Source organism: Microcebus murinus, chromosome 2, assembly GCF_040939455.1.
Source record: "Microcebus murinus isolate Inina chromosome 2, M.murinus_Inina_mat1.0, whole genome shotgun sequence".
In the NCBI taxonomy this organism is placed as follows: Eukaryota; Metazoa; Chordata; class Mammalia; order Primates; family Cheirogaleidae; genus Microcebus; species Microcebus murinus.
This window is the reverse complement of record NC_134105.1, coordinates 78,085,196-79,238,628: the sequence shown is the minus strand read 5'-3', so window position 1 is coordinate 79,238,628 and position 1,153,433 is coordinate 78,085,196. Positions and strand designations below refer to the sequence as shown.

The 1,153,433-nt window shown below is 34.4% G+C and overlaps 2 protein-coding genes, 2 long non-coding RNA genes and 1 pseudogene across 4 annotated transcripts; 3 read left to right on the top strand and 2 right to left on the bottom strand.

Moving 5' to 3' along the window:
- The first annotated feature begins 151,862 nt into the window (after positions 1–151,862).
- On the top strand, positions 151,863–156,004 carry LOC105885687 (uncharacterized). The gene is made up of 3 exons (XR_001160754.3): positions 151,863–152,459; positions 155,278–155,388; positions 155,518–156,004. It is a non-coding gene; the product is annotated as an uncharacterized LOC105885687 (long non-coding RNA).
- A 365-nt stretch (positions 156,005–156,369) lies between these two features.
- LOC105885774 (uncharacterized) lies at positions 156,370–204,539 on the top strand. The gene is given in 3 exon segments (XM_075999877.1): positions 156,370–156,833; positions 156,836–156,944; positions 156,947–204,539. Coding segments are annotated over 3 exon segments (615 nt in total). The 5' UTR covers positions 156,370–156,506; the 3' UTR covers positions 157,126–204,539.
- Positions 204,540–251,646: 47,107 nt separating this feature from the next.
- On the bottom strand, positions 251,647–283,064 carry LOC105885770 (uncharacterized). The gene is made up of 3 exons (XR_001160804.3): positions 282,987–283,064; positions 281,858–282,077; positions 251,647–251,930 (listed from the first exon to the last, which is right to left on the bottom strand). It is a non-coding gene; the product is annotated as an uncharacterized LOC105885770 (long non-coding RNA).
- DPYD (dihydropyrimidine dehydrogenase) lies at positions 282,390–1,079,235 on the top strand. The gene is made up of 23 exons (XM_012791012.3): positions 282,390–282,564; positions 325,875–325,985; positions 393,975–394,057; positions 480,844–480,931; positions 497,571–497,732; positions 524,552–524,748; positions 531,549–531,630; positions 539,897–539,984; positions 620,780–620,887; positions 622,945–623,114; positions 639,111–639,321; positions 664,064–664,248; positions 696,195–696,410; positions 746,066–746,230; positions 807,565–807,633; positions 816,399–816,482; positions 865,826–865,946; positions 866,810–866,929; positions 927,648–927,790; positions 968,918–969,097; positions 1,056,352–1,056,495; positions 1,073,333–1,073,473; positions 1,077,784–1,079,235. Exons 1-23 carry the CDS (start codon positions 282,526–282,528, stop codon positions 1,077,952–1,077,954), a joined length of 3,078 nt encoding a protein of 1,025 aa, XP_012646466.1. The 5' UTR covers positions 282,390–282,525; the 3' UTR covers positions 1,077,955–1,079,235.
- Positions 458,832–459,644, bottom strand: LOC105885768 (heterogeneous nuclear ribonucleoprotein A/B pseudogene; annotated as a pseudogene).
- Positions 1,079,236–1,153,433: the final 74,198 nt, after the last annotated feature.

Below are 1,153,433 nucleotides of genomic sequence, written 5' to 3'. Positions count from 1 at the left end.
ATTGTCACTGCTTGTGCCAAATCCTGTAGATCATGAGCAGGGCCCTTGCATTCTGGAGAAGTCAGCCTATGTCAGCCAGGAAGATGGATTAGGAATCTTGGCTATTCGACTCTTAGTTGGATTTTATGTGCCTCTTTATAGGTGAGGAAAATGTAATGGGGCTTTCAAGAGGCCAGGAAAAGTCAGAAAGGCCATGAAATCTCAACAATTTAGTGAAGTCATCTGAGTGTTCATAGAAGGAGAAATGAGAAAAGATGCAGACGATTAAGTCCCTGTAGAAGAGGGAGAGAAACGTAAAAGGGAAAGCAAGTCTGAACAGGAAGCTAGGTGAATGACATAGGCTGAGTAGTATTTGCTAAACAGTGAGTTTATTTTATAAGGAAAACTTATGCAAAGTGTTATCATGAGTAAAATTGGCAGAGGATTATGAAACCACTATTGGTCACTCCAGGATTGTGCTAGTGATGCAAGAGAATAATACAAAAATAGTTTGAGATATGAACCCTCCCACTAAATACATTTACATTCTATTCTCCTCTTTTCAACATGTACAGTCCTATTCCCCTTTTCAATTCAAAGTAGCATCAAAATACAGAATACCAAGAAAACACTTTAAAATGTTTTGTACTTCTCTTCCTCCACACTGTATACTATCATTTAGATCCCTCATTAATACATGTATGGATATGTATGCCTCTTTCAATGCATTTATCTTAACTGTAAGCTTTATAAGAGCAGAGATTAGATAAGTGCTTCTAACCCCCTTCTAAGTGCCTACCACAGTGGCATGTGTATACAGTGAGATCTTAATATTAATTGATATTCAGTTCTGGCTGGGATGACTGCTAAATAGCAGTTTTATGATTGAACAATGGAGAGACATGCTTTGTGCATTGCTATTTGGATCTCTACAGCAGTAATAATAACTTGAGTACTCATGTTATCCCTGAACATTCTTTTTTGTTTTTATTTCAGGGAATTAAGAGGGTACAAACATTTGGTTACATTTTATGTCTTTGCCTCCCCAAAGCAAGTGTTAGAGGCATGCCCTTCCCCTCTACATTGCTCATTGTGTCCATTAGCTGTGAGTTTACCCCCCCAACCCCTTAATCCCTGGAGAATATTACTATCATGTGAGCCCCATAGTGTTAATCAGCCTGAACATTCTTTTATATGCAAAGGAGAAAATGAATCCAGACAAATTAATCCTGACCCTGAGATCTCTTTTTATCCATACTTAGTTGACCTTTGTATAAAGTATCTCTGTTCCATTGTACTGTCTTTGACTCTTCTACCTCATTAAATATGTCTCTAGGAGAGAATAGACATACAAACATTTAATTTAATTTCAATTAAAATATTTACTTTGAAAAATAAGTATATATTTTATAGCAGTATTTATTATTGGTATCTTCAACTCAATTAAGTAGGAATTTAATATCTACTATGTGTCAGTATTTTCTTATTATGATGGAGAAAGAGAAGACATGACAAAATTTGGTTCTTAAAATTTCAGTGGGGTGAAAACTAGGTATATATAGACATACAAAATAAAGTTGAATATCAATGTCAAGTACAAAGTAAAAAAAGCACCAAAATGACTCTTTTACCAGGAAGAGTGTAGATTTCATTGTGAGCCAATGAAAGCAAGAAGAATTCATGGATGTGGTGGCATTTGAGCAGAATAAACATTGAGTAAGTGGAGAAAAGAGATTAGAGAATTGTGAATGCAGGGTAGGGACAGGGTAGAGAAGTAAAAACAAAGGAAATGAAATGCATAGAGCCTACTCAGAAGGCCACAAAGTCTCATCCAGCTGCAGTGACATGGGAGGATTAGGAGGGAGCAGTGACAGGTTGATAGTTGGGGGAGCCAGAATAAAAGTCAAGAGTTGACTTATTTTCAGTTTTATTCAAAAAAGTTAAATAATTCCAACCAACCTCCCAGCATAAATAATCCAGCCTTGCACAGTGAAACTATTGTTGGAGGTGCCTCTATTATAAAAGCTTCAGAGCAGACACAGCAATTATTCTATTAAGGTTTAGAGTCAGGCAGACCCTGCTCTATTTCTTACTACTTACAAGTTATGTGATATCAGGCAAATTACTTAAACTTGCTGGACCTCATTTTCTTTATCTATAAAATGGGGATTGTATTACCTATTTCAAAAGCATGCTGTAAAGATCAAATTAAATTATATGATGCATATAAAGTTCACAGCCCAATGTCTAAAACACATTCAATAAATGCTGGCTGCTATTGTGCCTATGATTATTATTCCCTCTTGGTGATCCTGGAAAAGCTACCTAACTTCCTGGAGCTTCATATACCCACTTCCTTGGGCTATTATCAAAATCAAGTGATATAACATTGAGCATCATTAGGTGCTTAATAAATTATAGCCATTTCCATTATTGTATTACAATTTCTTTACCATTATTGTTTCTCTACTATCTCAATTGATATATAAGGACATGACTTGAATTCAATAAATGTTTTTTGGAAAAATAATTTTATATTATTGAGTGACTTCTATACAAAAGTCACTGTGCTGGAGGCTATTGAATTACACTGATAAATTACAGCAGTTGTTGGCAAACTATGGCTGGTGGGCCAAATGTGGCCTGATGCTCTTTTTTGTAAATACAAGTTTATTAGAATACCATATGTATCGTCTATGACTGGTTTTCATCTGCAACAGCAGAGTTGAATAGCTGTGATAGCCTATATAGTTTGTAAAACCTAAAGAATTTATTATATAGCCCTTTACAGAAAATGTTTGCTGACCCCTGAGTTAGAGTATTCTTATCCTTGAAAAATACTTGATGTAGCAAACTGTACTAAGAAGAGACAAAAATATCTAAATCAGAATATACATTTCATTAATGTAGTATATACAGATCTCATACAATGAGGTAACTAATTCAGTGTTAGTATTGAGAACTGACTTTTATTAAAACTAAGATTTATTAAAAAATTTTATTTGGTTATTTATTCACTTAATAGGAATGCACTAATAGCCTCCCAAATACCAGGCACTGCTTTCAGTACCCTGAATTTGGCCACAAATAGGATAAACCAAGACCTGACTTTCATGGAGCTTACATTCTAGTGTGTCAGGCAATATACAATTAAACAAATAACTACATAATATAATGCCAGGTTTATTAAAGAAAAAGAAGCAAGATAAAGGGATAAAGAACAGTGGATATAGTAGGTACTCCTAGGATCATTAGGTAAAAGTCCTTTGAAGAAGTGATATTTTAGCAGCTACCGAGGGAGGGCCGAGGGTAATAACATGGGGGAAAACTCTTCCAGGCAGAATGACAGAAGATGCAAATAGGGTCCCTGAGGACTGTCCCTGATATGGTAGAGAAAACCTACTCACTGGTACTGTTCGGCCGCAGAAATGTACAGCCCATGTGGGGAAGAGACGACCGCCTAAAAAAGACTCAGTGTCCAGAGACTTGATGCAAAAGCATGAGGTTTTATTTCCAGCGCAGCGCAGGGGCAAGCGAGCTAGGGAAGCTGCCGCGCCGGCCTTTTTTTTCCTTAGGATTTTTATAGGCAGAAACCACACGCAGGTGGCTAGGGATCACAGGGTGGGGGGAGATTCCATGGGCTTTGACCTTGCACAAACATGTACCAGATGGGCTAATATCGGGAACTTCTAATCTTGGTCAATAAACTCCAAGGACTAACGGCAAGCGGTTTTCGGGGAGTTACAGAGTGTCGCCGGTGCCAGCAGGGGAGGGAATAGGGTTGAGCAAGCCGAGGGATGCCAGCGGGGGAAGGGGGTAGGGTTGAGCAAGCGGAGTTTACAGAAGCAGAACGGCGGGTTAGATTTTTCTCCACAGTACTTACCATGACCTATCATTGCTTAAAGAGCATTAAGTGTTAGGACATATATTGTCTCATTTAATTCTCCCAACAATTTTATGATGTAAGTAATATCATGATCCTCATTTTATAAATATAGAATTTAGGTCTAGAGAGTTTAAGTAACTAACCCAAGGTCAGAAAACCTTTAAATAGGAGCACTTGAACCCAGGCCTATCTGACTCCAAAGTTCATGCTCTACATCACTACATTATATTGCCTTGAAGGAGATGTAGAAATTTAATAGATGCAGGCATGATTTCCAGATGCAGAAAGAGAAAGTACAAAGGCATGTATTTCTAACATGGTGTGTGTTTGGCTAACAGCAAATTTTCTAATTTGGCTTTAATGTGGACTTTATATGGGGCATTAAACAAGATAAAGCTCAGTAAATAGTTTGGGGACACACTGTAGAGGGCCACGAATCCTAGGCAAAAGAGTGTTTTCTCAGTTCACTTGGTAAAGGGAAGTCATTCAAGAATCTGAGATAGTGAAATAAGTGGAGCAGTTCTTTGAGAAGATCAGTCTGGCAACACTGAGTGTGAAGGATTTGTTCAAGGAAGGCTGGAAGCAGTGGAACTAACTCAGTATTTATTGCATTGGACCAAAGAGCTACAATGAGGAATTAAACTGCAGTGATTGCTTTAGAAAGGGATAGAAGAGGAGTTATATAAGTTGTACTTCAGAGGCGGAATCTATGTAATGTGACAACTGACTGATATGAAGAAGAGGAAGAATTCAAAGATGGCTGTAAGATTTTAAGTCTGAAAGTATGATGTGGCTGTGAACAGAAACAAGGAAGAGGAACTGGTTTGGAAATAAGAGGAGGAACTTAAGTTAGAGTATGTGACAATGACTCTCTGGAAGAGGGAGAGGCTGATCAATGACCTATGAGAGGAGACTAGAGGTATAGAGCAGGAAGTTGTCTGTGAAGAAGTGAGAGATGGCACTAGATAAGGTGGTAAGATCACTGAAGCAGGAGTGTGAAATAAAAACATAAGGAGGCAAAAGAAACTGCATTCCGGGCTATAAGATACTATAATGGCTAACACTAATGAAGTGTTTACTATGTTCTAGGCATGAGTCTAAGTGCTTTACATATATCCACCCATAGGCAATGAATTGGCTTAGAAGGTAAGAAAAATAGAGTACCAAGAAGGGAGAACTATTTCTAGAAATACCTCCTTGTCTGGCTGCCATCTGGATGGGTGATGGAGGGTGACAAGGGGGAGGGTATGGCTGCCCGTCCAGAGCTCTGAGACCCCAACACATTCCAGCCCTACCCTATGCTCAAACTAGAGCAGTTCTACTTCCGTGTTCCATGCAAGATCTCATTAGGGAAAACCAACAGGGCTGTATTGCTAAATGCTCTGAAGTCCATCAGCTTAGTATTCGAGGAAGGAATGACCTCATGGGCAAACTTTCCAGCCATGAGAAACAAAGAATGATTGAGGCTGTGGGAACATCCACAAATAGGCAAGAAGGGGAAAGAGTTACAGGGTGTTTTAAAAAAGAAAGGGTATAAATGGCTCCTGGGAGAGTGGGAGAGTAAATGGGCCAGGATAATGTCTTAGGATTGTCTTCCTGAGGTTAGTGTTCATGAATTTGAAATGAGAGCAGTCCGCATGTCATTTACCAAGAACCTACTCTGCGTGATATTCTGGGACAGCAAACATGAAAAGGTATTGTTCCTGACTTTAAGGAAGGGAAGGAATGGCTCTTACTTTATATATACTGTCTCAATCTTCATTACAATATTATAAAGTGAGATATATATATATATATATACACACACATACACATAATATATATATACACACATATATAAATGTGTGTATGTATTGTGAATGTGTGTGTGTGAGAGAGAGAGAGACAGAGACAGAGAGAGAATGGTGTAAAATAGATATGTGAATACCATCATGTGCCAAGTAACGACATTTTGATGGACCATATATATGATGGTGGTCCTATAAGATTATAATACCATATTTTTACTGTACATTTTCTATGTTTCTGTGTTTAGATAAACAAATACTTACCATTGTGTTGTAACTGCCTATAGTATTCAGTGCAGTAACATGCTGTACAGGATTTTGGTGGACCACATATATGATGGTAATCCTATAAGATTATAATACCATATTTTTACTGTACATTTTCCATGTTTCTGTGTTTAGATAAACAAATATTTACCATTGTGTTGTAACTGCCTATAGTATTCAGTGCAGTAACATGCTGTACAGGTTTGTAGCCTAGGAACAACAGGCTACACCATATAGCCTAAGTGTGTAGTAGGCTACACCATCCAGGTTTATGTAAGAATATTCCATGTGATGTTTGCCCAATGACAACATCATCATTTCTCAGAAAGTATCCTCATTGTTAAATGACTGATGACTGTGTTATAATACAGTGGGTGGCTTGGAGACAACCATTCTACTCAAATGAAGGACAGATCTGAATTTCAAATGCTGATCTATTTGATTCCAAAGCTGACCCTGATGATGTATCAATGGTTTCATCATCACCACCTTGTGGGCCTTAAAATTAAGTCATGATCTCAAGGTGTGGGGTTTAGTAGCTTAACTACAGCTGATAGGCTATATTGCATAGGTTTTCAAATATTGTGATCACAGCACACTTTTAATTACAATCTCAAATATCTGGTGCTATATTTAAGAATCTTATAGAGATATTTCTTTTGGAATGCAGAAAATTATAAAATATATATTATCATGTTTATCTCATTTGGCTGCTCTTCATTACTGGATCACCATTGTAATAGAAGAATTTACATTTCTTACTGTGTTTCTTTACATACTTAAAACTGAAATATTTGCTTATGTTCCAGTAAACATTTGATTTTTCTTTGGGACCAACTTGATGTTGCACGAAGTCTTATCACCTACTATTAACTTGTAGAAAGTTGCACAGTAGGATCCATCTAATCTATATGGCAAGACCTGCTCAGCTCAATGTTTCATCTGACAGCATAGCCTTAATGATATACAGTACATCCACAGTTTCATTAAGGATGTCTACCAGACATTAAAAGAATAGCCCTCAATAGGTGAATCATGATGCAATTTCATTCCTCTTCAAACCTGCTGTAGGGAAACAGTTATGGCCCTGCTCTTGGATTAAACATCAAGCCAACCCCACAGCACTCCTGATCCCTTTTAGTCATAATCTCATTCCAGGCCAGTCACTTTAATGCAATACCCTAATTTGAAACTTACATCCAAGTTAAATCTTATTCCTTCCCCCAGCTAGGGCTTGTCTCAGGCGTGGTGGGGTGGGAAATATGGTGTTTTCTTCTCTTATCCATTGCCTCTCTATCTCTGATAGTAAGGTTTTCAGACCCCTATGAGTCCATCCCAGGGGAAGAAGGACTAGGAGGAAAGTACACAGTCTTATTTGACATAAAGCTGTCAACACTCTCTGCATGCGACTCTTTTTTCCTAAGCAGACTCTTATAGGTTCTTTAGAGAAAATCCAGAGCTACTTGGATACAGGCAATGCTGCTCCTCTGACTGATTACACACTAATCATTATGCTACTCTCTCCTGCCCTCATGAGTTGCTGCATTTCACAATTCACCTGTAGTGTTTTGTTTTGTTTGTTTAGCTTTCCTTGTTCAGGTCGTCTTGCTTTGGGTTGAAAGACATTAGGAGTCTCTTTTAAAACCATATTGTGCATGTTGGTTATCTCCTTAACTGTGAAGAAGCCTTTTGATTTAATCAAGTCTGATTTATATATTTTGTTGTTGCTGTAATTGCCACTGGGGTCCTAATCATAAATTCTTTGCCTAGGTTGATATTTAGAAGAGTTTTCCCAATATTTTGTGCATATATAGCAGTAACATTCTTCTAAAATTCTAGTTTCATGCCTAACATTTAAGTCTTTTATCCATCTTGAATTAATTTTTGTATATGGTGAGAGATAGGAGTCCTGTTTCATTCTTGTGGCTCTCCAATTTTCCCAACACCATTTATTAAATAGGGCTTCTTTTCCCCAATGTATAATGTGCTGTTGTCTACTTTGTCAAAGACCAGTTGGCTATAGGTAGACAGTTTTATATCTGTGTTTTCCATTTTGTTCCATTAGCCTATGTCTCTGTTTTTGTACAAATACCATGCTGTTTTAGTTGCTATAGCCATGTAGTATAGTTTGAAGTCTGGTAATGTGATGTCTCCAGCTTTGTGGTCAACATCACTAATCATCAGGGAAATGCAAGTTAAAATCACAATGAGATATCACCTTACTCCTGTCAGAATGGCTTTTATTAAGAAGTCCAAAAACAAAAGATTCTGGCACAGATGCAGAGGGAAAGGAACACTTATACATTGCTGGTGGGACTAAAAATTAGTACACCGATGGAAAACAGTATGGAGATTTCACAAAGAACTAAAAGTAGACCTACCATTAGATCCAACAGTCCCACTACTGGATATCTACCAAAATGAAAAGAAGTCATTTTATCAAAAAGACACTTGCACTACAATGTTTACTGCAACACAATTCACAATTGCAATGATCTGGACTCAACAAAATGTGGCATATGCATACCATAGAGTACTACTGAGCCATAAGAAAGGATGAATTCATGCCTTTTGCAGCAATTTGGAAGGAATTGGAGACCATTATATTCAGTGAGGTATCAGAGGAAAAACAACCATCATATGTACTCTCTAATAAATTGGAACAAACTAACTGATGGGCACACAAGTGCACAGAGGGAAGTATAAGTCTTTCAAAATCAACCAGGGGGTCAGGAAGGAAGGGGCAAAAGCTCGCCTAAAGGATACAATGAACACTATTCAGATGATGGACACATTTATAGCCCTGACTCAATCCACGTAACAAAAACATTTGTGCCTCCTTAATATTTTGAAATATAACAGAACCATATTGTGTCAGCCTTCTCCCAAGGACAACTTGGTCTATGAGAAACTCATGAACACTATACTCATTGTTGCCAATTTTTTCCTTCCCATTCTGCCTTGACATCAGGGTTTGTCCCCTCTGTTCCACTGAAATAGCCCTACTGAATTACCAAAGACCTCCAAATTGCTAAGTTCCTAGGTCAGTTATGAGCCCTTGTCTTACTCCACCCATCTGCACCATCAGTCCCCCTAAAGGGAAGAAAATGAAAGGAACTTTCTACCAATGGCTTCTCAGGCCCCTCTTCCTGGGCTTTCCTCTTACCTCATTGGCCACTCCTACTCACTGTCATCCTCGGCTCTGTTTTTGTTTTAGTTTTTGTTGTTGTTGTTTTATCTCCTTGGTCTTAAATGATGAAAGGTCCCAGGCTCTTTCCTTAACCCTCTTTTCTGTCAACACTCACCTCCTATCTGATCAAAATAAATCTCAGGGCTATGAACCTATACTGATTAACTCCCAACATTATACCTCTTACCTGGCTCCCTCTCCTGCACAATAGATTCATATATTCAACCACCTACTTTACATGTCAACTAGGATATCTAACAAGGATCTCAAACGAAACATGTTCAAAACAGAATTGCTGATTTTTTCCAAGACCCACTCTTTCTCCAATCATACCAATTTTAGTAAATGTAACATTATTCTTCCAATTAGCTCAGGCTAAAAATCCTGTAATTATCCCTGACCCAGCCTTTCCCTATACCCTACCCTTAAAAATAGGTAACTTCTCCTTAACTTCAGTAAGTGCTCCTGAGCATTAGAAGTTCTGCACCAAAAAGCTAATCAGGAATCTATTTCACATTACTTCAAGTGGAAAGACAAACAATGGGCTATGTCAAAATGGAAACCCCCAACTAAATTTCTAAAATGTATCTGAAACATAGGAAAAGTTATTAGGTTGTGAAATGCTTTAAAATATTTCATGATAAGTAATATTCATCAGAAAAAAATGCAGACAAATTTACAGCAAAAATTAGACAATTTTCTGTAATACATTTGCTTAACAAGCAAGGTGGATACTTGCAGCTTGGCAAAACTTGAAAAGGAAAAAAAAAGGGAAAGATTAAAGCTGTCTTTGTCACTCCCTGTGAAAGGTGATGGTACTGACAATTTGGGTGATGAATGGACAATTTCAGGCAAGTTATCAGATTCAGAGTAACTTGTAGAGATTCTCCATCATTTGGGTTTTTTTAGAGACACTTAAAAGGCAAAACTTGAAAAAATATTTGATGTACTTAGATAAAAAATGCAAAATGAAGTTTTACTTACATTTTTAATGTTTTTTTTAAACAGTGCTATAAGGACTGGGTCACTTTAAAATGTAAAACTTCTCATCTTATCATCCTTATGTTAAAGGATAATGCTTATCACTACCATGTTTCCCTGAAAATAAGACAGAGTCTTCTATTTATTTTTCCTCAAGATGACACCCTAGGGCTTATTTTCAGGGGATGTGTTATTTTTTTTAAGTACGGTACAACAATCTACATTTATTCAAATATAGTTAAGTCATCTTCCGGAACATCATCATAACTCTCCAAACTCTGAATTCCATCCTGAATTTCTTGTGACTCTATTTCCTTAAGAATTATTGGCCCAAATCTCTCATGTCGAGCAATAGAGCTCTCACGGGGCAGATGAGAAGGGCTGCTCATCATCTTTACCGCTCCGAGACGAAATGCATGGGTTATGCAGATATGCTGCATAGCCATGCTCATCACTAGGTCTTATTTTCAGGGTAGGGCTTATATTGCGCAAATGCTCGGGGGAATACATCTAAACCTTCCAAGGGAAAGGCTAAGATATACAATGTAACCCAAAGGTCAAAAAAAGGGAAACAAACAAACTTTTATCAGGTGGTGGGCAAATGGGAGCGGGGAGGAGGGGAAGAATTTACACTTACAAAATAGATGCAATAGGCACCACCTGAGAGTAGGACATGCTTGATGTTTTGGTAAGGCGGATGGGGGGGGCGTGGGAGGAATGGCAGGGGCAATATATGTAACCCTAACAATATTTGTACCCCCATAATATGAAAAAATTAAAAATTAAAAAAAAAATCCTGCTAGGGCTTATTTTATGGGTAGGTCTTATTTTCTAGGAAACACGGTACTTCTAAATATGACTCTATTAGGCCTCTCAGCATCAGTAACATCTAAGATGCACATCCTCTTTTCGGCAATTTGTTGTTATAATATCTAAACATAATTCTGATGCTTTAGCAACATTTTTGAATTTCAAGTTGAGATTTCCCCTGAATATTATATTTTTAAAATTTTTTATTGAGTTTGGGGGTATAAATATTATTTTTTCCTATATAAGCATAGTCTTAAAAGTTTATCAGGATCTTTGTGTGTGTGCTATGGAATGTGGGTATTAAAAAAGAGGCGTTCTGGCCAGGCGCGGTGGCTCACGCCTGTAATCCTAGCTCTTGGGAGGCCGAGGCGGGCGGATTGCTCAAGGTCAGGAGTTCAAAACCAGCCTGAGCAAGAGCGAGACCCCGTCTCTACTATAAATAGAAAGAAATTAATTGGCCAACTGATATATATATAAAAAAAAAAATTAGCCGGGCATGGTGGCGCATGCCTGTAGTCCCAGCTACTTGGGAGGCTGAGGCAGAAGGATCGCTCCAGCCCAGGAGTTTGAGGTTGCTGTGAGCTAGGCTGACACCACGGCACTCACTCTAGCCTGGGCAACAAAGTGAGACTCTGTCTCAAAAAAAAAAAAAAAGAGGCGTTCTAATGGAAAATACTTATTGAGGTGCTTTTGAATAGGATATGCCTGTATAGTCAAAATCTAACCACTTCTTTCACATAACAACACTACTGGCCTTTTCCATGTGCCCATCCCTTGCATCTGGACTATCCAAGTAGCCTTCTTGCTATTCTTCTTACTTTCCCTCTTTAGCATATGTTCAACAGAAGCCCGAGTGATCCTTTTAAAACATAAGTCAGTCCTCTGCTCAAAATCGTCTGTAACGATTCCCATTTACTCAGAGTGACAGCCCAAGTCCTTAAAAGACCCACTGAGTTCTCTGCCACCATTTTGCCCCTCACCACTCTACTGAACCCACACTGGCCTCTTTGCTAGTCCTTGAATGGTCCAAGCACAAGGCTGCCTTAGAATCATAGCACTTGCTTGGAGCACTTTTCCCTGTGATATCTAAAGGCCTCCCCACTTTGCTTCCATTAAAAGGCTTTCCCTGACATTCCATATTAACAATAATAGTATTCTCTTCCCTACACTCCCTTTCCTTTACTGATTATTGTTTTTAACAGCACTTATCATCACCTGATATATATATATTATAAAGGTCATATATATATATATGTATATATGTATATGTATACATATGTATATATGTATATATATATACATATATATATGTATATATATACCTTTATAATGTCTCACTCCCACTAGAATACTTTAAGACTGAAAGGGGCTCATTTATAACTATCCTGAAATTCAAAGTTCACTCTCTATTGCTTTCTGTGAGAATGGAAGCTCCAGGAGGGCAAACACCTTGTCTCTTTTACTCGCAGCTATGACAAGGTTTCCAAAGCATCTGACACATAGGAAATAGTAAAGAACATTTATTAAATGAATGAATAAATCAATGAATAAGTATGCTGGTTTGATGTCTACTCTATTTAAAATAGAATGATTAAGAATGATCTGTGAAGTTTTCCCCAGGGAGCATGCTTCCGTCTCCAGATGTCCATGCTTTCTATGGAAGAAACTCAATATGAAGATTTTTTCCCAGGAAACACAAAACTGGAGTTTTTACTGAAAATAAGGCTGTCAATCTTGTTCTAATCTAGAGAAATTTAACTGAGACATTCTAATTTAGAATCCCATTTAAAATGCTAATCCAATATATGACCATCGTTTAAGTAGGTAAATTGTTATGGTTTAATATAAAGAAATTCTTACAAATTCAGAGTTTTGTGTTGCATGATTTAATAATATGTAATTTTCAGGAGATGATGCTATCTTTCAAAATTTTTCTCCTCTGGTTTAAGCTCCAGTATATTACATGCCACTAGAGTCAAATCCTTACTCCTCATCTCAGTTTCAGAACTGAATATCATTTTCAGTGATCCTGTAGTCCCCATCAAACAGCTGCACAAAGCTATTTATTCTTCTTTATAGTGCACAAAATCCTAACCTGTTCAATCTCTATAAGCGATGATGAATGAAATTTACTAGATGGATACTAAATGACTGTAGCTCAAATAAGACCACCTTGTTTATCTAGCATGTTTCATTTGGGCACAAAAATTTAAGACTAAGGTTGAAATAACTATGCACAATTATAGCAGATCTAAAAAGAATTATTACATATTTCACCTGGCCTAGGTTTAAATTGAATATTTAATTCCTTTAGTAGTAGAAGTTCATTAACCTTACTGGACTCTGTGCAGGAATAAACACAAATCACTGCCATTTTCTCCCTCTGATGCCTGCAGTATTTAAAACATAATAGGACATTTTTATAGCCAAAGACATTGAGAAAGACAGAGCAACACATGTAAACAAGAAAAATGATCCTAAATATATTATGATGTTATTCTATGAAATGTTTTAGTCTTAATAAAAGAAACATTTTAAGTGGTACTGCTAGGCAACTATGCTTTTATTTCACTGTGAAACAAATCTGAAGTCTTATTATTGTGTATATGTGCATGTAAGCCTCTTCCAGTCTTTGAGATGTCATTTCCAGAAAGAGTTTAAAGTACCAAACAGATGGAGTACAACAAGGTGCATTCATTTAAAAATGCACGCAGATACATGTGAGCATCTGCCCAATTTTGTGGAAATCTTTCTGAAGCACCATAAATCTTTTCTCTTTGTATTTTAATAGAATATATGTGAATTTTAAAAATTCTACTGAGTAAAAATGGCTTATTTAAAAAGTTTATAGAATTTTATGAGAGTCCAAATAGTGTATAAAATAACTGAAAAGATTACATTCATTTATTAAGTTTGAGGAAAAGACTTGGAGATACCTGATTTCAATAAAAATTGATCATTAATATGAGTAACTACAATGTGGAATTCTAATTTATATAAACACAAACCATAACAATTTGTCTTCTGCAGTTTTCTTACCACATAACTGCATAATTTTTCTTTTATTAAGGCTTAATCTTAGTTGTTTTTATTAATCTTTTTGCTGTTTTTTTCTTTGTTTGTTTGTTTTGTTTTGTTTTTGCATTACCACATCCAATCCACAACAAATATCTTTATCTGGGGATACTAAGTTGCAAGAAACATACAGCCATGAAAATTAACTTGAGAAGATCAGTAAAGAAAAAAAAAATCTCTAATATATAATAGTTAATATTTATTCCTCTTCAACTTTAAATTGCCCATGATTTTGTACAGCTATAATATGGTCCCAGTGTTATCACCCTTGAGGTAAGTATCTAACGAATGACAAAACTTTCTATCTCACAGTTCCACTTCTCATGAAAGAGAATTTGATTTGTTTCTGGTTGTAAGATCAGCCTCTTTATTGCCTAACCAGGTAATTGACAGTAATCATATAATACATAGATTTCCCTTTTACAGAAGCTCTGTGAAGATTTTCTAGGACATATTCCTTGAAATGGACAAGACAAGTGAAACTAATATCTCCAGAAAAATGATCATATTATATCCTATAAAATATTTCTATACAATGCCTGTTTCAGTTTTGTAAGTAGATTCTTAATCTGAGTCACTGTCAAATTTTTGAGATCTGCCACAAAAAATAATTGCACAGACACCCCCTACAACTTGTAAAGTATATATTAACATTAATGGGCTATCTTAAGAACATGTTAGAATACCAATAGAAAATATGAATTTCAAAAAGACAAAATAAAATTCTTATATAAATTGAAGTTTATTCTTTTCCTTATACCTCCATAATGAGACCGCTTTACCATATTCAATATTTTAAATATTTACTTACTAACAAACCCATATATCATACTTAATGTGTATCAAGCACCATCATAAAAGCTTTTCAGATATTAACTCATTTAATCCTCAGAACTACCCTTTAAGAAAGGCACTGTTATTACTGCTAGTCTACATATGAGGAAACTGATGCCTAGATGGCTAATATGCCCAACATCACAAAACTAGGAAGTGAGATCACAGACATTTTAGTCCAGGTACTGTTGTAACTACTACCCTAGGCTTCCTCTTGAGAATAATTTTACTTGAATATGTTTGGCTTTTGCCAAACATCTCTCCACAATTTTTCTTTCTTTACACTTTATTTCACACTGTCTTCTACTTGCTGTTGCTCCTCATCCCATTAGAATTAAACATCTCCCAGAGCATTGACAATGCAATTGGTGTGTATTCCAGAAGTCAGATTACTACAGGGAAAAAGAAATTGTGGAAAACCTTCAAGTATATGATTGCAACTATAAGAATGGAGACATTGCTTGGTTGGTTGTTATTGGCTTGTGTATTAGGAAGAAACCCAGTGAGCAACATCTTGGGCAGCATCTATTCCACCTTTCCTGACTATGCTGCCTCAAGGGCAACTTCATGTGAGTTGCTCAAGATATTTCTTCTTTTTCCCAAGCAAATATGAGCTTGATACTTCATGTACTATGGGATATCAAACTAATCCGAATTTTGCTTTCTCTACTTTATTTTCATAGTAGAAATATGTCAGAGTAGCTTCCAAAATGGTTAGATGATGCAACAAAGGCCTCCTCAGTTACCAGAAGAGTTCTAGGAGTGTTTTTTTTTTTTTTTGAATATTTATTCATTGTTTTATCTTTATGCCATGCCTGTTGCTTTTTGTTCCTGACATTATTTCTCTCTCCTTGAGAGGTATAAGACTAAATTGTTTTGAGAAAATAACATTTGTTGTTATAAGTTTTTCCATGGTCCTCTGCAGAGGTCCAAGTTTTATTTCGAAAGGGAGTAGGCAATGATTTCAAAAATTGAGTAATAAGTGCTTAACCTGTTGGACTCATTTCCAAGAATTTGTACTGGGGAGAAATTGATGCTGCCCCATTTGACCTCCCTGCAGTAGAGAACACTGGATGTAATTCTTTTCCTGTTCAACAACTTTCACTTATTCCTATGTTGTCTGAAGCCTGTCTTTATTTTCTTGGTACATCTTTTCTATCTAATCCTGAAAACAGCTCTCCTAATTTGTAACTGAAATAACCATAGGTCATTTTAAGAGGACCTTGAGGAGGCAAGACCCACTTCCTGGTGGTTCTGTAAACAATTTCTATGTCTTCTTACTCAAATCCTCTGGCTCTAAATTTTCCCTTGAGTAACCTCTATGCTGCTCTTCTTACTTTATGAAGAGAAAGGAACACCTCAAAGTTGTGAAATTCTTTGAAATATCAACTGAAGCAAGGAGTCATTATCAGATTTCTCAAAGTTTATGGACTTTCTGAGTTTTCATTTAACCCATGTGAATGATGTTGAGCCTCTCAGGTAAAGAGTGGACTTCTGCTAATCTAAGTGAAGAGAAAAGTCACAAAAGGTACTGCTCCTGCCCAACGGAGAAGAGCCTCCTGCTTGCATTTCAGAAACATACAGCACACTTTGGGGGAAAAAGAACAAGCCTGAAGGGTTAAGAAACTGATAGCTTTAAGAAGTTGCCTATAGGTTTCAAGACCTCTCCACAGTTTTCCCTTTAGGAATTCAACCAGCAGTGGAAATATTCTGTGAATAGGCACTGGTCTCAGATCTTTGACTCTGCAAAGAGATTCTACAAAGAGTGGTCCCCAGATGCCAAACATAGCTTCAGGAAAGGGTGTCTTTGATATGTACATAACATGGGATGGCAAGAGGTATAATATCAAGTTCACACTCCATTCCATACAGATACAGTGCTACAATAAACCATAAATAAAAAATGAATTTTGGGAAGCCCACAGGAAAGGAAGTCTGTCAGGACTGCTCTGGTAGGTAGTCAAACTCCAAGAAAGAGAAGAAGGTGGCTACAATGGAATGGAAACAATGGAAATATGTTCTACTTCCTAAGGCAAAGTTGTTGAGTTTTAAAAGAAAAAGATCCATGAATTTAAAAGGATGTAAAACCAATCCCCAGACATCTGAGTTGGCTAAATTTTTAGTGCTTCTTCCTAAGATGCCAAAAATACAGTCCCTGGGGACTGCAAGGAGAAACACCAGTAAGCATTTCTCCCAATAAATACATCTCAACAGTAAGGCTTCCCACATATGCAGTTACACTAACAGACTCTCCTTCACTTATTCAATAAACATCTGGAGAGTTTCTAATATACGTGATACTCTGTGATAAATGAGGACACAAAGATAAAGAGATAGGAACACAAGCCCTGACCGCAAGAATCTTACCATTCAATATGGGGAACAACATACAAAACAATAAGTAAAGGCAACTGTTCCAAGGAGCACTGAAGACTGAGGAAATAAACCAAAGGGATCAACTTGAGTTCTACAGATATTTGAATACTTGCATTGAGACTTTAAATACTTGCATTGAGACTTGCATTGAGATTAGGAATGTGATTAGTTGTTGAGAAATGAGATTGTATTTTAGCAAAAGGGACTAACACGCACCAAAGTACAGAAGGAGGAGGTTGCCTGGCCGGCCTCAGAACATATGAGCAAAACTAGAATTCAAGGCCACAAGAGAAGAAGTAGAAGACCAAACCCGTGACAATGTGAAGGAAATGAGGGCTTGTCAACTTTTTATTTCAACTGGTGAATACATGCTGCTTTAAATTCATTAAAAGTTTAAATGTAACTCTAGTAAAAAAAAAATTGATAGATAGATAGATAGACAGATGAAATAATTAAAGGCCTATTTTGTGGTTCAGATGTTCTCAAGCGAAAAAAAAATTATCCCAACCCACAAGTTTTTCAAGAAAATAAGCAGTGACAATGCATAAGAATTCAATGGCATTGTTGTTATGTAAGTGAAAAAAGAGGAAATCTGAAGTGCTTTCTCAAGCGCATGCCCTTTTCCTCACTTAAAAATTATTTTATCCTGAATATTTTCAAACCTATACAAAAGAAGAAAATGTAATGATTCTCCATATAACCATGACTATTTTGCTCCATTTGATTCAGCTACTTTTTAATCCTTGCTGAAGTTTTCAAAATCCCAGACCTTTCACTTCACTCAGATATTTCAGTGTATATCTTTTTTAAAAAATGATATTTTCCTAGACAATTATGATGCCATTTTCATACCTAAAACATTAATGATAACTCACTGTCATCATCCAATGTACACTTTATAATCAAATTTCCCTGGGTGTCTCGTAAAAATGCCCTTTTTACTGTTGGTTTATTAGAATCAGAATTCACATGATATCGACCCATCACATTTGGTTGTTTTAAAATAAAGAAGTCCCTTGTTCCTCATACCTGTTTTCCCCACATTACAGCTTCACAACAGAAACCAGTTTATTTATCCTGGAGAATGGCTAAATTTTGGATTTATCTACACGTTTTGTAATGTTATTTAAGTTTGTATTTTTAAATTTTCCATTTTTATTTTATATTTTTCCTGTAAATGGAAGCTAGCTCTGGAGGCTTGGTTAAATACATGGTCAACTTATTTTGTGGCAAGAACACTCCGTTAGTCATGCTGTTTCTCAGGAGACACACAGTGCCTGGTCCTCCTTCACTGGCTGATCAGTAGTTCAGGTGGCGACAGGTGAGCCCTCAATGTAAAGTGTCCATTTTACTAATTGTCTATTTCATCAGAGATCATTGTCTCAAGCAATTATTTCATTGAGGTTGCAAAATAATTATTTCCTAATTCCTTCCATATTTAATAGCTGGCATTCTTCTACAGATAAAAAGAAAAAAAATAATTCATCCACTGGAGCTCTTTGCTTGCCTTAAAATATACTTTAGTATAGTAAAAGTAGGATAATGTTCAATTATTTCCTTTTAAATGCTGAATATCAAAATAAAAAGTTAGTACTAACCACTTTTTTTAAAAGAACCACTTAATATTGTCCAGTGAGAAAAACAAAATATTTTAAGGAAACTATCAAGAAAACCTCAAGCTTGACTCTATTCCCTTTCTACATTTGACACTTCTAAAAATAAACTGTTGAACTGTAAAACTTACTTATGACCACATTTAGTGGAGTTCCATGTGAAAATAAATCCTGAATAAAAGCCTAAACTATTTTATAGATATAATTTTGCCAATAACCATAAATATACTTCTAATGACCAATTTCATTATTCTCTCCAAGTCTAGAATTTTTATAATGATCTGATTCTATGGAAGAAACCAGTGTATGGTCTTACCTCCTGCTAACAGAAGCTCAGAAGATAAGGAAGCCAAAAAATAAGTGGTCTCTTTGTATTCCTCAATTTTGAAGATTGTGAGAAATGTAAATTTTGACAATAGATGTATGAGAATTCATAGCACATGCCCCATACTCTAAGAGTTCGCATTGTTAATTTTTCACTCTAATCTAGAGAGCATAAAGATTTGGGAGGTTTCATAAAATGATTTGGGAACCATGCTCAATTGCATTTCCTCCAAATAGTATCATTAATAATTGGCATTCCTGAGCTCCATTTCCACCTCCCCACAAAGAAAGTCTATAAAAAATAAAAAATCCAATTTGAAAAGCAAGATCATAAATTTCTTCTCCAAAAGCTAAGCAATTTCATCTAGGTACAAAATAGCTACAACTATTTTTTTTAATCCTGAATATTAATGTGTTGTGAAAAAACCATGAACTCCACAAGCAGATGGATCATCAACAAGGGGATTAAACAGCCCTCAAAAGGCTCTCCAAAGAGCCATTAAAAATTGTCAAGGAATCAGAAAATTCCATAGTAAATGACCCAAATGACTTTGAGAGATGAAAAATAAGGAAGCTGAAATAGCAAAATAATAATAGTCCTCGCTACTTACATAATAGCTTTCTTGAGAGAATTCTGAAACACTTTCCAAACATTAATCCAATAATTTTTGTCATTAGTCTACACAGCACAAGGGAGCCCTTTATATCATTTCTCACTGAGTACTTGGGGAAACTAAGGCTTAGAAAGACAAAGATGGTGTGACTTTAATAGATTTGCTCCTGATGTAGGAAAAAGTCAGTGCTAGGAGAAAATTCTCAGAGAAAAAAATGTAATCTCACTTTCCATTCTAATATTACTAGATGGCATTGATTCAGAATTAATTTGATATGTTAATTAAGAAAGCTGATATAAAAATGTTGTCAATAGTTATCTAAAACTGGAGGAATTCATTAACTCAGAAACAAGCATACCTAAAATGAAGACCTGGAGAGAATGTATGCTCCATATTCGGAAAATATTTGGAATAACAATTTTTTAAATGGAAAGATAAAGAATCACATGCAAACATTTTTTGTTAAAGAATTATATTATGTTCTAAAACAGTCCTTACGAAAGCAGCTCAATAAAATAATACAATTATAAACAAAAAATAACTGACTAATAATGAAGGACAAACCAGGTAACTAAGACCAAATTTCAGGAACAATCACAGCCTTCTGATAATGAATTCACAGCTTCTTTGATACAAACTCACAGTTTAATATAAACAGCAAAGCATCAGAGACTCACAAACTGCTGCTAATGGAAGTAAACCAGGTAAGGAACTCTGCAGGGGAGAACAATATAAACCAGCAGTAACAGGGGAAATTTCAGTTTTGTAGTAGAAATTGTAGCAATACCAAAGAGCATTATACAATGGACAGAACAACTGCACAGTAAGGGGAAAAAGAGCACGCCTCCCACAGTTTGTAAAGAAAGGCAACTGGGTGCTTTAAAATCTTATTTCTAAAAAATAAATTTCTTTATTCCTAAGAGAAAATATTGTTTTATATGCAATCTTAATAAATACCATGAACTACATGCTGAAAAAGTTGACTTTCTGACTTTTGGTGTGAAGTAGTGTGTGTGTGTGTGTGTGTGTGTGTGTGTGTGTGTGTGTGTGTGTGTGTGTGAGCGTGTAAACAGTACTACCCCTCATTCCTAAGGGATATGTTCCAAGGGGCCCCGGTGGATGACTGCAACTGCAGAAAGTACTGAACTCTGTGTACACCATGGTTTTCTCTTATGCATACATACCTATGATAGAGTCTAATTTATTAACTAAATGTAGTAAGAGATTACCAATAACTAGTAATAAAACAGAACAATCATAACAATATGCTGTAATAAAAATTATGTGAATGCTCATCATCTCTTTCTCTCAAAATATTTTATTGTACTGCACCGACCTATTTTCTGAATATGGTTGGCTATGGGGTAACTGAAAACTGTAGAAAGTGAAACCACATATAAGGGAGGACTGCTGTGTACTGAAGGGCAGGTGGGGCTGGGGAGAAGAGAAAGAAAGCTGATGGAGCTCATTATTCCAGAGTTAGATTCTGCTAGTGCTTAAGACACCAAGACAGCTGAGACGCCTCTTCCTTCCCCAGGAAGAAAGAGAAAAAATAAATTTCTGAGAAAATAAGGAATGAAGTAATCATCATAAGTAAATTCTGAAAATTATTAGGCCTCATTGTAGTGATTTATAGTTTGATATTGTTTTTATTTATAACTTGACATTGACAATTCATAACCTTTGTAAAGCTTGGAGTCTCTGAAGCTCTGGATCTCGTTTCTGAAGCCTACCCAGAAACCAACATTTTCTCTTAGGAAAGAAAAGCATCCCGGAGCACAGGAGATCTTCCTCTGCCTATGACATCCCAAAGTCAGAAACCCTGTGCAGCATGGATTACACTTCTTAGAGGAAATCCAGCTTGATGAGAGGAAATCCAGGAGGCTTGAGGTTCTTTGTCCATTGAGTTTGGGATTTTTTTTATTTAATTTTTTCTTAGCAGATGGAAGTTTTATTTGCAAAAATTGGTCCTGAGAGCTATAAGACTCTTCTTTCTAATTATGTAGAACCCGTGATATCTTCTTTTTGAAAGGAAGCACAGGTTCTGAAGTCAGACTGCATGGTTCAACTGCATACTAATGTACATTCTATTGGATTGATGATAAAATTAAATGAGATTCAAAAACATTATATATATATATATATATTCTATCTTTAAAATGGTGTCTAGGTCATAAGAAGCACTCAGTAGCATTAAGTAATTTTAGGACACTTCACACCACTATGCCTGGTTTGATTAGAGTCTAGGCAACACCATTCTGTCTGATTCCAACACCATTAATTGGAAAATGAGATTTATTTTGGTTGGAAATAGAGCTCCAATAAAAATTCAACCATGATATTAGAAAATGGCTTCAACTTTTGGGACTAGAGAAACAAACTCAGGCCTTTGTACTAGACACTCAGCACTTTGCCCAGATCTAGCATCCTTTTTACAAGTTCTGTGCATCCCTCTCCCAACACCTGCCTCCAAGAACCGCAAGTCCCCAGAGTTCAGCCCTACTGCTTCCAGGCTCTTTTCTTCCCAGTGGACTTGACAATGAACCAACCAGTGTGAGGATACAAAAACTCTGTTTCTTTCCTAGTAGGGAACAAACTCTCAAATTCTGAGGTGTGGCTCACACTCCAAGATTGGGCTGAATCAACTGCATCTGTGCTGGGCTGGACTCTTCCCCTTGTCTGTCCTACTCCCCCATTCACTTCCTGGAGTCTCTAGAGCGCACCCCCTTAATGAAATCACCTGCACCCCGATCCTTGGCTTAGGATCTACATCCAGAAAAACCTAATCTAGGACAGCCTTAATTTGAAATTATCTTGAGGGAAAAAATGACAAGAGGGAGCAAGTGAGAGAAGAGAATATGTATTCCAACTTAGGAAACCAAAAATTACAAAGGTTTAGTATTAATGAATTAATAAGTATTAATTCAATTCTGTTTTACCTTCCTATTTCACACAGTCACTTTCCATTGTCTTTTCAAACTTACTCCACCAGTGCACAGGCAGTGAGGGGCCAAGGCTAAGTGTACTAATATATAAGGAGTCAATTTAATGGCAGAAAAAAGTGATATTTTTCTAATCCCATTCCCCCTTCCATAATCCTCTATGGAGCTGATCCAACTGACCGAGGTGATGCAGGATTAAGGTAGAAAGTGCACAGAGACTGAAAGTAAATATAAAGTTCTGTCCTACACTCTACAAAAAAGACACCTGCACTCGAATGTTTATAGCAGCACAATTCATAATTGCAAGGCTGTGGAAACAGCCCAAGTGCCCATCAATCCAAGAATGGATTAATAAAATGTGGTATATGTATACCATGGAGTACTATTCAGCTCTAAGAAACAATGGTGATATAGCACATCTTATATTTTCCTGGTTGGAGCTGGAACCCATACTACTAAGTGAAGTATCCCAAGACTGGAAAAACAAGCACCAGATATATTCTCCAGCAAACTGGTATTAACTGAGTAGCACCTAAGTGGACACATAGGTGCTACAGTAATAGGGTATTGGGCAGGTGGGAGGGGGGAGGGGGACGGGTATATACATACATAATGAGTGAGATGTGCACCATCTGGGGGATGGTCATGATGGAGACTCAGACTTTTGGGGGGAGGGGGAGAAATGGGCATTTATTGAAACCTTAAAATCTGTACCCCCATAATATGCCGAAATAAAAAAAAAAAAGAAAAAAAAGTTCTGTCCTAAAGAGAAGGCTGAAAGAAAGCTCAGAGAAGCACGTCTAAGTAAGATGTTTAATGATGGAATCCGAGACAAGAACTAGAAGCCAAAGACCAAAGCCAAGGTGAGTCACACAACGATTGTGGAAGGAAGTAATGATATCAATAATTTGGTGGGTATGAATATCTGAGGTTGATTTAAAGGACCATCCCTGCTGAGCAACACAGAGCCAGGTTCTTATTATGCTCATGCTCACTTAGCCAAACACTCTAGCAAACTCTATTGTGCTTATGAGGTAGAATGTAGGCAGTTATTCCTCAACTGTTGTCTTTAACTTCACATGAAAGGAAAGAGATTTATAGGGAGACTGGACTGATCACATGTTAACTTCAACAGGTGGCTCTGGGTATCAGTGAGCTATACACAGACTGAGAAGAGAGCATGCCATCATATGCCATCACCCTCTCTCTCTAGGGGTAGGAATATATTTATCTTTAAAATCACTTCCTAGTGCCATAGAGGTGATAATCATTTGTCCACAGTTCATCAAGCCCAGGGTGTCTGTGCTACTGAGAAGTCAAGGAAGGAGCAAGGCTGTAGGTACAGGTTCTGGGTGGGGGGAGGTTAAGTTGGTTGTTATTAGCCAGTTTTTAAGTAGCTTGATGGGTTGAACTAGCCATGTTGACCTTATGGATATGATAAACCAACACGGTACCTTTCAAACTTTTGACAATAGCCTATAATAATAAATATATTTGAATCATGACCTAGTAACACACATACACACGTGCGCCCATGAAAACTATAACCAAAACATATGTTTCACAAAACTACTATTGTGCCTTATTTTGTATATACATGCTGATCTTTTATATTTTATTCCATTTCATTAAAAAATGCTGGTCAAAATCCACTAATTTGATTTTATGAGCCACTCATAATTTGAAAAACATTGCTCTATTACCCAGATAATAAATTCCATCTGGGCATCCTTGGTCTTGGGGAGGGACTGGTAGTTAACAGATGGATGCACAAGTAAAGGGTATTGGGCAATATTTTCCCAATCTAATATACACACTATAAATCAAAGTCTGAGACAAGATAGTGTCTGAGCTTAAGGATAACACTTACAACAGTTTTGGGGACCCTAGAATGCACCTTTTGTGGATAGGGTGTATCTTAAAAAAAAACAAAAAAAACCTCCTTTATTGTATTAGCTTCACTCTAGCCTTTCTTGAGTTCCTTATGCCAAAAGTATAATTTTAATTCCTCATATTCCTCACTAGGTCTGAATTTCCTTAGGTCTTCCTTAATGTATTCAAGTATCATAGGGATAGTAAAAGGTGGAAAATGTACTTGGTGGCTACTATTCGAATAGATAGGAATGAGATAAAGATAAAAGAACAAATTGTCAGCTCAGATATGAGAAGTAAAATTTAAGAAATAAAAACATTTGTTCAATAGCAATCCTTTTCTCTACCAGAGATTCTTGTTAGAATTTTATTTTAGTGTATTTTGAAAGCTATCTCCTGTGATTTAAAAAAATAGTTTATAGTTAGGATAGAGACACTGACCAAAAAAAGCAAGTAATAATGTGGTTCTCACTGTCTAGGAACCAATTTGAAAATTTCATATCTAACTTATATCTTATTTTGATGACATCCAAATCAATTAATGCACTTTTATCATTAATGACAGGACATAACATGTTTTTAAAGTTGTCTTTTGGATCTTTATTTTCCATAAAATGACATATTACAGCAAGCCACCCTTATGGCCTTTTGCATCAATTATTTAAAATCAAAGAGCCATTAATTTATATATCTGTGCATCTGTAATAGTATTGTTTTAAAAGGTGGAGAGTGAGAGAAAATCTGCCAATAAAATCATTGGACCTTTCAAGGCTGATATGATTTACATGGAATCATTGCAATTCTATTTAAAGTGCTGTGATCTTAGTGGTTAGGTATGAGAGGGTTGAATTATTCATGTTTTCCTGGTCAATATATGTACACACAAACACGAACACACAGCCACATACATGCACACACACACCACACACACCACACACACACACACACTAAGCAGTTCCTCATTTTTAGGCTGCTTGCACGGATTTCTGAATCTGATTCCTTTTGGAGTGATTCAGAGTCCGTCAGTAACAAGCCGCGTTCCTTGCACATGGATACCAACAGAGGCTTAAAAATAGGAGCCATGTGCACAAAGCTTCTTGTGCCAACCAACAGATTCTATCTGCATCTGCTACATATGGATTGACAGGAGAAGGGCCAAGTATACGTTGGTGTGAAGCAGCTTGCTGCTTCTGTTTTGAGAAAAGCTCATCATTGTACAAGTCCTGAACAAATTAGCCTTCCAATCACAATGCAAGGATATTGAAATAGGGTGAAAAACCTAGATGGTACCAGGCAGTTCTTGCCAAATTAGTAGAGGATTAAAGAGGAAAAGAAAATCACTTGAATACTGATAATTAGTAAGATAGAAAAGATGTGAGGGCATGTTCAGATATGTGATTGAACCTTAAATTAAAAAAAAAAGAAAGCTGTTGCCACCAGTTAGAAAATAGCTGGAGTCAAATGGGTACAAAATAACTCTGGGCTTTGAGTTGTTCTCTGGTTAGAAACAAAAGAATTTCAGTCAAGGCCTTAGAGTCAAGGTTGTAAGAGAAAGTTAGGTAAACTTCTGAGTCTAAAAGTCATTTATTGAAATTTCTTGGTCTAGCAATAGAGAATCTGAGGGAAAATTGAGATTGAATGCATGGGGAGACTAGTTATTATGAAAGAAGAGTAGGAAAGGGCTCTGTAACATATAAAACCTCTAGTTATTCTACTATCTGAACATTCTAATCCTTTGATAACTTTATTTCCTTATGCTAAAAGAATAAGGTGGTCATTTTCCAAGTGTGAAACACAATTAAACAAATTTATAAGTCAAAATGCTGTGTGGACGAGGCTCATGTTTTCATATCTTTCTTTGTCTCCTGAACAAATGGAAAAATTTGGTCTTTGTGCAAATAAAGAGGGGGCAATGGTGGAGAGGGTCTGTAGCTCTTTCTATTTATTTATTTTACTACTGTTGTGATATATAACCTTTTACTTCACATCTCTTAAGCCTTCATGTCTCTTAAGCTCTCAGAGGAGACCATAGATCGTTAAGAACATGGGCACTGGACTGGCTACTTGCACAGCTATCCCATTCTCTCAGCCATAAACTCACAATCCGATCACAAACAGCCACATGAAAATTATTAAGCACCTATGATATGCCAGGCATTGCGCTAAGCACTGGGCACACAAAGCTGCCTGCCCTTTCAATGCTGGTAGATCCGGAGGGACAGTAAAACTAGGAAAAAGAGTAATTGTCACAGTGTATGGAGCTAAAAAAAGAGAAGTACAGGATGCTTTGGGAGCATGTGGCAGGGAAAACAAGCTTAGACTGCAGTGCTGAGAAAAGGCTTCTTCCAGGAAGGTAACTGGATTTACAAGCCCACATTGTCTTATCCTGGAAAGAATAGGGGAATACGTGCAACAATATCTTCTCCTGAAACAGAACAAGGAGGGCAGCTCCCAGCATGGAATTCACAGGCATGTTTGTAGTATCAACGGGACTTGAAAATCCCTAGTTTTTTTGGTTTTGGGTAGAGTTCACAGGGAGTCTCGTGTTGTTTTTTTTTAAACAACCCCAAAGGGGGATCCATGAGGAAACTATAAAGGGATCAGGGTATATGGGGACTATGAGTCTTCTGCAAGTTCTTCTATGGATACCAGATCTATGGAGTTCTCTGCCTTTTCTGACCCAGAGAATATCTAATGGTTTATACCTAAAACATGACTTGCATTAATGTACAGCATACTGTTAACCCTTTTTCTCAAAATGGAGAATTGTGTAAAATATCAATAGTCATGATTAATAGCTAAGATATACTGACTATTTACTATATGTCAGGCACTTAGTATTGTACATACATTATCTATATCAGCCCTAAGAACACTATGCATGCATCCTATTATTATCCCTATTTTACAGACAAGGCACAGGAAGGTCACACAGCCTTCTCAAGGTCAGACATTGTCAGAGTTATGCTTCGGCCCTAGATCTGTAGGACTCTAGAGCCTGAGTTTTTAAACTTCTCATGTAATAGTATCATATTGTTATTATTATTATCATTATTACTAAGTGAGTTTCCATTTTATCTCCTCATAATTCATTTTGGAAAGCTTATAAAGTTTTTATAGTAAAAAACACTAATTAAAAATACACTGGCATTTCCCAATATCCTTTGTATATTACCTCTTGGAAAAGAAGCTAATATTGCAGAGTAAAGAAGAAAAAAAAATAAAACTCTCTCGACTGAGCTAGAAGGGATACATACTGTGGCCTTAGTTATTAATTAAATGTTTTAAAACATTATTTATCAGTGTGCTTTTTCACTGTCAGAATGCCTTAGGGCTTCGCACAGCGGGTCCTCCACAGCTTTCAGGGAAGAGCTGCCAAGAGTCCTTGCCCAGTATTCACGGCTATATTTGTTCATTCTATTACAATATATACTTTGCTTCTCCTAGTGATTTCACTTTAATCTATGTAGCAAATCATGCAAAACTATAGAGACAATTCAGTGCAGAAGATAACAACGAAATTGAGATTATGTAAATTGGACATTTTCTCTTGTTCCTCAAGAAAACAAAATATTTATATGCCTGTTCATTAAAAATTGGCCAAAGAAAAGTTGTAAGAATGCCATTTCCTAACCTCTGCACTTTCTTAGTGATTCAAGGTGATAATTACACATATCTGGTAAAAGAAATATGATAGTATAAATAAATATTAGTATGGGGCCAAAAGCTTTCAACTCTTCTACAGAATCTGTAGACTATTTTTAAAATACTATTTGACTTTCAAAATATCATTACTTTTATTCAACTTATTCCTTTGTATAGTTAGTGTAGTAGTAACAGAAGGAATATTGGGTTGGTCAGCTTGTACAGCTGTAAACTATTGTATTATTAACGGAGTATAACACGGTGCGTATCAAGACCTGTCACCTATCTGGCCATGTCAGCAAAGAGAATGAAATCTGGCTTCTGCTCTTCTGTCAATCCAACTAACAAGGAATTGAAGAACCTGAATTAAACAATTTGCAACCTGTCAAAACTTAGCAAGATCAAGCATTTAGACCAAACTGTAAGTTTTTGTGGGAATTTATTATTATAACATTCTTAATAACTGAAAATTGAAAAAAAGGGTGAAAGAAGCCCCTTTCTTGATACGGGATTCTGGATTAACAGCATTCTGTTAATGAGGACGTACACTTAAGGTACAGCACAGAAGAATAAATTTACTGTGAGCATGTGACTATAAGCATTGGCTACTGTAAGAGCTAAGGAATGATCGACCACACAAAAATCCCATGTGAATGATGCAATTGATCAAACACTAAAGAATTTTAAATACAAAGATGCCCTATATGGTAGATGTTGGAGGAAGTCAAGACTTTTCCATTTGAGAATGTTTCATATAGGAAGCTCTGCCTATGCTACCAAAGAAAGCTGGGCTTCAGAGAAGGGGCAGAGAAACTGATGCTACTCAGAAAAGACAGGAATCACCTGGGTCTCTTCTCTTGAATAGCAAGGCTAGCATCTACCTTCACTTCATGCCCTAACTGCCTCTTTCCTGAAGCTCAAATTCACAAAGTGGGAATGGGATTACCAGAACCTCTGAGCATGAAACCTTTCTGAACATGAAAGTGAGGTGAAGTATACAAGAGATTTTAAATGTCCCAATAGTGATAGAATGGAAATATTTTTCTCCATATGTAATGACTACCATGGTTAATTAAATATTTTCCAGCTTGCTTTCCCTTAGCTTATATGATTTTTATATCTCTAAAGCTAAAATAGGTATCATTAAGTACTCGCCATGTCATTAAGAAGACCGACAATTATAATTTTATGAAAGGTTTCCTCATGTACTTATATTAAGAGAAGGCCTGCTTTTTTCCTCTGAGCTTAGCCGATCTAAATATAACTTCCCTTCTTTCCTCATCAACAATATTTTCTTATTAGAAGAAAATTCTATTTCCAATAGACCCCTCTGGTGGAAAATCTGGGTTCACAATGTGAAAGTCCACACTTAACAAAAATAGTAAGTATATTTTTCTTAAAGGAAGTTTCCCACACAACTTGGTCTCTATCAACAGGACACAGAAAATAATGTAGTGTTAATTAAGTTTTAAAATGCTCTTTCCATTTTAAGACTAATTAGCATATAGCACTTTCATCAGGTTTATTGAAAATTTATAGCAGGGAATTAGCTTCACTGAACATTGCTTCATGGCATAGAAAACCCCTTCCCCCATAATTCCCCAAATGCAATACATGGATTTAATTAGTTGTTATCTAATAGAAGATACTCAGAATGCTTTAATTTCTGCTACTTCTTTCTATCTTCATGTTAAAGATATCTGGTATTTTATTTCTATTTTGTTTAAAAATGATTCCACCACCAAATTAGTCATCATGCCATAAGGGTTTACCAGGACAGTTTCAGCCGCTGTATTGAGAATTGACAGTAATGCTTCTGGAGAGAGGCAGTCAGGATTGCAATATTCCTATTGCGAAATTCCAGGTCAGAGATAACGATGGCATGAGCCAGGATGGAAACAATGCAGGTGGTCAAATGTGCTTGGATTCAAAATGTATTTACGAAGCAGACCTAACAGCTTTCACTAATTGGATACACAGTGTGTGAGAAATAAAGAAATCAAGCATGGCCCCAAGGTATTTTGGCCTGAGCAACTGGATGGATGGAAAGACTGAAGAGGAGAGTGATGGGAGCTGGGAGGTTAGGGGGTCAGGTGTGTAGTGTCTGGGAATATGTTAATTTTATTATGCCTCTGTTCAGTATCTAAATAGATATGTTGGAAATTTAATTTTGGGAGTTGCCAATGTGTAGGTGGAATTTAAAGGCAGAAGTCTAGATGACATTAAGGGTGAGGCAATAATCAGCTTCAGTGGATTAAGAGACTGGCAAACAATAACTTGAGACAGTAGTTATTATTAAGGAGTTGTGCTACAAAGGAGGTATTATATGGAGGGAATGTGAAGGTCAAGAGAATTTTTTTTTAATTATTGGGAGATATAAGAGCACATTTGATGCTAAGAGGCATAATTCAGTAGATAGGGGAAACCGATGTTGCAGGAGTGAGAGAAAAAAATCGAGCCAACAAAAGAAAATGGGACGGCGCGCATGGGAGCAGGGTTAGTTCATCCTCAGTAAGAGGAGAGAAGCAAGAGTCCACATGTACACATGCTGGTATGTGAGCAAACGTAGCCAAGAGAGTGTGTCCCTATCTCTTCTCATTAATTCCATTGTATAATTGAAAATCATCAATTAAGATGTAGACAAAAGAAGAGGTTTGAGAATGATTAAGAAAGAATGAAATTGTCCCTCAGAGCATGGGAAAGTGAATAATTAAGGAAGTGTTACAGAATTTGATAGAAACCATTTAGGGCCCATTTGAGGTTAGTTTACATGAATTCAATATGAGACCAATCAGCATGGAAAGGTGTCCTTGTCCACTTGCGATCAGCTCCACATATGCAGAAGCTGAGCAGGGAAGGAGATGGATTTAGCCACGATGGATGTATTGCCAAGAGTGCACGATAAAGCAAGAAGACCATAAAAGATAGGGAGTATGGACATAATATTGTCTACTGATCTGTTACGAAACTTAGAATGTGTGAAAAGTAAATCGAGAACATGACAGGGTTGAGAGGCAGTACAACTATGGCAAGATCAATGGATATGTTCTGGCCGAGTTAAAGGATTGGATTATTGAAGTTGAGATACCAGAGGGAAAATATAAGATTTTAGTCATCAAAAGAGATAATTAAAATTGAGATTATGGAGAATTTACAACTGTTATAATGACAAGACTAGGGAATAAATGAGAATTTCTGAGGTGATGTAGTAGACAAATCCATTGAAGAAAAGGTTACTAAGGAAAAGAGAAGCCAATGTATTAAAATAATATATTCAAATCATCAAATACTAAGAGCACAGTAGTGTTGGAGAGGCAGCAAGAGAGACAGTGATATAGAAACTAAAATCTTCAGGGAATAATAGGCAATAGCTATTGAGTGCTTACAATGAGCCTGATATCAATCCATACAAATAATGACACTTTGAAACCTTAGATAACCTTATGAAGGTAGTATTGTTATTATCACCATTTCCAAACAAAGAAATTGGGGTGCAAACAACTTCAGTAAATTCACTGAAAGTCAAACAGCTAGCAGGTTGAACTTGTATTTGACCCCAAGCTGTGTGTATCCCTAATTATATTCTTAAACCACTCTGCTATGCTTCATGCAGCAAATGAGGAATGACTCATGTGTTGTGTTAGACTGCAGAAGGGGTAGTAGCAGGTGGAATATCTGATGACATGAGACATACAGCTGGGAAGATTGGTTTGTGTCAGTGAGGAGCAAGGAGCCCCTGCAGCTTGGGAGAAACAATGAAACAGTGTCTGACTCCTGCTTGGAAAATTCAAAAGTGAAGTGATGAGGAGCTATCTGCTCTGAAAGAAAGAGTAAAGAAGAGGTGACTAAATGCCTCCAAAAGTTCTAGAATTTTTCAGTTCAATGATGCCGAAATGTTTCTCATTATCAAATCATGTCCACATTCTCTAAGAGCTGATGTGAGGCTGACGTAGCGTGCCCCATGGGATCACCCAAAGGGACTCCAGAAGTGGTTAGTGAAGAGACGGTGAGAGCCCCACTCATCAGGGAGATTGAAGGTGAGTGGGGGTACAGGTGGGGTCTCTGATTAATCCACAAAACTACTCCAGAAAGGAAAGCATGAGCTCTAAATACCAGCTAGGCATAGTCAGATTGAAAGTGCTAGGCAAGTTAGAACCTACCTGCCCCAGTTCCCCTTAGCTTTCACTTGTCCCTCCAACTCCCTTCCCAGGGCACAGAAATCATACAATACAATAGGAGATGGAAAGAAGCCAACCCCAAATCCCCGATTAGAACATAGCTTTCCCACCTGCAGCAGGATTGAGCTTTGAATGAAAACTAAAAGGTCAATTATTCCATGGGAATGCACATTCTAACTTCTGAAGCAACTTTAAGTGATTCTAAAATAAAAGAAAATTGAGCAGAAAAGACACGGAGTGGCTCAAATTTTCAATGAAGTTCACGGGAAGAAAATCTCTTACGGAAATAAATACTAAAGGAATAAGAAGAGAGAAAAAAGAGAGGTGCTACATGATTACACATTGCAAGTCCTGCCTCTTCTCCATAGTAGTTACACTAGTCTCTGTTTCCATTCCTGCCTCCTTACCATCCATCCTCACCCCATTACCAGAGTGAAGCTTAAAACAGAACATTCACATAAGAGTTAAGTTCAGCACCGGTATTTCACTGCACTGAGACTATCTAAGTTGAAACTTCTCTGCAGCCTGCAAGGCCATACATTATCTAACCCCTACCTACTTGTGGACCTCATCTTCCACCTTTCTATAGAACTTGCTTAGTTCTTTCTCCCTGTAAGCTTTGCACTTGCTGTTTCCATCTGCCTGGAATGTTCTCTCTTAAGATCTCTATGGAGCTGGTCCTCCATGTCATTTGGCCTCTGTTCAAATGACAACTTCTAAAGTGGCTTCTGTGACCTCCCAACTAAAAGAAGCTGTCACAGTTATTTCCTTTCAGATCTCCCTATCCATTTTCTTCACAACACAACCACTATTTGAAATTATCTTATTCACTTGTCTTTTTGCTTGTCTGTGTTCCCCCTCTACAACTAGAATGCAAAAATCTATAGAATCAGGGACATTTTTATCTTGTTTACTATTATGCCCCCAGTACTAGAGCTTTGACTGGCACACAGTAGGTTTTCAACAAATTCTATGCAAAAAGTCATAGATTTTTATTTCAAATATTTATATTGTATATTATAACTTGATATTTGTAAAGAAAAGTTCTTTATTGGAGCAGAAAACTTTCCAATGGAGTTATTTAGAACACATAGGAACTAATCCTTCGGTAGAAATGTGTATTGAGGAAATTGGCTAGAAATCATACTTCTGAGGCAATGTCCTGACATGACAAGTTATATTAGTGTATCAGTCAGAGTTCAATCAGAGAAGCAAAATGTCTATGAACTATGGGATGAAAGATTCACTATAGGAATTAGATCCTCCATAATGAATGTCTCAGAAGGAGAACTGGGAAGTCAGAGAAGCTGCAAGTCAGCCAGTCTGAGAAACCAAACATGTTGAGACACCTAAGTGGAAATAATGGATGCTGATAGAGAAGTCTCTGGGAAAAGTCCAGGTGTCTGCCTGCAACTATCTAGTGATGAGCACAAGGCCCTTACTGGTGAGCAGTGTCAGCAGCTGACAAGAGAGCCTGAAGGGGAGCAGAGGATAATCTAAAGGACAGCTGGAACCCACCAGACTGTCCTTACTGTCTGCCACCACGACGTCATATCTCATCACAAGGTTTCATCACAACCTTCAGAGAGCAATGGACACTGGTTTCCTTACACCACCCAAAGCTCATGCAAGTACCACTTTTAGCCCACTCTAACCCAGAGTGGTAAGGGAAGGGGACCCTGGCAAGCAAGCATAAGTCCAGCTTTGCCAGGTGAACAACAGGGAGAGACCACATACCTAATTAGGACCCATTTTACTTGTAAGAAATAGAAACTCAATAAAGTAACAACAGATAGATAGATTTATTGTAAAGGATGTTTAGGCATCACTTATAACACGAATGTAGGGAAGGCTGAAGGTGGGAGTTGGGAAGCTCTCTAACCACCTCTAATCTCTGTTTCTCCTTGTACATCTTCAGTATGTCTGCAAAACACCTTCTCTACTTCTTTCATGCGGTGGTAAACTTGGCCTGAGTTTGCCTAATACGGGCAATCCACATGAAAAACAAACGAATGCTCTCTTTCTCTATCTTCCTCTTTTTCTCCTGGTTTTAAATTCTCAGGGAAGAATCTTTGATTTGCCCAGGTTAGGTAGATACCAATCATGAATCCAACCAACTCTAGCCATTGAGAGGAGTCATTATATGACATTGATGTCAGGGACACATGGCTAAGAGTTAATAATCAGAAAACAAGCAAAAAAAAAAAAACAAACGTGGTAAGTATCCAAAAAGGTTATAAAAATACATATTAATACATAAATGTTGGTGTGAATATAGTATTGCATCCATGGGATAGCAGTTATGTATCTAATGAAATAACATGGCTATCAGCCTTTTTGTAGGTTTTCAGGAAAAAGAATCACAAGTTTACGTTTTGTGCCTCCTCCAACCCCTATAAACAGATAGCAATAATTAATATAACTGGACTCTAAAATAAGATAAATATACCTAACATCCCAAAATGAAATAGAAGAGTAAGCAGAGCTGAACCTGCCAGCCAGATGAGCTTTTGATTCAGAAAAAGATATGCAATTCGAAGTTTCTGAGGGGCAACAAATACCAAAGTGTCTTAGGTTATGAAGGAGACCAGGGTAACTGATTGAAACCAGTGGTGGGTATGGAGCTCCTTATTTTAGAAAAGAAATATGAAAAAAAAAAGTCTGTTTCCAGGTTAGATATCCTATGAATATGTTACCTAAGGAGGTGGGAAGACAGCCAGAATCTAAAGAAATACACCAGCTGGCCTAAGGACTGATCACCATGGTGCAAGTGACACAAGGCCTCTTTCTCAACAGATGGCCCTCTGGGAGGCAGGTCAAAGCAACAGGGATGGGGGAGAGAGATTTAGATAAAAAGAACAGTGAGAAAGAGCATTTCCTCTTTAAATGAGCCAAAACCCCAAAAGTACTAGGACAAAATATACAGTTCTTAGAAAGACAGCTAATACAGTTAACTGATAATCTATTGCAGATAATATAAAAATAATAGAACAGAGGTATAACATCTTTAAAATTAGTCACAATAAAATAATTTAAGAAATAAATGCAAGAATAATATTCAAGGAACAAGAAATCCTAAAATCAGAGAAGCAAATGATGAAACAAAAATTGATAAAATTTTATGATAAATGTATTAGTTTTCTGAGTAACAGATTACCAAAACTATAGTGGTTAGACACAATATATATTTATTATCTCAAAGTCGCTGTGGTCAGGAGGCCAAGTACAGTTTATCTGTGTCCTCCACGAAAGGTCTCCCAGATTGTAACCAAAGCACTGGCCGGGGCTGTGGTCCCATCTGAGGCTTGGGGACCTCTTCAAAGTTCACGTGGATGTTGGCAAAATTCCCTTCCTTGTGGCTGTAAAAAACCATGGCAACTCGTTTTTTCAAGACCCACAGGAGACCTCTGGGTCCTATTTAAAATGGCTTGATTGCTTAGAACAAGCCCACTCAGGATATCTCCCTTTAGAGTACACTAAAGTCAATGAATTAAGGAATTTGATTACATCTGAAGATTCTCTTCAGCTTTGCCATATAAGGAACCATAATCGTGGGGATAATGTTCCATCACCTTTGCCATACTGAATTCATGCGAAGCAAGTTATAGGTCCCCCTACACCCAAGGGGAACTGCTGATATACAGTCATCAGTCACTGAGGCAACCTTAGAAATCTGACTAACACAATGTACAAACAATTAGACAAATAGAAATTTTGAATATAAAAATGTAGCCATTATAGGAGAAAAAAAATCTAAAAGATAGACTAGCCTATACACAGGTGAAGACAGATGAGAAGTGATTAAGTAGATGATAATACAGAAGTCTTCACCCAGAATACAGCATAGAGTCATAAAGGGATTTAAACAAAAACAAACTGAAGGAGTGGTTAAAAGACATTGTGGACAATAGAAGAAGTCCAACATGAAATTTCAGATTATTTTTTGAAAAGGGATGGAAGCCAGGTGCAGTGGCTTAGGCCTATAATTTTAATTCCCTGGCAGGTATTAAAGGAGGATCGCTTGAGGCCAGGGAGGTAGAGATCATCCTGGGCAACACAGTGAGAACCCATTTCTACAAAAAAAAAAAATTTTTTTTTTTAAGTAGTCAGACATGGTTACACACACCTATAGTCCTAGCTGTCAGGAGGCTGAGGCAGGAAGATCACTTAACCCTAAGAGTACAAGGCTGCAGTGAGCTATGATTGATTGCACCACTGCAATCCAGGCTGGGTGACAGAGGGAGACCCTATCTCTAAAAAGTAATAAATAAATAAATAAATAAATAAATGCAAAAAGCTATCATCAGCAGCAATATATAATAAAGTAATATTAAACTGTTGAAGAACAACTGTCAACTTCAAATTTTAAATCCAGTTAATGAACCGTTCTCCAGACAAAGACAAGAGTTTAAGCTCCAGACTCAGATTGAAAGGCTGTTAGAGTGACATTTCTCAAATTTTTTACATCATGGCATACTTAGGAAATCATAATTGTGGCATATGGGGATAAACAAACAAGGCTATGCTCAGATGAAAGCAGCTGGTCACCTCAGAACCACTGGAACACCTTTAGGACTGATGAGATCAAGATTTAACTATGCAGTGTGCTGCGGCTTAAAGAAAACTGTGTCCTGAAGAAAAGATGAGAGAAGTAAAAACAACAATGAAGAGATAAATTAATAAAAATATCCTTCGAACTGTAATTAACTATTGATTTTGAAATGAAATAGTTTTATTAAGTCTTTTTAACAATAAAGCCATTGCTCTAGATAACAACAATATGGATGTAGGTATGTGTGCATCTAGAATTGGATGAGACGCTCAAAGGGAAGTTAAAGTTTGCTAAGATCTTTCTGGTGTATTTGGAAATAAGAGAGAAATGCTGAATAAATTTAAAATTTGAGATATTTATATTATATTGTAAAATTTTATATTATAAATTTTATATTATAAAATTTTATATTATAAAATTTGAGATATTTATATTTAATTATCAATGTAAAAACAATTAAGGGAAACCTTCCCTCAAATAGAAATTAAACACAAATCCTGCAAACCAGCACAAGAAATAAAAAGGAATTTTTAAAATCATCAATCTAAAAGAAGAAAATGAATATCAAGAAAAAAATTACAAAATGAAATGGTAGAAATAAGTATAAATATGTTAATATTTTTAATAAGTATGAGTATATTTTTAAATGAGAAAGTCTAAAATATTGCAAGACACCAAAACTGTGCTAAAAACCACTTAGAAGGTTCAGGTGAGTGGGAAAAATTAAATGTTAATTATTACTAGCAATATTAATATCAGACTTAATAGATTTTAAAGTAAAAAACCATCATGGCAATAAAGAAGAAAATAATATACAAGAAAAAGTAATCCAACTAGAAGGTGTAATTATCATGTCATAAAAATATAACCTAGAAATGTCTACCTCAATAACTGATAGAATTACAAGAAGAAAATGACAAGATCACTCATAATGATAGACTTTGGTGTATTAATACCAGAATTTGATAACTCAAACAGATATAAAAATGAAAGCATCACAATAACAACACATATCTACATCATATATTACCTGATATGAAGAACAGAGATAAGCCTAAGATCAAGATCACTTTTGCAGTATTCTTGCCTAAAATGTATAACCTAAACTTAATCATAGAAACATCAGACAAATCTGAAATAAAAGTCAGTTTACAAATAACTGGTCAGGACTCTTTTAAAGGAACAAGCTATAGACTGGGAGAAAATATTGACAGACCATATATTCAACAAGCAAAATATATGTGGAATATATTTCAAAGAAAAACTTTTGAAACTCAACAATTAGAAAAGAAACAACCCTCCCAAAATGACTGGAATATATCCTTCCCCAAGGAATGTGTATGATAGCAAACAAGCACATGAAAAGAAGTCTGAAATCATTAGTCATTGAGAAAATAAAAGTTAAGACCAAAATGAGACACAGACAGGACCAGATTAGAATAGCTAAAAAGTAACAGTGATAAATAAAAGATAATATTGAGTGCTCACAAGGATGCAGAGTAACTGGAATTTTCACACACTGCAAAATGTTAACAGTCACTCTGGAAAACACTTTGACAGATTCTTATAAAGTAAAACAAACACCTATCTTTGGTATTTGCCTTGAAGAAATGAAAACATATGTTCACACAAAAACCTGTTCAAGAATATTTATAGCAATATATTCATAATCACCAAAACAACCATACAATGGAATGTATGTAGTACATCCATACAATGGGATACTATTCAACAATAAAAACAACAAATTATCAGTACATGAAACAACATGGTTAAATTATTTTATTTATTTCCATTTTGTATGTATATATTCATGGGGTACATGCGCAGTTTTGCTACATTGATATAGTACATCATGATGAGGTCAGGGTTTTGAGTGCACACAACACTGAAGCAATGCACAGTGTACCCACCAAGCAAAACATGGTTAAATCTTAAACATACTCTGCTGAGTGAAAGAAACCAGACTCAAAGATTACATATTGTATAATTCCATTTCTATGACTCTCTGGAAAAGACAAAAACTATAGGAATGGAGAACTGATCAGTGGTTGCCAGTGTTTAGGAGTGGGTAAAGAGTCTATGCATTTGTCAAAGCTCACGCAACAGTTCAGGGGCAAAAAGAAGAAAATAATTTTACTTCATACAAATTTAAAAATTAAAACATACACTTACCAAAAAAAATGCAGATGAACCAAAGACATACATCTGAAAATCAAAGCTAAACTTTTACAAAACAAAAGCATAGGAGAAAATCTTTATGACATTGTGGTTTTGATGATCCTAAAAGTCTAAAACATAAAAGAAAATAATTATAAATTTAATTATATTAAAATTAAAAATTTGTGCAAAAAATAAGTTAAAAGGCAAGCTACACATTGGGAGAAGGTATTTTCAATCAAATGAAAGGCTTATATCCAAAATATACAAAAACAACTATAAATCAATAAGGAGATGTCAAAAAATCCAACAGAAAAAAATGAACAAAGAAAACAAGTAGGCGTTCACTGAAAAATGAAAGCAAAATGGTCACAAACATGAAAATATGTGCTATCCCACCAATCATATGTTAAATAAAATGTAAGGAAAGATACATTTTTACACCTTTAAAACTGACATCTGAAAATAAAAATTGTAGATCTACTAAATATGCAAGCCAAACTTTCAGACTTTCAGTGTAACTCAAGATTTCTCACATATATATAAAGTCATACAATGAAATATTATAGTAGTTAATTAAACTGGTGTTATGCATACCTATATCGATAAATTTAAAGAGCATAATACTGAGTGAAATAAGCAAGCACATAAAGATTTTATCACACATAAGAATTCTCTTGGAGAGGAAGGAAAAAGAGAATTATTTGTGGATGAATACCTATGCAGATATACCATAAAACCATGAATGAAAGTCCTACACTTAAATTTCAGAATAGTTGTTACTCTGGAATATTATCAAAGTAAGGAGGAGGGACAGGGAAAGATGCACAAAGGATTCTAAATGTTTCTGTTGTTGTCGTCTTCTAATCGTAAGTAAATTTGGCAAAATGTTAAGATGTGTCAATGTTGAATGGAAGGCAAGGATTATATTATATTTTACAATAGAAATTTTTCAAAGAAAGATATCATACACACAAATGGATTTCATGTCTTGTCTCTAATGCTTGTTATTCTCCACAATTGCGGTAAATATTATCTTTGCACCAGAGATACAAAATATAATTCTTGCATGCCAAGCAGTTTATAAGACCAATACGAAGGAAAAAAGAAAATATTTAATTCCAATCCTATTTATAGTTTTAACTTAATAGATTTTGAAAATTTTGTGTATGTTCAACAATGTTTACAATTTGCAAATAGAGCACGTACCACATATGTGGGGGATTGTATAAGTTTTACAAATCTCTGGCTGGTCAAATATTTGGAGATTGCTGCAGTAGTTAGAGATTTTGCAGCTTCAGAGTACTTACGTATCACCTAAGGGTCCATTTAAAATGCAGTTCCCTGGACCCCACACTGGATGTTTCCATTTAGTCGGTTTGAGGTTAGGCCCTGAGCCCGCATTTTTAACAAGCACCTCAGATGATTCTGAGGCCAGTTTCAAGGGACTATATTTAGAAATCAAATGCTCTACAGCAACAGTCTCATAAACAAGTATCACAAGGAGGTGGCAGCTTAATTTCTTTAAATTTCTGCAGTAGAACAAGCTTTGTGCTTTCTATATGACTTCAATGACATAATGCCACATTAGGCCACCTATTTTCTATTTCTATTGACAGCAAAAGAAAAGGATACGGCTTTTAAGATAATTTCCAGACAAAGGTTTTTTTTTCTCTTTTTTTAACTGCAGAAAAAGATTTTTTTGACTGGGAACTTTGTACTCTGTGTATATTCTTTTCAAATATGCTCCCAAGCCCCATGTTTGGAAGGCACAATTGAAATTATCCTTACCTCTTCTGCACTTGGAAACCATAGTGAAATGCATGTCACTTGCTCCTCACTAAAGTTTCATGAGATACACACATCCTCATGCCATTTTACAGGTGTGAAAACAGTAACAGGTAACAAGAGACAGAGCAAGAACAGAGCTTCAGTTGACCCAATCTCAAGAACCTTACATGGCCACATGCTCCCCAGCCATTTTCCACAGACATGTGTCAGTGTTAGCACTGCTACTCTGTGAGCATTATCCCCACCGAAGTCCGTGTGGTGTGGAAATTCTACAGAAATTTTTAAATTTCCTGCAGAAGGAAGTCGTATATGCAAGGTTTAATTTTGCCACTACACTTTTAGACCTCTTGGCCATGCCTCAGTACAGAGCCTTCCAAATACTAAGGCAAAATTATTTTGGGGGGTGGGAATTGAGAGTCAAGATTTGGGGAACATAATCTTTCTCTGCATCATCAAATCAGCCTGTCTTGAGTCAGCTGGTTTGCTGACTGTGATATTCTTAGAGTTCAGTCTGCCCTATACTTTTGAGTTTTCATTGCAGGGTCTCTAGAGAGGACTAAATCTATGCTCGTGAGCTTCTAATTATCACCATATGGGAATTCTGGGAACAGGAGATATGTTTATCACCAGGCATTATGGAGTTCTTAATCAGCAAGGTTTTAAAGCATTTGTAAATGTCTTGATAGAGCACTTTGGTAAAAGCTGAAGATATCATGATAAACAATACTTGATTTTAAAGAGTTTCTTTCAAAGTGTTGATCATATTAAGCCATAATCTAAAATCCCTAAATTCTTTAGTTGACACTACCTACAGTTACTCCTACCTAGTGAAGCAATTTGGACAGGGAACACCAAACAAATGCAAATAATATTATGCTAAATTGCTTTGTTATTTTTAAAAATACAGTATTGGCAAACCTCACTGACTGGTAGTTCTCCCTGTCATAAGGCTTTGCCTCTGTAGCCTCTTAAGATCTGGACTAAAAGTCAATGCTTTTTCCTATTCCCATATATAAAATTAATCATTTTATGATCCATGTTAAATGAATATTGTGTTTTGAATAAGATATAAGTCAGTGAGGTTTGCCATGATTATACATTTTTGAAAATATATTTCTTGGCACAAAAGAAGTTGGAGATCCCATCCAATAAATCAAGTTCTAAAGAATCACACTAAATAAAAGAATTGGAGGGTAGACAAATGGAGTGCCCAGCTATTTGTCATCATATGCTCTTAAAGCTATGGAATAAAGCTATAGAAGTATGGGTATCATTGTCTTTAAACAAGTGGAGAGCTGTCTGCACAGAGATAGAATATGACTGCATAATTTCTTGGTCTTTGAAGGGAAAGAATCTTATCTTCACCATGAAGAATACGTGTATTTTTTTTTTCAAATGTAATATATATGATAAGACATACAGTATTCTTTTTTTAAAGCTTAAGTCCCTCTGGGTCCCTTTTACTGAATTTCATGATATTATCACAGGCTGTTTTGGATTTGATCATTGGGAGAGAAGTTTCTACTGGCAAAGAAATATAGAATTTTAGAGCTAGGTCATTATGCTTTGTTTAAGCTTAGTTTTAAATCTGAGCTCTTTCTAGAGAAAAATGAATTTATTTGTTCTAAAATATGCATCTTATATGCCAGAAAAGAAAGCAAAGATAGCAGAAAAAGGCAAAATGTGTTGTACCTGAGAGAAATCACATCCTTATACTTAATTTGATAAGTATATGGATTCTACTACTCATATTTTTAATAGATAACTTATTTTGAAATAACATTGATTGTTCATTAAGAATAGGACAGGAGATAAAATAAAGACCAGAGCATAAAGATGTGATATATTTTAGAAAGATGACCTCAGTGATCCAGGGAGTTAGCTATTAGGCATGATGAAAAGTATCCAATTTTGGAGGTAGAAGTCAAATTGCCTCCCTGTCCCATTCATGTATTTCTATGCATTATTGGGTATGTTTATCTCCCCTATTGATTTGCATGCTTCTTGGAACATAGAGGTCACATCATACTCATCTGTATACCTGCAGTAACACTTAGAAGAGTGATTTGTTCAAAAATTTGTGAAGCATATTGTTTGTTACATAAAAACAAATATTTTAAATTTATTAAAGGTAAAAGAGAGACTCAATTATGATATTTAAAGAACTATATAAAATGGACTCAGCAGATCAATTATTATTGGTATCATTTATAGTATGGTAATCTATTGGTAGATTTATTATATTAAAAAAAAGAAATTCAAGCATAATATCCAGTGAAATTATTCCTGAAGATACTTGCACTCATAATTTTGGTTTACTTTGGTGAGGCAGACATGATTTTTACTTGCTGGTTTTATAATCATGTAAATCAATAGCAATAAAAAATTACATTTGGAAGTTATAGTTTGTCTGCTTTGGGCTAGTAAAGATCTGAATATCCTGGGTGTCTTATTCAAAATGGTGTTATTAAATGCTATATAGTCAATGTTAATTTTGCCTGTGAAAATACAAATTTTTAAAAAATAAAACATTACATTTTCAAATTATAAGTTGGAAATTTAAATCTTCTGCTATAAACTCGAAAGGATACCTTCTTATATGCTGATGACCACATCAGATTATATTATGAGATGAATGGATGTTTAATACTATTGGAGTTGGAAACTTTACCTATTTCTCAATGTTATGGATATAGACCATGTGGAATAGTGAAGAGGTTCAACAACCTTTTAGATATTTATGATGGAGAAAGTAGCTACTATTTCTTATAATCTCATCATGTGCTAAACACCGTGTTAAATGTTTTGTATAAGCATCCATTATCTAACTGGATATTTATGCATAGTCTCCAGAGATAATAATTATCATCCACCATTTAATTGTTATGAAACTGAGATTTGAAGACGTACCATGAAGAGCCCAAGGCCAAATGGTAGATCAGGGATTGGATGCCAAGGGTTGTGCTGTTAAGCTTGCTGGGCAAAAGCATGGTTGATGGTTGTTTTCTTCAGAAATAACTAGAAAAATCAGCAAAATATTAGTAATGGAATAGGCAGAAGAATGAGAATTTTAGATGATACAATGCATGGAAATGCTAAGAACAGTTTTTGTTATAAACGCAGAAACCATAGCAAGTATAATAAAAGCACAATATACCTTTGTATCCACTGAAATTGCTAGCACAGTTCCTGTTTTAACATGGAGTATTAAGTACAGAAGTCATCAAGTAAAGAATGTATTTTTTAATGTGAAGTTAAAATCAAAGTAAACCTATTATTACTAATAATATCTGTCAGTCAGATTGGATTTTTTTTTTAATTTTTAGGTTGAGGCTGATACATGAAGATAAATAGCATTTAAAATTTGTTCAGTGGTGTGGGTTCCTTACAGTGAAGCAAAGAAAACAAAAGTAACATTTCCTAATTTGTATTCATTGAAAACATTCTTTTGTATTTGCTCCTCCAGATATCTAATGAATACTTACATGTTCTTACTGCTTTTATTTTATTTGATGTACTTTGCAGGGACCAACAATTGAAAAGAATATCCAGAATGAAGAAGAAATAAAGGAGGCGTTAGTGTCTACAGTTTCCTGTATTTTTAAACGCTAATGAATGTACACCCTGTAGTTGTAATGTTTTCTGTCATTTAAAAGAAAAAGATAATAAAAAGTACTTTTCTGTGCTTTTAACCATTTGTGACAATATAGTTTGATATTTCTCAATTATCTAACCAACTTCAACATTTAATGTGAAAATTTAAAGTATAAGTTTTCTCATATCATTTGTGGCCCTATTTCTTTGCTGAAAAATAAAATATTGTTAAAATTAACAGACTTTTGTCCTACTTAATAGAATTTTTCAAATCCATGACTTTATAATTATTTAAAAGCAAAGGTTTTTGAGAGTATATATTTCCTTGCTAACTGGGAAATACAGCATGAACTACAATAATCAGTGGACATTTATAGGGAGAAGGATTCCATCTTGATCAGTGACATTGATCAGTTATAAATGACCTATGGTTTCCATTAGAAAGAGTATTACGAATGAATGTCCCTTACAGGCTTGAGAGGGATGAATCTCAGTAGCAAAAACTACCAATTTATACACATTTCTCAAGAGATTAATGGGGAAGTAGGGTGGGGACTCAGAAACTGTCTCCATACACAGTACCTCAAAAAGGTCTATCTTATGGCAGTTTCAATCAATTATGCTAATACCAAGGGGAAATGTGTAATATTTATAAAAACATTAGAATTAGTGAGAATATCATCTAGGTAAGAAACCAAGAAAAATATCACTTTATTTGAAAACTATACCAATGTTGTTTTTCAAATTGAAGTTCATTCTATAATCTCCTCTATGGGAATATCAACCAGGCTCATGGAATACTACCACTACTACTATTTTTACTACCCTTAATAAAATTATATTATAGCAATCATCTGTTAAGTTTCTATATAACTTCCATATTGAGCAAGCAGAACTCATAGGGTATAATTACAAATAAAGTAATTTTCTCCTACTATTCCCATCTCAAACTCATTCTATGGAACTAGCTCTTTTCCTTCCTCTCTGTAAAACCCACAGAAATTCCCACAGTATTTCTGATCACTCTAAGATGACAAAAGCATTTTTTAAAATTAAGTATTAGTATGTTTTAGTGTTCAATTAACTTTTCACTTAGGTATTAGAAAAATCTCAGCCATTCAAGAGCTGAGTTAAATAGTTTGTAGGAAATTATGTGCAAAGATTATTAACTTTCTAATATCTCTAATTTATAAAAATACTTCCTTTGTTTTCTGTTTCCAATTTAACTTTTCAAAATATCCCTCTATTCAGTTTATTTTACCATAGGCACAGTACTTTATCACCTGTATTGAATTTCATCTACCTGTGACTTATGATGCTATGCCAACACCAAGAGAGCAAAAGTAATTTATCAAACCTAAAACTCAGCCTATGTCACACTGGAGACATCGTTATACATGTGTCACTTTTATCAAAGGTTTGCATTTCATTAGCCTTTTACCATTAAAGTATTGACTCATTTAAAATGCAGTTTTGAGATTTGCTCAACCATGCGAGCGCTCAAAATTTCCACCTGAGAGCACTTTTCAAACCCAAGTGCAGTAAGGTAGAGCTCACATGTAGAAAATGGTGTCGCTGAGCGGAGCAAGCAGAGATTGAACTTCGGGGCTACTGAAGTGACTTGAATAGTTAGGAGCGGATAGTAGAGAGGTAGGAGCTGTGCAAAGAGGACCCTGAGAAGCCTCACTGAGGGTTTCCCATGAGTCACAGACTGAGGATTTGGTGGGTCCTTACCTGAGATTTAAAACAAGAAAACACAACTCCTAACAGAGTGGCTACTCTATAACTAAGATCTAGATGGAGATATGGAAATTATGCAGGGCTGAAAAAAATATATAGTTTAGACCCATCCAGAGTGCAGAAATCTCACTGAGCACTTCAGGCATTCAGTTGAGACATAATAAAACTAGAACTTGGGATCAAAACTATCATGCTATGCCCTAGAATGAGAGTCATGCACTAACACTAAGGAAAAAGAAAATAGGCCCATTCTAAGAAAGCATAAAACTAAGCCTAACAAGATCAAGAGTATTTTAACTGCCTGCCAGAACAAAATGAAACACCACTTAAAGGAAAATAATACAATTCAGCCCCACTCCCTTGTATCAATCACAATAACCAGCATACATTTCAAACTTACTAGACTTGTGAATAAGCAAGAAAATGCTCCCAGTATCAAGGGAGAAAACACAATCAATAAAAACAGACCCAAAAGATGCACAAATGTTGAAATTATTACACAAGGTCCTTAAAACTGCTATTATAATGTCCCAGGTCTTAAAAGTAAAGACAGGCATATGAGTAAACAACTCAGTAACATAAGCAGAGAAATAGACACTATGGAAATAGAAACTGAAATTGAAAGTACGATATCTGAAACAAACAAAAATCATTGTACAGCTGATTGGACATTGAAGAAATAACCACTGATTTTTAAGACAGCTTAAAAGAAATTACCCAATCTGAAAATCATGGTAGGGAAAGATGAAAAACAAAATAAAAGTTCATTAACCTGTGGGAGAATACTAATCAATATCAATATGTGTAATCGGAGTTCAAAAAGAAGAAGGGAAGAAACAAAAGAGAAAATGGGGCACAAAATATTTGAAAAATTAATTATCAAAATTTTCTCAAATATGATGAAAAATACCAACCGTTTAATCTAAGAAACTCAGTGAACGCAAAGCTGGAGAAATTCAAAGAAAATCACATCTAGATGTATCATTGTCAACTGATGAAAACCAAAGATGAAGAGAAAATTATAAAAGCAGCCAGAGAAGAAAGACATTGCATGCAAGAATAATAAGTCTAATGGGTTATTTCTCATCAGAAATAATGGAGCCCAACAGATAATAAATTGATATTTTTAATTGTTGCAAGCAAACCAGATTTCTATATCCAGTGAAAATATTTTTCAGATATACAGGAGGAATAGAGACATTTGCAGATAAACAAAAGCTGAGAGAATTTGTCTCTGGAGATCAGTGCTATAAGAAATGCCAAATAACTTTCTTTAGCACCAAAGGGAAAAGAAACAATATGGAAATATATATCCAGAAGAAGAAATGAATAATACAAAAAATGATAAATATGAACATAAATATTAAAGCACTGTTTTATTTCTGCTTTTAATTTTTATAAAAGACAAGTTAGTGTTCAAAGCAAAAACAATAACATTTTATTGTGGAGTTTATAATGTATGTAAAAATACAATATATGATGACTGTTACACAATGGATGAGAATAAATGGAATGTATTATAATAAGGTATTTATATTTTATAATAACTGGTATAATATTCATTCTAACCACACTGTAGTAAGTTAAGAATGCATATTGTAAATCTTAGCACAACCATTGGCTAAAAAATTTAAAAAGGAAATAAAATAGATTCCAAAAAATATTCAATGAATACAAAAAATGCAGGAAAAATATAAGTGACAAAAAGCAAACAAATCACAAGATGGTAGACTTAAACCCAACCATATCAAAAAATCAATTAATTAATCATATACAATCAATAAAATCAATCAATCATATCAATTAAATGTAAATAAACTAAACACTTTAACTAAAATCTAAGCTTTTTCAGACTGGATAGAAAAGCAAGTGCATGTTTTCTACAAGAGCTATTCTTTAAAGCAACATTTTACACATATCATGATATGAGTAGGACTCTGTAATGCATTTATATCACAAGAAAGGAGTAATAATCTTATCACATGGGGAATTTAAAATCTAGTCAGGTATTGGATAAGGGAAAGATACCATTTAGAAATACATAAAGCAGTTAAACTAATCAGATTTTTCTGAATGCAAGAAACTGAGTAGATTATGCTGATTAAACAACACTAATTCTCTTCTTTCCCTGATTGTGAATGAGGATGATCCATTCATAGTAAAATTTATTGATCTTCTTATTTTTGGGCTTTGTGTTCTTAGATTATTTCTCTTTAGCAAAAAACTAATTCCTTTTAACTTTATTATTAACTTTCTCCTTTAAAATTTCTGTTTATAAGTTGCCAGATAGTTTTTAGGCATAATCTCTTGTGTTGTCATTAGAATTCTATGACAATATATAATTTAAAGGATGTTTTCAAGTCCTTTCTTATTTGTACTTAAATTGTATTAACTCAGGATTGAGCATTAACAATTGCCTTTTTAAAAATATACTTTATTATTTAGAAGTGTTAGGTTTATAGAAAAATTGATGAGGCAGTACAGAGACTTCCCATATCCCCTGCATCCAGTTTCTCCTATTATTAAGTTCTTACAAGAGTTTTGTTACAGTTAAAGAACCAATATTAATATATTATTATTAAAGCCTGGACTTTATCATATTCCTTAGTTCTCTCCTAATGTTCTCTTTGTGTTCTAGGATCCCATCCAGGACACCATATTATTAATACATTTAGTTGTCATATCTCCTAAGGCTCCTCTGGTCTGTGACAATTTCCCACTTATGTCTCATTTTTAATGACCTTGACAATTTTGAGGAATATTGGTCAGGTATTTGGTAAAATGTCCCTCATTTGAAATTTATCTGATATTTTTCTCACAATTAGATTTATGTTATGAGTTCGGGGGAGAAAGACCACATAGGTGAAGTCCTGTTTTCATCATATGACATCAAGGACACATGCTATCTGTCAATCAACAAGCTGTATCCCTGTGGATGTGGACATTGATCACCTGGCTGAGGAAGTGTACATCAGGTTCTCCAATGTTAAGTTACTCTTTTTACCCTTTCCATAGTGTATTCTTTGGAAAGCAGTCACCACGCATACCCCACATTTAAGGAGTGGGGAGCTATACTTCCCCTTTCTGTCAGTCTAGATTCTCCAGAGAAACAGAACCAATAGGATATATGTGTGAATTTTTATCTATGCATAAACAAATACAGTCACACAATTTTATACACAAAATACATAATTCCTTAAAATAAATATATATCAAAACATATACATTTTTATAATATATACAGTAGACCCTTGAACATCACGAGGTTGAACCACACTGGTCCATTTACGTGCAGATTTTTTCAACTAACCCAGATTGAAAACACAGTACTCACGGGATGTCAAACCCGAGTATACCGAGGGCCACATTTTTCATACACACGAGTTCTACAGGGCTGACTGTGGAACTTGAGATTTTGTATACAAGGGGCGTCCTGGAACAAATCCCTCAGGTATACAGAAAGACAACTGGAGAGGGAGAGAAAACAAGAGAGAAGGAGGAGACTGAGAGAGAAAGAGAGAGATTGATTTTAAGGAGTTGGCTCACAAAGTTGTGATGGCTCACAAGTCCATACCCCATAAAGAAGTCTAGAAGGCTGAAAACTCACACAGGATTTCTACATTACAGTCTAAAGGCAGAATTCTCTCATTTTCAGGTAACCTCAGTTTTTGCTTTTAAGACCTTCAACTGACTGAATGAGGCCCACCCACATTATTGAGGCTAATCTCATTTACTTAAAGTCAAGCTATTGTAAATGTTAATCACATCTATAAAATATCTTCACAGGCACATCTAGACTATTATGTGAGCAAACTACTGGGCATCATAGCCTAGCCAACTTGACGCATCAAATTTAGCCATCATGACCTCCTTGAATGTGTCATATTTATATAAATTATTTAGAATTCTTCTGTATGACAGCTCTGTCTCTTCTCCCCTTCTTATGTATTGATTTAATTATTTATTTTTATCACTATGCACTGAAGAATATTTATTTTATGCTTTGAGGTGTAATCGAATCCTGCTTAGTTTATTTTCTTGTTCAAATTGTTCCAGTTTTGACCATTGAAAACTCTCAATTTCTTCCTGTGTCCCTTTGGCATATGTCTATCATTTATTTTATTTTATTTTTTGAATACTTCCTTACTTTTTAGCATAAGATGCTCCAGGCTTATCTTGTATATATCCTGTCCCAGATCCATAATCAGTCACTTCTCCAAAGAGCTCTGATTCATTTTATTGGAGAATGGCATTAGAAACTAAGATCAGGAAGCTAGATGTACTCATTCCTGGTGGGATGTCATTGCTCTTAGGCCTCCTTAGCTGAGAAAGCAAGAAAGTATGTGTCTGTATACTAACCCATGTACATACACATATCTATAATATTTCTTTATGTAACCATCTGTGTTAAAGATCTGTGTTAAGCTAAACATGAGTTCAGACTGATGTCTCCAACTCTAATTTATTATCAGAAGAATCATTGTAGCTTCCTCCCATTGCTCATCTGTTACTCCCACTCCAACAGCTTATTTTTCTGGCCTGTGAGAGACACCTGGCTCTCACCATCTATTATCAGTTAACATAATTGATCAATTCCAATATATACGTATAGAAGTATCAGAATTGCCAACCCCTTTTCTCATGGGAAAACAATTATATCAACTAGAACAGTTGTCCCCAACCTTTTTGGCAACAGGGACCGGTTTCATAGAGGAGTCAGGCAATGATATGAGCAATGGGGAGGAGCTGTAACAGCTGTAAATTGTAAATACAGATGAAACTTGGCTTCCTTGCCTGCTGCTCACCTCCTGCTATGTTCCTGCCCCCAGTTCCTAAGTTTCATGGAAGACAATTTTTCCACTTAAGGGGGCTGGGAAGGAGACTGAGGAGCTCTGACGCCCAGAGGTTGGGGATCACAGAACTAGAATATAGTAATCACGTGCAGTTCCTTTTGACTTTCTTTAGTCATACATACTCTACACACCTCCAAAGTTACTTAGCCAGCATCTTTTCTCCTCATCTCATTCCCTGAGATTGTTACATACATTTATAACAAAGTTAGATTCTTTTTTCACCACCACATACATTTGGGGTTTCCCCAACATCTTAAATAATTTTTTTTAGTTTTCTTACTTTAAGGTTTACTGTCTGTGCTGTAAAATTCTATGGGTTTTGAAATACATGATGCCATGTAGGCACCATTGAAATATCATGCAGAAGAGTTTCACCACCCTAAAAATCCCCCTGTGCTTTATCTATTCAGTCCTCTCTCCTTTTCCCCAAACTCTCAGCAATGAATGAGTTTTACAGTCTGTATAGTTTTGCATTTTCCAGAATGTTATATAATTGAAATTATACACTTTGTAAACTTTTTAAGCTGGCTGTTTTATCTAGCAATATGTATTTATGTCTTTTCACAGCTTGATAGTTTATTTCCTTTTATGGATAATCAATGTTCCTTGGTATGGATACACCACGGTTAATTTATCCATTCACCTACTGAAGGATATCTTGGTTGCATCCAGTTTGGGGGCAATTATGAAAAAGCTGCTATAAATATTTGCATGCAGGTTTTTGTGTGGACGTAAATTTTCAAATCAGCTGGGTAAACACCTAGGAGTACAATTGCCAGATCATATAGTAAAATTATCTGTGGCTTTGTAAGAAGCCACCAGATTCCCATCCAAAGTGGACATACTATTTTGTATTCCCACCAGCAACGGATGAGAGTTCCTGTTGCTCTACATCTTCATCAGCATTGTCAGGTCTTCTATTTTTGCTTGTTTGTTTGTGTGTATGTGTGATTATTTTTACATGTAGCCATTTAACAGGTGAGTACAGGTTTTAATTTGCAATTCCCTAATGATAAATGATGCTGAACATCTTTTCATATGAATTCTTGCTATTTGTGTATCTTCTTTGATAAAGTATCTGTTTAGATCTTTGCCCACTTTGTAATTGGGTTGTTTGTTTTCTTATTATTGAATTTTAAAAGTCATTTGTAGAAATTGCTGTTTTAATTTTAACAATATTTTGGCAACTATTAGAGAAACTCAGTAATCACAGCCATTCATTCTCTAATTATAAGTTTGTTTGTTTGCCTTACTGTTGTATATGATGTACCTACCACCAAGAACATTTCAGTAACACTTTTATACATAAAAATAATCATTTGATTGCCAATCAACCAATCATTAAATACCAAACTCCATGACCTCTTAATAGTTTTTTATTTCTTCTCTAGAAAAATACTGTTCAGCCCATAAACTTTTGGCTGACCCAGTACTGCATACTTCTAGCCAATTGCCTTGAAAGAAAAGAAAGTAGAATTATGGTTTGTGTCTGGCAGCAACAATCACAGGAGACTTTTTTTATTACAGAAAAAAAATTCAAGAAAAAGAAATGTTCACAAATGGAGTAAAAGGTTATTCACCAAGTAGCTCTTCAGCCACACATAATCCATATTTTGATGATTTCATATTTTACAAGCCCCCAAATAATACCTTAAAGTGCTCCACTTTTTATCCACATCCTCATAAATCACTCTTGCTTTAAGCTGCTAAAAGTAAAGGAGAAAAATTCTACAGTTCTTTTTCTAAAACTTTGCTTATTTTTCTGGTCTGTGAGAGACTGGGGAAACTTTTCTGGACATCCTTTATAAGACCTAAGAGACAGTATAGCAAAGAGGTTAGGAGTCCAGGTGTTGAGCCAGACTGCTGGGGCTCTCACCAGCTGTGTGGCACTGAAGTAGTAGTACCCTGGAGAAATTTCCTTAACCTTCTTCTATCCCAGTTTCCTCATCTCTAAAATGTAGATGATAATGATATCTACTTCATGAAGCTGATAGGGGAATTAAATTAATTAACACTTTGTCATAAGAAGAGAGTAACACTCAATATCTGAAATTAAAAAAGCTGAATGTATACTGTTATCCTGAAGTCTGTAAGGGCTATGCTGGTCAGGCATAGGTTCATTGAACAAACAAACTGCTGAGAAATGCTTGATTTGAGGATATCTTAGTTACAGAGGCAGGAGTTATCGCCATTTGTCTTGGAAGTGTGGTTTGTGTTGTAAGCGTGGCTTAATGTCAGTGTCAGCTTTAGGTGTGTAGTCACTGGACTGAGTCCACCACTGATTGGCCACCTTTGAGAGCATGAGGCTCTCACTGGTTGGCTGGTTTTCAGAGATGTGTTGAATGAAACAAACCGCCATCTATTGATTAAATACGTGTAAAACCAGTTCTGATACTTACTTATTATCATGGTTAAACTGTTTCTTTCCTACAAGCTTGAGGAATTATTTGTTTTTTTAATTTAGATGCTGTACACGTTGTAAGCACTCCGTGAACATTAGCTGCCATTATGTAGGAATTTAAACTTGATTTTGGTGAATGGTCAATGGTTGGGGATAACACATCTTTAGCATATGTTTGTTTCCAGGTCACAAATTTCTAATTACCTAAGGTAGAGCATGAAGAATTTAAGAATCTGACTTCTGGCCTCTTCCATCGTTTTGGTAAGAACAGTAGCCCTGTACATTTATATGGCTACTATTTTCATGCAGGAAGGCATGGCTGTGCAAATGAATGGGCAGGAAGCAAGGTGAAAAATTGGCATAAGTTAGTAGCTTCATGGATTAGAACATGTGACATACTGTGTTTATTTGATATCTTCTACATGTACTTTATGTGAAAGCAGAGATGTGATTTCCTTTGGAGAGTCTCCAGGCACACTATGCTCACTCTAAACATCTCTAAAGGAAAGTACTCTGTGAAGCCAGAACCTAAGCTAGAGCTACAGATCAGATATCACGGCCAAAGGTATTGTCTTTATATAGTCCCTGCAATTGTATATGTAAACTTCATTCTATACATCAGGTACAAATTGAGTCTTTCTTTTTCTTCTTTGTTTATAATTTTGCAAGAATACTTAATATCAATACAACTCTGTGGAATACAAAAGAAAGAACAGGGAAGAGGGGCATTTACTAAATAGCATCATAGCCCAATTTCCTTATGCAAATAGAACATTATTTTTCTTCTTGTTCTTATATTGTACTCAAATATTAAAATGCACTCTATGAATCTCTTTCAATAGCTTTTCACCAGTCATCTAATAATCACTAAAATGCACATTGTTATTTCCATGTTAAAGATAGTAAGAAAGTTAAGGTCATATGTCTAATGTTGATCTTCTAATAAATTACATAAATATGAGGAGAGTCCACTTTTTTTCTCTTAATATAAGGAAACCAACACATTTTGGGGTTTTTTTTTTACCCCTTTGGAAAAATATTCACAAGGAATTTCCTTGAAAAACTAATCAGGGCTTCCATATTGTTTTGCACAATAAGCTATGTATAAAATTACAACTTGATATCACGAGTTGTTAGCCAGCCAAAAATAATTCAATGAGAGGGAGGGAGAGAGATTGAGACAGAGAAGAGAGAGAGAAATGGCTTGACTCTGCAATATAAGACAATTCTAAATCATTTTTCCCATTAACATATGTGTATGTAGTGAGTGATAATGAATGTCTAAGGTGATGAAACATAACTATGATGCAGTGAGGTGTTGTCAAGATTTTTTTTTTTAATTTCCAATTAGTGTTTGGAGAGCTTTCACTACAATGTCATCAGCTACAGGCCTATGTGAAGGCATTTTCACTGCTGACGAAACCAGAAAAATATCATGTCTTTCCAAGACTTATAAAAAGTGAGAAATGTAATGTTGCACAGATACTTTTTCAGGATGGTAAATGACATTTTAAAAAACTTCACTTTTGTTCCATTGACTTTGCATTAACCCTCATAGGTCATTACTGTTGCTTATCAACAAGATGATACTTAATGAAAGAAAAAATATTTTTCTGTCCTAAATTTAAAACTTTAGTTTTGTTATTAATTTAGATTTTGCTGATTTTATAGATTAATGTTAGCTTGCCCCTAACGAGGACAGACAATATGAGGAGTTGGTGTCTAATAGGTTAAGAAGAATTGTTTTGATTTCAGGAGAAGCTAGATCTTATGGCTGTGTTTCTATGGTTCAAAAGCTTGCCTAGACAGATGTTGGACATTCCCCAGGTGTAGATACTGATTAGATTTCTAGAAAGAAAACAAAAGCAAAATATCTTTTATAAACCAAGGGAACAATGATACAACTATGTCTATATCACTTTTTCCCCTTAATGTATAATATATAATCAAATATAATAAAAATGATTTTGAAGAAAGGCCAATAGTTTGGCAAATAATTTTATTTTAATATTATTTCAAAAGTTATCTTTTAATTGGCAGCCTGCAGTAAGACACTAGGGTTTTTTAAATTTTTAATTATTTATTTATTTTGAGACAGTGTCTCACTCTGTCTCAGCTAGAGTGCCGTGGCGTCAGCCTAGTTCACAGCAACCTCACACTCCTGGGCTCAAGCAATTCTTCTGCCTCAGCCTCCCGAGTAGCTGGGACTACAGGCATGTGCCACCATGCCTGGTATATATTTTTAGTTGTCTGGCTAATTTATTTCTATTTTTAATAGATATGGGGTCTCACTCTGGCTCCGGCTGGTCCCAAACTCCTGAGCTCTAACGATCCTCCTGCCTCGGCCTCCCAGAGTGCTAGGATTACAGGCATGAGCCACTGTGCCTGGCCTGGGCTTTATTTCTTAATCTAAATGTCTGAATTCTACCTTCTAACCTTATTCCAATCTCTATTCCCTTTGCTACATTACTTAGCTAAATGCTGAATACTTAAACAGTTTGTCATACTTCAGGAATAAGATATGATTTTATATTCAATTGGAAAAAGTTAGTGAAAAATACGGACCTTATTAGAATTTTATATGATATTAAAGGGCATATTCAAACCTTTTGACCAGCAAGTATATATTAATGTTTAAATGTACTTAGCACCAAAATTCATGTGATACACAATCACTTATTTCTCCATGCATATACAATAGAGAGCAAGAACACACATATAGAGATACAGTTCAGCAATAAAGTAAGGCAATACATCCTTAATCACCAAAAAGAGAGATAAATAACTCTTAAATGCACTATCATTTCTTTAAGGAGTCTATAAAGGAACCAAAGTATAACAGGAAGGAAAGTGAAGGAGCTCAAATCATGGATTTGCCTCTGACTAGTCAACCTTTCTGGAACTCAATTTCTTCACGTTGTACCATGCAGAGGCACATGTACAACAAAGGGAGAGATCCCTTTCAACTTTAAAAAGGTAGATCCATTGGAACAGGAAGATCTGGATAAGCTTTGTAAAGGAATTAGGATTTCAGCTGGTTCGTGAAAGTTAGGAAAGATTTGATCAGGGAGAAAGAATAGCAGGAAACAGAGACACTAAGAGCAAAATCTGGAAATCACAGTAGAAGATGCCATGGTCAGCAGACAGTGATAAGCTTGGCTAGAATGAAAATGAGGTGGATTGATAGAGAAAGGCTAAAATATGGAAGAAAGGCCATGCTGTGAATTTGAACTTTTTCTGTAGGATGTACACAAACATTGGAGATTTTTGAGCAGGGCAGTGATAAAATCTCTATTTTAGAACTATTAATCATATATAATGGGTTGGTTAGAGGGAGAAAAAGACCAGGAGATAAATGAAAGGATGATTTCCTTTGTCTGAATATAAAAACCCAGACTAGGATGAGAGAAAGGGGAGCGGACATCAGAAAATATTTAAAGAAAGCATGGACACGGTCTGGTGACTGATTAGGAGGTGCTGAAAGAGAAGGAAGAATCAGGAATGCCTCCACGTTTTTTATTTTAGGTACATGAAAGAAGGGTGATGGCACTAAGGAAATGGGGAAAATTAGTATGAGGAGTCAGGGAATGGTGATCAAAAGACCAGGAATCTTCATTTAGCTAAAAGTCTCTGTCCCTATGTAATGTATCATTTTAAGAAGTGGGTTGGAAAAGATTAAGCTATATTAGTAAGGGGTTAATTATGGAAATTCTGAGGAGTCTTGGCAGAGGTGCAAGGACAATCAAGGAATTGTAATATCTTTAGCAAATTTCTGCTTACATGTTTGAAAGAGGTCCTTACGTCTTTCCTTGAACCATGGGAAGAGATATTTTTTCAGTACCAAATTGCTTTTGGCAACAATTACACTGATAAATTTCATTAATTTATTCATTCTTTCATAAGCATTTTGACTGCAAAAAAATCTCAAGTTAAAACTTGGCTCATAGCTAACTACTTACTCCATATAGCATATATTTTGTTAAGCTAAAATAAATCTACATAATTAAGTTTACTAGCAACTTGTGCCATTATATTTTGTCAAAACCAAGAGGTGACATGCAATTAAACTTACTTGGCTTTGTAACTTTTCCTGTTAAGATGAGTCTTTTAAACATGGCACTGGCAACTCTTCTCAGAAGCAGGATTTTGATCTTGTGGGAGCAAATACATACTTGAGAAAATGATATTTGTTAGCACAGAATCTTATTACTTTGTCTTAATGAGAGTCAGTATTTGCTGAATAGAATTTACTCAATATATGAACATGAATGCAAGTATGCTCTCTACTTATGACAGCTAAATGGTCCCCCTACCCAAGAAGGTGTTTTATCTAGAGATCTTATCAGCATAAATAAACTAAATGTTTATACCTATAATACAGTTATTATTTCAAATTTTCACATGGATGACACAAAATGTAAAAGGGATAGCAATATTTCTATAGGAAAGTGAGTATTCTGTCAAGACTAGGTCTTGTGACCTCCTTGTATGTATTTTGATTTTGAAAAACACAAAATATATAATGAGTGCTTAACATTTAATTTACGAATTAAAAAGTTCTAAGATTTGCTGTTTTGGCACTAAAGTCTTTTTATATCCAGGGCCAAGTATTGAGTAGATAATAGGTAAGTAGGTACCAAATAAATATTTTTGAATAAATGAATAAATGAACATAATTTTCTCCCAAGGTTAATCTTCCTATCCTAACTGTTGTGTAATGAGTACCTTAGCCTAAGAGACTGATTCTAATAGTGAAAATATTTGTGGCAGGATAGTAAGACTCTTGGTAGTTGTTATTTTCACTTTTATGAAGGTTGATGTTTGAATATAGAATCTAGAATCAACCTAGATTGATTCAAATCTAGGGGTTTATTTCCGGGGTTCAACAGATAAAAATACAAATGTACCTGGAGGTTGACCAGGGAGGGGTGATGCTGCCCTGGCCTGAGAGTGGACACGACGGAGAAGCCCAGTTCCCAGTCCCGGGCCACCCTGCCCTCTCCACTGACCTTCACCTTGGTCCCCTGTCAACCTCCTCCCCCAACCTGCACCCTCATCTCCCCACCTGCACCCTCATCCCTGACCTGTACCCTCATCAAAACATCAAAACATCCCTGCAAAGGCCACCATTTCCCAAACTTTTCCATATTGCCCATCTATGACGAAACATTGATAAAATAGCTAAAACTAAAATGTGGGACAAATCTTACCTAGTTCTGCTTCCTATTGCCTATCTGCTAACTGGTTTCAACCTACTGAGAATGAAACTCCAACAATATTACTAGTGCATTTGGGGTCCCAGAACAAGCTCCAACATGCAAAACTAATGAGAACATGGTACAATGCTTGAGTGGGTAGAAAGAGTAGGAGTAAATGTGTTTTATTCACAGGAGGGCCTGAAACCTCCAAGGAGAAATGGAGAATATATCCACTGAAACTTACTTGCAGGCTGCTGAGTTGTTGAGGAATGATGGCCACTCACTAGCCTTCCAGGCCATAATATAAATGAGGAAAGAAATTATTCTGAAGAGAGAGTCAAAGTATCTAGGATTAGTGTTAGGTGACAGAGGAGATAGAGAATTTTAAAGGTAGCATACTAGAGTTCATTCATATTTGCCCTCTGGCACAAATCTTTAGGGTCTATTACCAAGTTCCCAACTCAGGGGAAGGAAGGACTGTAATGAGCTGAAAAAGCCACACCTCCAGATGTACAGCAAAATAATGGCTGCCAGAAATTAACTGCTTCCACCCAGGAGATGTGTAGGACAATCTGTTGGAATGAAAAAAGGTGTATTAAAAATTCTATTTATACTTTTTATATAAAATTTGAAAGACATTATTTTAATAATATTTATTATTATTATTATGGACACTATCACCCATACTCAGGCCATATGTCACCAGTCTCATATCAAATACAACATGCCAAGTAGCCAAACATTTGTTAACTTTCAGCATATTGTGATTTACTGTATTTTAAAGTGATTTATAGGTTATATTGCCTTCTATAATGGATGTTCACAATTATTTGATATAAGGGGGGAGTGTACATGAAAATCTTTTCTACTATGTCTATATATACTATAGTTATCTTGAGACAATGTATTTAAAAGAGTTGTCCCAATTAAAAGCTGTTTTATATGCTTAGCTGAATTGTTTTATCCATATCCATCTATCTTCATCAATCTATCTACAACTATTCACCTATTCAACCATCTATCTGTGAAGGTATATTCTGAAAAATGGACATACCCAAAATGTTTGAATACCAATGGTAAAGAAAACAAACATAACAAGCTTTTTCCATCTTGTAACCTCATCTTGTCCTTTCAAACAAATTGGTGGAACACATTTTCTCTACTTCAGAATGGTGGCAGTGTCCACTGGCAGAAGATAATATATTAATACAGAGGAAGCAATATCTTCCTCCAAGAAACGTAACAGCAATTAAAGGGCCTAGAAACCATGTGCTGAGTGTGGGTTGAGAAATGTAAGACATTTCACAGATAAGACAGTGAGGATGCATGTGCTACCTAAATTTATAATTATTTCATCCATCCATTCCTTAATCAACTCACCCCAAAAGTACACATTTTCTTAGGCCCTGGAATGTGAAAATGAAGATGATACATCCCTACCTTCAAGATGTTTAAGTTCAATGAAGTCCATTCATCTTAATAAAATTATTTTATAATATCAGAATACGTACATCACTTTAAAACCAAAATTAAAAGGTGAAAATAAAGAAGTGAGCATTCAGTTTGCCTTTTCCCTTTAAAGAAATATTGTATGCATACAAAATGTGCTATTTTTTAAAGTATAAACAGAAACCTGAAACCTTCTCTCTTATCATTCAGAAAACAAAAATTGAAATTAAATAAAAGTAAATCATATAAATACTATACAAATATTTAAGTTGAAGTAAAACATTTAAATTTATATAAAATAATGAAATTATATAAATACATTTTTAAGCATAAATACAAAAACACCAAAAATCAGTTCATAAAAGCAATTGCTACCTATGTTTAATATAAATACATAGTTAAATTCCAATACACATTTAATATACTCTTGATCTTCAAACCAATATTTTAAAATGTATTTGCTGATAAGTCATGCTTTTCCCAGCAAATTTATCTAAAGTAAATGAAACAACCATGCTTGACATTTAATGGAAAAGAGAAATCAAAATATCTTTATACGTTTTTAATATTATTACAGTGTATTAAAATACACTTTATAATGGAATCTTTCAAAGATACTGATCTGACTTAAATATTTTAAACTCACTTCTTTGTCATACATTGAAAAAATTAGGGGATGGTTTAAACATTCATGAGCAATAGCAAAAGCTAATGTAGGTAAAAGAAAGAAAAGAGGGAGGAAGGGAAGGAGGAAGAAAAGGGAGAAAGAGAGGAAGAGAAGAGGGAGAGAAAGAGAGACAGAGATGAAAAACAAAAGAAGGAAGGAGAGAAACACTAATGCATTAGGGAAGAATACCTGAATTTTTAATGTTTATTGAGCACATTCTAAGAGGCAAGCTCTACATTAGACCTTCACATAACAGTGGTTCTATATTTATGTCAAAGGTAGTCAAACTTTTTCTGTAAAGGGCCAGATGGTAAATCCTTTAGGTTGAGAAGTCACATGGTGGCCCACCTATTCGATCTGCCACCGTAGTACAAAAGCAGTCATAAACAATTTGTAAACAAATGAACGTGGCTGTGTTACAATAAAACTTTATTAGTAGACACTGAAATTTCAATTTATCATACCACAAAATATTCTTCTTTTGATTTTTATTCAACCATTTAATAATGTAAAAGTCCATCTTCGCTGGCTGATCACACACAAACAGGCATCAGGCCAGATTTGGCCTCCAGACCACATGCACCACCTCTTCCCAACGTTGTATTTGCCACTGAGATCAAGGTATTTCTAAATTGTCCTGTGAGAGGGAATGAGGCTAGCTTTCTAGAAATTTGTTTGCATAAGGTATTGAGAAATCTCATCAGAGGGAATCTTTTCCAAGGGGGAAAAAAAAAAAAGTAAAAATAATTGGACAGACGAGCTTGGTCTAAGGGCGGAGGGGGAATTTCAATTTCAACATGATATTTTTTCACATAGTGTTGCTTCATAGGGCAACCTCCGTGAACTTGCATCTAAATTCTCATGAAGGGCTTAAGTCTAAATGTTTTAAAGAGCTTTGCTTTTCTCAAAGAATTCTGTAAGGCATCAAAATAGAAGCAGCACTGTTCCACTGTCTAAGAGGATTATACAAAAATGTGAAAGCAACATTCTCCTCCATTTGCCGCCACACGCCTGTAAGCTTTGGCACTTTTAGGACCTAGAGGAGCTGTGACATGGAAGTGGCCCAGCAAAGGCAGCAGGGCACAGTGGGTAGGGTGCAGAACGAGGGAGGAGGTGGCAGAATAAGAGATGACAAACTAAAGGAAAGATCTTTCCTATTGCCAGAGATGACAGAGATGACTGTGCTGTCATCCAAATACATGTGGAGACCCCTAAAGAGGAGGAAGAGGAGGCCTTCCCTGGAAGGTGAGGACAGGAGGCCCTGGGGTACTGATGGGCAACTCACTACCATGGTTGCCAGATAGGGCACTAAAAGAGATGAGTAAGATGCCTCAAAACATGGCTATTACTATCAAAATAATCCCATTTTTAACCCAAGCTTACCTAAGGAAACTTGGGGTTTCATATTTAATACAATCTTTACAATAATCATGTGAGTGTATCATGTGAATAATCAGTGAATTAATCATGTGATTAATCATGTGAATAATTCACATGATTAATTAATCATGTGAATTAATCATGTGAATAATCAGTGTTTCATCTTTTATTCCTCTTTTTGGCTCTAACCTAATTCTCATAGAAAGTAGGCCTCGTGGCAATGGCAGCAGGCATGAAGGGAATGCCTTCTGCTATTGTCTGTTTTGTTCGCACCTTGCCCTGGTATTATTTTTGCAGAGACTTTCTTGTGTGGAAACTGAGTGTATCTGCTCCAAAAATATGTTTGTGATGTTGGGGTTTTGTTTCAGTTTTTGTTCTGCTCGTTTTGTTTACCTAGTTTAGTTGAGAAAGTGATAAACTAAAAATCTTAAATAAATGATTGAAGTCCTAGTTAATATAGGAAAAACCATTTTCAAGATTGATCTTAATCTTCCTATAGATATTACTAAAATATGGGTTGATAACTGAGCATTTACAGCTCAGTACTTACCCTCATCAATAAAAAAATATTTCTAAACACATTAATAATTTCATTTTATAATTCCTTTTTGGAATTGATTTCCATTGGATCATCATCTCACATGACCTAGCAAGATAGAATGTAACACTGCCATCTTTGAAGCTGCCAAGGGGTGGCCCTTATGAACACAGCAAGAAGAAAATTTTCAGAAAATCAGTTTTAAAAATTATTAAAGACATCAAAATAATTCAGAAGTGTGTCTTTGTTTTCCAATGCTGTAAGTGAATACAGTTGACCCTTGAACAACATAGGTTTGAACTGCATGGAATTCACTTATATGTGGATTTTTTCATTAATATATTGGAAAATTTATTGAATATCTGTGACAATTTGAAAAAAAAATCACAGATGAACCACATAACCTAGAAATATCAAAAGAAAACATTAAGTTAGGTATGTCATGAATGCATAAAATATACATAGATACTAATCTATGTCATCATTTACTACCATAAAATATATACAAATAAGTGGTATTATAAAAAGTTAAAATTTATCAAAACATAGGCACACAAATACAGATGGTACATGGCACTATTCGCAGTTGAGATGTAAACAAATGTACAGATGCAGTATTAAATCATAACTGCATAAAATTTAACTGTAGTACATACTGTACTACTGTAATAATTTCATAGCCACCTCCTGTTGCTATTATGGTGAGATCAAGTGTTTTGAATGTTCCCTTAGAACACCATGTAATGCTGATCATCTCATCTCTCCTGTAAATTGTGAATCACAGTAAAAAGTATCTGTCCTGATTCTTGTGTATTTTTCATCGTGTTTGGTACAATGCAATATATTTTGAATAACACCATGGGACCCACACCAAGTGCCACTAGTGATGCTGGAAGGGCTCCCAAGAAGCAGAGAAAAGTCATGACATCACAAGAAAAAGTTGAATTGCTTGATATGTGCTATAGATTGAGGTCTGCAGCTGCAGTCACTCACCACTTCAGACACAGGCAGAACTTTCTAATAGTGGTGTAGTGAGAAGTTCCTATCATGCCTGAGTCATTGATCAAACCCTCATTGCTCTACATTTTATAGCAATCTTCACTGTTGTTGCTATTGTTACAGTAATGACATCTTTGCCCATCACACTTGATTCTTAGGTTTTTATGCAACTTTCTAAAAATGTCAAAATAGGAAAGAAGGATGGAAAAAATGTGAAAGGAAGGAAAGAAGAAAGGAAGGAAGGAAGGAAGGAAGGAAGGAAGGAAGGAAGGAAGGAAGGAAGGAAGGAAGGAAGGAAGGGAGGGAGGGAGGGAGGGAGGGAGGGAGGGAGGGAGGGAGGGAGGGAGGGAGGGAGGGAGGGAGGGAGGGAGGGAGGAGGTGGGTTTTACAACAAATCCATTTTGCCAATAAAGGAGTCAATTTATGTTCATAGATTCTAGTCTGGCGGCCATTAAGATCGATCAGTATTTTCTTTCCAGCAAGCACCAATGTGATACCCTCAAACTCTCCGAAATTGTGGTTAACACACACAATCACGGGATTACAAACCTCTTCATCCATAACAAATTTTCAATCAAAAAACACACCTAACTTATTAAGTCTCATCTCCAGCTGACTTTGTATTCCATTTTCTTCCTGCATTCAGCTGGAAGCATTCACAAATAGCAAAATATAATACATCCCATGTTATGTGTTGCCAGGCAATCAGGGCAGAAATAATTAACACGAGAAAGTGGACTGCCAGTATCCTGCTGAATGGCTCTGGAAAGAGTTCAAATATGACAAACATTCTTAGCTGTCCCTTCTGGGACACGTGCTCTGAAATAACAGTTTGAAAGGACAACTGCCAACTCCAGTTTCAAACCGTTTGACAGCACTACAGAATTTCATTCTAAAATCTGACTCAGTTTTTATTTAAAGGAGAATTCATCTATGCACACTATGTCTTTCTGTGCCCATTTCTAAAAGAGTCCTTCCTGATCTCCTGCCGCCTCTGTTCAAGTCCAACTGCCTAATGAAGCTAATCCTGAGCACTAGATCTTTCTATAAATGCAGAATTCACACTGAATTCAAAGGGAGACCTGGGTCTGTGAAAAGCCCTGTGTCATGCAAGCCAAAGGGATCACAGATCTTTTTAATGCCCTATCTCACTTTCTATCTAACTCTGTTTAAATAAAAATCAAGTTGGGAAATCAATCAATTCAGTAAACACTTTCCCACAGAGAAATCTGCAACCAGAAATACCTGACATGGGAAGCAGTGTGGAAGGTATCTAAATACTTTCTAAGAATTATAGTTGAATTTGTTGCAAGTCAGGTCAATGAACATGTGTTGAGTACATGTAAGGTAAAAGACCCCCATGGTAAGTGCTGGAAACCATCATAAGGACACAGTCCTAACTGTCAGACAATTTTAATCTGGTGAGAAAGATAAGAATGTAAACAGTTATTTCAGTTCAATTCAGTAAATGCTAAAATAGAACTCTATACAGGGTACAGCAGACACAGAGGCCAGGAACTCCTGAGCTTATTTAGTTTTATATATGTTATTAATGGAAGGGACCATGGTGACTGTTTGCTGCCACTCATTCCTAACACAGAACTCCACTAACAAATTATTGCAAACTTTCTGTTTAAATGCTTCAGGTTTGATAACCTGGGTTCAAGTTCTGTTTCCATCCATTCATTTATTCAATATTTATTGAGATCTTATTATGTGGGCTAGTCAAAGCTCCTGACCTCATGGATAGAAGTTATCATTTGGTGTGCAAGACAGATATTTGGTAAATAAATGTGTTGGCAGTTTGCAAGAGGAGGTACCTCTTGCAAAGAGGAGGTACCTTTATGTTGCACTATCCTTGCCATGCATTTGAGCACGCCTCCTTACTTCTCTTGGCTTCAATTTCTTATCCATAAAACAAAAGAGTTTAAGTACATCTCTAAGGATCCTTCCAACTCTAAAGATACTATGATTTCTAGAGAGAGAGCTAGCTGCTTTGTGAGAAATTCTTCTCTTTTTTGAAATCACTCAACTCTTCTCAAACTTGGTGTAGCAGAAAGAGTATGCATCTTTGGAGCCCAACATATCTGGTATAAAACCTTAACACAAATACTTACTAACTGTGACTCTGGGATAATTTGTAATTTCCCTGAGCCTTATTTTCCCTTGTGAAGTGGGAATAATAACAAACTGAGGTTTACCAAGATGACAAAGAAGATAATATAGGTAAAACAAGTAGCATAGTGTAGTGGCTGGCATATTGGTACAAATACTGCTAACTATCCTCCCTTGAATTTTTTTCCACTGGCTCAAAGTCAATCATTCAATCAGGAGTGTCTCTCTTTCTCTCTCTCTCTCTCTCTCTCTCTCTCTCTCTCTCTCTCTCTCTCTCTCTCATATTGAGATTTGACATTTAATGAATTTATCAAACACTGGCATTTACTGAATGCCCATTTATTTGCCAGGCATTACCTTAGGTGATGGGGATACACTAGAGAACAAGACACTCAGTTTCTGCCCTCATAAAAGAACTTTTTCTAAGTGTCAATCCCCTTTCTAAGGTGAAGCTCTCGTGGTGCTGATCTGCTTCTCTGGGGTACTTCCAGAGCACTGAGACTCTGAGTTATGTCTTCAGTGATCCTTATCCATTTTCAGAAGGTGCCCACCAGTGATTTGTCTGTCCTCCTGTAGCAGGTCTTCCCTAGAAGGGTCAATGTACCTGGAAAAATACCAAAGCAACTCCTGCTTTATGCAATCAAAGGCAAACCTTAGTGAGTTCTTCCAACCTGAGAACTTGATATTGAACCTAATTGGAAAAAGTTTCCACTCTGAAAACTTTCATCACTTGAGTGTATATGTTTTTAATTATTGGTAACTAAAAAAGTCTTGCCTCCCTGAGAAATTGGAAAAAAAAATCCATCTAAGCACTTCTAATTTTCAGGTCCTTACGGAGGCTCACATATCCCCTTATTGTCCACCTTTGAAGTTTCTTTGTCCAAAGTTTCATTCCCTTAATTAGTTCCCAAATAGACAAAATTATTGGAGTCACCTTTATCTTCCCCAGATCAGCTATTTTCAATTATGGCATTTCTAATTTCCAGAAAGATTCAGAGTGAAAATATTCGTCCTGATGGGTTCTCTAAACCTATTTCCAATTACTGAATGGATTTTTTTGACCTGATATTTAAAAATTAGGCATCTCTCTTTCTGAAATAGCTAAGGTTATGGGTATACTTCCCTGTTTTAGAATCTCACAGCTCTTCCTGGCCATCTGGAAGAATTAATCATTTCCTTCTAATGATTTGCTTTGTTTTTGTTTTAAGAATACCTATCTTGGAAACATTGGCTATCATTTGAGTCATTTTCTTCAGGCAATACTATTGCCATTTCTGTGGACTAATAGACAGTTTCTTCCCTGTGCCCCTGTGGACCAGATAATCAGTGAGTTGCACTGGTCAATGAGCTCCGATGAAGTGTGATCAGTAAATTCTCTTATCACTATGGTAACTGGTATACTCCTTAGATGCTACCCTATCTTGGTACCATGGGGAGAGAGCTTGATGACATATCACTGTGATCTCCTCTCCATTAACCTTGTTGTTTGATTCAGTCTTTGGGGATATTGTTGTTCAATTAATTACAAATCCATAAAAATCTTCACATGTATAGTTTTGCATCTTATCTGCAATGATATTATAAGAAATACATTTTAAATCAATGTAGGTGATGTCCAAATTTATTATTTTAATGACCCTTTACAAAAAGAAAGGAAGGATTTAGCCGAATTGTTCTTTAAAACCTCAAGCTTGGTCTTAGTGTTCTTGTTTTTCCTAAGGGTTCACAAAACATTGCTTTAATTTATATCAGAGTTTTCAGTTTCTGGTTTAATCTTGACATAAGACAGGCTCTCCTTATTTGATTTAAAGCTTTTCTTTGTCTATTTTCTCTGAAATAATCAATATAGTTAGCCCATTTTCCAATTTTGTATAGAAGCTGGTTTTCCATGTCAGTTTCTATGTCAGTAGATATCTTTGTGTGATATAGCCCAATTAAATTTCTACTAAAACAATCCTAGGTATTAGAATTCTTCCTTCTAAGCTTTTAGAATTGCAATAATTTGCAAAAGAATGTAGTAGGTTAGTTGTAGCTTATTTGCTGGTTTATATGGAGGAGGGCACTAATTGGCTTTTAATTAAATAATCCAATAAGTTATATGCCTCCAAACCATTGTTTCTCAAATGATTAGCAACCTCCAAAAACAATATCTGTTTCTGAGACAGTGACCTTATCCAGACTCTTTCTTAAGGGCATATCTCTGCTGGATGATAAACACCCCACAGGTCTTGGGAGTTCACATTTTGCATGCGCGATAATGTAGGAAGTGATATACCTAGCCAAGACTAATGGCTTATCTACTATAAACCATAGATGGGCATTGGCAGGTTTTCAGCTTTCCACTCAACATTTTTGCAATTTAAGGCAGACTCTCAGCATCACTTGGATGCACTTTTTGCAGTTTACTTTATCATTATGCAGTGCCACGTGATTTTATGTCACAGACAAAGTGAATAATGGAACTTTTGCATTATTATTAGCTACAAACATAACTCAAATGTCCTGGGACTTCACCCATCTATAGGTAGATTCACTGGAGACTACATTAACAATGCCAAATGGGTTGGTTCATAATCCCAAATCCCAAATTTAGTGACCATCACAGTTACTTCTGTGGAGTCTGGTGATAGTTCACGAATGCTAATGATATCAGTCCTCCTGATGTCTCTCCACTATGTCCACTCTTGCCCCAAGAAATCATCAATGACAGAGTCTCTGGTGTTCTCAATGGGGAACTGTTTTTATGCAACATTTTTACCAAGAGATTCCCAATGCTTAAAAAAAATACCTGCAAAATTTTAGTGGTACTAAACAACACTGATTTACTTTCATTCGTCATTCAAATGGTGCCAATAGATGCCTCATATTTCACTGACAGCTAAGAGGTCAGCTCCAGACCCTAGGTCCAAACAGAGGAGAAAAACAACCTGACCTGTACATCTCTCTAGTCTCTGATCTACCCCCCTAAAAAACAAAAAACAAACAAAAAAAAAAAACTTCTGCATAAAACAATTCTTTAAACATTCGTATTGCTCTAATGCATAACAAGGTTCCTGAGCGGGTAGTAGCAGCCTAAAGCATCATTAGACACTGTCTCATTTTATGTTCTGTCAGAATATCATGCTTAAATAAATAGAGATAAAAGGAAACAATGGAGAAGATGGCAGAAAGGAAATCAGTCTACCTGTTCTTCCTTTTTTTCTTCCCAGCCAGGAGAAAAAAAGCAGTTTCCTTCCAAAAATAGTTAAGGGATAGTGATGCTTGTGTCTGTCCAAAGATAAGGGTCACAGCTAGAACTGTTACTCAGACATCTCTGATGACAGAATCACTGTTTAGTGCAGGTCTGTTTCCTTACTCCTAATGAGTCCTAGCTTTAGAATTACAGGAATTCATCCAGCAGAAGAGGACTGCACTCATATGTTATTTGCCCATAAGTGAATCACCTTCAATAGAGTCTAAATTCCATAATTTTGTATGATGGCTGCTTGAGTGCTTTGTGAGTGGGTCCTGAAAATCAGGATCCAATTTGGAAACATTGGTAAGGGCCCTGCAAACGAGTATTGTGTTACTAAGCACACATTTGTATACTTTAAAGCAATCTCAGTTACAAAGCATGACATATGTAGAATAAAGTGATAACTGGCAAAATGACAAACACCAAGCCTTAACTCATTCAGGATTACATTAGCTATCTGAAATAGTAAATTTTCTAGATTATGGTTATAGAGATTTCTATGAAATATATCTTAGGGAAGCAGGGTAATTTTCTCACCATCAAAGCATCTGCTGGCACTGATGCCCTTGTTTTCTAAACAGAGAATCAACAATCATATACCCTAGAATACTTTAAGACATGTTTTCTTCAAGGTAGATTCCTTTGTTCTCTGATCACTATTTAAAGCCAGGATAGCTAAGGCAAATGGCAACCAAATAGGTACCATAAATGAGTGAAAACAATGAGGAGAGGAAGACACTACAGTACACCTGAGATGGAATCCCATCCACACTTACCCTGTCAGAATACATTAAAAGAAAAAAAATACTGTAGAAGCCCAAATGAATGCATGCACAGACCACACCTTAGGCCTGCTACTAGCCTACTGGGTGCCTTCTGCATTGTAGTCAGAGGCCCTGTGCCAAGCTCTGCTGTATCTGTTTGCAACTTCTAATTTAAATTCATTCATATATCCTTCTTCCAAACCAGAGACAGTCCATAAATAATAGGTTACACATATTCAATCACACCTATGAGGACGAATTCACATTTTATTCCTATTTTTGTAAGATTGTTTTAGGAAATGGTAAAAATAGTAATTAAATAGAACTATATACAACTAATATTTAACTCAGGGCCATTTACTATTTTTAATCTCAAATATGAACTCCTTCATTTTGTGTCTATGCCAATATTTTAGTCATTGATAAATTCAGATGCCTAGATTTACCTTGTCCAGAAAATGCAAGTAAAACTACAGATACAGTAGTTTGCTGGTGTTGATTTCAGCTACTAAATAAAAACTTCAGCAGTCCTTTAAGATAGTAGTAGCAAGTCAATTGTTGCCTTCCAAATATTTTTAAAAGCTGAAAAAGGTGAGGACTATGTTAATGTACTTTCTAATTTGCACATTTCACAGATTTTTAACTAGTTATTGTAGCTATTGCATGTTTAAATAAATACAGAGAAGGGATGTACTCCAGGAATAGTTATTTGGTTTCACAAATAATGTAAGATTCAGATACTGTTTTTCTATTTCAAAGTTAAGCCTCTTAGAAAATAGTTAAGAATAATGAAATGGTTCAGATGGCAGGATGAATTTTCAAGAAATAAGTGAATCCACCATAAATATTCATAATCATGTTAGCTTCACTTTTTAAACAATTTCCAAGATGTTAGTTTGCTACAGTGTAACTGCTGGTCAAATCAGAGGCACAAAGGTTAGGGTACGCTTCCTTCATTAATGATTTGGCTCAATGCACACAGCAGTATAATGTATTTTATGAGTGAGGGAAATGATATTGGTTTGAGAGGTCTCATGTAGCAGTCATATCCTGTCCAAATATAATTTTGAAAACAATCAGAGCCATTATGGCTCATACAGAAAGAAAGATAAAGACAGATAGCTGTATATGGGTTTTTAATAAGTAATTCACCCTGGGTCTTGAAACATAAGATTGCCAAGTAATGTTATTAATGTATAAGCATGTTAGTAAAATCATGTATTCTTTCCATTGGTTGGCTTTAGATATGTTTCCAATGCAAATATTGTGTAAATGTATTGAATCCAAGTTATGCAAATCAAGAATGTAATTCATCTTTCAAGAATTTTACTTGATTATTTCTTATGCCAAGGAGCATTTTTCTGGCAACAGTCTACTGCCTATTTATATCTAACATATTCCACTGGTGAATTTATGCATCCTTTGCTGAATATTGGATATTTATTGTTTAATATATTGATCACCTCTCAGTCTTGAGGTTAGCTTCTTGTGAAACTTCTTATTTGAGTCTTCTATAATGAAAGAAGATTATTTGGTATTGTTGAATAGCTTTTTTTGCAGGGGGAAGTGTGTGTGCTCACAAATGAGAACCTCAAGCAAAGACTTAAAAATAAAGCATCTTATATACAGAATGCTTGACCATCAATCATATTGTTAGAGCAGATTTCAAAGACACTCCTTCTTCCATCTGGCCACTCTTCTCTCCTCATGCTCACTAAGACACAGTGGGTCTCTGCAATATAGCATGTCCTCATCTTAACACCAAAGTTCCAATTTGGAACCTTAATGTGTCTATTCTCATATTTAGCACTTTCTTGTCATCTACTCTGAGAGTTACCTTCAAACACAGAATGACTACATAGATTAATTTTCTACAGTATTTCTGTACATCTTCCTCATGAAATTTTTGAAGACTATTCCATGTCATACTCATCTTTGACATTTTGCCTCTACTCTGCCTCTACTTACTAATCTCTTGTATGTAGTTTGTAATGATAATAAACTGACATTTATTGAGCACTCACCATGTGCTAGGTGCTGGTCCAAGGATTTTATATTATTATTCCACTGAATACTTACAACCAACTTTTGAGGTAGGTACTATAATTATTCCCATTTTGCAGATAAAGATACTGAGACACTGAAGTCACAGTCCTGCAGTTAGTAAATGGTAGAGCCAAGATTTGAAAGTTTGACTCTAGGACCTTCGGTTTTAGCCAGTAAATCTGACTGTACTCATCACATTCTACATTTTTAAATGTATAATAATAATAATAATAGCTAAAACTGAACATTTTCTATGTCTGAGTCTAAGACATGTTTCTAATAAGTTATAGAAGAGGTAGTTACATAGCAGTTAAGAGCTGTGCTCTGGTGTTGGATAATCTTGAGTCAAATGCCAGTTTCACTTTCATTTAAATTGTGACCTTGGTTACTGCTAGTACTACTCCATTTTGAAGATGAGAAAAATGAGAAAGCAAAGAGTTAAGTAACCATTGTCTAAGGCTTGCATCACTTTACATCACCCAACTATGATTATTCGACCAAGAGCTGAAACTCTCTTCAGATGACAGACTCTCAATTCTGAAAGAAGCATATGCCACCTTTAGGCAGCAGAAGCTATTGGAAGGTTTCTGCTTTATTGAACAGAAATCTCTAACCTATTGCTTCTCCCCATTAATTCTGGTTCTATTTAATTAGGTAATGACCATGTCATATGTGTTGGGAATGAAAATCCTAGAACCTTCATTCTAGCCTCATTTGTATATTTCACACTATTGTCAATAACACAGAAAAAAGATAACATAATTTATTTTCTACTTTATGATCCTTTATGTATTTTATACTTGCCCTCGTTGGTGTTTATCTTTTTCAGGATAAACTTCTTTCCTTCCTCAACCAAATTTATTTGGGAGTCTGTCTCCGCAGATGCAGTCTATAATTATTTTCTATTTACTAAGCTTGAATGATTTATTGTATTTCTCTGGCCCTGTAGAAAAATACAATACTCTACCCTGAGTATGCCTTTCCTCTGCCTACTGATCACTATGTTTAGCCACAAGTATTCTCTGATATTCTTATTTGATCTGTTCCTAATTGGAGTCTAGGCTAAAAAATAAGTTTTACATTAGGAAAAAATTATAAATTCTCTAATATTACTTGTGTAGTGTCATGGAACATCAACCCTAGTGGCAGTTACTTATGAGTTTTACAATTTAATCATTTAGTTTAACTATTTAGTTAGATATAGATAAAGATATGCATATAAAGATAAGACATATGCATATAAATATCATTTAAAGACACAACTTGCAAGATGTAAAACTGGCCTTCTATTCAGTATTTTTCATATACATCTATCAATCTCAAGAATCTCTTGGTAGTTGTAATAACCTCTGGTCACTTCAATTGACAGAAATTGTCTCCTAATACTTGAAACCACACCTTTTCCCCTCTTTTTTTCCTGGTTTCGTCCATTCTGTTTCTTTACCAACAATCACAGCATCACTTCCACCCTCTTCTTCAGCTGGTTTCTCTAATTAATCTGTGAGTTCCATTCCCCATAGATTTCTCCATGATTAATTTTCAACTTACTCTATGCACTTGCCATCAGTCAGCCATGCTATCTGAAATCCATCATATCAATTCATTCTTTTGGATTTTGAAAGCTTCTTATTTTCAAGAGTACTCTACTAAAATGAAAGTTTGTCAGGGAGAAGAAACTTCTTTAAAAATCATACCAACCCTGAATGAGGCCATAAGATAAGGTATGATAATGGCTTACAAAAAGGAAAAGCCAAACATAGCCTGATCCACACCTCTGCCTATCCTTCTCTTATCATCTCCAAACAAATAAACAAATGTAAATGATAATATACTTCCATCTGTGTAGGCATTTAATCCTGCTAAAATTACAACAAAATGTATTCAACAAAAGATCTTTATCTCTGGAGACCTTACAAAGGACCAGGGTTATTAAAGTTCTAGGAGTAGTCAATGGAGTCCAAAGATTAATTAATTAAGCCTTAATATTTTGTCAAAAATGTGAGATTTACTTGGGGCTGGGAGTCACAAGCAGACAGGCAGGAGCACCATTTAAAGAAATTAGTGAAATTTAGTTTTCCACTTAGGAAAGGAATGAGCACATAATGTGTATATTTCACATGTGTATATTTAAGACTAAATTTAAAATTTCCAGTCATTCATTGTGAAATGGTGATACAGAGACACTATCGACATTCTATGAATAAAATCTAAAGAAAGCCCCAAAGATGAAGTTGCAAATGAAATAGAACCCCTTGCATATATAGTCTTTATTTTTTTATTTTTTATTTTTATTTTTTTGAGACAGAGTCTCACTTTGTTGCCCTGGCTAGAGTGAGTGCCATGGCGTCAGCCTAGCTCACAGCAACCTCAAGCTCCTGGGCTCAAGCAATCCTACTGCCTCAGCCTCCCGAGTAGCTGGAACTACAGGCATGTGCCACCATGCCCGGCTAATTTTTTCTATATATATTAGTTGGCCAATTAATTTATTTCTATTTATAGTAGAGACGGGATCTCGCTCCTGCTCAGGCTGGTTTTAAACTCCTGACTTCGAGCAATCCGCCCGCGTCAGCCTCCCAGAGAGCTAGGATTACAGGCATGAGCCACCGCGCCTGGCCCATATGTAGTCTTTATGTACTATTTGCTATCATCTTTTTGTTTTGTTTTGTTTTGTTTTAAATTTTTTTATTTCAGCTTATTATGGGGGTACAAATGTTTAGGTTATATATATTACCTTTGCCCCACCCAAGTCAGAGCTTAAAGCATGTCCATCCCCGAGACAGTGTGCACCACATCCATTAGGTGTATATATACCCATCTCCTCCTACTTCCTCCCATCTGCCCGACACCTGATGAATGTTATTGTTACATGTGCACGTAAGTGTTGATCAGTTAATACCAATTTGATAGTAAGAACATATGGTGCTTGTTTTGCTATTCTTGTGATACTTCACTTAGTAGAATGGCCTCCAGCTCTATCCAGGATAATAAAAGAGGTGCTAGATCACCATTCTTTTTGTGGCTGAGTAGAACTCCATGCTATACATATACCACATTTTGTTAATACACTGTTTTATTGCAAAGAAACAACCCACTTGGGTTGTTTCCACATGTTTGCAATTGTGAATTGTGCTGCTATAAACATTATAGTACATATGTCTTTTTTATAGAATGTCTTTTGTTCCTTTGGGTACATGCCCAGTAATAGGATTGCTGGATCAAATGGTAGTTCCACTTGCAGCTCTTTGAGGTATCTCCATATTACTTTCCACAGAGGTTGTACTAGTTTGCAGTCCCACCAGCAATGTATGAGTGTTCCCATCTCTCCGCATCCACACCAACATTTATAGTTTTGGGACTTTTTGATAAAGGCCATTCTCACTGGAGATATCTCATTGTGGTATTGATTATCATCTCTTGGATGATTAGAGATGTTGAGCATTTTCTCATATGTTTGTTGGTCATTAGTCTATCTTCTTTTAAAATGTTTCTGTTCATGTTCTTTGCCCACTTTTTGATAGGATTGTTTGATTTTTGGAAAACCATACTATGCTCATGGGTTGGAAGAATGAACATTGTTAAAATGTCTATACTACCCAAAGTGATCTACAGAATCAATGCAATCCCTATTAAAATACCAACATCATTTTTTGCAGATCTAGAAAAAATAATTCTATGCTTCATATGGAACCAGAGAAGAATTCATATAGCAAAAGCAATCGTAAGCAAAAAGAACAAATGAGGCATCAATTTATCAGACATCAAGCTATATTACAAGGCTTTAGTAACTAACACAGCATAGTAATGACACAAGAACAGAGACATAGACCAGTGAAACAGACTTGAGAACCGAGATATAAAACCATCCTCATATAGCCATCTAATCTTTGACAAAGCAGACAAAAACATACACTGGGGAAAAGAATCCTTATTTAATAAATTGTTCTGGGAAAATTTGATAGACACATGTAGAAGACTGAAACAGGATCTGCACCTTCACCTCTCACAAAAATCAACTCATGGTGGATAACAGACTTAAACCTAAGGCATAAAACTATAAGAATTCCAGAAGAAAATGTTGGAAAAACTCTTATAGACATTGGCTTAGGCAAAGAATTTACAAAGAAGACCCCAAAGGCAATCACAGCAACAACAAAAATAAATAAATGGGACCTGAACAAATTAAAAAACTTCTGCACAGCCAAGGAAACTATCATGAGAGCAAACAGACAGCCTACAGAATGGGAAAACATATTTACATGTTACACATCCAATAAAGGGCTGATAACCAGAATCTATATAGAACTCAGGAAAATAGGAAGTAAAAATTGACTTATATGTTTTAACAATGACCTTGATAGTACATTATGTGGTCCAAGAGAAGAAAAAAAATCTCCTCCCCCCAACATATTATTGGTACTAGTAAAAACTCCCTTGTAAATAAAATTTCAAATTTGATCACAGCCTGTAGAGAATTTCCAGCTTCAAAAGCTTGGTAGGGAGGGATAAAGAGGAAAATGGAAGAAAAGTTATTAAATTTTAAAAAAATTTTAGTATAATAATAATTGAATATAATCGATACAGAAAATTATCATGCTACAGCTTCACCCACATTTTTGTTTATCCACTCAGTCAACAGTGATTTATTTATTGTCTACTTTGTGCCAAGCACTATATACACATATCTATATTATAAGACATAAACACTGTGAAAATGATACAATCTTTTTCTTTATTTAAAGTGCAGTTCAAAGGCCTCTGCCTCTGGAAAGCCTCACTAACTACCCCAAGCAGAGATAATTCAGGTTTCTTCCAGAGCACATGGATCTCTGTTGATATCCTTACTAGAGTACTTCCCACGATGTGCTGTGATTTACCATGCCTTTATGCCCTTAATAGACCTTTAATAAATGGCTACTCACTTTTCAGCTGTTAGGCCTTCCATCATATGATACATTAGAACAAGAACAACAACAAAAAGCTACTTATTTTACCAAATAATTGGAAGTCTATGGAGAAATTTCTAAGAAAATGTTGACATAAAATATCAAAGCAACACTTTGTGCTGATTTTTTTTTACATAATTAACCTCTTAGGGAAAACTCAATCATTTTTGTCTTACAGATTCCCTAAATCATGGCTTAAAATTTTTAGACCTCTTTTGCCAGAGACATGGATTCCAAAGGAGATGGGTTCTCACAGGAATGGAGAACACAGACATATGGAGTTTAAGTGGCACACAGACGGAAAGAGATGATGAATAGTGTTGAAAAGAAGAGAAACACAAACACCTAATTTATCTCTCTCCTGGAGATATTTCGTTCATTATGCATATGCAAATCATAGACATATATGACATTGAAAAAAAACTGGCAAAGCTGCAAGAATGTCCATCCTAAGCTCATCCTACTTCCACGTGTTCAAGTTGTCTATAAAATGTGAGGTCAAGCGTCTGCAAATGCCCAGTGTGAAGCTGATCCTTAGAGCCTGGCCAACCATGGCTGAATCTGCAGCCAGGAATTTGCAGTGTTCTATAGATTTTACTGCCTTAAATTTTTCATGAAATCTGACCTCTCATCACAAAATGTTGCAATTTTTTTCATGTTTCATTTTCTAAGATCTGTCCTTATATTACAAGTACATTTATGTTACAGTAAGAACAGACTTACAAAGTAAAAAGTTATCTTGATTTCTTAACTCACATTATATTTTCTAACAGAAAATAGTTTCTTTCAAGAAATTTTCATAAGAATTTTGGAAAATTTAAGAGGATTGCTTAAAAGATCATTTAAAAGATGCATGCAATCACTGATATTAATATAACAGTAATGCTATAAGCACAAGCATAGACAAAATGTGTACTCTAAACTAAAATATCTAAAATTTGACCCTCTAAAATATCAGTGGGGCTTTATTCCTTCTATACGTGGAGTGAAACTCTTGCTCAGTTTAGCATGGAATCTATAGCCTTGGGAAAGAATGAGCCTGAATCTGGCTATGAAACTACATAGAAAAATTCCTCATTCAGGTAATACTTCTTTACTGTATCATTTCTTGCTTATTTTCTCCTAGACCAATTAATTCCTCTGCCATATCACTGAAAAAACTCTGTCTTTGTCCCTGTCTCTCTGTCTCTGTCTCTCACATACACACATTCACTCTCACATATACACTCACACATACACAAAAGTTTATTGAGAGCTTGACATCTTGTCCTATGAGCAAATGAAGTGCTGTTTTATTGTATGGTTTATATCACAGGAAAGCAAACAGCAGTTATTATTTCTACCTTTAGACACATTGTACTCACAGGAACTCTTGTATAGTACAAAGGAGTGGTGTCCTACTTAGAATATTGAATGGGCTCCAACTACTAAATATAAAACCTTGGGATTTGAAGCTTCCATCAATATAACCAAATCTAAACTTCTCATTGAAAGAGGGGAAAGCTAAAGATCATAGAACATGACTAAGGTGACAGTATTTCACTATAGATCATAGTACGATTCGGATTCTGCCAGATTCCTTTAGCACAGGATTAGTGGCATACCCTTGAATCATCTCTCATGGGTAGGTCAGCCCAGGAGGGACTGGCTTTTGGGATTCTCAGCATTATGAGAGTTATTCTTTGAATTGGGTTAATACAGCTTTCAAATTATGGTTTGTGGAGCAGGAAACACCAAAATCATTAATGGCATCAACACCAATGTACACTAAGTTCTGCTCAACTAAAGTTAGGTTTATATTTGTGGAAAACTGCAGGAAGAATGATCAGCTTGGTTACTAAGATCAGCATATCTCAAAGAGATTGAGTAGGAAGCAGACCACTGGGAGTCCATAGTTATAAACACTGCCTAGCCATTTAAATTATAAGAATTGACATTGCACTTTTTCTTTATATTTCAAAAAATTTCTTGTCATAATTATAGTGTTAGTGGAGTATGTGACCTTTTCTACCTTTTCAATTTGGATAAGGGGAAGGATTAAAAATATTCCAAGCATAGTAGCATAGTATAATTTTGCAAAGAAAATAAAATGAACACATCATTTTATATAATAAAAATCATTATATATAATAAAAATAATACAGAGCCTGGGAATAGCTGGACAGGTGTCATCAGGTTCTCAGGTTCAGGGAAAAACAAACAAACAAAAAAGAACATTGCCTTAAAGCAGGCAGATGGTTCAGAACCCTGGACAGTTGCCCAGTTGCTGCTGCCACTGCTGAACCCTTCCTCCCTGCCCCTCAAAAATGTGGTTCTCCTGGCTACACAAATACTTAGCAGTTTGCAGTCCATTAGGATTATTGTAGATGGTGCCTCAGTGTTCCCAAGAGAGACAAGACCAACTGTCAAATGTATGTTAACTTTAAAGACATTCTGAGAGCAAGATTTTTAATCATCTGGACATTTATATAATACCTTATTTCTAATTTCATATTATTTGTATGATTGCTCAAAGAAAAAATAATGAGATTGGCTACATTTCTGGAACAGTGTAACAGTAGCACCAATAAAAAACATTTTTAGTTGAGACACTTTGCTCTTCACAAATAAAGGGAACTCCTAATTGAAATAATCAAATAGTTTCTTATATTTATATTCACTCTACAAGATCTTTGCAAAGAACCCTTTCAGAACAAATAGCATTGAACATTTAATTGCAAGGTGAAAAATATTCAAATCCATTTGTTTAAACTGCATAATACAGACCATATTTAGAAAAACCTACACCACTTTTTCAGGAGTGCATGAGAAAGCACTTCAGTTTGCCAGCTGGTTTTGGTGCTGGTGCAGATTACACTCATGACAGAGCTTGAACTTCATAAGAAATAAGAGATTTTAGCAATCTTTTGCAAAATTCAGCAACCAAAGACAGGCTAGCAGCTACGCTTTTTTTTATATTTTAGAAAGCATGTCTATATATTTAACAGATACAGGATATAAACGACCCTCTCAATATATAACTTCAATCACAATAGAATTGTTATTTCAATCAGTATGTTCCTTATATCTGCATGTCTGACTGTGCCAGGAAAAAATAAAGTCACTGCATATAAGCTTGTAAACAGAAAAATTATTGCCTTAAAATTACATGCTGTGTGAATATTGTTGTAACAAAGGCTACTTTTGGTTGACTCAACTAAATATATTAATACTATTTTAGTCTAGTAATATTGATGTGCATTTTTTCCTGCTAATACATTTTTAAACAAAGTGATTTTCTTCATTTTTGAATTAAAAAATCAATATAATTTCTTTGCATGTCATTAATTAATTTTTTGGAGGTTTGGTAGCCTATTTACTGCAATTTTTAAAAATGGCTGGGGAGGCTGAGAGTTCTGTGCAGTCTTTGGTGTACAGCATTAAATGAGGGATCCTAGTTTTAATCCTTTCCCCCAGTCTAGTTCTAGCATCTTCAGGGTTACCCAATCTATCCTACATTGGAACAAGTCGGGACTGGGGTAAGTCTAGACAATTCACTCCAAGCTGGCAATGTCTCCAAGAGCACTCTCCATTTCTCTATCAGTCTGAGAATTCCTAGAGATGTTTAAAAGGATAGGGCAGTTTTCAGGACCAGCTTTGGTTATAATTCACTTTATAATTTGCCTCCTCTACAAGAAAACCTTGAACCTATTGATGATTGCTCTCTATCCAAAGGAGACCTTCTTGTCTAGAAACATAGGGAAATTTTCTAATACTACTGGAGGTTTGGTCTCAGCCTAAAGTACTTGAGAGTTAAATCAGAGATAACTTGATTAGAGTAAATGTGAGCCTTTTCATTTGATCATGCCACATGATACAGAGATAAACTATGGGAACTTGGTGTCACCTTTGCATTTGTATGACTTGCACATGGGAACTGATAAATTATTCTAAAACCTATAATGTTTTTAAGCCAGATATGAGTGATAGTTTAGGGCTAGAGAAAAAAAATTCATGTTTCCTGAAAAGAATACATCTTCTTCCTTCTTTGTTTTATCAGAATAATGATAGTGGTAGCTTATGTCTGATTTTCTGTGCCTTGTATAAATATTTCTATTAATAATATTTTTATTTGATGATGATGGCCAACCTATATACTAGTGGGACAGCTTTGAAATCACTTTGAAGATAAGAAAACTGAGCTCAAGTGCGGTTCAATGTATTGGCCATCAACTTGGTAAAATATCAGAGTTGGAACTTAGACACAATGTAGGAGAGATTTTGCATTGTGTACATTTACTCACATATGATCTGTTATGTATTTAGAAACTAATAGGACTGTGGTCAAATATAGTGTCTAAGTTTGATTATATGCACATTTTTAAAAGAGAGAAATACTGAGTAAATGCTCGCTAGTGTGACAAATTTTAATAATTTGGCGCTGGGACCTCCCAGACCTGCTAGCATGTGAATTACATAGCAGTAAACACAAGATTTATTTTCAAGCAGTTGGCATATGGTGTTAGCAAGAACAAATATGTAGGTTTGATTTCTCATTTGGCCAGTTGATATAATTCAGGGTAAAAAAGTTTTTCAGAACTTCATGACAATGCCAGTCAGCTAGCTGTGATCACAGATATGTGATCACAAAGGAATTTAAGCAACAGAATACTGTTGACTTGTAGAGAAGTGGACATAAGTCAGCCATTCTACAGGTCAACTTCTAATTATCAACTTCCTAGTTACAGCTCTTTTCAAAATTCTCTTTTATTTTCTCTAGAAGTTTACTGGCCTGCAGGTGTTGGAAGAGTATCATTATGTGAATTTGAACACTTAGAGATTTATATTTCTTGTTTTCCAAGTTCCATGATTGATACTGACACCACCAAATTTACAATAGATCTTTTTCTCAATGAACAAATATCGAAATTCCAAAGATGAATCACGATTTGTATCTTGTTTCCAGTCACATTGTCTGTCTCTTGAAAACTCATGCTTAAGTCTTAACAATATCATAGATAAAAATCTCTCTAATTAGGCAAAATTAATGCCAGAAAATAGGGAAAGAAGAAACTGGCACTAATTTTTGACCTAAAGTTAATCTTAGCTTCTCAGATAAGTTGTGGTAATTCAGTTATTTCTTCATATTCTCCAATTATCTCATTCATATTCTTGCTCTGAACCGTGCTTAATCATATAGATCTTGCAAACTCTCCTGCACTGGGCCTGAAAGAATGGCAGAGATAATAAAGAGTGAGGCCACACAGTCACATTCCTTGTGTCAATCAGAGAGTTCAGGATATGATTCTGGACATAGGGATTATTGCAGGCCTTCTCTTTAACTTTACAGGTTTATGACCCATTTCTGGTTCTTCTGTAGGAAACCTCTTCTTAAATCTAGTAATTCTTATATTCTCACTAGTGTGATTCTTCCTGCTGCTGAATATCAAGGAATCTCAAATCTTTTCATCGCCTACCTCGCATGAACATACAGGCTTCCTGCTATCTAGAATTAGAAACCAATTTCTAAGATTTTGAGCATCCTCTGAATCTGTCACTGTGCCTTGTAGAAATCTGTGCTCAGCTAACCGTATCTTCAGGAAAACTTGCCTTTGTAACTGATATCCTTGACACCACAATCAAATGTCTGAATTCTTTATGCTTTGGGGATAAATGAGCTATCCAGAGAAAACTCCAGATGCTGTCTTTACAAGTATTACCCTAGGCTAATCAACTAACAGTATCAAGTAAAACCGATAAAAGAGAGAATCAAAGTTTTTCTTTAATGCCTACCATATTGTTCAGTAATTTCAGAGCATTCTGTACAGCCCTTTAATATTTAAACTTAGCTGATACTAATATATGACTTTATCTTTTGGCCCCATTTTTGAAATATAGAATTCATATATTTTTTTCTGAGTAAAGAAAGCTTACCTTCCCCCAAATAAAAATAGAAATGTCGCTTTTGGGTAGTAAATAAATTTGCTTATTCATGAGAGCCATATCTACTTTTAAGGCATCACAGTAACATTCTCCAGTTTCTGTTTTAGAATAATGTTTGTTTTTTTCTCCTTTGACACCTCAGTACCATGGCTTTATGACACAACAGGGTACACTTTGTTGGTGTGTTAATACCACAGTTTGAATGCAGTAAGCTATGAATTCAAAGAAGAGAAACTACAAAGGACCAAAAAGTGTATTACTGGTAGAATAAAGCACATCCTGAAGTGGTAATTCAAGTTTTATTTTGTCACTTTATTAATGATACTCATTACGTTATAGGGCATTATATTACATAAAAGGAATCATATGCCCCCAACTGTATATGGATAATGCTGTAATTCCATCAAGGCAATCCAGCAATGCAGCAAACTACCTGAGCAAAGCTTGAATAGCTTGTTTATTAGCACCAGAACTCAGAATGGAATAATAGCTCTGATTTTATATACATTGGGGATACATTATATACCACAATATGTATTTATATTAGTCAGGTATAGTAAATGAACACAATTAAAGTGAAATTGTGCAAAGAAATAATCAATCATCACCTTTTAGAGAGAATTACCACACATCCCTTTGCAACCTCAAATCTTTTCCCATTTCTGTCCATCAAAGAATCAGGAATGCCTTTTCCTTTCTAGAAAAAGGAAACAAATGTATTCTGCCCACATGTGAGCAGAAGAGAATTCTTCCCCCAAGTTAGCAATCTAATGGCTGCTGGAGCTTACAATTTTCTATGCTGCATGGAGCGAACACCCAGGAGGGCGCTGTGCCTCTGCGTGCGCACTATGATGCCAATGTAGAGGGGTTTTGCATGGGGTGTCTTCATTCTCTTCTGGGGACCATGGAGACTTTAACACTTTTCCCATCAAAATCTGAGACAGCCTTACTGGATTGAAATATAAATCAGAGGATACATTAGCAAGGATAAGAGAAATAACAGCAAATCGTTCTTTCAGAGTGGGCATAGCCTACGTTAATGCACAGAAAATCACAGACAGAAAAGCTAGCATTTATTGAATATATACTATGCTCCACACTTGCTACGTACTTTATATGCATTTAATCTTCCAACCCTATGAGTAGGCACTATTTTTAATGCCATTTGCCAACAGGAAATTATAGCTTGCAGTGGTCAAGCAGCTAGACTAAGATCCCTACGCTTGTAAGCATCAGAATTTAGGATTCTAAGTCAGGCTGGCCTTAAAGCCACTGCACACAGTCATATAAACAATCCAGGGAATAGTGTTTCTTCTACTTTTCTAGAAGGAGGAGTACACCAGGAGAAGCTGCTGAACACTTTCATGTCCCTGCTTGGTAAGCTTCTCCTTTATACTAAAATAGACCCAAAAAATCATATAATTAGAATATTACAACACAATAACTCCAAAATATTATCCTTTGTATATGTAATCAATATAGCAATTATTGATATATATTACATTTTTATTCTATGTGTTTGAAATTCAGTGTCTTACATCATACATATATATATATACAATATACATTGTCTTTCTCTCTCGCTCTCTCTTTCTACATACACACACACACACACACACACACTATATTGCATGTGTTATGCATTATGTTATATTTTACCATGTTCCAAGTTCCCAGAATTCTTGGTTCTTTGAAGAAGCCATCCCTCAGCCCCACAAAACTAAAAACAATCTCTTATGACATTTTTCTGGAGAATGTTGAAGAGAAAGGATGAGTACTATGATTTAGAAAATGCAGAAGATTTGGGGTAAAGAAGCAAAATCCAAGTGATTGAGCCCAAGATCTGTGCTGAGAGTTCTGAATTTTTCAGAGAGACTAACTAAGAGGAGAAACACACTGCTTCAAACAAATACATAATGAGTTCAGAGATGGGCTTGAAAACAGATACATCTTAATTTAAAGCAACTTTAACAAACTCTAATGATATGGCTTTAGGAATATTACTTAATATTTACAAATCTTAGTTTCTTCATATCTACTTCACAATATTTTCATTAGTATCAAATAATATGAGCTATATAAAGTAACTTGTATACTTCTGCATGCCTAAAGCATGAAAATCATTTAATTGTATAAATGGAAAAATCATTATCATAGGTGTACCTTTAATTGTCATTTTTTTTATTCTACAAATATCAGATTTATTTTTGCTGTATTACAATGTGGTGATTCTAATGAGGATTGCAAGAGGAAGACACAATCATGTAGACAATAAACAAGGTTTAATCTTAATGCTAAGTTTGGTTTTGGTGCGTATTTCCTGTGGAACAGAGAGTTAACTCTGATGTTCTCTTGGTCTTGACCAAGAGGCAGCTAGTAGTAAAGTAACAGGAGTATGAGCAGTTGGTTTTCTGTTGGCCATCACATGATGGAAGATGTCAAGCTCAGAAGAAAAGAAGGAAAGAACTCACAGAAAAAGAAAGAGTCCGGCAAACCAGAAGAGTAAGCTATATTTTTTGAAACAAGTTTATCTATATTGGTGCTATTCAATAGAAATGCAATGTGAATCATAAATGTGAGTCACATGTATAATTTTAAATTTCCTAGTAGCCACATTAAAAAATGAAAAAGGGGGACTTAATTTCAATGATATATTTTATTTAGCACAATACATCCAAAATATTATTCTTTCTACATATAATCATTATAGCAATTATTAATGAGATATTACCTTTTTTTATACTATATCTTTGAAATTCAGTGCGTCTCACACTTATATCGCATCTTAATTCAGACTAGCTACATTTGTAGTGCTCAGTGGCCACATGTAACTAGTGGGCTTTGTACTGGGCAGTGCAGAAATAGGCAATATATTACCTATTCACCTCTTTTAGCCAGTAGCCACTAGTAAAATCTAGTTGAGGATGGAACCCTCATCTCAGCTTGGGTTATAAGATAAGAGCACCCTTGATACTTGTTCCCATGCCCTGGTTTTTTTGAAGATTATTGCCAAGGAAGTAGTGTCCTCTGAGGCCAGTGGGATGATGCCAATGTTTAATCAGAGAGAAACTCCAAATGGAAGGTGAGTCTCATAGTAAAAAAGATAGATCCGCACAAAAAAGATGGACCACTCAACTCGCCCCCACCCCCATCAGGGGATTCTTCTAGAACTCTCCTGTGAGAAAAGAAGAGAAAGTCTAAGTTTTCTTTTGGTTAACTAAGGTATGTTTCTACAGAGTGTCATTTTATTCTGTAATAAAAATAATAACTAATATTTACATTGGGCTACTTACATGCTAGGCACTGTATATGCGCACTGTGTATGTGTGTGTGCGTGTGTGTATATGTATATGTATTATTTTCATGAATATTTTGCAGGATGAGGGAACCAAGATACAGAGAGCTCCAGTAACTTGTTCAAGGCCCCATAACTAATGAGAGGTAGATGTGAAAACTGAACCCAGGCATTCTGGCTCCTAACCATGATTCCATTGCCACAAAACTCCTTAGTCACATTCCTAACTGCTCAACTAATGCCAGTGACAACAACGATAGCAACAATGTGTGTGATTCTAGAATGAAAACCAGATGTCCTGATCCTCTTCAGCCTGAGGACCTAACTCCTAGTACATATATTAACTTAAATAAAACCTCAGATCTGGCCGGGCGCAGTGGCTCACGCCTGTAATCCTAGCTCTCTGGGAGGCCGAGGCGGGCGGATTGCTCGAGGTCAGGAGTTCAAAACCAGCCTGAGCAAGAGCGAGACCCCGTCTCTACTATAAATAGAAAGAAATTAATTGGCCAACTAATATATATACAAAAAATTAGCCAGGCATGGTGGCGAATGCCTGTAGTCCCAGCTCCTTGGGAGGCTGAGGCAGGAGGATTGCTTGAGCCAGGAGTTTGAGGTTGCTGTGAGCTAGGCTGACGCCACGGCACTCACTCTAGCCTGGGCAACAAAGTGAGACTCTGTCTCAAAAAAAAAAAACAACCCAGATCTTTCACTGCATCAGCACTTGTATAAACAACTCTTTAAGGTTTTTTTAAAAAGCTTCTCAAATTTCTCTGCATATATTCCAGAAGAACACAGCTGTTACAATCAGGAGACACTTGGCAGCTAATGGACAATTCCACAAAGAAACTGGCTAAGGTGAAACGTCTTTTGTGTTTGTTTACATGTTAGTCTTTTTTATTGTCTTCCTTATTCCTTTTCTATACTCATTTTGCATGATTTTAAACCTTTGGTAGGACAATTCCAAAGGCATAGAGCTTGAGAAATATCCTTAGTCAAAATTTTCGGGGTCCAGCAAATTGGACTGGAGAATAAAAGAATTGTAAATGAGACAGTCCCCTAATCAGCTTGGTCAATGAGACCCTGGGGAGTTCATGTACACATCAGCCTATGACTCCTCCTCTTTTCTCTGTCCTGCCCTAAATATTCACCAATGCAAAGGTTGGGAAAGAGGGAAGAAGTTTTCAAAGAAAATGGCCCCTTTTCATCCATCTACCAAAATTTCAGGATTCCTAGTGCCTATTCTGTGCTACTTTTCCTCTCCCAAGCTGTTCATGGGGCTTTAGTAAGTGGAAAATGAGCAAACTTTAGAATTTGACAAACCTGAGTTGAATCAATTTTCTATTTACTTACTAATATTGTGACTTTAGGCACTTCACTAAAACATGAGGAGGCTCAGTAGGTATCTGCTAAATGTGCATAATCACACCTACTTATCAGAGTTACTGCAAAAGTCAAGTGTATATAAAAATGCCCGGAACAGTACCTGCCACATATTAGCTACCCTTTAAATGATAAGCATGACTGATATTTTTAGGAAAGTGAAGTGAAGCAGCCCTCTCCCTAAAGATTCTTTTTGCTCAGGACTGATGGTTCTAATATGTAGCATCCAAGGAATGTACAGTCACCAATAAATCTGAATAGGCATGGCCTTCAGGCAGCTCTTTTAGAGCATACCTGCTGAATAGTGATACTGCCTTTATAGATATGGTCCTGTGGTCTTCCACATTCAAGTGGAAAACAAAGCAGGTAAGGAAATACAAAATGCTTGTAACAGAGTCGATGAAGAGAGTCAGCTGCTACTTCCTGTATACTTCCACCTCTTTCCAAGTAGATATGAAGTTTCTTTTGGTGAGAACCTAAACTAAGTACTCTAAAGATACAGAACACATTCTGTCCCGCAGCCCCTCTCCAGCCCCACAGGGTGTGATAATTGCCTGACACAGCCTCACCACCAAATGAGTATCTCTCCTCTCCAGGTCTCTGTGCCCATGAATCATGTCCAGCCCTAACCCAGAGCTGCTGAGTTCACAGTCAACAGCCTGTGTACACAGGCCCACTGGCCACATTTCTCTGATGAATGACAGTAGAAACGGTAAAGCAGGGAGTTAGTGGTCATCACCCATGCTTGAGCAAAAGCCAGATCAGTGTCCTGCCCTCTGCTGCTTCAGTGAGTCACAGAAAGAGAGTGGCCATTTAGAGAAGGAGGCCTTCCCCCACCACGTCAAGGAGGGTTGAAGGTGTTGGGTCTCTTGCCTCCTGCTCTAAGCAGCCTCACAGAGGCCAAGTTGCTGGTCCATAGGAAGAAGAATCAAACTCTTGGTCGTTTTCAGAATTAATCTGTTCAACTTTCAAGTATGCATGTTATTGGATGGACACATCTGTATATGCAATTCAAGATGTCCACAGCAGAGCACAGAGACCTGCTGATGAAATACTGAGAAATGAAGGGACATAATACTGAATTCATGTAAAAATTCAAGAGTGAGGTATTAGGAAAGTTCTCTCCATTTTTCCACCTCCACTTTGCCTTGCACTCTAAGTCAATTGTAAAACCCCTCAAGGTAAACCGGAGTAAAGAGATTAAATTTAAAAGCAAACAACCAACAACAACAACAAAAAATAAACCTTTGTTCATTCAGCAAACACTGATCAAAGGTCATCTATAAACCAAGGATATAAATAAGACATAGGCATTATAGTTATTTTCTTTAAGTTTACTGTCTTTTGGAAGAGGTGGAAGCCTATAAGTTCCCAGTAAGATACTCTTTGTGCTATAATGAAGGCAACTTCAGGTAGCACTAGGTTAAGTTGTGTAGGGTCAGTGAACTTTGGCAAATTCCACAGTGTAAAGGGTAGAAAACAGAAGAAAAGTCAACAACAACAAAAATGGAAGTACTTAACAAAGAAACTCCTCAAGAGTCCTACTCCAATCTCAGTAGATGACTTTTCCTTATATTTCATTGAGAAAATCCAAACAATCAAAGGTAACTTCCATCAACTTCTCATCCCTACACAATCAAAATCATTGTTAGCTTCACAGGCCCTTAACCATCTTCCTCCCACCTCAGACGGTGAGGTGTGCCTCCCATGGTCATGACTATAGTTCGGACTTCTGCACCCGCTGCTCCCGTTTTCTCAGAAACACATTTAAACCAATCGTCCCTTCTTTCTTCTCTATTCCTGTCTCTTTCCCAGAATTTTCCCACAGCTTACAAAAATGACTTTCATCTAATAAAAGGTCTCCCTTGGTATTGTATACTCCTTTCTTCACTGATTTTCAATCAGAATACTCAAAAGTTTAGTCTACCCTGCCTACTCTTTTAACTCCTCACTAGAGGCTACCTTCCATCTTCACCACTTTACTGAAAATGCTCTTACCAACCTCACTGATGACTGCCTAATGGCCAAATGTAATGGACATCTAACAATCACTATCTTATTAATCTCCACCGCATTTGTCAATGTTCAGCATCTTCTTGGAGTTCTCTAGTCTCTTAGTGTCTGTGACTTTGAAACCACTGTGGTTCTCCTTATTCCTCTCTGATGACTCCTTCTCAGTTTTCCTCCCTGGGCTCTTTTCTTCCATCTGTCATTTAAATGTCCATATTTTCCAGGGTTTTGGCTGTACTTCTAGCTGCCCAGCCTCCCAATGATCCTGCCTGTTTTCTAAATTCCAGATTTCCAGTTGCATCTGTGAGCTATACAACACCTTTCAACAACTTCTTTTATTTTAGGACTAAATTAGCCTGAGCCAGTTTCTGTTGCTAGGAACTGAGGATGGAGGAGATCTGGCTGAACTGTAATTCTAGTGAAAAAGAACAGGGGATGCAGTTGTGTATGAGGAAAATATGAGTAAACTGGAGCCGCCACACAAATAAACAAACCAACAATAAAGCAATTAAATAAGCAACTCACTAGACTCACAGTATTCAGATCAATTAATGTGATATTCCCACGTTACTCTACAATGGAATATTGTGTCCAATTTGGGGCATCACACTTAAAACAAACAAACAAATGTGACTTTTAAAAATGTTTATTGGATTCTACAAGAATCATACTAGGCAGTGGGAATACAAAGATGAGTAAGATTTCTGACCTTCTGGCATTTACTCTAGTGGGAAAGATAAACTTAAGTATTATAAGTATAAAAGAAGAGCTGACAAGCACAAAGGAGGTGTAGCCAAAGCTGCCTTGAGAAGTAGGAATAGTACCATGTGAGTGGAATAATGCATGATAAATAAGTGTTCGCCAGAAGAAAAATGAAGAAATGGTCATTCTAGGCAGAGGGAATAACATTCAGTAGAGACTGAGAAGGCAGATGGTCTAGAATTAGGGTAGAGGAGAAAAGCATACCTCAGTGGAGAATAAGGGTGGTATTGAATCAAGAAGGGCCAGTCTCTAAGTCAAGCACTAAGCCTACACAATCTAGATATCAAAAGTCCTAGAAACCATATCTTATGTGGGTCAAATAGGGAAATGGACTTGTTTTATCCTGAAAAAAAATGTGTAGAGAACATAAAATGTTGGCACACAATTGAAGAGTTGTCTTTTGAAAGTATAGGTATACAAATTTTTTTTTCTACATGTTTGTAAAATTCAAGAAGAAACTTCTAATAATTAGATCAGCTCCTCATTAGAGCAGATTGCTTTGTAAGGGAGGTAAGTTCTCTGTCATTTGCAGTATTATTCAAGCTGCTCTAGAAATTTACAAATTTAATTAACTGAATAGGATTTAGATTATATGAATGCTAAGATTTATCCTATTTATTAAGTTTCTTCCATATTTTTGCATTAGTTTTGTTGCTGACATATTTGTGTTCTTAGGCAGCAAGCCTTTCAGTGGAAATTCATGGTCGAGTCAATAACACTGAAACCTACTACTCCTCTCTCCATTAAGGAATACATTTTTTTAGGCCTCAGAAAAGAATATAGACTTCCATGAGAGTTTTTAGATCGAATACTAATCCAGGGATTTTTACCTTCATTGCATTTTAATAATCAACTCCTTCCTTTCTTATCATCTTCCATAATTACCTAGGTTTTGAAGGAATAAAAATCCATATTTTGCTATCTGACCATAATTGGTTTTTCTACCTCAAAGTAACTTTCTTTACCACCTTCAATTTTTTTCCAGTTTATTTTAACTTGCTTCCTTTCTTACCCAACATATTCCACATTTTCCAAATGAGAATTTTTGTTCATCCCTATCTTCAAATATTTGGTAAAACTGTCCTGCAACCAAACCCATCTAATAAATTCCCAAACTTAATTTAATCCTAAATTTTACTTTTACTCCTGTATTCTGTCAGAGAAAGAGCTCCTTTCCCAACTATAGCACTTAATGCTACAACACTTTCTGTAGTTGTTGATCTTAGCTAAGTCTTCATCATGGCAATTATTTAATTTGCCTTGGGCAGCTCATATTTCCCTCAGTGGATATTTCAAACCTTCTATCTCAAGACTGTATTCAAAATCTTACCAGATTATCTTGCCTTCTTCTTTACAGGCAATGTGGGAGCATCCAGGATCCCTCATTTTCTTATTCCAACTTTCAAAATTACTTGTATTTATATTCATCCTTACCTTGTTGCATTTTGAGCAAGGCTATTACTTTAAATTATGCTCTTAATCCCCACCCATGTCACTATAGATCTTATATCATTAATTAATATCTCCCTACTATGTCTTCTCTTTCTTCTGAACTGAAAAATGTTCGAGTGATTTTTGTTTTTCTTTTTATATAGACCACTTAATAAGTGATAGGCTATGAAAAGAATAGATTTGAAGATATGGGGAGACAGTTAAGGGGCCTTTGTACTGGTTCAGGAAAGATATCATAAAGACATGAACTAGAAAATGATAGCAGTGATAGGGAGGTTTAAAAAGTTAAATAAATAATTAGGGGACAAACTCAGCATAGTGATTAATATTATTATACATTACAAAAAGCATATCCTGTTACTGTCACCCAAAGTAATTGGCACTATAGGAACCACTGAGGCTAACTGTCCCAGGTGCCACCACCCTCTGTGAGCTGAATGCTTCGCTGTCTTTACGTCCTGAATCACTATATTCAGATTTAAAGTCTTCCACTGGCACATCTGATTGGCCACGACAAGGTCATAGTTCTATTTTGGAGCTGCTTGGCCAACATTGTCCCAGCAAAGCAAGCGTCTGGCATTTTGCATTTCTGATTGGAGGAAAACTACCTTACCATTGAAAGAGGGATTAGATCCTGGAGGGAGAATACCAATGTGACTTATACTCATGCCATGGGCTTTTGAACATAAAGGCAAATTTTTCTGTATCAATTCCTATTAAGTAGATTTTTTTTCAATCTTTTACCCCCAAGTTTAACCTTTTTATCTTTCTTCACTTTGAATATGTCCCAACATTTTAGTTATCCCCCCAAACTTTAAACCATTCACAGATTAGATAAAAAAAAAAAAAATACCTATCCTAACACAAGCCTCTGGCAAAACTGCATAGGGAAAGGACTAGAACAAAGCTCTGTGGAACACCAAGATAAAGATCCTCAAGTAACTTCCATGGAGAGAACTATTCAATGGGCCATAAAGATGCTTAACTGTGCTATTATTTAGCGTTCCATTTTTCACCTTAGTTCTAATCAAGTATCTAGAACTCTTCTGATACCATGTCGATCTACAATCCAAGTGCACCATGTTGACAGTATTCCTTGATTTACCAAGATGACATAACTAGAAAAAAAGGGGTAGGGATAATTTTAGCTTGGTGTTTTGTTTTTTTTTTTTTTAATTAGCAAACCAAGTGTAGAAAATAAGAATGGAAAGATGGGGAAACAGAAAATAAAAACGGTCTCATAGTAGCTAGTAAGTAACATCAGGCCCTGAAAGAAATTGGATAATTCACCAGTAGATAAGCAATAAGAAACTGTATAAGCTAATGATTTACCATGTTACCTACTGGTACAAACCAATGAAAACCATGAAAGAGGATGTGTCAACCGTGAAATGTGGCTAGAAGCCCTGGGGCAAAATATTCACCAGAAATGATTTGCCCCAAACTTACTACTTTGAAAACCAACAGGTGTCAAGTAATTCATAACTTCAGAGAGGAACCCAGAACTGCTGGCAAAAGGCCCTATACCTTTAGACTCACAATTTGTCCCAACCGGGGTCCCCTGCAGCTTCAGAACTGGCACGCCAGGCAACGGCTCTATAGCAAATGGCTTTTTCGAACTGCATTTTTTTCAGCAGTTAAATCTGAGCTGTAACATTTGGCAGGTTTCCTTGCTAACATTTGGCAATAATTGTTTATCAAATGCTAACAAGGAATGCTGCCAAATGTAACAGCTCTGACTGAACCATCTAAAATATAATACTGAGGCAAAAGTCTACAGACATGTGCTCAATCCTTTCTGACTAATCCTAGAAATAGGATCCTGTGCCCTTGGTCATCAGACCATGCTGCACCACAGCAGGGAGGCAAAAGGGACCAGATTCTCTTTCCTCTGCACAGTGTATTATTTCCCTAGATTTCTAAGGGAGACTGTGAGAGAAAGATGCCTGATAAACACAAAGATGGAAATTTGCAACAGACTAGAGACCACATGCATTATAACTTCATCAATTTGGATGCAAATCTATGAAAGATCAGGCAGCAAAACCAAGGCTGAATTATCTTTGATGGGCAAATCATTTTTCAATCACATGGGCCCCTCTGACTATGCCTTGTTATCCCCTGGAAGGCCTCATTCCTATGCCTGTTTGGTCCCCTTTCTTCTGTCTATTTGAGCAGTCTAGGTCTAACCTCCCATTTTTGCTAATCCAAATCCTTAAAGGTCTAGCTCAAAATCCACATACTGTAGGAAGCCTCCTCTACTGTCCGTTTACACACGATGCTTTTCCTGATTTTTTTTTTTGTTTCTTTTGTTTCAAACCCTATTGCCTGAAGTCTTCTTTGGCACTTGTTACTACTGTCTTTGTTACTAGCATTGTTCTCCTGGCAGTTCAGTACCTTAAGTCTCACCTTCCCCAATCAGCCTACTAGCCCCTCGAGGGCAGGATCTGACTGCCTTACTTTCACAAAATTTCTAACATGGAGCTGTGTACAACGCTGTACTTATGACTTTGTGGGCAGTCTTAGAAACACATTATAGAACAACTGTGTTCCAAGTGGTTTAGAAGCACTCATTTACATACTGATATCTGATATGCTAACTCTAAGGTATGCTTGGTTATTCAGTAAAATAGATCTTTTTAGATACTTTCCCAGGTAATTCAGCTTATGTTAGCTAAATTTGGGTAGCTAGACATATTTGAAAGGAGTCAAACTGCTTTTATTCAGAAGAATTCTATGATTCAGATGTTTAAACATTCAGTAATCTTTCACTGAGTTTGAACCATGTGCTGTGCTGCTAGGCCCTTGGAATACAAAAATAAGAAAGATAATGCCCCATTTTCACTGCTCTCAAAAAACAACATGCTTGACAATGTCAAAATACTATTTAAATAACAAAAAATTACCCAATATTAGTTGAGAGATCAAAATAAATAACTCATCTTTATTTTTCATGTTTATAGAGGAAACTTTTCATAGAAGATCTCTCCTAAAAATTTTCAAGAATATTTCCCATTTTATACAAATACACACATCAGACTTACACACAAGTCATACGTAGTATTACAAACCAAAGGATTTATAACTAGTCCAATGAGGGTAGAATCATTAGAACAAGAAAAACCAAAGTTCTTGTCTCTACTATAAATCTATGGTAAAATATTTCCAAATGAAAGATATTGATATTTCAAGAAAAGTATCTAGACTCTAAGCACTCTCTGCTTTGCCACTTAACAGCTAAGAGTCATTAAATAATTTCATTAGGTTCTCAGATATTCAGAGCCCTCAATATGTAAAAATGAGGATAATAATGCCTTCTTTGATTTATGTCAAAGGCCTCTGCCAGATACTCTCTTGGATTCTACATAGAAGAGCAATGAATCTCTTATTTAGTAAACTAAATAAGACAACAGAAGTTATAAGCAGTTAAGAGTCAACTAAGGACATATGATAATAATTTTTAAAGTTTAGGTTTTTCACTTAAAATGCATAGTTCTGTTCCAGTCCTAAAGTCTGCCCAGGCATAAAAGCAAATTCCCCTCATCTACATAAAAGGAGACACAGGTACAGTTTTCCTCAAAATATTGCAAAAGATTATTGGACACAATTCATACAGGGCTACCAGCCACGTGGATGCCTGCCCTACGCCTTTCTCAACCTTAACTCTCTATGAGAAAGACTCAATATATAAATAGTAACCAGGCAGAAAAGTGAACCTTCACATAAAGATTTTCAGCCTAATAAAGCAACAAATTGGGGCAAGTCTCTTTGGATCAGTGCCAATATAGACTGATTCACAAACTTGTCAGGGCTTCAGCCTTCCCACAGCTGTGTAAGTTAAATTTTTTTAGTGCTTTTCTATGCTATGCCTTCCTCCTGAACCTAACCAAGTCCAGCTAACACTCAGGCTATGGGAAACCATATTGCCCTTCCTGGTGGAGAAAGGTGGAGTTTGTGTTAGCCCGAGGACACTGGGATTTGCCTTTTTGCTACAAAAAGAGGCCATCACAGCCTACACAGTACCTCTGCTCAGAGAGCACCTCCTCATTATTTTTTCAACAGATGTCTTAGTGAAGCATATTTTACTATTTATGTTAGCCTCCTGTAAAACATCTGAGAAAATTCAGAATAACAGTGAAAAATGATTGTGTTCACAAAATCAAGTAAATCCAATAATATTTCTGACAGAATTGATTACAATAATGTCAAATACCCCTCTCCACTCTCTTTGAAAGTTATTTCAAACATGAAGATAATGAAATATGTTGCCTGTCACTTGTAAATTGTGTGCTGAAAGTCTAAAGAGATAATTTAAAGATTTCCAGGTAGAACAACACACTTGCTTTATTTCATTTGTCAAGGAAATATATTAGTTGGGAACTTTCTACTGTGAAAGTTGGAAACCCCAAGGGAGAAGCAGACATTTAAATTACAATATGAAATTTCTTCACAGGTCACATTCCTGAATTGTAGAGGCTTCTTTGGAATATGTGGGGGGGGGGGGTAGGTAGAGAGGTGAGCAGATATTTAGATAATATTCCCATAAAATTTAGATATTTTTTGTTATGGTGGTACAGAATAGTAGCTAATGCATGAATGTTTAGTATTTAAACACCTGGGATCAGATTCCAACTCCACCGCTCACTGGCTGTGTGACCTGAGAGAGTCACCTAACCTCTCTTCAATTTTTTCCTCTGTAAAAGACAATAATAATTACCTCATTGGTGTGTAAAGTGGATAAAGTGAGGTATATATGAATCACATTATGGTACGTGGCACATAGCATTGATCAACAATGATAGCTATTATTATTGAATGTACTGCTAGCCATAATTATTATCAGATATAGTCCTCTAAACATATTCCTTTTCCTCTCTTTTCTGCTTATCCCCATTTTATTATTTTCATCTTATAGTTTCATAACACTTCTCACAGTCTATACCCCTCCCTTCATTGGCTCCTCACTAAACTGTGTGACGAGAAGCTTACAATATTATTTCTGTATTGGCCAATTTCTTTATTCTCTGTCTTCCCCACTGTAGGTATCCACGTGGGTGTGTCTTTGTTATCCCAGGCTCCTCCAACCCCAGCATTTATCTATCACATGCAACTGCTAACACATAGTCATCAAATAAATGAGTGCATCATCATGAGTTTTACACAGATAAGGAAACCAAGGCTCTGATTAATTCAGTACATTGCTTAAAATCCAGTCATTTCAGCTCCTAAACGGAGGAGCTAAGATTTGAACACTGCTCTTCACTATCGGAGCTCACGCTCATTTCCCTGTACCTTGCAGCCTTGTTGAGCCTAGAGCTGCATGTGGCCAAGCTTTAGAAACCTAACACACATTTTCCCAACAATTTTCAGAGCACACTTTCTCTCTGCATTATTCTTAATGGAATATCAAAAGGGGAAACTTGTAAATCTCAGTCAGTGGCGTCCTTTTGAGCACCAACCACTGACATTCAAGCAGTTAGGCAATTATTGCTGCTGGAAATCCAAAGGCCCAACCTGCATGTTCCCCTTGCTTCCACCTCCAGTGAATTTACCACCAGGGACAATAAAAAAGAAAGTAGCGAAATGGTAAAGTGAGTGTCTGATGGCTAAATGTCACAATAACAGATTTCTACAGCTTAATTTTTGTTTGGGGGTGAAAGGGAATGTTCCTTGGGAAACAGTAGGGAACAGTTGGTAGTAAAGCCAATTTATGCTTGTCTATTTTGCTGTCATCAACAAAAGACATTGCCTCGATCTGGCTGAGACAGTATTTTATTACTTAGGTCTTTTATATACATCAAATTAGATCTTCATTTTAACACCTTTATCTCTGGATAATCATAATATATATTTTGTAGTGATTAGATACTTTAGTATTTCTTTTAGTGTTTCTTACTGCCTAATACACAGCAATTATCTTGTTTTATATTCCCAAAATACTCAGGGAGGTTAAGTATTATTTCCCCCATTTTCTGGTTGAGGTCACTGAAACAGACATACAGCGAAGAGACTTCTGCAAGATCCCACAGACCGTGACTGCATCGAGACTCGAGCTCATCTCCCAACTTGCAGTCCTGTGCTGCTTCTTTAGCAAATATACAAATATATTTAGTGGCTCCGTTGACATTTTGACCTAATTCCAAACCATTTCAAATATGTCAAGTGTTTGGTGTTTGTCAAAGAGGAAGGTAACTGGACACAATGCTGATTTTGCACTAGCTCTTTTTTTCTCCAGTAAGTTCCACAGTTAATATCAGCAGACAGGCCACTCAATATCTTCAATATCTTTCCCATGTTTATCTGGGAATTTCAATTTTTCTCACTTTAAATAAAATTCTATAGATTTTTTTAAAATATAAAACCAAAACACAGTACTGAGAATTCTTGGGGGTTGCTAATCCAAAATCTGATTAGCATCCCCCAAAGGATACTTATTCTTATTTCATAGCCCAGCCTTAACTGTATTTACCTTGTTCAGAGCTAGAACATGAACACCATTCAGGTTGCTGACATGAGGGTCTGCTATGAAATCACAATGAACCCATGGGGGCATTGATTAGTATGACTTGCTATTTATTTGGCAACCACAGCATTTTGAACACATCATCTAAAAATCATTCCAAAGAAAACAGTTTTCTGGCCCTTTGATACTTAAATTATGAGGGGAGGGGGCTTCATAGAAAAATGCTTACTTTGAGTCTCTACAATTCACAGTCAAAGAGACAACATGATATTCTTGTGAATTGTAAAACATCAAAATGCAACAGCTGTAAAATATAGCAAGTAGCTCAGCTCACGTTTATGACAAAGCAGGGGCAAAGCAGGGGTTTGTTTGTTCCTTTCAAAATAGGGCAGCACGTGTTAACAGAACCTTTCCCTTTGTTTACCAATACTTTGCGAAGAACTATAGGGGGAAACAAAGTTAAGGTGCCCTGCCCCCAGCATAGGTACTTTGGTATTAATATTTCAAGGTCCATTTTTGTTAGTAAGTCCTGCCTTTCCTGTAGCCAGGAAGTTGCCTTAAGGGAACCAATATAATCCAGAGGGAAGATCCTGGGTTTTAGTGTTGGACAGCTCTAGATTTGAAACCTGGTTTCCACTCTACAAGCTGAGAAATCTTTAGCAATTTATTTAACCTCTCTGTGCTCAGGTTCCCCATCTTTAAAAATTGTTTCAAAGGTATGACTAGGAGAGTGCTATGCCTGACCTATGCAAACCATGGGTGCCCAATGAAAGTGAATTTCCCAACTTTCCTATATCATGGTATATTTTTGTATCCCTAAATACTTTGTATCCTGTATTTGTGGTTGCTGACCCTGATATAAAGCGAAAGAACAAGAAGGCTAGTAGGCACCCACAAGAGCTAAGCAGCAATTTTAACCCAAAGAGGAGGCCCTAATTAGATTAATTTGCATATATGAATGTAGGCCATTCTGTTGAGATGGTCAATTAATTCAAAAGAAGATCTTCCTTTGCAGAAAGACAGAACCCTACCAGAAAACAAATCCCCTTTCATGTTGTTCTTAGCCAAGAGCAGATGTCTGGCAATATGAAAACATAGTGGTTATTTTCACAAATGAGATCTTTCTTTCTGCAGGCAGCATTGCAAAGCTAACTCTGGCTCCTATCTCAGGCTGAAGATTACTATCTGTGCAGTGTTTATAGCAGTATTCCAGCAGCTGCCTTAAAAGGTACCATGACCTCTTTACGTGCATGAAGGATGTTCTTCAACGTGCAGTTGTAGAGGTTCAGAACTCATTGCTCTTAAACAACCAGCAGGTTCCCAAACTGTACTCCTTTAGGAAGATCAATTAGCCTCTGGTTATTTACATATTGGTGATTTCTTTTCTCTCCCTGTCCCTACCTTTTTGTTTTTAACCCTACAGCCTTATTCTACTAGTGTGAAAAAACATACACTGAATTTGTCAAGCCATTTTTCCTTCTGATGTTTTACATCAGTATTTATTTGAAAAAGGCTCCAAAAGGCATAGCTTTAGCTATGCCCACTTGTTACTTCTGGTAGCAAAAGGTTGTTTTATCCAGCATTAATTATATAGTAATTTCAAGTACTTTATGAGTATGCATTATTCAGTATTGCCTTTTTTATAGTTTTGCAGTCCAAATTACCTATTACCTGGGCTGAGAAACCCAGTTCAAAAGCTCCAGCTCTGATTCACAACTTAGGGTGCAGCTCAAGCAAGTTCATCAGCCTCCTCTTTATTTTTTTTTTTTTTTTTTTTTTTTTTGCGACAGAGTCTCACTTTGTTGTCCAGGCTAGAGTGAGTGCCGTGGCGTCAGCCTAGCTCACAGCAACCTCAAACTCCTGGGCTTGAGTGATCCTTCTGCCTCAGCCTCCCGAGTAGCTGGGACTACAGGCATGCGCCACCATGCCTGGCTAATTTTTTACATATATATCAGTTGGCCAATTAATTTCTTTCTATTTATAGTAGAGACGGGGTCTCGCTCTTGCTCAGGCTGGTTTTGAACTCCTGACCTTGAGCAATCCGCCCGCCTCGGCCTCCCAAGAGCTAGGATTACAGGCGTGAGCCACAGCGCCCGGCCATCAGCCTCCTCTTTAGATATTGATCATCACTCCTGGGAGACACAATGCAGCTTCCAGTTTTTTCCTTTCCCTATTGGGCTCGGTCTTTGCCACTGGTTCATTTAAAGAAGCAAAATATTACAGATATGGAAGAAACTAGGGAGCTCACATTATATGGACTTAATAGAATAATGCAGATAATTTAGATCAGAAAGCTAAGTAAACCTGAGGTATAACCCAGCTTTTAGACTCTGCCCATATTGTATTTCAGTTCCAATCCCCTCAAGTTACAAATCTTGACTTACAAGAATCTTTACCATTATATTCCCCATCCTAACCCCCACTCTCCAATCTTCCACTGCCTACTTTTTCTACTTCTAGGCATGAAGCTGTGAAAATTGTAATTTTTTACATACTATATGGGTTTTATCTTCAAAACTTTGAAAACTGAAAACAGTCTAATGAGTTGAACTAAAGGTAAGAGTTGATATGCCTAAGAAGGTACCACCACTACCTAAAAATATCTTTCCTAAATTGCAAAAAAATGTTCACTTCATTTTTTCATACTGTGAGAGAGCCTAGCATTCATTCATTGAGCAAATAATACTGAAAGCTTATCATATGCCAGGCCCTATGTAAGGTGCTCTTATGCCTTCACAGATGAAATTAACCTGGAATAATAAGCATCCTTTTTAAAGATGCAAATACTGGGTCCCTGGCAGGGATAAACTAGTTTCCAGCCATTTAAACATTGGTGTGAATTAATTGGATCAGTACATTTTCTGCCATCTCCAGCTCAGATCAGTGGTACTGGTGTGAATTTTGATTATGAAAAAGGAAGATGAATTAGGAACTTAGGAAACTTAGAAAGGAAAGCTTGCATTGAGACTGAGAGAAATATTAGAATACAGATTCAACAGCTGTCTGAGCATACAGAGAAAGAAGTAAGGTCCAGAAAAGGAGAATATCAAAAACAAAAATGGCTATCTTTAAAAAATAAATTTCATTTGGTATATTTAATATATACAATATGATGTTACAGGATACGTATGCCCAGTAAAAAGGTTACTATAGTGGAGCAAATAAACACATCCATCATCTCACATAGTTGTCCATTTTTTAATATTTTTTAGGCAAGAACAGATACAACCTACTCATTTAATATGAATCCCAAACATCATATAATTTTTTTACCTATAGTCTTCATGTTGCACACTAGATCTCTAGACTTGTTCATTCTATATATTGGACTTTGTGTATAAACTCTGATCCAAAATAGCTATTTTAATATTTTTTCCAACTCAGTTTAAGAAAGAAAGAGACAAAAAAATCCCTCTCTCTTCTTTTACTAATACCATGTACATCCCTCTGCTCTTAGGACTCAGATGATAGCCTTGTACTTTGAGGGGCATAAAATCGAGTTCCCCTAGAGCAAGCCTAGATACCCGATCATGGTTTAATTCATTCATCATACACTTGCTGTGAACTACTGCTTTGGTCGGAATGTGTCTCCCAAAGTTCATGTGTTGGAAAACTAATCCCCAGTGTGACAGAGTCGGGAGGTGGGGCCTCATAACAGGTGATTAGGTCATGAGGGTTCTGCCCACATAAATGGATTAAAGTCATTATCAATGGAGTAGGTTGGTTATTGAGAGAGCAGGCTTGTTATAAAAGCAAGTCTTTCCCCCTCTTGTTCTCTCACTCTCACCCTCTCTTGCCGTTCCACCGCCTGCCACGCGATGATGCAGTACAAACGCCCTTGCCTGGTACAGCATCTTGACCATGGCCTTCACAGCCTCCAGAACCGTAAGAAACAAATCTCTGTTCTTTACAAATTACCCAGTTTTACTTCTGTTATAGCAGCACAAAATAGACTAGAACAACCGCTTAAACTATTCTATGAGAAAATACCCTCCCAGTTCCAAATAAACATGCATGCATACATGTTAGAATCCAATATATTTGCTAAGCAGGGATTTTCTGAAGAATAATTAATATTTGCATGTTCACCTCTTCACTCCCTGGGCCTGTGAGTGTATCTAGGCAAGATCACCATGAAAGGCATAAAAAAAATTAATTTATTTGTTACTTAGGGGCCTTTATACAGATCATTAACCCTAAATTCATATGTACGAGTCAATAACACCTGTCAGTAGAGCATAATACATTCAAATTTCTAAATATTACTGTTTTGTGAATATTTATTTAAGTAACAGGATTTTTAAATTGCAAGTTTCACTTTAGACACCATGATACCATAAAGGATACATACTAAATGTATCCTTCCTGCCAGGCCATACCTAGAATCTTTGAAAAAGTGGTTGAAAAATGCTCACAGGACTTTTGAAAACTCTTACCCCTTCCAAACAGTCAAGGTTTGGAAGGCCAAGAGAGGATTTGTGAAGGAGGCCATACTTTGGTGACAGCCTTCAGTGTGCTCTCAGCAGATGGGGAGAAGATGCCTTCCTTTCAGCTCAAGCTTATAAAGAGGGGCTAAAATGTGTGCCCTGACATGTACCACCTAGAGTTTGGGTGGCACAGTTAACTAGCGTCTGACACACACCTGAAGAATCTAAAGGAAAGTGGCTCTGCTTTCAATCTGAGGTGGCAGGCAGGACAGAGATCAGCATGGGCTACCCCACTGTGGCTAGATTCTACTGTCTGTGGGGACCAGGATTCATGAATGTGGCCCAGGCAAGCAAGAGCCAACCTTCAGCCTGTGAACATTTAGCTAAGGAGGATTGTTTCGCAGGGCAAGGCAACCCCAACTAGGGTAGATTCACGGAGAGCTGATAAGGAAACAGCCAGGCAGAGGAAAATGCATCATCTGAGTTCAAAATTACCCACTTCTTGGGACGTAGGGTCAGTGGCCACCAGTGAGGATCTCTAAAGAATGCAGCAAAAAGTCAATGGGAGGAAGAATCAGATTTAAGCCTCCACTGCCACCTAATAGCAGAGTCAGTCAAGTAAGACTGTTTCAGCCTCTTCCCCACCTTCCCTTCTAGAACTTCAACAACCAACCAAGGAGGAAGAGGTCAGAAGGAGAAGAGAAGTCAAATTGCCACACTGCATACAGCCCTCAGTGGGTACAAGGAGTTTCTCTAATAGTGAATGAAACTGGCAGTTTTAACTATTATATGGGGCTCTAGGAATTTCTAATTATTCAATGGAGACTGTGTTTGTGAGCTAAAAGGGCGGCAGGGCTTTTTATTACCTAAGAGTGAGCAGAACTTTGGACCACATGAGTTTTTTATCCAGGGTCACTTCTCCCCACTGAATAAATTTTATTAGAATAGTGGGAGACAAAATAAAGTTGCTTTTGATTACATCCCATGAGTCTTGCTCATTGAACATACCAGTTATACTTACTTATTAAGATAGAGAGAATTGCTTAAGGGAATACATGATGATTCTTCTCAACAAATTATAAACAGACTCTAATTCATAAATTTGCTAATGGCTCTTTCCTGCTAGACATTAACAGAGAAAAAAAATCTCTGTTTGGTCATTAGCTTTAATTTAGATATAGCCTTAGAGTTACAAGGAACATCTTGAGGACAAGCAAATGGCTCTAGACTTTATTAAAACCACACTCCAATGAAACACTCTTGAAGCAGTGCCCTTTAGAAATGATTGCTGGAAACATACAAAATGCATTTCTTCAAAATTTGCCCCACTCTGCCTGCCCATTGTTTTCCCAGTTCATTTGCATGATCTGCTCCTTTTTCCCCCTTACCAGTATTATAAGTCTTCATGATACAGGGTCAAATGAGGTGGCCCTAAGAGTTTACTTTTTATTCTCTGATGTTCATATTTACCACATTGCCCCACAAGGACCTATTATGCACCTATTTCTTAGACATAAAGTGTAGGTCACGTACTAGGCAGTGATCCTAGGAAGACTAGACATTGCTTCCCAGGACTACCAATATAGAAATGGAGCTAGACAGTTAAACAAGAAAATCACAAATAAAGACCAAAAAAATACGGTGTGGGAGCAGAGAAGTAGAGATGATTAACTCTGCTTGAAGAGGTCAGGGAAGCCATCTCAGAAGAAGTGACACTTTGATTTGAGTCTTGACAAGTGAATAAAGGCTCATGAGGCAAAGAGCAGGCAGAACAGCATTTTAGGCATTGCATGAATGGAGGATAGTGAGAAAGAGCATGGATAGTCTGAGAATTGGGTGGAATTTAGAAAGTGATGAGGAGATGAGTCTTGGCAATAGCAAGTATCAGAAGAGATGACCCATATGGTGTTTCTTATTGGGTAGATTCTCTGTCCTGTAAATGAAAGGGAATTAATAAAAAATGTTTAAGCTGCTTGATCCCTGACTAGAATAAGGCAGAAAATGAATGAAGGAAATTATAACTACTTTCCATACATGGACAACACCCAGCTCTTTCTCTTGTTCTTCCTAAGCTAACAGAAATGCACATGATATCAAAGTATCTGGGCATTTTAGGGAAACTGCACAATGTCATGCACCTCAAATCTAACTGAGAGAACATTCTTCCAGCTTCTAACTAAAATACAAAAGAAGAAAATAGGTGCATCATACCTTTACTTAGAAGAACAAATTATTAAAAGGAAAACACTGTGCTAGTTTTTACAGTTCTCATGATACTGAGACAAAGTATAGAATCAGAAACAAAATTGCTGACAACTTTCTATATGTGATGACAATCTGCTAAAAAGTTTTGAGTTATGTTGTTTCTTTTTTTTTCTTTTTTATTTTAGCGTATTATGGGGGTAGAAATGTTAAAGTAACATATATTGCCCATGCCCCCCTCCCCACTCGAGTAAGAGCTTCAAGCATGTCCATCCCCCAAACGTTGCACATCTTACTCGTTGTGGTTGTATATGTTGTTTCTTTTTATTGTGTTTCCTTCCATTTTTATCTCTGGCCATACCTCTTGCATTTTGGTACTCTGAATTGTACTTTGCTGTTTTGTTTATGTCAATTCTTTTTTTTTTTTTTTTTTTTTTTTTTTTGAGACAGAGTCTCACTTTGTTGTCCAGGCTAGAGTGAGTGCCGTGGCATCAACCTAGCTCACAGCAACCTCAATCTCCTGGGCTTGAGTGATCCTTCTGCCTCAGCCTCCCGAGTAGCTGGGACTACAGGCATGCGCCACCATGCCCGGCTAATTTTTTTATATATATATCAGTTGGCCAATTAATTTCTTTCTATTTATAGTAGAGACGGGGTCTCGCTCTTGCTCAGGCTGGTTTTGAACTCCTGACCTTGAGCAATCCGCCCGCCTCAGCCTCCCAAGAGCTAGGATTACAGGCGTGAGCCACAGCGCCCGGCCTATGTCAATTCTTATCAATAATGTTAACATTATATTCTACCATGAATTACAAATTTACTACTTATTGCCACAGTTTCCTCTAGAAGGCCAAAGGGTATGTTTTTAAAGATTAAAGATAATATTTATAATTCCTTTGTGAAACTCTTGAAAAGCTGGCAACAAAAACCTTACAGATGTTTGTTTTGTAAAACTGTGATTGAGTTTAAGAATGTTAAGATTTAAACTAATAATAAGATAAACTGTATTTTATTACATAATTAGTACCATGAAATATTGGGTATTTTTTAGTTCTGCTATATAAGATATTTAAAGGCTATTTTATACTGTAATCCTTGAAAGACTTTTTAATAATAATGTATTATCATTTATAATTATTTTGACCAAATAATTTATGTAAATCAGAAGTAAATAGTCCATTTTATTATATTTATAGCTTTTCATAGTCCATTTTGTGTTGGTAAACATAAAACTGGGCAATTAATAAAGAAGAGAAATTTATTTCTTACAGTCTTGTGGGCCAGGAAATCCAAGAGCATGGCACCAACATCTAGTAAGGACCTTCACACTGCATCATTCCACCAGGGAAGGAGGAAGGGCAAGAGAGGATGAGAATGAGAGAACAAGAGGTCACTGAACTCATATTTTTAAAAATTGCCCTCTCTAGATAACTAAACCTACACCCAAGATAACAACATTAATTCATTCATGAGAACACAATCCTCATGAGCTAATCACTTCTTATTAGGCACCCCCATCCCAACACCATTGTAGTGAGGATTAGGTTTCCAACACATACCATAGACCATAGCACTTCTGACTGTAGTTTATTCCTTGAGTGTAGAATACTCTTTCTACTTGTAGACACACTTTGCTTGTTGTAACTCCTTTTATAATCATGATTTGCTGAATCTCTCTCCCTCAAAAGACTATAGCTATCATGAGGCCAGAGGTCATATCCATCTCATCCGTTCTTTTATTTCTACACCTAAATCAATGCCTAAGGCAAGATAGGGGTTCAATAAATATTTGGTGAAGGACATTTGAATCCGGAATATGCCATTATCCATTTTAAAAGCATAAGCAAGTTAACCTGAAGATCAGTTTCCTTATATGTAAAATAGGAATAATAATATAAAGCTCATATGATGCTTTGGGGGATTTAATTGTATACCTACATAAAGAGCCTAGTCTAGGACTGCAAAAATTCTGACCTAATCTATCTGTTCTTCTGCAGCCACAAAGTAGAGAAATAGTTTGAAAGGGCAGAGATGTAAGGAAATGAAGAAGGGGGTTAAACATTTCTGGTGAATGTAGCTTGACATTAGTCTTTGCTCCACGGTGAGCAGGTATTTGCAAATCTATCCCCAAAGGCCAAGGAAGCTGAGAGGATAAAAAAAGAGGCTGGCAATTCTAGTTTCTCAGAAAGAAACATTTAATAGTAACTTACTAACAGAAGCTATGTCTCTGGCAGCTGCCTGATAGTGGATCCCCATGGATCCCCACACCCACCCTGCAGAAAGCATCCTTTATATAGCAAGCTTTTATGGTGAAGACAGTGCAGCTGGTCACATCTCAGACTTCCCTGTAGCCACTGAAGTTAGCTAAGCATCTTTATGATGGGTTATCCATGCTACAGGCATTATTTAAAAACCTTATTGCAGAACACCTTGGTATGCTGGAGTCAAAGATTGGTTCACTTCAAGATGGTGTCAGTCTTGACATGCAATAGGCTACACAGTCTTACACATGATCGTGGGAATTCAAAAGGAATTGAGGACAGGTGTGCCATCATTGCTAGGTCCTTTACCCACAACACAATTCTCTCTTGCTCTTTGCATCATCAATATTCCCCTTTCTTATCAGTTATTCATATCACTATACAAACCTAATAACATTTTTCCATTGACTTTCCATCAATTTTCCATCTCCTTATAGCTACGATTCCATATATTTCCTCCCCTTTCAACACAGCTTCTAGAAGGCATTATATTTATTTAAATGTCTCCTTTGCCAGATCTAATGATCAATTTCAGCAACTTATTAGCAGCATTTGAAACAACGAGTCTCTCCCCTTCTTCTCTTTTAAAAAATGTGATTCAAATATCGAAATGATTTTTAAAGTGTGTATATACATACATACACATACCACTATGGATATGTATCATTACTTCTTCCCTTTATTATAGATAAGGTGACATATTATCTATATTTTCACTTCATATTATATAATACAACATATAGATCTTTACATATTAGTTCTGTAAAAAGCTTACTCATTCTTTTCTAGAACTGCATAATATTTACCATATGAATACACTGTAGTTTACATAACCAGCCTCCTATAGATGAACATCAGGTTACTTCCAATCTTTTGCAACTAAATAACATGTTTCATTGAATTATGCATACATAATTTCATATTGGTGCCATTGTATATGTAGTAGGAGTTCCTGGAAATGAAATTACTAGTCATAAGGTAAATGCATTTCTCAAATATCATATATAAAAAGCAATAGTTTTATTTTTCATTGTTATTATAAGTTGCTCCATCCTTATTGGAAAACTTTCTTTACTAGGCTTCCAGAAGACAATTCTCTTGATACTTCTACTCAGGGTAATGATTCTCTCTATCCTTCTCCGATTTCTTTCTATGTTCCAACATCTAAATGCTGGCATGCCCCATAGCCCTGCCTTTGGAATTCTTTTCCTCCCTAACCTAACCATTCCATAGCTGAGCATTCAGGCTCAGGGATTTGAAGACTATCTATACATTGACAACTTGCAGATTTAATTATCTAGACAGGACCTCTCTCTTGAATTCCATATTCATGTGTTCAATGTCCACTGAATACCTCAGAGCAATATCTACTACATAGATCAAATAGGAAATGTCCAAAATCAAATTCTGCTTTTCTTTCCACATCCAAACTTTCCACATATCATGAAGTGACAAGGCCAGTCTTTCAATTGCTTAACCACTTCGGTACGGCGCTCACTGGCCGCGAAACCTTGCCCACAGCCAGCACTCACAGTCCACACAACAGTTTGTGCTGTGCATTGACGATGAATCCGTTTTGCTCTTGTGTGATGAGGAAAGCTTGAAAGCACAGAAAGCTTGTTTTACTTTACAGGCAGCTTTACTTGTAATCTAAATCAGAACAGGTAACAGGTATGTTTTTATTATGTTATTTTTAAATGTTCACAATTTTATTTTGATAAATGAAAAATTAGAAAAGTCAAGTTTTATTATTAACGCTAAAGTTAACGCTTGGCTGTGCATGTTCATATCACAGCTGTTGGCTACAGTCCACGCTTGGCTGTGCACGTTCATCTGTGGCTATCAACTATAGTCGACACTCATACCGAAGTGGTTAAGCCAAAACTATTGGACTCATCTTCAATTCCCCTCTCTCTCAAATACTCTATCTTTCAGCAAATCCTTTTGGCCCTATTTATTAAAATAAATCAAGAATGCAAACACTTTGCTTCTTTGTATGACCATACTTTAAGCTACCACCATTTCTGGTCTTCATTTCACAGTAGCCTCTTTAATGGTCTCCCTACTTCCACCACTGCCAACCTAGAATATATTCTCTGCATAGCAGCTAAAATTAACCTTTTAAAACTTAAATCAAGTTTGGTCTGCTCTCTGCTCAAATCCCCGAAATGATTCCCATCTCACTCAGAGAAAAAGCCAAATTCTTTCAATGGCATACAAGGCTGTAAATGATGGACATTTATCTCCCCCTGTCTTCATTTATCTCTGAGCACATCTCCTACTATATTCCTAATTTACTTTGTTTCTGTCTCACTGGCCTTTTCCCTGCTCCACAAATGCAACCTCAGGACCTTTTTAACTTGCTATTTTCCTGCTATCAGTATTCTCCTTCACCCCGACTCCACCCACCCAGATGGCTTGGCTCCGCTATGTTCTGCACTTCTCTGCTCAAATATCACCTTATCTGAGGCTCCTAAGACACCATTCTTTAGAAGCAGTTACCCCTGACTCCCAGGAATCTCTACCTTCTTTATACTACTTCATTTTCACTTTTCCCATATAGATAGATAAATAAATAGGAAGGTAGGTAGGTAGATAGATAATATAGATAAGATAGACAATAGACCTTATTGTATATTTCCCCTATGGAAGCAATATGATACGATAGCAGATTTTGTTTTCTCCGGTGCAGTATCCTTAGAATCCTGCCACAGAATATGTGTCCAATAAATATTTATGGAATGAATATAATATTTGTAGAAGTCAATTCCTAAAACCTTGAAAATTAATAAATAGTGACCCCATTTTACAGATGAGGACACTAAAGCTTAGCAAAGTCACATAGTTTGCCAAAATCACTGTTAGTAAGTGACAGAGGCTGAGATTAAAGTTAGGCCTTGTGAATCCCAAACTAGAAGAAAGAAAAAGTAATAGCTACAAAAAAGTGCATTTTAATATTTTCTATAGTGGGGAAAAACGTAAACAATGTAATTGTCCTAGAATAAGGAAGTGTTTAAATAAATAAATGATATATTAACTTGATTATTATGACCCAATTAAAATGAACATTATGGAGACTATTTTGCTACATGTGAAATTCTTCTGATATATTATTAAAATTTGCATCTAGATTATGCTTACAAGTGATTAAGAAATTAGAATATTTACATGGTTTAATCTAGAGGATTACAAAAGAATTTCTCCTTTTTATCTGAGTACTGTGATTATGTTGTTTATATAACTTCTAGACATATATTAAGAAAATAGAGAAATCTTTCTTTTAAATCTTGTGTAAATATACTTATATTAGGACAACATATTCTGCTAATATGAGTCTCTATGATATCTTTTAATTTTTGAAGAAAAGAATGTTGAAATCATAACATAAATATAACCACACAATTTCATTGCATATATTGTTACAGAAAATATGCAGTAGATAGTAGTTTTGGATTGTTTGACAATTAGCAACCTTAAAATAATAGTAGGTCATGCACTATATAAATTGGTAGTGAATAACTACAATATTATGTAATAACTTCATTTGATATCAAAAACAGACTTTTTTGCCTTCAAGTTATCATTTAAACTATCATTAATTTGGGATCAGTTTCTTCATCCTTTAATAGGATCCTCTATGAAATGTAATACATCCAAGAACATAAAATAAAGCTGCTATTGCTATTTAACTTAATACTCTAAAGTTTTTTTAAAACTAGCAAAAAACATTTAGTTAATGTAGAAATTAATGATGATATCTCATGTGAATCCACAATTTTATGTGTATACTGTTCATATTGTTGTTAAAATATAGCAGAGTCCAGATGGTGATAATAAAACTGATTTTATCTGACATAAATATATATTTGTCAGACAAATGCGGTATCTTGCATTGTACTTTATGAAATAGAATGATAAACTACAAGGACTTTTAATCCAATCCTTGGATTTTTTTTTAGTTACTAATTTCTGGTAGAAAATAAAATAATTCAAATATTTAAACAAGTTTGAAATCAGTATGTTTATGCATTCCAACAGGAATCCAACAAAATTGAGTACAGTGCTACTTTCCCAGAACTTAAGTTTTTAAAACACATATACACATGCAACAAACATAAAATTCCTATACAAAAGTTGATTATGGTCAAATATGTCAATGTGTTTATCTTATTATGTGTCTCAAATAGTAGAATAGAATATTGGTGATGAAATGTAGAAAGGACTTACGTAAAAACTATGGTAATGAGTAGATCTACCATTTGATCCAGCAATCCCACTACTGGGCATCTACCCAAAAGAACAAAGGACAATATACCAAAAAGACACCTGCACTCTAATGTTTATAGCAGCACAATTCACAATCACAAAGCTGTGGAAACAACCCAAGTGCCCATCAATACATGAGTGGATTAATAAAATGTGGTATATGTATACCAGCTGTAAGAAATAATGGTGATATGTATTTTAAAAATATATCTTGTATTTTCCTGGATAGAGCTGGAACCCATACTACTAAGTAAAGTATCCCAAAAATGGAAAAACAAGCACCACATATACTCACCAGCAAATTGGTATTAACTGATCAGCACCTAAGTGGACACATAGGAATTACATTTATTGGGCATTGGGCAGGTGGGAGGGGGGAGGAGGGGGCAGGTATATACATACATAAAGAGTGAGATGTGCACTGTCTGGGGGATGGTCACACTTGAAGCTCAGACTTGTGGGGGGAAGGGGGCAAGGGCATTATTTGAAACCTTAAAATTTGTACCCCCATAATATGCTAAAATAAAAAAAAAACTATGGTAATGATTACCTATCATTGCTCCTTGAATCATCCAACATAAATGTGATCCTAGAAAAAGCGATGCTTTCCCACATCTCAAAAGCCATCCCCTCTACCTGGACTCAAGTACTCTCTCTTCTCACCTGCGGTGGGATCTTGAGAGTACATTCATACCCTTTTTCTCTTATAACTTTAATCTCTCCTCCTCCACAGGCTTATTCTTCCCTTGTCTCCAAATATGCAAGGGTCTTCACTTAAAAAGCAAAAATCATTTCTCTTGACTTTTCTAACCCTTCTATACTATTAACATATTCCCTCCCAGAAATTTCCACAGGAATCACTTGCATTTTATTCTGGATGATGAAAGCTAGTGAGATTGAGCAGCATGGCATTAATTCATTAAGGTACTTAACAGTCAAGGTTTTGATATTGTCATATTCATTGAATAAGTGTAGTAGCTTACCAGACCTCTTCTTTACTTACTTCTTACTTCTTTACTTACTTAGAACTCAACCATTCTCACAGCTTCTCACTAAGCTTCCATAAAACAAACAAACAAACAAACAAATAAAAAACTAAATAGCCTTTCCTTATTCCTCAACTCTTCAACAGAGCATGCTTCTCTTTCTTCTATATAATATTAAAGCTCCTGGCTGTCTTCTGGCCTTTTGAAGCTCTTATTTAAGGTTACTTGCACTGTTCCTCTTTCTATAGCGTCATCTACCTGAAGATGACTACTACAAGTCATTCCTTTCCCCTTAGCACTGGCTTTTCTGAAGAATTCATCCAGTCTCATATCTTCTCATCATTTACTCATTCTATAAACATTTAGAGAGTATTTTCTGTATGCATCCCATTGTCCTGGGCACTGAGTTCACAAGTATGAACAATGTTCTTCTCTTTGGGGAGCTTAGAACTGAGTTGGGGAAAAGACCAAAAAAATAATAATAACAACAACAAAAAAAGAAAACAGCTATTGAAGTATAGCTAAGACAATAGGCTCAACAGAGCAGAGGAAGCCTCCTAGATAAAGGGACATCTGAGTCATAACTGAATAAGAGATGATCAGATGTTTAAACATACATATACACATATTTATTTTATGATATGTGATTATATAATATATAATATGGGTTGTATGTGTGTGTGTGTATGTGAGGGCATTCCAGAAAGCAGAAGCAACATGCAAAAAAAGATTTGAAGGGAAGTGAAGGCACAACAGGAAAATCCCTAAATCTCTAAGCAAAGTAGATTTCTTACAGAAATCTAGCATTTTCAATGCTCCCTAAGATTATAATCGACTGCATTTTTTCAACATTAAATTCAACATGCCTAAAATGTAAACCAACTCTCCCCTTCTACACCACCATTTCTTTGACACTACAGAGGGGCTCTGTGACCAACTAGATTTGAAAAGCCTACATACTCAATCATTCTTAGTAAAAAGATATTTTAGCCATGCCAATTATATTGTTAACATTTAAGTCCTGGGTAGGTATCAGAGCTTTTTAAAAAAGTACAAATCCTAGGTTTCCTCCAATCAGTGAATGTAATCAGTCTGGGCAGAGCTTGGGAATCTGGTATTTTTTTAAAGATCACCAGGTAATTCTAATGTGCAGCCACTTGTCTATGTTCTCATCACTACAAACCTCCATATAATCTGTTCCTAATCTGTTTTAACAGAGAAATGTCAAATTAATCTTTCAAAAACACTATTTTAATCACACTTCTCGAACTGAGAATTTTGAATGCTTTCTTCCAATCTATCAGATCTAATACAAATTAGAACTCTCTCTTTCCCTGTCACTTGATCGCTGCAATTCAAAATTCTACAAAATTCTGTCTTCTAACTAATCTGCTCCCTTCATTCATTCTTCAATCATGTAATTAGCAATTATTCAATACCTAAGTGTTAGGCTCAGAGAACTGATATCCTTAACTGCTCATAGTCTTCATTCCAGCAAAAATAGACAGCCACTTGACTATATAAGCACATACAATTAAGTGTGATCAGTTAAGATAGAAGTACGAGGCTCTAAAGAAATCTCTAAAGAAATAAGAGAAGCTTGCTAAGTTTAGCTGTCAATGATGGTCTCCTAGAGCAAGTAACTTTAAATTGAAACATAATCAAAAATTTCTCAGATAAAATGGAGAAAGAAAGGGAAGAATTCCAAAAGGTAGGCCAGCATATGGTGGTTAAGTGAGAGAAGTCCTGTTACTTTTGAAATGTGGAAATAGTTTCATTTTGTAAGAAGGGTAATTTGTAAGAACTGTTAGGTCTGAGGGAGGTCAGAGCACACAGGCCCTTGTAACTCATGCTAAGAAGTCTGGACTTTATCCTGAAGGAAATGAAAAATCATTGAGGACTTTTATGTGGGGAGCCATTGGAAGATTTGTGTTTTTGAAAAAGCAGTCTGGCAGTAATGTAAGGAACAGATGAAGAGGGAGCAAAACTCGAGTCAGGGAGGACTTCTGAGAGACTGTTGCAGTAATAAGGAAAAGGATGGTAGCCGGATGGTTTGGATTGAGGAAAAGTAGGTGGATTTGAGAAGTATTTCAGATTTAGAGTGCACAGTACTTGAGGACACAGTGGATATAAGGAATAAGTTGATACCAGGGATTACATTCATTATTTCTGGTTTGGAAAAGTTGGCGGATAGAAGCATGATTTACTACGGCAGAGAATACTGCAAGAGAAACAGTATTCTTTGTGCTTTTGGGTAAGTAGGTATGATTAATTCACTTTTAGATATGTTAGGTTTGAGGTTTCTGAAAAGCCAGTTGGCTCTGGAATGGATATCAAGAAAGAGAAGAGCCAGCCTGAAAAACAGCAAGACCCTGTCTCTACTAAAAATAGAAAGAAATTACTTGGACAGCTAAAAATATATAGAAAAAAAAAATTAGTCAGGCATGGTGGCTCATGCCTGTAGTCCCAGCTACTTGGGAGGCTGAGGCAGAAGGATCACTCGAGCCCAGGAGTTTGAGGTTGCTGTGAGCTAGGCTGACGCCACGGCATTCTAGCCCGGGCAACAAAGTGAGACTCTTTCTCAAAAAAAAAAAAAAAAAAGAAAGAGAAGAGGAGCAGGGCAACAATCAGGTGTGGCCACAGATGCCCAAGAAAGAGGATGTCTCAAAAAGGGAGGAAATGTATTATTGGATACTGCTGGAAGGAGCTTATTAGATCTGCAGATCCACCTAAGTTACTGGCCACCTAAGGGGGAAGGAAGATTAGAGTGTGGTGAGGAGTGATTATGAAGGGAGAAAATGGACTGTCAGTGTTGAAAACTTTCCAAATTTAATCAGGGGAAAGAAAGATATTGGCATGATTGGATGAAGAGCTGGGCTTTAAGAGGGTTTGTTTTTCTTGCATCAGTAAGTTTGTTAGGAATTTTGTTTTGTTTTAAATTTGAGAAGTGAGCATATGTTTAAATTCTGAAGGAAAGAGTCAGCATAGCGACGGAAGGTAAAGATCCTGAAGACAAAGTCCAACACATGGCTCCAAGTTTATTGAGAAGCTGAGAGGATGAGTTCTAGAACAGAAACAGAGCCAACACCTTTAAACAGAAGAAATCCTTTCTCTACCTTAGTAGGATGGAAACAATTGACTTAAATAATAGCTTATTCCAGTGTAATTTGTAATTTTAACTGTTCTAGAAAACAATAAAGACAAAAAGTTTTCAAAAAAAAAAATGAAACAATGAAAGTATTCATATTAAAACATGAAAAAAATTCAAAAATATCTAGAGACACATTTCACTTGTGAATACCAGTGCAAATATCATGAAATGATGTTAAAAAACAGAATCAAAGAGTGCTTTAAAATTATAGTACATCATAACATGGAAAATTATCAGATCTACTCATCTAATTCACCTAATTGTTAGGTACAAAAAGAAAATGATATAGAGTCATTCCATAGATCCAAAATGACATATGACAACATTAAACATTATTCTAGATTTTTTTAAATGACCACCAAAATAAGAATAAATAGCTATTACCTTAATATTTTATATGTGTGTGTGTGTGTGTGTGTGAGAGAGAGAGAGAGAGAGAGAGAAATATTAGCCCCCCGATGGGCATCTCACCTAATGGAGGCATTTCTGCTGAAGTACAAACAAGAAAAGGATAGTCACACCACACACACCATTGCTATTTAATTTTGTATCAACAAGAGAAAAAAATCAGACATGTAACACTTAAAAGGGGGTAGTAAAACTCTATTTTTATACAATTAATTTTATTATTGGAAAAACACAAAAGAATAAAGTGGAGAAAAATACTATGAAAAAAAGAGAATTGAGAACGAATTAAGATACCAAGGAAAATAATTTATAAAAATTAGTAACATTCTTCTTTAGAGACAAGTAGTGAGAAGATAAATGGAAAAGAAGATACATTTACAATAAACACAGAAAGATAAAATATCTTGGACTAAACTTAACAAAAATTTTCTGGCTGGGTGCAGTGGTTCACACCTGTAATCTTAGCACTCTGGGAGGCCAAAGAGGGAGGATGGCTCAAGGTCAGGAGCTTGAAACCAGCCTGAGCAAGAGCAAGATCCCGTCTCTACTGAAAAAATAGAAAGAAATTAATTGGCCAACTAAAAATATTAGAAAAAATTAGCTGGGCATGGTGGCGCATGCCTGTAGTCCCAGCTACTTGGGAGGCTGAGGCAGAAGGAATGCTTGAGCCCAGGAGTCTGAGGTTGCTGTGAGCTAGGCTGACGCCACGGCACTCTAGCCTGGGCAACAAAGCAAGACTCTGACTCAAATAAATAAAATAAACTTAACAAAAATTTTCTAAACCTGTATAAGTAAAACTTTAAAATACTCCTAAAGTACACTGAAGCACTATTGAAGAAACAGAAAGGCATATCGTGTTGTTAAATCACAACATTACAAAAATAAAAACTCTATGTTAACTTATAAGTTAAACACATTTAAATAAAAATAACAACAGATTTGTTTTAGAAATACACAAGTTAATTCTAAATTTATATTAGAAAAATAAATAAGAATATATAAACATGAAAACCTTTTTAAAAACAGCAATGAGGTAGGACTAATTTTACCTGGTATTAAGTATACTCAAAAGCAGTGCTGTTTAATAGAAATATAATGAAACCTACATATATATAATTTTAAAACATTTAGCGTCAACAATTTAAAAGTTTTAAAAAGCAAATAAAATTAATTTTAAAATATATTTTATTGAAGCCAATATAACCAAAATATTATCATTTCAGCATGTAATCCATGTAAACTTTATTAATAGCATATTTAAAATTCATTATTTACAAAATGGCTTTAAAATCCAGTGTGTATTTTTAAATTAAAGCACACTTCATTTCACACTAGCCACACTTCAAGTGCTCAATAACCTATTGTATTGGATAGTCCAATTGTAACAACTAAATAGTAAAGTATTGGCATATGAATAAACAGATAGATGAATAAAACAAAATAAACAATATATTCAAATAGAAATGTCAATTTATTATAAGGTAACATCTCAAATCAGTGAGACAAAGATAAAATTTTTAATATACACTAGTATTTGTATTTGATGGATAAACACCAAAGATGAATTTTGATTCTTATCAGTAAACTCTGAGTGGATCAAAGATATAAATGTAAAAGTAAAACCATAAATGTACTAGAAGAAAACATGGACACATTTCTTTATAACCTTGGAAAAGTAAGTTTTTCCTATTTGTAACTCAAAATCCAGAAACCAACGAAAAACAAAGACTAATAAGTTATATTACACTTAAAATAAAAGTCTACAAGACAAAAAGCATCAAAATTAAATGCAACAAAAAAGGACAAAGCAGAACAAAACATCAACTAATGTCAGAAACACAGGACTAAATCCCTAAATAAATAAAATTTAAGATAAGGAAAAGAAAAATACCAGTAATATAATTAGAAATTAGGCAAAATATGTGAATATTTCTCAGTAATAAGAACACCATCAATTCTTAAATGTATGAAAATGTTTCACCCATCACATTGGCAAAAATGCAAGAGTGTGATTATATACTCTGCTGTGCTATCTAAGCTATGGGAAAATACGTACTCTCATAAACTGCTGATGGGGCTACAAAGTAGTACTTATCCTAAGGAGGGCAAGTTGGGAACGTCCATCAAAATTACTAATGCTTTCTTCTTTAACCCACTCCAAGAACTGACTCAGACACACTCTCAGATGAACAAAATGACAAGTGTACCAGGATATCATTGAGGCATTGCTTGTAATAGCAAAATGTTGGATAGAGACCAAAAGTCCTTCCACATAGAGAACTATTAAACATAAACTATGGTACATAGTGCTATACAGCTACAGTTGAACCTTGAACAACATGGATTTGAATTGCAAAGATCCACTTATACATGGACTTTTTCAATAAAAGTCACACTGTGTCTGCCTCTTCTGCCTATCCTTCTACCTCCTCCCCCTCTCCCACCTCTGAGACAGCAACACCAACCCCTGCTCTTTCTTCGCCTCAGCCTACTCAACAGGAAGATAATGAGGATGAAGATCTTTACAATGATCTACTTCTACTTAATGAATAGTAAATACATTTTGTCTTCTTTATGATTTTCTTTTCTGTGGCTTACTTTATTGTAGGAATACAGAATACAATGCATATAACATAAAAATATGTGATAAGTGACTGTTTATATTATCGGTAAGGCTTCCAGTCAAGAATAGAGTATTAGTCGTCAGTTTTGAGGGAGTCAAAGTTATTCATGGATTTTTGGCTGTATAGCCAAAAATTTTGGCTGTATAGCCACATTGTTCAAGTGTCAACTGTACCAAAAAAAGCAAATAAACAAAAAAGAGAATAACGGTCTCTGTATACTGACATGGAAAGAACTCTAAATCATTTTAAATGAAAAAGTCAATGTGCGGAACACATATGTATGTATACGTATATGTATAAGTGTATGTAAATGTATACATAATACATATGTATGTTGTATAGCTATCCCCCAAGAGAATCTTCTCTCCAAAAATAATACAAGTACACATATCAAAATGCTATTTTTTGAATAAGAAAAGCAGAGATAACATTTGTTTTTATTCACATATATTCGCACAAAGAAAGACTGGAAGGTTACCCACCTAGAGTGGATAGGAGAAAATGAGGTGAATGAGGAGAAAAGGGTTGTGATTTTTCTTTCAAAAATGTTAAATATGTGCATGAGTTACCAATTCACAAAGAAATAACATAATGCCAAATATATATGTGCTTGTGTGCATTTGTGCATGTATGTGTGTGTGTGCCTCTTTTTGAGGTAACTGGAAATGGAGATCATTTGTGGTAATCAGAAAACCAGTTCTAAGTCTGGCTCTTCTATAATTAGCTATGTTACATTGCCTCTAATTTTTATTCTTCATTCCATTCAAATGAATGAGTGTAATATCTTTCAGTACAGTTGTTACAATGACATTTTAACATTTTAGATAAATTATAACTCAAGATAAAATTAGGTATTTTAGAGCAAATTGGAATTAGAAAAAAAAAATGAGAATGAAGACTTGAATCACGTGGAGGATATCCGAAAAAGCTGGTGTGATCAATGGGAGAGAATTGAAAATGAAAAAGAGTAGATTCTCTAAAGTGTTGAGAGTTCAGCTGAGATTGGTGATTGTGGTTCTGCCCAGTTGTGTGATTCTTCCCCATGTTTGATATGGGATCATTCATTGCTGAGCTTGCTAGTCAGAGAAAAAGGAACTACAATAGAAGGGAATCTAGGATTTGATTAGAGACTAAGTGAAACTTGGGACCCAGGAATATCAGATGAATGGTGGCTGTGCATAGTGAAGAGCAGAAGAAGAAGTAGTGGATACGGAGAAAACAGAGGGCCAATGATGTCATTGAGTGAATGAGCTGAAAGATAAAGATTAGGGTAAAGAATAGGGTGTAGAAATTATTCCCCAATGACATGTTATTCATAATGAGTTTTCCATTCTCCAAATTTCTCTACTTTTAATATTCTGTACTCCAAAGTCAGGCTTGGCTTTGCTATCTCAGACTTCCTTGCTGCTCAAGACTTCCTTGCTTCAAATCCTGGCTTTACCACTTCCCACTCATGTGCTATTGGACAAGCCCCTTAAATTCATGTGCTTCAGTTGCCTCATCTATAAAAGAAAGAAAATAGTGATGCCACTTGCTCAGGCTTATCATTTTTATTTTGAATTGAGGACACTTTCAAAAAATTAAAATATGAAACTACTTTCTTATTATTTGTTGTAAGACAAATTCTGATTTCAGAGACGTTGTAATGTGAAAAAATATGCATGTTAGGTTTGATTCTTCTTGAATTAGTTTAGTCCTTCACCATAAAATCTAGGCCTTCTAAATTAATATTTTTAAGCCAGCTTAAAGATTTAATATAACAAAATTACATCCCATTAACGCTCATTACTAACCCACATTTCTCCCAGTAGTCACTCTAAAACAGGGAAATAAACTAGCCCAGACTGTATTCACTCTGAAAAAAGGAACAAAATATTTTTATGGCTTCTTTAAAAAACAGTGTTTATCAATAAATGTTTCTAGAGAACAGTTATAATTTGTTCATCTTCTTTGTATTTATATAATTATTGCAGCTTATTGTGCCTGTTTATTTATGACCCTTTATGAACACTGCAGAAAAATTAGGAATAATGATATTAATATCCTCAAATCAAAAGGCAGTGTATAATAGGAGAAAGAATAGAGATTCGGATTCAAGTGTTACTTGTATTCTTATCCTACCTCTGTTTTTTTTTCTGTCTGCATAAATTTTGATAAATTACTAAGCTTCCCAAACCTCAGTTCTCTAATTTGCAAAATGGGTGCAATAGTACCATTTAATAGAATTGTTATGAATATTAAATAAGATATTGTCTAAATATCCAGACATATTGGGCTTGAATGTTTGTAGCTAGCCACTTACATTGCTTTCTTCCCTGACATCCCTAACAGTATAAGGTTAAATAACAAGGGAATGCTAAGAAAGCCAGATATAATATAAAACAGCTCTATAGTTACTTAGATTGCTCTCTCTCTCTCTTACACACACACACACACACACACGTTATTTAGTCACTTCCTCGTTCTTCAATATTCCATTAAAAACAGTATTTTTCTGTTTAGTTTATGATTGATTATCTGAGAAAGAACCGGTAATGCTCTTTGTGAATAATGCTACATATTGAATTGAGAACAAAATAGCTGAAAACAGTTTGAGGCAGTTCTAGTTGGCACACAAATCAAGTATAGATCATCGTTTCACAGAGACCAAAACACAGACACTCACTAGAGAACCAATTTTGCCCTCAACCTCTTTCTGAGAGAAATTAGATTATATATGTATATGTATATGCACATATATATACATATATTTGATATTGTCAACCTATCTCATTGATTTGTAGCAAAAGAAAAAAACCTCTAAAATATCAATATTGCATTTTTTTGGAGTCATAAATGGATTGTCTCTATGGTATGTAGCCATATGAGTTACCTGCAATAAAACAGAAATTACAATCCTTTGCACCTTAACAAAATATTATTTTGTATAAATAAAATGGAAAAGAATGGCAAGAATTTTCCAAATAACCACTAATATAGATTGCAAAGAAAGAGGGAAGGGACACAAATGCCTCTCCTCCCAAATAACCACTAATATAGAATGCAAAGAAAGAGGGAAGGGACATAAATGCCTCTCCTCCCTGTGTAGACATTGCTTTACAATGTAGCGTTGCTGTTCCTTTCCTCAAGTGGTACAATTTCCTTACCTGCTTATGTATGGGTCTGTTTTATAACTTACTCTGATCAATAGAATGTGATGGGTGTTATGGGAGTTCCAAGCCTATGCTCAAAGGCCTTGACACTTCCATTGCCATGTCCTTGGGAACCAAAGAACACCATGTAAAGAAGCCTGAGCTAGCCTTCTTGACAGTTGGTGGGGCTTGGGGTTTCTGCCCACAGCCAGACATGTGAGTGAGGCCATCATAAATCATCTAGTCCGTGAAGCGTCCACATTACTGTATTCATGTAAGTGACCTCAAGTGAGACCCACAGAAACATCACCCAGTTGATCCCAGCTGAAGTAAAATTAAGAGATATTCTAGAATTCAAGACAATTAGGAGAAAATAGTGGCATATTTTAATAATTCTCTACAAAATTCTTCAGACAATTAGAAGATTAATAACAAAAGCTTGTTATACATGATCAGAAATTGCAATTGTTGGGCCCAAAGAAAGCTCAGGTTACACAAGATAAGTTAGTTCTTTTTTTCTGATTCATTCATGCTCAACATCTTCTACCTCTGTTGGAGTATTTTTTCAATTTCATTTTTAAGAGTAATGATTGGATCAAGGCAGCTAGGAAAGAGCCTTGGCATTAGCTGTATAATACTATCCTCCAATCCTCTACAGATCATTTCTCCTTCATCTTCTCACACATTTGGACATATTCTAGTTTCTAACAATTTTTTATTATTGCCATAACTGCATTTTTTTCAGATTCTACATCTTCTGAAGATGCTTCTTCAGAAACTAAGGATTAACCAGGTGCAAAGAAGTCCAAACCTGTTGAATAAATATCTGCCTTCATTAAATGTCAGTCTATATCTTCACTTTCATTTGTAAAAGCAATGAGATCTGGACTAAAGAAAACATTTTTTTATTCCTTCTATCCGAAATAAATGTTTTGCCAGAAGGAAGGAGAAAGCTGCAGCTGGTGTGGGAAAATCCATGGTACTTGTCTGTTAAATTGGTTGTCCTCTAATGAACTTTAAACTCTTGGGATTTGGGGTATGTTATGTTTGAATACACTTATTTCATAGACAGTTACAGCTAAGTGATGTTGAATCATTCTTGGTGAACCAAATTGAAACAAAACAACCATACATTTTATTTACATCATTTTCTTCTACATATATCAGTTGGTGACTTAGTGACCAGGCAGACAGTTGGAAAAATTGGTCTTCATACATATTGTTTTAAAAGCGGTTTCTTATGCAAATTTATCATTATGTTACATAATCACCAGCACAGCCTCACATCAGTGGCCACAACTTCCTCAAACCACTTTCACATGGCGTGATTTATTACCCAGCAACAGATAACTGGTATATCCACAAAAAAATAAGTCAGAATATTTTAGTGGAAAGAATATTGAAAAGGAAGATGGTAATCTGAGTTCAAGTCCTAGCTAAACCAATCAATTAAGCATGTGAAATCAGACGAACCTCTTAACCTCTCTAGGCTATAATTTCTTCTTGTGCAAACAGAGAAAGTTTAATTGGACAATCTTTTAAGTAGCCTCAGCTACAAAGTTTATGCTTCTAAGTTATGCAGCTGACAGTAAATGTAGATTCAAATTAATTGACGCTTTGGTTTTAGAATACTGCTCATAACTGTCTATAGATTCTCACTTGCTAAAGAAAGATGACACCTCTTATCCTTCTCAGAACAATGATTCTGCAAAACATCTAAGGGTAGATACTTTCCTTTTACAAGCTGAATAAAAACAATACGATCTGGTGCATAGTACTGGCTTGTTTGCAGAACTCTAACACTAAAGATTGAACTTAGAGATTCTTTTAAACTCTTCCCTGTTTGAGAGAGAAAATATTTCTAAAAATCCTGAGCCATGACAATAAATCTTAACTAGAAGAATCTGCAGAAATAGGCTGAAAGGGCCACACTAAGTTTTCTTAGTCCCCATTTCCTAAAGTTTTCATATCATTTTAAGTAGCAAGAACTAAAAATGATATATTGTGTGTTATCCAATATTAAATTTTACCATAGACTCATTGAATCTATTTAGTTTGTAGCTGTCAAAATGTTAACCAAGGATTTTGAATGAAAATATTCCCTGAATAAGCAAAGTGTTTGTAATTAGCCTCAGGAAAGGCTTGTGACATCAGTGAAAGTGCCCTTTATCTGGGGTCTGATATCCAGAGTGTTTGCAATCTGCTTCTTAGCTGTGTGACCCTGGACAACCCATTAACCTCTCTGAGCTGCCACTCACTACTCTATAAAAAAGGGATGATGATACCTAACCTATTTGACCATTATATTGTGAGGATCAAATTGGAAGATTCAATTGAAAGGCTCCTACAAATGCTCAGCTGCTAATATGCAGAGAAAAAGAAAAATGAGAGTCCTGGACAATTCTTAAACCAGCAAAATGCCTGAAAGTTGGCTGTCTGTCTATAATGCTGTAAGGTTTGAGACTGAAGTAATTAACACCAAAACTAGACTTTGTGTTTTCTTTTTATGATCATTTACTTTTGTTAGTTGATAACTTTTCCAATTTTCATTTTTCAGCCCTTTTACTTTTTGTGCCATGTGGTCTCCTCATTCATGTGTTCAGTAACCCAACCAACGAGCATTCACTGAGTACCTAGAGAAGTTAGGGGACATAGATGATGAAGACCTGGTCCTTGCCCTGGAGAAGCTCACAGTCTAGTGGAGGAGTCATAAAGCAGCACGTGCTCTCAAAGCAAGAAGAAACTGGATGTGGAGAGATTGGAACACTCTTACACTGCTGGTAGGACTGCAAATTAGTGCAACCCCTGTGGAAAGTAATTTGGAGATACCCCAAAGAGCTAAAAATAGAAAAATCATTTGATCCAGCAATCCCAGCCAGAAACCTGATAAGAACTCTTGACTTCTTCTTCCTCCCCTTTACATCCACTTCTCCAATTCTCTCTCCCAGATCTCCCTCAAATCAGCCCACCCCTCTCTGTGGCTGCAACTCCACCTTACTCCATCCTTTCTCCCGTCCTCCAGAGCCTCCTGACAACTGTGCTTTCCCCCCACCGATCTCACAGCCCAGGCAGTCTTTGTAAGATCAAGACCAGGATCACCCCTGCCTGCTCCACTCCTGCCCTGCGACTGCACCTCAGCTGCCTGACGTACCAAACACCCACTCCTTTCCCATCCAGACTCCACACAATGTTTCTTTCCCTCTTCAGGGAGTGCCCTTCCCACTCCCTCTATGGAATCCTCATGTCTCTGCAGAGACATGTTAAATGTTACTTCCTCAGAAAAGTCTCCCTGAGGTCCTAGACTACAGCCAACTACCCTGGTATATGCTCCCTTAGTACCCTACTCTTCTATGTTGACATACCTATGGTACTTCAAAATTACATGACTAGTTGTGTAATTGTGGTTTGATGAGAATAAAGGTTAGTTTTTACAATCTAAACATCAACCACCAGGGAGTGGATGGGTAAATTTCGGTTCATTCCATATCATGAAAATATACGGTCATTAAAAATGATGGCATAGAACATTGAATAACATGGAAAATGGTTATGATATAGTGTTCAGTAAAAAGAAGAATCAAAATTGTATAGACATTACGATCTCAACTATAAGAAAATATAAAGACTAAAAAAATATTAAAAGAAAAAAAGAAGAAGAAACAGCAATAATGAAACCATAGCCAAAGTGCCAATAAAGCAGAAAGGAGGAACAACTATCTTCTTTTGAGGGGCAGAGAAAAAACACACTGAATGGCCTCTCAAAGCCAGTGGTGGCATTTGAGCTGTCTTGAAACATTAGAATTTTTCCAGGCTGGGGCATCTGAGGTAAATCATAAGATGGATCACAGCATATGCAAAGAGCTTCAATTAATAATGGTAAAAATAATAATATTAAGAGCTAACATCTATCATGCATTTGCTATTGGTAAGGAAGCAGTTTAGACTCTATATTTTGAAGGAGAAGAAAGATATTCTTCATACTATTTAGAGTATTTCACATACCAAACATGTAACTCCCAATTTTTTAATTTACATAATCTTTAGACATATTAATGCCTTTAATTGGCACCTCAGTGGCATGATGCCCTCCAATGAAAATTTATAGGAAAGCAATGGACTTAAAAGTTTTTAAAATGCATCCTTTGGTTCAGCTTTGAAGAGAAAATAATTAATGTTTAACAAATAGAAGTTGTAATAATTTAACAATACATTTTAGGACTCTAATCTTTCTGTTTATAAGGTGTTCAATCTTTTAAAAAATTACAAATAAAATGCCAGCTATTGGAACCGTTAACAATTTAACTTGCTCTTTCTCTGACATCAGTGAAAGGGTATTATTTATCACACTAAGTATATATTATAATCTTCTGTTGATAGTAAAAGATCAAAGATTACCTTGCATCAAACAGAATTATGATGCCATAACATTTTATCTTGTTACAGCTGATATCAATCACTAGGTGACAGTGAGCCGCAGAGCAGATTTTTCAGTCAGTATCCCTGACATGCTCAAACATCTGAAATATAGCAACTAACTTCTATGTGCATTGGTTGTGAAAGTGAAAAATGCAGTATAAACAAATAGTGGCTAGTTGCTAATATCATATATGTTGCTAAATACCACTTGGGTTCTGAGCACCTAGCTGGTATTCTCACCTAGAGCCTCATTAAAGGAAAGAAAAGTGAGCATCAATAAAAGGAAAAGTGGGACATTGTTTAAGTGGAGAGTGGTAACATCCTCAATCACAAGATTAGGGCAAAGACCCCTCCTAACGTAACTCTCCAGAGAAACATATATTCCCACCCTTTCATCAGAGAGCTAAACAAGGCCCTGACTGAGGTCACAAATCTCCCAAGTAAATCCTCTTCCTCATGAAGGGTCACAGCCTCTTTCCTGCATCTATTTAGAGTTATATCATGGCTTGTTCAGTGGCTAATCTGGGCCCATGTTTCCCCTCTTTGTGGTTATGTAACTGCATAGAAGTTTTCCTCCCTTCTCATTATATTGGTGCCTTTGCTTTTTAGATAAAGACAAATCAGAGTCCTCGAGGATTTGCAATGTTCAGTGTGCATCCAACTTTCTCAAACATTTAAGCTATAGAGAGGAAAATATTTTGGTTGGAAAATCATTAGTTCATCTTCATATGCAAATTTTACAGCATGCTGATTCATGTCAACAACTCGGCACTATATTCATTCCTTTGTCATACCTGCTTCTTTCTTAGTATTTTTTAAATGGAATAACAATAAAAAGAGCTTTATTATAAATCCCAAACTTTAACCTCTCCAAAGAATGACTGTATTATAAAGTATCTAACATTTAGAAATTGTTATATTATTTGCATTAACAACAACAATTGCCTAGACTGTGAATTATTAAACCATTTGCCTGGAAATTTTATTTTCTTTATTCTTTCTGTGTCAAAATGGTCATATATTACATTATAGAGAACACAGCAAAACCTTCCCAAACATGCAAAATTATTGGATGGGGACATTCATTTTTATGCAAACTATATGCATATTCATATAAAACAGTTTGAAAAATGTATCAGATATAATTAGCATGTTTATGAATCTATTTGCTCTGCTATTAAGTAACAAATTTGTAGTAACCATGGCAACCGCAACATCACAGGCACAAGTTCTATTTTTGTAATAACATGAGTACTTTTCTTAAAGCAACATTCATGCTCAAGCCCTACATTTTCAAAATATTAAAAGAAGAGTTTTTAAAACACAAATTTCATTTTTCATTATCTAAGGGTACATTGTATATTTTCAGTTTATTTTAAATTAAAAGCTGTTTCTTTTTTGATGTGTGTTGTATCTGTGTCTGTGTGTATGTTTGCCAACAATAATATTTAAGTGTAAAGGGGAAAAACATGGAATATTAGGAATATGTTAACATGTGTGGTTGTAAGATTGCTAACTTTTTAAAATTCCATTTCACTTGAAACAATACAAACATATTTGTTTTCCAAATTTCCAAAATAAAAATGAAAGCCAAATGTGTTTTCCCATTTAATTTTTTATTTAAATTTCTTCTTTAATCTTAATAATTATTATGTTTTATCTAAACTCAAATAACATTTTTCTCTATGGTTAATTTAGGGAAGCTATGTTTTGCGTAATACTTTGTTATAAGAAATTAATTGAACTATTACTTGTTTCATTATCTAAGTGCCACCACTTCCAGACATGTCATCCAGGAAATTATCCAAAACCTGCACAAACCTGACTTTTCCCCCCTGTAAAATAAAGATAATGATAGCACTATTACTATGGGATTGTTGAGAAGGTAAAATCTGAAAATGCCAGTTTGATGAAAACTTTCGTATTCTTTTAAAAGTACAATTCTACATTCAGGTGCGTTTTGTTACAAATATCAAATTTAACCCAGAAATAAAAAGGTACAAATAATACAAACTCTATCTGATTTCTATGTTTTCTCAAAAAGTAGCAGAGATAAAATGGGTGTCTGGGAATTAGGATGATGTGTTTAAGAGAAAGGATTGTGTAAAAACAACTCTTCTTGGTTAAAAAAAAAAAAAAAAAAAAAAAAAAGGTATGGCCTGGGTTTGAACCCTGAATCAATCTCTTACTGAGCTTCATTTTCTTCAACTACATATGACAATAATGATTCCTATTTCTTTAGATTTTCATATAAGCAAATACAAAGCCGTCATCATACCCTAGGACATATAACACTTGTCAATAAATGTAGTTTACTTAATCCTCATTCTTCATTTTAAAATTCTATAGACTTGGGGAAGTAAAGAGAGGGCTAAAGAGGAACTAAGATGTTCAGACAAATTTGGCCTTTTAGCTGTGTTCTCTGAGCCGAGAAAAAACTACAAGGAAATTTCTTTGGACAGACCTTAGGACAGTGGTTGAGCCTGGACTCCATTGGCTTTGAGAAAAATGGCTACAATCTGAGCTAAAAAAGGGTAAAAACTGTATTGCAGGTGGAAAGACTTTGCTCACCCTGAGGTAGAGGAAGGGGCTCAGAATCAAACTAGAAGGTAAACAGTGAAAGCAAACCCAGTGATACCAAACACTGGGGCTGGCAAGGAAAAGGAGAACCCAGGAAAGATGGAGCAAGTCTGGGAATCTGCAATTGCCCTCACCTACCTCTAGGTTCAAGACTCTCCTAAGCACTCAATTAGAAAATTTCAGTCCCATTCCAGGCACTCCTGTTCCCCCATACTCTGCTCTATTTTCATCATACCACTTATTGCATTGGAACGTGTACATAATTTTCTTGCTAATCATATTTAGTGTCTACTTCTATTTGCTACTCCAGAGACTTGTGCCTCTGTCTTCACTGCTGTGTCCTCAGCACCTGCCAGACCCTGGGGAAATATTTGTTGAAAGAATAAAGATTTAACATGCTGCTTGGCCCCTAGGAAGCATACAATGAAGAGTATTTGTTGTTAATAGTGTATTTTTTCACTTTTTTTCTCAGATTGTCTGAAACTAAGGTCTTTCTGAAGCTGCTGATAATGGAAATAATGAAGATCTGCCTTATTGCTTTAGGAAAAAGAACCTAATTTTATTTAGATGAATCACTTAAAAAGAGACTTAAACAAATACTTTCCCAGTCTTCCAAAAGACTATAATCTATGGCAGATTGGCTACAAATTAGTCCATTAGATTATTTGGTCAACCAATTTAGTTGCTAAATCAAACAAATACTCAATTATCCAAATCAGATGATAATTTGCTAAGATGAGTCTCATTTTGCCTATTTCTGTGGATTCTGTACACATCTTTATCTCTTTAAGATCTACTTTTTATTCATAAAAAGAAATAGTTTGAAAAGTCTATCCATTCAGCAGTATAATAAACCCAAGTTGCTTACTCTAGAGTAGGTATACATTTTAACTGATTTGTTATCATTTAGAAATTGAGGAATAACATTGATGATGGTGGTGTGATTAAATCTAATTTATCTCAGCCAATGTAGTAGACATAAATTCTCTCTAGTCAAAGTCAACATTTGTCAAGCTGACCTATCTTGTCTGATTTTGTGTGTACTTTTCAGAGGCATAGGAATAGAAGTCATTTGCTGAGCAATAATGTAGTTAGTGATGTACTAAACAGGACTTATGATCTTCCTAATGATAGGAGATACGAGCTGTAAAAACAACAGGGAACGAGCAATGTCTATATCTCCTGAAGAACTGGAAAAGCAATGCCCTAGTAAGGTGTGCTCACAGAAGTAACTCCTAGTAAGTTAGTTACTGCTAACAGATGGCAAGGTAAGTCAAATGAAAGGACCACAAACCCATCGGTTGTATTTTAGAAGACTCCTTATAGAAAATTGGATAGCCATATGGATAAGACTGAAATAGGATCCGTTCCTTTCACCTCTCACAAAAATCAACTCACAGTGGTAACAGACTTAAACCTACAGCATGAAACTATGAGAATTCGAGAAGAAAATGTTGGAAAAGTTCTTACAGACATTGGCCTAGGCAAAGAATTTATGAAGAAGACCCCAAAGGCAATCGCAGCAACAACAAAAATAAATAAATGGGACCTGATCAAATTAAAAAGCTTCTGCACAGCCAAGGAAACTATCATGAGAGCAAACAGACAACTTACAGAATAGGAGAAAATATCCCCATGTTACATATCCGATAAAGGGCTAATAACTAAAATCTATATAGAATTCAGGAAAATCAGCAATGAAAAATCAAGCAACCCTATCAAAAAGTGGGCAAAGGACATAACAAAAATTTTTCAAAAGAAGATAGACTAATGGCAAAGAAACAAATGAAAAAATGCTCAACATCTCTAACCATCAGAGAAATGCAAATCAAAACCACAATGAGATATCACTTAACTCCAGTGAGAACGGCCTTTATCAAAAAGTCCCAAAACAATAAATATTAGTGTGGATGGGGAGAGATGGGAACACTCATACACTGCTGGTGGGACTGCAAATTAGTACAACCTCTGTGGAAAGTAATATGGAGATACCTCAAAGAGCTACAAGTAGAACTACCATTTGATCTAGCAATCCCATTACTGGGCATCTACCCAAAGGAACAAAAGACATTCTATAAAGAAGACATATGTACTATAATGTTTATAGCAGCACAATTCACAATTGCAAAGATGTGGAAACAACCCAAGTGCCTATCAATACATAAGTGGATTAATAAAATGTGGTATATGTATACCATAGAGTTCTCCTCAGCCACAAAAATCAATGGTGATCTAGCACCTCTTTTATTATCCTGGTTAGAGCTGGAGCCCATTCTACTGAGTGAATTGTCACAAGAATGGAAAAACAAGCATCACATGTACTCACCATCAAATTAGTATTAATTGATCAATACTTAAGCGCACATATAGTAATAACATTCATTGGGTGTCAGGCAGTTGGGGGGAGGGGACGGGTATGTACACATCTAATGGGTGTGGTGTGCACTGTCTTGGGGATGAACACTCTTGAAGTTCTGACTCAGGTGGGGCAAAGGTAATATATGTAACCTAAACATTTGTACCCCTGTAATATGCTGAAATAAAAAAAAAAAGAAAACTCCTTATAGGAAATTCTTTAAAAATTTTCTATTCCAGTTCCATATATCAAAGCGAATGGGGAAAATTGGATGCTCATAGAACTAGTGTTATTTCAGTTGTCTCAACAGAGTTGTGTGTTGGCTGGAAAGCATATAAAATGACGGTTGAAAAGGATTTTGTTTAAATTATATAATCACTGCTCTAATTGGAATATTTCAAATACATGTTTAGTCATTCCTTCTAGAGAAAATATGTTGTCAATGTTAAATTTTAAAATAATAGCATACTTTGTAAACATTTAGAAGGTTCCAAAATAATATTAACCAATGAAAATCCAATCTCAAAAAGCCTTATAGACAAATAGAAAAATAGGCTTTAATTCCTTCTCATGCTGTGGTGAAGACTGTTCTATAAAATTTCTACCCAGGTATAAGAATTGCAGGTAGGCCCAGTTACACTCTATTTCCTAGCCTCCCATCTCTCTTGCCTTTTGATGTCACTCCTGATTTTTCTCTCCAATAAAATGTGAGCAGAAGGTATTGTCTATTGTTATATGTAAGTTATGTTACTTGGAAGCTTAGCCCGTAAATCTCTCCCAAACACCCATCAGGTTCTTCCCTCCTTCCCATGGGTAAGAATGATGTTGGTCTAAAAACCTCACATGTGTTTAAGATGGCATAGTTGTTGTTAACCTGGGTTTTCAAATGATATTCATTCATTGAACAAATATATAATATGTTGCTAGCTACTATATCATTCCAATATTTTATAAAACTCAATTTATTAAATCAAAATGATTCAAATATTTCAACAAATTAAATTATGCCATTCAAGTATGTGATTTCATAACATATTTAATGATATAAGAAATGAGTGTGATATCCTTTAAATTGAAAAATGCAAGATCTAAAATGGTCTGTATCATTCCATAAAAAAGACATCTGCACTTCACAATTGCAAAGATGTGGAAACACTCAAGTGCCCATCAATACATGAGTGAATTAATAAAATGTGGTATATGTATGGCATAGAGTTCTACTCAAGCCACAAAAAGAAAGGTGATCTAGCACCTCTTGTATCATCCTGGATAGAGCTGGAGCCCATTCTACTGAGTGAAGTATCTATCACAAGAATGGAAAAACAAGCACCACAGGTGCTCACTATCAACTTGGTAATAACTCATCAACACTTATGTGCACATATAGTAGTAATATTCATTGAGTGTTGGGCAGGTGGGAGGAGGGAGGAGGGGATGGGTATATTACACCTAATGGGTACGGTGCGTACCATCTGGGGGTGGACACACTTGAAGCTCTGACTCAGGTGGGGCAAAGGCAATATATGTAACCTAAATATATGTATTGCCATAATATGCTGAAATAAAAATAAGTGAATAAAAAAATAAATAAATAAAACTGTCTGTATAATATAATCCTAATTTTTTTAATGTTATAAGGGTAGGATAAGCTTCCCGTCCCCCATTCCAACTCCCTCTGGCTGCAAAGGTTCAAAAACTTAAAATGATCTATCCTATATCCCCCTGTAGCTGGGTCTCCAGATGTGATCTGGATTCCCCTGTGGTTTGGAAGGGAGTCAGGCAGGGTGAGAAGGAGAGAGACAGGGTGCAAGGTACCTACCTTGGTTATTCATGTGGGCCAGGTTAGCAGCAATGAGGTGCTAGAGCCAGCACTCAGGAGAAAAGGCTTCTGACACAGTATTTCTCTTGGTTCTGTGGTTTAGGGTAATTTATGAAATCTGAGGCTGATTTTTTAACCCTCTAAAAATTCTGTGATTGATCTATATTCTCTAGTAAAGTATTTTGTGCTTATATTAGCTAAAATGTGGTGTCTGTGTACATTGTTATATCTGAATTCTTTGATTAAAGATTTCTTAACATAACTTATGAGACTAATCCATAAATCAATGGCAATTATTATTATTTTGATTTTATGGAAGAGGCTTATTCTCCCTAAGTATTAAGTTTAATGTTCTAGTTGTTTCTGAAATTATTCTTTAACCATATTCCCTTCTTATGTCACTATTTTGATGATATAGAATCATTAAAATTGTAACCATTACATTGTAATATGTAATCATTAAAATTGAAAGTGCTGTTCTATAAAATATTTATAATCACAAAATTAACTACACTCCAAAAACATGGACTAAATGCATATAAGGTCCTTAACAAAAAACAATTATGCAAATTGTAAACTCTGAAGATTGGGGCTAGCATTGGCCCCAGTGGAGGCAAATCAGTTGAACGTAATAACTTTAAAGACATTGTTTTGTAAAAAGAAAATAATCCAGAAGGCTTTCAAACTATATATTTAGATGTTCTGTGATTATAGAGGCTTTGTAAGAAAACGTATTATTATTAAATGGATATTTGTTTTGCCTAGATGTATGGTGTCAATCTGAATTGAAAATGTACTGGCTCTCCCAAAATAATTACAGGCAGACTTCTTAATTAACATGTACATAATATTAATAATATATTCCCCATTGGTATTTTAAAATGAGATATATATGACCACATAGTCCTGTTGGAAATTGACAGGCCCTCAATAAAATAAAATGATAATGATTATAACAATAATAATAATTGCAATCAACTCCTTTTGAATAAAAGAAGTAAAACTTATGTAAAACCCTATTTCCATATTTTCTACCATGGGCTTAAAAGGACTGATATATTGGCGGGAAATGCTGTAATTCATGGCATTATATAAAATATTGTATAACCAGAATTGCATTTACTCCATGTACATTTATAAAAACAATTTTTCCATTTGTTTAATCATTGGATATGTGTTGATTGTCCACTTTGAACCAATCATTTTTCCCTGTACAAGATGATATAGTCTCCTGAGTCTAAAGAGTGAGACAAACAATGAACATACATTCATAACAAACATACATAACTACAAGTTCAGAAAATGAAGACAGGACATTGTGTTAAAAGGTATTTCTTAGATCATGATCTACTTAGATTGGGCGGTCAGAAAAGGTTTTCAGGGGAGACATTATCCTAGCAGAGACCTGAAGGATTCCCCCACAAGGGGAATTGACACTGTGAAGATCCTAAGAATAAGTTGGCTTGGGGTGTTTTAGAAAGTGAAATACTATGTTATTAAATCATAACAACTTATATATGGCTATATGTACATACATAATTATATGTAAATATAATATGAAATATATATTAAATTATAATAAAGTTGACCTGTGGTATAAAAATTTTCTGAACTCCAAAATGCTAACCCCAAACTTGCATGAATAATATCATTTGCCTCCTTTGTCTACATGCCTATAGGATATAGGGAAGGATGGATGAAGGAAGAAACAAGGAGGAGAGAGAAACTAATTCTGATCATGTTGTCAGAAATATCATATATCAGAATAAATGCTAGATTTTTCCATTTAAGGAGAAATATGTAATTGTGAAATAAAATGAATAAAAATTCTCAGGAATGAAAATAAATCTATGATCTGACATCTGTCAAAATCTTTATTGGTAGATAATTTAATGGTGAATTACTTAATTTAATTGTGAATTATCTAATTGCTTCATTTTAACTTTCTCTTCTAGAATGATATAACATCTGAGACCAGCAAATAAAGGCTAATATCACCTAGATTATGTTGCCTTTCTCACTTGCTTTCCATCTACTTCCACTGTGCTCTTGCTAGAAAATAATGTCATAATGCTTGTGATGTATTTGTTAGTCATTAATTACCAAAATATTTTAAACATCTCGTTGCACAAATATTTTGCAATATATCACTATCTATCTTCAACCCCATGTTTTACTCTCTTTTCTCCATACTCCATGCCTTTGTCTTGATCAGAACTACTTAGGAAAAGAAAAAGATCACAGATTACTTGGAATGTGTGAAGTACACCAACTCTCTGTGCTTCTCACTACTGCTTTTTGTTCACCCTCTCAAGCATTATCTGTCTACCTTTTTACACACATATCCCTGAATGTGTATACAAATGTGTCCATGTGTGCAATAATTCATTTAAAAATTATAAATCACTTAATTATATTCTAAATTCATTTAGAATATAATGCAGTATCTAGTATATTTTTTATTATGGTGAAAATGTAAATCCATTGCTGAATGTAATTGAATTGTGACAACTTTTTTTTTATTTTCTAGAGTAGAAATGCCTTTCTCTAATATTCTTGTAATTAAATAATCTAATGTTTATTATACAAAAGATAAATAAATTCACAGCCTCCCACCTAGTTATAACCAGAGCAAATAATTTAATGTACTTGTATTTCTAGACAATTTTCTAGGCAAATATATACATTTTTAATAAAAATAGTGTTGTAGTATTCCAACTGTTCTGTTGCTTTCTTTGAGAATTTGAACATATATTACATATATAATTTAGGGAGAGAGATGATTTGTGACAAGTTTCGCTCTCTATATCAAGTATTATATCTTCTTTGTCTGCTTGTCAAGATAATTTCCAATAACGACCACTGATGCACTCCAAAATAACAAACAAACACAAAAGAACAAATGTGTCACAAGAGGCATTCTAGGTCCCTGTAGTATAATGCAGCCACATAAATCTTAATTTCTCTACACTATGTCCAAAGGACCATATAGATCCACAAAGAGAATATGTAAAACCACTCATATCCCAGGCCTACAGAATAACAAGATAGAAGGAACACTACAAATTTAAAATTCTGTGTAAGTGTGGAAATAAATACCAAATCAAGCAGAGGAAGTTCCTGAGTCCACTTCGTGCAGAGATTTTACACATGAAGAGAGAAGGGAGCAGTGTTAAAATAATTTGCTCTCACCCCCTGAAAAAGAATGTCCAACCTGTAATTAAGGAAATACAAAACCAACTCTGAGATCTGGCCAATCATAGCACCACTGACTAGTATACCAGAGCATCACTGGGAAATCAACAGGAAAGGGATAAAGTGCATAAAACTGGAAGTTGCTCATTTGGGAAAGCACCACTTCAAGAAGGAAAAGGCCAACTTGCAGAGGGTAATTTGGAGGCTTGGGAGTGAAGGGAAACGAGGAAGTAAGAGATGGAAGTTCAGGGTCCTGCACAAACAAGAGAGTCACAAAATTAAAAGACACAATCCTCCTCAACCTTCCACATCCAAGAGAAAAATAAATGTAATCAATTAAAGAAAATTAATGTCACCAAATCAAAATAAATACCATTTAATTAAAAAGCCTAATAAGCCACCCAAACACATCTCCTTTGTCTACACAAACTTACATCTAGTCTAAGAAAATTAAACATGTTTAAAATTTTTTGCAAAGAGAATGTCAAACAACATTCATACAAGACTACCTTATATGAAAAAAAATTCAAATCAAAACTGTTCAGCATACATTCTCCTTAATAAAACTACAATAAAGCAGAAGGAAAATGAATTAAATATCCTCAAATAAGACTTATAGATTATTTTCAAAAACTTAAACCATACATTTATAAACTCCAAAACAGATACAGACAAAAAAATTATAAAGATATGAAATGAGAATTGATAAACTGAGAAAGAAATGGTATTTTAGGTATTTTTAAAAAAGACAAAAATCATCTCGTAAATAAAAACTAACTTACGACATGCTCAAGGGAGAATGAATTCAACAAAAAAAATCATTAATAGCAACAACAAAAAAAGATAATGAACAATTTTATGTAAATTATTTCCTAATTTCCTATCATAATGTCATTATTTTTTGGTTGCATAATACCCTTTGTAAGGATTTCCTACCATTTTATATAACCAATAACACTTATTTGGCATTTAGGAATTTTTTTCAATTGCTGAAAATCTTCAAATTTTGAACTTGAATTAAAGTTTTTTAATGAACCAAAATAAGACTGAAAAGTAAATCCTGGCAACAAAGTAATGAGACTGACTTTTAAAACAATTCCAGAGGAGATAATCTAAAAAAAAATATTTTAGCAATGTCAACATGAACAGAATAAATATGATCATCTTGAAAGGTGAAATGATATTTGCTGTGTGAATTTCATAGTTTGTTTTTAAAAGGAAACTTTCAAGTAAGTAAAAGGACCAAAAAGGTAAGGAAAAAAGAAAAGGAAAAACATTACCTTATAGTCACACTTAAGCAAAAAATGGTAGGGTTATTGAAATAATATCTCTCAAAAGATATCACTTCCTGTTAGATTTTTTTCTTTTCTTTCTTTTTTCTTTTTTTTTGTTTGTTTTGTTGTTGTTGTTGTTTTGGTTTTTTGTTTGGTTGTTTATACATGCAGCAGTCCAATGTGGTTACTTGGTTGATTGATCAACCCAATATTTACTGAAAATCTGCCATGGAAAGCAATGATAAAAAAAACATATAACCAGGTGCAGTGGCTCATGCCTGTAATCCCAGTGCTTTGAGAGGCTGAGGCAGGAGGATACCTTGAGGCCAAGAGTTTGAGGCCACAGTGAGCTATGATTGTGCTGCTGCACTCCAGCCTGGGCAACAGAGCAAGACCTCATCTTAAACAAATAAATCATATCTGGAGCAAGAATTATTAAAAAAAATATATATATATATAAAATGACTCCTTTACACAGGCCACATTTTTTTTAGGGAACAAGTATGCATCTTACAGCTATAATATAGATAAAATAGACATGCACCTAACACATATTATATATTAATAGGTAATACAAGCATGTACATAACAACTATAAAATAAGTAAAGTGTGATAAATGCCATATATGAACAAAGATAGTTCAGTGCAACATAATAGGAGAGAGTGCTTGGTTCAAACTTTTCAGAAGATGCCCAAGAACGGCGACAGAAATAGTTTCACAGATGAGGCGATGCATGAGACATGACTGAAGTGAGAAAAAGGCTTTCCCACAGTATTATGGGGAAAGTTTTACAGTCAGGGGAAAAAGGAAAAAAAAGCATGAAATAAAGCTTAGAAACCTTTGGGATTCTTGGGTGAATGCAGGACACAGTGTCTGACAGCAAATATCCATTACCTCATTCAAAAAATATTTATTGAGCACCCACCATAGTGAGCCTTGACTTATGTGCTCGAGATTTTTTCCTTTTATTTATTCATTTAGTGAGTTTTTTAATGCTTTTGACATTGAGCCTTGGAAAATACAGAGTGTTGAAGGCTTTGAAGCATGTGGAATGGGAACGTAATAATCATGCAAACGGTTCCCAGCGCAGGAGGACCTGGTCTCGGTCCAATACTAGACCTTGACTTTGTCCTCTTGATACGCCCAACTAGTGTATTGCTCACACCTGTGGCAACATGATTTCTGCCCTAAAAGCTCTTTTATTCCTGATCAAAATTCCTAACTTTTCTCTTACTTTACACAATTATCCTAAAGAGCAGCCCCAATTATTCTACAGAGCAATCATGTGGCTGACAGCCTATAACAAAGAAGGAGGAATCAACCCGAAGCTATGTCACACTAAGTATGTAAATGATGTTGAATAAAGGAGTCAACTGTTCTGAATAGCCAGATATGAATATAGCATGGATTAATCATAGAGAAAGATACATGACTCAGTTATACTTTTTTCTCCTTCTGAACCTTTGGATATAAAATCAGTTCCGCCCAAAAGTTTCTCCAAACTTCTGAAACATTCTCCATACGCTTGGCAAAGATATTCACTTTGTCTGATGATTCCTTGTCCCTTTCACTCACAAGGATGAAGACAATGTACTACATCAATAATCATGACTTTATTAGAAGTAAATGTGATTTTCTAAGTCTTCTGGAAAGTATTGTACATTCAGTTGTCATGTTTACATGATTTCAATTTGAAACCAACCTTTGAATGAATCTCCTTTGGTTGAATTGCTTTCAGTTTAGGCCTCATTTGATTTAGGTAGAAAAAGAAAAACTATGCACTGAAAGACAGAGCCAAATTTCCTGCACACAAAAGCAGAGATGTTGCCCCATTCCTCCTGAGGATTAAGTGGCAAGGTGCAACAAACACTGGATCCCAATCAGAGACACTTGGGTTCTAGTCTAATTCTGTCACATTGATTCATTCATTAATTCAATAACTATTTATTGAGCTTGCTGCATACCAAGTACTGTCGTAGGTGTCTGGGGAAAAAAGATGACACTGACATTGAAGAAAGAATCTAACTTATTTGGAGTCAACCTTCTCAACAACTTTCTATGTTGGACTATCTCCAACACAGATACAAATTCAAATTGATTTTAGAAACTTAATAGAGAATGTGTTAAACAGGATGAGAATATGGTAAGGGTGGTGAAAAGTCATAGTGTACTAGACAATTTATGCCCCAACTAATGGTATTCAAATTCCATTCTTCAAAATAACCTACTAGTGAGAAAACCACACATGTGGGCCCTATTTGGAGGGCTTCCAGTTTCCCAACCTTGAACTATATGATTTATAGGACATTCTCTGATCCTCACATCCCTTTCATTCTTTAAAATGAAGAAATGAAGGAATGCACAAATGAAACTAGTGCTTTAGAGCCTGACTTCTGTTTAGCTTTTCATACATCCCTAGTTAAATACAAAGTTTGGCAGGAGTACCTTCTTCTAAGTGTTGGTTTTACAGGAATGAGACGCTGACTATGGGAATCGGAAGAGTATGGAAGGGGACAGGAAAAGGCACCGAAGACACACGTGGTCCACTTTGCAGTTCTGCTTCAGGTTGAACCGACCTAGGTACCCTTCCATTTCCACACTTAGCCTAAACCCAGAAGTTCCTTTCTAGTCAAAATCCTTGTCTTAGATCTATGATTTAGATTTGGTGGTGTACAAGATACATTTTACAGCCTGTAAAGTGTTAAACATAGTGTCTGACACATGGTAAGTGTTCAGTAAATGAGAACTATGAAGAAGCCACACAGCATTGTATCTACAAGCCTCAACTCATAAATCAGAACTTGATTTGAAGCCAGGCTCTACTTTTAGTAGATGGGTGACTTTGAACAAGGCTTTCAGCTTCCGTGATTCTCAGTCCCCTCAAAGGGACTTCATGTGGCGTCCTGTAAGATGCCATGGGATAAGATGTGTCCCACATGCAGCACAGGAACTGGCACTTAGCAAGAATAAAGAAACACTGGCCATTTTGTCAGCATTCATGAAGGCACTGCTTATTTTTCAAATATTCTCATATATCTTTTTGGAAATTGATATATAAAATATCTTAGGAGTGCCATATTAAATATATTATAAAAATTATTCTAAAGTCTTATATATCACTTGTGTAAATTATTACATGTTGGATGGGTCTAGGAAGAGTTAAATCAATGTTTTATCTTGCAAAAGCCTAGTGAAAACCAACTAGCACAAGGATCAATAGTGAACCTAAATTTTTTTTTTTTTTTCAGACGGAAAATCTTACGTCTATAGTTCAGGCACATTTTACACATCAGTGAAAGTTCCAATCAATATTTCTGAAACTTGTTGGCTGGCACAGATTTTCTTTATAGTTGGAAAATTGTATCCAGTTAAATTGTGAAATGTGTAAACAAGGCAACAGAAGTTGTGCTGGTATAAATGCAAATAATATTTTAATACTTAGTGACTAGCCAAAGTATCTATTAATAATTTTTGGTCTTACCTAAATTTAGGAAAATGAGTCCGGTTATTGTAAGTCCTATTTTAGTATATTCATCACTCATATTCTGTTCATTCCCTTGAAATCAAGAAAAGATATTCTGTTATTATTATATGTGAAGACTTATTTTAATCAACAAGCAACCAGCATTCCACCAAAGAAAATTCTATAAATACCTATTTAAAACATAAAGTTATTTATTTGCAAAAAAAAAGTGTACTTTTGCCATTTACTTCTGTTTTTTTAAAGCATGGTGAGGATGAGGTCTTTTAGCCCCTTAAGTGGAAGCTTTTTTCTGATGACACTAAGGAGCTGCCCTCCTTTTCTTCCACCCATATCCGTACCACTCATTTCTGTGCCTCAAAGTAATTTCTTACAGCAGTAGTGCCACTTTTAACATGCTAGATGCCTGAATCTTAAAACTAAACAGTAACAGTGAAAATAATCCCTCAACTTTTAAAAAAGAAAAATCTCAGAGGTGCCATAATGCTAAGGGAAGACTTCATCTCACCCTGGGTTTTATTTAACTATTATTCTGAGTTGCCTCTTTTCAAAGCAGGAAGCATTTCTCCTTTGGCAATGTTCTAAGCAAATGACTTTATTTCAATTATATAAACCATAAATAAACAGAAATAAAAGAGATTAATGAGCACCAGTACAATTGAGTGACAGTCATTAATGACAATTTTGTTTTATTGAAAAACCTCTCTCTGGCTTTTGTTCCATTAAGACTATATCCTAATTATCTCAGTTTCATTTTGCCATTAATAACCTTATTTTCTTAGAAATTGTACTGATGGATGGGTTTTAGACCGTACTTTCACAAGTAAGGCAGAGTACAATCAAGAAAGGGGTTCCCATGTATAGTTCGTGGGAATACATTTGAAATGAGCATATTTCCTAAATGGTCTTGCAAATCAGACTTCAGCCAAATGTAGTACTCCATTATAAGGGACAGGGGAAAAAATTGAATGTTGGAGTTCAAATTCATATAATAATTAGAAGGGACATTTATTTCAAAATGTGCAGGACTTGACAGTAAGAAAATGACAGAAATTCAGCTCCACAGTGAATTATAAATGTCAAATTACTGGTATGCATGTAAAAAAGTATGTAGCTATTAGAAACCAGACTCTGCATTCATGCACAGTGCTTCTACCTTTATCAGCTTCTTATATTCCTCTAAGGTGTTCTGTCATTCACTGTCAAATTTCCAGTGTAAGATTATAAGACTTATGTCAGATCAGTGTCCAAAGCTTTCCAGGTTCTGGACACACCAATGCAGTCCCATATTTTACACAATATTAAGTATATTAAATGGGAAAAGGTTCTCAGTTATTAGAAGTCAGTTGCAGAGTGTACTCTAGCATGTGATATCATCTACTCTGAGGAATGCAAAGTGCAGGGGAGGGGGGAGTAGTGTGATTCTATATTGTGTGTGGACTCATGATGCTGTCAGAATGTCAGCAGGATGAACAATGAAAAGGATGTTAACTAAATTTTGATGTGCAAGAACATGTGTTTAATTTGCAAGATGCTTTGTTTAATTAAAAGGTAAATACCATTTACAATTCCTCTTGCAGACAAATTTAGAGCAGCAACAACACCTACAGAGTGTTCAAATTGCCAGCAGAATTTCTTGGATGCAGTCGATCAATTAAAAGGGTACACATTTGGGGAGAAATAATTATTTTTTCCATTTGTTTTCAAATAGAAATGGCTTTATTTTCTATAAACATATTATTCCTAGAGTTTAATGCCTAGCTAAGTATGGATTTAAAGATACAAAAACTATATTATTATATACCTAGTACGGAGAGAATACATTTGAAGGCTAATCTTGTTACTCACTCTTCATCTCAAATAAGATTTTTTTCCACCTCTCTGTCTGTCTGTCTGTCTTTCTATGGAAGGTAGGCACCCAAAGCAGTGTGACCTTTTCACAAAGACCTTTTCTCCCCTCTAGAAAGATAATCTCAATCACATTACTTGGGAGCTCCAATATAATTGTTCCATAAGCTCACTCCAATTTTAAAATAGATCAAAAAAATCTCTGATATCATGCTTTCCTTTAGTTAAGACTTGCTATTTTTTCTTTTTTTTTTTTTTTTAGTGATCAAAGGAGACCCAGATTCCTTTACTTATAACTTCTAATCTCAGTAATACAGGTAGTAAAGATAACAATTCAACCATCTTTCTGCAATTCAACACATCACGTAGTTGTAGTTTGGTTTCAGTTATGCTTGGAGGCAGGAAATAGATCAGTGACTCTCCTGAGAATTCAACTTAATCATTTCCTTGGTTGATACCACCACACGACATCTGACAACATGAAAGAGAAATTCTGCAAGATTTCCTCAACAGTTCACAACGCAGAGAATTGGATTTGGGTAGCCACCATTATGGAACAGTCATCCAAGAATCTCATGTTACACGTTACATGAGTAACATATTTTACATAAAAGACTGAAATGTGAAATAGCCAAACTATATTATATCACTATTATAAACTATATCTGTTATACTATTCCTTTATTAGAACTCAGAACAAAATACAAATTAAACTGGCAAGAAAGAGTACAAAACAAACCTCAATGCATCACCCCCTTGTAATATCAGACAAAACCCTCCTCTCTCCTGCCCCCAAATTAACTAAAAGTTCCATTCTGTATATATGCCAAGAGGGAGCTTCATTTCATTACCAAGTCAACTACAATAAAACCCTGAAAAATAAGTGCCCCTCACTAGAGGTAAATATGGATATAAGACAATGGGTCATTGGTCCTCACTGTTCGAACTCTGACAGTCTAAAATTCTTGTGGGGGAAGTGGCAAGGGAAGGACCTTAGGAAGTTACTATGTCCTAATTATTTGGTAATTTTTCATTTCAATGTCTGGTATATGTTTTGTTTGTATTGAACAGTTTCTAGTTTCTGAAAAATACTGTTTTTGATTAATTTCATAATAATGAAACTCAGGCTTTTACAGGATTAAATTTTTTATACCTTTCCCTCCCCAATTATTCCATTGAGGGGGAGGGAGACTACTGTATATCATATTCTAAAAGGGGAAAGTTGAGGTAATCACAAAAGCCAATTATAATAGAGCCTACAGCTTCTGCCTTAAACTCTCAAGCTAGTGCTCTCTTAGCCCTTTGGGTTCATCTTCTAGGACAATCTAATATACATTTGAAAATGTGTCATTTTTAAAAACATCTTGTTGAATAATTTCCCCTTTGATCTCTTTATTATTTCTTTATCCCAGCTCCTGCACAAGTCTACATTTTCTCATAGGCTTTTAATCCCCAATTCACAGAAAGACTCTGCATAAGAGTCCTCCTTGATCCATGAATGGATCGACTGAGAGGGCTCTATTTACCTGGTTAAAGTTTACTATGTCCATTTACTAATTTCCCATCAGCTATTTCATTGTTTGACACTAAGGGTTCCCCAAATTTCTTTAACAGGAAATGTTTAACAGCATGCTGTGGTCTGTCCTGAGTAGTATAACATATTAGAGTTATTTTTTAAGAAAAATACCTTTGTAAAATGTCTTTATAGCCACTATTAAGACTAGCATTCGATTCTGTCCTGCTTCACCACTAGAATCCAAGTCTCAGCAAATGAAGGTCTTTTCTCAGGACTGTCATATTTTTCCCTCTGTTGAATTCCTAATGCCTCGGATAGTTGCCAAGTTCATGGCAATAACTAGTTGTTGAATGAGCGACTGAACCTCTGACAATGAAATAAGAAAGGACACGCTGCTGTGAGAATGCTCTAGCCTTAGAACTTGAATACAGAAAATCTGGGTTCCAGTTCTCATTCTCTGCTGACTAGATGGGTGACCTTGAGAATTCTGTATTACCTCTCAGGACGGCAATTTACTCATCAGCAAAATAAAAGGGACTAGGTAATGTCAAAAAGTGCATCAGGTCTAAAAAATCTGTGAAAGCATTTATGATATAAATTCACACAGACAAGCAAGCTTCATTACATAATAGTTCCAAACTGATATTGATACTAAGGGTTTTAATGAGAGGTGGGAGGGAAAAAAAATCTCAACTTGACAATAACAATCATATTCAACTAAATTAAACCTTTGGAAAAATCACAGATCCCCCAACATGACAGGAGGCCATGTGGCCAAATAATTTGCACACAAATGACTGAGAAAGCTGAGACATACGGGCTGCAGTCCAATCAGTGACTTAAGGCAGTTCATCTGGTTTTCTTGATATGTTGAGCCCTACTGAAAATGGAGGAACCCTAAGACCATTTTTATGAAGCACATCGCCACGCTAACTTTACAACACAGGGTAAATCAGGCATATTTTCACAATATACTTCAGGGTATCACAAGTATTTGTTAAAATGTGGAAGCCAGTCAAAAATCTTTGGCCAATTAATATTGTATATATTTTTTTCTGTTAAAATGTTCACTCCAGAGGTTTGTTTCAACATTTTTACTGTAACCATTCACAGCTGCAAAGAAGAAATATATGAACAGAGATGAAAAGCACCAAAATCATGTTAGTGTTAAACTCATTTGTGAACAAAAGCTAGCAGAACTGTAATATGGAATGACTTTCCTGGAGTAGGGTAGGATAGGTCTTGCGGGGTGGAGAAGACTAAAATTGTACTGAGACAGGCCTTTCAGATATCGTTTTAACTGCTTTTTAAGCAAAGAAGATGTAGTTATTTTAGTCTTTTGCCATTTTTATGTCGTTTAATTTACCACTGAGAATACTCCTATTTCTACATTTGCATCGTTTTGTTATCAAAAGGCATTCACAATTAAGGTGAAAGGAGGCTTCTTTACTGAGAAATATGGGCTCTGAGCTGTTAATGATCTATTGTTAGCATTTTGAGAAAAACTAAGGATCCTTCTGTGTTTTGGCACTGTGGCTAAGTGGAATGGATAGAGAAGCTGGAATCAGAAAACTTTGTTTTAAGGCCTGTATATGCACTTTACTATGGTAGCTAAGTTGATTTATTCTATCAGTTTTCTCATCTGTGAAATGGGAATAAGGGATTCATAACTAGCATTTTACAAAGTAAATATTCAAATACCTTCTTTGCAGAAAAAAAAGAATCTTTTCCTTTTTTTCTATGAAAGACTAACATTCAGAACTAAAAATATTAGTTTAGTTTGTTATCAGTCTGAATTCACTACAATAACCCTGATTTTTCAAGATATCTCTTCTACTGCTTATTTTCAGATCCTTGCTCTTCTGCTCACCAACTGTTGTAACCCTGGTCAAGTAAATAAACCTTTCTAAGCCTTATTTTCTTTCTTTGGAAAATGAGAAACTATAGTAGTACCTAATCCATAAGACTGCAAAGAGAATTAAATGAGAAAATGAAGGCAAGGGCTGCAGTACAATACCTGGCAATGAGTAAACACTAACACGTGTTAGTTTTTAATATTATAATTTTTAATTGTATAATTTTGTCCTCAGGAGGAGCTGTAACTCTTTATGACCTGCTCAGATCCCCTGGATTGATCAACATAAAGGAGAGATACCAGATCCCTCTTCAGATCAGCCTCATTCCCTTCTTTATTAGCAAGTCAAAGATTCTGTCATCCACCTGAAAATACCAAATAAGAAATCAGATGCCATTTTAAAAGATTGTCTGTTAGCTCTGGCCTATTGTAAACTAATTTCAGGGACAGTCAAAACCCTTTCATTTCTCTCCCCAGAAGAGTGTATGAAGAAACTAGAAGCAATCAGTACCGATCCCTTACTGGACTTATCTATACTTATTGTTTCCCTAAACTTATGAAAAAATCTTTTAAAACTATCCTTCTCCAAACACAGTAAACATCCAGAGGCAACAGACTTTACTGAAAATCACAATGATAAGACACTACACCCATCTATAACTCAAGGTTGTCTGAATAGAAAGAAACATTGTGATTTCTAACAACCTTTCCCTAAGAACAGAAAAACCTGTCATTCAAAGCATATAGCCCATTTCAAGGTTAAACTAATTTCAAAACGACATACAAAACTGAGTCATGAATTGTCTATATAAACAAAACAATCCCTTCCTGAGTCCCTAGTGAGGGGTGGGCATACAGGAAGCCTCTGGAAATGGATAAATCCCTCTCTCCTTCTCAGTATAAGAAGGAAAACTTTTCTGCCGATGCCAGACTTAAGGCTGGGTGTAGGACGCTTGCACAGGTAGAGGAGGAAGGGTTAAACTGAGGGGAATCTTTCTTCCTCTTCTCTCACCTCCCTAATTCACGGAATGATTATTGCTGTTGCCTACAACCCAAAATCTCAGTAAACATTTCCTCCAACAACTAATGAAACGCTTTCAGAACCACGCACATCGAAAGTCATCTTCCAGACTGGTAAGTGTAGGTCTGGTTGAGTAAGGCGTGTGAGTGTGTGTGTGTGTGTGTGTGTGTCTGTGTGTCTGTGTGTGCATGATATTGATGCTTGCAAAACATGTTTTCAAAAGCAGCCATTTCTTTCTTTCTTGGGGGAGGGGAGGGTGGTGGCCTTCGGCTCCTTCATATCTCAGCGCAGAGGACCAGGGGAGGGTCATAGAAGGGCGTGGGAAAGGCTGAACTCACACTTACCTTTGAGCAGGAGATGAAGTGAGAGTGGGTTTTGGCGCTTTGTTTGTTTTTGTTTTGTTTTCTGCTTCCTTTCACGGGCGCCCAGCGCCGGGGGCGCAGGGAGGGTGGAGGTGGGTCGGGGCTGGGCCGCACCCGCGGGGCGTAGGGACCAGGGTGCGGGTCGCCGCGCCTGCCGCATCTGGCCAGCAGGGGGCTCCTTCGCTCTTCTCCAGGCTCGGCGGGCTCGGCACGCGCCGCCAGGGACTCTGGCAGGGCAGGGGGTGTGGAGCGGGGAGGACGGGGGAGGAAGACGAGGGCTTGAGGGAGACCAACAGGGGCGAGCCACCCAACGGGGCTCCCCAAGAGCCAGCGGAGCCTGCCGGAGCTGCTTTAGTCATGACAAATGCTGGAGGAGTCGGGCCTTGGGCGCTTTCACGGACGGGGTCCGAGCCTCCGCCTTACCCCGGCTCCGGCGTCCCGCGGCGCCGCCTCGCTCCCGCCTCCAGCCCAGGTGCCTTTGGCCCCGGCAGGCGGCCTTCCTCGGGAGGGCGTCGGAGGCGGCCCAAGGTCGCTGGCCGGAACCCTGGAGGACCGGAGAGAGAGAGCGCGGCCGGGGATGCCGGGAGAGCCGCGGCGCCCCCGCGCCCCCTGCACCCCCGCGCCCCGCGCCGACTGCGCTTTGCGCTTCTGGGGCTGCCGGCGCAGGCCCACTCCGCCAGGAGCGGCTGCGGTTTGTCTGTTGACGCCCTGTGTAACCACACCTTTGCTTTTGCTTCTTTTCCTCGATCTGAGATCCAGGGTGGAGGCTGAGTTTTCGCTCCCTCACTTTCCCTCGCTCTCCCCGAGGAGGCCCGGGTCCCAGCCAGCAGCTGCCCGGCCGCGGCTGCCAAAACTAGAGTCCAGGTAGCTAAAGCGGCGCCCTTGCCCTGCTCCGGGGTTTCAGAGGGGAGTGAGCCGAGCCCGGGCCCAGGCTGGCTGGCCTTCCCTCGCGAAGGCGCGGTGGGCCTGGCCACGTGTGCTCTTCTCTTTGCCACAGAAGAGTTTAGCCCCGGGGGCTCGCTCGCCCGCGAGAATTGTCTTCGGGACCCTTCTCAAGACGGCGCGGGCGCTGGGCCTGCCTTCAGTTTGCCTCGGTTTAAGATGAGGACGGCATTGTATCTTTCTGAAAGGGTCTCTCAGACCTCAGTTATTTTCATCTGCAGTGATGGCCTTAAATGTGTATGAAGTTACTTCCCTGCCCGAGACACCCTTTTCCCAAATCCCCTCACACACGCACACACACACCCACTCCATCCCAGCCACCACCACTCCCGCCTCATTTGCATTTGAAAACCTCTGGAAACACAAGCGCTTTCAGGATGCTAGCTCTCTCTCTCTCTCTCTCTCTCTCTCTCTCTCTCTCTCTCTCTCTCTGTCTCTCTCTCTCTCTTTCTCACACACACACACACACACACACACACAGACACACACAGACACCAGGCAAGTGGAAACTGAGTTGAGTAACAGGATGCATATGAATAGGATTGGATGGTCTTTGGCTTCTGAGGGTAGGAATGCTTAATAACTCAGGATTCTGATAATAACAGCATTACATCCTTTCTAGAACTCTGTTCTAATCCTTTAGAAACAACTAGAACAATAGTACTGATAGTAAAAGGAGTAGGATTATGTGTTTCAAGGCACTTTCCAGCAATCTGTTACATCTTGTGTTGGGGAGAACTTAAAAAACGTTCACCTGATTCAGATACACAGGTTAAATAACACCATCTCTCTTTCCTGGACGCTAATTGAAAGCAACTCTGTCAATGGGTATTTGACAGCCATTGGAGTCAAGATAGTTGACAATTTCTGGCTTAGTAGCAATACACTTCTGTATATACAATCATGTATAATCATATCATATATGTGAGATAAGATTTTGAAGGAGAAATGAATTTTCTTTTCTTTCAAAATGCCCACTCCAAGACAACTAGAAATGTCAGCTGCAGGCAACCAGTCACTATTCTGGCTATAACATACTTGTTCAACTAGTAGTCCAATGGCCTAGTCCAAAGCCCTTCCTTGCTTGGAGCAAGAGTGTTAATAAACTGTAGAGGCAAAGATCATAATTTATAGATGTAGTGTTCTCTTGAAATTTAACAAGCTTTAAAAATGTAATAAAACAGGGATAGACATTAAGAAGTTTTTCATTTTTTGTTGTATTTTGTTTGTCTGTTTCAGTATTGTTTAAAATAGCTTACAGGATCCCCAATTCCTATTCTATATGTCCATTCTGGCAGATCTAGCAAACACATCAATGGTTAGGGTAAAAACAATCCTCCAAGAAAGCCCTGAGTCTTACCACTAACCTTTATTTAAGTCTTTTGTGAGTATTTCAGAATAACTTTAAGATAGCAAAATGAAGTTCATGTTTTTAGCTACTTCCATACAATGTTGAAATAATACTTCTAACATTTAACTAGGTAAAATTCTTATCAATTGCTAATTTGGTGTTAGCATTGATGATATTTTGCATAATCTATTGCTCAATGAGATGCGTATTTAAATAAAAGGGAAATACCATTGCAAGTTTCTTTACAATTCAATATGAATAGCCACACCATTGACTTCCAAAATATAAAAGAATCTTCCCATAAACCTTCTTAAATCATTCCCATAAACCTCCTTCACTTTCTAATACTGTGGAAAAAATTGATGTAATTTAATTTCTACCCTGTCAATTATGAATTTATTTCTTCTTGGTAAGGTGCCTTATTTGGAAACATTGATTGGGAAAGGATAATGGTGTAGCAGGAGCATGGTAGTTGAAATAATGTCTCATTTTATAATCAAGAAAAGCAGTGTAATTCTCCCCATCATATCAGGAAGATATCAGGAGTATGGAGAATGTAAAATGCTTTTGCTTTGAATGCACTGCATTGAGTATACTAACAAGAGCACACTGACATCAAGTAGGACTACATTTTTATTATTGAGAATTCGTAATTCCAAATCTGTTGCATTTATTTTTAAATTCTGCTGGATTTTGTGGAAAAAGGATAAGGGAAGATAAGGAAAAGTATATTAAGTACGTCAAGGTGTTTCATGTGTTACAACAAAATGGATGGTTCAGCTCCATCCAACTAAGTTCTCAGAAGGAAAACCGAAGGCATCTTTTTATAAGCTTAGTTTTTTCTGAATTTACTACCTATATGTAAACAAATAGTTTAAATCATAATGAAAACAAGCTTAAAATTAAAACGGTTGACTCTACTTAAATATTGGAAGAAACTGAGTAACATGACTACCATAAATTTCCTGAGGACTTGGCCAAATTCTGCCTGCACTTTCAGCCTAACCTGCAGGGGGCAATAGCTTGACACGAATGATAACAAAGGCTGCTGAGCTATTAGACTTGGATTTCTGACTATGACCCTGGAATGTTGTGTAGGTTGGAAAGAGTGCTTAATTAATGTATATTGAAACAAAAGATCAGGTAAATTGTTTGATTTGTCTTCAAGCTATTTTGTAGACTAATTCAATTCGTAACTGTTAGGTTTTTTTTTCCTTAAAGAGATTATCAAAGTTTTAGGAGACACATTCAGTTATCTGAAGAATTATCATATGCACTAATGTTTACTATAGAATTTATGTAATGTATGCTCTCAAAAAAAGGCAGCAGAGTCAAAATGAACACAGTTTTCAATGTTCAAATGGATGAGAAAATCAGAGGAGATGTGGAATATTTAGATATAGTTAATAAAAGATGGTCACATATCTAGATAATAAACCCTTTTAATATTCCTTTTTTAAAAAAAAATCTTGTAATTACAAATGGATGAAGACAGTTATCTCGTTGCTTGCAATATGTTTTCTTTCCACATATAAAACATTAATTTTAAAAACTGGCTTATATGTAAATATGATCAACAATTAGTAAGTTATCTCTCTTTTATTGCCATTTTTATTACAGATGGAATAGAATTTATTGGCTATTGACAATCTACACTCTCTTTTCCTCCCCCTTGGCATCTCCACTCCCTCCCCCATCTCTATTTCTCCCCCTGAACTGATCAGGAAAGACTGGAAACAGACCAAAAGGGGCTTGGGCTGGAAAGAGTAACTGTAGAATTAAAAAATAAAACTCTTCCCATCCCCTCACTGAAATCATATTTAATGTTCATTATGTCAATTTTAAATGATACAAAATGCCTTCCCCAGAAGGCATCCTGATTTCAAGAAGTCAAAAGGGTACCTGGCATTAAACAACCTTGAGTCAATCCTGGTGGGATTAACTGGGCTGAGTTTCTATATCCTGCACATGCTATGGATCTACTTTGATCACAGTAAGGAAAAAAATGATAATAGATTTTTTTTTTTTTTTTTTTTTAGAATTGCTGCACAGGAGTGTTCTGTTTCTTTCATATGGCAGAGTTTGATCTTGATAAAAACCTTTTAAAACATCCTTTTCCCCCACTATGGTAAAGATATGGTATCTATTTTTGCTTTTCTTTAAGAAAAGAAGATGGGGATTGCTTACACGGGGAAAGAAAATTTTATTCTCCAAAACCCCCCTCCCATTCTACTAAACCGTTTTAGTCGACATATGTTTGTTATCAGAGAGAGGTGCTGTGAACACACAGCCATTTTCTTAGCAGCTTTTTGACTGTATGTTACCATAGTCCCACAAGGCATTGGTCCTTTCCCATTGGGAAGTCATGAATAAGAGACTATGAAGCTTGCACGTCAGATCTTCCTCAATTAATCCACCATTAGCATGTTTGGGATCCACTACTGGATGGTTAACAGCAGCTTTTGTAACTGTACGCCGACCATATCCAATTATGCTCTGCTAAAAATGAACTCTTTGCAGACCAACCCTCTCGGGCTGTCAGTGTTTTCCGTTTTCCTATTTTAACGTTTGTGTATAGTGGCAGGCGACAGATGGTGTAGATCAGATCGATTTGATTGCATTAGATGATTTTTTTTTCCCTTCCCCACTCCTTTCTGGAAGCTCGCATCAGCTGAAGGCTATCGCCTGGGACTCCTCGGAAGCACGAGCAAGCCGCCACCACGCGAAGGCACTGGGGCACAGCCAGCGCGAGGCGCCGAGGTCCCTTCCCAGGGCTTGTTAACACTGTAACCCGGCACTACGGAGAGAAGCAGCTCCCACTGCCCAGAGCCTACCTCACCACACATCAGATGACTCCCGGGCTTCTACACACAGTTGGAGTTCCGCTTGAAACCTGGATTTAGAGGGTAAGCACTTCAATCGAGATGGATTTGTGACAGTTACTTTGCCATACAGCAAGACAAACCTCAGCGAACGTAAAGGATGTAGGATGTGTGGGAGAGGGAGACTATGTTTACACTGATAAATGTGTTTCTTTTTGTCTGAGAATGAGAGTATTATTCAGTAAAGATGTGTATAGTGTTTTTCCATTGATTGTAAGAGTCGACTACCACCCTCCTCCCGATTTTTTCCCTCTCCTTGGTGTTTCCCCCTTTCTACTTGAGAGGGAAGGAGAGAGGGAGAGGGAGGGAGTCAAGGGGGAGAGAGCGAGAGAGGGAAAGAGAGGGAGAGAGAGGGAGAGGGGGGAGAGAGGGGGGAGAGGGAGAGAGAGAAAAGCATTTCTGCTTTAGCTTAATTGGCTTATTTCCTCAAACCGATTGCTTTGTCGCGCTTCTTTATGTATATTTGGCTGCAAATTACCAAGCATTTAACTGAGATGGGTGTAGGAGTGTGGGGGGATAGGGTAGGAAAGTAGTGGGAACCGCCAGTCAGTCCCGGTGGGCTTGAGAGATCAAAAGGTGCTGAATGCCCCCTGCCCGCAAAACACACCTCTAGTTATTAGGGCGCAAGAGAAATGTAGATTCTAATAAATATGGCTTGCAGGAGTCGATGAACAAAGGTACTTAATGCAGACCTAAGCCTCCGCTGATATTGTTCCGCTAGCGGTATCTAAATATTCAAAAGCAAAGTGTGAGTTGATCAACAAACGCCCTGATGGTATTGGGTTTTTTCCCTTTTCTGTTTTTGTGTGGAGGGTGGAGAAGGGGGGAGGGTGGATGGGTGGGGGAAATCCGACAGCTTAAGGAGGCTTGAATTGAATATGCACCCAGCGGCAGTGGTCTCGTAGGAAATGGTGTTCTCGTAAGTCAGGCTGCCCCGCTGAAGCACGAGAGAGCTTTGGTTAGAGCTCAGAGCGTCAGTTCTGCTGCGAGTGCTGCCGGCAGTCAGCCCGGGCTGAGCTGTCCACTCCTCCAGGTGCTGAAGCTGGTGGAACATTTGGGTAGGTAGGGAAAGGGCTGGCGCTGCTACTCGGGTAGAAAGCAAGCGTATCAACTGCGCTGTTCTAGTTTCTTAAAGCGTGTGAGTCCGTGGGTCTCTCTGTGTGTGTATGTGTGTGTGTGTGTGTATTTTATTTTAATTGTGAGGAAGCAAAACTAAAGGAGACTACTCTGAAAGCATTGACAAGCTGTGTGGGTATTTATGCTGTGATTCTGATGCCCTGTGTATTGCTGTGCATGTATGTGTGTGTGTGTGTGTGTGTGTGTGTGTGTGTGTGCCTTGACTATCCTTTTGAATTAGAAACAGTCCATTTAGTAAATCAAAACCTACCTATATAATGTCTTTTTTGTTTTGTTTTTGTTTCCCTTTAATGTTAGTTGAGATTTAAATGGAAGAGTTTAGAAGCGAATGTACACTTTGCTCATAGACTATTGCATTACTTTCCCTAAGGGCTTTTGTTTCTAGGAGTTCAAGCTGAAGAGAACCTGTCAGCTTTCTGGATTTTTTTTTCTTGGTTGTAGTACCAGAGAAAAGCTTCACTTTATAGCTATGTTAGGTAATGGCAGAAAATAGTACTTATTAAATTGTTAATTGGCATCTGGTTTTTTTTGTAAATGGTGTACTTAAGAGTTGTTTGAAAATAATGTAAAATGTCTTGTAGTTTGGCAATGTTGTTTTTTATTTCGAGTTATTTTAGGCATCAAACATCCTGTACTAAACATCTGTTCAAAAAACCTAGAATTCATGTTGATTTTTCTATCTGTAACTAACATGTCAGGAAAATGATGAGATGGTGTGTCTGGAGAAGTGTTATGTTAAAAAAAATAAGAGCAAGCACAACCTAAGTGCTTTAAATTGCATCAGGTCAGTTAGAGATGAGTTGTGGTAGTGGGAGAGATTCTGTTATATAATTACTCCTTGATGAAGAGCAATTTTCACTTACATAATTTGAGAAATCATAATGTCTATTGCCATCTTTCCATATTCCGTCCTATTCCACTCTTCCACTCACATGGGTACACTTTCATGTATTAGAGAGTAAAGGAGAAAGCAAATTGAGAACTTTCTAATGGAGCTACAACATGTCTTGTGTCGTGACGTTGCACTTGTCCATTTTATTTAGTGAACAATAAACCCCTATTATCAGAATATCCACTGCAGGGTCTTAAGACAAAGCTTTTCCAGTAAGAGCCATATTGATCATCAAAGAATCACAGAGATTCTCTCTCTAAATGCCAAAATTACAGTCACTTTGCAAATGAGTTTTTATTGTTTTTCTCTTCTTAAAATAATGTTATGAAGACAGAGCTTCAAAGGTTTTTCTATAGAGGTGTTCACAACAGCTGCACAGCAATGCATTTATAGTGAATATTAAAAAGGTGTGCTATGAAATTAAACATTGTGGTGCTACAAAACCGATTCCAAAATCGTAGAAACTACCAGCTTGTCAACTCAGTGAGTTCTGACAGTATGTAAAATAGGTTTAATTATTTTGTGCCTTGAAGCTTTTGGTTTCTTTAAAAATCATTATATTATATAGCTCTAAGGCCTTCAAAGGACAGATGCCTATTTTTATAGATCCATAATTACTTGATTTCAAGTAGTAAATTGAATGAGTGTTTATTTTCTGTGATCTTGGGCTTGAGAAGATACATTTCCAAAACACACTACTGAAAATTTCATCCATGCATGACCTTATCTTTATTTGAGCCTCACTTCTTCCTCAGCCGTCTAGGCAAATACATTTGTAATATTTGTGTGCCTAACTATGCATGTCTCTTACAGGGTTCTCTTGCTGCCATGACACTCAATCAAAGCACCTAGAGTGGGCTGGCCGAGACCAGACTGGGCATGAAGCAGAGCGAGTACAGAGGAAGGCACTGGGAAAAGCACCAGGTAAACTGAAGGTTACTTGTCACTCCCACCCTGTGCCCAAAGAGCCTTGCCACACCGTCCCTCCTCACTGGGAAGAGAGCACTCTTCTCCTTCTGTGTTAACTGTTTGGTTTTGTGATTTGTCTTTCAGAATTGGAGATAGAGCAGCCATTTGGATTTGGGCAGGAAGCAGCCAAGCACAGCTTTGGATCCTTCTTTAAGAGGGAAATCGAGTTATGGATTTATGGTCCCGGTCAAGCTCAGCCCAGCCCCAGCCAGGGGCGGGCTCAGCAGCAAGAGTTCTGGTGGCGGCGGCGGCGGCAGTAGCAGCGGCAGCGGCAGCAGCGGCAGCGGCAGCTTGGTCCTCTGACTCTCTTCGGTGACGGGTATTCTTGGGTGGATAATACGGATTACGTTGTTATTGCTTAAGAATACGCGTAGTCGAGGAGAGTACCAGCGGCAGGCGGGCAGCGGCCGCCCCTCCCAGCCCACCAGCAGGCCACTAAACGCCCGTGATCGCCAAGGTAGCACTTTCTTGATCTTTTCTTTTTCTCGGATGTTTTCGCACGGGGTCCACCAGAAAGGCTGTGCGCTGCACCTCTGGTGACCCGGACTGTGAAATGGGTGCGTGCAGGGGGGCGGGGGGCGAGGTGTAGGGGGTGGGCGGGGAAAGGAAGGGGGTCGGTTCAGCCGAGGCAGCGGGGCCATTCAGCGTCCCCCGCCCGCTCGTGCCCCGTCCCTGGTGGGGTGCGGCTGAGTGGAGAGGCGCGGACTGGGCGATTCTCGAAAGTTGGGAATGGTTGCAAGGCCTCGAGCAGTTTGGGAGCGTCGCGAGTGAGCAGCGGGAGCTCAGGAGAGGGGCGCTGGGGGCTGCCTCCGCAGGAAGGGCGTGTCCGTGGGCGAAGGTGCCCCCGCGAGCTTGCGGAAGCTCGTGACTTCGCGAATCCCGGGCCCGGGGCGGTGCCGGAGCCCCACCCCCCGGCCGCGGGCCGCTCGGCAGCCAGACGCGGCGGCCGGGCCGGGGAGGGGGCGGGGGCCGGGGGCTGGGTCCCCGCGGAACTTCCAGATTGGAAGTGTGGCGAGTCTCTCGGGAACCCACATTTTCTTTTCGGATTCTCCGCGAAGGGGTGGAGAAACAGGATGGAAACCGGATTGGTTGCAATGTGGCACAGAACTGGAACCTTCCTGAGAGAGGTTGGGGCAGGCAGTGACTGTTCAGACGTCCAGTTTCTTTGGGACACCTCTTCAGCGCTGTCGCCCCTGCCTTTGGGACGAGTCGCAAACACCAACAAACTCAAGGCACGTTCCCCCTCTCAGGTCTGCTGCGAAGGGACGGGAGGAAGACACAGCCTTGCCCTCCTTCAACTTCCAGTTCTTGTTTGTTTTCGAAATGTTTTGTTTCAAATATTAATGGACGATATGACAATACGGATATGTCCCCTCCTCGTGAAGAGCAAGCGAGCAACCGCCCACCAGCCCCGGTCAAGCGTGCCTTGCACTCCCGGGGACAAACGGACGTGGCAGGAGTTGAGATGCCCGAGATGCAGCTGGGAAGGACGGTCCATAGTGGAAGGCGAGGGCCAAGCTCGAGCTCTCGGCGCTCGCCAGCGTAGGACCAAGTAGCTTCCAAACTTGCCTTTGCCTCTTGCGAGGCGTCGGGGCCCACGGTGGTGATGCTTCAAAGGCGGGAGGACAAAGTGCTGGGGACAAGAATATACCAGGCGCCCAGAAGGTTCTAACAGGCGCGCCAAGACACTAAGACCGTGTTTCCTTCCTGCGTGGTGGTGGCCGTTGGTTGTGCATGGGCTGCGAAGATTGGATTTCTGAGAGGTCAAAGCTGCAGGAGAAAAACAAAAACCAAATAAACTTAGAAGCCTGCCAAGCTCCCTCTCTTTCTCTCTCAGCGCTCTCTGACTGGCCCAAGCTGAGCTGCACCCCAGACACTTTCTCCCTCTGGAGGATGGGCCTTTCTTTCCCAGGCACGAAGAGCATGTGTCCCACTGGGTTCTTGCCTTCAAGAGCAGTCTGAACCCTGCGGAGGCCGAGGGCAAGGTGCCTTGAAAGAGGCAGGCACATTCACGCTCTCACGTCTAGGGTTTCGCCTTTCTTACAGTACAGTATTCATAGTGAGGGGTACTTCACACCCCTCCTCTCCCTATCTCCGTTCCCACCCCACGGCGTCTGAGCCCACAGTTACTCTCAGGGTATCTACACTCATAGGTTTTGCGCCCAGGGCACGCTGTCTGCAGGGGAAGCGGGTGGGGCCCTTATCAGAAGCTCTCGGAGCGAGTCTCTTTTAAGAATGAGAAGCAGGAAAGAAAATAGAGATGCAATCTTTACACTCTGCATTCTGTCCCTAGTAAGAGAATATGTAACTCCTGTTCTTTCCTTCATTGTTCCAGGAATTACCCTCTTTCTCCAGGGAATCCACCAGTTGGTGATTAAGGGATTTTTAATTGTGCTTGTTATGTACTTAACAAAATACAGTGTGTCTTCTGGTGGCATTGTTTCATTGGGAAATTAGAAAAGTAGAGAGAAGCTACGTAATCTAGTTCCTAGGTGATCTCTGGAAAGTTAGCCTCATGCTGGATGACTAAATAGGAAGTGTATAAGATTTGAAAGAAAGGAAGAGAGCTGAAGGCCTGGTGATAGTGTTTGTGAGAAATGGAAGATGTTACACTCCAGCATTTGTTGAGGGAATGAGGAAGAACTTATGAAAACTACGTGATTTCATTCAGTTTTGTGGCACTGGCACTTCAGCTTATGATTGCAGTTGCTTGATAAATGAATACTAGTAATTTTTGGCATAGAATAATTGCAAATGCTAGTGATGAAATCTAAAGGAAACCTCAACCCATAGTCAACAAAAAGTATTTTGATTTTTATGGTTCATGTAGTTTAAATACTTATCTCATTTTTTTTTTCCTTTGCAGAATTATTTTCTTATAAAAGTTTCCATTAGGTGTCAGTCTGACTGAGCTGGTTCTTATTTAAGTTTGGGGGGGAAAGTGTTTCATCATCAGACCTTTTAAGATAAGAAAGAGGAAAAAATTCAAAACTGTATTAAATTGAAATTATTGCAGTTAATTGTTCTTGTTACAAGGCAGCTTTTTCCCCTCAGAAAATAGAATTTTAAATTACATCAATACTAGTCAATTATTGCTTTTGCCCTGTCAGTGTCCATAGCCAAGATTAAAGAAGTACAAAATGCTTGTTTGTGCTTTACATGCTAGAACCAAGTAATATTGAATAGTCATAATTGCTGGTTGGTTTCTCAGTTGATGTCCAAATACTAGAACAGTACGCATCTTTTTTAAAAATTTGTTTGTTTTACAAAGGTGATTGAATTTTTTTTTTCTGAAAAAAAGAACATGGATGCAGCTTAGACTATTCATTTGACAATAAAACTTAGGGCATAGTGGAAAAGGAGAGAGAAAACTTATGAAAATTGCTTTCCTCCTCCCCACTAGTTTTAATTTAATCAAGCCTTTCTAAATACTCAAATTTTTATGAAGATAAGTTATGGCTTATAAATGGAAGATTTTGGGTTTCCCATGGAAATTTATATAATGTCTATGAACTTTCAATTTTCTACTGTGATATTCATTAATAGGTGTAAGAAACATCATCTTGTTTGATGGTTTGCTACTGAGTCCCAGGTAAGGACCTTGATAGAAAGAATTTACTTGTTTTATTCTTTGTTTGTGAATCATGATCTGATGTTTTGCTTGAATAGAATTTGCAGGTAATGGTGGTATTCATGGTTAAAGATCCACAGAGGATCAAGACAACCACTATGTGTATATAAAAAAGAAGTATTGGACTGATGAATCTAAGTATACTTTTTAATAAATAATCATTTCCTGGAATCAGGATCTTTCCCTGAGACCACTGGTAGCCCTAGTATGATGTGGTTCTTGGTTACAGCAACACCAATCTAGAACCAGATTAGAGCTCCCAATGAAAGTCCAGGCAAAGGAGAGAAATGATAAAGTAGCAGTTTCATGGATGGAAATTTCTATAAACTGTATTGTCATTTTTCCTATTATATTCCATATTAGTAATGGTAAATTTTAAAATATATAAATAGAAAACAAAAGTGGAGATGATGGGTATATTGGGACATATTTTGGGTTTTATGTGGGACAAAGGGTAAGTACTAGGATGTAGACAAGACAGTATAAGGCCATCATGATTATTCACCATCCTGTCGGTACTGTACAGGTGCTGCAATTATTATATCACAGAAGTGACAGAATGATGTTCTTACAATGTTAGAGAGTAGTGATCTACGTATTAGACTTAAAATTTAAAAGTAAATTTCTTTTGGAAATGTTTTCAGTAATAAGGGAGTATATATAAATGAAATCAGAATAGTGACCACCTAAATCTTTGAGTTTTGAATTCTGCTATATTCTAGCTAGTAATAATGCAAGCTTAGTAAGACAATTTCATTCAAAATGAAAAGTATTGTAATATCTATACTAGTGTAAAGGTACTTTTCGTTGGCTTTGTTTTTGGAAATAGCTTTTGAGACTCAGTAATAATTCACAGTATCTGAAAATATACACATATACCAGCTAGAACCAAAAGTATTTTAAAAACAAACAAAAAACCCCTATGAATTCTAAAACATTCAGTTTAAATAATTTTTAAATAAGGCTTATTACATTATTAGTTTAAAATCACTACTGAATTTCAGTTAAGTTTCAAACTAAAAATTTAATGTAATCAATTTACTAATACTGTGTTTTTAGTTCAAATACAATTTATATCATAATACACTTTTTAAAATTTTGACAAATTATATTGCAATGGTGATATAATTGCATAATTTGAAAGTAGCATCTATTCATAAACTTGAATAAAATGTGTCCTGTTTGGAAACACTGTTCCTAAAATGATTACTTTTGTAAAAATGATATAATTTAATTCAAAAATTATTATTTCTTATAATTTTGTTTTTTAAGTTTGTTTCCCATACATGAGAAAATTAATTGTTTGAAGTATATCTTTATCTGTGTGAGCAAGTGTGTTCAATTTCAAGAACTGGTTCAAACAAATCCCGAGATAAAAACTAAAAGTTACTTATTTAAAATAGTTTTTATATATCTGCCAAATATTCCATTAGGTTTTGAACTACAAGAAGTACGAGTAAATGAATATCATGCCTAATATTCTATCAGAAACTGACATGAGGAAAAGATCTCTTCCTTTGTAATAGAAATATATTATAAGATTTATAGATATCCTGGATTGTTACACATGACTACAGAGAAATTAAAGTTATAGAATCATTACTTTACGGGTCCAGTTTCATGCACAGTTTTTTTCTTGACTATTATTTAAACAAGCAGGCTTTGATGGTGTTTACAAAGACAAAACAAATTGGAGAATCGAGTCAGTATACAGAAAGACCTCAAATTTCACTTTGTCCCCAATTATATGGTACTTAAAGGGAGAGAGTATATCTTATGGTGGGAAAAGCTTTGGAATAAGACTAGAAAAATCTGATTTTGAGTACAGCTTGTGTTGTGAACTATGGCAATGGACCAGTCAGAAAGCTTGCCTAGTCCTCAGTTGCCTCCTCCACAAGGAGGGCTAGATTTAAATTCTTTCAAGGCCTTTCTACCTGTTTAGGATTCCATTTCAAAGAAAGCCTCTTTTTTTTGTTCTGAATTCTACTCTTCATTTTAGGTGCAGATAGTATTGTGCAAATGGACACTACAACTAAGAAAGAAGCTTTAAAAAAGTATTCACCAGCATATTTTGTCTTGTTATTGAACAAGAAATTGGTCTTCTAGAATTTTTACTTAAATTCTTAAAACATGAAACACATGGGAACATTTTTATCACTTTTTCATACTTCAATTTTTGTTTCAAGTTTTAGTAGGAAAGAAAAGCCCCAAAAGAATGATTTACAGATTATTCTAAATCTGTAAATAATTTACAGATTATTCTAATGTGTTATTATGGACCTGCATATATATTTGTATAACAAATTTAAAGATTCATCCCCAAAAGCATTTCAGCCTAATGAAACAAATTCACAAACAACTGTATTTAAAGTCAATATATGTGATTGCAGTGGATAAAGAATAAACACTTGGCCTTTTAAAATGTTTATTCTGTGTGTAAATGTTTATGCTATTAAATTTAATTACAACTTTTGGAAGAATTGGGTTTTTTTTCTATTTTGTTAAAAATGACCAATATTTGTCTAGGATATTTAGCTCTACTATAATCCTATAGCCTTTTAAAATACCTCGTCCCGTGGCTGGCATGATTGGCGCTCAAAAATATTTATTAATTTAGTGAAAGCAATGATATCCTTTCAGGATATATGTTAATATAAAATTTTATATTTTTAATAATTAATGTCCTTTTAAAAGTAATTATTATATAAAATGACTGTTGCACTGCTATGTTGTTTAATGTTAACGATTTTTAATTCTCAAATTTGTTTACTAATGGGGCAGTTCTTTGCTAAGAAAGAAAATTTATTCTGTTTCTTAGATAGGACTCTCAAATAATTGAAAAACCTATGAAAACATTTCTTTCAAGGTGGTATTCTGTTTGAAACTCCAAATAACTGTTTAATCTGCTATTGAAATAGAATAATTTTACTCTATATGAATGTCACCTAAGGTATTTTATTTAATATTAAGTATATAAATATTTGTAAGAATTAATAAATTTATTAACAAGTAATCAATAGAATTACACTTTATGCAATGTAATAATTACTATGATACATGTATTTTCAAAGCTAAGGAACTGTGCAATTTTTTAAAAACTTTTTTTATTATTTCCTAGGAAAGCAGACTAAATTGTAATTTTCACTTGAAAGGTGTGAGTGTCCTGAATGTTCCAAGTATAGTAAATATAAGTTGACCTCAATCACAAAAGAATATACCCATTCGCTAAAAATTAAACTATTAATAGTTCATCAGCTACTGCTTTATCCAGATAATTTACATAATGCCTATTCACAGTTTAATGATGGGTATGAAACATTATGTTCAGTTAAAAGTTTGAGAATAGGTTCACAAAAAGTTTTATAAAGCTTTCAAATGCAATTGGTTTCAAATAAATATCTGGGGTAGGAGTGTGAGGTTTGGAGCCACTTATTTACATTCTTATTAAAATATCTAATGTTTCTTTAGGTTGTTGGATGTGGTTGTCCAAAAGATAGCTTTAAGATTATTTTAATATTATATATTAGAACAGAGTCAAAATAAGAGTATTATTTACCACAAACGAAGAGGGTTTTGTTAGCTGTGGATGTTATATTTATTAAAAATAGAGGCTAACGACGTTAAACTTTTGAGTCAGTTTTACATTTACATCTGGTGATTTGTGCAGATAACAATTGAATTTGACAAGAGACAGGGGAAATGGTAGCAAGTAACAGTGTTAAGGATGTGGACTGTAGAGAGGAATGTGCAGCTTTTGGTGATGTATTAAAGAAATAATAATGAAATTCCCGGTGGCTGTTTTATTGATAAATCTAATAGCTGGTACCCATAAAGCTTTAAGAAATATCAATTTTAGGATGCATTAGAAGAGATCTTGTTCTTTTAGATAGTGCCCTTTTTCCAGTTGTGATGATCAGTTGTAAATATTGATTTTATACAGTTTACCTATATCAAGACATTCTTTCATAGTGTGAATTACAACTGTATTCAAAAACTCTTGCTTTTATTTAGGTAGAAAGTCATCCTCTGGTATAGAACTATAAATCAATTAAAATATAAATAATCTCTGAGTAAAGTGGGCCTAGCTTATATGTACAAAATTGAGAAAGGCAGGAAATCTGGATGTTTCTCAAGTCAAAAGAAAGAACATCAATCTGAAAAGACAGACTTCTGAAAATTAAGCCTAAGGAAGAAATGGCTTAAAAGAGCTAGCCTTTTTTATCCATTTTTCTATTGGAAAACATATATATTATATTTGAATTTATGCTTTGGAAATAAATTAATGTAGGAGAATTTGGTTAAGACGGTGTTTCCGGATATAAAATACCAATACTAAGAGTTGCATTTTTCCTCCTCACTGTAATTGATTTATGTTTTAGAGAGAAGGGCTATTTAATTAACCGTGGTAAAAATATAAAAGATTGACATGTTTGTCCTTCTCTGGCTTGGCCTTTATTTCTGAAGACATAACATTTCCACTTGATCATTTGTTTTCTTTTGATGTAATTATTTTCCAGTCCATTATCCACACAGAATACAAAATTTCACGAGTCTTGGATAAACTCATAGCAAATTCATATGATATTTAACTATTATGATAAATTTCTCTCTCAGATCTAGTTATTTGGTATATACTACAACTCCCATGTCTTATGTATGAAGTCCTCACAACATAGAGAATCTAAGTAACTTCTCCATGGACACCCAGATAATATTTGGAACCCATTTTCCAAGTCCTCATTGGATGTTTTATTTCTAACATACCACACTAAAACTTCTATGTTGAAGTTTTTTTTTGCAACTTTACTCTTCCTAGTGTCTGACAATAATTCTTACAATTTTCATACTATTCAGCAACTATTTTTACTCAATCCATCTAATTTAATAAACTTTTTAGAAAGTTTGTTTGTATATAAACTTTACATACAATGTAAATATGCCAATAGATTCCCAAGGCCTGTAGTATGCTTGCACATACGAATTTTCAAAATCTTGCAAAATTTTATAGGCTAAATTAATATTAATATAGAAACAAAAATAAATCATACTTAAAGAAATAACTTGATCTTTTACCCTAGTTACAAATATTTCAGGAAAACAAGGAAAATGTTAATCAGAATTACATCAGCTCAATTTAATAAGCTTCTAAATGCAAATGTTGACTAATAGATTGGATTGACAAACATTTTTCATGCAGTGTATTCAATGGAAAATTTAAAATAATATTACTAAATAATACTAACCCAGTGATGTCCTCATATCAAGGAACAGAAATAAAATCACATTTTAACATACAATTTAAAATTGTATTTATTCTCCTTATTTCAGTTTTTAAATATGCAAAGCTATCTTATTGAATAAAAAGTAACTCTTGGATTAGAGCAAAGTAAAATTCTCCATTTTGCAAAACTCTTGTCCACTTCTGTTGTGCTATTCATGAAAATTGCATAGTGGTCTGTAACTGACACATTGAGGTTACTTGTAATGCTAACCAGTTAAGGGTCTCAGAAAGTTAATTTCTCACTGTGGGGTCACCCAGCTTAACAATCAAAGAAGCATGCTCCCTTTACATTTGTTGCTTAAGGAGGAAAGATGCATTCTGAGAAATACATATGCTGTTAGGGGATTTTGTTGTTGTGCAAACATCATTGAGTGTATTTATACAAACCTAGATAGTACAGCCTACTGCACACCTAGGTAGTATAGCCTGTATTGCTCCTAGGCTATAAGCCTGTACAGCATGACTGTGCTGAATACTGTCAGCAACTGGAACACAGTGGTAAGTATCTGTGTTATCAAAACATATCTAAACATAGAAAAGGTGTAGTAAAAATATGGTATTATAATCCTATGGGGCCACTGTCCTATATGCAGTTTGTCAACCGAAATGACGTTATGCATGACTGTACTTGAAAGACTACTGATCCCAAATCAGACTTCTATCACATCAGTGAGAGTTCACTAGAAAAAAAAAATGGTGTAACTACCTTTGTTTTAAAAATCTCCAAGATAGAAAATGGATATCCCTTTGACCCCCTTTGTCTCCATCAAAAGGTTTTCCTTTTGTATTAATCATAAACGATAGCTATAAATAATTATGCCCATTGTTTTCTTCAAATTTTTAAAATAAAATGTAGACAGAACTCTAAGACAGGTCAGTAGATTAACAGACAGATATTTTTTTTTCTAAATTTGTTTCTGTGCTCAGTTGAAGGTGGCAAAATTGGCTGAGAAGCCACACCTAAAATAATCAACGTTTTGTCCAAAGAAAGATGTTTTATGAATTCACATAATTTCCTCAAGAACAGAATGCCTTAAAATTTGTGAAGGATAGATTTTAATCCTCATACCAGCTAATTAAGCTTCTTCTGTACAACATACAGTTTTAAGTTAACAGTAATTAATATAGCCAGCTTGGAACCTCAGGAAGCTAAAGCCAGCAAGTGCTTTTTGGTTCACTCCAGAGGATGCGGTTTGATTGCTGGCGCCAGTAAACAGGTTGGGAATTGTCAACATTGTAATTAGCAGCAAGTTTCTGGATTCTCAGCCTGCCAGACTAGTGGGCTGATGCTTGGAGCTGTTGCCCCAGGGGGAAGAGGGAAAAACAAAGGAAGGGAATTTGAGCAACCTTCCTATGCTCTGCCAGCATATGCCACTGGACCAATGTTTTTCTTGGCAAAGGTCTATTTTAAGAAATCTAGCAGTGGTTTCCACAAAATATGAAACTCACCATAGCAACCAAAATGGCAAGCGTCTCTGGGAACCTTTCCTTGATTGGATATCAGGTCAAACTGTGTTCAGAGCTCTGTCGCCTTATGTGCAGTATGCTCTGTACTATGCACAATGTGGTTATTAACAGTATGATTAAAAGGGTTAAAATCTGTTTTGGCAGCAATCCTGAAATACTCTGCCTCCACCGAAAAGCCTTCAAAGAATAAGGTTATGCAAACCTTATTAACCCTTCATGTAGTACAAATAGAAGGGAAATGTCAACCTTAATACCACTGAGCATCCAATCTTCAGTACTTAAATGATAATTTCAATGTAGTTTTCTTAATCAAAGCCATGTGATCATTGTGGAGAAAGGTTATCATAAATTTAAAATCCAAAAAGTATTTGTAATGTTCCTAAGACTGCAACTGTATTAATAAAGTTTATAGGTAATTTATAACCCAACGGAACAAAACTTAGACTAGCTTTTGAAACCTATTTAATAAAAAGTTCATATATGTACATATATATACACATATGTAAAATTTCACTAATATTATAGCAGAGTATGAACTGAAATAAATAACATATATCCTCTGATTAGCCACAGGATAAGTACTAACCCACCTATTTTGTGGCTAAGGCACAATAACAGACTCTTTTACTTTTTTTTAAAAGCAGCTTTGTAGTAAATTAATTTTGTCTTCCATTCCAAAAAAGGTCAAGGTTGCTGAGCATTGCTAAAATACACATATTAATTTCTCCCAAATAAATGCTTGGGATCATATGAGGGATATTCTCACTGTAACTCTCTATCTTTGGCAAAATTTGAGAAGGAGGCTTCAAAGAAATAAACAGGATGCAGAGAGACAAACAAAATAGCTTTCTTTACTGTTTAAAAAAAAGTCCTCAAATGGATCAACGTGCTATATTAAGCAATTGCCATGTGGTAATTTCTGCAGGTGGATTATCAAAAGTGCACAAAAAATGGCTGTGTAGATCTGGCACCCAGGTGTCTGGTGTAGCATTTAGTGAACTCTTTTGTGGGGAGAAGGATTACTCATATTTGTTGGAGAGAGTACAGTTCTCTAATCCTCCTCCACAACAGAATCGGTGTTGGAGTGAACGAGCAACATGATTCTTATCCACTCTCCTCTAGACTCTGAGGAATTCTGCACAATTATTTATTATTTTCAGTGGAATTAGATGCCTACAGGTGGCCCCATAATGTGCCTCCAGGCATACAACCTGCTGTAAATTTTTAAGTTACATTAACTCAGCAGTATGTTGTCTTATAGCGACAGTTCATTCAGTTTATGAGGAAAGGGAAGGAAGTAGAAAGGCAGTCTTCCTTGTTAAGCATCATTCCAGTTCTTTCCCCCGTGTTCTTTCTTTGAAGTCAGTAAAAGGTATTTGGCAGAAGCAGCACTACTGGTGTGTTAGTGTGTGCTGTCTCCTCAGAGAGTCAAACAGGAGGTCTCAACCACCAGGCCTCTGTATTGTGTCTCGGGGAATGATATATTTATTGTCAATGGTACACACAGACGCAGAGCAATAGGATTCTTTCTTTTTTCTTTCATTTTTTTTTCCTATTTCCTTTTATTTATTTTTTTCTTTTCTTTAAGAGCCTTTAAGTGACTTCTGGTATTAAAGTGTTTTGTCATTAGTGCTTTTTCATGTAGTGTTAGAAAAAATTAGTTCAGCTTTTATCTAGACATTTGAGTTTATGATGTTTTTACAGTTTTTCCCCTGTCACGAGTCCTATTTACTATAATTGTTTTTCCTGGGTGTTTGGGTTACCAATCAGTGAAAGAAAGAGGGAAACCCTTCCTAACTTTTTGGTCATTGGGTTTTATGCTCACCCTTTCTTTGTAATGATGCAGTTGTCACTGAATGGATGCAGTTAATTCCCCTGTATATTTTGGGGTACAATTCTCAGAGCTTATTAAAAAAACAGAGATAATATCTGAGTTAATACATTTTTGGAGTAGAAATTAGATTAACACTTTTAGGGGTGATACACAGGACTATTTAAGCCTCAGAAGTCCTAGTACTAGGTTGTAAAGCTCCTTCTCACAGCCATAAAAGGAACAAAATCCATCTCCCACCATTCTAGTCTCATTAAACCTGTAGTTTATGTTACAAGTAATGATGATGCACATGTTTTCAAAATATATTTTATGTGTACGAAGTGCTATCTACAGTTATTAAAAAATACCCAATAAAACCTTTTTTAAAATGTAGAAAAATAGTTTTATTGAAATTTCTATAGCATAGTCATGAGCAAAATTAGTAGCCTAAGGTCAATTTGACACCTGTCAGGTTATCTGCCTTAATGCAAGTACTTAGACTATCCCACCCCTCATTTTATATAGCAACTGACAAGGGTGCTGAGATAAAGCAGTTTGTATATTCAAAAGAGTTAGGATGTATTTCACAACAGATCACCAAATATCTATTATGCATGTACTATTCATGAAGAATGTGTTCAGATCTATCAACATTTCTTAAGTACCTACTATGTACCTGGTATTCTGCTAACTGCTGGGGTTACCAAGGAACGATTAGAAGAACAATTAACAGACTTTGCCCTTGAAGCATTCGTGGTCTGTCTACAGTACCTCTTACAATCCAGGCTGTTGTAACTCTGTGGGGGAGTCAAAAGAATGTAAAACAACAGCCTCCTTCAAGGAACTTACTAGGTTGTAGTTAATATTAAATATTCAGTTGTGTGAAAGCTATTGTTTTTACAAGTTATTACTGTTGTCTCTGTTTACCAGAAGACACGTGTCACGGATATAAATAATAACAATGTCCTTTCTAGAAATGGATTTACCTTTCCTTTTTATAGAAAGTCTTTCAGAACTAAATAGACCAAAGAAGCGCCTGATAGGAAAAAGATAAAGAACACATTTTTTTTCACCTCAAAGCAGTAAATTACTCTATAACCAACTCTAAGTTATATAATACCATTTACAATTACTCAATTATATTTTCCTGGGAAAAATTGTTAGTGTACCTATGGTACCAGAAAATATATTTTAGTACCTGCAAAATGATATTGCATGTATGTAATTCCCAAATTCATTAATATTAGGTCCCAGAGTCAATAAATGTCTTTTGAGAATGTGATAATAGGCTTTATGAAAGAAAGTACTAAAAGCACTGTTATCCTTCAGATCATTGGTTCTCAAAATGGGGTCTCCTGATCAGTAGCCGGGGCATCTTCTGGGACCTCATTAGAAATGCACATTCGCAGACCACCTAACAGGCCCACTGAATCAAAAACCCGAGACGGGGCCTCCTAATCTGTGTTTTAGCAAGCCAAACTGATTCCTGCTACAATTTGAGAACCATTGCTTTCTATTGATTTTTTAAAACAAATCGCAAAGTCAACTTCTATGCACCGCTGACCTAAATGATATAGGCTGTATTGTAGATTTAAAGTTATGCTATTATTAATTATAACAGGTATTTTAAATTAAAAATCATGACTTTATCTGACTGGCAAATTCTACATTTGGGAAATACTTTAAGCCCCCAAATATTCCACTTCAAGTTCTATTTATATGAAACTTACATAGTATTTTTATTAACATTATATAATGCTCATATTGCTAATAATTTTATAATCAGGATATTTACTAAATTGAATATTTCCTAGATTTAAACTCTTATTTTGATTTAATTTATTATTATTTTGGTAATTCCAATAGTTGCCCAAATTTTACTCTGGTTTTTAGATATGTCCCAGGTTAGAAGCTAGGAGAATCTGCTTCATTTTATAAAAGGCAGATAGCATTGAATAAGACCTTTAGATTTTGTGCATATGTGTGTGTTTGTGTGATTGTCTCACAGGTCATCATTAAAATTTTCCCATTCATTTATGACACAAAGAATGTAACAATTCTCATGTAAGGGAATTACCGTGACAAAATTCTTTGAACATTTACAAAATGTTGCAGTAGTATGGTAGTATAAAATACATTTCCTAAATATGTTTATTGGAACTGTATTTGATAAAAATTTACTTAGAATGTAGATGATTATATAATAGTAATAATAAATGTTATCAGTTAAGCAGTTAGATTATATGGGTTCTCATTATGCCAATTGGAAATTGTTTCCTATAATATGTTCTTACTTCTTCAAACAACAGCATTTTATTTAAGCTTTCATGGCAATGCTAAAAATTCAAAGTCTAGACCTTAAAATGCAACTCCAAAATGTAGTGAATTGTTTCTTGTTAGTGCTTTAAATTAAAATTGAAAAGAACGACTGTTAAGTTTATATCACTCTGGATTATAAGACCTCCTAGACTAGTCCTCTGATGCATAAGTGTTGGCTTTTGTGTTTAACACACACAAAAAAAATATCAAGCCACCTTGGATTTAACATTGATGTAACAGGTTAACAATGTCACTGGGATTTTTCTAAGTCTAAAGTCTCGTTTTCATTAATGAGACACTGTGCTTGCTTATGTTACGCTTACACTTAGGTATAAACTTACTTACACACATTACAGGATGCCAGAATTCACAACAAAGAATTAATGGGAATTTTTTTCATAAAAATACAGCTTTTACTAACATGTAAACATAGAAGATAATGCCCTGAGTAGCAAAAGATTACCTAAAGAAGAATTGTGTGTCACATTAAGTAACTAATTTTGTGGTATTTTACTTTATACCTCTAACTCATTTATGTGTTCTGTAATATTCTATTTTCTCAAACATTATGTTTTACAATTGTTCATTACGTGACACAGTAATAAATCTTCCCCTCTCTAAAAATACATTCTGACTATAAGCAAAGGAATGTAAAAACAATTCAGAATATCATCTTATTTTTTTCTCACGGGAGAGGTGAGCAACACTGTCCAGACTTAAATACTAAAGTTAAGAGAGAGTCACAGTGGTGGAACAATTTATGCACACCCAGTTTAGATAGAATGATTGACAAGAGATATGCAAGAAGTCCCAGTTATTCTTATGGAGAAAAAAAGGTCCATTATTTTGACAGTTAACATTTTAAGATTAAGCACTTCAGATTAACCAGAAAGGAAAATGAAATCGTTTTAGAAGGCCTGTAGTTTGATGGATTTAGTCATTAAATTAAATAGACACTAATTTAAAGGTTACTACTTCAATCCTGAAACAAAAAGAGTTTTGACTGTAAAAAGGATGCAGATTAAGTACCAAGTAGCTTATATTTAGGCAGAGAAGATATTTAAAATTCAGAAATGTCAAAAACAGCTTATTCTTCTCTTCCAGTTTTGTTAAATGTTTTAGTCTATCTCAAATTTATCTTATTTGTATGGTAGATTCGTAGGTATTCAATAATTATTTTGCTGTTGATGTTTCATATATATTTTTCGTGTTAACTTTAAATATTACAATATTATAATTTTATGTTACTTTAAATATTTTATAAAGGAAAAGTCGATTTGAAAAAAGTTCTTAATATTACAAAGGTTATTGTGATCTCTGTCAAATGAGTTTATAAATTCATTTTTTAGCAACATTTCCTATTGGCTAATGGTGGGCCTATATCACTGATAATTCCCTAATCAGAGTAATTTATAAATTACTATGTTGATAGATGGAAAAATTTTAAGATTTGAGCTTATTAATTATCAACAATTAAATGATTTAATAAGATGGTTTAACATCTCTCTTCTGGAAAGCTCAGGGTATTTTTATAGAATTGATTTAGTCATATCTCTTAACTATTTTATTTTCAGACTGCTACCTTATGCTGTTTAGGTTTTTCAATATGCCTATAAAAGCAAATTTATGATAAAACTGAATTTTAGATACTTGTTCACCTAAAAGTGTCTTTAATTTAAGACACTTTTAGAGTTTTAAAGTTTGTACCAAATGAAATTTTACATTTTTAAAAAATTAAATTAAATAATCTATTTTTTATGTTACCATTCAAAAATACATGATAGATTTCATTAGGAACTATTACTAGGAATTTTATTTATAATAGGAAGCTGTTCCAATTATAATTACATGGTAAATCTAAACACTCAAAAGCAATTAGTAAGGCTAAACTTTAAAATAATTTTAATTTTTAGATACTGGTTTCTGGCATAGGAGTTCACAGTCCTCCTGAATTCTGAATTCTTTTTTATCTCCTAAAACTCTCAGCCAATATTTTTTAACACACATTTTCTTTTAAAAAAGAAAACTTGAAATGTTTGACCATAAAGGAAAAGATAATTGAAGAAAGAGTTACTAACGAAATAAAAGTGAAAGCACATTTTGGTTGGGTATTAAGTCCAGGTATTAAAATTAGCATACTAACATAGGAAATTTTAAGTATAATCTCTTTATTAAATCAAGGTATTTCTATTACCTTTCTTTTCTATTTTTTTTTTTTATCTATATTAACTTTAAAGCCACACTGGCTCACTAGTAAGTATCAGGCAAGATCATAATTTTAGCACTTACCTCAAATTACATGAAAATCGATTCCAAAAATGGCATACTGCAACAAGGTCTATTTTCACGTATCAAAATGGATTGCTGTACATTATAAATGATACTCCCTGATGTTTTTGCAATGATTCATGAAACTATGGGGCTGACATTTTAGTGCAAAGAATTCCATAAATGCTAATAAAGCAGGAAAACGAATCACAAAGCACTTCTAGATGATGATAAAGTAAGGCATTAAAATAATCCTAATCCTTTTCTACTACTAATGCTATAATATTTGTAATGCTTAAAAATTCAAAAATACAATAAAAATATTTAATAGCAAAATAAATGGGAATTAAATGTTGCAGATCAACATTGGGCTATGATAAAAGTGGGCTATGATAATAGACCATCACAGGATAATTAAGCTTTGTTTTTACATATCTTAGTAAAACACAAACACAAAATATTCAATCTTTAGGATGATTCAGTATCAGCCTGATGTAGAAAAAAAATTATAAAATATAAAGACTTATCATTTATGTCCTTTTTATATTATATTTTTCTTAAAAGAAACCTTAGATCAAATTTGAAATTCTGTACTGATTTGTTAACTTTTATCCTAGAGGTTATCTCAGTTTCCTAATCTTTAAAATGGAATTCCACATATCTCAGAAGGATGTCATATACCTTAGTTACATTTATTTAGATACACTTAAAAATGTAAAATAGTATTTTAAATAATTCTCACTTGTTAATTATATTGGTTTATTTGAAAAAGTAGGCCTATTATGGCAAAAATGTCACTACTTATTTTCAATGAAGAGATAAAAATTCAGTTTGAATTAGTTCTAAAATGATTTCCCAAAGTGATATTTGATATATGGTGCTTACCATTTTCATTTTTTTCTCTTTAATTTGCATGTGGTTTATCAGGGGAAAGAGAACACTTGCTGTAAACATTTATTATTTTGTTTACTAAAATTTGTTCTAAAATAATTAGTTTTGTTTGGATTTCTCACCATGTTTTTTGCTAGGAGAGATGTGAATTTGTGAATTATATGAATTTGTGTTTTTTTACATTTATTATAGTATAAAATTACACTAATTAAAGTATTAAAGTTCATATATATTCAGAAAAGGCATTTCGTTTATTTTATTTTTATTTTGCTATATACATAATAATTTGCTTTCTGTGTCCAGACCCAAATGGCTACAGAAATTATTTGAAAATGAAAACATTAATCCTTAATATTTATTTCTTAACTAGTGTATTTCTTCAGAACTATTTATGCATTATTAAATGTTATACATACATATCTATATGTTTGATTTGCATTGATTTATGATGATCATTGTATTTCCAATGTGTCTTGACCATAATTATTATATTTTTCTCCAAGGCATCTAATTTTAAACAAAGAAGTAATCTGTCAGTATGAATTTCTTGGTGTAGCAAATTTGAAATTTTATCTACAAATAGATGTAGATGGAAGTATACTTATGTGGTATTTATCATGGTCTCAATTTCTGTGAATTCAGTGCTCACTTTTCCCCTTCATTTCTTTTCACAAATGGCCACTTTATCATGTGTTTTAACTGAAGGAAGATGAAAAACTCCAAAAGTGCCCACCATCAGCATAAAGTGAAGCATTTTGAGCTCTGCTGTGAAAAATGAAAGTATAATATTCACTGCAAAGAAGACTTAGAGTTCTATTATCATGTCATTTATACTTAGCACTTTAGTTTTTGGAATAGTTTTAACCTATTAAACAAAGGAAATTTGGTACGGATGTCTCTTTGAAATTTTGCAAAATTGACATACCGAGGTTTGAAGACTACTGAATACCTTCAGCCATCTTCCAGATAATACATGGATGGAGGATAATTTGTGATATAACAAACTAAAAGTGTCAAGATATGCGATCATAAAAAAAAAAAAGAAGCTAATTTGGTGAGGTGATTTAAATCACCCCCACTATGGGAATGGGTTAGCATGCTGCAGTCCATTCTCTATTTTTGCAAAATAGTGCAGTTCTCCTTCAGGTCCTGACTTTGGGATTTCCTGTGAAGTCAAAATGAGGGCTGTGGTGTCCTAAAAAGTCAGGAACAAAATAGGCTGTGATTATGAAAGTAGTATCTTTGGGCTCACTTCCAAATCCTCTGATATTCCTGGGCATTAATTTGACCTATTATAGAAGCTCACAGGGTGGAATATCTCCCCGCAGTCTGCAGTCCTGATGGATTCTGGGTCCCACCCAGTGTAGGAAGGCTGTATCTTGAACTGAAGTCTTCGACACAATAATAGAATTGTTTTGAGAGTTTAGTGCTGGGAGAGACTGAGGTGGTCATTTGGTACAATCCCCTTTATTTTTAAGATAAGAAATTGAGCTTTAGGGATATAGCAGTTTCCACTACTAATGTAACAATATTTTCTCTAGTAAAAGTCCTTCTGATAGTAATGATACTGGAGTCATGGATCACATCTTTTTCAGCACACATGGTTTGAATTATCAATCATTTGTCATTGTCATTATTATTGTTATGAAATTGATTATTATTACAAAAATATTTCTTCCTCACATAACAGTTTATCCCTAATTTTCCCATCCTGTACTCAATCACTAGATAATCTCCTGAAACTTATTTAATTTATAAGCTATTTTAATGCCTTTATTTGAAGTAAAAATATTGCTCAAACGACATGGCAAACAAACAAATATTGGATTCTTTTCCCCATTATGAAACAGAGAGCCCAGAAAGACAACTCTATGTCTGGTTATTAACGCTAATATTTACATTAACAATAAAAACAACTGATCTTCACATTCATTCAGTGCATCTACTTGTTGGTGTTCACCTGAGGACACAATCCCCTCCTTTTCTGTGTAAATCTGATTAAGGGGCTGCTCCTGCCATTATTTTGCACATAAAACTTCCATTCCATTTTGACAACAATCCTATTTACACAAGGACTTCGGGTTGAACACTGAAAGCACCTAACCATTACTGAATATTAAATCATGTCTCTCCACATAAAATTGCAAATATGGTCTGAGAGCCAATTTCCAGATTACCTTGGTTGAGTAGGACTAATTACTTCTAAACTGGGTGCAGCCAACATCTGCCAAAACAGTGCTGCATTCTTCCAATGTCAGTTGAGCTCTGCCCACCCAGTGACTGTCTCATACTGTAGTGCTGTAACATTACTCATGCTCCGAATAATGATTAACTATAAAAATAATGCTACCTGCAAATAGTTCTAATAGTGACAGCTACAGTTTATTGGATGCCTATCATGTGGCAGGCATTGTATATAGTATCTCTTATTTCATCTACTCTTGAAAACAATCTTATGTCTGGTATTATTATTAATATTTTGTAAATAAGAAAACTGAGTTCCACAGGGATTGTCACATGCCCCAAATTACACAGTTAATAAATGCAGGAGCCTGAGCCTATTTTACATTAAAGCTCTTGTTTGGGTTAGTCCCACTACACTGCCATTTCTATGTCTTAAAGCAACCAGCAAAGTTGGGTCTGAAAAGAACAGCAGTTTGGGAACTAGTAGAATTGGTTCTTTTTCTGCTTCTACCACTAGCTGAAATGTGACTATAGGTTATATACTTTTGAGTCTCATATCCCTCATCTGCAGAATCATGTGATAGAACTAGCTTTAACCTTCTGTGATTTTAAATAATCTCACTATTTTAAATAGTTTATTTTTTTAGAAAGAAAAAGTTTTTTTGTAAATCATTCACAGTAACAATATCAATGAGCAGTATTTTTCTGGTATTTCCCATGTTCTCATCAGTTTCATGGCTTCAGACACAGAACAAACTCTTCATTGATATAAAAGGAAGTCCATATTCTGACCAGATCAGTGCAACACAGAGAAATGTATGACATTCTCTTATCATGGGTCAGACTCTTATAAAGTTTGAATTTAGAAACATGCATATATTATGTTGCATGTACAGAAAAATTAAATGGATGATGTGAAGCAAAGTGGGAATCTAGTACAACCATAAAGGATATTTACAGTATGTGTGATGAAGCATAAAAATACATTTTGCTCCCTCAAAAAGCAAAATGTTGGATATATTCATATGAAACACCTTAGGCTATATCAAGGACATTATACTTAAATACTTAAATATATTTATATACTATTCATGTAAATGTATTGACTTAATCATAGCAGCTCTAGGGATTGCTGATAAGCTGTGAAAATTCTCTATAAAAGATAAGTGAATGACCCTTTAAAATAAAATAAAAATTAATTATAGCACACCAGCAATTTTAAGCCCATATACATACCATTTTGAAAGTCTGTGCTTTTGAAATGTTAGCAGTTCCTTATATAGTTCTCATAGTGATGCATCCACATCACATATACAGTCTCCTAAACATATTGTATTTTTCTTAGAACATCAAACACCATTATGTCCCATGTCAATTTTGTAATATTTTGAAAGAACAGAATATGGTATAGTAAGCTGACATATTTTTCTTCATTGAAATATTCTTTTGTGTGTAAACTCTTTACAGATTTTTCTCACCATTTTATCCTTTTCTAAAGTTGACAAAAATGTAAATGATGGCAAAGTGGAAAGAATTATCACTTCTTCCCACAGTTATTATTCTGTGTTCTCATACTGCTATTGCATAAATATTGATGTAATTACACAATTTTTTTTGTATCAGAAATAATAATAAATAATTGTTCCTACTTGGAATATTTGATTTTAAACACACACAATTATGCATCACTTAAGACCATCGTGAGCTAGTAAGAATTGTGGCAAAAAGAAAAAGTATGGTTAAATTTTATTCCACTTATTTATTTATTCAGCATGTATTTATTGAGCTAGACTATGTGCCAGGCACTATGCAAGGGACTGGATCTATGTTGTTAAAAAAGGGCAAACAAGGTTTATACCTAGATGAAGCTTATAGTTTGATGAGAGAGAAGAAAAAAACAAATAAACTAATAAAGAGAAAAAAGTAATTACAAATTGTGAAAACTTTCATAGAGGAAATTAACACCTTGAGGAGACAAAGATAAACTGGGAAGGCCAATTTAGATAAGGTGAAATGGGGATCTTTCTGATATCATGAAGGATAAGAATGAAACTAATGGTTGATGAAGTGTTCTAATCTAAGGCAATACAAAGTGTGGAGACATTGAAACATATCAGAGTATTTTAGGATTACATTCTCTTCTTCATCCTTCAGTTTCATTAGTGTGTTTCTCAGGAAAATTTCAACTATGAACAAAGCTTTGCCAGAGATATCAGGCATTTTTGAAAAGTTGTAACAATTTGGAAAAATAAAGAAATTACTCTGAAGAAACAGCATTAAGTGTAGGGAAGTATTTAATACTTAAAATCCTATTCTTACTGGATATTATGTTTTTAAGAAGCTGCAGTCTCTTAGAGAAATGATCTCTTTTTGTATTTCCTGTGTTTGTAATAATCTATGAGAAAGATTAAGGTGTTTTATAGAATATAAAATTTATCCTGATAAATTTCCATCTTTAGTTAATTGCTTCTTATTTATTTCTTCTTATTCACAATGAATGCATTCGATTTCCAAGGTATACATCATATTTTAGGAAGACAGAAAAAATCAGACATTGTTTGTCAAAAACATCTAAAAATATTTTCACGTGAACTCTTCATTTTAGGAAAAAAACATGGACTATCTTAAAGATTGATTTACTAGAGTATCATATTATCTTATATTATCAGTGCTAGTTAGAGAATGCTTTATTTTGCTTTCAAATATTTACATTACAAAAATAAATAAGATTTTATAAAACTATTATAGATGTGTTTTTATGAAAAGGAATTTTAGTCAATTTGGCATAGAAATTATGTTAATAATGTCATAACATATCTATATAACTTCATAACAAATAAAAAGTAAGGAAAAACTAATTTTGTATATATAATGTAAGGATTTGTCTTTTTATGGCTATTGTGAAATTTTCTTTAGTCCAAATGTTCTTAATTGACTGATATGAAGTGACAAGAATTAAATAGGAAATTGAATTAGTTTAATAACTTTGCATTTCACTTTCAAATGATAATGCTATCAGACTTAAACTAAAACTAGTGTGTTTTATGAAACTTTCACCTAGTACTTGGAGTGGACACCACTAAGTCTTCAGATTAATTTTTATAATTTTAATTGTCATTTAAGTACAACTCTAAAACACAGATATCAATTAAATATAGTTCTCAATCAATTTTGGAATAAATGTTGGGCTTCATAGGGAGTGAAACATCTCTTCTGAGATAAAAGTAACAGAATCCAAATCCACTTTGAAGAGGCAAATTCTAGAGCAAGAATTTTGTAAAATTTGGAGATATAAAGAATTTCTTAGGAAGGCATTAAATAAGACATGCAATAATCTATCCTGAAGGCTAAAGCTTGAAAGTCAGAGCTAAATTCTAGTCACTTTCTAGAGGTTATAAAATAAAGTTTTGCCCAAATAATGAATAGACACCAGTTAAGAACCATGAACATCTTTTCCGTTTTTATATACTATTTTTTATCTTTTTTTAATTTAAGTATGTTATGAGGGTACAAACATTTTGGTTACATTTTATATCTTTGCTTCACCCCAGCGAGGATTAGAGGCATGCCCTTCGATTTTTATATACTATTAACAAGGGGAAAATAATTAATTCGGAAACATTTGACACAGGTATTACACTAATGAGGTAAGCTGAAAATTATGTTCCAGTTTCAGCTAGGGTTTGCTTATTAAAGTTTTGAGCCAGCGAGTATTTCTACTTATGCAACAAATGATGTCATTGAATCTGCTTCAGTAAATCTTATGTGAAAGATAAAGTAGATTTTTATGTGTAGAAAATACAATATTGTTTTATTTTCAGAGTGATTCAGAAAAACAATATGAAGATGTCATTAATATGGAACCGACTTGGCAGAGTGTGGATCTTTCTGTGGTTTCATATTTCCTTATGAATACTTGAAGTTACCCATCATGTTATGTTGTAATTATTGATCCACATGCCTTCTTCCTTACTAAGAACTCCATGAGTACAGGTCCTCTCTAAATTATTGTTATCTCTTCTGAATCTCTGGTAGATACTCAGTAACTGTGGAATGAAAGGATAAAGGAATGAATGAGAAGAGATAATGTGGAAATGTAACCAAGAGAAAGTTAAAATTGGCTGCACATAAAACAGTAGCTGGGTAGAGAGAGGAAAAGCAACCTTTTCCACTCATCCTATTTATCAAAACATGGAGAAGCGGAGATTGTTGAATGATAACTTAAGAAACTATAAATTTTTGGTGATCTAAAATTCATTAAAGTTTTGGCATGCTTTGGTAGGTAGGCAGAAAAAGGGGATAATAAGCCATGATCTTCTTTAGGCATGTTTATAGTCACATAAGGATGTACATCAAGATTGTCTTACAGCTTTACATTCTTGCCTCAGATCACATCTATATTTATTGTATCATTATGGTCTGATTCAATTTCTATTAATTGATCCTTATAGCCATGTTGGTCTGTCTCATTGTTCTGCAGAAATTTAAGCACATATGCTTTTTTATTTCAACAGTTTTCCTTCAAGGAACAAAGATGGTCTGTATGTAAGGATGCTGTTTCCGCTAAAATGTCATCTTAGCCAATATAGAAGGGTAAAAATAGAAACAATTTTGGATAACTAACACTGTAAGAGTAGCCATCTGCTTCCCAGAAAGATATAAATGTGTTTTCTTATTTCTTTCTTCCAACTAATCCAAAAGATTTCATTCCTAAAATCTGAGATTGTATTCCACCCCCCCAAAAAAAAATTCTGATATTTTATGACCAAATAATGAGCTTGCAAATACCTTGGATGAACTTTAAACAACCCATCAAATGTTGTTGATGGATACTACATAGAATGATCCAGCAGCCATCTGGAGACCCGTTGGACGATCAAGCTACCATTTTCCAGATTGAGAAAGCAATCAAAATGAGGAAAATGGGAAGAGTACCACACCAGATGGTATTCCAGCTGAACTATGCAAGTGTGGGTACACAGCAAATAGTGAATACTTTCACCACTTGTTCAAAACCATATGGACACAGATACATGCAGATATTTGAAGGACACCTATTTCTTAAGACACAAAAGAGGGGATAAGTTAAGGTACTAAGAGCTACTATGTTAACTGACAAGAAGTTGCTGATTTAGACATTGCTAATTCTTTGTTATCTAAAATAATTTACTTTAGAATATTAATAACCACGACCATGCCCTATAACTTTAAAAGGTATAATTCATGAAATAATAGAATAAAAATAGTTTAGAGAATATGTTGAAATACATTGAGTTAATTTCAACCGAATTTATTTTTTTTAAGGTCAAAGTTAATAAAAATGTAAATACTCTAAGTTGTAGTGTCAATCCCAAAACTTTATATTATTTGAGATTATAGTTGCTTTTTAAATTTTCAATGGAATAAAGCGACATAAAACAAAAAAATTAAAGTTCTAATATTTAGAATTATTTGTGTTATAATATTAGATTACCTATAATGATTTCTATCATTGAGAAACATTCTAATCTAATGAAGCCTAGGGACAAGCTTTTCTTTTGGAGGAGAGGGTTTCTGTAAATTATAGTAAATTATTTATTTGCTATTTATCATCAAAAGTTTTGGGGAGCCTCAGGCAGGGCAAGGGACTCTATAAAGATTTATTCTTGCATGTTTTTAACCTCTGAAACATATATCAGTACAAACCTCACTTGTTGTGCACTCCACATAAATATTAGAAAGCTCAGCTAAGACAACAGAACCCTGATAATTCAGATGTATGAAATAAATGTATGCATAAAGAGAAAATGTATGCATAAAGATTTAATACAATTAATAGTTTTTGCTAGTGGGATGTTATTACACCAATGAATTGAACAATCGACTTAAGAGTTATAACCATGAAAGAATGTACTTTTTCATTTATTGAACCTGCCATAACAAGTTGAAAAACTGAAAAAGAAAAGGCCATTTTTGTGTCATATCTAAATATTTTGCATAGAGATGTCAGAGGTCTGGTATATTCCACTTCTGGACCTGTGACTGTGTGCATATTGGCATTTGTCACTCAAGAATGCAGTTAGGGCAGAGGTCTAAGACCCCATTCTTGCCTCATAGCCTTATAGCCAATTTGTTCTCAGTATGTGAAGTTACATAATGGGTGTGGTTAGAGATATTTCTTTTTCTTTCTCTCCTTTTTTAAGCTTTTTAAAAGCTGTTTTGATTTTTCCTTATGTATGTTAGTTATTTTTTCCTACTAAGAATTTTATTATGGAGCTGTTTGGAATGCTTACTATAATATAAATGATGCATGGAGATAACACCAGTGATAAATGGACCAGTGAAACTGTTTAAACCCATACTGACTTTTGCAGAATATTTTGGCATACAATACTATACTTATCTCATCTACATTGGTATAGAATAAAAGCCACAGTAAACAGGAGGCTTCTAGAAATAATTTTCAGAAATAGTATCTTAGAAACTTGTATAAATGGTAGTTCAAATGATCTGCAACAACTGAAGTTCCATATTAAAGTTTTCAGGGAAAAAAGTCAGAAATGTGTTCTCCCACAAACATATTGCCAATATTTTTTAAAATAAATGCCTCAAATCAATTGTAAGTAAAAATTTCAAACCTCTACAATCGTAAAATCTACTGGCTAATTTATTTTAAAACTAAGACTACCTCAATATTAATGGCGTTATTATTATAACATTGAAAATGTATGGAGCATTTTCTATGTGTCAGGCACAGTGCTTAGCTTAAATGGATTATTTAATTCTCACAACCACCCTTTGAGGTAGGCATTATTATTTTTTTTCATTTGATAGATAGGAAATAGGCCCAGGAGAAAGCATTAGCATTGTCAAAGTATGGCTTTAAAAAAAGCAATCTGTCTAAAGAACCCTTTTTGAACTTTATCACCATACTATACTGCTTCCCTTAGAATAATCTACCTAAAACATGCCAGTACTAATTATTTTTAGAAATGAAGAAAACACAACATCTAAAAGGAGCCATATCTTTTTTGGTAAATAACATTAAGATTTAGTTGCCGCTTGATAAATTTTATACAGTTGATTTTTTTCCTAAGGGTTTAGTAAAAATTAATGTGCCAAGAGCTCTTAATATATGTAAGTTATATTGTTAATTAGAGAAAATTAACTTCAGTGTTATTTTTACTTATACACTGATCAGTACATTCCTAATGTATTTTACTCTTCACATGAAGTCTTTCTTTGTAGGAGAAATATTGATAATGCCTAGGTCTATATGAATAACTTATATTATAGATCTGGAGAACCTATTCAAGCATTGGACTCAGTTAAAGTCATGAAAATTCATTAAAATATTGACAGTCATGAAGATGTAAAAATTAAGACTTGGCTGCTTCAAGTTTAAATCGTGAACAACTTATTCAAATATTAACTTTTGCACCTGGAGAGCTGAATCCCAGCTATGAATGAGAAAAACAGATATGGATTGGATTTAATATAATTAATAGTTTTTGCTAGTGGGATGTTATTACACCAATGAATTGAACAATCGACTTAAGAGTTATAACCATGAAGGAATATACTTTTTCATTTATTGAATCTGCCATAACAAGTTGAAAAACTGAAAAAGAAAAGGTCACTTTTGTGTCATATCTAAATATTTTGCATGGAGATGTCAGAGGTCTGGTATATTCCACTTCTGGACGTGTGACTGTGTGCATATTGGCATTTGTCACTCAAGAATGCAACTAGGGCAGAGGTCTAAGTCCCCATTCTTGCCTCATAGCCAATTTGTTCTCAGTGTGTGAAGTTACATAATGGGTGTGCTTTTAGACATTTCTTTTTCTTTCTCTCTTTTTTGAAGCTTCTTTATTCATGGAAAAATATTCTCCAAGATCACATACCTAGAGATTCTTACATGCTGTATGTTTATTGTAAGTAATAGTCCAATTTCCCTAAACTATGAAAACTTAAAAGACTGCTTCCCTGAGCAGCTTATTTTCTTCCACCACTGTACTGCAAAGTTCATAGAATTAGGCTATTGGTGACATAAATAATATACTCTAAATTATTTGTGACATATATTTCCTTTAATGTCTAACAAATAAAATGTCTTTAGGATGCCTGACTGCTCTGTAAGGTGGTATATAAATGCTAAATATTTACTTGTAAAGAATATGAATGCACACACACAGCCAACATCTGCTGGTTTCATGTAGATATACTTTGAAAAACTCTTAAATATATATTACAATTTTGAAAGATTACTTAAATTGTCATAATTACACATTTGCCCAGAGTAATTCAAGTTCAATAACTATTTTAGTTTCTAGTTTAAAAAAAAAAATTCCCCCCTTCGGCTATAATGTAGATTTAAAGTAAATGACCAATTACTTCTAATAATGGGACTTATTATTTCAAAATGAAAAGAAAATAGTATTTGTGCATTTAAAAAATAACCCATAGATTTTATATATATGTATGTATATGTATTCTTTTTTTATTTTATTATGGTAAGAGCACATCATGAGATCTACCCTCTTAACAAATTTTTAGGTATATAATAATGTAGTATTAACTTTAGGCACAATATTATACAACAGATCTCCTCAACTTATTCATCTCACATAACTGAAACTTTATACCAGTTGATTGGCAACTCCTCATTTCCCCCTTTCCCCAGGCCCTAGCAACCACCATTTTACTCTCTACTTCTATGAGTTAGACTATGATAGATACCTCATATAAATGGAATCATGCAGTATTTGTCCTTCTTTGACTGGCTTATTTCATTTACTATAATGTCTTCAAGGTTGGTCCGTGTTCTCACACATTTCAAATTTTACTTTTTTTAAAGGCTGAATAATATTCAATTAAAAAATTGAACACATTTTTTAATCCATTAATCTGTTGATGGACACTTGAGTTGTTTCCATATCTTGGCTTTATAAATAATGCTGCAATGAACATGAGAGTACTAATATTTCTTCAAGATCCTGATTTCAGTTCTTTTAGAGAAATACCTAGAAGTGGGTTGCTGGATCATATAGTAGTTCTATTTTTGAATTTTTGAGGAACCTCCATATTGTTTTCCAAGGTAGCTGCACCATTTTGCATTCCCACCAATAGTGTACTGGGATTCCGTTTTCTTCCACACCCCTGCCAAAACTTGTTATTGTTGTTTTTAATAATGGCTACCCCAACAGGTGTGAGTGGTTTTGATGTGCATTTCCTTGATTATTAATGATTTGACCATCTTTTCTCATACTTGTTGGTCATGATTGAGAAACGTCTATTCAAGACCTTAGCCCATTTTAAAATTGAGCCAGTAGGTGTTTTTTGCTATTGAATTGTAGGATATTCTTATATATTTTTGAGATTAACCTCTTATCAAATATTTGTTTTACTAATATTTTATCTCGTCCTATAGGTTGACTTTTCACTTTATTGATTGTTACCTAAAGAATCCACACACACACACACACACACACACAATTTTTAACTAATAAATTCCATAAAGTTGGAGGTTACAAAATCAGCATATGAAAATCAATTGCATTTCTATACACCAGCCATGAACTATCTGAAAGGAATCTAGGAAAACAATCCTATTTACAGTTGCATCAAAATGAATAAAATACTTAGGAATAAACTTAACTAAGGAGATGAAAGATTTACCCTATAATAAAATAAAATAGCTGTTTTATTATTTTGGAGTAATTAACTTCAAATGTAAAATGTGTACTCTGTAATATTAACAGTTAGCAGCCTATTTGTAACAATCTAATTACTTTTTCTATTAATATAATTCAAATTATTTTTCCATAATCTGAGTTTGGCATATCTAGAACATTTATGAATGTATAAATTTAAATTATATAATATTATATTGGAAAAGAAATGCATATTTCTTGTGAAATTGTACCAAATTAGAAATAATTATGAATGTGTTGGTTTGTGACTGACACTGAGATTTGTATTTTTATGCATTATATAATTGAGAAGTCCTGGCAAAAATGTAAAATTTAATGGGAGTGGGGCATTGAGTCTAGAAAATCTCACTAAGAAAATTATAGCCATGTATATATTTCAAGAACAGTTTATGACTTAAGTGCCTTGAAAAAGATTTTGATCTAAATGCTGTGATATCATTTATTAGTTTTGGGCTAAAAGTTAACTTTTCACATGTAAGTTTAACTCTTCATCCTACAAATATGTGAGGCTTCTGGTTTATTCAGAAAAACTTTAAGAACCTGATTTCGCAGTCTTAGGACCAAGAATGGAGTGTAAAGAGCTTTGTTCACCTTCTTGGTCCATGCTTCTGTCCTTAAGTCCAGGATTGTTTAATAAGTCCTGCCATAAGTCATTTATGTGTCAAAATAGTCACAGAAGCAAAGTTGTATCTCACATGTGCTCACTTGCTATTAGCTCTTATAGGTGTGTTATTTGATGCATCCAGCAAGTACTCATTGAGACTCAATCCCTGTTCCAGGGACTTTGAATCCAGCTACACACAAAGTTCATGCCCTCATGAGCACTTTAATGTGGACAATAATTAATAAGCATATAGTAATAACTCCTTTGAAAAAAATAAAGCACAGTGGCATAGACAGTTCAGATTGGGGGTGCTATATGCCATTTGATCAGAATGCTGGCTGAAATGAGAGAAAAAAACCATTTTATTTTCTTGGTAACAAGTATTCCAGAAGGAAAATAGCAAGTGCAAAGGCCCTGAGATGGGAACATGCGTAGTGTGTTCAAGGATTTGATTCATCAGGTACTTTATTTTTCAATCCTGTCTTGGTACCTGCTATCTCCCTTGCCTAAATTCCCTTTCCCACTTCGTCATCTTCTATTATTCATCCTTAAGACTCAGCATCATCTCCAGCACATGTTCATCAAACTCTCAAACTGGTCCAAATGCCCTTCCCTCTCTCTTTCCACAATACTTGTATAACATCTAGCTAATTTCAAATGTTGGCATTTTCCATTCTTATTTCTATATTCCCCACTTGACTGTTAGCTCTTTAAAATCAGGAACTTTTGATTTATTCACCTACATCTTGAAAAAAAAAATAAATAAAAGCAGGAACCTTCTCTAATTAATTTTCGTTATTCCAGGGCCTAGTACTGTGCTTAGGACATTACAGCACTCAATGAAAAAAGATAACAATACTTGTTTATAAAATAATTTTATACAACCTATTTTCCTTTCCTCAGGTCATAATTAGAAAATCTTGACTAGAGACATATCCCGAGGCAAAGACAAATGAGTAGGCTCATATTTTGGAGATGTTGTCCTTTTGACATATTCCCAATCTTGAAAATAAGCAGTTTTCTTTGTCTAAGTTGTTTTACTTCAGATAATGGCCTCCAGTTCTATCAATGTTGCTACAAAAGACGTGATTTCATTCTTCTTCTTCTTTTTTTTTTTTTCTACAGCAGAATAGTATTTCTTTGTGTATACATACCACCTTTTCTTTATCCAGTCCTCCATTGATGGACAGTCTGGTTCATTCTGTATGTTTGTTATTGTGAATAGTGTTGTGGCAAACATACAAGTGCTGCAGGTATATTTTTAATATATTGATTTCTTTTCCTTTGGGTAGATACCCAGGAGTGGGATTGCTGGATGGTATGTTAGTTCTATGAGAAATCTCCATACAATTTTCCATAGAGTTTGCACTAATTTACATTCCCCACAATAATGTTTAAGAGTTCTCTTTTCTCCACATACTCATCAACATTTGTTATTTTTTGCCTTTTTAATAATATCCATTCTGATTAGTGTAAGATGATCATCTCATTGTGGTTTTAATTGTGATTTCTCTTTTTATATTTCAGAATATTACAGGAGCACAAATGTTTTGGTTACATATGTTGCTTTTGTACTGATTGAGTCAAAGTTATAAGTGTGCCCAGCACCCAGATAGTGTGCATTGGACCTGTTAGATATGATTTCACCCATCCCCTCTTCTTCCCTCCCACCTGCATGATTTCCATTGAGTTTTATTTCCATCTGTGTGCATGAGTGCTGTTCAGCTAGTTCCAGTTTAATAGTGAGCACACACGGCATTTGTTTTTCCATTCTTGTGGTAACTCACTTAGGAGGGTGGTTTCCAGTTCCAACCATATTGTTGCAAAAGGTATTAATTCACTTTTTATGGCTGAGTAGTATTCTATAGTGTACATATACCACATTTTATTAATTCACTCATCAATTGATGAGCATGTGAGTTGATTTCACATCTTTTAGATTGTGAATTGTGCTGCAATAAGCACTCCAGTGCAAGTCTCTTTTTGATAAAATGACTTTTTTTTTACCTTTTGGTAAATACCTACTAGTGGGATTGCTGGATCAAATGTTAGGTCTGCTTTTAGTTCACTGATGAATCTCCTTACTATTTTCCAAAGAGGTTGCAAATACCACATAGTCTCACTAATAAGTGGGAGCTAAATAATGTGTACATATGAAAGCAGTCTTAGAGTGTGAAATGATGAATAGTGGAGACTTGGACGGGTGGAGAGGTGGGAGCGGGTGGATGAAGGGAGGTTGCTTCGTGGGTGCAGTGTGTGTTGCTTCAGTGATATATCCATTGAAGGCCCTGACTTCGCCGCAATGCAATGGTATATCAATGTAGCAAAATTGCACTTGTACTCCATAAACATGTATATATAAAAATTTTTTAAAAAGAAAAACACAAAACAAACCAAAAAAGGAAACTTCCACACACTGATAAAGGGCATCTATAAAGAAACTATCCTCATACTTAATGATGAAAAACTGACCGGTTTCTCATTCAGAATGGAAATAAGGCAAGGGTGTTCACTGCCACTACTTCTATTTCAGATAAATAAAAAAAAAAGCTATACAATATTTGAAAGAAAAAAATGTAAAATCATCTCTATTTGCAGATGGCATGACTGTTTATGGAGAAAATCTCAAAGGATCTACTAAAAAGCTACTAAAACTAATAAGGGGTCATGGCATATAAGGTCAATATAAAAATTAATTGTATTTTTATTTATTAGCAACAAGCAACTTGAAATAGACATTTTTAAAAATCACATGTTACAGTTGCACAAAAAGACATAAAACACAGGCAATATCTGTATGCTGAGAAGTATACAGCTTTGATAAGAGAAATAAAAAAGGGATGAATATATAGATATATATTCAAAAACTAAATAAATAAAATAAGAAATTTTCTGGGAATCTTATTTGTAAAAATTCTGAAAAGATCTTGGACAAAATTAAGTAAACTTTTGTAAATTAAACTGTATATTAAAAACCTAACTCGCTAGAAACGGTTTTGTATCAGAAGACAGCAAATGACACTATATAGCAAAATCTAAATATTTAAAGGAAAATCCAAAGAATGGAGCTATTACAGATTGTATTCTTGCTCTATCTTGTTTTCACAATTAGAGCAATTATCAAACAGAGGATTATTTTTTCTGGATCTGGTATCCATATTATTTAATATTATAATAAGGAAGCATATAAGAGCATTAAGATAATTTGAATGATAAATTAGTGACATACAGTTTCCATTTATCTTTTTGACTGCATAGATATAACTAAAATCACATATATGATTGAATTCTATAATTTATACATCTCTCAAGAAGCTATTTTGTTTGTAATTTTTAAAATGTGCAATATTATTGTATTATCCTAAGTGTTTTATTTCCTGTGGATATGAAACACATCTCACTGGATCATTTTGACAAAGGACTGCCTGGTAAATTTCAGAATCAAACCCAGTTATATGGTCATTGAACAAATGGCTACTCTATTTCTTGGATTTGATACCAGTTTATTCTCCAGTATAATTGTTCTTTTCTCATTTGCCAATGTACTGTCAGCTCTCGATTAATTGCACATTGGTCCTCTGTATATGCTGAGGACTGCCGCTTCTCAGCTTGTTCTTTTCTCCAGGCCCAGGCCCACCTCACAGTATCATCCCATTCTTTCAGAGGTGCATTTTTCTCTATCTGGTTCTCTTAACTTTATCAGAAATTAGGCAAATGTTTATTCTCCTAGGTGTTTTGATATGCACTAAGGTTACCCATAGGTTACCCACAGATGAAAAACAAAATGGTCTGAGCCCTCAATAAATTAAAGTTCAAGTGATGGAGACTCAGGTGTGGAGATAATCTCAATACAATGGAAAATATCATGAGGAGTCTGCACAGAGTGCTGCAGTAGCCTTAAGAAAAGAGGCTTAGCTCTCCTTGACAGGGTTTCCTGGAGAAAGTACCACCTAAGCTGATGAAAAATGTGAGAGGAAAATTACATTTAGGCATAGAAGATCATTTGGGGGCAAAGAAAGGACATTTTCAAAGATACAGCAGAGTGAAAAGAATGTAGATAGATGATCATATATGTGATCAAATATAGAGGTCTTTAAATCAAGGAAGAGCAGTGTCTCTGGAAGAAAACTCATTTTTTTTTTTGTAAATTTTGTAACATTGCTTTGTTTTAATCTCTGTTAATCCCATAAATATGCCCCCAATGAATGTTTTTGCTTGACTAAGTGAAGATTAAATTTGCTTTTTAGCATACTCAATACTGTCCATTGTTAGATATGAGAATTAGTATCAAGGGTATATTCAAAGGATGGTAGGCTCTTGAAAGTGTCAATTTTTAAAATCTTAAATTTCCAAGTTTACAAACATAGAAATGCTGGTACAGCATTGGCATATCAGATGAAAAATCTTTTCACCAGAAGTTAATCAGTTTTGCTTTTTCCTCTCCTCTTCGAAGATTGTTTTCTTTCCACAAAGAAACAGTTGCTTTTTTAATTAAATCATTCTAAGAGAGTTGCTTTGTATGCAGAGATGGTTAGAGAATAACAAATAACATTGAGTATAATACTCAATGGCTTACTGTACTCACTTGCTAGCTAAATGACTCCCCAAATTACCACAGTTAAAAAGAAAATAATTCAAAGTTGGAGTTGCCAAAAAAAAATGATCATAGTGTTTAAATATCATAAACTTTTGCAGTAGCTCATGAATAGAAAAATCTCAAATGGTAAATCCATAAGTGGAAATATTTAATATAAATGACCACTATCATATTTCTGGAGTCTTCCAAGATAGTGTTTCTCCTGTTACTACTTACCAGAGTTATTAAATCTCTCAGTGGTGCTTAAGGACCACTGAACCAGAAATAAAAGTCCTGAATCAGTTGCCCTTCTTTTTGAGATACCCTTGTTCATACTTCCATTAGACTAAATATCCTGAAATTGACTTAATTGCAATACCTAAAGGCAAATTTGCAGTATGTGAAAGTGCTTCAGAAAAAAATGAAGTGCTCTAATATTAGCAGGGCTACTGAAAGATGAGTGACACATCAAAGACATTTGAGCTGGTTTTTCCATGATAATTTAAGGACTCAAAAGTCCTACTAAATCAAATCAGTTCTTTAATATATAGCCTGGTCTAAGAAATAGTGAAGCACTAGGAATAGAAATTTAGTGTTATATTTATTAGCCACCATAAACAATTAAACTGTGATATAGTTAATTCTTTTTTCTCAAGAGAACACTTTCTTCAAGGCCCTGTAGAACTGTAAGGATTTAAAATAATTGAAAATACTGTAAACACTAGAGCCTTTTAATAATACCATGATCATCATCACCAGATAGAAAAGACCAGGAAACAAAAAATTGTAAAATGTTTAACCATTTGTTTTGCTTCTTTATATTATAGCGTCTAATTATAAGGTGATAATACTAATTTAAATAATACCAATATAGAACAAATAAAAAGAAAATCAGGCCCCACCCAACTTCATCCTTCTGTCCTTCTTACAGGTAACAAATATTAAAATTTATATTTAATCATAACTTTATTCACTAAAAGAATACTGTGTTTCTAGATTTTATTTAACACACACTATGGAGTACCTGGGTTCCATGCTATTTCACTACCACCTGCAGGACTGATCTGCTTTTGACCAATAGGCTAGAATTCAAATCTTTTGTTCCTCCATAGTCATACTAGTATGAATCCAAACAAATAGAGGTGGGAATTTTCTATTTAAACCATTTCCTGGCAATCACAACAGCCTCACTGGCTACCTAGAAATGTATAGTTCCAACCTCTACTCCAGAAGAGGTGATTTTTCTCTTGTATTGCATCACATGATACATTATTCAAAATAGTAGTTTCCTAAAAACTCTTCAAGTTTCTAGGCCAGTCTTCTGGGGTTACAGGTGCCCAACAGGGCACAGGCAGGTACAGTAAATGTGTGAGGTGGGTCTGCTGGGAGCTGTGCTGAACTGGAAAATGCATGTCTTATGTAGAGGGAACAGCTGCTTTCAGTTCTAGCCAATTGTTACCACATGAGAATGTGGGCCCAGTACTATCAGCGCTTCCAAATTTTTAAGAGAAGCTGAAAACCCAGGGATTCATGTAAACACACACACACACACACACACACACACACACACATCCTGATGTTTAAATACTGGCTAAATTTTTAAAAAATATTATGCTGGCCAAACAATACATTTGTGGGCCAAATTTAGTCTACTGGCAGGCAATTTGCAATTTCTGCTACCCATATATAATCACAACTTTGTTCATTTTATCTACTGACTAATTCATAATTTACATGTTCGAGCATTGGTCCAAATATGACCTAGGGTGGTCTCAATAGTCTAGATCAACATATTTCCATTCATGGCAGCTATTGCCAAAGCTGCTTAGTTTTCATGATATAAAGTAATTAGCCCTACCTACCTCGTTGGGGAGACATACTTTACTCTTCTTTTAAATCCCAACCCCATTTAAATATTCAGATAAAAGCTTGATTGTGTAAATAACCCTTTAAAAAACAGATGATGGGATGCAATGCTAAGTGAAGCACGCGGTTCGTAAGATGCTTGCTCTCCAATATGAGGAGGAAGAAACATTTCTGAAGGATTGAACTGGTCATTACCTTAACCCAGTGTTTCTCAAACAGCTTCCTTACAACCTAAAGAGTTTGAAATGTCCACATCATGAGCACAACTGAAAGTTGTCATTTGAAATGTGGATTTTTTTTTAGTTAACACATTATAATTGTACATATTTATAAGATACAAAGTGATATTTTGATACATGTATGCAATTTATAATGACAAATCAGAGTATGTAACCTGTACCTGCACCTCATCTCAAACATTTATCATTTCTTTGTGTTGTGAACATTGAAAATTCTCTTTCCTAGCTCTTTTGAAAACATGCTTGAAGCTCTTACTCGAGAGGGGAGGGGGACATGGGCAATATAAGTAACCTTAACACTTGTACCCCCATAATATGCTAAAATAAATAAAAAGAAAAGAAAAGAAAATATGCAATGAATCATAGTTAATCATGGGTTTTATTTAAAAGCAAAAGGTTTGAAAATACTTGTTCATCAGATTATAGCATTAAAAATTTGATTGTAAAGAAGGGAGTCTTATCTTCAGTGCAATGAATTTCTCAGTGCCCCTAGAAGTATTTCAGGGGGTCCGTGAACCAAGTGATATACGTTAAATTCTGTATAGATCTAAAAATGGTATTTTTCTATTATTTTCATCATATTCTCCAAGGAATTTGTTCACCAATATATGGTATTTGGAATCAATGACTAGATGTGTTGATGATTGATTATATATGGACTCTGAAGTCAGATCTATTAAGTTATTTTTCTAGGACTAATTGCAAACTTCTAAAAAATTTTTATTGACATATAATAGATGCACTTTTTTGTGTGTTTTCTTATTGATTGCAAGCTTTTTAAGCTTCATTTTGCTTTTCTTAAATGTAGGGATAAAATGGCATCTACCTTATTGTGTTGTAGTGAGTACCAAATAAGATAAGCAACATAAATTTATCCTTCAATGCCTTACATATGTTGAGCACTCCATAAACACTAATTATTATTATACTATTATTGATTAGCAAACTGAAGCTCATATAAGAAACAAATAAGAAATTAATATACTGTTATTTTTATAAGGAAAGTGAAACAGAAACACAGGGAGCAGAGTAGCTATTTCTTCTTGAATGAGTCAGGAAAGACTTCCAGAAGACATGCCATTTGAGCTGGTTCTTGAAAATGATTAGTTTTACCAAGTGAAAGTGGAAGAAGACCTTACTAAGAAGTGGGCAGGAACAGTGTGGATGAGGCACATAGACGAAGAGCGTCCACAGGGATTGGAGAGCTCAGTGAGTGGTGAGAAAGTTGGTGCAACTGGATCAATAGGTGCCTGGAGTGGAAAGGCAGGAAACAAGGTGGGAGAGGTAAATTCGAGTTAAAAATATCAAGGTGAGTTGTGATTTGTAGGCAACATGAAATCAATGAAGGTTTTAAACAGAAGAATAATATGATCAGATTTTTACAGGAAGATAATTCCTACAGAGTTCTCCAGAATAAATTGGAATGAAAAGATAACAAATGTATGTGTTTTTTTTAAAAAAAAAAGTATGCCTGGAATTGTGCTAATCACTTTATGGCCTGATATGAATTTGAAATGTACACATTATTTCTTCATTTCATAGGTGAGAAAACTCAAGCTTAGAGCAGTTAGCTGTCTAAGATCACAGGACCAAGTGGATGGTTCAGCTGCACTTTTAATCATTTTTGAAAGATTCCAAAGCCCTTCTATTTCCACTACTGAAGATGATAGGAACACAGGATATAAAATTATGCCATTCGTCCAGATGAGAGGTGATATAAGAATGAGATAAAAAGTGGTGATGCAGATTAATATTCAGAAGTCGTTTTTGAGGAACATCAAATTTTGGTAACAAGTTTAATATAAAAGAGAAAATAGAAGACACAAATCAAGGGTAAATAACAGGTATGAAGTTGGGGAAATGTTAACATAAGTGGCAATGTTGAAGACTGAGAATTCAGTAGATGAATACAGAGTTTTAGAGGAGAGAAGAAGCACTGGTACAGGAAGAATTTAATGTATATCACATTAAATTTTAAGTGTCTAGAAGACATCCAAACAGAGAGGTCCAGTCAGGGGTTGGAAGTACAGCTGTAGATATAAGTGATAGGGATGGTCAGTATAGTCTGTCGTTGAAGTCTTGAGGATCAGTGATACTACTCAGGCAGAATAGAAGTATAGAGAATAGACACACTGATGTCATTCGGTCGGAATGACATTTTTACCTGCTTTCTTCACATTAAAGATGGAGGTCCTCAGGACAGTGCCTTTGTTGTATGGACTTTTGAATCCCTCAGAGTTTTTTACACTATAGTGCATATAGTAAATACTTTATAAATGTTCTTTGGGTGAATACATGAGAAGAGCCCCTAAAATAGTATCTAAGAAATGGGAAAAGGGAAGAAGCCCAGAAAGGAAGTTAAGGATTGTTTAACAGATGGGATGAGAAGAAAACAAGAAGAATGGAAGCCAAAGGAGAAGAGTATTTCAAGATAGAGGATGGCTCCGTAGATTGAAGTGCTTCAGACAGATCAGTTAGAACAGGGGCTTAAAATCAGCCATTGGGTTTGACAATAGGAGAATGCTGGAAAACGTGGTTCATATTCTATTCACTAGATTGGAGATTTGGGAATACATCTTTTGATGAGCTGAAAGTCAGTCTGTAAAAGGCTAGTTTCCAAACCCAAAACTTAGCAACATAGCTGGTAGTATAGATCTAGTCTAAGCGACTAAACAGGCAATTAATCGTGCTGAGTTTCATTGCAGGTTTCCTAATTGAAAGTGCTGCCTTCAGATAGTGCAGTCTTGCTACGTATTAAAGGTGAAAAATAAAGCATAAGTATTTCCATTGCAATTCTTTAACAATTAAAAATTCCAAATGCAGACATATCTGAGAATGCGTTGATTTGCAGCTTAAAGGTTTCAAGTTATTCAGTTAATATCTTCCCACACTGAAAATATAAATTAAAAACCCAATTCTCTGAAAAAAGCAGTTGTCTTTGATATTTATGTTTTTAAGTTTCATTGTTTCAAATGTCTGTATCTTTTCTTGATAAGCAAATAGCCATTTAAAAACTCAGTACAATAAAAATCAGCATGTTGTTCCTGGAAAATTAAAAACTCATAAATATGCCATACCTTTCTGTAACTCAAATATCTTCACTGTTTTTTCTAATCAGATGGACTTTTTGGATAATAAATTTCCAGGTATATTCAATTATAAATATAATAATGTCATTATAATATTTCATTTAATATTATGAGAGAAAAGCACTAAAATTTAGGAAAAAATTACATTTGAATAATTTTGTTTTATTGTTAAAAATAGTGGTAGAAAAGGAGCTGTAGTTTCTCCACAAAAATCAGGATCAATGTCCTCTAGACATCAGATGCATAACAGTGCTTTACAATTTTGTTTAGATACTGTCTTATAGAGTCCAGAAATAACCAAGATTTTTCTTTTAACACACGAGAGAATTTGACACTTCTCAATTACCGAACAATCATTGATCAACAACTAGCATGGCCTCTTAAAGCCTGCAATAGCTAATGGGAAGTATGGCTATAGGCTACAGAGTTAAGGATTTAAAAATGTCAAGCAACACTAATAATTCATGCATCCTGGGACCATAAAGACAGCAGGATGTCAATAATAATGGCATGCTCTTTGGAAAACAGGTAAAATCAACATGCTAGTGTTTTAAGAGAATATCTTAGAACTTTGGTAAAATAAATCATTTTCTCTAGCATATAAGGTTGCTGATTTGTGTTTCAGGTATTGTTACTACTTATTGTGCCTCCTAGACATGTATCCCAAATACAGGGCTACATACACTGTCAGTTGACAAAGGGCCTGACATGGCATAGTAACAAAATGTGTAGGCAATAAAAACAAATGCACAAAATGAATATCAATATTTTCACAAATGAAGTGTACTAGAGGATACAAGAGATTTCACATGCAGGAAACATTTAAGAAAACGTATGATAGAATAATGATTTAGAGAACCTACTCCTCTGTTAAAATAAAATTTGCTTAGATTTATTTATTTTTAGTTTTTATTTGTTATTTGTTATTTATTATTTCAGGATAGCCTGTTTTAGAAATCACTCTTCGAAGAAAGACTTCAATCCAATGTTTAAAAAGCTACCGGGCTCTTCAGAAACTGCCTTTATTTCCCCCCTCATGGTCTTCACATTTGAAAGAAGCTTTAAGAAAACAGCTGCATTTGAAGAGAAAGGGAGTACCAGACACAGAGAAAAGGGAAATTGTGTTTTATTGAGTGATTTTTTTTATTACCACTCTGGGAACCAAAAATGTGACTACGGCTATCAAATACGTCTCCCTCAAAAAAATCTTTAGATCAATCTTTAATGAGAAAGAAAGAAAAAAAAAAGATGTTCACCCAGGTCTTGTTTTATGCACACAATTCTGTGTCTTTTCCTAACTCATCAACATGCTTGTGGTTCTTAAATTTAGTATTTGAATTAAATGCCCAAGAGCCTTGAATGACATTCACCCATTCATTAAAAGATATATAGATCGATTATATGGCATTGATAAAATCCTGGATAAGATTTGTGGCCATTTAACTAACAACATTTCCTCTAAAGTAACAAAATCACAACAAAACATAAAAAAAGAGCGCCTCATTACAAAGGAACCCGCCATACATTATTTAAATCTTTCCCTCTGAGATGGCAAGAGCTAGAATGCATACTGAGTATCTGCTACTACATGAAATGATTCTTTTTCGTGGAACTCAGAGTACTGATTTCTGACTGGTCATTGCTAGAAAAACAAATACCATCTGCAAATAATAATTAGAAGGTAATATTATTTAAACTTCTGGAAAGGACATAAAATATGTATATAGAAGCTCTGAAGCTAGTAAAAATATAATAGATTACTTCAAAGCATTTCACAATTATGTTGCTCAACCACTAATAAAATGAAACAATGTTAAATCCATATTCTTAAGTCCTATTAAAAAATCTCTCAGTTGCATCACAAATGGTTCAGCTCACTTGAAGTTACAGCCTGGCTTAGGAAAATTGCATTTTACTGCTCTTCTATTGATTTTTAGCAAATTTAAAACTGTCACTATCTGCTGATTCTGCTTATCTTTGAATTTAAAATGTCCATAGTATTTACATAGCATTGAAAAATTACTGTTTCAGTGTATTGTATTTTTAATGCAGCTCTCTTTTTGTGGTTGCTATAGCTAGTTTGCTACCAAGAGGACACTTTGATGTCGTCTTCCTTTGTTGCACACAATGAAATCTCATATTTTTCTTTAATCGGTAATGGCATTTTGCCGATTAATGATTGAGGAATAAAACCATCTCTCATTTCCTGTCTCTCTTTGTCCTTTTTTAAAGAAAATGATCAGTATCTCAATTGTTTTGCATTTGTAGTTTTCAATAAAACTTATACTTAATATTACTGGGTAGTTCAATAGTTTAAAATTTTTTCAAACAAATGTAACATGCCCAAGCAGAGATATCAAATTCAGTTTCTTACTTAGCTTACTAATGAAAATTCTTTTCAAAGATAAATACATTATTTAGTTTCTGTTACCCATAAAACCACATGTATAAAATACACTTAAAATTCAAATCATAAGTGTTTGTTGAATGTCAGTCCCTTCAATTATGCTTTACTTGCCTATGGTTTCCCAAATGATTTATTCAGACAATGGTCTTGAGGAGTGTTTAAATATTTTGGTAAACAATTAATGCTCATTAATCAATGTAAAATCCAGGTTTTTTTCCTAACTCCAATAGAATGTGATTTTTTTCCTAAAATAGACATTATCAAACAAAAGCTATAGATTCAATTGCTAAGCATCCATTAAAGATGTAATAGCCACATGTGATGAAAGTCACATTACTCTAGAAAAAAATAAAATTTGCATTCCTCATGCAAATCCATCATGATTGCAGCTTTCAGTAGTGTAACTGTAGGGGCCTATAAGTAATTTTATTGTAACCATGAAAACATATAGGGTTATTACCTAGGCACATATAAGAATTTCCATTTCCCTGAAACTTGAATTTAACTAACCCCATAGCATCTGCCTACTAACCGAATTTGTTTTACTTTGGAATTTTTAAAATTAGGTTAAACAAAATAAATTTAATTTTTTTTGTTTGTTTTGTATTATTTGTATTGTTTTAACATGAACCTTCCAGGCTTCACTGCAAACTTGAGCAGGTACTTCAGTTAAGGATGAAGGAGTGAAAGAGAAGGAAAGTGGGGTTTATTAAATGCCTTTCATTTATTCATTAGACCTTCTTTTCAACTTGTTCCTATTATATTATGCACAAAATACTATACTACTGTGTCTGGTGCTGAGCAAACTTCATACACATTAATTCAATGCAATTCATTTATAAACATTTTTTCACAACTACATTTATTCAATTAAAAAGTGCTGAAATAAAGATATTAGATGTGATGTTTACCATGAACAAAATAATCTCACAGAACCATTTTCCTACCACAGACCTCTGTTGTTTGGATGGAATTGAACAGTTATGCCTAATTCCAAGTTATCTTTGTCCTAAGACCATTCCTCCATTTCTGTAGTTACCAGCTTGGTGGCAACGTATTAATAACAAAACATAATAATTGTTATATGAAGGCAAAGATTCTTTAACAACGCTAAGATTTGGCTTTGAAATAAGCTAAATGGAGCTTAACAAACTCCTATTAGTTTCTAAACATTACATATTTAAGTTCTCCAAAGTCAATATTGTTTGTAAAAAGGCAATTAAAGTAACATCAAAAAAATCATCACAAAAATTGTGTTTACAGTATATTTGCTGAGTTATAAAGGTCTTATTCTGTATTATTTTATAATTATTTCTTAATTACTATTTTCATATCTTCTTTAAGATTTTTAAAAATTCTCAACTTTCTCTTATCATTTTATACTTGACAAAAATGAACTTTTGGAAATTTTACCCTACATTAAGCCAAGTGCCTCAATTATTGATAATATATTAATCATGTTATCAAATGTATCCCAATTTGTCACCCAGGAGGAAGTAACAGAATGTTCTAATTTATGGGGACAATCTGATAGCATTTTTTAATGCATGTCAGACAGGGACACATCAGCTAATGAAAGACACTCCTTTGTCCACTACCAGGGGCTGAGTCTATTTTTTATAATAATAGAGTTTTTGTAATTGTAAATATAATTTAATCTAATTTTGTGTAATTTTGAAATGTGTAAAAGTGTAAAGAAATGTAAAAGAACAGATTGGACACTATATTTCCTTGAAGGTTGCTATGCATTTTAAATATAGTTAGATATAGAATATATAAATAGGAACAAATATGGATATGCAAATACATACAGGTACCATCCCTCGTAAATTCATGTTATTCTTTTTAAAGAATAACATTATTAATTTTTCAATTGTCAATTGTTATTTTTTCAGTTGTCAGTTGTTATTTGTTTAAAAGCATTTCCCATATTATGAATACTCTTAAAATTTTTAATTATTGGTAATATCTTTTCCTCATATGGGTGTATTATAATTTATTTACTCAGTTCCATTTTGTCAGATGTTTCAGTTATTCCCATGTTTCAATATTGCAAATACCACGGCCATAAACACCTTTCAATACACTTTTAGTCAGTATTCCTGTTTTTCCTTATAATAGAGCTCCAGAAATAAAATTTGTTGCTTCAAATGACACAAATATTTTAAGGCCCTCAAAGCATTTTGCCAAGATGATTTTTAGAGGGTTTATCAATTAATTCCCACTATTCATGTTTTAAAGTCTTGATCCCGCTGTATCTATATCAAATGTATGTTCCAGTTTCAATAAAGTGTTGCTAAATTGATAGCTTGGAGGTGGCATCCCTATTGTTTAAATATATAACACCTCTTCAGCTAAGGAGGAAGTCAGAACTGCATTAAAGAGATGGACTCACAGCAGATGGTGGGGTCCTGCAGGTGACCTGGACTGGCTATAATTTCTCACTAATAAATGTATAACTGGACTTCCAGGGGGATCTTGGGGGCAGGCAACCCTGGGAATTTTACACTGCACATGCTTTGGAATTGAGCTACAAAACAAATGAACTCTCTTGAGATAGAAAGAAAAGAACTTCCTAAACCTGTAGACTAGGATAGAAACCCTTTCTGTTCATGCCTTTAAAATGTGGACTTCAAATTAAAATATATTCATGAATTAATAGATGAAGAAGATTCCTCAGTAGGCAATTAGAAACATAAATAATCTTTTCATACTGTAGAAATAATTTTTAGATGTAATAGTGATAATTATCTTTGCAAAATGATATTTAATCAAAATGGTACTTTTCTGATAACTGCTGAATGATTTGTAGGGAATTTCATGTGATAGTTTTTTTAAAAAAAGGCTCATCTCTACTTCATTTTATGTATAGAAACCAGTAAAAATATATAACAATAATACTAATAATCAAATCAGAAAATTATTTTGACTTTTCTACTTTCTAATGAGCAATAGTTCACTTATTAGTTCCTATGTTGGTGTAGTGGCATCATTAAATTAAATAGGTAAATGGAGCTACATTCCTGAAATTCAATTTTGTGATTTAAACCAGTATCAACTTAATGAAAGATCATTTAGACTAATTCCATATGAAGCCAAAATAAATTAATTCAGATTGGTTATCAAATTATAGAGAAAACTCTGCACCTACCAAATTCATAGGAAAAGTTGTGTTATAATTAGCTGATAGTTGACATCAAGAATCTAGAAAAATTTAACAACATCTATTTGACAGAAAACATGTTCAATTAGTACTTGGTAAGAGACTGTTACAAGAAGAATCACAATTCACAAACAATGTAATTTATTTCCACTCAAAATTATAAAATGGCTTAGTAGGAAACATTATTTCAAGTTTTCTGTAAACAAGTTTAACTATCATACATTTACTCATGAGTAAAAGTTTTTGTGTGTGCCATCTGCAAATGTTTTCTCTAGAAAAACCTTCAAAGGTCACAATAAACAGAAAGGTTTCCCCCCCCAAATATTCTAGTGCTCAGGATCTATTTAATTATCAAGTTGGAAAAATAATTTCCAGGTAATAAGTGAAATAGTACCAATTTGCCTTATTTATTTTCCTAAATGCTATATAATAATAATAGTGCATATTTCCCATGTGTTTAATAATTTCTGGACATTTTTACTATGTTTATATCAATTCAATGTTTGTAATAAAACTCATAAACAGTGAATATATTGGTAAATGTAATACATTTCCCATACAATTATGGAGGTTTATTAGAAATATTATGTTATAGACAGTAAATAGTTTCATGTCTTCTGCATTTCAAAATGATGAAAATATGCATCCATTGAGTCATATAAGGATAAGAAAAATTGCTATTTTTTATCCATTTGAAGCACAAAACAAAAGTAGAATCAAAAGACATATAATTGAAACCAGCAGTTTCTCCAAAACTTCCTAGGACTTTTAAAAGAATGATAAACTTCAAATGTACTTCAGTAAGTTCCTCAGAAAAGATTTGATGTTGAACAGTCTTCTCTAACTCATTTCAAGTACAAGAGCTGCCATTAAGAAGTCTGAGACAAATAGTTATAGACTGGGTATTTCTCTGTAATTGTGATCCAATTTCACACTGGTTTTAAGGTCACAAAAGCTCAAAGGGTATTCCTGATACATGCTTTCAATCTCCAACAGATGATACCAGCCCTCATGAGTACATGTTGCAATGAGACTATCTTCAAAATTGAAGTGATTATTATGGACGTATGAGCAGGATGATGTGTCAGAAAATAAACAAAGGATTATTAATAAAGCAAAATGAACACAGGAATCAATTGCTTAAGTGTCACAGGTTATTGACATCACAATAATGGCATTACAACTTCTTTTAGACTTAACATTTGTTTTTAAAAGCTTTTGAAAGAAATACAATTGGCCTAATTTATCATGGAGAGACCAACTCATGATCCTTTTCCTCTGGAAAACAAGACAGACTTTTTTTTTTTTTTTAATTTTCCACTGTTGGACACTATTTCCAAAGTTTGAGGGCGACAGAACAAGTGGAATAGCTTTCATTTTATAGTTGTGTCAACACTACCTAATCATAGTTGTAGAGCTGGTTATTCTTTAACTTCTCTTACACTCTTGGGGCCCTCTGCCCTCCAAGACATAAAAAGAGAAAATAAAGTTGCATCGTAGTAGAAGAGATTAAAGCTACATATAACAATTTCTAGACAGGAACAATTGTTAAATGTTAAAATTATTAAATTTCTAAGAGAAACTGATAAATCAACCCCTCTCTCTTTTCTTCTTGCCTCTCGAATCCCTTTAAAGACATTTCTTTCTAAAGTTAAACTGGTTGACATGCTGCATTCTGTTTTAGAGATTGGTATTATTAATATTATGCCCAAGTTAGATGAGAAACATTAAACATTATATTTCAAACTAAAACAGAAAACAGATTTAAGATGAAACATATCAAAGTTATATAGGTATGCCACCTTACTCTTTTCTCCCAAACCATGAATAATTACCTTACTTAAGTAAAATTGCTCAAGCATTCAGTTTGCTACTTTGAACCCAAAATTTTTGATTGACAATTTCAGGAAAAAGAAAAACCCAAGTTAGTATGAACAGGTTCATATTTACTAATTGCCTTTTCTTGAGACCTAAATGCTTGCTTTGTATCACTGGAGACATTTAAAACAATCTATTTCAATAGAAAGCTGAGATGCAAAATACAGAAATATGCCCTGCTAAAATTTAAACTCAAGGAAACATTAAAAAGATAATATAGACAAATATAGACAGAATTAAACTTGTATTCCCTAATTCTATTAAGATAAAAAGATAAACATAAAATAAGATAAAGCACATGTAGTATTTTTGTGTGTTCGCAAATATATCACAATTTATCCATTTTCCTGTCAATGAACATTTGAGTTGTTGGCATCATTTTGCTATTACATACAGTACTGCTAAAATATTATCATACATGTCTCCTGGTGCATGTCTTCTTGTACCTAATCACATTCACATGCTCACATGTACACATATACTTTGAAGTAGAATTTCTGGGTTGTATTATAGATATGTGAAAATTCAACTTTACAAGATAATACTAAATTATTTTCTTAAATGGTTGTGTCAATTTACACATCCACCAGCAACATACAGTAGAATGACTGACCCACAATTTCCTCTAAAACTTGTTTATTGCTTGTTATTATAAACTTCATTTTTGGGGGGGGGAGTTAATTATTTTCTGTTTATTACTAATAGGCATTCTTTCAAATCAAACACAGAGCTTCCTAACTGGTGTGCTGATATCCCCCAGTGTTTGCAAATGGACTGTGGATGTGCCAGCAATAGCAATTCCTTTCCTGCAGCCCTCGGTTCTTCTGGGTTAGGCCTGGAGCCTACGCTTTTCCGAGCTTCTGCTGAAAGAAGCCTTCTTTTCACCCCAGTGTGCTATACAAATACCATTTTCAATGAGTGCCATGGTGTGGAAAAATTTAAGAAAATCTGCTGTACAATATACATGGCAGATGGTGGTGTTGGTGGTGGTAGTGTTAGGAATTATCCAAATTACCAATAATAAATACATAAATGTGGTGCTCATAAAACCCTGGGAGGAAAGGGAGCTAACTTCTCTTTTTCATCTATCAGTTTTAAAAATCTGTTTGTGTTTGATGCAATTATCTTCCAAAGATTCCAAGGAAATGTGATCAATAAAGGAAACTATTAAATGCTCTAAATGTCTTACATTTGCAGCATGGTGATTAGTAAAAATCTCCCTCACACTGACAAATATGAGAAAAGGATGTTTATTTTGATAGCCTGGCTTTCTATTTTCAAAGGTCAACCCCTTAGACATTTAGGCCACTGCTAATAAAGACTATTTTCCTCCGTGTTTTATTTTTGCAACTATAGGTGTAATAGGTATAGGTGAAAATTTGAACAAAATAAGGGAATTTCTTTTTCTTTCTTTTCTGTAGGACTGTTGTGTATATAAGAGGTTGTATTTCTTTTTATTATAATTTTTTTTTATTTCAGCATATTATGGGGGTGCAAATGTTAAGGTTATGTATATTGCCCATTTCCCCCCTCTCCCCTCGAGTCAGAGCTTCAAGTGTGACCATCCCCCAAACATTTTAATTCACATTTAGTCACCAGTATATTTCTTCTGTTTTTTGGAAATACACTCACAAAAATCACCATGGTATTCTTGGTTCTTGAAAATGCTTCCATTTTCCAAAGCATAAACACTTTAAAAACTGTTTCACTGTTAAAAAAAAAAAAAAGACCCAAAACTCAGGCTTATTTTTTTCAGTTTTTGTATGTGTAGAGTTCTATTTTTAAATGGAACTTATTTCAATATGGTCTTTTAGTGTCCTTGGATCCAATTTAGCAAACTTTGTCTTTAAAAGAATCTCCTTGTGAAAATGTAGCATAGCAATTTGATTGTATGTATGTACCCTAATCTGTTCTTTAAGATGGGGGAAGTTCTATATAGAAATGAAATACCAAGAAACCTAAGCCCTGACTTCCACACAGGATTTTTTTTTAAAGTTGTAGTAGAAAACATTGTCTGTGTCAGGCTCATCGTTTTAACTCACCACATTTCATAGAAACATTAGGTGTTCTAAAAAGTTGACAATGTTTAAAAACATTTCCCTGTTTCCATACATACATATCGACAAGTCATCTTAGTGCCTTATATGATGCAGATAAATTACATAGTCATTTTAATTTGTAGGTATTAAGTGCCAGGCACTCTAAAATATAATACTCTGCTTTATATCTCATTTAATTTCACAGCCTGTTAAGATAGGAAATATTATCCCAATTTCACAGCTGAGAAGCTGAAATCTCAGGTAGGCTAGGTAATTTGTCTATGGTTTAATAGGTAGGAAGTGGACTCCACACTCAGCTCATCTGATTTCTGAAGCCCATAATTCATCCCAATTGACCATATCTGCCTCCACAATTTGAAATATGTATAGGATTATCAAAATGAGCTGAAAAAATCTTAGTTCAAAAGATAAGATAAAAGGTAATAAATGTATTTTTACTTAAAAATGATTGGACATTTAGGACAGAGCCTGAGAGCTGGGTCTAGAATGAGCACCTTAGTCAAGGACCAAAATGGATACCACAAAACAAGAAGTAGTGCCTGATAATCTGAACTCCCTATTCTATCTTCAGAGGACATGGGGACGCTTTTGGAGTTTTCAATCAGACCAAAATACCTGGACACTTAGTTATAACAAGGTTAATGATGGCTCTTTGGGGATGATCATTTTCTGTTGGCATTAAGAACCAAGTGGCTCTCAACCACTGGAGAGTTCTAGAGACAAGTATGGTGAGTCTTGACATATCAGGTGAATGAAGGCAGAGGTTATGTGTGTTTTGTCATTACCACTTCCCCAACACCTACATAACTGACACATAATAGGTATTCAATAAATAGTTGTTAAATAAATAAACAAACTTGGCAATAAGAGAATAATTTTTATTACAATCCTTGAAAGTTGGTTATAACTCTCTAGAGGTAATGATACTTGGACCCAGTCCTTTATCTCCAAGTCCCTCCTATCTGGACTCGGGTAATTCTCAAGTCTCTCTTCTGCGGTTCTATAAGCTGTGACTTCTGTTAGAATCATAGCACTCCAAACTTCATGGAAAGGAATTTAGGGTCACATAGTCCAGCCTCCCATGCTGAGAGTAGCCTTCTAGCCTCCAGGTATTAATGACCATTCTCATAGATCTTTCTCAAACCTCCCTGAACATAAGAATAAATGTGAGCAATTATTTTAGAAAATAAATATTCTCAAGTACTCTTTTGGAAATTCTGACTCGCAAAATCTTTATTTTTAAAAACACACCTCAGGTAGGTTTTATGCATAGGCATGTATGAGAAATGCTTTTTTAAAGCACCCATCTCATTTTTCAGACAGCTCCATAAGAAATTTCTATGAATTAATTCTCCTGCCTAACTTTGGTACAAGTGGACTACAGTAACCATCTTCATATATTTAATATTTTAATCATATAACATTTATTCATTATTTAAAGAATACCATTTATGAGGCACTTGGGGACAGAAATGAAAAGATGGGACTTGTCATGCACTCCTGGTACTATGTCTATGTAAAGTTAACATTGGAATACAGATTCGTGATAGAGTGAAGGGCAAGGCACTGAAGAATTCTGAGCATGAGTGTCATATAATCATATTTGAGTGCTGGAAAGATCACTCTGAAAGTGATGTCAGGAATATTGGGGTGGTGACACTTGACTTATATCAAATAACTGGTAAGAAGGTCATTTCTGTAGTCCAACCAAGAGAAAATAACATGCACCCAGACAAAGGCAATCGAGATAGAGAGGAGAATTGCACAAGATTGTTTTCATCCAGTTTCAACAAATGAGGATATTAGACTACAACAATCAGATTGAAAGACATATTTATAAAAAATAAGTAGATGTCAGCAAGTATCAAATATTGATGTCATCTCGTTCACTCCCTCAAAAATATTGATCAAGCCCACGCTTGGTGGTGAGTTGGAGATACAAATATTTACACAATGAATAAGACACAAAACCTGCTCTCAGGGGTCCCCTTTTAGCAAGAGAATGCAGAAACAATGACTATAATATAGTATCTAAAACAAGGGCGATGATATTGATGATATTGCTATTAAAAACTATCATCTAGTTAGAGAGAGGGATGCATTTAATGGTTTAGAGAATATTTATGTAGGAACATAATGAATAAATAATCCTTTCAAAAATAATAGTCATTTCTTGCATAGTCTTATCTTAAATTATGGAATATTTTCATACATTTATATATAGTCCATTCTATTTGAAAAGGAGTTATGTGTGGCAGGGATATATTATTGGTCACAATAGACAGGGAGAGGCACACCTCTATAATAGTAAAATTAAATCCATAAAAAGCACAGAAGACTTTACAGAATATTATTTACAAAAATCACCATGTTGTGAATCAAACTTCGATTTAAATTGGTTTTTTCATATTACCCTATTGAGGCTTCCTACTTAATGAAATATCTGGCAGGGAAGATTTGGGGAACATTTCTCCAAAATGCCAGAACTGCTTTTCATTTTACTAAAAACTTTAGCAAGAATCTTTGAAAGTGGCAGCATGTTTGCAAGACATCATTGTCAAATGTCTCCTAAAGGAACAATGTGAATAAATTAAAAAAGATCCATGAATCAGATTGTCAATGCCAGGCTTATGTTACTTTTTCCATGAACATATTCTTAATTTTGCAGTCACTTTTACATTTTAGCATTCAATTCCACTTTTCAAATTATTTTTTTACAAATGTTAATCATGTGTCATAGTGTATCGTACATCCTACCTCTAGAATATATGTATATAAGGAATTAAAAAATTTTACAAAGTTAATAAATCATAATTACCTGACAACAATCAGAATGCATTCCAAATTGAAACAGAAATAACATACGTTGTCTCCCAGAATGGGTTACATGGTCTTAGTGATTCTACATACCTCTATAAAAGATCTGACCATGTTGTATTGCTATTTGTTTTTTCACATTCACATCATCACCTTTCTTGCTAGAGTATGTGTCTTTAGAGGGTATGTACTATGCCTTATTCACCTTTGTATCTAGAGAAATCCCTGGCACAAAGTAAGCTTCCAATAATTGTGTGATGGATGACTGACAGCATAAATGAATTGATGAATTCTTCTCTGTCTTACTATTTTGTGTTGGGCCTATAAGCTTTTATTTATTTTAGTTATTCAGTTTTTGGACTGGCATAAAATTTGATTTAAAATTCATCTTTAAAGTTATGTATTAGCTAAAATCCATAAATATAAAAATAAATGCTATATTAGATCTTTTTCATTCTAAATAAATGAGCAAATATATTAATAAGTTCTTGAAATTAATGAATTTTTAATAGATAATATGTTTGAGCACTTGCACACTTCCAGACATTTTCAAACAGAAAAAATAACCAACTATAAGCTTGAAAACCTGTTAAGAAAAAAAAATAGTGACCTAAAGGAAAAATGTGTGAAGATAAGAAAAAAACAAATCAATCACAAAGGCTTCCAGAAATAATATAATTATATAGTAATCCTTTTCTAGTATTTGTCCATTTGTTCAACTGCATTGTCTTCCAGTGTTCTCTGAAGGGCAATTAAGTAAATACTTAGAATTCTCAAAATAATAATAAAAAAATGTATTCTGCCCCTTAGAGAAAATAAACAATTTTACAAGGGAAAGAATACTAAAACAAAGAATAGTCACACCAGATCTAAGGGGAAAATGAAAATAAAAGAAGCAAATAACATAATTAACTAAGATATCAGAATGTAAATCAGTGACAAACATAATTGTACTTTAATCTATAAATAAGACAATGGCCCAAGATAATTTGTACTCTTTCCTCATGATCTCTGTTATCATTTACACTGAAAATAGTGCCATATGAAATGTTGTCATTTGTATGTGAAGATGGTGCTATGACTCATCAGTAACAAATCTACCAAATTGCTTTGTTTTAGGAGTAGGAAAAGGTTGGCAATAAATTCATTCACTCTCTTTCAACTGGTTCTCTTGTGAGCAATGGTGTACATTGGCAAGTTGAAGTTACAGCTGCAGCCAGTCAGTGAGCCTAAAACAAAACAAAACAGAGATCCATGAGTGAAAAATCAATCATATTGTAATTAGTGCATGGGGGAGACTGAATACTCAGATCTGAGCCATTAGCACCAAATTTTGACCAACAGAGCTAAATTATCCATATAATATCAAATAATGCATCTATATTTAATCTAGTTTTTTAAATAAGGATTGTAATACTGTAATGAATTTCAGAAATTGTCTCCAATTCTTAATGTACTACCTTCAGCATGTGCACTATAAATAGAATGTGAGACATCACTCAATATTATAACTATGAGAAAATAAGTAAAAATGCTTGGTAAATCTCAGCCTTTTTGGTGGAAAAACAAACCATATGATATTTTGAATGGTCAGCTCACATAGGTAAACCCAATGGCTGCCAGGTGGGTTTCATGTGCCCATAAATAATTAAGTTGGGTAGGAATTATTAAATTTTTTGACTGAATGCATCTGGTGAAATGTTGCGAGAAGATATGTGTAAATAATGAAAGCATGATCCAGCACAGAGTTGGCCAAACATGAAGAGGACTATCATTGACTTAGCAGTTACCTTGTGTCAGGACTATACTAGCTCCCTATATAATCCATTGGACTTTATCCTCACAATGGAACTATGTAGTAGTTATTATCTTCATTGTCTACATAACAAACTAAATCTTGGGGTAAAAAATCTTGTCCGGGGCTCAAAGAGTAAAAGTGTCAAAATTTGGCTATAAAGATTTATGCTGAAGTCCACAATCGTTCTTATTTAAAATAAAGACAATAAAAATATTATCAAAAACTTTGGCTAGAATTCGTATAATTTGTATTATTTATATTAATCAATAAGTATAACTACTTGACCTAAAAATTCAGGTGGAAGAACATACAGTTTTAAATGACCATAATTTTTGACTAAGAGTTTTTATTCACTCAGGACATATTGACAAAATGCCCTATTATCTCAGTTATTTTAGCTTTATCTTAAAGACTTTGCTAAACTGCCAGAAATCATGAGTAGTTACAGCTTTGCAATGATTCTAATGTTTTAAGAAATGGTTATAACTCAGAAAGTAAACATCTGCTAGGCTAAAAACAAAGGCATTTATTTCATTAATCTATCCAAGACTTTTAAAATGCTATTCTAAACATGACTTATCAAGACTTCTACAAATCTAGATAGTCCAATATCTACTGGGTTAAACTACAGAAAATGTGTCAAGGCCCAAAACTTCTAATTTATAATTCTTTTTTTTTTTTTTTTTTTTTTTTTTTTGGAGACAGAGTCTCACTTGTTGCCCAGGCTAGAGTGAGTGCCGTGGCGTCAGCCTAGCTCACAGCAACCTCAAACTCCTGGGCTCAAGCGATCCTCCTGCCTCAGCCTCCCGAGTAGCTGGGACTACAGGCATGTGCCACCATGCCCAGCTAATTTTTTCTATATATATTAGTTGGCCAATTAATTTCTTTCTATTTATAGTAGAGACGAGGTCTCGCTCTTGCTCAGGCTGGTTTCGAACTCCTGACCTTGAGCAATCCACCCGTCTCAGCCTCCCAGAGAGCTAGGATTACAGGCGTGAGCCACCGCGCCCGGCTATAATTCTTTATGAGGTTTCTCTGTTTGAAGAAACTTGGGAGCATTATTTTGTTTAAAGATTTGGTGACAACTTAAAAAAAATAAAGCTATATACATACATACATATTTTCAATCATTGATATGCATGTATATAAATGAATCACAATGAAATAATTTCAAAAGATTATTGGAAGGTTTGCTGAAATTTTCTTCCTCTCTACTCCCATGACCTTCTAAAAATTGTTACATTATTTACCATGTCTTATTGTAAATGCTTTTCTTCCCAACCAGAGTATAAGTTTTATATGAGCAAAGACTGTATCTTTTCCTCTATGTCTTCAGAGTGTAATACAGCTCTAGCATTCACTGATTACTTTATTGAATAAATAAGTGAATGCTGTAAAGTAAAATATCAAATTACATAATGGTATCACAGGTTATAATTCATGTTTGTTTACATAAATGGACCTGATTTTTTTCCTGCATACTCTTGAGTGCTTGAAAATACATCTTTAGTTCACCTAGGCTCAAATTTTATAGAAGAAAGTTGTATTTAATCATGTATAGATGAAATAGAATTATTACTCAAAAGCAACAGGAACCACCTATAGTGCCCATGACAGAAGCTGAGAGGAGTTGATTTTCCTTGAATTCTAAGCAATTGTTGCATGCTGGTCCCTGGACAATAATATAAAGCTGGTAAAGTTTGTATTTGATATGACCTTCAACCTCCATGTTTTGAACTTCTTTGACCTTTTGCCTCTGTTCCCAGGCATCCAGAGCCTTTGGCATGTGCTCTGACTGTAAAAACTCTGATGCTGTGGAAAAAGCTTAAGCTTTGCTTCTAGTCAAACTAGGTAACTGGCTAGGGTGTGAGTTAATTTTTCTGCAGTTAGTCCTCTCAGTGTAAGTTTAGAGTAATAGTAATGGTCCCTGAGAGGAATCGTGTAGGCCTACATGAAAGCATGCAAGTGAGAATGCTCAATCAACTATACAACATTAAACACATATTTGATGTTACTCAAAAGAGCCTTAAAATTAGGGAACTTCTTAGGCCCTCTCTGCCCTGAAGTATTTCTGACCTAAATAACTTTGTTAGCTTCTGTATCCAAACTCCCATCTCAATTATTGGGACACAAAACAATCTGATTACTGCCTGAACTTATTCACTTTAAGATAAAATTCCTGATAGACATAAAACCACCTTAATTCCTTGATATTTTTAAAGAGGGAATTGTAAGCCAGATGTGGTGGCACCCACCTGTAGTCCCAGCTACTCCTCAGGCTGAGGCGGGAGGATCACATGAGGCTAGCAGTTCAAGGCTAGCCTAGGCAACAAGACAAATCTAAGACACTAAAAAGTTTTGTATCAATTATATAAAAAAGTGAGACTTAACTACTAGATAACTTATGTTTCTATAATGATTGTTAAAATTATATTTATAAAAGAAATCAAGTATAACCATTGTAGCAATTATAGAAAGACACACTCTTAAGAGGTAAAATTAAAATTAGGAAAAGTGAGACCATCTATAATGGGTCGTTATGACTATGAATAATGATGATTATTGGTTCTGCTTAATAAAATTGTCATCTCACACAAAATAAATATTAAGCTAAATTACATTACATTATCATTCTCTCATGCTACAAAATTAAATGCAAATCTTTTAAAAATACACAAGAAAACAGACTTAATATTAACTTTTTCTATTTATTTCTAAATAGTTAATCAATAATGGGATCCATGTGAAGGATTTAAAAATATTATATGCTGCAAAATGCATATAATTTACTATAGCAAATGACTATTTATTATTTACTTGTTTTACAAAACAATGTAGCTTTGTATTACACTTGGTCAGGGCAGGATCAGCCTTTCTCAAACTTTTTCCCTATTATTCAGCTTTTGCGCCTTCATTCCAAAGCTCTTACTTCCTGCCAGTCTCCATTGTCCCCTCTACTGACTAAGTCACATAGAGGAATCTGGTTTACCTGTCTATGACTGTCATTTCTAAATCTGATTGCTCTCAGACAGTATTTCTCTCAAGGGTGCTTTTTGGGTTCTCAGAACCAAAATCATACTTTATGGGATTTCACATGTTGTGAAAATTCAGATTTGTGGATCTTTCCCCAGACCTATTAAATCAGACATTTTATGGTGGGACCTGTGAATCTGCATTTTAATGTTATCTAGAGATTTTTTTTTAAGTATTTCTGGTTTTAGAATCACTGTAATTGAATAACAATTAGTAAAGACAACCTATTAGTACTAAGATATACCACTGTTAAATTTAACATTTACTTGGATTATATTTAATCTATTATTGAAAACATTTATTGAAGGTATACTATTTTCCAGGCTGTTTACTAGATTCTAGGGCTACCTAGAGGAGACATCCTTTTCTCTCATCCATCTTATAGTCTAGCCATAGGAGTTCTCTCTTGGGAATCTCTATCTCAATATTACAGCATTACCTCTTTAAAACATTACAGAATCCTATGTCCCCTGCTCTCACAAGTGTAAACTAAAAAAAGATTTTTAATCAAACAAAAATTATGAAGTCATTGAAATAAAATTATAGTGGAAAATATGTAGGCTAGACATAGATGAAGAGAAAATGAGTGAATAGGAATATTCAAGCATGCAAAATGCAGCAGAGAGAAAGAAAGAAAAGAAAAATATTAAAGGGAATTTAAAAGGCATGGAGGAAAAAAATATCAAGAAGTGTTTGACATACATCTAATAAGGATTCCAATAAGAAATAATAGTGTTGGTAGGGAAGAGAAAATCTTTGAAATGATAGCTGAAAAATTTATTGAGCTGAAGAAAGCAATGGATTGAAAAGAATTAGATAAACAAAATAAAACAAATTATACCCAGCCAGTCATTTTGTACTAAATTGCAGAACATCAAGGACAAAGAGAACAATTTTTAATCAAACAGAGATAAAAGCTCATTTACAGAGGAACAATCAGGCTGATAGCAACCTCATCAGCATTAAGAAAGACCAGAAGAGAGTGAAGTGAGTAACTTCAAAGTGCCAACAAGATAACTCTCAAAGTAAAGTTAAACATTTAAGGAAGAGAGTGGAATAAAGAAGTTTAAAGATACACAATGACTCTGAATTTCCTACTTTCACCTGAAAAAAATAATAGGGACATATTTCATCAAGAAATAAATAAACCAGAAAGGAGTGTGATTCAGGGAAAACATTGAGCAAATAAATCAGTAAAATACATTGTTTAAGTTTTGGTTATAAATGACATTTGTACTACAAACACTATTTTTTATTGTTTAAATAAAAACTACAACTAAATTATAGATAATGCAAATATTTCTTGATAAGGCATTTATAAAAATAGATTGTCAACAGGCAATTTTATTTTATAGCTTAAATTAATTTGGGGAGATATCGAGAGGTACTTGAATTAACGTTAAATGTGTAATCAAAATCAAGTTATTTTCCTTCTATATCATCAGTTTAATAGAACATTCAATCTTATTGATATGAAAACATGTTATATTTCCCCTAGAGGGAGTGTTTTGCTTTGTTTTATTTTAAACAGCAGTCAATTCTGTTATCTTGTTTTGAACATGTCAAACTTGTCAAACATGTAATTATTAAATGATCAGCTCTTCACGAAGAATGTAGACTCCTATAAGAAAAACTATATAGTTATCACAGAGATCTTGGTTTTTCAAGATATACATATTAGCAATTATTGCCATAGTATTAACCAAGAGAAGTGGCCATATATGGCAGAAAAAGAGTAACCTGCTTATTATATAGTTTAGGAGAATTCCTGTGGAGATGTATTGGTCTGCTGCAGATCAATAGCTCTCGTTTATATTGAAGCTATACTTAAAAACATCATATATTCTTTTAGTGATTACACTGCTTAATAGTGGTGAGTTTTATCCTGAATTAAAAACAAAAGCAAAAGCAACTTTTGAGCAACACAATGCCTGATAAAGCCAAAGAGGTAACTTTGTATTTTCTTCTTCTACAAGGGAAGTTTGGCCTAGTTTGCAAGAATATTTTCAGATAACAACAAGGAAATAAGTATGAGCTTTCATATTTAATGAAAAATGGAAAGGGTGAATCCATAATACTTTCAGTTTAGTGTTTAATCAGAAATATTATTGGCATTACTGACATCAACATACTGTCAAAGTCCACTAAAAGTGATCAAACACCTGGTCAGTTCATGCGATCAGGAAAAAATAGTTGTTCAATTTTTAACGATAAAACAAAATCAACCAAACCATTTTGGCATGTGTAATGTTTTTTGAATCTTTTTGTGTGGGGGATGTGAAAATAAACTGCTGATTTATTGAAGTTTTCTTTTCTTCTGCTAAATGTTACAGAAATACAATTTTTAGCCTTTTTTAAGAAAAGATGTTTTTCTCAAAACATTTCTGTGTAGTTAAGAAAATGATCACCTTATTTCTTTCTCCATGATTAGTCTGTGCATTCTTCCCTCAGAGGCCGGAAGCCTGTGTGACTGACAGCAGCATTCCAGGGACTCTGCCATGATTTCCCTTCCTGAGGGCAGCCTGTACTTAAGACCCCAGGAGATAGGAGTGTCCCTTTTACCCCCATACTGCAATGTTTGAGAATCTTATTTTCTGTCCAATTAAAAAAATAAAAATAAATCAGGTGCTAACATAATTTAAAAAAATGTACCATGAAAAAGCACAAATATTTTATATGTGAAACTTTCTAAAACAAAAGCAAAAGAATTTGCTTTCAATAGGTCTCCATTAAACTGAAGAAACGTGGGCAATACAGAATTGGGGCTATAGTCAATCCTTCTTGCAGGAATACAAACACATTAGGTACTATAATACGTCTAAGATAATCTCTGATAAAGGAGAGCATTTTCTGGCAGAAAGAAAGAAAATTGTGGGAAATTCTAACATTTTATAGTTTTATGTAGAGGTAAAAAATGGAATGGAAAAAAATTATTGAGAAATGATGGGGAAAGTTTAGAAAACATCAAATAGTTAAGAAAAAGAGAACAGGTAAAAGGAGCCCGTGGTGATGAAAAAGGCACCGCTTGGTTCCCTGTTTTTTGTTTTGTTTTTTTTTATTTTGGCATATTATGGGGGTACAGATTTTAAGGTTTCAATAAATGCCCATTTCCCCACCTCCTCCCAAAAGTCTGAGTCTCCATCATGACCATCCCCCAGATGGTGCACATCTCACTCATTATGTATGTATATACCCGCCCCCCTCCCCCCTCCCACCTCCCCAATACCCTATTACTGTAGCACCTATGTGTCCACTTAGGTGCTACTCAGTTAATACCAGTTTGCTGGAGAATATATCTGGTGCTTGTTTTTCCATTCTTGGGATACTTCAATTGTCTCAAATGATGAAACCTAGGCACTCCCAACTTTAAAAAATTAATGATTGACACAAATCTTAAAAACGTCTTCTTTAGATTTGAAAACAATGCTGTTTACAATGTTACTACCTCTTTGTTGAATCTTGCATTCCTGTCATGTATGTTCTACTAGGAACATAAGATCATGATATGCCATATTCGTATTTTAGGGAGAACATTTCTGATGCTATAGCCAACTAGTTGATTATATATCAAGATTTGCTTGCAGGAAGTTGATAGTGCGACTTACCAGATTACGGAAAGCCTGAAGAGTATTCTAAATGCATTAATAAGAGGGATTCTATGTGAATTAAAAATTGTTTTTACTTCCTATGGAGTTCCTACAACATCCTAGGCACTTCCCATTTGCTGTAACCTTTATTCTGACTTTGAGAGAACAAGAAAAAATGAGGTAAAATTTTAAGCACCATGGATTTGGATTTAAATTAAATATAAGGAAGATTTTTTAATAATATGAATTGATTATATCTATTTAAAAAGACAGATACTCATTTATTTTAGGTGATATAAGGATGATACAGGATTTTGAACATATGGACCTATTTGGGTCATTCTTAACCATGAAATTCTGCATCTGACAGGTTCATAGCTGCTTTTACTAAATAACACATTTTTTTTAATAATGACTATACTCAAACTCAGCTAAACACATCACAGCTTATAGCCCAATTTCCTAGTTGCACAGTCAGTATAGTGTTTTTTCAAATTGAAACCATATACCGGACTCATTACTTATTAAGAAGGCCTTTTTTTGGTAGTAATTTTAGAGTAAATAGTTTACTTATATAAAGCTCTGATTTCTGATTTGTATTTTTGAATTTTCGTATTAAAGGTAAAAATTCTCAATTGAAGACAAAGACTAAGCTGGATGAGAGTGAACAGTTGTGTAGGTTGCTTACTACATAAGCCTAGAGGAGTATTCACATTGCAGACTTGGCAGATTTAGGTATTTATGACAACAATTTTCTGGCAGATGGCAGTGGAACGCCTTGTTATAATAAAACTAGTTTATTATGACAAATTGCCTACAGATGGACATAAAGTATCTTTAGGAAGGGTGCCCACTTTGGACTGAATTGTGTTCCCCCAAATCATATATTGAAGCCCTAATCTCCAAGGTGATGGCATTTGGAGATGGGGCCTTTGGGAGATAATTAGGGTGAAGTCCTCAAGATGGGATTAGTGCTCTTAAAAGAAGAGACACAAGAAACCTCTCTCTCTCTCTCTCTCCTCTCTCTTTCTCTCTCTCTCTCTCTCTCTCTCTCTCTCACTCTCTCTCACACACACACACACACACACACACACACACACACACACACACAGAGGTCATGTGGGTGCACAGTAACATGGCAGCCAACTTATGAGCCAGGAGAAGAGGCCTCAGGGTGCAACTTACCTTGTTGGCACCTTAATCTTGGACTTCTGCCTTCTAGAACTGTGAGAAAATAAAATTCACTCAGTCTATGACATTTTGTTATGGCAGCCTGAACAGATTAAGACAAATTTTGGCACCAAGAAGTGGGGTTCTTCTATAACAAATATCAAAACATAGCAGCTTAGGAACTGCGTAATGAGTGGAAGCTGGAAGAATTTTGAGGTGCTTGCTAGAAATATGGACATTAAAGTTGATTCTGGCGAGACACCAGATGGAATTGAGGAACATGTTACTGGACACTGGAAGAAAGGTGATCCTTGTTATATATATATATATATATATATATATATATATATATATATGTATATATATATAAATTGGCAAAGAACTTGGCTGAACTATGTTCTAGTGTTTTGTGGAAGGTAGAAATTGTAAGTGAAATTGGATATATGGCTCAAGAGATTTCTAAGCAATGTGTTGAAGAAACAGCTTAGTTCCTCTGACTGCTTATGGTAAAATGCAAAAAGAGGAAGATAAATTGAAGAAGGAATTGTTAAGCAAAAAGGAACCAGAATCTGAAGATTTGGGAAATTCTCAGTTTATCCATATCACAAAAAATGAAAAATCTTGGTTCTAAAGATAACATTAAGGGCATGACTGAGCAACCATTTGATAAAGAATTTATGGGCCGGGCGCGGTGGCTCACGCCTGTAACCCTAGCTCTCTGGGAGGCTGAGGCGGGTGGATTGCTCGAGGTCGGGAGTTCGAAACCAGCCTGAGCAAGAGCGAGACCCCGTCTCTACTATAAATAGAAAGAAACTAATTGGCCAACTAATATATATAAAAAAATTAGCCGGGCATGGTGGCTCATGCCTGTAGTCCCAGCTACTTGGGAGGCTGAGACAGAAGGATCGCTTGAGCCCAGGAGTTTGAAGTTGCTGTGAGCTAGGCTGACGCCATGGCACTCACTCTAGCCTAGGCAACAAAGCGAGACTCTGTCTCAAAAAAAAAAAAAAAAAAGTAATAAAAAAAAAAAGAATTTATGGGATCATATGAGTAGAAATTTTGCCAATTCGAACTGAAGTGGACAAAGATGGAATGAAATGAATGAAGACTGCTAGATATCTTGCATTCAACACGATGCTGTAGTAGAGCTATTTGCCTATGAAACATGTGCTATCTTTCATATGATCATGTCGTGGGGAAAAATGACCCCAAAGGCAATTTAGAAATTGTCAGAGCCACAGGCTGGAGAGTCTTTATCCAGATCTTTGGGCATTGGAACCAGTCAGTGGACTCAAGCCTGGCAGAGCTGTGGGGAAGGACTCCTGCCTGGAGCCTAGAGCTGTTTAGGTGGCTACCCCACAGAGCCAAAAGGGTAAGACCACCCTAAAAAGCTTTGTGGGTGATGGCCTGGGTGTTAAGCTCTGAACTGAATTGTGTCCTCCCAACTTCATATGTTGAAGCTGTAATCTCCAATGTTACGGTATTTGGAGATGAGGCCTTTGAGATATAAATAGATTTATATGAGCTCCTGAGAGTGGGGCCCTCATAATGGGGATTAGTGCCCTTATAAGAAGAAACATCAGACAGCTTGCTCTCTCTGTGTGTCTCTCTCTTTCTGTGTGTCATGTGGTGACACAGCACGAAGGCAGTCATCTGCTAGCTGGAAAGAGGACTCTTACCAGAACTCAACTATTCTAGCATCCTGATCTCAGACTCCCAGCCTCCAGAACTGTGAGAAGATAAATTTCTGTTGTTTAAGTTACAACAGAACTATGATATTTGTTATGGTAGCCTGAGCTGATGAATATGGCTCCTTTTCTAATTGCCCAAAGATCCCAAATAAATTAGTGGCCAGAGCCCTGCAGGTCTGATTGTTCAGTGCTCAGCACATAGAAAACACTGGGAAAATGCTCATATACTCAAGGAAGAAAATTTGCATAGCAAGTGATTTAACAACAATAACTAAACTTTACTGAATTCTTATGTATAGTATTATATGTAATATTTAGGTAATTCATTGCAACTAATAATTATGTAACTAAATGTATCCCCAAATGGAAATAAGAGTCCTAGTTAAGCATAATCTAACTGTTTTAATAATAAAGTAAATTAATACTTTAAAGATATTCTATACCTACTTTTATTATATATAAATGAAAACCATGTTTAAATGTAAATTTCATCTTTAATTCTAGTTTTCCATAATAATAAAATTTTGAAGTCACCAAGTACAGTTTACTGTTAACTGGGTATCTGATAATTCATTGGATTACTATAAGAAAATTAAGGGTTTTTTTTCTGGCAAACTCCTTACAATTCGCTTGATAGACTGAGAGAAAGATGACTGTATAAATAATCAAGTTGAAAAAATAAGTTACATTTGCTCTCATAGAGCAATGGTCAAAGAGAGGTAAAAGGCTGAGAGTGAGTGGGGTGGGCAGTGAGGATCAAATCTCCTTGGGATCAGCTTCAAACTAAAGGTAACAACTGGAGTCTTAAAAATAGGTTTTTCCAGTGAGACAAAATGAGAGAAGTCAGATCAAGCAGAGGCAGTGGTAGGAACAATCACTAAACCTTACTCATTCCCCAAATTTCTTAAACTAGGAACACCTTGATTGCCTTCTCAGAACATACTGTGCCTCCCTCTATCTTAGCATTAACCACTTTATGTTGAAATATATTTTTACGTTTGCTCCCTCCATAAACTATTACATTCTACAGGTCAGAAACAATGCCCTCAACACCTGACTCAGAGCCTAGTACCATCAGTGTTTGTTCAATTAGACTGAGCTCTGGAATTGCTTCCTTCACCATATCATCCATAATCCCTTTTTCTCCATTCCTTTAATACACTGGCTTGTGTCTTATGAGCACTCACCACATCATGTTCAATTATTTGTTAGTGCGTTTGTCTTCCTAATTAGACTGTGAGATTCTTGAGGGTAGAGATTAGGTCCTATTCATTTTTGCATTGTCAGTGCCTTGCCTGGCACATAATAAAGTTCATTTAGGGTTCCCTTTTCCCCTAACTTAATGAACAATAAATAATATTACTGGAAATTAGACTGCTTAAGGTATGAGTGAAAGGAGGGCTTATGGAATAAGATATAATGTTGGGAAAATATGGGAAATTCATTGTTTGGGTTAATTGATTAAAAAGGAAGAGACTGGAGTGACTTCTGTGTTTGGTGTGATGGTGAATTCACCAAGGTAAGGTATACTAGAATGATAAGTGATGAAGATAATGAGTTGAGACATTTATAGAATATCCAGAAATCTAGTAGTGTTGGAGAAATACATCTGGAGCTCTAGAAATTGGGAACAAAGAGATTTATATATCATGAGAGGTAATACAAAGTAAGAATAAAAATAATAACAGCTAACCATTAAAGCACATGGAAGCACTTTCTAAGTGCTGGGTACTAAGTGCTCTACCTATGCTAGCATCCTTCATACTCACATAAACCTTGGGAGATAGTCTTCATTATATCCATTTTTATTAACTAGAAACTAAGGCATAGATCTGTTAAATAGTTTACCTCAGATTGTGCAGGTCCCTAATCAAGCAGGATTCAAACCCAGACAGTCTACTTTTAAATCCATACTCAGTATAAACATAAACCTAGTATAGGGCCTTAGACTGTCAGTCTTTCCTTTGCACCTATGAGCCCTGTGACTCAGTTATGTTACCTACTCCTTCTCTGCCTCAGTTTTTGCTCATTTTCAAAGTGAGTATAATAATATAATACCTTTCTCAAAACAGTGCTTTGTATATAGTCACACTTAATCAACATTAAGCCAATATTTTCATTAGCCTGTCAATGAATGTTAAAACCATGGAGGAAAATGAGATTGCTGGGTAAACATGGGGAGTAAGAAACAAGAGAATCCTTGATCCTTCAAGGGGTAGTTGAACAGACAGAAATCTATGGAGGCTGTGAGTCTCCTAGATCTGGGGCCTGGCCGGAAGCTGGGAAGCCTGATCCAGTGCAGGAGCCTGTGCTCCACATGTCCACAGAAAGCACTGCTTGGTGCTAAGGTGATAAAATGGGAGGAAACGTGCCAAATCAGAAGCCTGGTAGGCTGTTCAAGTGTAGAGTCCATTTAATGGGATTGAGCAAACAGAAATGAAAAGATTTAGCTTAGATGGTAGGACGCAAAGCTTGGGGAACTTTCTTAAGCACGTAGGGACTTCATAGGATGCCTATGACCTTGAGAGATGTCCAGAAGACAGCTCTTGAAGGAAGTAGTCTTACATGAGCTGAGTTTAAAGAAAATAGCCAGAAGGGTAGGAGGGAACAATAATGAAGCAGTATGGTAGAAGCCAAGAGAGGAAAAAAATATTGTGAAGAATAGAGGGAGATTTAGGTAAGACCTCATTCTCTCCAGCATCTCCAACCTAGTTAATCCCTGGATAGTTTATCCTCATTTTTATAGTTTGGGGAAATTAGGCAACAATAATAACAGCTTGTGAGAGTCAGAGCTGGGATTTGAACGCAGGCAGTCTAGATCCAGGGTCCATGCTTGTAACCCTCTATTATACATTCTTTATTCCCGTCTGTGTCACTTTCTGGTGGCTCACTTCATTACATCCCTTGTATATTTTTGAGAAGATTTAACTTGTTTATATCATTTTCCTTCTACTTCCTCCACATTCAACAAGCCTGGGTGGAGGTAAGGGAATGGTACATTTTTAGTTTTTAAGGAATTTCCCTCTCAAATATTTCTCTATATTCTGAGTCCTCTCCATTCTCTTCTTTCACCTCTATATTAACCTGAAGTGTTGACAGTTTCAGAGCAGAGGTAGGAGAGTGGGGGAAAGGAGGTGGAAAAGGAAGAACTTATCAAGAAATAAAAATTGGTTAATATTTCAAAACTAATTAATGGGTTGCTGAGTCAGCAATTGTGGTACCCAAAACAATCAATTGTTTTCTAAAACAACAAAGGAGTTAGACAATATTGATTGGCTATTTTGCGAGACTTAAAATGTAAAACAAGTACTTCAACATATGTGTTATGTCTGTGTTTAAAGAGACAGCAAGACAAAATAATAGAAATACCAAAAACTTAACAAGTCTACCTCATTTAGACCTTTCCCTCAGTAAGTACTGTGTGGTACTCTTTAAACACTAGTTAGAGGATTCAAAACCCATATGACCTTGAAGGTCTTACTAGGACCCTGGTGACTCCAAAGGTAATCAATACTGTTAATAAGCACATAAGATGTATTAAGCATTAGTAAACTCTAAAATTTAAAATAGCCTATTTGGAATCATTTTGGTACTAGTTAAAATTGCAATTATAAACAACCAAAGCATAATTGGACATTAATATTGGTTAAATGAATAGATAAGTGCATGAATAGATAATTACATACAGTTTTTAAAAGTCTATTTTTCTATGACAATGAGTTCTTTTCATGTATATTTCCTATTAACTGTAGATCTATTAAGTATCAAATTCCGTTGCATGGAGACAGTGAAAGGATTCATTTGGGGTAGATTCGATTGTTGGGGTAAATATAGTACGTGAGAATTAATCTTAAACGAAATTCAAAATTCAAGTTTCCCCAGCCTACACTTAGTCTCTAGCTCAAAAGTTCTTAACTTTGGGTGTACTTCAAATTGTCTGGGGAACATTTAAAAATACCATTTACTGAATCCCACCCAGGGCAATTAAATCAGAATGTCTGTAGGTGGAGCATTAGTATTTCTCAAAATCTTCCCAGTGATTCCAGTGCTCATCCAGGGCTGAGAACCACCATTCTAGTCTTTTTATTAGCTTTGATCTTAAGAGAATTCTATTTCTAGTCTGAGATGTCAGAATTTCAGGGATAAAGAGATGGTGGGTAAAACATACTTCATTCATTTGTTCATTTAGCATGAAAACATGTATATTAAGATCATACAATAAAGTGTATGAAGATCTAGGGAATACCAACAAATAACACAAACTCTAGTTCTAAATCAACTGAGAGTTTAGTGTGAGGGAGAAAAGACAGGTGAAATGTATCTTTAAAAATGTAGAAATGAAAAAGTAAGGCTAGACAAATGTACTTGGCCAAATGGTGGGGGTTATTGGAATTTAAAAAATAAGTAAGTTAGAATTCCTATAAAAAGTCACTGGAGGTTTCTGGATATGACCAGTATTATGTTTTATAAGAAAGAAGCGGATGCTTAGAAAATGTGTGCATTCCAGAACAAAAAGGGAGGATGAAGTTTTTAAAAAATTGTCAGTTAAGAGAGGTCACAGATGCCAAGAGAACTGATTTTTAAGAGGAGGGTGATCAAGAAAGTAAAAAATCCGAATGAGATTCAGAATGAATTGTGAGTAAAGGCCATGTGTTTGATAACTAAAGAGCCTTACTATCTGTAACAGAAAAGTTTCCATACAAGGAGCCAAACTGAAAGTGGATGAGAAGTGAATGTGTAGTGAATATCAGGCAGTGAATATTGACTATTCTTTGAAGAAACATAACTTTAAAAGAAAAAAATGACTAAAAAGTGATAGATCATTAGGGCTATAAAATGGTTTTTTAAATGGCAGAAATAAAATGAATTGCTTCTTTGCAGAGGAGCTTGTGGAAGGGAAGGACTATAAGATTTTTTAAAAGATAGAACTTAGTTTAGCCAACTGACTAGAAATCATTAGAGAATCATGATCTTCTTACCACACTTTTTCTCAAAGAGTACTTAGGAGAAATCAACTAGCTTGATTAATATCGTACTTTGATTGGACAGGCAATTCATAGTAAAATAAGACTATTAGAATGATGTTATAGGTAGTTTATTCTGGTATTTAATTTGAATGTTGTTAAGAAGCAATAAAAAAAGCAAAACTAGTTTGTTCATACATTTCAAATATAAACATTTACAAACACAAACAAAGCAGAATGCAAAAAGCAAAAATGTAAATTTATAGTGTACTGTATGTGAATAGCAAACATCATTCCAATGTAAATTATTCACTGATTCAATTAATAAAGTATTATTAAAATAACAAGCAAAACACTAGATAAAATGAAAAAAATTAATTAAGACAATTGAAAGTAAAATAATACTTTTGGTTTTATAAATTTTGACCTAAAGAAGCAAAGGTTCATTCAATCCATATTGCTGTAATTTTTCTAACTGCTCAAAAGCTCTTTTCATATCTCTGCTGGTCCAGGAAATTGCTGCAGAGAAAGCTATAAAGTATCTTTGCATATTTTCCTCTGATTCCTTCATCTTTACACAATCCTACTTCTTGTTTTGATTATTTTAAGATATTTATTATTAACTTTTTTCTTTTCAGGAGCTGCAGTCTTTTTAATTAAATTAGATCTATAGTGCATATTTCTATTTTGTTTAAATATTTCCAGTTTGTATTTCTCATCTTTTATTTTGTTTTATGTGCTTGGAGATGTCTATACAGTTACCTCTTTCACTTTCAATACTATCTTACTTACCAACCACCAGAGTAGGATTATTCTTGTAATACAAGCCTGCTGCACCACAATATATTTGCTTATTATGCCAAACGGTGACTATTTTTTTTTTTTTTTTGACACAGAGTGTCACTCTATCACCCGGGCTAGAGTGCTGCCGTGGTGTTAGCCTAGCTCATAGCAACCTCCAACTCCTAGGCTTAAGCGATCCTCCTGCCTCAGCCTCTTGGGTAGCTGGGACTACAGGCATGCGCCACCATGTCCGGCTAATTTTTTCTCTATATATTTTTAGTTGTCCGATTAATTTCTTTCTATTTTTAGTAGAGACAGGGTCTTGCTCTTGCTCAGGCTGGTCTCGAACTCCTGACATCGAGCGATCCTCCCTCCTTGGCCTCCCAGAGTACTAGGATTACAGGCATGAGCCACCACACCCGGCCCAGACAGTGACTTTTGTAGAACTGTAGACCCTTTGTTGGTTTGTCTTTTTTGTATAAATTGAACAATTAAAACATTGATTTTTAATCTTATACTGTAAAAAATTCAGAATAAAAAGTAAAACAATATTATTAATATAAAGACTAAACTACCAATACTTTGGTATTTCAAATTGATATAACATAGTTGAATGCTGAAATACCAAAAACTTGCATTAAAATAACTAAATTACATTATTAATATGGTAGTATTTATTTCTTAAAATAATGGCATTCTTACTGGGTAGATATTTTTAGTGAGGCACTATATGTACAATGGTCCAAATTTATATAATGCTGTGTAATATTCTGTAATTTAATTAATATGACTCTATTGTAAAGTAATAAAATTATTAAGGTTATAAAGTTGCTCATTAGGAGAAGCAATTCTCTCGTCATTTAGTTTGTTCTTCACATTAGACTGAGATGCCAGATGGCCACAGGAAAGCATACTAATATTTTTAAATTTTGTTTTACTACTTTGAATTGTTTCTGATATTTTTTTAAAATATCATATAACATAATGTGTTTTAGTTAGAGAAAAATATTTGTTAAATTACTTTGTATTGGTAAGGTTTGAATTTAACATGTATGCTAATAAATATATATGTAAAAAGAATTCTATTTTAAGAAGCCCAGTTATAATAATGTAATATTTTACTATTGTGGGCAAAAACTACAAAAAATTAAGTTTACATTTGTAATTTGATTTTCAGAGTTTTAAATTTTATTTATTATATGCCTCTAATTTATTTTCTGACATTTCTCTATCTATAAAAACACACACATATTCACACACACGTGTACATCGATGTTCTGATTCTACTCTTTTGCTTGGAAGTGTTGTTTTGCCCAGAATAATCTAGTTCATCCTTTCCACCTTTCTAAATCTCATCCATTCTTCAAAATACTACATAAATCCTGCCTGTACTATAAATCTTCTCTGACCACCATAGCATGAAATCCTTTATCCTTCCTTTGGATATCTTTAGTCTTTAATAGTTGTGTCATTAGTTTATTAAATATGTACTTCTTGATTGTTCTTGGAATATTATACTGCTTAAATATTTATATTTATCTTTTACATACAAGCAAGTAAATTGTAAACTCATTGAGAACAAAATGCTTCCTGAGCCAATTTTTATTAATTTGCTCTCTAATTGCCTTTATTTAAAAACTAGCAAATGAAATAGAAACAAGCAATAAAGTCCACACTGCCATATCTTACATTTTATATGAGAAAGTTATAATATTTAAAATAAATATATTTATTATAAAAATATTGAGCATAGATTTAATTATTCCATGTTGGCATGTGTGTATGGATGTATACATGTTTGTATATATAGAGAGACTTTATTACTTAATCCTGATTGCCCTGCTATAGCTTTTCAAAATTCATTGTACTGCATCTTTTCACCACTGACAATAATTTGAAAAGGTGAGTGACTGCCGTTATAGTCCCTGTTTGTTTAGGAGGAAACTGGTACTCAGCGAATTATGATTTGACAACAGAAATTTGATCATTATCACTTAATTGGTTAGGAGGGTACCCAAATTGGAGTCTAGGTGTCTTCTAATCTCAAAATATCTGAGGTGAAAGACAAGCTTCCCACTCACCCCTAATATGTTGCCAACCATTATGTTTAGTAATATAGTACCATTGAATTACTAGAAAATGAAAAACAAAAAGCTAAACAAAACTCAAGTCCAAATTTGTTATGATTATATTCAACAGCCATCAAATTACTTTAGCAAATAGCTATAAGAGTTCCTAAATTGTTATCCTCAATGTGTTTATCATTTTGGATGGATAAGAAATAGCACATGGAATAGCTCCAATCCTTGGACCACACTTAGAGTATTGCCTGTCAACCATGACATATCCTTTCTAAGAGAATCATCCTCATCCAGAACATCTGCCATCTAAGTTGCCATTTTTACTCACAAAGGACCTAACCCTAACTCAACCCAAACACTAATGCTTTACATTTATAGCTGATTGGACTGGACTGGGGCCAAAGGATGGACTGGCCAGACAATCTATGAACTGTGTGGCTAGGCTGGAAAAGATGAACTAGACTCATCAGTTTTTAGTCTCTGGCTTTAGATCTAATATGTGAAGAATGCATTTTCTATGGCATTCCAAGGTTTTGCATATGGTTAAAATATGAGCTAGCACAGACTCTGAGTAATCTGTGAAAGCTGGATTGCATTGCGGCAGGGCGAAGAAAGGAATATGTGCAATAGAGCTGAGTCATATTAATGGTGGATTGCTAAGGATTAAAGAACTGCTGATGTTGAAGTACACAAAGCTGCTATAACTCTACAATTACTTCAATTCCAAAAACTCTTAGCCCCAGGCAGGAAACAGTATTTTCTTTGAATGTCCTAAGATATAGATCCCATACTTCTTGCAATGTATGTATATATCCTAGCTGGCACAAATGGGTCTCTGAATTATTCAAGAAGCTTAGTTTAACCAGAAAATAGTTCCAGGCTTTTCCTATTATTTTTAAAAGTTTATTTCAGAACCAATAGACACAATATTTGAAAGACAAGTTATTGACATCCACATCTCTGCAGTGAGATTGTAAACCAAACTGAGTTGGTCTAGTGGGAACTACCTGTTTGTTACTAAAAAGCTATCCTATATACCTATTTTAATATTTCTTTGTTTCCAAATTACAAAAAAGATTGATTACAACATTTTCCATAGTTAATTACAATCTGATTTTGCTCAAGGAGGAAATCTCTTAAAATCCATACCAAATTATCTCCATAATGGATGAGCTTCCACAATTCACCTGCCCCCTGTATGTTCTCTGATTTGCAGAGCTCTTTGGAACCAAACCCCACTCTTTAATGGACCAGACATGTGCTTTTAGTTGTACTAACCCAGACACATATCGTGTGCTAATGGCTTCTGGAATCACCCCAGAAATCAAAGGTGTAGGTATGAGATTGAGTCACAGTGATTTTCAAACATGTTTTATTGCCTTGATTCTTTCTTTTTAGTGAAATTATTCAAATTGATATTAACTCCTTAGCTATATGTTAAAATAGCTTGCTTCATAGTAAAAAGTATCTTTTAGTACAAAAGTGGAATCACAGCTTTCTTTTTTATTCTCCAGTAAATTCTAAATTTTAAATTTCTGCTAAATTAAATGATTTGTGTCAGATGTTAACAATATGGGGTCTTAGATTAAAACAAGCTCCATGTAATTTTATTGAATCAGTAGGTAAACAGAAATAAGAGAAAATGTGTTTGAATCATGAAAGAGAAGGGATATTGGCTGGGTTCGTGAAATATTTTATGTTGTAGTATCAGCTGATTGATAGCTGATTCTCAGAAGGGTTCCAATATTATGCCTTTTAAAAACTGGAGATTAGTGCAACCATGGTGAACAACACAGTGACACTCTGGCAAAGAAAAAGGGTCAGGGCTGGCAAAATGTGGCAGGTGTCAAAATAAAAGGTTAGGCTCTGTGCCTGGGGACCCATCTGTCAGATGAATGTATGATAAGGCAATTAATGTGTTTATTTATGTTGCTTATGACAAACCATGCATTCCATAAAAATGATCAATTTAAACATTCTCAATGGTTCCCTAGAAATAAAATTAATATAAAAATACAATGCTTAAGATAAAAAGCAAGGTCTAGTAATGAAATGAGCTGTTTACATAACCAAATAAAGTTAACTTTGGAGAATTATAGTCTGCATTGAAGGATAAAACTATTAAATATAACATCTTGACAATATAAGGGTTGTACTAACGACCTACAAAATTGATGTTTATGTTGTGAAATAATTTGGGTGGTACTCCTCATAAGTTCAGCATGCTTTATATTCATTAAGCTAAATTTCATAATTTAATAATAAAATGAAGCTCAGAAAAAGTACGAAAAAAATAGAAACGTATATACCCAAGCTATGTGTCTTGCATTTTCTTTAAATGTTTTGTTCACAACCTTGTCATTATTAGAGTTTTCATTTTCACTTTATGACTAATCCTCACTCCTCTTTAATTTATTTATTATTTATTTAGCTTTCTCACTACTTCTGCTTTACCATCTGTTTAATCTAGAATATGTTTAGATTTAATATTCATCGGTGTTACATTTTCTTACAGATAAAATAAATTATCATAAGCTTCTAAAATGTCATGTTATTTTACAGGTCAATAAAAATCAAACCCATAATTATAAGAGAAATGGGATTTACTACAATCCAAAGTTTTATGCAAAAACTGATCCTCCTCATATTTTCCTCTGAATAAAGATAAAAAGCTCTCAATTACCATATTTTAATAAACGAAGCTCACACCTTATAGTAACACCAAAATTTGAAGAGAAATAACGTGTATATCTACAGTGTAATATGCTACACAGAAGGAAAATTCAAGTTCTATAATTGTAGGGGAAAAAAGCCAATATGACTATGTTATTGCCAAGTTGCACTTTCTGTCTGCTGAGTGATGAAATTTAACAAGTAAAGCCACTGGAATAGTAAATAGAATCATTTGGCTTTGGAAAGAACAGAGGTATTATGTTCAATAGATTTATTTTATTTATGTTGAGGCAGCATTTATACCATCATCACCACTTTCCATCTATTAGAAGGATATTTATTGGTTAAACTTTAATTTTTTTTTCTCCCCAGGATTCTCGTTTAGCCCCTAACATTATGATAATCTTAAACTGTCTTCTATTTCCCACACAAAACTTGGCTTTCTCTAGTACAACAGGAATGTCTGGGTAGGAGTTGAGGAAGGAAAAATAAATAAAAAGACAAAAACACAAACTTTGTTATATGTTCCATTCAGTGGTCTGATACAAGATGTACAAATTATGTTTAATGTTTAATTATAATTAACCACTATTTAAAATCAAATTAATTTCTGGGTTCATTTCCTGATTCAGAGTTCCATATTGTTCCTATTACTGGTTTTATTTCATTTGAGTCTGTCTTCTAAATTAGCTCTGTTTCCTATCTATTTATTTTCATTTGCCTGAATGTACTTGAAAACGTCAGGCAAAAAAAAAAAAAAATTCTTACTCACTCTTTTGTACAAATCTTCAAAACTCTAGGAAATACTACATAATAAAAATAATAATTTCAACAGAAAATGAAGATGCCACTCAATTTTGCCATGGATCCATAATTATGACACATCAAACAAAAGGTAAGTTTGTTTTTAACTTTTTGACAGTGAGAATTATCCATTATAAATTAGCTATTTCTCAAAATATATTCTGTCTTTATATGGGAAGAAAATATACAATGGGATTAATTTTATAAAAAGAAGAATCCAATTAATTTATACTTTTATTTTTCTACAGAAGTATATGAGAAAAATTTTGCTGATGTCCACCTACTTCAATTCAGATATATGAAGAAATTATGAAAATTCTAATGAGTTTTAAAACTTTCCATTTGCTCTGGCATAGTGCAAACATGTATTGATCTATCACTACAGGTATGCGTTCATATATTTCCCCTGAACTAATCAGATAGAAATTCATAGTAAATTGCAAAATGGTTTTATTTTTTTTTAATCTTAAAACATATCAGATTTGGCAAAAAATAGGTTTTCCCATTTGTCATTCTTCCAATCCATAATAATGTTAAATGGTATTAATGAGTACCTTAATTATTTTAACAAAGGATGAAAAGTATTAGTGTAAAATCTGTTATGTGAAGAAAGTACCCAAGTACAACTCCATTTCATGTTGTGAAAAAATGCTATCACCTTCAAAAGTTGAATTGTTTCTAAATTATTAAGATGTGCTCCCATCAATCATCAAATTATGATTTTCATCAGCATCAAACAATGCTGGGTCTCATCCATTCTCAAGACATCATCCCTAACTCAAGCTTTCCATATTTATTTTTTATATGGCACATGGTTTTGTTTTACTTTAATCGATCAATCACTCACAGAACATGAGGTAAGTTCTATATTATCCCCATTTACAGATGAGGAAACTCTGGTATAGAAAGGGCAAATTTTAAAATGTGAACCCACCCTATTTTAGTAGCAGGACTTCCTATCCTTCTACTTACTTGCTCAAACCACAATATTGAAGAACCAATGAATAAAAGTGTGAAAGTTATACTAAAAGGTAAGAATAAATATATAAATATGTGATGAAAATGAAAAAAAAAAAGCAGCAGCAGTCTGAAACAGCAGAAGAATTTGTTGGGGGCTAAGTGTAAGGATTTTAACATGAAATGTGACAACAAAATATGAATAAGAACCAATAATAAGAAAAATTGTGAAAGCTTAAGATAAGGATAGAAAGAGAAGGAAAAGGTAATGAAAGAAATATGAAAGCTTTTCTTGGCCTCTAACATAAAACAATTTGCATAATTCTGAGAGAATATTTCTTGTATTAATTTCCAAAATAGAATAAAGACACATCCATGTTTCTGGAATTAAAAACGTTACTGACATTCATCATTTTTTTATTTCTCAGGTAGATAATTTATTATATTGGGAAGACATTATTGTATGATGGTTTAGACAGAGGATGGGCTTTGTAGACAACTAGGAGCTCAAATCCTGGCTCTCCTATTTCCTATTATGTCTGTGATCTTGGCAGTAATGTGAGAGAGCCACATCCTACTGGCTCATGATAGCTGATTATGTGCCTTTCTTCCCAACATTGTGTTCAGAGACATCACTTTGGTAGTTTAGAATCAGCCAAGATGAAATTGTTACACCTCCCAAATTGGCAAACACTAAATTAGACAAATTATTGTTTTATTCCCCATGTGCCAGCTTACCAGAGCACCACTGGACCTTAGACAAGTTCCCTAAAGTTTATGCTCTTTTTTTTTTTTTTTCTGAAAAGGAAAAATAGATATGACAGGTCCATCTAGAATTCTGCATACCTTCCAGTGGATGATAATTTCACATGATTTCTGGTACATAGATAATGGTAGCACTGTAGTATTTTAACTCAGCCTATTATATAGAACATCAAACAATTTTGCATTTCTAACACACTAGAAAGCATTTCAATTAGTTCATCAAAATTCCAGGAGTGAAGGACTAGTAAAAAATATTTTACTGACTTCACAGATGAAATGGTTTCTCCTAAATATTATTAGGTTTTTATAAAGAAGATAAACACTTACTTGTATAATAAATTTCTTCTGTATTATTAGTTTAGAAAAACTTCTGTGTTTCCTATAGCAACTCATATATGTAGAAGCCCAAGGGCATCTCTTGGGGTTTTAACCTGCCCCTCCAAATTAGATTAAATTCATAGCTTCAGCTCTTCAAAACTTCTTGATAAGTTAACATGAGAACTGATGCTGTCTATACACCCCACTGTTCAGAAAGTTCTAATAGAAAATTCTGAGCCAGAGGCCACTTTGTCTGTCATGATGACAGACAGTAGGTATAACTTGAAACTTTAAAGGTAAGCACTGTAGGAAATAAGGAATTTAAGGAAAGATTAAACAGTCTAGAGATAACCCTGCTTGGTTGCCTGCTTAAAAACTCTCTCATCTAGGTTCTTTAATATGGATTATTTTTAAGATTCTTGTTTCATTTCTTGCCTTGGAGTATAATTCTTTGTAATATTTAAAAATGTTATACATACGCATTTTCTTCTGTAGTTTACAAAGTACAAAAGTCACTTTATTGTTAAAAATGTTTTTGGAAAGCATTTAAGTAATTTTGTAGTAAGGAAAGGAAACTACCAAAATTAAATCGAATGACAAGTTCTTTATTACTTCAAAGAGTTAGTTTGTGGTAGATGTTTACAAAGATAACAGAAAAAATTTCTTTTATTCCTGTATGCATATACCTTTGCAATATGATGTTACTATTCCTCTCATCAAGAGCTAAAGTTTATTTCTCTTCCTCTTCAATTTGGGCTTTCCCAAGTGACTTGCTTTGGCCAACATGACATTAGCAAATCTGATGAGAGCAGAGGTTTGACAATCACACGCACATTAGGATTTCCTGTTTTTGCTGCTCTGAAAATGCCACGTAAAGAAGCTTGAGCTAGCCACTGGGAAGAGAGACCACATCGAGTGGAGATGAACCCTACCAGCTGAGGTCCCCTGGACTAACCACCAGACACGTGAGCAAGGCCATTCTAGACCATTCAGCCTTACATGACCTTTCCACTAGCCGAAGAACCAATTTATCACCTACAGACTCATGAGCAAAAATAAAATAATCATTGTTTTAAGCCAAAGGGAGGCAATCTATAGTCCATGGACCAAGTCCAGATCACTACATGTTTTTGTTTAAGGTTTTTTCGCAGTACAGTGCCAGAGTTGAATAGTTGCAACAGACACCATATGGCTTACAAAGCCTAAAATATTTACTGTCTCCCCCTTTACAGAAGAAGTTTGCTGACCTGTTTTAAGCCACTAAGATTTGAAGTGGTTTGTTAGGCAGCAATAGATAAATGACACAGACTCATTTTCCCAAAAGGAATGTGTTTCATTTCTTATTAAACTAATAAATTCCTATGCTAATTTTAAAAAAAAGTGATTTTTTTTTTCAGAGCCAATAATCTCTTCTATGGCAAAATCATTACTATTCAGTTTGTATTTTTCCATGGGTCATAAACTCCAGGGGTACTTTGATAAACAGTTTGTTTTTCTCTTGGGTCACAAACTCTAGGAGTTCTTTGATAAAAAGTACGGTTATGGAGACCGCTAGGTTATTACACAATATGTGTTCTTCCCTTTTTTCATAGTAACACAGTTTGAAATAGCCACCCAGTTAGGGATTGATTTCTGAGCCCCTGTGTCAGTTACGTGTAATCACAAGATTAGCTTTTCACTTTTAGAATATGAACGGAAATGATGCATGCATTTCTTGTGCTGTCTCCATGCTCTTCTTCCCCTTCCCAGTAACAGGAACATGTAGCAACCTGACTTAGCATTCAGGGAAGTACAATGTCCTAGAGAAAGGAGGAGCACACAATGAAAAAAGTCTTGGTCACTTAAAAACTGTGTGGAGCAGAGTCTGTCTCCTCCCTCCACGCCCACCCACCCTAATACACTCATCTTGGACTGCTGATAGTGAAATGAACTTCAATCTTCCTTAAGCCACTGAATTATCATTGGGTGTCATTTTTATAGCAGGCTAGTCTTGTCCTAATTAATGCAGTAGTTTTATGCAATATACTTTGGCACCAAAAAGATTTAGTTGGCAATACACTGGATATTGGGGCACAAACTCCAGGGGTACTTTGATAAACTTTGCCCCAATTTTCTGAGTTGGCCAGAGGCTAGTCACTTACAGTAACTGTGATTTTCTCTCTCTAGATAAAAATATACAACTCCAGATAGGTGAAGCAGGAATTTTGAACACTGACCTTTCTAATTCCTACTTCTCCCAAGTAAGAGGGCTGCAATAACTGGTGATTGCCCTAGGCATGTGTCATTTAGTCCGAAGAAATGCTTATATACCAACATTATGCCTTAGGTAATATAATGGGGAAATAATCAAGGTGAAGTTTTGGCATTTGGACAGCTAGGGATAGTTTTCCCTTGAAAGGACAAATATACTCCATTTTGAGGCAATTAGAAGAAAGTTGGGGGAGAGGGTTTTAGTTACATCCTGAATATACATTCAACGATTTCAGCCAATAAGTCTCAAACTTTAGTGTGTATGAAGGGAATTTGTTAAGCGTGCAAATTTGAGTACTGTTTGTATGCCCCCCGAGATTATATGTCAGTAGATCTAGGGTGGATCCTTATAATCTCAAAGTTAAATACTACTCTATGTTATTCTAAGATAGTGACCCTTCTTTAAGAAACCACAGCCACAACAGAAATTAAATTTAGATATTAAGACTCGGTTCCAGGAAATGCTGAAATCTAGATGGGGCAAATAAATCTTGGAGCAAAGAACTTAAATCAAAGTTTCCAAACAAGATGCTTCTAGTTTTTAAAATATTCTTTTAAGAACAATGTTACTGAAAAATAAATGAACAACTCCTAAACATATTTGTGCAAATGAAATCAGCCTATTTTGCCTGTGAACTTCCTCCTCAGCCTTCAGTGTCCAGTTTAAAAGTAACTTCCTTTGGAAATTATATTAGGTGTTCCTGTTATGTGCTCTCATCATACTCCATAATTTCTGGTTCAGAGAAAGTAACATGCTGAGTTTAGTTACCTAATTGTCTGTCTTCCCTATCGAATTATTAATAAATGCTCTATAAGAAAAGAAATTGTGTCTTTCTTGCTCAACAATGTATCCCCAGAGCATATTAGGGTGCCAGGAAAACACCAGGTACTTAGCAAACATTTGTTCAAGGAATGAATCTCTGAAATGGAAAACACCTGGTTGAATTTGCCAATATAGGAAATGGGCATGAACGGTAATGAGACCAAGCAGAAACTGCCTAAAGGATGTGTTTATATCAAGCAGATAATTACTTCAGCAATATAGACCCAGAAAAGAATTCAGAAGATACTGTTAGGCCATGTCCCCTTATAGGCATTTTACTTTGGAAGAAGGAACAGAAGTGGTAGATTTTAGAACAGGGCCAAGGTTTGGAGATCAAGACCCTTATTCAGACCAATCTCCCTGCAGGGACCATGCATAGTTTTGGGGAAGGGACTTTGAACCACTTTTATTTTCTCTTCTGTAATAAAATTACTGTGCTTATTTCTCTATTTTATTAAATATTCTTTTGGATAACATTGAGGATGGGGTGCTTGTGAGTAGCAGAGTTGGTATTTAGATTTCTCAGCTATCACAGAAATAATTCTCCCAGGTATTAAAGACCAAACTCAAGCAAGTAAAAGTGCAACTGACTTAAACATAATCTATCTCACTGTGATTATGTTTCTGATAGTTATGAAAATTGAGGTAAATATGTTAATTGCCTGCTTTAAAATCTGGATTTGGAGGTTCTATGTATTCCAACAGTAAAAGAGAAAAAAACAAGAACAATAACACATTAGAGGAGAAAATAGAAAGATCTTCTGAAAAATATTCAAATGCAGGTTGCAAAGAATGAGAGCTGGTCCTAACAAGCAGCTAACCAGCTGCATGAACTGGGAAAAGTCACTCTACCTCTCTCTACCTGGATCTTATTAGTAAAATTAGGGGGCAGGATGAAATAATTTATAAGGTTGCTATTAGCTTTAAAATTTTTATGAGTTCAGAGCCTTTAAAAACATGGTGTCTTCAGCAGAAAACGCCACTGTGATTTTTTTTTCAATATTCCTTTTACCTATAATGGAAACAAGTTAAAAATAATAGGCTTAATGTTCACAAATCCATTAAATATTTACTGGTCACTCTCTTGATGATCATTTTGATTTAATACATGGTATATATAAATCATCAATATTTTCAAATTCAAAAATGCACAGGAAGGAATTTTATAGCTTCTGTGATGGCTTTGAACTAAAGTGTGATTTACCTCCTTGTTTGTGTAAGTGTTTTTATGCTTATCATTTGTCAGTAAGCCTAAGAATCTAAGTACAATATTATATATGCATGCTAAGTGCTTAGTTTATCATTATAATTTTCCTCTTGAATTGCAAATTGTGTAATGCAGATAACTTAACTTTTCTAGAGTTCCCCTGTTTATTTTAAAAATGTTGCTGTCCAGGTAACAACAACAACAAAAAAAGAACTTCTCCAAGCCATGTGGTATGCTAATACTGAAAATGAGTGTTATTTCCCTTGAGGGAAAGGTAATTAAAGATACAGGGGATATATGCATAGAATAATGACATTTGCTAAACATAAATAATGAGATAATACTGTTTTATAATTCTGTAATTTTTTCTTATTTTACTTAATTCTATGTCCTTGCTAGTATTTTTGCTTTTTTTCATTAAAAAGTCATCATTTATTTTTCTTCTTAACTACACATTGCCATCTTCACTTTTTGTAATACTCCCAAATATTCATAGAATGGTTCTCTGTACTAGATGTCATACAGTAAATATTTGTTGGTTGATTAACCTTTTTCATGCTGCTTCCAATGCCTCCTTCCCATCTTTGATATGACACATACTGTCAGTTACTTATTTTAATCACCCTTGCACCCCCACTTCTGTGAATGGACATGTGATGCAATTGTGGTCACTGAAACATGAGACAACACGTCCTCAGAAGATTTTTCCATATTCTTCAGACAAACAGAAGAGATGCCTTTTCATCTAACCTTTGAACAATCTTGTATGAAGCTACTTGAAGTTGCTGTAGTCGTCTTGCAAGACTGAGGAGTGTAACAGACATGCTGAGGATAGCCTAAAAGAAAGATTGTAGAAACCTTTAGGTTTTTAGTGAAATTCATGAGCTTCTGAATTAATCCACTCTATACAACCCCACCTCTACAAAAGAATTCTTGATATGTGGCATAATAAAATTTCCTTATTGTTTAAGTCACTTTTAGTTGGGTGTTCTGGTTTTTTTTGAAGCTGAAACTGGTACACTCATCAGTCTTTTATATCTAATCTCCATACACATAAATATTATCTTCTTCAAGTGCTTACCTAGTCCAAAGTCTTAGATAAGGGTAAAATAACACAACAATGCTGTTTCTTTTGAGATAGAAGCTGCTCACACATGTCAGCTCTACCCCAATCATATAATAATAATTACAACAGCTTACAATTATTGAATGCTCACAATGAATGAAAAGCACATTGTACTATGACCTTTATATATATTATTTTATCTCCTCTTCAAACCTCTAAATTGGGGGAGTCAAATTATCTTTATTGTTAAAATGCAGAAAATGTCCAGAGGGATAATAAGTCTTCCAAGTTTGCCAAAGATAGCTAATAAGTGAATACCCTCATGTTCTACTTTGAACCAACTGGTAATTATTATGTATCTCTTATTGCACGTATATATTTAAGATATAGTCTATATATGGACCTTTGGCTTCATGTAGCATTAAAATGAACAGAGTAGCACTTCATGTTCCTTAATTTTATCACTTACATTCTTGCTCCATGCACTACGATACTAAGAGTTTATAGGTATGCAGGTGGGGATAAATAGCACTTATAGTATACGTACATAGCATATGGTAATTCAGGCAAGAATATTTAAATGACATCCAGTAATTCTGGTATTCCTCTTTACTGAGAAATTTTTACTGCATTTTCACTGGTAGTTCCAAAATTATAGCTACACTTCTAAACAAAATTAAATAAAACATGCCAAATTTCCCTGGGCATTACTATATAGCCCTTCTATGTTGAAAAATCAGTGAAGTGAACTTGGAAAGCAGATCATTAAGTTGAATCCATGTTTATAATTTAAAAAATTATTAGTTTTTTGATTAAGAATCTAGGTGATCAGAATAATAAAGTATGATCTTTAGACTAAATTCAAAATCTGTAATAAGTAAAACTTGGCAGTAATGAAGTTGTTAAAATTCATTTTTTTCCTAAATAATTTTTTAGTGACTAATGACTAGTGATTAGTGACCTTGTTCTACCTACTATTCATGTTATTTAAAATTAACTTTAAATTTTACATATTTTTATATATTTGATACATAAAATAACATATGTAACTTACCTAAAAGTGATGAAGCATGAAAATAAAATAGTCATGAACCCTCCACCCAGTTTGGGAGAATATTACTAATATCACTGAGGCTGTGTCTATACTTTCTTCCAAATTCCAACTCCCTGCCAACTCCAAAGGATAACCAAAATCCTGGATGTTGAGTTTACTGTTCCATTGTTTTTTAAAATAGTTTCTATTATAAAAGTATCTATCTCTAGGTTTTGAGCTTTATATATACTATTATGGTCTACGTGGTCTGCAACATGCTTTTTTCACTGAAGCCTATGTTTCTTAGATTCTTCATGTTGTTGCACATACCTGTAATGTTTTCACTTTCATGGAATGACTATACAACAATTTTTTTCCAGGCATCTGTCAAAGGATGTTTTGCTTCTTTCTAGGTTTTTAAAAATTGATATTAGAAATATGTTAATTATGTGCTTAAATTATTTATATTTCCCAATTTCTTTCTTCTTATTGTATCAACATTTGAAAGAAGTGAATAGATGACTCTAGGATTAGGAATTTTTTCACTTTCTCACAGTTGTTTCAGCAATTTCTACTGTATACATTTTGAAAGCATTTTATTAACCACATACACATTAAGAATTATTAACTCTTTCTGTTAATTAATTTTATAGTTATATATTACACACCTTATAATGTATGTTTTTTATTCATTAAAGTCTGTTTTAACTCTATCTAATAGAACTATTATAGTTTTTTAAAAAATTAATATTTGTCTGCAATATATGTTTTCATACTTCTTTCAACTTTTCCATGTCCTTAGGTTTTGGTTATAATCATTTAGAACAGCCAATCTAAAAATGTCTTTTTTCTTGCTGATATTTAGACCATGTCTTACCATAACCTTTAGACCATAAGCTTCCCCAGAAAACAGACCTTGAGGCAAAAGTTTATGTGCTACAGTTTTCTTAGGGATACAAGCCTAGAGAAGCAAAAATGAAGGAAAAACTGAAGCTATGGAACATGTTCCTCAGCTTTTCACAGCTTTTGGTTGATTGTTAATTGTTACAGGAAGTCTCCAGAGAGGTTATATGAAACTATGGCAATTGGGAATAGTTCATTACAGGAAGGAAAGCAGAACAATTTATTTGCTGTTCCTTTTGTTTTCTCTTTTATTTGTTAGAATCTGTCCATGTAGCATTGACTCCCTGGTTTTCTGGGCTGTGTTAGCTGGCCCCTGCAGGTATATGCTGGGGAAACCAAAACCTCAATGTGTTCACTACAGCCAATGGGTAGTTGCAGTGTATTTATGTCAGTAGGTGTAGTCTATGGGAGATCCTAAATTTGTAGTGATGAAGGTGTCAGCACCACGAACAGCATCCAGGACTTCAAAACTGTGGAAGGTGTGAATCTTTGCCAAGGCTTCTCTTCTTACACCCCAGCACCCAAAAGGCAAGTGACTGAGGTCTGGAGATGTAGGTGGTTTCAAGCAGAACTCAGGGAGTGCATAAGTTGAGCCCAGTACAATCCATCCTATACCACTTGGATCTGCTTATACTCAATCTCGCACGAATACAATTGTCCTCACTTTTTCCCGAGAGCTGAGGTTTAAGTCCAATCTTTTTTAGGAGATAACCAGTTGTAGCAAACTAAAAAACTTTTTGTGTGTTAGCAAATCATAGTTACAAATCTCACTGCTGCAGCTGGTCTAGGGCTATAATTAAAGGATTTAAGGAATAAAAAGTGCAGAGAAAGAAAGAGAAAAATTCAGAGACAAGAGAGGATGGCATTATGCTAGGTTTAGAATATTTAAAACTTGTAAGGATTCAGAAATTATATCATCTCTAGTTTTTTTCTTATTTTCATCCCCCCTCCCACTAACCAGATGTCAAACATTTTCCTCTTATTATGGAATTGATCTTTTTAACATTTATCCCTTTATGAATACTTTTAGACTGAAAAATTTATTTTTTAACCTCTCCTAAATTCAGTTGAGGATGGATTTGTTGTATAATCTCTAAAATTGATTCTACTTATGGGTGGTACATCATGCAGCAAAATGCCAATTAGATGATGAAGTTTCTCACAGTTCTACTTGAAACTCTGAGGCGGGGTGTGTGTGAAGTTAAGCTACTGTAAAAAATGTAAAAAAAAAAAAAGAAAGAAAGAAAAAAAAGAAAAAGAAAAACAACCAGAGAGCTGATTATTTGAAACTCTATACAGAGGATATACTTAATACAAAAATTACTCTGAAATGTTAACCAAAATAAGCTTTCTAGGTACAACTTAATGGGATGGAACTCAATATTAGAAAAGAATGGTGAATATGTTTTAAAACAGGCTTAGTGGAAGGTATTTTGGAATGGCATTGTATGTCAAGAAGATACACGCATATGTGTAAGCCCTTTAACTTTGGGAAGAAATAGAGGGAATAAAGAAACAAGGGAAGGAGACAAAAAAAAGTGAAACCATTGGAGCATTTTGTGATTAGTTTGGATGATATTCTTCTGGTAAACATTACAAGACTACCACAAAATCAAGGTGTAGTGTTAAAGAGGAACATCAACAAATCAGAATATCTGAAAACATGATAATTATTTTGATAATAAATGTATGTCCAGAAGGATTCCAGAAAAGCAGTAAGAATTAGTATTTCTAGGCTTAATTTTCACCAATGTGGGAAAAATTATTGATAATACAAAAGTGATAGAACAATTAGAAAATCATGTTCAATCATGTTTAATCAATATGGTTCTTCTCTGTTTGTAGTTTTCTGCCTGTCAGTGATGGCTTAGTGTTTCCTTCCAAGTGTAGGAGGGACCCTGAGGGCAATTCCTGGGCCAGAGTTCTGGAAAATAGACCTGGTCATAAAAGTAGAGTGAAATTTACTCACAGACTGTAGAATATGGGGTAGAGAAAGATTAGAAAGTCTGGATCCAAAGACAAACTTGGAATCAAGCAAAACAATTTATAACACATCCACCTGAGGGCTCAGATGCTGAAACTTGAACCAAGGAAACGGACAGGAACCTGGGCCCAAGCTGGAGAGGCTTTTGCAGGCATTCCTACAGTCATTGCCCTGGAGGAATTTACCTTAATTCTACAGGTAGCAGCCAGTTCACATGCTAACCAACTCTTAAATTTGATTTTTTTTAAAGGATTTCCTTCTTTTCTTATTGCAAAAAAAGTAATTTCAATGATTTTTCTTATCCATACTTATTGATATTGGAAAGATGAGAAAAGAGCCTCATCTTCTCTTCCAAACTCTAGGTCATATTTCCATTTGGGCCTCTTGCAAGCAATTTAGAAGTAAACTCTACAAAGTTAGGGTCATTTTCTTACAGCGCAAACCTCTCCCTCTTCTATTTAAAATCTACAACTTTTAATATCACCATCTACCAAGTATTTCAAGGTAGAATTATTCTTAACTAGTCCTTTCATGTTCCTCACATTTAATGAATCACCAATTATACTTCAGGAACTTCTCTTGGGTCTTTAACTGCTTCTTTGTTCCTGCCACACTCTGACTGATCTCACGTTCTAATCACATCTTATCTTTAATATTAGAATTTGCTTCCTGCCAGACATGGTGGCTCACACCTGTAATCCTAACACTCTGGGAGGATTGTTCAAAGTCAGGAGTTCGAAACCAGCCTGAGCAAGAGTGAGACCCCTGTCTCTAAATAGAAACAAATTAATTGGCCAACTAAAAATACATAGAAAAAATGAGCCGGACATGGTGGTGCATGCCTGTAGTCCCAGCTACTCGGGAGCCTGAGGCAGAAGGATTGTATGAGCCCAGTATTGGAGGCTGTGAGCTAGGCTGACACCACGGCACTCTAACCTGGGCAAAAGTGAGACTCTGTCTCAAAAAAAAATAAATAAATAAAATTTGCTTCCATACTTAGTCTTTCTTCCCTTCAACCCATTATCTATATCAGTGTTTTCTTTCTATGATACTGATATTATTGGGGCAAATGTACATAAAAAAATTTAATGATTTTTTTTGTTTTCTTTTTATAACTGAGAAAAAAATAATTTAAATACTAGGAATAGAATTCATATAAAAAATAAACACCTGAGAATATAAATGAATCTTAATGAAAAGAAGATTGAGGATGGAGCACCCTGACAGTTAATAAGTGTATTTTAAAATCATTGGAATTGCTGGCAATACATATATGCAGCTTTAGAATGTACTGTCCAAGCATTGTCTAAAGTACTTTTACCAGTTCATATTCTTACTAGCGTTATATGAGGTTTTGGTTGTACAACATTCTCATCAATGCTAGAATAGTCTGTATTCATTTTATCCATTCTGGTGGGTGAGTAGGTATTTCAATCTAGTTTTTATTTACATTAACTTGAAAATCACTGAAATTGAGCAGCTTTTGTCATACTCATTGATCATTTGGATATCACCTTTTGTTAATTGTCTATTTGGGTCTTTTGGCAATTTTTCTACTGGATTGTATGCTTTTTTATTGATTTAAAGGTATTCTTAATATAATCTAGATAAAATCCATAAAAGCCTTTTGTTATTATGTATATTTTTTTCCACTGCATTTTGGTTTTAACTTTATTATTGTGTTTTTTGATCACGGAACATTTTTAATTGTAGTTTAGTAAAACTTACATACTTAACTCTGATACTATCCATTTTATCATTTTTTCTTTTATGTAAAATTAGTGCAATCTGTATCCTGCTTAATAAACCTTTACCTCTTCCAACAAAAAATTGTTATATTTTATTCTTAATATTTATTGTTTTAATTTTAATATCTCGACTTAAAATTCTTCTGAATTTACTTTTCTGTATGGCATGAAATAGTTGTAAAAATTATAATTTTTTCTATATGGATATTTAATGGAACCAGTAACATTTATTTCCCATGGTCTTGCAGTGCCATCTTTGTCACGTGGCCACATTAAGCATGGATTTCTTTTTGAATTTTCATTTGTTCCTCTGGTCTGTGTCTATTATTTTTGCCAATACAATTCTGTCACAATTACTGCAGCTTGACAATGACATAATAACTAGTAATGAAAGTCCTTCCACTTTATTCTTTTGCAAAACTGCCTTGGCTGTTCTTGGACCTTTGCATTTCTATACAAATATTAGAATCGGCTGATCAATTTTGACCAAAAAAATTGCTTCTGGGATTTTGATTGGGAATACATTGAGTCTATACCTCATTTTGTGGAATATGGCCATCTTACTCACTGTTATGTTTTACAGTTCTTGAGCATGCTATATCCATTTATTTAGGTCTTCTAAAATTTCTCTCAACAAAGTTTCATAGTTTTCATATACAGGGTTTGCACATATTTCATTAAATTATTTCTGGATAGCTTGCATTTTATGCTATTGTAAAAGTTACCTTTAAATTTTTTCTTTTATATTTTCTGTTGCTGGTATATAGATATGCAATTGATTTTGAAATATAAGACCTTGCTAGATTCATTTATGAATTTCAATAACTTGTCTAGATAATTTTTTGGATTTGCTACATATGTAATCATATAGTTTATAAAGAATGATCGTTTTTTCTTCCTGTAATACATTACACCTTTCATTTCTTTTTTCATGCCTTTTTGCACTAGCTGGGACCTCCAGAAACTTTTGTCCCATTCCCACACTCCGAAAATGCTTTCAGTAATTCTCCATTAATTATAACGGTTGTAGACACATTATCTGAAGTTCCTATATAGGAACGGAAGAGCCCATCTGTTCCTACCTTACTAAAAGTTTTTTTTTTTTTAATGAATGATGTTTAATTTTTTTAACCTATCAATGTAATTTTATGTTCTTTCCTTTTTTACTGTTAAGGTCAAATATAGTGATTTATTTTTGTCTTTAATTACTTTTGTGCTATTCTTTTTAAATTTTTTATAGATTTAGGGGGTATAAGTACAGTTTTGTTACATGAATATATGACACAGTGGTGAAGTCTGTGCTCTTTGTGTAATCATCACCCAAATAGTGTACATTGTATGATTAGGTAATTTTTCGTCCCTCACCCCCTTCATGCCCTTCCACCTTTCCAAGTCTTCAATGTCTGTTATTCCACTCTATGTTCATGTGCACACATTATGTAGCTCCCACTTATAAGTGAGAACATGCAGTATTTGACTTTCTGAGTTATTTCACTTAAGATAATGGCCTCTAATTCCATCCATGTTGCTACAAAAGCCATGATTTCCTTCATATTTATGGCTTAGTAGTATTCCATGGCACGTACATGTCACATTTTCTTTACTCAGTCATTCATTGGTAAACATGTTAATTCCATATTTATGCTATTGTGAATAGTGCTGCAATACACATACGTGTGCAGGTATCTTTTTGATAGAACTATTTGTTTACCTTGGTAGATACCCAATAGTAGGACTGTTGGATCAAATGGTATTATTTTTAGTTCTTTGAGAAATCTTTTGTTGTTTTCCATTGAAGTTATGTAATTTACATTCCCACCAACACTGTATAAACATTCCCTTTTCTCTGCATTCTTACCAAAATGTATTGTTTTTTGACTTTTTAGTAATACCCATCCTAACTGGTGTAAGATGGTATTTCATTGTGGTTTTAATTTGCACTTCTCTGATAATTAGTGATATTGAGTATTTTTTCATGTTTGTTGACCATTTGTGTGTTTTCTTTTGAAGAAAGACTGTTTACGTCCTTTGCCTACTTTTTAATGGGATTATTTGTCTCTTTCTTGTTGAGTTTGAGTTCCTTCTAGTTTCTGGATATTAGCTCTTTGTTGTATGCATAGTTTGCAAATATTTTCTTCCCATCTGTAGATTGTCTATTCACTCTGTTGATTATACCTTTTGCTGTGCAGAAGCTTTTTAGTTTAATTAAATCCTATTTGTCTGTTTTTGTTTTTGTTGCATTTGCTTTTAAGGTCTTAATCAAATGTCCAAAAATTTTTTTCCTAGCTTTTCTTCTAGAATTTTTATCATTTTAGGTCTTACATTTAAGTATTTAACTTACGTCAAATTAATGTTTGTGTATGTTGAGAGATATGAGTCTGGATTTATTCTTCTGCATATGGCTATCCAATTTTCCCAGCAGCATTTATTGAATAGGGTGTCTTTTCTTCAGTGTATGGTTTATTTTGATTGCTAAAACACCATTACAATTGATGGAATGAAACTGACTCATTTTAATATATTGCTCTATTTGTTTGCTTGTATTTTGTTCTGGACTTTTTTTTATCTTTGTTCATGAAAGAAGTTGATGTGTAATTTTAAATTTTTGTAATGCTATTGCTAGATTTTGATAGCAAGGTTATGTTAGCTTCATAAAGAGATTGAGAAGTGTTTTCTCTGCTTTTTAATTCTCTGGAAAGGTGTGTGTGTGATGTTATTTCTTCCTAAGTGTTTGGAAGAATTCACTGGAGAAGTCAACTTAAGAGGATGTTTCTTTGTGTAAAATTTTGAAGCAATTTAAAAAATATATTTAGAATTATTCAATTTCCTATTCTTCTGACAACATTGGCAAGTATTGTTTCTCAAGCATTTTTTTATTTCATCTAAATTGTCAAACTGTAAAGTCATTCAAAATATCTTTTATTATATTTTTAATGTTAAAAGGACATATAGTGATGTTCTTTTGTGTTCCTGATACTGGTAAATGGGTTTTCCCTCTTATTTTATTTGATCAGCCTTGTGTGTGGTTAGCAATGTTATTCTTCAAAAACAAGATATAATTGTGCACTTAGTTAAATTTCTCTGTAGTGTGTTTGCTTTCTACTGCATTTCATTGATTTCTCCACTTATACCTTTATTATTTCATTTAATCTATTTTTTGTGTTTAATGTGCTGTTCTTTTTTTAAGTTCTTGAGATGAAAACTTAGGTGTTGATTATCAGTACTTTTTCTTTTCTAATATTGGAACTTAAGGCTACAAGCATGGCTCTAAGAAATGCTACTTTGATAGCATTGCAAAAGTTATGGTATACCATATCATGAACGTTTTTCTGATGTTTTCTTACTTCCATTGTGATTTCTTCTTTTACTCGTGTAAAAGTATGTTCCTTAATTGCCAAAAGTTGGAGATTTTCTAGTTATCTATACTATTATTTTATAGTTTAATTCAATAGTGGCCATGAGCCTATTCTGTCTTATTCAATTATTTGAAATTTGTGCTGTGTGTACCATCTGAGGGATGGACATGCTTGAAGCTCTGACTCAGATGGGGCAAAGGCAATATGTGTAACCCAAACATTTGTACCCCCATAGTATGCTGAAATAAAAAAAATTAAAACAATTCACTTTGGCTGAATTAACACAGAAAAACAAAAAGAAATCTGTTAAGATTAGTTTTGGGCACATAGCCAATATGCATTTAAATGTAATGTATATTTTCACATAATTGAATTCACTGCTCAGTTTATGCCAATAAGTCATTCGTTGTGTTGTTCATACATTCTGAATTCTTACAATTTTTTTGTTTCTTTTATTGTGCATGAATAGTGATGAGTTAAACTCTCTCATAAGCTTTTGAATGTTTTTATTTCTCTTCTTACTTCTGCCAATTTTTGCTTATCTACCTATCTTCTATCTATAGTCATATGTATATGTTACTAGGTTTATACAAATTTATAATTTTATATGCTGCTATTGGTTTGATCTGTTATCAGTATTTCTCTAGAAATTTATCTAGTCTTAAAATCTAGTTTGTTTTATACTAATGTAATATGCAGATTCCTTTTGAAAAGTGTTTTTATAGTATATATATATTTTTTTATTTCAGCATAATATGGGGGTACAAATGTTAAGGTTCACAGTAGTCACTTCTTGTGTTCTTATATTTAAGGTGTACATCTAATAAATAGCATGGGTTAGATTTTATTTTTAATATTTTACTCAGAATATTTAAACCCTTTATATTCAATATAATTACTCATAAGGGTTTAATAGGTAATATCATACTATTTGTTTCCATATAACCCACTTGTTTTATATTTTTTATGTCCTTTCTTACCTTCTTTAGGATTCATCAGTTATTTTTTACTATTCTATTTCCCCTTTATTAGTTTGTCAGATACACATTCTTTTTCTTTGTCTTTTTGTGGTTATCATAGCTATTAAAACATGCATCTTCATTCATTTATATTTAGTCATATACTTACCCTTATTACCTTTCCTTATTCATTTCTTTCTTTGATTTTTATCCCCCTGAGATTGTTTTCCTTTTCTCTGAAGATCTCTCTTTAATATTTATTTTTTAGTTTACCTCTGGTAGCAACAAAATCTCTAAGTATTTGTTTATCTGAAAAATTTTATCTCATCTTAATTTTTAAAAGATATTTTCTCTGGGAATAAGATTCCCTTCCAGCACTTCAAATATCATTTCACTGTCTTTTAGTTTTATTGTTTCTTTTAAGAGTGTACTGTCAATCTTGATGCTTTTATAAGGCAATGTTTCTACTATCTTAAGTACTTTTATAATTTTGTCTTTGTTTTTGGATTTAAGCAGCTTTATTATTATGTGTCTAGATGTAATTTTGCTTACATATAATGTTCTCAGGTTTGCCAGAACTTCTGAATTCTTTGGTTGCTATCTTTCATCATTATTTGAATATATGTGGCTATTACGTATTCAAATAGTAATGCTACCCCATTTGCTCTGTTCTTATGGAACTCAATTATATGCATATTATATTTTTTCATTGTGTCTTACATTTACCTTATGCTTTTCTGTATTTTCATTTTTTCTGTGCTTCAGTTTGCATGATATTATTAATTCATTTTGCAGTTTCTTATTCCCTATTCTATTGTGTATGGTCTTCTACTATATGCATCTTTAGAGTTATTTCTATTATTTTTTAGGTTAAAATTTCATTTATTTATTTTTACATAGTCTAATTTGCTGGTGAAATTCTCAATATTTTCATCCATTTTCTCCATCTTTTCCTCTTTTTTAAATACTAATCATATTTACTTAAAAGTTTTTTCCTGTTAAATTTCCAATATATATCAGTTTTTAATTTTGTTTTTTAAATTCACGTAGTCTTATCTCTTTGAATGTTTAGTAATTTATATCTGAATGTCATTCATAAATTTTTGCTAGTGTAGTGTCTCCGTATATTATCTTCCTGCAGCAATTTCTTTTTTTTTTTTTTTTGGCCAGGAATAGAGTGTGAGAGCTTAATTTAATCAGTAACCAAGCTAAGTCAAGATCATTTGCAGCTTTGGTATAAATTTTTTCCTACTGCTGGTTTGCTTCTATTCAGTGTCTCGTCTACTATTTCCATTCTGTAATTTAGTTTATTCATTTGTGTTTTTCTCCCTTGTAGGCCATGTAATTTTATTTTTATTTATTCAGTTTTATAAGAGTGTAAAAATCTACCGTCTATTTTTCAGAAGTGTCTTATCTGTCATCTGTGCAGCTTCGGAGAATGACAAAATATCCTGTGAGGAAAACCTGTCATGTGTCAGGGTCATTCTACCCCTCCCTTCTCACTAGGATTTTTAGCCCCACAGGTCTCAAATTTCATCATTTATCCCATGCAACTACCAAAAGATCTGCTGTTTTCTCTGTCCCAGGAATTCATTCTGCTGCAAGAGGAAAGCCTGGATTCTCAGATTCTTTTTTTTTTTTCATTTCAGAATATTATGGGGGTACAAACACTTTGGTTACATATATTGCTTTTGCACCTCCTGAGTCAGAGCTACAAGCCTGCCTATCCCCCAGAAAGTGCACACCGCACACATTAGGTGGGAATTTACCCATATCCTTCTCTCCCCTCCCAGCTGCCCAACACTGGATGAATGTTACTTTCACATGTACACAGATTCTTATCCTGAGGTCAGGATTGACCAATGTCCTCAGGAAAAACCCCACGTCGGGTCTATGAGCTTACTTACTATTTAAATTTGCCTCCATCCAAAATCTATAGTCTCTCTAGTTTACTGTTTACTCCAGCAGTTCCCCAAAACCTTCACGTTTCTATAACAAAACATCATAGACTGGGTAGCTTACAAACAACAAAAATTTATTTCTTGTGGTTCTGAAGTCTGGGAAGTCCACGATCAAGGCAGAAGTGTCTGGCTCATACGTGGTATCTTTTCACTGTGTCCTTACATGGTGGAAGGGGAGGAGCTCCCTTGAGCCTATTTTATAAGGGTACTAATCTCATGCATGAGGTCTCTGCTCTGATGATCTAGTGACTGCACAAAAGGCCTCACCTCCTAATATCATCACCATGAAGTAAGGATTTCAACATATAAATTTTGAGGGGGACACAAACATTCAGATTATAGCATACATGTGTATTTTTAATTAATAAATTATTTTTAGAGCAATTTTAGGTTTACAGAAAAATTACTTTAAGTAGAAAGTGCAGAGAGTTCAAATGCATTTTATTTATTTATTATTTATTTTTCTGAGACAGAGTCTCACTCTTTTGCCCAGGCTAGAGTGCCATGGTGTCCGCCTAGCTCACAGCAACCTCAAACTCTAGCGATTCTTCTGCCTCAGCCTCCCAGAATAGCTGGGACTACAGGCATGTGCCACCATGCCCAGCTAATTTTTTCCATATATTTTTAGTTGGCCAATTAATTTCTTTCTATTTTTATTTTTTTATTTATTTATTTATTTTTTTTTTTTGAGACAGTGTCTCGCTTTGTTGCCTAGGCTAGAGTGAGTGCCATGGCGTCAGCCTAGCTCACAGCAACCTCAAACTCCTGGGCTCAAGCAATCCTTCTGCCTCAGCCTCCCAAGTAGCTGGGACTACAGGCATGTGCCACCATGCCCGGCTAATTTTTTCTATATATATTAGTTGGCCAATTAATTTCTTTCTATTTATAGTAGAGACGGGGTCTCGCTCTTGCTCAGGCTGGTTTCGAACTCCTGACCTTGAGCAATCCGCCCGCCTCGGCCTCCCAGAGAGCTAGGATTACAGGCGTGAGCCACCGCGCCCGGCCTCTTTCTATTTTTAGTAGGGACAGAGTCTCACTCTTGCTCAGGCTGGTCTTGAACTCCTGAGCTCAAAGGATCCGCCCGCCTCAGCCTCCCAGAGTGCTAGGATTATAGGCGTGAGCCACCACTCCCGGCCTACATTTTAAAATTACCGTTGATTGTTCTTAACAGGAATGTTGATCTATTGCAAGATATCCACCTTACCAACAATTGGGATTACTACTTCTTGAGGTGATCAATACATTAAAAAGGAAACATTTAAAATCCACACACAAGTTCTCCAAGTTGTAAATAATCTACTTATATATTTAAAACACTGGAAAAAATATTTCAGCAACTATAAAAATGGTTAAAAAGCTCACAGAAGTTGATAATTAAAATATTAATACAATAGCTACATGATACAATTTATAAAACGTTTTAGTAAGAAGGTAGATTTAATTAATAAACACTTAAGAATTTGCTAGACTGGTGAGATTATCAAAAATAAAAGTGCAAATAAAAATTTTTTTTGCCTATTAAATCATCTCTGATAGCTGCTAGATATGGCTTTCTATGTATTTGACTCTGATCCTCAATGCTAGCTGTGAGCTGGATTTTGATTTAAACTGAAAAATAATGCTTTGAAATTCGGGTGCTACTCTCTGCCTTACCAGCAGAATTGCTACCATTTTGAAATTGCTGCAGCTTTGCTCCAACCTACCAGCTTATACTTAGATATTATTGTTAGAACAAATCAAGCCCGAGTTTACCATATTCTCTTCAACCATCATTTGGTTTACTCACCACCCTCCTTGATATTCACTGTATAATCAAATGAATTTACTTATGCTTTCCCTTCTCACATTTTACTTTGTTCCTTTTCTATACCAAAGTCCTATTATTCATATTATTAAAGTACATATGGGTTATAATAATATTGGTTATAAATGTGGTGGTGGTAAAATTAGAAATTTCAAACATTGGTAGTGCCTGGACAAATTAATAAATTATGTTAAGAAAGCAAACAAATATGATGAATACATTAAATGTTCAAAAATAAGAGAATGGTTAGGAAAATTATTTATCAGTTTATATATTTTTATACACACAACACCTAGTATACATCTTATTTTTAAATACTTACAAAAGTATTTAAAACATCATGGGCAAAATAAAAACATTAAAAAATCAAACAAAAAATACAGGGAAAATAAAATCAGAGTTATGAATGGTACAAAAAAACATGCATCAGATATTGTGTTGTAGGGGTTTGGGGAAAAACTGATCTCTGCTTTTTGATCTTCCTACCAGCCAAGAGAAGAGAGAAGCACAGTCAACTGTAATACCCACAGGTGTCTGAAAGATAAAACAAAGCAGTTGATTAGAAACAATACTGTTTGTCCTAAACCTGAGAGAAATTTCTGCCATAGGTAAGATCCCTCCTACCTAGACGTAATAATTTTCAAAAAAAATTTTTTTGAGCAGAAAACTCCTTTTTCAAAAGAGATCTTACACAAATCCCCTATATTTAAACCAGTAAAATAGATAAAATGAACCTGCTCAGATAAAAGGAAATTGGTATGATTTTCTTGGCAAAAAGAAGTCTTAGAAAGAACAAAAAAGGACAAAGCAATAGAAAGAACCTCAACTTTCAGGTTAGGCAGACTAATACAGACATCAATTCAATCATTTACTGCCTGAGATTGAGCAAATTACTAATCTTTTGAATGTCAGTTCCCTCAGCTTTGAACCTACCTTATAGGGTTATGAAGCTTAAATAAATTTTAAAAAGTATGTAAAGCCCCTGGTACATAGAATGTAATAGAAAAATACTGATTTTCTTCCATCTTCTGTACTTTGATTATCTATATTTATAATATCCTCTTAAGTTGATTTTGTTAGTTTAATAGATTTATATGTTAATTACTTTATAGACAAGAGACTTTAGTGGGCCAGGGTTTATTAACTAGTTAATTAATTAATCATTAAGGTCCCAGTACTTGAGTCAGAGCTTTTGCCAGGCACTGTACTAATCGCTGGTTTTACACTTGTGATTATTAATCTTCCTTTATATCTGTGGTTATATTCTTTCATATATAATTTTAAGGATATGCATCTTCTTGTATTATTGATGTGCATTTTCTCCAGTTTATCTTTTTTTAATTGTCTTTTGAAGAGCCAGCACTCAAATTTATTTATAATTCCACTATTTCTTAATAAATTATTAATCTACATTTATATCTTTATTAATTTTCCCTGCTTTTCTTATATTCATTTAAAAGAATTATTTCTAGCTTCTTGACTTGAGAGATAAATTCATTTATTTTCATTGTTTCTTGTTTAATGTAAAATCATTTAAGTATTAAATTTTCTTTTGCATATAGGTTTGGCAGCATCCCACCAGTTTTAAACCTTTTGTAATTATAATTTTGATTTAATCTTTTATCAGAGTTAAGAGAATTTTTCTTTTTAGCAGAGGGTACTTGTTGCCTCAGCACTCTAATATCAGTTAACCTTTTCTTATATAGCAATATATTTTGTTGGCTGAGCACATGGCAACCAACCTAAAGAGTAATACATCCCAGCCTCCCTTGTAGCGAGGTTTTGTCATGTAACTAAGTTGGATGAGGCGACATGAGTGAAAGTGATGGGATGATGAACTGGTGCAAACTGCAAACTCTTACTCTAAAAGGAAAAGTATGTCTTTTTCTTCTTAATGCCTAAAATGCAGACATGAAGGAGAGAGGAGCTGGAGCAGCTACCTGGGACTCCAGGGTAGAAATGGCAGGTTGAGGTGTATGGAAGACGCTTGGATTTCTGACACCAAGGAGGTGCCCTAACTACCGGGATGGCTTATGTAAGAATTGTTTGTGAAAACGAAATAAACTTTTATCTCATTTAAGGATCTGTATTTTGAGGTCCAGCATCAGCGACTGTAATTATAACTAATATCATTAATAGTGTTTAGTTGCATTGTGTTGTTATCAAAGAAAATATTAATAGAATGTACAATTTATGCTTGCAATATGTTGAGATAGTTTTAATTGCCTAAAAGATGATTGAGTTTGTAAATATTTTATGTATTGCTTGTTAGTTTTCAAAGTTATTTAACTGTGTATGTATAAGTTTTGTATGTATTTGTTATTCATTCTACCTAATTAACCATATTACTACTTTCTATACTATGGTAACACACTGCTTCTATGGAATATTAATAGGTTCACCTCAAAATAAAATGTTTAATGCTCCCTATATGCTCTGCTTCCTGTTTTTATTGTAGTGGTTAATAACACAGACTCTGGACCAGATTGTTGACTCCCAGCTCCTGTGGATCAGGCAAGTTATTTATTCTTGCTTTTCCTCAGTTTCTGTGTCAGTAAAATAGGCAAAATGATAGTACCTAACTCAAAAGAGTATTAGGAGGAGTATAAGATAAATATATGTTAAATACTTAGAACAAGGAAGTAAGCATATTTTTAAACAGCCACATATTGATACATTGCTTACAAGAGGCCCTGAGAAGTAATGGAATCTGCTTAATATTACTTCTCCTAGCATTTCTGAAACATATTTGAGTGGGGACATGATGGTCACAGCCAGTTGAGGGCAAAAATGTGTTCATGGAATACTTATTTTAAAACCAACTGAATTATATTATTCAGCTCTACTGCATATCAGAAATTCTTCACCTTACCATGGGATCCATGAATGCTATTTAGGAAGTTTTTGAACCTCCCTGAAATTGACATGAGTTCTGTGTGTACATGCATGGGTACATATTTCTGAGGACAAGATCCATAGAGTTTATCTGATTCTCAAATTTCTCCGTATGGGTGCGGTGGCTCACGCCTGTAATCCTAGCTCTCTGGGAGGCCGAGGCGGGCGGATTGCTCAAAGTCAGGAGTTCGAAACCAGCCTGAGCAAGAGCGAGACCCCGTCTCTACTATAAATAGAAAGAAATTAAATTAATTGGCCAACTAATATATATACAAAAAATTAGCCGGGCATGGTGGCGAATGCCTGTAGTCCCAGCTACTTGGGAGGCTGAGGCAGGAGGATTGCTTGAGCCAGGAGTTTGAGGTTGCTGTGAGCTAGGCTGACGCCATGGCACTCACTCTAGCCTGGGCAACAAAGCGAGACTCTGTCTCAAAAAAAAAAAAAAAAAATTTCTCCGTATGTATTTTTATGTTTAACTAAAATATCAGAGAGAAAAAATTGTGTTAAGTCTTCTGCTGCTTCACTGTTCCTTTCTTCTGTTCCTGGTTGATCTTCTCAAGTTCATCCTGTACATCATGAATTAGCTTTTTGGAGTATTAATGGATATTCATTATTTTATATGATTTTAAATTTCTATACAATCCTTTTTTATTTTAAGTCATTCTCTAACCATTTCATAAGAATTTTATCTCTTTGCATAGCTTTCTCTTGTTTTATAAAAAACAATACCTTCTTGCATAGCTTTGTAAATGCTAATTGTTTTCTAATAGCATTTCCTTCTGGTTCCTGCAGGAAATCATTTTCAGAAACAAAACCAACCCTTCTGCTGGGTTATCCAGATGCTGTTTCCTATTATCTTGTACTGTTATTTCACATACATACTCAGGTTTTGCCTTAATTTTATTTATTTTTCTCATTCTTAAATAAAACAATATCCAACCATACTTCAAGTGTGTCAGTTTAGATGGTGAGCAAACATTCTTGGCCCATAACATTTTCCAACAGTGATTTAGAATAATCTTTTCAGGTGTAAATTTTATTGGGAGGATGATTCATATATATTTCATATTTCATAATTTCTATCATGTTCTTTCTTCCTTTGAGAGAACATATTTTATATCCATAATTGATACTCTGATACTCCAAAAGAATGCAAATATTTTTGCATAAAATATAACTGACCAGAATGTGTATTTACCAGAGTTTTTCTAGATTTCATCACTTTCTGCTAGGATTTACTGGTAGGTTTTATACCAATAACACCCACTGTGCTCTTTCCAAGATCCTACTGTGACTTGTTCCCCGTTGTTTTTGTAGATCTGAAGTCTCTACCTTAATGTGGAAAGGTGTAGGTGAGAAGTAAATGAAACAATATTTAGCGGAATTCAACTAACAGTAACTGAGGAGTAGAAAATAGCAAGAGCCTTTCTTCTGGATGAAATAGTCTCTAGGGGCAGATTTCAGATTGTTTCAAGGGATGGGTACTTTAGCTAGATAATCCTTTATTTCTCACCTCAATAGCTCTAACTCACCATAGTGTAAAACAACTAACACATCCTCCAAAAAAATTCTGTTTCTTTTCTTGTATTCAAAACCTTGGGTGATATCATCTACTTTCCTCAAATCTTCCACATCTGAGAACTCATGAAGTATTCTGTAAAGTCACATGGTATAGTCTGAAGAGCAAGATATTTAGAAGCGGCCTATCTGGTTGCAAAACCCAGATTGAGTATTCGATTTGCCTGGGTCTTCATGTCTTCATTTCTAACATGTTGCCATAAAGTCTTCCTACTAATGTCAAATAATTTTCATAGTAATTAAATGGGAACCAAAAATATTTTGCAATTATAACTATAGAAAACACACATATCAAAATTTGCAGAATGCAGCAAAGGCAGTTGTTAGAGAAAAATTAAAGTATCAAATGCTTTTATTAAAAAGTTCCAAATCCATGTAATAAGCTTCTACCTTAAGAATATCCCCCACCTAAAAAAGGTACAATGTAAACTCAAAGCAGGCAAAAGAAAGGAAATAATAAAGTTAAGAGCAGAAATTGGTGAAATTGAAAACAAAATCAGTAGAGGAAAACTAGTGAAACCAAAAGCTGATTCTTCGATAGGATCAATAAAATCTATAAAAATCTTGCCAAACTGATCAAGATAAAAATGGAAGACATAAATTACCAATGTCATAAATGAAAAAGAGAATATCACCACAAATACCATAGACATTAAAGGAAAAATACTTTTTATTTTATTTTATTTTTTTGAGATAGTGTCTCACTCTGTTGCCCGAGCTAGAGTGACATGGTCATACCTTACTGCAACCTCAAATTCTAGGGCTCAAGCAATCCTCCTACCTCAGCCTCCAGAGTAGCTGGCTCTACAGGCAAGCACCACCATACCTGGCTAGTTTTTTGTTTTTGTTTTTTTGTAGAGATGGGGGTCTTGCTATGTTGCTCAGGCTGGTCTCAAACTCCTGGCCTGAAGCAATACTCCTGTCTTGGCCTCCCAAAGTGCTAGGATTATAGGCATGAGCCACTGCTCCCAGCCAAGAAGAGAATTTTATGACAACTTTTGCCATATTTTTTATAATTTTGATGAAATAGACAAATTCCTTTAAAGACAAGCCTCTAAATTCACTCTCAAATAGCTCTATATCTACTAAAGAATTGAATTCATCACTTCGCTAGTGAAATCTAGCAAATATTCAAGGAACAAATAATAACAATTCTACACAAACTCTTCCAGAAAATAGATGAGGTAGGAAGGCATTTCAGTTTATTAGGTTGGTGTTACCCTGACACCAATACCAGACAATGATATTAAAGAAAGAAAATTTTAGACAATATTATTCATGAATATAGATGTAAAAAAATCTGTCACAAAAACTAGTTACTATCAGTTTTATTTATTTTATCTGTCCTAAGATCTCTTTGGCTGCCCGATATTTTTATTTAAATCTCTGCAACATTGTCTACCTCTTGTTTTCCATTCAATCTGTTCTTATCCTCTAATATTTCAGATTCATAATGCCTCTCATCTGGATTATTATACTAACTTTCCAACTTGACTCCACACCTTGATTCCATTTTTTGTTTGTTACACATATTTAAAACATAGTAGGGATACTAGATCTTAATATTGATCTATGGTTGCTTCTTGGATTTCTCATAAGACTATACAACTTAAGAAATATGTTTAATGATTCTTTGTCTTCTTGTAACTTAAGATAGTATTGTACACACATAAATACTACATATTTATAAATACTTATTGATGATGGGACCAGATAGATTAGAATAATGCTTGGCATATCTGGCGCTTCTTCCAGATGCAAGAGTCGTTTGGAAATACCCAAGCTTGTTACCCTGCCTCTATTTCGCAGCACTTTTAAAACGGAAACCACATATGTAAGAATGTGGAGACTTTCTGCCTCACTGGTTCTGTAATTTTCTTGTCCAATGAATAATAAAAATATTTTCATATTTTTGTCAGTTCATGACTATCCCTGTTCACCCTTGATCTTCTTTCTCCTCTCCCAACTCCAGGCTTGCTGTAAGCATGCTGCTTCTACATAATGGAAAAACTTCCCTAACACATATAAACATAATGCTGACTTTGAATATTTAAAGTATTCTTTAATGTAATTCATAACATAACTTGGGGTACTGAAGTTCCCACATAGCCACAAGAAGTATTTATTTTCCCATTTATTGTAAATCATACACATTACTAAAGCAAATATATACCCACTCATATACACAGAGGCAACTCATTTTTGCATAATTTTTTAGGCTGCCTAGAAAATTTTTACCTTCACTTTGGGTTGATATAGCTTAAGAAATATTCCTCTAAATATTTCCTTTAATATGTAGGCACTTTCATTTTTTCTTTTATTGTACAGGTTTATATTTTTAAAAATACATGTTTAAGAGGCATTATAGAAAAGATCAATACATAGCAAATTGCCTTTACACTTCCTAGGAGTCAGATATTATTTGTACCCTAGAAATAAAAATAGAAATGTTGAGTCAAAATGTCATAAATAACAAATTTGCTTTATAAAATCACAAAACATGGCATCAACATTCATATCTTCTATGTCTAATCCATAAGATAGAAACATAAGCAGAATAAGCAGAATGCCCAAAAGATTTATAATTAATGAGTATATTTGCACTTAGAATTAATTTTAAAAAATATCATGGAGCACCTATGATATGCCAAACATTATGCAGTAAGAGATGAGCATTTTTTTTAGCAAAAGGTACCAATAAATTTAGTTTTAATTTTAAAGATAATACTTTACTGGGAAAATGTAATCAATAATTTGTCTCTCAACTTCAGAACAATTAAGTTGTCCCTGTTTCCAAATACCCAATTGGAGAATTTCCAACTTCCCTACATCTCTATTGTATTATGAATAATGTTTCTAGCTCACTAATTTTGCTGCTAATCAAACACTAAAAAGAGATTCTTTATACTTTCAGATATGCTTTGAAAAAAGCCTTCCCAACATATGCACCAGGGAATTATAAGTTCATTAGTATACAGTTTTTCAAATTTTAGATTCATGGTTCATTATGTTACCTTAGAGATAAAAATACAATTTTACACTTATATGACAGTAAAAAGAATTAGAATTAACATCTGATTATGAGTTTTAATTTTGAAATTAATCTACAAGCATCTCTAATTTAAATATTTCAAATCAAAAGCTACCTTTAATATTTTATCACAAACAATACTTAAAATCTGAATTACATCCATTTAAAGTAATGATTTCCAAAAACATGCAACATTTCTGGATTTCAAAAGAATTTCCATATTTTATAATATAGATTCTAATGTATACAAGCTTAAAAATATATACAGAATTAGCATTTTAAACAGTCATCACACTTATTCAATTCGTTCTTTATTCAGTTAAAGTTTGTGGCTACATATTTCAATGGGAAATAAATTGCCTGCAATTTAATGATATGACATACCACTATAAATCATAGAAGCACATATCACATCAATTCTGGCCATAGAAAATGCCTCATGTAGTTACTACATGCCACTAAAGTCTAAATTAGCACTGACACCAATCCAGGAAGTTTAAGCACTAAGCCCTCTAGAATACTTTACCTAATTTGGAAAGACTTCCACCAATTTCTATAAAGGTGTATAGAATAAAACATCCAGGTTGCGTGCAAGAAGAAATCCTAACCCAGCCTATCCTTCTAGGAATATAAATTAAACAGACCTTATGGACCTGCTTTTCTAGCAATAACTCTGACCATAACTGTTTACTAGGAGCAGGGTCTGCTCATTGGATGGTATATTTGTGTATAAACAAAGCTTATAAATTCCAACAACATATTTGTCTCAGTTCCTGTGATAACCTCTGCAAAATATATATATATAAATATATATATATATATATGTACAGTGATACAGGATACTCTAAAAACAATTGGGACTAAAATGAGAATTGGGGAAGACATTTTCACTTTATATTTCATCCTGACTCAATTATTTCTTTAGTGCCTGGCAGAATTTTTTTTCTTAATCATCTTTTCTCTTCATAAGCAGACACACTGAAATGCATAAGATATTCTGCTATTTAATGCCCAGTCAAAATATGAAAAATTATGTTCAGAATAAGAAATTGAAAAGAGAAAAACACACACACACACACACACACATATATATATATATATACACACACACACACACACATGCACAAAAAATTGCTAAGGAAAGTCATTATAAATAATTTTTTCCAGGATATCAAAGGCTATGCAAGCAAAAACTATATACCTCTTTATTTAATGTATAATGGAAGAGCCTAGGATGATCATCAAAGTTATGTGGTCAAAGAATTTGACTTTTTATTCACGAAGATTTAATGTTATTATGACATCATATGAAATCATATGACTAACCTGTACTTACTGCCATTTATTCAGTTGTTTTATATTTGATAATATTAAAAAATTACCTATTGAGTACAATGTACACCATTTAAATGATGGGTATATTAAAAGCCTAGACTTCTCCACTATAAAATTCAGCCATGTAACAAAAAAATCACTTGTACCTGTACCCCAAAATCTATTTAAATTTAAAAAATTTTAAAATAAAACAAAAAATGTGAATTTAAAAATCTCTTTTGAGTCCTAGAAAAAGCTGTTGCAAATAGTAGATTTTAAGATTTTATTGACTCTTTCCCCTTCTACTCTGAATTGCTGCCAATTTCATAATTCTAAAATATAGCTTAACCATGTAATTTCCTTGTTCAGTTATCTTTGATTAATTGTTTAAAATACTTTTCACCCATCCAGTGTGATTATAAACCAAATCCCTATGTATCCTTCTAACATGTCAGCTTCCACTCTGCTGCCAGCCATGCCTTGGAACATGTCACACCTCCTTTAGAATGTATGCCTTCTTCTTTTACGCCTGGCTCATTCTGACCCTTTCTTTCCTATCACTTCCTGATACCTAGTGTCCTGCATCTTTCTTGAATCATGCAAGTAGTTCCAAATTTCTCCATTGTCTGAATTACTTCATTAATTGGATATTATACCTTGAAGGACTGCATATGATGATCTAAGTAATATCAAGTAAATTAATGTGCTCCAAAAATTTATTTATAAGTTACTTGTTAGAAGGTGAAAATTCATTTGCTCACAAAATGCTAAATATAATGAATAGTCCAGGCCATATCTTGAATATCAGTGAAATATATTACTGATAAAAACATAATTTCCAAAAGTTCCATGAAAAGATGCATACCATACTCCAGTTCAAAAGCTGGAAGCCAAACATGTATCACTCTTTCATTTTCTATTCTCTGTACTTTCTTGGCAAATTACGTAGTGCTGGATATATAGTAGTTACTTTTTCTGGTTATTCATTGCTTTATAACTAAGCACTCTAAATTGATTGGCTTGAAAGAACAACTATTTAATTTGTTTAAAATTTTGCAGCCTGGGCTGTGCTTAGCTACTGATTCTTCTGCTTATCTTGTTGCTGGTCACTTCTGTGGGTGAATTCAGCTGGCAAGTCAGCTGGGAGTGGGAGGAAATTGGAGAGAACTAGACATCTCTCTCTTTCTGTGTAGTCACAGAGCCCCTCATTTCCTTGGTGCTTCTCACATGCTCTTTCTAGAACTATAGCTGAACTATTTGCCCAGAGGCTCAAGGTTCTCATGAGTGCAAAAACTTACAGACTTTTTAGTGCCTAGTCCTGAGACTGGCACCATGTCACTCCGACATATTCTTTTGATTAAGCACATAATTGGTCTGGCCCTGATTTGATGGGAGACAATTGCAAAAGGGGATGAATACTAGGAAACTGGTTCACTGGGGGCAACCGTTGGAACAGACTGCCATAGGGCTTAATCACAGTAATATAGAACAATGCATTATAGTCTCTAATTGCTGGGAAAAAGATGAATTTATCATTTTGGCAACTCATAAAATTCAACTAAACAGAAATTAAATGCTTTGATATATACAAAGTGTTACTTTTTTATTCTTTTGACAAATTTGCACTTCACCACAATTTGAGCTATACTACCTACCAATGGAAATTAGATTAAGAAGTTTTCACTTTTTTCTATGTTAATTTCTACTTTATAATTCTGAATAATACTTCACAATCATATTTCCCATACTCAGAATAAATATGCAAACCACTGGCTTCTTTCCCCTACCCAAATATTTGATTTGAAGTAGGCTTCAATTTCATAATTTCATGTGACCTTAGAAAGCAATTCATTAGCATTGCATAGTAAAAATAATTAATGCATCCAAAATAATGACCTTGCCAGATTAATATTTAAAGATAACACAATTCTTTGTCATTTTTGTAAACCAGAATGCAAATATTAGTTGTAACAGCTAATATGAATAATGTCAGAGTCAAGTGGGAACTTGAACATTCCCTTCAAATTTCACCGTCTATATGTCTTTATAGGAGGAGGAAAAAAAGGTACTGGTTAGCATCTTTTGTTGCAAAGACCAAATACCCTATTAGGTAATCTAAATAATGTTAGGTAGTAGGATGAAGATACGAAGAAAACAGGAATTTGAAGTGATCCAAAGGTCGTCATAAAAAAAGATTATGACATACACAGGTCTCAGAGATGATTTAAGACTCAAGACATTTTTAGAAAGGAAATCTTATCCCTTATCAGTTCCAAAAAGTTGTCAGTTAACTACTATTTACTTATTCTTGCTTTTATCACTTGCAAATTTCACACTCTACTCTTTACCTTTTCTATCTTTTTGTTTCTATTTACTCATGCATCTGGCTGTTATTTTCATCTGGGATATTCAGTGACATTTGGGATAGGACATTTATTAATAGTGCAAGGCTCTTCCATACAGTGTACAATATCAATTGGTCCTCAGACACTAAATGCCTGTAGCAACTGAAAGTACCCCAACACCTTGTCAACTGCCCTAGAGGGTGGTAGCTCTCCTTCCCATACTCAGGAAAGAACTACAAAGGACAGCATGAGCCTTCTGTTTCTTCTCTGGCTAACAAATATTTAGTTGTCCTGGTATGAAACGCATAAGAGTTCACAAATATTGATTGTTTTATACCATATTTATTTGACTGAATAAAAATTAAAAGACCAGGTTGGCCACTGTGGCCCACACTTGTAATCCCAGCAACTCTGGGAGGCTGAGGTGGAAGGATCACTTGAAACCAGGAGTTCGAGAGCAGCCTGAGCAACACAGTGAGACCCCGACTCTACAAAAAATTAAAGAAAATAATTAGCCAGGCACAATGGTGCTCATTTATAGTCCTAGCACTTGGGAGGCTGAGACAAGAGGATCTATTAAGCCCAGGAGTTGAAAGGTACAGTGAGCTATGATTACACGACTGTAACCACTGGACTATGGCCTGGGCGACAGAGCAAAATACTGTCTCAAAAAAAAAAAAAATTGTAAATAAATATATAAATAAATAAAAAAGCATAATATTATTAACAACATATACTCTTTTAAAAGTGCTTGGTATTTACCAAACTTATTTGAAAACTATGTTCATACAAAACTCTGCATGTCAAGCACAAGAAAAGATGCTCAACATCTCGTTAGAGAAATGCAAACCAAAATACCAATGATATATCACTTCACACCCATGACATGGCTTTATAAAAAAGATGGACAATAATAAGTGTTGGTGAGGATGTGGAGAAATTGAAACTCTAATACATTGCTGGTGGCAATGTAAAATGGTACAGCTTCTTTGAAAATAGTTTGGCAGTTCCTCAAAGAGTTAAGCATAGAGTTGCCATATGACCCAGCAATTCCACTCATAAGTATATATCCAAGAGAAATAAAAACACATATTCATGCAAAAATTTGTACATAAATGTTTACAGCAGCACTATTCTTAATAGCCAAAAAGTGGAAACAATCCAAATGTCCATCAACTGATGAAAAGATAAACAAATGTGGTATATTTATATAATGGAATACTATCCAAACATATAAAGAAATGAATATTGATTGATACATATTGTGAAAGTACTAAAAACACTGAAATATGCATTTTAAATGAGTGAATTGTATTGTGAATTATATCTCAATAATTTTTTAAATGATAAAGCTGAAAATGAATTCTGTATGAGTGTTTATAGAAGCTTTATATATAATCACCAAAGTCTGAAAGCAACAAAGATGTTTTTCAGTAGGTAAAAGGTTAAACAAACTGCAATATAGCCACACAATGACATACCATTTAATAATAAAAAGGAAAGAGCAATCAAGTCATGCAAAAACATGCATAAATCTCACAAGCACATTACTAAGTGAAAGAAGTTGGTCTGAAAGGCTACAAACTGCATAATTTCATTTATATGACATTCCAGAAAAGGCAAAACTGTAGAGTTAGTAAACACAGCAGTGGTTACCAAAGGTTCCAGAAGAGGGCAGATTTGAATAGATGAAATACAGGAATATTTTTGGGCAACGAAACTATTCTGTATGATACTATAGTGGTGGATACATGACATAAAATTCATTTATCAGAAGCAATATAACTTTACAACACAAAAGAGTGAAACTTCATGTATGCAAATTAAAACAAAATCAGTTAGGAGATATAGGAATCCCAGGACAGAAGATAAACTATGACAAAATAATCTAACTATATGAATAATGGATAAAATAACCTCACTGAAGGAAGGGGGCAAAACGTGTTGACCAAAATAACCAGAAATAAGTGGAGTCTATAAAATTAAAGATAAAAGGCACTGTATATAAGCATTGTAGTATAATTGACAAAGTTGTTTCTCATAGGGTTGCAGGCTAACAATTCTGATGCTACCATACATGTACACTCGAAGTGAACAATTAAGTGAATTTATGGTGGATAGTGGAGCCAGGTTCCTCACTGTTACTGTGGTAATTTACCAATAAGCAAGAGAAACAGGCTAGAATGATACATGTAGTACTGGATTAGAGTTGGCGACATCAGTATGAACTCATGTTTAATTTAATATATATGTTATTTAATTTAATCTATATATTACAGATGGACATATGGAAATATTTACAGATATGTGTGTATACTAGGTTAGTATACACACATATCTTTTTGCTCTGTCAGCTGAAAAGGCCTAGAATGTCACTCCATTAGCAAAAAGCATACCTACTGCTCAGATATTTCTTTCTAATGTAATAAAAGAAACCAGGGCTCCTTGGGAAAATTGCTGGTTCCAGAACTGAAGCATACAATATACAAGATGAGCTTGAAACATACTGTAGTGACATAAAGTAAGGAAGTGCTAAAACACACACACAAACACACACACACAGTGATGAGGGTATATCAAAGGGACACAGGAGCCAACTGAAAGAGCTCTCAATGTCAAAAGCTGGAAAAATTTGAGCAAAAAAATAAATAAAGTAGTATGGATTGTTGCCGCCCAGCCAGGTTCATTTGTCCAAGAAACCAACATGCTTAGAGAGCAGAGTTTGCAGCAGAGAAAGTATATTCTGCATAGCACTGAGTGGGGAGATGGGAGAAATTTCTCAAATTTGCCCCTCTGAGAATTAGGGAGATAGAGTTTTTAAGACAGTTTGTCATAGGCAATAGAGTCTACTAATTGGCTGGGTTCAGGGAGGAACCATAAGGTTATAGAAATTGTCTTCTTTGCTGACCAGGTTCTTCACTGGGGGTTACAATACGGGTAGGGTCAGTTCCTCTGTATGGGACACTGGTCTGGGTGGGTCACCCTTCCACTGGATTATGGGACCTGGAAGATATCTCAGAAACTACCCCTGGGTTTCAAAAGGTGATGTTGTCTATGGAGAAAGCTAAGAATCTTTATGAGCACCAGCTATGTGGCTCCCGAGTGGCGATTATAGAGAAGCAAACAGGATAGTGGCTAATTATTATCGTTATTTTTAGCTACGCTGTGCCTTCTTTTTAGCTAAGCCCTAACCACAGTTCTCGCCTTGCATCCCTTTATCAATTTGTAAAGATGGTTTCAGGATTATAATTCAGAGTATAAAATAAATATCCATCAGTCTACATTAATATAAATGCATGACTGGATATGTAAATAAACGGGGGAGAATAAACAAAGCTCCCATGTAGAAGAATTGCAAATAATTTATGTGGGTACTTGGCCCTTAAAGAGGAGGAACAAAACTCCCAATCTTCTGTCTCTTCTGCCTATCAAAACCCTTCCTTTTATTCAAAGCATAGATCAAACCCTGCTTCTTTTACATACTTCTATAACCTGTTTACTCTTTCATACCACCACTGATCTTTCTCTTTCCTAAACATTATATGTGGTCTTCACATAGTGACTTCATTCTGAGAAATATAGCATAGAGAGATAATTAAAAAAAATAACTTTACAGTGGAGAAATCTGACAATATCTCAGCCACATGATCAAGTTTAATATCAACAGATGTCATGTTGATAGAACATACTAGTGATATAATGCAATGATAACGGAACTTTACTCTGATGCCTTGCTCCCCCAAATCTTTAACTAGTCTAATCATGAGAAATACTCATTTGTCTGTCTAATCAAACAAATCCTAATTAAGGGACATTCTACAAAATATATAACCAGTACTCCTCAAAAAATACCTGCTCAGTTCTCCTCAAAGATCATCAAAAACAAGGACAATCTGAGAAACTCCACAGCCAAGAGGAATCTAAGGAGACATGCTTCCTAAATGTAATGTGTACACTGGTGGGATCCTGCCACAGTAAAAGATATTAGGTGAAAACTAAGGAAACCCAAATAAAGTATGAACTTTATAATAGTTAATGATAATGGGCCAATAATTGGTTAATTAACATTTGTACCATACTAGTGTAATATGATATAGCAATGGAAATAGTAGCTCTCTTTACTATCTTCAAAACTTTTCTATATATCTAAAACTATTCTAAAGTTGAAAGCCTATCAAAAATGGAGATCATCTAGGGATTATATAATACCACTGTTACACTTTTATCTTCCACCACATGCTCTGTCATTTTTTTGTCAGGATTCCAGCCTAGACCAGGTAGTGCCTTTGATGGCTGTGGCCCCAGTGGAAGATCAACTTCCTCTTTGCCTGTCTTAGCTGTGAGAGACACTTGCCAAGATCCTCAAAACAGTGAAACTTAGCATTCAGTCTTTTCAGGGGCTCATGGAGCCTTCTTCTAAGACCTACATATCCTGAGGGCCTCTACTCTGCAGAACCTGCACTCCTTTTCTCCTTTCCACTGACTCCCATTTCCCACTCAGGACTGAGGACCAACTCTCTCATGCCCCTGCCACCTCCCTAAACACAAGGCCTCCACCATCCCTGCCCCGTTCTCTCTCATAATGTGGATTCACATCTCAAGAAGAAATCCTCCACTAAAATGACAACATAATCTATTTACCTATCCTTGTTTGATGGGCAGGATGACTGCAAAATGACTCCTTAGAAACACAACCGCAGGGCTTCCTTCTCAGAAAGCAGATGAAGAGAGGGAGGGAATTACATTCACAACTAGTAAGGCACCTTCCCCCAATGATAGATAGACAAAGCACTTCTTCTAAAGGACCAACCAACCAACCAACAAATGAACAAATAACAATCCCCTTTCCCACTTCTAAAAATATATTTTAAAATTTTATTTCTTATGCTGCCTAAATCTCTAAGTAAAATCCGAAGGTTGGGAATATATATATCCGAAGGTTGGGATGCATATTATTGGGATACATATTATTAGAGGAGAATTTTTCATTCTAGGACCCCAAATAAACACTGGACTATCATATTTCATTAGGTGATATAGCTACATGGTGCAGAATATGACCACCTTACACACAAGAAATCAGCTATGAGTACCTGGTCAGCAGGTATTCTGGGTTTGGCGATTCCTCTCAGAAAGGAGTTACTAGTTTGGCAGGCAGCATGATCTCTTCCAATGTGAAAAATAACAAGAGAAAAATATATATGGAAAAATCTGATCTATCGCAGAATAGCATTTTGATACAAAGGTATGTATTTTTCAAACCTTTTCTCATTTTTTGTCTTTCCTCTATTCAGTGGGAATATAGCTTCAGCTGAGAGTTGTTAAAATAGCAACATGAGTAAAAAATAAAGTTGAATTTTAGCTTCCTCATTTCAAAACTACACCATAAGATGTGGGAGAATATGTGATCAGTCAATTTCAACACTTCTTATCTGTCCTATCAATGATGAAAAACTAGTCGCCATTGGGTCTGTGAGTAAAGGACCTGAGCCCTACTATTTTACACCCTTTCACTGGCCCCCCGTCTTTGACACATTCACAGTGTGGCTGGAGGAGCAGAATATGCGTTCCATGTGGCCCACAGGGGCATAACAGTGACTGAATCAGAATACATGCCTTGGTAGTCTTGTCTTCAGGAAATAGAAGCTTACTGTGCTTCAGTGTATGGACTAACAAATAGAATGAACGATGCACACCTCATCAGTCACCACACAGGAGTGTGGACCTGACTAAGTCCCAGGTGTCTCATCCTCCTTACTGAGGAGGCACTTTGTCAACACCCTAGATTTAGAAGCAACTCCAGGTGAAAGGGAGATGGAACATTAGATTGGCTGAGATTTTGTTTTTGTCATTTGGCTGATTAAGGATTCAAAATAGAAATTAATTTCTGTTATAGAATACATCAGGTTGTACTTCTGGTGAACCTAAGTTTGAAGTCTAAGGCTAGTAACTAGTACATATTTATCAACACTTGGAAAAGGGAAGAATATCTTTCTTTATATACCAAACTTTGAGAAAATCCTATTAAATATAAAGCTGAGGGAATTATATTATAGGAAGAAATTGAGGAGATTTAGTGATATAAAGTGATACATATGTTCCTTTATAGTTTGTAGCCCACTTGCAATTAGACAGAGTGATGTTGCTTGTTCTAGCCATTGGACTATGAGTGGAAGTAACATGTGTCATTTCTAGTTTAAGTATTTAAATATGAGGTGAGAAATTTCTGTGTCTTTTTAAACTGCTACAGTGACTAAAGAGGCCACATGCTCCAGAAAGTACAATCAAAAGAAAATGGAATCTCTGGCAGCCTAGGTCACTGACTGATTGTGTAGAGCAAAGTCTCCCTATCAACCCAGGTGAGGTACGTAACATAAGCAAGATTCATACCTTTGTGGTATTAAGCCTCTGAAATTTTTGGAGTAAATTATTGCAGTATGACCTAGCCTATACATACTAATATATGATGGAACATCCAAAATTTAGAATAATATGAATCTTCCAAAAAATCATACTTCATGTTAAGTAAAAAAAAAATCAGATTATAAATCAAGGTTACTAACATAATTCCATTTGTGTAAAACAATTGTGTAAATTGACATAAATTAAAACATGGTATTAAAAAGGATGAGTATTATATGTTTTATCCCTTCCCTTTTTATGTTTGATATTTCTCTTATTACATATTCAGAAAAAATAAAATGCAAATAAAAAATGATCACACAACCCTCAAAAATTCACTAGTAGAAAATCAAGACATGCATTATATCCAGTCTTAGGTACTGTAATAGGAGGTAGGGCAAATTTTTCTTTCAAATTAAAATCAATATTTGCAGGAGTATGAACCTCTAAATTCCCATGACTTGATCGTACAATTTTATTAGAACATCAACTCAAAGCTACAGGTATTTATTGAACATTTATTCAGTGCCCATTAATGTGTCATATGATATCAAAGATAAAAAAGAAATGCATGCATCAATTTTGCTGGAATATTACACTCAAAATCTGACCTAGTGGCAAAGACAGTGCAAACTTGATATATTGGGTAGAATCTCAGGCTAGATCTTCAGGTGTCTAAATAGGCAGTGTCGGCCGGGCGCGGTGGCTCACGCCTGTAATCCTAGCACTCTGGGAGGCCGAGGTGGGTGGATTGCTCGAGGTCGGGAGTTCGAAACCAGCCTGAGCAAGACCCCGTCTCTACTAAAAATAGAAAGAAATTAATTGACCAACTAAAAGTATATATACAAAAAATTATCCGGGCATGGTGGTGCATGCCTGTAGTCCCAGCTACTTGGAAGGCTGAGGCAGGAGGATCACTTGAGCCCAGGAGTTTGAGGTTGCTGTGAGCTAGGTTGATGCCATGGCACTCACTCTAGCCAGGGTAACAAAAGTGAGACTGTGTCTCAAAAAAAAAAAAAAAAAAAAAAAATGGGCAGTGTCTTAGGTCTAGGAATTTAAACTACTGAAGGCCCAATTTCCTGTACTGTAAAGCAAGCATAATAACATTTTCTGAGATTGATTTAAGTATTGAATGAGATAATGCACATAGTGCACTTCAAGTGATATGTGACATAAAATAATCTCTCAATAAATGGCAGCTATTTTTGTTATGCAGTCCCACAATGTAGTTTTTACTCAGTGGAAGAAAACATACAACTTCAAGCTTGGGGAATGTCTGAAATCATAAGGCTAAATTAACTGATAGTATACTTGAAAAATAGAATTAATTGTACAAAGTATCCCAAGAAGCATATGAAATAATACATTTGGGAAAATGAGTTATGAATGGTAATTGATATTAATTTCCAATCAGGAATTTTGAGAATGCACCTACAACTTTCCGTCTCACCTCTCACTGGCACTTTCCATTTGCTTTCTCTTTCTTCTGCTTTATTGGGTCAAGTTCATCAAGATTTCCCTGGCTATAAGTTTATTGTACCCTTCATGTCTTAGGGTGATAGTCCAGTAAGTTAGGGTAGGCAGTGGCAAATGAAGAGTACCAGAACTACAGGTTGTCAGTAGGTGGTTTTTCTAGGGTGAGGAGGAGGGTGAGATTTAGGGGTGAGGAGTAGGATATGGCTCCATTGGATGTGGTTAATTAACCGAAGTGAAAGCTGGAGAAGGGAAAATGAAGAGAGAAAAGGACAGAGAAGTTTAAGAGTTATGGTGACAGTGATATGTAGTCTCCTGGTTACAATAATATCCTTCTCCTATTCCTTCCTACACTACTGACCTCATCACTTACTGGCAGTGGTATTATATCTAATTTCAGGTAACCAGTACCAAGCAAGTTCAGGAATGAGAAAAATCTAATGATGATAGGAATTGCTCAGAGAAGTTTCATGGAGAGGGAGAGGGATGTGTTAAATATAATAATTTAAAGGACTACGTTAGGCATAGAGAAGAAAAATGGAGACAATCCAGATGAGGGTGACAGCATGGGGAAATGAAGATTGAGGTGAAGGGAGACTGGTGTGTGCTGGGGTAACCAGGACACTGCACTAACTTTGTCCTTATTAGTCCTTCTATTCTCCTCTAGGATTGTCAACACTGTGGCAGTTGAGAATAACAGGAAGGACTGTTTTTATGACAAATGGACCTGACCACAAAGAAATGAGCTTGAGAGCACTGACACAGTTCACATATGCTACAAACAACCATCTTCAGCCAGTGAAGCCATCCAACTGTGCCAGACTCAGATGATGACCTTGAGGTAAAAGGTTCCATTATCACAACACTTCTGATCATCAAGGCTCTCCAGGTGCCTAAACTCTTCCTTTTAATATTCTACAGTGTGTTTATTTTCATGGCTATAAAGTCATACTCAGATTTGCAATGATATTTACTACTATATTGCAGAGTATTTTAACTGATGTTAGTTCAAATCAATTCTGGAGAAACTTTCCAGCCAAGGGAATTGCAAAGCTAGCTGGTTGACATTGGAGGTCAAATACTCCAGGGTATGGGTCTCAAATCACTTAATTCTTCACAGCAAATTAGAAACGGGACTCCAGCTGGTGCTAAAGAATAAGACAGACTTGCTGTATAAGGGCAAGCTGCTGCTTGGATTTTGAGTCTTTATATTCCTAAAATAAAAAATGTGAGACTCAATTCCCACCACCCCCCATCTCATTCTTTCAGAGTAAAAGATTTCTTAACAACAGCAAAAATCTGGCCACCTGATTTCAATACATAAATCTTGCCAAGGTATAAAAATAAAATATGATTTAAACAGCAACCTGTAATCTCCTGTTGACGACCAGCTGTGCCTCCTATTAGTATTAATGGAAGTTACACAGGCATAATAAGAAGGAGGAGAAAATGCCACCTTATGCTTTTTGCGCACCTTAACATTTTTACAGCAAGTCTGATTACAAGGGTTTACTTGAGCAGCAATTAAACACTGATTGATTACTTAGTACAATTTGTATTCCAGGCAACATGCAAATGGCAATAAAATTCTCAGATAAGGAATGGAATAAATTCTTCTCACATAAGAAAGAGAATCACATTCTTTAAATGGAAAATGTTTTCTTATATGGACAAAAGAAGTTCACTGTAAGTTTTTTTAGTAATACATTTTTAACCTAAAGACAATAGCCTTGATTTGGTTTTAGAAAGAATAAATGGTAATGATCTTTGCAAATAATACTTCCCACTTCACCTTTAGACTACAGTTCTTTTTCTATGATGACTAACCATATGGATGGCAAGTGTAATATTCACTCACAATTATACTGACGTTGGCTATACAACTATAAACAATATTTGTATCAAATTTTGACATTGCAGAAATATCTACTTTTAAGTTGAAATAGAAGTGAAATACTTATTTATTAAATGTCTATCATGCGCCAGACAGCCAGACACTGTTCTAGGTGTAGGCAGAGAATACACAATAGAGAGAACACATAGCAGAAAATATACACAGAGAATACACAGCAGAAAATACACAAAGAGAAGCTGACAACAAACAAGTATACAAATACAGATATGATGTCAATGTGTATAAAGTGAAGAAAATTAATTATTAGGAGAAAGAGGTAGATATTGATGTGTATATGTGCCTGTTCACATTCAGGAGAAAATGATGTAAAGAGAAAACTCAGAGATTACACTTGCTGTGTCCTATGAACGGCATATGCTGGATCCAACATCACTGAATGGTTGCTGGCTGCATCATTTTGGTATTAATCCAAGGCCAAAGAATAGAAAGAGCTAAGAAATTGGTATGTTGGATAAATATTAACACCATAGTGCCTGATGTATAAACTGGAGAAGAATGGGGAAGATATGAGATCAGAGATGTAGGAAGGTTCAGATCATTTCAGTCATCATAGACTATTCTAAGGAATACGGGGTTTTCTTAATGAGAATCCATCAATAAGCTTTTAACAGAGGAGTGTTATGATTTAAATCAATCTAATTGCTATATGTATATTATGAAATATAAATGTGGCCAACCTTGGAATGTGCATTTTTCCTGTAAAACTAGTAGATATATTACTTTTTAACAATACAAAAGAGAAACTTCAGTTAATAATGTTATAATCAGTCGTGTTTAAAAAGGAAAGCCAGAAATTGTTACTGCTTTAAGATATTGTTATCATGAATGGCAGGGGGAGGTGGAGGAAAAGGAAAGAAAGAGTTATGAGGTCTTTAAAAACAAAACATTAGAAATAACTAGTTAAGATCATATTGTCCAGCAATTTGCCTTTTTGGGACTGGGATAAATGGTTGTTTATGTTCTTTGTGCAGATTTCCAGGTATAAAGACTTCAATTCTTCCGTAGTAGTCCATGATATATTTTATCTTTGACACAGAGAGGTTTTATTTCTTATATCTAATTAAACTGTCTCATAATTTATTAAACCATTTCCTGACCTGATGTAAAAATAGAAAACAACTGCTCACTATGCTTATTAAAAAAACCTATTTAAATGCAATAATTTATTCAAACTTAGCTAGCTTTATCTTCTCTAGGCTAAATGATCTCAAACTCTTTAATCATTCTCTATTTTTATCACTTTAGTCAAATTTGTCTTATTTTCAGGACAATCTAAAGTATAAATTGCATCTTGTATCAATGTATCATATGAGTTTATTAGAAATTTGTGTTCTAAGTTCAGCAATTTATCTTAGTTCAAATCATAGGAGAATGATGACATAGTATTTAATATATGTGTGTCAAAATCTGTGATAGAACTCTTCACCTGGGCATGGATTTGCTATATGTATCAACTACAAATATATATGTTTACTTAGGATATGGCTGATACATATGGTGATATGTAACACATATATAGTCATATATAACCTACATATTCATATATGTTTGTTTCTTATTTTAGCACAGAAAAACATGATATAGAGATTATTGTTCTTTAAACATCAGGATTATGATAGGTTATAGATTAGACTAGACTAGACTAGAAGAGCAAAATAGATTCTGTAGGGGAACATATTACTCTTAAAGGCAGAACAGTAAAATAGATGGTGTATTGAATGTAGGAATTATGCCCAAGGATCCAGAATCTGCCACCCATCAGTCTTGTGGAGATGTAGCATTATCATTACCGAGCGTCAATTTTCTTAACTATATGATAATTAATATGAAGAGTCTAATGCACAGCTTAACAAAATAGGAACTCTAAAAGTTAGCATCATTCTCCATGAATAAAATTAAAAATGTACTTTATAAATTACATTGTAATATATATTGCATTTAATGTAATTTATATTGTAATTTATGTAATTTATATTGTATTTATATTGCATTTAAAACAAACAATATCTACAATTTTCTATTGTTTTAATAATTCTTACCAGAAAAAAAAAGGAAATTAGGTATGAGAAACTCCAATAAAACACATAAGCATCAGTTTCTCTATCTTTAAATTCAGATTATTATGATAATTAAATCAGAGATTATGTGTAATGGTCTGCACATACAGTAGATGATCAATAAAGTCAGCTATTTTTATTAGCTCTAAGTAAAATTAATGATTAAGTATGCATGGTTTAAAAGAGGATGCAAGGCAGCAATCAATGGTAGTTAAGGCTAGTATGGATGGAAGGTAGCTCTGTCCATATACTCTAGTCATTCATTATCCAGGAACAACAAGTGTGGGCCAGGAAAAATCTTTCCCTGAAACAATAGTGGATGCCAAGATCCTAACAGCTCAATACAATCTCTCAGAAAGAAACATTTGGTGGCCTTTAAATAGAAAGCATCATGCCAAAAGAATGTTTTGCTTCTCCATTTTTTAATCTCTAAATTGCAAATAGTTATGTTGAAAAATGCTTCTCAACTGAAAGATGTATTATATTTTTTAAGGGGCCAAAGTCAATCCTGAAATATGTTAATGCTGTCATATCCTAAAGGTGGTGCTGGGTTGGGGGATGGGCAAAAAAAATCATAAAGTCCTTAAGAACAAACGGGTGTGTGTATAACACAGATGGCTGGAATAAATTATGGGACTCAAAAAGCAACTCAATTTACTTAGTTTTAAAATCCATTTGGACATTTATCAAAGTTCACATTGTGAAATGTATGTGTGCTACTTGGAAGAATCATAGTAATCAGCATTGCCCAGTACTCCCTCCCCCCAAAAAAGGAATAAGGGAAAAAAACCCTACAAGTTCTTTTAATTGAAGCCTAAAACAAGATAGTTGGATTTGTAAGTTTAGTGATGACATCTTGAGCAATAATTGGAATAACTATGATGAATGGTTTAAAATATACACACACGTGTATGTATATGTATATATATATATATAGGCACACACAACATATATAATGGCATAAACATGTAACATATCAGTTTCTCTGAAAGAATGTTAAAATTCTTTAGGAATGGTTATTCTGCTAAAAATTACCAAATTTTCTTTTGAATTCTGCAAATTAGATGGAAATATTAAAAATATAATGTGATAATATTTTTAATAAATGAAGAAAAGACTTCTCAGAATATTTGAAAACACAAAACTAATGAAATTCTTTGAATATGTTGAAGACAAGAAATAAGGAAATGGAAATATTTTAAAATTTTTGGACAATACAATAGGTACTTTGTATAAATATTTATCAAGTGTTGACAAATGAGTTGTTAAGACAAGAATAAAACAGGATATATGTTTCATGGTAAGCTTTTAGCTTAGAGTTTCTCTGATTGATATACATGATAAATTTCAATTTTTCAACATGAAAAAATGCATTGGGATGGGTACTATTGGGAAAGTACATAAATATGTTGATTTTTAATACATTCACTATTTAATCAGCATGTATTTAGAGCACATCTACTTAATTCTGGACACTTATAAGCTGAGGGATTCAAAGATTAATAAGACATAGTCCTTGCCCTTGAACAGTTCTCTCTGGTGGATGAGACAGACACATAAATGTACAATATTGAATATTAAATGCTAATATGGAAGTATGAAAAGATAAGGAACTATAACCTACCATCTGTTTCAGATATCTATTCAAAAATATTTATTGAGCATTTAAAGTATACTAGGCACTGGTTCAGACACTGGTGATATAGCAGTGAACACAACCTCAAAGAACTTACATTCTAGTAGGAGAAAGCAAACAATGAACACACATATAATTAAAACAAATGTCATTCGTGTTATATGCTATGGAGAAAAAACAGGAAAGGGGGAGATAGTAAATGTGAGAAATGGGAGCTTCAATTTTAAACATGGTGGTCAGAGAAGACCTTCTTGAGAAGGTGACCTGTATGCAAATGCCTGAAGCTGATGAGGACTGGGTGTTGGAATATCTGGTGGAATATCATTGCAGCTAAAGGGAACAGCAAATGGAAAAATCTGTGTGGATGGAATTGGAGTGAACAAAAGTAGGAGGAATTAGGGGGAGAATAAATAAGAAGGTAGATCTTACATGCCTTGGATGCCATTGTATGGACATTTTCCTACTGAGTGAAATGGGAAGACATGATGGATTTGGAGCAAAAGATGGAAAGGATTATCGTTTCATGATTAAATAGATCAATACATACAAATAATTATTTTGTAATAGGACTTTATCCAAAGTTTCAGATGATTTTGTTTAGTTAAAGCTTAAATAGTTCTTGTTATTTGCAAGTTTCTATAACTCTTAAACAATTTGTACCCCAAACTATGATGATATTAATAATTATTTTGCAAGGAATAGACTTTATAAGGAATAGAACATTACAGAGAATTTTGGCATTGTTTTTGATATAAAATACCTCATATGAAAAATTGCAGAGTGCCTAATATGTGCAAAGCACCAGGGTAGAAGTAATGAGGGTTTCACTTATATGAACACACATACAAACATATAAAAGTTATGTGCATTGGTGTATTAGTTCATAATGCAATGAAGTTTTTCAAAGAAACTTTTAATCTTTCATGTAATTAATGAAATATGTGTTTGTCACTTGTCCATGTATGTTTAGACCTTATTATGTTATTTGATTTATTGATATATACTCTTTATATATATCTTTCCCTGTTAATATTCTTCTATAATCTTATTTCTAATGACTACATAAATTTGAATTATATGGATTCACCACATCATTCATTCATAAGCACATATTAATAATCAGTTATTGATCAGTCATCTGTTTTAGGGCATATATATTGTTACTTTTCTAATTTTGTATAAACAACTTTGGAGTGAATCATGTTTTTGGGTAAATTTTTCATACGAGAATAATCTTTTTCTTAAAAATATTAGAAATGGAGTTGCTGAGTCAAAGACAATACATACATTTACAGTATTTAAAGTTTGGTTATTGCTTTGGTCTGAATGTTTTTGGCTTCTCAAAATTTACATGTTGAAACCTAATCACCAATGCGAGCATATTGGAAGGTGATTAGATCATGAGGGCAGAGCTCTAATGAATGGGATTAGGGCCTCTGTAGGAGATCTGGAGAGCTGCCTTGTATCTTCTACCACTTGAGGACACAGCAAGAAGATGCCATCTATGAACCAGAAAGTGGGCCCTCACCAGACACCAAATCTGCTAATGCCTTGATCTTGGACTACCCAGCCTCCAGAACTGTGAGAAATAAATTTCTGTTGTTTAAAAGCTACCCATATTATGGTATTTTGTTATAGCAGTTACATGCATTATATTAAGACAGCTATTTATAAAAATGCAGCATAGGTTTCCTGGGAAGCAGACTCTGTGATTGATAGAAATGTGCATGCAGGAAATGTATTTGTTGGGCAGTGCTGTCTTGATGAAGACCAGTGAGAGTGGGAGAATGAAGCAGGATGGATCGAGTTAGAAGTCGAACTCTATTGAAGTCCCCCAAAATGTCTAAGTTGATCCCCTTGAGGGATCTCTGAAGTTGGGAAGGCCCCTCAAAGTTGTCTTGAATTAAGGCACAGGCCAGGCCTTTATATCCCCACATCAACTCGTCGCTGGATATCTTCTGCTCCATGAAGGGACATGAACTTTGAATAAGGTGACTCTCTTTAGCCAGGAGGGGTTTTCAGGAAAGAATTCAGCAGAGAGCTGCCAACTACCAATAGTCCCAGCCACTGAGGGAATGAGTGCTTCAGGCTTAAATGGTTGTGGGATTTGTGGGAATCTAGGAAGCACATCACAACATCTACTACAGATGATCAAAAAGAATAATAAGTAATTTACAACAAAGTTCTGTCTCAAACCCAGACATAAATAAATTTGAAATTATGAAACACGAAAATTCCAGCAAGAAAACAAAGAAAAGGCTTCTAAATAGTGAGGGAAATTCTTTCAGAGAATACTCATTCTAATCTAAAGGATGTTTTCCTTCTCATGTTAAGTTAGATATGTCTATAAACCTCCCATTCACATTGGATTTTACCCCAAATCATTTCATAGGTAATCATGCACCAATGATGTTTTTCCAGAATGTGAACATTGGAGAATTATATCTTTAAATTTTTAATATTAACTTATATAAATAAGACTTTGCAACTTATACAATACTATCGCATACATGGCATACATTTGACATTTGACTTTCACAATAACCTGATTCAGTTAGACCATTTACTCAAAATCACTAAGTGGCAATATGTGTTTTTTAGCTAATGGCTAAAGGTTTGTGATAACAGGGATAATATCTTTATTATACACTGAGGTACACTAATCCCTATCACAGTGCCTGAAACAATAGCACTGAATAAATAACTGAATTGCATAAATTTCTAAGAGGAATTTGTAGTTTCTTTGTGTTATCTGTGCATTTGTGTAATAAATGCTTATATGTAGCATATCTATGTAATTGAGTCCATTATACCTGGTTTATTGAATAAAATATGAATTAATATATATACTGTATGTTTTTTTGAGCAGTAACAGTAAAAATATTTGGGCACAACTGATCCTTGCTCATTATACCAATCAGTTTGGATAGGAATTAATTTGGCCCTAGAAAATCACATGGAGGAAAAAATGGGTCTCATGAGCATTCAAAGTCTCTGACTTTTTGGGAGGAAATCATCTTCTAAGATGTAGCTCCCCAAAATGTTGCTTAATGCTAGACTACTGGAGGAAAATAAAGGCATATGGAAATCTGAATTTTATTATGTTTCTGAATTTGTGATATTGAATAACTTTTCAGATGTGAAATTAAAGATGACTCATAACCCCTACTTCTGACTATGGTAATAATAATAATAATATTCATTTGTGTACTATAAACTACTAGGTTGAGAGATGAGCTGTCTCTCCCAAGCCTACAAAAAATTAATGTAGAACACCTGATATTTGACTGTGCTTCCAGATGGAGGGACAGCTTGACAAATGCCATCATAATTTACAACTTTTAAAAAGTGTGGTGTGAATGCATTTGCAGTAAGCTTTAAACAGCTTGGATTATTTACAGGTACAACTGTGTTTAATGTGCAATTTCAATGGATTTAAAATATTAGATTCAATCACTGGTCACAGAATATAGGTGTGGTGTGTGAGCAATGTGATTAGATGCCTTAATTAAATATTTCAGAATAGGATACATCTGTTTGGGGAAGTTTTGGGGAAGGTAAAATAACATTTAAAATTTTATATTTGGTTGTTGACTGTCACTGATCAATCTCTTATCTTCAGAAAGACAACATAAAATTTGAATTTATCCTGTATGGTCATTTAGGAGAAACGTAATCACAGAAAACAAATATGGGAATGTAGTGTCTAACTCTTAAGGATAACTTGGATATTTGTATCCATAAAACAAGCAAAGCATCAATTGCTCACTGTTAAATTTGTATTATAGTGTAACCTAAAAAGCAGAAAAGTCTTTATCCCTGGATATTAGGAAATTGAATATTAAACCTTACTGATTAAATTGGAGAAGAAATAATGTGTTATAATTATGCATATATCATATTATACCTACATTATATATGTCAAAACATATGTGGGTATCTCCTTTCTCTTTCTCAATATATACATACGTGTGGGGATATAAGTTTGTATGTTAATATGTGCTTATGTTTATATGTTTATATATAACATATTTATATATATGTCGTATATATATGTTATATATATATATATACACACACACACACACATATATATATCTATCTCCAAGAGGATATAGAGACAGTAGTAAGGTATGGTTGTAGGGAAATGCAGTAACATCTGACTTTGGAACATCAATCCATGAAAAGAGAAGTAGTTAATTTGATACATTTTAACTAGAAATTTATTGATAGATATTGTGATTTACTTTTCAGCAATAAGTACCACGACAGGAATACATGGTGAGGTAGTCTTAAAGTTTCTAAAATGAACTACTTAGTGTATAAATCAAAGTCAGGATCTACTCTGTTTATTCAAGCACTAGGTATTTTTGGTCTCTTATGTTTCATTCCTGGGCTAGGAACTAAATATTCAGCAGACAACTATACCAGACATGGGCCCTCTCTTCCTGGAGCCTCCATTCTAAATGGAAGACATATATTAAACATATCACATTCAAATAAGCAAGCAAAAAAATTTGGCAGGTCTCTAATGAAAAATATTAGTTGTTATGAACGAAAATGACAAAGATAGGTTGGGTCTAATTTTGTTGATGGTGGGGATGGGTCGGGGAAGGCTTCACTGAGACCTACAGGAAGAATAGAAGGAAAAGAAGATCTCCAAGTGGAGGACAATGTGAAAAGTGAGAGAAGTGGCTGGAGGATGAGAAGATTATTGTGTAGTTGGAACATAATGAATCAAGGTAAGATTGGCCCATAGATGAGGATGAAGAGGAGGGACAAGACAGGATTCAGTAGTCATTAAAGAGTGTGTATTATATTCTGACTGCAATGGACCATTGAAGGATTTACACTATGGGTTTGCAGATGTGTGGGTGTGTGTCCGGGTGGCATGAGCCAATTAATATTTTTCAAACCTCAATCTGGAGTAGAGAGGAGGTAAGAGTAGAAGCTGGGATACCAATAGCTTGGACCATGGTGGATGCACTGAAGATGGAAAATGCGTGATTCAAGACCTGTTTATGAGGCTGACTCCTTAGAGCTTGGGAATGGATTAAATGAGGGAACAGGGATAAAAAAGTCAAGGATGATTCTAAGGTTTCTATTTAACTTTATAGTTTCTCATAATAATAATATTTGATTTAAGAAAAATGTATCCATTCTCTAGTAAATTCCAGAGTCTGGAAGGTAATCTGCTGGCTTCTTCAGAGAAGCCTTCTCTAACCACCCAAGGTATCCATGCCACAGTTATTCTGTACTATTCCTTTTTTATCTTCCAAGCAGGCATCATATTTTGCTTGCTCGTAGTATAATCTTCACGAGAGTGATGTGTCTTCTTGAAGACTATATCCAGAGAACCTAACACAGTGTCTGGCATAGTGAAGATGCTCCATAAATATTTGTTGAACAAAAATGATGAATGTACTAATGAAAAAAACAATGATAAAGGGGAAATACCTGACTCTAAGGTGATCAAAATCTAGCCAAGACGATGAAGGAGTACCATAAATGCCTTAATAGAAATAAGTATAAAATGTTATGGGATAAAAGGGGAAAAGGCATCTAACTGGGGGAGAAAAAGAGAGAGATCTGGAGTACAGATATCCTCAAGGAAGAGGGAAATGATTTCTGGATTGGGACCAAGCCTAAATGAAATCTCTCCTGTCTCCTCAGCAAGCTCTAGAGCAAAACATGAATAGCAAGCTCTTCAAAGGAGCTTCACATTTTAGAATAATATATATATTTTTAAATAGCCATTAGAATACATTGTCCTGCAAAATAACAACCTTGATTATGTACCGCCTACAGCACTCACCACTTGCCGCTCCCAGCTGTAGATATTTTTGCTTGCCTCCCTGCCCCGCCCCTAGTGATTGTGAACTCTCAGAAGACCGGTGCTCCTGTATCCTCCAGGGTAGCCCAAAGCCCTGCCCGCCTATCTGCTGACGGACGGAGGAACATCTACTACTTCATCCCTGAGGAGTTTCTGAGGATGCAGTTGCCCCTTAGACAATGCTTCTGCCGCGGGGTTCGTGCTGAAGGAAAGAAAAAGTGCAATGTGTTACTTGGAGCGCCAATAGTTTTTATCTTTAATCCTGGGGATCCCTCACATCTGACCCCTCTTGCCCGGCTGAGCCTTTATCAGTTACAGAGCAAAGGCCAGTCCCCAGTACAAGGTTCTGTTCCTCCCACCCGCCGGAGGAAAACAAGCAGCCAGGCTGGGGTGGGGTGCTGACCGGACCGCGGAAGGCTGGGCTGGGCTCGGCGGCTCTGCCCAGCGCGGGAAGCCTCAGGGCCGAGCGCGCAGCCCCGCCCCGGGGGGCGTCGCCGCCCCGCCCCACCCCGCCCCCGCGCCGCCGGCCTTTGCCTCCGCTTTCCGATTCCCACTCGCGCTCTGGCGAGCTGTTACTTCGGTCTCTGGCTGGAGCCTGAGGACGCAGAGAAGGGTCTGTCTGTGGGAGACTCAAGACTGTAGGCACTGCCATGGCCCCTGTGCTTAGCAAGGACGCGGCGGACATCGAGGTATCGACTGCGTGCCGGCTCGCCCGGGGCGGGAGAGGGGGTCCAGCTGGTCGGTGCCCGGGAGGCCTCCGTGGCCACCGCGCCCGGGGAGGAATGGGAGACGCGGGAAAGTTTCCCCCGCGGGAGACCTGCGGGGAGGCGGAGGAGCGCTGCCCCGGAGCCCCGCGTGGGCGGGCGGCGAGAGGAGTCGAGGACTTCCCGGTACTGGTGGGGCTGCCCTTAGCCTTGGGACTTGTTTACTTCTGAGGGGATTTAAGGAAGCCTGTCTTGTCTTGCCCTGAGTGGCAGTGACTGGAGACGCAAGGAGTTGGGGAGAGGTGGACTCTGAGGGACAGTGAGCGCCCATGTCCCACCCATTCTACCCCCGCGCCTCCCTGTCCGCCTCCTAGTGTTGTTTCTGGACACCGGCCCCCTGCCCTCACCTCGGACTGCCGAGTCCTGTTTGCGAGGGTGAAGCGCAGAACTGAGAGAAGAGCCGTGCGTCAGCTGTAGCGGTTGCCGCAAGACCTAGTATTGTTTACGAAATAATTTTAACGTGGGGAGGATGGGACAAAGTATTGAGAAAACGAAAAATGCTGTGCCCTCAGAAAAGCGGAAGTGAACTGTATTTTTCTCTCCTCTCAACAGTTTCTGATTTCCCTCTGCACTCTTTCCGTAAAAATGTCATCTTTCTGTGAATAAGGTCCTACCTGAAACAACATGGCCATTTCCTTTGAGTTCTCCCTGGTACCTTATGTGTGCCACGGGAAGGATTTGATTGTAAACAGTGATTTTAGACATGCTAACCCAAGGTCAGCACTTCTGAGCTAAGACAAACTGTTAGTTTTTTGTTTTTTAATTCTGTTTTATTTGGAGCTTTTCCTTATTCCAGCCTCCTACTATGGTAGAACATGTGTTTGTGTGTGTGTATTTTTTTTTTTTTTTTTTTTAGGAAAAAAAAAATTTTTCTTTCCTCATGTTTTTTTTTTTGGGCGGCTTAAGTAAAAGTTTAAAACCACCTGTTTGAAAATAGCTGCTTTTGCAGCATTTTGCCTCTGTCGTTGATTAAGAAACTTTGTACTCTGTTTGGAGAAAGGTAGTAGAGTTTTATTCAGGCTCCATACCCTGGTTTGAAATATTCCTTTTAGTAACAAGAGCCAAGGTTTATCATGTTGACTTCGTGTGGACATCTCTAGTTAGTTTAATTGTGGTTTCTCTTGTGGATAGTTGACTTTTTGATATTGATAAATATGATACGTTTAACAAAATATTTATTAAGCTATGCACAGGATAAGAGATGTTTTTTCTATGTTTGATTTAGTTTCTAGTCATTTTTGGCCCTTGTAGACTAACCCAAACCTTTTTTTTTTCTTCTTCTTAGCAAGTTAAATAGCAAAGTTCTGATAGCATTCAAGCAGCACTGATTTCAGAGATCTATATGTCAGAGGTTGGGTGGCTTTTGGCTTTTGGCTGCTTTAATTTCACTGTGGTATGTTATTTTGCTTAATTGATTTCTTTGTATCTCTCTTGCAGTTGTCTTTCAAATCAGTTCTTACCTATATTCCACTGAGAAAAAATATGCCAGTGAAACATTAAATGTCCAGCTTAATTTCACATATTATTTCTATCAAGAACATTGAGGAAGCTCACGCCTTCTTTCCACTCCACTCGACTCAGTCTAACCTTGGCCTGTTTGGCCTGTCTGCTGGTATTACTTTTAGTCTAGAGTGATAGTATTCAAACTCCTTCAGCTTTTATATAGTTCATGTATGTAACACTTTAATCAGTAACATCTTTCATCAGACACAGTGCTTTACTTTTCCTTCAAAGTAATACCCATGATTCATGAGCTAAAATACCATGAAAGAGCATGAAATTAATCATTAAAATATAATGCAGTGAGGAAAAATACATTAAACCTAGGGGAGCACATTCAAGCATAGATGTCTCAGTTGATCCTACTGACTTACCAAAGTTCATTTTTGTGTTGAAGAATCAGAATGAAATATAGAGGCTCAGTTTTCTATCAAATTTGAATGCTTTCCTTGAACAAATTCATTAAAACTATTGTCTAAAGTTTGATCTGATGGCGATCATTAGCTTCAAATACATGGAGAAGCAAATAATCTTTTAAAAAATTGTTGTTACAAAGCAGATAATAAATGAGATAAGAACACATTGACAAATGTGAAAAGTACTTGATAAGTGTGAAAAGAACAGAAGGTGACAACCAACTATAATAGTGATTTAATTTTCCTTGCAAATTACCTACAGAACCTCAGGTTTCAGTGAAGCAGCCAAGAAATATTTTTTGTTTCTAGGGGAAAATGTTACTGAGGTATATATAAAGGTGCTTGAATGATATATAAAGGTGCTTTGAATGATAGTTCTATAATTTCTAGCCTAAATCCAATATCACATAGGGATTTGAAGGGTTGGGAATATGGAAAACAATCAGGTCACCAGACTCCAAAGGTGGAATATCACTGGCCTTAGAGATAGGCATAGAAAGGATGCATGACTTGGTATCAGAACCTTGCTTGTCTATTTAAAATTGTTATTGTTGTAGTAGTAATCATAGAAGTTGTGTGAGAAGTCAAGTTGTGTTTTGTTTTTTTTTTCCCCCCAAACACATTAATGAGGTTTGGAGCCTGGCCTCTGAAGATAGTTGCCTTGGATTGAAGTCTAGCTTTTCCCCTTTTTAGCTGTGTGACTTTGGGCAAGTTACCTACTTTGTCTGAGCTACACTTTCATAATCTGTTAAGTAAGGAAAATGATAATAGTAATGATAATATACAAATGCGAAAAATTGACAGCTGCTTGTCAGGAAAAAGAACAAATAAGTTAAACAACAAAGATAAAAAATATCTTATTCTCAGGAAATCACTGCCAATGACATAATTAATACTCTAAAGTCCATTAACAGCAGTTATATACTTTTACAAGTTGTTTTACTCTGTAGGCTTACAATTTGGATACAGTCTGAATTTTGTCAAGAATGACTTGAATACAAACTCTCCTAGTAAAGTCAAAAGTTCGTATTGGACATTGGGCAGTTTCCCTGGCCTCAGCAGTAACTTCATAGTACTTCTCATTTAGATTGAATTGGTAGCTGGTATGATGTCAATATCTGCACATTTAAAAGGAAGTGAGAATGATTTTGGAATAGTTCGCTTTTGTTCAATATCTTGTTCCCCTCCACTGGCAAGGATAATTGAGAATAGACTGTAAAATTGTATAGCTAAAGGAAAATGTACGCAGTTGCAGCAAGCTTTTAACTATTTGCATACTAGTAATTTTGATAAATATTAACAGCCAAGCCAAGTTGCTTTCAACCACTCTATTGCTTCCTTAGTCACAATTAGAATCGCAAAGTCCTTTACTTGAATTATTAATTAATGAGTGTTAAGGGGTTATAAACTTATTTCACATTTAGTTTGAGTAAAAAGGGTGCCCATTATCCACCAAATCAAATGCATTTGAATCAAATAGAAATGGTTTATGAATTACTGATGTTATGATGTTCATTCATTTTAGAAGGTAATTGAGAATTTTCTGTATTTATTAACTGGGAAAATGAGATTAAAAATGGTAAATTTGGAAAATGGGAGCATTATGGAAATGTATTGGAGAAAGTGAATTTTAAGAATTTTGAAAAAACAGAAAGGCATGGGTTATAAATTAGCCAAGATGGCAAAAAAAAAAAAAAAAAAATCAGGACACCCTTTATCATAATTGCTTTTGCTCCTGGGGAGAGAGGAGGGTTATGGATCCAAAAGAAAGAATAAGGACTCAACTCTGTAGAAGCCATGGGTAATTTATTTATTTTTATTTTTATATTTTTCCTGAATGTATAAGTAACATTCATTTCTTCTCTCCTTCCTTTTAATGATTGGGCACCACAGATATTGTGGAAATGTATTCTTAACTTACTGAGGCTTTTAAAACCTTTTATTTTTTTAAACTTTTAAAATGTATTTTGTGAGTTAGAGTTGTTGAAAGTATATTTGTCCTCCTTATTTTAAGCTATTTTGTGGTCCATACCTTAAAATGTTTCTCCTTTCTAAGGAATTCAGCTGGGGAGTAGAAATGTGTCTAATTATCTGATTTGAAGAGTCACTGATTCTAGTGATAGGTCCTTGTAGTTTTAAGGTACTACGTATTTCCATGGTTGAGCATTTTCATGTGCATTTCAGTGTGTGTGTGTGTTTTAATTCTTTATTGAACATGAATTCAGGTGACCAGTTTTAGTAGTTTGATTAAAAACTGTGAGATCAATGACTAATGATGGCTCTATCACTAGGGTGATCTTAATGATAGCAGATAGCATTGACTGATTGTTTAATTCTAACGTACTAGAATTCAATAGCCTCCTCTCTTATATTCTGGAGGAAAAGTCCACATTTAGATAGCTGAATATTAACAGTAAGGAATTAATAAGAATACTAAGATCTGGAGTCAAAATGCTGATCCAGTTATAGAAAATCTTTAAGCAATCATACCTTTCTTTAACAATCTAAATACAGCATTTTACCAAACTCTGTATAGTCAGCAACCTGAGGGCTGAAAACTAGACCTCCCAGTAAGGTAAAGAAGTCAGACCATTGTGGGGGAATTCTAATAATTAGTGGAAATTTAAGTTACAAAATTTGGAACACCAAAACTAAAAGACAATGAGACAGAAAAAGATTTTCATAAAATGTCATGACAAAGAAAATCTGAGGAGGGATATGATACAATCCAGCATTCAATACAGCTAAACAGGAAATTGAAAAGTAGAATTGGTCAATTTGCTTTTCTACATTTTGGCGCTATAGACAAATGACAGCTATATAACAGAGACCTGGATAGTCCTTAAAACTGTCAAGAAAATTTTATTTCACTTATACCTTAAAATTATTTAATAAGACATTCTAAGATTATAAATTTGTTTGTAATCAGGACTTTGATTTTAAATTTGATGTGTTTACCTTCTCGACTTCATTTGCTCTTATTCCACCATATCAAGATAGGGTTTTTTTGGCCTTAAATATCAATAGTGTGGGTGTTCACTGATATCCTGGAGCCAGTTATACTACTGAGATAACTCTTAATAGGATTACATCCTTCCTGTGGTTTATAATTATTACTGCTTCCATTGCTTTTAATTAAAATGTTACACTAATAGATACGATATGTCTGCAATCAGCTCAATATACAAATTTTATTTTAGGTGGTTCACCACAGGTATATATTTATTGATATCAGTAATTAAGTACTTTTGTATGAAGTTATTTATTTTATACTTCCCAAAATAAAGTTTCATTTCATAGTTAGTACCAAGAAAAAAAAGGCATTGTATTAAAACAGACCTGGGTTCAAATCTTGGCTCTTTTATTTTTTAATATTTATGTGATTGTTGTCAACTTCTTTCCTGGACTATCATTTTTTCCTTGGTAAATTGGATTTAATCCTATGTATTTCATGCAGTAGCTATAAAGATTAATCAGAGTCATGTACATAAATTTTCAGATGGCATTTGTCACATAAATATATGCTTTTTAAAGTGGTAGTATTTATTTTAAGTATTATTATTGCATCCAACACTATGTGTGTTATATAAATGCCAATTGGCTGGAATTTGCTTTAACTCCAAGGATTAACTAGTGGTACTGAAGTCCATTAGAATCTATGAGGGAGGGGTAAGTTGATAAAGTTAAAAGAATTAATAGTGAGACTTATTAAAGATTCATAAATGTTACAGGTATGCATTATTTAAAAAGTTACTGAATTCCGTTTGTCAGTATTACAGGTGATATGGGGGAGTTTCTGAAATTTAGTTCAATTTGAAGAAACTCATTTAATTTCATTTCTATTTAAAAATGTGTTTTTGTTAATAATATCGATTGTTATTGCCAGCCTGCTGATATATGGCATAAGTTTTCCCCATGCAGGATTATCCTCATCTGTTACCCAGGGAAATAAGATTCAAATCTAGGGCTGACCCTTACTTTTTTAATGTAATATACGTGTGACTTGATTCTTTGCTGTTTTTCTGAGTGTTTTTGAGACTAGCTTAGGTTTAATGTATAGGTAAAAATTAATTTTTGGCATTTTCATTGACATTTAGAAGGGATTTGATACTATTCTTTTCTGAAAAGAAATTCCTACACAATTAAAACAAACAAACCAAGATACCTCTTTGTACTAACCTATCTTCTCTCTAAGTAAACACATTAGTGTCACAGTTTTTCTAGGCTTTTGAAGCATCCCCCAAACATACTACATTTGCTTATGAATAACTTTCTTAACTCCTAGGAAAGAATTTTAGCTTGGCTATGGAATAGCATGCTTGCTACCTCTACCTCTATCATAATAATTAAAGAGACAATCTGTCCCTATCTCCCAGGTGCTTGGAAATTGATATTATAAGTGCTTATGAATGTCCCCTTGCGGCACTCCTGACTGGGCCACTTTGAAGAAAAATCTCTTCATCAATAATTAAGCCCTGAGGGCCACTTCTCAGGGGACCCACACAAAATTACATGTCAACTCTAGGCTTGATTTATACAGATGGTGATCATGGATGCAGCCCTGATTGTACCCCTTCCCCCGTACTTTATTCTCCACCTCTTTCTGCTCGTTCTCCTCCACCTCCACCCCCAAACCCTCAATACTTTTACTTTTCTCCTACAACTTCATCTGTCAAGTTGAAAACTTTTTGATAACTACCCAGGTAGGTTTTATGATACCTACCCAGTATTGACTAATCTAAGTAGATCTTAATCTTTGTGAAATTTTTTGACTGATTTTAAAAAGTGACTATAGTAACATGTTAAAACTTTAAAAATGTTAGTATGCCTAATGAAAAGGTAATGTGAAAATCTTCAGCAAAATAATAGAAGAGAATGTGTATTTACTATTTGCTAATTAAAATGAGTACATATCATAAAATAGGGGGTAAACCTGGGCATATTTTTGCTATAAGTGTTAGGTCCCTTGCTTTTTGACCTTGTTGAAATCATTCAGGTACTTACTGTGAAGAGTTTGCTGATTCTTCAGTGAGTTTGCTATTGATCAGTCTTTTAAGGATGGTGAAATAAAATACGGGAATGGTGAAATTGTTTGGAAATGTGACCTGCTGTATGATCATATTAAGGAAATACAGAGGTGTTGTCTTAGCTGTTTGATTTATATGCTAGGTAGGATTAAGTGTACCATTTATGCTGGCTATATGGATTTCTTATACTTATTCACCTGATTTTTTAACTTCCTTCATGCCTACCTGCCTCCTTTTCTTTTTTAGTCAAATGAGTACACTAAATTTAAATCATGCCTAAGCATAGAGGAAACATTCAATCCTACTTACTATATTTGGCTGGAGTTCTCTTTGAGGGTGATCTGGAATTAACAAATTCACATTTTGTGTTTCTTGAATAATGCTGTCTTTAACTAGAAATGAAGACCAGAGATTCAAAAAAGTAGATGGAACTCTCTAAGCCAGTTTCTCCAGTGTGTTTGTTGGTTGATGATTGTCAGTGAAAACCAGATCATACATAGTGGGGTCTGCAGAATTCACGTTATCCTTCTCTGACTCTGTGCCACAGTGACCTGAAAGCTTAGAGGCCTTCTTTCAGATATTCTATGCCAAATATTGAGGAGTGCTGGAGTATAAAATTTGAAATCTTCCGTAATTCAAAGAAGAAAGGCATTCAGTTCCTTTCATACATCCCTAGAGCTAAAACATGGCACTTTTCAGAACAGAGTGCTCATTTCTGTGCATTAACTTGTATTACACTTTTTTTGATTTCTCTCATTTAATTTTTAAATTATTTTTTCATGATCATTATAGAAGATTTAAAAGATACAAAAAAATTTTTAAAAATGACCCCAAACATACATAGTCATGTCCCGAACCATCCATGCTGGTATTTATGTAGTACTTTTCTTTTCCATGCATGACGTATTTTTCCCCCTAAATACTTTTAATCACATAAATTTTATATTTGCTTTTCTTGTACTATAAGAACTATTCCTTCATATTCTTATTACCTTTTTAAACTGTTGTAAATAGTAGCATAAGATTCCTTGTGGGTGGAGATACCAAAATTTACTCAAGCCTCCCTCTTATTATCAGACATTTACCTCATTTTTTAGTAGTCAGTTATTAAGAACAATTTTTCTGCTTAAAGCATTGTGTTGAAAATATACTTAAGAGGGTTGGTGTCAGTGATATATAGTGCATTTCAGTTCACCCCTTCTCACCTACATGCTTCAGCTGAATTAAACATCTTTAAAAAGATGTTTTGAAAAGGAAAAGGGGCCATTTTGGGGTGCAAAGACAGAAAGAACAAAATGGAAATGGAACCAATTACCCATTTGCCTCATCTTCCTGACACTGCTTCTAAGTTATAGAACACTCAGGCATCTGGATATAGTTTCCCTTGATGGGTCCTTTTGACCGAGTGCTGATTCAGTACTTCTTTCTAGGGCTCAGCTTGACTACTTGCATGGTTCCTTATTTTTTTCTGCACTGGGAAAAGAGTAAGAGTAAGGTTGGGCCTTAGGTTGTTATCTTGAATGGAGCATACATAAATCTCAGGTTATTATCTTGAATGAATAAATACTAACTGCAGCTCTCCCATCATGAGATGGAAACTTTTTTATTTGTCCCAGCCTCCCCATGCCTCCCTCCAGGACCAAACCACTCTGGCAGACACCTGATTCTCAAAGGATTCTTTTATCCTAGCCCGCCTTCATATTAGAAGTACGAGTGGTCATGCATGTACATGCGTATACACATAAGCAGATGTGTGTGTACAATTTTTTTCCTTTTTTTTTCCTTCATGGTACTCAGGAGGAAGAAAGAGTCTATAAGTGTAACTACTTTTGATTTAATACATTTTTTCCACAGTGATCAATTTAATAAAGCAAAACATACTTCTGCTTTAGGTGTATTAACCAAAGTAAATTTTGATTCATGCTACATTTTAAAGCTAAGGTTTACTTGCAACCTGAACTTCAAGCATTCATATGCTTAAGCCTTTGTCGTTTTTGAAAGAGATAAAAACATTTTCAGAAAAAAATTCATAGTTCATGAAAATTACTGCCTATCAACCCCTCTGCCCCAAGAATTGACAGTAATAAACAAAACTTTAAAATATCCCTTATACTTAAGATCACAATATTCCAGTAGGATCCTAGAAGGGAAATCATCATTGCTAAGTGTGACTATTTTAAGGATTTGAAATATTTTCAAATTGTTGTCCAAATGCTACTACTGATTCATATGGGTGCTAGCAATGTATGAATGTGTATAAAATAATACCCTTTCTAGTGTTAAAAATTATTTTTATTTTTTAAATAAATAAGTGAAAACTTTTGTCTGATTGGTTTAATTTGCATTTGTTTGAATACTGATAAATTTGAACTTTTTTCACATTCTTAAATAGTTTATGTTTTCTTTTAAACAAATTATTTTAACAGAAGTTTAATGTAAGAGTAAAATAAGAAAAAAATAGAAATAAGAAATACGAATAAGAAAAGTAGACGTATCACAGATTTTAAGAAAATTAGAGGCTAATGAATCATAAAATCACAACAAAATTAATGCTACTTTAACCAACCTCAGATAAATTCAGGAACAGCAATAGGCCAGAAGCCTCAGTCCATTATAACATTTATTGATGATAAGTAATTGATCATTATTATTTATTCTAATTATAATGAAAGGACAACATAAAGTATTAGCTAAGAGTAAAGACTCTGGAATTAGAGTGCTAGTGTTCATATCTTAGCTCTGCCACTCATTAGTTCCGACCTTGGTAAATAACTTAAAATTTCCTTTTCAGTTTCCTCAGTGTAAAATGGGTATAGAAATTGTACTTACATCATAGAATTGTGTGACAGTTGAAGGAAATACTATATATTCATCATTTTTAATAGTTACAACATGTGGTAAGTATGCAATTAATGTTAGATATTATAATATTAATAATACTCCAGTGGCTTTTCTATCTCTTTGACAATCTGTTATTTTGATCTTTTAAAACGCAGGCATTTACTCTTTTTTTGTTGTTCATTCAGAAATATCTATTAATTTCTTACTATGTACTAGGCATCAGTCTAGATTTTAGAAACATATTTGCAAACAAGATACAAAAGAGTTCTGTAATCAATAAAGTTGCCTGAGAGTAGAGAAATGATAGGCAGTCTTTTTTTTTTAAGCGTACAGCAATTTCAGATAATATCATGAGTGTTGGTAAAAATATGCCTGGATAATGTGATGCAAAATGACTAGTAGGGCCTCCCTCAAATGTAGAAGTCAGAGAAGGCCTCCCTGTGGAGGTGATATTTGAATTGAAACCCAGAAGACCATAAGGAGTCTTGCAAGGGCTTTTGAGGATAAAAAGAAAGGAAATTCAAGAGGTGGAGTTGAACTTAGTCTTGGAGGTGGGGAAAGTAACAGGTGCGGGAGGGTATAAATATTATATTTAATGACATTAAGTTTGAAATCCCTGTTAGATATCAACGTCAGGTTATGATATAGACAACTGAAATAGGCTTCTGGAGATCTGTAAAGAAGTCATAGCTGGAGATAGAAGTTGAGAAATTACTGATATAAAGTCCTGGGACTGAGTAAGTTCACTTAAAGACAGTATAGCTAGACAAAGGACTGAGTATTTAGGCATGAGAAGAGAAGGAATGACCAAGAAACCAAGGAAGGAGGAAGGATGTACATATAGTTAACTCTTTTTACTGCTGTTGGGATGGTGAGCTGAGGGCATGAAAGATTCCTTTTAATTTGGTAACATGAAGAAATTGTGAGCTTGACAATAACTATTGGGGAAAGAAGCCCAATAACAGTGAGTTGAGAGAAAATAGGAAATAAGGAAATGAGATAGTGACATTACAAAACTCTGGAAAACAGTTTTGCTGTAAAAGGGAACACAAAAATAGGGAGTAATTGGAGGGGTTAATAGAACATGTACAAATGTTAATAAAAGAGATGCAGTAGAAAGAGACACCAGAGTTGAAGCATATAGAGAAGATAATTACTTGTATAAATGGATTATTTGGGTGAGAGGGAATAGGATTGATAATACAAGCATTAGAATAGAAGAGAAGACAGAGAGGTGGTAAATTGAGTGGTGGAAAGATGAAGGAGTTCCCATCTGGTGGTTTCTATTTTCACAGTAAGAGTATGAGACAGGATTAGTAACTGAGGGTGAGAGGAAAAGTGGATATAAAAGATATGAAGAACAGGTGAAAGTATGGACAGATTTTCTGGAAAGTGGGAGAATGAATATAATAAGGAAGTGTAATAGGATTGTTAGGCAGTGTTTCTTTTCCATTTGATGTTTGTGATCAAGAATTCAACATGAGGGCAGTGAATAAATGTGGATGTTTTTACAGCCACTCTTAACTGCTTGGGCTCAGTCGAAGAGGAGCTTAAAGAGATGGACTTACTTTGGTTAAGGTTTACCTGGGCAGTAAAGTTGGAGTGAGAGAGCGGCAGGGAATTAAGGGTGTTGTGAAGAAGTTATGGTGGATGATGGGGGAGCTAATCTGAGGAAAGTCTGGATAGAAGGCTTAGATGGGCAGCAAAACACCAGTGATGTGCTCCATGGATTCATGATTTCAACGAGGGGAAAGAATTGTTGGAAGGTGGAAGGTGTGGGAGATGAAGATTAGAGTTGTATGTTTGAAATAAAGCTTTTGGAAACACCGTAGTAATTATTAATGACAAAGTCAAGAGTATAACCAAGGGTGATGGTGGTTCAGGTGGTGTGGAAGGAAGAAAGTCAATGGTAGTGAGATAATCGAATAAAAGGCAGGTGCTGAATGAGGGTCTGTTGAAGTCATTAAGACTGCTGTGAAAAATAGAGCAGAGTGGAAGACAGGGAACCAGATGTTTAATGCTCACTGAATTTGGGCAGAGGGTAATATGGTGACCAAGGGGTTGGTAGATGACAGGAACATAGAGTTATAGAGAGTGGAACACAGGAAAAATGAGGTGACAATATACAAGAAAAGACAGCCATATAACTACAGAGATAGTGATTGGAGTGATACATCTGTAAACTAAGGAATGCCAAGAATCACCAGCAAACACCAGAAACTAGAAGAAGGATTCTCCCCTTCAGGTTTTGAAGGAAATATGGCAAAGTTGACAGCTTGATTTTAGACCTCTAACCTCCAGAATTGTGAGGCAATAAATTTTTGTGTTTTAAACCACCAAGTTTGGATAATTTTGTTTTTATGGTATCCCAAGGAAGTGCATACACATTTTGGTATGAACTGCAAAGGAGCCAAGATATTTGTGGAAATAAGGAAGGGAGAGAAGGAAGAAGGGAATGAGGGAGTAAGCCAGGGAGGGAGGAGAGGGAGAGAAGGTGAGTGACAGGAAAGGGAGGGAGGGGAGGAAGATGGCAGATACTTTGTAAGCAGGAATAGTGAGACTGGGGATATCTAACAGTTGTTAGAGAAAGTCTTTATTATTATAAATTCAGATTCATAATTTAATAAAGTCATTAGGGCTAAATGTCACAAATATTCCAAGGAGTCCTAAATACGTATAGTCCTAGTTCTGCTACTTTTAAATTTCCTTATTTATAAAATGGACATCATGATCCTTGTCTACTTTATAGTGTTGTTTGGAACAGATAAGTCAAAAACAAACAAAAATGTAAGCTGTTATTATCATAAAGTTGTTTAATTTACAGACATATAGAGTCCTCATATGAGGGGGCAAGATGTTTATTATCAAAAAGAACCAAGTAGATATATTTTAAAAATTCATACTAAAAATTAAATATAGCAGTCCTCCTTTATCTGCGATTTCCTTTTACTAGGTTTTGGTTACCAGTAGTCAACCACAGTCCAATTCACAAGTTTTAAATTACATGCTATTCTGAATAACGAGATGAAATCTTGGGTCATCCTGTTATGTCCTACCTGGGTGTGATTCATCCCTTTCTCCAGCATAGCCTTGCTCTACACGCTCCTGGATTGCTAGTCACTGAGTAGCCCTCACCAAGTCAGATAAACTGTAGTGGTATTGAAGTGCTTGTGTTCAAGTAACCCTTATTTTAGTTAATAATGGCCCCAAAGTGTGAATAGTGATGTTGGCAATTTGGCTATGCCAAAGAGAAGCAGTAAAATGTTTCCTTTAAGGGAAAAGGTGTAAGTGCTTGACTTAATAAGGAAAGATGCTGAGGTTGCTAAAAGCAATGGTAAGAATGAATTATCTATCTCTGAAATTCTGAAGACAGAAAAAGAAATTCATGGTTGTTTTGCTGTCAATCTTCAGACTGCAAAAGTTATGGCCACAGTTTGTGATAAGTGTTTTTGTTAAAATGGAAAAGGCATTAAAGGCAAGTATAATGTAGAGTTTGGTACTATCTACAGTTTCAGGCATCCACTGGGGATGATGGAATGTATGCCCCATGGATTGGGGGGAACTACTGTATATATTTTTCCAGAGCTTAAGTTACCAACAAAATATAATAGATTATGCCTTCATTCAATTTTATAAGTAATTATTAAGTACTTGCTATATCTTAGAGACTACATTAAGTATCCTGTGGGGCCTGGCTAGAAAGATAAATGTATCTCCCCTAAAAGTTTATGATACAGAACAAAAGATGAAGCAAATTCAGTAAGAGCTATAAATCAAGACAGAAAGTGATAAGGGGGATGGTTCAGAATTATTGTGTGAGAATTAAAGTACGTATGTTATAAATTCACATTCATGCAGCTTAATAATTTAGTTTTACATTGTTATTTTGATTATATTTAATAAATGATAATAAAGAAATTCCTGTAAGTTTAATTACAATCTCTCCTCACCTTCACTTCCAATGTCCAGTAATTCAAGGGCCAGAAAATGAGCTAAGTGATCTGTTTCTAGGGACAGGTGGAGGAAGGCTGTCCTAGCTGAAATAGATCAGCTGTAAGACAGGTGTAACTATAGAAGCTGGCAGAGTCAGAGTTAACAGGGATGACTGTGGGTCTATGCACTCACAGCATTTTTTTTTCCTGGTGCTCTACATAAGAACATGTTTCCAGTCTTAGGAAGATGTATCAGTTTCAGAAATGGTGAAACCAAGGACATTGAAAGGTTAAATGATTTGATTAAAGTCAGTAGTGAACTGGAAACTAAAACTGATGAATATGAGCTCAGTTTTACCCTGCTGTTTATTCAGACATTAAAATACATGACATGAAAATTAGGAATCATGGAAGTGGGAAATCCTTCAAAACTTATCTCATTTTTTTCTGACTTTATGCATTCACAGAATTTCTCAATAAGATGTTTAATATTCAGTTCTTCAAGGAGTCCTTCACATGTGTAAATGAAACAAGGTATGAATGGCTTCTAATCCACAGGCCAGATGGCTGCAGTGGAGAGAGTTGATGAGATATCATCAATCACTTCTCTACATCATGTCAACTGACCAATTTTGCCCTTTGCCAGGCTACTTTGACCTCTGAAAGGACAGAATCTTTATTTGTTGGAGAAATTAGGAAAAAGAAATAGGCAAAATGGACTATAGGACTGGACTTGGTTTTTTGATTCTGTATTTTTTCTTATCTTTTCTTTAAAGTGTTTATAGACATTTAGACAAGTGTTATAAAACTTTGATTCACTGCAGACCTCAACTGAAGGGCATTTTCCTTTTACATTCTACTTTATAACTATAATGATGTCACTGTCAAGACAACCAGCTCATATTTGAGGATTAAAAAATGTAATTACAAGGGTATGATCTAAGGTTAATTTATATTAGCATAACCCTTGCCCCTTTTGTACTTTAGTCCTGTATAATTTTGAATTAATTAAGCTACAGTGGCAAATACTTAGAAGTACATATTGGGCAATTATAATTTACACTACAGTGTTCAAAACAAAGCAATTTTTGTCTAGTTCTCAGTTAATCTGAAAATGAAATAAATCTAGAATTGATGTCATTATTTTATCAATTCTAAAATCGTATACTTTCATAAAAATCTATGTCTTAAAAATAAATAAAAATTTGGGTTTGATAACTTTTATTCATTGAGTCAACTTTCATGGGGAAATTAAATTACATTGACTATGCAAGTGCTCACACTATTATTCAAGATCAGTAGTGCCTTTTAATACCCATGGCAACCAATTTAGATTGATGGAGTTCAAACTGTAGGGGAGTAATAATAACCCCCAGTAGGATCTTAGTTGGAATATATCCCTGTTATGAAAGATAGATTAACAAGAGAAAAACAAGTTTATGAACAGGTATATTTCATATACATGGGAGACACCAGAGAATGAACAGTTCTCCAAGCAGTAGCTTCACATTTCAGCTTATGTAGTAATTTCAGCAAAAGCCAGTACATTTTTAGAGAAGTAAGAGACAGAGGAAAAGGACTTTGAGTGTCTATGGGTGGCAAATTGGGAGGAAGGCAAATAAATGGTGGATAAAGGTTAGTTAGTAAAACTTGTTAACATAAATTCCTCTGGTATCATTGCCAAGCTGAAAAGGGTGTACAGCTGTCTTCAGTGGTTGACCTTTGTTCTCCTTGGTGGAGAGGGCCAGGGATACATTTTGTCTCCATAAATCTATGTCCTGCTTTTAGGGTAATAAAGGGAGGGCAGAGAGCTCTCCTGTATTTGTTTCTTCTTAATTGACTTCAGTTCAACAATCCTTCATATTTGGGGGAAGCATATTTTGGTCTCCCACATTTCCATTATTATTAATGTATTACCACTGAAATGTTATGATTGCCTTTCCACCCAGTGGATCCTGTGTAATAATCTCTGAATTATTCCATTGTTTTAATAATATCATCTTCTTTAAATGTAGTTTAATTTTTCTTTTGTTTTTGAAACATGGTCTCACTCTGTTGTCTGGGCTAGAGTGCCGTGGCATCATCATAACTCACTGCACCATCTCACTCCTGGGCTCAAGCAATCCTCCTGCCTCAGCCTCCCAAGTAGCTGGGACTACAGGTGCACCACTGTGACTGGCTAATGTACTTTAATTTTTATCAGTATAGTAAATGCACATAGTAAACATTACAAAACAAACACTTTTGAGCAACAGCAATGGTACCCTTTCTTGTTCCTCCTGGTGACATGCTAATAAACAACTAAATGGGAATTGGGGAAAGGAAGGTACAGAGAAAGGTTGCCTTAGTTTGTATCAGTTGCTAATTATCATGGGATAAATGCATCCTCTGTTGCTGATTTTAAGCCCTGAGAACATGGAGTTGGAAAGAATGTTAACTGTCCTTTCTCCAGTGCCCACCACTGATTTTTCCTCATCCCTTTTTTTCTTCTCTCAGTTCCCTTTCTAGAAGCAACACTTTTTTAGTTCCTTCTCTGTTCAATTCATCTGGTAGAAGGATTCAAATTTCTATTCATCTGTCAAATTTTCAGACATTTAAAATTTTTTCTTTGGCCATTTGCCTAGCAGTCTTAGAAAAATACAGTTTTTTAAAAGACTGTCTAAAGTTTAAATTAATATTTTATAACACTACATTTTGAAGTTCTTCTAGTATAGTTTAAACTAATTTAAAATTGCCAAATAATGGGCTTGAAAGTAAAAAAAAAATATGAATTGTAAGATAGTACCAAGAAAACATTTCCAAGGAATAATTTTTAAAAGACAGTGTTGATACTAAACATATTGTATGTTAGCATATAATAAATTAATAACCAAGGACATTTCCTTAGCTTAGTCCATGCTAGATATTGCTTTGATAGACTGTGTTTTGCCCACTGTAAGATTCTGGTTATGGGCCGGGCGTGGTGGCTCATGCCTGTAATCCTAGCACTCTGGGAGGCTGAGACGGGTGGATTGATCGAGGTCAGGAGTTCGAAACCAGCCTGAGTAAGACCCCGTCTCTACTAAAAATAGAAAGAAATCAATTGGCCAACTAAAAATATATATACAAAAAATTAGCCAGGCATAGTGGCACATGCCTGTAGTAGCAGCTACTTGGGAAGCTGAGGCAAAAGGATTGCTTGAGCCCAGAAGATTGAGGTTGCTGTGAGCTAGGCTGATGCCATGGCACTCACTGAAGCCTGGGCAACAAAGCGAGACTCTGTCTCAAAAAAAAAAAAAAAAAAAAGATTCTGGTTATGGTAGAGTTGATAGGCAGAATTGATCCATGAATTGTGAGAAACACTATTTACATAATTAAAAAATTTTTTTTCAAATGCTTTATCTAGCTTTATAACCTGTATTTTTAGGTGGTTATAATTCATTTGAATGAAAACTTTCTTTTTCCAATGAAATTTATTATGTTCAATGTAACAAATTTCAAGGCAAAATAAATCTAAGATATTACATTCTGTATGATGTTGTTATATACATATTGTTCCTAGTCCTTGACATTTTTTTTCATTTTATAGTAAATACATGAGATGTACTAATTGTCTGTCTAGTCTTTGTTGCCTTAAATCTTAACAAGTGTCAAAATAGAGTGAATGTTGCTGACAATTCATCCTGTTCTGTAAATAATTGGCCAACTTGTTAATTTCCATCATAGAAATTCTTCCATTAAGTCAAATTCTCTTCTATGCCAGCACAGTAACCCTAATTATAACCTAATATCTATCATCCTTTGAAATAATATTTATACCTTTGGATAAGTTTAAGTTCCAGGAAGGTTTATAGAAAGTAAGGAACCATCTAGTGATGGGAAGTTGCCTTTTTTAAGCATTTGGAAGTTTTAAGAATTATTTGCATTGAAATAGAGAATAATAGCTGCTTGTTTCCTAGTGGTATGCCCCATTTAAGAAAAGTCTTAAAAGGTAAATCATTCTATTTAGTATACTCCTTTACAAAATATTCTGTGAATAAAATAATAAAGAAATCTCACTAGAAGCCAAATGCTACTAATCTGATGAAATTACTACTTATTACACAGCCATATAACTGTTTTAAATTTATTTTCAGTAGAATTCTACAAAATGACATCAAAGATGTAAGAAGCTTTGTATTGAAGTTGGTGATAATTTACTCATCTTTGAGATGAAGAGTATTTTAATGGCAATGATAAACTTTAATGCTTAAAAATTATTTTACATATTTTACATACATTTGTCTTTCCTGTGGAAATAAAAGAAATTTCATTTTACTCAATAAATATGAAACACTGAACTTCTGACCCATTATGCCTCTCACTGGTCTTTATTATTTATATGTCTTCTGATTCTTGTTCTTTTGTTGCTTTCATATATGCCTTCCTGTTGGAAGTAGGGTCATAGGCAATATAAAATAATGGGTAGTTCAAAATATTTGGGAGCCTCTTTGTAGTAAAATTTTTGTATGAATGTGTTGATGTGATGGAGTTAGGAGACTTGGTCCTAATCTTGAGTCTGCCCTTAACTTGGATTGTCCTTGCACCTCACTAGGTGCATCTCTAAATGGAGTTCCCTTATGGCTCTTACACTCTAAGGAGGTACAGTTCAATTGATTGGAGCCTCCTTTAAGTTAAGTCGTATACAAGTTGCTGGAGATGCTGAGATGATTAATAGCCAATCATTATACTTAATAAGCTTGAAGGCTGGTGAGGCAGATAGGCATATAAACAGAAATTTTAGACAGTGTGGGTTTCAGTTGGAATACATGAATTTGAGGGTCTAATAATATATGTAAAACACTTTACAAATTGATAATTGTTAAACATGAAATCTCTATTATAATTGAAGTAGTGTTACTTGACATTTCTGATTTGTAAACTGTATTTTTGGTACCAGAGCATCTGTAATTTTTTTTTCACAATTAAGCAAAATATTAGCTTTTCAGATAAGATGCCTGGACTTAATTCAAATCCAACAATTGAAAGGCACTGGAAACAGGCTATATTTCACTGTCAATTTTTTTTGTGTTTTTGCCTATATGTCATTTGTTAGATGACACCAGTATTCAAGGGATGTGCCAAACAGAACAAAACATTTTTTCCTAAGCCATTTTTCTATCCCAACTTTTATTTTCTGTGGTTACCATGTTTTTTATAATCACAAATTATTTACATGGGAGGTACATTTACTTTTCTGTCTCTTTACAACCTATTATTCATTGTTGTCAAGTCCTGCTAGAGCTTTTTTAACAATATTTCTGAGATTTTCCTTTATCTTTTCATTTCAGCCAACAACAGATAACCAATGTATACCAGAAAGTTTGGTAGATGTTGTAGCTAATAGATGATAGCCTTTCTTCTTCTTTTTTTTAATTTCAGCATATTATCGGGGTACACATGTTTAGGTTACATATATTGCCTTTGCCCTCCTGAGTCAGAGCTTCAAGCGTGTCCTTCTTAAGTCTGACATATTTCAGGTCTTGTTTATGTAGCTGTCTGTACCAATACAAACTGATTTCAGAATTTACAATGAATATACAGCAATCCTTGAGTTATATACATTAAAAATAAATATGAAGCTTACATTATTGCTACCTGTGGAGGAAATACAGAGTAGAGATTAGCAGTACAGAATCTGAAGCCAAAATGCTAAAAATCTCTGTCATATCCTGAGCAAGTTACTCAACCTCCTTGTGATTTTGTTTCCTCATCTCTAAACCAGTAACTATAATATTAATGGCAGCATAGGATTGTTGTGAGAATGGCATTGGAAAACACTTAAAGAGGTGCCTGGCCTACTATAAGCTCTCATTCAACATTACATATTACAAACAGTCATCTGATGCAAGAACATTAAAAACATATGTCTATTTTTTGTTCTAAATAAGAGATATTATAAATTTTGAGAAAAAGGAGTTAAAATTTCTTTTTGCTAAATTATGTATTAGACTAAGAACAAATTTTGAAATTAAGTCAGGGAATACTGAGAGAGGCAGGGTGTTTTGCGTGGTGAATCTTGGAAACACAGAAGGATGTCACCTACCATAGCCTTATAGGAAGAGTTTAACACAGACTGGTTGGGAGTGTCGATTGTGGGGAGGGAATTGTGTGCAAGGGATAGTTATAGAAGGTTTCCAAAAAACAGTTTACAAAAGAGCATTGCATAAATTTTTATTCATATCATTGTGCTATATTATAAAAAATTTATGTCGGTTAAAATGGAGAAACCTATTAGCAGTCAATCAATGGAGATTAAAATGAATCATTTTTGTGTGTGTGTGTGCTGGCACAACAGAATTTCCATTGATCATTTTTTGAAATGAGTAATTTTTGGTTTAGGATTTTTGGCATTTTGATGGATTTCAGGAAAAATACCAACTTATGCAGATGTGATTTCCCATTTGTCTTTTAAGTACATAGCCAAATGCTTTTATTTTGAAGTTTATATGTACCCTGGTTCTGAGTATTTTATCTTGTTGGTTGGACTATCAATGCTTCCCACACCCATTTGGCCACCAAAATCACCTTGGGCACTGTAGGAACCAGGTTATGAGACATCATATAAAATAATTAATAAAAGTGGCTTAAACATGACAGTAATTTATTTCTTTCTCATGTAAAAAAAGTCCAGAGATACATACCACAGAATATGAAGCACCTTTTTGTTGTGAACAGGTTTCTGTCTTTCCACGCTGATATCCTTAAGTTCATCTCCTTGCTCAAGTTGGGAGCTAGAGCTCAAAAGGAGGGAGGAAAGGAAAAGAAGAGTGCAACCTTCCCATTAATGAAACTCCCTAAATACATCTTATTGTCTGGCATTTTGTTGAATGACTTGTCTTAGCAGCAAGAAAGTCTGGGAATTGCAGTCTCTAGCCGAGAACTATGCCTCCCAAAATATAATAAAGGTTTACTACAAAGGAAGGAGAATGAATGGATACTGAAATAGGAGATTTGCAAACTCTGCCACAGACATTTGTTAAACTGACTGATTCCTGAGGCCCATCCTTGGAGAATTAGCAGGTGTACAGAGAAATCTGAGATATATTCTGATGCGGCTATTTACTCAAGAGTATTTGTGATAAGTTAACCATTTCTACTTTAAAGCTAATGCTTCCATCATCAAATATAAATCTCTAATATCTTCACATAAGAGTCTTGTATAAAAGTGAGTGGAGAAATCACTTACTGCCATTTTGAAAAATTTTTCCTATTTTTTGTCAAGTTGCTCTACAAAAGTAAACCACGTGATAGGAGTGGCCATTAAAGTATGGCACTCTTACTCCACTTTTGCATCCACTCAAGATGAAATAATAGGGAATGAATTTACATTTTGTGTTGGGGGTTCTAAGACTACACTTAGGTTTCTTGATTCACTATAAGTACACTCAGGACTTGGAAGCTGTTGTATTCATGGTTACAGTTTATGATGATGAAAAGATAGATTAAAATCAACAAAGGTAAAAGGCACATTGATCTAAGTCTGGAGGAAACCAGTCACAAGCTCCCAGGTGTCCTCTCCTAATGGGACATACTTAATTCTACCAGCAATGATGTATGACAACATGTGTGAAGTATTGCCAACCAGGGAAGCTCACGCAAGTCTTTATATTCAGGGTTTTTATTGGGCATTAGTCACATAGGCATACAGTACTGTGTGACTGACTGAAGTTACTCAAGCTCCAGACCACAAGAGAGAAAGCAGATATTTGTCATTAATCACACTGTTAGTGTAAACTAGTCAACTGGATAGTGTGGCCCAAGACCTTAGGCATAAAAAAACATACACTTTTCTGACAGAACATTCCCAGCTTGGTTCCCAGAAGTGAGCTGAGGGCCACTTCCCTTTCTTAGAAATGTTCAATATTTGAGTAATTCAGATCTATTAAGTTAACACTTTTCACCTGAAACAATAAAAAAAGAAATAAATTATATGAAAAAATTATTTTTAAGATGCTGATGGTATCTTAAGGTAATGAAGGGTGGTGATCCCTGAGAAATGGAAAACAAATGAGAAGAGCCCTAATATTTCCCCAGCTTACTATCTTGAGAGAGTTTATAGGCTGTGCCTCAGGAAGGGGTGACCCACACAGAGCCTGGTGGACTTCCTCAATTGAGGAGACTGAGCTGAGAGTTCTGGGAGACCAAGGTAGCTAGAGTTCATAGAACAGAATAACAGAGAGGAGAGAGCTATTTGGAGAGAAACCTGGAGAGAGGGTTCCCCGTTCATACTACAGAGTAATGCTCAGCACATGAACATGAGAAAATGACCCATGGCTAGGTAAAGAACAATCTGAGAGAACTATTAGGAATAACATCTGGCATTCGCATGGGTCTAGGAATACTGCCTGCTCCCACCAGCCAGACAGGAAAACTTCATGACTCATAGGACACTCTGTACTCAGAAGTTTCTTGCCTCAGTAGTGGGAAATAATTAGCCTCTAAGCAAATGCTGCTTGAGTTCCAACTCACATATCTTAAAAGATAAGAAAGCTTAAAATTGTTTCCAAGTAATTCAACTGTGTCTTAGAACAAAACAAGAATACAGGATATACAAAAACATCTCACATCCAATATGGTGAAATTCACAATTAAATTTAATTTTTATCTAATTAAAAATAACCAGGTATGAAAAGCTGTAGGATAATACAGCCAATAATCAGGATAAACATTAATAAATTGAAACAAATCCCAAACTGATGCAGATGTTTGAATTAGCATAGAAGGACATTAAAAGGCTTATTTTAACAGTATTCTATATGTTTGAAAAGGTAAATAGAGGTATGGAAGATAGGAGAACCAAACAGACGTTCAAGAAATGGCAACTACAGTATCTGAGATGAAAGACACAGGATAGGATTAAAGAAAGGTAAGACATTGCACAAAAAAAAGATAGTTAAGTACATAGCAATAGTAACTATCCAAAATGAAACACAGAACAAAAAATGAAAAGAGTATCAGTGAGCTCTGGGACAACTTCATGTGGCCTAATACACATGTAAATGGAAATCTCTAAAGATGAGACATTAAGGGTGGGAGGGCAGAAAAATATAATTGAAAAAATAAATACACAGATCCAAGAAGCCCAGTGAAGCCCAAGCAGAAGAAATATGCAGAAGACTACTCTGAAGAACATTGTAATCATATTGCTCAAAACCAGTGACAAAGTAAATCTTGAGAGCAGCTAGAGACAAAAGGTGCATTGGGTACAGAAAAACAAAGATAAAGTAACAGCAGATTTCTTGTTGGGAATGATGCAAATGGGAAGAAAGCAGAGTGACCTATTTAAAGTACTGGGGAATAAAAGCTCTCAACATAGAATTCTGTACCCAGTGAAATTAGCGTTCAAAAATCAAGGTGAAATAGAGACTTTTTCAGACATGCAAAAGCTGCAAGAACTTAGTAGCAGCAGATCTGTACTACAAGAGATGTTAAAGGAAGTCATGTCCTTCAGGGAGAAGGGAATGATACTAGGTAGAAATATGAGCTTACACCAAGGAATACATAACTGTAAAAATGGTGACTGCAGAGGGAAATATATGATTTTTACTTATTTCATTAAAAGATAACTGATTTTTTAAATTAAAAAATATAGTATGGGTTTATAACACATATAAAAGTAAAATGCAACATAGATAAACTTTGAAAACATTACGGTAAGTGGAAGAAACCTATTAAGAAAAGACCACATATTGTGTGATTTTATTTATATGACATGTCCAGAAGAGACAAATCCATAGCATCAAAAAGTATGGTTGCTTAAAGCTGGGGGTTTATGAGAAATGAGAAGTGACTGCTAATGGGTGCATGTTTTTTTTTTTCTGGGGAGAGGTTGATGAAATGTTCTAAAATTGTGGTGACTATGGTGATGGTTGCACAACTCCGTGAATATATGAAAAATCATTGAATTATGTACTTTAAATAGGTGAATTGTGTGGCAAGTGAATTATATTTCAATAAAGCTATTATTAAAAAGTACTTTAAAAGAAGAAAAATAAAGGCATTGAATGGGGTGGGAAATAAAATGTATGAACAATAGCGCGAAGTGTATTGGGTAACATGTTCATTATCAGAGACTTGACAAGAGCAATTCCAATAGTGATAGGCACGGTGAAGACTCAGTGGGTGATTGAGAATTTCTTTCTCTTTTTTCCTCTCTTAAATTAGAGTTATGCATGCATTCTTCTGTGAACTATTAATGTCCTTTTTCTATTTATCAAATAATGTTTTTATATTTTGTTATCTTGTGTGAGCTTTATATATATTAGAGAGACTAAAAAGACAAACCTTTTGTCATGTTTTTGATGAGTTTGATTGTGAGAGTTCAATAAGTGTATGGAACAAAATTCCTGAATTAGCATTGGAAATCACACTATTAATCTCTAAAGTTCATTCCAACTCTAATATTCTAAATCCTAGGGACCCAAAGAAGATGCAGAGTTAATTTTATTCATCACTGGAAAGAAACCAGCTTAAGTCAACTAGTATTTAATTACAACTGAAGATTTAGCATTGTTTCTTTATATTTTGCTTTACGTTTACATTTAAATTATTTTAAGTGAGATATTTGTGCCCCTAAGTTGGAATTGGTGTTATTTTTGTTAAAAAGTATTGGGATATATTGATGTGATTTCATACTGCATATTTCCCACTAGCTAACACAACTTTTTAAATTAAGACTATTCTCTCTAAGCATTGAAACAAAGTGCATTAATTAATAATACAAAATATTACTTACTAAGAGAACAAAAGTGGCTTAAGTAGTAATTATATACATAAATTTTATATTAATTAAAATATTTAATTAATACATTAAACTATGTTTCTAATAGAACTCATTTTAGATATAGATAAGATTTCTACTCCTTTTAAAACTTTTCATAATATTAGAAGTATTTATCCATATCAGTAATATCCTTTTAAATATGATTTTAATATATGCATCATACATATATATATATACACTTATATACATATATATTTTAACCACTGTAGATAGACCATAATTTAACTTTTCTCTTCCTGCCAAGCATTTAGGTGTTTTCTAGCTTTTTATTGTTGTGACTAACAAATCATTCTTTCTCTTAAGGAAGATTTCTTAAAAGGTATCCTTTTTATTTTAAAAATTACAATAGAAGCATTTAAAAAAATACACATCCTTCAAATCTATGATTTCCTACATTTACTTTGTAGGCTTATGTAGCAACTGAGCATTACTCTATGATCATATCTAAATCACTTTATTTTTACTGTTATGTATCTATCTCGTCCAGTGTTACAGCTACTTTTGTTGTAGGGACCATGTCTTTCATACATTGGAGGTATCTGTGTTATATAATAAAGTCCAAAATTTTGACTCTAGAACATATTAAGAAGTGGTGGCTCAGACCTGTAATCCTAGCACTATAATCCTGCACAGGGAGGATCCTGTGCAGTCAGGAGTTTGAGACCAACATGAGCAAGAGGGAGACCCCAACTCTACTGAAAATAAAAAATTAGCCAGGCTTGGTGGTGTGTACCTGTAGTCTCAGCTACTCAGGAGGCTGAGGCAAGATGATTGCTTGAGCTGAGGAGTTTGAGGTTGTTGTGAGCTAGGCTTATGCCATGGCACTCTAGCCTGGACGACAGAGAAAAGAGTGGATAACAAGTGATTTATTTGTTTTCTTGTTACAGACTGTTGCTGACGTTATATTATCATAGATTGCAAAGTTCAAGGTGTTTCACTGCTGCTTCAGCAAGTGAGTTGTATGATTAAGCCCTAAAATGAAAGTGAGGAAAACCCTGACCTGTTTTTGAGCAGTTAATGATTATATAGTTTGAAATCTTTGTAACAGTTGACAAGTACTGAATGGTGTTCCCTTTGTCCTCTAAAATAGAAGGAAGACAAAGAAGAAAACAGAATTCTGTCTGTCCTGCTGCCATTATAGTCCTTTTACTTTCCAGTGGGCGTTTGTTGCTGTTTTGATGACTGTTTTGCTAAGAAATTTTTCTTGGTGACAACTTCTTTTACATATCTTCTTTAGTGAAGTGTCATGCCTGGTTTTGAGGATGGGGGAAATAGATTTGAGAGTTTTACTGACCAGTTTGATGAGAAAGGGCATATATATTTATAATTGCTTAATATCATATCCTGTATGTCAAATGAATGGCAGTGGCAAGAATTCTCTGAAAGCCCATGGGTACAATCGAACATAGAGAGAGGACCAGTTCTTAACTTTTGGGGGAAATGGTTCTTACTTGAAACTTAAAGAAAGTTAACATTTAGACTACCATAGAGTAACTGCATCCTAGACTTCAGGCATGATGTAAGCAAAATATGGAAATAGGATTGTACATATATTTAATAAACAATAAATAGCTTAGAATGGAGGTAGGCTGGAGTGGTAGGTGGATACCAGATTGAACTGCAAAATCAAGATTTATTAATGTTATGTGTCTAATGTAGAGCCATTTAAGCTTTCTCTCTCTCTCTGTCTCTGTGAGTGTGTGTGTGTGCGCGTGCACCTATGTGCATTTATGAAGGATGCTTTTCATATAAGAAAGAGAGAAAGCATAGACTTGAAGCAATTAGGAGGTACTGTGATATTATGATCCAGGCATACTGTAACAAAGATCTGCAGTCAGCTAGAGAAACAGGGAATACAAAGGATGAGCCAGGTGTGGCTGATATGGACTAGGAGAAGTAGTAGTTATAGATTTACCACAGTATGCAATCCAATTTATTGGAGAAGTGATGGTATTATTGAAAAGTTGAGAAGAGGTAAAATTTGGGGGGGAGGAAGTTAATGTGTTGTTGTTTTTTTTACATGAAGAAATTGAGATCATGATGGAACATGTAGTGAATTATTTATTTTATCCACATCAATGAAGTGGATTACTAGAGCAAGGCAGGTATCTTTCAGAGGTCTGGAATGTAGATACAAAACTCAAGTGTAGGAAGGTAATCATTAATGCTAAAAACTGTTTCCAAAGAAGAAGAGTAGATGTTGTGCAGTAGAGGTCCAAGCAGTAGAGGTCCTCATTGTGGTTGAGAGGGGAAACAGAAGTCACAAGAGTAAAGGTAGTGAAAAGAAAGAGGAGTCTTAATGTCATCATGTCAGGGAAACCAATGCAGATGAGTTTCTGGATAGAAGGGAAATTCAACAGTATTTAATACTTCATAAAAATCATGGAGAGTTAATAATTAAACTAATACTTATTTCATAATATTACAGCAACATACATGTTTTAAAATATAGCATTTTCTTGATTTTAAATAGTTCAATCCTCCATTTCCCCAATTCCCCAACTCCCCATCTCCTGCCCCTGCCCTTTTAGCCCTCTCAGGAGAGTAGATATCTTATGATAATCCTTCAATTAATATTAATAAAATCCAAAAATGGAAAAAGGGGGTGGAGCAATATGGCCAAATGGAAACCTCCAGCAGCCGTCCCTCCACAAGACCATCTAATTCAACAACTATCTGCTCAAACACGCCCCTTCATAAGAACCAAAAATCAGGTGAGTGGTCATACTATGAAGTTTTAACATTGTATCAATGAAAGAGGCATGGAAGAGGACAAAAAAGACAATCTTACATTGCCTACGCCACTCTTCCCCCATCCTCCAGCAGTGCCATGCCAGCATGCTGGGTGGAAAGAGAATCTGTGTGCTTACAGGAGGGAGAATGAAGTGATTGTGGGGCTTTAGATTGAAACTCAGGGCTGCCCTGGCACAGGATAACACAGCACAGGGCAGAATTCTGCTGGTGTCGGCAGAAGGAGCATTTAGACTAGCCTGGCCAGAGAGAAATCCTCTGCCCTAAAACCCAAGTTCCAGCTTGCCCCACTACCAAACAGCCTGGGCCCTGGACTAAGTTTGTAAGGCAGTTGGGCCACAGGATCTGCAGTGCTTGGGAAAATCCTGTGACTGTGCTGGCTTAGAGCCAGAAGACTTTTGGTACACATGACCAAGTGAGTCACCAGCAGCTATAGGCAAGCCAGTGACTCTCTTACCCCTCCTAACTCCAGTCAGTACAGTTCAGGAAGTTTTCTTTCCTTTGAGGAAAGGAAAAGGAAGAGGTCAGTGGACTTTGTTTTGCAACTTTGGAATCAGTTCAGCCAAAGTAAAAAAGTACCAAGCAGACTCTGAGGCTCCTGAGTCCATGCCTCAGTTCCTGGACGTGTTTCTGGACCCACCCTGGAACAGAAGAAAAATACTGCCTTGAAGGGAAGGACCCAGTCCTGGCAGGATTCACAGCCTGCTGACTAAAGAGCCCTTGAGCTTTGAATACACATCAAAGTTAGCCAGTCAACAGTCAGCACTGGCTTTGAATGAGACTGTTGTGACCTGGTCCTAGTGGCCATGAAGGAGTGCCCATATCACCTCCCCCAACTCCAGCAGCCAAGCACAGAGAGTGAGGGAAGAGAGTGAGAGACTTTGCCTGATACTCCAGGGAATTCTTTTGTATTTTATCTAGCTCACCAAGGTAGTACAACTAGGAGTCTGCAAGAATCAAAGCATTACTGAGCTTGGGGCTCCCTAAGTGCTGATATGGTGGCAGGACCAAAGTTTTAGATCACAACACTCAATTATCTTTGAATATCTAGAAAACCTTCTCAAGAAGGATGAGTTGAAACAAGCCCAGATTGCGAAGATTAAAATAAATACCTACTTGTTCAATGCACAGACATTGACCAATATCCACAAGTGTCAAGAACATCCAGGAAGACATGATCTCACCAAATGAACTAAATAAGTTACCAGTGACCAATGCTAGAGTGATGAAGATAGGTGATCTTTCAGAAAAAGAGTTCAAAGTAGCTGTCCTGCTACTCAGCTCAGTGAACTTCAAGAAAACAAAGAAGCAATTCAGAAGCCTATAAGAGAAATTTAACAAAGAGATTGAAATATCAAGCAGAAATTCTAGAACTTAAGAATTCCATTGACAAACAGAAACATGCATTAGAGTCTCTCAACAGCAGAATTGACCAAGCAGAAGAAAAAATGAGTGAGCTTGAGGACAGGCTATTTGAAAATACAAAGAAAAGAAAAAAGAATGCATAAGAATGATGCATGCCTATAAAATCTAGAAAATAACCTGAAAGAAGCAAATCTAAGAGTTATTGACCTATAAGAGAAGGTAGAGAAAGACATTGGGGTAAAAAGTATATTCAAAGAAATAATTACAGAGAACTTCCCCAACTTAGAGAAAGATATTAATATTCAGTTACAATGAGGTCATAGGACATCAAGCAGATACATTCCAAACAAGGCTACCTCAAGTCATTTAATTATCAAGCTCCCTTCAGTCAATGATAAAGAAAGGTCCTATGGGAAGCAAGAAAAGAGAAAAAAAATAAATGAGCTACAGTACAGTCCTAGACTTCTCAACAGAAGCCTAACAGGCCAGGAGAGAATGGTATGACAACACTAGACCTGTCCTACAACAAATACTAAAAAGAGTTCTTCAATCTGAAGGAAAAGGATGTTAATGAACAATACGAAATCTTCTGAAGGCATACAACTCACTGTGTCCTCACTATTGTAAGGACACAAATACAGAATATATAATTGCAGTGTGTAACCACTTATTTCTCAAGTATGAATGCTAAAAGATAAAATAACACATTTTTGAAAGATAGATAAGATAAACATATATGGATGGAAGCAACAAAAAAATTTTAAGAAGTGTGTGGTGGGGAGATGGAGTTAAAGGGTAGAATTTCTGTTAGATTTTTTTTGCTTGTTTGTAAGCAGAATTATCATATGTTTAAAGTAATTGGTTATAAAATGTTTTTTTGTAAGCCTCATGGTAACCTCAAATCAAAAAACCTACAACAGATACACAAAAAATAAAAAACAAGAAATTACCAGAGAATTTCATTACCAGAGAAAATCACTTTTAACAAAGGAAGACAGGAAGGAAGGAAGGAAGGAAGAAAGAAAGAGAAGACCACAAAACAACCAGAAATCAAATGAAAACATGGCAGTAGTAAGTCCTTACCTATCAATAATAACACTTAATGTGTGTGAACAGACTAAACTTTCCAATCAAAAGACATAGAGTGGATGAATGGATAAAAAAAATAAAAGCCAACTATGTGTTGTCTGCAAGATACACACTTCATCTCTAAAGACACACATAGACTGAAAATAAAGGCATGGAAAAAGATATTCCATGCAAATGGAAAAATCAAAAAGGAGTGGGAGTAGCTATACTTTTATCAGATAAAATAGGTTTACAAAAACTGTAAAAAGAGACAAAAAAGTTCATTATATAATGATAAATGGGTCAATTCACCAAGAGGATATCACAATTCTAAGTATATACGCATCTAACACTATAGTACTCAGATATATAAAGCTAATATCAGAGATAAACAGAGAGATAGACCCCAATGCAAATAATATTGGAGACTTCAACACTCCACTTTCAGCATTAGATCATCCAGACACAATCATCCAGACACAGTCATCCAGATCATCCAGACACAATATCAACAAAGAAACATAGGACTTAATTTGTACTATATTCCAAATGGACCTAATAGATATGTTCTTTTCCTCAGCTCATGGATCATTCTCAAGGATGTGCTATATGTTAGGTCACAAAACAAGTCTCAAAAAACTCAAAAAAATTAAAATCATACCAAGTATTTTCTATGACCACAGTGGAATAACACTGTGGTCAATAGCAAGAAATCAATAGCAAGAAGAACATTAGAAAATATGCAAACACATGGAAATTAAAGCGCATGTTCCTGAATGACCAGTGGATCAATGAAAAGATTAAGAAAGAAATTAAAAATTTCTCTAAACAAATGAAAATGAAAACACAACATACCAACCTATGGGATACAGCAAAAGTAGTAATAAGAGGAAAGTTTATAGCAGAAAGTACCTACATCAAAAAGTAGAAATGCTTCAAATAAACAACCTAACAATGCATATCAAAGAACTAGAAAAATAAGAGCAAACCAACCCTAAATTAGTAGAAGAAAATAAATAATAAAGATGAAAAGTGAATGAAATTGAAAACAAAAATCCATACAAAAGATCAATGAAACAAAAAAGTTGTTTTTTTGAAACAAATAGACACACCTTTGGCCAGACTAAGAAAAAAAGAGAGAAGACCCAAATAAATAAAATCAAAGGTGAAAAAGGAGACATTACAGCTGATACTGCAGAAATCCAAAAGATCATTAGAGACTACTCTGACCAACTATATGCCAATATATGGAAAACTTAGAAGAAATGGATAATTCCCAAACACATACAACCTACCAAGATTGAACCAGGAAGAAATCCAAAAACTTAATAAGCCAATAACAAGTAATGACATAGAAACAGTAATAAAAAGTCTCCCATCAAAGAAAAGCCCAGGACCTGATGGCTTCATTGCTGAATTCTATCAAGCATTCAAAGTAGAAGTAATACCAATTCTACTTAAAGTATTTCAAAAAATCAAGGAGGAGGGGATACTCCCAAACATATTCAATGAGACTGTGTCACCTTGATACTCAAACCCGACAAAGACACAACAAAAAAAGAAAACTATAGGCCAATATCTCTAATAAACTTAGATGCAAAAACCCTTAACAAAATACTAGCAGACCGAATTCAACAAAACATTAAAAAGATTATTCATCATGGTCAAGTGGGATTCGTTCCAGGGATGAATGAGGGACAAATCCCATATGATCATTTCAGTTGATGCTGAAAAAGCATTCAATAAAATTCAACATTGCTTTGTGATAATAACTCTCAAAAAACTGTGTATAAAAGACCCACAGCTTATCTCATACTGAATTGGGAAAAACTGAAAGCCTTTCCTCTAAGATCTGCAACAAAACAAGGATGTTCACTTTCACCACTGTTATTCAACATAATGGTGGAAGTTCTAGCTAGAGCAATCAGACAAGAGAAAGAAATTAACGGCATCTAAATTAGAAAAGGAAGAAGTCAAATTATCCTGTTTGTTGGCAATATGATCTTCTATCTAGAGAAACATAAAGATTTCACTTAAATGCTAATAGAACTGATAAGCAGATTCAGGAAAGTTGCAGGATACGAAATCAGCATACAAAAATAAGCAGTATCTCTATATGCCAACAGTAAACAATCTGCAAAAGAAACCAAGAAAGTAATGCAATTTACAATACTTACACATGAAATAAAATACCTAGGAATAAACTTAACTATAGAGAGAGATCTTTGTAATGAAAACTATAAAACACTGATGAAAAAAGTTAAAGAGGATACCAAAAAATGGAAAGATATTCCATGCTCATGGACTGGAAGAATCAATATTGTTAAAATGTCCATACTACCCAAAGCAATTTATAGATTCAGTGACATCTCCATCAAAATATCAATGACATTCTTTACAGAAATAGAAAAGATAGTCCTAAAATTTACAACAAACCCAGAATAGCCAAAGCCATCCTGAGCAAAAAGAACAAAAATGGAGGAATCATAGTACCTGACTTCAAATTATACTATGGAGCTATAGTTACCAAAACATCATGATATTGGCATAAAAACAGACACATAGATCGATGGAACAGAATAGAGAATGTGGAAATAAATCCACACATCTATAGTGATTTATCTTTGACTAAAATGCAAAGAACATGTAGTAGGGAAAGGACAGTCTCTTTAATTAATGATACTGGAAATACTGGATTTCCATATGTAAAATAATGAAACTAGACCTCTGTCTCTTGCCATATGAAACATCAAATTATAGTGAATTAAATATTTAAATCTAAGACTTGAAATTATGCAACACTAAAAGAAAACATTGGCGAAATGCTTGAGGACATTGGTCTGGGCAAGGATTTCTTGAGTAACACCCTTAAAGTACAGGCAACCAATGCAAAATTGGACAAATGGGATCACATCAAGCTAAAAAGCTTCTGCACAGCAAAGGAAACAATCAACAAAGTGAAGAGACAACTCACAGAATGGGAGAAAATATTTGCAAACTACCCATCTGACAACAGATTAATAACTAGAGCATAAAAGGAGCTCCAACAACTTGATAGGGGAAAAAATCAAATGATCTAAATAAACATTTCTCAACAGAAGAAACATTTGTAAAATGGCCAACAGATATATGAATAATGCTCAACATCATTAGTCTTCAGAAAAATGCAAACCAAAAATACAATGAGCTATCATCTTACCCCAGTTAAAATGGCTTTTATCAAAAAGACAGGCAATAACCAATGCTGGCTAGTGGAACCTTCATATACTATTGTTGGGAATGTAAATTAGTGCAACCACTATAGAAAACATTATGGAGGTTCCTCAAAAATAGAAAATAGAGCTACCATATGGAAATAGAGCTACCATATGACCCAGCAATCCCTTCTGCTGGGTATATATCCAAAAGATAGGAATTCAGTATGTCAAAAAGATGTCTACACTCCTATGTTTATCGCAACACTATTCACAATAGCAAAACATAAAATCAACCTAGTGTCTATCAGCGGATGAATAGATAAAGAAATTGTGGTATACAGAGAGTAGAATATTTTGCTATTAAAAGTGTTTAATAAATAAAGATACAGATTTAATAGCTAGTGTTAAATTCTATGGCAATATTGTTTTTATTTTATTTTATTAATCGATACTGTAAAATATCTCCTTTGGCTATTCTGAAATTTTCTCTTGATAAAATCAAAGTGTAGAATCAATATGTTACCACTTGAAGTCTTAAGCTGAAGTTGCCTTTAATATTAATAGTGTTTGCATAGTTCCATAGGTGGTAAAATCTTTTCCATGTCTGTTATGAACTGTTTGTGTCCCCTGAAAATGTATATGTTGAAGCCTTAACTTCCAATGTGGTGGTATTTGTAGATAGAGTCTTTAGGAGGTAATTAAGGGTAGATGAGGTCATGAGGATGGGACCCTCATAATGGGATTGGTGCCCTTATAAGAAGAGACAGCAGAGAGTTTGCTCTCATTCTCTCTCTTTATGTTACATGAAGACACAGAGAGAAGGTGGCTGTATGCAAGTCTGGAAAAGGGTCCTTTGCAGAAGTGAAATTATCCAGCATCTTGATCTTAGACTTCCCAGCCTCTAGAACTGTGAGAAATAAAGGTCTGTTTACCACCTAGTTTATGGTGCTCTGTTATAATAGCCCGGATAGACTAATACAATGTTTAAGTCAGACTTAGTCACCACCTTTGGCATGCTATGTTCTGTATTAAGAGTTGTGAGGTTAATATCAAATGTATAAGTTATGGTTCCTGAGTTTGAGTTCTCAGTCTTTTCTGAAAGATAATAAAGAGGGTTTTTTTTTTGGTCCATTTAAAGAGCACTTAGGCACCTATTTTGTGGTGTGTGTTTTATAAGTGAAGGAAAGTCACACGTTGGGTGTTGTAAAGCCAAACGAGAGCTTCCTGTGTCAGACCTTGGCTTGTTCAGTAGAAGTGTGACATGACAGATGTAATATTTTAAAATGCATAAACTATTTTATTTGTATTAACTATTTGTTCAATAGAAATGAATCAAATTTCCCAGGAGATATGACTAACGTTCTGAAGGGGTTCATTCATTTTCAGTTGATGAGTTTTTTGATATTTTATAAATTCATCATTTTTCATCTGACCTGTCTTTCCCTGGAAGAAAATACAATGTAAATTCATCTAAACATGTTGAGACCAAAGGTCCACGAGTTTTATACAGTTGTATATGTTATAAAATGATATCTACATTGCTATATATATGTAATGGTTGTTAAAATCTGTATTTGAATTTCATGACCCTTCCACACTGCCATGTTAATTTGTGAAGAGCATATTGCATCTTCAGGCAATCTGCCTTTGAAATTGTAGGCCTTAGGGCAATGATAAGTTCAGGGACCCATGACTCAGCTAATGATTTGGTTTCATCTGAGATAACATCTCTATTTTTTAGTACTGTCTTATTAATGGTTACCTTTTCACCTGTTACCTTAATCTTTTTATATATTCTTGTATTTTAAAAAAATGATCCCCATGTGTATATTCAGAATTTACAATATAGGAACATGAATACAGACTGGTTGATTGAATGGCAACTAAAACCTAGTTCTATCGTATACTAGTAGCTACTATGTACTAAGCATTTACTGTGTGCACCATCTAAACAGTTTTTGCATTTTCTTATTTAATCTTCAAAACAAGCCAATGGGGTAGGTACTATTATTAATCACCACTTTATAGTTGAAGTAAAGAGCTTGAGAGTTTAAATAACCAGCAAAAAGTAGTAGAGCTAAAATATAAGCCCAAATTTAACTTTAAACACTATGCATATTGCTTAGTGAATACTTAATAAGAGGAAAATTGTATGATTTAGGACTGTCAAAGATTCTTTCATTCATCAATTTTTTTTTATCAATTTCAGTTAGTTAACCAATGTGCATAAAGAGAAAATTGGCCATTGTATAGAACTAGTAAAATGGAAAAAAATAGGCAAAATAACTTACCTGGAAATTTAGGCCAACCTAGGGTAAAAGAAGACTGTGCCTGGGCAAAAAATGGAAGTAAATTAAAAAAAAAAATTGTTAGGTAAATGTGACAGTCCTTGATCAGCACTGATTACCATGGATTTCCAAAATTTTTAGACTTCAAGGTTGTTTATGTTTCAAGTGTCAACCAGGGATGCAAAATAAAGCTGCCTTCTGTCCTCTTCTGTTACTTACCCAGCAGGAGATTGGCCATATTGGTTCTGAGCTTTGTCAAGAACCAACGGCACCTCTGTAGATTTCTAAGATATTATTAATAATTAAACTCACCCTATAGTATGAATTCTGATAGATATGGGAAAAGGGTGGGATAGTGGCTGAGATTGGGGCTTGTCAACAGAGACCGATAAACAAATATTGTTCAGTTCTCCATTGATCAACATTTGTTAAATTTATTGCCTGAATGAGGAAGCAAATACTGGTCAAAAGCATTATTTGATAGGTATTTCTATTTTTCTATTAGCTAAAAATGTATATTGACGAAAACAACTGCAGCACAATACAATGATATATTGAAATCAAGGTATTTATACCAAATTATGAAAAAAAATGAGAAAAACATGGTTTTTATTGCTTTTTTTTCCCTTTTACTTGATGCAAGGGAAAGTAGGAGATGATTTACAGAAGTCTCAGGATAAGCCATCAAAGAAAAATTTAAGCATAATTTAAGTTAGAGAAAACTTAATTGACCAACTTAAGCCTATAAGTCCAAGATGTCAGTTATGTGTATATATCATTTTAATGTCTCAGAGCTATAATAATGACTAATATTGAATAGAAACATTTGTTTCTAATTTCATATGCAAAGGGTGAAGGAAGCTTAACGGTGCATTATGTTTGGATAATCACTATTGGGACATAAAACAAAGCCATGTTTTTATAAAAAAGAGGATATATTGGTCAAGTAGCTTCCTGAAATTGGAATTCAAGCTCTTGAATAATACTGAAGCTCCAATATGTTAGGATAAGATTTAGTGCTTTTATTTGTGAGGTGATTGTAATCAATATGGACTCCTCTTTGTGCTCTCAGTAGTAATACAGAAAAACTTCTGTTAGATGCAGAATTCTACTTTGTGTGTTTTGGCATTTCAGCTGCTTCCCAGAATAGTGTTAACAGACCAAGCAATGACAATACATAACTCTGATTTGATTTCATGTATACTTGGCTCTGGATCATATTCTATCATTTCTTAAACTAAATAAAATTAGCGTAGTTAAATTTTCTCAAATTCTGTTTTCTGCCTCTAAAATCATCAGTACATTTTTATTGTGTTACTGAAAATTATTGGGAAAACCAAAGGCCAAATTCTTTGATGAGAGAAAATCTTCTATAAGTAATATACCCTGAGTCTGAAAGGGTTAATGGACTTCTTAAAGTGCTCAATTTATCCAGAGAGGGAATCCTATGACCCTGTTAGGACCTGGCTTTTGTCATTTCTTAGGAAGAATATAATTTAGAACTCTCCTGTGTTATTCTTCCAGCTGCTTAGTTATTGATGATATTGACTTTTAGTTTTTAAAAGTCTTGCTTTTCAAAATTATTTTTAAAAGCTTTCAACCATTCACATGCTATGTTTTTATTTTATATCACTTTTCATTTGGGATATTATTAAGTCAAATCCTTGGTAACCATTCTCCACAATTCAATTTATTTTTACCCAGGATCCATTGAATTCAACTCATTGCCTTTTTGGAAAAGGTTAACCTAATATTTCATGTTCTGTTATACTTTCTACTTATGCTATGTGAAAGAAAAGTTACTGTGATAAGCAGCCAATAAATTACATTCAGAATATTTATTCTCAAAAGTTACATTACTATGTCGACATAGATAAACATAATCATTTATCACAATATGGATTGTGGAAGTAAAAACTAAAATAAATGCAGCCATCTTTCTTGCATGTTACCTGGGTTGTTGGTTTTAAATGTTGGTCAGAATAAATATCTTCAAACAATTTGTCTTTTTATCTCTCAGTTTGAATTAATGTATAAGATTAGTAATGGTTCAAACTGAATAGACAAGCAAAAAGCTATTTTATAGCAAGAAAATGTTTTCAGTTTTTTGTATAAAAATGAGATTACTTGGATTTTCTAATATTGGCTTTTGTTAGTAGGTTGCTTTGGTATTATTTCATCATAAGAAATAAATCATTTAAAACTATAGCTTTATTGTGTATTCGTTATCCAGAAGACACAGATATCTAACTTGATAGATTGAAGAAATATATCTGTCATGTATAGAAATTACTAAAAATAATCTTATCACATTTATATTATGCTAATACAGCAAGTCTTAGTAGAGTGAATATAGTATACACCTAAATCTACTGACTATAGAACTTAGTTTTTTTTGGTAATGGTTTTATTGATATATAATTCACATATCAATAATTCATCCATATAAATTATAGAATTCAAAGGTTTAGTGTATTCACAGAGTTGTGTCACTATCACCATAATCATTTTCATCACTCTGAAAACAAACCACATATCCTTTAGTTGTCTTTCCAATTTCTCTCCAATTCACCAGCCCTAGCAACTACTAATCTACTTTCTGCCTTTATAGATTTGCTTATTCTGGACATTTTATATAAATGTAATCACACAACATGTGGTATTTTGTAACCAGCGTTTTTCACTTAGCATAATGTTTATATGTTCATCACATTATGAATTTCCCAAATTTCTTTCTGTTATTCATATCTAATTCCATTTCATTGTGTTGGAGAACTATTTTGTATGATCTAATTCTTTTAAGTTCACTGAGGCTTGTTTTTTTACCTAGCATATGGTCCATCCTAGAGAATGTTCCATAAATACTTGAGAAGAATGTATATTTTGCTTTTCTGGATTGGAGTGTTCTATAGATGTCTATTAGGTCTTGTTGATTTATAGTGTTGTTCAGGTCTTCTATATCCTTTTTGTTCTTATCCATTGTTCTATCCATTATTTAAAGTTGAATTCCATTATTTAAAGTTGAATTCTTCAACTATTATTGTTTAAATGTCTATTTTTCCCTTAAATTTTGTCAGTTTTTACTTCATGTATTTTGGGCCTTGTTGTTAGGTACATGTGTGTTTAAAACTGTTATATATTATTGCTAGATTGGGCCTTGATCATTATCAAATATCCCTCTTTATCTCTAGTAACATTTGTTGTTTAAAATTTATTCTAATATTAGTATGGGCACTCCAGATTTCATATGGTTGCTATTTATATGATGTATCCTTTTTCATCTTTAACTTTCAATCTATTTGTGTCATTGGATCTAAAATGTGTGTCTCCTATAGACAGCACATAATTGCATCTTGATTTTTATCCAATCTGATGGTATACATTTATACTGGCTATTATAATTTCATAATTACCTATACTTTACTATTGACCTTTGTTTTTTCTTGTGAATTTGAATTACTATTTGTGGTTACTTTCTGCCTGAAGAGCATCCTTCACTGATTCTTATAACACACATCTGCTAGTAACAATGTTATGTTTATCCAGAGAGGGTACCCTCTCTGCATAAATGGAGAACTTTAAGAAAAGATAATGTAATGTTTTTTCTTGTGCATTTTTAAAATTTTTCTGTGAATGTCTACATTTTACTTTTAGTTTTGAAAGAAACTTTTATTGGGTATAGGATTCTTGGTTGAAAATTCTCTTTCTTTTAGTGCTTTGTATGTCTCATCCCACAACTTTCTGGCCTCTTGTTTTGATGAAAGTCAACTGTTAAACTTACTGGAATTCTCTTGTACACGATGAGTTATTTTCCTCTTGCTATTTTAAAGATTTTCTCTTAGCTGTTGACTTTTAGTATTTTGACTGATATTCTTTGTGGAGACCTCTTTTTGCTAATCCTATCTCACATTTGTTGACCTTCTTGGGGCTGTTGTTTGATGTTTTGTTCTGCTTTTCAAAAATTTAAATTGGGCAAATATTCAGGCATTATAGCTTATATTTGTTTTTCCTTCTTTCTCTTTTCCTCCCCTTTTGGTACTCTCATTATAGTGTTTTGGTTTACTCAGGGGTATACTACCTATCTCTGAGGCTCTGTTATTTTTTGTTTATTCTTTTTCTCTTTGTTCTTTAGACTGTGTAATCTCTAAATTTACTGATTTTTTTTTTCCTGCCAGTTCAGAGTTACTATTGAGGCTCTCTAGTGAATTTTTCTTTTCAGCTGTTTTTCTATTTCAGAATGTTCATTTGGTTCTTTTTTATAATTTCTGTCTCTGTATGGATATTCTGTACTTGATCAGAGATTGTCATCATACCTTCTTTATAATGGCTGCTTTGAAATCTTTCTTAAATTTGACACCTGGGCCCTATCAAAGGCAGTTTCTGCTGCCTGCTTTCTTTCCCCTTGTGTATGTATCACAGAATTCTGTTTCTTTGCATGGCTTGTAATTTTTTAAATTGAAAACTGAGCATTTTAGATAATATATTGCAGCAATTCTGGATCCTAATCCCCCTATGGGGGAGCTTATTGTTGTCGTTGAGTATTTGTTTAGTGACTTGATAGACTGTTTTAGGGAAATCTGTTTTCCTCCAGTGTGAATCTCTGATACTGTTCTCACAGAGTGCAGTCTTGGACATATGCACAGTGATTCTGGAATGACAGTGGTCTAGCAGGGCTCTCTTTGCATTTTCTCTCATATCTGTTAAATTGTCAGTCCTTTTTGCTATCACACCCATCTCTTAATTCCACTGATTTCTGGTTAATTTCTCTATTATTTTTGATAATACTGTGAGATAAGAATTGTTCTGCAGTGCATGATTTCAGTTGAATTTGGGCCCATTTGCAGGGGTGGATTGTGACATGAGTCCTTTGTGGCTGTGACCCTAGGAGCCTCATCTTAGCTGTCTATTTCCCTGTTTCTCTTTGGCGAACTATCTGCCTTATGGTTTAGTTTCTTGCTTTCATTGAACTGTACCAGCCGCTTCTTAATTTTTTGCCATCAGAATTTATATTGTTTTCAAGAGTACTCTCAGGCTTGAATTTCTTCACATTTGGGTTCAAATAAAGTCAGTTCATTTGTAGAGAACTATGTGTTCTTATTGCCTGCCTTTTCTGGAAAAATCTCTGGGCCACATATGCAAAGGTGGGGATATGGTCAGTAGCTTGATTCTCTCAGAGTGACATTCTTGCTTTATAGAGCAAGGTGTTGGCTATGGGCAGTAGCCTGTGGTCTCCTCAGCTTGCTGCTCCTGTGGTGCAAATGCCAACCTATAAGTGACATGAGATAAGGGTGATCAGGGTTATTGGTATGTTGTTCCTGAGATAGAGCCTCTACTCTGTGAATAGGGACTGGATGGAGCAAGGAACCCCTGATCTCTCAGGTGCACTTTCCTGGAGTTTAGTTTCTGTGTAGCAGGGGGCTGGGGAGGAGATGGGAAATGCTGGCAGCCTGGTCCTCCCTGGGAGATACAATAGCCCTCAACTAGAGGTGTGGCTGGGAGTGCAGAGGGAGCCCTGTGTTCTTGGCTACACTCATCTGAGGTAGAATGACTGTCATTCTGAACTGGAAGTGGAGAGGATAGGAGTGGGTTATACTTCAGATGTCACAGACCCTCACTGCTCTTACCCGGTTTAGTAGATTTCCTTGAAATAATATTTCTTCATTGGCTGTTTGCCTTTAAGACAATTTCCATGACTTTGAAAGGTTGTTATTGTTACTAATTTGTATTAGTTGTGTTTGTTTTTCTGGGAGTTGGTTTACAGAAGTCCTCACTCTACCATTCCGAAGTGACCTCCTAGTGGTTATGTCTTAAAAGAAAACAATTATTTATTGAGCTATTCAGATGACATTTAATACTGTTTAAACATGAGGTTAAAATATTTTCTACCAAATACTTCAAAAAGCGACTTAAATATACACTTCATCTTTGGGTGAATTTAAATGTAAGTCCCACACTCAGAAGAACTGAGTTCTAATTCAATTCTTGCTGCACATTAACTGTGAGCTCTTTGGCAGCTTACTTATCCACCGTCAACTTATTTGCTCATGCAAAGTATTGAGATAATAGCAGCTGTTCATAAGTTAAATTAGATAACCCATGTGAAAGCTATTAAACTTTTAAACTCTAAAAACTTAAAATGGAGAGTATTGTTATTACCACTTTAAATCAAATGCAGAATGAAATGAAGTGCCTCTTTTCTGATTTTATTCTTATCTAAGAATATTAAATATAAAATTTATCTTAGAGAGTCATTTGTTATAGTTCCATGATTTTTAAATCCTTCATATTATCATGTAATATTCTTATAAAATCAGCTAGGATATCGCCTAGCAAATGATTACTTTAGATAAGTTTATTGTGGAATTACAACAGTGGAAGGGGAAAACAACATTTTTAATATATGTCTAGTAGTATACTAAATTGTTTTATCTAGTTATTTATTTTAGGTTTTTTTGGCTAGTTTTCTGTGAATCATGATATGGGTTCATTTTCATCTGTGAAAAAGATGAATGTGATCCAGTAATTTTCAAAGAATCATAGAATCTAGATTTGGAAGGTTAATCTTGGAGTTGGTCAAATCTAGTAGGAATTTCATTCTCAGGACCCTTGTCAAATTCCTAACCCAGCCCCTGCGTGAACAAATCATGGGTGGAGAACTACTGTTGTACATAGCCTCTGAATTCTATTTTCACTCCACTTTAATTTTTAGGTTGTTTTTAGTTTGGAAAATATGTATCATGCATTTCATTTGTTCTTTACTACAGTTTTCTAATTCAGGTGTTGCCCCATTTTACCTATGAGAAAACCAAAGATTAAAAATGATAAGTGATTTACTCAAAGTTATATGACTAGTATTAATTAAAAACCACATTCATGATTTTTGAACCACTGTTTCACAAGCATGAGCATGTGTTACTTACTTGGTGCTTCCTATCAGAGGTTCAAAGACTAAAAAGAAATCTGTAATTCCTCAACTCAAAGAATTCACAGTTTAGGATGGAAGAAAAATTCTTAAAGCAGCAGTTACTATTTAGATTGGTATACTCAGGTAGAGATTTTTGCATTGTCTAAGATGAAAAAAACAGATCTAGATTAGTTTGGAGAATCTTCTGGAAGAGGAAGACTTTTAAGGTAGACATCCAAATAACTGCAATAATGTTAACTAGGGTGATTTCTAATACAGTCTCAGCTGCCACTTTTTAATTTATATCTGAATCCAAATTTTCCTCCCTTAATTTCTGTAATCTTCATTCTTCATTCTTTACTAATACAAAATAAATTAAATCTCTTCCATGTGAAGCTCTTAACCTACTGAAAACCTTGTTATCTCTCCTAAATCTTTTCTCCAGGTTTTTCTTCAGATATTATGAATTGCTTTACAATACATTGTTGTAAAATGCTGGAAAAAATGTTAATTGAATTAAACAGAATCCTTTGCCATCATGGTTCCTCTTTTATGGTGAAAGTACAGTTTGTTGTTTGTAGTTGATGTTTATTTGTTTGTGTTTCTTGAAGATTTTTTTTTTTTACCAAGAATTGCTTCTGATAAATTAGTAAAATTGAAAATATAATAGGAGTTACTCCAGTCATATTTTTTTCCATATTTAATTAGTCTATTAATGTAAGCAAAGGTAACTATTTGAGAAACCACATAACATTTTAGATGTACATTTTAACTTTTTGTCAATTCATACCATTAAAATTGTTTCTTTTTTATATATTTTTTCCTAAAAAAATGACTCCTTAGAAGGAGTTAGAACTTTTCCATATGAATCTTTGTTGTATTGGGATCTTCCCATAGTGAATTTTTTTTAAAACCAGATGTAGGATTTCTCACTTAGTTTTCTTAGACCCTGTCTTACAAATTTGGGTCATTCTTCTAATTTTTTAGATCATATAATTTTATTTTCTCTTATATTTTATAAGGGCTTTCTTTCTTAGTTAAGCTTTTATTTAGGGGAGTATGGAGGGAATCCTAAATAAAATTTTGATAATTTAATGCTAATATATTTATATATGTTTATACATTGTTTATGCTATCCTCAGAGCATCCTGGCTTTAAATCCTCGCACACAAAGTCATGCAATTCTACGTTCCACTTCGGCCAAGAAAGTAGACAAGAAACATTGGAAAAGAAATCCTGATAAGAACTGCTTTGTAAGTACCACTGATAATGATTTCATGCTGAAAATGATTTTTTTCCCCACATTGTAAGACAAGATTTTACTTATACTTAGAAATACATTTAAGTAATAAAGTACACCTGTGATTATTTTCATGTTTTATATTTGAATAGTCTGAAAAATGGTTTTAATTTTATTGCTTTACAAATATTCTCAAATAATTAAAAAATCCCAAATCTGAAAACGGGATGCTCAATTGTTAAGTATACTGAAATCCAAAACACTTCTGGTCCCAAGCATTTTGGATAAGAGATATGCAACTTGTAAAGTTGTATTCAGTATTTTCTTTTTATCATCACATTAAATAGACAGTGTAGAATAAACTCCAATCAACCAAATTTTAAGAAAAGTCTCTATTTGTTCAAGTGGCAAGTATAAACAGTGAAAGGAATTGTGTTAATGTACATTTTGGAGACAAACTCTTCCTAGTAAAATTTTAAGAGGATTTAAGCAATCCTAATGTAATGATGCATTATCCTAAGTTTTGTTTTCTCCATTAGAAAATGGTCATGCAGACATACATACAAATAATTTCTAAAACCCTGAATATGGTGATATCTTAAATGTGATTAAAATAAATATATTTTAGAAAAGAAGAAAAATTTACATGCACACTTCTGTTTGTTTGTTTGTTTGTATTTTTATGGGTCTTGCTCTGTTGTCCAGGCTAGAGTGTGGTGGTGTCATCATAGCTCAGTGCAACCTCAAACTCCTGAACTCAAGTGATACTTCTTAGTTTGGTGCCAAAATTTTATTTCTTATTGAACATCTACTATTTCCAGAGAAATACAGGAACAAAACAGTATTTCTCTGAGATTATTGCTAGAATGTTACTTAACTGAGCCTGTGAGGTAATTACAAAGCTATGACTGTGAGACCCTAAATAGAATATAAGTATAACCTTAAAGATCATATTTAAAATGTCCTCTTAGGGTATATAAATTTTTTAATTTGAGAAGAACTTTCTTTTTACCTGATTTCCCAGAATTTATTTTTACAAAATTAATATTTCCAAATTAATTAGTGAGACAATGGTATTAGCTTAACATTAGGTTTTTGGAACTTTATATATATATATATATACCTTATTATAGTATGTATTATTGTAGTTTGTTTTTAAGTGCTTCTTTCTTTCTGCCTACATTATGAACTTTTTGAGGACAGAAATTGAGGATGTCTGCTCATGTGTGTTTGTGGTTTATCTAATTTTTAATTTTTCTTTCATCAGCCACCCAGCAAAGTGTTTTTAATGAAAAAAAAATAGAAACACAGAGAGTCAATATGACATGAAAAGGTCACTTAGCCACTTAATAACAGACCTGAATTTGAAATTTAGTTTTCCTTGCTCCAGTTTTGTGAGTTTTGCTTTCTACCATGATGCTTGTCATAGAGGTCTCCGGAAGGACATCAGTGTGGTCCAAATTAGATCAAGGAATGGGCAATTATAAGGCATGATCCTGTATAATGATGTGAACATTTGAAGGGCATTGTGAAAAGAATCAAATAATTTTCAAACTTAGAAAGCCCTTGAAGAGTATCAAGTCTCAATTTCTCATTTTAAATGTGAGAAATAGAATCCAGAGACATTAGATGACTTCCCTAAGGTTTCTCATTTATAAATGATCAAACTATTCATGATCAGAATTTAATCTAGAAATAGAAGCTTTCTCTATTTTTATTGCTGTTATTATTTTTATGGAAATCAGCATTTTATTTCATAATGTGATTCTATAAATTGAGTTGCTTATTTTATCTTTTTTTAAATAACTGATCAAGGTTCAGTGTAATCAGCTTTCTCCATCAAATATACATTGGCACAAATTTTTGGAAAAGCAGTTTGACAATATCTTTCACAATGTTCATTAATACTTATTGTGTTAGTTTGCTAGGGCTCCTATAAAAAGATACATGGGCTAGTGGCTTAAACAACAGAAATTTATTTTCTCACAGTTCTGAAGGATAGGAGTATGAAATCAAAATGTCAGTAGGTTGATTTCCCAAGGCCTCTCTCCTGGGCTTGTGCGTGACATCTTCTCCCTGAGTCTTCACTTGATCATCTCTCTATGTTGTGCTTGAGTCCAAATTTTCTTTTCTTCTAAGGACACCAGCTATACTGGATTATGATTCACCCTATTGACTTTATTTTAATTGCCTCTTAAAAGACTCTGTCTCCAGTCACATTTTGAGGTACTAGGGATTAGAATTTTAACATATGCGTTTTTGTGCAGATATAATTCAGTCCATTAACAATATCTTTAAATTATCTAACACTTACATACAGTAATTCATCTTCTACTAACATATCTTAAGGAAAGAATAAGCAATGTAGGTAAAGTATAAAGAGGATTATCCTAGGCATTATTTATTCAGTAGAGAACAATGTGGAGGAAAACCCACTGAATTCCAACCACTGGGTCACGGTTAAGTAAATTAGAGCAAATCCATTCAGTGACAAATTGTGCAACCGGTAAAAACTATTTTTTAAATAATTAATAATCTCGATAACTATTCACAGTCTATGTTACATGAAAGAGCATGAAGCATCATTGCTTTTAGTAGTGATTATGTACACTTATACTAACCTTACCTTTATATATATCCACAAAGAATAAAAGAAGATATACTGAAATATTAATGGGGATTATATTTTTTTTCTTGGCTCTTTTATATATTGCAGGTTTTCTGTAATCAGCAAGTATTAGTAGAAAAATAAAATGAAAGCTTTAAATTGATGTTAAAGTAATAAATAAAGTAATAATCTCGGTTTATAAGATCAGATTTTGCTCTGGGTGTATATCAGTTTGAGAACTCTGTGTAATACACATCAGTTACCTAGAATGGTGAGGTTTATTCCCAAAGGGGAAATATGGAGCTATGGTTGAAAGTTATCCTCAGTGTAGTTAAACAATGCTATTCCTGGCTGAACATGGTGGCTCAAGTGGTTATTCTTAACATTTTGGAAGGCCAAGGCAGGAGAATTGCTTGAGGCCAGGAGTTTGAGACCAGTCTGAGCAACAGAGTGAACCCTGTCTCCAAAAAAATAATACTGTTCTTTTGCTTTTTAATATTATCCTGTTTGTGCTTCTATAAAAAATGGAACGTAAGTATTACCAAAAGATGATTTTTTTAATTTATGAATTTTAATACTTATATTTTATAATCATCTAAATTAAAAAGCTATACATTAAAACAAACATAACAAACATAACAGGGATGCTCACACAAAAGCACCAATGAAAGATTGCTCTCTCTAGCCAATGCCAAAAATGGGGCAACCTTGTAAGGCAGAAAACTTTTAGACAGTAACTGCTCTACTCCAACCAAACACTATAAAAAAACAAAAAAGTCCATCCCCATGGACTCCTACAAAAGCAAGTGGGAAACCTAGACTTCTGCCCTGTAATGGGATAATGAGATGTCCCAACACCCCTTATGGTGTGGTGTCAGAAGACTAAGCAGGAAGCCAGGTCTTTTATGCCTGTACCCAGTAACTGAGCAGGAACAAGATGCCAGTAAGGTATGAAATTTTCTTCTTACCTCATTGGCATCTCATTGCTCTTTCATGGTTTCTTTGTCGATTAATCCTCATCTCACCCCTAAATATTTACAGTTGCTGGGAGCCCAAATCTCTCTCTTCCCCTCACCCCATCTGTCTCTTTCTTTTAAAACACTCACTACATTGGTTATTTCATTCTGTCTCCTCACTTTTAATACCACCTTTAGACCGATGATTCCTTTATTTATCTCTCTGGCCTGCATTTATATCTCTGGCTCTATAACCAAATGCCTACTGAATACCTCCATTTAGTTGTCATATCAGCATCTCAAACCTAACATGTTGAAAAAATCCAAATTATGATTTTGCCTCCAAAACATGTTCTCCTGGAAGAATTCTCCATTCATCTTTTCACTTTGAGCAAAATATCAGCATGTTCAATTTCTTCATTTTTCTCCCCTCCATAACTAATTAGAAGATCCTTTGGCTAGGGGTCTTCAAACTTTTTAAACAGGGGGCTAGTTCGCTGTCCCTCAGACCATTGGGGGGCTGGACTATAGTTTAAAAAAAACTATGAATAAATTCCTGTGCACACTGCACATATCTTATTTTGAAGTAAAAAAAACAAACGGCCAAAAACACCCGAATGTGGCCCACCAGCTGTAGTTTGAGGACGCCTGCTTTTGACTATGCCTTCAAATATATCCAACATCTGACTACCTGTTACCAACTCCACCAATACGTTCACCTGAATTATTGCAATAGCCTTGAAACCAGTCTCCATGCTTATAACCTTTCCCAGTGAAGTCTATTTTTAATAATACATATGAGTAATTATCTTAAAATTTCTGTGCTCAGAATCTTTCACTGGTTTTCTATCTTACTTGGAGTTTGTACAATTCCCTTTGCACAGCTGTTATCTCAGAAGGTCTTCTTTGGCCAACCTAATTAAAACTCTAATTTGCCCTTCCTACCTATGTCTTCTTAAACTTCCCTGCTTAGGTTTTCCTCACAGCACTCTTCACTAATACACTCTATTTTTTTACTCACAGTTTGTTTATTATCTTTATTTTCCCACTAGAATATAAAATCTGATAATATGGGGATTTTTGTGTTTTGTTTCATTACCTGTATTACCAGTTTCTAGAACAGTGCCTGGCACAAAGTTGGTGTGCTCTAAATATCCATTGCATGAGTTCATGCATGCATGAATGAATGAATGAATATGAATAGGACTTTTCTGTTACCTATTCTTTAATACTAGACATAAGGATTACATATTTTTTTGTATAGTGCTTTACAGTTCCCAGAGTACCTTTGTATATTGTATTTGATTTTTACCACGAGACATGTGGAAAACTCAGATTTGTTTCCTCATTTTACTGATGACAGTGACTAGGCTGAAAAATGTTAAATGATTTGCTTAAGCTCATTAAAATTACTTAATATTGCATCCACATCTAGAATACTGGTCATCTTTACCAAGTGTGTCCTTTCTTGTATGTGACTTTACCTCCTTAGAAAAGATAAGATTATGAGAAAATATATATGTCAACGTTAAGGAAAATGCAGATTGTAATGGTTATCACATTTGTGACCAGTTATCTTATATCTTTTCTGAAGATAAGCAAAGAGTGACATTTTTAGGCAACTCCCTGACCACCAAATATAAAAGCTTTATTTATTTATTTAAATTTTGCTTGATTTTCTAATATTTTGCTTTGGCTTTACAATGTTCTGCTTTTATTTGCTTCAGATAATCAACTGACTTATCACTCTTTGCACATCTGCATCAGGGTTGTGGGTTAGGTTTCTTTGAAGTCTCAGAGAAGAGATTTTTTTTGAGGCATTGTGTAGTCTTCTCTCACTATTTTTCTTCCTTCCTTTTTTCTATTTCTTTAATGCTTGAAGCATTCATATTTCAAGCATTGTATTGGATGCTATTCAAAGATAAATAAAATCCTCAAAATAAATATTCTCAAATTGTTTATGAAAATACATACAAATTTTGTATAATAAATAAATTATAGGCTTCTTAGAAAATAGACATCTGTGTGACTTGTGAAAGTGCCGTAAGAATGGCAATTCTGCAACTTTTGCCCAGGAATTTCTTCATTTGGCAATTTAATACCATTCTAGTACTAATGTAAATTCTGAATTCAGTAAGGGATTCAAACTGGCAAATGTGTTTATACTGGTTAATGAAGCACGAAGCAGTTATTTCCAGTATCTTTTAAGCAGGTGTTCTATAACTGCTGTTTATTTTTGCCATTTTTGAAAATGTTGAACGGTCCTAATTACATAAATATTTTGTACTCATTTTCAATGAGCAATTTTTGAAGACCAAAAATGTTACCAGTCAGAAAACTTACCCAGAGTAAAAATAAAAAGGAAAGGCAGTTAATGACGGACAATTATTAGACACATATTTAAGAATTTTAGCAAAATTGTTCTAAATACATGACACATAGTAGGTGCTCAGAGTAAAAGAAAAATAAAAAATAGGAATAAATCATAATGTATATTAAGAATTTGCTATGTGCAGTTCTATTTTTAATTGCTTTTTGTGGAGTAATTCATTTAAGCCTCAGAACTACCCTATGAGGTAGATACTATATTTTATCTCCATTCCTAGAGGATTGAACTGAGGCACAGGGAAGCTTAAGAAACCTGTCCAAGTAAAGGATAGAACTAGAGATTGAACCTATGCAGTCCCCGGAGAGCTCTTTAAGATGAGTTTTTTGGATAAGGAAATAAAAAATAAATCATTGACTTTTTTCTTGTAGAAAATGAAAATGACTAATATATATAGATTTTCATAATTTTTTTCTTGTTTGAGCTTTACAATCTTAGTTAATAGTTTGTTTCTGCATTTATTCCATGTTTATAATGGGCCAGGCATTGTGATGCTGATTACATTGAAATAAAGATAAATATAAGCCTTGCCAAGTTCTCTCATTCTTTTGAAGAAATATCAGTAAATAATAATAGTGCCCTTTTGAAGGAAGAACAATGAAGGGATTTTAATTATCAGTGTCAGTTGGTCACATTTGCCTTTAGCTGGATCAATCTAGCTTTTAGTGTGTGGAAGGTGGATTTAATGAGGAAGATGGGAGACGAGGACTCTGGGACTGGTGTGAAGGTTGGAAGATAAATGGCAAAGACCAAAAGACATGGGTATGTAGGAGAGAGGATAAGCTGGAATCAATTTAGGAGGTAAAACACACGCAAGTTGAGAGCTGACTTTATGTGTGCCATACATTGTTTATAGGGTATATTGAGGGGAAATGTCGACGATTCAGTTTGGGACCTTTTGAGGTTCTTGTGCCTGTGGGTCATGCTGTTTAGTTAGAAGAGTTGAAGCTCATTAAAAGGTCAGTGATAGAGATGAAGAATTTTTAATTATCAGAATGTATACTGGTAATTAAAAGCCTATGGTAGGGTTACCCAGAAAGATAGTGTGGCATGGGAAGAGGGTGTATGTTAGACCTTTGGGATTAGGATGAGGCAGATGAGGCACTTACCTCGGGTATAAAATGTAAGGGGCTGCTATAAGACTCAGTGATCAGGATTCATAATAAAAAAAATAAAACAAACCATGCATATAGGGGCATACCTTTTTCCTTTTACCCTAGGCTCAGTGGCTCAGCATGGCACTGAACACAGAATGGAAAAGGCAGGCAGAGATGAGAATTTAGCTAAGAAGCATTACAAGAGGTAAGATGAGAGAACCGTAAGAGTGCAGTGGAGGATTTCCTATCAAGGAAGGAGAGGTCAATATCTTTTTATTCTAATACATAATTTCTTGTGTTCTAAATATGGTTAGTTTTTATATGTTTGGAAATTATCCTTGAGGTTTGCCTTGTTGTCTGGCTCCATTTTTCCTTCTCAAGTTTCATGGCTATTAAGGGATGAAATCCACTTAGTTAATTAAGTTAGCACTCAATCTCATTCACCCTTGCTTGGATAGCCAGCTACTTGGTTCTGTTAAATTTGATATAGAATGCAGGTTCCAGTATTGGTATATCAAATTCACAATATGGATTCCTATTTTAAGATCCAAAGCTAAATGAACTGTTGACCAGATTCACAGTAAAAAGTAATCCCTGTTCTATTTTTTTTTCTTTAAAGTGAAAGCAATATTTATTCAGAAACTATAGAAAGTCTACTACTACACAGACAGAACAGGGGCAAGTTCTCCCTGCAGCAGAGAACTGGCGCCCTGCAGAAACCCTACAAAGTCTACTCCAAGGTTGGCCTTCCCTACAGAAGAGAACCAGCCAGCAATCCTTGTTCTATACTTTCCTCTCCTTACATGATATTTAAAAACAATTTCTCAAGCATGAGCTTGCTTTCTTGATGGCTGACATTAGCTTTCTTCCAAAAATAGACTCAATGTCTGAATGAGTTTCTGAAATAAAAAAATAACCAAAATCAAATTCTTTGCAACTAAATACCTCTTTCAATAGGTGGAAAATGCAATGTTTGTGTAGAAATACAAATATCCTACTGGAAATTCAGACAGGTAGGTAATATAACCTCTTTTATTTTCCTCTAACTGAACCTAATTTCTATTCTGAGCATCTTTGAGAATGTAGACTTCATCTCTGTCACTTGTAGGATTTTTTTGTTCCGTGCTTTACTGCCACCTCCCTCCCCCATCCTATATTTCTCTGGGCTGATATCTGAGCTTCACGGGCATTGGTGCCAGTGTAGTAGGTGAGATGAGTCCAGCCGATTCTTCATGTCATCTTTCCACTAATAACAATGTGAGGCCTTTGGCGTCATCCCTCATTTCCATTCACCAGATCCCTTCCTGGCCCCTGTCCTACTGTTTCAAGCCACTCTTGAAATCATGATGGTCATTCTGTTGTTCCACTCAACACTGGACACTTCATAGTTGAGACATCTCCCCAGGGCTTCATATAGTGAGTCACAGATTCTTCATCTTTTGATTTCCACACACCTGGCTGGTATTTGCTAGTCCCCTGTGAATATCCCGAGGAGCCAGGCATTGATCTTCTTTCTCCAGGATCTACCAGTATCTCTGAGTCCTTCCCTTCCCTTTTGGTCCTCATTTTGTCTCTCTATCCTTAAAATATTCATATAGTCTAAGTGGAAAGGATGAGGGTCGAGAAAAAATTATTTTTAATTCATCACACATTTCCCATAAATTCATTGTAATCACCCGAAGTCCTTTCAGTTTCCTTGAAAACCTGACTTCTGAAATCATAAACCCGGTGGAAACATACTTTGTTTCTCTGCTTTCTGTACTTACATCCTTTTCTGTAAGAAATGAAAACCCAGTGACCTTGCAGCCTAATATGGGCATAAATTTTTAAAGGAATGGGCAGAGCTGTAGCAAGACAACCACCACCCCATAAAGTCTTATTTTGAATTTGAATTTATCAAGAATGCTGATCATATTTTGTCCTCCACCCAGCAAGTTCTCAAATGAGGGCTGGAGGGGTGGGGAGAGACAGCAGGGTAAGTTCCTGTTTGGGCTGGGAGAGCTTATGGAAAAGAGGATGAAGGCAGGCAAGGCCACAGAAACCCCATGTTGGGAAGTTGGGATGGTACTTGCACACTTTTGAGAGTGAGTGCCAACTTAAATTTTGTGCCACAGATGCCTCACTTCACCCTATTACTGGCCCTGAAAACAGCTGCCAGCCAAGTGGCTTCCACTCTCTTGGAGGTACCAGCCAGCCTCAGGACCCATGAATGTCCCCTTGGGTGTTTAAACTTGGGCAGCAACTGGCGGACCACCGTAAAGAACTCAGATGAATTTTTATGGCACTTGTGGAAGGATGGAACAGGATGCAGAAGTACTGCCTGGCTAACTGTGTGGGCTTCCCTCGTCATTACATTAACTTCCCAATAACACTACCACACATTATGCATTACTGAATTTTTTGGAATCATAGATCTGGTATGGTTTCACTGTTTACATTTTAAAAATTGTTATCCTGTTGCACTTATTGAGAACACTGCAATTAATTAGAAAAATAAAAGTTTGTTTTGAAGTGAGTATAAGTGATCATTATTGGACAGTTTCTTTTTTATGTCTAACAAATGTTAGAAGTTATCAGTGTGTAAATTTAGTAATTAATTTTGTTTGTGTGTGTGTGTTATGATAGATATTACCTTGAGAAACTAACACTTTAAAGAAAATGCAAGTTTAAAGTTTCAGCAGAGGGAAAAATTCTAGAGGGAAAAATACACTGTGAAATGTGACTACTTAGAAATCTCACTGTAAGAATATAAAACTTTCAGTATTAATAGAATAGGGATACTGAGCCTAAAAGCTTGCCTTATAGTCATTTAGACATATGTAGACCTTATAATTTTGAGGTTGAAGTGTGGGGTCTTCCATGGTATGACTTCTGACATGTAACTAGTATATATGTATGTGTATATTATAATATTTAGTCATTTTGAAATGGCATCTCACTGTGTTGCTCAGGCTGGTCTTGAACTCCTGGGCTCAGATGATCCTTCTTCCTTAGCATCCTGAGTATCTGGGATGACAGGTATGCATCATCATGCCCAGCTTAGTGTTTATTTTAAAATACTAACAAACTGCTTATGGGAAGGCATTTTTGGTAGAAGCTTTAGAGTCTAGTTATAGATTTCAAAATTAGAATATTGGGCAATCTCAATTATGCCTCTCTCGATAACTGCATCCGCTCCGTAGTTTCAGTGACCATCTGTGTGCTTATTGATAGATAAGTCAACATCTCTCTACAAGATTCCTTCTGTATCAAGATGCCTGTTGAGATAGTTCCACCTTGATATTGTATTGGTCTGTCAATATTACCATGTCCAGAATTAAATTATTCAAGCCCACTCCTACCCTACTTTTCCTCTGATATGTTGGTAGCCACAATAATCATTTTGTTATTTAGCCAAGAAAACTTGGAGCCAGTCCTGACACTAAAAATGCTATTTTTCTACAGCACTGTGTTATAACCAATACAGAGTAAAAAAAAGACTCTATTTAAAAGCATGCATAAGATTTAATTAATTTTTTTTGCCATTTGATTTTCATTTCCACAAGGAACCATGAATTGGTATGGCATTGTGAAACTTGTTATATTTACATTTCACCAATACATATTTTATCACAGTTTCACATCTCTGGAATTAAGATTCATCTTATAGTTAATGTTATTAGAAAGCATTGTATCAGTTTAATTAACAGCACTTTTTTGGCAGTATATAAAACTAACACATATTATAATCTGTGTTGTTTTTGGCTCTATGAAATAAAGCATATATGAAGAGAGGGCAGAGAATATTTTGATTACAGTAAATATTCACCAATTTTCATTGATGTTCTTGGTAGGTGTGATAGTTTTCAAACCACTGGAAATATTCGAAAAGGCAACCTATTAAAAATAAATAGACACATATATGGACAATAGTTCTAGTAACTGAAAGATTGCAATTCAACTTAGTTTAGGATAATTCTCTCTTGCTATTTCCAAAATAAAATGGAATTCTTCTGAGAGTCTAAATCACATCATTTTTAAGAGTTCTGAAATATATTGTAATTTACCTATCCCAAAATTAATTTAACTCAAAATTGGTAGACATTTGAATAGAGAGACTAGTTTGCCTATGGCATCTTGATTTGAGGAAAACCCTATATGCACCTACTTTTGCAAGTAAGTGATATGAACATAGTGGCATAAATGTTTATGATCTGTAAAATACTTGTATTCTTCCTTCCTTATATATTTATGATATACTTACTGTATACAAAGCATTTTTGTGCATCTGATAAAAGTGCTTCATTTAAAGTTATGTGTCTCATAATTCAATTTCTCATATATTCTTTTTATGTCTATCCAGAGATACAAATACATTTCACTTGCTTTTTCTGAAGTTCTAAGATTTAGGGAGTGCATCTAATGCAGAATTCAACTGAGTGAGACAATGCTGTACTCTGTAACATTACACTATTACTTAAATAGTAATAGTGATAACAATGATGATGAAGACAATGCGGGTGGCATATAATGAGCTAAGCTCTGTACAATAGCTAAATTAATTGATCCACAATTCTGTGAGGCAAATATTATTTCATACATTTATTCCCTTTCTCTCCTTTGTTTTTCTTCATAGAATATATTGCCATCTAACATACTGTTTCATATTTTACTTGTTTAGTCTTTTTCGCCCCATTAGAATGTAAGGTCTGTGAGAACCTATTGTGTTCATAGCTGTATTCTCAGCTCCTGAAATGGTGCCAGACATATAATAAGTGCTCATTAAATGATAAGTGATTGAATAGAATATTTATTGAGTTCTCAGTATATTTTAGACACTGTTCTTGGTGCTGAGAATACAACTGTGTACAAATGGCCTTTGCTCTTATGGAATTTACATTCTGGTGGATGAGAATAATTATTATTATTTTACTAATTATTATGATTATTATCCCCTTTTTATTAGTGGGAAATATGAAGCTTGAAGAAGAAAAGTGAATTAGTCAGATTCAGCCTACACATACATAAAAACTAATTTTGGTTTTCATTTGAAAATATGTTTTACATAAGAAGTTTTATCTACTAATATCGACATAGATTTCTTTAAGAATACAGAGTATACCCTGAAACAGCAATTAAAATATGAAGTCAGTGATTGGTTGTCATTGTCTATATATGAAGTAGAATTTCTGTCTATTTTTGGACATTAATTCAGTTGCTGGAAATAAGTTACTTTCTACAGAAATTAACTTTCCTAAAGAATTAATTTATTGCATCACACTTTTCAGTATCTCCTTAACACCACTAAAGATAAATTATTTCATCTTATTTTAAGGCTTACATAGTATAAATATTTACTTGAATCTGAATTATACAAATTTATTACCAAATATTAATGGAAGATCTAACATGTGGCAGCCACTGTGATAATTGATGGGGAAAGGGACAAAAACTCTTGTTGGTCTGGCAACTTAGAAGTTATTTGTACTGACATTAAACTCATATTCACAGTCAAGTTTTGTCAGTGTAGCCAACTGAGAGAATTATAGCCAAAGTAATGTCATCTGGTCTTAGGATTCATGGTTGACCTCTCTGAGGAAGCAGAATTTGAGTTGAAAATAAAGATGAAAGAAGGAAGGAAAAAGAAGAGGGATTCTACCTGAGTAGCACACATATCTGAAAGACCTCAGTTGAGGAAGCATATTGAAATTAAGGTACAGAAACAATTTCAATACTACATGACTAAAGTTGTAGCAAATAAAGGAAAGTACCAAGAGATGAGGCTGAGGAGATCAGCAGAGAGTAGTGATAATGATACAACTATTTCTTTAATAGTTTTATAGTCTGGTTATTTCAGTAAGAGAAGTGCATGTTATCTCATTAAGAAGGCACACTCTTTGTTTGCTACATGCTATGATAGAGTTTTGACATATATTAGGTTCTCTCTTTGAAAGTGTGGGCTTTCTTGGTGCTTCATTCCACACATAGAATAGTGTTGTCAGAGATTTATTCTCCAGACAGAAATATGTAATAAAATGGTAATTGACCCAAAAGAAGAAAAGTATTAACTCTTAATTTCCTGAGGCTGTTACAGAAATGCTTTGCTTTAATTATTTATTTCAGACTGATCTCCCAACTTTCTGCACATACATGTGACATACAAATTAAACTCGTTTGTAATTGTCAACCATCAGCTCTTTTACTTTTATTTTGCTCTTCTCGAGTATGAAATTTTTATCATGGTTAAGTAGGGTGCTTTTTATGTTTTTTTTAAACCAACTTTATTGTTATTGGAATATAATTATCTAATTAGGGTTTAAGTTGAACTGGAAAAAACTTTCTCCTGAGTATATTTCAATTAGTTGTATTTGCAAAAGAAAGAAAACTTTCCTTATAGCTTTCTTATCTTTGAGGTTGGTTTTTTTTTTTTATGAGGGAAGACAGCAGAACCTAAAGATATGAATTATTAGCCGAAAGGTTGGTCAGGAGTGTAAGCTCTGGAGATAAACTACTTGGATTCAGTTATTGGTTTTGCCACTTATTAGCTGTGTGACCTTGAGTAAATTTCTTAATCTCTTCCTGCCTTCATTTCCTCATTTGTAAATGAAGATAGTAATAGCATATACCTGATAGATTAAATGAGTCAGTATGCATACCCTTCTTAAAACAATGCTTGGCATGTATGTAACCCTCTATAAGTATTATTGCTTATCTTGTTAATACTGGTGGGTTGGATGCTCCTAGGTCTGTTTCTGTTACTACATGTGTAGGTTCGTCATCCCAGTGGATACAGAATAACAGTGAATTAAATATGGAGAAACCATGGAGAGGTTATAAGCAGGAAGATATTGAAGATGGCAATGGAAAATAGAGCATTTTCTCTATTGCTTAGAAATGTCCTAGTAACAAATTTCTGTAGCGACAGCCAGTCGGAGACAGAGAAAAGAAAGCCACTAGATTTTACAAGCACTGCCTAATATGCATGAAGTTGGAATGAATTCTTTTCCTATGATTTTTTTTTTTTTTTTTTTGCTACATGTTTCCCTTCTGCAAAAAAGCCTCAACCGGATGCCTTAGTCCTGGCCAGTTTTCATCATAGGCTAGAGCTCTGTATTGTCATGGGGAATTCCACTCTGGCTGAGGCTCTCTTGCTTAAGCTCCTCCAGGGGTAGTAACTGCTAACCTGAAATGTGCTCCCTCTCTTAGAATGGCTAGAGAGTGAAATATTTACTCTCAATGTCTGACAAGGAAATTTCTCTTGGGAGAAGAAGTTGTTCTTATAGACTACATATTAGTCCAAGAATATTGAGAAAGGATCCAGAAGATCTGGAACCCAATTGATTTGTTTACATAGAAATTCTTTGCATAATCACAAATATTAAACTGGAATTGTATGATGTATTGTCGGTCAATAAGTATTATATAATAAAGCAGATGTGTGTTAAGACTATGTCTATAAAAACAGAATATCTATATTTTAAAAGATATTAATGAAGCATATTACTGTATTTGCAAATAAGAAATATCTTTGCATATGGGAAAATAGAGTGCTCTGAACAAAAGAAATCAGCTAAATTGTCTTTAGAGCCTAATGGTATATTTTACCTTTGCAAAACATTTATTTGGTGCTCATAGCAAATAAATATGTGAGTTTTGCTGTTTTCCGAATGGGCATACAATGGCAGCTGTCTTTCTAATCGCTCCCCTATTCAAACACTAATCGGTGGAACCCACGTAGAATGTGAGACGCCTGAATAGGTAGACAAAGGCAGCAGCGTTTTTAATCACAGTCCTATTCATGCACTAATCGGAGTGATGATTAAGGGACATTAGAGGGAGCACTTTGACATCTGATCCTTTGAACTGACGTCTGTGCAGGCTGCACTCCACAGAGCTCACTTGGCCAGACTGATTTCCTTAAATAAAGTGCAGTGATTTCCAATGTAGGAAATATTACATTAGAGCCTATTGAAATGATTAGGAATTGAGGAGCTTGTCTTTTGGTGAGAATGTGGTGTATGCTGTATACTCACAAAACTGAGAACATTAATATTACATGCACTACTATGAATATCAGGGACCATAGAGAAATAGCATGAAAAAGATCTTCCAGCAGTCATGCACTTAAAATTGAATATGAACAGAAATGTGGAACTCTGTTGTCGTAGCCCTCCATTATTGAAGTTTGTGAATTTTGGAATATTTGTATTTTCATATAACCCATTCAAGATCAGCACATCCTAACAGTATTGCAGTTTTTGTTTTCTTTAAACCTGGATATTTTTAGTGTTAACTATCTTGAGTTGCTTAAAAAAATTTGTGTTATACCCTATTTGCATGATCATGCTTTGATTCAGTAGTCTTTATTCAGACAGAATAAAATGTTTTCTTTTTTCTCTCAGAATTTCTAAAATCTATTTAGATTTTGCTAACCTGTTCCCCAGAACATTTCATATGTTTAATCCTAATGTTAATATCTGTTCAATATTTATAGATTGAATCAGTGGTTAAAATTTCAGCATCAATATTTGAAGATATAACTCCAAATATCCATAACTATGTATATATTGCATATATGTGTAATGTATATAGGGGAGGAAAACATTTTCCCTTTAACCTGTTATGTTCAGTAGCTGGGGCATGTGAATTAAACTGGCAAAAGACAGAGTAACAGGAGAAAAGGCATACAGGTTTTATTTGATGTTAATGATTTAGTTTATATGTGAACAAGGCCTTCACAGAAAAGAAATGAGGACCCAAAAAAAGCAGTTAAATCCAGGGGCTTCTATATTATTTTAATAAAGGGAGATAAATTGTAGAGAAATGCTAAGACAAAGGAAAAGGAGTTTGGGCTTCTAGGGGTGATAACTTGTGGGAAAACAAATATATGGGGGATACTAATGGAATAAAGGTTATTTTAGTAAGGTTTGTTTGTGCAGATCCATCTTGGTGCTGACTTTCTGTATCCAGCGATAAGGGTTGTTCTCCTCCTGGTATGGGAGAGGGGAGAGGAACTGTAAGATACTGGGCTATAAGGACAATGGACACCTTCCAGCTTCTGTTTACTGCTTGTTTGCTAACCGCAAGGCATTATGAGTACATTATGGGATGCAGAGGAAAAAGACAAAGAACGAGGAAACCGGAGTCTCTCAGCTAGGACACGGAACAGGTTAGAGCCTATGGGGGCAGGATGAAGTAAGGATCACTGTGGGGGTGGATGCATGACCAGTGTGTAAACAACTGAGTCATAAAAAGGGGACTAACATACAAAGGAGGGTCCCTGCCCGGAGAAGAGGCCACTGTGCTGGCACTCTGGGGGCTTGGACCCTAGCTCGAGCTAGACAATAAAACTCCTTTTGATAATTACAGCCTGGGTGACTCTGTCTCTCTGTCCTGTAGTCTTGTGAATCTCGAATATAACAGAACACCTTCACAAAAGGAAAATTATGTCTGCTTTTAAGCAGATAGGAGGAGGCCTAAGAGCTCTTTTACTTTTACCATTTGCTATTGCTGCTTCTTAATTATTTTCTGCTCAAAATAGTACTTATGCCAAGGTAGCATATTTTGGGATGGCATATTATAATTCCCTCAGATACAGCCTCTCAGGACTGGGTTACATGCATTTATGATGTTCCTTAGTAGTAAGTTTCATTTCTACATGATACAAATATTTATGATAAATTCTGGGATAAATTTGACTATGATGTATAATACTCTTGAGAGTATCTGCACCACAAATCCATAGGTTTATAGGTGGCCCTTAAAGATTTGTTTGTAGCACCTGACTTTCATTCACCCTGCCATTAGAGTCTGATTGAGAAAACTGACCCAAACTAGGAAAATCAGATTCTTTCCTAGATTTCTGGGACAAGAGATCCTCTTTCATTTTGGGCTGTTTGAACAGAAAAAAAAAAAAAAAAAAAAAAAAGAATGCTTGTTGCTGCATGGTGGCCATTTTCCACTTGCCATGTGTACTGGAAAATAGAAAAGCCTGATCTGAAGAGAGAGAAAAGAGAAGCAGATGTAGAGAAAGAAGCTGCCTGGGTTTCTCATGGCTTTTCATGGGAAGAGTTTTGCCACATTGTTTTGTGAAATACTATTGTAACTGAATATAGTCTTCCTTTTTGGCTTAAACTATCTAAAGCAGATTTGAGATATAGTCAACCCACAAAGTCCTAAGGAGTACGGTGGTATATGTCAAGTTTTAATGACTTAGAAAATGGTGTTTTATTTTTAGAGAATATGTTAAAAAAATATGTTTTACAGTGAAGTTGTGTGAAGCGATAGGGTGTAATGTAATCAGCTCCACCTCAGATACATTTTGCCTGGACTCAAACCATATTGCTTCATTTACTAACTTGACCTTGGGGAAGATTCTTCTCCTCTACCTGCTAGCCATTAAATGGAAATACTGATAATTATAGCAATCTAATTAAATTATTTTGAGGGTTAAATGAACTAATGAATTTTAAAAGGGTGTAATATAAAGCTTAGCACACGGTAAATACTCACTAAATGGTACTTTTCTATCATTTTATTTTTACGTAAGTATGAGGAAAGACTCATGGTTCGAATGATGAAGCATTTAGGTTGGATTTATTTGAAGAATATGAAACCTTTTAGTAATAAATTACAGATATTAAAAAACTGGGTAAAATGATGATACATTTATTTATCTTAAATATGACTTTTTCTAATGTCATGTAGTATTAATTTTAGTATTCAGTAAATAAATCTAGGATGATATATGCCCTTACTGATTAAATAGAGCCTTTGTCATAAACTCTCCCAGTCTCCCTTTTTCTGTAAGAGACAAAAATTATACAGATTTGGTGTTTTTAGTTTGTTTCCATGGTATATTAAGTAATTGCAGTTGGTTATTCTGGATTCCCTCCATATTTTTCCCCCAGAGCGACAAAAAGAACATGGGCAGTATTTAATGGTTTGGCTTATTATCTGTTGGTTCATCCTGTTTCTATCAGTGTGTTTTTAGGTTTTCTTGTGCTTTCTTTTAAATTGCCTCTCTTATGTTTTTGAAAATTTAAATTTATATCTCTACCTCTTTGTCTAATTTTCTCTCTCTTTATCTCTATCTCTATCTCTATGTCTATATGTCTTATTCTTTTCAGAGATACTTTCTGGCTTTAAAGCCAGCAGCTTATTAAACTACAAATCAAGAATTAATCTATGCAAATAATTTCCATCCACAGCACTGCCTAAGAAAATTTAATTGTGTTGCTGTTTTTCTTGTACTTTTTGGAATAACTTTTCTATCATCACTAGGCTCTAGCCATTACTTGGCTTCATAGGGGAGGATTTAAAAAAGTGGATAAAAAGAAGAGGATCAACAGGTTCAGTAAGGAGAAAAACAGTTTGAATGTGTAATACACATAATATATTAGGGAGGCAAAGTATTAATAGATAATTCAGGTTGGGTGAGGGATTCATCTCCACAAGCAATGGAAGAAAATATTTGAAAAAAGGTTGGTGAGGAAGGTATGCAGAAAAGAGACTGAATTCATATTGTGAAAAAAATTAAATGCATGTTAGGGGTTTTGGATGTTATTCTTAGGGCAGTAACCTCTGATGATTTTGACTAAGACATTACTATCATAAAAGTAATATTTTAAGATCAGTGGCTAATTTTAGAATATTAATTTGGAACCCACTGGTTAGTTAGAGGCATCAGTAAAAGTGGGAACTATAGGAATAGAAAGAATAGGATTAAAGATTTTTCAGATATTGTAAAAATTATTTAGGAAGAATGGACAGTATTGTTGGTAGGAAATAGATGAAAAAAATCGACATGTCATTGATTATTCAATGAACATATTAATAAATAGAGTAGATAGTAGGGATATAACAATGTATCCATACTTTTAGGGAGAAGCAGACAGCAGTGGAAGAAAGCACTGGCATATTGTGGAGAAAGAACACCAGTTGTGGTGCCACTTTGGGCTATTTTTCCTCCATATGGGTTAGTTCCTGGCATATAATAAACATTCAATGATTGATAGCTATTATTTTTTTTCTTGATGTTTTTATCATTGTTATTTTTACTATTATTGTCATTCTTATTGTAGATATTATAGTAAGGTCACTTCCATCTAATTCTTGGTATTATTATACCTTCTGTGGTTCTGGTACCAGAACTACCTCTTGTCAGAGCTGAAAAAGGAACAAGGGAGTAGAAGGTAGCTTCATGCCAACCCAGAAATGAGCTTTAAGAACTCATCACAACTTGAGCTTTTCAATATGTATTGGAAAAGTCATCTGTTATATTAGGTTAAGGCTTTATCAGATGTACTAAGCTTTCTTAGGTTGAATATTATTCTTGTTCCTGTAAGTTTTTTACTCCCAGAGTTCTTTTGAGCAGTCTGTTTATATTCCATATAACAAAATTATTCTTTTTTTAAATATTCATCTTATATCTTCTTGGGGAATAGCTCATAGTATATCTTTTCTAACACTGAAATGTGGTTTTCTTTGTAATGAATGTCATCATAGTACCTGGTTTTAATCTTTTGGATAAGAACTACTGTAAATCAACTGAACAAAAATTTAGTCCCACAAAAACAGACATGATTGGAAATGGTGGCATTTCAGTCTTGTTTTTATTAATCAGGCTTGAGCCTGATTATAAAAAGATAATAAAGAAGATCAAAATGTAAACAACTATTATTTTTAAGATAAATTCTAAAATAGAGGAATTCTAAAACATTAGATAAATTCTAAAACACTGGATGCTGACAGACATTCTGTAAATATTTGTTACATAAATAACTGCATAATATAGAACAGTCACCTCTATCTGGAAAACATAGAATGGTTTCCCTCAGAAGATAATGGGTAATTTCTATCTTGAAGATGAACCAGGGCTTTACCAGGTCAACAGAGTAGAGGAAGGAAGGGTAAGGAGATGATATAGGGAGAACACCATATGCAGCCTCATAGATATATACAATGGTGCCATATTTTGAACTCTACGTATAGTATTATATTACTAGATTAGACAGGATAATAAGGACCAGATCATGAAGGCTTTTTAATATGTATTACTAACCACTTATATAAAAGAAGTAATTAAACAACACATTCAATTTTCACAATAATTCAATGATGCAAGTACCATACTTATCCCTATTTTAAAGATGAGGGAACAGTATTAGAATTGTTCTTTGTCCAATTCACACAGTTAGTAAGTGAAATATTAACATCTGGCAATGAAATTGGACATCTGCATGTCCTAGCACAATTCAGAATACATAATGTATATTTATATTTTTATAAGGAGGAATGAAATGTTTGGGATATTTTTGTACTAAACTGAAACAAAGCAGAAACAGTTGCCGTGTTTATCCATTTGTTTTTATAGTTGATGTTCCCATTACCAAGATATAATCAAGCAAGTTTTACTGGGTTTGCCCAAAATTCAAAACAATTTTTTTCTAAAGAAATTTTACTTTCAACAGCATCAGCTTGATAAATTTGACACAAAGTTATTTCTAAGAATTATTTTATGTTAAAAGAAATAACTATGTAAATGGATCTTGGAGTAGGTCTGAAAGCAATAATGTTGTATTGTCACATTAGCCAATAAAGAAAAAATATTTTAGGCCGGGCGCGGTGGCTCACGCCTGTAATCCTAGCTCTCTGGGAGGCCAAGGCGGGTGGATTGCTCGAGGTCGAGAGTTCGAAACCAGCCTGAGCAAGAGCGAGACCCTGTCTCTACTATAAATAGAAAGAAACTAATTGGCCAACTAATATATATAGAAAAAATTAGCTGGGCATGGTGGCACATGCCTGTAGTCCCAGCTACTTGGGAGGCTGAGACAGAAGGATCCCTTGAGCCCAGGAGTTTGAGGTTGCTGTGAGCTAGGCTGACGCCATGGCACTCACTCTAGCCTAGGCAACAAAGCGAGACTCTGTCTCAAGGAAAAAAAAAAAAAAAAAAAAGAAAAAATATTTTATTATGAATTAAAAAATAGAAACAAAGTAAGAAAAAGATATTTTAATAATGTGAATTAACATTTAGAAAGTTTATGTGAAAGATCATAAAATTCAGTAATGTTGAAACAGTGCCAAAATGCCAAAAACAATAATATTGATGAAATAGGTTTTTTCTTACTGAGACTTGCATGGTATTTGAAATAGACCCTTTAGGTCTATTCTTCTGCTTGTTAACACCACATTTGCATCAAAAAAGTACCTCGACAGAACATATGATCTAAGTCCCTTGTAAACTATCATAAATGTAATACCAAGCTAATAATTCCAGTTTGCATTTATAGAATGTCTTCCTTTAAGGAACTCAAGCACTAGCTAGACATTTATCTTATCACCTAGGTGGAGTATTGCTATAGTGGATATTGTTGCTGTCATTCACCTCAGGAGGAAATGCTTTCAAAAGCTTCAGCAGTTTTTCTAACAGTCACCTAAACTTTCTTTTTTAGATGGCAACTTGATCTTTTTGATTTCTCTAGCCAAAAATATTGGATCCTTAATTTCTCTTTTCTCTTATGCACCATTTACAATATATTAATAAGTTAGTGCTGCCTTTAAAATATATACAGAATAAGACAGTGTCTCACCTTCTCCACTTCAGAGGAGCTTCATTTAGATGATTATCTGTGAGTGATTTCTCTCAGACTGATGTGCAAAACCTTCACAACTATACGTGGCCTTACTGGCAGCCCCCCTGCTTGGACATTTGTTTGGCTCAGGTGAGAGTATGAATAGAGGCCCACATATCATATGTCTCAATATTTGAAAGCTATAAAGCAAGAGAAAATTGTTAAATAATGTTCTACTTTAACAAATATATATTCACCATGACAAAATTGAGAAATACCGTTTTTATACATGTCTGTTCTGTTGATGGGCTGGTGATATTTAGATGAATAATAAAATAAACACATGCATAGTTCATGTATTATTGTACATTTATATTATGAAATTTTTTCTTGCCTTTATTATATCAGAATCACAAATTATGTTGTAATAATTGAGGTTGCCATATAATTTGTATTCTAGAAATAATAATATTTTAAAGGATTAAAATATTAATATGTATAATTTATGCAGAATAGACACAATTTGAAAATATTTTTATTAAAAATGTAGATCAAAGTAAATATTTAAAAATTTAAATACTAAAATTATTTTTATCTGTTTTAAAAATTTTTTGAAAATATTCAAATTATTAAATGATATAAAATAAAGCAATAATAAAAAACAGTGAATAAAAATGTATAATTAACATCAAAATTTAAAAAACAACTACCTAATGTAATTTGTATATAAATTTTGTAATCAAATATAAGTATTTTTACATAAATAAATCCATTTGAATATTTGTTTTATATCTATATATGCACACACATTTAAAAATAATATAGAGTGTCGAATATTCCAAATTGTTCTGGTTGCCATGCGCACATTTCATGAGGGATGCAATAACATGTGAGTGTTTCCAGAATAGTGAATTAGAAGATGGAAAGAAGCAAAACAATGGACTCTTGGCATTACTAGAAATAATATAAGAATTATTGTAACTATGCTATCTATAAGAAAGGAATTTAGTTAATTTTAGTTTTTAAAACTTTTTCAGTTTTTTTTGTTTTTCTATTTTATTTTTTTAATGGACAAGTAAAATTGTGTGTATTTGTGGTGACATGATGTTTATATATATAATATAAATATGTATATAGTAGAAGAGCTAAATCAAAGCTATTTAACATATGCATTACCTCACAAACTTATGTTGTTGTGTTTTTTTTGTGTTGAGAACTCTTAAAATCTACTCACAGCAGTTTTTAAGTATACAATATATTGTTATTAATTGTAGTCACCATGATGTACACTGAATGTCTTAGAATTATTCCTTGTAACTCCTAACCAAAGGACATAATGTCCTTCAGGTTCATCCATGTTATTGCAAATGACAGGATTTCCTTCTTTTTAAAGGCTGTATGGTATTCCATTGTATATATCCCACATTTTATCTATTCATCTGTTGATAGCCTGTTGAGTCTATCAACTATTGTCAATAATACTGCAGTAGCATAGGAGTACAGGTATCTCTTCTACATAATGTTTTCATATTCTTTAGATATGTTTCTAGTGGTGAGATTGCTGGATCATATGATAGTTCTATTTTTAATTTTTCAAGGAACCTCCATACTGTTTTCCCTAGTGGCTGTACTAATTTACATTCCCACCGACAGTGTACAAGGTTCACTTTTCTCCACATCCTTGCCAACGCTTGTCATTGTTCATTTTTTTTATAGTAGCCATTCTAACAGGTGTGAAGTGGTATCTCATTTTGTTTATAATTTTCATTTCTGTGATGACTAATTATGTTGAGCATTTTTTCATATACCTGTTGGGCTGTACAGAAGTTTTTAGCTTAATTTAATCCCTATCTGTCTATTCATTTGTCTATTTATTGCTTTTGTTGCTTGTGCTTTTGGGATCATATCCAAACAAATCATTGCCAAGACCAATGTCATGGAGTTTTTCCTCTATGTTTTCTTCTAGTAGTTTTATAGTTTCAGGCCTTTAATCCATTTTGTTCTTTAATCCATTTAGTTCTTTAATTTTGTGTTGATTTTTGTATATGGTATGATGTGAGGATCTAATTTCTTCTCCTGTATGTGGATATCCAGTTTTCCTAGCGCCAATTATTGAAGAGATTCTCTTTTTCTCATTGTGTGTATTCTTAGCATCTTTGTAAAAAATCAGTTGACTGTACATACATGAATTTAGTTCTGAGCTCTCTGTGTTTTTATGCCAGTACCATGCTGTTTTATTTGCTGCAACTTTGTAGTATATTTTGAAGTCAGATAGAGTGCTGCCTCTAGCTTTCTTCTTTTTGCTTAAGATTTCTCTGGTAATTTAGGGTCTTTTGAGGTTCCATAAAAATTTTTGTATTTTTTTTCCTATCTCTGTGAAAAATGCCAGTGGAATTTCGATAGCGATTGCTTTGAATCTGTAGATCACTTTGGGTAATATGGACATTTTAAAAATATTAATTTCTCCAATCTATGAACATAGGATATTTTTTGCCAACCTAAGTAGCAAAGAGGGAGACTTTGTAAAAGAATACGATATTTATTTAGAAATAGTCATTGCAATGCAAATAGACATACCATTTTAAGTGATGGGCATATTCAGGGAGATAAAAGAAAACAAAGATTTTTAAAGGGAAAATCAGGAGTATTACATAATTTTTTGAGATAATTATCCTTAGTTACAAGGATCAATAACAAATGCAGTTCCAGTTCGAGATTGGACAGACAGACAGTTGTTACGTAGATGTCCTTGCTGAAGCAATTTTTTTTTGTAAGGTTGTGATGGCCTTTGTATAAAGTTGTGATTTTTGGAGAATCTTTTGTGATAGTTTTTTTTTATCAGGCATATGTGCATGAGAACCTTTTCTTTATGGATTACCCCAGCCCCGTTTTTCAGGGTTTTTTACACAAGTGACTCTATTTTGATTCTGACAGCTTTTACACTTTCTGTTTATTTTTCTTCTTCAATTTATTTCATCAATGTTTTTTAGTTTTCATTATACATATCATTCACCTGCTTGGTTAAATGTATTCTTAAGTATTATTTTTCCTTTATAGCTTCCGTAAATGGTATTGTTTTCTTGATTTCTTTTTTGGGTTGCTTGTTAATGTTACTGGATTTTTTATGTTGATTTTGCATCTTGTAAATTTACTGAATGTGTTTACTAGTTTTAAGAGTTTTTTGATTGAGACTTTAGAGTTTTCTGTATCTAATATCATGTCATCTGCAAACAGAGACAATTTTAACATCTTCCTTTATGATTTGGATGCCTTTTATTTCTTTCTCTTGCCTAATTGCTCTGGCTGGGATTTCAGGTACTTTGTGAAATACGTGTGGTGAAAGTGGGTTTCTCTGTCTTGTTCCTGATCTTAGAGGAAAAGCTTTTGGGCTTTTCACCATTGAGTATGATATCAGCTGTGGTCTTGTGATATGTGGCCTTTATTGTATTTATGTTCATTTTTTCTATGCCTAATTTTTTGAGAGTTTTTTAAATGAAAGGATGTTGAGTTTTGTCAAATGCTTTTTCTGCATCAATTGAGATGATCATGTGGTTTTTGCTCTTCATTCTGTTAATGCAGTGTATCACATTTGTTGATTTGTATATGTTGAACCATCCTTGCATACTGGGGATGAATTTCACTTGATTGTGGTGAATGATCCTTTTGATGTGCTGTAGAATTTGGTTTGCCAGTATTTTGTTGCAGTTAATTTTGTTTTTTCATTTACTTAAAACCCTTTGCAACTCAAATCCTCTCTTGATTCCAAAGCACTTTTCTTCTCATATGTCAGCAGTGGCATAACCCACAGTTATTCATGTTATTCTTCCTTTTTTGAGGATATAGGATGGAAAATGTAGAGGAGTCTTCACTGCTTATTATGAGAATGGAGATCCAGAGTTATTGTACAGTTTAGAACTGTGTCAACTCTTAGTTCTAATTTCAGAATGATAGAGGCAAGCACTATACTTTAATAAATTTATTGCCTTTATGTTTGAGATATGGAAGTTCTCCAAAGTGACTCTCTTGCCCAGGTCTAAGTACATTATTGAATTTCGTATTCTCCTATCTGGTCTCTCTGATTCTCAGATGTTAAAAAACAAAACAAAACATAACTGTGTGGTTATTATTTTGTCTTTCTATTTCACTCAGAATAAAATCTGATTCTTATAGAGCCTACAAGGCCCTACGCCATCTCCTGCTGCCCCTCTTACTTCAACTTCCATTGTTCTCCCAGTGTCCCAGCCACTGTCTTCTGGCCTCCTTGATTTTTCATAAGCACATCCTAAGGGTTTCTGCCACATGGCATTTGTACTAGCTTTTCTTTATGCTTGTGATGCTCTTCTTCCAGATACATACATAGGGCACTCCCTTACGTTCTTCAGATCTCTGCTCAAATGCTATCTAATCAGAGTGAATTTTCCTAACATGCAATATCATATGCAACATGTAGCTCAGCATTTCTTATTACCACAATGATTTTATTTTTATCTATAGAATTTGTTATAATCTCTGTATTTACTGGTTTGTTTCAAGTCTTTTTCCTCTCTAGAGTGCAAGTTTGTTGAGGGGAGTAACTCAGTCAGTTTTATTCACAATTGTATCCTCAGGACTTAGAGCAATACCTAGTACATAGTAGACACCATGAATGAATGAAACAAAGATTCTAGATACTAAACCATGCTAGTACCTCAAAACTAATCAGTGAAATAAAAAAAATAGCCACACATTATAAAAATTGAACTTCACATTTAAAGTTTGGTTTTATAAATTCATTTGCTCTATTGAACACTAATAAATACATGTTGTATGAATTTTGAAATGCATCAGAAATTATGATGTTTAGTCCCCCTCAGTGGACTTAATAAAGAAGTCTCTAGTAGAATGCCTGATTTTCTTTTTCATGGTACCATATAATAATAGATATTAGTGGGGAAAATGATTCTTAAGTTTTATAAGTAAATTATAGAATACAGCCATCATCCTGACTTTGAACTAAAACATCTGTTTTAGGCAATAAGAAGAAAAATTTCAGAAAAATATCATTATAATAGTCCTGGAGCTTATACCATAGGACTGTTATAATGAGAGGTTTTTATTTTATCTAGAATTATTTTATATAAGGATTTTAAGAGGTACATATTCCGCTTTTTTTATGGTACCCAAATGACATCAGTAATAATGCTTCTTACCATGATGCACTTAATACTTGGAAATTTTATGAAATTGTGGTATTCTTAGAGGCCTATTTGTAATATTGTTAATAGGTTAAAATTCACAAGCAGAATAATCTAGTTGATGAGAGCACCACTGATTTTAATGGGAAGATATGCAAGTTCTCCCATTATTATTACAAATTGAGGAATCATCTAGTGAAATACTTCCTAACCTTTTTGTTCTTTCTTTCCTTTGTTTTGGAACACCATGGCACATATAAAAATTGCTTATATTTGTATGCCACATTGAGGTATTGAAGAGCATTTGGAGGGGCCTACATGGGGCTTGTTAATGAGTTAATCATATTCCCTTCCTTTTGTCATTAAGTATAATTCATATCAAAAATATATAAAAGTAAATATTTTGCATAAACATTTAATTATATATAAATAATAAGTGTAAATTTATAAATAGTAGAATATAATACAGAAAATATCATATATAAAGGGAACACATTAAGTAGTTATAATTTATTAAAAAAACTTTTAAATGGGATTAAAAAGTTAGCAGAAAGACCTATACAAATAATATTCAAATGTATTTTCAAGTGTTGTAAAGTTTGAATGGGTAGAAAAATGATTCATTACTTTTTGTCACCATAAGAAATGTTATACTTTTCATCCATCAGTCTATATAGTCACACCTTTATACATTTGCAGAAGGCCAATTAAGAAGCTTCACTTAAGCTAGGGGCTGTGGCACATGTCTGTAATCCCAGATACTTTGGAAGCTTAGGCGGGTGGATCACTTGAGTCCAGGAGTTTAGACCAGGCTGGGCAGCATAGCAAGACCCTGTCTCAAAAGAAATAATAAATAAATAAATAAATTTAAAAAACTGCTTTGATCTAAAAACCATACTTAGAGGTCATAGCATGTGTGATTACTCTGTATGTGCCCTTCTTTGGCTTCTCTCAACTGAACCCCAAAGTCTTCTACTTTAAAGACTATGACAAGGTGGTTAGAAGAGTCAATGGAAAATAAAGATTTAGTTTAGTTATGTTTTTGGAAATGCTTTTTTGAGCATTTATTCCAGTCATAAGTAAAGATTTCTCTTTCTATGGCCATGTAATTGCATTGATTCTCACTCTTCTGTTATAAAGTCAGAGAAAAACTCAAAACATAGTAGCTCCTTCCAAGATGATTCGAGCTATAATACTTGAGAGTAGGAATTGTATCTTAGTCATCTTTGTTTCACCTGTGAGTGTATATAGCCATTAATAAACAGTTTAAAGAATAATAAAAAAAAGTTATAAGTGGTCTTGTGTATGCCAATTTCAAATGTGTGCCACTGTTGATATTTTCAATTATTTTGGGTACTTATTTGTGTAAGATTATTTTAAATACCCAGGGTTTTAGGTAGGATGTTTAGGGGACAGTGTGACCAGAATAGCTGTTGCTCTAATAAGGTTCCTTGGTCTGCCTATACACAGTTCTCTCAATTACATATTCACAAATATAATTGGCACTTAATTATTATTGATTTTATGTTCATTTGAGATCTCTTATACCACAACACATATAAAATTTACTCTTAATAAACATTTACTGACCATATCTTATGAGAATGGAACTATTATAGATAATCAGACTGTGAAGGAGGATGGTTTGAAGGAACAGAAAAATTTGGAATAAGAAAATGTAATGATGGAAACTCTATGGTAATTTTCCATTACATAAATGAATGAACACCCAGTATTCAATAAATCACAAATTTTAGGTCTTAATATTTCATAGTCTGTGAAATAATTATTTTCAAATATCCCCAGAGATATTTTTATATTTTCACAAATATTGTCTTAGAACAGCCAAATGCACAGATATATAGAAGCTTGAGCACACCTGTGGTGAGAAAAATTAAATGTATTTCATGCAGTTCAGTGAGCAAGCTTACTCTGCTTGTTACAGCTGTTTCTTTTTCCTTTTTCTTTCTTTTTCTTAAAAGTTGATGTTGAAAACATTATTTAGAAAAATACCAGCAATGTGGTAATAGTGTCTGTCTTAGTAAAGATTGAGAAGTGTTAAATGTCCTTCTAAAAGGATGGTTAAATATACAATTACATACATATATTACAGATATTATGTAGTCATTTAAATTAGTGGAATAGATCAATATGTACTGCCTAGAAATCAGATAAATTCTGTCTTATATTTGGCAACTAACAGCTGACTCTCCTCGAAGTCTGTAATTTGATGATCAATTCATTATAACACTAAATTACAATGTGGTGTGTGTGTGTGTTTCTGAAGAACAATCAATTAAAAAAACCCCAAAACTTGAATAAAAAGAAAATAATTAATGCATATAACATAGTACTCTAGATCTGTCCAGAGGTAACTTCTGTTTAGGACCTTAGTAAAGCATGAAGGTGACATTGGACTAAAATTAATTTATATAAAACCCTGAAATATGGGAGTAGAGACCAACTAAGTTTTCAAGGGCACTCTCCAATCAGTGGGAAAGGCAGATTCTAGAGTCAATAAATATTTTTAAGCACATAATAAAATACCAGGCACTTAGTAGGTAAAGGAACCGATAGTATCCTTGGGAAGAAAGACAAGCAAACAAGAAATGTTAGTACAATGAGAGTAATTTTTAAAACAGCATAATATAATTTACTTGTTTATTAAGTTTTTGCTGTCTGTATCTCTGTGATAAGAATGAGAGTCCAGTAAAGCAGAAATTTTTTGTATAGCAGTGTACTTATAAGCTTATAGCCAGGCACTTAATAAGTCTTCAACAGAAATTAGAAGGAGAGAAGAAAAGCAAAAGAGAGTAGGGAGGGCTATGTTACAGGTAGGCTCAGGATTCTGGGACGTTAGAAAGTAATCAGAGAAAGTTTCCAGAACATAGGAAATCTTAGCTGAGATCTAAAGAACAAGATCGACTTTAGTGAATGTATTTGAATGGTAAAAGATTGTTTTGGGGCCTGAATCAAAAGACTGCTTAGACAGAGATGACACTATGCACTGTGAAGAGGAATTGATTTGGGTGAAATTTTTTTTTTTTTTTTTTATTTTGCAATTAGTGTTCCTGTGGGGTATCCATGATGAAGTTCAGTAGGCAAAAAAGTAGGTATTCACAGTCTTAAATTATACAAAATTCTATCAAGAAAATGCCTCAAAATATGTTCACTAGAATTAGCAACACAGAGGCTATTTGTGACTTGATAACAGCATTTTCACTGAAGCAGAGAAGGTGGAAACAAAATTATGGCGGGCTTATTAGTAAGGGGGAGAGATGAGAGCTTGGCATCTCCAGAGAATGTACAGTGTTTTTGAGGCTGATTCTGGGTGAAGGCAAGAGTTGGTTTCATTGGTGAATGCCTTTAGTTGTAACATATGCTTTAACTGATATGCTGAAGTAACAAACTTAGACTATGTGTTTGTCTCAAACCTAGGCTAAGAGGAAATAATGCTACTGAGGTAGAGGGGGGAAATGTGTACTGCTTTGAACATGTCAGCTTCTTCCATAGGCTTTGGGACATTTTTAGTAGGAGCTTTGAGAATCAAACAGTACAAAATAACTTACTGACACTGGTTGGTTGGGGGATAAACTTGTCTGCCTATTATTTGGATTTGAAGGGAAAGATGTATTTTTCCATTTGTTTATATCCTCTGAAATTTCCTTTCTCAGTATTCCTAGTTCTCCCTATAGAGAACGATCACTTTCTTGGTTAAATATATTCGTAGGCATTGTTTTCTTTGCTACTATTGTAAAAGGTAGAGGGTCTTTGATTTGATTCTCAGTCAGCTTGACTGTTGTTGGTATATAGGAATGCTACTAATTTCTGTACATTGATTTTGTAACCTGAGAGTTTGCTGAATTTATCAATTCCAGGAGTCTCTTGGCAGAATCTTTGGGGTTTTCTAGATATAAGACCATATTATCAGCAAAGAGAGATAGTTTGAACTCTTCCTTCCCCATTTGGATACCCTTGATTTTCTTCTCTTGTTTGATAACTCTGGCTAGGACTTCTAGCACTATGTTGAATAGAAGTGGTAGCAGTGGTTAACCTTGTCTGGTTCCTGTTCTAAGCAATAATGTTTTCAGTTTTTCCCTGTTGAGTGTGATGTTGGTTGTGGGCTTGTCGTACATGGTTTTTATAATATTGAAGTATGTTCGATCTATGCCTATTTTGTTAAGAGTTCTTATCATGAAAAGGGTGCTAAATTTTGTCCAGTACTTTTTCTACATCTATTGAGAGGATCATATGGTCTTTGTTTTTGCTTCTGTTCATGTGGTGAATCATATTTATAGGTTTGCATATGTTAAACCATTCTTGCATCTCTGGGAAGAAGTCCACTCGATCACGGTGGATTATTTTTTGATTTGCAGCTGAATTTGGTTGGCTAAGATTTTGTTGAGAATTTTTACATCTATATTCATAGGGGTTTTGGTCTATAGTTTTCTTTTTTTGTTGTGTCCTTTCCTGGCTTCATTATCAAGGTGATAATTGACTTTGTAATAGGCAAACTGATATAAAACTTAAAGCTGAAGAATCAAATAAACAAAAAATAAATCACTTGTTACTTTCAAAAACAAAGAAGGAAATGATTCAAAAAGGGGGAAAATTATTAAAAGTTATTAGTATAAATAGAGTAGAAAAATTAAGGAAACATTGAAAAAGAAATAAAATTAAACATTGGATATATTAATAGAATGTTTTAAATTCATACAACTGTAACATAGCATGTTATTTTGAATCAAAATTATAATAAAAACCACTGCCATATAATATTTGTCAAATACAGTTTACATTTGGGATTAAAGATTTTATGTATATATTCATTAAGCATATATTATGACTACAATGAAAATAGTTTTGACAGTAGTTTAGATTTGATAATAATTGAAGTGCTAGACAGTAATGTCTATTTTTTTTTTCTCCCAAAGGCCTATATGTTTAAGTAGTTTAATTTTTTTTAAACCAAAGTATTTTGGTAAACATACTAGTTTTATAACTTGATTAAATTTAGCCCTTGGTATACAGAAATAAATGTTGAGTGTCAAGTTTTTCAGCTGAAGATTTCCCTTATGAAAGTCTTATTACAGCCAGCGTTAGGTGGACTAAGTTAAATAGTGAAAACAGAAGTACTGTTTTTTGGAAATAGAAGAAAGGAAGCAATTTACTGATGAAATTCATTTTTAAATAAGTCACATCTATAAAACACTATTCTAGAATTATAATCCCATAAAGATTTCGTAATCACTTAAATAATAGCCATAAAACAAAAAGGGAAAAAAAATCACAATTATTTTTGAAGATGGACAAAAAATACTTGCTGTGTTTGTGAATTATTTTAACAGACTTAACAAAAATACTGTAATTCACCATGAACAAATCAAATAAGGTGCAAGTAATTTAGTTATATGATTCACATGTAAATAATTCAAAGTTATAAAATGTTACCCTACGGATTATAATCCTGTCAAGCTTCCGTTTGAGCCATTGTATCATCACTTAATAGTAGAAGAAATATTAATAAAAGAGTAAAACATCAAAATTCTTTTAGTAAAGAGAGAAAAGCATCTTACTATAGTTCTGAATCTTTAGAAGTAGACTCTTAGGAGGGATGGATCAATTAGGAAATTGACTCATTTCTGTTTTCAGGCTTTGTGTTCAGAATCCAAAATCCAGTGCTGATATAGAGTCCTTTCTTATTGTCAGGGGAGAATGTGCTGGGTGAGGGAAATCTCTAGGGAAGAGGATTCTTGGGGAGGTTCATCTTTATAGGAAGAAGGATATGGCATCCATTTCTCAGGAACTGCCCCTGAGGACCCCTTTGTAACATCTGACAGAATCTGACTAACATTGGACTCTTCAGTCTATCAGAAATAGAAGGATAGGATAGAGTCAGAGCACCATAGTCTGGACCATCAATTCCACATCAGTGGGAGAGTTAAGACCAGAGAAGCTCCAAAGCATCTGCCAGTGCAGGGAACACTAAGGCAAGGTCAGTTTTTCACTTATAGATGGCCTGCTGTGTCATGGGGGAGCTGGCCTGTTGAAAGGACCCTGCTCATGTGGTGCTCACCCTGGGCTGGGTGGCAAGTGGCATCTGGTCCTTACCACACATGAGACTCTGGATTTGCACACCATCACAGCTTGATACTTCTCCTTCCTCAAAGATCTGGTCATCCACTGCAGACCTTGATGGTCCTGACAGATCTCTGCTAAATTTCTCACTTAGAATACCAAGGATATTAGATTACTTTTAGAAACATTAAAATTCTTAATAGTTTGTCTGATGTGCAGGCATTTTTTTTTAATGTTATCAAGGCTTCACTGAGCCAATGGGGAACTCTCAACCTGTTATCTGAGTATTTCTCTCATGGGAAATAGTTTGGCTTTGATATGGACAATGGCATTTTTTTCCAAATTTTTTATTAAACACTTTTGGCTTATATTTTATGTATCCATCTCTTCACATGCATGACTGATCTTTTTTACTTTCCCTGGGAAGATTCTCTTCTCTCTTTACGGAATAAATTCATTCAAAATCTGATATTTTGTGAAATGCATATTTAATTGCTTTGATTCAGTTCAGGAAGGACTTGAAGTTTCTACCTGCATTTTTGCCCCTCCTTTTCTGTGTGGGTTTTGTTTGTTTGTTGTTTTATTCTGACAGCAATGAAGCTTTATCAGTTTGGAGACTTTTGAGATGACCTTTAAGTACATCAGTTAGCTGAATTAATTGAATAAGGTAAGATGTAGGTATGATGCACCTTCTTAAATTAATTTAGTTAGCATTCATTTTCTTATCAAGTTTTTAAAATTAGTAACTCAGCTGCATCAATCAGATTATTCAAAATATTCATTTATTTTCTAAGAGTTCTCTATTTCTAATGAATTTTTATAACAAATTCCAGGTTCCCACCATCCATATTATCTTCTCCAGGAATAGTCCAATCTCTCACCTTTAGCTAGTGTTTACACAAAAACTTGAGCTGATGTTTTTCATCTTTTAAAACTTGCCTCATATACACTTTAGTGTTTTCTAACATTTTATACTGTTTAATAAGTTTGGTCTCTCTCCCTTTTCCATTCTTTAGCTTCTTATAAAAGGAGTTCTATGCTTCCCTGAAGATAGGAACTTTTATCCCAATCATCATTTAGTGCTATCTGCAGTTGCTCTTTATTGTTCTGATGTATTTTGAAGGCTGTTTTGGTTGCAGGTACATAAAATTGCTTGTATTTTTATGCATTTTTGAAAAACTGAAATTTTCTTGTATTCTAAGCTACCAGCTTAACTTGTTCTAAACATTTAGATATTTCTTCTTTTGGTTCTTTTCTGAAGGTCTCTAGTATAAGCCCTAGTAAAGAACTGGGGTGTTTTAGTACTGTATTAAACATTTCCTGTTGATGTATTTCTACTAATTTGTTCTCAAGTCTGTCTTCTATTAAAGTTGATTCAAGGCCTCCAAATTCTTTTTTTTTTTTTTTTTTTTTTTTTTTTGAGACAGAGTCTCACTTTGTTGCCCAGGCTAGAGTGAGTGCCGTGGCGTCAGCCTAGCTCACAGCAACCTCAAACTCCTGGGCTCAAGCGATCCTATTGTCTCAGCCTCCCAAGTAGCTGGGACTACAGGCATGCGCCACCATGCCCGGCTAATTTTTTTTTTTATGTATATATCAGTTGGCCAATTAATTTCTTTCTATTTATAGTAGAGACGGGGTCTCGCTCTTGCTCAGGCTGGTTTTGAACTCTTGACCTTGAGCAATCCGCCCGCCTCGGCCTCCCAAGAGCTAGGATTACAGGCGTGAGCCACAGCGCCCGGCCCTCCAAATTCTTTTTGAATGAGGCTAAGCTCACAAATATGTTCTTCCCTCATGAGTGACAAAAATTCTAGTAGCCTGTTCTTTGTCCTTACTTGCATACAGGAGGTTTTTAAAAAATTAAGAATCCTACCATTACTGTCAATACCACTCTTTCTCCCAGCAATCTGCAGGTACCTGTGTCTAGTCTAAGGGCCCCTGGCAGCACTGCCAATGCCTGTCATGGCAATTCCAGGGCCAGTTTAACACAGAGCATTATGGCTAACAACAGGCCCTCTCTGGCCCAAGACCACTATATAGCTACCTCAGGTTACTAGAAGCCTGCCTACCATAAGGGACTACCAAGAACACTGATAAACATTCTTCTCAGAACCAAACATATGCCTGACAACCAGGACAGACTTCAGTAGAGGTGGAGGGCAGGGAGAACAAGCATAGTAGAACAGAACCTTCCCACCTCTTTCATGTCCTGACGCCCAGAGACCATAATAAAATCACATGACCACAGAGACCATGCAAGAGTCAAGGGTGATGGCCTTGGACTATGGGATCCCTAAGGGCTATGTTATGTCTTAAGAACTGAGAGGATCTAGATCTTATCATACAGTGAAGCATTCAGAAGTTCTCTGTTGGGAAGCTTCGCTGCATTGGATTTCCAGCTTCTAACCTTGGCCATTGCTCCTCCTTCTCTTGAATAGACTTTGCCTTCTGTGGCCTTAGAGACCTCATCCTGCTCTCAGTGAAATAAGAATCTCCTGACTGTGTGCCATTTTTTTGTCTCTGAATGTACACATGCAGAGGTTATGGGAGTGCTTTGGAAGACCTAACCAAGAGTTTCAACTTTCTTCACTAATATCATGTTTAAAAACTAAGAAACAGAAGTATCCAATGGGATTTTCAAAATTTTCACATATCAAGAATGTGCAGTCCAAAGTGAAAGTTGATTTTGAAACTCTTCCTGAAGGTAGTAAAATGTTTTATGACACAAAAAGCTCTTCTGAGTACTAATGTTCGGAATCTTAATCTTAGAGGCTGTTTGATACTGGATTGAACTTTCCTCAGGTGATAGGAGTATTGGGCCACCTGAGCTTCTTCTTAGTGTGGTGGATGGCCTCTGGAACTATAACTATGTATTACATAAATGTATTATATATTATGTTTAGCTAATATTACCAGTAACCAAATATGCAGTAAGCTAAATAAACTTTTAAAAATTGATGTATGAGATTAAAGAGGCTATTTATGAAAGCATAAGCATGTATAAAAAGTATCTATGAATATAGATATTTTCATGAATTCCTCTACAGAAAGCCTTTGTGTCTCTAAATTTGTCAGAGTGTTGTCCATTTCTCACTTTGCTCCAAAACGTACGTGCATAGAGGCTCAGGGAATTTTTTTAAAAAGGTAAATAATTAAATATTATAAAACACAGGTGCCCTTTAATACGCGAGTGGATTAATAAAATGTGGTGTATGTATACAATGGAATACTACTCAATTACAAAAAACAATGGTGATTTAGCACCTCTTATATTATCCTGGAAAGAGCTTGAACTCATCCTCCGAAGTGAGGTATCACAAGAATGGAAGAATAAGCACCACATGTACTCACCATCAAATTGGCACTAACTAATCAATGTTAAGGTGCCCACATGGTAGTAATATTCTTCGGGGGTTGTGGGGGTGGGGTGGGTAAACTCATAACTAATGGATGTGGCGAGTATTGTATGGGGGAAGGGCATGCCGTAATCCTGGCTTGGGTGGGACAAAATCATATCAGGTAACCAAAATGTTTGTACCACTATAATATTTTAAAAATAAAAAAAGTCTTCTTTTTAATCTATAAATTATCTGGATTTTATAAATGATGTGTCTCCTTTTTATTCTGAAGCATTAACAGTATAATCGGCTGTCAAATATGTGAGCAACAGATAGGAAGATGAGACAAAGCAGTATTTCAGTTCCACCGCAATTAGAAATGTCTTTTCATTTTGTTTCTCATATATGATTATTTTTTGACCACGAGTATTTTCTGCAAGGATGAGACAGATTTGCCTCTATGTGTACTGGTTGTTTATTATAATTTTTTTCTTTTAATTTACTGAGTATAGTTTCATAAAATAAAACAATACTGAAAAATGGAAGAATACTCTATGTTAACTACTCAATCTTAGATGAGTCACTTGACTTATGCTCATTGTCTGCTGATCTCTTGTTATCTGATGATATCCTTCATGTTTACCTCCTAGTAAAAGTGTTATTCTGAAGATAATTGAAAATGATGTGTGCAAACATCCAAAACAATGTTTTGGAAAAAAATGAAATGTTAACTAAATGATAGCTGTTAATTTATTTATACTGTTTAATAGATTTAGTAAATTTTTTTTTGGATAGCATTCTAGTTATAGACTTTAGGTGGTGTATAGTATAATATATATCACAGTTGTCTAGAAAAGAAGTCAACTTTGAGTTTGTGCTCAGCAATTTCATATAGGTTGGTGCTCATCATGTATGTCCATATTGGCATTAGAATCTTAATTGTTCTTGTCAGAGTGGTTCATCTAATTCAAAAACTTAGGTGTGACAATGCCCAAAGAGTTAATTGAATGTGCATAACTAAACTAACAACATGAAAGATTCTGAAGAGTTGATTTAAATATAAATCTTCATTAATTAATTTAGTAAACTGATACTGAGCATTAATTAATTCAGGAAACTGATATCAGTATATAGTACATTACTATAGACCAAGCACTGGCTTACACACCTGGCATTTATACATAAAAGACAGTTCCTGCCCTCACAATATTTAGTCTAGTGAGGGAGAGAGACCTGTCAAGAGAGTACTACAATACAAGAAAGAAAAATAACTTGATAGATGCCCCAATGGTAGGGAGCACTTCTATGGAATTATTACCCAGAATTGAGGTAATGGGTGTCAGGGAGACTTCTGCCTGGAAGTGATACAAAGACTATACTGTGGGGCTTGGGTATTGACAGCCAATTGGTTTTCACTAGTAAATTGGTAAAATATTAATATTTCTTAGGGAAATATATCTTACTAGGTCTTTCTAAAATAGTTTCCAATGTGCCAGCTTATTAAGTCATAATGAGGAAAATAACTATGTACCGGAATATTTTAATTGTCATGAACATCTTTTTCTGCCTGTGTTTGAGCTACATAGGGTAACACATCATCATTAGAAATATGTTATTGATTTAACCTAAGAAATCACCATGACTGAAAAATTAAATCCATTGAGAGTCAAATCTTAATCAAAAAAGTTGGCTACGTGAGCATTAGATCAGTTAAAGTTGAGTAAGATGATGGCTGGGTGCGGTGGCTCACACCTGTAATCCTAGCACTCTGAGAGGCCGAGGAGGTGGGAGAATGTATGGAGGTCAGGAGTTTGAGACCATCCTGACCAAGAGTGAGACCCTGTCTCTACTGAAAATAGAAAAAGTTAGCCAGACGTGGTGGTGTGAGCCTGTAGTCCCAGCTACTCAAGAGGCCAAGGCAGGGGGATCTCTTGAACCTAGGAGTCTGAGGTTGCTGTGAGCTAGTCTGATGCCATGGCACTCTAACCCAGGCAATAGAGCAAGACTCTGTCTTAGCAAAAACTAAAAAAAGGAGTTGAGTAAGAAGAATAGAAAATTGGCATTATACAAAGCAGTTTAACAATGGAAATGATGATTTTAAAAAGTACAATTTTCAGTGCTCAATGGCTGAAACTCCACTTGTACAATTTGGATAACAGTATCATTAACAGAATTATAATTATTATAATAGATTTCATTTTATTGTGTTTTGTTCTCTACTTTAAAGATGAGGAAACTAAGGTTTAAAAAATTGTAGCTTCGGGATATTGGGGAAGTTATTTCAACTCTTCTGGTCCTTGGTTTCCTCATTTATAAAATGAGAATGACTGCAATCAATAGTAAGTTAGAGTATACTTTAAAATAGCTAAAAGAGTAGAATTGGAATGTTCTTAACACAAAGAAATGTTAAATGCCCGAGGTGATGTGTACTCCAGTTACCCTGATTTGATTAATTCGAATTGTATGTCTATATCAAAACATGTACCCTTTAAAGATATATAACTATTATGTACTCATAATAATTAAAAATAAAAATAAAAATTCATATTTACCCCCAAAATATTTACAACTATGATATATGAATAAAAATATAAAACTGTAAAAAATGAGCATGGTAGTAATATATACTAATATTAATAATACTGGTATATAATAATATTATTCATATATATGACTTCCTATGTCAGGCACATAATAAGCACTATGGAGACCCAAATAGCACTTACTAGCTATTATTATAACTAAGAGAAAAGAGAAAGTAAATTAAAACAGAGAATTTGAATTGTTAGTTTTAATGTAGAGATTTCTGATTGTTAGAATCTGTGTTATGAGTGTAGTTATTTAAAATTCCCTAATGCTGGTCCTTGAATGCTTGTCAAAACTGACCTAATTTCTATATAAGTTTCCCATTACTTCATTTTGTTTCCTTCAGCAATCATATAGCTGCACAAGTTTAAAGGTGCAAACTTTAAAAATTTTATTTCTTACAGTCCTAGTTTGCCTGAATTAAACACACATATATACATACACATAGACATTAAATTCTTATGTATAGTGTGTTACAATTTATAGAAGGCCTTCACATTTATTTGTTCAGAACTCAGCTCCTTTTTTTGTCCTTTGCTATTGTCACCTTTAGCCAAGGTAGATATTACAAAAGTAGGCATGGTCTGGTTTGGTATTTGCAGAGTTTTGGGGACTAGGGTTGAATATCATATTTGGACTTTGGGTCAGGAATTTTCTGTAAAATATGAATATATAGAGATTTGAAAAAACTACATAGGAGAAGTCTCAATACCCTTGCATATTTAAGTTATAACTACTCTTTCTTGAATTTCCAGGATGCTATATGCTTGTGTACTATATGTGTTTTTTCTTTATTTGAACGTGACCATATATGTGATATATGGACTTCGGTGCACAGTATAGTTTGGTGAAATGAATAGTTAGTGAACTGATATACCCCAGCTTAAAAATGAGGAGGATCCTAACTTGACGGCATCATAACCAATATTTTCCACTTGTGCAAATAGAATATTAAAGGGCAACAGAAGTAAATATATATGGGAATTCGACATGATAATTTGTGTTCCAAAATTATAAATTGTTAGAAGTTTATTATATTATATAAAAATCTAAATTAAAACGTTCTTCCTTATATATTTTTTTCCATGCATGTGGGAACCAATATATTTTTGTATTGCTATAGATATAGCTATTCCTTTGTCAAATATTATCCCTTTGAGCATTATTGCTTTGTCAAATGAGAAAATACTGTGATATACTTAACTCATGAAAGATGTTGAAGTTCTGTTTTACCGTGTTTTCAATAAAATGTATTGTTGTGTTTTGGAACACAGACAACTTAAAAGAAAGCACAAGGCATTTTTCCTTTTCATTAACAAATTGGTAAGGAATCATGGAAGATAATATATCATATTCTTAAAAAGTACGTGTGTTTTAAAAACCATTAATGACTTGATTTTTAATATATCATTTATAGAAGAACAGATGGTGGAATTATAGCTATAAGCAATGAAATACAAAAATCACCTAGCCTGATGGTTTTTGGTAGGCAATTTGTATGATCAAATTAAGTTGGAAAAAATAGGAGACTTAATTCTATAGATGACATTATTGGTAGTTTTATTTTCCTTGTGATCTCCTGTGTTTCTTATCTGTCATGATTGCATAGCACCCCTCCTATTATTCCTCTTCTCATTTTTCCTCTTATTTAGTCTCTCCAGTATTCTGAGGATGACTTTTTAGAGATTTAAAACCAGATTCTGGTGCTAAAAATCTATTTATGTTAAAGAATTCATATGAATTGAAAGGACTATTGAATCAAAGGATAAAATAATTTATTAAGAAGCATTGTAGAATTGAATAACGTCCTAATAAAGAGTTTTAGATTTCATTTTCATATTCAAGAATTTAGTTAATATATCTTAATTTACTTCTTTAATTAATAACTTCTTTAGAAATTAAGTAGCAGAGAAAACTGGAAATTTAACCTACATTTTACCATTCGTAAGAGAGGTACAATATTCTATACCAGTTGTAATCATGCATGACTTTAATCTGATATTTGGAGACCTGTTTCAATTGCCTGCAGTGTTAGCTATTCAAACTCAAAATATTCTGTAAGATTCCCTTATAACTTGAGAACCAGATGACTCATTTCCCTTAGACAGCTCAGCTTGTGCAATTTTAGCTGTGGAGAATGAGCTGTCCATTACTCTTTATCACCATTCTCTGCTGAATGCATTTGCTTTTTCTTCCTTTCCATTGCTTGTGTTTATCTAATTTGGATTATTAGTATGCCATAATGGTCTATAATTTTTTCCCCTCAGTCATTTACTTCACAGGCAGGAAATCTCTTAGTGCTCCTGAGGACAACAACAACATGTGATATTTTGTTTTTGTTTAAAGAAAGTCACAAAATTAAAAGTTTGGAAGAGACTCATGTCTTTAGGAAAAGCTCTATTCAAACGTTGCAGAGGAAATATTTGCTAATATTTTTTCCTGTAAATATGCAGAAAAGGAAATAGGACTGATCTTGGCATGGCAATCTTTAAATCATCAAGTTTGTTTCTTTAATCTTTAATATTATTATTAGAGTGCTTTGAAAATTATGAAAAATAATTCAGTTCTTATTTGTGGAGTGCTTAGAATGTCTTGTGGGTCCTGGTACCAACCTACTAAGATTCAGATACGGCTCTGTTAGTTTCTACTAAGGAAACCTTAGGCAAGTCCTCTGTGCTTCAGTTTCCCCATCCAAAAAGATATAAAGAATATAGTAATGACTCTCTCTTAGGGCTGTTGTACTCTTTAGAAGAATTAATACTATAAAGAAATTTGATCAATGTCCAGTACATAGTAAGAACTTGGTAAAAGGTAGCTATTAAAGGATTTTTAAAGTAGAGAATTTAGGAAATATGTATTGATAGAACAGAAAAGTATAGTCGCTTGATGATAGTTATCCCACAAATGAATTACTAACATCTTGAGGTGTGTTATTTCAATCTTATGAGTTTATATTTTTATTAAAAATGAGATTGTAGCCTGTATCTTAGTGTGTAAGTTAATTTTGTTCACTTAAAATAATACACATATTTTCTGTGCTATCACACACCATACTACGTATCGTTTAAATGACTTTAGTATCATGATAATAGATAATTGAGTTATCTAGTGCACTAGAGCTGAACATTGCATTTTCATACAGACATTTTTGTTTTTGTTTTTTGCTGTCATAAACAAAGCCTCAGTATTATTGTAATGGCCATCATTTCACATATTTAAGATTATTTCTTTAAGATATATACAATTTTTATTTCTAATATCTAACATTCAGTTATTAATGATAACTCAAAGTGATGGAAAATTGTTCCCATTTCAAATGTTTGGAAATATATGATTTCTAATCTCTTTATTATACACAGAAAAAAGTCCTTAATCTTTTCTCATTGTTTTCCTCTGAAAACCTTTTGTTTTTTATTTGAGCTTCCCCAAAACAAGCATATTGTTCAAAATGCTCACTAACGGTGCTATGGAGGAAGATTCTACTTACCCTAAATTACACAACATGGTTTTTCTTTTATAACTATAAACAATATCACTGATTCATAATTAAAAATAATTGTATAAATTAGTCATTTCATATATTCATAGATTTATATTAGTGTTTTAAAAATAGGCACTTTAAATGTGTGTTATGTAATTCATATGTGTATGTTAAATGTTCATATAATAATGGTGCTTGATATTAACATGCTATATACACATAGCAGAAAACTTCTTTTAGTATATCTGCTTCCTAATAACATAAAATATAATTGCATATCATACTCCAAAATCCTGATCCCTCTATAGTAACACTTTTCACATACTCTTAAAGGATGAATTGTCTTGGACTTAGTTTACTTTACTCCATATGATGTTTTTGGAAAACAATGACTTAAAATCTTTTAAGTGTTTTTAAACAGAAATGTATTTTCTCACTATTGATTAGAGAAATGTGTGAAAGGTTTTCATTGATATTGAAAATTTTAAATTCTAATTTTTTTTCTCTATTTCCTTTTATTGTATTTGCTTTGTAGATTTTATCATTTATCAGTATAAAACAATCTTGTGTTTTTCATTTACCTGGTCCATCCCTGTATTTTTAAATTCAGCCCTTTGATATAGAGATATATCTTGTATATAGGAGAGTGGGCCTTTATTTTTTGATTCTGAGAACTTTTTTAATAGAAAAGTTTAACCATTTTACATTTATGTTTAACTTATATATTTGGACTTGCATTCAAGTGGTGTTTTAGCCCCCCAACCCACCCCACCACATCTATAGTATTTCTTTCTATTTTGTTGCTGAAATTTTCAATTTTTCTCTTGTTTGTTGTGATATACTATATTTTCTGTATCCTATAAATGATTAATATTAAATTTTAAGCATAATTGAGTTAATTGACTTCTCTACTACAGTCAATAAATATGAAAAGCAATAAATGGAGTCAGGCTCTATTGAGTCCCTTCATTTAAGCTGATAAATTTAACATGTTTTAATTTCTTGACTATCAATATCTTCTGTTATTTTGTTAGAATAATCTTGTGTTTTAAATCTGTTTTACTTTTTATTGATTGATTGATTGATTTTGGCACTATGAATCCTTTCTTTTAAGAATAATTCAAAATATTTTCACTAAGCTTCATAGGTATGTTGAAAACAATCATATTATCATTTTCTTACGTTTCTAACACATTCCTCATTTTTATCCATGTTTAATATTACATCTTGATTGTACTTAAGAAATAAAATAAATGGAGGGAGTTCTTGTTTGAATAATTATTTGAGTTTTTTTGTAGAGATTGGATTCTTAGTTTTTAGCAGTCTCTGTATTCCAAAAGTATTTTGTTGTTCCTGGGAGGAAAGATCTATTTTGAGGAAAAATGTAAAATTCCATGTCAAACTTGTTGAATGACATAGTCCAGTTCTAAATTCATAGTAGTCAGTTGGAAATATACAACTAATGGACCAGGTGAGCATTGTGGGGGGGTAAGAACACACCTCCAGTCCTGGCTTAGGTGAGACAAAGTCATAACATACAACCAAAATGTCTGTACCCCCATAATATCCTGAAATAAAAAAAAAAGAAATAAAAAACTGATTTTTAGGTAAGAGTTCTGAATTAAGTTGTATTTAAGAGTGAATAGCTGGCCGGGACCGGTGGCTCACGCCTGTAATGCTAGCTCTCTGGGAGGCCGAGGCGGGCGGATCGTTTGAGTTCAGGAGTTCGAAACCAACCTGAGCAAGAGCAGACCCGTCTCTACTATAAATAGAAAGAAATTAATTGGCCAACTAATATATATAGAAAAAATCAGCGAGGCATGGTGGCGCATGCCTGTAGTCCCAGCTACTCGGGAGGCTGAGGCAGAAGGATTGCTTGAGCCCAGGAGTTTGAGGTTGCTGTGAGCTAGGCTGTCACCACAGCACTCACTCTAGCCTGGGCAACAAAGTGAGGCTCTGTCTCAAAAAAAAAGAAAAAGAAAAAGAAGAAAAAGAAAAAGAAACATAGAATGGAAAGTACAATGTGATGTTTTTTCCTGTGCTTTCAAACAATGATGCTAAATAACTATTTCCCTGTAAAGACTTCATGTTTTAATTTGAATAAATGCAAAACTCTTTATCACGTTTGAGTAAGAAAAACAGTTTCTTCTCTATATTCACACCAATCTCTATATTTCTCTTCTGACATCAGATATATGTGGTTTTTCCATAAAGCAATTCTCTACGATTTCTCTAAATTCCACCAAGCAGTTCTCCAATTCTATGAGATCACCAACTAGGTGTCCTGCAACTTAATTCAATTCTAACGCAGTCTATCTGGAGTTAGCATCAGATCCTGCAGGGCTCAGTACCACAAGGTTGCCCCCACTTTGGAAGCCAATCACAAGGTCAAATTGTTTGTGTCTTTGACAGAAGGGCTATAAATCAGATGTTCCAACAATACTACCTTTGATTTCAATCATTTGCTAGAATGGCTCACAGAACCCAGAAAAAGAATTTACTTGTTAGACCATAAGTTTATTATAAAAGGATACAACATAGGAACAGCCAGATTGAAGAGATGCATAGGACACAGTGAAAAAGTCATGGAGCTTTCATGCCCTCTCTGGTTATACCACCCTCCTAGCACCTCCGTATGTTAACTCACCTGGAAGCTCTCATTGGTCATCCCGATTAACTCAAACTTGAGCACCTCTCCTCTTCCCAGGTTTGGGGGGTTGGCCTGAAAGTTCCTACCCTCTAATCCTATGGTTGATCCCCTTGGCAACCAGTCCACATTCTGGAGGCTGTACAGGAGCATCCAGGTATCAGTCATCTTATTAGGATACAAAAAGACACTATCAATTCTGAGAGTCTAAGATTTATAGGAGCTGTGTGATAATAAAGATGAAGACCAAAATATATATTTCTTCTTATGTAACTATGTCACAGTGGTTTAACAAGACTCTGTATGCTCTGAAACCTGTCTGCTCTTCTACCTTATTTTCTACCATTATATACCTTATTTTTCCCTCTTTAGGTCCTCTTTTTTAATTTTCAAGTTCATAGCCATCCTAGGATCTTTGCAGTTCCTTTCCCTTCGTCATCACCGTGGCCATGCTGTCTGTATTAGATCCTCATTTACCTCACTATCATATTACTTTCCTTTCTTTCCCCATAGTGTGTAACACTATATGAAGCTATCATACATTGTTAAATGTAGACATTTGAATTATATTTGTTTATCATATTTTAAATCAGATATTATAAATATATATTTGTATCATCTCTTACCCCTCCATTGAAATGTAAGCTTATGAGGGCAGAGGGTTAGAATATTTAGAAAAAAAGACTCTAAAAGTACTTAAAATTCTATTTTAGTAAATCCATATGGATAAAATTCATGCAAATGATTTATGTATATATAAATAATTATGGAGTGTCTATTTTAGAGTATTGCTCACTCAGTTAATGAATGTCTGAGTTCTTAAGGAAAGAAACTTGGCTATCATCTAATCTAGTTATTACACCAAATAAGCTAAGTATGATTGTATGCTGTGAATAAGTGTTAAAGAAAATCAAGTTTATATTTCCAACTTGGCCAGGGCAATAAAAGTTCTCCCATATTCAATATTGTAATGTTCACTGGGGATTGTTCAGAAGTCTGCCCAGACAATGAATTGGGGCCAGACAACAGAATTATTCAAAGCCATCATATAATGCCACATGGGTATTTTTGACCCTGTTTTATTTTGTCTTAAAATTGTGTCCAGTTTGCATGTGATCAGATTATGATAAGGAAAATTATGATAAAATTGTACTGAATATACTGAAGGGAAGCCATGTTATTTTCTGTGAGGTAAAAAAGCGTCTGCTTCCAAATCTGAATGTTCTAGTGAGTCGAAGTGTCATTTTAATTTCTAAGAACAACCAGATTGGGAGGAGTTATTGCTATAGTGAGAAGCTGTAAAGCAATATTTTGTTGATTATGTTCAAAATTGGTTAAATGTATAGGATAAGTTGTCCAGTTTTAAGCTTCATTAATAAGAAGGACGTTCAGAACCTGAAGAGGATTTCTGAGATAGGCACCTGTATAAATTGAGACTTAAAAACAAATCAGAATGATGAAGCAAGGCTAAAGGATTGGATTGTTCAGGCTTGAGACTGGAAGAGTGGGGAGTTAATAACAGTCTTTAAGGGTGAAGGGTTCTTACGAGAGAAAGAGGACTAGCTGTTTTCCATCTCCAGTGAGTACAGAACAAGAGGATGGGATTTAACAAATATTTATTGAGCATCTCCACTGAGTGCAGAACAAGAGGATGGGAAACATAAGGGTTTTAGATTAAAACTAAAGAATATCTTGAGATGAAGATTTTAATTCCTTGAAAGGTTGTGAATTTTGTTTCTTGGAAGTCTTTTAAACAATATAGATTTTCTCTTCATAACTCTCTATTGATAGGTAGTAGTGTCAATTCACTTTAACAAACATTCATTGCATTCTTAAGGCCCCTTTCAATGATTTCAGCAATCTGTCAGTGAATAGAGTGCTGAGAAGATCTTTGTGGAACTAACTAATATTTAAGCTATTTAAAATAATAATAACCTTCATGATGTTAATTATAATAATTTGGTGAAATCAGTAAAAGAGTAAAAGTGAAAGATATTAATTGCATTTAGTAGAGAATCATTATGCACCAGAACTTCTTATATGAATTGTAGAAAGCATTAAAATACTTGGACTATTCAAATATATCATAGCAATATATTGTGATAGAAATAAATAAATAATATATTAGTGAGAGAGGAAATCATCTTGTTTTTCAGCCTAATATGATGTTCCTTTTAAAACTCCATTTGATGGCCGGGCGCGGTGGCTCACGCCTGTAATCCTAGCTCTTGGGAGGCCGAGGCGGGCGGATTGCTCAAGGTCAGGAGTTCAAAACCAGCCTGAGCAAGAGCGAGACCCCGTCTCTACTATAAATAGAAAGAAATTAATTGGCCAACTGATATATATATAAAAAATTAGCCGGGCATGGTGGCTCATGCCTGTAGTCCCAGCTACTCGGGAGGCTGAGGCAGAAGGATCGCTCGAGCCTAGGAGTTTGAGGTTGCTGTGAGCTAGGCTGACGCCACGGCACTCACTCTAGCCTGGACAAAAAAGTGAGACTCTGTCTCAAAAAAAAAAAAAAAAAAAAACTCCATTTGAAAATTAAGCTCTAGAAGGAATTTTTCCTCTTTGTACTTTAACATATGCATTGACAATTTAATTTGATTATACTTGTTATACTATTAATGATTGCAGACAACATTTAATTATTCTAACAAGGATGACAAGATAGTTATTTAGTTTATCAAGTTGAATTATTTAATATATTTAATAAAATATTACTTTATTACTTCATGTATTACTAATGGTCATTAAAAATAAAATTAAGATATGCTTATCATCTTCTCCATTGAAGCTAGTCAGGTTTTCTTTTAAATCAGGATTTTTTTTTTTATCAATAATAAGGCATGGCTTATCAGATTTTCCAGTGAAATTCTTCTATTAATGGTAAAAAAAAAAAAAGAGTTATTGCTTACTAGAGAAGGTCTGGGCCTTTAGCCCACAAGGGAAAATGTCCATGAAGTCTTTCCTTTGTTTAATTTTGATATTCAGGCAAATTTTGTATTCTGCATATAATATGGTTTTTATTCATTTGTTGAACACCTAGTATGGATCTGGCACTGTTCAAAGCCCTGGAGGTGCATTAGTGAATAAAATAGAGGAAAATTCTTACTCTTGTGGACACTGCATTCTAGTTTGTTAAAATTAATAACAAACAAATAAGTATAATATGTAGTATACCAGATTAGTATAAGATTTGTTCATTTTGACATTAAAATGATATTTGAATTTTCTATGCTTGGGAACATTTTTTTTTCCCCTGCTACATCTTTTGAGTAATTGGTGGGATACTGTTTCAATGATCCTATCAGGTTCAGGAAACTAGTTTGAATTAAGTACTTATGTCACATACTCATTTCAGCAAGGAGGTGATTATCATTCTTTAGCTGTCATAGCCTTGAAGATTACATACAGTCATGTGGGGAAAGATGCCATCAGTTTCTTTTTTTTTTTTTTTCCCACTGCTTTTAAAGTACACCAAGATAATCACTTGTAAAAAATACCCAGAATCGAGTCAAAGAAGCAGTACAGTGCAATATCTTCAGGCTGTGTTGGTGGAAATTTTGATAAGTATATTTTCTGATGACAAGTTAAGCCACTTGTAGATTATGATGGGATGAAAGGGTCACTAATCTTTTGGTCAATCTTCTCATGTCTCTGTGATAATCTCATAAAAAGGTTGATTCATGGAATAATTATGACTGATAATGCCATTAATTTTAAAACTGATACTGTAATTTTCATCACATTTAATTTATTCGAGCCTTGCAATCTACATAATACACTGTCTTCATTCAATTTTCAAATTTCATTTTCATTATAGCATTTTGGTCATGTACCACAAATATACGGTTTTTCTTACAATTTTTCCATGAATTATGCCCAAATTTGTAAGAATATTTCAACTAAATTTTTGCCAAATTTGCAAATCTCTATGTTAGAATGAGCAATGAATTTAAGTTGCTTTATTTTTTTCCCTTTTTAACCTCTAATAGAACATCATTTTTCCTCCATGGAGAAAAATTCTTGGACAAACCTTTCCTCCAGTGAAGTTCAGCAGAGCAAACTATTCGCATTCATGTCTATTTCATTAAAATTTACTAAAGATACAGTTATTGAGACCTCAAACTTTTTAAAAATTAGAATTAAAATGTTTTACCACTCAAACCTTCTGAGCAAAAGGAGGCAAATACTTGGAGACAAAGTACAACTTGAAAGGGAGGCTGTTGCTCCTTGAATTCAGAAAGATCCCCTTGTACTTTTGCCTTTTGTGGATTTTGCTTCACTTGTGCACATGACTCCATTCATTTTTCCAATTAATACAAACTTGCTTAATAATAATAAAAATAAATAAAAGGAAAAAAACTCACATCCCTTTTGAAATTTTCTTCACTGATTATTTGAAATTAACTATTTGAGAAATGAGCGTATCATCAAAAATAATGGGGTTAAATGGTGAACATGGAAAAAAATAAGGAAAATTGTTGATGTTCATGCTTTCATCCCAGAAAATTACAGTACCTGGTTCAGATGTCATTGGAACATATTAAATTTTGTGGTTTAGACATAAATAAATAACAACTCCATTTTCTGCTTGCATGTTTCTTTTTGGGTCAAAGCAGGTTCAACCAAAATATTACAGCATCAAGCTTAAACATTTTACTCCTATTTCATTGAACCAGTGAGAGGTATTCTCTTTTTGTTGTTACACATTATAAAAAATACTTTATGATTTTCAATACTTTGTTTTCATCTCAAATTACATATATTTTTAATTCAAGATATTATGGGAGTACAAACATTTTGGTTAATAACTGATCAAATTATATTTTTAATGCTATAAAATTTCCTCTAAAAATCCACTTTAGCTTCATCTTATAGATTGTCATTTTTTTTTATCATTCTTAATATCCTTTAAAAACAAATATTGGATTTTAATCAGTTTTTAGAATTTTAGAGATGTATTTATTGACCTTGTGGCATATCCATATATCCATATTCTGTAAAAAATAATATTTGCCAACTGATTTTTTTGAAAGGTGTACCCCATTGAAAAACAACAGCTATATACATAAGCAAATATACAACACACACCGAAAAACTACATCATAGAACATTCGTTTGTATGAGCATGGAAAACTCTGTAAAAAGGTAGTAACAGATTAAAATGGCTAGCTCAGAGGAGTAGAATTAGATGTTAGGGTTAGAGATAAGAAATTATTAATTGTAACATAACGTTGCCTGCTTTTTCATTTTTTACAAAAGGATATATGTTACTTTTATAACATATGTAATTGAACAGCTAATTAATAAATAAAATTTGAAGTTAAAAGTTAAACTTAATTCCTATCCATTTATAATATGCAGAATTTTCAAAATGGTTTTTATATTGGGGAGTATACTGTGAAAGGATGGAAGGTTAGTGGTATGTCTATTACTGAAAAATTTTTAAGGAAGTGGTTGTGGAAAGAAGTTGATGTTTTTTGTTGGAGAAAGTTTTCTATGTTTGTTGGTTTAGCCATAGAAGAAAAAAGTCTGGTTTCTAAGGCTATAAACTTGTATTTCAGAAAATTGATTTAGGAGGATCTGCTGAAATCCCTGATTCTAGCTTCTATGTTCCTTTTTGTTCTAACATTGGCGGCTGTTCATTTGATGTGATCGCAGAGTTTATAATGTTAATTTCAGTAATATTACTGATGTTCCATTATTTTCCAGTTACATAACTTTCCCCCTTCTGATATGTTGTTGAAAGACTACAATATTGTGTAACATGGAAATGTGACTCTGTTGATTATAGTTGATGGGCAAAATTTGTTAAATTTTTCAAAATATATTTCATGAAAATAACATTCCAGGAAGATACAATCTGTTTTTAATTTGTCTTTGAATACTCATAACTCTGAGCCATATACCCTTACTATTATATCCAGCAGGGTTCATAATTTACAGCATCAGAGTATTTAGAGAACTGGAATTTTTATCTTTCCTAGTTCTGAAATGCTTGATATGAGAAACACACTAAACAAAATGCTTCCTAGTGTAGCTAATTGAATATAAAGATCCCTGTCTGTGACTTTTGTTTTTATCATGATTACTGAGCATATATCAAAGTTCTATATCTGGTCTAGTCTATTTGACTGAGAAAATCACAACATACATGTAATTATTGATAATTGGAGAAAAGAGAATTTATTTTTTATTTTATACCTTCTGAAATGAAGATCAAAATTTTATATAGTTCATAAGAAACAGAAAATTGGATAATTATAGATACTAAGTAACTTGATACATACTTCAGCCACATGTGTTTTATGTGTCTCTACTTTTGAAGTAAAGAAGAGTATGTCTTAGAATTTGACTCAGGTCTCTACTTCTGTTTGTATACTATCTGCTGTTAGATTTTTACCTAATTAATATTTTTTAAAAGTCATCACATTCAAGTATTTGGTTCTTTAGGATGGAGAATTAATGAAAACTGAGTTTATTTCTTCCATATTGATCTATTTATTATTGATACTTAAAATTTTAGAACTGATAATCACTTATTATTCTTGGAAATATGAATTATTTAATCAGTTCCAAACTTTTGAAATAAGTGTCTGGTGTTTTAGAAACCAGAAACAAAAATTATAATAGGAGTTTAGACTATAATATATTGCTGCAAGGATAATTATTAAGGGAAAACACAGCTGACATTTTCTGATTTATGCACACAATCAGAGATGGAGTCCAAGGACTGTGACATAATTATCTTCATGCTAACAATTTTTGTAAATCTCTTGACAGAATTTTAGCTAATTTTAAAATGCCTTCTGAAGATTAGCACTTAAAATTGTTGGGGAAAATAGCACAATTTATTAGCAAGGGTATAATTGTAAACCTTCTAAATACTCATTGTGAATATCATTTAGACAGTAACTCCTGCTTTAGCAGCTGGTATATAAGACACCCGTTTATGGAGTCTTGAAACAACAGAGAGTGGAATCTAATTAAAGAGGATTACATGCCAAAGAAAAATTATTAAAAACAGACTAATAGACAATTGTTATGAATTTAGAAGTCTCTGCCAAATTCTCTTTTTGATACAAATTCATGTAAGTAACTGTCAAGTAAAAGCCTTTATTCCTCCAAAACCAAAAGGATATTACAAGGCTTTATCTTTTGTGACTTTAAAATGATGGCTTTTCTGAATTTTAACTTAACATAAGAACTTAAATGGTTCTATTAATCTTTTCTCACATATTTAAATGCACATGTGCTTTTAAAGATAAATTATCAGAAATACTATTTTAGGGTTTTTTATTTCATATCTACCTAGCACCAAGCATTCCATAACTGTATATAGTTTAGGGAAATATTGGGTACATTTTTCCTTTATAAGCAAAAGTCAGTTTATCAATTTTGGCACTGTTTATTGAAACTTATGTTGAATTGGTTTGAATATTTTTCTTTGTAATGTACATTTAAAATTCATGATGCATTAAAGATTGTTAATTTTCAGAGTCCTCATCTACTAAATTCCCCCTTTCCGTTTGAATTGATTCACTTCTTTGTCATCTCAAGGGGTTTATTCCAAACAAGAGAATTGAGATAGCCTAAAATGTTACATATTAACTGTTAATTATTTTTAAGAAAATAGAGTTTTAAAATAAGTGATCCTTCTTGGTATATAGAAAAAAGACTCTTAAGTCTGTGAGTTTATGTGATGTCTAATTTTACAACTTACACATGCTGTGTGATGTTAAAATATATCTTGCATTGCATACACAGCCAAAACAATCTAAATAGCTTTTTTATATTTTGACCAAATTGAACATACGTTAAAAATTAATTGCCAAACACTAAGAATAATATGTTTTCTATGTCATTAATAAATGCATGAACACACCCATTGGATTGAGAAAATGAGACATTTGCTTAATAGTCCTAAGTGAGTGATAGTCCTAAAAAAAATCCTCTATGTGAAAAACTTAACTATCCAAAATTGTCTTTGATAAATAGAGAAGTACTACTGATGCCCAAGTAGTAACAGTGTAATTGTTTGACTCCCCCACCCCCGCCCTACTCCAAAGTTTTCCTGATTTGCTTCCACACTACTTAATTGTAGAAAGGATTGTCTGCTACTTCAGAGAAAAATTCCCCAAGGACTAAGGTTTTTGTTTTATGTTTAAAGCCTCTTAATTACATCAAATTTCTTATTCTGACATGGTTAAGATCCTAGAGGGCAACTGTATATCTATGGTTTTCCTGTGGTGGTAATTAATTTAATGAAGGTATACTGATATTAGTAAAACTGTTAATAAATTGTAGTTTTCTTTTAAGCTTCCACATGACAAAGGTGGATCATGTGGTTGACGGTTGTTTCAATATAGATTACTCAGTGCTGGCATCAGTTCTTCCGTATGATAATAAATCAGCCAGTATATGAAGTGCTCAGTACAGTGAATTTATTAGTATTAAGAAAATTATTTTAATATACTCTTTTGGTAGAAATACTTTTTTTTTTTTTGAGACAAAGTCTCACTCTGTTTCCATAGCTAGAGTACTGTGGCATCAGCTTAGCTCACAGCAACCTCAAACTTCTGGGCTCAAGCAATCCTTCTGCCTCAGCCTCCCAAGTAGCTGGGACTACAGGCATGTGCCACCATGCCTGGCTAATTTTTTCTATATATTTTTAGTTGGCCAATTAATTTCTTTCCATTTTAGTAGAGATGGGGGTCTCACTCTTGCTCAGGCTGGTTTCGAACTCCTGGTCTTGGCGATCTGCCCGCCTTGGCCTCCTAGAATGCTAGGATTATAGGCGTGAGCCACTGCACCTGGCCCTAGAAATACTTTTTATAGAAGTGTATTCATAAGTGTATAATACATTGAAGACTTGTCATTTGGGACTATTCTGATCTTCTTGGAATTAGGTTTTTTCTATCGACCTCATTTAGCATAGCAGGGCTCAAAATATCCACCAGAAGGGCTTCTGGAGGGCCATGAAGTCCCCTCATTCATTTGAGATCATAGGAAGGGACTGCTGGCTGGAAGCTAATCATGGTGTCACCTGTGGTCTGCACTCACTCCAGTGCTAAAGGCATATGTGAACGTGTGTTAACATCAGATTAAGAGACAAATTGCATGATCACAGCTTCACAGTTTCCTTCTTTGGCTTCCAATGCATCATTAAACATGAGAAGGTGAGTTTTCTCTGTTGGTTTTTGCCACTCATCAAAAAAAAAAAAAAATATATATATATATATATATAATATATATATATATATTTTAAGTGCTACAGGGCTGAAACAAAATGAGAGTGCTAATAATAAATGGGAATTGATGCACAGTCTTGAGAACATGATGCAAAGGTAGATAATGACTTATTCTACCTTTCCTCTTACTTCTCTTATTTTTATCTGGCAGATTCTGTAAATACCATCAGTTTCTGGCATTTTCAGGTTTTTTTGTTTGCTTTTTTTTTTATTTTAGCAATTTGTTAAAATTTTGTTAGAAGTCCTTGTTTTTATACTATATGTGACTTGCAGATAATTTTATTATTTATTTATTTGCACCAAAAAGAGTATTTGATTGTGATTTATAAGTATGTAGAGGATCAATCTTTAGGAGACTTTAGGAGATTCAACCAGTAGAGCAAGACTTGCTATCCCTAGATATTTTGGAGGGCTTATCCCTAGAATCATAAGGAAGGGTGAGGTATAAAGCTCAACAAGGGCAGTGTCTGTCGAGACCAAGTGATATCACTGGGAATAATCTCTTTGTGGAATGCAAGAATACTCTATGCAGTCTTTTTTTGAAGCAAACTTCTTAAAAAGCCTCTGATTTTCTTCTAATTATATGTTCACCAAGAAATATTTGGTATTTATTTTCCATACCATATTGAATTTTCTGAAAGTTAAATTTCACTGACATGGCTGGTTATGTCATCAGGATAGTCTGGTCCATGTAGCAGTTTGATGGAATGAATGAGTGCATTTTGTACTCAACTTTTGTACATTTGTTTATGTTAACTTCGTTTTTGTGAGACAATATGAAAGGCAGCTTCATTGTCATTGGACCGAAAAAACTAACTTTGTTAGTTTGCAAGCCAGAAGAAGCAAATTTGGACCATGATGTAGTCATTACGATAAGGCTACAATGGGGAGATTCTTACAGGAAAGACAGCCATCTGCCTTCACTGACTTCATTTTGCATTTTTAATTTGAAGCTAGCATCCGATTCATGTTCTGGATGACTAAATGTATGTGAAACTTCTTACAGCATACATTCAATAAAGCTTTAATGTTTAACTACTATGTGGAAATACAGTAATAAATAAAAGAAACAATGTCTTGCTTTCGTAGAACTTATAGTCTATATTTTAGAAATGTTATAACATATAACGTCAATTAAAATACATCTTATAAGAAATAGTAAAGCAGAGCAAGAGGGAAGAGAGTAGGAGTGGGTTTGTTTTTAGAAACGGTGGTCAGGGAAGATGTTTCTAAAGAAGTGACATTTAAACAGAGGTATAAATGTTTGGAAGAATAATAATTCAAGCTGAGAGAGTAGCAAGTGCAAAGGCCCTGAGGATTAAGGGTATTTGTGTGTACAAGAAATGGCAAGGAAGCATTGTGATGGGAGCCAGTTGAGCACCAGAAGCCTGGTAGGAAATAAGATTGGTTAGATCATACAGAGCTTGAAGGTGAGAAACCTTCCCTGGTTGAAAGAGTAGATTTTCATTATTTAAATTGTTCTTTGAACATTTTCCCTTTTGTCAAGATTAAGTGAATAAAAATAATAATGGCTTTCTACAAGCAAATATTAATGTTTGCATAGTAATTTGTTGGCAGTATCTGACACATAGAACTCACAATAATGCTGAAATAATGATACTGTATTTCATTTGATAGTCATGTAAACCATATGGGACTCAATCAAAACATAGCCATACATTATGTAAACAAATGTATGGTAATTTTTAATAGTAAATTAGGACAAAAAAGCAAATATTTAGTCTTGAATTTTGTTGGTCTCCCATAGATATAAGAATTAATGATCAGCAGGTAAGATTCTGTAGAACTGTTTTTATTTTTGTTTACCTTAAGAAAGTACTAAAATATTAATTTTTAGCATGCATGAGAGTTGAAATCTTAAATAAAATATTTTAAATATTAGTAAAATACTTTTTAATTTAAACCGTGAGATTAGAAATTAGGCTTATTTTATCCTTTAAAATGTATAATAATAATTGAACAGTACTTTCTTATTTAGAATATATTTTCACATGCAAGACGTCCTTTAAATTAATCCTCACAGTAACACTTTGAAGTGGGTATCATTACTTATATCATCTTCATTGACATCCTCATATTATGAGGGGATATTTACAGATTGAAACGTTAAATATTTTCCTAAGTACACATAAGCAGTTTAGTTGCAAAGCCGGGACTCAAAAACAGATTTCCTGTCTCCACAGCTCTTCCCTCTCCTACTATATTATATTGCATTTCACTGTGACTCATAAGATTCTCTTAGCCACGGCCTGATTGTAAGCTGGCCACAATTAGTGAAATGACATTAGCTAAATATGATTATCTCTTAATGTTCCCTGAAAGGATTACACTAGTTAAGACACACTGAAGGGAAAAGCAATTATCTATTGAAATATGAATCTCTTGATTAGAACTGGAAATTGTATATTGATATTAGAATGTTCATCTGGAATTGTAAAAAATCTGAATATAGTAATTATTTCTTATTTGACTTGTGGTAAAGAACTTCAATGGGGCTAATATTGAGGCTTTTTGTTGAATACCAAAATTAAAATGCAACATTTTCCTGGAAAAGTAAGTTCACCTAATTGACTCATTCTTTAGAGGAACCTAGACCTTAAGAAATTTGAACTATGTGAGAAACGTATTCACTTGTATTATCTTTTTCCAATTTATCTTACTGCCTAAAGAAAACCATTATATTAACCAACATCAACTGCCTTAAAGTAGTAATAGTATAAGTTGAAGTGTGTCATTTTCTTTAAATGTTCTTCATATTTTAAAGTGTGAAATTTATCATTGCCTTCAGACTGGTAGCCTTGTTGGTGATAATTCCCGGAGGTCCTTCATAATACAGGCTTCTAACCATCTGAGATTTTTAATCACTAATGTATTACTAATATACAGCAATGGTTCTCCCACTGGATGTGAGGCATACTTGCCTTATAGCAATTAGTGAATTGAATTTTTTTTTTTAAATAAGGAGTTAAAAACTATTTTTTAAAACCTTGGTGTCTCCAGTGACAAGCGTATTATCTGGTTCCAAATAATTATTGAATGAATGAATAAGTAAATGATTAGCTTTCATGTCGATCTTGGCAGCAGGGTGACTTTTGCATTTTTTTTTAGTAATTTGAAAGTTTGAACTTAAGATGCTTCATTATCGAACACTAATAGAAATTTGCCAACTATTGGACCCCTTGCTTTTCAAGGTGCTTAGACAACTGATGATGTTCATAACTTTCATTTTTATGTTATCTGTGTCTACTGCAAAATCATTCTTCTTGATATTAAAATTTGGTGAGCATAGACATTGGGCCATAGCTGAGTTTCAGAGGCTCTATTTGACCACTGAAATTGTATGTAGTATATTATGTATTTGTGCATATGTATTTTTGATGAATATTTAATTTTTTAAGGGGAAAAGATCATGGTTTTCATTATATTTTCATAAAGGCCTTATGAACAAAAAATTTTAAATATTTTTTCTATGAAGACTGTATTTATTTTATTTTATAATTCATAAGAATCACCTGTAATATGTGAAAAATGCATATTTCTCTACCCCATAAAATAATGATCCATTAGAATTGAGTTGGGGTTCATAGGTGCTCTTCCTCTTCCTCCTTTTTATTCTTACTTTCTCTTCCGGTTTTATTGAAAATATTCTGTTTGATCAACATACTAAGTGATTTACATACATTATCTCATTTAATCCTGCTGACACTGCTAGAAGGTAAGTATATTTCACGTAGAAGAAACTGAGTTATGTAATTTGCCTAAGGACTTAGCTAGTAGGCAATAATGGTAAGGTCTGAGGCTAGAGCTAATTCTATTACCTTCCTGTCCTTTTTTCTTAATCTGGAAAATCTTAAGTCATTTCAAAGACACATTCAGAAGTAATAAACTCAGATATCTTTGTTTCAAGAAGGTTGATTCCTTTCTCTTCCCTGTATTCTTACTAGATTGTGAGCAAGTTGATGTTGTGTTTTATCTACCTTTATAACCCTGGGCTTAGTATTATGCCTCACACATGGTAGACTTTCAAGAATTTTTTTCTGCATTGAAATGTAATTGATTAACTTGAGCCTTTTTACTTAGTAATTCTGACTTAATTCTGACTTCTAGTAGCTATCTCATTAACTCTTTGTGATCTTTCATTTATTAAAATTAGTTTCCTAATTTATTAAATTTAGGTTAGTATATAAATTTTAAATGTGACTTATTTAGTTTTAGTTATTTTGGAATGTTACATAAAAGAAATGCAGTCCCATGGAAATTAAGTCTATGGAAATATCAGTGAATCGTTTTATGTAATAAGGTAATTTGCTAAAGCTTCTCTGTTTTGCTTCTTTCCAGCTCCATGTAGCACATGAATCAGTAGTTGTTTGGTTGAATTTTGTTATTGTTTGGTATAGTTTAAGCAAAGATAACTCAGAGATCTTTTTTAAATTTCTCAGAATTCAGAAATCTCCTTGTATGTCATTTACTCTCATGTGGCTGTTGGTGTTCTACTCATTTGTTTTATTATGCTTTTATACAATCCTTAACACAGATGAGATATAATACACTATACAATCTATCACAGTTGAAACTCTAGACCTTCCTTCAACCCATGGGGATTCATTTGGCAGGAGGCCACCAAAACCAGTTCTTTTTGATGCTTAGTTTCCAGTTTCTACTTTAATTGCTGCCAAAATCTGAACACTTGGGAATTTAATTGCTCATTATATTTGTCACGGTGGTGTCACAGACCCAAATAAAGACTGTTGCATGCAAAATATTTATGGGTATTAATTTGGCCTAAACATGTGTATATATTGGATTCATTGTTTTTCTACATTATAAAGTATAGCACATCCAGAAAGAGAGAAGACAGAATCCTACAAGACCTCGTGCCCTACTTGACTGTACTAGTAAACTATTATTCATCCCATCCAATATCTAAATTTAACAACACCTAGAGGAAGGTTTATTCAGAACTTTATTATATCTACTATACTTTAGGCAGTTTACTCTTTAGAAGCAGTCTTGTGAGGAATTTGAGTCTGGCTTTGAGGCTAGACTACATGAGTTCAAATCCCTGCCTTATCCTTTGGTAACGGTATGACCTTGGGCAAGTTAATCTCTCTTGTGGTGGTTTCCTCATTTGTAAAACAGGGATATTTATGTTTGTTGTGCAGATTACATAAGATAAAACTCTTAGAAAAGTACTTAACTTAGAGTTAAGTCCTTAATGTTAACTAGTTTACTACAATTCATCCTTATCCACCAAAATAACTGTTAACATTTACCATGATTGCTGATATGAATTTCCAATGTTCTACTAACTACATAGGGATAACCTTTGCCTCTTGAGCAAATAGAATGAAGGTCTGGTCAGCATTAAATTTAATACTTTCCATTTTTCCTGTGTGTTCCCATTTGCTTGATGCATGGTGTCTAGGCTAGTAAGCCTGCTTTTTCTGCTAGTGTTTTATTACTAATCACTGATTATTTTTGTTTTTGAGCTTGCTATTCTGAGTAGTTTATTCATTCATTCCCATTGTCCTCCTTTCTCTTTTATTTACCCTTTGCCTTTCTTCTTTCTTATGAAAAACATGCACTACCTTGCTTCTGCTATGATGGTTATAGGTTTCTCATGTGATTATATTGGTCAGAGGAAATTAGGAGGCACTTGAAGCATGGAAAGTGCAAGTTACCACCACTGATGAGGTAATTTTATAGAATTATTGGCAACTTTTCTATCCTAGAAAATAAGTCCCCTATGTTTTCCTTATGCATGAAATTGTATTCTGGGATAGTCCTATATTAACATATAAAATTTTCTACAATGAATAACGTATTAAAATTTGTCACAAATAATTTTTTAATTTTTATGAGATCCTTGCTCTCATAAACTGGGATAAGAATAGACTTTGATAGGAGCCCATTGGCTCAATTTTACCTACAGTTGTCTTAATGTTAGGGAAATGTTACTGATGGTGACCATGACTGTGAGCCTGTTTGCCCCTTACTCAGTGGATCTCTTGCTTAATTTTATTTATGGAGAAGTTAAGCAGATAAAGATATTAGTTGCTTGAGGTACTTATTCCATATGTCAAGAGCGTAAAATTGCCTGAATTAGAATTGAAGTCATGTTTGCATTCTTTGATACTTTTATATATTGTTCTTGAAACTTAAAAAGAATCTTGGATTTAATTTTCATTTCTGTACACAGAAGTATTTTTTGTTCAGGGTAGCAATTAGACTGTTTAAATGCTTTCAGTGCTTGCTTGTTTTCTTTATGGTTCTGTTAGGTACAATAAGTGTTATGCAGACTCAAAGTGTAAAACACTTTTTCTATAAGTCAGCTTAATACTCCCTTCCACCTCATGGCAGAATATGGAATTTTAGTCACTGCCAGATAAAGTCAGTATTAAAGTTAAGACTTCTCCTTAGTTAAGTGAAGATGTTTTGCACTCTCTTTTAGTTAAATAAAAAATTTTGCATACTCAATTCTTGGGGTCAATAGAGAACTCAATGGGGCTACTTCAGGCCCCCTGTGTTTACTCTTTCTCTGTCTTCTGTATCAAAGAGACTGTTTTTATCTTCTGTCTCCAGGGCTGGAAAAACTGAATCATCAAGTAGTCTTGTAACCCCACTATTTATGCTAGGGATGAACCTTAAAATATTAAAATCTAATAATATTGCTTTTTCTTTCATGAACTTACTGTGGAACTATAGGGGAAGAAGTTCATGAGCATTATTGCTATAGTCTAAGGGAAAAACTATGGACATTATTGCTCTATTAGGGAGTTATGTTAAATGGCCAAGATAAAATTTAAAATTTTGGTGGCAAAGAGGAGGAAGATGATGAGGAATTTCAGGGTTCAAAGGAAACAAAAAAACAATTATACATAATTTTCTTTATAGTCTGAATCTACCACAATGTGATAGAAAAGGAGATAAATCCAGCTTTGTAGTAACATCTGGACCAGTTTGAGAGCCCTCAAAATGTCTATATAATTTTAAAAACTATAGATCTGATAAAGTAAAATTTCCTCAAGGATTCTGTTTTTAAAAGGCTACCCACATGTGGACATTAGGATAATAGCCTTCTCAAAAGAACTGGTCATGTTAGCATTCATTTTTGGAAGGATTTATAAATTATGGGAAATAGTAAAAGTTTACTTTTAATTTTTGCTTATTATATTTTATTATAGTTTCCCCTAAGGGACTTCAAGTGTGGATGTTGGGATGACAAGAGGTTTTGTGAACTCCATTTTTATTTGCTTTTGATTCTAAGCTACTATGTCACACTGTTGTAGCAGGCAGCCTTAAATCTTTATCTGTGACTTTCTTTTGCCATGGGCATTATTGCTGTAGTCTAGGGAGTAACAATAAAAGGCTAAACTGAGATCTTAAAATTCCCTGTTAATTATAGTAGTGTAATTATCAGGTCCTTACACTGTTATTAACAATGAAACCAAACATTTCCTACAGCATTGCTGGTCTTCAAGATAGTACTCTTACTCAAAACAATTGTTTTTAAATAAAGAGATGCAGATATAGCACTGTTTAATTTTGTTAATCCCTGTTGATAAATTCAAAGTGTCTAATGTTTTCTTAAAAACCAACCAACCAAAACAAAAATATGCTGTCATAAACACAGATTTATTTCTATTAAATAGCAAAGACATATTTGTGTATAAGTATACATATGAGATATACTAATATATAACTAATATATATCCCAACTTGAGGAATTATTAAAAATATACTCATGGCATTTAACAGAAATATCTGTTTCCACATCTGTTCCATAAACCATCATTGGGGAACCATCAAATTAATTACAGGTGATATTTTTCATATCAAGAGTCAGTGATCTAAAGTTTGCAAAAAAAAAAAAATAGGTTATGAAACCACCTTCCACTTCAAGATTTAAGTATAAGACTCCATAGTGATCCAAATAAATTGACGGGATTAGTTATGGGAAACCTAGTCGCAGAGGGAAGTAAGTGTGATTTTAATATATGACCACAGAGAAAATATACATTGTTTTCCATTAACGGTAAAATTGGGGAATAAAAGGAATGAGATTTAGAATCATAAACTCTGAATTTGATTATTGACTTTACCACTGATGATAGTAGTCACATACTCTGAATGCATTTTAGGTGAAAACAACAATTTCAGTCAGATAGAAAATTAGTTTGCATAATCCTAGTCAATAAATATTTATTTTATTCTTTTTGAAGACTTTTTAAGCTTTTAACTCATTTTCAGCCTTTTACTCTTATGTCATGTTAATACAACTAGCACACAAACAAAACAAAACCAGCCAACAAAGAAAACAGAACAGAAATTGGCTAAATAAATAATGGCACATGGATATAGTAGAATATTCTGCAATTTTAAAATTTATACTACAAAGTCTGTTTAGAATCATGAAAAACACTAGCCATGTAATATTAAGTTTAAATATATGAAGGCTAAAAGCAATACATTCCAAATATTATAAGGTTAGTAATTGTGTTTTGGTTTTTCAGGTAATCACGTGGCCCAAGTGATATTTTTTGAGCAGCACTTAATAACATTAAGCTATACTGCAGGTTGAATGTAGCAAATGAATGTAATTGATTTTATTACATGGCTTTATTTTCTTGTATTACTTTGTGTCCATCCTTTTATCTCTCTTTAAATGTACAAAAGTAAAGAAAACAAACTGGTGCTTGGAAAAATTTTTGTGGGCAATTTGAAATATGAAAACTTTTATGAACTCATTGCTGAGATCAGTAGAGGCATAAATCTTAATTGGTGAAATGCATATTTAATAGAAAAAATCTTGAAACATTCAAGCCCTATTTTGTATTAAGTTTCTTTAATTGTGAGCTCTTATTTTGTTGTATTGTATTTTACAAAACCTGCAAATTCAATATATGTACTATAAGGATTTCCTAAAACTTTAAAATCTTATTTATGAATTAGCTTACAGTCAGAAATATAAACCCATAACTGAAAATTTGGAATATGCTGAAAAGTAAACAGAAATACCCTTGTTTAGTCAACATTCTGAGATAACTTACTATTCCATTTCTAGACTTTTTTGACATTGCTTATTTTCCATAATTGTAATATCATATGAGATCTTCAATTTTATAGTGTCTCTTTAAAAAATACTACATGCTGTGATATAGACATTGGCTTGTAAAAACTACCTAAATAGGATTTGTAATGAATGTATAACATGCCTCAAATTTAAAGTGCTCTATTTAATCATTCCTATAATACTGAAAATTTAGGATTTTTGTCCCCAATTTTTCACTATTAAGAAAATGCTGCAATGAACATTCACAAGCATAAAACTTGTTTAAAAATTATTTCCACAGAAATAGTTGGAAGGACACTATAATGTGTAAAGTGTAAAATGCTATATGTCCCTTTTTTTTCTTTTTGTCTGACTGACAGTGTTAAGGCAAAAGAAAAAGGAAAACTCTGCTTTCTATTTTAGAGTCCTAGCTCTACCTGAACTTAATTTTTAGTCCAGAAGTACTGGAAAATTGACCTTAAAAGGTCCCATCTAATACAAATAATTTAGGTACTCATATTTGCAATTATAATTGTGTAAATGTCATCTTTTAAAACTATTTACTATAGAGAGAAAAAGTTTATAATTCAGTTAATGAAGAATCAAAAGCTTATCAGGATAAGTTAGACTCATTTACAGCAGCTGCATATTTAGTACAGAATTCTGATAGATAATAATAATTAAAAACAACAGCTGGTAGCTAACATTTACTATGTCAGACATTTTGAAGTGCTTTATGTTTAATTTTTTAATTTTCACTATATTGAGATGTGGTTGCATTATGTTTTCTTAAACAGCATTCAAACTCTCTTTTAAAAACTTTTTATAGCATTTTAATTAGTCATGCACTGCCTGATGACATTTTGGATGACGGACTGCATATACAATGTTGTTTCCATAAAATTATAATATTGTCTCTTTACTGTACCTTTTGTATATTTAGAGCCACAAATACTTACCATTGAGTTACAATTGCTGACAGTATTCAGTACAGTAATATGCTGTATAGATTTGTAGCCTAGGAGCAATAGGCCATCCCAGATAGCCTCGTTGTGTAGTGGGCTATACCATCTAAATTTATATATGTATATTCTGTGAGGTTTTCACAATGATCACATCGCCTAACAATGCATTTCTGGGAACATATCCCTATCCTTAAGTGATGCATGACTGTACAAATGAAAAAGTAAACAAATCTTAAGTATTTAGCCATGAATTCTGACAAAATCAACTGAACAGTGTCCCAGAACCTCTTGTGCCCCCGTGGTTACTATCTGCCAACTTCCAACATTATGAATTAGTTCGCTTATTTTTTAATTTTTTTTTTATTTATTTATTTTTTTTTCGTTTTGAATTTTTTTTTATTTTGGCATATTATGGGGGTACAGATTTTAAGGTTTCAATAAATGCCCATTTCCCCCCCTCCCCCCAAAAGTCTGAGTCTCCATCATGACCATCCCCCAGATGGTGCACATCTCACTCATTATGTATGTATATACCCGCCCCCCTCCCCCCTCCCACCTCCCCAATACCCTATTACTGTAGCACCTATGTGTCCACTTAGGTGCTACTCAGTTAATACCAGTTTGCTGGAGAATATATCTGGTGCTTGTTTTTCCATTCTTGGGATACTTCACTTAGTAGTATGGGTTCCAGCTCTAACCAGGAAAATATAAGATGTGCTATATCACCATTGTTTCTTAGAGCTGAATAGTACTCCATGGTATACATATACCACATTTTATTAATCCATTCTTGGATTGATGGGCACTTGGGCTGTTTCCACAGCCTTGCAATTATGAATTGTGCTGCTATAAACATTCGAGTGCAGGTGTCTTTTTTGTAGAGTGTCACTGGATCATTTGGGTAGATGCCCAGCAATGGGATTGCTGGATCAAATGGTAGATTCACTTGTATCGCTTTAAGGTATCTCCATATTGCTTTCCACAGAGGTTGAACTAGTTTGCAGTCCCACCAGCAGTGTAGGAGTGTTCCTCTCTCTCCGCAACCACGCCAGCATTTATTGTTTGGAGATTTTTTGATAAAGGCCATTCTCACTGGGGTTAAGTGATATCTCATTGTGGTTTTGATTTGCATTTCCCTGATGATTAGAGATGTTGAGCATTTCTTCATATGTTTGTTGGCCATTCTTCTGTCTTCTTTAGAAAAATTTCTGTTCAAGTCCTTTGCCCACTTTTTAATGGGGTTATTTGATTTTTTCTCCCTAATTTTCGTGAGTTCTAAGTATATTCTAGTTATCAGTCCCTTATCGGATGCATAGGATGCAAAAATTTTCTCCCATTCTGTAGGTTGTCTGTTTACTTTCATGACTATTTCTTTGGCTGTGCAGAAGCTTTGTAGTTTGATCATGTCCCATTTATTTATTTTTGTTGCTGCTGTGATTGCCTTTGGGGACTTCTTCATAAACTCTTTGCCCAGGCCGATGTCTAGGAGAGTGTTTCCAACTTTTTCCTCTAGAGTTCTAATAGTTTCATATCTTAGGTTTAAGTCTGTTATCCAGCGTGAGTTGGTTTTTGTGAGAGGTGAAAGGTGTGGGTCCTGTTTTAGCCTTCTACAGGTGGCTATCCAGTTTTCCCAGCACCATTTATTGAAGAGAGATTCTTTTCCCCAGCGTATGTTTTTGTCTGCTTTGTCAAAGATGAGATGGCTATATGAGGATGGTTTTATATCAGGATTCTCACATCTGTTCCACTGGTCAATATTCTTGTTTTTGTGCCAATACCATATTGTTTTAATTACTACAGCTTTGTAGTATAGTTTGATATCTGGCATATTAATGCCTCCCATTTTGTTTTTGTTGCCTAGAATTGCTCTTGATATTCGGGGTCTTCTTTGGTTCCATACGAAGCGTAAAATTATTTTTTCTATATCTGTGAAGAATGCTGATGGGATTTTAATAGGTATTGCATTGAATCTGTAGATCAGTTTGGGTAGTTTAGACATTTTGATGATATTGAGTCTGCCGATCCACGAGCATGGTATGGATTTCCATCTGTTTACATCCTCTGCTATTTCCTTCCTCAGTGTTTCATAGTTCTCCCTGTAGAGGTCTTTTACCTCTTTGGTTAAATATATTCCTAGGTACTTTAATTTCTTTGTTGCTATTGTGAAGGGAATTGAGTCTTTGATTTGGTTTTCAATTAGATTGTTGTTGGCGTATATGAATGCCTCTGATTTCTGTGTATTGATTTTGTATCCTGAGACTTTACTAAATTCATTGATCAGTTCCAAGAGTTTTTTGGTTGAATCCTTGGGGTTTTCTAGATACAATATCATATCATCAGCAAACAGTGAAAGTTTGATCTCTTCTGCCCCTATTTGGATACCTCTGATTCCATTTTCCTGTCTGATTGCTGTAGCCAAGACTTCCAGCACTATGTTGAACAGAAGTGGAGATAGTGGGCAGCCTTGTCTGGTTCCAGTTCTAAGTGGGAATGATTTCAATCTTTCCCCATTCATTATGATGTTGGCTATGGGTCTGTCATATATGGCTTGTATCATTTTTAGGTATGTCCCTTCTATGCCTATTTTCTTAAGTGTTCGTATCATTTGGGTAATTTTTAAGATTTTCATTATAAAAGAATGTAACTATGTGGCAAAAGGAACTTTGCCTTTACTTGACTGAGTTAAAAAAAAAGAAGATCAAAAAAGATAAAAGTAAAAATAATGGTTTATATTCCAATATATTTAAAATCAGGTAATTCTTACATGTTGGAAATTATTAATCTAGGTTCTATAATATTCAATTTAAACTTATTTACAGTTTTAGGACAGGAAGAGTATATTATTTAGGCTTTCTTTGTGTAAAATTAACTAAATCACTAAATCCAGTTACTTTATTACCTAAATACATACCACTAAATGCTACAAGAAGCCTAATGTGCCTAAAGATTCATATAGATACATTTTTTTAAATCTGAGGTTTAATCCTATATCTTTATGTTCCTAAAATTTATTAGAGTCTTGTAAGATTAAGCCAGTTTTAAGCAAATAATTATATTTAGAATTGTTCTAAAATTAAAAAACTACTCTTAGAAAATTCAGTTCAATAATGCTTTTATATTTACTAGAAAGTAGGAACATTTATGAAGGTTAAATTGCTTATTTCATATATACTAAATTTACTGTTCTTCCAAGAACCTAGTATAATTTATTTTTCATTGAATTTTAAGAATCAAAATTGTTTATTTTTAAATAAATATACGTACACACATAAACATTATATATAATTATGTAAAAATCAGATTATAACATTTGATTAAAAAATATGGGAACTTTTATTATTATATTAACCTGGGCTCCATCATTCCATACTAGTAAATGCTAACTTATTTAGAACTAGCTATTTATCATATACTCATATGCTGTTTATTATGTTTTAAAACTTTATTGATTTTCTCTTTTGGAATTAAATTGGCTTTGACATACTTGAAATTATTTTAGAGAACTAATTTTTATTCCTTAAAAGTCTAGAAGTTTTTTACTTTTATGTAATATTCATTTCTTCTATTTACCCATTTTGAAAAATTGATAAAAAGACTTCTGTGACAGCTGTATCATAAACCGTTTTTATTTTGTTACTCTTGAATTCAACTGTCGATTTTAATGAATCCTACCCAATTAAAGTGCTGTGCATATTTTTCATGAGTCCATAATCAATATAATCAATTATAGTTTTATTTTTATATAATTGCATAGATATAATTTTTTCTGAGGATGCTGGAGAATTAATGCATTTTTTTAATGTGTTGCAGAATTGTGAGAAGCTGGAGAATAATTTTGATGACATCAAGCACACGACTCTTGGTGAGCGAGGAGCTCTCCGAGAAGCAATGAGGTAAGTCTGGATCACCATAGCAACAGTCACAGATGTGGTAAAGAAAAAGTCATTCTTCATTATTGGGGGAACAAATGAGTTCATTGCCACCATTCAGCCCTGTTCTCTAAGGTATTAATTTGTCAGTGGAGAGACTTCCCTTGAGGCTGTACTTTGGTTTTGAAGCTGCATAAATGTTAAGCCTCAGTGCACAGTAAAAAATGTAAATGTTTAATTTGTTACTTAAAATGCTTAAGGGGTGTCTTGTTTTATATTTATACTAAACTGTGTGATTGAATGAAAATATTGTTCATCTAAATTCTGCTTGTATATAAAAAATAAACTGTACAATGGTGGTTGAACTGAGCAGTATTTCCTCCTAATTAATATTTAATTTAAAAAGAGGTACTTAAAATTTCATCTTCTATAAGATTTTATAGGATTATATTATATTATAGTATTTTTAAAGTGATTTACATTTTTACACTATTACAAAGCATATAATTAACTTCTTTTCAAATACAGTGGTCTGTAATGAGACTGATTTTTTTTTCTATTTCACTTCTTAACATATTACTGTTTCTGAATATTTCCCTGCAATTTGCTCCAAATTTGATGCCTTTTAAATAACTTTTAGTGAAGCATTCTTTAAATCCATTTAATCGGAATCAAGAAAGGATGTTTACCACACATTAAAAATGTGTTAGAAATAAAACTCATCCTTAGAGTGATAAAACAACAAATGATACTAATTTTAAAAGTTCTGAATTTCAACATTTGACTAGGATAATTTTGAATATCTTTGTAAAGAAATGGGATATTTACCTTTATTTAGCCTATGAAATTAAAATTTATTTTTAAATTATATTTCCTTTTATCCTTTTTTAGGATCTGAAGGCTTAAAAAATTAGAATAAGAGAAAGGATAAACCTAAGAGACTTCCTAGAAGGGTGGTTTGTATACAATTTTGTTATTGCTAGCACACAGTTACCATATACTTTAGTTTAGAAGCTGCTCTCATTTAGTAACCTCCCTTTTACCATGCAAGCAGCAGGAGAAAGTAATTAAATTTAATAGAAGCTGCCCTCATTTTGAAGCCACTTCTATTTAAAACCACAGGGGGAGGTAATTAAATTTAATGGAAACAGTAGCTTCTACACAAAGATACATGGTACTTCTGTATAGATGATTATGATGTCACAAAAAGAGGAATAATATATTACTAGTACTGAGAAATTACCAGCTGGAGCAAGTGAGCCTATTTTATTGTTAATGTCTTTACTAATAAAAAAAGAGGAAAAAATAAAACTGAGTACACAATAGAGAATTTATATCTATATAAAATGCAACCAGACAATTCTCAGAAAGTTTCAGTTATTTAAAATAGTAGTAAATTAAAAATAATGTGTAAAATATATTTTGGAAAAGGCTAATGCAGAAATTATGAATGAACTGTTTTTCAATAAGCATAGTCTTTATCCTCAATCTAAAACTACCACAGCTATAAATTGAACACATCATTTTATAAATGCTTATTTTAATAATTTTACATATATTAAATGTGCATGACAATATTTATTTAGAAAATAGTTACCTGTATTTTTATATTTATTCATTTTGAAGTAGATATATAGACAAGCAGGAAGACAAAGAAGATGCCAGCTCTCATGCTTTGAATAAAAGAACTGAAGGCCAAAAACATGCACAGAAAGAATTGAAAAGGGGCAATGTGAATGATGTGAGTGAGGGAAATACAATGAACAAGAAAAGGACATGTAGTCAGTGTAGAAAATTTTTCATCAAGAAAAAACAAATTGAATTGTAAGGATAACCACATATGAAATGATTATTAAATTCTGCCAAATTTTGTTATATGTACATTTTAGAATATACCAGGATGTCCTGCTTTTTAAAAAAGTAAAGATGAACTGATGAGAAAAACAGGTGTTACCTGGTTTGAGTAACCTCCCAAACACCTATGCTATGGAATAAAGCAGTAGTAGTCAGATAATTTAAATCAGAATTTAATTATATGGCTGTGAAATGTGCTTGTTTACACAGATTGCATACACACACACATATTATTTGTAATATCTGGATTCACTGAACACAATGACATATTTTAGTAACTAATAGCATTCAACAATTTAGTATAATGTGGGTTAGTCACTTTTTTGTGTTTAGAAAGTGCAGCAAGAGCTCATTCTTTTACATGTGAGATTATGGGAATAAGTAAACAAAAAGTTTAATATCATGTGATTAATACATAAGAGGGAAATGCACAAAGGTCACATTTTAATTGTTTTCTCTTCTGTGATCTATTTTTCCTTATATGATGGTTTCTGGATCAAAGAAAAACATGGAGATGATAAGAAATTTAATCTACACTTTAAAAGATGGACAGTTTTTCAGGTAGAGGGACTCATACAGAGCAAAGGCACAGGGGCCTGTGGATATAAGATGTATTTCAGACACAGTAAGTGGTCTGATGTGAGGGAAAGCAAGTTTTTAAAAGAGTTTTTGAATGTATGCTTTCTCACAAATCTCATATAGGCAAACTTTTCCCATCAATACTATGTCTTCCTATATGCCATGAATTCGTTGTGGAAATGGAGCAGTATGAGGTTGGCAGGGATGGTGGTGCCATTCAGATTCTCAGAGGAGGGTAGGGGCAGTGGAATACAGGTGTGAATAATTTGTTAAAAGCTTCAGCTAGCACAGGGGCCTGCTCACGAAGCTGGCTTAAAATGTGTTTAACTATATTCTAGAGACCAGTTACATAGAAGATAGCTTGCTGTGATAAAGAATTTAAATTATTTGGCCAAGTCATGATAGTTTTTAGGATGTGAATGACAATATTAAATGTAAAAATTATGAAAATAATTTTATAGCTCTTAGAATTGGAGTACAGGAAGAAGAAACAATGTAGAGAGAGACACACAGCCATTTATGTATTTAATGGACATTTATTGGGTTTCTCTAATATACTAGGTAATGGGGTTATTTATAGATGTGAATAAGACAGTCCCTGACCTCAAAGAGCTAATACTCTAGTGGAAGAGAAAGAAAATCTGCTTGATTTGAAGACGCAAAGGCTGAGTGCTTGAATGTTTTCCCAGGTCTCAAACACTCATGGCAGCTTCTCTCTTAGTCCACTGGCATGTCAATAGCTTGGCTATGGGAGCATCCCCTTCTCTCACTAGCTTGATCTCTTCAGCATCCTTTAGGTGGTTCTGGGTGCCTACAATGGTGCTCTTGTCCTGAGCATGTCTAGCCAAGAGGCACTGGAGCAGAACTGGACTAAATCTGAAGATTGACATATTGTGGCTGCTATGTTGGGACCTTTCACCAAGTAGGATACCTTCCTGTTTACTAAGGTTCTACTATTTCTATGCGGTTAGAACAGAAAAGAGAGGATTCTGCTCTTGTTGAGTTCTCTTCCACCTCATCCAGTCTGTCTTCCTGGCCAGCCTTTGCCAAGGGGTCTTGAACCTGTTCTTTTGTGAGTATCCCAGTTCATAAATCATTTTAGTTCCCTCCCATGCTTTCTTCTACATGGGGCTGCAACCTTCTCTACAATATGTTGACTAAATAAAGCATTCAGTGGAAACCGTAATTGAGTCAGGGAGAGAGAAAAAAAAGAAGAGGATTAACAAAAATTGGGGGTTTCAGATGAATTTGAGCTAGCTAAGGTAAAGTCATGTGTAAATGTGAAATAGGAGGGGAAAATATAATACCACAATTCAGGGAAAAGACAGAGGGGTGATGTGCATACTTGGGACTTATTAGTATTTTGATATTCATAACCATGAGAAGACATGTGATTTCCAAGAATAGTACATTGCAATAGAAAGAAAGAAAAGTGTAACAAGATGCCGAAGAAAATATTGGGTTTAGGAAAATGCATGACAGAGAAAAAATATTTGGGGATTTAAAATTTTAAATAACCTTCTTTAATGGAGTAAGACTGAATTGTAATATGGTGTGCTGGAGAAGAAAAGGATGGTGGGGGAAGGTGGAATTCCTGGCCATTGTTTGGTTACCTTTGGAGACATCCAGACTAATACTGACCAGAAAAATTTTCTGTGGTAATATAAATATTCTCTCTCTCTGCCTTTCAGTATGCTAGCCACTAGCCACATGTGGCTTCTGAGCACTTGAAATGTGACTAGTGTAATTAAAGGACTGAACATTTAACTTTATTTAAATTTTATTAACTTAAATTTAAATACTTAAATGTGGTTAGTGGCTATGGTTGGACAGTGCTGCCCTAGAGGGATATTTTTGTGTTACTAAAGTGACACTTGACTGCCTTTCACTTACGTAGTTCTCATCAGCAGAGAACAGCTAAACCATCTTCACACACATCACACGTATATACACTTTCTTGGAAAACTGAGAGTAAAAGGTAGATCTATAACACAGTAATGCATGCAAAACCAAAACTAGCAAGTGTGATTTGATATGGTAGAGAAAAAGTAACTCTTATTCTCTAAAGGCAGGGTTAATATCTGTAGAGAATTAGCAATAAAACACCCTAAGAATTAACAAGATAATTTATAAATGTGACCATATCCAAACTAAAGGTGGAAATTCATGAGCTTTTCTATGTATTACCTACAACCAGTAGTGGCAATAATTGATAATAGATCCTGTAATGATTTGATATAGTTATTATATGATCAAGTACCTGAAAGCATTCCGGACATGTTGGATCAATCAGTAAATGATATTAGAGGGTTGTTTGGCTGTTTGGGGAATAAAAAGACTTTATATCCTTGCCTCACATGGCCCAAAGGAAATTTTATGTATATTAAAGAGCTAAATGAAATAAATGAAATAGCCAAATTCAAGTGGAATATGGAAGTGACTATCTCTTTGAGATTTAGATGGGGAGAGGAATGATAAACTTAAAAGGAGTTGAAGAATCACCACTAAGCTTTGATTCCATTAAAAAAAAGCATCTTTCATTTGTGAAAAAATGGATGAGCCTAGAGGACAATATGTTAAATAAGTGCAGAAGGACAAATACTGGATTATCTCACTGATATGTGAAATCTAAAAAAGTTGATCTGATACAAGTAGATTGTAGAACAGTGGTTACCAGAGGCTGGGGAGAGTGGGGGGGAGGGTGGAAGAGGAGAGGTTGGTCAGGGAGTACAAAGTTGCAATTGGATAGGAGGATTAAGTTCTGATGTCCTGTTGCACAGAAGGGTGACTATTGTAAACAATATTGTACACTTCAAAATAGCTAGAAGACATGTTTTGGAATGTTCTGACCACAAAAAATGACAAATATTTCAATTGATGGATATAATAATTACCCCGATTTGATCATTACACAATCTATATATGTATCAGAACATCACACTATACCCCATGTATATGTATGATTATTATGTGTCAATTAAAAAGAAAATAAAACATTTTAAAAAACCTTTGTAAATGGGGAAAAGAATCACAAAATTAAAATATATCCTTGTGTTGTAATGCTGTATGTATGACAGATTTAAAAAAATTATGAGCTTGATGGATGATCGGCAAAGTATGATTAAGAAGCTCTTGAAAATATACAACTCTAATGGCAAAGATATAGGATAAATTTCATAAAAAAATAAACTCATTTTTGTGTATTGTTATTATTGCAGTTCGGTGGGGAAGAGGTTTTTGGTTACTAGACATAGAATGGTAAGATAGCCATTCTCACATTCTCAGAGCTTGCAAGGTTTGGGAATTACTGTTGCATTTAAGGAGTATACCAATAAGTATTAAGAGCCTTAAAATAAATATAAACTTTTCATATTAACTTACCTTCTAGAAATATATTATGCAGAAGGCATAGAAATTATGGGCAATCAGAATATGATTCTCAAATTATGTATTATAGCCATGAACTAATTATCTACTGTTGAGGAAACAAATAAGAAATGATACGCACACACATATATATATATATACACACATACACACACATGCACACACACATATATATATATAATATATGGTAAATTGTGGCATATTCTGTTTGGACATTAAGATGATCTTTAACATGATATCTTTAGTGACACAAGAATCCTCGTATTAATAATAATCAGTGAAAGTAGCAAGAAACAAAATTACATGTAGAACATGATCTCTACTGAATATAAAGAATGCAGAGAAAAAAGGTAAGAATGAAATACAGCTATTACATCTGGGTGGAGGACTTACAGATACTTTTTCAAGGCTTATATTTTTCTGTTCTTCTAAATTTTTTGTAATGGGAGTATATTATGAATAATTAGAAAAATAATGAGGTCAAGATAAAAAATTAAAAGAATGAAATATGAAATGAATACTAGGATAAGTGTGAAGAACCAACTTTGAGACACTAATTGTAATTTTAGGTAAATTAACCTTTTTTTCTTACTTTGTTGTAAAATAGGATTAAACGCCTCATCTCACAGGATTGATATGAGGACTTACCATATGAGGGAGAGAATTCTTTGTCATTTATGAAAATTAATAAAAAGATATAAAATATAACGTGTGTACACATTTTATTTTAATGATGTATAGTGCTTATGTAAAAGAATTTAAATATGTCATATATAAACAATGGAATTGACTAGAAAGCTTCATTGTAGTCTTAGCATATGGAATACTACAGGCAATATATCTTGTCTAACTTATACAGAGCCCATTGTAGTGCCATCGCTGTATGGAAATCTTGTACAGGTTTTCTGAAAAATGACAATATAAGAAAAAAACACTTTAAGGACAGAAAAAAATGCATCATCTCCAGGTGAAATCTCTGGTTTCTAATAGCATAATGAAGTTAGAGGTAAAATTCTCAACTTCTTTTCATCGTATTTTTTTCCTTATCTCAGCCAATTCAACCCTCTTATCATGCCAAGGTGATTTGATTTTTGTTCTATCATATTGTGCACCTGTGTTATCCCCTGTAATAAATTCTAAACATCAAGAGGAAAGGAGGGGCATTTTTAATGTTTTGTTGTCACTTTGTTCCTTTTCATTCTGCTTAGAGAGTAGTGGGTCATAGGTATGTTGAAATGGAAGATATTTTAATTGAATAACTAAAGAAAATGAGAAGTCAAATTCTGAAAAATAAGAGATACATACAGAATATACAATTCATTATGAAAAAAATAAGCAGTGCTGTTGGGAGCCTTTTGACAGTGGCTTAATTAATATACAGAAGTATAGATTGTTTAGATTTATGGGTATGCCACTATGGCAAGAATACAAATTGCACTTTTGGAGTACCAACATTGCCAATTAGGGGTTAGTATTTTATTTGCAGAGCCAACTCCATTCAGTAAGACCTGTTATATATAGATGATTATTATAAAGATGAACTACCAGGACATAATGTCTCTGAAATTTGTTCTTTATTGCTTGGCTTCATCACGTGTTAAGAATTTTGTCACTAGATGGTGATGTTGAGTTGTGCAGTTTATGTTTGTTGGCTTTTTTTCTGGTGTGTGTAATAGTATTTGTAGGTTCATCATAAACCCAGCCATTTACACAGAATCAGATATTAAAGTATAACTAAATAAAGTAGTTTTTTTTAAAGATGTAACAATTCTAAATATTATTTCAGTCAAAAGGTTAAAATTGCTTTCATGTTGTTTCTTTACCTTTGACTCAGAGACTTTTAGAAGTGGAAGGAAGATAGATAGCAACCTAAACTTTTTATTGAAAGACTGAAGTCCAAAGAGAGATTCCAAGGCATTTTAGAGAAGTATTTTATAGCTTTTCAGGTATATCTTTTCTATCTGTGTTAGCCTAAAGTACATCTTTGATTTCACCCCTCTGTTAGTATCCAGTGATAATGGAGCTGACTATCATCTCATCTAAGGGTTTTGTTACTACTGGTACCTAGGTACTGTTTTAGCCATTTATTGCTTTTTGTATGTTTGTTTCAGTTATGTTGATATTGTATCCCTTGGTAAGCATAATGGTTATACTACAGTGATATTCTTTAACTGATACTTCTACATGAAATGTGACTGTTTCTATGAGTAATTTTGTTCACCTGAGTAAGATTTATACATTAGAATATTATCAATATTCTACTTAATCTTATTTTTAGAGATAAGGTTTTGTTGTGTGTGCTTCTGTGTGTACATATGTATGCATATATTATATACATGTATATGAGTATATATTTTATGTGTATAAAACCTTTCATTCTAAGTCAGAGAAAACATGCAATGTGGCAGTATTTGAATTTTAGAGCTCCTTTTGCTTTTCAGGTATATTGATTAGGATTACAAAGATATAAGAAAGTTCCATGAAATTCTCTTATAATAGTTTAAAAAGCTGGGAGAAAAAGGCGAAGGTACCCTAAATATTTGAGATTAGTGAATTTATTAAGTGATTTGGAAAATAAATATAAGGCCATGAGAATAAAATTGAAGTGACATTCAATAGGAATATAAAGTAAATAAAATGAGAAGTATTAACAAAATACTTCTAGTGAAATAAGCATGTTGTTTAACAGTATGGAAAGTAAATTTTTAAAAAATCCTGAATATGTTATGTAATGTTTTCAGTGATTACAGAAGATTTAACATTTGTAACATTTTTTTATTTTCAAAGTTTTCAAAACTAAATAAATTACTTTTATAATTAGAAATGCCCATGTATGTATATATTTTTTAATTACATGAAAAGTTTGGCCAGTGAAATTGGATTCAGAAGCAGTGTGTTAGCTGTTTTCTGTATTAACCAAATTTCTTAATTCTATATTAATTTTATTTCTCCAAGTTTTCTATCACTAAATGCATCATTAGGAAACTCCCAAAAGCCCCAACCTCCAAATCAGCAGAGTATAAGAATATCCTCTTGTCTTCTATGTATAGGAGAACATTGTGTTTATTATTATAGAAAGGCAGATATTTCATGATAGTACAGTAGGGTCCTTGATTTGATTTATGCCACCTAATACATGAATAAGGCAATCAGGATGAATACTTTTAGATTTTTTGAAATCTAAAGACAAAAGCACATCATGACTTTTGTTAGATAATGATGCATCTTCTCTAATAAACATCATTGAACTACAGCTCAGAATATATATGTAATTATGTAATCTATGTAATTAATTTCATGTAAACTGTATAATATGAATATATATATATATACACATAAACATTTATGCACATTTGGTATTATCTGTTTACCATGTAAACTAGGTATATTACTTTCACTCCCTTGAAGGGTGAATAAAAGCAAGATTTGACACTCAATTTCAAATGGCCCAAAGATAATTTAATTTTCTACCATTCATGGGGGAATAGAGGAAAAGTACTATATTAATTATTACCAATGTTTAATAAAACCAAGCATATGCCCAGCAATAATGTTTCTGGATTATTTATGGATTTGATAGCAACTGGCATATATAAATTTAGAATTATGTTAATTTAGAATCTTTTTCTCCACTTTAAACTTTAATTAGAAATATGAGAAATATTGATTACATAATTATCAATTAAAATTTTTGTGAAGCAGAAGCACAAATGAAATTGGTTCATAGGTTAACTCAATTAAGTTAATTAATTAATTGACTCAATATGTTCATTCAATTATTTATAAAATGCATTATTATATTAATTAATGTAAGCATTGGTTTATTCAGCCTGGTGCCTCCTGTGTACTAGGCAATGTTTGTTTAAAAGCAATATCTGCAGAAAAACTCAAATTGATATTGCAAATGCCATTATATAACAACTTGATACATTTGGAATGATAAAACCAGAAAATAAAATATATACCATTGCTAAATAAGGTGTTTCTATTTGAAATAGCAACATTGGCAACAACAATATGAGTAAGAAGCACTGAGCCAAGGTCAGGAAAAAAATTACAATTTCCTTAGTATCAGAAGATTGTGTATTAAATACTAGAAATGAAGGGATGCAGCTTTTGTTTTGCTACCAAAGAAAAGTGCAGAGCTAAGTCGTTACTCTAGAATGCTTATCATTTTAGATACAGACTTTGAATGAACAGCTAATAGCTAAAATTATTTAGGAGATAAAAATTGGTACTGTGAGGATTAGCTTTAATTTTAAGTATCCATATTGAAGTGCCACATTATGATTTTAATGTTATGATAATCTTGTTAACAAGCTGTTGTGTATATACTATCATATTTTAATGTAGTTACAAAGCTTAAGTAAACCATAAAGTAAATTGCTTTTTGAATCAGGCTTTTACAAGTGGAAAATTAGTGGTTTACATGTTTTGAATACGTATTTTGTGATTATATTTGATGTTTTCTACACTTAAAAAGAATAATGGAATAAATTTACAGATAATAGATTATTGTTTGTAAGTACATTGGCATTTTTTTGTTATTGCTTATTCTAATTATATTGGGTATATTTTACAATATACTATAATAGCTTGTTCTATATTTTTTCATAAGTTATCTCTTCTGGAAGCTATACATTGACATTTAGTTATAACAGCTCTTATTTCTCATATATCAGCATGTTATATTTAACAAAATTAATGCCATTTCTTATCCAGTATTTCTATAGATTACGATGTATACTAAATTCTTCCCATTGGGAGTGTTTATGTTTATTTTATTTTTTGGGGAAAAATGTCTCTCTTTCTGAGAAGTGCTGAAGATAGTAAGTTAGATTTACTTTTTTGGAATGTGTTGTTTCAGTTGACAAAACATGGTAATTTAGTAGTATAAAACAGAAGTAAATAAACATTTTAATGTGAAAGGCCAGACAGTATATATTATCAGCTTTCTCAGTCATATTATTTCTGTCAGAACTACTTGTTTGTGCTGATGTAGTGCATAGGCACCCATAGACAATATATGAATGGATAGGTTTGATTGTGTTACAATAAAATTTATTTATGTAAACAGGTGGCCAGCTGGATTTGGCCCATGGGTTGTAGATTTGTTGACTTAAATCTGTTGGAATAAATTTCAAAGAATTGTTCCAGAATTATATTAAGAATTTGTGAAAATTTCTGATAGACTATATACTATGAAGCTCTTCCAGTTTTATTAATAAACATGACTTTAAAACATTGACTGAGGTGTCATATCTCCCCATTTCTTGGCTATTCCTTGAAAGTCACATTTCCTAGATAACTCATTCAAGTAAATAAGCATGATTAAGAATTAAACAGACAATCTAGCATGCAAAATCACCAATATGCAGTGTAGGTATCAATGCTACTGAACTGATTAGCATTGCTTTCTTATGTTTATGGTTATTGTTAAAAGGTAGACTAGCCACTGAAGGGCCATCTACATTTTAAAAGAATATCCTGTTGCTCTTAGTTTGACACTAGTTTACTGCAATGTGGTAAAAAGACAACTTTGTGATATTTTAATTTATCCATTATCCTTGTAAGTAGATGAAGAATTGTGGTTTATACTAAAGTACTTATTGGATATTAATTGAAAAATATTGATTGTTCTGTGTTTTGTGTTCCATTATTGCAATGCCTTTATAAGTTTCGCACTCATGAGACTATCTAAAGAATTATTTCTATTCAAAAATGTAATCAACAAATATTTAAGAAGTCAGTGAATAATGAATAAATGCTTTTCTTTTCGTCCACAATAAAGATTATTTTTGTTTTAGGTTGAAATGAGACAGCACATGGAATACTCTGAACCTTTAAAAAATGCTCTTGGTCCCTGTATTTCCAGCCGCTTAGGACACTGACTTGGGAGGATTGCTTGAGGCCAGGAGTTCAAGGCTGTAGTGCACTATATGGTCACACCTGGCAATAGGCATTGCACTCTGTCTGGCCCAGGCAATACAGTTATTCCCATTCTCTAAAATAATTGAATAAATAAATACATTTTAAAAATGCTTTTTATGTGTTCTTGGTGTGAAAGGTATTATTTGGTAAAGCTATTCTGATATGTTCAGGTATGCAATGAACTGGGAATAAATTAATCTTATTTTCAGTGACTTCTTATGCTGACTTCTAGAGATCTTGCCCCTATCAAAGGCCAACACTTTACTTGTGAACTGGATCCTATTTCTTCTTTCCTTTGCAAAAAAAATTGCAATTATCTCCTCTCTTCTGCAACATCTTAAAAACAAACAAGCAAGTAAACAAAACCTTCCTGCATTTTTTTCCTAGGCACCACTCCATTTTGCTCCTCACCCTCAAAACAAAATCTAATGAAACAGGTGTCTGTAAAGGCTTTTCATTTTCTAACCTAGTCTCACCTTAATCCACTCCAGCTAGGCAAGTCTTCCAGCCCTTTCAGTGAGACTGCTTTCTGTTGCCAAAGCCCTAATTCATACTTGACCCCTCAGCAGCTTTTGTTTCAATTGACTATTCTCTTCTTTCTTGAAACATTCCCCTCACCCTGCTTCAATTACTTTACATTATTTTATTTTCTCCCCACCTTCCTTGGCCACTCCTTTTATACTCTCCTGTGCAGCTGTTGCCTCCTCTTCTCAACCTCTGCATATTGACGTATTATAGGACTTGGTACTGGGATACCTTCTTTCTGCTTTTCCGAGGTAATTATCTAACTCAGTCCTTAAATAATCTTCTATTTTCTGATAACTCTCATATTTACATCTCTGTATTTGATGTCTATCCTACACTTCAACTTTACATATCCAGATTCCTACTTGGCTTAGCCACTTGGATATGCAATGGGCAACTCAAGCTTAACATATCGAACAGATCTCTGGGTTTATCATCATAATCATCCACAAAACCAACTTATCTACTAGTCTTTCCACCTGAGTAAAGGGAAGTAACATCCACTCAGTTATTTGAGCTGTATATCTGGAATTTATTGAAAAATTTTCTCTCTCACACCTGTATCTAGTCACTATGAAAGTTATATAGAAATCCCTAACACAAAAGTATCCCTGGACTCTGTCCAATTCTTAGTTTTTCCCCTGCCACCCTCCATGCCTGTTATCTGAACTGTTTCCCTTTTTGCATCCTTTCCCCGAAAATCCATTTTCTGTGGAACACTGAGATGAACGAAATTGTGATGTTTGTCTCCCCAGTGGCTTGTTATTTTACGTAGAATAAAGACAAATTTATTGCTCCTACCTTGTCTTGAAAGTACCTTTGTGATCTACCTCTGACTTATTCATCAACCATATTTCTGACCACTTTTAGCCTTGTTCACAAAGCTTCTGCCAAACTATCTTTCTGTTTCTGGAACATTCCAAACTTGGGCCTCATGCTTAACTTGTCTCTCTGCCTTCACCTGCCTCTTCCATACCTAGCTGCTTGTTGCTTCATCTGTCAGCTTTAATGTTTTCTTCTCAAACAGGGATCAATAAAGGTTAGGTGAAAAAAAGAATAGAATGAAAGACAAAGTAATTTGATCACATTATGCAAAATTGGAGTAGCCAAAATTTGAACTCAAACACATTTCTCTTGCAGAACCCATTACTTCTCAGAGAATTTTGGTTTTTTATTTTTATTTTTTTTCTATCTAAGTCATGGGATATGAGTACCTTGTTAGAGAAAAATTACATTAAAAGAATAAAAAAAAACTGTAGGTGATATATCATGAAATTATATACATATATTTAAAGTTCAGTCTTCCTAATGTTTCCTAAGGAGCCTAAGAAATTTAGTTTTAATTTAGTACATTTCCTAACTTTAGCTGTATAGTTCTCTCTCATTTTAAGGGCCATTATTTTGGCTGGGGAATAGAAGAAGTAATAGTAGTAATTTTATTTAGAGATCTTCCGTAACATCAACTTTTCCCGGAGATGGGTGTTTGTCATTGGACCACAGAGGTAATCCTTTTAGTCGATATCTGTGCTATGTTTACAAACCAATTATCTTGCCAGTATCTTCCTCTATCTTTCAGGAGAGTTTAGAGTAATCCTTTTTTTTTTTTTTTTTCCCTGTTAGATGGGGAAGAAAAATGATTTACAATAAGGTTAAATTACTTACCGGTATTATATTTGTCATTGTCATATTTTTCCTTCATATTTCATTTCTTCCTTCATCCCCTCAGATGTTGTTTATAATTTCATATTCTGTGAGGGAATATTGCTTGCGACATTTCTCACCCAGAGGTAAGAGTTGGGTTGAAATTTAAACAGCTTGGATAAAAAAAGCTGTTTAGGGAATCAGATTGTTTTTTTCTTTTTAATAGTGACACAGAGATAAGAATTTTTTTCCTATAAAGAAAAAATTACTAGTTTTTGACACATAATTAAAGGTAAATGATTCTATATGAATAAAATATATTAAATAATTAAAAAACATTGGGTAGCGAGTTTCAGCCAGTAACTGCCGTTAATTGTATTCTGAGAGTAGTTTCTTGACTGGTTCATTCTACTAAAATGAAAGTCTATTGTTATTTGGTGTTCATACAAGACTTGTCCTGAAATACATATTTACTTAGGATTATATTCTGCTCATCTGATATTTTATGATAATCAATTGTTCTTTTAGTACTTCCACCAAAATATCTGGCTATTTTTAAGGGGAATGACCAATATTTATGTCACACATATTTCTATAGATGATATAGTTATTCCAGAAAGTACTTTGACAGTATCAATACTAACTTATACCCTCTAAAACTATATGAGCAAACTAAAAATGTCTAGACATATCTAAATTATTACATGCCTCTGATTATGTTTTTTCCTGCTTATATATAAAAACAAACACATTATGATTATGATAATACATAGAAATAGTGTGTATGAAAACATTGCCAAATAGTCAATTTAAGACTATGAATAAGTCTCTTTAAACCAAGTTTTATATTTTATATCCTCATAAATATATAACATGGTAGATAAATTTGACTTGACTAAATTGGGGTTATTCTGTTATTGTTAGGGTATTAAGTTTTAAAAATGCACTTTTAGGAAGAAAAAACCTTAGTGTTTGAAAACACATGTAAATATTATACCAAACACACACAACATATGTATTACATACATACACATAGGCACTCACCCATATTCCTTGCAGCATGATTCAAATTGAGTATATCTGAATGTCTTATCACGTTACAGGTTTATCTGTAGTAATACAGAAAGTGATTGTGGTTACCATATATGTTTACTAAAAACAATATGAGGCAAATCTTTTTCAGTTCAATACAATTCAGTTATGGGTCATTTCAAATACCAAGCACAAGGCTGGGTGCTAGAGTAGAAGAGTGAATAGCCCAGTCTCTGATTTCAAAACTTAATGACTAGGAGTGGATTTACTGGCAAAGAGATGTGTTTTTGAAAGTGTTTATACATGTGTTCTTCTTGATTGGAAAAAAAAAAGAGGAAAACAAGTGTTTAGATGGAGGCCATTGATGTGCATAACATGTTGTAAGTCATCAGCATGCATTTATCAATTCTAAAATCATGAGAGAAGATTAAGACAAAAATCAGTGGGGAAGAAGCAGTGGGTAGAGCTGAAAATCTGGATATAGTCAACAGTCACATGGTAACTGATAAATAAATGAAGAAGGTACCACCAGAAAGAAATGATTCAGTTATATTGGTTTTTTAAATTTCCACTTATTGTTAGTGATTTTCTGGTCTTGATTGGTATCTTCAAGTATGTATGTATCAAATTTTTACTTGTAGTTTTTAATTAACTTCTTTAAGTATAGTGACCTCAGGCTCTATGTGATTGATAATTAAAGAGTATTAAGGCTAGTAAGAACTATCTGTAGCTAAGAATTACAGTGCACCTTTACTTACACTTTGAACTTCAACTTACAACTTAGATATTATAATTGAGGAAAGGTTATATATATTTGTAGCATGGCTGTGTATTTTAATAGACTTTTAAAAATTGGTATGTGTATTAGTATCAAATTAAGAATGCTGATTGATAGTATAATTTATTGAATTTTAGGAATGAAGTTATATTTTATATGCTAGGGATTCAGAACTCATCTATGACATTTTAGAGAACTTGAGTAAAATTACTTGAGTAATAAAGAGGGCTTTGTTACTACATTAATATATTTATTGTTTTGAGTAATGTTTGTATTTGTGAACATTACTAGCATTTATATTTAAAGAATGCATATGCAGCATAGTGTATAAGAGGTATAGTGTAAAAGCCATTGAAAGCACAGTAGCCTTGACGGTTTGTGGAGATAGCTACTTTTACACCTGGTTTAATCTTTCAAATATTTATTGAGTTATTACATATGCAAAGTACAAGTAGGTACTTGGGGATACACTTATAAGCAAATTTTCTTTAGCTTTGCCCTCATAATCTAATGGGAGTTGAGGTGGGCATTGATCAAATAAGGATACAAATACATATAAAGTTATAACTAAGGTAATTCTACAGAGGAGTGAAAGTATTGCTAAGAGTGCAAATTATAGGAAGATTGACAGGGAAGCCTTCTCCAAAGAGTGAATTGAGCTGAGATATTAAAGAAGGCCAGGTGGCAATAGATGAAGAAAAGAGGGCAAGGCATACATGGGCCACTGTTTTGGTGTAAAGTGTTTTTTTGTGGGTATATGGAGGATGCAAGGAACTGAAGACCATTGTGGTTGGAAAGCAGAGAGCAAAGAATTGCATCATGTGCTATTTCTCCTTTTTCTAGTCACCTACAGACCTTGGTCATACATCATGCCCCTCATTTCTAAAAGTTTGTCTCTGGTCTGACTTAATCTATCCAGTTCTGTCTTGATTCTTGGTGAGTTCAATTTCCCATATTGATGAAGTATTTGGTACCTCACCTCAATTCCTTGAATTCTTCTCCTCCAATGATTTTTGTTCTCCACCTTAACTTAGTCATCTACTCTCCCATTACCTCAGGCACTTAATCCTATTACATAGTGTACTCTATACCCTACCTTAGTCACCCTAGACCTCCTCACTACCACTGATTTATCTTATAATTCAAAAGAAATTAGCCTAGCCAAAAATCTTCAGTTATCCTTGACTCTTCTTCTTTTTATTCTCCTTCACACTTTGAATTCATTTCATCAGAAGCTATTGTTGACTCTATATCCAGAATGTTAAAAGACCGAAAGTATGTAAGAGACTACCACCTTGGGCCAAGCCACCATCACTGTGGCTATTTCAATAGCTGGTAACCAGTAGCTCTGAACCTTGAATGCACATTGGAATAATCTTGGGCTGAGGTAGTTGGTTAACAAAGTCTCAGTGCTTAAGCCAAGGTTCAGTTAAATAAGAATCACACATACACATACACGTGTGGATCTTCAGTGTGTGTGTTGGGGAGGTGGTAGTTAGCATCATTATTTTTAAAGCATTCCTTTCCAGGTAATTCCAGAATACAGTCAAGATTGAAGATTACTTTTGCAAGTGGTCTCCCTAAAGTCTATTTTCCACACAGCAGCCAGGATGATGCATTTAATTTGGTGAGGTCATAGTTATCTTCTACTCAAATCCTTCTAGTGACTTTACACCTCGCTTAAAGGACAAAATTCTGACATTGCCTTATATGATCTAGATCCCCTTCACTGCCTCCCTGACCTTATATTTTAGAACTTATTTTCTCTCTTACATTCAGATACATTACTCTAAACATTTAGAAATTAACACTTTTCAAAATATCCATAGATCAGAAAAGAAATCACAAGGGATATTTTTAAAAAGATATTATGAATTGAATAATAATGATAGTAAAACATTAAAAATTTTCAGATGCAGTGAAAGCATCACTTGGAGAAAAGTTTACGGCCACTTTGAAAGACAGTTTGACAATTTTTTACAAAATAAAATTATTGATTATTTTTACCATATTTGAAAAAAGATTATAGATATATAAATAATTATGTTAAATAATAAAAGTATAAACAAATACAAATCGTTCAGCTTGCTACAGTTGGGAACAAGGTAATGATGTTCATTCTCACCACTCCATTTTAGCATCATACTGGCAGTCCTAGCTGATGTTACAAGAAAAGAAAAGGAAATAAAGGTATGCAGATTCAAAAGAAAGAAATAAAACTGTATTTGTTCACAGATAATATGGTTGTCTATATAGAAAATCCTTTAAAATTTCACAAAAAATCTTCTGGAACTAATAAGCAATTATTAGTTTCTTACTAATAAACAGTATTGCTAGATAAAAAGTTAATATAAAGTCAATCATTTTTCTATATACCAGCAATGAACAATTAGAATTTTAAATTAGAAAGGTAACACTATTTACATTAGTACAAAAGCATGAGATACTTAGGTATAAATCTCACGAAATATGTACAAGATCTATATGAGGAAAACTACAAAACTCTGATGAAATAAAATAAAAAGCTAAGTGCATGGAAACCTAATCTATCTCACTGAATAGGAAGATTCAATATTTTTAAGATGTTATGTATAGATTCAATGCAACCACTATCAACACTCTAGGAAGTTATATCTTAGTTATGGATAAACTGATTCTAAACCTTATATGGAGAGGCAAAAGACCCAGAATAACAAACACAATATTGAAGGAGAAGAACAAAGTTTGAGAACTGAATATTGTCCAAATTCAAGACATCATATAAAGCTACGGGAATCAATGTATTGTGGTATGATTGAAAGAAATAGGCAAATAGCTCAATTGAACAGAGAAGAGAGCCCAGAAAGAGACTTCAAAATTTAATCAAGCAATCTTTGATAGAAGAGCAAAGGCAATGCAAGGGTGAAAATGATAGTCTTGGAAGCACTGAACATGCACATGCAAAAATAAATAAATAACATAAAATAAAATAAATCTAGACATGGACCTTACACCCTTCAAAAAAAATTAACTTGAGATGGATTACACACCTAAATGTAAAACATAAGTCTATAAAATTCTGAGAATATAACATAGAAAGCCAGTATGACCTTGGATTTGATGATGAATTTTTAGATAAAACCTCAAAATCATGATCCATGAAAGAAAGAATTAATAAACTGGACTTCATCAAAATTAAGTATTTCTGCTCTATAAAAGACACAGTTAAGAGAATGAAAAGACAAGCCACAGAATGGTAAAAAATATTTGCAAAAGAAGCTTATATGATAAAGGACTATTATAAAAATATACAAAAAACTCTTATGTTTTAATAAGAGTTAGAAAAATAAGAAAACACCCTGATTTAAAAATGGGCAAGAGATCTAAGGACATCTCTTATATACAGATGTCGAGTGAGCATATGAAAAGATGCTTAATATCATAAATGTCATTAGGGAATTCCAAACTAAAACAGCCGTGAAATACCTCTATACTATTATAATGGCTAAAATCCAGAACACTGACAATACCAAATACTGGTGAGAATGTGGAGCAGCAATGTCATTTATTGCTGGTGGAAAAGCAAAATGTTAGAGCCACTTTGGAAGACAGTTTTGGTGGTTTCTTACAAAATTAAACATACTCTTACTGTATAATCCAGCAATTGCCTTTCTTGGCTTTTACCCAAAGGAGCTGAAAAATTATGTTCACATAAAAACTTGCACTCACATGTTCATTGCATTGCAGTTGTATTCATAATTGCTAGACTTGGAGTCAACTAATATGTCCTTTAGCAGATGAATGGCTAAGTTGTGGTAGAACCAGACAGCAGAATATTATTCATAAATGAGCTATCAAGTCACAAAACTACATGGAGGAAACTTAAATGCATGTTACTAAATGAAAGAAACCAATCTGAAATGGTCACATACTGTATTATTCTAAGTGTTTCCAGGACTGCATCCTAGAAAAGGCAAAACTATAAAGATAGTGAAAAGATCAGGGATTGCCAGGAATTTGTGAGAATGATTTGAGTAGGTAGAGCACTGAGGATTTTTAAGGCAGTGAAAATACCTTGTATGATACTATAGTAATGTGTGTGTGTGTGTATATATATATATATATATATATATATATATATATTACACATTTGTTAAAAGCCATAGTATGTACAACACCAAGAATGACCCCTCGTGTAAATTACGGACTTTGCTTGTTAGTTTATAATTGTAAAAGATGTAGTACTGTGCTTGGAAATGTTGATGGTAAATGAGCCTGTGCTTGTGTTGGGCCAGGTCACTATGGGAACTCTGTTCTTTCCACTGAATTTTGTTGTGAACATTAAACTGCTCTAAAGAAAGACATTTTTAAAAATAGTCAAAATATTTGAGTGAAAGATGTCACACAAGATGATATGCACATATTCAAAGTCCCATGAGTGTGTTCTACATCATCATTCATCAGGACAATGCAAATTAAAACAATAGTATTATAACCTTTTACGTACATGATGGATATTAAACAGACTTATAAAAAACCCACATTTTTGTGAGGATGTGAAATAACTGCATCTTCTTCTAGATTGTTTTGTTATTCACTTCTAATTTTTTCCACTATGGCCAGAAAATCAAATCTATAAGATTTTAATCCTTTGAAACTTTTTGACTCAGCATGTGGTCTATTCTTGATGAATGTTTTATGTGAACTTGACAAGAATGTTTATTTTGCAGTTGCTGGGTGTAGTGTTCTATAAATATCAATTAGGTTGATAGTGTTAATCCAGACCTTAAGTATAATTTCTGTTATTTATTTATTTGTTTGTTTGTTCTGACAGAGGATTGCTAAAATCCCCAGTTATGATTTGAGATTTGTCAATTTGTCAATTTTCTCCCTTCAAGTTCTGTTTCCCTTCCTTTCAGGTGACCTGGCCCCCTTCCTTTTTTTTTTTTTTCTTGTCTGCCTTTTAGAAGCTGTTAGCCTCTCTCTTTAGCCTCTCATACACACTACTATAAAGCATATATCCAGTTGGGAAATCTGATGTGTTTGTCCTTTTAATTTTTCATTATAACACCCCTTGTCCCATGCCAGGGATCCCTGAAAGTTTTGCTGATTACTCTTCATCCTATCTTAAGAAAGCTCTCCCCTCTTAGGGACTTTAGTTTGTCTAATTCTCTTTGCTTTCTCAGATCTCTGATATCTCTAAATATTATGATGTTTGTGGTTTATTCAGCTTTTTCTAGTGTTTAGCAGTGGGAGCACTGACTGGCTTCCTGTGACTTACTACCTTCTGCCTGGAAGTTGAAGGCCTTCTCTGTATCTACCTTAACTCATTGTTTTGGTAATCAAATTGATAGATTGGTTGAATGTAAGCAATTATGTATCATTATAAGTTTAAAGGAAAATAAAACTATGGATTTTTGTAATAATTTATTTTTTATTTATTTCAAGCAAAATATTTATTTAATCCAGTCTTTTTTTTTCTTTTTCTGTTTTCTCTAACATATGGATGTGTAAGTAAGTTTCATGCCTTGCCCTCTTCTCACTCTACATTCATGCCTTTGGTGATCTCATATATATCTCTGCCTTTGTCCAGTCTGTATGTCAACGTCTCCCAAGTCTGTATTGTCTGCCCTAGTCACCCTCTTCAACCCCAGACTCACAGTTCTAAATGCTTATTTGACATTTGAATGTTCAACATTTGGGACATTTGGGAACTTCAAACTCAACATCTCAAAAACAAAATTCTTCTATCTCTTCACAGCTTGGGGGAAAACAAGAAAAGAAAAAAACAGCAACAAAATTTATTTGCTTTACCTTTCAGTTGCTCTCCTACATTCCCAGAGTTCTAATGTTGGTTCTGTCACTGGGACTGATAGTAATTTTTAATAAACTCTTACCTTCTATGAGCCTTCTTTTTCAATTTATGTTTCATTTAAATGAATTGAAATATAGTTAGATCATTGCTTGTTTTAACAAAAATATTTTATCAAGTGCCAAATTAATATTTATCTTTTTTGCAAATACTAAAAATATTTGTTGCAAATACTAGAATATATTCCAATTACCTCTTATGCAAATGAAGTAATTTGCTGCTTTGGTAAGAATTAGTTATTAATTGGTCATGTTAAATAAGGAACAATCAAGGATAACTTGGTCCTCTTAACTCAGTTCAATGCTCCAAAGTATGGGTTTACAAATCCTAAGAGATAAAGTTAAATTAGTTTTAATTGAGCTTTTTATATGACCACTTAAATACTTACCTTTCCTAAAATGTCTGTTTTTACAGCTAGAATATGCAACCTGTTATCTTCTAATTTCTTTAATTCCTTCCACTTTTCTCTGGAGGGAGTTCTGTATCATTGAGTATGCTACACATGGGTGAACACAATCAAATGACTTTGACATTGGTGTAGGAAGATCAATGAGATTCTGTAGGGATATATAAAGTCAAAGATACATTGTAGGATGTGTCTAATTATTAAAGTTTTATGAAATAAATGCATTCATTAGTTTTTCCTAATGGATTTGTGTAACATTTCAAAATCTGGAGAACTCACAAATAGTTTTAGGACAACATACTATAAGATGTAATTTGTGTAATTGTATTTAGTTTTTTTCTATTTTTTTTAACTATTATTATTCATAAGCATGCCTATTTCTGAAGAAATTCTTCATAGGTTTTTATATGAAATACAAACTTTTGGTGTCCTTACAGTCTGATCCTTAGTAAATACTGGTAGTATATAAGAAACAGGTGTTATTTGTACTAAGCTCTAAATTGGATGTCATATCCCATTATGTATGCTTTTTTCCCCTCAAACATATTTATATTAAATAGAATTAGGATTAAAATAATAACATTTAATATAATAAATTTTATTTTTTTAAATAGACTGATAAGACTTCATTACTGGAAAATGAAATTTCATTGCTGTTTAGCACATTGTTCATAACTCCTTCAATTGAAAATCATTTAAATGAATTTTATTACTTCAGTGACAAACTAATTCCATTAAAATTTATTTTCACTTAAAAATGGTCTAATATTTTAAATCCAGTTAGATATGAGGTGGAGTTTCCATGAAGATACTAGCACTTTCTTATATAAAAGTGTTTATTTTGGCAAACTAACCATCGAACACTTGCTAATATATGAGCATCATGGAATATAACCCTAAATCACAGTTTCTAGAAATGAATTTTAAGACTACTTCATAAAAGGAGGCTTTGCTTTTTACCCATATTTCATTTAATAATCAGAAGAGAGGGGACCAATTTTGTGATCTTTGAATAGTAAGATATATGCTAATAATAATTTTCTTAAAAAAATTGGAGAAGAAAGATTTTTTTCAAAATGCTTCTCATCTCTGTTTTTACATAGTCCCATTTTATAGATATTTGGATATAAGTATGTATGTTCATCTTTCCATTATCAAAATATACATTCAGCCATGTTAATGGAGCAATTGCCATTGTTAGTAGTTCTAAAACACCCTTTTGATTAATGTATTTTAAATTTTTTACCTGTCATACTATTTTTATCCTTGATATAAAATAATAATTCAGAAATACTCGTATTTAGAAAGGAAGAGCATGCAACAAAATTATTAGAGTAACTCAGTGATATATTATAAGAAGAGCATTTCCTGTAGGGTAGTCCAATTACAAGATAGTAGAACAGGAACAAAAAACAATAAAATGTTTTTTTCTATTTGTTTCAGTAAGTTTAGCACAGCAGGAATTGTGGCATTCCTCCTGGCTGGTGTGTCAAATCTGCAGTTTGAAATGTAACTGCAAATGGGAATTATTTTAAAGGCATCATATATAAGCTAATAATCTTAGTCATATAAATGAGATAATTATACAGCATTTAATATATTTAGTTTGCTTTTATTGTAATAATTTCATACCTCCAGTTTGGGAAAATAACGTGTTCATTTGAAAAGATTAATAAATTTGTATGTTGAGGACATGTAGGAACTGAACTTTAAGTCATTTAAATGCTGCTTTTGCCTGTATTGAATTTTTTTTTCAGGTGTTTCCTTTACTATGCTTATGAAGCAGTTCAGTTTAATTTGGTGGTAAGATGTTACTGATGTTATAAAGTAAACAACAAACACAATGGAAATTGATATAGGATCCAATAGAACCTTGAAAAGTAACCTGAAATCACTTGAGGACCACATCTTGGACTATAGGGGAAAAATGTTCATTATATGGATTTGTAGAAATTCAGTATATATATTTTTTAATGGCAAGAGGTCTAGGTTTTAGAAAAGTTAACAAGAAGGATAAATAGAAGAGCTTGGACTTCTATAGTAAGAAGAATCAGATTTCAAAAGTTAGGAGTCCCAGATGGTTAGTGTTGAAACGATGTAGTTGAGAGTCTTGGTAACATAAATATCTGAGGGATAGCTCTGAGGCACCAGAAAGACAACGGTGCTTTGAGTCATGGCCACAGCTTAGGACTAAGTGGTCACTTGACTTCTTATGTAAGTCCAGATGTGTTACTAGAGAGGAAGTGAGTCGGAACCTGTGACTCACATGTGAGGACCATGTGAGAACATGCTTAGTGATTGCTGGTAGCATGGGGCATTATTCAGTCTGCAAATGTGGAGGCTGTACAGTGAGTTCAGGCAGGAACTTTTTTAGTCATGCCCTCTGACATCTTGGCAGTTCTTATTTAGGCAGAAGAAAGATTTGTCTTAATTAAGGCTTATGTTCCTATGTTCATAATTAAATAGTTTTAAAAACCTGAAAGAATTTGCTAGAGCCAACTGTCAGAATTGTGCTGTATCCAACTACAAATTTATCTGGAAGGCATTTCACTGCCAAGCTTTTTGAATATGTAGTCTGAACAGCGTGACTCCACGTCTTTACCTCCCAGTCGTACCTCAACCACTACAATCTGGCTTCTTTGCAGCTTTTTTTTCCTGTTAAAAATAGAACCCTTTACAAAACAAAAACTCAATTGACATATTGATGTATTTTAATTTTATTTATTTTGTCGTTTTTCTTTTATATCCCATCTAAAAATTTTAAAGGGGATCTGTTAAATTGTTTGCATAGAAATTAGATACTACTAGTCAAATAATAAAATGAGTAATATTTATCACCTATAGCAAAACTAAACAATTAACTAAAGGAGTACAGAAATTTTAAAAAATGCTAATCAGTGACTAGTTACTGCACATGGCTGAAAATTCAATAAGAGAAAGAGGAGTCAAGCCATAAAATAGTTTCCCAGAACAAAAGAAAAAATGAAAATGAGAGGGAGAAAAATGGGGCTTTCCATTTGGTGTCTCTCTGCACCCAGATATCTGCACACCTTGCTTCCTCTCATCCTTCAATTCTGCTCTTAAAAGTTACCTTCTCAGGTTGGCCTTCCTTGACTGCCATAGAAATTTGTAACTCATGTGATTAACACTTCTCATCTGTCTTTTACCATTTATTTTTCTCATAAGAACTTATAACTATCTAATATACTATATGTCTTACTTGTTTATCTTTAATGCATCTCCAGTAAAATGTGAGCTATATAAAGTTAGGACGTTTTGTGTGCTTGTTCATTGTATATCCCTAGCATATAGGACAGTTGTTGGTACATAGAAGATGCTCAGTAAGTGTTTGTTGAATGAATGAATGAATGGATTTAATAATTATATTTGACTCAAAAATCCAAAGGTAAGGATAGAGATGGGCTGTATAGATCTAAGAATGTTAGACATCTAGATAGTAAGTATAGGGATGTAATTGAAACCATGGAAAGGAGTGAGGAATGAGACAAAGAAAAGACCATGTCAGAACTATGAAGAATTCCAATATTTAACAATTATTTACAAAATAATGTTAAAACAAAACAAACAAGGAAAAAGAGAGGGGTGGGGTGGGGCTGAGGAATGGCCAGATAGGTCATGGGTAAATATAATGTTTTGAAAGTGGAAGTAGAGAATGTTTTAACAGTGTCAGTAGCCGAACTTATTGAATGCTTCTGAAAGATCAAAATAAGAGGAGATCTGAAAAAGTATTCTCTGTTTTGAGTGGGAGAGACATACATGAGCTAGTAGGAGCAGCAGTAGATTGGGTCTTAGTCAGCTTGAGCTGCCATAACAAAATGCCATAGACTGTGTGGTTTAAACAACACACATTTGTTTCTCACACTTCTGGAGGTGGGAAGCCTGAGATCAGGGTGTCAGCAAAGGATCTTGGTTAAGGCCCTCATCCTGTTTTATAGAGCACTGTCTTCTTGCTGTGTCCTTACATAGTGAAAAGAGACCTAACTAGCTTTCTGGCCTCTTTTTATAAGGGCACTAATCCCATTCATGTGGGCTCCACTCTCATGACCTAATTACCTCCCAAAGGCCCAACCTCCACATACCATCACATTGGAATTAGGGTTTCAACATATGAATTTTTTTGGAGGAGAACAAACATTCAGTCCATAATAATTGGAATAAGCTTCAGAATGAATGAATGAGAAGAAAGGAAATAGAGATAGTCTGTATGGACAACAAACTTTTTTTTTTTCTATTTTTTGGCTACACAGAGGAAGAAGTTGTAGGATTCAGGGAGAAATGTTATCAGATTGGAACAATTAAAAAATAATTAAATGGGCTGGGTGTGGTGGCTCACACCTGTGATCCCAGCACTTTGGGAAGCCAAGGTAGGAGGATCCCTTGAGGCCAGGAGTTTGAGACCAGCCTGAGCTGTTAACATAGTGAGACCCTGTCTGTACAAAATTTTTTTAAAAAATCAGCTGAGTTTTGTGGTATGCACTTGTAGTCCCAGCTACTTGGGAGGCTGAGCCATGAGGATCTCTTGAGCCCAAGAGTTGAAGGCTGAAGTGAACTATGATCGTCCAGCCTGGATGAGTGAGCTATGCACTCCAGCCAGTGTATTAAATGGTAATAAGAAGGGTCCAGAACATAATAGAACAGTTGAAATTTAAAAGCATATGACTCCAGATTAGGTGGAAGGAGATGGAATGCAGTTACATTTGTGAGGATTCTCCTCTACTAGGAGCGGGGCCAGAAATACCATTGTGATAAAGAGCAGCAAAAAAGACAGTGATAGTTACAAATGGGTTGAGAGAGGCAGTGGTGGCATTATTTGGGAGCACCACCTGAAAGCTTTGATTTTGTCACCAAAGTTGAAAGGAAGGTTATCTGGTGAGAAAGAAGGAAATGGAACTTGACTAGCTTGGAAATCAGAAGAGAAAGAGGAAAGTTTTAAAGAGTTGCTCTGGAGAATGGAAGAATGGAAGGCTGACCAGAGAAGTAAGTTTCATTGATGTGTGGTGTTGAGAGCTCAGTTCATCTCTGATAGTGGTTAGATCACTAGGCTAGTTTTCTGCTTGTGTCTATCGTTTTCTTTTTGGACATGATATTTTTCTCTAGAATTTGAGTTTTCTAAGAAAGGTGTGATGGAAGGAATGAGTAACAAAGGGACTGGGTATCTTTATAAAGGGTTATTTGAAGTAGATTAAATATAGAGTTTACACTGAATAAAATCTGGGGTGAACTAAATGGATAAGAAAAATATGAGTAACAATAATAATAGTAATATTAATAGCTATAATTTGTTGTTTACCTACTATATGCCAACAACTTTTTAAAATATTTTATATACTTAATTCTTGTGATAATCTTATGAGGTAGGTATTATTATTACTTAAATTATTATTACTCAAAGCATTATTCTTATCATAATTTTACAGTTAAGATCACCAAGACATCTAAGATTATGCAGATAATAATAGCAAATATGGAATTTGGACCCTACCATAGTCTAGTTCTGGTGCCTTCACTCTAACCACTTTGCTACACAGACTATCCCAGATGTCTCAGAAAGCACAGATACCAGCCCTAAAGGGGGAATTGAACAAAATGGGAGGTTTGGAAAAAGATTTGCTTGGGGAGACTGGGATGTTTGGATTAGAAAATTCAGAAAGAACACACTTTAAGGTGACAACAATGTTTTGTTCTTGGCAATGTGAACTTTTTTTTTCTGCTGTCCTCCAATAGAACAGTTCAATGCAGCAGGTATAAAATACTTTAGTCACATTTATTGAAGATTATCTTTTTAAAAAAATTTATTATTTTTTTAATTTCAGCATATTATTTCTCAGTTGAGCTTCAAGCGTGTCTATCCCCTAGACAGTGTGCACCACACCCATTAGGTGTGAATATATCTATCCCCTACTTTCCCTTTTACCTGCCCGGCCCCTGAGGAATGTTACTACTAAATGTGCACATAAGTGTTTATCAGTTAATATCAATTTGATGGTGAGTACATGTGGTGCTTGTTTTCCATTCTTGTGATACCTCACTTAGTAGAATGGGTTCCAGCTTTATCCAGGATAATACAAGAAGTGCTAGATCACCATTGTTTTTTGTGGCTGAGTAGAACTCCATGGTATACCTATACAGCATTTTATTAATCCACTCATGTATTGATGGGCATTTTAAAGGAACAAAAAGACATTCTATAAAAAAGATATCTGCACTAGAATGTTTATAGCAGCGAAATTCACAATTGCAAAGATGTGAAGATTATCTTTTTCATACATCATTTTTGAAGCAAAAGAGTTTTCAAAAGACATTGAGACCTTCCTTAGTAATTTTGTTATGGGTTTTTAAGAAAATGGATTAAAGTATTCTCAGTGAATACTCCATGGGAGAACATCTTGAGGTAACAATCTCAAGAAATTGTTCAGACTGGGATAAAGACCAAAATCACAGAGTAGCATCATGTGTTTATTTCAGGTTATGATGAATCACATAATTTGTACTTCACCTTTGTTATTTCAGATAACTAGCATGGACTTCCAGAAGGTGATTTTGTTTTTCCAGAATAGAACTTATTCATGCAGGTATATCTTTGCCTCTAGAAATTACTGTCATATACACAGTAACTTCCTTGAAAATTTTTGATTGCTCTCACAAATCAGGGCAACATTAAATTGTAAGGTTAGTTTAATGATTAATGTTTCCTAAGAAGTAGTAAAGTTAGTGAAATGTACAAATTTCCTGGGGACCTGCTACTTTTACTTGATGTAATGTGACTGGCTAACCCAGAGTATAAAATAAAATCTCTGTGTCCCATGTTGCTTTCCATGGGGTGAGAGGAGGTGTACCACTGTGGTAAAGTATGTGGGCTTCTAGGCCCTCCTTGTTATGGGAATGAACTTGTCATGTGTGAGGACCCTGGAGAAGGCAGCATGGGTAAAGTTTGGTGGAGGAAGGTGAGATCTAAGACAATGTAGAACTTGTTTCTTTGCTAGGGAAAGGAGTATGAATTTTAAAGTAATAATAAGCAAGTAGAAACATAATGTCTACCCCCTTTTTTTAGATAGAAAATAGAGATCGAGAAAGGTTCAATAATTTGCATGTGGGAACTCTCTTAAACAGCAAGGCTGGAATTTATATGCCTGTCTGCTTTATAGGAACATCTGTTCTTTTTCAATATCACCTTCAGTGCTTGCTACATATACTTAATAACTTTTTTTAATTTTTAAAATTTTTATTTTGGTTATTATGGTTACATAATAATTTTACATATTTAAGGGGTACATGTGATATTTTGATATAAGCATACAATGTGTAATGATCAAATCAGGGTAATTGGGGTATCACCTCAAGCATTTACCATTCCTTTGTGTTAGGAACATTCTAATTCCAGTCTTTTGGTTATTTTGGAATATATGATAAATTATTATTAACTATAGTTGCTCTGCTTAACAGATGTTTTGAACATATATAGACTATGTGATATGGCTGATGAAAATTTAAATCACTGAAGTGAATATATTTTAAAGTAATTTAGATTGTTTATTAAATAAATTATAACAACAGCATAAATGTTTATTTTGATCTTTCAGTTTTTCAATTATTATGCTAAGTACTTTCCAAGGATAATGTTCTTTCTTTTTAGTAACAGTCTTGTGAGGTAGATACTATTATTATACCCATTTCATTTATGAAGAGACTGAGATTAACTTAGGTCGAGAAATTTGCCCATGGTCATACACAAAATAAGTTGTAAATTCATAATAGGAAAAACTATTTCATTATTTACTTGAAGAGAGAATTCTGTTAAGCCATGGATTATTAGCCTAGTTTGTTGTTATCCTGTGTGTTGCTAGTTGGTTATGCAAATTAAAAAAATAAAATTTGTAATTCAAATTTTTAATTATCTTTTCTAAGACAGTTACAGAAAGGGTACCCAGAAATATGATTTAGGAGAATAATTCTAGAGAAGTAGATGTCAGAGGAGAGGTCTCTATTAATAGATATAGGTTAGGACCATCTTCTTATTGGGAAGATAGACAAATATGAATTTTGAGGATATTTAGTCAGTTATTCAACAGATATTGAAAATCCACTATATTCCAGACACTTCAAAAAGAGAGGATTTGTGGGTAGGAGCCAATTAAGATCCAATAAATTTTTGTCTGTGACTTAACTCTTCTTCTGAAGTTGTTAGAGCCTAATATTCCCCGAAGTTGATTGTTTTGGTTGACAGAAATATATGCCAAATATATGCCAAATAATAGTAACTTTCTAGTTACTACTAACTTTGCATTGCCTATGTAAAGAAAATATTACTCATCAAAAGCTTATCCTAAATCTTAGGATGCAGTCATATCTTTAGGTATGTTTTGATCATTTCAAAAGCAAAAATAATAAGTTTAAAAAGACTTCGCTATTCTGAAGAGTTCATATTACTTTCTGAAAAATGGCAAAATAGTGCCAGTCTCATGATCCTTGGTTTAACACAGGCACATAAATATTAGCTAATATAAATAGTATGCCCAGCCAATTCATTATCGTTATGGAACTATATTCAGCAGCCTAGTTAGTATCACAAAAGATGGATAGAAGTGATGAGCTGGCAAAACTCGTCTCTGCCTCTGATTGTTAAGGTGTTGGCAGCCTGGGGTGCATAATCTTTTAAATACACACTCCTAATTCAGGGATTCTTGTGATGTCATATAGCTATGTTCTTTCATTTTAGTGTATGCTCTCTACAAAATTATATGCTGAAAAGGAAAAAGAAGAAATGTAAGCTACTCTCCTTTTGGCCAAATATTCAACTTTTCCCTTCTGTGACTCTGTAGGTAGTAGACTGCAGAGTAACTGATCTTCCTTCTGAAATGAATTTCCTTAAGCAAAATTGTTTTAAAAATATGTCTTGTATCTTTGTTTATACCTCAGGGTTGCCTAGCTATCAGCTACATGCTTCCTTTTCATTGAAGCATATATGTATGTGTGCATATATATGTTTATATGGTTTCTATTAATAATAGCATAGTAATAATTTCAAGGGAGGATAATAGAAAAGGGAGCCAGACAAATGTATTATATTATTGTACTTTCTACTTGCAGGTTTTTTTTTTTTTTAAAGATAAGAAGGCTCTGTTGCAAAATGTAAACCAGTAATTTGATCATTACTTGCTATTCATTTGAACTAGTTCAGTCAACAGATGTAATGGACAGTGAACAGAAAGAACTCTTTTGGTAAGCCATGTAGTTTTTCCAAGGGTGATTGCTATGCTATGTGTATTTATATAGAAGCTTTTCCATGTATAATCAGCTTGCTGCTGCCCATTTTACTGCCAAACATTCCTTCTCTATGGTAGCATAATACTGTTACCAAGGGAACAGCTTATGGCCAACACATACAGTAGTGCCACAGATTAATTTCACAGTTATCAGGACATAAGGTGATAACGGTAGCATGAGCCACTGTGAACTTACCATTGTTCCCACAGAGTTACAGTATAATTATTACTTTTGTGGTAACTAAGCAAATAATTGGCATCACTGCTCCTGTATGTTTGTTCTCTCTTCTCTCTGTTTCTCTGTCTCTTCCTCCTTCTATATTTTTATCCTTCCCTTCATATATCTCCTTGCTTTGTTTTTTTTTTTTTTTTTTTAATTTTGAGACAGAGTCTCATTCTGTTTCCATAGCTAGAGTGCTGTGGCATCAGCCTAGCTCACAACAACCTCAGACTCCTTGGCTCAGGCCTCAGCCTCCCGAGTAGCTGGGACTACAGGCATACGCCACCATGCCCGGCTAATTTTTTCTGTATATTTTAGTTGACCAATTAATTTTCTTTCTATTTTTAGTAGAGACAGGGTCTCACTCTTGCTCAGGGTGGTTTCGAGCTCCTGACCTTGAGAGATCCACCCGCCTGGGCTTCCCAGAGTGCTAGGATTACAGGCGTGAGCCACTGCGCCTGGCCACCTTGCTTTGTTGATTCAGAAACTCCCTGATCTCTTTCACAATGACCAATTAATATAGAGTGTTTTTTATATTGGCCTTAAGAAAGGGTTATGTTGAAGTGCATATGTGTATGTAATGCATGTGCATAATTGGAATGTTCACTTACATAAAGATACAAAGGAATAAAACATAGTGTTCCTTGTGTAGTGAGACGATATATTCAATTTGTGATCTATGTAGATGGAAAAATTCCAGTTTTATTTTCATATTTTCAAATTAAATCCATTTGTTGAATAGAGGGATCAGTTTAATGTGATTAAAAGCACTGGAGATAAATGAATGGCTATCTAACTTTCTTAATTAGCTGTGTGACTTTGGGATGAACCAAACAACTTCCATCAGCTTCAGTACTTCCATCTATAAAATGGGATTTATAATAATACTTACCTAACAGAGTTGGTATGTGGAATAAAAGAGAGATGTGTGAAAGTGAGTTTTGAACTATATAGTATAATAGAAATTTTAAAGCATTACTATCATTACCATGTATTTAATGGGGGTTTCTCTTGATGAAAAACTATTTTTATTAGACGAAGAAGATTTACAGAGAGACTTCAAAATAGCAACAGTAACAAAGAGAAGGAGCAAGTTTTATTGCATTTTATTAGAATAAGGCATATTATTTCATTATATCTAGGACACAACAAATGGAGACATGATAATTATAATATAAAAATCAGTTTTAATAATGAAATTTCCCAGAGGATGAAACTCTTATTTTGTACTGTTTTCATTGAGTATGTATATATATGTTAAATAAAATTTAAGCTTGAAATATGGAATATTAGATAGAAGTATGAATAGTGTATTCATTATATTTTAAAAACACTAAAATGGCGAATATATGTGAAATTTTAATTGGTCTCTATATCAGAAAGTGAAATTGTTAAGATAAAAGTATATAAGTGAACATTGATTTTCTGTAGAAATGTTTGTTCTGATTATTTGCTTTAATGTACATTATGGCCTGTCTTTATTCTCCATTCTATGTTATTTGGCTCATATGTATTTTATATATTCTATTAGTAAGATCAGCATCTAACTTACAGTGAACATTTATCATTATATGTTCAATAGTTGATTACATATTTATCATTCCAACACTATCAATTACATACCCTGAGCATTTAGAAAATTGATACATGATGGAATAAAATAACTTAATGGAACTTGTAGGTAGATATATTTGTTGGATGAATGAATTATCCATAATTAATAATTTATTAATTATGGTGAATATGTAATATGCTGCCTCCCATTGCTAAATATCGTTATAATGAGGGTAGGAAATTAAAAATAAAATTATTTTCTTACCTATATTTTTCTGCTACTAATTCTGACAACACTGGTAACTTTACATTAAGAAGTATGACTTTAACTGAACTATCTGCTCATACCATTAATCAAGACTGTTTCTTCATATTATTTTAATGACATTATGGGTGGTGTGACATTATTGAGGCCTAATTTTCATCATCTATGTAGTAGAGATATTAATGCTGGCATGAAGTAAAAACTGAGAAAATACGTATGTAAAGTATTAGCACAAGGGAAGCCTGATACAGATGAAAGAGCTCAGTAGCAGTATCTTTCTCTTTTTCCTCTTTGGGAGATGGGCAAGGTTATATGATTACGTTGATGTCAGGGGTGTGTGTGTGTAAAATTAAGGTCTTTTTACAGTATCGTCCTTCCTTGTGTCTTATGATCATACAACAAACAGTTGTTAATTGAAATATCTTCACTCTATACTGCATTATGACTACACAAAATAGAGGTTTGCAGTTGGAATACTCTCTTTGATTTAGAACTGTTAAGAAGCCTGAATCTATTCCTTCAGAGGAAGCATTTTTCTTTTATTTGTAATTTTCTATAATTGGTTTCCTAAACTCAAAATATTATGAATACTATGCATCATAGAGCAATAGAGAATTGAGAATATTTTGGGTTTTTAAAAAATTTTTTTCATTACTAACCCCCATTCTGTATTTCTACTTCCTTGTCTTTTCCCACAAATTAAAAACAAAAATATCTATTAAAATATTGGTATAGCTGAGTAAGTGCAGGTTTCAGTGAGCAGAACAGCTTTAGATCTATAAAATGTTTGTTTTCTTTTTGTCCACAATGTAGGATTCTGCATAGGATAAATTAGGTTACTCTATTCACTGTTATTTAAATAATCTTTTTCTCAAAAAAAAGGAGTTTTTGAAGTAGTGAAAAGAACTGAATTTGAGGCCGATTCACAACCAGAGCAGCACATAGTCACCAGACTTAATCATGGTTCCCTGGAAGCTTTCTCCATTATCAAAAATGCAAATTTCTCACTCCTTAAAAAATATTTAACACAGCTATACTGTAAATACACACTAGACCATGAAACTGGTTCTAATGCTGTAATGCTACAGTTGCAAAAGAAAATCATTATGGTTTCCAAGTTAAGTACAGGTTTCAGTGGTTTTAGGTTTGTGAAGATGTTTTCCCTCCTGAATCATAAAGCGAGTCTAGTAGTTCTTAACTGGGGGAGTGAGTGTTATTACTCCTCAGGGGGCATTTGGAAATGTGTGGAGCCATTTTTGGTTGTCACAGTGATTGGTGGGCACTTTGATATTTGATCGGAGGGGGTCAAAAATGTAAGACATCCCACAATGCTGTGGAGAGCATATCATAAAAAGAATTAATTATTCATTGCAAAATATGAATTATACCTCTCGAGAAACTGTGTATAATCCTGATGCCATATGAAAGAAGTCAGTATTTGTGTACCTTGTACATTGAACTCTTATTTAGACATATTTTGGATGAACCAACTGCCTATTTCCTGATTGAATGTATAAACATTAATAAAGAAGCTATAAGCTCAACTGAATAACTTATGTATTCATAAAAATATATTTCAATATTTTACTAAATAGCTAGAAATCTATTTTTGATGGCAGCTTATACTGAAGCAAAGAAGGACATATTGCTATATGTTAATAGTACAGGATCTTTAATCATGCCTACAAATTTGATTAAATTATCTATTGAGATTTTTTTTTCCTAATTAAATATTTTGAACTCAACGGAATCTCTTTCTAGTAATTCTACTTTTCAAAATATGTGACCTAACATGAGCCTAGTCTTTTGGAGAATTCTAAAGAAGAATAAAGAAGAGATGTGAAAAGAGTAAGAAATAATATCCAAATGGTATGAGGACACAGAAAATAACCACACTGTTTTTACTTTCCCAACATATGTTATTACCCATATTTTGCAGAAAAATAAAATGTATTCAGGCAATTTCTCTGAAACAAATGTCAGAAAAATAAGAGAACCATATAAATCATATTGTTGCAGAATATTCTGTGCCCTCTGTGGAAACACTGTATTTCTTTTTTAAAATACATAAATTCTGTAGAAAATCTGTTCTCTCTAGGGTCCTCTGGTGCAGAATCCCTCTGGGCTTTGTACCATCCTTTTCAATAGGTTTAAGAAAGAACTTTTAGAGAGTAAAATACTAGTATCATTGGTCTCCTTCTCATGGAAGAAAAGTGACCTCTTCTACCAGCAACTTTTCTGTTCCAAAAGAGTGTGATCCCAAAGTCAGCTGAGTCCATAGTTGTGACGGTTTTGAGCCTAAACTAACACTGAGACAAAATTCATCACTTTTCTTTTCATAAAGAGTTCACACATAGAAATTCTTACTAAGCAGTGCAGAGATTCTTGCGGATGTCCTGGGGGAGGCAGATGAAAGATTTACGATGTAGATCCCAAGTTTCTGCTAATGTGGCCGATGTGCAGCCTTGTTCCTTCCCTGAAGCTGCCCCCACCTCCCTCACATGCCCTTACGTGCTGCCATTGTGGTTTTTCTCTGTTCTTTGACTTGATTTTCTCCCTTACAATCTTGACAGCCTACCTTCTTTTTTTTTTTTTCAAAACCATCTCTAAGTCTATCAAAGACTTAATGCTGTACATAAATTAATCATATCATGTTAGAGCTTTTTTGCTACTAACTAGCTGAGCTCAGGTGTACTCATATTGAGTCTGTTGATTTGAGGAAGGCAGGTGAATGATTTGTGGACATAGAGTCCTTTGGGAGGTATATCTAAGAAGACATATTTATGTTATACTTAATTTTGTTATTCAAATATTGCTTTTCTGGGGAATTGAGAAAATTCTGAAATAGTAAAAGGAACTCAAGTCAGCATTAGGTCCCATGGGCTGGAAAAGAAGTGTGGGAGATAAGAGAAAAGCAGAGAAAAAATGGGATGGTTTAAAATTTTGCTTAATATCTATAGGAAATAATATTATTTATTTTCTGGGGCAAAAGCCTAAAACTCATATTCATAAACTATTTTCCCAGAAATTAAACTACTAGAATTTGCTATGCAGGTTTTTGGATCTTACTAATCAATAGTAACCATGTGAATAATAAGCTTATCATTCAGTTTTAGAAAAGAGAAACATGCTTTTCAATGATTGATACTCCCAGTATAGTCAGAAGTCTTATCATTAAACCATGTCTCAGATGAAGCATTTCTGAGGGAGGCTTAGTTCATATGATCTAGTAATAATAGTTTCTGAAATATGTAGTATATGGATAACATATTCTAATTTTTAATACTGAATAGTTAGTAGATTAATTGTATATCTGAAATTAATTATATATCTGGCTGTTTTGTGAACCTTAGCCAGATTCTGGAGATCTAAGAATGTATTATTCAATGAAGGTACTAATGTGTACTACCAATGCCTGTCATCTCTTGTGTTGATTAAGGTGAGTCATTTTTAGCCACAGGTTTTTGTGTTAAACTTGAAAATACAGCTGTGTTTTTGCTTTTGCAATATTATTCAGCCCTGGATGAGAATTCAGGGGAGTTGGCTTTCTGTCCTTTATTCATGGATTATCCTTGGAAAAATCAGAATAGACTCTATAAGCCTATGTACTCTATGATCCCTCTTTCCTCACTATATGTTAGTTATCAATTGCTGCATAACAAACCTTAATGGTGTAAAACAACAATTTACCATTGCATCATTTGGCTAGACTCAGCAGGTAGCTCTTCTGTTGGTCTTGCTTGAGAGATGAGTGGGATTATTGGCAACTTCTTTGAAGAAAATCTACCATGTTACTGATAAGATAGTTGCTAAATTGTATTGTAATTATTATTTCGACTTCCTGTTTCTCTACTACAGTATAATTTTTCTAGGAGAAGTCTTATTATTAAACTTTGTCTCTCAGTTGTGTGTAGCAAGTGACCAATAAAGGTCAATGGCAGACTGATCACTGTATTGATTCTGTTGATAATGATAATATCAATGTTAACAAATACTTATATTTTAGCAGTTACATATAAATATATTCTCCTATTTTCAGAAAACAACATTTTGAGAATTATTAACTCTGTTTTTAATAGTACTCTATTATTGCCATAGCTTTGTTCAACTGAACTTTTGTTTGTTTAGAAGTTCCCTTAAGACTTAGCCTTTTGTTTCTTTTAACAAATGGAAGACATCATAAAAGTTGCAGACGGATCATTATTTTGAATTTTGTATCTTAGACGTGTAGTCTTTGCCAAGAATTGTTCTTTAAAGTGTTTGCTACTTCTCTGCCTAAGGGTAAGTTGAATCTTGTAAATAGATCTCTTTTTTTTTTCTTCACGTATTACAGACTAGCAGAGAAAACATGCCGTGGATGACTGCTGTTATTCTAAATGCAGACTAGAAATGCAGGTTGACAATTTAAGTTATGATATAGCATCTTGAAACTTCTTTCTTTCCAATGTGTTGTCATTATGATCTATTTCACTGTTTAGGGTAAAAGTCTCACTTATTTCATTTTACTTAGATATAGATGCAATTATGGCTTATTAAGTTATGCTTTCAAATATTTGCACTGTCTGTATGAAATATCCTACTGGGAAATCTGTGAAATAAGGGGGGAGGCTCTATTTTCTTCCTGAATTTAGGTATTATTTATGTGAATATGTAACTTGAAATTTGTAGTAGTCTTTTCTGTAATTGAACAAAATATTCAATTTTCTCATTACTATTGTATGGAGAATAGAAGACTGCATGAATATTTTAAGGACTGTTCTTAGTTCACAGTAACCTGGATATTTTTTTCTCAAATACAGGGAAATAAAGCATAAAATAAGAAGCAGTGCTTAACTAATCTATAAGTTTAGAACTTCTATGCAAAAAGAGAATGATTTATAGAATTTTCCCCTTCAGTAGTTATACAAGCATTAGATTTTTATTTTTAACCAAATTTTTGAAGGTATATGATGTATTTCAACAAGCTTTCCTTTTGCAAATTTTTGCTATTTTTAGGTCAAACAATATAAGTGATACCTGGTTGTTGCCAAGATAGCATAAGTTAACTCATTGGCCTCAGAATGTGTAAATTAATATCGGCCCTCAGAAATCACACTCTTCAGCCTAAAAAGAGTGCTACTCTTTAGGTGTAAACTTCAGGTGTCTATTTCAAGTTTCATTCAGAGATGAGCTAATAAAATGACTAATACTATCTCCTTAGGTAGGGCTGTGATCTTGTGTGTGAGCACATTTCTAGGATGAGGAGGATGAATATTTAATGGATGTTCCTTTGGTATAAAATAAGATAATCTTTGACAGATGGTGGTTTTAAATGAGAACATTACAATAATTCAGAGTGGACTGAGCACATTTTATCTTTGTATTTTAAAAAATATCATTTACAAGGGTGATATCTTTTGTGTAAAAATGAAGCCAATTGTAAGTCGTAAATGTCCTCATTTTCAAATATCACCCTTTTTTGTATCTGTACATTAAGAGAATTCATAGATTTCATTAGAAATATAAATTATTTTTAGGCACCAATCATCAAGTTTGTTAGAATTAGTAAATTGTTGGTTACTAATAAACATGTAAAAAGGGGAATAATACTTTTCAAAAAATTTCCTTTGTTCTTTTTAGAGTAATAGAATTTAAAGGCCATTTATCCTCTAAGATTGTCTTAAATTGAGTATTTTGGGAGAGAAATTGAATCTGTTTTTTTGTTTTTTAATTTGACTGAGGCATATTCTTGATCTAAGATTTAAAGGCCAAATTGGAACATATCATTGCAGTCAGGAGTCAGTGACCTATGAGGAAAGGTCAGCTTTCTTTCAGCATAAAAATCTATTAATAAACACAGGGTATCTGATGTGCATGAAACTCACTGCATATTTAGATTTGCTTCATGTTTAAGGAACTGCTATGAAAACATAAGATGTGAAAGACTGTTGATGGATGAATGTCATTGCCTATTGAAAGTTTTGAATCACAAATATGTGTGTAAGTTACTTTTTCCTTCCATTTGTAAAGTACTACTCTAAATTTATATTCAAATTGAATAATATACATAGCATAAAACAATGGTCCATATTACTTCATATGATACTAGTAAAGGCAATATATGTGTTGCATACTGTATCTATTTTACATCCACAAAAAGATCAAATTTGACCTTTCTCATATTCAGTAAAGTACATTTATGTTAAGTGTTATAAGTATAACCAATGAAATAGGCATATTCACTAAATTATATATTTAATGGGCTCTGTGGTAGTTGAAGTTTGTTGGAAAGGCCAGTATATTCTATGCTGCTTTTTTTTTCTTTTTTTCTACAAATTAAAGTTTGAATTAGCTATACTTTCATTTAATGATTTTATTAAACAACAAGATGTGAATCTAATTCTCATTAAATAGCAAAAATTTAATAAATGTATTTGTGTTTATTAAAATCAGAATGCCATGAAATTATAAAATATTCTATTTTACAAATAGCTTACTCTCTTTTTGAATTTTAAGTGCAGCTGTACATTATTTCCTGACACAAAAGTAACCAATGCAAGGATTGTTTCCTCAGCTTCTATTTGTTGTCAGAATTATTCTGGTCACACATTTCTATGTATTGGCTACCTTTGTTAGTGTATATTTTACATTAAGAAAAAATGGAGACATTGGACTGGTATAGTGGCTTATGCCTATAATCCTAGCACTTTCAAAGGCCAAGGCAGGAGGGTTGCTTGAGGCCAGGAATTGAAGACCAGCCTGGGCAGCATAGTGAGACCTCACCTCTACAATTGTTTTTTTTTTTTAAATTAGGTGGGCATGGCAGCACACATTTATAGTCCCAGCTACTCAGCAGGCTAAGATGGGAGGATCCCTTGAGCCCTGGAGTTTGAGGTTGCAGTGAACTATGATTTTGCCACCACAGAATGAAGGACAGAGCAAGACGGTGTCTCCACAGGAAAAAAAAAAAAAAGAAAAAAAGAGAGAGGGAGAAATAGAGACATTAAGAAGAAATTGATGTAGATGAATATCAAAATCACGATGTCAAATTTACTTTTGATAACGTGCATTAGTTTGGTCAGGCTGGTAATATGAATCCCTCACATGGTTTTCACAGTAGTTAGAAGGGATATTTTGAAAAAGAAGTCAAAGGGAGGTGGGTACCTTTGAACACAGACCCTCTATGAGAGAGTGCTTTCCCAGTGCCCTTACGGGTAATAGGAAACATAATCAGGTTTTCCTTCCTCAGAAAATTAATTACCCATTGCATTAAATGAGAACCACCCAGAACACAATGTGTACTACATTCTTTGAGGAATATGGTTTAGTCTTATAAGACTTCATATATTTGTACTTTTTTCTTAAAACACTTAGAAACTTAAGTGGGTTCTCTTGTTCTGCATGTCCTCTTCATCTGAAGATCTACTTTATATATCCTTAGAGCTTCTTGCTAGGGAAACTTGGTTGCTAAATTGGTTACACTCAAATGTTGGTATGAAGAGCTGAGAAATTGGTTTTATTTACACTGTAAGTGTACTTAGAAAAAAAGGAAAAGGAAAAGCATGACTTATACTTAAGGGAAACCTTACTGTTTGGAGAGAGAATGATTAGCAAGAATTGAGATGGCCCTAGTTTATTTAGTATTCCTTAGATATTGAACATTGTAATCTCTTTGAAATAGAAAATTAGATGAGGTCAATAATTGCACATTATATTGCTTATATCTTAATATGATTCATATCTCTTATAAAATATGATTTTACATATTTTTATGATTTATGATTTATACATATGAATCATATTAAATGATATACATATATACATATATACATATAAATCATAATAAATCATATTAAATCTTATAAAATCTTACTATCAGTAACAAAAAAAAGTGAGGGGATAATTCTGGAAGTATAGTGTCAGCCCTGCTACTTACACCAAAATACATTTATTGTTCAGAAGAAGTTCAGAAGAACTTGCTTCTTCTGAGTTTTCATGTATTGTCATGGGAACTAAATTTGTTAGAAATGTGAGGCTTTGTAGGGAAATGCTGATACTAACTGTTAACCATGATATTGGATCAGACTTTGGATTAGGATAAAATACTAATCAAAAGGGAGGTGTGGCCTTCCTCTGAACAAGTTATCTTCCAAATGTATTTTTTTCCTCTCTTTTCCAGTTTTATGACCCCCAATAAATGATGCTTTCTTATCCTTGTTTGGAAATAAAATGACAAAATGTGGATTCTTTCCTCACTTGGAAACGTCCTCTCTGGGGTAGAAATAACCCCCTCCCTGCACCCATTAAAGAAAACTCATCTGATTTCCTGTGGTCAAAGTCAACTTGTATAAAAATTATTACTTTTAAATGGGATATCAATACCTATCCATTTAAAACTAGGCCATGGAGTTCTTTTTTATTCTAGAAGAGGCCAATCATTTATAGTCATGATCATTCAAATAATTATTTGGTCAAAAATCAAAGTTTTCTATTGTGTTTTTATGTTCAACAGCCTTGGCTCTGTAAGAACTAAAGAAAGGGAACATTTGAGAGATGGATAACACAAGGGTTATAAAAGCTAGCATCTTGTGCTTCTCCCCAACTGACCCCTAGCCCATACTTTTAGATTTCTCCAGTGCCTGCCGCATTATTGCACATTTCTCTGGGACTGTGCCTTCATTATGTTTGCTCACATTTTATATTTTAGAATCGAAAAGAACCATAGCAACACCCTGATGGTACTGCCAGCTAATGTTCAGGGAATATTTTCTCAACCTTGATTCATGTTCAGAAAAGGAGTTTGGCCATTTATTCTGTCAAATGTAGCAAAGGAAAATAGTCTACTCTTTATAAATGACTTAAGGCATTCGATTAATACTGCTAATGATACAGTGAGTATGTGTACAATGTAGCAATGAATTTGTGGCCTATTTTTAAGTTGCCCTTTTCCCCTGTTGGTCTTGCCTTTATACCAATGTTACTCTCTGTGCTTTTGTTGAAAGTTTTAAATGTAAACAGGCAACTGAATAAAATTAAAGTACAAGTTGGTAGGGTGTGAAGAAAAGCAAGTGTGTACAGTCACTTCCCCCGTGAATGGATGTTTCCCAGTGCAGATATTCTACCTGCAGATAATGAAGGGGACTTCTATCCTCTAGGAGGGAGGCAGCTGCTGGGGATGTGGCCTTCCTGAAGAATATGCACCATGCGTAGCTGGGGTGACTATCATCTATTGTACTGTTAAACACAGCAGCTGTCTGGTGCCACGGAAGAGAATGAGATGGTGGGTTTGAAAAAAAGGTGAGATAAAATGACCTGTAGAGAAGTGAAGATTTTGGAATTGGTAGGGTTGCCATTACCTCTCCCGCTGTGAGTTATGTAACCCACAGAAACCAGGCAGTATAGATAATGCATCCTACATAGATCTTTATTTGCAGTGGTTTAATTGTGCATCTATCAGTGTGAGAGGATGAGGAAAAGAGAAAGCAGAAAATAGCGTTTTAGTTTAATTCCTCAACAACCTAAATTCGATCATTTTGTCCCTTAATAGTTCCCTTATACCAAGTACAAAAAAAAATACCTTTCATTATTTCATTTTTCTGTCTAAAAGTTACATTAGGGAATAAGGGATTGGAAAGAGACATGAGCCTGACACAAGTATAATAATTCAATCAGTCAGAACCACTGTACCCTCAGTTTCCATATAGTTTTAGGCAGCTTTCTCAACCTTTGCAAGACTCAGCTATCTCATCTGTAGGTCATGCATAGTGTAGCATTTGAAAATACCTGGTGTTGATTAACTATATTAGAATGTGTTATGGGTAAAGAAAATGTGAATTGACTTGTTAAAAGCATCTTTTAGGCTTTATATAAAAATGAAGAAAATAATGTGTACCATTATGAAACTTCTAAAAAATTGAACCACAGAATTTTTTGAGAAATGTTGATAGATACTCCTAGGGACTCAGTGATCCCTGTGACATTATGAGGATATTATTAGGGTATTCAAAGGAGACCATTTATGATGTGATTGAGGTTCTTGATAGAAATAATTCTCTTTCAGAATTTATACGGTATTTTTCTGGCCCTAAAAGGACTCTAGCTGTTAAAGAAGTGTTTAGTGATGTTGAAAGGATGGCTCTGTGAAACTGAAAATTCATGGCATGTGTTATACAGTAGGTACTCAACCAGTGCGTTTATGTAGACATAGAAGAATAGATAAGCAAATCAAAACATTTCAGTAGCACCTCAGAAATAGCAAAGCTTGTATGCTAGATGTGAAATAATTATAAATATCTCATTTTATGAAAAGCCTCTTGGTAGTCTTAAAACCGTAAGTAATTTTTATACCAAAAATAAAAAAACAAAATTACTAGTTTTGTTCTTTGTATACATTTACAATTAAATCTTCCCTCAATATATTTAAAATTATTATGGTAATTTCATATAATGGATACAAATAGAAGTCTATAATGGAGATACAGGTGGAGGTTTAGCCATAGCAGTACAGCTAGGACTGCAATATCATGAATAAAACAGCTTGTTTTCTTAGTTTTCTGTGGCTGTGTGTTCCAAGCAGATTACACCATTAACAGTTGTGAGAGATGTCCAGTCATGCTGCAGTCATCGTCATTTTAAACATTATGAAACTTCTAGAATGACTCCTGTTATTTCTTTATTCTGATATTATGTTAAAGATATAATCATATTTACATTATCTTTATCTTATATTTTCTCAAGCATACTGTTTTTACCTGTAATAGCATCAAGCATCTTTAGTTTTCTGAAAGTGTCAGTGAAATTATTCTGCAAATTGAGAGACCAAATTTTAATGGTGGATATCCAAAGATCCATTCAGTACAATTTATAGTAATTCTTTATTTGCAATTTGACAAGTTGCATGTTTCCATCTGGCTTCCTTTCAGTTAAAAGAAGGGACAGAATGAGATTTTGTAGAGTACTACTTGCTTGGTAGAACTTAGAATATACCTCCTTCTGAGTTGACAGCTGTTGCAGTATGTTCAAGAAGTATCCATGATTTCTTCCCTGTGGCGTCACCAGGTGCTGCAGTGCCTGGTGGAGTTAAACGTGGCACTAACTTTTACAGCTGTCACCATTGTTATCCACATGTAAGAATTCTTTTGATTAAAACTTTAGGAAAACAGAAAATCAGTAATTAAACTAAGCAATATGTTATTATGCACAAATTCTTTTTTTCTATTTTATCATTCCTTGGGCATGTAGTTTAAACAAACGTTAGTGAATTGTCAACTTTTTCCCTCAAATTACAAGTCTACATTATATCCTTTATTTGTTCACTAGTTTCTAACTTTTCTGTATTAATTATTTAACTTTGAGTATTTCATTGCAATAATTGTGTTAATAATTCTGCTTAGTTCAAAAGGAACATGAAAGTGATTATAAAAGCACAGTACAATAAGTTAATACTGTTTTACCTTAATTCTAAGACATTGATTTAAAAACTGCTTTGTGGGAGAACAGTACTACATTAAATGTAGTTATAAAATATAACCTGATCTCAGAGGCTTTACTGAAATCAAACAATGTAGAAATTAATTTATATAAGTAGCCATTATATATCAGGTACCCAATAAATATTGCATATTCTAAAGGTACTTTTAGTCCTAACATAATAAAAATTGTATAGTTTATCCTAGAGATGAAATAACTAATCAGGGCCCTATAGCTAATAAAAGTTAGAGCTGGTTGTTCAACTTCCAAGATCCATATGCTTTCCACTGTACCAAGTATAATCATAAAAAAAGTCAATGGTACTCTCAGGCCAAAGAGAAAATAAGGCAGAAAAATAAAATGAAGCCAGGAGTGATAATATTGTACAAAATGCATCAGTGACTTCTTATATACTTGATAAAGATGAACCATAAATTCATCTATATGTACTTCAGCAGCAAATGCAAAAAGGGAAACAGAATTCATTACAAATATGAATCACTGGACCCAGAGAGAAAAATAAACCAGCTACTGGATAAAAGATCCATGTTTTCTGGTACAATAGAAATCTCTACTGTGGATACTCAAAAAAAAAAAAAAACAAAAAACAAAAACATGATATTTAAGTAGGTGCTTTATTTCGTCATAGTTGTAAGTAGTAGTAGTATTTTATGTAAAACTTTATATTGTCTTATTGAAAATCTCACACAATAATGAATATATTCATGTTTACAGTCTTTTCTTAATTTTACTGTTTCTTCTCCCTATACTTCCTTCCAAGCTAAGCCATTGTAATTATTTTTAAGTCTTTTGTGCATGTATGTGTATGCAAAATTAGAGAGCCAATAAGGGGTAAATACTTTGGATAAAACTTCTTGAACTGCAATTAGAAAATAGATTCAAAATTTTAGGTCCATTGCCAGCATGTAATCAATTAAATCCTGGCTTCTTGGGTTTAAAAATGTTTATATCATGTCATCAAAATTATTGTGTTATTCAAAATCTTAAAATATTCTCTTAAATACATTGTTTTTCTCTCAGACTGCTTTCAATAGAACTTGCAAAGTTTTTAGAAATCTCAGATAAATTTCAGATAATTTCTGTACTTCATAGTCATATTCCTGGTGAGAGTTTATTTTTTAAAACACTATCTGAAAGTTAAGGTATAAAAAGAATTGTCATAAGGTGGCAGTATGTTTCAATGATAACCATCAGTATAGAAAGAGCTTGTTGCACCAAATGGTTTCTTAGCTAGTGTTGAGCTTTGCATGAAAATTTCCTATAGGGTTTTTTGAGGAAAATTGAGCAGCTATTTCTTAGGATTATGTGGGAAATTATCAAAGATACTACTCCTGATTTTCACTACTGATAACTCCAAATATTGTTAGGAAATGGATTAAGTATTCACTGCTACACACAAACACACACACACACATACACACACACACACGCATGCACACACCCCTTTTCCTTTATTTACGCCTATATACAGTGACATAGCTGTGAAAACATATGCCTTCTATTTTAGTATTTGAAACGTTTTGGTGAGAAGTGATGAGAGTTTACTTGTTTTAAGAAATATATTTTAGATTATAGTCCTTTTGAATGGTGTGTAGTAGTTAATAATTTTCATTTTGGTTGCAGTGAATGTAAGAGTGTTTGGACGTGGTTTAATAAACAGCATTAATCTGTGGAAAAGTAATAGAAAGAATTTAAGCTTTTTAATGAAATAGACTAAGTTCAATTTCTTGCCTTCCCACTCATTAGCTTTGTGACGTTGAACTTGTTACTTTGCCTCTGAGGTTTTTTTCCTTTCTTGTAAGTAATTTGGAGATAATATAACGTTTACCAAGCTAGGCTGTTGAAGTATTCACATGAGATGTTTATGGATGTGATTACTCAACTTTGAGATGTTTTGTTAATTATTAATACAACCAAAGAATATATTTATTTTTCTTCCTTCCTCCCTCCCCCCTTCTTTTTTTTCTTTCATTCTTTAGTTCTTTTCTTTTCTTTCTTGACAGAGTCTCACTCTTGCTCAGGCTGATGTTCTCAAATTCCTGGCCTCAAGTGATCCTCTCGTCTTGGCCTCCCAAAGTTTTAGGATTATAGGTGTGAGCCACTACACCTGGCTTCACTTTTATTTCTAAGTATTTTCTGGTGTAACCTTACTTGAAGAGAAAAACTTAAGGGTTATCACATTAATTGTCATAGTATTATGATTTGGTACTTAACCATTATAAGTGCTGCTTAACCATATAGTTAAGCTAGAACAGCAACAATGAGAAACAAAAAGCATGTCGATTGTTCATCATCTATCATATATCATCATGAAAGTGTTTTTCACTCCCTTCCAATATTACATGTGTGGAGAAGATTACTAGGGCATCTGGGACATGATATCTGTCTTTAAATAAATACCTTCCCATTGGGCTAGAAAAATAAAATTGGAAAAGAAATAGACCTGTGTTTTAGACTGGGTTCTGCATTAGCTAGCTTTGAAATCTTAAATAAGTCTCTGTGGCTCTGTTCTCTCATTTGTAAATTGAACTTGATAATCTATAAGGTCCCTTCTGGCACTTATAGCCTCAGAATATTTCATACTATGAATCTGTAAATAATTAAGCACAAAATTGCATATTAGCAAGTGACCATGCAATAGATACTCAAAGAGAGGGGAAATGAGTATGGACTTGGGTATTTGGAATATCTTAGGCACTGTTTGCAAGAAACAGATTTGAAGTTGCTCTTAAGTGAAAGGATAGTCATTTTCATGACCAAATAATTTTTTCTATATGGAACATAACATTTTAAAAGCCTGGAATATGTTAATTTAAAAATATTTTGATGTTTTAAATAATCTGGGTAAAAAATAGTCATTGCTGGTAGGTGGCAAATAGCAAATACTCAGGGAAGAAAAGTCATATAGATAAATAATAATTAATTGCAGGTATTGGTAATTTAATCACCATAAATAATATCCACATTTTATATGGTATTTAAGATAATTTCACTTGAGTATATAATCTCTGCCAAAACTTGAATATTACTTTAATTAAAACTCACATTTGCAGCTTTTCTGAGCCTTATGAATTCTCAAAAAATAAAAACATTAGAAAATATCAAATCTTATAACACTGACAACTAAGACTGACAATCCAATTAATTCCTGATGAAATATATTCTAAGTATACATCAAAGATATATACATCATAGATGTATGTATACATCTAAGTATACATCCCAAAAAACCTTTTAACCAGTTTTTGTTGTGCCCCAGATTTAGATCATAAAGCAAAGAATGCCTGAAACCAAGGAATGAAGATGTTTCAATGCTCTCTGATTGGAGAACTTATACTTTTGTTAACAGGAAGCTGAATATTAATTCATTTATACTCTTCTGGAATGTCCATGCAAAACAGAGGGCTCTTTCCTTGGTCTCCATTACTCTTTCTTCCTTATGCATTTAGGCAGATCTTGAAAATCCTAGAAAAACTGGAGAGAAAGTCTGGGGAAAATAATCAAATCATAAGACATTCCTAGGAGGATATCCTAGGAATTAAAAACTCACAGGTTTTGTGAAACAGATGAATCCTGGTAACAGTGTCTGCAACTACTACCCACTATCTTCTGGCATCCTGAAACATACTAAAAACAAATTAACTTTTATGATAAGTCCAGAGACATATTCACACCGTAGCAAAATTGCAGGACCTCAGCACAGTTCATGAAAGCATGACTTATTGAAAAAGGAGCAGAATATAGGCTGAGATAAGACAAGGAGCTAAGAATCCAAAAACAAAGAAAACGCACATTGGAAGCAATCATGAGTAGAATTGTGGCTAAAGAAAAATAAAATAATTGATAAGAAGAAATTTCATCAGTTCTTAAAAGTGCAGTTGAAAATGATATGAGACAAATGAACTAAAATATAATTAGTTCATTAATATTAAAGACAAATGACCCAATATATGATTTCAGTAATTCATTCAAAACACATTTATATTCTAGCTATGCTATATATCTTTCAATTCTCTAGAAATACAGCTAAACAAAGCAGAAATTCTACCTGCTCTTACAGAGCTGATGGTCTGAGGAGGAAGACAGATTATAAACATTGAGTCATAGGAACATATAGGACATATTAGGGGATGGTAACACTTTGAGTAAAAACAAAGCAGAGTAAGGGAATAGAGAGTAGGGAGGGAGAAAAAGGTGTGTCCCCAAAAGAAAGTGAAATAAGTGGAATTGAAACAATAATCAGAGATGTAATAGAAGAGTATTTTCCTTACCTGAAAGTGTAACTTCAAATGGTTTCTTTTTCTAGTTTACTATTTGTCCAGTCAAGTTATTGTATTATAATAATTAGGAAAAGTCTTCCCACTATCTAGATCCAGGAAACAAATAAGTTATCAAGAATGGATGGGGGGGAGGACACTAGTTGGCTTCACACATCTTCACATCCACATATCAGAAGACAATATAGAAATTGTGTCTATGGAATTTTAAGGGGAAATATATTGTGGTCTGATAGAGGCAACATGTTTATATATGGTGGTGATAGAAAGATATTTTTAAGACATTCAAGGCTTCAGAAAACATACTGTTTATCTAACCTGTTAGGGAAAAACTTTGGAAATATTTTTCAACTGAATGGAAAAAAATTGAAATATTGAGATTGGGATTTAAAATACCTTTTGTATAAGTGAATATAAAAGACAAATGTTTTCAAAAGAGTAGATTATAATATAAACATGGCTATATAATAATGATAATTTGCATGAAAACTCCAGAGTATTATAATGAAAAATGAGTAACTATAGAATAGAGAAATGCAGGCTATTTAATATGTGCTAAATTCTTTGCATCAAAGTCAAAATACACACTTCTAATCTTATCTGACCTTGAGAAAAATATGTTAACTTACGCCTTTAAGTAAAACACAAAAAGAAGCACTACATAATTTAAAAGCATAATATATATATAGTAAGACATTGGGGAGACAAATAAATAAAGAAAAATGTTATGTACCTATTAACACTATACTTTTATTTATAATGTGAAAACTGTTAGAATTGAAAAGAATGCTTGATAGAAACCCAATAGAGGTTTAGTAGTAGGCAAGTTGTCAAAAATTAAGATATCAAATAAAAAATGAAAAAAATGATTGAATCTAAGAATTGATTCTTTGCAAAGTGTGTTATTTATATCTAACAAACCGAATAGATAAAAATAAATGATATGAAAATATAAATTCATGAAATTAAGGATGAGGAGTGAATCTATTCATAGATGCAAAATATTGTTAGTTATAGGCTTTGAGAACTCTAGAGTACTAAAATTTTGAAGTCTCAATAAACATCTTTAGGAAAATATGAATGAATTAGATGGAGTCAGGGAATTAGAAAGTGTAACTAAATGTAACATTGGGAGAAAAAAAGATTTAAAAAATAAAAGAAAAAAATTTTAAAAACCTACCCCCGGAAGAGTTGCTATAATAATATACTGTTTTACAGGTGGTCTTTACCAATTCTAAATATTAACAATTATTATCTATTATAATCAATAATTCCTTGTTTACATTTTTATGGACTGTGGGAAAACTTGAAGATACTTATAATTTATTCGAAAAACTCTAGATACCAAAACTTGACAAGTCAAGGAACATGAATATTGAGCTGACTTATATTGATAAAAGTTTAAATAAAATTAGCAAATCATACCTAGCAGTTTATTGAAAGAATAATAGTAGACAGAGATAATACTCAAAATGCTTAGAAGCAGGTTCAGTGTAAATATTCATTAGTTCAGGTGCTTTGGTGATAACTAACATTTTCATATATATATTTAAAATTAGTTATAACTATGTATAATTAGTTACATGGTTATACACTTATATATATGTGGGACATATGACATATACCTTACACACTTAGATAGCCATCTATAGGATAACTATATATGTATTTCATTGCTGACTATGTGCCAGAAGCTATTCTAAGCCCTCTAAATATATTGACCCATTTAATCTTCTCAGTCACCTGTGAGTAGGTGCCATTATTGTCCCCATTTTATTGATCTAAAAGTAAAATATGTAGAGATTAAGGAATTTGCAAAAAGGCACAATTATAAAATTTAATTTTAATCCAATATTTTTAAAATAAAGCTAATAAGAATGAATTATATTTGTCTTAAAGATAATATAATATTTTGGAGAGCTATAAAATTTTAATAGTAGAGGTCTAAAAATAGAGTTCAATGGAATAGAATAAAAATATATATATACTATTTTATATATTAACTATAAAAGGGAAACTGTAAAGGACTAATCTGATAGATGTACAGTGATATATATATATAAAGGTTGTTTCTTGTGTAATTATTAATAATAGCAAAATAAATAAGAAAGGAAATAATCCATGTGTCCAACATAGAAGAGTGTTTAAATAAGTCTTCATAATGCTATACAATGTAACAATTAGTAGCCATTACAGATTATGACATAAATTTATTTTTGTTGACCTGGAAAAATATTTCAATATATTATAAAATGTAAAAAGCAGGTTACAAAACAGATAAATGATGTATTTTTGTGATATATGTGTATGTGCTTATAGGCATTAAAAAATTAAAAGTGTGCATCAAAATTCTCCATGTGGCAGACATTAAGAGTGATTTTGGTTATAACTGATTATAGTTTTCTATGTCCTTTTCTGTGTTTTAAAATCGCCTATAAAACATTACTTTTAGGATAAAAGCATTATGTAAGTTTTAAAGTTTCAAGCATCTATTTGTTTTATTTACTAGTTTTCTAATATGTCTTTTGGAAATAAGCTCAGAGAAAGTATCTATTCATGATTAAGAATAGACAGCATTAGAATTAAACTTCCTGGATTTAAATATCACTTCTACAACTTTCTGGCATAGTTGGTCCATCTGTACAATGAGTTAATAATGGTGTCAGCCTCCAGGATTGACCTAAGAATATATGAGGTGCTCTATTAAAGAACTTAGCAGAGTGTAGGTGCATAATAAGAACTCAATGTATATTCCAGAGCCACTGTTAAAGATAGAATAAAACTTCTCAATTCTCTTCCTTGGCACTAGTTCAAACAGATTTTAAAGTTCTTAGCTAGTTAATTATTTATATTACCGATTAGCTACTCTTCTCGGGAGAAGGATGTTCACTCTCCAAGAGTCTCTTTTGGAGGTCATGAAAAAACAACTGCACAAAACTCCATCAGACACCATCCATCCTTGTCAGAAATCTGTCCTCTCATGTTTTCTTATATCAGTAGTAATAGAAATATTTTTACTGTTTTCTAAGTTTACTTTTTAACAATGCCTTCAAGCAAACTATTACTGGGACCATATTCCCTCACAAAATGTTTTTTGTTGTTGTGATCCTTAATTTTCCTTTGTCCTCTGCTCACCAATTTTGTTCCATTCATAAGCATGCATGAAACTCTTCTATCCTGAAAATGCTTTATCTTGACCTTGCTGTCCTCTCTGGTTGCCATCCTATTTATCTTCTTTCTGTCACAAGCCAGACTATTTTGAACAAATCTGCGTGTGAAAATAGTGCATCCATTTTCCCATCAAATGTGTACTTCTCGCCGCTGAAATTACACTTTTGCCTTTAATGTGCTGAATTGAAATTATAGTTTTGAAGATCACCACAGAGTTCTCCAAATCCGAGTGGCTTACTCATAGTTCTCTGTGGAGACAAAATGGGATGGGAGTAGAATACTGTTGGTGTTAGCTGTAAGCAGGCTGGATAACTAACTTATCCTCTAATACAAGAGAGAAGTACAATTCCTGAGTTCCATAAGGTCAAATGTGAATTTGTCTTGTCTACTGCTGTATCCTGAGGACCTTGTGCAGAGCCTCAGAACATGGAGGACATTAAAAAAATATTTATTGAGGCCGAGAGTGGTGGTTCATGCCTATAATCACCACACTCTGGGAGGCCAAGGTGGGCGGATGGTTTGAGCTCAGGCCTTGGAGACCAGCCTGATCAAGAGTGAGACTACATCTCTACTAAAAATAGACAGAAATTAATTGGCCAACTAAAAATATATAGAAAAAAATTAGCCGGGCATGGTGGCACATGCCTGTCTGTAGTCCCAGCTACTAGGAAGGCTGAGGCAGAAGGATAGCTTGAGCCCAGGAGTTTGAGTTTGCCGTGAGCTAGCTAGGTTCACGCCACTGCACTCTAGCCTGGGCAACAGAGTGAGACTCTGTCTCCAAAAAAAAAAAAAAAAAAAAAAAAAGAAATATTTATTGAATACAGATGGCCATTGAGTGCAAAGTTGAGAAAGACTTACTTTCCTCTATTTTTTTATATTCCCTGATGAGAAGGAAGAAATATGAGAGTGTGGTATACAGAGGGAAGAAAACATTTAAAAGAACATCATTAGGTAGAAAAACAGAGAGGACATTAATAAATAAATATCTATCATTTATTTTTGGTATAGTAGGATAAAGAATATAAGAAGGAAGTTACCAAAAATAATTACCTTTCACTTATTTTTCTATTTATTTGATTTTATAGTCTTTTCTTCTTATTAATAAGTGGAAATAAGTTGAAGATAAGAAATGACCATGTAGTAGATATTATTTTATAATATCACAAGTATTTTGTAAGATAAAACATAAGTAAGGTCCTTGAAATAGTTAGGCTATGCCATCAAGCACATGAATTATTCAATTTAAAACAGAGTGGCTTTCCTTTCCTTATCCATTGACTATGAACATTATTGTTATTATTTAGAAAGTCTGTATAGCTGTTGTACTGCTTCCCTATCATATTGACAAATGAAGTCGGAAATATTCCTAATCCTCAAATATAGGAAGTATAATTAGTTTCAAAGGAGATTAGTACATTTATCTGTTTTTAATGAGATGTGAGGAAATATGATGTTATATAAAATTATTTTTTCAGAATCATACCATGATTTTCATTTTCTTGCTTTAAAACTTATGCTTTTAAATATGGTATACTGCTTTATAGATAAGAATATCCTTTTATTAAAACATTCTCCGTCATTCATTTGAAATAAATTTGTGTGAATGTCTTTGTGTGTGTATATATATAGATATATATATATATATATACACATATATAAGTGTCTCTAATATGTCTCTACAGGATATATTCCTAGAGGTGAGCTCTTAGGTAAAAAGACAGAGTGTTTTTTTATAGAAATGTGAAATAGCTCTTTAAAATTGATGCAACCACTAACAGTATATTGAAGTACCTATTTCCCGTTTACAACATTGGGCATTTTTCTTTTTAATATTTGCCAATCTGATGTGAAAAAACTAGATTTTGATTTAATTTTAATTTCCTTGATAATTGATAGGCTAAGCATTTTTTCATATACTGGATGATCATTTGTATTTTTCACTATTGCTAATTCATAGTATTTACAGTATTGTCTATTTTATCTACATACATACAAATGCATCCTGTATATGTTTGTGCTAATATATTATAATCTATTTAGAGTATAATTATTTAATATATATTTAGGAACTAATGGATGTGAGCAAGAGAATATTTCAATGAAACTCATGCAGCAAATTAAGTTGTTACGATGAAATTTTGGATAACAAATTCAATATATCTCATGATATCTCCTATATATGATCTAACATTTATAGAGACTTATTTGCAAGAGGATTATGAATTTTAATAAAATAAAAATAATTGTTTATTATCTACTAAGCTTATGCCGAGCCTATATCAAAGAACACTCATGCCAACAGTATGTTTTTTACTACTCTAAACAGTTTGTTTGCATGTAAGGCATTAGTTAACACAATTATCTTTTTTTCCATTTTTTTTTTTTTTTAGAGACAGAGTCTTTCTCTGTCACCCAGGCTGGAGTGCAGTGGTGCAATCATAGCTCACTGCAACCTCAAATTCCTGGGCTCAAGTGATCCTCCAGCCTCAGCCTCCTGGGTAGCTGGGACTGTAGGCACCTACTACCACTAATTGTTTTATTTTTTGTAGAGATGGGATCTGGTGTGTTGCCCAGACTGGTCTCAAACTCCTGGCCTCCAGTGATCCTTCTGCCTCTGACTCTGAAATTGCTGGGATTACAGGTGTGAGGCACCACACCTGGCCTGCAATTATCTTTATATTCTAGGCAGTGTTTTCTCATTCACAGGCATAACATTAACCATTTACTTTTTTTTTTTCTCAAATCCCAATTAGGAAAATTTTGATACTCATAGAAAAAAACACATGCAAAAGTTTTAAAAAATGGCTTTGAATTTTATTTTTGAATTAGTTTATTCAAAAAAATTGGGCATTTATTTGTTTACATAACCTAAATCATAGCATTTTATTTTTTACTAATATTAAAAATCAGTATATACTCTCTTATATCATACTCTTGTATAATGGCCAAATTTGTGTTTTCATAAAATAATGGACTTTTTAAAATCAATTCTTGAGAGTGTGAAGTCATACTAATAATAACCTTAATATGAAACAAATAGGACAGGTGATCTCTGAACTCAGGCAGCTTGCAGTTTAGTTGTGGAAGCACATCATGAACACATTAATGAGCCATAGCCCTTTGCATTTGCAGTTCCTCCTGCCAAAATGCTTTTCCAGTGGATAGCTTTTCAGTATCATTCAGTCTTTGTTTGGATATCGCATCTTAAGCAAAGCTCTTATCTAATCCAAACAATTGATCCCTGCTTCTATAAATCAGTTGTTGTCTTTTCTTTATTTCACAGCATAGTCACAGCTGAAATCATCTTGAATGTTAATTTGTTTACTGATTTATTCCTATGGGCTCACCAGCCTCTGCTCCTACCCCAAATGGTAGCTCCAAAGTAGAAGGAATAACTTCTTTCTTATATCTTCTATTAATATTTTCTGCTTTTTTCCTTAGGCATCGTGTCCTTTGTAATTTATGTAAAAAATAATGTTTGCACATTTTTAAGTTATTGTCACATGTGGAATAAATAGCTAATATGTTCTAGTTTGAAAATATATGTATTTATATTTCTAAATCAACTTCACCCTTAACCTTGAAATGTCATCCACAACATCTTTTGAGGGATACTTTTGAGATCTTGCCCCACATTTTAAAAATGTTTAAAATAAAAGAAAGCAGTTTTTCTAATCTAAAAAATGAAGTGCTTTAACTTCCAGAAATGGTCTCATAATCATATAAAATGAATTCATCATTACTCAATGACAAATATTTTCCAGCAAGGCATGTTAAATGGTCTTTTATAACTCAAAGTATGGTGGAGATTATTTTAAGCTTGAAAAATGTTAAAAACTGTGTTTTTTCAAGGTAAGGAAACCTATTATCACTTTGTTGAAAATAGCTTTTCTATTACTTTAGAAAAATTTGTATAATTGTATCCAGCTCTTGTGTACTTTGGGAATGAAAATTGTTACATGAAAGAATACTTCATTCCTTTTAAAAGGTCCCTTTCCTTCCTGCAGAATTTCTGCTACTAAATGGAAATCAAGGCAAGACCAGCAATTTCTAGATAGTTTGTAAGAATCTAGGACATCCTGTCAATAGAAAAATGAATAACTATAGAAAGGCCTTTTACAAGTTATATCTTAGTAGATGCTTGTTTTTGTAATCTCATATAAGAAACAGAATAGAGTTTTCACTTTTAAAATTTATTATTCTGCTTTTTTTTTTGTTTTCACTTTGGGAAGGATTATGTGATTATATCATGGTTAATATTATGAATAACATTTTATTTCCCATCTCTATTGCTAAAATATGACAAATATTTATTGCATCTTGACACTGTATTTTATGAAATTCACTTGGGTATATTTAAAAGAGCTCTTATTTAACTTTCTTTTATGTTGTAGATTAATGTGGATTTCTTCTTTATTAGAAAAAATGCAATTTGAAATAAACGTTTGTGATTTTGGAAGTCTTATGTGCATAAAATGCAGTTTTTACCTACAGCAAATAAATGTTGAACATTTATCCATCTTGTAGCAAGAATTTAGCTTTAATAATTGAATTATTCCATATTTCACATGACAATAAATGTTCAACTATCTAAATTATCAAGAAAATGACTGAGTTTGAAATGTGAAAGAATACTTGAAATTTTTTACATTATCATCACAGATCTTAATGCATCTTCTAAAATGACAATAAAAAGGATGAGTAAATTTCTTTTACTGTCAATCAGTGATTTGTATGAATTTCTTGTCTGTATAATGCTGTTGGGCAATGCTTGCACAAAAAAGTATTTAGAATCAGCTCACATTGAAATAAATTCTGATAGGAACACATTCAGGACAAGAGTCCCTGTTTTCTGAGTCACAGGCCCATGGCCTCATTATAATGTTTTTTTTTTATTATTATGTTTCATATCCATGTAGATACAAAACAACTTTTAAAAAGACACTGTACATTACATGGCTTCTGGCATTAAAGAATCTAGAACTATTTGAATATGAGAGGCTGCTTGCTTAAGAATTCCGTAATTTGGAAGAGATGCATGTACATATTTGAGAGAATACTTCTCAGTTTCCCAAACTTTCTGATTGCTCTTTCTCTGGGTTAAATTTTTAAACTGAGCCACTCTAAGCTTATTCGTGGAAATATTTAAGTAAAAAATCAAACACTGTTGTATTGTAATGGTGGGTTTTCTCTTAACTTTGCCAAATCTTATCATTTCCTTGTAGTGTTGGCAGGAAAAACAAAGTCTTAAGTTGAAAGAACCTAAAATTATTATCTGATTCTGGTCCTATTTAAAGAGAGGACTGCTGAAATTAATTCTAGACAGTGTTAAAATTAGGATATTATTTAGTCTGCGGGTTGATATTTGTAGGGGATTATTGCCTGTGACAACTGTTGAACAAGACAACCCAAAACTCAGTGGGTTAAAACAATAAACATTTATTACTGTTCATGAGTACACTTATGCATTCTCTTAGGGCTGAGTTGTATCAGTAGTTCTGCTGGTCTTAGTTGAACCCTTTCACATTTATAGGATTTGCTGCCTTTAGAGTAGTGCACGGTAACTTTAGCTTCCACAACTGGCCTCTCCTCGCTGTGGTCTCTCATCCTGCATCAGGCTAGTTAGGACTTGTTCACATAGGAATGACAGGGTTCCAAGAGAGGGAACAGAACTATACAGGGTCTCTTGAGTTTGAGAGTCATAACTGGCACACTATTATTTCTGCTACATTCTCTTGACCAAAGCAGTTAACCTCAGCATAAATTCAAAGAGTTAAAAAAAAATTCAAAGAGTAGGAAAAATACACTGTACACTTTGATAAGAGTAGCTGCAAGTCCCATTGTAAACTATGGATATAGGGAGGGGTCAAGAAATTGACTCACTTTGTCACCAATATATTAAAGACCACTCCTGAACTTAGTTAATCATGTCTATCCCAAAAGCAAAATAAGCCCATTCCCAACCCAGAACTCTAATCCAGTTCTAGCATCATGTTAATTTCAGAGTCACATAAACTACATAAAGTTCTGATGTGGCTTCTCAGATGTGACTCCAAAAAGGGGAAAGATAGGAGCTACCTAGCAGTCACTGATCCATAGTAATTCTGAAATCATGCTGGAAAAATGTTATTAAGTTCCACAACTGCAAAAGTAAGATATGTCTCTTCATTAAGTTCTATCTTTGTTTCCTGGAAGTAACTTCCTAGTCCTTCATTCTCATGGCATCCTCTGGTATTTTTGCTCCACTCTCTGTGATGTTTTTTCCTAGTTTTTTGCTTTCTTTGGCTACTGCTGAGGAAATGGTCCATTTCGCATCTGAGTCATTTTCTTTGACTTATTCTTTCCCATAGAACATTGAAGGGTGAAAAAGGATGTTTTCCACTTGAAGCAATTTAGGTCTCTTTTATTACAGATTGGTGGCTCATTTAGCTATGAAACTTGCTGTAAAACTTTGTAGACTTTAAGTCTGATTACAGTCTATTCTACTGCAAAAGCCATACTACAGTTGTTTCTGAGAAATGCTTCCCTTTATATAGTTAGCCACTGCTATTTTTGAGATTTGACTTCTGTGAGACCATTCTTTTATAATTTCTAGAAGAGTCTCATTTGTTTTCTTAGCTGGACACCACTTAAATATCTCAGAGGTCTTATAAAAGGGTCCTATAGCCTCAGCATTGATTTGATTTTAGTCTTCAACCCTCATTTTACCTTGAAAATCTTCTGTCAACCATGAAGACTATAAATGAAAATTTTATTTTCCAACTCAATAATCCTTGGCCTCCCTCTATTCTGTAAAATGTCTGCTTACAAATGGACAAGTACTTTTTTTTAAAATCTAATATTGTGAAAAGTTTATTTGCATTAATTAATTCCTTTTTTTCCACCATCATAAAAGATACTGACATTTGTTTGTTCTTTGTGATCAGAGAAAAGACGTTGGAATGGATAATTTGTTTCTATATCCTTTAAAGAAAATAAGTCTTAAAAACAAAATCCAAGTGCAAAAATTTTCAGTAGTCTTCCTACCTCCAGTGTACCCCAGCAAAATATTCATAGCTGTTAGGAAACTGAAAAATCCCAAGCTACAATTTTCATTTTCCATGTTTCTTCCTCTCTAAGGTGTCTGCACTTATGGAAAAATCTGCAGTATATTTCTGAAAGTATACCATATTTCTACAAAGTAAGGGAACCTGAAAACAACAGTGATCACTGCCTTTCAGTGTCTCAAACTTCGTATAACCACTGACTGGATAATTCAGTCTCTAAGTCACTTGATCTACAACCATTCCCTAAATAATAGAGATCAACTTATATTCAACAAGGCTAGTCTGGATATACCAACTCTTTCCCCAAAATTCATTACTCATATAAGGTAATTAGGTCTTTAACTATAATTATTTTTCTTCATTATAAAAGGTATTTAATAAAATGTCAACATATGCAATGTATATATCAGTATGGAATATGTGGCTTTAAAGATGTTTATTATAAAATTTTTCTTATGGCTGATGCTTTGGATTTTTAAATAAATCATCTCTTCAATAAGGGTCTCTAAACTTATTTCAAATTATCTAAAATCCTGGAAAAGTGACCTACTGGTCACTTTAAAAAAACTTGATAGATGCACTCAACACATTTATCAGGATACATTTTAAAAACATTTAGCTAAGCTCTTTAATACAACATGACATTTTATAACTCTTATACATTATTCTCCCTAATTTATTTTCATTCTTGGACCTTCAAACCATCTTGGAATAAACATGAAAAATTTTAAGTGCAAAAATGAGTCCTGCATGGTTTTAACATTTTGGAGACAATTAAAATCAATAAATGTTTTCCAGTGACTTAAAAAAAATAAACAATAGGAATTGTGAATCTTGTGTATACTTCAGGACTTTAACTTGTAACAAATATATTCTGTTAGCATATAAAATGTTTTTACCTTATTTTGAAAGCATTAAATATGTAGGGTTGTCCAAAATATGTGAATTGTTTTTTAAAATTGACACCAATGCATCCATACTCCACTAAAAACAAACAAAATAATCAGACTGATGTGCACTTAATAGGAAGCAAGTTTAAAAATCTGGAATTTTTTAAAGTGCTGAGATAATTTGGAAGAGGAATATCTTTAAGCATGCTAACCATATCTTATCATGAACATAACAAGAACTATTAAACTCAAGTTTAGAAAAAAAAAATAGAGGTTCTATGAAAAGAAGAGTAGTAACAAACATTTTCCATTGAAGAAAGAATTCAAGTAAAAACAAATAGCACCACAATGAATTGCACTAAGGTGCTAAAGGAGGTACCTTATTCCCTGCAGAGTGAACGCTCCTTCTGAAATGTATTGCAACATATAAATGCAATTGTTTAATGGTTACCATTTGGTTCATTCATCTACAGAAAATTGCATTCCTTCTAGTTCATTATATTGAACAAACATTCAAATTACTGAACTATATATACACAATGTTACATAGTTTACATTTTATGAAAACAAAGCTTGAAGGAATATTTATAAATGCCACCTTGAATATAAGATGACAAGTTTAAAAGGGCTTCATATCTCTTAAGACATTTAATTTATGTTAATGGTCCAGGAGTGTTTTAGATATAGATATAGATATATTTATATGCATATATATTTCAACAAGAAGTGTAAAAATTTTTAAAAACAAATCATAGCACTCATAGCTGCTTTACATACGAAGGTCTTAGGGTCATTAACGTGTCAAACTATTATGTTTATAATATGTATATTAAAAATATGGAACGCTTCACGAAACATAAGCTGCAAAAGCATTTCCTTCTCACAAACTACACAACTTCCACAAGTTTATGGCAATGACATATAGTTTGAAACTAAAAGTAAGAATCTTTTAAGGATGAAAATAAGTGTTGGGGAACATTAAAATCTATGACTGAATAAGGTCAATGCGTTTACACTTTTAAGCTGTAGAAAGGATGGGTCCTCTTGATGTTTTACAACAGGAAAATACTATTATGAAATAAATATTTAAAGAAGATTGGCTTGTAGGTAGACTAGAGTGAAAGAAGCAGATACAAATGTGTCAAACATGAGAAGATTAGTTCACACAGAAATTAATCAAAGTATACTTAAGCCATATATCTCACTGACTTATTCATTAATTCATTCAAACATTTGTTCAATGTGTATACTGTTGGGCATCATTTAAAGAATGCGAGATATAATATGAATTAAAATTAATATTGCTTTTGAAGAACATTAAAGTCTACAAGGAGGAGAAAATTACATATTAAATCTCTAATATAAATATGATACATAAATATATAGGGAAGTCATTTGTAAATCTATATCATAGATCAAAATAAGGTATTGTAAATATTCTTGGGAAAAAATCTTATTCCTAGAGTTTAAAAATTATTGTAAAGTATAATTATGAATAGAACTAGTTGACTTCTTTTCACATAAAATATGAAAACTAAAAATTGAATGGAAAACTTTGTGTAAAACCATAAAGTTAAAAGTTTATTCTTTGGCCTGAAACTGAATGGTAAATACTAAAAAGTATTTATTACTATTAACTTGAACATGTAATTCACATGTAATGCTGCCTTTGTGCTTAAACCAAAATAGATAGCTGTAATCTCAATCAAAATCCCCTTCTAGTGTATCAGAATTGTATAAGAATTTCTGGGCAGGGAATGGGAAAATATTAAAAAGTTCTGTGTTAGGAAGGCGGAGTTATTTTACCTTAAACTGTATTTTAATTTTCTAATACCAGAGTTTCATATATTTAAGTATAGAATAAATCCTTTATAGTTTCCCTCTCCATTCTCTAATTTTCTCATTTTCTCTCTTTTCTTTCCTTTCTGCACTCTTCCCTCTTTTCTCAGTTTTCACTTTTTGTTTTATATTCATCCTTTCACCAGTTTCTTTTTTTCTTATTTAGTAGTTATTGACCCTCGTTTCTTCTTAATTTTTTTTATCTCTTCCAGTTTTTTATTGTCCTTTCCTCCTCTCTTTCTCATGCTTTCCTTCTTACCTCAAAAGATTTTGTCAGCAGTGTTCTGTTGTTATTTTTTGAATACCCAATTTTATGTTCATTATAAATTAATAAAATATGTAGTAGCTATTAGTACAAACAATTATGCACTGACTGGAAAAAAGAAGAAAATCCTTGAGGATGTTTTCACACACAATAAATGCATGCTAATTAGGCTGGTATGAAGCTTTACTTCCAGAGAGAAAAAAGATTCATCATGATGTTTGGATGAATATTGAAAAATCTTAATATCCTTTTTGGATTTTTAAATCTTCATTTCAAATTACCCAGCATAAATCAAAGTAACCAAATTAATAAATCGTAATAATTATTAAAAAATGCATTACCTTTTTATATGATGCATTCTATTGCTATGCAAAAACTATTTTATTAATAATTAATAGGTAAAACTATTCAAGTCAATTTAACAAATTTGAGCTCCCATTGTATATGAGAAACTAGGCTAGAGAACAAGCATATATTATTGGATATGATAGTCTAGCAAGATCCCTTCTCTTTCCTATAGTGATGGAGAAGTTCAGAGAAGGGATAGGTCAATTTTGGCAATGATAATAAAGGTATATTGCATGTGCTTTTGCCAGGAAGAAGAAAACTGAAAGGAATGATAGAAGCAGAACAAAAGTGAAGAGAAGGCAATGATAATTTAAGAAGTCTGTATTGTACAATTTAAAAAAGCATTGGTTGCTTGTAGAGGCAGTGAATGGAAGATAAAGTAGACCATGGCTGCATTAATTTGTTCATTTAACATTTATTAAGCCTATATTGTTAGCTGGGCACTCTGCTAGATATAGAATGGTACAGAAAGGAATAAAATGTGGACATTGCTCTGAAACAATTTTACAGTCTAGTATGGGGAGATAGATGTGTAAATACATTTTTCATCCAAATACAGAAACAAAGAAAGGTAAGACACAGTGGAGGAACTGGTCTTTTCTTTCTCAGTCAGGAATATTAAAAAAGGCTTTTTTGCTGAGTGTTAATGTGGCTGGGTAAATATTTATGGAACACTTAGTACATTACAGATACTTTGCTAGCTCTACAGATAATCTCCTTTGGTCCTCATAATAACTCTATGAAATAGGGGATTTTTATTCCACTTATATAGATTAAAAAAGTGAAACTCAGTAGTTATGACTTGTCACATAGTAGCTAAGAAGAAGAATCAGAATTTCAGTCTAGGTTAATTTGACTTTTAAGATAGTGCTAGTTCCACTATCATATTTCAGGAGCCTAAACTTGATTGGGCAATGTTTGGAAAATGTTATGGCTGCTATGCTTAAAATAAAAGGGATACATACAATAATTTTGTAAAAAAAGATAATTATAATAGTCAGGAAATACTGAGGCTCTGTGCTAGGTGGATTGGAAGGAAAGAATGAAGATAGGAATAAATGTGGAGAAAGAATCTGAGGCCAAGGAGGAGAGGATTTAGAGAATAACTTAGGATATTTAAAAAAAATCTAAGCAGTTTTTACATATGGAAACTGACTTAATGAAGTCAGAGAAAAGTTGAGAAAAATAGTGGGTCCCTTTGCCTTCCTTCTACCACCTATTTGTCTTGACTTCATTTCTTGACAGGAATATGAGAATGACCAGCTACTCATTCCTTGTATTGCCACCAGAATTGAGTTTCTGAAGCATTCCCTGAATATTAGCTTTGATGAATTCCCACTATCAGCAATTCCCACTATCAACAATTCCCACAACAATGCTTAAGCTCCTTATCCCAGGAGTTTAGGATAAGTGTGTTAATCTCATCACTCTGTGCTGCATTTTAAATGAATTCTATAGTACCATATTACAGTTCACTAAATTTCTCTCTGACTGTACCCTCTCTGGAATCTATCCTATTAGTTTTTTATTTCAATGACAGAATTCTGTTTTTTTTAATACCCTCTCATTTCTCTTTCATTTCTGCTTGCTTTTGTTATGTATATTTTTGTTTTTAAGGAATGGTATTCACTCCTTTCTTTTATTTTATTGTGGGAATTGTAAATAGTAATTTTATTTTGGGGAGGGCAGGGGTTAAATTTTTATTTCAAAAGCTTGGATAGCTTCAATATCCACGTCATGCCAAAATCAAATACCTTGCATAGAATCCCAAAAGATACCAAATAGTACAGTAAAATTAACACTTCCATTACGGGAAATGTATGATACAAATAATATAAAATTAAAAGGTGAAAAAAAAAAGGTGACACTGCTTTCCTAAGATACAGTTTATGCTTTGCAACCAGGGTCCACAGGTCCAGGTTGCAGAGCAGCAGCGGGAAGCAGGCCCTCCAATTTCATTCTGGAAAACCTGGTAATTAAGTCAGTCCATATTGCTGCTCTGGTCTCCGAGACACTACACACTGCCTAAAACAACTAGAGCTCTGGAAATAGTAAACAGGAGAGTGATTTCCTGGGGGGGGGGAGCATAGAAAGTTTGCTAAGTTAAATTTGGTGCATAATTGTTTGTGTTCACTCCATATCCAAACCTATGTGTAGTCAGTCGGACCATGGCTCCTGCTGCCACCTCAGTATGGCTTGTAGTTATTCTATTGGCCACCACGTTGCTGGCTCTTGCCGTGGTTTGTACTACTCTGACCTACGTTGCGGCCACTGCTGCCTCGGTTTCCCCATTGTGGTTTCCATGGCATTCAGAGCCATACTGCTGTTACTGAAAGACCTCTCCTGGCCGGGTCACTTCTATTTCACACTTGCTTCCACTGACGGTATGGAACTTTCCCCCCAGAACCTTCTTCACAGGTTCTTCTTCTTTAGAGGTGACAAACACAAAAACCTCTTCTCTTGTTCAACTTTGGATCTGTTGGAAACTCAACAATGACCTCGATCTCCCCAAACTCTCCGGAAGTATTCCCTGATCTTTTTTCCTCAGTAGCTACAGGATTCAAACCCCTCCCAAAGATTTTCTCCACCAGGTCCTTCTTCATAGCCGTGACCTTTTCAGGATCAATGACATGGCCATCTAGCCTGCCCTCCTTCTGGTCTAGGACCTTCTCCACATTGGCTGCAACTTTGAAGACGACACACCCAAACCCTCCTGACTGTCCAGTGTTGGGATCCATTTTTTTATTGTACAGTCAAGGACCTGTTCAAACTTTGTAAAATAGTCTTTTTGAATTTTTTTGCTGGTATCCCACCTCAGGCTACCGACAAACATTGTTCCTGCGTCCGCCACCTTCTGGCTGGCGTTGATCTGGTCACCCTCGACACCATTCTGATTCCCGCCTCCAGCCCCAGCCCGCGACTGGCTCTCCCTGCCGCCTCCTGTCGGTTCTCAGTGGCGCCCGTGTCTCCACAGGCTGCTCCTCGCCCACTTCCGACATGCTAGGCCTAGGTGCCGCAGCTCCTTGTCACAGATGATGCCCCGGGCCGGCTCGTCCCTACGCTGTGGGGAAGGCGCTGTGGGTTCCGCTGCACTGGAGCTCGCGGTGCTGGGGCCTCACCTCATCTCCCCAAGGTCCGGCTCCGACCGCGCTGCCGCCGCCTTCGCTGCCGCCAGCGCTGCCGCCGCCGCACAGAACCCACCGACCCTAAGGCCAGTTCCCACCCGTGTGGTGCCACCACCGTATAAACAGCAATTTTAAAGAAATTTTCAGATTGCTGTACTGTTTTCACTTTGCAGTAAATTCAGTTCGTTATTAATGGCAGTCTTTTTCGTGTTAAGTTTTCCCTGTATAATTTTAGAAATCTTGTGTATTTCTGCATCTTGAGTGATTGTTGTGCTTATCTGTTTTTCTCTTGATTAGCTCTCCCCCTCCTATCTAACAACTCCATGGTTGCCCCAACATGGACCTCAAGGCATTTGACCTAGAATCTTGTCTTACAGAGGTGGCTCTGGGAGTAATCCCGTATTAGTAATGCTCTGTTGATGTTGTATCTGTAGAAACCACACAAGGGTGTCTTGGCCTGCATCTTAGACCCAAGCCACGTCTGTTGGGGTCTTCCTTTCTCTTTGGTGTACAGCTTTATCTGTCATTACCCAAATAAGCACAACTTTCACTGTTTTTCCAGCCCTTTACATGGGGAAGGGCAGTGGCGCTCAGCTGACCCATGATTTTAAGCAGGCAATTTTGCTTCAGTTCCCCACCCCTCAGGTGGGGGGCACTTTTTGGTCAGTTAGTTATAACAGAGGAATTGATTCTAGGTTATCTCTGACTGTTTCAGAACCCAGAGCCCTTCAGGCCTGTAGGTTCAGTTCTGCTTGCTGCCCTGTGTTTTTGTTTCTCTTCTGGTCTACTGAAGTATCTTAGTTGTTCTTTAGGTTGCCTTTGTACTTTAACTTTACAGTTGTCTCCCCGGGTTCCAGTACCCCCAGTGGATATCAAAATCAGTGGATGCTCAAGTACTTGGTATAAAATGGTGTAGTATTTGCATATAACCTACAGACATTATACTTTAAATATCTTTAAATCATATCTAGATTACTTATAATACCTAATATAATGTAAATGCTATGTAAGTAGTCAGTATGCTGTATTGTATTTTTAATTGGTATTTTTATTGTTTTATTACTTTTTAAATTTATTTTTAAATATTTTAATTTGTGGTTGGTTGAAGCTACAGATGCAAAACTCACAGATATGGGGGGCTGACTATATATGTGACTGGGTGTGTGTGTGAAAGAGGGAGAGATTCTAGTATGGCTATGTGTTTGGAATGAAGATGGGCTTCTAATAAAAGTTTTACAATATCATTTTAGCTAAAATTCTTAGAGAATTAGTAAAACTGAGTTGCAGTTCAAGCTTAATTTCTAACCTTTTCTTTCCAGCTACCCTCTCTCAGCTGTTATCCTAACTCTCCTGAAGAACAGAGATTTTCCATGAATACATTATATACTTTAACGTTTCATGCTTGTGCTCCCTGTACTGCTTCCACCTAAATACCTCCTTCCATTCTCTCTGTCAAAGTCGTTGTTCTTTAAGACCCATCTCAAAATTTACTTTCTATGGAACACCTCTCTCGATTCTCTCCACTAGAGAAGTTATCACTCCTTTTTAATGCTAGTAGAACATTTTGTATACACTTGAGTGAATTAGCAGCATGTTTTTTTTTTTTTAATTTTTTTTTATTTTGGTATATTATGGGGGTACAGATTTTAAGGTTTCAATAAATGCCCATTTCCCCCCCTCCCTCCAAAAGTCTGAGTCTCCATCATGACCATCCCCCAGATGGTGCACATCTCACTCATTATGTATGTATATTCCTGCCCCCCTCCCGAATTAGCAGCATGTTTTTTCAAATATTAATTGTATCTTAATTTAGGAATGTTAGCTTAGTACAAAAGTACATAAATTATAGAAGGTGACAATGCAATGTAATATTTGTGTGTCTTACAAATATTCATCTAAAACAAAGAACCGTTTTAAATAAAATCAGTATTTAGTGGTTTCTACAGATTGGTAAACAAAAATGTATTTATATTCTAAGAGAAATATTTCAATGTTTGGTTAAATACTCCTTTCTACTGTTACCTCTAACTTGATGGCTAGCAGGGAAAGGAAATATCAAAGATAGTTATAAGGTTAGATGCCATGTAGATAAATTTGTTAGATTACCTAAGAGTAAGGGAGAATAATATTAAAAGCCAAATGGGCAGTGAAAACACAAAAGCCAGGATTTTAGCAATTTTAAGAAACATAGATTAGAAACAAGGAGAAATATAAGATGATAGGAGTAAGAAAACCTGACCTAATGATTTAGTTAACTGATGTTTTAGCACATTAGGAAATTTAGTGAACTATTTCTGAAACAGAGGTTTGTATCTATGGAGTGCAGTGCAATAACATTGGCTTATAGACCAGGAAGCAAGTAAGCAAAAGACAAGCGAAAAGATTTAACCCCAGAGAAGTTATACCATAGGTAAAATGTTGTTAGAATGAGCATGAACACCAGCAGACTTGAATGTGTGACTAGATAACCATGTCTTGAATACCTACTTGTGCTTCTGCTCCAGTACTTTGTGTACATTATTGGATTCTCATGATACTAAGGTCGGTATTTTCTCATTTCCCAGATGAAAAAATTTAGACATAGAAATATTTTGTGGCTTAGCCAAGACCTACAGTCTCCAAGTAGCAGTGACAAGTAATGAACTCATATTTTCTGGCCCCAAATCTGGTCTTCTTTTGGTTATTCTTACACTTCCTAGAAAGGAGCTTGATGTTTTCTGTACAGGAGGTTAAAATGATATAATGTGGATAGAAATAAACAAGAAATTTCTGACTGCAGAGAAGGTAGAGGAGGTCAGTTCCTAATGTTCAAAAATGAACTTAAATAACTCTCTTAAAGATGCATTCCAAAATTTTACAAATCAGACTGCCAAGAAATACAGGATGGGGAAATTGGAAAGATTCTATATCCTCGTCACTTAATGTAGCCAAATATTTTAGACCAGATCAGGGTTGTCAAATATTTTATCATTTTTATTGCTGTGGGTTGGATTTCATTCAAGTTCTTTACAATCTTTTTAAAATAAGGATTTCACTGTTAATGAAATTCTAGGAGAGACCTGTTAGGTTCAAAGTATGTTCCATTTATTGAGAGATTAATTTCTCTCATTTAAAGAAAATATTCAGAATTTAAAATTTTGGTGATTCTTTGTGAAATTTCCCCTAAAATGAAAATTATTTTTTTAAATGTGTTTTATTCTCATAATCTCATAACATTTTCGACACATTGGAAGAGGACATGAAGATATGACTGTTGTATGTTGGAAGGCACGTTAGAGACCACCTGATCATACACCTATTTTTCATAGATAAGAAAACTGAGGCCTAATCAGTTAGGCCTCACTTAACTGAGCTTAAAGAATTTTTTCAAGGTTACATAATTTGTTAATAACAGAATAAAAGCCAAAAAGCACTGTTTGTCCAGTGCTCTTTCAATGCAGAGGGGTAATTATGGATGATTCTGTAATTTGTCTTTCCCTGAGAGTTTATTTTTAGGTGTCTTTGACTGCTTCATGACTGAATCACTTTGTGATGGGAGATGTCTATAAATGAGATAATCAGTCAGGGCAAGCATTCCTTTTTCTTGGGCAATGTATATTATGGGAGTTCAGTAGTGCAGACAAAAGAAATGGTTAGTGCCAAGCTGCCTTATTGGATATTCATTTTGTAATAGTGTGTAGAAAATCATGATCATTTTTTCCTAAAGAGATTGTACAATTTACATCCCTTTGGATCCACAGTAAAATTTTCTAAATATTATAAATACTTCCTCTGGAAGCAGATGTACGTAAGATGCCTGTTTTTCAAGTTAGCTGCATCATAAATATTTTATATTCTGTATTTAATACTGAATTATAGCTCTCTAAATTACTTTTAAATATATGAAAAGGGGAAAGTCTTAACAAGGCAAAAATATTCCTATTTGTAGTAATGGGAAGTAAATTACCTTGTAAAAATTTCAATTTTCCCAAGATAGGAATAATATAAACCCTCAAAAACCCATTGCACAGTCATCTTTATTATTATTATTATTAATTTATTCAACAAGCATTTGTTGAGCACCTGGTGTGCTTAGCTGCTGAAAATCAAAGATGTTATGACCTGGCAGTCTCCTTGCTCATGTCTACCTCCTTGGCCTCATGTCCTGCTTCAGTAACTAGGACCTTCTTTTAAAGCCTGGAAATGCTGAGCCTCCTGCCAGTTCATAGCATTTGCACATCTCTTCTGCCTCCTACACTCATGTCTTCACCCTGGTTAACTCCTGATCACCCTGGACATGGTGGGATGACTTCCCTGAACTCCCTGATTCCACTGTGGTATGCTGTCATAAATGTATCTTAGTCTATAATGAAATATTTGTTCATTCATTTGTTTAACCATAAGCTATAGAAAGAAGAATCTGTGTCTGTTTTATATGCCGTCATGTTTCCATGGCCTTGCACCTAAAAGGTACTCAAACAGTATTTGTTGAATGAATGAAGAAATGTCCTTCTGGGACCTATCAGGATGCTAGGATGCTTCAAAAAATAATTATATTATAGTTTGAAAAATGTGAGGCTACAAAGAAGGAAATCAAAAAGCTTTAAGAGGAGTAGGGGCAGGGGGAGTTGAGCAAGGCTTCTCAGGAGGAGATGACATCTAATGCTGCCTCCTGAAGGATGCCCAGGAACCTGTCAGATAGGGAGTGGGAGTGAGCAGCCACACATTTTGTATTGAGGGAAAAGCAAGAGCAAAGGCAGAGAAATTGAAAGAATACAGCATGTTTAACTAAAAATACTGCTTTTGTATTAGCATTACCAAAATCAATACTGTGCTGTCGTCTTATATATAGAACTTTAACAGCACCTCTTCAATAAAAAAGGATTTATGCACCCACTGTACTGGGAGAACAGATTAATATCTTCCTAGCTTGCAAAGCAATTTCCTCTCAGTGGGGTTGTTCTGAAAAGTTCACCTTAAAAAAATATCAAGAAGGGAGCAGGTGAGAAATTTCACAGCTTAATGAAAAGGTGGCACATAAGAAAAATTTATTCTCTTAAGATTATTTTTAAGAAAGTTTCTTTCTCTTTCTGTTTAATTAAAGTAGAAAATGTACATGTTGTCTCATCATATGAAATGCATTCATGTATTGGAGAAATATCCATTTTAGAAATGAGAACTAAAGGAGGAGAAACTTATGCTTCCACCAGAGAGCTTTTCTTGACAAAGAGAGGTTCATTGGCCTCCCTGCCTACTCCCACCACCCTGGGCTTCAATACCTCTTTTCGTTGTTGCCATACAAATTTGCCTAAACTACCCCAATACAGAGTTAGTTACTGAAGCAGTACCATCAAAACCATTAACAATGAACTATAAAAGAGGTCACTTGTAGAAATAATGATTATTGAGTCATTGCTTGATGTAACTCATCATGCTAGTGGGGTGTCTATGGAAATCAGCTTATATTTGGCTTTGCAGTGTGGCTACTGCTGTCATTGTAAACCTTATGAATGCACATGGCCTTACACATTTTATTCTTATGATCTCTTATGTTTACACATTTTATGTTTATTCAAAATGACACCACTTTGCTTCTTCAAAACCCCTCAAATTGGTTTGGAAGGTTAAGCTATTTTTTATCATGTGTTTTTAAACATTTATTAAACAGTTACTATAAACATGATATTGGTTTTGGTGCTCATTATAATTATTTCATTTATTTTCACAGTAACATATGTAGTAGTCATTGCTTTATAGTTCTTACCATAACACTTTGCTTTCTATTAGCTGTTGAAAAACAATGCTCATTTCCTACATTGCATTCTCCATTGTTCCTAGATTATAACACAAATGATTGACAACAATGATTCACATTATTGAACACTTATTATATAGTGGGCACAGTTCTGAATATGTCACACGTATTATTTATTTAATCCCACCATAATGGTATCATGTCTAGACTATGACTAGCAACTTAGATGAAGAAACTGGGCACAAACGTTTTAAATAACTTTCTCAAGATCACAAAGTTAGTAATGGAACTGGATACAAATCTCAAATCCACTAAACTATATTGCCTTTAATGGTATTGTGTTGTGTAGATATCTAGTGGGTAGTGTATGGATAAAAGTAGAGAGATCAGTTAAAAGAAGGGATGATTGGTTTACAGTGGGAGTGAATTAAAAGTAATTAGGCAGAGGGCTCTGTAAAGCTGATTCACTGTACACTGGTTACAAATTTGTCTGGTGACATAGAACACACTTATAAAGCAAATTTATTACTTACAGATAGGGACAACAGAAGCCCACTGATTATGAGCAGTTCCTCAAGGCTCAGGAAAGCAGCCCAGGGTTGGATGATATCACTACTATGGGTGTCCCACTTGCACTGCAGCTGAGAGACCCCAGAAAGTAGCCTGTCATGGGATTTGTACCCCCAGGTCATAGGACTCAGTAGGCTAGTATGTTGAAGGACATCCTGCTTCCAGAGGGACTAGAACGGAACTTGGGATGTTCCAACCAGTCCCTCATTATCTCAGACGTTGCATTTCCAGTGTAGTTATTCCTGAGAACTACAAACAAGAAAGGAGGGAGAACTGGCTTGGTCCGAGGCCATTCAGAGAACTGTCCTGCAAGTTTCATGCCACTTTCAGTAGGATAGTAACAAATGCTTCCAGTTCCTCACATTCTGTATCTTCCTCTAGCCCTGTGTTACTTGGCTTGTACACAAGACATACACATGTGCACATATCACATATACATACACTCTGAAGAAACATATCTATACCCCATTCATTCAGCAAAATGGTAAGTGAACAGTTGTTGTGTCTTTAGCATTATACTAGGCCTTGAATATACAGGAGTGAGCTGTTGAGTGTACCTCTAACCTTGGATTTCTATTGAGGGGGAAAGTATGTGCACTCTGTATCTCTTATCTCTCTACCACCACACTTCCACATAATCTGAGGATGAGCATTTATATGTGTGATTCCACCACTATGAGCTTCTTGAGGACAAAATCTGTACCTTATTCCTCTTGGTATCTCTAGCACTTAACAAAATCTCCAGAAAATAGTAAATGCTCTATAGATATTTGTTGATTGAAGGAAGGATGGAAGAAAGGAAGGAACGAAAGAATAAGGGAAATAATAATGTGTCACGAGTCCATGGACCACAAACATATCTAAGTTCCATTACTTTGACTCAAATTCTTTATTAAGGTTTCTTAAATTTAATGCATAATGTGACATACTGTCACAGCATTGTCAGTGCTCTTATGCATTTTATTAGGAGCATAGTTGATGGAATTTTCCATATTAAAAAATATATATTATTTGCACTTAGCTTTCTATTTTCCTGCTTTTAGACTTTAAATCATATTAGGTTGTAGGCAGCTAATTTTAATGACTTTGTTCAAGATATTATTTCCGAATATTATGTTCTTTAGCTTCTAGGCTAATTTTCTCAAAAAATCTTCTGTGAATGATTTACATCTTCATATTTGTTCATTTTCCAAGCGGTGTCATTGCCTGAAATCTTGTTCCACCTTAAGATATGAATTAAATTGAGAAGATTAAACATTTATATTCTTATCTGTTTTTAACTCATATTCATTAATTTCCTGAAATTTCTACATATTCTTCATGTGCAATTTCAGCATTGATTTTTAGGCAATAAACTCCTGAGAACAGAAATTTATTTGTTGCAATATATAAAGTTCCAAATGCTGGGGAGGGACATAATTAGTTTAGGGTAAGTCATGATAACAGATGTTGAATACATATTTTTTATTTAATCTGTTATGCCTCATATTTCTGATATTTCTAAACATTGATTCTAATTTTTTTTATTTTGTCTGTCTAATATTTGTACAGGAAAAACTGATCTTACTGATTTCTGTAGGTAAATTATATGTGAGAAAATGCTTTGTAAATAGTAACATGATGTGCAAGTATTATTGCTGAGCTCCTTGTAAGTAAATGAAGAGTTTTTGTTAGCTTGCTTTTTAAATCAGCCCTCTATGAAATATATTAATATTATATGGTAATAACTGTGACTTGCATGGCTTTAATATATTATTTCATAAAACTTCTTCAAGATTTCTGGGATTACTGGCTATCATTATGGGAAGTATTGTAAAAATGAAATAATGATATGCACAGGCTGGGCTTTAGAATTAGTCAAACCTGAATAAGAATCCTGAATCTGGCTTTCACAAACTGTGAGACAAGCTCTGATGTCACCATACACTGTTAGAATGTTAGAATAAAGAAAAAACGGCAGAGAAAATCAGGAATCACAGACCTTTAGGAAATCTTTATTAACTACTTGATGATCACTAGGACCATAGAAATAAGCAATAAAATATTTCAAACCTAAATAAGAGAATAAAATTTTGTTCCTTAATATCTTTATCTTTAGCATGAGAATAACAACACTATCTCATTAGGTTTTCATAAAGATGGAATGAGTTAATATTTATATCTCACTCATTGAATGATTATGATGATTAATTGAGTTAACATTTCTAAAACACATAGAAAAATGCTAGCATATAGTAACCCCTTATATAAATATTTATTAAGTAAATGAAACTAACTTCAGTTATTTTGTTATAAGCATGTATTATTTATGTAAGTTCCAAGAACAATTATAAAACAACTCTTTTTTCCCAAACATTTGATGCAATAACTGGATATTGACAAAATTATGGTTGTCTTTTTCATCTGATTTCAAATTAATCTATTTCCAAGCAAACTAACCCAAAGACAAAGAAACCCAACCATTTTCTCACTGGAGGAGAAAATAGAAGAGAGACCAGAAAAATGAATCAGCTGTTGAGATCCAATGTGATAATTGCTTTGATAAAGAAACCTATCGTGTGCTGTGAGACACCAGAATGGCTCCAGGAGATAGAGCCAGGAGGCTCCACTTGAGCTGAGTTCTGAGGGAAACGTGAAGTGTGGCTCTTCAGGAAAGGGAAGAGCATGTTGCAATGCACAAAGGTTGAACATGATTTAACCCGCTTGTGAAACTGTGAGCCGAGTTCTAGTGTGGTGTAGGTGTTGCAGCTGGAGCTGTAGGAATGAAAAAGGGTAGGAGCTAAAGCTCAAAGATCATCTTTTGTCAAGATTCTTCCTTTAAGCAGGATAATTCCATGATCAGAAAATCATGATTAAAAATCCATGATTAAAAAAAAATCCATGATTAAAAAATCACCAGGAGAACACTTTAAAAAAATATTTGTGCTGAATAAATTTTCATTTTACTTGAGTTATCAACATAGATTTAGCTAAGTAAAGTGAATGAATGTTTAAATGTAAACTTTATTTAAATTAAATATGTGTGTGAAATGGGTTTACTTATTATTTTTGAAAAAGGAGAGTGGCATAATTTTTAAAGAGTAAAACTTTTAAATAAACCTGTATGAGCTCCATGGATGAAACTTAACAGTTGCAAGAGGAAGAAAAATCCATATCTGGCCATTGCACTCCAAATGTGTTATTTTAGCCTCTAAAATAATTGCAATCACTGTTGGCACTTTTAAAGAAAAAAGCTACATGCAAAAAAACTCTTTTGAAAGCCTTTTAGGTGAAGTGAGTCCAGTGTATTAAGTCACCATTTTCTAAGTTCAAGAACTTAGAAGAACTTAGAAGAACTTCCCCTTCACCAGCAAAGGACATAGAACATAGTAGGTCTTTAATAAATAATTTTGAGTTAAATTGTTCCTGTTGCTCTATTGTAACAAGAGAACTAAGATATGGAAAATATATTTATTCCTAAATTTTATTGTATTTTATTTTTTGAGGCAGAGTCTTGCTTTGTTGCCTCGAATAGAGTGCAGTGGCATCATCATGGCTCACACTGCAACCTCAAACTCCTGGGCTCGAGTGGTCCTTCAGCCGCTGGAGCAGCTGGGACCAAAAGTGTGCACCACCATGCCCAACAAATTTTTCTATTTTTGTAGAGATGGAGTCTTGCTCTCTTGCTCTGGCTAATCTTGAACTCCTGGCCTCAATGGATCCTCCCGCCTTGGCCTCCCAAAATGCTAGGATTACATGCATGAGCCACTGTGCCTGGCCTGTTCCTAAGTTTTATTATTGGTAAATGCTATCTTTTAATTTTAAGGCCAAACATTTTCTTTACTGTTGTTTTAACTTAATGAGACCCTCATTCACTATTTCTTTGACTAGGCTCGACCCTTTGTTTTGTGAGCCACCAACTACTGAGTACAGTTATCCCTCAGTATAAGCGGGGATTGGTTCCTGGATTCCATGTGTACCAAAAACTGCATCACGCAGTCAGCCCTCTCTATATGCAGGTTTTCCATCTTGCAAATGCTGTATTTTAAAAGTCTTCATATAACTAGATCCAAGCAATTCAAACCTGTGATGTTCAAGGGTCAACTGTATATTCCATTGTGGTCATCTATTAAAACTCTTAATTGTGTTTTATGTAAGCCTTTGGAAGGTTTTTGAGAGGGGAAAAAAATGTATGGGTTTGCTTTTGCCTGGTCACTTCATATGATCAGTGTAAAAAATAAAAATTACCTAGGATAAATTAATTTAGTTGACAACACTTATGCCTTAATTTTCAAATTACATGAGTTATACTTACTCATTGAAAAAAATGGAAAAAATATAGCACTGTAGAAAGTAAAATCTATCCCAATCCACATGCCATAAGTAGGTTTGCATGTTTGCTCAGATATTAATTTTTCATAATCAACATTTCCATATATGTAGGAATTGTATAGAAATAACCTATTTTATTTATGGATTAAACTATTAACTTTTTAATATCTTTAGTAGAAATGAGATATAAAACTCTGTATATTACTATTATATCATTCTGAAATCACTTGCAAAAGTAATTTCAAAAGTAAAAAGTCATGAAAACAGACCTTTTTAAGTTTTGAAATTTTCTAAAAAATTTACTTCTAGAGCATCTATAACTAATATATATTACTTTCTTTTAACCCTTCACTGATATTAAGATAAAAATACAAGAGATGTTTCAAAATTTGAAAAGATAATTTTCACAGCATACAAATATGCTATAAAAAATAATGTCTGCAGTTTTACAAAAATGGGTAGGGTGGAAAGTTGCAAACTTCATGTGCTTCTGGATATCAAGACTTTCAGTCATCTTGGACCTTTTAAACACAAATTTTAAACTCAACCAAGCTGTGATAAGTGGAATGGTTACTGTTTATACTGTGGTATAGTTTTGATTACAGCAGACAATGCTTTCTTTTCCAGTCGTCTTTGAGAATAAAGGAAAAAAAAATCTTCAGATGCAATGGTTTTGTGTAGCATCTTGTCTATCATGTTTTGTAAATACTGGAGAAGCTTTGACCAATTTGACCTAGAGATGGAATGTAACTTTGCTTACAAAAATTGCTATTAAACTCCTGCTTAAGGTGTTCTAATTTTCTGTGAGCACACTAAAAGAGAAAAATAAATGTGCACCAAATGTAAAAAAAAAAAAAAAAAAAAAATTTTCTGTGAACCCTGGAAGGATTTTCGATATAAATCAAAGAGTTTATGACACTACTGGGGAAATAGTTCAGGTGAAATAAGATTATTGCATAGTAGGAAAGCTATAATAAAAACTGTTAGTACTGTCACACAGTTCTCTCTGAGGTCTGAAAGGATAAAAAGTGTATTGAGCATCATGTAACAGCTGTCTAGAATGTGAAGGGGACCACAATTGGGGTGAGAAACAATATGCTGGTTTGAAAACAAGTTATGTATGGCTTATAGTTAAATTAAAAATGGTAAGTTGGACTAGAAAATGTATTATGAGGCTCTCAGACTTTTGAAAGGGCCTACATGCTAACTAAATGTGTAATTGATCTTTACTATGAGTATGTGTTGTTTCATATAAACTTATATGAATTATAATTAAAATTAAACTTCATATAAACTTATTTAAATGAAAACGGTATATAAAATGTAGATATATCCTTAATTATGAATGCTTACCTAAAGAAAGACTATATTTGTACATGTATAGCATATTTTCTCAGGGGATATTGCTATATCCCTGGAGAGTAAGAAATACCTTGTTACCGTCTCACCAGGTGGCAGCAATATAAAAGGGGAAGTGAGGAATAGGCCTAACATAAGCGTTGAAAACACAGGAGAGCTAGGAGATAATGTGTGGATCAGTAATGAAGGAAAGCCTCTTTTATCACATAAGTTCTCATCTTTACTGGTTCCGTCCTTCAGATACTTGTTCAGACACATACATACATAATAAAGATGAGTTACTTTTTAAGTTAGAATGTAGCTGTTTTCAAAGGTACAAGCTTCATAGTATGGTGTGCAGTCCAATCTTTCATCTTTAACGATTTTTTATGAGGTGAATATTTTTACATCATACTATAAACCATGAGGAAACAACCAGAAGTCTCAAGAAGAAAGGATTCCATATATAGTACACTGTAATTAGCATTGGATTGCTGATGAGATTGACATGTATTTTTGTGGTTCCATTCTTGAGGAAGTGTAGTGGCTGACTGAGGACTTTTTCGTAAACATATATGAGCACCTATATATGTGCCAGCTACTAGCATAGGCCCTGAGAGCTAAACATGAATTATACTGTTTGCCATGGCTGAGCACAAGGTCTATTTTTTTCTTTTAGTGGAATGCATTAGACAATAATTTCTTTTCTCTGTATTCTTTTTATTCATTAATTCATTCAACATTATTGGGCAGTTAAAAACTACGTGGTGTAGTGGTAGCTGCAGCGTAGAATAAAGAGAAGAACTATGTATGCATTCATAGCTTGATCTCAGTATTAAGGTCTCACCTGTCTCTACATGGTCAAATCCTACTTATCCTTCAACCTTCATCATGTTTCTCTAAGAAGGCTTCTATTTCTCCTGAGATGAAAATAACTATTCCTTTTTCTGAAATCCCATACCGAGAAAAATGAACACTTAAAACCTATGTATATGTTTTTCAGATGTTTACTATATGGAAATAACTGTGAAATATTATACTGCGATGCTTCACTAATTCCTTGCACATTAAAGAAGAAAAAGCAACATATAACTTGCAGAATATTTTGAGGATTATAGAGAATATCTGTTAAGTTACTAAAGAAGTACATACTATTTAGTATAAGCATATAATCTTTAAACATTATCACAATAAACCTCTGATGTATAAATTATTATCTTCATTTGCATATGAGAAAACTGATGCCCAGAGAGGTTAGGTGATTTGCCTAATGTCTTAAAACTAGTAAAGTGAAGTCAAGAGTTAAATACGGGCAATCAAGCACCAGAGTCTGTGCACTATGCTGTTCTTTCTGAGTTAATACATTTAAAGGCTTTGGACGAACAAGCATATTAGAGCATTTGATTAACATATACACATAAGTCTGAGTAAATGCACACACACACACACACACACACACACTGTATAGCAGTGGTTCCTACCCTTTTTGGGACCAGGGACCAATTAAATGGAAGACAATTTTTCCAGGGACTGGGTGGTAGTGGGGGCATAGGAGCACGGAGCTCAAGCATTGATGCCCTGCCCAGTTCCTAACACGTTGCGGACCAATAGGGGCCATGGTCTGGGGATTGGGGACCACAGCTGTATAGCGTTCATATGTATTATGTATTATCTGACTTGCTTATGCTGGCTGTATTTAGTACAGCCAGATTTTACAGAGAACTTTATTTTAAGTGCATGGCTTATCATTATCTCATTACTACAAGAAAGAGGAAACTATCTTCCTCATGAATTTAACCATCTTCCTCAATTCCTTTAAATATATACTCTCAATCACCATCATCTTTAAGGTGGATAAAAAATGGCCTCTTAGGAGAGGGTTTCCAACAAAACCATCCAGGATATAAAGCTGAGTTTTTATCTGTGGTACTTTCTGGTTTTCTTGATTAAAGTGTACCTTTGTTGTAGCTACTGGTGACAGGTACCTCTGTTGTAGCTATTGGTGACAGATGTTTTATTGCCTAGATATCCATTGGGCAGAAAAATACATTTAATAAATACATTTATGTATTTTTCTGTATTCATTGTCTTTACTGTTACTGTTTTGTATTATTGATATAGTAAAAAACTGGTGAGTACTTAATATTTAATTACTTTTTTAATAGTTGCAAGGTAATAATTTTGTTCCATTTTAACAATTCAGTTTATGAATTATGAACTTGTACTTTTTAAATAAATTTCTAACAGAGAGAAGCTGAAAACAGGACACAGTTCTTTCATTACTACAAACCTCAGTAACTTCACTCAACCTCATAATTTTCAGCATAATTATCAGTACCATCCTTTTGGCAAAAACGATTCTCTTTTGGCCTCTTGGTCATTGCTGTTTGGTGCTATTATTTAAATCTTGTTGTATTATGTAATATTTTGTTTTCCAATATCTTAGAGGCCAAGTAGATTCAAGAAGCTTTAGCTACTGACCCTACTTTCTTTATATGAGCTCTGTTCTTTTTTCATACCTAAATATTTCTATCTGTGCCTATATTCATGATGTATGTCTGTATTTCTGCCAATGAATCTTCCTGCAGTTTGTTTATTTATTTATTTATTTACTTATTTTAGGCAGCGTCTCACTCTTTTGCCTGGGCTAGAGTGCTGTGGCATCAGCCTAACCCACAGCAACCTCAAACTCCTGGGCTCAAGCGATCCTCCTGCCTCAGCCTCTGTGATAGCTGGGACTACAGGCATGTGCCACTGTGCCTGACTAATTTTTTCTATTTTTAGTTATTTGGCTAATTTCTTTCTATTTATAATAGATTTCTCAGGCTGGTCTCGAACTCCTGAGCTCAAGTAATCCCCCCACCTCAGCCTCCCAGAGTGCTAGGATTACAGGTGTGAACCACCGCATCCAGCTATTCCTTCAGTTATTATTAATGTATAATGATAATATCACATCCTTCTTGTTCTACCTCTGTACACTTAAAACTTATTTTCAAGTCTTCTCTTTCCAAATCTCTTTGAGGGTAAGGAAGGGAAAAATATAAGTTTAAGAGCAAAATGCTTCAGATACTTGTGATGATATTTTTTTTCTGTGTAGTAAAATAAGACAATGTTTGCTTTTTAAATGATAGCACTAAGTTTTTATGGAGATATTTTATGGAGATATTTACTTACAAGACAGCATGATATATGTGAATTTGTAGTTTCTTATGCTGTTGAGATTTCTTGTAGCATACTTAATGTTTTTAATTAAAATATGCTAATAAAAGTGTCTTTCTAGCACAAATGGCTAAACCAAAGTTGCTTAAAAATTGTAACAAAATTAGCTTTCTAATAGTGGTATATTGTTTTGAAGAAAATAAATGCTACAGCATGGAACAGTCCATAGATTGAGTTAGAAAAGTTTGCCATAAGATCTGAGGAAGATTTAGGCCAGGTCATTTTCCTTCTCTGAAGCATAGTGCCTCAGTGGCTATTAAGGTTCGGTAAGCCTTCAAAACTGTTTGATACCGTAAATCCCTAACCTTTTCATCTAGACTTGAGAAGCCTCTTGAGGAGACAGGACTACTTTTTACCTTTTTTTTTTTTTTCTTAAACTAAAATTGGACTCCAGGAGAGATGATGCTGTAGTCTTTTTCTAGCTGTGACTTCTTAACTGCTTTTCTTCTCAGTCTTTAAATTTCTCTGGCAAAGAGGCACTAATGTCACTAAGACATGAAGTCAATAGAACACCACTTTTTAAAATTCTAACTTGTCTTTATACGTGGATGGGATAGTCTTAGGTACAAGATACTAAATATGTTTCAGTAGTTTCCTCAGCGGCATTGGCCACTAGTCTCTTTATGCTTCTAAGAGATTCTCTATCTATGCAATGGAGATAAAAGTTTTATTAATTTATAAGAATCTGTTATATATGAAGATCAAATATAAGTATTGAATTTGATACAAGTCTCTTCTTTTAAGTCAAAATATGCATAAAGTATAAACTATACATTTTAAGCTGTTAACTTCTGAGAAAATCAATAATTCTCTGATGCAGACTATAGAAAACACGTAGAAAAGCTAGCAACTGTGTTTTATTCCTAGAATCATAATCTTCATCATCCAACAAATTATTTTAAGCATCAATTGTGTGAATTGTATACTATTCTAAATTTGCATATCTTGAATTGTTTTGAAGTACACATGTGGTAATGGGAATTTCTAGTGGATAAATAGCTCTATGTAAAAATTATATTTGGTATTATCTTGTAAATACAAATATATATTAAAAACCTTAAAAGGAACATCATAGGTGTGATTAAAAGGCAGAATGGTGCACAGCATTATAAATCCAGTTACTTTTAATGATGTTACCATAGCTTCCAGCTCAGGAGAATGTAGAAGCTGGGCCAGGATGAATATTAAGAATATTCGAAGTTAGTTACAAATACCTCTAAGCCAGTAAGAACTTGTGGTGTAATCAGAGAAGCAGAGTAGGAGAGTATGTAGAAAGGACTATTAATGGAGTATTAAGAGAAGCAGAGAGGTGGAAATAGAGTTATTGGAAGCTGAGAATGGCTTTGACTATTTTGACTATTTAATGGATCAGAATATGGAGTTAGTCTCATCATGTTTTAAAGAGACCAGCAATCTTGTTTGGATCCTTTTATTATGACAGAGTCTAGGTAGAAGGGATGAAAGCTGTGGATCTCACACACATGTATGATACTCAAAACCTCCATTTCTTGATTCATACTCCTTCCGTTCAACCTGATACTTGATTCTGCCCAGTTTTCAGTAGGAATAATGCAGAGTTGAGGAAGAATATTATACTTTGTATTTACCTACATTGGTACTTATGAAGTAGGGAAGCTGGTCTTGAATCCATCTGCTACACTTCAATTAGGTAGACCTTCCAAATATTATCCAAATATTAACATTAGGATAATATTTTATTTTTTTAGTTTAAATAGTAAATCGCCCAATTTCATTATATCTCTCTCTATATAATATTAATTTAGATTGTAGAAGCCTGATGAAACAGTGCCAACCTGATTAAACCAACATCAAGCAAAACCAAAACAATGAATTATGAGTTTTAAAGTTTTCAAGTAGATTTGTGTTTGTGTGTTTTGCCTTTTTAAATGAGAAAGAAATTAATTCAGTCATTTAAGCTCATGGAGTAGAAAATGCTTTAACAAGCATAGGTTACAATTCCAACTGCAATGGATGGTTACCAACAAAAGAAGCAGGCATCTGTTCTCAGATGAGTGAAGAATGAAATGCTGCTTATTTCATTACTCACTATAATATTTTTGGTTTTGTACTATGGAGTAAAACTGTCTAGCCTCACTGATATTTGAGAAGAGGAATCATGTTTCTTTATCCCTAAAGAAAGATACTAGATAAATATGTCTTTAATAGTTTTTGTCCTTTAAGTTGCAGTACTTAAGTATGGTCATGGTGAATCATGAAAGATTCATATTTTTAAGGATTCTATATTTTGCTTTTAATGAAATTCATGTTATTCTCTTTAATAAATATAGAAATGGAAAAAGTTTATGACTAGTAAAATATCTAAGATGTTTCATTTTTTAAAAAAATCTATTTTTCTTCCTATAAATGTAGTAATTACTTGGGGATTAAAATATTACATAATTGTTTTTATGAATTAACTTTTGCCTCTTATAATTCATTTAAAAATAAACCACATTATAGCAGAATAATTTTGAAAGGTAAAAGGGGAATTAAATGAATGAAGATGAAAACAAGTATAATTTAAATGTTACTTCTAAGGAAAAATTTATGTAGAACTGTGGTTTACAATAATTGTTGACATATTCCCTTAAGTACTGTGTCTGTGATTTTTCATGGTATCAATCATTTAAAGCAATTTAGGTAATAACATTCTGACATGCATTTCTGCTATTTTATTTACACCATTTGCCTACATCATTGTAATGCAGTACCTTTCTGATTTGGTACAGTAAATGCACTCTGTAATATCTATTATGGCATGGTCAAAGGATAATTTATTGTCAAATAGAAAAATAGGTCAACACTAATGTCACTTGATGATCAACACCCCCCCCCCCCAACAAGTTTAATAAAACATCTCACCAGTATGCATTCCAGTGCAGTGGTTGATATTTTATTAGGACTACCTGGCTATAGCAGTAGTGTAATTACTGAGCTGTCAGAGTGAAAAGTGGGATTAATGGCAGCCTGATGCACTTTAGTCTGCGGAGCGCTTAGAGAATTGCAAGATGGTATTATTATCAGAGTCTGCCCATTCTGGCATATTCATGACACCAAAGAAAAAAAGAATGCTACAATTCAGGTTTGCGTGGCCCTGCCTCATTAACATCTGACATTTCCAACAGCTGTTATTTGTGAACTAGCTCAATAATAAAAGGAGAATTATTTGGTAAAGAGGCTTAATAACCACAACTAAAAATCCTTACATTGTCATTGCTGTTAAGTGAATCTGTTTATGTTGAATTTAAGATTTCTTCGGAAGAACAGAAAAATACACTGCATGTTAATTTGGTTCATTCATACTTGCTGACATTATAACTTTATTTTTTAATTGCCTTATTATTCAAGTTGGGTGTTAGAAAAAGAAAAACAGAAAACTTCTGACTTCATTAGGGTTGACCAGAATACATATGATGGGCTCTCATGCTGTGTGTGTGTGTGTGTATTTGTGTGTATGTATATCTTTATTCCTATGTAATGACAGATATTTAAAACTGTTGAGATGACTTTTTTATAAATGAGAAAATATTTAAAATGGCATATTATTTACTAAGATTTTAGCCGTTTTTATATTACCACATAATAGAAAATCCTTTCAAACCACTGGTAATGCTCAACGTATTTATTTATATGATCGTTACTCATATAAACATCATTTCATTTTGACATCATCAGCCAAATAGGCCATGCATTGTGGGGTTTTTGCATTGTTTTTCAGTGTATGCTGCAAATCATACTTCCAAGAAATTCTTTTTGAATTCAGTGACAGTGTTTCAAGGAAAAAAAAAATCCTAAGTATGAACAGATAGGAATTCAACTAAATGATAGATGTGAATCTAACAATGGCATTTAGAGAAATGATAGGGGAGAGGTTTAATGACTACATTTCAGAGAGGACAATTGATTATGAAAAGCCTTTGGTACTCATTGTGTAAAATTTAATTTAGAGAGAAGGCTAAGGGCACAAACCAAAGAAAAGAGATCAGATTTAAAAACAAGATATTAATTAGGTACTGAGAAATTGGATCAGACAATGAAGAGGGCTCTCTTATTCACAAAAGGATGACAAGGAGACTGGTATTGTTTTCTTGAAGGAAATGAACCAAGATCTATATACATGGAAGTGGACAGAAAATGAGCTAGCTAGTCACCTTTGTCATTGAGCAATATAGGATTCATTCTCAGTGAAATTCTTGGATGATTCTGGTCTTCTGGCACATGTGACAATAGTGTATTTTCTTAAGTTGTATATCTTCAGCCCTATTTCTCTCTACTCCCACTCTTGCTTTATGTCAGACCAAATTCCAGTAGTTCATTTACCCTATCATATTCTCTTCTTCCCACGCTCTGGCACATTTTCTTTCTATTCTTGGGTCATTCCCTTGAGTGACTCTGCACTATCACTTGCTTTCTTAATGTCCAGTCATTCTTCAGGCTTCTGTTTTTAAGTATTATTCCTTCAAACAAGCTATTCCTGACTCCTTTTGGGAATATTGTCCCTCCTGTGTGTGCCCATAGCATACTGTGTTTCACCCAAATTCCCATTGATTACATTGGCCTCTGCTGCCTTTGTGATATGTCTATTTCCTTCAAACTGCAAGTTCCATGAGAGCAGAACCATGGTGATCTTGTCCAACACTTCTATATTCTCATATCCCAGGGTCTGCCATGTAACAAAGCTCATTAAATATTTATTAAATGAATGAATAAATGGAGACACACACACATAAGATAATGAAATAAATGAAAATTCTAGCCAGTGGTTTCAGTTGTCCTGAAGTAGTGATTACAGAACTGTTGTTATCATAATGTGGTTCTAACCAAGTACATCAGAATCACCTCAGAGGCCTTTTTTTTCAAAATGGATATCCTCAGGCCAACAGTGACTTACCAGGGGCTCCTCTTTGGAATCTATGGCATATATCAAGCTTCCCAGGTGGTTCTTAGGTGCACTAAAGTTTAAGCGTGTCTCTGGCCAGTTTCCCAGGAAGCAGATTCTGAGATGAATTAGTATGCAGGATTTTTATTAGAGGTCAACATCTGTAGAAGAGTGAAAGAAACAGGATTGGGCAAAGCTTCAGTGGATTCTTGCAGACTAGATCCCCAAATGGGGGTAAAGGGACTGGGCCTCTAATGCTACTCATTGACCTGTAATTGGATGTGGGCCAACGGGCACTAGAAAGGGGGCCTGACCATGTTTCATTCAGTTCTCTTCAGCAGCTAAAGGCAAGGCATCTGGGGGAATAAATTCTTTGTCCCTGAAGGGGGTGGATCTGGGCTGTGCTTTGAAGAATCTACTATATAACCCAATTGCCATGTGAATGGTATTGTAGGTTGAAAGGGAAGGAAGGCTGGGAGGAGGAAGAGAGAGAGAGAGAGAGAGAGATAAGGAGGTGGGTAAGGAAGAGGGAAGAAGAGAAATGAAGAAGAAAAGATATTATAAGTGATAAAATAAGATTTCCCCCTGGCATTTATATAATAATTGTGGTCTACAAGACTTATAAATCTTATCATAAAAGACTGCATGCTCCAAGCATTGTCAGTATAGTAAGGGATCAAAATAAGAATTATATAGTAAATGAGCGAATGATATATCTTAATGATGTATTATTAAGGTGTGATACTTTTAAAATCCAGGAGGAACTCTGAGAGGAGGGGCAGTGTGAGAATGGTGCTATTTTATGCATCTCAGGAGGTGTGCAAAGGGTGAAACACAAATATCATGTATTTATTGCTTAAAAAAACTTTTGTACCTAAAAATAATATAATTTTATTTATACTTATTAGACACTAACTCTGAATGAGTATACGGGAGAAAATGTACAGAAGATTATTTTAGTTACTTTGAAGTTTTCTTAATGCAGTTGTTTTATTCTGTAGGTGCCTGAAATGTGCAGATGCCCCCTGTCAGAAGAGCTGTCCAACTAATCTAGATATTAAGTCGTTCATCACAAGCATTGCAAACAAGGTAAATTCAGACTTAGCTTTGCAAATGAAAATCATATTTTCATTTGTTTTATATTATTACCTGTGGTTAAAGGATATAACATATCTTAGTAAATTTGGTTAAAACATTAAAAATATGACTTCTACAGACATTTGAAAATGTGGCACATTTTATTAATTAAAAACTTCCAAGGTATTATTTGATCATCATGAAAATGCATATGCATTGTTTTTTGCCTTAAAATTAGTTTCTGTTAAAATTAATGATTTTTCAGACAAGGCATTCACTGAATGGATTGACTCTAGCTTAAGCTTGCTAAATGCTTATAGATAGTAACTATCATATATCATAAAAACACATTTCAAATTTGTGAAATATCTTTGTTTTAAAATATTCTTTGGGATTAAGTCTGGCATACAGGCATATCAAGGGAGTGGCCTTTTTCTTTTTACTAAAATTCAGTTAGTTTGTTTAAGATTTGTTGTAATTCATAGAGGATAAGAGAGTTGTAACTCAAAGAAAGAAAACAGGCTTATATGGGCAAGAGTAGAAAAAAAGGAATTTTGATCTTTAGTTTTTTTTTTAAATCAATGTACGGCTAAACCCAGCTTTCATTCACTAAGTGAAAGGTTGATTGATTGAATAATTAATAGTACCTATTGTTTTTGTGAAAGAAGCATTCAGAGCTCTTGCCCAAGTGTCTTATCCTTTAACAGATGAGCAAAAGCTGAAGACAGTCTCTGATAAGGATACAGAGAAACCTTTTCACAAGATTTAATACTAATGTTCTAAAATTCTGTAAAGATACAGTAAATCCTCCTTTAACAACCCGATTCTTTTTTATAATACATATGAAGATCGTTTCTTAATATGGCCATTATTTTAAAACAACTATTTTAGGAGAAAAATGATAAATTTATATTGCTTTAATGTTTCAAAAGAATTAAAAAGTATTACTTATGTGTAGGGGCTTAGCATTAATCTGCATGTTCAGATTTCTTAGGGGTTGAATTTTTAGATTGAATAGTTATTGGGAACCCAGGGAAAACTATTTATCTCTTTACCGTTACTTATGAAGGAAATATAACATCTATCTTACAAAGTTGTGGCATAAACTAAATAATGCGTGTACTATGAAAATATCTAATGTAATAACTCAACAAATATTTTGTTGATGTGAAGTCATTAATTCCCATATTCATCCAATATGGTAAATACTGTAGAAGTGACTGATAAAATGTTATTTATGATATCATATTTGTTTAATAATGATATCATCAGAAAAAAAAGTGAAGCAAAATTCCCAAGTTTGATGTCTAAAGTGTTTTGACTAAAAATATATCTAAATTAGCATTCTTGACATCAAGTATGAGGAGATAAGAAAATTATGATGGACCATCTTGGAGGATCCACGATAGTGAAATTTTCCCTAGATATTTAAAAATTCAGTAGTTATTTTGTAATTCTAATAAATAGACACTCCATTTATTTAATGTCTATCCAGATTTATAGTAAAAAAAAGACAAAAAGGGATTCTTTGTAAAGTTTATAAAATGTCTAAGCAAGATCAGAATCATTTCAATTTTAGGAAAATCTCTTTTTATTTCCTTAATACATTCATATTTCTTACTACCTAGTGAAGCATGTGCATAGGTATTTATTTAAAAAGATTTCCATATGAATATAAGATATTTGAAGATACTTAATTGAAAATAAAATCTTTTGTCAGTCATTTAAAAAACTATTGTACTAATGTTTTGCTGAAAAATTACTGTAGCAATCATAAAAGGTCAAAGATTCTTGTTCTTTACAGCCTGCAGCTTTTTAGGTATTTACTGGCTGTGTACAATGTGGGCTGTCCCACATAGCTCTGCCAGTGGACAACACAGAAGGGGGGTTCTTTCCAGGTTGAGAGGGTAATTGAATCGCCAGACTCAATGAGCCTTGCACCTCTTTGAGAAAAGGATGTCACTTGTACACGTATTGTGTTAGGCTTTTGTGATTCAGTGGAGTTTAGGCCAATACTTCCATTCTTTATTTTCTTACAAACCGGATTACAGCTCTAGTTTCCAAAGGTACACTCAATTCTATTGTACCTCCTCAGTCAGTTTTCCTCAGTCTCCTTTGTGCAGGCTGTTGTTTGCAATTGTATCTCTCAATTGGAAGTACATGTTTCAGATTCATCAAACTGTGAATACTGTATTATATTTCTTGATAGTTTGTCTTTTTAAAAACACTACTTTATATAACAATATAGAGGTCAATCTATAAATGCAGTGAATGCAATGGCTATTTTTAAGTGTTCCTTGATTTCATGATCTTTCATTTTAAACAATAGTGATATGTTCTCTTTTCAAAACTGTTAAATTGTAAAGCATTGATTTTCCATGACTTTGAATATTTTTGTAGAATCTGTGTACTTATATTTGTGTGGCTGTTATATAGAGATAAATAAATTTAAATTTAATAATACGTATTGCAGAAAGGCTGATTAAATTACTTTATATAAAATAAAAGTTTCTTCTTTATGATAGATCTTTATTGAAAGTAACTGGAAGTCAGAGGACCAACAAAATCTAACCAGCATAATTTACTAATAAATATTATTGACAAGAATATTTGTATTTTTTAAAAAGTTATCTTAATATGTGTGTATGTGTGTTTGTGCATATATGTGTTTCGTTGATATATATGTGTGTGTGTGTTCCAAAGCAGAATACAAGTGTTCCAAAGCAGAAAAGGAAAAGTGCAATCAATGAATTTGGTACACTGAACTTGCTTTTCAAGTTCAATGGCTATCAAACAAAATATTCATCATTTCCAGAATTATTTTCCAAAAGCATAGCTCTAATTATATGACTTCCTTGCTCAAAAACTTTAATTGCTATAAAAGTCACCCAGTGACTATAAACTTATGCCCAAATATATAACTTACTCAGTAAGCTGATCGGGCTTTCCCCCACTGTTATATTACAGAAGTTAAGTAGAAGAAAAAATTTTAGGAAGTTGTACATAATTTATCACTCAGTATTTTTTAATGTAAATATTTTATAAATGTAAAACAAAAGCTAGTGACAAGATTGCAGACTTTCTTTGGCACACCAGGTTTCTTCACCTGTATTGCTAGATGATAAATATGAGTACCTTGATCCATTTCGAGCATTGACAGAAACTTACCAACCTGCCATAAGATGGTGCTCAAGACAACAAAGCTTTATAAAAAAAATTCTATCTCCTTTGGCCAACATCTCCCCAGGATAATTACAGTGAGATAGGAGGAATACTTTTTTAAATGTCCAGAATAGGCAAATACAGAGAGATAGAAAGTAGATAAGTAATTGCCTGGGGCCAAGACTTAAGGGGTGGGGTGAGAATAGGTGGGGAGATTTGATAGAAATGAGTAATGACTACTAATGGTTATGGATTTTCTTTTTTGGGTGATGAAAATGTTCTAAAATTGATTGTGGTGATGGATGCACAACTCTGTGAACATACTAAAAAATGTATTGCACACTTTAAATAGGTGAATTTTATAATATATGAATTACATATTAATAAAACTGTTAAACACACACACACACACACACACACACACACACACACACACACACAATCTCTGTTATGTTCCTAGAGGGTATACAAACCATTATACTGAAGAGTTGAATATGCCATGTAATTTAAATCAGTAATTCTGAGTTCATGTGCCAATTTTCTTTACAGATTAGCTGCCAATTTTTTAGTATATATTATGAGTTTGTGTCAGTTACAGCAGCAGTTCCCAACCTTTTTGGCACCAGAGACCGGTTTCATGGAAGACAATTTTTCCAGGGACCTGGGGTGGCAATAGGGAGATGGTTTTAGGATGATTCCAGCGCGTTACATTTATTGGGCACTTTATTTCTATTATTATTACACGTGTAACCTCTCTGCTAATGATAATCTGTATTTGCAGCCACTCCTCAGTGCTAGCACCACCGCCTCAGCTCCGCCTCAGATCCTCAGGCATTAGATTCTCATAAGGAGCCCACAACCTAGATCCCTCGCATGTGCAGTTTACGGTAGGGTTCACACTCCTATGAGAATCTAATGTCCGCTGCCGGCTGCTGATCCGACAGGAAGCAGAACTCAGGTGGTGATGGGAGTGATGGGGAGTGTCTGTAAATACAGATGAAGCTTTCCTGGCTCACCTCCTACGGTGCCTCCCATTTCCTAACAGGCTACTGACTGGTACGGCTATGCACCCCAGGCGTTGGGGACAGCAGAGATAGAGGGTTAATCTGAACCAGTCTTGTGGCATAAAGTATTTTAATTCTAATTACTTCTTTTCCATTTTATAAACAATGTTTTGTGCATATTAATTCTATTCCTTTTAAAACGTAATGAGAGTATTGTAAATGCTTTATTTAATCAATATTGTATTAGCTTTATCATATTTTTACCCACTTTTTTTTTCATTTTTTTCTTGCAGTTTTCATGTGGAAGCAGTTTACTTCTACTTGTAATAAATTGTATAAAATTTCAATCAGAAAAACTTTGTTGTTGCCAAACCATTTTAGTTTTTCTAAAATTTTTTATTTTTTTACTTTTGAAAATTACTTACACTATCCATACAATTCAAGGTTGGCAATTATTATTATTTTTTTCACCTCATGGAACTTGTCATTGCAGTGTCCTTTATCATTCAATGCTAGTGTGGAAAAGTGAATGGGTGGCTAATTACTGCTCTTTTAAAGTGTGTCTTTTGGGGGAGTGGCTATTTTAAATATCTTTATGTTTTTGATATTAAACAATTTTTAATGATTTATGTAGCTTTATCTCTTTTTACTTATTCTGCTTAGGCTTCATTGGAATTCTTGAATCTGTGGGTTGATGTCTTTCATCATTTAGAAAATTTCTCATTGTCTCTCTGTTCTTTCTTTATGGAGCTCATATTAGATACATGCTAAGTCTTCTTTCTTTGTTCTACCTGACTCTTATGTTCCAAACATTAGTCTCTTTGTTTATATGGGAGGTTATATTCTAGATAATTTTCTTTACTTCTGTTTGAAGTTTACTAATAACTTCTTCATAGCAGTTTTGAATATGTTGTTAAAATGGTCTGTTGAGTTTTTAAAAATACATATATTTTTATTTTTAATTTTTAACCTCTATTGAGGTTTGGCCTACAATTATATTTTTCATTTCTAAGAGTTTTTGATGTTTCTAATCTGCCAGATTTTTATTAATTTTTTCAAGCCTGTCATTTCTTAAAACATAAAAATATTTATTTTCATACTCTGAGAATTTTTCTATCTTAAGTTTCTGTGAATTTGATTATACTGTCTGTGCTATCTATTAACTCTATTAGTAGTGCCTTGTGTCTGCGTGTATGTTTAATGATTTTTTTTTTTTTTACACTCATTTCCTTTGAAACTTCATTGGTGGAAATTCTATGAGGACTATGACTGAGATGAATGCATGTTTCTCTAGAAATGACTTACATTTGCTTCTGTCAGGCAGTTCCTTTACCACCAGTCCTATGGGACCACCTTAAACTTAATTCCCTGCTTGATGTTTTTTTGAGTCACCCTATTTGTAGGAATTCAAACCACAAAGATACTGCAGGACTGGATTATTATGAATTTGCTTAGGAAATTATTTCCCCCTGTTTGTTAAATATCCAAGTCTAAAACAGGAAGGTTTCTTTGCAATTTTAAGTGGGAGTGAGGTAGGATTAATCTTAGTTTTTCTTTCTGGTGATGTAGGTTAATGCAATCGTACTTTTATAGTAGAGTCCTTTATTAGACTCAAACATTGGGTAGGCCTTGAATTTTTTCTTCTAAAACCTATCTTGTCAGAGGCCCTAAAGACAGAAGACTGTGTTCACTTAGTTTGGCAAATGCCTTTAAGATTATTCCACTTGTTTCTCTAGTGTACTTACTACCTTGTCATTTTTAGTCCTTAGACATGCCTACTCATAGGCACATTCAAGATGACTTTTTAAAAAAAATATTTTACTTGTAATTTTAATTAGAAGAGTAATATCAGATAATTAATTCTCAATATACATGGAAAAGTACAATAAATATTTCAGAACAAGTGGGTTGTCAAGATTGATTGTAACTCAGATTTTTTTAAGGAAAATATTAGAATAGTAATTGGGAAGGTATAGGCAAGAAAGAAGCTTTTCAAAAATGAGACAATAAAAAGTAAGACAAAAATTTCTAATATTGATACTCACTATAAAGCCACTATAATCAAAACAATATAGTGTTGGTACAGGAATACACATTTCTGCAACAGATGAAAGTCTGTAAATAGAACCAAGTAAATATGAGCACATAGTATATAATGAAGAGAACATTTCATTTCAGTAGAAAATGAATGACTTCTTTGATAGGTGGTTCTGGGATAATTTTGAATTTACTAAAGAAACTTTCATCAAGTCATCTCCAAGAATATATTTAGGTGGACTAAATTCCTAAATACTAATATATATGACTAACTTTAGATACTTGAAGCTATATGCTATATGAGAGCAAATTTTACTACATACATTTTTAAATGTATTTTAAAATAAAAACTAACCAAACTTGAAACCAATTAAAAAATTATTTGCCATGCATGTTTCAGGCCAAGTGTTAACGTATTTGTTAATCAAAGAATTCCTGAAAATTTATATGAGACAGACAATGCCCTGCAGGCATGGGCAAAAGTTATAAATATTATAGAAGAAGTAAGGTAAATGACTAAAAGTCACATTAAATCTCACCTACTTCCATATCAGTTGGAAATATGTAAATCAAAAGATAAGACACCAGTTTTCTCTCATCAGATTGTTGAAGTTATAAAGTAAACCCCTATGCTACTCAGCAGAAAGGAAACAAGAACTCTCATATGGTGGGTGTGTATTTGAAAATTGCAAATATATGTATAGTGTTTTCCCAGCCATACTTTATATGTGCTTTGATTAGAGAAATAACAGTACCACCAGGTAAAGGAACATTTATACAATAATATTCGAAGCAATTGTAGCATTGTTGGAAGTAGCATAAAACTGGTAACAAATTTAGTATTAGCTAAATTTGTTATGCTGTATTTATATCATGGAATATTATAAGGCTATTCTTAAAAGTGCATTGTTATATTTATTGATCTAGAAGGATATTCCTATTAAATGAAAATGTACAAATAGCATAGTAATATGAATAGCATGACACTATTTTTAGAAAAAAGTTCAATCTATATATAAACTAAAAATGGCATGAGAGAAGATAGTTTAACTTTAATTTCTTCATTTGATTGAGGTTGTTGTAGGGTGGAATGAGGTTATTAATTTCATTTTCCTGAAAAATCTCCATATTATTTTACTTCTTATAATGAATATGCATTTTTAAATAAAACTAATGTATTAAAAATCAGTAGTAAAATAAAATAAAACTGACAGGTTTTAGACCCTATTCTTTTTATTTCAATGTAAAGGTTAGAGAAAGATCTAGTCTTTTTTTCCCCCAAATGATTAATAGTTCGAAATACGTTTGTTGAATAATATATTTACTCACTATTTTAAAATGCCATCTTTATCATACATTTAATTCCATATTTATTTAAATTTATTTTCAAATCTTCTATTTGTCTTACTGATCTATTTATATGTAAGGCTAGCAGGTTGTTTTAATTACTGTGCTGTGTTTTATATTTTTTTATTAACTAAAACCATTCCTCTGATATTACATTTATTTTCAGAATATCTTAGCTTTTCTTTCCATGTAAAACTAGCTTTGTAAACTGAAAAAAGTACTTTTCAAAATAATTATTGAGCACCATGATGACTATAATAAAATATTAATTTATAATTATTAATGCAAATGTATGCATATCTTACCTCATTCATTTATCAGCAACTAATGTTACTGTAGTTAATGTAACTATTAACTGAATTTTCCAGAATCCAGTCTTTAATTTTAATGTATAACTTCATCGTGATGAATCTGGTTAATGGTAGGATACTAAATTTACTAGTGTCAAAAAAAAAGACTAGAATATTATTTTGAAAATGTCACATCTTAATTAATGTAGTGTGCTGAAATAGATAGATGATGTAACATTGTCTATTGAATCATTAATGCTTATGTAAAATCTGTCTTGTTACTGTTTTGTAATATATGTCTTTGGGACATTTTAGGGTTACATTTTTCCTTTAAATCACAGCCAATACAATATGTACTGGTCACTGCTTTTCTTCATATATGCTTCAGTGGGTGAAGTTTAGGTCTGAAAGCATTTTGTGACTCAAAGCAAATGTTAATCAATTGTAAGTTACAAAGCATAAGCAATATAAAATCTAAAAGTAATGTCAGTATAAGTGAGAAAGGATTTTCATTATACATCTTAAGTCAATTTTATATGAAATAAGTAACAGAATATTGTTTGTGGTTGTCTGTATGTATATACATGTCCTTGTAAATATTTTTAAAATTGAAAGTGTTGTGAAAACAAACTGGTGATATGAAATCTATATATATACATATGTAAATTAAACTGGAATCACTACTTTTTCTTTATTAATCTCAAGACAAAGAAAAATCTGTATAAAGAAACACATAAGATACTAGATAGGATTATTTTCTAATATTAATAAGTAAAAATTAATGTAACAGAATCTAGACCAAAAGGAACTTTAGTCTAACTAGACATCTCATTGGATAGAAAAGAAATTTGAAACCCAGCAAGGCTAACTGATTTATTCCAGATTATACATCTCCTTGATAGTGTAACTGAATTTTCTAGTCCAGTATGTTTTTGGCTGTATCACACTATACTATCTATAGGATTAAAGCATGTATATTAAGAACTAGTATTAAAATATAAAGGGCTAGATAAATAATGTTTTCTATCATGACAAAATTTTGTGAGTACTATTAACATCTTGAATATTGGATAAAAAGGATAATGTAATTGACTTCGTAATAAAGAAATTTGTGTTTTGATTTTTGGAAACCTTTGATAAATGGAAGAATTAAAAGTAAATTTTTACAATCAATACTAATTGTATTTTTGAAAGTAAGAGTGGGTTTAATATACTTGAAATGGGGACTGTTTTTGAGAAATCTATTTGTGCCCATCATATAATATAATAACAAACTGTAGTATACATCACAGCACTCTGTCAATTAAGAAATTGCTCATATTTTTGTCAATAAAAAGCAAATTCTCACAAAATATTCTGGCTTCTTTTTTGGCATAGAAAATCGGTGGTGTGAAATTATAGTCTAGTGCTAATGACATAAGTACTCATGTATTTGATATATATTATTATTAAACAATGATCATAAATATATACTTGGAATGCAGACTTTTTAAGAAATCTATTTGTACTCATTACACTCTGTGTGTATATATAAAATATATGTTATGTTCATATGTTTACACAGTGTGTGTATGTTTATAAATATGATATTCAATAACAATCACTGAGTTTATTGTTTTAAATCTTGTTGGGGTTAGATTATTTGATGTGAGATTTAGCTACCACTATCAATGTATGATTTTGCTATTACATATATTTTTATTGGGACTTAACAATTTGATTTCTTTGAATCTTTATACTTTTTTATAATCTTTTTCAAAAATAAGATACCAAACAATAAAAATAAAAATCTCTATAGTTTTTCTCTGTGTTGGCAATTAACCAGTCTATTTTAATCAAATCAGAGAAGGAGCAGTTATCAATTATATCATGAGTAATCAGAAGCATGTGAGATGTAGTTTTGTTCTTTGTATAACATCCTTCAGAAGAGGGAAATATATGAAGTGCAATAATACATCCCAGATACTAAACTTCTATTTCAAACTTCTAGAAACCAAATGCCCTTTAGTATGTAGTATGTGTGTGTGTGTGTCTGTTCAAGTAAAATGAATTATATTTAAGCCATAATTCTGGTTATCTTTAAAAAGATGTACAATTTAATTGGTTGAAAGGACAAATAGTCTTAGTGAAACATGAAATTTATAATATAATAATTACAGAAATTTGAGTAATTTTAAATTTTATATTAACTGCAGGATTTGGTCAATATTAATCTTATTTCACCTTTCAATAATTTATCATACTAAAATAGTCCCATTTTCTTACAAGTTATATAATTTTTACAAGTGATATTATAGAATTCTGCCATTGATTTTTTTTAAACTGTGATGATCATTAGCCTGAAAATCTTTGTTTCTGTATTTGTATTGGTATTTAGATGTAGGTAAACATCCTTGAAGAAAATTATATCACACATTATGGGACATTATTTTACACAAACTCTAGTATACACTAAATAAAATAATCTATTATTTTCTTGTTTCTCTCTTCATATTTCTTAATAACTCACTGGAAATGAAAATATTATACCTCTATAAATTTCTTAGAAAATCTATTATACTTTTTTATTATTTTCTCTGGATGGATAAAGTAGACCTTTACAGTTTTACAACATATATTCACATTATTTAATTTTAATTAGATCATTCAAAACTAAAACGCACTTTATTCTTTTTTCATTTTATAGAAATGTTTGGTTTTTATACTAAAATATAAGTGGTAATAAATAATTCAGTTTCTAGTATTTTATGTATATTCTATTACCTACTTACAGGAAAGGAGTTCAGGTTATACATGATCTCTGACCTTAATAAAATTAAAATTAATAAAAGACACATGTCAGAAAATATATGGCTATTATAAATATATATTAATAAACAGTGATCAAAAGGCTGTTGTACAAAGAGAGAACATTCTAGCATTATGTTTCTAATTAAAATTGGCTAAAGCATTGATAAAGCTATTTAAAGGAAATGTCCTCCAAACAATGATATAAAGTATGAAAGGGATGGATTTTGTTATGGATGAAAGTTTTCTTCCATTTAGCTAGTACAATATAGAGGCAATGATACTGATTCTTCGTGCATATCTAGTGCTTACCAAAAGAGCTCTCACATATTTGATGAATAATTAATTAAATACATGTACACATATACACTAAGTTATTTTGACTAACTCATGGGGAAAATTCTAAGTTCTCAAGCCCATTAAATGAAGAAGGGAGGTTAGGGTACAGAAAATAAGAGGAATAGAAAAAAATTTTTTTTCATTTATACATGTTATATAAGGAATTATGCCACCTTTTACATTGCCCCATGTTTATTTTTTACAGATTAATAGATTGATGATTGTTTTTTGGCTCATACTTTTTTGCTTCTTTCTTACTGTATTTCTTATTTTACTTGCTTTACTTACATAAATTTTATTTAAGAAACATTAAAGCCTTAAACTCATAGACCTAACATTTTAAGAAAACACTTTTAGGGACAAAAAGTCTAAGAAGGAGTAGAGTGTGGACTTAAGTTCATTAAATCTACTCTATATTGCATAATGAACTTATCGATCTTAAGGCATCTTATCGATGCTAAGTTTTTTAAAATGCATAATATAAATATGACTAATGAATAAGGAATTTGTATCTGCATTTCTCAAGTGATAAAACTGAGGCTAAAAGATACTACATTTCCTCCCAATCATATTGCGTGTATGTGGTCTAACCAGGACTCAAATCCAGGACTTTATGACTCCAAAGCCCATGCCTATGTGTTGAGGGTGGGGGTGTGTGAGTGTGTGTGTGTGCGTGTGTGTGTTTTCCAGTTTAATGTCTTTGGGTCAGAAAAAAATTATTGTCTATAAGAATGATTACTAATTTCCTTATACATTTAGGTTTAAATTATATTCATTAAGCTAAATTTATAGTTTTAAACACTAATCATATTGTATTAATATAGAACTTATCCAAAATCTAGCATATGTAAAACATAAAAAGAGGATTTTTCAGAATAAAACTAAACAAACTTATTATTTTGTCCCTATAAGAATATGAGTGCTATGAGGGCAGGAATTTTTGTGTGTCTTGTTCATGATACGTCTACAGTCTCCTTTGCCAAATATCTGAAGTGGTGATAATTGAAGGATGGTGACAGTTTGACAGAAAGAGTGTTCCTTGAACCTATATTTTCCCTATGTGCTCCTAGAAACATTTTCTGTTCAATTAATGTACATCAGTACGTTCACCATTATATAGCTCAAGCCAGAAATATAAGTAATGTTAATTCACCCTTCTCACACATGCAAACTTATTGAAGTTTAGCCCAAGTATTTTTTTAAATGCAACAGATTGGAGTTTATCTTGGAAGGGTGCTTCCATCTGTGAAAACTGTCATTGGAAGAAGGAAGAACACTTTAAAATAAATCCACCAGCTGTATTGATAATCTCGTAGTGATATGAAGGGTTGAATATGATAGGACTATTTGTTAAATTAGTTATACCATATGACAGGATAGCTGGCTTGTGAGTTTTTCAGTTCTTGATAATGACTTTAAAAAAATCATTAAATTGTAGAGGAATGACACTAATGAAGTTTGAAGCTATAATTTTAAAATAAAAAGCAAAGAATTAAAGTTATTTTAAAATTAACTCACCTAAATGGCACATGCTGTGCCTAAGAACATACTTTAAAAAATCCAAGGACTAATATAAAATTTAACACCTTCAAAATAGAAGTAAATTAATGGGCTACTAAACATTCAATGCCTATATTTTTGTGTCTTTTGAAAACAATAAACCTTTCAAACATCAATTTTGTCGTTTAGATTTTTGTTAAAAGAGGGGATGATAGTCCTCAGGCTTTTTATAAAAAATAAGTCTGTACCCAAAAGATCATATGTTTCTCTTGTATCCTTCCTAACATAGCCCTGTACATTTTTCTTCACACGATGGAATACTAAAATTCTTGTGACTGATTGAATAACATGAAGAAAACAGTTGAAGTGGTGTGTATTTTCTAGAAGGAGACTGCTGGGGTACCTATAAAGTACCCTTCTAAATTTAAATTTTCTAGCATTTGCTTTTAAAAAGGTTGAAGAGCTCACAGAACAGAAATCAAACCTCTTGTGTAGAAGGAGGACTTAAGAAATCTTCCCACTTGCTATGAGAGAAAAAATTGATATTGATCTTGATGTTCTCTATGGGAAGAGTTGAGGAAGTGTTCTCTTTCTAATAGGTTTCTGAATGTCTTTGACTCAGAGTACCCAGATCCTTAAACAATGGAGTTATCTATCTACCATTATTTCAAATTTATCTGTAAGAGATGGATTGCAAAGATGACTTCTGCTTCAAAACCATGCTTCTATATTCTGTGATACATGCTGATGCTTTCCTTTTTTCAGGCATCATTATGTAATCTCTCTTAAACTCTCCATCTTTCCTTTTCCTTTCTGACAATTTCTGCATCATCCATTCAAGCATTTTCCTAGTTAGTTTCTTAATACTGGAACCCTTCAATTAAAAAGCTTCAATTAAACACTAAACCCTTAGCTTGGCAGTCAGGATTCTCCATAATTTGGTCCAAGCCCATTTTTCAAATATAGCCTCTCATCATCTTTTCCTAAGTGAATGAATTACTCCAGCTAAATTGCCAAGTCATTACACCAAGACCTATTCTGTACTTTCTTGAATATGTACTCATATCAATACAGAGTGATTCCGATGTCATTCTCTCTTATTTCTTACCCTTGTTACACCCAGAATAATTCTGGCTGCCACCCATTTAAGCTGATGCCGGACAGCTTAACCTGAAATGGCTTCTTACTCTGAGGTTAAAGCATCATGATGCCAGGGAGTATATGTTTGTTTGGTTTTTTAATACACATAATGCTTTATATTTAAAAGACATTGAATAAATCCTTATTAACTTTTAACAATTTTAAATCTCCCTACCAGTTTTATTTTGGTGAAAGGGTTATACTTGGAAAATGAGAGTGTTGGAGAATTATTAGACAATTTCATGGCCATTGGTATGCAGTGGATCAGGCTCTAGTGGTTTAACAGATACAGCAAATCATGAGCCATAAGTATAATTTTAAATATTTTATTTGTTGCCATGATTCAAATGTGTCTCTTTCTCTTCTTGTGTTACCATTTTATGTGAAATCTTGGCACTCAATTTGGGGCTCATGAAACAATCAATATTCTTGTGGAAAGATCCTTATGTGTTAAATTGTATTATATTCTTTCTTTGCTTTTTCCTCCCAAATATCCTTAAAAGTGATCTACCAATTATGGATCACATTTTTTTCATGATACTGTTTTTATGTAACAAGGACACTTCTAATTATGCAATGGGATTTTTAGTCAGTGAGTTAGTCAATAAATATTTGTTAATCAATCATGTCAAATATCTGAGATGTCAAGTAAGAGGAGGAAAGAATACTGACCTATGACTTTGAGATTATCTCTAGCAGTGATTAACTGCTCAATTGCATGTACTAAGTGGGATCAGTGGGCTTAAGCAGGAACTAAGAATCTTTGCTTAGGAATAGTCTGATTAATTTTAACTTAGTAATTGTTAATTTTGGTCATTGTTAAGTAAAATTATCCAAAACCAGAAATTAAGGCCAAGGAGATAACCATATCCCTTTTAGCATACTAAAATATTGTTTAAATACAAGGGTATACTTAAATATTATTTAGTATTCTAGGAGAAAGAACCATTGGCTGATTCTGCTGTTTTATATTAAAAGTTTAGACTGTGAATTTACATGTTAATTTGTATATTTGTATCTAGTAGAGATGAAAATGATTTCTTTTCAGGAGAAAAATGACTCCAAAAGTTTTGTTTTATTGCCCTCTGTGACATTGCCCAGTTTTGCATCTAATCTAGCTATCTCATCCCACTATTTTTTATTAGGTTGCCTGTATAATTCTCAGTACCTCAAATGTACTTTTTAAAATATAAAACTTTATTGAGATATAGTTTACCTCCCATATCTTTGCTCCTATAAATGAACTTGACAATTTGAGGATGTCAAGAATGTTTGTAGAACTGTAACCATCACCATAATCAATTTGAAACTATTTCTAGCACCCTTAAGAGAAACCCTATACCTATTAGCAGTCAAATCTCCATTTCCTCTTAGACCCTGAGCCCCAGAAAACCACTAATATGTTTTCCATCTCTACAGTTTTGCCTATAATGGATGTTTTATATAAATGGAATCATATTATGTATGGTTTATTGTGAATGACTTCTTTCACTTAGCATAATCTTTTCAAAGTTCATCCATGTTGAATGCATTCATCATTACTTCATTTCTTTTTATTTCCCCAAAACAGCCACCTGTATGAATATATCACATTTTATTTAGCTAGTCATGAGTTGATGGGCAGTTGGGTTGTTTTTCCATTTTAGCTATTATGAACTATGCTGCTATGAACATTAATGTACAAGGTATTCCATAGGCTTATGTTTTCAGTTCTCTTGGGTGTACACTGAAGAATGGAATTGCTTGGTCATATAGTAAGTTAAACTCTATTTTTAACCTTACGAGGAACTGCCAAATGCTTTTTCAAAGCAGCTACAGCATTTTCCAATCCCATCAGCACTGTATGAGGGTTCTAATTTTTTGGCATCATCACCAGAAGTTTTTATTGTTTGCCTTTTTGACTACAGCCATCAAGTGGGTGAAAAGTGCTATTCATTGTCATTTTGCTTTGCATTTCTCTGATGGCTAATGAGTATGAGCATATTTTATTATGCTTATTGGCCATTTGGATATCTTATTTGAAGAAATGTATATTCTAATGCATTGATCATTTTAAATTGGATTGTCTTTTTATTATTGAACTATGTTTCTTTAAATATTCTAGATACAAATCCTTTATCACATACATGATTTGCAAATATTTTCTCCCATTCAGTGGGTTTTTTCTTTTGTTGCTGTGCTTTTGGTGTCTTATCTAAGAAATCATTGCCCAATCCAATGTCATAAATATTTACTCCTATGTTGTCTTCTAAGATGTTTATTGGTTTATTCCTTACATTTATATCTATAATCTACTTTTAGTTCATTTTTGTGTATGGTGTGAGTTGGGGTCAACCTTCATTCTTTGCTATGTGGATATTCAGTTATTTTAGCATCATTTATTGAACTGAATATTATTTTCCATTGAATTGCTTTGGAATCCTTTTCAAAAATTAATTGAACATACAAGCTTCTATGTAGAATCTTAAATCTGTCACATTAATCTGTGTGTTTATACTTATGTTAATACCACAATATCTTGGTTATTGCTTCTTTGTATTCAGTTTTGAAATCAGGAAGTGTGAATCCTCCAACTTCATTCTTACTTTGCATGGTTGTTTTAGCATTTTGGATGCCTTGGATTTTCCTTTGAATTTTAGGATCAGCTTGTCAGTTTTTGCAAAGAAGTCAGCTGGGATTTTAATAGGGATTACATTGAAGCTTTGGATAAATTTGAGGAGTATCATAACCAAGAAGAATTTACGACAAGATGTATTAATAGTTAGATGCTTTCTGAATGGAAACTATTTATAGGACCTCTGTCTTTTAAATTTGAATTTTCTAAAATTGATTATTTTTCAATACACTATGTATTGAATATTCCTATAAGTCAAATACTCTGCTAGTTTTGAGTGGATTGTTCCTGATAGTAAATAATCTTGTAACCTATTAATCTTATACACATCTTGATCTTCAATTCAATTACTTAATATAATAAATGTCATAATTTAGATGTTTAAGACATATTGTCATATATTATAATTTTATTTTATATTATTTTTGCAGAACTATTATGGAGCTGCTAAGATGATTTTTTCTGACAACCCACTTGGTCTCACTTGTGGAATGGTATGCCCAACCTCTGATCTTTGTGTAGGTGGATGCAATTTATATGCCACTGAAGAGGGACCAATTAATATTGGTGGATTGCAGCAATTTGCTACTGAGGTATGTAAAATGTATACATGGTGCCCCCTCCCCCAAGCACAAAGATGTTAAAATAACTTTAATGCTCAGTGCTCTGTTGATACCCAATATTTTTAGTGTGATACACAGCTAAAGTATAAGTGTTTAGTGCAACAAGCAGTATTTTTATTCAACAGCTTGGCTACAAAAATGAAAGTTTATAAAACCATATGTCAAATTAGTTGCAATCCCAGCAGGTTATTAAAATACTTTGACTGAAAGTATATAAATTAGATGATCTGAAAATAGAACTTATTCATTAACTTTACATTGAAGTGTTTCAAAGAGACCCTGTTATGAAAAGGCTATCTTCCTTAACTGATTCTCTTGAATCATTACAGCTTGCAATACAGCATTTTTTGTAATATTCTTTGAGTAACAGAGGTTAGAGAATTTTTGAAATCTCTGAAACTGAGTAATATTCTTTAACAGCATTAAGAAAATCATTAGATTTTGTGAATTGACAGATTGGAAGAAAATCTCTTACTTGAATAAAAATTTATAATGGAATAAAATGAAAGTATATTTTTACTATTTATTCTATAGCTTTTGTCCTGACTTTCTCTTATGAATCCTTCGTAAATGACATTGATTCTCTGAGACACCCTTGTGCTCTCTGTGGTCTCCTATTTGAAATCAACAAGTAGGTCAATTCCCATGTATCATTTAAATGATCAGCTTATATGGAGGTTATAGTAAAATTTTTTAATCTTTGGGGTCTGTTGGCTAGAAGGCTGAATTAAATGCTTGTCAACACTAGATATTTAGTTAATGACTTACCTATCTGGTTTTGTCAACTTAGGCACAATGTATTCTTTCCTTTTGGGACCCTTCCCCTATTCCTCAAGCTTATGTCTCACATTGCTTTTAGTAATAAATCAGAGTTATTCTCTTCCTGCTTCCTGACAGGTTAATTCTAAGGAAGGACTCCTGAGAATAAGAAAGTAGAAACAATTTGAGGTTGTGAGTTGTTGCAATAAATTTTTGGATTTAATTCTTTTTCTTACCAAAATCAAAATTGCATTAGGCTTACCTGACCATTGCATGGTATGATCTTTACAAGCTGTGAAAATCCTTAGTTGATGTAGAAGATTCATTTGAATTCCTCTCCATCTTTCTTTTGGGACCCATTGCCTCTTCATTAAATCGGGGCAACCTTGCGCAGGATCCTGTAAGTGAAAAAGGTCACACACGTTGTGTATTACCTAACACAACATTTCAAAACAAAGTGAATTCAAATGATATAATTTGTCAGTGACTTTGATATGAGACACAGAAAGAGAGGGAGTGAGGGAGAGAGAGGGAGAGAGAGAGAGAGAGAGAGAGAGAGAGAGAGAGAGAGAGAGAGAGAGAGAGAGAGAGAAAGAGAAAGAGAAAGAAAGAGAAAGAAATACTACCCCTCTGGGAACTATACTCTCTGGGAGCACTGTCCCTTTGAGAACTCTTACTTGGTTTTACCACTGTTCCCAAAGCAGAGTGTATTTACTTAAGACAGAGTTTACACATGTATCTTCACTGCTGTACAGAATTCATTAGAAACTCACTAAAATTTGAGAGTGACCCCACTTAAGACTTTCCATAAATATCACCTAATGAAGAGTTGTGCATAGATTGGGACTACAATAAATGGATTTTAAGCAAATCAAGGAATTTAGAATAAGAATGTATCTTCCTACTCCATTGCAATTATACTTTGTACAACTGTGGTTTCAATATCTAATCATAAATAAAAACGCCCCTGTGGGAACTACCTAGAAAGGCTTTCCATCCATTTTTTTTTAGGGTGGTCAGTTAGGGTGAATTGTTTTAGAAATCCCTGTATTCCCTAGGTCAAAGTGTGGTTTACTTAAATGTATCTAACTGTCAAAGTTGTTATGGAGGTAAGCAAAACATGAGTAGCATATTGAATGAATATCAGTGAAAAAAAGTATGAAGTGCAAAATATTATTTTTTTTCAAACTACTAACCTGTTGATATGAGTATTTAAGTTGAAGTGCAACATGATATAAATAATTTTATGTTTTGATTGTTCGATAAAACAATGATTGATTTTTGACCTTTAAAGAAAGCAAATCTGTTTTTCAACCAAATTAAGCAAAGGTTAGCAAAGCAGAATAAAATGGTATGATATTTTTCAAAATTGTTTTTCCTATAACTTATAAATTATTTTGAAAATATCAACTCAGTAGTCTGCCATTATTGGTTAGGTCCACATCTTATATTTCTCCTTTTGAAGACAAGTATGTGATTTGGAGGGATTATAGTGTAAAAAGGAATAAATCACACAAAAGATAGCTTGCAATAGAATAAGGACACTAGCTGTTTTTATTTGGTCCTGAGTTGTCATTACTATTCAACACTTTGCTATTTCCACATCTGCAGTGTGAAGACTCTAACCTTGCTTCATACACTTTTGTGTCCGTGTAATAAATAGGCTATAGGGATGATTATGACTCTTTGTAGAAGGCAGTTTTTCCTAGTAATAATATGGTAAGCCTATGATAATACTGCTTCAACAAAATAACTTGGAAATAATAGTTTGGTGTAGATTTCCTCACTCTCATAAGGGTTTTTATATTTTTCTGTACAATTATAACCCTTGAAAATTTTACTTTGAAAAGCATTTGATTATTTCTTTGAATTTTAAATAAATAATATATTTATTACATTTCATAGATCAACTAGACTCTCATTGCCTCTCAAATTTAATTAATGAATCATGCAAAATAAGAAAGAAATGAGAATGCATTTTTCTACCCATTGCCTAAAGTTTTAAAACATAATTTTGGAACCAGAGAAGACCCTGTATAGCAAAATCAATCCTAGGCAATAAAAACAAAATAGGAGGTATCAATTTACCAGACTTCGAACTAAACTATAAGGCTGTAGTAATTAAAATAGCTTGTTACTGGCACAAGAACAGGGACATTGACCAGTGGAACAGAACCGAGAACCCAGATATAAAACCATTCTCATGTAGCTAACTAATCTTTGACAAAGCAGACAAAAACATTCACTGGGGAAAAGAATCCTTATTCAATAAATGGTTCTGAGAAAACTGGATAGCCACATGTAGAAGACTGAAAGAAGACCCACACCTTTCACCTCTTACAAAAATCAACTCACGCTGGGTAACACACCTTAGGTGTGAAACTATTAGAATTCTAGAGGAAAATGTTGGAAATACTCTTCTAGACATTGGCCTAGGCAAAGAATTTATGAAAAAGACCCCAAAGGCAATCACGGCAGCAACAAAAATAAATAAATGGGACCTGATCAAATAAAAAAGCTTCTGTACAGCCAAAGAAACTGTAAAGAGAGCAAACAGACAACCCACAGAATGGGAGAAAATTTTCACAATCTACACATCCGATAAAGGGCTGATAACTAGAATTTATTTAGAACTCAGGAAAATCAGCAAGGAAAAATCAAACAACCCTATCAAAAAATGGGCAAAGAACATGAACAGAAATTTTTCAAAAGAAGACATAATGTGTGCGGTGTGCACCACCTGAGGATTGGACACGCTTGAATCTCTGGCACGATGGCAGGGAGGGAGAGGTGGCAGGGGCAATATTTGTAACCCTAACAATATTTGTACCCCCATAATATGATGAAATAAAGGGGGGAAGAAAGTAGATACCCTACAAAATAATGCTGCAAAGAAGACAGAAAACCAAACTATGGGTTATTAATACAGGCTCCTTTAGCTCATCTGACATTGTGGTTACTTCTGTAAAAGCCACTTGGAAGATCTTATCCAGAAGAATGTGAGCCCTGTACCTCAGAAGTAAAGACAAGCTGCTGCCAAAAATCAAATTGTACCAGATACTGTGATATCATCGCTGGCAGATAAAATGGGAGAAAATACTTATTAAATCCTGAAGGCTCTCTCTCTCTGTCTGTCTCTCTCTCTCTCTCTCTCTCTCTCTCTCTCACACACACACACACATATGCACACACAAGTCAGAATAATGGCCAACAAACATATGATGAAAAAATGCTCAACAACTCTAATCATCAGGGAAATGCAAATCAAAACTGCAATGAGATATCACCTATCTCCAGTAAGAATGGTCTTTATCAAAAAGTGCCCAAACAATGAATGTTGGTGTGGATGTGGAGAGATAAGAACACTCCTACACTGCTGGTGGGACTGCAAACTTTTTCAACCTCTGTGGAAGCAATATGGAGATACCTTAAAGCGATACAAGTAGATCTACCATTTGATCCAGCAATTCCACTACTGGGCATCTATCCAAAAGATCAAAAGTCACTTTATGAAAAAGACACCTGCACTCTAATGTTTATAGCAGCACAATTTACTATTGCAAAGATGTGGAAACAATCCAAGTGCCCATCAATACATGAGTGGATTAATAAAATGTGTCATATGTATACCATGGAGTACTATTCAGCTTTAAGGAACAATGATGATATGGCACCTCTTGTATTTTCCTGGAAAGAGCTGGAACCCATTCTACTGAGTGAAGTATCTCAAGAATGGAAAAACAAGCACTACATGTATTCACCAGCAAATTGGTATTAACGGATCAACACCTAAGTGGACATATAGGAATAACATTTATCGGGTGTCAGGCAGGTGGGAGGGGGGAGGAGGGGATGGGTATATACAAACACAATGAGTGAGATGTGCAACATTTGGGGGATGATACGCTTGAAGCTCTGACTCAAGGGGGGAGAGGGGGCATGGGCAATATATATAACCTTAACATTTGTACCCCTATTATATGCTGAAATAAAAAAAATAAAACATAATTTTAAATAGAAAATTTGCTATAATCACTTCTTTTCTACCCATAGGAGAACAGAAAGTGTTATGGAGGCAATTTAGAAGATTACAATTTCAAGCTTCTAAAATTTCACTAAACGTTGAAGGGAAATGAAGGCTAGAAAATTAGTACTTGAAATCACTGCCTCAATTCTGAACTTTTAGTAATACACTGGATTATGAAATTGGTATCCAAATATAGTATTTATTTTTTACAAAAAAATATTCCATGAGATTTTTCTATTACCAATTAAATACATGTTTACTTCAGTATATATCTCTTGGAACTTTTCTTTTGTTTAGGTTTTATATTTATAGTTAAGAATGGAACTGACAAATGGAATTCCAGACTAAATCAAATGACTCGTTGAGAAAAGAGTTATCTCTGGACTTTCCCTTAATTGAATATCTTAGCAGATTTTCTTACTATCACCTTTCATTTCACATCACCCAGTTCTAGTTCCATCAGAGTATACTATTTGCAATAATGCAAGAGTTATTCATGTAAATGATAAAAGTTATTTTGTTTTATTTGCTTCCAATTAAACATATATTACATATAAAAACCTAAAGAACTTTATATTTCCTTGCCCAAACACTCTAATTAATTGTTGAGTCTGGTCTAGGTTTTATGTTTCTGAGGAAATATTAGTAGTGGTAAAATTAGTGTGGATTTCTCCATTGAATGTTGAGGTTTGAAAACCTTTTCATGTGTTTATTGATCATTTAGCATCATCATCATTGATTTTATTTTACATTTTTGTTCTGTGACTATATATGTTATGATGGAGTGATCTAATCATATAACACACCTACTCTGAATGTACGTGTGTGTTTATTCTATGGAAAGCCAGTTAACTCACTGCTATTTATTATATATTTTACTGTTCCAAGAGAGATTTGTAATGCCTCTTATTTCATATAGCAAGATTATATGTGTGAATTTGTCTGTTTTTATTGTGGGAGGGATGGAAGCTTATTATTCTTTCACATTGATCTATTTGTGTACCCATTCACTGATAAAAACTGTATTAATTACTATAGTATTTTTAACTGTTTTTTTTATTTCCCCATATAATGGGGGTACAAATTTTAAGGTTTCAAAAAATGCCCTTTCCCCCCTCCCCCCACAAGTCTGAGTTTCCAGAGTGACCATCCCCCAGATGGTGCACATCTCACTCATTGTGTATGTATATACCCACCCCCGTCCCCCCTCCCACCTGCCTAATACCCTATTACTGTAATAACTATGTATCCACTTAGGTGCTGCTCAGTTAATACCAGATTGCTGGTGAGTGCATGTGGTGCTTGTTTTTCCATTCTTGGGATACTTCATTTAGAATAATGGGTTCCAGCTCTAACCAGGAAAATATAATATGTGCTATATCACTGTTGTTTCTTGGAGCTGAATAGTATTCCATGGTATACATATACCGCATTTTATTAATCCACCCTTGGATTGATGGGCACTTGGGCTGTTTCCACAGCCTTGCAATTATGAATTGTGCTTCTGTAAACATTCTAGTGCAGGTGTCTTTTTTGTAGAATGTCATTGGATCTTTTGGATAGATGCCCAGTAATGGGATTGCCGGATCAAATGGTAGATCCACTTGTATTGCTTTAAGGTATCTCCATATTGCTTTCCACAGAGGTTGAACTAGTTTGCAGTCCCACCAGCAGTGTAGGAGTGTTCCTCTCTCTCCGCATTCATACCAGCATTTATTGTTTGGAGACTATAGTAATTAAATCAATCTGGTATTGACATAAAAATAGTAATATCGACCAGTGGAACAGATCTAAGAATCCTGATATAAAACCATCCTCATATATCCATCTAATCTTTGACAAAACAGACAAAAACATACATTGGGGAAAAGAATCCCTTTTCAATAAAGGTACTGGGAAAACTGGATAACCACTTGTAGAAGGCTAATGCAGGACCCACACCTTTCACCTGTCACAAAAATCAACTCATGCTGGATAACAGACTTAAATCTAAGGTATGAAACTATCAAAATTCTAGAGGAAAATGTTGGAAACACTCTCCTAGACATCGGCCTAGGCAAAGAGTTTATGAAGAAGTCCCCAAAGGCAATCACAGTAGCAACAAAAATAAATAAATGGGACATGATCAAACTACAAAGCTTCTGTAACAGCCAAAGAAATAGTCATGAAGGTAAACAGACAACCTACAGAATGGGAGAAAATTTTTGCATCCTACGCATCTGATAAGGGGCTAATAACTAGAATATACTTAGAACTCACGAAAATCAGCAAGAAAAAATCAAATAATCCTATTAAAAAGTGGGCAAAAGACTTGAACAGAAACTTTTCTAAAGAAGACAGAAGAATGGCCAACAAACATATGAAAAAATGCTCAACATTCTAATCATCAGGGAAATGCAAATCAAAACCACAATGAGATATCACTTAACTCCAGAGAGAATGGCCTTTATCAAAAAGTCTCCAAACAATAAATTACTATAGTTTTATAATGTATTTTTACATCTGGTAGGGTTATATTATTCTTGAACTCTTTTTTTCAGAATATTACTGACTATTCCTATGCCTTTATAACATAAACATGAAATTTTTAAGGGTTAAATAAATAATATACTATATCTTTCCAAGGGATTATAAACATTTATTTCTATATTTCATTAAGGGTAGACAAAGTTCAAATCCATCAGTGTTTATAATCCAGTAGAAAATATACTAATACCATTCAAAAAGGCAGGTGTTACAAGACTGCATTAAACAACATTTAATAATTATTTAAATTACATCAACATTTATATTTTGCTTAAATAGTATAATAAATAGTTTGAAAAATTGAAGATGAATAAGGAATGTATTCACTCAAATTAGTATATTATTATTATTTTAATAGGGAAAATCTTACTATTACCATCTTGGATATGGAGGTCATTAAACACCTTAAATCTTTGCATTCTACAGGTACATTTGAGGAGAATATAGAAATATATGTCCTATCTGGAAGACTGGGGTGGATTGCTTGAGCTCAGGGGCTCAAGACCAGCCTGAGTAAAGGCAAGAACCTGTCTCTACAAAAAATAGAAAAATTAGCCATGTACAATGGCACATGCCTATAGTCCCAGCTACTTGGGAGGCTGAGGCAGGAGGATCACTTGAGCCCAGGAGTTTGTGTTTGCAGTGAGCTATTATGACACCACTGCACTCTAGCCGGGGTAACGGAGTAATATTCCATCTAAAAAAAAAAAATGTGTCCTGATGAACACTAGAGTATTTCATGCCCTCTTTCAAACAATGCACTTATGTGATACATCCCATCTATCAAATAGAAAAACAAAGACAATCAAAAAATTAAATGCAGTTCCCAAATTAAAACCAATCATAAAAAATGAGTATTTGTGCATAAACTAAAATGTGAGTTTGAATATACTCTAGCTGTATGTTATTAATATGATGATTGCTTTATAAGTAAGATAACCAAATGACTGAGGTAGGTTGGAGAGTGAATAGCACATTATCAGTAATTAGTCCAGGTACAAACTAGTACCATTCCAGGCAAACTGGCTTCTGTGAACACCCAGTGTATTAAGCCCCAGTAGGTAAGGATTCAGTTAATTAGACAAAACATTTTTTGAGCATTGATTAGAACTAAGTGTTGTAGGCTGCTTCTAAACTATGGGTCCTGAAAAAATACTATAGTTTCCAGGAAATAATAAAAGCCAATAATTGAAATGTTGTAGTATACTGAATTAGACATATGCATTTACACTGGTATTCTTGGACTGATAATCCAGCCTTCATTAATTTTTTGTCATATGCCTTTAGAGGTGATTGGAGCTTAGTGCAAAGGAAAGTATCAGGTAGGGAGAAAAATGTAGAGTTATAATACACTATATTTGTATACCACTTCATTGCATTTTTCTACTCTCTCTCTTTATAATGTTGATATGGCTTGAAGCCTATAAACTAGGTAATGTTTTTCTCATTTTGGACACAAGGAAACTAAGAATCAAAGTGATTAAAAAATCACAGTTAATATTAAATAAATTCCTAGTGTCTTGCACAATGGTAGGCACTTTATTTAGAGCTTGACGAATCCTCAAAGTAACTCTTCAAGTAAATGTTATGATCTCCATTTTATATGTGAGTAACAAGAGGCTCTGTGAAATTAACTAACTTCTACAACCTCACATCTAGTAAGAGACAAATCTAGAATACAAAGCTAGTGCTCTAATTTTCATTATTTCACTAACTCTCACTTGCCTTAGGTAGTATTACTAATCAATAATACAAGTTCAGCATAAAGCCAGGCTTTCTGACTCCATGTTCACAGCAGTCGCTATTGCACCTTGTCGCCTCAGCCACATATGCCTAGTTGCCACACTTCACAACTCCTTGGTTTTGTTAGATATGAAGCAGCTACATTAAACTAGATTGTGTAAGACCAACACATATGGTGTACTAATTTTCTTTACTTACACATTACCAAAAAATTTTTAGTTTTTCTTTCTCCTTTTAAAAATGGAAGTATTCTGAAACCAGGAGTGAAAAATTTGGGGTTCCTTCTATTAAAAAGTATATAAGAACACTACTACAAAATTTAAATACAGGGCCTTAGAAGGGGTCTGTGCAATGAGGGGCTTTGAAGTTTAACCTTTACCTACAGTTTTATTTAAATTTAAAAATCCTGTCTGATTTTGTTATAATTGGTATATAAGTAAATTTAGGATTAAGCATGTTTATGGTACAATTTGGCAATCTGGTCAATAAGATCTATCAATTCATGTTTTTAATCTGAAATTAAAATAAATTACTATGATAATAAAAAATAAGTAATATTTATGGCTAACATCTTTGCAGGTCATTAATAAATAGGATATGAACTGGAGAATCATTAGATCAATGATATCTCGCACTTGCCCTATTGTCCCCAATTTTTATCATTTTAAATAAAATTACTCTTTACTACTCATATTTAAAATAGTATTATCAATAGTTTGTTAACATTGCTCTTACACAAACATACAAAAGGTTAATCATTTTTGACAGAAATAAAATGTAGATGAAAAATATATTTTAAAAAGTAGGAAAATAAATAATTTTTACAGTATTAAAATGAAATAGCTACACTAGTTAGAATAGGTGAAATGGGTGGCTTTCTGTGGGCAAACACAAGTAACATCTGTTAAAGCTTATTAAGATTTGTGTCTTTCCTTTTGATCTTAATGCATGATTAATAGAAAAGAATGATGTATTGATAAATTTTAGTAAATATCTGACATTCTTCTCTAAAAATCTTTAGAAATCTATTAAAAATACTCAGTGTTGGCACAATGATTGATAATAAAATTGTAGATTGGGTGACTGCTAGATGATATTCATCATAATATTTTAGTTTGTTTTAAAATTATATCTTAGTATATAGAGCTTTAAAACATAAAAATAAACTACAATGATTTAGGGGCAGTAACTTTGAAATTTACCAAAATTGCATGGTTCAGATTACTTGCTATTAGTTATTTTTCTCTAAATTTGTTTTTTACAAGTTCAAATATATATAATCTTATGGTCAACTTACAGTTTAGAATAATGGCCTTTCATTGGTTTGAGCCATAACAACTTTAAAAAGGTATATTTTCATAAATATATGTGATGAATAGTAGTATAAAGTAGTATAATGCAATGTTATTGTATGAGCATGAATAACTTGTAAAAGGCATGATGCTGTGGGGTAAAATTTAAGCCACCCATTTTGCTCCAAATAATAATGGTAAATAAAATTGAATAACACAGAAAAAAAATAAAAGCTGAACTAAAAAGGGAGATAAATGCCTTTGGGGGCCAGAAATGATATGGAGACATTCAGTGTAAGGAGAGAGCTTGGGTCACTCTCTGCTAGGTCTGCATTAACAATCAGAGGCTGCTGGAGGGTGATGGGGGATTGACTGATCTGGGGTAATAAGTACTTATAATGTCTTGCATAGTAGAGGACCAGACTTACCTATACCTGGAAGAAAGTTATACAAATAGATCTAATTACTATACAAAACTGGGGCTTATGTAAAGCTGCAGAAAGAAGCAGAGAATGCTGTGCAGCCAGAGTTTTGGGTATGTGCTTAGAGGCACAGTAACTTGCTTCTGTGATAGCTATAGTATCACCTGGGCTGTAACCCTGGGCTTCCCTTAAGAGACCTGGTTCTGCAGTGGGAGAGAGTTATAGTAGTGTAGTTGAGTGGAGGTTACCACATAGGTGCTAAGAAATGAGGGGGAATGCAAAGAAAAAAAAAATTTTACTCAATACAAATCTGAAACAAAAAGTTAGAAACCACATTAGAAAAGCTAATCTGTTGGTGATAATCAGAAGATTCAACTGGTGGGACATAACTTTATCCTAATAAAACTCAGATAATGTTATAAGGCCTTTAAAATTAATATGTATAAAATAATGTCAATAAAAATAGGATAAAATGATGAAAAAAACCTGATTGAGTTTAATATAAAAATAGTTTATTGGAAATATTTGCTGCAATGAAACAATAGAAAAGTTAAGTTTTGGAATTGGATAGAGGCACAGATTTAGAACTAAAAAAGTTTCTCTAAGAAATCCAACCAGAACATAATAAAGAGATATAAAGAAGTGAAAAGTATAATATTGATGGAAAAGTTAAGCAACTTAGAGGACTCCAATATACATGTAAATGGAATTTCTCAAGTAGTGAAAGAGAGATTGGCAGAGGAGCAGCCTTAAAACAGTTATGGTAGAAAATTTTCCAGAAGAACAGAAGGATGTAAGTTCTTCACCTAGACATACAGTTCTTATAATATTGTGAAATACTGAGGATAATGAGAGAATTAAAGTTTCCAGAGAAATGAAAAACAGGTCACTTTAAAACCAGATGACAATTACTCTGACCCTAGAATTCTCATCTGTATCAGTAGGTGTCAGAGGCCAAAAGTACAATATTTTTAAAGGTCTAACATAAAGAACTTTCTTTTTTGACATTAAGGACATTAATAAAGGTATTTCCAAGCATTTTATGTCTAAGGTGGTTTAATACTCCCTTACTTTTTTATAAGAACTATGAAGTGTTGTTCTTTAGCATGAAGGAAACAAAACTGTAATAAAAGAGAGAAGAAATAATGATGAGCACATCAAAATATGGGAGTACATATAATTAAATATTGACTAGAAAGTAATAACCGATTTTACATGTTAAAAATAAAGATGGAAATAAAATGTTATATAATATTGACAAAGAAGATATTTTAAAAGAAAAAAGTAATGATAAAAAGCATAAATGTCTTAAAAGATGTAACTTTCATAAATGTCTATACCCATTATAACTTAGCCTTACTTAAAATTTGTAGGGTTTATTCAAGTAAAGTTTATTAGGTTGATTTAAGAAATCTATAGAGCTTTCTGAACTCAACTAATATAGTACAATTACAACTTTTTCATGAATTTGTGGAAAATTTATCAAAACTGACTATGTAGAAACAGTGACTAATAAATGTGCAGACAGCCCCCAACTTAGGATGGTTCAACTTATGATTCTTTGATTTTTATGATGGTGCAAAAGTGATACACATTCCATAGAAACTGTACTTTGAGTACCCATACAACTTTTGTTTTTGACTTTTAATACTTTATTTAATAAATTATGTGAGATATTTAACACTTTATTATAAAATAGGTTTTGTACTAGTTGACTTTGCCCAACTGTAGGTGAATGTAAGTGTCCTGAACATGTTTACAATAGGTTAGGCTAAGCTTTGCTGTTTGGTAAGTTAGGTGTATTACATGCATTTTTGGCTTATGGTATTTTCAACTTACAAATGGGCTTATCCAAATGTTATCCCATGGTAAGTAGAGGAACATCTGTATATTATATCTGAATCAGTATAAACAGACTATTTTTTCTATAACACAACAAAATAGAATATAAAAATTAAAATATCAGAATGAAAACAATAGCAAATATATGTTTGGAAATTTAAAAAACACATTTACAAATGACTCCAAAATTAAAGGATGTATCACCATAGAAACTGCACAATATTTGTACCTGTCTGAGAACTTCCAATGATCAACTGTGAGATGCAGTCCAAGTCATTTTTACATTAAAATTTATAGTGTTATATGTATATAACAGAAAAGAAGAAAGTTTGTGTATAAAAGGATAGTGTTCATCTCAGGTAGCCAGAAAGAGAGCAAAGAAAGTGGAAAATATATAAAAATAATAAGGATGTGGAGAGATAGGAACATGCTTACAATGCCGGTGGAACTGCAAATTAGTACAACATTGGTGGAAAATAATTTGGAGATAGAGGTAAAAATAGAACTACGATTTGATCCAGCAATAGCACTACTACCAAAAAGAACAAAAGACATTCTATAATAAAGACATCTGCACTCGAATGTTTATGGCAACATAATTCACTATTGTAAGGATGTGGAAACAACCCAAATGCCCATCAATCCATGAGGGGATTGATAAAATAAGGCATATGTATACCATGGGATATTACTCAACTACAAAAACAATGGTGATCTAGCACCTCTTATATTATCCTGAATAGAGCTTGAGCCCATCCTCCGAAGTGAGGTATCACAAGAATAGAAGAATAAGCACCACATGTACTCATCATCAAATTGGCACTAACTGATCAACACTAAGGTGCTCACATAGTAGTAATACTCATTGGGGGTTAGAGTGGGTAAACTCACAACTAATGGATGTAGTGAGCATTGTATGGGGGAAGGGCATACCTCTAATCTTGGCTTGAGTGAGGCAGGGTCATAACATGTAACCAAAATGTTTGTGCCCCCATAGTATCCTGAAATAAAAAGAAAAAAAAGAAATGAAAATAATAGAAAAATAATGATGAGCCATAAAACAAAAGTCTAGCTCTTTGAAAATAGTTTAATAAATGATTTTGCAGTATATAAAATGATAATCAGTACATTTTAATTATGGCTGCCTTCTAATTACTGCCCTTTTATTATTTTATTATCAGTTTATAAGTAACATTGACTCCATAGTTAATCATTACTTCTGTTTCTAGGAAAATCATGTTAATATAAAGCTATCAACAGAAGCTGATAAAATGGAGGAGGATTTCTCCAGTCCATCAAATCACTATCATTGTCTGTTGTCTCCTTATTATCCTCTTCTTTCCAGAAAGATCTAACATTTATTGCCCAGCTCCTGGCATTTTTAGTGTTCAACTCCAGCATCAAACAGATATCTGAGTGACAAGCTAGGCAGCAGGCAGTCTCTGGGTGGTAAGAATATAGTGATGAACAAGATAAGAATAAAGACAAGAAAGCAAATACAATGAAGTGCTGACAAAGGGAAGTGAGACAGCACTCTGGGAACCTGTAGCTAAAAACCTAATAGACCACCTCACAAGGAAAGGACATTGAGTTGAGGAAGTGAAATTTAAACCGGATCCTATAAGGTGTTCATCAAGTGCGGCAAAGTCGGGAGTAGGAGAGTATTCAAAGCAGAGGAAGAGCGTGAGCAAATCCTTAAGGCAAGAGAGTGTCGCATTGATTGGTTTGAACCTGTTTATGATTTTGGATGAGTAAATTTTCTCATAACCGAAATCCAAACACCTACATGTTCGAAATGTATTTAGTCAGTTTAAGCCATTTAATTTAGTTGTGCGGCTTCAAATTCTAAATATAACACTTGTATAATCTGAATAATATGCACTATAATGTAAGAATGATAACTTATGAATCAGTTCCTTTGTCTGTAAAGTGAACAATCATACCAAAATTTGAAGATTGTTAGGACTGGAAATATAAATGTTAAGCTCCCGAGAGAGTGTGCCTTATAAGGAGAAGGCATTAATCACAAGAGGTTAACATCATTGATTCATTCAATCCTAACAACAATTTGCTGAAGTAATTACTACTTTTTTAATTTCAGAGTTGCTATTTAGAAAGGGTAAGTACTCTCTAAGATAACACGTGTGTATTTTTTTCTTTTAAGATTTGGCTTAGGTGTCAACTTATCTTCTCTTTTAGGTTTACCTTCTCATATACTCAGAGAGCACCATTTTAAAAAATGAACTCTGCACCAAGCAGTTTGCATTGTAATATTTATTTATTTTTAATATGTAAGACAAATGAGTACTCTGTCACCAGAGAGCTACTTTCTAGAGAGTGTATAGTTTTACTCATACTGCTGTCTAATACAGAAAGGGCACATAAAAATATTTACCAAATTGGGCTGGGCATGGGGTTCGTGCCTATAATCCTAGAACTCTGGAAGGCCTAGGCATGAGGATTGCTTGAGGTCAGGAGTTCGAGACCAGCCTGAACATGGACCAGCCTGAGAAAGAGCAAGACCTGGTCTCTACTAAAAATAGAAAAAAATTAGCCGGGCATGGTGGTACATGCCTGTAGTCCCAGCTACTCAGGAGGCTCAGGCAGAAAGATCTCTTGAGCCCAAGAGTTTGATGTTGCTGTGAGCTAAGCTGATGCCACAGCACTCTAGCCAAGGGGACAGAGTGAGACTCTGTCTCAAAAAAAAAAAGTTACTAAATTGAAGCAGAAATGGTATGAAACAGAATATCCTGATTTAAAGTTACACAATATTCTTACCATGCCAGAGGTGTCTCTCAGTGTGTCAATTTTAATTATATGAAAATTATGAAACAAAATTTCTAAAAATTACTAATACATTAATAATTTTGATAAGTAAACAGGTACCATGACATGAAGTTTTCCTCATTTCTAATACATTTGAAGCATAGTTCTCACTTTTGATGTCCCTAATTTAATTATTGTGAAGAAATCTGTTTTCAAAGGATGAATGCAATTAACAGTTTGAGCTCAGTATTTCCATTGCCTTGTTTTACAAAAGGAAACAAGTTACAAAGACAATTACTTAGAAGCATCACCTAGAAGATATGTAATTTGAGGTGACTTACTTTGGATACACAAATAATAATTTTTCTCCATTCAAGCATCCAAAAAGTAACCAGATTTTCATCCCATTAATTAAATAACTCAAGAAACTGAAACCAACAAAATGAAAACTAATGTATTATTTTCACTAAGATTTCTCTTAGACCTATAGTGATGAAATAATATCCCTTTAGAAATTACCAGAAACTACTTTTACTCTAATGAAATCAAGTTAATTATGTGAGAAAATATAAACCTCTTATGAGGTATGCAGCATTCAGTCATTTGTAAAAATTCATCTTTCAACTAGTGGAGATATTCTGAAATTTCCAAGAATATTATTTTCTCAGGATTTCTCTATGGTTTATATTTGCTAATGCTTGGTAAATAAGAACAAGCAGAGTAATTGAGGAAGAATTACAGCTATCAAATATTCATGTTTATTTTCATTATGTACTATTTTAGGAAGTAAAAAAGATTAAAATGAGAAAGAATTACCCTCAAATTAGAATTGATAAATATCCTTGAATTTACAATGTTATGTCCTTTTTCATTTATAGAGCACTATATAATGATTAGAAAATTGTACTATTTCTGTCTCCACAATGTGAGGAGGCTAGGGGGAAAATCCCAGGGCTCCTCTTTGCATCTCAATCTTTCCATTTTAAAAATCAGGATAATCTCTCCCTTGCCTCAAAAATAATGTAAAAATTATGGGAAAAATGTTAGTAAAGTCAATTTGGAGTGATGAAATAAATGCACTTTCTTATGTGTGAAAGGTCAGAAATAACAGGATGATTATGTAAGGAAATTTATTTGAAAATATTCCATGGGAAAAATATTGTATTGTAAATAACTCTTTCATTATCACTAAGGTAGAAACATTTCTACCTTATATAAAATTTCTACCTTATATAAAATGCATTTCTATCTTATATAAATGCATCAGTAATGCATTTTACTGATTTGTGAAGCATATCACTGGAGTTCAGAAATTTTGAAATTTGTTAAATTTTGGTGGGTGCCTACTATGTGGTAGAACTTTATTGTGCCCTAGGATTATAGACTGGGAAGAAATCTTTCTGACTAGTTCATAAATTATTGAGAAAGTCAGATTGTTTGCTACGCTGTTAAGTGAAAAAAAAAAAAAATAGGTAGAGTCCATAGCAAAGTGCCTAGCAAAAAAACATTGTTCAGTTATTGGCACCTGGACGTATTTCACAGCACTTAACCTAGTATGAACCCAAGATAGCTTTTTTAGGACTAGTTCTAGGGATCTTTTGTTATTTTTTAACAACACAGTGCTTATTATGTTCGAAGGGTCTATAAATGTTATTTACTACTGATGAAACAAGCAAAATAATAAAATAGTGCCAGTGCTCAAATATTTGTAGGGATGGGAACGCCACAAAAAGGATATAAATATAATGTAATAAGGTAAGAAAATGAAAGATATAATGATATAGAAGGAAGAGATATAACTGTTTTTGTTTTGGATATTCTGTGTAGAAAATCCAACAGAATCAACAGAAAAACTCCTGGAAATAATAAGCAATTATAGCAAATTTGTAGGATATAAAGTTAATATATAAAAGTCAATCATTTTTCTTTATAAAATCAAGGAACAATTATAATTTGAAATTAAAAATATACCATTGACAATTGTACCCTTAAAAATGAAATACTTAGATATTAATATAAATATGTAAGAAAATATGTATTTTACATTTAGGTTTATGATACGTTTTGAATTAATATTTGTGAAGGGTGCAAGATCTGTCTAGATTCATTTTTTTCACATATGGATGTCTAGTGGTTCAAGCATCATTTGCTAAAAAGAGTATCCTTTCTCCATTGTATTGCCTTTGGTCTTTTATCAAAGATAAGTTGATTATATTTATGTGAGTCTATTTCTGGGCTTTCTATTTTATTCCAATGATGTATTTTTCTATTCTTTCAACAATATCACGCTGTCTTGATTACTGTAGCTTTATAGCAAGTCTAGAAGTCAGGTAATGTCAATCTTCCAGCTCTGTTGTTCAATATTATGTTGTATATTTGGGTCTTTTGCCTCTCCATATAAGTTTTGGAATTAGTTTGTCAATATCTACAAAATAACTTGTTGATATTTTCATTGGTATTGCATTGAATCTATAGATATAATTTAGAAGAATTGACATCTTTACAATATTGAGTCTTTCAATCCAGGAATGTGTAATATATCTCCATTTATTTCGTTATTCTTTTATTTTTTTATTACAGTTGAGTAGTTTGTTTTGAATCTAGAGAGATCTTGCACCCTTCACAAATATTAATTCAAAATGTATCATAAACCTAAATGTAAAATACAAAACTGTAAAACTCTTCGAAGATAACATAGGAGAAAATCTAGATGACCTTGGGTTGGACAATGACTATTTAGATACAACACCAAAGGAACAATCCATGAAAGAAATTATTGATAAGCTGGACTTAATCAAAATTAAAAACTTCTGAGCCAGGTTCTGTCCCACATGCCTGAAGTCCCAGCTCCTCAGGAAGCTGAGGCAGGAGGATCATTTGAGCCCAGAAGCTCAAGACTAGACTGGGAAGCATAACAAGACACCATCTCAAAACAGACGAACAAAAAAACAAAATAAAAACTTTTGCTTTCTGAAATACTATCAAAAGCATGAAGAAACCATTCATAGACTGGGAGAATATATTTTCAAAAGACACATCTGATAGGGGATTGTTATCCAAAATATAAAAAATATTCTTTTAAAACCCAACAATATGAAAGCAAACAACCTGCTTAAAAAAATGGGAGAAAGACCTTAACAGACATTTCACCAAAGAAGCTATACAGATGGCAAATAAGTCTGAAAAGATGCTACATATCACATGGTATCAGGGAAGTACAAATTAAAAGAACAGTGAGATATCACTATACTGTTAGAATGGTGCCTTAGTCTGTTTAGGCTGCTATAACAAAATGCCATGAACTGGGTAGCTTATAAACAACAAAATTTATTTCTCATAGTTTTGGAGGCTGGAAATTCCAAGATCAAGGTGTGTGTAGATTTGGTGTCCGTTGAGCGCCTGCTTTTGGTCAATAGATGGAGCCTTCTTACTGTGTTTCTCATGTAGAAGGGGCAAGGTTGTTCACTGGGACCTCTTTTATAAGGTCACTAATCCAATTCAGGAGAGCTCCTTATGACCTAATCATCTCTGAGGGCCCTCATGACCTAATCATCTTCCAGAGACTCTCATCTCCTAACACTGGTGATTAGGTTTCAACATATGAATTTTGGGGTGGCACAAAATATTCAGAAAAGACCAAATGGCCAAAAAGCAGAACACTGACAACATCAAATGCTGAGAGGATGTGGAGCAAGAGGAGCTCTCATTATTTACTAGTACCAGTGCAAAATGGTGCAGCATATTTAGAAGACAGTTTGACAGTTTCTTACAAAATTAAATGTACTCTAACCGTGTGATCCAGTGATCATGTTCCTTGTTATTTACTCAAAGAAGTTGAGAATTTATGTGCACACAAAATCCTGCACATGAATATCTATAGCAGTTTTATTCATAATTGCCAAATTTTAAAGCAACCAGCATGTTATTCAGTAGGTGAATGGATAAATTGTGGTACATCCAGATAATGGAATATTATTCAGCATCAAAAAGAAAGTAACTATCAAGCCATGAAGAGAAATGGAGGAAACTTAAATACATGTTACTAAAAAAAGAAGCCAATGTGAAAAAGCTACATATTGTATGATTCCAAATATATGACATTCTGGAAAAGGCAGAACTATGGAGACAGTAAAAAGATCAGTGGTTGCCAGGGGGAAGAGGGAGGGAGACATGAATAGGTAAAGCAAGAGGACTTTTAGAGCAGTGAAACTATCGTGTATGATGCCATAATGGTGGATACATGTCATTATACATTTGCCCAAACCCATAGAATGCACTACCACAAGAGTGAGCCCTAATGTAAACTATGAACCTTGGGCAATAATGATGTGTTAATATAGGTTCATCAGTTGTAAGAAATGTACCATTCTGGAAAGGATATTAGTGATGGGGCAGGCTATGCATATGTGGGGATGAGAGTATATATGAGATAGCTTTGTAAATTCTGCTCAATGATGTTGTGAACCTAAAATTCCTCCAAAGAACAAAGTCTGTTTGAAAAGGATGTATGCATAAATTATTTTGATTGATCATAAGATCAATCCTCTTAATGCACCTAACTGCCTTGGTTTCTCAGGTGTCATGATAGAATGAAGGGAAACCTGATGATGTAGTGCAGTGTTTTTAAAACAGTTCATGAACAATCGTTGGTTTGTAAAATTAATTTATTAAGTATAACAACCAGCTACTTTTGTTAGAATATTAATATATTGTAGAACATATTCTAGAATATATTCTCAGTGTGTTAGAAAGGATAAATCCATGTATTTAATAATACTTTTTGTAGTAATACATTTCTTTATTGAATATTATAGATATATAATGAATTTTCTATTGAAAATCACTGTAAAAAATTTGATAATGACAAAGTTTAAAAGTTTAGGCTCTGGAGTCAAATAGCCTTAGGATAAAAGTTTTCTCATCTGGGAAATGCAAATGACAACTGTGCTTTCATAAAAGGGCAGTTGAAGACTAAATGTTAGAGATATAACATAAAGCCTGGGACATAGTATGTGTTTGATGAATATTAGCCTTATTATTGTGGAGAAATACAAATTGGGTATAGTTTCCATACATCTTTACATACTTGAATCACTCTCTCTGTGATATTGATTAACCCATTTGTGTCCTTTATTATATTGTTTTTGGCAGTTGAATCTTCTGTTTAGAAAAAAATTAAATCTTAGAAAATTAATCAATGATGGACAGCCAGAATTTATTTAAAAGAAAGAAGAAAGGGGTCTTTCTCACCCTATCAGCTAAATTATCTTGGATTATTTTTGTTACATTTGAAACAATAGGGAACTATATTCTAAGAAAATCTATTTAAGAAATATTGTTTTGATATTATAGATAACAGGACCATTATGGTTTTTATGTATAATTTATCTGTAATTTTATGTTACATTTATCTGAAGACCAGTTATAGTTTAAAAAAGGAATCAAAAGTATGCTGTATTTGTATTTAATTATAGCCCTTTTAAAATTGTATAGATTTGTTTTAACTTACTGTTTTGTGACAGAATTAATTCTTGCTGTGTTTTCCATAGTATGTCACCTTTTTTGTTTTTTACTATCTATTGATTGGCAGTCTAAGAAAAAACTACCACAAGATTCATTTTATACATAGTTCAGCATTTATTAGTTATTTTAATTTACTTTTTAAATAAAATTACAATTCTAGATTTATAAATGATTTATTTTACTTCTCAACGTTTTATAAAGTACTTAGATACGTATAAACCTCCCATGCCCTATCCCTCCAACCACCCTGCACACATCTAGCCATTTACTTGACTTCCTGGCCTGTTTTTTCCCCATTTTGTCAGAATCAGACTACTTTTATGGAAGTATATTGTATACATATAAAATCATATGTCATGTGTGGTTTAATTGAAACATAGTTGAATGTTTTTAATTTAAAAGAATAGGACACCACTTATTCCTTAAGGTCCTTAGTAAATTGGAAGATGTAGCTGATGTATCTCAAAGTTTGTGGTTGATAAAGCAAGTATCTTAACAGTTAAAAAAACTTGATGTGCCCTTACATTTTGCCTAAGTGCAATAGTGTGCTACCACAAGCCTGGACCAGCTCTTGAGTGGAGATTAAATTTTTAAGAATTTTATGAAGCTATTGTGAAGCACAGCTATTATGAAAACCATATAAACTTGTAATCATAAAAATCACATTAAAAACAAATGTAACAAATACTTAAAACTTATTGCTTCCTCATTATTTACTTCATTTTCTCATTAACTATGCCCTTGAGGTTATTTATATCAATTGTAGCATGTTGGAAATTCTAATTTCTACATGATGAAATGTTCTATAATACATTAGCCACTGTTGCTTATAGTTATTGAACACTTGAAATATGCCTAGTGCTACTGAGGAACTGAATTTTTAATTTTATTTAATTTTATTAATAATTTAAATTTAAATTTGAACAATCACATGTGGCCAGTGGTTCCTGTTTTGGACATTATGAGATTAGATATAATCTGTCTCATGAAATTTGAACATAACGTGAATTTAGACATAATTAAAATTTGCTATATGGCTAGGTACTTTTCTAGAGTGCTTTATGTGTATTAGCTCATTTATTTCTTACGCTAGCCCTATGAGATAGATACTATTAACCCCACTATATCGTTGAAGATACTTAGGCATAGAAGTGTTAAAGAACTTCTTCAATATCATATACCATGAGAATGATGGAGTTAAGACTCAACCCCAAGAAGTCTAGTTTCAGTGACAGACCTTGTAAAACATAATACTTTTTGTGTTCAATTTTATAAAAATGTTTTTCAAAAATCGACTTCATAAGAAATACTATCAAGGTTGATCCAACCTGCTATAAAACTAAGGGGGAAAATCCAGTGGAATAAAATTACAAAAACAATAAAAAACACAAGACAGAACAAAACAGGCAAAGGAATACAATTTCGATTAGCGTTTTGAGCAGAGTGATATATTGAGTATGTGTTGAACAATTCATAAGCTGCAAGGCCTGGGGTTATACAAATCAGGGGTTAACCATTTACATTTTTGTGTGTGTCCATGATGCTCTGCGTTTTGAGGAGTATGCTTGCTTTAGTTTCTTCAAACCCCCTGAGAGCCTGCAAGCCTGTGTTGGGATTCAATAAACATATTATTTGAATTCAATATTTGCATTTGATAGTTTTTTAAAAACAATTATTAAAGGTTTTATTCAAAAATATTAAAATATTCTTAGTTAAAAATTTATATCTATTGTATACTATTGAATAATTACTACATTATTTGCATACCATTAGCTAGAATGTGTTTCAGATGTGCTTGGTATCTCTAAACTATTTCTTGCTTCAGAGTGAATGCAACAAGGCAGACATTTCACAAATCCAACTCTATTTGGTTATCACAACTTAACTTCATATTATAACAAATTTTTTAGCCTGAAAAAACCTTAAGTAGTCACATTAAATCCTCTTCTATTATAAAAGATGTCAACAATAAATGATTTTTTTAAAAAAAATATATGTATCTTCTGCTTCTAAAGTTTGTTGAAATGCAGTGTTAATTTATAAATACTGGAAAATTCTAGCATAAGATAATTAAGGTTTTTAATAGTTCACAAAGCTAAGAGTACTCAACTGATTATGAAAAAAATTAGATTTATTTAATCCTTAAATGAAATTAGCTATAATTCCCTCGATCATGTTAAATGTATGTTTTAAATACCTGTTTGTAAAAAGTATGTAAAATTTTATCTTGGGAAAATATAATAAAGAGATTTCAACCATATTTTTAATGATGATTCAATAAAATTGTTTATTAATTTAAAGTTGGAATTTAGTTCCCTGTTCATGTTCCTTAAAAAGAAATAGAAGGTAAAAGTATGTGTTACTTCAAAACTAATAGGAAAGAAAATCTCCATTATTTGGATAGCACAGGGAAGGATAGCAACATATATTTATAATTTATAAATTATACAGATTGTAGGTGGGAATAAGATATTATTTTATTACCAATGTAATTTAAACTGCTCATTAGATAAGCATACTGTATATAAAAACACAGGAAATTAAAAGATGAATTCAAAGATGATGTCTGTCCTTAAAACTCTTATAGTCTAAGGGAGGAAACAGATAATTAAACCAGTAAAATGTGATAAAGTATTAGAATAAAAATGACAAATGTTATGGGAACATTTATGATGGCCATTTATTTCACTCAGACTAAGAAATTGGGTCCTTGTAATACTTGCTAAAAATATCTTTAATTTTTAAATTGGGATCATTTGGCTATTCCTTATATATTTTGAATGGCAGACTTTATTCAGAGTAGTTGGTTGTGTATGTAGAAAGAGTTAAAAAAATATAAAGGTCTGTCTCTTATTTCTCACTCCCAAGAAAAGTTACAACTATATCACTTTATCTCTTCCTGGATTTCTACAGGAAAAGAAAAGAAATGCTTTGACCTATTAAATGAGAATAAGTCTGTTAGCTAATTCATTAAATATTATAAATAATTTATCTATAATATGAATTTATTGATAGGCCAAGTCTGTTGATAGCAAAATTTTGATGAGCAGAGAATAGTGAGAATGTTTTGATGTCTTTTTTCTATTTGAGTTCTGTCAATTTCTCTTTGTATTTTTAAAATTGAAATTTAGTGCCTGTAGATTTAAATAAATTAGAAAATATTGTTGGTAGATTGACCTTTTTATTACTATGAAATGTTCTTTAACTTTATTAATATATCTTGCCTTAAAGTCTACTATGTTGTATATTGCTATATGTTATCAGATCTCTTTTATTTGGTGTTTGCATTATATAACTTTTTCCACTCTTTAACTTTATATCACTGTGAGTCCTTATATTTAAGGTATTCATCTTTCATAGCTTTTGACTTTTAATTGGAATTTTAGTCCATTTACATTTAATGTAATTACTCATATTTATGTTTATATTCATCATCTTACTATTTGTTTTTTGGTTGTCTAACCCCTCACCTATTTATATTAATTTTCTCTCTTTCTTTTTGAATAAATAAAGTATGCTGTTAAATTCCACTTCCTCTTCCCCAAATTAGCTAGTTATATATTCTTTTACTATTATTTTCATAGTTGTTGTATAGGTATGCATCCTTAAGATGCATTCTTAACTGATAGTACTCTTATATATGTCAGTACTTTTACACTTCCTTGACAATGCTATGATCTAGTATATGTTAACTGTTAAACCTCTCATGCCTTGCATCATACAGTTTAGTTTTCATTTTTCTTCAACTCCACATGCCTGCCATTCTTACTTTACAGAGTCAATATTCATTTATGTTTATGCACGTAGTTATAATTTTCAATGGTTATTTCTCTTTTCTGCATTTCTGTGTTTCCATCTGAGATAATTTCTTCTTCCTAAAGAGGAAGAATTCTTTTTAGTATTCTTTAGTATTTGTTTTGTTGCTGCTAACAGACTCTCTCTGAAAATGTCTTTATTACACCTTTGCATTTGAAGGACATTTTCCTTCTGAATAGAATTCTAGGTAGAATAGGTAGTTTCTTTCAATGATTGTAAAATAGTATTTCATTGTCTTCTGTCTTCCATCATTCCTTTTGAGAGGAAAGCTGTCAGCCTTATTGTTGCTCAATGAAATTATTGTCTTTATTCTTTGATTGTTTTTGTGCCTTATTTTTCTTGTTTTGATTTTCAGCAATTTTACTGTGATGTCCATGAGTATGATTTTTCTTATATTTACCTTGTTTAATGTTTTAGAACTTCTCAAATCTGTCCTTTGATGTCTTTCTTTAGTTTGAAGAAATTTTTGACCTATTTCTCCAAATAGTGTTTCTGCCTCATTCTCTTTTTCCTCTCCTTTTAAGGCTCCAATTATGCATGTATTAAATGTCTTTATGTTGTTCTTTTGTTCTTATGTTCTTTTCTGTATTTTATTTTCTATTTCTTGTCCATGTTTCAGCCATGGTAGTTTTTACTGATCATCTCCCTGTTCACTAGTCCTTTATTGCTAAGCATCCAGTCTGCTATTATATACATTTATTTAATTTTTAATTTCAATTTTTCACTTTTTTCTATTATAAAATGTCATTCTTTTTAACAAGTTTTAGTTTCCTGATAAAGTTTACTTTCTTGTATAACACATTAATCACAATTATTCTAAAATTTGTGTCTGATAACTACACTTACTAGATTATGTATACACCTCTATTTTTTTTTTTTTAGTTTTTCTTTTGTTTTTTTCCCTTTTCTTACAGCCCTAGACTTGTCACTCAAAACCCAGGCATTGTATATGCAAATTTGTAGATACTGTGGTTGACTTATTATTCTCCACAGAAAGTTCACCCTATCATTTGGTAGATAGATAAAGTCACCTTGTTCAAATCTGAGGGTGATTTGACTCATGGCTTGGTTGAATGTTTACTTCCGGTTCTCCCCCCTTACAGAGTGTAGTCCTCTAGAAGTTTCAGCTGTATGTTGGGGTGTTTACTAGGACTCTTCTTTCCTTAGCCTCTCCCATCTTCCAGTTTTTATTTCCTCTGGACCATCAGAGTGCAGAAAGCTCCTGTCTGCTTTACAGATGTTTTCTGTTTAGGTCCTTAGCTATTTTTACTACATAGCTTAAGAATTAAGCTCACTTTTCTTCACTTTGTATTACTCCATGATACCGGCCTCCTGTAGTCCTAAAACTCTGTGTCTCTTCAGTTCTAGAAGTTACCAGAATCTCTCTTCTGAGTTGTGGTTCTCTTCAAGATTCTTAGCCTTCTTACCTTTGCTAAGAAGTGACAAGGCCCTCAGGGGAGAAATGATTCCTGGTCATCACACTTCTCTGTCCTTCCTTTCTGAGATCTTAGCCCCTCCAGGTCTGGCCTGCTTCAGTACCCTAGATTTTAAAATGTTATCCTTCAAAAGCTATTGTATCAAAGCCAGAAGCCACCATCAATAAATTATTTACTAAATGTCTGTTATGTGCCAGAGCAATGCTAACTGCTGGTAAAGTGTTTACAAATAACAATTTTTCTGAATCAAGGAACTATGGTTCTACTGACTGACATGGGAAGTGGGAGGGGTAACAGACACACATATGATATTGGTAAGTGGTTATGTTAGAGACATACAAATTATGCTGTAGGGACTCAGAGAAGGAGCACTCACTTGCCCTTGAGGTTGGAGTAGGGAAGGTGAGTCAGGAATGCTTCCTAGAGGAGGTGTGACTCTAGAAAGGAATTTCAAAGATTGACAGCCATTAGTACTCATCTACTTGACACAATACAACTTCTAAGTATGTTATTTTAATACAGAAAATGTACTGCTCATTGCTATTTGAAACACTAATGGATTTGAAACATTAAAATATGTTTGAAGATATAAAAGTTAGTTTGAAAATTTTAACCATGGCAATTGATTTCTCCGTAGGTGTTCAAAGCAATGAATATCCCACAGATCAGAAATCCTTCTCTGCCTCCCCCAGAAAAAATGTCTGAAGCCTATTCTGCAAAGATTGCACTTTTTGGTGCTGGGCCTGCAAGTATAAGTTGTGCTTCTTTTTTGGCTCGATTGGGTTACTCTGACATCACCATATTTGAAAAACAAGAATATGTTGGTGGTTTAAGGTAATGCCTACATTTATTTTATGTTTTTGATGTCAAAAATGATGGAGTAAAACAATTATGAATATTGTTGGTTCATATTCATATAGAAACTTCAAGCTCACAGATGGTATTTTAAATGTTCTTTTTCCAAATGCTCAAATTTTGATTACATATTCATTTAAAATTTTGCAGTTGATTTTAAGCAATATTTATTTAAAAATTTATCTATCTAGTTCTATGAATTTAAGACAAATCTTAACAAAATATATTTTGGTTATAGGAACCAATTATATGACGAATTGTTTTATCCCTATGAACCTTTCCTTTAATGGAGTTATATTTGAAAATCATGAATATTAGAGATGGGGAAAAACCTAACTCCACAGAATATTGGACTATTCATTTTGTCATCTATTTAGACATGTTGCCCTGTTCACATGTATTCAGTTTACAATTCCTTAAGTCTTGCATTTGATTATAATTTTGTCAGCATCGACTAGAAATGTTCTATTTAAATATACATTTCTGTAGTGTTTATTTATCTAATACCTTATTAATATTTGATATTATTCAGGATGATTATTGTAAACTAGGATTCAGTAACATAGTTATTTTATTCCCATGAGGATTCATGCATTTAAATGAAAATGTGAAACTCTATACTGGAGGTACCTTACTTTTATCATCATACAAAATAAAGCAAGGATGAATATTGCTTAAAATATTTCATGTAAACCTGAAAAAGAATTTGGGTGGCAGGTGAATAATATTGCTCAGTTGATTTTTATTTTCCTTACATGTGCTATATATTGTATCAAAGATCATGGATTATAAAATATAACAATTTGGAATATCTTTTTCTATACTTAGCATTTAATTTTGTTATGGCTACTGAACTACCTCTAAGCAATAAATTTATCATATTTAATAATCACACAAAATAAGCAAATTATGAATAAAATTTGTGAAGTTTCTTATGTTTTCTGGCACCTGCAAATATGTGTTAATAAATGTGTAAATTTCAATATTGGTCAAGTGACAATATGCTAAACCTAAGATAATGTAAAATTGTCCATGGTTTGTTTCATTGATATAAATATGTTGAAATATTTATTGACATAAATATTGATATATAAACTATCATTAATATAAAACATTGCTTGAATCATCAAGCAAAAATATCATAAACTAGCAAGATCCTTTAGAGAGGATATGAAACATAAATAATGTGATTATCAAGAAATAATTATTTTTTTGTATTGATGTTTCACTGCTCTGAATTTTAAGAGATTACATGTATTTTACAAATTTATTTTTCTTGAAAATAAAATTTCCTATGTATTATTTTGCTCAAAGTATTTAGACTATCTTTTTAAATAGCAAATTTTACTATAGCTTTATTAATTAGGAAAAACATAATCTATTAACAACATATGTATAAGTACTGCATGTTGTTTTCAATTATACAGATCAGTGAATCTCTGAGCTAATTTAAAAAATATGAACTTAGTTTTTCTGTATGCTGGTAGACTAGGAAAAATCTCTTTGCCACTTAATTGCACTTTCACAAGAAGCCTAAAATGGAATCAACCCTATTTATGAATTATTGTGTGTTGCCAATTTGGGTAGAAGATTATGGTTGTTAGCATCTTTATATCTTTTGAACTCAAATGCAGGATAGGCATTTCTAAATCATATAAATTAGTACTAAATTTGTGTTTTTATATATTTGCTGACCATTTTTTAGTGGGAAATTCTCCCCTGGATTCATGACCAAACATAGTGGTTTTTGTTATTGTTTTGTAAAATATTTATTTTTTCCTTTGCCTTTGAATCTTCCCAGTATGTAGGGATAATATGAAGTGTTTAATCAGTCTCATTTGAACTGTCCCATGGTAGAGGCATTCTGTGTCACTGTAACAGGATTATAAAAACTGACACTAGGATTTAGCCAGAATTACAACCACAAAACTTTCCTGTTAATTCATTTTCTCACTTACAGCTGCCTCTCATTCTCTTGTATCTTCAAAGTGGCTAAAAAAGATTAAATTAGCTTTGTATTTGAAATCAATTGCTTAAAGAGGTGATGTCAAGTTTTATCTTTCCTTCTTTGCATCCAAACAGATTCTTTTATCCCTGGTGAATTAGTATCACAACCACTATTTAAAAAATCACTAGAGTCAGTGAAAGATATCCAGGACTTAATCCCTGTTGTATTGAACACCATCAATTGATTATTTTTTGATGCTGCAACAAATTTATGAAATACTCAGTAGTTTTGCTTTCCTCCAACTGTGTCTTCTTTTTTTAGGACATAAGTTTAAAATGGTTAAAAGGGCTTGATTTACCAACAAAGATAAACAAAATGGTGTTAAGAGATTATAAGTACGCATGCACCTATATACTTTCTGATTTTTTTCTTTTTCTTAAATTTAATATATATTACTAATAATTATGATGTTTTTGTTAGGCAGAATAGTCAGTCCAATGTTGTCCTTTGCTTTAGCTATTGCAGATGTTACAGTGCTTTTATTTCACCTATTGAGTTTCATGTTGATTGACGATAAAGAGAAACAGAGTGTAGGTGAAACAGTTACAGCAATAGGGAAATATTTTGAGAATGTGTGTTACTATGCTGATTTAAAGTCTAGTACCTATATAAAAATGAACTGAAGCAAAACTCTGTCAAAATATGAGAATTATGCTTTAAAAAGAATGGAAAGAGAATGGAAAGGAGTTGTTATAAATTTTGTTACAAGAAAGAAACATGAACATAGAAGAAAGATGATTTTTTTATGTTATCTGACATTCCACTGACTGTACTGAAGGATGATAGTTGCTACAAGAAGAAATTTCTTTCAAAACCTAAGACTGTTATAAGAGTACAGGTAAAAGAAGAAAAGTTTGTTTTCATAATCACAACAAACTTGGGAAGCAAACATTCCCATCAAACTCTCTCTTCTGTCTTTTTATCTTCTTTCTCACCGTGGAATTTCAGGGTAATCTCATTTATTCTCATGGTTTCAATTACCAACAACATGAAAATTATTTAAAAATCTGTATCTGCCCTGACTTTTCTCTCTGTCTCAAGCAATAGATTTATACATTCCAATCTTGGACATCTCTTCATAAACTTCACCATATAAATGTTGTTCCTCTGAGTTTGTTTTTTCAAATCCTTTCTCCTTTTCCAAATCTGATTATATCACTTTTCTACTTCAAATCTTTCAATAACTCTTCATATCCTAGAAAGCCCTACATGACCTGACACCTACCTATATTTTCTCATTCCTTCTTTTCTTTCATATCTCCCTTTTTTTCTTCCTTCCTCCCTCAATATATATTGACCACCAACATTATAACATTATTTCTGACACTAGAGTTACAAAAGTAAACAAGGCAAAATGCCTGTTCTCATGGGATTATAGTCTTGTAGTGGGGAAACAGACAATAAATGAACAATAAACTAAATATAGACTATGTCAGGTGATGATAAACACAATGAGGGAAATTTTAGAAATGGCAGTTTAGGGGTTTACCTAGTGTCTTAGATGCCTAGAGTGGATTATTATTTAACGTGTTTATCTCCTAGTCTATATAATAAAATGACTTTCAATAAGAATCATGTAATATTCAGTAATAATAATTATTTTAATTCATTTTTATAAAACAAAAAATAACAATTAAAATATTTTAATATTAAGAATATAGTTCACACTGTAACTTTTAAATTTTAAACACAAAGCTCCACGAGTTCACACAATATGACAGACTTGGAGTAATTCATATTGCTTCATGTGCTATCATTTAATAAATTCCAAATCTGTTATGCATTGGAACACATAGTATTCCAGTATACTGTTAAAGTATACTATGGAATACATAGTATTTCAGTATACAGTATTCTAGTATACTGTTATGCATTGGAATACATAGTATCACAGGGTGGATTTGCATGCTTCCTATGGAGAGTTGGGTAGAGGAATGCTTATAACTAAATCAGCATGTTCCTATGGCCACTGTTTAATTGAAGGTCTCCAAATTAACTTCCCTATAGAATACAATATTTATTCAAGAATGGGTAATAAAAATGGCATCTTTTAAAGCTTACATATGTATTATTAAAACTCTATAGCAATTATAGTAATTATTTAGAATTTAGACCTACTTGAGATTTTTTTTTTTGTGGGCAGAGAACATTGTTTATTATATTACTGACATTGTTTAGAACTAGTAGCTCATGGAAATAATACAAAACGGGCTCATTTTTGTAAGTTTTAAAATTATTTTTAAATTGTCTAAAAACAATGCATCCTTTTATTGCCTGCGTATGGGCTTGGTATGGTGCTAGAAAGGGAAGAGAATATAGTGATGGAATTTGGGTCTTGAGCAACTCATACAATAGAGTTTTCTAAGGACCAGTGTTGGGGAGAGGAACCGAAGTTTAGTTTAGGCATGATAACTTTGAGATGCCTTTTGGACACCCAAGTGGATATAAAGGTATGGAATTTAGATTTGAAGATAAAAATGTGGGAGTCATCACGTATTGATGGTATTGAAAGCCTTAAGATATTTCATGTACCTGCTTATCTCATCCGATTCTTGTTCCCATTTAATTTTTTATGCATGTCACATTGCACAGATACACATTTCTTTCTGTGTATCCGTGCCGCCCTCACTGTTAGTGAATATAAATGCCACATTTATAACATCAGTAATCACCTCTCTGCCTCCTACCTACTTGATTATGACCAAATATAAGCAATATTTTTCAGTATTTGACATTTCACTTGTTTTCCCTAAGAGATGCTGGGAAATGTGATTCACATTTATTCGTTTAACACATGTGCTGAGCACTGTGCTAAGTGTTGGCCACAGAGGTTTCAGGGCAGCATAGGGTTCTAAGCAGAGCCGCTAAAGCCCCAGCAGCCTGGCATTCTGTCTGCTCTGGTGTCTACTTCGACATTCAAAGTTATGCTGCTGTGCACCCTGCCTACTTCCTTTTCCTTGGACAGGTTTCTTGCTACTGGGTTGAATATGTCTTCCTTTCTTTCTTTCTGGCCAATAGAAAAAATCGTTCCTGCTTTTTATAACCTGTTCTTTCATAGTTATTTCTTAAATCGGACCCATTGCCCTGCACTTAGCACCATATTTTTTTCTTTTATTTCATATACTTCTGTTTAGATCCCATAGAAATTCCAGAGGAGGGCGTAGTCATGGGAAAGTGTTCAGCCTCACAATGTGTCTGGATGTATTTAAGATTGTTACCTTGCTGTAGTTGCTTTATTTGTGGAATTCTTTATTCACAGCCCATTGTCTTTGCTTTCCTGTCCAGCCCTTTGAGGACATCATCAGACCCCGATTTTAGTCCATATTTAATCTCTCTCCCACAGAGCCCAGTGCCTATCAAGGCTGGGTGTCTGTTTGTGTCTACACATAGTCCATAGTTGTTAAGAATCTTTCTGCTTAGCCTTTGAAGGAAAAGCCTTCTGTGGTGCAAGGAGCATCCTGAATACCCCTAAGGTAATGTGGCTGGAGTCCACAAGTCAGATTAAGAGATTCTTATCTTTGACCTAGGCCCAAATCCATTCTTACATATAATCTTATATTTCTAACTAGATGAAAAACTGCCTTAATGAGGCCTTGATTTTATACTGTTTAATACTTTACATTTTCTATAGCATTGAGCATGGTGCCTTGCTGATTATTTCATGTGAGAAAATTAATTGAATAATCAAGTTCATAAGTCACCAAAGAATGAAAAGCCTGCATATGCACTTTGAAAATTTTGCATTGGATGATCCAGAAAGTTTATTTTCAACAACTTTTTAATTATTTTACAAATTAATCTTTATAAAGCTTGGATATATCTCTTTCATTGAAGGTACTACATATTACCGTAATTATTGGTTTATGTAACTTTCCCCTACTAGAAAAGAGAGCTTATTAAAGGTGGGATTTGGTAACATTGCAGCTAACACTATTCCTGACATGTTGTAAACATTGTGCCTGGCACTATTCACTTTGAATGAATAGTGAATAAATGAATGACTGGATGAATTGTTATATTCATGGATACATATAGCCTTTTTGTTGCTGTGAAACATTGAAAAGTGTTTAGAGATTTTCTTTAATACCCTAAACTCTTACACTAATAAAATAATAGGTACTTGAGGCTTCATGATTTTTTTTAAATGCAGACAGTGACCATCGATATCAAATATGATTACTTTTTACTGATTGTATCCTTTTGGGACACTTGTGTACATAGAAGGAGACTGGTCTACCATAAAAATGTTCTATAGATCACATGGAACTGATTTTGTACTATTCTGAATGGAATGTTAATACAACGTTACATATTTGCATTTTAACAAGTTAGAGATATATTTATAGACTATATATGGGTGCAGATGTATATATATGTATATATGTATATTAAACCCTATATCTTCAACTGATTGTTAGTTTTAATACTTTTGATCTTAGAAATTTATAGAATTATTATTTAATGAATCAACTAAATACTTGATTAAAATTAAAAATATTGGAATTGCTTTTGGCCAAGTTTATATTTATTGTTTGCTATTGTTTTTAATTTATTTATTTTCTATCAGTTTCTACTATAATTGTAGTCCATGTAATTTTGCCATGACAATAAAAATTTGGATATACTCATGCTCACATTATATGATATACAAATACCCTTAGAAGAGGTACTTATTTCTTTAATACAGATAAAGACATTACATTTTTTTAAGATTGGTAATTTTTCCACTAATACTTGTTTTCTTCTTTTTCTTCCTCTTCTTTTTTATTAGTACTTCTGAAATCCCTCAGTTCCGGCTGCCATATGAGGTAGTGAATTTTGAGATTGAACTTATGAAGGACCTTGGTGTAAAGGTAAATAGATATCAACACCTATATACCTATATGTGTATTGTACAAAAGGAAAGGAGTAAGCTCTATACTAAAGATTAACAACAAATGTCACACGTTTTAGGAAAGAACAATTAAAAGCTACACTAGGCAGAAGCAGAAAGATGCTTCCCCTTGCTTAGGGCATTTGTCTGTCTACTGTCTGAATACCACTAGCCTGGAAAAGGGCAATCAATAGTTCTCATCTGGCACGCCTGCATGTGATTAATTGTCTGTAAGAAACAAATTCCTAAATTGCTTTAGGGGTTCAGTGCAGCTAATAGAAGGATTTGGTTTCTTTAATCATGTTTTTTCATGCAAGTTGTGTGCACTGTGAAACACTGGTATTTCACAATTTGGAACATAATTTCTTACAGAGGTTTATTTTATTTATCGTATGCATCATCTCAGTAGTGCTAATGTGATAATCCTTTTTTAACATAAGCAGTAAATCAGTGGGGTGGAAACCAACGGCTTTGTATTTTTCATTGTTGTGTGAAATAAATATTGCGGTGTTTTTTTAAAGATAGTTGAAAAGTTGACACATTGTACTTTCAGAATATAGCTTTAGATATTTGTATTCTTTTCTATTAATTAAGAGTATTACATTCTAGTTCTTCTCTTGAATATATTGCTATTTTTGTTTTAAAAATGTTAATTTTCGATAATAGATGTAACTTAATAGAATAGTAATGTTCCATGATTTACATAATACATTCTATAAGTGTATGCAGAAGATATTTTGCAAAGTCATTAATAAACTACTCATGGCTCTTACATTTGCCAATAACCTAAAATTAATTAATAAAAGGAGACACTTAAAATAATATTTTGTGTTTTTATCCTAATAATTACGTTTTATTTGACAGTGGTTGAGTGATGAAACACACATAATTATTATACAAAAAATCTGAGAGTAATAGACAATGTACTGAGTGCCAGGAAATATACATTGTAGTCACAGTCATGCCACTTTCTAACTTTACAGTCAGATAGCCTTGGCAAAGTCAATTAATATTCCTAACCATGGTCAGTATCTGTTAAAACTAAAAAGTATGTTACTACCATTTGTAGTGAAATATAAACCTATCTTTATATATAGATGCATAGAATATCTCTGGAAAGATATAAGAATCTGATAGTACAGATTGCCTTTGGGAAGGTGTGGGAAGAATTTATCACCATTTTGTATGATTAAATTTTAAACCCTATAAATTTATTACATTATTGAGAAAAAATTAGAATCTAAATTGAAGAGTATGTTGATAATAGTGTCTTGTCCATGTCTCAGATTGTTTTAATGTAAAGAAGATAAAGTATTCAAACTTGCTTTGTAAACATTAAATTGTATATACATTTCTGAGGAGAGATGGCAATGAGATTCTGTTTTACTTTGGAAATGTGTATCTTTGATGAGATACTCTTGTAACTTTTGGCCTATTGCTTTAGCCGTAAGAGGGGACATTTTTTAAAAGTGGTTTATACTTGTTATTTCCTTTTCCTCATCACTTAGATTCTTCTTATCCTTTGCCTTCTGTTTGTCTTTCTCAACTAACATTATATACTTTAAAGTCAACAAGAATTTCCTGGCAATGAAATGAACTTTTCTCTGAGTTCATAGTGTTTGACTCCTGTGCAGCATATGATGCATAAATTCTTATATATGTATGTATGTCTGCATTTTTGACTTTCATGATCTAGCATTGTCTTGTTTATTTTCCTACTTTTTCATTTTCTTTCCAGCAGGTTTGTTTCATTTATTCAACAATTATTTATAATTTACTTTTGACAAGTAGTGTGCCAAAGACCAGAACCATCAAGAACCATCCTTCTTTTGAATTCCAGTCGTGTATTTTTATTTTTATTTATTTACTTTTTTCTATTTTTAAAATATTTTTTTTATTTTGGCATATTATAGGGGTACAGTTTTTAAGGTTTCAATAAATGCCCTTTCCTCCCTTCCTCCCACAAGTCTGAGTTTCTAGCATGACCATCCCCCAGATGGTGCACATCTCACTCATTATGTATAGTAGTTTACTAAGCATATAAGTCACATAAACTAATCATATTCAGAAGTTAGTTTAGTTCATCATCTTCACTCCTATTTTTTAGCTAAATTTCCTTTTGAATAATTTTAATTTATTTTATATCTAATAGCTGATAGTTTTTTATTATATTTCTTAAGATTAATTTTTCAAGTCAAATATTATACTACAAGAAAATAATGAGAATTTTATCTATTGTTTGTACATTATATATTTTTTCTTCCATTATTTCAACGGCTATTAAAAAAAGAGGGATAATGTATGGAATCTTTTTCTTGTCTCTGATATAGCATTTTTAATCATATTGAGTAAATTAAATATTTTTTTGTCTTATTATTGTTTTGAAAAAATTTAATTGAGAGGTACTAAATTTTTCATTGCCCTTTTAAAAAACTCACATTCAGTTTATATGTTGCCTATGTTAATCTTTGAATTTTTAGAATATATCGATTTTTGCATCATATTTTATTATTTCTGTACATGTGAACTAGATTTATTTTGTTAGTGTTTTTAAAGATTTTCTTTTGTATTCATTTATTTATGCAATGAGTATTAAAACTGGATATAAAACAGGGAATATTCAAATACTGTTGCTACCCTTGCAGAGTTTTAACTCTATTAAGGCTAATTTTGTTTCATTTTGTTTTATTTTTGTTTGTTCTCTTTGTAACTTTTTTATAAAAGAATTATGTTAGCCTTATAAAATCAAACTTCCAAACATTTTTTTACTTACCATTGGATAAGAATATTATCTTGAGGTTTACATATTTACTAAATTCGAAAATTTTGTCCTTCTAGCCTCAAATCCCCTTTATAAGAGGTAGAACTTTGACCATTTATTTTCAGATCTTCCATAGTTATTAATATTTCTACCTATTTTATTCTCCTGTCAATTTTGTGAATGTATATTTTTTTAGACAAATTTTCTGCTCTATTGAGACTTTTTAATTTATTAGACATAGATGTAAGCCTATTATTCCAGCATATAATAAAAATATCTCCTATGTGGCTGTGATTACATTTGCTTCATCATTTCTAAGCTTACTTTGTGTTTTCTCAACTCTTTTTTCTTTATAAGACTAGGCAGTGGTTTCTCTAGTCAATGTATTCTTTAAAAGAAACAGCTTTCAATGTTTTCTGCTTCCTTATTCATTAATTGGTAACTATATCTGTATTCTTTCCCATTGCTATTTTTATTGATTACTTTTTTAACCTCAAATTGGATACCTACTTAATTTTAATTTTTATAGACTTAATATGAAAACATTTAGGGTTAATCATTTCTCTTGGAATAAACCTTTGGCAGCATCCATTTATTTTAATTATTTTATTTTTGTTATTTTACTTGAGTATTATAGTTTTTTCCCTTTTAGATAACAGTTTTATAAGATGATATTTTTATTTGCTTCTGTATTCTTGTGATAGAATCCAATTTTTCTTTTTTTACTTAGCAGGATATGCAGTTTGAATTTATCAATTATGCTTCCAATTGATTGCACATCTAGGTTTATTTTTAGTGTAACAAAATTACTTATTCTTTAGGAGAAAGAGATTCTTAGTTGTCATGTTTTTATAAATGCTCTTAATTTCGAGTAACAATTCCAATGTAGACCTCTACAAATTATTTTAACTCAATATATACCTTAATAGACTCTCCTGTAATGTGTATTTCAGACAATGTTACTAATCATTTATATTAAATGCTTTTATTTCTTATGCAATTCAGAATTCAGATAGAAATGAATATTTTTGTTTCATAGTTTTTATAGTACTTGTAATTTCCCAATGTTAAAAGTGTAAAATCTGCATAATTATCTTGCATTATATATACTTGTCATTTCCCAAAATATTTTGATATAATTCTATTTTGATTAAACTTTATTTGTAATTTCTATGAATTTCTTCTGTTTCATAATTTGAGAAAAAAATGTTGAATAGAGATCTCTTTTTTGATAGCCTCTTATCTTGTTTTTCACTATGGTTATTTGAAGCAAGAATTTCCATTGTTATAGGATAGAGTGGGAACATGAATATGAAATCATTCCATATTTTTACTAGGAGAGAAACATTTGCAGTAATAGCTAACAAAATAATTTTTGTGTCTAAATAAGCTAAATATTATTTGAAAAATTCTTTAAACTCTTTTTTCTATCTTAAAGCTTCTGGAAATATTTGGTCTATTTAACCAAATTTTCTGTTAAAAATTTTGAATATTATGTACATTGTTATCTGTGTTATATAATAATGGGCATCACATGTTCTATTTGAAGAAAGACTTCCACTTCAAGAAAATCTGTCAACCTTTATCCTGCATAATAAGTGTCATTACATATATGAATACATATTATGTAGATATAAAGCAAGTTTTCATCATATTCCAAAGTATATGTTTTAATAGATGGAACTTTGTCTTAAGGTATATAATATATGATATTCAGAACTTCTGTTGGATTAAAGTATTAACTATTACACTGAACTTGAAGTGGAGTGAATTTTTATTCTGAATTTATTTAAGAAGTATCTAATTACATGTTACTAAAGCCATTAGAGGAAGGCAGAATATATACTGTAATCTGTATCTGAAAAAATCAAGATGCAAAATATTACATATATAAAAGTATGGGGAATAAAGGAACAAAAACACAAACAAAATTCCCACCATGTAATTTTTCTAGCATTGTATCTATTTCACAAATAATGTTCAGATTCCATATCATGTCAGCTACAAGAATGTTTTAGATGCCTGTAATTGTCCTGTTGTTCTAGTTTTAGTTAATTTTCACACATCTCAGCTCAGTTTCTCAAAGTATAATGTCAGTGAAGTTTTACCTTTTTTGTTTTTGGTCAAAGAATCTTCCTCTTAATTCTTTTTGAGAGAATGGGTTATTTCCTGCCTGGCAAATGTTCAAATGTAGAGGCTTTTAGGAAAAAGAAATTTGAATAGATTCCCAATCGTAGAGAGGGAGGAGTCCTGGTGCCTGTCATTCTGTTGAGTATTGTTATCATTGCTCTGCACTCATTTCCACTGCTGCCCAATGATGGTTAGCCTCCATGGTTCCCACACTATCTGTCCTTGGTAGAGCAATGTCTTGCTGGTCTCAGTCCCAGTAGATTAACACCACGAGCCAAGGTACTTGTCTTTTCAGCTTTCCACACAAAAGAAAAATTTAGCTCTTCTCTTTCCCCAATTGCATAGTATTGCCTATTAGGATAGAATCAGACTGTAGAAATATGAAATATCGTGCATCTTTCCTATATGCTACAAGTGGAAAGTCATGTTCACTTACTATGGTGGAAAGATTGGGATGTCTTCACTCCCTATTGATAAATCACAGAAAGCCACTCTTCACTAAAGTTCTGTTGTGCCCCTATTCCATACACTAAGGAAGAGTGGAAGGTCTTTCTTCAATGTTCTTGCTAAGGCAGTGAATAAACTAAACCTAAGATTAAGAATTTTGAGGATCACTCCCACGAATTAACCCTTTGGCTGGGCATTACACTGCTCAGCTTTGGAAATTGCATTCTTATTCAATTTGCTAATATTTTATTATAATGTTTGAATCTGTGACTTTTTTTCACATCTAACTTTAGATATATAATGGTATGAAGGTTATTTAGTTTGTAAAAGAAATAGTGAAATTATTCATTTTTTGAAGCAAAGATCCATTCTTTAAAAGCTAGGATAAATTAAAATTCTAAAGCCTCACTATTAAATACTTTTAAAAGCTTCTAATTCTACTAATTCTGATAGTAATAATCATTATTAGATACTTATTATGAAATGTTTTACTAATATATGTTTAATTAATGTTCCAGTTTAGTCTGTGTTATTTGATATGTTCTAGACTTTTGAATATGACTTATTAATCTAACCTTTGTTGCCCCTTTATTATAAACTTTCAAACAGTTACCATATCTGCCAATATAAAAATAGTATTTTAGGAAGAAAAAAAAATGGCCCTCTCTGATCTAGTCCCAGTGATCTTCTCCTCCTATTTTTCACTCCCTGCTTGCTTTGCACTTTATACTCTTGAAACACTACCTTTTCAGTAGGTCTTCCCTTACAACATGCTGTTCTTTGCCTTCAAAGATGGTGCCAACTCTGCCCTTCCTTTTCCCTTTGACCTCAAGAGACATAAGAGAATAGACACATGTTGGCTCTGAAATTAAACTATAGAGACAACTTCAATAAAAATTATTTAAGCACTTTTGTCCTTTAGTATCATCTGTAAAATGAGGATACTGTTAACACTTCATAGGGCTGCCAAGAGGATTAAATGAGTCAGTATCTGTAGTACCTACAAGAAAGCCCTACACTTATTTAAGTACTCTATACAGTTAAATATTCTATGCAATATTGTTTCATGAGCATAAGTTGTTCTTCCTCTATGACTGAGCTTAGAGGCTTTTGTTTTTAGGAACATGTTGCCTTCAGAACCCAAAGAAACCTACCAGGTATTGTGCTTTCTTCTTTATGGTAGGGAATGTGAGATGCAGTTATTTGTCTTTTACTTTAACTGGGATATACTGGCGCATACCTGACAACTGAATCTCTAAACTTCACTCAAGTATCCAGATGGAGGTTTATATTTCACCTTCTGGAGTACAGGTGTCTGAACAAAGTCTCCAGCACACTCACCACCTCTTGCTCTAGCTGTCTGATCTGCATGATGTTGCCAATGTAATGAACGACTATGATGTTCTGTGGGATGTTCTGATCGCTTCAGATTACATATATTATTCCTGAAGAATGTTGACATATTCCTGAGGCAAAACTGTAAATGAATATTCTTATCTGTACTCTGTGACTGTGAACTGTTTCTGATCTCATTTTCTAATTGGGAGGGGAAAAGTACGTATTCGCCAAATCAGTGGCCACATGCAGTGTGCCCATTGCTGTATAAATCTGCTCTAGCAATAATACCACATCTGTCACAGAAGCTGCAATCAGGGTTACTCTTTAGTTAAGCCTGCAGTAGTTTACATTCATCCTCCAGGAATCATCTGGCTTCAGCAGGGCCCAGGCTGGTGAAATAAATGAAGATATGACAGGGACCACTACCATTTCTCCCCATCCCACCTGCACGCAGGATATGATATTGTGTTTGATTTCCTCTCTTAGCTGGATTTTCAGATGTTTTCATGTGACATTACCAACTGTTATAACTATTATAGCACTTACTTAACAGATGAGAGACCCAATGCAGGTATTATTGCAACTCACAAATGTAAAAAATTCAGTTATGCACTTAGAGACCAGTGGAATAATGGCTGACTTGGTCATGGTCTCTGTGGGCCCACAATGAACCAGACTGTAGTCAGGCTCCATTTTTTACCTTATCCCACAAATCCCCACTCTTGTGTCTCCGGGTATCAATGTTGATGAAGAAATTGTGTTCAGTAGTCCTTGAAATGGCTGATTATTCCCCTTTTCCCAGTGCACAGTTGCCTGGGTGAATGGCCATAGTTCCTTTGGGGAAGGATGAGGGGAATCATTACGTTGTTTACTTGAAGGATGTTGCAGGCTTCTTCCTCCTAGGGACCAAGCCACCTCTTTAGTCAGCAGGTTCCAGCTCTGAAAATTGACTCATGTCTGTGAACTGAACAAAATATTATGACTTTTAATAGGAGTGACTACATTCTACCTCCTGACTTTGTTCATCTTCCCTCAACAATTTCTCCTATCAAAATCCTGTCTGTTACTTTTAAAGGCCCTATTAAAATCCCACTTCCTCTCTGCATTCATATCCTTATGACGCTAGTTAGAACGTATATCTCCATACTCTGAACTCCCATACACATGTGATCACACTCTGTTTTGTATTATATTTATCTATGTATATATTCTACCTGTTTGACTATACATTTATACAGGAACTGTGTCTCATTTATCATTTTATTATTTAAAGTACCCCATATAGGGCTTTGAACATAATAAGCAAGCTATGAAAGTTTACAGACTTGATTTTAATTACACTAGCTCTTCTTCTGCTTTTGTTCCTTAATAAAACATGTTCACGTTCTATTTATATAATATTGTGTAAATGTAAGCCTGTATACTAAAGGATAAAAATATTTCCACATGCGATATATGGAATCTTATGGATAATTTTTTGACTGACTTTACATTCTTTTCAATGTTAAATATTAAGGTTTTAATTAATCAAATGGCAAAAATTCATTATACAAAATGTTGTTTCTTATAGATAATTTGTGGTAAAAGCCTTTCAGTGAATGAAATGACTCTCAGCACTTTGAAAGAAAAAGGCTACAAAGCTGCTTTCATTGGAATAGGTGAGAAGCTAACTTTTAAATATTTTTATTTATAATATATTTTTTAATTTCGTGCCAATATCCAGAAGAATGACTACCTTCAGACATTTTCGTGATAAAAATTGCATTTTTTCAGGGAATAGCAGACAAAAATGATTGGCTAAATCACTAAATTTTGATTTTATAACTAATTTTGATGCTATGACTTCATTATGGATAAACTTCAGCAAGGGAGTCTTTTCTCTTCCCATTCTCTCACCACATCATCATCACCTATGGACATCTCTAAGAATCAAGATGTTTTCAAATCATGCCATGGAAGCTGAGTCTGTCTAAATACTACAGCTTCCTTTTTATGATAAAACAATTGACTAAATTGACAATGGACAGAATTTACTCATTTTTCTTATTTTCTATTCATTTTTTAAAATTTCCTTAAAACTTCTTTTATTTGGTTGAATTTTAAAGATGTTCAGTCATAGCTCTGAAAGTTCCATGCACAATGTATAGCTGCTAAGGCAATTAGTGGGTACTGTTATTCCGTATTCTGTATTTTATCTGAATATCCCATGGAGAATGAATTTTCTAATGTTTTTTTTTTCCTTCTACTTATTGTTTACTGAGAGACCAGAGAAAAGAAAAAGTTGATTTAACTTGGCCTTGTCTCATGCATTTTGTATTTATTCACCCATATGATGTACTATGGATAATTATGACAGATTATGTTAAATTCTTACTCATTTTTAATACAAGACCATCCTCATGGTTTTTACCTTGTCTTTCTCTTTTGCAATTCACACTCTTTGAATATGAATATCTAAACAATAGACTTATATAAAGACAAAAACTTTTCTTATCTCTTTAAGTGATCACACACTGGGTAATGTTTGTTTGGGGGCTATCCTTTTCCATTGCATTTTTAGAATGAAATTTTCATTAATGCTTCATTGGCTGCTAAAATTTTCTTGTCAGAATTCTATGTATTTATTATCTTACCATATAATTGCTACCAAGTCTAAGACCGTCTGTGTCACCCTTTTTATTTAGATGAAAAATTATCTAAATAATTTGCACTTGTTTTCCAGCTCCAAAATGTCTGTATTTAACTTACTTCCTTTCAGAAACTTGTGAGTGCCATTGTCATCAGTATTCATCTACCTTATCTTCATTTAAATATAGTAATCATTATGTACATCAAGAATAGCAAGAAGAAAAGGTCTGATATTTTCCCTAGAGTTTTAGAAATGCTATACCTGAATTTAGTTTTACATTTCAACATTACATTTGTATTGGGAATTTAATATGAAGGAGTAGGGCAAATGTCTGTAAAGTATATTCTACTAATATCAGCAATATTAGATCAGTATGTTTCTATTATTATCAACAAACACATGTTCAGAAATGCTTGGTCAATAATAAGTGGAAAATTTAGTCATACATTAAGTCTGAAATATTGATGATGTTATCAAATAACTATTTGAAATTCACCATTTTGCTTTCCTACAGAAGTTTTACCTAAAGGATATGTTTTCCATTATTCAAGTATATGCTAATATAATTACATGTAATTCTATTAACCTTATCTACAAAGAGTCTCTGTAATAAAGAAATATGGGCCAAATAAATAACCAATACATTGAAATATCTTCAAATTAAATATCTTAAAATTAAGAAATAAAGTGTTACAAAAATTGAAAACAATTAAATGGTATATCACTATGAATAGTTATAGCCATAAAGGAATCTGAAAGAATCAATAATGTTTCACCTTTTTTCCTTTTATTTCATTCCATTAAGTCTCTTTGCATATGTTATTTGATAATGCTACACCTGCTCACAATACAATGATCTCCATTTGACTCTGCACTGAGGTGTGAATGCAACATTTAAAATGTAGAGTCCTTTCATATTTATGTTGCTGTGCATTTTCATGCTGAGAAGTGATTCTTTTGACATTTTGGTGTAGTGATGTGAGGAATGCAGTTATTTTCTATTTCAGTATTTTGTATGAAATATACACAAGAAAGTTTCATCATGTTAAAAAAAAATTTTTTTAAAAAGCTTCAGTCCATAGAAGACAAGTAGCTTATCCTCAGGAAATGTTTGTTTGACATTCTTGATTGTCAATTTGGGAATTTATGACCTTTCTGTTACCATATAACTGCCTATTACTTGGACAGCCTCACATCCTTATGTGCTTTTGTTCATTAGCCTTGCTTCTGTATTGTAATTAAACTTCACTCACTTATTTTATCTAGCATTTCTCACTGAGTTTGGGGGAGTAAATGGTAGAATAGGAATTCCTTATTATTTGATGCAAGTTTGGCCACTCTAAGAAAACAATAGAGAGTGAAACAGTATATGTATTTAGTTTAGTTTCTCTCATGTAACAATTTGTGGGGCATCTTTAATACCTGAATTCCATCGTTGGTATATGGTTGGTTACCATGTCCTCATTCTTGCTAGTAGAAGTGAGAGAGAGGGAAGACAGCTCCTGTCTTCTTAAGTTTATGACTCAGAAGTTGCACGTATCACTTCTCTTTTTATCTCACTGTCTGTAACCTGATCATATAAGCATACCAAAAGCAAAGGCTGTTGGGAAATGTAGCCTTACCTGGAGGGACACATTCTCCATTAAACTTCCAGTACTATAGAGAAGGGGATAATAGATATGGAAGGAGGGGATAAATACAGATCTCTTTCACAAGTGTGCATCACCATTGACACATGCAATCAGTAAAGCAGTAGCAAAGGAAACGCTCTTAGGACTTAGTGCATACATGTTAATTACATAGATACTTTAATACATATGGAGGTGCTTTCTCTTTCTGTTGTTGGAAATGGCATAATTACAGATCTGTATGTATAACTGATCTCTTATTGTATGTTGGATTGTGTGGAAGAAAAAAAAATATTTTTTATTAGGTATGACTTAGTAAGGGTAGTTCAGTAACCCATTGTATTAACATAAGTGTGTTCTCATGTTTCCTGATTTTTAATATTGCAAGCGATGTTGCTAGTGAAAAGTCTCTCACTTTTAGATTTTTCCCTAACTAATGCTAACAGAGTCCATTAGGGAAATTATCTCATTTTATGTATATCATTGTTAGTTCTAAAGAGTATGTATTTTTACCCATGAAAGGTTTATTTTCCTCTAAGTAGTAAGATAAAGCCTATGTCTTATTCAAAATTACAGTGTTATATTTGTAATAATGGGGATTTTTTAAAGACTCTATAATGTTGGTATTTTTACTGAAATAAAAGCACCTGCACAGTGTGTTACTGTCAATGTTTAGAAGTAGAGTTAGAATATCTACTATCCAAGTCTTTTATAAATAGTGGATGGTTCTCTTTGGTTAGTATTAAAACCAATATAATGGGTTACAATCATTGTTTCTTTCTATTTTGCAAAAATGAGAAAATAATAGAATAGAAAATATCAAAATGTGTTGCCCATGGTTAGGATAAGTCTTATTTTATGAAAAATATTTTTCAGTTTTTTTGTGTTTGTTTTTGATGTGTGTGTTGGCACATGCACACTGCATTAAAAATAAAATGTATTTTTAAAATGTGGCTTAATAAAGTTTGATAGCCACTGCTATACATTAAGGATGCTGAGGCACTAATGACCTTTTTCCCATAGTATGCCCAAAACCTACCAATAAGTAGCTGTTACATGAAATACATATATATTGAGTGACTGCAGTGTTCCAGACACTGTGCTAAGAATTAAAAATATAAGGAAATCTGAAGTCATTGTTTCCCTTGGTATTAGATTATGTCAGAAAATCATAAGAGATTCAAACAGAGCAACCATACTGTATAACTTGAGTAGAGGGATGTGGTGGGCTGGGCTGGGCATGGATATAGGTTTTTTTTTTTTTAAGTTTTGGGGTGATTCTATTCTAGAGCTAGGTTTAAGAAGTACTATTATAGAAGACTGAGGGGCTGAAGCCCTAGTCTTTGCTTCAGAGGAACCCATTTCTTTTTTCCTCTTTTTGATGGTCCATCATCTGGGAGTTTCCCTTTCATATCCTTATAAACATGATAGTGATGAAAAAGTTAACAAGCATGTAAGGGAAAGAATATCCACTAAGACACTCTAAGATAACTGATAAAACTTTATGTATTATTCTCAAAAAGTTTTTTTCTGAATTTTTATTTTTGAAATGTAGGAGAGATAAAGGGTTAAGGAGAAACTATAATGAAATGTATGATGACAGTCACAGTAGACACCATGGAGCAGGGCTTGCAGGAAGATATTCTAGAGATGAATAGTCACTGTTTTACCATCAAATGCTTTACTTGTGTCTACCTGAAAGATTTCTCTTTAATTCACTTCTTGTATCACCACCTCCTTTCCTCGGTGCTACTGGAGAACTGTTGTGGCCTCCTAACCAGTCTCTTTAAACATAATTATCCATCCAAAGGAAATAGTGATCTTGCTAAAATCAGATCTGATCATCATTCCTCATGAAAACCCTCCCATAGCTCACTATTTACTTTTAGATAAATAAAAAGACTCCATAAATGCTTTCAAGGTTCTTCATGATTTGGTCACAGCCTATGTCTCCAGTCACTTCACTCATTAAATTCTGTGTGTCAGTCATTCTGGACTGTTTTCAGTTTTACCTTTTCTCTATTTTTTATCACAATTTTTGAACATGGTCCTGGACTCTATTTTCATATTTAAGTTCTTAGCTTAGATGTTATTTTTCTATATGATGCTGTTCCCTTTACTTGGAATGATCCACTCACTACCTTCACTCTTTATTTTTTTATTTTTTTTTAATTTTTTATTTCAGCAGCATATTATGGGGGTACAAATTTTTAGGTTACATATATTGTCTTTGCCTCTTTTTTTATTCCTTTTTGGCATTTTTTATTGGTTGACTTCATGACAATATATTCTTCCTTCCCTCCTAATTCTCCATCATTTCTCTATTTTCCTTTGAAAGTCCTCTTCCTCTTCCTTTTCCTTAGTGTTGATGTTCCTCAAGTTTTTGTTCTGGGACCACTGTTTAACCTGGATAAGTGAAGCCTCTTCCTCTTGCTGTCCCTTACACATTTATGTTTCTGTTCCCTTTCTGCATGTTCAGACTGGAGTTTGTACTTCATTATAGCACCTTTTCCCTGTATCATAATTGACTAGTTACATGTTTGTTTCCACCTTTAGAAGTTGGCCTCTTGGAGGCTGAAGATTCTATTTACCTTATTCATTGATAGATTTTTTTGGTGCCTAGCAAAATGCCAGGCACATAGTAGGAAGCTTATAAGTGATTTTAATCATTGATTTTTAATGCAACTGTTTTATTTTCCAAAATAAATTTATTGGATGTTTAAAAATGTTGACAATTTTTATAGCATTGAGCAAACCCAGGGGAAATGCATTTTACATTACTATAAGGTTATTATCACACTATTAATGAAATAAACAAGTAGTGATTTTAGCAGTGGTAGCATTGGTAGTAGTAGGAGTAATAACTATTATTCTATGCTCAATTCTTAATATAATCTGTCCCATTAACTCTTAAAATGGCCCTTGAGGTGGATATTCTTAACACTCTTTTATGGATAAGAAAATTAAGGCTAAGAAACGTGAAAGAAAACTAGTGAATGGCAACTGAAGCATGGGAAATGAGTTTCATAGAGAAGGTAGGAAAAATTTCACAGATCTGTACTTTAACAATGACTGATAGCCAACATGTTAGCTGATGACGCTGTCTACATTCAGCATCTCACTTAAGATTCTTGAACATGGTGACTTTATACTCTGAAAGAATTAGTCCTTAGGTTTAACCTCACTTTTATTATTATTGCCATAAATTGTTTTTTTTTTTCCATTACCATCAGAAAATAATATTTTTTTAAATGTGAAGATTTCCAAATATTGTAACAGCTGAAGAAGAGATAATTACAATTAAGAAAATCCATTGAGAGATTGTGGTATTAAATTTGCTACAGTGTGGCCTTTAGTTAAACCTCTTGTGCCTTCTTAGCACCAGAATTCTTCTCTGTAAAAGTTATTCTTAATTGGCTTCTTAATCAGGAATTTCTAAATTATACATAATCATGTATACTTTCTATTTATTTAAAAGACAATGCAATAAAATTTTTAGACCACCCTCTTTACTTCTGTCCCTAGATAAAAGCTGAAATTGTTTAGACAGTATCCACAATTATGAATAGATTATTTAAAAATAACAAACCTGACTTTGTTGGAAGCACAAAATGAATCTTGAATATTTTCCATATCCACTTTTTTTTAATTTGTAATATTGCTTAATCTAGTGTCACTTATAAGTACTTGGGTCTAATTGTGAGGTGGCTCCCAAGAATTTGGAAATGAGGGAAATAGAATTCCAGCTGAGAGTTCATTAAATCATCACTTAATGAGTTCAAGAAAAGCCCCAGAAGGAGATAAAATAGATGTAGGGCAATCATTCTTTGATCATATTAACATATCTATAGAAAGCACATGTTAATCTGCAGAAGCGGGCAGTAGGGGCTGGTCCTCTTCAGAAGTATAGAAGGAAAAAGAATCTGTAGAATTATTGGCAGTGTTTCTTCAAAGACACCTGAATCAATGAACCTGGAGTTCTTTCAGCCCATTTTATAAGATACATAGGTAAGTCTATTTTAAAGACCTCTAATTCTTCCTGATCTGATTCCAATCTCACCAAGCTGGCACTAATTCTTAAATAGTTTGATTATAGAAGATGATGCTAATCATGCCAGTAAGAGTAATCCTGGTCCCTGAGATGGTCATCTTTGTCACCTAAATCATTCTGCTTCTCTCAGTAATATGATGCCCTAATAAACGCCTCAAACATTTTTAGTCTTGACTACATTAAGAATAAGGCAGATTGTCTTACTTTCACTTTCAGCAGGCTACAATAGCTGTTTGAATGTATCATTTAACGTTAATTCTACTACTTGATAGACCTCTCCCACCATTAAATCTGCTTATGGCTACCACTTATATTTTTTTACTATAGAAAATTATCATTTGAACGAGGAAGGGGATATTATTTAACACATACTATGGATATTGTAGTCTGCTCAGGTTGTTATAACAAAATACCATAGACTGGGTAGCTTAAACTACAAACATTTATTTATTTTCTCACACTTTTGGAGGCTAGAAGTTGGAGATCAGGATGTCAGCATGACTGAGTTCTGGGGAAGGACTTCTTCCTGGCTTGCAGACGTGGCTGCTCTCTCCCTGTGTGGTTCACATAGGCTTTCCTTGGCCCGTGTGCATGTAGAGAGAAAGAGCTGTGGGGTCTCTTTCTCTTCCTTTAAGGGCACAAATCCCATCATGGGGGACTCACCCTCATGACTTCATTTGAAACTTGTTACCTCCCAAAGGCTCCATTTCCACTGGAGGTTAGGGCTTCAACATACGAATTTGGAGGGGACCCAAAAAGGTATCATGATGTCCTTAACGGGCATCATGACTTTTTTTAAAGTGATAATCATCCTATAGCTCTGGTTAATTTTAGGATAATTAACAAAAATTAAAAGTTACTGAGATAGTGGATATTGTCATACAAGACCTAAGGAACACTACAGTACACAGCCCTTATTCCCCACCCCAATTCAGTGAAGTCAAATGTGAAATAATTCAAGACTACATTGCATATATTTGTACTACTGGATAGTCATTTTCACACCACAGAGCACACAGTTCTTATCCTCATCTTACCTCTTTGTGGATAACTGCTGTGTAAAATTTGGTAAAATAGGGAAGATCTTTACACACAAGGAAAAGTGTTAGTAAGAGAGAAGTGAAACCTGTACGGCAATGGCAGAGATTGACGCGAATTAGAGGAAACTAGGCATATTTCTATAGTACATATTCTATATATTTCTTTCTAGAAATAATCTTTCCAAAGTATGGAAATGTGAAACGTTTTAGGATAACTTGTTTCTTACTTGTTGCTTATTTCCTGTTTATATATGTTAACTGCTACCTTTAGTTGGTAGTATTAGATAAAATGGTTTAGTATTCTTTTTCTTTGACATCTAAACAGCTTCTTTTACTTTAAATGCTTAAAAGCTCTGTGCTGTAAAGCGAGACCATTGCTTTAAAGAGACTTTATTAAGCCATAATTTTTAAAGCATCAGCTCTATGTTATAAGCAGTATACTGGAAATTTACATCAAATCAATTTTTTCGCCATATCTTGCATTTAAATTGTTTAAGGGGTGTCCAACACAATCATGTTGTTCTCCATTCCCCAAATAGAATCTGGTTTGATTATGTTACTCTTTCTCAATTTATTAAACTCATATTACTTAGTAATATTGTAAGTTATATCAGGAATTAATATTTGGGGAAACCAATTTTGCAACAGTGATTAATTTACAATATTAAATTTCATAAACCCTTTATAGTACATTATTAAGCATATTTACTGTGAACATTTAAGAAAGAAAAGTTTTTAAATTATTTATTTACCTTGTCTCCAACTATGTAAGGAATCTTGATGTGTGTTATCATCTTCTGATTAACCATGCAGTGCCACCTGGTGTGCAGATGGAAAGAACATTACACATTAGAGGCTCTGTTCACACCCACCCCCATCATACACAAACTTACATGGCATAAAGTTAACAGATGTTCATTTTGCTTGTGTTACTGAGATAAATTGTGCATCCAACTCTTAATTCATAAGTTAAATTTGGAGAACAAGATATTGATATTTGGGTTAATCAGTCAAAGATTATGTTAATACATTCAATTTATGGGAAGCGAGTCATGTTTAATTGGAAAATAGTTTCCTTGAATCTTTAAGTTTTTAGTTTGTGTTTCTACTCTTCCTTTTTTAAAAAAATTTACATGGTAGTTTTGTTCGTTGAGCCTTAATGTCTATGTTTATTGATAAATTTATCAATGCTAGAATGACATAGTTTAAAATTGACAGCTATTTAATCTCTGGTTAAGTTTCCCTTCACTGGAAAAAATAGCCTCTCTTTTGTCTTTTATAAAGAGTCTACCACAGTCAGGGGCTTTTCTACTCTTCTTATTCCTATAATGTTCTTGTTGGCTGATCACATTTTAAAGTGTACTTTTAAGCTTCTGCAGTATATTTGGTAGTGTGCTAAAGTCTGTGGATTGCAAAATAAAGTTTAAAAGGTTTTGACATATTTAGAAAAATAATAAAACTACTTAAATGCAATTAACAAATAAGAATTTTATACATATAAATATAATAAATATAGTAGTTACATGTTTTGGTGTATTATGTTCTGTACAGAAGTTACTTTTAATAGTCACAAAGGAATTTTGAATTGGTGTTTTTGATAGCTCCATTCACATATGTATAAGTCATGTCCAAGAGATGTTAAGTGACCTTAAATACAATTACCTGGATTTGAACTGGGGTCCATCTGAAACAAAAAACCTGTTCTTAACCAATACATTAATTTAACATAGCTTTTATAATGATTTTCAAAAAATTATGTCCTTTTAAAAATTTATTTTAAATTCTTTTTAAAAAATTATAAAATATACATAACATAAAATATATCATCTTAGCCATTTTTAAGTGAACATTTCAGTAGCATTAAATACATTCATGTTGTGCATCCATCACTACCATCCATCTGGAGAACTCTTTTTCATCATGCAAAACTTAAACTTTTTAATATTAGACAGCAACTCTATGAATTTGACTACTCTAGGCACCTCGTATAAGTGGAATTAGATATTATTTTCTTTTTGGGGGGTGGGGGGAGAACTAGCTTATTTCACTTAGCATAATGTCCTCAAGGTTTATTCATATTATAGCATGTGTCAGAATTTTCTTTTTTTAAGGCTGAATAATATTCTATTATATGTACATACCATATTTTGCTTAGTCATCCATCAATGGGCATTAGGTTGCTTCTACCTTTTGGATATTGTACATAATACTGCTATGAACATTGGTGTACAAATATCTCTTTGAGTCCTTACTTTCAATTCTTTTGGGTATATACTTATATAATGTATGGTTGGATCATTTGGTAATTTAATGTTTCCTACAGCAGCTGTACCATTTAACATTTCCACCAACAGTGCACAACAGCTCCAATTTTTCCACCTCATCAACATTTATTATTTTGGTTTGTGCTTTGTGATAGTAGCTATCTCAATGGGTGTGAGATAGTATATAATGATTTTTAATTTACTTTTTATTTTCAGCCTGCCTATTACCAACAGAAACTTGCAGTAGGAATATAGAGATGAAAAATGTTAAAAATATATCGGTTAATTATAGAATGTGTCAACTGGATGGATTAGCAAATAAGGACTCCTCTCATAAGAAAGATATGGCATTTACCTTTTGTGATATTATGAAGGCCTCGATTGGATTATGTGCCAACAGGATGAAGAAAGGGAGCCAAATTCAGCAGGAAGATCAGTTTGAAAGGGACAAATTATAGAGAAGAGTATTAAGAGACAGAACTTAAATATCTTCTCTTTAAGTTTCTAACTAATAAAAAAATTATGGTTATCTACAAAGTTTTCTAGAAATAGATATCAAATAGTTTAGATTTTGTGGGCCATATGGTCTCTTTTGCAGATCTCAACCCTCTGCTTTTATAGTGTGAAAGCCGCCATAGTGTAAGTATAAACAAATGAAGATGACTATGTGTCAATAAAACTTTATTTAAAAATAGATAGCGATTTGGTTAGCAGGCTATGCACCAAGGAATTATTTAAGAACATTAATTGTTTAAATTTTATAGCTATGAGATAAGAAGAACTATTTTCTTGTAGTTTTTTTTTTTTTTTTTTTGAGACAGAGTCTCGCTTTGTTGCCCAGGCTAGAGTGAGTGCCGTGGCGTCCTAGCTCACAGCAACCTCAAACTCCTGGGCTCGAGTGATCCTTCTGCCTCAGCCTCCCGGGTAGCTGGGACTACAGGCATGCGCCACCATGCCCGGCTAATTTTTTATATATATATCAGTTGGCCAATTAATTTCTTTCTATTTATAGTAGAGACGGGGTCTCGCTCTTGCTCAGGCTGGTTTTGAACTCCTGACCTTGAGCAATCCGCCCGCCTCGGCCTCCCAAGAGCTAGGATTACAGGCGTGAGCCACAGCGCCCGGCCTATTTTCTTGTAGTTTTAAGGTTATAAAAACACTTGAACTGGAAGTCCAGGTGCAATATACATTCTTTATATTACATCCTTAACTTTTGTCTAATACTACCTAACTTGTTTTGAGTATATGCACCTGTTTATAGGATGCTTTGAAGAACACTGATATAAGACATGTCTTTGAAGCAAAAAATATATCTATCACTGATGATTTTGTACTAGCACTATAAAATAGCTGAATTTAGGTGAGTCTCCACATTTTAGTGTTCACTAAAGTACCTGGGTTCTTCACATCTTAGTTACTATTTTAGCAAATAGCTTATTTGAAAGGTGTATCCAAAAATATATTTTTTTCTGATGCCATGCTTGCGTTAATTTTTTTTAAAAAATTACCAATGCAGGTAAAGCTGCTATTTTTGTTTATTTCTCAGGTGTAATATTTTGTCCTTTTTTATTGCTTATGCTAATGTACTGAGTTTTGATATACAAAAGATCTGTATATACAATATCCTATATATATTTCCTATATTTAGGGAATTCAATTCAAAAATATACATTTTAATGACAATTTTATTCATATAATGTAAAAAGATATTTTCCAATTACCAGTTTGATCTTGTTACAAATAGATTAATACATAATGTATTACTATGTTGTCACTTTTATCTGAAAAAATGATAACATTCTGACACTCGATTTCTAAATGGCATGGCTTCATTATACACACTAATAAATTTAAACCAAATCTTCAGTAAATAAGTACATCCTTGATTTCACAATCAAATAAAAAAAAAAATACAACTATAAATTAAAATCACAGTTTTAAGGAATAAATGGGAACTGAAATTAGTTATTTATGAAGTGATTGATGGTTCTAAAGGTGTATCTTAGAAATTATGATTAATGATTTTATTTTTTAATCAAGTTTTGATACATTAAGGAAAAAGAAAACATACATGCAAAAAAATCCTCTTTGCTTCTAGGCTAGGACTTGTTCTATGAAACCTCTTTAACTTTCCTTTCCACTTTGTTCTTTTTCTGAATTTTTCATTATAAATTCTAACAATTTGCACATATTGACTTCAGCCAGGAAGTAACAAAAAGTAATGTAGACCACAGTTCCTCTTATTTCTAGTGCTCATGGAATTAAACTAGGGATTATTTTGGAACATGTCCTTAATTTTTATGCAAGCATATCCATCATCTTAATATAAAACACAACGTGTTTGTATGTAGCAAAGGAAAAGCATTCCTGACAAATTAATTACAGATAGATTCATCTGAATACTGAATAAGAAAAAAGATAATGAATAAAATTTGTGATTTTTCTTAATTTTGAAGGTAATGTGATTAGGTAGAAATGCATTCTTCTGTACCAGGTGTTGGATCAAAACATGTGTTAGTTCAATATCTGTTTGATCCACTGTAAAAATATATTAAACTCAAGGCTGATTAATTCAATTTTTCACTTTTTTGCCTTAAGCTGGATTCAAGTTTGCCTTTGTGCTACATGGGAAAATGCAAAACAAATGTAAAAATGAAAACAAGAATGTGAAAAAGAGTAATGATGAAAAATACTATTGTCATTTTTGGAAGCTGTGATCATTTATTATATTAGTATCTATTTGTAATTACTAAAATGCAAACATTTTAAGTATACAGACTTAAGTTTATTTTCTAAAGAACACCACTCTGACACAGTCAAGTAAATATATTATTGGAATTTTGTATCTGTATGTTTGTTTTCCTCTGCTATCGACTGTAGAAATATTTGGTTAATGGAGTACTCCAGGGCAAGTTGAATCAATGTTATGTTTGTGACTCTTTCCCTCTTCTAATGTTTTTTTGGTAGCTATATGACCAGAATTTCTGAAGGAAAAAGTATGACATCTTGTGGGGCTTAGAGAAGGCCAAATATGAGTCTCTAGTGATTGGTCCAACTGAGAGGCTTTCTATTACAGTGGTACAGGCTGAAATGTGTTAGACTTTTGGCTGTAAAGTGATCTTACGTTTCTCTACAACTGCTTTCCACTTAAGTGTGTTCCTTTCCCCCCCTGTGTATTTGTGTGTATGTGTGTTCTAGCTTCCAGCCTTTTGAAACTTACAGTCATCTTTCTGAGAAATGGAAGCTTGAACTGGATAGAGTAAGGAAAGAGGAAAATTAGTGCACAAAACATAATCTTAAAGTTATTTCCCTCTATAATCCTTGTTTCTGAAGAAGGAAAGTCAGAAAGCAGCCTGAAGTCAAAAGGTTATATGAGAAGCAAATTCCCTTAAAGATTTGTTACTGAGACTTCTAATAACACAAAGCAAAATAAAGCAGAGATTAAGAAAACTTTTGACTCAATATTATATAAAAATATTAGCTTTGAAGATTTTTACACACACACACACACACACACACACACACATATTTACTTAATTGTGCCCTCACAACCTTAGAATGCTATTTTAAAATTCTAGTACTAATACTTATGATACCCTTAGAATCCAACTTTGGCATCATTGACAAAATATCCAGTCATATTCTTAAAGTATTAATAACAATTAATGACCATTCTCATAATATTTAAAATGGTTTCCCCATTATTGCTTATATAACTTCATTCATTCATTCAGTATATACAATGTTCCCGATATGCGATTAATATATCCCTGTTATCAAGAAGCTTACAGTTTTAAGGGGAGACAGACATGCAAACATTTCCTAATGTGTCCTCCAGGTGACTATTCCTTTCTTTTCCGGAATAAGTGGCACAGTTTGACAGCATCTAAAACATTTTGTTCACTTCCTGGTATGCATTTCTTTTTATTCATCCTAGACTATAAACCTCTGTAGGAGAAAGATGAATCCGGAGACATGTAGGTGGCAGGGGATGAGGGGGACACTTAGATATAGGGAATATAATATGTGGTATCCATATGGTTGCTGGAGCTTTCACTGCCAGAGACATGTACTGGCAAATAGAATCAAACAGATATAACAGGGCCAGAATTGAGAGGCTTTGCATGGTCTGCAAAGTTGGTTAAAGTTATTTAGTATTTACTTTGTACTGTAGGAGATGAAAGATTTTTGATGTGAAAGATAATAGATTAGAAAGATTGATTTGGTGACATTATGGAAATATTAAATAGATTGGAGAAGGACAAGACACCATTGAAGCTACTTATTTCTTGCTAAAGAGTTGACTTAGAAATGTTACATATTTGTTATACATGAAAATATACCTTTTAAAAGAAACTTTGGCATAATATATATAATTTAGAAAATAGATACATTAAGAAAGATAATTTTTACTTAAATGTTATCTTGAGGTCCTTATAAAGCAGATTTCTTTAACAAGAATTAACATATGGTATGTTTTATAAAGTTGATTGAGATTTATTTCATAGAGGCATGTTCATCATCTAAGGTGAGATGTAAATGAACTCCCTTTTTCACTAAACAATAAAGTTTTTCTGCAAAAGAAATTTCAGTATTTGCTCCAATTTGTTTCTTTTTGAGTTTGCTTCTTCCATACAGCTTCATCCCTGGCTGTCTATACTTTTTTGTTTTACCAAAACAGCATTACTGTAGGTCTTAACATATTAAAATTTTTTCTTATTTTTACAAGTATTAAAAGATGGGTCTCTAAAATTAACTTTTTGCTATAGTCAAAATTAAACATTATATTCCCACAAAGTCTGGGAAGAAATATGCATTATGCATTATGGAAACATAACCTCAGTCCTCACAGATTCAATATGTTTTCATAATGCAGAATAACTGAACATATGGCCTCTACCATTGTAGGTTGATTGGTACAGAAAATAGGGAAGGAAAATTTAGGCATGTCTTTTATCTCAGGGTTTATGTTTACCCTATTAAAGTGCATTTATAATAATGAGTTATATTACAACTCGAATCATTATTACTACATACACAATATATATTAAATCAAATAAACAGATCTTTTTAGTCATTGGTAATTGTCATAATGCTGAATTCTTCCTCTCCAATATTGTAACTTTTAAGAATCCTGGAGATATGTAATATTATTAACCAATGGCATTAATTAAATGTGTTCAGTTTTTTAAAGTGCACTAATTTTGGTTTTTAATGAAAAAAAATTTCCTAAAACTGCTCAAACCTACTATGAAGACTACATACCTTTCAGCTGAAAAGTGATATACACTTTTCTCATCAGATTGTTTTTTTTTTCAGAGAGTTCCTTTTCATTTATAATAGGATGCTAAAGGGATTCTGGGATCCTGTGGGAGTTCTTACCATATTTCTAACTGTTCTGCCCACCAGGGCAGATGAATGCCAAGACACTGAACTGTTAGTTAAACACAGACTTGTTGGTCGCAAATGTGAGCTTTCTTCAACTGGTTGCAGTGGAAATGAACTAAAATCCTGAGGAGACTGCAAATGTCTATTAATCAGGCTAGTGAATGCTTCATGATTACTCTGTAGGGACTATTTTGAAATGCTGGTTTTTAATAGGGGCCTGAATCTAAGTTGTGGGGAGGTACTTTTGTTGAGTTTTTTGGAAGAGCATTAAGAGTTCTATTGGTAACTTGATAAACTTGAGAAAATTAAGAAAAAAAAAACAATTATTATAGCAAGTATACTTAATGTTTTTGAAAGTTTATGCTTTCTATGGCAAATAAATCACACTTATTTGAGCATCTATCACACTGTAAATGTCAAATTTGGCATTAGCCATCAATGCCTAAGAGCTTTGCCAATATTTTTTGAATGTCTAGTATACATTATGGGCTTTGCACATCTGATATCATTGGATCTCATTCAAACTATACCATAATCCCGAGGAGTAGATATTAGATACACCCATTTTAATGCTAAAGAAACTGGCTGACAGTGAGTAAGTGGCCTAACTAAGGTCAGTGAGGTTCTCCAGGACAGAATCAGATGGAGGAAGACTGGACTAGAGGTTAGAGGTTGGTGGGGAGGGTTTGAGAGGAGGCGGGGTAGAGAGGGGGAGAGAGAGAGAGAGAGAGGGAGAGAGAGAGAGGGAGAGAGAGAGAGAGAGAGAGAGAGAGAGAGAGAGAAAGAAACATTAACTATTTTCCAGGAACACACAGAGCAGAAAATGCTAAGTAGGGAGAAGAAACTATACAACTAAGTAGAGAATTACAGACAAAGAACATGAAATTGTTATTTACATAATTTTTAATTTTACATTTATGGTAGGTCTTAATACTTGTTTACATTTATGGGGCGGAAGGAAGTAAAGAATAAATAAAATAGTTTATTATAACAGAAGGAACAAATAGAGATGATACTTTTATTGAACATTAGTTTTATTATTTATTTGTAATTAAAACAAAAGTAATATCATTTGCACTTCTTACAATAAAATTAATGATTATATATCAAATGGATATTCTGAGAAACCTAAAAAATTATTATCCATTCAAGCATATAAAAATAACACTAAAACACGAAGCTGATTCAAGCCAGTTTTATCCAGCTGTAAGTTATACTCAGGTTGTAATTAATTGCTTTGAAAAGGAGTTAATTCTATCAGGTCATTAAATAACCCCATTTAGGAAATTATTATGACAAGCATATTATTTGCTAAAATATAGGAACAGTAGCATTTTAACAAATTGTCAGTCCTTAGCAACAACTTACATTTTGCTTAAGTATAGAGAGAGAATCAACCACCATTAGAGAATATTACTATTTGAAAAAATGCAGGGTATTTTATAAGTTGAAAGTTGAAGATAAATTCATCCTTAAGCATATTATGCTGTGTTATCAAAGCTTTGTAGTCTAGGCTTAATTGGAAATTGGATGACCATATGAATATACAATAGTCATGTATTGGTGGAAATGAAAGAGATGAAGGTGAATGAAAAGAAATAGAAAAGAGAGCAAAGAAATGTATGTAAAATTCAATGAAGGGCAACATAATTTAGTGTTTCATTCAAAAACTTTTGAGTTCTTACACTATGTGCACTTTTAAATATTCTAGGTCATCTACATGGCATTACATGATTGGGAAAAAAAAAGGCAGCAGGTTGAAAAATCTTATTTGCTGCTTTGAGGCTTATTTGCTGCTTCTCATATTTATCTCCTTGAATATTAAAGCTCATTTGGAAATGTACATTTAGATATGTAAAGAAGATTAACTTATAAAACTAAAATTAAATATAACTACTAATTGAAATGCTTAATAAAGCACTTAAAAGAATTGAATTCTAGTATAACCAAACAAAATGTTTTCTTATTTTTCTGGTTTATTTGCTGCAAACTGCAGGAATGAGGTACTTCATTTTAAGCTAAGCCTTTAGACCAAAACTTCAGGTCCAGGTCAAAGGAAAAAGTAAGTTCTGATTTATGCTAAAGACTTAATTAGCCATATGTTAAAGAACAATAATTCAATATACACAGTGTAGAAAATGTTCCTCATTATGGATTGATCTTTTCAAACTATAACTATTCAGACCAATACAGAAAACCAAAGAATTTCCATCTTTGAATAGATTGAGGAGATATCACCCTTATATCCATAAGCAAACTGTACTTATAATTTCAAAAGGATAATTGCAAACTTTCTCCCAAACTTTCAGAGTGTAATTTAAGCAGCCTGTTTGGTTATTATCTAATTATTATCAAATTATCTAATTATTATCAAATTTATATATTCATTCTAGAAACATTTACCATGTTTTGTACTAGGTACTGGTTCTTAAGCTTTCGATGAAGGGGAAAATATTTTCCTTGACCTTCCTAAGATCAAAAATACACGGGGCGCAAGGTAACATAATTATTAATGCAGCACAGTGTGTTTATAATGTACTGAGTAATTGAGAGATGCCCAGAGATTTGTGGATGCAGGATGGGAATGCCCATCATTACTGGGATGACTTTAAGTGTAAGAGTGTGTATGGGGTTGGGGGAGGGAGCCATGGAAGACTTCTTAGAGGGAATAGTGTCTTTACTGAGTTGACCTATAGGATTTATCAGGAAAAGAGGAGTTCCAGGGAGGGGTCACTTCTGGAAGAGGGTTCAAGGGAACAGGTGTTCAATGAACTAGAATTACAACCTGAGCAGTCAAATATTGCTGAAATCTGTGACTCTCTCATTGTTGAGTCTTTATGGTGAAGAGTTAGACAAGAAGCGGGTCATAGACTACATTGCATGCTAAGGAACCTGAGCTTTTATTCTATTGAATATGAAAAGTGATAGAAAGGTTTTAAGCAGCATAGGCTCTCTGAGTAGGGGATAAATTTGAGAGTGACAAGACTAGACATGTGGAGACAAGCTGAGCAGCTGTTATGCAATCCAGGTGAGAGAAGATTAGAGATTGAACTGGGCAAAAGATGAATTAATTAATTAATACTTAAGTCTAAATGCTTATGTCTTTTTTTCATTATAATTAATATTAGAAACTTTAATGAGAATATTGAGAAATAAATGATCACTTAATAAGTAGCTATTAGAATTACATAGTCTTTTAAATTTCTGAAGCTCAGTGTTTTCAATGTTGTACTAATCTCTACTTACATAGACTCAAACCTGTTATCGTAAAAGTCAGAATCATTATTTTCAACCAAATAAAGCTATGTTGTCTGAGTATCAAGATTGTTGAAATGATATACTTTGATCGGCATTTGCAGATTATATAAGATTATTCCTATAATTGATTGGAAAACATTTTCTCATATTTATCTCCTTGAATATTAAAGCTCATTTGGAAATGTACATTTAGATATGTAAAGAAGATTAACTTATAAAACTAAAATCGAATATAACTACTAATTGAAATGCTTAATAAAGCACTTAAAAGAATTGAATTCTAGTATAACCAAACAAAATGTTTTCTTATTTTTCTGGTTTATTTGCTGCAAACTGCAGGTAATATGTGTAGAATAAAACTAATAAAATCTTATCAATGGAAACAAGCAAATGTATAACTGTTAATTTCTGTAGATATATTTCTATAGGTATATTTCAACCATCAGTGTCAAAAATGTTTTAATTTTCATTTGTAATTCAAAAGCATAAGCTGCTGTCTGTTTTAATGATTTTTCAGGAATATTCTAAAATTACTTTAGTAAACTTTTGTGGTTAGATGATCTAGGGCCTGGTCTCAGAGAAGAGTTTAGGAAACAACTAGTCTTCAACATTCTCTGTTATTTATATAATATTTCTAATTGGAATATGTAATGAATGTTGACTTATCAGTTTTTTGTACCAGAATTAAGACAACAAATGCATCATGAACTGGTTTTTCTGGATACTTGTGATTCCTTTGTTAGAGGACCACCTTTTTTTATAATTTTATTTTTTTTTAATTTCAGGGTGTTATGAGGGTACAAACATTTTGGTTACATTTTATATTTTTGCCTCTCCCTAGCAAGGGTTAGAGGCATGCCCTTCCCCTCTATAATGCTCACCGTGAGAGGACCACCTTTTATAAGATATGTCTGTTACCATGAGAAGATAAATGGTTGTTCATTTACACACGCTATATGAACAATAATACCAGTTACTTATTTAGTAATGACAATAGGATGTTTTTTCACTGATTGACAAATCATTCAATACTGTCAAAAAATAATTGGCTTTATATTACACTTGCCCATATAAAATATTAACACCTTTAAAAGTCACAAGAATAAGGCAAATCATGGGTAAGGCTGCATATCTTAGTATTTGGAAATATAATTTAAAAACACAAATTTTAAAATTCTTCAGAAATTTTAGTAAATAAGTATCTATAGAAATCCACAAATGATTTTCTTTGCCTTATGCCTTGCTTAATGGTAGGCTAATTGAACAGTGGGGGTACTACAGAGTACAACTATGTAGTGGGCTTAAGAAATTGTAGTTGAATTCAGAATCAAGCTCAAGGTCATTCTTAGAATGTAAACCAAAGAAAGAAAAGTCAGACCTGGAAAGAAATTTCATAGTTCTACTCAGTCATTACTGAAGAAAATAAAATAAAAAAAAAAAAATTCCTACATATTAACACAAAGTTTGATAGAGGTATATTTACCAAAGGAAATTCTTATTTAAAAACTAGTTTAATGAGGCCCCTATTTTAAAATAGCAAACAAAATACGAGCATATGCTTTTATTCTATCCTGGATTGCCACAAAAATGAAAGCACAGGATTTCTTAAATGTCAGAAGCCCCAAAGGGGGAATGAAAAAAAGGATAAAAAGGAGCAAAAACACCAAAACTTTGGAAGCTGAAAAGCAGATGGCTATATGACATTGAGCTGAGCAGGCCCTAGAAAGCTGACTCCTGAACCGTACTGGATAAGTTTCATCATGTGCACTACTGACCTACTTAAAGTTTCAAGATTGGTAATACCAGGTAGCTGTGGAAATAGGAGTGAAAACAAGACTGAAATCTGGGGCATTTGTCAAGAGTCTATTAAAAAGTAGATAGATCCCTGATTCCCTCATTCATTTTGAATAGCTTGAGAACACTATTGTTCAGTGTGGAGGATAAACCCAGTGCCTAGATGGAAGGACACAAGGCAGATGGCATTCTATGAAAAGAAGTGGATTAGTGAATTTCCGCATGCTACAAGTTGAGAACCTATTCTCCCTACTCTCACTGGTTCCCGGAGCAACTGCTCTGTAGGTAGAACATGGCAGTTGGGCTTGGTCGTTTGTTGCATAAGATGTGTCATCATGACTTGTAAGGCAATCAATATAGCTACTAGAAAAAGGTACATTTATATTTACAATAAAAATGGAAATACAACAAAGTCAGAACTCAAGAAATGTAGCTGTTTTGAAATGTCCCTGCAATCTTCTAAGTCCCCATTTTTATGGAAAAAAGAATGATGTTCTTTAGCAGTTATTTTCATTAAAAATTAGAGAGAAAAATGTGTATTTTTCTTTTACTTTCCTAGCTACACGAACCCCTTTTCAACCCTGTTGTATCCCCAAAGAGGGAAAGCTAGAGGACTAAAACAAAACAAAACAAAACAAAACATAAAAACAAACTCGAATGTCAATATTCCTATTAATTGCCTCCCAACATAAGGTAACGCAGGAATCCATTCAAATTTATATCAAATGTGCACAGTTTTTAGAGTTTTTGTTTGGGAGGGGACTTGGCAAATGCCAGTGCTTTGTGTATTCTTATACTTGTGTTAATACTAACTTGATTGCTTCTGCTAAGAAAAGACTGTCTTTAAGTATTTTAAGTTTTATTATTGACACAAAGTTTTGTTTTCCTTGCTTAAATTGAATTTTAGAAATCAACTTCTTTAAGCAAAAGCAAAACAAAACAACATTATTTAACTCCATGAGAGATTACCTCTTTTACTTTAGAGCTGGGATGCTGGATGTGTATCAGCAGGCAACACTGAAGTAACTTACAAAACACATCTTCTGAGAGTTGAAACAGCAGTCACAATTGTGTATCGCTTTGTTTGAGGCTTAACAGAGTAGTAGAGCTAAGCTTCAAGAGACCATGTCTTAGCCTCTAAGGACAAGGAGATATTCTTGTGTAAAAGCTATGCAGCAATTTAAAAAGTCAAATCCATGACACTTCATATGGGATCACACAGTATTTTATTTTCAAAATGCCCTATCACTAAATTAATTGTCAGGATTTTTTTTAAGGAAAAGCAAGTGTTGAAGTATGTGTATATTCAATTAAGTCACAACTTATGGAAAAATATTTCTTTTGTGGTAGCCAGTATTTGATTTTGATTGGTTATACTCAAGTTATTTTTATTACTGTTTGCCATTTAAAAATATGTTTTTATTTATTTTATGAAAGTATTTCTAATAAGCAGGAAAATGTCATCGAATTACTCTTTGTAAAAGTATGCATTTGCTGCTCATGTCAAATAATACATGTTAGAGAGTAGAGAGTTTATACAGAAAGATTATATATGGTGAGATATCTCACATAATTGTGAAAATTGTTTGGAAATATATATTAAGTTATTTTATTATTATTCCTTGGACTTTTCTCAATATTAAAGGACCACATAAAGAAATCTTGTATCTTTTGCAAAAATCACTGTTGAACATCATCTATTATATTGGTCAATAAATTGTTATATATTTATTGGTGTCATAAAATTAAGAATTTTCTTATAGGAAAACAGTTTGTCTCTCCTCATGAGTCAGTAAACTTTCCTTAATCAGATATTGATATCTGTGTAATTGATATCTGTATAATTTATAATAATTTCATTTTGGCTCCATTGCCAAGAAGTTCAGAGTTAATTTTAGTGCTCAATAATTATAATTATCCATATATTAGATTAGAGTATTTCAAATACATTATGGAAGCAGAAGAACATATATTATAGCTACATGTTCTGTAATCTGGCCCTCCAGAATTTTGTGAATGGTGGCTCCACTTATACCAATAATTTTTGAGATTGTTAGGTTAGCTGAGATAAGATGGGGGTTATACACTATAGATGAGTATACACCTTGACGAGTTATTGTGCACATGTATAAGGAGCACACACACAATATTGGTGTGTGATACTGTGGTGTGATACTGTGGTGTGTGATACTGTGAGATACTAAATTCAGACTTTAACAGAGATCTGCTTCTGATTTCTCTCCTCAACTGCTTTTCGGTCTGTAGCTACAGTTTCACAATAATGAGTGAGATGTGCACCATCTGGGGGATGGTCATGATGGAGACTCAGACTTGTGGGAGGAGGGGGGGAAATGGGCATTTATTGAAACCTTAAAATCTGTACCCCCATAATATTCCGAAATAATAAAGAAAAAAAGCTTATTGTTTACCATAAGGACAACACCTTATGCTTATCCTTAGTTAAATGTGTGTATGTCTGGGAAGAATAAAAATTTAGCATTATCACTCATTAAAACCTAGTACAAAAGTATTTCAGATCCTGTCCTATAAAGAAGTGACAGAAGTTAGGGAGAATAGAACGGAAAGGAAAGGAGTATTGGTCCCATGGGAATACAAAGATAAGAAAATATTATGATAATATAAAGAGAAAAGAATATAAGACAAATTAGAAATTGAAATTGTCACTTCTAAAGACAACGTTTGCCCATTTACATTCTTTTTTCAATTATTTGTCATATTTTAAGAATTATTATTGATCTAGGCATTATACATGTCATTCAGTAATGAATTTAGGCATACGCTCTTCTCAGAGATGCTCGTTGTTTTCGAAGGGAAACTAAAGTGTTTCATATAAAGGAAGGATAGAGAAGATAGAGCTACAATGACTATCTGGAGGGCTGGAGGTTGGGAGTTTGTTAGACAGGAAAGTCAAAGCAAGCCAGTTGCTGGCAGATAAGATGGTGTCTGGCATACCACAGAGATTTGAAAGAACAGGGTGATTTTGAAAACTGTGATAAATATGGTGTGGCATATGCCTAGGATGCTTGCCGAGGAGATGAGAGAGTAAATAATAGTAGATAGGGCATAAAGGTAGAAGACTAATACATTGTTGTGGGTCATATATGTGAGGATAAGAGGTTCCTGCAGTTTAGATTTATCTCTGGTACAGTGGAAAGGCATCTGAGTTTCTTGATTGATGTCATCAGGGTACTGCCTTAGGCCTACCATGCTCCAGGGTGTCACCATACAAAAACTTCAATAGCAATGTCCCTCTCCTCCCTGCCCTCAAATTAAAATTATATAGGGTTACTTCAGATCTGAGTGAAATCATGATAACATGTTCATATAGTTTTTCTTCTTTACTTTGAATCCCTCAGATCTTGATCTGGAAAGTTCTCTTGCAAAATTCACATAATGTTTCATATAAGTTTACTGGGAAGGGGGCCATATCTATATGGACAGCTTTGGGCATTATACTTAATGAAAGAGGGCTTATGAATAATCATTAATGATATCGATTCATAATGATGAAACAAATGTTCATGAAGTATTTCTTTGGTGCTCAATGTTATGGCAATTTCCAGTTCATTAATTCATTGTCAGGTCAGATTTTGAAATGAATGCTGCCTTTGAGTTCTTATAATTAAGATTTGTTAGTCAAAGAAGATGAATAACACAAGACTAATTTTATGAAGAGAAAATGAAAATGATTACTGAAATTCTCTTTTGCAATATCTGTATTATTGAGCTATTTTTAAGGCAGTATAGAATCTAGTTTTCATCAGTTGTCTTTTCTTTGGGCTATGATGATGTTTATAGGGTGGCTATAGTGACTCATGATCCATAAGATCATCTGTGATTTTTTATGTTACTAGTAGATCCTTTTCTGTAACTTATTTCCTTAGAGAAGAAAAAAATTTAGAAAGATTTTACAATTTTCTATAACTTTTTTCTATTTTCTTTTTGTAGACTTAAAAATTACAGTAGGTAGATAAATTGCCCTTCATTATGTTCTGAAATGATTTTAATAGCTTAAGCTAAATTTTAAAAATATATCCCTACATCTGTGTTCTAGAAATTTGATGTGTTAGTTATATTCATAGAAACAGCTTACATTATACATTTATTATTATTGTGTACCTAATTTTAAATGGCTATTATGACTGCATTTATTTGGCATTTTAGAAAACAGTTTGATTTAGCTCCGGATAAAGCAATATGGAATTCAGAAAATATAATACCATTTAGGATTTTTTGCTGCAAAATCCATTACACCATAGGAGGTTTTACATTTCTAAAATACAGGCAGTAAGTACTGTGGGGTCAGGGAGTAACCAGTGAATGAAAGTCAGAACTCAAAATGAAGTGCCTTTTCTGTTTAACACTGGGCACTGATAGAAACTGATAATGTTTGATTAATGAACGGCAGCCTTGCAGCGGGTGAAAACATCTGCAAGAAGTGATTTATTATTTCAAAGGTATTGGAAGCTTGTGGTATCTTGCCGATTTAAGTATGTATGCCTGAATAAAATAAATGAGATGCAACATGTGAAAAATGAAAACACATTACTTATAAAGGATGTGTCACAAGCAGGGTATTTTTGTTCAAGTACACTTTGTCATGGGGATTTTTAATGCTGTTCTGAATACAAATCATTTAGCTGGTTCATAAAATCGCCTCAGTTGGAATTCTTGCATCTATCATCCAAGACATAAATGAGGGTTAAACTTAATGTGGTGTAACATTCCTTAAATGTTCAAATTTTGCATCATGTACAACTATTAAAATTGCACATATGTTTTATGTATAAAGATGAATAAATTGTAGATACTTAAAACAACAGTGCCCAAATAGAAGCAAGGTTTGAGATCTTAATTGAACACTCATCAGATACTCAGAACTAAGGCTTTTCACTACAATAATTATGGCTAGACATTTGAATAATCTATCATTTTATGATTGAAAAAATTTTAGTTAGGTGACATTTTATGTGATAAATAATAGCATATAATTAAGGAAATGGCACTATTTTAAGTACAGCCATTTAAGTTCATGTGTGTGCACACATGCACACGTATGTATAGACCTTGAATTATTCATTGTTACTTAGGTAAAAATCATACCTTATCTACAAATGTAGTTACCTTATATTATATTTCACATATACTAAGTGGTTATTTACAGAAAATATTATAAGATTTAAAATTCTTTTAAGGTACAAGTAACCTGATAATAGTCATAGTGGAATGAGAACAGTGTGAAAATAAACCTAGAGCAATCTGTAGGAGCATTATGCATAGACTACTATTCCTTCTTTTGTGGTTTGTGAGATTTATCTGCTTATTTAACTTGCCCCTACAAAAAACATGTGTAAAATTGAGTGTTATAACAATGAGCAAGCTACTCTTAAGAGCAACAGAATTTAGGAAAACATAATCACTATCATAAACTAAATTCTATGAAAGAAAACATGTTTTTTTAATTATGAAACTTTATAATTGCAAATGTAATTGTTAATAAATTAGAAACTGGATTGAAACAATGGTTATTCAGCTACTTTGACCAATGTTCCCTTAACTCTGAGTGTGAACCAAATTCCCATTAAACGTTTTTATTGAATAATTGAATAAATTAAAAGATCAAAATAGAAAATATTCACGGCAATTTTACTCATTCATCTATAAAATACTGGAGAAACTTCTCTATGCCAGGCAATGGGCTGGGTCTGAAAATATAATGGAGAAGGGGATAGACATTGTTCCTGCTCTCAAGGAGCTCCTAGGCCAGTACCAAAGAGACATTAAATATCACACATCATATAATGAAACATTTTGAAAAGTGATAAAAAGCAGAAGTGTAAGCAGCTATGAGGGTGCATTCCAGGGGACCTCTTCTGAGTAGAGCTGAGCTTGGAGAGAACAAAGAAAGGAGGCAGCTGCAGGAGATGCTAGCTAGCTAGGTTGAGAAGTGAAATGATCAGATTTGCATTTGGAGGGAATCACTCTGTCAGCTGTATGGAGGGCAGAGTAGAGGTGGGAAAACCCTGTAGGAGGCTTTAGCAAGGGGGCTGTTAATAAGAACAGGAGATGATGCATTGATTCTACCCTACTCAGGAATACAATTCTCTGCCTGCTGTGATATCTCAAACTTTCCCATCTCCTAGTTTCTGTTCTCTTCCAGGAGTGGTCATGGCCTAAAAATAAGGTCTCTCATCATTACCTTTTGGAACCGCCTTCTTATATTTAACTTAGAATTGTTTAAGTCTTAACTATCATTCAAATTAAATGTAGTGTTACTTGTCTGGTACTAAAACAGTTTCAATTAGATTTTCTTATATTTGTTTTTCAAATTTTGACTCTAATGAAATATCAAAAATTTATAATACCATCTTTTTATTTTTAAATAGTAATACATGATTAGTTGTTGTATGAGCAGATTTAAATACCTGTATTGTTATTTCCAGCCACAGAATCATTCAAAATAGGAAAAGAAGCATGTTTTAAGTTATTTGTGTGCAGACAGAATCATAACTAAGGCAAGAAATATGAATAAGACTTAATAACACATTTTTGGAAATAATTTTTACAACCTTCATATTTTTTCTAAAATTTGCTAACCCTTCCTATAAGGAATATTTCCCTCATCTTTTGTGCTATAATATAAATTCAGTTTTTAAGTTGAAATAGTCATGATCATCTTCTTGAGTGCTCCTTATTTAGCTGAAAATCGTTATTAAATTGACTTTTAGTATTTACTTCTCCAGGCTGAATAATTACAGTTTCAATTAATTAAAGACTAAAAATTGCTTCCTCAATTACACTGAAATATGTAGGCAAACATAAGAAAATATAAACCTTTTCAATTTAGGAGCTTTTAGAACTCCTTGCTAAGATGTCGAATATTAATATAGCCTAACATCCTTAACATCAAAGGACATATAGAGTTTGTTCTTCTTCCTAATTATGCAGATATAATATATGTAAAACAAAATTAAGATCTGAACATACTTACTAATAATCTAATATGAATTTTGAATAAATACATGATGCTAGTTTCTAGTTCTTTCCGTCTTTAAACTGGATTTGCAATCCTAGACAAGTCACACCATTCCTGGAACTTAAACATAGGTTTGTTGGCAAAATGATAGGAAGAGATGGGAGTTTTCGTCTTCTATAAAATTGAGTGTGGTTTCAGGCTCATATGTATCATAAGCAGACTCTCTCTTCTTACTGTGTTCTTCATAAGACAACTTGAACACCAACAAATCACACCTTAAGATTATTTTCCCCTAGGTTTTGCACCAACTTAGTATGGTGGAAACACTCTTTACACTAGCTATGGGGATAAAAGATAGTGCTTGAAGATTTATACAGGTAGGAGCTAATTTTCGGTATTGAGAGATGATATTCGTGATATATGAAAATGTGACAATTTATACTTCCTGTAGGGCTTCTGTCCTAGGATAGGACCCAGGGTAATTAAGAACCATAGGTCATATTATTTTTTAATAAAGCATGAAAGAAATGAATACATGCAAAAGGATTTCTATTTGCTTTTAGGGGAAGTTGTTTAGAAAGTGATTCCAGATAATGAATATTAAATAACTATACCAAACATCCATTTAAACAGTCTTTCTCCATACTTCCCAACATATCCATGCATATAAAGCTGTCACTTCATAACAGCAATTTGACCTAAATGATGATATTGGGGTTTGAAGAGAGAAGCCAAACTGACAAGTACCCAATAGATTATTATATATATTACATATATAATATATATAAAATGTGTGTATATAAACATATATGTGTGTGAGAGAGAGAGAGAGAGCCTTATATAATATAAGGCTGTCATTTTATAAATGAGAACAAAGCCTAGCTTAGAGAAATTGAGGGAGTATTGAAATATGGAGAGTTAGAAATGAGATAATAATTAAGATATAAAACAAAAATTCAAGAAATATCTCCTTTAAACAAACATTATCAGTAAGTCTATGAAATGATCAGTCAGGAAGAATAATAAGACTGTCCAATTTTCTAGAGGACCTTTGCATTTTAATTTATTTCAGTTGTCCGTGGCTGCATATCAAACCATCTCCAAAGTAGTGGCTTGGAATAACCACCATTGATTTGGTCGTGATGCTGCAGGATGGCAGGTTTTTTTCTGGGCTGAGCTGGAAAGTTCTGTTACACATGGTGTCAACTGTTCTTACATGTATTTGTATCAGTTGGTGAGTTGGTTAGCGTTGGTTGGCCCAGGGTGACCTCATTCACATATCTTAGGCCTCCACTGGGAATAGTGAACCTTCTTCTCTCTTCATCACATGGCACCTCATCCTCAAGGAGGCTATCTCAGGCTGTTCAAAAGAGAATGTGTAAGCTTCAAGACCTCATAATGTCAAGGCTTGAAACACTAACAATGTTATTCTTCCCCCATTATGTTGGTCAAAGCAATTTAAAGGGCAATTCTAGATTCAAGGAGAAGTATAATAGACTCAGCCTCTTTAAGGGAAAAATGGCAAAGTCATCTGTAAAGGGGCATGCATGCAAGGATGGGAAGAAATCTTACAGCTGTCTTGGAAAACAATCTACTGTGTGAAGACTGTGCATTATATTCTGGTCTAAGATAAATGTAGATTTTTTTTCAGGTGGTTTCTTTTATAGCATGGAGTTTTTACATGAAAATTGTTCTATAGAGGATCTCATCTGACTGAAATGAGATAACAGTAGTCATATGCTTATCCATAATTTCAAAGATTCTTGTATTTCAAGTGATTATGATTGAAAAGCTACTTAATGACTTTGTTTCAGTCTTTTAAGTCTGAATAATAATACAGTTTGCCTCATAGGTTCATTGAGAGAACTAAATGATTTGGGATAGAGAAAATGATTAGAATAGTGCCTCACGTAAAACAAATGCTTAACATGTGTTAACTATTATTATAACTTATTTGTACTTTTTTTTTTTTTTTTTTTTTTTTTTTTTTGAGACAGAGTCTCGCTTTGTTGCCCAGGCTAGAGTGAGTGCCATGGCATCAGCCTAGCTCACAGCAACCTCAAACTCCTGGGCTCGAGTGATCCTTCTGCCTCAGCCTCCCGGGTAGCTGGGACTACAGGCATGCGCCACCATGCCCGGCTAATTTTTTTTATATATATATCAGTTGGCCAATTAATTTCTTTCTATTTATAGTAGAGACGGGGTCTCGCTCTTGCTCAGGCTGGTTTTGAACTCCTGACCTTGAGCAATCCGCCCGCCTCGGCCTCCCAAGAGCTAGGATTACAGGCGTGAGCCACAGCGCCCGGCCTATTTGTACTTTTAAGTAGTGAATAAACTATGTGTACTTATAATAGAAATCAATGTTGTCCCTAGTTCTAATTTCACTTCTACCTGATTTCTCTTATGAGAAATACTTTTTTTTATAAAAGTATTTTTTAGTAATTATGCTCTAGGCCTTATTCTCAAAATACTAATTTTAACCTAAATAATATAACAGGAAATAATACTTTATTCCCTAAGTACTTGCCTTCCTATCAAACATATGGCATAGTATCTATTGAGATGACCCACAAACACCAAATTACTTCTAAGTCTCAGATCTCTAATTCCTTTTCCTATTATGTTGACACAGTCTACAGGACTGGTCCACTTTTACCTTAGTTTTAGATCAGTTTGCCTTTATATATAATACTTTAGGCATTCTCTCTAAACCTTACTGATTTCCACAGTTCTACTATCTAAGGTTAGATTATCTGGATGATGACTGCTCCCTGTTTGAATCCAGATTTAATCTTACCACCTTGATTCCTTACCACAGCAAGAGTGAAGCTATGAATATATTTTTGTTCTGGGACACAGTATATTTTTTGTCTGCCAGACAAAAACTATATTGATGACCTCAAACTGTCACCTAAAAATACTTGTGCATAAATCCAAACTCGACATTTAATGTCGAGTTATGTAATTATGACTGAAAGAGTCTTTTTGACAATAACTTTCTATGTTCCTATAAGGCTATATTCAAGGTGAAAGCTAATGAAAATTTGATTTGGTAGTAGCAGGAGGAATGAGGATGAGAGGATGGATAAGAGAAAAAGGGCACAATTAAGTCATCAGTAATGTTCATACAAATTATCAGCTGCATGAACTGGGAAAAAATAGAGGAGATTCAGCAGTTAAGTAATTTTTTGTTTTAGTAACTCCTTTATGGACATGATTTTGGATCTGATATAGTCTTAACAGTTTAATGATTTTAATACTTCATTGGGAAAAACTTCAAATATAGAGTAATTTTATGTATGTATGTGTATTTTCAGAAGAAGTTATATAATTATACAGAGGTATGACACAGATATAATATGGTTTGATAACAAGTAGTTTGAAATGGTCTTTCTTTAGCTTATTCAGAGAAATTACAAAGATGCACCATTGTTGAATGAAATCATGCTCAATGTTGTTTTATTACACAATGTAATAAGTAAATTTCCCCTTGGAAAACATGCATGATCTTGACTTTAAAGTTATCTATTTTTGGCCGGGTGATGGTGGGTCATGCCTGTAATCCTAGCACTCTGGAAGGCTAAAGCAGACAGATCATTTGAGCAGTTTAACAGTTAGAGACCAGCCTAAACAAGAGTGAGACCCCATCTCTACTAAAAAAATTAGAAAGAAATTAGCTGGACAACTAAAAATATATATAAAAATAATTAGCCGGGCATGGTGGCGCATGCCTGTAGTCCCAGTTACTTGGGAGGCTGAGGCAGTAGGATTGCTTGAGCCCAGGAGTTTGAGGTTGCTATGAGCTAGGCTGACGCCGCCATGGCACTCTAACCTGGACAACAGAGTGAATCTCTGTCTCAAAAATAAAAAAAAGTTATCTGTTTTTAATAAGATACCTATGCTATGTAAATATATATTATGTTAGAATAAAAACTATATATTATACTGGTTTGGTTTGTTGTTCTTGTTCTTGTTTGCTTCATGATCCTCTACATTGTATCTCAGCTCCAGAAAATTTTTCTTTCATTTCTAATCAGATAAGATAATTATTTGGCTCTGGAGTTACCTCCCCACATTTTGGGCCATAAAATATAAGGTTACTTATTAATAGAATAAAATGTGTAAGTGTTAAAATTTTAGAATAATATCTGTGCATTTACTTGTGAAAAGAACACCAAAATATTTAAATTGATATTTTCTAGTAAGTTAGTTCCTGTTCCTCCCTAAAGTCAACAATAATAAAATATTGAAAAATTCAAAATCTTTTTTTCCTTAGGAAATCAGGAAATAAAAGATAATTAGTATATGCTGAAGTAATTTAGGAACTGCCAAAATCTGCTGAAGTCAGATTCAAGAATAAAGAAGAAAGTGAAAATAGGTATTATTGGGAAACCCAGAAATGGTATATACTCAGCACGGAACTTTGCTCTTCTCTGAATGTATGACTGTGGGAACTGGGATCAGTAACACTAGTGGAAAAAAAGAAATCCTGAATTTGATTTTGTTTAGAAAAACAAGGTAGGTTAAAATACTCACTAAATCCCACAAATAGCATTTGCAGGTAGCAGTCTGTCTGTGGCAGCAAAAAGAAAACCTTTTGGTTACTGATGTTAGAAGGGCACCTCCTTTCTCTGCTCTTCACTATAGCCACGTCTACAGGAGCATCCTGAAAATAATCAATTAAACAAAGTTAACTCATTAGTTGATGAGTGATAAAATACTGTCATGGCATTAAAATAAAAATACTGTAAGAAAACTTGTGTGAAAAGGCAACTAAATTTGTCAATCGATAAAGCATACTTTGCAGAAAAATATTGCAGTGGAATATATAAAAATAATAATGAAACAGTTTCACATTAATTTAAAATAAGAAAATGAAATGTAGCATTATCTATATGAGTGTTTTGAAAACTATAAAGCATAAGTTCCAGAACAAAGGCAGGGAAAATAGGAGAAGGTTGGAAATGAGCTGACAGAATACAAAATGATGTAGATTGAAACAACATAATCACTAAACTAAAGACAAAATGGAAAAAGCACAAGAATTAATAAATATTGAAAAATGATGTAAATAACATGTGATATGGAAAGGAGAAATGTGAAAAAATATTAATAATAAAGGTAAAGGTAAAGAATATAGAGAGAAAATAACCAAAGGAAAGAGTCAAAGCAGATCCAACATATACATAATTGGAGTATCTCAGGAGGAAAGTCTATCCCTATCCAGTGGAACAGAATAAAGATTTGAAGGTATAATTCAAAAAACCCTTTTTGTGTGAAATAAAAAATTTGAAATTATACTTTGAAATGACTTGCCAAGAAAAATTGCCCTTGAATGCTTAAGACAAGTATTTTATATTCAGCTGAGTTGTCCTTCAAATATAAAATCTATAGTTTCTAAACTCAGGAAACATTGTTTCTAGAAGACTGTTGCTGATAAAACTATTAGAAAACAAACTTTAGCAAGATTGTGATTCAAAATTAGTATATAGAGATGAATGGTTTTTATATATACAAACAATATCTCATTAGAAAAGGTGGTAGAGGAATGACCACATTTACAAGTACAACAAAAGTTTAACTATATTGAAAAAAACCTAACATATCATTAAGCTTCATCAATTAAAATAATATGGTATTAGAGCATGAAAACACAAATTTGTTCAACAAAACCCATTAGAAAAATTCAGAAATAGTCACAAATACACATAGAAATTTAGTATATTTAAAAAGTGGCCCTTCAAGTTGGTGTGGAAAAGACAAATTATTCACTATATGTCATTGATATAACTGGGATATATGCTATAATAGAGTTGGATCCATACACTAAGATAAAATAGCACATTTCACAGAAAAAAATAACCCTTAAGCAGTTAAAAAGATGCCAAACTTCACAAATAATAAAAGAAATGCAAATTAACACTCTTACTGAGGTACCATTTTATCTATCACACTGACCAATTGTTGATGAGGCAATAAGAAAGCAGACATTCATACAATTCTTATGTAAAACCATCTATTTAACTTCTGGGATATCATTTTACATACATGAAATGATGTGTCTATAAGCTTTTATTAATAACTTCAGTATTGTTTGGAATAACAAAGTTATGGAAACAACCTAAATTTCCATCATGAGAAATGGGGTAATAACTGATAAAAAAAATCATAGTATATTCATACAATAGAATACTATAAAGCTTTAAAAATACTGAAGAAGATCTTTAAATACTGATGGGGAAATATCTCTCAGATGGATCAATAATGTGAAATAAGTTGGCGTAAAACAGTATATGTACTATTATTTGTGTAAACAGTAGGAGAATATAAATATTTATTTGTGTATGCATAAAACATTTATATATATGAGGCTACCCAAAAAACAAAGGAAACAGCAGTGAAGGGATATTTCATGATGTATATTTTTATATCTTATCCTTGAACTATGTGAATATAGTATAAATTCCAAAATGTAATTTAAAAAAAATGTCTTTAAAAACATTAAAGTTCACTTAGTAATTCATAATTACCTAATGTATATACATAAACATTTGCAAGATATAGTGACTTGAAAACTAAGGATCAGAAAACAATGGGAAGAATTTTTAACATGACCTTTTGGTAGTTATATAAAATTACAGATTTTTTTTATTACTTCTTAGAGATGGAAGAGTTTGAGATTTTCTAATCCAAGTTCTTCTATTTATAGACAGAGGATTAGTAAATACTTAATACACATGTTTGCCATTGTTCTCCGTGGTAGGCTAATCTGCAGAGAGCCATTGCAGCTAGCTTAAGTAAAAGACGATTCATAGTAAAGATAGAAAGTGAAATGTTGCCAGATTTTATGAGAGCTGGAAAATACCAGTAGTAGAAGTAAAGTTCTTCATCCCTTGGTGGCCAAACACAACTTTTATATCTGGTCTATCACTTTCTGTTTCTGCTGTCTCCATCCCCTTCCTTTTCTCTGCACTTTTACATGTGTTTATTATACATGTCTCCAAATGGAGTCCTCAACCTTGTTCTTTGTGAGAGATTTCAACCAAATTCCCCACTATTGACTGCATACAGTATCTGGGTCAGTTGGTCAGAGTTCAGGACCTATGTTAGGCATTCATCCCCCATCTAATCAGCTGTGTCCAAAGGAATGAGCATTTGGTGTGTTCCCAGTGCAAGCCTGAGGACAGGCTAAACAATGCCATATGTTTAGCCTGTCCTAAACGATTCTTGAAAGGATGGTGAAAAGGGTTACCGTTCTTGAAGTAATGGTGATCGATGGTGAGATAATTCTTTAAAGAATGTTTATTTTAAAGGCTCTACAACCACGTGCCAGCCAGGCAGTCATTCCCTTCATCTAAGAAAGACAGGGAAGCTAAAGCTCATTTTCCAAGTTGAAGAGGAAAAGTGAAGCATGGGCTTCCTGATAAGGATTTTATGCTAGAAGGCCCAACCCTTACAAGACATAGCAAGCAAGAGTAAACAAGATACTTAAACTATCAAATCTTAGGACCTCAAACAACAAGGCCAAAGTATGAATCCTACTTTTCTTCTATCACTATTTTGGCCTCTGTGACTTTTCTATAAAAGTGATCATTGTATTCACACATGGAAAATTTCAGTGATGCTTGGCTAGTGTGAAAATGCAGTAGCCACGTGGCAGTGGCAGCTGTGGCAAACTCAGGCTCTGCCCTAACTTGCCAGCTCACTCAGGGAAGCCCTCACACTGGTTAGACCCTAGTGTGGTTCTGCAGCTGTTGCAATGATAGACTTCAATAACCTAACAGAAAAGAAATATATCAATAAAAATGCTTCTGCAAGAGGCTAGAAGCAATACTAAAAAAATCTTAAATATAACAAGTAGACTTAGAAAATGCCCTTTTCCTATATAGGAATTTCTTCTTAAAAACAAATCAAAGAATTTGTACTCTTTAAATTCTGTAAGTCACTGCGTAATTTGACTTCATTCATACGTATCTAAATATTTTGATGACTTGTCAGTTATATATGCAGACTAAACAGATAGATCTTCTGAAGACTGATTGACTTAAGGTTGCTTTTGTTTTGATAGTTAACTTCTTGTTGGTAATGTGGTAAAAACACAGTTTCTGACCCTATGTTTCAATGAAGTTGAGTGGAATAATGGCTAGCTTTCACAACACTGTGGACCTTCTCATTGTCACTCAGAAACCATGTGGTCTTGAAGAGGAGTGTGATGCCTTGTCTATTGATGCGCCCATGTGTTTGAAGATCTAATTTGGTCATATTTTTTAAAAATAGATCTTAAGCCTCCAGTGGGTTTCTTAAGTTAACGATTAGATAATTGGAATCAATGTCATATCTGAAAACCTTATTCCTTTGTTTACGTACCAATTATATGAAATTAAATCCACATGCACACACCATGCGAAAACTCCAGGACCCAGCTTCACAGTCTATTTGTAAGACTGGTGTCTTGTTTTTAATGAGACCATTGATTATTTGATATAGCACATCACTTTAATGATCATTAGGAAGGAGAGTTTTTTTAAACCTTCAGTAAACTTGACTGTTTCTTATCTGTACTTTTAAAAATGCTTAATGCTTGCAATATTTTTTTTCCTAAAATTTACATAAGTGCAAGATGAGAGGAAGCAACCAAATATACACACATAAAATAACGATGAATAGTGAGTATAGTACAGTGATTTTGTTCAGTGTCTGAGTCATGGGGCAATAGAAAACCGAATGTAATAGAACAGTATTCTTAATTCAGTACACACATACACATGTATTTTGTAGTAACGTTATTTAATATCAGTAAGAAGTAAGGAATAGCATTTATTAAATGTTTTATATACCAGTCATATATAATGCCTTTTTAAATCATTATAGTCATCCTGAGAATAAAGTCTTATTTCCATTTTAAATAGGGAAACCAAGTTTTTAAATTATTAAAAAACTTTAAGTCATGCGTCTAGTAAATGAGAAGAGCTAGTGTGTTGTAATCCCACGTCCATATTCTCCCTGCCCCATCCACTGTCTGCAGACACGTTTCGCCTTACTACCCTGGTGCCTAGAGAAAAACATGTATTTAAAGCTTTAAAAATATATATTGAATACATTGTGATATCATCTCCCAATATGAAGATTATCCCTCACATAGTATCAGGAGCTTTAAATTTAATTCTTGAATTTTCTTAGCTGCTTAGCCCATATCATCAATAATAAAGACTTGATTAGCTTGTGGATGGCCTTTCTTAGAAAGTAGCCTCTTCTAGGTGATGTACTGATCTGTTGCCAGGACTCATACAGAAAACCACCCTTGTCTTATTCTCTGTTAGGCGTAGCTTCCCAGAACATAGTTCTCAATGAAAGGAAAGTGAGAGCATAACTTAAAGGAACGTGCCAATGTGCACATGTATATGCTCCTCTCCTTCCCAAATCCTGGTGTCCTGCACTGGGGGTGAGGGTAAGGTATGTAACCCCCTGCTTTCCAGATGCAAACCACTGTTCTGGACTTGTTAAGACCAAGGAAGAGAGCAAGCAGACCTTTTCATGAGAACACCATTAATATTTACCACTGTGTGAGGTACATGTGCTTATAATGAACACCAAGGGTTCAGAAGGCAAGTTCAGAGAGGTGATGGTAGGCACTAAAAACATATTGTATTTAGACATTCCAAATAAAAGGGATATTATTAGTAAAGATGCTTGCTTTCTCCATTCTCTACCCTATTCTCCTAGAATGATCCTTGTAATAGATTTTCACAAAATTCATCAGTAAGTGTGTGTAGTATTTCCTTGTGATATTTAAATAGTTATGGAAAAGAGGAGTATAGTGAAGCAATGAAAAAAATTAATCAAAAGTATAATAGGGGCCAAGCACAGTGGCTGAAGCATGTAATTGTAGCACTCTGGGAGGCCGAGGCAGGTGGATAGCTTAAGGTGAGGAGTTCAAAACCAGCCTGCGCAAGAGCGAGACTCTGTCTCTACTAAAAATAGAAAGAAATTAATTGGCCATTTAAAAATATATAGAAAAAAATTAGCTGGACATGGTGGTGCATGCCTGTAGTCCCAGCCTCTCGGGAGGCTGATGCAGAAAGTTCACTTGAGCCCAGGAGTTTGAGGTTACTGTGAGCTAGACTGATGTCGCAGCACTCTAGCCTGGGCAACAGAGTGAGACTCTGTCTCAAAAAAAAAAAAAAAAAAAAAAAGAAAAGAAAAGAGAAAAGAAAAGAAAAGAAAAGAAAAGAAAAGAAAAGAAAAGAAAAGAAAAGAAAAGAAAAGAAAAAAGTAGAACAGGAATCACCTTTCTTAAAATAACCTTCTTTGGCTATCACACCAGTTCCCTTCAGGAAACCAAGTCCCATCTGTTCACCTTGTTGGCTTCTTTTTCCTCCTCTTTTTTCTCGTTGGAGCTTTTTTTTGTTTTTTGTCTTGGAACAAAATAAAAAATTCTTCTCTTGGTTCAGGCAAAGCCCTTTAGCCCTTTGCCTTGTTTATTGGGCACTTGCTAACTTTAGGACATTTTGTGTTATTGAGGAGGAAAAAATGTTTCCTCTACCCTCTTAGATTCAGTGTCTGGGGTCTGTGAAATAAACCACAAAAAGATATTAGCAGGAGAAAAAAAAGGGTTTACTCATATGCCTACGGGAGCTAACAAAAGAAGTGGGTAGCTGAATAAATGGTTAAAGTTAGAGGCTTATATACCTAACAGTGAGGGAAGGGAGGGGAGTATTCTGTGGGAAGAACAAATTGGTTTCTTTAGGAAAGACAAATTGATTTTTAGGAGGAACAAATGAGAAATAAGAAAGTTTGTGATAATGTTCATTTATGCAGATGTGAATGGACTTTTCTTCTTCATGGCCATGAAACTCCCCTGGAGAGAGGATTTATGGGAGCTTTACTCTTGATCTTCTTCCTGGAAGTAGAAACCACCCTGAATAGGGAATTTATGGCAGCCTAATTTCCCAGAAGTTTCTGCTTTTAGTCAGATTAGGAAAGTTCCAATAAGGTTTCCTTCTCCATCTGTTGAATCCCAGATATCTTCAATTTAAAATAATTCTTATACTAACTCTAGGGTATTGAGTGGGTGGCTACACTGTAAATTATGGTCACTGGCATTTTGCAACAAGGTGGTCCTACCATCCGTGCTCACATGGTTTCTTGTGGACCCTAACTAAGTGTTTATTTGAGAAAAGTGAGGAAGGGTTGGATTAGCAGAAGAAATTTGTAGTTGATGATTGTTAATAATGATAAAAATAATAATTTACATTTAAGTGTCATTTGCCCATGTCCTCTTTCATATAAAAATAACTCATGCAGGTGATCCTAAAAGTGCTCTTGTCAGGTACCAAGAACCTTAAATAAATTATACTTTATTGTCACACAGATTTTTTTGGTAGCTTTTTATTTATCCATATTTATTTATAAAGAACATGAAATTAGAAAAGTCAAGTGACTTGCCCAAGGTGACATAGCTATAAGGGGTAGAACCAAGATTCAACCCAGCTTGGCATGACTAATGCATGCCAGGAGTGAGGGATAGAGACATGGAGAAAAGTAGAGCCTGTCAAAATAGAAAGGCAAATGGAAAGAAGGGATGAAAGTGATCATTAGTATGACTTGATTGGTTGATTTTATTATTATATCATTATAGTATTACATATAATATATTGATATTATTACTTTGCTGATTGACTTAGTGACCAATGTATGCTGGGAGTGAGGAGATGGAAATAAACCTGAGAATGATGCTAAGGGAACCCAGCTTACTGGTTTTTTGACAGAAATGAGGGACAAAGGAGAAGCTAGTCTATGGGAAAGATGACAGTTTCTTCAACTTTAGGCTTGATGAGTTAATGGAAATACCATTATCTTTTCTTTTAAGTTGTTTGACATTAATTTTTGAATACATTCTATGTGTACAATAAACACACTGAGCATACTTGAATTTTAGGAGATCTCATCCCTGGTTTTGAGGAATTCCAGGCTAGTTGATTAAGAAATATATCCAAGTATTTAATTGCTAGAGAATAATTATAGGGAGGTTTGTAAGCAAATCCATTCCTTAGGTAAGAGCTACACTGGTGGTCCTAAACTGTGGATTCTAGTTATGTTTTTCATACACAATCCTGTGGAGGAGGAGCTGAAGAAGAAGTAAGCAGTATATCCACTGCCCATCCCAGTAGCTGCACCCTGGCCCCTCCTTGCCCTTAGTGTGCAGACACATCACCATAGAGATGGAGCACTAAGTAAGGAAGGGTCCTGTGCCTCAGGCCTTGGAAACAGGCTTAGGCTTTTTGGGAGGGGAATTTCTCACTCTAAATGTTAGGAGGGACAGTGTGGGCTCCAGGTGGGCATATGCATTAGTCCCTGTAGAACTACTCCTGAGGGGTATAGCCAAAGAGCTAGAGCAGATCTTCTGAAGTCCATTGCCTTTGGAAACCCGGAGCCAGGGGTCAAGGTAGCCTAACCCTGAGGCAGTGGCACTCCAGCCTTTCTCATCAGAGGCATCACTCTTCTCAACAGTGTCTCTTTGTGCCTCTTCACCATTGTGAACATTTTGAACACCCATCTAAGTAAACAGAACATGGACTGAACTGCATTCTTTCTCCCTGGTTATTTCAATGTTAAGCCCTTTATCTCTAGCTATAGATTGAAAGGCTTTGTCTCCAGTTAAAGGAATCTGAAGCAATTGCAAGTAGATGGATGAGATTAGATTTGGTCCTTAAGGGCTTCTCTTTGTTCCTAAAAATCCTAGTCTTGTCAGTTTTACTATACCAAGACATGAATAGGCTTTGTTCTGACACAGTTCTGTAAACCTTGTAGAAATATGTGTGCCTACTGTGGCCGTCAGAGTCTAACCCTGTACAAGGCTTACCTACAATTTTTTCAAATAGTGTTCCTCTATCTTTCCATTTTATTCTTTGGAACTTATAAGACATCTGTTGGTATCTTTCGTATCTTCTACCTGCATGTTCATGGCTTTTTCCTCTGTCTTGTGGATGAATTCTTCAATATCATTACTAATGATTATTTTGGTATCTTCAGAGCAAGAGTTATCTTACTAGTTATTTTTATTTTGATAATTATATTTCATTTTTATTATTTTATTGTTTGAGAAAAGCCAATGTGTCCTTTCCATTTTTACCACTGACATACTTATTTTAAAGTTTGTGTTGGTATTCCACAAAATTAACTTAGCTGTTGTGAATTCATGATTCATGTATTGACTTAGTTGGTTTTTGTTATTAGCATTAGAATCCTTTCCAAGATTTAAGTTTGGTTTCCCAACCTCATTTTAATAGGATTTAAACTATTTGTATTGGTTTCACTTTCCTCTTTTTCCTCTTCAATACACTCTGCATCCTTACTAGTGGTTTGCTGTTTCCTCTTCTGTTCTGCCCAGACTCTAGTCCTTAATCAGGACTTCTAAGGGAATCAAAATATGCCATCCCCATATATCCCATCTTGGCATAAGAATTATTTTGAGCTGAAGGTAAATTGAGAAGCTCAGATACAGAAAGAGTTCTCTGCCCTCCCCTTACCTGCCTGAAGGCAGAGCCTAAATTTCCCTTTGTAAAGGTGCTCCCTCCTCTCCTCTGTACAGAAAAGGAAGAGCAACTCTTATCACTAGAGATGGGAAGTCAATGCTGAAGTGAGTTTTCATAAGCAAACCTTACTGATGTGTCCCTTATGTTCCATTAATTCCCCCATATATTTCCCAGTCATTTCCCCATGATGTATCATCCCTAAAAGCCTATACCCCTTTGTTAAAAGGGTACTTAAGGCCCCAAGTCTAACCACTTAAAGTTCACTTGGTCTCTGTGACTTCCTATGCACATAAATATTAATAAAAAATTTTATTCCTTTTCACGCGTTTAATCTGTCTTTTGTTAGTTTAATTCACAGGCCCCCATTGAGTGAAGCTACAAGGATAGAGGGAAAGTTTTTCCTCCTTGATATCTTAATAATGTGTTTGGGGACTTCTTTCCACAGTGATATCTGAAGTGGCTAATGTCTTGGTTTAATTGTGAAGAGACAGTGTCTATGCCCGTGTCTATGCCCTTCTATCCTCTCCAGGCCCACATTTTAGAATAGGGTCAGTCAGTGGTTTGGCATCAGTTTTGGCCACTTTTCTTTGGCGGGTTAACACTATTTCAAACCCAGGCTTTCAGGGAATATCTGGTTCCACCTCCCTGTCTCACTGTTGGTCCTCTTTACTTCATAGGATACTTATAATTGCTTGCAACTTTACATTTCTATCTAATTTTCTAGTTCAAAATAATCGTTATCTTATAGTTGACCTTAAGTCTTTTTTTGAGGGGGGAGGGAGCGTTTATTTAATTTATTGTTGGCATATCCTAGCTTGACCCAAAATTCTTATAAACATATTTGATTTCACATTTTAGGTTTACCTTTCAAGTATCTCAGTTACTATTTTTGTAGGCTTTTAATCAGAAGCACTTAATTAGTAAGAAAACCAAAGAAGGCTACAGGGCCTGAGCAAATTTGGTAGAGTTGAAAAAGCAGGCCTCGCCATGTTGTGTTAGAATTACTTGTGTTTTTGAAAGTTGGAGAGAATCCAGGGACACTGTCCTTAGTAATGTGCATGTTGTCTGTATCCTTAGGCTTTAAAGACCCATCTAAGATTAACTAGCAATTATAAAAATGTTGAATGTTCTGAAACAATTTTGCGTATTTTTACCTTAAAAATAGCCTATTTTTAACCTAGTTACCTAAGAGTGTAGTTTATAGAAATGAAGGTAGTGACACCTGTAAATATGTGAAAATTCCTGAGACTATTGTTTTGATTAAGGGCAGCAAGCAACCATTTCAATAAAGAATACACCACACAACACCTTGACAACACCTTGATCAGTTGAACTTGTAAAAGTCACAACTAGTATGGGACCATTATTCGACTTAAAAGTTTTCCAATGAGAGTAGAAACATCAATGATGAATAGCAATGCACATGTGTGATTAATATTTCAAGACACATTTTTTTAAACATATCGTGTGTCTTAAAATATTTTGTTCATCTCATTCACGTCCAGGTTTGAGCAAGTTTAGAAGTATATCTGTAATAGTATGACTAATTATCTCTATATACATTTATCATTAAATAAATCTCACAGGAGACAGAAAGATTGTTTACTTAAGCAGTATAATACTGGGGATGGTAGATAGCTCTAGAACACAGGATTACATTGCCAGAATGGCACTATTTATTAAGCTATGATAATGCTAATGTTCCTCTTTGATGTATAGCATGTGCGACTTCAGCTGAACTTGTAGAGAGCCTTAAGGATGTTTCATTGAACATTTAGTATGGCAGCCAGCCAGAATACATTTAGCCTAAGCCCAGATGACGGGCTGGTAATGAGGTAGTGATTGATGACCACAGCTTCCTTATGAAAACCTGCTTGATATGCTGGGGGTGGGGGGAATGCATTGCCAGCTCTTTTCATTTCACTCCCTGTTATATTAGTAATTTTTACTGTGGAAGAAGTTCCATGGGCTTGTGCTTATGCACTCTTAGCATCACTTTTAGATTACAATCGAGCAGTGGTATGGAATTTTAGAAGTCCAACCCTGTGGCTATATTTATGTATAATTCAAATCTCAATTTCAAAGTGGTCTTTAAAAATCATTTTTAAAAACTGTAACTATGTTATCCATAAAATACTGTGATATTCTTATTATGCATCTTTTCAACATTATGGTTTCTCCTACTCCTTTATCCCCCCTACAGTGTTATAAAGCTCTCCCCATCCCCATAACTTTAAAAAACAGACATTTATCCAGATTACTAAATATATTTTAAGAAAATCGTGTTCTCAGTTCTCTGTACATTTTAGTGATGTATGTGTGTCTGTTCCTGAATAAAACATACAAAAAATTATTGATTCATATCTATTTTTATCTATGAAATTCCTTTGACATAGTTCTGAATGGAATGTTCCTTTGAATCACCTTTTGCCTTTTGTTCTTCTCTTTATTGCTTTATGCATTTGCTCTCTTACTCTTTGTCAACATAAATCATTTCCTGGATTGGGTTCACATAAATGCTTATGATTGCAAAATGCCACTTGCTAGAATGACCACTTTGGTTGCCTACTGACCTGGGACAAGGTGGAGCAAGGCCCAAGATTGACATTTCACCCTTAATAAATTTTGCTTGTTGAAATGCCAAAAACAAGTAGGGTTTACTGAGATTGACAAGAGAAAATAAACTATGTTTTGAGCCAGCTTGATCGTGGCTGGCCAGGCTTTCAATTTTGCCAAACAAACGAGAGTTTTTACCATTTTGTACCTTGCAGCCATCACTCTTTTGGGCTTGGAGTGACCAAACAGAATGCTCAAAACTGATCTTAATCCAGCTCAGACAATGACAGTTTGAAGTGACTGGGAAATCCTGCTGAGACACCCATAACCCACATTTGGTGTGGTATCAGCAAAATGAGAATCAGTAAGCTTGCTCTCAGAAGCCTGTACATGCTGACTTTTTTGTTGTTTTTTCAACTACTTCCATTTCTTCAATTATTTAAGTTATTAGAGGACCTGGAATGAAACAAATCGAGACAACAGGAGTATTAGTGTCCCATTGAGGTTTGGCTTATCTCTTGAAGCTTTTGATAATGCTTCCTATTGATAGGCTTTGTAAAGGGCAGGAAGTTGTATTACCACTATAATACTTTACTTTGCTCCCCATCAAAAAATAGTAGCAAAATCAGAGTTCCCCAAAGTGGAAGGCTTATCCATTCCTATTATAGAACTTATCTTTTATTAATAAGTTGCTTACCACTATTACCACCAAACCATACTTTCTTACTGGAGATAAAGAAACTTGTTATTTACAGGGAAAAGTTTCTGGTAGCAAAAACTTGACCTGAAATGAATTATTTACAAATTTAGAAGAAAGACTTGCTAAGTCAATGCTGAAGCTGAGAAATAAGCCAACACTTTCTCCAAAACAGCTTGAAGCTGACAAAACACTAAGCTCTAAGGTCCTAGAGAAGCAGCAGTTCAGGGTCTTGTTAGCTTGGAGCTGCAGGAGAGACAACACCGGCAGAGTGCTCAGAGGAAGGAGGGAGACCCCAAGAGGGGATGTGGAGGGAGCTAGAAATAGCATGACAGAGAAGGCATGGAGAAATAGAGCAACACCGAATTAGATATAAAGAGATGGTGAGGCACATAAAGTATTTGAATGAATTTTGGGGACGTAAAAAAAAGAAACAAACAAAAGTAAATGAATGGCAAAGGAGGGAAAATGGGAAATGAAATAAAAAATTGCACAGAAAACTTTAGAACAAAATATAAAAAAATGTACAATATAAGAATATTACATCTGTATTACATTTATATAGTGCTTTATAGCATATTTGTATCATTCAATTTCACCACTCTGGAGTATAGATTTTATTATCCCCATTTTATAGGTGGATAATAAAATTAAAATGATTTACATAGATCATTGCATTGTCTAAATCCTAATCTCTAAAACCCACTTGTAGGATTTATTGAATATATTGACATGGGATAAAGATTGCTAGCATTTTATATCCTTTTTTTGTTTTTAAGGCAGAGGGACAGTATTTTAAGGAGGATTATCAGAAATGGCCTCTCTGAGGATGGTCCTTTGAGTTATGTGAGGTTGTCAGTCATGCTGGCTTTCCTCAGTTTGATTAAATATAGCTGTATCAGACTAAGTGAGGGGATGGTAGGAGATGACAGTGTGGAAGGATGATGTTAAAAGAACTAATGCCTCTGTGCTTAGCCTTTGAACAATGCCCCCCAAGTGCACCAGCTACCTGACCTGGGGGTGGCATAACTCCTGAGGCATGTGTCCTATGCTGGCTCCTAGAATCTATAGCAGGACTGATCGCACATCCTTTATTTGTTCTCCTCCGTTCCCTGTTTTACTTGCCGACTCCCCAACAGGTATTTCCTGGGATTGTCTCCCAGATGAATACTTGCTCTTAATTTCTTATCTTAGGCTCTGCTTCTGGAAGAACCCAAACTAAGACAGTGGTAACAATGTAAGTGGTAAGAATTCTCAGATTGAAAACACCATTTAAAAGTGAGACTCACAGGATTTCCTGACAGATTAGATATGCAGTGGGAAGAAAATAGAAACTCAAAGAAATAAGCGATTTGCTTTTTTTAGAAGATAGCTATAAAGAGGAGCAGTAATAACATCTAACTTGTTATGAGTGTTTACTAATTGCCAGGCGCTCTTTTAATCCTGTTTTGCAGGTTAAATCAAATGACTTTTCCCTGAATCCCCATCATTGTGAATCTGGGGTCCTCCAATCAGCATGGAGAGGCTGGGTTTGAATTTGGATATCTAGTTTCAAAGTCTGTTCACATAAGCACTATGCTCTTTTGCATAGACATTATGTAGGCCACAAAACAGCATAGTCACACATTAGTATTTACTAGTTCTATTTGCATATAATGAAGCAATGTTGCTACATTTTTCTTCTTCTAACCATTTTTTGCATGCATGCATATATAAAACATTTTGTAAGTCTAAGTGTGACTTGGCTATCATTTCACAAATCATGGCCCTTCTGATCTCATAAAAATTATGAAGAGGTAATATTATTATCATCATTATTATTATTGGCAATACTTCTAAGTGTTACTGAATTTCCTATAATTAACTGTTATTTGATACAATTGTTTGAGAATATTACTATATGCTTGATTGCAGGACCCAAAACAGCAGACAAAACATATATGATGTCAAAGGCATCTTCTCTTATTGCTAGCTGATTTCCAAATGACAATTTAACTGTTAATGTCTGGTACTATTTTCTCTTTCACATATACAATAAGAGAATCACTGTACACAATAGGTGGTTTCTAGGGTTGGAATATGTATCACCCAAAGTTTGAGTTGCTTTGAAATCAAGGTAGAGGTGAGAATGATGAGGATACATGGGGAGTAAGCAAAAGGAAAATATGGGAATAGGTTCTTAACAACAAAAAGTCCCCCTGGACTGTAGAGCATAGATTAAGGTTATTGGAGAGGCTGGAAAATCAGATGGGTCCAAGAAAATGACCAAGATTTGGAAGACTCTTCCTCTCATTTTCCCTCCACATCCAGGCAATTTTCATATCTTGAAGAGTGTACTTCTCAATATCTCTGAAATAGAAACCTTTCTTTTCATTTTTACCCTCATTATCTTAATCTAGGCACTTGTCTTTTCACTACTAGGTAGTTACAACTCAGTTTGTAAACTGGTCTTTCTAAAGATAGCATCTGACAGCTTTAGCATGGTTCTAAAGACCCTTTATAATTTTACTTTCTTGACCAAAATTATACTATGTATAATATAGTATAATTATACTATTTTATTTATATATTTATAATATATGTGCTATATATAATATTATATTATATAATACTATTAGTAATGTTATGTCAGATGATAATCTGTTGATAATGTTCAATCCCCCTCAGTCAGCTAAGCTGGTGAAACGTTCCAAGATGCAATACTTGTAGAGAATGGAATGGGCATCAGTCACTCAGAGCAGTATTTTCAATTAAAGACAAGGTGGGGATTGGGGAATTTACAAAGTTTCTGGCCCTGTAGTAGAAGATAGCATAAGTGGGTGAGATAGAGATATCTTAATGCAGTATCCCAACAAGAAATGCAAAGGGATATACATAATACTTAGAAAACATGGGGAATTGAAGGGCAGAAGGTTGATCTGAACAGAGTAATTACCATAGGCTGACTTCTTCATGCTATCAGGACACAATAGAATAAGAGGGATTAGGCAGGTAGGAGCAGTTCACGTACTTGGAAGGGATAATTGAAAACTTTTCTGTTTCTAGAAATGATTATTAAATGTCATTAATCCTGAAGGACAGTGTGTTGTAACTTAAATTAGGTCGGATTTGTGTCCAAATCCTGTATCTGCAGCTTAGGAGATATTTTATCTTGTGTTATAGACTGTTCGTGTTTCCCAAAATGCATATGTTGAGGTACTAATCCTCAATATAATGGTGTTAGGAGGTGGAGCCTTTGGAAGGTGATTAGATCATGAGAATGGAAGCCTCATCAACTGGTTTAATGCCCTTTTAAAAGTGGCCCCAGAGAACTCTCTGACCCTCTTTCTTCCACGTGAGGATACAGTAACAAGTATGCATGCAACCTGAGGAGAGCCCTCACCAGAATCCAACTATGCTGAAACTCTTAGACTTCCAGCTTCTAGAACTGTGAGAAATAAGTTTCCATTGTTTATAAGCCACCCAATCTATGGTACTTTGTTATATCAGCCTGAACTGACTAAGCCACCTGGGAAATAAGTATTTCCACCTATTTAAGCTGCAGTTTCCTCTTTTAAAAATAAGAATAATAATATATTTCACTGGGATGCTTTGAGAATTTAATGTATGTCACAAAAAAAAAATACTTGACACATAATATGTATTTCAAGAATTAAAGTTCCCCTCATTCCCCTCTACTCTCTTCCATTTCTGTGTCTTTTCATTTTGATAATTGTCAGGCTAATACAGAAGGAAGACCTGCTGAGACTTTTTTTCCTTCCCACCTGTGATAATCAGACAAATAATGACTGGTATTGGTTTAACATTGTTTTAGAGAGCTATTCTTTATGTTGGGAAACATATGCATCACGTTCAGAAACTATAGACTGAAATAAGAATAAGAGAGATAATTTGAACCAATTTTCAATTAGAGAGTTTTTGGAGGAGCTTAGAAATTGTTTGTTTCTTTTCCTATCATTTGGAGTAACCAACTGTAGCCCTTTGAAGTATTCACTTCCAAATTAAATTGAGATTAGAATCTTCTTAAAACAAAGTATTTGAAGTGACTGGATACTTGCACCAATTTTCCCTTTACTTTGATAGTTGGTTTCTCATTTATGTTGGAATCATTGACATTTAAAAATAATTACAACTTTGACTAGAGCTTTAGAATTTTTTCCCATTGATTTGTTTCAACAACCATTAATGAATAACTGATAAAATGCAAAATACTGTGGGCTTGGCACTGTGGGGAATACAAATTTATTCATTTAACAAATATTTAAATATTTCCTGGCATCACAGGTAGAGTGACCAGTAAGAAGGAAATGGTCTTCGACCTCACTTAGCTCACAGTCTAGTAGGTACAGGAGTCAAGAGGACAAGCTTTCATATGTTTGCTCTTTGAAATGGGCCAACACGAACAATCATTTATTTGTACTGAGTTATTAATCATCTGCCAAAGCTCACAAGAGCTCCCTTCTTCATTTTTGCAGTCCCTTTCAGTGATTTCTCCATTATTACATGAGGTTGTAAAACTTCAAAATTGAATTGTATTGTTTTATCACTGTCTTACTTTTCCAGGGTTACCATACCAAGTACCACAGATTTGGTGGCTTAAACAGCAGAAATTTATTTTTTCACTATTCTTGAGGCTGGAATTCCCAGATCAAAGTGTCACCGGGTTTTTTTTGTTTTTTTTATGAGGTCTCTCTCCTTGGCTTGTAGATGACCATATTCTCCCTGGGTTTTCACATTGTCTAACCTCTGTACATATTTGTGTTGTAATTGCCTCTTCTTTTCAGGACACCAGTCTTATTGGATTATGGCCCACCCTAATTACTATGATTTTAATTTAATTAATCCTTTAAAGATTCCATGTCCAAATACAGTCACATTCTGAGCTACTTGGGCTTCAACATATGAATTTTAGAGGGTACGTGTCAGCCCATAACAATTACTATATGAAAGATCATCTATGACCAGTCTGTCATCATGATTTTATATCCATTTTTTTCTCTATTGCCTCTGCTACTACTCTAATCCAGATGCTTATAAAAAACATCATTTTCTCTTGAAGATACCCTCTCTGTCAGAATCTCTTCCTTCATTTCATTCTTCCAACTATTAATGGAATTATCTTTCGCAATAATTATTTTCTTTCTTTTTGAAAAAAACTTTATTATGAATTTACAACTTACAATTGTTTAAATTTATTGGGTAAAAAGTGATGTTATGATTTATGAATACAATGCAGAATAATTAAATCAAGCTATTTGTCTTTTTGCGTCTGACTTATTCCACTTAGCGTAATGTTCTCCAATTCCATCCATGTTGTCACAAATAACAGAATTTTCTTCTCTTTTAAAGCCAAATAGTATTTCATTTTGTACATATACGACATTTTCTTTAGTTATTCTTGTGTTGATGGATACTTATTTTGATTCCATAACTTGGCCATTGTGAATAGTGCTATAATAAACATGGGGTTCAGACATCTCTTCAACAAACTGATTTCAAATCTTTGTATAAATTCCCAGAAGTGGGATTTCTGGATCATATGATCATTCCATTTGTAGTTTTTTGAAGAAACTCTATGATATTTTCCATAAAAGCTGTACTAATTTATATCCTCACGAAAAGGGGATTTTCTCTTTTCTCCATATCCTCACCAGCATTTGCTATCTTTCCTCTTTTTGATAAAAGCCATTCTGACAGGTGTGGGATGACACCTCTTTGTAGTTTTAATTTGCATTTCCCTAATGATTGCCGATTTCAAGAATATTTTCTTGAAAATAGGCCATTTGTATGTTTTCTTTTGAGAAATGTCTTTTCAGGTTTCTTGCTCATTTTTAATTGTGTTTTTTTTTTTAATTGCCACTGAGTTGTTTGAGCTTCTTATGTACTTTGGATATTAACTCTTTATTAGATATATGATTTACAAACATGTCATGTTCTCCCAATCTGTAGGTTGTCTATACACACTGTTAATAGTTTCCTTTCCTGTGTAGAACATTTTTAGTTTGTTGTAATCCCATTTGTTAATTTTTTCTTTTGTTGGTTAAGCTTTTGGGATCAAACTAAAAAAATCATTGCTAGACCAATATTATGTAGTTTATCACCTATATTTTCTTTTACTAGTTTTATAATTTCTGGTCTTATATTCAAGTATTTATTTCATTTTGAATTGATTTGTTTATATTGTGTGAGATAAGGCTCCAATTTCATTCTTCTGCAGGTGGAAATTCAGTTTTTCCAATACCATTTCTTGAATAGACTGTTGCATATTCTTGGCACCTTTGTTAAAATCAGTTGACAGTAAATGGATGAGTTGATTTCTGGGCTCTCTATTCTGTTCTCTTGGTTGATGTGTCAAGTTTTCTGCCAATACTATGCTGTTTTAATTACTATAACATTGTAGTATAGTTTGAAGTCAGGTTGTGTGATACCTCCAGCTTTTTTCTTTGTGCTCATAATTGTCCTAGATTTTTTTATGGTCCCATATGAATTTTGGGAATATTTTTTCTATTTCTATAAAGAATAATGTTGGAATTTTGATAGGGATTGCATTGAATTTGTACATTGCTTTGGTCAATAGGTGTTTTCATTATATTATGGCTTAAATCAAAACCCCCTCATCAAAATGCTTCTGTCACCTATGGCTGACTCTCTGAGGCTTTGGTAACAATTGAACACTGTATGTCCAAATTTATTTCTTATTATTCTGCAACAAATGATCTTAATTCTGGACTCAACATCCTTTTCACTGGAAGATCACCTATTACAGCTTGCTCTATTCTTATGAGTGAGATTGTATGTTTTTCCCTCTGTAGGGCAAAGTCACTGGGGATATTTATTGACTCTCATTTGCCATTCAAAGTCTGCTTTTTCCATCTTGCTTAACTTTTGGGGGGACTCCCCTCAATTTTCACCTAATTCTTACCTCTCTGCTTCACAGTCTTAGTCTCAATTCTTGAGAGTGTTCCTTTGCTTCTTGAGTCATTGGTCACTGCTGATGCCCTTGGACTAACTCCATTCAAGCTCAACCTAGCCCAGCTTGATGAAAGCAGAATGATCAGAGGCCCATCTCATATCCACTGTCCTAGGAAGTGGTTTTAAATGTTAATAATATTTACCTGAAGTCTTTGCCTATGTTTTGCCCTTCACTGGCATGATTTTCCCCTCTAAACTTCACTTATGCAAATCTCAGTTCCCCTAATTGTTTTTGTGAAACATTTCCCTGATTCCTCCAGATCTGTTTTATTTTTTATTTTAGCGTATTATGGGGGTACAAGTGTTAAGGTTACATATATTGCCCATGCTCCCTTCCCCCCCTCAATTCAGAGCCTCAGGCGATCTTGACTGTCTTTCTTCCTCACTTTCGCCACACTGTTTACTTCATGAAGTAATATCTAATTATCAAGTTATCAATATTTATACTTTTGTATCATAACACATACTTCATGCAACTTAGTCAAGCATATTTTTAAATAAACTTTAATTTTGGAATAGTTTTAGATTAACAGAGTTACTGCAAAGATACTGCAGAATTGCTAGTGTTCTTGTGGTTACTGGGATGTTGTTGCTTGTAGGTCCAGTCAACTGATAAGTATGGAAACACATACATGTATACTAACCTGTGCTTATACCTATGTCTATAACTATTTCTTTATCTAACCATCTTTTTTCTGTAATAAGCTAACCATGAGTACATACTGACATCTTCAACTCTAATTCAATACCATGTAGATCATTGTGGCCTCATTTTCACCTCTTCATCTTGTTTTCCTATAACTTTCCAAACCAACAGTAAAACAACAACAACAACAACAACAAAACTGACTCCTATCATCTACCATCAGTTTACTTAATTGGTAAATTCCAGTGTTCATATAGAGCTGTATTGGAATTATTAACTCATAGCCCCTCTCTTACCCATTATATTTGAAATAATATATAAATGCTAAATACTTAGCATATATTTGTACTATTAAAAGGATCTAGAATAATGGTGAATTTATAGTAGGTCCTCAAGTTTTATGCTGTTGATGGGTTCCTAAAATAGTAAATATTTTTATTATACTCAACCAAATTTATATTTCTTTTGATATTCAAAAGACATTGCAGCTTCTTGAAATGCTGACATGGCCATCAGTATGAAATTAGACAGACTTGTACTGTGTATGTACAAATATGCTAATAATTAGATAGCTGAGTTGGAATGAAATGCTAGATAAACTGCTTTTTATTTTATGATAAATCTTTTAATAGGATGAAAGCATTATATAATTATCCAATTATTAAATAAAGCCATATTATATTTATAAGTATGAGGTGATTTTTTAAATTAAAAAAATGATAATCAAAATGAAACTAGAACATACTAAAGGAAATGATTAGATGAGGGCAGAAGTATGAAGGAAGGCTAAGAAGATTGGACCTTCACATGTTGGGACAGTGAAGAATGAAAAACTTGTATACTAATAAAATTTATAAGATCATGAATAGTATAATAGGTACATGCAGATTTCTGGCCAAATATCTGAAATCCTAAGCTATTTCAAACTTAAATAAAATAAGTTTTGGGCCAACTATGTTTACCTGATTTTAAGAAGGCAATTTTAAGAAGGCAAATGGTTCTCAGTAATCAGACATTACCAGTGAGAAATCTAAATGCATTCAAAATGGGTATGGAAACACTGATAAATGGCAGAACTTTAAGTCTAATGTATCACTTGAAATAATGACTATAGCCAAATGTCTCTGGAATCTGAGTGTAACCCAGGGTAATAATTCCAAAATTCCTATTTTTTTTTTCACGTACACTAGGAGATTTTGCCGAACTTTAAAATTAAATAAAAAAGAATGGCTAAAAACAGTTCTTACAGCTTTCAGCTTTTTTGTATTTAGAATCAGTCATAGCAATCACAGATGTTTGAATTTGATTTAACTTCCCCAAATCTATTTTTCAACATGAGAAAAAGCTGTCAAACAGTATAGGCACAAATGCCACTGGCAATACTTTAAGGCTTTAAGCCCAGAAAATAATGTTTCCATATTAAAAATATCTGTTTAAAAAGTTACCTTCAGATTTCCTAGAAACTAAGTGAACTTAAATAGTTTGGATAATGGTAAAAACACAAAAGATACCAAGAGCAAGGAAGAAAACCAACATTTTTCAACATTGTAAGTACCATAGCTGCTGGGTTGTTGATGTTAGTCAGTATCATAAAAATAGAACCAAGGGTTGTAACTTCAGCATTGTAACCAATGTTTCTCTTGCATTGACTAAAACATAGATGGGGATTGAAGATATGCAATACATTTGAAAGGAAAGTAAATTATTCTTTCAGTATTCTCGCATGACAGTCTGAGCAATTAAGTACAAAAATATGCTTAATTCCAATTTCATGGAAAGTAGCTAACTTTTTATATTACCACATGTGATACAAGAAGTAGCTAACTTGTTATACTACCATAAGTAGCTAACTCTGTATATTACTACATGCTAAAATCAACTGAATCAAACAGAACACCATATTTTATCCTACTAACCAGCATTTCCATTTTGATCATAAATCAGTAGTTGTCAGCTTGATATAAATAAGATGCTTAAATATAATAGATTTTGTTGCAAATTGTTTAAAGTAGGACTAATATTAGTAGGCATCACTAGCAATCCTAAAAGAAAGGAATATATGTGATAATTACCTAATTGATTTGAAACCAAGCAATTTATTACATTTCTATAAAACATTAAATTTTGTGAATTTTACCAATCTGTGTGAAATAAAATAAAATTTTATCAAAGTATATAATCCTTATAACAACCCAGTGATGTGATATGTTAGCCCTAATTATGGTCCACAGTATTTCACACACCAAATATAAACAAAGTAAAGACAATGAAAAATAATAAACATAAATAAAAACATCCCCATTAAGATTACTTACTACTGTTGTAGAACTGAGACAGAAAAATTCTCTAATTTCTGGCCCATTATTATTTCTTCTATCTACACTGCTTATATCTGGTGAGTTGACAGAAGCCCCATATTAGCCTGTAAGCAAGGAACCTTCTTCCCCAGGCTGAGCTGTGCCACTTAGGAGTCAGTGATGGTGCCTTGGTTGAAAGTGATTGGTTTGAGCCTGACTGCCTGGATTCAAATCTTATAGTCCCCCACATTTATTTCTGAAACATGGTGACCTGCATTCAAATCCTGTGTGATCTGTAGCAGTGCTGCTGGTTGTGTAGCCATAGACGGGTTCCAGTCTCTGAACTGGTTGTTAGTCTGTAGTGAAATAAGATCACACACTGAGAGTGTTTAGAAACTTTTATATAGAAACTTGACAGGGTAACTACACATCTAATGAATAGAATCATAAAATTGTCAGGGCATGAATTTCTATGTCTGCTATTTCTTTTTCAATTTATGTTTTAATAACTTATTTTTATATCATTTTACCAAAATAATTTTTCAAAATGGATTGGACTGAAAGAAGACTGGTCCTTTACCCAGGAGAGTTCCAGAAACATTGATCTAGAACAGTTCTAAGGCAAAGCTTTAATTTCCTTATTGGTAAAATGGGAGAAAAAGCAAGACAGGCCAGTGACCTTTATATCATTCAGTAGCAATATTTAAAGGGGTCTACTGTACCATGTAAAACTTCTTTTATATATACTTGCCTATTTGGGTTCTTATGCAATTATCAGACTTACAGCAGATCTGACCTTGGTCTGACCCATATTTAGGGGAGCCAAGTGACAAACTGAGTTTTGTAAGAGAAGACAGCTTGAGACATTTTCCTTGTTTTCATGAAAATTTTGTCTTATTTCAAGGTGAGAACCCGCAGTTAATAATGCTTCTCAAACTTTAAAGTTCATATGAATCACCTAGTGGTGTGCATACAGCTCTGACTCAGTGAGTCTTGGGTGGGGTGGGGTCTGAGTTTCTGCATTTATCACAAGGCACGGTGCAGGTGCTGCAGATCTTGTAAAACAAGATTTAACAAATCTCGTTTATCGGGTACAGGTATGCCCTCCCACCTAGTGCCTGTCAGCAGCCCACCAGAAATAAAATCTCCCTGAAAATATTCTATAGCTCTCTTAGGTCATGGAAGATTAGAAGATGATTTATCCTCTGACTGGCTTTATCAACTCAATAGTGGGTTTTTTGGTGGGTCTGGAGAACACCTGAAAGCCAAAGATACAGCAAAGCTAAGGGTCCAAGAGAACTCTAATGTATATTTAATTTTATTTAAGCTAAATCATTTTTTAATGCAAACACAAATATGAATAAAACAGGCTTACTGGTCTGACACAGCCACTGTTTCTTGGTGTTCTGTAATCCTTGTAAAAATATATTTTTCTGAAATCAATAGCTCATAGCCAATTAAATTGATTATGGTGTGGATTGATTTAGTACTTTTGTACAGAAGTTTTTAAAACTGACTTCTATGAAGTCATGGTCTCATGGTTCTGCTTAGGAAAGTTTGGAGCTTATACACATATACATTATATTTTTTTTCTTTTACTTAAGCCTCATCTGAATATGTGAGAATTAGGTACTTGTATTATTTGCAAAGGAAAGAAAGAAAGACAAATTTCATAGCCTTAATTTTATAATAAATCTCTGCTCTAATAAACTTAGGAATTTTAATGCAATAGTGGAATATTCATTCTTCAGGCTTTCTTTTCTATAGCATTAACTATTGAAATTGAAAATTACAATTACAGTGTTTAGTGTTGTACAAGTCATTCACCTAAGATATGTATTTTTTTCTTTTTTGTATGAACCAGGTCCCCATTTTTGTGTTATCACAGTTATCTAAGCATTTAAGGAATTTGAGCTATGTGGGTAGGGACGGTTTTTAATATTTGTGATTCTTAGATTTATAATATCAACATGCTTGGAAATCTTGGTTGTAGTAAAACATCTGAGTAGTTTGTATGAATAATTAAGTGAACAATAGGTGAGTATCCAGCATTTCTGTGTTGTCCCTCTGGTCTCTGAATGTAATCCTATCTGTCTCAAAAAGATAATATTATGAATAAGAATGTTCTTCTTGACTTAGAATAATTTTCAATCTCATTATCCTAAAATTGCATTTGAATCCTTAGATATTTATCAAAAAGGATGATTTATTCACATATGTGTGGAACCTTTCTTTTATGATGCTGAGAAAAGTACATAAGTAAATGAAAAATTAACAAATAAAAACTGAATTTACCATTCCTTCATTGGACTAATATTTATTTCATATCCACTATGTCCTAGGTAGAACAAAAACAGAGAAGAACAAAGCAGACACTTGTACTTAAAAAGTTTACAGAAAAAAAATATGAAATTATTTATTAGAATGCAGTATAATGACCAACAAAATAGACTTGAATGCTGGGTGTGATGATAATAAAGAGGAGTAACACTGAGTAGGAATCTGTTATTTCAGTTGGGGGTTAGGGTGATACTGGTCTGTAAATCTTTTCAGAGGAGTTGATTCATGATTTGCTTCTTCAGGAAAAGGTAAAAGGTAGCCAGCCAAAGGAGGGAGGGAGGACATTCCAATTATAGAGAGTCATGATGTAGGAGTCATGAGAAGGAATGCTGTATTTAGGGCATGATGAGATGGAATTCAAATTCCGAAGTGAAGTATAACTGTTCATAGGGTGGGAGAAATGAGATTAGAGTTCAAGTAGGGAAGGGCCTATATTCCATACTAAGGAGTGAAACACTGGAGAATCCTTTGAATATTCGGATTTTAGAAAAATTTCTCTGCCAGCATGGTGAGGAATCATTCCAACAAGAAAAGGACTAGAAGCAAGGTCAGTTTAGGAGATTTAATTTTTTTCAGCCAGGGTAGAAATGATACGGCCTTTACCGATAGTAATGAAATTGAGGAAGTTAATTCTAGAGATTAAATGAAAAGAATAGAGTTTGGTGATTTAAAAGAAATGAAGTTTGATGGAGAGGGAGATATGTAGGATGGTTCCTAGTTTTGTACTTGATAATCTGTATAGTTGGTATATTGGTATATAGATCGGTCTAAACAATTATTTTGTCATGGTTTACATGAAGGCAGGAATCTCCTCACCATTGGTCAGCATAAATTCTCAGCACCTAGCAGGTGTCTAGCTCATAGTAAGTGCTTCATAAATATATTTTGGATAAGTGATGTTAATATTCAAAAAGTGAAAATGTAGGAACAAGAGTATATTTGGGAATGAAGATGAAGAATCAAATTTTAGACATCTTGAATTTGATGTACTACTAGACTAACCAATGGGAAGATGTTCAGTAAACAATTGGACATATGGATATATAGATTTATGAATTTCTTTTTTTGTTTTTTGTTTTGTTTTGTTTTGTTTTTGAGATAGAGTCTCACTCTGTTGCCCAGGCTAGAGTGCAGTATCCTCCTCATAGCTCACTGTAACCTCAAACTCCTGGACTCAAATGATCCTCTTGCCTCAGCCTCCTGAGTAGCTGGGACTACCGGTGATGCCACCACACCCAGCTAATTTTTTCTATTTTGTTTAAAGACAGGTCTCACTCTTACTCAAGTTGATCTCGAACTCCTGACTTCAAATGATCCTCCCACCTTGGCCTCCCAAAGTGCTAGGATTAGAGGTGTGAGTCACCATGCTTGGCTGAATTTTTGTTTTTGTAAATGGGAATTATGTCTTTGTCATCTTTCTTTTTTTTTTTTTTATTTTGGCATATTATGGGGGTACAGATTTTAAGGTTTCAATAAATGCCCATTTCCCCCCCTCCCCCCAAAAGTCTGAGTCTCCATCATGACCATCCCCCAGATGGTGCACATCTCACTCATTATGTATGTATATACCTGCCCCCCTCCCCCCTCCGACCTCCCCAATACCCTATTACTGTAGCACCTATGTGTCCTCTTAGGTGCTACTCAGTTAATACCAGTTTGCTGGAGAATATATCTGGTGCTTGTTTTTCCATTCTTGGGATACTTCACTTAGTAGTATGGGTTCCAGCTCTAACCAGGAAAATATAAGATGTGCTATATCACCATTGTTTCTTAGAGCTGAATAGTACTCCATGGTATACATATACCACATTTTATTAATCCATTCTTGGATTGATGGGCACTTGGGCTGTTTCCACAGCCTTGCAATTATGAATTGTGCTGCTATAAACATTCGAGTGCAGGTGTCTTTTTTGTAGAGTGTCACTGGATCATCTGGGTAGATGCCCAGCAATGGGATTGCTGGATCAAATGGTAGATTCACTTGTATCGCTTTAAGGTATCTCCATATTGCTTTCCACAGAGGTTGAACTAGTTTGCAGTCCCACCAGCAGTGTAGGAGTGTTCCTCTCTCTCCACATCCACGCCAGCATTTGTTATTTGGAGACTTTTTGATAAAGGCCATTCTCACTGGAGTTAAGTGATATCTCATTGTGGTTTTGATTTGCATTTCCCTGATGATTAGAGATGTTGAGCATTTCTTCATATGTTTGTTGGCCATTCTTCTGTCTTCTTTAGAAAAATTTCTGTTCAAGTCCTTTGCCCACTTTTTAATGGGGTTATTTGATTTTTTTCTTCCTAATTTTCGTGAGTTCTAAGTATATTCTAGTTATCAGTCCCTTATCGGATGCATAGGATGCAAAAATTTTCTCCTATTCTGTAGGTTGTCTGTTTACTTTCATGACTATTTCTTTGGCTGTGCAGAAGCTTTGTAGTTTGATCATGTCCCATTTATTTATTTTTGTTGCTGCTGTGATTGCCTTTGGGGACTTCTTCATAAACTCTTTGCCCAGGCCGATGTCTAGGAGAGTCCACACCTTTCACCTCTCACAAAAACCAACTCACGCTGGATAACAGACTTAAACCTAAGATATGAAACTATTAGAACTCTAGAGGAAAAAGTTGGAAACACTCTCCTAGACATCTTTCTTTATTTATCTGCCAGAGCAGTGTAAATGTGTGTTAATTTGAATCATAGTTAGCATCGATATTCAAATAGTATTACAGAGTTTAGCAGTCTAAGCTAGATTTTTTTTTAGGTATATATGAAAAACTAGATATTGCCCTAGATTTTTAAAAGCCTGCAATCTTAAAGAATTAAAATAAAGCAGAAATAAGAAGCAGTGCTCCGACTGTGGAAAGAGTATTGATTTTTGAATTAGAAGATCTCTAAGCCTTAACTTTGCTTTTAACTATATGTTACTAGCTAAAAAGTGTAATGTTTTCTAGACCACAGTTTCCTCAATACTAAAATGATACAGAGAGCTTTGATGATATCCAAATTCTCTTCAACATTTAACATTCAATAATACCATATATTCACACATAATATGATTTAAATATATATATTAACAGTGTGTTTCATGACTTATTTTGATGAGTAGTCATGATGCTTACATTGTTAATGAAAATGAAGTGGGACTGAGAAAAGTGAGTGGATCCAGGCCTCAGCTCTGTCAATAATGAGCTATACATTTTTGGACATGTCAAGCCCCTTCTGGGAGCTACTCATTCTTGAAGTACTATTTATTTCCAGTTTGTGCTAGCTTTATAAACTGTGTTTGATTTTATTTTGTCAAATGTATAGGTGAAATCAACTCAGTCTATAAATGTCATATGCTATAAGGTTGTTTAAGCTGCCCAAACGAACTGAGACAACATGTAGCCCAAATTTCTACATATAACATCTTAGTGCTGTCTATACTATTTTGTGATTAAAACCATTTAATAGTTTATATAAAACAGGTGATGTGTATTGGGTTAACAGAATGAATAATGATAAAGAATTTGTTAAAGATTTTAATGACGTGCTTACTTTTTCTAGTCATTTTCAGAGTTGTGTGATTGATTTCTTTGAGCACTCTGAACAAAAAGTTTGTCCGCTTGTACTATCAAGACATGAAATATTTTCCTTAGGAAAGAGGATTTTCAGACTTAAAACTCTATCAATTATCAACAACTGAAATTATATTTTGACTGTGAAAATAGATGTATTAAATTAGTAGATGATTTAAACACATTTAGGTAACTTTTTTTTTTCCTAGAAGAGAACAGTGCCTGTTATTTTAAGGCTATTTAATAAATATTTATCAAAGGGAGGAAGGAAAGAGGGAGAAATAAAAGAGGAGAAGGGAGGGAGAAAAATGTCTGCTTAGCTTGGTTTCTACATTTCATTCTAATATTTCACATTTTAAGGTAGTAATGAAAATCTGATTTATAGCATTCACTCTAGATTATTCAAAACTCTATAATGATCAATTACACAATGTCAAAATTAGATACTTAGTGGAAAAACACTCTTAGTGGACTCTTAGTGGAAAAACACTCCTATAGTGTTGCCCTAGCCTTGATTGTCTCAGTATTTCAGAGAAGCACATGCTCACAAAAGCAAAGCTTGAGGTAAATTACAACTCTTGCTCAGCACTGAGGCAGGGTAGAAGGTGGAGGTTGAGTAGAAGAAACAAGCCCAATTACAGTGGCATAATTTGTCCTGGGGTTTTGGAAGGCATTTTGCATGTAATCATTAAAGCTAAAATTAAATATATATTAAAGCCAAAATTAAGGACATTATTTGCTGCTTAATAAATGATATATGTTTCATAACTTCATTAAGGATGGTACCTTCCTTAATTGTTTCAGACCATGAGGTTTTCAGTGAGGTTCATATTAACTGCAGAGATAATAATGTTTCTATATGTTAATAATTTTAAATGACAAACACTTGAGCTATTTTCCAGCCACATGGGAGGGATCATTTGCATCCTTAAAGGCTTATTTTACCATTAACCCCTTCATTTGAATACAGTGGATAGCCATATGTAAAGTATTAATTTTTTTTACATTAGTGCTAATAGCAAGTATTTTAGACCCACTGGTGTGAGAAGATTAAAAGCCACAGCATTAGGCATGCACCAACATTTCTGAGATTAATCCTTGTTAGAGCAACCTAGCGGGAACATGTAACTTGATTTTCTGTTTATTGATCAGATGCTTCTTGGTTCTTTTATCATGTGAAGTGAAACTCCTCAGAGACAATATCACATTGTGTTAATATGCTGAATTTAAAAGATGCAACACCATATTAAGTTGGTCTGTTTTGCCCTTTCTACTTTTAATACCCCTTAATATAAATACAGGTTAAAAGGGAGATCTGTGGAAATAAGATATACCCTAAATATTTGGCATTATGGTTTATACATAAGTCATTATAGATGAGTCGTTCATGCATCTTCTAATCATGAACTAATGCTAAAGGGGTCATGTTAATAATAAAGCTATGGGAGTATTTACTTCTTTTTGTTAGAAGACAATTCAAGGATTCAGTGAAAAATAGACACACTATGAGATTTTGTTAAATATTTTTTAAAAAGGAAAGGGATAATATTTGTGTCTTTTTGTTTCTCTCTACTCCTTCCCCTGCCCCACCTCACCCCATGTTGTTGCCATATTAGCATAGAAAATATTTCCTGGCCTCTCATCCTCATGTTCATTTTAATTTGAATAGATTTGAGGAGTGACATTCAAATAATGAATATCCAGTGGAGCATGGACACAGACCAGTCAGGAAGTACATCAACTATAAATAACTTGGTGGTGAATAACTTAAGTGTTTGGCTAAAACTTAGCCTGACATGGTGGTTGGTTTATCCCTAATTTGTCTGGGTGTCTTAAACCACCTTGGATAATGACAGTCAAAGATTCTTAGTAATTTCTATCCTGAAAGGTTAGGAGAGAATGAGGATAAGAAATGTAAGAAGGGAGAGAAGTCATTCCACCTGAAGCAGCTGTTATCTACTGATTCTTGTGAGTGGTTTTTGAGCTGTTAGAGGGACCCAGATAAGTCAATTTCTTGGCTCACTTTTTGATAAAGGTGCACTATTTTTATTACTAATAAAAACTTGTAGGCTGGGCGTGGTGGCTCACTCCTGTAATCCTAGCACTCTGGGAGGCCCAGGCAGGAGGATCACTCGAGGTCAGGAGTTCGAAACCAGCCTGAGCAAGAGCGAGGCCCTGTCTCAACTAAAAATAGAAAGAAATTAGCTGGACAACTAAAAAAATATATAGAAAAATTAGCCGAGCAAGGTGGCATATGCCTGTAGTCCCAGCTTCTCGGGAGGCTGAGGCAGGAGGATTGCTTGAACCCAGGAGTTGGAGGTTGCTGTGAGCTAGGCTGACACCACAGCACTCTAGCCTGGGCAACAGAGTGAGACTCTGTCTCAAAAATAAATAAATAAATACTTCTAAAACATATACAAATATACATATACAGATAGGTGTAGCTGTTACTTGTATGCCTAGAGTTGTGAATATGTGTGCATGCGTATATTGTATATATAATACACGTACATGTACACACACACACAAAGTCGCTCCTCAATTAGCATGAATTGTCTCCCAGAGTTTATATATAACTTGCATTTTACATTAGCAAATCTACAGTACTTTTTTTGTCAAATAGTGTAGAACTTTTAAGATATTTAAAATAATTATTTTTAGTTTTATAAAACCTTCCCTGCACCAGTCAGTGTACAACAAGTGCTGCTTTGTTTTGCTCTGAATTCCAGTCTTTCTCACTCTGTCCTGCTCCCTTGTCAATCTGTGCCAGCTCTGGACTCTGAATCTCATACTGTTCCACTTGCCTCTTGGTGTATTGTACTTGAATACATTGAGATTAGATTTATCTTTCTACTTTTCAGTTCTCTGGGTTTGATATTCAGCAGTTTCTTTACATTTAAGATGCTGGCACAATCCTGATTTCTTTTCTATTTTACCTGTAAATTTAGCATGACATTATCTATGGAAAAAATGAATGGCTGATGGTATTACCTTCATCACTAACAGCTCATTAAAACTAATCAGTTTTGAGTGTACATGGAACACGATTGGACTAGATTGGCATACTGGATAGATTAAAATGTTACTATCCTTTCAAATCAATATTTTTAACTATATGATTCATATTAGCTTAAGATAATAAAGATAATTTTTAATTGCTAAAATTTGCGTAGAGAAGCATATTCCATTACTAATTTAGTTCTGTGGTCTAAGGCAGAGTCATTGTTCTTAAAATAAACATGCCAAAATTATTCCTACTTCTTGTTTTCTTGATTTCTTTTGAGAGACTTTTCAAACCAATCAGTTTGTTGAGGGATACAATAAGTGTTTTAAGATCAAATGATAAAATAGATACCCCTTCCTGGTAAACAGCACCATAACTTGCCTTGTTGGTTTTAGAGTGTTAGTTGACTACCATTGCCAAATGCGGGCTTTTTGAGCTGTGAACCTGTCTCACAATTAATAATCAGAGATAAGTCAGATCCTATGAATGGACTATATATGTAATCTCCTTGACATTTCCCTCACTGGACCCTGATTTCTGTATTGGAAGAAACAGGTCAAATTTATTTTTGCTAAGAGTTCATGTAAAAACTTGTTACCTGTGATATTTCAATCTTTGAAATCTAGTGATATTTTAATTTTACCTATAAATTAAATATTATCTCTTAGCTGATATCTGATTTATCCTCTCTTATTTTTTTTTTTTTTTTTTTTTTTTTTGAGACAGAGTCTCGCTTTTTTGCCCAGGCTAGAATGAGTGCCATGGCATCAGCCTAGCTCACAGCAACCTCAAACTCCTGGGCTCAAGCGATCCTTCTGCCTCAGCCTCCCAAGTGGCTGGGACTACAGGCATGCGCCACCATGCCCGGCTAATTTTTTCTATATATATATTATTTGGCCAATTAATTTCTTTCTATTTATAGTAGAGACGGGGTCTCACTCTTGCTCAGGCTGGTTTCGAACTCCTGACCTGGAGCAATCCGCCCGCCTCGGCCTCCCAGAGAGCTAGGATTACAGGCGTGAGCCACCGCGCCCGGCCTCTTATTTTTTTTCTGATATAAAGCATAGCATATATCTACCCATCCATCCACCATTAATTCAGTTTTTTATTCCTTCATTCAATAAGCATTCATTGACTTTCCTATTATGTAGCTGGTGCTACAGCAGGCACTTTACATAATTAATTTCATTTGATCCTCATAACAGCCCTCCAAGATAAATTTTAGTATCTTAATTTTGTAAATGAGAAGGCTGATTCCCAGAAGAAGTTAAAGTTCAGATTGTTAAGAGTGTATGTGGCTCATCTTTGTTTCCTAACACAGTCTTTGCAGTATTGGGAGCACTTAATGAATGTTTAAAGAAGAATGAATGAATGACCCAGAATTCATTTTACTATAGCTAACACCTATTTAATGACTATTAAGTACCACAAACACTTGTAGGTTTGCCTTTATTATTTTATTTAATTATTTACCAAAATCCCAATAAGCTCAGTGCCATTAAGGATATTATTCCTGTTTCACAGATGAAGAATGTGTTAAAAGGTGGTAAAGTAACTTTCTGAAGATCATATAGCTGGAAAGTAGCAGAGTCAGGAATCAAACTTAGACTCTGGCTCTGGGGTCATCTAACATAGTACATGAACGCATTGTGACTGCTCAAAAACTGTTTGCTGTGATGATGGTGGTGATGATGTGGACTTGGAAATTGTATTTGATGTATTGACTAATCAGTAGTAATTACAGAATCTTAAAATTACAGTTGCATGGATTGTCCCAGTAAAGCCCTGGAAGATCTTTTATATTCAGCCTACTTTTAACAATAGGACATTTTATTTTTTATCTTTATTGAAAAATAAGACAATATTTAAAAATATAAATATAAAATATAAAAGTAAGACTATATTACTTGTTTGTAAATGCATTATCATATACATGTATGTACATATATAAACACATACACACATATAGTTACAGTAAATATAAAAAATTGATACTGAAGCTGGTGATGCTGTCTCTCTTTTTGATGTCACAACTTATTTGCATTTAAAAAAAACCCAAATGTACCAATGTACTGAATTTTGGAAATGTATTTTGGAAATAGCTGATCATGACTTTAGTAAATGATGCATTCTTTAATTGCTTAAAAATTAGGGTTTTCACATTAGAAGTTGAGCATAAAATTGTAATTTTCATAAAGTAATTTGAGATACAAAAACTAGTTCCACCTGTAATCATGTAGCAGTGAAACCACTCTGGAGTCTGTTTCTGTAGTTAGTTGATCATGTGTCCACAAGACAGCTTTGCTTTTTAACCCATTGTATACACATTTTTCAGTATTTAGTTCTGTCAGTAGAGGCCCTGAAAGCAGTAAGGGTAATGAGGAGGAATGATAGTTTAGATATATTCTTTCCTGAAAGGCCAGTTGAATTAAATCTTTCATTCCCACTGCAGACATACAAATCTATAATCTCCTTTCAAGATGAATCCAGAATCAGGAGTCTGCATTCTTTTATTCTTGGTCAGGAGATTAAAATTGATCACAGGCCACACAAGGGAGTTGAATGTAGTATCACAGCTCAATGTGGTTAACGAGGACAGCGCTTGCCTTCTGTTCTCCTTAACCGTGCACTTATAAGTTACAAATATTATTGATTCCAGGGGTCATCTGAGGCTGTGGGGAGGTTGTGTGACTTGACAATATTTTGCTGTTTTTAAGGGATAAGAGCTATGAGCTCTGATAACAACTGGGACAGGCATAGTTTAAATTTGACAAATGAAGATTTATACTTTTTTGAGCTGGCAAAAGTCCTTCATGTAGAAATAATGAATGAAAGTTTGATAGTTGATTTAACATAGGTCAAATGACTTCCAGTGAAAGAAAGAAAATAACGCTTTAATTATTACCCTTTCATCAAAATGAATTGATGATAGGTTTGTCATTGTAGATCTGTGCTTTAAACAAATGAATAGTGCTTAGAAGATCCTTTTATAAGACATCATTTAAATTTAAGTAGGCATAGTTTACCTAAAATCATTTGAAAATGTAGCGTAGGTGGGATGATATGTGTATAATTACCTGCTAATCTCTGCAGCATTTTTTTTCTTTCTTGTGAATAAAACTGCTATGTTAACATTCAGAAAATTTAAGGCACCACAGATCATTGTATGCCAAATTTTCAGACAAGGTTAATGCTCCTTTATTTTTCCCTAACAATAAAGATTATATGCTACCCTATAATATATTTTATGGAATGGTAAAAGAAACACTATATTTAAGACTTTTAACTGGTTTAAATCTGGCTTTGCCACTTGCTATGAGATTTTAGAAAGCTTTATTTACTGCCTTGAACCTCAGTTTGCTTATCTATAAATGGGTATAAAGATATCTAGCCCATGGAGTAATTGTGGAGCTCAAAAAGATGAGAAATATTTTTAAGTAAAAAATCACTTTACAAATGTAAACTCTTATAATATTTATTATTACTAAGCTTATATGAAGTTGAGCCTATGTTTAAGACAGTGGTAAAAAGACTTTCTGAACTAGATTCTCTCTCTTTATAATCTATAGAATGCACTAGAAAAACAGCAAGTTAGGAGTTTCAAAAGAATTTAGATTGTGTCTGAATTGTAAACTGGCTAAACTAGATTTAATTGCTGATACTGGCCTTATATGCACCATGCTCTAAGAAGCAGAACTAGAACAGCTTAGCATTTGAATAGGTCTTTGTTAAAAAGCATGAAAATATTTACAATGATTTAAAAAATAGCCCTAAAGCCATATATCAGAATAGAAATCACCTATTCAGAAACTGAAAAAAGAAAAAATGTATCAAAGAACTGACTTCTCAGCTCATTAAACCCAAGGCATTTGGGATGTAATTCATTATTTTACATTGACTTAAAAATTGTGAAATTTTTATTGATACTGTCAAAACGTATGCTATATATATTAGTGCTGTCGTTCAAGTGGTTGAGTTCTTTTGAGTATAATTTAATTTGTGAATGTGTATATATTATATAGCTCATAGAGAATTTAAATAATTTCCAAAAGGCAACACAGAATCTCAATTTGATCTCCTTGCTTAATCCACTCTCCACTGTTACTGCAGTTTCTTCACCTAGTAGTGGGATAAAGAAGTCTACACTCCATGTGTAATGTGCACCAATTAAAATGAAAATATTTTCCATTATTATTAATTGAATTTCTCACGTCTATTTAAGTACTTCATAATTCAGTAGTCCTCAAAACAGGTCGGGGGGGAGTATGTTAAGTTTCATTTTATAGGTGAGGAAACTAAGACACAGAGAGGTAGGCTAATTTGCAGCTAGTAGGTGAGAGCAAACAGAGGTGTTGCTACCTTAGCCTTGTATTTCTATTGTCTAGGGGTCTTTGATTTTGCTTTCAGAGTTTAGAGAATTTGTAGTAGGGTTAACCAGACATGCATATACCCTTCTGAAGGATTTCCGATCCCAGTAGAGGAGAAGCAACACCTCTTTTATTCAAATCTTTAGTTTTGATGTGTTTCTTTAAAAGTGTAAGAAATCTTCTAAAGATTGTTTTTAATCAAGCAAATGTTACACAATCTAACTTATATCCATTTGTATTATCCACTCAGAATCTAATTAATGTGGAGTCACCATTATTATTAATTCATTGTTAATTCTTCTTCACTTGATCTTAGCCAAAAGGCTGAGAAGTGATTAATTCTTACTTCTTAAGAAAGCACTCTAGTGTAAATATACTCTCCATTATACTGATTCCTGGAAAGATGTGTGATGTTTTCCCTCTCTGGCAAAATCTTTCTTTTCATACTTTGGCTGTCATTACCACTGGAATACCTCCCAGCGTGAGTATCATAATATTATAGGATTTTCTCCCTTTCTTCTTATGATTTGCCTCTTTTAAATTGATTCTCATAGTTGAAATAAATGTATTTGTATTTTATTGCTTTTTTCTGTTTAATATTCTGTTTCAATAAATCTTTTGGTTATATTATTTCTAAAATTAATTGTAGGTCAGTGGCTACAATTAAAAATCAAGGAAGATCATTCCTAAAATCAAAAGTATTCCTTTGAACACTATTTCTTTTTGCTTTATACTGTACATAGTGTTTATATACTGAATATATATATATATATATATATATATATATTTAATTTTGAGTCTATGTTTCTTCTACAGACAAGAAAGTTTAAGCTGGTGCTTCCCTTCTCTTGGCTTCTGGCATACCACATTCTCCTACCTCTCCTTCTAACTGACTGATCCTGCCTCAATATCCATTTAAGTTCCTTTTCCTCTTTCTTCCATTAATGTTACTGTGTATCATGGGCTCCACTTTTGGCCTTCCTTTCTGATTACTCTCTCTGGAATAGCTCATCAGCATCTCTATCTTCCAGTATCATCTCTTTGCTGATAATTTCCAAATCTGTTTGTCCAGACCAGATTTTTCTCATGAGTTTTTTATTCCATACTCCATTAAATATGTCCAAAATGGAACAACACTGTTACTGTAGAATCTGCCCTCTTCTGCTATACTGAACCACAGTCAAGCACACCACTATTGAGGTGCCCACCAAAATAGAAAGTTGAGACTCAGCTTTGGCCTTGCCATTTCCTCTACTCCACACAACCACTAGGGACCAAGTCCTATGAAATTAACTCCTGCATATCTTGAGAATGTACTTTTATTCTTCTGCATCCCCACTGTCAGTATTTTAGTATGAGTCCCATTTTTTTCCATTAAAGTTGCTGTAATAGGAGAAGAGAATGCAAACATACCTCTAGGGAATCTGGAGGCACAGTTTCAAATACCATATATAGACTTTCTTTGAAGTATTAAAATCTCATCCAAAATTTGCATTTCATTTCTTAATCTCTTCATATTTGTTTTAATAAAAACATTATAATTTAAAGTACTTATCCTTGAGTGGAATTGTTGCCCCAGGAGGCTAAGCTGTAGTTTTTACTGAAGCTGTGCATACCCCCTGCAATGCCATGTCAGTAGTGGTCACTGGTAATCCAGGTTGAGAAGAAAAAGGGCAGTTTTCCTTTCTTATCTGGATTTATGCAGCATCCCCTTACCTGATCTACCTCCTTCCATTCTTACTCCCTGAAGATTATTTCTACACACCTCTATCAATTTGTCCATGCTAATATACAAAGCTGATTATCTAGTCTCCGAAGGTGTTTCCTCAGTGTAAAATCCAAACACCTCAGTATGATTTGAATGGCCCTTCATGGTCTGGGCCCTGCCTAGCTATCAAATTTCAAATTTTGCTATTCCTTGTCCCCTCCTATCTGCTCCCTTGACCATACCCTAGTTCCTGTTAGATTGAACTCATATCCCTTCATACCTTTCTATATGTACCTCATTCTTCTCCTTTCTCTATGATTGGAAACATTAATTGCACAAAACTCAATCTGATATGTTGTCTCCAGTCCAGGCAAATTGTACTTTGTGATTGTTCCTGTGATAACTATGCATTCCTCTCTCATAGCACGTATCTTGCACTATTCTAAATTTCTGACTATGTTCTTCTCCTACTACACTGGAAGGTATTCATCTATGTGTTCCCAGGACTTAATATATTGCATAGCACATAGTAGGCACTCAATAAATATTAATGAATAAGCAGTTAAATTAAACACCTAGGATTTCTATTAATATTTCCTACTGATCTTAATCACAGTTCTTAAAAAATCAATTTGCTTTCCAAATCTAAAAGTTGAGCATAATAGGCTATATTTTATTTTATTTTTTTATGTACTGTGAATTTCAAAAGTAGCTATATAATGATTATATATTGAGCCTTATAAGTTTATATGGTTAATTAACCAGTATTTAAGGAAATTTCAACTGGGACTAAGTTTTGAAAAAGTGTTTATAGTCTTTGTTAGAGTTGTTCTTATTGTGTTTTATATTAAAATTGTATTAAATATCAAGGAATATACAAGTATGAAAATAACAGAATTTTTAAAAGTTAAAAATACATGAAAGTTCATTTATTACCATTTTCCATATGCCAGTCACTGTGCTAAGCAATTATCATATTATTGAGCTATATTATCTCAATTAATATTCCTGCAAAGCAGGTTTTATTGATAAAGAGATTGAGACTTAAAATTTAAATCACTGTGATTATATAGCTTAGTATAGAGTAGTGGAGTAGTGAAATGAACATAGTTATGTCTGATGTTAAAAACCATTGCTTTCCCTTACACCAGGCTTGCAAATTCTTATATAAACTGGTATTAAATTATGGTGTGTAGTGGTTATCAGGTATGAATAATTACAATGCATTTTGACATTTACAACCATAGTCTTTGCACTTGAAAGGCATTTGGATATAGTACAGTATAATTGATTTAATATTAGAGTTGGGGATGTCATTCTTTAACCATTTTTGAGTCACAGGCTCCTTAGAGAATGTAATGAAAGGTATGGATTCTCTATATGCATACACAATAAAATGCATAGTTATACAAAGGCACACTTTTCTAATAGTCTAACAGAAAAATCCGAGGCAGGGTATAGAACTCAGTTTCTCTAGAATCTGCTTATTTTGTAGATGAACAAACTGAGGTACAAAAACGGTCAACGCATATTTGTGGGATTGTTTACCAAGTGCATTTATTAAGATTGCCTTTTGGAAAGTTATTGTCTTGTAGAATTTTCTGAATTTCTAGAAAAGTACTCTAATTTAAAGTTTTCTACTCAGCAACATGTAAGAAATACTAAATACATTCAAAGTATATTTAAGCATAGAAGTAATTTAATATTTTATTATGTCTAACATATTTATATCTAACTTATCTCCTGGGATAAATATTTTCCTGGAAAATTTATAAAATTACGGTAATGACTTAGAGTCAGATAAGATAAATTTGCATGGAAATGTATGATTTAAAATATAAGAGCAATATGCATAATTGAAATGACAGTAAGCTGTGAATATCATCATGAGATAAAATAATTAAAGAGTAGCATGATCAATATCTATGCTTGTGAATTACGTTTTTACCTGTAAAATTAAGTTGTTCCAACAGTATAGAGCTATATTATGCTTACTTGTGCAGATAATAGCTCTATAAGGAGATAACAATTTTGTAATTCTCATTTTAAAGATGAGGAAACTGTGGCTTAAAGTTTGGTGACCTGTGCTTGGATTTATTTATAGTATGTAAGTAACATAGTCAAGAATCCATTCCAAAGATCTCATTCTGAATTGAGCAGTTCTCTATTGTTTCACAGACAGGCCTGGGGAAAATCACATGGATGTAGAAAACAAGTTCTAGCAGCTGAGAGAGTTACCAAGGGCATTTGATGATGGGTTTTATTTTAAAGCCTACCCACTGGCTTTCTTAGGCTTGCATCGTTTCACTTTGCAGAGCTCTGAAGGCCAGACAAAGCATACTTGGGTAATTCAAAATGATTCTTAACTTTCATTTCAGTTCTAATCTATGACCCTAACTCTTGCATTGTGTTTCACTTCGTTTCATTCCAGTATTATAGCAAAGATTAGTTTGGCTTTAAAGGAAATCATTTAAGTGCATTATCTAAATGCATGTTATGTTAAAAATTATTACATAGAGTTTTTCATATACAGAATATTTCAGTCTCACAATGTCATTGTAGATTTCATTACAGCAACTACAAATAAAGAGGTTATTATCGCCTGTATTTAAGAATTTATCTGAGTGAAAAATGTAGAAGTACAATTACAAAAACACCTTCAAGAAAGTAACTAATACAATACAATGAATGTGTGGTGCATTTACTGGTGATTAACACATTAGTAATACTTTTGCGATTACATTTTTAAAGGGGTCTTCTTCATTCTACAAAATGTGTGTTTATGGTGGCAGCTTTAATGTTGTTTCCTGCTATGCAGTTCAATAGAGTATGTTTTTAGGTGGTTGGTTGAGGGTTTTTTTCGTTATGTATGTCGATGGAGATAAGTGTTTTAATTACTTTTTTTAATGTCTGTGCTTTTGTATTTTTCTCCTCTCTTCCCTTTTATTTCCTGCTGTTGAGATTACTGCCTCATCTCCACAGCAGGTGGCTGTTGCAAATTTGTTTTCTTTGTAAGCCTGGTAGATTTATTTTGTAATATAACTGTTCCTTTTTAGTATTTTATTATTAATGATTTCTTTACTTTGGGATATAGTATACTTACACAGTCCTAAATAGTAATTTCCTAACACCATCTAAGAACTCCAATCATTAAGGGGGAAAAAAAAATAAAACCTTTGCCTGAGGCATATTGTTTGAGTTTTTTGCTTACCCTTATTTCACAATGTGGGGATTAAAATTTAAGGAAATTGTTTTATAGCAAAAGCCAAATGAGAAAAAGAAATGGAGAAAAAAATAGAAGGGAGGGAAATAAAGAAGAGAAAAGGCCCAAGAGACAAAACATACTTTAATAAATAATACCAAAAATCAAAGTAATATGTATAGTTTTGTGACAGAAATATGAAATTATATTAATAAATATCTTCTATAAAAGAGATTTTAACTAGACCATGTGTTTATATTAAAATTCAATTTTAATTATTAAAATAACTTCTAATTATAAGAAAATTGGAATATCACAAAAAGATGAAAAAATACTTCATCATTTCTTTTTGTCCAAAGAGTTGGTTGTTTTGGTTGGATCATAATGTACAATAGCTAAAACAAAAGAAGATGTGAATCCTGAGTACAAAAATTATTTTTCAGAAAAATAAATTATACCCAAGAGTATTTTATCAATATTTGCAAAGAAGACTTATTTTATTAATCAAAATACAATCTATCTATACATTTTTCCAGATATATAAAGGAGTAAAAATTATGGGACCAAAAATATATGGTGAACCATATTTTCATTTTATTAATTGGAATTGCTGGATATTTATTACAGTTCACAAAATCCTCTAGAGGGGTTTTAACTACTCAGATTCAGTTTATTTCATATGTATACTTGTACTTATTAATGCATTGCTTTGTTATTATGTTTATAGTTTTTCTTACCTGTACATACTCTAATTTGGAGTCTGATAGTAAGTTCTAGTATGAAGTTATATGAACTGATCTAATTGGTATGATAGAATTCATATATACCTTATATGTCAAGTATAAAAACTAATTGAAATACATTTGCAACTTATCATTATAAGAATTATCATCTTGGTTATTTTATTCTCCTCTTCAATGCTTTTTAAATTTTACTGTTTTATAAATTAAATACAAAGAGAAGACCTTAGTTCAGTATCAGATTATCAAAATGGCATAAGAATATTCAGTACTCCACTTGGTTCTGGACTGCATTATTGATATATGCTTCTGTATAGAAAAATATGTTGTGTAATGGGAAAAATTATGGTTTGAAATGGTGATACCATTCATAACGTTTTTTTAACACGTTCATCTTGTTATAGTCTAACCAATTGTGTGATACAATTAATGTATGTGGTCACTTTGAGAGAAAGACTAGACAGCAGTTATATGAAACAGATGTTTAATGGGGATTTGAAAAATCAATGAAATGAATACTATTGTGATGCATGGTGATCTAATTTCATAGGTGTTATATTGAATCACTCCATTCTTTCTGAATTCACTCTGAACACTCAGAACTAAACATATTTACAGTGGCACCAGGGAGAAGACAGGGAGTTTTATTGAGAAAAGAATCACAGTGGGGCTTCATTGATCTGTTCTTTTTCTAATCAATATATAGGTTCTAGAATGATAACCCATATGGCATTATTGTCCCTTGGAAGTAAGATATAAATCCTTTGAGTGATCTTTAAGTGACAGATGAAAATCTTTATAATCCATCATGGAATTGTGACATGCTTAGTCCCTTGAAAGGAATATTTTACTTCCATATTGTAATCCCAACTGCTTGGGCTTGATACAGGAATAATTTCTTTTCATATATATATGTGTGTATGTGTATGTATGTGTGTGTGTGTATATAAACACATTTATACATAGGTACATATATTGGTGTTATACCTATATTTATATATCTTATATATAGCTATACAAATGGCTTCTTATGATTAATTGTAATATATTCTGTATTTGAAAGTATTTACTATGAATCTCTTTTTCGTATGAGCCTTTTTTTCCATAGCTTTCATATTTAACCCAAGACAGTAATGAGGATTTACATTTAAATGTTCTAGATAGTGCTTTATGTGTACTTTTCTATCTCATTTTCAGAACAACCCTGTATGGCAATCAGGGTTATCTTCATTCTAAAATCAAGGAATTAGAGAACCAGAGTATTAAACAATTTTACCCAAGTACAGCTAGAAAATGGAAATAATGAAACTAGAAGCCAGTTCTTCAGACTCCTGGGTCAGTGCTCTCTGAGGCACAGTATTATTCTTACTGCTCCAATTTGAATGACACATTAAACATGACAGGGTCTTTTTCTTGCTACTTTCCTGGTCTTGATACACATGTGGTTTTGAGTTCATTGTAGCCTATAGAGTGAATGAGGTTCAAAAACTGTCCTCTGGCCACAGTCTTTCATTCTTGCCAGAGACAATAAGTTTCATGGACTGTGATACCAATTTGTCCAATACTGACCATTTAAGTGTGTAATAACATTAACTGTACATGTCATAGACTAGGTGAACTTTTAATGTATATCTACTCAAATGCAGCATTTTATTAAATCCAACAAAATCTTTAAGGAAGCAAATGAAAATAAAAGGAAACATCTGTTTCACGTCTTTGCAAAGAGTTTTACATACTTATTTTTCATGTTGTTTCTCCCAACAATCCTATGATGAGGCTGTTGTTGCCCAGAAATAATAATTTACTTGGCCAAAGTCAATTCTAGAACTAGAATTTCAATGCAGAAAGTTGAACTTCAAAGGTTTTACTCTTATACAATACATTCTGTTTACAAATAGTTACAGAAATAAGTCAGTTCGCATGAAGATATTTTAAAAGATTTAGTAAACAAAAATAAAGTCAGTTGTCACATTGACTTACTTTTACAAAGACATAGGTTTGGCTGGGCGCGGTGGCTCACGCCTGTAATCTTAGCACTCTGGGAGGCCGAGGCGGGCTGATTGCTCGAGGACAGGAGTTCAAAACCAGTGTGGGCAAGAGCGAGACCCCGTCTCTACTATAAATAGAAAGAAATTAATTGGCCAACTAATATATATAGAAAAAATTAGCTGGGCATGGTGGTGCATACCTGTAGTCCCAGCTACTTGTGAGGCTGAGGCAGCAGGATCGCTTGAGGCCAAGAGTTTGAGGTTGCTGTGAGCTAGGCCACCGTACTCACTCTAGCCTGGGCAACAGAGTGAGACTCTGTCTCAAAAAAAAAAAAAAAAAAAAAAAAGACATGAGTTTTTGATATGATCTTTTACAAAGACAGAGGTCTTAGATAGCCTGGTGTCTCTTGGTGTGAGTTTGTTTAGTGAATCCATGTTTAATCTGTACATTTTAATGCTCTTCCTAATGCAGCACCATTCCCCCAAGACAGGGTTAGAAAACAAGGACTGAGATAATGCAGCATACCTTCTTTTCTGAGAAGAATGTGAGATCTCAGATATAAAAGTACTTTGAAATGTGAAAAACTTAGACATTTGCCATCAGCTACATTTTGCTCTTCTCATCCAGTAAATTTGAGAGTAGTGATATAATCAGTGCTGTTTTACTTGTCTACTAAAATCTTTTTTTATTGAAAAAGCACTTGGTGTGAAATAACAAGAATCGATGTACCTGTACAGAGTTCTGTATACTAGAGCACTGCCCGTTTCTGTAAGCCACAGCCTTTTGCCAGGAACTCGAGGCAGTTTCTAGAGGTCTGTGCTATATTTTCCACTCCTGTGGGATTTGTGAGGCTATGCCCAACGACAGGTCTATCAGATGACTGTCTTTCCCATGATGGTTTAGCTGTCATTCAGGTGGATGCCTTGAAGAACAAGAGGCATCACACAGATGCTTACTCCATTCAATTAACACCGAATAAGTGACTTGGTGAAGGAACACAAGCAAACATTATAGAATCTGAGTAATTGTTAAACACACCCTACCATAGCTGTGAAGACTAAGCCTTAAAAGCTTGTTTTTCGCTTATTACTCATTAAATGATAACATGTAACAGAATATTTAATATGTTGTTAATGTTAATTGAAGTTGTGCAAAATTTGATATGTGCACAAGGAAAGAGTTTACTATATATAATGCTGTTATTTATTCTGTAGTTTTTCCAGAGGGAGGTGCTTTGGAAACAAAGCAGGGATACATATTTCAAAGAATATCAAATAGTGAAAAATAACCAGCAGATAACCAAGGGGAATGCACTTAAGAAGGAAAACATTTCAGAAAGAAATTGTACTGGACAAAAGAATCACAAAACACTAAAAAAAAAAAAATGCAGCTGGGAGAAGCAGCCAATCTTTTCTCTGCCACCAGATTAGAACCTGGCTGCAGACATATTCTGTGTTGTACACATACATATAGCCTTGGAGTGAAACTTAATACATATACTTTGAATGATTAGTTTAAATATCACTTGTTGTGAGACATCACATTACAACAGGGCTTAGTTATAATATTATACATGAAAAAAGGCATTTCGCAGTTAAAGCAAAGACTCTACAGCCAGACTGTTCTGTCCAGGAGAGAAATTGGCACTGCAACTTACTTTTTCTGTGACCTTCAGCAAAGTTATTTAATTTCTATGTACCTCAATGTCCTCATATTTAAAATGTGTATAATAATAACTTTAGTTGTCTCATAGAGTTATTTGGAGAATTAAATGGGTTATACTACTCACCTATACTAATTACCTATATGCCTGGCATTTAGAGTATGGCCTATAGTCAATAAATGTTAAATTAAATTTTCTGTAATATAAGCAAAATTTTCTTTCTTTATTTCTTTCCTTTTCAGAAAACTTGAAAACTACCATTTTTCAATAATCCTTAAGGAAGTGTTCCTTTGTATAAATGCATGCTGAAACACCAAGAACTTCACTGTTCTAGGGGAACAAAGAAACTATCTAGTCTTCTTGAAAAGCAAAGAACACTATACATATACTATGCTGAGCTATTTTGTTTGTCAAATCTTTGTCAATTCCTTTTTATTTGTAAACTCACTTCTTCCCACTAAAAGGTGAATTAAAATGTCATTTCAGTGTCATTTTGAAATCATCCTGGTATAGACATGTATCTTATTTATTAATATGCCACCTACTCTCAGGGAAATATCTTCTTTTGATAGATGGGAATTTGCAAGTTTCATTATCTTACATATTGCACTTAAGTTGGCTTCATTTTTATTTCTTTGTAGAACTTTATTTAAATTTGCTAAGATTTAATATTTTACTTTGATTTATGCTTTATTTTTTCCTTGCTATGAGATGTGAAGTTTGAAAGGTAAACTACAGAATAAACAAACATACCTTATACTGAGCAGTAACTGTGTGCCAGGTCTCAATAATATCTATCTGTATTTGCATATATATATACATATATATAATTTTGTAAAAATCTCACATCCATGAGAGAAGTGGATCTCTATTTTAGAAATGAAGTAGTAGATCAGAGAGATGAAGGAACTCAATTTCACAGTTTTCCAGAAAAACAGAATCAGTAGGATGGATAGATAGATAGATGGAGATAGAGACCATTTATTTTCAGAAATTGTCTTATGCAATTATGGGCGTTGGCAAGTCCACATTCTGTGGGGCAGGCCAGGGGAGTGGAAACTCTCAGGTAGGAGCTGATGTTGCAATTTTAAGACAAAAGTTTCTTCTTTCTCAGGGAAACCTCAGTCTGGTACTTAAGGCCTTTTGACTGATTGATTGGATAAAGCCCACCCCCTTATTGAGGTAATCTTTATTTAAAGTCAACTGATTGTAGATAATAACCACATCTACAAAAGGCCTTGACAGCAACACCTAGATTAGTATTTGATTGAATAACTGGGTATTATAGCCTAGCCAAGTTGACACTTAAAACTAAACATCGCAGGAACTTGTGTGAGTTCACAGAGCTGGTAAATGGCAGAGGAAGGACTCTCCCCGAAGCCTGTCTGGTGACAAAGCCCTCCTCCTGATCACCCCAGCATCATTGTGAGCAGACTATCAAAGCATCCAGGGAGAAAGCTTTTGATGCACTGTCCTAGGGCATAAAGTATGAAAGCACAGGATACTCAGTTGTCTTTGTGTCTTGATCTAAGTGAAAAAAAAAAAAAAAAAGAAATTTAAATTTTACCAAAGCACATTTCTTGTGAAATCATCCTTGGAGGAGAGGAAAAGTTATCTTGGTGAGTCTGGTGGTGTGTCGATCAGAGTTCCTTAAGTCTCTAAAGATAACAGTTAACAGTGGTCATAGGAAATAACTACAGATGGAAAGCTCCCTCTCTGCCTTCACCATGGGGAGTGGTGTAAAAGCTCAGATTAGGAGTTGGTTACGAAAGGATTCTAGACCTTATTGCCAGGATCTGGGGAAGTCTTATCCACCACTTATATTCTCTGTCACTAATTTTTGATCTGTCTTAAAGATTTTTGCTTATCCCATCACCGTGGAATGGCACAGAATTTCAGGTTGTTTTTCTTTTTGTTTGTTGGTGTTTTCTTAAGCATGAAAATGAAGTGGTATAGAACATAATGGTTTTATCTATAGTGTAGTAAGATGAGAGGGGAAACAAGTCCTTACTTAAATTTTACCATGTAATATATGTATATGTTGTTTTGACGAATCAAGCGTGCAGCCTAACCTACAGTCATCTTTTAATAGTTTTCAGGAGAAATTATTATGTTATTAGAGAGTCTTTAAGTACGTACTCAGCTATTTTCACAAACCCCATCCCTTTGCCCAGGTTTTCTAAAAGAATCACATAAACAACCACACACATATATAATAGTGTATATGTTACCAATATACCTAAGGGATATTCTTCCATGTCAGAAAATGAAGAAACAGTCTTATCCCCGTTTCATTTACAGAGACACGGAAGCAAAAACAAGTAGAGTGACTTGCCTAACCATCCTAGATAATTAAAATAATTTTAAAAGTAAAGGGCGTTAAAATAACTTATAAGCAAATCATCTGGAGGTAGAGATACAGGGAGTGCTGGACAGGGAATAAAACTGTTTGGCTTAATTTGAAAAGACAACAGTGGTTTACTGCTGGTTATATGCAACCAACAAAAATCCTCAGCTTTCTGATCAGATATGCTACCTATCTTACCTCACCTGCAAAAGTCATCTTTGGACTATGGTTATTATTCTGTGTGTCCACAAGCCGCTACCCATTGTCCTTCATTTAATTATAAAATAAACTCCTTCCTCTCTAGAATGACTCATTAGTCAAATGAGTTTTGGACAGTGAGTAAATTGAATCTACATATTGCTACCTGTGTTTATAGAATTGAGATGAATTGTTTCTCCACTTTCCTTGGATGGGGTGATTGTGAAAAGATTTTCTTCATTTATACTTTTAAAACAAATTTAGTCTGCTATTTATTTTACTTTAAAAATTTTGATAATCATTTCTTAATTATATAGTTTATATGTGCATATTGTAGAATATTTGGAAAATAAGAAATAGTAAAAATTAAAATACCCATAATTCCACCACCAAAAATTATCACTGTTCAGATTACATGGTTTATACATTCATTTCTACAGAATTTGAATCACACTTTACAAAGTTTTGAATATTGCTTGTTTATTTAATACTATGTTTTAATCTGATACCATATTTTTCCAGTATTCATTTTGATAGCTATATTTTGTTCTGTTATCTTTTTCTTTTTTAAAAGTAAAACTAATTTACTCATTTATTTGGCATTCAGGTATTTTCTTATCCTTTTCTTTCAAGCATTGATCATTTTTGTATACAAAAACTTTATTTTCACATCTTAGTGTTTTCTTAAGATAGATTCAAAACTCTTTTCTAGAATTGGAAACTAATGTGTATTTCTACCAAAAGAGTATGACAAGTTCCATCTCTACCCTTGCTGTATAGCTTACTTTTCTTAAATATTTTACTTTTTAATAGGGAAACCATATTTCATTTCTTTAATTTGCAGTTCTTTATTTACTAATAGAGTTAATACTTTTAGTGTTTATAACCTATTTATATTTTTTCTTCTCCCATTTTTATTATTCTTTATTTATGTTTCTGTTGGAAAGTTAATATATTCCTTATGGATATTTAGAAACCTTTTTGCTTAGTAAAGACATTTTATTTGTTAAAATACTTTTCTCCTTAATAATTTACCTTTTAATTCATTTATAATATCTTTGACATGTAAGAGTGGCTAAATTTTTGTGGTAAAATACATTGTTTTTGCTTTGAGGGTTTTTCTTCCATTTTTTTCCCTTAGAATAATCTTACTTATTAAGGAATTAGATAAATATGTATCCATATTTTATTTATTTTAGTTTTTGAATTTTTATATTTAGCATTTAAATATAGCTGAAACTTATTTTTATTTATGACATGAAGAAAGAATATAACCTGATTTTCTTCATTACACTATATATGTGCATATGTGTATATATGTGTGTATATCTGTGTATATATACAGTATGTTTCTTTACATATATATGTGTGTGTTAATGTGTAATTTGTTATGTGTACATAGTTGTATATTAAAAGTATATGCTAAGGTCTGTTAGATTGTGTTATGTACAAATTTATGTTAATTTGCGTAAAGATTTTTTTTCTAAAAACCACATTATTTCAAAGATCACAATTTTCTTTTTTGTTTTAACATCTAGTAGAAAAAGAACCTCCTCCTGCTAACGATATTTTATAAATTTTATTAATTTAGGTTTGCCAGAACCCAATAAAGACTATATCTTTGAAGGCCTGACGCAAGACCAGGGGTTTTACACATCCAAAGACTTTTTGCCACTTGTAGCCAAAGGCAGTAAAGCAGGTATAAAATATTATCTTCTATTCCTAATGTTTTCTGTGTTGTTTTATATATTACAAATTTATATGAAATTAAAGCTCAATAGGACATTGTTCAGATCTCAAATCAATCCTTAAATAATACCAATGTAAAGTTTAAAAAAAGGCCTAATATAATAGTTTGTCAAATCCATCTATTTGTCCATTCTTCAAATAAAGCATTATCATAAGGATTTTTCACTGCAATATAGATAGGTCTAAACTACATCATGAAAAATTGCTTCAAGGTAAGAGAGTCCTTAACAACCCTTGGAAGATGTTTTTAAAAGAAATGGTAGGACCTTCATTTTGGGAACTATTTTAAAATAGAATGAATCATCACACATCTTACATGATTTGTGTCCACACAGACAGAAAGATTGAATGTCTCTTCTTGAACAGTAATTGTATGAAGTTACAGTAAAAGACTTTGATAGATATCCTATCACTTTGTATACCCCAAGAGGAACAACCCGAAGTGAATGCTGTGCCATACTTTGGCTTGACTGGGGTCACTGTCTTAGTGATAAAGAAAGTTGTAATATTTTCTCCAAATCCAGATAATGAAAATCCTTTCAATATACATTTTTATTTTATTGTTTTTAGCATATTGTGGGGGTACAAATGTTAAGGTTACGTATATTGCCCTTGTACCCCCTCCCCCCTCGAGTTAGAGCTTCAAGCGTGTCCATCCCCCAGTTGGTGTGCATCACATTCATTATGTATGTATATACCCATCCCCCCCCCACCTGCCAAAAACCTGATAAATGTTATTCCTATATGTCCGCTTCGGTGTTGATCAGTTAATACCAATTTGCTTGTGAGTACATGTGGTGCTTATTTTTCCATTCTCGAGATACTTAGTAGAATGGGTTCCAGCTCTAGCCAGGAAAATACAAGAGATGCTATATCAATATACATTTTTAAAGGGGTCTGAGCTATAGCTATTTCTACATCCAATAACATGTACAAATGATAAGAACTTACATTTTTCTCACCAAATTTATAAGGGTAAGAAACTTTCCATATTAAATTATTTAGTAGATGTTTACAGTTAAAGATGCATAGCATGTCTACCTTCCTCCTCCAGGAGAACTAGATGCCTGTATGTCTGCAATGCATTCTAAGGAAGCTCATAGTACACTTACCATATTTGAAAATTACAGAGTGCTGATTGTGTAATCCCTAATACAAAGTCGTCCAAGCAAAATGATTATATATATTGAGAGTATAGATCTATTCTATTCTTGGTGCCATTCTAAAAATTATGGTAATTTATCTTATCAACATTTTTATTTAATCTGCTAATACAGTGCTACCTACACATAGAGAACATTTGTATTTCAGTTTTTTATAAGGATCTTCTTATGGATACCAAATCTTAATATATTAACAGATGACATTGAGAAATGGACACTTAGAGAGTAATATTTCTTTTACTGTCCAGTTTGTCCAAACAAAACCAGAGAAAAGCAGTAAGAGGAAGAAAGTTTTATTTTAACTGTTTCAAGAAAGCAGTTCTCAGAAATTCTTCCGTTACGTAAAGGGACTTACTCAGCATATTAATATTTAAAGTTTATAAAATATAATTAGCAGAGCTATCTGTTAGAAATTATGTAAGATAATATATGAATAAATTATTTTAATGAAATACTGCAAATTATAGGAATCACTTTTTTTTCTTCTAAAAAGCAGAAATACAATTGTGCTAAGTTAAAAATACGTATCACAACTTTGGCTAAGAGCGTTTTAATTTACTGATTCCAGTTTGTTATGACCTAAATGCCTCAAAATGTGTTGTAGCAATCCTTCTAGAAGGAAAAAAGAAGCTAAAGGCACTGACTATAAAATTACATATATGAGCATATTTTTAAAATGGGAATAAAACTGTCTTTCAATGAAGCAGAATAATTTGATAGTGACACTTCATCCTGGAAAACTGCAAGATGCAATTTTACACTGCTTTGAGTACAAGTATCTTTTGAGCTGTCATGCAGAAATGGTTTCTCTACTTGAAAATGGGGTTTTCCTTTCATCATTCAGGAATGTGTGCCTGTCACTCTCCATTGCCATCGATACGGGGAACCGTGATTGTACTCGGAGCTGGAGACACTGCCTTTGACTGTGCAACATCCGCTTTACGTTGTGGAGCCCGCCGCGTGTTCATCGTCTTCAGAAAAGGCTTTGTTAATATAAGAGCTGTCCCCGAGGAGGTAAAATGGAACCATCAGAAAATATGGAGTTGTAATCCAACAGATTTTAGGAGTTGAAAGTGTTAATGTTGAAACCGTTAGAATGTTATTGAAATTGTCAAATGCAAATTTAAATATTTCTGTCCTGCATATAATTGTTTTTTTTTCTAATTCAGACATTTCAAGTAAGAGAAAATTTATAATACTGATTTGGATAAAATGAGAAATTTGTCTTTGTCAGTGCACAAGTGCTTCTTGTTGTCAGTGTTAGTAACTTTCAAATGTATTCTATTTAACTAGTAATAGTTAATGTACTAAGTTTTCCATACCTTAAACAATAGATACTCTTCACAAAATGTATGGATATTAGAAGAATGTGCTAATTAGAGACATTTGGAATTTTCCATAAGCCAAGTTGACAGGCTACATTCAAAGATATATACCTTGGTCATACTTACAGTCAGTTCATTCTGCTGTGAAGCAAATAGGATGATGAGATTGTCATGTATTTTTGTAAAAGAGGTCTAATGTAAGCACTATTCAGAATTAATAATTAATTAACTTACTAAAACTGACAGATTTGAAGTCATTTCATTCTTATAGGTGACTGGTAACTACTCTTAAGTGAGCCATCAGCTGGTTACATGTACTACATGCTTTTCAAATTTTAATGCTATTACAGAAAGATAGTGCCTTATAAAGGCTATTAGGTCTGAGAGGGAGAACCAAACATATTTATAGAAAGATAAATTACTCATTTTACTCAAATCAGTGTTATGAATTATACTTGCTTTAGAATGTCTGAACATGTTTGGAGTCTCTCTACCAGGTAAGAATTATAACTGAAGTCAATAGGTAATTTGTCACATGTATATTAACCATATTACAAATTAATGTTACTAAAATATCGAAGTCACCACTGGTTCATGGCTGGGATTAAAAGGTTATCTTTATTCTCTGGGCTGTGCTCTGTCCAGTCTACCCTTTTAGACTTTTTTTTTAATCCAAGGTTGTCTTATAATCATAGAATTTTTCTTCTGGAGTGCAATCTTAGGTATCAATTAGTACAATCATGTCATTTTGCAAATAAAAAGAAAACAGCCATAGTGGAATTAAGTAACTTGTTGAAGTTAAAAGAGGTCAATTTTATTTATCTTCATATCCTCGTGCATAGTGCAAGACCTGGCAAATAACAAGTATTTGACAAATATGTTTTAAACTAAGTATTTTACATCTTACTGTTCTTATTTCAATATCAGAGAAGTTTTCATTGCAAAAGGCTGCTCCATGAGGGTTGAAATGGGCTGATGACCCTAAGTGTCAATATCAATTTACTTACACTTTATATCTCAGTCATCTTCCATTAGTAAGGGTAACTGGAAATGAATGATGTCTATTTCTTTTGTCTCAAGTAGAACAGATAAAAAAAATGAGACAAGAAATTTACTTAAGAGGGTTGAGGTGGGAATTTATTTATTCATTCAACCTACATTTATTGAGCACCTATTATGTACTAGACATTATGCTGGGCAATTTGGATACTGGCATAAACAACTCAGATAGAATTTCATGCCCTCATTGAGTTTGTAATTAGTGATGGAAGATACCCAATAATTAAGCAAATAAATTGTCACATAAATAGTCTATAAAAGATCATTGGAACTATGGAGAAAAATTAATTACTATAGGCTTATAAGGAGTTATGAGAGGGGAGAGGTGTGGTGGAGGAGAAGGCAGGATTTTAAACATTTCAAATAGGTTGGCCCTGTAAGGCCTCTCTCATGAGGTGATGTTTGAACACAGAAGATGAAGAGATTGAGAAGGTAGGCATCCAGGAGAAAATCATTCTTCGCCAAACTAAATGTACCCATCCTTGACTGAAGAAGTCTTTGAGACTCCTGGGATTAGAAAAAAAAAAAAAAAAAAAAACACATCAATGTGGTTAGAATACAATAGGAGAGGGCAGTATGTAGCCGATCAGGTGAGGTCTTGCAAGCATTTATAAGGCCTTTAGCTTTTACTTTCAGTGAAAGAGGAAACCACTGGACTGTTTTAAGCAGAGAAGCACCAAATTCTGACTTAAATTTTAAAATGATGACTCTACTGAGAGTCGACTATAGAGGAGTAGGGTCAGAAGCATGGAGGCTAGTCAGGAGCTTATTAAAAGAGTAGGCTATTGATCATTGTGACTGGAGTATAGGAAGGAAAGGATCAGAGGCAAGGCATAGCTCAGTAGAAGGCCAGGACTCTGTGGGCTGAGCTGTGGTTACCAAAGTGTTGAGAAGAAGCAACAGTTTCTGAGATAACAGTCACCTGCCTTCAGTAGAGCTTAGTAGAACTCAAGTGGATCTTGGCTTAATTAAAACTATAAGAACAAGTGTTTGGATGTTTATTAATAGCCCACAAGAAACCAAATTTTTGTATGATCTTAACCACTTCGGTATGAGCATCAACTATAGTCGATAGCCACAGATGAACGCGCACAGTGACTTTAGCCGACAGCCGTGATATGACTTTTCTAATTTTTCATTTATCAAAATAAAATTGTGAACATCTAAAAATAACGTATTGAAAACATATATGTATATGTTACCTATTCTGATTTACATTACAAGTAAAGCTGCCTGTAAAGTAAAACAAGCTTTCAGTGCTTTAAAGCTTTCCTCACCACACAAGAGCAAAACGGATTCGTCGTCAATGCACAGCACAAACTATCGTGTGGACTATGAGTGCCGGCTGTGGGCAAGGTTTTGTGGCCAGTGAGCGCAGTACCGAAGTGGTTAAAACTACTTGGCTTTGAGTTCCATGAGAGCAAAGGCCATGATCATCTCTCTTAGTACTTTTATCTTTCCCCTGCCTGGACAATGGGTGCCACATATGAAGTATTTAGCAAATGATTGTGGGATGAATATTTTCTGGAAGGATTCAGTATCCAGAGCTTCTAGCATTAAAGGGGCTAATACCTTTCAAGTTAGAGAAATATTATAGCAGTAGGCCTTTGAAGGTTCACTGGGTAATTTTAAGCAAGATTCCTCAACATGAGAAAAGAAATAATAAGTATTTAATATTACATTTATCAGAGTGGGCAAATATTTCAGAATTGGGTCACTGGCCAGGGTTTATACTTTTTCAGGATTGGGGACTTCCAGTATTTGTAAAAGTTTCAATGTTAATCCATTGCGACCATTACTTGGTTTTGTGTACATCAAAAGAGGTCCCAAGATAGTGCAGTACTAACAGTCGTGGAACTGGAAAGTCAGGAGAATGTAAGTCCATATATCTGCTTTAAGATTTGGATTTTGAGAGATTATACCATGGCCACAGTTTTACTCACTATACAGAATTTATTTTTATTTTATTTGTTTTTATTCTTGATGTGTTTTGCATATTTTAATCAATTTCATAGATACATCACTCAATTTAATATTGGACCTGATTCCTTTGTATTTCTCTTCTTTCTCTTATGCTGTCTACCACCAACACATATATGCTTCAACTTCATGTGGTTTCTTTAAAGTCAAAGAAGATTGAGGAACAGGATCATTTAGAATTTTTCTCAAATATGTTTATCGTTTAATGGTCTTAGACTTTTGGATGAATTTGGAAATAACATGATTTGTCTGATAATAAAATGCCTCATCATTAGGTGTATCAGCAAAATGTGTGTATCGGATGGTGCAGTCTAATTCTCATTTTTTGAAGGAGAGAAATACAGAACAATATGTTCTCATCCTTTAGTGACACAGATGAATTGTGACAGAGGCCAGTTATGTTTAACATTGAATTTTTTGAAAGAAGGTATATTATATGGCTAGTAACCAAGGGCAATATGATTGGGACCAGAGATATTTTAATGGGCAAAACTAGGAGGTGCCACCCAATAGAGTCTACATTGACAAACATATCCTATTTCTTTAATGCAGAGGTTTTTAAACTTTAGTGTGCATTAAATCACCTGGAGGGCTTGTTAAACACAGATTGCTGGACCCTGTCCCCAGAGTTTCTGGTTCAGTAGGTCTGAGGTAGGCCTGAGAATTTGCATTTTTAACACGTTCCCTGGTGATACTGAGCCTGCTCAGGGTCCACTGCTCTAACGTATCATCAACGTACTTTCCAGCTGTCTAATTAGAGCCATAAGCAGTGTGCTGTTTGGAGGCACTTTCCATCTTAGTTAAGAAAGCATTAATGCTAAAAGATATAGGTTTGAAGAAATGGAGATAGGGAGGCACCATCAGCATATTGCTGTAATTCTGATTCCAAATGTCTTTCTGGCTCCCTTGTGGCCTCACACACATGCTAAATAGGATGCTTCTGACAAACTAGCGCTTCTCAGCTGTGTGTCCTTAGGGAAACCAGCCAATCACTCAGCACTATCCTCTAAGAAGATGAGGGAAAATCTGTTAATAATTCCCTCCAGTACTTTCTGCAAGCTTAAATAGGTGAGATTAAATTTCACAGGATAACAGAATCCCCCAAAATGCTGGTATTAAAAGCTGTTGACAGATCAGATAGAACTGCAGGAAGGCTTCGGGGAATCCCTAAAAGGAGGCATGAAGGTCAGGACTCAACAGACCTGCTTGAGTTGATAAATTTAAAGGATAAGGTTGGGGAAGGACTTTGTAGTTCTTATTAATTATTACTGAGAAGAATATGGTTACAGAATTATTTTCAAGAACACAATCTCACACACAAATAGTATTTTAAGAATCTATTGTTCACATATTCAGTTTCCCAATAGCAGTAAAATATGATGGATCTTCCATTCTGCTGTATTTTTATGGGGTCTCTGTGCTGCTCCCTAGTGTCCTTTGGCTTCCTCCTATTATCTTGTTTGTCCAGATGGTAACTGATTTAACTTTGATATTACTGTTTCCACATATTTTAGCTCTTCAGAGAGTCAACTATTTTGATAATTAATGCTACTTTATTATTTTAGCAATTATTATTTTATCAGTGCTAGTTTATTATTTTTACTTTATAAAATAACAATAGCAAATTGTCTGGTCTGTTAGTCAAAATTTTCTACATCTGTTACCATAATGCTGAAAAATATATCTTTATGTAAAAAAATGTGCCTTTTAACAGAATCTTTCTGATATCACACAATGTACCCAGCCAGTGTATCTATTCATGCCACCATGAATAGAATATTCATGTGGCATGACCCATAGATCTCCTCTTAGACACTTTTACTATCACATGATCATGTTAAAGCTGCATATATAGATAGTTTTATCATCTATATGTTGCAGCTAAGCATGCATTTTTCTACAAGTAACTGATACTTTCTAGTTTTTATATAATTATAAGAAATACGAAATTGGGACATTATTTTTTAGAAAATAACCACTATGAACTGACAAACTAAATTTTACTTAGTAAGGGTGTTGCTTACAGAAGCTCTTTGGCACCGACACATAATTTGAGTTGGTGTTCATGGAGAGTATTCAGAGACATGTTAGCATGATCTGAAGAAACTGAAAACAAAAAAAATAAATAAACCCACACATTTGCCTCCAGGCACAAAAAGCTAATTAATGGTAGTTAGGGTCTCCCTTGGTACTAACATATTAAGTATATCTTTAATACTTTATGATGACAGGGGAATGACATTCCAAGGATCTGTATGTGTTTATCTTTTCAGCAGTTGTGAAAATTCAGTGTAGCATGAAAAGGTGGAATGGAGTAGTCAAAAAGGAATTAACTAAAAGTTGGAGCACTTGGTTCAAGGTTATATATTGTAATCTGAGTATGCCCATCTATAAAATTAGTGATGAAATTATATGCTTCTTAAGGTTTTTCCCCTTCCCAAATTTTATAGTTTTAATATTCAGAGAAAGATATGTGAATGATGTGTAATGTGGACAGCAAGGCTCTATTTCTGCATGGAATGACAACTGAAGTTTTCTAAACTGAAAACTTAGCAATATCTATAAATATTACACTTGAAACAAGTTGCAATTAATATATCCTGAGTCACTTGGTGAGGTAGAATCTCTTATATTCAAGAAATGAGTATCAAAGAAACTGACAGGTGAAAGTTGTCAGAATTCTATACTACATGTGATAATTCAGATGGTGAGTGGGAAATAAAAAGACTGCAAATACACCAGGAGCCAACAAAAGCTCGTGCCCCTTCAAGATTATATATTTTAAAAGCTTAGCTATTTTCAAAATTCTGGGGGAGGTTGTTACATTATGACTAGTAATATCTATAAAGCTGAAAACTATACTCTTTTATAAGCTTTACTGATCCTCTTTCACATCTATTATAAATATAACTTTGTATATGCATATGTGTGTACACACATACATGCAGATTCATTAAATGTGGGCATTTTCAACTGGTATGTCACAGTCAAACCTTATTAAATAATAATAAGTTAACACTCGACTTTTTAAAAAATTTAGCAGTTTTTAATTAAAGTTGTATATAGGATCATTTTATTCCTGCATCTTCTTGATTGTTTCTTCCTTGTATTTGCCCCTTTTCTTTTCCATTTGGAGAGATTTGGCTTTCCATTCAAGGATCTTTTGCTTGCAGTCTCTTCCAGTTTTAGCCTAGTGATAACCACCTTGTGGGTGAATACCCACACGGACAGTTGTGCTATCAGCCTCACCTTTTCCCGTTGCACCTATTCATTGTAGATGACATATTTCTTACTGTCTACCTGGACTATTTTGCCAATTCGCTGACCTTTACAGTGTCCTCACACAACCTGAACTTTATCATCCTTTTAGATGGGCACGGATGAAGCACTGTCTGTCCGAGCTCTTTGGAAAGAGAGGAAGACATAATCTGCCCATCAATGTGGGATGGTGCCTTTTATGGTTCTTGCTTTGGTCAGAAATTACAGAGGGATTGAACTTTGTTTAGGCTGCTACCGCTTCGGTGATAGCCCGGAGTGGGATAAGATCTACCTGCTCTACTCTATTAAATTCTATGTGAAAATTAGAAGCCCATTCTCTCTTTAATAATATTCACCTCAGTTTCCCAATGTCTTCTTTGCTTGTCCTATAAAATGAAAATATTAAAAAGTAATTTGTATAATTTGTTAAATATGCTTTTTAGTCAATATATATATCATTCAAATAATAAAAATAAATGAAAGACATATGAATTAACATAAAAAAATAATTGTCAGTCTTTTTAAAAAGTGATTTTTTTTAAAAAAAGGTGAGCTCATTCTTCAAGGTCTGCTCCAAATGTCATTTTCTCTTTGAAGGTTTCCTTAGTTCCCTCCCCATTAACTTCTCTCTCCTGTGGGCTTTTATAGCTCATTATATTTCCTGCTATTATAGCATTTATCACATAGGGTAGTTATTACTTTATAACTATCCCACAAATTAAAATATAATCCCTTTGGTGTATTAGTTCATTCAACTTGGTATCTGAATCAAATTATAAAATAGTCCTTGATTCAAGGCAGCAATCAATGAGGCAAATCAATAAACCAATATATTAAAGGACATTGAAAACCTTGTGGGAAGACTTCAAATGTATATGAAGTATCCAAAATATATAATTTTACATATATGCATACATACATCTCAGAGTTATTTCTGATAGATGTTAAATAAGTAATTATTTTATTTTTAATTTAACTGTCAAAAATTGCTACTGCATCATATCACATCACATTAATGATAGGTTGCATCAACCTAACATTAAAAGTAGATTGAAAAATGTTAATTATCCTTGGCCTTTCATCTCTTGAAAGATAGCTGAGAACTAAATAAAAGAAAATATGACCAAACAATGTATAAAAAGTAAACATTAATAAAAAGTTATTAGAATCCAAGAGAATTATCAGGTTGTAGAAGATAGAGGATCCTGATTTGTGCAGAATTTGTACATAGAGGGATTTCAAGATCAAATAAGACATTGCAAAGGCACAAGTTATACAGAACATAATTTTGTGAGATACTCTAACAGCAGCCGAGAATGCTTGACTCCAGCAAAATCTAGGATAAGGAGTAATAAGAGTTAGTCAGGTTTAAGAAAATGTCATCAGTCATAAATGAATAGTGTTTAAAAATACTCTTTTCTTGTTAGAAGAGATGTATTTTGTGATAGCTGTGCAAAGACATTTTAAGCCTTTAAATTACCTCTTACATTGCATTTCTAGATTTTGCAGCTCACTGATGGCACAATAAAATTAGTAAGAACTCAGTTAAGGGACAACTACATTTATCCAACATATAGTACAACTCTCATTTGGAGAAATATTTCTTTATGTTCAAAAGTCTTCAATTTTAAAAAGCTTAAGCTGAAAACAGGCCGTGAATGAACCTTTAACACCATCATAGTTATTAAAAGGAGGTACCTCAACAAGTGGTTTTGCCAAACGTTTTAGCCCAATTAAAAGAGTAAGTACAGAATTTAGCTGGTACAGTCCAGAGAGTAATTAGCATATCAAAATTGTTGTGTTTCACCACTCACCATGAATCTGCATACATCAAAAATTACGAAATATTTAAAAACCTATTTAGTGAATTAAGAAATATGAGGTCAAGTGTGAATGGCCAGAATTTGCTGCCTCTTCCTTTATTTTCCTTTATCTCCTTGGTAACCAAGATAACTGTAAGATTATGTTGTAAAATCCAACTGACCTGAATTAGAAATATCAATCTGCATCAAGCTTTATTAATTTGAAGGATACAAGCAAACACAAGGTGACAGGTAAACAGGAAGTCCAGTACCACCAACACAGGTCCCCAGGTTCCATCTTGCTGAATTAGGATTTCCTATAACCCAAATTAACATGTAGTCTTTAAGTAATGTAAGTAGCTCCATCACTTATACAAAAGAAAGTTGTTTTAATTATGAAACATGTCTGGTTTATACTCAGTCATGTAGACTACCTGGCTCTTCACAGAGATGCATGCCCCTTAAATTCATAGTTCCCAGGTTTGTTTACTATAGCAATCCTAAACTAACAGTTTTTCCAAAAGCATTCTATAGATAAAGACTCTCCCACTTACAAATGCCAATAGTTTGTTTCCTAGTAGCATGATTACAAGATTTAGCCAAGTTGCTTTCCTTCCTTTCCTCTTAAGATAAACCCCTTTACCCTTCCACACATACTCCTCTTCTTCAAAGAGAGAAAGTGAATTTCATACAAGAATTTCCTCATAACTAATTTCCTTTTAGTGGTTCATTTAGTGGTTCATTCCTACTATCCTTCAAGATTAGCTTATTGTATCTTTTCCATGCTGCCCTTTCTTGACCTTCACTGCTCCTGTGGAAAATGCCATTTTCTGTGCCATTACAGTACACTGTATTTGCATGTGACCAAGATTCTTTGCTTGACCAAACTATAGTCAGGCTTCTGAACTTTCTCCTAGGCCCACTTGTGTACTTCTCTATAAAATCCAGTTTTAGCAAGAATCCTGCTAAGTCAGTTTAGCAAGAACCCTCCATCCTCCATATCTCATCACCCTTCATATTTCCCAGGTAAGAATTTACCAGGGACAAGTAGGAATTAATAGATAAGAAGTAGTGTGGGAGTCAGTGGATAAGAAATTACTAAAAAGAAACAACAGGGATAAGGTTTAACCTCGTTGGCTAAATTGGACTGAGAGGATTATTGTTGAAGACAGGCCAGGGTGATCAGGCATCATCTGAAGTGTAGTGGAGATGAAAAACCTGAACAGATATTTAAGATGATTAGATATCAAAGGTGAGGGGTTCTTCTAAATTGACTTAGCAGACTTCTTGCTAAATCTGGATTTTACAAGGAAGTGCATAGGCAGACCTAGTAGAAGGTTCAGGAACCTGACTAAAGTTGGGGCAAGCAAAGAATCTTTGTTATGTATTATTATAGTGAACACAATTGTTTATTTTCCTCCTCTATGGGATTTTTTTTAAGGCAGAGATCATATTATTTAACTATAGCACCTAGAACCATTTTTTTTGTATGAAATAGGTACTTAATAAATTTTTGGTTAAATTTATGCATGAATGGGGCTCATTAGATCCAATAATTGAACAGTGATGAAATAAAATTATATTTTTCAGTATTATCACAGGTCAAAGAAGACTATCAAACAATTGTGATTCCAATAATATTTCTGAGGTCTTTTTGTCCATATAGAATTGATAAATTGTTGAATTTCTTGCTGTTGGAGGATATTCTTTACAAGGAACACCATTTCTTCTTGCTTCTCAAAGTTTGGCATATTAGAAGTTAATCCAGAATTTAATATATGCTGATTTTGAGTTCTGCTCATTATAGTTTATAACCTATTCTTACTTTGCCTATATGCAATCTAAAAATGAGTTGACATCATGCTTTTAATTATAGTAAATTAAGTTGTTTCATAATTTCTACAGTATGATGCCTGTAATATTAATCAGACCAAATCATCACATTACATAAAGTTAATCATTAAAATGATGATCATTATTGCATGCTACAGCATGCTATTTTTATTTCACTCAGCATCAACCACATATCTTTCTTGAAAATGGAGGTGAAAATCAAATCTAAGAAGAATGTTTTTTTTTTCACTTTCCTCACACTGCATGAAAAGAAGGTGACAATATGGTTTATTGAATATGAAAAATGGAACCTTATATCTGCTTACTACTTTTTTGGTTGTAAGGACAAGATAAGGACTAGAGATAAGTATGAAAGAGGTTATCATTTTTGTTTGATGTGCCAGTTGTCTTTCATATGAACAGGCTCCATCAAACAAATAAATATGCATGTGTGCCATGAACAAAAGTATTCATAGACCAGACTCACAGAGCTGCTTATTATTAATGATCATTGACAAACATTAGGTATTAAAAGGCACTAACACTGACATCTGTGAATTACAACAGAAGGCTAGATAATTTGAACAGTAAAATATTAAGACCCACTGCATGTGGTTTGATCACTGATCAATCAATCTAATTCATCATTTTCTGATGGCAGTACAACTGACAACTGAGGAGGAGCACCATTTGCTTTTGTATTTCAACCTTGCAACATAAAATGTGCTAGTCAAAATGCATTTCTTCCACATGCACTGTGTTACTTGAATTGGAATGTGTGTTTAGTAGCCATTCACTCAATATACTACTAGTTGGCTATTCCTTCCTTAATTTGAATGTCCTTTGGGTTTTCATCTTAATTTGTCATTCCTCCTAATAAATGAAACTTTATTCAGGGTTTACTGTGTGCCATTCATTTTGACAGACACACCTATCTTGATGCCCCTCTGTGTGGCATATTGGCTGACCTCTATTCTGATTCGCTGGGCATCTATCTGACTGTGCATATGCTCATACTTATCAATTGTTAATTTTTGAATATTACTCTTGGGCATTGGGGATAAAAAGATAAAATATTCTTTTCTGTACTTAAAGAGCATTGTGAAGGTGTTTACTATTTAACAAAAAAAACTTAGTTAAATTCTATTTTAGTTTTCCACATTTATATCTTAAGGTAATGTGTTCTATGTCTGTATTATCTACTTTGTGAAGTAGTACTTTCTTTGTTCTAAACTTGCCCTTTCTCTGGATTCAAGGTGTCTCCATTAATTAATTTGCAATATTGGGTTCATCTGTCCATCATTTGGTCTAACTACCTTTAAATATAGTTAGACTGGGAAGCTCAAATCTCCTCTTCCCATGAAAGCATCTTTATCTACCCAACTCCTTGACCTTTGACTATGTCCTTTCCTATTCTACTTTATCTTGTTTGAGGTTCGGTAACTAGCAACTGGAATCATAGAGTCTCATTCTTTCAAGAATTCTTTCAGGAATTCTTTCCAAGAATTGCTATTCTTGCACATAATGAAGACCACATAGGATTTAGTTTGGGCCAGATCAGAATTTTAGCTAAGCTTTCTCATTTCTTAATGTATCTTTGGTTTATCTGAGCTTCAGTTTCTCTCCTGTAGGAAAAAATATAATATTTCTTCACACAGAGTCTTTTTGTGAGGCCAGCAAGCAGCAGTGTGGCTAAGTTTGTGTGCTAAATCTGTAAAATCATGATGATGCACAGTGTTGTGTTGGCTTTTTGTACCACAGCAGGGAGACAAAGTTTGTTTAAAGCTCAATACTTTTTTTTGTAATAACTAATATGTAGGCATCATAACATATTTGCTGTGTGAAGATGAAATAAGTTACATGTAAAGCACTTAAAATTTTGAGGATCAGTTACAAATATTTATTTTTATTATTTGTCTAGTTAGATTTATTAAATAGTGAGAGCAAAACCATATGTTGTTCACAAATAGTTCAAAGGATATTTCACTTGACATATAATGTCACTGTTTTAATTTAGTATCTTTAAGATGGGGAGACATACAAGATGGAGATAAAGATTTTATTACTTGCAGTTCCTGGGAGAGGGTGCACAGCACACTCAGAGACAACAGACATAGAAATCAGGGAGTACATGGAGAGAGAGAGAGAGAAAGAGACAGAGAGAGAGAGAGAGAGAGAGAGAGAGAAAAGAGAAAGGGACCCGTGTGTCAATGCCTTTATTAGGCCCAGGTTGTTATCCAAACAGAGTTTTCGTGGGGAATTTTCATTGGTGGGTTTAAAGCAAGCAGGCCTGAGTTCTAGAAGGTCACACAGTGACTGAGAGGTGGTCACTGTGGGATATCTTCACAGTCCATGCAGGGTGTGATGGTCATGGGGCCAGCCAAGCAGGCTACATTCAGCTGTCCTCCAGGGAAGTCGTCATCAGGGAGCAGGTGCATAAGGCAAATATCTGGATTAACCACATTAAGGAACTAGGGGGAAAGTAGAGCTGGAAACTGTGGCAAGAGTGACTGAGCTCTGATTCTGGTATGAGAAAGTCCAACATATTTAAAAATGGATGCCTGAATTAGCAAAAAATTGCAAATATCCACTATATTACCTTACTCGGTATTCTCATTGTCCTAGTATTTCCCTATTTCCCAAGATAAATCTTATCATGGTCTTAGTTTCTCTTTTCCTGATATGACATTAATATTTTTCAAATATATATATTCAATGATATTCCTATCTTTCTATGAAACATTTCCCTCTCTTATATTAAATGGAAAATCTAGCTATTTAATAGCAAAATAGCAGAAAGTGGTGTGATTTATGTTTGCTGCCCAATAGTCTAATCCTACATGTAGCAGAGAATAAGGAACATCTCTAAAGTTCCAAAAGCAAAAATGCAGAATAATCTCTGTGGGGGCCAGTGTTCATACTGCCCAAATTCTGTGCACTGTCAGACAGCTAGCAAGAATGCTAAATATTTGAAGATATGTTATCAAACCTGGTACACATAGAAAATTATGATGTGAGCTGAGCATATATTAAATTCAATTTATGTTCATAACTACACCTGGTATTTAGGTCCTCAAAAATCAAAACTATGGCAAGAATATTATTATTAATAAAACATGCTTAGGCATTAAATCATTTATAATCTTCATTTTAAATTCTTAGAAGTTTTTGATTTGTTAGTGTATGTTTTTGTTTACAAATTTAATGCCAAATTTGCCAAACAGCATAAGAGATCATCTATGTATAATGACAGATACTACCTAAGTATTAAAAGAAAAGGAAGGCAGAGTGAGACCAAACAGATTTTAAGTCAGTCTGTGAGACCTACTACCAATATGTGCAGCATAGTTTGGTGTTTTATTTCTGCCCTCCACAGAAAATATTACTGTTATATATATACACTTTGTATTGATTTATTCAAACCATAAATATTTGGTGTTGTTATTCAATGAAGTATGACATTATCATTAAAATTTAGCATCACTTCACAGTTTTGAAATACAATAAACTGGTTTATATTGATGAGTTATAAGGTGCTATATTACGTAAATGTGACAAAAATGATACAGAAAACATATCTTACTTACTGGAACCATATTTATTTTGTCATGTCAATTATTCAAGGAATACTTTGCCTTCCAGAAATCATATATTTTTATTTTTTAGAAAATTCAAGAGGAATCTAAGATTGTCTTTGCCTTTCCTTTTTTGGGGCTTTGTTATTGGGCCACCTTTCTCTTGAAATCAGCATCCAATTGCTAAGTGTCATTGAATGGTTGAAGAATGATTGGGAGAAAAAAAGTGAATTCAGAGAATAGCATTTATGAATAAATAGCGTTGATTTTCATCTGCTATATGTTAAGTCCTGCTTTAGGCATTTTACATTTCTGAATTGTTTTAAATAACACCACATACCAATGAATTAGGTGATGTTATCCCTGTTTTCATATAAGGAACGCATCCCAAATAAGCAGTAGAAGCAGGTTTTAAACCTAGCTCAATTCCACTCATTTCTAATCTCCCTGTCTGAACAGTGAACAATTTTATATCTATAGTTTTGTATACTTATGACCCATAATATCCTACCTATTTTTATATCACTAATATGTGTTAATTTTTATAATGAGAAGGGAAATATTGTGTAATAATTGTTTATGTGGTTTCTATTTTGAAGTCTTTAAGGACAATATTCAGGCTGAATAACTTCATGCTAATATAGGTTATAGACCAGTATTTCCCAACCATTTATTTTATTCTTACCCCCTTGGGAGTCTTTTTTGATATTTTTTTTCCTAATTACCCCCCCATAACTATAAATATACTGTACATTTCTTTCTGTACTGTAGCTCTTTGCAAGCACACAAACCATTATGATATCAGAGAATTTTTTTTCCACCAAGGATTAATGTTTGCTCCCTGGGAGCAGTATTATTGTCATTGAAAGTGAAAGACAAAATTCTGAGCCAGTCAGCTATAGTCTAGTAAGACAGTGATCAACAAAGTGTTACCTTGGTCTAGCAGCATAGCATCACTTTAGGAATTTTCTAGACATGCAAATCCTGAGGCCCCACCCAAACCTATAAAACTGGCAACCCTGGGGGTGACCCTATGCAATTTGTTATAAGGAGCCCTCCAGGGGATTCTGATGTATGCCAAACTAGAAACCACTAATTACAGGTAGGTTGCTCAAAGATGGGGCCATGGCTCGATTATGACTTTGAGTGCATTACTTTATGTCTCAGTTTTTCCATCTTGACACAGCCCAGATAACTCTTGGTTTGAAATCTCACACTCATAATCTCAGTAGGAGCCACTCATCATGAGTCCTACCAAGAATCCACCTGCCTTTCAGCCTTTCACAGGGAAAGGAAAGAGTAAGATTGGGCATCCCTAACCTCTTCAGGAGGACATTTTTTACATTTTTTATAAGTGAACACTAAACATACTATTTCAGATGATATTGACAAAGTCCTGGATTTCCCCAAAATCAATGAGTGGAAAAATAAGCAAATAAATATTTATTAATATTCCATCTTGATGGGCATTCCACTATACATATGAAAACAAGCAAAAACCAGGGTACCACGATTCTGTGCCAGAATAAATTTTGTAAGAGATGGGGAAAAACTGGGAATTTGTCAGAAGGAGCATGCTTGTTTCACTTTCTCTAAATTTTCATTTATAGTATTTGCTTCTCTGTTTTTATACTAGGAAGAATAAATGTTTGTTTTTTTTTTTTCTTTCTTAGTTCCACAGAGTTTCTCTAGTCTTTTTTTCTCCTACCTACCATTCTAATCATGTACTTGCACAGATTGGCTCACCCACTTTATTGACTTTTTTCCAGCTTAGATATATGCAGCCTGGTAATAAACAGAAGTATTTATTTTAATATGTGGCATGATTAGAAAGAGAGCCTGATCTGCAGAAATGAAAGCATAAGGAGAGAATAGGCTTCTATACTTAGAAACCTCACAAACCACCAACTGTAGGGCATGCAATACCTAAAACTTAAGAAATATCTTATGATGCCGTGATCTATAAACTTCCACATTGCAACTCCAATCCAAGGCTCCCCTGAGTCAGTGATTTACAGAATGTAAATAGCTGATAACTGAAACTCATCTTTGATCAAATAAAAAGCTTCTTATTGATTTAAACATCATAAGATTTAGCATGTATGTACAACTGAATTAAAAATCAAATATTGTATGGAATAAGAAACATTTACAAGTTTTTTCTCTGTTCTGTTTTAGATGGAACTTGCTAAGGAAGAAAAGTGTGAATTTTTGCCTTTCCTATCTCCACGGAAGGTTATAGTAAAAGGTGGGAGAATTGTTGCTATGCAATTTGTTCGGACAGAGCAAGATGAAACTGGAAACTGGAATGAAGATGAAGATCAGATAGTCCGTCTGAAAGCCGATGTGGTCATCAGTGCCTTTGGCTCAGTTCTGAGTGATCCTAAAGGTAGAGTGCCCGGGAGCTGAAATGTGTTATGCAATTGTCTGTTATTTTAGTGCCATCATAGTTTCCAGCTTTCAGGGAATTGTTTTTCACTTTAACATTCATTTCCCTCTTCTAGTACGAAGTACAAGCAATCGTGATTCAAAAGGCTTAGAACTGGTTTTAATGCTTATACAGAGTTATTTTTAAAGTGGCAAGAATTGAAAAGAACATTAATCTTTCATTTAAGCTGATAACCAAAATACATATTCTACTTTATAATCATGTTTGTCTTGTTTACTATGTAAGAATGCTTTTTTTCTTCAGTGAGAGTAAAACAAGAAAATATGATCCAGTCTTCAATGATTCAGACAAATTAAGATCTAATAAATAGTCAAAAAATAATTCATGTTTAGTGCTCATGTTTAGACCATCACTACAATATGAAAATTATCAAAATACAAAGTTAGATCTCCTGGATGACATAAATGGACAGGCTAAGGAAGAACAAAATGCTTAAAAATATATAATAGGAGAAACAAATATTTTATATAGTATTTCAACTAAATTGTAAGTCAATCAATTAAAATTACTTTGTATTATACTTTTCCCACATAGCATGTTTGGTTGGGTCATTGTAAATGAAAGCTTAAGTAGCTAGCTAGGTACCTTTATTTTGCAAATGTTTTACCTTTTAATTCACACTGCCGATATGATGGCTCTTTTATTTACTGAAAATAAAATAAAATATATTTTTCTAGGTCAGAGAATCATTAAGAACAACAATAACAAAAAATCTAAACCTAACAGTTTCTCTTTATGACTTCCTATTATATCTGTGCTAAATTACATTTTATATCTGAAACAAGAAGAGGTATATACATGCAAGTGTACATTTTTATGCAGCATGTAAGTAAAAAATTCAACTAATCATCGGGCTATTTTATCTGTAGGACATCAAACATCCTCATATTTGGAAACATCCAGATGTTTAATGTCACCAAGTAAATGTTTTTATATAGCTGGATCAAGGCCAGAATTTGTCACTTTTCATCTAGATGTTTATGTGATATATAGACACAGTCACAGTGTGGCTTGTTTATATATTAACTAGGTTGAGGAAGAACATTGTGTCAATTATATTCTATTATCTAAAAAAAATCATACTGCTTTTAGTACTCCGCACATCACCAAAAATTAAGTAAACTGTTGAATTAGGTTTAACTAGCAATTCTGTTGATGATTCACCTATCAAAAAATAATTTAGCTTACTTATCTAAATTTATGTTCCACGACTGGGAACCCTAATATTAAGAAAAATGCATCTCTTCCTAAACAAACCTAAGTAGATGTGAGTTGGAATGTCATAGAAAACAGCTTTTGAAATCTCAGTTGCCATTTTCATAAGCTTATGCCAGTGTGTATGTGTATGTGTATTTATGTATATATGTTTGAAAAGTAAGAGATTTAACTTACTATTTGAAATATGAAGTAGAAGAAAATGTGATCTATTTGAGATTGTTAGACAAGATCATTTCAGAATTTATTTGTATATTTTATTCCAGAATTTACTTGTGTATGTTTCTTCAGGATTCACATGTACTAACCCTCGTACATTTAGAGAGAAGTCAGGGAAAAATGGTTCTTCACTATGCTTTTATAGTCCTGATTTGGAATAATAAACTATCTGGAGAAATTATCTTTAAGTAGAATTACCTGCTTTACTGGGGCTCTTCAATGTTTACTTTAGTAAGAAATTACTTTCCAAATGAGAAGGGAGCTGGAATAGCTGGGGTATGAAATAGTGTTCATTCCTCCACTCCCATCAGATGTTTTCAGTATTGTATTTTGGATGGAAAACATTAAAGAAAGGGGTGGAGGAAGCAGTATGTGTTAGAAGTTGATCAGGAAGATCTTACCTAAATGGCATTTAAAATTTTAAAATAATAATTTCAAAGTCGATAACTTTCATGTGCACACACATATTTAAGATATGGTAAAAAACCAGTTTACTGGAAGTAAGTTGTCCATTTGGGTAAGAAGAGATGATATGTATGTTATCCCTCTTCTGCCATGACTCTTGTTCTATCCTAATACCTATGTGATGTAATTTCTATGTGATACCTAATGACTAGCACACATGTGATACCTGTTTAAATATATTTATCTCAGCCTCTCTCTTAAAATGTTAACCTCCCTTTAAACCCTTCCTCTTCTCTCCTTTCCAGCCTCACTTCATGTAGGCTTGTAATGCACTGCATGCCAAATGCGGTGTCGTCTTTTCAGTCCTTATTCTATTTTCTGCATTTGAAAACATTAAATATTTTTTTCATTTGTAATACTCTCTTCCAAGTCACCTAACCTTTCTGAGGCTCAACTTCTTCATCGATAAGAAAACCAAATAAACAAAAAACAAGCATAGTAATACCTTCTCTCCCTACCTCTCAGGACTGTTGTCAGTATCAAAATGAAATAATGTGGAAGTGCTTTGGAAACAAAACTAAAACATGTTATTGTTGTTTATGACACTCTATGTTTCTTTGCTTTTTCTTTTAACTATTTATTTCTTTCCAATCCTGTCACTGATTTTCTTCCTAGCTTATTTCTTTCTTTCTAGCTTATTATTTTATAGTACTTTTCCAAGTTCAGACTTTGACCATTTTCTCTTCTTAACATGTGTATTCCTTTGTGAACTGATTGTCTCCTTTACTCGTTTATACCTGCATTCATTCCTCAAAAAATACAAATGAACTTCTGTGTGCCAGGTTGTGGCTAGACTTGCAGTAGAGACTATTTTCTGTCTGTGTAGAAATGACTCTAAAATCTAGTTCTCCACTCCTTATGTCTCAGAAGACCTCCTTTCATATTTGTCACATGTTGATGCATGTCACAAATATTTACCAAGTATGTAGCGAGTACGAGATGGCAAATTGTATTCTGGAACTTTAAAATCTCACAGACTTGGGGTAGTGGATGGAGGTGGACCTATAAACAATTAATTGTATTACAAAGTGAATAATACATTAAGAGATATATGCATGAAGTAAAAAAAAAATCACATTATCAGATTTTCTTAAAGCAAATCTCTTCTCAACCTCACCATTATAAATGGTACTATAGTCCTCCCTATAGCCAAAGTTCAAAATGTTATTCCGGATTTAAATTTCTAAGTTCAGTCTTTCTTTTCATTAAATTCACTAAAAAATGTCACCTTAGGCCGGGCGCGGTGGCTCACGCCTGTAATCCTAGCACTCTGGGAGGCCGAGGCGGGCGGATTGCTCAAGGTCAGGAGTTCAAAACCAGCCTGAGCGAGACCCCGTCTCTACCATAAAAATAGAAAGAAATTAATTGGCCAACTAATATATATAATATAAAAATCAGCCGGGCATGGTGGCTTGTGCCTGTAGTCCCAGCTACTCGGGAGGCTGAGGCAGGAGGATCACTTGAGCCCAGGAGTTTGAGGTTGCTGTGAGCTAGGCTGATGCCACGGCACTCACTCTAGCCTAGGCAAGAAAGCGAGACTCTGTCTCAAAAAAAAAAAAAAAAAAAAAAAATGTCACCTTATAATATAGGATAAACTTTCATTCAACACTTCAGAACTTAAGCAAATGGCTGTCTCTATCTCTATCTCTAATCAAGTTTTATTTTCTACTATTTCCTATTGAATTATTCCTCCCAGTATCCAGTACAGGATGGATCCCCTAATGGTAACTCAGGAAATCTTCAATGAATGCATTACATAGATATATGCTGAAGAGTTAAAGGAATAAAGTAAACTGGACAGAGTACATATAAAGTACAGTGATAATTTGTACTCTCAGCAGTCTCTGATTACAATAATATTTTCAATGAAAATACTTTTAGAGTCTCAATTATATCAATATGAATTTGAAAAGGTAACCTAAATTGGAAAATTGAAAGGAGATTAAATTTTAATCTCATCTTTTTTCTCTGATATGATATTTTGCATGACTTTTACAAGTCCCTCGAGTTTTTGCATTTTACAATGGAGAATATAAAATAATTTTATTTAGTATTATGTACCCCGTATATGTGTAATAAATATTCCTATCATAAAAATAAGTACCTCAACAGCTTATGGAAAAAATAGGTATATCAAATTAATAAAATAAATTTTGATAATATTATTAGATTATATTAATATTTGCTAATTTTTAATACTTCATTGCTACTAATGCTAATTAGTAGTCATAATTATTTTGCATAATTCTGTTTTATTTCACTCTTCTTATGGATTGTAGCAGGGATTGGGAAATAGGAACAAAAGACTACATATTCCACATCCCTGTGCATGGAATATGCATGTATATGTGCTTATGAGCACAATTTAATTAGATCTTTCACTAGCTATTGTCCCAAGTTCTAAAAGCAGTGGTGTCCAATTTCTTAATTCAATTCCAATTGAATTCCAATTCTAATCCAAATTCTAATTCAGTTGAGATAACCTTAGCCTTTCTTAATATCTTTCTTATGAAAAACTCAAAGTAGTTCCTCATTTTAAAAATTCTCCTGTATTTCCTCTAAGTATGTAAAATTCCAAATCATATTAAATTGGAATTTTATTATTCTAGATTAATTTTAAAGGCTATCAGGAGATAGTACAAACTACCTTTAACTAGAGTTTCTACTCCACAGATATTCCTCATTCGTTGGGAATTTCTAAACATTTATTTATTTAAAAAGCATATATTTACTAATATAGGAAGTCCTCCCTTTTGCTAAACACTAATGCCAGTGTTTATCAAATTGAATTTTGTCTCTTTTTGTTTGTTTGAACAGTGTCAAGTTTAAGAGATTTCTTGCTTATTTTGTAGTTTATCCTCCCTCCTCTTTCTGCCTGGAACCGAACTGCCAGTGGTGAAGTGTACATGTATTTTCTGTTAGTTTTGAATTGATGAAGAGAATTCTTTACCATTTTCAGCAACCTTACAGGTTCATTTTTCCAATTGAAGCAGTAAGGTTGGCCTTGTCCTCACATTCATAGCAGATCTGTTGATATAATTTTATGGTTCTTTGAATATGCTTTCAGAAAACTGAGTGCAAGAATTTAGCCCATTCCATTGTTCTGTGCCTCTTCCATATACTACACTACAATCATCTTCTCATTCTTTTGAAATGTCCACTTTGAAAAGATTCATGACCTTCAATCTTCCAGAACCCATTATAATTTATCTTCAAATTAGACTGTAAACCCTAAGAGGGCAAAGATTTTACCTTTATAGCTACAGTTACTAATGTGCCCATAATTGATGCAGAAAAGATATTTGTACATTTTACTTGATTCATGTTAGGATAGTAATTTTGCTATAACTACCTATTTTTTTCTACTATGGGATTAGTTTGGTTGATTTTTCTTAGAAAATGTAAAAGTTAGAAAAATAATTCTATTACTTTATTACTATCGATTTTTCTCTTGTTTTGGCATAAATTATTGCATTCTTTATAATCTATTAAATATTACACTAATTAAAGTCTGTCTGGTGTATCAGCTCAGAGCAGGAGCTGTGGAGCCTGGCTGCCCTGCTGGAAACCTGGCTCTGTTCCTACTTTCATCGTCTTAATGAATTACTCAGTCTCCTTGTACTTCATGGTCCTCATCGTTTAAGGGAGATGATTGTAGTTTCTACCTCCTAGAGTTGTTTTAAGAAGAAATGGATTAATCATATATGTGAAGCATTTAGATGTAGGCCTAACGCATAGTAAGCATCTCTTAAGTTATAGATATTATTATTATTGTGTGATGAAACCATATTTTAGTAATTAAATTGAGTTATATTACACTAGTATGATGCTATTGATGTTGTCTAGGAATACATGCATTTGAAAATCAAGACTTCGTCAGGGGCCTTAGAGGCTCTGCAAACATAATGAAGCAAATACTTTTACATTTATAATTTTTAATAAGAAAATGTTCAATATATTCAGTAATTTTTATTTACAGAAATAGATTGAACAGTTTGTAACTGCATTATATATTTTTAAAAATATTACCAATTCTGATGTTTTCCACTGAAAAGAGTTTTCTTAGACCTCTTTGAAGTTTTCTTTGATAATTTTTAGTTGTTAGCAGTCTCCATTTTGAATTTCTAGAAACCAGGCAAAATATCTTTACATGACTTTGGTTTTTCCTCTTAAGAGTAGTGAAATTGGACCAACTTTTTTGTTTGGTTAATCTAAGATGATTGTTCATTTTTATTTTAAGAAGGAAAGAAAGAAGCACTTTTGAGGATATCAAGTTTGAGTTTTTAAACTCTTGAAAATTATGAGATACTATAACTAAGATTAAAAACCTACATTTTGGGAAGGAAGAAGATGAGGTGAATGGTGCTGCTAAGACTGACTCAGCACAGTGCTGCACAGCCCTGCTCAGGAGAGCGATGGATGACAGGTGACTTAGCTCTCTGGGCACAGCCAGGGAAGGCATGACCCTTCTCTTAGGAAAGGAATTTATACACTTCACCCAGTGCCTACATTTTCTTTCTGCTCACTTACTAGAAAGGAGAAATAACAAGGAAACACAAAACCAAGTTCTTTCTGAATCTTTAATGCAACTCTCAGAAATCAACTCCCTTGATAACATTGATTGCAATTAGTTCCAAAAGGGAGCGTTTTTGGAAAAAAAAAAAGAGAAAGGTTTTTAAATCACTCATCAGTTTCTCTTATTAGAAGGCCCTCAGAAAAGTTTTTGAAAGCCTCATGGGGTAAATCAAACATTCTGTCAATACCAGCTTCAAGTATAGCTTTGATTCACTTGCCCCCATACTGAGAAAAGGTGCAGACCATGGGTTAATTTGCCTTGTTCTGGCCTAACTCAGAACTAGAAATTGCCAGTTAGGCAAGAAATGATGTGCTAAGGACCCTGACAATGCAGAGATTCAGGAAATTTTCAGTGTGCCCATTTTATTTTCTCAATTATTGAAATGTTAGATAAATGTACGAAAAATGTTTTAATGCTGGCAGTAGATGAGTTAGATATTCAATAATAATAGTTACCTGTGCTTTGAAAGACCTGGAACCAATATATTTCATTTGTTTTACTCCTTATTAAAATGCTCATCTTTTAGTAAGTCATAATAAATTTGAGAACACTAAAACATTTTAATAACCCTCATTTTTTTTGTTACCAGCATGTTCTATTTTTCAAACAATAAAACATCTCTTCCAGAAACTACTAGTGGCACTAAGAGATTCAGCAAAATTTTCTTTGAACCATTGTCCACTCTTTGTGGCCTTCAGCTTACATACTTCTTCTTTCTTACCAAAAATAAAGGGGAGGGGTAAGGAATTAAGTACAAATTATAGGAGAAACTCCTATAATTTGTCAAATTTTTACTGTTGAATGCATTTTTTATAAAGAGAAATATTTGCAATAAAGTTTCAAAGAGCAGATTAAGGAAAAGTACACTTTATTGCTAGGTAGCACACTTCTTTGAATGATGGCAAAACATTAGGGAAAGCAACTTATGATGAATATAACTAAGAATGGATCAGATAGAATTGAGAACTAAAGTGATCAGTATAATATACTGGATATGTTATGACACAATAATTTGTATTGGGATTTCCTATATGTCTAAATGTGCTGCAAGGGACCTAAGAGATCATATATTATCATTTCACAGGTTTATTTGTTTCATAATTTTTGATGACCTATTGTTGCAGGCTCTGAGCTGGGTTCCAGGGATAAAGTGATAAAAAGAGAAATGCAAACTTTGCCTCCAGAAATGCAGTTTAACAGAGGAGACTCATAAGAAATTGTGCCGGAAGAAGTTTAGAATCCTAGGGAAGCACAGAAAAGAATGTGAGCGTTCAGGGAAGCTTCCTAGAGGAAGTGGGTTGTAAGTTGAAGTCTGAGTGATGTGTAGGCGTTTCCAGGTGGAATGGGGGTGGAAGGGAGGGAAGCCACAGGGAGATTATGCAATTTGCTCAACACCACACTGTTAGATTAAGTAGTCATTTTACAGTCATTTTAAAAAGCTGTAAAAAAAAAAATATGTCTTTAGAAAGTTGTCATCAGCCTACTTTATTCATGCATGTTCTCATCTTCATAAATGAAGGTCTGAATTTTCCATTTTTATTTCTAAAATAGAACATTTTGTTTTATGATTTCTACTATTTATTCTCTCATTATTCACCCTGTAATGAACATTTCTTGATGCACAAGTATGTTCCAGGCACTCCCCAGGCAATAGGAACATAGATATGAGTAAAAGAGAGTCTTTGCCCTTCAGGGACCCATAGGCTAATGGGAGGAAACAGGCATGTGAATACATATATTGTGACATAATGTGCTAATTCAAGATCACAGTTGGACTGGGTTTTAGAGCTTGAATATGAGTTTCCCTGATAGAGAGAAGACCATATAAAAAGTATGCTTCCAAATGACCTCATGTGGTCAAACAATGGGAATAAATTCTGTTCAGATGGAGGAGATGGTGTGTGGTTATATAAGTATGGAAAGCAGATTGGGAGAAGGTGGCAGGAAATTTTGCTATAAATTTATGTGGAGTCAAAGGATTATATATTAAGCTAGGGATTTTGAATTTTATGCTATAGAAATCCAGGTGAAAATGGGGAGGTTTAAATATAGGAGAGATCTTTATCTTGAATGAGGTAATTCTAGCAGATAATAGATTTCTTCTTCTCTGCTTAGATTTTGAACTACTTGTAATATTCTTCAAATAGTTGGGAGTTAGAAAATAAGTAATCATCTTTTGTGGTGGTTCATATTAGTAGTAAATGTATTTTCTAATACTGAGTGCCTGCGTTAGGTAGAGTTACTCAATCAGTCACAGAGTATGATCCAACAAGGTAGGTCTCTTTATGAGAAGCTGCCCATTAAGATATTCCATATGAGGAGAGAGAGAGAACCTGTGCTCAAATGGGCAGGTATAAGCTGGACAAGGGTGGATTATACATGCCTAATTTCTTCTTCCAGATTCACTAATTAGAATTCTAATTTTATCTTTTTGAAAAGAGACAACACAGGTACAATGAAACACCATGAATGTCATGTAAGTGATTGTTTCTCCACATGGAAGGCAGCATCAGGAGTGTGGAATAAGCATGCTGCTATACAGTGGCAGTAGTATTGAAAAGGATGGCCTGGTATTAAGGCAGAAGAATGAAACCAGTTAAACTGAGTTTTTTCAGTAGTTTCAGTGGCTAAGATAGAGGGAGTGAGAATACAGAAGAAAATTCAGAATCAATATATATTTCTTAAGTAGAATGGTCAGGATTTGGTTATTTGTTTTATAAGGAGATTGGATGTGAGGTGACTAGCTGGGGAAATAAGCAGATGTTTAAAATGCCGACAGAACTCACAAATGCAGCAGGTAGAACAGATCTGAGTGAAATGGTGGTATGTCGAAGTTGGATTTGCTAATCCATTCGACAACTAAAACGGAACTAAAACTAAGAAAATAGAAAATGATGGAAAACAGACATTGGGAATTACTACATATGATTTGTCTGCCTTTTCAATGCTATAATCCTAGTGCCTACAACAGTGGCTATCCATTGATAAATTAATTGTAACCTAGAGTTATAACCTATAGTTTAGATAAACAACTTCTTAAAAGTATGATTAAAGAGTATGCATGACATTTATTCTGGAAATCTTGAAGCCTCTCACCTACAATAGTCTGAAGAGGAAAAAGTCAGCTTTGTTTACTGTTGCTTTTCTTGTGGTAAGTAGTTTAAGGAATGCATGGCCTCAAAGACAGTTTTATTCCATGGTGTTCTATCTTCCTCTTTTACTAATCCTTGTTGTTCCTCATGCTGCCATTTTATTTTGTAACACATTAATAATATAACGCTGATATATCCTTTGTGTTGGTTGGCCAAGTGATGAGAATGAACCCTTTTTAGCCTACCCTGTTTGTTGCCTTACTTTTAATTATAATATATTTGGGGCAAGACACATTCTCAGTGCTACTGAAGTTGTTTGTTTGTTTGTTTGTTTGTTTGTTTGTTTTTAAAAAAAGAATTCTCAGGAAACTAATTATAAAACTATACCTGTTTCCTTAAAAATTGCTCTTATTATCAGAAATATTTTTGCCTGGATGAAAGATTTATCATCTTTCTATTATGAAATATACTGTGCAGAGTGAGGATGAAGTGGTGGAATCTAATGCAAGTGCTGGCATTTTTGCAGAATAACCATCCAAAATAATGGAATCTTTGCACAGTTTTTCTTTGGAATTATTTTAAAAGGGTGGAGGTGATGAGGAGGGAGGTCAAACTGATAACAGTGTTGAAAGTGATTTGGAATCAACATCACATCATTTACAACTGCCTTAGACATCCATTTGAAGCACAACATGATATTTCTGTAATTATTTTACTTCCCTTTAATAACTGCATAGGAATAGGTTTGTTTCCCCAGTGAATAGCTCTGTTCAGAGCCTTTCCTTATCTTTATTTTCCAGGTTTCACTAGTGGTTGATATCATATGCATTCTTAGAGGGAGACAGTGGATAAATCAGTAGTTTTCCATCAAATCAAAGATTACATACAAGAAGTAGAGCAGTGGCATGTAACAAGTTTTGTTGGGGAAAGAAGGTATAAAATGTAAAAATAACAATTGTTTCTGAGAACAGAAATCATAAAATATAGCCAATAGTTTTCAACATACAGCAGAGATACAGTGAGTATAATAGATCTCTCAGCTTTATTGACCATGGTCTATTATGTTTGTCTTTTAAATACTAGTTAGTTAGCTTATAGTATAATAAAAGATTATTCTGAAACCTAATATTCTTGTGAAATGTTAAACTACAGTAAGCTTCTAGGAGATGTAAAGTCACAATGTAATATTTAGTTAAACTATAAAGTAATAATATAGATTATATACTAATGTTCTTAATATGTAATAGATGTATTTTGTATTGCAGATTGAGATTATTCTTATCAATTACTTTACATTTGTGTTCTCGGCTCAAAGCACAATATAAGAAGGAAAAAGACTGTCTAAGATAGTCTTTGGATTTAAAATAAAATTTAACCTGCATAAATGCTATTGTATAAGTTAGAAATTGCATTGAATCATATTTAGTATCTACTCACAAAATATGGAAACTACCCAATTCAAATGGTAATAAGCTGGCTTTGCAGGAGGAAAGCAGCATGAACTTTAACTTCTATTCAGGGGTCCTACCTAAGCAGTATGTGGATTATTGCTATCCATTATTAACACTTTTAACTTTAACTTCTATTCAGGGGTCCTACCTAAGCAGTATGTGGATTATTGCTATCCATTATATAACATTTTTTTCTATAACAGCTATATTTATAATATTTTATAATTATGAAGCTCTTTACAGTGTTTTCAAAGGTCTTTTACTTACATAACTGTCTTTTTCCATACAAGAATATGAAAGAATGCCAACCATACTATTTGTTTGGCAAATATCCAATGATTTTCCAAGCCCTCTGCAAACTGTATTGATAATTTGTTTGGTTTAACATGACCCAGTGTTTCCCCCTATATTTGCCCACTGTTGCCAGATGAACTTCTACATCACCAGTCTCATTGAATTACTCTCATACTTTAGAATTTTAAATTATTTTTCCCTGGTGGTGGGATTAAAACCAAATGCTTCAATTTAATTTTGACATCCTTCTAATCTGCCCTCCTACATACTTGTGGGATCTTACTTCCTATTCTTTCATTCTACATTTATCGGATATATCTTGTATTAAGTATACAAGATTCTGTTAGGTTCTCCAAGGTACACAAAAATGAATACATTGTCACTGTCTATAGGAGTTTGTAGTTTAATAGAGGAGGAAAAATGCATGTAAGTGAAATGTCATTAAGTAGAAAATGACTCAAGGAGAAACAGATAAACTCCTAGTGTTACACATAGGAGTAGCGGGATGCCTTTCAGCAAGAATTAGCAGGTTTTATGGAGGCAGTGGCATATGTACTAGTTATGGAATTGGGTAGGAATTAAGAGAACGGAGATGAGGGAAGCACATTCCAGTAATAGTGAACAGGCTGGATAAAGGCATGGAGTAGTTTCTTTGACTATATCATAAAATATACAACAAGAAATAGTAGAGTAAGGGTAGAAAAACATCATTGCTAATTCATGAAATGTTTTTAGTGGTAGGCTAAGGTATCTGAATTTTATTTCAGAGTCGGTGGGTACTAGAAATCTAAAGGGGAATATGGGTTAAATATATTCCCTTCACCCACATATGGAGCATGTAATTAAATATGCTCCTCCTTTTTCATTCCTGTTTTCCTCCTATTTCACCCTGTATACCTTATATATTTTAAATTGTATTGACAATATCACTGTAGGGTAGTTTATTCATATTTTATTCTACAGTATCCAGCAGAGTTCCTGACTCAATAAGTAGTCACGGAATGGATGGATGAATGAAAGGAAAGATATATAAATGGTTGCATGAAAAGAATGAATGGTTTTATTCCAAATGCCCTTACAGAAAATTCACAGTAAGAACAAAAGCATGTGAAAGGGGTGTTTATGTGAAGTGTCATGCAGACCAGCAACCCCTTCCCTTGCTGAAGGGATGATCAGATGCTGGCCACCTTTGTTTGCTTAAGAAGAGCCTCCTAAGATTAGTCATCCTGCCTCTACTCTTGCTTCCATATAATCCCAGCAGAATCAGCTTGCTAAACAGAAATTGTGTCATTTCATCCAGTGGAGTCCTATGTATTTATTTATTTGTTTATTTATTTATAGGTTATAAATATTTTTTGTTACGTGATGAATTGCATAAATGCTGAAGTCAGGGCTTTCAGTGTACGTGTCACCAGAATAGTAGACATTGTACCCTATAGGTAGATTTTAATCCCTCGCCCCCCTCCTAACCTATCCCCTTCTTAGTTTTCCCTGTCCATTATAGCTCTTTATGACCATGTATATCCTTTATTTAGCTCCCACTTATGAGTGAGAATGTGTGGTATCTGTTTTCCCATTCCTGAGATACTTAGGATAATGGTCTTCAGTTCCATCCACGTTGCTGCAAAAGATGTTATTTCATTCCTTTTTTAAGGCTGAGTAGTACTCTACATTTTCTCTATCCACTCATCAGTTGATGTACACTTAGGTTGGTTCCATATCTTTGCAATTGTGAATTGTGCTGCAGTGAACGTTCGAATACAAGTGTCTTTTTTATAAAAAGACTTCCTTTCCTTTGGGTAGATACCCAGTAGTGGCATTGCTGTTTGGAATGGTAGGTCAATTTTTAGTTCCTTGTGGAATCTCCATACTGCTTTCCATAATGGCTGTACAAGTTTACATCCTACAAAAAGTGTATAAGCATTCTCTTTGACCCCAACCACACCAACATTTATTGTTATTTGACTTTTTAATAATGGCAATTCTGACAGTGGTAAGGTGGTGCTGTCTCGTGGTTTAAATTTGCATTTCTCTGATAATTAGTGATGTTGAGAATTTTTTCACACTTTTTGCCATTTTTCTGTCTTATTTTGAGAAGAGTCTATTCATACATAACCAAGGAGGTGAAAGATCTCTACAAGGATAACTATAAAACACTGGTGAAAGAAATCACAGATGACACAAACAAATGGAAAAACATCCCATGCTCATAAATTGGAAGAATCGACATTGTTAAAATGTCTATACTGCCTGAAGTGATTTACAGATTTATAGATGCGTTGCAATTCTCATCAAAATTCCAATGTCATTTTTCATGGATCTAGAAAAGATAATCCTAAACTTCATATGGAACCAAAAAAGATCCTGAATAGCCAAAGAAATCCTAAGCAAAAAGAACAAATCTGGAGGTGTCACATTACCTGACTTCAAATTATACTATAATAGAAGGCAAAACATCATGGTATTGGTATAAAGATAGACACATAGACCAATGGAACAGAATAAAGAACCCAGAAATATTAATTTCATATAGTTCTGGCTAACTGATTTTTGACAAAGTAGGTAAAGACATACACTGGGGAAAGGATCCTCTATTCAATAAATATATGGGGAAATAAGATAGCCATATGCAGAAGAATGAAACTGGATTCCTATCTCTCACCATATATAAAAAGTAACTCAAGATGGATTAAAGACTTAAATGTAAGCCATAAAAAGCCATAAAAATTCTAGAAGAAAACATGTTTTGCTATGAGAAAACTCTTTTATACATTGGCCTAGGCAAAATAATTTATGAGTAAGACCCCCACAGCAAATATAGCAACAACAAAAATAAATAAATGTGACTTAATTAAACTAAAAAGTTTCTGCACAGCAAAGGAAGTAAACAGAGTAAACAGACAACCTACAGAATAGGAGAAACTATTTGCAAACTATACAGCCAACAAGAGGCTAATATTCAGAATCAGCAAAGAATTCAAACAAATCAGCGAGTAAAAAACATAACTCCCATCAAAAAATGGGCAAAAGATATGAACATATTCCACTTTATTTAGAATAAAATTCTCACTACAGCTTATAAAGCCCTCCTTGGGCTGGCCTCTATTTCTCACATCCCCTGTCCTACTATCTTGCTTGCTTTCCCTCACTTGCATGGAGTATAGCCTCCATTCTATTCTTGAGAGCTTCAACCTCACCTCATCCTTAACATCGCTGCCACTGTTCCCTCTTCCTGAAATGATCTGCCCCTTATCCTCTATGTTTTAGTGTTAATGTCATCTCATCAAAGAGGCCCTCCTTCACCCTCCATATTCTCTGTGATCTAAAGCACCCCTCCTGCTTCTCACTCCCTCATCTTATACTAGTCTCTTTCATATAACCCTCTTCATAGCCATTTTCACTATCATATAGTTCACTTCTTGTTTACTTCTTATTTTCTATCTACTGATAGAAATGTATAACCCACAAGTACAAATTCCTTAGCCATGGTTTACTACAGTGCCTACAACAGTATTTAGTACATGGAAGGAAAAAAACAATTGGTAATTGAATGGATGAATGCAAGGCAGTTGCTTTAATTTTTTCTTGTGCAATAATTATTAAACTCATTGAAATAATAGCCTATATGCACTGCCTTGTGTCTTTGCCAGATTTCTTTTTCTTAACCCCTTTCCTTCTGTCTTTTCCCCTTACCATTTATTAATAGCTCCAAATGTCATCTTTTTTACTGTTCATTGACCTCCACATTAACAAATTTGGTTATATACCTTATATTTCTCTTGTATTTGATACGTCTTGAAATTACCTCTTTACTTGGCTTGTGTGACTCAGAAATATTTTGTTTCTTACGTATCTCTGATGAATCCTTCTCTGGGTTTAGTTCAGGGTATGCTTGCTGCTGCTTTAAAAATAAGTGATTAACTCTATTTTCCTTCGGGAACCTTTTCCATCCTTGTGATTTATCTAGTTTCAAGATGCAGGGCCCTCTCCTGAAGTCTGTGTATCTCCAAATGCCCCTGTAGTTCTCGAGGCATTTCAAGCTATGTATGGAACTGATTAATAGTTAGGTTTAAATTCTAAGGGTGGGACCTGGGTAACTTTTTTCAGTCTTACCTTCCTCAACTATAAAATTGAGGTAATACTTATTTTGTAAAAATCCAAAGAGACAGTATATGCAATGCCTAACCCAGAACCAGCCGCATACTCATGAAAACACTCAATACACATTGTCCATTATTTATTGAATATAGCCTTTGCCTTTTCTGATACCAAAGGTATTTCTTTCTTTTTTTTTTTTTTTTTTGAGTCAAGCATCTCACTCTTTCACCTGGACTAGAGTGCAGTGACGTAATCATAGCTCACTGCAACCTCCAGCTCCTGAGCTCAAGCCTGCCTCAGCCTCCTGAGCGCTGGGACTACAGGCACACATCAGCACATCCTGCTAATTTTTCTGTTTTTTGTAGAGATAGCATCTAGCTATATTGCTGGGGCTGGCTTCAAACTCTTGGCCTTATGCAATCCTCTCACCTCGGCCTCTCAAAGTGCTAAGATTACACATTGTGAGCCACCATGCCCAGCCTCCAAAGATATTTCTTAATAACACAACTAGTGCTTTATATAAAGAAGCTATACTTTTGAATCAAAGATTTACTTATGTACTCAAATTGTTTAAACAAAATTCTACTGTGTGTTTTAAGTTTGCATTGAAGTGTGCCTACTGACAATTGACAAGGAAAAAAAAAGCTGCAAGATGGATATCAAAAAATAACATTAATGAGCTGCTAAAGCTAAAATTACAGGAACTTATGAAATTGGTTAAACATAAAAACCATTAAACTGTTTACTGAAGCTTCACAGATATACTGCAGCTAATGAGCATTTCTGCTATTTAAATAAGCCCAAATTGAACACACATTACATGGATACATAATTAGTCATGGCAGTCAGACACACATAGACTTACTTTTAAAGCTCTATTTAGAGAATCTTTTCCATTTGATTTATTTTGTTAATTAAAATATTTTTCAGTATTCACTTATATTTTAATAATATTGTTTTCACAAGTAGTATAATTTACTACTGGCTTCCTATTTGTTTTTATTTTTGCTTTAAATGCAGCAAGTGGGGATTTTATATTAAACATTTTTCTTAACCCCTTTCTGTAATTGTTTGTATCATTTGATGGCATCATTCAGCATATTAAACATTTCTGTCACTGAGAAGTATACAACATTTTTCAGTAGCCTTTTTACTTTTTTCACTGTCTCATAATTATCAAGAAATATTAAGCACCCAAATGTGCATAGAATTATAATGATTATGGTCCAAATCAGATTAAAGGATGATCTATTCCTTCAAGGAGTTTGTAGTCTTAAGTAGATGGTATCATTGAATATAAATAAGCAAATCAAAGTACAGCATTTGGGAATCCAACAGAGAATTTGAAAACAATCCCCATATATTTACTTCAAGGACACTGACCTCCTTGAGGAGATCTCTTCCAGATAAAATGAAATCAAATCTTCAAGGACTTCAGAGTCTTAAATAGATGGAATTATTGCAGAGAAATAAGCAAATCAAGGTGAAGTGCTTGTATTATTTTAATTCTGAATTGATTTGTTGGTCAGTTTAGGAAATGGAAATAAAACTCCCCATAGAATACAAGTAAAACAAAAGGAGTTGCTACAGGCTATTATTGACATGCATCCTTTCTATTTAACTTGGGGAGCCTAAAATTATCCTTAGCACGGAGGGTAAGAAAATCAGAACTATATTTTTGCCTAAATTCTATGAACTTATTCAAACTGAAAATTATCTAACCATAGAAGTAAGGAAATAAAATAGTTAAATCAATGAAAAGAAATTAACCATGTGCCTATTCCTCCCTAGCCAGTGTGTTTGTCACTGTAGAAGCTTTTTTTTCCCCCCCAGGGAAATATTTAGGTTTTTCTCTCCACAATAAACTGACTCTTTGATTGTTGAAATATGACTTTTAAGAAAAACAATCAATTAAGACAGAATAATATGAGTGCTAAATAAATGAAATGGACAAATATTACATTTTTTGAACAAAAAAGCATGTTTTGGCTTCCTCTTACGTGCCAGTTATAGTGCTAGATGCTGGGGAAGTAGCTGACTCAGATGTAGTCCCTGAATTTAGGAGTGGTGGAGGCAAAACAAATAATTGAAATAAAGTCACGTAGTGCCTAGTTTAACAGAAAGTGGTCAGTAGTTAACTTCACAGAAAGGGAAAAGAAAAGGTTCCATTGGAAGAGATAACCTAAATGCAGCATCTGTGGAGCTAGTCAAGATTAGATTCCTTGCAGTCCCTGGAACTCTACCTTCTTCAGTGTAGTTTCTCCCATGGTCCTGGTGGTGAAATTTAAGAGATTTTGTTTGACCCATTCATTCTGGTTTTCTATATTGCCCCTAAAGCAAAGATCAGTAGCAGGAGAGCTTCAGAGTCAGAAAAAGACTCTATGAAGACTTCGCATCAGTGAAGATCGGAAAACCATCATGGAGGCAGGTGGAAAAGCAGGAAGTGTGGTGTCACAGAAGCAAAGTTACAAGACGGTTTATGAAGAGGGAGTGGTCATTTGCTGAATGCTGCCAAAAAAATCAAGGAAAGCAGTGCCATGCTAGGGTGAGGCAGGTTAAGTGTCTGTGCAACCTTGCTCTTGCTCCACCTTGAGAGTAAGGACCTCCTTAAATTTTGTTCTTTGGGTGCCTCACTCACCTCACTATATTCCCTGAGCTAAAGCAAGGTTATCACTGAGAAAAGTCACTGGATTCCGCAACCTGAACCTAATCATCTTAGTGAAGTAGTGGAAAGAAAATTAATGAAGCTTTGAGGGGTAAATGGAAGCCTGAAAAGATTTATAAAATGGGAGATGCTGTACCAGTATATACCTACATACGGGAAACAGCTAATTTGGAGGTAGTGGCTAATAATAGACAAGAGAGAGAATATGGTGTAAGGACCAAAATTCCTACCAGGTAAAAGGAGAGGATTCTAGGGCCCATGTGGCAAGACTGGCATCTGATTGGAAAGAGTGTTCTTTAATGGTATGAAGAAGAAATAGAGATAGAGTGGGTACAGATTCAGTAGGTTCATAGTTTTAGTGACGAGAAGACAAGGGGGTTCCCAATAAAATGGAGTCAGGTCTGTTGAAAGTTTGAGGAGAGCAGCAAAGGTGGGCTTGATGGGCACAATGTGTAAGGGAAGTAAAAGAGCAAGCTTACTAAATCATGAAATCTGGAAAATGCCCAGAGAAAGCCTGTGACCTGGGTTTGGATGTGATGATTTGTGAAGGGCAGAAGAGTATCCAGATTGTAATCTCTAATAGGCAGCCAGAAGTGCCAGAATAAGAGGAAGAGCTCAAGGTAGAATTTGAGGTCATTCTCAGAGATGAAATGGAAGGCACCAAATGACTAGAATTTCTGACAGAGAAAGTGCAGCGGACTGAATATTTGAGGGCTGGGAAGAGGAAGATCAAGAGGTGAGAAGGAGCTGGAGCCTGAGAAGGACAATTTAAAGATAAGGAGAGCCCCGGTAGAGTAGCAGTCTGTAAATTAAAGACTGAGAGCAAAATTAAGGTCATTCAACTGTTGCAAAAGGGAAGAGGACAGAGGTCACAGAATTTGGTGACCATGAATATCATATTTTCATTAGCAGAATAATTAGGTGGGCAGAGAAGTAAGCAGCAAGTGTAAATGACTCTAAGAAATTAGGTAAATGAAACTATAAGAATGGCAGTGAGAAAAATAAGAATGGCAGTGAGAAACAAAAATAATAATGGCAGTGAGAAAAAAGAACCATGATAGTAACAAAGTTATTCAAAATAGGAGAGGAAAGGAGAAAATGAGAAATGCAATGTGCTAAAGAGAGTAAGAGGTGATATTTTGAGGTCCTGCAGGAGGATACAGAATCAAGATTACATTTTGAGAGGTACAGACAGAAAATGATGACTCTTTTTGTGTCTCTATTGTGTTTGGGTGATAGCATATTGATTAAAATACTAAGAGGCAGAAGGGAGATGTGAAGACAAAGCTCATGTCATCCAGACTTGATATTTTTAGTTGAAGGCATGCTCTGGTACTGTCCCTTCCATACCCCAGGTTATTCTATTTAAACAGAACTCTGATATCCTGGTCTTATAATTAGAATTTATTTGATCTTGCTGAGATTTTGCTTTCACTCTGAATTACTAAGATTACTGCCTCAGCTCGTCTTTTAGTTTCATTGTGCTTTGGTTTTACTGAGTAATAGGTTATGTAAAATTAAACAACAAGCACGTAGATGAATTCATCTTTGTTTTCAAGATATCATTTTATTATAAATGTTGAAAGTTTTTATTTCCCCCATTGTTTTACAACACATCAAACTCTCCAAAGAATGCTAATAATACTTCTTCATTATGATTTCTGTTGTATTGTTTTATTGTTTATGGAGAATTAATTTATATGTATGTACTAAAATATAGCATTCTTGACATCTTTTTATAAATACTGAGAAATATACTTGTCATATGCTTGTGGGTTGCTCTTCTACATATATGACAGCACAGCTACATCAGTTTAATTGACCTTGGCAATCTACATCTGCTAGTGATGTGTCCCTGAGGGACAGTTTCTGCAATTTTAAGCTGTGGCTTATTGAAGAACTTGTGTGTCACAATACAATTAAGTCTATATAAAAAATCATTTCATGCATAACATTAAATTGACTAAAAGTTCCCATTTCAAAACCATTTCTTGTTATAAAGCTACCTCAGAGTGTCTTTGTTTTTTAAATAAGCTCATTTGAACATAGTAGTAATTAAAGCAGAAAATTAACATAAATCTTGAATGTTTGGTATGAATTAAGGACATTTTCATTCTTTTTAAAGACTGCATAAAATTCCAGGCACCATATCATAACATATTTCTCTTCCATTTGCAGAATAATATAGACAGTGAATAAGCATGTTTGGGGATTCTTTTTCAAGTTCTTTTTCTGTTCAACTGTAGAGCTACTGAGACATATGCTACAGTATCCATCGAGATGCAATCTCATGGAAATCTGTGAGAAAATCATGCATGTACATAACAGAAAGTTGCTCCCCCCTCTATTTTATAAACAAGAAAGAAAAAATACAATCCTTCTATTAATATTCATTAAACACTTCATAGGAAATGGCAAGCAGTTATTTGGTTTGCAAATGTAAATATACATTTTTCATCCACTTATGCTTTCACTTTTTCCAAGCTGGATAAAGGCAGAACAGAAGATGTGCTTCTGAGATTTATTTTCATTGTATTCCAAGTTAAATCTATCAGCAGAGATGTAAGAGAGCTGTGAGAAGTTCATAGAAGAACAGTTACAAGGATGAGGAGGATAAAAGTCTTCCTCATAAGAAGCAGTTAAATAAATGAATTCTTTTATGAAAAATTACAAATAAAATTCAGGTTTTTTTATTGAATCCTTGATTTGACTTCTAAATTTAAAAAAATATGGTTAAATAATGAAAATAATGTTTACATTTCAAAGGAGTTATTGAAATTATGAAAAGTATCCGGATCCATAATCAGATTCAATAAATTTATGAATACTATATGAAAATTACATATGCTGAAGTAGAATGTACTGTGCCTACAGGGAAATGATTCTAAGCATTTGATGTTCAAGTTGTTATAAACAGTCATCTTGGATCAGCTGCTTACTGCTCCTGGAAGAAAACATTTCTGACCTGTGGTAGTATTGCTTATATAAATATAGACCATTTCTACTTTTTCAATGATTCTTTTGTAGATATGAACTCAAGTATCAGATACTAAAATTGATACAGACTGTCTCTATTTTAGTTGATGTTAAAAACATCATAACCAGCTGCATGATCTCTCATTGATTTTTCTTTTTATTTCTGGAAAGAAATTAGGAATGTGTTAAACTTGAAGGATTAAAAAAAACAGGGAAATTCAATAGACAGTTTTCAAAAGGAGGCTGAGATCATTTTTTTTAATATGAAAGATCCTTTTCTATTTTGAAATATAGTATCAAAGAATTATTTCATTTTTAGTGAGGTTTGCTAGATATTACAAGTGATAAAATAATTAAAACAGTTGATACTCAGGCTAAGACTTCCAAGGATAAATGAATCAAATATCAAGGAAAGAAAGATTATTTTTTTTTTGAAATATACACAATTATATATGAATGTTAAAGGAAAAATAATAACACAATGTACATGAAATGGAAACACCCATGAATAGAAGACTGCTTTTGAATTCACAAATTAATGCTCCTAGGGTGGCCTATAGTGTTGGTGCTAAATATTTTAAGAAATACAAAGTTGTTTATTAAACTCATAGTAACATCTCCTGACTACTTATTGACTGAGTTTATGATGGAGCTCATATATTAAAGTAAATCATACTATTTACATTTTTGCATCTTAAGAAATTATAAAGAACATTCCTTATGAACTTCAATTTAACTTATCAAACATTTATTCAACACCTACTGTGTATAATACACTGTACTTAGTAAAGATTCAAATTTTATGTTTGAGGGTTCCTCTTTCAGAAAAGAAAACTTTACAAATTCAATATTAGGAACAGGGCTTTGAAATAGGCCCATGCAAGTGAGGAACCCTAACTTAAGCTTCAATAATGTCACAATACAGAAGTCTCTAGATATTTGTAGGGGATTGGTTCCCAGACCCTCAGTGGATACCAAAACCCATCGATGCTCAAGTCCCTTATATAAAATGGTATGTTATTTGCATATAGCCTATGGACATTTTTATTTCTGGAAAGAAAATAGTAATTTCTTTCTTTTCATATACTTTAAATCATCTCTAGATTATTTATAATACCTAATACAATATAAATGCTATATAAATAGATGTTATACTGTATTCTTTGGGGAATAATAAGAAAAAAAAGCTTATACATGTTCAGTACAGGCACAACCATCTATTTTTTTAAAATATTTTTGATCTGCAGTTGGTTGAATTGTCAGATGCATAAACCACAGATATGGAAGGCCAACTGTATATATGTATTTTGCACCAATAGATGCTGGGAAAATCAAAGATAACTAAGGCATAATACTTAACCTTGCTCAAGGTGAGAGTGAAATCTGTATTAAATTTCAAGGATATTCCTGTGAAAAATGAGATGAATGTATAAAAGGGCTTTGATCTCCCAGTGAAACAATTTTCAATTCTTTCTCATTTAAAAATCATCTTTATTTCAGATCTCTGTGTGAACCAGAAATGTATCAGTGTTTTGGAGAAGTAAGGTCATTTTTTATAGAAGAGAATTAGTTTTTACTCCTTGCTTAGATGTATAAAACTCATTGCATATACCATTCAATGACTATGTGTTATGGTTGCCATTATTAAAATAGGTTGAATTGAGGAGTCATACTCACTATTTGCTTTCTTACAACTCAAGTAACTGTTAACAGATGGTAGTGATGATTTTTGCAGTGGGGAACAAATGATAATGGTCTCTTTTCATATGACCTTTAAAGATATTAGAAAACTCTTTTCAAAATGCCATTCTACTTTGAAAATAATTACATGAATATTTAATTTTACTCTCAATGAAATGTGGCAAATACAAACTATAGAAGATTTAAAAATAAAAACCTGAGTATGATAGCATTGACCTGTCTACTCATTCATTCATTCATTCATTCATCCATCCATCCATCCATTCATCAATCTAGTTGAGTGTCTTCTGTGTTCCAAGAACTGTACGAGACTGTAGTACAGGAATGAGCAGCATAGCATTTCTGTTCTTATGGATCTACAATCTTGTGGGGGAAAACACAATCAACAGTAATCCCTTCATAATTTTCTACAATTCTAATATTCTTTAAAGAGAAAGCTATAAATATATACCAAGGTTTATTTTTATGTTCTTTTTTTTCTATTTTGCTCAGAAGAACATCTGTTTTAGGAATCAGAATAACATTTTTTTTACCTTGGTTATTTTATTTTATACCTGATTTGTTAATCAATTCAACAACTAACTTTTCTGTTCCAGAATTTCCCCAGCTCTCCTCCTTTAATTTAAGTTGCTTTGAATTGAAGTAAAGAATAGGTACCTTAGTTCGTCTGAGACGCTATACTTAAAATTCATGACACAGATACCTGGAAAGGACATTTAATCCTAACCACTGGCTCAGTTTCCTCCATCAAATAGTGTGTCGTCTACTTTTTTTCATTTTTTCTCTTGATCAATACTTTCTATAAGTTGTATTCTTTTTTCTCTTTTAAATATAAGGATTATATTTCTAATCAAAGTTTGCTTTGGATATTTTTCTTTTTTTTTTTTTTTTTGAGACAGAGTCTCACTTTGTTGCCCAGGCTAGAGTGAGTGCCGTGGCGTCAGCCTGGCTCACAGCAACCTCAATCTCCGGGGCTCAGCGATCCTACTGCCTCAGCCTCCCGAGTAGCTGGGACTACAGGCATGCGCCACCATGCCCGGCTAATTTTTTGTATATATATTTTTAGTTGGTCAATTAATTTATTTCTATTTTTGGTAGAGACGGGGTCTTGCTCAGGCTGATTTCGAACTCCTGACCTTGAGCAATCTGCCCGCCTCGGCCTCCCAAAGTGCTAGGATTACAGGCGTGAGCCACCACGCCCGGCCTGGATATTTTTCTTAAAGGAATGCAACCTCTTTCCTGTCCGATGACACTTTTAGATTCATTGGAATGCGATATATTTAGCAAATAATTGTGAAATTATTTTACACGGCAATTTCCAGGAGGAACTAAAAGTAATGGTTGTATTTGTTGATTTTAACAAAACAAACATAGCAAACTGGGTTCATTAAATTACTTAATGGTAAGTCCAAATAATTTGATAAAAATATTGAAGACTGTTTCATTTTGCCTTATAAAATGTATTGTTTTAAGAGGAGGAGATTCATTGACCCAAATCCATAATATAACTTACAACTGTGACATACAGGAATGAGTTTCAGATCATATGAGTAGTAACAGATTTGTGAAAATAATGGCTATTGATAAATAAAGTTTTAGGAAATACATTTTATCTTTATTATAATAACCACACTTCCCTCTTCATGGATCCATACTTCTTAGACATAAATGCTAGATCTGAAACATTGCCCAAATCTGTGGTCTTTAATTCCTACACGTGTGGTGTATTTCAACTTGATTAAGTCAGTACACTTTGAATGTGTTGTTAACTCTAAAATTTCATTAACTTTCCGTTTTATGCTTCACTAAAAACAGTTGCTTGAATCCCTAGAATAATAATTAAATAATAATTTTTCTTAATTTTCAAATTATTGTTATATGATGCACAGATTAATCATTGTCTATTGTTTTTCACTTTTTTTTTTTTTAGTGAAAGAAGCCTTGAGCCCTATAAAACTTAACAGATGGAATCTCCCAGAAGTAAACCCAGAAACTATGCAAACCAGTGAACCATGGGTATTTGCAGGTGGTGATATTGTTGGTATGGCTAACACAACAGTGGAATCAGTGAATGATGGAAAGCAAGCTTCTTGGCATATTCACAAATATATACAGGTAGGTATTTGCCATCAATTTCAGTTAATTCATTTCTAGTGGATAAGTCTTAATACTTCTTAATTTATTATTGATATTCATTATATGAGCTTTTCTATAAGATATATACTAAGTATATATAAAATACATCACATACATATTTACTTGGATAAAACTTTAGAAATATGGACGGACTGGGTAGTAGAACTATTGAGTGGATCAAAATTCATTATGTATTTCTGCTAGTTGAATACTCTGATGTCATTAGTCCTGCTGTGATCAAAATATTTATTAATGTATTAAATATATAGATAATATGTTTATTAAATTTCATGGCAGACAATGTGATAGGGGATAGAATGTATATTAATTATGATCTTACATGGTTCAAAAAGCTATCTGGTTTGTTCATTTGGACCAGATAGAGTCCTATCCATTTCCTAAATTCTGTGTACCTAAGTGAAAAGAAGCAAATATTTTATGAATTATAGTTGTAATTTTTTAACTAGTTTTATGATAAAATGCAAAATGATGAAATGTGAATTTGAATATACTTTGGTACAGTGACTGTGTGGTCTTGGGGGAAAAACAGCTTTAACTACTAGAACTTAGTAGTATTACTTTTTGACTAAGTATTTGTTTTTCTTCTTGTTCTATAATTTAATTAAATGTAGATACAGTTACCTCATCTGCATAGTATGTTTCTGAAAAAGTTTTCTCTTCTTAATAAAATTCCTCTTCTCTCTTTCCTACTCAGGAAAGCTTTATTCCCACCATGCCTTTCTTCCTCTCTTCTTCAGTTTTCTCTTGTTTGTTTCCCACATGCTAACCAAATTCATTTTGTCTTTAATGCTTCCTTATATTTCCTCCTCTTGCTCACCATGGCCATGTACTCTATTCTAGTGATTATATCATCCTTTTAAAGTGTAATTCACCTACCTGTTCCCACCTGCTCGCTGTCTTCTCTGAGTATTGGGGCTTGAGATATTGGGTCTGGGCCAGAATATGGAGTCTCAGAAATGGAGGGTTTCAAGAATGAGTGTAAGCAGCCTGTGGGTTTTGCATAGATATAGAGCTGTGATTTTGGAAGCAGCATTGGGGGAGATACCAAATCTAAATCTAAAAATCATTCTAAAAGTTACAAATCAAAAAGTATTTGTAAAGGCAAAGAAATAAAAAAAGGAATATAATTTTAACAGACACAAACCAGGGAACCCCAGGGAGACAAGTAGGTGAGTGGTTCAGGCTACATTTCTGCAGTGACTGAAGGATAGCCACTCTATGCTTCAATGAATCGTCATGGACTTACAGACAGACACCCATAGAAAGCAGCTCAAGACAGCTACTGGGAGTGGACAGTCTCCTGCTTTGGCTCTTTTTGCTCTTTTTGTACCCAGACCTATCACCATATGCTTTTATTTTCTCATTCCATTCTTATTTTCTGATAACTCTCAGGATTCTCCATATCACCTCCTGCTACATAACTCCCTAATCTATATCTCAGGGCCCTCTCGTGAAGGATCCAGCTGTCTGCTGGACATCTCTCTATGCATGTCAAACCTACCTTTCAGATTCACTAAACGTCTTCATGTGGATGTCTTATCTACACTTCATATTCACTGCATTTAAATTAAATATTCCTTCTCAAACCTGTTCCACCTTTAGTATTTAACATTTCTGAATTCCAGGTTCAAATCCACTAGTTTGGTTGTCCTCAGACTTTGGATTACTGAGACTAATACAATTTTCAAAATTAATTTGGAAATCAATACAGGGTTGATGGCTTCTTATTTTACTAACAATATTAAAACAAACACTCAAAGCAAGTGAAACTGTAATATTTACTTACATAAATTAATAGGATATTTTATGGAAAAAGTAGAAAAGGGTACAGTCTCAGAAAAGAGATAATCCTCATAAAAACACAGTTAAAAGATTTACACTAGTGCATGTGTACACACACATTTTTTACATTATAAAACAGAATTTTTTATGCAGCTATCTTTACAAACCACTTATCTAAATTTTCTTTCATTCTTCCCTCTCATATATAACTGATCAATTCTATCCGTAAAAATTTTTATACACTCATTTTAGTTTGCTTATCTTTTGTGTGGAGTTACAATTTTTGGTTGACCAGACATCTTACCAAGCAGGCTGTTAGCTCCTTAAAGAAATGAAAGTGGAATCAGGGGATAAGAGAAGAGGCTCTCGTGTTAGTCCAGAGGAAGCCCAGTGAATGTGTGAATTCAGTTTGCAGGAGTGAAAACGGTAGGACAGCAGAGATGCTAAAGAGAGTTGAAAAGGTAAAATTGAACAGTGGTCAGTGGAAGATGGCATGTTTTAATTATTTTTTCAAATGGATCAAGTATAATTTAATCCCTTTATAGATTTTTTAATTAAAATACATAATGAATACTCAAATATATTTTATAATTGTAGTTTTGCAGTGTTTCACAGTTACCATTCTAATCTTTTAACTTCCCTGAATCTGATCAATGTGTACTGGAAAAAAAAAAAATTAGCAATCATTTTACTTAGCTTCCATTTAACTCATGAAAGGAGAGAAACAGACCTTTAGGTATAATGAAAAAAATGTATGTGCTTTAAAAAATGCATATTAAGAATGATAGATTTTTGAAATATAAAAAATTCATACCCTCTAAGATTTTGGATTTGGATGAAGGATTCAAACTTGTCAAACTAAGTGCTGAATTATATTTTAAAACAGAGTAGAGATAGAAGGTAGGTAAAAAAAAACTCTGTCAAATAAAATCAACATTTCCACCTTCCTGCCAGGCTGTTAGATGCAAAGTTTCTGACAGTGATAAGGCTAAAAAGGCATATATAGAAAAAGTGAGATTTTTCTTTCTAGCACTGTCCTTAACTTAATTCTGGCCTCTGTCACCTCTCTTGAAACTGCCTTCACTTTCTCCCCTGTAAAATCCAATGCTCCTATATTGTAGCTATCGTCATCTTTCTAGAATGCAAGTTTAATCCTAATTTCCTCATTTGAAACTAGTCAATAGTTCCTCTTAGCATTCAAGATAAAGGCCAAACTTGTTAGCTTGTGATGCTAATTAGAATTTCTTTCAATGGAACAAGATTGCTCCTGAATTATGGGCCTTTCCACTACCCTACCCATTTCGCCTGGCTGAGGCCCATTTGTCCTGCAGGTTTTGCTTCCTCTTTCTATTATGGGGAGTCTGTGACATGGCCTTCCTGGTGTGTGCCTTGATTGAAGTCTACTTACCAGTCTGTCTCTACACAAGCCAGGGAACATGCTTATTTATTTCTATAGCCTCAAAATAAAGAATGTATTCATCTATTAAACAGAAAAAATATACAGAATGAGATAATTCCTTTTAAATGAATTTAAAGGAGTTAAGAAAACTAATAGGCTTGTTATATGGTAAGTTCATTAACACAAAAAATATTGCTTTCTTACAAATGTAACATTTGTTAAGAAAAGTTTCTGTAATGTTTGAAGTGTCTTCATGAAGGAAGGATTATAACACTTTGTCTTATATTTCACATTAGTTCATTTGGGGAAATATATAACACTAGATAGTGTATTTAAAACTTGATTTAATAAACACAGTATGAATTAATGCATGCAATTGTTGCAGTTGGATATTTAGAATTTCTTTGTAATATGCTTTTTGAGAAACGTGATTATTTAAAAACATTATATTGGGACTTCAGTAATTCCCATAGTTGTCTGAAGAGAGCTTCACTTATATTTCATTAGTTAATTTGTTCAATTACCACTTATTGAGTACCAGCTGTTGGGCCCAATACTTGACTTTGGGAGGGCATCAAAATGAATAAATGAAGAGAGGTATAATATAATGGTTATAAATTTGAGCTATCAGTTAAAAAGCAGATTTAGAAGCTGTTCCAATACATCTCAACCACATGACCTTGGGCAAGTTACTTCATCACTCCAGGGCATGGTCTTCTCAGGGGTAAATAAGCAATTTATTAATAAATAAACAACAATAATAAGAGAATGTCCTTCATGTGAGAGAATTTATAGAAATCTCTAAGTACAAAGCCTGCTCTGTATTTGTTGTTTGTATTGCTATCGGTGGTTATTAGACACCATTCTCTTTGGATTGTTAAAATGAGATCAGAAAAAAAAAAAAAAAATAGAAAATGGGAGATCTGAATAGAAACCCAAAATAGAGAATCTAAACAGATGAAGATTGAAATAGGCTATTTCAGGTAGTTATAAAAGTGTTTTATGTAGCCATTAATGTGTTCATCCATATACATCCATCTGTCTATCCAAGAAGTCATGCATGCTTGGATTCATTCATTCATTCAATAAACAATAAATTAAAACAGTGCTATCTCTTATAGATAGCACTAATCACTAGGTTTATAAATGTGAATTAAAACATGAAACTTGCAGTGAAGAATTTCACGGTCTAGTAAGAAAATCGGTTGTGTAAATATAAGTCTAATACAGTATAATTGACACAATAATAAAAAATGTAAAGATAGAAAGGTATCACGGAAAAGGTAATGATTGATTCTGTCTAGATGTGGTTATCAGGATGTGGAATCAGCAAAGGCTTCACAAAAACCAAACTACAAATAAAGAAAGAGAATAAGGGGCCGGGCGCATGGCTCACGCCTGTAATCCTAGCACTCTGGGAGGCCGAGGCGGGCGGATTGCTCAAGGTCAGGAGTTCAAAACCAGCCTGAGCGAGACCCCGTCTCTACCATAAAAATAGAAAGAAATTAATTGGCCAACTAATATATATAATATAAAAATCAGCCGGGCATGGTGGCTCGTGTCTGTAGTCCCAGCTACTCGGGAGGCTGAGGCAGGAGGATCGCTTGAGCCCAGGAGTTTGAGGTTGCTGTGAGCTAGGCTGACACCACGGCACTCACTCTAGCCTGGGCAAGAAAGCGAGACTCTGTCTCAAAAAAAAAAAAAAAAAAAAAAAAGAAAGAGAATAAGGAAAATTAGAAGAATACTGAGTAATTAGAATTTCTGGACCTTAAAGAGTTCTACTGGATAAGATTTTACAGGTTGCTCCCTGCACAAAGGGTACCCAAACAAGGGTTCCAGCTGGCTGAAATCAAGACCCAGGTCCACTCACCAAACAACGGACCTTTTGTTGTGCTACTTTTATTCAGAGGAAGGAGTGCCTTCCTCAAATTTTCACAAAGGTGCTCTCTGCTTGCTCCTTAAGCTTGCAGCTGTACAGCAGCTTCATTTTATTTCACCAAAAGGCATAGTCTGGACTGTGGAGGCTCTGATGTAGAGATTATATAGGGAAAATTGGATCTGCAATTATACTGGGGCTAGAACATGAGACCACCTAGTCTAGGTTTTAATTTGGAGTACATAATGTGTTACCGATTGTTTGCATATAGAAGTGATATGTTAGATCTTGTATTAATGTGGAGAAAAACATTTTCCAATTTATCAACATTTTCCTTCTTAAATGTCATTATTATATAATACCAAACTTACTCTTTAATTATTATACTGATAATGGATCCAATATGACTTCACCTTAATTGTTTATAATAGTATAATGTTAGTGGAGTCTAGGCATATTTGAGTTTTGTTTTACCACTTGAATAAGAATTATTGAATATGAAGGATTATTTTGACAGTTACTCAAAGAAAGTATGTAACTGAAAGAGTGACTATAGCGAAATAAAAAATTCCTTAAATTTTAAAATTTATTTGCACTTTTTACTTCTGTATTTCAAATGGATTTATTTATTGAACCAGTGTGCATGTGCATGCATGAGTATGGGTCTGTACATGCACACATATGTCTGGATAAATAGGTAGGTAAAAGAACTGTACTAGAAAAATAAAGAAATTAACCACATCAATCAATCAATTTTTTTCCCTCGAATTCAAGGATTACCCTTTTGAAATAATTAGAGAAAAATATATGACACAATACAAAGATTAAATTTTACTACAACCAATAAATGCTAAAGTGGTTGAGGACCAGACATCACTGTTGATTAGAGTTACTGAAAAACATTCCTGAAAGAAGTGGTCCCTGATTTTTGTCTTCCTGGGAACATAACCTTGTATATTTTCTTGTCAGTCATTGTAATGAAAGCTGCTATTTGTTTAGCATCTATTTTAATTGTACTTTATTGTTCTTACAATGACCTTGTGTAATAGGTATCATTATCTTTATTTCATAGCTTTTAAAAATAATGGGTATAATGATTAAGAAACCTATTTGAGGCCGATATTTTGTCAGTAAAGAAGCTAGGATTGAGCACGCATATCTGTCTCTTACTATTCCTATACTGAATTGTTTTCCTGGTACTTTTCAACTCTGGATTCTTATTCATTTTGCCAATTAGCCACAGTCCATGACACTCTACAAACCCCAATACACTCTACAGTCTATGAGTCTTAAAATTTAAAAGATAATAATGCATTAGAACTGTGCCTAAGAGTTCCTCTGGAGAAATAAGAAGATTCTGATTACAGGGTATATGTAACTTAGTTCTAGTTAAACATATACCTTAACAAAAGTGATTAATTGGACAGAGAACTTCTAAGAATATAAACATGTCACATCTCCTAAATTCCAGAGAAAGAAAATACAACTGACCCTTGAACAATGGGGGGGTTAGGATGCAAACCCTGCATAGTTGAAAATCTGTATATAACTTTTGACTCCTCAAAAACTTAACTACTAGGAGACTACTACTAGAAGCCTTACTGATAAAATACAGTCAATTATCACACTGTATGTTATATGTATTGTATACTGTATTGTATGCAATTGCATACAATTGCATATGTATTGTATTACAATGAGGTAAGCCGAGAAAAGAAAACGTTAAGAAAATCATAAGGAAGAAAAAATATATTTGCTATTCATTAAGTGGAAATGGATCATCATAAAGGCTTTCATCCTCATCATCCTGAGGAGGAGGAGGAAGAGAAGGGGTTGGAGGAAGATAAATTCAAACCCATGTCGTTCAAAGTCAAATGTATGCACTGCATTGGGAAATAACTTGCCAGTAGTCAAACATGTGGAGGCTTCCAGGGTGTTTAACAAGAATACACCCATATGCAGGAAGGGTGCCAAACCCCAACTTCACAGGGGCAAAATATCCTGCTCTTGGGACCTTTTCAGTCTTTGTCCAACATAACTCTTCATCTGGTTGTTGTATTTGTATCCTTTACAATATCCTTTGTAAATAAACTGGTAAATGTGTTTTCCCTGAGTTCTGTAAGTTTCTCTAACAAATTAATTGTGGGAATCCTGGTTTTAGCTGATTGTTCAGAAGCATAGCTAAAATAACCTGGGGCTCGCCATGGGTATCTGCAGTGTGGGGGGTGGAACAGTCCTCAACCTGTGGCATCTGACACTATCTCCAGGTAGATGATATCAGAATTAGACTGACTTAGAGGACATCCAACTGGTGTCCACTGCAGGATTGCTCGCTTGCTTGTGGGGAGAAATTCCCACACATCTCGTGTCAGAAGCATGTTGTGAGAGTATAGTGCAAGAAACTGAGTTTGTTTTTTCTACTCACACACCATTCAGAAGACTGAGCTCTTACTTTGTTCTAGTATTAGCATATAAACAGATTTAGTTTCAAGAAAAGTGGAGAGAAAAAGGCAATATGATATCTCATCCTGTTATGTCCTCCCACTGAGAACAAACTTGAAGATAGAACACAGACTAAAGTCTTCTAAATTCTAATCCCAGATCAGAAACTCATTTTCCCTGGAGTAGTCAGGTAGTTCTGAGAAAGAGCTCTTATAAACATGGAACATTTTGTCAAATAAAGTCGATCTATATGGAAATTATAATCACAAAACCTACTGGTGTGATTACATTCTTTTATTAAGAATTCTGTTTTAAATTCACTCTCTCTTAGATGCAACATTAAAAACCACAGTATTTATTACTAGTTGTAGAAGGGATCAACTAAATTTACATGTTGCTGCTACAAAAGTACTTGAAGAGATAGAAATGTAAATATTGAGAAACAAAAAACAAGAGTAATTAGTTGAAGGATAAATATGGAATCAACAAGCAAAGATGGAAATCCAAATAAAGGAAATAATTTGTGTAGAGCTTCTTTTTAAATATAAGTATGAAATGAGAAGGAAAAGAAGACCTATTTTTTTCCAGGTAGAATTCTTTCCATGAAAATCAAACAAAGACTTATGGGAAAATGCAAAGTATAAGGAAGGAGGAGGCATTGTGACATTAACATAAAAAAAGTGTTGGTACACTATAAGTGACATTAGTAGTCACTGAATACTTAGTTATTTGCAGAATAGTTGAAGTTGAATAGTTATAAACTAGAGTCTATTGGAAACCAGCATTTGAGGTCAAATTTCAACAACAGCAACAAAAAGTTAATTTTTAAATTATTGGTATACGTTCAATGTTTCCACTATTTTATATACCCAAGTCTGCCTAAATGAATATTCCTAAATAATATTTTTTTGTTTTCTTCTGCAAACTTTATCCTTTTTAAAAATGTGTTGTATTCCTGTAGTAAGCATCCATATTAAGGTGCCTGATATTATTTTGGTTTTTTTCATCTATGAATCTATATTATTCTTTCAAATTTGTCAGTCCCCCTTTGAAACTAACTTGTATGGCAGAATTATCTTACAACAGATACACAAGATATGCGCATAAATATCCAGGAATCATGCTGGATCTAAAATACCCTTCTTAACCTTGTAAGCTCCTGAAGCATAGGTATCTTCAGTTTTGACTTCCTACAGTGTCTTCTGGCTTATTGGTAAAATTTATAAGATATGCAAATTAAGGTTATATAATGAAGTTCTTTAACAGTTACTGTAATTCTACTCTGGTAAATGAATATGGACATATTTTGCAAGGACTAGATGAGTATATTTTGAAATAGATATTTATGACATTCTTTAGAACTATCATAAATGTCATATATTGATGACTCTCTTTTCTACTGCTTAACATTTTGTATATTTTGTTCTTGTTCAGTGGAGGCACAAAAAACATCAGTGGTTGAGGGAACTAGGTATCTCAGGGGATTGGTAATGAGATACAGACCCTTTAACCTCTTGGTCACTAGTTCAAATCTGCCCCAGGTCAAGAGTGACAGAAAGTCATTACTATCTGATGGCGGTTCAATAGGCTATGTGAAACAAATTTGTGATTCAGTACCTAGTGGAGAGAAATTCAAGGGACCTGCTACAGAGTGAGTACGAAATAGTATTTGTGATTTTAGCTTGAAAAGAAAGGAAAAGTGTAATTATTACTAAGTATTCCTTCTTTCTGTGAGCTGAGCTTCCTTTTAGTGAGTTTGTTGATGGAATGGCATGGGAAAGCTAGGTTCATGCCTGTGTTGGTTTGTGATTTGGGGCCAAGAGGTGCACATCCCTAGGATTCTTTATCTGTCATTGTTGCTAATGAGATACAATTCAGCATCACTAATATAATTTTCTTTTTTTACTAACATAACTTTTAAAAAATGATTTTAGTCTCAGATGGTGATTAATTCAAGACTGAAAGTTACATCATTCATATCTCCTGTTTCTTCAATGCCCTTCTGCATCTATTTTTTAAATGTTTCATTTTCCTTTTTAATCATAACATTAATTTCATCTACATTTGGACATATGACTGAACATTTAGGAAGGCCTGTTACTTCTTGTTAATCTTTAACTTGAGAAATAACTTAGTTAGCAAAAGAACAGACAATTGTAAAGACACTTTGAAGATAGGGGATTCGAAATTGAGTACATGCGAGAAGGTCATTGCTAAAAAAGTTAATTGAATTATGTGCATTCGTATCAATAAATGAAATCTTTCACCTTTTGCCGTTTTTAGGGTTTGAGATTATGTGAGGAGTTTTGTCTTTTTGATATCTTTAATGAACAGTTTATTAAAACTTTCTGATTTGGGGCCCTTTGAAAGGAATTCTCTTTCTAAAAAAGAGAACAGTATTTATACCTGAAAGATTTGTAAGATTGCATTTTCTTAATAATTGCATATTTACTATTTTATTTTATATTAGGGTCAATGATTTTCAAAATGAACCCACAATGCTGGATTGTAAGAATCTTAAAGCTCTCTCTAATAAGATTTATGATGTGAAAATAAAACCTAAAGAATGTTAGTAACTGTGGCTCATTTTAAAGAGTCCTGCTCTGGACAAAGATGAACAGTTGCAAAAAATATGACAGTCAGGGATTTTAGAAAACAAACTTGCAAGAACTTTTATATGTTTAAGTCTCTGTTACTTAGAAGACCTTTAGTCCCAACTTTGAATAAAAGACACTTGTTATCATTATCACTGCTTAAAATATCACTTTAATTCCATATCTTCAAAGGCATTCTTTTGCCCTGAAATATACCAGTGATTTCTACAATCTCGAAGAACTATGATTTGAGAATTAGAAATTTAAATTGCACAGGCTTAATATTAGAGTATTTCCGTTACCCTTTGCAGGTTTTGAGGCAGCTTATTCGACCTTACAGTCTCACCAGGAAGCTAATGGGAAAGCCTTGCAGCAATCTTCACAGGAAAGTTTCCAAATGTCAAGTGTCATCTTTCCAGCTGTTAGATGAATGGGTAGCCAAGAGGCATTTATTTGGGTGTGCAGCCCCTGTGAAATCTGGGTGAGGCAGGAGAAAAGGCTATAATTTGGTGGTTAGTTTACCAGCATTGGTATAGTTGCAAATATTCTAGCCAAGCAAAGGATTTCATTTTGTGGTTTAATGATTGACAGCCAACCACGGTGTTCTTGCATTTAAAGAATAAAAATGCCTGGGAAAAAAGGCATCATCGATATGTCATACTAATTTTTGAATCCTCCACTGCTTCAGATAAAAACAATCTTATCAACAGTGCTGCCTTCTTCTTCTCTAAACCCCTTTCCAACTGAGAAGAGGTAAGGCTTTTGAAATGACAACTGTATTATAGATCTTGAGACTTATTGAAAAAGTGTACTTCAGTTTAAGGTATATTGCAAACTCTTTAATTCCTATGTTAAGAGAAAATTGATATAAATCATTGGCCGGTGTCAGGTTGAAAAACAATGAATATCAATAAAAAGACAGTTTTAAATCATAATGGATTCAGTCTGAGATAGTGATAGTCTCCAAAAACTAATATTGAAATATGTCATGGCTAAATGCTGTTTCCATGCCAAGTTTTTCCACTTAGTTAGGATCATAGTGTTGAGATGACTTTAGGCCAGTTTCATTGGGAAACTGAGTCTTTAGACTTAACTAGAAATGCATGTGATCTCAGTTTTATCCCTTGCAATGGCAAGTAGTAAAGTCAGATTTGCTTATTGTGATTGAAAAATGAAGTCCATTTCAGTTGCTTATAAATAAGCATATAGTAAACCCTATAGTACTTGCCATAGAATTTGCCCCTTTAATAGTACATTCAGGTTAATTTGTGAGGTGTTCCTTAGCTAATATTTTTAAATAACTATTATTCATCAGAGATTTGATTTTTTTCTATTAAAAATTCTATTTGTGATAATGTCAACATTTTGCATATGAATAAGGATTAATTTCTTTATAACATCTATATGTGGCAAAAGGAAATCAAGGAAAAATGAGACATGAGGCTATACCTAATGGAGCTATCAAAACAAAACTATCTAGTTGGTGATAGAGGAAGAAAATACCATGACTAATAAGTAATTTTAATGCCTTTTATTGACTTTGTGTAGGGTTCTAAACTTTTATTAAATGGCAGCATTTGACCTGAGAAGTAATTTAAAATGAAATTGTCTCCATAAAAGCAGAATATTTCCTTACCAATACAGCAGTAGATTGCTATTTCAGGCAGAGATTGCTCAGTATTAGAATGGGCAGAAAAAATAACTGAAACATTTTATCTGTGCCATAAGGAGCCTAACTTTAGTGTATATTGATGGAGTATGAAAGAAATTAGCTACTACAGTGTCACTTGGTCCAAATAGGCTATAAGTGTTCTAGATTCCATGCTGAATATATAGTGCCCTGATGCCTGGAACTGTCTGGGGGCTAATAACAATATTACTAATATTGCCATAGAATTTGCCCCTTTAATAGTACATTCAGGTTAATTTGTGAGGTGTTCCTTAGCTAATATTTTTAAATAATTATTATTCATCAGAGATTTGATTTTTTTCTATTAAAAATTCTATTTGTGATAATGTCAACATTTTGCATATGAATAAGGATTAATTTCTTTATAACATCTATATGTGGCAAAAGGAAATCAAGGAAAAATGAAACATGACATGTTTTCCTGCTAATAACAGGAAAACAAAACACCCAAAACCTTTAGTTTGCTGGGGAAAATTCAAATGCAAAATAGCCTAACTGGAAATTTTGACCACAACTGTGTTTCTCTACATTCAGTAATTTAGTAAAGTTGAGTCTTAAGCAAGTTATAAAGAATCAGATCGAAAAATATCCAGATATAAGTGGTGCAATGGAAACCTGAAAGTCAAGCGACCCGGCTTCAATTTCTGGATCAATTATTCATTCATTCTGTTTTGGGACCTTTGATAAGTGTCATGTTGCCTTTTTGGTTGTCTAGTGGTGGTTTTGAGACAAAACAGTATAATCACAGAGGTGGAATTCCCAGCATAAGGACTTATTTTTAAATGTCCAATATATTATCTTAGACTTTACTATTTTCCTCCATAAAAAGGGACAAAATTATAATTTTATGTGGTTCTAAAACACAAATAGAATATGTTAAAACTAAGTAATCTTATTTATTGAATACCTATTATGTATTGATTATTTTTAGGAACTTAGCATTCATATTATACTCAAAATTACCTCTAGAATATCAATTTCCCCATTTTAAAAATTACAAAACTATGCTGAATTTGGTTGAGATGGATATGTCCATGAAGATCATTTGATTCAACCACTTTATACCCAAGTTAGGAAGCTGAGGAACAGAGTGAGGATAAGTATTTTATTTTTTGTAATTCATGTAACCAGTTCTCAAAATTTTGCTCCTCATTTCATTTTAGATAACTTCATATATTGCACAGTCACTATATGCCAGACAGAATCCCAGGGGAAGGTAGCCTTCAAATAGATTTTTTATCATTTTTGTTCTCTGTGGTATCCTCAGTACCTAGAACAGTATTTGCCTCATAGTTTGCGGTTGGCCAATAAAATGCCTGCCATGAGTAGGCATTGAGAAAACATGGCTGAAAAATTTGATATGTTTTGGAAACGTTTTAGATTATGGGCCCATGAATTTTTAGGGAACAGATTTTACAAGTTCACTTGGCTCATTGGTGATAGATACTACCTTAGATTGCTAAAAGATCTGGTATTTAATGGTGGAGTAGAGTTAACATGGACATAGAAAGATGAAAATGAGCATACTGGTGCCTTGTGATTTTTCTCATTTGATCCTCTCAACCATCCTTCACTATAGAAATTGTTATTCCTATTTTAAAGTGACCTCTGAGCAACTACACTGGTTTTCTCCCTGCACTCTATCCTCACCTTAACCTGTTTCAGAGAATTCTCCTTCTAGAAATACAAGGGTTAATAGGTTACCACAAAAGCAAGTATTGGCTGATATGTTGTTGACTTACAATTTTGAGGTTTTTATTCCAAGTCTTAATATTTAGCATCACTGCTGTCACCTTTCTTAAATGTCAGCTTCTTTCATTTACGTTCATCATTCTCACCTTGATCATACTGACTCCTTTGTGTTACATGGATTTGCTGTCAGGCACCACCCTGTGCTGGTCACCAGGCTTTTCTTACTCTCGTCATTGACATCTTGTCAGCAATGTCACCACCTTTGCCTTCAGGCCTGTCAATATGGCAACTGTTACTTCTTTGATTGACACTTTTGAAAATTTGTCAACATGTTATTTATTATTTTGGGGCGATCTCTGTCTAACTTAAAGCCATTTCTTAAAATTAATTCACTATTTTATTCTTTGAACAGATCTACTGGGTTGTATGAAATAGAGGCTATAATAGTCTACATGCCATTATCTTAACAGATGATATAACAGTTATAATTTAAAATAAACCAAATATTACTATAGTTAAGTTGATAAGAAATTGAACCATTCATTCATTTGACCTATAGAGTGAATATACCAAAAATCTGTTAATATGTGAATTACTTTTCTGCTTACCTCTTTCTGATACATGCTCAAATGTTACTTTATTAAAGTAACATGGCCACCCAGAATAGAAACCACCCTTGCCTCCTAACTCACATAGTCTGCACTCTATTTCTGAGGAGAAGACACTTAAACACACATACATGTACATAAAACCATGCACACATGTACACTCATCTCTCTTTTTGTCTGTCTCCTCCCTTCCTCTACTATTGCACTATAATGTATGATTCATGAGACTAGAAAATGTACTTTGTGAGCTATATCAGAAAGATGGGTGGAATAAGAGGTCCCCGGCACCAGTCCACTCCAGGAATACAGATTTAGCAATTATCCATAGGCAAGAATGGAACCTGGGATGAGATTATAATATCCTAATGGAGTACAAGAACTGAGAAAACCTACATTGTAGAAGGTAAGAGGAAAAGTTTCACTTTCTAAACATTACCCATCCCCCAAGCTGGCACAGGGCTATGCCAAAAAAGATCACCTCAGGCCATGATTTCTTCATTGAGGGAAAGAGAGACCAAGGCAGATATCCAGCTTTCCCAGCATTTGGAGGCACTGCCTAAGAGGTCCCGTTCTGCATAACCTCCTAGAATTGGCAAGACTAGACTCCTGGGGACAAGTAGTAACAAAGAAAGGGCCAGGAGCTCACAGTGACTGACATACAGACTTTGGCTATAGCTCCACACCCACACCAGTTGCCTTTCCCAACTAGGGCATTCACAAGTCTCCCCACCAGAAAGAGGAATCCGCTCAATGAAATCCTCCCAAGTGCAGAGCCCAGCCTGAAGCCCCATCCATTCAGGGAAGCTAGTTAGCAGCTGCACTCAACCACAGAGTCAAGCTAGGACCCCTGCTTGACAATGGAGACCCATCCCCAGCCAGTCCCATTCAAATATGGAGCCCTCCCAGCCAGGCCCACCCAAACTCACATCAGCAGGAGGATCTTCCAGATTGAAGACCCTGGCTGCAGGCCCACCCACAGATGCTACAAGCTGGCTTTCCCAGGATCCAAGGCTGGCTGAACAGTGAAGAAGATCTTTCTCTGTCAAAGCCAACCCATAAAGATTAAAAGTGGTGACCACTTCCCCAAATGGTTAGACAGCAAAGCAAGCACACAAGGATAACAAATAATCAGGGAAACAAGACACCATCAAAAGAAACCTACAAAGCTCCAGCAACTGACCCTAAGGAAATGGAGATCTACAAAATTCCTGATAAAGAATTCAGAATAATAATCTTAGAGTAGCTCATGAACTACAAGAGAACACACATAGACTTCTAAGTGATACAAGGAAAAACAACACATGAACAAAACGAACAATTCAACAAAGAAGCAAACAACATAAAAAAAAAAAACAACTCAAAAATCTTAGAGATGAAGAGTATCATGACAATTAAAAAATACAATACAGAACTTCAAGAGTAGACTCAAGCAAAAGAAAGAATATGTAAATTTAAAGATAGGTAATTTGAAATTATCAACTAAAAATAGCAAAATAAAAAAGAATAGACAAGAGTGAAGAAAGCCTATGGGACTTATAGAACACCATCAAGTGAAACAATATATGCATTATGGGCATTTCAGAATAAGAGACATAAAAAATAGCAGAAAGCCCATTTACAGAAATAATGGCTGAAAACTTCCCAAATTTGTGGAAGGAAATAGATATATATAATCATGAAGCCCAAAGGTACCCAAATAGGATGAATCCAAAGAGATCTACAGTGACAAATTATAATCAAACTGTCAGAAGGCAAAAACAATGAGAGAATTCTGAAAAGAGTGAGAGAAAAGTGACTTGTCACAAAAGGTTAACTCCCATAAGATGATCAGCAGAATTCTCAGAAGAAACTTTTCAAGCCAAAAGAATGGGAATTATATTATATACATTATATTCAATACTGTGAATATAATGTATATAATATAATTACTGTGTATATATATATATATATAATATTCACAGTAATTTAAGAAAATACTGCCAACCATGAAACCATGAATACTATACCTGGAAAAATTCTCCTTCAGAAGCAAAGGAGAGATAAAGTTTTCCCAGATAAACAAATCTGAGAAGCTCATCACCACTAGACCTATCTTACAAGAAGTACTAAAGGGAGTTCTTCAAACTGAAACAAATAATTGTTAAATGACAACACAAAACTATATGAACAAATCTTTCTGGTAAAAGTATATTCAAACATAGAATATCAATACTATAACAGTCATGCATAAATCACCTTTAACTCTACTATAAAATCAAAAGACAAAGTGTTTAGAATAACTATAACAACAAATATATGTTAATGAATACACAATATAAAAATAAATAAACTCTGATATAAATAACAGTGTGGGGATGTAGAAGTACAGAGCTTTCTGTGTAATTGAAGTTAATTTCTTATCAGCTTAAAGTAACCTTAAATAACTATAAGAGTTTTGATTCAAGCCTTTGTTAATACACAGACAAACACCTTATAATAGATACAAAAAGGAAGAGATAAAAGAATCATAGAATATCATCAAAAAGTCATCAAATCACAAAGAAAGACAGCAAAAGAAGAAGAGAGTAACAAGACAACAACAAAACATGCAGAATAAAATTAACAAAATGGCAATAGTACATCATTACCTATCAATGATTACATGTAGATGGATTAAATCCACCAGTCAAAAGACATAGGGTAGCTGACTGGATTGAAAATAGAAGATTCAATATTATTCCACCTACAAGACACTTACCTTAAATTTAAAGACACACTTGGGCTGAAAGTGAAGAGAAAATATAGTTCATGTGAATAATCACCAGAAGGGAGCAGGAGTGTTCCCTTTAAGTCAGAAACTGTCACAAGAGACAAAGAAAGTCATCACATAATGATAGGGTCACTTCATCACATAATGAAGGGGTCAATTCAACAAGAAGATATAACAATTATGAATATATATGCACCTAAAATGAAAGCAACTAAATATATAAAGCAAATATTAACAAATCTTAAGGATGAGATATGCAGCAATAAAATAATAGTGGACTTCAATACCCCACTTTCAAGAACAGGTAGATCATACAGACAACAAATTAATAAGGAGATAATAGATTTCTCATCAGAAATCCCACTACATCTAGCAGAATAAATATTTGTATCTCAGTAGAACAGCATTATAGATCAAATAAGACTAACAGACATATATTGAACATTCACCAAATAGCAGTGGAATAAACATTCTATTCTAGAATACTCTTGAATAGATCACAGGCTTGGTCACAAAATTTTTTTTAAAATTAAATGTAATAAAACTGGCCGGGCGCAGTGGCTCACGCCTGTAATCCTAGCACTCTGGGAGGCCGAGGCGGGCGGATTGCTCGAGGTTGGGAGTTCGAAACCATCCTGAGCGAGACCCCGTCTCTACTAAAAATAGAAAGAAATTAATTGACCAACTAAAAATACATATACAAAAAATTAGCCGGGCATGGTGGTGCATGCCTGTAGTCCCAGCAACTTGGGAGGCTGAGGCAGGAGGATCGCTTGAGCCCAGGAGTTTGAGGTTGCTGTGAGCTAGGCTGATGCCATGGCACTCACTCTAGCCAGGGCAACAAAAGTGAGACTCTGTCTCAAAAAAAAAAAAAAAAAATGTAATAAAACTGAAATTGTTCTAAGTATCTTTTCCAACCACAATGGAATAAAAACAGAAATTAAATTAGTAACAAAATAAAATCATGAAAATTCACAAATGTATGAAAATTAAACAACACACTCTTAAACCATTGGGTGAAAGAAGAAATTGAAAGGAAAAGTAGAAAATGCCTCAGGGTAAACAAGAACAAAAACACAAAATACCAAAATTTATGCAAAAACAATACTAAGAGGAAATTTTATGTCAATAAATGCATACATTAAAAAAGAAGAAAGGTCTCAAATACTCAAATAAACAACCTTACTTTACACATCACAGAACTAGAAAAAGAAAAAAAAAACACTAAGATCATAGTTAACAGAAGGAGGGAAATGATAAAGATAAGAACAAAATAGATAAAATAGAGAATATAAATATAATAGAAAAAAATCTACAAAACTAAGAGTGGTTTTTTGAAAAGATAAACAAAATTGACAATTCCTTGGCTAGACTAAGAAAGAAAGAGAAGACTCAAATAAATGAATTTGGTAATGAAAAAGGAGACAAAGCAACCACAAAAATTAAAAAAAAAAACGTCTGCTTTGTCAAAAATCAGATGACGTTATGAATGTGGTTTTATATCTGTGTTTTCTTTTTGGATCCATTGGTCTATTTCTCTGCTCTTGTGCCAGTACCATGCTGTTTTGGATACTATAGCCTTGTAGTTTAGCCTGAAGTCTGCTAAATTGATGTCTCCCAATATGTTCTTTTTGCTTAAGGTTGCTTTGGCTATATGGGGTCTTCTCTGGTTCCATTCAAAGAGTAGAATTATTTTTTCTAAATCTGCAAAAAATGCTGTTGGTTTTTTAACAGGATTGCATTGAATCTGTAGATCACTTTGGGTAGTACAGATATTTAACAATGTTGATTCTGCCAATCCATGAGCATGGTGTGTTTTTCTATCTTTGTGTGTCCTCTGCTATTTCCTTCCTCAGTGTTTCAGAGTAAATTCACACCTAATGGGTACAATGCTCACTATCTAGGGGATGGACACACTTATAACTTTGATTCAAGCAGTACAAAAGTAATTTATGTAACCAAAACATCTGTACCCCATAATATTCTGAAATAATAAAAATAAAAAATAAAATAAAGACGATCACAAGGGATTATTATGAACAATTTTATGTCAACAAATTTGACAAATTGGAAGAAATAGATAAATTCCTTAAAAATACGACCTATCAACTGAATCAAGAAGAAAGCCTGAATAGAAGAATAACAAATAAGATTGAATCAGTAATTAAAAACCTCCCATAAAAGCAAAATTCAGAACCAGAAGGCTTCACGGGTGAATTTTAGCAAACTTTCAAATCAGAATTAATATCCTTCCTTCTTAAACTTTTCTCAAAAATAGAAGAAGAGTGAGCACCCTCATACTAATGTTATGAGGCCAGCATCACCCTGCTAACAAAGCCAGACAAAGACACCACAAGCAAAGGAAACTTCAGGTCAGTCTCTTTGATAAATATGGATGCAAAAATTCTCAAAAAATACTGCCAAACCAAATTCAACATCACATTAAAAAGGATCATACATTATAACCTATAAATGCCCATAAAGTGAGATTTATTCCTGGGACGCAAGGATGTTTCAACTTACACAACTATCATTAAATGGGATACACCACATTAACAGAATGACAGGCAAAAACTTAACAGTCATCTCAATAGATGCAGAAAAAGAATTTCACAAAATTCAATACCCTTTAGTAATAAAAACACTTGACAAATTAGGTATATAAGGAACTTACCTCAACACAATAAAGGTCATAAATGAAAAGCTCACAGCTAGCATTACACTCAACAGTGAAAAATTGAAAGATTTTCTTCTAAGATTTGTAAGACTGCAGGTATTCGCATTCTCACCAGCCTCATTCAGCATAATAAAGGAATTACTAGCCAGAGTAATTAGGCAAGAAGAAGAAATAAGAGTCATCCAAATCAGAAAGCAAGAGGAAAAATTAACTCTGTTTGCAGATGGCATGATCTTATATGTAGAAAATGCTAACGACTCCACACAAAAGTTTAACTGATAAATTCAGTAAAATTGCAAGGTTCAAATAAACATTCAAAAATACATTGTGTTTCTATAAATCAACAGCACACTATCCAAAAAGAAAATTTAAAAAAATTACATTTATAATAACTCCAAAAAGAATAAAATACTTAGGAATAAACTTAACCCAGGAGGTGAGAGACTTGTAAATTGCAAATTATAAAGCAGTAATGAAAGAAATTAAAGCAGATACATATGAATGGAAAGACATCCTTCGTTCATGGATCAGAACTAATGTCAAAATGTCCACTCTACCCAAAGCAATGAACAGATTCAATGCAATCCCTATCAAAATCCTAAAGGTGCTTTTTATAGAAATAGAAAAAATAATCCTAAAATTTATATGAATCCACAAAAGACTCAAATAACTAAGGCAATTTTGAGCAAGAACAACAAAGCTAGAAACATAATTCTTTCTTATTTCAAAATAATTACAAAACAACAGTAATCAAAACAGTATAGACTGGCATAAAACATACATATATATCAATGGAACAAAATAGCTCATATCATACACATTCATGCCATATATAGTCATCTGATCTTCAGCAAAAGTGTCAAGCATACACAGTGGGGAAAGAATTGTCTCTTCAGTAAATGATGTTGGGAAAACTGGGTATCCACATTCAGAAGAATGAATTCGGAGCCTTATCTTTCAACATAGACAAAAATTAACTCAAAATGAATTAATGACCAAAATGAATTAATGACCAAAACAAAAGACCAACAACTGTAAAACTCACAGAAAGAAATCTGGCAAAAGCTTCATAACATTGGTTTGGCAATGATTTCATTGATATGACACCAAAAGCACAGTCAATGAAAGCAAAACTAGGTAAGTAGGACTATATCAAACTAAAAACCTTCTGCATAGCAAAGGAAACAATGGAATGAAAAGGCAGCCTTCAGAATGGTAAAAAAAAAAAAAAAAAAAAAAGAAAAAAATTACAAACTATATATTTGGCAAGGGGTTAATTTCTAAACAACATAAGAAACTCCTTAAATTCAATAGCAAAAAAAAAGTAATAATAATAACCTAATTTAAAAATGAGCAAATGATTTGAATAGACATTTCATGATAAAATACATATAAATGGCTAACGGATATATGAAATGATGCTTGACATTGCTAATCATCAGGGAAATGCAATCAAAACCACAATGAGATAGATATCACCTCACTTGTTAGGATAATTGTTATCAAAAAAAAAAAAAAAAACCCAAAAGATAAGTTTGGTAAGGTTATGGAGAAATTGAAACTCTTTCACACTGTTGGTGGTAATGTAAAATAGTATAGCTATTAATATTAATACTATGAAAAACTATATGGTTGCTTCTCAAAAAATGTAAAATAGAACTCTTCATATGATCCAGTAATCCCAATTCTGAGTACACAAGTTCTGTCCAGACAGTATCCACCCGTTGTTAATAAAACTAGAACAATTTGCACAACATTAATGTAAACTGGCGGCCAAGGAGGGTAGACCGGAATGTGCATGCCTGAATAATGACAACTGCACAGTACTAGTCAGTGGGGCGCTAGATGCCATGGAGTGAGCATGTGTACTGTGTGGCCATCACATTCAAACTGACTGAGTCAGATGACTCCGAAGACTTTTGAGGACAATGCAATGAGTGCAGCACAAATAAAGTGTGGCACAAATACTTCAAAGATGGTCGAGAATCTGTTGAAAGTAATCCACGTTCTGGAAGGCCTGCAACAAGCAGAATACTTGAGAATATTGAACGCATACAGGTTAGGTTAAGAGATGCTGGGAGAACTGTGTGAGGTCCCAAGGTGCCTACTTTGAAGGGAATGTGGGATCATTTTTCTGTGTACAACATTTCTTGCATCTTGTATTTTCTTCAATAAATGTCTCTATTTTTCACATTACATGGTTAGATACTTTCCAGACAGACCTTGTATATCCAAAAGAATTGAAATCTGTATCTCAAATAGATATCTGCACTCCCATGTTCATTGTAGCATTATTCCCAACAGCCAAAATATGGAAATAACCTAAATGTCCCTTGATGGATGAATGGAAGGCATTATTCTAAGTTAAATACAGTCAAAGGGGAACACATACTGGATGATTCCTTCTATATAGAGCATCTAGTCAGATGTATGGAAATAGACAACAGAATGATATTTACCAGGGGATGAGGTAGGGGGATGTGAGGGAGTATTGGTTATAATGTTACAGTTATACAAAATTAGTAAATTCCAAAGTGCTACTGTATAACATCACAATATGGTATTGTGTACTTAAAAATTTAAGAGGGTGGCTCTCATGTTAAGTGTTCTTACCACAAAAAAGAAATTAAAAAGGAAAGAAAGAGAGAAAGAAAAAGAAAGAGAGAGAGAGAGAGAAAAGAAAGAGAAAGAAAGAAAGAAAGAAAGAAAGAAAGAGAGAGAGAGAGAGAGAGAGAGAGAGAGAGAGAGAGAAAGAAAGAAAGAAAGAAAGAAAGAAAGAAAGAAAGAAAGAAAGAAAGAAAGAAAAAGAAAGAAAGAAAGAAAGAAAGAAAGAAAGAAAGAAAGAAAGAAAGAAAGAAAGAAAGAAAGAAAGAAAAAGGAAGGAAGAGAGGAGGGAAAAAGGGAGAAGAGAGGGGAGGAAGGAAGGAAGGAAACATAAATACCAAAGGTACACAAAGAAACTTTTGGAGGAGATGGATATGTTTATTACCTGCATTGTAGTGATGGTAACATGAGTGTATACATGTGTTCAAACTCGCCAAATTGTATACATTAGTTACGGCTTTTGCATATCAATTATACTTCAATTGGCCTGTGGAAGAAAGACAGGTACAATAATATTGCTCTCACTATATTAATATGCAAATAACTAATAAAATAATGTTTTAGTAAAGCAGTTTTTGAACCTTTAATAAAATAGGACACTTATTTTTAAAAACAAAGAAAATGTACTCTGTTTACTGCTATGTTCCTAGCACCTGGACAACACATGCTATATAATAGGCATTTGACAAATATTGTAGAAAAATTGAGTATGCCAAGGAAATAGTTTAGATCATGGGACACATGGGGTTTAGGAAGCACATTTTCAAGTTTACTTGGCTCACTGATGTTACTACCTTAGGTTCCTGAAGGAGCTGGTACTTGGCAATGGGATAGGAGTTTACATGAAAATATTAATAGAAGGATGAAAAACTAGCATGCTGATAAGAGAGAATTGCAAGTGCAAACACCCAAGGAATGACAGTTTGGTGGAAGTCACATGGGACTATGATATGTATATTTACAGAGAGTGGCATGAGGGAGGGTTGGATGTATAGATAGGACCAAATCACAAAAGGTCATGTAGACTTTAACAAAAAGTTAGAATATCAACAAAATCAGATGAGAAACTAATGAAAAGTTTTGATCAAGGACATAACACAATAAATTTGTGTTCCTAAAAGGCTACTCTGGTGCAAAGTAAAGGAGTGGATGTAAGAGGCAAGGAAAATGGGGAAACCAGGAATAAATAGTCCTAGTAAGAGATAATAGTGGTGATGAGAATGGAGACAAAATTCATCAGATTCTAGTAGAATATAAATGGGAATTGAGAGGGAAGAGATATAAAAAATAATACATTAAGCCGATTTTTGGCTTAAGGGTGGATGGATAGCAGTGTCATAAAATAAATGGTGAAAACTAGGGGAGGAATAGCTTTATTTGTTGTTGTTGAAAGGGGAGGGATGCTACCACAAGTTGGATGATATTACCACAGTTGCCAAAGAGGTTGTGATTGGGGATGGAGAAAGAGTTTAGGTGGAGAAAGATCACATGGGTTTGAGTTAATATTGTTTAATCTTCAGTTTCCAGAGTGCTGACCATTACACCCTGGGGCCAGTTAATTTCATTTAATTTTCTAGCCTTATTCTATGCTCAGGTTTCAAGTATTTTATGAAGAATGTTAATATAGTCCTTTAAAGAAATGTATAAAATGGAATCATGATTTTGTCAAAACTTTCCTGAAACCTCATATTTTTCTAAAATTTTCATCACTAATGAAAATGGAGAAATGAAATCTGATTTTATGTTATACTTGTAATTGCTAGATCTAGTCTTTTCCATCACAGAAGTAGTTATCCAAATTAGTGTCTACCTTGTAAGTTTTTCTTTTTTTCACAATAGATACTTCTTCAAAGAGCAAAGTAGCTGGAGTTAATTAGTGCATTGATCCAGCCTATGAATTAATCTAGTAGCTACACAATGTTATTTATTTTTTGCCTTAAAATAATCTCAGAATTGATGGTTCTAGAGCAGCTATATCCCAAGATAGAGTCCACTGTAGTTATGTTACTATGAAATATAAATAAAATGAGTAAGTGAACGCTGTTTAATGGTTTTAAATTTTGCGGAACATAGTGGTGGTGTTTTCTCTCTTCCTATCAAATATAACACTACCGATAGTTTTGATTTTAGTAGTACTTTTTTCTTTCTTTCTTTGTTTTTTTGAATTTCATTATAGGAAAGGAAATTAGGAAAAAAATGCAACTGTGATACATAATTATGATGTGAGTTGCTTTTTCCCAACATCATAGCCATTTTACATGCAAATGTCTCTGCTATAATCCCATGACCTTACCAGGAATAACAGAAGGAACCAGTAGTAAATATTAATAATTTAATAATAAAATTAGTATAGCTTATGTTGTATTTATTTTATTTCTATTATCAAATTAAAGACATTATGATTGATTGTCTTAATGAAACTTACATGGTATATGCTTTTAATTTTTGATAAGGTTTTTCAGTGTGTGTATGTGTTCTGTGTGTGTGTTCAGTCAAGCCATCATGAGTAACTTTCAGGTTAGTTTCCAGTTTTGAGGACATTAACATTTAGAAAAATAACATTTATGTAAGGTAGGGCTACTTGATATAATGTAGTAAGTGTAAGCTTTGAATTCAGGTCTTGCTGTACCATTTATTAACTGTGTACCTTTTTACAAACTGTTTACTTTCTTTGTGCCTCACTTTCTTCATCTTCAATAGGAGAATAAGATTTAAAAAGATAATAAGTATGAAACACCTGTCACTCAGTGTGCCATAAGTATTAGTTGTTCATGGACAAATATCTTACTGATTTTGGGAACAAATGTGTCATATTTTTACACTAGGCCTTGACATTTGAGCAATGTGTTGCTGCTTGTCAGAGCTGATACTTTATTAGCAGGGGGGTCTCATGTGAGCACGTTTTAGGGTATGTGCGCAACCTAAACAATACTTTGTTTTCTTGAACAGACCTTCAGTGGCCACTTAATTGAATAAAGTAGACATCTAACACAATCTTGGTCAAACCTGAATCTCTTTGAGATTTAGAAATTAGGAGGTGAATTCATTATTGCTAGAGAAGTTATTCTCAGCCTTGGATACACTGTGCAATCCCTTCGAGGTACTTTTAAGAATACTAATGTTTGAGTCCCACCCTGAGGGATTCTGATATAATTAGAATGGGATATGTCTGGTCTGGACATCAGAATTTTTAAAACTCCTATGTGTTTCTAATATGTAAAGTTGAAAATGACTGGGCTAGACCTATAAAAATAATAATCATTCTGGATAAAGAAGTAGAAGTCACTTGGTGGAGAGAGAAGAATAAAGTAGATGTACATAGAGAAGAAGAGAGTCAAGGATCCCATGGCTTTCCTTGAGACTCTCCAGCCCTTCCTGGAGGCACAGCTGCATTCCTGCTTGAGTTTCAGGAGATACTCCTGTATCCTCATGATAACCATCTTAGGCTAGTTTCTGTCACTTGCCACCAAAAGAGTCCATTCTAAGCTGGAAGTCAAAAGTAAGGGAGGGTAGAAAAATACTTTATTTTAGGCAAGACTCTGGCAAAATTGTGAGATTGGTGAAATATATGTCATACCCTGTGAGTGACTTATAGAATGTATATATTTACATAGTAACTTAATTACCCAGAGTAGTTACTTACCATTCCCACTAGATGGCTCTTTGGAGAGCCTTTCTTAAATTCAGCAGTCTTCCAGAGGTAAGAGTTGAATGTTACTATGTTAGAATCATAGAATAATGGACTTTTATATATTTGGGATAAAGTTAATCATTATTTCATCTAAATAATTTCATATAACTGTCTATCACCTTACTGAGAACTGATATGAAAAAGAGGCTAAGCACCCAAGGACACTAGTCTAATACATTCAATAAATATTTTGAGCATCCTTCTGTAAGTCTTATGCTAGGTGCTGAAATTAAATCAAACAGGAAACATATCTAGGTAAGCAAACAAGTACAGAGTCTGATAAGGGAACAAATTTGCTTGTGGGGAACCAAGGAAGTTTCCTAGTAGAGATGACAACAGGACTGAGTCTTGAAAACTTAGTTGGAATTTTCAAAGCATTAAAACCAGGCAGGTAAGAACATTCTAGGCCAAAAAAAAAAAAGTCAAAATATGTATAGATGAATTAATGATATTATTTTATTTAAGGAGTTATAAACAGTTCAATAAGCTGAAGCAAACGATATTGTAAGGGAGTAGTGGGAGATGAGATCAGAAAGGGTGGAGCAGAGGAAGATCCAAATCATAGTTGAGATTATATAGTACTTAGGAGTTTATGCTTTATTCTCTGTGTAGTAAAGAACCTTGAAGGCATTTACAGATGGAAATGAAATGAACAAGAAACAAATATAACCCATATAAATTTGGTACCACTCACAGTATATGCTTGATATGGAGTTAACTTTTGGAAATTGTAATTGTAAAGTGACTAAAATCTTTACTGTCTCCTCCCAAAACTTCTAAAGATGAGAAAAAGCAAACTTTTAAAAAAGTAATCATTACAAATCACCATCATTTTCAGTTTCTATATGTTTTCTAAAACACGAAAGACAAAGACTTCTAAAAAGGAATTATTTTTTGACTTTACACTCTAAAATTTGGACATTTAGCTTTTCCTTAATCTCCATTTTTCACCATCCTCATCTCAGTTCTTTATGATTTCAGTTTCTTTTGCTTTTGTAGTTTTCTTTCATTTTTCACATTAAGTGTATTTTGAACAAAGATGTCATGGTGATGTCCAGATTATAAGATGCTTCTTGCTTTAGAATGGGAAGGGAAAGAAAGGAATGGCGAAAATTTAAGTTCTTAAGTTTAAACGTTTCAACTATGTTAGCGGATCCCTCAATTTCAGAACATACAGGTAAATAAGATATTCAACCAGGACAACTAGAATGTTGAAAAGCATTATAATATAAAATAATTCTAAAGATAAAAATTTTTAGCCTAGAGGAGAAATGGAGATTTAGAAAACATATGACAGTTCTTTAAAACGTATTCGAGAATTGCCATGTGAAAAAGTGATTTTATTTATCTATATATCTAAAGAGGACAGAATTGCTTTCAAGAGTATTTTATAGAGATGCATATTTTTAATTCCAGTGGAGATAATAATTTGAGTAGGTCACTGTTGATCACTCTCCTCATAGAGCTTATGATCTCTCTGAAGAGAAAATTAACATGTATGTATTAGCCAAGTATGATGACTACTGAAGTAGAGGCATATTTTAAATTGTAAAATAGCAGATAAAAGAGTGAGATACATCAGAAAAGGCTATAGATGGGTATTAAGCCAGAAAGCATATGCTTGAATGAATCAGTTGAGTTCAGAAGGATTATTAGGAGTTTGATGGCTGACAGAAGTCTTAGATGTGTATTTTGGGCAGGTGAAAATGCATGAGATAATGTATGGAGACATGTAACAGTGTGATGAACAATGTAGTTTAAATTTTGTAGTTAGTGGTAGGTTGGTTAGTAGTTTTTTTGTGTTTTTGTTTATTAAATTCAGAGACTTTGTTTTGTTCATCTCTATATCATCATTTTTTAAATAAATACTTGCTGAATAAATAAATGAATAAAATTACTCTATATGAATGTTAAGAATTGAGTCTAACTAGGTATGTTGGGACTGCATTATGGAAACAATCAGAATATGCCATTCAAAGAAATTTTAAATCAGTTTCCTGAAAAATATGGGGAAGTTCAAGCATGTTAATGCTTAAATATATAACCAAATATTTTCAATTAATAAATTAAAAGAATTTTATTTTTATGCTCTAGGAGTGTCCCAGATAAAATAATTTATCTATAATGACTAGGAAGGACTTCAGAATGAATATTTTTTAGTAGGTGGAGAATGTGAAAGGTGCAGAGGCAGGGAGGCACAAAGTATTTTTAAGTAGAAATAATTGGAACATTTTATTTTTTAGGGGTAGCTTAAGAACATTAGTCTACAAGACAGAAAAAAATATGTTTTATTGCTGTTTTGCCACTAACTGAGTAACTTAGAATATAGCAAGTGGTATTCATTTAAACTTCTTTGGCCTTAGTTTTCTCTTTGTAAAATAACGTTTTTAAAGTAAATCATCTCTTTGACTGTTCTAGCTCTCTATTTTAAGTTTTGTGAATAATAGTAAATATAACTGAAAAGCTTGATTTAATACGGTCCATGGAGGAAACTAAACAGGCCATTTACCTTGATTGTCACTTAATGGGTTTTAGATTATCATTGTTTTTTTTACAGAATTGTTTTTGTATACCTTTAAATCTGTTTATCTTATATAAATTAACTCATGTTCATTATTGAAAACATGAAAAATATAATAAGCAAAAATTTAAAAAGTAAAGGTCATCTAAAACTCTGATTCTGAGAGATAAATCTGTTAACATATTGATGTTTACCCTTTGTGATAGATGAATAAACACAGACATATAGCAAAATAGATATGCATGTATATTTTACTGAAAACTTTGAATTTAATTTTAATTCACTATTTTTTCACTTAGTATCTGAAAAATACACTTTCATGTTAGTAAATTATTTTCTTCTATATCATATCTCATGCTAGCATAGCATTCCTTTCTACAGTAGAATCATTATGGAACTAATCCCCATTGTTCAATATCTAGGATGTATGTGTGTGTATATATATATATATATATGTATGTATATATATATGGTGTATGTGTATATATATATGTTATTTACTAACACTATTGAATGATTGGAAAAATAGTATTGTCTGAAATTGAAAATCTGGATAACATATTCTTTAGAAGAGAATACAATGAAATAAACTAGTTGAGCTTGAAGAAAGGGCAAACTATCCATACCAAAAGGTCTTGAAGTTCTCTGGAAAGCTGAATTTGAAGATTGCAATTGGAATTTGGGAGACATTAGCCTTGTGGTAAGAGCCAGACTTTGAGATACTTGAGCAAGGCTACAGAGGGGGAATACGTTTTTAAACTTCAGAAAAGAAAGTGTAAATTAGGGCATAGATATACTGTGAGGTTGAACAGACTAGGTTGCTGTAGCTCCACACTGCGGCAAAAAGCCACAAAGACCAAAGCAAAACACGGTATGAACACTGCCTATTACAAGTGAAGATTTAGGTTGCATTACACATACACATCGATAGCATTTTTGTGATTAAAAGAAAATATAAAATTTTAAAAAGCAGTACTTCTTATTTGAAGGAATTTTGTATATCTGTATGTTTATTTTTTGTTATTTTTTTGATTGGTGTGTTTTTTTTTCTTTTTCTTTTGAAACTTAAGGAAAATATTGTAAAATTTGTTCAAATAATTTCATTTCTAAGTATTAAGGCAACAATATTCTTTTTGTTAATTTCAGAGTATTATGGGAGTACAAAGGTTTTGGTTACCTAAATTGGTTTTGTGTCATTTGAGTCAAAATTATAAGTGTGCCCATCACCAAGATAGCATTCAGTGTACCCATTAGGTGTGAATTTAGCTGTCCCTCTCCTTCCCCTCCCACATGCTTGGTTTCTGCTGAGTTTTACTACCATTTGTGCACACGCACACGCACGTTGATAGACCAGTTCCAGTTTAATAGTGAGTACGTGTGGTATTTGTTTTTCCATTGTTGTGATACTTCACTTAGAAGAATGGTCTTCAGTTCTATCCAAGTTATTACACAGAGTATTAGTTCACCATTTGATTTATGGCTGAGTAGTACTCCATTGTATACATATACTGGGTATTTACCCAAAGGGGAAAAAAAAGACATTTTATAAAAAAGACACTTATACCCGAATGTTTATAGCAGAGCAATTCATAATCACAAAGATGTAGAAGCTATCTTCTTAAGAATTTCATAGCCATGTTTTATTTATTTAAAATTACAGTAAGTTAAGCAATGTAAGTTGAAAGATACATGTATATCTGCCTCCTTGGACTATTGCTTAATGCCATACATAGCTACAGTTATGAACAAACTAAAATTCTTCTGTAAGATTGAAGAGATTAGATATTTTGGTACACAGCCATAAAAAGAGAAGGAAACTCGTAGTGTCATTTATTTCACTGTACAAGATATAAGTACATGGGACCATGTATATTTCTGCTACTGGGATGACAGACAGTATTACCCAATGTTGTTTTTAAGGTTCTGTAGATAGGTAATGTGCTTCTAAATTTTTCCCATTATTAACCAACCCGTGGTGTTAGGAAATTCTTTCTCAGTCTAACCTACAACTTGATTAATTCTATTTAAATTATGCTTACACAGAGCTAAGAAAATACCTCCAGGGTGGATTTTTTCTACATTCATCCTTGTACATACTGACATGGACACACATACATATATACATCTCTAATTACCTACCACTTCCCTATATTACATATCATGGCTTTTGTCTTTGCTAATAATTCTTTTAATAGTATTGCAATTTTATTTGAAGACATAAGAAATTATTTTCACAATCAGACTGACTGATATTCAGAAATGCACCTTGAAGCCCAGACCATCTCAGGCAGAAGGTGCTTGCCATAGCTGAAGCCTGGATGCCATCAGGCTCCTCTTTGCGGGTACCAGAGACACATTAGTGTTTCAAATGACAAGTTTGATGCCTTTTTACATATTAAGTGAACTTTAGTTTGCATTATAAGTGGTGAAGGGCCAGAAATAATTTCTATGCAAGTCATGGCAATCTTTATCTACACAAGACACACTCCTGTAAAATTAAAGTTCTGCTCAAATAACTTTTCTTTTGAGTGATGATTCACAAGAGAAAGGAGTTTTACTTTTGAATTAACTAGCCCTGTCCATTCAGTAACAGCTTTGGCTAAGAAAATTCATCCTTTTTATATTTGCCAGTATTATTTGTCTTTCAGAGATAAACAGAGAGAAAAGAGAGAGGAAAAGAGCGAAAGAGACAGAGAGAGAGAAGAAGGAGAGAGAGAGCGAGCAAGGAAGAGACAAGCAGTTTAGAAACAAAAGGCCTGATGAGATCTTTAATAACCTCCCAAGACAGAAGGGAAGACAACATTTAGCAAGCACCTATGTGCTATGCATAAGTGTTTTCATTAAATCATTCCGATAATTCTGCAAGGTAACATTATTATAGAAATCATTCAGCAAAGGTAAATTTATAATTTTCAGTGCCAATTGAAGATTTTGACATAAACTGATACCTGTTTGTTTTCTGAAACAAACTCCCCTAATGCACATGAGTATGTTATCCACTTTCCAAATTATATATCTCCCTGTGGCTTATGATTTCCTATAATTTCCAATATCCCGACGAGGTAGGAAATTAGGCATGCAACATTCCTGCTGTTGTACTGGAAACTATAGAGGAGAAAAGACAGGGACATGCTAGGTGGCTCTCCTAAAATCACATAAACAGCAGTGAGATTACTAGAAATTGCATTTAGGCTTCCTGGCTTGCTGCTGCCCATATCTCTGAGTACTAAAGACATTTTCATAAATTAAATACAAAGAGGCTAGGTTATGGGACCAGGGAGAGAAATCCTACAATTATTATCTTTTGTGTTTGAATCTTTATGTTTTAAATGAGTTTCTTTTATTTAATTGATTTTATTTATGTTAATACTCGCTATGCTACTCTTGAAATTAAATATGTATGAAGGATATTATATGAATTTGATTCACTGCTAACTGAATTTTTGCCAGTTTTTGTCATTGTAAATGTACTGATATAACTATGTTAATTCAAATGTTACCTTGACGTGATTTTTGGTAAATATTATATGGATAATTTAGATGCGATGCAACAGGATTTTATTTATTTATTTTTTACAGTCACAATATAGAGCTTCAGTTTCTGCCAAGCCTGAGCTACCCCTCTTTTATACTCCTATTGATCTGGTGGACATCAGTGTGGAAATGGCTGGACTGAAGTTTAGAAATCCTTTTGGTCTTGCTAGTGCAACTCCAGCTACCAGCACATCAATGATACGAAGAGCTTTTGAAGCTGGATGGAGTTTTGCTCTGACCAAAACTTTCTCTCTTGATAAGGTAAGGAAATATTTTTGAAGTCATGTTTAAATGTCTACCATGTGTTTTAAATTGAGGTATAGATATTATAATTGAAAGATCTAGATTTTTTGATCAAAAAATAGTAACTATTAAACCATTTGACAAGCCCTGTCATTCATGATACATTAGTCTTTAGTTTCCGTCCTTTTCTTCTGTCCCATGGAAAGAGGGGGAGGTATATATTTCGCATATTGTATCACCTAGGAAGCATAAAAAATACAGATACTACAAAAGTGACTATTTCATTTAATAATCTCAAACTGTTTATTATTTTGACATTAATTTTTTTATGATTTCTAAATGTATATGAATCTGAGGACTTATGCATCGGTTCAGAGTTAGGAAACCAATGGATTTGGTTTGCACAAAATCCTAAGATCCAGTTCATGTCAAAAAGAGTCTCTCAGTGTAATTCATTGGTGTTAGTCATAAAATTCTTCATTAAGTTTTGAATACAGAAACTTTCCTCAAAAACACATACTCTGAGTTTCATTTGACATGACTTCGTACTCACACCAAAAGTGGATATTCTATACATAGTAGGAAATAAACTACATGTTAAGGTTGAAATTTATTCTTTCAAGTACACAAAGCATATAAATGCATGTTTTCAAACTAGGATGCTTTCTTTATACAGTAGAGAGTTGCATCCTTATATTGTTTTGAATTAGAAAAGAGCAGCAGAATTTAACATTTTTAGACTATTTATTGATAAGATTATAAATGCTAAACCTTTCAGTGTATTTAGCACTAACTAGTAGTTAGTAATAATTAATGTATAAGAATGTGTGAATCTAGTGACTAAGGAAAGAGTATCATTATTTGAATCAGCCTTATCCTTAGGCAAAGAAAATAATAGAGAACAAACATGCCCCATTAAGCACATTCTCTTCTCTTTCTCCTCTTACTAAGATCAATAGCTGGCATTATTATGGCTAAAACATTAAGGCTGTCTTATTCTGACAGCTTTACAAGATGCTATGTCTAAGGGTGGTCAAGAAAATCGAGAGAATCCTCAAAAGTTAGAAAAACCAATGCAGCAAAAAAAAAAAAAATACTTCTTAATTATTTTTATATTTAAATAACTAAGGAGAAGTATTTTTTCAAATAAATTGGCTGAATATTTAGAAATACTTCTATTTAAAAAAGTATAAGAATGAGCAGAAAATATTGGATTCTTTAAAATATCATGAATCAATTGTTTACAACCTTGTAGAATATTTACAACCTTATAGAATATTGATAGTATATTTGTCTTTGTTTCAATTCATCCTTTAAGAATTACTAGGAAGTTATAATCCAAACATTTAATCTATAGGGAAAAACTGAGTCTCAGCCTTTACTGACTCTATTAGTTATGCTATTTTTAAAAATAAATATATATATATTATATATATAAACGGAAATAAGTGGCTAATTTGGTACAAGTGAAGAATTATAGCAAAGAAATGTGTTTGCTGCTTTGAGTTTGATTTTCTTTGCTTGCAAAAATTGAATTCTGATTAATCAGAAACATCAGTCTTTTACTCTGTTGGTGACATGCATTGATTTGTGATGCTGTGTCTTTCAGTAACCTAGGAGCAGTTGCCTCACCAGCAGAAATAAATGTGAAAGCTAACTTCCTTCCAAACCTCCAATTTGAATTTAATCTATCAGTTTAGAAGTCTGTGATGCTGGTTCAAAAAGGGAGTTATGAACAAATGCAAATTAAATTTGGCACATGAAACATAATGATGTGGGCTTTTAGGAAGCCCTATTTTACTTACTTTGATGGTGGGTAAAACAAAATATTGTGCAAATGATTTTAAACATATTTGTGCAAATTGCAATAACAAAAATAATAATGCCACTTTTGGCTTATATAATGGCATTTTCAAAAAAAGATTATTTTCTATACATGATTTTACAGAGTAGTTTGCTTCAAGGAGATCTACTTTTTTGTTGTCTTATATGGACCCTGATTAGTGATTAAACCTGTTGTGAATATATAATTACATCTCATGAGCTTCTTTCTGTGCTTTTTTACTGATGAAATGTTGCAGTATACAATTCAGTAGTATGAACACGTTTTTCTTGCAGCCTTTTACTAAAGATCTCTATTAAAATATTATATGTGCTATACATTTGTGTGACATTATAGTATAACAATTTAGATTAGCCTTATTATAATTTATTATGCCGATCAACAATCTATTTAAAATGTATTAAAATTCAGAATCTTGACATTTGAAATTTGGATGTGCTTAATATAACAAAGGTTATTCTATGGAGTTTTGTTATATCATATGAAATATTAATATTTCACAATACAGTTTTGATGAAGTACAATTTGCCCAGCCTGCATATAATAAAGAAATTAAATGCTTACCAAGGGAGTTCACTAAAAATTAGAGCCCTGCCTGAACATCTGCTAGAAATTTTATTATCCTGTCCTACTGACAGTGTGGTCCCTCGTTGTTTTTCTAGATTGACAGCTGAATATTGCACTGATTTCTGCAGCAAATATGTTTAGGTGAACTTTGTTTCCCTTTTTTTATTTTTTTGGGAGTTCAGAACATGCTTTTGATTTTCATCCTATATATATTTTTTTATACTCTTGACATTTGTAGATGCCAGATTGAGGTCTAATACGCTGTAGCACCGATAGACCATTGACTTACAGTGAAATGCCAGTTGATATCTCAGTAAACAGAAATATTATTATTCTTTACTGTGCAGTCTATATAAAAGCTGTATGTGATTTCTTTAAGGAGGCAAATGATCAGATTTTTAATGTCAAATATAAAAAGATCTGTTTACTTTTGTGTTAAATAACATCAAAGATGGCTTTTATTAAATATATTCTTCCTCCTAAAATCAGTCTTTTTGAGAATGTCCTGAAATAACTGGATTGCTTTTCTTGAGATTCTATTTATGTTTTATAAAGATGGTAAAATTGTATTTAAAATATAATCATCAATTATTTTTGTATATAAATATATATTGGCTTCAATTTTAAATTTTAAAAGGTGGGAGAGAAATCAACCTGTCAAGTTTAATTAAAGCTAAATTATCATGACAAAACAGTGCTCTGTTTAACTGGAAGTATTAGAAATGGCTTGGAGTACACATAAAATAACCCCTTGACCTGTGTTCACATTATATTGATAGGAAATAGATAAAAACATTTTGTTTTCATTAATCATCTCCATAAATTTCATCCTCTCAGAGAACTGCATATTAAATACGGCAGATCTATAACATTTAACTGCAAGTTGCATATATCTTTATCAGTACACAGATAAATAAACTAAGAAGTGTTTATTACTATCCTAAATCAAATCTAAACCTATGCAACAGTTTGCTTCATTTATAAGATATATATATATATGTTTGTGTATATATATTTATAAACTTGTGATTTATTTTTAGTAGGAATGTCTTGAATGAATATGTTTTGTTTTAATAAATTTTAGACATTAGGTAAATAGGTAAACATATAATGGGTCTCTGTTAACATAAAATGCCAATAACTGAAAATCTTTAAGAGTCTTCATTATTTTTTTGGAATCAAAGTATTGATTGTAGCTGTTTCTATAAAATACAATCATATACTACATAGGACAATGCTTAGTATATAGGAAGGGTTTGATAAATATTTCATAAATATTTGTTGTATAAATGAATAGATTTTTTGGCAAGAGCATATTGAGTTTCTTTCTTTTTCTCAGCCATATGAACAGACAGTTAAGGCATAAAACAATTGATTGTTTTGAGTATTGATCTCAATTAAAGGAGAAAAGGCCACTTTAAAATTTTTCATATCCTATGTTTCCTTCTATAGTGCATCTACACATATCTAAAAATGAAAATGTCAGTGGAATTTCTAAATGCATAGATTGTGTTTTAAGATTTAGGTTGTTGAATAAGCCTTTAAAATGCAGATAATTTTTGAGAAAACAGAATAAGTCTCACACAATATTAAGAAAGGGCATAAAAATAATCTGGCCTAACTTTACAGGCTCACTGTCAGTAGTCCTGACAGAAGAAATGTAAACTGTTCTTGAATGTGTTTAGTGACAAGAAATATGCTAGATCTGTAAGGTAGCACAGCCTACTATAACTATAGAAAGATATATTTATTTTAGAAGTGTGTTCCATTTATTGACCCCAAATCAGCCTTCTCATAAGTTCCATCCATGTTTTATACATAGTTCTGCCCTCTGAGACATCATGGAATAATAAGAGTAACTAATTAATGCAAATAAATTGTTGATTTAAAAATACAAAGTTGTTGTTCTCCCCCCACCCCCAAGTAAATAAATATCCCTAGATAAAGGCTAACAAATGTGTAGAGACAGCGTAGTGTGGGGAAAATAATTTTGGCCTTGGCGATTGCATCTGGCCCAACTTTCTAAGCTCATTGTCTCCATCCAAAACTACTTTTAAATCACTATCTTGGACATGTTGTTTAATATTGTAGGTTGTTGTCTTAGTTATTATTATTTTTCATGTCATTAAATATTTATTGACTGTTTAGAATGTATAGATAATGTTTTTCATAAATTTTCTCACTTAATCTTCACAATATCCCTATAAGACAGATAGTATTTTTTTTTTCTTCAAATGAAGTTCTAGTCTGAGAAATTTAAAACAAATTGCCCAGGACTTAAAACAACAATTATCTATTTGATCACAATCATGTAGGTTGGAAATTTCAGCTGGGCTCATATGGGCAGTACTTCTGCTTCACACAGTATCTGTTGGCCTCACTCATACATTTGCACTCAAGTGGTGGGATGCCTGGAGACTGGCAAGATATCCTCACTAACATGTCTGGAGCGTTAGGTGGGCTTGCTATAATCGCTGAGATGGCTGAGCCCTTTTTCTATGTCGCCTAACAGTCTCTCTTGCCTCATGGTATGTGTCATCATCAAGGAAGCTAGTTTAGGATTGTTTACAAGGTAGCAGTATTCCAAAAGAACAAGACTGGAAGCTGCAAGACCTCTTGAGAAAAAGATACCAAAGTCACATACTGTCACTTCCACCATATTTTCTTGGTCAAAGCAAGTTACAAGGTCAGCTTATGTTCAAGACTTAGGTAAATGCCATCTGTCGTTGATGAGAAGAACTACGAAATCACATCACAACTTTTCCATATCATTTTAAGTTGGGTATATGGAAAATAGATAATTTGTCTTTCTATTTCATAGAATCCTGGATAAAGAGAAAGGGAACCCAAATATCTTCATAGGCATTTGGACCTGATGCAGATCACAAGATCACAAATGTTAATGCCATGATTAAATGACATTTGAGGTGTCTTGGAAAGGGATGGATGCACTTTGCATATGAGAAGGTTGTGAATTATTGTGACCAGAGAGCAAGTTAGGACTGTTTCCAAAGATGGCTGCAGTAATCTTTCCAAACTATATACATGTCCCTTTGTGATGTGATTTTGCAGTTCTCATCAATAATGGATGGCATTTAAGAACCATAGTTGATAGGCTCCTTCAGAAACAGGAGAAATGGAAGGCACATAGAAATCACTTATCCGTAGCAATTTTGAAAACTTGTTTGGCACAAGGGTTTTCAGGGCCCTTTACTACAGGGTTGGAGGAAGTTGCAAGATATAATTTCCATTGTATTCTATTGGTTAGGGCAAGTCACAAAGCCAGATCAAGATGAAAGAGCATAGAAATGACTCCTCCCAGCCAAAGGCTTAAATCTACCACATCAGGATTTAAACTAAGGTCTGTCTGATACAAACCATGCCTCTTTCCCCTTTATCATGCTTTTTTTTTTATCATGTATCCTTTCTGGACCTCATTACTTTATGTCTAAAATGCAGGCTGTTTGACTGCATCACTGTTCTGCAGAGACCTAGAGTTCAGCTGAACAGGTGCACTGAGGGCTTTACTACCCACTCCTTCAAGCAAAGTAGCACCTATGCTTGTATTTCTATTGAGAAGTCCGAATAACATGAAGATTTCATAGTATAAATTTTAGTGAGAGAGGGAGCGAGAGAATATTTTGATTTTAAAGCTTCTGTGACCCCACTGTCATCAGAGGCCAGTTCTTCTATGCCATTTTCCTCCAGCCACACGGGCCCCCTTTCTAGTCCTCCAGCATGGCAGTTTCCTTCATGTCTTAGGGCCATTGTCTTTGGGGTTTGCTCTGCTGGGAATGCTCTGCCCTCACATCATTATATGACTGCCTCTTGCTTCTCAGTGGGTTCACAGATCAACAGTTACCTCCTCAGAGAAGACTTTTGCCAACCATTCAAAAGTCAGTCTCTCTGTGCCACATCAGTCTGGCTGTTTTTTTTCTTCACTGCACTCATCACCATATGTAATTGCCATGTCCTTGGCCATTTATTTGTTTAGTTATTTGCTTTTGTTTTAGCCACTTGAAGTAAGTTCCGTAAGAAGAGGAATGGTTGTCTTTCTTGCTCACTGTTGTATGCCCAATGCCAAGAACAATATCTGGCAGATAGGAAGGATGCAATACATACTTGTAAGATGAATGAATAATTATAGGCTTCTAATTTGAACCACAATTCCACATGACAGCTCTTCAGTTACTTGGAGACAGCTCTCATGTCCTATCCCTAAGCCTTTCCTTTTTCCTTTCTAAATAGTCCTGTTTTCCTTCTCATAATAAGGTTTGCATAATTTTACCATGTAGGTTGGCTGTTCTCCCATGTGGATTTCAAGAAACTTGTTTCAATCCACATTATCGTAATAGAGAGGAAGTTGTGCCTGCATTTGCATAAATTGCGCAAATTGCTAGCACCTATCAACCAGATGAGAATTGAGTAATAACCTTGTCAGGAGTATAAATGCTAAAGATAATATTTAAAGTTGAAAAATTCACAAATATGTTATGTAATAATATTTTAGAGCCTGGATAATTCTCTTTGGATTACAATACAGACATCACAGTTTATTTTTATAACTCATTTTGAAGGCCTTATTAGAAGTAAAGACCTGGATTTTTTTAAAAGATTAAATAAAATGAATTTATTTTATTATTATTAAGAGTTTCTACATTTACCTCACCATGAAAGTCTATGAAACAATATGTAAACAATAATCCAGTGCATTGATTTCACTGCTATAGTTCTAGCCTCAAATTTTGTACATAATTATTTTCTATTTTTTATGTAATATTGTTCAGATATTTATGTATGCATTAACTAAGGAGTTATAATTATTTAAACAAAGTCAATGTATCCTTATCTAGGAAACATTTAACATGCTTAAAAGTGAAATCAATTTCATGTACTACTAGTTTGATTGTCACCTGGCTAGGTTCTTTAATTATTACTTAGATTTATTTTATTGAAATTCATAAAATTGACTTATCCTCAAATTATGAAGAAGGGATTTATTAAAAGGCTACAGTTCACATGCAGTAGTCCTATAGGAGATTTCATCCAAATGTTCACTTCAAGACTACTTAACAAGATCTTATATGAAGTAGCCCTGATCTTTCCAACAACAAAAGAATGTGTGTATGTGTGCTTACACACTCACTTGTGTGTAGATGTTTAATATTAAAACTAAAACTTGCAAGTTAGAATCTAATGGATATACCATTGTCTGTCCTAAAGTTCTAAATCAATGTCTGTTTGCAACCATGCTATGTTTGCCAGACTTAGTTTGTTAAATAAAAATTTAGAGTAATTTGTTTCCAAACAGAGGTTAATGCATATATTTCTAATATTAAGTAGACATTCTTTAATTGTAGCCAAAGTAATATTTTTAACCATGAAGCAGACTAATCAATTGTCCAATATAATTACATCTTCGCCTCTTTCCTGTTTCAGGCTGTGATTTCACACTTGTTAATTAGTTAATCATTTTTGTAGAGTAAGCAAGGTGAGACTCAAATAGACTTTTTAATAATATAAATTGATGTGTACAATTTTGATCTGGGTTAGCTGGTAGATGGACCTAACTTGTAATGGAAAATACCTCTTATTCAGTTCCTTTTGTTTTTTTGTTTTGTTTTGTTTTGTTTTGTTTTAAGAAACTGGTGTTGAGGTTAATGGGAAATTTTCATAATTATGGCTAATGGAAATTTCCTTAAAGTACAGTACTGCTGTTTGAGAAACTGATTTTACCCTCATCCTTTCTCACATAACTCTTTTGTAGATTGTAAATTCAACTAGTTAAAAATCTCCATATTTGGGGTATGTTTAGATGATCCAATCTTTGGTTGAAATTAACATGAATTGAATTTCATAATACCCTCCTTGCCTTTGTGTTTTCTTTATTGCTTTTATTGTTTTCTAACAAGAGTCTAGTCATTACTGCATGAGGATATTCTTTATGCTTCTTTTTAAAAAAAATTTTAAATATAAAGCCATGATTACCTTGCTGTCAAATTTTTATTAAAGGAGTACCTACATTGGCTATTTGTTGCAAGATTTACCCAGTTTTAGGAAAATTGCAGTTAAATTTCTCTTTTCTCTTAGAGGACTAGCAATGCACTAATATGCAATTCCCACTATTTCTGAAATAACTTGTCATAAGAAAATAAGATGTCATTAACTCAAGGAAGTTACTGTTTTTTTAGAGAAATATTCAATCAAACTGCCCTTTACACACCAATTACCTTTTCTTACCCTACTTCCTCATCTGCTTCTTTCCCTTCAGCGAAGCCCCACTGCCCTTTTCATCCTGCTCCGCTTGCTTGTTCATTTGCATGTTTTTCCACAATATCTCACATGTTTGGAACAGTTTCTCACTTCTCTCCTGCCAAATTCACCCTCCATTAAAGTGAAAAGTTACCAAAAATGTCATTAAATAAAGTGTCATTTTTAGGCATATGGATAAGATTTGATGTATCCTGATGTCCTTTTATATACACTCTTACACACACACACACACAGACACACACACATACACAGACGCACACGGTCTTTGCTCTAGAAAACTTAAACTCTGGTTTAGAAAATATATACACCAAAAGACACAAAGTGACTGAATGCTGACTTAAGACAACAGAAATTCGTAAACTAAAATGTTACCTGATGAGCAGTATTTTCCTTTACTTTTTTTTTTTTTTAGAAAAAGAAAAATGACTTCACATTTGAGCTGTGTCTTTATTCTAGGCAGAAGGGACAGCACACGGACATCCATGGTCATGAGAGTCAAGCATATTTAAGATTCAACATAATGTCGCATAAAGTAGTATAAGAGGCTGCTAAGACATGGGAAAGGCCTGTTAGGCTAGGAATTTAAATGTGATTGTATAAACAACGGGGAACCTGTTTTAAAGAGGTTCTAAGCAGAAAAATTACATAATTAAATTTGGAAGTCACTGTTAATCGTCATATATCTGCCATTCATCATGTCAACAATAAATTTCACTTTTTGTGGATAACATGTAACATTTTAATGCAGTAGCAGGTTTTAGTCCAAGTCTTCAAAGAAAGGATATCCAAGATGGTATTAAACATGCATGGATTTGGTTAGGTAAAATACCTGTGGGAGAAAATACAGAGGGAGGTGCTGTTAAAAGAAAACAAAATAAAAAAAAAACATGGAAGAACCTTAAGACAGCAATATAAACCTGGTCTCAAGTGAAGGAGAGAAGGAAGGAAGATTGAGTAGTGGCATCCTAGAATGCCTTGAAGTCTAAGAAAGCGTGAGCAGAGCCTTCAGGTGGCCTTTGTGTCTCTCAGGAAAGGGCCTGCTTAGTGTCTCTGCCTGCCTGGTCCTTAGATGAGCCATGGGGAGCATGGCTGCAATGCAAATGCAGGGTTGGATTTCACAGCATGACAGCCAGGGCAATTAATCAGTTATGCTTCTGGTAGTCTGAGTTCTGTGAGGTTGCCACAAGGATATCTGGATCTTCTACAATACTCAGCATAAGGTAGGCAGCCACTTAGTATATGGTTCTTAAATGAGGGAATAAACAAACATTGGCATTATATTTTGACATCTGCTCTTGATCAATATAAAGAGAAATGTGATTGTATGGACAACAGGTAACCAGAGGAAAATGAATTTATACAAAGATTCCCTTGTTAAGTATTATAATATGAAAAGAGAAACGCTTGCATGCAAAAGGCTGGATTGGTAAAAGATACTCTTAAATTTTAAATTGTGGTTTTCACAATAAATCATACTAGTTATTATGAAAGTGTTACAATGGTCTCCCTTTGTTTTGTAGAAAGCGTTGAGGATCATCTCTTTCCTAAGTAACGTGATCGTCAATAAATTACTTAGCGTCTCCAAACTTCAGCGAGTTCACTAATATAAAATAAGGCCATGATACCTGCTCTGCTTTTCTTACAATATTCTAGTGATGCTCAGATGGAATTTAAAAAAAATAAAAGATGTAAAACTGATTTATAAATTTGAAATACTATATCAATTAAAACTTACAATTCTTGTTACCATAATTTATGGTATCAAGACTAAAACATTAAAATTTATATAATCAGTTATTAAAGTATAGAAATCCCCTCTCATCCCCACTAGTACCACTGATATCACAGCCCCCATTATTTCTCACTGAATACTATACCAGCCTCCTGAAAAGACTAGCTGCACCACTCTTGCCCCACATTCCAGCCTCACAGGGCAGCCACAGTGGTCTCTTGTATAATATCTTGAATCAGATCAGATCATATCTCTTCTTTCCTAAAAACATTCCAATGGCTTCCTATAGCTATTAAAATCCACAATCCTTGTACACATTATTTTATCACATGACTCTTGTCTGCCTTTCTGACCTCATCTCATTAACTTAACTCTACCAATTAAGGCCACAGTGGCCTTCTCTAGATTCCCCCAACCTATGGCCTTTCACTAACTGTTCTCCTCCTCGCCTGGAATTTTCATACCTTTACATTCAAAAATAAGAAAGAAAAATTTGTTACTAATGGCAAAGTTTCAACAATATGGAAATAATTATGTTGTCATAAGTAGTTTATTTAAGTTTAACAGAAAATTTGTATATCAATTGATCAATTAAACTATGAAGGAGTGGTTCCCAATTCTTTCTTTCTGTTCCTTTCAGTTAACAGAAAATTTTATGACTTTTTAAATCATTTAATAAAATTCCTCTTCTTCTTTTGTTCTTTACTATTTCTGTAAAGAATAATGGTAAAGGATCATTATTCCTTATAGTTATTGGGATCTCATTAGTTACCAATCATGAAATCCCCAGAATATGTAAAGCATTTTATAAGGGTCAGAAATTACACTGCAAAGTGTAATGGGCGGATGTGACATACATATGGGCTCATAGAAAAACATTTTTAAAAATGTTTTTTCATGTAAATTTAATAAGTGTTAATGTAAATGTTAAAATGCTGAGTTGTGATTCCTGGTTTATGAGCCCTTCATAGTTAACTAAAAGAAAACTAGAAAAATGGTTCCCTACCCTAGAGTACCTTCCATCAATGTGTGTGGAATTTGTGTCTACAATTGCCGTTAACATTAATGGGACTTAATCAAGTAGGTCTCCTATACACAGATCAGAAAATTTACTCAAATTACTATATGCATAGCCAATCATGGGGTATAATTCATAGAAAATATAATTTACAGTGTTTTACATTCAAACATGAAATAGAACATGTTAAGAAGTTGGCTCTGTAGCGCTTTTGGAGCAGGTACTAAAGTATATATAATACTGAACTTCCGGTATTAAATAAAAGACAAGTTTATAAACAGTTCAATAATTGGACAGGCTCCATATTGATTTTCTTCTTTGTTATATAATATTACCCACTTCTCTGTCCAGAACCATGTCTTACAGGGTTTAAGAATGCTAGAAACATGGTCGCTGTTGTGTATTGGAATGTTGGAATGTGCAAAGACTGAAAGGCTGTCACAGCAGTCAATAAGATCTGAGAGGTGTTGACTAATTGCCTGCTAATTACACAGTAAATTGTCTAATTAAGCTGATGGTTAATTAGGGTACGCTTGCACAGCAGTCTTGTGGAATTTGTGTCTGATGTCTGGGAAGCAGCTTGTATAATTGGCAAACTGGTAAGGACTGGCAGAGAACATGACTGGAAAGCTCCCTGCCAGTGGATGACAGAATACGGATTTAGTGGAAACAAAAGGGTTGTCATTTTTATACTGAAGGTTTTGTTTCAGTTCTGCAGCTATTCTGCAGTGAGCAATTGAGAAATGCATCTGAAGCCTAAATTACGTGAGTAAAAGAAGGCTTAAAATGCGCATCAAAATGTAAAATATGCTGCTTGCTTGCCATGTATCGCCTCTGATACACTCTCTCACATTATATTAATCTATACATTGTGTGATTTTACAGTTCCTCTTTCTAACATATGTTATTTGGTGTTCATGTGCGAAAAAATATGGAATAATCCCATGTATCTAAAAATGCCACTTTTGAAAATATAAGATTAAAATGACTGGTTAAAGACATTAGAAATAAGAACTTTGAATTCATTATCTAATTATTAATTTATGCATCACTGTGAACCATGAAAGTATTAGACATAAGACAGATATAAGTTTGGGTAACATTTGTAATAAATAAAAAATTATATTTGTAATGAGATTTTAGTTTTACTATTTATGCAGTTTTACCATACAACTGGCTTTTGCTTATAAATTAAAGTGTAAGAAAAGAATATTTCAATACATAAGTAAATGTATTTGATTTCTGAATGGATGTGAGTGGTGTTTGATTAATTGCCTGCAAAATTTGAGTGCCTTTAAAAACAAAAGATCCAGAAGTTTGTTTTGTTGTTTTGTTGTTCTTTATGGCTAAGAAAGTTTAACTTTTCACTTCAAAAGTCATCTATGGCTGAAATATAAGCATGAAAATCGGCCATTATAAATAAACTAATTCATTGAAGGATATAGGACCTTTAAAAATGAAGTTAAGTACATACTCACTGCCTCTTATTAAGAGACTAGAATGCAAGCGATTGCCTCTGTTACCATTTGCCACCCAGATTCCATCATATTTTGATGATTTTGAAATAAGACTGAATAGAACATTAGGTTGCAGTTGAAACAAAGGACCATAAGTGTACAGTGACCACTGGATTGCTTAACAATTTTGTGCTAATAAAACATGAAAAACTTTTAAGCATTTCGACACTAGATTTCTAAAAGATAAGAAGACCTTAATTAAATTATAGTATCAGAATTTTTTGCTGCTTTCTTGTCAAACAACATGTATGTCTGCATGTGATTGGATGAATATGTGTATCTTCTGTTTTCACTGTTTTCCAAAGAGAATTTAAAGTTCTGTATGTACTATAAGTGCTTTCAGATAGAAAGAGAGAAACCACACATTAGTCTCTAAAATGTCTTTGAATTATCATTAATCTTGAAGATATATGCATGGTAAATGAAAATCTTTATTGCTATAACAGTGTCTTTCAACCTGCTTTAGATCAATATTTTAAAATATTAAGTCACAGATATAAAAATAGATGTAAAATAAAAAATAGTATTTATTTCAATAATGTAGAAAAATCATATTCATTCCATTTGGAGTCATAGGTTACAAAGTCTTCGAAGATTGTATAAGAAATTATGCAAGATAGCAGAAAAGTGAATTTACCCAAGGAATACAAGGCTAAACATTGAAATTGCTTATTTAAAGATATATCTCCTGAGGGAGAAAAATCAGATAGAGGTCAGTGTTGCAACTCCAACTACTCTGTATTTTGATCCACTCAATTTTTCATTTTATTCCTCATAGAAATAATATAAAAAGTTTATTTATTATATGTGATAAAAGTTTGCATAAAAGAAATATCAAGTAGATGTATCTACCATTGCAATTAAAGTTTTAAAGAAGAACTTTTTATAAAGTATAATGTTCAAGAAAATTCCTTTCATTATGTTTATAAATAAATTTCACTGTTGTTTTCTATTAAATCACAATCTATTTCTGTACATTTTAATGTCTCTAAGAGTAAATATTCTCATCACAAAATGAGCTACATATTTGAGGTGATGGATATGTTAAAGAGCTTTAGTTAATCTTTCCACATTGCATTCAAAAATCATAACACCACTTTTTGCCCTATAAACATATAAAACTATAGTTGATCAGTATGTAATAAAAATTTTTAAGTATTTTAATAAGTCTAGTTGGCTTCCATTAATATATGATTATCACAAGAATAAATTCTATATAGCATGAGTTCATGTTAGTCATCTGTTGAGAACTTCATGTAGTACTTTACTTTGACCTTTAAAAATGTATGCATATTAAAGGTCAAAGTACAATGTGTGTATATAAGGTGCAACACAGTTTCCTTTTTAATCCCTTGGAAAGTTTTATCCCTACAATTTAAAAATTTAGAGTAAAGAAATTACCAACCTTAACCATCAACTTCACCTCTAGAATTGTTTGCTTTTATAATTGATATATAAAATTCATTCTTTTAAAACATACACTTTCATTGTTTTTAGTATATTCACAAATGTGCATACCTCACCACTGTGTAATTAATTTCAGAATATTTTCATCATCTAGAAAAAGAAACTCCATACCCATTAGCAGTCACTGCCTGTTTCCCCACACTCCCCAACCTCTACATACCAGAAATGTACTTTCTTTGTCTATGGACTTGCCTATTTTGGACATGTGATATAAATAGAACCATACAATGTGACCTTTTGTGTCTGGTTTCTTTTACTTATTTAGAATAATATCTTTAGGGATCATCTATGCTGTAACGTGTATCAAAATTTCATACCATTCTGTGGGTATACTACATTTTGTTCATTCATTAGTTCATGAATATTTGTGTTTTTTCCTCTACTTGTGCCTAAATATTTCTTGAACATTTATATATAAGTTTTTGAGTTGAAGTATGTATTCAGTTCCCTTTGGAATAAAATGAGGAGTGAAATTACTTGGTGATATGGTAACTCTATTTTTAACTTTTTAGAAAATAGCTAAACTCTTTTCCAAACCAGTTGCATCAGTTTACATTCTTACCAGCAATGTCTGTTATTTCAAGTTTCTTCACATACTCGCCAGCATAGTTGTTTGTCTTTTTAATTAGAGACTCCGTCATCGTCATCGATGTGAAGTTGTTTCTCACTGTGGCGTTGATTCCTACTACTATTGATAACTAGAATAGTAAAATATGTAAATATGGAGCTTACAGGTACAGCTTATAGGTAAATATGGAGCTTACAATACACTAGGGAAGAAATGATACTGGCTGAAAGTTGTAAGTAGAGCAAAGTGAAGCTATTTGAAATGTACAATGGAGACTAAATTAACAGTCTTGGTGACTGATTACATGAGGCTAGATAAGGGGAGAGAGCAGTTAAGAATGACTCTGGTATCTCTGCCTTGGCAGCTGTTTTATGGTTGTTTTGCAAAGAAAATGAACACAAGATGAGAGAAACGTGGTTATTGTGTTCCATGCAGTCACTGAATCAGGACTTTTCAATATCAAAAGAAGATTGTCAGTAGGTACTTTTCCACTCCAACTATAATTACTTCAAATATTTGAAAAGAAGCTTGGCAGGATGGCTCACATATGTAATCCTAGCAATCCAGGAGGCCAAGGTGGGAGGATTGCTTGAGGCCAAGAGTTCAAGACCAGCCTGAGTAAAAGCAAGACCCTGCTTCTACAAAAACTAGAAAAAATTAGCAGGAGTAATGGAATGTGCTTGTAGTCCCAGCTACTTGGGAGACTGAGGCAGGAGAATCACTTGAGCCCAGGAGTATGAGGTTGCAGTGAACTGTGATAATACCACTGCACTCTAGCCCTGGCAACAGAATGAGAGGAAAGAAGAAAGAAAGAAAGAGAGAGAGAGAGAGAGAGAGAGAGAGAGAGAGAGAGAGAGAGAGAGAGAGAGAGGAAGGAAGGAAGGAGGGGAAGAAAGAAAGGGAAAGAAAGAGAGAGAAAGAGAAGAAAAGAAAAGAAAGAAAAGAAAAGAAAAGAAAAGAAAAAAATTATTAAAAAGGAAAGGTCATCCTAATAGAGGAACTGCAGTTATTAAAATTGATCTCAAAATGGTAGTAATTTTTCAGATGATGTATAGGTACTAATGCAGAGAGTTCTAAGTTTTAAACTCAATTTAATTATTCTAAAATTAGATCTAAAGCTAACATCTAAAGAGGGAAAAGTTAAATAACAGAACAGGATGTTAAATCAATATGATTAATTAACTTGATATAAATAACTTGAGCATTGCTATGTTTATCTGTAAATCATTTATCAGGGTACCAGCTGTAAAAGAAAATCTTAATAATAATGATAATGATGTGTGTCATCCTCCCACCCAGCAGAGGTGTCATGACAAATTGTTAACAAACTGTCTTACAGCACTTCACAGATCCAAATGCTAATGTAATAATAATATAATCAATAATAATAAAATCAACAATGGAACAGATCGTTTTGATGCAGCATAAAGTACCCAAACAGAACTATGTATCCTTTCAAGTCCATATGTACATTTTGACTTTTAACTTTCAATGAGAGGAAGAGGGAGCACAAAGAAAGGCAGGAGAGACACTGTCTTTTCCTCCCTCTCCCTCCCTCTCTCTCTAATGGAGCATTGGCCATTCCTATAAAATTACTCAGCAAACTCAGATGCTCAAATATGTATCTTCCATTCCCACACTCATTGTCATTGTTTAAGGCCCCATTGTTCCTCACTTTGGACACTACATGCACCTTTTGAAAGGTCTGATTTTCATAGTCTCTCCTGATAGAAATTACTGTACTTATCTTCATCCAAATGTGTCTTCCTAAAGTATATGTGGACAACTCTGTCCCTTGCCTACCTGTAGGAGAAAGTCCATGAATCTAAGTGTGCCCACAGTGCCTTCTATCAACTCAACTGAACTTCTCTTAGCCATAATTTCCCTCCTACCTCTTCACAAAAAGGAGATTCAGTAACAGAAGCCCTAAGATTTTTAAAATATAAGTGCCTCCTTTGGAACCATATAAAATGTTGCAGACTCCACATGTTCTTTTTATTATTTGGTACCCAGCCCGTGCTTGTGCACATAGATGTGTAGACCATTCCCTACTTGAGGCAGACCTGCCTGAGGGTGCCCTGCTCAGCCCCTGAAACCCCTAAGCTTGCCTGCCCCCACATTTGTCATGCAGTGTGCTCCCATCCCAAGAGTCCTCCCCAGTGTCTTGCCTATTGGGAATTTGATTCACTCTCAGGAGTCAGCATAGATGTGGCCCTCCCCAAAAGCTTTTTCTTCCCTTAAAATTGTATTCTTACAAACCTTTGGAGTGCTATCACTGCCTTCTTTAATGGAAAGAAGACAAAATTGTAATGGAATTGCCACTAACATACTATGACACCTTGTAAAATGAGGTGGGCAAACCAGGTAGCAGCTCTTTTCTCTTCTATCATACTGCATTTTAACGCAAACATTTTTATTTTTCTTTAGTTATCTGTGTACCAGGTCCATCTCCATCTGAGAAACTAGCATTGGGTATTTATTGTGTATATACTATATGTCAGGCATTATGAAAGTCACAAAATTTACATTTTCTCTTTTACCACTAGCAACTTAATGTGTTAGATGTTATGATCCCTACTGCATGGATAAACTGAGGCTTAATAATCCCTAAGTCACCTGTTCTGTATGTCCCTACAGTCATAGCTCAGTGCCTTGAAGACAGCAGATACTCAACAAAAGCAGAATTGCCTTCTTCTATCTCATGTTAAGAGTTTTTATTCTTCCAGATGGAAACATGATGTGATTTATCATATGATAGAAACTGATCAATAATATTCTTGTGCCATCATTTACTGCAGGCACAATTTAGTGTGCTGTAGGTTTTTAGGAAACAAATGAGAAACTTATTAAAAGATTTACTGTGAACCTCTTTTAGCTATCTTATTTTATGGGGCCAACTTTCTCCCTCATGAGCCCTACAGATCATGGGATCCTGTTTAACTAACTATTCATTAGTAATCATTGTTTTATTGCTTCTATCTCCCTAATCCTTCCTTTAGTAAGGTGTTTTAGATCTGATGAATCACCATTTCTAGTTCTTGGATGAAAACGACCCTACTCTGACATTTACTCAGTTTGCTATCAAGGTCCTATGTTGGGTAGAGCAGAGACAAAGCCAGGACCCCTACAGGGAAGGCAATGACCCTGGTCTCACACCTTCACTTCTTAAATCTTTAAACACATAAATAAATTTCACAGGCAATGAAAAAGTTATTTTTTTCTGAATTGAACTCCTCTGGGCTCTGGATTTCCATGGCTTCCTTCATGGCTTGCGTTTTAGTACAGTAGTATGAATATGAAAACCAGTATTACTAGGGGATTATCCGCTCCCCAGTGCTCTATGCAATATTTTAAAGGTGTCCCAACACTATAGATTACAGTGAAATAATACAGCCTACTTGGTATTACATTCTGTATTCATATTTACTGTAAAATGTCTTGCTACAGCACATTCCTTAACTTCCTATAGAGAAGGATGTAATGTACAACAGAGAAGTGCATTTTTTAGAAACACTGAAATGAAAGTTGTTGATTTTAAAAGACATCTTGTCACAGATGAGTGAGGGAGAAAGAGATCAAACCAGCAAGTCTAGCCAATCCAAGGTTTCATTCATGCATCTCTTCTGCTTAGTGCTTTCCCCTTCGGTATCATTAGCATTTTCATTTCGAAAAATGACAGTCTGCAGTGGAAGCAGTAAAAATGTTCAACCTGTGGTTTAAATTATTGATTTTTTAGAATATTGAAGCAGTATTTCAAATGGATTTTGTTAGAGATACTTCTGGGTGGGGGGTTTCAAAGGTAATTTGATACCCAAAAGCCTGTATATTTCAAAGAGTTTCCATTCTTTGAATTTTCTTAGGCTCTGGTTGATTGGATAAAAATGTTTATTGTCTTCAGGATTATAAGTAGCAGATCATTGCTGCTTGAACTTGAAACATATATTTGCAGACTATGCTCTTCATGATTTATGGTGTATGCTCAGACTATAATCAACTGGCAAAATAAATCTTCATTTGGAAACAAAAGCTGATTTTAAAATGAAGGGAAAGATACTATGATTTGCATGCACAGAGGTCAGTAGTCAAATTGATACCTAGTTTATTGTAATAACGCATGCAAGGTGTGGTTCTATAAAAATGGATTTTAATGAAGCTCCTCAAATTGTGTTATGCTAATAGGGAAATAGAGTGTGGCCACAGAGATTTTCTTTAAAGTCATTTTAAGTCTCTCACCACAGTCAACACTCACGTATGAGCAGAAAATGTTTTGACAAGGAACAGGATTACTGACTGCTGTGTGTATGCTGTGCAGGTAGTTTGCTATTCACAGCATGTTTCTCCTTATGGAAAAAAGCTACTTAAAAAAATTACATTATATCAAAATGGCTTGATCTGCAATCATTCTACAAGTCGAAGCCCTATTGAAGTCAATGAGGGCTTGGAGTGCAAATTTATGACTGTATCGAGCTTAAAATGTGGAGAGTTGCATCATATTTTGTAATGTTAAGTATCACACAGCAATGGGATGACACAAATTTGAAATAAAACCTGATATCCCCCCACTTGACAAGTGGAAATGAATTAAAAAATACAGTATCAGAAGAGATCTTTTTGAGGCTTTGGGACATAAAAGGGAAACCTGCCACTGAATACATGAAATGTTTCTATAATAAGTCCTGTTAACATTTAAACCAACTTAAAAATGCCTTCCCAGTGGCAGTGCTACCATGAAAGTTGGTTGGAGAAGCTGCTGATGTTTCTACTTAGGGGGAAAATGCTTAATATGAGGTTGCAAAACCCTAGGATTAAATATTTTTGTAGAGCACCCCCCCAAAACTTAATATAATAGACAATATGATTAAAATAGTTTATGTACTATTATGACATAGATTATCTGATATAATGCTCATGACACCTTTTAGAAATAGAAATTTTAAATCTTTTCATATTGTTTCAAAATCTTATAGTTAAGGAAACTGAGGCCGAGAGAATTAAGTAAACTATTCAAGGTCACGCAGCTATTAAATGGTGAAGCCAGAATTCTGACTCAGGTTTATGTCATTTTAAAGCCAATGGTTTTCTACGTCACGATTCTGTCTCCTCTTATACATTAAAAATTTCACTTTAAAATTGGCATCAAAAGCAGCTTACAAAGAAAATGAAGACACGGAAGAGCAGTGAGCCCTCACAACTACACAGGATAACTAAAATTTAGTTCTTTTTTAGTTTCACAGGTGACATCCCTCATATTTGCTTCCATCTTCCAACCATTAGGTACTTCTCTGATTTAAAAATATTCCTGTTTGTGGATGTTCCAGGCACCGTGCATGGGTTAACATGATAAATTTCTACAGCAGCCTTATGCAGTATACATTATGATTAGTCCCATACAATGGATGAGGACCTGAGACAAAGAATGATTGCTCTTAGTAAAACCATTAGTAAGTGGTAGAGTAGATGAGATGTCTACCATAAGGAGTTGTGAACATTCAGTGAATTGCTGATGATAACAATGACAGCTCTTGGAGTACTTATCAGGTGGTAGGCAGTATTGTAAGAATTTTTCATATACTATTGTATGTAATTATTTAAAACATCCCTATGGGGTAAATGTGCTATATAGTTATAACCCTTTACAAGAAAGAAGCTGAGTCACAGAGGGGTTAGTGACTTGCCCAACCAATAACACACAGTTGTTGATTTGGCATAATGATGAAAATAATAAATTCATTTCTTGGCATCTAGTGAGTGCTCAAAAACATTATGGATATTATTATTAAGGGGCATGTCTAGAGTAAGAATAAAGTATTTGTTGAATGAAAGAACTAATGAATAAACCCCAGCTCTGCAATTTACTAGCTATGGGACTTTGTGCAAGTTATTTAAACTCTAAATTTCATTTTTCTTATTTGTAAAATTATTATAGTGAAATATTAATAATTGTAATTTACTGAGTTTTCCTGAGTTCATGCATGTGTCAAATACTCTTCCAGCATGGAACAAAAGTAAAACCTTGGCAAGTGCTTAGGACATAGGAAGTGCTCAACAGAGGCTATCATTGTTGATGTGTTTTGTTATCCTCATTTTAGTAGGAGAGGACTAACCAGGGCAGTAACCTCAGGTCAAGCCTGTAGCATGTCCTGTTATAAATCTACCATATGTATTTTCTACCACAAATATTGATATGGATAGAATTTGTAAATCTCATGAAAATGTCCCAGTTTTACTTTTATCTGTGTGAGTATGTATTTAGTTCTATCCAGTTTTATCACACGTAGTTGCAATGAGAATGGAACCCACTGGGATAGCCGAGTATTTCTTAGTCAGCATTTCTCTACCTTTGCTGTGCTAAATTCATCCAATTTGTAGACCTGAGCTTTTGCTTTGATTTCAAGGTAGGAGAGAAGGCATGAGACCAGATCTTAAACTTGGTCTGCTTAGTTGGTATAGCACATGCAAAAAAATTCAGTAGCACATGCAAAAAAATTCAGTAGTTCCTTTACAGTACACCTTTTCTCACAAGAATTATTTCTGAAAATGGAGTTCCTGACATCAGCTAGTGTAAATAGTTTAATAAAGCTGTAAATTATCTTTTCAACTAAGTTTTATGTTCTCAAACAGTAGTATCATCCAGTTACAGCCATCAGTTTTCAGACTTTACACCTATAGGTTCCTGATAATTTGTGGTTAGTTTATGAAGTAGAGATAAAATTACCAAGAGCACAGATACTGGATTGATACCATTTTCCAATTTTAGGAAGACTTCTCAGTTTTATTAATACTTTTCCTTTATCTTTCTTTTGTTGTGGTGGTTTTTTAAATTTATTTATTTATTTTTGTTTGTTTTTTTTTCTTTCTTCCCAGTTTTACTTTTATCCCTCCTATGTGTGGTCTGTATATGTGTGTGTGTGTGTATGTGTGTGTGTTTAGTTATATGCAGTTTATCACATGTGTACGTTCCTGTATTTACCACCACGTTCAAGATACAGCACAGTTGCATCATACAAAGAACCTCACAGTGCCCATCTGTAATCACACTAACTTATGTCCTCTCTCTACATTCCTACCTGGAAACCACTAATCTGCTAACTCCAAAATGATCTCATTTGAGGGCTTCTATAAAGGGATTTATACAGTGTATAAACTTTTGGAATTGGCTTTTTTTTTTTTCCAAATTGAGCCTTATTACCTTCGGATGCATCCAAATTTTTGCATATGTCAAAAGCTAGTTCCTTTTTATTGCTGAGCAGCATTCCATGGTGTCGATGCCGTATAGTTTGTTTAATTATTCACCTGTTGAAGGACATCTGGATTATTTCCAGGTTTTCACTGTTACAAATAAAGTTGGTATGGACATTTGTGTGCCTGTTTTTGTTTGTTTCGTTTGTTTATGATAAATACACAGGACTGCAATTGATGGGTCATATGGTAAGTGTATATTTAATTTTATTTTAAAAATTGCCAAATGGTTTTTCCAGAGTGGTTGCAACATTTTATATTTCCACAAGCAATGTATAAGTGATCTAGTTTTTCCATGTATCTACCAGTATTTAGTGTTTTCACCTGTCGCTTTTTGATGTTGTTATTTTAGCCATTCTCATAGGTATATAATGATATCTTATTGTAGTTTGACATGAATTTCTCTAATGTGTAATGACATTGAACATTTTTTTCATGTGTTTATTTGCCATCTGTATACCCTCTTTAGTGAAATCTCTGTTTCTCTATATTGCTTTTTAAATTTACATAAATATTCTAGAGATCACTTTGTAATAGAATATAAAGATATTTCTTGTTGTTTCTATTGATATATAATTTTCCTTTGTGTGGCTATTCTACAACTGTAAAAATATTACTGTAATTAATTATGTACTAAACTTGGTCTTCAATTTAAGTAGTTCAGTAAATAAATATCTATGTGTTATGAGCTTAAGAAAATTAAATCTAGTTTTAGCTTTTTATTTCTTAGGAAGTATGTGAACTATGACCGAATGATACACATGATTCTTAGAGAACTCATCTGAAAAAATCCTTATTCTCATTTAATTTTTACTTAGTTAGTTCTATTTTGGCTTTTCAAAAACTCATTAATCAATGCTTGCTATTTTAATAGTGCTATTTAATAACTTTGAAAAAAGAATAAAATGCATAATTTATGGAGAGAAAATCTATTCTGCATATATATTTGGACATAGAGCTTATACAGAAAATAAAACCTTATTTAATTCTGGGGTTTTTCAATAGCTTAGTATCCTAAATACTGAGTTGTAAATCCATATAATTAATGAGGACAAAAGTTAAACTCTCAATGAAAGTTGAGAGTCTCAGTCTCAGTCTCCTTGGAATGATAGAAATTCTGAATTTACCTTAAATGCATATAATATTTGATTTGGATACAAGTAACAGTAATGTATCTTACCATTATATACAGGGACATTAAATTTAAAGGATTCTAAATTAATGTGATGTTTCTAGATAATGGACATGGAATGAGTAGTAGTCTTTTGTGACAGCATCTTATACTAATTCAGATGGTATATATTATATACTTTCAAACTATGACCCTCATGGCCTAACCTCTGTATTATTTTCCAGTCATAAGAACTATGAAACCCATAAGCAATCTGTCATAAAGTTTGAGAAGTCCTATATTTAAAGAAAAAAAAATTGTGTCTGTTATTTCATACATAATTCAGTATAGTAGAAATGAAAAACCGAGTAGTCTCTTCAGGCCTAACAAACTGCAAAATAGAGGATTAAAATAATTAAAATAATAATTTATAGGTGCAAGAAACTCAGTGAATCTCATACAAAATAAATGAAGAGAAACTCCTGTCTGCACTCACCATAGTGAAATAACAGAAGATCAAAGAAGTAAAAGACCTTAAAAGTAGAGAGAGAAAAAGTGAGTTAGGAAAAATATCTAACATAAAAAGGCAGAGAACACAATAATCGAACAATAAAAAACAAAGTCATAGTTACCTGCATAAATACAGGGAGCAGAAAAAATAATGGATAATCAATGCAGAGAAATAACAGATAAATAATAGAATATACTAACTCTGTGAAATAAGAATACAATGCTGCTAAAAATGACAAATAAAAAAGATGTATTGAAAATTAAAACTATGACAGCAGAAAGTAAATTTGTAGTTGAGAGTTGGAAGGTAAAGTTGTGAACCTCTCCCAGAAAGTAGAGCAAAATGATAGCATTGAAAATAGGAAAGAGTAGATAGGAAAAAATTGGGACTATTAAGTAGTAGCTCAATTTCATAAAGGCAGTTGTGCTACATGGAGAAGTCAGAGCCAATAAAGAGGAGGGGGTGATTTTCAACAACATAAAATGAGAAAATTTCCCAACAATGAAGAGCATGGGAGCCATAAGGACACAATGAATTAAGAAAGACCCAGACCAGTGATTATCATCCTAAGATTTCTAAGCATGGGTTTTGAAAGATTCTAAAGGATTCTAGAGAGAAATTAAACACATCGTGTGTAAAGAAACGGGAATCCAAAAGAACAACACTGGAAGTTAGAACTCAATGCTGATAAAAATCTAAGGGGAAATTATTTTTTAATATTGAATTCCATACCAACCAAAATATCAACCAGATATCATGTCTTGCTCCATTTTGTGCTGCTATAGCAGGCTACCTGAAACTGGATAATTTATAAAGAACAGAAATTTATTTCCTCATTGTTCTAGAGGCTAAGAATTCCAAAATCAGGGCACCAACATCTGGTTTGGTGAGAGCTTGCTTTCTGCCTCCTCACAAGGCAGAAGGCAAAATAACCAAGCTAGCTAGCTGAATGCCACGTGAAGCCTGTTGTATAAACGCCTCAATCCCATTCATGAGGAAAGAGCCCTCATGGCCTAATCATTTCTTAAAGGACCCACTTCTTAATATTATCACATTAGGCAGCACCTGAATTTTGGAGGGAACACATTCAAACCTTAACAAGGGAAGACAAATTTACTTTTCACGAGCCCTTTCTCAGGAAGCTACTGGAGAATATGCTACACCAAAATAAGCAAATAAATGAAGGAAGTAAGACAACACTGGACTGAGGCAAAAGGAAATTCTGGTAGGATTGCAAAAGGAAATTCCAGGATAAGAGGTATGCAGTAGAGCTGGAGAGCAATCTGGGATAAGGTGACCAATAGTCTCTATGGAGGAATTTCTCAGGAAACAGAGAAAACTGCTCAGTTATTTGATAACTTTGACCTTATAGAAATATCAGATGATGAGCCATTTTATGGAGTTACCATACCATGGCACATGGAAAGACTCAACCTGTGATTCAGGAAAAGCTAAACAAATGAAAGAACATTTAACTTGGAGTAGGAGTGACAGAAGATAGTAGTAAAAGAAAAGAGATCATAGTATGTTATTTGTCATTCTGCAATGACTAATATTTACATAGCTACAAACAAAAATATTGATTGTAGATTTGACTAAAAATATATTAAAGTATGGAGATTGGAGGAATATAAATTTGTGTGAGAAATTATATAAAAAAGCTGAAATCTATGCTGAGGTGGGAGGATTGCTTGATCACTTGAGCCCAGGAGTCTGAGGCTGCAATGAGCTGTGATCATGACACTACATTCCAAGTCTGGGCAACAGGGCAAGACACTGTTTCTAAAAAAAAGAAAACAAAGAAAGAAATTAAATAAATAATAATAATTAAAAAGCCCTGACATCTTAGCTTTCATGATAGGAAGTTAGAGATGAAGGCAGAGGCAGGGGTGGGGTGGGAGTTTTTTCTCAGCCCAAAGATAACTGGCCTATTCTCAGTACCCAGTCAACACAGAAATGCTAACTTTTCTCTTGGATAACTACTCATGTTATGAAAACTAAATTTGCTATCTTTGATTTCCAATATAATAATAAAACCACTTTCTTGTAATGACCAATGAAGCAGGCCTGCACATATCCCTTTTTTCCAAACCAGTTCTTTTAACCAGGGGTACCTAAATCGGGTTCAACCCTTGCTTGGAAAAAAAAAAAAAAAAAGTAGAATTTAAGTATATATTTTCCATTATAGTACACAAATAGAAGCAGTATCTTTGCTTCAAGTTCTTCACCCTGAATAATCTAATGATGTCAGTCAATACTTATAGAATTGTGGCAATCTTAAACTCTAATAGAGAAAGAAAAATACAGGTGTTTATGATGTGCACATTGATTTTAGCAGTTCATTCTTAGTGGGAAATGTAATTGAATATGTGTTCAGATGGATAACACCACTTTAAAGGAGGAATAAGACAGTTTAATGCAACGGGAAGAACTGGATATGTCCATGTATTAAATAACTGTATAGTTCACTGATTGACAGTAACTCTTTATATCTAGGATTTTATATATACCCCTTAGACTCCTCTCTCAATAACAGCACTATACTTCTTCAATTGTTGTCAAGTTGACATGTAATATACTTTTTTATAATTTTAATGTGATAGACCGTTCCTTCCCTATCCCCATAGGAGAAGGTAATGCATCTATTTTAGTAAAAGCAAACTAAAAAAATAATGTTTTCAATGCAATGATGATTTATAATCCACTATCAGTGCTTTACATCTTTTTCTAGAAATGTTTATATGTTTGTGTATATGTCTAAATGCATGTGTGTATGAATGAATACAAATATACAGAGAGAGAAAGTAGAGATTCTAATTTTCTAAGAGGAGCTGATAATTTAAAATATTTATGTTAGGAAAAATAAGTGCCAATGCAGGTATCAATTAGTTGAGTGAAACATTATAATCAAAGGAATCATGACTTTTAAGAAATAGTTTTAATTTTATTAATTTTTTAATATTACAATACAATAGTTCCATTAATACATGTGGTTTTACTTTTCTGTTTATTCTGTATCTCTCATAGTAGAATGTAAGCAAAATGAAGGCAAATATATTGTTATTATTCACTCATTTTAATAGCTGTATAATTGTTATAGAATGATTTAGATATAGTACAATTTATTCAACCATTTATTTCTTGAGGGACATTCGGCTTTTACAAATTCTTGTCACTATAGAATGTTCATATTTTGTGTCCTGTACTGTTATTTCTCTAGAATAGATCCTTACAAGTGTGATTATTCATACAAAAGTGTAAATATTTTTGCTACTCGGGAAGCTGAGACAGTAGGACTGTTTAAACCCAGGAGTTGGAGTTTCCAGTGAGCTATGATGATGCCACTGCACTCTAGCCCAGGCAACAGAGTGAGACCCTGTCTCAAAAAAACAGCAAAAAACATGTATATGTGTGCGTGTGTGCGTGTGTGTGTGCGTGTGTGTGTATATATGTATAAATTATATTTACAATTTCAAGAAACACTGTTCACACACCCAATAATGTAAGAGAGCATCCATCCCTCCCCCTACCTCAAACCTCAAGCACTTGGTGCTGTCAATCTTTTAAGATTTTGTCATATTGGCTAACTCATATAGGCAAAAAATGGAATCTCATAGTTCTCATGTGCATTTTCTTGACTGAAGTTGAACACTCTCTCACATCATTATTGATATTTGCTTTTCTTCTTATATGAAATGACGGTGCACATCCTTTGACTATTTTTCTATTGAGTTATTTGCCTCTATCATTTTAAGCAGTACTTTTGTACATAGAAGATAGTAATCTTTAACAGATCAGTTTTTCATATTACATTTTCTTTTGGCTTATTTTTTATAACTTTTTAAAACTAAAGTTCACTTCTATCAAAGTAATATGTACACAGGCTTGAACATTAAATAATACCAAAAATATTTTGATGAAATTCAGTGGTTCCCTGTCTCACCTTTTCACACTCTTGCTTTTGCAGAGCAATACTTTCAATTCTTACCATGTTTGGGTTTTTAAATCTGTGCTTCTGAGTAATATGATTACACTGCATTTTTTCCACTTTAAATATGTTCTATTGACTTCCTGTTATATATGACTTCCTGTTATTAACTTTTCCTATATATGTCATCTATTTTGTTACAAATGTATAAAATAATTTTTCTACACATAATTCTAAATATTCTGTCAGTATCATTCTATCTTCTAAACACCAGCCTTTCCTGTTCCAATCTAGACTCCTTGCATTTCTAAGGCCTCAAATTACTTTATGCTATTCTCCATGTTTCCTGTATCCCATTTCTTCTTTTCTTGGCTTGATCTTTCATTTTCCTGAAACTAATCATCTAGAAGACTGTTCAGAAAGGGTGTGTATTAGGTATATTTTTAGAATGCTTGCAGATTTATAATTTTAAGAGCAAAACATTGTTTTTCTTCAAAAATGTGAATGCACTGATCCTTACTTTCTGCATTTAATGCCGCTACAGTAAAATATGTTCTTCAGGCATAAAGATACAGAAGAAAAGCAGGAAGGTGCAACATATATATTAAGGGAGAAAGGTTTTCCAGAAGTTCTCAGATTATTTGACTGTGGACTTGCATGGTTGGAAAAGAGGTTGACTAATGCAGTCTCTCAGTTTAGGGAAACCATCAGCTCTGGGATCTATTCAATCTCTTTTACCTTGCTAGCCCATGACTCCCTCAGGGGCAGTCTAGCTTTCCATCCTCTGACATAGCTGCATCTCATCAATTACAGATTACTTAGTAACCAAACTCAACAACAAGGTACAGGTGCCCAGTGAGTAGAGTGTAACGTCAGTGACTTTCATTTATCTTGCATCAGGTATCCAGTCTTTGAGTTTTTGTTACAAGGAGGATGTGGCCAAAGGTCAAGTCTTTGCACATCTCTGAGGATAGAGCAGGGGTTAGCAAACTAAAGTGCACAGGCCAAATTTGTCCACCTGCCTACTTTTATGAATAAAATCTTACTGAAAGGCAACTATACCCGTTGGATTATATTGTCTATAGTGGCTTTCACACTAAATTTCAGAATTGATTTGACAGAAAAAGATCCAAAAAGAGTGAAGTATTTATTTGCTAAATTTCTCTTTACAGATAAAATTTGCCAACTGGGGAGCTAGAGAAAAGGCCATGGTTCTGCTGTTAATTCTTTTTCCCCAATATATCAAGGATATTAATCCATGCTAGCTATGTTGCAAGTGTTTTTTTTTTTTTCAGTTTTACATTTGTCTTTTTCTAATTATGTGGTTTGTAAGTATAGATATTTTGAATTTTTAGCCTAGGTTGTCCTATTTCCATTCACTCATTTATTTGTTCCTTTATTTACTCATTCATTCATTCACTCATTCATATATTGTCATTGCTTTTATATTTAGAAAGTTTTCTAACATTTAAAGGTGAGGCACATATTAACATTTGTACTTCCTCTTGTTCCTTTGTTTATTTTTATGTTGTTAATTCATCTAGAGTTTATTTTGGTATATGGAAAATCATCATGACTTAAGCTTATTTTTCACTAAATTATTTATCAATTGTCCTATGATAATTCATATTTCCCCACTGACTGATTATTATAATCTAACTGTATATCAGATTCACACACGTCATGCCCACTTACAATGGCCTTCCATTTTGTTCCATTGATCTTCCAGATTCATCTTGTGATAGGCCCATACTATTTATGATTTTTATTATGTGTGTTAATTTTGCTAACATATATTGGCAAAATTTTTATCCTCTTTTTACAACATTTTTGTAGCTTTTCTTTTCTTATTAGCTAGATAATCAGTACAAAAGCTTTTCTAACTACTTTATTTTCAAAGGTGAAAGTTGGAATCTTTTTTTTTATAATTCCAAAAGTTGATGATAGGAATTTATATTGCAATTGCATTTTGTTGATGAATTATGGAATTCTATATGAGGAAATTATAAAAGATTTGTTATACTTGTGATATATATTATTCAGATTAAATAAAAAATTAAGAAAGATATTCGAAATTCCAAAATGGTCTGTATTCAGTTTCTATATTATATCCCACCATACAACGTTGTGCCTCAATAAGAATAATACATATCTCTTATATTCATCATTCATTTTGCATTTATTAATCTTAATGGATAGTAACATACAGAAATGTATGGGCTTTTAAATTATTAAATGAATAAATTAATGAATAATAAGTATATTAAAAATGTCTAAGAACTAAAAGCAGTAATATTAATCTATAAGTCTTTTTTAAGCAAAGTTGACTTAATACCTAACCTCTCTAATCAAAGAATAGCAAATATACAAAAAATTATTAGAGATAGTCCCCCAAAATTTAAAATGTGAAATATGTCTAACAACTCCTGAACTGTATTTAATTCTAAATATATTTTTGGTATCTTTTCATATATTTAGTCAAACATTGAGAGTGTGTGTAACTAGGGTATATTGGCATTTGCATTTCATTGTGTTAATGTCCATATTTATGCTTAGAATACATGTTAATTACATTTCTGTTCTTTCTGGTTGGACAGCATTGTTCATCATTAGAATATTTAATTTAGACTTGGACTCTGTCATTTCCATGACCTTTCACCAGTATTTAACATCTGTTCAAAAAGTCAATAAATGGTTTTATTTTGGATATATACCCAGAAGTGTGATTGCTGGATCATATGGCAAGTCTATTTTTAATTTTTTGAGAAACTTCTATACTTTTTTTCCATAACAGCTATGCAAATTTACATTACTACCAAAAGTATACAAGGTTTACCATTTCTCCACACTTTCACCAGCATTTGTTATATCTTGACTTTTTGACAATAGCCATCCTAATAGGTGTGAGTTGATATCTCATTGTGGTTTTGATTGCATTTCCCTAATGACTGGGGATGTTGAATATCCTTTTGTATACCTCTTGGCTATTTGTATATCTTTGGAAAAATTACTATTCAGGTCTTTGGACACGTTTTTAAGACATGCTTGCTCTCCTATGTTCATTGAAGCATTTTTCACAATAGCCAAGATAAGGAAATGACTTAGTTGTTCATTGATGGATGGTAAAAGAAAATGTATATATACATAATGGAATATTATTCAGCCATAAAAAAGAAGAAAATCCTGACATTTGCGACAATGTGGATGAACCTAGAAAATACTATGCTAAGTAAAATAAGTCAGACATAGAAAGACAAATGTTACACTGTTCTGTATGATTTCACTAATTTTGGAATCTAAAAAAGTTGAACTCATAGAAGCAGAGAGTAAAATGGCAGCTGCTGGGGAATAGAGGTGAAAGGGGTTGCAAATGGGGAGATGTTGGTCAAAGGGTACAAACTTTTAGTTACAAAATGAGTCAGTTGTGAGGATCTAATGTATGGCGTGGTGACTATAGTTAATAATACTATATTGTGTACTTGAAATTTGCTAAGGGGATATAAGTATTCTCACCACGCATACACAAAAAGAATAAATGGCAACTGTGTGAGGTGATGGATGTGGTAATTAGCTTGATTGTAGTAATCATTTCACAGTGTAGTATAGATATATCAAAATGTCACATTGTATATGTTAAATGTATACAGTTTTGTCAAAATACCTCAATAGAACTGGAAAATCATTTCAAAATTCAATAAATTATTTAGGGGGCATTTTATCCTATTTTCTTCTCTTTTTAGGGCTATTTATATTAATACAATTGAGGAAACCATCGGGGTTTTATGTTCAAATTTCTAAACCCTATAAAGATAAATGTTTATTAGAAATAGGTAGTCATAGAAATACAAAATATCACTTGGAATTGGACTTATAGGCTTACTGGCTGCCATCTGTTTATTCTATTACCCAACCCTATTATCAATTAGTGCCCTAGCCAAAATGTATGTAAGTTTTGTTTTGGTCACAACAACTGAAATCCAAGTGAAAAATATAAGGGGGTATCCCTCAGTTTTCAAAGACAAGAAAGCAACTTGCCTAAGGAAGAAAGTAGACTAAAAATTGGAACCACATCTGGACTCTCTCTGAGGTGTCTCCCCTCCCCAACCTAGAAAAAGTTGTATAGGAAAGGGAGAAGGTGGGGGACCCTGCAACCAATTCAATGGTGGAGAGAAAAGGCAATTCTCAGAAGAGGAATGCTGGGTAGGTAACTCAGTAGGTGTCTACTACACTGTCCTCAAACACTTTAGTTACTAGGAACTCCCCAGAGATAGACAATTGCCTCTTTAAATAGCTTTGGATGTTAGAAAATACAATTGAAATGCTTCCGAGTAGTTTCTAAATATTGTGCAGGTTATCTTATCTTAAGGTGATTCAGAAAAATTTTAAACTCCTTCTCTGTCCTTCAGACAGGAGTTTTTATATGTCCCTTCTTTTACCTTAACCAAACTAAATATGCTTATTGTTTTAGCTGTTCCTCATATGACATGACTTTAAGTCGCTAAACCTTTCTTTTTTTCCAATTTCCATTGAAAGTGTTCTGATTCGCTAAAAACTGGAGACAGTACTCTAAACAGCTCTGAAAAAGAACAGGACAATCACATACGATACTAATTTACTAGTAGTATATTTATTAGCTTTTTGTGTTGCCCCTTTCCTTTTTTGACCTCCTTTTATTTTTATAATGAAATAAAAGCTCCATAGTACTTTAATAAGCTTTTCAGCTGATAAATTGTGCTGTCTCTATCTAGTACTTGTGTGTTTGGAGTTTTAGACCCCATGTAATAAGTAATTATATTACAGTATCTCTTTGGATCTTCATTCTGTATCCAACATATTTAGTCTACCTCCTTGACTCTAGCTATTTTTTCCCCTGTCCTGGGACCCCCCACCTTTATCTTTATGATCTCTCTATTAATCTATTTAACTCCTTTAAAACATTTTGAAGATAGAGACTTGCAATTTGCAACTTTTGGGGAAACTTTATTGATCTCATTATGCACACTTACATCAGTGAAGTAGTCATCACTAGCTCTGTTCCTACATTAAGTTTTCAAAATAAATATAAGGCCTAAACCTTTTCTGTATTATAGCATTCAACAGTCTCCAGCTCAAATCCTTTCTCTTTATCAGATCAAGCAATGTGGCATGTTATCAGGGAAACTAATTCAGAAATCATATAATCCTTTTGTGGGTCCAAGTGTATCACTATTATGTGCAGCTTCAGCAAATTTGCACTTGGCAGCCCTCCTGAAGCTCAGAGTTCTCCTACTATCTTGGTGCAGTTGTACTACTTAGAATTATATGCACCCTCCTCAATAACTAGTGTTAATTCACCAAAGATAAAGTATACCTCAGTATCATATTGCATATATTACATCTACAGGGAGGATAAGAAATGTTAATGCACAAAAGAAAACCATGGAATCATAACAAACATTTGTATTGTGCTATACATTGTTTTAAATGCTTTAAACATCCCTTCTTTTATCTTATCCAAGCTAAATACACTTACTTCTTTTTCCTTATTTAATGCTTATGACAATAACTTTTTGACATGTTTCTCTATCTTCATTTTACCTCTGGGGAAAGTGAAAGAGGTTGTTACTTGTCGAGGTACAGATAATACGATAAAAAAATCAGTAAGTGAACCAGGTCATTTGACTTCCTTCCTTCTTTTTTAACCAATACATCATACTGCCTCTTCGTATCAAAAAATGATTCCAAAAACCAAGGAAAATAGATGAAGTAAGTTTGGAATAATCAATATCAACCTGTGTCTGTCAATCTGTTCTCTCAGCTTCTCAGAGTACCTTCTTCTAATTCCTCTCAATAACATCAGTACATTTTAATAAATGTGATCTTTCTGTGTCTATATTTAGGTCTGTATAGCTATTTGTTGGTTATTTGTAAAAAATGATGAAAATGACCTGGCTGAGGGCTTTTGTATAGTATTAGAAACCCTTTTCCATGTAAATATGCATTTCTGTGTAAATTGCTATCCCATATCCTCCATCTTATCTAAGTAAACATGAATCAGATACCTTGCTGGCTATAGTTCAGATAACTGGAATCTTCCACATTTCTCTACGTATTAGGTTTGTAACCATTTCAAAAAAATAAATAAGATTACTTTGAAATTACTTCCATTACAAAACTGATCCAAGACATTGTAACCCAATTATAAGATCATAATATGGTGCTATGGTTAGTATCTACAGTCTAAGTTGTAAAGTAGACTGTAATTTTATCAGAGAAACAGAAACTTATCAATATCCTAATGAATGAATGTTGCCATTCGCTTCTCTATAGCTAGTATTAAACAGTGGTGCTTATAACTTTGTTTTATTTTCACTGCCAGAGAAATCAGTAATAATAATACTATTAAAAAAATCAACAACACCAAAAAGGTTTCTGAGGAAATAGTGGCATTTTATTTATCTGCCTTTTCTCTTTTCAATTTTAGTTTCCCTTAAGGCTATTTTAGCTGACAAGTTGGACTTTTGGAGGCCTGCTGTATATAAATCACTCATTCTTTAGCCTTTGGTAATCAGAACCATGAGGTTTTATTACATTTAGATTTATCAGATAAAAGACTTCTGGACATCTATGATGTTTGTGTAACCCTCACCTAAATTTGACAATAATTATATGTAGTGCTATCAGACATTACAGATATTAGCACTGCATTTTGTTGCTAATGAAGTTGATATATTAAAAGGTAATTCCTTTATACTATTTTTGCAGAAACAGTTTCTGCCAATAAACATAAATAGTGACTATCCACAGAGGGCCGTTAGGACTATGGAGCCAGCTCTAATTTTGGAGTTTCCTGAAAACTTGTCAAAAGCATCATCATTTTTTAAAGAATATTTTGAACTATCTTCAATAAATTTATTTTTGAAATCAGCTATTATGTATTGATCAGCTCTTTATTTCTTACTGTTACTTACTGTCAATCATTTTAAGATTTATGCCCTACTAACCTTAAGAAATAGAATCATCTTTGACTAATTATTTATCCTTTACCTTTAAAATTTAGCAGGAAAAGCAAAATGGTGTTTTAACTCATCTTCTGTAGTCATCTTTGGCACTCCCTGTAATCTGCCCCTTCATTCTTGAAACAGTCTGCAAACTACAGCCCAGGGGCCAAATCCAGCCTCTCGCTTGTTTTTATATAGCCCATAAGCTAAGAATGATTTTTACATTTTTAAATTGTCTTACTCCACTTGGTCTGCTATAATAAAATATCATAGACAGCTTATAAACAACAGAAATTTATTTCTCACAGTTCTTGTGGTTGGCAAGTCTAAGATTAAGGCACTGGCAGATTTGGTGTCCAGCGAGAGCCCACTTTCTGGTTCATAGATGGTGCCTTTTAGCCGTGTTTTCACTTGGTAGAAAAGGCAAAGAGTCCCTCAGGGGCCTCTTTTATAAGGGTACTAATCCCATTAATAAGGGCTCCACCCTTGTGACTTAATCACCTCCAAAAGGCCCCACCTCCTAATACTATCACATTGGCGATTAAGTTTCAAAATCTGAATTTTGAGGGGACAAAAATATTTAGGCAATAGAATAAATGGTTGCAAAAATATAAAAGAAGAATACTTGTTACATGTGAAAATTATATGAAGTTCATATAAGTAGCAGTAAGAAAAAATAGCTGGTCAATACATATATACATACATATGAAATTCAAATAATAGTGTCCATAAATAAATTTTCTTTGGAACACAGACACATTCATTAATTTTAGTTATGACTGCTTTCATGTGATAGTGGCAGAGTTGAGTAGTTGTGCCAGAGATCATATTTCCCAAAACCCTAAAATAGTTATTATCTGACTCTTTATGATATTAGTAAAAGTTCATCAGCTTCTACTCTGAACAATTTTCCTGCCCTTTGTAAGGCAGATTTTCATCTTTCTTTCTGGATAGATCCCTCTTTATTTCACACTCCTCACAAATAGTTTCCAATGTTCTCCTATCCATTGTGTGTTCAGAGGTCCTAAAGCATTGAGATATGTAAGAAAGTATGAAAATATCTATTTACATTGTTTCTCTTTTTTCTGATTTCTATTTTTGTAAATGTTTTGTCCTAGTTGCATGGTCAAAAATTTGCTTGTGTTGATGAGAGTTCATTATCAAAATATTTTAGACCATTGACCTACATAAATATGTCATAATCATTTTTCTATAAAATATCAATGTCCTATAGAATATTAATAAAAAAAAACTTTCAGAATCCAATATATTTGTGAGATAATGGATTATAGAAAATTATAGGTAGGCTTAGTATAGGATATCTCAAGGCCTTTAATATGCTTACGTGTGTTGTGAATCACCAAAAGTGGATCTCTTTGATGTTTCCCCAAGATGGTTTGATCACATACCTTCCTATCCATCCCCAAATATCCTAGAGAGCACCCTTGAAAAATGTTTTCTCTTTCATAGGATATTCCAGCGTATTAAGTTTTATTGTACATGTGAATGCAGAAATGATAATTGTAGAGTACTATACAAATATAGACTATTGCTCAAAGATGCTTTTATCAATCTCGGCACCCAGAAAGGCATATAAGTGATTGAATCCAGTGCTACTTAAAATTGATTTACTGTTGTTATAATTGTTGCTATTTAATTAATTAATTTCAGATATATACTTTAAGTCAGACTATGATTATAGCACCAAAACTGCCACCATGATGATGTTCTTTCTAACCACCTAATGATCTGCAAATCTTGTGACAGTCTCAAATCAGTATTTAACCAAAACGATAGGAGTATTTTGATAGTAAAATCTACAGCAGGAAATAATTTATTTTTAGATCAGTCTGTTATAGCCTTCCCAGGTTCATTACCTACTGCTAAAGAGGAAGCCAATACTCTGAGACAGTTGGGGTTACAGCAAAGAAAGAGTTTAATATCACAGGCACCATGCAAGAAGACAGGAGGAATTTCTCAAATCCATCTCCCCAAGAATTTGGGAGAAAAGGTTTTTAATGACAGTTTGGTGGGCAAAGTGCTAGGCCAATTAGCTAGGTTCAAGGTGGAACCATAGGGGTGTAGAAATTGTCTTCTTTGCTGAATTGGATCTTGGGTAGGACTTGCAATACCTGTTTAGTCAGTTCCTTCATATGGGCCACTGGTCTGGGTGAGTCAGCTGTTCTATCAGAATGCAAGGCCTGGAAGATATCTCCAAAACTAGCCTTACGTTTCATGAGGGTGATATAATCTCTGGGAGCAATGAAGAAAGGTAAGCATTTTTATTATTCTCAGCTATATGACTCCAAAGTAGTAAGCAATTGTAGGAAAGCAAGCTAGGAAACAGTGGCTGGTTATATATATATTTCCCCTACCACAGATCCCACCTTGTGGCCCTTTATTAATTTTATTATATAAAGGGCATTTGCAAACCTATAATAACCTTTGTTTTATGGATACATTCACGTTTTCCATTTGCCCACCTCTTGTTTTAATTATAGCTTGATTACACCTTTTTCAAAAATAGAAGTTACCATGATTAAAATAATTCTTTGAGTAATTTAAATAGTGGTACTGTACATATCATACTGTCTTCTGAAGGGTGAGTTGACAAGAAAACATGTTATCTCAGAATATTTAGTTTGAATCAGCAAATCCATTTGCTTTCAGCTCTCTCCTCCATTAAATAAATGTTATCATTCAGTTTTTTCTACAATTGTGCCCGAGAAGTGGTCCCGATAATTCAAAGAGTCCTACTATGAATAACATATTCTGAAGTTCAAAATTTTTAGGATTTATTTATTTGCTTTCTTGGTTGTTTTTTTTTTTTTATTATTTTAATTTATAAAACCTTTCCCAATGAGGGCCATATTGATCATCTTTCAGGAATAACATTATGGCTTCTTATGAAACTAAAAAAAAAAACAAAAACAAAAACCTTGAAAAAATTTAGAGAACATGGACAGGAAGTTTTTCAAATGTCCTTCAGTTTACTTGTTTGCATTTCCTCAAAAGAGACTGGTGCAAAGCAGCTTGGAGTTTAGAATAGCTTTGAAAGCATTTATTGTTCCAAGGCTAATTTTAACCTTGTGATAAAGATTGCTTTTTGTATTCAGTTGAATGTGATATCCAGTAATTGTTTGTCAAGGCTAAGTGCTGTAGGACATAATACATTTTTAAATGGCTTTTGTAATTATAATACAAGCATCTTTATGACCTAATATATGACAGAATGCTATTGAGTAGGGGTGTTGAATGATGAGAAAACAGACTTTAAACTTTATTATTTTATTTATTAAATCTATTAGCTGCTTAACTGGCATTTGGGGTAGTTTGACTGTATCTATGTTCAAATGAATGATTTTTCATTAGCTGTATGTTTTTTATAAAGATTTTTGACAGAAACTAACTTTTTTTTCCTCCCTCGTGCTGTGTATTCCCATTTTATTCAGTAGGATTTTGGGGAGGAAGATTCCCTAAATTAGCTGAAACAGGTGTGTGTTGCCTGAAGTGATTTTAATATGAGTTTAAGGTTACCTGTGTAGGGGAGTTTTAAACTTTCCTTCTATTCTCTGAAGGTCCAATAATTTGAGTGTAGAATAAACTTGACAGTAGACAGATTAAGAGAAAAAAAGGAATACAAATTTATTACATGCATATGCATGGGAATCCCACAAAATATAAGACTCAAAGAAGGGTCAAGTGGTTGAAACTTAAATAACATTTTGAGCTACAGAAACAAATAGGGGCTTGAGGATTCTCAGGGGGAGGTGGTTCCACAAAGCAATGGGAGGGTGGGGGGAGGAACTGAACTGGAAACAAAGCTTATCTTATTATGCAGATAAAGTCTCTTGGGTAGTGAGTGTCCTAAGGAGAATAGGTGGAAAGTCTGTCTGGGCATGGTTTCCTGGGCTTAGACAACTTTAGTCTCTTCTCCTGTTAATATAGATTACAGGTTCACTACAATTGCATTTCTTCTGGGGGAATTTCTCTTAGTCAGATAAGAGAAACTTCAGAGAAAGCTCCTCTCTGCAATTCAGGAGAGAAAGCAGACACAGTGGTGCAAAGGAGGGCCAGAGAGGCTTTGGTTCTGACATTGCTTCTTTAGTTCAGAGTACTCGGCATTTAAAAGTGACATACTTTGTTTTTTGAGCCCCAACACCTCTAAATCAGAAATTCGTGTCAAGGGTTTCAGATAGCAAGGTCGCCAGTCAGAAATGTTTTCACGTTGTATGTCTTGTAGTTGTACAAATAAATCGCTTTTTGCTATCCTAATCCGTGGTGGCTGAATGTGATATTCCGGATCACATCACGCAGCCTCATCCTTTTGTTAGAGGAATGACTAGAATCAGTTCTCTTTCTACAGCATCATTCAGAACAGTGCATCAACAGCGATGGTAATGTTGAGGCAAAGCATACCAATCTTGGTTTTAGACTGCTGACTCCAGAATATTAACACCTTTGGGTTGGCAGTTTACCCCTTTTTTTTTTTTCTGATCAATAAGTTTGTTGTTTATACTTTATTTTTCACACTATAAAATATAGCATGCCTACAAAATTATACAGTTCAAGATATAATAAAATGATGTCTTTATTCTCATTTTGTAGGATAAGTTATAGAATATAAGATATTTTTGAATTTTTGATTCTCCACGTGTCCCTCCTTGATTATAGTCTTTCTCTTTCCTCAAGAGGCAACTATTTTAGATTTTGTGATAATTGTTTTCTTGCTTTTGTATATATTGTTCACAAATGTATCCCTAAACAGTATACTATTTAGTTGTGTCTGATTTTATACTTCATATAATCAGTTTATATTTTTATGCAGCTTGCTTTTTTCTTATTGTCATTCAATATTTTGTCTTTTTCACGTCCACCCTAAAGAATTAACATTAGTTTATTAAATTTCTCTGCTATATACTATTTGCTCACAATTTCTTCTGTTTGAAGTTTCTTTATTTTATCCTTATTTTTAAATTATAATTTTTCAAGGTATGCAATTCTTAGTTAACATTTCTTTTTTATGTAGATATTCTATTTTCTTCTGACTTCCATTGTTACTACCAAGAAGTTATCTGTCAATCTTCCCCATTTTTTTAAGTAGTCCTTTTTTCCTCTGATTATTTTTTTTTAACTCTTCTCTTTCTTATTGGTGTTTTATTAATTACAAGGTGTCTAGATATCAATTAAAAAATATTTTCCTCAGTTTATTGGTATCTGGTATCTGAGGATTAGTGTCTCTCATCAATTCTATTAAACCTAACAATATCCCAATTCTCCCCATTATCTTCTTGTGAACTCCAATTAGATTTCCCTTTTTTTTTTTTTTTTTTTTTTTTTTTTTTATTGCCTGCATGTCTCTTAACCTCTTGGTCATGTTTTACATCACATTTGTCTGTGCTGCCTTGCAGATAACTTTCCCAGATATATCATCAAGTTGACTAATTCTCTTTCACTATGCTTAATCTCTTGTTTACCCCAAACTATTATGTTCTTTTTTCCCCAATTATTTTACTGTTTTATTTCCAGAAATTCTATTTGTTTGTATTTTAAATCTTCAAAGTAAGTTTGAGTTACTTATTCTTTATTTATACATTCAAGTTTCTCTTTTATTTTTAAGCATATTAAAATTTTATTTTATATTCTATATACGATAATCCCAGTATATGAATTTTTGGCATATTTGATTTTGTAGCGTTTTTTCTTTCTAGTTACTCTAACCTATGATATCTTTTTTTTTTTTTTTTTTTGAGACAGAGTCTCGCTTTGTTGCCTAGGCTAGAGTGAGTGCCATGGCGTCAGCCTAGCTCACAGCAACCTCAAACTCCTGGGCTCAAGCGATCCTTCTGTCTCAGCCTCCCAAGTAGCTGGGACTACAGGCATGCGCCACCATGCCCAGCTAATTTTTTCTATATATATTAGTTGGCCAATTAGTTTCTTTCTATTTATATAGTAGAGACGGGGTCTTGCTCTTGCTCAGGCTGGTTTTGAACTTCCGACCTCGAGCAATCCGCCCGCCTCGGCCTCCCAGAGAGCTAGGATTACAGGCGTGAGCCACCGCGCCCGGCCAATATCTTTTTTAAAAATATCTTTGGTGGTTTTCTTCTATGTGGGTTCACATTCCTTGGAAATTTATTTATGGGAACTTTTGATACCTGGGGTAAAGTACATTCTCCCGGAGAGGATTTGAGATTGTTTCTACTATTTATCTAAAGATACTATGACTAGGAACCACTTTTAAACCAAAAATGTTAACTTCAGGTCTTGGAGCCCACACAGGTTTGAATTCTTAAGCAGATTTATTTCTCTTTCATCCATAACTGAGGCTGAAACGGACACATAACCAACCATTGCACTCTAATTATTTTCTAGTTCAAAAATTGAGAATATTACATTTTTTTTGTCCTAACTTTATGCAAAGGTTTCTAATTTGCCTTCCACCATGCTCAGTCTCTGACTTTGTCTGCTATCTCCGATGTTTGGAAGCCATTAGAACTCAGTCTTTTGGCTACCAGGGATTGGCAAAACCATGAGAGCAAACATCACCCTACAGTTAGTTTGCCCTTGTGGATCTCTGCTTTGTGGTTATTTCTGATCTCTTGGAAATGTCTTTTTTTTATATACCAGTACAAGCTAGGCATCTATTTTTAAATGTCCTGTCTAGTATTTTATATGTCCTATATTGCAAGAAATTTCTCTCAATATTTGTTAACCATATTACAGAAATGTGAAACTCTTATCTGATTCTTTTAGATACTCCTTTAAATAGCAGCCATTCATTTACAGTGACTTCCTGAGTAGAACCAGAGACTTTATACAAGCTTTATGAAAAGTAAAGATTTTTTTAATGTTTATCATTTTCAATGAAAATTCTGGTCTAATACTTGAAGATAATTAATAATTATTAAAACTGACTCATACTTACACCTTCACAGCTGCTGTTCTGGGCCTTAAAAGATTTCTTCAAAGCATATCACATGATCATCTTATAAGCAGGCCAGTAGAAATTTCTAAGTTAATTATAGTTTGGCAGAGTGTATCCAAAACCTCTTATCTGAACAGTGAACCCAATAATTTAATCAGTCTGTCTGTTGATTAATCACGTTCTAATCCATCTGATATCAGCACTGAAAAAAAACTCCTCATCTGTTTCTTGTAAAACTTATCTCTGCGAATGCACAGCTGCTGTGAGCTATTGGTATTAATAACTTGAATAGGAGACAGAACACAATGGATTCTCAAAGCCTGCAGAAAAACGTTTGAACTCCTTAAAACTGTCATTCAAAACTCTCTACAATCTGACCCAACTGTTCAATCTTCCCATCTTCATTTTCGGTTGCTTTCCTAGTTTTAGCCCATGAACTAGTAAAAGCCAGCTACCTGAACTCTCACAACTTCTGCTTTGACTGTTTCTGAAGCCAGTGAGTTGATGAATGAATAAATATTTATTTATCAAATACCACATGTTAGTCATGTGCTATATTACTTCAGTTAATAATGATGGCCACCCACCTCTGGAGATAAGAAGGTCAAAGAGCAAAAGAAATCACTCTCAGTCTAGTTTACAAAGTCACAAGCTTTTTTTAAAAAGGGCAAGAGGAAAGCCAAAGACTATACAAGTCCATGACCTAGCATTTTACCAGTCATAACTAAATAAAATTTATAAAAATCAATCTTCATATTTCTGCAATCTAAGACATCAACTCCTTTAGATGTTCAATACTATCCAAAAGGTCAGGGATATCTGGCATGGGGGGAGCAATGAAGAACATGTGAGTAAAACTCCTTCCTCGACACACAGTAGACATTCAGTCTAGTCAGTTTTCATTCATCACTCCCCTCTCTAAGCCTTACCAGGTCATAAGTTGTTTTCCTATTCACTCTAGAGCACAATATGCTGTTGTTATTTGTTTTTCAAAACCTTCTTACTCCTTTCGCTACTTCTACTACTTCTTACTTACATAGCGTATCTATCCATTCAGTTACATCAACCCAGCTCAAGACTTAGTTGAGTACAACTCATGCCATTGCTATGTTGACAGTCTTCAGCATACCAACTTATTGGAATTGCAGAATTCCCAATGTAGTCTAAAACATGGGAGAATTTCAATGGGTTCTTAGACTATTGAACTTGCAAGGTTTGGGGCCACAGGAATAGGAAGTGGATAATTAGCATGGTTGATTCAAGACTCTGAAGAGTTTTTATTTCACTGCAAGCTAATTATTTAGTCTGTTTTACAACTAATTTTCTAGTTAATTGTACTTTATCTGTGTTCATATGATATTTTTTTCTAAGGTTTCTAAGGTAACCTTACATAGACTGGTGCTGGTGTAGCAGATTCCTCTAATACTATTTGCTCAGTTCTCAATTACTCCATCTTTGTTTACATGAGCATCTTTGTGCATCCTAATTAATTATATCCTGCTAGACATAGTTCATTAAGCAAGGGATGGGGATGAATATCTAACACAATTTAAGCCCATCAGAGTCTCTGCCACTAGGGGTTAACATTTGGCCTAAGAGATTACAAGTTTTGAGGAAAGGCTATACCTATAAATTGTAAATGTGAGACCTATTGGAAACCTATGTTCTATCATACGAACTGAGGCAGAGGAAGCCCACTGTAGAGAGAAAAATGAAGAGCCTTGCAAACGAAGCAGAGAGAAAAAACAGAAACATTCCTAACTGAAGTATAGCTGCATTTTCTTTCTTGCTTTATGTGAAATACTCCTTTATCTTAAAATAGATACATCACACCCCACTTTTTAAAAAATATAACTTGTTGACTAGGGCCAGGCACAGTGGCTCACACCTGTAATCCTAGGTGGGAGGATCACTTGAGTTCAGGAGTTTGAGACCAGATCCTGTCTCTCTAAAAAAATATATAGAAAAAATTAGCCAGGTATGGTAGTGCATATCTGTAGACCCAGCTACTTGGGAGACTGAGGCAGAAAGATAGCTTGAGCTCAGGAGTTTGAGATTGCTGTGAGATAGGCTGCTGTCATGGCATTCTAGCCCCAGCAACAAAGCAAGACTCTGTATCAAAAAGTAAATAAATAAAAATAAATTAAAAATATAACATGTTCAAGTTGATATCTTTTTCTTACATCTAAAATCTGTTTTATTATATATTATATTATATTATATATATATTATATATATAATATTATATATTATAATTATTATTATATACACCAAATGTTAAGATGTCACTATTATTATTATTCATATCACATAAATACACCTGAGTTCTAGTGTCATCTTTAGTGCTTACTAGCTGTGCAACCATGGACAAGTCACTTTATTTCTCTAAGCTTCTGTTTTATTATTAGCAACATGATGATAGATTTGTGATGATCAAATGAGATGATGTACACAAAATATTTGTGCTATACATATCTAAATTATTGTTATTGTTTCTGCAGTTTCAATGCCATAACTTCTCTGATACTTCATCTTATTTTTCTAGAATAACATTGCTATTCTTACTTACTGCATTTTCCATGTAGATAGCAGATTTATACTTCCTGATAATAAAGAGATAAATTCTGTCACTCATTCAGGTATCTTTATATATATGGTGCTTTTTTATATAAAGTGCTATCTTTATATGAAACCCTAGAATGGGAAAAATGATTTATTGAAAAAAAAATATTCATCCTCATTTTGCCCCTGCAAAAACATCAAGTAGAAATTATTCTGACCACTATAAAGTTTATTTTGGGGAGGAATCAAATATTAATATACTTAGTTCATGAAGAAAGTAAAATGTTAGAGAGTTCTTTCATAACAGTGGAGTTTCTCTAGAAACTAGGCCACTTTTGAATTTTGTTTTACTTTTTGCTATTCCCAAGGTAGCAGTATCCCAGATTTATAATGATGGAATCATACTATGTAACAAGATATTTGTTGTTAGACTTGTTTGCAGAGTGATTTTCCTCTTTTATGGAATAATGTATAATTAAATTGTACTTAAATATTTTAGTAGGATTTTATTAGGAAAGTGGTATCACTTTGTCCTGCAGTGCATTTCATTTTTGAAATCCTGATTTATAAAACCAAATAATTGAAAAAAAATTTTGACAACAAAAACAATTCACAGCAGATTCTTAGAAATTAAGAAAGGAAGAAATATCCCTTACATGTTTGTTATAGATTTTCAGGTAAACTGACAAAACCTTCTCAACAGCTCATAATAATATACACTACACTACCACTTAGCTCATTGAACATATTTCTCTTTCTACCATGCACTTATGCAGTTCAGAAATAAAGCTTTTATAATTTATTAGGTTAGATGTAAGATGTGCAACATTTGGGGGATGGACATGCTTGAAGCTCTTACTCGAGGGGGAGGGGAGCATGGGCAATAAAAGTAACCTTAACACTTGTACCCCCATAATACGCTAAAAAAAAAAAAAGAAATAAAGCTTTTATATAATTACATATTACTAATATTTTCACAAAGCCCACCTTACTCCACAATCCCCAGTTTCTCTCTTGGCATCTACCTATTGTAAGAGGTAACCTCTATTTTGAATTATTTGTAGTTATTCCTTTACTTTTATTTATAGTTATTTATAGTTATACATGTCACTAAACAATTGTTTTGTTTTGTGTGTCATTTTCTATATATTTTTCTATAACTTGCCCTTTTCATTCAACATGTTTATAAAATTCATTCCTTGTGGTATATGTAGCTGTGATTCACTCTGCAAATTTTATTTTTGTTTACCTCCAACTTTGTTGGACCTAGTTCTTCATCTAGTCTTTTACCAAGGCATTTCTGCAAGGCATTTTTTTTTATTATTATTTTGTGCCCATTATGACTATCTTAATTCAGTAGTAACCATGGAGACATAAGTTTTTAGGATAAAAGAAGTTAAGTAGATGAACTTAAACAAATATAATCAGTCTGTTTTCCATTTGAGTCTCTTTACTGATGCTGAAAAATCATTATCATCACTTCAAATGTTCTGAGGTCACTAACACTTGATTTTATAATGGTAGTTATAATATCACATAGAGATACCACCTAACACTTCCTTTTATATAACATCTATTTTTAAAAATCTGAATATTGTTAATGCACTGAAGATTAGAGAGATATGGCAATTTACCTTTTTTATTATAAAGAATGAACTTTTACATACTCTATTTTTGAATGTTTATTTTATTATATTAACTCCCTTAAGCAATGCTAATATGACTTAGCTATTAAATATTAAAGCAAAATATTCTCTTATGAAATCATGCTCAAATTCGAGTATTCCCAGGTCAAAAGTTTTAGTAACTTATTGCCCAATTATGGAAACTCCAACTCTAGTCATATAACCAAGGATAATTGGTTGTATCTGTGTTTTCATTTATCTTTCACTTAATTTAAAAATTCTAAGAAGTCGCAAGTCAGTGAAGAAGGTTTTTGGCAAGGCAGTAGCAAACATGACTGAATTTGGGAAAGAAAACCTAGAATAAAATTATTACTGGGTGAATATATTGGAATTTTGCCACTTTAACTTGGATAATGCTACATTTTTCAATTTCTATGGTGCTAATAATTGACTCACTGATAGTTAAGTTCTACACCAGTAAGCACCTGTAATTTGGGCATTTATAAAGACTTTTATCTCTTCTTGAATTAAGGAAAGAGAAAACTGACCTGTTTAAACAAACAAACTCTATCACTTCAGTTCCCAATCCCTGGGCCTAGGCCTGGTCCCAGTCTGTGGTTTGCTAAGAAACGGGCCATTCATCACTGCCTGAGCTCTGAACACCCCCCACCACTACTGCCACACTCTACCCACCCACCCCAAGTCTGTGGAAAAATTGTCTTCCATTGAACCAGTCCCTGGTGCCAAAAAGGTTGGGGATGCTGATTTTCTGCTTCCATATCTGGAGAAGGGTTTAAAGAATGCCATTTGATCCTATCTCAGAGCTCTGAAAAAAAAAAAAAAAAAAAAAAAAAAAAAAAAAAAGAATGCCATTTGATTTGGTTTGTACTTCCTGTACATTATTGTGATTAAGGAGATCATTGACAATCCTCCCATATTATATTTACACTTTAACACAGAATTATGGAAGAGAAGAATAAAACAATCTAGCATTAACAAGAAACTTAACTCACAATATAAAAAGAAAATATCCCTTCGGGTTGAAATTTTAGGTTTTGCGGTATCACCGAGGAGGAACACTTAATAAAGAAGCATTTTCTTGACTGTTCTCCAATTAAATATTTTTATCTTACTGACTCTTTCACTATTGTGGATTGCTGGCCTAATTGTTATTAAGAAGGTTACTATAAATAGCATATGGCTTAGAATTCCTGGATTATGAGGTTTTTCCTTATTCAGAAACTTCTGTCTTTTTTTATTTTATGATATTAAAAATTCCTACACATTTTATGAAGATGTAGTCTTAGCATAGCATACAACACAGACACAAGAGGCAACTACAGTTGGTTAAGGTTTTAATAGGCTCATCAGCTAAGGAGTACCCTTGGTGTCTATGGATCAGGTTAAGAATTTACATCCAGGTGAAAAAGAAAAGCCTAGGAGTTGTACCATATCTGAGTGGAGCCTCTCTATTTGGGTCATAGAGATCGGCTACACCCAGCAGTTTAGGGCCAGCAATCAGGAAAGTATTAGGTCCCACAATGCGATGAAGTTCAGGCATGCTTCCTGTCATGGAGGCTCCACAGTAGGCTGGGATGGGGAGGCGTGTTAGTGGGCAGTCTGTATCACCGCACTCTGGTACCAGGATCTAGCCATGGTGGAGCATGAAGAGGGAACTCTACTGAGCTGCAGAAGAAGGGGACCCTGAGGGATCAGAAGAAGCAAGTAAAAACCCTGGTTCTATAGGAATGGACTAGTAAGAAAGGATCTAGGCATAGTATCTGTATCTGAAATTTGAGCATAAGCCCAAATCCACTAGACTGTTCAGCAACAGAATGAGGTCAGCAATAAACGCCTTTGGTTCATATATTTCGGGCAAGACCTATTCTACTGCCTTGGGTTTTAGCCTAGATTCATTCAGGAAACATTTGAGTACCTACTAAAGGCCAGGCTAGAAGCTGCATATGTAATAGTAAACAAGATATAGTTTCTTCCCTTACAAATCTTACATTCTAGTGGAAGGTACAGTCAAGAATATAGATAATCACAATAAAGGGTAGTAAAAGTGCCAATTAAGAAGGTAAATATTGTTACCGTGGCGTGAGTCAGAGAATCTTATTAAGACTTGTTGGAGTTGGAGAGAACAGAAAGGCTTCTGAAAGGTACTGAAGTCTAAGCTAAGATCTGAAGAATGGGACACTTCTAACAAGATTTAATACCTCAGTCATATTAGCCTCATTTGGGTGAAACATTTCTAGAATTGTCTTCTCAGACCATGATAACACCAGAGCAGTACCTACCAGGTAAGCTACACAGAGCCACAAAGCCACTTGTAAAAATGCAGAGCCCACATTTAAGCATTTGCCAAGATGGAAATTTGACCCACCAGACTTGAGCTTCCTAGAGTAACTCTATTTGTCATTTTACCCATTAGGATTGTGAAACATGGTTTCACAATAGCAAATCAAAGCAAGACTGGTGATGTTGCACACAATTACAATAGAAGTGGAATGGCTTAATTAGTAAAAAATTAACTGGCATGATTCCTATAAGTTAAAATGTACATATTTTAGGAGGCTTATTGTAACATTTATACCATTTATTTTATAATATACTAATTCGAATGTAAAAGTGAATGTAAATTACCAGAAATTAACATGCAATGTGAAGAAAAGTCCTTTTATCCTCTGCAACTGTAGCATTTGGCAGATTCAGGAATAAATAATCTTTTGTGGCAAGGGTATGCCTTATCAAACATATGCAGATCAGCACTAATTAATGCTAATTAAGGTTTCCTGTCTATCTAGTTGGAAAAACGTCCAAATGTTATGAAATCCAGTTAGTATGCCTATTACGCTAATTGTTTTATATGGGGTGGTTCTTAATTAAAATATGTAAATTGACCTTAATTGCTATATACTAATGGGGGTTCATGTTATCTTACTAAAAGTGACAAGATGGTGAGGAGGGGTACTTAAATGACTAATTCTGATAAATCCTTAACTAAATGACCTTTACTCAAAATTAATTTTAATTGGAAGTTGGCAAAAGAAACATTTTTTTCTTTGTTTCTTTTTAGTTTTAAGTAATGGAAGAATGTTACTCTTCTTTGTTAATACAGCTTTAGAAGCAGTTGTGGATTGTTAATTATACTTAACAAGCAAGTTAATTTTACTGTTTACTGTTTATAGTTATCAGGAAGTTATTGATATACTCATTTCAGTCTTGGGAAAAACGACTTTCTTCTCATTGAATATGAATATATAGTTACAATACCATAGGTAATTTGATCCAGTTAGTTTGTTAGAATATGTGTTAAAGTTTGATGAGCTGGCAATATTAATATGTTTTCTGTGGCTGATTTACATTTGAATTACATTTTAGGAAAAAAAAATATATATATATACTTTTTACAAACATTAACTCTTATCGGAGTTAAACTATGATTGAAGCTATTTAGATTAAATCGACTGAAATATTTTTATATTTTACCTATCATGTTTTTATTTATTATTTAATTGTAAACAAATTAAAATAAGTATGCCCCAAACCAGTGTTAATTAATATAAACATTTTTTTCATTATGCTAAATCTAGAATTACAGGAAGTAATTTAGATAAAGCTAACAAATATTTTACTCTTTTATTTGGAAGTAAGTTTGTGTTCAACTATAAAGTATATTAAAAATGCTTCTGTAAAAATGTGAGAAGGGATTTGGTAAAATATTGTCATATGGAAATAAGCATATAATAAAGATCATAGGTTTTCTTTTCTAAAGGATACCCAATATCTTTACTCTTTCATCAGGACATCGTGACAAATGTTTCACCCAGAATCATCCGGGGAACCACCTCTGGCCCCATGTATGGCCCTGGACAAAGCTCCTTCCTGAATATTGAGCTCATCAGTGAGAAAACGGCTGCATATTGGTGTCAAAGTGTCACTGAACTAAAGGCTGACTTTCCAGACAATGTAAGTGTGATTTAACATCTAAAACAAGAGAATTGGCATAAGTTGGTGAATGTTTATTTAAACATCCAATTCATAGGCTTATAAATATTAATGTGTATAATATATTTTATTAAAGAATCTGCCAGTTGCTTTGCTGATGCACAGAAAGATAAAAAAGAAAGAAAAGCTCAAGAACTCATAAAAATCCACACAATGCAAGGCTTTGTTATAAATGGATGCCATGTAGATGGAAGAAGTATCTACATAAGCAGAAGGAAGAGAAATAAAATACTCATTTTATTGAGTTGGTTTTCACTATATGTGGCTAGTATTTATGAAGGTGATGACCTTAGGAAGAAATTGCAGACTATAAATCACTTTAAATATAAACCTGAGGCAAAAGCACAATATCTTCTTATGTAGTTTATTTATATTTTTTCAGTGGGAAATAATTTTAACATCTTTGTACTAAATGACTCAACTATCTTTTATAAAATCTTCCCCCCCCCTTTTAAAGAACTATGCTCAAATATTGCAGTAAAATCAGGCTTGAATATGAATGATAGTACTTCCCCATTAATGGTCTGGTTAGGGTAATCTTTAATACCACCTTTAATGTCATTCATTCATTCTGCCTCCCCTTCCCCTTCTCCCTTCCTTTCTCTCTCCCCCTTTTCTCTCTCCTTCTCTCTCTCTCTCTCTCTGTCTTTCTCTGTCTCTCTCATTCTTTCTTTCAATGAGCTAATAGTGAATGAAGCTTGAGGAAGAGGTTTTTCTACCTACATATATATGTTTTCCAAAGACAAAAAAGAATACTTAAGTATTCTAATGATAAATATTTGTAAATCTAATGAAATTTGTGGATATTTGCCTACAAACTGATAAATAGCCAACCTTACAAAGGAATTTAGATAGCACACTATTGCCTAGCCAATAAGTTTCTTTTCTGTTTTAGATAGCTCTAATTGTTTAGAAATTCTCTCTTAACTTGAAACAAAATATAATCACATAGAAAAATATGATTTATCTTCTTCAAGACAACCTTTTAGATTTGAAATGAACTATTGCAACCCAACTGTTCTGCTCATTATGAGTTTTTCACTTTCTGAGCTTGAAGTTTCAGTTATCTTTATTTTCACATTATACAACCAACACTATATAACAATTATACTGAGCTATTTGTTTTTTAAAGGACCTGTATCTTTAGGGAAGCTTTTCTCAGAATAACAAGGACAAGAAAAATGATCAACTATAGAAAAGAAATAATGTATTTTTTAGATTGGTCTATAATATTAAATATTATGCTAGGTACTGAACATGCAATATAATAATAATAATGTAGTGTGAGCATTTGCATAACACACACTTTGTGCTAGGCACTGTTCTAAAAGCTTTATATATTTTAAACTCATTTGATCTTTCAACAAACTTATAATATATGTATTATTATTTTCTCCATTACGTAGATGAGAAAACTGAGGCACACAGAGGTTAAGTAACATGCCCAATGTTACACAGCTAATATATATTGAAGATTGAATTTGAACTTGAAATTTACTTTTAGCATCTATGTTTCTGTGCAATAATAGTGTCCTCTAGTATACCTGCCTGTGTTGTCCTTAAATATTCAATATTATAATACTTTTTAATGCAACATAAAAACATTATACAATATAATTTCCCAACATTGTTTCAATAATATTTAGATAAGCCAATGTGTCTGAAAAAAATCTTTTTTTTTTCTGGAAAACATCCGCCAATGGCTTGTCTTAAGTTTACATGATACTTTCTGCCCTCTCTTGGGCAGGAATAAGGTGTTATAATAATGGCCACCAAGAAATGACAGTAAGTGGACAAGAAAACTGAGATGAACCCCTTGCTCTGTGATTCCACGGTCAAGTAGAAAGAAGAGACACATTTAAATGTTCTTTTCAATTTCCCTAGGAACAATTTTCTTCTTTTATAATGCTTTTTCTTCTCAGAAAAGAATGCATACTTTTCTTGTTTCTAATTCTTTCCCCCATTTAGATTATACTCATTATTATTTTTCTGTATTCTTAGAACTAATTTATAACATTTTTACTCCCCTTATCAAAGATAACATTTTAAATACAATTAAAGTGGCATTCCCATTTGAACCCGTAGAAATAATGTGCATGCACCTAGATATTGCCATGCTGAGAGTAGACAATCCCCCACTGTTTTGGAATTATTCTGATGGGTTTGCCCAATAAGCTGAATGAAAGAAGGTGACCCTTCATTTTCCAACTTTAATTATCGCTCTCACTGGAGGTTTTTCACATCATTCTCAAGTACATGACTGCCACCTTTAGTGACAGGGATTGGGACAATTCAATCCACTGTTGAAGCTTAGAAGTGCCAACTTTTCTGAAAAAGAAATTGTGCTGTGATGCATATAGGCCAACTGATATCAGTAGCTACTGACTTTGTTTCCAGAGAGGGTAGGCACTGGTTGACCATGAACCAGAGAGAAAGCTGATGAACTTCTTTACTATAAAGGCAGCAGGGCCTCTGAAACATACTGTAAGGGCTCATTGCTTAACTATCACAGTTACACTAATGCCTACACTCATACTAGACTTGTGCTTGGCTTTCAAGGTTTCCTTTTATTTATCTGTGAATTAAATTTGGCACATTGATCATTATAGTGACAATTTATTACTAAGAGTTTTTTGTTCCTAAGCTGAGATTTTGCAATTCTTATTATGAAATGTACTGTATAATTAGGGCTAACAGAAATCAATTTTAAGTGAATCTTCTCATTTTCACTGCAAAACCCTTATAAATCATGTATTTTAGGCTTGAGAAAATTTTTTACCAAAAAATATATGCTGCATTTGTTTGAATGCACTGAATTAGCAAACACAGACTGACATTTTCTATCATCTGTGGCACTTAAAGTAAGAGTTAGGAAAAAGGTAGAACTTCAGCAGTGAATCAACTGATGAAGACAGAAAAGGAAATGATGGCTTTGTTAGAGAATTAATAAAGGAAGAACAATTGATATGTAAATATACATCTATTACAATATACCTAATTTTTGCAAAAACTCTTTCTCAATTAATTACTGAGAGATCAGCTTTTTGCACATTAAGATCAAAATATTGATCTTCATCAGCATTCTTAAAGGTGCCTTACTGGCCAATAGCCTATAAATACAGAATTCTTAACCTTTTGTATATACCATGGACTGCTTAGGCACTCGTGAAGTTTAGAAGCCTCTTTCTAGAGTAATGTTTTTGAATGCATAAAACAAAATTCATAAAGTTACAAAGGATTCTCATTATATTAAAATAAAATTATCAAAATATTTTAAAACTATGTGATATAGTAATATACATTGCTCTTTATTAAGGCACTAAATAACATAATCTAGTTGTGGGTCTAAAACTATTTTGATTTTGATCTAGTAGTGATTTCTGTAGCAACTCTACTATGCTTTTCTGTGATTTCTATTGGTCAGCCTTATAGGTATCAATCATACTACTATGGTTGGTTTATTGCATTAGTGATTGAAAAATGCTAAATTTCAGTAGGAGGTTAGTAAAATTGAAGGTCTAAATGTTTCTCCACCCAATATCATGGATTTCTGCATTATACCAACGGTCTACAAACCCTTCCTAGGTTAAAAATCTATGTCCAGGCCGGGTATGGTGGCTCATGCCTGTAATCCTAGCACTCTGGGAAGCTGAGGTGGGCGGATCACTCAAGGTCAGGAGTTTGAGACCAGCCTGAGCCAGAGGGAGACTCCATCTCTACTATAAATAGAAAGAAATTAATTGGCCAACTAATATATATAGAAAAAAATAGCCGGGCATGATGGTGCATGCCTGTAGTCCCAGCTACTCGGGAGGCTGAGGCAGGAGGATTGCTTGAGCCCAGGAGTCTGAGGTTGCTGTGGGCTAGGCTGATGCCAGGGCACTCTAGCCTAGGCAACAGAGTGAGACTCTGTCTCCAAAAAAAAAAAAAAACCATGTCCAGTAGCTCTCAATTCTCGTTGCACATTAGAATCCTTTGAGAGACTTTTAAAAATGGTGTTTATGGGTAAAGCCTGTCCTTTTCAATTATTTCTGCTGTGGGTACAATAAATATATATCTATATGTGTGTATGTATGTAAGTATATGGGTATATATGTGTATGTGTGTGTACATTTTATATAAAGTTCATCAATTAATTCTGCTGCAGACACAACCAGCATTATTTATGGATCTTGACACATATCATTAAGTATTTATAAAACTCATATATCAGAACTGTTTACTAAGAACATTTTGTATGTTCCAGGCATTGTGCTCTAAGGGCTTTATGTATCTGTAAAGCAGAGATTTTTCCCATTTTGCAAATGAGGAAACTGACATTTAGAGATATTGCATTAACTGTCCTGGATCATACAGCTAGTAAATGAAGGAATTAGGACTGGAATCTTTTCATTACACCTTGAAAGAGGTATTCTTTTTGGCCCTAAGTAACTCAGGTTAAGAATGTATGTTATTCCAATCCTTCCTTACCCAGCTACTCAAATGGATACTCTCAAATTTAGACTTTCACAAAAGAAAACAAATTCTTATTATTTGACAAAATAAAGAAGTTCCATTATCAGCCAATCATTATTTTGTTCTTAGTCCCTGCTCAGGATATTTTATACCCCAGCTCTTACTGCTTTGCAGGGACGCAGCTGTCTATATAGGAAACAGTGTCAGTGAGAATCAATTGGGACTTGCGTTTGAGCTGTGACATGGCTTCATCTTAAATTCTGTATTCAGAAATGGGGAAGTCAAGGGATTGAGTCAGATCTAGGTATCCTAAAAGTGAGGAGGATATTCATTGCTTATTCAGTGGGTGTTCATTAGCCCGTAGCCCCTGTACAATCTTCTTACAATCTCCATGAAGGCTGCCTCTTGTGGGCTTCTTCTACTTTGAAGTTATAATTAGTTCCACCCATTAGAAATAGGGGGATTTTTGTTATTCATGCAACTTGTTTAGAAAAATAAAGTTTAGTAACAGATGAAACCATAATATATCTGTTGTCAGGTCAGAAATGATCAGTACAAGGTAGTTACTTCTGTTCCTTATTACAGAACTTCTAAAGTACAAATATCACCTTAGTTTTTCTCTCCTCAAATCCCAAAGAGGATGCTCACACACAGAAATGTGAGAGTCCCTGTACGGAAGGGACTCCTCCTTTGCTCCCTCTGGAATTTTTTGAGCTTGTCAAGTCCCTGTTTCTGTTGATTTCTACACATTCCCATGCGGATTTATTTTGAATAAATTAGGAAACTGCTGTAGCAGCTATTGAAGGGAAAAGCTAGTATGTCCCCAGGAAACAGTTCCCTTTTTTACACTAGGGCTTAAGTAGTGATTTTCTAATATTGCTCATGCATTCTGGAGGCCACAGATACTTACTTTCCATCCTCTCTGCTTTGCCAAAATCCAGGGTAAATCTTAGCTTGGATCATCTAGTGACATTACTTTGTTGACTTTTTAAAAAGAGCCATCTAGTTTACCAAAAAATAAAGTACATCATAATAGTAATAGAAATTTTAAATGTAAGGATGGGTAGGAATAAAATAGTCCATACCCACTTATTCAAACAAATCTGTTTTTTTCTTTCCTAGAATTGATATAGTCTAGGAGCTAAAGGCAGAGGGGTTAGTGTCAGAACAGAGTTGAATCTCAGCATCTCCTTTGACTTGCTATTTATTGACACACTCAGCCTCAACTTCTCATGTGTGTGATAGTAGTACCTATCCTCAGAGGTTGTTGTAAAGATTAAATGAAATATTATGTATAACTTTTTGACACACTGCAATTACTCACCACCATAAATTATATTACATAAAATACCTTTATGCCTCTGGTTTTATCCCTACTTTAAATACTATTTTTTTCATATGTTCTATAAAGGAGATTTGGCAAGTCAAAGATAAAAACATATTTACAGCTTTTGAAGTAGATGGCCCAATTGATTTTCAAAACCTCTGTGAACTGGTGATTTATATAAAAGATATTATTTCAGAAATAGTTAACAGTTAAAAAAATTAAAGACTAATTCACTACATATACTTTTTAGTGATTCTTCTGAATTTGAGTTCATTATATGTCATATATCATGTAAGGTCTTTTGACTTCTTGTGTAATGTTTTATTCATTGTACTTTCCTGTTTAATATCATTCATTCATTCATTTGATTTCATAGCTTCCCATTAAAACAACACTTAAGTGATAACAGCTTTTTATTTTTGTTATCAGCATAGAAGTGAAGAAAAAATGAAAATATATTTAATTTCACAAAACAAGAGTAGCAAAAATGAATCATAATGCATAATATAGGTCATAGTTCTGTGAATGGTTTATGGCACCATGTAGCCAAGCATTTTCTTGAGATAGGATATTTCTAGTTCTTTAAAGGAAAACTAAGCTCCAGCCTAAATGGAAATGGGGACTGGATTTAGCTTCTCATCTGAAACAACACACAAAAAAATATTTATGAAATATATGAAACTACAGTTTTTAAGACCTTAAGTATCAGTCAATAAAGAACAGTGGTCATTGACAGATAGAGAACAAAGGAGATGAGCTCTAATACTGCCCCAGGCCCTGAGTTGAAGAAACAGAACTAAGAGTCCAGTGAGACCAAGGTATTTACAAGATAGAGTACCCAAAAGCAGAGAGCTGCATGCAGAGAGAGAGCTCCAGAGATCTGCAGGGGAATCCTCTTGAGTATGTAGCAGTGCTTAGTTCCTACATAGAGCTGGGAATAGTGACTGTCTCCTCTAGCCAGATTCTAAAACCCCATGATCACAAACACTGAGCAGAATACAAATAAGAGTTTGAATTAAGTATTAGGAATAATTAGCCCTAGGCTTAGGACTGCTTTGGTTATACCCAGAAAATTTTAAAGGCAAGAACTGAAAGTATCAACATGTTTCCAAGTAACTTAACTACAACCCAGAACAAAACTCAAGAATATTTATAGAAATACAAAAATTCCTGTTACCAAACAAGTTAAAATTCACAATATCTGGCATTCAATCAAAAATTACCTGTTATGTAAAGACATAGAAAAATATAACCCATAATAGGAGGAAAATAAATCCATTAAAACCATCCCCCCCAAAAAAAATCCTAGAACTCAAAAGGTATTAGAATTAGCAGACAAGTACATTAAAACTGTTATTATAACTACGCTCCATGTATTTAAAAAGGTAAGACATGAAAGATAAACGATCTAAATAAAATTTCCAGAAAGGAAAACTATAATGAATGATATGAAAAATGCACTGGAAGCTATTAACAGCATATTGGGCATTGCTGAAGAAATCATTAGTAAACTTAAAGACATAGCAATAGGCCAGGTGAGGTGGCTCATACCTGTAATCCTAGTATTCTGGGAGGCTGAAGCAGGAGGATAACTTGAGCCCAGGAATTTGTGGTTGCTGTGATCTAGGCTCATGCCATGGCACTCACACTAGCCCTGGTAACAGAGCAAGACTCTGTCTCAAAAAAAAAAAAAAAAGAAAAAGAAAAGGAAAAGAAAAAAGAAATAGCAATAAAAACTATCCAAAATGAAACAGGGAGAGAGAGAGAGAGAGAGAGAGAGAAGTAAACATACCGTCAGTGAGCTGACGACAACTGCAAGTGGCCTAACGTATGTAATAGAAGTTCTCAAAGGAGATTGAGGAGATACAGAAAAATTATTTGAAGCAATAACAGGCTGGGCACAGTGGCTCCTGCTTGTAAACATAGCACATTCAGAGGCCAAGATATGAGGATCACTTGAGGCCAGGAGTTCAGAAACAGCCTGTACAATGCAACAAGACTGCATCTTTACAAAAAATACAAATCTAGCTGGCGTGGTAGTGCACACCTGTAGTTTTAGTTACTTGGGAGGCTGAAGCAGGAGGATCCCTTGAGCCCAGGAGTTCCAGGCTAAGCTATGATGACACCACTGCACTCTAGCCTTGTTGAAAAAGAAAGATTCTGTCTCAAAAAAGAAAGAAAAATAATAGCCAATACTTTTTTTCTAGTTTTTCTTAAAACTACAAACCTTTTCCCCCACCCCCCTCCAAAAAAAACCTCCAAGAAATTTAATGAACTCCCATCATAAGAAACATGAAGAAAACTATAGCAAGGTAGTACAGAATTAGCAAATTAATTAAACCAGTGATAAAAAGACTGTCATAAAAGCAGCCAGAGCAAAAAGTGCATGTTCCATATAGAGAAACAAATCTGAATTACTACTGTGATTTGTTGTCAGAAACAATGCAAGCTACCAGACAGTGGAGCAATGTCTTTAAAGTACTGAAAGAAAAAAAAAAAAAGGACAACTGTTAACCTAGATTTCAAAATCTAGCAACATATCTTTTAAAATTACAGGTGAAATAAATAATTTTTCAAGCACAATAAAAGGAGACCTACACTACAGAAAATGTTAACATGTTTCACACAGAAGGAAGATGATATTGGGTCAAAATATGGATCTAGGCCGGGCGTGATGGCTTATGCTTGTAATCCTAGCACTCTGGGAGGCCAAGGCAGGGGGGATTGCTCAAGTTCAGGAGTTCGAAACCAGCCTGAGCAAGAGCGAGACCCCCGTCTCTACTATAAGTAGAAAGAAATTAATTGGCCAACTAGATATATATAGAAAAAATTAGCCAGGCATGGTGACGCATGCCTGTAGTTCCAGCTACTCGGGAAGCTGAGGCAGAAGGATTGCTTGAGCCCAGGAGTTTGAGGTTGCTGTGAGCTAGGCTGATGCCATGGCACTCACTCTAGCCTGGGCAACAAAGTGAGACTCTGTCTCAAAAAAAAAAAAAAAAAAAAAATATGGATCTACACAAAGAATGACAAGCACCAGAATTTGTAAGTACATGGATGGATATATTTTTCTTATTATTTAACTCACTTTAGAACATATGTTTAGCAATATATATTGTTTAAACAAAAACATAAGATAGTGTGGGAGTTATAACATATGTAAGGTAAAATGTATGATAACAATAATACAAAAGTTGTGAGGGAAGAAATAAAAGTATATTGCTATAGACCTCTAACACTTTCTGTAAAGGTTTATATTATTTGAAGGCAGACTGTGATAACTTAAAGCTGCTCTAAGACTATCTCAAAGATACTAAACAACCACTAAAATAATATAATAAGGAGTTATAGCTAAAAAGCCAACAATAGATATAAAATGGAATAATAAAATATACTCAGTCCAAAATAACAGGGAAAAGAGGAAAAGGTAAAAGTAAGAGATGAGACATATATTATAGAAACCATGTAGTAGAGGGTGATAGAGTTAAACATAGCCATTCAATAATTCATTGAAAATGTAAACGGTTTAAAACCCCAATTAAAAGTCAGAGGTTTTCAGAGTGAATAAAAGAAAAGCAAGATAAACCATAAAGCTGCCTATAAGAAATGACTTTGAATATAAGGACACAGTAGGAGAAAATCGAAGTGATGATGCTAATTCTCATCATATAAAATCTTGCTATATTAATAACAGACAAAGTAGATATCACAACAAGGATTATTTCTAGAGACAAAAAAGATCATTTTATGATGAAAGGGTCAGTTGTTGTGGAGGTGATGACAATTCTAAATGTTTATGCACTTAATAACAGAGCTTCAAGATACATTAAACAAAACCGGAAAGAACAGTAAGGAGCAATGGAAAAAACCACAATTATAGCTGGAGATTTCCATACCTTCCTGTCAATAATTAATAAAACAACAGAGTGAGGCTATCAAAGATTTGAAAAAAACACTATTAATCAAGTTTTCTAATTGGCATTTATAGAACAAGCCATTCAATGGCAATAGAATACACATATTTTCAAAATACATAGAAAACAGTTAGTAAAATAAGCTATAATCTGGGCCATAAAGGAAGTCTTAATAATTTTTAAAAAATTTAGATCATACAAAGAATGTACTTTGACCACAATAGAATTAAATTAGTAATAAACAACAGGAATATATTTGTAAAATCCTCAATTATTTAAAAAATATACTTCTAAATAACCCTTGGATCAAAGAAATAATAAGAAAAATTAGAAAATATTTCGAACTGAGTGAAAATTAATTTATAGCACCAAATGTATGCATCAGAATAAAGAAAAGTTTCAAATTAATGACCTCAAATTCTACCTTTAAAAACTAGAAAAAAGAGCAAATTAAACCCAAAGTAAATAAAATAAATGATATATAAAGTTCAGAAGGGAAAAAAATCAGTACAATAGCAAACAGAAAAGTGATAGAGAAAAATAAATAATGGCAAACTGGTTTCTTGAGAAAACCAATAAAATTAAGAAAACTTTAGCCAAATTGATCAGGGAAAAAAATGAGAAGAAACACAAATTATTCATATATAGAATGAGAGAGATAACACTACTGCAAATTCAACAGCTATTACAAGAAAAATAACATAATATTATGAACAACTTTATATAAATGAATTTGTTAACTTAGATGAACTGGACAAATTCCTTGAAAGACACAAACTATAAAAGGTTACTCATGAAGCAATAGATAACATTAAAGAAATTGAATTTCTAGTTCAAAGCGTTTTATGAAGAAAACTTCTGGTCCAGATGGCTTCATGACTGGATTTCATAAACCATTTAGGAAAGAATAATGTCAGTCCTATATATACTCTTCCAGAAAATAAAGCAGAGGAAATACTTCCCAACAAATGCTATGAGGCCAGCATACTCATACCACAACCTAGACAAGGGCAGCACAAAACAAGAAAACGTTGGCCCTCGTGAGCATGGATGCAAAAGTTCTGAACAAATTTTAACAAATCTAATTCAACAAAATATTAAAAAGAGATAATCCATCATGACCAAGTGAGGTATATCCTAAGAATTCCAGATAGACTTACCATTTGAAAATAATGTAATTTATATAAATTATAAACTAAACAATTATAATCACAAAAACTATATTATCATCTCAATAAACCTAATAGAAAAAAAATCTGAAGAAATAAAAAATCTATTCCTAATTTAAAAAGGAAAAAATTGCAACAAACTAATAGAAGGGAAATTCTTCAAGTTGATGAAGGGCATCTACAAAAAAGTAGCCTGCAACTAATAACATATTTAATAATGAAAGACTGAATGTTTTCTCCTAAATGAAACAAGGATATGCTACAGGTTTGGTCCTAGCCAATGAAAAGAAAAAGAAATAAAAGACATCCAGATTGCAAAGAAGAAAGTAAAACTGTCTTTACTCATAGGTGACATGACTGTCTATGTAAATAATTTTATTGAATGTACCAAAAAAAAAAAAAAAACCACAATTGACTTACAGAAACAGGCAACTAGTTCACAGGCTGTTGTTTTCAGATTTTAGTTTCAAAAATGTTACATTTAAATATTGTTTATCTTCATTATTGGAATTTTTGCCTCCCCCTTAATTTTTGTACCTCAAATAAATACCTAACTCACCTCATCCTTGAATTGGCCCAGCCAAAATAATACATTAAGTGAGTTTAGCAAAGTTGCTGGATATAAGAATAACATAAAAATTAATTCAATTTTTATATGCAGGCAATAAACAATTGGAAGTTGAAATAAATATACCATTTACAATAGCAGCAAAACATCAAGTACCTAAGGATAAATCTGGCAAAATATATGAAAGACAGAAACACTGAAAACTGCAATGCATTGCTAAGGGAAATTAAATACAACCTAAATAAATGGAAGGATATACTGTGTTCATAGAGCAGAGGAATAATTATTGCTAAGATGCCATGTCTCCCATATTTACCTATAGGTAAAAAAGTTCAATATCAATCAGTGTTATTAATAGCAAACTTTTTGGGTAGAATTTAACAATCTGATACTTTAATTCACATCGAAGTACAAAAAAATTTACAACTCATAAAGAACAAAGTTGGAAGTCTAAACTTTCTGATTTCAAGACAATTTAAAATTACAGTAGTCAGGTAGTGTAGTATTGGCATAAAAATAGACAACTAGATTAATGCAGCAGAAGACCTGCAAACAACCCACACATTAGTTGCATGAACAACTGATTTTTGACAAAGGTGCAAAAAGGCAAGTCAGTGGTCAAAATGTAGTCTTTTCAACAAGTGATGCTAGAAATATTATATATTTATGCAACTAAAAGTAAACCTTGATTCATATCTTACACAATATATGAAAATTAACTTAAAATATTCATAGAATTAAGTGAAAAACCTAAAACTGTAAAAATTCTTGAAGTAAACATAGGAGAAAATCTGTGTGACCTTAATGTAGGCAACCATTTCCTAGATTCATACCAAAAATTCCTCATCTTTCAAGGAAAAAAAATGTTAAGTGTGTTTTCATCCAAGTTAAAAACATTTTCTCTTCAAACTCATTATTAAGGATAATGAAAATACATACCACAGTCTTAGAGACTATGTTTGCAAATCATATTACTGATAAAGGACTTATATCAAAAATATCCAAAATAAGGAACTTTCAAAATCCAGTGATTTGGAAGTAAACAGCCCTCCCCACCCTAAGCAAAATATTTGAATACTTAAAAACCAAAGAAGGTTATGATTGGTAAATAGGCACATTCATTAGCCATTAGAGAAATGCAAATTACACCAGAGTGATATACCACTACCTACCTTTTTTAGTATGTCAAAAGTTTGAAAGGCTGATTATACTGAACATTAGCAAGGATATGGAGCTACAGGCACGCTCATACAGTGTTAGTGCTAAAACTACTTTTGAACTTTTGAAATTAGCAGTTTCTCAAAAGTTAAACATATGCCTACCATATGACCCAGATATTCTACTTTTAGATATTTACCTAAGAGAAATCAAAGCATATATCCATACAAACAGTTGTACAGGAATGTTCACAGAACCTTTATCTGTAATAACAAAAACAATAACAGATACTGGGACCAACTCAAGTTTTCATCAACAGTTGAATGCTTAAACAAACTGTGCTGCTGTATACATATAATGAAATACTACCCAGCAATAAAAAGAACAAACTATTATACATACAACAAAATTGACTAAACTCAAAATAATTATGCTGAGTAAAAGAAGACAGACCAAAAAAACCCCAAAAACCAAAGAACAAAAACCCAAGACTACCTGTTTTATGATGCCATTATAAAACTCTAGAAAATGTGAACTAATCTATAGTGACAGAAAGTAGATTAATGGTTGCCTCATGAATGAGAGGGAGGGGTTATAGGAAAGTCACATGAAAACTTTTCAGCAAAATAGGTGTCTTTATATCTTCATTGTAATGATGGTCTCAAAGTATATCAAATATCAAAATCTATAAAATTATACACTTTAAATATGTGCAATTTATTGTATTATATTTCATATAACAATTTATTCTGTTATATTTTATATAACATATAACACATAGAATTACATGTTAATAAATCTTCTTAAAAATAAGTTCACCTTAAAATTATAATAATAGCCCATTTCCTGGGATGTGTCCTGGGAATTAATTCCAGGTTGGGTTGAGTGACTAAAACCTTGCTACCCGGCTCCTCAATCAATCCCTGCCCCACTCTCCTGGCCACCAGTCAGTTTGCTACCCTCCAGCATTTTGATCACCCTCACTTTGATACTGAGTCATGAGAATTAACAGGAAGTTAAAAATGACCTTATACTGTATTAAGGAATGAAAGAAAGGCTGGTTGGGTTTTTAAGCTTTGGCTTTGTGAGAGATTAAAATCTTGGTGGTTCATGTCATTCAGTAAAAGAAAAATCTTGAGAAAATCCATCAAACCTTTTTAAAAAAAAGCCATTATACGAGCATTAACTGACTACAAAATACTCTATCTCAAATTCTCCTTCATTTCGTAATTTGGCAGGCTGACTTTTAGGTAAGAATGTTGTCTCTCTGAATTGGAAGTATAGCATCTAACACACTGAACCTTGTGAAAGATACCCTAAGGATAGCAATGATGCATTGAATCTAGACTCTTTCTTGGTTTAAACTAGATTATGCAAGGCAAAGGAAACAATGTATAAACTGCATGTTTGCCACATACTGAGCCTATCTCAAAAAAATGAAAATAAAGTCCATATTCAAAGAGCTGAGGAGGTTTGTTCAGTTGGCTCATTGACTTAATATTAATTTGGTAATATTTCATATCACTGAGTATTGAGAACTCAACACTAATGTGCTTTTCTCTTAAAGGGTTGGGGAAACCAGGAAAGAGAAAGGGTAATGTGAAACCTGTAACAATTATTTTGTTCCTACTTTTCCCAAGTCCCTAAAATCATCTTTTTTTAAATTGAAGAGCTCACTTGATCTATTAATTTTAAATCAATCTTAGAAAAATGCAACACCGTTTTATGAGAAGTTTAAAATGTAGAGGGTAATACAAAGGTTGTTATTTATCATAATAAGCTGCAATTATATGTGTTGCATTAACTATGTTCTAAACTACTTATCTCATTTTACTTTTTGTGTGGTTTGTTGATAACAACAACCTTCCACCTCCACACACACACCATGCCAGCCTCCTTTTTTGCCAATAGGTATTTTATTCTTTTGCATTGTACACTACAGGGAATACTCTTCAGAGGTTTATGTTTCACAAAGAACTAATTTCACATTTCCCCCCTTAGGTCTTCTAAGACATTTACTTGAAAGCATAGTCTTTATTCTTTCAGATAGTTTCTCAAAATAAATAATGTATAACTGTTTTAAAAGCTTATATACTATATTTAAGAACTCTTTTCCTTTTTTTTTAACCATTATTTATGGTTAGATAGTTGATTTTAGTAGAATTTAAGGCTATGTGTGTCACCCACAAATATTCAATTACTTGTAAACCATCTGAAACTGGTCAAAAGAGACATTGGATCAATAGTTTAATCACCAGGCAAACCAAACATTCTTAAAATATGACAAATGAAGTATACTTAATCAGAACAGAACATGTATAGTAAACCTCTAACTTACTGAAAATTGTATTCTGCAGGATATGTCTTCATTTTAAGAAACCAAAGTTATGGAAAGTATACATTAGAAAGACGGCCATTTTGGTAAGAATATATACTAATACTGACAACTGGTAGTTATCCATTTTAATAACAGATAGGGAAAAATCAGTGAATGAAATTCATCAGTAAAGATGGAGTCATACTTTTTCCAATCTCTTCAACCAGCGTGCATTTCATAACCATGTTAAAGAGCAGAGGGAAAATTTTTAAAAAGGAGAAAGGAAGAGAAGATAAAAACAGATACTATTTCACAATGAGCCCTTCCCCAAAGCATGCCCAGATTCTTAAGGAAATTGGAAGAAACAAGAATTGACAAAGGAGTTCTACAAATTGAAAATATAATAATTTCTTGATTCTATATAGCCAATTATACAAATTTATATGTCTCTGAGCTGATCTCATAGTAAGCTCACAAAAAAGGTATAAATGTCATCCCCATTTAATAAGAATCTGATATCTTTCTGAAGGTAAGGAATTTCCTAAAGATAATTCTCCAACTAAATAGTAGGATTTCAAATCAACACAACATTTGACTACACAGCCCCACTCTTCTGCTAAGAAGGTGTATGGCCTCAAAAAAGAAGTCTGCACATGTACATACTTGCAATAGAAAAATGATTATTTTTTAAAGCCAAGCATCAGAGTATTTAGGATTGTCCATATATGAGTCACTTTTTCTTCTCACCTGGATTTTCTTTTCCTCCTGGAGGTGCTAATGAGCAGAGAAATGGGAAAGGTAATCAGCCAGAGGGAAGAGAAGAATCAAAGAAAGACCTAGATAATTCACAAACTGGAAAATGAGCTCCTAACTAATCAAGACTAGATTGTAAATAGGATAGAAAGAATTTATGCAGCCTTGGTATTAGCCTGAATAGTATTAGTACCCAATCCAAGGAAAGTATTTGTGAATTTCACAGTTGGTTATTTTTTCTCCCTTTGAGATTTTTTTCCTGAACTAATTACCCATTGTGTACATGAAGCAAAGAAATAGCTTATCATTACAGTCATTTTTGAGGTGGATATTTCACTTTGCATGTTGTTAAAATGCCTAGAACATTAATAAGGAATGAGTTAACTTTATTAATACAGCTTCTTTGGGGAGTTTCTGATCTATATACTGATCACCCAAAAGGAAATTTTCTGTAATATTTTATTCATGCAAAATTTAGGGAAGTAACTAGATTGACTAATCTCTCCATAATAAATAATTTAACTTTGTGCTGCTTTTTGCATATTAATTTTTTCATAATGTGTCCTTTAAAACCACCAATATTAAAATGATCAGTGACTGTTTTGTGCTTGATTTGGTTTAAATTGTAAATTTAGTTATGGCTCTTGGGTTACAAAGTGTAGGGCATATCTTAATATAGGAATTGAGCACAATTCCAGGCTGGAAAAGCCATGTGTACAATAAGTTTGTAAATGAATTACTGGAAACAGTATAGAAATCAACAGTGAGCAGTGACATACGACACCATCTAGCAGTAATTATTATTGTTACCCAAACTATATAATTATACCTCTATACATTTCATATATTTTTATACATACTGTTCAGCTACAGGGTTTTATGGCATGTTTTATGACTCAGAGTTGTTGCCTCTTCCCTGGCTTAAAACTTTCCAAGGCCTTCCCAATTCAAATTCAGACTATTACCAGGATAGATACCATATGCTTAGATCATGATTTTGAAATTCAAGCAAGTCTTCTGCTTCTGGTTAGGATGTAGAAAGCCAAAAGAGATTACTACTCCCACCCTAACAACCAGAACAAATCAGATAAGCTGCACAATCAGGTTTTTAAAAAAACTGATCTGAAATCTGAGACTAAAAATATACCTCAAATGAACTAAATTCCAGAAAGTGACAAGGAGAGTATAGACTCATGACTGCTTTGCTTCCTGGAGGAATGGTGAAAAGAGAAGGAAATCACCATAGAAAAAGAACTTCTAATGGATGTGTTTGGAGTGGTGAGATGTATGAGAACTCCAAGGAGCCCAGGCGCAGACTATCTGTGCATGCTCCAACCAACTTTTCCCTATAGGAATTCACTGAATTGCCCACCAAACTTGGAGCCAAGGCAGCCCAGCTGAGAAATTCTCCCTAAGGCAAGCAGGGCCTCCTCAGATAAAAGGCAGAGGCCTGCTTAAGACTGGGGCAAAGACCCCTGAGAGAAATCCTTCCAACACATCCTAGGCCTTCACCAGTTGTACTGCAGTGGCTCTTTGGAAGGGGAGAGGAAGGGAAGAGGAAGGGAAGATGAACTGAAAGATACCGTGAATCACCAGGGTGGGCCTAGAGAGCAAAGATAACTCCCCAGCAGCCTGAGATGCTAACAGCTGGGCTGTAAAGCAGCAAGAGAAATTCCTTGGTTTGAGAAGTTGGTAGCTGGACTAATAATAGTTTTGCTGAAAGGAAAGTATCTGCTCCAACTCTCAAAACATTTGAAGCCAGTGGAAAACTGAATCTAATTAAAACCACACACAGCTCAGACTCAGCTTGTCCCATCCAGCCTCTTGGTGGACTGTTGTCCAGGTTCTTTGGCTCCTTGCTTGGAAAATTCACAAGCAGGGCCAGGGTGACAGAGTGATCACCGACAGGAAGCAATTCTATTGTGGAAAAGGAAGCTAAACAAAGCAAGAGCACGTTCCAGATAGGAAAGGATCAGTCTCCACGAGTCGAGACAGACATTGAGGACTCCTAGTTAGTATCATTTTATTGTCCTTGTCCAGGGAAAGTTTATGGGAGGTGTGGGATGTTACCAGATGATTAATATACATGGTTGACAGGTGTTCTTACAACAAAGTTGCAGCTCCATAGGTGTGTATGCCTCAAAAATCTCAGGTTCCTGCTTTTTGTGATTGTTACCTGTGTTTTCCTGCATTCCCTCCCCCACCTCTAAGAACTGTGCTCCTGGCCTGCATCTGGCACCTGCAAATTTGGTCTCTGTCTAACAAGCTTAACTATCAGTTGGATCAACTCAGTCTCCTATATAAGCAGCCTGATAGGAGAAGTGGGACACCCTTTTCTGGGTAGTAATTATTATTTCTTTAAATCTCTACTGCTCTTTCATACAAACTGTCTGGTATACAATAAAAAATTACAAAGAATTAGAAAAAAAAAATGTGACCCAGGATCAAGAGAGTTTTCTTAAGAGTTGTCCATAGAAGCAGATTCAGAGATAGAATTGGAATTATCAGATAGAGACTTTAAATGCCCATGATAAATGTGAAAAAAAGATCTAGTAGAAAAGATGGAAAAACATTCATGAAAAGTTGTGGGATTTTTGTCAGAGGGTTCTAAAATATTAAAAAGATGCAAATAGAAATATAAGAAATGAAGAATACTAAATGAAATGAAGACTTCATTGTACAGGCTTATGGGAGACTGGACATAGCAGAGCAAAGAATCAGTGAAGTTGAAGATAGAGTAACAAATTACCCAAATGGAAAAATCAAAGAGAAAAAACATGCCACAATGTCTGAGATCTGTGGAACAATATTAAATACTTTAATAGTCACGAAATTTTAACTTATAAAGAGATAAGAGAGATATTGAGGCAAAAGTTATCCATTCACATGGTACCATCTCCTGGGGGCTTTCCTTGGCCATCATTTTGAAAGCAGGCCCCTATCCCAGAACCAGTCACTCTCATTCACATTGTTAGGTTTTAGTGTCTTAATCGTATCATTGCTATGTAAGTTATTCTTTTATTTTTCAATTTATTCTACCAATATTTATTGAACATATACTAAGAGGCAGACACTATTTTAGAACATATTATTGAACTAAACAAAATAGGGTCTCTTTTCCCATGGCATGCACTTCTTCTCTAGAATGTCTCATAAAGGTAGGGATATATATATATATATATTCTTATCATTTACCCCTGAATCTTGACTTCCTAGAACAGTTCTTAGCAGAAGCTCAATAAATATTTCTTAGGGAAAAAAAGTTAATTGTCCTACAAGTCAGTTCTAAGGCCCTGTTTTTTATTGTTTCCCCCAAGATCATCTGGCAGAATCTCCTAAGCCTGTCCTGGCCTTTGTTATTTTTCTGTCTTTTATCTCTCTAAACCCCAGGCTCTACTTTTTGTAAATTCTCAAAAGGATTGGTTCACATATAGGCATTTTTGTTTTACAGCCTGGTATATAGATAGATATAAAAAGGTATACAGATCTAGAATTTTGATGAAAAGAACCAGATGTTGGGGGAAAGATAATCATCCTTTTATTAAAGTATGTATCAACCTATCCTATAATTATGTGCATAGAGGCTGCTGTTCCCTACCAGACAGCAGTCTCTTGGTATTCCCAGCGCTAAGCCCCATGCCCAGCACAGTTCAACTGCTTCTCTTTCATATACATGAGAACATCTATTACATTTCATGTAGAAAGGGGCCTTTCTTAAAATTTTCAATAATCTAAAAGATCAGTCATTAAAATAAAGGACACATGTCATTGAAGTTTTTTTAAAGGCAACTGTCGAAATACTCTTTTACAATTATTATTCTTATTTAAAAATTTATACCCTCTAGACCTTGTTGGCTGAGTCTGAGAAAGCGATGGCCAAATCTGTCAGAGTCTTTCAGTGACTGATTACATAGGATATATCAAACCACACTAGAATTCTCCAAGGGCATTATTCCATTTTCATAGTTCTAACTAAGGAACTTCTATACAAGTCCTGTGATTTTCCGGTTTATATTAAGATTTACTCCCAATCACCACTGGGATAGGGAAATCTTATAATAGTAGAAAAAATGTGAGTTGCCATTATTTAGCATTCTCAAAAAACATAACTGAATTGTTAATCATAGACTCATTCAATGAATCACAGAATCATAGAGAATCTTAGAATCATTAATTATCAAGAATCACCTGGTTCAGTCTGTTTGTTTACTAAGAGAAAACTTAGGGTTGGAGATATTGGTCCCAAAGTTGTGCAACTAGTGTTGAGTTTGTCCACATTTGTGAAACATACCATGCTTCTTTTCCTAAATATGTTTTGGTTATTGCTAACCTCCCCTTCGCTCCCACCAAATAAAACACACCAAGAGAATAGCATTAAATTTCAGATGCACATTTTTTAGATTTACATATTGCCAATATCTATTAGTCAGAGAATCACAATTAATGATGACTAAATTCATAAGTAATAACTACCCATTATTGTACCAGTTGCTATGCTGAGTAATAGACATGCTTTACCACTAATCCTCAGCACAATTTTAGACAGGATGTATTATTATCCTTACTTTACAAATGTGGAAACTAATCCTAAAAATGAGAAAGTAACTTCCTCAAGATAAAAGTACTAGAAAGTGACAAAGCCAAGAATTGAACTTCAAAGTTTTTAATCTCTCTAATAGACAACACAGTTAAATCTAACATCTACCTAATCATATTGTTAGAGTAGGTAGTCAGTTAGGTATGGGGAAGGAAGGAGGGAATGGAAAAGTTAGTCAACTGGCTAGAACAAACAGCCCTTGAACAAACCGGCCTGACGAGAAGAAAAGAGCCATTACTATCCCAGCATTGCACAGGTACAAAGTGACCTTTCCCCCATTATATATGAGTAAGAACAGAATGAACACTGACTGCCCAGCCTTCTTTGACTTCAGCAAATAAAAACAGCAACCGCTTGGGATTAGAGCCTTTCTGCACCCTTTGTTGAGAGCCTACTTTCACTTCTGCATAAGCCTTTCCCAAACCTGTCCTCTTTCCTTCAAGAAACTTGCCACCGTCTCTCAGTTATGGGTATGTCCTGAAATTCTTTTCTGCCAACGATGTTAACAAAAACCTTTCTGCCTGTCACAATATCTCCTGACCAAAAAAAAAAAAAAACAAGAAAATTTAGCCTAGATGTATGCTAAATTTATTTCTTATGTAAAAATTTATTTACAAACGCATTATTGATTTAAATTTTAGAAGCATACAAGTTGATAAGGTAAAATATAAAATCAAATTATGCAAAATAAGATGAGTTATGAAGCATATCATCATTTCCACTCATACATATAGTACAGTTGTATTGTCTTATTCAGAAAAAAATCAAGTAATTCTTCATTAACTTAAATTTACCAAAATACATATCATGTTACACTGGGTAATAGCTTCAGATAAATGTTTATCATTTTCTCTATACAGCTATGAGGATTACATAAAAATTTGTGTTGTAATTAGAAATACCCCTTAAATCTAAATTTATGTCTAATGACTACTTCTAAAATATGCTCACTATTTTACTACTTAAGCTCTTAAATGTTCCAAGCTGATATTTTTATTTCATTTGCATCCTTCTAAAATTTTCTAAATGCTTTAAAATTTTTAATACCCTATTTACTCAATAATCTGTTAACAAAAAAAGCCATTTTCCCCAATGCAAATTAATACTGCAGTTTAATCATAACTATATTCAGATTTTGAAAAGAAATCATTTTTAAAGCACTCACATGAGCAAACATAAAAACACCTATACACACTCAAAAACAATTAAGAACTTGCTAGAGTTTGAGCAACATGTTCGTTTTCAATTTATGTGAATCTGAATTTGAGCCTGAAGTAGATTTTGTTGTTGTTTTGGTTTTAGTTGTTTCTTGGCTTGTTGATTGGATTTCTTAGTCTTAGCTGCCTATTAGCACAGGATCCCCTTGTTATTTCTAAATAATGAGCTCAAACTCTGAAACTTCCCAGGAACAAAACCTACTGCCTTCCTATCTCTACTGCCCCCATCTTGTTTGTCTGTCCTATTGTGCCTGGCACACTGTAATCACTGAAAAAAAGTATTTGTTGACTATCAACTTTAAAATTTCGCTTTCATATTTAGAATTTAAAGAACTGCTTTTCTTTCCAAAAATAAATTCAAACAACTCATTGATAGGTTAGAAATGCTGTAATTTGTGTAGGATGGTATTATGGGGAGAAATCATGGAGTATAAGAAAGTCAGTGATTAAATACTGCATGTAACATGATCTCAAATAACTAGAGTCTTTCACAGCTCTGTTCCCAACTATAAGAACTTGGGCAAGTCATAATCTCATCTATAAACAAAGAGGGTAGGTTGATTTTACAACTAATTGATCACAACCAGTTCCAGATTCTTTTGTTCCTTCTCCACTCCCACTGCTTCACTTGACCAGCCTTAAAAAACAAACAAACAAAAATAACAACAATAAAAAAAAACAACAACAAAGAATGTAGGCAAGGTTATCACTGACCTAAGATACTACACTAAGATACTACAGAAGATGCTACATTTCTGACAATGATTTGATTAAATGGATTTCTCACTGAGGCTCAGAAATCACTTTTGTAATGTGTAACTTTATTGTATTGTTACAGTGTGTATTGAATAGTAGAAGAAAAAGCTTTTATATTTTAACTGAACCATAAATACTTAGCCATTTTTTAGGCATCTTTGAATTGCACATAAGAGAAGCCAGTGGGATCTCATACTCAGAAAATATATGAGATCATTCCAGAGGTGAATACATACTATTTTCTATTCCCTACTCCATTTTAGTCATATGTAATGAAATGGTTTGATGGGAGCAACATAGAAAATTACTGAGAATTTTTATATTCTGAGGTTCTTTGACTATTGACTGAGTGGGCAAAGGGGCAGGATTAATATCTATTTCTGGAAAAAAAAATTTGAGACAGAGGTACATTTTCAGAGAGCGATTTTTTTTTTCCTTGCTTCATTGGACAAGAAAGCTTTATCTTGTTCTGTGAGGTTAACTATGGGAACAGACCACTGCTGGGAGCTGGGAACACAAGGCCGAAAGAGGAAGGAAGAGAATGCTCTGTTAGTTTCCTGGCTAGACAGGTCACATTGCACTTGGGGCATGAAGATGAGGGTAAGAGTTTTAAATCAGCTGTGAAATTATTTTGGTACCTAGTGTAGAGTGAAGGATTGAGGTTATGTTTTCTTAGTAATTTCCCAGAATAGACAAACAGGAGTTTTCACTGCCTGTAGGTGATGAAGGTATAGATCTTTGGGTACACAAAAATGTCAGTCATTTGGTCTTGCAGAAATAGGAGTAGGTATATGTGGCTCTTGAGATAATAATCAGGAAAAAAAATCAAGAAGATCATTTTTGTCTGATCGTTTAGACTTCCAATATCAGAAAGCTTACCCTTTCTGATATATAGATAATTTAGATATACCAACATATAGATAATTTTGAATAGATAATTCAAAAACAAACAAACCAAAAAGATAAACTCTTGGCTATATGCTGCTACTTTTTAGTGGTAGTATCTCAAGTCTGTAGGTATTGATAGGAAAGAAAATATTTGAGGATTATCTAAGAAACAGTGTAGGCTCAAAATAACTTAATTCACATCTTATATGCTGCATAAATAATGAATTCCTTCTTCTACCAACTCTGAATCTTAAATTTCTCATCCCACAAGAATTTACAGGAGCAATCTATGAAATAAAATCCTAGTTTTGCCTAAATGGTTAGTGACAGCTACTGATTTAGCTCTTCTCTTTATTTTTTTCATTAGAGTTATACATCATTTTTAAAGATTAATATCCTCTAATCATTTACCACCCAATAGGATTTAATTAACTAACACCTTAGTATTTAACCACCCAAAACTAACAAATGTTAAGATTTTTTCCTGTTTGTTTTACTAGGTTCTTTGATTATAGTTGTAAAGAGTTAAGAAAATGCAGGCTTATATTTCAGTAAACTGAAGCCAATAAGTATAATATGTATGAAATTATGCAGTTAAAATGCAAATGAAGTGAAACTTGTGAAAAGGCAATAATTATTAATAAAAGAATGCTATCAAGGTTCAAATGAGAACTTTTTTGCAATACTATGCAAGGGGAATTAACCAGAGTTGAGGAATTGACCAGAGTTGAATTCTAAATGGTTAGATAAAGCCTGTTTTCCAAAATGTCAAATATTCTTTTCTCTCCACTGAAGTTTAACTATTAATATAAATGTAGAATCCCAACTGTAAATGAATCCTTACTAATGATAGGTATCTGTTTCTATAAAACACCCTAAGTTTTTCTTCTGGAGTAATGAAGAGCCAAGTCATTAAAGGAGACTAGAGTTTTCAAAAAGTTGTAGTCATAAAAGGAGAATAGAAATCTCTGTTTTTTTCTTTTTCCCCTAATTTTTGTAATTTAAGTAACAAAATATCCCTGGCTAATATTTAATATAATGTCATAATTCTACTGTCTACATTGATAATTGTTACTTTTATAGAGTTCTTCTGTTTTGCTGAAATATCTTGATTTGCTTATGTTCTGCCAGAAGGTTCTAAATGGGCAAATCTTCAGTCTATTAAAGAGATCAACTTAATAATCTATTATAATAAATTTTTGCAAGGGGGAGACTTATGCCAGATTTTTTACATTTGTTTTTTTGAGTTGAAATATTTTGGTAACATCTAGTTATCCTGCTGATTTTCATATACACTTAAAAACATTAATTATCTATGCCAGATGAACACATATTTATCATCTGGGGTGTTGAAATTAATAAATACTTTACAAAAATTTTGTATCTTTTTTTATAATGGGATATTCTAAGCATAGTCATCATATGCCCTAAATTTTCAAGGACAGACTCATCCTCTCTGTAGTTTATATGAAATGTAATTTTTTTGTTCAAATTTTATGTTTTCTAATACAAAAAATTTCAAATCTGACAAACTGAATTGGTTAAGCCTGTGCATTCAGAGCATATCACAATAAAGACAATGTGAGATGCTGGCAATGGACAGTTTACGAACTTGTAATTGCTTAGGTTTGTATATTGTGGAAAATTCTGAGAAAAAAATTAATCTTCAATAAAACAGCATTCAGAAAAGGATTTTATTCACTGTGTGCAGAAGAATCCCCCCAAAATAATATTCGAGGGGTGCCCACAGCTCAAATGCTAATGTTTGTGTCTGGAAAAAGGGAAGGCTTCTAGGCTTCGATCTTATGAAGGTGACAAGCAGGATCCTATATGAGCTACTGAGCCCAAACTCTGCAATGAGTGTTACAGAGAATTTTACTGTAAATATTTGCATGATAAATAATAAATCCACCGAGCATTATGATCAATTTTCATTTTCTCCTTATTATGATTCTGGTGATATTCTGTAGCCTGTGGGACCAAAGGATCCTTCTTTCATTTTCCAGCATATCTTGTTTCCACACTGTTTTTCTTTCTTCCTTGAACCATGTGTTTATGTTTTCTTTCCCCATAGTATTCCGACTGCCACTCTCAGTTGTTTTTTCTACTCATACAGTGAAAGAGACATTTCCATCCTGCAGCATCATGGCCACTCCTGTGTAAATGACCCTAGCTAAAGTTTTGGAGCTTTATCATGTAACCACTGAATACCCATTACTTTAGGGACCACTTTTCCACATATCTTTTGGTCTAAAGAGTAGTAAGAGCTTCCTAGATATAATTTTTATTAATTTTATAAATAGCTCTGGAAGTAGTTTTAATTGTCTTTGGCTTTGGATTTTATTGAAATTGTCTTATTATCAATGGTAGATAAGAAAGTTCTACCCAAAAAGACAAACGGATATGGCACAGTGTTGATGTATTAAAAAGGTGCAAATCTCGAAATCAGGACTAGCTGTATTTTTGGTTGTACAGCTGGTATTACTGGGGGTTTATCGGCAAGGTTTTGTACTCACAGGCTAATGGAAAGATAAGTGACAATATTAATTTCTTATTTTAAAATCAGTGTCAAAGAAGCTTTTCAGTGTGAAATGTCTAAAAAGAGAAGAGGACTAGAAAGTAAAGGGCACATTACACTGGAACCTCGAATGACAGTGCTGTTACATTGCAGAGATTCTACAGTATGTCAAAGGGTTGGTGATTCAATTGTCTGAATGCATGATTTGGTGAGCCAGTTTAGACTGGAGTAAACTGGACCTGTCACTGAAATCACAATGGATAAAAATGGACCTATTCAATCTGCCTCTCAATGCCCCAAATTCTTCCTGGTTGTAAATTAGAGCTTCTGGACAATGCATTAACTCATTCGGGTCACCAGGGTACTGTGTTAGCTCTGTGCTCACAATTGCCCATGACCAATTCTGCGTTCTCCCCAGCAGGAGGGATGCAATGTCATTTTGTACTCTCTTCTTTAGGATAATATCAGGTTTGAAAGGGAAGGAACAAAAGAAGTTGCTGCTTTCCTTCTACCCACTCTGCTTAGCCGTAATCACACCCCTCCTTCCACTTGGCCAGACTATGAACCAGACAGAAAATGAGCCTAGAGGGTGTGTGGTTACTCACAGACTTGAATAAAATCAAGAATTCAGTGCTGTTCGACTCCATCCTCAAGTCAAAGAAAACAGGCATATGGACAGCATGGGAGAGCTGGAGAGTTTTCTACCTCATCCCTAGTAAAATCATGACAATATGGTTTCTCTTGCTAGGACCAACATTTTAATGTGGCTACTGTCTGCTTCCTTGACAGCATTTCATTCCATTTCCTACTAAGTCATTACCATCCAGCAATACTGGCTTTTTCTATGTGTTTAAACATGTTTAGTTCTCTATGCATCTAGGCCTTGGTGTATGATATTCCCCTTACTTGAATAGAGCCATTATTCACCCAACAAATTCCAACTCATCAGTCAGATGTCCACTTTCATGTCAGTTCTACATGGAGGCATTGCCTGAAAGGATGAGCTATATTAAGTCCCTATTTTATTTATTTATTTATTTATGTTTCATTCATTTATTCATTCATTCATTTTATTCATTCATAACAACCTGTTTGCAGCACTTACCACATTTTTTAGTGACACACTATTTTGTTATGTTCCTTGAATGTTTCTGTTCCTCACTAGACCATAAGCTTGAAGTATGCAGGTATCAACATCTGTTTTCTTGAATACTGTATATCTGGCACCTAGCCCTATTCCAAGCCCATAGTAGGTGCTCAGTGAATGAAATCCCAGAGCCCACTACCTTGTCATGTGCTTGGGACCTCTACTATGACCTGCAGGATCTGAAGGAATGCCACTGACCCAAGAGCACCATGCGAGTAGGAGATGAAACATCTCAAACCCAGATCAAGAAAATGAATTTTAGTAAGGGTTACTGTACTTTATCTCTCTTTCACTGTAGTGCATTTACAGTCTTCTCCGAGATCAGACTACCACAATCACTAGTCAGCAGCAAACATGTTGCCAGAGGAGGTCTGCAAATGTGACCTTAACCCTCTAATTCAAAGTCATTTGTCCTCTGACACCCTCTCCAGTTAATTCCATGGTCACTTGATAAGGACTAAACAATTATATTGCGAAAGCCCTCTTTCTTTCTGTTGTAAAACTCTTCCTGATAAATGTATTTTTTGTTTGAAATGTGCTTTTCCTAAACTGTAAACAATTCCATATTCAAATATTGGTACCTATATTAATATTGTAATACAATAGCATAAAAATACTTTGTAAAACCAGTATAAGTGACTAAGAGCTTGTTAAGTTTTTATTTTTATTTTTTTAACAGTTTATTCATATTACCATTTATAACTCTTGGTGAGGATAATTCCCTATCTTTTGCTTTCCACAGAGAAAATATAAGATATAGGAACCAGCAACAATTTCCAGGATATTTGATCTGAACCCGGCACCCACTATTGATACAGAATTGCAATCCTTGCTGCTCTTATTCTGTGTCTCTGCTCCTGTCGTCCTCAGAGGCTGGTACTTTATCTGTCTATTTCGCTCTTGCTATTTCGAAGCCTCACCTCTATGAGATATTCATCCTGCTTCTGTTCTTGGAAACATTCTTCCTACTGCTGCCATGGGGGTCTTCAAAGCTAAGAGAGAATTTCCCACCAGAGATAAAAGTCGTTAAGACCCTCAGATTGTTGCCTTGCTCCTTGAATGGTGTGTTTCCACCTTCCTGAGCGGTTGCAGTGTTTCCTCCTGGCACTGAGACAAGGGGCCTGCAGCTTACTTACCTTAGGCCACAGAAGTGGCCCATATTGATAAGCAGATCGTGTCCCAAACTAAGGCTCATACAATACATTCTCCCAACAAATATTTATTATCACCTGTTATGGGGCAGGCAGGCACTTTTGTATGCTGTGGATTAGGCAATGAACAAAAACTAACAAAAAACCCACCATCATGTTTCTCAGTCATTCTGAGGTTTGGACAACCGCTTATATGTATGTTATTTTTGTTGTTGTTGTTGTTTGTTTTGTTTTGTGTTTGTTTAGTTTGCTCAGAAATCTTAAGCTTGATATCCTCAGGAGTCTTAGTGTCAGGCCCAAAACTTTACACATTGCTCTAGGAGATTTTCATACAAATAGTCTCTCTCAAACTCTTGGAAACAGGTTCCTCAATGGTTTGATACCAAACACAAAGACTCTGGACCTAGCAAAAATCAGTGACTAACATTTCTTGAGCACTTATAATATGCCTGATTTAGTACTTAAGGGTTGGCAAATATTAAATCTTTTAACTCTCACAACAATGTTAAGCGTTAATATTTGCCCAGCCTTTAACACTAATATTGCATGCATTTTATGGTTAAGAAACTTGGAGAAATTAAGGGTTTTTACCAAGTTTACATGACAAATTAGTGAAGATGCCAAGACTGCCACATCACACATCAGAGTCTGTGTTGGATACCAAAGAGATCAGTAAAGTGAGCAAGCAACTGTTGTCATGTTGTCATGTTGCTCATAGTCTAAAGGGGAAAAGAAGGAAATAATAGGTTCAGAAAACTATGTGCAAGTAACATAGGAGTTGAGAGTACCACACACCTAACTCTGCTGTAGGACCTTCCAGAGGAGGTGATTCTTGAGCAGTATCTTGATGAGTGACAAAGAAGTCATCATGTGGGCAAAGGAGGTGCGTTTGCTACCAGGTGATGCAGTTCTATAAGAGTATGAAAAAAAAAAAGTTTCACAACTGGGAGCTACAAATGGCTTGCACTGCTTCAATGCCAAATGCCAATGGGAGGGTAGCAGTCATGATGGTTGAAGAGGTACCCACAGACTGCAGGAGTCCAATTATGAGGGCTATTTATGCTTGCCTAGGAGTTTCAACTTTAGCCGGGAGAAATGGAGAACCATTGAGAGATTTTATGTGAGAAATTATATGATTAACTTGCATTTTGGGAAAGAAAGATGGAGACCACAAAACAAGTTAGCAAAGGAGCATATAATAGTTCAGAACATGGCAGGGTAAAAAATCCACATGTTTTCACATTATCCACAGACTCTTTAATCCTCTCCTAAAAATTACAAAGTGTGCTCAACATCTTCTTCCATTTGCTGCTGAGATCCACTCCCCTCTGTTGCACACTGTGTGCATCTAGAAGATTGACCGGCATCAATTGGCCACCTTGCCCTTAGACGCCCAGCTGGGCTCACTCAGAGCTGATCAGAGAGTCTGAGAAGGTAGAGGGGCCCTCCTCCCTGCAGGGCCACTGTGAAGTTTTGGATACCACTGACATCTCAGCTTATGTCTGGTGGCCCTTTCCACCAGGCTCTGGTCTTGGGGTGGTAATGGCTTCCTACTGGCACCGTTGGTATTCTCCACCGTCCTTTATGCTTTTCCAAGCCTACATTTTTGTAATCTTTACTCAAATTATCCCAAATTGAGTGTGCTAACTGTTTCCTGTCAGGATTATGATTAAATATAAGAGAATAAAAGAAAATAGATATTTTCAGATGCTGTTAGATTATAAATGAGTGTATCCTTTCTACAGAAGAATTTGACTGTAGCAATAAAAATTTTAAATGCATATGCTCTTTGGCCCAGATATCTCTCATTAAGATTTTACTCAATGGATAAAATTCCCTACATATATGTAGAAAAATATTTATTGTGGTATTTTGTAATGGTTTAAAGAAAACAAGGAAAAATATAAATTCATATAGACTGATTTAATAAATATCTAGGAAAAAAAATTTTTTTTTCAGACAGAGTCTCACTCTTGTTGCCCCAGCTAGAGTACCATGGCGTCAACCTAGCTCACAGCAACCTCAAACTCCTGGGCTCAAGTGATCCTCCTGCCTCAGCCTCCTGAGTAGCTGGGACTACAGGCATGTGCCACCATGCCTGGCTAATTTTTTTCTATATATTTTTAGTTGGCCAATTTATTTATTTCTATTTTTAGTAGAGATGGGGGTCTCACTTTTGCTCAGGCTGGTCTCGAACTCCTGAGCTCAAACGATCCACCCACCTCGGCCTCCCAGAGTGCTAGGATTATAGACGTGAGCTATAGAACAGTAGACATAATAGTATCTCTTTGGCATAAAATATGTATTTTTATGGAGATAATCAACATTAATAGTGTTGATACTTGTGGAAAAGGCAAATGGTGAGGTTGGATGAAGGTTTTTACTTGTCATATTGCATTTTTCTAAACTGTTTCTAGTCTTTAATAAAAAATATTTTTAATTTGCAAAAATATCTTTAAAATGGGAATATTGGGGCCTATGTCACAAGATTGTTTTGAGAACTCAAGTCATGATATATCTTAAATAGCTATTAGGTACTATGTCTATAGGAGAACCTGGTAAAAAGTGAGGGCAGCCTGAACTGTGGAAGAGATGGTGGGCTTTAGAGTGATGTAGGAGTTGGAATTGTCAGAGATGGTGATTATTCCAGTAGCAAGAGTAGGGCTCATTGCATTTGAAGAAGCAACTGTATGTTCGATGATTCCATTCACTAAAGATAAAATATACCAGGAGACATAGATTTGGGGAGAGAGATGATGAGTTTTGTTTGGGGTACATGGAGTTTCTGGTGCCTGTAGGATATCCACTTGGGTTGTCTAGGAGGCATTTGGACAAAAGGGAGCCAGTGATTTCATGACCTATAGGCCTTCTCTTTACTCTGGAATATCGTTGGCTGTGGCGGGAGGGAGGTTAGGAAGAGTTCAAAATCAGTTGGAGGCTTTAAGAGCCTTTTTTATAATCCCACTTCCACCTTGAATTTCTTTTACTCTTGTCATTATATCTGTTTTCCTTTTTCAGTCCTTAGGGTGGGTATCATTGCCTCTAGGCTTTAGCTAAAACCTGTGTCCATTAATGCAATTTAATCTGCTTTAACAATGTAAGATACCAGCACATTTTGGTAATTTAACAATGCAACTGAACTTGTTTCTTTTTGCTTTCTGCCTGTTCTACAATGTATTTTTGTACTGAGAAGATTTTCATTATTTTCTACTACTGTATATGTGATATATTTATGTTTATAATTTTTATTTTCTTGTCATATTTTCTCATGGGAAAATTATGATATGTTTAAATTAAGGGAATGTTTTATATCCATCTAAATTATAACTAGAGGAAATTTTAATACAAAACAACAAAGGTAAGCTGTGTTTTGCAGAAAACTTGCTAAAACAATACTGGAAATAAATACATTATTATATCCATTTCCCACATGTCTATATAATACTTCATTAATTTAAAACCTCAGAAACGTATTTATATGTGAGTTATGCTAAAGGAAAATATGGAGAAGAAAATTTGTTAAATTATTTGTTAAGCCCTTCCACAAAATCTTTTCTTAAATAAAGAGATTATAGATCAGTCTTGTCAAGATATTCTGCATAGCTTGTCTTTATCAAAATAAGGAATCTTTTTATTAAGGCATCCCAGAAAGGGTAGATTTATGGATTGAAGGGAGTGTGTTTAATATGTCTGTATCCATCTAGATTGACAGTTCTCACAGACATGAATTTCCCCAGAGAAACAGTGTTACGGGTGTCAGTGGATGGCATCATTTACTTCAATGTTCCATTATTAAATTGATAACAAGATAATTCCTCTGCTTCTCGGAGACATGACAGGGTTTACAATGGTTAACAGTCTTATTGCATGGGCTTTGATGTTCTAGGTAGTTTTTAATAAGAACCATATTTGTATTTCAATATTGAAAAAAATTGAAGTAAAAACAACATAGTAAAATAAAATCAAAATCAAATATATCAGGCAATACAATATGGCTATTTAAAGAAGATTCTGCTTACTATGTGTAGCTTTATTTAAAGGAAATGTAGTTCTATATTTATTTCAGGCATTCAGCTAACATAATTCTGTTTAGAGGCATATATTGTAGTATGTTATTTGTTGAAATGGAAATTTACATATTTGGTTTAGTATTTAATATACAAAATATATAATAATTGTGGATATTTATAGAGGCAAAAAGAACTAGCTAATATTTTTTAAGTGTCTTATGTTTATCACTTAAAAATACAAATACAAGAAGTAGCAATGGAATGGAGTTAGAGATAGCAATAGAGACACATATATACCAAGACAAATAAATAGAAATACTTTAAGACTAAAAACTAACCCAACAATTCACTAACTATTATTATTAACCCAATGCTACAGATGAAGAAACTGAGGCTTACAGAAGTTAGTAACTTACCCAAAAGGTTATAAAACCTACCTGAGGTCCACGCTAGTAAATGTAAAAGCCCATGCTCTTTCACTATATTATATTGTTTGCAAACACTTTTATAGGTCATGGATCCCTAATGATTTCCAGATACAATTCTTTTTTCTGTTTCACCAAGAATAATGTGAAGCTTTCTATCACAGGCGATGCCAACTGCTGACTAGGATAGGACAGGAGTACTTCAAGAGAAGTGATATGCTAGTGGTTCAAAGTATTCTAGGATCCGTTTCTGATGGAAAAAAACATCACTGTACACCTAGGAGCTAAAACAGAATATAGCATTTTCAAAGTTAAAAATGAAGGGAATTCAAACATTTGGTATCTAATGGGTAAGTAAGATCAGAGAGTGAAGCATTTGCTCAACCATTGATTCTAGAAAGATATAGCACCATGCACAGTCACTAGATACATTTTCTTCACTTATCCCAAGTTATAGCTCTACATGAACTATTGACAAGATGGTAAGTTTCTATACCAGACTACACTGAATGAGAAGCTAATTCATGTGAATTTGTTCCTTGTAGGTAAATGGAATAAACACAGTTTGAAGTCCTTTCAGAGCTAATTCCTTTCAAGAGTTAGATTGTCCTTTTTGTAAAGGATCCTAAATCGTGACATGTTTTTCAGATTCCTGACAAAAAGTGATTTAATAGAATACAAAATTCTGACAAAGTGAGAAATGAAAACATCAGTGGTCCTTAAGCATCAATATTATTGGATTGTTCTTCCTAGACTAATCGTTTCCTTCATCCTTTTTTATTGTAAAACAAGTTTATTGAATAGTTACCATATCTGCTAATCAAGAGTACAACTAATTAATGTAAGATGCTATATGTAGGAAAATAAAGTGTATAAAAAAGAGTTCCTACCATCAAAGGAGTATACACTTTCTGGGAAGATTGGACAAACATGCAAAATCACAATTAATAAAAAAAGACATCATTTCATAAAAGCTACACCTACAAGTTCTAAATGCTACAAAAGTTAACAGATACGTGTTCTCTCTTTTAATATATATCACAGTCTATATCACAGAGATGGGGTGCTGCAGCAGAGATGTCAGGAAAAACTTCAGTAATAAGGAATGAAAGATGCCATATTCCTGATAAGTATCACATTTAAATATGGACCAGGAAACATACAATTTTTATAATTGTAAATGAAGTGTTATAAGGAGGGGTCAGGACTAAACCAGACCAAAAGCCAAGCCAAGCAATATTAATGCTTTAATACTATTTGCTGCTAGGAAGCTTAGGGAGAAAGAGGCTAAATATATGAACTAAATATTTTTAACATATATGTGAACTATGTGAACTAAAATATTTTGCACCTGGAAAGACTTGATTCTTAGAAATGTTATAGCTACAGCATATTCAATGGAGAATAAAACCTCTTCCACAAATAAATAAGAGGGAGGTAAGAAATTAAGAGTGGCAAAGTAATTCTACATGAGGAGAATAAACACCGTCAAAGCAAGAGTATTTTTAGAAGGTGAGCTCCTTGCACTTACAGTTCAAAAGCCGAGGTAATTTTATGAGTTCCTCCTGATACATATCCGAGAAACGGCACCATGAAACCACCACCAGGCAAAAACTATACAAGTTATTTAATACATGAAATGTAGCCACTGATTTGCTTTGAAAGAAAATTTTCACAAGATTTTTTCAAAACCATAAGTATAAGATAGGGATAACAATCTATATATGAGTTTCACAGAACCTACAGCTTATTTACCATTTATGGTATTTTGTTACAGTGGGGCCATTAACAGAAATTGTTTATATGTTTAACCTAGGCTGGTAACCAACTGATAAAATGACTAATTGTAATAATTTATAATTTGAAAAGAAGACATTTTCCTAGACTGGACAGAAGTTTCACATTAAATTTGTATACTAGTGTTTTCTCTTCCAATTTACAGAATTTTTAATGTGTTTTGGTAATATATTTTTTTAATTTTATAATATTACAGGGGTATAAACATTTTGGTTATGTGAATTTCTTTTGTGCTGTTTGAGTCAAAGTTATTAGTGTCCATCACCCATATAGTGTGCATTGTACCCATTAGGTGTGAATTTACCCATTCTCTCCTCCTCCCTCCCACCTGCTTGATTTCCTTTGAATTTTACTAGCATATGTGCACATTAAGTGTTGACCATGTTTCAATTTAGTAGTGAGTACATATGGTTTTTGTTCTTCCATTCTTGTGATACTTCACTTAAAAGGATGCTCTCCAGTTCCATGCAGGTTGTTACAAAGATATTAATTCACCATTTTTTATGGCTGAGTAGTACTCCACGGCATACATATACCACATTTTATTAATCCATTCATGTATTGATGGGCACTGGGTTGTTTCCACATCTTTGCAATTGCAAATTATGCTGCTATAAACAATAGAGGGCAAGTGTCTTTTTTATAAAATGTCTTTTCTTTTTTCCTTTGGGTAAATACCCAGTAGCAGGATTGCTAGGTCAAATAGTAGGTCTACTTTGATTTTTGTGAGGTGTCTCCATACTACTTTCCATAGAGGTTGCACTAGTTTGCAGTCCCACCAACAGTGTGTAAGTGTTCCTTTCTCTCCACATCCATGCCAGCATCTATTGTTTGGGGACTTTTTTATAAAAGCCATTCTCACTGGAGTTAGATGATATCTCATTGTGGTTTTGATTTCATTTCCCTGATGATTAGAGACATTGAGCATTTTTTATATGCTTATTGGCTATTAGCCTATCTTTTGAAAATCTGTTCATGTCTCTTGCCCACTTTTTAATGGGGTTGTTCAATGTTGGTTTCTGTTTGGATTATTTGTTTTCATGAGTAATTTGGGCTAATAGGTAGCTATTTCAGAGTGGAATTACTGGGATAGTTGGTTGAAAGGAAAATTTACATGTACATATATGTATATAATTTATATATAATTTCTATATGTACATATGGATGTATTATTTACATATAATTTGGGGAGAGTATGTTATCTATTTAGCAAATGCAGTAAATATCTGTGGCTTGCCTGACTAGTGTCTATTGAGAAACAATACTCCAAGTCATTAAAATACATTTAAAGAAAAGAGGAGAAGAAATTACTTAGCCTGATTCAAGAGGCATAACTAAGTGTATCTTGAAAGGGAAAAGGAAAAAAAAAAATAAAACAATAAATAAAAACCTTTTGACAGTAACTACCTACTATATTGTGAAATTATTCCTAAATAGCAAAAATCCCCATTAATCTTAAAGTATATCAAAGGAAACATTTAATGTTATACTGTTGTGAACAGCTCTTTACAAGGGAAAAGATAGATTGGGTGACACATGAGGTCTACTACATTTGTATCTCCTTTTCTTCATGTCTGTCCCTCATTGAACACTTTGTCTCAAGAAAGAACAGCATGGTGCCAAAAGAAAACTCCACTCAGCCTTTACCATCTGCATTCATTCTTTTATTTAGTAAAAATGCAAGAGGTTTTTGTTTTGTTTTTATGCTTTTTGTTCCAAATACAAGGCCAGGGACCATTTGCCCTTTGTTCTTGATAGTTGAAAAATGTAGCATATGGTAAACCCTTTCACTGAATAGGCATTCACAATCATGCATGTGAAAATGCATTAAAAGTATTTATGAGACATGTGGGGACATGGGCTGCATCTGAGATGAAAATCCTCACCAGAAGCTTTTATGGCATTATACTATGATGACTTGGGGAGGGGGAAGGACATCTCTCTGTTCTTTCATTAAATGATAGACCAATTTGAGGTGGTTGTAAATAATTCAAAAGGTTCTGAACCAGAATTTGTTTTTAAATAAAATTATTCTACAGGCTGTTCTTTGCTTTATTCTAATTAATTGAAACAATCAGCAATGTAGGTTTTATAATTCACTTTGAAAATATATAGCAATTATCAAAACAGGAAGCATTTAATGACCTTAAATTGTCTTACTTTTTGCCCAACTCTTAACTGTGTATACCTTTATACAATAATTCTTAAGACAATTGTATGCTTATAAATTTATTTTTAAAACAAACTTTTAAAATGGAAGATCTGATAGAGTAAGAAAAAAATGAATAATCTACTCTTAATTTAGAAGACTACAAATCCCAGCCATACAATTACTTTATTTTGAAAGGCTACTTTTCTCCCATTTTTTTTGAAAGTTTCAAAGATCATGTAATTATATGTGGGAGAAGGGAGAAAAAGATTACAAAACAAACACCTCATTGTTGTTTCTTGAAGGCAGTATTGATATCAACATCTGGGCATTCATGAGCAAGCTAAAAAGTGTGAATGATGAAGAAAAGGCACATTTAAGAGAAAAAAATACTTTCTTATTTTCAAGCTTTCAATATATTATTGAAAAAAGCATTACTTTGAGCAGGACCTTCAGAGTTGCTTTGGATTACAACTGTTAATGCATTGATTATAGTCAAATATGACTTCAGTTCAGTAGTTGATATAGCCGATATTCATAATAAAGTTTTATAACATGACTAATTAGATCGAAGAAATTTGGAGATTTATTTTTTCAGTGTGCTTAATGAAGTATATACCCTTTGCACACATTGTAAATATTAGTGTATATGTATTATCTTAGAAGTATATAAATATGGCTTGAATACTATTTTAATTAGGTCATATTGCCTTCATTTAACAGGTAATGTGAATTTAACAGGAAGTTGTACATTCTGTTTGATTTTTATAGTATGCAAATAAGGAACAAATGCCAATACATTCATTATGCTGTTTAAAGTTTATACCAGAAAGATTCTGATCACTTTGAAAAAGGTCCTGTCATTACTTCTATAGTAGTCCTGTCATTCTGTACTTCTGTAGTTCTGTAGTAAATCACTTTTCCAAGCTTCCAAGAAGAAACATTTTGAATTGAAATTTGTAATAAAGATGAAACCCTAAGATGTTTACAAAATGTGAGAAACATCGGTGGTGGATTTCTAAGTATTAACAATAGCATATTAAAGCAAAGGAGTTATTTATCAATATTCAATGATGTAATGAATGTTTTTATTTTAGCATCATTAATTGTCACCCTGAGAAAATCAGACATTTTGTTCCTCTTGTTTACCAAGGTTCCCATTCATTATTGGGAGGATTGGCAGCTCAAAATAGAGGTGAAAGCAGTGAGTGTAAACATAGAAATACCTCCTTGTACAGAAAGATCTAATAGAGATGAGGGAAATTGTCATGGGAATGAAATTTATGAAGGGAAAGGAAGGAGAGCTGGAAAAAAGTGAAGATGGGTTTGTTTGTGCAGGAAGAGTGCACAGGATCATTAGTTTATTTGTTCTTCTAGTTTCCATTCAGATCCTTCTTTGTTCTTGGCTGGGGGTGGACAGTGAACATGCAGTGCTGAAGGAGATGGTCTCATGGGGAGAAAGGTGATGAATGAGTATTATAGAAGTGCATAGGAGGAAGACAGGTACAATGAAAATCCTTATATCTCATGCAGAGCCTGGGTTGGAAAAGAAGCTTCCAGCTTTGTGGTTTACAATGCATCCTCAGGTAAAGGGCTTGATTCCTAATTTCCACGCCACTCTCCATCCATCCATTCCTAACACAACATTACAGCCAGTCTCAGCTCACTATTCTACCTTTGACACGGCATCTGTTTGCAATATTGATCCCCCATAGGTCCTACGAATCAAAGAGGCACATATCTCTGGGGCTCATGGTTTTTAGAATTTTTTCTGGATCAGTAGGAAAAATTTCCTAATCTCAATTCTGTTGAAGCAATGTCAACTAAGAAGCATAATTTAATAAAAGTTGTCTTAGATATTAGTGAATTTTCCACTGTTTAACTAAATCTGAAAGTAATTTTAAAATATCTGTAAAATATGAATCGATCTATAAAAATTGGTTCTGTAGATTCACCATTTTTTAATAACTATATTAATTTACAAATATGCCCACAATGTGATACTACAGAAATATCAAAGGACCATATGAAGATGATACTGTTTACCCTTTCCAATGACACATTTTTAAAAGTCTTATCTGTGGATGTTTAAAACCAAAGTATTTTCTGCTATTTCCAAATGTCATTGTTTGCACTCTAAATTGTAGAAAAAGGCAAATCTGAATTTGACATTATTCTCTCAGTTATAAAAATAATCATTGAATTTCAGTGGAAACTATTTAATGTCAAATATATAATACCATGTAATTCTTATAACAATCTCTGTGAAATAAGTATGGCAATCAAATTATTTCCATTTTATAGATCAGGTAGCTGATGCAGAAAGACATTTAAAGGGTATGTTAGTATTTAATTATTCATTCCACAAGTATTTATAGGGCATCTACTACATGTCTGCAATAGTCTGTATTCAAAACACAGACTCTTACTTTACTGAAACTTATATTCCAGCTGCAGAGAGAAAAAATAAATATATTAAATAAGAAAAGTATATAATAGAAAGTTCCATGAGAAAGAAAATAGAGCTGGGAGGGGGTGGTTTACAATTTTAAAGAGTGTCACTGAGACAATAACATTTGAGCAGAGACTTAAAGGAGGTTGGGAGAGCACCATGGGTGTATCTAGGAAAGAATATATGAGGTTGAAGAAGCAAACAGGGCAGAGTCTCCCAGGCAAGAGAGGGTGCAACATGTTCTACAGTGAATTGAATTAAGCCTTCACTTAGAATGTATGTGAGGTAATATGGTGCATGTAGTTAGAAAGGAGCATGTTGTTTGTTTTTACAAGTCCTTGACTTCTTAAAGTATTGCATTTAACAAACATTCAATGCATATCAACAATTCTTTTATTCATTTCTTTATTCAGCAAATATTATCTGAGTTCTTGCTATGTGTCAGACACGTTGGCAAACAGGGCCAGCAAATCCTAGCCCACAGGGACATGCTGAGATAGAAGACATAGTCCATGTCTCCTAGGAACTTACTATCCAGGGCTTAACGCATGGTACCACCAATAATATACACAACAGGATTATCTAATTGAATGTACATTAAAAATGGAATCATATTTAATGAGAGCAAAAGAGCTACATCTCAAAATAATTACAATAACACTTAGTATTTACATAAAATTTTCATTTGGGAATTTGAAATCTTTACAGAAAATATTGCAATGATCTTTACAACACCCGTATTCTATATGTATGATATTGGAGGAAGTGCTCGAACTATTTAATATTGTGTATCATTCTATGTAATTACCTTGAGAGCTTTCATTGTTTTCTTTTCTTGATATTCCTATGTTACATTTTAACACTATTTTAGTTATTAGCCTTATTAATTTAGAAATGTAGCTTATTAAATGAATATTTGTTATATTCTCTGAAGAGTTTAAAATTGGAATATAGATGTAACATAACACATTTTAAATCAACTCTTTGATGTGCCATTGAAAAATTCTATCCCTGAATGAACAATATCAATACAGACAATATTTCATGACCTTTTAAATAAAAGCAATTCAAATCTCATACACAGGTTTTATGTAGAAAATACACCTTTTTTGTATGTGTACAGTAAATTCAAATCTCATGATTTTAGTTGACTAACCAGGTAGGAAAACCTGAACTGTAATTGATGACTTGCTAGAGGATCAGTGTAGACAAGTCTAAGAGTTAAAAACTCTTTAGGGACACAGTCAGAGGGGGTTCCCAACAATATTATGAGATTTATCTCTAGAAGCTTAACCAAGTTCCCACAGTAATAATTAGAGAAAAATCTCGTTGCAGCAGTCCCCAACCTTTTTGACACCAGGGACTGGTTTCATGGAAGACAGTTTTTCCACAGACTGGGGGAAGGAGAGATGGAGCTCAGGCAGTGAGGCAAGTGATGGGGAACAGCTGTAAATGCAGATGAAGCTTTGCTCACTCACCCACCACTCACCTCCTGCTAGTGGCTACCCCCCAACCCCCACCCCTTTCGTAAGTTTCATGGAAGACAATCTTCCATGGGAGGGGGCATTCCCTAACAGGCTAGGACCAGTACTGGAGGTTGGAGACCCATAGAAGGAAGGGAAAAGGGGTCATTTTAAAATATGACAGAGCATTGTGTTCTTAACAAGGCCTGCCCTCAGGAAAAACTAATTAACCAAAGCCTAAACTGCTGGGGTATTATCAGAGCTTAACTGATGTAGGGGAAGGGAAATACTCATCTACACTCAGCTCTAGTCTTCCACATGTGAGAAGAGAAATAGTTAACTCTAGCCCACTCTAGCCATTCTGATTCACCTAAGGAGGAAGAAAGAAACTGAGAAACGCTTGTGAACTTCACTGTCCAGAAGACCAGGCTCACCAAAAGACTGAGACCTAAACATAGGACTAAACAATGCTCTCACCACCACACCTCTCACCACAACTTACTACCACATTACTAAAGGCTTATTTACAGAAATTCCTTTTACCTGGCTCATCATGACTGGCTATCAAGAAAAATCTAAAAGGCATACCAAAAGGCAAAAAACAAACAACAACAACAACAAAAACAGAGAATGCATCAGAACCAGCCATGGCAGGGATGTTGGAATTATCAGACTGAAATTTTAACAATAATGAATAATTGTTAGAGCTCAGGGCTCTAATGGATAAAGTAGACAGCAAGAAGAGATGGGCAATATAAGCAGAGGCACAGAAATTCTAAGAAAGAACCAAAAAGAAATGCCAGAGTCAAAAATGCTGACCAGGAATGAAAAAAGCCTTTGATGGGAATATTGGTAGACTGTATACAACTAAGAAAATAAGCTCTGAGATTGTGGATATATTAATAGAAACTTCAAAAATGGAAAAGTAAAAAGAACAAACACACAAAAATATCAGAACGGAATATCTAAGAACTGTGGGGCAACTACAAAAGGTATAACATATGCAGAATGGGAAATTCAGAAAGAGAAGAAACAGAAAAAGGAACAGAAAAATAATTTGAAAAAATAATGATTGAGAATTTCACCACATTAACGTTGCACACCAAACCACAGATCCAGAAATTTAAGAGAACATCAAGCAGGAAAAATGCCCCCAAAACTATGCCTAGGCATATCATTTTCAAAATACAGAAAATCAAAGATAATGAAAAAAATCCTGAAAGAAGCCAGAGGGAAAAACACCTCACCTATAGAAGAACAAAGATAAGAATTACACCCAGCTTGTCAAAAACCATGTAAGCAAGAACAGAGTGGAGTGAAATATTTAAAGTATTGAGAGAAAGAGAGAGAAAAAAAACACCAGTGTAGAATTTTGTGCTCTACAAAATTATTCTTCCAAAGTGAAGCATAAAAGCTTTCTCAGACAAACATTGAGGGAATTTTTTCCTAGTAAACGTGTCTTGTAAGAATGTTAATGAAAGTTCTTAAGAGAGAAGGAAAATTCTATAGGTCAGAAACTCGGATATACACAAAGAAAGGAAGAGCATCAATGAAGGAATAAATGAAAGTAAAATAAAAATTTTTATTTTTCTTATTCTTAATTGATCTAATACCAATTTGGAATAATCATAGTAACAACATATTTGATTGTTTGCTTGAATATAATACATATGCTTATGCATGCTTATATATAAGTGAAATGAATAACAATAATACAAGGGACAGGAGGGAGGATCAGAATTATTTCATTATAAGGTGGTCACAAAACCTGTGAAGTGATATAGTGTTATTTGAAAGTGGGCTTGTATTAATAGTAAATATATATTGCAAATTTGGGGGCAGCAGCTATAAAAAAAAAGAAGTACATCTGCTATGCTAAGAAAGTAGAGAAATGGAATTATTTAAAATGCTCAGATAAAAATACAAAGGCATAAAAAGAATAAAAGACACAAATGGGAACAAAGAACAAGGAAAAAAATAGAAAACAGTAACAAATATAAATATTAATCCAACTTATCAATAATCTCATTGAATGTCAATCATCTCAATGTGCGAATTAAAAGACAGAGCTTGTCACAGTGGATCAAAAAACAAAACTCAGCTACACAGAAAACTTGCTTTCAATATAAAAACACATATAAATTAAAAGTAAATGTGTGGGGAAAAGTAAATTCATGCTAACAGTAGTCTAAAGAAAGCAGGTGTAGCTGTGTTAATTTCGGACAAATCAGACTTTGAAGCAGGAAAATTATCTGGGATAAAGAAGGATATTGCATAATGATAAAAGTGTTAATTTTCCAAGGAGACATACCAATCCAAAATATGTATGCAGCTAACAATGGAGCATCACACTATGTGAAACAAAACTAATAGAACTGCAAGGAGAAATAAATGGATCCATTATCATAGTTGGAGACTTCATACTTCTCTATCAGAAATGGGCAGATCTAATAAGCAGAAAACCAATAAGGACATAAATTCAACAACACCATCAGTCAGATAAATGTGCCTTGACATCTATAGACTAACGCATCCAACAACAGCAGAATTCAGATTCCTCTCAAGTTCACGTGGAACATTCTCCAAGATAAACCACACTCTGGGTCATAAAACACAAAATTTAAAATAATAGAAATCACACAATTTATGTTGCCAGAACACAATGGAATTAAATTAGAAATCAATGACAAAAGAAATCTGAAAAATCCCAGAATATGTGGAGATTAAACAACACACCTCTATACAACATATGGGTCAAAAAAGAAATTTAAAATATTTTGAGCTAAATGAAAATAAAAACACAACTTAAAATTTGTGAAATGCAGCAAAAGCAGTACTTAGAGGGAAATTTATAGCATTGAATGCATATATTAGAAAAGAAGAATGATCTAAAATTAATAATCTGAATTCTACCTTAGATAACTAAAAAAAGAGAATTAATCAAAAGTAAGCAGAAGAGAAATAATAATAATTAGAGCAGAAATCAATGCCAGTCAATGCCTAAGAAAACAAGAAATCAATAGAGAAATCAACAAAATCAAAGGCTGATTCTTTGAAAAGATCAACCAAATTGATAAACCTCTAGCCAAGCTAACTAAGAAAAAAAGAGAGAGTACACAAATTAGTAATATTATAAATGAAACAATGGACAGCATTATAATCCCATGAGCATTAAAAGGAAAATAAATAATGCTATAAACAACTTTATGCCTGCAAATTTGATAGCCTAGAAATGAACCAATTCCTTGAAAGATACATCTGCTTAAACTCACACAAGAAAAACAATCTTAATTGTTTGTATCTATTAAAGAGATTGAATAAATAACTAATAACCTTCCAAAACAGAGAGCACAAGGCCCAGACAAGTTTGCTGCTTGATACTATCAAACATTTAAGAAAAAGTTATACCAGTTCTCTACAGTATTTCAGAGGATAGAAATAGAGGGAATACAGACAATCTTCAATTTACAATGGTTCAACTTACAATTTGTCAACTTTACAATTGTGCAAAAACAATATACATTCTGTATGTGGCTCAATTTATGACAAGATTCTGTCTAGGTAAACCCATCACATGTTGAAAAAGTACTTTCAGAAGTTGAAAAAGTACTTTCAACTTTCAACTTCTGATATTTTCAACATGTGATGGATGGGTTTATCAGGATGTAACCCCATTATAAGTCAGAGAGCATCTGCACTTCCTAAATCATTCTATGAGGATCTAATAACTAATAATTATCCTGATAGCAGACCAGACAAAGCCATCACAAGATCTACAGGCAAATATCTTTCATGAACGTAGATGCAAAAATGCTCAACAAAATATTAGCAAATCAAATCTAACAATGATAAAAAGATTTATACACCATGACTAAGTGGGATTTATCCCAAGCATGCAAGGCTGGTTTGACATTCAAAAATCAGTTAATGTACTCCATCACATCAACAGGCTAAAATAGAAAAATTACATGCAGAAAAGGTAGTTGACTAAATCCAACACCCATTTTTGACCAAAACTCTCAGTAAACTAGAAATACAGAGAAACTTTCTTAACTTGATAAGGAATATCTATAAAATACCTTCAGCTAATATTATACATAAGGGTAAGAAACTAGAAGCTTTACTAGTAAGATCAGGAACAAGGCAAGGATATCCCCTTTCACCATTCCTTTTCAAAATTATAGCAGAAGTTCTAGTTAATGCAATAAAACAGTAAAAGGGGGAAAATGTTATACAAGTTTGTAAGAAAGAGATAAAACTCTCTTTATTTTCAGATAACCAGATTTTGTATGTAAAAAACCTGAAATAATTGACCCCCCCAAAAAAATACTCCTGAAACAATGATTATATAACAAATGATTATAGCAACATTTCAAGATAAAAGATTAATATACAAATGTAAATTAGTTTCCTATGTACCAGCAATGAACGAGTGGAATTTGAAATTAAAGACACAATACCATTTACATTAGCACCCCCAAAAATGAAATACTTAGATTCAAATCTAACAAAATATGACAACATCTATATGAAAAAAACTAAAAAAACTCTAATGAACAAAATCAAACAAGAACTAAATAAATGGAATGATATTTTTTGTTCATGGATAGAAAGACAACATTGTCAGGATATCAGTTCTTCCCAACTTGATCTATAGATGTGTACAATCACAATGAAAATCCCAGCAACTTATTTTGCGGATATTGACAAACTGATTATAAAGTTTATATGGAGTTTTGAAAGACCCAGAATAGCCAACACAATATTGAAAGAGAAGAAAAAAGTTGGAGGACTGCCACTACCCAACCTCAAGACTTACTATAAAGCTACAATAATCAAGACAGTTATAATATTGGCAAAAGAATAGACAGGTCACTATAACAGAATAGAGAGCCAAGAAATAGACCCATATAAGTAAATCAATTAATCTTTGATAAAGCAGAAAAGGCAATACAATGGAGAATGATGCCAGAACAACTGGACATCCACATGAAAAAAAAAAAAATGAATCTAGACACAGACCTTGCACCCTTCATAAAAATTAACTCTAAATGGATTCTATATCTAAATGTAAAATATAAAAATAACAAACTCTTAGAAGGTATTACTAACATAGGAGAAAGCCTAAAGGGCATTGCATATGTTGATGACTTTTTAGATACAACACCAAAGGCAAGATTCATGAAAGAAATTATTGATATACTGGACTTAATTAAAATTAAAAACTTCTGCTTTGCGAAAGACAATGTCAAGAGAATGAGAAGACAAGCTACAGGCTGAAAGAAAATATTTGGAAACAGGCATCTGATAGGGTACTTTATTGAAAATATAAAAAGAATGCTTAAAGTCAACAAAAATAACAAAGAACCAGATTAAAATGTACCAAAGACTTTAACAAACACCTCATTAAAGAAGATAAATAGGGGCAAATAAGCACATGAAAAAATGCTCTACATCATATGTCCTCAGAGAAATGCACATTAAAACAGCAATGAGATATCACTGAATACCTATTAGAATGGCCAAAATTCATAAAATTAACAATGCCAAATTCTGGCAAGGATGTGGATCAAAGGAGCTCTCATTCATTACTAGTTAAATACCAAATGGTTCAGCCACTTTGAAAGACAGTGTGTGGCAGTTTCTTACAAAACTGAAAACCCTCTTACCATATGATCCAGCAGTTATACTCACTGGTATTTAAACAAAGGACTTAAAAACGTATGTCCACACAAAAACCTGCACAAGGATGTTTATAGCAGCTTTATTCAGAATATCTAAATTTTGGAAGCAACCAAGATATCCTACAGTAAGTGTATTGATAAATAAGCTGTGTTACCTACAGACAATGGAATATTATCTAGCACTAAAAACGTATGAGCTACCAAGCCATTAAAAGACATGGAGGAAACTTACATGCATATTACTAACTGAAAGAAGCCAATCTGAAAAGGCTACATACTGTATTATTTCATTTTACGACATCCTGGAAGAGGCAAAACTATGGAGACAGTACAGAGATCAGTGGTAGCCCGGGGTTGATGGGGTAGGGGAGAATGAATATGTGGAGTACAGAAGAATTTTAGGGAAATTAAAATACTCTGTATGATACTATAACGATGGCTACATATCATTATACATTGTCGAAACCCATAGGATGTGCAACACCAGGAATGAAACTTAATGTAATTTGTGGACTTAGTGTGATGATGATTTGTCAATGTAGGTTCATCAGTTGTAACAAATCCAACTCTGGTGGGATATTTTGATAATGGGGAAAACTACACTTGTGTAGGACAGGAAGTATATATGAAATCTCTATACTTTCCTATTATTTTTGCTATGAATGAAAAACTGCTCTAAAAAATAAAGTCATATATACATATGACAAATGCTACTACAATATATATAGTTGTGGTCATGCTATTTTATATTTACATCATGATATTTTCATATATGCACCTTGGTTAGTAGCAAGTACTACAGTCTTCATAGGGATGAATCAGAAGGTTTAAAAAAAAAATCATTAACAATAGGCCATCCTTTCTTCCACATTTATTAAATGCACATTAGGTACTAGGCAATGCTGAACCAAATGATAAGAAATCAAAGGTGAATAAAAAATAACACATTCTCCCACTGAGTGGAGTAAGAAGAGAAGCAAGGTAAGAGAAGACAGTAGGATGAATAAATATCTATCTGTGATGCAGTGCAGTAGGACCTGGAGTAGACACAGCATACTTGAATACCCAGAGAAGATGGTGATTCTATCTCTAAAATCATTGAGGGTGGTATGATTGAGTTTCGCTCTGAGCTAGACCTGAAGGAGTAGAGAGGAAATATACTATCAGAGGTGTAGGATGATAATACAAGAAAAAGGATCAACATGGGAAAAAGAATGGAAGCCTAAAAGTACACGTGGGTGGGCAGGATATATAGGGGGTTGTTTGCTGTGTCAAGATAAGGGGCAGCAATATGATGTGGGGCCAGACTATAAAGGGTCAACACCACCCTATCATCAGCACTTAACATGTTTAAGTGGTCAGGAGACAGTGCATCACCATATTGGTTCTTGTTCAGTTGTTCTTCCCTCTGATTTTATGATTTCCTAGGCAATTCCATCCCCCCTCTAGCTTACATGGTATCCATGGAGCTACGGTGAAGTAACACATTGGCTAAGAGCAAGAGGTTAAGGTTAGCCTCTGAGAGCGAAGGCAATAAAAATTGACACATGTTGAATAAAATTCACATCTATAAAAGTGAACCCACACGTTTTCTATAAATGTTGATAAAGGAGCACAGAAAAATGTTTCAGAGCACAAATATTAGATCAAGCTTTGTAACTACTCTTATTATCCATATATCTGTTAATAATTATTTAACCTCTTGAAATTATTTTTTCTGTAATGTGGGACTGATAATTTCTATGCTGTGTTGTTCTGAGGATTAAAGATAATGCATGTGAAGTACTAAATGCAATTCTCAGCACATGCAAGTACACAGCATGTGATAGTTTTTTTTGCTATACTTACTAAAAGTGGCATCAGTTAGCTTTTGCTACATAACAAAACACCCCAAATTTAGGATTGAAACAACTGTGAATTTACTTCCTGTTTGTTCATGTTAGCAATTTGCTTAACTGGATTATTCCGTGTGGTCCTTCTGTTCTCAGCTGGTCTTACTCCATCTGTGGTCAAGTTCCAGGTGGGCTAGGAGCTGGTTGGTCTAGGATGGCCAGCCTCAGCTTGATGGCTCATGCCTGTGTCATGCAGCCGCTCATCCTTCTGCAGGTGAGGCCGGCTTGTTTCCACAGCTAGGTAGGATTTTAAGACAGTAAGTAGATGAACACCAGGCCTTTTCAAGTCTTGGCTTAGCACTGACACAATTTTAATAGCACTTCTGCTATTAAAACAAGTCACAAAATCAGCCCACACTCAAGGGTTGGGTAAATAAACTCCACCACTTGATGGGAATAGCTGCAAAGGGACATGGAAACAGAAAGGGAACACGTTCTTTCAAACAATCTACTAAGAGAGGATTGAGGACATAAAATCAACTAGAATCTCTAACGTAAATTGAAGGGATAGGAAATCAATATGGTATAGTCTTGATTTAGTAGAGAGGAACTTGGAATCAAAAGACCCGAGCTTAATCCCTGCCTCTGATATTGATTAACTTGACCCTGGTAAAGTAACTTGAATTATCTGCGCCTCATTATTCTAGGTATAAAGTTCTCTGAATTCAAAGTTATTGTGGGGAATAAATGAGATAATGTATGTAAAAATGTATATTTAAATGTAAATATAGAAACAAAAATAAGGGATTGGTTTTTGTTATAAAAATACTTTGTAAATTATAAGAGAGTTTCAAATCCCTTATCTTGTATCACCTATCTATCCTTCTCATTCTCTTTGTAAAATGTAGAAATGCTTAGATGTGGATATTGGAATTGGTAATAAAAATGCACATTACTTGGATTTCTTTTCTCACCTATGTTAATATTCCTTTAAGGCAAACATTTATTGAATCCCAATTATGTATAAATTTATAATACTAGGTTCTAAAGATACAGAGATGAAAAATTGAGCCCTGTCTTCCCAAACTTTAATCATCTTAAAATATATATACACAACAGTTGAATACAATGTAACAAATTTTATAGCAGACAAATGCAAAGGATCCTGAGGGATCTGAGAAGTGGGGTGCCTGACACAGGGCAGGAATGGGAAACAGAGAAGTCTTCCTAGAAAGTAATTTGAAATAAGGAGCAGGAATTTGGTAGACAAAGATCTAAAATTCAAATCCAAATGTTCAGCTGATTATAAACCGTTCTTTTAGTCCCTTCTCTGCCTAAAACTCGTTCCTACCTATGTATCTCACTTCATTTCCCCCAGAGTCAGCCAGATGGAACTGAGATTCCTTAAGTTATAGCACATTCCTTAAACACAGCATCCTGTGCTTTTGCTGTTGCTGAACACTGTACTTGCAGCACTCTAACTCCTTTGTCTTTCTAATCAATTTCCAATATAGGCATACCTCATTTTATTGTGATATGTTTTTATTTTTTATTTTTTTATTTTATTTTATTTTTTACAAATTGAAGGTTTGTGGCAATCCTGCATCGAGCATGTTTATTGACATCATATTTCTAACTGCATATGTTCACTTATGTTTCTGTGTCACATTTTGGTAATTATTGGAATATTTCAAACTTTTTCATTATTATTCCACCTGTAATGCTGATCTGTGATCAGTAATCTTTGATGTTACTATTGTAATTGTTTTTGGCTGCCAGGGACTATACCCATAGAAAATAGCAAACTTAATCCATAAATGTTGTGTGTTTTCAGACTGCTACACTGACCAGCTGTTCCCCCATCTCCCTCCCTCTCTTCAGGCCTCCCGATACCCTGAGATACAAAAATATTAAAATTGGGTCAATTAATAATTCTAAAGTGGCATTTAAGTGTTCAAGTTAAAGGAATAGTTGCATGTCTTTCACTTAAAAGCTAGAAATGATTAAGCTTAGCAAAGAAGGCATGACAAAAGTTGACATGGGTCAAAAGCCAGGCCTCTTACACCAAACAGCAAAGTAGTGAATGCAAAGAGAAAGTTCTTGAAGGAAATTAAAAGTGCTACACCAGCGAACACACGAATGATAAGAAAGCAAACCACCTTATTGCTGATATGGAGAAAGTTTTAGTGGTCTAGATAGAAGGGGAAACCAGCCATAACATTCCTTAAGCAAAAGCCTAATTCAAGTAAGACACTAACTTTCTTCAATTCAATGAAAGCTGAAATACCATGTTTCCCCAAAAATAAGACAGGGTCTTATATTTATTTTTCCTCAAGAAGATAACCTAGGGCTTATTTTCAGGGGATATGTTATTTTCCCCTCAAAACCTCAGCTTGCAGCACACAAAGGATGGCCAGGACCTGACAGGGGGAGCCAACCTTGTTGGTGGGGCTGCCCACACCTTTCCCATCACCTGTGGGATAGTAGCTGTCACAATGGGGCAGATGAGAAGGGCTGCTTCTCTTCTTTACCGCTCTGCAATGAAATGCATGGGTTGTGCAGATAAGCTGTGTAGCCACGCCCATCACTAGGTCTTATTTTCAGGGTAGGGCTTATATTGAGCAAATGCACAGAAGTCCTGCTAGGGCTTATTTTATGGGTGGGTCTTATTTTGGGGGAAACACAGTAGGTGAGAAGCCGCAGGAAAAAAAAGTCTGAAGCTATCAGAGGTTGGTTCATGAGATTTAAGGAAAAAAGCCATCTCCATAACATAAAAGTGCAAGGTGATGCAGCAAGTGCTGATATAGAAGCTGCAGCAAGTTATAGAAGATCTAGCTAGGATAGTTGATGAAGGTGGCTACACTAAACAACAGACTTTCAATATAGATGAAACCACCTTATTTTAGAAGATGCCATCTAGGAGTTTCATAGATAGAGAGGAGAAGTCGTTACCTGGCTTCAGAGCTTCAAGGGACAGGCCAACTCTCTTCTGACTTTAAATTGAAACCAATACTTGTTTACTATTTTGAAAATCTTAGAGCCTTTAAGAATTTGGTAACTTTACTCTGCCTATGTTCTATAAAAGGAACAAAACCTGGATCACAGCACATCTGTTTATAGCATCATATACTGAGTATTTTAAGCCTACTGTTGAGACCTACTACTGAGGGGGAAAAAAAAGATTCCTTTCAAAATATTACTGCTTGTTGACAATGAGCCTGGTCGCGCAAAACCTCTGATGGAGATGTACAAGGAAATTCATGTTGTTTTCTTGGCTGCTAACACAACATCCATTCTGCAGCCCATGGATCATGGGGTAATTCTATATTCCATAGGGCTATGCCTGTCATTGATACTGATTTCTCTCATGGATCTGGGCAAAGCCAATTGAAAATCTTCTGGAAAGGACTCACCATTCTAGATGCCAGTAAGAACATTTGTGATTAATGGGAGGAGGTCAAAAGAGCCACAATAACAGCTATTAACACATTAACTTTGAGAAAGTCGATTGCACTCTTATGGATAACTTTGAGGGGTTCAAGACTTCAGTGGAGGAATTCATCATAGATGTGTTGGAAATAGCTAGAGAACTAGAATTAGAAATGGAGCCTAAAAGTGTGATGAATTGCTGCCATCTCATGAGAAAAATGTGAGCGAATAAGAAATTGTTTCTTATGGATGAAGAAAGAAAGTGGTTTCTTGAGATAGAAGCTACTCCTGGTGAAGATGCTGTGAACATTTTTAAAATAACAACAAAGGATTTAGAATATTTTATAAGCTTAGTTTATAAAGTAATGGCAGAGTTTGAGAGGATTGACTCCATTTTTGGAAGAAGTTCTACTGGGGGTAAAATGCTATCAAATAGTTCATGCTACAGAGAAATCTTTGGTGAAAGAAACAGTCAATTGATATGGCGAACTTCATTGTCCTCTTATTTTCAGAAATTGCACAGCCACCCCATCCTTTAGTAACCATCAATATGATCAGTCAGCAGCCATCAACATCAAGGCAAAACCCTCCACCAGTAAAAAGTTTATAACTCAGAAGGCTCAGATGATTTTTAGCATGTTTTAGCAATAAAGTATTTTTAAATAATGTATATACATTGTTTTTAGACATAATGCTATTATATATACAATAGACTATAGTATAGTATAATCATAACCTTTATATGCCCTGGGAAATAAAAAAATTGTGTGACTTACTTTATTGCAATATTTGCAGTGGTCTAGAACTGAACCCACAATATCTTCAAGGTATGTTTGTAAATACCCCGTGGGTGATTTCATAGTTGGTTAAATGTCACTTTTGCATGATGCCTTCCCTGATTCACACAGGTATAAATGTTCACCCTTTTCTTTGCTCTCAGTATATTCTGTTTATTAAACTATAATTATTTTCATATCAATTTACATGTGTCTCTTTTGTTATACCATATGCTCTGAGACCACAGGGCCCATTCCTTATTCATTCAGACAAAAAGAATAGATGGAATAGACACATGATCAACAGAATCCAGAATGCATATTACATTCAAGAGGCAAAGTAATTCATTGTGGTCAAAGCAAAAGTTGCGTGGTGGTCTTGTATAGTCTCTGAAAGAGCTGGATTTTATTCTAAAATTGGATTTGAAGTCGAAGGATGTTATGAGGTTTGTCTCTTTAGAAGGATTTATTAGATGACATAGGCTAAAATCAGAGATGGCTAATAAGGAAGCTTCTACAGTAATCTAGGGGAGCATTCCTGAGGATCTTAAGAGCATCATGATGAAGTGCCTGGACTACTTATAAGAGATATTTGGGAAATGGACTAGAGCAGAACTTCTCAAACTTTCCTGCTTTTAGTAGCACCTCGAGGTCCTTGAAAAACTCTAATGCCTGGGCTTCATTCCATACAAAGTAACTCAGAATTATTGGGGTTATTTTTTTAACTCTTTAGGTAATTTAAATGCTCACCAAAATTTGAGAATCAGTGGACTAGAGAGTAGTACTTGGTGAATAATTGGATGTGGGTGATGATAGAGAGAAGAAGAAAGGAAAACTAGTTTTCTAACCTGGGACAGAAAGGCAGAGCATAAACATATTTAGTGTGGAGAAATAAAGAAATTTAGGATGGAGAAATTTGTTTGTTTTTTTGCCAATTGAATTTAGGTGCTATACAGTTCTTGCACTTAGGAGAAAGATGCAGGTGGTGTACATTCTGAATTTTCTGCAAGTAGATATTATTTAAAATCATTAAGAAAATGATGTCTAATAAATGTGTATGAAGCAAGACTAAAAGAGGACCATGAGTGGTCTCTGAGCGCATCAACATGTAAGAAGTGGGAGAAGGTAGGAAAACAACTACGACAATAGGAAAAGTGGTATCTCCAAAGCTCAGGTAGAAGACAGTTTTAAGAAGCTGGAGATGATTAATAGTCTTAAGTGCTGAAGAGAGTTCTAGTAAAGCTGTGAGCTAAAAAGCATCTAATATATTTGGCAAGGTCACTATTAACCTTGGGGAGATCAGTTTCTAAGCACATTGGAGACAGAAACTAGATAAAAATACATCAAGGAGCGATCAAAGGAAAGAAAAAATCAACAGTTATTATAGTTCCTAAAGTGATCTACAGTGGTTGTTTTTGTTGTTGTTGTTGTTTTGTTTTGTTGTTTGCTTGTTTTTCTATGTTGTGGAAAACATCTCTGATTTTTTAGGGAAACTGTCTGTATATTGTTTAACTTTAAATATGACTTTTCTATGTTTGAAATAGTTATATAAACAAGACATTTATTAGTCCCCAAATAAACCAAAATTGATGAATTTTAAAATAATTTTAAAAGACAACTTGTAAGAATACTAGGTTCGTTTATGACAATTAAGTAAACAATGAGCAAATAAAATTTGAAAAGCTTATGAGTTTCATTTTAAATGTCCTATAGTTAATGTGTACATTTCAGGAAAATTGCACCAATCTCACTTTCAATATATTTGAACGATGGCATAAAGTACATTTAAAATTTGAATGCTGTAAAGTTAATTAACATTTAATAAATATATTTTCTTAGTTTAAATATCTTTGAAAATCAAATGTCCCATGCTATTTTTCTCATCAATATAATCCCCATAGTGTAGGAATTATTTTGTTAAATTGTTTGACAAAACCTAACTTGGCTACTTGTAATTTACAGTTGTTCACCTTTGTCACTTGGCAGTTTTTTCCCTACTAAAAAATTTAGATTGTCTTGAAGCTGAATTGTTGACTGGATTTCCAATGTAGTTCACAGTACGGTTACAGAATACCAAAACAGTGTTGTCAATGTGTGTTTTAAAGCATAGACTCTAACTTAATGGGAATTTGACAAGACAGCCTGCTTGTAATCAATTGGAAATTTTATGTTGTTCTTCAATTTTTAATGTGTAAACTTTATTGTAATTCAGTTTGAAAAGCTACTTAAAATAATTTTATTTTGTAATGAAATAGAATTATAAAAACAAAAAATTAACCATTAATTTTGATTCTTTAATTTAGAAGTTTCAAAGGATGACAGTGGAAGCCATTTAGCACTATTTTAGTTTTTTTCAGAATAAGCATCCATTTGTTGTTTTTAACCAAAGTATTTTTTCAGGGAGGAAAAAGTATGGAAAATTTGATTCATAAATGATTACAGTTGGCATTTTATATGGTTTAAAATTTTAATGTCTTAAGGAAATTAGATGTTTACATGCATATGCATTTTCTTAAGTTGTATTCATTAGTCAAAATGAAAGTCAACATTATGAAAAACTCCATTGTAAAAGTATTCTCTACATAGCAGAGTTCACTATAAGAATGGTTATTCATGAAACACATCAAATTTTGGTGACTGAAGCATCAAAAAGCATCTTTAAGATATTTCTCAACTCTAAGACAATCTGTAAAACCTGTATTTATGTTCAGCCTTATAGAGGGGACTCTAATCTATATTCTAATTTTGTAAATCATCTTATCCTGTCACTTTTACTAATTAATCTTATTTTTCAAAAAATTTATTCACACTGATTAAATACATCCACCTTTTTGGCCTAGTAATTATACCATAACCCAGTAAATTTGCTTTCCCATCTTCTTAGAGACTATCTCATACTTTCGTCTCTCCCTTATAATTCCAAACCTCTGTCCTATTCTCTTTACTCTCAGCATGAGACCTCACCTTCTCTTCATAAAGAAAATTCAGACACCAGGAAAAATGATTTTACCTTTTCCACACCAAATCTGGAAACCAAACTGTATCCATAACCATTTTTCTCTCTCTACTCCTCCTTTTCATTCTAATAACTAGAAACAATGCCTCTGCCGCTCTCAAAGGCCACGTTCTCTACTTGTGCTCTGGATTCATCAGCACCTCTTGCCTCAAAAGTTTCTCCCTCTTCTTCAGATCATTTCTACTGGCCTAAAAACATACTAAAAGATGGTTTGTTAAAAAAAAGAATCTCTTACTAGACCTCCCATGACCCTTTATAGGCTGCCTCATTTCTCTTTTTATTAGCCCAACAAAACCTTTGGAGAGAGTTGTGTTTTGCCTCTCACTACTTCTTCATATTCTATTCCCTGAATCCATTCCAGTCTGACTTCTGTTCCTGCTGCTTCACCAAAACCCCTCTTGTACAGGTTGCCAATGAAACACTCATAAAAGCACTCATTACAGTTGATTGCTCTTTGCTTTTACAAACCCTTCCTTCCCTGGGCATGACACCAAATTCCTTTGTATTACCAGGGAAGTCCTGGACCCTTTGTTTTGCTCTAGCTTATTCTCTTCCTTTTGTGAATTCACCTAGCATGGTGACTTCAAATGGTACTATATGATGAAGTCTCTAACATTTTCACTTTTGTCTTTAACCTCTTTAGTGAATTCTGGACTGTATATCCAGTGGCACAACTGATGTCTTCACTAATGGTATATGTGGACATTTTATATGTCATATATTAAACTTGGACCTCTTAATATTCCACCACTATTTTCTTCACTAGGCATTGTTCTATCTCAGTAAATTGTCTACCTTCCAAAGTTCAGTAGTTCAAGCCAATAATCTAGGGATCATTTTTAATTTATACTTTTCTCTGTGCCCCTCTGAATCTAACCATTCACCAGTCTTGTGGGTTCTAGCTCAGAACTGTCTGTTTCTCTGTAGCTCGATGGATATTATGCAAGCCACATTATTTCAACATAAATGGACTCCTTGCTTTCACCCTTAACCCCTTATTCCATTCCCTATAAAGTAGTAGTTAGAAGCATATTTTGAAAATGTAAGTGAGATAATTTTATCACCTTCCTTTAAACCTTTCACTGTCCTCCTATTACACATACAATAAAACCCAAACTCCTACAGGGTTAAAAGATCCCAGAGATATGGCTGTTGCCTACTCCTCTCATTACCTGTCATTTTATTCTTGTCCTATCTCCAACCATACAGGCCTTCTTTTTTTCTTGAACATATCATGCCCACTCCTACCCCAAGTCTTTGTATGTGCAGTTACCTCTACCCATAATGCCATCTTGCATTCATTTCCCCATTCCATTCTTCAGTATGAGGTGCCTTTTTTCTCTCACCTCTGCTCTAAGAGCCCTTTACTATCTGATAGGACTCCATGTACCCCAGTGATTCTATGTCATGTTCTCCCCTATTATTGCCTAATGATAATATTCTTAACCTAGAAATTGTCATATTAATGTATTTTTTACTTGTATGACTGTTTTCCTCCCCAAAATGTAAGCTGTAGGAGGTTAGGGACTTTTTCTGTTTTGTTCATCACTTCTGAATTAGAACAGTTACTGGAACATAGTAGGTGTTCAAGAAATATTGGTTGAAATTTGCATGAACGAAGACTCTAAGTCTATATCTTAAGTTAATTTTTGTGTGCCATTTGGTGCCTACCATAGCTAGTGCTCAAATTTGCTATTAATTGATTAACTGACATTGTTTGAATCTCCCACCAGATCATGTACCGTGAAATGTAGAATGGGGGCAGAGACAATTCAACTACAGTGTAGCATCTGGCTTTTACATATCACCTCATTCAGTAATGTATTAAAATATGAGCCATAAAAAAATGGAATACTAGAAATGGCATAAATTAAGTGAAATATTGATATAGACAAAGGTTACTTTGATTTAAAAATATGTTTCATTGGGTATTCATTTCTAGTAACATTACATGATGGTTCACAACATAAAAATACCCATCAATTTTCTTTATTCAAGGGGGAAAAAAAGCTGTCCCCTCCTGCTTGATTAAAAACAGAGCACAGCAAAACACTGAAGGGTCTAATCATCAAAGAAAGATTAAATTATGCCCACTGTCCTTTTAGTGTTAATATCTTTCAGACTGGCTCTTTGAGAAAATTCACACTCTCTTTTAATAAAAATTAAAATGGTTTTGGGGGTCATCTTTATTCCTCTGAAATAAAATACTATAGTATATTTTCAAAAATCATCCTTTGGTTTTAGATAACATATTTTAAATGTTGTACAAAGTTAAATTTAGTTAACTTAAAAAATTGCTTAGAAAGTTACTTCAAAAGTGACATTTTTAATTTTGCATGTAGTCATTGTCAGGACTCTTAAGTGATAGAAACAGAATATAACTGGAATTCTCTTAAGGCAAAAAGTTAGTATTTATTAGTTAAAATATACAGACACATTAGTGAGGCTCCTGGCCTTAAAAGTAGCTGCGATGTGGATTCTCTCTCACCGTCTTGCATCTCCACTTTCCTCTGCCTCTGCTTTATTTGTACTAGTGTAGCTAGCTTTGGGGTAGGGAGGTGGTTAAGTAAGCAGTCAGTGGTCTCTAGCAGTTCTGGACACACTTCATTCCAGTTTAGGGACCAAGGAGAAAAAGAATTTTACTTTCTAGCTTCACTGAAGGACTTTGATGGGAGTAGCATAACCCATCCCTATGATTAGCCCAGTGGGGGATACTTTTTCATCTTTGGGGCAAGAAGGTAGAGTCTGCTTTCAGAAGACGTGGAAAGGAGAACAAAGTAGTACTTGGTTGCTCAGAGCATACAATTACAACCTACCTCTGCTTAACATAGTGTATGTCTCCTACCTGTGGATACTCCTTAGTCAGAGGCCCCCCAACCATATCCAGCCACTGCATCCACAGGCATTTGATGGCATGGATTCCCAATGTCCTGGACGATTCTTTGGGTGATATTTATTTCTCTTCTTCAAGCTCAATTGTAGTGCCACATGATTCTCAGCAACCTATAGGGCAAATGATGATTTTAACCAACCCTGGCACAATCAATATAAATTTGAAGCAAAAATAGCTTTATCAAAATTAAAATTGCCATTTAGAAAAGAGGAACAATGTTACTCTTTAGCTGAGAGCATATATCATATCCTGTTGTCAGTACCAGTAAGCCTTGCTTCCCCAGCAGGGCAGTACATTCCTTTGGTCAGCCCATCTGCCTAGCTGGAGCCGGCCACCAAAAGGACCCTCCATGGCACACTGAGAGGGGCACTGGTGAGGAGCATGACATGTGACTGTTCTGATTGAGCAGCCACTTTATATTTGTATGGGGATGTGAATCTGGGAGTTATTTTGTCATGCTTGGGCGTGTCATGCTTTTTTGTGGTTGTTTTGTTGTTATTATTTTATCTTGTTTCATTTTAAGTAATAAAATTTCCTAAAAAGACCTGTCTATTGCTTGTCAGTTTCACCACTGGGGAACTAGCATCTAATGGCTAAAATCTTTTTTTCAGTCTGTATCTTTGTATCTGACTTTGCCCTTGAAGTTCTAGCAACAAGCCTCAGGGCTCTGCCCATTCCCTAAATCCTTAGATTTGCAGACTTTTTTTTTTTTTTTTAGTTTGTTTTTTCTTGACCTCTGCCTTGAGGCCACTGAAGACAATAGGAAACTGTCACCTGCCCCCAGGCTTCCTCTCAGTGGATTTTTTTTCGCTTTCAAAAGGGGTCCTTGATATCTTTTTTTTTTTTTTTTTTTTTAATGCAAGGGATACCTACACCAGAAGATATTACTTCCAGTCCTGGAAGATCTGTTGTCCCTTTGATACTCCTCCTTGGTCCTTTGAGTGGAGGGGGAGCATCCTGGAGCTCTTAGATCACTTGGAAAAGGCAGAAAGAGCGTCTGTAACTGAAGCAGCATAATTACACTGGTGACCCTTTTCTGCTTGCAAATGAGGTTGGAATTTGACCTTTCACTTCTTTTGGCCTTTAGAGAAAAGGCCATACAACAACTATTCTTACATTTTTCTCCCAAATACTCAAAAGCTGCAACCTCACTAGACACAAAAGTTGAATCCTAAACTCAACCAGCAATAATTAGGCATGCTTAGTTTTCTTCCCCTATTCACCACCTATTACTTTCTTCTCTTTGTTCCTCTCTCAGGAATCTATCCAAATCTGCTGTTTCTCCTGGCTTCTGTATTTCTGATCATTTTTCTATCTTTACCTGACTAATGTTCTGTGATTTTTCTCAGTGACTCAGATTCAGACTCTCAGTTCTTTTGCTTCCTCTTTTTAAAGTGCTCCCTCTCCTTGACCAGTCCCGTGTATTTTGACATCTGATCCAAGAGCCACACTTGCATCAGCCCTAATCACTCTTCCCTCCAACACCTATAATCATTTGCCAGGAATTTACATCAATTATTTATTTTTTCCTTCTCCAACCCATGATAATCATTTCTTCCTAATCTTCTTAAAAGGGTAAGCTGATAAAGCAACTCCCTGCTCCTAAACCTCTGGTGACATCTATTCATTCAGTCCTTGCTATGTGCTAAACACCTTGCTAGGTATTACAGGTAAAGTGATGAAAGATGCAGAGCAATCCCAGCTCCCATGGAGTTTATGATTTATTACGAGAAAAAAATTATCCCTCACATTACAGATAGGCTTCTCTCTCTGATTTTCGGAACTCTCTTTGATAGGGTCACAATTTTCATCTGACTTTCACAGCATATCTTTGGTTTTTTTTTCCTTCATAAAAATAAAAAGACTGTATGTGGTGAGAGCACAATGGCTTTTAAGTGGCCTCTATCTACCACTAGAGTCTGTGACTTTATGCATGCCACAAACACTGTATGTCTCCATCTTGTAGCCTTGAAATAGTAATGATAAGAAGTAATTACTGACATGTATTGTTTACTTACTCTGGGCCAGCAAAACCTTGTGATTAAACGCACAGACTCTCAGTCACACTGCCTGGATCTGAGTCCTGGCTCTGCTCCTTATTAGCTATCTGACCTTTATGTCGAAGTGCATGGGTGTTGTCATCCGTAGAACGGGGAGAGTAATATTGTGAACATAAAAACCCTTAAAACAGTGCATAGAACATCATAAGAGCTATATAAGTCTTAGCAATTTCTATTATTACTTTTTAATTATTGTTTCAGAGTATTACAGGGGTGCAAACATTTTGGTTACATAAACTGCTTTTGTACAGTTTGAGTCAAAGTTATGTGTGCCCATCACCCAGATAGTGTGCGTTGTAACCATTAGGTGTGAATCTACTCATCTCTTCCTGCCACCTCCCACCTGCTTGATTTCCAATTAGTTTTATTTCCATATGTGCACATAAGTGTTGTTCCATTAGTTCCACCAATTTAATGGTGAGTACATGTGGTGTTTGTCTTTCCATTCTTGTGGTTCTTCACCTAGAAGAATGGTCTCCAGTTCCATCCAGCTTAACACAAGAAGTATTAGTTTACCATTCTTTTTTATGGCTGAGTAGTACTTCATGGTATACATATACCACATTTTATTGATCCATTCATGTGTTGATGGGCACTTGGGTTGTTTCCACATCTTTGCAATTGTGAATTGTGCTGCTATAAACATTCGGGTTATTATTACTTTTCAAAGTAAGTCATACTAAATTTACATTTTACCAATCAGAGAACTAAATACCTTGTTGAGGGCCACACACGAGTGGTAGAGTCAGTGTTCCAACCTGGATTCTGGCTTCAGAGTACGTACTAGTAACTACTACTCTACATAGCCTCCATTAAAGGATTTCTGTAAGCCTGTAATTAAATCAATATTTAATAAAATTTAAAACTATAATACATTATGAATAAAGTATCATTATGTACACTATAATAAGTTATGACTGAAGGAAACACTATTTTTTTTTCTTTTCCATCACTTGAAACCTTTTAGCTATACCAGGAATTATATTAGTAAACATTTCTATGGCATTGCATAATTTAGACAACCCCTTCACACACACAAATTTATGTAATTGCCATTGCCATTTTTGGAGCATGGCAAGGTCAGTATTATCTCCATTTTAAAAACAGAATGCTGAGGATCACAAAAGTTAAGTAAGTTGCTCAAGTGTTCACAGATAGTGAGTAAAAAAGTCTCTAACAAGTCTGTAGCCCCGAATGTCATCCTGTGATTCACTATAATACCCTGCTGTTTTTTAATGATTTATTTTGCAACAGATTAAAAACTAATTTTTATCATATAGTTTACAATTATAAATGCATATAAGTATATGTTAATGTATCTTTGTGTATAACTGCATAACTACTTGAACTTATATTCTTTCCTTTTTCTTTGTAAAGATTCTGATTGCTAGCATCATGTGCAGTTACAACAAAAATGATTGGATGGAACTCTCCAAAAAGGCTGAGGTAATGATTTCTTTAGTATATATTTATTTTATTTCTTCTTTCCTATTTTTATTAGTTTTAAATAAAGAGCTGCCATGAAAAATAATACAGTAGAAGTAAAATTGAATTGAAAATGTAACTTAAAACATTTCTATTATAATTTGTTTACCCTGTATTTTCATTAAAATGATGGAAATGTAAATTTAAAAGGAATCTATTCTATAAAAGCGGCCCCTTGGATTTCACACACTACCTAGAAAATCCTTTATTCTCTGAATCCATACGCTCTTTATTTGCATATTAAGCAAACTGTATATTATGATGGATGCCATGATAAAATTTAATTCTGCCTTTGAGAGTCTAACTTGATCTTACCTTGCCTTTAGGCAAACTAGTTTGACAGTAAGAGAAGAAATTTTGAATATAAAAGTCTTGAATATTTAAAATATAAAAGGTTCATTTAATACTATTCTAGTATGAATACAGACATGCATAAAATAGTAGGACAGAATGCTCCTGAATGGAACACTAGTCAGCAGGTTTTCTATAATATAAATTGAATCCTGCACAAATGCAAACAACTAACCATGTGCCTCAAATTTGTATTTCAAATAGAAAAATACATACTTAAAATTATACACTTATGTCCATCATGCTGTCATGGAAAATAGTCTAGACGGTCTTAGCTGGGGTTTCTTGAAAACCTCTCAGTAATATAGAAGACTAAATCTAAAAATACTTATGAACTCTACATTATAAAATATTATAAAGCTCTCTATAGTGGCAAAAATATTGATTGTACATTTTATTTGGATATTTTAGAACTGTGAGGGGAAAAATTACTTCTGGGACTTAGGGGGGTGAAATTAAACATGATCAGTAATTGGCCTTGTGATCTTCTGTGCTGGGTCCATTTTATACATGTATTTACCTAATTGACCATGAAATCTTCCACAGAGCCTGTGCTTGGCGTGAGCTTTGCCAATTTTAAGCTGACTATGATGAATGACTTTATCATGCTGCTTGCTTCTCTGCCTTTCTGTAAGAATAAAATACTTAAAAAAATTATTTTTTTCAGTGCTGGACATTAATTTTTAAATAGGTAAATTTACTTTTAAAAAGTCAAAAGCTCAACTTGGAAACATGGCAATACCCCATATCCACAAAAATGAGAAAAAAAAAATTACCGGGCCTAGTGGTGCATGCCTGCAATCCCAGCTACCACAGAGGCTGAGGCAGGAGGATGACTTTAGCCCAGGAGTTTGAGGTTGAAGTGAGCTAAGATGATGCCACTGCACTCTAGCCCAGGCAACAGAGAAAGACCTTGTCTCAAAATAAAAAGTCAACAGGCTTTAATTATAAACAGACTAGCAACTTAGGTATTTTTCACATTTCATATCTTTAATTGCAGTTTTATTTAATATCACCTTCTAATCACTAGATAGCAAAAAATAAAAGAAAGAAAGGAAGGAAAGAAGAAAAAAAGAAAGAAGGGAGAAACAAGGAATGCCTTCCATTCAATCAGTCTGTGAAATTTCTCCACAGGAGAGCAATCTACATAACAAGAAAGTCAATCTGTAGATGATGTCAATTAAAAAATAAAAATCTTCACTATAATCTTGAATCTGCATTAGCCCAGGGGTATCCACGAAGGGACTATCCCCAGGCCTTCGCATCTTGGAGGGCAGCAGTAAGCAGCTGACTCCATCACAGCTCGTAGGGTAGGTACCCAGTAACAGTTTTTAGAAGCAGTATTTGTTTTTGATTTTATAAGCACATGCTTCAAAACAGATTAAAACAGATTTTCTTACAATAGAAGAGCCCACATTTAAAGTAACCAACACGCTGGAAGTGGTGGCTCGTGCCTGTAATTCCAGCACTTTGGGACACCATGGCCAGAAGATCATTTGAGCATTGGAGTTGAGACCAGGCTGGGCAACAGATCCTTTCTCCACAAAAAGCTCAAAGAAGACCAAAAAAAAAAAAAAAAAAAAGCAATATAGAAAAAAATGAAACAAACCAACAAAAACGTATTCACGCCAAAATTACTATGCCACCTGAAAGTACATTTATTTGGGGGGCAGTGATCAGGATGCAAAACATCAGAGGCATCACACTAGCACGCCAACTGTTTTAAGTTTAGCTGATGACTTGATGTGATGTCGTATATTATCTTTTAAGTTTATGAAGTTCTTCTCCTTATGGTAGATTAATTCTTGAATTACACAATAGAAAGTTGAGGAAACCTGCCAACAGCTTTTTACTACTGTATGTGAAAGCAATAATGACACATTTAGAACAGCAGGACAATTACAGCTCTACAAAAACAGGAAAAAACTAAAGATTGAGAAACTCTGTTAGAAATAAAATTTTCACAAGGAGGGGGTCATTATTTTTTGTTCGTTTCACCAAAAACTATCATATTATTTTACTATTTTGAGTAAACATTTAAGACAATGAGTAATTTAAAAAAAATAAACCTGGGTACCTTCTTAAAATATAGTAAATTCAATCAAATGAATACTGTTTGTAAAAGTTAATGTATGTCCAATCTGACTTCTTTATCAAACACACTGAACCAAACCTTCCTGCTTACTCTAACCCAGGGGTCCTCAAACTTTTTAAACAGGGGGCCAGTTCACTGTCCCTCACACCGTTGAAGGGCCGTTGGAGAATGAGGCGCACATTCCACACATGCGCACTGTGGGCCTGGAACAAGTCGGCTGCTAAGCAGGACAGGCAGCGGTGGCGAAAACTCTTGGAGGGCAGGATAAATGTCCTCGGTGGGCCACAAGTGGCCACGGGCTGTAGTTTGAGGACACCTGCAGTAACCTTAGAATGCACATGTTCATAATGTCTTCTTACACATTCTTCAACCTGGTTTAAGTTTGTCATGTTTTTTTGAGCTCCATGGAAAAGATACAGTCTCCAGGATAGATTTTCCAGTTCAATGTCAAATCAGTAGCATTGTTAGGCTCTGTCAATTATTCTTGGTCCAGGTATCTGATCACAGGCTCTCCTACTTTTCTGGAACATTGATAACCTATTCCAATTCCATGCAAAAAAAAAAAAAAAAGATTTATAAAGTGCCTACTATGTGTAGAGTCCTCGGGCAGGAAAGAGAAACAAAGGTGAATAAGACATAGCAACCAGATATATAGCAAATAGAGTCATTACTGAAGGCTCATATTATTAGGTCTTAAAAAAGATCTTGACTCCATTTCTTTCTTAATGTGTATTAGCATAGAAAACAGAGCCTGAGTGAGTCAAAGTTAATGTTAGAAGCTTTATTGAAAGATATAATATCAGATCAGTATTGCTGAATTAGGAATAATTAGGGGGAAAGGAAAGTAAATATTAGTATGGTGCATTACAGACCTGGCCAAAATTTCACAACGAAATAGAGCCATTTGCCCAGTCACGTGGGCAGGAAGCGGCACGTCATCCCGCTGCATGGTGGAATCATCTTGCCTCACAGCAGCTTCCAGGAGAGGAAGGGTGAGGAATGTATCTACCAGCTCCTTCCCTCTCCTGTCTCTCATTAGCCAAATTTCACACCACAAGGCTCTACTTTCCTCTGCATTTCTGCATTGTGTGCCTTGCCTCCTCTGGGCAGCTGCTTGGGAAGCCATATGCCACACCACATGGTGTGATGCTTCATCTAAACCCAGGATTGTAGGGAAAGGACAGAGCGTCTTGGTCGGGCCTGGGCAGGTGGAACTCCTGGAGCTCCCACATTGATAGGGACATTGGAGGCTTCATCTAGCCCCACTTTGACAGGGTCATTGGAGACTTCATCTAGCCCGGCTCTCATCTTGACAGAGTCCATGAGAGTTGACACTTACTATAGGAGATGTGAGGATAGCAACAGGGATTGGGGCTCCCCTTTGAGCTAGTTGCAAAAATCTGGGTGACAAGTAAGGCCATCAAATTTGAAAAAGTGTAAAATTGAATGTGGCCCAATATGCATCATTACCACCCTAATCTAAGTTTATCTACAATAGCTCCACTGATCTTCTTGCTCTCAATCAATCCAAATTCTTTCCATTTTTTAAAATTGTTTCCTAAATTCAAAACCCTCAATTTGACTGTTAAGTGCTATAAGGTTCGGCCCCCGCCTGCCTCCCTGGTGTCATCGGGGGTTTATTCTCCACATTCCAGCTCCCACTGCCTTCTTTTACTCTTCCACCACATTTCCAGCTCAGAGCCTTTGCCATTCCCTGGGCCTGGAATATTCTCTCTTCCTCAAGGAATGTTCTCTCTTCCTCACCCCAGAGTCCTCTGGCTAGGTAGGTTAAATGTTCCTGTCCTACATTCTAAGATCCTGTCTTCAGAGGCCAGCTTACCATAAAGTTAATGAAGCTGAAGCTTCAGGGCACTTACTTGTACAGGCTACTTCCAAGCCTCTGTATGTAATTTTGTGTTTACAAATTTTAATTATATTTTTTATTAAAAAGGATTTTCAAAATTATTGAAGCTGCCCCAAATCTGAGTCTACCTCTTCCTTTGCCTTTTATCTGTAGCATTTAATAATGCAGTGATTTAAATGGTGTCGTTAGCCATTACTAGTGGTTACTCTGTTCTGCTTGGTACAAAACAAGCTCTACGGGGATGGAGACCCCTGTCTGGCTCATGGCTTAATCCCCAATTCCAAGCATAGGGCTTTGCCCACCAACACTATTTGTTGAATGAAGTAAAAAAACGATGTACAGAATTCAAGTATTGTCATGTAACAAAGAAAAGGAAGTTATTTCACAGTAAATGGGAAGGGTGGTACTTTATTTGGCAACAACGAGCTTGAAATGGTTAAGACCCAAAGCTGAAGGTTTTTAAGTCAGGTACTTGAGAAGGGATTGATAAGGTTCTGACCATCATTAATTAGTAGGATAAGACAAGGAAGACCTAGTGAAGAGGCACAGGTACCAAAACCAGGTGGCTACAGTATTCCTTGCAGAGTCAAAATACACCGCTTATTACCCAGATCCTCATCATTTTTTTACCCGCATCCAGGCAGCAGTATGTCATGAAATTAAATAGGTGTTAGAGTTAGGAAATCTCAAGTAGACTGGGGTAAGAAGCAGACAGAAGCACATTGCAGACATATGTAGGAACAGTTGAATATAAGTTCCTGACCAGCGGAGGTAAACAGGACAGAATGGAATCTGATGAGAGGGATGCCAGGGGGAGATGAGAGACTCTGTGTCCTGTGGGGCCGAGGCCAGTGCAGTGTTTTACCTCAAAGAGGTTTACCATCCCGGAGAACTTGTATCTCCAGTTTTGGATAATGGAGACTAGATGACGGCATTTCTACTTAGAAAGTCAACATATAACCCTATGTATTCCTTTAATAGAAGAAATTAAGAAAGGATTGTGCCTTTCATGCTCCACCGTGGTATCCTGTCCTCCCCCTGCTGGGGTGCTGATGTCCTCTGCCAGCCCCCACTGCCGAGGGAAACCCTCTGTCTCCACTGGGGCTCTGAAACACCAAACTATGTCCCCCTGCAGTAGACACCCTTCTTGCTTTGCCAGGGTTCTGACACTCCTCCCTGGGCCTGGGTGGCTCCTCCTCAGATGCTCCAAGTCACCTACTTTGCTCTGCCCCACCCGATGACTTTAGAACTGTACTGATTAGGAAGGGAAGGGAAAGGAAGGGAGAGATAAGGAAAGGAGAAGGAAGAACTTTGGAGCTGATTTTGTTGTATGTATCGTACAAATGTGTGTGGTTTTGCCACTCTATAGTCTCTCTGAGAGTTTTTATAAAGTGATTTAGAGAATTTTAGAAACAACACCATTGCCACTGTTCCAATAAGTTCTCAAAATAGTTTCCTTTTCTTTTCTCCAATGAGGTATAGATAATATAGAGCAACGTGAGTTATCTTAAATCCTTTTCAGATCTAGGCAGAGGAAAGGTGAATCAGAGGTTCTAGTTGGAGGGATAGGTAGATAGATAGATATTATTTGCTTACACTTTTGTAGCATTTACTACATTCCAGGCATTGTTCCACATCATTTACTTTTATAAAATGTATTTACACCTTACAAAAACAACCCTGAGTTAGTACGATTGTTTTCCACCTTCTTGACATGAGGAAACTGACAGAAGAGTAATTAAATAATATATTCAAGTTTACGCAGTGAGGATGTGGTAAAAATAGGATTCAAACCCATGAAATCTGGTTCCAGAGTCCACACTCTACTTCATATAGATGAATGGATGATAAACAGATAATGTAGGAAATTAGAAACAATGTATTTCCTATGTTACTGCCGTCACTAGGTTACTTTAGTTTATAATCATTTCCGTGAGGTAGAATAAACTCAGGGCTAAGTGACTCAACTAAAAAGCTTGTGACTAACAGGAGTCAGAATGCATGCCCAGTTTCAGTTAATTTAACATTTCATGCTAATTCAGCAATTAAGGCTTTTCGAATGGTCTTAGTTGCTTGGAAATGGAATTAACTGCCATTTAAGGTGGCATGCATCCTGTGATAGGAATATTCAAGCAGAGGCCACATGAATGTTCCTGCTCTCTTGATGTCACCATGAGCAGCTTTGTCTCAGCTTTTAAAGTTTATATGCTCATTGCAAAGGCCTTTCCAGGTGTATTTAGTGGGTGGGTGTTAATATATTTATATAATATTGGGGAAATTTTAATAATTAGTCACTGAGAAGTCTTTATATTTATTGGACAGATGATTTTTAAAAGATTTGAATTTTTATTTCAATGTTAGAAGCTATATGGATATCAAATGGTTATGTTTTTCTTAACATACTATAACAAATCCAGCCACAGAATAAGAAATTTCTAATAAATTATAGCACTGGGTAAGAACACAGGCTCTGGACTCAAAATACTTGGGTTTAAGACCATACTCTGAGTTATAAGCTGTAGGATGTTGAGTAAATCCTTTGAACTTTTTATGCCTCAATTTTATCAATTGTAAACGGGAATAATATATCTTCTCTCTTAGATTTGTTGTAAGAGTGAAGTAAGATAAAATGTACACAGGACATAGTAAAGTACCTGGCATATTGTAAATGCTTAATTAATGTTACCTATTATTAGCTGCTATGGTAGCCAATTGTAAGTTTGCAATGATGTAAATATGCATTCAAATGATACCAAAAGCTTATCTAATCCAAGATACTGTTAAATTGATTTGCTATTAATTGCTGCATTACAGCTAAATAAATAAGTCTACAGGAAATCAGAAAGTCACTAAGAAATAATAAGAAATGTGCAGTATTGTATATAATAGCAATATACAATCTCTTAAGTAAGCTGATAATTACCACAGGACAGGGGTTTGAGACAGGCTGTATTGTCTACAGTGTACATGTGAGCAGCTAAAGACAAAGAAAGTTACCTTACTGGCCCAATGTATCCCCAGGCCTTAGCCACGGACCTACGTTTAGAACTCAGAATTCAGCAGGCTGTGCTTTGTCCGTGCTCACTGCCAAACCAGCAGGGAAAAAGTAGCATGATTTACAGTAATTTTCAAATAACATGAAGCATTTTAAAATTGGATTAGGGAAGCAAAAACCATAATAAGAGCATGTTAAAAAACAGGCTCAATGATGAAATGGACTTTCACAAATGTGCAGAAGAAAAAGCAGAGTCACTAACGAATAAATATGGGCAAGAAAGTCAACTGAGCAATAGCTAACACTAACCAAGGTTCTTAAGTTCGTTGAGATCCTACTTAAAATTCATAAAGCAGGAAAAAATAGGCTAAAATCTTGAATAATCAGGAAGGAAAGAGAAACCTTGAAGAAACAACTATTGGCCTAAAAAAGGTGCAATGTACATAGAAAATAGTGAAAATAAAGTCTTTACAAGATGTGGTAGACGTATTATAATATTATTGAAACTAATTCAAGTTTCTAGTCAGCCTTACTTAAAAAAAAAATTGTGGCATTGGAGAAATTCTAGAAGTTAGGTCAAGGAATATAAAATTTGAATCATTTAGTTTATCTCCCATCCCTTAATTACTATATCAAAATTTCAAAAGTATTTTGTTTATCCTTAAAGTTTTTCACAGAAGACTTTCGAAGAATTCTAAGATTCTCAAAGTATTTTAAGAATATTTAGAGTGAATTATTTTGTTCATTTTGACAATATTTGTATGCTAAGGAATTAATGATTTAAATAAGAACGATTCCTATTTAGTAATAAAAGTAAGAGAAAACTATCAATATTTCATATTTCTTAGCATGCGCTATTTTTAAATAGCATAAAATTTATTTTGGGTTAAAAACATTTTTAATTTTACTTATTCATTCTAACTAGCCAACTGCATTTTTCTTTGCATGCTTATTCCCTGTGTCAAATTATCCAGAATTAAGATTTCTTAATATTTCTATTTTTTAATACAAATAGAAGCTGTTTAGAAAAAAATAAATGATGTCAAATGGATCTGAGTTGAAATCTCCACTAATAACCAGTCTTGTCATTTGGCCTCCCTATGCTTCGGTTCCCTTGTGCCTGTACAATTGGTATCATAAGAATGCAAGGGTATGAGAATTAGGGATAAACGAATATAAAGCATATAGAACAGTGAGTGGCCCCTTATAAGCACTCAATAAATATTTTCTTGTTATTGTTGTTGTTATACACGCCTTAATTTGAGAGAGTTAAAATATACATTACAAAGATAGCTGTGAGGCAGAAAACAGAATAGTTAAGATTTGACAAATGTGGCCTTTGTTGAGTTATCAACAGTGAAAGTGTATCGGTATCAGATAAAGCTTTGCCTTTTCTTTCATTTTCCTTCCATGTTTTAAAGGATGCTGGAGCAGATGCCCTGGAGTTAAATTTATCGTGTCCACATGGCATGGGAGAAAGAGGAATGGGCCTGGCCTGCGGGCAGGTAAGGACTTCGACAGCTGCCACTAAGTATGTTAGAGTGACATAACAGGCCCCGTATGGATACTTACTATACCTTAAGCAAGGAGATGCGTGGATCATATGACTGGCTTGAGACTTCTAGGTCTGCATTGTTTAAATATTTAGTGCTTAAAAAGTGGAAAATGAGGGAAGCTGAAATTGCAGCAACTGTTTAGTTTTATTGAGGAAAATATCACATTATGTGCTTGACAGGAAGTAATATCATAACAAATAGTTTTTAAAAGCGCTGAAGCAGAATTAGCTGATTTCAAATGCGGTGTTCTTTATTCATTCCTGATGCTGATCCGGTTTCCCTGGAGCAATATACTGTACAAAATGCATTGTTCGTAGTGATTTTGTAGTAAATGGGGCACAGCACAAATTGCATTTTACATTTTTTAGCATATGATCATTATTCCCTAACAGTGTTTGGTGAGTTACAAAAAGACTTTGATGCTATTTTTGTTTTTGCATATAATAAATGGAAACTTCATACTGAAATACTTTCAAAAAAACCTAATGAATAAAATGTAAAATAATATGTTAATATATAGAAAATACTGCATCTTTATGTAGCAAGGTACAGTGTTGGATGTTAAGGAGCAATGTAAAAGCTTAATGCTAAAAAGGTGGGTGTTTTGCATTTAATTTAGCTTCTAAGCCCAGAGGGAAATGATGTAAATTAAATAATATGAAATGTTGTAATTTCTGATAGATTTCTAGTCCTGGAAAGTTTACTTTTATCTCCATGTCTGGCACAGGGCTTTGTACATAGTAGGTGCTCAACATTTTTTTCCTCTCAAGTCATTGAATTGATTTAAATTAAACTCAGAGGCCCTTAATTTGGGAGGACAAAAATTTCTGCTTATTCAAAGGAACATAGTTTGTTATCTTCATATTAGCATTCAGGGAGGATTTTATAGTACTTTGTAAATGTTTAATTAACATTCAGAATAGATTTGTGACTTAGGAAGAAACCATCCTATGTAACAGCAGGAGAGGAGGGGCTAGTCAAATATTCTTCAAGTATGTCCTTTGTTCCACTCAAAATAGGTTACCTAGAAGATCAGTAAGTGTAGTAACAGACTCAGGACTCAGAATTATCCAGTGGGGGAAAGGTATTATTATATAATGACTTTTACGAGTTACATGATTAGATAACAGTGTGTCAAGATTTGTAACGTGATGAAAATGAGAAAGACCCCTAAAAGGCCACCTGGAACAGGGACTGAGCTGGTATACTCTTCCTATCTTAAGTCAAGGTTGTTGTTTTTCCCATCTCACATTCTCTGAACTTCAGAAACAAAATATTTTTTTAATTATATAGATAAAAACAGCTATAGATAATTAAAATCTATTGACTATAATTTGTTAAGGAAGGATGCATTTCAATATTTATCCCTTGCCACAAATATGACAATTATTTTGAAAATGTTGTCCTAGTCCCACCCGAGTTTATTTTTTTGGAGTAAGCTTTGGCTCTATGAACACATCTGAACTCACCCAGCTGTTAAGTGTCTTAGGATTATCCTTTATAGAGAATTATTTAGCCACATCAAGTTTTGCACAGCCTTTGGCTGAATGAGAATGCCAAATGCTAAAATTTTGCAGTCAGAGATATCATTAAGATTTCTAAAAACTCTTGGAAAACATGATCCAAAAAACACAATATCTTGGCTGAAGGAAATTTAGGAACATTTCCATTTCACTTATTAGTTAATAATCTCTAAAACTGAAACCAATTCTTCCTGCCAGCCAAGTTTAGAAATTTTCTTTTGAATAATATTCTCCCATAAATTATATAATTGAAAAATAAAGCTAATTTAATCATTTTTGCTTCAACGTATTTTAAATGATTACTGTGCCTCCGGACACATGACTGTTCAATGTTTTAAAGGAAGAGAAGGAAGAATATTAATGTATTTTTAAAAATGTATATTTAAAAGTGGAGTGGGCATAAATACATCTGGGCCTAATTTGCTTTCCCTCAATTTTCTTTTCTGCCTTCTCTGCCTCCTGTTCCTATTGCTTTTTCCTCCCTCCCTAAGTTCCAAAGTCTTGAACAGGTTGGCAGGATGGGGAGACTGAAAAGCTATCCCAGTTCCTCTTCCCCATTGCAATGTGATCATGCATCCCATTTGTTGAAAATGTCCTGTGTGCCAGGTACAGAGCTATATGTGTTGTCAGAGCCTGATAAGCATTTGCTCCATGAATGAGACACTGACATTAGTTCCATGGCTAGAGTATTTATCTACCAGAGAGACTTTCTTATACAGTACATGTTCCTCTCTAAACACCTGTTTTTTTTCCTACTTTATCTCAAATATTATCTCACAAATATTTAATAAATGATGAAAACTATCTTTGTACCTAAGTGATTTGCCTGTGTGTAATCTGCATTTATATATATATATATATATATATATATACACATATATATATAAGAAATGACTAAAATTATGAAATTTATGAACAGGGAAGGACTTCTTCTCCACTCTATAATGTATAGGCATCATATTTATTTATGAAATTTGTAGAAATAAAGAGAATCTCAACCTGACCTTGGGCATTTGTATTATATATTTCCTGCATAGTGAAACTGCATATAAAATTTTAAGTACTTCAGCATTGCTAAGTGTTTAAAGGCATTTGCATTCTGTATTCTTTCCATCTACCATCTGTGTCACATTGATCAAGCCACTTACTCTCCTGAAGCATGTTTCCATCTTTAAGATATAGTATTTGAACTGGATGCTCACTAAACACCCTTCCATCTTTAATATTCTGTGAATGTTAATATAGGAAGCAGGCTAATGTATTATTTTTAAACTACCCTTAAGGAGTACTGATAAAACAAAAACAACTAAAGAAATAAATGAATGCATATTATGCTGCTCTTTTTAAAAACACTTTAACATTTCCTTAATCTACATAAAGTATTTTACTTATACGATTCCTAATTGCTTATTACATCAACCAATGCTGCTCACTTCTTAGTATATTTTACTTTATTTGACAAATGAGTATCTAAGTAGCACTTGTTCAAAAAGTCTATGATTGGTTAAATTGACTTCTTGTGACTAAAGTGGCTAAAGTAGAATCCTTGGTCTTTTATGCTAGATCCTTCTCTTCTATTTTAGTTAATGGTATGCCCCAAAACTTTGATGTTCAAGCAAAGGTTAAAATATGGTCCAGTTTGGGTTGTGTTCATTTCCAAGAATCAAAGTTATATTACAACATTAAAAAAAATACTACTCTTTTTTTCTCCTCACAAAAACCCTTAGAAGTAGGTTTCCCAGGTCATAGATCTGGTAAGTGGCTGCTAGGACCTGCACTCTGATTTGCATATTAGCCTGAATGTAGGGAATGTGTCTAGAATAGTTACTAATAAGTAGGTATTTCAATATCAGTGTTAAATGTTATTATTAACTGAAAATTAAGTGCAGGGACTAAGTCAGCTCTAAAGCCTTTCGTAATTTTAAATTTCCATTTCTCTAAATATATAAAAACATAAGCAAACCTGAATCTACCATTTTGGTTCTGTCTCCTGGAACTAAGAGAACTTCTCTGATGTTTTAGCATTGATATTTAAAGTTGTCTACATGTAATTATCTAAATCCATACATTCCTGTACAGCATATTACTTTATAAATGTAATTGAACTATAATAAATTCTATAAAATACAACTAAAATGGCAACTCTTTGAGGTCTTCCCCTTTTGCTAAATGCTAAGTGTTCTCTCCACATTGAGTGAATAGCCCTTTTTTATCCTATTAAAATTATATTAAAGTGTTTTACTTCCATTCTATAGGACCTTCTCACCCAAGTTCAGACCAGTGCTGAATAGGACTTGAATAACTTTTTCTTGTTGTTTTATTTTTGAAATTACCAACAATAGGTAGATTTGACAAGAAAGTTCCTATTTCTTGTTTATCTTGAAACAATGGAAAGAGAAATAGCCATAGTTGGCCAGCATTGCCATGTAGCAGTTAAGAGCTTTATTAGTCTCCTCTGGCAGTGATTCTGGTACATGTAGGTAGTGACAAACATTTGACTAAGAATAAATGTTCATCCTCAAACATGGGTTTGATTAGTATATGGCTTTCTGATTCAGACTTTAAATATCAAGATCAACACTTCCCAGGAGTTTTGCTGAATCTCTGGGTTCATGATATTGTAGAGTCTCTGGGCTGCTTTCTTTGGCCAGCAATGCCTTTAATTCTTAGACCCTCCATCAACTAACAAAAGAAAAATAGTTGACTGCGAGTGGGGTGGGATATAAGATGCCTTGCCTTTTTCTATGTTATCTTTCACATGATAAGAAACAGGAGCAAGAAAGAGCATGTTTCACAGGACCTTTCACCATTAGTTATATAATCCTCTTGAAATGATATTTTTCTGCCATCAGAAAATCAAAAGCTTTTAAACTTTTTTTCCCTAAGTTACTTTTCACACAAGCTGTTTATATCTTTTCCTTGAATTGATGATATGACATAATAAAGCACAGACTCTTGGGACTGAGATGCGACTTAAAGACTTTCCACTCCAACTCCCTTATATATAGGATATAAATTAGAGACCTGGAAGGGTTTAGGTAATCAACTAGCAAGGCCTGTAACTTCAGTGCCCTGTCACTCACCCCTGTATGGTGCTCTGTCAAGTGTTTCCCATTGTGTCATTTGGCTATATCCAAATCTCCAGTCTAATTGGAAAGGTCAGTACAACGCCCGGGGTATTCCTGGTTCTCATACCTTTTTGAGTACTATTATTCCTCCAGCCTGGAATTCATACCATCTCAACAGAAATTATCCAAATAGAAATCACTTCTCTAATTCTATTTCAAATGACATCTAATTCATGAACTAGTTATGTCTTATCAATTAACCAAACATTCCATGAGGAAAGAAGAAGAATATATGCCATATATGAAAAGGTTTAAAGGTTGAGATGATATGCACACTCTAATTTGAATCTGTGGTGACCTAGAGTTCAAATCACTGTCCATGAATTGAGATTTATTTCTCTTACAGGTCCAAAAGGCTACAAAGATGTTATTTCTCTAGCCCTGTGGGTTTCCAATTGTTCAGTGGTTTAAATACTCTCATTATAGGTACAATTGCTAGATAGTGCATAACTATTTCAGCAATGATTCCTTTGGATGGAACATTCTAAAATGATAATATAATCAGAAGGAAGACTGCTCTAGCTTCCTAGGCAAAGCAAAGGCCTAAACAAAGATGACAATGCCACTGTTACCCTCTGTTATACCTTGCTACATACATCACAGCCCCCCTCCATTTATTTACGCGTATCATCTGCATAGAATTTCTAAATACTGGAATGTTCAACTCACATAGTCTCAACATTAGTTTTGTCATCAGGAAGACATATGCAGTCCTACTTTCTTGATGGTTTAGCTAAGCAAGAACAAAAAGGTTTAAAAGTGGTAAATCTTAAAATATTCAGTAATCTTAAAAGATTATTACTCCAAATATGATTACCCAAAGCAATACTTTGATATTCCCTCATGATCTATTCTATGTTCAAAGTTAATTGCACAAATTCTGTTTATTTTTTTTTAAAGAAGAAAGAGAAAGGTTTTGTTTCTCATTCACCATGCCAACATTTTTTTCCATAAGACATTAACCACAGATTATTACTCTTAACCTTGCCAAAGAGCAGACGTCTGTCATCGGGAAGAGAATCCAAAACTAAATGTGAGGACCACAGTGCTCCAGATGTGCTAGAATTTCCCCTGGGAAATAAAGTCTTCCTCTAGCAGCTGGGTCAACAGACCTTCTATCTCATACACGGTGCATTGCCCAGGGAGTGATGACCACAGCCCCACTTGGATCAAGTCCTCATTAGATGTCTGTGGAGGGGACAATATAAAAACACTCTTTTAAAACCAATTCAGCTGACAAGTCATAGTATTTCCTATATTTCCCAGACAGCTGAAACTCAGGAAGTCAGGAATATGAGAAGGAATGTGGGAGGTTCACCAATAGTAAAATATAAACTGAAGCCACAGTGGCCTCCCTGGCCTCTCTTGGGGGAGCAAGGATCACTGCCAAGTTCTTTTTGCGTTTTGATACTGGTCATGTTTGTGCCCATGGGACTGCCTCTCCTTTAGGTTCTTGATTTCCTCTCATTCGTCTGACTTCAGCCTCTATAAGAGATGCATGTGGTTAAGTACCACACGCTGTCCTAAATGTGCTACTTAACCATGCTCTAATCAGCATGGATACATGTAGGTTCGGGATAGAGAATTTGAACTTGAGGTCTATGAATTGACTGGATAAATGTAGGATGGACTAGGTAGGCCTCAATGAGATGAGCCCCTGAGGCATCATAGTCATAGGTTTGGAAATCATCGTACTGCAAAATAACATAGTTCCATGAAAAAACGTGAGAAATGGCTGTGTGGCGTAAGCTTCTGCAAAAGTGACTAAAATGTGATATTAGCCACATACATTGTCTTTATCCTGTTTTATTTTCCTTGTGGCATTATAATTTTTCAAGTGCTTTAAAATAAATTATCAACTTGCTTATGAAAAAAGTGTCTGTAATCAAAAAGAAATATTTGTTTTTTTACTACATTATGTTGCCCTACTCTTTATTTGATTTTAATTCTCAGCCATTTGCATAGACGTGGGTACTTGCATAAGTAGATGACTACAGGAGATCTGTAAGAGGCATTTATATAACTGCCAATATTTTGCCTAAAGCTGGTTCTCTATGAGTTGTTCAATTGTAGTTATTAATGTTTGTTAATGATTTAAAAATGATTTCTTCTTTTTAAAATTTAAATTTTAGTAGAAAGTAACATCATTTAAATCTAACTGAAGTATCAGGTTTAGGTCAAGGGATATTATTGTTTTCGTGTATGGCAACCATCATGTGTTAGTAGAACACAGAACATTATGTGTAGTAACAAATAGGTAGATCACCTGGTGAATGGTTGCAGGTGAAACAGCTATTAATAAATGTATATTTTTAACTTAATGTGGCTTTTATTAGTGTCATCATTTGTTACATTCCAGAAATAAGCACCAAAAGTATCTTAAAATGTTTTTTTAATCACTCTCAAATGATAATTAGTTAACATGACAGTGAATAGCAGGGTTCTCTATATGTTTGTTGACTATAGCATAAAGAGGAACTAAAAATGTTATTGGCCTAATGAGAGACAGAGGTGAGGTGGGGGAGAGGCTTTAATATTAGTGGCTGATTTCATGAAGGGTTTGGATAGCATACTGTTACACCAGAATAATAGCTATCAGCAGGGCAGAGTAGAGACAAGGTGGGAAACTAAGATTACTAATTATTTGATATCTATTATCTCTATAGAGATGATAGATCTAGGGTAAATGAAGTGAAATGCAATTTTTCCAGTAGATAGTAAATAAGTATGTTCTTGAGGTGATTATAATGGAAATATAGTTATCATGTTATGAATATGTCCCAAGATAATAAATGAATAAAGGATTTTCATGGTGAATAGAAGTTGAGTTTATTCAGTCTCCGTTGTATTCTAGGCATTGTGTTAGGTATTTCTACACACGGGATCACAGTCACTCCTCAGTCAATTTTGAGGAGAAAGACAGAACATTCTCCATATGACAAATAAAGAAACTGAGGCTAGAGCGACTTGCTTCCCATTTAATCTCCAGGGATTAATGTGATTCTGGGACATGGTAGGTGTTCAGTAAATAAATTTTGGACAGATTAATGAAGGAATGAATGAACGAATAATTAAATGAATTAAACCTTTCACACAAAATTTCTTTTTGTTCCATTGGGAATGAGAAGATCTGAGCAGGATTGTTTACGAGCATAACTCAGGAAATCAGTTCTTAATTTTAGGAACTTGTATTTCAAACAATTTTTCTTCTTTCTATGACCAATTTCAATACCTCGTTGTAATTTTTTGTTATCTTTCCGCCTAAACTATTTTAAGCCTCATCTGTCTGATTTATCCAGTCTGCTTCTCACATCCAATCTAAATATGTTTGTCCAGAAGCACATACTACTTATGTACGCATACTCTTCACAATACTCTGTGCTCAGGACATAAGTGTGTCTCCTTTAAAATATTCCATCTTTGGAGCTCAGGAATCACTTTTGTTTAAGAATGGGCATTTTTTAGGGAGTTTGGAGTTACGGAAGATGTCAAAATGTCTGACTTTGACTTTGTTTCACAAACCTATTCCTCTATGTACACAAGGTCTGTGCCCAGGGATTTGGGGGGAGAAAGAAAGTGCACCGCCCAGACTGGCCTCTAATGAAATTAAGAGAGGCAATTTTTAGCTGTCTCCATGCCCACTACCAAATGGTGAACAGTTCTGGATTACAGATTTCCCAAATGTCACTTCACAGTTTATTTGAGATCGGGTACAACAGCTGGTACCTGCCATGCTCTTTATTTACCAGTCTCTGAAACAAGGACTAATTCATTTGGTCCTTACAGCAACTCTGTGATATATTTACTATTATTATTCCCATTTTGTGGATGGGGAAACTCAGAGACAGAAAGTATAAGTAACATGGCAGGCTCATGTGGCAAGTAAAGGGCAGCATCAAGATCCAAACCCTGGCCCCTGTAGCTCAAGAACCTATGCTTCTAACCCTTAGGCATTGCTGCCTCTCAGAGAAGAATGAAGTCATTCCTGGCCTTAGTAACTGTAGAAATTATGATAGATTTCTTCATGATACATCCCTGATTGAAGATAGTTCTATTTGTGGAAGTTATGAAAGCTCTTCTATATAAATACTACTAAAAATCCCAGTTTCTAAAAAATGATCAATAAAAACTGTTTGTACGATCTTTATTTTTATGGGACTTTAATTTTTTCTACACCCAAATTCATTTCTAAAGAGAAATTCGGGCATTAAAAAAAAATCTCTAGACATGATAAAAATATAATACAAATTTCCAATTATTAATGTTAATTGTCAAGGTCTGATTTTATTTTAAAAATCCATTTTTTATTGCTCACATTGGACATCGCCCCTCCCATGAAAGAGTATATATGCGGTTATCAGTCATTAAGAAACTACTCCAGGCATAAGGTGATTGTTTAGGAGAAGCTTGAAGATGGAAGAACCATCCCCCACCCCCACCCACAGAGCTGCCCTAAGAGTTAATTCGCCTTTTCTTTGGATGGTGAAAAGCACTGACTATGCAGAGCGCCACCCAGCCCCCTAAGTGTTCCTTCAGCCCTTGTCTGCCATTCCACAGCCCTACCCCTCTACAGAGGGTGGATCATTAAGCCATCCAGGCAGTGGGGAGTATTTTCATATAGCCATTGCCCTTTATAGCAGCCTGGCAGCGAGTGACCATAATAAATTATGCACTGCTCTGTGAGACTGTGACATGAGGCACTGGAGGAACAGCGGGGGTGTCAGAAAATCCATTATTTGAAATTTTTGTTTCCTTTTCTTACTAGGTTCCATGCTGCTCTTTTCCTGTCATCTTGTTTCTTTTTTTCCTATCTATTGTTTTGAGGGTTTTGTGTCTGACAGTTCTTTTCTACTGCTGGTTTTGTCCTTTTTGTTACCTTGTTTCTGCCTTTGTGGGCTCCCCACCCCCCTTTCTTGATCTTGTGTGTTCTGAGCCTTGTTCTCCTTTTCTGTCACACAGTCGTTTGCCTTACTTTTCTTTCTCTTTCTGCCTTATTGTCTCATATAATACAGAACAACAAATTCTCTTTTTGTCTGCATTCTTTTACATGGCGTTATGTAGTTGTCATTTTCCCTTCACGATAGGTACACTTTGCAGTGTGTACTATTCATTTTAGTTCCAAGAATCCCAAACACATGTCCGGAGGAGTGCCAAGGCTGATGGCAACAAAAAGCAATCAAAACAGCCAGTAGAATAGATTTTTGAGAACAGTGCAGGCCTATTTCTTCCCTGTAGATCAGTTCACACAGAATCTGTAAGTATTTTTTTTATTATTATTCATTCCGGATTCTTTAATATTTTCATCTTTTCTCCAAGAGTGTTTCCCAGAGTGGTAATTTTTTAACATTATTATTGGCAAGTTCAACTGTCTGCTTATTCCTGCATTTTTCCCCCCCACTGGGAAATACAGCATGAGAAGATAATTCCACTAGGTGAAACTTCCAGTGATTCAATTCATTTACTAGTTCCTAATTGAGCAACTACTATGTGGCAGGTGTCATGCAGGTATTAGGGACAATGGACATCATCAGTTTTATTCTACGTTTTTTATATTCTTTATTTGCTCATGTCCCTCATCCTCAATTTCTTTCCCCTTTCTGTTGACACATTGTTATTTGCCATCCTGCATCCTCCACTTTCTATTCCTTGTTCCCTTTGAATCTAGAGGTCCTTCTTTTTATTTACAGTTATTTAGAAAGGACTTCCAGTTTTTCTGCCTGAAAAGCTCACTGCATGAGATTAGGAAGTTCAAACCTCCACTGAATGCCCAAGAATGTGCTGGATTTTTAAAATTCCATTTGAGTTTTGCAGTTAAAATAAACAAAAACAGTAACTCCATCTCTAGCGTGGCTGTGCATTTTTGTAAGACTTGCAATAGCAAAATTGAATTGAATTGATACATATACTTATTAAATATCAATGGGTACATTAAAATCTATAATTGAACTCTTCCTTTCATAGCATTTAGTTCCTTAATCCTTTTATTTTTTATTTTTTAATGTATTAACTCATTTAATCTTTTAAATTTTTTTTTAATTTCAGCATATTACAGGGGTACAAATGTTTAGGTTACATATATTGTCTTTGCCCCACCCAAGTCAGAGCTTCAAGCGTGTCCACCGAAGACAGTGTGCACTGCACCCATTATGTGTGTATATATACCCTTTCCCTTCTCCCCCCTCCCATCTGCCTGAGACCCAATGAATGTTATTATTATATGTGCACTTAAGTGTTGATCAGTTAATCAAAATTTGATGGTGAGTACATGTGGTACTTATTTTTCTATTCTTGAGATACTTCACTTAGTAGAATGGGCTCCAGCCCTATCTAGGATAACACAAAAGGTGCTAGATCCCCATTGTTTTTTGTGGCTGAGTAGAACTGTATGGTATACATACACCACATTTTATTAATCCACTCATATATTGATGGACACTTGGGTTGTTTCCACATCTTTGCAATTGTGAATTGTGCTGCTATAAACATTCGAGTACAGATGTCTTTTTTTTCTTTGGATAGATGCCCAGTAATGGGATTGCTGGATCAAATGGTAGTTGTACTTGTAGCTCTTTCAGGTATCTCCATATTACTTTCCACAGAGATTATACTAGTTTGCAATCCCAACATTAGTGTATGAGTGTTCCTATCTCTCCTCATCAATGCCAGCATTTATTGTTTAGGGACTTTTTGATAAAGGCCATTCTCACTGGAGTTAAGTGGTATCTCATTATGGTTTTGATTTGCATTTCCCTGATGATTAGATATGAGCATTTTTTCATTTGGTTGTTGGCCATTAGTCTATCTTCTTTTGAATAGTTTCTGTTCATGTCCTTGGCCCACTTTTTGATAGGGTTGTTTGATTTTTTTTCTTGCTGATTTTCCTGAGTTCTATATCGATTCTAGTTACCAGCCCTTTATTGGATGTGTAGCATGTGAATATTTTTCTCCCATTCTACAGATTGTCTGCTCTTGTGATAGCTTCCTTGGCTGTGCAGAAGCTTTTGAATTTGATCAGGTCCCATTTATTTATTTGTGTTGTTGCTGTGATTGCCTTTGTAGTCTTCTTCATAAATTCTTTCCCTAGGCCAATGTCTGTAAGAGTTTTCCAACATTTTCTTCTAGAATTATTATAGTTTCATGCTTTGCTGTTTTATTTACTATAGTCTTGTAGTATAGCTTTAAGTCTGGTAAATTGATGCCTCCGAATTTATTCTTTTTGCTTAAGCTTGCTTTTGCTCTATGGGGTGTTCTCTGGTTCCATATGAAGCATAGAATTATTTTTTCTAGATTTGCAAAAAATGATGTTGGTATTTTAATAGGGGTTGCATTGAATTTGTACATTACTTTGGGTAGTACAGACATTTTAATAGTGTTGATTCTGCCAACCCACGAGCATGGTATTGTTTTCCACGTGTTCATGTCCTCTGCTATTTCCTTCCTCAGTGTTTCATAGTTCTCCCTGTAGAGGTCTTTTACCTCCTTAGTTGAATATATTCCTAGGTATTTTATTTTCTTTGTTGCTATTGTGAAGGTAATTGAGTCTTTGATTTGATTCTCAGCTTGATCGTTGTTGGCATATAGGAATGCTACTGATTTCTGTACATTGATTTTGTAACCTGAGAATTTGCTGAATTTGTTTATCAATTTCAGTAGTCTCGTGGTAGAATCTTTGGGGTTTTCTATATATAAGATCATATTGTCAGCAAAGAGTGATAGTTTGACCTCTTCTAGCCTCATTTGTATGCCCTTGATTTCCTTGTCTTGTCTGATTACTGTGGCTAGGACTTCTAGTACTATGTTGAATAGAAGCAGTGATAGTGGACAACCTTGTCTAGTTCCAGTTCTAAGAGGAAATGCTGTCAGTTTTTCTCCGTTCAGTGTGATCTTGGCTTTGGGTTTGTCATTCATGGCTTTTATAATTTTTAGATAAGTCTTTATTCTTTTTAAATGTTTTTCTCCGTTTGTTTTTATTTGCCTGCCTACTTTTCTCTTCTTGTAAACATACTCTTTTTTTAATCTTGTTTCTTCTGAATCACCTTTGATGTTCTGTTTCTATCTTTATTGTGTCTTCTAATTCTATTGTTTTTTTGCTTTATTGTATTCTAAGTTTATTGTTGTTTTTATTTTTATTGTAGTTGCTATTTTAAATAAAAATCGCTATAGTAGCTCAAAAAAGTTGGTTTACCAGTTGCATAATTTCTTCTATCTCTGTTCTTATACTTATATCCTTTATGTTTTTAATTTCTACACTCTCCCTCATGTCTCTAAACTTCCAGTGTTTCCTTCATTCTATGATTTCTTTTTTCTTTTCTTGCCACTTTGAATTCTGCATCTTACTTTTTCCTATATGAGGTTTATTTTTAAAAGAAGCATTAGTTCCTTTACTATCATCTTGCAAACGTTGTGGGAACAACTTCCCTTATTTTAATTTTACTAAATTGGCCTTTCAGAGTAAATTCTACAACTTACAATAGAGCTCAGTTTAAGCACCCACAAACATAAGTCAACTGCCTTGTGAACTTCCAGATGCAGTAAAATGGTCATGTTAGACCCTTACATATTTTAAGATTCCAATGTTTAATTATTTTCTTCTAAGTTTGGAGAGGGAGGAACAGATATAAAGAGCTATGAAGATATGAAAGGGAGATAATAAACTGAAAGTAAATAAGTAAATGCGGTAACTGGGACATTTGCATCTCTAGAGAACGTCACAGGAAAAATACTTATGGTGACAGAATAGAAGAAGATACAAAGTTCGGAAAACCTCCCACAGATTTGGCAGGAAGTCCATGACTTCATGTAGCTGATTCCACCAAATACAGTGAATTTCCTATAACTTATTTTTTTAAAGTACAGAATATCAGTCTCTTTTAAATCTCTTATCAATCAGATTTCACTTACGATATAACACTTGAGTGAATGATTATATTTTAAAGTCAGTATATAAAACAACCCTGAACAACTATGTCATATGTTTTTATTTTTCTCCTGAGTTTGTCACCTATAACATCATTAATAACTGAAGCTTAATTCTGACTGTGCCTTCACCAGTGCCAATATTAATACAACACTTGTCATCTTTAAAAATAACCTGTCCAATAATAAGCTATTAATTTATCAGTTAATTTATTTCACTGACCCCTGTAACCTAAATTTTTGGTCACCTTGCATTTTTCAAATGGGATAGCTGCCTACAAAGATTGCCCAGGCCTATATACGGATAAGTAAATATAAAAATGTTATGAGAAACCCACATTCCAGGATAAATTGCAAACTTAGAAAGAAAGAAAAGTAAATTTGAAGAGATAGATTATTTTTTTGATTGTATACTGTGCTAAACTTCAGATTAGGAGGCTATTTAAATAAGGCATTTTGGACTAAAGCCAGAGTTTGAATATTTAATTTCTTCCTTCTCATCACGTCTACCCCAGCCAGTATTACAATAAGTTCTTCTTAGTTAAAAAAGGGGATTTCAAGTTTTTTATGGCTTCCTTTCTTTTTCTTTGGTAACCTTTGCTGTCCCATTCCTTCCTCTTTCTCTTTCCAAGCCTGTAAGAGAAAGGCTCTTTGGTCTGTCTCTCTTACCGAATTTTAAAAAAATTTCTCATAATTAACTTCATCATTTTCTTTAATAATAATTTTCTTCTCTTTTTGCTTACTTCGCATTTTTCTTGTTTGAGTCTGCCCCATGGTTTTTTTGGATTCTTTTAGAATCATCACTGTTTTTTCTTTTTTAATAAGAACTTGTAGGTTTGGCTTACATCGCTAATAACAAATACTGCTGTCATTTTTTTCAGAACTTATTATATGCCAGGAAATGTGTTAACACTTTAGATAGGGTATATTATTTAATTCTCGATCAACCCCCTGAGTTAGTACTGCTACTATCCCTGTTTTGTAGATGAGTAAACTGAGGCATATAAAAGTTAAGCAACTTAGCCAATATCCTGCAGCCAGGCGATCACTGGCCACCAGGTTCTCTGCACTAGAGGCCTGCACACTTAACCACTACTTCATAGCTCCTCTGTGAAATGACAACAGGTTATATTATTTACTTTTAATCTTGATGTAAGAACAGGCGATTTCCTCACTGTACCTTTCCTCATGCATTCTGATGAGAGCTTAGAGAACTGAAGCAGAATGGTATCTTTATGGGAGTAGGAGGAGTTGAATCCCATGTATTAACATCTTGAACAGTGTTCTCCCTGTCGTACCTTCCTAGCTCCCTTCTGTCCACCAACCACATGACATTGTACCACATATGCCAACAACTCTTGTCTTATCTCCATTACTAAACACTTTCTAAGGGCAAGATCTATGTCGCGTTCTTTTTCATTTTCCTCACATTGCCTTGTATCATAATATTTTGCAAATAAAAGGCCAAAAATTATAGGCTTTGTGGATGAGTCTTCTAGGCAATTCTGCTGTTCAGTGCTCAGGGGGTGCCAGCTGGTTTTCCTCAAAATTCAGAAAAAGGGAAGGAAAGCATCATTCTTCCTTCCATGTAGGCAAAATAGACACATCCTAGAGTCCTTCCAAAGTGGTCTATTTTGTAGGAGCTTCATTCTGTCTTACACATTTTTATTTTCTTCATTCACCGGAATTGGGTACAAAAAAGGAAGCAGGTTAACTTGGCTACGTAAGTAGTTAACTGTTTATTTTGTAGAGTCCAACAATCTCAGATACTTGAAATGTTTGGTAGAATTTTAAATAAATGCTCCCAAAGAGCTTATGTTTTTATTTCGAATTATAATTCGACAACATTTAATCCCTTGTTATTGCTTTGTCAGCCTTTTAATTGAATTATTCAGAACATGAAACAAAAGGAAAGAATTATAGATAGCACAGTAATATTAACAGAATTACCAGAGTGCTGAGAATTATTAAAGAGGGCATTATGTTTGTTAATCGGGCATTTAATTTTTCTTGTTTGTTGATGGAAAACATCCTCTTGGAAAGGATTTTTCTCAAAAACCTTAATTGGGACAGTGCCTTCTTAACATCCGTGAATATACTGTACAAGCAAAAGTTGTTTGAAACCTAATTAGTCAAAAAAGATTCCTAATTTCCATTTTAACTGTGGAATGACTGACCAACATTCTAGTCAGATTGGTTTTCAGTATACAGGAGAAAGCAGGCCTTCCAAACAGGCTTTAAAAAATCAGGAGCATTGGAGGAAAGATTTTGAAAGGTTTCACAGATTATGGCAAAAAAAAACAACAAAAAACGATATAATGTATTTTTGGAAAATGCTGACAGTGGGTGTTAAGTGTTCATACCACAAAAATAAAGACTCTGTGACCTAATGCATATATGATAAGTGGCTAGATTTAGCCATTCCACAGAGTATGCCTACTTTAAAACATCATGTTGTACATAGTAAACACATGATTTTATCTGTCAGTTTAAAAATCAAATAAAAAATCAGAATACTTCTTTAACTTATGTTATGAGGCCAGCATATCCTTAATATGGAAAGGTCAGTGTGAGAAAGGAAATTATAGGTCATTCATTCTCATGATGAACATGGATGCAAGACACCAAACAGAATATCAACATGTTGATTCTAGCAACACATTAAAAGAGTGAAAAAGGCATGATCACATGATGCTTATCTCAGTAAATCAAAGTTGGTTTAACAAAAGAAAAAAAAGACAGTTAATATAAATTGTCATATTAACAAATTAAAGCAGAAAAATCATACGATCATCTCAATAGATACAGAAAAAAATGTTCAAAAAAATTCAAGATAAATTCATAATTTTTAAAGAAATCTTAGAAAACTGTGAATAGAAAGGAACTTCCTTAAAGCAATCAAGATGTTTGCAAAATATCTGTAGCAGACATCAAACCAAACAGTGAAATGTGGTAAGCATTTCTTTAAGATCAGAAATAAGATGAGGGTGCCACCTAATAGCATATTCATTCTACATTGTGCTAGATAAACAGTGCCAATGCAATAAGGCTAGAAAAATAAAATAGAGAGATAAAAAAATAAGGATTGAAAAAAATGGCATTATTTACATATGTTCTGAAATTATGTACAAAAAGTCTAAAGAATTCACTGATTTGTGTATTTATAGGGGTGTTAAGAAAAACTAAGAATAGCCAAGGTATTCCATAATAATAACAGAAACTATTTATATAGAGTTTATCTTGTGCTGTACATTGTTTTAGGCACTTGACATATATTAACTTCGCCATAACTACTATCAACAATTCTTTTAAAGTTATTGCTCTTAAAGTAGTGGTTTTGGCACAGGGTTATATCAATTGAACAAAATCATAGAACACAGAACTCAAAGATACACAGACATATATAGAAACTTGATTTATATCTGAACTATCATTGCAAATTGGTGGGAAAATGTTAAATGTTAACTAAATGGTTCTATGACAGTCATTCTCTGGACACAAAAATCATGTTCAAGAGGTTAGACATAATTTTGATAGGCAATACTATAAATGTTTAGAAAAGAACATTGGAAAATGTAATATTGACGTTATGATATACAAGGATTCCTTAAACAAAGAAGAAAAACACAAACCATAAAGGAAAAGTTTGGTAAAATTTGTTAAGCAAAAGATACCATGAGAATGAAAAGACAAGATATAAATTACAAATAAACATTTGTTATAAAAACAACCAACAGAGGAGTAATATTCAGAATGTAAGCATTTCTTCAAATTAAGAAGAAAAAGAAAACGAAATATAAAAATAGGCAAAAAGATTGAGCAACCACTTAAGAGATAGTAATAAGCTAGGTATGGTGGCACACACCTGTAGTACCATGTACTCGGGAGGCTGAGGCAGGAGGATTGCTTGAGCCCAGGAGTTTGAGGCTGCAGTGAGCTATGATGGTACTAGAGCACTGCAGCTTGGGTGACAGAAGGAGACCCTTTCTCTCCAAAAAAAGAGATAGTAATAACATAAAAACTAGAAACAACCAAATGCCCATCTACAATAGAAGATAGAGAAAAACATATAATTATACAATGGACTACTACACAATAATAAAAGAGAATAATATACAGATAAATGCAAACACATAAATGGATTTCTTGGATTTAATGTAGAGATGAAAAAGGAAGTTGCAGAAGAATAAGTAAGAGTATTATTTCATGTGCATATAATATGTAAACATTTAATACTAAATTATATGCTATTTAGGAATGTAATTTGCGGTAAAGCTATTAATATTTTTAAAAAACAAAGGAATGAGAAATACAAACCTATTTTTATGTAATTAGTATTCTTTTATATTTATTCTATTTTAAATTATTTTAAAATAAACCTATTTTTAAAATCCTTTCAACATATTGGGGGAAATCATCTTGGAAAAAAATCATTAAAATATGTGACAGAAGTGCAAATGATTTTATTATTGCTTTTGTACTTCTATTAGGCAGGTTGCATAGTGATTAGCAGCACAGATTCCAGTAGATTGCTGGATTCAGACTCTGGGCATACTATATGTTATTATATACAACAAGTGACTTTGCATGCATTTCCTCTTCTGTAAACTGGGGTTAATCACCCCACTCATCTAATAGATGAAGTGAAGATTAGAATATATGTAATAAATTAATATTTAGAAGAATGGATCCTATTTGCACACATAATTGCTATTTCTTCTTGCTTTTTTCCACTTGTCAATTAAAAGGCATGTTCTTGCATTCCATAGTCATCACTTTCCAGCCTAGGATATGAGTTATAAGCAGAAGCTGATTGAGCAGCTCCTCTTGGATTTGATTTTTGAGTTTTCAAAATGAAATATTACTTGGAGAAAGGATTTCAGTGTTTTCTCATTTTTGTTTTGTTTTGATGAAAGTTAGAAAACCACAAAATTTAAGGGAGTAGGAAAATGTTGAGGTTATATCGTTGAGTGAAGACAAGCAGGGGCAAACATCATGATTCCATCTTGTCATTGACACTCCTGGCAATGGATGTATACCAAAAATATTATCCTTTTGTGGGTAGAAATATGGATGATTTTCATCTTCTTTTTGCCCATATGAATTTTCTAGAATAAGCATGTACTATTTATGTAAGTAGGAGAAAAGGGGACATTATAAAAAATATTTCTAGCCAATTAATAAGAAAATGACAAATAATCCAACAAAAAGAATGGATAGACAATTCAAAGAAGCACAATTACAAATGGCCAGTAAACATGAACAGATATCCAACCCAGCTGGTCAGCATGGAAATACAAATTAAACCAACACAGACATTAAATTTCTCACGAGTTGGATTGGCAAAGAGTGACAATTATAAGTGCTGTAGAGGGTGTGGGGAAGCAGACACTTTCATATTTTATTAGTGGGAAAATGAAATATTACCTCCCAGCAATCTAATTCTGAAATATATTCTATAAAAATCATAGCATGTTCATAAACAGTTTAATGGAGTTCCATGCATAACTGTTTGTAATAAACACAAAAAGTGGGGGCAACCTAAGTATCCATTTTTAAGGAATCATTGAATAAATTATGGCATACCCATGCATAGGGATACTCTGCCACTATTAAAAAGAATGAGGTAGATCTATGTCTTAGTCCAAGGAAAAAGCAAAAAAACAAATTTCACATATATCAATGTGAGAAATATATATGTGTGTGTGTATATATACACACATATAGTGTAAAGGGAGCAAATGATTGCATTTTTTAAAATAACATAAATACTTATAATTATAAGCATATGTACCTATATAAACATAGGGTTAAAAAATGAAAAGAATAGACACTATATTACTAGTGTTTAGAACCTCTGGAATTGGAAAAGGGGAAATTTCATCTCTTTATACAATTGTCTATTTAGGAATAACTCTTAATTCTTGTGTGTTTTAAAAATAACCAATCTTGATAAATGAGATTTTAAAAATATATATTTATGTTTGAGTGCACAGGATATGATTCTAGCTAAAATAGCTAAAATAATTTCACTACCATTATGTTACCTTAAGAGTGATGAAATATTACTTCATAGCATTAACTCAGGTCTAAAAGTTGGTCTGTCTATTCAAAGAATAAACCATGTTTATTTGGAATCATATTGTCCAACTTCCAAAATTCCTTAGAATGGTTAATAACAAGTACAAGTTGACTTTTGGCATGATTTTCTGTCTCTCTCGCTCTCTCTTATTTTTAAAGTAATGACCAATAATAAATTATCCGCAAGTGGTTTACTTAATATGTACTTAATCTAGGGTTCCTTTTATGAAATGGTCCAGAAATGGCGATTTTCCATCTAATTAGAAGTGTAATTTTATAGTTCCATGTAAATATTGAACGATAATTTATTAATCAATAATAATTAAATTACTAGCGTAATTTTCAAAAATAAGATGCTAATTAAAAAGTTTTACTATAGACACAGTACATGAAACTATTCACCATTTATCATTGTGGTAAGTAGGTAGTAAATCATGATATAAATAAGTTGAAATTTTAAAAACTTACAGACTTTTTTAACTTGCCGTTGTTTTTGTAAAGATTTATAATATCTCACCAACTATTTTCTACCTATTTATTGTAGTAAAGGGACTTCGTTCTTTCATACCTGAGCATGAAAGAAAGCCATTTGTAGCTTCAGCACTCATAAATTAAAGGAGTTAAAATTCCTCATGGAAGACATAAACCTAATCAAACCTTTGTACCCTCTAGCTGGTAACCTCTGCATGAACTAAAGAGTTGAAATATTGTTTAATCATGCTACATACCACTTTTTACAGTTATGAGAAACATTATTTTACTGCTATTGAAGGAACAAAACAAAATATTTTTACTCTGGAAGGAGAAATACATTTTTAAATTATTTATCATTTTAAATGGCATGATTTCTTATTACAGTACATTTTTATTCTCTGTATTTTAAATATTACTTTTGGAGAAAGGCTCATTTTAAAAATGATGATAATATACATGCAACCTGGGGACCAGAGACCCTCACACTGACTTGTGCTTCAGAGATAAACAACATGTAATTTCAGTTGGCAATCTTTACTTGATTCCTTCAGTCCAAACTCAACTATTATTAACCTTTGTTTGTGACAATTGAAGAGAATAATGGTTGAATTTGGGGCCTTTAATGTCACATTGAAATCAATAGCTGTAAATGGTAGTTGCCACAGTTCTAACTGATCTGTCACATTCAAACAAAAGAAGGCCTTTCTCAGTTCATAGAAGATAGCTGAGACAATTAAACACATGCACATAGGAATCTCAAAAGACCTTTATAACATTAAGGATACATACTGATTCATAGTATGTATAAGGCTTTTTTTTTTTTTTTGCTTATTTTAATAATGTTTTTTAAAAATATTTGAAACTGTGAGTCAAATATAGGAGATGTAGCAGACTTCATGCAGACCTAAAAAATTGGGCTCTGTCATAAAAATAAATTGAATTGTCCTTCTCAGAGTGGTGGTGATAGTAAGTGGTGGGGGAAGTGATGATAAGCTCCTTCATGAGCTGGCAAAGCCAATAATTGCAAAGGCCACTAAATAAAAACAACTCAAAATCCTTAAAGCCAGAGCTCTGCATGCTACTGACAGCACTCTTATCATGACTTCAACTCCCAACAAATCCATTTTAGACTTCTGCACATTCATCAGTAATAAACTTTCAGTGCTTAGTTTTGACCTTGTTTTTACCTTTTTTATTTTTCTGGACATTTGGGGGGTACAAATTAGGGAATTTCAATTGAAGTTTGCATACATGACTTTGATATGCATATTTTCCAACTCTGAACCTAATACTGTTTATAATTGCCTGTACATTGGTTAATTCCACTAAGAACATAAGTCGATTTTGCTTAGCATTGTTAAGTTGTATGAAGTAATAAAAATGTTTCAGTGCTTTACTAGAAAGGAAAAGCTTTAGTAATTTTTTTCTATATAATAATAACAGGTCTCCAAGTTTTATTAAGGCATAATAAGAAATATTCTTATTCACTGAAATGCCATTCTGACTGTCCTTTGAAAAATTAAATTAGTTGTTCTTGGAAGTAGAAACTAGAAAGATTCAATATTACAAGAATATAAGAGATTAAAAAGAGGAAATTAAACAAGATCATGTTTTTAACTTGCCTTAAGGAAAAGTACAATATTTTTCTCAGAATATAATTTTATAAGATGATTTTTCACACTTAACATTTTCCAAAATTATTAGTTTAAGGATTCCATGACTTTTTTAAAAAGTTATACTTTTCTGAAATAAATTCATTTACTTAAGAGGAACATAATCAGTTTTTAATGTTTTTTTTTTTTTCTAGTTTATTTTTTCCCACTAGAGTATGAGATTCTAAACTTTGTCAAATCAACTACCTGCAACAAAACAAGTAGTATGCTGGTAATGCTGTTTTACTGAAAACAAATCTCAGAATTGTAGCATTTGCTAGTTTCTCTCACCATGGCCAATTTCAAGCTACCAACTCAATGTCACTGAACATGGACTTGATTCTAGGACAACAGTGGAACAATTGGGCTTCCCCTGTGAAACATTTGATTCTGCAGCCACTGCTAGCATGACTAGAACACTAACAACAGAAAAAGATGTGCCAATCTTCATAAAGGAGAGACACAAAGTAGTAGAATGGTTTACCCAGACACCTGCAGTTCTTATCAGATCATCATGTTTATCTGCTTTGAGATAAAGGAAGTAAGAACTATTAAGTTTGTAGGTAAAACTGAAAAAAGGCTTTAAGGTAAATTTCACATTTTTAAATGCTAAGCTAGAGAACTCAACATAGTCATCTGTAATGGTACGGTCTCTGTTCAGTGAAAGAATTTAAAGATATGAAAGTTCCATGGATTCCTATGTACATCCTATATTCAATAGATCTTTTTCTTAAATTATGCTATTTTAGGGAAGGAAGAGAGAAAAGGTTCATGAGAAAAATCTAGCCTGTCAAGTCTTGTGTACAGAGATATATATATCGGAGCCTATCTACAGTAAATTAGGGATTTTGCAATCCAACTTGATGTAATTGAAGGTATTTGTATGAATCCAATGTACATGTCTGCAGGTATGTGTGGCAGGAGAGACAGAGACAGAGACAGTGGGACAGAGAGAACTTTGTGTTAATCAGCTAATTTTTGGATGAAAATATGAAAGGAAGATAAATTATCGTAAGTCCAATGAGAGAAATTGTTGCCTTATAGAGCCAAACTATGGGAACGATAGTACTGCTGACTTGGGGGGAAACCAGAGAGACAAGTACCAGTTGCCACAGTCCCCCTCTGTCTATTGAACCAGTTTCTCTCTTTAAGGAGTCTTTATTTTCACTTTCTTGTAAATATCAGCAGTGGATGAAAGGGTGAGGTAGGTCTTCTGATAGTGGTTAATTGATAGATTTATTAGATTATGGGCAAAGAACCCAGTGTGTAAAACAGCTATTTGGGGGGAAACTGCCAAGATGTTCTTGTGACCAATTGTATATCTAGTATATTCACATAGGTATGTAAGAAAAATACACTAGCTATTTATGTTATCATGTAATTCCACAATTATCTATTAAATCAAGCTTACTAATTTTATCATTCAAATTAACTACATCCTTGCTTATTTTCAGTCAGACTGATCAATCAAAATCTAAAAGAGATCTGTTAAAATCTCCCATTATTGTGTTTTTATATAGTTTCCCGTTTTTTCCCTAGAGGTATAAACCTTATACTAAGCTTTAAGCCTTAGAGTTATAAGCTATATACCTTATATACCTTTTTTGATATATACTTTATGCATATAGTTTTGGGAATCATACCTGTTACCATTATATAATATCATTACTTGTTTTCATTAGTGCTTTCAACCTAGATTTCCATTCTTTTTTTAACATTAATATTTGCCATTCACACATTCATTTTTCTTTTTCTTTTCTTTCTTTTTTTTTGATTTTTGCTTTTTTTGAAAATCCAATCTGAGTATCTTTTATTTTGATAGGGAATTCAGCCTCTTAACACATATAGTGGTAATTGATCTATTTGATTTATTATTTCATATTATTTTGTGTTTGCTGTTTGTTTTTTCTTGTTTTTTTAGCTATAATTTGTAACTTTTGTTCTTCCGCTGTTCACAATGATATGTAAAGCGATGTTTCTCAATTGCTATATCAAGTTAAATCATAACAATGACTGCACTAGGACAGCCTACTTGCTCATTTTACCCCTGAACTGCTCTTCCCTCTACCATTTTAGAAACTTTTAGACTCTTTCTTTTTGTACTTCTCTTCTTTCTTCCCTCCATAATTCTTGTGTTTTGCTGAACAGCTGAAAACTTTTAACAGCAGGTTTTTATTAAACACACATAAATTTTAAGAGCCCTGTCTATACTTTCTATTCTAAGTCTTAGTTATAGAATTATCATCATATAAATTAAAACAAGTTGCTTAATAACGTTTATTATACTGTTCTTTCCTTTTCTTAAAAAGAAGAGATTTGCTTCTGGTGGAATTTTTATGAGATTGGGAATACTTCTTTGGGTATTTTCTTCAGATAAGATATCAGTTCATGGGTGGCATATTTTCAAAATTCATGAATGTTTAAAACCATTGTGCTGTTTTCTTAACATTTAAGTATTATATTGACTGGTATAAAGATTCTTGCATCACAGTACTTTTCTTTTAATAGAGTAATCAGATAATCTTTCTTTTGTAAGAAAACTGTTTTTTGTTCTTAGTAGAAGAAAGAATTTTTTTCATTAGCATTAGAGGTCAGACATTTCCCCTGATTATGTCTAGGTGTGTGGCTTTTTGTAAAATTAATCCTGTCTGAGTCCTAGTGAGCCTATTCAATCAAAAGACACAAGTCTTTTTTTCAACTCAGGAAATTTTTATTCTGTTGTTTCCATGATTGTCCTTCTGTTCCATGCTCAATATTTCCCCATGTGGAACTCCTCCTTTTTACATATAATGCCACCTGGATATTCCTCTAACTCTATTATTTTATCACTAATTTCCTTCTTCTTTTCTCCTTTCATTTGATCATCCAAACAACTAATTCAGTTCTCAGCAGTGGCTACTCTCTTTTTCACTTCCTCTGTTTAATTTTAGAACTCTGAAAATCATTGTTGTTAGTTCAAGTAATTATTATTTCTATTTTCTAATTACATCTTTTTGAGACTGTTCATCACATTTAAATTAACATTCTCCTCTACTCACTCATTAGCTCTTCCCTAGTATTTGCTACCTGTTCAGCTTGACCTCCCTCCCACAAGTTATAGAGTCCATGAAATAGGCTGCAGTTTTTCTTTGACTTCCCTGTAGTGTTGGTTTTGTCACACAAAAACAGGTCAGGACTGAGGTTCTCTTGAGCAATGGTAAACTGAAGAGTTATGGTTTGCCTCCTGGGCTAGTGATTACACCTGGCATACTTGAACTCTGCCTTGGGACCAGTATGAGCCCAGGCCGGAAGACTCTGTAGGTGTGAGTGGGCCATAGTCAGTTCCCTTCAAAATATGAACACTTGTACCAATTTATCCCACCTATGCACTAGTGCCAGCCCTCCCAGGACTGCCTACAAGCAGCGTGAGGCAGCCTCCCAGGGCACTCTCTGAATGTGCTCATCTCTGGATGATGGGAGCTCCACTAGCATATGTAGCTGGGTGAAGGAAGCTGTTGTATTAACTTCAGACTTGCTAGGACTTCTGCTCTCTTCCCTTTCCCAAGGTTAGTGAAGCTTCATACTTGTTCTCTTCTCTGGGGAACTGAAGTCTTCAGAGATAACAGTTGGCTTATTGAGGTGTTTACTTACCCTTGCATCTTTCCATCTTCCTAAAATTCCTTTTCACAGTTTTAAATATTGCCACTAAGTCTGAAGGTTTTACCCTGTGCAGATTTTCATTTTTACCTTTATATTGTTTGAATCATTTCTAATAAATCTAATTTTCCCAGTGTCTTAGTCAAAATATATTTGAGATTAAAATGGCAGGTCAAAATAATGGGATCATAATGTCCCACTGCTTCATCTACTAAATTCTGTAATATATGGACTATATAATTATAGACATATTTAATAAACAATAATGGAGGAACTGCTCTACTTAGAATAGAAGAAGAAGGGAATTGGGATGTAGTTGTCAGTGGTCTTAAGTACAGATCCCACTCTGCCTGGCAGTTTCAGTGGTAACTCACTTTTCATGAAGTAAAGCAAGTTCTTCAATTATCCGGTCCAGGTACTACAGCTTCGGGTCCTGATGCTGGAGGATAGCTCTTGCCCAGTGTTGGCACAGCCATACCTGCTAACGTAGCTAAGTGGTGGGCAGCTGTTAAGCAATCCCATGCCATTCTGCCAGACTTAGAGTGTCTCTGCCAATACAGCTCCTTTAAAATCCTCTTCAGATCTGTATGGATTTCATTTGGGGCAATTTCTTAGCTGGAAACCAGATTAAAAAAATGTATTGAGTCTCAATATAGCCCTAGTAGTTTCTCAGTAAAAAGCCTAGGAGTTCAGCTCATCAGCTAAGACCTCTTTTGGAGGTCTTCTTGGAGCATGAGAGACAGGGATCTGTCTTGTGAGGCCTAAGTGAAAGGCATGCATTATACTAGAGTTGGGCCCTGTGTGTGGTCAGGGCAGGGGGTAAGCATTGGGCAATTAGTAGCTTTTGTTTGAATAGGTTATCCAACAGGAGGTATTTGATAGATTCCTGAGGAATTCCACTTCCTCACTGCTCTGAGTGTTTTGAGTATTTATTTTTAGTCAGCACCCTATTTTAACCTCAATATCAGATAAAAGAACTCCTCCTCCTCTCTAAGACAAACCTCCCTGCACATGTGCTTAATTCCAGCCTTGTCAGCTTATTTAGTATTTTACTCTCTATTCATTTTGCATTTTTTCATTACTCCCTCTTCATGGTCACTTCCCATGCTACTGCATGCATAATAAAAATTCTGAAATGAACTTTGCTTCAATCCTATCATCTTCTCCATACACTTGTCCATTTTTATTCACTCATTCTTCTCCAATCATCTAGAAAACTTGTCTTTGCTTTCACTCTCCAAGCTCCTTCTCTCTGACTTTTGTCCTACTCCACTCAAAACCCTATTAGAAATGTCACCAATCACATTTCCACAATCTTCTACCTTCTCATTTTCTGCATAGAATTTGACCTTATTTACAATCTCTCCTTGAATTTTTTTTTTTTTATCTCTTTAAACTTTTATTTTTCGGGTTCACTCCCATATCTTTTACCACTTCAGTTTCCACTCTATGCTGGTCCATTTTCGTCTTGTTCCTACGTCAGAGCTTTCCTGGCTCCTGGTTCAGTTCTCTTTCTTTGATAATATTTGAATGCTTTAGCATACTCATTCATTCTATAAACACTTATTGAGCACTTGGTAGGTATAAACGCATTAACTATATTTAGTTCTTTAAATAATCTTTGGGGCTGTTTTTTAAACCCTGCTGTAAGACTTTCAAAACTGATTTAGAATCATCGATACTGCATCCACCTATTCTGGGTTAGGTTTTGAATAGTCTATATAAGGTGTGATTCAAGAGGCACTCTGTAAAGGCTTGCTTGCTCAAATATATCTTTCTACTCTTGTGCCATGGTATCTGAATTATCCACCACTATGTAGTCATTCTGTGAAGTGGAGATATTGTCACACTGTTGCTTTTTAGAGATCTCTTTTAAAATGTGAATATTATTTATAAGGAAAAAGCATTAAGCTCATTAATCATTTTATAACTTCATGACTTAAATATATGAAACCAGTTACCTTGGAGAGAGAGAGAGAGAGAGAGAGAGAGAGAGAGAGAGAGAGAGAGAGAGAGAGAGAGAGAGAGAATGAATGAATGAGATGGAGGACAGGACGTCAGGCACCAAGAAAATAAAATAGCCCATGGAAGTCAAAGGGAGAAGGAGGTCCAGGTAGCCTCAGAACACTAGGATGAAGGGAGAGAAATGGAAGGAAAAAGAAAATAAGGACTAGTAAATTGAGTCTGCTGTCATTGCCTTGAAAAGTCATGTGGATTTCTTTGAAATAATGCAGCAACTGCACTATTTTATTTTCTAATATGTTATTTTAAAATATAAGAAATTTAGTTATCCTTGGTACCTGTCTGTTGAATTGGCCAAGTGGAAGAGGTGATTAAAAGGACTGTGGGGACCCAACTGAGTCAGGTTTACAATTAATGGCACATAGTGACACATTTAGTTGTTTTAAGAAAAAATGCACAGTGATCCCAAAGGAAGCAGGGTGCTACCATATCTAAACAGATTCCACCTTTACAATATGTTTTAAATAATTGTTAAGAAAGAAGAAATGAGCTACAAGTTCTCCCCTAATCATTTCTGAATGTTGTAATCACCTAGTAAACTCTTTTAAGAAGATGCATAGACCTCTTCTGTCCTGAGATTCTTGAGAAATTCTGGACCGCAGGCATCCTCTGTGTGTGTGTGTGTGTGTGTGTCTGTGTGTGTCTGTGTGTGTCTGTGTGTGTCTGTGTATTTAATTTCACATGTGATTCTGATTCATAGCCAGTGTTGAGAACAACTAAGCTGGAATTTGATGAGCTTAGTTTGATTAGATAAACTGCAACCAAGGAAAGAAGAGGGGAGGCTCTGCGTTCCTGTTAGGAAACATCTTCTAATTATATTTAGGAAGCAACCTGTACAAAAGCTGATAGCAAAGTTTTCTGTGCGTGCTGCAAAGGAAAGCATGATGAAAAGCAAAGGAAATACTCTCTCTAGAAGCTTATCACAGAGACAGGCATTCTGTCTTTCTATAAAAACCTACTCTTTGGGTCTGATTTCTCCCATCACTCCACAGAACCTCCGTGACACCACACTTACACACACTGCTTTTTCTGGTATCCACCAAGGCTTTCTTTTCCCCACAGAACCTTTGTTCATACTTTGGCTGCAGCACAGATTTCCCTCTAACATCTGCCTAGTCAAGCCTATTTGTTCTCCAAGGACAGACTCAAAAAGTCTTATGACTATTCCCCAAATGACTGTTCCCTTCTCTAAGCACTGTAATAGTTTGTGCCACTTACCTTGTAATTATAACATATTTAGCTCCTACTATGTGCTAGGCTGGTAAGTAACAGAGCCAGGGAAACAGAGGTTTCCAAATTCCATATTCTTTTCACTATGCCATGCAAGCTGCATCTCCCACTCTGTACCACCTTGTGCTCTGATTATTTGGACTTTATCTTCCCTCCTCACCTATAAGTTACTTATGGCCACAGACTGTGTAATATGCATATTATAAATCCTGTAATGTCTGCCATATAAAAGCATAGAAAAATGAGTTGAACAATGATCAAGCAGCAAGAATTAGCAGCATCAGGGAGTATAACTTTAACCATGGCCTGTGCTAATACTTGGACATCTGGAGAGGTTGCAGTTTTCCTGGCATCTTAAGTCTTAAGTTTCTAGGCATTTTACTGTCCAATTGAAAAATAGCTTGCAAGAAAACTCTGCATCTTCAAAAAAGTAGCATTCCATAATAAGCTAAGTAAGCCAAATTTTTGCAATTACTGAAGAATTAACAAGAAATTGTAGGGGAAAAGTAAATCTTTTAGCATTGAGATGTAGATATTCATGAGGGATATGTCCCAAGACCTTCTCAAATCCCCAAGTATCACTATAATATATAACGTTCCTCATAAAATGCAGTAAAGTATAACTGAAATATTTAAATGATCCCTGTAGACCCCTAATGAGTCTATAGAAACAGAACTAAAGTCATTTATAATGCTATTAACATAAATTCTGAATTGAGCACTGGCTGAAACATTTTCAAACATCACTTTTTCTTGTTTCCATATAGAGCATATGGTGTGCTCATTTTTGTCTGAGTCACCACTAAATTTATCAAGAACTTCTATTTTCTGGCTAAGACCCATCAACTTTTAAAACTGTTTCACTTTTTTTTAAAAAAAATTTCCATCATAAGAATTAGCAATTGGCTTTCTATGAGGGTCTTTTATGTAAAAGTTTTTTGATCAATTCAAAAAATTATTTTAAACTCCTAAGTAAAAATAAAGGTGTCAAGACTACACTTCAGTGTAGGGGCTAACTGGAAAAGCTCTTGAAAGTTCATCTCATTCTTAGCCAAGTAACTCATTCACACTAGCCTTGCTGCATGATTCAAATTTCTTACAGAATTACATATTCATACATGTTCTATGGGATCATTCACGAATACTTGGAACTGCAGTTAGTCTATGAATATCAGAGATTTACCATAATATGTAGTAGTTTTCTTTAATTCTTGTTTCTTTTGTGATTCCCAGTATATTCATCAATAATAAAAAAGTATTTACTTATTTGACTATGCATTTATAGTTTAATTTTTCAGAGTTTGTATTGATGCTGATACTGTGCCAGGAATCCAAAAAGTGGCATATAGTTAGTCTTTGTCACATGTTGAGGCACCGTTATCATTTTTTTGATAACTATCTTGAATTATATTCATGCTCAAGCATGAAGACAGAGTACTTGGCTTAGAGCACATGAAGTTCTCTCTTTAGGACAGAGAACCCAACAAAATGATCAGACCTTCAAAGACAGAATTCCTAGTTTTTAAATTTGCCTATAGTGGTGCTATTCCCAGTCCTACTTTGATATCACTACCACCCTTATTATATTATTAAAAATATGTATGTATGTGTGCATACACACACATAAATAGACACGGACACACATATGTGTGTGTTCAATAAAAGTGATGTGTGTGTGAGAAAACTTAAATAATTGTTTTATACACATACATTTTTATGTAGTTTTTAAAAATGTTTCAAAAGCAAACTGGCCCCTTTAGACTAGTTAAATTGTACAAGAAAAGCAGGAGAACAAGCTAGGAGACCTCATGTAGAGTATGCCACCATTTTAAAGAAGAAGCTCAGACTTCAGAGCTCCAAATAACACAGGTGAGCAGGAGGAGTGTTGGCATTGGATAGTAGATCTAGGTCCAGAAACACCAAAAGAACTCAGTGTTCCTAGGCATACAAATTAGAAGGCAATTAACAATGATCAGCTCAGTGTCATGGTAGATGGAATAAACATTATATAGTTTTTAAGTAGAAATTTAAATGGTTATTTTCTTAATAAAAGCACAAACATTCAATTAATTTTATATTACCCTGTATCTATGTCTAAACAACAAAATCTACCCTTTATTCTCATGCTCCTCTACACAGAGGTCATCATTTAATTTGTAGCAAAAGCCAATGTCGTAACGTTTCAGAGGAGTTAATTCAGTTTCTTAGGACTAGTCTTCTTTAGCCTTCCTGTCTTCCTACCTTCCTTTCTGTCTTCCTACCTTTCTTTCCTCCTTTGTGAAGAGAATCTCCCTACCTATCCATAACTCATATGAATGTGAGTGCAAACATTTGCAGTTTCAACTATTGGTGAATGATCTCATATAAAATGTAACAATACACAGTTTTGCAAAAAATTTTGAGTCATACAGTGAGGCTGGTATGAGTGAGAATTAACCTTTTTACAAGCTAAGAATTAACCTTTTACAAGCTTTCTAATGCTTGCACCTCAGTTTTCTATTTTTGTGTTATGTATAAAGCCAGATCATAGAAAGAGACAATGATCGTATAAAACATTTCAGCATAACATTTGCTTTGAAATTGCATTTCCTTCTAATAAAGTTTTATTTAAGGTGATGACAATATTTAGTCAACAATTAGTACATTTATTGAGCCTTTTTTCTATCAATATTATGATTATTCCATGGATGATATTGCATGATGAAAAAAAATATGGGATATCTAACTCTGAGCAGCTCAAAATCTGTGAGCAAAGAAAAAATTTAAGTACATGAAATTAAAATAATTTTAAGTCAACTATAAAAGCAAATTGATGATTTGTGTTGATCACAGAATATACCTAGAGTTAAATGTGACTTTCTCAGAGGGTTAACTCAGATAATTCATCTCCAACATGCCACACTGACACCGTAGTCACTTCTCCCCTAATCCTCTTACCTTGCTTTATATTTCCTATCACCTACTTAAAATTATATTATATAACTCTAGGAGGCCGAGGCGGAAGGATTGCTTGAGGTCAGGAGTTTGAAACCAGCCTAAGCAAGAGCGAGACTCCGTCTCTACTATAAATAGAAAGAAATTAATTGGCCAACTAATATATATATAAAAAATTAGCCGGGCATGGTGGCGCATGCCTGTAGTCCCAGCTACTTGGGAGGCTGAGGCAGCAGGATTGCTTGAGCCCAGGAGTTTGAGGTTGCTGTGAGCTAGGCTGACGCCATGGCACTCACTCTAGCCTGGGCAACAAAGCAAGACACTGTCTCAAAAAAAAAAAAATTATATAGTTATTCATTTTTTTCCTTATGGAATTTTCCACTAGAATTAAAACTCCATAAGAACAGTAAATTTGTCTTATTATAGTTACATCCTAGCAGATAGAATAGCAAATATTTGTTAAATGAAAAAATTAGAAAGTGTCACCAAGTAAGGATCATTACAGATTGGTTGTATAACATGCAGCTCGCTACCATGCAAATAAGGCAAATATGGCAGATGATGCCTTATTGTTTATTATGCACATATCACATAGCTATTTTACAAGTTCATTCAGCAACATAAGCATAACAATGAGCCACAACATGAAAATGATATGAAAGAGGATGAACTGATCATCTTTACAATTTCTTTAGGACTGTGGCTGAGCCCAGCCTGACTTCTTTTAAAGCCAGGAAAATCAGTATTTGTTTTTATTGCTTCACTTTGTATCAGGTTGAAATATAGGATACATAGTGTTCAAACAGTTGTCCACTCACTAAATAAAAAGTAAAGAATATTAGTAAACTGTTTCATTTATGTTAAGACTTTATATGTATATATAATAATAAATGTACCCGAGTTTAGATTTGAATTTTTCAGAAAGTCTAAATACATTGTTAACTGTTCTTAAAATGAATCGTATATTTTGGTATTATAGAAGAGATGTGACATATCATAGAAATAAAATATCAAAATATTTATAGTCTTTGTAAATTTTAACATTCATCAAAATTAACAAACATGGTAAAAATTATCTGATAGTCATTTGATTATGTATTTATGCTCAAATGTAGGATAAGACATTTAGCTAGTATGTCATTCATGCATGGTGATGCAAAGCAATTTCTTACCCTTACCTGTTGTTAGCCAGAAGAGTGTTATCACGCATCGCTTTAACACAGGATTAAATACTGGAAATAAAGAAGGTTAATATTCTCCAGCAAACTGGTATTAACTGAGTAGCACCTAAGTGGACACATAGGTGCTACAGTAATAGGGTATTGGGCAGGTGGCAGGGGGGAGGGGGGCAGGTATATACATACATAATGAGTGAGATGTGCACCATCTGGGGGATGGTCATGATGGAGACTCAGACTTTTGGGGGGAGGGGGGAAATGGGCATTTATTGAAACCTTAAAATCTGTACCCCCATAATATGCCGAAATAAAAAAAAAAAAAAAGATGAACTTGGAAAATAGGAAATTAAGGGATTGGGGAAGGGAGGGAAGGGAAGACATAATTGAAAAAAAAAAAAAAAAAGAAGGTTAAGAGTATACATTTGTAACTCCGATTATATCCCAAAGAGAAATATACTTGATTTTGAATGTACTTATAATATAAATGGCTCTTCCCACTCAAATATGGATAATTCAAAGTTAATGGCATCACCATAAAATGAATTTATGCAGGACTAAAATTGGTAGCAATTCTATATCCTAAAATATAGTTAGTAATGTTCATTCCTATTCATAAAATCTTTTAAAAAATTCAGATTTGTCATTATTATTCTTTTCTTTAAAAGCTCCTTTAGGCTTATGTTCATTCTACCAAATTACTCAAAAACCTAGGAAGTAATATTCAGAAAGTGCCTCTCATTCACTTTGGAAAACCTTTTTTCTAATTTATCACACTATAAACAAATTATTAGCTTTAATTAAACTTGAAATAAAACAGGCATAAAACAAAATTCCCAATTTTTTACTACTTATTAGTAGTATACATTAATAGTTCTGTTATCTTTTCTAACTAATATTTCTTTGTAAGTGCATAACTCCATTGATATTTTTCAGATATTTTTATCATGATGTCCAGATATATAACAAGTAGTAGCCATTCATTCAACTATTTAATAAAATCCTATTGAGCAATCAAAATAGAAATATATATAATCCTAAGAAAAGATAAATGATAAAATTATTTCAAGGGTAGGAGAAAGTGTGTGTGATATGAATAAGAAAGATATTGTGGATGGAGGAAATGATATTAATAAAATCTGATCTGGTAGTTAAACACAAGTGGACTAATATGGCTATCCTAACACATTATATAGTGACTGCTTTTCACTGTATATCATGAGTTATACATATATCACATAAGCTATGGCATATTTCTTAATCACTTAGAAACAACCATGTCTATAGTATAATAACGGGATATAATAACAGGATAACAGGATATAGTATAATAATGGGATATAATAAAGGGATATTATTTTATCCCTTAAAAGGTATCTCTATGGTGTATAAGGTTCAGGGAACTCAAGTTATACTTTGTGAAATAATCAAATTATATGTGCGCTGTCTGATGAAAGATCTATATGTGAGTAAGGCATAGATGCCCTGTATGCTCTGATGTATCTTTGGTGGCAGGGGGAGATTTTGAAAACTGACTGATTGCGGATAGGTTTTTACATCAGCTGAAAAATCTACTTCTGTCTTCTTCACTTAGTTGCCCTCCTGATAACATACAGTATCATAAATTGGCTAGGTCTCCTAAGGGGTTATATATTTTAAAGGCATATTTTTGTGTGATTGATTATTGTAAAAACTTATTTAAGTTTTGCCTACCAACACCTAAGCAACAGAAGTGAGGGAATTATGAGCAACAACCGCCAGAGATTATTTAATCCATTGTTATTCATAATAAAACCTGGAAAAAAATCTTAATCAAAAAATTGAGAAATAAATAAATCAAATATAAAATAGGGTAAATCTATATGATATATAGTCATTATATGAAATATTACTTGACTATTAATTTTTTTTAGAGACAGGGTCTAGTTCTTTTGCCTAGGCTGGAGTGCAGTGGCTGGATCACAGCTCACTATAACCTAGAACTCCTGGGCTCAAGGGATCTTCCTGCCTCAGCCTCTCAAAATGCTAGGATTACAGGCCTGAGCCACAGTATCCAGCCTAAAATAATATTTTAAAGCAATTTAATGATTAAGGGAATGTACATAATATAATGTAAAAATGAGGGATATATAAGTAAAAATAGAATTAAATTTTGAGGAAAGTTTATTCTTACTCAAAGAAAATCAAAGGAAATATACCTTTTTAATAGTGCTATTTAGGTGCTACATTATGAGTAATTTTATTTTTTTATTTTTCTTTGTTATTAAAGTTGTTATTTTCTTCCACAATAATTAGAAAATTATCCTTTTAGTATAAGGAAAACACTATCTTAAAAGTAACATTTGAAAAAGATTTAATGTAGGAATTTTTTACAAATTATGGTAAACAGTTGTTCTTTTTCAATGTAAGACAAAAAGATGTGATTTTAACCTATAGCAAGATGGGAAAGAGATTCATTAGAATTTGATGATTATAAATATGAGAAACAAGTTCTCCTATGTCTCTTACAAGGGATAATTTGAAGAAAAACAATAAGCTAGAATGATTTATGCATAATATTTAATATATGTGAGAGCACTTGATAAATCATTTACTATTGTATATATGTATGTTAGTTTTAATATTATCTTGGGATGATATAAGTAACTTCTTCAACTTATATCTACCTGCAATCTCAATTATATATTTAATTAACAAAGCTCATGCTTTAGATCTCGGACTGTCACTGATTTCACATTGTAAGAATTCAGAGCTATTGTTTAAACCAAAACTGAATCCTTTAAAAATATCATATAGTCTCTTTATCCTTACATACGTGTTGCCTCATAACATAGCAAATGATCTCTTTCACCGTGTCATTAGTTGTAGTTGTGATAACTACAAAATGATAATAATTGACACATTTATTGCACACATGTTTTATGTAGAGCACAGTTCTAGACTCTAACAGTACAGATTAATTTTATTGTTGGTTCTTTGACTATATGTGTCTGCAAATATGAACTTCTCAGCCCATTGCAATCTGCCTTCTGTCCCTATTGTGTCACTGTAACTTATACCTATAAATTGCCAATGACTCCAAATAGTATTTTGGAGTTATTGCTTACATTTCAGTCCTCACCCTACCTGATTTCACTGCAGTATTTTACATCAAGAACTTCATCCACATCTTTTTTTATTGAAGTTGCTCTTCTTGCTTGTACTTTCCCTGGTTGTTCTCTTTTCTTTCTCTGACCATCGCAAAGATTCTACACCTTAGTATTATTAATGATCCCAAAGCTTAAGTCCTTTTCCTTCCATTCTATCATCCATTCACAAGACCTCAACCACCATCTGCATGTTATTAATTCCCAAATCTATGTTTCAAAAAATTCTCTCCTGAGATCCATATTTCTATTAACTCTTAACTAGATTCTTTAAGGTAGATATCTCTCACTGAAAGGATTCACAAAATGGCACCAACTGGAGTAGGAAACTTAGAGATAGACATTTAGCCATGTCTCCTTCCTGCTTTCTTCACATGCACTAGTTTTCTTCCCACTTCACAGGGTGCCATGCATTCCATGCCTTCAAGTATTTTCGTACATTGTATTCTTTAGTCATGTGTTCTTCCACAGGCCCTACTCCAGTTGGTACCATTTTGTGAACCCTTTAAGGTTCCAAAGGATTAATTATCTTGACTGTTGTCTCCTTCCACCTCCCTCATACACACTGTAGGAATAAATAAAAGTAATCACTTCACTCCTAAGTTCCCATTCATTTTGTACACACTTCAAGTAGAGCAAATTATTTTGGGTTTTTTTAAGTCTGTTTCTTTTTTCCTTCTTCCTTTTCCTTTCCCTTTCCTTTTTTTTTTCCTTTTCCTTTTCCTTTCCTTTCCTTTCCTTCTGTTCTTTAACAGGGTCTAGCTGTTACCTGGGCTACAATGCAGTAGTGCCATCATAGCAGTTCACTGCAACCTCAAACTTCTGGGCTCAAGGGTCTCTCTTGCCTAAGCCTCCTGAGTAACTAGGACCATAGGCATGCACCACCATACCCAGTTAATTTTTTAATTTTTGTAGAGATGAGGGTCTCACTTTGTTGCTCATGCTGGTCTCAAACTCCTGGCCTCAAGCAGTCCTCCTGCCTTGGCCTCTCAAAATGCTAGGATTACAGATGTGAACCATGGTACTAGCCAAGTTTATTTCTTATATCAAAATTATACTGTTCACAAAGCCTTCATGGTTAGCTGCAGGGTGGTTGCAAGTACTCAATTAAGGACATTGGTCCAGATTCAATAGCTTCCAGTATTCCCACAAATCCTTCACTTATTGAAGAAAAGACAAAGTAGTAAGGAATATGTGAGTTGCATTTTTTATTTCAATTGTTGCATATTAAGAACTAGGAATATTAGCAACCAGAAAGGTATGAGATAAAATCTTTATAATGCTTCATGCAGCCTTTGCCCAGATTATCTAAAAATCTAATTAGGTGATGCTGCATCTAGATGTTAATTATATAACCAGTAAAGTTCACCATGGTACGCTCCTTTTTGAGAGAGAAAAAAAAAAAAAAAAGCAAAGTTTAAACTATCTAAATTCAGCAGTCCTTTGGGTACTTTACATTTGTTTAATATTTGCAAAAGTAAATACCCATCTGTTTTTAGTACTAATATGATTTTGTATATCAAGCAGTTTGAAGATTTTTCCCCCATGCAAGCTTCATCAACTGTTTTATCAACAATGTAGGCTTCTGGCACTTTTGTAAAGTTGAGTTGGGATAAATGAAAGATCCTTGTTGAATTGCTAATCATACAGGTATTCAGAGTAAAAGGAAGATCATATTTTAATTTAATTTCAGTGCCTCAAGATATTTTCCCTTATGGGCTATATTATCATTCTCTGTCTACATATCCATCTTGTAGAAATCATAGCTACTCTTAATACATTTCAAATCAAGTTTTCCTAGATCTGGGTAATACATATCACTTCTTTCAGCAAGGGTCTTTTGAATTATATGAGGGCTTGCTCATTATGACATATTCAAATGCTAAATGATGTATAGTGGAATAGAGACATATTACAATTACAAAAGCTAATTATATATTCTATTGACTCTGATAAATTTTCAGTGCCTTAAGTGATTGTAACTTGATTATAAGCTCTTTGAGGACAAAGTTGATGCCTTACTCTTTTCTAATTCCCACATTTCAAGGAAAATTTCAAGTTAATTATTCATTGCTAAAATAAAAGCTGACACTTTGTCACGGTATGGGTCTGTCTGGAAAGTATCCAGCCATGTAATATGAAAAAGAGACATTTATTGAAGAAGATACAAGATACGAGAAACATTGTACATAAGACAGTGATGCCTCAGTCCCCTTCAAAGTAGGTACCTTGGGACCTCACACAGTTCTCTCAGTGTCTCTTAATCTAGCCGTACATGTTCAGCATTCTCAGGTGTTCTGCTTATTGCAGGTCCTCCAGAATGTGGATCACTTTCAACAAATTCTCCACCATCTTTTAAGTGTTTGTGCCACACTTTTATTTGCAATGTACTCATTGCATCATCCCTGATGCATTGATGAGGTTTCATTGCTCTACTCACTCGGTCATTTTGAATGTGGTGGCCACACAGTACCCATGCTCACTCAACAGCATCTAGCACCCCACTAACTAGTACAGTGAGGTCATCACTGTTCACACATGCACATTCCAGTCCATTCTCCTTGGCTGCCAGGTTACATCAATGTTGCACAAACTGTTCTTCTTGTTATATTAACAATGGCTGGATATTTTCCAGACAGACCTTGTACAGCCCATGAAGCTAAGGGTTTGCCAGGCCCATAGCTCCTTTCTAAATGAAAGTAGCCAGAGGCAGTATTTGGCACACAGCTGCCATAAAAACATCGTTTCCTGGCTACCTTGACCACAATTCAACAGACAGGATATTATATCCGGAGCAAAAAGTGACCACCTGTAGACTAAGTAAAATGACGTCAGCAGCCTGTCAGGGAGTATGGTGCCATAACTCAGGCCATAATGCCACTTCATACTGGAGAGTGGCTAACTTCCAGTATCAATTAACACTCTTAATTTCAAGCAACAGAAACGGACTCTGGCTGTCAGAAGCAAAATGGAGATTTATTTGGGGGATACAAGATGTCTTACAGAATCAGAGAAGACAAGGACAGCAGGCTTAGAAAATAGGCAGAAACTAACGGGGCCCAGAGAATGGGCACCAAGACTTGTCCAGCTAACATATAAACTCTACCACTACTGCCATTGCTGGATGCTGTCAGGAGACACTGCACCACACACCACCACAGATAAACTCTAAACACTTTTCTGATTGCAAAATTAAAATTTTTGGCTGGAGCTTCAGTGCTAGATCACGTACTTGTTTCTGGGTTGCCAGAGAGTAGAAAAAGGAGAACAAAGCTATTCCTACTTTGGTTTACAGAGTAGGAATAGCTTCTGTCCTACCAATACTTCATATGGTAGGAATTCCTCACAAAATAGGAAGGGAGGTGAAATGTCAGGCATCCAAAATAGAAAGAACTAAAATGTTTATATTTAAACTTCTCCTCTATGGGTTTGTTTTGAATCATAGATTCTACAGCAGATTGTACAAATTTGAATTGGAGAATCAAAAAGGCAACATAGGAAAGAGGTTGTACACTCTATGCACACTCATAATAAACCCCCAACAGTGGGGTAACTGCACTGTTTCCATTCCTTGACACCTGAAAGACTAAAATAGAGAACTCTCTTTTTACACATACACATACACATCTTATGATTAGATGCTTATAAACCACCACATGAGTGTAAATAAATAAATTGATAAGGATTGTTAGGTTTAAGATTGTTCAAAATTTTAGGTAAAATCCAGTATCCATATTTTTATGTTGAGTTTGTGACTATCACACTTTAAAAAAGTCATGTTTAAAGTGTTCCCCATCCCACATTTTCACACAAAGGCTTTTTAACAAAGTCACCCACGTTTAGTATTTCTAAATCCTTTTCAGCTCAAGGAGGAAAATCAGTCCACAGAGCTAACACAACATACAAACAAACAAACAAACAAACAAACTAAAAAGGGCTAGGTAATTCTTTCCAGCTCTTAAAGCAACAGTAGAAAGAAATTCCTTAAGGAACTGTACCAACTTGTTATGGATGAGTTTGCTTTAGCTGAAACCATTCATTTCCAAGGGATTGAGCTTTTCTCTGTTACATTATTTAAAATTGCCTCAGCAGTAATTCCTTCTTGCTTGGATTTCATCAAGTTCCCAGGACAGAAGCATGACTTCCCTAGACTCTCTTCATCCTAAACGTATCCGCAGAGAGGGTGCTCCAGGGCAGAATGCTACTTTACGCTAGCCTCCTCTCCATGTTAGCTAACCATTCACACCAATATGGGATTATAAAGATACTGAGCTTTTGTGCTTGTGGTTGTTTTCTAACTCTAGCACTGGAAAACATAAGCTAAGTGAATAGACCAACAGATGTATAAAATATCAATTGTTACACTGTTTACACTAATGCTTTGCGTCAGGAAAACAAATGCCAAGTTGCCTGAATTCTGCATAGAATAAGAACTCCTTATTATACACTTTAATACTCACCCTTATCCAAAAGGAATCCATAAATAGTGGGACAAGCGAATGCCTGCACTCCATAACTCATTGAAGTCTTTTTAGTGTGTTCTAAGCAAAGATTAGGAAACTTGCAGGGGTTCAGTTTGGCTCAACTGGTTCACAATTTTGAATACTTACTGGTAGTATCAGGAAAATATGTACATAGCCTCTTTCTCCATATAGTAAGATTTTCCAGGTGATGTTGCATACACTCATTAATAAGCAAACTACAGATAGCACCGTTTCTCTGTGGTAGATAATACTAGCCTTTTAATTCACAGATAAATAATATCGCACATATAGGAAAATTCAAGGTCATTTTCAGCTCAATATAAAGGATGCAGAAAAAGAATAAATCATTTTCTGAAATGTCTTAATGTAGAGGATTTTGAAGTATCTTAATGCCTGTGGACTATGGCCAATATATGGTTCACAAAGGCTTTTGTTTTCCTGTGAAGATAGACATATGGAGCTTGTGTCAGTCTTGATTTTGGAATAAAGCTGAGACAAGAGAAATAGACATGGAAATATCCAGCAAAGGCAAAGGAAAACCACTGTAAGGCAATAAGGAATGGCTGCCCACAAGTGACATGTCATGAATCAAGTAGAGGTGCAAGGAGAGCAACTACAGGTCAGCTCAGATGGGCATCATAACTCAGAGGGATCCAATCCTAAAAGGAAGGAACAAATGCAGTCCAGAAATGTGGAATACAGGTAGTGAGAACATTAGATGTGGAGGTTAAGGGGAAAGGCATAACTGGAACTTAGGCAAACAAAATGGAGTATGAAAGCAAAATCAGACATTAGAATGGAGTACAAGTCAGAACAGAGGGCATTGGAGGTTCAACACATATGAAAGAAGTTTCAGGTGCCCTCCCATGATGTTATTAAGAGATTGTCATTGACTCTACCAGCAAGAAACAAAGGGTCAGGGTGAGGATTAGCATATACACTGATTCCTTGGCCAGCTTCCTCTGATGCCTAGTCCTGGCTTTTAGACATAAAGGCATCATCACTTTTAGCCATGGACTTCTATACAATCACTTCCAGTGTCCCATATCATAATAGTGATTCTTTCAACAGGTTCTGAGTCAAAAGCTCAAGCAGGTTTCCAAACTCTCCAAGGATGTCTGTGAGTTGTCTCCAGACCTAAGACACCCAATCATTGTCCCCTACCATGTCCTTAAAAGATCTTTTTCTAGGAGAAAAATAGTCCTGCTTTTTGGTATTGGGCCTTCTCTTTTTCCTGGGCATATATTGGCTACTGCTGGGTAAGCTACCAGCAAGGTATGGCTTTTCAGGACCTTCCAGGAGACCTTGTTCTGTAAAGACAAAGGTAGAACTAGAATTAAGAAGAAATTTGAGAGATTCATTTGAATTCAGCTTAGCTTTCTTGAGTTCCTCTCAGTGAGATATCCTGGGATCACTTGGGTAAGTTACTTTTTTGTCTTTGACTTTCTTAGAATATAGCCTCATCTTTTCATAGGGAGTATTCCTCAAATAAGTAGGAAACTGTTGTGTCATCTGAGTCCTCCAGGAATCAGACACAGGGATGGAGTTTGGAAGGTGAAGGATTTATTGGTGAGTAATGACTATGAAATGAAAAGGGAGGAAGCAGAGTTAGGCAAGGGGAGCCATCAAACCTGATAAAGATATAAGAAAAATATTCACCAGCCCAATATAGAGCTTCAGGGCAAAGATTGCCTATTAGAGGAGTCCTGCATTAGACAGAAATGGCTAGACCCTTGTATCATAGTTTTGCTGTCATTGGCTGGGGGTTTCCCTGAGAGGGCTCCAGCTCAGAAGTTGAGGCTGACCTGAAGGATTGAGAGTTAGGGAAAGTCACCTCACCACACTCTTGCTGCTGGGCCAGAGTCTTTTCCTCAAGGAGGTATCTGAGGAGCCCCTGTCTGTGTCTGCCGATCTCTAACACAATTGCCTGCTGTTCTCTAAGACCTTTTCAGAACTCAGTTACCTTAGCATATCTATTCATCAGTTCTAGTGAAAGGTTATATGATTTCTCAACAATTCAAAGAGTTAACCCCTTAAATTGCAGAGTCCCCTCTCTCTTTCAAAGCATTTACAAAATAAGATAGCAATGGTGCTGTAGGAACAGTCTCCCTAAGACACACATGGAATAGCTCGTGGAACTGTGGACAGAAGGTGTTGATTGGCCTTTTTATTAGGCAGGTACATCTCCAACTTCATTGCCATGGCCAGGTGAGACAGTACATTTCCAGTCGGGATTAGCCAAAGGGCAAACTCTGAAGAAACCCTCAATTTTTTAAAGATTCCGAGAGAAAGGGTCATGGTCAGCCTGGGCCCTCAGGGAGGTTTTCATGGACTTCTAGGTCATAGTAGGGTACAGTCCCTTCCAATAACTTCAGCTCACTCATGGGGAGCATCAAGACTGTTTCCAACCTCCACCAGTTTGCAATGCAAGAACTACTAATATCCTCTATCTCTAGCTCATTTGGCCTCCATGGAAGGGGAAGAGGCAAATGTTTTGTGGCTCATTGTGGAAAGCTGGTACACAATTAGGAATTCTTCAGTCTTTCATTCAGCACAATACTTACTGAGTGTCTTTCATGTCTCAGGCTCTATGCTAGGGAATTAGGATAAATGTAAAATACATCCCCTAAAAGACCAATAGTCTAGTAGAAAGAAATTGATTAAAAAACAGAGAAGATGACTATAAAACACTGTGGCAAATGTAGTAATAAAGAAACATCATGGGCCGGGCGCTGTGGCTCACGCCTGTAATCCTAGCTCTTGGGAGGCCGAGGCGGGCGGATTGCTCAAGGTCAGGAGTTCAAAACCAGCCTGAGCAAGAGCGAGACCCCGTCTCTACTATAAATAGAAAGAAATTAATTGGCCAACTGATATATATATAAAAAATTAGCCGGGCATGGTGGCACATGCCTGTAGTCCCAGCTACCAGGGAGGCTGAGGCAGAAGGATCACTGGAGTCCAGGAGTTTGAGGTTGCTGTGAGCTAGGCTGACGCCACGGCACTCACTCTAGCCTGGACAACAAAGCGAGACTCTGTCTCAAAAAAAAAAAAAAAAAGAAACATCATGGAAGCACTGGAGAGCCAGTCATTTACTAATCCATCCTGTGCTGAGGTAGGATGGGATGATTCATCATGGAGGGCTGCTTTGAGGGGATTTACTCAAGGGGCAAAATAAGAAGGGTGATCTGGGTAGACAGAAAATAAGAAAAGGTCTGAAGTGAGGAACAGAATGGAGAAGGCTGTGTTTACCTGGGAAGGGCAGAACGTGCTAATGGGTCTGTGTCATCTTATACTTACGGCACAAGGAGGTGACCAATAATTTTGTATATTATATATACGTATATGTATACACACACACATTCCATGTGTATGCACTTAAAGATTTTATAGTCATATCATATATTCATTATATGCAAAAAAGCCATTTTTGTTTTTGTTTTTTAAGAATAGGGATAGTATCTTGCACATCTTTAAATCTCCATTGTCTTGCATAATGCCAATGGTTGTTCATTAGGTTATCCTGGACCCAGTAATTTTATACTCCCAATTTTCTTCCAAGTAAATAGAAATAAGAAAGTCAGTAGCAACTTTTGCAGTGTAAGCTCTATCGATTCAACAATATATACTGAATGTCTTCTATGTACTAAGTCTGTGCTATATGTTCTGAAATAATCTGAAAAGATAGAGCATTACCAGGATCTCTTTTTTGACACTTAACATCCAATGTGCATCTTATTATGTGCCTGTGCTGTATTTCCTAGTAGACTCTGACTTCCTTGTTTCATTCACCTTAGTATCCAGCACAGAACAGTTCTAATGCCTCATAAATATTTGCTAAAAGAGTTGAACCTACATTGCTTAGAATGGCATTGGCTTTCATTTTTCCATTTATATTGGAGTACCCTTAGAATTATTTTTAAATTTTTAAATGAAATTCATGGCCGTATAATTTACCTATATTAGAATGAACACATTTAAGTGTAGAGTTTGATGTATTTTGGCAAATGTCTACACATGAATAAACCACAGTTAACATGTGGAATATTTCCGTTACCTTCAAAAATTTCCTTATACCTCTTCCCACTTAATTCTTCCCAGCAACCACTGCTCTGATTTCTATATTCATAGTTTTTCCTTTTGTAAAATTTCAATAATTGTCCTCATATAGCATATAATCTTTCCTGTGCTTCTTTAACTCAGCATAATTTTTTTATTATTATTTCAAGTTGTGACATGATTTACTAGTTTGTTTCTTTTTATTGCTGAATAGTATTTCATTCTATGGATATGCAACAGTTTGTTTGTTCACTCATGTACCATATGAGTGCATATTGTGATTATTTCCAATTTGGGGCCAGTTTGCAAAAGGTCCTATATACATTCTAGTGTAAGTCTTTGTGTATAAATATGTTTTCATATCTTTTGGATATATAATTAAGAGTGGAATTTCTGGGTTGATTGGTGAATCCATGTTTACCCTTATAGGAAACTGCTCAACTATTTTCTAAAGTGGTTATACCATCACTAGAATTCTTAAGCAGGGAAACAGATGTAAAAAGGACACATACTTACACATAAGTTAATTTAGGACATCTCCATTATAGCGCACATCCTTTGCATTTAGTAATAATTATATCTGAAGTAGTTGACTGCCTGTCCTATTTTATTGACATAGAAGGATAAATACATCACTTTTGCCTATTACTTTTCTGCTACATCTAGTCTCTCGGGTATAAATGAAATAGAAACCTTTTATAGTTCTAGTTTACAATTGATGGCTGAATTTCACTTTAGGGAGCAGTTTTGCTAAAGAAGATGATGGCTTAGGACATGATAATGGAAGAAAATTAAGAAGGTGAAATTGGTGCTCAGATTGATCTTCTGGGCCCCACTTCTCTCTGTCAGAAAAGAGGACACAATAAAAATGCTGTCCACCTCTTGGCATGTCATGTGAATTAAGACTTAAGAGTCCCGTAGTGGAAAACATTTTATAACTGGTAAAAATTTTCAGTGAATTCATTGAAACGCCAGCTTCTAAGAAAACCATTTTGAAAAGAATTGTACAGAGTGAAAATTATCAGGTAAATTGGAGAGAATATTTCTTCAAGTCAAAATTTCACTGGCAATTTAGCTTATAAAGAAATATTCACAGTCTCATTCTGTAGTGCTTAGTCCTTTGTAGAGGACATGAAACCAATGAGATTTGATGCCCTAAGTAATTGGCAGAAATGCCTGCCCTACAATGGAGAGATCATCCTCAGGGCCTGAAAAGCGGCAGGGTGGATATCATTTCTAGAACTCCTTTAATAAGTAACTAGAAACATACTAATTATTAGAGCTAAAAATTGTTAACTTATGACTCGGATAAGAAAGTAAGCTTAAAAACAAATTTTGCACAATGAAAACTCCTGCAGCAGTCAATCTACTCAGCACCACATTTTCTGGTTTTTGCTGTTGTCTCTGTTTGGTTTTCATAGGAATCTTTTCCAGACAATATTAATTGCAGGCAGACACTGGGATATGCCTCATGAAATATTTTCCAATAGGCCAAATTTGCCTGTAACCTGTTTTTACCCAGTGAATAGCACTTTACAAGGCTGGTCTGGTACCTTCACGTCATGTAGTATCCTCAAGACCACAGTTTGATCTCCAAGCCTGTCACTCATTCCGTTAAGGGCCTCAGTGCCTTCCTGCTTGTAATGCCATCCACTCCAACACAGGAAACCCATTCTGTTGCCCCAGATCTTTCTTTAGTGGTCACACGAATAAAAAAATGTTAACAGGTATCAAAGTACACACACATACATGTGGGAGAGAAAGTGCCAGTAAAAAATTGTTGATCCAGGTAGACTTTTTGTGTATTAGGTATTTTAAAAGACTTGTTAAGGTATTCCACTTTGCATAATTGTCTGTCATTTTTTCACTGATTATCCCAGGTTTGTAAAGGAGTCTTCTTATCTTTCGTTTCATACTTCTAGGCATTATCTATCATGAAATATATCTAGTTGTTTTTTTGTTTTCTTTTTTGGGACAAGGGTCTCCTTATGCTGCCCAAGTTGATCTTGAACTCCTTGGCTCAAGTGTTCCTTCCACTTCAGCCTCCCAACTAGCTAGAATTACAGGCACAAACCACCATGCCCAGCTATATCTGGGTTTCATTTAAACCTACACATAGTCTTGTATTTTGATGGATATATAAAGAAATAAATTATAAATGTGCTGAGTTCATACCTTCTTCATTCATTAACACAACAAATGTTTTTTGAGTGACTGGAAATTGAACAGTCCAGAAAAGTTTGGTGTTACTTGCCTTTTGCTGGTATTGATAATATTAAAGCCTCAATTTGTCTGAGAGATAATAGTACCTTTCTATATTTCTTATCCTGAAGATTTTGAGGAGAATTAGAAATTGTCCAAAATGTACTCATTTCAGTAAGACTCTATAAACTGGCTTGTTACAAAATGCAAAGCTATCTGATGCTATCACTAGAAAATGAGAAGGTCGAGATGCAGAAACATCATTAATTGCTTTAAGATCTTTAATGTTCATATCGAAAGTATGAAGAAACCAGGAAAAGTTATAGTCTATTCTCTAATTCCTCAAAGCATCATATACACATTCATTTTATCATGTTAATGGCTTCATCACATTTCTAGCTGTATTAGAATATCCCCTATTATACCTGTCAAACAAAACTACAATTTAAAGAACAGTCATTAATTTTCACAATAATGTTGGTCAAAAATAGTTTTAAAAATTCTCAGGTAATCAAATTGAGTCTCAGTTGTCTATAATGATTAGTCATCAACTGGCTTGGCTGACTATGAAGATGAGAAAATATATACAAACACTATCAACCTTATTTATCGAAGTATAGGAGTGTCAAATTATGGTGGCTCAAAATAAGGACAGATGACTGAAGTAAACAGCAGTAACTAAGGGACCTTATATTTTTAAGAAACTGAAAAACTTTGGACAAATTCTAAATTGTTAAACAATGGATAAGAAGCACTCATTTCAAGTAGTTAACTACTGAAAATTGGAAAAAAAGTCCAACAAATGTTTTAAGTAAATTATAATGACATGGTGGTCAATAGTATTGAAAGCCACTTAGAAGCCTACATCAGATTATTAGTGTTTACTCTACTGGAACCAAAAAATATTTTAAACGTGTTTCAGTAATTCTTATCAGGCTACCTTCCATGTATTATGCAATTCAAGTGATCTTTAAATTATTGTCAAATTCTACCTTAAAGAGAGCTTTCACAAAGGACATGCAATTCATATCATCTAGAGTTACTGTCATTTCTAGGCTAAGTCCCATGGAAATTCATAACTAAGAAATGAAAGTCACAAAGATGCAACTGCCTTCATAATACCAATGCAGCAGTTATAAATATTTCATGAACATTGCATGGGCAGGGGCAGATCTCCATTTTCATGAGTTAGAATTTGTACAGCTAAGTCTCTAGATTTTACTATTCATAATGCACAGTATGCCCCATAGAGCATTCCATATAGTACTTTTTTAATATTTATGTTTAATGAAGAAATTACTGTTCTGAAAAGAGTACAAGTCAAGCCAAAGATTTCTGGTTCAAAGTATTAAGTTTTGCTGAATAAAGATGATAACAATCAACAGAAATTACCTCATTGCAGTATAGTAGCATAAAAACGCATAACTTTTAGAGTAATACGGGATGACGGATCAAGACACATTAAGCCTAAGTGAAAAGGTTCTTTCTAAAGGTTATAACATTAGAAATCTCATCTTAAAAGAATTCAAAAGGTTAAAATGCAAAGAGCAACTTTCTTACCTATAAAAATATTAATTACAGATGATATGCTTGCCTCCTATTTCATAGTTTAAATATATGCCAATATTTTTCTGGGTTTTTCTTTTATTCAAAAAACATTTTAACTTGCTAAGATAATATTACCAAGTTCAATAATGAACTACTATTGCATATTTTAAAGTAATTTATCAAAGCACATTATCAGTATCTGTCAGAATAAATTTTGCACTAAAAGTAATGGAAAAAAGGACTATTATATGTGTTGAAATCAAAGAACATTACTATAGCTAAATTATTTCAATGGAAAGGATAGGTATTTGCCCTCTAAATGATACTTGCCCCATAAAAAATCACAGGAAACAAGCACAGGAAAATGTCTATTACTTGCTTTTAAAAATGAGCATTTGATATTTTATTTCATTTTTGTCATTTTGATGAATTCTTTCAAGTACATGAGTGTTGAAAAATGCTGCACAGATCTTAGTAACATTCACAAAAGTAAGTTAAAGTTACTGATCAGCTCATGTATAATCCAAGGTTGAATTATTCTGTATTAACATATAGTATATATCACATTTAGATTGATGATGAAGTCACAGATAGATTGTCTTCTGAATATGCTTCAACAAGACTAAATCTTCTAATAATGAAAACAACAGGCTTTAGATTTAATATCATTCACTCAGGAGTCAGCAGTTTAATTTTTTTTTTTTTTTACTTAAATCAATGAGATCTAGAAAGTCTGTAATGTTTCCTTTACTTACCACCAAAAGTTGATGTTTCATTCCTGATATTATTTAACTGAAAGTGGGAAACACTTTCTTCCATTTGTTTCTTTGTAATTTTATTTTCCAAAGGCTCCCTTGAGGAATTTAACCTTTATGTGATGAATTTGTAGTTCACTTGAAGTATGTTAACCTTAGTTCCCTAATGAGTCTAGGTGTAATACTGAGGAGGAATTTGAGAAATATATCATGTAGCTCATTGTCAACTTGGATTTGTCTTGCACATCTCCGGCTTTGCTGTTGTTCCAGTACACATTTTGATCACAATTCTTTAATTATGTTCTATATTTAACTTACCTATTTGAACAGGATCCAGAACTGGTGCGGAACATCTGTCGCTGGGTTAGGCAAGCTGTTCAGATTCCGTTTTTTGCCAAGTTGACCCCAAATGTCACTGATATTGTGAGCATCGCAAGAGCTGCAAAGGAAGGTAAGAACTAGACTTACATCAGTTGCCTAGTTTTGTAAATATTGGCCGGAATTATGTAGCTATACTAAAGTATGTCTTTTCACGCAAACATTTGGTTTTTTTGAAAACAAAAAAAAAATTTTGTTTTCATTTTTAAAGCATTAAATTAAGCATTTGATCTCACAAATGTAGTAGAATTATAATCTTTATTCAAGCTAGTAAATGGACCCAAACTTTGATCTAGGAACTCAAGATCATTTATAATTTTTCCTAATAAACATTTGTTTCATGCACAGAAATTATGAGTGAAAACCACAGTCACACCAAACCTCTCCAAAATAAATGACTTAATAATGTAACAATTCTGCAATAGCATTTGGACCTCTAACAAAGTAAAGAAAAAAAAAGAAAGAAATATCGACTTCCACAATGTGAAATTTCTAACGTGTTCCTCTTATATTTGATAGGGGCTAGCACACTGCCCTAAACACATGCTCAATAAATATCTGTTGAATACGTAAATCGTGCAGTCAATTCATGACTTTATAAATCATATGTGCTTGTGTTCCATCCCAGGGAAATTGCACCCTGACTTGCAAAGACATTGTAAATTACCGACAAAATAACACTGAATACAATACATTTGGCATCAACAAGTCTGTATGATAATTGAGAAAATAAAGTCATGGTAATTAAAACATTTTTTAATATCTAGAATTTTAAGCATAATTGTAGGAGCTAAATAATTGTGAATAAATAATTATGAAGTTAAATAATTGTGAAGAAAATGTTCTTGAGAGAAAGTTGAGTGTTTATTTTCCTGGGTCATAGGGATTTGAGTAGGTGTCTTGAAGAACTACATGGAAATGTTGTGTTTTTCACAGGTGGTGCTGATGGTGTTACAGCCACCAATACTGTCTCAGGCCTGATGGGATTAAAATCTGATGGCACACCCTGGCCAGCAGTGGGTATTGGAAAGCGGACCACATATGGAGGAGTGTCTGGTAGGTTTTACTCTTTGCATTATACTTCTTGGAAGGTTACTGAAAAATCAGGAGGTCATGTTGCAAGCAAGAGTTTCATGTCTTTTATGATCCCAAGTCTTATAAATCATTGCTGGTCACAATTCCTAATAGTTATGACAGACAGAACAGATTAAATGTGAAGGCTCAAGTGACTGTTAGCACAAGATGAGAAAATACTGAGATAGGGTCTTGCACAAATTCTGTTCTATCGTGGTCTGTGCTTTCTCAGAATTTCCCATTGTCATGATATTTGATATTTATTAGTAAAAGTTAATACCAGAGCCCTCCAGAAGAAAAATACTCTAATTATAATATCTTTTTCGTAGTTTGGATTAATTTCCACTCTTTCTAGAATTTCAAAATCTATCTTATTCATAAAACTTTGCTTTCAAAACTGTCCCAAACAAACCACTAACCCATTGAATTAAGCTTCATCTGACAAGATATTTGCAGCCCTCACACCATTGCCTGTTCTTTCTCATCATCAAACACTCACATTTAAAAAAGAAACGGAAGTTTTAATGCCAAGGTCCTGTCCCATATCATTGCCCTGTGTACTCTGTGGCTGTAACAACATGAACTTGGTCTTGCAGAGACAATGCTAAGAGGTTCTTGACATTACTGGTTATGGGGATTAGTCTCCTTGGTGATAGAGAAAGTGGTAAATATATATAACATAGCGGTGTCCCACTGTTCCAGAAAAGCATTGCTGAATCAGACCAAAATGTGCTTTTGGAAGAGGCTGGACAGACACAAACAAAGCTCTATCCATGCTGAGATATTCTGTTTTGAGACTATGACGTATGTCTATGAGCCATGATCAACAACAATGATGAAAGGTGATATTCTGCTTTTAATTGAATGCCATTCCCACAGTGTCAGAAAGAGGAAGGCTGACAAAGAGCACCTGCTCGGCCTCCAGACACAGCTTGCTTTTATCAGGAGCTATCAAACAGGGCCTTAAATATTATTATAATGCAGAATAGCATGGATCACATTAGTTTGTGCCACAGAAAAAGAGTCAAGAGACTCCAGAGTTGGGTTGTAACGTGCACTATGTTTTCTGTCAGCCCATTTCAATTTTTCCAGCCTGCCATGTTGACAGCAAGAGAATAAAGGAGGTCACAGAGGGTGCTGAACATTAAAAATTAATAAAAGAACTATTGCAGTAGTATTTTATATAAGTAACATCATTCACGTTTTCTCATTTAAGCAGCAATTTCTGAATATTCTCCCATACTATAACTCAGTCTCATAAAACTACAAAATTACAGCATTAGAAAAAGTCTTTTGTGTTTCAGTCTTTAAGCATACACACACTGGAAATTATAGTAGTACCTGAAAACAAGTTTGGCCATACCTCAAGGCCTGTTAGTATTTCCATAAAACTCTATTTCTAAGATTTATAAATTCATATATCAATATTCACTTGAGCTATAAGCTCAGCTAAGCCTGGGTGGAACTTTCATTTTAAACAACAAAAAGTACCTAACGTATTTAAGGGCTTGTACCTCATTTCTAATAGGTTCTATATTAAGTTTCTTCACATTATACAATCTGTTTTGAAAATAGCCTTTCTCCATATTGACGAAATTAATACCGGTTTCCTCCTTTAAAGCAATGCTTGCTTTAGTTTAACGGTAATAGAATCTGAAAAGCAGTTTAAATAGGCAATGATAATATATTTTAGGAGAGAAGCAAGTTCTATAACAAAGTACTTTCAGAATGAGTTATAGCAAAACCTAGCCTAGCAAAATTGTGTTAAATAATAATGGCTTCAAATTTTAGGAGAGTTTTATCAAATATGGCTGTCAGGACTTCAAATGCTGCTTCAGTATTGAAAATTACACAAAATATGCTAGATATTTTTACAAGATTAAAAACAATTACCACAGCATAGTGCTAATATCTTTCCAAGTATTCTTTCAGAGCATTGGAAAGTCTACTTTTAGAAAAGCTGCATGAATCACAGATTTTTTTAAGTGCAAACTAAATAGAGTTCAATTTTGGATAGCCACCTGAAATATAACACATACTTTCCATGGCCAGGAAAGGATATTTTTCCTTTGCAATATATTCTCTGTTTATTCGATTTTTATTATATTTTCTGAGAATAAGATTTCTATTTGAAATGAAGGTTATGTTTTGTTTAAATGGGGAAATAGTGAGACACCTGGCGCAGTATGCTGGCTGTAGAAAAGTGGCCACATTTCAGTAATGTTCTTATCTCAAAATGCATTAGCTAATAAGGGACGGTGACTTACTTTGGGAAGACAGGGTCTCAGCTAAGAGATGTCAGTTAAATTATTTCATATATAATTAGCCTAGATTCTAGAACAATATTTTTCAAATGTGGGTTCCCAACTCACAAGTATACTATGAAATCAAGTTTAATGAACCACAATCGATATTTTTTTTTTAAATGAAATGGAATAAGAAATATCACAGTGCTGCACATAGTTGGGACAAGCATTGTTTGGTCAAACTTCTTTTTCAATTATACTCATAATAGGCACATGTATATGTCCTGATGAAAATGTATTTTTTTTTTTATTACTGTGGTTAACTTCAAAAAAAAAATGAAAGCTCTGTTTTAGAGGGAGATCTCTTTGTTAAATAAAGTAAATCATTAAGCCTGTAGAAAGATTACTACTATTTGCTGGAGTTTAAAAGTTAAATTAAGAAGGGAAGTTAGGACCTCATTTCAAGGTCTTATCTTCAGCTTTGAGATTTTAAAAACTGTATTTTTCTAATTCTGTAAGTGACTAAAATCTGGGAGGGCTCCAACATATTTACCAAACTCATAAAAGAATGATTTGTAAACCTGAATTTCAATTATAGGAGAAATACCTCGTGGTATTGGTCCATTAAATATTGAATTATAAATCAGGTGATTTCATGGTGAGAATAGTGTCAAAGGAAATCTTGTTTCATATTCATAAGGGATATTTTTATGAAATTAGGTTGGCTGATTAAGCTCTCTACCATACAAGTACTCTGTCTAAATCATTGATTTTAAAGAATTATCATTCTCTACCTTTCTTTGAATAGTACAGACTTAACACTAAGTTATTACCAACTAACTTTCCTTTTTCTAGAATCCATACAGAAAAATTTTGTTATATCAAACAGCAGTTAATTTGTATATCACCATAATTGAGTAGATCATTGGTTTTGGGGGGAGAAAAAAAGACTTTCTTTATTTGATTGGAAGAACACTAATCTTATCAGTGGCATAATTGTAAACTACATTTTTGTGTGGATTACTCATTATTTTACTCATTATTTACTCAATATATTACTCATTATTTTATGAGTAAATATATTACTCATTATATTTAGTTTTGGTTTATTTATTTTCTTGTTTTAGTTTCAATTTTGACCTTTTTACTGACCTCATCACCAAATAATAAGGGCATCTTAAGATAGCCCCCAACTCACTGATTACTATCACCTATATAAATGGTGTTATCCAGCTGTGGTGTGACATTTTCACATGAAATCCTCCCTGTGGGTAAGATTCTTTCAGAGGTGGTTAAGAATCAGTCCTGCATGGAATAAACTAAAGATGTCTTTCTTCAAGCAGACTTCATGAGGATAACCTTTATTCATTTACAGGTGCATCAGGAGAAAGAGTAATCAAGCATATTTCATTTTGGTAAACTTGTTTGAAGGAGTTTTTGTTGTTGTTTCTTGTGTTTTTAATGAGTTTTATTAATGGAGGATTAATTTCATTGTCCTGAACATATTTTGTGTGTTGTACACACACATATACATACACACACACTTAGAGAAAAGTGAAGAAGGCACTTTAATTGAAACAATAATAGACACTTTAAGCTAAATATAATTTATTTCCTATGAGCTTGAAAAATTAACTCATTGTTTGAAATTATTTTGTTTGGCAAATTTGCTCTATTTTACTAAAGAAAAGGAAATTCATATTCTTAATTTCAAATTTTGGATGCTTTCTTGAAATTATTGATTATGTATCAACTTACCCAGTTAAAGCAATAGAAAACATTTTGTTCAGTATTCAGACTTATAAATTTTATTATTTATTTCTGAATAATTCATCAAAGAAGGTCTTCAAGATTTGTTCTCTATTTTAGCCCAAATTTATTACTCACATATAAGTGATTAAAGAATCTAAGAAATGATCGTATATGTATCATCAGATTATAGTGAAACAAATTATAGTGAAACAAACTCATGAATGTTTTTACAGTCAACAAGTCAATGATGAATGATTTGAAATAACGACATGAGATGCTGAACACTGAGCTCTGACTGAGCTCTTATGGTTACAAGATTCCTAAGGGTGTTTCTGTTACAAAACCAACGTAGAAAAAAACAATATAAAAGAAAGTACAGGTTAGTAATTTCACTAGTAATTTGTAACTCAGGGCCAGTGTAAGGCTGGAAGTGAGAACGAAGCCTATAGTTTGGAAAAATTTGTTTTTCTAAAGATTTGAAGCATTGATTCTACATTGCATAGTTTATGTTTATTTTTAATATAGTTACTTAGGTGTAAATTGTTGGAACCATGTAATAACTTAGCAGCATGAACTCTGCTACTGGGCACTACATAAATACAAATCCAATGTAACCCACTCTAATCATAAACTTAATTTTGCTGCATTTATTAGTGAATATTTTTATAAAAGCAGGAAAATGACAAAACATAAAATGTATTAAAAACTCAGAAGTTTTAGTTACATTTTTCTTTAAATTACTATATTTACACATTCAAGCAACTGAAAATTTTGGCAGGATTTCTGTAAGTTCTTATACTACATATTACAATTCTATCATAAAATACAGTGTTGGTAGTTTTTTTATTAAAAGGTAGTCCTTAATGGACTGGATTTTATGTGTCAATCACATGATTATTGATGCATAAAATGCTTTTTAGAAAAACACGCCTACTATCTGTCATAAAATTAAAACTATCTATTGTAACTATCTGTATCAATAAGAACTCAGGTTTTAACATTGGAATATCTAAAATAACCTGATAGGTAAAGATATAATTTAAGTGAATAAAAATATGGTGGTAAGTCATGCCAAAGAGAATAATTTAAAAGGAGAGCCTTCCATTTTATACTTACTTTCCTCTTTTCTTTTTTCATACATGTAACAGGATAATGCAATAAATCTGGTTTATATTCACATACGTAAAACATTCCTAGCCTACCACAAGTTTAATTAATCAAACCATTAAAGACCTTGTTATGCAAATATATATGTACTATATTTGCAGAGCAGTCAAAAATAAGCATATCAAATAAAGAAGCTGAATTATATAATAATTTTCATTATAAATTATCACTTTGGTTGAGAGAAGCTCACCATTAGAAATATTCTTATTTAAATAATGCTCATTTGAATATATTCATGTTCAGATCGACAAAGGATCCCCTTTTTCATTATATTGCCTTTCCTGAATCCTGACTTTCTCACTGTTTAGCCATCGTTGGTCTGTGCAGGAGATCAGAGCCCTAATAATAGATTTTTGACAGTGAGCTCGCCTGCTACCTGCCCTACACAAATCCTCACTGTTCATGTTTGCTTCATGGCAACAAAGCAGACAGAAGGAAAATGCCAAGTGCTGAGTTTGAGGTACAGCCTTGCCTTGGCTTGACATTTCAGCAGAATAGCAGTTTATGAGATGCATAATTTTTCATCTGGGACTCAGCTGCCATATTCATAGCCGCTTACAGCTCATCGACGGACTGGAGCAAGGGCAAAGGTTTAAAGCATAGATCAAGGTCTACATCCTTTCCTTAGGTATTTTAAAATAACTGTTGTCCTGCAGATAAATGATAAAATCAAGTAGTATCTAAGAGCTACCAAATTCTTAGGTACCTGGATTTTATATATATTTTTCTTTTGTTCAAAATTAGGAAAATAAATTAATGTCTGTTCCAGTTCCTAAGAAACTATTTGATAGACTTTGTAAACCGAAGGACTCTGACAAGCATATTAAGAAAACTTACCTTTGCAGCAGTGGTAATGAATTATTAAATTTCTTTCCTCTGTGTGTGTTTTTTCATAAAGAATGATTTCAAGCTTGAAATTAATCAAAAAATGTTCTATTATGAAAGTAAAACTAGAGAGTATTGTGTCACTGTTTGAGCTTGAATTTAAATATTCACAGATTCATGCATATCTACTGTACTAAAAAATCAGTGTAGGTACACGTCAGTGGTTGTTTAATTTAGAACTACACATCTCTGTAAGCTTCAGAAACAGTTCACCATGTCACCGTCTCACACAGAACAATGGTACAGTACATCGGATTAATTAAGGAAGCCTTGCAGAGAACTGAGTTCTCAGTATGTCAAGATTTCAGTTTTATGTTAAATATTTTCTAAAGGCCAGACCCTTAAATCTCAGGGGCTGTACCAAGCAGTGAGCTGTGAATTTAACCATAGGCTAACTGCTAATGATAAGGAAAAGAGTCCTAGTTGAGGCAGCTGTAATACAGTCATTGGATTAGGCTATCAATCACTCGGCTCCCTAAGGAAAAGGGAAAGAAGACCAAACAGTGAAAAGGGAAATTAGGAAAGGAGGGCATGACTAGAATGAGATTCCTCACCATCTTTATCCATTCGTCATGTTAAATCCCTAAGAATCAGACCAAACTCTCCAGCATTACTCTGACAATAAAGCCAACACATTTATTCCTCATGTCTAGAGGACTATCAAAACGACATTGTCTGTCAGTAGTTGAAGATCTTGAAACCTACTGCAAGCCAGTTCTTGATTACATAAGAAAAAATTCGATGAACTCTTAATTTTTGCATTTAATATTTATATTTGTGAGTCCTTTATGTATCAAGATTCATCTATGTTAGTAAAGGGAAATATTCTTATTTAACTTCTAAATGGCAGCAATTTTTTTCTTATGGACACTCTTTTGGTGAGGTGAGATTCCTGGAGATTAGTGGTTCTCAAACTTCAGCATGCATCAGAACCTGGAGGGCTTGTTGAAACATGGATTTCTGGACCTCTTCCCCAGAGTTTCTGATACATAAGTCTGGGAGGACCTGGGAATGTGCACTGCTAAGTTCCAGATGATGGTTTTGCTGCTGGTCTAGGAACCACACTTTGAGAACAGCAGATTTCCAAAATAATGTGAAGGGCTTTCATAAATGGAAAAATAAGAGAATTATGGTATTCAGTACATAAATGCAGAATTTCTGCCCATAGTTAAGTATCTGAAACAAATTGTAGTAAATAAGGTCAGAACTCATTGTAAGAAAATGTCATAGAACACAGTATTCAACGTCTCAGAATAGAAAATAATATGTCACCCCATTTAAGATTAAATGTTGAGTGCAAACCATTTTTTATGCAAAGGGAATTTATTCTGAGTGCCACTGGAGACAATTTATGGATATCAATAGTCCTTTGAAAAGGAAACAGGTGTAAGAGGCAGACAAGGGTAAAATTAAGCCCACAATTGTGAAATATTATGTTTTTCTTTTTAACTTTGTGCAGACACTAATATATTGAATAATAATAGTTCCCTCCCAGGACAAGTGCTTACATATAAAATTACTTAGTTATTTTCTCAAACCCTTAAAATGTAGGAGACAACAGTATCAGTAGCCTACTGCTCTTCTCTCTTAATTTACTTCTTTCTTGTCATCCCTGTACAATGGTATCCTTTTATCAGTGGAAGGGAGGAGATAAGCCATGTTGTGAGGAAAAGCTATTTCGATGCACAGTATCCCTGCTGTTCACACAGTTACACTATGCACCGAGAGTCTTCCAAAGTTATGTGTATAGTTTGTTCATGATACTGTTCATCCACCATGGAAGCTGCTTGCAACCTTATTCTGAATAGACTTAACATGCTGGTGTGCAGCTCCAACAATTTAGTACCACATGGATCCCTGGTTGAAAACTACACCTCTAATTTCAAAAGGTCCTTGAGTGTGAGGCATAGTAAACCCTTGAGATACATAGACCCCTCACTCATCTTAAGCTGAACTCAGAATTTTAGCCATAAGTTTAAGTGATAGCAAAAGGCATAATCTCTCGTGTTTTGCAAATGTTAATATTAATTCATTTTTTATATTACCATCCATTGGACTCTGCTTGATAAATATTAATTCTTAAAATGAAAGTTTTCCATCATTCTTTTAAATAAACCTAATAGAATAGAAATAACACCACTGTGCTATGTTATACTTATCACATGCAGAATCTGATGCTCTAAGGTAGAGACTGCCAAGATGATACAGGAGTGATAAGAAAAGTAAGAGGGTCAGAAAGGAGATGACAAAGGAATCTGATCAGGCCAGCTTAATTTTACTTGCTATGCCTTTGGGGAGTCCAAAACTTTGACTCAGTGCAGCAAATAAGTGTTGGATCAGAAAACATACCAAAGATTTTACATAAATAACTTCACTGGTCTTTAAATTTTTTTGCTCACAAATATTTTACACTTTAAAGTATGCTTTACACTTTAAACATTTTTAAACTGTGTATACCTCACCCATTTTAAGCTGGCCTTAGAATTTTTTTTTACTTTTTATTTCAGGCTATTATGGGGGTACAAATATTTTGGTTGCATGTTATGACTCTGCCTTACTTAAGCTAGGATTAGAGGCATGCTCTTCCCCTAATACAATGCTCACCAAATTTTAGCCATAAGTTTAGGTGATAGAAAAAGACATAATCTCCCATTTTTTGCCAATATTTATTCCTAAAATGGAATTGTTACATCATTCTTTTAAGTAAAACTGATAAGAGTGTAAATATTAATAATGCCACTGTGCTATTTTATATTTATCATGACCCATTGAAAAATACATGAACTTGCTCTAAATAATAATGGAAAGTTTCACATTATTTTTTTTCTTGAACTCATATTTTCAATTTATCCACCAATTTTATCCTATTTTTTATATTTTTTATACTTAAATATATTTTGAGGATTACCCTATGGAATTACTCTTTAACAAAATATATAAAATGGATATTTATATTTTTTAAATTTCTGGATTTAGTCTTTAAATGATAATTTTCTGTTGTATTGTTAGAATTTATAGTTTATGCTTTATCAAAATAATATATATCATAAATGATTATAATTATTCAAAATAAAAGTAAGTTTTATTGGAGATGCATTTATTATTGAGAAAATATGGCTTTTATAGCAGCACAATTCACAATTGCAAAGATGTAGAAACAATCCAAGTGCCCATCAATACATGAGTGGATTCATAAAATGTGGTATATGTATGCCATGGAGTTCTACTCAGCCACAAAAAACAATGGTGATCTAGCACCTGTTGTATTATCCTGGATAGAGCTGGAGCCCATTCTACTAAGTATCACAAGAGTGGAAAAATAAGAACCACATGTACTCACTATCAAATTGGTATTAACTGACTTAACTAACCAACACTTAAGTGCACAGGTAGTAGTAACATTCATTGGGTGTCAGGCAGGTAGGAGGAAGGAGAAGAAGATGGGGATATACACACCTAATGAGTGCAGTGAACACTGTCTGGGGGATGGACATGCTTGAAGCTCTGACTCGGGTGAGGCAAAGACAATATATGTAACCTAAATTTGTACCCCTGTAATACACTGAAATTAAAAAAATAAAAAAAATCAATTGAATAAGAAAAATAAATAAATAATGTAATAATGTATCCCTTTGAGGCATATTATTCCTTAAAAAATGGGGTTCAGCATCAAATTCCATTCTACTTTTAATTTTGAGACATGAACATTGAAAATCCTTGTTTATCTAAATAAATAAAAGAAAGTAGAAGTTTTATTACAGTCATTCTACCAAATCTTTAAACATCTTCCACATTATAAACACAAAGTCTATTTAGTGATCTTCACCAAAACTTATTAAGACAATTTGAGGACTTCCTCTTTTAATTTCATTGAAAGCAAGAGCTTGGAAGTTACCTGATTTGAAAAAAAATTTTTGTTCTCAATCATTAAAATCAATCATTTTCTTAAAACTAACACTAATATTTTGAATTGCCATTTAGTACCCCAGAAATTTTACACTCTATGGCAAAATGTCATTGTAATATTTGAGATTATTGAGAAATATGTTTCTTTTAGAAAGTAGGGTAAGAACTGTTGAGACACAGGAGCTGGGGCACAAGAGCCACCATGATATCTAGACTGCACTCTTTCTCAGGTACATAAAATTTAAGAAATAATACATATGGAAATTGGAGATCTAGAAAATTATTTCCTTAAAATCATTTTACTTGTGGTATATATAAACTTCAATATAAAGTGTAATTCTGAGTGTATAATACTTCTGTGAGAAGACCACTATCTTATTTCATTTACTCTTCACTCAACTTTATGGCAGCTAGGTAGTAACTTACTTTTTCTTTCTGTATAAACTTAACTATGTCTCTTAAAGTAGCACTTGCAATTTTAAGAAAATTTCATTCATGAATTTATAAATCTCAATATTTAAGTTAATATGTGCTACTGGTTGTATTTGAAAATGTATGCTGGCAGACTTTTGTGTTACTAGCAAATTGGTCAGCATTTCTACATTCCTCAGCACTGGCTATGCAGGAATATCAAGTCCTTTGAGTAATATAATCTTTTTGTGCCTAGCACTTCATTGAACACTTTATATGCATTTTTTATTTAGATAATCTTATGAGATGAATATCATTGGGCCCATTTTACAGACTTAGAAACTCAAATTCAAGATGGTTAAAAAACTTGTCAGAGTTTACATAACCAGGATGTGTCATAGTCTGGGTTCAATTTCAGATCTGTCTCCAACTGCTAGGCATTTTTGTCAATATCTTCATCCAATATCTGCCATGGCAAGTCTGTGTCTAAATATACTGTATGCTTATTAAGTTCTAATAGGCTATAAATACAAGGTCACTTATTAATCTAATATTTATTCTATATGGATTTGAAAATTTATATGTGTACTCTTCTGTGATCCTTATTAAAATTATGGCCCCATATTACCTACTTCACTCAGTCTCTATATTGGAAATTGAGTCAATTAGGTTGAATTAGGGAAAAATTCTTGAATTATTTCAAAGGACAAAAAGGAGAGGCAGCATTCAGGCATTTTTCTTGAAGTGGAAACATGCAGGGTTTTCTTGAAATGAAGCTGCCATCAATATAGTAATAGAAAACCTTATTTCTTACCACTTGGACAAACTGTCTGAGCACTTTCTCCAACTATGATGCTGAGAGCAAACCTTAGGTGTCCCTTTTAATTTCTTCTTTGTAATCCTCAGTCAGTAACAAATACATGTGTTCCTGCAACTGTCTCTTCTTCTTTTTGAACAGATCCATCTTTTTTTCTCAGCAGCAGTATTATCTCTTTTATAATTTCAACTGAGCTTGCAAAAAGCAATAGTAAGTAATTCAGATATGCTACTTTTTCATTAGGTGGTGAGAAAGAGAAGGACATTGTGAAGGTGGTGAGGTAGAGAAGAAATTGAAACCAAAAAACCTATACTAATCCCTTTCTGAAAGTAAAAAATAAACACTGTTTCTCACTTCCCCTGGTTTAAAACAAAACAAGATAAAATATAAAGTAAAATCAAGTCAAATCAATAAAACAAGAAGGTTAAACTCTTAACACATATCTGGCATAATATAGCATGAGGAATTTTAATTAGGATGAATTAATTTGAAAAGAAATGTGTTGATCAGAAGCCAATAACACAAGAAATGTTCCTAAATTGCTTTCAGTTTATTTAGCACATCTGGCTGATGATCGACCTGTTTGGGTTATAGGCTTCTGAAAAGTAGGAGCCATTGCTTCTTTTTCATCATCTTCTCCAGTCTAGGAAAGTTATATTCACATAGTAGACATCGCCATTTGACTCTTAATATTCAGCTGTGTACAGATCAGAAGGATATGGTAATCGGACTGCCTCTTAATCTTTGCCAGCCATCTTGATCTTCCTGGTGAGTTTTTGGAAACTTCATAAGAAATTCTAGCTAACAGAATATAGGCCTTCCCGCTACATGCCAGATGCTGAGAGATTTTCACATATTCTGTCATGTAATCGGTACCATAGCCTCATCAGGTGGGCAGAATTAGTAGACTATTTTATTGAAAAAGAAACTGAAGTACAGAGAGGCTAGGTAAATTCTGTAATGTCACACAGCCAGTATCCAGGCACGTTGGAATCCATGCTGTCTGACTCTGGATACTGTACACTCAACCACTGTGCAACAACTGCCTCCTCTCCTCTGCATATTCTGTTTTAATTTTTTCTATTATGCTTTTGTAATGTTCTTAACATACTGTAGGATGAAAATATAAAGAAAAGCACTTATGAATTTCTTTAACAAAAAAATTTGACTGCAAATAATCTATAAATATAGCACTAAGATTAATCACTGTTTTAAAAAAAATTCACAGTAATGACAGGTCACAATTATACTGTAAGTGGTCTAGTAAACCTCTCAGTATTCCCATTAACCTCTGTGCTTTGTGCATTTCTCATATTAATATACTGAGGAATAACACAAAGAAACATATGTACTTTTCAAGGCAGATGCCAAAGGTTTAATGGATCAAATTATTTCTGTGTTAGATTTTTATTCACTAGTTCCAAACATTTGGTCTTTTGCTTTAGTTTAGTCCAGTATTAAAGTGGAATTATAAATTTGTCTATTAAGTAATTTAAAATGAAAACATAATAGAAATGAATTGGGCCAAGAGTACTTGAGTAGCTGAAATATCTTTTTTTTGCCTTAGCCTTCCCAGTTCCCCAAATCCTTATTTTAATAATAAATTTATACTAGATGAGGTTATGATAATTGTTTCTAGAAATAATGTGTGTGTATCTGTTGGTGTTTGTTCCTTGTACATTATTCTAAATCACTTCCAAAGACCTTTCTTTAGTTTGACATTTTTGTATAGCTTTATTGTAGAATAGCAGGATCCCCAAAGTCTTTAGTGTGATAATAGTCACCTGAGACGCTTTTCAGACATACTGATTCTTCTGCCCAGAGAACACCTAATTCAGTAGATCTGAGGTAAGACCAGGAATATATATATTTTTTCTTTTCTTTTTTTGAGACATGGTTTCACTATATTGCCCCGTCTGGTCCCAAACTCCTGGGCTCAAGGAGATTCTTCCACGTCAGCCTCCAGCTAGGATTAGAGGCATAAGCCACCATGTCTGGCTATATTTTCAATAAGCATCTCAGAGGATTCTGATACTGGTGACCTTCAGTTCCCACTTTGAGAGGAATAAAAAAAAAAAAAAAAAAACCCTAACGTGGGCCATGCCACCATCATAGGGTATAATAATTTTGTATAATAGAAATTTGAAATGTTTCTTATAGGGAGAATGAAATGAAACAATATATCTTTATAGGTTAAATGTAGGCAAATGATCATTCTTATACTAGTAATTCAAATATAAAAATTGGATTTCAAATGGGTGGACACTCAAGTAGACTCTACAAAAGTCTCACTAAAATATTAACATATGGAGACATAGAGAATAACAAAAACTTAAAGGAACAACAAGTAGTTGACTTTCAGCCAGTTGTCAGAATCATCAAGACATTTTCACCAATACTTTATTCAGTGAACTTTACTTATGGGTGTTAAACTGTGGGTGACGGGATACATCATTTGAAACCCTTGTTTACGATTCCTTATTCCTGGGAATTTTCCAACAATCCGTATATGATTGTATGCATCAAAAGAGTTGTTATTATAAGGATATTCTCAGTAAGTGGTCCAGTTTGTTTTTATGTTTTTTGTTTAACCTTAATATAGATAAAAATAGAAGAATAAAGCACTTATAACTTTTATACCTACTTTAAGGCAAGCTGGGTTTCTGTTGTTCCAATGCCAATGAAAGACTCTTCTCCCTTGTTCTGTGAGCAAGGAGTTGCTGGAGGCAATGCCTAATTTTTAAGAGTTCTAATCCTCAGAAGCTAAACTCTTCAAGTAGAATGAGAGACTTCAGGATTCCTAGTATTCGTTTACTGTGAAAGTCATTTTATACATATCCTGTCTGTAGAAAGTGTCAGAGATCAAGGCAAGGAGGAAAGGGTAAAACTCTCCACCTTTAGTCTCATGGAGTGCCATGGAAGTCTGCTAGATTCTGCCAATGTGGCTTGAGCTGTGAGCATCACTGCCGTGTCTATCTCTAGTCCCGAAAAGGGGATTTGCCCAACAAGCAGACACCAAAGGCAGAGGCAGTTCACACTGGACTGAGAAGATACAGAATGGATAGGAAATAAGTGAGAAATGGAAAGACAGTAAAGAAACAAAAACACAATAAATAACACAAATAAAATACGCATTTGCTGTTGTGACAGCAAAATTGAGATTGGAAAATTGAATGTGTTGTGAAGATAGCCTAGAAATCTTTTCAAAAAATGAAGAGAAATAGGACAGAAAAATAAAATTCAAGAAAGAGGAGATGATCAAACAACCCAAAATTAATTCATGATGAAGGTAGCAGGCTGGGAGTGGGGCAGAATAATTGAAGAAAAAATAGTAACACCTAGCATCTACTGATCACTCACCCTATACCATTCACTGTTCCAAGCTTCCTATGTTTTAACTCTTTTAATAGGCATTTTCCAACTCATAATGAAAGATACATATTTAATTTGTTTACTTTTCCTGACCAATAATAATTTTGAAAAGTATGTAGCTAGAAAAAAATCCACTGATTACTGGGAAAAATCAAGAAAGACACTTCTACTTAGGTACCTTCTAGAAAATATTTTTAATTACAAGAACAAATGGGTACAATTATGCTAGCCACAGATATAGTCTCAAAACACTAAATACCAGAAGAAAACAGAGTGTTGCATATTCTAGAAGAAAGGTAATCGCACCTCCAAATTGATACTGATCATGTCTCAATTCAAGACAAAAATTCTCAGGTACACAATGACTCAGAAAATATAACATACTCTTCTTTGAAAATATTATTGAAGATATATGTACTAAACAACTGAGTAATGAATTACAGTAGTTGTTTTGAAATTATGTTTTCTGCACCAGCAGTGTATGTATCACATCACCTGGAGTTTATTAGAAGCACAGATGTTTAATTCTAACCCCAGAATTGCTGAATCAGAAACTCCGGGGTATGGGACCCAGCAGTCTGTTTTAACAAGCCCTCCAAGTGATTTTGATGCACACTGAAGTGTGAGAGCCACTATATGAAATTAATGAATTCAAAAATTAGAAGATCATTGTACAAATGTTAATTTTTAAAAAAATTAATCCTATTTTGATGCCTAAATTATTATTGAAAATCACATTTTAAAACTGTCTGCAACAAAAGTTAGCTCTGAAAGAGAAGCCACAAATATTAATAAAATTTTAGAAGTAAATAACTTAGATCTAGACTATTATTTTAACAAAGAACAATGACTGAGAAATAACAAACGTAGGTGGGTAGGGGATTCAGGTGTGCAAATGTTTTTATCCTAAGTAGGAGAGTTGTTAAAAGTGCCATTCTTGACTTAAATCATTTTAAAAATACAGATTGAAACAGACTTTTGAAAAACGTAAGGATAACTACTATTTCAAGTAGTGAAAATATACAAAGGGAGATGTACTACATGATTTAATTGTTTATAATCTCTAATTACCTCACAAATATATCTCCTGTTGCTAGAAGAATGACTGGCACCAAGTAGGCGCCCAATAAACATTGTTGACTGACTGACGGAGTGAATGAATGAATGAATGCTTAAAATTAGGACCTGACACAAGAGATGGTGCCTTTATAATGTAATTCAAAAATAATATTTATGAAAATTATGGTAAGCAGCATAGCGATCAAATGCATACACGTTTGAATTAACACATTTAAGTCTTGGGGAACTTAATAAACATTTGTCTGCCTGAGTTTTTTCATCTGTATAATAAAATTAAGAATAATGCCTCTTCAAAGGGGTTTTATGATGATTAAGCTCAATGTTACATATAAAATATGGATAATAGTTATATAATGCTTTTTCTTTTCCAATGGTACATACCATGTTTCCCAAAAATAAGACAGGGTCTTATATTTACTCAAGAAGACACCCTAGGGCTTATTTTCAGAGGATGTGTTATTTTTTCTAAGTACAGTACAACAATCTACATTTATTCAAATATAGTTAGGCTGTCTTCTTCTGGAACATCATCATAACTCTCCAAACCCCGAATTCCATCCTGAATTTCTTGCAATTCTATTTCCTTTAGAACCATTGGCCCCAATCTCTCATGTCGAGCAATAGAGCTCTCATGGAGCAGATGAGAAGGGCTGCTCTTCTTGACTCCTCCGCAAGGAAATGCATGAGTTGTGCAGATACGCTGCGTAGCCACGCCCATCACTAGGTCTTATTTTTGGGGTAGGGCTTATATTGTGCAAATGCTTAGAAATCCTGCTAGGGCTTATTTTATGGGTAGGTCTTATTTTCGGGGAAACATGGTAACAGTCCCAGACCATTTCTGTAATTAAAAAGTCCTTATGAAGTTAGCATACTAAAAGTGGATTTTTCACAAAGCATCAAATAAAGATTTTAGAATTAAATGTGTATTCATTGCTATGAAATTAAATTCAGCAATATAACTTACCATCTTGACCAAAGAATAATATTCCAGCGATGCAAGGATGACTTAATATTATGAACATTATTAACAAAATATACTATATAACTACAGCAAATATGAAAACAGTTCATTTTCTCAAAGTGACCTGAAAGGACTTTCTAAAATTTCAATATCAAATTCTGTTTAAACATATTAGAAAACTAAAAATAGTTTATAATAAAAATTAATATGATTGAGAATATAATCTTAAACTAAAAGTCCAATTCATGGTTTACTATTAAAAATAGTTTCATCAAAATGTTATTTAATATTGTTCTGGGAGTTGTCTAACAAATACAATATGAAAGAAGAGATATTAGAAAATATAACTATTTTAGAAAATATAACTGATTTTAGAAAACATAGCTATTATTATTGGAGATATCTGCTCATATGTCAGGGAAATACAAAACAATATTTTAAATCTTATTATTAATGAAAGTCTAGAACAGTGATAATGACAATGGTGATGCTAAGTTATTATGTCACCTACTTTTTAAGGATTTTCTGTGTACCAGGCACCAAGTTAAGCAGCTTTCACAAAAGCAATCATTTCATAAATGAGAAAATGGTACCAGAGCCTCAGGTTCAGGGCTATTTGGGGTCAGTTATAACTGATTCCAAACCTTATACTCTTGGGCACAGTTCTTCCACTGTACAGCAAACAAACATTGGTTACACCAGAATTCACACTAGCAAAATAATAAAAAGCATAAAGCATTCATTCTTAAACAATGTATGGGACTAATAGAAACAACATAACTATTTCAGCATAGAGAAGCAGATTTGAATGAATGACAAAACATAGTATGTTCTTATAGTAAAAGACATAGTAAATATGTCATTTATTTCAAAGTAAGTTATAGGTTTAATGCAATCACAAAATGAAGTGAGCTTTTTTCTAAGACACACAAAATTTTTTTTTTAATTTTTTAAATTTTATTTGAGCGTATTATGGGGGTACAAATTTTAACGTTTCAAATAATTATTTTAAAGTTTAGGAGCAAGAGCAAACTGGAAATAATAAGCAATTTTTTCAACTAAAAAAAGGTGAAAAAAGACAGACCAAATAGATGATTTAAACAAATTTTAAAATTATGATAATTAAAACAAATGTTACTGGTATAAGAAGCAACAGATAAACCAATAGAACTGAGAGCCCTAAAACAGACTCAGTATTCCCAAGAATATAATGTATGATAAAAGAAGACTCTGAAATCAGTTAGGAAAAAGATGATAAACAGATAATAGATAAAATAGCTATTTAGAAAAAAAAATCTAAATATTGCCTTTCTTCACACTATATACATCAAAATAAGTTATAGGTTAAAATCTTAACAATTGTACTAAATTAAATATTAAAGAAGAAAGAAAAGGCTAACATTTATTCTATTTGAAAATGGTAAAGAAAAGCTTTCTAAAGAGAGAAATGGAAAAATATCAGTGAATATATTGAATATATTTATTGAATATATTATATATAATTCAATATAAATATATTGAATATATTTGACTGCATATTATTTTAAAACTTTCATGTATTAAAAACTATGAAAAAATTAAATGGGAATATATTATAAAATAGTGTTAGTAAGATAACAACAATGCAATTGCTTCAGAATCAAGGTACATAACTCTTCATACAGAAACTATCGTGTGATATAACAGCTATATCTTTAGCAAAAGCTTTGTAGTCAACACACTAATGCCAAAGGCTTGCTTTCTTACAACATCCCTCAATATAGGTTTAATATCAAGCATAATATCAAACTTGTAAATGAATTAAAGCAACTCTATGCCGCTCTTGCATAACATAGAGATAAATTTTTATATTGTTTGAGAAATGAATGGAAAAGTCAATAATTATAAGCAAAACTCTTAACACTCAGTTTACAGAGACATGCATGTGAAGCAACAATGAGCTCTTTGAACATCAAACGGGCAAACTAAAGGCAATACTTAATTCATGGATGGTGGTGAGGTAGAGGATTTCATATGCTACTTGGGGTAGTGTAATTTGGTATACATTATAGGGAAAAAAATTAAAGTTGTTCCCTATATGCCTAATTGATGTCATTTAGGGATATTCTTTAACTTATTTTTTGCATTAGACCTTCTATTTCTGTATCCCATATATTCCTCATCCTTACTATGTTTACTTATTTTTCTAGAGCTTACTTTGAGAACTTCCTGAAATATTCTAAGCAGTGTGAGAAACTTTAGATAACATTTTCAGTCATGCAAATTTGAAATTTTTTTTCTACCTTCATACCTAATAATTTGGATATAAAATTATACATTGAAAATAATTATAATAAGTATTTTAAACCAATATTCCTGTTTTCCTCTACCAGTTATTGAGAAATTTATCTCAACTATCATCTGCTCTTTTAATATATAATGTAATATATATTATATGTTCACACACATTTGTCTCTCTTTTCAGATCCTTTTAATAGAATATATTCTTTATCTCTGTGATCTGGCTTTAATTTTTTGGTGTTATTTTGTTAGTTGTCATTTTTTTTTTCTCCATTTTCTCCATGTTTTCTTTTACTCATTTCCCCCTCTAATTTATTTTATTTTATTCCTTTTATTTGAATCTTGCTTTATTTCTTGGGATATTTCTTTGATATCATATCTGTATCTCATTTTTATTGGTCATTATATTTTAATTTTCTTACAGCTCTTTCTGCTTTTTGATAATTTGTTTTTTAATTAATTATTTTATTTATAATTGACATAACATACATATTTATTGGGTATATTGTGATGTTTTAATGCATCTATACATTATATAATGATCATATCAGGATAATTACCATATCTATCATTTTAAACATATCATTTCTTTGTGGTGATAACATTCAAAAGGTCTTCTAACCCTCTTGGAATATACACTACATTTTCCTTTGCTGTAGTCACCCTGCTGTGTGATAGAACACCAGAACTTATTCTTCCTGTCTGACTGTAACTTTGTAGCCATTGACTAACATTTCCAGGTCCCCCCTACACCTGCCCCTCCCCAGCCTCTGGTAACTACCATTCTACTATCTAATTCCATGAAATAAACTTTTTTGATTCTCTATATACATGAAATCATGCAGTATTTGTCTTTCTGTGTGGCTTATTCACTTAACATAATGTCCTCCAGGTTCATCCATGCTGCCACAAATGACAGGATTTCATTCAGTTTTATGGCTGAATAGTATTACATTGTATAATATATACCACATTTTCTTTATCCTTTTATCTGGAGATGGGCATTTAAGTTGATTCCATATCTTGGCTTTTGTGAATAGTGCTGCAGTAAACATGGAAATGCGGATATTTCTTTGGCATACTGATTTCATTTGTTTGGATAGTTTCTTTGTGATTGCATGTTTATCTTTTAGATGCAGTGCCTTCTGTCACTCTAAAGACGCTGTTTTGGGGTATTTTTTCTTCAGTTTTCTTTAATTCTTATACAATTTCTATATCTGCTAGACCATTATTCATTTGTTTATGTTGATAATTTGGTTGCTCTAGTTTATGCAGAAAACTCTCTACAATGTGTCGGGATTCATGACTCTCTCAATTCAGTTTTAAATGTGAGACACTAAAAGCTGACTGGAAGCTCTGAGTAGGTGAGTGAAGATTATCTAGGGAGCTTAATTGCAGAGCAATTGAGTGGTAGACTATCCTTTTTACTGGGGGTAACAAATATGCGTATCTTGAGGTCTTTTCTCTGGGGAGAACCAGTTTCTCAGAAGCCTCAAGTCTCCTATTGTGGAAGTATATGCCTTTCTATAAAACAGAGAGGGAGTGTGAGTGGTAATTCTAGTGTTCAATATACAGATTTGCATTTCATTTCCCTGCTTTTGTCCCCCTGTCTCAATCACAGCCTTTCACTTGTTTTGGTATCTGGTGTATCTGTGATATGCTTCTGCCATTAAAACAAATCTCTGGTCTCCAGTGGACCACTAGGAGCCTGACTGCACAGGGTAGGAGAAAGAAGTGGAGTCCAGGTGACTTTACATACCATTTTCAAACAATTTTCCTGACTTCAGCCTACAGTACATCACTGCATTCCACAGTACTTTTCATTCCCCAGTGTTTAGCCACCTTTTGGGGAAGTTTTACATGGTGAATATTTTGGTTTCTGCTAAGTCAGTTACCACTCTTATAATCCAATTTTCATCTTCAAAATTTCTCATCTTAGAATTTCCAGGAAGGATTACACATGTGTGGTGAATCTCTCATGATTAACCAAAATATGTTTTATGTTTAATAAAATTTAAAAATAATCCCCTGGAAATTTTAATATAAGAAAGTTTAAATCTTAGAGATTTAATATGCCATATATTTTAAAAGTAAATTCCTGCCATTCTTAAGCTCAAGCTCAGTGTCTACAAAGAGCTGTGGAAAAAGAATTTTTATGAAATACCATTGTCACAGTAACAATGTAATATATATGCACATAAATGTGTGTGTTTTAGCATATGTATACATCTCACACAATTAAACTTGTTAAGCTAATAGTAAATTTCCTTGTGAAAGAAAAACAGCCTTCTCTGTGCTATCAGAATTCAGAGTTTTAGAGATCTCTGGCCCTTTTCATCATTACCAACCACATGACAGAGAACTTTGTTTCTTTCTTCAACGGTGCTTTCAGTCAATTATGCACATCAAATTAGCCTCATTTGGGTGTCCTTGTTTTCCTCTGCATAGTTTTGAAACTTTTAGAGGGGAGCTATGGGAGGCAGTCTGTTTGGGGGGTTAGTAATACCATCAGGTAATTCAGCATAATTGCAGCACTGGTCTGTGACTTTCTAAATATAGGCATTGAGTTAAGAACATTGAGAAACATTATTTTTTAACTGGCATGGCTTAGTCATGTGCCAGTATATTATCAACAACAATTACATATGTCTTTTCCTATCCACTCATCTTCTGGAGTTTCTGGTTGTTCTGCCCTGAATTGTAATGTGATAAAGGGGCAGTCAGATAGGAAATGTAACTTATAAAAATTGGAATCTCAAAAACACTGCTGTGTTATAGATTGACACATTACTTTTGGCTTTTCTGGTACTTTCTTCTCTAAGTAGGCAAACTTTCATACTTGCATTAACATTATCGGCAGTTAAGTATTACTCAAGACAGAGGGGAAACATCTCTGAATAAGGAATACATTAAGCCACAAAGAGAAATTTTCTTTTTTTTTTTTTTTCGATCTTTGTGTTTCCTGGAACAGACTGAGTCATGAGATGAAATGACAGTAAACACTTACATGACACATTAGTCAGAGTTATTCCCATAAGGTGAACTGGGCAAAGACAAACTAAATACACAGATCACCACTGCCAAAGAAAAAGGTTAAAGATGGCAGAGTCCTTAGGAACAGCAGTGAGGAATGTGAACAGGAAGGAGGGTGGCTGACAGTGAGACTAGAGGAGTAACCAGAGATTATGTAGGATTGAATATTGAGTTTTATTCTAATGTTTAAGGTAATTGTATGGTCTGACTTCTATTTCTAAATGAAAGGTCACAATGGCTTTTGTGTGGCTGACAAACTATAAGGCATAGAATAGAGGCAAGGGGATTATTTTGAAGGCTAATGCAAGAATCCAAGCAAGAGGTGATGGTGGCTTAGCCCAGTGTAGTAGCAATGGGGGAAGTGGAGAGGTGAGAATGTGTCCGGGATATGTTTTATAGGAAGGTCAATGGGATGGACTGATATATTGGATGTGGGATACAAGAAGAATGGAAGTTATAAATGACTTCAAGTATTTTAAGCCCAGCAACTGTATGAACAATGGTGCCATTTGAAGAAAACCCTGAAGAATAGCTTTATGGCAAGAGAGTGGGGAGGAAGATCAATAGTTCTGTTCTTGGATATGTTGGACTTTAGATGTCAAGATGTACAGTCACAGTGGTTGCATATTTGATTCTGAAGTTCAGGGAGAAGAAAGAACTGAATACACAAATTGCACATTCATATTATAAACAGTGCATGATATTAAAAAGTCATGGAACCTGCTGAGATAAATTAGGAAATGTATACAAATAAAGGAAAGAAAAGATACAAGGACTATTTCAGCATTTTATGAACAAGAAGAGCAAGAAGATCCAGCAAAGAAAGCTGAGAGAAGGAAGATGAGGAGAAGGCATGATAAGGCAGGTGCAATGTAACTATGCACATGTCTACATATAGAAAAGAGAGGAAGCTATAATAACTCATCATGGACAGGGACTAAAGGTTTCCTGGAAGAAGTAATGATAAAATAAATAAATCTTCAAGGTTTTAGGCTTATAAATAATCGGCAAACTATTATCCACTCCTCCTAGAATCTAAATCTTGCCCTTTTAAGATGTGTACATCCTTATAGGAAATATGTGGTATGTACTCAAACAACTCAAATAACTCTTCAAAATTTCTGAAGCCACTTCCACATACTCATAATAACCCTGTGTGGCAAATGTTTGTAGGTATTATTACTCACAATTTATAGATGAGGAAAAGAGGTTAAAAGTTCTTCCCAAAGTCAAACAGACTACTGTGAAGTGCCAAACTTGGGAGTAGATCCCTTGCCTTCTGAGTCCCAAATGCCTATTCTCTTCACTCCACCACCCATTGCAATAGAAAATGTGGTAAATGTCAACGGAGCAATTCAAAGAAAGGAGCTTCATGGAGGGAGAGATCACTTCTCATGGGAAGGATCAGGAAAGGCTTCATGGGAGTGGTAGCATTTTAACCAGAACTTGAAGAAAAGATAGATTCCAGGATAAAAATTACCTTGCCATGGCATCCAGTGTCCTTGATGGTTTTCTCCCAGCCTACATCTCCAGCTTTATCTGTTTTCATTTCCTGCAGCTACCCTAGGCTATGATGGACCATGCCAAGCTACTCACATTTATACCAACTGCCAATCTCAGTCTTGCTTCTGTACCTACAGAACCTACAAAGATACTGCTCCCTTGGACATAGAGGCATTCCCACTTTTGGAGACACCATTCCATGTATGGTTCAAGACTCAGTCCAATGTCTTTCTTGTACTCCTTAAACTACTTTAGAAGCCCTTCCCCTGAGTCCACCCACCCTGCACATTCCGTACAGCTCTCTATCATGTTTATATAATATCATATTTCTGATTTCTTGTTTTTCTTCCATAGGTTATGAATTTCAGGTGAGCAGAGACTTACCTGGCATACAATTGGTGCCTAGTTCCACATAACAGGGTATAGGGGTCACAAGCACTGATCAATCCTTCTGACCCCATAAAGCAGCTTCCAGTGTGACAGAGCATCATAAATGCTCAATGGTTTTTTATGTTATTATTGTTATAAGTATTGAGTATATATGTACTTTGGTTCATATTGTTCCAGGTTCTTTTTACTTAGATGTATATATCAGAGCTAATATTTATTTTATTTATTTTTATTCTTTAATATATAAGCTTCTAAAATAAATATCACCTTGATGGTATGTATTAATAAAATCTCAGCACAATGGGCATCAAAGAATAATTCACAGACTATGATCATAATAATTTAGAGTCTTGGGCTTCCTTTGAAATTAAATGTTTCCTTCAACTTTACCTCTAAAATTCAACAGGAAAATTGAAAATATGGCTATGAACTTGTTGTATATATATTGCATTAAACATTGCCTTATCCATGGAAAATTATTACTAAATAATTTTGTTTCTGAATTGTACAGAAATTTCAGGGCTGCAGGGTTTCAAATAATGTAAATGACATATCAGACAAGCAAGACACTTGCATTTTAATATGTGAGAATTCATGCAAGCAAGAGAGCAGGATTGAGAGAGCTGGATAAATGTCTTACAAAAAAGCAATAAACATACAAATCCTCCAGGAAAACTGGTGCGGTAATTTAATCACATATTGACAATATCTATATTTCTAGATAAATGCAAAAAGACCTTCCAATTTATAAATAGCTTACCACCTTTCTCAGTCCTCTCCCCACACTGTTTAAAGCCCTTGGCAGGTAAACATGCAAAAAGCAAAGATTTACACTTTAAAGGTTTAACTGCCATTTGCAGTCAGTATAGAGGTAATTGTGCTATATTAAAAAGTGGTATCTTGTGAGAGGGAATACTTTAGTTGAAGTACAGATGAATATCTTTGCTGTGCCTTTAACATATTTTATACAATTCTGTGTTGGTTTTCTGCATTCCTTTTTTGTAAAGATTTCAGGGTCAGAAAATATTGAGTTTTACCCTTAGCCTTTTGGGGCCCACGGAAAATAATATTTTGAAAGGCCTAAACAGGTTAGGAAAATCTATTTCTAAAATTCATCTTTTTGCTGGGACTATTAGCAAATTTGGCTTAAAATGCAATTTAATTATGAAAATTATACATCATAACATTAAAATGCAGTCATCTACAAGCTGTTGTTTGAAATAACTGTTTTCTATTTAATGGAAGGAAACATCCAACATTCCTGTCTCCTCTTTGATTTTGTAGTACCATGTGCAAAATGCCCTTATTTCTCATTCTCCTAGATAACTTTAGAGTTGAAAGTTTTGCATGTTAATTTCAGCTCAAATATAATTTTACAATTGTTGCCACTATCCTCTAAAACTAATGGGGCAAAAGTACACTTTGTTTATTTTAGCACAGCTGAAAATAAAAACCAGTGATAGGCCACATACTACTTACCTGATCTCAGAGACACCTTATAATCAGGAAGTTCAAGGTTATGGTTGTTGAATATCCTAAAGAAATCATTCCTACAAGTCCCATCAGAAAGATATTGTAGTAGCACATCTTTTCCTCAGTCAAAAAAAAAAGCTTGAAGTGGGTGAAGATCACAATGTCATTAATCTGCTTAAAGATTAACCTTTTTCTTTTGGGGGGAGGGGGGAAATGGGCATTTATTGAAACCTTAAAATCTGTACCCCCATAATATGCCAAAATATAAAAAAAATTAAAAAAAAATAAAAAATAAAAAGATTAACCTTTTTAAACACACAAGATTTGTAATATACTTGTTCTTATTCAAAGTTCAATTGTGTTCAGCACCATGGAAAGTTTTATGATTGAATATATGTAATTATAGCATATAGAGATTTAAAAATAGCTCAAGGGATTGAACAAAGTTTTCCGGTAGTTAATCATTAATGAAGATCTTAAATCTGTACTTTAAATACAGACAAAACTAGTTATAATAATCTCATTAGTGCCTTATTAAGGTTATCTATTTTAGTATTTGTCAAGAGAATTCAGAAGGAAATGAACTCCTTAACATGTTTAGAAGAGGTTGTTGATCATTTACTCTGTTAAAAGACATTCCATAGCTGATTAATTATTGTGCAAATAAGGATTCAAACTAGAGGTAACAGAATATCCTTCTAGCTAAATGTAGCCCATTCTAAAAATGTGTTTCCATACTTGTACTGTCTGCCATGTTTTTGTTTGTTTTTACTCATTTGGCCAGAAAATAATTTCAAAATGTAGAGGAAATTGGAGAAAAAGTAGAGAAAAAATAAACAGGACTGTGAGTTAAGTTTTCCTAGGACTTGGCTGCCTGTCAAATTGAATTGAGACCTTTCACAGGTGTTCAAAACTTGAGTTTTTAAAAGAGAAAAATGTGATTTTTTGCCTTTGACAAAATCTGTTGCCCTAAATTCAAATTGCAGAAGGAAAAAAAATTTTTTTTAAAGAGGCTGGCAATTATCCTACAGTATCAGTTTGCCTCTAAAAAGTAACATTGTGATATAAGGGCAAGTGAAGCTCTGGTTGTTGATATAAATATACTTCAAGGAAAAGAACATGGTGAATGTCAAATCAGAAGAGAATATGCTTGAGACCTAATATTCAAAGTGCACAAGTCCTTCTACTTGAATATTGTGATTCAATAGTTCACCAAGTAGGAGAATGAGGAATACAATTATTTTGGGATATGGTAAGATAGAAAGCAATGGAGGGTAGGGAATAAATTAAAAATGATCTGGATATTTATGCCCTAGTAATTTGTTCTCTACATTATTTTCATCTGCATTAATGAAATTGATGCTTTTGCAGGGCTTTCAAAAATATAGTGTCTATCAGAGTGTGCAGAAATACTCAGATTTCTTGAAAAATACTGAATTTCAAATAGCAACCCCTTTGATTTTTACTACAATTTTGCCTCCAATGCACATCTCCTAAGATGACAGGAGTCTTTGATAAGTTTTACAGTATCTGGTTGGTCTCTAAAACCTTAGGAACTGACTTGCTTAGTGTTTTCCTGAGCTGGTCTTTTTCATGTAAATCCACAAAATTATTTCTGATTGAGAATAAGGAATTAAACTTCTACCTGAGTTTATTTTATTTCTGTCCCATCTCTCTATAGTACCCCCAATTTTCATTCATTTTCGAACTCCTTATTAACAATGCCCACAGGCTCCTCCCTGAGAACCTTTCTATCCTTAGTTTTCTCTGCCTGCCCCCAGACTCAGCTGTGCTCCAGCCAGAGGGAACTATCTACTCTTCACATGCACAGTGTTCCCCAAACCCCATACCTCAACTCTTGTCTTGGGAAATCCTAGTTTCCCTCAGCATGCCATCAAACCTTCCCTGTGAATTCTCTAGCTGAATTAGATGTTCCCTTTGGTGGGCTTCCACATACTTCCAGTGTGCTTCTGTCAAAAGACTTACCGTTTTGTGTGATTGTTATTTGTTTGCATCTTCTTAGTAGTAGTTTGAAAGTTCTTTCAGCACAGTCATGCCCTCTTGGCCGTTTTAAAAGTCTTCCATTAGCAAAGTCCCTATGTAGTAGTGAGCTCTCAATAAATGCTCAGGGAATGAATAAAAGAGGCAGAGATTAAGTAAAGAGCAGAAATCTTCCTGACTAAACTTGCTTTAACGCATGTAAGCGTTTATGAGAGAACTTATATAACTCCCTTCCTTTTAAAGTGTTCAGACCAGGCAAGGCTGGCTCTTGAAGAACTTACTTAGATGAAGTTTATCTTTGTCCCTCTCACTTTTACTTCCTCTTTTAGCAGACACATTCACAGCATCCATGCTGCCTTTCTTCATTTGAGCCAAACATTTGTCTCCCAAACCATACCCTTAAGTAGCAATTGTTTACATACCAAACATTGTCAGGCCCCACCCTCACAGCAGAACTTACCTGCCCCATGTTTTATCTTCTTACAGCCTTTAGAGCACAGGTCCATGTGAATGAGGGATGGTGTAAATGGCTTAGCTAATAAACTTCCACAGAACATGTGTGTATTTTAATTAGATTCTCCAAGAAATCTCTAATTTAACCTAAAGGAATAACTTGAATATGAGAAATATCAGCATTTGGTACAAATATTGTAAGAACACAGAGTTGGATGAGGGGAAGAATCAAAAATTACAGAGTCTGTAGGCATTTTACTGGAATACCACAATTCCCTTCAACATCATAATGACCATAAATCCTTCCTTTGGGAAGACTAAACCCATTTTCCTATTGTTTATGAATTTAGAGTCCTAATGGGAAATTGTTCAGTGATTCTATTGCCTTCTTTCCTACTTTTCTTCCCTCCACATTTCTTTAAAAAATGTTGAGTCCTTACTATATGCCAAGCACTCTGCTGGAATTAAGTGGTAAAGGAAACACACATGGCCCCAGGCCTTCACGGTGTTTATAATCTAGTGAGAGAATAATTCTTAAACATAAAAGTAGATAATTGCAAATATGCTAAGTGGTATGAAGAAAACTATTAATAGAATGAGCATCTATCTACAATATTTCAATATAACATTCATGGAGTTATTTTTACACACTATTTTGTATGTAGTTTACACACTACAATTTTTGCAGACTGAGTGTCAGATAATGGCAATTAAGGTCCAAATATAAGATGTCTGTGAATATAAGGCAATCCTCCCTTTTCCAGTGAAAAGGTCAAAGAGAAACCAAACAGGTTTTCAGTGAACTTGAATCAATAAATTTTATGAATGTGGACCACAATTTTCAAATACCTGTTAATAATATTTAATATCACAATTTCCTTACTCATTCATAAATAAAATTGCATTGTCTACAGAATAATAGTTTTTAGTTTGGAAATAACCTTTTCTCATTTTCATTTCATGAGAAGTTTTATTAAAACTCACACACACATCATTGATAACAGTGAATTTTCATCAATGTAGATACTCTTTTAGTCCTCAGATATAGTTTTCCAAAAAATATTTTTACTTCCTTCTAAGTTATTGAGATAAAACACTTTTTAAATCATATATAATATGATTTTGTCACTAAAAATTTTATATCAAGTTAAAAAATACATATTTATCTAAAGTTTTTACTTTTTTCTTGTTTATGTTATGAATATACATTCACAATTTTGATAACTTTTAAATTTTAAGTTGGTTTTTATTCTAATATTCAGCCTTTTCAATTGTGAGGTTATTCTCTACTATGCAAGAAAAATATTTAAATCAGTTTTAAAATTTATGTGCCTTCTTATTTAAAATAATTTCATTAGATGACTACTGAAATATCCAAAATATCATATTAAGTAATTTGTTTTTCAAAATAAGTTTATTGAGAAACTACTACATCATTTAGAGACTTTGTAAGATTTTGAATATAGGTAATTCTATTTTCAGAGGGATAATTTGAGCAATTAAATCTTACCATAAATTTGGGTGGTTATGGAGTAATTTACTTGGAAAGGTAATAAGTGGTGTGGACTGAGCTGTGCCCCCACCACCACCAAATTCATATGTTGAAGCTTGAACCCCCAATCGCTCTAGAAGATACAAGCCATAAACCTTGATGGTGTCCATATGGTGCTAATTCTTCAGGCAGGTAGAATGCAAGAGCTGTGGGGCCATGGCAGCCTCCACTTAGATTTCAGAGGATGTTGCAGATAGCCTGGAGGCCTAAGCAGAGACTTGTCACAGGCACAGAGCCACTCCGGAGAAGCCCCCACAGGGCAGTGCCCAGTGGACTTGTAGAAGAAAGACCATCGCAGGGAGTCGCCACTTTGGCATTACCTTGTGGAGTCATGGGAGTGGGGCAGCCTCCAAGACCACAGAACTGTAGGGCCACCAGTGTGTAACTCTAGCCTGGGAAAGCTTCAGGTGTGAAACTCCAACCAACTCATGAGAGCTGCTGGATGAACTGAGCCCAGCAGAACCATAAGGGAGGGGCTGCCTTTAAAATTTAATGTTGTTTTCCATATTGGGTATTGGACTTACTTAGGACCAGTTATCCTCTCCACCTTTTTTTTTTTTTTTTTTGGCCTATTTCTTCTTTTGGAATGGGAGTGTCTGTCCTATGTCTATCCACCATTGTATTTTGGAGGTAGATAACTTGTATGATTTCCTAGGCTGGTGGGAGCTTGCCTCAGGTTGAATTATGCCTCGATTCTTATCCATATGTAATTTAGATGAGACTCTGGACTTTGAACTTATGAGTTGTTGCTTTTGGAGTCATTGGGATGGAATGAAAGCATTTTGTATGTGAGAAGGACATGAGTTTCAAGGGCTTGGGTGAAATGCTATGGTTTGAGTGTTTCCTCCAAAAAGCATACATTGGAAACTTAATTCCCAGTACAACAATGCTAAGATGTGGGACTTTTGAGAGGTGATTAGGTTGTGAAGGCACCACCCTGCTGAATAAATTAATGCCAATTATAAAACGATTTTAGGCCAAAAGTTCTCTTGCTCTTTCTCACTTTGGTGTGCCATTCTGCCTACCACCATGGTATGCTCCAGTGAAAAGGCTCTCACCAGATGTGAGGCCCTTGACCTTGAACTTTTCAGCCTCTGGAACAGTAAAAAATGAATTTCTGTGCATTATAAATTACCTAGTCTATGGCATTCTGTTATAGCAGCATAAAATGGACTAAGACACCAAAAAATCTGGGACCTGAACTGCAGGACACAGCAATGATTTATTTAGTCGATATTAGGTAGCACTCCTAGATTCTGCCTTGATACTCCTTGTGCACTATGTCCATGGTACAGAGCTATCTTCTCCTAACAGCTGAGCATTCTGAGCACAACTGTGCTATTTTTCATTTTCCAGCTAGTGTTCTTCCTGACATGCTAAGCAAAGTGGATGTTGCTGCCTAGGGACATTTATAATACCCTTCTGAACTCAAAGGGACAAATCACACAGATTTTCTATAACAGGATATCTCTGAAATTCATAATATATTAAAAATATTATGAGCTAATTATTGTGAAACTTAGATAAGTTTCTTTATATCTGAATATCTCTGTTTTTATGTGAAAATCTGGTAATCAGCAATAACTTTATTCTATAGTACTATTTGTCTCAATTCATGTGACTTTAAGAGTAATTTTTACTTTTACTTAAAGCACAATATATTAACTTATTCAATAAAAATTCTGTACAATATATATGATATGGAATGTTTAATTTATAAAATTCTGACTAGAGGAATCAGACTACAATAGAGGAATGGGCTTTTCTTAGAAAATTGATCTAAGTGGAGAATGCCAAAATGTTCTGACTTATGAGTAGATAGATTACATGTTTCAAATTGAGCATGTTAGTTAATCATGGAATGATTAAAGAAAAATTGTGTTTAAAAGTACATAATAAAATTAGAAGATCACATTTATCTCAATCAATATTGGTATAAAAATTATATACTACATAATAGAAAATAGATGATAGACTGTTTATACATCACAATGACATAAATTCTGGCATATTTTAATCCCCACAGGTAGGGCTGATAAAAGCAAGTGCTATTCTTAAAACAATTTTTGCAGGATATTTTATATCTGGATGTTAAAATACTCTGGTTCAATTATTTATCCATTAAACATATATTTATAAGAGAACCTACCATATGCCAGGTACAGGAAGCAGGGGATGGTAGGAGGAGGGGAATAAACTGTAAGTAAGGATAATCTCAGACACTCCTAACTGCTGTGAAAATAGCAAGACTAGGTGATATAACTATAATAGAGAGAGAAAGAGATGAGACTTTAGATTGCGGCCCAGGGAAGGTGTCTCTGAGAAATAACATTTGAGCTGAGACTTGTATGATGAAAAGCGCCAATCATATAAATACTTAGAACACCAGGCAGAGGGAAAAGGTCATGCAAAGGGCCTACTACCATGAATTTGGTAATTTAAGAAGCAACAAATACCATTGAGAGAGGAGTGTGATGAGCAAGGATGAGAGTGGTATGACGTAATTTATCATCAGGATTCCTAGTACCCAATAATGGCCCTGTCCAAGTAAAAAAAAAAAAAAACCTATCCAATGAAAAAAGCTGATCTTGCCATTATTATCTATTGGGGGGAAAATTGAAGGGATATTCTAAGGTAAGTCAAGGCAAACTATAACTGAAAACCATAAGGTTTTATCTTTCCTATAACTAGATTTAAGCCCAGTTTCTCATTCATTATAGCAAGGATGTGGAAACAACCTAAGTGCCTATCAGTCTATGAGTGGATTAATAAAATATGGTATATGTATACAATGGAATACTACTCAATTATAAAAAACTACGGTGATATAGCACCTCTTATATTTTCCTGGATAGAGTTTGAGCCTGTTCTCTGAAGTGAGGCATCACAAGAATGGAAGAATAGGCACCATATGTACTTGCCATTAAATTGGCACTGACTGATCAACACTAAGGTGCTCACACAGTAGTAATATTCTTTGGGGTTTGAGGGGTTGGGGGTGGATAAACTCCACAACTAATGGACATGGTGTGCAGTGTAGCTAGGGAAAGGGCATGCCTCAATCATGCTTTGGGTGAGGCAAAGTCATAGCATGGAACCAAAATGTTTGTACCCCCATAATATCCTGAAATAAAAAAAAAAAAAGAAAGAAAGAAAATTGAATTGCATGTTAGCTGGATATATGAATATCCTTATAGGGAAATATATGACTCCTATTAATAAAATTCATATCAGCACTGGAAAAAAATATAATAGTTGTGAAAGTATGCTGACATTTAGGAAGGTTAAGTTAGGGACAATGATGCAAAAAATTATCAACTTTTATTAATATAAAAGCTCAAGTAGAATTTAGGGATGTGGTTTATACATTTGTCTTAACTTAGTAAAACAAATATGATGAATGGAGACTGGTATTGTTTCAACAAATCATTGGAGTTTTCAATTCAGAATTTATAAACTAAGAAGAGATATTTGCTATTAAAGTGTTAAGAATCAGAATTGTCAATCACAGATATCTGTAGCCACCTGAAAGTAGCTAGATCATGATCTGGTTCTTCAGGTTGTTTCAGCCTGATTATCATTGTTGCAGCACTAATCTGATTTTATCTTTAGCCATTATTTTGGATTTAAAAAAAAACAGGTAGAGAATATTAAGGCCATTTAAGCCATGTTATAAGCACTTGACATATATGAAAATTTTGATCACCAAATGAGCGAATAATTTTTCAATTATCTGAGATACGTGTTTAACTCTTTTGTTTTTTGTTTTTGTTTTTTGGGGGAAGGTGGTCATACTTTCAACAGACCCAATCTAATAGAATATGTTGTCAGACTCAAAAGAAAAATGTAGATTTCTAATCCATATCTTTAAAGGAAGAAAAGTCAGAAGGCAAAGAAATGTTTTAATTTGGAAAAATATACCATTTTTATGTCATGTTTTATGCTTAATCACCATAGATGATATAGGTTTTCATCATTATAGAAATTGATTCCCACTGTATTCTCATAAGTGTAATTGCTTTAATGGTTCAACACTTTAAACAATAAAGAATAATAGCTACATAAGCATAGAAAACTCACAGCATCATTGTAGCAGAATATTCTAAGTGTAGAGTTATTAAAATTGCAAACTATTTGTTTTTAAGTTTATGGGAATCATTACCCATCATCTCATCTGTATTACATTTGTTTCTGAATACAGATTAATACTTTTTCCGAGCTTTTTTCTATATTATAATCATGGTGAGGAAATGGTATTTCAAACCTCAGATAAAAGCCTTATAGTGATTTCATGTGACAGAATTTTATCTGGGTTTCAAGAAACTCTAATAACAGCATTTACAATTCTTCTATGCAATTTCTTCTCTTCTTGTTACCATAGGAGTATGGAAAACACGTTCCTGGTTTAAAAAGCTAAAAGAAAAAAAATCAGCAGTTTAATCTGAGTATTAGGAAAAGGATCACAAATCCTGCTATAGTATTTTGTATTTAAGCTAGTTTCTGTAAAGGCCCCTGACATGCCCCCTGGGAGCTAAATATTGACAAGCATGCTTTGGCAATCAAGATCAAGCTTGTTGAATTAACACAGCTCAAGTCTTGCATTGACACTATAACCCAAGACTGAGAACTCTTATCTTACCCCATTTATTTTGGCTTTATAGGTGATACTGTATACTTGAATTAGAGATTTTCACTGTATCTTAAATGCTACAATTGTGGATTAATTTGATTTGAGAATATACTAGTCCTTATCATGTTCACAGTGGAAATTATAATTGAAGTGTAACATTCTTTGTTTTCTCTCCCAGCATGGATCCAGAATGAAACTGACTATATACCTAAGTATGATATTATCTTCTCTATCAAAAAAGTCTTATAATTTTCACCTTCTAAAAGGGAAAGAGAAATAAGAATGATATTATTCTTTATATATCTGCTAGTAAAAGTAAATGTATACCAAATTGCTTATTCATTAGAGGCTTTTACCAAAAAAACTTAAAACAAAATGTAAATCATAAAAGAAACAAAGATTATTTTTCATAATGAATCTAAAAACTTGAGTAGTTATAAAACGTAAAATTAATTATCTTCATGTTTTAGAGAAAAAAGTAAACCTTTTGATTGTTCAATAAGTTGAGGAATGAATTTTATTAATTACTGAGATTAATGATGATAAAGGTGATGGTGATGGTAAGAACTAACATTTATCAAGGGCTTACAATGTTTCAGACTTTATGTGGAGCATTTTACATACAGTTACTCATTTAACTTCATGAGCTAGCTATTTTCATTGGCCTCATTTCACATATGAGAAAACTGAGACTCAAAGAGCTTAAGGAACTTTGGCCATGCCAGTGTTTCCTAAAGCATACCTTTACTTTCTTCCCAATGGATATACCTACTGTCAAGATAGTAACTAGACATGTCTCCTGCTCTTACAGAGCTCAACTTAAAAAAAAAAAAAATAGTCAAATGGATATTGCTGTCATTCAAGGTAGTGTGAATGATATGTTCCTGCTCATGTTGGAGGGAATAAAAAGGAAGGACCATGATGATTGAGGATGGTCCAGGAGTGTTTCCCCAAAGGATGGCAGATTTGGTATTGGCCTTAACAGACAAGGAGAAGGTAAAACAACATTTCAGGCAGTGGGAATAGCAAGAGAAATGACACAGACATGTGAATAAATGCGATATCCTCAGGAAACTGCAAATAGTTCAATGTTTCAGGAGTTATTGGGTAGAGGTCACATGAATGATGCAAAGAACTTATTGAGTTTAAATGTCAGAAACACACTTACCAGTTGATGACCTCTGTATCTTCACTGTGAACTGAAGATAATACTAAAAATCAGACTTCACAGAGCTATTATGTGGAATAAATTAGATAATGCGTGCCAGATGCCTGGCCTAGCCTGAATTCTCAGTTCCAAGAACATTGTTTTATCTTCTCAAGTAAATTCATACCTTTTGCTACCTTCAGAAGTAATTTTGAAACTACCTTTTCAAACTATTTTCTTTAAATAGCCATTTTGCACAAATTTTCTTCTAATTTTCCTGCTTGGCAAGTTAGGAGAGAGACACAAAGTGACTCCTTAAACATATAGAATTCTTTTATCACTTTCTCAAAGAAGGTTGTCATAACTTCATCTCAACTAGTAAGTGATATTTGAAACTTAATTTTCTCATATTTGTGCAGTTGGATTTCAAAAATAGTTTTGAAGAGATGTTATATCAAATACACATATTTATAATAAAGTATCTGTCTCAAGAATAACATTCTGAGGTCAAAAGTGCCCATCACAGTGCCCAGCACACAGAGGCCATTACTTCCCCTTCTCTTTCTCTCCTTTCACCTTCATATTATTAAATAAAATCTTTTTCGGAATCTACTTCAATAAGCTACACAGAAAGAGAACTCCAGGCATTTTGCCAATGGCCTGTTTAGCTAACTTCTTAGTTATTCTAGACTACAGCTCCATGATCTGGCAACCATTTACTCCTCAATCTACAATCCAATGATCATTGTACAAACTGTCTACCCAAGGTCAATGGTTATCTCCTTGTTCTGTAAAAACAGTATATGTGTTCTCACTTGCATGCCTTCTTTCAAAACCATTTCTGAAGGTGGAAATGCCTGTGGCCCATTTATCTGATTTTGTACTTTTAATGATCACTTCCTTCAGGTACTTTCTGGAACTCACCTGCTCTCTGAACTCCTTCTGACCTGTCTGCTATACTTCTGCTTGGACATTGAGCTCACAGAGGTTGTGACGGTGAGCTATATGTCTATATAGCTATATGTTACATAATATAGTTATTTAGTCTACAAACCCTCTGTCCAGCAAAAATAATTCCATTTAGGTTAGGAATCTAATTTTTCTATTTACTTGACACAAATTGGAAAATGAAAATCACCATGTCTTTTTTTTTGGCACCAAACCGCGCATTTAATAAGGTATATGCATGCAACTTTTTCATAAATAGCTTAAACATTTTAAGTTCATGGTAATTTTAATACTTGCCACAAGCATTCTTCAATTCTGTGCTTTCACAATAAATTAATGTTCTCAAGCCACACTTTCAGTAATTAAGTGGGATACTCTTCAGATTAAATGACCTAATGCCAATGCACCTATCCAGAATACTTTCATTGATGTTCTTGGATATATTTCTATACTTTATTTCTTATGTCAGTACAGAATACTGTCATATAAGTTTCGTTACTAAAAAGATACAGAAATCTTACAAACTAAATATTTAGAGACTAAAGTAACTAGTTATAAAACCATAATTATATAAGAGAATGTTCTTTTATAACAAGAAGTCTTCACATCTGTCATCCAGTGTTTTAATGCTATAGTACTTATTAGCTGACTATTTCTATTATTACCATTCTACAAGCAACTGCCATTCTTGAAACTGATTGATGTTTAGGAATAAAGCACATTTATTACATGTTGCCAACTTCAGAGGAGCAATCTTATAACCTACAGAGCTTTTTGAGAAGTGATGATACCTTATATTTCTGGAACTAATCACTGCTAAAGAAAGTAAAAAGGTGAAAACATATTTTTTTTTTCCCTATGAAGACCTCTCATTGCATTATATGCCATTCAACTATAAAGTGTTTTATCTGCCACAAATGACAGTGGTGAAAGGTAACTTTATATATATGTAAAGAGATGTGTACACACCTGTCTCTCTATATCTGTCATTGTCCATATTATCTTCTAATTTCAGTCTGGCTAGCCTGAGCACACAGATATGGAAGAAGGATGGGACTCCAAAACAAGAAATAAAACTCTTACTGAGTTTTAATGTGAGAAAAAAATTAATGATGTTAATATAATTGTTTTGTTATTTCACTAGTTCTTCCAATCACTGTTGTACAGTCTTCAGTCTCCATTCTATGAAGTTCTTGCCTCCAATTTGCCACTTTGACCTTATGCACTGACCTTACCTCCAATTATGCCTCCTTGTGCCACCTGATCTCATCTGCTGACCTTAAGTCACGGCCCCACCTCGACTGAACACTTTGGTCTTTGGTTCACTACTCTCTCTCTCACTCCAGCTTCTGCCATGGTTATTAAGAGATCATAATTAGAAGACTACTAATGATCTACCTAGTATACAGTAAAAGTAACAAATTTTAACTTTCATCATCTTCATCCTTAATGACCCTCATCAGAAACTTCAGGGTCTGTTATGCTGTATATCCATCAATTTCTAAATCAATATTAAAAATGATGTGGTAACTATTAATAATATTTGTGTAGCACTTTTACTGTTTCAAATAATTTCAAGAATTTCATTTGATTCTTAAAACAACCCTATGAGAGACAGTCATTAGCTTTATTTTTAAAGTGATTAAAATCCAGCGCATGGTTGCTAGTAAGAGAGGAAAGCAGAATTTATACCAAAGTTTTGTGGACCTAAAAATTCATATATGGTTTTTCAATTAGACAACATTTTAGCAAACTCTTTCCAGCAGTCAATGCCATCACAACCTCTATGAGCACAACCTCTAGATACTATTTACAAATAAGACATTTGTAGAATCCTAATTTTACAGTCCTGGGGACACTGTGCAAGGGAAACAAACATATAAATAATAGACTATAGGATAGTCTATGTTCTTAAGTTGCTCAGCTATTTTCTACCTAGATAACCTCAAGTACTTATCCCAGTCCAAATTTATTATCATCTACAAACCTTAAAAATGATCACAGTTAATGACATTAACTTCTGAGTCTTCTTGATGCCCCTGACCCTCTTACTCTGTATGTCTAATTAATCACAAGGTCCTATATATTCCATCTCTGAGTGTAAATGAAATCTTTTACCTTATCTTCTATTCCTACATCCTTGACTTAGTCCAAACCCTTGCACTTACAGACTTAATTCTTACATGACTGTCTACCAATCTGTTCACATTCACTCTCTTCCTTATGCAACACCACCACTATTTACAAAGTCTGAAATACCATCTTATCTGGTAACTACCCTGCTTGAAATGCTCAGAGGCCCTCTTGCATCTATAAAAGAGTCCAAAATGCTGAGTGTAGAGTATAGGACCCTTTGGAAGGACGTGGATGCAGGGGGTTTGTTTAGGGGTTGATCTTGGGAAATAGGCATCAGGGAGGAGAGAACATGAGACAAAGAAGGAGCAAAAGCTAATTTAAGAGGATACTATTGTTAGAGTACAACTGTAAACTCCTGAGAAATGTGCAGAGGTCTAGAAAAATTGTTTCCCTGAAGGCCGGAAGGTAGGAGCAATGTGAGGGTCATCCCTGGAAACATTAACTCCCCTGCCCTTCCGTGGCTGTGGTACACTGGCTTAGTAAGCACTGGCAAGGGCAGCAGAGGCTGTTGGATGGAAGGTGCAAAGATGCTTAGCAGAGCAGGTGGGACTCTGCTTTCCTGGGCTCAGGAAGGGCTGACAGGGAACTGCCTGTAGCAGCTGTGGTTGAGTCAGAGGTGGCTGAGGGAGGGGGTATGTGTCCCCGAGACTTGGCACATTCTCCATCTAGCTCTGTCTCCTCCTTTCCCTTCCAAATCCATCCTGTAGGCCTTGCTGCATACCTAATGTTCCCGTTACTTCCTGATCTTTATCCTTTTGCTCATGCAGTTCTCTCTGGATGAGCAAGGGATGATTCCCATCCTTCCTTTGGCTACCTTCTAAAATGCCACTTATCCTTTAAGATGTAGCTCATATTTCATTTTCAAGTAAAGATGACCCACCTAGACAAAGTATAATATACATTCCTCTGAAAAGCTGTCATGGTCATTCTCCCAGGTTTTATTGGAGCTATTGACATGTACTAAATAAGTCAATTATATCTTCCTTTAGCTAGATTGTACATTTCTTAAAGATAGGACTGATGTTTAATCATGTTTATGTCACTACCACCAAACATAATAACTACTTCATAGTAAGCATTCAATAAAAGTCTGCTAATTTAATGAATGAAAACACTTGAATATTTTAAATATATAGTTTAAATTTGTATAAAAATTAATTTTGAACTTAGATTTTTCTCCAAATGATGGTACAGAACTTTCCTTGAAGAAAAGATGTGAAAATATTTGCACTCGGACCATTATATGTGTGTGTGTATATAGTTTTATTTTAGTACCAGACATAAATGTCAAAATATGCTGTCAGTAATAATCCTTAACTCTCAGGACTAATTTATAAAAATATAGGTCTCATGTATTACAAATAAATAAATATCAAAGTTATATTATTTGAAGTACTTTATGTTACAATAAAAATACATCAATATAGAGGTTTTATAAATATGTGAGTATATAATATATCTTAATATTATCCAGCCTATTATTTGAAAAAAATTTGATGTCGCTTTTTTGTTCAATACATTACATAATTTTGCTACACATTAGTTTTCTCTTTTGAAATGCCAAATACTCTGATATATCAGTGTCAGAATTTTACTTGGCATTGTGGTATGCTACAAGTATGTTTTTTATATGTCACAATGCCTTCAGTTGCCTGACTTCTTTTTACCAGTTTTTGGCCTTAAGATTTCAAAAGGACCTGGTTGGTAATCATTGTTTGATGTGAAGTGGGAAGGTAGGTGGGCAGAGGAAGGGTTTAGGTATTTTAAAGTCTGGTTTGTGGACAAGATTATGTATCTACAGATAGAGTACATGGCTCTGTATCACATGTTCCCATTATTCACAGATTTGTAAAATTATAAAGATCGGGGGATGTTAAGGAATCCATAGTTATTTTGTTCTTAGTACTAAGGTATCTAGGGAGAGGGGAGAGATAATGTAAAGATGGAAGATAAGGGAAAGAAGAGATGTTACATAAATTAAAGGAGAGGAGAATATAACTGAAAGGAAAGAAAGGAAGGATGAGGGAGGGAGGAGGGGAGGTGAGTGAAAAACTTACCATTTAGTTAGCTATAAAAAATTGGTTCTGAATGTGAAGTCTACTACTATTGTGTTTAATTAAAACTGGAAACATTTTGCCATCATTTTTATCAGGGAGTGAAAAAGAGGCATCCTGGAGGGAAATAATTCAGTCACTATCAGACACTCCCATTTCAACCATAATAGGCCTTCAACCTTTTGTAGGAACATAAAGTCTTAAAGTAGGCAAGACTGAAAGAACTCACAATCAAGTATCATCAGTCATCAGTCAATATTAATTTTTTCTAGAAATAGCGTTAATTCTTTTTATCTGGAGATCTTATTTACAAAGGAGGGAATTTTTTATCCATTTGTTCTGGCCCTGCCTGAAGATAAAATGGTGAACTTGATTTCTCAAGGCTACATAGTACTTCTAGAGCATGAGACAGAATAGTCTGCTAATCTTTTGCTAAAACGCAGCAGCAGCCCAGCACAGGGATGAGGAACTCGGACTCGGTGCTTCCTGCTTGGAGTAAAATCCTGGTGCCACCACTTACCCGTTACCTTGGTTGGGTTATTCAGCCACCCTCTGGATTTCAGTTTTCCGCTCTGGGAAAAAAAAAAAAAAAATGGCAGAAATAAAAAAAAACCTACCTCTCCAGATTGTTGTGAGGATTAAATTGCTTAATATTTTTACAACACTTAGAATAGAGTGTGACAAATAGGAAGTGCTGTATAAGTATATGCACTTACTTTGCTTATGAAACTCTGCCTTTGTCCTTGGAAGCTTTGTTCCCTGAAGACTTTGGTTACATCAGGCCCCTCTAATAAGTGGAAACATGAAATAAAACATATGTTTTCTTTGTAGAAATACCCCAAACAGTGCATTTCATTCATAATTTGATACTAAGATATGCCCTGATGTCTCAGAATCACTTAAGATAAATGTGATGTCTAAATGAAGCCAATGTAGGTGGTGTTGATGAGCAGTTTACCACATCCACGGAGCTTTTGCCAGGTGCTAAGCATCAAACCTCCTATTCTACCTTCTGATCTGAGCCTCCACAAACCAAAGCTCTAGCATCAAAACTTCGATTTTATCCTTTGTGACTTGGCCTCTTGACATACTCTTAGCAAATGAGATCTTTTCTTCTTGTCTGGGTAAGTCTTCTGAAGTAGAAAGTGTTGAAATAAATGGCTTATGACATGTATAGTGTTGAAATAAACGTTTATTTTAACACTTCATAAGTCATGAGCCATTTATTTTAACACTTTTCACTTGAAGTGTTTAAATAATAGGTTTTATACAGGGATGTGTCATCCACTCTGTTTAATGTAAAAGTGAATATGTAAATACATCCATCTATCTAATCTGGATTTTACACCCTTTGGCTGCCAAACATCGTGGTTGCCATAGTTTCTGGAGTAACCTGAAATTAAATTTTCTTCTCTTTCGTTTTTCTGTTGATAGGTAATTTGGTGGTACATAAGGTGATTGGACATCATTCCATTAATGGACAAATGGTTAAATACATTTATTTTCAGAAACCTAAAAACGTGTCAGCAAAGACTAGAGTTGACAGTTAAATGCTTTCATAACTAAAACAGCTTTTACTTAAAAATGTCAGGATTTTTCTTTTTGTTTTTAGAATTAATAGCAACTTGTTTGCAGGGCTATTTTTGAGCACTAATACAAATATATGGGGGGGTTATACATTAATATAACAAATATATATGTAATGCAATGCCTGGAACCATAGCATACAAATATTAACTTTTTGAAAGCAGGCATTGTGGAAAACAGCACCGGTTTGGGAGTCAACAGATTTGGGTGGAATCTGAGATCTTCCAGTTACCATTAAAAAAGCAAGATATTTAACCATTTATAGCATAAAAAGTAATAGCTCCTAGGAACTTTTGGAGATTTAAATGAAATAGCACAAGTAAAAGCCTTAATAGAGTGCTTTGTGCATATTAGGTCATTCAATGAAGAATAGCTATTATTATTGCTATTATTTCTAAGCAGGAAGTGGCAATTAATAGAAACAGCTATAAACGTTATATTTTTTAAAATTATTTTCAGTAGTCACAGGTTTGTGTCTTTATGCCAAATAATATAGAAAAACTAATATTTTTATAAGAGCAGTAAGAATCCAAGTGTTATATAAGGGTTACTGTTTAAAATAAACTTTTTCTTTTGAAATGAGTTTAGACTTGCAGAAAAATTGAAATGTTAGTACAGAGAGTTCCTATATACTTCTCATCCAATTTCTCCTATTTCTAATTAATTATAAGGCATATTTTAATTTAAGAATTTACCAAAGTAATACCTTGTGGTAGAACGTATTTGTGCCAAAGCTTGAATTTTAAAGGCTAATAAAGAACAAAACATTGTGAGATGGATGTTGAGAAGGGCTTAAAGGAGAGAAGCCAAGAGCAGGGAAATTAAAGCAAAAAACTTAAGAAAACCTTAGTTGGGCATCTACCCAAAAGAACATAAGTCTCTCTATTATAAAGACATCTGCACCCGAATGTTTATGGCAGCACAATTCACTATTGCATGGTCATGGAAACTACCCAAGTGCACGTCAATTCATGTGTGGATAACTAAAATGCAGTATATGCTCACAATGGAATATTACTCAATCCTAAGAAACGACAGTGAGCTAGCACCGTTTATGCTATCCTGGATTAAGCTTAAGCCTGTAATACAAAGCAAGACGACACAAGATCTGGAAAATGGGCTACACATCTACTCGCGATCAAATTAGTACTGACTGACTAAAACTATGGTGCCCAAAAAACGGTAGTGTTCAACAGGGAGTTGGGGGGGAGACCCACATCTTAAGGAAATGGCGAGCATTATGGAGGGGAAGGGATTACCTTTATCCCTTTTTAGGGAGAGGCAAAGATATACATTGTAACCAAAATGTCTGGAAAAAAAAATCTGTAATCTGGAAGTGGGCAGGTGGAAGGGGGGTGGAGGGGAAGGGTGCGCACTTACACGGTGGGTGCGGTGCGCACCACCTGGAGGCTGGACACGCTAGAAGCTCTGGCATAATGGGGTGGGAAAGAAGGAGTAGGGGCAAGATATGTAACCCTAAGAATGTGTGTACCCCCATAATATGAGGTAAGAAAAAAACAACCTTAGTTCTCACAAAGGCTTGTCATTTTCTTGTATATAAACAGCTCCCTAACAAATCTATCTCTATTGAAAGAGTTAATTGAGACATGAAAGGGAAAATGTTTGCTTTTGCGTTCAGATAATCTTTTAAAGAATAATTAAAAGCTGAGAAGTAAAAATGCTCCAGAAAGAATACAAATACTGGCATTCATTTTCCATTTGACATTTTCCAATGTCTATAAATGCTATTGATTTTAAATTCTAAATTATTTCACTTCTGAACACGCCTTGTAGAATTATTACAATGCTGTTTGTGTGGGCTTGTAATCATTGATTGCAACATTATACTCTCCATAAATGTGCCATTGTGAATAATTAAACTTGTTAGTATTTTGTTTGCCTACAGTCTTTAGAGTGCTAGCCCTTTTTGAAAATCATAATATGATTTCTCTAGTTCAGTTTGTGTTGAATGTGGGAAATATATCATTTTTTTCTGAAACTTTTAAATGCTTTTCCATTTTCAAATTTCAACTTTTAAGAGCTACTCCATAACAATTCAGCATTTAGTGAATAAGAATTCGGAGAGTCTTATGATATGTATTCCGGGGTTTATAAATAAACGATCTTCTAGAATGCAAACAGGAGATCTTTTTCGTACTAGTTACTGCCTGTGCGCATGCCATTTCTCACACCTTAATTCTTATTGCCTAGAGTAAAATAAACATTAGCATTCCAAAAAAGATATACATTGTGGCTGTTGGCCCTATTTACACTAGGTTGCAGATGTACTTGCAAAAATTTGAAAAACTATTATAGTCCAATATGATTTCTGTTGACTTTTAAACATCTACAAAGAGTTTCTAAGCTCCAATAAAACAAAAAAATATGTAGCAGTTTGGGAAAAGGTTAATAAAAAAGTCTCTCCCCTTGAGGCAGTCAAGCCATGTTCTAGCCATGCCTCTGTGACTAGATTTAGCACATCTGTGATCCCCAAAGCCCAAATCTGAATGGTCTAGTGCTATTTGGAATCATTATACATGATTTAAGCATTTGGTTGATGAAACACTTATGGCAATAATATAAACCGGGAAAAAAAACAAGAAAGAGCATCTATGAATGAGGAAAAACATATGCATCACATTTTGCTTAGATACATGCACTGGTACTGACTATATTTCCTTTCCTCACCATGTTGGTCCTGGTAATATGCTATCTCCTTTTCATGCAAGCAGAACTTAGTTAACTGCCATTTGGCAATGAGTTGAGTCATCTAGGGTTGCACACTTGCCAATTTGCCTGAATAACCATGCCAATTGACAAGGTAACGACCTCAATTTGACAAGAGTCTGAAATTTCATCAGAAAACATTAAAGATTGGAAAAGTAGCAAATAGAGAAAGGATATTTCATTACAAGCCCATCATAGACTTGACATAGCCATGAGCCAAATATTCTTTAAGGATTCATCTGGGAAGAAAAATTTATGATTACAAGGTTTTAATAGGAATAACACCCTTGAGTACCTCCTCTCTTGTTTTGGAGAGGTAAAGATATACTCAAATACCAATTTGGGCATAAAGTGCAAAACCAGAAATTCTCATTATATGCTAACATTATTTGTTGTCAGTTGATGACATTTTTGAAATTTGGCTCTGGGGTCTTACTTAGCACAATAGTCAGCAAAGGGCCAAACTACTTTTATGGCTTGCTGAAGCTGTGCCTTTCTAAATAGAGTGATTTTTACCATGCTTGGCCAATTCAAGAGTTATGACTTAGATGCATAGTTGATCGATAATACCTATCGTTATATTTGCATCATTTTTGTACACCGTGTGTACTTATCCATAATAATTAATGACTTATCACCAACAATGTGTGTGTGTGTGTGTGTACATTCTTATATGTGATATATGTGGCTTCTTTAAAAGCATTGCCTTCAAAGAAATTTCATGGAAATTGCAAACATTAATGAGGCCAAAAACATCATAAAAATTGCTCCCTTTGGGTCATCTAGTTGACATAGATTCACCTTCCATGATGTACTGCAGATGATGATCTTTGGTCCTATTCACCTTTATATAAGTTCACAGATTCATTTTCTATTTGTAAGTGGGAAGATGATCTCATACTTCATAAAATGAAGTATTTGAAATATTCTGACCATCAAAGATTTTTTAGAAGTGAATCCAAATACAAGATGCCTACTCACTTTTGAGATGGACTTTTATTCTACTTATTATTTATGCATTTATATATTTTTTGAACGAGTATAGTTTATATAAGATGCAATGTACATATATTAAATGTTCAGCTAAATTAAATTTCAGAATGGTTCACATCTGTACTAAGTGCAGTCTGAAACAAGACAGAGGATATATCCTTCACACCTGAAAGTTTTCTTAGGTTGCTTGGCAGTCAGTTTCCTCAACCCCAGCTGAGATTTATCTCACCATAGATTCTTTTTGTTCTGAAACTTCATATAAATTAAATAATATTTGTTCTTTCTCTTTTTCTCTTTTATACCCTCCTCCCCCTTCCCAGCTTCCGTGTGTGTGTTGGGGGTTATGCCTGGCCTCATTTGCTCAGCATAATATTTTTTTATATTTGTATATGACTGTGTTGTTACATATATCAGCAGGCAATTTCTTTTCATTGCTGGTAGTTTTTTATTGTGTTAATTGACCATAATTTGTTTATCCATTCTCTTATTGATGGATATTTGGGGCTTTCATTTCCTGTTTTGAGCTGCTGTGAACATTTTTGTGCATACACTTTTGTAGTGTGGTTTCACCTCTCTTCAGTGAATATCTAAAAAATAAAATTGCTGGGTCATAAGAGAGATGTATGTTTAATTTTTTTTAAGAACCTGCCAAATAGTTATCCAAAGTCATTCTATCATTTCATACTCCCATCTTCAGTGTATAAAAGTTCAGCTTGTTCTGCATTGTCATCAACCTTTGATGTTATTAGTCTTGTTGATTTTTAGCCATTCCAGTGGATATGAAATGGTGTCTCATTGTGGTTCTAATTTATATTTCCCAGATGTGCAGCACTTTTTAATGTATTTATTGTCTATTTGTATGTCTTCTTTTTTGAAATGTCTGTTCAAGCATTTTGCCCATTATACTTGAGTTATACATCCTTTAATTGTTAGTTTATAGGAGTTCTTTGTATATTTCAGATATGAGTTCTTTTTCAAATGTAGGTGTAAATATATTTTTCTAGGCTTTGGCTTCTTTATTCATTTCCTTAATGATGTCTTCTAATAAAGTCCAGTTTATCAATATTTAAAAAAAAATTAGTGCTTTTAACATCCTTTCCAAGAAATTTTTGACTAATCCAATGTTACAGAAATATTCTTCTGTATAGAAAATATTCTATGATTTTTTTTTGCCCTAGGAACTTTATGGTTTCAAATTTTACATTTAGATCTACAATCCACCTTGAATATTTAAAAAGTTTCTTTGTATGAAATGAGGTAGGATCATGGTTTATTTATTGATTTATTTATTTCTTCTTCTTCTTACAAATATTGTTTTGTTCTAATGTTCATATGTTAGAAGGACTTTTCTTTCATTGAACTGACTTGGCACCTTGGTCAAAAATCAACGGACGTTATCTGTAGGAGTTATATTAGGACTCCATTCTATTTTATTTATTTATTATATATTCTAATGCCCTTGTCTTGATTATTGTAGATTTAGAGGAAATTCTAAAGTGAAATGGTGTCCTTGAACTCTGGGTTTTTTTTTTTTTTTTCATGATTGTTTTGGCTATTCTAGCCTTCGTATTTTTATATAACTTTCAGTGTCAGCTTATCAGTTTCTTCAAATAAAACTTACTGGATTTTCATTTGGGGTTGTGTTGAATCTATAAATCAAATTGGTGAAATTTAACATTCGAACAGTATTGAGTCTTCCAATCTATGAATTCAGTATATCTCTTCATTTTCTTAAGTCTTTTTGGTTTTTTCAGGAATATTTTGTAATGTATAGATCTTACATATCTTTAATAAATATATTCCAATTTGTTGCTTTTTTGTGCTGGTGTAAATGTTATTTTAAATTTTAACTTTCTGATTGCTATTGCTATTAGGTAGAAAAGGATAGAGTATATAGAAAGCATATACGGAAAGATAATGTTTTACTATTAAGTATGATATTACCTATAGGCTTTTTACAGATGCTCTTTGTCAGATTGAGGATAGTTTCATTTACTTCTATTTTGCTGACAGTTTTTTACCATGGATGGATTTTTAATTTTCCTAAGTGTACTTTCTGCACCCTTTTGAGATGCTCACACAGTTTTTATCTTCTATTCTGTCAATAACGTGAATTATACTAATTGATTTTCAAATGTTAAACCAACTTCCCATTTTTGGTATAAACTCCATTTAATCACGATGTTTAACCCCTTTTATACATTTCTGAATGCAATTTTCTTATATTTTATTAAAGATATTTAGATCTTTGTTAATGAAAGATAGTGGCCTATAATTTTACTTTCCTTGAATGTACGTGTCAGGTTTTGGTGTAAGGATTATGGTAGCCTCATAAAGTGATTGGAATTTGTTCCTTTTTCCTCTGTCTTCTGCAAGAGTTTGTGTCAGATTGGCATTATTATTTCTTCCTTGAAGTTGACAGAATTTACCAATGAAGCCATCTGGACATGCAGTTTGCTTTGTGAAAATGTTTTTTTTTTTTTTTTTTTATTATGATTCAATTTTCTGTAATAGTTTTTGGCCTATTTTTGACTTAGATTTTCTGACTTTTCTATCTCAATTTGGTTAGTTATGTTTTGCACAGAATTTCTCCATTTAATTTTAATTGTTGAATTTATTGCATAAAGTTCTTCACATTGTTTTCTTATTATACTTTTAATGTTTTTAGAATCTGTAATGGTGGCACTACTTACTAAGCACTTACCATGTGATTGTCACTGTGCTACCTACTTTAGTAGATTATTTTATTTGACTATGTCTGGTTCTATATTAGGTACCTTAGAAGTTCTTGCCCACTCAATGGTTTTCCAAATAGCTGCTAGGTTCTAATCTTCCATTTGGCTGAGGAGTGTCCCCAGCTTGTAGACTGAAGCCCTAAGACATCAGGGGTCCTGGGGGCCACACGGATATGCACAGCTTGAGACCAGATGCTCACTTTTGGCACATAGCTGCCATCATGTATGGTAGGAGAGGTTACCAGACTGCTGTGCATTCTCATGGCCTAGGGTAGTGTGAGAGCTCCTTTAAATAACGCTTCAGGAGATCTTATCTTATGTAATCTAGTCTTAAATTCTCTTTCCTTTACACTTGATCATGTGCTCTCTTTTATACATGCTGCAGATTCCTGCAGTATTTATGATGTTTGTTAGGAGTATAAATGTATCTATGAAAATGAAAATATACATTACTGGCAATAGTTGTTGAATGACTGAATGGAATGGAACATTTTCTCTCTTCCATTACAGAAGTTCTCTATACTCTGAAAAATTGGATCATGCTGTACTAGTTGTAATGTTTATCTCTTCTGTCTGATAAAATTCCTAATAATACTGTTTTTTTATCAGACTAGAAAGATCTTTATGATATATAGAAAGGCTACAACAGGATCATATATTCTTTTTAGTTTTTCCTGAGTAATATTTCTATTAATAATAAATAGTAATATTTATTTTTATTAAAATTTATGAATTGCTATTAAAGTAGCAATGTTATTATTTTTCATTAATAGTAAATAGCTTTGAATTTCCCTCATTTTATCTTTTGTTTAGAAAACTGTTGAAATTCAAACCTATTTATTCTTATACCAGGTCAATATTTTTAAAAGCACTTTTTAAAATAAAACATCCTATAGGTCACGCTGGAAACTCAGACTTGTGGGGGGAGGGGGGAAAGGGCATTTTTTGAAACCTTAAAATTTGTACCCCCATATTATGCTGAAATAAAAAAAAACAAAAAACTATCCTATAGAAATTGATGATGGTGACCGGGGGAGTTGGAGATGGGCTGTTCCCCTCCCTGCTGTATATTGGGCAACACCGCTACGCACACTAATGCCCCATGGACCATTTCCCTACCTGAGAGGCTGCTTTAGTTTTACTGTTAACATAAGTGTTTCGCAAATATGATTTCTTCATTACTGTATCTGCATATTTTCTCACCTTGTCACTGACCCTTGCCAGAGTTTGAAATAGCCTATTTTCCAGCCCCAGACCTACCTACCCATCTTTCAAGGCCCAGCTGAAATTCTGCACCTTTCTCAAAGCCTCCCTGGACCACCACTGACTTCCTGCCTCTCTCCCTCTCCTCTGAGTTTCAGCCATGTCTGTTGTCTGCCCCACAAAATCAGGCCTGTGAACACGTGTTGCCCATGTTTTCATCTCATCTACTGAGCTTTATAAGCTCACTGAGAGGAGGCATCTCTTTGGCTGCCTTTAGCATCAGAGAAGTTGCTGAGTACAAAAAATAATTTGGGCTGAAAATGATGTCACAGTTTTACCCTATTGAAATTTAGCAAGAAATTTCGTCAACTAATCGAGAGAGCAACCAATTGGTAGAGACCCTGCGTTTCAAAGTGCCTTGTCAGTTTTATAGCAAGCATTGGTTCTCAGAGGGTTCAGATAAGGGCCCAGGTGGCGATGTGCTTGTCCACGCTACATCTTTGAGAGTTGTCCAGCCCAAAGAAGAGAACAAAACAGCATTGCCTGGTGTACAGCCTGTGTTTCAGCAGACTCTGAGGAGCACAGTCTTATCACAGAGCACAGAGATTAACACATGTAATTCATTGTAAAGAGAAAAGAGAATGCATTACTGGGAATGAAAGGCAAGGTTTTACAGGACAGCAAGTGCTACCATGACACCCTGGCCACAGAACCACCCACAGAGTAAACAGCACAGAATTTCATAGAGAAAAAAAATCACAGTTTTCCAGAGAAAGAAATAATATGATACTGGTGGATGTGGGAACTCTTTTTTGTCATTTTTATATGTCCCCAGGAAAAACAATGTGCCCACTTCCAGTTGTCCTGCATCCTCCCAAGGGTAAAATGCAATTCTGGTCATGGGCGTTATCATTGTCATTATAATCTTCCTCTTCCTTCTATTCAAATAACCATTTTTGAATACACATAGAATTGTGAGAATTTTGTCTGGTATGATAACATTTGCTCTGGACATCCTTAAGCAAAATCACATGAGAAAAGTTTATATAGCAAGTCTGCTAAGTCTGTCATGGTTCAGAATACTTCTTTGGTTGAGGAAATATGTCTTTTATTTGAGTAGTCCATCTATTCAGATCTATAAGTAAACCCTTTACATTTATAGGCCACAAGCATTGCCAGAAGTTCTTATTTGGAAGAGACTGAGGCATAAGGTAATCTGGTAATAAAGAAAAGCCCTCACAAACTCATCAATGAATTTTATGGTGACATTGTGGATTAATGGTTTTCCTGTTGCAATGCATTATTTAACCACACAACCCTACCTTTCTTACAGCACATAGTGTTTAACTCTTTGAAACTGAATTTCCTTATCTGTAAAGTGTGGATAATGCATATGTGACTTGTAATGATGTTGTGAGGATGTAAATAACGTGGGGATAATTTAGCAGAGCAACTGGTATGTAATAGGTTCTCAAATTACTTTAATTTAGCTATAAAAATGATATTGCCATTGGCTTTGAATTCTAATTTTGTTTTGTTATATGAAGGCCAGCAGATTAAATGTTATGAAAGTCTCAAAGAGTTTTACCACTCACAACCCAGAAACACTGTATGATCCCTCATCAATTGGTCTTAGTGGAATAGGCAGCTGGATAGCAAGAAAGAAACTGAGAGTTACAACTCTGGTCCATTTTAAATGTTAAATACCAGCTGAGCTCTAAAAGCCATTTATGGTTTTCCTTGATAACTCTGCTTTGAAAGTGCCCACCACTTTTAAAGTAAAACATACTTAAACATTTAAGATTAAGAGTAAGAAGAATTCACTACTTACTTTTTCCTGTTTGGAGGTTATAGAGCAAATAACACAATGAATATATTGTATATAGTATACATATTCATAGGTGTATATGATTTTAGTTTGCACCACCTAATTATGTGAATCAATTTATAGAATTCTGCATTCTTGTTTCCAAAGAGACCACATATGTTGTAGCATCTACCATGGAAACTAAACCAACTTGGAAATAGCAATAATATACTTATTTCAAGAATCTTTTTTCTTTTAGCTATGTCTTTCCTCTGTGTAAACATGTCTGCACACTGGATTTCTTTCTAAATCTGAATGTCCTCTCTGGCAATATTGAAGAATGTGCTTACTGTACTGTTTCATTAAACTGCTGTGTTATCGGGTAATTGTTTAAACATAATGCCATAGCACTATCAAAAGGAAAGGTGAACTAATGGCATTTGCAAATGTCAGGGATTATCTTAACACTTTTATTATAGTTTATAAAAAGTAGGTTCAGGGCATTTCATGGCAATTATTTCTACAGAAATTGGTTATTTAAATAAATTGCTAATTATCTGAAGATGACAGTATTGAAAATGCTACTAATGAGTTGTTTAATAAGTGTAGCTTGTGGTGGCCACCTACAGGTTGAAAATAGAAAGAACATACATATAGACTAATTGTAACTAGTGAATGCCATATATTTTTCCCTCTAGTAACAAAACTAAAGACATTTAGCTCTTCATGCCATCCATTGAGTCTTAGACACTGTAGTGAATTTCTAAGTTCTTCCTAGATTATGGTTTTTGTTCTAAAACAATTTCATTTCGCTTCTGCAACTGTCTTTTTCTTATCATGCTTGGTTATAATGATCATTAGTTATAGTTAGTATGGTTTTATAATTTATCATCTCAATCAGGATACTTTTTGACTAAAAGAGGATACTACTTATAATTATCTCATGTAATTATGAATAAATACAGGTGTAATAAACTGGGACTTTCTTGGGCAAACTGGGCCATATCGTCACTCTAGTTATATTAATTACTAACAACTCTAGCTCTAATTTAATTCCTTACCAACAATTAATATAATGCTAATTTATATAATGCCAGTTTTCTTGGTTTTATCATTCCTGGATAATATATATTTATTAGTTATAAAAATTAACTGTACTTTCTGAAACTTAATTTATATCCAAATATTTAAAATAAGGAAGAAGTATAGCATTGTGGTTACGAGCATAGTATTGAGAGTCAGGTAGACCTGGATTTAAATACTGGACCTACACTTTCCAAGGTGATCTTGAAGGTGTGATATTTATCCCCAGTGACTCTCAGTTTACACATCTATAACAATAGAGACAAAAATACCTATCTTATAGTAATGTCATCAGGACAATGTATTCATAAATACATAGGAAAATACATGGCAATTAACATTCAAAAGAGGAGTCTTTATATTTAATATATTTAATATTAAAATTTCATTTTAACTAATATGTGTTCCTTTTCAAAGTTAGCATCTTCGCTGATATCTATTGGGAAACTATCACATATGTAAAATTGCTCTTTAAACTACCATGACAATGTTCATAGTATCCTTGAAATTTTCATTGGAAGAGATCAACTAATCCAACATTTCCTATAGTACAGAAGTCTTTCTGTTGCCTTTTACCTGTCAAGTAGCCATCAATATTCAAGGGATAGGGAATCCCATTGTAGCTGATTTCATTGTTGAATTTACAACAAATTAATTATTAAAATAATAATAATATAACCACTAATGTGTGCTGAATCACTGATTCCAATTTTTTTTAATAAAATGAACAATATGTGTTTTCTTTATAGTTGCCTTTCCAGTATCTGAAGATAGCTATTAGGATTCCTTCCAATCATTATATAGATATATATCGTGTGTATGCGTGCATGTGTGTGTGTGTGTGTGTGAGAGAGAGAGAGAGTGAGAGAGAGAGAGAGAGAGAGAGAGAGAGAGAGAGAGAGAGAACATCCTATTCACTCTGTTATGTTTGTTGATCTTTTATTTAAACTGTCAGACATGGAACCAAATGTGTTTTTCTGAGTATACAGTATCATCGTACATCCCATATATAAAAATTTCACAGCATATATTCTGATGATGCCTATTCTTGTAAAGTGAATTTTAGGAGCATTATAAAAATGGCCATTTTTATTGCAGAAATAAATAAAACTACCTTCTTATCAAAAAGAGTCAAACAATATGAAGTATAGATATCAAAACTGGAAAGTTCTTCTTCAGCTCCTTTATTGCTGGACTCAGCCCATTCTCCAGAGACGGTAACTGAGCAGTTCAAAATTCAACATACTGAACTATGCATTTACATGAACATATGCATTTACATGAACATATACTAAATGTAATCATATGCTTTTTTTTTGCCAACAATGAGACCATACCATATATATTGTTCTGCTTCTTGTTATTAACTGTTAACATTATATAGCAGAGCTATTTGCATGTCAGTCGTAAAGGTTTTCACTGTTTTGCTATCAAAAAAACCCACAACACTTTAAGGAATATCTTTGTGTATGTAATTGTGTCTATACACTAATGGAATAGATTTCTCAAAATGGAATTTCTAGATAAAAAGGCATATGCATTGAGATATTGCAGATTATGTTTAAAAATCTAATAAAGATTTATTCACACAATTATACATATCTAGAGTCATAGACCCAAGCTATGAATATTTATATATTTTAAAAACATGAAATGACATATGGATTACAAAAGAATCCCCTAATTTGATATCTAGGAGATTAACACCCCTTAAGTATTAAGGGTTTATCCCTATATGCTTATAGCTGAATGTTTATGTTTCTGATCAATTTTCTCTGGTTTTGACAGTAATATTAGCTTATATATACTATAAGCCAGCACTATGCTAGGTGCTTTCCATTAATTATATCATTTAATACTTCCAAAGTCCCTATGACATTATTGGTATCAATGTCCCTGTTTCACAGATAGGGAAAACTAATATTTTAGAAACTCAAGGAGCTTGCTCAAATCACAATTGTATTAAGCAACTGAGCTGGGACTTAAACCTAATTGGCTGGACTTCATTCAGCATTTCTTCTTTTAGCAGTAGGCCATACTGATACTGATTTTCTTAAGCAAAAAACAATACAAAGATGGTCCACTTTGTAACTGCTTCACTGCCACTTCTCAATAATAACTGAAAAGTGGGAACTTTCATGTCACAAAGACTTGATTTTCAGTCTCATTCTATCCTTATAAACTGTGTGGCACTGAACAAGTTATTGATTCAGATTGAGCTTCCTTTTTTCATGTACAAATTGAGGAGACAGCACCTGCCTTTCATAGAGTTACAAGGGTTAAATTACACAAGGTACGTGAAGCCCCACCCTTAGTGTCTGGCACATGGAAACCACTCCATGAACGGTGCTGCTATTCATTCCACTAACAGCAGCTGACACTTTCAGAAAGGAGAATGGCTTCTTCCTTGGTGAATATTAATTCTCTTGCTTTAATATAAAATGCCTGGCACATGCTAGGTACTGAGTTATTGAATACGAATCAACTATGAACATATTAAATACATAATGAAGCAGATAAACATTGCTATAAAGATATGAAGACAGAGAAAAAAATCATGGAAAACTCAACTAAAATTAGGCATTTCCACAAGAAAATTTATAGCTTTTCCCCCAAAATTAAAATAACAACAACATCAAATAATTGACTTTATTTTTCCCATTTCTCCTGTTTGGATTTCATAACTATACATATAACTCTAGATCCTTTTATCATTTCAGTTTCTGCTTGAATTATGCTAATGTTCTTAGAAGACCTTAATCCATGTGTAAAAATGTATTTTTAAATGGCACGCTTCATGTATTTATCAGTATATTAGCTTCATTAACATTTTAAGCTTGTTTTAGTAAAGCATAAATTTGTTGGTGCTTGATTTATAGGTATTTTATAAAAAAATCAATCTCAACTCTAAATCCTTGAAATTCTTGATTCGTTAATATTTTCTTTCTTCTAGATGATGTTAAAACTATTAACAATTAGTCAAAGTTCAATTTCTAATGAATTTGTTATCCACTTAATTCATTATATTTTAATTAATATAAGCAAATTAAAACTACATTTTCTTTTTGTATACACAGTGAGCATGAGTGAATATTATAACCCAATTTCTGTTTTATTGCCAGCTAGAGCTATTATCAGCGAGTTTATTGTGGACTTAGTTCTAACAATTAACTGTGTAACAGTAGCTGTCCTAGGAGTCAAATGATTAGGGGAAAAACAAACAGAATTAAACTTAATTATTCAAAATTCCAGCTATCCAAAATTAGCATATGTTCCACACTATCTTGCCCATTAAAAATTCCTTTTCTTTTCAAGGATTTAGTCATGCAAAGTAAATCTCTGCCTCCTTTTCACCAATAAACTTGAGTTCTGATATGGTCATTAAAATCTTTATATATTACTTTATTGCATGGACCTTTTGTTTTTCAAAAAATTTTTTAAAAATATATTGACGTCTGCCTGTGAGATTTTTTTTTCCCTTTGGAGTCAAAGTAATCTTATCAATATTATGACATTGCTAAATGACAGCGGTTAGGGAAGGAGAAAAAGGAGGGGACATGTATGTTTCTCTTTAGATATCAGAGGATAGAAAAACCTATCATCATAGGCATCGTGCTTTTATCTCCAATTTAAAAATCTATTTTATTGTATCAACAACACATAAAAACAACACAGAATGTTCTATCAAAGTAAACTAAAAAAATGCTTCCTCTGAAATCAATTGTTCTTGAGGATAGTAGAGATTACATAATAATACCAACACTTCCATAATTTTTGTTATGTGCTAGTCCTTTATATAATATATATTAAATCATTTGTTCCCCAAAACAATTCTTTGAAGTTATTATAATTTTCATTATTTTATAGATGACAAAATTGAGATACAGTTAGAATAAGAAATTTTCACAAAGTCACACAACTTGTAAGTAGAATAAAGATTCAAACCTCAGCAATTGGCTCCATTGTCTGACTGATGATGTAACTAGTTCATCCTCAAATCGCCTTCCTTCTAGAATTCATACTAGTAGTATTTATAAAATGTATGATATCTTCTGGATTCAGGACTAGGTCTAAAAAAGTGTATGATTTTCAAATAAATGTGAAATTTTTCTAAGGGAATAACCATAAGGAATGAATAATTGGACTCAAATTATTTACCTTGAAACAACTTAAGCAGATGATAAGAGCTGGTGTTTTGGGTATCAATCCCAGGTAAACGGTTAGGACCTAAACTGATACCAGGAAAAAAATTCCATAGGTGTTTAATGAATATTTTGTGGATAGATAGATGGACAGATGAATGGATAAAGACTGAATAAGGAACCTGATTAAGTGATAATACATTATTACATATATATCCATATGCTATAACTATAACTAATGGTAGCATTTTTGAAATTGTACTTAAACTATGTGACAAAAGAGTATTATATTCTTAAAGAAAAAAAAAGTTTCCTTAAAATCAGATTGATTAGCTCAATTCAAAATATCTGGCTTACTAAAATATTGTTTCTTTTTTTTTTTTTTTTTTTTTTTTTTTTTTTTTTGAGACAGAGTCTCACTTTGTTGTCCAGGCTAGAGTGAGTGCCGTGGCGTCAGCCTAGCTCACAGCAACCTCAAACTCCTGGGCTTGAGTGATCCTTCTGCCTCAGCCTCCCGAGTAGCTGGGACTACAGGCATGCGCCACCATGCCCGGCTAATTTTTTTTTTTTTTATATATATATCAGTTGGCCAATTAATTTCTTTCTATTTATAGTAGAGACGGGGTCTCGCTCTTGCTCAGGCTGGTTTTGAACTCCTGACCTTGAGCAATCCGCCCGCCTCGGCCTCCCAAGAGCTAGGATTACAGGCGTGAGCCACAGCGCCCGGCCTAAAATATTGTTTCTAAAACATGAATCAATCCAAAAGTGTTCTGTGCAATTTATCAAAGAAGCTCTGTGAATTCAACAAAATGATTTGCATTTTAAGTTGTGACTACATGGAAGGCGTAGATTGATTTGAGACCAAAAGTTACAGTTCAGCCTAGTCCACCAGCTATTCCACAAAGGCCACTTTAGTTCAAATCAGAATTCTTGGCAGCAACATTGCAACTTAAAGGGTCAGTTCATTTTCTGTTTGTTTATACATTTGAACTGCAGCTTATTTCCAAACATGGGGACTCGGAATGGCTTGATTTTTATTGGAGGATTCCACACAGTTGAAACAGAATGGCTTGATGTAACTGAATTTCCCATTAGGTTCATAGGGCCACCCCATGTAGATGAAGGCTTAATTTAAATGGCATGGTACCTATTAGTTCATTTAAGTTTATAGGATTTCAATTTCTTGATTTAAACCTTGTTGTTTCCTTAAGGATGGAGTCCACATTCACACTCCTTTAGCTTCTCAAACTGGCTTCTTCCTCCCTAGTCTTTGGTCTAAAATTATTAATCACTGCAGTAGTGACGAAAGTTTTAAAAATCTTTTATCTCAATAACTGTGATTCTGGAAGTCTTTATTCATTTTAATTGCATATGTACAACTCTGTATGGCATTGATACATGCATTTTCTTTGCACTAAAAGTTTCGTTTTAATTTTGAACCTATTATTTCTTCATTTCTGTCACTCTAAAACTAAAAAGAAATTTCTCTATAACAGTTTAGAAAGATTCTTTTATATACCTTCAGTTTCCCTCCAGAAATGTTTCTTAGTGGATGTGAAAGTTATTTTTAAAACCTATTCCCCATAAAAATGCTGAGAACAGGTAGATTATATTTCATATTAAATCAGCTGAGTTATAAAAAATCAAACAGAGTTTATAATGGAAATAAAAACTGAACTTACTATTGCCCAGCAACAGAAGGGTCCATTTCTTCATTGTTAGATCTCATTTCCTCAGAGAACATAATTATTCTTAATTTAAAAAAAATCATTATTAGTTTGAAAGGTTTTCCTGTTCATTAGGTATATTAGAAAAGTCTTAGAAAAGGAAGAAAAACATAAAGTAGAAAATGTCTTATTGACCTAATTGAACATCTTCAAATGCCAATGAGGATTTGCTGATGTTTTTAACACTTGTTTAATAATGTTGCCCTTTAAATGTAACTGGTTAAATTTTCAAAGCTGTGTTCTGGGATTTTGCCATTCGATGTCCATTAATATCAGTTGGAATATGTGGCCAAATCCCTGTATACCACTTTGAGATTTTACCCTTTGGTGTTAATGGTAGTCTTCTAACAGTGCATTTAGAAATAAATTATTTATCTGCTTAGCTCAAATTTCCTTTACTCTCTTGGGTCAACTAAATAAGGGGGAAAAAGGAATCTCAATATTTCTTTATTACTTCAAAATGACATATATGTAAAGAAACCATTAGCTTAGTATATATTGAGCATGAGAGTTATACAGAGATATCTATGTGTGTATCTTAAAGTTTAAGTTGTAGATTTCCTTAAAATGCATTTATTTAACTTTTATTATGTAGATCTATTTTAGTATAGATACAAATATGTATGTATATATAAATGTGCATGTATATTCTCACTATTAATTCTTCTGTCCATTATGTTAGCCTTTTTTAATGGTTCAAAGACTAAGAAGAAACTGTCGATAAATATTCTAATATAGAAATTGAATCTTGACATCCAGTTTCTAATTTGACCTAACTTAATGCCTGTGTTCTAAATGTCTGTTATAGAGTCTGAAATGTTATTATTGAATATTCCTAGCTAAGAGACACTAACATCTAGAGGAAGCTTTTTCAGGTGTGGGAGCAACAAGCAGACATTTCCACATTTTTGTTTTGAGTATAAAAGCATCAGTTATGCCTAAGTTCAGTTGTATCTAAAATGGATACTAAGAGGATAAAAAGAAAGGTGTTTTTCTTTTTTAGGGGAGGAGGGACTTTATTTTTCAGACCAGTTTTAGGTTCACAGCAACATTGAGAGGAAGGTGCAGAGATACTGCGTATAACCACTGCCCCGCACATGCGCAGCCTCCATTATCATCCCCCACTAGGCTGGTAGAGCTGTTACAGATGATGAATCTACAGTGACACAGACATCATAACCACCCAAAGTCCATAGTTTACATTGGGATTCACTCTTGCTGTTATACATTCCATGAGTTTGAAAAAATGTAAAACAATATGCATCCACCAATGTAGTATCATATATAGTATTTTCACTGTCCTAAAAATCCTCTTTGCTCTGTCTATTTATGCCTCCCTCCCACTCCTGGCAACCACTGATATTTTTACTGTCTCCATAGTTTTGCCTTTTCCAGAGTGCCTTATACTTGGAATCATACAATATCTAGCCTCTACAGATGAAAAGATACTGATTTTAAGGAAAGCTCTGTGTAATTCCTCAAAGTGACCACGCCAATCAATACATATTGATAATGAAAGTGACTATGCTTATGGTAGTGGAGATGACGATAAAATACCACATGAGGCCACATCAGTAGCTTTGTTTGTGTTGTTTGTAAAGCCCTGGTTTAAGGCAATGTCAAATTCTTATGCAAGTATTAATAGAACTACCTTTGGTTCAGAAAATGCTTTAAAGGACCACTGACTTATGAGTGAAGACCAGGAATATCAAATTATATTCCTTTGTTATGAAGGCATTAATTTACTCTGGGATATATAACACTTGAGATTGCAAAGAAGCTTTGGCACAGTGTATTCATTTTTATAATGAGCCCAAAGTATTTTGTCCATCATATAGTTTTCATTGCTATTAGGGAATAATAGACTGGTAATGTTTGGCTAATTAAAACATCTAAAAAACTAAATACATATACCCTAATTACTGGATTCTAGTAAATTCTCTTGATTAAAACTTTCTAATATATGAAAACTTAGATTAGGCTTCATATATTTCTTTCAATTGTTGGAAATATATGTAAAAAGCAATATGGAATCTGTAAGTTCATCAGCACCTTGCTTGTTTTTGTTGTATCTATATTGGTACCAGCTGCTTTATACTTTACAGAAACATAGCTGTATATCTATTTATGTACTGTATATGATTGTTTTTCTTTTTCAAAACTGCTGTTCCTTGTGTATTTAAAACAGATGCTTGAATGTTCTATACAATTTTTTACACATTACTTTATATCAAATTGTAATATGAGAGAGTTCTTGGGTTACTATACCCACTTGCATAATGTCTCTGCATTCAATAATAGCATCAAAGTCCTTAAAATGAATAAGCATCCATTGACAAATTAAAATACTTTGAAAAATAACAACATTTATCCATTATCCATGTACACATCTTAAGTAGAGATAAAGAAATGTGAAATGTGTCCAGTACATGACAGTATATAAGGCAATAGGTTCAAATGGTCAATATGCTAACCATTGATTATTCTTATTTTCTACAGGGACAGCGATCAGACCTATTGCTTTGAGAGCTGTGACCTCCATTGCTCGTGCTTTGCCTGGATTTCCCATTTTGGCCACTGGTGGAATTGACTCAGCTGAAAGTGGTCTTCAGTTTCTCCATAGTGGTGCTTCAGTCCTCCAGGTAGGACTTGTGTTTGTCTATCCCTTAAAAAGCTCCATCTGACAAATACAGCATAAACTATGTGACAACAGATATATTCTTTTATGTCCTCTGAGAAAGAGAAACTGTGTGGGATCAAATGGCAGCATGCATTAAGTTCCTCTCATGAGTTGAGAACAAATCTGAGGTTCATCTCCTGTCCTACTGAGGGATTACAAACCCTCTATCTTTTTCTGATGTATTTATTCACCCATCTGTTTCTAAAATAAATGAGATCAGGTACCAAATGCATACTATCCTACTAGCTAAAAAACAAATCCATGAGGAAATCTGGCTAAAAGTAAAATCTGAATTGAAAAATAAAATGAAATCAAGGGTATGACAATCTATGACATAAGGTACTGGAGAGATTACCAGATTTGACTCTGACAACCAAAGAAGGAAATTATGGGCATCATAACTTTCAAAATATAAAAGTACATTGATGAATCAGCTTCTTGTGCTACAAAGCTAAGGGAGATTCCTCCACTGTCTTCATACAGGTATGGTTTGTGATGTAGTGAATTGTACTCTTAATAACATTCCTAAAAATAATAACAATTAGGATTTTTAAATCATTCTTACACTTTTTTTTTTATAATGTTGTTCAACATGGGCCTAGTGCTATCAGAACATTTTAACATAGGAATTTCTCATGCAGGTTTTGTGTTCTGACTTGACTGGGGATAACGTTTTTATATGATGACTAGACTGTGAATTCTTCAGTAATATTCTATTAATGTGGCTTCTCACTACATAACATTGATGGTAACTGGAAAGCAGAGAGTTTAGCATCACTTGCATTCTCTGGCAAAAAGATAGAGTGCAAATACCTTGTGTTCTACTTTGTTAATCAGAATTAACATTATCTTAAGAAATACTTACAATCTAATTTATGTGGTAAATTGCATTTATATATTTGCATATGTTGAATCAGCCTTTCGTCTCTGGGATAAAGCACACCTGGTCATGGTGAATTATTTTTTCGATGTGCTATTGGATTCGATTTGCTAAGATTTTGGTGAGTGTTTTTGCATATAGATTCATGAGGTATATTGGGGTGTAGTTTTCTTTTTTTGTTATGTCTTTCCTGGCTTTGGTATCAAGGTGGTATTGGCTTCATAGAAAGAGTTGAGGAGGATACCATCTTTCTAAATGTTGTGGAATAATTTCTGTAGTAGAGGTATGAGTTCTTCTTTGTATGTTTGGTAAAATTCAGATGTGAACCCATCTGGTCCAGGACTTTTCCTTGTTGGAATCTAAGATGGAAATAATATGTATCAAAATGCTAATGGAGGAAGACTTCTGCTTTTAAGAAGATGGAGTACACTTACTTTTCTCTATGCCTCCTACTAAGTACAACTAAAAACTCTTAAAACCCTTAGATAAAAAACTAATGTAACAAGATTGAAAGGCAGAGAGAAAGTAGACTAACTAGGGAATTCAAGACCCATGTATCTCACACTTGGAGACAAAGAAGCCCAACAACCCAGAAACAACAACGGGTGCAGATGAACAGCCTGCTCTCTCCAGCCAAAGAACCAGGAAAGGGAAAGCCTACCAAGACAGAAGCTTTTAGACCTAACTGTTCCACTATGGCTCAACAGAACAGATAAATACCTCATCCCCACACCCAGCATGCAAGCTAAGCACACATGGGGAGCTTAGACCTCCACTCTTACCCGGCAGACCTACATCCCCACTCTTCACTGGGCAATAATAAGCTCCCCCTTGTGGGAAACCTGGGCTTCCACCCCCCCCTTGAGAGTAATGAGGTGTCCCTCCTCCTCCGTCCAGGGCTAGTATCAGAGGATTTCTAATGGAGAATCGAGACTTTCATCACCACTCTGTGGTAATAGGGCCGCTCTCCCTTCCTCTGTACTATGGTGTCAGTGAAAGCCAAGTGGTGAGCAGCAACAAAGCTCCCTGCCCCTCTCAGCCTGGGGACTTGGTAGGAGCCAGAACTCTCACCCTCTTTCAGGAGTAACAAGAAGCCATGCCCCTCAGGGGTCAAACGAGACTGAGTAAGGAATCTGGGCTTCTATCTCACAGTGAGGAGTCAGCACTCTCCCTTCCCCTACCAGAGTGTTGTCAAGAAAAGCCAGCTGAAACTGAAGGTTTAAATAAGACCAAGAGTCCCTTCATAAAATACCCAAATTGTCAAGAATTCAATGAAAGGTTATTCCTCATACCAAGACCAAGGAATATCTCAAGCTGAATGATAAAAGACAATCAATAGATGTTCACATGAAGAAGAGAGAGATGTTATAATTATCTGTCAAAGATTTTAAAGCATATGTTGAACCAGCCATTATAAAATCCATTATACCAATCATTATAAAATTATATTAAGAAGCAATTATGAACATGCTTGAAACAAATGAAAAAGCAGAAAGTCTCGACAAAGAAATAGAAGATAGAAAGAAGAATCAAACAAATTTTAGGACTGAAAAATCCAGTAACTAAAATACAGAACTGAATTGATGTGCTCAACAACAGAATGGAGAGAACAGAAGAAAGACTCCATGAACTGAAAGGTAGAGCAATAGAAATTAACCATTCTGAACAAAAGAGAAAAAAAATGAAAAAAGCCTTAGGAAACTGTGAGTCTATAACAAAATATCTAACATTCGTGTCCTCATAGTCCCAGAGGAGAGGTGAAGGAAGGTGGATAAAAAGAAATAATGGCTGAAAATGTCCCAATTTTTGCAAAGGACACAAACCTATAGATTCAAGAAACTGAGCAAACTCCAAAAAGGACAGATCCAAAGAAATCCATACGAAAGAAACATGATAGTCAAACTTCTGAAAACTAAAGGCAAAGAAAGAACCTGAAAAGCAGCAAGAGAGAAATGATATCTATAAGGGACAATGATTCTAATGATGGTGAATTTCTCATCGAAACCCATGAAGTCCAGAAGGAAATGGGATAACATTTTTCAAATGCTGAAAGAAAAGAATTATCAACTCAGAATTCTATACCCTTCAAAAAAAATGAAGAGGAAATCAAGATACTCTCATCTAAAGAAAAATGAAGAGAATATATTGCTAGGTGACCTTAACTAAATGAGTGGCTAAAAGAAATTCCTTGAAAAGAAAAGAAATGATAAAAGAAGGCACCTTGGGACAGCCGGGAGGAAAGAAGGCTGTGGAACAGTGTCTTCAAAAAGAATCTGGAAGATAATAGATGTCCAGACTTGAATATGACCTGAATTTATTTTTGTGAACACATAGAAATGCAAAGCCCGGAGGATACAGATAAGTTATGAGTGGATTCCAAACTGACTCCTGCTCATTGCTAGACATGGGTTCATGGGTGAATCACAAGCGGGAATGAAGATTGTTGACTGTCCACCGTGTGGATGTAGAGGCTGCTGTTACATATGGTATTTCCACATCCTACCCGAGAGTGAATAGTTTTATATTTTTTTTTGATTGACATCAACTGAGGCTTGGAGGGATGAAAGTCACATGACTTGCGATAGAGCCAGAATTCAAACCTAGGTTTTCACAGTCACAAAGTCAATACTCTTCTGACTGGTCATGCTGCCTGCCCCTTTCACAGGACCTGTAAGATGAGAATATTAGTTGCAGGCAGTTTCTTTCGTGTCTACTCAAAGCTTATATATTCAGGCTGGAGCTTATTCCTTGGAGTTAGGATTCAATAAAGAGAAGAAATGTGAAAACATAGACAAATAAACCAGCATTATGTGTCCTGAGTGCAGATATGTGCTCAGCATGTGGACCCTAGTATGTAAATATATGTAGAGTATTATGTGTCCTCATAAAAATGTGTGGTGAAATAATTATTCAAATTTCAGTTTCTCCTTATGTTACCTTAGATGGAGAATCATAGACTCGCTCAGACTATATTATCAAAATCTATATATATGAATGGATCCTGGAATTAGAACTGCAAGAATCAGTGGGAAAGTTCTAGGGAGAGACCTTTGACATCTTTCTTTTGTGGGCCATGATTCAACTTCAGAAGAATCTAAAATTCTGTCCACTTTTGCTCTCTCCATGGATTACTCCTTGTTTCTGCCTCCTCTGAACTTCTGACTAGCACTTGGTTGTCATGACCCTCAGGCATACATTACATGGTGACCTTTCAACTCTAGTTTCTACATGAAATACCTCTCTAACTTAATATCTGTTGGTGCAGACTGCCAAGAGAGGAAATCGGTTTGGCTCAAGTTGTCTTTTCTTGCCATACCTCATCATAGGCCATTGGTTACCCCATGTATTGATGGCTTGGTATGTAGCAGAAACATATTAATGCTAAATATTTGTTTGAATGAATTTATTAAACAAAGGTGCTCAAGTTTCAATTTCTATTTACCAGAATTGTAAAGAAGGGGTAAAAAGATTCACATCGCATAAAAAGTCTTTGCTTCTTCAGCTCTGGCCAGAAATGACCCAGAGACTTTCCAGCTATGTAGAATGTTGGTTCCTAAATGATTTCATTAAAAATTAAAAGTTCCACACCATAGGCTTTTACTGGTAGAAAATTACAGATTATGTATCAATCCTACCATTAGTTTGAGTCAGATTTTTTATTCAGCCGGAAAATATGTTGTAACTAATTTTTAGCTCATGTGAACTAAAATCAGTATTAAGATATACTTAGTACAGCTATGAGGTGGAAAACATTTGAATTTATAATTTTGGCTTGGCATTTCAATGGAGTAGAGAATATATAATATTTCCATTCTCTTCCATTGTAACTAAATTTCACCCAGTTCCACTCCCTATTCCTGGGTTAATCTAACCTTTCATTTTCTATACTTCTAAGCTGTTTAATATTATTAGAGAAATTCAGGTAGCTCTGCCAATTGGATTTACTCCAGATCCACATTGTTTAATGTCACCTGGGCCTTATGTGCTAGTCTGTATCCCTTTTTATTCAGTTTTTTAACTTCTCATAAAATTCTCCGTAGCAGTTAGTTCAAATCTTTTTCATATAGTTGAAAGCCCCAAAACTCTCTCCATCATCATCCTCTGATTTCTTTGATGCCATCTGATCACTGGCTCTCAGCCCAGCTCAATCCCTTTCTCTGGTTTTGTAATACTTATCAAATCCACCTTTCTAATTATTTCTACTCAGAAGTAAAGTGTGTACCAATAAAATGTATTTCTTACAAGACATATAGGCAGACAAATTAAATATATTAATAAAATCTTGGTGATGGTACTGATATACTAGAATATAGAAAGTAATATAAGTCCTATAATGGATATAGAAATAGTAATATAAATAAATATTGTCATTCTGATTTTTCTCATACATTAGCCATCACATACATAGACTATGCAGATATGTGAGTTCAGTACTAGAATAAAGATAATATACTCCAATTAATAACTTCAAATTAAGTTTTAAATAAATCTATGTTTGAAAAATTAAGCCGTGTGACTTTGGGATGAGTACTGAGATTTCGAAAACAGAAAGCCAATTTTTTCATAAGTTGTATAAGTGTAATGGAATATGCCTTCCCTATTATACATCAAAGAAAATCATTCATTCATTTATTCAGTAAATATTTATTGAGACCATATTGTATGCTTAACACTGTTGTAGAAATTTGGAATGCTTTTGTGGATAAAATGGACTAAAAGCTGTTACTTAATTGGGCTTACCTTCTTGTGATGGGAGAGAGAATAATATGTAATAAATATGTAATGTAAGTATATTATCTGGTAAGTAAGAAAATGATAAGTCCTGTGGGGGAAAAAACAGACTTCATTGAGAAGGTAATGGTTTTTGTTGTTTATTTTCTCTTTCTGATGTTCTGTCAGAGAGAAGGTAATATTTGTATAAAAAAATCAATAGTGGTAAATCCAGGAAAATTTTTATTGAAGTAAAAAACAGGCAGGTTATAGCATCATTTGCCTAAATTTTTGCTAATTTAGAATTTAATTGAAATATAAAAATCACAAATATAATATAGTATATTACATATAGTATATCACCTCACAGTTTATAAACTGAAATGCCTCTTAGGGTTTGAAATTATATTTTAATGGGCAATTTTTACTTTTTGAAGGCTTCTTACAATTTCTTGGAATGTATCTTTTCTCAGTGGCATTGTTTATTCCAGTTATGCTGGAACTTGCTTTGACAAAGATGTTAATATTTCAATGGTAAAACATCCAAGTGCCTTACCTTAAAAATGCTTTGGTGAATTGTTTTTTCTATTTTTATGAAAAATGTCATTGCAGATTTTATAGTGATTGCATTGAATCTAAAGATTGCTTTGGGTAGTATGGATATTTTAATAATATAATTAATAACTGTTCCAACTCATGAACATAGGGTGTCTTTCCATTTATTTGTGTCTTCTTCAATTTCTTTCATTGATGTTTTATAGATTTCAATGTGCAGGTCTTTTACTTCCTCAATTAAATTTATTCCTAAGTGCTTATTTTTATGCTATTTTAAATGGGATTTTTTTATTTTTTTAATTTTTTTCTGATAGTTTGTTTTTAGTGTGTAGCAACACTACTGGTTTTTGCATGTGGATTTTGTGTCCTGCAACTTTACTGAATTTATTTATGCTGTTTTTTGGTGGAGGCTTTACGGTTTTCTGTATATAAGATCATGTCATCTATAGAGACAATTTAACTTCTTCCTTTCTGACTGTGATGCTTTTCTTTCTTTCTCTCCACTGATTACTTTGGAAGACTTCCAGTACTATGTTGAATAGAAATGAAGAGAGTGGGCATCTTTGTCTTGTTTCTAATCTAAGAGAAAAAGCTTTCAACTTTTCACCCTTGAGTATGGTATTAGCTGTATGCTTGTGATACATGGCCTTTACTGTGTTGAGGTGCATTCTTTCTATATCTAATTTGTTGAGAGTGTTTTATCAAAAAAGGATGTTGAATTTCTTCAAATGCTTTTTCTGCATCTATTGATATGATCATATGGTTTTGTGCTTCATTGGGTTAATGTGGTGTTATCACAATTGTTGATTTGCATAGGATGAATCATTCTTGCATCCCCAGGATGAATCTCATTTGATCATAGTGAATGATTTGAATCCCATTTGATCATGGTGAATGATGCATTTAATGTGCTGTTGAATTCAGTTTGCTATTACTTTGTTAAAAATTTTTGCATCTGTGTTCATCAGGGATATGGACCTATAATTTTCTTTTCTTTTAGTACCCTTGCCTGGTTTTGATATCAGGGTAATACCTGATATATATCTTGTATATATGAGATACATATATATATATATATAGTATATCTTATACCATATACAAAAAATCAACTCAAAATGAATTAAAGACATAAAAATAAGCCCTGAAACCATAAAACTCCTAAGGGAAAACATAAGAGAAAAGCTAGACATTGGCCTTGGCAATGACTTTTTAGATAGGACACCAAAAACGCAGGCAACAAAAGCAAAATAAGTGGGAATATATTGAACTGAAAAACTACTGCACAGCAAAGGAAACATTCAACAAGATGAAAAGACTGCCTATGGATGTTACCATTCTGAGTGGAAGTTTTCTAGATTCTTCATGATCGCTGGGAGAAAAGAATTTCAGGACATACATAGTAAGCCAAAGCAATAGTTTTTATTGAAAGCGAAAGTGAAAGAATGTTCTCGCAAGACAGAGCGAGTTGGCAGGCTCAAAAAGAGAAGCTGCACTGAGAGGAAGGGGTTTTTGGTCTTACCAAGTTTCATTAATTAAACGGAGGAATATTCAAGGCTAAGGGGCTGGTTTTTGCTAAGAATCTGGATAGTAATTCCTAGAATTGGGTTCCCTCCTATTTTCATGATTTATATAGTTGTTTCAGAACTGTCATGGTAACAAGGGCTGAGAAATTTTAAAACCACAATGTAAATGATATTATAGTTAGCCAAAGTTCTAGGTAAGGTGACCTAGATAGCTGACAAGCAGGTTGAAGCTGGCTCTTGTCTGTGGTTGTCAAACCCCCTTAGAGAGACTTTAACACTTGCACCCACTCTGCAAGCCCCTGTTTCCAGTCTTAATGCTGTCTCCTACTCTAACGTAAACAGGGAAAAAGTATTTGCAAACTTTGTATCTTTTAAAGGGTTGGTATCCAAAACATATAAGGAACTCTCACAACTCAATAGCAAAAAGAAAAAAAAAAAAAAAAAGCAAATAACCTTACTTATTTTAAAAATGAGAAAATAACCTGAATAAACATTTCTTTAAAGAAGACATAAATGGCCAACAGGTATATGAAAAGATGCTCAACATCACTAATCAACAGGAAAATGCAAATCAAAATCACAATGAAATTATCACCTCCTACGTGTTATCATAGCTATTATCAAAAAAGATGACAAGTGTTGGTGAGGGTGCAGAGAAAGGAGAACCCTTGTACACTTCTGGTAGGAATATAAATTGGTGCAACCATTATGTAAAATGGCATGAAGCTTCCTCAAAAATTAAAAATAAAACTGCCACGTGACCCAGCAATCCCTCTTCTGAGAAAACACCTGAAGGATATGAAATCAGTACCTCCTAGATATATCTACATTCCCATGTTCTTTGCACCATTATTTGCAATAGGAAGATATGGATACAACCTAAGTGTCCCCCAAGAAATAATGGGTAAAGAAATTATAGTCTATATACACAATGCACTATTATTCAGCCTTAGAAAAGATCCTGCCATTTGTTAAAACATGGATGAAACTAGAGAACATTATCCTAAATGAAATAAGCAAGACACAGAAAGAAAAATACTGTATAATCTCTCTTAATGTGGAATATAGTAAAACCCATCAAATACGTAGAAACAACGAGTATAACCGTGGTTACCAGAGATAGGGGGAGGAAGAGGAAAGTCATGGGGAGGTGTGGTTCAAATAGTACAAAGTTGTGGTCATGAGGGTAGAGATCTAAAGCACAGCGATGAAGGCTATAGTTAATAATCTTGTATTATATATTAGAAATCTGCTAAGAGAGTAGATTTTGGTGCTATTAGCACCAAAACAAGAAAAGTAACTATGTGAAATAAGGATATGTTAATTGGCTTTACTGTAATAATCATTTGATTATGAATATATATAACAAAACATCATTTTGTACACTTTAAGTATATATAATAAAAAATTGGAATAAATGTTTTAATGAATGCTGAATATAAAAACTAAGAAATCAGCTGGAGAGTAATCTGGGTACTCCAGATCATTTTCCTAATATAACTTGAAGTGAACATAACTATTACAACAGAATACAACACTGTGGCCCAGAAATGAGGTTCAAAACTGATCATGGGTTTGTGTTCCTGGGTAGTTACTCATAACTGTCAGTCAACCCAACTGACTTCTAATTTATTTAAGTGAACTTCAGTGTCTTTGAAATCCCAGATTTTTTATCTTATTTGACAGTCTTTCAGTATCTAGAATATGCAAATAAAATCTATGAAAAAGATAGATGAAAATTATCAATAAATTTTAGGTACTGAAATTATAAGTACTTCCTCATTAAATTACATTCTTAAACTATTTGTATACTCTTGAGGTCTTAAAATCTTTTGGAGGGCTACTCTGAAGAAATAAAGTTTGCTTCAGACTGCCAATTAATTATTTATGAAGAGCATAATAAATAAATTAGTAGCTTTAGTAATTCACCTTTAAAACAGTTTGAAGAAAGAACTTTAATAAATTAACACTGGCTTTGTTTTAGTTTTGGTTTTGGTTGTTAGTGCCAAACCTAAAGTTCACTTCACAATGAGTCCTATATCCCTCTCCTCTAATTTAAGTACTTGTCTACAATTTTTGTTGAAAAACTACTTAGGGATTTGTATTACAACCAAAACTCAGAGTCAGTTGGTTTCAGTGATAGGTTTCATCATAAAATGTTCGCCCTCCTCTATAAAGATGATAAGTACTATAGTACCTTTTTGTCACTGAATGACTATGGGTTTCTATAATTTAGTTTAATGATATTGCCATTATAATTCAATCTCTTAAGGACTTTGATACAGGACATCAGATAATAGGAAGCCATCAGTTCATTCACGTACAGTTATGACTTGTACCTTCATTGAGATAGTGTGGGTGTTTTTACAATTTTATTCCATGTTTTCTGTAGGAGTTTGTCACTGAAGTTAATATCAAATCCTGAAATAAAACAGAAAGATGGAACACTGTGGGCATTGCCGTGGGTAGTTAATATTATGTGATGGTCACTCATGGGACTCAGATAACCAAATCAATTTTTATCAATAGTGAAAGCTGCTGTGATGGAGCTAGTTCAAGTTAAATGGAATTTTTCAATGTGATCAGGAAATATTTTATTAAAACTAGAGAAAAGAAGTAATTGAAGCAGCACAATGATACTATTTCCACATGAGTGCAAATGGATGCATTATCAATATTATCTCTTAGTCATAATTTACACATGGAGATTTCAGTGTTCCAACTTTATTGATGGGTGTCTTTAGGTGGTAAAATTTTTTCACACTATATTACAAATTTTCTTTGGGTAGGTGGAAAATATTTATTCAATAATTTCTAATTTTTTTCCATTATTTATTTTAAAGCCAGAGTATGATAGATGAAGTAAGAACAGTTGACTGACATCAGAACTGTTTCACATATAGTGAAAATAGACATACATTTTTTTAAATTATGCAGTTTTATTTACAACTTTAAGTTGTATGTGGGTAAGTGGGTATTTTATGTATGTATATAAGTGGGCATTTTAAAAAATGGAAACTCTATATTCTTACAATGTATAAGAAAAAATATGCTCTTAGTATCCATTCTATGAAGTTCTAAAGACTGTATCAATTATTACATTATTTTAAATTACTTTAATGGAAGGTTATTTTCAAGAGGTTTTAATTTTTAAAAAGCATCTTGATTCCAGTGCAATAAATGTTTTTTATAAGCAAAGGGAAGAAATTAAATGGAAACCCACTAGGTCTTTGAATGACTACACACTCTCCACTTGACAGAAGCATTAACATCTAGAATCAAACAAAACTAATTGAAATTCAATCTAATATTTTTGAAAGACAGTTTTACTATAGAAAAAAATAATAGCATCACATGATTTTAACTATTTTATGTTAGAGAATAACCACTAAGTTAGCAAAGATGTTTGCAGACATAGCTACATGAAATTTCTGACCTTACATACATATTCCTGCCGAAATTTTTCTTGATCCTGACTTAAATTCTTTTATGTTTCTGTCCCTTTTTGCACTGTATGTGTGATATGGTCAACTACTAGTCTAGCTTTTTTGTCAAGGAGTCTTCATATGCTTGACCAAAGTTTTAAACTAGTATTTAACTTTCTATTAAAAAGCCCAGTTGTTTAGATATCATTATTTCACACATTATTTTCTGATCATTACATTTTATTTGTTGTTTTTCTCTATTTCTGGTTTATCAGTTTTCACTTTAAATGTTGTGATTGGATGTAACTAATTTTTTAATAATCATATCATAACTTGTCCATTCAAATGACTGTTAGAAATAGCCATTTAGGGAGGCAGTGTATATTGAATACCATCAACTACTCTTCATCCTTCAGAATGGATTTCAATTCCTGTAAACAAAACTAAAGAGAGTTAAGATGTGCGAACAGTGTTGGTTGTTGAACCGAATTAGATTTCCAAAGCCATGAATCCTTTTTCTGGAATTGACTGGTTTCTGGTTATTAAATTGACTTTAATAACCAGTTTAAGAAGAAGTTTTATGAAATTATTCTGAGCAATGCCAACATCTTCCAAGGTGATTATTTTGAAAAGACTACACTTATTTGGATGTATGTAATCTGATATTTGTTTAAAAATCCATCTCAATATTTTGTAGACTCTGGTACTAATTTAGGATTCTAGAGAACCTAGACTGTATAGAGATTTAGCAAGCTCTAGGCCATAGCAAATATATTTTAAAGAATATTAATGATCTGATAAATATCTCCTTCTATTTTTCTAAAAATCTTTTTCATTTGTTAATTCATTAAATTCTTTCTTAATTCAAAGCTGTGGGTATATCAGTAAGCATTTTTCAACCCATTTTATAGATTTGCAGAATCACAGTTTGTAATTTCCTTCAGTTGATTTTATCAGTTGGCTACCCAGTAGGACTAGAAAACAAGTTTCCTGATTTCTAATCTATGATTTGAGATGTCTGCATCTCCCACTATCCCTGTTACTGTACTCAGGATATGTGCTAGCAAAATTAAAGAAAAATTCATCATAACAAACAAGTGAATACTTGCTCTGTCTTTTGTTTATTGACTGCTGATTCATTCTCAATTCTTGAGCTCTACCTGTGCATAGTTTTTTTTTTTTTTTGCATAGTTTGTTTTTATGCAATCTTATTTTACAGGTGAGCTGCTTGCTCCTGTCTTTAGTAAGTAATTCATTCCTGACTTCTTCAGTTTCCAAAATTACTCTGAATTCTCATCAATCTTTCCAAGTGCTGAGTAAAGGAAATTCTGAAGTTTTTAGAAGACTGGCTACCCTGAGGCTCTTGAGCTCTGCTTGGGTAAAACATAGAATTTATCACATTGTTGGGTAACATGAAGTTTGGACACAGTACTTACCGGGTGGATTCAGAAAAAGCAAGAGATGTATGTGTGATTGTTCCAATAGAAGAAGATAAAGCTAATTGATAAAAGTAAGGTCCTATCCTTGGGTGCAAAAACTTAATTATATATCTACAATGGAGATAATCCTGGCAAAGAGAAAATTTTGTGGAAAAGCCACAGAAGAATTTAATTGACAATAAGATCAACAATATAGCTTCTCCAAAATAGTTTATCTTAACTACATTTGAAATATGATATCTAAAACAAGAGAAATGATGTGTTCAATGAATGCTCATCAATTGACGTTTTCATTCATCACCTAGTGAGTCTCCACTATGTGCCAGGTATGGCTGGAGCATCAAGGATGCAAGGGTGCTTTCTGACATCTGCCACCTACCCTCAGGAACCTTCCATCGCTCAAAGGAGTGATGTCTTAGTTGCTTATAACAGAATACCAGAAACTGGGTAATTTATAAAGAAAATGAATTTATTTCTTAGAATTATGGAGGTTGAGAAGTCCAAGGTCAAGGGGCCATATCTGGTGAGAGCCTTTTTGCTGGTGGGGACTCTCTGAAGAGTCCTGACACAGCACAGAATATCTCACGGTAAAGGGGCCGAGCATGTTAATGTCTCCCTTCTTCTCTTTATAAAACCACCAGTTCCACTCTCATGACAACCCATTGATCCATTAATCCATTAATGGACTACTCCATTCATGAGGGCAGAGCCCTCATGATCCAGTCACCTCTTCAAGGCTACACCTCACAGTACTGCCCCACTAGGGATTAATTTTCAACATGAGGTTTGGAGGGGATATTCAAACCATAGCAAGAGATAAAATAATTAAGCCATTCAGAGGACTGGGAAAAGAGTATCCCCTGGCAGAAGGAAGAGCAAGAGCATACACACAAAGGCCCTAGTTGTACAAGGGTGTGAGCAGTCGTGACCTGTCTCAGGAATGGCAAGACATATGAGCAGAGGTGAGAATGATGGGAGTCATAGGCAGAGGTGAATTTTGTGGGGCACAGTAGGTCATGATAAAGATTTTAGATTTTATTCTAAGTTCAATGGAAAGCATTTGGAGAGTGACAAGTCTTCAACAATTGACAAGGTCATTGTATTTTCGTAGGACAGCGCCACACCATTTCTCTGTCACCTGAGATCCACAAGCAAATGCTCAGTGGGCCCTTTCTATTGTACTTTGTACTTCCATGGCATTTGGTTTATTTTTAATTAACAGTTTTTATCCTCCATGATTTCAGTTCTTTCTGCTAGGGCTACTGTCAGCCTCTTTCACCCTTGGTTAGCTGCTTACAAATATTTTTTGACTATTTGTGCCTTTATCAACACAAATTTATCACTTCTAGAGGAAATGTATGTCCAAAGCACATGTTCTATTAATGGGAGAGTGTCATCATTAACTTTCTATACAAAGAAAAACATTATTAAATATTAATCTAAAAATCAGACCAACACAAACCCCTTTCCAGAATCATTAAGTTCTATCATGTGCTTAATATATTTAAAATTTTCCCCACAGCTTCAGATCAGAATAGATTATTTGTGCCACTGTATTTCTCTTGCAATAAAAAAGGTAAAATACAGACCACAAAAAGACATTTCACAGTTGATTCCTAATAAGCGTCTACCTCTCTAAAAGCTGCTAATCATGACATTGAATTTTGTACCCCACTATTTTGCTGTGTATATGCTGTCCCAATTCTTTATCACTTTTCTTAATTACTTTTTTAAGATTACACTGAATGCTTAGCTTATTATAAAAATGAGGCTCATAGGTTATGGCCACTCTTCTTTTTAAATGACTTCTCTCTCTGCCTTATGATTACTGTCTTTATTCTAATGGGTTCAAAACAGACTTAGATTTTTCCAGGCTATTTTCAGACTGGTTCCTTTAATTTTTTATGTACCTTTGCCTTTTGGAGAAGTGATTTCTCTTTGCAGTAATAACAAATCAAACCTTAAGATCTGCTATGACACCTATACACATTTGTATAGGTCTATTTATATTTAGTCTCATGTTTGGTCACCGTCTGTACAACAGGTTTACATCAAACTAGACCCTCTGAAGTTACCTTTTTCTGAAAAGATCTAATCATCACTTTAGATGTGATACATCATTATTTTATTATTCTTGTTTTCCTTTTTTTTTTTTTTCCTGCTAATGTACTCCTGCTTTTCTTGCTAGCCCCTTGCTTCAGAGCAGATTTGAAAAAGTCTCATTTCTAATCATCTTCTAGATTAGAAAATGTGAGAGTTTATTTATTCACCTTCTGATTTTGATTCTGGATGTGTCTAAAGGATGTGACGGAGCAGAAAAAAAGGAAGAGGGATGAAGACACTGGCTGGACTATAGAATGTCTAGAGCTCTAAGCCAAAAACTATAACCAAACTCTGAGAACCACCAAACTATGGCGGTATCTCATTAGTGAGGGTATCTCGTCAGTTCAGAAAACTGAAGCTGAATAGTTCTGCTCTATGCCTCTGTATCATTGCCTAATACTGTACATGTTTTTGGTTGCTTTTTGCAAACTAATGTTAAGTTCCTCATTCATGATGCATTCATTTAAGAAACCCTGTTGTTGGTTCTAGCATTTTTCAAAAATCTCAAGAATCTTCTAATTTTGAAGATTCTTTACAATATTTATGTGCCACTGTTATATGTCCGGATGTGATTCTATTGTCAGATATAGTATGATAGTTAAAAGAAGGAGCTTTGAAGTTCTATAATCCTTTGCTCAGCTCCTGGCCTCGCTATTTATTAATACTAGCTGGATAAATTTGGACTAATTATTTAACCTCTGTAAACCTTGGTTTGTTTATTTATAAAATGGAAGTTATAGTACCTATCTCATTGGATTGTTATAAGGGAAAAATGATATTTAATATGTTAAAGGGAGCGTCACTATTCAGAGTCCCAGTCCCCAGAGTGTCTCTCTCCTGCTCCAGCCAGCCTGGTGCTGCCAATCTTCTCATTATCCAGCAATGATTGGCACATCAGGGAGCTTTCAGCACTCTGGTCCAGCTCTAAGATTGGTTGTAAAATGAATATAAACTCTGATTGTATCTATCTCTAATTTTAAACTTCTAGAAGAAAGGGTACCAGGCATCTGTAATTCTAGTCATGCAGTTGACATTTATTAAAGATTTTTTTTGTACCGATGATCATGATTTACTGAGGAATAAAAAAATAAGCAAACAATTTGGGCACACATGTATAGTTGCAGTTTCAATTGTGTTCTTGCTGCAAATAATGATTGTGAAAGAAATTATGGTAAAATATCAAACTTCTTTCAGCCTTAAAAACACTTTTTAAGTACATTTGTTAGAAATCACAACTATATCTCCCATTTAGAAATATAAAATATCAATGATAAGTTTAAGGTTTATGAAAAGTGGTAAAGAAAATTACTGTCAGAATCTCTCTTTATTTCAGGTCATTCCCTGCTCATAGTTCAGGAAGCAGATTTAGGCTGGATGAATTCTGTCTAAACTAGGAGCATGATCCAGTTTAGCATTGAAATACAATTTATGAGCAGTTCCACCAGATAGAAAAATTATCATCAACTAAGGTTTTGATATAAAATGAGGAAATCTGATTTTTAAATGTATTTTGTGAAGATGTTTATAAATATTTACTCTACTGGATTTTTGCATCTTCTTCTCACACACTTTTAAAAAAATTTATCTCTGAAATAAACTATTTACTCATATGTTAAAAGTTTGCTCTGGGAAAGAAAATCGTATCATCGATGTTCTCCGAGTAAAATGCTTTTAGGGGATACTTTTGAATGTTTTATTGCAGACTACTCAACAAATTTCAATTTTGGATACAGGGCCAAATGGATTTCTGTTTTATCTAAGTAAAGGAAGGAAATCATTCAAAACCTTGGCTCTTCAGAAATATGTATCTGTGCATCATGTATGTGGTTTATGGCATCAAAGTTACAATTCAGTAGATTTCTAAAAGGCTTTTGAGATAGAGACATGAATTTTTACAGATTCTAATTACCAGTTAGAAGTCATCTCACTGTGGGAAATTAAAAATGGAGACAATTAGAGAAAATTCCAGTTGAAAGAAAAATGCATTATGGAAAAAGCAATAAAAGCGCGCGGGCGCGCACACACACACACACACACACACACACACACACAAACAGAAAAGTAAAAATCACTTCTCAGTAGCCTCTATGATTCAACTGTAGATCAATAGTGTGTAGTTAATGCATTACCAGGAGAGCATTAATTTGCAATTACCGCAGGTGATCTGATCCTCTGTTCTGTCCATTGACACAAATGACCTTTTGCTGAAAGAGAGTCTGTAGTCATATTTTAAATAGAGCAACAGAATGGCAAAAGAAAAGTATATGTCACTTTCAGTCATAAGTATCTTACACCACACAAAGTAGAAACCTTCGTACTTTAGCCCCAAATGGTCACATGACCAAGTGTACTAGGCCTGAGGATGGGCGTGTCTGTTTGTGCCCAGGATGGATGTGATGTGCACTGCATGGTGGTGGATAAAAATGATTCCAGGGTGAAACTAAAAATGCCCTGAATTAAATATAAAATAACATAGGCCCTTTGTAAACCTCTACTATGAGGAAAGATATGAGGTCCTTGGTTCAATTAAGCATCTGGGTTTTGGTGCTTCCTTTTGAACATACAAGCCAGAAAGGTAGACGGTCTGATGCCTCAACAGCCACACATTCTTAAAGGAAAGTAGACCTCAGCTCTCTGAAGACCATACTGTAATCATAAACGGCGTGGCAAAGACCCGTACTGCCTTTTCCAGAGTCTGCTATACATGCAGTGGTATCAATCTCAGAATTGCCATATAGGGACAGGAAGCATCAGAGAATTCCAAGTTACTCATAAATACTTTGACACAAGTAGAACTGAATCTGATTTCTTGAGTTAGAAATCCTAGGTCTGTTGCTCATTGGCTATGTGACCTTGGGATTATTAGATGTATAAACAAAATAATACTACTTCATAGGATGATTGTAAGGATTAAGCGTTATCACACATAAAACACCTCAAGCAGTACAAAATAAGTGTGCTACAGATGCTAGATATTAACTATCATCATCATCATCATCACACCCTGCTGGTAGTTTTATGCATTGCCACAGAATTTTAAAATAAAATTACAGCCTTGTATTCTAGCTTTTGACTACCATGTATCTTAGCTCAGTTTGACAAAAAACAGAGCCTAAGGAAAGGGTCAAGTGTTAATGCTGTGTTCGGAGATAAAAATGTAGGATAGCAAAAGTAAAAGAAAATGGAAATGATACAGAGACAGGTGGGACTTGAATATAAGGTAATGCATTACTGAGTTAGCCACTGCTTCACCAGTTGTGAAGAGACACAGAGAGCCAATTGACCACGTAGGACAGCTCCAGGTAGATTAAGAAAGCAGCGCCTTGTGATAATCTATCATGGGGAAAGTTGATAGGCAATGTATCTGCCATTCCCTTCTGCCTTCTCTCCCATTGGTTAAAGTTCATCATTCTGCAGTTAGCCACCCTCCCCCCATCCTTCTGGGTTTTATTCCCTGGTGAAAGCCTCTCCCAAACCCTATGGCCTGACCCAGTATAGCACTTTATTCAGTATACTAATCTCTTCCATCCTCATGGTCATAAAGCCCGTGGTTGAATATTCATAGTTGACAGATAACTTATTATGGTACATGGTTATTGAGTTACAGTATAAGCAATTTCTGCCTCATATTTTGGAGAACCTGCCTCCATATGTCTTTTATCTTTTGGTCCTACTTCTCCTTTTAAAGCCAGACAGAACATATCCATGCTATTTTCATGGTAGCATAGAATTTCAGAAATGGAAAGAACCTTGACAGCCCATAAATAGTTGAACATCATATTCACATGACTATGAGTGGTAACACAGGTGAATAAAAATAGCATATCATTTTATAATAATAGTTTTACCATACTATAACTAGATCAATTTACTACCAGAACGAGATACAGAAGGCTAAGAAGTTGGGTGGTCACAAGTAAAATTCAGCTTGCTGATAGGGAATTCACTTGGTACCCCAAGGCTTCCTGGAACTCGAGAAATTAAGACAGCAGTGACCTAAGCATGGCGAAGTGATCCCCACTTACAAATAGAAACCCAGGAGAAGTGCTCTGAAATGCTTTCAGTAATGTGCTTTAAAAACTGACTAGCATGCATGCAAAACATCTCCTAAAGCTATTAATCAAAAAGGGATTTGACAAGCAGATGGAATTTGTGCCTTTCTAGAAAAGTGTCTAAAATGGGCATTATAGTAACTCGATATGGGGAATATCATCCTTTTGCCCTTTCTCTGTTTATTCTTTGGTCGGAAGCACCGGTGATCCATTAATCATCCAAAGAGTCAAGCAAAAGAGAAAGAAGACAAGGAAATTAATAAATAAGGTAAAGAAAAGAGAGGAAGAAGGTCCTTGACAATTGACAACTTTATAAAGGAAAACAACTCATCTACACTAGCTTTCACTTTTTTTCCATGGATAGAAGAGTAAACTAAACCACTGTTTAAATTTAAGCATAAACTAAACCACTGTTTAAATCAGTCAGTGTAAGTCCCATATATGAAGTTTGCTGGTAGGTCAATCTGGCCATTTGGAAGTTTTACCCATTCTAATTGTCATGGTAAGGGCTATAGTTTTATTTTGATAGTACCTTGCATTCTAGAGTCTGGACATTTTGATAATTATCTTAACCATCATAAGCCAAAATTGTGTAAGGAATTGATCATTAAGAGTATATAAACAGCTTCCCAAAGTCTAATTATAATTCATAACCAGGCTAAGTATGTTAAAACTTTACAAATTATAATGGTTAACACTTACATAAAATTTAAGACATATATTTTTGTTACCTAAAAGTTATATTAATTCATTTATACCTCTAGTAATCCTATGAGATAGGTATTGCTATAGATTGAATGTTTATGTCCTCTCCAAATTTATGTATTAAAATGCTACCTTCCAATTTGATGGTATTATTAATAGGAGATGGGGTGTTTCATAAATTGATTAGATAAAGAAGATGAAGCCCTCATAAATGGAAGGGATGCTTTCATAAAAGTGACCCACAATCCCTTCCACCATGCAAGGACACGGCAAAAAGATGGCCATGTACTTACCAGGGAGCAGGCCTTCACCATACACCAAATCTGATGGCACCTTGATCCTGGAATTTCCAGCCTCCAGAACTGTAAGAAATAAATGTCTGTAAAACACCTCTACAGGGAGAACTACAAAACACTTCAGAAGGAAATAGCAGATGACGTAAACAGGTGGAAAACCATACCATGCTCATGGGTTGGCAGAATCAACATTGTTAAAATGTCTACACTACCCAAAGTGGTCTACAGATTCTATGCAATTTCTATTAAAATACCAACATCATTTTTTGCAAATCTTGAAAAATATTTATCCTGTGATTAATGTCTCAAATGTAAATGTTGTTTAAGCCACAAAAAATATGGTGTTTTTGTTATAGCAGCTCAAACAAACTAAGACAGGTGTTATTATTGTCCCTATTCTATACACAGAAATATAAAGTTATAGAATGTTAAGTAACAGAACTATGATCTGAATTCAGACAATTTGGCTCAGAGTCTGTGATTTTATCCAGTATACTGTGTTGACATTTCTGCCACTAACATGGGTGGTATCAAAAGATAAACAATAATAAATGATGGTGAGGATGTGAAGAAACTGGATCCCCATGCATTGCTTGTTGGGATGTAAATGGTGCGACTACTTTGAAAAACAGTTTGGCATTTTCTTACAAAGTTAAAAATAAATCTATGCTAAAATTCAGAAATTCCACTCTTGGGTATCTATCTAAGATAAATAAAAACAGATGCCCACAAAAATGACTTGAACACAGATGGTCATAGAAGTATTGTTTCTAATACTCAAAAACTGATGACAATTCAAATTCACACCTATTTTATGCATGGATAAGCATAATGTGGTACATCCATATAGCAGAATAAAATGGACTGATATCCCAGTAGCATAGATTGTTTTAACATGTGTAAAAGACAGGCTAAGTGATGATAAGCAGACACAAAAGACTGTAATATTTGTATTGTGAAATTCCATTTATATGAAGTGATCAGAAGTAGCAAATTTATGAATACAGAAGACAAATCAGTAGTGTCCTAAAGCTTGCAGAGGCAATGAGGTGTGGTTGCTAAAAGACACACAAAAAAGTTTTTTGGGTGATCGAAATAGCCTAAAATTGAGTTGTGATAATGGCTGCACAACTCTATCAATTTACTAAAAATCAATAAGCTATGTACATTTTTAACAGGTGAGTTTTATGGCATATAAATTCAGCATAAGAAATGTTGTTTTTAGAAACCCACATACTTAGAGATAGCTTAAGTAAAATATGTAATGAACTTATAAAATACTGAAGTTTTGAAATCTGAATTAAAAGTGATACACAGTGAAGAAAAATCTGCAAGGCAAATGAGAGGGATTTCAATAATGTATAGAAGTTCTATTTCTTCAAAGTCTTACTGGAAGTCTTACTGGAACACCATATAATATGTTCTTTTGGTAACATATAATATGTTCTTTTGGTATCATGGTGATATTGGCTTCATAAAGCATGTTGGGGAGGATTCCTTCCTTCTCAATGTTATGAAATAATTTCTACAGGATAGGCACCAGTTCTTCTTTGTAGTTCTGGTAAAATTCAGGTGTGAAACCATCTATTCTGGGACATTTCTTTTTAGGAAGGTTTTTGATTACTGCTTCAATTTTAGTACTTGATATTGGTCTGTTCAGGAATTCTATTTCTTCCTGATTGAGCCTAGGGAGGCTGTGTGTTTCTAAGCATTTGTCCATTTTCTACATGTTTTTAAGTTTTTGTGCATAGAGGTTTTTATAGTATTCATAGATGAGATGTTATATTTCTGTGGTATCAGTTGTAATTTCTCCTTTTTCATTCCTGATTGAGCATATTAGAGTCCTTCCTTTTCTGCTTTTTGTTAAGCTAGCAAGAGAGCTATCAATGTTATTTATTTTTTCAAAGAACCAACTTTTTGTTTTATTAATCTTCCTTATAATTTTTTATTATCAATTTCATTTAGTTTTACTCTGACCTTTGTTATTTCCTTTCTTCTGCTGGTTTTGAGTTTGGTTTGCTCATCCTTTTCCAGTTCTTAGAGACAATTCATTAGATTGTCAAATTGTGGTCTTTCTATCTTTTAGATATAGGCATTTATGGATATAAATTTTCCTCTCAGGACTGCTTTAGCTGTGCCCCACAGATTTTGATAACTTATGTCTCGTTTATCATTTAGTTCAAAGTATCTTTTGATTTCCATCTTAACATAATAATTGTTCAGAAAAAGGTTGTTTATTTTCCATGACTTTGTGTAGAAATGAGAACTTCTGTTGGAGTTGGTTTCTAATTTTATTCCACTGTGATCTGAGAAGATGTGTGGTATAATTTCTATTTTTAAAAATTTGTTGAGACATGCCTTGTGCCCTAGGATATGGTCAATCTTAGAAAATGTCCCATGAGCTGATGAGAAAAGCATATACTTAGTGGTTTGGGGGTAGAATGTTCTGTAAATGTCAGTCAGTCCCTTTTGTTCCAGAATTCTGTTTAAATCCATTGTCTCTTTGTTTATTTTCTGTTTAGAGGATCTATTCTATTCTGTCAGAGTGGTGTTGAAGTCCACAGTTATTATGGTGTTGCTGTTTATCATTTTGCTTAGTTCAAGTAGGATTTGCTTTGTGAATCTGGGTGCACCTGAGTTAGATGCATAAATATTTAGAATTGTTATGTCTTCTTGTTGAATTGTACCCTTCACCATTATAGTGACCATCTTTGTCTTTCATTACTTTTGTTGATTTGAAGACTAAGTTATCCAATATCCCTTATGAATATAGTTGCAAAAATTTTCAACAAAATCCTAGCAAACCAAATTCAGGTGCTTATCAAAAAAATAGTCCATCATGACCAAGTGGGTTTTATCCCAGAGATGCAGGGATGGTTCAACATATGCAAATCTATAAATGTAATTCACCATGTAAACGGAAGCAAAAACAAAGACCATACGATCCTCTCAATAGATGCAGAAAAAGCATTAACAAAATTTAGCAACCTTTTATGATAAGAATGCTTAAAAAAATAGGTATAGATGAGACTTACCTAGAAATGATAAAAGCCATATATGACAAACTCACAGCCAACATCATACTGAATGGGGAGAAATTGAAAACATTCCCACTTAGAACGGGAACCAGATAAGTTGCCCTCTATCACCACTTCTATTCAACATAGTGTTGGAAGTCCTAGCTGGAGAAATCAGACAAGAGAAGGAAAACAGGGGCATCCAAATGGGGGCAGAAGAGGTCAAACCATCACTCTTTGCTGACGAAATGATCTTATATATCTAGAAAACCGCAAAGATTCTTCCATGAGACTACTGGAATTGATAAACCAATTCAGCAAAGTCTCAGGTTACAAAATCAATGTACAGAAAGCAGTAGCATTCCTATAGACCAGCAACAATCAGACTGAGAAACAAATCAAAGGGTTAATATCCTTCACAATAGCGGCAAACAAATACCCTTCACAATTAGCAACAAAACAAATAAAATAGTTAGGAATATATTTAACTAAGGAAATAAAAGACCTCTATAGGGAGAACTATGAAACACTGAGGAAGGAAAAAGTAGAGGACTTAAATAGGTGGAAAACCATACCATGCCTGTGGGTCAGCAAAATCAACATTGTTATAATGTCTGTACTACCCAAACTGATCTACAGATTCAATGCAATTTCTATTTAAATACCAACATCATTTTTGTAGACCTAGAAACATATTTATAATATTATTAGTATCTTAAATATAATCAAATTATTGTTCATGAACCTTGCCAAATTTAAAAATAAGCACATTTAAATACGACTGCCTAATTAAGGTATACTTAGTAGAGGCATTCCTAGATTTCTATTAAAGTGTTAAAATTTGAGTATTTTTTTAAAACTAAGCACTAATGATACCTTGTATAAATGCTATGAATGATGCAAGTTTTTTAATTTTAAAAAGTGTTTATTATTTAGGAAAAGTTAAATAGATCAAGGAGATATTGGCTTTGAAGTTATCAATAACTAATATCAGCTGAGAACCTTAGTCCTGAAGTTTATGTTATAAAACAATGTATGATGTAGAGGTCATAATTACAATTCATTAAACAATATGTGTCTAATAGGTAACAGGCACAGTGATAGAAACAGACACACAATAAAATTGTCATATAGTGATAAGTACTTTAAAGTAATTAGACAATTTGATAGTGACTGGGTAGCTGGATTGTCTGGTTAGGGAAGTCTGTGGAGAGGTGACATATAATCTGAGAACTGAATGAGAAGTTTCAAACAGCTATGTGAAAATATGGAGAAGAGTATTTCAGTAGACAGAGCAAAACCCCTGGACATGCTTGACATGCCCAAAGGTCAGCAAGTCAGGGACCAGATTATGAATGCTTTGGAGAAGGTGTTCCCATTTTTTCAAAGTGAGGCAAGTCACTGTTTTGAGCAGTGGTAAGTTGTGATCTAATTAATATTTTTAGTCATTCTAGCAGTTGTGTAGATAAGTAATTTGAGGAGGATCAAGAGTGGAAAGAGAAAACTATTCCAATAGGTCAGGTGAAAGACAGTGATGGATTTTAGTAGGGAAAGCAGTGGATATGGCAGCAAATAGATTCACAATATATTTTTTAAGTACTGCAACAAGACTTGCTGAGAGATTGGATATTTATACACAGGAAAAGAAAAGAACAGGGGTTATTTCTAGGTTTTGGATTAGTGGAGCTTTAGGTTGCAGGAAGTAGGTAAAGTGGAGATGTCAGGTAAGTGGTTGTATCTCCTTTTTTCTATACTACTTTCCAGGCATGTCTCAAGCCTGAAAATGCAGGTATAACCCAATACTGATAAATGAATGTATGTCTTGTCTCCCAGCTAGGTTGTACTTGCATTTCTACTTTTTATGAATGCCTCACAGTGATTATAATAATATTAGGCACAAAGTAGACACATGGATACACACTTGTGGGTAGATGCTAAGAGGAGAGATGATTGGCTTTGCTGGCCATCTAAGATCAGTGAATGTTTAAAAATGTCAAGATCAGTGAATGTTTTAAAATGGCCAGTAAGCACATGGGTATTGAAGAGTTCAGGGGCCAGGTTCAATAATCCCTTGTCATCCTCAGAAATATATCCCTAAAGCTGAATTTTAGAAGATCATCAATCTTTGAGGAAAAAATTAAAAGAAATAAAATTCACATTAAATATATATTTTTAAATAAAAGATCTAGAAAGCATTTCCTTCCAAAGGGGAAAAATCTCTCTACATTTATTAGCCTTAAAACATGCTTATCTATTTCCATAACTCATGTTCTCCAAATATTCAGGAAGCATTTCTTCTTTGTTGTACTCAACTGGTCGTATTTCCCACACATTTAATATTTTCGTAACTCATGGGTCTTTTGAAAAATTTCAAACCAGATTCTCCTGGCTTGAAATATAAATGTTCCTAGTCAAATACCTCTCTTACCTAATTCTCTGGTCCTGCTCCACATAATCAGGGGAAAGAAGGACATTGCTTGCTGTTGGCTTCTTTTGTTGTAGGTGACAGATAATGAATCAGGAGGACCTTAAAAGTTCACGGAATTAAAGATTTGATCATAAAAATATAAACTTCCATTATCTTCAAATCAATAATTTAGTGTTTGTAAGACAAAAGAAAATAATAAGGATCAAAATATTAAACCTCTGTTTCAGATAGCTGGCTTAATCCCACAGTGATAGACATGTCAGATATTATAATATTTAGCATATTTCCTCATGTGGAAAATGATAGGATTTCAGTTGTCATGCTTTAAGGGCAGGAGCCATAATCTCATTATCATCTCCCTAAATCAATCACTGCATCATGGTTATTAACTCCGTCTGGATGAAACCAGATGTAGTAATGTATATGAGGTGAGAGAAAAGTTCCATGACTCATCATTGATCCTGAAAACAATGATGCAAGCAAAAAATCAATTTAATCACTGGTGAATTTATATGACCAAATACACCACATATTGCACATACCTGGTCTTACGCAGCTAAATTAAGAATAATGTTGCATATTCATAGGGCCTGACTTCTCAAAAGCACACAAGGTAAATGTGAGTAATCTAGAGGGAGTTAAAAAAAATAAGCTAGTTCTATTGCATGTTAGAGCATTATATTATTAGGTATTGTTAATTATAGTAAGAGCAGCTTCAAAATATAAGCAATGATTAAATTGTGAAATTTTATAGACAAGACTGAAATATAAAATAAATAAAATCCAGCTTACCTCACATTTACCTTGTCATTTATTTAAGTTAATTTATATGCAATAATTGATTTAAAGCCTGTAGTATATTAATTTGTAGGGAAAGGATGGTAATGAGATTTTAGTTTATATTTTCAAAGCATGACAGTTGAAATTCAGTCATTTCCTTGCTGCAGAATTCTTATTTGTTCATCTGTTTGTGATTTAGCTAATTGTTTGCAATATAGGTGTGATCATTTTTATCCTGGAGCTCAAAGGAGTTATTTATTTTAGAAATTAGTTAATATGAAACACAAACACACACGCACCTCAAAAGACACTAGTTGTACATTAAGATACAAAATTCGGAACTTGAATAGTTATTCTTACCTCTGAATCAGAACCATTGTATTACACGTATACCAACAAAGCCTTCCTGGTAAATAGTGATTCATCATTCCCATCTCATTTGGTCCTCACAACAGCTCTGCGTGGAAGGTTCATTCTGACAAAAAACAAACAGAATAGCCCCAGGCTGCTGCAGTCAGAAGTTTTCTTTGATTATAGAATGTGAGAAGAAACCAAAGAATTAGTGCATAAATTAGTATTCATTGAATGAAAGAATAAATGAATTAGCAGGTAATTTTTGAGTAATAGAAAAAGATTTTTTAAAGAAATGATTAGTCTGAAAATTGTTTTCTTATGGTCAAAATGTAGAATAATCTATTAAGCACCCCTGGCTGCATTCTCAGCAAACAGAGAGAAGGCCTTTATTGGGCACATGCAACAGTTTTACAGGACATATATTAGAGGAGAACAAATCATTTTACATGTCAATATTTGTACAAATATTTGCTAATAGTATATTTAATTATTTACCTTGAACTATTTAGAGTAAGTTGATGAAGTGTTGAACCTTGAATTTAAAGTACAAACTTGGAATAATGAAAGATAGAGAAAGAATTCTTTAACATAAAAATATTGGTCCTGATCCAAGAAGAAAATTGGACTGACCTGAATATATATGTGATATAGAACCCAAAAAATTAGGTAATAGAATCTAGACATGAAACAGGATAGAGGCCTTTTCCTTAGTTTCTCCTGTCTCTGTTTTATTTGTCCTTTGTTATAGCTAGCATCTAGATTATTATATATGAACACTTTAACAAATGTGTGAAAATTAGAACAGTGTATATATTGGATTTAATATTATGAGTTGTCGTTGTTAAATAATATCTTTATAAAATTCTGAATTACACATTACCTCAGTTATTATCAAAGGAGACTGCCAGAAGACAAAAAAAAAAAAAAAATCAAATGACAACTTTTGTCAAGATTCAGGTATCCAGACTGGGAACACCAGAGAAGAAGTGAAAATTCATATGCAGGCTCTGCTCAGTTTGGCTGTGACAAAAAGTACTTTGAATATCAAGAAGAATACTGAAGAAGTAGAGCTGCTTCTTTGCATCCTGGAAAAATATTAGGATGCCCAAAGAATAGTTAATAATGCAAAGAAATTAATGTAGAAATGGTGCAATATAGACTTTAAATGTGGTAGAAGTTGAGAGAAAGGTATTTTATTGTGGAATGGTATGTGAAGTCTGAATTATGATATATTTGTATAATGAGAGAGGAAAAAAAGTACATTCTTAGCAGGGAATGAAAGTGAATTATGCTTGTCATTGAATGATACTATTATAATATTTTTTGTTTTGCTTAATTTATTCCTTCACTGAGCAAATCATATGCCAGACACAGATCTTTATATGTTAAGCACTAGATACGCAATGGTGAACAAAACAGGTATGGCTTTCCCTTTTTACTGTGCCTCTGAAAGCTGGTGAATAAGGTTCAAATAATAATATCTACCCTACATGTATTTTAGGCACTGAATTAGATACTGATACTTACGTATGCTTTTATTTGATATAATCCTCACAAGAACTCCATGATATATATATATATGTATATATATATATGCATACATGTATGTGTATATATGTGTATGCATATGTATTGTGTATACATATAAATATTATATGCATGTATATGTGTGTATATAAACACACACACACATACACATCATCTCCCCATTTTCACATGAGAGCCAGGTACCATTGTAGTAGTGGTCAAAACAGAAACCAGTATTGCACTGTGGTTACAAGACAGTATCCTGGGGGCAGAGTGATCAGGATTTTAATCTTTGCTCTGCCATTTATTTCCTCTGTGATCTTAGTCAAGGTTTTTTTTTTTTTTTTTTTTTTGAGACAGAGTCTCGCTTTGTTGCCCAGGCTAGAGTGAGTGCCGTGGCGTCAGCCTAGCTCACAGCAACCTCAAACTCCTGGGCTCGAGTGATCCTTCTGCCTCAGCCTCCCGGGTAGCTGGGACTACAGGCATGCGCCACCATGCCCGGCTAATTTTTTATATATATATCAGTTGGCCAATTAATTTCTTTCTATTTATAGTAGAGACGGGGTCTCGCTCTTGCTCAGGCTGGTTTTGAACTCCTGACCTTGAGCAATCCGCCCGCCTCGGCCTCCCAAGAGCTAGGATTACAGGCGTGAGCCACAGCGCCCGGCCTTAGTCAAGGTTTTTAATCTCTGATCTCTTGTTTACCCATCTGCTAATTGAAGAACATATCACAATACCACTTACCCAAGGTGTTATTGTGAGGATTACATGTGGTGCTACATGTGAACATATTTGACACCGTATTTGGAACATAGTAAACTAAGTAAATTTCAGTCAAAATGCAACAAGCATAATGGAATTTGGGTAAAACATAAAGAAATGACAGTTACAAAAGAAGAGAGTATTAAGGATGTGGAATACATCAAAATTTTCTACTTATAAAGGTTGTTTTGTCGAGCACACAGGGTTAGGATTTGGGCCCCCCTTGCTCTTCCTATGCCCGTTTAGTTTTCCCTGGACTGTTAGAACCTTGAAGGAGTGTCTAGAGAAGGCAAAGAATTCCACACCTCTCCCTCATACCTTGTCCTGTTTGTCTCCTCCATTCGGCTGTTCCTGAGTTGTACCCTTTATAATAAATGGCTAAACTGATGTCCAGTGGGACAGTGGAGCATGCACATGATGGGCATCATCATTCCCTGCCTCCCCATTCTCAGAAAGAGTTTGAGATGCCTCATGAGCACAGAATTCTGGGGGAACCACCTTGTGTGAGAGTTCAGCGAGATTCACGGTACGAATAAGTTTACAGAATGCAAGAGATAGAGGAAAAAAATAAAGGACACTGTGGCAAAGCAACTAGGCCCCAGCATTAGGATTTCTACAACTACAGGCTCATGCAGTGAAAAAGGGCTGTGCTAGACTTGAGGGACAGAGCAACCAGATGCAACATGCAGTCCTGGATTGTATCTGGGCTTGGATAAACTATATAAAATATATTTTAAGGCAATTAGGGAAATTATAATGTGGATATTAGGTGACACTAAATAATTATTTATTTTATTAACTGTGAAAATATTGTTTTGGCTATATATAAAAATGATTTTTTTTAAAAGATGTGTACCAAAATTTTAAAAAGCTATGGTAATCCTTCAATAGGTTAATGGATAAACAAATTGTGATACAGCCATAAAATGGATTTTTTATTCAGCAATAAAATGAACTATTAAACTACAGAAAGACTTGGATGAACCTTAAATGCATATTGCTAAATGAAGGAAGTCAGTCTAAAAAGGCTAAATATCATGTGATTCCAATTATATGACATTCTGGAGAAGGCAAAGCTATGGAGAAGTAACAGGTCAGTGGTTGCCAGGGGATGGCGAAGGATAGGAGGGAGGGATGAACAGGTGGAGCACAGGGGATTTTTAGGACCATGAAGCTATTCTGTATAAAACTGTAATGGTGGCTGAGCCATTGTGCATTTATCGAAAACCATGGAATGGTAGAATACAAAGAGTGAACCTTAATGTAAACTGTGAACTTTAGTTAATAATAACACATCAATATTGGTTCTTCAACTGTGACAAATATACCATACTAATGCAAGATTGTGACGGGCATGCTTTTAACCCTGACTTGAGCTTCACAAAAGCAACCATATAACCAAAAACATTTGTACCCCCATAATACTTTGAAATTTAAAAAATTAAAAAATAATAACAATGGGGAAATTGCAGAGAGTGGGCATTTCATGTGGATATATGGAACTCTATGTACTATCTGCCCAATTATTCTGTAAATATAAAACTGTACTAAAAAGCAAAGTCTATTAATTATTTAAAAAATGGAGGCCAAGGGGACCCTTTAAATGTAGGGTTATCTGGATCAAGTCAGGTCTCCAAACCTCCAGATTCCCACCTAAGCAATAAAAGCCCTGTGAATTCAATTCAATGGTAATACTCTGAGGCCTGCATAAATATCTGAAAGACCAGAATATTAAACCAAAAATGACAGCATTTTAGAATGCATTCCATGTGAATAAGTGAAAATATCTTTCCAATATAAAGATAGAAAAAAATCCATCTGAGTAAGAGAATCATAGATCCCAGTTTGGTCTAGGACAATCCCAGGTTATGCCAATTGTCCTTATATTTTCATTAAGTCTCCAGTTTATGCCAATTGTCCTCATATTTTCATTAAGTTTCCAGTTTATGCCAATTGTCCTTGTATTTTCATTAAGTTTCCCTGTTGGTTCTCAAGTGTCATGGTTTGGATATTAAATTACACAGTCACCTCTAAGCATCCTCTTAAAACCCTCAGCCTAGAACTTTTACTGGTGTCTGTAATCTTTCTTCAGGTTGTCACACTCACAAATCATAAAAGATGTGCCCTTTTAAGTGAGAAACACGCAAATAAAACCGCTTCTTTGGACATTGTGTTTGTTTACGTGTAATCATGTTTCAGAAGATCCGTCTTTTGAAGCTGAAGATCAGGAATTTTGTTTTTAGGTTCTTGCTTTCCATTAAAACAAGCAAACAGAAAAAACTAGCACATAATTTATTTCCCTGGGTTTTTTTTTTCCCACAAAAATCACTAAGTTTATGAGCTTCATATTTTCCATCTGTCTAGTGAAGGTATTTACATGTTTTCAATATTTTTTAAAAAAATATTTTTAAAAAATACAAACCCTGTTGATTTGCTTCTCTAGCCCTCCATAGGTATGCATTGTGTTTATAGTGTATTAACTTGAATATTGGTAAAGCTGTTTTTTCTGTAGCACTTAATTAATTCTTAAATAGATCATTCACTCTTAATCAGCTAAACTTTAATTTTGGGGTTCCAAAAATATTGACAACTCAGTCAAAATTGTTGACTTACTGATAACAGCCATCACATACTACTAGCTCACAAATCTGTGTTCTTGTCGATAATAGGTTAACCATCAAAGTAACTACTGAATTATGAGTCCTTTGAGTTAGGCAGACAGTGTTATCTGAGATACTATTTTCACGTTAACAAATTTTTGTCATCATAAGCCAGTTGTTCTCTTTTCTTGGAACATTGAATGTCTTCTTAGTTGTTGAGTGACCATGTACCTTTATCCATTTTCAGGGTCCAGAAAAAATCCCAGGGATTAATTTTTCCTATAGACATTTCCTCTCTAGGCATTATGACTTACTCTCCTTCTGTGATCCAATCTCTATCTGGCACTTTAGTAAATGTGATAAATCAAGTTTTCCCAGCTGTGTTGACTCTGTTGAAGAAGAAAGAATGCCTAAAATTAAGGAGTTTAGTCATCTGACAGCTATGGTTTGGATGTTGAGTTTTCTTTTCTTGCCCCACTTTTATGGTGCAAGGTGCTGAGATGCACAATGCTATGTGCAAACCTTTGCACCACCACCTGGGATACTGCAGAGAAATTGAAAATTACTGTGGTAACTGATGCTGCACCAAAGCCCAGGATGGTAAGAAATTATTTTAGTGGAAAAATTCTACCGTGTCTGAAGCACAGTGGCCAAGTTTCCTCAAACTGCAGCCACAGCTCTCAACCAAAGAATGGGCTGCATAGGATCCTGGTGTGTAGAAGATTCCCAGTTGTTACCACAGTCTTTTTAGTCTTGTATTCCTGTCCTTGGGGAAGCAAGTCCATCAACAGTACTATCTTTGAAGAGTCAGGATGGCAATCACCATTCTTTGGCCCTATGTGTCGTACCTGGCTCACCCATTTGTCTCTAGTGTCACACAAAAGACAGAGGTACTGTGTCTCTGGATGTTTTGTTTTTTTTTTTTTATCATTATTTCTTGGTTCCAGTCTTTATTGAGATCTGAATCTGGGTGTAGCTCACTTTTTAAAGGACAGATACAAAGAAGGGGGTAAGGGACAATCCTACCTGCAGGACACAGCTCTGTGACTAATCAGCCCAGGACATCTTCAGTCAAGTATGGCATCAAAAAAGTGCAACAGAGAAGAGCAGTCCCACACTGAATAGTAGTTGAGTGGGTGGCCCATCACCTATGCTGCCTTTCTGAAAATACTTAGAGAATTGATTATTATGTTCTGTTTGGCAAAACGTGATTTGAATCTCAGTACAAAATACCTTAAAAACACTTTATTCTCTTCAGTCTGTCTTTAACTCAATTTAAGAAATTAGATAGAGAATGACCATAGACCCACATTGAAAAATAGACTTTCAAGCTCCATAAAATTTCTTCTTGATTGAAGGGGAAAAAGGAAAATTCATGTGCTTAGAATAATTTATCAGAGAATCTATAATTTAAGAGGCTAAATAAGAGAATAAGTAATGCAATTGGCAATGAAATATATGATATACAAAATGAGACAAAATAAGTGACTCTTATGCCATTTGGATTTGTCAATGAGTGGCAATTAAAAGACACCTTTGAAAATATTTAATAAGCAAAAGTGCTTATCCATCAGGCTTTTTTCTAAGCTGAACCTTTGAAAAACAACATCTGTGGGACTATTTGTTTGTTGCTCTTTTTTTCCCAATCCAATTTGTTATGGTCAGAACATAGGAAACTGAACTGAAAGCCAGATTTCTTAATAGGATGACATTTGGACAGCTATTTTACTTAGTGATCCTATGCAGTTTAGTAGCAAAGCTGAAATAAGCCTTCTCCTTTTGGGGGAAACAAGATGGTATTCTGCTGAATGCTAGAATTTTATCACTTTGGAAAAAAAAAAAGCTTGCTTGAGAGACCTAAGAATATAAAAGCATTTGAGATCTCAGAAGGAGTTTAAATCAATGCACTGCCACAGTTACAGAGCAGATGAAAGAGCCTGCTGTCTCAATTGCCAGGAAACTACTTAGAAACTCTCACTTTGATTTCTTCACGTAGTCCGTTACATTACTGCTAAATGCAATATATAGGGACATCATGACTTTGATGTTGTACAGCTCCAACAAATGGAAACTAATATGATAGAACAACTAAGATTTTTTGTGGTTTTATGTGAATATACAAATATATTCCTATCTAGTTCTCTATTTACTGTGTGTCTCCAGGGACTGTCTTTTAACCTATATTTTTATAAAATTATAATTTTGGTGTTTTATTCATGAACTCTAGTAAGCAATGCCATGTTTACGCAGTACCAAAAACTCATAGGGGAATATTGTTATTCTGAATTATTACATTAACACTATATATTGTACACCAGTTTTTAAAGTAATATAGTTTTATACATCTGTTTGCCAGTACTGGTCAGAACTGAATTCAGTGAGGAATTACTGATTCCGTGCCTGTAGAAACTCTAATGTTTTTAATCAGTGGGTACAGACAGGTGGAATTGGAAACTGCATTTCCATCAGAAAACAGCAGAAGTCTCTTTTCCAGTTTTAGTAGTAAAACTTCAGGTGGGTCATCCAAATATTAAGATCTTAAATTTTTAAAATCTGTGGATTTCTGTCCTTATTAACTAATAAATTTGAAATAGTTTGCTGTTTCTTATGAAAATTATAACCATAGGCTTGTTTATGTATGTAAGACTTTCATCACATTTAAGACTTTGAAATGTATGGACATAATCATAAGAAAAGATAAGAAGAACAAAAGTTAAGAAGCTCTGCAAAGGTCAGAAGTTGAATCTTACTGTTGGCCCTCCCATTTACTAATCTTTTGAATTTGGGTATGGCATTCAGTGTTTGGTTTCAGTTTCCTCACTTACTAAGCAATTCATAGAACTTTTCTGTCTTCCTCTCAGAATTGATGTAGAGACCAAGAAAGATGATACTTGAAAGGCAGTCCTGTAGCAGAAAGGGCTTAAGACCAGGCAAGGATGCCAGCAATGCCTCTAGCTAGCTGTGTATCATGGACAGATCATTCAACCTTTCTGGACTCCTAATCTGTGAAATGAGGAGGCTGCTATAAAATATGTCTAAGTTCCCTTTGATCTTATTTGAAAACTACAAATCACTCTATAACTATTTCTGACTTTTTGACAAAATGCTTTAAAAACTACAAAGCTTGATGTAAAATATTGCAAATGTTTTTACATAGTTTAAACAGTTTAATTCTGTATCAAAATAGATTAGTAAAGACAGATCATAAAATCATTTTTTCTGAGAATCCTTTAATAATTGGATAGATGATCCTTCTGATTCAGTATTTCATATATGGACCACACTCATGGGAAGTTTCTTGAACCCCTTCCAGCTACATAGGACTCCATTATTAGTGTTATTTGGAATGTGATAACTATTGCAGAAGAATTTCCATTTTTGCTAAAATGTAGTTACTCTCCAATATACCTTTTACTAATAAATTTACAGGAAATATGAAACTACTTTAGATTTAAATTGTAAACATATATTTTACTTGCATATAGTCTGGAGGCACATATTTCTAAGACCTGTAGTATAGTTTGTCCACCTAAGTGTTAATAAATGAAAAAGGCTAATTATGGTCATGGGTTCATCAGATCTTTTCTTTAAAACTTTGCCACATTTTAAAATATCATTTGAAAGATGTGCTGCTCTATTTACACAAAACACCTGCCAGCCCCAGGATGTTCTGCTTTTTTGTAGAGTTCTTCTTTGCCAAATTATTTACCTGGAATTGGTATTTTTTAATCTAATTTCATTTTTATTTGATAACTTCCTGGTAAATTATCTTTTACATTTCAGAGGAATTTGTTTTGCTTTGTTTTTTTTTCTCAAAGCAAAACATTCCATTTTGACTTCTGCTAGGCACTTTAAATTCTAGATTACCTGATAATACTAATGAAGTTTAGTACCATTCTTTCAAAGTTTTACAATTTCTACAGCACTTTTGCCTTAATGTTATAATTTAATATTCACAACAATAAGATATTATTGCCATCATTTACCTTTTTCAGATTGGGAAGAGGGGGAGAGGACTCAAGGTACTAAATGACTAGCCCCAGTTCACACAGCTGCTGAATGGCAGAACTGGGTCTCAGACATGAGTTTTCCAACAAGAAGACTGAAGCTTTTTTTTTGAACCATTACCTAATGCAAATAAAAATAATGTCCATGACCTTCTTTTGAAGCCTTGGACCAAAAAAGTATTAGATTTAAAAAATTATAACCTGCTAATTCATGCCCTAATGATTTATTCATATTATGAAATTTATTTTTGGTACCACTAAAATACAAGATACTATTTTTAAGCACTAAAGTATGTTGCCTTTTAGTTTCCTATGTGCTAAGTATTTAATCTCCACTTTTAAGTGAAGAAAGTTACTCCTGATTACACAGCTAAGATGTGGTTTAAACCTGATTCTGCCCAGCTTCTGTGTGTACACTCAACCTCTTAACTTGATATGGCATAAAAACCGCTAGATTTTGACTTTAAGAAATAATAGTACTTCAAATGCAAGCTTTTTTTTTTCATTTTTAGAGTAAGAATATTACCCTTTCCCCTGATTAAGTCAGGCTTATTCTGAGTATTGAAAGAAATAATGTATGTAAAGGAGAGTTTTAAGATGTAAATCTCCATAAATAGGTAATGTACTATTAATCTGGTTAATCTCATTTCATGAGAAATAATGAGAAAGGAATAGCCCCCCACGACCCTCTCTCACCTCCCATGTATTTGTACAGTCACTTTGCACAGACAAACTTCAATTAAACGTGCCTGCACCTACAGTAAAAATTCAGGGCACTGTGTCAGACCCCCGGAGGAGACTATTTGGTACAATGGGAGCTTTAGGGCACACCACCTACTCAGCTCCTGCACAGGGCTGGTCCTGCTGAGAATCTAGGGGCCTCTATTTAAAATAGTTCACTATAGGGATATTTACACTTATAGAAATAATTAATAGTGGCAATGATCCTTATAATGGCACCTGATGCCCTGCTGTGAAGAAAGATAAACCAGCCTTCACCATAAAGATCTTACAAATTATACTAAGCAAACATGTTAACAGCTATTAAGAGTCCTAATCAGAGCTGTTAAACAAACAATTAAGAGATGTCATATAAAATACACCCATTTAGGCATAGCAGCTACATGTTTGGAGTTTTAAAAGGAACCATTTGCCTTTGAGATGGAGATAAAGCCCTCAATGGAGTATAAAGGGTAGGCAACAACAAGGCGTCTTTCTGAGCAATTTCATTTTCTAAGATCAAATCCCTGGACAGGACGAAGCTCTCTTCCCAGTGGTGTACTTTACTTCCTAAGATTTATTTTTAATCTTATCACTATTTAATCAGAAAATTATTCTTGTTTCTTCAAATGTGACTTCTTATTATAAGTAGTTCTTCATTTAAAGGGCCATGAAAATGTTAACATAATGTAATAGAAAGAATTAAGAAGAAATTATTTGTTTAGAAGAGATTTACTTTGCAGTCAGCAATTCAGGTTAAGATGAGATTCACCCCTACTAGTGCTTAAAACTTTGCTGTTCTAAGTGTGGTCCAGCAGCGTCAGCATCACCTGGAAGCTTGTCACCAGTGCAGAGTTCCACTCCAGGCTCCCACTTTAAACCTACAGAATCGGGATCTGCATTTAAAAAAGATCCCCCAGATGTTTTGTATGTATATTAAAAATTTTCAAAGAAAATATCAATGTACAAAGTTCCCACTATCAGAAATTCCGTCAGGAAAATTATCAGAGAGTAGAAATTAAACTACTCACTTTGGAAAGGTACATGAGTAGTGTGACATTTGCCATATGATTAAGTGTATCTGAAGTGGTCCCCTCTGGCATCCGTGTCTCCTGGTGGACTCCAGCCTTCCCAGCATTGCACACCATCCAGACCATGCTCACTTACTGTCTTGTAGTCCCTTCCCTCTCTTCCCTCTTAAGGTTTGTGTCCCCTTCACACACTCAGGATAGCTCCCGATTATGTGGAATACTAATGCTGTAGGTTAAAGAGCCTAGGAGGAGTGGAAAGAGGGAGTCTTCTTAGCTTTGGACCCCACTATGTTCTTCCATAGGTAAAAGATACCAGGTCTGCGTTGTGATCACTCTACTCCTTGCCTGAGTCTGTCATATACACGCTGTGCCATGTTTGTTGATTAAGAGAATGATCAGCTTTTGTGTCCTCTCATTGGAAAAGTCAGAATGAAACTTTACTGTTCATACCTTGCGAAGTATTTCTAGATTCCTTTAAGCAGTAGGTTTTTGCAATAATCATGAACATCTCATAATGTACATGACAATTATGTGATTTTCAAAATCTGATTTCTAATGTTCATGTGGTGAACTATTTTAAGACTGTAATAAAAGTATACCCATAAGCATACACTACAAAAAAAAAATAGGATTCCAGAGTGAACAAAGAGGATTAAGTAAAGCATCAGTTGACTTTTATAGTTTAAAAAAACCCGAAACCTGTGGAGGAAATTATAATGATGTTCTTTGTAATTGTTATGGAAAAAAAAAATCAACTATAAGAAAGTTACAACAGACCTAATGAATGTTCAAATTGTTCCTCTTGAGAAACAGATTTTTTTATGTAATGTAAATAGGCTTCTCAGAAAATGATTTTGTTCTTATTTAGTGGTTATTCCATGCACCTTCCTACATTGTGGTAACATGCGTTACCTCAAAATAGGACATGAAGGGCTTTTGTTTCTGCTTTTTGATTTTGGTTTGTTATTATTCTTACTCATACTGTACAAGTAAGAAGGTAAATTATAATAAAAACATTGACAATTTTTATGCAGTGGTATGGATTTTTCAAAACAATAGCTATATTTTGATTGAAGATAAATTGATCAGATCTTTAAAAAATATGTGTTTGGTTCATGGAATGGTTGGAGAAAAAGATAATTGTAGTGACATTAAAACAGTTTTTCCTCTGTTGATGTCTATATCTAAGTCACATTAGATTGTGTGGTCATGAATTCTGGTGCCACCACTTTCTAACCATGTGGCCTGGAGCAAGTCATTTAACTTCCCTAAGATTCACTTTCCTCATTTGTAAAATAGGGCTAAAAAATTACACCTACCTCTTCAAGTTATTTCCAGAACTAAATAATATAATATATTACAGAGTGCTTAACAGAGTGCCTGGCCCATAAGAAGAGCTCGCATCATTTTTAGACATTCATTATTTTCTCATCACATTATCATTCAGCCAATTTTGACAGAAATTTAATACACAAAAGTTATTCTGTCCTGTTCTGAAATGTAAAATGACTACATTCCCCTAAAACATAATTATTTTCATTCTTTTAAAAAGAAAAGATAAAACCCTGTAATCCATACCTCTATCTCTCCTCTCTCATACAAGAGCCAAACTTCTTATAAGAGCCATCTTTTCTCTGTATCTTCAGTTCTCTCTTTTTTTTTTTTTGGCATATTATGGGGGTTCAGATTTTAAGGTTTCAATAAATGCCCATTCCCTCCCTCCCCCCACAAGTCTGAGTCTCCAGCATGACCATCCCCCAGATGGTGCACATCTCACTCATTATATATGTATATACCCGCCCCCCTCCCACCTGCCCAATACCCTATTACTGTAGTTCCTTTGTGTCCACTTAGGTGCTGCTCAGTTAATACCAATTTGCTGGTGAGTATATATGGTGCTTGTTTTTCCATTCTTGGGAAACTTCACTTAATAGTATGGGTTCCAGCTCTAACCAGGAAAATATAAGATGTGCTATATCACCGTTGTTTCTTAGAGCTGAATAGTACTCCATGGTTGTAACTTCAGTTCTTTATCCTTCATCCTTCATGCATTCCTCAACCCACCACAAAAACAAAAACAAACAAACAAAAACCTAAAACTGGCTCCTATTGGTGAGCTTATGCCCTATCAATGCAAACATAAGTAGTATCTTTCTGATTGCTAAGTCCAGTGGTCACTTTTCAGCTCTGATGTCACTGATCTTTCTGCAGTGCTTGGGTTAACTCTCTTGGACCTCTTCTGCTTGGTGTCCTTCATGATCTTCTTCCTTAGCCTTCCTTTAAGTGCTGACATTCCCAGAATTTCACACTTGTCATTCTTTTATATACACATCATGGAATCACTACAACTTCTTGCTGAGAACTCCTAGAGGTGGTTTTTTTCTCCCCGGGCTCTCACTCTAGACCATTCCTTATTCTGGAACCTCTTTGTTTTCAATAAATTCTCTCAACCAACCTAACAACCACTAGGTATCAGATAGTAAGGTAGGCACAAGGATTATAATAAAATTTTATTTAATCAAAGACCCAGAAAGCTTTAAGAGTCTTTAAAATAGAATCTTTTGTATTCTTTTATTTTAATTTCCTTCATTTTCATTCATGGATGACATGATTTTTGTTATTGGCTGCCATTGCCAGGTATTCTGATATATACTTGTTATTTAATATCTGGGAAAATGAGATAGAAAAATGAGTTTTAGTAAAGTAAGTTTTATTTGGATGGTTGTTTCATTGGATGAATTTGAAATATAAATTAGGAAGGATGTATAATTCCATGTTGTAAATTTTGAATTTAATGTTGGGCCATCTGGGTGAAAAGGTTTTACTAGCAGTTGTTCATGAGTCCCTGTAGTCTACATATGGTGTCAGAATTGGAGGGATATCTTTGTATTGAAATAGTCAACCTAGATGTGGTTATCTAAATCCACGTTTGTCAAGCTCTCACTCAAATCCTAACCACAGTCACAGAATCCTAAGTATATTTTTAGTGGAATGATCCTAATTCCTCTGATTCAATATTCCTTTATTTCAGAATTTTTTTGTCTCTTTTCTGACATATGGTCACCCACATTCAAAAATCTCTTCTTAATTATCATTTATTCAACATACATTTGTTGATAGCAGAATAAAAGACAAAACCCTGTGCTGGTCACTGAGGATATAATATAGTAACCAAGATAAATGTGGTTCTTCTCTCTTGAAGTTTTAGGCTAATTGGGCATTGAGTTGGGGATCATGTAATGATGTAATAATTCAAAGTCAAAGATATTCAAGTAAAAGAAAGCTGGAATCTGGTAACCTATTTTGGGCTTCTAGAGGCCTCTCTGAAGTGGGGACATATACTGTGAAAGTGAGGAGTGGTTGGTAGTTAGCCATGCGTAGTGGGGAAAAGGCTTCTAGGCAGTGAGAAGGTCTTGTGAAAAGGCCTTAAGGCAAAGAAAGAATGTGGCAAATTTGAAGAAAAGAAGAAAGATCTGGGGGACTGGAGCAGAGAGAACAACAAAGAGAACAATAGCAGATGATGAGGAAAAATAGAGGCAGGGGCAAATGACCATTGAATTTAATGAATGAGGACACTCCAGCCTCAGTTTGACCACCCCAGGCGTGAGAACTACCTGCCGGCAGCACACCCAGTAGAGGGAAAAGGAGAGAGTTAGAATGTCTTTTCTTTCTTTTTTTTTTTCTTGTTGGTATTTTTATTTCTTTTTTTTTCAAATTTTTTTTATTTCATCATATTATGAGGGTACAAATGTTGTTAAGGTTACATATATTGCCCTTGCCTCCTCTCCCTCCTCGAGAATGTCTTTTCTTACATTGTGCCAAATATGACTCTGAAAATTAAACCTGTTTGTTTTCATTTTTAACAGCTATACTGAGGTATATCTGACATACAGTCAACTGTACATATTTACAGTGTACAACTTAGTGAGTTTTGAAATGTGTATTTACCTGTGAAACCAGCAACTTTATGAAAATATTCCCCATCCCCGAAAGTTTCCATGTCCCTTTGCGGTACCCCTGCCCTGCTACCCACATCCCCAGGCAGCAGTTGATCTGTTCATGCCTTGAACAGTGCCTGGCATGTAACACAAATATTTGTTGAATCAAAGAAAAGCGAATGCATTTGGAGAAGTAGCTTTTGGCTGACATTTGGTTGGTGGCTTCGTCTTTCCTAGGTCTGCAGTGCTATTCAGAATCAGGATTTCACTGTGATCGAAGACTACTGCACTGGCCTCAAAGCCCTGCTTTATCTGAAAAGCATCGAAGAACTCCAAGATTGGGATGGGCAGAGTCCAGCTACTGTGAGTCACCAGAAAGGGAAACCAGTTCCACGTATTCCTGAACTCGTGGGAAAGGTACGTGCCCACCTCTCCTGTGTTCTGCTTGAGAATGGCTCCTTGGTCCGTTTCTATTTCAGATCTTGTTTGCCTCGCCACGTTCCTCCTAACAGAGGAAGCACAGCGCCTGTTGTTTGTGATTTCTGCAGTAGAATCATTCTGAAGGAGGCTTGATTACAGCTGTATGATGGGCCTGTGAGTTACCTTTTTATAAAACCAATATAACACAAGGTCACATGAAAGAAAAAGATTGAAGTTTGTAGTGTAAAGTGCCTCCAAATCCTTGCTTACTGTGATGATGACTGGCATTCTTTCCAGTGGGATGCTGCAGATTTCTTTATTCTTTAACAAGCTCTGGAAATTATAACATTACCTTTCTATTTTCAAGACAATCAAATCACTAGAGTCCTGAATAATATGATGAAGTTTTTAAAATTAAAATCTAATCAGTATCTTTTGTAACCGCTTCTGCTGTGTGGTTAAACCTGGGCTCAAAAGGTTATGTCCCAACTTTCTCACTAACTGCTATTTTTCAAGAAATATACACTACATTTACATTTTGTATAATACAGTGATTTTAGCAACTCTTTTCTAAAACAACATTCAGCATTTCGCCTTTGTGTTTCCTTTGTATTATTCTAAATAGACAACCATTGTCAGAAGACATTTCTTGAGCCCTGAATGAGGGGAGGAAAAAATTATAATTCTTAGTCTTTTCAGCTTGTCACTACATCAATAATTAACTTTAAAAAAAAAGAGAGAGAGGCAGTATAAAAAGATTCTTTAGGGAAGCATTTAATAATTCAAATGAATCTTAACTTGAAATAGGTCACATGAAAAAGAATGGAAAACAAAAACCCTGGGTATTCTGCCTTGGACGACTGGGTTAGGGACTCAGAAATAATAAGGGAAACATCATATAACTGGCTTATATTTGGCTAGTTTTAGTAGAAAATATTACTGTCCCTCTCCTAACAGCCAAAAATGAAGACTCCTTGAAGAATAATGTATATGATTGCAAGTCCAGTAATGAAAATGAAAAGGAGGAAAGAAATAAAATCTTACAATGTGGGTTCCAGGAAAATATCATGATGAATGGCTCCGTGAGTGGCAATCAAACAGAAAGGCTGTGACATTAATATTTATAATATTATAATTAGCAATACAGTGCCTAAGCGGCATTATTAGTGTAACTAATCATATTATCATAAACTGAGTCTGCAGTATTTAGACAGTGAGTGTTCTTGCCTTTATCAATGACCATCAATATCCTAAGGTTGTTTATAAATAAAAAAAAATTTACAAATGACTTTACACTCATTCAGTGTAACTATCTCAAGGAAATTATTTCTGACATGATAGTTTATGACCATCTACAAAACCATTGTCTCAAATTCCGGTGGTTGCCATGTAAGCTGAGATGTAAGTAACCACATTGCTTGCACTGTAATATTTTGTCTTTAAAGGACTTTCACACTCATTTCAAAACTTACATATTCAAATAGAAGACGAATAATGATGGGGACACTTGTGTCAATGACATAAGTGAAAATCGATTTGCTAATAGTTTGAATCTAGATTCAGACTTTATTTTGTTAAGCCCCTCTTCATCAAAATCATATGTATAATTCAGCATTATCACTTGTTTTTAAAAAAGATAAAAAGATCTTGCCTATGTGATTATATTAGTGATTTATTTCTCAACACTAAGTTGAGGAACAAGCAGATGGTCTGGTAATAGATTTGTGCTTTTGGATTCTCCACTGAAGGCTGACACGACTAAAACAATAGGTGAATATCCCCTTAGATTAATATCTTTAGTGGTGAATCAAAGTGCCCTGGATCCAGGGTACAGGTGGCTTCCTAATTGTTCCTTCTTAGTGTTGCTGGTGTGTGTGTGTGTGTGTCTTTGAAAACAACTCATATTGTGCTTTTGTTAGCTAAAGAATAGTCTGTTGCTCCTTACAGTGTTTTCATACAATAGGGAAAATGAGAGATGTAGACCGTTTTTAGAAAGACACTCCAAAAGTAGCTGGTTTCTTTAGGCAGAAAAAATTTTGTTTGGAAAGTACAATTAGTGCTCTACTTTATCTTTAGCTAGTAGGTCAGACTAGAATAAATTAAAGTAGATGTTTAGGAGAAAACTAATTACAGTGCAGTGTTGAATGATGGAGAGAAAATGAAGCTTTGGCTATTGAAACAAGGATTTGGCCAAGTCAGTCATGTTATCTCTCAAGTAACTAAAATAGTTAAAATGTTCTCCTTATGCTTACCTCACTTATTAATTGATGAAACTCTCTAAGCAATGTTTCTTTAGGTGACTTCCAAAGGGCAGGAAGTTGGATGTCTGTAGTCTTATGGTGCAAGTTATTTAAATCTGTGCCTGCAAGAGGAGGGCAAATTCCTGGGAAGAGCAACCATCAGCTTTGTCACACCACAGAGCTGTTGATCTCAAACTACTGGTGCTTAAAAACCATGCAGCATGTCTGTGAGAAATGTAGGGTCCCAGGTCCCGTCCCATCGATCCTGATTCAATGGGTCAGAGATGCTCTGGGAATCTGCTTTTTAACCTCACAGTTCTGAGGGACAGATCCAAAGATCTGCTTTGCCAAAAGGAATGAAAAAGAGGTAGCAAATGAAAAATGAGAGATTGAAAAGTTTAGCAATGAGCAGAACACAGGCTTCTCTTGATGGAGAAAGCTGGCAATAAATGATTGTGAGCTAGAAGAGAAATGAATCAGAAAGAGAGGCAAGAGAGGAAGCCAGAGGAGTGTCACACTGGGTTCTGAATAGCCAGGGTTGAGAATACCCAATGAGAAACCTGAGTATAGGATAGCAGTGTAAGTGGTATAGGACTAGCAGAGTTGAGAGTAAGACTGCTAGGTTTATATGATGCTTCGCTACTTACTAGCCAGGCAACTTGGGCAAGTTACTTAATCTCTGTAAATCTGCTTCTAAAACTGTACAATGAAAATAATCACAATACAGTTCCACAGTCCCTCATTAACAATTCTGAAACCCAAAAAGTGCTGAAACCAAATCATTTCACATAACTCATTTGGCAGAAAACCTGACCTGAACTGATGTGAGGCTATTTATGATCTTTATTCATTCCTCTAAGAGAATATTTCAGTGTTTACTACAGAGAAACTAATATGTTTGATTCCAGGTTGCTACCCCAGACCTTGCTGGGGCCAGAGGTGGGAGTGTTTGGTAAAATAAGGTATATGTACCATTTGACTTTTCTAAGATCCAAAAAACAATTCTGAATTGATACATCTGGTTCCAGGAATTTTTAATAAGGAATTATGAAGAATACCTAAATGAAAATATAAGTGCAAATATAACTTTATCCAGAAATTCTTCTATAGAGTTGGAGGCAAAGTATATACTGTAGTGCTATTAAAAAATAAAATATTAGTATATGGCATATTTTAGGTTTGCAAAATAAGGATTTTGTTGAGATTACTTGTTTGAGAAATATGAAAGAAATTGGACACTCCAATATTTATTGGAACAGCAAATTTTGCAATTGGAAATAATGGAAGGAAATGTCTTCACTGTTCTGTGCTAAGGATGAGAGTGGAATGACTAAGCAAGAGTCTTGAAAGAGAAACAGCAGAGGCCAAAATTATTCATCACGGGGGTCTGCATGCATTCTCACATGCTGTGAGCTACATCTGGAATGGCCTTCCATTTCTCAAGCATCACTTGCTCTTTGAGCCATTCTCTGACCCCAACCGTAGAATTAATTTCTTTCTCTTTTTGAACCTCAGTTGCAACAAGTATCACATAGCATTTGAATTTTTATATATCTGTTTCCCCTACTAGGCAGTAAGCTCACTTTCTTATTCATCTTTGTATCCCAATTCTTTGGACATGTACTGATACACAGTAAGGGCTTAATAAACATTGGTTGAATAAGTGAATGAATGAATGAATGAATGAATCAACATTGTAAGAAAACAGCTCAGTGGTAACATTAAGAATTAGTTGTCACTTGACTTATCAAGCAGTTACTTCTTTCATTACATAAGGAATGAAAACAATGTAAAAAGAAAGAAACAAATTTCAAACTTAAAGTCCCTTTTAGTGTATGAATCTAGTGTAGGAAAATGAGATGGAAAGAAACCAGAATAGAAAGAGTGAGGTAGGCAGGTGAGAAACCTCTGTGCCTTCTTGAGTTGGCAAAGCATGCCTGGGTTATAAGCTTCTTGAGGGCCTAGATCACACACTGTGCCTCAGTGCCTAACACAATGTCTACCATGTAGGAGCAATGAAATGGTGGCTGAATTGCTCAGTAAATATATTGATCGATCACTATTTTATTTTAAGATCTATCTTATTAATAAATATAAATTTCTTTATGAAGCCATCTGTGACTCTATTTCTTTCCCTCCCGGAAAGTCAAATCAGAATGACTCCTTTCTGTTTTCCTGTAACCTATTGTTCATATAACCAATATTGCAAGTATAATATTACATTATCTTTTACTTACATGTCTTCTTGTGCATCATTGCAGCTCATTATGAACATTTTGAAAGAAAGATCATGTCTTATTTATACTTGAGTTTTCAAGCACTTAGCACAGTGCTACATGTTTATAGAATTAAATTGCACAAACTTTCTGTGGTGTCCTTATTTGGGAAGAAATAAGAAAGCCAATTTATAATTAAAATTCCATCTAGGCCCTTCCAGGAATAGTAGTCGTTTTAGAAGAAAAGAGTAAATGTGCCAAATTACTGTACTTTCAGTAGGTATTAAAACATGATGAAATACATATCAGCATATTAATAAGTGAACACAATCTGTGCTCATTATTGGTCATTAAATATGAAATGTCCGATTTAGAATCAAAAGTTTCATTTATTATATCTCAAACAAGAAGCAGTACAATTAATCAAAGTATGTGCCTAAACTATCGACACAGTTTTGTCATCTTAATGGTAGCTTGCTTATGCCAGCAACAAAGAAGCCTGCAGAGCAAGTGGCAATGAAATATGTGAAAGGCACTTTCCATAACTTGTTGAGAATTGAATCTTTTGCCTAGCAAGAAGTGGTCCAAAGCCTGGAAGAACTGGTAGTGTCTTGGTGCAAGTTCTGGTGAATATGGTGGATAACTGAGAGTGCCCAAGTTCAGCGTTGTCACACAGCGTTGTTTGTGTGACATGTGGTCCAGCATTGGCTTGCAAGAAGATTGGCCTGTTTCTGTTGCTCAGTCTGGGCTGAGTATTCACAAGCATCCTCCTCATTTCATCCAGCTGTTGCAGTGGACATCCACTGTAACCAACTGACCAGAATTCATGAAGCCGTGGTGGATAATACCAGTGCTGGACCACCAAACAGACACCATTAGCTGTTTGTGATGAATATTCTTCGGTTTTGGACTGTGTTTTGGCACTTCACCTTTATCCAGCCATTGTGCTGAATTCTTGAAATTGTCAAAAAGAATCCATTTTTCATCACACACAACAATATGGTGTAGAAATGGTTCACCTTTACGTCTAGACAGTAAAGAAAGGCAAGCTTCAAGATAATTTCTCTTCTGACACTCGTTGAATTCATGGGGAAGCCATCTATCCAGCTTCTTTACCTTGCCAATTTGTTTCAAATGGTCCAATGTTGCTAATTCACACATAGGTTGAGATGGATTCTCTTCCACTACAGTTTTCAGCTCATCATTATCCACCTTGGTCTCAGGTCACCTATGTGGCTCATTTTTATAATTAAATCACCAGAACAGAACTTATCAAGCCATCAACGTACTGTGCATTGATTAACCACATCCTTCCCAAATTATTGTTGATATTTTGAGCTCTTTGTGCTAAGTTCCACGAAGGAACTCATATGTGAAAATAACCCAAATTTTTTACTTATCCATGGTTTCTCAAAAGTTGCTCTAAAAAAACTTTGAAAGATAATCATAAGCCAAACCATGCATTTGAAAGACTGAGGATTACCTTAGCAATAAAAATAAAACAAGTGTCAAAGTGAAATGTCAGAGATATCAACTATCTAACTTAGTACTTAAGGAAACTGGACACTTCATACTTCATAACCTAATAAAAACTTTCATTAGAATAAAATCTGAAATGCTATCATTGCCATGGTGTTTGTATAACAACTCTGAAAACAAGGCTTTATTTTGATGATAGAAACCAAAATTGTATCCATGTGACCAGATGCATCATTCTCAGTTATTTTAAAGCCAAAAATAACATAATTCACTAATAGAAGGAAACTTCCTAAGTCTGATAAAGGACATCCACAAAAAAATCCATAGCTACTATTATACTTAATGTTACAGGATAAATTATTTTCTCTTAAGATTGAGAGATGGGCAAGAATCCACTCTTTCTATTTCTATTCAATATTGTACTAGAGGTCCTACCCACTACAGCAAGAATATAAAAAGAAATAAATGATATCTAGATTGGAAAGGAAGGGCTTAAACTATCTTTATTTGCAGATGGTAAGATTGTGTACATGGAAAATCTTAACCTATAAATACACTATTGAAATAAATGAATTTAGCAAAGTTTCATGATATAAAAATAATATACAAAAATCGTTATTTCTATATAAAACAATAACAGTGTGACAATAAACAATGGAAAATTAAATTTGAAATGCTATTTACAATAGCATCTAAACCCTACAAAAAACTTATGAATAAATTAAAATATATGCAATATCTACACACTGAAAACTACAAAGAATTGCTGAGGAAAAATCAAAAAATTAAATCAATGGCAAGATATGTTACAATATCATTTCTCCCTAAATTGATCTGTACATAGATAATTATCCCAATCAAAATCCCAACATGTGTTTTTGTAAAGTTAACAAACTGATTCTAAGATTTACATTGGAATTCAAAGGAACTAAAATAGCCAAAACAATCTTGAAAAAGAAGAACAAAGTTAGAGGATTTGTACTATCTGCCTTCAAGATTTTCTATAAATCTACAGTAATCAAGCAAGTGTGTTTTGGTGTCAGGATAGACAAATAGATCAATGGAACAGATAGAAGGTCCAGAAATAGACCCACACATACACACTCAATTGATTTTTGACAAAGGTACAAACGTAATCCAATGGAGAAAGGAAAATCCTTTTAAAAAATGGTACTGCAATTAATGGACACCCATATTTTTAAAAATGAACCTAATACCTACCTCATGCAGGACACAAAAAATTTAAATATATCATATGTATAAAAGTAAAAGGTAAGACTATAATACTTCAGGGCACTTTTAGGTTCACAGCAAAATTGAGCAAAAGGCATACACCCCCTGCCACCAGACTATAATTTTTTAAAAGAAAACATAAATAAATATCTTCATGACCTACATGCAAGAAAACATTTGTTGGACAGGATATAAAAAGCATTAACCATATAAGAAAAAAATGATAATTTTTCTTTATCACAATTAACTTCTGCTTATCAAAAATACAGTTAAGAAAATGAAAACTCAAGTCACAGAATGGGAGAAAATATCCATTTACTTATATCACACGAAGAACTTATGACCCAAGTAAATGCATATAATACTTTCAAAATATAAACTGGAATACTTAGAAATAATTCAATTTTATCAGTGATAATATAGAATTTAACAATGCAAAACCTATAATGAGAACCTGGCAGTAGCCTCTTGCTGCTTACTCTCATCTATCTACAATAACCTTTTATTTTTCATTTTTATTTATTTATTTATACTTTTTATTCTCTAATGACCATTTTGGAGCTAACCCAGGAAAGGGGAAAAGGGAGGGAGATGGAAGCCATTTTTCTTCAAGTTCATTTTATGGCTCTGTTTTCTGCATCCCTATTATCTTCCCCGAGTGCAGCTTTATCCCTACAGTTATTTTCCCTGGGACTGCCAGATGGTTACATTATATTGTTAGAAAAGTTCCAGATGACATTTACATTTCTATCAGTTACTTAGGTAATGACTGAAATAGAAAACATTATTACTGAGGTCAATTTCTCTTCCTGTAGCCCAATTTCATGAAGCTAAATATTTTTTATTGTTTTAGTTCATTTCATAGGACATGGGGGGATGGGGGGGCACCAGTCCCTGAAAGTTCAAACTTCCCAAAATTACTAGATCAGAGTGTACTGCATAGATGTTATGGGGGCTTAATATACATCTCGAAAGACCATCAGATGATTTGAGGACATCTTAAGCAGAATCCCGGAAGGACAAGTATCCTGTTAGAATAAGACAAACACCTGTTTTGTAAATGGTGGTTATTCCTGCTTAGAACGAAAATTTTGGATAAGATTTGGTAGCCCCATCTTGTAGTTCTGAGCTTCTGATCATCTCACCAGCATGTAATGATCCCTCTAAGGAGTCTATGTGGTGTAGTGAAAAGAACACAACAAAGAAGAAAAAGTGTTTGAAATCCAGCAGGTCTGGCTTTAAATCCAGACATGGTGTCTTCCTAGTGGGTGAACTTGGGCCAGCTACAACAATCCTGTAGTCTTCCATTTCCATAAAGGCAAATTGAGATAATGATATCTATTTCACAGGTACTCTGTAAAGATTGGAAATCATATATGTAAAGTGCATAGCATGTGGTAGGCAATCAGTTCTATAATCAATTATTATAACTATTTGTAACATGAAAATTGATAGATAGATGATAGATATTTTGGGAGTAATACTGGATCTATGATACATCTATATCCAAAATATGTGGATAATATTGGGGTTAATATAGACATTTGAGCAATACTTTATGAGATAATTTTTCCTCTCTTTGTGTAGATTTTTCATTATTTTTTAAGTTATCTTGACCTTCTATTGATAACGTGATGTTACTACATTCATTTTGTTTGATCTGGTCAAAAGCTACCATCTTTGTCCTTTGAAGCACCTCCTTTCACAAAAGCTTCTAAATGACTCAGAAGTATTCACTTTTCAGGTAAAATGGAGATAAATTAGTTAATTTGAGGTTTAGGCAATAAATTTTTAGGAAGGGTCCATCATTATTCCTAAGATAGTCAGAAGGGAGGAGCTTGACGCTGTTGCCAAATCAGAAGTTAACGATGCCTGAATTTCACATAAACTGTTAGAGGAGATGGTGACAGGAGTCCCTCATGTTATGGGAAGAGGTAGTTTCTCATTACTTATAAGCAGAATACTTTGTAAGGCCTTTAAAGCCTTCCCAGCTAGGTTTCTCCCATCCCAGGGGTAAGTGAGTTCATTTCACAGAGCAACTGTAATCAGTTGGTAGTCTCTGGCGGGAGCCCTGTGGAGAGCAGACTTGTGATGCAAAGCCAAGCCCAGCAGAGGTGTGTGATCAATTATCAATGCCTGCACGGGCATAGTATTACAAAACATGGCCTTCCACTTCTGCATCTGAGTGTGGAACACTGACAGGTCACCTGGTCCAGGAATTTGGGCAGCAATGTGCTTTTGAATTGGTAACCACTGCAGCTGCCTTATTGCAGTCCACCATTACATGCCTGCAATAAAATGTAAACCATGCAATATTTTCATTGTTTTGCCATTCTCCCATCAGTTCCTTTCCTTCGTCCATCATGCTTATAAAAATCATGACTCCCCATTTCTCCTTACGACATAAAATTGATATCTAATTGTCTAAGCACAAATGTAATTATTTCTTTTGTCACATTCATGAAAGTAAGTGGTTAACTATAATTCCTCATAGTTCATCAAATATAACTGCTTTAATCAGAATACACCTTACTAATATTAATTATATAATTAGAACATATATAAAAGTGCTTTTCTTCTTCAACACAACTTACCCACATTAATTTGATTTTACTTTTGAAGCATGAAAAAAAATTAGGATTTTTCTTGTTCTGGGTAGAGATTGAGGATTTAAAAAGAAACCATTACTATAAGCATGTAAGTTAAAATTTGAATTCAAATTCTAGCCTTGAATTCAAGCCATACTCTTCCTCCTATGAACACTACAAAATCAGTGGACATTTACAGCAAACCAGTTAGCTTTGTACCTAATCCTGATTTTATATAGTAAAGCAAAATATCTCTCTGTAATTCTGAGCTATGCCCCTGAGACTCTTCCTGACAAAAACATGTATTTGTTAAATCTCCAGTTAAGCCCATCTCCCCACTTGAATAAAGGGAGTATTATATTGAAGATATAATTTTCTGGTAATTATAGGAGTCAAAGGAGGCATTTTGATAATGTAAAGAATCAACAAAAATGATAATTATATTGAGCTTTATACCCATGTATCCTCATTTAAAATTTGAGGAAAAAAAATAAAATATCTTCTTTTTGAAATAAAAATGGGGGAATTTTATTTACCAAAAGAAGGAAAAAGAAAAATCAAACAAAGCAAACCATAATTGAATTCATTTTTTAGCTTCAAAATGAGACAGATCATAATTCCTATTGAACAGCTTTACAAAAACCCTGGAAGCCTGAGGAGAATAGGCCAGGATATCTTCAATCATGCCGAATAATTGACAATCTTAAATTTAACCAAATCAGTTTAGATATCCAGATGAAATATCCATCCCCTTCCCTTTTCTTCTTAGAAACCTGATTACTCTATTTGGTTCCCAGTGTTGATCTAGTTAACCACCTAATTCCCAAATATCCACTCTATTTTATGCTGTCTAGTCTTGGAAAGCAATCTTATTAGTGTCTCAAATCCAAACACTATAGTAGTTCTGTGCTTCATAGTCACAGGTGACCTCTCAAAATGTGTCTAAGAAGATGTGACTACAACTCGCACAGAGAATGTGACTAATGCTGCACAGAGAATCCTTTGATTTGAAGCTTCAGGCACTGCTTGTGAAGTTGCCTCCTAGACTGGAAGTACCCTGCAGCCTTCGCTCCCAGCCCCTCACACCATGCTGTGGATTGTTTCACTGTCAAGACTGTGTCTTTTGAAGATTTGTTGCCATACATCTTTAAAGCATTTCACTTGTCTTCCTTGCTTATCAATTTTACCCCATTTCATCTCCAGCTATAGAGACTTTTCTAGGTCTTGTGCCAGCAGTTAGTCTCTTCATCTGCCCAGTCCAGCTGAGCTGAAGAATGTCACCATCACTTCAGGGCTGTCAATCTGGTCATCTTTCAGACCCTAAATGTTACCAAGTCTTTCTTTCCATTTAATGCAGGTCCCAAGTGAACCAAACTTCTAAAAGTAAATATATGGCATTTGTGAGAATCCAATCTTCTTAGGACAATAAAATTATTCCAGTACTGCTATCTACAGTCTTCACTGAGATAGAGATCCAGCCTGCAAGGCCACTTGACTTGTCATGCCTTTGGTGTTAGTGGTAGGCATTGTGAGTGCTCACTAAGATTTCCTGTTCCTTGTCTCTTTGTGGTTTATAGGAGAAGTAACCCTCTCTGCCCCTTGGATGTTCCATATGACTAAGTGACTTACTTTAGTCAATGAAATGTGAGCAAAATGTGGTATGTGACTCTTTGGGTGGAAGCATTTAAGAACAAGCACTCAATTCTCCCTACTTCCTTCTTCTGCCGTGATGAACACTGAAGTCTCAGGTTGAGATGGTGGCAGCATAAAATGCCTGGCCTGCATTGCCGAGATACTTCACACAGCATGGCCAGAGACTCAATAGACTTTTTGTGAGTGAGAGATGAACTTGTATTTTGTTAACCCACTGAAATTTCCGGGTTGATTATTACATAGTACAACCGGCCTGTGAAGACTAATACAGAATTCTAGAAAATTTATAACTGTTGCCAGAGGGGTGGATGGCGCTTGAGCCCTATGAAAAATTATTAACTGGAAAAGCTCATCTTTGGTGTTCTTCACTTCCTTTTCTGCACCCTTTCCCATGCACTGGCAGCTTGTACCATATACAGTTTCCCATTGTACCACTCTGCTTGTGGTCTGATCTCTTGTCAAAGTGCTCAAGGCCATGACAGGCAGCCTTTCTTTCCAAACCCCATAGCTAAAATGTTTACTCCCCTATCGTGCCTATGCTATGGTCTGAACATTCGTGTCCCCAGCATTCTTATGTTGGAATCCTAACCCCCTCGGTGATGCTATTAGCAAGTAGGGCCTTTGGGAGGCAATGGACTTAGTGTCCTTATAAAATTGGCCCCGTAGAGACCCCTTCCTCCTTCTACTATATGAAGCTATGGTGACAAGGTGCTGTCTATTAGAAAACAGACCCTCACCAGACACCAAATCTGCACCTTGATGTTGAACTTCCCAGCCTCCGGAACAGGGAGAAATAAATACTGTATTTTTTTTTTTTTTTTTTTTTTTTTGAGACGGAGTCTTGCTCTGTTGCCCGGGCTAGAATGCCATGGCATCAGCCTAGCTCACAGCAACCTCAAACTCCTGGGCTCAAGCAATCCTGCTGCCTCAGCCTCCTGAGTAGCTGGGACTATGGGCATGCGCCACCATGCCCGACTAATTTTTTCTATATATTTTTATTTGGTCAATTAATTTCTTTCTATTTATAGTAGAGACAGGGTTGCTCTTGCTCAGGCTGGTTTCAAAGTCCTGACCTTGAGTGATCTGCCCGCCTCAGCCTCCCAGAGTGCTAGGATTACAGGCGTGAGCCACCACGCCGGGCCCTGCTGTATTTTTTTTATGAACAGACTAAGACAGACTGATTCTAAATGTGTTACTAGCAGGATATCCAGCAATCAGCATAATCCAACTGAGGAAACCAGGCAGACTGTGTGCCTCACTGGTGGCTTCTTTCCTGTTAGCAATAAGCCTTGGGCAATGAACACACTTTCTCTTAGCCCCTGTTTCCTGATCCAAAAACATGGGATAATAATATATATCTCATAGGATTGTCAAGAGAAATAAATAACAGTCCCATTTCTTCTTCTCTTCATAGTCCAGGTTCTAGAAAACATCATCTCTACTTACTCTTATTCTTCCTTGCTTTTTTATCTTCAACCAGTCAAAATTAGATTTCTGCCCACACCCACTCCCAAATTCATTGAAACTGCTCTTGCTAAATTTATCAATGATTTGTTGATCACCAAATCCAGTAGGCATTTCCCAGTCTTCATTTTATTCAATTTGTATTACATTCAACAATTGACCACTCCTTCATACCTGAAATTTCTTCTTCGATTTTGTAACCACTATCTTCTCCTGATTTCTCTCTTACATTTTTCAAGCAAACAATTGTTAGTACATAGTATGTGTCAGGTATTATAGATGCAAATATTAATAATAAGATAACTGTGCCCTTAAAGGATCACAGACTAGTGTGGAAATTAGACAATTAAAAGTTATTTAAACTATAGTGTGAGTACTGCAATGATATAGAGATATGCTTAGGATAGTGTGTGTGAAGGGGCCTTTGAGAATATTTTTCAGAATAATCTAAAACTTAAAATTTAGTAGGAGTGGGAGGAATACTACAGGCTGAGGTAGAAAGCATGGCAAAGACCTGGAGATAAACAACATTTCTGTATATAAAGAGAACCTTCTTCTTGGAATTAATCTTCTGGGTCACCCCCCCATACACATACATACATTTTTTTTTTTAATTCCTTAAATGCTGGTGTTCCCCTGTCCTGTCTCTGGCTTTCATGTTGCCGTATGTTCATCCAACCCATGAAACCAATTTCACTCTCCTTGTAATCTTCCAAATCTGTACTCTCACCAAAGACCTCCCTCTGGACCCTGCACACCCATAGATTCAGCTTTCTGGTGGACTTTGCTACCCAGTAGCCCAGTTCAGTGCTCTTCCTGCAACCTCTGAATAAAACAACAGTAGTAATTATCCCTGACAATTATATAAGCACTTTATAATTTACGAAGCACTTTGGCATACATTATCTCACCAGCTGCTTCCTTAATGTAATAGCAGCAGTGGGCAAAAAAATGGTGTCACTGCCGACAGCTCTTTTCTGACCTCGGTCTCCCAGCCCCACCTACTGAAAACATGAGAGCAGCTGGATGAGAGCTGATTAGAGGCTGGAAGCTGACCTTGCGTGGGGACCAGGGGAGTGTGACAGCAGTAGTTGCCACCTCCACCTTCTCCATCTCCGTAGGGGCAATAGAGCAAGCCAGAGGTTTCGTGGCAGAATGTGGAAGGCTGCGCAGAGCAGCAAGGCTTCTCACGGTCCACCTGAGCACAGGCTGACAGTGGCAGGCGTCAACTCGTGGGAGGTTAAGCGCTTATCCTCTTCTCCCCCTACTTTTCTGATTTCTCATTTCTTCCACGCATTAACTATCATTTTCAAAGTTTCAGTGGGTTAATTAAATTCTTCTAGTGTTGATGCTAAGAAAGCTGAAACATTTTCAACTGAGATTGACACTACTCAAGACATAGGCTTCACTGATGTTTGTTCAGTAACACTACAATATGTCACAGGATTGCTGAGAGAACATCTGAGAGCTATAATGAGCTAAAAGTCAAGTACAGGGGAAAATGTGTTCCAGACTGCTGCAGATGTTCTCAAATCAAATCATATTTCTGTGAAATGCCATATAGAATATTCAGCTGTTGAAAAATGTAACATGAAAGGACAGTTCAATTGATTTGCACTGTGTTTAAAAAATTTATTTAGCCTAAATTATATGAAATGTGGGGTTTTTTTTCCCCCACTATTGAATCAATTAATAAGAGATGCATTTGATTCTAATGAGCTTCAAGGATGATTTTTCTGGGCTAAAAGGACTGCATTAACTGGATTAGGTAGGAGTGAAGGCCTAAAAAGTTGGCAGTTGAATAAGGGAAACAAGGTAGAGCTGAAGGAGAGACATTCTAGAGACAAACTCCCTTGCTTTTATTCTTCCTTTATTCCTTTGGCACAAAAATGGAGCAGACCTCTGTTGAATTAATTCACCAACATCTGACAAATCTATCTGTGATGCCATGTTGATTCTGACCTGGTTCGTTCTGACCCTCCTGAGAAACCCGAAGGCAGCTTAGCAGGAGGAGGTCAAGGATATATTTTGGTAGAGGCATCTTTTGTCATCATCAGCTTATATTCCATCACACAGGTGGTCCTGCACATCATCATAGTTTTGTTAATCTGGCCTATGATTAGGAATAGTAGCCTCTTAAATAAAGGGTGGTACTGGATAAGAACTGACAACCTAGATAAAGAAAAAGAGAAAAATGCTTAGGTGACATTAGAAAGTGCAGGAGAAGACTACAACAAGATAATACTTCACACCCACTAGAATGGCTAAATTTCAAAGGACTCACAACATTAAATGTTGGCAAGGATATGGAACAACTGGAAATCTCATACATTACTAATGGTTGTGCAAAATGGTACAACTACTATGGAAAACTCTTCAGTAATTTTTTATAAGACTCAACAATTCTTCTCCTGGGTATTTATCCAAGAGAAACAAAAACACATATCTATAAAGTTTTGAAATAGATAAATCTCAAAAACATGTTAAAGTAAAGAAGCCATACACAAAAGAGTACTTACTAAATAATTTTATTTATGTGGAGTTCTAATGTTATTAGAGATCAGAACAACGGTAAGGAAAGTTTGACTAGAAGGAGGCACAAGGGAATTTTGTGGAGTGATATTTTTATACTATACCTTGATTGGCGAGATAGTTTCATGGATGTATATATATTTCTCTAAACTCTAACTGTATTCTTAAAATCTGTGCATTTTTCTTTGTGTAAATATACATAAATACATTAAATTATTTTTTTAAAAGAAAAACAAACTCACTTTCAAAGAAACTAGAGGAGATAAGCATTTGGTAATATTTCTAGGGACAAAATAAGACATATAAGATTACTAAAGACATTTTTTTTATGCTCAAATTACTTTTAATCAAGTAGGCTTCGGGTACTAAAAACCTTTATGAAGTTAACCATAGAAAAAGAATAACTGGTACCTTGATAAAAATCTTGGCTGGAAACTGGCTTAGAGAAAATGGATGACTGGGGGCATAAACAAATGTATTTCCCTCTGCCAACTCACCAGCAGCTGGGTATAGAATTGGAATACTTGAGGCCTTTCACATCAGGGAGGCTGGCTAGGACTTAGAAATGGAGAAGAGGCACATCTGGCTCCTTAAGGAGTAGTGTGGGTACCGGATGTGGCCTTGCAATTCAAATGAGAAGCTGCTTCTTAGAGATGGAAAATTTGATTAGGTCTTTAGGTAGGCCTTCAACTTGCTTTGCTTTGTAGGATCAGCCAGTGCCTGCAGCCTCTGTTAACAAAAGCTGACCTTGCCTGAGGCCAAAGCTTCCAGAACAGAACCTTAAATTGATTGCTGATAGAGTGTTACATGCAGGGCTGGGCTCTTTTGCCCTAAAGTTCTACCCACCCTTACACAAACAAACCCAGTGGGAAATTTGTCTGGAAATTTTAAACCAAAAACATTTCTAATGTTTTAATATATGCATTGACATTTTGTCTTATAATAGCATTATTATTAATGGGTAATAAAATTGTAACATTTATAGAACTGAAGACAAAGCACTTGAGGTTGAATTTCCGTTCAGTGTAAGTACATTTTGTGCATATTGTGGGGCATTAGTATTGCAAATTTGTAGAGAGTCCAAAACTCTGCTTTCATTCTGGTATTTTTGTATTCAAGTTTCTGCTTTTGTATATCCTTATTACCTAAGATGCCTCTCCTAGAAAATTATGACTGGAAACAAGTATCACACATCTTTTCTGAATTCACATAATTTTTGTGGCAGATTTGATTTTTGGTACTAATTAGAATTTATTTTACATATCTCTGCCTAACTCAGAGACTTTTAATTTGAGTTTGGATTTTAACCATTTAAATGTATGTCTATTCACTCAACAAATATTTAATGTCTGTTCCATGCCAGGCATTGTGGTAGATAATTGAGAATGTGTGATGAACAAGGTAAACCCTTTATCACTGAAGGACAATCCATTGTTAAAAAAATGACATGATAGTAATAAACTCTTTAAATGCTTTATGTTACATAATTGTATATACATATATATGTTATATACTATATATACATTTTACGTGTTTGTGTGTGTATCCCATTTTACAAAGGTGAAAACTCAGAGCAAAGAGATTTAGCTATTTAGTAGTGGAAGTAAGATGCAACCCCAATTCTTTTTACTGTAAAAACTGTGCCCTTAACTACTTACCTACCCTTCCTTCCAACACAACTGCTATTACAGTATCAGAGTTATACTTTAATAGAAGCAGAAAGGAACAAGTGTCTGTCTCACCCCGGGGGGTCAGGAATAACTGGGAGGGGACAGATGAACTACATCTTGAGGGATGAAACATTATAAAGTTGATATAAATGTCCTCATTAATTTCATTCTATAGGCAGTGACTCTGGCTAAGTGATCATTTGTGAAAATCGCTACATTTTTATTTATAGTGAAGAAAGAGTTACAAATCTGTTAGATAATTAATTCCTTTCCCTGATAGGGCACAGGCTTCATTCTTAGTTTGTGCTTTTGGGTATCGTTGTCTTTTAGCATAAATTCCATCAAATCTTTGTGAGTTTTGCTTTTACATTTCCTTCATCTGTGACGAGAAGATTCTATTAGCAACCCTGGCACCTTCCATTAAAGTCTACAACTTCCAACTGCCAGGAAGGGATAATGAAGTGATAAATTTAATTTGCTACAAAAATATGTAAGGCAGAGATATCTAAGTGAATTTATAGCATTAGCTGTGTCTTTCCTCTTAGCATTAACAAAAGTTTTATGGCAGGTTATCAAAATCAGTGTGACAAAAACAAATTTATATGAATTTCCATACACAGATATCAGATCTACACTCTGTATCAAATCATGTTTTACCCTCCTCTTCTCAGCATTTTTAGGCTCATCAGAACCTAATATAATGAGTTTTAAGTATTTTATTACTTGAAAGATGACAAGAAATTGTTAATCAGTCTAAGAAACATTTTTTTTCTCATTAATATATGTGTTCTGGAGTTTATAAAATCTGAATCTCCTTCTCCTGCCCTGGCTGGATACCATAAAGGCCATGAAGAAAGATAACAATATCATCTACCTATAATTTGACAATGAGGTTGCTTCAAATTCTATGGACACAAAACCCACTTTCACCTTGATTTCTTAACTCTGTGTAATGATCATAAATACAGTGATTCTTTTGTTAAGTAATATCCTTATACTTTCTCTAGACACTAAAATTCCCACTTCAGGGATCCCTTTGTCCTAGTAGACGTTATCTTACAGGGTCTCATCATCCCGTGTCTTGGCATTACAATCAATTTTGTTATTCTAGGGGGGCGGTGGTGCCCCTAAACTGCACGCACAGAGTGCACAGACAAAGTTCTACTTCTTCCATTCAGTGATGTATGTGTTCATCTATGAAACAGACAAAGCTGTTAGAGTCAGTTCATGAGTACAACGAAAGGTAAAATTAATAATCATGATGACACTATAAATAATGACCTTTCACTTGGTTGTTATTTAACATTATTTTGTGGGCTTTTTATGTTGTCTACGTTAATGCTTAAAAGGATTCAGATAATGTATAAATTACTTTTCTCTTTTTCCTGATGAGAAAAGTAAGGCTCGGGGAGATTAGGAAGTTGTCCAAGGTCCCATGGAGATCAGAGACGGCACTGTAGTCCTGGTCTGTGTGCTCATAAACCCTGCACACTTCCCTACTACACTTCACTGTCTCCACTTGTCATTATGTGCAGAAAGGATCATTGTTTTTAATGCTTGGGATTTGATTCTGAGTCAGTGGATAGCAAATTAGGATTCTATGACTCTGTGGGCAAGATGGGTGGACTTTCCCCCTCCCTCCCAGTGACCTGCAGCAGTAGACTGTAGGCTTGATGCTTGCTCATCTGTATTCAGTACACTCAGGATAAATTATTGCTTTTGCAGGCAGGCTGCCTCCTTTCCTTACCCCTTCACTATTGGAATTAAGCCACTCTGCCATCCTGTCAACTGGGCTGTCCTCACCTTGGACTGTTTACTGGCCTAGATCACAAGCCCATCTCTTCCTCCCTCTCTTCTGCCCTTTTATGTTGGACTGCTTAATGTTTACCTCTTCTACAACAAATCCAGTTTGGGTTATGACTTCATGTATTTATTTACATGCATATATTTCCCCTATCAATTGCCTTAATGAACCTACTTCTGATCTGCTGATTTATGTCTTTGAAGTTTTGAGACACAGAGAGCCAAAGAGTAATGGAGAAGAGAGAGCCTTCAGATAATGGGGAGAAACCTGATCCTAAGGTCTGCACAGGCCTCTGCAAATATCTTTGTTCTCCCCAGCATTGGGCCTCCCCTTTAGCAGGTGCAGTGCCTGTTTAGATGTGTGTGGATGTCTGGCTGGATGCCCAGGCAGAGTGTTGACATGAACATTGCTTTCTCTCTCTCTTAAGTCATCTCAATTTGATATGAAATCAACCATCTAGGCAGTAACTGAGTATTTGAATGGACATCAGATTCCTCAATGGGCTACTAGTGCCCGTTACTGTCCAGGGTACTAGGCAATGACTGATTTACACTTTATGGCAGGAAAACCCCTAGTTATAACTACCAATATCTTAGAGTGTCTTTATTACAACTGCAGGTGAAGTTTCCATTCATACAGTCCTTATTCAAGCATTATGATATATGCAGGTCTGCAGCAGAGGACCAAAAGAAAACATACAAGTTGTATCTGAAAGTAGTGTAGATTTGTGTTATTGTGTTTTTTCTCTCCTGCCTTTATACACACACACACACACACACACACACACACACACACACACATATATACATATGGGTATATATATGTACATAGAATGCTTGTATGCATTCTGTATAAATATTTCTTTCTGGAAGCCCCCTAGAGGATACCTGGTCTGACACTCTTGCACCAAAGAAAAATTCCCAAAATATGATTTAAATATTTATCTACTCCTTAGTTATTTATGCATGTCACAAGATGTAAAATGTCAGGGCTGGGGTGGGTTAGGGTGAAGCAGTAGCAGGGATGAGAGTGGACATGGAGAGCTCCAAAGTCATCTTTGAGAGATTTTAGTGCCGTGGGTATAGACCATCAAATAACAATCCAAGGCAGAGCATTAGCATACATACAACAAGAGTTACACTGCCGGTCACCAACAATAACAACCATTTCACTCTCTGTTTCTGTAAGTTTCACTTGTTTATGCTCCACATATAAATGAGATCATGGATCTGTCTTTCTATGCCTGGCTTATTTCACTTAGCATAATGTCCTCTAAATTTATCCACGTTATCACAAATGACAAGATTTCCTGCTTTTTAAAGGCTGGATAGTATTCCATTTTGTATGTATATCACATTTTCTTTTTCCATTCATCTGTTAATGGACACTTAGGTTGATTCTATATCTTGTAAATTGTGAATAATCCTGGAGTGAACTTGAGAGTGCAGATATCTCTTCAAAAAATTAATTTCAAATCTTTTGGGTAAATACCCAAAAGTGGGATGATTGCTGGATCATATGGTAATTCTATTTTGAAGTTTTCCTTTACCATACTAAAGATGTATAGAATGCAGATTAAAATAATGCACCTGATCCAGTAGTGATTAAGTGTGATGACAAGTTGCAAATAGAATGTATTAAAAGAGGAAAGTGTGGCAGTGTTTCAAAAATTAACCCAATTCATAAAAGAAATAACCTCATCATTATTACAGGCATCCATAAGCACATCTTCATACTAAAGGCATTTTCTCCCATGTATTTTGTCTTGGAAAGAAATGAATACTTCTTCTAAGCCAGAATGTAAAGAGGATGCCAATACGTAGACACTTTGAGTTGGAAAGAAAAGAATAGAGTAAATTATGGATGACATTGACCTCATCAGTAAATATTGACTTTTTAGAACTACCTGATAAAAATGGTAATGATTAGACTATCCTTTATGGAAATAAAATTGTAAAACCTTTATAGGTGACACAAAGTTAGTGGAACTACCCCACCAGAAAGAATCATCTCAATCTAGAAGGAGCAAAACAAAATTCACTAAATGAGAGTTGAATCCATATCTCTATATGAACAATTACAGTTACGTAGTACTTACTCAGTCACCTTAAATTCAAGTCTGTAGTCCCAGGCAAATTGCATCCCAGGCAACTGGAAGAGCTAGAAACTGTGATCAAAACATAGCTACTGGTCATCTCTGAGAAATCATGACACACAGGGCAAATGGCAAAACTGAAAATGCATTTTATTAGTTTTACCAAGGGAGAAAAATGTGAATTCTAAAAATTATTCAATGTTAAAGTTGAATTTGGTTCTCTAGAATATATCTAAACTCATTGGTTTAAAAAATAAACTAAATGTATATAAGGAAAATTAAACAGTGTTCCTTTGTAAGCAGGATTTCTCTAAAACAATGTGTATGAATAGGGATAGGAAGAGTGGAAACTCAGAACAGTCCATGCCAAATGAACATAATTTCCTCTTTTGATATATTTCCAGGCAATAGATGAAATTGTTAACTTTCACCTAGCTCTTAACTAAATACTGTGCACTGGACTAAATGCTTTACTTCAGTTATTTCATTTAATCCTCAGAGCAACCTGCGAAGTAGGTCTTCCTGATATTGCTGCTTTAACAGATGAGAAAACATATGCAAAGCTGGTAAGTGTTTGAGCTGGGATTTGAACCCTGATAACAGGAAATCAGAGCTCAAACCCCAAATCATTTTATATCCTCTCGATAGAGTGAAGAGCTGCTGCTAGCAAGGAGTATCTTGCTTTCTGCAAGGCATTTGACAGCTAACTATGAAAGCCTGTTGAACACTGTCAAGAAGATTGTTAGTTGGATCACAGAGCTAGTAAGCCTCATAATATTCTCATTTCCCTAAGAAAAGCTTAACTTGTTGTTTGGAGAATTTCACACTTATAAAAAGATTTCATCTTCTTAGATTTCCTCAGATTTGCAATTAAAATCTGTGAATATATGACCGAAAGAAAAACTTCAGGTTTAATCATCCATTATAGAAATCTGTCATCCAAATTTGAAAACATAACTCTGTCAGGATATGATATTTTATTAGCATAATATAGTATGACTAATAAATGAGAGTAGTGGACCTCTGAAAGAAAGGCCTAGAAGTTTTCCATAGATTAGTAGGAATGAAGAACTGCAAACGTGAATTTTAGAAATAGTTAATTTAAAAGGCAGGATGTTTAATCATTTGAGGTTATACTATATCTTTATGCTATAATACAAAAAGCCCTACTTTACTAAGAAATTATTAGTATAAACACATTTCAAGAAACTGTTTACCTACTTAAGATAATTAACAGCTTTCAAGTACACTATCAAAATTCATATGAAAGCCAACAATGAATGTGCTGTTTTAAATGAATGTTTGTTAGCAATTATTTACATTGGATATACCTGAAAAATGCATTTCTTTCCCAATAATCTATAATTCAGACTTTTCACTCATTCAAAAGGGCTCTTCACACAATTCTTCCAAATTAGTGCATTTTTACTGTAGACTTTTATAGACTATAGAGAGCACTATATTCCCTGTTGATATAATTTAATCTCAGTTATGTAGTCATTTTCTCATTCTATCTGCTTCTACCAGGAATCTTTCATTAGTTGCTTACTGATCTTACTCTAGAGACTCAAAGTAATTATGTCCAAGAATTGTACAGTGTCAAGAAGTGGTAACTTATAGGAAATGGAGTGATATGTGCTTTAATTTTTAAATCTAATACAAGAACACTAAATAAATCCAGAGAGTATATCAATATGAGGCAGATATTCCACGGAAGTGTATATTGTGTTTTTCCTATGGCCAAAATGATTTTAACTTTTAATCTCCACTAAGACTTTTGAAAAATATAAATTTACAATGTGATCTTTTGAAAGGCAAAAAAAATGTTTTCTACCATAAAAACTTGAAATATAAAGCTATTATTCATGAAGATCCTCATCTAAAGCATAATCTCATAGTTTTAGAAATCTAAACTTTTGCTACCAAGAACATTCCTGTTTCCTAATTTAGCATTAATATACTCTCCGAACTGATTAAAAACATTAGTGGTAAATATAAACTGTTGAAAATTTGCCCATCTGGCAAATTTGGTGAGTCTTGCTTAAGTCTGGAGAATTTGTACAACAAAATATAAATCCTGGCACATTAAAGAATTCGTATCTCTGAATTGAGAGAAGGAGAAGTTTGGAAGCAGGAGGTACTTGGGTTCGTCAGCTGCCAAGGGCTGAAGATAAACCTCAGTATCATGTAAAGATAGACCTCAATATCATGAGGAAATCTTAAGAGGAAAGTGCATTGTTTTCCTATTTGTATAAAGCCCCAGCTTTACTATACAATTTATAACTTGCCATTTTTTTTTTAGAGAATTGAACTCTATGGGTCAAAAATAAGTGAATACCACAAGGCTGTTCTCTTGACCCTGTTTCTAAAAGAGGGTGCTATGGTTTGAATGATGACACACCCTCTAAAATTCATGTTGAAACTTAATCCCCAACGCAACGATATTAAGAGATGTGGTCTTTGGAAAGTGAATAAATTATGAAGGCTCCACCCTCATGAATGGGATTAACATCATTATAAAAGGGATTGAATGTGAAGAGATCGCTTTCTTGCCTTTCTGTCCCCTCTGCCAAGTGAAGATACAGCGTTGGTCCCCTGTGTAGGATGCAGCAACAAGGCACCATCTAGGAAGTGGAAACCTAGTCCTCACTAGACATCGAACTGCTAGTGCCTTGATCTTGGTCTTCCCAGCCTCCAGAACTGTGAGAAGTAAATTTCTGTTGTTTATAAATTACCCAGTCTGTGATATTTTGTTACAGCAGCGTGAATCACCTAAGACAGAGAGTCATCCCCTTAGCTTCTGATATTGTTCACAGGAACCAGCGTGTAGACTTGGGTAGGAGGTTGTTTCCGTTCCATTTGGAAACTCACCTTAACTACACGTGGTTTAGCCTCCATGTTGAATTAAAAGTGAGGAAGAATGCCTCTATAGATTCCAAATGTATTGCTCTTTGTTGACATCTTTAGAAATACCCATAGCTCCTTCGTGGTTCCTAGTGCTTTTCAAAGATGAGAGTTTTTTATAAAAGGTCTTAATTTATTATAACATTGATACTGTTATTTCTGTTACTTGTATCAGTCTGGTGGAATGGTGGTGTATCACCCCCACAGAAGTTCTAGGTTGTTTTCTGTGACAGAGCTTTTAACATTAGAAATGAAAATATTCAATGATAGTGGTGTATAGAGTTGGGCTGTTTGAAACATTTCCTGCAGCTGCGTAAGAATAGATGCTTTATTTAAGGAAAAATCCTGGAAGAAATTAATTGATATGAGCCAGAAGTTGTTCAGCCAATTTAATCGCTAATCTGCTGTTGTTTCTAAATTGAATGAGATACAGAAGGAAGTCTGTCTGCCTCCAAATCAGCCAATTCAAGATATGAACACAGGATAGAATTTAGACCACTATATGCTAAAATGCCTGCTTAAAATTAAACAGGGTTTGCTAGGGGTGGAGATGAGGGAGAGATTAGCCAAGTTTTAAACATGCTAATTCACTTTTGAGGGCATTTTGCCAAATTAACTAAGGCTATCTTGAAGCCATTTGAAGAATTAACTTGAGAACAAACAGTAACCAGGACTCAATTTCTGTTTTCAAAATTTCTTAAGACCCAGACTTAACAAAAAAATTAAAACAGTAATTAAAGAAAGCCTTTTATTCAGCTATCATATCATTGAGTCCCTGCAATAGTATAGTCTCTTGCAGACAAAGTAAATAATTTGATGGTACACTTCCTGCTCCCCAATGACTGGTTCTATGTGTAAGGCTGTCATATTCTCTTTGAAATTCAGATATTCAAAGTACATGACAATAAGGGAAAATTCAAGTACCAATGAATGGTAATTGATTTTAAACCCTGGGAACTAGAGGAGGCCTAATAGGAGGGGGGCAAATCTCCTGCAATCGTTCTCTTCCATTTAAGAGTTAGCTTATCTCTCAGCATCAGACACCCCATTACTTAGCCTTCAAAATTCTGCTGGACACTCTAATCTCACATTTGTCAGGTGGTATATTAAAGAGTCATCCATTTTCAACTTTCTTATCAGTATTATAGAAAAGATACAGTGTAAGTTCAGTTGAGAATGTATAACTAACATTCTATTATGAGGAGCTTAGGGAAAACATTTGTCTTGCATTTCAAGTGTGGCTTCCTAGTCGTCCTATTCTAATACTCTTAAAAGACAAGAGACGAGTTGTCTTTGTTGTTATTTTTTCTTTATCACCTATTTTTGTAAAACAGGTGCTTTAATTTCATATCTTCTGCTTTAATTTCATATCTTTTAAATAGAAATTGTTCTATTATCATCTTGGAAAAATCCCACACCCTACTGTACAGGAATTGCTGAGAAGTTAGTTAAATGTGCAATGTTATAAATATAAAACTATTGGTTATCACAATGAATCTTGACCTAAATAGTAAAATGCCATGTCTTTCTCAATATAATGGTATCAGTAAGAAAAATTTTATCTTTCATTTTCTTCAGGATAAAAGCAAGAAGGAAAAGAGAGAGGGAAGGAGGAAGGAAAATGAAAGGAAAATGAAAGTAGCATAGCAACTGAATAATCACCTTTGTTTAGTTATCTAATGGGTAAATTTATTCTTATAATACTCTTATATAACATTCCATTAATAGATTTAAAAGGCACAGAATGTATTTCTAATACAATTTTGTTATTTTTACAGTTTTCTCCAAACATACTATAAATTGAGAGTCCCAAAATTGCCTCCCATGTCTTTTTTCTCAACTTACCCCTACATAATATTAAAATGTTATAAACCTTCCAAAAGATCATCTATAGTATTTATCCAACTTAAGCTTCTCTGGGCTTCTTGAACTGGTAAATGTATGTGTTTTACTAAATTTGGGGAGAATTTAGTCATTATTTCTTTAAATAGTTTTTGTTTCATTCTTTCGTGCCTCTTTTCTAATACATGTCAATTGGGTGTATATTAGACCTTTTGAGATAGTGTCACAGGTCCCTGAGGTTCTTGAGATTTTTTTTCCAATTGTTTATTTTCTTTGTTTTCAGATTGGAGCATTTCTATTGATCTACCTTTAAGTTCACTGAGTCTTTCTTCTCAATACCATTTCCATTATGCTGTTAAGCCCACCTAGTGAATTTTTATTTTAGATATCAGATTTTTCAATCCCGGAATTTCTTTTTGCTTCATTTTATCATTTCTTTCTCTGTAATATTTCTTACTTATTATTCATTATCAGCATATTTTTCTTTACACCCTAAGCATAGATACAATAGCTGACTTAAAATCCTTGACCTCTAATTCTAATATCTGAACCATCTCAGGATTGGTCCCTATTTATTGTTTTCTTTTGAGAATGGTCATAATTTTCTGGTTTTTCATATTTCTGATAATTTTTTATTATATCTGGACTTTGTAAATGGTACATTATACAGAGATCCTAGAATCTCTACACCTAAGAGTACTGATTTTTCTTTGTTTTGCAGATAGTTTACTTTTCTTAATGCAAACCCCAAAACTCTGTCACCTCTGCAGTTAGCTGCCAATTGAAATACTTGTGAAATTTCAATTTTAGCACATACCTAGCTCAGATGTCACCAGCAATCTCAGTAGTAAGTATGCAGAACCCAGTGCTCCCTCTCTGTAGCTTTCTCCTTTCTTGGATATTCCCCCAGTTTCTAGATATTTTCATGGCCCTGAAATCTGATTTCTCAATCAGTAAGACTATATTTCTCTCTGAATTTTAACCTTCCTACTTGGTACCCCCTGGGGCCTATCCTCAGGCACAAAGGATGGTGTCATTCCCTTTTACCAAGTGTCAACTCCCCTTTAGTTTCTATTCTTTAGGGCATTCCTCAAATGCCTTTGGATGGTGTGTGTGTGTGTGTATGTGTGTGTGTGTGTGTGTGTGTGTGTGTGTGTGTGTGTGTTTATGATGAGTTAACTGCAGGAGAAGCCCAACAGGAAGTTCTCTGCTGTTACCAGAGGTCAAACTCTTAAAAATCATCAATCATGAATAAAGAACATGAAGAATCCTCATAGAAAGAACATTCACTTGTATATAAAACTTTTTCAAATTGCAAACTTGTTCAGTTTGAAGACTTAAATGTTTTTTGCTGTTGTTCTTTTTAAATTCTCATCCTATGTACTGCCATCTCTAAATCAGAGTAATGAATTCAGTGGTTGTGAGCAACTTGACATGATTTGTAGAAGCACAAAAGGCCCTGGGGAATTGGACTTGGTATTGCTCACTTTTAAGCTAATAAAGAGAAAACCCTACAATCAAATGCAGTGAAGGGTATAATTGGTGCAATACTGCTTGCTATCAGTGTACTTTTCAGGGTCATTTTTGTTAACTGAGGAATGAAGTAAAACATTTTTAAGCGCCCAGCACTTCAATAAGAATATATATGGTTACCCTGAGCAGTCAGGTTCAAATATGTGATGCCTGATTATTACAGTAGCACCTATTCAACATTGCTCATTGTAAAAAATCTTATTCTTTAGTTGCAGATATACATCACCTGAAATCAAGCCATGTCTAGAAAATATATCACTTTTAGCTCCATGTACCATTAAGGGTGAATAAAAGTGTCAAAAGTAAAGGAGAGCTTATACACATATTACAGGTATGGGAATGCCTGTACAACTTGAAAATATATCCATCAAGAGGTGTGGGCAGTTTTCACAGAAAGTGAAATATTTCAGAAGTGATACTCTATTGTGTGCCATGAAATACATATTTCCTGAGTCTGGAGAAATTTCGAGCCTTCTTTTTTCTGTCTCATATGTTCTAGCTGATGCCTTGTAATCATTGCTCCTCCATTCAGTCACCATGGAAATGAGAGGAACTTTGTTGTCCTGGATAGAGAGCTGACTTAATAGTAGAAAACTATAGAGAGAGATAACTAGGCATTTGTGTTCTTCAGGGGTCAGTAATAAAACCTGTTTTATTTGAGGAATAAAATCCCACGTAAGGAGATAAGTCTTACCAATAAGGAAAAAGCAAGATGATGATAATACACTGAAAAGGACATCTAAAACTGTGTGAATGGGCAGAAAAGATGAAATGTGGTTGAATGTGAGCAAACACTAGGTAATATAGCTTATTGTCAAGAAGGATTTTAAAAGAACCCACTTAGAATTTTCCTACCTAAGGACAGAACCCCAGAGTCTGATGAAGGAAAAACCAAGTTCTAATCTCCCTTTTAATTTATCATATTAAAGTGAGATCCTTTCTCTAACCTTATGTCAAAGAAGTTTATTCATTTCAGATAACCACCATTTCAAAAATTTTCTATGAATAAAAATGTAAACATTTTCCTTAAAACTTTACTTGAAATCAATTTAGTTATGGAATTGTCTAAATCAGTGCTGCTCAAAGCATGATACATAAACCAGCAACATCAGTATCAGCAGAGCTTGTTGGAAATGCAGACTCTCAGGCCCAACTCCAGATCTACTGAATCGTAGTCTGCATTTTAACAAGATGCCCAGGTGATTGATATGTAGGTCAAAGCTTGAGAAACACTGGAATAGATAAGACAATTAAATAAAGTCTCAATATAAGAAGCATCTCCTTTGTCTTATTTAGTGACATCATTGGAAAGAAAGGTCAAAAGAACATTGAGGAAATTTGTAGATGGCTATAATTTGGGAGCTACTTTCAATTCTCAGAAAAAGATAACTAGCACAAAAGAATCTAAAGAGGCTACAAATAAGGAATAAGAAATGAAATGAAACCTGGGTAAATGTAAGATATGAATCTGTGAAATAATAATACCAAATAAGACATTTAATAGACACAATTTAGAAAGCAGTATTATCAGGAGACCTAGAGCCGGGATGAAACTGAAGAACAAATTATAGTAAAATCAGGCTTTCAATGTATTAGGATAATAAAAACAACTAATGTAATTTGGGGCCTCCTATCCAGAGACAAATCATGAAAGAGGCAGATAGATAATGGTTCTTTTTTAATGACTCAGGTGAAAATTCAGAGAGAATATTTGGACACAAAAGCAGAAAAGCTCAGGCTTCATACAGGATCCAGAGAACAACAGGTTATAAAATTTGATAGATGAAAAGAACTATGAATAGTTTTAATGATGATTCTAAAGTCAGACTTACGACAACACATGGAAATATGAAATGTGAAAAGCCTTTGATTTTAGGAGGTGTGAAATTTGAAGGATAGTGGTGAAATCAAACAAAAAAAAAATATGTCCCAAGTAGTAACACACATCCCACATATTTAATAACATCCAGCCCAGGTCTTTATGGCCAGCTATTTGAGCCATATAAACATTCTCCCAATAAGAAAATACCCAGTTGTGGCTGACTCCCCACCCCATTACCTGGTCTTGAGAAAAGCTCAGATAATCTAATGTATCTCTACCTTGCTCCACTCTTTCAGTGACACAGGCAAAACACATCAACTTACCTAGGACAAGGCTACCCACCATGTAATTTTCCTAGACACATACCTATAGGATTATCTTCACCATGTTCTTCTGGGGCTATACAGCCAGACTTTAGCTCACATGTCATGCCATGTAGTCATGTTGCTCATAAACATGATCATGAGGGAGGGGAGTGTGGATGCAGCTATTATTCTATTTTCCCCCACTCGAACCTAAATCCTGTTCCTCTGAATACCAATTCAGCTCATTAGGCTCCAGACTAGCTTTAGTATAGTAGCAATGGGAAAAAAAAATAAGATGTTATCAGGTACAATCAGATTAAGCAACAGAAGAGCATACTATAAGTTTTCCCTGAAAAAGAATACTTCTACTATATGAAAATCAGTACTTAAAGTACAAATAAATAAATGACTGATTACAAAAGATTTTCTCACGTTTTAGAAGCCTTCTCCATAGGGTTCCTTTAAAAAAATGAACTCCTTCAGTGTTTTTAAGTGTTTTACAGATCATTAACTACATGGCAGAGGGGCAATGGGAAGGGATTTCTAAATTTAATGAACTAGGACACACTCAAATTGAGGACAGATAAAAATAAGACAAGTTATATTTAAAATTCTGCTTTATCAGTGGGAAAACATAACCACAAAAACCATACAAACATAAACTTGAAAAGTATGCGTTTCTCAGGCTTGCTATACCTGAGAGAGTAACATCTTGATGAAAACACTAATGGTGTTTAAAGCATATAAATGTGATAATTATGTATATTATTAGTCTACATAATATATACATCAATATCTATTATATGTGTGCCTGTGTGTATATGTTATATATAGTAATGTTTATTACTATATATCTATTAATATCTATTAAATATGGGTGTCTATGTATATATATTTTTATATTAATACCACCATTTAATAGATATATTAATCAATATTACATATATATGTGTGTGCATATATGTATATATGTGTATATATATGCATTTGTGGGTCAGTCATTACTTAACAAAGTGGTGGCATCATTCAAACTTCCTACTTTTGCATTTTACACCTAAATTTAATACTGACATTGACTTTGCAAATCTCATTCTTCTGAATATAATGTAACCCAATTGTATATTCACTCCTAGGACTTAAACTCTTAAATCTTTTTTAGAGATGATTTAAGTCACGAAATAAATCAGCACATCCCTAGAAACTTTGGCTAAAATTGTCTAGTGTATTTTCCACCAAAAGTGTTTAAAGCACTTTCTATGAAGTAAATGCTTTACAAAGTTAGCAGAAGGAGCTTCCTGGAAATATCAGTATAAAAGTTTTCAACTGTATTTTGTAGGGAAACCAAGAGGCTGTGGTGATTAATACTTTATCCAGAAAATTAAATCAGGCAAGAAAAAATTAGATCTTACATAAATAAATATAGTGTTTATTTTTGATGGGGACAGGCTAAAGAAGGCTTAATAAATAGTCTTAGACAGATTGAGATAATATACTGTTTCAAAACTTTTCCATGCATTAATATTTTGCTTCTAAGTTCTTCTATGCAATAGTAGAGTATGCTCATTAGTATGTTTTTAATCTAAAACACATTTTATATATGCTGTATCTGTAAAACATATAACAGTAGAATGGCAAAGAACAAGGATTTGAAGATCTGGATTCTGACTGTAATACTAGCTATTCGTATGATACCAGAAAATCTTTCTGAGCCTCAGTTTTCTTGTCTAGAAAATGGAAATAATTAAATCTTCCCTGTTGACTTCAAGAACTGTTAGGAAGAATCAGAAGAGATCATACGTATATAATATATATATAATCTTTATACGCTCTTAAATGTGGTAAGATGCTATGCAAATATATATATAAAGTATTTTAATGTTTTCAATAGTATTCATGTTATAGATTGAATACATTTCATAGAAGAATGTTATTAAAATGTAACGATTTCTCTTATCTTGAATGTGAGATTCGATATCAATATTAATTTTCCATGTGTACCGACTTAGCTTTGCTGCTTATCTCATAACGAGGCCATAATCTTAACATAGTTTTAATCCATTGACTTTATTACTTTATCAAAGCTAGTAATTATACTTCTAGTGTTTCCAGACCAACAACAAAAACAATTGAACATAATACAACGAATATCACAATGGAAAACATTTGTCATTTTAATGTACTAGAATTCCAGAAAGATGCAATATACTCTGTTTGTGTGTAGTTTCTTATAAACAACATTAATTCTATTTGAAGCCAAAGAAGAGCAATATGATTAGTTAAAATAAGTTAACACCTCATTCTTCTTAAGTAAAATAGAAAAGAGAAGGACTGGGAAAGGGGCATATATCACTCCATCCAGAAGTCATGAAAGCAGATGATGCAGTAATGTACCTAGCTCTGAGGTCCTCTTTTGTATAAGACAAATAAATATTAATAAATACTGATTATCCTGAGAAAAGGGCCTCTTGATGTGTGCAGAAGAGAGCCCTCTACCCAAAAGAAAATGCCTGTGTGAACTTGTTATATTTCTGGTTGCCCAAACAAATTCTATTTTACCCACATGAAAAGAATAATAATACTAGTAAGAAAATGTTATTGAGCATTTGAATGGTACTTTCATCCTTTTATTTATCCAGCCTTTCAATAAGTGTTTACTAAACACCTACTATAAACTTGACACTGTAGTAAACATTCTCGTACTGTATTGAATAAGATGAACTGGGTCCTTGCCCTCTTGGAGATTGCAATCTAATGAGGGAGAGAAGCTATTTTAAATTTTTTTTTTTTTTTTTTGAGACAAAGTCTCACTTTGTTGCCCAGGCTAGAGTGAGTGCCATGGCGTCAGCCTACCTCACAGCAACCTCAAACTCCTGAGCTCAAGCGATCCTCCTGCCTCAGCCTCCCAAGTAGCTGGGACTACAGGCATGTGCCACCATGCCCGGCTAATTTTTTCTATATATATTAGTTGGCCAATTAATTTCTTTCTATTTATAGTAGAGATGGGGTCTCGCTCTTGCTCAGGCTGGTTTTGAACTCCTGATCTTGAGCAATCCGCCCGCCTCGGCCTCCCAGAGTGCTAGGATTAGAGGCGTGAGCCACCGCGCCCAGCCTATTTTAAATTTTTTAAAAGTTACTGTTTGTGCTATTTGCAGGGAGGAAAACATGCTTAGGCAGCAGTCCCCAACCTTGTTGGCACCAGGGACCGGTTTCATGGAAGACAATTTTTCCAGGGACGGGGTGGGGGCTGGGGGCTGGGGCAGGAGGCAGAGCTTAGGGGGTGATGCCAGCGATGGGGAGCAGGGGGTGTCTGTAAATACAGATGAAGCTTCGCTCACCCTGCTGCTCACCTCCTGCTGTGCAGCACCCTGTCTCCCTTTCCTAAGTTTCTTGGAAAACAACTTTTCCAGAGACGGGGGTGGCTTGTTGGAGTGGTGGGGCAGCAAAGCTCCGCCGCCCACTCCCTAACAGAACAGCTGCCCGGGGTTTGGGGACCACAGCACTTAGGAGAAGAATGGGAAATGTGTAGCTACTTCAGTTTGAGTATCAAGGAAGGGTTCTCCGAGGGAGTGACATTTAGAATGAGATCCAAAGGATGAGAACGAGGTAGGGAACAGCACTTACTAGGGAGAACAGCGTCTGTGAAGGTGTGCAGTAAACTGAACGACCTAATGGCCAAAGAGAAAGTTAAAGGGTGAAAGTGACACCACATGAGACAAGAAAGGTTGACAATGGCCACATAAAATTGGCCATGATAAAGAATTTGTATTTTATTAAATATGCAAAGGGAAGCTGTCAAATGGTTTTATGAAATGATGACATTATCCAAATTTTATTTTAAATACATCATCATGCTGCTATCTGAAAGTATATATGAAATGTGAAGCAGTGAAATCAGAGACATCATTCTAAGGCTATTATCGCATCAGCTGCATGAGTTCGCAGCCTGTGTAGTAGCACAGAGCTCTTTTCTCAGAAGGGTCTTTCTCTTGGGTTAATGCTCTACTGACTCCATCTTGAAATTCTTAATAATTTTTAAACAAGGGGCTTGCATTTTCATTGGGTCCCCAATTTATTTGGCTAGTATTGGCTATTACAGAATCTAGTTACAAGATGATGTTGCCATAGACTAGGATAATGACACTGAGGATGGACAAAAGTGATCTCTTTTGCAGGTGAAATACGTCTAAAATGCAATATCCGATTGCCAGATTCTAATTGAAATGAGCTTTCAATTTGGTCCAGGCAGAGGATTTTAATTATTTATACAATATTACCTTATGATACTTAACACATATCCTTTCCATTTAATAAATACTAGTTTTCAAAAGGTTTCTAATTTTTTTTATCACCTTATGTCTGCGTATGATGTATTTACAATAGACATGCTCTCTAAGGGTGTGAAACATTTACATTTACCTTTCCATTTCACTAATATCTGTCGAGCCCATAGCATGTGGAAGCCTCTGTGTTGTGCTGTGAATTTAGAGTGATGTAGGTGTTTTTTATTAAGAGCTTATAATATAGCTGAAAGTTAAAACTTAAACAGATATAATACAAGGAAGGATATACCTATAAAGGAGATAGAAACAATGCAGTGTAAGAGATTCCATTTCTTTAGAAGGATCATTAGAAGTTTTATCAAGTGTTTCTGCTTATTTAATCATACGAGTTCAAAGATTTTTGTCATGACACTAGAATGTGGGATGACATTATTGTGACATTTTATTTTAATTAAAATCAGATATTGCCAGGGATTCCATTGTAGACATCACCCAATATATAGTAAGCCTCAAGATTGTCATGGTATATTTGAAAATCCCATTTAGAAAATAAATATTATTGAAGTCTTTAAAGAAAAATATTTCAAAAATGTCTCTCCTTATTCCCTGTAAAATGAAATAGATCTATAATTAAAATAATCTTGGGCTGGGCACAGTGGCTTACACTGGTAATCCTAGCACTTTGCAAGGCCGAGGGCAGGAGTTTTGCTTGAGCCAAGGAGTTCAAAATCAGCCTGAGCAATACAGTGAGCCTCCATCTCTAAAAAATAAATAATTAGCCAGGCATGGTGATACGTGCCTCTAGTCCCAGCTACTTGGGAGGTTGAGGCAGGAGAATCGCTTGAGCCCAGGAGTTTGAGGTTGCGGTGAGCTATGATCTCGCCACCGTGCTCTAGCCCAGGTGACAGAGTGAGACCCTGTCTCCAAAAAAGCAAAAAACAAAATGCATAATAATAACTCTTAGTCTTAATCATCAGATTTGAAAAATAAAACCAGATTTTTGACCCTTAGATAGAAATCTATTAAGAGATACATGAAAGTACCCTGGTGCTGCATAGCAGAACTGTCTTCAGTTTAACAAGTTACACAAGCTGCAGGAAAATATGGAAAATTTCTCCATAGCATGGAACTCTCATCAGGGAAAAGTCTGCTTTGATGACCAAATTTCAGGCAGCTATCCCAAAGGAAAACACACACATGCACACACCCCTAGACCTACACCAAGCAGAAGACACGTGGGCAGTGGAGGGATGTAGCAGTGCCCTAGAGACAGAGACCTCTGGCACTGAAGAGCTTTGCTTGTCATGCATCACAGCTTTGAGGCTCCAGACATTTCATCCCAAAACACTTGTTACACTTTCAGGCTTCTATGATTCAGGCTGTGGGCAGAGCTTCTAGCTTTTATCCCCTGAGATAAGCTAAGGGCTCTGGTTTATCTCCCTTTGCAAACCTGCACCCATAGAATAAAGTATTCCTGTCTCCAAAGTGCTCACACCTTGAAACATTAAGGAAATAGAAAATGCCTCCTAGCTTAGGCTACACCCAGTCATGTAAATCAATGTTGCCTTCACCTTCTTGGTCCTGCACATTCTCAAAGTAGATCTGAAGAGAGCTGTCACCTGCTTTCCAATCATTGGGCCTGGCACAATGCACAGAAGAGTTTGACATGAAAATGAGATGGACTGGTGGACTAAGGACACCGGAGACATTGAGAAGATACAATACAACTTGGAAAATATGTGAAAGTCTTACGGTAGGAATATTTTAGGAAAGAACAGGAGCACTTTGGGCAGTCCCATCTTTATCCATCTCAAATATCCATATCCCAGTTCAGGCTTTTAGGATCTCTCTTCTGCTCTAGGACTGTGAATTTTCTCCTCCCAGCTTCTCCCTCTCCAGATCTCTTATGTATCCCTGCCAGTTTATTCTTTCCAAAGCTCATTTTCCTGTTCAGAGCCTTCAGTGATGCTTCTTGACCAACAACTGTAAGAAAACCTTTCATATGACATTAAAAGCTCTTTGTGATCTCACTGCAACATATTTTGTCAATTTTACTATTGTCATGCATTCGCACATATATTATCTTTGGGTCATGTGGTCCCCAAACACGCCCTGCTCCTCCCTATAACAACCTCAATACGTTAGCTCATAACATGCAATTCTTCTGACTCTTTATTCTTCCCACCCATTGCAATTCTGTTAATTCTTCAAGGTGCTGTCATCACCTACTCCAGGAAGCTTTGTTTATTTTTTCCTTCCAGATATTTATCTCCTCTGAAATAACATAGTATCTATTTTATACCTATATTGACATTTACTGTGTCTATGTATTTATTTGAATCATCATGGTACTTGGTTTTACCCATCCTTTTACTGCCAGCCCCGATCATAAATACCTTGAGATCATACTTTTCTGTCTCTCTGTCCCACATGATGCCTGCTGATCACAAAACAAAGGTTCAGTAAGTTTTATTTAATGAGTGGCTAGGAAAGAGTAGAAGAGTGGTTTCTTCTCCCTATTCTGAGATTATATTCCACAATCATTGTACTTCTAGCCAGACTTTTTGGAGAGTCCATTGGTTGAAGCAAAAACAAACAATCGAAAAGAAAGCCCTAAATGTTGAATACAGAGTGACCAAAGTAGCAGAATGCATCATACTGCCTTGGTCATGGTGAGCTTCCTTCATATTTGCCAATTCAAGAGCGTATGGTTGGGATAATGATGTAGGCCAGTTTGCCTGTTACGGTCCTGATTTTTATGCCTGTAATTATTGATTATCCTCTCTCCTCTTTCACTCTTAAAAGAGTTCTGGTTTAAATGACAAATTATATGTTCAGTCTCCCTAAGCACCATTTTTAGGGACCCGTGAAAAGACTTACTTTTTTTGTCAATATTGTATTAGTTCTCAGACACAAACTAGTGTGAAAGCGATAGGGATTGGTATCCCACCCATTTCTTCCCAAAGTTTCAGGTTCATCTACAAAGCAAACCAACCATCTGAGAGACCAAAAAGCAAAAATAAGCAAATAGAAGAAATAAGCAAATAGAAGAAACAAACAAATAAGAAAACAAGGCCCAAAGGGTAAGCCATTTGAAGTAGGAAAGGACAAAAACATAAGGCTCAGGATCACTGGGAGAAAGATTTTTTTTTCTTTTTTCTCCTTCTTTTTCTCTTTTCTCTCCCAGGAATTCTTCATTAGACTCAATTTAAGCCACGAGTTTGAGGCTTTGTATTCTCAGTTGGTAAGCACACCTATTAAAAAAGCAATGTATGCATGTTAACTCCCTCGCTCCAGCAGGATCTGTGTATTCACCGCTAGCACTGGACACCATGCCAGGAGAACCTGACTCCTGGTGCAAAAGGATTTAAAGAAAAAAAAAAAAAGTCAAATAATACCCCCCCCCCCCAAAAAAAAAAGCCCCACATAATTCTTTTCTGTACTCTGTGGTTTGTTTTACTTAGGAAAACGGCCTGGTTATACCCTGCAGCACGCATTCATTACAGTGATCTTTGACTGGCAGATGCAGAGTAATAGGATGCATATTTTAGTGCTTATTATAATACCCTGTCCAAAAACAACTTGACAAATTTGTGATTTCGACAATATCTCATTTTGCTGGCTGCAGTGCTCTGTGATTGTCTGGCCCACGTGGCTTCCAGATTATGCATACCACCAATACTTCTCATTAAAATGGCCACAGTTCACCAGTTTCGGTAGCTTGGAACGAACTTGGAATGAATTATTATACAACAAAGAGGCTGCTGTCATGCAGAACAAAAGACAAGCAAAAGAGAGCTTTGGCTTAATGAGGCTAAGTGAGTGTCTCCCCTGCATCACAGCTACTTGACGGCCTTTGAGCATGGATTTTTTTCTCCACAGGCCAAAACCTTTGGTCTATTATTTTGTGTTTATGCACCTTGAGGCTAATATACATTTTAATATGCTGCACATGGAGAAAAAAAAATCAGCCATTAGATTAGAACATGTGCACTCCCTGTTAAATTAATGTCAACCGAACATAGAGATAAATTTAGGTTTTCATATTTAATTATAGCACACTGCAGTACGTTTAGCAAGGATAAATTGCACTATTATTATGCTTCATTTTTTTTGACATCTTCTCCTATTAATGGTGTGCACTTGCCCCACCACCACCACTACCACCACCACCACTACCACCACCACCCTGTGCCATATTAACATCTCTGCATATCATCCTTCTCTCAACGTTGCCCAATCTTAGCCACCACACTGAAAGGTATACTATTTTATTTGTTAAATTTAGTGAGAAAACTAATGCTATTTTGGCACTTCTGCTGAATAATAATGTAATTTGTAAGAAAAAATGATAGCTCATCTAAGAATAATTCAGTTATCACTCCTCCTTGCTGCATCAGATTATACTGATGGACTCATGCTCTCTCTGCCTTCCTGATCTACCAAAGGCACAAAGCTCAGCATGGGACTCTGAAAAGTGGATGTTTCACTACGACTCAAATGACCTGTGTATAAAGCAATAGTCATAACAATCCCACACACAAAAAAATCTCAACAATCCTGTCACTTTTGGGAACTTTTCTGTGTTGATTTTAATCTATTTGGTATAGAAATGGGAACACACCTTTACACAAGTAGCAAAACTTGCAGGGTAATAAAGACCCAAGGGTCTTTGGGGGAAAAAAATTAACAAGGCTGATAGTAAACAATATGAATATTGCTGTTCATTCTCCCAAGGCCACCGAAGCAGGAACAGATTGCTAATATAACAGAAATGTCAAAATGAACTTTTCATGTAGAATGACTAGGTAACTTCTAGTTCTTCCTGTTTGGGGTCTGTGATTTTATCTTCCATTAATTGAGTGTATTTGTTCCCTGTTACATCTGGAACTTATAGTTTAGCTTACTTCATATACCAGTTATTAGAATTCTAGTTGGTTGCCCAGGATATAAAAGATTCTTTTTCTATCTTTGTGCAAAGCTGAAAGGAAAGCATTTGCCCATGTGTCTGCATTAAGGAGACATACCCATTTGTTATCTTTTTGCTTTAAAAAGTCACTCGAATTTAGCAGTCACTCAAATTAAAGTCAGAATATTTTTCCAGGGTCTGAGAGTCAAAATCCAATTCTGGATTTATCCTGAGACTTATTCTTTGTTCAATATTTGTTTCATGATGATACCAACTGAAGTTGGATGACCAGAGGATCATGGCAGGAATAATAATTCCCATGTCAGGAAGGTCTGATACTGGGAATAAAGCACATAATATAGGAGTCAGTTACCACTGGCTGGTGAACAACTCTTCTTGATGACACAGAAAAGCAGCCTTTATACCTTTATTAAGGATCATTCTCTTTGCCCGAATTCCAATAAAATGGAATTTGCAAGATGGCTTATAAGAAATGGCCTTACAATGATAGGCTGTAAAATTCATTTTCAAAATGCTTTTTAGTTTAAAATTTGACTCACCTCAGAAACTAAAAGTGTGAGGTAATGAATAACTAAGTAGCTGGTGACATGATATGGTAAAAATGTCTTAGGACTAAAAGAGCTATTTTTTTTTTTATATATTCTGTAAGTATTTGGCAAACTTAAATTCTAAGAAACTCCTTGTGGAAAAGAGATGAGGATTATATTTACTTGTTTTATAGAGGGTGACACTGAATCACTAGGGGTGGAAGGGTCTATCTAATTGGTATAGTCATTGGATAACTCTAAAATTTCTTACTAAAGAGATTCACTCATCCCTGAGTTTCTTTCTACCTATGGACAAGTGGTTCAGACATCTCTATCAGTAATAGTTAGTTCTCATCAAATCACTTTTCTAGGTTAATTTACTTCGCAGTTTAAAGAATTTGCTCTAATTGGCCAAATGTTCTCCATACCAAATACTCTGGTCATTAGATATTATAATGTGCTTAAAGCAGATGCCAAGACACCCTACAGGATTCTGGTATAACTGTTCTACCAAAAAAGAATTCAAAAATATACCTTGTTCCAAACATCCCTGCTAAAATGAAAATAACTTATTTTAAAAATAGATATAATAATTTAAAAATAATATATACTGGCTCTCAGAAATACTCCTTATTAAGTTTAAAAAGCAAGAAACCAAACTACACTTGAATATAATTTGAGTTTTGTTCAAAAAACATGTATTTGTGGACAGTTTTAAGAAAAAGCTATGATAATATCTATATATTAACAGACATTTTTGAAAGCAGAAATTCTGGGTGGCTTTTTTTTCTTCTTTTTCATTTCCATATATCCTCAATTTTTTATGTTGAACATATATTTTTATATTGAGAAAGACTAAAAATGAAAGCAATATCTTTAGAAAGTTTCATATGAGTCTCTAAAGAATTATTGATCAAATAATTCATCAAAATATCCATAGAAGAGCTAAATTTTTAAGAATCAAGATTATTCAAGTGCCAAAAAGCAAAATCAGGAAGAGAATAGCATTATTTAGCTTGTAGAATAAATTAAATTAGTTTAACCAACAAAGAAAGACTAAGGAAAAATTGCTGCTTCTCTTTTAAAAAATAACATCATTATGCAAAGTTTTATAAAAAGGAATAACAGTTTTCTAAGTCTACTCCTGATAAAGGAAAATAAAATCAATATGAGGAAGTTAAATCTGACACAGTTATGTTTTCCTGAGACTGACCTCTGTGAAAGGGAACTGAAAACATCTCTGGAATCTTTTCTGTTTCTTTTTGTTTGTTTGCTTTTCTATTCTCTTCATTTCTTTTCTTTGGTCTTTTAGAAAAAGAAAGATTCTCATGTATCTATAATTCTTATATGTGTAATACTATTAATATATGAAGGAAGGTAGTACTTTTTTCTTTCTTCTCTAACGTTACATTACATTTTCTTTAAAATACACTTTTCAAAATTCTCAAGTTGATTCTTCCCATGTAACAGTGGAGATATTTGGTGAAGTCCTACTGAAGATAGAATTACTTATGCCCACTGTGCAGTATGATTATTCATGCCAAAAATGGCCCAGTGCTGTTTGAGTACAAGTTGATTTGAAGAATGTCTAAATTGATTCTGTTTCAATTTATGTTAATTTCCATTACTATTTACATTCCTATCCTCTCTGCATTTTATGGGATAAGGCAAAAAGTAGGAACCCTGAGTGCCTCCAACCTAATTTAGTGTACCCTATTCCAAATAGCCAGACAAAGGAATCCAAAGGAACTCTCCAACCTGCTGTTTGACTTGAGAGCCACTACCGTTCTTGAGCATGATTTTAGAATATCCAGAATGCTGTTTTGGTAGAAGGTTGTGGATATGCACTGCAGCTGCTCAGCAATAACTCCTCACCTGCCCACAGAGGTTTCTGTGATGCCTCAAATGGAATTCAGTTAACATGACACAGAAGCCTCTGGTCATTTATAGTCATTCACTCGCTTAGATAAGATGACTTACATCTCTACTAAACGCTTGGGATATATAAATAAAGAAGAAAAGAATATGCCCTGGTAGAACTCATATTTAAGTAAGGGATATAAACCTGAATAATAAAGATAATAAATGATAGTGTGTTAGTGATAAATGAAAAGTGGAGAAGACAAAGGAGCTCGAAAGTGTGGGAGTCAGGAAATAGGTTGCAGTTTAAAGGTTGAGAGTAGTTGAGTACAGACTTCAGGGAGAAGGTGACATTTGAAGAAAGGTGTGAAGAAAGTGAAGAATGGCCTTGTGGATATCTATGAGAAGAGATTTCCAAGCAGAAGGAACAGCCAGTGAAAAAGGCCTAGGAACAGCAAAGAGCATTATATCAGGAGTAGAGTGGGTAGAGAGAATAAAAGGAGATCAAGTCAGAACGGTGAGGCAGGGTGGAGGAGGAGTGGCTATCTTCATGCCCTAACTTAGTTCCTTTCTAACTCAGGAATCTCTTGGTCACCTTCTGTGCACCTCCTGCCGCCTGTTGTTTCCCACCCTTTCCAGTTGGATCTGACGTGCATTCATCAAACTTCCATTATGAATGCAAGAAACTGTGCTAGAAAATGCGAGTACAATCCCGCATGAAGCAAGATCGCCATACATCTTGAGTACCTATTCTAGTCTATTTTGGATTATAATGACAAGGTTTGCAGGTGTGATATGTACTCAGAAGTGAACTTTCTCTGTCCTCCACATGATAGACTTAAGGCCCACTCTCAGCTATATTTTAATTTGGCTTTGTGGTATAACACAAAAATTAATTACTTGAATATTGGGGGGAAATGATAATGCAGTTTACTGAATGAGCTGCACTTTCAGAATAAGCCAGAAACATCTTTGTTCTCCCTCAGACCCTCCTAGGCTCATTTTCTTGCTTTTAGATAAAACCCCAGGGCTTTTCTGGTCACTTTCAGGCATCAGAACACTCTCAGATGATAGTCAAGCCAGGCAACTTCTAACTCTCCTCCTATTTACAGATTCTCTGCTTTGGCCTGCACTAGGCCCTACAGCAGGAGTAGAGAAAAGACTGAGTATACTAGGTCTTCTGTGACTTTTTTCACCTCTCTGTTCTATTCCACCTCTCCTCTTCTCTATATCACTCTGATTCCTCCAGTGTGCTGGGAAGAGAGGGAACATATGGGACTAAAAGATGCTTGTCTGGTCCTCTTAGGTTAGTGCTGATATCAACCCAAGTGGACCAGATGCCAAAGTGATAGCGCTTTTTCTTTTTCTTTTTTTTTTTTTTTTTTTTTTTTTGAGACAGAATCTCGCTTTGTTGTCCAGGCTAGAGTGAGTGCCGTGGCGTCAGCCTAGCTCACAGCAACCTCAAACTCCTGGGCTCCAGTGATCCTTCTGCCTCAGCCTCCCGAGTAGCTGGGACTACAGGCATGCGCCACTATGCCCGGCTAATTTTTTATATATATATCAGTTGGCCGATTAATTTCTTTCTATTTATAGTAGAGACGGGGTCTCGCTCTTGCTCAGGCTGGTTTTGAACTCCTGACCTTGAGCAATCCGCCCGCCTCGGCCTCCCAAGAGCTAGGATTACAGGCGTGAGCCACAGCGCCCGGCCGATAGCGCTTTTTCTTAAAGGATACCTCTGTGAGATCTTTAGAGACTTCTCTCCATTCTCTAGCCCTGCTGATACCCTGTGCCTCTCCCATTATGATTCCTTAGGCTTCGGCATTTTACCCAGGGAGGGGAAACAGAAGATTCTGCAGGAGAGAGAAGAGAAAACTACAGCACTTTTTAAAGGCTGACAATAAATAATCTTTTTCCCCAGTATCTTCTATGCCTTTCTTTAGAGCTAGGCAGATCCCAGGGCAAAATCCCAGACCTACAAAACAAGTTTGAATCACATCTCACCAAGTCCTACTCAGTCCTCTTTGGAAAGGAGATTTGCCAAAATTTCTTTCATTCTTGGGGCCCCATCTAAGAAGCATCTTATGACATCCTATTACAATACTGCTATTAAATTTGTTTTCAATCTCTGCCTTTGCCTTCAATCCGTTGTTTGTAAATACAAAAAAAAAAAAAATCTTTTCAAGGCTAGAAATATCTGGTAGTGTGGAAATAAGATTAAGACCAAGGATGTAATGATGCTTCCATTGGTTAAACCCAAGTTATAGAGACAAAAGTTTTAAATACTAGAAGTCCAAGATCTTTAAAATCCATGAATAGAACCAAATCTTTGTGTTTGATACTGTTTCATTGTTGTTTTGCATATCGGGAAGTTGTGAGTATTATTAGGTTTTCATAATGTTTTGATTTCCCTTTAAAATATTCATGTTGTGAAACCATTTTAAGAATACAGGATTTTTTTTATTTTTATTACTTGTTTCTCGGAAGAACAAAAAGTACTTTGCAGTTTTCTAAAAACCCCATTTGCTTAATCCATTTGTAATTAGGGAAATCCTGCTACAGCACTGGAAATGATGGGGAAGGGATATAGTGCACCATGACTTGTTTGTCACTGATGAACCTGACCTGGCATGGCTCAGAACAGGATGAACAGAATTCCAGGATTCCTAATTTAGAGTTATCTTAGGAAATTAATCTACATTTTGAACTAAGATTTATGAATCCAAAGAGCTTAAGCAAAATATGCAATTCCGGCAGATTTCTTATTTTTCAAGAAGACCAAAATCAATGACAAAATTTCAGATTCCTGAACATTAACATAGAACTACCTTGGTGTTTTGTATGATAATTAATGTTTACTACCCACAAGCCTTTGTTATGAAACTGAAATGCATCTAACCAAGTCAGCCATGTGACCAGAATCAGGGAAAGCTCATCACTGCTGCAGCACAGTAACCCACGAGCGAGCAGTCATAAAGCCAGAAGAGCTCTTGGTTCTCTAAATCCCTGGAAAATGCATTGCCTTAATTAGCAAACACCATCTTGAGTGACTCCTCCAGAGACTCCCAATTAACTAAGCTTCTAGACTAACATCATTAATACTTTTCTCTTACTAGTTGATATATATATATGTGTGTGTATAAAAGCATATATATATATATATATTTAAGTCAACAAAAATTCTCAACACTTGTCACCCTAGAATCCAACCTATATGAATATTTTCTGGGAGGAAAATGCAAAAGAATGAAACTAATGCTGTTTATTAAGCAAATAATCTTAGAAGCAGCACACAACACAACTGCTCACTAGCTTACAAGCTCACCAGATTCTATTTCCTGCTGTTTTCAGTTTCTTCTATTATTTATACTTCTAACTGGATGAACTCACCATGCCCCCTACTGCTTAGGAGCAATACTACCATAGTATAGCACAACACAACATGTCGTGGTACTCTCTAGAGATTTCTTTCTGGCCATATGCTATCTTTCAGAATGCTTGTTGAACAACATTGTTTGTCTCCCCTTGGTCACCAATGCCAGGATAAATCCGTGGAGTCATGCTGGCAGGAGAAATGGCCTCCAATCTGCAACAACAAACAAGTTCCTTATTACTGACCCCACCATCTGTCCTGGTTTCCACATGCCACTCTCACATAGGAACAGGTTTCAGCTGGGCCAGGTTCAGTGTGCATCCAGCATCTACCAGCTAGGTCAGCTTGAATATCCAGATTGCATCTGTGCTTAGCCTTACCTAGCTAACATCCTTTATCCAGACTGGAAAGTGGCCGGTGGACACTGCGAAAAACCTTTGAAAACTCTACTCCTGATAAAATACAGGCTCACTAATGTCTTGGATGAGGGCTGTATACATAGTAGAGATATCAGTCTCTCTGTAACAAAGGCAAGATGTACATATTAGCTCCTTTTTGTTAAGGTGTGTAACCCACCAAGACCACTAGGCTTATAAGCAGTAAATATGAAAAGAGTATTCCCTGATACATTAATTATCAACCCATTTAAGACTAGCCAGAGATATTCTTAAGATTAAGTTGTTTCCTAAAGGCTCATTTCAAAGAGGTAGATGAGATGATCCTACATGCTCTGCCATTGTAGTCTAAATATAAATCAGTTTATCCCTGCTCGCAGTGCATCTTGAGTGCTCAAAATATCACATTTGGTGACAAGGATAAAAAAGACAGCACTCTCAAACCAGCAATATTAAAATAAGTGTGCCAAGAGCACATTATGAAAAAACTGATAGACATGCAGAGCCGGCAGAATGCAGAGAAGCACAAAGAGAGAAATTGTCTTTTCCTGTTAATACCATTATGAGAAACCTTATGAAAAGTTATTTTATTAAGTATTTGTGTTATTAAAACCTATTCCCCTGTCTGGAATTTAGTGCTATACAAAGTACTAAATAGTCAAGTTTCAAGAGAGATGATAAACCTAGAAGAATTACATTACTACCCAAAGTATTGGTCATTGTACAGGGATTTAAAATTTAACAACCACACTAAACACCAAGCTGAATCAATAGTAATATTTTCAGTCTCTCCAAGGCAGATGACTGAATATGCTGAAAGCATTGTGGGCTTGTGTGACATGGTGTTAGCCGGTACCTGCCTCTGTGACACCAGTGTCCAGTGTAATCAGCTCTAGGAAGACACTGTATTCTTAGCATTCCCTGAAGGCCTGCTATTGCACAGCTACAAAAGACTCACAAGCACTGCACAGGACCATAGCACCAGCAGCCAAACAATAAACCTGCTTAAATTGAACTATTTCCTTGGCATTTGCCACTTTATTCCTTAGGCTTCATCAGAAACATTAGATGATCACCTTTAGCAAATATCAGTGGTATGGAATGAGGAGATCTGTTAGCCAGAGAATTTCTCTGATATGTCTCACTTTTAAATATTATAGTGTTGGTTGTCCATTGTAGCTATTCTTTCTAGCCCAAGAATACCTTAAGACTTCTTTTCTTCACATCATAAATTTGCATTCCTCCATCTTCTGAGGTATCCTTTAATGACAGCCCTTTGTTTTCACTGATAGTGTTTTTGTGGGATTCAGATTATTCCTCCATTATTTGTCCAAATATTGGATATTCTTTTTGATTCCAGTATTATTTGTGACTTTCTAGTCCTGAAACACTAAACATGATTCCTGCTTTGATGGCAGGAAGTTTCCAGGGAAAAGCTTAGGTGGGTAGAATTAGAATACCATGAGAGGGGTACTAAGAGTAGCTTGGTCTCGCTTGGGGAAAAGACTGTGATTATATGTCCAAAAAGAAAAATATGTAAATGTGCAGGCATGAATGGATTTGTGAGGTAGTACCCATAGTATGAGAGCACTACTGTATCCCGGTGCTAAGCATGGAAACTGACTCGCATTTTCTCATCCCTGAAACAAGGATAATAATAGTGCTTCCCTCAAAGGGTGATTGTGAAGATTATATGAAAATAGAAACATTTAGCACAAGGCATAGCACGGTGAGTGTTCAGGATTTTGTTATTTGTGTCATGATTCCGAGCACTTTTTATTTTTTATGTGTATATATTCATGAGGTGCAATGGTGCTACATTGATGTATTGCATCGTGGTGAAGTCAAAGCCTTCTGTGCATCCATCACTGAAGCAATGCAATGCACATTGTACCCACCAAGCAACTTCCCATCATTCTCTCCCACACCCACCTTTCCGAGTCTCCAGTGTCCATCATTCCACACTCTGCTTCCATGTGTACACAGTGTTTAGCTCCCACTCATAAGTGAGAACATGTAGTATTTGTCTTTATGTGTTTGAGTTGTTTCACTTAAGATAATAGCCTCCAGTTCCATCCGTGTTGCTGCAAAAGAATGAATGGTTTTGTTCTTTTTTTACAGCTGAATAGTATTCCCTTGTGTATACATACCACATTTTTCTTTATCCAGTTCTCTGTCGATAGACACTTAGGTTAATTCCATATCTTTGTTATTGTGAACAGTGCTGCAATAAACATACAAATGCAGATATCTTGTTAATATATTGATTTATTTTCCTTTGGGTAGGTCGTAGTTCTATTTTTAGTTCTTTAGGAAATGTTCATACTGTTTACCACAGAGGTTACACTAATTTACGTTCCCACCAACAGTGTATGAGAGTTCCTTTTTCTCTGCATCATTGCCAATATCTATTATTTTTTGTCTTTTTAGTGATAGCCATTCTTATTGGTGTAAGATATCTCATTTTAGTTTTAATTTGCATGTATCTGATGATGGGTGATGTTGAACATTTTGCTCACATGGTCCTTTGTCTTCTTTTAAAAAATGTCTACACATATCCTTAGCCTGCTTTTTAATGAAGTTATTTGTTTTGCTTTTTGTTGTTGTTGTAGATGTGTTTGATTTCCTTAGAAATTCTGAATATTAGTCCTCTGTTAGATGTATAGTTTGCAAATATTTTCTCTCATTCTGTAGATGGTCTGTTCACTCCATTAATTATTTCTTTTTCTGTGCAGAAGCTTTGTGGTTTAATTAAGTCCCATTTGTCTATTTCTGTTTTTGTTTCCTGTGCTTTTGAGGTCTTAGTCATGAATTCTTTGCCTAGGTCAATATCCAGAAGCGTTTTCTCTAGGTTTTCTTCTAGTATTTTTATAGTTTCAGGTCTTACATTTAAAGCTTTAATCTATCTTGAGTTGATTTTTGTATGTGGTGAGAGATAGGGGTCCAGTTTCATTATTCTATGTATGGCTATCTGATTTTCTCAGCACCATTTATTGAAAAGGGTGTCCTTTCCCCAGTGTATGTTCTTGCTGACTTTGTCAAAGATCTCTTGGGTGCAAGTATGTGGCTTTATTTCTGGGTTATCTATTTTGTGCTATTGATCTATGTGTCTATTTTTATACCAATACCATGTTGTTTTGGTTATGATAGCCTTACAGTATAGTTTAAAGTCAAGTAATGTGATGCCTCCAGCATTGTTTTTTGGTTTTTTTCTTCCAAGATTGCTTTTGTTGCTTGCATTCTTTTTTGCTTTCATTTGAACTTTAGAACTGCTTATTTTTTTTTTATAACTCTGTGATAAATTATGTTGGCATTTTGATAACAATTGCATTGAACCTGTAGATTGCTTTGGGCCATATGGTCATTTTAATGATATTAATTCTTCCAATCCAAGAGCTTAGGATATTTCTTCATTTGTTTGTGTCATCTACAATATCTTTCATCAGTGTTTTGTTGTTTTCTTGGTAGAGATCTTTCACTTCCTTGCTTAAATATATTCCTGGGTATTGTATTTATTTATTTTTTGTAGTGATTGTAAATGTGATTTCCTTCTTGATTTGTTTTCTCAGCTACACTGTTATTAGTGTATAGAAATGCTGGTGATTTCTGTGCATTGATTTTGTATCCTGAAACTTGACTGAATTCATTGATCAAATCTAAGAGTTTTCTGATGGAGTCTTTAGGGTTTCCCAGATATAAGATCATATCATCAGTGAACAGAGTTAATTTGACTTCCTCTTTTCCAATTTGGAGTCCTTAATTTTTTTCTCTTGTCTGATTGCTCTGGCTAGGACTTCAAGGACTATGTTGACTAAAAGTGGTGAAAGCGAGTATCCTTTTCTTGTTCCAGTTCTTAGGGGGAATGCTTTCAACTTTTCACCATTAAGTATGATGTTGGCTGTTGATTTTAAAGCTTAAAGTTTTATCAGTGGATATTCTGATTTAGGATCATGCTGGATTTCAAGCCTTAAAAATGATGCAAGTTATTGCTTTTGTGTGGAAGCAGAAAATGATTAAATGGATTGGCATCAGATAATATGACTGGCAAATGGAGAGGCCTGAATTCCAGTCCTAACTTTATAATGACTCAGCATGTTACTTCTGCAAATGATATTAAGTCCCCAGGCTTTGGTTTTCTAATTGGAAATGAGGGAGCTGGACTTTAGCAAAGTCCCTTCTAATTTAAAGAATGATGATCTTGAGTATGTTCTCCCATATAAGAGAAAATAGACATAGTCCATTGTGGAGTAATTTGAAAATAACAGAAAGATTCTCTCAGTCTGATATTCCCACTTTTAGACCATCATTTTTTAATGGAAGTCCATCATTAAAAATCCTCTCTAAGCATCATATTTCAAAAGGCAGCTATCAATCAATCAAATTAACTATTGATTACCTGAGGAGTAAAGAAGATATAAAACAATAAATCCTGTGCTATTTATAGGAACTTGAAATCTACTTGGAGAGAAAAAAATTTACTATTAATATTTTTAAATTAATATCTACTATAGGTCAAATGAGAAACACAGACAATAACTATTTTATTCATACCTATATGCTTTTTGGTTTGGCAGGTTGTTCTGATGTGACCTCCCTGCACTCCAATCCATGGCTCCCCATCCTTTATATGCTTTTTAAAGTTTACAGATTTAAAATATTTAAGACAATACAATTTTTAAAATATAAGACAGATCAGGAGCCATTTAGGAAGTAATTGTATGGGAAACAAAAGATAAGCTATATTACTAGAAAGGACATCAAGTTTAGCTCTAAACTTATTGGCAACCAAGAAACTAAAGAAACTCATCAGCTTTACAGCTTTCATTGTCTAATAAAAAGGGACATTTGATTTGTCTTAGGAGACAATGCTTTGCTCCTGATACTAAAAATCAGGGAAATTTTGTCACATAGATTCATATTTAAGGAACACTCCTTAATACAAAGAACAATACCTACAAGTGGAATTTTGTAAAAGATACAAACATGTCTTTCAAATAGCTATACCATATCAGTTCTTAATGAAAGCTAAGGATTGGCTAAATCAATGCAATATAAGTATGCCTGAGTGAAGCAAAGTTAATAAACTCTAGGAACATTGCTTCATACTGACCAAGCTTAATGCTTAGAGAAACTCAGAAAAAGGGTGGATTAAACTGCCATTTAAGATGATTCTTTAAAATATCAGTTACCTCAAAACATGTTTTAAATAAAAAACACATATAAAATCCTTCCTAGAGAGAGTACCCCACTAGGTACTATTCATCTTTGTATAAATTATTTTATCAGGTCTTTTTCTATTTAAACTCTCAACACTGGGGTACTCTCAACACCCTGATTCAACTGAGAGGAGGTAAGTGTCAAAGGCAATTTTGACTCACTTCATTATCAGGCCCAGAACTACTAATAAGAAACAACATCCCACATGCCCCAGCAAAGCTGGCTGAGCCTTTAAAAGTATGTCATAAAGCTTCTATGCTAACTAGGCCACCACCAACTTCAAAAAGTTATGTCAACATGGACCATTAAGATAGCATCTACTTATATTTGGAGATTTAACTTAATGGTCACCCTCTTTAAGCCTTTGTTGACACACTTCCCTACCTTCCTCTCAAAATTGGTAAAATAGCATAAATATTAATGCAATTCATTTAATCCTTGTAACAACCCCAAGAAACAATGACTATTACTACTGTCCTTTCACCTGTGAGGAAAGTGGTGCACAAAAAGGTTAAGGAATTTTCCCAAACTCTCTAGCCTGTCAATAGCAGACCAGAGAGCTGGACTTGGGCAGTCTGGCTTCAGAATTCAGGCTCACAAATAGGATGTGATGATATGAAACTCAGGCTTATTCAAAGGTGATATTCTTCCCATTTTTTGAAAACTTAGGGTCAGCCAAAGCCAACTATATAAAGCCCCAGCTTGACCATTAGTCAACCTAACAGATTAAGCAATTATTGTCAGAGTGTTACTGCTACCCACACTTAGCCCATAACAAACAGGCTCTACAATATAATTAGAATATAAATAAAAATAGAACCTCATATGTACAATAATTCAATATGTATTATAGAAGGTTTCATACAACAATGGAGGATTTTTTTTTAGTTACAAAGTGTTATATGATAATATATAGCAATTACAGAGGAAAACAATCAAAAATGTATCATATTATACACCAAAACAACTTTCAAAAGGATTAAATGGATTAAAAATAAACCAATAAAGAAAGTGTGGTACATGTATACCATGGAGTACTACTCGGCCATGAAAAACAGTGGTGATCTAGCACCTCTTGTATTATCCTGGATAGAACTGGAGCCCATGCTACTAAGTGAAGTATCACAGGAATGGAAAAACAAGCACTATATGTACTCACCAGCAAATTGGTATTAATTGATCAACACTTACATGCACATATTGTAGTAACATTCATCAGGTGTTGGGCAGGTGGGAGATGGAAGGAGGGGATGGGTATATTCACACCTAATGGGTGCGGTGTGCACCATCTAGGGGGTGGATATGCTTGAAGTTCTGACTCAGGCCGGGCAAAGGCAATATATGTAACCTAAACGTTTGTACCCCCTAATATGCTGAAATAAAAAAAAAATTTAAATAAAAATAGAACTACTGTGTGATCTGGTAAAAAAAAAATAAAAACAAACAGACCATAGAAAATTGTGGGAAAAAATAAAATAATAAACCAAAATAGAAGAAAAGAAAACTGAATATTTATCAAACTTCTATAAGTAATCAATTTTAAAAAGCAACAAAAAGAAAAAAGATGTCAACAAAGGGATTTTTCTGCATAGGTTAGAAAAAAAATAACTTTTTCAAACAAAAAATGTAGATTAAAATAAAAATATCATATCACTGTATGTTATCACTATCAAAAACTAGTGTACAAAAAGGCAAGACCAACACATAGATATATCTGCAGAATTGTAAAACCTATTTATATAATATATATTTTGAGTTAATATATGTACTATATGTAATAATATATTATATAATATAGTACATATTATATATAAATTTGTGTTGTATATAATAAGTCAAATTTGGAGAAACTAGCCATAGATTTAGAGAGAATGTAATAAGTGTGGAAATTTAATGATTTTATTTTATAAAAGGCTAAATTAAATTTTTAAGAAAAACATCTTAGGATCTCTGTAATTAGACAATTCATGAAATAAGAACTATAATAAAGAACATAGAAAAAAATTCAAGCTCACTAGTTTTTGAAAAAATTTAAAGAAAACTAAGGTATTATTTTTACATCATATACCAAATGGATAGGAAAAATCATGTTTATGTTATATTAAGACAGTATCAAATACTGGCTTAAAACTGTTGATTTCATAAACATTGATGATTTTATAAATAGGTTCAACTATTTGGAAAAGAAATTCTAAAAAACTAAAGTGTTTAAAGAAATTCTAAGTAAATAATTCAAAATATTTTTTAAATGTTCATATAGGAGTTCTCTTCATAATTACTTAATAGTCAAACAGTAGTCACTAAAAATTTGGAAGCAGTATGGCAAAAAGTTGATTAAATTATGGTACATTCATTGGTCGTGGCATTTTAATGCTTAGCAGTGATCTGGCACAATCCACGTGACAAAATGAAAAGTGAGCAAATATTCTGAAGAGTCATTTCACATCTTGATGACTTGCACATGAAAAAGATGGAAGGAGGGCCCATAAGAAGAATGAGATTTTTAGAGTGCTGGATTTATGCAGTTGTTGTTTATTTTTCTCTGCTTACCAAATTTTCTGTAGATCTTTTACCATTATAACTGAAAAATATAGAGACAAAATTTCTTAGGCATATTTCCTATTTCATATTAGAAATATAGAGCTATGAAGACTTTCTCCAGCTCATTCATTTTCTCTCCCAGTAGACTATACTATAGATATGTTAGTGAATGTGGAATAGAATAGATTAGTGGGAAGATACAGCACTTTATTATCTGTAGAGATATTTGCATTAATATATAACTTAAGGAAAAAAATTCTTAGTATTATAAATTTCTATTATTAGTAATAGTTCTTGCACTGGCGGATTAACCTCAGTCATGATGTTTCTGTTGATGAAAGCATTAGCAGTGATTTGACTAACTGACCTAAAGAATACTGAGGTATGAGAAAATCTGATAAGGATAATAAAGCAATTACATTTTGTGTGTGTCTTTAAAAATATCTATGAATGGTTTGTGTTTGTTTTTGGTTTTTTAAGCCAACATTTCCCTGGGCTTCTTTCCCCATGTCCCTCCCTATTTTTGTTGAGTTTACTTTTGATAGCACAGTAATTTTAACTGTCACAGAAATCTTTTCAGACATATTTTAAATTGTAGACACCTTAGCAACCATATATCTTCATTTAAAAATCATTTAAGTAAAGAAGAATAAGTGACAAAAAAGTTTTGTTATTAAAAAAATGCAAAAAGGTAACCGTAGAAACTAAAATTATTCAGCTTTCAATGATCTTTCTTCATTGCTAGTATGAAAAGTTTGTTCATGGATTTCCTTCCTGTTAGGACCCGGATGTCTTGGCTTGTTACAGTCTCATTCTTCAGGAGTCTCTGCTTTGAACTCCTCAGTAGGAGCACCTTGATTTCACCTCTGTATTGAGTTATATGTGATCAGGTCATGAAGACTGACATTTGTGCTCAGGTTTCTTCAGATCCTATAAACACTCACACACACACAAAGAGTTGTCTCCTCCGCTTCCACAGCTCTCGAGCTTCTCTGTGCATTTCAGTTGTCTTGCTCTGACATATAGCAGGGACTGGCCATCCATGCTCCTTGACCTTCCTCTTGTGCACATCCTATAGCACTAACCTTTCTCAGGGGGAGGTAGGAGAGATATTAATGCTCTTTTTGTGACTGCTGTCAAGCAGTCAGCCAATGTACTGGTGCCTGGATATTATTAATATTACATGCATGTAAAGTGCCAGTCTCTTTCAGATCCTCTATGTGAGGATTATGGTAGGGAAACACTTGCTGCATATGTTGCCTCATTCTCTCTACCTGAGGTTATGAAGTTTGACTCACTAAGAATAAATGAAAGCCAGTAATGATGAGTACCATATTATTATGTTCAACTTTGGCCAAAAGCCTATGTGGGTTCCTTCAAATGACTAATTACCTCTGCCCTGTAGCCTCCTTTTCTCTGGTATTTTTCAGTGCTTTCAAATTCTTTGAATTCAATCAGGAACCCCTTGAGTACCTTCTGTGTGTAAAGTGCTATCTTAGATACTTTATATAAAATAGAACTTACTAGAATATTTATTTATTCCCAGCCCTGTTCATATTTAAATCTTCTTATAATGATTTTTGATAAATAATAACTGAATGGTTAGAAGATAGTTAGATGATACATAGATAAATGATAGGTGGTAGATGATAGATACATGATGGATAGATAGATAAAAAATGGAATCAGATAGTAGAAATTAGAGTGAAAATATAAAATGGGGATGAAATGGAGTTAGTCACTAAGTATAAATCAGTAGTAAGGATTATATCTCCCTAATAAAGAGAGATTGAAAATGAGACTCTGAGCTGTCTAACAACTGAGCAATCATAAATACAATTCATAAGACTTACAGGTGTAGACCAACAGAAGTGAAGCACAGCACTTTTGGGTAGGAATCCTTCAAGATATATCTGATATGTTCTTATATAGAGGATATTTTGTTCTAGAACCACAAATCTGATATAAATACAACAATATGTTTCATAGTGCAGCATTTTATACTGCCTCTCTTCACTGTTTACAGTGGCAAGAATTTTACAAAGGACCATCCAGCTAACCATATCTCTAAAGATGTACCTTAAATGTAAAACATCTAGAAGTAAAATTTAGAGAATTCAGAAAAGTGGATCTTTCAGACCATTCTCCTTAAATATTTTATTTTCCTTTTTCTGCATTTTGAAAATCTTATTTATATACATATATATTTTTTTATTTTAGAATATTATGGGGGTACAAATGTTTAGGTCACATATATTGCCTTTGCCACCCAAGTCAGAGCTTCAAGCATGTCCATCACCCAGATGGTGGACACTGCACCCATTAGGTGTAAATATGCCCATCCCTCCTACCCCTTCCACCTGCCCAACACCCCATATGTGCCCATAAGCATTGATCCCCATCAATGTTCGGTCAACACTGTATGGCAGACAGCATGAGAGTGCCCTCTCTGACCCACAGTGAAATTTTCCCATATTGCTGACAAAAGGCAGATTCATGTCTTCTAATTTTACCTTTTAATAGAATATCTATAATAAAGGCTCAGCATTTAGAAATGTCCAGATATAGCCCAGGAGAATCCTCATGAGTTGAACCAAATTCTGTGCAAAGACAATTCTGGGTTTATTTAAAACACAGTGCCAAATGGGCAATCGAAATGTTGAAGATGACACGAAGGCACAATTTGTATTTATTGGGTGCAACAGGAATTAAAATTACAAACTATAATAAAAACCAGAATAAAAACTGCTACAATAGGATACATCAACAGTCATTCCAGGGAGCAGAGAAGAGGGATTATTTGTCATTGGAGAAATTCGGGAGAAATATTTTTTTGTTGTTGTTTTGTTTCAGGGAGTCTTTACTTGGGTTTAAAAACAGTGCTTCATGCATTTACAGTAAGTTATCACAGAACTACAGGTCACTGATGCACACACAAAAGCTAAACCCAACTTACTAACGTGATGCAGACCTCTCCTGGTCTCCCTGGCTGGGCAGTAATTAGTACCTCATGGGTTTGATCCATTGCCCAAAGGCAGCCATTGTCAGTTACAAACAGTTAGATTACTACAACACAGTGGAGGTAGAAAAGAGTTTTAAGATCCACAGAGGCTGTACTACAGCCCAGAAATTAAGACAATGGAGGGTGAAGGCCATAAACACAAGAACCTTTGGGCTACAATTTGGCAGAGGAGCTGTGTTTCAGAAGGTAAAGAAGTTCAAGAGGAGTCAAGGTTGAGCAGAGTGTACAGAAGACCATAAGTGCATCCAACGCTGCTGACACAGGGTATGTGGAGCAGTGCCACGGGATCATGGGGCTGTGAAGGTGAACTAGGTCAAGATTGTGGTATGTTGATTAAAAGGAAACAACCAGAGACTAGATGATAGTCAAAAGAGATTGGACAAGAAACCATTGAAATAGACCATGTGAGATAAGTTGAGGGCCTGAAGCTATGGAAGAGCAATAAAGATAAAGGGGAAGAGGGAGTAGGAGAGAAATGGGAAAGGGAAATGACTGTACTTGGCGACCAACTAGGGGGCAACAAGGAAGTAGTCAGACATCACATTAAGGTCTATGTGATTATTAGATCAATGATTGTGACAAGAAAGGAAAAGAGGGAATATAGGAAGCAGCTGAAAATTTGAATCTAGTACTCAACAAGTGAGTGTTTTAAGAACACAGCAGAACCTTTCAGAACAAGTATCTGTAAACTTTCAAGAATAATTATTGAAGGACAGGTTCCCCAAGGAGCACTGTTGCAAACTCTGGTCTGGACAAAATCTGGGTGGGCTATTGTAGGAAAGGACAGAAACTTGTATTTTTGTCATTCTTCTGTCCGTACTCTAAATTATTCTCTCCTTCCCTCCCTCCCAATTGATATTATTCTATAGCATACAGTATTAAAATATTGTTTCAGGAACTATTGCCTTATTCTTCAGCAGAAAACAAAGCAAACGAACAAAAAAATACCTTAGTAGTATCAAAGCTGGCATAGCACATTCCAAGACATCTATTCACTGTTGAAATAGAAAGGCTCCAATTCAGGTTGCAAGAGTCTGATATACTGCAAAGTTCCTGCCAGGCAGGCAGGCAGCAATCCCTCCCCAAGTCCCGTAAGAGCACTTTACATTTTCTTCCCATCTTTCAGCTCATAAACATGTTTCTCTTCAGAACACACACCATATGCCACTGGAAAAGGGCTGTAAAGTTTTATAGATATATTTGAGAGTATTATAAGAGTATAATAAAGCAAAAATAATGCAAAGGAATGGGAATTATCGAACAATGGAATTAAAATATTAGGCACGGATAACTCTACCACATTCAGCTTCTGTTTGTTTGTGCAAGTCATAAAACCTCAGAACTCTTGTTTAGTTCAAAGATGTGAAGCCTCTGAGTTGGGCTTTTGTTAAAAGAAAATCTACAATGGCTATACTTTATTGAAAGCTTATATGCCAGGCGTGAGTAAATGAGAGCTAAAGAATATGTATGTTTCTATATTAGCCTAAATACTATATATGATGCTCTACATATTTTGAAGTGAGCAAATTTATTTATTTTTGCACTTCTTTGGGATTTTTCTGAGGAAATTCTTTTTTTCTGAAGGGATTAATGTAGTCATCTAATTAGAATTTATTTAGTAACCTGTCCCAGTGAGAGTGGTTGAAGATGTTGAATATGAAGCTAATCCCTGATAGGGAGGAACACGCACTCCAACATGAGCCAACACGCACTCATTCCCTCATTCATGAAGCATTTATTGAATACCTACTGCTATGCACTTGGTCCATTCAAGATCAGCAATACATACAAGTTTTATTATTGTAACATAGATCACACCATGTGTTGAGGGCAATGGCCACTGTCTGATACACTTTTTCAGTAATCCAAGATGTCTAAGGGAACTTGGTCATGAGTTGGGGTTTCAAAAAAGATACAACACAGAAGGCTGTAAGACAAGGTAATGGCTCCAGAAATGAAAAAGTTAGTGCCAAAAGTGTCAAAAGAACTAGGAAAATCTGTAACAGATAAATTGGCATTGGAAAGATGCCAGTAGAAAACTATTGCAGAAGCTAATTATTGGGATATTGAACCTGATGTGAGTAATAGAGCTTAATGAGGATGGGGAAAAATGGGTTGACAATGACCTTTCTAGAAGCTTTCAAGTTGGACTTTCTTATTTAGAATGTCATAAAGTACGAGAAAAATGAACTTAGAATGGATGAGAAATGTTTCTGTAGTTTCACAGAAAAGAGAGTTAGATACAGAAATATTATGCAGGCAGATGAAGCAAGAGTCAGCCAACGAGACATGTCCAATGAGAGATGTCCACCTGCAGAGAGGCTCTCACTAGCCCCACTTTGCCTACAAAACTTTATTATCTGTGGCCTAACATTCAAGACCCTCCACTACCTGGACTCAGGCTCCCTCTTAACATACTGGCATCATTGTTATTTTTATTTGTGAATGTGGAGATCCAATCAGGCTTTTTTGTTTTCTTCTTTCTTCTCACACGTTATCTCATGGCTTGGAATGTCTTTTCTCCTTATGCTATTTTGTCCAGACTTTACACATGCTGTAAGGCCTTGCTCATGTTCAGGAAGGTTTGTCTTATCCCTCCAATTGGATCTATTATTTCCCTTCTATGAGACCATTTTCTACATTGGTCATAATGTTCTCTATGCCTCTCTTCCCTTTTCTATTAGATTGTAAGCCCCTCATGGGCAACATCCAAGTACAGTTTCTCTTGGGGTTCTTCATACAATCTTGCAAAGTATGAGCTCTCTGAGGACTCTTTTATAAGGGCATTAATCCCATTCCATGAGGACTCCACCCTCATGACCTAATCACCTCCAAACGGCCCTATTTCCTAATACCATCACTTTGGGGGTTAGGATTTCAATATATGAATTTGGAGGTTCTCAAACATTCAGACCATATCAATTGCTTATCATAGTTTATTCTGACCTGTTCAATAAATTGAGTCTCTTAAACATCAGGCCTTCACAAGTAATCAGCACATTTAAAATAATTATAAGTACTAGAAAGTTATAAAACTGGAATGTCTTTTCATACCTATATAGATGTTCTGAATTTTTACTAAAATCTACTTAATTTTTTATTACAAATGAGATGCTTCATATGAGTGACTAAAGAGAATCATAATGTCTAAGATATAATATTATTTTGATTTGTTTATTGAAGAAAATCATCTCATGTGGTTGAGATAGTCTTTTGAAAACAAGATTCATCCTTGTACACAGGAGACATGGTCAAATATGTTCAGTTTCCACTCATTACCAGTCTTCACCTTAGTAAAAAAGAGGTAATTATTTTAAAATTATTTTCTCTTTTCTAAAAATCTAGTTATTTATTATTTCCAAAAACAAGTGGCTTAATTCTTTCACCTTAGTTCATTCTAAAAGAATAATTTTTAAAAGTTTCAAAATTAAATTAACACTCTAAAAAAATGTTATAGAAGTTGAAGTTTTACATTACTAATTCATTTCCTCCAGATGTTATTCAGGATGAACCTAGAGTTTTTCTTTCATGCCCACTGGAAAAAGTAAGTACTCTCTAATTTCCCATGTTAAAGCCTACAGGTTTTTAGAGAGTATTTATGGACCTTTGTTTAGCAGATTAAAAAAGTGAGTGATTTTTCTTAAATTCATAAAGCAAAGATTATCCAGAAAGTCACTATAAGGAGATCAGATAAACTATTCACTGTGTGGTTGTACAAATATTTGGGAAAGGAGGAAGGTGAGATAGATCATTCAGGGTGTGCCAAGATGCAGGAAAATTTTAGTAGCATCTGACTTTTCTCAGTGGGCTTCTATCCATTGAAACCAAACATTTTGTCCCTAATATCTGTCCAAATAGGAGGGGTAAATTCCAAGTGAAGAATAGAAGATGTATTCTTTCATCCTTGACAGACACTGAAACATGTTTAAATATATATATATATATATATATATATATATATATATATATATATATAATATGAAACACGAATTGTGTGAACACTGACCTATTGAATCTGTACTTGGAATAAATCTAGTCCTTTGGTTTCCCTGGGCTGTCCTTGGGAAACTGTACCTCTCTCTGTTTTTAAAATTGCCCTGAAAAGTTACTACAGTTACAATGTTAAAGCATTGCAACACAGCTAACATGACTGTTTGCCTTTTCCCATGGAAAACTATTAAGAAATAACCTAATGGTTAGGAAAATTATGGTTTTTTAGGGATAAAAATTTGTCTGGTCAAACTAATGACACATTAAAATTCCAGAAATCTGTGCTATTTAGAACAGGGCAGGGTTAGAGGGCATTTGCTTTGATAAAGTGATAAGGAAGTTCATTATGAAATTTTCCTCTGGTTTCTACAGATCAGGCTTTGTGTCATTCCAAACCATAAATCCACCAATTAATCAGTGATTTGCACATAAGATTGACAGTGCAAAATACTTGTTCCAAAGTTGTTTAATGAAGCAAAATCCAAGGAAAAGTGAAATGCAGGGAACTCCCTCACGATTTAAAATGCAGGAATAGAACTTCACAATGGCAGACCATATTTGGCAGGAACCCAAATTCATTATTGCACATTGACCCGAATCACCCAGGCTACTTCTGCATGCTGCAGGGCTCAGAACCTGCACAGTCCTCTGATAACTCAATAAAGGTGTCTGCCTAAACACAGCAGCAGCTAAATAGGAAATTGGATACTTAGAATGTTGTAACGAAGCTAACAAAAAATCTGTTAAAGATCAGATAGAATAAGGAAGAGATGAATGAGAGAATTAAAACCAAAAGTAAATGTTGATATGCATTCATGTATATGTGTTTGTGTATATTTTCTTGGTTAATAAATTCTCTCATCCATTTTTAAAACATTTCGTATGTTGATGCTTCTTACAATTCAAAGGACCAATAAAGAAAAATTTCATAAATGCACTAGTATATAAATGGGATGCCAAAGAGCATATATATTTTTCTTCATATATTTACTTTGTTTATCAGATTCTAAAGTAACAAAATCCTCTGGGCTATTGAAGGTACTATATTTCAAACCCTAGTCAGATGAATTTTTACTGTTTTCCTTAAATTTGATAGTACCAATTTCAGAGGACAATAAAGGACCAAGCCTCAATGAACTGGTTAAATCCAATCTTAATGTTAGAGGCAGAATTTATTAGAAAAAATAAATTTTGTCTAGAGGAAGTGTGGCAAACTCTTCGTGTGTTTGCTTAGTACTGACTAACATGCAGAGCAAGTATGTTTTCTCTATGTAAAAATATCCAATTTTCAGAATTCAAATGAGAACCTACAATGTTATAGTTAGCATTAAAATTTTCTGCCTCCATTTCGTCAAATGAAACCTGAAGTTTTACCTTTAAAACTTAAATAAATGTGTCAGAACCATGTTTTAATCTTCCCCGGCCACATGGTAGTTAACCTTTACTTTAAAAATAATAGACAATGGTCTGATCTAATGAAGGCCAAGTTTAGAAGAAAAATATCTGAGGGCATAGGCAACCATATATTTAATTTGACTAATCAGAGCAGTGCAATTGAGGACTAAAGAGTCAGTGACATAAGAGAGTCATGAAATGATTATCCACTGGTCTATACAATAGTCAGAGTCTTCTTAGGTTAAGATACAGTTTTATTGTCAATATTCAGAAAGAAATATAAAGATAGCAAAGAGTAAAGTGAAGAGTTGGGTTGTTTTTAACTAGAGGAATAAAATAAGTGATATAAAGAAAGATTAAAGCAACATTTTTTAAAAAAACAACTATCGACTGTTTCAATAGTTTACTTGCTTACTCTTTTCAGGCATATAGCAAGCTGACTTTTGGTAATGCCGCATGGTAATTCTCTGTGTACGTGTAGGATGAAATAAAATAAAATTAGTTATAATTAAGGTAAAGGTATATTAGGTAAATTAGGTATAATTAAGGTAAAGAGGTTTGGTTTGAAGAATTCTATTTTCTTTTTTTTTTGAGACAAAGTCTCACTCTGTTGCCCTGGGGTAGAGTGCCACAGCGTTATAGCTCACAGCAACCTCAAACTCCTGAGCTCAAGCGATCCTCTTGCCTCAGCCTCCCACGTAGCTGGGACTACAGACACGTGCCACCATGCCCAGCTAATTTTTTCTACTTTTCAGTTGTCCGGCTAATTTATTTCTATTTTTGGTAGAGATGGTGTCTCGCTCTCTGCTCAGGCTGGTCTCGAACTCCTGAGCTCAAGCAATGCTCCCACCTAGGCCTTCCAGAGTGCCAGGATGACAGGCCACCGCACCTGGCCTGGTTTGAAGAATTTTTAAGGTTAAGAATTCTAGAAAGAATGAGTAGCAAGATTGCAAAGCCTCTGAGAAGAGGTATTCGAGAAACAAGTATATGGCTCTCTATTCTCAAATGTTCTACTTTTATTGCTTAACATATTAACTGCCATGTGAGTTGTATTTAACTCACACTAGTTTTGAGCCCAGGGCCTCGTGAAGCATATGTAACTCACACACCTCTTTACCTTGGGAGCTACGAGAACTCTTTTTCAAGTTGCATACAATTCAAGCACAAAAAACAATAAAAAATTGGAAAGTTTTCATTAAATTAAAGAGGATTGTTTTGTTTTCAAAGTTTTTATTCTATTTTCCCAATAAAACACCGTGGCCTCAAAGAAAAAAAACTTTTTTTCTAGTGTGACACTCAATGTGATAAAGGTTAGAAGTTGGATGGATTCTATAGATTGTAAGATTTATAGTCCCATACTTCTGAATAGTTATTTATTTGACTAATAATATTTACCCTACCCCCATCCTTGCCACAAAAATTAAAATAAAATAAAGATCCTGACTACAGCACAGGTTTCTGGATGAAGTCAGTCTTCTCCTTAAAAGTTATTAGTGGTTCCCCAATAAAATGATGCAACACGTAAAACCCAACATCCAATAAACAGTCTTTCTGGTCACCTTTCCCTCCAGTAAACATCTGCAAGTCATGAAGCTAACTGTTATTCTTCAAGTGCATCAGCTTTTCTTAACACCATTTACTTTGACTTGTATGCCATTTATCTCATCTCTGCTACCGAAAACATTGCCATCCTTCAAGATTCAGGACAATCCCTTGAAAAAGCCCTCCCTGCTTCTACATGATAATATACTCCATGCCCTTCTCTGGACTTGAAACGTATATGCTAACTACCCTAGATCATAATCTACTTGCAGACTTATGTCAGGATGCTATCTCTTCATGTCTACTAAGCATGGTACCTATGGCATAATGATTCTAATTGAATTACTTTGCTTGAAGCATTCTGAACTGCTAGCTGAAGCCTCATTTCAAACCCAAGCCAAGTGGGTTTATTTCAGCCACACACAAGTCCCAGGATCTGACTCTATCTACAAGCACACACTTGGGCTAATTCCTTGTCCTGGGTTTGGAGTTGGGCTTCCTCTCCTTTTCCAGGCCTAGATTTGTACAGTTCATGAGGATTATGAGAGCAAGAGGTGGTTTTCTTTCCAAACACAGTCATTATGTGAATCAACATGTACCATGCTCCCATTCCTCCATCCAAGAATTAACTTGCCAGAAGTGACCTCAAAATAATTCTTTGGGAAGCATATTTTTTGAGCACCTACAGTATGCAGAAAATTGTTCCATACTCTGAGGATGATTTAGTGGACAGTCAGGATGCTTGCATTTCACTGGGATGGAAATAGACAATAAACAAAATAAATAAGTTATAAAGTAAGATTGAAAGTCCTAAGTGCTAAGGGGGAAAAAGGCACCAAAGAATTATAAGGAGGGTTGGGGGGGAGTGGGAGGCAGGAAAGAATTGCAATTTATGGGATGGCTAGGAAAATTCTCACTAAAAAGGTAATATTTGATCAAAGACTTGCAGAAATAATCTCTTGCCATGAGATTTCTGTTAGAAAGGCAACAAATTCCCACCTCCTTATGGGCTTCCCCACCACCATCTCTGGCACTGCACTATTCTCAAGTTATAAAATACAAAAAGAATAGAGTGAAATCAGAATTATGTTATGATGTCCTGATGGAAAACACAGTGTTGTTCATTACTTAGAACTCCCTCCTCAGAGACTAATCATGAATTCATATCCCTAGTTTACTAATATGATCAGCCTTCATCACCAATATACACTTCAGACACTTGGCATAGTAGTTTCACAAACATCTTTAGCAAAGCTAACAAACAGTATGAGCCCAGATTCATTTCTCCCTAGAGACCCTACCTATTTCTCCAACTTGCTGAGCTCACATTGCTTTCCAAAGGAGCTTTGCACTAACAAGAAAAATATGGAGGGCTTAGTATGTGACCCATAGTTTTTACAGCTATACCACTAAAAAAGGGGGAGGTGCGGAAGAAACTCAAAGCATTTTCACATTGACAGGAATTGGCTGTTTTGACAAGGGAAAGTCATGGCATAGGATTTTTTAGATAAATTAACAGAATGAAAGTGCTAAATTAAAATTGCAACATTGATTTCCTTTTTAGCTCAGCTGTGCATTATATAAAAGGGTCAGAGGCAGGATTTATTATGGGCGATGAGTCTCTGTCGTCCACTAAGAGACTGGTGTATAAAATAAAGTTGTCCATTTCAGACACCCTTTGTCTTCAAGGAAGGCTGTCTAGGTGGCCCACGGGTGGCACAGGCGCTGAAAGGAAATGGAAATTGATAATCGTCCTGTTAGGCTGATTCTCTGCGTGTTCAGTACATACCCTTTTGAAAAGAGGAGATTAAGATGAAACCTCATTGAGGAATACACATTTTGAAGAAAATAGAAACAAAGCTTCCACAAGGCTATTTCGGCTGGTGTCAAATGTGAGGACAAGGCAACACAAACTTATAGGAAGAAAGGGCATTAACAAAATCCCTAGACAAAGAAGGAGCTAATAGCAAATATATGCAGCCGTCTTTGTGGATGCTCACAGGAGAAGTGGTACAACTTGATTTACAAAGGGCCTGGATAATTATTTGTTACTTGGAGCCAACCCTGCCTCTCCCTCTGCAGAGGGCAGGCACTGACCATCTGCGTGTCTTCGTTTCGCTTTTGTGTGGATGAGAATTAGCCACATTTCTGCGTCTGGTAAGCTTTGCATGAAGAGATGTTTGAAGCACTGGCTTTGTTTTGTTTTAAATCTTTAAACTGCTCCCTCAGCATCAGTCAGAGGATTATTGCACATCTAACCACAAATAAATTGAAATATCAGCTGAAGAGAGCGCATGTTGCTCACTGATGGAATAATGGACGGCAGGTGGTAGAGGGTTTTGTTTTCAGAAAAGCACAGGAGGCTAGAAGTGACAAGAGTGATTTTGTGAGAGGGCTGAAACTGTCAGGATGAGGTCATGAGGGTCAGTGGTTCCTGAGCTGACCTTTTTAAACAAACCCTGAGAAGACCTTTTACTGGATCCTCACAGCAGTAGCGCATTCATGCCAGAAAGGTTGCCCCTCCCTTTAGATATTGAGAGGCCTAACAAAAAGCACACTTTCTATGATAGGGCCCATGTTCACTCGCAGGGCAGCCTGCCTTCCTCTCCTGTCAGCCTGTGACATGCGATCCTAACTGCTCACCTGCTCCAGCATACATGCCAGCATTTGAGCTATCCCTTAACACCTTTCTGCAGCCTTTGATAGCATCTTCCTGTCAAATCATGGAAATCAAGGGACTCGGCTGCAAAGTGGGACATTCGGTGCGCTAATTTCCATGTCATTGCCTTGAATGATTTCCTAGCGCAGAGAACTGTTACCTGACTTCTGGGGACACACCGAAGGGCTGAGATGTGTTATGGATGGCAGAAGAATTCACTCTTAATGTTTGTAAACCAGAATTATAGAATGCACTAGCATAGTGCATTTTATAATTTCTTGTCAAATACTGTTCTGTTTGGGCTCTATTATGTCACTGGAAATCACAATAAATCACACACCTAGTACACTTTCTAATGAATGCTTTTTGTTCAAAATTGCCAAAACCTGAAGGCAAGAACCTTTTGTCTTCAAAGCCTGTGAAAAATAATAAGGGTTTTTTCCTCCCTTCATCACTAAATAATATATTATCTATCCTCTTTCATTAAATTTTTTTTTAAAAAAAGATGTTAGAGAATTTGTCTTATTCACATACATAAGAAGCGTCCGTTATGGAAGCTGAGCTCCTTGCTCAGGTAAACCTGCAGATAATGGAATTAGAAATCTCTAAAACTATATGCCTAAATTTAGAAACTTCTCTTCCATTTGCAACAGACAGGGTAATTTTCTCACTAAACTTCAACCCTCTGATGAGGGTTGCTCTAAACCACTAAAATGCAAGTTATTAAAGTTTGAAAGCAGATGAATGATTGTAAATTTAGGGGTTTTTTTTTTTCCAGTTTGGTCCTATGTACTTCTTTGATCTTTTGAGTAGATAGTAAGGAGGAAATTTGGTGAATGATCCCTTAGATAAGAGTTAATTTTTGAGTCTGGTAGAAAAATAACTTAAAGCCTTAGTATCTTTATCTCCTGGTCTCCTGATTCCAGACTCAGTACTCTTCACTAGGCATGGCTCTTTTCAAGTACTTACATGGTAATATAGCTCATATTGCTGGACCTAATTTTTGATGCCCTCCCCATTATCTGCCCCTGCACAGAAGCCAGGAAGCATGAAGTCAATAGTCATATGTCGCTTCCTACACATGTCTGTTTAAATGGTTCTGTATGTTGGGATATATGATTCCCTATGATTCTGAAAACATCTTTTAGCGAAGATTGTTCAGGAAAAAAAGTCTTTCTTCATTCATACATTCACATATACTTGAAAGCAGCAGATAAATGAGTGACACTGGATAATGATAAGGCATTCAATCAATAAAGGTTTTATTTTGGAAACCTTGTAGTGTTTGCACATTCCACCTGTCACTATGCTTTTTTTCCAGGAGTGTGGAGTTGCAATATCAGAAGACAGTAACTAAAATCAGTAATTCATCTGCATTATAAAACATTGCAGGAAGGAGATTGTGTACAAAAATTAATTCTGTAGTAGATCCATGATGTGGATTTCACACTAGCTATATCTATGCAATGAAACTTGAATCTGGGCTCCTAAGCCTGTGTCTTGGTAAGATGCACTGTAGCCACCCTTTAGGAGGTAGCCGTAGTGCAGTTGGTTTGAGTGCCTTCACTGAATGGTGAGGGATTAATGCCTAAAATGTTGTAAGTGCTCGGTGAACATTCGTTTAACTTAATTGATTGACTTATTCGGAAGGACAAAGTTTTATTCTGTGATTTTGTGTGTAAATATTTTCATAAGTTTATGTGTCTAAATGGAAAAGAACCCAGTCTAATAAAAGCTAGCATTATAGTTTTAATTCTTGGAAGATATTAATTTGCCAACACCCTATATAGGCTTAAAATTTAAGAGTTTCATCTTCTCAAAATAAAAATCTGTATCCTCAAACATATGCAGTGCTTTTGCTGGAATGAATGAACTCTTTTTACTTATTATGTATTTAACCATATTTTAAAAGTAGGCCTGAAGTCTGCTTATTATATTGCTGTCTGTTTAGACATTTACATATGCATTCTCCCACAGCATAGATTTTCTTGGTATCTAACATTCTGAATTATCATTTTTAGTCTCATATTAAAAAATATATAGGATAGTGATTGTGGCCATGATAATAATTGTAATTTTCTTCTTGCATAGGTTTTTATAACGATTCCCATTAATGTGCCGTTTTTGAAGAACTTTTGTTTATTATTTCAAAATATTACAGGGGTACAAATGTTTTAGTTACATGAAGTACTTTTGTACAGTTTAAGTCAAAGTTATAAGTGTCTCCATCACTCAGGTAGTGTGCGTTGTACCCGTTAGGTGTGAATTTTTTTGATTAGTAATAAGTGGACCAGGCGCCATGGCTGACGCCTATACTCCTAGCACTCTGGGAGGCCAAGGCAGGATAATTGGAATTTGAGACTAGCCTGAGTAAGAACAAGACCCTGTTTCTACAAAAAGAGTAGAAATATTAGCTGAGCGTGTTGGTGCATGCTTGTAGTCCCAGCTACTTGGGAGGCTGAGGCAGGAGGATCGCTTGAGCCTGGGAGTTTGCGGTCGAAGTCAGCTGTGATGACTCCACTGCAGTCTAGCCCAGGTGACAGAACAAGACCCTGTCTCAAAAAAAAAAAAAAAAAAGAAAAGTAATAAGTGCTCACTGTAGAAAATTAGGAAAATACATGTAAAAAAATCATCCCTGATCTCACTACTCAGAGATCCCAATTGTATGTCTATGTGTACACATATAAACAATCGTTGTTTTTTTTTTAACTACATTACAATCATACTGCATATACTGCAGTAATCCTGCATTTTCCTTCACTTAAAAATATATCATTAAAGCATTTCTTACATACTGTTTATAATCCTCCTAAACATGATTCTCTTTTTAATGGTCACATAGGATTTTTGAGGAAGGAATATCAATTTAGCCAGTTTGTTATTTTGGAGGTTTTAAACAATAAAATCTGAATCTGTTTTGATGACAAACCAAACAACCCATACAGGCCAATTCTGGCCCTCAAAGACTTTTCTCCCAAACCCAAAATGCTGCAAGACCATAAGAAAGAGGTCAGAGCAGGAAAGGACCCCAAATCAGCGTCCACCCTTAATTCTGCGTGTTGACACAAAACATTGATGAAAGCCAGTGAGCAGTGAGGCTCCCCATATTGTCCTATGTGTAACAGAACCCGGACCATTGTATAACCAGTAATGGCTTCTTTGGCTGGCACTCAAAGACATCCTGTTTGCACTAGTGTCCTTTTCTCCGTAGTGAATAGATTGCATTTAAACTATAAACTTGGAAAGGAGAGGTAAAAGGATTACTGAGTGTGAGAGATGAATGACGAAAAGCAGTAAAGCCTGTGTGATCAGAAGGATAAGTCTTGTAGTTCGTCTGACATAAGAGATGGATTACAATGGCTCTGAAGTGGGGGACAGTTTACTCAGGAATTTAGCAGCAATTTGCATTTAAGGAATTCATTGCTGTATTCACATACATAGTTCCATCATTGGATGACTAACAGGAATTTATGGCATTTGCTTATGATTTTATTGATTCCAATAAAATATGATGTAATCTTTTTGAGTCATTCTTATTCAGGGAAAACCTACTTTCTTTCCATGCACTGTTGGCTGACATAACCTTCATCAACCAATAAATGGCATAATGATGCTGGGGTTTTTTGTTTAGGCTTTTTTTTTTTCCCTTGACATTATTTTGTGTATCTTTCTCTCTGTGGCTCATTCTGCCTTGGAAAAAGTATCTCTCAACAGTGCTAGAATAAACCCCTGCACACAGAGCAACAGAAATTTCTCCTAGAAATAACTAAGTCTGTCAACTGTTCAGATAGTCAGCTTATACAAAGACATTCTTGCAGAAATACAAGAGGGAAATCATACTCTCAAAACAGGGTCAGGACATCATGATTTTCTTTGAAGGAACTAATGTTGCTTATGATATTTTCTCCTTAAAGTCACATTAAAAGGTACAAATTCAGATATATATTTTATATATTCTTTAATTTAAAAAAAAGTCTTTGGCATCGTATACTTTTAGAGGAGATATGGAAAGGAAAATGGAGTCAAGAAACAACAGAAACACCTGTCTCAGAAGCTTTCAGATCTGTATTTAAGCCAACTCAGTAATATCCAATGATTTCCCCTCTTACCTTCTATTATTTTGAGATGCCCACACATTGTTTTATGGGATAAAGGTGGAAATAGAACAATGTTTATTGTCTGCTTTCTTCCGATGATAATTTTTTTTAAAGTTTTATGCTTCTAAAATTTGGAGTTTTATTTATAAATAGGATTTTAGGCATGATGATGTAATTTGCAAATAGCATCTCTCTAGGAATAATGAGATGCCATTACTGTATGCTACTAACAGTGGTGAGAAAGAAACTGAGAATTGAGCCAGTACTTATAGAACATAATGCATTTCACCATATCCAAGACATGCATTTTTTTCATGTTTTAATGTCTCTGAATCAGTATGTCTTACATTTGATGGCATTTTCAAATTATCAGACTCAGAAATGTGAAAAAGTTTTAGTAACATTTTCCAAAATTTATTTTGCTTTTATTTTCCTCTTTACTGTATGAAAAAGAACCATGTATGATAGCTTCTTAAATGTGATGAAATACAGTGTTGTTCTTTTCATTTGTAATACAGGTAAAATTATTCACTGTTTTGATAGTACTTATAATTGGTATTCAAATATATTAACATGTACTCTCTCCCAAATTCCTCTAGACAGAGAAAACACATTTTCTTGGAAAGACCATCCACAAAAGGAAGTTCAAAAATCTCATCCTGATTCTGTTTAGAAATTCACTTTCTCAAATCTAACTAATGGAGTATTGAGCCAGGTGGACTAGTGAATTCTAAAGATAATCCCCCAAAACTCAATTTATTCATTAAATTCACTTCTTCTTCCTCCACTAAATACATTCCCAAACCTAGAGGAGTAATCAGATTGATTAATTTGTTATATATCCTTACCCTTCCTTTCTGATAGTCAACAATGAAAAAAGTCCACAAGTAGATAGAAGCAATAGCACAAGGACCCAGATAATCCCTTAACTGAATAACCACATCTGGATAACAGAGATAACAGAGAGTTTACTATAATTTAAATCTATAGAATTCAAAATATCAGAGTAGAGTGTGGATGTCTTGCATATATTTACATATATATGCATTGGGTGTGTGTATTTATATATATACACACACACACACACATACAGTAGCACATACATGTTTAATTGCATAGTAACATATATTACAAAAGCTTTGGCCACAATGTTCTAAAACCACCCTTAAGAAGGCAAGAATGTACATGTTAAAGTTTCTTTCTGGGTTAATAGAGATGAGGGGCAAAGTTATTGGGGTTTGCCAATTTATTTTAAATAGATTCTTTAAAAATACCTACTGACCTACATTTACTGAAAGAAAAACAGTCAACTACAAATGTAATTGTTATCCTGTCAGGTATTTATTAACAGACAGGCTGCTGTCATCTTTGTTTAAATGCTCTGAGTTGACAGAATTTCATTTACATTAATGGGTGGAAAGTCCTTTTCTTACTTGTCCAACAAACTGGAGACAAAGTGCCTGCCAATGTTTTAATTTCTTTTTCATGTTCTGGTTAGAGAGTGAGAAGAATGCTTTCACTCCACAGTGTCATGAATATGATAATCTATGGAAATCACGGGAAAGCAGGTACTTAAGTTAAGCATATACTGTACTACAGGAATCCCTGATGAATTCGAGTCTCTTCTGTTTAGAGACGATGTTGTTGCCTGTGAAGTGACAGACTGCCAGATGTTCATGAAGTAGCACGGTAGCGGGCTCAGATCTTAGCATCTTCCCTAACCCCTGCAGATGACAGCATCTACTTTTAGGCTACAGAATGAGCTCACTTTCATTCTTTGAGACTAGTGTTTACATTCACTCTTCAACTATCAAATCTTCATTTTCTTAATTTTACTTATTTAAACATGTGGAGCATAAAATTACATAACTATAGAGCAATCCTGACTTTATAGAGTGTGTGCAGTCTAAATGTGAAATAAACAGTTCTCTATCATGTAAAATATGCTTAAAATTCATTGACATTCCTTATAAATACTGGAAAAATGGTTTGCTGGAGGGATGGGGAATGTTTACTCTAGCGTAACATTAAGCACACAGGAAAATATTTTAAAGCATATATTTAAAATAAATACATTAGGGTATTGTCATTGCATACATGAGCAATTCACAAATAATCCACAAAATTAATAATAGAAAGAAAACTATAATACATTGCTAGAATTTCTATAATAAAATGATGACAATGATAAGAATTTCTGTAAAGATGTTGACAAGACCTATTAAGTGCCTATGATGTATCAGGCTCTGGCTTCATTCTATACAATTTGTATAAATTATATAATCCTTACACTCTTATAATATATTTCCATTTTATGAATGAGGAAATTGAGATCTTATGAAAGTCAAGCAAAATTTGGCTAGGTCAGCCGGGCGCAGTGGCTCACACCTACAATCCCAGCACTTTGGAAGGCCAAGGCAGGAGGATCGCTTTGAAGCAGGAGTTGAAGACCAGCCTGAGCCACATAGTGAGACCCTTTCCCTGCATAATTTTTTTAATTAGCCAGGCATGGTAGCACCTGCTGGTGCACATTCCTTCAGATCATCAGGGGTATGTAAGATTGAACCCATGAGTGGATCTTTTGAAAGAACCCAGGATACTTCCCTTCATAAGGGAAGAGAAGACAGAGGGTGAGAGTGCAGATGAGTGGGATTGATAAAATTTAGCATAGGGAAATGACTTTGATATTTTTAACAAATAATGTGAGGCAAGATCATCAACTGAGAATAAAGAGGATTGGCATTTTAGATTTTAGAAGAGAGAGGATATGAAAACATCATTTTGTAGGGTAAAAAAGCTGAAGATTAACACTGGTAACATAGGTTGGCATGTTGGGCAGTACTGAGTGTCTATTTGCAATTATTGTGCGTTTGAACAGGAAGCAGTCACGTTCTCCAGATGTATTTAGTATCTCAAGTGTAGCTATGGAATAACTGAATAAGTGGGCTTGATAAGAACTAAGATTTTGCCTGGTGGGTGCAACAAAGGGATAGATGTGTTTTCTTACAGAATTATCCTGTAAATAAATAATCAGATAAGTATCTATCATTGCAAATTGTAATACATGTTATTACATAATATATATGTTTATCTGATTGTTTGTTTATGTTTAACGCTATTGCACTAAAAACTACTACTAATTCCCTGAGGACAGGGATTTACTTTCTATTATGTCTTCAATAACATATATAAAAATATATAGAAAAAATTAGCTGGACATGGTAGCACATTCCTGTAATCCCAGCTACTTGGGAGGCTGAGGCAGAAGGATCGCTTGAGCCCAGGAGTTTGAGATTGCTGTGAGCTAGGCTGATACCATGGCACTCTAGCCTGGGCAACAAAGTGAGACTCTGTCTCAAAAAAAAAAAAAAAAAAAAACAACTCAGGAGGACATGATCAGTCAAGATAGAGGGAAAGGCCCTACACTTGGAGTTGAGAGATCTGGGTTTGAGATGAATTCTGACTTACGGATGTTTGTGAGTGTTTCTGTATCTGCATACAGAACTTTTGCTTATGGAGAACTTTGCCAAACATATAAAAGTATTTTTCCCATGTTGAATATTTCATACTCATATGATGATTAATTAGAAAATTCTTTCCTTTAAACTAAAAACACATGCACTTTCTTTCATTTTCTCTCCAATAGAAATCTCCTGCTTAGCACAGAAACACTAAAAATTGACTTTCAAAATTATTATCATTTTATTCTAATCTGTCCTGAACCATTTTAGATTGGATCAAAATGTAATATTCTATGTCCTGTGCTACATTTTCAGGTAAAAAGGCTTAAAGCAGTCATCTAGGTGCTTCTATGTAGGAAGATATTAGGGATCATATTGAATAAATATAGAAAAAATTGATTAACCTACTCTTGCTCCAAATATAGCCTGAATCTTTTTTTTCCATATTTATAGCAGTCCTATTTTCCTCATCACCTCATTTTTCTGTTCTCCTTTGCTTCCATCCCATTGTGTAAAGTAATTTTTATTCCATTTTCCCTCATTGGTTTTTGCCCTTGACATTCTATGCAACATTTAGCCATAAAAGCAGTAGCATTTTGATTTTGAAGGTAGATTTCCAAGGGAAACTATTTCATCCAAGTCCTCCTGAGACATTGGAAGGACTATAGCTTAGGAAATCTTTCTTTACATGTAGTTAATATTTTGTGACATTTTGATAATTCAGAATGCTCACTTCCTCTTTACATCATTTATTATGTTGTGCATAAATGAGATTTATACTCAATATAATACTTTGGTTCTATACTGCTTTACTGTTGTCAAAATAATAAAAGCTGTCTTTTAATAATTTATTAATATTTTTCCTATTTTAAAACTGTTGTTGTGAAGAGCAAATAAGCAAGCTGATCATTGTCATTTTTGTTTTACACAGATAAAGACCGAGGCTCACAGAGGGCAAGTGATTTTCCCGAGAGTCATTCAGTTAGTCTCTTCATCCTAAGATCCTATGATCAGTGATCATTCTGCGTATTGTACTGCATTAGTAGAAGGTTCTATTTTCCTCCAACATCCTAAAACTCTAATATATACCAAATGCAAGCACACGTGTTTGTGTGTGTGGGTGTGTGTGTGTGTGTGTGTATTTTTCTTGCTTCCTTTGTAATTTCATGCCCATTGGTGCTTATGTTCATTTCTAGTATTTGTCTGGTTGGTTTTTCTGTGTAATATGTCTCAGGTAAGTTTGTAATTAGACTGGAAACTTTGTAAACTTAATTACAGTGTAGTGCTAGCTGTGATCTGTGTGAATTTCCAAATCCATATAGCTTTATAATAGTTTTCATTTTTAAAAAATTATTTCTATTAATTATCTATACATATTTCATTATTTAATAATGAAAGAAAATAGCAATGACAACCTTCGGTTGTGCCTTTCACTAATGAAGCCCAAAACAGTTTATGAATTCTTTCAATTTTGGAAGTTTGATAAGCATTATCCATGATATCCATATTTTATAGATGAAATAGACTCAGAATGTTCTATAGTTAAGTAGGAGGGAAAGGGTTACAATTTATGACACAATCCAATGTTTCCTTCACAGATTATGTGATGCCACCTGGGCATAAACCCTAAGGATTTCTAACTGTGAATTTAAAAACAAAACAAAACATGTCACTGGAAGGGGCCTCATAGATCATCTAGTCCAACCCCCTCACATTACAGATGAGAAAACTGAAATGCAAAGAGTCCTCACCCTGCCATAGGTCATAGAACTAGCTGATAGCAAGGCTGCAATCTAGCCCCATCTTCTAACTCTCAAGTGAGTACTATTTCCAATATGCCACATTGCCTCCCCCCAGCAAGTTGCCTCCCATGGGGCATTGCTTCTTGAAGATGAAGTATATTAAATTCACATTTGGCTGATAATCATTTTCTCAGCAGCTCTATGGTATTTCATTAACTGCTGCATGTAACACCCTGGCCTTTCACCTGTATTAACTTGAGCTCATTAAACTTGAGGCCAGTAATAAACAAGACTGAACTAATTCAGATATTTTGCTTGGTATATGTTCAGCATTTTTTTAAATGGTTTCTACTGTGTGAAACATTTTTCCCTTTACAGTTTGCACGATGAGAAAAACAGGAGACATAGATTTCAAGGACTGTAGAATGTATGTAGTATGCCTCTTTAGATCAATAAAAAGTAAATTACATATTCACCTTATAAAAAGCTTTGTGAGGACTACAAAAAATATACATAACAGCACAGCACTGTGTCTTGCATCTGGCAGACTGGAATTTGGATTTTGACTCTGCCATTCATTAATGGTGAGAATTAGAACCAGTTACTTAGCCTTTCTAAGCTCAGTTTTGTTTTCTATAAATGGATATAAATGGATACAAGACTATCCACCTTGTGGGGTTAAAGTGAAGAAGAGACAATGTACTCCTGTACTTTGCAAAGGGTCTAGTTTATAGTAGTGCTTGATAAATATGCCGATGTTCATGAAGATGATGATGATGATACAGTTCCTTCCTTCACAGAACTTATAATTACCCCTTACCAGCTATTGTTGAGGAAGTTGATTTTTTCCATGTCCCTCCCTGACCTCATCATCACTACAAAATACAAGCAAGAGTCCTTGAGGGTACAAGAGAAATAAAACTAGATCTACTTCACCCCTCCCAGGTTTTCCACCAACACTGTTTGATGTTCATTTTGACTAAGAAGTCACTCTTTTGCAGCTCATACCATATGCAATCCCCAGATAACACAAGCTCTTCTGTAATTTTGAACATTGTTTGAGATTCTGATTGAGTAGGGGATGGAGAGAAAGGAGGGATCCTTTGCAGAACAATAACCAGCAAAGAGGTAGAGACAGAGGTCTGTCAGGAAGAATGAGAGCTTGCAGGGGTTTTAGGACAGGAATTACTGTATAAGTAGGTATGTAGCAGTCAGCAGGCAGTGTGAGAGGGAAGAACAATGTTGGACCCTTGGGACATGGATATGTAGTCAGGACTGCTTCTCTATCTCCCTGAATGCTATATGTATTAATTAGGATTCTCCAGAGAAACAAGACCAATAGATTATTTGTAGATATATAAGAGGGAATTTAATAGGAGAATCGACTTACCTGGTTATGGAAGTCAAGAAGTCCCACAATATGCCATCTGCAAGCTGGAGAATCAGGAAATACTGTAGTGTAATTCAGTCTGAGTCTGAAGGCCCCAGAACCAGGGGAGCCAATGGTGTAACTCTATGTCTGAAGTTGAATGCCCTGGGGCTCTCATGTCCAAGAGCAGGCGAAGATAGATTTCTCAGCTCCAGCTCCAGAAGAGAGAGCTAATTCACCCTTCCTCTGCCCTTTTTTCTTATTTTAAAATATTCAGTGGGCACAAATGATTTTGGTTGCATGGATCACATATGTATTTCAAGAGTCGTGGCTATAAGTGTACCCATCACCCAAATAGTGTTCATTGTATCTGTTAGGTAAGTTGTCTCCCATCCACTCCTCCCTCTCCACCCCACTTGATTTCCACTGAGTTTTACTTCCCTCTATGCACATATGTGCCATTGGTTTGTTACAATTTAATATCAAGTGCATGTGGTGTTTGTTTTTCCATTCTTTAGATACTTTGCTTAGGATAATTGTCTCCAGTTCTATCCAAATTTTTGTAAAAAAGCATTAATTCATCCTTTTTCGTGGCTGAGTAGTATTCCGTGGTATACATATACCACATTTTGTTAATCCACTCATAAATTGATGGGCACTTGAGTTGATTCCACATCTTTGCAACTGTGAATTGTGCTGCTATAAACATTTGAGTTCAAGTGTCTTTTTGATAAAATGACTTCTTTTCCTTTGTATAAATACCCATTAGTGGGATTGCTGGATCAAATATTAGGTCTGCTTTTAGTTCTTTTTTTTTTTTTTTTTTTTTTTTTTTTTTTTGAGACAGAGTCTCGCTTTGTTGCCCAGGCTAGAGTGAGTGCCGTGGCGTCAGCCTAGCTCACAGCAACCTCAAACTCCTGGGCTCGAGTGATCCTTCTGCCTCAGCCTCCCGGGTAGCTGGGACTACAGGCATGCGCCACCATGCCCGGCTAATTTTTTTTATATATATATATCAGTTGGCCAATTAATTTCTTTCTATTTATAGTAGAGACGGGGTCTCACTCTTGCTCAGGCTGGTTTCGAACTCCTGACCTTGAGCAATCCGCCCGCCTCGGCCTCCCAAGAGCTAGGATTACAGGCGTGAGCCACAGCGCCCGGCCTGCTTTTAGTTCTTTGACAAATCTCCATCATGTTTTCCATAGAAGCTGTACTAATTTGCAGTCCCACTAACAGTGTATAAGCATTCCTTTCTCTTTATATCCATGGCAGCATCTATTGTTTTTGGACTTTTTAATAATAGCCATTCAAATTGGAGTAGGTGATATTGTGGTTTTAATTTGCATTTGCAAATTAAATTTGTACTGATGATTCGTGACTTTGAATATTTCTTCATATATTTATTGGTCATTTGTGTATCCCTTGAAAAGCTTCTGTTTGTGTCTTTTGCCCACTTTTCAATAGGGTTGTTTGTTTTTTTCTTCCTCATGTACTTGAGTTCTTTGCAGATTCTGGTTATTAGCCCTTTATCATATGTATAGCTTGAGAGTATTTTCTCCCATTCTGTAGGTTGTCTATTTGCTTTGTTGATTATTTCCTTAGTTGTGCATTTTAATTTAAACAAGTCCCATTTATTTAATTTTGTTGTTGCTATAATTGCCATTGGGCTCTTTGTCTTAAATTCATTTCCTATGCCAATATTTAGAAGAGAAAACTAGAAAACAATATCTCTTATGAACATAGATTCAAAATTCCTCAATAAAATAGTAGCAAACTGAATTCAGTAGCACATCAAAAAAAAAAAAACAATCCACCATAACCATGTAGACTTCATCCCAGGGATGCAAGGATGGTTCAACATGTGTAAACCAATAAATGTGATTCAGCATATAAACAGAAGCAAAAACAAAGACCACATGATCATCTCAATAGATGCAGAAAAAGCATTCAACAAAATTCAGCACCCTTTCATGATAAAAAAAAAAAAACCTAAACAAAATATGCATAGAAGGAACATACCTCAAAATTATAAAAGCCATAGATGATAAATCTACAGCCAACATAATACTGAATGGGGGAAAGTTGAAAGCGTTCCCCCCAAGAACTGGAACAAGACAAGGGTGCCCACTATCACTACTTCTATTCAACATACTTCTGAAAGTCCTAGCCAGAGCAGTCAGGCAAGAGAAAGAAACAAAGGGTATCCAAATTGGGAAAGAGGTGGTCAGACTGTCGGTTTTTGCTCATGATGTGCTCTTATATCTAGAACACCCCGAAGACTCCACCACGAGACTCCTAGAATTGATAAACAAATTCAGCAAATTCTCAGCTTACAAGATCAATGAACACAAATCAGTAGCATTTCTATGTACCAATAACTGTCAAGCTGAGAGTCAAATGAAATACTCAATACCATTCACAATACCCACAAAGAAAATAAAATATTTAGGAATATGCTTAACCAAACAGGTGAAAGCTCTCTACAAAGAGAACTATGAAAAACTGAGGAAAGAAATTGCAGATGACACAAATGAAAACACATATCATGCTCATGGGTTGGTAGAGTGAATATTGTTAAACTGTCCATACTACCCAAAGTGATTTACAGATTCAATGCAATCCCTATCAAATACCACTGTCATATTTCCCATATCCAGAAAAAATAATTTTATGCTTCATTCATTTGGAACCAGAAAAGAGTCCAAATAACCAAAGCAACCTTAAGCAAAAAGAACAAATCTGGAGGCTTCACATTATCAGACTTTAAACTATACTACAAGGCTATAGTAACCAAAACAGCATAGGATTGGCACAAACATAGAGACATAGATCAATGGAACAGAACACAGAAACCAGATGTAAAACCATCTACATATAGCCAACTGATCTTTTACAAAGCAGACAAAAATATACACTGGAGAAAAGAAGCCATATTCAGTAAATGGTGCTGGGAAAACTTGATACCCACAAGCAGGAGAATGAAACAGGATCAGTATCTCTCACCACTCATGAAAATTAATTCCAAGATGGATAAAAGACTTAAATGTAAGGCATGAAGCCACAAGAATGCTAGAAGAAAATATAGGATAACTCCTCCACCCTTTTATTCTGTCCAAGCCATCAAAACATTGGATGATGCCTTCCCACACATTGGTGAGGGCAGATTGAAATGCTAATCTCTTCTGGAAACACCCTGAAAGACACACCCAGAAATAATATTTTTTTCCAACTATCTGAGCATCCCTCAGCCCAGTCAAGTTTACACAGAAAATTAACCATCACACTAAGGAAACTTTTTTTTCCTATTATAAAAAATTAAAAAATAATAATAATGTTACAGATCATCTAGTTCACTTTCTTACTACTACCAACAGAATCCCATCTCCAACATTCTGGATCATTCTTTTCTGTCACAACTATCACCTAATAATCCACCCTTCCTTCTGCCACCACAAATGTCTGGTCACAAATTTCCAAAGATCTAGTGTTTCCCTACACCCTAAAGAGTAAAATACCAGCTGCCCAGAATTCAGAGCCCTCTATAAATTTCCCAGTTTTTCCCACTACTATTTCCCAGTGACTTACTATATTTTAGCCATGTAAGGATGAGTTCATCCAGTAGTTTCTTCACTTCATTCTTTAACTTCTCTTCTCTTAGAACTACATACTATTTCACCCTTTTTTAAATCTTTCATCATAGTTTAAATTCTTCCTTCACTATAAAGCTATTTTTAATCTCTTAGAATTAATTGCTTATTGGATCTGGGTTGCATCAGATTATGTGCACATCTCTTCCTCTACTTATTGCATTTCTGTATAACCCAGATTTCAGCTGAGTTCACCCAGTTCTATCCTTCTGGAGATTGCTACAAAATCTCTAGAGATGACATTCTCTAGGTCAATAGTGGCTATAAATTTCTGCTCTCTTTTAATTCTGAATCTCCCTCAAATCTTACTTCCTATTGCTTTCTGTTCTTTTCAGTTACATGCCAACCCAACCATTAAATTCAGCCCTATTTCCCTAATTTTCTTCCATATTTGTCACCAAGGGGTGTAAGTGTGTGACATACATTATTAAATAGAGGTCATGGAGTGGATTTAGATCACAGCAATGCAAATATCTTACAATTGAATAGTGGCCCTCCCCTTTATAAAAGTCCTTCAGTCTATCATGTCCATGCCATAAGGCTGTGCTCCCTTACTGTCCTGTGCTCTGTCTTTTCTTTTAGCTTTTTCTTTCCCCCTCTCTACTCTGTTCTCTCTTTGCTTCAGAATTCATCTGGATTTCTTCATGCATAGTGGTTGGACCATCTCTTTGTTTTGTTTTCTCCTAAATCATGCCATCAAGGCCACATTCCTCAAACCTCAACTTAGAAGAAGCATTGCTTCAAAAGTTATTACTTTAAACAGTGATAGTCTGTTTCTTTAAAGAAACCTCAGATAAGTCATTTAAATACTACTTCAATCTTAAAATAATAATTTTCTCATCCCAGTTCCTTTGAATATGAGTCAGTCTTCCTCACAAGGCTATAAGCTGCTTTTGGAAAGAAGCACCTCCTGTTCATCTGTGTGGCCCCAGGCCCTAGCACCTGCACAGAACTTGGCAAAAAGTCTTACTTCCATCATCCTTTGCTGACATTCCATGACTGTTCAGTTTTCTTCTCCTGATTGGCATTACTCCTAATACATGTTCTGATGTCATGACTTCACGACAAAATGTGCTCTACTTGCTTTTCACAGAGGAAGAGCCTCACTGTCTTGTATCTTATTAAAGACAGAGCAGAAGGTTAGCAGTCTGTCTGCTCCTCACTGCCTGTTCCAAAGCGTCACCCTTCTTTCTCTGGCACTTCTTTCATCTGAAGAATTTTCTTTCCCTTTCCTAGCCCTCACACTTCTATCTGCACTAACTTGCCATTCTACCTTCACCTTATCCTTAAGATTTTAGCTCAGATGTCATCTCTTCTAGAAAATCTCTGACCCTTCAGCCTGGGTTAGATATACATTGTCGTTGCTCATATAACACTCTGTGTCACCTCTACTACAGCCCTTGTCACAGGGTATTGCAATTCCTATTAACTATAGGCTGTTTAAGGTCACTGACTGTCTTTTATATATAAGTTTCAGGTGTCCGGCTCTTTACAAATATTTTTTGAATTTATGAATCAAAGCTGTTGTACAAGTAGGATATTTTTCAATTCATGTAATTTTTAATATTAAAACAATTATTTACATACTTCAATTTCCTTCTGAAAGTAATTGTTTGGGATCGTTTGACATTTCAAACAACCAGCAAGATTTTGTAAATATATTCAAGATATTCATTCATTAAGGTTCTTTAAATATAATGAGAATCTATTATGTGCAAGATCAAAAATTGACTTTCTAGGATTTCAAGTCAGGAAGATGGAAGCATAAACTAGTAGTGATAAGGCAGTGCAGTAGGTGCAAAGATTAAAACATGCCCAGGTTATTCTAGATCACTGGGTGGGGAGAGGAATCATTAAAGGAGATTACTTAGATTCTATGAAGACTGAACTGAAACTAAAAAGCCAGAATGTCATAAACCAGGTGAAAAAGACAGGGAAGGGGCATTCCTGGCAGAGGGGATGCATGAACAAACATGGAAATAGCACAGTATGCAATGCAATATAAGCAGTTAAAGGCTTATGGGAATAAATTGGCAGGCATGCATTTTGTAAACATTACTCCATTTGATGCTTTTACCAACATTGTGAGTTTGATACTGTCATTCTAATTTCATTGACAAGGAAAATTAGCAGCAGAATAGTCAAGTAATTGGTTCATAGTCACACAGCTAATGAGTCAAAAACTGTGACTATAATGCAAATTTGACTTCTAAATCATTACCCTAATCACTATGTGAATGTTGACTTTCTACTTCCACTATGAAACTTGAACTGTCATTTCTTTTGATTGATTTAAACATCAAATATTTGATCAAAAGTTGTATGCTTAAATTTATCAGGTTAAATTGATAGGCATATTTCATATATTTTGCAGGTCTAATGCCAGCATCTTAATTTGCACCATTTTGAACCACATAGCACTATAATAACAAGTAATATATAAATGGTCCTTCCATCCCTGTCTTTTTGTTATTTTTCACTGTCCAAATTTGATAATATCATGAAAAAATGCTTACTGTTATATCAGTGGTTAAGCATTACATGCCAAGTTATACATGGGGAAAATCTGAGTTTCTGAATCTAAATCATGCTAAAACTGATTTTGAAATAAAAATCATAGTCAAATGTAAATAACTGATTACGTTCATGTTTGGGAGAGTAGAACAAAAGTAACAATTCAGACAGTACAGAACAGAAAGGAGACTTCTTATCTCTGTCTTCCATGCTATCTTGAGTCATGCCTAGCACACAGTGATCAAATTTAGAGTAAGTTACTAATTTCAACTTTATATGGATTACTTCATTTAAACCTAATGATGGACATTTTAGAGATAATGAAACAAACTCAGAGCACCCACTCTATCAGCCTTTATACTATATTGCTCCCATGTTTTTATTTTAGATATCCAAAAACCACTCCAATTGCCTTGTTGAGTTTTTTAAAAATCAACTGTTTGAAGATTTATTTTCTTCATTTTTCTCTCCAATTTTTGTTCATTCAGTTGAGTTCAGTTTTCCAAGGAGTTTGGTTTATCATGCCTTAAGATAATTGCAATAACCAGGTATACTTGACATATAATTCAGTCTGACACTAGCTCTTAATGAATAGCAAAAGATACTTATAAAATTAATAACAATGATAACTGTACACATACTACATGGAAATTGTTTCACCTATAAGGTATCACTGGACAGTTACTGGCCCAGAATAGTCATTCAATATAGTATTTGTTGAATAAATGATAAATAGTGTAACTATGTCATACATGAACATGTCTGTTTTGAAAAAAACAAGGTCAACCTTTAGACAGTTGTGAAATCTATATCCTTTACATCTAACTTCTCCTTCAGTCTGTCAGTGTATACACACACACATATACACCCTCAAATACACATAAAGGAGAGAGACTGATTAGTGGATTTTAAATTTATTCTGCGTGAAATATATGATATTGTGTAATATATATGTATGTGTGTGTATGTATATATGAGATACTGAGTCACACATATGTATGAACCTGAAATAACTTTTTTCACATACTACCATTTAGATATCAAAGTAATTAATTTTCTTGCTGTTATTGTTTCCAATCAAATAAGAGAGTATGATTAAGAAAACAGAGTTGATCCATTACAGCACTATAGACTAGTGCTATTAGCCAACTTGCAGCCGTTCTCATAAAAATTATGCAGTTTAAACTGGAAGATACAAGTGCCTGCTTCTATTAGAAACAAGAACCCTTTTCTACTTCATAATATGCTCAATTACCTTTAGATTGATCCATGAATAAATTATAATCCAAATAGACTTCTTTACCTTAAAGCTTTGCTGGCTTAAGGTTTCATTGTTGATTCATTATGTTGTCACTTTTCTATCGGCAATGCAATGCTTTTTATATCTGGATAGAGACAGTTTTAGTGGGAGATACTGTTATCTTTAAATGAGTAGGATTTAGCTTTTCTGGTAAGAACAAATTCATCAATGATGAATCCCTGGAGAAACTATTGAAACAAAAATCACACCATTTCTGAGCTTTGTTCAGTTCATCAGTTACAAAGCAGCTTTTGATAGTCCTAAAGAACTTTTCCCTTTGTTTAAGAAATATAGCATGACGCTCAAAACCTCTTGCTTTGAGTTACCGCAGGCTACAACTTTTTCTGTAAGAAAATAATGAATGAAGAGGAAAAGCTCCTGCTGCTGGCTCTGTCAGGTCCTGCTGCTTCTCCTCCTGCAATAGGAAATCAATTAACTATATGTTCAGGCAGAGATTTGAACTAAATGCTTTATTAATCATCACTGATTGCACACATACACAGTGGCCAACTACGCATTCATCTTCACTTTTTGTTAGCTTTGTTTTGGTTCTTTTTCTTTTCTTTTCTTTCTTTCTTTTTTTTTTTTTTTACAAGATCAGAACACAAATGTATGCCCAAATTTAGTATGTATAAAGGTGATCCTCCGGTGCAAATGAGAACTGATCTTTTATATTTTCAGAAAACTTAACCTTTGAAATGTTGAAGCCCTAATATCCATTTTAGTGCATAAAATATAATTTTTTTAAAGACACTTAAATTTTCATACTAATTAGGAAAGCAAAAATGCCTATAGCCACCTTGAAGTTTTGAAAGCTGGTACATACCTTATCCTCTAGGATCTCCATATAGCAGTGACGAATCACACACAGCATTGTAGAGGGGAAGGGCATGCCTCTAATCCTCGCTCGGGTGAGGCAAAGACATAAAACGTAACCAAAATGTCTGTACCCTCATAATATCCTGAAATTAAAAAAAACATGAACCCAATTTTATTTGGAGATGCCTGGTGGAAGGTTGAGGGAGCGGGCACTGATGATTTGTGTGTGTGTGCTCTTTCAATTTAAAGAAAAATTTGGCAAGTTTCCCTTTTAGTCCATCAGTTCTTCTAACCAGTGCACAAAGAAAATCCTACAGGAATGTTTGTGTTAAGTTGAGAACCTCTCCTTAGGATTGATTATAAACGATGAGCATGTGAGAATCATAGAACTATTAGCCATGAAAAGGCTGCATGGCATAATTTATATATGGCAAATGTGGTCAACCATTGCAAAAAATTACAGAAAATATTAGGCTGTTAGATATTTACTCAGGCTCTATTTCATTCAGTATCAAGGGATTTTCAAATATTTATTATTATTACTACCATTGTTGGAACAATTTGAAATCATTGTGAAACCCCCCTTTACACAACAAGGTGCAATAACAAGCTGCAAGGGGAGACCTGTGGTAAAGGCCTAGCTAAAAATAATGACAATGATTAGTAACTGTCCTCCTGTAATTGCCACTCCAGAGCCACACAGCTGGTGGTCATAAAGATTCTTAACTTCTCCCCATAGCTGGTGGTTATAAAGATTCTTAACTTTCTTCATAGATAACATCTCCTTTTTGAAACCTAAAGGTAGTTTTTAAGATATCTTTCAGGCACTGCATTCCAGTGCATTGACTGACCCACCCAGACCAGTGGCCCAGACCAAGATACTGACTCAACTAGAATTGTGACCCCAGGGACTGAAACAACACAAGAAAATGATTTCTACACTCCTATAATTTTGCCTCAATTAACAAACCTAATTGCCTAATCCTTTGCCTGCCAAACTATACTTAAAAAGGCTGTCTCCCAAATTTTCAGGAAGTGGATTTGAGAAATTTCTCCCATCTCCCTGCATAGCAGCATGTGGAATAAACTCTCTACCTTGTAAACTTCACTGTCTCAGCATATTGGCTTCTCTTGGGCAGCAGACATGTGAACCTGGCTGGCCAGCAACATTATGCTTTAAATTTAACTACATTCACTCTCTGCATTTGGAGAAAGAATAATCTAAATGGAAAACAAACAAACAAAAAGAAAACTTGTCCCCTAATCTATGTTTGAAAGAAAATACATAAAAATTTCCAAGAATAATTTCTTTTGAACGGCCTTTACAAAACTCTTAGGTGAATTTTGATGGTATTGAGTAAAGAAGACCCAGTCAGAGAACCAGAATAATGGTTCGGATTTTCATGGAGTTTGCCAACATGCATTTCATGGAGCTTGCTGGCTTTGCTAGAGCCAGAGGTCATGCATTTCGACACTTAACCATTCTTGATAATCTTCAAGTATGTTATTAGATTAGGACTGAGGTGGCTTTGAGGTATAAGAGAAGTACGGAGAGAGGGATATTCTGACAAGATTTATATCATGTGGACATGCATTCACCCCCTTATGAGGTGTTATTGGACCCCAGTGGCATATCTCTGGCACCAAGTGTAATCCTTAACACCTCATCTGCCCCAGGAAAAAGTCATTTCATAAGAGGACATTTCCAAACAAGCATTATCTTTTCTATGTTAAGGAGGCTTACATATGTGATAGGTATTGAGGGTTTGTTTCATATTCTTAGTCATTACAGATGAAGTATAGTTCTAATCTAATTGTATATAAATTAATTTGACATGACATTGTTTCCATTTACTTGACTTGTTGGCATAATTATAGTGAATTGATAATGGAAGTAACAATCTTAGCTATTTCCACATAAATCTATTCTTTGCTAATATAAATGTGCCGTTGTAGTTTTCAGTTTGGCTTAATTGGAACATGGTTTAAGTTTAGTTTACCTACTCTACTGAGATCTCTAGAGGACTAGAGAACTCATTTTCCTGGGGCATTATGCAACCTGGCAAGTGGAGGCCAATGTTTTAAAACAAATATGATTTTTCATTGAAGTGCTTGCTAGGTCAGAGATCAGGGTGACCTTGGAGTGCTGTAGTTTTCCAAACCTCCGTCAGCTAGATGAATGGGCTTTATTTTGCAGGAGAGAGAGGGTGTTTTTGCAGTCTTATGAAAGAGACCTAGCAATTCCAGATTACAGGTTGACAGAAAACATTTGGAATTCAGTGGTGTCTATCACCACCAGTATATGTCAGTAAAAGTGAAGATCAAAGGTTCTAGAAAAGGGGAAGGACAAAGTGAAGAGGAAATAATTGTGGGATAATGAATGGTATGAGGGCATTTTCATGTTAACTTGAAACCACTTAGCATTTTTCCATGACGCCCAGGTATCTTTCTAAATGAACTTTGTAAAGTACAATTGAATAACCTTGAGATTTAAAGCTTCGTGATGTGATTTTGAATGCTGATAGAGTTTAAGCACTGTGATATTTTCTCTGCTTTTCATTTCTATTTTTGCCTCCTTCATGCAAAATAAAATTTATTTTCTGTACAGAGAAATCAATATTTTTACCATTTTGTTTTTCAGCTATTCCAGTAAATTGCAATCAACATTAGTTACAGTCTTTAAAGAGATGTAGTAAGAATTTGAACACAATAAAATAGAGATACAGATTAGAACTTTGGAAAAGTACCTTTGCTATTGACAAAAGCATTTGTCAGGGACTACAGCTGTGTCTATATCCTGCTAAAAACCTGATGAAGGGGAAAAAAAGCATCAATAGGTTTCACCTTCTGTCTATACAAACCAAACAAATGGTTTAACTAATGGCTATTGTTTTAAGTGAATGGATTTGGTTTGCCATTGTGAACCTTATTCTATTTAGAAATGTATTTTAATTAACATTTGTATATCTAATACATATTTGATAAAAGAATTGTGTTCTTCTTTTCTTTTTAACAATTAATAGATTATAATACCTAGAAGACTAGTGGTCCAAGAATGAATGAAGACTTTGTTATAGTATACATGAAACAATCTCCAGACATGCATTTGTGTGTTGATATTATTTACATGTTTGTATCCTCCCATTCTTTTCTTGTATGAGTTAATACACTTTCTCATTTGTGTGTTTTCCTTTTAGAAATTGCCAAGTTTTGGACCTTATCTTGAGAAGCGCAAGAAAATCATAGCAGAGAACAAGATTCGACTGAAAGAACAAAATGAAGCTTTTTCACCACTTGAGAGAAAGTGTTTTATCCCCAAGAAGCCTATTCCTACTGTCAAGGTAAAAATTAAGCCAAATATATGTCTATTTTACTGTTTAAATATATAAATATAATTTAAATGTTTATTTACCATTTAAATGTATCCTTGATTTTGTTTTTAATATATACCAAAGTTTTAAAAATTCTATGGTGAAAAAATGCATTTAAATTATAGAATATCCTCTTTTATTTGTATATTTTATATTTTCTTTGTATATTTTATACTTTTTAGAGTACTATCAAGCATGCATTTGACAGAAATTTTTGTGTATACTAAATATGTCAGAATATATTAAGATGAATTTTTTGTCTTCTCATAGTCATTTAAAAATTATTTTAATTCACAATTAACTCTAAGAGATCTCATATCAGTCATGCAACACAACCAAATGATCAATATGCTGCAAGCATCAATAGCAATATGATACCTTACATTTTGGAAAAACTTTCTTTGGTCTGGCCCCTGGAAAGCCTGTATCTTTGGGTGTCAGGAGATTATTTTCTGAGTAATAACAAAAATTACCATTAAGATGGAATTGTGTGTATAATGTTACCTTTCTTGCTTTTTTCCTTAAACTTCTTATTTTGAAAGAAATGCAGATTCCCATGCAGTTGTAACAAATAATACAGAGAAGTCGTGTGCACCCTTTGTCCAGTTTCACTAATGGTAGGATGTTGTGAAACTACAGTACAATATCACAACCAGGACATGGACACAGACACAATTTACCAATCCTATTCAGATTTCTCCAGTTTTACTTCTACTGGGGTGTGTGTGTGTGTGTGTGTGTGTGTGTGTGTGTTTAGTTCTGTGCAATTTTGTCACATATGTATGTTTGTGTATCTACCACCATCGTCAAGACACAAAATGTACCCATCACCACCTGGATCCCTCAGGTTGCCCTTTTGTAGCCACACCCACTTTTCTCCTGCCCTCTTTTAACATGGGATTGTTTTAAAGCAATTACAATGAAAAAAAGTGAGAGGTGTGTTATTGGATGGCATTCTCTCTGAAATCACTATCACTGAAATGTGGTTTGTATTCATTGAAAGTCCTTCTTCTCAATTTGGTGACAGTCTACTCCCACATCTCCATTTTCTGTTTGAAGCATCAGCTGAAAAGCTTGCTATTAGGTGCTCTCTAGTAGACCTTGCTGAAATTTATCTTTAGTAGTCAACTGGAGTTTGGAACCCTTAAAAATTCCATTTATCTATATGAAAAAAATAATGTGTTTCATGCTTAAAACAGTGGAGTTTAGACTTGATGTTGCAAAATTTCAACAATGTTGAGTTCTGAAAGAAAAAATGGAAGTGGCTGACCACAAAGTCTACCAGCACTTCAATGTCATTAATTCCAAATAAAATGAACACTTAGGACTTTTAACAGCATAATTGACCCAGATGGTCTCTTGAGCTGTCCCTGTTAAATTATTTGTGTGCTACTAAAAGGATAAGTTGAACAAGGATGGGAACAAGAAGGTGAGAAGACCAGATTCTATAGCCCTTCACAAGCCTTTTCCTCCCATGTTTGGTGATGATTGATGGTTTGGGGATATGCAGGAATTCTCCAAGTTGTCTCTCTTCTTAATTTGAATTAAATGTAAGATGTCCATCTCTAGGCATCTTTTCCTTATGTGGAAAATTTTCAAAAGAAAGATATTATTTATATTTGAAATAAAGGAATTGCAAGGTGATTATAAAAGCATTTCAACCATTTTAGTCCTCTAATTGTTTGCAAATGTATTAATAACCTAGAAGTAAAACCAAACCAAAACAAACAAACAAAAAATCTACTGTGGTTGAATTAAAGATAGTAGATCACTAGTCTAAAAAATTATCAGATTCAGAAGAATTAAATAAATCAAAGAAATGTAAAGTCTGGAAAGTAGATAAAGATTTTTTAAAGTATCAAGGAGAGATAAAGAATCTCACTAAAAATAGTACAGGCTTATATTCTTCTCCTAAGTTACCTCACTTTGGAGGTCACCCAGCAAGAAATATCTTTGGTATTACATGTTACATCAGCCTCAAGACAGTATAGATGCAATCTTACCAGCCTCTTTGACCATGTAGTGCTGACACATTAAAGGACTGATGTGCAGATTTTCCCAATGTCCAGTGGGTTTTCCACTACCTTGGCCCTCTCCCCGGGGTTACGCATTCCTCCTGTTGTGATTTCTTGGAAGATAGTGTACCCTGTCAGAAAGCATAATGTAGCTGATAATGGTGGGGTTTGTGGGGCAGGGGGCATTTTCATTTTCTATAAATTAAATTATCTCATTGGAAAATGAAGAATTAAATTTGTTATAACAAATGACTACTCCTTTCATCTCACTTTCTACAAGGCTTTATATAAAGTGGGGATAGCATATGTTTTATAGGAAGAAGGAAGGTATAGAGGTCTGTTCTTGTCCCAAGAGATATCCATGGGTCCATTTTCAGATGACCCCTGATTTCTAGGCCATGGTGTTGTCACTAATAGTGAAATATATATGTGTATATGATTGCATTTTTAAAATTATAGCAGTTGTCACCTAATAAGATACACTTTCACTCCTATATCTATATGACTTTCCAGAGTGGGAGAGAAAGTTTATGTCCTGGAAACACCCATGGAAATATGTAGCAACTAACAGCAGTAATAAGTCTACACTATCCCAAACATTATGAATGTTATATTTAATACAAATACTTGAGATAAGTGCTATCTTTATCTTTACTTTAAAGATGAGAATAATTGAGAAACAAAGAGAGATTAAGTAATCTGATCAAATCACATAGTAAACAAGTAGTAGGGTAGAGAATGGAAGTGAGATTGAGAATTGCTGGTTTAGGGGATTCAAAAGATTGACTCATAATGGGAAATAATGAGAGAAGTTTGGATCATTTCTAAAAAAATATATGGAATAGACCTGAAGATAGCTCGTGGAAGATGAGGACTTCAACATGGAATCATGGGAAGATCATTAGTAAGGGAATTGGGGGACATATGGGTTTTGTCACAGTTGTACTCATAATCACTTGATTTAGAATGAGTGTCTAATAAGAGGCCTGTAAAATGAAACTACTAGACAAGGAAGTCTCTTTCTCCCCTTTCCTTCTTCCCTCTCTCCCTTCTATAGTTTCATTCATTTGTTTTGGTTTTTTTTTGTCCTAATGTTCAAACCACAAAGATTAATATAAAAATTACTCATAATCCTACCACCTAAACTTAAGCACTACTAAAATTTAGATTTATAAAATTCTAGTCCCTTTTCTATATCTAAGTGTAATATTTTAAAACAAATATGGAATACTGATTCTCATATTCAATTTCTTATATAAAAATCTCATAATAATGTATGTATTGTGTTTCTTTTACATCACTTTAATGGTTTTATAGTATTCACAATATGAACTTATTATTATTAATTTTAAAATTAACCTATTGTTGAACCTTTCGGTTGTTTTCAAATTTTTAAACAAATAATGCCATTATAATTATCACTGTACAGAAATATTTGTGTAGACCTCTTATTGTTTTCTAAAGAGAAGTCGTAAGTGTAAAATTTTAGAGGAGAAGATTGAGGAGTACAGGGAGCAGCATGTAGCCTCACATGACAGAAGCTGAGGGGCAGGTTGGGGATAGTAGAAGCTTTTTTCTCTATCATATTCCTTTTGATTCTACGTAGTGACTCAACTATTCTCCATCCCAAACTACCTTTCTGTGCTTTAGACTTTTGGCATCAATTGATTTCTGAACACCTCCACCTGGATAGTCTAAACAAGGAGTCCAAGGGCCATCATATTTAGAGCTGAACTGATTTCATTCCTTCCAAACCTACTCTTTCCTGAGCCCTCTCTCTCAGTGAACAATGCCCTACCCATCCTCTTCCATAAGTGAGAAACCTGAATTTCAGCCTAAAGTCCATCCCATTACTCATCCTACTCTTGAGCGAGTCATCAATATCTATGATTTTTTTTTTTTTTTAAGAGAGAGAGTCTCACTCTGTTGCCTGGGCTAGAGTGCGTGGCACCAGCCTAGCTCACAGCAACCTCAAACTCCTGGGCTCAAGTGATCCTTCTGCCTCAGCCTCCTGATTAGCTGGGACTACAGGCATGTGCTACTATGCCTGGCTAATTTTTTCTATGTATTTTTAGTTGGCCAATTAATTTCTTTCTATTTTTAGTAGAGACAGGATCTCACTCTTGCTCAGGTTGGCTTTGAACTCCTGACTTTGAGGGATCCTCCCACCGTGGTCTCCCAGAGTGCTAGGATTACAGGTGTGAGCTACCGCGCCCAGCCTATATCTATGATTTTTATCTCTCACATCTCCCTCGTACTATGATCTTTCCCTATTGCTGAGGCCTTAGTGCAGTTCCTTACATGTTCTTTCCTGGATTTCTCAAACATCACATTACCTTGCTTCATGCTTTCTTGTATCATTCTTTTCTAATCCATCCCCCAACTATGATGAAACATTCTTTCTAAAATGCAGATCTGATTGTTTCACCCCTTGCTTAAAATTCCCCCATCATAACTACAATCTTAAGTTAAATTCCTTAGCACAAAGCCTGCAGATCATCATATTTTAGTAGCTTCGGTGGAATGGTGAAAAATAGATTCCAGGAGGTGGCAAGTTGAAGAATGAATAAAGGTTGAGAAAGTAACAATAAAATGTGTGGAATATTCTTTAAGTAACTTGAGGAAGATTGGAAGGAAAATGGGGAGAAGGATAGAGTAGCGGGAAAGGATGCTTTGTTTATATTGAAATAACTTAAGCTTGAGTATGTTTATATGCTGAGGAAGAAAAGCTGAAAGTTTCAAAAAGAGAGTGATTAAGGAGGAAATGGAATCAAACATTAAGTTTTCTTGGATAAGAGGTGGGACAGCTCATGAAACTGAATTTGGGCTCTCCAGTATCGTTTTCGTAAGCAGTCATATTTAAAGAAAGCAACCTTTAAAAAGTCTTAAGAAGATATTTACTTCATCAAAATACAAAGCAAATCTTGCAAGATTTTAGCAGCCTACATTTATTTTAGAAGAGTTTCCTGAATTAAGCATGGCACCACTCTGTCACACTGCCTAGGTTCCAACTATGGCACTTCCATTTCAGTAGCTGCATGAACTTGCCTCAGTTAACTAATCTGTGAAATGGAGAGAATAAAAGTATCTACCTCATAAGCTTATACATTATATGATGTGTGAAATGATTTTAGCTTGGTGTTTGTACCAAATATAATATGTCCTAAATAAATGTTACTTTCTATTAGCTATACTGGTAGGAATGGATTTAATGAAGCAAATAACAGGTTAAGGTGAGTATCCAGTTCCATTTTCTAATAAAATGAACTCTAGAATCAAAGTGGGAATACATAAAGCTTTGGATGCCAACCAAGTTGTAAGTTTTAAAGAAACCCATATATTTTCCAGGAAGTCTTTATTGCGTATCTACCAAAAGATAAGCAGCACAGTAGGAACTGAGTATCTATAGAACAACAAATAAAACAGACACAGCCTCTGTCCTCATAAAGCATGCAGAATAGAGACAGGTGTTAAACAAAGAATCACACTAGCAACATAAAATTATCTTTGCAATATGCACTATATAGAAAAAGTTCTGGATGTATGGAGTCTCTTTCAAAGTGAGAGCTAATTTAGATTGAAGGGGCCAATGAGGGCTCCCTGAGGAAGTAATCCCTACCTATAGACTGGGTAGGGATTACGAGGGTAAGGGGAATAAAGAATATTCCAGGTGAGCCATAACATGGTCTCAGATTTGGTGAGTGGCCATAGTGATGGAGACAGATGGTATTGATAAGGTCTATTTAATTCTTCCTCTAAGACTTAGTGATTCTCATTATACTTGAGGAGTAGGGATAGTAAGAAGCTGATGTATAGATTTCTGATGTTGCCATGGATGCAAAGAAAAATAAAAGATAAAGAATCAGGATTTGTTCTTAATGTTTTTAGGTTTGAGGGTTTTTGTTGGTATGGGATAAAAAAAAATTTCAATTTGATTACATTGAAATTGATAAACTGAAGGGAGTTGTGGGCCTGTGCCAGAGGTCATAAAGAAGAAAGAACTGATATTTCAATGAGCATTGTCTGCCAGACACAAGACGGAAGCCTCACGTCTATTTTCTCACTTCATACTTAATCTAATACCCTATGAGAGAGTCAGGAGTTCTGGGGGAGCAAATGTGAAGAAGTGGTCAAAGAAATAGAGGAATAACCAAGAGAGAATGATGGTGTAGAGGAAACCCCAAAAGGAAGAAGTTTTGAAAATAAGTGGTCCAGGAGGTCAGAACTCTTCGCATTGTTTGTATTGTTCCATTTTGTCTCTCATATGCAACCAAAGAGACTGCAACCTCTAATAGGCAACGATTGTGATATTTATCCATATATCCATTTCTTCATTGATCCAATAATCATGAATGTGCTGCCACTATGTTCCAGTACTGTTAACAGTCCCTGGCATGACCCAGCAGAGAACAAAATCCCAGCTGTCACGGAGCTCACATTTTAGGAGGGAGAAACAAACAGTAACAAATAAATAAGTGAATACATGATATGTCAGATGTTGATAAGTGTAATGTGGAAAATAAAGCAGGATCAGAACAGAAATTACTAGAGAGATTGGTCAGGGAACATCTGCCTGATTAAATGGCATTTGGGTAAACACCTTAAAAAGCGAGGGAATGAATAATGTCGACATCTAGGGGAAGAGCATCTTATTCAGAAGGAACAGAAAGTGCAAAAAACCCTGAAATGTGAAAGTCCTTGGCAGGAAACCAGTGAGGCTTTTAGAAAGGAAAAATGATATGATCCGAATTATTTTTGTAAAGGATCTTTCTGGCCACAGTGTTGATATAATATCTTAGTGGGGCAAGGGAAACAAGGAGACCAATTGGAAGCCTATTTATGATAATAGCCCAGGCCAGGGATTGGCAGGAGGGAGAATAAATATGACATAATGTGAGAAAGTCTCGACTCTATTGTTTTAGATGAAAGAATGTGTATGAAAGTATTGTATACAGCACGGTTCTATTCAAATGTAAGAAGCCATGGTTATTGTCATTTTCATACAAATCCATGCCCTCTTGCCCATTATTTCAGACCCCATCTGGGTGGCATGGCTGTGCGGTTGTTTGGTCTCCACTGAAATTAACAGCCACGTTCCCTTTAAGAGTCATTTTCTCTCTGTGTGTGCATCAGACATTGCTTCTTGCCTTTCATTGTTTTTCCTAGCACACATACCCAGGCACGCTATGTACTTCCCTCTGCTGATTCATTATTACTTTTGTGTTTCCCCTACAGTGTTTCTTCTGTTCCTGACATACCATTTTTTCTGCTTCCCTCTTTCCTGGAGGGCCTGGGTTATCTGTTTTCGTGCTTAATATTTTCTCTGTCCACCCATCTGTTTATTTTAGCTTGTTTCTTCCCTCCTCTCTGCTGGCCTCTTTATAGATTCCTCTGTTCAATAGTTTAAACTCCATGACACCGCTTTGTTTATCCTCTCAGCTTCCACAGTATATTATTCCCCATCTGCTGCAGAAAGAGCCCCAGTGCCCCACAAAGTTAACTAAGCCCCTCTTGTCTGGACAAGTTTTTCAGTCATGCATTCAAGTTTCTAATCTACCCCATCTTCCCTGATTATGAATGTGACAATATTATTTCTAAGCAAGCCATGCACAATAGATCTCATCTTTTGTTCTTATTTCCTTTCAAATGCCTCAGATGTGATTTAATGGTCTGTTGCTTCCGAGGTAGGCAGTCTCAATATCAGTCAATCAGCAAGTATTTATCGAGTATTTGCTATGTGGCCAGCAGTGTGCTAAGGACGGTGGGAGATTCCAAAGACAAACAAGGCATCGTCAAAGGCTCAGGGTTTTTTGCGATCTCGATGTAGATGTAGCACTAACATATATTTTTTATGCACTCACTGCAAACCAGGAATTGTGAATAGAAACTATGAATACAACATGAATTTTAAAAAGAAAGAAGTCTATCCTTATGGAGCTCATAGTCTAGCAAGGGAGAAAGACACATGTTAAAAATTATTTACAGTTCAATCAAATATGTACAAAATGCTTTGGGAAAACAGAGGAGTGAAAGGGATTAGTTCTGCCTCGGGTAATTGTCGAAAGCTTCACAGAGATGGTGATATTTAAAATGTAGTTTAATAAATTAGCGTTAATTAAGCAGAGAATTAATAATAAAAGCTAATATTTATTGAGTACTTATGAGGTTTCAAGCACTGCTATGTGTTTGTGAATTAGTTCGTGTAATCTTCACCATAACCCTATGGGGTATTTTTATTATTCCTACTTTACTGAGTAAGTAATTGATAAACAGAGAGGTCAAATAACTTGCCCAAGGTCACACAGCTAAGAAGGTATCAAAGGCAAGTTTTGATTCCAAAGTGTAGCTCTAGAACTTGGGCCCATATGTACTATTCTCTGCTTTCTCTCATGAACAAAAAAGAAAAAGAAGATGGCATTTCAAGCAAATCAGCATGTTTGCAAAGCATAGCATTCAAACATACTTGTAATACTATGCAGTCACGGGACCTTAAATCTAATACACAATCCCTGCATCAAGCAAGTAGTGACACCCAAGTGGTAAACTCATTCCTTTGTTTAATAAGAATTCATGTCAAGGACAGAACTGAGAAGCAATAATGAGGAAAATAACTAGGTTTTCTTGGTCGGTCATAACAACATGATATAAAAAAGCAAGGGGGTAGACTGAGTAAACTGCTAAGAATTTCAGCCGGAGCATCAAGGGTGGTTATTCCCAATCATACATGGTGACTAGGGCTTCCTTGAGAACCAGATGTCTTTGCTTGCCAATGCACCATCCTGCTTCTCCTTGCCTCTTAGAAGCCGAAAAATGGCTGCAGAGGCCCTCAGTCCTGCCCCCAGGATTTATCCTTATAAATCTTAATCACCACCACATTTTGATTTCTGATTCATAATGACATAGCACTTACCATGTATACTGCCATATTATAGAACTACCGATTCTGTGAAGGAAACAGAAAGACAAAGCTTCCGAGAAAGAAGAGGGTAATCCAAAGCAGTGCTGGAAGGCTAAAGGGAAAGAATAAGATGAAGGAAGAAAAGGAAACCTGGCCTCCTGCAATGGGTGTGAAGGTTTCCTTCTAAAGGATGAACCAGGACCTTCTGCAGATGCCCCTGACATATTCCACAGGTTCACCTGTGCTAGAGAAAAGAAACCAAGCAATGATGTCTATAGGAGGCAGTTTTGTCTCCTCGCTGAGAGAACTGAAGTGACAGCGTGCACATTTGGCCCAGCTAAATGAGAAACGTGCTTCGTTCCCAGGCAGCGTATAACAGAGACTTGAGAGTCTGCCAAGACTTATAAAGTCCCCCGAATGCTTCCCACTTCTGTTGATATATATGAGAATGAATTCTCATTCTCTTTATGAAGCCAGGAATGTATTTCTAACGTCTTTGAATTTCTGGATAGGAAAATGAATGGTTTAGGGGCACTAGTGATGTTTTCATCTCTTCTTCCTGCTGCTTCTAGTAAGAGATGGACTGCATCTCATAAGACTGGCAAGACAGTGTTGGCAGGACACCAGTCAGCCTAATCGAGTGCTTTATTATTTCAATTGAATTGTGAAAGGAAGGAGAAAAGTACTCAGATAAAACTGTAAAACCATATTAGATACTATGGAGCATAAAGGGGAAGGTACAGAGAGAAAAATAGTGGAAGACTTGCCTAGCAATTTTCAGAAGATACTAGACAAATAGGCTGGGGACAACGTTAATATTCTCAGTTGTCTATATACCAACAAATTGCAGATGAAAATCATACAACTGAACTTTAAAAACTAAACAGAATTTTGTAAAAACGATACCTTAAATCTTGTGGGGATTTGTTGAGATGTGATTTCAGACTGGAACATGGCAATGGAAAGATGTATCTTGTTTGGAATAAATAGGTCTAATGGAGAAGAACTAGGGGAGGAGCAATATTATGTCAGAAAGACGTACACATGCATAGCAATTCACAAACCTGAAGGTGAGGCATAGAGGAAGCAGCAGGAGGAGAGTGAAATGAAAGAAAAACAGAAATGTTATCCTGGACTACATCAGAGACTGTGTAACCAGATGGTTGATATGGACAGCAAGATAGAGGAGCGACAAAAGCCTTTACAGACTTCAGATGGAAATCCTACTCCACTAAATGCGAAACATTGGAAAAATTATTGAATTTCCTTGTTGGAAATTTAATCTCACAAAAGAGAGAGAGAAGCAATGAGGGGGCTCCTTGTGTTGGCTTATTTCTTGCTCCTTTGAAATATCTACTTGAGGAAAATGGCAGCTAAAGGAATCTTGAAGGAAAGTAACCACCCCTTGTTAACTTAGAGTTCATTAGGCCAAGAAAAGGAGATCTGAGCTTAGATACTCAACTCTCCCACCTTTAGTAAATCTAATTTCAGGAAGTTCAGAGAAAACAGTAGATACAATCTCACAGTCAGCAACTCTAACCTGAAGATTGATCAAGAAGAATAAGAAGCTGACAAGTAGAAATTTGATGACATAATCATTAAGTTTCCCAAGGAGTAAAACAAAAAAAGGTTTTGCATTTAGAAAACTCTGTGTTCGAAGCTCGTATGAGAAAAGACAGATCACATTACCAATGATTAACATATAAGAGTGGCATCAAGGTTGCAGGATGGGTCAGAAGTTCAAAAGCCTCAAATGATCCAAGTTTGGAGAAAATATTAGGAAAATTAGAAATATCTTTTGTCTATTAAAACTAAAAAGGAGAAAGTGTACCCACTACTTAGAGCAGGTAGGTATACTGTTAACTTACAATTAGAGAGAAGAACTCTTCTACTCCTGTTATCATTTTAGAATCTCTATAGAGAATGCTCTTAGAACTGAAAAGTGTAGGAAAACAAATTTGAGAGTTATGGTCGAGTAGTACTCCATGGTATACATACACCACATTTTATTAATCCACTCATGTGTCGATGGGCACTTGAGTTGTTTCCACATCTTTGCAATTGTGAATTGTGCATTAAAGCCTAACTAAGATAGTTAAGGATATTGTATAAACACATGTAGCTTCATTAAATGAGTTTAAATCCAAAGTGTGCAAATTGCTACTTTAAATCCTGAGCCCACCCCATATATTAATAGAAAAACAAGACAGTGATCAGGGCCACAGATCTGTACTGAACCAACCTTGGTCCCAGCCAATTCTTACCCATCTGTCTCTCTTGCTAATAATCTCTCTGTCACCCCACCCTCTCTCACCACTTTAGTTCCAAGATTCTCACTTGCTCCTATCCCATCTCTTGGTTTACTTGCTTCTCTCACGCTCTCTGGCCAATCTACAACTTCATTTTCTGGATCATAATTTGTCTCTGCCTTCCCATCTCAGCATATTCAAGCTGAGTCCTCAGTTATCAGAGTTCTACTGAATTTAAACTCAAGACTCCCTTTCTAACTGTACAGTACTCCTCCTTATCCTAGCTCAGAGAACATTATGTAGGATATCAAGAATAAATTGCATGTTATACTTTTTTAAGTTTTGCATTCTGCTTTTTTTAAATTTCAATATATTATAGGGGTACAAATGTTTAGGTTACATATATTGTCTTTGCCCCACCCGAGTCAGAGCTTCAAGCCTATCAATCCCCCAGACAGTATGCACCGTACCCATTAGGTATGTATATACCTATCCCCTTCTCCCCCTGCATCTGCCCAAAACCCAATGAATGTTATTACTATATGTGCGCTTAAGTATTGATCAGTTAATATCAATTTGATGGTGAATACATGTGGTGCTTTTTTTTCAGTCTTATGATACTTCGCTAAGTAGAATGGGTTCCAGCTCTATCCAGGATAATACAAGAGGTGCTATATCACCATTGCTTTTTTGTGACTGAATAGTACTCCATGGTATACATATGCCACATTTTATTAATCCACTCATGGACTGATGGGCACTTGGGTTGTTTCCACATCTTTGTAATTGTGAATTGTGCTGCTATAAACATTCTAGTGCAGATGCCTTTTTTATAGAATGTCTTTTATTCCTTTGGAAAGATGCCCAATATTGGGATTGCTGGATCAAATAGCAGTTCTACTTTTAGCTCTTTGAGGTATCTCCATATTACTTTCCACAAAGGTTGTACTAGTTTGCAGTTCCACCAGCAGCGTATGAGTGTTCCTATCTCTGCATCCACACTAACATATATTGTTTGGGGACTTTTTGATAAAGGCCATTCTCACTGGAGAGAAGTGATATCTCATTGTGATTTTGATTTGCATTTCCCTGATGATTAGAGATGCTGAGCATTTTTTCATGTTTTTTGGCCATTAGTCTATCTCCTTTTGATAAGTTTCTGTTCATGTCCTTTGCCCACTTTTTAATGGGGTTGTTTGATTTTTGAAAGCACTTTTATATGAGATCACTGTACCACACTGCTGAAAAATAAATGTTGCTCCAGGTTCTTTAAAAAAGGAAAAGGCATATATGGTAGGAGTAGGAGGGAAAAGATGGAAATAGACCAGAAAGATTGAGACCTAACCCCAGAGGAATTCTACAAAGATCATTAAACTTTTGACTTGGGAGCATTAGTAAAGGAAGAAGTTATTAAGAATTAACATAAATTCAGTGAGAGCAAACCAAATTATCTAATTTCCTATTTGATAGGTTTATTAGGCAAGGAATGAACATGGTGTAAAAATATGTGACGTTGGTAATGGTACAGATAAGGAAATACTTAAGTGATCAAACAGGCGCAGCCAAATAATTTAAATGTTGGATCTCCCTAGGTTAGAAGTCACAGTGCTTACCCATAGCACACTGTCCTTGGTCCTAGCCTTTGAAGGACACTAATGCCTTTGAAAGGCACTTATTTACAGGAACTGTAAAAAGTACAGACTGTCCCCAACTTATGGGGTTCATCTTTCAATTTTTCAACTTTACAGTGGTGTGAAAATGATATGCATGCAGTAGAAAGCAGCACAATATATGCTAATCAAATGTAAAGACTTGAAACTAGAAAGAACAGTTAACATGCCACATAACAGTCACCATTTGAAGATACTACAATTGGCTTTAAAAAATAGGCCAAAACTAATACATTCAAATTAATCACAATAAATTAAGTATGAAACTTCATGGATGGGATCAAAGCCTTCTACCTCCTCACTCTTTGGCCCTAAACTTTATATCAAAGAGAAATAGTGACAGGTATATGTTTAATAAAAAAAAGACCTTTTGATTATTCCAAATATGTAATTAATTAACAAAGATGTGATTCTGGGATTCTGTAATATTTTTCACTTACATTATAATCAGATATATCCTCTATAATTTAAAGGATTTAGCATTGCTTCCTCCAAATACACATCTACACATCAATATTTCCGCTAACCAGGGATGGCTGTGACAGATTGCTCAACTTTTGTATGTCCACACCCCTGTGTGGAATAATGAATGTGGGTCCCCTAATCTCCACAGATGTGTGTCCAAGAGGGACTAGACTAGCCATATGTGCTTTACTGATTATATGCATCTTTCCACGAACTTCAAATACCATGACATATACTCAAGGGTATTCATAAGCTGGTAGTACTACCTGGAGGCTTTGGGTTTTAAACAAATGTCCATGTTTTCAGCCACATAGAATGATAATTCATTTTCTTGATACTCTTTCCCAAAATGATTTAAAATAGTTGTCATTCTTTTGTCCTCTTCAAGATAAAAAACAAATACAATTTTCTCAAAGAACTATGATGAATGAGGTGTGAATTTTTAACACCATGTGCTAATAACTTTTAGAGGCTTCAAGGATTTTGTTTTATTTGGTTTCATATTAAACAATGATGTTTTAATAAATGATAACAGCAAATATCCAATGTAAAGCAAAAGGTGTGTTTAATGTACACAGAATGTGGCCTTGTTCCTTCCAATGAAACCTCTTAGGCATATACATTATTTCTTTTGGATAAGCCTTATAAGCTTGATGACTGTCTAGGGAGTTTCCTGTTTAATCATCTTTTGAATATTACTGGTGATTTCAGTCATTATGATCTGACTCAGTGAAATAACTGTTTAGGCTTATTTATTTACTAGCTTGAAAAAATTATTTTCTATCACACACAAATACCCTTTTATAGCCAGATAGTGATCACATGCATTCATAATACTATCTTAAAATATTATTTAAAAATATCAAACATATCTAGGTACATTGACTATGATTATTTTGTACTTAAAATGCTCATTTTAATAAAAATGTTCAGTAAAGTTGCTATTACCCCACCCAACCATGTGCCTACTACTATACTATATGTTTAATGTGTAGATATGCAAAAGATATATTTATTTCAACAAATATTTAAGTACCCATTATGTTTCAATAATCTTCAGGAACAAAATACACCACATGAGTTACAAAGATGAATAAGCCTACTAGCAGACTGCAACGTAGGAAGCCAAATGTAGAAAATATCCATAACACGAAATAAAATTTTCTAAATAGAGAATAAGAATGAGTCAGCATAGCATAGTGCTGATGATCACGGTATCTGAAGTCAGGCAACACTGGTCTGAATCTCTGCTTCATCATTTACTTAATCTTCTACCTTAAATCTTATTCGCCTCATTATCTATAAAATGCATGAGATGTAAGTGAGAAAATGTTTAAAAACTATGGCACTGGCCTGAGATATAGTAAGTATTCAAAAGTTATCTGTTACCATTAGTTTCACATAATAGACAAAATACCATAGGCCATCAGGACATAAAATAAAAAAGAGGATGTTGGGGGGTGGGGAGAGGAAAAGGAGGGGGCAAAAAGGAGGGTGGTGAGGGAAGAAATGAAAGGGGAAGAGAGAGAGATCATATCTTCACATTAGGAAGATATGGTTAGGAAAGGAGAAAGAAGGATTGAGAAAATCTTCCTTAATTGGTGGCATTTGAGCTGTCTTTAGACGATGCATAGGATTTTTCAAAGTGGAGATAGGAAGGAAGGGTATTTCAGACAAATGACTCAACATAAAATTAGGGCTCAGATAGGTCAATGGAAAGGTGTGTCATTCAGTGTAGCTGAGGTGCATAGTGTTTGGAAGTGGGAATTAAGATAGAAAAAGGCACGTTGGCAGAAAGCGGTAAAGGCCAGCCTGGTGAGCCTGTACTTAATTTAATAGATTTTTGTATAAGGTAGTGAGAAATTTAGTCTGTGCCTTACAGCCTAGATTAAGATGACAATATTGCAGAGTAGAGTGAGAAAGGAAGAAGGTGAGGATGGAACTTATCAAAGGAGGCTTTTACAACTGTAATAAAAATAATGAGAAATTAATTAATAATGGTTAAAGATGGTAGTAGACATGGAAAGAGGATTCGAAAGATATCACAGATCCAGAACTCAGAAGACTTGACAAGAGATGTGATATTGGAGCAAGGATAAATTGGAGTGAAACATAACTATGGAATCCCAAATCTCCACGATTGAAAAAATCCTAATGCTGTTTACAAAACTAAGGAAACACAAAGGAAGACCCAGTTTTGTGTTGATGTTAAGTTCGGTGAGTGGTGAATTTGCAGTACCAATTCCTAGTCACAGAGCTCATCGTGAAGCTGATAAATGTAGATCTCGAGTTTGTGAGAGCAATTCAGAATGGAGATATTGATTTAGACATCAAGTGCCTACCTACAAAGAGTCTTCGGTAAAGTTGAAATTATAACTTCAATACATTGAAAAGAAACTACGGAAGACAGTATTGGAAGTTTTCTATCATCTTACTACTTGAGAGATACATAAATGTGCTGAATAAAAATGTAAACTTTGTCTCAGTTTGAAAGCTCATGGTAATAAGCATATTGTCTTTTAGAGCTCAAATAGGAAAAAAAGTAAAGAAAGATAACCATGATCATGAAAAGAAGAGCAGAAAATAAAATACCAAAGAGAATATGGAAGGATGATTTTAAGTAAGAGTCAAACCTCCTTGAACATGGACCTTGAATTTAAACAAAAGACTCGTTTTAATAGTTAAAAAGAAAAGCAAAAATCTTGACAGCATACTAATTTGACAAACATTGTTACATTCTTCTGTTTTGTTTTATGAAGCAAAGTCTTTCTTACTGTTGATGAAACATCCTCTGTGTTTCACATATTAAACACACTTCCAATTAATGTGAAGAACAAAGCCATGTGTAACCACATGAAAGATCTTCAGTGGTGAATGAAGAAAATTCTAGTTCTTTAAAAGTAAAAGAGCATCTGATTTAACTATTGGATCAACCTTATTAATTAACATAAATTAGAATTTTTAAATAATGAAATATACTCTTCAAAACACGTCAGGTGAGTGTGCTATCAAAGCTTTTTTCTAAATGAAAATCTAGAATCCAAATACAGTGATGTAAATGCATAGCATTCACATTTTTATTCCCCTCATTCTTAGCAATCTAAAGTTTTCTAGTGTAAGTGCATTACCCTTTGTCACTTTACATTACTTTTGAATCCTTCAAGGTCCAAACGTGAGAAAAAGAAAGCTGCAACAACTCAAAAGGGTGTCATTTCTTCTTTCTGTCCACAGAAACACTGTTTTCAATTATACAGTAGAAAACCTATTGAATGCAATTAATTAGGTCTCGGATTTCCACGTCAGGCATGCATATTGCCCATCTTTCAGAAGACAGAAATATTTAAGCTATAATTATCATGGAAAGCTTATCTATAACTACAGTACCCAAAGTCTTCTCTGTTAACATAATGCAACATTATATAAAAACAGGGAAATGTGGACTGATGTTAGTTATAACATGGGAATGTTTTAAAAATGAACACCATAAGTAATTCAGTGCCTATCTTTTAGGAGGTAATAGGGAAAGCACTGCAGTACCTTGGAACATTTGGTGAATTGAGCAACGTGGAGCAAGTTGTGGCTATGATCGATGAAGAAATGTGTATCAACTGTGGTAAATGCTACATGACCTGTAATGACTCTGGCTACCAGGTAAGAATCCTGCTGGAATTAGGATGCTGTGAGGCATGTTTCTTCTGACTGTTGTGGCAGAAAGCTTCTTGTGTTGCTAAGTGTACAATTCAAACCAGATGTGCCAAGTATTGCTCTTCTTGGCCGGGTGTGGTGGCTCACGCCTGTAATCCTAGCACTCTGGGAAGCCGAGGCGGGCGGATTGCTGAAGGTCAGGAGTTCGAAACCAGCTGGAGCAAGAGCGAGACCCTGTCCCTTCTATAAATAGAAAGAAATTAATTGGCCAACTAATATATATAGAAAAAGTTAGCCAGGCATGGTGGCGCATGCCTGTAGTCCCAGCTACTCGGGAGGCTGAGGCAGAAGGATTGCTTGAGCCCAGGAGTTTGAGGTTGCTGTGAGCTAGGCTGATACCATGGCACTCACCCTAGCCTGGGCAACAAAGCGAGACTCTGTCTCAAAAAAACAAAACAAAACAAAACAAAAAAACAAGTATTGCTCTTCTTCAGGGGCTTATCTTTCTGTCCTCTTACTCTTATAGTATAATATATTTTTATTTCTTTATTTTTTTCCAGCATATTATGGGGATACAAATGTTAAGGTTACGTATATTGCCCATACCCCCTGTCCCCCCTCGAGTCATAGCCTCAAGCGTGTCCATGCCCCAGTCGGTGCGCATCACATTCATTGTGTATGTATATACCCATCCCCTCCCCTCAATGCACAGTATTACTTTAATATCATTTCATCACCCATAAAATTGGAGGGAGAAATCCAACCAAAAAGAAAAATTCACACAAAATTATAGACATTAAGAGAACATTACACTTTAATACAGAGGGAAGGAAAAAGAACTACCATTTATTGCCATTACCATAAAAGGACAGGATTCCTTCTGCCAAAAGAGAATTCTCTTCCATTCAATATTGATTGGGCTTTTACTACAGGAAGAAAGAAAAAGCACTTTCCTACGAGTTGTACAGATTGGTCCCAGGAATTCCTTTGTAGCTGGAAAAGCCAACAAAATGTGTTCCTGCCTCAAGAAGTGAGGCATAGGTACTTTCCAGCTCCTAAGCCCTCAGCTGAAAGAGTCTGCAATGGGGCAAAAAGAGAAAAATTGGGAATTCAGCTCCTTCAATGTGGGATATTTTCTTGAAAGCACATTCTGTGAATTTCTCTTTAACTTCTAATTTCCTTCTTCATTTACCTCCCGTATAGTCTGCTATTTTTAATCAAGCTTGACATACCTATGACCTTTGAATTGGCTGAATTTTAGAAATGAATAATAAAAAAGTGATTATAAAATATCTTTAAACGTAAGTTTTTCTTAAAGGCCTGATTCATTGTGAAAGTAAGAATTTTTGAAGATATGGAATTTAGAGAAAGCAAATTTTAAAATTTGCTGAAAACAACTAAATAATTAGAAATTGCTAAAAACTACAGAAATTATTTTCATTACATTTTTCAAGCTATAAAGAGATATAATAAAGTAAGATAAGATCCTGTTAAGAAACTATCAATGGAACTTTCTACGTAAATAATAAAATTCCCCATATTTGAAAAGAAGTTTGTTCACTTTATTCAACCTAGGACAGTCCCAAGTTATTCATGGCTGGATGCATATACTAATGATAGACAAATTCTAGTTTTAAAAAAAAAAAATCTCTTATAAAAAAAAATTTCTCCTTAATTTCACATTAGTTTTACACCAAATTTTTACCCAATTTATCACTTTTTTCCCCAGCTGAAAGGTGTCTCTAACAATTATTTTGAAAATACTAATCATATCACATTCACTTTCATCTTACTAATTAACTAATCAGAGTTAAGTCAAGAAGTCATATAACTATCATAGCATCAGAGTTCTAATATATCTTAAATCTTAGAACTTACAGCTCCCGCCTTACAATTCTAGCCTTGGTAAAACGTCAATAAAAATGGTCTTATTAATGAGAAAAAAAATCACAGTTATGTATTAAAAAAGATTTAGAAAATCTTTCTTTGGTTCTTCTGTCACAAAAGATTAAAAAAAAAGAAAAGAAAATCAAAATCTCCAACTGAATGTACGGTTTTATATGTTTGCAAGTTTGCAAATTTTCAAAGTGTAAAATCTCTAAATATCAATAGTGTTTGAGTTTTTATCAGTTACTTCATTGGGTTTCTGTTTATATAAAAGGGTATATAAGGCAGAGAAATAACTTTTACTCCTCCAAATGGCAATCTGAAATGTTGTTTTATAAAACACACCTCGTGGTTTGCTATAGCTATAGGTCTCGTCAAAATATATGGTTGTTTCCTTAAAGATTAGACCTTTTTTATATACTAAGAAATCTATCATGATGTTCTCTGAAAAGACTATTTTTGTTTTTATGTACATAAAAGAGGAAAGACAAAATTACACGTGGCTTCATTTGTGGGGGAATTTTTTAAACAACAACAAATGTATATATAGAATTGAAATGTAACAAAGGTGTGAAACAGGAAAAAAATCAGAATCATGAAATTATTTGAAAATGTAAGATTTGCAGATCTGGCCTCAAGGAGTAACTTGCAGGGGTTGAAGGAACTTCATGTCCCTCATAATTTCTCTCTACCCCCACCCAGTCACTTCAAATTAATACAGTCTGAGTAAAAAAATTGTTCTTGGTCTGCAAGTGAGACTGCCAGGCAAGACTCTACCTCTACCACCTGCCCCCAACATAGCTGCCCTGAAGTCCATTCCAGATAGAAATCCTGTAGTTCCATTGAGGTATTGCTGATATTTTCACTGTTGGAATGTTTCTCTTTAATGGGAAAATAGTCATTATATCTTTCTTTTTAATCCCAATTCTAAATTTCACACTGTATATTTTTATTGTTTGTTCTAGATTGCTTCATGTTAAAAAGGAAGGAAGGGGGAAAGGAGGGAAGGCAGGCAGGAAGGAAATTATTGAATTTCTCAAAATCCTGAGCAGTTTCTGAGCTGGATCCCTAGCCTGGTTCTCTTTTTTTTAATTATTATTATTATTATTTTATTTTTAAGGTAATATTTATTACATGAAATTAGGCATTTTTTTATTACAGGAAATTATGAGAGTACAAACATTTTGGTTACATTTTATATCTTTGCCTCTTCCTGGCAAAGGTTAGAGGCATGCCCTTCCTCTCTACAATGCTCACCACATCCCTCGGTTGTGAGTCTACCCCCCCAAACCCCTAATCCCTAGAGAATATTACTACCATGTGAGCACCATAGTGTTGATCAGTCAGTACCAATTTGATGGCGAGTACATGTGGAGCCCATTCTTCCGATTTTGTGTCACCTCACTTCAGATAATGGGCTCAAGCTCAATCCAGGAAAATATAAGGGGTTAGCTCACTGTCATTTCTTATAATTGAGTAATATTCCATTGTAAAAATTTTAATAATCCACTCATGAATTGATGGGTATTTTGGTTGTTCCCACATCCTTGCAATAGTGAATTGTGCTGCCATAAACATTCAGGTGCAGATGTCTTTATTATAGAATGACTTTTGTTCCTTTGGGTAGATGCCTAATAGTGCTATTGCTGGATCGAATGGTATTTCTATTTTTAGCTCTTTGAGGTATCTCCAAATTCTTTTCCACAGAGGTTGCACTAATTTGCAGTCCCATGGCCCTGGTTCTCTTGACTCAGTAGTGTCAGGGCCAGGACAGGATGCCAGGTGTTCTGGCTCTCCATTCGGTGCTCTGTCCCGCTTGTGGTGGGACAATCCCTAGAATCGTCTTGGAAATCCTCAAAATTCAAAGCTGACTCTTAAGCTAATTTTTTTCTACTGCTTTCCTCATAAAACTGTATGCATTATTTGAAATCCAAATAAGTGCATTCATTGCCTCATCTGACAGTAACACTTTTCCACTGTCAAGAACAACGAATGTGAGGAGGAAAAGGAAAATGTGTGAAAGCTCCCCGACATCCTTAGGTAGAAGACACCCAAGACCTGAGCTTTGCTCAGAACAAAGAAAACTGAAGAGTTACTAGGTTATGAAATATTTTCCTCACACAATGAAGAAAAATACCTCTAAGGCATTTTAAACATGTTTCTAATTTAAAAGTATTTCTCTCTCTCTCTCTCTCTCTCTCTCTCTCTCTCTCTCTCTCTCTCTCTCTCTCTCTCTCTCTCTCTCCCTCTCTCTCTGTCTCTCCTCTTTCTCTTCTGTCAGCTCAACTGTTGCTATAGTTGCACCATAGTGCAGGATGCAGCTGTCTCAGAGTCAACTGCATTGCAGTGGAGAAAAATGTTGATGCTAACATAGGGGCATTCTTGACCTTTGTGTGCAGTGACATCAGATCCTTTATTTCTGTTTGCAGGCTATACAGTTTCATCCAGAAACCCACCTGCCCACCATTACCGATGCTTGTACAGGCTGTACTCTGTGTCTCAGTGTCTGTCCTATTATCGACTGCATCAAAATGGTTTCCAGGACAACACCTTATGAACCAAAGAGAGGCTTACCCTTAGCTGTGAATCCGGTGTGCTAAGGTGATTTGTGAAGCAGTTTCTGTGAACTTTGATGTCACCTACATATGCTTATCTTTTAAAATTGTGATCTTTGTGTCTAGCTCATTTCAAATTAAAATGAATATATAATTTCTAAATAAATTTCTAATTAAAATATATGATTTTTAAATAAATTTCTAAATTTAAAAAGATGTCCAATGGCCAGTTACCATTCAATTAATGGTCATAAAATAGAATAATTCTTTTCTGAGGATAGCTGTTAAATAACTGTGTAGCAGTTAATTGGATGTTCACCATCAGTTGTCTGTTGTGAAAAATTAACATTTTCGTGGCAATTAGTGTGACAAATTCCAAATTGCCCTATGCTGTGCTCCATCTTTGATTTCTAATTGTAAGTGAAATTAAGTATTTTGGAACAAAGTACACTTTAACACATAAGAAAATTTTTCTAGGGAAACATTTTATAATTAAAAATTACCTTTAATTTTGATACTGTTTCTAAGAAAATGTAATTAGTTCCGTATAGTACAAATGAAGAAAGTCAAATAATTATTTGCTATGACAGAAAATAAAGCCTAAAATAAGGCTTGTAGAACTGTATTAAGTAAGGGCCCCCCCCCAAATAGCTGCTTTTTGGTGTTGGATACTGAAAGTGAGAATATTTCCTAACTAAATGCTGTTCACCACTCATGCTTAAGACAGGTGTCCAAACTCTTCACCAATGAGCCAACATGACATTCTCCTTTAAATATTTAAACTATGTTCTTAACAAAATAAGGTGTTAGGATGGAGCTCTGGTTAAAGGCAATTCTTTGCTGTTCACAGATCTGCTCTGTCTGCTTTTAATAGTAACCTTCATGATTATAGCAATTAATGTTTGAACAAAGCCCAAATTACACAGCGCTGAGTCATGTGCTTCATTATTCAAGAATGAAAAATATAGTATTGATTATATATATTAAATGTGCACAATCAGTTTGACTACTCTCTATTTTAGTGTTTATGTTTAATCTCAAAAGTAATGGAATAAAAATGAAATATATATTTTCTGTTATTGCTAATATTTTTATACTTCTCTATTTTCATAATCAGTAATAAGATCATATAAATTCATTTATCTCTTTTATATGGCATATTTTAATATGAATCTATAAGTAAAGTAATAATCTGTGGCATATTCTATGACAAATGCAAGATCTAGAAAAATAAAATGTTTTCTTATGCACTTTTAGAAATGCATATTTACCATGAAATCTGTATGATTGAATAACATCAAATAAAATTTCATAAATCCTTTCAAACATGGTCTTTTGCTGCCTCTTTTGAAAATGCAACCTCATGTCAACCATTTAGATTTTGAAGTAGAGCAGTTTTTGTTAGTCCTACGGGGAATTCCATCCAAATGTATATATAACGCTAGTTCAGGTCTAATGAGGGTGATGACAGTGTAGTTATTCTAATGTTTCACTTCCTGTTCCTCTTACCCAACTTTACCTACTGGATGAGATTCTACTCTGCTAAAATACATCTTTTACCAAGAACAGGCCAGGTGTCTTACAATGGCCCGTGAGCCGGGTCAAATGGGAAATGGCAGCCAGCCAACCTTGGAGGTGCCAGCCTCACTGTAAGAAGCACACCTGTCACTTAACATTACTCCTTAGGGAGCTGTGTGATATTGATGACTCATAAACTGACTCCCTTTGCACCCTAGGGGAATGATGGGGAATTTTAACTTTGGGAGTTGGTAACATTTAGAAAAGAATTCCAGTTCTCTAGGAAAGACATTTGCCAGGGCTAAATGGATGCTGCCATAAAGTATTACCCTCTACCTCAATCCTATGAGAGCTTTTCTTTTTTCTTTCTTTCTTTTTTTTTTTTTTTTATTTCGGCATACCATGAAGGTACAAATTGCAAGGTTTCGATAAATGCCCCTCCCCCCTCACAAGTCTGAGCCTCCAGCATGACCGTCCCCCAGATGGTGCACATCTCACTCATTATGTATGTATATACCCGCCCCCCCACCCCTCCAACCTGCCCAATACCCAATTACTGTAGTACCTATGTGACCATTTAGGTGCTGCTCAGTTAATACCAGTTTGCTGGTGAGCTTTTCAATCTGAGAGTTCAAGCTTTCTGGGAATATTATGAAAGCTATCTCATGCATATATGCCTGAGTCCTCATCAAGATACTAATTGTCAGGGAGAAATACTCTTCCTAGAGATTAAAGGAAAAAGCATGATATTTGCATCCTTTTCTGAGAAAAAAAGGACACAATGCTTTAGCCCTTTTCTTGAGCTACTTTGGGGAACTGCAAGTGACGAGAGCCTTGAGTTAGGCCATGGCAATCCATGATTTTACACAAGTTTTTCCCTTACACACATTTCTTTCTGTTTTCACTTTCTACTTTCTACTAGGAAGGTTTTCTTATCCATGTTGTTTGTAGAAAATATAACTCAATTTTACGTGTGTGACTTACAGAGAGACTCAGAATAAAGAAGATCAAAAATCACATTATTTCATCTAGCAAGACAGTATGAGCCCTTGATCCTAAGACACACATTCTCCTGGATCCTTGCCTCCAGACATGAGTGGGGACATAGGACCAGACCAGAGAACCTGGTTAGCGAACATTTCCTACTGAATGTCTAAGAAGTTATAGTAAATGTTCTGCATATATGATAGTTACTTGTATGTGTCAACTTGGCTGGGACACAATACAAAGATATTTGTTCAAACATTATTCTGGATGATTTGGGGAGGGTATTTTTGGATGAAATTTGCATTTAAGTTAATGGACTCTGAGTAGAGCAAGTTGCCCTCCATAAAGTGGGTAGGCCTCATCCTATCAGTGGAAGGCCTGATTAGAACAAAGGGTGATGTCCGTCAAGCAGGAGGGAATTCCCCAGTAGACTGCATTCAGACTTTATCTGCAACATTGGCTCTTTATGATTCTGCATCAGACTGCCTCTGGACTCAAACTATAACTCTTTCGGAAGTCTCTGGCCCACTGGCCTACTCAATCAAATTTTAGACTCATGATTTTTTGCATTAAAATTAAATTAATCCTATCAGTTATGTTTCTGTGGACAATTCTGACTAATACAACATATATTGTCTCATTTGAATATTATAATAATCAAAGGCAGTTACTATTGTTTTTCCCATCTAATAAATGAGGACATAGGTGCCTAAAGAGTTTGAGTCACTTGTCCCAGGTCACATGCTAATTAGGTATGCTTCTAGGTATGCCCTTTGTTATGTCTGATATGCCATCTGCTCCCCCCACCCCCTTGGTTCATCCAGCCATTTATTCATTCAGCAAATATTTATCAAACAACTAGCATGTACCCAGTACTGGACAAAGGGCTGATGATATGAATTCAAATGATGAATGCCCCCTGTCTTAGTCTGTTAGAGCTACTATAACAAAATACCATGAACTATGTAGCTTATAAACAGCAAAAGTTTATTTCTCACAATTCTGGAGGCTGAGAATTCCAAGATCAAGGCGACAACAGATTTGGTGTCTGGTGAAGGCCCACTTTCTGGCTCACAGAGGGTACCTTCTCTGTGTGTCCTCACATGCTGGAAGGGGCCATTGAGCTCCCTCAGGCCTATTTATAAGGGCACTAATCTCATTAAGGAGGGCTCCACCCTCATGATCTAAAAAAAAGTCCCACCTCCTAAGACTATCACTTTGTAAATTAGAATTACAACATCATCAATTTTAGGGAGACACACATATTTAAACCATGGCACTCTATAACTTCAAGGTGCTTACAATCTATAGGGGAAATGGGCATGTAGCAACTTTATTAATACATCACATGCAGTGAGTGCTAGGAAAGCATACTGTCTTGCCAAGGTGACAAGTAAGCCAAGTTTTGAGCTCATAAAATAATTTCCTAAAGAGGTAATGAGAGAAAGACATCTCAAGCAGAGAATATAAGAGAGAAATCACAGAGGTGTGAAAAGCCTGGAATGTGCAGAAAACCACAAGAGCCTGGAATTAGCTAGGACAAAAGGAACATGTGGTAGGAGGTAAGGCATACAGAAAGAGAGAGACACACACATAGGTTTGGATCATATTAGAATCCTTTAAAGAATCATAATCAGCACTTTGTTCATCCATTCATTCAAAAACATTAAGTACCCTCCTTATGCCAGGCACTTCCCAGTTGATGATAATTCAGCTATGAACAAGACAAACATGGTTCCTGCCTTTTTGAGCTTGCATCTTAGTGGGTGATACAAAAATTAAGCTAATAAACCACAAATTATGGTAATTGTTCTGGCAGTAACAGCAAGGGCCCAAGACGGAGATGAGGAGGGCATTCACTCATAGGATGGGGTAGGTAAGTCCTGATGGATGGGAAGAAGCCAACCACATGAAGAACAGAGAAGAGTGTGTTCCAGAAGTAAAACAGCAAGTGTACATGTCAAGATATTAGAAAGAGCCTGAGTTATTCAAATTATTAAAAAGGTAAATTGAAGTAAGGTAGTAAAAGGCATTATCTAAAATCCATAGGAACCATGGCCTAGATGCCGTCTCCAAGATGTTCTTTGAGATTTCTTCTCCCCTCCCACTCCAACAGTTGCAATCACCTCTTCTGTATAGATAATGCCAACATCTATGCCTCCAAGTTGGACTTCTATCCACGTACCTGGGCACTTGCTGTATTTAAATATTTGAAACTCAGATTCCAAAATCAAAATAGTTATTTCCCTTACATTTTTTGTTCCCTACCCACACCCAGTGAGTTACCATATCTAACAATTTTACCCCTAAAACATTTCCCAAGAATTTCTCCAGTTTTCCATTGTACAAACTGCCATGATTCATTCCTCCATTATGTATTATCCAGCTCTTATGATAACATCTCACTCTTACCCATTCAAGCACTGTCCTAGATTACTTGCTTTAATGCATATCCCATCATATTCTTCCACCATTATAAAACCCTCAAGATTTCTCCATGTATTAACAAATTAAAATGGAATTTCAGACCCTCCAAGTGAGGCTGCCTGTTACCATTCCAACAGTATGTGATCTTGTGTATCCCTGGGCTCTAACCAAAGCTGAAGGATAAGTACAATATTTGCAGTTTGATATCCTGCTGTCACTTAATTGTTTGTGACCTCAGACAACCAAACCTCAACTTCTTAGTCTGTAAACATGGTATTAAAATAGTTTGTACCTCCTAATGCTATTGTGAGAATGAAACGAGATAGTGACTGTCACTGAATAAGTATTTAATTATCTTTTCTTCATTATTTAGAAACATCCTATAATGAAACACTTCAAAAAACAAAGAAATGTTTTGAATACAAATCACATTCTGTCTCTTCTCTTATACATTGTCATTTTAAGGTCAAAATGTTTATACCAGAACTAGTTGTAAATATTACCTGTCCCTTCATTAATAATGGGTTAAATAAAATCTTGAATATGCGTTCACTTTTTAAAAAGTTTATATCACAGCTCATCTAATCAGGTTAGACTTTATAACAAATAGAGAATTTCAATAAAAAACATTTGGTAACTAAGATGTTATCTAATATTGTCTTATGAGACCATCAAAGGTTTATCTTATATTAAATACTCATGTGAGAGCTTTGCCACTTCAATAAAGTAACTTAAAAATCCATGCTGACTTCGTGTAATGTTAAGAAAAAAGAATTAATTACTTGTAGATACTAAGAATTTTTATGTAAATCATGTTTTTAATTCAGAACAAATTCACTTCTTCTACAATTGTTTTAAAACTCCATTGACAAAAAAAAAAAGCCAAAATTGAAATGTCATAAAACATCTCATTCATTTAACCACACAGTTATTTAGAGAGGCAAGGGTCATTAGCCCCATTTCATACATGAACAAAAACAAAGTTTAAAAAGTTTGTGTGATTTGCTCAAGCCCATACATTGCTGAGGGCAAAGTCTATATTTAAACCCAATATTCCATTCACCCACTACACAGCCCACGGTGCGTATTCCCCATCTTCACTTTAGCCTCTCAGAACTTTGTACTAACATGAAATAGTTATTTATCTTACACATAAAATACTAAAATTTGGACCTGCCACTTGCTGAGTGAGTAAACGTGGATACGTTCACTAGACCATTGAGCCTCAATTTCCACATCTATAAAATGGAGAAGATAATAGCCACACACAATAAGTTATATGCAATTACTGTTACTACTGTTACTGTTACTCAGGGGCATAGAAATTTCAAATGCAGTTGAAAAAGATACAAGGCTATTAACTAAAATCCACATTTGCTAGATTCAAAGTCAGATGATCATAGTAGTATCTTACAGTATGACTTCCTAAGCTAATATTGGTCACAGCAAACTAGAAAAAAGATATTCCATGCATAGAATGAGCAAGATTTAAAAAAAAAAAAAGTAAGATAACCAATTCTTTCAAAATAAAAGATCCTAGTAATAAAGCTTAACATATATCATTGAGAAGGTAAATGTGATTATAATTGTAATATTTATTTATATATTTAACACATTAATATATAAGATATATAAATATACATATAAATCTAAATATATGAAATATATATAAATATTAAATGATCTCATTTTACCTTCTAAATTCTATGAGCTGGTTATTTCTATATTTTTTTTAAAAAAGGAAATTCAAAGACAAAGCGAGTAAATGATTTATATGAATTGGCATATTTAATTGGAACTGTTTTGGAAATAAAACTAAGTCAACTTGACTTTCAGGCAATGCTCTCTCTGTCAGATCATCTTGCTGAGTATTATATATTTTGCTATAATATGTGTATTTGGAAATGCATTATTCACTGTTGTGTGGTCTTAGGTTACCAGTAAATGGACTGGCAAAATCATGTAATAATATCGTCTGAAGAGTATTGCCCTTAGAAATGAGTTTATTACCTACAGGATCTGGTCTGCTTCTACCCCATGAAGTTAATCCAATTAATGGGAAAGCCATTAGACACACTATTCTCTACCCAAAGCTGTAACATTTTGTCTCACCCCCAGATGCACACAATTCAGCAAACTGCCTTCAGAGTGAAAATTTGGACCAAATCCTTAACGGTTCTGGGACGTTCCTGTAGTCTATAGCTCTCTCTTTCTTTAATTAATATGGTAGCATTAATTAATATGATACATCTTTTATTAATGAATACAGATTCCCTGTTAAATTTTAAAAATTCAGATGACATCTCTAAATTGGATAGTCCCATAAGCATTGGAAACATGCACAGCTGAGCATTAGCCTTTCATTGGCCAGTCTAGAGCATTTATAAACTCCGATACTGTTTTTCATTGTATCCATATTTGCTATTCTTCCAATATGCTGTATAAACTGCTATGCCATAAAAGAATCCAAGTCATTTTGTCACTGGAAAATAATCTATAGTAGTGAGTCATATTGATTTATGAATCTCTTCAGTTATTTATTTACAGAATTTATATAGTGCTTTTTCATATGCTGTATTCTGCAAGCACCAAGAGCTCTGTGTGCTCCTGTCTTTCTGCGGTTCTGCCTTCTTTCTTCTACCACCATTGATGAATTCAAGTTTATACGCTGCTGGCAGTTTTCAAAGATTTGCATTAATCAACATATGGGTCAAGACCTCCCCTCTTACGGGTAATTTTCCTTTATGTGTTTCTACTGAAAATGAGATCTACCTGCCTATTAATAGTGTTGGCTTATTCGTCTTCCTGCCTTCTGTGGTATCCATCTCTATGGAACCCAGGTATGTGGTCAACAACAAAGCACCAAATATACACACACACACATACATGTATGTTAAAATGTTAGTCAGTGAAAAAGATTGTCTGCATATTTTTCCTGTAATTGTAAGAACTAGGTGGAAGCTAAGAATCTTTCAATTCAATTTATGTCTTCAGACAAGAATTCAAAGATGCTTCTTTTCTCATCTTATGTTTTAAAAGAGCAAATTTTAAAAAAGCAAATTTTGAGTAAAATAGGTAGAAAGGGTTTAAGGATTTAGGACAGGACTGTAGAAAGCTATGGAATATTTTCTCCATTTCTGTTTTGCAACATTTGGGAGACCACATCTTGCTCCTCCTTCTTATAAGCTGGAATGTTTTGAGGAGATTTCAACCAACATATGTGGTTGGAGTACGGAAAATAGTAATGACAGTTTATTTTTTCTTTTGAGACAATAAGCATGAGTAATTTTTATCACACCCAAAAGTCTCCCCAACAATTATGGCCAAAGACAATGTCTTCAATTGTGATATAAATCTGAGCTAACTCTTAAAATAAAACTTTTGAAATTTTCCTAAAGACAAGAATATGGTATCTTTATGTTCTCCTCTGCTAAAGATGTAGGATTCCAAAGACCTAGCAAACCAAGATAGATGAAAACATCTGTATTAAAGATTTTTTTAAAAAGATTAAACATTCCAAAATCTATTTCATTTATCCCAACTTCTCTGAGTTTCAAGCATATATACGAGAGTGCTTATTGGACAATGGATATCCAAATACAAGCCTAAACTCAGTATTTCTAAAGTCAACTCTATCTCCTCTTAGTTCAAACCTTCTCTGCCTTCTACATATGTAATAGTTTCACCCTTTTCCCAGTAGCTCAGGATTAATAATTAAATTTGCAATGAACTCTTCCTTTTCTTTCCTGCCCATATCCATCAGGATGCTTGATTTCAAGTGACAGAAAGCCAACTCAAACTGGTTTTGGAAAAGAAAAAAGAATTTTATTTCCTCACATAACTAAAAAGCTAAGGCGTAGAGTTCATTGAAGTTTTTACTGAATTCAGAGTTTCAAACAGTGGCATCATCAGAACTCAGTTTCCCTTCATCTATCTCTCTGTTCTGCTTTGTGTAGCTTTATTTTCAGGCCACATGTAACCCCTGGAGCTTCAAGTTCACATTATCTTTATTGTTCTGTATGGCAGGCAGAATAATGCCTCTCTTCCCCAGGTTGCCTTGTCTTAATCCCGGGAACCTGTGAATATATTATATTACATAGCAAGAACAAGTTAAGTTTGCAAATTGAATTAAAGTTGCTAATCAGCTTACCTTAAAAAATAAGGATATTATCCTAGATTATGTAGGTGCACCAAAGGTAATTACAAGAGTCCTTTTAAGTGAAAGAAGGGCACAGAAGAGATGTGATATGAGACAGACTCAACTAACCATTTCTGGCTTTGAAAATGGAAATGGGTCACATGTCAAGGAATGCAAGCAGCCTCTAGAAGATGGAAAAAAAGCAAGAAAATGGATTTTCCTCTAGTACCTCTAGAAAGGAATGTAGTACTACAGTCCAATAAGACCCATTTTGGACTCTGACATCTAGCACTGTGAGATAATAAATATTTGTGTAGCTTTAAGCTACTTAGTTTGTGGTAATTTGTTACAGCACCAATATGAAACTCATACATTCTACAAGGATCAAGAAACTTCTGTGGCTGCTTGTCTTCAGCGTTTCTGCTCTTGTCAAATTTGGGTGAATGGATAATGCATGGATCAAGAAAGAAAAATCAGTTGCAACCTGCCTCATTTCATTCTTCGCATTATCTGCCAATTCCTATCAATTCTACCTTTGCAGTTGTGTTCCTATGTCTATTTCTACAATCACTGCTCTATTTTCAGGTCCTTATCAGGGGATTACAGGGGATTATTTTAAAGGTCCATTCTATTTCTATATTTCTAGCATCTAGTATCTAAGATGTGAAGAAGAAAATGTCTAAAGAAGCTATTTATGTGACCTTAGAATCAAAACTAAGCATTCATGTGTGCCCCAAAAATAATAGAGTCCATCAATATGGGAGATGAGACATCACAAAAAGTAGATATTTTCAAAAAGAAATTTATATGATTTTTGTTTTATGTGCTAATTTCATTTCTAATACACTTCTTTTATTAAAATATAACACATACAGAAAAGCACACAAATCATGGTTCAGTTTGATGAAGCACCACAAAAAGAACACACTCAGTTAGCCGCCACCCAAATCAAGAAATCTCTCTGCATTTCTGAAACCCTCCTAGGACTTCTTCCTTTCTGCGCAAAGTTAACCACTGTCCTGATTTCTTACATCATGCTAATTTTGCCTATTTTTAAAGTTTATACAAATGGAACCACATGGTATGCATTTTTTTATAACTAGTTTCTTTCAATCAATTTTATCCTTGAAAGAGTCATTTATGTCATTGTATATAATGGTAGTTTTATCATTTTCATTGCTATGTAGTATTCCATTGTGTGAATATCTCATAATTTTGTACGAATATTATTGTTGAAGAAATTGTAGATTGTTGGTAGGGGTTTTTTTTATGAGTACAAATAATGCTGCTATAAAAATTCATGTGTGCTTCTTTTGATGCACAAGTTTATACATTTCACTGGATAAACCAGGAGTATAATTGATGACTCATAGAAATTGTACATGTTTAGTTTTATTTGTGCTACCAATATGTTTTCTGAAATGGTTATAACAATTTTTACCTCACCAACAGCATTCATGTTGCTTCACATCCTTACTAACATTTTATATTGTGAAAAGCTATATAATTTTTAGCCACATATACTGATAGGCATTTACTGGCAAATATTTTATAAACAGGGCATTTACTGGCAAATATTTTATAAACAGGAATAAAAGCACTAATAATGAAGGAAACTGTTGATAATGATTATATTAAATTAGGAGTTTCTTTGTATCAAAAGACACTATTAAGAGAATAAACAAATAAATTGCATAGTGAGAAAATACATTTTCAATACATATCACTGACCAAGGACTCATGCCCAGAACATTAAAACAAACAACCACTACATAAAAAAAAAAAAGATAAACCACCACCAATTGAACAAATAGACAAATTACATGAATAGGCAGTGCACAAAAGAAAATATTCAAATGATAATAAATGTATTAAAAGGTGCTTAACTTCACTGGACATCAAGCTATAAAAAAATAAAACACTGATTTCAGAATCCAAATTTTAAATAAGATGCAACTCCACTCACTAGATAGAATAAAAATCTGAAAAAAAAAAAACCATAGCAAATAAAAAATTCTGAATCTGCCTCACTGCAAACCAGATTGTAATTGGGTAGTTAATAAAATTTAGCCCATTAGTTTCAAGCTAAGAAAAATGAGAAATGAAGTACCTTTAATCTTTTTGCATTGTGATGGATTTATTTATTTAGGAAAGGAAGTTTATTAATTTCTGCATCAAGTGATGTTTTAGTGAATGGGTGACTGTCAATTTCAAAAAGTTTGGAAGATAACATTCTATTATGGTCTCAATGCTGGTGTCTCCCCCAAACTCATAAATTGAAATACTACCCCTTAAGTTGCTAGTATTAGGAAGTGGGGCCTTTTAGGAGATGCTTAGGTTATGAGAGCTCTGCCCTCATGAGTAGTATTAGTGCCCTTTTATAAGGGGCCCAAGGGAGCTTGTTCACCTCTTCTACCCTGTGAGGACACAGCATGAAGGCACTGTCCATGAACGAGGAAACAGGGCCTCACTAGACACTGAATCTGGTGGCAACTTGATCTTGGATCTCCCAGCCTCTAGAATCATGAGTAATAAATTTCTGTTGTTTATAAGCCACCCACTCTATGCTATTTTGTTATAGCTTCCTAAATGAACCAAGATACCTTCCTTAAAGAATATCTTCATGATCATATACAAACCCACACGGAACTTGTCAGGAAGTTAAAAATTTAAGATGGCTTGTTTGGTACAGTAACCATAAAAAAAAATACTTTGCATCTTACTATTAAGTCAACCATTTTTACACTCAGCCAAGAGATGTTTACAAATCAAAACTCTTCATCACCATGCTTTAAATAGCAGAGATAGTTCCACATTCATCAAATAATAATTAATAAGAAATTTCAGATGGCAGGGCTGTCCAAATTATCATAAAATTATTGGGCTACATGTATGTACATTTAGCTGGGAAACTGTCGATTCTTTTGTTTGTTCACTAAGATTATCTCACATCACAGGGTATGGTGAAGGGTATGGCAGCACAGAGTCTAATTAGGGTGCAGTTATATCCACTCAAGCAAGAAATTTTGAGTCCCTGAACTAATAAGGCAACAGCAGTGGAGTTAGGGAGGAGGGAATGGATTGACGAAATATTTAGCAATAGAGTTGGGGAAAACAACATATTTTTATTAAGAACTTAGTAGATACCAGCCACTGGGAAAAGTAATGGGAAAATACTAGAAATATAGTGTCATACACTTCTAATAAAATGTTGATCACGTTATTATGGAAGTACAGATAAAAGCATTTTTATATCCATCTGGGGAAGACAAAGGATGCTTCACAGAGAATATATGCCATGGGATCTAAATCTTGTGGAATAGCGATGTACTATAGTGGTTCAGAATCCAGACTCTGGAATCAAATTCCCTGTGTTTGAATGCTGACTCCTCTTAGCTGTGTCTTCTTGTGGAAAGTACTTAATAATCTAAACCTCAGTTTTGTAGGTTGCAAACAGAAGTAGGAAGGAGATTATTGATAACAGCTAACACTTGAACAGCAGACCACATGTCAGGTACTATTCCAAATACTATATATCCAATTATTCTTTTAGCCATCACAACAATCTTATGAAGTAGGTACTATTATTAAATCCCAATTTAGAAATGAGGACTGAGGTACTGAAGTACTAAATAATTTTCACAGGCCACACTGCTGGCCCATGGCAGAGTTAATATTTAAACCCATAGGTCTAGCTTCTGAATCCATGCTGTGGAACAATATACCACTCTCTTAAGGATCAACTGCTCAGCATTATGGTAAGGTTTAAAAGAGATAATACATATAAGGTGCTTAGCACAGCGACCACATGTGGACAGTGCTTATTAAGGTATTAGCTTAATAGCACTAATATTAATAGAGTAAAAGTAAATATTAATAAACATTAGCTATTCAGATTGGTGCTCCTGCGTGGTAGGATCTGCTGGCTGGACGTTACAAGGAGAACACAGGAAGAGAAAAGACAGCTTTCCTGACACATGAGGCCAGGACCTCCATTTCCAGCCTCTCCGGTTGTGGGCGGTCGGCTTGGCCATGCTCACGACAGGGCTTCCTGTCATGGGATTTTTGAACTGAAAAGAGAGGAGGGCATGGATTCATTCAATCAATAATAATTTTTTCAAGGACCAGCATTAGGTTAGGCCTTGGGCCAAATGTCACTGGGGTTACAAAACTGGAATAATATCTTCAAAATAAGAATAGCGGCTGAGAGCTCAGGTTTTGGAGACAGTTTCCAAGTTTGATTCCCAACTCTGCCACTTAGCAGCTTGATACTTTGGGCAAGTCCCCTTACCTCTTTGTGGCTCGCTTTGCTCATCTCTAAAATGGAGAAAAGAGTAAGCAGATCTCACAGGGTTGTGTACAGGAAGAGAGGTCATTAATACACGCAGGCCCAGGGTAGGGGCTCCATGAGTGTGCCCTCTGCTTACTCCCCACTCTCTGCTCCATCCCACGTAAGGACCCGCGCTTACATCCTTGCCACCTCTCATCAGCACTACAGCAATTGTCCAACAAAGTGCTCTGAAATTTGTTTTTCCTTTTGTTGCATAGAATTTCTAAAAATAAATCTTATATAGAAATCGAATCTATAAAACACCCCCATGCCTTAGCAAGGGCTATTTCTTCATTTTGTATTGCTTCATTTTGTATTTCTTCATTTTGTATTACTATAGTGGTTCAGAATCCAAACTCTGGAATCAAATTCCCTGTGTTTGAATGCTGACTCCTCTTAGCTGTGTCTTCTTGTGGAAAGTACTTAATAATCTCACACTTGGAGAAAATGTCCTTTCTTTCCTCAAATGCTACCTCAAGTAGCTGGAGCATCCTCTCTGAGGATATCTCTAACTACAAAAATTAATCATTCTTTCCTGGATATATCTCTGCTCCTTATGTAGCTGCCTATTAGTGCATCAGGTTGCCAGCGATTGTCACATTCATCTTTGCATTCCCAGAGCCAAGTGCAGGGCCTGGCTTATAGTAGGCTGGATACACAATAAATTATTCTTTATAACAGCCTTATTGAAATATAATTCACATAACAGCCATTTTATAGTGTACAATTCAATGGTTTTTAGTACACTTATAGTTATGCAACCAACATCATAATCAATTTTTATGACACCAAAAAGGAAACCCGGCCCCATTATCAGTCACTTTCCATTCCTCTCTGCCCAACCACAGGGAAACACTTATCTACTCCCTAAATCTATGGATTTGCCTGTTCTGACCATTTCATATAAATAGAATCATCCAATATATGATCTTTGTGATTGACTTGTTTTGCTTAGCATAATGTTTTCAAGATTCATTCATGTAATAGCATGTATCGAAACTTCATTTCTTTCTATGGCTGCATAATATTCCATTGTATGGGCATAACATTTTATTTATCCATTTATCAACTGATGGACATTTGGGCTGTTTTCTCTTTTTGGCTACTATGAATAAAGCTTCCATGATCATTGATATATAAATGTTGTTGTGGACATTTGTTTTCATTTCTCTTGAATAAATACCTAAGAGTGAAATTGCTGGGTCAGGTGGTAACTCTATGTCTTCCTTTTAAGGAGGTCCCACTGTTTTCTAAAGCAGCTATACCATTTTACATTCCCACAACAGTGTATGAGAGTTATAATTTCCCCACATTCTTGCCAACACTTATTATTATCTATCCTTTGGATTATAACCATTCTAGTGATATGAGGTCATATCTCATTATGGTTTTGGTTTTCATTTTCGTGATAGCCTATGATGTTGAACATCTTTTCAAGTTCATATATTTGCTAGTTCTATATCTTCTTTGGAGAAATTTCTAGTCACATACTCTGCTTATTTTTTCTCTTTTTATATATTTACAGCAGTTTTTTTACAGCAGTGGATATAGTGCATAGTGGTGAAGTCTGCAGTTTTAGTGTCCATCATTCATTAACTAATTTTTCATCTCACACCCCTCTCCAACCCTCCCACTTTCTCACCCTTCTGTGTCTCCAATGTCTGCAATTCCATTCTCTATGACCATGTGTACACATAATTTAGTTCCCACTTATAAGTGAAGACATGCAATATTTGACTCTCTGTTTCTGAGTTATTTCACTTAAGATAATAGACTCCAGTTTCACTCATGTGTTACAAAAGACGTGATTTCATTCTTTTTATGATCCAGCAGTATTCCATGGTGTGTATGTGTGTGTGTGTGTGTGTGTGTGTGTGTGTGTGTACCTCATTTCCTTCATCCAATCATCTGTTGATGGACACTTAGGTTAATTCCATAGCTTTGCTATTATGAATAGCAGTGGATAAACACACAAGTGCAGGTAACTTTTTGACAGAATGATTTCTTTTACTTTGGGTAGATATTCAGTAGTGGGATTGCTGGATCCAATGGTAGTTCTATTTTCAGTTCTTTGAAGAATCTCCATATTGTTTTCCATAGAGGTTGTTCTAATTTGCATTCCCACCAACAGTGTATGAGCATTTCCTTTTCTCTGCATCCTTGACAACACTTATTATTTTTTGACTTTTTAATAATAGGCATTCTGAATGGTGTAAGATGGTTTCTCATTGTGGTTTTAATTTGCATTTCTTTGATGATTTAGTGATGTGAAACATTTTTTCATGTACTTCTTGGTAATTTGTATGATTTCTTTTGAAAAATGTCTGTTTATGTTCTGTACCCACTTTTTTTTTTTTTTTTTTTTTTTTTTTTGAGACAGAGTCTCGCTTTGTTTTCCAGGCTAGAGTGAGTGCCGTGGCGTCAGCCTAGCTCACAGCAACCTCAAACTCCTGGGCTCAAGCGATCCTCCTGCCTCAGCCTCCCGAGTAGCTGGGACTACAGGCATGCGCCACCATGCCCGGCTAATTTTTTTTATATATATATCAGTTGGCCAATTAATTTCTTTCTATTTATAGTAGAGACGGGGTCTCGCTCTTGCTCAGGCTGGTTTTGAACTCCTGACCTTGAGCAATCCGCCCGCCTCGGCCTCCCAAGAGCTAGGATTACAGGCGTGAGCCACAGCGCCCGGCCTGTACCCACTTTTTAATAGGGTTACTTGGTGTTTTGTTGTTGTTGAGTTGTTTGAGTTCCTTATACATTTTGGATATTAGTCCTTCATTGGAGGCTTAGTTTCAAATATTTTCTTCCATTCTGTAAATTGTCTGTTCATTTGGTTGATTATTTCTTTTGCTGTGTAGAAGTTCTTTAGTTAAACTAAGTCCCATTTGTTTATTTTTGGTTCTGTTTCATTTGCTTTTGAGGTCTTAGTCATGAATTCTTTGCCTAGGCCAATGTCCAGAGAGTTTTTCCTAGGTTTTCTGCTTATTTTTAATTGAGTTATTTGTCATTATTATTGAGTTATAGTTATTTATATATTCTAGATATAAGTCCCTTATCAATGTATAATTTGCAAAAATGTTTCCCATCATCTGTATTTTCTTTTCACTTTCTCAATAATGTTGTTTGAAGTACAAAAGTTTTTAATTTGATAATGTCCAATTTACCTATTTTCCTACATTTACCTTTGGTGTCATTTATCAAAACTATCACCTAACACAAGGTCACAAAATTTAGACCAAGTCTTTCTTCTAAAATTCTTAATATTTTGAGCTTTTACTTTTAGGTTTTGATCCATTTTGAGTTAATATTTTAGATGGTGAAAGGCAGAGGTCCGACTTCATTAGTTTGCATGTGAATTTCTAATTGTAATGCACCATTTGGTGACATGACCAATATTTCTCCCATAAGAAAATTTTCAATTAAACTGCATATTACCTGGCCCCTGCCTTCAGGGCATGCATAGCGCCATGATGGACACTGGTAGTTATACGGGGAAATGACAGTGCCACATAACAAAGTGTGAACCCAGAAGAGCACAGGAGCCAGCTGGGAATGTCTTCTAGGTTTCTAGACTGGGCACTGATACTGAACATAGAGTTACCACCAACAATGGTTCTTTCTTCCTATGAGATATAATTAAAGTGACACTTGCATAATACCCGAATTTCTAGAGGGCACTAGTTTTTCCACTCATATGCAATTCTCAGCAGTTAATAGTCACCAAGAATAAAAGCACAGAGAAAGACAGAGATTCCTCAGTTTGAAATGAAGAAAATATTAAGTATGATTTAAAAAAAAAAAAGCTAAGAAACTGAGGTAGGTCTCACTTGAAGTACAACTTCTATTATCCTGACCATAGTTAAATGGGTCTATTAATTTTAAGTATAAAGATACCACATTGCCCTTTTCTACACTTCTGTCTTGTTTTCCATTCTAAATCTGGGTGCCTGGCTTCTCTGCAGATATTGATGAAATGACCAAACTCAACTAGTGAGAAGGGCCTACAGGACCTGCCCTCAGATGCCTGACAGGGGGTGTCACTGAGGCAGTGTGGATGGCGCAGACATAGAGACTGAGCTGAGCTTTTTAATCACAGTGTCATTTCAGTGTCTGAGTTGAGCTTTGAGCTTGATACTTCTAAGATGATAAAGAAAACATTGACATGAAATGATATTATTCATCAAAATCTTGCTATTTATCTCTACATTACAATAAATTAACAAGATACTGGAATCATTTTTTTTTTCCTTAAACTGACAATATGCTTATGGGTAGGCACAAACACACAAACACAGTGTCCTCTAATAGTGACTTTCCAGAAACAAAACCAATCAGCACAATAATTCTTATTCACTGAATAATAGAGATGGCGTTTATAAGTCTTCTAGTATTTCAGACCTAAAACGTCCTTTAGTCACACAAAGAAATGTACTGGGGGAGATCATTTGCTTTAATGTGGAACACTACTTTGCTGATGACCTGTGGAAGGCGAGTTTCCCCTGCCAGCATCTGGCTACCTGGCAGCCTCCATAGGCAGCTGGGAAAGAAACTTCATAGTTGCTTCTGGGTCTTCCACATAATTAGCCTGTTTATTGGCCATCTGGGTGGCTTTGATTTCACCATCACCATCTTTATCTTTCTGAAGATTTTCTGTGTGTCTTTTCCTTTGGGACTAAAATCATTAATAAGTCCGTCCTTAGTCAGGGACACTAGCTTCTTTAATGTGTCTGGCAACTCTCTGGCCCCCTGGATCCATCTCATTATGAAGCACCCTACAGACCAAAGAAGGGCAGTGTTTATATTTGATTATGCTGTCATCAAATTAACAGGCCTCATTAGAAGGAAATTACAGATTTGGGGCTCCCTAATACAATAGATTCTTAGAAAACCTCATGCAAAGAATTACAAAGCATTCTTAAGGAGAACTAGTGCAAAAAGAGCTGAATTTTAGCAAGGCCTACTCGGATGGGGAGAGATGCTGACCTATCAGCGCTGTGCTAATCAAACAATGTCAGTAGACATTTTAACCTAATTTGAATATCCTCAGGACTCAGCAGCCTGTGTGGACCAATGAGGTCACGTTAACCCTCACCTGCAAGCCTACTTATGTCAGCTCTTTCTTCAGAACATCTCTTCACCCGTTTCCAACAACAAAAGGATTACCATGGGTCCCCAAGGGACCATGTGTGTTCTGCCATCTGCCTGTGTCCTGGTGAGCTGATCCTAGGGACACCAGTGCTCTATCACTCTAAACCTAGGATCCTGCTGATCTGAGTTAATGCTCCATTATTAACACCCTTTTGTTCGTTCCCTGCCAGTCCCCAGTGTCACCAAAACTCTCAATCCTCTTAGTGCTACTTCACCTATACTGTTGGGTGAAAAGAAGAAAAGCTGCCCCCACTCCTTGTATTATCTTCTGTTAAAGGAGTCTAGTGAGGTGGTCGTAATATTTACAGGGCCTGGGGCAAGAATACAAATGGAGCCTCTTGCCCAGTCTAAAACTTTCTCTTCCCACTTTCTGTCTATCCCCATCTGTAAGTGGCCTCAGACACATAGACATCTTATCCCAAATGTTAAGGTCTGTTAAAAAAAAAAAAAAACACCTCTTACTTTCCTCCAAAAAGTTTGTTCCTCTGGCCTAGGGGTGTGTGCACTGCATGGTAGGGTCTGTCCCCAGGAAGGGGACCTGGGGAAAAGCCCTGTGCAAGAACTAGAAGTGCTGCCAGGCTGCTGGGGATTCTGGGTCCCTGAAGCATGGTCCTGCGGGTCTGCACTTGCTAGCACATCTGAACATCTTAGGTCTAGAGAAGGCCTCCTCTTACAGTAATGTAACAATGGCACACGGTCATTTGCTTACTTTTTGTGTGTGTGAATAATGCATGTGAGATAATGGCTGCTGTCAGAAATGTGCATTTTAGGGGAGGCGGTGGTGTGTGCGGCAGTGGCCTCCAAACATTTTTTTTTCACATGCGTTCCTGTCTAGGATCTTAAAGGATGAAAGTGGAGTTGCTCTAGTTAAAATGGGGCAAAAACGAAAGCCCCAGGTGCCTTCATGTACTCATTCATTCATGTATTCATGCATTTACTTAAAAGACACCCAGTGATAGTGATTTCAACATGAAGACAGACAAGATCTCTGCCGGCAAGGACCTTATGGTCCCTTCCCCAAACCCTAGAGTTCTGCAGGACACATTTTGAAAACCCCAACTATAGATGAGGAAGAATGTGAGCATTGATGTTAGATCTGGTTCTAATTTCTGCCACTGCCACTTAGCATCAGGCAGCTGGACTCAGAGGGGTAAGGAAAACATAGTACTTACTTCAGAGGGTTTTGTTAAGAACTGTGATAACTTATAATGCAATTAGTATATAAATAGACTTCCTCAAATATTCCTTTTCTCCTCTTCCTCCCCAGCTAGTATCTCTATGTCTGTTTTTTTACTTACTTGGTCCCCCTTAGGCCAAGAGAAGCATATGCAGTGGGAGTGACCAGTCAGGAGCAATTTGACTCTAGAGCAAACAGAAGCTGTCCACCTGTGTGGAATTCATCAGTCTGTATTACAAGTAACAAAACACATATATGGATGGGAATTATACTATGGGGGACAGAATTGGCACTTATTCCTCATAGGAAGCTGGTCATAACAATCTAGCTTTTCCTTCATATTTCCTACTAACAAGTATTTTTATTATTATTAACTCAATAACTATTTGATGATTTCTCTGTCCCCAAAATGGTCTTAATGCTTTTATGAATAATAATTCATTTAATCCTTATAATGCAGAGATAGGGAAACCCAAGCCTGGGAGATAAGGTCATTTGTCCAAGGTCTCATGGCCAGTAGATGGCAGGGGTCTGACCACAGCCAGTCTAGCTCCAGTGTCCATAATCCTAAGCCACCCACCACTAACACCTTACTCCCTCTGACCATCCTTCTCCTGCTATTTCTCCTTCTTGGAAAGCCCTTCTTTCTCCTCTTCAGTTGTCAAATCCTACATATCCTTAAAGCCCACATCAAATCTTACCACACATTTACAAATTGGTTGCAATGGGGTCAGTGAAATAGTTTTCCTTGGATCAGATGGCATTAACATTTTTTTGAATCAATATCTTAAAATCAAGATATTGCACATCACAATCTTGATTTCTAAATCCTTTTGTAACAGAAGAAATGGCTTGAAAGAATGGTAGGGATGTTTTTTGTCTCTTTAAAACATCTCCCACTGCTTTTGGAGAACTAGGACCTGCATCTCTGCCTCAGGCCAGTGGTCAGGAGGGGCAGGGGAGTGTCTTTTGTTCTTTGTGCCACAGGAGATATCTCAAAGGAATCATATGGGTGGAGGTCAGGAGATCCTCTTAGCTGAAAATGGGATTAATTCAGGAGGGGAGGTCACAAGACTGTCTTAACCAAAGATGTAATGAATCCGAGAGGAGGTCATGAGATTTTCTTAGCCAAAGATGGGATTGATCAAAACCTTTAAAAGCTCTGTACTGTCACTCAGAAGCAGGATGCTGGTACTTTGAGACAGGAGTCTGACAGCCTCCTCATTTGTTGAGAAAGTAATAAACTTCTCTTTCCTTCTCCTCAAACCACTTGTCCTCATTCTTCTGATGTGGCCTCAGGGACCAGTACTGAACTATCAGTAACACTTTTGAAAACTCAGATCCAACAGTCATCAGCTCTAGCGCAGGGGTTGAAAAACTATGGTAGCCACATGGCCTTCAGTTTTTATAAATAAAATTTTACTGGAAAACCGTTACACCCATTCAGTAATCATATTGTCTACAGCTACTTTCATGGGTAGCAGAGTTGCATAGTTGAGCTGCAAAAGAAGACACATGGCCTGAAAAGCCTGAAATGTTTACTGTATGGCACATTACAGGAAAAGTGTGCCTACCTCTGAGCTAAAATTAGAAGCAATTGCCCCCTGTGGCCGGGCGTGAGCTCTCCTGGTCCACAGATCATCCCTGCTGCCCACACCAGGCCTTACTCACACCTCTGGTTTGGTTCCCTGCCTGGCCTCCTGCAGACACAGAAGTTTCTTCTCTGTTTACAAGTGTTTAGAGCGTCTCACCAAGTCAGCTCATTCTTTTCCCTCTCTCTTATTTAACGAAATCAGTTCCAAATTCTCCCCACCGTCAGTCAAAACAACCACATTTACCTGCCCTAGTTTTACTGTAGAAATATTTTCTTCCCTGTAAAGTTTGTCACTTTTGTCTCTCCAGGGTGAGAACATTTCTTTATTTCTTTTGCATGTCCCTAAGACCTAGCACCATGTGGATAAAACAGTGAAATCAGTAAATATTTTTATTTGACTCATTGTTGTTGACCTGATATGCCCTAACCTTAAAAAAGAATAAAAAGTACTAAAATGGATGTTTTGCTTCAGGAAGAAAAACTGGAGGGGAAGATACACATTTCCCACCTAACAACTAGAGGAGTCACATGTAGTCTGCTTCACCTAATCACCTAGCTGCCCCTGTGAGCACGGGCAGGGTGCCACCTGCTTACAACATGTCCTCTCCAGGTGGCATCCTCAGTGTCTCAGGCTCAAGTGCTTGTCAGCACATGCACCATAACTAGCTCTATGCCTTGGGGCAAACTCCTACTACCTCAATTCACAAACACGGTTCTATATAACAGAATGTGCAGTGAGAACTAGAACAACCAAGGAGCCTGGACTCTCAAGTCTTCTGGCCAGCATATTTTTTCCTGGGGCAGGGAAAACACATGAATCAAGTAAGGGGAGTTGGTTAGGTGGTTGGAATGTTTGCAGGCATCAGTTTAAAAGAGTCAAGAGCACTGCGGCTGGTCATCATTTCCTCTGGCCAAGGTCCCCTTCACTCCATGGTGCATTAATGATTTCTGTCTCTGATATTATTTCTATGATTTTATTACTAAACAAATGTCCTTCCAATTTATTTTTTTTCTTTAAAATATAGGCCGGGCGCGGTGGCTCACGCCTGTAATCCTAGCACTTTGGGAGGCCGAGGCGGGCAGATTGCTCAAGGTCAGGAGTTCGAAACCAGCCTGAGCGAGACCCCGTCTCTACCAAAAATAGAAAGAAATTAATTGACCAACTAAAAAAATATATATATATACAAAAAATTAGCCGGGCATGGTGGCGCATGCCTGTAGTCCCAGCTACTCGGGAGGCTGAGGCAGTAGGATCGCTGAGCCCAGGAGATTGAGGTTGCTGTGAGCCAGGCTGATGCCACGGCACTCACTCTAGCCTGGGCAACAAAGTGAGACTCTGTCTCAAAAAAAAAAAAAAAAAAAAAAAAAATATATCATTGCTAGCATCCATGCCTTTCTTAGGCTTGTATCTCTTTAACATGAACATATATCTCTACTATGATTAATAAATATTGATCTTTCAGGCTAAATCTCAGAGGTATTATTTCCAAGATGAGCAGAGAGAAAAGAAAGAGAGTTACCCAGTGTTGTCCAAGATACTAGCTTCATTACTGAAGGAAGGCAGTGTAGGGACACCACACTTAGGACAACTAAACTGAAATCCAGGGGTAGAGAAGAATCCAAATCTCCAATCTACAAAGGCCTACTAGAAGCAGAAATGCTCGGCTCACTAGGTCATATTCGAATCTCATGGAGAAAATCATCCCTCAGTTTAAATTCTGATCTTCCAAATAGTCTCCAAATTTTGAGCCCTAGCTTCAAAAAAGTGAGGAGGGGATGTTTTCTCTACAGCAAAAATACCCACCACAGTCTGTCCTGCCTGATGACCTTGGTTCAGTGGCCTCACTTTTCTCTGGCAAGGAATGCAGAGGTGGAGGCTGGAGGGTCACCTAGGTCAGCACACCTTAGTAAACCAAAGTGAATCTGGGAGTAGGTACAGTTCTTACTCCCTTATCCACAAAGCTTTGGGCCATATGTGTTTCCTATATCAGAATTTTTTTACATTTTAGGAAAAAATGCATATGCTTTATATACACCCCCAATGGGGTGTATATTATTAGGAAATAATACCTCTGAGATTTAGACCCCAATGGGGTCTAGGGCAATACTGCATACACTAAGTCATTAATATTTCTGAGCCAATGCATAGAATATTCACTCTAAGGACCAAGAAAACTCTACAATAGATTCACATCACATCAGTTCAGATTTTACCCCCAAATGAGTGCTGGTCATGGTAGTTTTACTGGCAAATATACTGCTAACCTCCTAAAAAACCTTGAGGTTGTTAAAGTTTAGAATTGTGGAAAATAGAATCATGGGCCTGTACATAAAAGGGTGAATTGGTTGCCACCAACTTGTGGCTCATCTTTAGTGCTGTCTCAGCCCAGTGGAACACCGTCATGCCCCAGGACCTTGGCCCAAGTGCAGACAGGCCCACACAGCAGTCTTTGCCTCCAAGCCACAAGCCTTAGGCTGTTTCCTTCTACTTGTTAAGTGGGATACAATGTTCTCTAATGTTTGATGACACTTCTCCCCACAAGGGCAATGTCACCTTTTGATTATCCCCCAAAATACACACAGCATTTTTCATTTTACAAATTTTACTGCTAAGCATTACAGGGCACCAGAGAGGAGTTATCAATAATAATAGTAAAAGTGGGAAACAACAGCAGTAACAATAGTACTAACAGTACTATTAAGTGTTAAAGTTTATTGACCCATTGTGTAGCATCCATTGTCCTAACAGCTTCATTTATACGATTTCATTTAACTTCAAAATAAATCCATGACCTAAATACTAGGATTAGCTCCATTTTACAGATAAGGAGGTTGAGGTAATGATAGGTTAATTTGCAAACCTACAAACTTAGAAACTTAAAAATCTCCTGACTTTATTGGTAAGGTGGTAATGCTACAATTGAGTTAGTCTGTGAATCTTGGTTTGTCGGTTTTTAATTGCTGAGAATAAGATTCTATACTGCTTCTTCCTCTCATTCCTGGCAGGATTCACCACCTGCTGATGAAAAAGCATTTGGGTTTTTAACAAACATCAGAGGTAGCCAGGCAATAGTCACCACAGGCTCTGGGTGAGACTGGGCTCAATTCAGGTGTGACTTGGTACTGGTGGCCACAAGGGAGTGCCCATATCACTTCTCCAACTCCAGCAGCCCAGCACAGAGAGTGAGAGACTTTGCCTGGTAATACAGGGAATTCTCTTGTAAGTTACCTAAGTTCACCAGTCCCACCAGGGGTCTCTAAGAATCATAACATAACTGGGCTTAGGGCACTCCCAGTGCTGATACAGCTGTAGTGACCAGAAACTTAGACCACAACATTCAATTCTACTTGAGTATCTGGAAAGCCTTCTCAAGAAGGATGGGTTCAAACAAGCCCAGACTAGGCCTGGCGCGGTGGCTCACGCCTGTAATCCTAGCTCTCTGGGAGGCCGAGGCGGGCGGATTGCTCGGGGTCAGGAGTTCAAAACCAGCCTGAGCAAGAGCGAGACCCCGTCTCCACTATAAATAGAAAGAAATTAATTGGCCAACTAATATATACAAAAAATTAGCCGGGCATGGTGGCGAATGCCTGTAGTCCCAGCTACTTGGGAGGCTGAGGCAGGAGGATCGCTTGAGCCCAGGAGTTTGAGGTTGCTGTGAGCTAGGCTGACGCCACGGCACTCACTCTAGCCTGGGCAACAAAGCCAGACTCTGCCTCAAAAAAAAAAAAAAAAAAAAAAAAAACAAGCCCAGACTGTGAAGATTACAATAAATACCTAACTCTTCAATGTCCAAACACTGACAAACCTCCACAAGCATCAAAAACACCCAGGAAGTCATGACCTCACCAAATAGACTAAATAAGGTACTAGTGACCAATCCTGGAGTGAGGGAGATATGTAACCTTTCAGACAAAGAATTCAAAATAGCTGTCCTGAAGAAGCTCAGTGAACTTCAAGACAACACAGAGAAGGAATTCAGAAGCTCATCAGAGAAATTTAACAAAGGGATTGAAAAAATAATAAAAAAAAAATCAAGCAGAAATCTTAGAGCTTTAGAATTCAATCACTAAACTGAGAAATGCATCATAGACTCTCAACAACTGAATTGACCAAGCAGAAGAGAGAATTAGTGACATTGAAAATCTCACTATTTGAAAATACGCGGTCAGAAGAGAAAAAAGAATGAATAAGAATGAAGCACACCTATAAGATCTAGAAAATAGCCTCAAAAAAAGCAAATCTAGGAGTTATTAGCCTTAAAGAGGAGGTAGAGAGAGAGACTGGGGTATAAAGTTTATTCAAAGAAACAGTAAAAGAGAACTTCCCAAACCTAAAGAAAGATACCAATATTGAGGTACAAGAAGGTCATAGAACACCAAGCAGATTTAACCCAAACAAGGCTACCTCAAGGCATTTAATAATCAAGCACCCAACGGTTCTAAGGAAAGCAAGAAGAAAGAAAAAATGACATACAAGGGAAATAAAATAACATATAAAGGAGCTGCAATAAGTCTGGTAGCAGACTTCTCAGTGGAGACTTTACAGGCCAGGAGAGAGTGGCGTGAACATATTCAAAGTGCTGAAGGGAAAAGCCTTAGCCCAAGACTATTTTATCCTACAAAAATATCCCTCACACATGAAGGAGAAATAAGGCTTTGTTTGTGCATCCTAAACAAACAAAAGCTGAGGGGTTTCATCAACACCAGACCTGCCCTACAAGAAATGCTAAAAGAAGTTCTTCAATCTGAAAGGAAAGGATGTCAATGAACAATAAGAAATCATATGAAGGTAGACAACTCACTGGTAACAGTAAGGACATAAATACAGAATACTCTATTGTAATTGTGGTGTGTAAAGTACTTATACCTTGAGTAAGAAGACTAAAAGACAAACCTATCAAAAATAACAACAACTTTGTAAGAGATAGTGTAAAAAGACATGGATGGAAACAACCAAAAGGTAAAAAGCAGTGGAGATAGAATTAAAGGGTAGAATTTCTGTTAGATTTCCCTCTGCTTGCTTATTTGTTTGTTTGTAAGCAGGGTTGTCTTCCATTTAAAATACTTGGTTACAAAATGTTTTTTGCAAGCCTCATGGTAACCTCGAATCAAAACACCCACAACAGTTACACACAAAATGAAAAGCAGGAAATTAAAACACACTACCAGACAAAATCACTTTTAACAAAGGAAAACAGGAAGAAAGGAAGAAGGAAACAGAGGACCACAAAACTATCAGAAATCAAATAACAACATGGCAAGAATAAGTCCTTACCTACCAATAATAACATTTAATTGTGAATGGACTAAACTCTTCAATCAAAAGACATAGGGTAGCTGAATGGATAAAAAAAAAAACAAAAACAACCAAGAGCTAGCTCTATGTTGTCTGCAAGAAACATACTTTATCTATAAAGACACACATAAACTGAAAATAAAGGGATGGAAAAAGATAATCCATGTAAATAGAAACAGAAAAATAGCAGAAGTAGCTATACTTCTACACATAAAAAAATATTTCAACACAAAAACTGTAAAAAGAGACAAAGAAGGTCATTATATAATGAGAAAGGGCTCAACTCAGCAATAAGATATAATGATTCTAAATACTTGTGCACCCAACACTGGAGCACCCAGGTATATAAAGCAAATATTATCAGAGGTAAAAAGCGAGATAGGTACCAATACAATAATCACTGGAGACCTCAACCCTCCACTTTCAGCATTGGACAGATCATCCAGACAGAAAATCAACAATAAAATATTGGACTTAATCTGCACTATAGACCAAATCGACCTAATATTTACAGAATATCGTACCCAACGGGTGCACATTCTTCTCTTCAGCACATGGATCGTTCTCAAGGATAAACCCTATGTTAGGCCACAAAAGAAGTGTCAAAAAATTCAAAACATTGAAATCATACATAACTCCTTCTTTCCTCCATGAACCCTCTTCTTCAACTATTATGGTTTTAGAGGAAATTATAACAGAACAATAGATACCACTTTTATCCGAGTGGGTAACTGACTTCCTCCAGGGCTCTCTAACTATGTGGATAAAAAACAAAAACAAAAACCACAGCTCTCTCTTTCAGAGTTCTCTCACATAAATCTAAATCAGATGATAAAGTCTGGTGTCTCCATAGACGTTCTACCACCAGTTCTATCAACTACTGGAAGAAATGAGAAAGCTTAAAAAATAAGTTTTGTTGCTTTAAGGAACTATGTAATCAATAGTCCTGTAAAAGGACTACACCGGTGATCAGGAGCCAGCCAGCAAGGTTTAGTAAATGTAACAGGGCATTATCTGCATTGATCACATTAACAGATGACCTCAGTTTTCAATTTAACACAAGTTAACAATGAGTTTAGAACTCACCAATAACTGCTTTGTGTCTCCCCAAAGCATACTGCTGTCTGGAAAAACTAAAGTTTATAATATGAGCATTTTCTCTATTTGTACTCAAAAAAGTTTCTTCTGTTCCAAAGCCATTACCAAATATGTTAAGATGTATATCTCCACCCACAGGTAGTGATTTACTCTCAAAACTGAAGATAGAAGTAAAATTCACAGTGATACTAATGTTTGCAAACATTCTCACCCGGTGAAATACTACCATAAAATTAAAACAAATATGCTTTTATCTCCAGTCATAAGTGGTTGACACCCAAAAAACCTGCCTTTCAAATATTAGATTATAAAGAAAAAAAGACATTCCATTACTAAAAAGGTAGCCAATGTTTAATTTATCCAGAAAAAATTCCCCCATCCCACCTTCCTGATTGCCTTTTCTACTTACACGTGAATAACTAGGTAACTAGAATTTATCTGCTGAAAGAACATTTTCTTTATTCACAGGTTTTTGAGACTTCTTGCAATCACCATTTCTATTTTCTCTTAATAGAAAAAGGTTCAAACATCGTAACCAAAGCTGATAATATCAAACATAGTAACTAAACATAGTAACCAACAATGATATATCCAATATCTGGGAGTTAATGATTCACAGGAAATTGGTTAATAGTATCATGCAGATTAAAGCCCGGAGGATGAAATCATCCAATTTGATTATGCAGATAATGACATTGTTGTCCTGATTCTGACGACCAAGGAATTCGTAGGGAACATCTATGTAAAGAATGATCATACTCTTGTTAATAATTAAGATAATTCTAAGTGATTTGAGATCTGATCTGATTACTTTTAATATAGAAGAAAAGATGACCATGCCAGGCAAATGAATGGGGTTCCACTTTTATTTACAGATGAATGTTCTTAGAAAAAAAAGGAATGAAAAGCTTTCATTTGCCAGATGCCTCTGTATACCTCTCCTTTTAAAATTCATCAGCTCTTCAGAGGCTTCATAGTAATAATTCCCTTGGTTTGGCCATTCCAGGCAAAACCCTGTGCAACAGACATTTCTCAGTCTTCTATCAAATCCTAATTTATTTGAATTGTCTGCCCTGGAAATATTAAATAAGCCAATCTTTTTTTTTGGGGGGGGGACAGATAAGTGGATAATATATCTGGAAAAAAATGATGTTAATATATACAAGACTCAATTACTATCTCTCCATTTCATTCATCGACATACATTTTTCAAGTCCCCAGTTAAGTATTAGGTATCATACCAGGCACAGACAATATAAATATTTATACAACTATATTATATGTTACTTATTTGCAAGATCTGTGTTTCATATATAAATTGTATTCCCAGTGCGCAGCACAGTTCCTGCCACATAGTAGGTGCACAAAATATATTTGCTAAATGAATTAGATCAAATGTATCATGTACCAACTATGTCAGGTATGGAGCTAGACTCCAGGAATACAAAGATGAAAGACACAGTAAGAAGCTCGACAAGAGGAGGCATGTTATCTAAGCTCCCAAGGTGCTGGGAGAATATAAAGATTCCCAAGGGAAAACATGATGACCAAGATAAGTTTGTTGAGAGATATATACACATATATACATACACACATACACTCACACACACACACACACACACATAATTCTTACAATATGTATCATTTACATATCACATATAATTTTTTAATTAAAAAAGTAATTCATGTTCATTATGGAAAGTTAGGGGGGAAAATTTAAAAAAATTAAAATGAACTATAATTCTACCACCCAGAGGTAATCACTTTGATTACCCAGAGATATATATTATTTCTACATCTTTCCAGGTTCTAGTCTGTTTCAAAGGTATGTGTGTATGCTTTATCTTTGTAAAAATATAAGCAAACAAAAGCTTTTTTAAAAAAGAAACTATTAAGGAAATGAAAATTAGCCATAGACTGGGAGAAACTATTATATAATACTACATAATATGATGTAAAATGGAGAACTTATTTTCAGAAAAAAAAATTTAAATCTTACAACTCAAGAAAAAGACAAGTTAAAATATAGGTCCGAAGATTTTTTAATCCTTTAATCTTTTTAAATCTTTAATTGAGTCATGTTGAATATACTGATTTTTAACCTGATAGCAACCTAAAAAGATCATAACAAATATTTTTCTGTATCAATACATGTATATCTCTGGCATAGTTTGTAATGGCTTGACATTATGACCATGCTACAATTTATTTAACCATGAGACATTTAAATTTTTACCATATTTTTAAATATTATATATAAAGCACTATCTTGCCCACTTTTAAAAATGTGAGTTAAATTTTAAACATAAATTGGAGAGCATTACATGAAGAAGCAAAAAAGGACATTCAAGTAACAGAAGGGACAGCTGTAAAATGATACAGACATTGAGAACATATTGTCCATTCAGAGAACTGCAAAAGGTCTTTTTGACCATAGAGCAAGATGTGGAGTATCAGAGGAGATGAGAGTGACATTGCTAAGGCTCACATCAGGCCCCTTCTAAGCCATGCTAAGAACTTTGGATTTTTCTGAGACAACAAAGGGAGGAAATCTCAAAGGTTTTAAGAGAAGGAACACAATTTAATTTGTGTTTTAGAAAGATCACTTTGACATCTGGGTAGAGAATGAATTGGAGGCCTATTGATTACAATAACCCAGGGGAGGAACTATGGGTATCTGAGCTAAGAACATGGCCTAGAGTAGAGAGGATAGTTCTGGTAGAGCCCTCTGCGGAATGGAGGTGGGGAAGACAAAGGAATCTAGATCGCCTCCCAGGGACAAGAAGAAAGTGGAGAGAAGAGGTTTCTCAGCGAAGCTGAAATATTTTTATGGGTCTTTATCCGAGTCTGAAATTCATCTACAACCTGGTGTACATTACCAGTATGATATACTGAGAAAATTGTAGTGAACTCACTTTTGCACAAACAATGTTAACAGGCCTATAGAGCAAATTCTGCTGCTTACATTATTATGTTCTAGCGAATTTTTTAAATTGAATTATTTTTGCTGTGTGCTGCTGATGTCGGTAGTGGTGATGTTGTTATCTCAAATATAATACATTCCTACTGACTGGATAGATGATAATGTATTTGATAATTACCCTGATATCCTATTTGAACATGTTCTATTTTTTAAGGCTTCACTCAGAATAGGTTTTTATTTTGAAGAAGCATATGTTTACTTTCCAGATCCCCTCTTAAGATTGGACATAGGTAAACTTCTTTTATAAGGTTTATAATGTGCAAACATATATTCCTTTTTATGCTACTGGTCTATTTATTGGATTAACTAGAAGGATTTGATGTGAAAGCTTAGGATGATATTGAAAACACATCACTTCTATTGTAGCTAAGAAAATCAGCTTTAGAATTAGAGACCTTGTATTGGGCATTATGTGTAGACCTTTAGCTTTTTATCACAGCTGTTCTTTGTTGCCATGACAACAGAATTAACTATTTCATTAATATCACTGAGAAAAGACACATATTTATGCATGTCTGACTTCAAACATAGTCCTTGTTCAGATTTCAAGATCTTTGGCATGTCTATGTGCTTGTTTTTAATCCCCTAATATTTTGCTTAATGCTTCTGCAGGATTTTTAAAGCAAAGCTTTATATTTTTAAAATTAAATTTCTATTGGCTGCGTTGGTTTGGCTGCTTTTAAGTGTCCCCTGAGTGGCGAAATGAGCTTCAGAATCTGAAGCTAGTGAAAGCAATAGGAAAGGAAATTTAATACAAAAGAAAACAGTTACCTGTTATAAGAAAAGTCAGTTGTTTGTTTTTTCCTTCTTTGGGGCTCCACTTGGTGAAATGGGTGTTACTATAAATACTGAAGAGTAATCCCTCATCAAAATGGGTGATCCAGCTGTTTCTGTTGATGCTGAAAGCAGGTAGTGTGCTGATTACAATTGTGATGAAAAGGCAGAAAAAAATGTCCTACGACAAGTAAAATCCACTATTTTGAAAATAATACCTCAAGAGAATAATTTTGCCCATTCTTAAAAAGCTACAATAGTTCCCAACAAGTTTGTATCTAGCTTTTCTCTTGAAGGAAAAAAAAATGCATCTTAATATGGAACTCTCTATAAATATTCATATATTTAAAGACCAATGTAAAAACTCCCTAATTAACATTAAAATGGCTTGAGGAAGCTGTTAACTCTGTTGTCTATTCATGCACTTTAGTTAAATAAAGATTATCTTTTAATAAATAGGATTATTAATAAATAGAATTATTTCCTTCAGAATTGTTATTATTAATTTCTCCCTTTTTTGTACATCTGCCATGTCTAACTAAGCAAAGTACTTAGTAGTACTTTGCAAAGTACTTAAGATATCTCATCTCATTTAATACATGAACCAAACACAGCTAAGGAAACTGAGATTCAAAGAGAACTTGTGCAAGATTTCGCAACTAATAAGTAGGATTGGAGTCTTAATCTGTCTGACCTCAAGGCCTGTGCTAGCATGCATTAGGGAAAAGCGCCACCCTTGGCTCTTTGTTTCTGCTCATATAAATATTGTAACAACACTTAAAATATTTACATTCCCCTCAAGGCATTTTGTCCTGGGAGGAGAAAAAAAAATCTGAGGGAAGATTAGTCATAATAATTAAACTCATAAAACAAGAAAGCAGATCTGAATCAGACATAAAATCTTTAAGCCAAGAAAGGTTTGGTGAACACAGCTAACTGCACATGTATGTATGAAGAGTTCTGAATGCTGAATGAAGGCCTTCTATCAGCCATGGAAATAAAAGACTTTTTACAAAAGACAATGGGTTTTTGTTTGTTTTGCTCTTTTACTTTTTTGAGTTTTTCTTTTTTAAAATAATACCTTTATTGAGCTATAATTCCAATACTATAAAATTCACCAAAAGTATACAATTTCATGGTTTTTAGTATATTCACTAAGTTGTACAACTATTGCCACAATCAATTTTAGAGCACTTTTTAATCCTCCACCAAAAAAAAAATCCTACTACATCCATTAAAGTCACTCTTCTTTTCTTCTCCTCTCTCTGTCCTCCTCCATCACCCCCAACCCTAGGAAGCCACTAATCTGCTTTCTGTCTTAAAGATTTGCCTATTCTGGACATTTCACAAAATAAAACAATACATTTATAACCATTTGTGTCTGGCTTCTTTCATTCAGCATATTTTCGAAATTCATTCATGCTATAATATGTATGAGTATTAATTTCTTATTATGGCTGAATAATAATTCATTGTATGGATAAATCACATTTTGTCCATTGACAGACATTTGAGTCATTTCCATGTTTTTGGTTATCATGGCTATTATGAATGATGTCGTTATTAACTTTTCTGTACAAGTTTTTGTAGGGACGAATGTTTTCATTTTTCTTGAGGCTCTGTTTGCATTTAAGTCATTCATATCTTTTAAAAAGATGAGGCTCAAACATCCTCTGGTGACTAAAGATCTCATGGAATTCTATATTGTATTCCACATCAAAGCTTTACTTCTACATTCTGTGAGTTATGGGTTAGAGACAGAGTGATTGATTCAGAAAGCATTGCTCAGGATTCTTAGCCATGACTATAACTTCCACAAAGATATTCAACTAATTCTTTTCTAAGTGACAATAATTATTTCAGTTATTTAAAACCCTAAATTTAAAAAGTACAAGAAATCATTTGCATAAAAGAAAAACTTATTATTAAAGTCTCAGAATAATCTATCTACTTATCAAATATACGTTTTTGAAGTGCAACTTCTTCAATGGCATTAAATCCTTGGAAATATAAGACAAAAAAACGGAATAGTATATGCACTCAATTTTTCACTGTTCAGTGCCAATTTTGTGAAGGATTCTCCAAGTTTTTTCTCTCCCACTGGTGGCAAAGCCAAGATCTGGCCTTCAAAAGATGTAAGGGAGTGGTTCTGACTTATTTTTTATTTAGTTATATGATTTCTGCTCATAAGCAGGTCAGAAAATTTTATAATTAGAAATAAACACATCATTTGTTTTTTTGAAAGAGAAACCCTATAGGCTCTTCCTACTGGGGAGCTGTTTCCTTGTATTGAAAGTGAGAGTTTATCTTTGGTCTGACTTGTCTAAAGGAACCATGAGAATTATAATCTCTTTCTAAAGTACAGGAGTCCAAATGAAGGTCAAGAGTGAATTCTTGGTATTTCTAAATGGTGACTTGTGGCTTCCAATCATAGCATTAACTTCCATTTCCGAATCCAACAGAAATTGCATCAGCTAATAAGGTAAATGAGGTTTTTTAACAGTTGGTTCTCATCTCTGCACAAGAGGGCAGCCTTTCACCAAAACCAAGGAAACACTTGGGCAGAACTCTTTCGCTAATGTATATTAGAGACCCCTCCAATCATAAAACTTCCAAGGAGAAGCGCTCTCTTGACATAAACAATGAAGACATTATGAGACAGTTAATACCATGTGCTGTCCATCCCAGAAAATGACTGCACAGCTAGATTGCCATACAAATGTTTGCAGTTTCAGTGATGTTTTCCCTTTAATGTTACATAAATATGTGAATTTCTTAAACTACTATGGGCAGTTATGAACTTCTGAAATTAATGCTAGAGATAGGATATTTTATGGAATAAAAAGAAAAAAACAAAAAAACTGCCCCTGCAATCAAATCAACCCAACCCTAAAAAGACAATATTTTTTTCTGCATCCCAATGGAATCTTTCCTTATGGCTATCCATAATTAGATTTCAAGGTTTTAGAATCAAATTGCCAAAATCAATTTGAAATGAATAATAAGTCATATTGGGACAATTATAAATTTAATTTGTAGAACACAGTAAAAAAGATTTACCAAGAAATTAAGAGAAGCCAAAAAGAGTTGCTATATGCATACACTTTCAAAATAATTAACCACTCTTGACAGAAAATACATAATTTAAATGTATTATGATGGAACTCAAATATTATTAGAAAGGAGGTTAAAGTTAATTTGTTGCACAAAAAAAGTAAATGTAGCTAGCTTTATGTTTAAAGCTTTGTAATGATATTTTCATAAAGTTTATAGCCATAGCCCTTTTTTTCTCTTAAAGTTTATGGAACTTTCAACTAAATATTTTACAGGAAATTACTGTCTCCAAGAATATAAAGGGTTTTATATGAAGGACGCTGATCAGTTGTTCTCCATGGATACAGAGCCACAAACAAGCAGAAACTGGTTTAATAAAGCAGGAGAGATTTCAATTGGACACAAGGCAGAACTTCTTGACAATCATGGTGATAAAGAAAACTGGAGGAACCTTTTCAATAATTTTTCAAAGATAACTGTCAAAAAATATCCAGTGAAATGGATAAGAGATGCCATTACTTTTATTACTCATATTTATAAACTGGAGTACTAGACAGGGAAATTAATACATACATAATACCATTTCAACCATCTTATTTATTTTTCAATAAAGTAGTAATTTCATACTAATCAGCTAAAAAGGTAAACAAGGAAGGGCATTTCAACCCTCCTTCAGGTGTTGTTTTGTAAATAGATACAAGTATATTTCGTCATATACATTGTTAAGAATGGGGCAGCCACCTGACTTTCATTTTCCTTTAGACAACATTTACTGATAGGGAAATAAAAAAAAGATAGCCAACATAGATAAAAATGTTTTCCCATTCTATTTGCTCAACAAATTTTACTAAACTCAAAGCTCCTAATGTAGGCACAGTAGGTGTCAAGCACTCTGCCTGGCACATATTTAATACTAGAATCGACATAGATTTATTGGAATTGTGTTTCCATTCTATGGCCATGCCATGTGAATTGTATTTCCATAAAATTGCATATTTTCTTATATCATTACAAGGATCAAACTCTAAGCCTTATTGTCATTTTCATAGATTGTAGCAGGACTGGAGACAGAGCAAAAGCTAAACTAGACATATATGTAACTGTTTGTAAAACTCTTTTGTAATCTATATGAATCAGTACTACTTTTAACTTGCTTTTTTAGCAAGTCATATTCACCATATACTTACAGAGTAAAACTTCATTCAACAGCAAATATTTATCTAACATCTGCTGTGTGCAAGATACCACGCCAGATGTTAAGGACACATCCAGATAAGCAAGGTAGGTGCTGTTTCTGCCCTCCTAGAACCTACACTCTAGATAATGTGAGCAAATAAAGTCGGCAATTAAGCATTGAATTGTGAGTGCTGTAAGTGCTGCAAAGGATAAGTCTAGGGAGGTACAAAAGATTATAATGGGGGGTAAGGGAAGACGGTCATGGCACCTATTGATGGGAGGGAAAAAGCAGTTATAAGATGGTTTTCATTGACATTGAGAATTGATTTTATAAACTGAGCCCTAAAGGATGAGTAGGAGAAGGTAGGTGGGGATTTTATAGAGAGTATAGGGGGGAAACTTCATTTCAATCAGAACAAAGAACATATGCAAAGACCTGCATCAGGGAAAAGCATGGTACCATGAAGGAAAGCAAAGGAGGCCAAGTCAACGAAACACAGGGAGGGAGAGGAAGTTTCTTAGCCTGATCAAAAGAGCAAAAAAGGCATCAAAAGAAAGAGATGGAAGACCAAACCAAGGTACTCCCTGCTGGGGAGAGACTCACTTCCTTCCTGCTGGTCTATCCCTTATTCAATACCAAAACTGCTTTTTGTCATTCTTCCACAACTGATTTTTATAAGCCCCACCATCTTCCTAACCACGTGCCAGTTCCCACTCAGTGGAAAAGGTGATGTATATGCTAGTGCAGTTGTTTGTGCCTGTGGAAGCATCCCTTTGAGAATTTAATCATAATGTGGGGAACATTCTCTATCAGAGCAATGCTGGAACGGGAGGCATAAATGATGCATAATTCTTGAAAAACCCATTGTAGACTTGGGTCTTTATAACAAAATAAAAGCTCCATATTAAACTATAAGGCATTACGCTCATATAAAATAAATTAAATAAATGGCCAGCAGGGGTATTTTACACAATTTATTGGTGCCCTCTGCAGTCAATGCTACATCTCATTAGTGGCTCTGTCACTCATGAAAAATGTGGCACCCATCAGCATCATTCATTAACTTAAAGCATGTGCTCACATATCAAATATATATTTTTTAATTATGGGAACAAGCTATAAAGCAGGTGTGTGTGTGTGTGTGTGTGTGTGTGTGTGTGTGTGTGTGTGTGTGTGTCTGTACAGCATGGACAGCAAAGAGCATTTGAAATCCTCTGACCCTCTGTTTCTGTTTTTTTCTCTTTTTAACCAAAATGGTGAATAAGATACTGTTCTCATCTTTTTAAAGTTATTTCTCTCTACTGACTTTTTCTGCTTGCATTCATTGCAATAGTCCAGACTTTGCCAATTTTTTTTCCTTCTTGACATTTCATTTTTAATTAAAAATGACATTTTAATTAAAAGGAAACATATGTAGAATAAACAGAATAACTCACCAACAGCAGAGAGCTGGGGCTGTCCTGTCGGCACAGTTTTAACCTTTCTGGCTCATGAAAGGCTGTGCTGGGCTTCTCCAATGGTTGCCAAGGCACACTCTTGACTGAAAGAAAGAAAAAGATGATCATCAAACCAAGATCCACCCACATCCATAAAACCATAAGAAGTACACAGGGTGGAGAAGAGAGAGATTATACCCACTCCAGACTATATTATTTAGGACTTTCAGATCTAGGAAAAAATCAATCTTTCTTCTGTTCAGAATATTAAAGCTTTGGTGAGAGACCCCAGTTTTACAACTTTTCATGTTTACAGATGGCCTGATTTGGCAATCTTAAATGTTAAGGGAATTGAAAATCTGGCAGGAGGTAAGCATAGCCAAAAGTAAAGTATTACAATTAAAACAAACTCCCCTTCTATGAACATCCACAACTTAGGATAGTTTACACCCTCCCAAAGCCATCTCCCCTCCTGAATCAGAGCTGGTGCTGATGGGGTTCAGGGGCTGCTAGGCGCCATTCCTGTCCCTGGCATGAGCTGGCTTCTTGCGCAGAAGCATGTTGTGGTGTAGAATGGAGTGTGGCAAGGCTGAACAAAATGGCAAAGGGAGAAACCAGCGGTGGCTTTACACTGCATGAGGGGCAAGCAACTGTTTCTCTGTGCAAAAGCACCAGCATGAGCTAGCGCTAAGGAGACGCGTCTTCAGAAACCACCTGCTGGTTGATGAACTTCAACAAAATGTGGTGACCTAATCTTCACCACCTTGACTGCACATTTTCTGATGAGCATGAAGACACTGGAACAGAGAAGAATCAGTCATGAATAGTCACTGTAATTGTAACCCAGCACGAAGGAGAAAAGAAGGGCATAGAATTTTTGTGGCACCCACTGGATGCCAATAATTTGTCATTCTAGTTCAAATATGTATTCCATACGTCAGTGTTGTGGGGTGAACTGGTTCTCCAAAAAAGGTACACAAAAGTCCTAACCTTCAGTGCCTCAGAATCTGACCTTATTTGGAACTAGGGCTATTGCTGATGTGATTAGTTAATTTAAAATGAGGTCATAAGTGGAGGAGGGTTGGCCACATATCCAACATGACTGGTGACATTGTAACAAGGCAGCCATGTGAAGACACACAAAGAGAATGCCATGTGATGACAGGATCAGAGTGGTGTAACTGCAAGCCAATGAATGCCAAAGATCACCAGCAATCCACCAAAAGCTCAGAAGAGACAAACCTACAGGTTTCAGAAGGAGCATGGCTCTGCCAAAAACTTAATTTTGGACTTCTAGCTTATGGAACAGGGAGACATTAAATTTCCATTATTTCATACCACCAAGTCCACAATACTTTGCAGTGACAGCCCTAGGAGTCAGGTATAATTATTTTGTTACATTACAGAGGAAAACTGAGGCATAAAAAGCTAAAATATTTTCTCAAAATCCCATTGCTATTGTGGAGCCAAAATCAGTCTGACTCAAGACTATGCTCTCCTATTGTTATTACAATGCCTCCCGGCCTTCAGCTGGTTGTCTAGATAGGAATGCCACCATGGCATGAGCAGTTTATGATTCATAAACACCTATATCGACTAATGTCAGTGAAATAGGTCACTATGCATTTTTGTAACCAAAAGAGTACCTCATATTAAGAATAAGCAAAATCATCAAATTAGATTCTTTCAACATATTTTTATTGAACTTCTAATATCTGTTCTGCAGGTATTACTCTAAAAATTACTTTCAAAGATTATTCGATCAGTCAGGGAAAATGCACGTGAAAAATATAGGCAAAGAAATACCCTACAGTGCTATGGATAGTATTGTAGAGCTCTCCTGACATGAACTGAAGATCAAAGTGGTGTGCACAGAGATCACAGATAAGGTTAGAATTCACTCTGTTAGATGTTCAAGCTAAGTGTTGCTCAATTAAATATGTCTTAAAAGGAATTTTTAGTAGCAGTGACCATTTGTGAATGGATTCTTCTGAGAAATTGCAAGAGAGGTCTAATAAACACCGAATATGTGAAGCAACTCTATATTCACATAGCCATCAGCTGCCAGCTGTCTAAAGCAAGTATGTACATAATGAGAACCAAAATCATCTCCCTCTACAACACAGACTGGACACTGAGCATGGAAACTACCTACCCCAACCCCCAAACATAACTTATTGTCAATATTAACATGACTGTACTCTTCTATTGTCTTCGTTAATAAGACTTTGCCATCCCAGGAAATTCTACTTCAGGCAAATGGCTTGATTTCTCATAAAAGAAACTTTTAGAAATAACCATAACTCTTCAATGGAAAACACCCTAAAATTCTTTGAATCTTTCCCCTCAAAAATTGTCGCCTTGGTGTTTCCACCAATCCTGGACTGTTGTATGGTGATCCTTACCCAATCCCAATTAAGTTTCACAATAAAACACCCACTTAAACCAAAATTTCAACTCTTGATAAATTCAAACCTTACTTTCCCACTTCCCAGACACTGCCAGAGTTCTACTGAGCTGGTTGGTGTTCTCTCTTATTGCAGTCAATGAAGAAATTGAACTTTATCTCACCAACAGGTCAACAGGCTGTGCTGATGATATTAACTGAGCTAGTAATTAACAATAATAATAGCACAGGAAAGGGGACAAGTTTGGAGGAATTTAACAATATTATTTTTTTATTTTATTTCAGAATATTACAGGAGTACAATAGTTTTGATTACATAAATTGATTTTATACTGTTTCAGTCAAAGTTTTGAGTGTGCCCATCACCCAGATAGTGTTCTCGTTAGGTATGAATTCATATCTGTTAGATACGAATTTCTCCATCTTTCCTCCCCTCTCCCACCTGTTTAATTTCTGATAAGTGTTATTTCTATATGTGCACATAAGTGGATTAATTAGTTCCAAGTTAATGGTGATTGGATGTGGTGCTTGCTTTTCCATTCTTGTGATACTTCACTTAGAAGAATGGTCACTAGTTCCATCCAGGTTAGCACAAAAGAGGTATTAGTTCACCAATTTTTATGGCTGAGTAGTACTCCATGGTATGCATATCCCACATTTTATTAATCCACTCATGTAATGATGGGCACTGGGTTGTTTCCATATCTTTGCAAATGTGAATTGTGCTGCTCTAAACATTAGAGAATGGATATTTTTAATAAAAAGTATTTTTTTTCCTTTGGGAAAATACCCAGTAGGGGATTGCTGGATGAAATGGTAGGTCTACTTTTAGTTCTTTGAAGTATCTTCACACTACTTCCCATAGAGGTTGTACTAGTTTGCAGTCCACCAAGAGTGTATGAGTGTTCCTATCTCTCCACAGTCATACCATTATTTGTCATTTGGGGATTTTTTGATAAAAGCCATTCTCACTGTAGTTAAATGATGTCTCATTGTGGTTTTGATTCAAATTTTCCTGATGATTAGAGATATTGAGCATTTTTTCATATGTTCATTGACCATTAGTCTATCTTCTTTTGAAAAGTTTCTGTTCATGTCTTTTGCCCACTTTTTAATGTAGTTGCTTGATTTTTTCTTGCTGATTTACTTGAGTTCTTTGTAGATTCTGGTTATCAGCCCTTTATTGGATATATAGTATGCAAATATGTTAATATGTTCTCTCATTATATAGGCTGTCTATTCCCTCTCATGATTGTTTCTGTGGCTGTGCAAAAGCTTTTTAATTTGATAAAGTCCCATTTATTTATTTTTGTTGTTGCCATGATTGCTTTTGGGGTCTTCTTTGTAAGTTCTTTGCCGAGGAAATGTCTATAAGTGTTTTTCCAACTTTTTCTTCTAGAAGTCTTATAGTTTTATGCCTTAGGTTTAAGTCTGTTATCCATCAAGAGATAATTTTTGTGAGTGGTGAGAGATGTACATCCTGTTTCAATCTTCTAAAATCTTGAAACATGTGGCTATCCAAAGTTCCCAGCACCATTTATAGAGCACAGATTCTTTTTCCCAGTGTATGTTTTTGTCTGCTTTGTCAAAGATCAGATGGCAATATGAGGATAGTTTTATATCTGGATTCTCTGTTTTGATTCATTGGTCTATGTCTCTGTTCTTTTGCCAATGCCATGCTGTTTTGGTTAGTATAGCCTTGTAGTATAGTTTGAATTCTAATAAATTGATGCCTCCTGATTTGTTCTTTTTGCTTAAGGTTGTTTTAGTTATATGGGTTTTTTTCTGACTCCATATGAATTATCGAATTATTTTTTCTAGATCTACAAAAAAATGACATTGGTATTTTTGATTGGGATTGTACTGAATCTTTAAATCACTTTGGACATTATAGACATTTTAACAATATTGATTCTGATGATCTATGAGATGGTGTGTTTTTCCATCTGTTTATATCCTCTACTATTTCCTTCCTCAGCATTTCATTGTTCTCCCTATAGAGGTCTTTTACTTCCTTAGATAAATATATTCCTAGGTATTTTATTTTCTTTGTTGCTATTGTGAAAGGTATTGAGTCATTGATTTGGTTCTCAGTTTGAATGTTGTTGACATATATGAATGACATGGCTTTGTGTACATTGATTTTGTTACTTGAGACTTTGCTGAATTTATTTATAAATTCCAAGAATCTCTTGCCAGAATCTTTGGGCTTCTCAATTCAGTATGATGATGGCTGTGGGTTTGCCATATATGGCTTATATCATTTTGAGGTATTTTCCATCTAAGCCTATTTTGTTACGAGTTTTTATCATAAAGTGGTGCTAAATGTTGTTAAATGCTTTTTCCGCATCTATTGAGAGGGTCATATGGTCTTTGTTTTTACTTCTGTTTATGTGGTGAATTACATTTATAGATTTGCATATATTGAGCCATCTTGCATATCTGTGATGAAGCCCACCTGGTCATGGTGGATTATTTTTGTGATGTGCAGCTAAATTCATTTTGCTAGAATTAGAGATAATTTTTGCATTTTTATTCATTGGAGGTATTGATCTGTAGTTTTCATTTTTTGTTGACTCCTTTCCTGGCTTTGATATTCAGGTGATGTTGGCTTTATAAAATGTGGTTGGGGAGGATTTCTTCCTTCTTGATGTTATGGAACAATTTTTGCCTGATAGGTATCAGTACTTCCTTGTAGATCTGGTAAAATTCAGGTGTGAAACCATCTGGTCTAGGACTTTTTGTTGGAAGATTTTTTTATTGCCACTTCAAATTTCATACTTGATATTGATCTGTTCAGGAATTCTATTTTTTCATGATTGAGCCTAGGGAGACTGTGTGTTTCTAAGAATTTGTCCATTTCCTCCACATTTTCAAGTTTATGTGCATAGAGGTTTTTATAGTATTCAGAGATATTTTATATTTCCATGGTATCAGTTGTGATATCTACTTTTTCAGTCCTGATTGAGCTTATTAGAATCCTTTCTTTTCTGCTTCTGGTTACTCTAGCAAGAGGCCTGTCAATTTTGTTTATCTTTTCAAAGAACCAAATTTTTGTTTCATTAATCTTCTCTATAATTCTTTTATTATTGATTTCATTTCATTCAGCTCTGATTTTGGTAACTTCTTGTGTTTTTTAATTCATTTTTGTCTATTCAGCCAGCCTATATCTCTTGAATGAGGGATTCATACCATTCACATTGATTGATAGAATTGCTATGTGGGATGCTGTTGTGTTTATTCTGTTGGGTAGTATCTTATTGCTTTGTTTTACCTCTTGTTTTATGTGAGCTCTGAACTTTAGCTTTTGGGTGGTTTTATACTGGTGGGCATCTATTGTACTGACCCTTGTATAGTGCAGGTGTGAGTACTTCCTGCAGGGCAGATCTGGAGTTAGTTAAATTCCTCAGCATTTGCTTGTCTGGAAAAGACTTAATTTCTCCATGAAATGTGAAACTTAGTTTTGAAGGATACAAAATTCTAGGTTGGCAGTTCTTTTGTTTAAGAAGATTGAAGATGGGATCCCACTCTGTTCTGGCTTATAAGGTTTCCACTGAGAAGTCCGCTATTATTCTGAGGAATTCTTCCTTGTCAGTCAGTTGTTGCGTATGTCCAGCTGCTTATAGAATTTTCTCTTTCACTTTGACTTTGGCCAGGCTGAATATGTCTTGGAAATGTCCTATTTTGTATAAATTTTCCCAGAACTTGATGACCATCTTGTATCTGGATGTCTGGATCTCTGGTGATACTGGGAAAATGTTCCACAGTAATTCCCTCAAATAGATCTTCCATGCTTTTAGCACTTTCTTCTTCTCCCTCAGGGATACCTATAATTCATATGTTTGTTTGCTTCATGTAGTACCATATCTCTCTAAGTGATTGCTCTGCCCTTGTTCCTCTCTTCTTTGCCTCTTTAAATGATTGGGTTAGATCAAGAGCCTTGTCTTCAAGGTCTGAGATTCTTTCTTCTTCTTTGTTCAATCTATTGCTGAACTTTCTGCTACATTTTGAAAATACTTAAATGATTCTTTCATTTCTTTAAGTTCCATTATATTCTTCCTAATCTGGTCAAGCTCTCACTAGTTTTATGAAATATTTTTTAGGCTTCTTTTTGTTGGTTTTCAACTTTCTCTTCAATATCATTCATCTTATTTGCCATCTATATTTTGAATTCCATGTCTGTCATTTCAACAATTTATTTGAAGTTGTAGTTCACTGCTGAAGCCTCATTTTGGTCCCTTGGGAGTATTAATCTATTTTTGTTTTTCATGTTGCCAGGGGTCTTTTGCTGGTTTCTACTCATCTGAAACTCTTTTCTCAATTCTGGGTTAACAGGTTTGCAGGACTCCTGTTCCTTGCTGGGAACTCTCCAAATAGTTGTAGGATATTCAAGTTGGGAGCTAGATGAGACTCTCTTCACTGAGGTGGTGACGTGGGGATTTCTCTACCCAGGGTCTTCTGAGCTGAGCTGAGGTTGGCACCAGTGGCCGCTATACCTCAGAGCTCTCCACACTCTATGCAGGGCCTGCCGAAGCAGCCACCCGTAACCTCTCAGATTGGTGCCTGCTGTGCCCAGCATGAGATCTTCTGAGCTAGGACTTGGGTGGAGCTGGAAGTAAAGCCTCTGAGCAGGGCCTCTGAGCCAGAAGCAGGGACCATATAGATGGCAGCCAACCCAACCTGGAGGGTGGGGTCAGGGCCAAGCAGGTAAGAGTTAGCTGGGACCGAGGAGGCAGCAGGTTGCTTCTCAAGCACAGGGGTTCTGCTGATGCCCACTCATGTGTGCAGAGGTGGTAGCTCTCCATGCCCCACCCATGTCCCACTGTAGCATTCATCCAAAGCCTTGTAGGTAGAAAAGCTTGCTGCCGTCTGGCTAATTCTCATATCCAGATCCCACTGTGCTCTAGGAGTAAAGTGCCTGGCTTCATGTTCTAGGGTATGGCTCAGGAAACCCATAAGTCAGTTGACTCCCTCCCTAGCCCAGTGTAGACCTGGCACAGTGCACCTGAGAGTTCAGAATTGCTTTAGTGTTGCCTGATCTGCATGGTGCCTGTTGTCTAGTGCAAATGGCTCTGCACAGACTCCAGGCAGGTGCCTGTCTGAGCAGATAGGAGATCTGTGGAGGTGATGGGAGCTGTGTTCAGTCTGCACTGCCCTGGAAGGGTGAGCAAGGCACTCCTGCACTCTATTCTCCAATTTTTCCCCTCCTGTTCTCTGATCTTGTTATATTCATCACCCACTTTGAGTGTCTTGTGTTGCTTCTCTGTGATTTCAAAATGCTGCTTCAGAGAGGTGGGATCTGTACATAGGCAGCTGCCTGTAACTTTCACTTCTTTCCTTGGGAGCTGCATGCTGGCAGGCTGCCTCTAGTTGGCCATTTTTTCTCTTCCCAACATTAGTTTTTCATATGCTTAATTTCAGGTGTCTAAGAGACGAAAAAAAGTAGATAAGTCCATTAAAGGCAGTTAAAGCAAGCTTACAAGAATTTAAGCAGAAGAGCTCAGTGTCACCACGAAGCTGAATTGGGAGCATCTGCAGAGTGATACAAAAGGAACTTGGGGCAGAAACCTGAGAAGGAGTCATTGAAGTGAAAAGATGGGGAAAAAAATAAGGGAATTATCTATTATGGAATCCAGGCAGAGTATTTAAAAAAGGAAGGAGGGGTCAGTAGAAGTAAATATTGTCCAAAATACACACACACACACACACACACACACACACACACACACACACACCCGAGACACACACACACACACACACAGGCTTACACACACACATATATATGCACACACCCTAAAGATTGTTCGTAGGATTTATCACAAAGTATCCTTGAAAAGAAGAGCTAATTAAAAATCTAATTAAGCAAGAAGGGATTTTAGACCCTTCAGGTCAATTTTATTGCTCCAAAATCTACACCAGCTTTGGGGGGATGTAATTCTGATGTCTCAGGAACAAGTGAGCCCTAGCTAATACAAAATAAAGTGGTTTCAAAAAAAAATTAAAATGTCATCTCAACTGTATGATGAGAAGAATGTCTTAGTTTTAATTTTTTTAAAGTAGGCATCAGTTTTCCTAAAGCTGTTTGATTACCAAATTTGTTCCACTCTATTACTTTAGATTCTGATCAAAATGATATAAAAATATTTTTGTGATCATTTCATAATCATCCATTAAAACACTGGGAGAGGTTATGCAAGGCAAGTTCTCATCCCTAATCGCCCACGAGACTCCATGTGGCACATCCCTGGCTGCTAAAGAAAAGCTTTTCCCTTAAAGTCACTTCACTTTCTTTGGTTTTGTGTTCAAGTAAAGGGATTCATCAGGTCCTGAGTTTTGTTTTGATTTTGAAGCATCAGACATATTATCATCTTATAAATGCTCAATTTGTTTTTAAGCCACAGCTTCATAGAGAGCCAGGGCAATTTGACTGCATGAATTGCCTTCTATGACCAAGCAAGTTTTGTTTTTATCAATCATTTTTCCTCCCCTGGATGGACAAACATAAAGCAATCATTTAAATTTGAAATGATAGGTAGCATCATATAAACACCTCCTGGCTTACTGTCCTCAAGAAATAATTTTGACATGATGCCACATCATCTTTAGTGACGCTGGAGCAACAAGAATTTATTTAGATGTAGATTGAAGTCAACAACAACTATGCATAACTACATAGGACATCTAGCATTCATTTGCGTTTGATGAAAAAACTAAATCAGTCTAACTAATCATTAAAAATAGTAATTGCCATGAGAAAAATGCCAATTATATACCTTAAAGAATAAAGATCCCTAAGGGTCAAGCAAGCAATCATTTGACTAGTATTTTTTGCCATTCCCTAAGTCCAAGGCATTGTACCAGCTGGTGGGGAAGGGAAAAGTGAGGGTGGAAGAGAAGTACTGTATAAGGCTGTTCTTCCTGGAAAAGTTTAGAATTTTAATCATCTGGGACAACTGTTAGTTTGGAGCATAATGCCATGTTATCATAAATATGATTTCTTTTATTATGCATTTTAAAGTTCTATGTGTAATACTATATACCTGTGAACACACACACATATATATATGCATATTATATATATATACACACACACACACACGCACACACACACACACACAAATAAATACCTAAGATACACGTGCTAGAGAACAAGAGCCTTGAGATAATGGAATATGCACTCTATTTGTCTTTGTATCAAAAATGCTAATCCCAATGCCCAGCCTCTAGTAATTACTCACAAAGAGTTTGTTGAATGAATAAATGATGGCATTAATACGTTTGTGCTATGCTTGTGGCCTTTAGAGTAGAAATAGAAAAAACAATTAAGTAAGTGATTATCAATTACCTCCAGGAGATTAGTAGAGATCAGTATCAATAAATCCACATCCTTGCTTTTTCTTCAGATACCATGCTAAGAACATGATGAATATAAGGCTGACAATAGCATTCTTCTCCCAGAAAATTTTCCCTTCTCATTTAGATTCTGTTCTTATCTGTCATTACATTCGGGAGGTTGTCAGGTTAGTTGCTATTTAGTAGCCTTATTTTAGAGCATTTTGAGGCTGTATAAAATGGTCCCACTTTCAAAGCGCTGAGAGCTATTTCTGCTGAGGAATAAGCCATAGTGCAATACTTATGAACACTTTTTAGAAGTCATTATGCTAAAAAAAAATAGCATTTTTAATACCACAGTGAAGTTTATACTTGCCTTATACTTTCAATTTTAAGTACAAATGAAATAAACATAATGCAGAAGAAAGTACTAGTAGGATATTTAGAATCTATTCAAGACCACATTTTCTTCTCTAGCCTGTGTGACCTTAGGCATGTCACTTAATACGTTTCTTCATCTATAAAACAGGATAATAGTGCCTGTTTCCCAGGATTCTTGTGAATTAAATGAGATAATCTGTGTTAAATCTTATCTCATTACATTGCATTCATTTAACATTTTGCTAGGGACTGTGTGAGAAGCTGCTTCATTTCTGAAATGTGTCATTAATAAGTCAGGTAGGCTTTAATATTGTTGTTTTCACAAAGTTAAGAATAATCAAAGGTACTTGAACCAGAATACATATGGCATTTTCACATATTTAGGTAATATGTGAAATTGTTCAAAACTACAGCTCTGTGTGTTATAATTATTTTGATTGGAGATGTGTGTGTATTTGTGTGTGTGTGTGTATTTTAAAACATTGTTTAGGGAAGATCTAGCAGTCAAAGTTTGCCAACAATTTCTTCAGGAAATATTGAAATAATATTAAAAATCATACAAACATTAAAAAACTGTTCTCTTAGCTTCCCTGAAGGTATTCCCTGGGTTCACATTTTTCTCTATTTTGTTCTCTAGCTCTTTTCCTTACTGTGGACATAGTCACAAATAAAGTATATCCTTTGGCTAATTGATATATCTGAGGTGAGGAGATTACCCTCAAACCGTAAGGACCCTCATACACTGGTGGTATTCAATCAATGTCACTAATTCAAAAGCTGTATTTTTGACCAATTTCCTATACTACCAGTAGTGTGTAAGGTATGAAATATTATAAAGGATGATCACATCTTCGATCTTTCTGCCTCCATTGACTCTTCTCTGACAATCATTCTTAAATCTAATCCATGCTTATTTTGTAAAGCTTTCCTTCTACTTTTTAAAATATGTTAAACTAATCTCATTTTCACTCTCTTGACCCTCTAGAACAAACTTCTCAAAAAAAAAAAAAAAAACACAGGCTTTACTGACTGTCTTTAATTTTTTATGCCCTATTCTTTGTTTAACTAGATATAATCTAGAAACCACTTCCATGTCCTACTACTTCTGTGTACCACTGTCTTTAAAATGCCATCGATGTCCTCGTTATCAAAACATTTTTCCCCGATCACCCTATTTTACATCTGCTACATTTATACCACCTGATCTTTCAGAAAGTCCTACTCTAAGGCTCTATGATCTCTCTGATCAGCAGAAAGTCTTTCTCATTGATCTTATGGCTCTACCATCCTCTATAACCTCATCATTCTCCATGTATAGCAGCTGTCTCTCAGCAATAACCCTCTATCATGGAGTGTAAGCATGAAAAGTTTTGGTCGATGAGCTATCTTCTGAGTTACTTAACCATCTGTGCCTCAGTTTCCTGTCATGTAAATTGGTGATAATAATAGTGCCTACCACACAGGCTGGTTGTGAGGACCAAATGAGTGAATTTATGAACAGTGCTTAGAACAGTCCCTGGCATATAGAAGTGCTATTTAAGTATTGGCTATTATTTTGCTACTGTTATTCACATTCCATATGTATATATTGATTCTAAGTTTTATTCCAGTCTAATTTATATCATGATTAAATAGGTACGTGACAGACTACACTGAAAATTTCTTGAAGACCAACACAGTGTTTTATCTGTGTATTCCTTACAATGCCTTGCACAATCCAGGCCTGCAAGTAACATCATGTGAGTTGTTAATCTGCTTGCGTTAATAAAATTTTACTTTGTATTCCTTCTATTTTTTTATGTATTTCTTGCTAAATTTTACTCTCATAGGCTTAAATGTACCCCATAAATTAGTATTACATATAAAAACTGGTGGTTCTTGAAAATTAAGGCCAGGAAGTATTTTAATTTTATTATGAAACCAAGAAGCTGTGTCATTTTTTTCCTAAGAAATTAATTCTGCATTTAGATGAGAGGTTATCATAGTGTATAGTGTGGTTTCAAGACCACTGGTGGCCTACGAGTGCCCTCTGACTGGTCTTCAGGTTCATTGCTCGTACTTCGCAGGTTTATAAGACACCATCTGTGCTTTTGTTGCTGCCATGATTTCATAATCTATTTATGATGGTCAATAAAGTCCAAATATTACTTCAAGGGTACACTATTCGTGCTGTTAATTCTAAAATTTATTTTATTCTGATGCTGAGCAAAAGTGGGCAGATGAGGGGGTTCACTGGATTTTATGCACAGCAACTGATCTGAGATTGATCAAGTGTGATAGCCATTCCTTCACATAACCTCTGAATAGGAAAGGTTGACAACTCAAGACTTCCTCACCCGATCTATCTAATTGTAACAGAAAGCTTTCCCGTTGTCCAGCTGCATATAATTTTATCCTTCTCTTTGAATCAAAGACAAAGCTTGACATCAGCCATCAGTAATAAAGGAAACCAAAACTTCATTCATCTGAAGCTAAGAGGCATGTTACCAAGACAGAACTGTACTTTCAGTTTTTTAGATCATACTCAAATAACTCCAACTAACCAATGTGATGCCTACTGTTATTTATTTCCCCCATTTCAATGTAAGCCCCAGTTACTCTAGAAAGTAGCTTGACAATGCATAACTTCTCCATTAGGAATATTTTTATGGAGCCTATGGTTATGAGTTCATTTGCTATTCACTGTAATAGCACATATCATAATGAATTCATTTAGTATTCATGTGGATAATGCAAACACCATTTAGTAACTGGTTAATGAACTGAATGGAGCTCTTTATCCTTCCTGGGTTTTATAAGAAATATGCTCATTTATTTAAATCATCAACTTTTTAGCTTCATTTTACACATGTTAGCTTTTTTGTTGTTTTTATTCTCCAAAGTCCAAGTGTGGAGCTAGAGCAAGGGACAGCTTTCTGTGAATAATGGAAACCCACCAACAAAGGGGCATATGGCAAGGAGGTAGAGAAATTAAGTGTAATTATGTTCAAGTTTATTTATTGCAGGACACTTTTGATTATTTTATTCTGAATATTAAAAATCACCAAAGTAATAATACTATTTATACACCAAGCTCCAAGCTAAGTTAAAAGTGCTGTTTTATGCCCATTTTATAGATTAAAAACAAAATCAATAACTGAAGTACAGAAAAGCCAAGTAATTTGTTCAACTTCACATGGTAGTTAAGTGAAAAACCTGGAGCTGAGACAAATAGTCCGATTCCACAGCACACGGTCTTCACCGTTGTATTAAACCACATGCCAGTGTCTTGGCTTTCCTTTATAAAATAATATCATATGTATATCTTACCTAACAAAGCTTTGTTGTAAGTGATTAAAATCCTTCTGAAGCAATTGCAAAGTTAAAATTCCAACCAGTTTTGACAATCTGCAGTAGATTATTGGACCAACAATTGGCATGAGCTAGCTACATTCTGTGGGTAATTTGAGTGGCAATAACTATTAATAATTGCTTTTAGGTAGGGTACAAACTAAGTAATACAGGAAGAATTTTGTACCCCTCTCCACAAAGTAAAATATGGCATACTCCAAAGTAAAACAAACATAAGAGAAAAGAAATGCAGAAAACAGAAAATAGAGTTTTCACCAGCAAAATTAAAACCATGAATAGAAGTCGGGAATTACATGGAGTACCTGTAATCACAGTAGATTTTCTCTTGCCAAATACCATCTAATAACATCCAGAAGCCAAACGAAAATCTGCATGCCAACATTAAAGGTCCGAATAGGAAGAAGAAGAACAGGCTCTCATTCCCTTTTATTTATGTGTACAAATTATTAACCAATTATTTTATCCAAGAGATAAACAGCCTTAAAAGGTATGTGACTAAAATGATATATCTGAAGAAAATGTTATCTGTGACTGCTAAGAAGTTACAGACACCAGAGGAAGGGATGAGAATTATTTATTAATGTATACTCTTAGTTTTTCTAGAGGACCTAACGTAAATATTATAGAATAAAATTCTGAATACATTTGTTTTTTGTGATTTTTTGGGGTTATGGTTTTGTTTTGTTTTTGTTTGTTTCTTTCTTTTTACTTTAAAGGCTTTTTAAAAATAAAAAGCAGTTTTAGGTTTATAGCAAAATTGAGAGGAAGGTACAGAGATTTCCCACATACCCCCTGCCTCCCATGCATGCAGAGCTTCCCCCATTATCAACATCTCCCACCAGAGTGGAATATTTGCTATAATGGAGCAACCTACACTGGTTTAGGTTTACATTAGTAACTACCCAAAGTCCATAGCTTACATTAGGGTTCACTCTTGGTGTCAGACATTCCATGAGCTTGGACAAACATATAATGATATATACCCTTCATTACACTATCACACACAGTATTTTCACTGTCTTACAAATCATCTGTGCTCTGCCTACTCATCCTTTGCCCTACCCTTCCCCAACAACTGCTGACCTTTGTACTGTCACCATAGTTTTGCCTTTTACAGAATGTCATTTAGTTGGAATTATACAGTGTGTTGTCTTTCCAGTTTGGCTTCTTTCATTTAGTAATATGCACTTAAGTTTCCTCCCCGTCATTTCATGGTTTGATAGTTCATTTCTTTTTAGTGCTGAATAATATTCCATTGCCTGGATATGCCACAGTTTATCTGTCATTCACCAGCTGGTGGACATCTTGTGCTTCCAAGTTTTGGCAATTATGAATAAAGCTGCTATAAACATCATGTGCAAGTTTCTGTGTGGACATTAGTTTTCAACTCCTTTGAGTAAATAACAAGGAGGACTGTTGCTGAATTGTATGGTATGATTAGTTTTATTAAAAAACTGCCAAACTGCCTTCCAAGGTGGCTGTGCCATTTTGCATCCCCACCAGCAATAAATGAGAGCTCCTGTTGTTCCACATCTTTTCCAGCATCTGGTGTTGTCGGTGTTCTGGGTGTGGTTATTCTAATAGATGTGTAGTGGTATCTCATTGTTGTTTAAGTTCGCACTTTCTCATCGCTATACAATGTGGAGCAACTCTTTAGATGCTTATTTGCCATCTTTATATATATTTTTGGTGAAGTGTCTGCTAAGATTTTTGGACCAGCTTTTAATTGGGTTGTTTTGTTATTGTTGAGTGTTAAAAGTTTCTTTGTGTATTTTAGATAGCAGTTCTTTATCAGATGTTTTGCATGCAAATATTTTCTCCAAGTCTATATTAGCTTGTCTTCTGATTCTCTTGACTTTGTCTTTCACAGAGCACAAGATTTTAATGGAGTCTAGCTTATCAATTATGTTTTTAGTTATGTCTTTGATGTCGTATCTAAAAAGTCATCACCAATCCCAAGGTCATCTAGGTTTTCTGTTTTTGCATTTTACACTTAGGTCTATGATCCATTTAGAGTTAAATTTTATGAAAAGAATAAAGTCTGAGTCTAGATTGTTTTTTGTAGGTTTTTTTGTATGCAGATATCCAGTTGTTCCAAGACCATTTGTTGAAAAGTCTGTTTTTGGTCCATTAGGTTACCTGTGCTCCTTTGTCAAAAAACATTTAACTACATTTACATGAGTCTATTTCTGGTCTCTCTATTCTGTTCCATCAATCTATTTGTCTATTTTTTTTTCACTGTGGTCATGCTATCTGGATTATTGTTGCTTTATCGTGAATCTTGAAATTGGGCAGTGTCAGTCCTGCAACTTTGCTATTCTTCAATGTTGTGGTAGCTATTCTGGGTCTTTTGCCTTTCCATATAAACTCTAGAATTAGTTTGTTGAATCCACAAAGTAACTTGTTGAAATTTGTTGAAGAAATTCTTTTTTCACCGATGTGTGTTCTTAGCAACTTTGTCAAAAATTAGTTGGCTACAGGTGCATGAATTTATTTCTAGGCTTTCTATTCTGTTCCATTGGGCTATGTATTTGTTTTTCTGCCAGTATCATATAGTTTACTGTATAGGTTACTATAGCTTATAGTAACCTTACTATAGCTTTGTAGTATATTTTGAAGTCAGGTATTGTGATGCCTTAAGCTTTGTTCTTTTTGCTCAGGATTGCTTTGGTTATTTGGAGTTTTGTGGTTACATTTGAATTTTAGGATTATCTTTTCTATTTCTATGAAGACAAGTCATTGGTATTTTGATAGAGATTTATTTAAACCTATAGATTTCTATGAGTAGTATGGCCATTTTAACAACAATAATTCTTCTAATCCATAAACACAGAATATCTTTACATTTATTTGTGTACTCTTCAATTTCTTTTATCTATGTTTTATAGTTTTCAATGTAGAGATCATTCACCATCTTGGTTAAGTTTATTTGTAGGTATCTTATTTTTTTTAGCTATTATAAATGGAATTATTTCCTCAGTTTCTTTTTTCAGATAGTTCACCCTTAGCATATAGAAATACTGCTGATTTTTATATATTGTTTTTATATCCTATAACTTTACTGAATGCATTTATTAGTTCTAAATATTTTTTGGTGGAGTCTTTAGGATTTCCTGTATAGATGATCATATCATCTGCAAACAGAGACAATTTGACTTCCTCCTTTCCAATTTGGATGCCTTTGATTTCTTTCTCTTGACTAATCCTAGTCCTGACTAGGACTTCTAGTACTATTTCGATTAGGGGTGGTAAAAGTAGGCATCCTTGTCTTGTTCCAGTTCTTAGAGGAAAGGCTTTCAGCTTCTCCCCATTTGGTATAATATTTGCTATGGTTTTGTCATCCATGGCCTTTATTGTGATAAGGTCCATACCTCTTATATTTAATTTGTTGAGAGTTTTTATTATGAAGTGATATTGAATTTTTGTCAAATTTTTTTCTGTGTCTTTTGAAATAATCATATGGTTTTTGTTTTCCTTTCTGTTAATGTAATGTATCACATGTATTAATTTGCATACATTGAATCTCTTGCATCCTTGGGATTAATCCCACTTGATCTTTTTAATGAATGATCATTTTGATGTGCTGTTGAATTTGGTTTACTAGTATTTTGGGTTGAGGGTTTTTGCATCTATTTTCATCAGAGATACTGGTCTGTGGTTTTCTTTTTTTTGTTATGTCCTTGTCTGGTTTTCAAATCAAGATAATGTTGACCTTGTAAAATGAGTTTGAAAGTATTCTCTCCTCTTCAATTTTCTGAAATAGTTTGAAGAGAATGAGTATTAGTTATTTAAATGTTTGTTAGAACTCACCAGTGAAGCCATTAGGTCTTAGGGTTTTCTTTAATGGAAGACTTTTTATTACTGATTCAATTTCTTCACTCATTATTGTTCTGCTCAGATTTTCTATTTCTTTATAATTTATTCTTGGTAGTTTCTATGTGTTTAGGAATTTATTCATTTCTTCCATGTTTTCAAATTAGTTGGTATATTAGTTCATAATAGTCTCTTATGATCCTTTTATTTCTGTGGTATCTATTGTAATATTTCCTTTTCAACTCTGATTTTATTTATTCACATTTTCTCTCTTTTTTTCTTAGTCTAACTAAAGATTTGTCAATTTTGTTACCCTTCACTGTGTTGATCTTTTACATTTTTTTGGTCTCTATTTTCTGTATTTCTACTCTGAGCCGTATTATTTCCATCCTTCTACCAATGTCAAGTTTATTGTGCTCTTGTTTTTCTAAGTTTATTGAGATGCATGGTTGGGTTGTTATAAATCTTGGGTTGGGTTATTATAAATCTTTTTTATTTTTCAATGTAAGCATTTATTGCTATGAACTTCCCTCTTAGAACCATTTTTGCTGTGTCCTACGAGTCTTGATACGATGTGTTTTCATTATTGTTTCTCTCTAGGACAAAGATTTTTAAATTCTCCTTTTAATTTCTTCATTAACCCATTGGTTATTAGGTGTATGTTGTTAATTTTTCATGTATTTGTAAGGTTTCTGGAGTTTTTCTTGTTGATTTCTATAATAGTTTTATACCATTTTTGTCAGAAAGGCTACAATACATGATCTCTATCTTGTTAAATTTGTTAAAATTTGTTTTGTAACCTAACATATGATCTATCCTAGAGAACAGTCCACATGCAGTTGAAAATAATATGTATTCTGCAGCTGTTGGATGGAATATTTTATAAATGTTTGCTAGGTCCATTTTGTCTATGGTGCAGTTTACACTAATGTTTGTTTGTTGATTTTCTGTCTAGATGATCTGTCCATTGTTGAAAGTGAGGTGTTGAAGTCCCTATTATTATCGTATTGCATTCTGTCTTTCCTTTTAGATCTAATAATATTTGCTTTATATATTAGGGTGCTCTGCTGTTGGTGCATATATATTTATAATTATTATATCCTCTTATTGAATTGATTCCTTTATTATTATATAATGATAATGATCATCTTTGTCCTTTTTTCATTTTTTACTTTAGAGTCTATTTTATCTGATATATTGTTTTTATGGAATATCTGTTTCCAACCCTTCACTTTTCAGTCGATTTGTCATTACCAGTGAGGTGAATCTCTTGTAAACAGTTATATAGTTGAATCTTTTCCATTTTTTATCCATTCAGCCATTATGTGTCTTTTAATTGGATAATTTGATCCATTTACATTCAAAGTTATTATTGATAGGTAAGGACATACCCATGTCATTTTGTTAATTGTTTTTCTGGTTGTTTTGTAGATCCTTTGTTCATTTCTTCCTTTCTTGTTGTTTATCTCTGTGTTTTGTTGGTTTTCTGTGATGCTAAGCTTTGTTTCTTTTCTCTTGTAATTTTTTCTTGATAGTTGGACATGAAGAACTGGGTAAAAGGAACTGCTGTAGATAGACCTTCAGTAAGGTGATGGTGAGGTATGATGGAAGGAAAGCATTCTATAATCCTGTGATTGGGTCTCAGTCTTTTGTGAGCCTGTGCCTCTGTCTAAGCACTTCACAAGTGATTATTAGTTTCCCATCCTCTTTTAGGTGGGTCAGGATGGCTAAAATGGAGTTGATTATTTCCTTTCCCTATGTGAATTGTTAGAGCTGACTGGAGTTTGTGTAGGTGAGTTAGAGTTGGTTCTGTTAACTAGTTTCTCCTGTGGACCTTCTTAAGAAGAATGGAATGCTCCCTCATATACCAAGATGGTTCCTTTTCTCCTCCCCCTGCCAGAAGAACAAGGACATTTTTTTCTGATATTTACTGTGAGGACCTGGTTGAGTTCCTGGAGGAAAACTCCCCCAAAATGCGGGAGCCCCTATGAATGGGTCCCCTGATGTTTTTAACCCTAAGACTTGTCCATATTAAGCCTCCAGCAATTCAGTGGGTTTTCCTACTCCAGCCCTTTTTCACACATTGGTTTCCTCTCAGAAACCACTCCACTCCCTACATTTGCCTGTCTCTCCAATCTTGGCGAAGTAGTTTGCTTTGTGTCCTCACCTTTCTTACAAACCCAAGAAAAGGTGATTTTTCAGTCTGTTCAGCTTTTTGGTTGTTATTAGGACAAAGTGGCAACTTCCAATTTCTTTATGTATGAAACCCAAAACTAGAAGTCAATAAATTGTTTGTTAAACCCCAAGACCAGAGGTAATAGAGTACAGTTTGTCAGCCTGTAAAGACCTCTTCGGTGACAATAATTGAGTCTTGAATTGCCTCTGAGCTTTCTAGATGCCAAGGTGAAATAGTGAAATGGGTTTCATATAGGAACCACACTGAATAATGTAGTACAAATGGTCCTCAATAATATTCCTAAGCAACTAATACAATGGTGGAATTTATAAATCTATTTCTTATAGTCTTACCTTAATGAAAGGGCTGAGGGCCTCGAACACTGAAGCATCTTCCAATTAAACAGTTATTCTGACATGGTCATACCACTGTTATTCAGAACGGGTAAAAGTATCTAGTTCATCTCTTTAATTTTAGAGATGAGAAAAGAGAAATACAGAGTTTAATTTGTTTTTCTTCTCTAATCTCTATGGACTCCACATGTTGAAAAGTGTTACTACCAGAAAAAATGTATTTATAAGTAATTTGTCCCCATGGTCTCTTTAAAAAAAAAAAAAACTAACGCATTTATAACTCATCATCAGAGCTTCTGATCAGCCTGAGCCAGACATTTTCTCTATATTGAGTTGACCTAATTGGAGCCAAAAGAAAAGAAACAATGAAGTATTATTACAGATCAATTTAAAGCTTCCCTCAGGTTTCTGAAATAGTTAAAAATCTTGAGAATTCCCAGTATAGTCCCTTGCTTGAGACTCACTGGATTAGGTCACAGGAGAAGGGTGTGTGTGTCTCTCTCTCTCTCTCTCTCTCTATATATATATATATATATACACAGACACACAGACACACACACACACACACACACACACACACATATGTGCTCTGTCCTTGCTAGAGGAAGAAAGAGAAGACTAGATGATAATAGAAAGGAAATTAAAGAAGTGGAAGGAGGGGAGGGAAAGGCAGGAGATGGGAGGGAAGGACGAGACCCAAATTAAAGAGAACAATAAAGAGAGGGAATAAAAAAGATAAAAATATCTTTTATTTATAGTATGTAGCCAAGACTACATACACTATGTAGCACTAGACTAAGTGCTTTATAAATAAAATCTCACTTATTTTTCATATTTGCACCAATTTAGAAAGGAAGGAACTAAGGCAGAGATAGGGCTAGATACTTGCCCAAGTTTATGCAGCAAGTATAGGACCAGAATTTCAATTTCCGGTCTGTCTGATTCCAAAGTGCTTTGATACACAACACTATACTTTTCCCAATGAAATACATGAGAAAACACTTTAAAAGATGAAAAGGAAGACATAGATAAATAGAAGCTTGAAAGAAGGGTGGAGGAAAGGAGTCAGGAGTGTACCGGCGCAGGCAATAAGAAAAGAAGCTGAATTGGCAGCCTTGCTGGCCTCCCGTTATTTTTATTGTGTCTCTCCCTTGTAAAAAACATAGAGGTTTTCATTACTGTTGGGTAATTGATGGCAGATCATATGGCAATGGACACAAGATAAAGTGTACATATAAAAATAAATATGGTAAGAGGTTTTTGAAACCTGTCTTGCTTCTTAGCTCAGCACACTTTAGATTTGTCTCTCATTTTGGGCACACTATCATGTCCTAACTCCATTTCTAAAAGTCACCTCTTTGGCCCAGAAGATGTCCTGGCTTTAAATAAAAGATATGAAACTACTTCTTTATTTTATGTGAAATACTCCAGATGAAATTTATAAAATGCAAGCAAGACACAAAGTTCCATTCTTAAGGTAAAACTATAATGGAGATATATAGGATTTATGGAAGCTAAAGGGAGCAAAAAATCTATCTCCTAACTTAGTAAGGTGAAATAATTCCGTGGTTTGTTTTATTCTTCGTAAAAGCCAGAGTTTCAATAGGTTTATTGTAGCACCAGCGCTGAAAAGAGCTGTCAAAGTTTGCCAAAAATAGAGATAATCCTTAAGTAAAATAAAAACATAACCACTGTGCAATTTTTGATTTTGAACATCTAAAAGACAGTGAGCAGCACTGATATTTGGCTAGAGAGTTACTATAAAAAATGTAAAATCAAAGACAAGCTGACAGGATTGGAAATGCTCCACCATGATGAGTAAACGCAGCAGTGAGAGGGGTGTGGTAGCAAAGCCTTTCTTGCAGAATTGGCAGCTTCTTGGGAATGCATTCTCAGGCTTACAGAAAACCTTTTGTCCCCAAACACTTTAGTCTCCTGCAGAGAGAACTGGCACAGGAGCAGGGCCACACCTTGGTCTAATAGTTGGTTTACTCATTGGCCACCTATGTCTTCAGAGTCCTGAGGGCTGAAAAGGTAAATGGTGACCTCACCTTGCATTATCCTACCTTGCAGAAACAGTGCTGCAATATAAAAGGCAAGAACTTCTGCTTGCTTCTGTAAGGATGCAAGCTTCATTTATGAGGCTGGCCGACTGATGAGTGATCCTGCTGTTGTGATCCTCCTGAATTGTGGCTCCCCCACCCTCACCCCCACCCCCACTAAATTAACCCCCAGTTCTTCAGAATATGACTGCATTTGGAGGCAGACCTTTACAGAGATGGTTTAGTTAAAGTGAGGCCATTAGGATGAGCCCTAATCCAATCTGACTGGTGTCTTTATAAGGAAAGGAAATTTGGACACACAGAGAGACATCGGGGGTGTGGTGGGGGGCCCACAGAGTCAAGTCCTTGTGAGGACACAGCAAGAAGGTGGCCATCTGAAAGCCAAGGAGAGAGGCCTCAGAATAAAACCAACCTGCTAACACCTGGACTTTGGACTTCCAGTCTCCAGAACTCTGAGAATATAATTTCTGTTGTTTAAACCACACAGCCTATATAAAGTATTTTATTATGGAAGCCCTAGAAAACTAATATATCTGCCTTTTTCTCTGGGGGCTTTGAGCTAGGATGGAGGGGACAGTCTCTCTGTCCCTTCCCAATCGTTCTCTCTGCTTTAACAGATTTGCAGGGGTAAGTGTACAGCTGGTGGTCTGGTCTTCCTATATATTTCCTCTCTCCTCACTCTACCTGCCCTTTGCCTCCTCCTCCTATCCCTTGGCCAATACTTTAATAACCATTTGTTATTTTTGACAACAGTGTTCCTTATTTTCCCATTCTCTTCTATCTACCATCCTTCACTCTTACATATGGAGAGATAATTTGCAACTATGCCAAAAGAAAAAATATATCATTCCACAACTGATGAGAAATCTTTAGTTTGGATAGCTTTCCAGCTGAACCAGAAGTCATCATTTGCAGGAGGTAAAAAAGCAATGATTTCTAGACATTCTTGGGCAGTCTGGAGGCTTCATCTTGTCTAAGATGTTCTCGACATAATACAAATTAGAACTGTCACATTGGACATACTCCTGCATTGTGTTTTTCCTAAAGTTCATTCTTTGTCCTATTCCTGAGGGATTTAGTAGAAATGTGTTTTTCTTGGAGGTGGTTGTGTATTTCTTGAAACCTTTTCCAAAGGATGCAGAGGGTAGGACCTGTAGGTTCAAACTAAGATAACATGTGAGTCGTTGCTTCTAGATTTCCTGTTCCTGTCTCCAGGTCTACAGAACAGGGAGAAGAAAGCCTGAAGGTTCTACATGAAGGACTTGAAAAGAAAGGAGCATGAAAATAAAACTAACCAAAGGTATTATGTTTTCAAGGTGGCAACATCAGGAGGGTATTGATCAGCTGAGTTTCATAATCAAGAGCCAATGGTTTGGTGGTAGTGGGTGGGGAGAATCCCAGAGATTGCACACAAAAGGTTTTATATGTGTGTGAACTTACACTGGGTAGGGACAGAGCCTTTGGCTTTTATCAGATGCTCAAAGAGTTTCCTGGTTCCCAAAGTGTCTTAAGAACCAATGATAGAAATAGTAATTAAGACCTTGTCACCTTCTGCTTTTAGCAGTTATTGCTGTTCCCTGGCCAAAGAGTTATCTATATAACTAGGCAACACCAAGGTCATTCCAGAGGATATGAAAGCAAGGAATATGACTAGGATATGCTTGTTGCATAATAGGATGTATTTTTCTGCCCCAAAGTCAGAAAGCGGCATTGATGAATTAGTTTTAAGATTGAACCATAAATAATAAGATGCTTTTGTATGTGTGAAGACATGCTGTCTTCCTTTTTTCAGTATATTATCGGGGTACACATGTTAAGGTTACGTATATTGCCCATGCCCCCTCCCCCCTTGAGTCAGAGCTTCAAGCATGTCCATCCCCCAAACATTGCACATCTTATTGGTTGTGCTTGTATATACCCATCCCCTTGTCCCCCCTCCCACCTGCCCGACACTCAATAAATGTTACTCCTATATGTCCACTTAGGTGTTGATCCGTTAATACCAATTTGCTGGTGAGTACATGTGGTGCTTGTTTTTCCATTCTTGAGATACTTCACTTAGTAGAATGGGTTCCAGCTCTATCCAAGAATATACAAGAGGTGCTATATCACCATTAATAAGATGCTTTACTAAGCACTTGCTCTATGGACTACACTGTGGTAATAACATGACATGAATTTGCTCATTTAACTAGGACAACAGCCTTCTCAAGTAGGTTCTGTTATTATCCCCATTCTGAAGATGGCGATGTGAGATTTAAAAGATTAAGTTGTCCAAGGTCACACAACCAGTAAGAAGCAAGCTTTTTTAACTTAGACTCTATAGCCTACACTCTTGACTAATCATATAATAGTGCCTCCCAATGACATATTCGTAATTCTCAATGACCAAGAAATATGCTTGGTTTTCTTTTTCACAGGTTATAACTCTTATATCTTATTTTCTTTTCTCCTTATATGGAATCAATGGCTATAATTTAGATACGGTGACAATCTGTATGAACACACTTCATTTCTTGTCAATTTTGCACCTGTCTTGCATTTGTTCCAGTGTCTCATCCCTCTGTGCCTTCCTTTCCCCATATATATATATATATATATACCAGCTTATCCTTTCAAGCTACTGAGGTAGCCTGCCATCATTATAAACTAGAGATTATATTTATTTGATGTTAAATTGTCCTTTGAGCTTTCTGTGCAAATGCACATTTATTCCCAGATGCAAAAAAACATTACTACAAATTGGCCCTAGTATCCTCATCATCATGTTCCCAGAGTTCATGACAGAAAAAAGAGATTTTTTTAAATATCAAATATAAATCTACATAGGAAGCACCCTTTTGAAAAGTATTAAAAGTAAAACTTTTTGATATTCCTTTTTCCAAAGGATGGAGTTTGGAGCTGCAGGTGCCCGTCCACAGCACGACCCTATTTCATACACTCACTGAAGCTGGCCAAGGAGAACGTCTTCAATCTGACTCCCATCTATTTTCAAATACATAAAGTCCCAAATGTAAATTTCTTGATCTCACTTAATGGGAATGAGAAAGACATGTGTCCTTCCTATTTTGGGTTCTAGTTCAAGGCTGAAAATGTGACCTCTATAAGATGCAAGCCGTTTTTACTGATATAATTCCTAAGCACACTCTTGTCCAGAACTCTTCTACTCAGCACAATGACAGAGGTGTAAGGCATCTGTAGCTAGACCAGTAATATTTCCCAGTCACAAAATTCAAATTCTTCTTGGAGCTGGCCCAGGCCCATGTCTCAGAATTGTTACTCAATGTGCTATGCATACTAATTCTACTTTTCTCCTTTCATTGCACCAGGTGGCAGGTATAGTATCAAAAGACCTTTGACAAGTCAGTCACTGAACTCTGCATGGACACTTTCATTCTCAGCTTAAAGCCATCTTAATCACGGTCCTCAATTCTTCCAGAAGTCATTCATCAGAAGGTCACAGCTTTTCTTCTAAGACAGGTGCTTCCTATTTCCATTGGCTCCTCATTATAAATTTATCTCGCTTTAAATAAACTCATCTAAAAATCCAAATTAAGGATGATGCTATTTACTTCACGATAATTTACTTTTGCTGACAGATTTCCAATAAAATGTTTCCACATAATCATCTCTTCATTAAATTAACAAAATTCAATTTGCACACCATTTTTCCCAATGTATTCATCTAATTGTGTAAAGCAAGAAGTTTTCAAGCCCTCGGTCCAATAGTTGCCTCTATAATTTAATGCTATCTTCAAACAAAATAAATTTAGTTGAGATTTTGGGGTTTTTTTGTTTTTTTATTTTTTTTTTATTTTCTAGCAAACCATCAAGTATTGTCTATTCATCACCTTGTCCCTTCTCCTGGGACCTTCTCCCTTCCTATTCCATTCACATATTTCTGAGAGACTGACATGTTTTCACATGATCCTATTCCTCCATTCCAAATCACATTTGATTTATTCTAGGGGTGGGAAATTAACCCATGTTAGGTCAATAAAATGTATTACCTTGGATTCTTGAATGTGACATCAAGACAACAACAGAACTGTCTCCCTCTTGTGATAAGATGTAAAATATAAAAACACGTAAGCTACAGTCATTCATGTTTCCTGCCATTGGAGAAAATGAGTTGGCAGTAAGAGAAAATGAATACAAAGAACAGCAGATGAGAACCAGACAAGCCTATCAGCATTTGCTTCCCTGAGTTGTTCCTGAGGCCCCAGGGCCTCCCAGCACCTCCCATGACTCCACTGCTCAGTGATTCTTTGGAGACCATGATTCAATAAATGTCTTTTCTTCCTTCAGTTCCTGCAAGTTCGATTTCTAATATGTGTGACCAAAAGTCTTCCATAATAGAGTTTTTATTAAACATTCTTTGAAATTATATTTTGATTTTAAAAACAAATCATAAATGAAATTAAACTCTTTTGTAAGTAGGTCTAATCTTCTTAGGAATCCAGGCTATAAAACAGCTGGTAATCAACTCAAGTCCTTACTGGGGGCCTAACCGTAAGACTGGCTAGATATAGCTGTAGGTCAATAGCAAGCAGCAAATACTAAGAGAAAGCAAGTCCTCTCTGCTAAAAAGGGAAGCTCTCTCTCTTGATTAGAAAGGACCCTTGTAACATGGTCACAATTTGATGGTACAACATGGCCACGATCATTCTCTTTTCTTTTTTTATTAAGCCAAGTAGAAAAGATACTCAGTTTCTTTTAATATACAGCAAAGCAGTATTGTATAACGGTTCATAGATTAGACTCTCAAATCAGACTTCAGATGGACTCAAATCATGACTCAGCCACTTAAGAGTTGTGTGATCTTAGGCAAATTCCTTACCTTCCCTATACCTCAGATTCCTAAACAGCAAAGTTGGGTTTTGGTGAAAGGTAAATGAGTTAACTTACACTGTTGTCAGTATAGATTTCAGGTCTTAAAGAATGTTATCTATTCATTTCTAATATTGTTGTCATTATCAATATTATAGTCTCTCTCTAAAGTACAGGATAGAATATCCAATTACAAGAATATTGAACACCTACCGGTAGGAGAAATTCATGGTGGTCTAGAGAATCTTAGTTAAGAATTATAGGACCATGAATGGATCTTGATTTTTTTAAATCGAGTTTGAATACATGTAGTGCCTTTTTCTGGGGGAAGGATCATTAGCTTTTATCAACTACTCAAAAAGCCTGGCCTATAAAAATGTAAAAACCCCTGTTAACAGGAAATAAGACATACAGATTTTAAAAACTGAAAACTAGAAATCTCAGAGCTCAGGGTAGAACATATATAAGTTTTTTCTTTTTAAAAAAATGCTTAATATTTTCCTCTTACCTCAAAGAGACAGTCAGGATAATATTAATAATGTTAACTGCTGAGAGTTAGTAGAGGATAGATGGGAGAGAAAGGGAGAGAGGAGAAAGGAAAAAGAGGAAGCAAAAAGAGGAAGAGATAACAATTTTAATAATGCAATAAGGCCTACAATATTGGCATTGTCACTCAGTGTGTGTACGTCTCAGAGAGAATGGGGGATGGAACGTGAGAATATGAAAATCTGTTCCTTCAGCCAACCCCAGTTCTCGGGTGCCCCTCATCATGCAAGTATCTATGCCATGTTGACTCAGATTCTAGCACTTAAAAATATGTTCCTCTCATATGCTATGGCCCTAAATGGAAGTCGCCTATAACCTCTGGTGCACAGAAACATGTACTGACCTATGAAACCGGGTGATGATGCTGGCAATGTTGGATTCACTGAGATTGTCTTAGTCTTCAATATTAGCGTCTTCCTGAGATTATCAAGGATAATTTTGACGACATAACTTTTTTCATCCTACATGATTATTATAGAACTTATCACTTGGAAACAACTCTATTATGTCCTGACTCAGTGTTTAGCACCTCACATTTGAGAATAAAAAAGAGCTGTTCTAGCGTGTTCTATGTAAGTTTATGTACAATGATTTTCTGACCCGAGCACCAAGGAATCAGTGTAGGCCTCCCCTTTCACCTCCAGAATGTCACCGGTGTTGTGTCATCTCCATCTCATAAATAGTGGTAACGTATGACTCTCATAGACTCCATAGCCCTAGAGTTGATGGAACCCTTTGGGATGAGATGAAATGATAACACATTGTTCTGTTAAGGGCCCGTTTGTGATTTTACATTTTGTCTTTGACATCTGTTTGTAGCAAGATCTCATGTAACATTTCCAAGCATGACACTTGTCCAGTATTTTCATTGTGATATACATTGACAACCTAACCTCTGGCTGAGAGGTCTCAAGCATGTAAGATTTTCAAAACTTAAATCTGAAGAATCTAATGTTTCTCATCTGCCCTTATCTCCATCATATGATCTATCTTAGTTTTCGTTTCATTAGTTATATCCCAAAGCCCGCACATAGTATGTAATCTGATAGACTTCACTGAAAAACGGAAAGTATTTCTCCACAATATAGTGTCAACATGGAACCTGCCCACATACACAGTTCCCTTGGTCAAGGTGAATACTCCCCTCCTGAAGCATATGATTATTATTTTTTGTCCTAATTTGCTTGGCAATATGGGAGACACTTCATCAATACACAAATGAATTGGGAGTTCATGTAGTCAACCAAGAATTCACTGGTAATGAGTTACGAGTGTCTTCTGACTTTTTAAAGACAATGTCCTAGAACTCTGTAAAAAGCTAAAAAAAAAAAAAAAAAAAAGGTGAAACAAAACCTTATTAAAGTCAATATTAAATTAGTATGAAACAGAAGTGACTTCAAAAAAGTTAGTCCCAAAAGTATGTTCTTCAGAAAAATCTATACTGATTTGAATATGATACTTTAAATTCATGTACAACAGAAAAATAACAGAAATGCTAGGAACAAAGTAATTTTTCAAGCTAACATCACTTAATCACTACTGTCCATCAATAGCCCACACAATAATACCATGCAACATTTAGCCTGACCTCCTTCCTTTATGTGTAATTATCACCAGAAATGAGATATACCTGTGTCAGTTCACAGTTTTAAATTACCTCTATGTGATAATTTATGTTAATAGCATAATAGCATAACAATGATGGATAATGTGTACCAACATTTACAAATCGGTTGCAATGCATTCCAATTACAATTCTCTTCCTATCTCTGATCAGCAGCAAAATCAAATTAACAGTGCAACCATTAGTTACTGAATTATCCTAACATGTAGACTCTGTACTTGGACACCTTTTCATTTGCAGAGCTGCTCTAGGGTTCTAAGTTTAGCCAAACAGGCAAGAGAATCAACCAAATCATGTGCAAATGCTGCTAATGATTTTGTATGTAGCCACAGTGAAAATAATCAGGAGGTTACACCAAAGGATTCATGGTCTGGTTAAGGCCCAGAAGAAGAGAATGTTGTTGATCTTACTCTGGAGTGAAATGGGTTGTGTTACATGGAATGACATGGACTGGATTGAAATTTGTGAACCGATGGTTCATCTCCCATCTGTGTTCTGGCCACAGACCAAGGTCAGGTCTGCACAAAGGTCTCTAAGGGTGAAATTTCAATGGGCCCTCCTTTCATTAGGATTCTTGGGAATCCCAGTGGCTCAGTGTTATCTCAAATGCTTGCAACAGCTCAAAACTCGGGGGTACTCAATATTCACTCCATCATTATAAGGCAGGATAGGCCTCACAGAAGCAAATCAAAAAAACATATTACTCAAAGACATCCCTTGAAATGTATAGTCCTTGATCAAATGAACCATGCAATGCATTTAAAGAAAATGTCATGTAACTATGTATACAGCTAAAAAATGCGATGCCCACACTCCATGTGACAGGAGAGCATGGCAGTGCTTCTCACTCTAGGTACATGGCCAAATGCTTTAACTGTAGGGAACACTGCATTCCTTTGGGGATGGAACCCTATCTCTTTCTTAGGGAAGGCTTGAAACTGTGGATGGTACCAATTCTGGAAATGTCTATTCTTTTACCACCACAACCACATGTTGACGGAGTCTTTATGCTCATACCACTTACAATTTGCAATTCCTTCACGTGCTTTCAGTATGTTACACATTCAGAATATTTTTGTTGCAAAGAAAAAATTGTGTAGCTACAATAGACTTAGGATTTTCTCCAAATTTAAGAATGCTATAAACTGTTACTAATCAGGCAAAGCAACCTAAAATGGTAGGAAGTTTATGCATCAGAAATCAGACGCTCCTTGCTTCTCTTCTGATTCACTGATATTGGAAAATTCCCTTACTAACTACTTCTACAAAAAAGTTGTCTCTCAAAGTCTATGGCCATAGTGGTTAAAGGCACTACTCCTGAAGTGGGAGAGCCTGGGTCTGTTTCCCCTCCACCACTTACTACATGACCCTAGGAAAATCACTTAACCTTGCTGTGTTTTAATGTCCTCATCTGAAAACTGGGAAAATAGCGGTGCCATTTCATAGGATTGCTGTGCTGATTAAGTGGACTAACACACATAAAGCCCTTAAAATATGCCTAGACATAGGGCTCTGTAAACAATAATTCATCTGTTATTCTACCAAAGAAATGCACAATAGACACAGACCGAGAACAACTTAAATATTACAAACCATAGTTGCACTGTAAATAATGACTGGACAGCCCTGGGTCAGGAATTGCAGACAAAAGAAAACCTTATGTCTGTGGTAGAAGAAGGTCACCAATCAATCCCATGTATCTATTGTTGCACCCAAACCCAGAGTTACTTGGAATCCAACTTGGCAATCACTGGGAGCCTTAGTAGGAGATTGTTCTCCACATAAACTCATTCAGTATTTTGAACTATCACAGCACCTAATAAAAACCAAAGATACCTTGGATGACAAGCCTATGAATCCTAACTCCATCATTCTCTACAGAAACCTTAAGTCAGTGAACTGATCTCATTCTTGGCAGACTAATATAAGCACAATAACATATAAAGCTATTAAAATGTTATGCACACATCACACATGTGTTGAAGGCTCACCATGTATTTTCATTATGTGCATAATACATATGTTCAGAATCTCTTAGATTTAGGCTGAGATATTTTTGGAGGCTAAAATAGGTACTAAAGCTAGTGAGGATCAATTTTTAAAGCATTATGCCTGTTGAGTAAAAGGTAATGTGTTTTTATATCGTCTAGGAAGTGCAGTAAGCTCTGCAGGCTTCCTTCATTTATTGTTCTAATCAGCAATCCAATGTGCACAAGACTGGATTTCAAATAAAGAATATTCCTTGGAGTGAGCCTGTGATGCTACTAGAGAAGTTGTTATCTGGATAGAAGAAAGATCCCATGGTTTTCAAATGCTTGTATTTGAATTCTGGTGGTCATTGCTCCTCGAACAGGAAAATCTGACATTTCTGTTCATTTAACACAAAGGTGGTGATACCTACCAATAACTGTCAGGAGGCAGATTTGGTGTTTTTATCATGTTTCTCTCTGAATGTGGTACATCAGACAGGTTTGAAGGAAACAAATCATATTTTTTTAAAAGTAAGCAAGGAGGGACTGCAAGGAGGCACATGGGCTTGCCTGCGATGCTGCCTGTTCCCTGACAGTCTCACCTGTCTCCGCGTACTCGCTGGTACAGCCGGGAAGTGATGCTGTATAAATACGAGGACGGGTGTTGTCGGAAGTCACAGCCACCACGATATAATTAGTGGCTCATTCTGCGTCCCGTTCCCAGGTGGGAAGAAAAATCAAAGGGATCCAAAAAGAAAAATATTTCAGATTCAGAAACGATGCTTGCCATTGACAGGGTTTTGCTACGAGGAAGCTCTCGACACTCTCGTCCTCCTGACACTGGCGTGCGGCCAGCTGGCTTTTCTGTGGGCTACACTGAGAACCAGCGGATACCATGTGGGTGGTTGTCGACATTAGAAACAAGAAAAGTAGAGGGGAAAATGCGTTGAGAGTTATAACATCAACTTTCAGGGGCTTTTTATTTCTATCCAGATGGCACAAATATTCCTAGGTATTGGTACCCACACAGTAGGCATCCCAGGATAATAATTGCAAAAGCCTCAAAGTTTACAAAGTACTTTTACATATATAGCCTAGGAATGGAGACAGTAGAAGCCAAGTGTATTGACTTTCTTACACCACTGCAGTTTCTTGTTTGTTTTTTATTCTTTTAGTTTGCATATGGAGCAAGGCTATCCGAACTAGTAAAAAAGAGGGAAATACTTTGGTCTTCTCTTGAGGGTGATATAACATATACTCCTGGGATGCAGCATGTGACATGTTTCCCACTATCCTATATTAGAATGGCATTCATCAGTATTATACAAATGGCAGAAATATCCCATGGGGCCTTTGGGCCTCCAGACTGCTGAATGATGTGTAGCCTTAAACAAACCTGACTTTAAGTCCAATATACCACCTATCACGGTACAGTTTAGGATAATTTATATTTGGTTTATTTTTCTCATTTTTTACAGGAGGACATATGTAATATTAATATTTATAAATGTGGTATTTATGAATCACTTACTATGTGCCAATTGTTTTTCTACTCTCTCTCTATATATTACCACATTGAGTCTATGAAGCAACCCTGTGCAATGGGCACTCTTACTATCCTCACTGTCATTCTTTCCATTTTTTCAGATTAAAAAATTGAGGCCAAAGGGTACCTAGATCACACACTTATAAGCAATGTTACCCAAACTCCAACCCAGAGAGTTTGACCTCAAATGCTGGGTCCTAAGCACTATGGACATGGCCTCCCACACCCCACTTCACATGCATCTAAGATAGGACAGGTGAAGAAATGAACTTAGTAGCCCACCACATAATCAATCATTTAATAAATGTTAGCGATCAATATTATAATTAATATGGTTTCTACCATTGTTATTATTAACCTTTTTCTTCCACTGTGCTTGGGCTTCTCAGAAAAGGAGACTACATTTGTTTCAAGAACAAGATAGACTCCGCAGAATCAGCAACTCAAAACAAGTCAGGTATGACAATGGACCTGTCGACACCTCAACAGAATGGGAGTTTCATATTATGTCAGGGATGCCAAGAAGATGGGTTCAAACGTGCATCTGCTTGGAAAGATGGCATCCCTCCCCAGTGACGTGAAATAGAGCACTCACTCCCACTGTCGGGTCTGAACACACTTAGGGAAGACGGACGTGTGAAGCAGAGGTGAAAGTGGAAGTGCAAGTACAAATGGAAGGAAGGAAATGCAAGTTATATGCCCTAAATGTCACCTCATCATAAAGCATGAACATGACACAAGGACAGTGAAAACTCCAATAGATGGATATTCAGGCCCCATTCTCAAAGATACTATTTTAGAGGGTAAAGAGGTAGAAACAGTGAGAGGTAAGTGGCTTTTCTTAGTGTTCAATCAGAGGCAAAGGATCACTAACGTCTTCTCTTCTCATGCCTTCATATTAAACTGTGCAGCTACAGAAAGATAGGACTCTCCTTTTCAAATTATCAACCTGGGTGATGTGCAAATGGCGTCCTTTCTGTGCCTGCCGTGAAGCTCATGGGCGTGTGGGCAGGCTTGCCTCGCTCCCCTCCCCGTGCACAATCACGCGTATGTCTGAGAATTGTGTACCCAGCACCCATACACGCCTCCAGGTCGTCTCCGTCTACTCCCACTTCTCCTTAGGCTTGTGATGGAGAAAACGGGAGAATCAGTTAAGCTTCTATTCTCCAGTCCCAGCTATTTATGCACTGATTGCCAAAAGATAACAGGTGGGAGGTGTATGTTCTTCAAATGCTTAAGGTGCCAGGGGCCAAAAGCACCATCTATTTGTGGATAATTCCACTTTTATCTCCAGCACAGCACAGCCCTCTTTTCTGGATACCAGGCCCATATCTCTAAACACCTCATTCTCTCAATTTAAATGTCTAATAGGCATCTCAAATTTAATATGTTCAAAATGAAACTTTTGATCTTTCCCCCAAAAAATGCTCCTCCCACAATCCTACCCATTTCGTGAAAAGGAAACTCCCAACCTTTACAAGACGTATGAACATGCACACTCATGCCACCAACTGATAAAGGAGAAAATGAATTTTAATCCAATCTGGTAAAATTAGTCAAATCCAATTATCAATTAGTCAAATCCAATTATCTCCTTTAGGTAGCCCAGTCTCTTGTGATCTAACAATGTCTTTTCAGTATTTTGAATTATCTTATCCTTTCCCTGCTACTTACAAAAAGTGTCAGGGCACGTGGCGGAATGTAGCTAATGTGACCTAGTGCTAGCACGGGGTGTCAGAGTCTACAAATTCACCTGGTGTCCTCTGCTACAAATGGTCTGGTGAACTTGAGCTGTAGAGGTATAATGTTTCTATTTCACATTTTTCTGAAAGTGAGATTCTGGTGTTCATTGCTGGAGTTCATGGTGCCAACCATTTAAATTCATTCCCTTCATGCCCATCTTGGCATTCTATGGCTTCTATATCTCTGCACCAGGTCAATTCCTCTAAGCCTTAGGCAGGGCAAGGAGATCCGGGGTGCTCCCTTAAGCTTATCCCTAACCCAAGTCGGGCATCATGAAGGTTGGGACTGTTACAGAAGCCTGCGTCCCCTCCCACACCACGCCCCTGGTGCTCACATTGTCGGAATCCCAAAATTATTTGGATGATTCTATTGCTCTCTTGTGCCAATGAGATGTGGACCCAACCAAGAGGCAATGAGAACTTGTCACTCTATCTCTGCTTACTTCTTCTCCAAATCCTCCTGTTACAAAATCATTTGTTGAACACATTCTGTGGTCAATGTGTGTCAAGCATATGCTGTAGTGTAAGCTTTACATATATTATGCATTTTAATCCTCAAAAAAAAAAACCTGAAAAAAAGGCATTTTTCTTGTTCTTATTTTACAAATAAGAAAACTGAGATTCAAAGAGGTTAAGTGGCCCAAAGGAATATGTCTAGCAAATATTAGAGCCAGAATTCAGACCTAGAACTGTTTGTCTCATCACTGCACTATGAATAGAATATTTTAGAATGCACCAATGAGTTTTTGGTTTGCATTTTAAAATCTCAAGATAGTTCATCCCTCAAATTGCATCTATAACATAAAAAGTTAGACAACTTGGTTAAAATGATTGCTCACATACAAAATAAATGCAGAAAATATAGGAAAGCAAGAAAAAAATAAAGGAGGGAAAAAAACAAAGGAAAAGAATGATGGTACATAGTTACATAATCCATAGTATAACTTCCCAAAGATAATAACAAGTTTGGTGGAGTCAGTATTGTGGTGTTCTTATTCTCTGTGTGTATCCAAGCTTTTAAAAATTGACTTAAACTACACTCAGAGATTAAAACAAACAAACAAAAACTTCACTGGTGACAGTATAGGTTAACAGTTAAGACAGAGCTCTGGAGTCATACTGCTGGGTTCACAAAATGCTTGTGGTCAAGAAAAGTCAGCTCTTGTTAATATTCCCATTGATAGTTTTCTTTAACACATGGAACCATCTCTATGAGATGACAAACCCATCTCTATGAGATGACAACCTCCTTCTGCAATAAGAAATAAACAAATTTTATTTCTACTAACAAACACAGCTTCATCTATTTATTTTAAAACACCTTAGGTAACTGTCCCTTTTACAAATAGTCTTTCATATTCTGCCACAAATACCTAGCAATATAGAAAAAGTTAAGTGATTGTACCTACACCATGAATACAGATGTACAAAATTAAGGAAATAAAAACACTCTAAAATAAAGTTTAAGCAAAGAGACAGAGAGAGTAAGTTAATTGTGAAGATGATAGAATTATTGATCATATTTAATTTTTTTAATTCTGTTTTCATAACCCTTAAAAACATAATTACTTTATAATTTAAAAAATAAACCAAATAGCCACAATTTCCATCCTCCATCCCATCACAGACCCACAAACACAAGCCCATACAAACAGAAAATGCAGAATTCTTATTTAAATGTTATCTGTCTTTTACTAAATAGTAATCTCCTTTAAAGGGGTTTATTCATTTTTATACTCCTAGCTCTCAGCCCGGTTCCTGGCAAATAGTAGGTACTCAATACACATTTGTTGAGCCTTTCTAAAATATTAACCAAAGCCCTACTTGGACTTTTAATATCACTCAACACCAAAGAAAGTGCACACATATTTGATCTTTTGTTAGTGACATAGATGACCACTAAAAGCTAACATTCGTTGTGTACCAACTCCAAGTAAGGTGCTGTGCTAGCATTTAACATGTGTTATCTCATTCGATCCATCGATCCATGAGTTGGTGCTATTTTCTTCATATTCTATTTACTGATTTTTTAAGAGATGAAGAAAAGAAGATCCCGAAAGTTTGAGTTATATGTCAAGGTCACACAGCCAAAGACAGGTTGCAGAGCTGGAGTTCCACTCTGCCTGACCCCAAACCAGTGCTCTTAACAGCAGGCACTTTTGCTTCTACCCACTGTGTTTCAAAGACTCAAGCACCCTACATATAATTCACATGCAGAAGTATTAATAGATTGCTGATGATGCCTCTTCTCTGAGTTGTTATGATAGGACTATACTGTCCAACACGGTAGCCACCAGCCACAAGTGGTGACTGAGGGCTTGAAATGTGGCTGGCCCAAACCGAGATGTGCTGTAAAGAATAATATACACACACCAGATTTTAAAGGTCTAGTATGAAACAAGGAATGTAAAACATCTTATTAGTAATTTTTTATAGTGGTCACACATTGAAATGATAATATTTTAGATATATTGAGTTAATCATTTCACCAATCCGGATAAAGTTTGTAGTTTAGTTAATAGTATTATATCCATGTTAATTTCTTGGTCTTGTTCATTTTACCACTGGTATACAAGGTGCTAATATTAAAAGACGCTGGGTGAAAAGTATAGGGGAACACTATGCTATTTTTGTAATTTTTAATGTCTAAATTTATTTCAAAATAATAAAGTTAAAAAAATTAATTCCATTTCTTTTATTCTACTTTTTTAATGTGGCTTCCAGAATGTTTAGAAGTGTCATGTATGTGGCTTACATTATATTTCTACTGGAGAGTACAACAGTAGAACATCAAATGTAAGAACCAAAGTCACATCAATAAAAACCTTCCCTATCAGTACAAGTTTCCCTGTCAATTGCAGCTCCAAGTTTAGGGGAGTTTAGTTTACCTAATAAGCGGTTTTATAGTTGGAAAGCTAATGGGCCATCAGTTAATGCAGCCCCATAACACCACTTAACCAAGGTGAATAATGATTTGAATTCATGGGTCATCTAGTCAGTCTATGATTCTAGGCAGAAATACAGCCTAGAATGGAAGAGCTGGAAGACAGCCCTATTCCTCAAAATCTCCTGTGTATGTTTCCACCATCTTCCTTAGAAACTGCTCTGGTTTTCACAGCATTAGAGTCAAGAAATTTTTCCTCTTTGCATGAATAAGTAAACATGATGATTTTATGGGCTTTTAGTTCTTTTATACCCTCTAGGGTTGTGATGTAGGCAAACGACAAAACAAACAAACAAACAAAAAACCCCAACAAACAAAAAAGGGTCTGAGAGTAGAGAATTGCTTTACATGTTTGCTTGAAAGAGCTATGAGTTAATATTCATGCTTGAAAAATTATACTAAGCATGGTTAAACTATAGGGAAATGAGGGAAAAATGCATTTTAAAAAAACAACAATCCTCCATTCACATTTTTGTGGAGATCATAATGAGAAAGTACAAACTAAACAAAATTAGTAACGCACATTAGATCACCACTTATTCTGTGTCTATAAAGGCCATGCGCTGGGCTGACAGAGCTTTAGCTTCTGAGTCGGGAGAACAGCACTCCAAGTTCTGCCTCTAACAAGTCACCCAACCTCATGAATCCTCAGCAACCTCAGCTGTAAACTGAATAGATAGGTTTAGATTAGTACTTTTCAAATCACAAAGCCACCCCATTGGTAGATCATAAAATCAATGTCATGGGTCAAGACCAACTTTCTTTAAAATGAAATAGAATAAAAAACCTCAGAGTACAGTGCACATATTAAGAATCAACATTGTTTCCATGAAACTTTTGTTATGTATATGTGTGTATGGAGATATGTATACACACACATACATATATATTATAGAAATTTTTTTGTGTGTAATTTCTGCTTTGTGTGTGGGATCATGATGTAAAATGTTTCCTTGTATAGATTACCATAAAATTGTTTGAGAATCACTATTTAAATAATGTCTAGAGTTCCTCGTATCTCTGAAATAGCATGCTCAAAACGAGAAACAAACCATTTACAAGCAATCACTCCATGTCCAGTGCTCCTCAGTCCCTACCAGAGCAGTCCAGGAGGCAGCTATAAGGCCTCTAAAAATGGCCTCCTTGATTCTTTCCTTTTCTGTACACACAGGCTGCTCCTTCATCTCCCATTAGATGAAGCTATCTCCCTTAAATCTGGGCTGGCCCTATCGCTTGCTTTAATCAGTACAATATGTCAGAAGTGGTATGTTGAGACAAACCCTGGCCTTAAGAGGACTGGAAGCTTCTG

What these genes read in the sequence shown, in the direction of transcription:
- DPYD (XM_012791012.3), top strand. Translation starts at nt 282,526, where the DNA reads ATGGCCCCTGTGCTTAGCAAGGACGCGGCGGACATCGAG. An exon ending in AAACTTTCTCTCTTGATAAG is followed by an intron (nt 696,411 to 746,065) that starts GTAAGGAAATAT and finishes CTCTTTCATCAG; the next exon opens with GACATCGTGACAAATGTTTC. An exon ending in TGGGCCTGGCCTGCGGGCAG is followed by an intron (nt 816,483 to 865,825) that starts GTAAGGACTTCG and finishes CTATTTGAACAG; the next exon opens with GATCCAGAACTGGTGCGGAA.